General features: G+C 37.6%; 4 protein-coding genes across 4 annotated transcripts in view; 2 read left to right on the top strand and 2 right to left on the bottom strand.

The window, feature by feature from the left end:
* DOCK2 (dedicator of cytokinesis 2) overlaps positions 1-267184 on the bottom strand; it is a 322065-nt gene extending 54881 nt beyond the window's left edge. Inside the window, exons 1-33 of the mRNA XM_081319663.1 lie at positions 267021-267184; positions 253974-254057; positions 243621-243661; positions 242504-242559; positions 240849-240945; positions 238763-238911; positions 235687-235822; positions 233609-233763; positions 232600-232681; positions 230261-230396; positions 228759-228834; positions 227397-227470; positions 226906-227031; positions 225588-225712; positions 214966-215064; positions 212201-212273; positions 212008-212111; positions 207850-208033; positions 207665-207762; positions 201935-202024; positions 200784-200884; positions 200143-200277; positions 190095-190203; positions 182855-182925; positions 182336-182439; positions 173647-173792; positions 166548-166643; positions 47008-47106; positions 46431-46525; positions 13138-13216; positions 7851-7951; positions 7697-7755; positions 2072-2220 (exon numbers count right to left, since the gene is read on the bottom strand). Of these exons, the coding sequence (XP_081175789.1) occupies positions 2072-2220; positions 7697-7755; positions 7851-7951; positions 13138-13216; positions 46431-46525; positions 47008-47106; positions 166548-166643; positions 173647-173792; positions 182336-182439; positions 182855-182925; positions 190095-190203; positions 200143-200277; positions 200784-200884; positions 201935-202024; positions 207665-207762; positions 207850-208033; positions 212008-212111; positions 212201-212273; positions 214966-215064; positions 225588-225712; positions 226906-227031; positions 227397-227470; positions 228759-228834; positions 230261-230396; positions 232600-232681; positions 233609-233763; positions 235687-235822; positions 238763-238911; positions 240849-240945; positions 242504-242559; positions 243621-243661; positions 253974-254057; positions 267021-267060 (3369 nt within the window). The 5' untranslated portion in view covers positions 267061-267184. The remainder of the gene's footprint in view (positions 1-2071; positions 2221-7696; positions 7756-7850; positions 7952-13137; positions 13217-46430; positions 46526-47007; positions 47107-166547; positions 166644-173646; positions 173793-182335; positions 182440-182854; positions 182926-190094; positions 190204-200142; positions 200278-200783; positions 200885-201934; positions 202025-207664; positions 207763-207849; positions 208034-212007; positions 212112-212200; positions 212274-214965; positions 215065-225587; positions 225713-226905; positions 227032-227396; positions 227471-228758; positions 228835-230260; positions 230397-232599; positions 232682-233608; positions 233764-235686; positions 235823-238762; positions 238912-240848; positions 240946-242503; positions 242560-243620; positions 243662-253973; positions 254058-267020) is intronic.
* INSYN2B (inhibitory synaptic factor family member 2B) lies at positions 127114-157931 on the top strand (the record flags this gene model as incomplete). The annotated part of the gene is made up of 3 exons (XM_081319662.1): positions 127114-128420; positions 135099-135173; positions 157751-157931. Exons 1-3 carry the CDS (start codon positions 127129-127131, stop codon positions 157929-157931), a joined length of 1548 nt encoding a protein of 515 aa, XP_081175788.1. The 5' UTR covers positions 127114-127128.
* Positions 267185-271475: 4291 nt separating the features above from the next.
* Positions 271476-304427, bottom strand: SPDL1 (spindle apparatus coiled-coil protein 1; the record flags this gene model as incomplete). Its single annotated transcript, XM_081316463.1, has 11 exons — positions 271476-271701; positions 285698-285995; positions 290116-290303; positions 292081-292190; positions 293273-293413; positions 294315-294425; positions 296629-296727; positions 298367-298516; positions 298748-298942; positions 300414-300590; positions 304263-304427. The coding sequence occupies 11 exons, from the start codon at positions 304425-304427 to the stop codon at positions 271548-271550; spliced, it is 1788 nt and encodes a 595-aa protein (XP_081172589.1). The 3' UTR covers positions 271476-271547.
* A 68864-nt stretch (positions 304428-373291) lies between these two features.
* SLIT3 (slit guidance ligand 3) lies at positions 373292-943045 on the top strand (the record flags this gene model as incomplete). Its single annotated transcript, XM_081320704.1, has 36 exons — positions 373292-374058; positions 416371-416442; positions 420299-420370; positions 439778-439849; positions 653471-653542; positions 709189-709260; positions 729202-729273; positions 735001-735164; positions 741046-741187; positions 748275-748346; positions 756490-756561; positions 766923-766994; positions 776293-776436; positions 781203-781366; positions 792005-792155; positions 792731-792805; positions 805044-805187; positions 806968-807111; positions 810267-810430; positions 813316-813448; positions 837894-837962; positions 842458-842529; positions 842695-842766; positions 848590-848661; positions 855956-856119; positions 858082-858206; positions 861453-861550; positions 879420-879559; positions 893230-893323; positions 899269-899406; positions 918528-918768; positions 923110-923240; positions 938270-938424; positions 938869-939154; positions 939264-939472; positions 942807-943045. Exons 1-36 carry the CDS (start codon positions 373880-373882, stop codon positions 943043-943045), a joined length of 4557 nt encoding a protein of 1518 aa, XP_081176830.1. The 5' UTR covers positions 373292-373879.
* Positions 943046-975000: the final 31955 nt, after the last annotated feature.

The raw sequence follows: 975000 nt of genomic DNA, 5'->3' as shown, positions 1-975000 counted from the left end.
GTGAAACCAAGTCTGGAATTCCCTCTCAAGCATTACAATGTTACAAAGTTGAACTTCCCACCCCAGCACTATGTCATTATCCATGTTCCTCAATAAAATACTTTGCCGGACTTTCTAACGGAAGGCTTAGCCTGCCAAAAGTCAGGCAGCAATGACCTTGGTTCCCATGGGACAATTTATTGTTTAGTCTAACCTTAAAACCACTCATCCCCTCTCCCAGTACTGTGGCAACCGAAAATGAAGCAAAAATGGCTTCAGCCAGGATCGTTGCAGTGTTGACAGCTTCCATTAGTAGTGCCTTCCCTCGGGCTGTGTAATAGATGAAGAAAAAGTCACAACATATGCAGTGCAACATAATTTTGCCCTTGAGCACAATGACAGCTCAGTACAGAATCCATTCTATCCACAGTAAGATGAGCAGAAGGAATGTCTTCTCTATCTAATGGGCCAATGCTGCTGTCACTTCATTGCCTGGCATCGAAGCAATGTACTACTGCCTTGCCAGAGGTTGCCATAAAACAGAGCGGTTCCCTGTACTTGTCCTGCCTGCAGACTGACAAATGAGGGGAGTCAAGAGATGAAAGCTAAAGTGTGATGGGAGAGATACGAATATCTTTTTCCCTTGGGCCAAAACTATTTATCAAATGACAGTGAGAAACACACTGTCAAAAAGGGAAGACACATTTCTCTTTTGCAACATCATCCAACAGCTTAGTATTTGTCTTCTCAAATAGATATTGGTCCTGCCTTCAGTATAATATTCCACCTTAAGGATAACTTCACTAGGACATTTTTCAAGAGCACCCCTGTTGTTTTGGGTGGAACATGAGAAGCAAAGTTCACAGTGAGCCTGCATCCTTTGAATATTTAGCATCAGTTCTGCTTTATATGCCTTTCTCCTATTCACTCATATTTTTCTCCATCTAGATATAGATTTAATAAAGGCCACATGTTGAGTACGAAGGTTCAGCAATTGCACTTCCATCTGGTAGTTGATTCAAGCATCTCATATTGGTCTATTGCTACAACCCAAGGAAATCCATCCAAAAACATCTAAAGCAAACCCAAAGACCCAATTACCAAAGGAGGAAAAAAAACCAGTATTCATCTACAACTTATAAAATAAGGACTATAACAGTCTCTGTGTAGGACAGCAGATAGAAGTATACATCCACAAATATTGATTGGTAATTGGAAGTCATGACAAAAAACACACACAAAAAAACCCTTAATATTGCAATACATGGTTTGAGAAACATAACATTTTAAATCAGGCCAAATCTAAAAATGCTAGGGAATTCCTGGAAGCCTGGGAGTAGACAAATCAAGCCAGTCAGACAGATAAACTCCATCTACATATTTAAAGTTATAACCAAAAGACAAGAAAGAAAACAAACAACTCGGGGTACATCATTCTTCTCAGCCAATACCTTGATAAGCAGGAAATGGCACCAGATAAACAACCAAGGAAGAAACAATGCTCCAATCAAGGAAAGATCAAAGAAGAAATCATGCCGAACCAAACTACCTTTGAGTTTTTAAGATTTGTTGAATTACACACTATCCTAGGGTGCATATTTCATTGTTTTAGTCCTGTTTCCTTGCAAAGATTCCTAAAATATTATAAGCCAAGAATAAGAAGCAGTAATTAAAAGCAGAAAATAGAGGGTTATGAAGTCAAGAGGAGAACAAACTGAAAAAGAAGAGGATCTTCAGTTCTGGATTCAAACCAAAAGTAGTGTGCTTACCTACTAGTACAACAGTTCAGCTACTAGCTTGTATGTGATTTGCTTAATGACTGTGATTTAATACCATGTGATTTTTGTAATGACATTTACAAGACATAATCAACTGATTTGGAAAGCTTGAGATACATTTAATTTTTAAATGAATTATTTCTGATTTTAAGTCTCTGGGTCCTCAAATTCTAATTTCCCACAGAACTGCAGATCTTCTTCCCTTAATTTTAGATAGAACTAGTGAAGAATCACACAATAAAATGTATGCATTCATCTGATATTTAAGATTAACAGCAGTGACATTACCAAATGATACACAAAACTGATAATACCTTTTTGAATTCACCAGTATGTTTATATTCACATAACATCATGTCAAAGAATATTGGGATGGTGGCTTTCCGCAGTTCAGCTTCAGGGATCAGGGTCATTTCTAAGATAGGTCCAACCATTCCTGGAATAAAGCGGATCTTATTCTGTCCTGGAACAATGTACAGAAGAGAATGTTAATAATAACAACCAGTGGTGCACCATCCTTTCAATACCATTATAACATTTCTATTTCAATGGTTTATTTTAACTTTCTTTTAGATTTTAGGTTGTCAGAATACAAGCGAATTTGAGGGCTAATCCACATGGAGCCCCATTTCCATCTGTCCTGTGTGCCATTGTTCACTCCCTAGAGACTAAAATGGACAATGTGAAATTTGAGCGGCCATGAACAAGAAGTATATATCGGAGGTGGTGACCCTTTGAGAGCTGTATGCAACGAAATTTCATTTTGATGTATGCCGATTGGTGTACATTCAAAGTGACAATAAAGTTATCATCAATAGCCTTCATTCTATGTATATGCCTGCTTATTAGGGCTTTCCCCCCCCAAGCGGCATTATTACAAAGTCAGCTTATTGCCCCCAACAATCTGGGTCCTCAATTTGATTGTCTAACTTCTGCTTTACTTGAAGGGTCCTTGCTGCTCTCTGAGCTTGCTTGTTTTCTTGCATATGTTTCATTACCCAAACTAGGCAACATCATCAGTGCTAGTAAGGAGTGTGGTTTGCTGTCCATTTATATTCTGGTGGCTCACCCTGGTGAGCGTAGTCTTAGAGATTCTTTGGTTGGGCTGTTTACTGTTGGCTCCTTTGGCAGTTTCTTGATTGGGTTATTGATTACTTGATGGTTGGTCTGATGTTAACCTTGGAGTTAATGCTGATCTGGGTGCTGACTGCTGGTGGAGAAATGCTGGGGTCTTTTTGTTCCATTTTTGTCTGTTTGATTGTCTCTTTTGCATAGTCTGCTTTACTTAGTTATTCTATTATGGTTAGATGAATAAATTACAACCAGAATGATTTCTTCTTAGTTATTCACCTGTAAGCTACTATCCCACATCAACATGAGCAAAGGGCTGAATTGTATATGAAATAATTTAAAATATCTGAGATAGGATGATTGATAGATAGGTAGACAGGTAGGCAGGTAGACAGACAGATAGATAGATAGATAGATAGATAGATAGATAGATAGATAGATAGATAGATAGATAGATAGATAGATAATCAGTCTTTCATAATTTGGTACTTCAATATGATTTTTTTTCCGAATAGCTGCATTCCCAAGATATCTGGAGGGTGCTAAGTTAGGGAAAAAAGCTATATGGTTTGTAAGTCTAATGTCCTTTCTATGACAGTATTGCATTATAAGACCTTAAGCTTCCACTATTGTTATGGTCTACTCACAGTTCAAGACTGTAATATAATATGCCTGTTTACTATTACAGGCAATGCATATTGCATATCAGATAACCCACATGAGTTGGCTGTGTACACAGACTTCTTTTAATGGTTACTATTACCAACATTTAATCAATGAATGTTCTTGGAAGAGAAAATAATTCTATTTCCTCATCTCTTCCCATCAAAACCAATTTATCAGAGAAAAACATTACAGTAGTCTCTGATATGTTTTTTGTCTCTATCACAGTTGGAAAAAAACACACATCTACTTTGATTCCTGGACGAATAATGCCAACCATTAGAAAGCTCAGAATAGAAATGATGTCCTGGTAACTCTATTATAGATTGGCTGCACAATGACTTAAAGCCACATGAAATAGAGCGCCACTGGAGTCTGCCTTAGGAAGCATTTGCAATTATGACAGATGATGAAAAAAGAAGAAAGAAGCTTGTAAATGTCACCTCTAACAAAAAAAGCCAAGACTTGAAATATTTTTAGTCATGAAATATTCCTCCATACCCCCTCCCTCTCCCTCTCTCTCACTCTTTTCTCTTCCTCTTCACCAATTCCAAAATCTCTCTCTATTTCCCTTTTTCCCTCTTTCTTTCTCCTCCTCTTCACCAATTCCAATCTCTCTCTCTCTCTCTCTCTCTCTCTCTCTCTCTCTCTCTCTCTCTCTCTCTCTCTCTCTCTCTCTCTCTCTCTCTCTCTCTCTCTCTCTCTCTGTCTGTCTCTCTCTCTCTCTGTGTATAAAACAAAGTAAAATACAATAAGGTTCAAAGTATTGGTTGATCACCTTTATGGTTCTCCCTCTTGCAGTATTTCATCATGCCTAATGTTTCAGAGCAGAGATGAAAAACCAGCAGCAGGTATAGGTTTGATTATCTGTATAACATTATGGACATCTGGTCCAATAAACAACAAATTGCACAGTAATGAACTCTGGACATTCTTTGCAGAGTCTAATTTGACAGTTTGACAGGCATCATCTAGAGACATTCACTTCTGAGTAAGTGGAAAGGGTACTTGCTCAATTTCATTTTAAACTCTCCCACATAACTAAAACTTGGGTAGCTGTATATTTCCAGTTGCAGAACAATAGATGAAGAGACAACTTAGATGCCACCTAGCTCCTAATCTTTCAAAAATCTTTATTTATTTGGCGTCTAGTCATGCCGGCCACATGACCACGGAGACGTCCTCGGACAAGCGCTGGCTCTTCGGCTTTGAAACGGAGATGAGCACCGGCCCCTAGAGTCGGAAACGACTAGCACGCATGTGCGGGGGAACCTTTACCTTTACCTTTATGCTATGCAACATCAAGAAAATTGATGGAAGCTTCAAAATCTTCCTGCCTGCCTGCCTGCCTTCCTTCCTGCCTGCCTTCCTGATTTACCAACATCACAAATCTTTTAAAAAAGTGAGTAAAATTTTCTAATGTTGAAAGAAAAATCTTCATCAGGATCCAGTCCAAGCCAGGAACAAAATAGAGACTGCTTTAGGAAAGAAGGTTCTTGTTTATTGAGTTGCCAAAAACCTGTGATAGCAGCATGTTTCTTGAGTGGCTGACCACATGGAGCTGGGAGTGTGGGTTTTTATACCTTCTTGGGTGTTTGGCATTCTTCCTGTTCCTGTGGCATGAACTTTAACCTGAGGTTCAGTGTGCTCTTCTGGTATTCTAATGGTGGTGGGTTAATCCTATTATGTCCTAAAGGTCATGTCCTGCTTCTCTGGGGCTGTGGCTCATGGCTATGTCCGTGTTGGATAGTTTGGGTGAGGTGTTGTTGGTTCTAGGGATCTTTGTTTTTCTAATCCCATCAGCTATAAGCTTCCTGGCTCCAGTCTTTCTGAAAGGATGATCAAATCTGCATTTCTATAAACCTGGCCTTTGCTTGGGGCAGAGTAACTTGGGGAGGGGGGTTCTGCCTAAGATTTTCTGTTATTCCTTTGGGGAGATATATTTTGCTTTTTAAAGATCCCCCAAAATATTTCTTTCTCTAGGAGGGGTGCTGTTTTTCTACACTAGTATAATGTTATTCTAGTTTTACACAATTAAATTATCTTATATCATTTTAAAACTACAGCTCATTCTTAAAATCAAATTAGTATGCAAGTATCAATAACAGTAATCAGCACAAACATGAAAAATTACAATCCACTAAATAAGGAATTTATCCTTGAGGTATGAGCCCAGACAAATTAACAACTATAATTATCTAGCCTGAAAGAAATAAGAAAGAAAGGCATACCATTTCATAGCATCTAAATCTATCTTATTTAACAAATGATACAATGCTTTCAGGTTAAAATGTGATGATAAGAGAAATTTTAGATGTGGTACAAGCTCATGTGCAGAATTACAGTCCCCCCAAATTTACACAATAAATAAAATGTTGTATTAGATTTATCTTTCAAGCATGAGGTTATAACTTCTCCAATGTACAGTATCCTTGTAATGCTGACCATGTTAAAGTTAGGGCACTTTGTTGAAATATGTTTAGTCATATTAATATAAATTAATAGAAAGATGGCAGGTTGGAAAGTCAACTTATTTTAGAAAAGTAATAGCTGGATGAGACTATGTTTTTATTTTAGCATAGAAATGCAAAGGTTATTTGGCTATAACTATCATTGTATTCAACTGTGTATTGTACTAACATTTGTCAATTGTTATACACTACATACTTTTGGTGAGATGTGTGGTTATATAAGTGTGCTTGCTGAATAAATAAATACTTTTAGAATTTGTCTTATTCCATTATAAATGATTTTTCAAAATTATTGAACTTTACAACATTGCCAGGAAATATATGATATAAGCTGATTGAACTACGTGTTACAATTATTACATTTCCATCAGTTTTTAGAAAATGAATTATCAGTTTTAGAAATCAATACTGGAGTAATATAACATTGGTAAAACTAATCAATTTTCTCTAAATGTGATATACCCTGTAAATTTAATATTTTTCTTCCACTAAAATTCTTACTGTTGCACACAATTTAATCCATCAAAATGTTGCATCTAGTTGTTACAAATCCTTTAATCTCTTGTTCTAATGAGCTTTTTAATACGTGCTGGATTCTCACCTTTTTAATTTAAGAAAAAAAAATAATTTCTATAAACCTCCAGTTTTTGAGAATTTTAAGTCACTGATGATTCATAATTGTTTGATAGGTTTATATACGAATAGCGGAAGAAAAATACTTTTTTCCCCTGGAGAAAACCTGTATAACATATAATTAAACATGGTATTCTGTTATAATCAAAGGGATTTTTTCAAGTGGCTGTAACCAAAGTTCCATCTTTATTCTGTATCAATCTGATATTAAGCAGCTGCTTTCATCATTTTGCTGGCTTTTCTAATTTCAAGAAAAATGACATTGTATTGTTGGATACAACACCAAAACAGCGCCAGCTATGACTATTCTGAAACAACAGCCGTAGATAGCAGTAAAAAATAAAAAAAATCATGCTGATAGATTGAAACTTAAATAAACAGATTCTTCCTTCGCATGAAAGCAAACAGACACACTTGCTACTGAGATAAACCTTGGTGGCTGGCCATTCCATTTTCTTGCATAGAAGCTTCCCTTCAAGCTGCAAAATTGCCTTGAATTATAATTATAGATCAGCTACATTATTATAGGGAGTTGTAATGGACCAGCTCCAGTTCAATCCCTGCTAACTTGGCAGTAAAATTAATCAAGTCCAAGCTCAGCTAATTCAAGAAGCAGCTCTACATTTCTATAACCAAAACTAAGACACATATTCTTATCTCTGAACAGGAGTTCATTTGCTAAACCAACACTCAAAAAAAATGACCTTCTCTAAAACTGATATCCAGGAATGTTATTCCTTTCACCCAGAAAGATCCATGTTAAGGTCAGTGTCTATAACTGTCAAAGTTAGTAGTCGATAAGGTGATCATAATGCCTTTTGCTATCAATGAAAGATCTTTGCTTAGTCCTCTTTCTACTATTTTCAGTTTGTCTCCTTGTTCTAGTTCTTAATAGTATTGAACAATGTTCCATGTGTAGAAATTTCTGTGTTGTTATCTGCCAGACATTCAGGCACATATTTTGTAAATAAGGTGCCAGGTACTTCATAACACAAGATAAATGTAATAAAAACAGTTTTAATAAAATGGAACATCCCATTAGAAAAGGTGTCCATCAGAACCAGAGGAGGACCATCCCTGCTTTCACGTACTCTAACTTACCAAGTTTGTACCACATGTCACGGATAGCAAAACCAATTAAACGTCTCATGTCTTCATATCTGAAAGGGAAAGCAGAAGTCATTATCTTCATCCCAGCTTTCTTGTCTAAATGAGAAGCAAAAATCACTTTTCAATGATTAAAAACAAGACCTACTTGTTCAGGATCTTAATGCATTTACCATGGGAGAATTGCTCTAGCTGCAAGGTGTCTTGGGTGATAAAAGCCACTGCAAGATGAAAATAGTTGTTCCAGAGCTGTAAATTGAGCAGAAGACAGAACACCAAATTGTTATTGCATTTTTCCTGAAATGGAAGGTTGTATTAAGCTGTGTAAAACCTAAATAATTTATGAAAGCAGCCAGCAGAAAGGATTTAATATGATGCAAAGTTTTGGGCTATTATTATATTGCAATTAGAATAAAAAGGCAAGAGTGTGTTTTTTATACCCACCAGCCTGCATTCCCTGAGTAGCATCTGGATATTCACATAGGGTTCATTAGCTTATAAACAATAACATTACCGTGCACCCTGAGAACTTTTGCATATACCAGATTCAGAATAATTTTCCATCTCCAACCAAGGAATGCAGATTTAGAGGTAAAATTATAATATCATAAATTCTTCATAACTGCTTCATGGGGAAAAAAAGCTCCTTGATTTTAGCAAAATTAAATTCTAAAAGATGCATATGAAATAAAACCAAAAATAACCTGTTATTTTTAACCTCAAGAATTACACTATGAGGCTATGAAGAGTTCTGGATTTTCATCAGTTTTATTTTCATTGTACTAATAGGTAAAATTTTGACCACATTTCTCAATGATGAAAAACAGAAATACCTAATTCCATGATCCTGGAATATATTTTGATCCTAGTTTTCAAATATCAGTATAACAATATTTTAATAGCAAAAATTACCTATAGCAACATTTAACTAGAAAAAGCTGCAACACCTTGATCAAAATAGTTCCTCCTTTTTCCACACAAGGGAGATTTTTCTCATACATAATATTTTTATAGTTTATATATTTCAGCAAACTATAAATTATGAGTGATATTTATTTCTATATATTGCACCCACATCAGTTTAAAGAGCTGATATTCATATTAACTGCCTTTTAGTAAGCTTCAGAGAGGAATACTGCAAGAAACACAGCCATATATTATTATTATTATTATTATTATTATTATTATTATTATTAGTAGTAGTAGTAGTAGTAGTAGTAGTAGTAGTAGCAGTAGTAGTAGTAGTAGTAGTAGTTGTAGTAGTAGTATGACGATGTGAGATGGCATTAGAGTCTGCACCAAAACCCAAATCTTTCTAACCATTGCTACTATGAAAGACATCTTGAGGTATGGATCCTGTGGCTGAGGAACTTTAAGACGCCTACAGCTATTATGAATGAGGAAGGTGTGGCCCAGTTCTAGCATTAGGATAATTAATCTAGCCAATTTTGTGTAGCAGTTAAGGCAGCAGGTTATAAACCAGGTGACTCAGTTGTATACCTGCCTTTGGCACAAAGCCAAACTCAATGGCTTTGGACTAGATGATCTCTCTCAGCCCAACGCACCTCATGGAGTTGTGCGAAAGTAGGAGGAGGAAGGAGTATTAGGTGGCCTTGAATTATTTATCTAAATAATAAAAGTGGGAAATAAACAAAATGGAATAATTTTGTTGGAATAATGGTATTTTGCCTTATATATCATACTAAAGACATATTGTCTGAATGAACTAAGTCTGACAGTGACATGGAGTCCTTTGGATCAGAAGAGGAAAAACTTTAGAGGCTGTGTGCTGCCTTCTGTCCCCACATCTCCTTAACAACAACAGAACCTTGTGGATTAACCTCTGAGGCAGCAGAGCATGTTCAAATGGCATACAGCACAATCGTAGTGGCATACAGCACAATATCCTTTTTGAAAAGCTCTTCCTCCCAGATCCCCATCTGTCAGCATTATGTTTCTATAAGCACTGCATTCTCCTGATCTAAAATAAAGTTTTGTTTGGGTAAATGGAGGGAAGTGTTCATCAAGTGAAAAGAGATAAGAAAATAGAATCTTGCACTCTTGTGGAGCTGAAAAACAAGTGAAGTTTGTTTTCTTCAATGTTGTCTTTCTGTTTCTAGACTTCATAAAACTTACAAGAAAACAAACAAAAACACTCCAGTCAGGATCAGGATTTTCTTTTGTGTTTTCTCCTGAAACTTCTGGAACAACTAACTCCAGTGAGTTTTCAAAAAGTGAAACATATACAAGCAGTGCAAGGTAAGCATATACAAATATGAGATTAAAGGCATGCTTAATAATTTGCAATTCTTACATAGCCACTATCTCACCTAGTGACTCTATGCGGTTCATAGTAAAAATGTAAATATAGCACATTGAAAAGATTTATTATCAAAATAAGGCAGTCAAAATCCCATATGTGTTGGATCCAACTAGCAATCTAACCCAATATCCAAAGGAAAATCAGATCTTCATGGTTTTCTAAAAGGCTAACAGATTTGGGGTCAAATGGTCTTACAACCTCTAATATCTAAATTTCCAGGAAGGCCAGCCAATTTCTCTGTGGACCATCTTCTAAAAGAGTCGAAGCCCTTTATTAGTTGTGCAGTAGCCAAATTCAGTGTTGCAATGAAAACAATGTATAACTGTGGTCACAGAAATTATTCCTCCTCTTTTATTCATCACTTTAGATTTAATATGCTTTAGCTATCTTCTTTTAAGTGATATTTATTTTACTTCCTAGGTTGTAATATTTTTAACTCTTCCACAGGTAATGAACACCATTATACTGGTGTATTTTACATTGCTATTTTATCTTTGCTATGTTAGTATTATGTCATATATTTGATTGTACCTTTGTGTTATATATTTAACAAATTTTGCTGGTCATTACTGAATGAACAGTATTTTGATTTCTTTTAACTCAATGCAGTATGCGTATCTAATAGCACTATTAGAAAAACAACAACAAACTGTCCAAACCATCTATCATAGCATATATTCTATCATGTAAAAAAAACAACGCATTTGTCTTCTAAAACATTGTCAGTACAGGATGTTTAGAGAAGGAATGGGAAAAATCTCAAGGTTCGTGTTTTTTTCTACTCTATTCAATAAAGTGGAACTTTTGAGTTATTTCTTTCCTATACAGAGATGTTCAAGCCTTCATCTGGAAAAAGGGAGAAACAAACACACAAGGAGGAGGGGAAGGGACAGAGGAAGGAAAGACAAGGGGGAGGGGGGAGAGAGATGGCCCATCCTGCAAACTGATGTGTGAAGTTTTCTATCGCCACATGAGGAGAATAAATCTCACTTGAAAGAATCCCATTTTCTGTGCAATTCTTAAAGAGAAAGGATCAATCTAAATTCAGGGCCAGAGCAAAGTCATAAATTTCCCTATTCTGCCCACACTACTGAATTCCCTCACAATTCAAACACACACATATAGAAACCCATAGAAAGCCATGTCCTGTTATTTTGTGAGGGAAAAAGTAGAACTGTGCCTTGGAATGTATGATATCCATCCATAGGTACACAGTGAATATGGTGCAGTGGATGTTTGCATTTTCAGTGTGTCAATTTGGGCAAAAAAAATATAAAATAAATAAAGTGCTTTGAATAACATTTCATAATTTTTAAAACATCCCAACTGGTAGATCATAAATAAGTCAATGATAATAAAAGTCAATAAGGATTAGGAATTAAATATGTATTAGCATGTAAACTCAGACAGCACGTTGGTTGAAAAATTGCTATTGTATGTATGGAAAAAATGAATTAAAAAAAAGTATTAAAAAGTCAATAAATATGCATTGACTGCTGCATTGCAAGTTTCAAGGGAATCAAAAGTCCCCAAACAAGCATTTCTTTTAAGATCGGCAGAACATTTATGCCAACCAATTCTCTGACTTTCTAACATCAGCATATAGCAAGTTCCGAACCAAAGGAAAGTGTTAAATGTTTAATTGTTATGACAGCATTATTAATTTCTGATGTAGGTTTGCAATAAAGATAATTTCATGGGCTGCCCCTAACAGACAATGGAATGGGGACAATTTGTCATGGGCAACTTGCCATGGCTATCTTGCTGCTGTTGATTTGACGTGCGACAACTCGCTATGGAAAATTTCACATACTGTAGGGTAACTCAATGCAATAAACAATATCCACCACTGTTTCTTTGACATCATTTCTATTTTTTGTCTTATACACCTATTGGACAGACTGGGGTGGGTGGGTGGGAGTTGCTTTCATCAGCTGTCTTCTTTTTTTTCTTGTTATATTTTGTTTTAAATTAACTTTTATCTGTAAGTAGGCAAACAGACTCGCTATAGAATCAGGCAGCCTCGAAATTGAAATAGTAAAAACAGTGGGAAGAAAAAGGAAATTTGGCATGCCAGTGGTATGCAGTCTGTTAAATCTCAGAGAGTAAAGAAAGTTATGCTTTATCATTCATTCTCTGGCTTGAAAACAGCTATTATTCATTATACTCTCATTTACATTAATATTATTCACATTTACTATATGAATTTTATAAACCATATTTTTACTTGTCACTTTCTGGGACAAGTAGGACAAAAAGGAAGCTTAAGTTCCTTTCTGGGGCCTCTTTTGAAATATAATTTTGATTTCACAATATGGCCTCACATTACTTGACAGGAACAAATTCTGCCTGATAATTCACATTTTTGGCACTTTGTTGCTGCTCTGATACTATATTAAAATATTTAAATATATGTGAATTCAATCTGAACAAAAGGATAGGTATGCTAAGTCTTTATCTTCTTGAGGTCTTGCTATAAATAACATTTATTTCTACATGCTAAGTAATTTCCTCAATAACTGTTTGATTACTTCAAATAATTAATTAAAATATATCTGTTATCTATTCTCATTTATGGCTCCAAGCAGCTTAGAAACATTGAGAATTTATTTTGACTTTTGGGGTAACAATTAAAACTTTTAAGAAATACCAGCATAAACAAGCTTGGGTAAAAAATAAGTTTTAACTCACTCCATAAACTGAAATAAGGCAAGGGACACATTTCAACCTTAGTTTGAACTTGTTCCAAGTATAGACCCGCTATAGAAAAAGCAAAATGTGTTCCTGATAATAAATATATCTGTGCCAAACAAAAATGTTCTGATATTTTAATTAAATTCCATATAGATATGATGCTCCAGTATTACATGTTATTTATTCTATAGTTTTGTCCAAATCAACCAAAGTGGTAAAAGCATCAGACTGAGAACCTTATAATAAGCAAAAAATCAAATCTGGAGAAAAAGTAATTCTCCCAAATTAAATGGCCTTTGGATGTCTTTCATCCCCTATTAGTCAAATTCCAATAAGTTTGGGAAAATATTTTAAAAAGTAGATACAAAACAAGTAAATTCTGATTTTTAAAAAAGTAAATAATAAATAAACCACTTACTTGCTCTTCAAAATTCATGTTTTCCAGAAACTTGTGGTTCATAGTCTCAGAAAATTTGTTGATGGCTCTCAGAAATACTCTAAAGAAAAACAAGATGAAAAATCAAGCCATTATTTTTTGAATTTTATCCCATTAGCTGGCATCAAAGTAAAACTAAACACTGTTAAGTTATTTATTTATTTATTTATTTATTTATTCATTTATTTATTTATTTATTTATTTATATAAATTATATGGAGGGCCACCCAACTTAGAAATACGGCCTTTGGGAGACTTAAAGGTAAATGTAAAGGTTCCGCCGCACATGCGTGCTAGTTGTTTCTGACTCTAGGGGCCGGGGCTCATCTCCGTTTGAAAGCCGAAGAGCCAGCGCTTGTCCAAGGATGTCTCTGTGGTCATGTGGCCAGCATGACTAGATGCCAGAGGCGCACGGAACGCTGTTACCTTCCCACCGTAGTGGTCCCTATTTTTCTACTTGCATTTTTACATGCTTTCGAACTGCTAGGCTGGCAGAAGCTGGGACGAGTAACAGGCGCTCACTCTGTTACGCGGCACTCGGGATTCGACCCACCAAACTGCCGACCATCTGATCGACAAGCTCAGCGTCCTAACCCACTGAGCCACCGCATCCCTTTGGGAGGCTTATATTATATTAAAAAGATAAAAAAGCAAAATAATGAAAACAAAGCAGACAAAAACACACAATACTATGTGTGTGAGGTCAAGGCCAAGCAACATATTTCACTACTGAAACCAACGGCCAGGAAGTAGCCAAGTTTTCAAGGCATTATAAGAGGCAACAGGTTTACTCCCATTCAAATCTAATAGAGTTATGCTATGCCAAAGGGCACAGTATATAACAATGAGTTACCATGTGAATTGCTCTCAACAGTGCATAATAAATGGTACATTCTATACAAGGACATATTTCTTTCAATTTCTGATTTGAAATATATTCTAATTAGTTCTCACCACTGCAAATTGTAAGTCTTTTGGTGTGCTGCAGAACCACAGTTTGTTTGTGTGAATAAAGCCTAATAAATCTTTCACATTCAATATGTTTCCCATGACATAGTTCTACACTTATTTTTAAAGGACTAAGGGCTTTTTTAAAATTGATCAGCCAGCCAAACAGAAATATTAACTTCTTTAATTATTTAGACTGAGTCTCAGCTGATTAGAATTAGCCTCCTACGTAGTGTCTAGCAATATAAAAATCCACGGCTATTAAATTATATTTACTTGGCAATTATTTTCTATTAGCTATATAGGATATAATTTGAATTAATAAAACCCAACAAGTGAGTACCACTGTCTCCTGTAATTAAACAAAAAGGCAAATACGAATAAGAACCAGGGGCAATTTTTCCTAATGCCTTCTTTTTCTTGACTTAAAGCAATGCAATTCTACATTTAGTTTATCGCCTAGACTGTAATAGTTCTCAATAGTCAGATAAAAACAATAGAGTCATAATAAAAAAGGTCATATGGAAACAAGCTATCTCAAACGAAGAAGCTAGGTAACCCACTACATAAGGCACTAATGAGAAAGAAACACAAACCAGTATGTGACTATTATTTCTGTATATAGAGCTTGCATTTGAAATACAGCAATTGCTAGAAGTCTTTGGTTAAGGCTTTTAAACTTTTCTTCAAGAAGAATTATCAGTAGTTCTTAGATTCTTGTGAGGTTGTTCAGTTGGTTATAATTGTGCCTAGTTGGTAAAGGTGGAATTAATACTGAAGTCTTTCCCAGTAGACCAGGGGTGTCAAACTCAATTTCATTGAGGGCCACATCAGCATTGCGGTTGCCCTCAGGGGGCCAGGTGGGTATGGCCTGGGTGGGCATGGCCTACTGTCTGGGCGTGGCTAAAGTGCGTATGCCCTACTGGATGGGCATGGCCAGCTCTACATCGTTCACATCAAGGGTGCCTATGGGGGCCTGGGCAGGAGTGGGACAGATCTGAGGGTCTCTGGCAGGAGGAGGGTCTCTGGGCCAGGGCCAAGGCAGTGGGGGCCATTCCCTCACTGTTTCCAGGATGGCTTCGCGGGCCGCATGAAACCACTTTGCAGGCCGGATCTGGCCCCCGGGCCTTGTGTTTGACATGTCTGCAGTAGACCCTTAAAAGCAAAAGCTAGCAGACCTCTATTCAGCAAGTTGCTGTTTAATTTTGAAAATTTGTACCCATTTTTTATTGTGATGCTAAGATATAAGATAAGAAAAAAATGGAAGATTTTTTTTGCTTGTTTAATCTTTATTATGATCTTTTGAACAAATAGCATAATTTACACATACTAGTGAGTAGTCCCTTTCCAAAAAGAAACTGAAGAAAAAAACTATTCCAATAAACAGCACTGTTCCAAGAGGAGAAGAGAGGAGAGGAGACAAAGAGAGAAGTATGTATGCATGTGTAATTGTGTGTTTATGCTAGGATACTTTCAGAGTTTAAACCTGCATTGGCCAATGTTTGTCATAAAGCATACCTAAAATAAAATTATAAATTGGTGTTATATTTTTTAAAAATTAAATGTCCTATATAAATAAAATAATTAGTACAATGTAGAAAGTGTCATTTTCTTCTTCATTTAGAATATAAGAGAGTTGCTGCTAAATTGCTAAACTAGTAGAGATCTCTTTTCTTTTTCTTGAAAAAGGTGTCAACTTCTGACAGTTGTAGTTTTAATAACAGGAAATCAACGCACAAATACTGCAAGATAGAATAGAGCCTCAATATGTACACCAACATTAAACATGAAAGTTTTCAGATGCACAAAATGTCTAATGCATGAACTTGGTAAGATTTGTCATTGGGGTGATGGAATGATTTGATTTGAACAGATTTTCTTGACAGAGTAAAATGCTTCATTCTGAAACACAGAACATAGAATAATAGGATTGGAAGAGTTCTTGGAGATCTTTTAGTCCAACCCCCATACCATTCCAGACAAATGGCTGTCCAATCTTTTCTTGAAAACTTTCATTGGTAGAGCACCCACAACATATGGAGGTAAGCCATCCCACTGATTGATTGCTTTCACTGCCAGGAAATTTCTTCTTAGTTCTAGGCTGGATCTCTCCTTAATAAATTTCCACCCATTACTTCTTGTCCTGCCCTCAGGTGCTTTGAAGAGTAGGTTCATCCCCTCTCCTCTGTAAAAGCTCTCAAGTACTGGAAAGCTGTTATCATGTCATTCCTAGTCCTTCTCTTTCTTAGACCAGACATGTTCTCTCAATCATTCATCATACAGTTTAGTCTCTGGACCTCTTATCATCTTTCCTGTTCTTCTCTGTGCTCAATATCTTTTTTGTATCATAGTGACCAGAAATGAATGCAGTATTCAAAGTGTGGCCCCACCAGTGCAATATAAATTGGGAATAGTATATCATGTCATCTTGATATATCCCTCTGTCAATGTAGCTTAGGACTATATTGGCTTTTTTTGGCAGCTGCAGCACATATGTCAGTGATTGTCCACTAGGACACCTAGATCCCTCCCACAGTTACTGCTGTTGAGAGAGTTACTGCCTATTCTATACCTGTGCATTTGGTTTTTCTTACCTATGCATAGGATCTTACATTTCTCAACAAGGGATTGCATTTTGTTGAATAAGGCCTAGTGTTCAAGTCTGTCAACATCCTTCTGATTCTTGAGTTTGTCTTCTAAAGTGTTAGTGATTTCACCCAGTTTGGTGTCATCTGCAAATCTGATGACTTCCCTCTTTCTATCCCCATGTCTAGGTCATTTATGATGATGTTGAAGAGTACTGGGTCTAAGACAGAACTTTGATCTACTCCACTCAGGCCAGTATGATTCAGTTTTTCTGAAGCTAGCTTGTTTTTGATATACTGTCTGTAAAACTAGACAGACCTTGGTCGCCCATTGATTGCATAATTGATTGTGATGTATTGCTATGTCCTCTTGTGATGGTTCTGTTTAGTTTTGTTTTATTTGGATGTTTGATTTATGTGTGGCCTTTGGCTGTAATCCCCTTCATGGATTACTGCCTTGTTGTGGCGAAGGGGCTTGCGTAATTCAATGAAGCTATGAGCTATGCCGTGCAGGGCCACCCAAGACGGAAAGGTCATAGCCGAGAGTTCTGACAAAACGTGATCCACTGGAGAAGGAAATGGCAACCCACTCCAGTATCTTTGCCATGAAAACCCTATGGACAGTACCAAAAGGCAAAACGATATGACGCTGGAAGATGAGCCCCTCAGGTCGGAAGGCGTCCAATATGCTACTGGGGAAGAGCAGAGGGCTAGTACTAGTAGCGCCAGAAAGAATGAAGCAACTGGGCCAAAGCCGAAAGGACGCTCAGCTGTGGATGTGTCTGGTGGTGAAAGGAAAGTCCGATGCTGTAAAGATTTTTTCTCCATAGGAACCTGGAATGTAAGATCCATGAATCAAGGAAAGCTGGACGTGGTCAAACAAGAGATGACAAGACTGAACATCGACATCTTAGGTATCAGCGAACTAAAATGGACAGGAATAGGTGAATTTAATTCAGATGACCATCAGGTATACTACTGCGGGCAAGAATCCCTCAGAAGAAATGGAGTAGCCTTCATAGTCAATAAAAGAGTAGGAAAAGCAATACTGGGATACAATCCTCAAAATGACAGAATGATCTCAGTTCGAATCCAAGGCAAACCATTCAATATCACAGTAGTCCAAGTCTATGCCCCAACCACCAGTGCTGAAGAGGATGAAATTGACCGGTTCTATGAAGCCCTACAGCACCTTATAGAACTAACACCAAAAAATGATGTCCTTATCATCATGGGGGATTGGAATGCTAAAGTAGGAAGCCAAAAGATAACCGGAATAACAGGCAAGTTTGGCCTTGGAGTACAAAATGAAGCAGGGCACAGGCTGATAGAATTTTGTCAAGAGAATACGATGGTCATAGCAAACACTCTTTTCCAACAACCCAAGAGACGGCTCTACACATGGACATCACCAGACGGTCAACACAGAAATCAGATTGACTATATGCTCTGCAGCCAAAGATGGAGAACCTCTATACAGTCAGTAAAAACAAGACCAGGAGCTGACTGTGGCTCAGACCATGAGCTTCTCCTTGCAAAGTTTAAGCTTAAACTGAAGAAAGTAGGGAAAAGCACTAGACCACTCAGGTATGAATTAAATCATATCCCTGTTGAATATACAGTTGAGGTGACAAATAGATTTAAGGAATTAGATCTGATAGACAGAGTGCCTGAAGAACTATGGACAGAGGTTCGCAACATTGTACAACAGGTAGCAACCAAAACCATCCCAAAGAAAAAGAAATGCAAGAAAGCAAAATGGCTGTCTGAGGAAGCTTTGCAAATAGCTGAGAAAAGGAGGGAAGCGAAAGGCAAGGGAGAAAAAGAAAGATATGCCCAATTGAATGCAGAATTCCAGAGAATAGCTAGAAGAGATAAGAATGCCTTCTTAAATGAACAGTGCAAAGAAATAGAAGAAAACAATAGAATAGGGAGGACCAGAGATCTTTTCAAGAAAATTGGACAGATGAAGGGAACGTTTAATGCAAAAATGGGCATGATAAAGGACCAAAATGGCAGGGACCTAACAGAGGCAGAAGAGATTAAGAAGAGGTGGCAAAATTACACAGAAGAACTATACAAGAATGAGCTTAATGTCCCAGATAATCACAATGAGGTGGTCACTGACCTCGAGCCAGACATCCTAGAATGTGAAGTGAAGTGGGCCTTAGAAAAGCTGAGCAACAACAAAGCAAGTGGAGGTGACAGTATTCCAGCTGAGCTATTCAAAATCTTAAAAGACAGTGCAGTAAAAGTGCTACACTCAATTTGCCAGCAAATTTGGAAAACTCAACAGTGGCCACAGGATTGGAAAAGATCAGTTTACATTCCAATTCCAAAAAAAGGCAGTGCCAAAGAATGTTCAAACTATCGCACCATTGCACTCATTTCACATTCTAGTAAAGTTATGCTTAAAATCCTACAAACTAGACTCCAGCAGTATGTGGATCAAGAACTACCAGAAGTACAGGCAGGATTTCGAAGAGGCAGAGGAACTAGAGATCAAATTGCCAACCTATGCTGGATCATGGAGAAAGCTAGAGAGTTCCAGAAAAACATCTACTTCTGCTTCATTGACTATGCTAAAGCCTTTGATTGTGTGGATCATAACAAACTGTGGCAAGTTCTTAAAGAGATGGGAGTACCAGACCATCTTATTTGTCTCTTGAGAAACCTATATGCGGGCCAAGAAGCAACAGTGAGAACTGGACACGGAACCACTGATTGGTTCAAAATTGGGAAAGGAGTCCGGCAAGGCTGTATACTGTCGCCCTGCCTATTTAACTTATATGCAGAGCACATCATGAGAAAGGCAGGGCTAGATGAATCAAAAGTTGGAATTAAGATTGCCGGAAGAAATATCAACAACCTAAGATACGCAGATGATACCACTCTAATGGCAGAAAGTGAAGAAGAACTAAAGAGCCTCTTGTTGCGGGTGAAGAAGTAGAGTGCAAAACTTGGGTTGAAACTTAACATTAAGAAAACCAAGATCATGGCATCTGGCCCTCTCAATTCCTGGCAAATAGATGGGGAAGAAATGGAGGTAGTGACAGATTTTATTTTCCTGGGCTCCAAGATCACTGCAGATGGGGACTGTAGCCAAGAAATTAAAAGATGCTTGCTCCTGGGGAGGAAAGCCATGGCAAATCTAGACAGCACACTAAAAAGCAGAGACATCACCCTGTCAACAAAAGTGCGTATAGTCAAGGCTATGGTCTTCCAAGTTGCAATGTATGGCAGTGAAAGTTGGACCATAAGAAAGGCTGAGCGCAAAAGAATTGAGGCCTTTGAACTATGGTGCTGGAGAAGACTCCTGCTAGTCCCTTGGACTGCAAGGCGATCAAACCGGTCAGTCCTAGAGGAGATCAATCCTGACTGCTCTTTAGAAGGCCAGATCCTGAAGCTAAAACTCAAATACTTTGGCCACCTAATGAGAAGGAAGGACTCACTGGAGAAGAGCCTAATGCTGGGAAAGATCGAGGGCAATAGAAGAAGGGGATGACAGAGAATGAGGTGGCTGGATGGAGTCACTGAAGCAGTAGGCGTGAGCTTAAATGGACTCCAGAAGATGGTAGAGGACAGGAAGGCCTGGAGGAATGTTGTCCATAGGGTCGCGATGGGTCGGACACGACTTCGCAGCTAACAACAACAACATTGGCTGTAATAAATTGATTGATTGATCTACTCCACTGAAAGTGTCCCTCCATGCAGATGTAGTTCCATGGAGGACTACCCACTGAGTGTCATTGGACAGCCAGTTGTCAATTCATCTAGTGGAGGTATTGTCTATCTTACTAAGAAGTAAACTTCAAATGGCATACCTATTTCAAAGTAAATAGATACTCATTTAAATATTGGTGCTGAAATAATTGCACACTGAAATCATGCTATCCTGGCCCTGCAATGATTTGCTTCCTTTAATCCTATCTTCATATGCTGCTCAGTTATAATTTTTTTCAAACATAGAAACCATTTATTGTTTAAGCTTTTAGTACATTCTTTAAGCATCTTCTCATTCACCAGCCAAAACCCAAACATTTCAGATATGCTCAATCCAAAAATGGCCTTTCCATTTTTTGAGATGTACCACCTGGCCAAATTATTGAATTTTCAAAAAATCATTTTAATTCAATTTTTACTTTAAGGTATCATGGAGATTTATGTAAATAGTATTTAAAAGAAAAAATGTTTTAAAGAGAAAACTTTGAAAGGAAATTGTAAACTTTCCAAGATAATAAAATGTAACAAGATCAATTGAAAATAAAATACTCCCTCCATTTTTAAACAGTATGAAGATGGCCAGATGTCCTTACCTTTAATAATTATATACAAGAAGGATTTTTGGTAGGGATGTCTAGTTTCAAATACTGTAAATCCTCTCATTGAAACAACTATTGGAAGTGAAATAATTCTGTTTTTTAATCTAACCATTCTTAGTATACTCTTTTAATAAAAACTGTGCATACAATAATGCTCTTTTTATGGCTGAAAAGCATTCAGATTAGAAAGATATATTTCAAGGGAATTGTCAGCCACATCTTTCCCATTTAGAAATACAGGATATCTTGACTTGCTCAGTATGGTGATATAGCAGATCAATAGAGAAAATGATTTATCGGCAGCAAAAAGTGCTGAGAAAAGGTAAAAATGATGAGAATCACTAAATATCTGACTCCTATATTCAAGTGTATAGAGTGAGATTTGCTAAAGAGGATACCGGTAGATTGAAGGTTAGTAGTACAAATCCCACTTTCCATGCATTCACTCACTTACATAAGTGTATGTGGTGGTGCGTTAGTTAGAATGTAATATTGCAGGCTGACTCTGCTCACTGTCAGGAGTTTGATCCTGACAAACTCAAGGTTGACTCAACCTCCCATCCTTCCAAAGTTGGTAAAATGAGGGCCCAGATTGTTGGGGTAATATGCTGACTCTGTAAACTGCTTAGAGGGCTGTAAAGCACTATGAGCCGGTATAAGTCTAAGTGCTATTGCTACATCTCCAGTCACCCTGGAAAGAAACTGAACAAATACTACATTATGATAAAATTCAGAAAGTATGTATGATCATCGCTGCTACCATCACTTACAAGCCAGAATTTTGTTAGACACCTGCAAAGAAAACAGGTTAATATTTAGGAAATACTGAGTCAAGGAGATTGGTCTCCTCTTTCTAGTACTGCTGTGATGAAATGTTAATACTCAAATTCACCCTGAAAGGTTTCCAATGCAATCTTAGCTTCTATAAAATGTGTTGAATTGATGTCATACAAATATTATGCATATTTCACAAATTTATTCAGCTGAGATTAGGGTTTGGTGGCCTGACTGACGGATTCATTTTATGCTTAGGTTCATTACTCTAGGCAGAGATAAGATGATAAAGTGCCTCATATTAGCATGGCTTGGCTAGCCATCTAGGTGTCCTTTGAAGTAACAAAATGAGAAACAGAATCCAAATCGATTTAATTTAGTTGAAATGCCTACCTAAGGTGAAAAATGAAATGGGAAATAGAAGAGAAATACTTCAATTCCTTCTTCCCTAGTTCTGAAAGCCTATGGTAAAAGCTTGCTTGCTTGTTTTAATCTATCTATCTATCTATCTATCTATCTATCTATCTATCTATCTATCTATCTATCTATCTATCTATCTATCTATCTATCTATCTATCTATCTATCATTTAGTATGTTGCCCATCTCCCCATAAGGAGCGATTCTGGGCAACTTATTATTGATTGGTAATAATCCAATGAACATCTCATATTAAGCAATTTTATGCAGATAGGTGCACCAGACCCTTCCTGATTTGCAGTCCACCATCTCACCTCAAGGCTGTGTATCCCTGGAAAACATACCATATTTTCTAATATGCAATATTTGTAGTTTTTGCTAAGAACATTTTTTTAATGACCCTGTAATCTCTTGTATTGGGGTGGAGCCGGGGCGACTGAATGGAACTTGAGAATTTACTGGCCAGATGCCCTTCCTGACACCAGTCTGAATTTGCACTTTTTGTTTCAAATTTGTAACAACTGGAAAGTATTTTCCAATTAGCATTTAAGCTAAACTGTTCATTTGACTTCCCAGGAGTGACTACAATTTCCAGAATTTCCAGGTACTATGTTTACTAGGAATTCTAGTAGCTAAAGTACTATGAGACTAGACTAGATTCCAGTTAAAACCTCAGTTCTACTACACTCCTTTACTTAGAAACAAAAAATCCTGTTGATCTGATTTATTTGTTTAAAAAAATGCTAGTTAACAAACATTAAATTGCAGTGCGAATGTGTCTATCATCTCTCTCTCTCTCTCTCTCTCTCTCTCTCTCTCTCTCTCTCCTGCACATAGATAAGAGAGATGGAGATACAGAAGTAAGCACCATATAATTCAGTAAGATTTATTCTCAGAAAATGAATTTTATTTATTTATTTGTATCCCGCCTTTATTATTTTTTACAAATAACTCAAGGTGAACAACATATACAACGCATCTCCCTTCTCTTGTTTTCCCCCTAACAACAACCATCAGGCTGTGGGCTGAGAAAAAATGATTAGCCCAAGGTCACCCAGCTGGCTTTCATGGTTAAGGCAGCAGTGGAACTCACAGTCTCCTGGTTTCTAGCCTGGTACCTTAGTCACTAGGCCAAACTGGCTCTGAATTATGGGATGAAGTCTTACATTATAGTAGCTGAATTTTTAATCCTCTTTCCTCCAATTTTGGAGCAGTGTACGTTAAAAGCAGTGGAGTAGCATTCCTTCTCCTCCCTCCCCCCAACCACCAACCAAAAAAAACCCACTAAAATTTCCTTTGGGCACTCAAAACTACATCCTTGATATTTCAAATTCTGCCCCTGCTTTCTAACATGCAGAACCACAAATAACACTTCTAACCAGAGCATTACACATTCCTTTTGAGATGGAGAACAGAATCAATTATGTATCGGTGTGTATCATATGACAAACCCTTTCTCTGAATTGCTGTATTTGTCATTCTCCATTGCATTTTACTCCCTCCTCCAAAATATGAGAGCGCATATCTTTTTTTCCTTTGGGCAAAGAATCCACTGTGATAAGAGCAGAAAGGATTACAAGCTGGTGCAAATACTTTTTCCTTTCATCCTCCCCAGGCTTTGTTCAGATTTGGTAAATGCGAGAGGATCCAGCCTTTTCAACTGAGTCTGCTATGGAGAACATAGCAGATGAGATAAAGTAAGTGCTGAGCTTGCAGTGCTGACTTTAATTTTCACCTTGCTGCCCAGAGGCAGCAAAAGAGAGACTGGCCACAGGAGAGTGCATTGTGCAAAGGAAGGCAATAAGCTTGCTACCTTAAAGCTGGAATAATACAAAAGAGTTTTAGAGTGAATCAGCAAATTCTCCCTCCAAGTCAGAGCATAATATCTTTAACTGTTTTCTTCCTGAGATTGCATTCTTTGAAAATGCAGACCTCCCTCAGGAATAAAATGAGAACAATATTTAATTCAAAACCAAAACTGAATAGACATTCTAGGTTGATCACCTCTGTCAAAACTTTCGAATGCGGACTGGTAGAGTTTGTAGGCAACATCCTATTTTGAGAATTGCAACTTTTGATTTGTGAAGCATTTGCCTTATAAGAAGGTAAAGGTAAAGGTTTCCCCGCACATGCATGCTAGTCGTTTCCAACTCTAGGGGCCGTTTCTCATCTCCGTTTCAAAGCTGAAGAGCCAGTGCTTCTTTGAGGATGTCTCCATGGTCATGTGGCCGGCATGACTAGACACCAAAGGCGCACGGAATGCTGTTACCTTCCCACCGTAGTGGTCCCTATTTTTCTACTTGCATTTTTATGTGCTTTTGAACTGCTAGGTTGGCAGAAGCTGGGACGAGTAGCAGGCGCTCACTCTGTTATGTGGCACTCGGGATTCGACCCACCAACCTGCCGACCTTCTGATCGACAAGCTCAGCATCCTAACCCACTGAGCCACCACGTCCCTTATTTGCCTTATAGGGTTTGTTAATTTGGGGATCATTTACATTCAGTCATGTGTGACTGCCTCATGCTCAACAGTTCACTGGCAGGTTCAATTGTATATGTCAACCAATTCCAGTAGCTTTAGGTGGATTCCCAAGAACATAATAAGAATTAAATACCATAAAGAACAGGAGCAAACATACAATTTCAGACTTATTGCCTGAACTGCAGTAGAGTATCAAATTGCTTGTAAGAATAATGAAGTATCTGTTCACAATATCAGATAAATATCTCTGAAATTTTTTTCTAATTGATCAATTACTTATGCTCTCCTGCTCTTCACTAGCCATATTGCCACTCAGAAAGCTACCCATATCAATTCCCTCTATGAAACTGAATGTCTGTACTTAAGACAAGGCCTACAAGAATAAGAAGGGGAACTCATGAAAGAAACAGGTGAGTTGGTGGCAATTATGTTTTTCACCACTTTTGCTTCACAATGACAATCTCCTTGTAAGTGTTGTAAGGTTTCATGGCAAAAGTCATTTTGGACAGCTTATAAATCTATTCTATTCTATTCTATTCTATTCTATTCTATTCTATTCTATTCTATTCTATTCTATTCTATTCTATTCTATTCTATTCTATTCTATTCTATTCTATTCTATTCTATTCTATTCTATTCTATTCTATTCTGATGGAAAAGTTCACTGTCATGGAAACTCTGTCAGAGCTCTTTCAAGTTACTTTCTGGCTTGGACAATCTTCAATTGAGACCATCTGCCATGGTTTACTTCTCCTTGGTAATAACTACTGACAAACTCATGTTGTGAATCCAGATAGCTTAACAGAAGAAGCACCTGCTTAGACAAATTACATAAATAGTAAGTACTAGGTGAGAAACTGTTTGATCCAAAAAAAATAAGTAATAGTTCAGCATGTATCTTACCAGAAATACAAAACTGGCAAAAAACCTCAGGTAGAAATAATTCTTGGCTATGCAAACTGGCACACTGAGCATACTATACACAGAACTCCATTTACTGACAAACAGAAACTAGTGGTTTATAAATTTGAATAGCATTTGTGGGATCTATTTAGGAAAAATAAATGAATTAAAGCTTATTTTGAATGAATAGATGCAAATCTATAGAGAAATAATATATTTGGGTTTTTTAATTTTGTTTTTGTTCTTGAATGAAACATTGACAACTAATATTTTTTTTTACTTTAAGTATCTTTTTGAAGCTACATCATTCCTTTTTGAGTTCAAAGAATTGATCATAAATATACTTTGATTCTGAAATAAATCCAGTGCAAATTAAAGTATATAATACATCACCTTCAAGGTATTCAGTTTGTTTATATTTATATATTGCCAGGAATACTTATGGTTATATTTTTAAAAATACTTATTTTTGAACAATCACTTTTATGTTAACCAAAACATTCTTCTCACAGTAAAGATAAAAGAATGTTCTCTCATCATAAAATGCACTTCTATAAACTTTCACTTCATTTTTTATATATCACAACTATACTAATTTACAAATAATTTGCTCTGTATTTCATAAAGCATGTGGGATAGATTAATTTTGTATTCTACTTGCTGAAATAAATTGTTCTATAAATTACTAATATTGTCCATTCCCTGAGAGTAAATGTTAACTATTGATAAATAAAAGATAGTAAATAAAAATATATTGACTAATAGATTAAAAAAATAATAAAAATACATATCTTTTTTCTTTGCCCTATAGAATAGGGAAGCAATAAATATTTTCAACAACCACTTTTTTAAATGCACCAAGAAAAAAAAAAGATTAAGAGCTGTTTGAAAACCATTTTAAACTAGGGAGAATTAAAAGCATAAAGCATGAAGTTAAGAAAATAGCAATAGCAATAGCACTTACACTTGTACACTGCCACATTGTACTTTACAGTATACTCTGGATCGTTTACAATGTCAGCCTATTGCCCCCAATTATCTAGGTCTCATTTTACTGACCTTGGAAGGACAGAAGGCTGAGTTACTTCAGCCCGTCAGGATTGAACTCCAGCCTGTGGGCAAAGTTTATCTGCAATACTGTATTATAACCACTGAGCCACCAGGGCTCAATTTTGAAACAATTTCTACCATGGAAACAATGTGCTTTATTACCACCGATATCTCCTTTGATAGGAGAAGACAGAAACAATGACTGTTGATGGTTAGAGTCATTGAAAAATACACCAGGTCCCCAAATACAGCATGAATATTGATATTGATATGGTGATAACCTCTAACTGTATCTAAGGATCTTTGAATAGTCTTCAAGATATAAGGTCCATGCAGAGCATCCTGTCTTTTCAACTAGCATGATTAAAGCCAATGGCTGAGAGTTTAAGATGTGCAAATGTTTAATTAGGGATTGGATGGCTTTTGCTAAGACTATTTCTGTCATCCTAACTTCATGGATGCACACAGAATTCTGCTTTCTCCTTTTGGTGCCATGGATTTATTTATTTTTTATTTTTACTGACACCTGGTGTCTATTGATCCAGAGTCATGACATGAAAACAGCCAAAAAAGCTGTTTATGGCAGCTTTTCTGCAATTATTTACTGTGATTTTTGCATGAGCTTTGAGAAGGGGGACTAATAAATATTTGTCTAGTTTACAAATCTTTCAGCAATAATATTCTACAGATCACAGGATATATTGCTTAGCATCCATAGCTAAGCAAATATAATTCTTTTTAAACTGTCATAAACACAGTAAACAAGAATGAGGAAGAACATTTTTGTTGTAGCTGCTATTCAAGAATGAACAACTCAGCTCCCCAGATACAAGGAACCTTAAGACATGAACTGTTCTTCTCAAGTTCCTAGTATCTGAAATGATATATTTGCCAGAGATATCACCACTGTTTCCTTAAGGTAAATAGAAAGCATGAGTTCTAATGAAAGAGATTCTGGATGAACTGCCATATTCAAGGTGCCAAAGAGATACTGTAGGAATAGACAAAGTCCTTCAGTGCTATCTTCTCCATAGGTGATGTAACTACAAATTAAATGTGAACAAAGCAGTTGAGCCAGACATGTCAAACACAAGGCCTGGGGGCCAGATCCGGCCCACGAAGTGGTTTCATGTGGCCCGCGAAGCCATCCTGGAAACAGTGAGGGAACGGCCCCCACTGCCTTGGCCCTGGCCCAGAGACCCTCCTTCTGCCAGAGACCCTCAGATCTGTCCCACTCCTGCCCAGGCCCCCATAGGCACCCTTGATGCGAATGATGTACAGCTGGCTATGCCCACCCAGTAGGCCATACGCACTCTAGCCACGCCCACCCAGTAGGCCATGCCCACCTAGGCCATCCCCACCTGGCCCCCTAAGGGCAACCGCAATGCTGATGCGGCCCTCAATGAAATTGAGTTTGACACCCCTGTTAAGCAATGCAGTTATATGACTATGGGCTGGGCTAGACTTCATATATTTACTTTGTAAAGATAGCCGTACAATAGCACAAGAATTAACATTATTCAGAGATGATGAAAGGTGATCCACTTTGTATTCTACAGAAACAACACACTAAGTTAGAAGAATAAATTGCTTCACAGACAGGAGATGGGAGGATCATATTTTTAAATGAGTTAAGCACTGTATGGAAATAGAAAAACAACACAACATGCAAAATACTGGCAAGAACATTTCTTCTTAATGTACTTTTTCCTCTGTTGGGGTTACATGGAAGACTACCCTCCCAGCTATTAATTGTATTCTGGTTTAAAAATGAATTGTATTAACTTTTAATTCTATATCTCTTTTCTTTTGATATTCTGGACATGAGTATTATTGCTTGAATGGCTAAAACAGTAAGCTCAAACACGAGAAGGAAGTATCAGCAAATTTGGGGGAAGGTGCAGGAGTACATAAAATACTAAGTCAGCATATTTTTACAAAATATGAAATACCTGCTGTATTATTAGCTTACTAAATGTTGTGAAAGAGGTAAGAAAATATGAGAAAGCTAGAATTTTGAACAGAAAATGTTCTGCAATCCAATTTTTCTACTTGCTTAACATTTTATTACTACTGTTGCATTTTGCATGTGCCTTAGAAGAACTGTGTTTTTAAATGTAAAATACAGTTTATTTTTATATCTGAAAAAGACCGATACAGTATATGCTCAAATTATCCTTTGCTTCCAGATGTATAAACAACGCAGGAAATTACAATAATTTGTTTCTCATTATCCAATGTCTTACTAAGGTAAATAAACATAAATACTAAAACAAGCCCAGAGGTCATATAGTAACCCTATTATATTTTTGTGAAACACACTATACAAATTGCATCAAAAGCTAGCAGCAGTTCATAAAATTGGTACAATTTTTATATAAAAGAATTTCAATTATCAGAGCAAGAAAACGCTCCTTTAGAAAATGTAGTTTTTAAAAATGTGCTCTGCTAGAAAATGTCTGCTGCTTTAGGGGGTATATCACACTGCTTTTCTAAAGAAAAAAATACAGTACTGAAATATTTAGTACTGAAATCCAGTGGCTTTGCTGATGCATTAGTTGGGGAAAAAGCAGCTTTCCAATAGTAAGGTGGTAAAAGTAAAGTAGTAGCTATGTTAAGATAACAGAAGTACTGAAGAAAAAGCCAGTTGAAATCCATTTTTTTCTTTCAGATTAGAAGAAAGGCTGTTATGATGCCAAAGCCCCAATGTATTTAGCTCAGTTAAGAGTTAAAAATGGGGTATGGTAAATATCCAGAAGATAAGTTATGCATATTTTCTCAGACATTCAATCAGGTTTTTACTTATTATAAGTGATCCTAAGGTTGCAATCTTTACTGAGAATCAGTCTTATTGATCTTAGAGGAACTTATTTTTGCTTCTGCCAACCTAGCAGTTCAAAAGCACGTAAAAATGCAAGTAGAAAAATAGGGACCACTACGGTGGGAAGGTAACAGCATTCTGTGCGCCTTTGGCATCTAGTCATGCCGGCCACATGACCACAGAGACGTCCCCGGACAAGCGCTGGCTCTTCGGCTTTGAAACAGAGATGAACACCGGCCCCTAGAGTTGGAAACGACTAGCACGCACATGTGGGGGAAACTTTACCTTTACCTAATCAGATTAGCTTTTGTTAAAGTGCAATCAAAGTTCAGGATTCTTGTACAGAGAAACTATTATTGTTCCTCATTTTTTGAGAATACAAAATCCAACACTCTTGCTTAACAAGGTCAAAGCAAAATTAAGTTTGATATGGAGGGTGTTACATTTGGAAAAATGTTGCAGATCAAATTGTACCTCTTTCCTGGGCATTTAAATACTTAAGAAGAGCAAAAGTGTTCAAAGAATAAATTAAATAATAATGTAAAAGATGAATACTGGGGAAAAAATTCTGCTGTGGCAGTGCCAGGAGTCAGCGCCAGTACTGAACAATCTTAACTGGAATAGCAAAGGACATGATGTGATAATGTAACATAAGCCAAAACCCCTGAGATTTACTAAATTAAGACGCTAGGGCATGCATATATATAAGCCTACTGTATATTGAAATGACCCACCCCTCCCATCATAAAAGAAGGCAGGGAATTAGGATATAAAGCATCTCCCATATCAATTTGTAACATAAGACATTCCTGAAGGAGCAAAAAGCAAGCTGAGGTCAATGTATTGTCATTGTTCTGCAGAATTAGAAGTGCTGCACCTATGAATAATGCAGATGCTGACATGTTTGAGATAACGTGCAGAGTAATTCAGAAGTGAGATTTGTGAAGTGATAAGGTATCACAGAGACATTCACTTGATTAACAGCCTGCACAAATTGTCAGAAGCATCATCATGTAAGAGAAATGTCTTCCCAGAAATCTCTTTATTATATTTTTCTCCTAAATCAAGTGGCTTAATAGTTGGTGTATAAGGGATTTCTCAAACAAAATTAGTGGGAAATTGATTTGTGAATAAAAGTTACTGAATTACTGAGATTCTGGATAAGGATGCAGCCATAGAAATAGATAAACTTTATACATGTCAATTAATCAGTTAATCCAAAGACGCATTAACAATCTGATTGATTTAAATTCAAAATGTAAGCAATAAGAGGACAAATTCCAACCATAAGAGATAATTTTCCAACTTCTAAGTTGCAGCTCCAATGATTGCAACCAAACTTTATGAAATATTCTCTTTCGGGGAGGTTTTACTGTATTAATCTCATTTTAATATTATATTAATTTTATTCAAAGCAAATTGTCAATGGTTTATTAGAATAGCATATTCAAGCTGATTAAAGGTTGTATAAATAATATTACATAATTAAGCCTGAATGAATACACATTCGTAAACATCATCAACTGGTGCACCAGTTGCGGCCCTATCTGGACCGAGATGCCCTACGCACAGTCACCCATGAGCTCGTGACCTCCCGGCTAGACTACTGCAATGCTCTCTACATGGGGCTGCCCTTGAGGACCACTCGGAGGCTTCAGCTGGTGCAGAATGCAGCCGTGCGAGTTGTGATGGGAGTCTCCTGATACTCCCATGTAACACCTCTTCTCCGTGAGCTGAATTGGCTTCCAGTTGCCCTCCGGGTGAGATTCAAGGTGCTGGTGATGACCTATAAAGCCCTAAATGGCATGGGCCCGGATTATCTGAGGGAGCACCTGCTGCCAGTGTCAATTTCCCATCGTCCTGTGCGCTCCCACAGCGAGGGCCTCCTCAGGGTACCGCCGGTCAAGGATTGCTGGCGGGTGATCCCCAGGGGGAGGGCGTTCTCTGTGGGCGCGCCTGCCCTATGGAATCAACTGCCAAGGGAACTTTGGACTGCCCCCGACCTTCGTTCGTTTCGCCGGGACCTAAAAACCTGGCTCTTTGAGCTATCTGGCCTGGACTTAGGGGTTTTAATGATTTTAAATTGTGATTTTGACTTTTTGGGGCTATACTTAATTTAATTTTAATTTTAATTTTATATTGTATTGTTTTTAAATTCTGCCCTGTAAACCGCCCTGAGTCCTTTGGGAATAGGGCGGTATATAAACCGAAATAATAATAATAATAATAATAATAATAATAATAATAATAATAATAATAATAATAATAATAATAATAATAATAATAATATAAAACAAGGTTATTGGTGAAGGAGACACTGTGACTTATTTCCACCAAATACAGAACTTTAAAAGTAATAATAGCACATCAACTAAATAAGGCCAGATAATAATTATTTGATTTCAATAAATTGTCATAAACATTCTGATTAAAGTAAGGTCATTTACCTAAATCAAATTTTTGGATTGTTTTAAAACTCAGATTATTCTATAACATAATATTTTTTTTTGTGGGGAAAAAAGGTTAAAATTATAGTTGTGACCGGACAATCACCTAGAAAGTCCTGTCCCTCAACCTAGTCTTCCTTCACAGAGGGAACTGCAGAAAAGATGTTAAGAAGGAAATGATCCTACAGAACTTCAAATTACAAGAGATAACGTCTAAATATTAACAGTACAGTATCAAAACACCTGATTCTGTAAAGCAATATAGTTGTCATATGTTGTATTAGCTGCAGATTCCAAATGCACTTAAGCAATCAAAAATTTACAATCAAATTTACAAACAAAGTGCATTGTAAAAACCTAAACAGAAGGTCATTAGCAAGAAAGATACAATTGGCTGACATTTTTGTTGAAAAACAGTTTCCCTAGATGCAGAAGCCACCTGTTACCTATTTCTGGACCAAAAAAAGGTCTGAAACAGCTCTGGAAAGTTTGTAAATAATGGTATCATCCAAGAAAGTCTGGAACAGAATAGAATTGAACTGAACTCTTGTTCTAGAACAGAGATATCAAACATGGTCAGTATTTAGAGATGTAATTCTCTTCTCTTCTATGAGATGTCCATATATTTCCTGAAGTGATTTATTTCTTTGTTTTAAATGAAACTATACATAACTCTTTCCTCAAGAAACAACTTTTGATTTCATCTCTCTGTGCAGTGTAAACAGGATGGGAAAATATCCAACAAGCAAGTAGCCTGGTTAATCTTCAAACTCACTTATCCACACTTCAGGTTGAAGAAGATGAAATTATTCATTAAAACTAGACAAGTGACTGTCTTAAACACTATCCCAAAGTGGTTCTCAATGAACAGTCCATGTGAGACCAGATGTGAGCAATTTTATCAACAATTTTCTGCAAACTCATCACAGGGGATAGTAAAATAACAACAACAAATCTCATAAAGATTTGTCAGCCTCTCTACAATTTTAAAACATTTTACTGGATCACACTGTACTGATCCAATTGTGATAGGAAAGAACAATCAAAGACAAGACATTGAAATTAATGAACATATAACATCTAAGATACAAGCAGTTCTTGTGTTAGGAAATGATAATCCAGACTGATAATATCAACCACATGGATTATCTGTGCAGATCAGGTAAAGGCTATACATTAACATGTGTGCAATATATATTGAAATTAATAAATGTGCATAGCAGAATTATATTTTGAATGGCTGCCAATGGGAAAATTTCAGGTAAATGTTGAAGTTTCCCGAATATTTAGTTTCTAGGAAACTAACAATTCAGAAAGATTATTACCAGCTTGAAGAAAGAGGGCAATACATCAGCATAATCTCAGTACCTTCTCCATATTCTTTACTAGATTAATATACCCAGATTTTGAAACTACCTAACCTATTCCCATCACAAGATAATAATTTTAAGAATGGTCATTGCAGCATCACTGTCTGCTTATCAAATCTTATGTATTTTGAATTTAGAATCCAAGTGAACAGCATAGGATCAAACAGTTAGTTGCTCAACACATATCCATGCACATTTGGAAAGAAGAGATGAATAATGGTTCATAAATGAATCATAAAGTTGAAAGGGATTCTCTGATGTTCAGGCCTGACTTCTTGTTCAATGTAGAAATCAGAATGGAACTATCCATGACACTTAGCTATGCAATATCTTGATTTGAACACATTAAATGAGATCATCATGGCCTTTGCTGATTATATTCATATAAAATTCTTCTGTTGGGAATCTTCTCCATAACATTGAACCAGAATATGGCTTCCTATAACTTAAGCTTGAAAACTATACTTCTATTTATATAGTCTAAGATTACATTAGCTTTTTTTAGCAGCAGTGCCAGTGCATTGATTCATATTGTGATCAACAATACAGTATTAGGTGTTACTACTAGATCAGATATCTCTAATTCCTAACTAAAGAACTTCATATTTGTCTCTATTAAATTTAATTCTGATATTTTCTGTCCACTTCTTTAATCTAACCTAAAATTGTTTCCAATTTTAATTTTGTCTTCTATAATATGACATGATTGCACTGCCTTTTAATGGTGTAAAGCACCTAGAATTAGTGAGACATGGTAGTGAGGCATTTTTAAAATTTATGTAAATAACTAAATGTGTCCATTTGGAATCCTTTGCCATTTTATTACCACTTCACCAAGTCCTTTATAAAAGTGTTCAATATGTGATAAAACTCTAAAGCATTTCAGATGAAAATTTGTTCAGTTTGATATTAGACCAGTTACAGGAATTATTTGAGTATTCTTTTAAAGCCAGCCATGTTATGTACAGTCAAATAATGCTTTGGTGGTATCAGGATATACCTAATGCAATGTCCATAGCATTGCCATGATCTAAGAGGGCAATTTGGAAATAAACCTCCATTTGGTTATCTATGATAGACACTCGCAGATACAGAATTTTTATTATTCATATTAGAAAACTACAACATTACAATACTTTTCAACATAATCGCCATTCAAATTGAGGTACTTGTCATAACGTCTTACAAGGTTCAAAATTCCTTCTGCAAAAAAATCTCCCGCCTGGGAATGAAGCCACCCTGTAACAGCATTATGAAGCACATTGTTTAGCGCTGACTAGAGATGGACGGCCACTTCTTGCCTTATCATGCACATCAGTTCGTCCATCTTTAAACATGTGACACCACTGATGTACGACACCTTCACTCATCACGTTTGTTCCATAAATATTACACAGTTCGAAATGAATCACAGCTGCGGAAAGTGTTTTCACACACAGGAATTGTATTACTGCATGCACTTCACATTTGGCAGGATTTTCTATGGCAATTTTCAATTGATCTAGTGGACGAGTCAACTGCAACACAAACCTCTCCTTCCACTTCTCACTACCTACTGAACTACTTTGCAAGGCGCCATAGGGTGGGCGTCACTATTCCCACCTATTTCTTGCACATGCTCAAATGGAGGTTTATTTCCAAATTGCCCTCGTATTATGAAAATTCTATGATCAAAGAAGAAAATATGATTACTCAGAATGATATTTTATCATACAATCTAGACATCTTCCCATGCATTCCTATGAAGAACCCCTCACCAGTAGTCACCAAGTCCTCTTTTTCTGAAAATGAAGAAAATTGACATAATCCAATCATCTGATACTTCATTCTTTAGCATATTTTAGCATCTATATTTTTAATGCAATTGATGTAAGTTCAGATCACCAGCCATCCCTTTCAGTATCCTATGATGCACTGGATCAGACATATGAAATCATTCCAGGTCAGAAGATATTCCCATGTGTTTTTCAGATTCAGTCTAACACCCAGGTATGTCCTAGGGGTCCAGAAACCAAAGCTTTCCATTTGCCATTTTTGTAACTAGTTTTGCACTTGCTATTTCTTCTTTTCTAGTCCTGCTCTTTCATAGACTAGAAAGCCTCCAGTTTATATAGCTTACTTCAGTCAACGGATGTTGTAGAATTACATTTCTGAATGATTTTTCTGTAAAAGTTCTGTAAGAGTTATATTGCTGAATGATCAACAGATGCATCTTGACTATAATGAGAATTTTATGTACCATGGTGAAAATAACTGCAATTAGTTATATAAGGAATGGTTAAATACAATTATTATTGTTCTTTGTGCCAAGTACTTCCTGGAACAGTTTATCACCAGAAGATTTGCTCAAAAATTTGCCATGAATTTTCTGAGAATCATTATACAATGATCATGGAGGAGCACAAACTTGTCCCCACATAAAAATGGGTACTTTCCAGCAGTATTTGAAATGAGAGGACAACTAAACACAGAAAATAACAAATCAATTGTTCCCAACCATTTTTTTTAAAGTAAACCAGAATCTTTCAAGACTCAGTTAATATAATATAATGAATTTGATGAAAGTTTTCCCTACAATTAAAGAATAAATAAATTCATTTTGGAGCTGTTCCACTTTGTGAGGACTTTTTGTTGTACAAACTCTTATGATATTGAAAAACATTAATAATGTGACCAGTGCTTTTTTGCCATAGAACGCACCAGAACAGAGTTCTGGCACCTTTTTTTGACAGATTCTCCAAGTTTTAAAAGTAACTTTTGAAAATTTGATGTTTGTGCTTTATCTTCAGCAAGGAACACTCGAGACAGCTGGCTCAAGTAACAACCTTTTAATGGTGGCATGGAACCGGGCGCTGACAGGCTTTCTGCGCCAACATTTATACTCCAGCTGGCAAGCTGGTAACCAATCAGGAACTTGCCGGTTTCCTGCGGTTGGTGAGGTCCAAACCACAGTGGCTGGCTTTGACAGCCGGCGCTGTTACATTAGCCACGCCTGCGCATAAGCTTTCAGCAGCTTTTGACAGCTGTCAAAAGCTGCTGTGTGTTCTGGCCGGTTTTACCTCATAAACCTTGTTGTAAAGTACATAACCATAACACATTAATACATAGCAGTTTGGTCCATGTGGACTTGAATCTCCCTGTTAAGCATAGCAGGTTGTGTTTGGTTCTGATAGACGAAGACTCAGAGCAATTTTGCAATAAATGGTTTATTGAATACACATAAGTCAACTAGCAACTGTCAACTGTTGCAACCTTTTATAGTGGAACTGTTTGAACTGTGACCAATCAGTAGCGTTTATTTTCCCGCTTCTTGCTCATTGCAGCCAATGATTGCAGCAGAATCTCCCGCTCTGATCCAGCAAATACTGCAGGCTGCAATTCCCTTGTTAATAACTATGTACATACACAACACCCCTTACCCCCCAGTTGTTGTTATTTATGAATAAAGTCTTTTAAGTATTTTGGAGGCCTGTGAATCCTAGAGGGGTATCTATTGCCCAGGCTGCTGGGGACACCTTTACCAGGTAGTCTGCTTGGCTGATTGTCTGTGTTGGACCTGGACTCTTGGTTGCCTGACTCTGATGCTTCCCGATTGCTAATTTGTGAATTGGTGTTTGTTTGTGTTTGAAGATCAGAAGTGGCTGGCCTACTCCTCAAGGGTGTTACCCAATTGAACTGTCTAGCTTGTTGTTGTTGGTTATCAGAGGCTGCGTTATCTTGCAATTCGGCTTCCCCACTACCCGGCGTGTTGTTATCACTGACCCTGAATGTACTGTTCCCCACAAATCTGTTTTGATCCCCTTCTTCTGGTACGCATCCACTGGTTCTCTTTCTTAACTGATCTATGTGTCTCTTGCTGCTCCAATTCCCTTCCCCCTCAATAGTGTACGACAGGGGCCCCAAAATTTCAGTAATCACCCCTGGAATCCATTTATCCCCAGACGCATAGTTTCTGGCCCATATCAAATCCCCCACATTGAATGTTCTATTAGGAATGTCGAATTCAGCACTTGGTGGAAGTCTGTCAGGGTGTAATCTGTCCAATTTGGTGCTTAGTCTTTTACCCCACCTCATTTCAGCTGGACTTTTGCCGGTGGCGGTACATGGGGTCGTGTGTTGGGTCAGCAAGAACTCGGCCAATCTTTGATGCCAGTCACCGTGGATGATTCTTTTTAATGCGTCCTTCGTGGTCCTCACGTTACGTTCAGCCAAACCGTTGGAAGATGGGTGGAAGGGTGCTGATGTCTTGTGCTTAATCGAGTTGGCCTTGAGGAAATCCTGGAATTCAACAGATGTGAATTGTGGCCCGTTGTCAGACACAAGTATATCAGGTAACCCATGAGTGGCAAAGAGGCCCCTTAATACCTGTATAGTCTTACCAGAAGTCATGGAACTGACTGGTACTACCTCTAACCATCTGGAGAAACTGTCCACAACCACCAAAAATGTCACCCCTTGGAAAGGTCCAGCGAAATCAATATGAATCCTGGACCACGGATTCCTAGCTAACTCCCATTTATGTGTGCGGATGTGTTGTTGTTCAGGCCTAGAGCGTTGACACTGATGGCAATTGGCAACACATTCCTCAATGTTATTGTCCAGACCTGGCCACCATAAGTGGCTCCTAGCTAACGCCTTCATGCGTACTACTCCTGGGTGACCCTCGTGTAATTCTATTAGGATAGCAGGCCTATGGATTTCAGGAATAACCACGCGGTTTCCCCACAGTAAACATCCCAAATGAACTGATAGTTCATTTTTCCTTCTGACATATGGAATGTATTTGGCATCCGGATTGGTATTAGGCCACCCACTTAGAACCCAAGCCAATATCCTCCTTAGAATTGGGTCGGAGTTTGTTGCCACAGCTATATCCTTGGCGGTTAAGGGCCAGTCCGGGATGTCTTGTAGGGACATTATTTGCCCTACAGGGGCAGGGTCATCCTCAGTTATGTTTAAGGGCAACCTGCTCAGAGCGTCCGCGTGCCCCATGTCCTTGCCAGGTCTGTATTGGAGAGAAAACGAATATGCTGAGAGGAAGATGGACCATCTCAGCATTCGAGGTGACATGATTTGGGGAGTCTGTTTATCCGTGGTGAATAGTCCCAACAGGGGTTTGTGGTCAGTTAGTATAGTAAAGTTCCTACCATACAGGTAGTCATGGAACTTTTTAACTCCTGCCACAATTGCCAAGGCTTCCCTGTCAATCTGTGCATAATTTCTCTCAGCTTTGGTCAGTGTCCGAGAGTAGTATGCAATTGGTCTTTGTATTCCATGGTTGTCTAAATGGCTGATCACGGCCCCCACACCATAAGGTGAAGCATCACATGCTAGGTAAATGGGTTTATTTTCAATGAAATGGGTTACAGTGGATTGGCTGGAAAGAATGTCTTTTAATGTTTGGAAACTCACCCTATGTTTGTTAAGCCACTGCCATGGGGTTTTTTTATCTAAGAGCCTATGGAGAGGTTCTGCAATGGCAGCTTTGTGAGGCACAAATGTGTGGTAAAAATTTACTAAACCAAGGAAGGCTTGTAATTCTGCCTTGTTTTTTTGGTTCTGGTGCCAATTTAATTGCCTTGATTTTATCAGGGGTAGGGTGAATTCCATTCTTGTCTATTTTAAACCCTAGAAATTCAGTGGACTGAACCCCAATGCTACACTTTTCTTTTTTAAGTTTTAGTCCAGCCCTTCTGAACCTCCCCAATACCTGTTCCAGTCGTTCCACTAACATTCCTTCATCTTTTCCAGCTATCAGGACATCATCAAAGTAAGGGCATACACCAGGTATGCCCTTTAAGGTCCTCTCCATCACTTCTTGAAAGATACCTGGAGCTGCTGCAATACCGAATTGCAGTCTGTGGACCCGGAACGCCCCCTTGTGGGTAACGATCGTCTGTGCTTCTGCAGCTTCTTCAGAAACAGTCAATTGTAAGTACGCATGCGCCAAGTCTAACTTGGCAAACATGGCGCCGTCCTGGATCGTCGCGAGGACCTGCTTCACCGTCGGGACCGGGTAAGCATGTTTTTTCATTCCAATGTTGAGGGTGGCTTTGTAGTCAGCGCAGATTCTCACATCCCCATTGGGTTTGAGGGGTGTGACAATCGGCGTTTCCCACAGGCCTCCCTCAACGGGTTCTAGTACCCCTTGGCCTACAAGCCGGTCGAGCTCGGCCTCGATTTTTTCCTTCAGCGCGAAAGGCACCCTTCGGGCCTTAAGCCTGATAGGTTTCACGGATGGGTCTAGGTTAAATTTAATTGGGGGGCCCTTGTATTTACCAAGAGACCCATCGAATACGTCTGCAAACTCGTTGCAGACTGATTCGAGGGTCTTATTTTTAATTATTGAATTTATTCCCCCAACCCAAATGCCCAGGGCAGGGAACCAGTTAAGGCCAATTAGACTAGTCCTATGCCCTTCAGTAACTATTAAATCTAAGACCCCCTTAAAATTCTTAAATTGAACTCTAGGACTGATTTTCCCTTTTATTTTTATTGGGCTTTTCTGGAAATCTGTTAACTGGATATTTGTTGAACTCAGTGGAATTTTTCTTCCACTTAATTGTTCAATTCTCTCCAGGGTTTCACTGGAGATTATTGACACAGAAGCTCCAGAATCTATCTCCATTCTGCAAGGAACCCCTTGCAGATGGACTATGATTTTTAATTTTCCATCTGGAAAATTGCTGTTTTTCCCTGTCCTCCTGTGACTGACACCTGCCACCTCCCCTAGGTTAGGAATTCTAGCCCTGAATCTAGGGAACTCTTTGCCACTTAAGTAAGGGGTCACCTTACCTTCGGGCCACACATCCACTTCGTTAAGGCGGTTATCTCGAGCGCGGCTCCTGCAGATGGCCTGGATGTGGCCGGTCTTCCCGCAGGCCCTGCACTTTGCGTTCCGGAATCGGCAAGATGCGCGGGGATGGTTGCCTCCACAGCTGCCGCACCGGTTTTGGCTGTCGTTGTCTCTTGGTCGGGTTGTGGTGTCCTTCCAAGGTCGTTGTGCCCCGGTCGCTTGTCTCTGCGGCGTTGCGGTTTGTTGCCGGCGGTTAGGCTCGGGCCCCTCGGTTCTGGTCAGTCTTGGCGCCATTTTACCGAATCGCCTTGAGACTTCGGCGATCTCGTCCTCCCACTGCTGATCCACCTCCCCACAGTCCACATAGCCTTCCTGGTTGATTTCTGACGCCGCTGCCATGCTACTGCGGGGGGGGTCGCGATACCCGGTAGACTCATACGTTAGGAGTTCGTCTATCACCTCCTGCAGATCGCCGGTGGGTTTGGCAATTATTCGGTTTTGTAGCTGTTCATCTCGTAAGCCCAGTACGACTCGGTCCCGAATTCTTATCTCTAAGTTATCGTACTTGCAGCGTACTGCGGCTTCCCTGACGGCAGCGACAAATTTTTGGATGGATTCACCCGGTCTCTGGTTCCTTTTCTCGAAGATGCGGCGCCAGAACAGCTCCGATCTTCTAGGCGTGAAGTGGACCTTTAATTTGGCTAAAAGGTCGGCGTAAGGCACACTAGAGACTGGTTGCGGTTGGCACAGTCCGACAGCGATTCTGTAGACCGGTGTGCCGCAAATCGTTAACAAAGCTGCCGCCTTTTTCCTGTCGTCAGTGATTCCGTTCACTAACAGGAACCCTTCTACTTGTCCGATGTACTCTTCCCAATCCTCGGGGAAGTTTGGGTCGAATTCCTTCAGTGACCCTATTTGCGCCATTCGGAGAATTTCACTTCGCCGCGGCCGCTCGGTTGACTGTGACACGTTTTCAAATTTGCCGCCTTCGCGCAACAAATCGACGATTCTCTGGTCTTCTGTCTATCCCACCTTCGTCGCCAATTTGTTTGGTTCTGATAGACGAAGACTCAGAGCAATTTTGCAATAAATGGTTTATTGAATACACATAAGTCAACTAGCAACTGTCAACTGTTGCAACCTTTTATAGTGGAACTGTTTGAACTGTGACCAATCAGTAGCGTTTATTTTCCCGCTTCTTGCTCATTGCAGCCAATGATTGCAGCAGAATCTCCCGCTCTGATCCAGCAAATACTGCAGGCTGCAATTCCCTTGTTAATAACTATGTACATACACAACAGGTTGGCGGCAAAATCATTAGAATGGTGCATGCGGGCTGCTTGTGTGTCGAGTCCAATGCAAGCCTTGGTGGAGCAGTGGGCTAATGCCTCCTTAAGTAACACCAGCTGCCTGCAATTAGTGCAGGTTCGCATCCCACCAGGCTCAAGGTTGACTCAGCCTTCCATCCTTCCGAGGTAGGTAAAATGAGGACCCAGATTGTTGGGGGCAATTAAGCTGACTTTGTAATAATGCCGCTTGGGGGGTGTGTGAAAGCCCTAATAAGCAGGCATATACATAGAATGAAGGCTACTGCTAAGCTTGTAAGCCGCCCTGAGTCTTCGGAGAAGGGCGGGATATAAATAGAATTAAAATAAAAAATAAAATGAAATAAAAATACTTCATCCGCATTGATTGTGATGGCGCTGCTTGGCTTGTGATTGGTTGCGTGATAGCATGCTGAATGCTTACTATGGGCGCAACCATTATCTTTCGTTACACAACTGACGTGTGGGTGTGTGTACAGTGATTGACTACGTGCGAAAGGTAAATAATTTCTTTATTTTAAAAAATCATTGGTGAATTGAAAATGTTTTTTTTTAATTTTTAGTGTAAACTTTACTATGAACATTTGCCTTAAATACAATAAATTAAATTTATGTTAAGGACTGAATATATAATTTTTTAAATAAAAGATTAAGAAGATGTGAGTTCCAGCACCTTTTTTCTTACAAAAAGAGCACTGAACGTGACTGACATATTGCTATGAATGCCAAGCTTGACAGCAATTTCCTTTTGAGTGATCCACTAATTGTCCTTCATCTTCAAACAAGTTCTGAAGTCCTGCTCCTCATCATTTCAGTCAAACATATGCTTTCTAAAATATTCATTCAAGTTTGAGAAAAAGTGGAAGTTTTATAGCACCCAAATCTGGATTGTATGGTGGGAGGTGTAAAGTGGTGAAATCCAACATCACAATTGCCTATACTACTGGGTGGCTCAGGAAGTATGAGACTCAGTGTAATCAATTTGCAGCAAAATATCCTTTGCGTTTCTAAATTCTGCCTTATCATTGTTTCACAGTTTTGAGTGTTGCAGTGTAATATTCTGAGTTAATAACAGTCCCTGGAAATTCATGCAAATAATACCATCTGCATCCCAAATTTCTGTAACCATGAGTTTTGAATCTCTCCCCGTTTGCAGGTAAATCTTTGTGATGATTCACCATGGAGTGATGTTTAGTTCCTGTGCCATGTTTCACTGACTGTCATAGTTCTGTGAAGAAATATCTATTCTCATAGCATGACAACAATTGCTGGCAAATTTCAGTTCTTGAGGCTTTCATCTCTGCTGTCAGCATGAGAGGAACTTATCTTGTACAAACCTTCAAATATTGAAGAACATCAATAACGATGTTCAGTGTTCTTCATTGAAATATCAAGGTCGATATCAATTTGTCTTTGACCCACCAAGTTATTTTCCATCAGTTCTTCAGCCTTTCTTTTTGATAATTTTATTAAAAATTATATGAAACAGGTAAAACTAAACTAAAATATTCTCCGAAAAAGATAGTAAGAAAACGAAATCCCCCCTTCATCCTCAACCAGCATATCCAAAATTAAGAATCTATTGCTCTCTTAGATTACAACCAGAAAAATCTTCATTCCATATCTCATCCCATTTTTTATAAACTCATCTGTAAATCTGCAATTTATTAATCAACAAAGGTCCAGTAAAAATTAACAAAAATACATAACAATACAAGTATATAATCTCTTTTTCCATTTAGTCTAAATCCCCTTATCCCTTTCAACATTTAAAGGAATAATAATAATAATAATAATAATAATAATAATAATAATAATAATAATAATAACCACAAAATAAACAATGTCACACAAAATGAAGCAGCTAAAGTGCTCTACCATATAACACCCCAGACTTAACAACTGTCCATAAGAAAGACAAAAAAAACCCCTGGATCATGGACATGGCAGTACCTAGAGACAACAGAGCAGAAGAGAAAGAAGTGGAGAAAATCACAAAACACAAAAACCTGTAAATAGAAATAGAGTGACTGACAAAAGAAAGCAAAGATAGATCAGTAGTAATAGGCACCTGGAGTGCAATGCCCCAAACAACTGGAGCACCACTTGAACACCGTCGACCATTGTCAAGTCAGCTTTCCATGGAACAGATTAACAGTTTATCAATCTTAAAGAAGAAATTAAAATAATAAACTGCAAGTGATTAAAAGGGTTTTGCTTAAGGTTGTGTGGGTCCATGAAGGCTGCTTTTACAGCTCAGAGATGATGGAACTCATGACTCCTAGCTCATTGCAGGCTGCAGCTGTAGAAATAACAGTATCTCCTGTCTGCTCACAGAAGTCAGCTGTATGAAGTACAAGTCCAGAGAGCATTTTGGCAGCCAGGATCTCATATTCAGCTGCTTGTTCAGCAGAAATGCTACCACAATCCACCAGAGAAAATGCACATGCTAGCTTGCCTTGCTTCACTGGAGGCCTCCCACCTTTCTGATATGAACCTTGTTGATTGCTTCCCCATTGACTTTGCTCGTGGAAATCCAGCAGGAAAGGTTGTAAACCATATTTGCAACCATCCTTGACTGCAGCTCCCTGCCACATGTAATTGTGAGCTAGACATCCAAGAGCTCGGATCACGATCATGTGCTTGCAGGAATGCTACAATGGCTGGAACTTTGAGGACTGGTTCTAGGTCCATTTTTTCAATGTCGCCATAACTTTGAAAACTCACTGAATGAATGCACAGAAGCCAATGAATAATTGTACTCAAAAATTCAGTCATGTCACATTGTTTAAAGCACGCTGATGAGCATGCAGCCTTTCCTTATAGCTACTTCCCACCAAATGAATTACCGGTAAATAGGCAATGCTAAAAAAAACACATCAGAGCTTCTAACATCTGTTAGTACCTTATTAGGAGTTATTTTTCATTCAACCTTTGTATAAGTCACATATATTCATTCCTCAACTTACAATCACCATTAGGACTGGAATTTTCATTGTAAGCCATTGCAATCATAAGTCACATCAAATTGTTAGGCGGATCCATCTTTCTCAATGGGTATTTGTAATTGTTTTTGCCAGAAATTGACAAAAAAGATCCCAAATCATGATCACGTGACCTCAGAATGCTGCAGCCAGCTCTAAATGTGAGCTGGTTGCTGAGCACCCAATTTGTGATCACACGACTGCATAAGTGTGAATACATGTTGTAAGTCATGTTTTCCAAGGCTGCTGTAACTTTGATCTGTTGTTAAACGAATGGTCATATATTGGGGTCTACCAGTAAATTGTATGGAATGAAACAGGTAAATTCAAAGGGCTGATGGTTAAAAACTTATAAACTAGTCCAAACTTTTTATTGTCAGGTCTCACATGCTCATTTTGCCTCTCTCGTGAAAAAAAAACCAAAAACCTAAAACGCTTTGATGATTTGAGCCAGACATTTTGCCAACCTGCAATCGTCCTTCAGTTCCAAACTTTCAAAGCTGATGCAACTCTCTTGTGTCCTACCCCTTGAACCTTCATTTACTGTTTCAAAACTAGCTCTCTGTATTTGCAATTATGTTTGATCCCAAATGCAAGGGGGAATGTGGAAAATAGCATCAGCTTAGTATGCATCTTCCTGCTCCATTCAGAATATATCAAGCAGGAATTTGGCAAAGATATCAGTAGATTCAAGCAATGCAGCAATTCTGATATGACACATGATTTGAGATATACATTCAATATACCTAAAATGCACCATGGCTTTATAGATAAGCTATAGCATAGTAATAAAAAAATGAGAAAGAATTTCACACAAAAGGATTAAAACCATTATCAAGAGAGAGGGAGGGAGAGAGAAAGAAAGAATTGTACTACACATCCTATTGGGTGAAAAATTGAGCATTTTGGTCACAAATACATAAAAGTTAATCACAAAAAAATCCATTGTTTGTGATATACAACTTCCCTTGGAAATCCCTATGGGTGCAAACACTAGCATGGAATCACAGATCAGACTACAGATGGACAACGTCTTCTATGTCAGAGGCCAGAATGTAGTCAAGAGGCTGACAAATTAAGAGATCCTTGGATTATGTGGGTCCATTTTTTTCATAACTATCACATTTGGGGGCTTGTTATTGTAATGCTCATAAGAGTCTTCCAGAACCTCAGACTTCATGTTCCCCTTCTGACCTGATCAACAATTTTGTCACAGTTTGGCATATGAACTATGGCTCAGTCTGGGGCTGCTGAACACCAGGGACCTCACTTGGCTGCACCCAGGGAAACCCCTTTCATAGAAAAGAACCCTGTGCTCATATGACCACCAAGGTATTTTAAAGGATCACGTAATACCATGCATAATGTATATCTAATCCAGATTCTTAAATGGTCCAGTTTCTACTGACCTTTTTTTCCTAATGACTTACTTAATTAAAAAAGGTATGGTGGAAAAAACTTCCAGAGGTCACCTTCTGTTAACCATTTAATGGGGAAGAGCTAACCTGATCTTTACATCTCTAATTAATAAAACATTCAGTGTTTTGTTTTTCTAAAAAAATCCAGACTTCCAATGACTACAGGATAGGAATATATATACATATATATATATATATATATATATATATATATATATATATATATATATATATATATATATATATTTGTTTTCTGAGGTTTTATATATTAAATTGCTAACAAAGAATTAAGGGAGACTGATATGCATTTCAAACTTATTAGTTTTCATCAGTCAGCCATACCCTTCTGAGATGTATATATATATATATATATATATATATATATATATATATATACACACACACATATATACACACATACGTGAATAAGCTTGTGATTTTTAATACCAGACATACACAACTTAAGAGCCAACAGTGTATAGCTTTACCTGCCTGATAATGCAGCCACTCATTTATCATTCCCAGTTGACATTTTACTTAACCTTGGTGGGTTTTCAAAATTTCTTGGCTGCCAATGTTTAAAGTTGTCTAGCAGGCTGCAAGACTTATAGCCCTCTGTAGGTTTGTATTACCTGTTCTGCACCATGCTCATCGCTATCCAATCCAAGGGGTAAACATTTTTTCCAATCAGATCTTTAAACATTATGAAAGTTTCCATCAAAAAGTCCTAGTGGAAAAAAAATATGGATATTTATCTTTTATATTTAGATATCAAACATTCTTCAAATACAGAAAAGAAATCTTGTTCCCATCTTGCAATGTAACTTGTATATATATTGCTGATCCGATTGCATAAAATGCCTAGTAATGACTGCAGCAATCGAGCAACAGAACAGGAAAAAAAAAATTAAATCAGCGCTAGCATTTTCTACCACTCTACTCCACCACATTTTTGCATGAAATTGCACTGACATGGTAAAGCAACAAATACAGTAAAATTGAAAAGTACCTGACTAAAAAAAACAAATAACCCAATATTGACTCCAAATACTAGTTGATCAACATAATTTCCCACTTTTATTTTTTAAGACTGAAACTTCAAAGGCAATCCTGTTATGTAAACTAATATTCATTACTATATACATCAAAAAGAAAAAAGAAAAAGAGCCCATTTTGAGACTGTGCTTGAGACTGTTTCCTATAACTTACCACTAATTCCGAGCTCGTCTGAAAAGTTTCAATGTATGAAGAATAATGCTGATCATTCATTTGGTCCAGGATTGCTGTCATGCAGGCCACAAAATGACTCTGCAAAAGAAACAGGTTAACAGGGATGAAATGTATATACATCTAGATTAAATGCGTTAAGAGATAAAATAACACATTTATATTATGCCCGTAACATCAACGTCAACAACTATTTATCTTATTGTATGATTTAGTTCATGTTGTGTTTAGGTTTTGTAAAATCTTCTCTTTTTTATTATTGTTCACCACCCAGAGTGGTAAAATGGGCGGTCAATAAATTAAATAAAGATAAATTAAATCAATAAAATTAACACATGCCAAATAATTGATGGGGAAAAAATACTATTTCTGCTTATACTGTGTGAGCTACAGTTTTCAAAACATCTCAAAATAAATAGACTTGGATGTAAAAATGGGCAATCTTTTGCTACACAGGTACAATGTCACAGTTTGGTACAGAGAAATTTAATATTATTTTTTGAAACAAATTAAAAAAGAATACATTTTCAAGAAATTTCTAGAATTTTTTTAAAAAAAAAAACTTTAGAGAAGGTTCAAATAATCATAAAAATGTTAAGTCTACATTTCAATAAAAGGAGAAGAATTCTATTTGTGAAATCCTAATATTGATTTCACTGGGCAAACAAAGCTGGGTTCAAGAAAGAGAAGAGATAAAAAAACAATATACTTTTACATATATCTTAATAATTCTCCCCCAAAACATGACTTGCATTTGTAATATAACCAATGTGAGCTGTCAATTACATCCATTTAAGTGTCATCTGTCTGCTTGAGATGTTTGAAGTTCTTTAAACTGCAGCCCTAAGAAAATTTAACTCACAAGCTGACAAATGTATTTTTACTTTTCTAATTTACGGATTTATACCTGGTCTTAAAGCATCAAGCGCTAATAAATGGTAATAGATTAAATTTTCCTAGGCTGAAACTGGCTGGCATTTAATACTAAGCCAAGTATCTTTCTCCCAGAATTATTTTTTAAAAAATAGATTTTTGAAAATTCTAAAAAAACAACAACAAATATGCATGTCCACTACACACCAGGAAATTCAAGTTAGAGTTATCTGTCCATCACATCTGCTTCACATTTAGAACAATTGCTCATTCTAATTGGAAATTTATATGTCAAACTAACTTGAGAAATCTGACCTCTCCTTCCCTAAATGTGTGTTTTTGATTGTTTTTAATTCTTTAATAGCAACATGCAAGGTTGCTCATGAGTGCAAACTGTCTGTACTTTAATATGTCCAACCATTTTGTCTACTACACTACTTAAAGCTAGAAATGAAGCTTCTTTAACTTCAGGTTGTAGCCACTAGAGGTCTTTTTTTACTTTCATATGGTAGCTTCTATTCAGTTGGTGCTGCTTTTTTATTTATTCCTACGTGAGCAGACCAGTATAGTTCGGGCATATAAACTGTGCAAATTACTACATAAATGATAACTTATTTCAGCTTTTGGAGTTATCTTTTCACTATTCAGAGCTTTGGTTATCTGTGGAGGTGTTAAAGGAGAGATTTGCAGCAGGTAATCCCAGATCTTTCAGGTAAGGATTTCTGTAGCTTTTGTTACTAATGCTCTTCTCTTTAAGAAAAGCGTATGTTTTACTTTTGAGAGGCAAACATTATATTTTACTTTTAAGGGGCAGGCATTTCTGGATCGTATGGAGATGTTAGAATGTCAGCTGCTTGCCAAACCAGAGTTAAAAATTGCAATTGTTTGAAGATCAGCTTTGCTATTCAGATGTACTGATTTTATTGCCTCTAGAAACCAAAAGGAACTCTCATAAGTATAAACAGTAGAATCTTATATATATTCAAGATTGCTCTTTTTATTTGATTTTTGAGCTGTTTGATCGTGTTTGAAAGCTTTTCAAAATGTTCCTGCTTATCCTTCCCAAAATGATTTCCATTAATCCCTTGTGGCTTAAGCAACATCTTTAGAAAGATACTGTTCAGCAAAATCAAAACTATTTTTAAAATGTAAATCTCTCTGAAAAAAGCCAATTCTCAAAATCTGGCTATCTGTGTACTGCAGCATTGTAAATGCACTGTTGTCCTACATGTGTGCAGATTTACTAACTGCAAATGGGAACAGTGTGAACTAACAGATGACATGCTTTGTTTTATTAAAACAATTCAGCTGGCAGTAGAGTTAAAATTGTGGTTCTGCTATCCAGTTTTGAGTCACTGATAACTGGGTGCTCAAAATACAAGTTAGAGGTACATTTTTATCCTGAAACATTGTCTCATACCAGTGCCGTTCAGTAACTTCACTTTATAAGCAATTGACTCTTAATATTTCCATTAGCTGTCTTGTCCTCATTTTCATCCAGTCAGGCTACATGACTGATTTCAAAGTATCTTTGTTTTGGAGTTACCCAGGAATGTTGTCAAAGCATCAAATGTACAGATCTGTACAAGTCAATCAACACACTAGGAGATGGATGGAAGTAAGTAAGAGTAGTAGATTCAAGGTGTGTGTGACCAATCCTTAAAGCAACTGCCTATTTTTGTTTATAATTTTTTAAAGTTTTGATTTGATATATAGAACCTAGGATGAAGGCACTTTTCCCAAATAGCCACTCACAAATTGTAGTATGCACTCTGGTACATGTGTAACATAAGAATGAGAACTTTGGTGCCAGTTCCAAAATACCTAGCAATTAAGGAAATGAAGCAGTTTAAGCAGAATTTTGACATAGCACTTCAGCTATGCTTACTTCTGTGTCACCATACAGATAGGCATGAGTGAACCTAGATCAAACATGTATAAAAAAAGTATAACCCTATGAAACATTAGATTGGTGAGGGAAATGTTTAATAGAATGTTAAGAAAGGAAGATGTGAATCTGTTTGGAAGATATGAATCTATTATCAATAGATGCAATCAATAATATACATAAATATAATGATGGAATACACAATAACCTCTTGCCATTGTACAGAGATAATAAACTCAAAGATTAAAAAAAAATACCGTCACCTAAACTGGCTATTTGGAAATATGGATTACTGCCAGATTTTTTGGGGAGGGGAGCAAAGGTCAGGTGGGATGATAAAATAGATATTACTGAATTTATATCTATCAGCAGAGCACCAAAGCCAAAACAGCATGTCAAAGACAAATGAGATACTCTTTCAGTGACTATTTAAAATCCTTTGACATAAAATGGAGTATGATGAGATGATTGATTAGCCTTTAAAAAGTCATATTGCACCTAGTAGCCTTAAATACCTGTATTATGAAGCATTAGCTAAAAAACCATTTAGAATTGTAAAATGTAAGATGTGGGAAGTAAGGAGTTATCCGTATAAAAGAATAGCATGGCTTGATTAAACAGAGTTTAGTAAATTTACAATTCTTTGGAATTTAATATGTGGTTCTAATATGTGGGAGAAGAAGAATACCAGTTTACAAAAAGAGATGGCAAACTTCAGCACCTAGCAACCAAAATCTCATCATACTTTATAACACCAGATGGTGACAGGTTGCCGTAGTAACTTCAAATAACAGCCACCCGCCACATAAATAAAGAAAAAACCCTAATTGAAAGAGGGAAAGAACAGGATGCGAAAAGTGAAGCCATTTACTAACATTCATCTGATACTACCTTATCCTTTGATATTTTTAAACAATTGGGCACTCAAAATACAGTGAATGTCTTCTGCTTCCTCCCACTACACACACAATGTTCACTACCTTATTAGCAGAAAGGAAGCAAAAGGTGTTATACTTTCCCAACAGGGTACTAGATATACAAGGGTACTCTTCAAAATATAAATGCAACTTCACACAACTGTGAATATAGAATAGAGCCAATCTCAGATATTCAAAGCTATCTTTCTTCAGATTCACACCCGCATTCAAGTAATAGGCTTCATTGGGTAACTGAATTAACGCTTGTTAGGATTCGCAACATACATTGAATCATAAGTAATCAAACTTCACCCAGCATGATAATCCAACAACAGGAACTGCTAATTGCTTACTTAAGGTTAAATTTAGCAGGTTGTATAAAATCAGCTTTCTTCAGTTGACCTGGTTAGGGGTAATGTGCAAGATCAGCCCTTCAGACATAGCATCTCTGTGAGCAGATAGAAATTGCTTATGAAAATGGTCAAGCAACTTTCTTTAACAATTGTGAGGGTAGAAGGGAGTGAGAAATTTGTTCTATTAGTGAATCACAAAACTTTGAACGCTAATGAACCTGTCCAGAATATTGATAGTTTACAGTAGTAACATACAATATTTAAAAACACCCCAATAGAAATTAAATTGTCCATAGTAAGAGGTGTAATAATACTATGTACTTGTAATGAACAAGAAAACATAATAAAAGGGGATTAAAAACAAAAGGAAAAAAGAAGATATAACACAATAGTAATAATAAAATTGTCTTAAGTTGTTATTTTAGATTTATTTTAAAATGATTGTTTATTGCATGCTGCCCAGAATCATGTTTGTGAGATGTATGGCTATATAAATTTGATCAATAATATAAAATAAAAATATCATAGTTAAGGTGCTGGATTACAAAACAAGAGACCATGAGTTCAAATTCTCCTTCTTTAAGTATGGAAGACTCACAATCTTTCTCAGCCCAACCCACTTCACAGGGTTGTTTCAGTGGAGAAATATGAGGAGTGAGCAGTATGTGTATTGACTTGAGTAGTACGTTTTATTAGCTACAAATCTAATAAAGAAATAAATCTAAAAATATACCCAGGTTCATGGCACCCATTTTTTTTTAAAAAAAGTGTTATTTGGAACAACTTGGTTTTCATTGACTTCCAGAAATAAATTAACAATGATGTGAGTTCAATCTCCAACATACGCTATTTCAGACAACCAAAGAAAAAAGCTGAATCACCAGTGCTCAGCCCCCTTCACCACATAGAACTAAGGAACAGAGAATCTCACTGGATGATCCATTCAGAAAGATGAATTCCAGTTGAGCAAGTGTTCCCAAACATATCTAGACACCCACCTGTCTAGAGCTTTACAGATCAAATTTAGGCCTTTGACTAGGATCTGGAAACCCATTGAAAGCTATTGTGAGTCATGAGCATCAGATAATATATGGATCACTTCATTTTGCACCTTCTAATTGGTCTTCAAAGAGAGTTTCATTGCTGTTTTTCAGTCCAATTGCTGAATTATTGTCATCACAACTGATATGTCAGCTGTTATATCAAAGGCTTTCCTGTTCACAACTTCTACCAGTAGTTCTTCCACCACAACTTCCACAGCAGCCATGAGTCCAAGAAGACCACCAAACCACAGACCTGCTTTCTCAGGAATAGTGTCTCCCTGTTAGAAAAAACAGTGAAGCCTACCAAAAGCCTTGATTCATAAAAAGCAACTTAGTCATGTTTCCCTACAGAATCCTACAGGTTTTAGGCAGTTGGACAAGACATTAGTAGCATATCCACAGCAGCAATAGGTGGTAATATAAAGCTGAGGATCACTTTAACATTGATGATACCATACCTTGAACTGGTGGATGACCCAGGAGCATCTTATCAGTACTAAAAAAGTATAAGTGTGAATCCTGGATCTTTGGACACCACATATGGGAATTATCACCAAGGGTCCCTTTTCCCCCCTTCTGGAACCATTCATTAAGGAAAGAGGAATACCACTAAAAAAACAGTTTCTAATCCCTAGTCCTTGCAATTGATCAAGAAGTTTATCCTGATTAAGGTAAAGGTAAAGGTTTCCCCTGTCCAGTTGTATCCAACTCGGGGAGACTACTCATCTCCCTCAGTTTCTTAGCTGAGGGAGCCAGTGTTGTCTGAAGACATTTCCATGGTCACGAGGCCAGTATGACTATAGGCAGAGGTGCACAGAATGCTGTTATCTTCCCACAAAAGTGGTACCTATTTATCTACTCACATTTGAATGGCTAGGTGAGCAGGAGCTGGGGCAAGTAATGGGAGCTCACACTGCCTCATGGTGCTCAGGTCTTGAACACAAGCTGTCAACTTTCCAGCTGGAAAGCTCAGTGCCTGATTCCTGAGCCATCATGACCCTCTCATATCCTGATTAATGATATCAAATGTTAAGAGATCCTCATCTAGGTCGCAACAAAGGTAATCAGTTAGAGTGTTTAGCGCCATCCCTACTCCATTCCCAAGTCCCATGAAACCTGAGTAAAAGTGATCCAAATTTGTTCTTGAGCAATCTTTTTAACATTTGTTAGGCATATGGTGTTAGCCTACAATGTTGGGTTGAAAATATATTAACCATAATGCTATGTCTTTAAGTTGTTAATTGGCCAATGGGTGTGTAAGTGTTCTCATGGCCATAAGATGGAGCTAGTAACGTAGCTTCTTTCTCTCTCTGAATTCACTGCTCTCTACTGTTACTGTTTTTGCTCTGTTACCTGAACTGTGTATTGACCTCTGGACTGGTAAGAAGACTTTGTAGTTTGGATTACTCCTTGGACTGTTGCTATTGTTTATGACCTGGACTGTTTATTTTTGACTGTGCATTTTTGTTCTTACACCACCTCAAAAGTAAACTATTTTTTGCTTTTACAACTCAGTGTATTCTTGTGGTTTCTGTGTGACTCTTGCTGCTCTCAGTACCCTTCCTTGTCTGTGCAACTCTTTGGTAGCACAAGGAGACCTCTGCACAACAAATTCCTTAACAACATTATCTCAAGAAACATTGTAAAAAATAGAGATGGCAGTAGATATATATCAAGTAACCAGATCCAAGGAAGTCATCCTAAGAAGAGGGCATGACACAGCCTCATACAGTATAAGGGTTCTGGCATCACCATCTCTGAATGTGAGGAGTTGATCATTTTGTGGATTCAACTCATTGTACCTCCTCCAGCCTCAGAGTTAGCCAGAATAGATATAGGCCCAGCCCACAATGTGCGAAGTTTTTTCCTAGAAAACACTGCATTTACTTCTTCAGACTCTACAAGCAAAAGTGAATTTCATATGATGATTATATACACAACAATGTGAAAACACATTGCCAGTTCTTTCACTGGTGTTGGCTTTCATACACATTGAGTTCTTCCCAGAACCTATGAAGTTATAATGCATTCATGTAGTATATGTGTGGATTCAAGCAGTGTGGCCTTTTGAAATTGACATATTTAAATTTTGTCAATGCACAGATTTTCTAAGTGCCATCCAAGTGTTCTGATAACCAGTGGGACTACAATGGCTGGTTTATGCTATAATCTTCCAACTTCGATTTTCAGATCCTGATACTTTGTGATCTTCTCCAATTGTTTGTCTTCTATTCTAGCATCCCCTTGTATTGTTATTGTTATTATTATCTATTCACAACCATGTAAACTTACAACTACCAGTTCTTCAGCTGGTGTAGGCTTTCATAGGCTTCAAGTTCTTCCCAAGAACCTAAGATATCATAATGTAATGTAATATAACATACTGTACATTATGTGATGTAATGTTGTTGTTGTTATGGTTCTTTGGCATTTTTATCCACTATCAAGTCCTTCCTTGTTATTTCATGATATAAAAGGTAGCATGACAAGATGTAAGTTGTTCCAAGTAAATCTGCATTTTGCAATTGATTGATGGTGATTTTTGTAAATGCCAGTGTTGTTCAGCTGGTGCTCCAGATGTTTGGGGGTAGCACCCAAGGTGCCTATTATCACTGGTAGTATCTTTGTTTTCTTTTGCTACAATTGTTCTATTTCTATTTACAGGTCTTTGTATTTTTTCCAGTTCTTACTCTTTTATTCCACTATCTCCAAATACTGCCACATCCACTATCCAGACTTTTTTGTCTTTCTTATCAACAATGTTTAGTCTGTGGCAGGTATTGTCTGTTTGAATTCTAAAGTCCCAGAACACTTTAGCTTCTTCATTTTCTATTACTTTATCTATTTTGTAGTCCTACTGATTCTTGCTTGCAGGCAAATAGTATTTCTTGCAGATATTCCAATGCACCATTGTTGCTACTTTGTTATGCCATTGTTTGTAGTCAGTTTGTATGTCATGCTGTTGTTTGCAGCAGCTAACAAGGTGGTCCACTGTTTCTTCAGCTTCTTTGCAGAGGTGTCATTTGCTGTTTGTTGCTGACATCCCAATTCTGTTTTTCTATATATTTGTTCTTAAGACTCTTCTTGTGCAGCCAGTATTAGTGTCTCTGTCTTTTTCTTCAATTTTCCTTTTTATAGCCATTGCCAGGTCATGTTATTATCTGCTCTGCCTGCTCTTTTTATTTACTGGCCATGTAATAGGTTGCCTTGCCATGTCTCTTTTCTATTTTTTTATTTGGTCTTTCTTGGAGGCCAATTTTGTCTCTCCACTACTCAGTAAGCTTTACTGGTATAGTAGTTTCAGAGTATCCTCTTCACTGTCCTTCATATATTCTTGCAATGCTCTTTTCTTCAACTGTGTAGTATGCTTGCAACATTCCACATCAACCTACGTCAGTTGGCAAGTAGAGTCTGTCAACATTGCAGACATGGATGAAGGGCACAATTCTATGTCATTATTTTAATCCAGTCTTTTATATATTTTCCAGACATTCAGTTATCACATCAAACTCCACACAGAGTCTCCATTTGGTAAATCCTAATGCCTTTAACAGCATAGGTAAAGGTAAAGGTTCCCCCGCACATGCGTGCTAGTCATTTCCAACTCTAGGGGCCAGTGCTCATCTCCGTTTCAAAGCCGAAGAGCCAGCGCTTGTCTGAGGATGTCTCCGTGGTCATGTGGCCGGCATGACCAGACACCAAAGGCACACGGAACGCTGTTACCTTCCCACCGTAGTGGTCCCTATTTTTCTACTTGCATTTTTATGTGCTTTCGAACTGCTAGGTTGGCAGAAGCTCACTCTGTTATGCGACACTCAGGATTTGACCTGCCAAACTGCTGACCTTCTGATCGACAAGCTCAGTGTCCTAACCCACTGAGCCACCGCGTCCCCTTTTAACAGCATAGCACTGTGCAAATTGTTCATGTAAAAGCCTCTACACTTGCTGTTTCATTGCATGGAGGGCTTTCCTCCCTACTTCCCTACCTCTTAAATAACATGATGACCAATACCGGTATTCTGATTAACCCCCTTCTCTATTGCTCCTTTGGTAGTACTTTAGATTATCACAGTTGAGCCTCCTTAAAATTACCAGATCCCAATCCACTGCAGTGACAGGTAAATTGTATGGGCTTTTTCAATACAAACATCAACTAGTACAAAACAACCTATAAACAGACCCCTCACAGGGTTTCTTGGGTAGGAAAGATGCCAGAATCATCCACCCCCAGCTTACCTCTTACCCACCATCACATTTAGAAGGACCTTTAAAGGTTCAAGTGCTATAAGGTTAAGAGAACTTGAGTAAATAACCTACAATTTAGCATGCAATTCTGAAATTGCACTTGATAATTTTTTTTTCTATTTGCTATTTATGCATTGTAAGTAGTTTCTACCCTTTAAAAAGTCCTGTGTAAATTAGCTCTGAGTATTTCTCACCCAAATCTGATCTAAAGTTATTAAGTAACTAAGTGAACCAGTATTTGGGAGTTAATAAAATTGAAAACAGAAAGTTAATGGATTAATTCCCAATTTATTATAGATTTATGCAACATTGATCATCATAATTATGTATACCCATTAATCCCTTAAGCATCCATCCTTATTATTATACAAATAAACTGATGCCTTTAACACAATTCTATACAGATCTACTCAGAAATATCTTTTGGAAATTAGTCTTATTTAATTTTTCCCTAAGTATCTAGAAGCCTATTGCACTATTCATTGAAGGTTGTCGTTTAATATGCTTTTTCAGTGAATATTCCTGAATAATGTACCTATGAGGATATGTTGTCAATCAGACATTAACAAGTCACATTGCTTTCAATAAGAACTAGGTACATACCTTGTTCTTCTTCTTGGCATTTGCCTCGTTTAGTTGCAGTATACCAGGGGTGTCAAACTCAACTTCATTGAGGGCCGCATCAGCATTGCAGTTGCCCTCAGGGGGCCGGGTGGGTATGGTCAGGGTGGGCGTGGCCTACTGGGTGGGCATGGCTAGAGTGCATATGGCCTCCTGGGTGGGCATGGCCAGCTCTACATCGTTCGCATCAAGGGTGCCTATGGGGGCCTGGGCAGGAGTGGGACAGATCTGAGGGTCTCTGGCAGAAGGAGGGTCTCTGGGCCAGGGCCAAGGCAGTGGGGGCCGTTCCCTCACTGTTTCCAGGATGGCTTTGCGGGCCACATGAAACCACTTCGCGGGCCGGATTCGGCCCCCGGGCCTTGTGTTTGACATGTCTGCTGTATACACTTGTTGTGCCATGGACACCTGTCCTAGTTCTTACAGTAAAGTTAATCAGTCAATGATGTGATGGGGGGTGTTGTTTTTCAGTCAACTTCCCTAGAGCCTAACACTGTCTGGAAGGAGCCAAAGTTTCCTCCAATCTAGCCCAGAATCTTAACTGCTATAAATTTTATTCACAAGCAGCAGAAGAAAAGCCACTCTATGTTGTGGCTTTTTCCCCATAATCATATTCTCTCTTTCTTTCCCTCTCCCATCCTACCCCGCCTCTCACTTTATAGTTTGCTAGGGTGAATTCTACAAAAGAGTAAAGAGTAGCCGAGATTTTCCCATATGTGATTCTGATGAATTTTAGTTTTTGAAACAGGTAGAAGAAACAGTAATTTTAGAAGTATTATTTTATTTTGAGGGTATACAGGTAGTCCTCAATGTACAACTTGAGGACTACCTGTAGTCTGAACCCAAAATTTATGTTGCTAAATGAGACATTTTTTCAGTGAGTTTTTTGGCCCATTTTATGACCTTTCTTGCCGCAGTTGTAAAGTGAATCACTGCGGCTGTTAGGTCAGTAACACAGTTGTCAAGTGAATCTAGTTTCTCCATTGACTATGCTTGTCAAAAGGTCACAAAATGTGATCACATGACCCTGGAACACTGCAACCATCATAAATCTGAGTCAGTTGCCAAGCATCTGAATTTTGATCATGTGACATAAGGATGTTGCAACGGTCATGTGAAAAATGGCCATTAGGCATTTTTTCCAGTGTCGTTGTAACTTTGACTAGTCACTAAATGAAGTTTCGGACTACCTGTATTAACAGACTCTTAAATGGCTGTCCACAATTTTCACTGCCCCTCTTTAAAATCAAGGTAGTCAAACTGGGACTGTTCTGAATCTCTTTCTCAGGGTTTTTGACTTTCTTAGTAATCATGTCACCTTCTGAATGCCAAAGCTAAATTCCTCTACCCCAACTATTTCCCCCTTGGCTCAGTTTTTGAACCACTAGAGACATTTTATTTTGAGTAGAATTTAAGAGTACAACATCTACCTGCTAGATTTAATCAGTGGAAAATGTGAGATATATAATTTAAAACAAATATGAGCATGGAGTAGTAGCAGTTGGGTTTTAAAAGGACGTTAGAGATTACCAAAACATGGATTTCTTTCTTGCATAATATATCTTCAAATTAACTAAAATAGAGAGAGTTATTCCTTTCTAATTTTTATTTGTGTTGGGGGCAACCCATTGTCAGTTCTAGCTCATCACAATGAATTTCATTCCCTCCGTTCTTTGGTGGTCCTTGAATTTTTTATCATAAATTACTTGTCTCCCCAGCTTGAATGTCTTCTGGGTGGAAAGGCAGGATATAAATAGAATTAATTAATTAATCCTTTAGGGATTCTTCCCAGATGGCAGCTGAAACAAAATATGAATTTGTGGTTGCTCTTATATAGTTGGTGCATGTGCCTATGGCAAGCGTTCAGAAGAGTTTTTCACAGTATGGATCAGTGCAAATAATCCATGTGGTCTAACTCCCCTTTTAAAGCTGCTACAGCTAGTTGGTCAACTCTCCTTTGGAAGCTTTTTTAGATATAGATGTATGACTCTATCTGACAAATGGTTGGCTTTACTCTTAAAACATTATCTTGATAACCTTATGGTAAGTTTTACACAGAAAAGTTCCTAATCTATCAGTGCATTGGCTCCCATCCACAGTGGCCTTTAAAAGAATTTTAAAATCCTTTTCATATCTAACAGTGTTAAAATAGTTTGCTCTAATTTTTGTAAGGTTGACAAAATAATTATTTTATTTTATTCTAACATAAGATTGTATAATTTCAGTGATTTATATGCTTTAACTTGTTGCATTATTTTGGACACTTTGTGTTCTACCCAAGTACTCTTGTGATTGGAGATCTAAAAATTAAATAAGTGACAAACCTTCAAAACTGGAGCAAGCAATTGGCTCAATCCCCAGCCTTGAACTAGGTCTCAATTCTCAAATGGCAATGAAAATTGTTCCAGTGGCCTTCCTTTCTGAAGAATGAATGAATGATGGAACAATTATTTTTTGTTTGTTTTAGAGAGAAATAATACTCCAGAAAGGCATAATCTGCAAATTAAAACTTCAGAATCCAATTTTTAATTTCAAATTTAGTGCACCATAAGTGTAAGATTCAAGTAAGCAAACTGAGTTTTCCACTGTGTAATAGACATTGTAAAGCACTTTAGATCTAATTATTTATTTTTATGTTATTCTTCCTCCTCCTGAACACCAAGTGTTATACAAAGGAACACATTTCTTATCCGTCTCAGGTAGCGACCGAATGCCCGAGAAAGGTCGGTTCAGTGCTAAATAAAATGATGGTAGTAGAATAAATCTTCCTGTCTACCACCATAAGTTAGCAAATGAAATCATACATGCTAATTTTCTATCAGTACGCTCTATTAACCAGAATTCATCACTAAGTTAAGTTTTCCAAATGCCCTTTATCCACAGTGAGTGTTCAGGAATAATAGATTTCCTATCTTCTTATTCTGTAGCAAGACCAGATCTAAAAAAAAACCCTCACATATTACTTGGAAAAGTACCTAAAAACATTGAGGAACATTCATAGTATCCATGGATAGACCATTTTAATTATAGCACTATAGTTACTTCACATTTCGCCACAAAGACCATGGCAATAGGCCACAACAATATTCAACTATCATCAATTCACTTTTATCCTAGCAAAATGATGAAAGTTGAAAGGATTTCATTGGGCAGCCTGAACATAATAAATCTTAAGACTACAAGGACTGTTTCTGAGAGCTTTGGCATGGATGGCTGACATTTAGACAGAAAGTACACAACACAAATAATCTGTTTAACCTCTGTGACCTTTTTTTCATTTATTGCATTAACCACACTAGTAATATTTTGACTGATTCTTTTCCAGAATAAAACCATTAGAATAAAATAAGTGAAAAGCTACCGGTATTTTCTCTGTGTTTACTTATGGGTAGTTTATATAAGATTATGCATATATTGGTATAATTGGATCATTCTTCAAACAGAATTATAGTCTTAATCCTAAATAAGTGTGCATAGGATTATTACTGTAATGCAAATATCTAATTATAATTAAAACCTCATTAATTCAATGGAACTAGTTCCTATTGCAACCAGAATTGCTTGTTTCTTTGTCAGTTGATTTCTTTGTTCTGTTTGTATCACAAGATAAACTTATTTCCCCATTTATTTATTTTAATATTAAGGTCTATATAAAGGTAAAGGTAAAGGTTCCCCCGCACATGGGTGCTAGTCGTTTCCGACTCTAGGGGCCGGTGCTCATCTCCGTTTCAAAGCCGAAGAGCCAGCGCTTGTCCGAGGACGTCTCCGTGGTCATGTGGCCGGCATGACTAGACGCCAAAGGCGCACGGAACGCTGTTACCTTCCCACCGTAGTGGTCCCTATTTTTCTACTTGCATTTTTACGTGCTTTCGAACTGCTAGGTTGGCAGAAGCTGGGACGAGTAACAGGCGCTCACTCTGCTACGCGGCACTCGGGATTCGACCCGCCAAACTGCCGACCTTCCAATCGACAAGCTCAGCGTCCTAACCCACTGAGCCACCGCGTCCCTTAAAGGTCTATATATCTTTCAATAAATTGCATATACAAATCAGCTAGAAATTACTGAAAAAAACACTGGGGACAATGGGCAAATACATAAAAAAATGGTGTTCCTGCAATGTAAAGATACATGCTTTCATTTGGAAAAAGATTTCTACAAATTTGATACCTATTACAAAATTATCATCGCCAAACAAAGCTATCTGACTGAGTGAGTCCTTTTTCAATAAAATAAAATGGTAATTGAGAAACACATTTAGAATAGTGTACCTTTTTTTTTACACACATAGCAGAGTAGTGCGTTGGTGGCCACTCTGAAAAGACTAGGCAGGGCAAGATCAGAAACTGGGCAGAGTCTGAATGCAAAAAGTGATTTAATTTATTTTGATTTGAATTTAATTAATTAATTAAATGTACTTAAAAATTAATTAAAAGGTAATTTCCTCCTTAAGTTATATTCAACTCCTGATGACTTTGTAGACACATCCATCATGGCAAGAGTATAGAAGTGTTTGGCCACTACCTTTTTCCAAAATGTTTTTTTTTTCTCCTCATTATTTTTACTATTAGTTTCAGTGTGGTCTACAGCTTCTGCTAGCAGTTTGAAAGCATGCAAATGTGAATAGATAAATAGGTACCACTTCAGTGGGAAGGTAAGGGTGCTCTGTAATGTCATGATGGCCACATGATTGTGGAAACTTCTTTGGACAGTGCTGGCTCAATAGCTTTGAAAAGGTGAGATGAGTACCACTCCTTATAGTCGTTTATGATTAGTGGAGTAAAATCTACAGGAACTCCTTACTTTTACTACAGTACTGGAAATTTTAAGCCTATTCAGCTGGTTCAACATTAGCCAAACTCAGCTACAGTGACAGATGTTACCTCCTATAACTTAATCTGATACCGATGTATGTGGTCATATTCCCTCTTCTATCCTATTAAACATTAAATATGGTGGCAGGTTTTGTGAACCATCCTCAAAATTCTCTGAGCTCTTTTGTAAAAGTAAAAAGTTGAGGTTTGATGTTATCATGTTATTCTACTGCCCCAAAGGGAATAGAAAGTCAACGGGTTTTCTTTCTTTTTCCCATTTTTTCCACTCTTTTCCCTTCTGTTTTCCCTCCCCTATCTTTCCTATTAATTTCTTTTGTATTTTTGTATCTTATACTATTAATACATAAATAAACTAAATATATCAGAAAAATGCTCTGGGGTCTTTTGTGGATTTAAAACTATGTATATCCACATTTAAAAAATTCTCAGTATTGCTTCCTTTAAAAATCTTGTTGTCTGAATCATTTATGCATATTTATTTTAGGGATTTTTTTTTCAAAAAAAGAATATTATGTGAGTGGTGCTATCACTGTGAGGGACATCTCATATTTTCTTTCAAAATATAAATGCGGTGATGTCAGTTTGATTTGGTAAGAATGCTCAACTTGCATTTCCAGGATTGGTTACAACCTGAAGTTGTTAGTGCGTTTTGTTTTGGGTTTCGCTGCTCTCTGATAAACTAGCATCAGCACTTGTACAATCATATGACTCAATTCATATGATTTAGGGCTTTCAGACCTTAAAACAGCCGTGCTTTGTTTTGTTTTGTTTTTTTGGGAGAGATGGCAGGGGCCAGAGGCTGGAGAGCTTTGAATTTAATCAGACAAACAACAGCAAGAGACTCAAAGTTCTACCTGGCTCAAAGGAGGCTGTCTAGTCACATCATTACTTCCACTTTTTTTTCCCCCTGATGCACCAGCTGTCCCTACAGACTTCTGCAGGGATGACTGGATGCTAATGCAAGACAGAATTATGCAAATGGAACACATCTTTTGGCTTGTGCGAAGAAATATAAATTTATCCAAGGCAAAATAAAATTAAATAACACAGTAGCATGATGCTTTTAATAGTTCAACTACTATTATAGTAATCGCTTGTCATTATGACAAGCTTGCAGTACAAACACTGCCTTCTTGGCTTTGAAGTGCTTGAGTCCGCAGTTAAATTTCATTCAGGATCCAAATATTATATGCGGTATGAATGTTGATAACTATATTCCTGCTCCATTTGACAATCAAAATGTGATACAATGATTAAAAAAGTCTATTTTGGGCAATACCTGAAGATAAGACAATCATAACATAAGGGCATTTTTAACTATGGAGAATTTCATAACTTTTATTCATAATATTTAGGATCATTTTCATTTTAAGGAATAGCAATATATTACATTGTTCAATTTTAATGAAAATGCATCTAAATTGTATATAAGGTATATGAATATATTTTACCCATATGAATTACACATAATAAAATAAATAAATAATAAAATAAATAAAAATAAAATAAATAATAAATAGTGAACTAGAAATAAACCAACAAATGAAAATTATACTCTCCTGTTTCTGGCACTTACCATGAAGCCCCAAACACAACTTAAAAGCTAAGAATAAACTATTATGTCAACTTACATTTTAATAAATCAACCAACCTTTATTTAATTTTTCTATCTATCTATCTATCTATCTATCTATCTATCTATCTATCTATCTATCCCCCTCCTCTATATGTGTATTTGATTTGAGTTGATCTGATCTGATTTGATTTGTGTGCTGACCATCTCATCTACAGGTGACTCTGGATGGCTTACAAAATATTAAAACATTAAAATGATAAAACAATAAATAACAGCAATAATAATTTACCATTAAAAGATGGGGAGGATGTCAAGTAAGCCAAAAACAAATAGAATGTATGAAACCAGCAGTAAATTTATTGATGGTCACAATGGACAGAGCTGGTTTCCTTAACCCACCAAAGTTGACTCACAACTCACAACAAACTGTATTATAGCCTGGGTAACCATCTGACTGGCTTGGTGTAAAGTCTCCTGTGCAGGAGGCTGGATTAGAAGACCCCTAAAGTCCCTCCCAGCTGTATGATTCTATCAGTTTTTGTGTACCAGATCTTAATATCACACGTAACTGCACCAAAATATATGCTATACATTTATTTTTCTAAATTTTGATTAAGTGTTATTGTCACTTAGAGAAAACAGCTTATTGGTTTTAGAGTATTTCAGCTGACATGTACAGCATCGAAACATGAGAATCACCATAATTGAAGAAAATAAGTAGAAACAATAATGTTTAAAACAGTAACATATACTCTGGTGTGGCATATGCATCTCATAAATGGAAGTGGCAGATCACGCTTCTGCTTTCAGTCTTTTGAAAAGTGTTTGGGCTTTACAGAAGCCTTACGCAGGGATTTAAATTAAATTTATTGAGCTGAGTTCCTTTTCTGAGGTTTTGGGGGATGCTCTTTGCAAAACAATGACTTGGGAATATTTGACACAAGTTGGTATTAGTTCTTATCTTTCAAGGAAAGAAGTTGCTTTGTTCTAAAGGATAGCTTAATTGACACTGATTTTAACCAATTCTGAATGTAAGCTTTATATGAAATATTTTTAAAGATATAATTCTAAGGAGCAGTTCAGAAAAATTTTACATTGTAAAAGCTCTTGGTCGATGCTAAAAAAAATAAATATATATATAAACCTTTATTGTCAAAGTACAACATGTGTACATTGAGATTAACTGAGCCTCCCCCCATGCTCTCTCCCCCCAACACACAGTGACAACAAACCCTCCATCCTACCACACCATGTGAACCAACTACACCACACACCGGTCTCCCAAGTCAATTCTGCATAAGATTATGTCCCATTTAAAAGCCTAACAGCCCACGGATAAAAGCTATTTTTCAGCCTGTTGGTATGGCTGGCTATATTCCTGTATCTCCTACCGGATGGATAAATTATGGATCGCCATCATGCCACGTGTGTCATAGCAAAACCCTTCAGAGCTCCCATCTATTTTTCCTCAGCAAATCAGGTTTCTACAGATTGTGACATCCATAACACTGGAATAATTCATCTCTACTGTCAGTTTGGTGCAGTGGTTAAGGAACCAGGCTAGTCAATAAGAGACCTTGTGCCAGTCTCTCTCTCTCTCTCTCTCTCTCTCTCTCTCTCTCTCTCTCTCTCTCTCTCTCTCTCTCTCTCTCTCTCTCTCTCTCTCTCTCTCTCTCTCTCTCTCTCTCTCTCTCTCTCAACCTAAGAAGGAGGCAATGGCAAACCACATCTGAAAACAGCAGGGACTTGTTGAGGCAGTCATCAGGAGTGATTCAAAGACATTAAAAAAGAAAAAGAAAAAATAGTGGTGCTTAAAGCCTCACTCCTGAGGAGCCTCACTCCTCAGTTTTAATGCCTCCAGCAGATAAATAACTCTTTCTTGATTCAAGGAGAAGAGGTCTCAATAGCACCAAAATTGTAGGCATTAAAGCTCTGCCCCTTTTGCATGTATCCCACACATGTGAAAAGAGTCATGGCTTCTTCTATCATAGTTTCATTTTGCCTTAATAATCTTAAGTCTGTTCATTTAATTTTGGGAAGAGTAATATGATTTATTAATCAATTTTATATCGTCAAAGACCAGTGTAAAACTAGCAGCATAACAATTGCAATAAAATAAAAAGTCATACTGATAGAGCAAAATAAGGTGAGGATAAATTAATAAAAAATTATAGAACTGATAGATTTAATAGATTTAATTTAATTAGATTTAATTACAATTCATTATGCAATGAATAATCTAAATGCTGTAAGTGCTGGTGCAGAATGCGGCTGCACGGGTAGTGATGGGAGCTTCCCGATACTCCCATATAACACCTCTGCTCCATGAGCTGCATTGGTTACCGGTTGCCCTCCGGGTGAGATTTAAGGTGCTGGTACTTACCTTTAAAGCCCTACATGGCTTAGGCCCGGGCTACTTGCAGGACCATCTGCTACCGGGAACGAATTCCCATCGCCCAGTACACTCACACAGAGAAGGCCTCCTCAGGGTACCGTCGGCTAGACAATGTCGCCTGGCGAACCCCAGGGGAAGGGCCTTCTCTGTGGGAGCGCCAGTCCTATGGAATCAGCTCTCCCCTGAGCTTCGGATGGCCCAAGATCTCCAGTCCTTTCGCCGCAGCCTCAAAACACTCCTTTTCCACCTGGCTGACCTGGACTGACAGGCATTTTAATTATGTTTACAATTTTTAATTTATTTTTTAATTTTTTAATTTTAATTTATTGCACAGATGACTTTAATTTTAATTTTATCTTAATTTCTGTACTTATTATATGTTATTGTTGTTAGCCACCCTGAGTCCTTCGGGAGATAGGGCGGGATATAAGTGCCATTAATAAATAAAATAAATAAATAAATAAAAGGGCAACATAATACTAGAATTTATATAACACTATAGGAATGTAAAGCTATGCTAACATATTAAGTCTAATACTTGCTGTCAGTGGTTTTAAAGGTGACTATTGAATTATATACCAAAAATCTGTAATATATCACTATTTGAAGAATTATGGAATTCTTGTGCATAGAGTGTGGCAAACATTATTCTGTTATGATGGAAAGGTAATAACAGATCTCCAGATCTCCAGTCCTTTTGCCGCGGCCTCAAAACACTCCTTTTTCAACTGGCTGACCTGGACTGACAGGGATTTAATTATGTTTAATTTTTATTTTAATTATGTTTACAATTTTTAACTCCAATTTTTAATTTATTTTAATTTTTAATTGTAATTTATTGTACAGAGGCCTTTAATTTTAATTTTATCTTAATTTCTGTATTTATTGTATATTATTGCTGTTAGCCGCCCTGAGTCCTTCGGGAGATAGGGCGGGATATAAGCCCCATTAATAAAATAATAAATAAATAATAAATCCAGATTTAGTCTTTTATTGATGATATGTTTTCGCTGTCTGATTATGAATAAACTCTTATTAATGCTAATCAATATTGTTTGGTTGTAGTCAAAATTTGACAAAAAACTGAGCTGTTTTTATTTTACACTTTTTTGTGGGGGAAAGAGTTGGTATCTTTTTTCTGTATACTGAAAATGAATAAAAATTTAAATGGTGGTAAAAGTAAATAGGTTCCATGGAGCAATTTATTCTTTTTAATTAATTAAGCAACACTTCTTTATCAAGTGTAAAGTCTAAAAAAAACTACGTTTAACTGAAAATGTTATCGTTAGAAAATGTTGCTTATGCATTTGGGATATGATTCAGTATAGAATGTAGACAAGATATTTATTAAAAGTTTAAGGAATCTTTGTCTTCAAATTTAATCAGTGTTAATACAGGATAATCCCAGATGATAACATTACGAAGTCTTACATCCTACATCTCATTTTGGGATTTTTAAAATATTGCTATTTCTGGATTTATTATGGTAGAATACATTAACTGTTAATCTTATTTTTATATATGTTGTCTGTTGGAAACTACTTTGTAGGATCTTTATCTTTGAAGGATTAAACCAGTCTATGTATTGCAATTAGAATGCAAGTTTGCATTGTATTTACATGGCTTTACAAGAATCTGTTTCTTGAACAAACCTCTAGTTTGAACAAACATACACTCACAAATGAGCTCCAGTGATTTCAGCTCCATTTACTTTTAAGTCACCACGTACAGGATTGAAATATCACTTAGAGAAATGATTTTAAATTAGCCTAACCAACTCTGGCCATATCAAGCTATTGCAGTCAGCCATCAATAAACCATCATGTGTCTGAATAACTTGCAAGCACATCATAGCATAATTAGTCTTCATTTTGCTCCACCCTTTGAACAAATGGGAGTTTCAGTTAAACGTAGGTTCACATTTTATTTTAATAAAATAAGACTGCTTTATAGCTTCTGAATAATTGAATTCAGCTGATAGTATTCTCTTTCTTGATTAGCCAATTTGTAGGTCAGAAGGAATAATTTTGAGGTAATTCATATCTTATCAGTCTGACTAATCACAGAAGACAATGCTGGGCTAAATCTTGGCCTGTATATCTCAGAAGTCAATCATATCTTGTCTATTTGTATGAAACTGTTTTGCCTCTACTGCTCTTGGACACTGCTTTTGGTATGAATGTCTATTTCTTCCACCTATGGAAAAGAGTGCAGATGTCATAAAAGAGAGGTTGGATGCTGGTTTGAAGCAGATCAGAGAAATCAGCTGAAATGTAAGGGCTGTGATGGCTCAGCACTTAAAGATGCTGAGCTTGTCAGCTGAAAAGCTGATAGCCCAGGTTCAACACCAGAGTGCCACACAATGGAGTGAGCTCCTATTGTCAAGCTTGAAGTTTGCTTTGCTGATGCCACAATTATTGCTTCTTAGCTTGCCAATGAACTTGGGTGGGAGGATGGGGGAAAGGACAATTCACCAGGTGTCTGGCCCGACTCAGAGACATTTTCTCATAACAACATAATTGCATCTAATTGGGCAATATGACTTGTTCATGGGTGGGAGGGGAAATCTACACTTTTACTATTGGGTTTACCAGAGCTGGTTTTGCTTTCATACGTGCTGAAATGATATACTCAATAAAGTTTTGCATTAAGAGATCGGATCCTTTCGAAAGTGCTTGTTTGGTTGGCTTCATCAGTCGGAAACTTGACACCTGTTACTTGTCCCAGCACTTGTCACCAAGCAGTTTGAAAGCATGCAAATGTGAATAGATAAATAGTTATCACTTTGGTGGGAAATGATATACTCAATAAAGTTTTGCATTAAGAGATCGGATCCTTTCGAAAGTGCTTGTTTGGTTGGCTTCATCAGTCGGAAACCTGACACCTGTTACTTGTCCCAGCACTTGTCACCAAGCAGTTTGAAAGCATGCAAATGTGAATAGATAAATAGTTATCACTTTGGTGGGAAGGTAACAGCATTCCATGGATATAGTCAGGTTGGTCATGGAAATATCTTTGGACAACTTTGGCTTCATCGGCTAACAAACAGAGATGAGCACCATTCCCTAAAGTAGGACACAATTGGGCAGGGGAAACTTTCACCCCTTTACCTAAGTATGCAGTTCAGGGTCCTCAATGGTAAGACAGTTTCCAGAGATAAAAAGTGCAAGAGAGGGACATAAAGGGGATGAAATTAGTATAATTATCTTTAATTCCACTTAATGTGAGTAGATTGTCCCTAGTTTAAATTACACATGAAGAAGAACTTATTTGGATAAAGTGCAGTTTTTGAATTCTGGATAATCCTTAGAAATGTTATTGATATGGCTTCTGGTTTAAATTATACAAGAGAAAAATATTTTAAAGGTTAGCCACCATTTTGGCAAATTTTCTTTTAGTTATTTTGCACCTTAATACTATTGGTGCACATAGTATTTTTGCACCTTAGTACTATTGGTGCACATGCACCATTTTAACTTACTTGTTCCAAACAGCCTTTCCTATGTACTATAATGAATACATATATCAGTATCTAATATCTGGTTTTATTTTCACAAAGCTGAAAATATTGGCTTTTTATGTATTTCTGTCCGTGTGGGTAAAATTGGTACTGTTTATAGCTTATTTTGGAACTCTTTCTCTAATAATCATATATAAACACATAAATAAATGGTACCAATATTTGGAAAAGTAGGTTTACTGATTCACAGTGCTTTTTTTGTAAAAGAAAAAGGTGCCGGAACTCACACATGTCATACAACCCACCTTGCCTACCCTACAAGGTTCCATCCAAAAAAGGTGCCGGAACTCCGTTCTGAGCGTTCTATGAGAAAAAAAGCCCTGCTGATTCATATTACAATTGTACCCTTGGATTGTAACCCAGACAGGTAGCCAGTAGAATTATTGGGATAAAACTGTATCTTCCAATGTATAAATGATACGATATACTGTTTTCTTGGCAGGGATCAAATCCATGAATGTGATTCAGGAATTTTAATTTCATTTTTAAAGAACATCTCACTTCACTGATGTCCTTATCAACTTGAATACAACATAAGTTTATAATATTTCCTTTCCAAATAAGGCAACAAAAGCAAAATATTTGCTTTTTAATGAGCTTTTTTTTTACTGTACTAGTTCATTTCCATATACCTTCTGGGCATTGTTCAGGAGTAAAAGTCACCATATTTTATTGATTTTTTTTAAAAAAAATCCAAATATTTCTTAGGCAAAAAGAATGCTTGAGCTATATTTCTCTAATTTTACATTGGCTTGTGTTTAAAAATATTACTGCATTTATAATCTTACTTAGAACACTTTATTAAAACTCAACCATCATTGGATCCTGGGCTGTATTCAGAGGGCAAATAGATATTCAGCTATCACTTGTTCAGAATTCAAGTTTAGTATTTATCTTACCAGTTATTATATTTTTAAAACAAATTACCCATTCTTAGGAATATTTTCTATGTGAGAGGCAGGGAATAAGCTCAACTTACAACCATTCACTTAATGGCTGTTCAAAGTTACAACAACACTGAACAAAGTGATTTATGACCATTTCTCACACTTATGACTGTTGCAGTATCCCCACACCCCATAATCAAATTCCCAGTCCTTGGCAACCGGCATATATTTATGATGGTTGCAGTGTCCCTGGGCCCTGGGAATGTCACCTGCAACCTTTCCAGGGAGCTTCTGACAAGCAAATGATGAATGATTCATTTAATAACCATGGCAAAAAAGGTCAGAAAATGGAGCATGACTAATAAGCGACTTGCTTAGCAACGGAAATCTTGGGACAATTGTGGTAAGTTGAGGGCTATCTGAATTCTTATTCTCTATGTAGTTATTAAAATATAAGTCAGATGGTAGATCTGGACATACTCCATTTATTTGACTTAATTTAAAAATACCATTCCCCTTCATGGATTACTGCCTTGTCATGGTGAAGGGGCTTGTGTAATTCAATGAAGCTATGAGCTATGCCGTGCAGGGCTACCCAAGATGGACAAGTCATAGCAGAGAGTTCTGACAAAACATGATCCACTGGAGAAGGAAATGGCAACCCACTCCAGTATCTTTGCCATGAAAACCCTATGGACAGTACCGAAAGGCAATACGATACAACGCTGGAAGATGAGCCCCTCAGGTCAGAAGATATCCAATATGCTACTGGGGAAGAGCAGAGGGCTAGTACTAGTAGCGCTAGAAAGAATGAAGCGACTGGGCCAAAGCCGAAAGGACGCTCAGCTGTGGATGTATCTAGTGGTGAAAGGAAAGTCCGATGCTGTAAAGATTTTTTCTCCATAGGAACCTGGAATGTAAGATCCATGAATCAAGGCAAGCTGGACATGGTCAAACAAGAGATGACAAGACTGAACATCGACATCTTAGGAATCAACGAACTAAAATGGACAGGAATGGGTGAATTTAATTCAGATGACCATCAGGTATACTACTGCGGGCAAGAATCCCTCAGAAGAAATGGAGTAGCCTTCATAGTCAATAAAAGAGTAGGAAAAGCAATACTGGGATACAATCCTCAAAATGACAGAATGATCTCAGTTCGAATCCAAGGCAAACCATTCAATATCACAGTAGTCCAAGTCTATGCCCCAACCACCGGTGCTGAAGAGGATGAAATTGACCAGTTCTATGAAGCCCTACAGCACCTTATAGAACTAACACCAAAAAATGATGTCCTTATCATTTTGTCAAGAGAATGCGATGGTCATAGGAAACACTCTTTTCCAACAACCCAAGAGACGGCTCTACACATGGACATCACCAGACGGTCAACACAGAAATCAGATTGACTATGTGCTCTGCAGCCAAAGATGGAGAAGCTCTATACAGTCAGTAGAAACAAGACCAGGAGCTGACAGTGGCTCAGACAGCCACTTTGCTTCTCGTTGCAAAGTTTAGGCTTAAACTGAAGAAAGTAGGGAAAAGCACTAGGCCACTCAGGTATGAATTAAATCATATCCCTGTTGAATATACAGTAGAGGTGACAAATAGATTTAAGGAATTAGATCTGATAGACAGAGTGCCTGAAGAACTATGGACAGAGGTTTGCAACATTGTACAAAAGGTAGCAACTAAAACCATCCCAAAGCAAAAAAAAGCAAGAAAGCAAAATGGCTGTCTGAGGAAGCTTTGCAAATAGCTGAGGAAAGGAGGGAAGCAAAAGGCAAGGGAGAAAAAGAAAGATACGTCCAATTCAATGCAGAATTCCAGAGAATAGCTAGAAAAGATAAGAATGCCTTCTTAAATGAACAGTGCAAAGAAATAGAAGAAAACAATAGAATAGGGAGGACCAGAGATCTCTTCATGAAAATTGGAGAGATGAAGGGAACGTTTCATGCAAAAATGGGCATGATAAAGGACCAAAATGGCAGGGACCTAACAGAGGCATAAGAGATTAAGAAGAGGTGGAAAAATTACACAGAAGAACTATACAAGAATGAGCTTAACGTCCCTAATAACCACGATGAGGTGGTCACTGACCTCGAGCCAGACATCCTAGAATGTGAAGTGAAGTGGGCCTTAGAAAAACTGAGCAACAACAAAGCTAGTGCAGGTGACAGTATTCCAGCTGAGCTATTCAAAATCTTAAAAGATGATGCAGTAAAACTGCTACACTCAATTTGCCAGCAAATTTGGAAAACTCAACAGTGGCCACAGGATTGGAAAAGATCAGTTTACTTTCCAATTCCAAAGAAAGGCAGTGCCAAAGAATGTTCAAACTATCGCACCATTGCACTCATTTCACATGCTAGTAAAGTTATGCTTAAAATCCTACAAACTAGACTCCAGCATTATGTGGATCGAGAACTACCAGAAGTACAGGCAGGATTTCGAAGAGGCAGAGGAACTAGAGATCAAATTGCCAACATACGCTGGATCATGGAGAAAGCTAGGGAGTTCCAGAAAAACATCTACTTCTGCTTCATTGACTATGCTAAAGCCTTTGATTGTGTGGATCACAACAAACTGTGGCAAGTTCTTAAAGAGATGGGAGTACCAGACCATCTTATTTGTCTCTTGAGAAAACTATATGCAGGTCAAGAAGCAACAGTGAGAACTGGACACGGAACCACTGATTGGTTCAAAATTGGGAAAGGAGTCTGGCAAGGCTGTATACTGTCACCCTGCCTATTTAACTTATATGCAGAGCACATCATGAGAAAGGCAGGGCTAGATGAATCAAAAGTTGGAATTAAGATTGCAGGGAGAAATATTAATAACCTAAGATATGCACTCTAATGACAGAAAGTGAAGAAGAACTAAAGAGCCTCTTGTTGCAGGTGAAGAAGTAGAGTGCAAAAGTTGGGTTGAAACTTAACATTAAGAAAACCAAGATCATGGCATCCGGCCCTCTCAATTCCTGGCAAATAGATGGGGAAGAAATGGAGGTAGTGACAGATTTTATTTTCCTGGGTTCCAAGATCACTGCAGATGGGGACTGTAGCCAAGAAATTAAAACATGCTTGCTCCTAGGGAGGAAAGCAATGGCAAATGTAGAAAGCACACTAAAAAGCAGAGACATCATCCTGTCAAGAAAAGTGCGTATAGCCAAGGCTATGGTCTTCCCAGTTGCAATGTATGGCAATGAAAGTTGGACCATAAGAAAGGCTGAGTGCCAAAGAATTGTGGCCTTTGAACTATGGTACTGGAGAAGACTCCTGCGAGTCCCTTGGACTGCAAGGCAATCAAACTGGTCAGTCCTAGAGATCAACCCTGACTGCTCTTTAGAAGGCCAGATCCTGAAGTTGAAGCTCAAATACTTTGGCCACCTAATGAGAAGGAAGGTCTCACTGGAGAAGAGCCTAATGCTGGGAAAGATTGAGGGCAATAGAAGAAGGGGACGACAGAGAATAAGGTGGCTGGATGGAGTCACTGAAGCAGTAGGCGTGAGCTTAAATGGACTCCAGAAGATGGTAGAGAACAGGAAGGCCTGGAGGAATGTTGTCCATGGGGTTGCGATGGGTCGGACACGACTTCGCAGCTAACAACAACAACAACAAATATCATTAGGATAGACAAAGTTCATTGTTCTTTTGATGCAAGGGAAGTACCAAAAACCAAGAGGTAGTGTACCCTCACTATCAAATAACCTTTAAAACTGGATATGCACTACAAGCTAATCAACATTGTTGGCTGGAACAAAGTTCATAGAAACCAAGGATGCACAATTAACATAGAAACATGCAAAACAAGAAGGAATTTGATTCATGTATTTCACTGTAGAATGTTTGGCTCTCTCTCTCTCTCTCCCTCTCCCTCTCCCACTCTCTCTCTCTCTTTCTCTTTCTCTGTCTCTCTCTGTCTCTCTCTCTGTCTTTCTCTCTCTCTGTCTCTCTCTCTGTCTCTCTCTCTCTCTCTCTCTCTCTCTCTCTGTGTGTGTGTGTGTGTGTGTGTGTGTGTGTGTGTGTGTGCTTTCAAGTCAGTGTTGATACCTGGTGACTACTTGGACCAGTCCCTATAGTTTTCTTGACAAGATTTCAGAAGTGGTTGGCCATTGAGCCCTTCCTAGGGCAGAGAGTGTGTGACTGGTTCAAAGTCACTCGCCTGGCTTTGTACCTAGGGAGGGAGTAGAACATATCTCTGTTTCTAGACTGATGCCTTAACTGCTACACCAAAGTGGCTCTCCCATAGCACTTTTGGAAAGACAGTTTATAAACACAGATCCTGTAATTCTGTAATGTCAATGGGCATATATTCTAGGATTATATCATAGTTTTCATATAAAATCTTTCTCTGTGTGCATATCTATAGAGAGAAAGAGATACAGAGAAGCATACTGTTATTGTCTAACCATTCCCATCAATTCTGCAAGAGAGATAATATCCAGTTTAAAGAATGCCATCTGGTGGGTTTTTGTCTTTGTTTTTACTTTGATTGCCAATTTCTATTTACTGTGGTGATGTTGTGATATTGTGTCTTTTAACTGTTGTTAGCCACCCAGAGTCATGCTGTTGAGATGGGTGATTCAACATACAGATTCTAGAATTAGATGGAGTGCAGATATTAAAATATTTGGCATATTCCAAATAGAATCCTGGCCCTATTCTCAAGGAATTGAGATAGTTTGCAAGCAAAATTATTACAAAAGACAATTAAAACTATGCCTGAATATTTGTATCAAAATAGCCAATGTAAAACTAACCTGAATAAAGCTGGTTAGCATTTTCTTGCACTTATGGTCAGATTATAGTTTTAAAATTATTAGTTTGGAAAAACACGCTTAAGTGGCCTGTTAACTATAACAAAATTCAGAACTAATTTTTAAATGAATGCCCAAGCTACAATCAGTGTTCTCTGATTAAATTTAAGGGATTTTAAATAAGTGTCTATGAATTGAAAAGTATACTACTAATGTCATACTATTTAAATTTTTATAACATTAAAAATTTAGAACACTGCTATATATTTATTCATTAAAAAATTGAATAATCTGTGATGAATAAATGATACTTTTACAGCATACATAAGATTAATAAAAGTTACATAGGAATGGAACTCAATGCTTGTTATAATTTGCCTGTTTATCTGTTATGTAAGAAGCAGCCAATATAAAGCTACATAATGAAAAGTATACTTAAACTGGCTGTTGATTATTATTTTTTAATCATTAAGCAGGGTATTTTCTGTAATAGTTCATCTTTTCATCTCAGAGTACATCTTTGCCCTTCATCATAGGTGGAATGTACTGTAAAACCTAGAACTATCTGTAATATTTACTCTTGTTCTATAATAAGAACAGAGCTTTAATGAATATAAACATTTAAACGAATAATGGGATTCCAAATTCCAACTTTGAATTAAAACAGAAGAGACTAATAAGCATGTATTAGATAGCATAATAAAACATAGAGATCATTGTGGGTTAAAAGAATTGGAGTTTAGAAACACAAAGGATTGGTTTTTATGCCTTTAAAAAACAAGGGATATGCATCATAATGTTTTTTTTTGTCAACCAACAAAGATTTTTCCTATTTTAAGAAAGAGAACAAGACACAAAATAAATGCAGAATAATACAAGATGTACCCAGTCAACTCTCTGTCCATCCACAAATCCATGATCAATGTTTATGATCATGGAGCCCCACACTGATTTACTTCTGATTCCACAATCAAAATTGGGAACTCATGCTTCTTTGCTACTGTGTAGGTTATCCAAAATTATTTTACACATATTCGCTATGTCAAGCAATTAATTTATTATCATAATTCTTCAGAAGTAATTTTGATAGTTTTACTATAGCACAGTCCTCCAGATATCATAATTCAATGTTTTAGTCAAAGAAAATGCTTTTCAGAGGCAAGATGGATATGAACAGTGATTATGATCTCCAAGCAAATGCCAGTCCAGCATTTGTGGAACAGTTAATTCCTTAAGGGAGAACAAATCATTAGGTTTTATCTGAAAAGGCAGAAAAGACAGAACATCACATCCTGGATCTTAAAATACTGCTTTCAAAGATTGAATTACTGGAGGCATTTCTTTTAGGCTTTCCACAGAACTGAGCTGCTTCTTACTTCAGATAGAAGACATGGTTTCATTGCAGTAATCATGAGAAATGGTGCTAAAGTTAAAAGATGTCTTAGTTAACACTGGGATTTCATTGCCTAGCCTTTGATCAGAAGCAGAGCAAAGGAAGAACATTAACTTCAGTGCATGGTACCGGAAACGAAGATACCACATGAAGCATTAATTCATGATAAAGATGGGGTAATTAAGCTAACTTGTCATGGGCCTATCAAAAAGCAGCATGGCCTCATGTAATCTTCCAACTATGTTCTGAGTGTGTCTCACAAAGGCTAAATTATGTAGTTCAAAAATATCCCTGGGGATACTGAACTACATAGCAAAAATAATTAACTGTTTTAAAGAGGGTCACTATATAAATCTTATTTAAACAGCTTATTGCAAATGTACGGTAAATAATAAAGCCATATTTTATTTCTGAAAGAGTACTCAAATTATTACAACTGTGGTCCAAAAAAAAAGAAAAAAAAGAGAATCTTCCTTAGGAAGCAAAAAAAAAATGCTTGACAAATCTCCATAAAGAATTTGCAACCAAGTTGCTGTGTTACTGCCATTGCCTTTCTCCAGATAGCTTTCTTCCCAATATAAGCCCATTCTTTACTAATTGATGGCAAGAGGAATTAGGTTACCAAGTGCGCCAGCTGCTTTTCGATAGAATGGAGGAAAAGGTGGTACACATTATCAAAGGCTCTTCATTTAGTCCCTGACTTTCAGCTGAACACACCATTTTTACATTCAGAAATGTGATTAGCCTGTGGCTAATCAAACTTGCCAACTTTCCTTAAGTAAAGTTGACTTAAGAACAGGAGAACCTTGGAGATGTTAAATTGTAGTATACACACACCTTATAGCATAAAGATTTTAGAAGCAATCATTGGTATTGCTTAATGGTTGCAATAGCCTTTTTCTTTTCTTTCTCAAAGTTGCGACAGTATATACAGCATGATTTAAAGACAGAGGTGAAGCATTCATGCAGAGCAGCTAAAATGCGTGCTCTGAAAAAGTGATATTGCTGATGTGCCATTTTGTACTCCTTTTCAATAGCCTCCAGATTTTGACCATTCATCTTGCTTACTGCATCTCCTTAAAAAGAATATATAGCCTTAACTTTCTGAGAGACTATGAAAATAGAAATCCACCTGATAAAAAGAGGAACACTGTTTGTACCCAGATTTGGGGAAAGCCACTTTATTTGAAGGGAGACCATACAGAGTACTTATTTATCAGAAAATCCTTTTGTCTTGCTTTCCTCTCATCTTTCATTATGAGTTAAATAATATTCTGAATTATTGCTTAAGGACACTGCCCTTTTCTCTCATAGCAAATGGACACACCGTATATCTTTCTTCCTTTTCTTGTTACCCAATATTTTTTTACATATGCAGCATCTGCCATTAATGAGTACAAAAGTTATTATGTTATAATAGACAAACTATATTATTTATCGCACAAATCCTAAGCTAACAGGAAAAGTTGTGAGGAACTTTATGTCCATAGTGTATTCATTAGAATTAAATAATTGTCTGAACTACTTATTCAAGGTGCTATTATTGATTATAATATTTCTACTTTCCTTTTCACCTCACATATATAAATTAAGAATATGGTAGAAACCAAGACTGCTCCATACTTCAAACTTTTTAAGATGAATTTACCAAGGATTTTTTTCATTTGAATTATGGTATACATTAGGAGTATCTTGCTAGTTTTACAAAAAGGGAATTGATGCTATGTGGTACAGAAACAAATTTACAGATCAGAAATCTCTGCTTGCTGACTTTATAAGTTTACTGCAATAAATTGAAGTCAATTGCTATTTTTTTTTAAAAAAGTAAATATTTATTGTAGTGACTAGCAAATTTGGAAGCTTCCTAAATTCAATACGGTGATGGTACTGCCAGTTCTGTTCATAAATAGGTGTTATTCATAAGGTAGGTTTATCTTATTTATACTCTGAGAATAGATCTAAGTGGTATAATTACACTGAAGTGCTGAATTCTGGAGCATGATTCCATTTAAAATAAACACATCTAAAATATATAAATAAATAGCACTGATAGGCTTTTTATATATTTGAAATGAAAATTCAGAATACATGAACAGCAGAATATTTCAGAGATTGAAATGGTTTAACAGAAATAGCAGATGCTGTACACATGTTGATGATTTATCCTATTTCTACATCAATTATGTCTAAGATATTAGTCCATATTGTGGCCTTATTTGCCTATAAATTTAATATCAGTTTTAATTTTTTATTCTCATGTTCCCAATTTTCAGGGTTGCAATATTCAAATGTATAGATTTTATAATTTTCCTTGTTAGAAGAAATTCCAATTCTGGAAAAATTTATACATTGCTTATGGTTAGTATGATATATTACATGAGCCATCATCAATGGTATCCGTGATTCTTTGCAGATTAAAGTATTTAGATTCCTGTTGGGAGATTGAAGCTACACAACTGCAAGAATAATGTAGATTTTTTTTTTCATTCAGAATGCAGACCAATTCTGATTGCTCTTCAAAATTGACTTGGATGATTTACACACACACACACACACACACACACAGAGAGAGAGAGAGAGAGAGAGAGAGAGAGAGAGAGAGAGAGAGAGAGAGAGAGAGAGAGATAAAGCAGTGTTTGGATTTTGTATTCTAATTTATGTTTTTTAGCTTATACAGTTTTATCTTTTATGATTGTAAGTCACCCAGAGTTACCCCGAGATAAACAAACAAACAAATAGAAAACAAGTTGATATTTCTGGATCTGTTCCTAACTGCAACATTCTTTATTTGTAAAAAGTGATGATTTTTGAGGTGCTTGGGGGTGGGGTCTTGCTTTTATAGTATTTTTTCCTTCAATATTTATAGGCTACGCCTGGTGGTATGAGAACAGTTCTTGTCAACTTCTATGGCAATCCCACATGGTTCCAATTTTCTATCTTATTTCATACTTACCATATTAAACTGTTTGTGTATGGATATGAAGCTAATTGCTACCAGTAGAAGATAATTCCCAGACAAACTTTCTCTTTTTTTTTTGAGAACTCGGACTTACATGTCTCCAGACTATAAAAATTAGCAGTGGGAGAACTAACTAATGGTGACAGAGCTGTTGCTAATTTCAAAACCCTGGTTTTCAGGGTTTGTATCCTCTGAGACCATGAACTGTTTGAACAATTTTTATTGCAGATGAATATTCATAAATTGCCTAGAATTTACAGTTTTTAAATAAATGAATAAATCCATGGAGGACTAAATGACTAGGCTTGCTGTGTGAAATTGTGGCTTACTCAACACATTTGAGTAGATTGTTAGCTCCCTTTCAACTCTGTTGCAGCTCAGTGTGTATTATTACATGCAAAGAAAATTTCACTTGAATAAATTACTCAACAAGTCATAAAGAAAGAACTCATGGGTGAGGATGACAAGTGAACTCCGTATGGTTAAAAATCATTGGTGGAGCTATCATGACAGACAACTATGAATACGCACAATACTAACAGCCTCTATTACAAAACTACAATTCAGCAATGTTTTAAATAATATTTACAATGTTGGTGCATATCATTGCTTAGACTGCACTGAAAGTTTTTTTTTCCTTGTAAGACAGGTGTGGTAGTCAAAGATACCCTCCCCACACACTCCTGTAAGCTGCATTCACTACCAAATTTATGAGATGCCCCTCTCCCATACATGTGAACTGCATAAAGTGCCTTTTCAATGAAACATTCACAGCAAGCTAAACTGACCTTGAATGGCAACAAGGGGAGGAATTGGACAGGGACCGTGGCCCAGTAACTCTATTTATATTCACTGATCATAACTCAAAGATAGTAAAAATAGATCACCCAGGTGGGTTTATCTAAAATATTCCAACATCATGCTATAATTTATACCGTGTCTTCTTTTTTTTCCACTGTCTTATGTGAAACGTAGCAGGACAAAGCGTATAAGCTGTGGTTCTGCTTTTGCTCAGGGCCGAGACTGTTTTCATGCTTAAAAAACTTTATGTTTCATCTTCAAAGTGCTTCCGTTGCTTTAGGTGAGCCAGATTTTGGGCACAACATAGGATAATAATAATGGGAAACAAAGGGAAACAAAGGCAGGATATAAATCTATATACATATATGAATAAATTTGCACTGGGGACTGTAGCAGCATTTTTAATAGTCTAATATTTAATATAACTTCAAAATATTAATAATATCCTCTGCACAGAATAAATTTAGCCTCTGTCTTATAAGTAGGGGCAAAGGATTTTTGAAGTACAGACTAGATTCTTTTGCTTGAGAAAGAGAGTTGCAGTTTGGCATTTGATGAAGATTCTGTTAGTTCACCAGTAGAAAGAAGAATAAATGGATTTTTGTGACAAGATAATTATTTCATAAAATGAAGTCATTGCTTGGAAAAGCAATACACTTAAAAACTCCCTGTTTGTGATTTCTGCATAGGGTATTAAATAACATCCAACAGAGCATATCAATAGCTTCTAACAAACTCTGAAATTCAAGATCAGAATTTAGATATACAGAAGAAACAGGAAAAGAGAAAGATTAAAAATGTTCCCTCTGCAAAACATATCTGCCTTTTACAGTTTTCTCAGCCTATTTTTCATTTAACTTATAAATATGCATCCTGTACACTTATATTGCTGCAGTGAGTACTATATAACCACTATATAGTAACACTGTTTTAATTACATTAGAAGTAATGTGAATTTCATTTCTTAAAAAAATGAAACTATGTATAAGCTTCCATGATAGCAGAATACATAAAAGCTTAACTCTCTGACAAAAAGGCACGATTTACAGTATAAGTGATTTTTTCACCAATAGGAATTTTATCAATAAATTTAAACATCTTGGCATCAGAAAGGAAATATTAGGTCAATAAAATAATATTTCTCTCTCAGTTGCTTTCATATATTCTTCAACATATATTTATATTAATAACTTGAAAAGATCTTGTGTGAAATAATAGCAATATGAAACTTACATTCAAATTCTGTACATCCCTCAGCTCTTGCTATAAAACTAAAAGCAAGTCTTAGATTAAAGGCAGCCAAACTCCAGTGAAATAGATCCTAAGGACAAATGAAATGAATTCTGTCTTACTTATTTTAACATGCCAATTCTAATCATACTGATCTGGTGCCCAGTTAAATTTCTCTTGGCATAATACAAATTTGTAACATACTTTTTTTCCCCTCAGACACATCAATGATGTGTTTTGATGAAAAACTGGAGAATTAACCTTGTTGACAAAAATGAACAATTAACCTGAACCCTTTGCTTTAGTGTTATATTTTTAATCATGTTTACATATATGAAAAACATATGTATTTTTTGCATAAACCATAACCAAACTTTACTGAGAGAAATCACCTCTTCATGCCCTCAAAGGAGCTAAACAAATGTGAGTACTAAAAGAAATTACAGTTCCTAGATTACTTGGGGGGAAAAACAGATAACATTTGGATAGCACACCTTAGCTATGTTAAATCTAGTTTATTCTAATAAGTAGGAGTGAAACATTAAACAACCATGTTCTGCCCCCATTGCTCATCTCATCATTACTTCTCATAGCCAAGCAAATTGGGAAATCTATGGAGGAAACCTACACGACGCAGAACTAGGTGCTTTATCTTGAACATGAATTTGGATAATAGTGGACTAATTTGCCCATTCTTATTCTTCCTCATTATTGGTTATGTTTAAAATTTAGAACAACTGAATAATGCTTCTGTCTTTCAAATTGCAAGCTCCTTCCTCTCCTAAAGAATAGCTTGAGGTAGCAGATACTCACAGCATTGTTCATTTTGTTCTCCTTATTCTGGCCCAATTCCTATTTATTTTAGAAACGGCCACTGTTGACATGAGTTAGTTTCAGTAAATCTCAAAAAGATCTGAATGATAGTAGATGCAATAAAATGCCAGAGTAAGATGGCATAATTTTCTCCTTGGAAATAGATTTCAGTTCTTCAGAATCTTTGTATTGGTATACCCACACCTACGCTGTGATCTTAGATTTAATAAAAGTCTTACCCATTTCAGTAAAACATATTTCTAAATAAATATGCCTGGAGTTTCTAAATACATTAATATGACCTGTCCTTTTCAACTGCCTTTACCCTTTATCTGCATTCCATCTGTCACTAATATTTGAAATAAAATGTGAACAGGCATATATTTGCTATTAAATCTATAAATTAGTTTAATGCATCAAAAAAGATGTGTACGGTGTCAACAGGGAAAAGACAAAAAAAATCAAGATGGAGGCCATAACAGTGTGTTTTACATGTTATCATTTTATTTAACCAAAAATTTATTAGGGAGCTCTACTTGCACTATGAGAATTATTCTCCTTTCAACATGTCTTAGTGATTTGCCAATATTGAACAATCAAAGAAACATTAAAAGGAATGAATTGCCCTTAAAATGTTTCTTTCTATCTTCCTCATATCTGTAAAAAAGCAACTTCTGTTGTCACTTTAGTATCTAGCTACTGGAATTTTCTTTTATAGTTTACTGTTACATTTTTTTAAGAAAAGCAAAATGTCTCACAATTTAAGTTCCAGGTTAAATCTATTTATCTTTCAAACATCATGCTGAAGTATATTGCTATTTATATATGAAAATATTTTAGATATTGTATATAAAATATTTAAAAATAATTATTAAAATATTCTCCATTGTAAGGCAAGAGAATGCATCAGGGTCTGGCTTGTCAGACATGATTTGTGCATCTGATCAAATGTCTTTGGACAGTCTACTAAAGATTCCAGTCCAAATGAAATTAAGCAGGCTTAACTTAGAAGGCAAGACTTCTTGATAGTGACCTTCACATGCTGGAAAACCATCTTATTTCAGTAGACTTTGGGACCATTGGGTGAATGTAAGACGCTTATTGTTATTTATCACCATCATTATTGTGATAAATTAATTATTATTATAGATTGTTTTAAGACAGTTGGATTTTTGGTCTGTTCTTTTTGCACACTGACCAGATTCATCCTAATTAGGGTAGGATATAAATGTTGAAATTGAATAAATTGAATAAATAAATGATAAATATTTATTGATGATTTTATTGATGATTGCAATCCACCAAATGCATCAGATAAAGCAACACAATGAAATAAAACATTACAAGATTTAAAAATGACCAGAAAAGAGCAAAGCTTTTTGAAAGGGACAATAGGGAATCGCCAGACTGACTATACAAGTGAAAATATTCTTGGTAGTGAAAATCTTAATACCATCCTGATCTTCCAAAGCCCTGAGTCATGCCTGAGAAGGCTTCTACATCTCAACATAACACCTTTCTTCCAAGTATAGGATACTGAGATCTTGTTTAAGCAACTGTAATATATATTAGGAGAGATACTTCCTCATGACTTAATAATTTCTAATCTAAATTAATCTGGAAGCTTTGAATTCAGCCACACCTGTTTGAATCTGCTTTCTATCAACTGTCTGAATATGGTAATGTAAAATGAAAGATAAAGCACTCCCACCCCATTGCCGGCAATGGCAAAACTGTCCCGATACATTGCACTATGTCACGTGACGGCACGAGTTTGACATGTCTGCTTTAAAGTCTACTTGCTGAAGCAGTTTAATGAAAGTTCTTGCAGAAAACTGCTGTTATTGCAATATGCAGAAAGCACAATTACTGTCTTTTTTATCATTTATCAGTTGAATTTAGATCACAGAATGGATACACAAAAGACAGTGATCTTTTGCTTTTTAATGCTAAGCAAATACCATTCCTATTGCTATCCAGCACTTTGAAATTTTAATAAAATATTGGTTAGAAATAGCCAACTCCTATATATTTATAGAAAACTTGTGGGTTTTTTAACCTATGCAAGCCAGCAAGTGTTGGCAACATGATTTGACAGTTTTTAAAGCCAAAATCTGTACCACATGTGATAAGTGAAAAGCGTTTTACTGGTACCTTGACTGTTCATTAGTTTTCCTGTTTGTAAGAGCATTAAAACATGATTTAAGCTCACTAATCAATATGATATATCACTGAATGATGATGTTTGATTCATCTGTTTTGTTTTGATTACAATCCCAAGCAATATCAGATGGCAATAAGGCAAGAATTATTTCATAGTGTCATCCTCTTTTTCTCCTCTTGCATTTTAAAGTCTATCCAATTAATGTTAAAATAAAGTAGAAAACACAATGTGTGTAATAGCGACAAGTAGAGCCATTTTTTTCCCAACAGAAGTGCTTTTCATTTATTTTATCCCTTCTAGACAACATTCACATTCCTATTTTATACCCAAAAATAATTATTTCTTTATCTTTCATCTCTTCTGGTAGCACAGTGCTTTTACAAAAAAGAATTATAATTGTCAGATTAGTCTTACCCCCATGGTAATCAATGAATGGAGATTTATTGTAATTAAAATGTGTAGAGTTAAAATGTGTTCTGCATTTAAAATGCATACAGTAGAAAGGTAGCTGTCAATGCTGCTAACATGGAATGTTATTGCTTGACATGAGATGAAGAAGTAGCTATTTCATATGTTAAACTTGTGTGTTGCTTTAAGACTTGTGTATTGTTTTAGTTTAAAATTGGTGGGAGGGAAGAGTAGGAATGCACTTTGAAGGCCATTTGTCTCTCTAAAGAAGGTAAGACTTTGGCGGTTCTTCTAACAGAAGGGAAGCTGATTCTTTAAATTAATTGGAGAATATGATTAATGACAAAATTAGAAAGGTGGAGAATTGTGTTTAATTATATTGTGCAAGGGGCGGAGATTTCAGATTCCAGCTTCCTTCGAGCAAGCATTTGCCGGTGTATTAGGCTAATAAAGGACTTTTAAGGTAAACAATGCCTCAGACTCACTTGAAAAGCCCATACCTCGGAAACCTGACAGTAGCATCATCACAGATATTTTAGTAACCTTGCAAAGAAAAAAAAGCAGTCTGTATTGATTGGATTGCTGTTCTACACAGAAAACTATATGCAAATAGTCAGTAAGCACATGTGAGATGAAAAAGCAAGTTGTATATAGGTGTTGTGATTCAGGGTCAGCCTGTGGGTTCGGCAGTTGGGTCGGACGACTCAGAGGAGGAGGAGGAGGGGGGTGTTGAAGAGCTTGCTGAGGGGATTGGACAGCTTGATGAGAGCCCCCAGCCAGGCCCCTCTCATCTGGTCATGACGCAGACCCAGCTGTGTGAGCCTGACAGTGTGGATGAAGATGACCCACAGCTGGCCCTGTTCAAGGACGCCCGATGCAGGAGGCAGTCAATCAGGAGTAAACAGAGGAAGGCAATGGGGCTCCTCGGAAGGAGGCAGAGAGAAGCCACGCCCTGAACTGTATTTAAGGGGGAATGCGTGGGAGGGCTGGTTTGCTGAAGGCAACCGCTTGAAAAGCTCCTGTTTCTTGGTTCGTGTCTTGTTCTATTTGTTTTTGTAGCAATAAATTTGGCAGGCGTAATTCCAGCCTCTTGCCTTCTTGTAAAAGGGGTTGTCCCTGCCTTTTCTGCAGGGCCGGTAGCAGGCTGGTACAGAACAATAGGTTTCCACTGTCTCTATATTCAACTAGTCAATCCTAAAATCAACCAGTCTGTCTGTCTTCCTGCCTGCCTGCCTTTTTTTTCCTGTCACCTACTTCAATTGCAGATGAGTGCAGAAAAGTGCAGAGTAACAACATGACCCTTTGAAACACTATCCTTCCTGCGATTTGTCTGCCTCCTACATTGAATGTGTTTAAAAGAACCTTGAAAACTAGGATGCTTGTTTCTTCTGTACATTCATTTGTTAATTATAACATCCTTCAAAGGGAGTCCCCTTATCTAGACATTATTATTTTCTGCTGTACTTACCTGGGATCGCTCCGCATGCTTTGATGTGTTGCTATAAAAAATGTGTCATATATGCTACTCAATAAAGCCATAATGCCAAATGGAAAATATTGGTTTCTCCTTTCTAAACCTTTTGCTGAGTTTGGAAGCTAAACAAGATCAGATCTGGGTTAATATTTGAATGCTGCATGTCCTCTGAAGAAGTTAGCATTTGGAAGCTTAACAATGTTTGGGATGGATTGGATGGATTTTGCAAAGCCAGTGTACATTGGAGTTTTGGATTGTGCTCTGCTTAGAAGCAGGGCAAAATTAGATTGGTATGTGGCTGAAGAGTGAGAAGAATGAAGAATGAACCAGCAATAGAGACACCATTCTGTCTATGTTTGGCGTGTTTTCATCAGCATCATGGAAGCCTGATCTGTCACAGCAATGGGGACTTACTCAATAGCTTCGCCACTGAGGGCTGTTCAGCCAACCAGAATAAGACAAGGGTAGCTTCTGTTTGAGACAGACTGGTCCTCTGTCAGATAGTATCAGCCTTCAAGGTAGATAGGGTCAAGAATCTGACACTGCATGAAATTCTGAAACTTTATTGTTATAATAGCAAAATCTCAAAAGCCTGACTGAGATTCCTTGTCTCCCAGTTATACTAAAGAGAATCAAGGGAGAACAATTTCAAGATTTTTTTTTAACCCCCTTCCTCTCTTTCTGGGTTAAGCTGGTGTTTATGCAGTACCCATAAGTCTTCAAAGCTATCTCCATACCATTCTACAAGTAGGGATTTTGTTGCTTGTGCAATGAATAATCAAGGTGTTGGGAGATGAGTTGGGTGGGGCCTGTATGTTGGACTCAACAGAGCCTGAAGCTGCCCAGGAATTGACTTCCTGGCTGCCTGCCTCTTAGTGTTGCCCTGAAAGACTGTTTTCCAACAGCTGCTTACCTAGCTAGTATGCTTTATTACTTTTGAGATTATTTATGCAATGGACATTAAAGGTTCTGGATTGGTTTAGTACTGAAGGTCAAGAATGTCTATGTTTGGCATATTTTCATCAGCATCAGGAAGGCAGAGGCCTGATCTGTCACACAATGGGGTCTTATTCAAAGCTTCGCCATTGAGAGCTATGTAACCAACCAGATAAGACAAGGGTAGCTAAAGCCATTGTAAGTAGAACAAGCAAAAAGTGCAAATAATGTGTGGGGTGGGATTGTATTTTTTTGGGGGGACAGCCTTTCAACAACTTGGTTTTCCCAATGTCTTTTCAATGAGCTAAAGCAGATGGGGCAGGAATCTGGGTGTTAATCACACAAAAAGTCCATATTTGATATTGATTTCACCTTCTCACTGCCAATGTTCACCACTCTTGTCAGATCACCAGATCCTCAGTGGCCCTAATCTTCAGCTGGTAACCCTAGCCCTAGCCTTAACTCCATCTATTAAGAAAAGACATCTGATGAGACTTAAAAAGCATGCTGTCTCTTTTGTGGTGCCTTTCCTCTCTAATAACATGTCCCTTTGGACTCAGATTGCATTATCTGTGCATGCTTTAAACATTATTTAAACAAGTGGGTTTTTCCCCTCTAAATTCTGGAATAGATGGATGGTGTGGCCTCTTAATTCATCTTCTTGGTTTTTATATTGATACATGCTCCCCCTAACACGTGTGTGTTTGTGGTGTTGTTTCAGTATTGTACTGATGTTAGTTGTATACTTCAAAGTATTGGATTATTGTTAGGCTGGCCTTACAAATTAAAAATTTAAATAAAATATAAACAAAGAAGGCTGTAAGCAAGATTGCCCAGTGGGGAGGGTGGGGGGGAATACAAGAAGGTGGCAATGACAAATCTCTTCAGTTGAAATCATCACAAGTTAAATTTGACTTGGAGATTTTACTTACATTACTCATTTTCACAAATGATGTGTTTAAACAACAATCTAATTGTAACATACAGTGCTGCTAGAAATGGCCCACTTTAAAACTGGACACTAAATTGGCCAATATGAATTGTATAGTAATTTTAAATTTTAAGTGGGAAAAAGTGAATTAAGTGCATTTGAGATAGCAATATAAGTTTCTGTGTTTAAAATTAGAAACCAGAGAGGTCTCAGTGTAGGAAGAGAAAATCTGCTGGTAATTGAACTACAATGGAATCTTAATTTCCTCAATGTTTGAACTGAATTGGGGGGGGGAAGAAACTACTTATATGGCTTGATTTAAATAACTTGCATTATGTTATTTTTACATACAAATACTGGATGGAATCACTGAAGCAGTAGGTGTGAGCTTAAATGGACTCCAGAAGATGGTAGAGGACAGGAAGGCCTGGAGGAACGTTGTCCATGGGGTTGCGATGGGTCGGACATGACTTCGCAGCTAACAACACTGTAGCTTCTCTTTAATGTACAGTTTCTATTTTCCCTATACTTCTCCTTATCAGGCTTTCTTTAATATAGATAAAAAGAGAATTAAATCTAAAAGGTTATATGAAAAAAAAACAACCTGCTGGTCTCTTAATCGTGGAATCAAACTCCTAAATAATAATGATGACATTTCTCTTACTAAGACAAATACATGGCTTAATTTCCAGGAACTCATTAAATTAAGCTTGTAAGCCGCCCTGAGTCTTCGGAGAAGGGCGGGATATAAACGTAATAAAAATAAATAAATAAAATTGAACAGCAAGCTATATTTTAATTGTTCATTATTTGAATATAATAATATACACTAGCCACAAAGTTGTAAATGTGAATGCTCAAAATGGAAGCTCATTTATGTGCGGTTGAGATGGATTTCAAAACCCTGGTGCAGAAAAATGCAGTAAATATATTTTTAGAATCCAATATATTGTTTAAACTATTAAACAAGAAAATGTGCTGAGGATATGAACATGAGTACAAAATGCAGCTTTGCATCCACTGAATATATTAAAATATACGTTGCTTTCCTGGGTCTCTTGGAGCTTCATTCATGCTCCTCAAAGTTACTAAACCAGAATTTTAGCTGGAATTGCCTTAAAGCAGGGGTCTTCAAAACTTGGCCCTTTTATAACTTGTGGACTTCAACTCCAAGAATTCCTCACTCAGCATGCCTGTCTGAGGAATTCTGGGAGTTGAAGTCCACAAGTCATAAAAGGGCCAGGTTTGAAGACCCCTGCTCTAAAGTTTCCTTAGTACTACTCATAAGATACTTTCAGATCTCATTCTACAGCAGCTTCCTCGTTATTATATAATTTGATCAGTGCTGGATTTGCTTCACAGAAATATTTCAAAATAAGTGTAACAAATACCAGCTTGAAATTAATATTTTTAAAATACTCGTTCTGTCCTGCATCCTAAGTAACTTTCCAAAGGTGGGGATCCTACATGAAAGGAGTATGGTGCGCATATAAGAAAAATAAATTCAACATAAACTGAAGGAAGGAAGGAAGAAGGGCTGCTACAAAGAAGACTGACGAACCAAAACCATTGAGTTAAAAGGTGATATTTCAATCATGTGACAACAGGATTTTATTATCACCAAAGAGATGCATCATTGTCTAGATGAAATAAATCAAATGTGTGGTCCATAACCCCTTCCCATGTTGCAAACCTCAATGCTACCTATCTTTACCTCTCTCCAAAGCTGAGGTTCACTCCATTTTATCAGAAGATAGCCACCATTTTAAGGCATAGTTACACCAAATAGTGGTGTTTTCCTCACCTCAGATATCTTGCTAGGAAAGTAAAGACAATATGAACTGTGAGACTGAACACTAAATCTGAATTTTGCTGGTTCTTATTATCAGCATATATTAGATTGATAATTTTCCTGTACTGAAGTTATTTATGTACAGAAATATTGCTAATCAATGAAGTGGCTTTAAAGATTGCAGTTCATTAATCAAATCACAACCTGCATAGACACAATCTGATGAAATATCTTTGTTATCATTAGTACATTATTATTTGGCTCATTAGATGTGATATATGAAGGAAATAAGAGAAGTCTTTAGATAAGGCAGTCTAACTGCAGATCTGAACGTCACAGCTTATGCCATTCTGAAGAAACTTTCTCCGACTTTAGCAGCAACTTGAGAAAATATAGGTTATACTCTGGGAGAAAGGAGGATTCTTTTTTAATCTATCTTTGTATGTTTTGAGAGACAGAATGAAAGAGATGAAAAAGAGTCCTTAAATTGGGTCTCCTTTGCATGCAGCCTTCAATGGTTGAGCATTTTATAAAATATGGATTGTATATGCACACAAAAAGTTCCTACTTGCAGCATTAAAACTCCAAGGAGCACTAAATCAATGCAATGTTCACCCAAAAAGAATGTCCTGTGGGTAAAATATTATAAAAGCAGCACACTTTTGCAGTTAAAAATATTCCAAGAATTATAGTTTATCTTTTTCGTAGTTGAAAAGGAAAATACTGGAATCTTGGGGATTGGATTAGGAAAAGTAATACATATTTTTGTGTGTAAGGAATTATGACTATTCCTCAAAAAACTAGCTTTTCCTGATTTTTCAGAAACTATTGAGAATAATAAAATTACTCTCAATGTAAGTTAGATATTTCCATGGAGTTTTTAAGACTCTTCGAGGAGAATGATTGAATAATTAATTGTAGATTGTTAAAACTAAGCAAGTATAAGAAAAATTGAGATCATCTTTTACTGAAAATTATAATAAAATGAGGTAAGAAGTCAAATTTGTAATAGTATTTTAAATTTTAATTTAATTTAATTTATTAATATTTCTATACCGCCCTTCTCCCGGAGGACTCAGGGCGGTGTACAGGGCAAGAATAAAACACAGAAATTTACAAAAACTAAAAGATAATTAAATGCATGCCCGATTAAAATACAATTAATACATAGTAAAAACCCCAATAAAAATGATAAAAACCCCACCAATCCCCCCTCAGGCCAGGCCGGCTTGCTCGAACAAGTATGTTTTCAGATCGCGGCGAAAGGAGCGCAGATCGGGCGCCGTCCGGAGCTCAACCGGTAACTGGTTCCATAGCTCCGGGGCGCCCACAGAGAAGGATCTCCCCCTGGGGGCCACCAGTCGGCATTCTCTGACCGGTGGCACCCTGAGGAGGCCCTCTCTGTGGGAACGCACAGGGCGCAGGGAGCTTGATGCCGGCAGCAGATGTTCCCTGAGGTACTCCGGCCCCATGCCATGGAGGGCTTTGAACACCATTACTAGCACCTTGAATCTCACCCGGAAGACAACTGGCAACCAATGCAGCTCACGGAGCAGAGGTGTCACATGGGAGTATCGGGAGACTCCCAACACAACCCTCGCGGCTGCATTCTGTACCAGTTGGAGCCTCCGGGTGGTCCTCAAGGGAAGCCCCATGTAGAGAGCGTTGCAGTAGTCTAGACGAGAGGTCACGAGCGCGTGAGTGACCGTGCATAAATCATCCCGGCTTAGATAGGGCCGCAACTGGCGCACCAGGCGAACCTGGGCGAAAGCCCCCCTAGTCACAGCCACCATGTGATCTTCCAAGGTAAGCCGCGAATCTAGGAGGACTCCCAAGTTGCGAGCCCTATCTACGGGGGGTAATAATTCACCCCCCATAGAAAGAGATGGAATATCCGAATAGACCCGGGATGAAGGTATGCAAAGCCACTCGGTCTTGTCGGGGTTGAGTTGAAGTCTGTTCCTCCCCATCCAGACCCGAACCGCCTCCAGGCAACGGGACATCACGTTGAGGGCATCACTGGGGTGGTTTGGGGTAGAAAGAAAAAGCTGGGTATCATCAGCGTACTGATGATACCCAACTCCAAAGCCACGAATGATCTCACCCAGCGGTTTCATATAGATGTTGAACAGGAGAGGCGAGAGGACCGACCCCTGAGGAACTCCACAAACGAGAGACCTCGCGGTCGACCTCTGCCCTCCTGTCAACACCGACTGCGAGCGTCCCTGGAGATAGGAGGAGAACCACTGTAAAACCGTGCCTCCCACTCCCAATCCCCTGAGACGCCGCAGCAGGATACCATGGTCGATGGTATCGAAAGCCGCTGAGAGGTCTAATAGGACTAGAACAGAGGAATGACCCCTGTCCCGAGCCCTCCAGAGATCATTCACCAGCGCGACCAATGCCGTCTCCGTGCTGTGCCCGGGCCTGAAACCCGATTGGTACGGGTCTAGATAATCCGCTTCATCCAGGACCAAAGGGAGCTGATGCGCCACCACACTCTCAACAACCTTCGCAAGAAAGCGAAGGTTGGAGACCGGACGAAAGTTGTTCAATACAGCTGGGTCCAAGGCAGGCTTCTTGAGGAGGGGCCTCACCACCGCCTCTTTCAAGACGGCAGGGAAGCTGCCCTCACTCAAAGAAGCTGATATAACTGCCTGGAACCAGCTGCGTGTCCTCTCCCGGGCTGCATAAACCAGCCAGGAAGGGCACGGGTCCAATAAACATGTGGTGGAGCTCAGTCTCCCCATAATCCTGTCCACTTCCTCCGGAGTTACAGAATCAAACTCCTCCCAAGTGATATCGACAAGACCACCCGCGTCCTGATCGCCAGACTCTGCCCAGTCAGAGTCCAGACCGGTCCGAATCCGAGTGATTTTGTCTGACAGATAATTGTTAAACTCCTCGGCACGACCCTGCAAGGGTTCCTCCCTCACCTCCTGATTAAGGAGGGAGCGAGTCACCCTAAACAGAGCGGCCGGGCGATTATCTGCAGACGCGATAAGGGTAGCGAAGTGATTAGACCTCGCCACCCTCATCGCAGCGAGATAAGACCTAATATGGGTTCTTAGTCCATGTTTCTGATGGTTGGAAAGAGCGATACTATAGCATGAAAAAAATATTACATTTATGCATTTAGGCTTGTTCTGTATTTTATTGCAAACTGAATTAGCAATGCATTATTTAAAAGAAAGGTCTGAACTTACATTCCAACCTACATGCAAAATATTGATTAGAGCAGCTTTCCTGATTTGTTGTTGTTGTTGTTTTACTTAACCAACAGTCCCATCATTAAGTGAAGTGGCATCAGAGACAGAGGAATAACTGTAACTTTAAACCAAAAGAGCACAAATTGTCTGAGGAATTCAACCGCAAATCCACTTCTCTCCTCTGAATTTTTTTAGTGGATAAATATCTAATTCATTCCATCTCCCTCGTTTTAACCCAACCCCCGCTCATTAAATCCAGAGCCTGGATCACTTGACTTCCAAACTTATATTTTGTCTCTGATTCAAAGGAGTAGGCCCTCTGCTTCTTTAGTGAACTGGGTGGCCTCATAATCTAGTATTCATGACTCATCCCCAGTACTGAGCACCCAACATCTGCAGAAAAAGGGACCTTTTGAACCAGTATAGCATATGTGCAATTTAAACTACTAGCAAGATTATTGTGCATTGGTCATCTAACCCTTATTTGTCATACTCCAACTCCTTGCTGGAGTAGTCTGTCTGACTTCTAGCTGCAAGGTTACTCTCCATGGTCCTGAAACCAGTGTTTCATATTTTGTTGTTGTTAGTTGCGAAGTCGTTTCCGACCCATCGCGACCCTATGGACAATGTTCCTCCAGGCCTTCCTGTCCTCTACCATCTTCTGGAGTCCATCTAGGCTCACGCCTACTGCTTCAGTGACTCCATCCAGCCACCTCATTCTCTGTCGTCCCCTTCTTCTATTGCCCTCAATCTTTCCCAGCATTAGGCTCTTCTCCAGCGAGTCCTTCCTTCTCATTAGGTGGCCAAAGTATTTGAGTTTTAGCTTCAGGATCTGGCCTTCTAAAGAGCAGTCAGGGTTGATCTCCTCTAGGACTGACCGGTTTGATCGCCTTGCAGTCCAAGGAACTCGCAGGAGTCTTCTCCAGCACCATAGTTCAAACGCTTCAATTCTTTGGCGCTCAGCCTTTCTTATGGTCCAGCTTTCACTGCCATACATTGCAACTGGGAAGACCATAGCCTTGACTATACGCACTTTTGTTGACAGGGTGATGTCTCTGCTTTTTAGTGTGCTGTCTAGATTTGCCATGGCTTTCCTCCCCAGGAGCAAGCGTCTTTTAATTTCTTGGCTACAGTCCCCATCTGCAGTGATCTTGGAGCCCAGGAAAATAAAATCTGTCACTACCTCCATTTCTTCCCCATCTATTTGCCAGGAATTGAGAGGGCCAGATGCCATGATCTTGGTTTTCTTAATGTTTAGTTTCAACCCAAGTTTTGCACTCTCCTTCTTCACCCGCAACAAGAGGCTCTTTAGTTCTTCTTCACTTTCTGCCATTAGAGTGGTATCATCTGCATATCTTAGGTTGTTGATGTTTCTTCCAGCAATCTTAATTCCAACTTTTGATTCATCTAGCCCTGCCTTTCTCATGGTGTGCTCTGCATATAAGTTAAATAGGCAAGGCGACAGTATACAGCCTTGCCGGACTCCTTTCCCAATTTTGAACCAATCAGTGGTTCCGTGTCCAGTTCTCAGTGTTGCTTCTTGGCCCGCATATAGATTTCTCAAGAGACAAATAAGATGGTCTGGTATGCCCATCTCTTTAAGGACTTGCCAGAGTTTGTTATGATCCACACAATCAAAGGCTTTAGCATAGTCAATGAAGCAGAAGTAGATGTTTTTCTGGAACTCTCTAGCTTTCTCCATGATCCAGCGTATGTTAGCAATTTGATCTCTAGTTCCTCTGCCTCTTCGAAATCCTGCCTGTACTTCTGGTAGTTCTCGATCCACATACTGCTGGAGTCTAGCTTGTAGAATTTTAAGCATAACTTTACTAGAATGTGAAATGAGTGCAATGGTGCGATAGTTTGAACATTCTTTGGCACTGCCTTTCTTTGGAATTGGAATGTAAACTGATCTTTTCCAATCCTGTGGCCACTGTTGAGTTTTCCAAATTTGCTGACAAATTGAGTGTAGCACTTTTACTGCATCGTCTTTTAAGATTTTGAATAGCTCAGCTGGAATACTGTCACCTCCACTAGCTTTGTTGTTGCTCAGCTTTTCTAAGGCCCACTTTACTTCACATTCTAGGATGTCTGGCTCGAGGTCAGTGACCACCTCATTGTGATTATCAGGGACGTTAAGCTCATTCTTGTATAGTTCTTCTGTGTAATTTTGCCACCTCTTCTTAATCTCTTCTGCCTCTGTTAGGTCCCTGCCATTTTGGTCCTTTATCATGCCCATTTTTGCATGAAACGTTCCTTTCATCTCTCCAATTTTCTTGAAAAGATCTCTGGTCCTCCCTATTCTATTGTTTTCTTCTATTTCTTTGCATTGTTCATTTAAGAAGGCATTCTTATCTCTTCTAGCTATTCTTTGGAATTCTGCATTTAATTGGGCATATCTTTCTTTTTCTCCCTTGCCTTTCGCTTCCCTCCTTTCCTCAGCTATTTGCAAAGCTTCCTCAGACAGCCATTTTGCTTTCTTGCATTTCTTTTTCTTTGGGATGGTTTTGGTTGCTACCCGTTGTACAATGTTGCGAACCTCTGTCCATAGTTCTTCAGGCACTCTGTCTATCAGATCCAATTCCTTAAATCTATTTGTCACCTCAACTGTATATTCAACAGGGATATGATTTAATTCATACCTGACTGGCCTAGCGCTTTTCCCTACTTTCTTTAATTTAAGCCTAAACTTTGCAACAAGAAGCTCATGGTCTGAGCCACAGTCAGCTCCTGGTCTTGTTTTTACTGACTGTATAGAGCTTCTCCATCTTTGGCTGCAGAGCATATAGTCAATCTGATTTCTGTGTTGACCGTCTGGTGATGTCCATGTGTAAAGCCGTATCTTGGGTTGTTGGAAAAGAGTGTTTGCTATGACCATCGTATTCTCTTGACAAAATTCTATCAGCCTGTGCCCTGCTTCATTTTGTACTCCAAGGCCAAACTTGCCTGTTATTCCGGTTATCTTTTGGCTTCCTACTTTAGCATTCCAATCCCCCATGATGATAAGGACATCATTTTTGGGTGTTAATTCTATAAGGTGCTGTAGGGCTTCAAAGAACCGGTCAATTTCATCCTCTTCAGCACTGGTGGTTGGGGCATAGACTTGGACTACTGTGATATTGAATGGTTTGCCTTGGATTCGAACTGAGATCATTCTGTCATTTTGGGGATTGTATTCCAGTATTGCTTTTCCTACTATTTATTGACTATGAAGGCTACTCCATTTCTTCTGAGGGATTCTTGCCCGCAGTAGTATACCTGATGGTCATCTGAATTAAATTCACCCATTCCTGTCCATTTTAGTTCGCTGATACCTAAGATGTCAATGTTTAGTCTTGTCATCTCTTGTTTGACCACGTCCAGCTTGCCTTGATTCATGGATCTTACATTCCAGGTTCCTATGGAGAAAAAATCTTTACAGCATCGGACTTTCCTTTCACCATCAGACATATCCACAGCTGAGCGTCCTTTCGGCTTTGGCCCAGTCGCTTCATTCTTTCTGGCGCTACTAGTACTAGCCCTCTGCTCTTCCCCAGTAGCATATTGGACGCCTTCCGACCTGAGGGGCTCATCTTCCAGTGTCATATCGTTTTGCCTTTTGGTACTGTCCATAGGGTTTTCATGGCAAAGATACTGGAGTGGGTTGCCATTTCCTTCTCCAGTGGATCACGTTTTGTCAGAACTCTCTGCTATGACCTTTCCATCTTGGGTGGCCCTGCACGGCATATTTGTAATACTAGATAGAACTGGGTAGCTTCCTTTTCCCTGGCCCTGCTGTGGTTGGCTGTCCTTGCTGGTTAATGTTCCCTATACCATCCCTTTGGAAAGGCAAAACAGTCTTTAACTGACCAAGGCAATCATATACAATGGCATGTAATTTGGACCTGATGTGATTGGGTGGAAAATCTGAGCTGTGTAAGCTGTTGCTATTAGTATTTCCCACCATGGCTTGAAGTATGCATTGATTATAAGAGAAAAGAACACTCTTTGGCTCTCCTTTTAAAATATGACCTCTACTTTGTAGCAATAATGATGTCAGTTTTGACTATTTCACTTCCTTGTAAAGCAGAGAGAACAAAGAAAGTACAACAGCAATAATGGATAGGAAGTGCTTATTTTTTATAATAGTGATTACAGATATCAAGTTCAGATACAGAAATATAAGTTGGTAGAATAAGATTACTAAACTTCTTGCATATGCTGTACATCTTCCCTTTCTTCCTATTTTTCCAGGTCAGTGCTATTTGGCATCAAAGGAAACATAACAACAAGAGGACATGATTTTCCCAATAAGAAAAAAAAGTAGATTATTTTTTTAACCTAAATTGTTCTCATGGTTTTTTTTCTTCTATGCCTTCTGAGGGAAGATTGGTTTCTCAAAACAAGGAGAAAAGGATTATGGGAGAGATCAAGCTGAATATACAGCATGAGCTGGTCCGTGACTAATAAAGATCGAATTGAATTGAATAGGAATGTACAATACAAGATTGTCTAGGGTTTACTTCTGACAACCTCCATTTCTTCAATTCTCAGGAATATAATGCTCATTGAATCTCTGTATTTTCAATTTAATATATTACTTTAGGCAAAAAATTGCCACGTTTAAAATTTAATAATAAATTGTTTACGCTATGTCAAGCAAATATCCAGGGTTCAGAAATTATCTTTTCTCTGAGATTCCTGCAGAACGTGAATGGTTCTGTCCATCAGGTATACTTTGGGGGAATTACTCCAATATTTACAAATAAAAGTACTGATTTTGTGGTGAGAGGTAAATTTCAGAAGAGGCTGAAGTAATATACCTGGCAAAATTGATTTAAAACAGCACATAAAGTGAAAACATTTTAAAGTCTAAAAAAGCGGGCCAACCAAAATGGTGTTATGTTCAGCATTTTTCACCATGTTTTAAATTACACACATAAATGGAAAATATTAATCACATTATGTACATGTAAGGCAGCATAATTCAGTGCCCTCCTGAAGGAAAGTCTACTTGTATCAAGATGCAGGATTCTGAAAATGGAGCAGCTAATAACCAATAACTAGAGTAAGATGCATATATTTGGAAGTATTAGAGAGAAAGTGATGCAAGGTTGCTTCTGAAGAATCCCACTCCTTACCCACCCCCACCCTCATTACTGCTTGTAGAGTTCTAAAAGAATCACCACTTTGCAGCGCTTGCATCTCATACCCTACACTATTTGTGGTATATGATGTATAATATTATTCACTTTTAATATCAAATCTTGTGAACCCTGGATTGCCTTTTTTAAACAAAGCTGCAAACATTTTTCTTTGCGTTTCTTTTATAGTGGGACATTAGGAAAGTCATACTGCTACTTATGGAATAAACTATATGTGATGGTATTTTATGGTGGATTTATTAAGGTGGTCTCAATAACATGAAAAAAGTAACATCTCCCTGAAGTTGGGTTTGGCTTCTAGTGATTTCACGGCAACATGGAAGTTTTCTTGGAAACAATTATCATCTTTTTATGGGCTGTAGTTACTTGTTTATTCGTATTTCAATCTAGCCTACAATACACAGAAGGTTGCACTAGGCCAAGGGTAGGCAACCTCGGCTCTTTTATGACTCATGGACTTCAACTCCCAGAATTCCTGAGCCAGCATAGCTGGCTCAGGAATTCTGGGAGTTGAAGTCCATGAGTCATAAAAGAGCCGAGGTTGCCTACCCCTGCACTAGGCTGCCAAAAGAGAGTCAAAGAAGGAGATATCCCAACTAAGCCCAGAGCAGGTCAGATGGAATGCTGTCGCTTGCTGAGATTATTTCCATTATTTTTTAAAAAAAAATCTCAAAGAATTGCTTCTTAATTTATAGTTCAGTTGCTTCCTTTATGTCACATTATGACTTCCTGAAATTCTCTTTGTCTCAGAATATATTTGGTGATTGTCATCTATTTATACAGTTTTATCTGCTTTATGATTTACTAGTCCTAAGAATCAAACACAGAAGTGTAATCAAACATAAGAGCTGTGGTGGGTGCAGTGGTTAGAATGCAGTACTGTAGGGTAATTCTGCTGATTGCTGACTGCCAGCAGTTTGGCAATTCAGTTGTCACCAGCTCAAGGTTGATTCAGCCTTCCATTCTTCCGAGGTCGGTATAAATGAGAACCCAGATAGTTGGGGACAATATGCCGACACTCTAAAATCTCTTAGAGAGGGCTGTAAAGCACTGTGAAGTGGTATATAAGTCTAAGTGCTATTGCTATAGAAGTTACCCTTTGCAAACATATACAATGCAAGATTCCATGTCAAAACTTGTATCTAGAAGAAAATTTGAAACCAAAGAACAGATGTCAACCACAGAATATTAACCACAAAGAATAAAGTCATTGACAGTCCTACAGGCAAATGTTAATATTCTTATCTAAATTTCAATGTTTGCATTCTATGATATCTATGTATAGATAGGTCCATGTATTTTCTTTGTCTTGAAGAAATACATTTTGATTTGCCTTCTGGGCGTTTTCAAATTATTTTATAACCTGGATACAGCATGTAAAGCAGTGGTATATCCAACCATTCTGGCTCCACAGACCAGTAGTGATGGTGGGGAGTAAGGTAAGGGTTTCATACACACAACCTAATCCCATGCATGTGGAAACAGAGCTTCGTATGCTTGTACACCACTTGTGCAGCCCTGTTTCCAATGAGCCGTGGACCGGTGGCAGTCCATGGGACTGGGATTCAAGACTCCTGGTGTAATGGCAGAATAATGAAAACCTGGAGGACTTGGTCTACTCTGAAACCAGCTTCCTTCTTTCAATATGAAATGTTGAACTTTTCCTCCTGTAGTTCATATTTTTTAGAGAAATATATCTTGCTTTGAGTTCCAGTAAAGCATCTGTAATTCCTGAATATGAGCTTGGCTGGCTGCTATAATTTCCATGTTCCCCTATTTAAGCCTATATAAACATAATGTAGTATTGTTTCAAGGGAAGCTCTGTGTGTGTGTGTGTGTTTGTGTGTGTGTGTAATGATGCATGTTACGCTGCCAATAGGAATGTTGTGTGTTGACAGAATAAAAAATATGTATGGAAAGAACACACCAGGTTAGCTATCAGCACTTTGTCAACAAATCTTTTACTCATGAATCTAGAATTTCTTCTCAGAAATTCTAGAGCAGAATGGGGGGGGGGGAGATCTTCCAAAATTTTTCCCTCTTCTTTTTGTTCCATGGGATATACTATGGAAAAATCTAGACATTTTCTCTGATCCATGCTAATATAAAGATTCAGCAATATACTAGATGATTGAAATCTCCCATATTTACTTTAACAAAAGTAAAGATAACTGGCATTTGCAAATTACGATTCTTCCAATATTATTTTGTATGCTAGCATTTTAGGTAGAAAAGAAATATATGGAGTCACTTCACAGGCAGCATCTCAAGAAAGTTTTTCAGAGGGGGGGAGGGAGGGAGAGAGAGACTGAGATTATGTTGAAGGAACAATCATGAAATGGTTAAAAAACCAGGATTGAACAACCTTTAGTGGATCAGTTTTATCTGAATCTTTTACAACAGATCCAGGCAAATCTTTTATTTTCCCATTTAGAACTGAAGCTGAACTTGATTAATCACATGTTCTTTAAATCCCATCTAATAGGAGCATGAGCAGAGGATATCCTTGGGATGATTAGTTACTGGATTTCAATTTGCAGAAATAAACTACAGCCCTAATTACTGATTTTTGAGTGTCTGTGCAGATGTGCATACATACATGCGTCTGTAGGGTAGATGTATTGATTTTTGGGTTTCATTTGCCTTTGAGTCTGTCCTAACCCCTAGCAACTGCCTGGAGCCATCCACACAGTTTTCTTGGCAACGTCTTTGGAAGTGGTCTGCCATTGACTGCTTCCAAGGTCTGAGAGATGGTAGCCGACTTAAAGCCATCCAGGTGATTTTAGGGGCCTACATGGAACTATAGCTCATAGTTTTCCAGCTTCTGGCTTGTTACCTTTAACCACTCCACTAAACTGACTGTTCTTTTGAGGTGTAAAATACATTATCTCCATATTAAGTAGAAAAATGACATACAGTATCAGCTCCAAATATTGCTTAAATACATTTGCTTTAAAAGAAGTATCTGGGCTGTCTAATAGAAAATGCTTCTATTTGTCCAGGGCTAAGTTGCTTTTTTTTAAGAGAACAGATGGTTCTTTATTTTGTAGCAAAGTCAAAAACTACCACCACCACTGTCATACAATAATCAAGCAGCCAGACAACAGGGGATGGTGTAATAGAAAATATTAGGCTTAAAACTAAACCTAAGTTTATCTTTATTTTTGGAAGCAGACATCTAAATCAAAACATAGTTTGAGGTGCTCATTTTAACCTGTCACTTTTATACCGCTTATAGTATACGGGGTTACCCCAAGTAATGCATATGGCTGTCTAAATCTAAAATCTGACAGTGTTGGGTTAATAAAATTACTGGATTGCAACATTGCTTCTTTCACATTGGAAAGCAATCATCTAGAAAACAATAATTCAGACTGTTTATCAAACCTATTAAATATTACCTGCTGTAATATTCAAAAACAATGTGTGCTTATGACAGCGTGCATAACCAAGGAAGACACAACACATCCTCCAACACCTTTAGTCACAGCTATATATTTAGTACTGTTTTGCAAACAACTTACTTGCATCTGAAGCCTATACCTTGTAAACATGCAACATTTCAGCAATCATGCAAAAATCCTTAAAAGGGAATTATTGGGAACCACCAATAATGTCAGGTGAAGTGCAATATAGAAAATCAAGACAGATGGTGGTGGTCTTGCCAAGGTAATTCTGTTTTAAAAATCAATTCCATCTTAAATTTGATGACAATGCAGGGAAAAGAAGTTACAGGAAAGTGCTTATTGGAACACTGCTACTTTGTTTTAATTAGAATTCTTAGTGGCATTATCCCATGTCAACTCTTAGAAGTGCTTCCAGAAAGCAAGTACAGCAAAAATTGTACTCTCATCTCCCAGTTCAAAAGCTGTAGATGTGCAGATTCAGAAAGAGTCTGAAGAAAACTCCTAATAATGTTTACCTTGTTCCTGATACTTTTACATAACTTGGTAAGAGTCTTGTAATTACCAAGGACTTATTAGGTCCTTTTTTCATTCAATTTTTGCAATCAACTCCATGTCAGTTTGTTAATTTCATATAAAAAAATCAGAACATCCTGAAACTCATTTGGGCAGGTACTTCACATATTCAGAACAATCCTGTTGGGTTCTTTAAGTGAAACAGAAAAGCAGGCATAAAGCCTCCCAAATCTTTTCAGGTGAAATGGCAGGCTGCCAGCTAGCTGGAAAGGCAGATCATCCATCAACCTTGCCATCAAAGTCTTGGAATAATTCTCAGCTAAATCCAGCAGTTAAATTTTGCATCTGAGGTGCAGAGTCATAAACAAAGCTTAGCTTTCTTGGTTTAAAATTTGGAAGCCAGACAGGGATTAAAGCTGGGTTGTTTTTTTCCTGAAAATCAAAGTATTATGTACCAGCAAATCATTGTTTTTGAACTGTGAGAACTTTTACTGCTTCCACCAGAAATTCATAGAGATCTGATAAAAAGAAGATGCAGTGGAGGGGTTCAGCCTGATGCAGCCTGATGAAGAAATGGCGTTTTCCTTGTGAAGGGCAACCATCACCCTGGGAATGAATGGGAGAAGCAATTAAATGAGATATTGCAGCTTGGAAAACAAGTTGCTCAGTTGCTTCACAGCACCCAAGAAATGCTATGAACCATTTCTAAGTCCTTCTCCAGTGGCCACAAGACCCATAAAATCATCCTTCTAATTGCTATCATAATCTGCACATCTGCTATGTGATCATTATTAGTGAAATTTCTAAGTCTTAGAAACTACTTTTTGCTGAACAGACTGGAAGATGCTCACTGGGACAGTAGAAAGTAGATCATGATCTTTTGATAAAGTGTTGACAAGTTATTTCAAAGATAGAAGGACCCTTGCCATTTGAACATTCTAGCTTTCTCTTCAACTACATATCTCATACTTGGAATTTGACAACCGCCAATGTAAATGATTCTCTGTGTTCTTACAATTGCCAAAAGACTGATAAATGTACAGCCTCCTCTACACCATGGATTGAAGACTCAACTGCACTTTCTGTCTATGAGCAGATGGCCTACCGACCTAGACTTTGTGTGGACAAATGTGGGACTTGTTTTTACAAAATACATAGGCTAAAAAATAAGCATGATAGATACAGACAGTCCCGTCCTTAAGAACATTTGAGTTGTAGACTTTCCACAAATGAAAAAACCTGCAACTCCAACCTAGAAGGTCCTGGAAGGGAGAAAAAGGCAGGAAAAAGTTAGTTTGTGGTACACCATACACCAGAAGACAGGGAGGAGTGATAGTTCCACCTGAACCCAGGCGGAGATTTCATCAGGTAGAGAAGGGAAAAAAAGGGGAATATATGGTGAAAATGGGGCAATGCAAGAATGACTATTAATACTCAGGGCCAAGGGCCTCCCACCACTGGGAAGACCAAATACATACAGTACCTAGCAATCCCTATGGAGAATGGGGTGGCAAGGGGCTGCCAAACACTGCTTGTAGGATTGAGATTAACCAGTGTGCACCTCACGTCTCTGCCGGTGGGCTGTGTGAGGCAAAAGTACAAAGTTTCCTTGCTAGTGGACCTTCGCCAACAAGGGTCCCCACAGCCCTTGAGAAAACCGGCCCACTCAGGCCTCAGCATCTGAAGCTGAAGAGAATCAATGCAGTCTCTGGGTTGGATTTAATGAACAAAATCAACTTACAAACAGCCTGTCTAACCATAACTTTTGGACAGGGGACTGCCTTTATATAAATATTACTTGGATAATATGTGCTTGGATAATAATTCCATTACATGATGATATATAGAATTGTAACTATTTACTGCTAAATTGATATATTATACCTTTCTTTTCTTTGATGTATTTTTTACTCCTTTTTTAAAAAGCACTTTGAGGGCTCCTTATGCTCTCTGAACTTGCCTGTTTTCTTGCAGACATTTCAGGTAACATCATCAGAGCTAGTGTGCACTTTTGTCATTATTTTAAACAATAAAATACTTTTTTTAAGAAAAAAAGAGAGGAACGGTTTATTTAAAAATTCCTCAATGGCTTCCATTGGCAAAGGCCACAGATGACACAATCCCTTTGCCATTTGGAATCACTCAGAAGAAAGAATTCAGTAGAAGACTGCAGCTGGTCTTCTTTTGCCTTTCTGCTACTTAAGAGTCTGAGAAAACGTAATTGTGATGCTTTAGAACTTTCATCATGATAGGCAGTACCCAGTGCTTTTTTTGTAAAAGAAAAAGGTGCCGGAACTCACACATGTCATACAACCCGCCTTGCCTACCCTACAAGGTTCCATCCAAAAAAAGGTGTCGAAACTCCGTTCTGAGCGTTCTATGACAAAAAAAGCCCTGGCAGTACCTATAAGTGAAGACTTGATTGCTTCGTGTTCTGTGGATAATTACAAAGTTGGATTAAGAAGACAGGCAGAATAGCTTCAAAATTTTGATCTGTCTTGATTTGGAAAGAGTTCTCAAAATGACAAGTGAAGTGGCTGGACAGACCACTCAAGACAGCTGGTAACCTCAACAGATTTATTAGAACAGGGCAACAGATAACAGAGACATTCGGCTTTTTATAGTCTGTAACCGGTCGTCTGGACCAATCAGCGGCCGGTCTTTTCCCGCTTTGCTTTCTGCTCCAATCAGCTTCGCGAAACGTCTGACAGCTCGGTTCCTCGTGGCTGGGCGGCTTGTGTTGCTTTGACAGCTGAGAGCTGTCAACCGGTGCGCCTGCGTATAGTCGGGAGTTTTGACAGCTGTCAAAACTCCCGCGTGTTCGGCTGTCAAATACTTTACCTCACGTTATAGTTTTAGAGAATTAGAGTTAATACATTAAATGGAACTATTTACATATAATACACCCCTTACCCTTCCCCCGGATTGTTTTCACCCCCGTGTGTTTGTTTGTTGCTGCCTCCCCATTCATAGTCCTGTAGGTAGGCAGGTGCTTTCTTCGTTCGGCTGGATCGATGAGGGGGTATCTCATTTTCAGGCTCCCCTTCCTCCTGCGGTAGTTGTGGTCTAGCCTCGTCGGAAGTTGGGGGCGGGTCATCAGGTATGAAGGGGGGTATAAAGGGTTGTTGGGTTGGTGGGGGTGTGTTTTGTGGTTTGCGTTTCCGTAGCTGATCGACGTGTCGCCGCAGTTGTCCTTGTGTGTCTGAATGAATTAGGTATGAGATGGGTCCTGTTTGTTTTATTATGACCCCTTTTATCCATTTTTGGTTGCCGGTGTAACTCCTGGCCCAGATGGTTTGGCCCAGTGAAAAGGTTCGTGGTGATGGTGTTGGTGGTTCTTGGTCATTTGATGTACTATCTGGGTGCAATCGATCTAACCTAGTTATTAGCCTCCTGCCCCATCGTAGCTCAGCTGGTGTTTTCCCTGTGGTGGTGCCAGGTGTGGTGTGTTGGGCCAGGAGGAATTGGCTGAGTCGCCGGTGCCAGTTTCCTTTTATAAATTTTTAAGTGCCTCTTTGGTTGACCTTACCATTATTTCTGCCATGCCATTAGTCGATGGGTGGAAGGGCGCTGACGTCACCAGACTAATACAGTTCCTCGAAGCGAACATCTGAAATTCACGAGAAGTGAATTGTGGGCCATTATCAGAAACTATGACGTCAGGAAGGCCATGTGTTGCGAAAACTTTTCTAAGTGCTTGTATAGTGGAATTCATTGTAATTTTATTAAGGGGTATCACCTCGAGCCATTTAGAAAAACTATCAACAATTATTAAGAAATTCTGCCCTCGTATTGGTCCAGCGAAATCTAGATGGATGCGGGACCATGGGTTTTTTGTAGTTTCCCATTTGTGCACTGGGGCGTGGGGCGGCTTGCTTCTGGTTAATTGGCAAGTGTAGCATCCCCCTACGTGTTCTTCTATGTCCTTATCGATCCCTGGCCACCACACATAGCTTCTAGCAAGTAGCTTCAATTTTACCATTCCCGGGTGTCCTTCGTGAAGGGTTTTTAATGTTTGTTGTATGTTTTTGTGTGGTATCACCACCCTGTTTCCCCATAATAGGCAGCCTAAGTGTGATGTTAGTTCTAATTGTTTGGTAAAAAAGGGCCGGAACATTTCCTCTGGGCACTTATGTGGCCATCCTGTTGTGACCCATCGTAGGACCCTGCTAAGAGTTTTATCCTTAGCGGAGTTGTCAGCAATGATTTTTGCTGTGAGGGGGCATTCTGGTAATTCAGCAATAGCAAGTATGTTGCCAGCAGGGTCTGGGTCTGGGTCCTGGTATTGTATAGGAAGCCTGCTTAAACAGTCTGCATGTCCTAGTTCCCTGCCTGGCTTGTATACTAATTTGTAGGACTATGCTGATAAAAAGGTGGACCAGCGCAGGATTCTAGGGGATAATATTTGAGGGGTTGTTTTGTCCCAGGTAAATATGCCTAATAGGGGCTTGTGGTCTGTGAAGATAGTGAAAGGTCTACCATACAGGTAGTCATGAAATTTTTTTACCCCGGCGACGATGGCCAGTGCCTCCCTATCAATTTGAGCGTAATTTCTTTCCGTTTTAGTCAGGGTCCGGGAATAAAATGCGATAGGTCTTTGACTGCCGTCCTGGTCCAGGTGGCTCAAGACGGCTCCTATTCCGTACGGGGACGCATCGCAAGCGATGCAGACAGGGGCGTCCTCCTTAAATAGGGTGACAGTAGAGCTTTTGCAAATGATATTCTTAAGTGACTGGAAACTATTTTCATGTGCTCTTGTCCAGGTCCAAGGGTTGCCTTTATCTAATAATCTATGTAGGGGTTCTGCTATTGTAGCCTTGTGGGGAAGGAAGGCATGATAGAAATTTAATAGCCCTAAAAACGCCTGAAGTTCTTGTTTGTTCTTGGGGCTGGGGGCTGCTTGAATAGCTTTAAGTTTGTCGTTGGTAGGATGGATGCCCTGGGCGTCAATTTTGTACCCGAGGAATTCCGTAGAGGGAACTCCTATGGAACACTTTTCTCTCTTTAGTTTAAACCCGGCAGTTCTGAACCGCTCTAGCACAGCTGACAATCTGTCAGCTAGAATGGCTTCTGTTTCTCCGGCGATGAGTACATCGTCAAAGTAAGGGGAGACCCCGGGGATTCCCTTTAAGGTTTTTTCCATGATGCTTTGAAATATGCCCGGAGCTGCCGAAATGCCGAATTGCAGTCTTGTCACTTTAAATGCTCCGCGGTGTGTGACAATTGTCTGGGCGACCGCGGTGTCATCGGTCACAGGCAATTGCAAGTACGCCTGCGTGAGGTCTAATTTTGCAAAAATGGCGCCGGAGCGGATGGAGGCGAGGACGTCTCTCACCGCTGGGATGGGGGAAGAGTGAGCGTTGAGCGCTAAGTTTAGGGCCGCTTTATAATCAGCGCACAATCTAATTTGCCCATTAGGTTTTACAGGGGTTACGATGGGGGTTTCCCAGCTGCCCCCGTCAGTAGGTTCTAAAACTCCCAGCTTGACAAGGCGTTCCAGTTCGTCCTCAATTTTTTGTTTGAGGGCGAAGGGAACCCTCCTGGCTCTAATTTTGACAGGTTGTATGGCGGGGTTTAAGTTAAGGGCGATAGGAGGACCTGTATATTTGCCCAATGAACCATCGAAGACGTCTGCATATTTTCTGCAGAAGGCATCGAGGTTTGAAGTTTGCACTGTGTTGACGCCAGTAATGGCAATGCCTAAGGGGCTAAACCAATTTAACCCTATTAGATTAGTATGATCCCCTTGGGTGACTATTACCTCGAGGGGCCCCTTGAATTTTTTATACTCCACCCAAACCTTGGCTTTCCCCTTGAGCTGTATTGGCGTCTTCTGGTAGTCCGCTAACTGTACCTGTGGGGGTTCTAACAGTATTGCTTTTTTACTGCGCCGGCAGATTTCCCTGTACGTTTTTAACGAAATTAGGGTTACTGCTGAACCTGAGTTTACCTCCATGTCACAGTAGACTCCCTGAAGCTTTGTTTTAATTTTTACCTTAGGGCTTAAGTAGTGCACTCTGTCTACCGCCTCCACTAACCCTTCTGGGGACTTTTCCTTCCTGGCTCGGAGGGTGACCGTACCTGGGGGGTTAGCCTCCACTTCGTGCAGGTTGTCGCGGGGACAGCTTCGGCAGACGGGTTTAATGTGGCCAGTCTTACCACAATTGTGGCATTTTGCGCTCCGGAACCGGCAGTTGGCCCGGGCATGGTTGCCCCCGCAGCTGGCACAGTTGTTGCGTTGTTCTCTTTGAGCTGGGATGATGTTTCTTGGTTTAGGACGGTCGTTGTTGTCACTTCGTCTATTTTGCCTTCTCTCCATCCGGCGTTGTATTGCGTCGGTGTCTGTCAGGTCTATGGATTCTTCGTCACTGAAGGACGCTTCGTCCTGATGGACGCTTCCTTGGGGTTCCGCCGTAGTTCGGGCGAGGGTCTTCCTGTGGTTGTCTTCATATGCCAAGATCTCCCGGGAGACCTCGGCGAGAGTCATATCAGGTTTAGACGTGATTTTTTTCTTGAGGCGTTCGTCCCTCAACCCGATGACCACTTGGTCCCGGATCCGATCTTCTAGGTCAGGAAAGTTGCAGCTCCGCGCGGCGTGCCGGACTCCTGCGATGAAGTCGTTCGCAGCTTCATCCGGCCGCTGTCTTCGCTGGGCGAACTGTACCCGCCAGTACAGTTCCGAGCGGGCCGGCATGTAGTGTTTGTTGAGCCGGTCGATGAGCTCGGTGTATGGAACCTCGGTGATCGGCACAGGGCTGAAGAGCCCTACAGCGGCATCGTAGACGGGTGGACCGCTGATGTAGAGGAGCGCTGCGGCTTTGGCTCTGTCGTCCGTAATTTTGCTGACGAGGAGGAATCCCTCGACCTGCCCCAGATGCGACTCCCATCGCTCCGGGTGGCGGGTGTCGAATTCCCTCACTCGTCCGAAATTGGCCATGCTGTCTGGGTCCGGTGGTCCGCTTCGCGATGGAAGTTAAAACTTCCAGTGACTAGCTCCGCCGGCCTGGAACTCTCTTCCTGGCCGTGACTTCAGCTCTGGGAAGCGGATCCCACCTTCGTCGCCAGTGAAGTGGCTGGACAGACCACTCAAGACAGCTGGTAACCTCAACAGATTTATTAGAACAGGGCAACAGATAACAGAGACATTCGGCTTTTTATAGTCTGTAACCGGTCGTCTGGACCAATCAGCGGCCGGTCTTTTCCCGCTTTGCTTTCTGCTCCAATCAGCTTCGCGAAACGTCTGACAGCTCGGTTCCTCGTGGCTGGGCGGCTTGTGTTGCTTTGACAGCTGAGAGCTGTCAACCGGTGCGCCTGCGTATAGTCGGGAGTTTTGACAGCTGTCAAAACTCCCGCGTGTTCGGCTGTCAAATACTTTACCTCACGTTATAGTTTTAGAGAATTAGAGTTAATACATTAAATGGAACTATTTACATATAATACAACAAGTCCAGTTCTTTAGTACTTTTTCCTCTTTCCTTTTCCAGGTATAGAAGATGCCCTTAATTAGAATTATGATTTCTTCCTTAATTTAATCATCCAGCTTTGCTTATTAGTAGCAAGAGAATTCAAGATAATTCTTTATTGCCATTTACCAAAAGGTTCCAGTATCTTCTCCCATGGATGATGTCCAATCTTTCAAAAGGTCCATGGCACTAACACAGACATGTCAAACACAAGGCCCTGGGGCCAGATCCGGCCCCCGAAGTGGTTTCATGCGGCCCGTGAAACCATCCTGGAAACAGTGAGGGGACAGCCCCCACTGCATTGGCCCTGGCCCAGAGACCCTCCTTCTGCCAGAGACCCTCAGATCTGTCCCACTCCTACCCAGGCCCCCATAGGCACCCTTGATGCGAACGATGTAGAGCTGGCCACGCCCACCCAGTAGGCCTCACCCACCCAGGCCATATCCACCTGGCCCCCTGAGGGCAACTGCAATGCTGATGCGGCCCTCAATGAAATTGAGTTTGACATCCCTGCACTAACAGAATACCTTCCCTAACTGTCCTTTCAAATGTATCTTACAAATACAGCAAACAGGAGGGTAGCTTGCTTTAATAAGTTAGAGAAGAGGTTGTCAGGCAACCAATTAAGAGACTGATAAAACATAATTGTGGTATCTTAGAACTTTCACTAGGATAGACATTATCTGTAAATAAATAAAGACTTGATTGTTTTAAGTTCTGCAGATATTTGCAGAACAGCTGGTTTGTTTCCAGAAACCATGATTTGCCCTTACATATGCCTCATAAAACTGGTTTCAATTTTTTTATTCAGATTCAGTATGTAAAGGCATTCAAGTCAATGTCTATGTATTACAATATAACAATAATAGCATGCAGCTAACCTGCATCCATTCTGCATTTCAGAGTATCTGTTGCTTCACACATTGTTGAGATGAAAAGGGTTGCTCTAAATTTAAATACTTTTACAAGCCCCAAATTGATCTATCATCCTTCATAAAGCCTGCTGGACTCCACAGTGGGAAATATAAAAGTAATGCAGAAATATATTCCACACAATTCACTCCAAGGATATAGTAGAACATTCTAGAAACCTATATTTCTGATCTGAGGTGTGAAAGCTGTGCAAAGTTTAGCATGACCTTCACAGTCAGACACTAAGATAAGCTCCCTGAGTGCCATTATCTTTATGTCCTCTTTGTGACCTATTCTGCTCCAAGTAGTATATCATAGGTTAGATTCATAATATACTGTATAGCCACCATTACCTTTTTCATTCTTCATATGAACTAAATCCTAATGTGGAAGGGGTGGGGAGCAGGGAGTTAAAATAATCCTAATTGACACCAATTAGTTCCCTTTAAAATGTGTATACAAGAGGGTGAATCTTTTGAAATGAAGGTTCCAAGGAGAAAAAAATAACCTTCCTTTCTTATGCATCATGGTCTCAATACAAATTGGGCACTTATAAAAGAGCATCTGCATATTACATATTCAGCAGATCCTAGTTTGCTATGATGGGGGAAAAGGATATTAAACTAAATAGGTCTTTGGTCTAATTTATCTGGTCTCTTATGAGTAGCCTCTCCTAAAAAGGAGATGGAGGAAGGGTTTAGCTACAATCCATAAAACCTCACAAGTGACATTTTTATGGGTTATTTCTCACTTGGTGCCTCCGTTTCTATAATAAAAAAAGTTTTTCCAGTACCATCACCAGCTTCAGAATTGCAGCCTAAAGGCTTACTGCTGAGTGGAAAAATATTGACAGTCCTGGGGACATTTCAAATCTCTATATGCGCTTTTGCAAAATGCAACTCAGGTTGGCTAATCAGCTAGTTAGAAGAAAGTGCTCTTAGTATTTTAGAAAGTACACCCACCCAATTAATAAATCTACAGTAATAATTCAACAATGACAGCTGTGGAATAACAAAATGTACCCACAAAGTTTGCCATGGACACAGCTGCCAGAGCTGCCAGTTTTCTCCAAGTTCAGCTAGCTTTTGAAAGTTATCACATTTTAATATACTTCAAACCTGAAGCCTTTTTGAAATGGCAGCAGGCTGAATCTTTTCCACAAGAAAAGCCAACATACAATGATTACTAAATTTCTGAATAATTATTCTGACAATTAAAACAATTTTATGCTTGTCACATAAATGTAGCTCCTATTATTAGACACATATGCCTGAGTTAAATATTGTTATTCCACATAAATTATAAGATAATACCTCATGAGCCATGGTAGCCCAGTGGTTAGAATGCAGTATTGGAGGTTAACTCTGCCCACAGTCTGGAGTTCGATTCTGACCAGCTGAAGATTGACTTAGCCTTTCATCCTTCTGAGGTAGATAAAATGAGGCCCCAGAGTGTTGGGGGCAATACGCTGACTCTGTAAAAACAGCTTAGAGAGGGCTGTAAAGCACTATGAATTGGTATATAATTGCTATTGCTGTTGCTTTTATATTAGGAATAGTGGCAACTATTCTGATACTTTTAGTTGCAGGAATTCTCAAAGTAATGATGGATGCAATACCCAATGTAGTTCCTTCTACATGTGCTGGTAGCATGCCTCCAAAATTCCAGTCTGTACCTGATGGTATCAAATTTGGAAACATGATATCGTTTTGTCATTGTAAACCAAGAACTAAGAGGCAGATCGTGAGGCAAAATCCAATGTATCATTCCACTCTATGGTTAGATTAGTGTTGCATATCCATTGGTGGAATAAGGAACTGAATGATTTCTGTCTGCCTTTCAGTTCCTGCTATCAAAAGATCTCTCCGTGATTTCTGCAGTTTTCTGGAACGGAATCTGAAGGTATATAGGGGGCTCTGGAATAAAGAGGAATTCACTGAACAATCCATTCACACAATATTGGATTTATTTTTCTGTAGTGGCAGATTTTAACACCATTAAAAGATAACCGAATGACAGACCAATGTTTCTTGTTGACTATATTCTTTTCTGTGGAGTTAAATAGAGTGTTTTCCAGGTAAAACTTTAAATGAAGAATATCAGGTCTTATGTTTCTTTCTCCCTTCATCGCTTATTACAAACCTATCATGAAAAGTATCTCTGTGTGGCATCTACGTAAATGGTGGACACTGGGGGAAAAATGTACGTTGTTTTCAATTCACTGATATGCCCCTACCCCCTTAGCTTTCCACGAGAGCTCTGCTTGGTGGCCTTTGGATCCAATGGGGGAGTTCTATGCTTGAGGTGGCTGCTGGATTGATGGCAGACTCTACCTTCCCCCTTGCACTCTGCTCTCCACCCATCCATCTCTTTGGTTATCATATTGATGTATTCTCATTGTATTCTTTTTCATTGTTTATTTTATGGTTATAGCATTTCACTTCTGTTTCCGCTGCTTTCATTTTCTTCCTTTTTATTATGATAAGTCACCTAGAGTAACCTCATAGTTGGGTAGGCAGCAAACAATTTAACAAATAATTGGGCTAGAAAAAGTATTTGGAGATTTGGAACTGATTTGGTAAGAAATTCCTAGCATGCCTTTCAAAGAACTGGGCCATATTGTGCATTTCTGAATGTATGCTCACTTGCTTTTTATATGCTCCAGATCAAAATAACAGAATAACACAGTTGGAAGGAACCTTGGAGGTCTTCTAGTCCTATTCCCTGCTCAAGCAGGAGACGCTATACTATTTCAGACTCCAATCTCTTCTTGAAAGAAGTTGCATACCCACAACTTCTGGAGGTAACTCGTTCCACTGATTAATTGTTCTAATTGTCAGGAAATTTCTCCTTATTTCAAGGTTGCTTCACTCCTTGATTAGTTTCCATCCATTGTTTCTTGTCCTGCCTTCAGATCAATCCTGAATAGATATTACTAATACTCTCCAGTACTTTTGCCTAACCTTAAAACATTGAATGGGAACTTCCTGCATTATTACTATATTTACTGCAAATAATATGATTCATTAATTAGAAATTTGTGAATTTTTTGGGACAGCAGCTGTCCCAGTTGGGAGGAGGACTAAAGTAGGGAATTAGCTTAGACTCAATACATTAACACAAAAAAGCAAGGTCTCTCTCTCTCACACACACACACCCCCATGCATTGAGCATTATCAGTCTTTTCCCAGATGAAAGCTGCTAGTCTGAGGAGATTGCTGTATTATAGGCAGAGAACAATAAAGTAGCTTTTTTAAACTCTACATATGTGGTTCTGGTCTTTTGTGCATGACAGTTTGATAGTAAATGAACTGCATTTTCTGATCAATGTTTATATTGGAAATTGTGTACCAGCACTCATACTGTTTTGATGCAGTTCTTGACTCAAAAGTTTAAAAATATTTGTACATTTTTCTCCTTTATAGGGAAATTCTTTTAAAATGTCTGTGGGAGGAAGGTTTTAAAATATGTACTTGGAGAAATTGAGAAATGCCCAGCTGAGAGCAAAACATTTATACATTTATGCTTAAATATGCATTACATATAAATGAACATGTTTACTCTTTAAAAAAAGAAATGTAGTTTATTGCAAAAATTAAATGATCTCTTATGGCCAGGCCAGAAATATACCTCTAATTAATTTAGCCCTAATCAAACATTTGATTGGCTACTTAACAATAACAATAATAGAGTTGGAAGGGAACTTGGAGGTCTTCTAGTCCAACCCCCTGCTTAGGCAGGAAATCCTAAACCATTTCAGACAAATGGTTGCCCAGTCTCTTCTTAAAAACGTCCAGTTTTGGAGCATTCAAAACTTCCTGAGGCAGGTTGTTCCACTGATTAATTGTTCTAACTATCAGAAAATTTCTCCTTAGTTCTAGGTGGCTTCTCTTTTTGATTGGTTGCCACCCATTACTTCTTGTCCTGCCTTCAGGTGCTTTGGAGAATAGATGGACTCCCTCTTCTTTGTGGCAGCCCCTGAAATATTGGAACACTGCTATCATGTCACCCCTCGCCCTTCTCTTCATTAAAGTAGACATACCCAATTCCAGCAACCATTCCTCTTATGTTTTAGCCTCCAGTCCCCTGATCATTTTTGTTGCTCTTTGAATGTGCAATACTATTTCAGTGCCTACTTTTTGTTTTATCCTAAAACCCAATTCAAGTGCTGCTTGTCATGCCTACAAGGTTAATTTATATATAAAGGACCAGTGCTTTTTTTGTAAAAGAAAAAGGTGCCGGAACTCACACATGTCATACAACCCGCCTTGCCTACCCTACAAGGTTCCATCCAAAAAAGGTGCCGGAACTCTGTTCTGAGCATTCTATGACAAAAAAAGCCCTGTAAAGGACGGTGGTTATTAGGAGGAAGGTGGGGGAAGAGTGATCAGCATGGCTCACATCTCTGCAGCAGTTTCCAAGATTCAGAGGATATTTGTCTATCATCCCCAAAGAAAAACACTTGCAGCTTCTTCATCTTATAAAGATCCTTTCCCAGAAAGACTATATTAAGTTCCTTTGAAAATTGATATCCAAAGAAGGCATGCTTGCATAGTGATTAAAAACAAACAAACAAAAAAAAACAACACAATACCCTACAGTGTGGGGAATGATTGGGAGCGAGTCAATTTACAACTTCCAGAAGAAGAAGAGAGGAGTTCTAACTCCACCATAAGGAACTTGGCACTCAGTTAAAAGATGTGGTCTCAGATGCACACTAGCCACTTTCCGAGGCATCAAGGGGGTCTTCCAGCACCACTGGTCTTGTGTGCTGCTGAATCTTTCTTTTCAAGGGTCACATAAAAACTGGCTGAAACCTCTGCAGCTGCAGTCCAGAATTAACCCTATATGGTTCACTTGGGAGTTAATTATCACCGACTGCTCAGAAGTATAATTTTCAGAAGCAGGCAACCGATATTAAGAGTACAGGAGTTTTGGCCTGCATACATGCTTTATTATTCTGCTGTTAGGAGGTTTGTTTGTTTGGGGTTGTTGTTGTTTTTTTGACTGAAGATGATAGCCTGTATCCAGACATAATCACGTTGTGATCCATAGTGGGAAACATATGGGAATGTGATGGACATAATGGGAATGTCTTAGGACACAGGATAACCTATTTCAAGCTGCGGAGGGGACCCAGGAGACTAGATTCTGCTATCCTGTGCCAACCTCATAAGACTGTCATAATATTTAAGGGGGAAAAAGGGAAGAAACCTCTATTTCCCTTACCTTGTATTCATCTGAACTAAAGCTGTTGAGGCACAAGAAAAGTTGAGAACAGCAAAAACAAACAACAAAACCCCTCTTGAAAGAGCTCCTCTGCGTACAGGAAGGTTTATTGCTTTTCAACTTACTATTAAAGCACATACTTGTTATCTGAAAACATAACATGGTAGTAAGGGCTTTTCTACCCTCAGTGTAACACTTTTAGGGACCAGCTTAAAATATATAAGAAGTTAAACACACACAGAGAGAGACACACACAAGCACACTTAAAATGTCACAGTATAGATTTTATTCTTTTAATTTCTAGGAATTTGTCAGACATAAAGACATTTTAATCCAGCATCAAAAGTGTCTCTTTAAGGCAGGAAAACCAAAGGCAGCATTAGCATATTAATGGGCTTCAGTTCTCAAAGCATAGCAGTGCTATTAACACCCAAGGAAAATCAAAGCAGAATTGATGGCATAAAGCTCTGAGGACTGCAGTGAAACCATTTTTAATATAGAAGTGGAGAAACATAAAAGTCTTCAAGCTATGGGTCACTGTCAACCAAGGAAATTGCAAAGTGAAACGTCATCTGAGATGACCATGAAATATAAGACGCTTCAGTAACTCGATGAATCACTGTCCTTCACCTTTCACACATGCATGCAAACATACAGGTTCACATAAAGTAAACACAGGATCCTTTCAACAAAGGAACATAAGGAACAAATATAAATGGGAGGGGAATCAATATCTTGCTATTCACAATACATCAAAAAATTAGTCTGATTTATTTTACATTGCATGTAAAGTAGATAATAAGTAAAACCCAGTAATGCTTAACGTACATTCTAGACTACAGTACTGAAATGTCACAGAGGCTCACAAACAAAGAACCAGCTCTATCAAAAGGATAGATCTCAATGATGCCCCATAAGAAAAATGCCCTATCAGATGTCCCAGCAAATCTCCTTGGTCTCAGTCTCAATAAAAGCTTGACAAAGAAAAAAACTTGAGAGAAAAAGTGAATGTATTCCTAGTAATTTCATGGTCAACAAATATACATCAGAATAAGTATATATATTAGGAGTCAGGAATTAATTAGGGAGGTGAGTGAAACATTAGATATGAGACAGTGAAATAAAATTGGGGTGCTAAATTATATTTATCTTTACTGTTAGAAAACTGATACTTTGTTATGAATTGTTGGTTTTTTTGAGAGGAAATTTGAAGAACAGTAAAATATGGATAATGGGAAATTCAAATTCTATGATTTACCTACAGAGGAAAAATAGATTACTTGATCCCACTGATCATCACTGAAGAGATCTTAAAGAAAGCAGATGTGAAATTGCCTGGCATCTAAAAAAACTATGTAACTTGTGCCTAAAAGCAGTTGCAACACCAATGAACTAGAAAGTGCTCAATGCATCTTTATCTGCCAGCAAGAGAAGATAGAGAAGGCAAAAAAAATGAAGATCCTAAGCAAAGCGTTGGTGGGTTAAGGTAGAGAAAACAGGGAGAGGATTCTAGAAGAAGGAAATAAATGGTGAAGTCTAAATAAGCTTCACAACACTCAAAGTCAAGAAAGGAGTCCTATGATGATGATGACAGACAAGGAAGTATTAAAATAGCTAAATTAAGGAGTTGCTATTTCTACAGTCTTGGCTGTGAAATTCCACTGTATGTTATTTCTTCTTTCATTGCAGCATTGTGGCTTGAGAACACCAGACAGGCAATAAAGACTTTTTAAAAAAGGCTGTATTGAGGGGGGGAAATCTACAAATTCCTCAAGGTCAGATGTGCATAAATCACTTGCCAAAACTCATGTGGCTTGCTTCTACCTTCATGGTATCACACAACTCAACATTCCCAAAATCAATCATTATTTTCCTTTTAGCCAAGAAACTCTGTTATTAGGACTGGAATAAGCAAGGACAACTTTTGAGCTGTGGTTTCAATTCCTGACTGTTTGGAGTCTGGTAATTTTAGTATCACATTCAGTATCCAGAATTTAACAGGTAGCAATAGTTGCTGAATTTTAATGCACCAGGAATGGAGGAAGGAAGTGATGGTATGAAGACAGGTTGTTTGAGGCCCAGACATTTGTCCATATCATATTTTCCATCATATCATGTTTACATCAAAAGTTAGCCATTGATTTGAAAATGAAAGATGGAATTCTTTTCATTATTAAGGAGTTTATAAATAATAGGATAATTTTAGTTTTTAACTTCCTAATAGTTGAAAAACATCCAGTGTATGATGACAAAAAATGTCATCAAATATTCAGGGTTGCAGAAGAAAATTATTAAGGCTCAAAAGTTTCTTTTAGTAATAATGCTTTAATACACTTTACCTTCAAAAAATCCTTTAAAATAAGACTTTCATTTATGTACTTGACTTAAGCAATTGTCTGATTGCCTTGCATATTTATATGAGCAGCAACATTTGCTATTATAGAATGTAAATAACAGAAAATCAATTTAGAAATATATGTTATCAAGGAGAAGTGCCATTAAATTCTTAATAAAATATTTATCAAGGGAATAACTGGTTAAGATTTTACCACTCTTAGAGCAGCATAGTGGTCATGAACAAGTGTGAGTGTATGTTTCATTGAGGCAATGTTTGTTTTCCCAACAAAACAGCAGGTATGTATTAACATAATAAATTTATGAAAACAAATTAAATAGCTAACTACATTTTAGAAAGCTAATATAAATTTGTACGAAACTGCTCAAGTGTATTGATCTGACTAGCCTTTAAGTTAGTAGCCTCAGATTTTACCTCAAAGCAAGGATTAAAAATACTATTTCTTATTGTGTAGCAACTTTTGCCTCCTTAGATTTATTTTGCTTACTTCTGGCAGTTCTACCATTTAAATAAAGGTTACATTATATCAGAGTTCTACAGCTGAAAGAAACCAAAGCAAATGATTATGTGCTTTTGCAGACTGGTTTGTTTCAGGAGAGAATCAACAGAGAATTATTTATGAACCAGATACTAAACACATGTAACTAAGGCCATGGAGAACATAGAGAGAATGATAAACCAAGAGATAAGTCTAGCAATAAGCTTCCAGAACAAGAGTAGTGAACAGCTAGCACTCCAGATACTCTTTAAAATAATAGGCACCCAGCATCTGTCACCATGAGCTCTACTGCCTAGGTGTACTGGGAGTTTTAGTTAACAGCTTCTGAATTGCCATAGATCCTTTCTTTCCTAAAAAAGACAATAGCCACATTGTCATTATTTAATAATGGCTATTCTCAAATTTGAGGATTTCCATAACCTGTGCCAGACAATAACTGTTGTCTCTGGGCACATCAGCCTGGAAAAGCAGTTAAATCATCATTCTTTGAAATTTGTAATTGTATTTGTATTATAATTTTTATAAAATACTATATTTAAATAGTTATTTTTATTCATTTAAAAGTGCAATAAAATATGAGTGTGGTTAAAAAACAACAGCAACAACCTTCTCAGAATTGCCACATATCTCCACAAATCTGGATATTTTAAATCCATATGGCTTGCCTTTATAAAAGTTTGATTTATATTCTTTCAATTGCCACTGTATCTATTATGATTCCACCAGATAGGACCTATTCTTAAACTGCTGCCTGTAATCAGTATGATAAAATTCTGGGAAGTGTGAGATCCTTGCATGGAAGCTGTGAATGCTCCAACACTGGAAGTCTTTAAGAAGAGATTGGACAGCCATTTGTCTGAACGGTATAGGGTTTCCTGCCTGAGCAGGGGGTTGGACTAGATGACCACCAAGGTCCCTTCCAACTTTATTATTGTTGTTATCGTTGCTGTTGTTATTAAATAAGGTGTTAACTAAGTAACTTATTTATAATTGTTTTCTCCCTTTTGCTTTGATTTCTGCACCTTTGCCTTTATTCTTTTCTTTTTTCTTTTTCATCTTTTTTCTTTCTTGATAGTTTTTGTTCTGTATTAAAAATTGTAAAAAAAAAATAAATCTAAAAATAATTCAAAAGTTCCCAGTGTAATTGGAACAGTCCTTTGCATTGTTACACCAATATTTAACGCAATCCATGTGGTAAAGACTACTATGGCTGAACCGAGCATTATTTTGGTGGTATAAACCTGACCAGTCACTTTTGAATAAAAGGTTTTTTTTTAAAAAAAATAAAAATAAAAATAAAAATGATGCTCTGAAAAGGTGCAGTTTGGTGAATGTTCTTGAAACATTTATCCCCCTGGGGGATTTCTCCTGTATCCTTTCATCTGAAATAATGTTGAGACAGTTTAAACTCTTTTTCATTGTGACATATTTATGCTACTATGAAAAGCCTTTGATAGATGCAAGTAAACAGGAACATTTTTTTTCCTGGGGAAAGAAACAAAACAGGGAAAAGGTTGCTTATCCTGATTCATTGTACCAATCAGAGAAAAGGGCAAGAGGGAATGGGGAGGGGAGGGTAAACGAAGGTTCTCCAATTGGGTTCAGTTTTTCCCTCTGCTCCCATCTCTGTTGCTCTAACAGTGTAACAGCAAACATTTCTGCATCTGGCTAAAAAAAGCTCTGCATGGATATTTCCATGTAGGTCACTAGGAACCAAGCTTGATTAGAAAACAACTTTACTTTTCCCAGAAGTTAGCACAAATGCTACTTCAGTCTTAATTGATTACAGTGAAAGCCTATGACTCAGAAGTAAATCCTAACGCAATCTTTTGACAGGAATTTGCCTATAGGATTGCAGTTTAAGAGACTGCACCATAGCCCAACGATTAATAGATTTTATTTATTTATTTTATTTATTCGGTTTATATACCGCCCTATTCCCAAAGGACTCAGGGCGGTTTACAAGGCAAAATTTAAAAACAATCCAATATAAAATTAAAATAAATTAAAATAAATTAAATTAAGTCTAGCCACAAAAATTAAATCACAATTTAAAAACATTAAACCCCTCAGTCCAGACCAGATAGCTCAAAGAGCCAGGTTTTTAGGTCCCGGTGAAATGAACGAAGGTCGGGGGCAGTCCGGAGTTCCGTTGGCAGTTGATTTCATAGGGCAGGCGCGCCCACAGAGAACGCCCTCCCCCTGTGGATCGCCCGTCGGCAATCCTTGACCGGCGGTACCCTGAGGAGGCAAAGAATCTAATAGAAATGCTAAAACCTTGCTGCGGTCTTTGGGAAACTACATATGAGATAGATTTGTATGACATGCTAAACCAAAAGAAAACAAGCCATATTTGGTTTTGGTATAATAAGAATAAAGCCATTCACAGCTGAGTTCGGGAGTGGAGGGAAACAATTAGCTGCGTACACAGCAGAGGCATCCTTGCTTTAAAATATTTTCCAAGTAAAAATGCCCAGCTTGCCTTCACAATTCTGAGACAGCTACTGTGGCTCACCAATCCTGCAAAAGGCATTTTTAAGATTTTCCTCACACATCTAAAACTTTCCAAAGGGATCAACTGTATTCTGAAGAAATTGGGAGAGTAGTAAATCTAGTTTGTCAAGTAGATGTTTCTAAAGAAGACAGTCTATCAAAGTTGTCACATATGGGTTTGCTGAGTGAACTAATGGCTATCTGCATTTCCATCTATTGGAACACATAACCTAGTCCACTATGTCAAGCAAATCTAATGCTGCAAATGTTAGGAAGATTACATCAATAAAATGTGCAATCTTTCTGTGGCATGTCAATAAGGAAATGTCATGTTGTGGGAAATGAAATTGGTCCTTTCCTTGACAGCATTTAGATGTGCAGTAGACCCAATAGAGTCCAAAAAACCAGTATCAAATGCTTTTGTCAATAAATGAGCCAATATCTCTAGTGAAGCATGCCTGTGGAGATGACCAGGGAAAATGCTGAAGCATCATACCAAATGTTCAGGAGGACACAGCTGCTCTGAAGATAAGACACTGAACTGCTGCCACTGGCCTTTGAGTGGGGGTTCCATAGCCCTAACATTAACATGTTCTTATCTTACCGTCTTACTGTACCTCTCTACCTATCCAATTCTTTTAGAGGAGGGGGCGATGCTTAATAATAATAATAATAATAATAATAATAATAATAATAATAATAATAATAATAATAATAATAATAATAATAATAATAATAATAATAATAATTATTATTTTATTTATATACCGCCCTTCTCCCGAAGGACTCAGGGCGGTGAACAGGGCAAATGTATAAAATACAAAAGTACAAAAGTTAAAAAGAATTAAACATAATGCCCAAGGTAAAAAACAATAAATACAAATATTAAGAACAATAAAAAACCCAACCCATCCCCCATCAGGCCAGGCTGGCTTGTTCAAATAAATGCGTTTTCAGATCGCGTCGGAAGGAGCAGAGGTTGGGTGCCATCCGGAGCTCAACCGGCAACCGATTCCATAACTCCGGGGCACCCACAGAGAAGGACCTCCCCCTGGGGGCCACCAATCGACATTCTCTGATCGGTGGCACCCTGAGGAGGCCCTCTCTGTGGGAACGCACAGGGCGGAGGGAAGTTGATGCCGGCAGCAGGTGCTCCCTAAGGTACTCCGGACCCATGCCATGTAGGGCCTTGCACACCATTACCGGTACCTTGAATCTCACTCGGAAGACAACTGGGAGCCAATGCAGCTCACGGAGCAGAGGTGTAACATGGGAGTATCGGGAGACTCCCAACACGACTCTCGCGGCTGCATTCTGTACCAGTTGGAGCCTTCGAGTGGTCCTCAAGGGCAGCCCCATGTAGAGAGCGTTGCAGTAGTCCAAATGAGAGGTCACGAGCACATGAGTGACCGTACACAGGGCATCCCAGTCTAGATAGGGCCGCAACTGGCGCACCAGGCGAACCTGGGCAAAGGCCCTCCTAGTCACGGCCACCATGTGATCTTAATTTCCCTGGCTTTGTTTCTTCAGTCTTAGTATACTGAGGAATGGCATCTTGTTTGTTGACTGTCAAAGACTACATTCCATTGGGGATAATCTACCTCAGCTAAATGTTAAGAATGGTTTAAACAAGCAGTGGGTAACATAAAGTGTTGGTGAGAACATCTATTCCATTTGTGAAACCCTTTCTAACCCTCTCTTTTAGTCTCCTTCTGACTCTTTCTCATTATTGTCTTACAAAAGGCTTGAACTCATTTCTTGCAGGTTAGTGAAATTAGGCAAATGACTGTATGAACACAAGTAGCTTCAAGATGCTGGTTGGCTATACTCATGCTGTATGTTAAATGTATGTTTCATGTAGAGAAAGAAGAGAGAGGTTGATATGGATCAGGAAGAATGAGAGGGCTAAAATCATCAATTTCTTGTCAATGCTGTAAACATTGGATGTTCCCGCTCTGACAACTGATGAAAATTGCAGCCATTTTCTCTTTGCTTTTAATATGCTTTTTCTGATATTTAGAAATCAGGTGCAGAAAGGGGTTGGGGGGTTGGGATGAAAGCTTGAGCTCAGTTAGCCATAACAATAACACTGTGTTGTGGGAACCCAAGGATGAGCTGATAACGTTTTGGTGGGCTGAGGAGCTAGGGAGAAAAACCACGTTTTAGGCTAATTGGAGAATGTGATTTATAACAGCTTATTGGGGGTGGGAATTGCACTTTGTTACTTTGTATCAAGGGAAGGGAATTTAGTTTTTGGGTTCAACTACTGTATGCAGTACTGATACTTTGTTTCCTGAATAAAATGTTCTTTAAGGAAGAATTTTTGCCTTGAAGTTCTTTTGATGGGTTTCATCTATTGGAACCATGACATTTCTATTATGGCACACTTATAGGTTCTCTGTGTATAGTTCCTAACTACTCCTCACATACTACAAATTTCATATATACTAGGAGATTTTTTTTATCTTGGCTCAAATTGAGGTACTATGGTATGTATTATGGAGACAGTGGAGAAATATAACTATTTCCCAAACAGCAATCATATGTGGGTTCTCAGACACAGAGGTCAAGGCAATATTGTTACTTTGTTCATTGCACTACTGATAGTATCTGGGACTCAAAAATCTGATTATTATAAATTTTAGCATACAAATCGTACAAGTTTAGCATACATGCCAAATTTTAGCATATCTATCATGCCAATAACATAATCAGAAAGAACCTGTAAAGAGCGGTATTTCATTAAAATTCATATTTTGGCCTATATCATTGGCTGTTTGGCATTGGCTGCATGGCCAATTCTAAATGAACACATGCTTAAAATGAAATTTTTATAAATAGCAATGGCATTTAGACTTATATATTGCTTCACAGTGCTTCACAGTGGTTTACAGAGTCAGCATATTGCCTCCAAGAATCTGGGTCTTCATTTTACCGACCTCGGAAGGCTGGAAGGTTGAGTCAATCTAAATATTAGCAAAGATAATGCAGTCAATACAAAAAAGCATAAAATGCATATGTTTTCTGAAGCAACATTGTGAACTGATATGTTTGTACATTGTATGATTGAACTGCTTAGTTTGAAGGCAGTATAAAATATTTTGAGGCATAAAATATTAAAATATTTTGTCTTAATCTTGGGTATGCCTTTTGAAGTTAGCAGTGTTATGCCCCCAATTAACTGCTGAAGAGTAAAACTGTTTTTGTCTCTAAGGTGTTATTGTATTAAAAAGGTAAAGGTAAAGGTTCCCCTGCACATGTGTGCTAGTCATTTCTAACTCTAGGGGCCAGTGCTCATCTCCGTTTCAAAGCCAAAGAGCCAGCACTTGTCCGAGGACATCTCCGTGGTCATGTGGCTGGCATGAATAGACGCCAAAGGCGCACAGAACGCTGTTACCTTCCCGCCGTTGTGGTCCCTATTTTTCTACTTGCATTTTTACATGCTTTCGAACTACTAGGTTGGCAGAAGCTGGGACAACTAACAGGCGCTCACTCTGTTACACGGCAATCAGGATTTGACCCGCCAAACTGCCGACATTCTGATCGACAAGCTCAGTGTCCTAACCCACTGAACCACCGCGTCCCTCTGTTATTGTATTAGTTTATATTAATTTGGACAATCCTGGCAGCCAAACGCTATTATATTCATATTTAATGTCAAAATGAAAAATATCCCATCAGAAACACACACACACACACACAGCATGAGAGATACAGATTAATTGGTGTAAAAATGCAATCACAAAATGTACATGATAAATTTTGCCTATCTAGCTTTAATGAATCAATATGGTCTTTTTGTGCCCAGTCAAGCAGAGGTTTTGCTAGCACAAATACTTTTGTTTACATTAAAAAGAAGGGAAATAAATTCATACAAAAATTACATGAAAGGCAAGGTTATAACTTCTTTTACAGATATTATTGCTTTTAAATAAGCTACAATATGAAATTATAAGAAATCAAGACCATTTCATTGCTCTCATCAATATTTCAATGTACATATTTATACAGAGACACTTTGTTTTTAAAACTTGGAAAAGGAAGGAGAAAAGTACTGAATAACACACCCAAATTTCAGAAAATTTCAAATATTATAAGAGAAATACTCTTGGAGGAAAAAGATACGATATTTAGATATTCAATTTTTAATTTACAGAGGATAAAGGAATTTATCCCTCTTTCTTCTTCTCACTTCTTTCTCCCCTGCACCTTCCTTTAATTCCTCCCTGGCTAAATGAGGTAATTGAGCAAAAATATGAAGGTATGACCTAAAGCTGTTAGCAATCAGGATTTTTAGCTTATCCACACACAAGACTTTCCTGGTTTAAACATGAACCTTTGCACAAAACAGATCCAGAAATGGCTCATAATCTGTCCTGGGAAGGTTTAGCAAAGTGGTTTTGCTTTGAATGTCTTTCAACAGTACTGGGGTGAGAGTAGCCATGACCCTGATAGGTCTATTCTCTTGGGCTTCTCATAGAACCTACCAACATTTTTTTTAGATATCTTCATGTTCCATGACCAAACGTTCTAATTTTATTTTGTTTTGGGGGCAGAGGGATGGAGAGAAAGAGAAAGACAGAAGTGTGCAAGTGTTTATTCCTCAAGGAGTAACAATTATTGTCTTATTTTACTTCAAAAACACTTTAATTTTACTGGAGAACTTTGGCACTATGCTGCACCAGCATCTTGTTAGCATGAATGTTTCAGGATTTACATCTCATTAAAGAAAAAAAGTAGACTGAAAAGTTAGGAGCTTTATTTATTTTGCCACAAGACAGTTTTTGGCAAAGTTCCGGTTAGGATTTCAACTTCTGCTATATACTCTAAAAATGAAAAGAATTCTGACACTTTATTAGGAAAGCATCTGTTTTGAAAAAAAGAAGGAAAAATAGAGGAAAAGAGATGAAAGAAATGGAAGTTGTTCTAGCATAATATAGAGAGGTCACGTGGACATTACACAATTAAACTAATTCCATAACTATCTAGGCAGTAACTTTGCTGATATCACACATGCACATGAGAATAAAAAGCCAAATGGTCGTAGAATATTAGAAAAACTAAAATCATTTAATTGTGAGTATGGATTCTAAGAACACTGCATACCTCTATACATATGTAGATAAGAAGCAATCTCTTTCTTCTTCGCATTTGTTGCTGTATTTTCTACAGTTTGAGTATCTGATGAATTGTAAAAAGTAAAGGCTAAACCCAATGTTACATGAGCTGACTATTTATTATTAAAAGACTGTCATTCTCCTTTTCCCTAGAAAGCAATAATTAACCACTAAATCTGATTCCAGTTATCCAGCGAAAAATTCAATGCAGGAGACATGGGGGCATTTAGGAAAAGACTGTGATGTTACTTTTAATTACTATACATTTAAAACATAAATATGACTTACCAGTAATGACTATTTTTTCTTCTTTTTCTTCCAGACCACGTGTGTACATTTTACCATAAAAACTGATCTTCAATGACCAAAAATATTTTGTTTGGATCTTAACCATTCAGATGTACTTAACCTAATATCTGCATAAATCAAATCAAGAAACCTACAGTACTTCAATACATTTCTTCCAGTTAATCCTGTTGGATGCTTTGTTTTTATGTGGGTTCAACTCACTGGCTTCCATTCAGATACTTAAGAATAAACTTATTTATAAAAGTGAGAAGATGGGACAGAAAGGGGAAACAAACTTAAAAGAAAAAAAATGGTTTACTATTGATGGATCTGTTTTTCTCACAAATCTATGCATCAGGGAGGCAAGTACCACAAACTGTTTTTATGCTTGTTGTTTACACTCTATGCAAACACAAAATAGGAGGTATCAGCTATATATGTTTACTATTTAAGTGATAAATTATATTCTGAAAGAATAATAAAGAAGAAGCAGAGAAACTGCTAACTAAAACATTCACAATTAAGACCAAGCAAAAAAATTATTTGCTCAATAACGATACATTTGTTTCGATTGGGTGGCTTGAGGCCCAGAGTTCTTCAAATGACCGAATGAAATGGGTCGCAAAGAAACCTATTATCTGCACATGTTGAATTGCGACTCAATGGCTCAGCAAGGCATCAAAGTGAGGCCTGTCCTGCTGAAACGGAACAGCCTGGATTCAGTTGATTTTAGAAGACATCCACATCATCGCAGGAGCAAATCACAACAAGTCCGATTTAAAGAGGATGGAGCAGATAACCCAACAGTTGCAGAATCAGAGCTGGAGGCAGGAGATACCCAAGATCCATGTGTACTGGATAAAATACAAACCTCCCAAGCCCATAACTTAGTAAATGATTCACTCTGTTTTCTGCCATCTTGCAAAGGATTACAAAATATCGCCATACAGACTTCTCCAAGCCTCAGGAAGCATTTTCCAGTATTTAAAAAGAAAAGAATTACAACAAGCAAGTCTCTAACAGAAATGCCAAAAGAGTCTGAATATACTTTTCAAGTCAATGGCAATCTTTCTCAACAGGACATTATCTCTTCTAGTCTCTCTTACTTGAGTATCGCTCAGCGTTTAAATGATGGGCCAAAAACAACAGCAAATACTCTATTCAGAAGGGTACCTAAAGCACAAAGCAATGGCCCTGTCCATTTGGGTTCTGATCAACTTGCAATATTAGAAACAGCCACTGTTTCTACCCAGGTGCCTGAATATACACACCTGGGTTCTGCACTAGACAATTTTTCCATTTATCCAGATATACAAGAGAACTTAAGGAGCTCCACTAATCCTTCTCCCACTAAAGGGGAAGCCGAGGAAATATGTCCCATGCTGGTGGAGTCTGAAAACCTGACTTGTGTAAGTCAGAACTGTAATGATGCTCAAATGGGTCAGAATTCATGTGAAGAGAAAAGTTACACTGAGCTGCCATCTAAGAATGATATCAGTACTAAGGAAAACGTTCTCCCATTGTCTCAGTTTCACCACAATCCTTTACCCTGCTCTCTACCAGAGCCTCAGCAGTCAGTACAATCGCAAGTAGACACTGGCCCTAAGATACAGATGAATGACAACCAAACATTATTCACTATCAACAGCATGTCACCTCTTATTCCCTCTTGTCAAACTGTAACAGAAAACATTTCCACTAATACCGAAGTGCCACAGTACAACAACTGCTTAGAAGGCTTTCATATAAATGCCTATCTTTCAGGGGCTGAAACAAAATCGGAAAAGAAAGAGATTAAAGAAATTAATCAAATTCATTTGGCACACAGCGAACTATGTGCCCTACAAGGCAGACTTCAGTCCGTGGAGGAATCTTTGCTGTCAAACCAGGAGAAGATTAAAGTCCTCTTGAACGTAATTCAAGACATGGAAAAGGCCAGAGCCCTCAATGAAGGGTATGTTGTGTCTTATATTTACCGTTACTTTATTCAAACTAACTAAAGAGAACATTATCTGCTTTACATTTAACTCTCATATATATTCTTAGGGAACAATTGGTAGCAAAATCACATTTTCTATGCTATTTCTATGCTGCTTTGTCTCCATTGTAAATAATCTTTTCAGCTGCCCCTTCAGCATGAATTTTATGGAAAATGTTTGTAAGTTTTATCAATGTTAAAGTAAAGCTGAGATGCTAAAATTTTGCTAGTCTAAGAAGGTTTCATTCTCCTAGGCTCTTTCATTCTGATTCAGATAGGGCTAAATTATACATGGGACTAGCATGAACCTGATTTGTTGGCAAAAACATATTAAAAACCCTGAAATTGGCCATCTGCCCCCTCCTCATTTTTTAAAAAAAATGTTTCCTCAGCTGCTAAATCTTGGTAAAAGGAGAAGAGTGTTCTCAAGATCATTGTATAAAGTTAGTAGCAGTGGTAGTGTCTGAATCAGGCCTTCTCTTTAGATAGCCACACATATAACCATGGTTCCATATATATCTATTTAATTCAATCTGCATCTAAGAATTTAAATTATAAGTGATGTTATATATAAACATTGCCTTTCTGCCTTATGTTCATTTTACTGAATATACATGGCAAAAGATATGCAAGATATTATTAAATTCTACTGGTTATAAGTACTGACAACTTCAAGTTGGGCACTCTTATGCTAGGACACAGAAGTCCATGAAACATTTGCCTTACAAAAAGTATTATCCTTTGATTACTGTCCACTTACAAAGCTACTCAATTTATTACTAAAAAGAGTGTATGTTTTACACCTCTTTTTTTATGAAAAAGTAACTAGATTTGGTTAAGGGTCTTGATCCTTTTATGTGGTACAGTAACAAAAAAATCCATTTGAAGTTAGCATGCCATTATTACAAGATGTAAATATGCTTTCACACATAATATTATTTGTTGCTATCTCAGGAAACTCTGTTGCTTCTAAAATCAAGAATTCTGGAATTAATTATGTGGGTGCTGCAAAGTTTAAATTGATTTACTTTTCTTAAGGATGCATACTGATGGACCAGTAATACCAATCACTTTAAAGATACCAGCTTTTTAATGATAAACTTACTTTGAAATGGAACTTCCAGAAAGCAAGCTACTCAATCAAATGATCGCCTTAAATGGATGGAACTCACGTTACCAATTTTTAAAGATTTTTTTTCCCAAAGAACCTCTCAAAATTTAGAGAGCATTGATGGCTTCCCCCAAAAAATGAAAGAGAAACTTCTTTAACAGCTGTGAATGATTTATCACATACTCCAAAACATAATGACGTGCTGTATCAAATGAAATGTATCAGATAAGAAGAGTAAAAAATTAGAAAAAAAATCACATGAATGAAATCCCATAAAAGATAAAAAGTGTAAAACTACAAATGAAAATAATTTACATCTCAAACTCAGGAGCGAGTGAGCATATCTGTAGTCATTTGGCTGGATTTTCATAGCAGTAACTCCTTAACAGCCCCAACTTCCTGCTCCTGATCAAAAGCCATGAAATCCAATTGTTCAGTTTCCTCTTCTCAAACTTGTAAAAGCAGCCTTTCCTGAGTTTCATCCTCAGGATAAAAGTATTGAGTTCCCTTGTCTACTCTGAGTGCCCAGAATGAGATGCACCTTATTAACAAGGCCCACTCTTCAGGTTGGCTGGAGTTGCTGCCATAAGCAAAAAAGACCATTGAAGAACAGTCCTTCACTCTTACAGTGAGTTCTAACAGTGATCTGGTCTCGAGTGTGCAATCCTGGCTTATACATAGTTAGCTCGTTGCCAAACTGTGATCTTCTGCTTGGACAAGGCAATGGTCTGCTTGTCCAGACAGAACAAGAACCATGTTTAACAAAAGGAGTTTAATTCACTCTAGGGGAACATTACAGAAATTTCCTAATTATTGTGAATGTCATGGTACCCCTAATTTTCAGACTGCTTCTATTATAATAAACTACTTCATGCTCATTGGTGTCATGCTACTGCAATTAACATATTTGTTCCACTCAGCCAGAAACATTTACTCTAACCCCTTCATTATAGGGACAGGGGGGAAAAATCTGTGACCTACATATTCAAGAAGAAGCAAAATTGGTTCCATTTTTTTTCTTTCCTAACCAACCAGCACTAAATCTGTACTTCTGACAAGTATGGTTTTTTCTAATATCTAATAATATTTAAAATATTTAAAACCACTGAGGAAAAATATTAACAATATTAACAACATTATTAAACAACCTATATTTTGCTTTTGGGCAATTCTTACCTAGAGTATACTCCAAGTCTAACTTAATTTTATTCATCCCAATTTATTTGGCTATGGGTCCCTTTAATAATACTGTACGAATGTCTCTGAATTCATCTGATTTAAGGTAATCTGTATTTGGATGCACATGAGGTACAAGGTGTGGAAGCATGACACTTGCTCTTAATGTTAAAAATACTGTCAAAGCAATTACAGCCTGAAACGCACAAACAATATCAGTTTCAATTTCTGTATCTATCAGAGGAACTTAATAGCCATAAAATGATTCATTGGTGTGAAAGGCAAGGTTTACTGCCATTCTAATTGCCTAAGTTCAGGACCAGAGATGCTGCAATAGTCTTTAACAACTAGTGAAATTCCATAATAGCTCCAAAATGTGATTGCCAACTCCAGTCTTCACTGATGCAGTCATAATTCTAACAGTTTTTAGATTTAGATAGTGAAAACGGTCCTTTGCAAAGGAACAATACAACAACTATTCTCATATTATCATAAGCTTATGCTGCTGTAATTAACATATTTATTTCACTCAGCTAGAAATAAGCCCAAACCACACAGGAAAATGAAATAGTTCAACAATGGTCCAAAGCCAGCTTGGTCTCATAGATAATATACTCATTCTTTAAGAATTAATGCTTTGTCCCCAATGTATTCTTGGAACTCTCATCTGTTGTTTTATGAATAAAGGAAGCATTTATTTACTGAACTAGTTTTCCCTTAGTGCTGAGTATGTGTATATGCATTTTTGTTCATCTGCATGTGCATAATAATTATAGAACAACACAAAGGGGAAGGGAGAAACCACCAAAATATACAACAGAGACAGATAAACAGACAGTCTTCAGCACAGTTAACAGTTTATGCTATAGATCAGGGCTTTTCAACCTTTTCACCCATTGTACCACTTTTAGGATATGGCAATATCTGAGTACCACCAGTCGCCTAGCAAGGTGTCAAAAACTTGATGACCAAAAAAAAAAAAGGAAAAAAGTGATGAAGTACAGGTAGTCCTCGACTTACAACAGTTCACTTAGTAACTGTTTGAAGTTACAATGGCACTGAAAAAAGTGCCCCCTCAAGCCACAGCCTAGCAAGACACCTGCCTGCCTGCCTGGCAGCGCTCTTCCTTCTGTCCGAGGTTTTCATTGTTGTGAGCATTTCTGTTGAGGATTGGCAGTGGGTGTGGGGTGTGGGGGTGTTTGGTTTTTATTTCCCCCCCTCTCTGCTGGGTGGTTGCAGCAAGTTTTGGTCACTTCACATGACCCTGGGACACTGTGACCATCATAAACATGAATCAATTGCCAAGCATCTGAATGTAAATCACAAGACCCTGGAGGTGCTGCAACATTCCAGCTGATCGGCGCTTATTCTTGGCTCAGCAAAAGTGCCAGGATCAGTGCTGAGCTCCAGCTGGAGCCTGGCGCTGATCCTGGCACTTCCGCTGAGCCCTGATGGCCCTGCATCTCCAGCCATCCCTCGCTCAGGCTTGTACGGTGCTGTCATTCCCCTCCCCCACTACCACTTTTCTAGTATGGTCGTGTACCACCTGCCAGGTGCCAATGAACCACAGGTGGTACCCGTACCACTGGTTTTAAAGCCTTGCTGTAGATTTCTGCTTCCTTAATTAGGTATTCAAGAGACAGTTTGATGTAGTGGGGAAGCCTTCAGACTAGAAACTGGGAGACTGTGACTTCTAGTTCTGTCTGCCTTAGACACAAAACCAGCAGGCCAATGTCAGGCCAATCACCCTCTCTCAGCTCTAGGAAGCAGGCAGTGGCAAACCACTTCTGAAATGTTGCCCAAAAAAGTACAGAAACTAATTCAGCCAGTCACCAGAAGTCAACACTGATTCAAAGGCATGTGTGGGTCTCTCTCTCACACACATACACAAATACACACACATAGATACATTCTCTTGGAGTCTTTTTTTAAAAGGTTATAGCAGTGTAATCCAAAAGCATTACAAGAGGACCAACAGACCTTGACCAGTGTGCCAAAAATGAAGCAGGGTCAAATTTAATTAGCACATGGACAGGAGTTTATTAGGGAATCCTAGGACTAAAGTTAGTCTGGGAAATAACACTTTTGTTTTGGAAAAACACAGAAGGCAATGGCAGACAAATTCTGTTTCGTCGCAAGGAAAACAACACATACCTGTCCAGTAGTTACAAGGAGTAAAGCTCAATGCTTTGGTTTTTTGAAAACTTTTGTGGTAGCACAATGTAATTGTATTAGAAAAGGAGTAAGATGAGTTCCTCAGAAAGCAGTCAGGAATTCATTTGAGGTTGAATAATCAGTCAACAACTCCTGGTTGATTATTATTCTTCAGGCAGAGAATCTCACTAAAGTCGCACATGGAGGTCATTTTTTTGAAAAGAGGTCCTAGTTACTGCCTTTCTCCCTTGATGATTCTTGATCTTGATGGATGTATGCCAAGCTCAGCTTTGATTATTCCCTAAAATTATTTTGATTAGAATTGGATTGTAATAATATGGTCCACTAGCAGCAAATATATTACCAAAATAAAAATATTTGGTGACCATGTGCCATCTTGAAAAAGTTTAAGATGCTTATTCATGTTCCAGAATAAAAAGTGTATGAATTAGGAAGATCATGGTGCAGAAAAGCATGCACTAAATGCAGAAACAAAAGAAATCTGTGGACCTTTAGCAATCCCCCTAGGGTTTTGTTTTTTTTTTAAATTGTCACGGTTAATCTGTGCTTCATATAAATTTCAAGAGCTGTTTTTAGCCTGACATATATGCAGACATTCACAGTCATAATGTCCACTGAGAGTTGTGCTGAACAAATACCTTCAGAGAACTAGCCACTTTTCAAAGCAAAGCAGCCGCTCTAAATCACTTGATGAGCATGAATGAATAACAGACAAATTAGGGAATAATTGCATTTATACTTGAAGCATCTCAAGGGTGCCTTTAAAAACCTAAAAAAGAAGTTACCAACAGATGACAATTGCATGATATTTGCCACACTTTTATTCCAGTAATTATAGGTAGTTCTCAACTTACAACCACAACTGAGCCACAACCACTTTGATTGCTAAGCAAGACAGTTGTTAAGGGAATTTTGCCCCATTTTGCGACCTTTCTTGCCACAGTGGTTAAGTGTGGCAGTTATTACGTTAGTATCACAGTTAAGTGCATCTGGCTTCCCCATTAACTTTGTCAAAAGATCGCAAAAGGTGATGACATAACCCCAGGACACTACAACTGTCATGAATATGGGTCAGTTGCCAAGCATCTGAATTTTGATCCCATGACCATAGGAATGCTGCAACGGTCATAAGTGTGAAAACGGGCATAAGTCACTTTTTTCAGTGCCGTTATAACTTCCAATGGTCACTAAATGAACTGTTGTAAGCCCAGGACTATCTGTACTATGAAAAGATAATGTATCATAGGTTCATTCCCAGCTCTCGATACTCCCGATACTCCCGATACTCCCATGTCACACCTCTGCTCCGTGAGCTGCATTGGTTGCCAGTTGTCTTCCGGGTGAGATTCAAGGTACTAGTAATGGTGTTTAAGGCCCTACATGGCAGGGGTCCGGAGTACCTTAGGGAACACCTGCTGCCGGCATCAACTTCCCTTCGCCCTGTGCGTTCCCACAGAGAGGGCCTCCTCAGGGTGCCACCGATCAGAGAATGTTGATTGGTGGCCCCCAGGGGGAGGTCCTTCTCTGTGGGCGCCCCGGAGCTATGGAATCGGTTACCGGTTGAGCTCCGGATGGCGCCCGATCTTCGCTCCTTCCGCCGCGATCTAAAGACATTCTTATTTGAACAAGCTGGCCTGGCCTGATAGAGGATTGGTGGGGTTTTTATTGTTATTTTAATATTTGTATTTACTGTTTTTAGTGGGCATATATTTAATTCTTTTTTAACTTTTGTAACTTTGTATTTTTTATTCTTGCCCTGTTCACCGCCCTGAGTCCTTCGGGAGAAGGGCGGTATATAAATAAAATTATTATTATTATTATTATTATTATTATTATTATTATTATTATTATTATTATTATTATTATTATTATTATTATTATTATTATTATTCCCCATCAGAAGTAGGTCAAGACTTTTTCCATGTCAGTGAAAAAGACCATCTGAATCCACCTCCCTGGCAAATGATAATATAACCCACTGCAGGCTTTCTTGGAAGGATATCCATCCCCAATACTTTTGTGAGCTTATTCCCATCAGAATTGGAATTGCAATTAACCTTTGCCAAATTAAAACCAAGATCCTTATAATAAATTTAATATTTATAGAAGAAAATAACCATAGAACATCCAAGGAAATAAATGTAGAGTTGCCGATTTTATAAATAAATCATAGCAGCTATTGTTTATTGCAGACGGAACTTCTATCGCACTGGCCAAGATCTCAACAACTGCAGCACTTGCCAGAACACCGCATGTATCATTTACAGGTACCTCCTATCAATGGGTAATTGTATATATCTGTTTCAAGATGCTCTATTATTAAGTATTCCATTCACGGGTATTGTGCTACTATCCTAAAGGGAGCAAATGATACAATCTGGTTGCGGCTGAAGCCAATGATTAAGTACCATTGATTTCACATAATTATAGTGTGGACTAAACTTAGGGGGAAAGAAACAGAAAAAAACCTTATTTTAAGACATCGGTAAGAAGGAACTGCTGATTTAAAACATTAAGGGAAACATTCAGGCCATTTCATAAAAATAATATTTTTGAACTACAATTGGTAGAACAAGATAATAGTGTAGAATTAGTTTAGTTCCACTAATGACTTGTTTGACTCTTCTTTAGCAAGTCGAGGAGTTATTAAAACTGTATTTCCTGAACTATGGGCTTGATAATAAAGGCACAGTTGGCTTGGTTGCACTAAGTCATAACCAACCAACTTTTAGTTTGTTCATGCTCTATGAACCTAGCCACTTAGCCACTTAGCAATTTAAAGCTCTGTACAACTCAGGTATCCAAAGCCTCTGTTTTGCTCTGTTTAGTATCAGAAAATGCACAGTTGAAGAATGCATAATTGGAATATTTTTAGACTAGAGAGAACCTTGTCTTTGCTCTTTTTCTTTCCTTCATGTAGGACTCAGATCATATAATCTTGGCATCTAAAAATATTGGATTTTGCCACCACAGAAACATGCCTTATTTGTACTTTTGGGGATTATGGCAGCGGTTGGATTCAAATATGTGAACAACCGGTTCTCTGTATGGATACTGCTTCCGGAAGTCCATTCTGGGCCTGGGCAACAAAAAATTAGCTACCGGTTCTGCTGAAGTGGTGCAAACCGGCTGAATCCCACCACTGGATTATGGTGTTTCTTAAATAAATTGAATGAAAATTTTCAGAAAAGGATGATGTATATTATTTTCCATATGAGAAGACCGGAAATTAGCCAGCATCGTGCCAATACTGAACAAACAAAAGAATCTCTCTTTGATATCAGTCAGTTAGGGAAAAGTTTAAGCATGACTATTCTTCTAACAGTGTTTATAATTATGGAAATATAATGTATAAATAATAACCTTCAAAAATAGGAAATATTGACTTCATATTAATTAATTCAGGGTATCAGCTAGCATATGATTGAGAAGATATTGTTTTCTTGAAAATCCACAACTTGACAATTCTTGATAAAAGCACAGTTGGCTTAGTGAAGCCAAACCATCTGTGCCTTTCACAAAATTTCAAACATTGTTAAGGAAACTGATGGAATAAAGGGGAGGTCTCCTTGTATATCAATAAATGGTTAAAACTGAAAAGAAAGAAAATAATTGTGCAGATAAATTGATAGTTACTGATTAGACGCTGTTGAAAAGAAAGCAGACTATATGGAAATTTAAAGTAAAACAAAGTAAAGTCTAGCCCAAAATTAACTATATGATCAGTTTAATTATATGTGATGTTAAAAACACAGCAGTTTTCAGGTCAGTTACGTTAATTAAACTAGCTTTCCACAATTAGGCTGAATGGCAGCCCAGTCCAAGAAATTTGATGTGCATCAAAGCTCATTAAACTGTCAAGCAGATTTAGCGTAATAAAAATTGGGATGTCTTATAATACTATCTAGGGTTCCTTTTGGTCTGTAGTCCCCAATTAAATTTAAAAAGATATTCTTTCATGTTTATTTAGGAGAGTTTAAGAGAGACCACTTTCTATCTTGGATGGTTTACACTGATTAAAGTCTGAACTTTTAAAAAGGAAACAATAGTGAAAGGGGAAATTGATCCCACACTTTCTTAGCTATTTCTGTTCGCTAGGGCAAGTGAGTTGCTGAGTGTGGGAAATGATTAATTCTTCTTTAAAGGAAGGCTAGTTGCCTGGAAGAAAGCTGGTTAAAATCCAGCTTTGATGATGTTGGTTAAAATCCAGAGAATGATGCTGTTGGTGTTGTTTGTGATTGTTAGCTGCTGATGCATATCAAAAGGCATTATTTTCTCTGAAATACTTTCTCTGAAATACTTTTTGGGAAATATATTACATAAGCACAAGTGATAATCTGTAAGTATAAATAGTATTTTTAGTCTTAAAAAATGATGGTCACACAAGAGAAATAACACAGACGTAGTCAATTTTTTTAAATTATTCTTCTGAATTTCCTTCAAGTGATAAAAATGCACTATAAATTTAGGGGGACATGCTGAAGTCCTGTTCCATCCCCTATGCCTTGACATATATTCATAAAGAAGATATCAGTGTAATAGGGTAAATTTATTTGAATTCTTAGTGTGAAATTGTGAGTTTAGGACTGCAGTCTTGTGTATTTAAGTTAAGTAGTAGCATGAGCTCATCATTAAGTTAAGTACTAGACTGAGCTCATCATTGTGCTGCAAGCTCCTCCCTTTTTGAGGTCTGAGAGCAACATTGGGATGTATATAGAAAAGGGGTGGGACTCGAATAATAACACCATTACTTTCATTAGTCTGACTCTGTGTTTGCCTCTATATGGGTGATGTGAGAACTGACGTATGAGCTATTTCTCAAATTTAGCCACTCTACATGAGATGCTTCTTCACTTGGTTTTCAGATGGCCATTTTTAAATGTACCACCATCACAATAGAGAGCATGCTTTGCTTTGATATCTAAATTAATACTTTAATTGCAATATAAGATGCAACTTAAGAATTAAAATTCATTAAGGAAGCATGCATGTTGTGAAACAGCTCTTTATTCATAATTATTCCATGGTTACATTTTGTTCAGTTACCTGATTCTTAAATTACTACTTTCATGCTGCTAATATGAATGCAGGAACAAACCACTTGAGCAAATAATTCACCGATCATCAAAAATCAGGTTGATGAGAGAAACCCTTTTTTTGATAGAAAATGTTCTGTATTAGGAAAGAGAGAAAAACTATCACCCTGCATGTTGAATTTTTTTCTGGAATCCCACTTGAATTGGTATAAATAATAATAATAATAATAATAATAATAATAATAATAATAATAATAATAATAATAATAATAATAATAATAATAATAATAATAATAATAATAATAAAGTTGGAAGGGACCTTGGAGGTCATCTAGTCCAACCCCCTGCTCAGGCAGGAAACCCTACACCATTTCGGACAAATGGCTGTCCAGTCTCTTCTTAAAAACTTCCAATGTTGGAGCATTCACAGGTTCTGGAGGCTGGTTGTTCCACTGGTTAATTGTTCTAACTGTCAGGAAGTTTCTCCTTAGTTCTAGGTTGTTTCTTTCCTTGCTTGATAGTGGTTTCTCTGCCAGTTTCTCAGATAACATATACACATATACACATCCTACTGAGGACAAAAATGGAATTGTTTAATCTAGCTGTGCAATATATTTTAAATACAGTCATCCTTTTTCCGAAACAACTGCACTGATTATTACTATTCTAAGGAAATAAGCATCACCTGATCCCCTATCTTTTCATGCTAATCTCACATTTCCTTTAGAAGAAAATGATCAATACAGAAATGAAATAAATGAGAATAAGAATCTCACATACGTTTTATATAGCAATAGCAGTTAAATTTATATACCACTTCATAGTGCTTTACAGCTCTCTCTCTAAGCGGTAAATCTTGAGTAAATCTTGAGCCGGTCAGGATTGCCCTCCTGGCAGTGAGTTAGCCTGCAATACTGCATTCTAACCACTGCTCCACCTTCCTTCAAGTCTGACATTTTTCTTTTCTTGAAATGTAGACCTACCTATCGTAAGAGTTGGACAGTATGTTTATGAACTAAAATTGGACAAATGCATACCCTAAATTGAGGTAGGAATGAAATATATTTAGTTTGTACTTTGGTACAAATGTACCATGTAGGCGATTTGCAAAGGAATTCACAAATCAAAATAGATTTATTCCTCAGAGCACCTAGGAGGCAGAAAAGGATAGTAGAAATCATGCCCTTCCATTGTGGACAGGAAGAGTAAGGAAACTCTTGATTTTATTTAGTTGTATATACATAGATATAAATGCTATAACATTTCATAGAATGCCAGGCTAAATCTTCCTCACGTTTAGATACTCCATGTATTCACAGAAGAAATTCATAGTCACATAAATAGACAGAATGTTACATTTACAAACCAAATTTCATGGAAACAGCTGAAAGGCACACATAATTTACAATGAGAGTCCCTGAGCAGGAGTCTTAGCATAATATCTAGTTCAAGCACAACCGTAAACTACCTGGCTATAAATTGGCAGCTGGACTTACAGAAAGAGTAGCATATTCATATATAATAATTCATTCTTGATTATTCAGAAGTACCAATACAGCGGTCTTCAGGACATCAGGACTTTTCCTAACCAGGAACAATATATTGTTATGATTATCTTTATAAAAAGTGTAAGGATGGAGTGTTTCATTAGGAAGAATATTAAATTGGATAAGTTTAAATGTCCTGAGATATCTGGGGGAAACTGAGTTCCTCAAGGTACTTTGCTTGCTTGGAACAACATGGTTGCCAATATTGTGGGGTAGAAATTAATGTCCATGTGGTTAACATCTATCAGTTTGGACTTTAATAGATCCCTTGCCTGCTCAGAATTCAGTTCTTTCAAGAGAACTCATAATGAAGCATTTAAAAAAAAAAATAAATCTCACATTTGCAAAACATGGGGGAGTAAAACTGTCAGCAAGCACAGAAGTAACTAGGCTCCATTGAAGCAAAATCATTTTTAGTTGCATAAGTTGCAGATACTACGCCATGTAAAATTTCACCCAGGGATCCTGTTTGAGGACAGATGAAAGCACTTTTAATGACAGAGCAATTGACGCAATATGGCTTTATGGTCACAAGTCGATGATAGCTATCTACTTAGGGGGCACATCCACACAATTACTGATTTCATTTCCCCAGAAAGGCTTCAGAACATTTTCATACAGCCCACACAACTGTCCTCACTGCTGTCATCCCTGTCACACAAAAGATTCATGATTTGATCAATGGAGGATATGCATATATTAGCATTCAGCACATGATATGCCTCATAGTGTGTGTTTGCAGCCAGAAAAAGCTGTTTCTGTGTTCATGTTCAATCTTCTGAAATGGTGACAAAACATCATGATGTTTTAATTTCAGAAGGAAGGAGAAATATTGAGGACATGGTAAAAGATTCCCGACAATGGGAACCATTCCTATGGTACAGGAATACGGTGTAGGTTGGTTCTTGCAGAATTTTCTACATTGCCATAGTAGAGTTAAATGTTTTACTGACTCAGTTTAGAACACAAATAGATCTGTGGTGCCAAGCCTGGATCAGTATGATGTCAGATGTGAAAAAACTTTCTTTCTTTCTCTTTCTTTCTTTCTTTCTTTCTTTCTTTCTTTCTTTCTTTCTTTCTTTCTTTCTTTCTTTCTTTCTTTCTTTCTTCCTTCTTTCCTTCCTTCCTTCCTTCCTTCCTTCCTTCCTTCCTTTTTCATATGGCCATATATCTTAAGCAACTACCATTGCTTAATACAATTTAAAATATAAATAATAAATTCAGAATACAAAATACAAAAGCTAAAGCATCTCACCAATTAACCTCACCAGCAGATTTGCCTACATAGGCTCTACAAATAATCTGTTTTTATCTGGAAGGTTTTTATAACCTTCGGGAAGAACAACAAGGAGCCACCTAGATCTCCACAGGGAGACTAATCATAGGACAGGCACCACAACAAAGAAGGCAGGTGTTCTGGGTTCCACAAAAGGCAGTAACCAAAACATGTTTATCTATGAAATCTATGTCAAGCAAAAAGGAACAAGTAGAAAAAGGTGATCCACAAGTAACCTTGTCTTATATATGGCATTAAGATGAAAACTATCAACTTTAGTTGTACAAGGAGGTGTTACATGATTCACTCTGGTCTACTCTATACTATGTGTGCTGTTACATTCTGGACCAGCTGAAGTTCCCAAACACTTTTCAAGGGCAGCCCCATGTAGAATGCATTGCAGTAATCCTGACAAGAAGTGACTAAAATGTAATTGTTGCACAATATGGCTCTCCTAGTCACAGTGATCCCTCACTTACAGAGCAGGAATGATGTGTTCAGAATGTGGTGTCTTGGGGAGTATCACCCTATCTAAAGTTATCAAAGGAACTGCTCCAAAGCTAGTGGGCTTCAAGCCCAGAGCCACTTATTCAGGTTAATTTGCAATCCTCATACAGACACTTGCAGCTTCTAGGCACTGGATAAACAAATGTACAGTATCATTTGTACAGTCTGGGACAGACATGTACAACTGGATATATTAGCATACTGATGATACTTTACTTTGGGCTAATTATGACTTCACCCAGCAGCTTCATGTAGATGCTAAATTGGAGTGAAGAGAAAGACAAACCCTGAAACCACCCCTCCCCCAACACATCAGCAATCTTGTATTCCTGCACAACACCGATTAGAATTGATTTCAAGGAAGGAGGAAAACCACTTGTAAAACTGTGCCTCCAATTCCCAATCATATAAACTGGTCCAGATGGATATCAGGGTCCAATAATTCTCTAATATCATTTAATCCAATGGTACTAAATGCCAATGAAAATTCCAGGAAGTCCATACCAACTCCTCCAACATTCATCCACAACCATAAGCAATGCTATCTCAATGCTACAACCACCTGAAACCAGAATGCAAATTGTCCAAATAATCTATTTCCTTCGTATACCTTTGAAGCTGGGAGCCATCTATCCTTTCAACAAACTTCATTGTAAAAAGGAAGATTGGGATCTGGCAAAATTTTTCCAAAAATATTAAATCCAAGCATGATTTCTTCAGGAGTAACAGTTCGCTGCCTCTTTCAAAGCAGCTGAAACCTTCCCTTTCCACAAAGAAGCATTCATTACAGCTTGGATCCAACCACATGTCACCTCCTAGAAGACATTAATCAACAAGGAGAAATATGGATTTAAAAACACAGATGACACAACTCATAACCCCAATGATCCTCTCCATTTCCTCAAGTCCAACAGGTTTAAAATCTTATCAGATAATTAAGCAATACTGTACTTCAATCAATTCCCTAGGACCTGACCAGCCAGCCTCCAGGTCCAAGCAAATCCAAGCAACATTATTCAGCTTGGCTGAACTTCTAGAATATTCTTTTTCTTTGGTTAAACTTAATTAATTGAACTGGGTAGAAACAATTCTTTTTAACCAGTTCGTATGACAGTCACAATACTAGGTGTCTTATAGTGTTAATCTTATCAAGCCTCAATGAGAATAGTTTCTCATAATCTATAAACGTGTAATATTTTTTTTCAACACAAGTCTTAAATTTATCTTTTCTTCCTTTGAAACACATCCATAGAAGAGTTTTTAATATATCAATTTGTGGATTAATCTGGTCACAGTTTTTTCATACATCTGAATAAAACCTAGAGATACCTTAAGTTGTGTTTTATTGAAAAATAAAATCAAAAACAACCATTTCTATATAAACCATTTGTAATAAACATAATTTAAATTATACAATTTGTCTTTTTAGTGCAATATCAAATTGTAGTTTACTTTAACCTACAAATAGATGGTTAAAATCAATGCTTGTAGTATGTTCTAATCTCAGAGACAAAGGAATATTTTGAATATAAATATAAATTAAACTAATTTCTGTAATATTAGATAATTATTTAGCTTTCTATTGATGCTTTAACATATAACCAATGTTCTCCCTACATATTATTCAGCGTAGTAATCCTAAAGATGAATGTTTAAAATCCAATCCTGAAGTCCAAGAGATGATATCATTACTTTATTATACAGTTCTTACTTTGATATTTACAGTCTACAGTCAAGGTAAGTCAGTATCTGCTTATAAATTAATTTTATAAGGCTCATATTTAATAAGAAATGTGTTTCCTTATTAATTAAACTTTTGAAACAAGACCACTTTCTACTAATTTTTATTTTATATTCTTACATTTATATTTAATAGAGTATGTTCACTAATGTAGATCTCTCAGTTATTTATTAATAATAAATCTGTATTATTTATGAATGGTCATAAAGGGAAGATCCACAGCCTTTAGATCAATATAACCTGAATACTTGAAAATGTGACCTAACAGTGGAAAAACAACCATAAATGATGTAGAAATCTTCATTTCTAAAAAAAATTTACACTGATAAATGGATGGTAATGTGAAATTAAAAGGTAAAGGTAAAGGTTCCCCTGCACATGCGTGCTAGTCGTTTCCAACTCTAGGGGCCGGTGCTCATCTCCGTTTCAAAGCCGAAGAGCCAGCGCTTGTCCGAGGACGTCTCCGTGGTCATGTGGCTGGCATGACTAGACGCCAAAGGCGCACGGAATGCTGTTACTTTCCCACCGTAATGGTCCCTATTTTTCTACTTGCATTTTTACATGCTTTCGAACTGCTAGGTTGGCAGAAGCTGGGACGAGTAACAGGCGCTCACTCTGTTACGCGGCACTCAGGATTCGACCCGCCAAACTGCCGACCTTCTGATCGACAAGCTCAGCGTCCTAACCCACTGAGCCACCGCGTCCCCTAATGTGAAATTAGAAGGGGGAAAAAAACCAATATGGAAATGTGCAGAAAGAAAAACAATGACAAGAAACTTTAGACAATAACCCAGCTAATAATTGTGGCATTGGGGAAATGACAGCTGATTCAAGATAATTATGATTTTTTTAAAAAAAAAATCTGAAACAACTCTTTCCCAAACAAACTGCAAACAAAAATAGAACTAAGGAGAAATTTCCTGACATTAGAACAATTAATCAGTGGAACAGCCTGCCTCCAGAAGCTGTGAATGCTCCAACACTGAAAGTTTTTAAGAAGAGACTGGACAGCCATTTGTCTGAAATGGTATAGGGATTCCTGCCTGAGCAGGAGGATGGACTAGATGACCTCCAAGGTCCCTACCATCATCATCATCATCATCATCATCATCATCATTGAAGTGTGTAGGAAAAATAAAAGTGAACCTCAGTAGGAAAAGAAATGACAAAGATCAGCATGTGTATGTTACATTTGTTTTATACTAATGGCTTTTATACATTTGTTTTATACTAATGGCTTTTGTTTCTGATTATAAATAAATCATTTTTAAAAAGTTTTTCTGTCCATGCATGTATTGTGCATGGGCACACAAATAAGACTTTGTGCCTCACAAACTGGGCCTTGCAGAGGAATCATCTGTAAGTAAACCCTTTTAGAGAAGAAAAATGAACAACATTTTATATTTAAGAGAAAATAAAATAAAATATACTGAAATAGACAAAGATAAAGTGCAGTTGCTGATAAAGGTCTTAAACTAAATGGTATAATGCTAAAGGTGAAAGGAAAGCTTTGAAGTTGAAAGCTATTGCAGTTAACCCCTGGCTGAGAGTAAACAATGGATGCCATGCAAGCCATCTGGAAGAAAATAACTCAGAATTTAAGAAGTAAACATAATATATGCAGCGAAACAAAAATACTGTATTTCAAAACATTGCATAAAACATCTATGCTGTGACATAAACATCTTGGAAGAAAAATATGTTGGGATAAAATGAGCAGCAAATAATTATAATAAAGTCATCGGAAGAAAATCAGAATCAGCTGCATAAAAATTCAGGATATTATGAACCTTGGATTACTACTAAATGAGCCAAACACTTTTCACTGAAGTGACATAGTAAAGGTAAAGGTAAAGGTTCCCCCGCACATGCGTGCTAGTCGTTTCCAACTCTAGGGGCCGGTGCTTATCTCCGTTTCAAAGCCAAAGAGCCAGCGCTTGTCCAAGGACGTCTCTGTGGTCATGTGGCCGGCATAACTAGATGCCAAAGGCGCACGGAACGCTGTTACCTTCCCACCGTAGTGGTCCCTATTTTTCTACCTGCATTTTTACGTGCTTTCGAACTGCTAGGTTGGCAGAAGCTGGGACGAGTAACAGGCGCTCACTCTGTTACGCGGCACTAGGGATTCAACCCGCCAAACTGCCAACCTTCTGATCAACAAGCTCAGCATCCTAACCCACTGAGCCACCGCGGAAGTGACATACGTGAACTGGAAATAATAAAGAATCAAAGACACTGTATTAGGTCTATCTATTATGCAATCATCCCTTTCATGGATTACTGCCTTGTTGTGGCAAAGGGACTTGTGTAATTCAATGAAGCTATGAGCTATGCCGTGCAGGGCCACCCAAGACAGACAGGTCATAGCAGAGAGTTCTGACAAAACGTGATCCACTGGAGTAGGAAATGGCAACCTACTCCAGTATCTTTGCCATGAAAACCCCATGGACAGTACAAAAAGGACCTCCTGGAGGAACACCGTCCATGGGGTCGCGATGGGTAGGACACGACTTCACAACTAACAACAATTATGAAATCATATATTAAATAGACAAGAAAAAATAGCTAACAAAAGCTATTGGTACTGGATTAAAAAAAGGAAAAGAGCAGGAGCAATGAGTCCAAAATGACCCCAGATTGCACATCAGCTCTGACTGGTGATGCACATCCCCAGGCAGAGGTAAACATGGATAAGCTTTCCAGAATCAGGGGCTTTTCAAACCTATACTATTTATTCTTACTAGGGTTGAGGCAAAGCATTTTCCCTCATCCAGATTCCCATAGACTTCAGGCACTGGGAAAGGATCCTGAAGATAGATTGGCCCACTGTTCTACACAATGATATCTGTGTTTTTATTTTTATTTTTTTATATCCCGCCCTTCTCCGAAGACTCAGGGCGGCTTACAATTTAAAGCACAAATCAATGTGCTTAGCAATAGCCTTGATTCTATGTATATGCCTGCTTATTAGGGCTTTCGAGGCCCCCCCAAGCGGCATTATTACAAAGTCAGCTTAATTGCCCCCAACAATCTGGGTCCTCATTTTACCTACCTCGGAAGGATGGAAGGCTGAGTCAACCTTGAGCCTGGTGGGACTCGAACCTGCACTAATTGCAGGCAGCTGGTGTTACTTAAGGAAGCATCAGCCCACTGCTCCACCAAGGCTCTTTTTGTTAAAGTACACCCTTACCTTATTTTCCATACACATGTGATTTGTGAGCATGAAACAGACAAGCATGAGACAAGCATGAAACAAAAAACTCAGAGTATCCATAACTTTATTTTATGGCCTGGCTCCTTGAAATTTGTTGGAATTGTCTAATTATTGATTTCCTTAGAAAAGATAATTAAAATAAGTCTTGGTCTGTTCTAAGTCCATCAAATTTGTCCCCATGGTCCACTTAATCTTCCCCTTATCCACCTATAAGTCCCATCCACTTCCAAAGTTTCTATTTTACCTCCCCACTTTTCATTTTTAACTTTAAATAATTATTTGCACTAATATATTATTCTCTTTGCTGAAGAGAGACTGAAGTATTCTTTACTGCAGCATGATTACCACTTTTCCTTGCCTACATGGGTAAATCTATGTAGTTTTTGAACTTGAATACTTATTTGAGCTTAACAATTTCCCATTGCATGCAATTTTGAATGAGAATTTAGCTAATTGCTCCATTTAGCAGTTAAAAGCAGCTATTTACAAATGAATGAAAACTGCTAAACCTACTATGCAAAGGTCACATCTCCATGGAAAGCTTCCTTGTTCACATAGTAGTCACAAAAATATGTAGTACTCTTTTAGCCATTTTGCCTTCTTGATTTACTTTGTTGTGGATTGCCATCACTCTCTTAACAACTATAGGTTATATCTTATTTCCCCTTCCACAACAACTGTTTTGTAAGCCACAATAAAAAGAAATTACAATATCTGTCTAAAAATATATATATTTCTATTGGCAGCATTGGAAAGTATTTTGGTTATGATCGATAGCCCTTGCATTTTATCCCCACTCAACTAACTTTACTTTAGTTACTTTACTCTGACAAACTTAACATCATGTAGGGAAGCTTTATATTTTCACTTGCTGCTTTCTCTTTAAAATAAAAATCTATATTGGAAAAGCAGTAATGCTTCAAACTCTATCAACCCTGAAAATTAACCCAAGGCTTTTCCTGGTTCATTTGGTGTCTTATTTATAGCATGGAAAATATTCTAGAGCAAAAACCAACTTTCATTAAAGTGATTGGTTCCTTCCCATCTGAGACTCCCTGTGATTTTAATTATCTTCTTTATTGTCCCCAACCATTTATGTTGCTTCTCCTCATTAGGCTTACAGGTTACACAGACACTTGGTATCATTTAGGTCAATTTTAAATCATATGTTTAATGATTACTGGGGGAATTTGTGTTCTGTTGTGACAGCAGTTATTTAGTAATCCAAAAAGGTGACTCCACAGGTTTCAGTCTGCAAATAATAAATAAATGTAGATTGTTAACTCTTTCCTCTGGAATAAATGCTTCATAAAGGAGATCATCAAACTAGGAGGTTTTTGAAAGGAAGCAATCAAGAATGGATATTGATTACTTATACAGTACTTGATTCCTAGAGGAGATCAACCCTGACTGCTCTTTAGAAGGCCAGATCCTGAAGCTAAAACTCAAATACTTTGGCCACCTAATGAGAAGGAAGGACTCACTGGAGAAGAGCCTAATGCTGGGAAAGATTGAGGGCAATAGAAGAAGGGGACGACAGAGAATGAGGTGGCTGGATGGAGTCACTGAAGCAGTAGGCGTGAGCTTAAATGGACTCCAGAAGATGGTAGAGGACAGGAAGGCCTGGAGGAACGTTGTCCATAGGGTCGCAATGGGTCGGACACGACTTTGCAACTAACAACAACAACACTTGATTACAAAATATAATTAGAATAAACAAACTTAATCAAAAATGTGTATAACAACACTATAACCCTAATTAATAAAGGCTAGCCAAACTGTTATACCATGAAGATACATTTATAAGTCTCAATGTATCTTTGTGGTATGACGGTTTGGCCAGCCAACTTTATTATCTTAACTCAGACTTAATTATCTGAGTTTGGGTTGCAAATAAAAGGCATATTAAGGGATGTTTCTCTTATGGAAAATCCTTAAGATAATTTCTTTTCCTTCAACCTTAGAATAGCCTCTCAGATACATTGATAACCTCATTTATTCAATACATAAACAAGTTGATCAAATAACAAAACTGGAGAAAGTTGTGAGGTGGCATATTTATAGTTTAAGAGAAAGAACTGCTTCATTTAAATATATTTTTTGATTAATCAAGTCGAGGATGTCTGCAGGCTATGGTCAAAGAATCAAGAGGCTAGCCATGGAAGTCTAATACATATACAAATAAGCATGTCTTCCATCACACTGTTGCAATTGCCATTTTGACTTTTTCTCATTGTATACATCTCCTATAATGAATCATGGTTATTAAATTACTACAACAGTAGTCCCAAAGATAGCAACTGAAGTAAAATATTCTGTAACACGATTGAGAAAACCTCGTCTTATATTTTAAATGCTACTGCTGGCTACAGTAACAAGCCTGTGATGTGGAATTAGTCTGAATTCCTGGGAGGGAGAGGCTGTATTCCAGAAGGCAAAAAGATGCAGCAGAGCTTGGAAAGTCTGGTAGAGAAGAAGACGGTTTGTTCCACTCTGGCAATTTTCAGAATATATCTGGAATTATGCAAATAGTTGCTTTAGTTTGGCAAGGTCTATTTATAAATGAGAAACAATAAAGGAAACTATTCAGAAGTAATTTATTTTTTTAAAATAGTTATTTATTATTTTTAAATAAATAAATAGTTAATTATTATTAATGCTACCCATCTCCTCTGCAAGGTGAATCTTTTTCTTGGTTTCTGTGGTGGGCCTGACAAATCCAGAACTAGATGATCTAACAATCATAGGCACTATTTTTTTTCCAAAAATTATAAAGAAGTCCTTCAGAATAAGTAATTGTTGTGCTTCTATGTGTATTGCGTAGATTAAGCTGGTAATTTTGGGAGCAGGAAACAAATTTTAGCAATACGTGAACATACCCAGAATTTCATCTGAATCTTAGAAAAATAATTAATTATCTCTTTATTATTTAATTTTTGATTGATGTTAACATGATTCATCTAGTTGAATTCTCTCTATACCATTTTGAAATTACAAGGTCAATGTTTCCATAGGAACAAAACCAGCATATAGTTTTCTGTTGAATCACATTAATGAGAAGAGAAAGAAAATACCCTTAAGACTTGCAATTATGCTTACTATAAACATAAGGGAGAATTTGCCATCTAATTAGCTTCAGAAGGGTAGCAAGTAAGAATTGTTAAGGATGCTAAATGTAAGATTTGAAGGAAGCAGAAAAGTTAGCTTGGGCAATTTTTTAATTAAGAATTTGTACTCAGTGTGTGTATGTGTTATTCTGTGGATATTTAATAGCCAGCAGTATTCAGATTACATTAACCCAATAAATATACAGAGGGAAGGCATGTTTAGCTAAGATTAAAGCAAATGCAAATACAAAAAGAGATCGTTTTCCTGAAATTTACAAGTTTTTAATTACCTCAAAGTGAAAATCTAATTCACTATTTCTCAGATTTCTAGGTCCTAAATTAAATTGTGGGGTCAGTTGCTTTTCTATCAAAAAAACAGTAGTAACAATCTAAATTTCACAACCACATGCAGCCTCATTTTTGCAGCTTGTGGAGCCCCATAGACAAAAAATAATGGTATAATATCCTGTCATTTTTCAGGAAGATTCTGTATACTCCCTAAAAGAAAAATCAAAACTCCTGACACTCCCCATGTTTGCAGCATAACCCAACCCACTACAGTCCTCCCCTTTACTATATTAAGTGTGGTCCCTGAACCCACTGACATTATCCACCACTGTAATAAAATGTAAGGGTATGTGAAGTAGCGTAAAAATCATAATTCACTACACTCAAGGGTTTTAAAAGTCAAGGTTCTGTTCTCCATGTTGGCCAAACAACTTTCTCTAGGAAAAATACATATAGCAGCATTTCTTATTCCAGCTGGTGAATCTGAAGATTTTTTTTCCAAATGTCCTTCTGCACCCTTTGATCTGGACCCTGACTGAAGAATTCAAACCAATAAGCAAAATTTAAAATGGTTTGAGGAGGAAAAAAAGAGATGCACCGGGTATCATTTATCTATAGAGCTAGGGTTCATCCTTTCCTAGTTCAGAAGTAATTTATGAATATTGATCTATCCATCCATCCATCCATCCGTCCGTCCGTCCGTCCGTCCGTCCGTCTGTCTGTCTATCTATCTATCTATCTTAGCTAAGTGAGATACAAACTGATTTATTTCCATCGTTTATACATTACTAACCAAATGTAGATGTAAGAATATTGGATTGGTTCAATATATGTAGCGCTCTGTATAATGAATTCAGCCTCATTGTTTATGAACTTGATAAAATTTACATAGATATTCCAGAACATATCTCTTTATTGTTATCATGGTGACACATTTTAGGCATTTGCGCATATCTTTGCCTAATATACACACTTTTGTCCAAATTAGCTTTCTAATCTTACCATTTCTACATGAATTTTAAATCAGGGTTTCAGCTTTCTCAATTCTAGTAAATATTGCAATTTGAATGTTTATATATATTCAGAAACCCTAACCCTATATTTATTACTTTAACAGTCTCATGTGATGAATTTCTCAGCACACCTAATGCACAGTGGATAACAAACTCAATTGATTCATAGAGAAATACTCTTTTGTAGTATGTCTAAGTTATAGGGAAGATGGACAGTATTTAATATTTATTTGTTATGTATATGTAGGGCTGTGGGTCTGTACATATGTTGTATATAGTATGTTTAGGTGTGTGTCATGAGATTCAAGGTGCTAGTAATGGTGTTCAAAGCCCTCCATGGCATGGGGCCGGAGTACCTCAGGGAACATCTGCTGCCGGCATCAAGCTCCCTGCGCCCTGTGCGTTCCCACAGAGAGGGCCTCCTCAGGGTGCCACCGGTCAGAGAATGCCGACTGGTGGCCCCCAGGGGGAGATCCTTCTCTGTGGGCGCCCCGGAGCTATGGAACCAGTTACCGGTTGAGCTCCGGACGGCGCCTGATCTGCGCTCCTTTCGCCGCGATCTGAAAACATACTTGTTCGAGCAAGCCGGCCTGGCCTGAGGGGGGATTGGTGGGGTTTTTTATCATTTTTATTGGGGTTTTTACTATGTATCAATTGTATTTTAATTGGGCATGTATTTAATTATCTTTTAGTTTTTGTAAATTTCTGTGTTTTATTCTTGCCCTGTACACCGCCCTGAGTCCTCCGGGAGAAGGGCGGTATAGAAATATTAATAAATTAAATTAAATGTATGTGTTTCACTTTGAGAGCAGGCAACTAAATTTCATTTTTTATGTGCGCCGTTGTGCCCACAGTAAAAAAATGACAATAAAAATTATCTTATGTAAAAAAAAAATTAGGCAGAGGGGATGTGTCAGGAATAAGAGCAAAATAGAATTTGATTTTCTCTGCATCAAATGATTAAACACGCTGGACTATGTACTATCATATTAAAAGTTAGAATATGGTGAATAATTTTTGGAGGCTTTCAAAATCAGAATTCCAAAATATTTTGCCTTTGTTCATGCTGTTCTGATTTTTTTAACTGCATCATTCAAACCTAGCACCCAACACTGATATTTCATTAAGAGAAAGGCCTGATTCCTGTTCTTATTTGGGAGTCTTTTATCCCAACATTCCAACATATCAGACTAGCAATATGAGACAGTATCCTTTAGATTATATTTTTCTAACAGATAAAATATTAGGGCTTAAAGATTCTCAATGGAAATCTAGTTTTAAAAAGAAGCACTGATGCTTCACATTGAGTAATCTAAAGAGCCTTGTGCAAAAATGTCAAAAGTTGCTAATTATATTATAGTTTTGGTAACTAAAAATTAAAATTTTACTGAACACAATGCACACAATGAGTCCTATAATTTATTATGTGAACATATATAATGATAAACAGCATATAACCTTGGATCACCCATTCTCTCTTACTGGGGCAATATACAAAACAAAACCCAGAGGTTTGCATCATTGAAAAAAAAAAGCAACAAAACTACAATAGTGACAATTTTTATGCATGGACAAAGCTGCCCCACAAGGAATGCCAAGACTACTTCTTAAAATGGAAGTGCTTCATGCAGATAATTGTTTTATTTTTATTTTTGCATTTTAAAGTCATAAAATAGTAGGCTATTTTTAAGACCATCCTGAAATATAAAATTTTATTAATAATAAAGTCACAGTGAAAAATTTGCCAACAGCAGCAGCATCACCTCTTTTAATTAAAAGGCAACAAAAATGGTTAAACCAAACAGCTGTATCAGAGCCAATGCTAAATCTCCCTTACTAGCAAAACTGTACTCAGTATGGAGATCTATATAGCATATTTACAGTATGTGTTTGAACATTACATTATTACAATTATTCTGCCTCTTTGAGCAAGAATTCCTTGGCTTCAAATATACTTACAGTGCAATTCAATACATATCAGCTGAAGAGTAAATCTCATTAAATTCAATGGGGCTTAGATCCAATGAGGTTTATTCCCAGCAGGTACAGGATTGTTGCCTCCCAAATGCAATCTTCAATGTATTTATTCTAAACTGTTCCAATAATTGGAATGGGGCCCTCAATGGTGCTACTCTTGAGAAAGAAAAAAAAATCGGGCAGATAGAACTAAAAAAATATTGAGTTGCAGCATTTTTATTTTGCCTTCACACAATAAAATGGCAATGAGAAAGTAGTAGCATTAGATGTATCCTGTCCATCAACAAAGCATACATTCCACTGCTTTTGCTTTTCCTTATAATTTCTTATTAAGGAATTTCTTATAATTCCACCACCACCACCACCACATTCTTAGTTTATCACACTGATTTATTTACATTGGGGAATAGTCCTTGACGAACACATTTCTTGGTTGTTCTGATACAAACGAAGGATATTTAAGCCACGTGCCATATTTTATTCTTTCTTTATCTTTTCACTTATTGTGTTGTTCTTTGAGATGGGGGAATTTTATGAAGTTATTTGTCAGCATTTCAATCACACAATGGATGTTTTAATTTTTGTTGTACCACCCACCATGTAAGCCATGAAGAGACCAGTGCTGAAACATACTAAGCTCTGGAAAGCCCAGCATTAATCCTATTATTTTAACTTCTTGTATCAAAATCCCTTTATCAGTGTTCTCTATGCCAAGGAACATTTTCCTTTGGCATGCAGCTCCCGATCATGTAGTAGTATGTCTTTCCTGTAAACTAATAATAAAACTCTTCCATTGTAAAACAACTTATATTACCTCACCTGGGCCATCTAGAAGATTGGCCAGAAGAATCAACAGTCATGCTAATCCATTTTCAAACTTTTTATCCATTTATTATCTTTTATAAATACTATTTTTATTATTTTTGTAAATAATTCAAGGCAGCAATCATACATAATACTCCTTTCTTCTCATATTTTCCCATAACAAAAACCTGCAAAGTGGGTTGCACTGAGAAAGCAACTTGCTCGAAGTCACCCAGCTGACTTTCATGGCTAAGGCAAAACTAGAATTCACAGTTTCCCAGATTCTAGCTTGATGCCTTAACCACTAGGTCGAACTGGCTCTCCTATTGTAATCAAATATTAATTATCCACCAAGAGTTATTTTACTATGAGATGGGGAGCTATATAAACTTGGTTAATAAATAAATAAAATAAATGCCACATTACAACTACTTCACATTCTTGGATCTTATATTTCTAATGTAAGTAGGGTGGGTGGGTGCTATATAATTGGGATTAGTGAACCTATCTCTTAGCCTTTAAAATAGCTTCACCATTTATACCAGATGTTAAAAAGTGCTTTGGTCTTGCTGATAACCCAACACAAAATATGGGTCTTTCAATTGTACAGCTCAGGTTTAGAAAATTTTGCTTTGTTAAAAGATGTTGTGCATATTCATTGCCTTTATAATAGCAGTACTAATCATAATTAAACTAATCTACAACTTGCCAAAAGAGTAGAAACAGAAGATCTACAATACTATTCAATTTATTTCTACTAGGATTGTCACTTAATTAAAACATTCCTAGTTGCTCATATATTTTAGATTGATTCACTGATCAATAACATTTGCATATAAACAAAGCCTCAATGTAGCTGAGATTTTGGGAATGTTGAGGGAAGTTAAAAGAACCTCTAATTTAATTCAATGGACAAATATTACCACATCATTCAAGGAAAGACTAACTTTCTTATTTTCTATTTCATTTCTTATTAAATGCAAACCACCAGTGCCAAAGAACCTCAGAAATAAACAAATAGATCCTTAAATCATAGTCCTGCTGATTAGATTTGCCCTCAGCAATTAAAACTGTCCCTTACCAGTTAATCTGCTTTAGTATTAATTAATTTCCTAATTAAATCTTGCACGTATATTTCTGCAATTGTACATCATTTTAACTTAGTGCCTTATAAACAGTACAGAACACTCATTGGATAAAGAGAAAACTTGGGAGAACTAAACTAAACTAAAACTGTATGATACAACAGTTTTAATTTTTGTTGTATGTTAAAGCAAGCCTTTGCTTAATAAAAAAAATGAGCAAAACCTCTAAAACATTTTTGTATATACATGACAACCAGCTACACTGGTTGCCGGGCTGCTTCCGGTTGCAATTCAAGGTGTTGGTCATCACCTTTGAAGCCCTGCACAGCATGGATTCAATGTACCCGAGGAACTGTCTTACCCTGATGGGACCCCATCTGCACTAATGGGGGGGGGGCATACTGCAAATCCCATCATTCAAGGAATTTCAGCTGATGGGATCCAGGCGATACGTCTTCTCTGCTGTGGCTCCTGCCCTCTGAAACATCTTAGCTCTGGAGGTGAGATTGGCTCCCATCCTCCTGATGTTTCTGTCACTGCGTGTTTTTTTAGTGTTGCCAGCTCCGCTCATTTCTAATTGTACATTTCTAATTGTTCTCTCATCAGGCAGAAGAATGTACTCAGTTTAGGTCTTTTGTTTTCTCATTAAAAGTTTTACTATAGAATATGCCTTGGATTTCTTTCTACTTTGATATTGACCATGCAAATGAACCATGGTCCATCCTCCTCTGGTCGGACTGTTAATTGTTCCGCGACAGTTTCGTTAGAGCTTTAAGACCGGCTGGCTTACCAATGGTTTGGGGAGCCAATGGGAGAGCTTCAGACTGTTGGCTTGACTAATTAAAATTCAACCCCACCTCCCCCTGTGTGTCCAGCAACCCTTCTATGCCATTTTGTATCCATGATTTTTATCTGTTGATGTTTTTTATCTGCTGTCGGGTTGTTGTTGTTTTTTACAATGGATGCTTTAAATGTTTTTCATTGTTTTTATGTTGTAAGCCCTCTGGAATCATTTGGATATGAGATGGGCGGAAAATAAATTTCGCAAATAAGTAAATCACATGACACAGTTTTAAAGGATTATGAAAGAAGTGTACCTGGGTTAGAACAAAGTTGCCTCTATTGTCATGTTTTTTGTTTTTCATCATGGGACACAGGATGACTCTAAAATGTTTAGAAGCAGAGTATGAAGAGAGAATTGGAAATCTAACAAAATCTTCAGTCTGTCTAGATGAATCTCCTAATAATTCATAGAACTCAGGACACCTAATCGATGTGGTGCAGAACTTCAGGGATGCGAATCTCATATTAATGCTAGTTCTTTATTGCCTTTCTGGGGTGAGGCACAGTTGTTTCTCATCTCTCAAGCTTTTTAATGTTAACAACTTATTTACACCACAACAGAGCTTTTTAGTGAATCTTACTTTTGCAGTTGACTGGCTGTTTAAATTACTTGCTCAGTTATTGTTTGATCACATAGGCTAAGACTTCTGCTTTTTTCCTCTAAATATCTTAAGATATCAAAGGACTTAAGCCTTACCACAAGGAAGGGACTTATACTCATACTGTATTTCCCATTGTCCAAGCACCCCACATCTCCTTCACAAGTATTTTCTTCTTAAACATTAGGAATAATATTTTAGAGTAAGGGGATATTCAATTGTATAAACACAGTTTTGTGCAATGTCATAGCTAAGCCATAATATAGTAGAAAGTAGACACAAATCTATAATAATCTCGTAACTGAATTATCAGTCACAAAGAAAGAAAACAGCTCTTTGGGGTCTTTTGGGGTAGCATATTTTTTTTCTGCTGGATCCTGTTGAAAATACCATATCCAGGAAAGAAAAATCACGGCTTTTATAATGGTTGTCCATCAGACATGATCTGTATCCTTTATTTTGTTTTTCCAAGAAGAAGTACAAAGTATATTTATTGTAGAAGGCAAGAAGATATTTATAATTCTAAATATCTACCTAACCCTACTATCCTGTTTTTATAATAACCAGTCAAATATCTCTTGGAAAGTCCAAAGTTAGAACTGAAGAAGGTTCTTGGATGAGAAGTGAAATGTTTTTAAAGAAAAAAAACATTTTTTTTTCTTTTGGAAAAATCAGCTTTGGAACAACCATTATCTGGATGATTGAGAATCTCTACAGACATCTCTTAGAAAACTCACAAGCAGATCATGAGTTTCCAATTTCCATAAGTTGCATTTCCTAGCAATTGATATTAAGAGCATCTTGCCTTCGAGACTCTTCTCTATGAAATGAATGTTTCTAGCATTTGTGTGTTTTGGTATTATTAAGTAGGACTACTTAATTAATGTATGTGTTAGATTAATTAAGTCAAAATATTACAATACTGTAGTATTAGCCTGGGGAAATACCTACCAAATCAATGCTTCTATATCTTTTAGGTGCATATTACAATATTAATCAACTAAGATGGTGTTTCCAATTATTCTGAAACAGATTGTTTAAAAAATCATTTTAAATGACAAACATTTTAAAGTTTAACAAAAGCAAGTATATTCTGTCCTTTTTAAAATTAATCCAGGAGAAAATAGATTTCTTAATAGGTAAGTATTGGGCAATGATAAAAAAGAATGTAGCTTCAAAATTATTTTAAAGGAACAAATTTGATACTTTACTCTGTCAAACTAATTATAGTTTAATCAATTAAATTCACTTTAATTGGGTTGAAGACCTGTTGATTATATTACCATTTGTTTATAGCTGCATAAAATACTTCAAGAGAGTGCTTGTTAAAACTAAAATATAATCTCAACATGGGAAATAATCAGTCTGAGTTCTGCCAAAACAAAATATATTCTAAGAAAATCACGTTGCTCCTAAAAAAGAAATGCATTTTATGTAACTGTTTCCTTTATTTTTAAAAAAGGGTTAGCAATCTTGATGCTGCTGATTAACATGAAATAAAGCCTATAGAAGATCAATCTGAAAGTGTTTATTTTTGCATTTTTCTAAAATATTTCATTACCGCAGGCATTTTAATCAGTCAGATTTACTGGAATATAAGACAAATTTTGCATTAATTGTGAATGGATTGATATAAAATGAACTGTTTACTGATTCTTTTCAGAAGGAAAAGCACTTCTACTTTCCATTTTCAGAACTACAGACAATACAAATTGCAGTATGTTTTCCAGTCGTCAAATTAATTGTTGTCTAACTTCAAAACTAGTTTAAAAAACTCACAATTTTTTTTCCTGGTTTCATTATATAGTGTAGAATATGACTTCAGGCAACAAGAAGATAGGTTTCACCAAGTTTTGAAAGCATTGGATCAAGTGGAAGAGAGTCCTGTTTTGGTGACACTACAAAGACAGCCATCTGATCATCCAGTCCCTGAGAAACAGGACATAAGAAGAAAGGCGAAGAAAAAGAAATGCTTCTGGTGGATTTGAAAAGCTTAAAAGATGGTATCAAACTTAAGATTTAATCTAAATCACTCTTGGCCCATCGTGAATAGACTTTACATCTTCTCACATGCTCTGATTTTCTTCTTCATTTATTGATTTGCGGCAATTCTGCTTTGCTATGATTCCAACGTTGGGATACAGAAATAATGGCAGCTAGGAAGTAAGGGAAATATCAGAGCATGAGGTCCATTCAGGAAAATAAACATTTATTCGAAAGCAGTATGAGCCAGATGTAAAGCGTTATTGTGGGATTGTGGCGGTGGCGGTGGTGGTAGATATTTTGGTCAGAAATATGCATTTTCTAAATCCATATAGAGCTCAATCTAAAAATTCAAAACTCATACCATGTAATGAGAAAACCACTCACTTGGTATTCAGATTAAACTGTTCTGAAACGTAGGACAAGGAGGCCAGTAAAATGAAACCGTACCTTTCCTTCTCTCTATAACTTCCTTACCAAGCACTTCTGTCATCTGAATATAACACGAGTATGATGGAAATAGGAACTTGTTTGGCCAACTTGATTCAGGATTTTCTGGAGCTGACAGGTTGCTGTTTATAGTTATTTTTTAATGGCTTTGTTCCCTGACAAATTGCTTTATAGCAATTCTGTATCGATCGTACCAAAGTGCACCTAACATTTTTTTTTTCATAATGTATTTGTTTTAAATAATCGAAGCTAGCAGTCAGCAAAAATGTTGAGACAGCAAATATGTTAAAATGTTAAGAAATAACCTTTTTGGTCCCAGCTTAAATACCGAATTTTATGAGAGGAAACATGGCTTTGGGGTGAAAACCTTACAAAACTGTAGGAATCCATCTAAGTCACCACACTCTTTTTAAAACAAAAAGGGTTGAGCTATTCATACTTCTAAATTTTGTTTTTGAAAAACTTACTCTAAAATTAGTGTACAGGTAGTCCTCAAAGTATGACCACAACTGAGCCCAAAATTTATGTTGTTAAGTGAGAAATTTGTTAAGTGAGTTTTGGCCCATTTTACAACTTTTTTGTCAGATTTGTTAAGTGAATCACTGCAATTGTAAAATTTGTAACATGGTTATTAAATGAGTCTGGTTTCCCCATTGACTTTGCTTGTCAGAAGGTTGCAAAATGGTATCACGTGACTCCAGAACACTGCAACTGTCATAAATGTGAGTCAGCTGTCAAGCATCCGAATGTAAATCACATGACCATGGGAATGCTACAACGGTCATAAGGGTGAAAAATGGTCACAAGTCACTTTTCTTCAGTGCCGTTGTAACTTCAAATGGTCACTAAATGAACTGTTGTAAGACAAGGACTACCTGTACTATATTTTACAAGGAACAACAACTACAAAAAGATATGCTTCGATTATAAAATAAAGTGTATTATTAAGAGAGTCATCCCAGACTATAAGAAACTTTCAGGGAGATTCCGGACTAAAGCATTTACTCAAGGGAAAGTCTCTTTGGTTTGAGGTAATTTCCTATACAACAAAGTTCAGTCACTGTAAAAGAAAAGGTTTTGCAAACTTTCTTAGCATGAGAAATTCCAAGCCAATTTGTCTCCTGCTTAGAGGAGGTCTTACATTCTAAAGGGAAAAAAAATCTAACTCCTGAATTATAGACAAATGAAAGTCAATACTTCAAGCAGAAATCAAAAACTGAAATCAACAGACACAGAATAATATCATATCGATTTTTTATTTGTTCATTAAATATATGGCAAATTTCCTAGTTACTTTGGGAGAGATTTCTTCAGAAATGATGATGTAGAACAGGGGTCTTCAAACTTGGCCCTCTTATGACTTGTGGACTTCAACTCCCAGAATTCCTCAGCCAGGCATGCTAACTGAGGAATTCTGGGAGTTGAAGTCCACAAGTCATAAAAGGGCTAAGTTTGAAGACCCCTGATGTAGAAGAAGGGCAGAACTGGTAAACATGGGTCCTTGTGTCTTTTCATTCATTTGAAAAAAAAACTCTGTGAGATGAAAACCTCCAGTTCATAGAAAAGGAGTTCTTGCTACAATATATATCTTTTCTAAATCTAATTCAATAAGTGGAAACATGGAAGCATTTAAAAAAAACTTCATGAAAAACAAAAATGCTAAGAACAGGGAAAGGAAGGGGTCATTACATATTTCTACATAAGTTGAAAAATAGCATTGTTTTATTATTAGAGCTAACTAGGTGCACTATACTGTATATATGACCAGCTGAAAGCCAAAAAAGGGTAAGTTCAAATTCTGAAGATTTATGATATAGCACATCAACAATACTAATATTTTTTTCAGTCAGACAAAGAAAAAGAGAGAAAAAACCCATCGTTTTTATGAAAGATACTTCTTAGCTCACACCAAGAGTTTAAATCAAACTGTTGTTTCCAAATAGTTGGACTAAATAATTTCTAATTTTAATTTATTTTTTAACCTATTTTTCATGAAAATACTGTGCATAATTCTGTGAAAAGAAATATTTTTAAAGGAGCATACAATTTCATTAAATACAAGCTCCAAAATACTGAAATTAACTGCAGCCATGAGACTCATGTTATTGATGTGCCTCTAGTAAGGGTTAGGGTGTTTTCCAGCATTTTACCACAGCTGTACTTATTGAAATAGTAGGCCATTTTCACAGGCCCAAATCTTAATAACTGAAGAACTAGATGAAAGAAATCCCATAATTTTCAAGAGTCCATTTTAACATGATTGGCATTCAGCTGCAAATTACAGTCCATGAATGATCAGTTCCTATTGTCTGCCCTTCAGTCCATAAAGGTGAATATTGGCATCCTAACCAAGATGAGGCAACTGTATAATCCAAATCTGAATTTCTTTCCTGGATCTAGTCTTATCCTATAGGCCAAGCAGAATGTATACCAAAAAAAAGAAAGAAAGAAAGAAAGAAAAATGTTGTTTTGTTTGATTTGTAACAGCAATGTTTTTTAATAGTAGAAGAGAACCGTCTACCTCTTTCTTTCCCTTGATCAGCATTGAGAAAGATGGACAAGAAAGCCACCTTTTAGTGTGATGGACTCAACACTTCACACCTTGCTTAGGCATTTCTAAAAAGACACCTGGCTGTTAAAACTGAAAATAAACTGCTTGGGGGGAAAAGTGATCTAGTTTAATCCAGCAAGGCAATTCTTAAATACATTAGTATGTGCAAGTTGTAAGAAGGAATTTTAGGAAGGGAAAAGATGAGGATCCCTAGATCTTTAATGAACACAATTTAAGAGACCTTGACATCTGTTTATTGCTCAGTATTGAAAAGTATATGAAATATATATGAAATGCTGATAGCAAAGAAAGCAGTGCTGAGGATGATATCAGTCTATATCCAGAAGACCTTAATAGTAGGAGTGCATAAACCTACTACCTAGGTATAGGTTTCAATAATACTAGCTATATTCAACTATGGTGTGTTATGAAAACATGAGAAAAAAGTAAGGAGGATAAACATTTGTAAAATATTGTATAGCACATATTGCATATTCTGAATTTATTGTACTTGAAATTACTTTGCTCAGCAGAGAAAATTATTTTCTAGGAAGAAAACTAGAAGAACAAAACAGTCTTCTTTGAACCACATCTTCAATAAAATAATTACTCCCAAAGTACAATAAATACCTTCTCCTTTTACTCACAGCCACAACTCTTGATAAATAGGCAGCAGACACTAATATAAATTACTTTCCTGATGAACTGTACTAATCAAATATAATGTTTTGTATATTTCTAGATTCTTTTACTGGCATAATCTCTTTTGCAATAAATTGACATATTTTCTCCCGTCTCAGGACTCAATAATTTAAGAGCTATGTTTATGGTGATTGAAGTTAATGCAATTATTCCAACCAGGCTGAATGATTCAACAGCTGTTTTTCTAACAAGTCTTTCTCCTTACCAGTTTTACAAGACATGATGAAAATTCAGTTTCAAGGATGGCATTCTTTAGGTGCAAGGGAGCTAAGGTTTTCAGAAATTCTCCTTTAATTCCATAATGGTGAAAATCCACATGCAGAGAACTGAAACATCTAAACATCTGCTTACAGATCTGCATCAAGAGTCAATCCGCCTGTCTTTCACAGCCTGCTCACTGACCATCTGGACCAAGCAGCTGTGAGGAGAGTTTCTTTTTAATCCTAGTTCTTTCTCTTTGTTTTTTCTTCTTGAAGGAGCAACAGTAAATTCATGGGCTCAAATAGCTTTTTGTAAGGGAAAAGGAACTCAGATGAGAAAGCAGAATATGATTAGCAGCAAAGGAGAACCTCAGACAAGTGTGTTCCCCTACCTGAACATTTATCTGAGAGTAAATACCATTGAATTCAGTGGGCATGCTTTTATCTTCTACTGCACAACTATGCATATTATGAACACATGTAGATTTTTAAAATGAAAATATGATATGTGTTGTCAAATTTAGTTTCATGGAAATGCTGTCCTAGCCCCATCGTGTTTAAAAATTGCAAATTGCTTTAAAATGGCAATTCTTGTAAGGCAGATTCCAATACTCTGTTTCCTACACAGAACTACCTAACCAAACTGTCGAAATACAGTTTTCTGTATACATTCACCTCCCCTACCCAAGCACTCAGGGCTTTTTTTGTCATAGAACGCTCAGAACAGAGTTCCGGCACCTTTTTCTTTTACAAAAAAAGCACTGCAAGCACTTATCACTTATCTTCAAGTATGTTAAGTGATTCGTTAAAAAGTATGAAGAGCACAAATACTCTTTGGAAAAAATAAAATGTCGAAGGGCAAGTGAGCAGACTTACACAAAAGAACGGAAGTATAATTGTTTTCTTATCCTACCAGCTTCAGGTGTCAGGGGAAAAAAATATAGCCACATGTTTTATTTTCATTATTTTACTAAAACTGATAAATCTGGGATATGTTTATTTTCCTTAGATAATTTATTCATTACTTGGCTAACCCTTGCCATTTCAGAGCATAAAATAACCGAAAGTCTATTAGTCAGCAGAGTTTATCTGTCAGAATCTAAAGTACAGTTACCACTGGCATAAGGCAACAAAGTAATCCAACAAAATTCCTTGTTTTAATGTCCTTACTTAGCAAATTCTGTGAATTCCATTAGCACTGGCTTCATATCAGACCAAATTATTGCAGATAGAGTCACACAGCTAGATTTTCATTCCTGAATTTTGCTCTTTCCAATCAACTCTAGATATTTCTAGACATGGCCAAATTTAGGGACAGTCCAGCCGGGTTGCCAAGCATGGCAATGTATATGAATATGCAATGCAAGCTCTTGAGTCAAGAGCAGATGATCCCAAATGGACAACAAACTTGTCTTCATCTGTTAAGCTGCTAACAATACCCCAATTCTGCATTTACACCTTTTGCTATTACTAATATTACTCAAACAGAAATACTATATTGTTTACATGAATAATAAATTAATGTATAAGTAATTCCCTTACATAGTCAAAAAATATATTGATTAACATACATCCCGGTGACATAAATATTATCTTCTCATAACGCTACATATTGAATGTCATAAGATTTTTCTCATGGGTAGTTTTTATCAGCAGGCAATGAAACTCATGTGTACCAACACTGGATGGCAGAAGACTTGTCTAGTCTGTAAAGGGCCAGAATATCTTAGGCAGCATTTGCATTACTCTGACACACAGATTAACAATTGTGATTGGATATATACAATTCAATGCATCATTTTAAAAGGCAGAAATAATTCCTATGTGCAAGTAATAAAGTGGATATAAGACAACTGAGGGTATAGAAAAAGGCATCAAAGTTAATCTTCATATTATAAACATGAAGTGAAATTAATTTTTCCAGGTTAGGCATTCCCACCTTAGATAAATGGAAAAGGTGAAGCATTATCCAATTTGTCAGGCCATATTTAAGCAGAAGGCCTTGAATGCCACACAGATAAGATGTCATATAACTGTGATTCTAAAAATTATGAAAACAGAAGCAATTGAAAGTAGATAAAGATGACTAAAAGACACATTAACTACAATGTTACATACCTAATGAACAGTTTAAGACAGTTGCCTTTGATTTAGTGGTCTCCAGATTCATTAAATTACAGCTCCCATTATCACAAGCAATAAAATTTGGGGGCTATCCTGGCTTGAAATGATGAGTTTAGTGCAGAGGCACCAAGTTGGAAAATATTCCATTAAAAGAATATGTAAGCAAAAGCGTGCAAAGATGAAAAATGACATTTGGGGAAAGTGTATCCAATACAATGTTCATTATGCGTGACACCTTTTCTAGTATCAGTGGAATGCTAAGTGGTGCTGACAACTCAAAACTGCAAATGAGAGCAAAATCCAGCCTAAGCCAAGAATATCATGACCTAGTAAAGCAATCTGCCTGGACCATCTGAAGCAACCACTGGACACCTTAGATGAACATTCTTTATTCCTTTATTTATAGTAGCCCTTTTATTTCATGAAAAACAGACACTTCCACTGGAAAAAAGGGGGGAAGCGTAAAACAGATCTGAAAAGTGCAGATGTGAACATTATTCAAGGAGATGTAATAGCTTTGGGCAGATTTCAGCAAATCACCTTCACAGTTCTCCTCAGTCATTCTCCCACTAAATATCAGCTACTTGACTTCAAGCCCAGCTCTGTCTCTTCATTGAGCAGGCTTGTGCTTTGCAAAATTCATTTGAATAATCACGGCTCTTACACTTGATATGGAAATGTTCGCAGTATGGTATTATTGTTACTAAATGAAGACTGAACTTTATTGAACTTACCATCAATTCAGAAAAAGTTTGCTAACTTCCCTCTTGCATCCCAATTATCTGTATATCAAAGGTTTGAAAGAAGGTGAGATTATTTTCCACTTTAATTTGGGATACTGCCAGGACACCTCAGAGGAATTTCTTATCCTTTACAGGCAACCAAACCAGTGGCATTTTGGAAAGACTTAGCCACCATCTGGAACATTTGTCAAGATCAGTTATGCAAAGCTATACTATGGTCAGAAAGGGCTTTTTGAAAAGTGGCTATTTCCTTGTTTCACACCTTAAATCACGGGTGTCAAACTTAATCATGCCATGTGACATATCGTGACATATTGTGATGTATTTTGCCTGTGTGGAGCTGGGGTGGGCGTGGCCTGCGCATGATGCATCTGGCCCATAGGCCGCCAGCTTGACCCCCCTGAGATAAATTGACAGCTAAAATGTATGAGGAGCAGCATTCGTACATGTATTTTTTTAAAGGAGAAATGACATAACTAAAGAGACCAACTGAATTGTCCTTCAGAGGTGGGATTGACTTGCATGAAAAAGTTTTAAACTATGTAGACATTAAGGCAATTTAATAATCAAATGAAGGGGGGGGAAGCTGAGGTTTGACAGTTTCTATTCAAAAATCCTTTTTACGGAAGCCCTCACAGATTACATTAATAATACACGTTATTACATTAATAATACATGTTATGGCACTGCTTGAAATCTAACATACAATGAAAAGCAGACATTAACTCAGTTGGAATCACACTGACATCATCATGATGCCAGAAGACAAAGACAAAGTTGTTTGGTAGCCATGGTCACAATAGCTTCCAAAAATAAATATAAGGGGTATGTAAATGGAATTGTATTCAGAACAAATCTGACTATAAAACAGCTCTTGTGAAAACAATATTCAGAGGTAAGTCAATATCAACTAAGATACCATTTATAGCAAAGAAATTTTAAAGTGTCTATATTTACAAACTGACAACCTGAAAGAGCAGTCTTTAAAACTGTCATACTGGTCATTTTCTATACCTGAAGACGCAAACACTGTAGTTATCTCTAGAAATGATTCATCAAAAACAGAAGAGAAAAAAATGGAATATTTTTTTGTTCCAGTGATATGTTTGTGTTTCAAAGTATTAAGCTTACTGAAAATTACTCAATCTTCAAAATTCGTATATTCTGCTTCCATAAAATGACTGGTTGTCAACCCTTGATGGCATACTAAACCAAGTGGCTCTTTGTCAGCTACCCTGTGCGTTAGGATTAGTTTCTGCTTTCTGACAGCTGATAGACACCAAGAATGAATATCTAGCCAGATTTTGTGGCCTTTTTTTGACATAGATAGCTCAGACATAGCTCAGTACTGATCCTTGGCCCCACAGCTTTTCTTATATCTTAAAACAAGATGAAGCCATCTAGGTATTTGAGCCAGTAGATAGTTTAGAGATGGATTTGTTAAACTTATTTAAATTGCTTTCTTCATCAAAATAACATTGGCTATTCTTCATTATAACTTTCATTTTGTAAAACACAAACAGAGAGATGAACCAAACTAAATTGTAAACTACAATCAACTGAATAGGGCATGAAAGAGACTTTGTCTCTTCCTAACTATATCTACCTTCAGTAATGCTAGCTTTGGAGAGAGAAAGTCTGCTTGGGGACAGTTTCCACTGCCAAAATAAGGAGACATTTTACATGGCCTCTTCTTCCTGTAGATGGTGGAAACCCCCTAAAGGGCCCTGCCTTGAAAGACAAACTTTCTCTGCCTGACTGCTTTATATCTCTCATTGGTGATGCTTCTGTGCACATCACATCCCAAGCCCCAGTAGTAAAGTAGGTACATTTACAAAATGAATGACTCACGATTAAGGGGTCATCTCTTCCCATTCTAATGACAGTCCTGTTAATGGTGCGCAGCAACTGGATCATTATTTCTTGTATATGCTGATAGGTTGTTCCCTGTAAAAAATATTTTTCAAGATAATGAAGAATAATGTGCAGACTTAATCTGTATCATATGAACATAATATTTAGCACCATGGAAGAAGCTAATCATACAGCCACTGCTACTTTACATAGTAATGCAATTTGACCCTTAAGATAGTCAGAAGATTCATGCTTGCCTTGTTCAAAAGCATGGGTCAACATAATCATGTCCTTGACATAGTCTCCCTTCAGGGAGAGATTTTTTGTTTGTTGGTTGGTTGGTTTTAGATTTTCTTCTTCTGGTGGAATATTCAAAGATGCCACAAATCCTGCCATTTCATCTGCATCAGCTCCGTATGGTCCAAGTACAATATATACCATTGAATACTGACAATAGTCAAACCACAGAATTATCTCCAAGATTGCACTAAAATGCCATTTTAATGGCCTTGCAAAGAGTTTGCTTTTATCTATCTATCTATCTATCTATCTATCTATCTATCTATCTATCTATCTATCTATCAAATTTGGAGACTGTCCACTCATAGAGCAACAAAGATGTTACATGTTCAATAAAAGAATTTCTCCTTCATTTTATATACAGTAGCAATCTTTTTCACTGTAGAACAATGACTCTTTGGCTTCTTTTTACCATTCAACAGTTTTGTTGATAGAAAACGGCCAACTTTTCAATTTCTTCACATACTGCTAGGTTGCATGTTTTCTCATGCATTTCATCCCATCTAATGTCACCTTCAGCATCAACTGGTCCACTCACCATGTTTGTTCTACAGGAGGATTTAATTTTAAAAAAGGATTCACAACTCAGTCTTTTGTTAGGAGAAAAGCACAACTCAAAAATTAGCACTTTCCTTATTGTAGGTATTTGAAGACTGCTGAAAGGATGATTCTGTAGTCTTCAATGCCCTAATGTGATGAAATCATAGGTATTCCTAGTAGGAAAATAGTAGAAGCCTAATCAAGAATTACGGTTACTATTGGCAGTCACCTTAATGACTGTTTGAATATATTTAAGTGTATGAGTTGTTTTTACTTTGTTTTGTTCATTTTATTTTGACTTGACTTTTTAATGATTTCATCCTGCTGATTTCAGTTTAAACTTTTAAGATACTGGCTTTAAAATACTTTTATTATATTGATTTTACCTTTACTTGAAAAATCTTGTTTTGAAAGGCAGTGTATGCTTTCTTTGTAAATAAGCAAACTTAGGCTGAGTTTGCATATTGTACTGGGTTATAATTTGATATGTGTAGTTTGTGTGTGGTATGAACCTATCCAGTGTGATAAGATATAGCATGGCTAATACCTTTAAAAACCATGATTAAATAAGCTATGGTTTGGCACAATGCGTGAACCTGGTGATTGACTCTCAGAAATTTCACAGCCACTTACCAGGCACAATGAAACTGGTCATGTCACAGTGTTTTAAAAACTCATCGAAACTGATTCTAATTTACACCTACTCTGGAACATCCTGGTGTCTTGAGAAATGACTCAAGCCATCCCAGAATTGGAGCTGATAGAAATTCCTGTGATTGGAATATCACACCAAGGGAGATTGATATTAGTTCTCATCCTGGGTGTTATATCAAAGGCATATGTAGTTTTTATCTTCAAGAATTGGCAAAAGTCCTAGTAAAAGTGTATCTCTATCTCCATGGATACTCCATCTGTATTAAAGTCACTGTAATTAAGATGAAGGGCTAGATGTTAGAATAAAAAGCTGTAGAATTAAAATAATTATTAATGGCTACAATATCCAACACCTGAATAACTCTCCTGCTTTGTATTATACACTGGGTTCATATTTAATGCACCAACGGTTCTTTTGCATTTCTGCTTATAGATCTCTTTTATGGATTACAGTACCTTCATAATTCAGCAGTGTGAATTGCATTCTGGTTTAGAGTGAATTTAAGTAAGTTAGATAAGTATCTATATGGAAGCAGAGGTGACTGATGCACCTTCACATACTTACGGAAGTAGAACTCTACACATTATGGCAATTGAATAATACCTTGCCTAATTTTTCATTGCTGTTGTTGTACCCTTCCTAGAGCAGCTTAAGAGGTCATTGTCTTGCTGGAAAAAGTATCCTACAGTACATGGTGGGAAGGATGGGATGTCCCAAAAAAAGATATCACCTTCCTTTTATAGAAAGGAATAGATATGATACTTTGAATGTCTTGGAGAAAATAACACCAAGCTTGTTTTTTCCGGGTTTATGCCTCAATTTATTTCAGTCCACAGGACAGTTTCTTGGTTCTATAATTAGGCATTGTTTCTGAAACTGTATGACCAACAGTAACTTTATTACTCTCACCTCCTGAGCTAATTATTAGGGTTATATTTAAAGTCATATCTAATTAAGTAATGCTTATGATTCTTTGCTCTGGCTGCATTCACACATATATTAAACATTGGTTCATTTTAACTGTTTATAATCTACAGTGTCCAGAATCATACCTTCTGCTATACCATAAACTATGGTAACTAGGTCCACACTAGACAAAAAGCCAAACTCATGGAACCAGGGATTAGTATAGGATGAGTGACTGTTTGGCCTATAGGAACAATAATTTTGCAAGAGTTAGGCTCCTATTTTTTTTCTTAATTGCCATTATCTAATAAATGTTAAGCAACCTCATAAAATCTCACAGAGTAGCAATGTATTTTTATAAAACATGAGCCACTTTCATAAAAAAAAATTGGGGGGGAGATGTTTGGGTTTGACAGAGCGTTGATTGATGTTGCAATCACTACCTTGACATCAGTGGTCTTTGTGTTGCCAAGCCTTCATTAACCCAGCCTACATTAAATATGGGTTTTCCTGCTTCAGTGCAACTTAAAATCTTGAGCAAATGCTTTTCCTAACTTAATTAAGCATAAATACATAATACTCTTGACACTTGCACTTTCCTAAGAATATTTAAACTTACAGATAATAGCCATCCACCTACTATTATTTCCCTAAGCCTTCTCAACTTCATCTTCTTTCTTTGATCAACGGTTATAGTGCCAGATGCCACAGTAGGGCACAGCAATTTCCAAAAGCAGCATCTGGCTGTTTGGCAGATTTCCCAGTTCCTCTTGGCAGATCTGGCATTTTCAGAGGGCATGTCATGTATTGCTGCTGGGTTCTGACAGAGTTTTCCTAAGAGGTTGTCCTCCCTCCCTCCCTCCCTCCCACCAACTCCCTCTGCCTTAATAACTCTAACAAATAACTTTAAGTCAGAGGCCTCTTGAGAGCTGTCTAATTAGATGCCACATTCTTTCCCAAAAGAGCTCCTCAAAGTACAGGTAGTCCTTAACTTATGAGCACAATTGAGCCCAAAATTTCTGTTGTTAAGTGAGACATTTGTTAAGTGAGTTTTGCCCCACTTTAACTACTTTTCTTGCCACAGTTGTTAAATGAATGAATGCAGTTGATAAGTTAGTAACCTGGTTGTTACGTAAATCTGGCTTCCCCATTGACTGTGTTTGTCAGAAGGTTGTAAAAGGGGATCATGTGACCCTGGGACACCAGCAAAGGTTATAAGTATGAACCAATTGCCAAGCATCTGAATTTTGATCACATGATTCTGGGGATGCTACAAAGATTGTAACTCTGTAAAACGTTCATAAGTCACATTTTTCAGTGCAGTTGTAACTTTGAATGTTCACTAAATGAACTGTTATTAAGTCAAGGATTACCTATAGTTGCTGGCTAATTAGGTTAAAGCTTACCTTTACCCAAAAGAGGCCCAGCTTGAAGTATTTACAAGTCAGTTTTTTTAAAAAACCAAACAAAATAAAAGCAAAGATGTAGATTTCAGGTCCAGGTTTTTAGTTTTGGAAAAGAGCTAAACAGAGTTAGGACAATAAAGGGGAATATTTGTAGCTCAGGGTTGACATGAGGGGTCCTTGGTGCTCTCTGAGCTTGCTTGTTTTCTTGCAGATGTTTCCTTACCCAAGCTAGGTAACATCAGTATTTAGTCAGAGCGAGGACAAACAAGCACTATTCCATGCTTCAAAGAATAGAGAAGAGTAAGGAATGCATGAACTCCTCTGTAGAGATAATCCATGCAGAAGGAAATGCATGTCCCTCAGATAAGGTCTAAAGAAACACTGTTTATATGGGCGCAGAGATGAAACACAGTCTGTTTTACTCGGGATAAGAAGGCTTTCAGAATCAGGAATCTGTGATTCAAGAAATATTAAGCATAATAATTAAACATAATAGACTGGTTTTTTCTATGCAGACATAGCTTCAGGAAAAAGTCACAAGAGAGCCCATTTGCAATTATAATACATGCATGTTGCTTCTTTTGACATTTTTTAAAAAATCTACAGCCTATTAGGCAGGTCTCCGTATCCACATCAAACCTACATTATATCTTGACACTACACTTTGGGCAAATATTTAATTGACCTGGTTGAAACCTTTCGGAAACTGCTATGTTCAGTATCTTTTTCACTTGGATGCCACTGTGGGAATGTAAGGCAGCAAAGGAAACAAGATAGATAATTTGAAGGATAGGAAAGGGAAAGGAAAAGGAAAAAGAAAGAAGTATATAAGTAAAAAAACACAGTGATGCATCTAAGATATGTACACACCCTGGAGAAGATACAATAGGAATAGAAATATTGAATGTATCATTTAGTGACAATGACAGTGAGATGTTTAATTCTAAGTCCCCCAAATAAACTTAAAATGTGATTTATGACAAAAACAAGTCCTGTTTCACCACACTGCTCAAACAATAAAAATGTGTTTGTGTAAGCTTTAACATGACTTTTTCCTCACTGAAGTACTGTAGAGCTTCAGTGGCCAATTAAGGGTTAGCACAAACAAGCATTGTCAGAATCCTATGTAGTAAAAATGATATAATAGATAAGAGACAAAACATCAAAGTACATTATAGGATCTATATCATGCTTACTCTATAATTATCCTTAAGAACTGTACTTGAAGTGTCAAGGGGGTGTGACAGCCACTGGGTTCAAATACAGTTTGCTGCTATTGTAACAGATTAATTTATAACCCTAGATAATAAACCCAGCTGCAGAAATTTATAGTGGGTGGTAGAAAAAAAGGGCCATGTAAAATCAAGCATTCTTAGTACTTTTCTCAAAGGTGATCTCGCTGAATGGCCAAGGACCAAACAAATGACTACAATCCATTCATACTTATTTGGGAAATATCTTCTGGGAATACAGTGAAATTGTCAAATTAAACCTTTTCAGGGTAGGTTTTGACAAATATATTTCTCTCCTTTTTTATGAAGGCATTTAATCAAATTGTACTAACAAAGCAGTTATATTAAAACATGAGGGGAAATCATAAATTGGGTTAAACATTTGCCTCCATTAATTGCATTACACATCTGAATTAATAACATGATTTAAAACTGGGAAAATGAAGGTTTGGCTCACAGTTCTACAAGTATTCCTTTTTTTTCCATGCAGTGCAGTATGTTTAACCTTCTTTTCTCCTTGACCAGTATGAAAAATAAATCAGGATTCCATTACAGCTCTCTTGTTTCTGGATTGGTCACGTGAGAGGCCAAATCATTGTTTGAAATAAGTTCCACTTAAGTGAACAATCCAGCCTCAAACACCATAGCGTAAAATTGGCTTGCTTAGCAATTGACTAAAGTTTATTTTAAATGACAAGTTTTTGATATAGCACCACACTAGGAATCATGCAAAAATGGGACTGAATCTGTGTTTACTTTCTCTGTCCATGTAGTAGTAAGAGTGGTGTACATGTCAAAGTCTTGTCATTTAAAATCAGAGTCTTTACTCAGGGCATTTTTTGTTTATATCAGTCTTTGGTTTACTATGTGTGAATGCTACTTTTACTAGGTTTATGAATATTGAAGAGGCACATATTTTTAAGTCCATGTTTAAACTTCAGTCAAGTGACTGTCCCATTTAGTACCTCTTTAAAATATCAAGGGTTTTTTTTTTAAAAAAAACTTTTTTAAAAAAACTTGACATCTGATTTGGGATTTTTTTTAGTTGATAGTTTCATTACATTTATTGTACTATAAAAGTTCTAATGATTTCCAAACTCCTTAAAGCTGCCAAGAGTCCTAAAGGCTTGCAACCGAACATATCTATAATGAATAAATCATTTCTTTTAACACGGCCAAAGTGATCTAAACCACAACAACTCATCTGCTTAGCATAAAAAAATGAAAGTGAATAAATCTTATGGAAGATACTGAGATAATATCCAAAGAAGTGCTCTTTAAAAGATAAAGCAATAAGAGAACATGAATCAACTTTCAAAGAATAAAATTATTGGTATGCCACTCGAAAATAAGATCCAATTTTAGTGATTTGAAATCTCTGGCCAGTGGATCACTAATGGATGTGGCATGTGTTTCCATGCTGCAATTATCAAGAGAAAAATGTTTTTAAAATGGCTGACATGTCACCATGGAGACTGTAGTCTGGAATCTGAATGAATTACTATCTGATTCAAGTTGCATGCATCAGATTATATCTAGCATCTTAACAAACAAAAGTAATGGATGGAGACATCTATAGGATCAAACCAATAAAAGCAGTGCTGCATGATACACACTCTGCCCCTTTCATACATGCATGAGATGTCAGATACATGAATAAAAGGGAAGGAACTTGCATTCATTCGACACAATGCTGTCTTATTATTTGACCCTCTTGAACTTCTGCAGAGTCCTCTGGCACCACCACGTTCCCCATTTCTGAAATCATGAAAATGACTATAATTCAGATTTGCCTTCATTGTCAATTTCAACCAAAGACTGACATTTTAAAAAAAACCCAAACAACAGGACAACTGTTATGTAAGTAATACTAGAGATTATTTTTAACTTTAGCCGAAAGGATGTTGCATGTCTGCAGTATATTTCTGTTTCCCACACCACGGGTGTATGGGCACCTAGATTGATTATTTGGATTGTAAATAACTGCTACACCTTAATCAACACAGACTTGATAAATTGGAATCAGTTATATAATACTGACACTTATTGATACTCACCGCATCTTGACAGCTGAGAACTTCTAGGATGCTGTTGAGTAATTCAATGCAATATTTTTTGTCTTGTACCATTTGCATTTCAACACTTGGATCCAATAATTCCTTCAGTTCTTTGGTAATTACAGGGAGAAGGATATCTCTACATTCTGAAAATAAACAATTTGCTACTTAAAAGACAAATCAAATATTTTCATGTTTACTGTTTTGAATGTTTACAGCATAGCTCTCCCTGATACAATCATTCTTAATTGCAATCTGAGGACACTAAAAATTTACATTTACGATTGTTAATAAAGGCATTAATACAAAGAAACAGATCTGCTGAATTATAAGAGGAACACTAAAGCTACATCTTACTAAGTACTGGTGAACTGACTCTGCAGGCATTATGTGTCTTCTTTCAAAGTCATCATTCTAAAATTTGTCATGTTCTCTCATACTTCCCTGGAGAAGAAAATATGACGAACAGCTTAAAAAGGACAATAAAAGATAGCAATGTAAACTGAGTTATATTCTGCCTTGATTCAGTTGTATTCAGTTAATATTGTCCACAGATAAAGTCCATACAGTCTCCGCAAGAATATTTGCTTCTTCACATTCTGAAGAAAAGACAACAACAAACAAACAATCCACTCCCTAACATCAAATCAGTATTTATGCTAGACTCGGTTTTATAAAATATGGCAGTGTGCATCTAAAATACATAAGAGAATGCCATATATCACCCTCCTTTTCCTGTATTTCAATACATGCCACACATAACATTAAAAAGGAAAAAAAATATCACTAGTCTAAATATTTCCTTTTCTGATGGAGTCAGCAATAAAGTAGGAAAAAAGTGTAAAGTGGTTAAGAAAAGATTTGGTAAAAAAAAAATAATGGTGTTGAAGGAGACAAAACTCCTTGCCTACAAATAATTTATAATTTCCAAATCTTTAAATGTGAACAAGTGCAGAAACAAAACACTCCCTCACTGAAAGTGTATTATAACTGAAGTAGTATGAAACTATTTTTCCTATGTTAACGGAAAACCTCAGCAGGAACTCTTCATTCTTTCACGTGCACAGTGATATCCTCACAAATTATTTGCTTCTATGAGAATATATGTTCCTTTTGTTCACTGTTCAGAATTATTAAGATGAATTTATCCATCTGAATCTGTGTGTATAGGTGTATGTGGTGGGGAAGGAATGTGTGTGTGTGCATGGTGGGGAGACATTGTTATGACAGATATAGAAATGTTCTTTGGGTAGCAAAAATAGGAATGAATGGATGGATGGATAGATGGATGGATGGATGGATGGATGGATGAATGAATGAATGAATGAATGAATGAATGAATGAATGAATGAATGAATGAATTCTGCCAAGGATGTAGTATTGGAACAATGAAATACATCAAAAAAAGATTGGAGAATAAAATCGTTCAACAAGGTTTGGTCCCTGCACCCATAAAGTCTATTCTTGAAGGTTTGGGACTTAGTGAAATTAGATGAAATAGGGTACAGCATGTTGCTGAAGGATATTTGTGGAATTGTCATTTTTTAAATTGTATTTATTTATTCAAATTGGATGCTGCCAAACTCTATGTGACTTTGAGCAGCCCACAATTATTGAATAATAATAATAAATAGAACAAAATATAAAAAATAGAACAGTATAAAAATAACCACGAAATAATTGAATGTGTGCCATTCAGTCATATATGAAGATTCTCAGTCATCCAGGTCATGGTTGTCCCAAAGGTGCTTTTTAAAAAAAACAACTGGACTTTCTTTATTTTGCTTGAAGACATTTCACTTCTCATCCAAGAAGTTTCTCAGTTCTAACTGAAGAAAACATCTTCAAGCAAAAGAAAGAAAATCCAGTTGCCTTTTGGAAAAAAAGCGCTTTTGGGAGTGCCATCAGGTCACTGTTAACAACTAGTGTCATATAAATACATATTCCCTATGAACAAAATAACTATGTGAGGGCAAGGGGAATTCAACGCACTCTACCCCAAGGCTTAAATAAATAGCCAAGGGTGTCAAGATCTCTGAGAACATTTTCAGGGTGAAATATGATTGCCCTGGCAATCTCTGATTTAGATTGAATGGTAGATCTTTGAAGATTTAACTACAATCTATTATTCATAAATCCTAGCCACTGACATTAGCAAAATCAGTTTACCCAAAACTCTTACTTTTGGCCATTTTAATTTTAAATACATGTTATTACAACAACTCTAATGTATATGGATAGTTCTGGGGATGGAGATATGTACAGTATATGTATGGATGAATGGATGTGTGTGCGTGTACACACACACACACACACACAAAAGAGAGAGAGAGAGAGAAGTATAAGGTGCATTTATTCTATGACCCAATAAATAGAAATTTCTTGGTAGCAATCCAAGTTCTCAGTTGTTTTAATGCTTGCAACTCTTAAAAGAAAGTAAGAGGAGATGAATTGGGTACAATTATGCAGGCAGAGCACTAAATGCTTATGTCATTATGGAGCTGAAAAAGTTATTGAGTGAAAAGGAGAGCTGAAACAGCAGGTGTAAATTAACTGAGACAGGACAATTAAAAAGCCTACATTCAAAAGTGATGGGAGGGTGCTTAGGCAGTAGGAGAAGTCAGGAGTTGATATTAAGACAGTCTTGCCCACCTATTGTCCCCCCAGATGTGTTAAAACTGTGATCAGACAACCTGCCATATTTGAAATGAACAGAGGTTTGTAGGAGATGAGTATGGATCGACACCTGTCTGAATGATGCCATGCAGATATGGTAAGTCATGTGGAGTTTCGTCTGACTTGATCTATGCAGGACTCATACAGTCAGTTTTCATTGACTGAGAAGAATATTCTCTCTTATTCTGTTTTGGAATGTAAAATGGGCTACTACTTAGGACCTATTTTTTTCCATCCTATAATAATCTATACACAGGTAGTTTCAAAATCTGTGTCATAGATTTTAAACATCTCTTATTGTGGGGAAAAATATTTTGTGCATATATATCAGAAATGGATAACCTGTTCATGTTGCTGTTTACTGTACCTAATCATAAACTTAAGTACTCTGTGAAGAGAAAATTGGAATATATACTAATTGCTATGAAGTAGGGGGAAAAATATGCTAACCATGCAAGATGGGCTGCCCACTCTTTATGAAATACTGCAAACTATTTCATGCAGATTTCCATTCATCATGGACATGAATTAACTAATAACCAACTTAGCATGCTAATCTAAACATAATCATTATCTTTCTAGCCTTTAATTTAGCTATATTGGCTTTTTATTAGTGCTAATAGAAATTTATAGTGCTGTTTATTCCTATTCCATTTTAAGATATCTTTAAATAAAGTAGACAATCCATTCTTAATTCCCATCTTCTAAAAAATAAAAATAAAATGTTATGCCTGAATTATTGGTAGCAAACTATATTGATTATAGAAGATAGTTGTTTCTTTAATAGCTTGTATAGAATTTCTTAACCTGCAGGACATGTTACAACACCTCACAATTACCACTTCATGTGACTAGCCAGGACAGACCATAAGGAATTCAGCTGCAATCTAAAGGAACTGGTTAAATGTACATACAGAAATATACTTTAGAGATGGGTTCCTAAGTGGCTTAAGACTGTATCAAGCTCCTGAGAAACCTTATTCCTGCCTCAGTGATCTCCCCAAATAAGCTGATCCTAATTAATTGCTACATCCCTGAAAATTCTCTGTGAGAATTAGGGCAAGCAACTTTGAACTAAAAAATAAGTATTGTGAGAAATGTACCCCGCAAGACGCTTTTTAAAGAAAAGAAATGGCAGTGAAGCCAGACTGGTGGATGTATGGTAAAATAATATCTTTTAATTTTGGTGACCCTACCCTCAAGTGTAAGGAAGAGTTAGAATGAAAAGGTCATGTCTGCCATTGGTCTACATACTGGTACTTACAACTGAAAGAAAGATTTAAACTAAATAAAAAGAGACATGAGTTTGACTTTGTTAAAAACGAATTGGAAATTTTACTATGTGGTAGTGATGATCATATTATTGCTAAGGTTTACCAAATGTTATTGAAACTGAATTTGGAAAGTGCACATGTAAAATACATGTATGATTCAGTGGGCAAGAAATTTTTGCTATAATGTGATGTTTGAACAATGGGAGAATATGTGGACAAAAGGCTTAAAATTCACACTAAACTATAAACTATAACTTAAAACTATAACTTTTATAAGACTGGTATTTAATGCCAGATAAGTTATCTAGAATGTATAAAGGTATCTCAAATTAATGTTGGAAATGTAAATGTAAAGAAGGATTTTTTTATCATTTATGGTGGACATGTAATAAAGCAAAGAAATATTGCAGTAGGATTCATATTTTAATGCAGAAAAATTCTTAAAGTAAATATAAAGATTAAACCAGAAACTTTTCTTCTGGTTCTAATGGAAAAAAACTTGGGGGGAAAAAATTGGAACTCTGATTTTATATATGTTGACGGAAGCAAGACTACTCTACACACAAAAATGGAAGTTGACGGAATTAGCAGAGATGGCTAAACTGACTGTTAAAAGAAAAGAATTAATATAAGTACTTTTGTTTCTACTTGGAAACCACTTCTGGACTTTGTGCTTGAGGTGAAAAAAAAATGATACTTTGATTTTGGGTTTTACTGATTAGATTGATTTGTCGATATAGAAAGGTTAGTTCATACTACTACAGAAAAGTAAAAAATTGAGGTTCGATGTTAATGCCTTAGTTTATTGCAACAGAGGCAGTCAGAAGTCAACACCTTTTTCCCTTTCCCCCCGTTTCCCACATTTCTCTTTTTTTTCCTTTCTCTTACCTTTGTTCCTTATTATTTGCTTTTGTATTTTTATGTTTTATATTATAAGTGAATAAGAATAAAAATTTATTGGAGAGAAAATATGTACCTTTAAAATTCATTTAAAACAGTAGTATCTTGCTTACTATTTTAGACTCTTCTACCATGATGCCAAAAGGAAATAAATTAAAGATGATTTCAGTTGAAGTTCAACTCAACATGGACCTATCTATTCAAAGAATTTTTGGCAACTGACATGAGTCCTTCGGGGTGATTTTATTTAGGACTGACTTGTGTTTGCTCTATAGAAGGAGATTTAGGCTAAGGTTGAGATGTAATACAATTGGTGTCTACACTGCATAACTAGTTTTCTCATCTCAGTAGCATCTTCCCAGTCTTCCCACTTTTTAAACTTTAACAGTTGGGTAATACAAAAAAACAAAAAACAAAAACCCTTCTTGTTTTGACCTTAAGAAAACAGAACAGAAGCTTTGGTTACAATTTGAATAGACAAATGTTTTCAAGGCTAAAACAAATTTATAACTCAAGAGACTTCTTGACTAAATAATTTTGGATAAGCAAACTGCATCTAATATTATTGCAGTATATACACTCCATGTTGCATTATGCTTATATTTTATAGGATGTCCTTTTAAAGTCTCAGTAGTCATTGTTAATTGATTCCAGGGGGAGCAATGGGTACCAACAATGATGAATACCAACCATTTTTTCCCCCATAAGGAATAATGTAGTGAATCACAAGGCAGCCAACAAGTTCTAACTTTTGCTTTGAGCATGAAGCAAACAATGAGTACCCAGAGCAAAATTTTCACATCAAAATGCGTTGAGTACCAATTTGGATTGCTTTCAAAGCAGCTGACTACCAAAGTGCAACGGTCCTTGTGCAATTTCAAAATTATGAATTTTTACTATAGGAAATGCTTTAGACTTGTCTATAGTAAGATATGCCATTTTCATAAAGGATGTCAATTATCCTATTTTGGACACACCTGAGTAGACCTTGAAAAAAAAAGTCAAATTTGATTTGTGCTTGGCTAAGAGAGCACCAGGCATAGGGAAATTAAAAAAAAGACCTCCTGAAAAAAGCAATAGCAAACCAGTTCTCTACTTGGTTTAAAAAAACACCTGTGTAACGTACATATAGCCTCATTAGAGGTCTCCAGAAGTGAACTTTATTCAAAAGAAATGTTGCTTTACAGCTGATACAAAGCACAGGAGTGATGGTGGGTTTGTTTGCCATTTCCCCTTGAAATGTTTTCTCTTTTAACTGACTTTAGATGTAGGAGTAACTCACTTCTAAAGAACAATTGGGGAAAAGAGTTGAAGGGAGAGAGGAGAATCATGGGAAAGAGAATTCACTGCATTGTTTCCATTTACTTTTGAAGCATGTAAAAACTATATGTCTCCTACCATCCTTATTTTAGAATACCCAACATATGCTGGGCTGTGAAATCATCCCACAAGTCCTTCCCTCCCTATATCTGAGGAGATGAATTTGCAGGAATTCTTTCTGCTGTAACGTTCAAAGGTATGTACCATAATTGAATAGTTCATCATACATTTTGCAAAATGTTTTGGATTATCCCCATATAGAATCTCATGACTTCATGCAAAATCCTTGTAGCATCTCTCAAGTTCAGCAGGTGTTTTTGTACCATGGAGTCCCCTTGTCGATATGCTTGGGCTCAAGGTAGTTTCCCAAATACACTACGTCATTGTCACAGTTCTGCAATCTTCAAAGTGTTTTTATTTTATTTTAATAACCATATTATGCATTTGCTTATTATTATTTGCTAGGTGTTTTACTCATTCTTTACACCTGGCACAGGAAACAAGTTTCTAACCCTGCAATCCTACCCAGGCCTCCTTGAAAGTGGTAAGCACTAACAAATTTAATGGGACTTAATTCCAAGTACTGAGGTGTTGAGGTTTTTGCCTCTCTTAATGTACCAATGAGTTCATACAGATTCATATATCCATGAAGTACTGATTCATAATTTATTCAATTATCCCCTTTCTGGATCTGTATGCTAAACTATTGCACCAAACATGCATATTACATTCGCCCAATTTGACTGGTGATGACACCAGGGGTTGAATGCTTTGTGCTCTGGTATCTCATGTGAACTCACTCATGGAATTAGCCACTGACCTGAATTAACAGCTTCACCTTGTCTTGCTAAAACTAACTGTACTTTTTAAGAGTTTGGCAGCTATAGTTTTTAAAATGAAGAAACTGTGGCCATCATAAATTATTTGGCATGTAAGGAAGGTTTACTTGACAGATTTATCAAGTAACTGAGCAGTCACTTAAAGGGAAAAATGTCTCCCCCAGCAAGATTTGCTGTTTAATTTGTGTCCTTTAATGGAGATATCTGACTCAAAAAGATCCCAGACAGATTTCAAATTTTATGCTACCATTCACAAATGTAACTCACCATAATTCTAATTTAACACCTCCAATATCTTTTAAAGAATATTGATATTAACCTTCAACTTTACTATCCATGTATTTGTGTTGCTTTTAAGATATGAGGTCCAAAAACAACAGAAGGAAGGGGGTAAAAGCATCAGATCCCATCATATTTATATTCATTAATTCAAATGTCACTTTTATATAACATTTAAGTTATTACAAAGTAAATCTTCTTTTTACTGATTTAAATCTTCTAGTTGAAAACACAGCATTGAGATGTGAAAAGAATTACTTGATTTCTTTTCATCATATTTTATAAAACTCTTTGAGACAATCACATAAGCTTCCTCCAGGCAGAATTAATGGCTTTCTTACAATAAAAAATGAGAGGTACCTATTTTGCAAACATTTTCATGAATGTTGGAATGTTAGAAAAATTCTGAATAGCTTTCTGTATTGTTATTAAATTATGGATTTCCTTGAAAGGCTTTTGACATAACTTATTTTTAAATTAATAGGATGAGATTTCCCCAATGAAATCCCAGAGAAAAACTAGATGCCAGTTAATTTAACATTTGATCTAAGTAATGATCTATTCATCCATCCATTTATCCATCCATCCATCCATCCATCCATCATCTATCTATCATCATTCAACTTTCAGCCTGCTTACCATTAAAAATAATTTGGAATAGGGATAACTTTGCAAAAAACAAAACAAGAGAAATCCTAATGCCATTGTTATTTCTTGGTAGAATGGACATAAGTGTTCACAAAAGTTGCTTGTTCTGAGGGAATAAATGCTGTCAAATTTCAGATGAATAGCTTCAAAAAGTTATTCAGCAAGAACCAAACTAAAAACCATTGTTCTGGTTAGTAATAAATACTGCCGGATAAGAGGCCCACGTGACATGGCAAAAAAGCAGCTCTGCTTCATAACAAACTCTAACAGAGTATTCTCTATGAGCCTCTAATTCAGGAGTGTCAAACTCACAATGTCACGTGACGTGACGTATCGCGGCTTTTTTTCTATTGCCGGCAATGGAGTAGGTGCGGTTTCGCCTTCACACATCCGGTCTGCGGGCTGGCAGTTCGACACCCTGCTCTAATTCTTAGACTAGTTTGGCTCTACCTGTTCTCATAATATGACATCATAGCTATTCCACTTGTGGCCACTGGGAGGCTAAACAAATTATGGTTCAGTCCTGGGCAGAAAAAAGTTACCAACTTATGTCAAACACAAGCAATCCATTTTGTGAGAGCCCAGGTAGTACAGCACATATTTCTTTTAGTATTAAACCAATGCTTTTCAAACCAAAAATTATAATGGTTTGGGATGGTTAGGTTTGCTAAGGCAAGTTTAGAAGAAGGAGCCATGCGTATGACCTTTGAGGAGATCTTTATGAACACTAAAGTGATTCTCACTATTATTTACCTTGTTTTTTAAAGAGACTGCTGTGTACAATTTCTGTCATTGATTGAACTTTTTGCTTCTGCAACTTTGCTGGAATGCAGGTGAAAAATTCATGTAAAAGCTGGCTGTAAATAAAAAAGATAAGATCAATCAGAATGTTTGGTCAGGAAATTGCTAAGACTTAAGACGGTCATGCAAAGACTATGAGGAGACTTTTGAGAAAAGGTAATATTAAACAAATAAGAAACTAGTGGGATATGGAGTCCCTTGGGTATAGCAAGGTAATTGGGGAGAAAACCTTAATGAATAAAACATTAAAGGCTCTATATCTAGTTGCAGGAATTTAATGCTTTCTGGGCAAGTTTCCTATGCAAATGGGATTGCTTACATTATGCCTGAAATTATGTAAGACTGAGCCAGCAGAATTCAGATTTATGCCAGAAATGTACTGCAATCTGCAACCTGACTATCTGAAGATACATGCCAAAACTGAAGGCATCTAAGTGCCCTGATGTTTTTGAACTCCAAATGTCATCCCACCTGAGCAATTTGACATCAAAGACTGTTTCTACATCTTGGAGAACAGATGCAATATACTTCAAGGCAGCCATCTGAAAGAAAAATAACATAGTTGGTCATATTTTCTGTTTTCCGAAAGTCCAAATAAACTTACATAATTTAGAACTAGGTTTCACTAAAAACCCAAACAGAACCTATATTCAGAAGTGTCCACAGGTCTTTAGTGAACTGGACTCTGGAGCGTATAAAGAAACCAACAACATTGAAAGAATAGAAAATAATTTCAGTTTTTGCCAGTGGTTTGTTCGCCAAGCTTGTTTCAATATAGCTTCTGAACGTTTCATTAACAAACTAGGTAACATCATTAGCAGGACTTTCCTGTCCTATTCTCCTTATCTTATAAATGTCTTGAGTGCCAGTGTGGTCAGTTGATTATGCAATTGGTTGTCTGTTTAGAGCTATACTTAAATTCTGAAGCAGCTGATTGGTTCTCTTGTTGATTGGCAGTTCAAATGGTCTGGTTTCTTACATATTCATATGCTGGATCTAGATCAATATGCTTGTTAATTGCTCCTTTGGTAGAATGCCAGGCCTCAATAAATTCAAGTGTGTGACAGATGTTGGCATGCCCAATGATTTTTTGTTCCTTCCCAATCAAATTGGTGTTATTTATCATCAATGTGTTTGAGATCAGGGATTTTTGGTCATGCCATTTAACTTCTAGTTGATTTTCATGAACCCTTGTTTTCAACTGCCTTCCAACAATATCTTCCAGGCTATTTTTTACTGAGAAATGCCTTACACTAACTTTTCATTTATCAATATTACAAGCCTATAAATTTTTCCTAGGTCTCCTGCTATTGACTCATACTTATGGCAGTTATATGCGGACTTTCTCAGACTCCACTGTCAAGTCATTTAGAGACATTTTTTTCATGGTAAATTGAACTTCCATCTATTCTTAACAATCTAGATTTGCTAGAAATGGCCCCCACTGTGCATAATAGGCATACATTTTCTTTCTTTGGGGAGGTTCCTATTTTAAGGAGATTCCTTCTGGAGGAAAAAAAGTTAGTGGTCACATGGGCTCAGCAGAGGTCCTGGGAATCAGTAGAGGCCCCTCCCTATTCTGAATTCTAGATTCTGAAGGCCAAATTAGATCACTATAACATGAAGCAGCTTCAGGAAGCCCATGTTCACAAGAGAACTACAAGATTAAGCAAATCATGTGTGTACCCTTTTTTCTCAACAGTAGTACAATAGCTATTATATTTACCGCTAAAAAGCAATAACATCTTGGGCTCAAACTTAGAGAACTTTTCTAAGAGGTACATCTTGCTTTCTCTAGGTCACTTTGACTGTTAAATAAATTCCACATAATAGCAAGAAAGTCTCCTGCATTTCAGAGGCTTTTTTTAACTATACAGTTACATATTGATTCATCTGCCCTCTTATTCCCTCCCAAATCCACTTCCCAAAATACAATTATTGCAGTATAAAAGTTGAATGGATACATTTCACCACTTCTGGGATATGAAGAAAAAAGATGTGTTATTGTTGTGATTCAGGGTCAGCCCGTGGGTTCGGCAGTTGGGTTGGACGATTCAGAGGAGGAGGAGGAGGGGTTCTTTGGAGAGCCTGCAGAGGACAGTTCTGAGGCTTCGCAGAGCTCTCAGCCAGGCCCCTCTCATCTGGTTACTACGTAGACCCAGCTGTGTGAGCCTGACAGCATGGATGAAGATGACCCACAGCTGGCCCTGTTCAAGGACGCCCGACGCAGGAGGCAGCCAATCAGGAGCAAACAAAGGAAGGCAATGGGGCACCTCGGAAGGAGGCAGAGAGAAGCCATGCCTTGAACTGTTTAAAAGGGGAATGTGTGGGAGGGCTGGTTTGCTGAAGGCAACCGTTTGAATAGCTCCTGTTTTCATGGTTCGTGTTTTTGTTTTGCTCTGTTTGCTCTGTTTTGTGTCAATAAATTTGGCAGGCTTAGTTCCAGCCTCTTGCTTTTTGTAAAGGGGTTGTCCCTGCCTTTTCTGCAGGGCCGGTAGTAGGCTGGAACAGAACAGTTATATAAGCCTAATGTGGATTGTCTTTCTCAACCTTCAAGAAATATATGCAGAACTCCAGGTTGAATGTTGGCCTTTGGTTCAGTTTAAATTCCCAAAGCTGTAAAGTTAACAGAGTGAATTGGCCAGTCATGCTCTGGTGAGTGTTTTTAAAGACTAACTAAAAGCAAAGAAACACAAAAAAGTCAGTGTTATTTGTGCTATGGTACTGGAAAAAAGCATCCCTAGCAATATTAATGTAATTTATTTATGTACTAGGTTGTTTTTATCATTAATATGAGTTTTAAAATTGCTGATTGGAGCTACCCAGAGCTTGATATAAGAGACAAACAGCTATATGTTTTAAATAAATAAGTAAATAAATAAATAAATAGATAGATATAAGTATATTGATTGTATTTGCCTCTGCCTACTTGGATGGTTTAGCTTAAAAAAAATGCTCCTAATAAGCAAAGCCATTCAGAATATTAGCCATGGTCATGGCTGTTGAATATTTATGAAGGGGTATTTGACTACTCCCACTGCAACTTTAAAATTTAGGTGGTTCCATCACAACAAATTTATGACTGTAGAGAATATGTGATGGAAATTAAGAGTCTCTCAAGTTTGGTAACAAGAAAACAAGTCTTTCTGCTCTTTTATTGTCAGGGCAATAGAACTGAAACCATCCCCCCCGCAAATATATTGTCCAATAATGCTGTCCAATAGAGAAGCACTAGAGTTGTGGGAATACTGCTTGTTCCACTGACTACATATATGAAGAGATGTTAATGATCCACTGAGTATTACACTGCTATAATTTGCAAAAGAAAGTAAATACGCAATAAATAGCAGTTGACAATAAGCTTCCCTTCCAGGATAAGATGCTTCTGAACACCAGTTGCAGAGAAAGAACAGCAGGAAAGGGCTATGTATCCATCTTCTCCTTCTGAGCATCAAACATTTATTTATTTATTTATTTATTTATTTATTTATTTATTTATTTATTTATTATTTCTACACTGCCTATCTTATCTAAATATACTCTGGGTAGTTTAAAATAAACATGTAAAAACTGGTTTATATACATAAATACAGCAAAGTTAAAACAGAATTAAGAATGAAGTTAAAATTAAGGTTTTCGTTGTTCAGTCACTAAATTGTGTCCGACTCTTCACGACCTCATGGAGCATAGCATGTCAGACCCCCCCACCCCCCATCCTCCACTGTCTCCCTAACTTTGCCCAAATTCATGTCCACTGTGTCAATGACACTATGTAACCATCTCATCCTCTGCCATCCCCTTTCCCTTTGGCTTTCAATCTTTCCTAACATCATTTTTCCAATGATTCCTCTCTTCTCATTAGGCGGGCAAAGTATTTGAGCAAAATTAAGATATTAGAAGGTGTTTTTTTTTAAAAAAAAGCAGAGGGAGCATGGTCACCTAACCAGCCATCCACAGGGTCACAGTCTCTTTTTGACTTCCATGCCATGTCCCATGTCTTTATCAACCAGGCTCTTATGTTCTAACCATTGGCATGATTGATTCCATTTCAGCTCCATTTTCAAGGCACAGTATTATGTACTCCATTTCAGTCCATTAAGAGAGCTAACATGAAAAGCCATTTTTGTAATACTGCTGGGGTAAAGGAACCTGGTGAATTTAAATGTGTTAGATATTTTTATCCCATATATCTTTCGAGAAACTTAGAGTGATGTACATTTTGCATAACTTCTATTACGTTATCTTTATGTTGAACTTAGCCTTTTGCAGTCAGCAATTCTGGGGATTGTTTGTTTTACTTTCAAAACAGCTGGAAACATAAACCTACAAAAATAATATTGTAATAAAATGATAATAAAAGTTTAAATTATTTCTCAAGTGAGGAGTCACACTGTTTAAAACTAGTAGTAATACAGAACATTAAATTTAATCAAATCACTATCTCAGCAAAATTCAGCCTAAGAGAGAAGGGTGTAATAATGGGGCAAAAGGTATAAGGGAGCATAATAGGATACCCTAACACATAAAAAGCCTCCAATCTGTTGATTTTTATAGATAAACCTGCAAGGCTGATCTCTGCATTTAAACAAGCTGGTATGGATTCAGATACTCCTTCAAAAATCTTGACCTAAATCACTTTTATCTTGTGTAATCTGTCTCTAATAAAGAATAATGTCTAAAATGTTTGGGACGGTTAATATAAAGGACATTTAAAGATTAAACATATGCTTAATTATGGTTAAAAAGAACAGAAAAATTTTGGAAATAAATGTGTATTAGTTTAAAAGGGATATGTATTTTAAGTAGTATACATTTTTTATTCTTTCTTCATCCTTTTTTTTCCATTCTCTTTTTAAAAAATTTTTAAGATATGAGAAATGTAAAAGTGTTGGGATGGCTTGTACGAAGAAAATAAACTTAAATATTTAAATGTAATCAACTTTGAGAAAATCTTAACTAGTAAGAATGTTTTGAACACTGTGGGGAAAACAAATTTAAATAAGAATTGTAAACAGTATTTATGATGAGGCAACCAAGATGTCTAGATAGAAAAGAAGCATTATATGGATGTGATTATGATTTGAAGAACGGTTGGAAAAATCTTTATACTTAATTGTCACTTATCAAAATAATAATTGTATTAATTCAAGGTTGGCAAAAAGAATATTACTGGAAGAAGAGCAAATCAAGCAAAGCTAATATGTGGATTATAGGTTATTTTATTTTTATTTTATTTATTTTAATTCCATTTATATCCCGCCCTTCTCCGAAGACTCAGGGCGGCTTTACAAACTTAGCAGTAGCCTTCATTCTATGTATATGCCTGCTTATTAGGGCTTTCACACACCCCAAGCGGCATTATTACAAAGTCAGCTTAATTGCCCCCAACAATCTGGGTCCTCATTTTACCTACCTCGGAAGGATGGAAGGCTGAGTCAACCTTGAGCCTGGTGGGATGCGAACCTGCACTAATTGCAGGCAGCTGGTGTTACTTAAGGAGGCATTAGCCCACTGCTCCACCAAGGCTCTTCTAAATTATAGAAGGTTATAGAAACTAATTGTTAGCAATTGTTTAATATAAACCCAGACAACACACTGTTTACCAAATATTAATCAATAAAATATATTTACAAAAAAAGAATGTCTAAAGAATCCAGAAGTTCAAATTTCCCAAGAATAATTAATACAATGTGATAAGAATGTGAACTTGAGACATGTTCATGAATATATGCATTTTTATCACTCCTTCCAAAATATGCTTTTCAACAATGATACAGGCATATAAAAATGTACCCTCCTTTCTCCACCTTGAGCTACTTTCAGTTTTAGTGCCTGACAGTGACAGCATTCTCTCTTCAGGTCAAGGACATAAAATTGTTCTAATTATTTAGAGAGGAGTAGGAAATCAGGAGATCAACCCTGACTGCTCTTTAGAAGGCCAGATTCTGAAGCTAAAACTCAAATACTTTGGCCACCTAATGAGAAGGAAGGACTCACTGGAGAAGAGCCTAATGCTGGGAAAGATTGAGGGCAAGAGAAGAAGGGCACGACAGAGAATGAGGTGGCTGGATGGAGTCACTGAAGCAGTAGGTGTGAGCCTAAATGGACTCCAGAAGATGGTAGAGGACAGGGAGGCCTGGAGGAATGTTGTCCATAGGGTCGCAATGAGTCGGACACGACTTCGCAACTAACAACAACAACAACAAAGGAAATCATAACTGACTTTTTGTGGCATTGCTAGATCCCTTTAACAAAAATACTGTACACCAGCCAGAAGTTTCTAAAAAAAAATCTTGGGGGGGGGGGAAATCTCCTCTCCTCCTAAACCTAGAGCCAGAACTAAGATTATTTCTGCAGTTTCACTCTGCATCATTTGCTAAACTTAATGTTATGACTGAAGTGATTCTTCCACCTCATTTATATCCAACTCATGTACACACTGCTGTGGTATTTCCATTTTTGTGTCTACCTTTCCTAATATATTTAGCACCTTATCTTTTCCCACTGCATAAAGCTGACATAAAAGAGGCATTTCCTTTCCTTGTGGTTTCAACCTCACCACACCCTACTGCAACGATCCAAAATATTAATCCATAAACTGTAATTTATTATATTAGGGCATACTGTGGATACCTCTGATTTCTAAATACCTATACTTTTAAAATCTTCAATGTGTGAGCTATCAGTTATTGTCCTAACTGCACTGCAAAATCAAAACTGTTTCTACTCTCACTGGTGTAAAAGATAAGGACAATAATTATACAAAAGGGTTCCTTTAGATACCTTCTCTCCCCACCCCCCCCACCCCCTTAGAGTCAACAATAGTCTCTGGATTGCAGCTTAAAGCAACCAAACAATGTTACTGGGTAGTTAAATGGTTTTTTAAAAGTAGAGACATCAAAAATCGAGCTGTTTCATCCATTTTTAGCCTTGTTATCCTGACTTTTATACTACATATTCCAAACTGCAGGTCTTTAACACTAAACTGGAAAGGTGGGATTCAAAGTAGAATTTATGTTGTTGTTGTTGTTGTTGTTTTCTTTACTAGAGTGCTCAGTTGTGCCACGTTGCAGGCTGATTGATTGTCCAGAGCTTAAAAGCAGGATTACTTGGGTTATAAGATTTCATAATGCAACCTCAAAAAACAAAATGACACACAGGATGCCCAAAGCAGATAAATCAATCTCTCCTTAACCTGCTTGATACTTGAGCGTGTATTTTCACATATATATGTAAAACAATCCTTTTTCAAGGACAAGCGGTGGACATTTTTTTGAAAGGCAGAATTAATTTTTAGCAATTGTAGAGCAAAAGAGAACACATACAAACCTTGACTGACAACCACAACTGAGCCCAAAACTTCTGTGGCTAAGCGATAGCAGTTGTTAAGCGAATTTTGCCCTATTTTATGACCTTTCTTGCCATAGCTGTTAAGTTAATCCCTGCAGTTTTTAAGTTAGTAACATAGTTGTTAAATGAATCTGGCTTGCCCATTGACTTTGCTTGTTTAAAAGGTCACAAAAGGTGATCATATGACCCTGGGAGACCACAACCATCATAAATACAAATCAGTTGCCAAGCATGTGAATTTTTATCATGTAAATACAGGGATGCTGACTGGAGAATTTTGGGAGTTGAAACCCACACATCTTAATGCTGCCCAGTTTGAGAATCATTGATCTAAAGCACTGAAGGAAAAAAATAGGCCAACCTGTAATAAAATAGCTGTCTTGTGTTGACTTCTCATCAGGTTGTTGATTGACTCAAAAAGCCTCCTCATGGCTTCTTCAAATTCTGTCAGTTCTTTACCTTCATATAGTCTGAAAGAGGAGGAAAAAAAATACAGAATAGTGTTTCAAATCGGAGCTTCAGTCAAACAAGAGAAGGTATTGAATATTGCTACATCAGATGCATATCTCAAACAATACTTCTAGATCTATTCATGGATCCAGCACTCTTTTTCCCCCTCCTGTTAAAGCTTTTAAGGAAATATCCCTAAATCTAGTTGGGTTACTGGAGAAAGCAATTATATTTGGAAAAGTTAGCGGTAAAAGGAAATCAGGCCACCAAAGAACATGGTGACTACACACCATCAAAGCTGACACCAGCCACAGCATAGAACAACTTAAAGAAATAGTGCAAGATTGGAAAATGTGAAGAGACCTGGCCCATAGAATCACCAAGAGTGGGACACAACTGAATGGATATCATCATCATCATCACCATCATCATCATCCAGTTGGGTCATCTAATGTAACTTCCTAACTAGAACACACTGTGCCCTAAACCAGAGTTTCTCAATCTTAGCAAATTTAAGATGTGTGAACTTTAACTTCTAGAACTTCTAGCATGCTGGATGAGGAAAGCTGAAAGTTGAAGTTCACACATCTTAAAGTTGGCAAGGTTATTGCTCTAAATGTATGTTGCTGACTATTCATCTCTGAGCATCAAACAGATATTATTAAAATGAAAGTCAAGCAGCAGGTCTCTAACTCATTCCAAAATACAGGGAAGTTTCTTTAAAATGAACTCCATTTGACAAAAAAAAATATCAATCCAGGAGGGGATTCTCCTCAGTTGCCTGTCTATCAATCCCTCCCCATCAATCACAGCACCTTCTTAACAAAACAAGTTAGGTAAAATATGGCATGTTTACTTTAGTATGCAACTAAAGAATACTTTTGTTCTTAATTGACATATGTACAAGGTTAGTTGAAAATTGTTGCTTACTTTCCTATTTATATAAGTTCCATTTTTTCCTGACTCATTCCTTCTCGTTCAGTTTTAATAAAGAATTAAATATTGTAATAAAAGCTTGAATTTTTGTCATTAAGTTGACTAATGAGCAAATCAGGATCTCTCCTATCAAAATCTCTCTTGAGAAATCCTCAAAAAAAAAAAAAAACCACAAATCCAAACTTAGAGTAATGATGGAAATGATGTAGAAAAGAATAGCAGAAATGATGAGGGGCTTGGAACTAAATCCTCCAAATAACAGTTATATAAACTGAGTAAATTTGCCTAAAAGAGAAGGAACTAAGAGGAGATATGATAGAGCAGTACTTGAAGAGGAGTTGCAGGATTAGCAATATAGTATTATTATCCATAGCTCCTGCGAGTAAGACAAGAATGGGTGGAAGTTTTTCAGAGGGACATCCGTATACAAACTAAGAAGGAACTTCTGGATTGAGAAACCTATGGACCTCATGGAGTCATGGATGCTCTATCGCTGGAGATTTTCAAGCCATTTGCCTGGGATGATATAAATATTTCTGCCCTGGGCTGAAAGTTGGATTAGAAGTCCTCCAAAGTCTTTTCCAACAACTGTTGATACAGAAATACCTCTCAATGTCTTCTCCTTCATAAGAAAGTTAGGGCATATTACAAGCCCTAAGGGCAAGCCAAATAAAGGATATATGTATACATGCAAAACCTATATGGAGATGACAGAACCCAGTGGAAGCATTTTAGCAAAGGGCTATTTAAAACTTAGCACCAAGAGCAATCCAGAAGAGGTAGATTTTTATATCCTTCAGCTATCTGGGAGTCTACCTCTGTGAAGATCTGACCTGGAAAGTTAACACAACCCAGGTGGCTAGAAAGGCCCAACAGAGGCTTCACTTTCTTAGGGTCTTGTGGAAGAACAGGGTAGAACAACGGCTAATGACCCTCTTTTACCGGTCTACTATAGAGAGCGTCCTCTTGTATGGTATTGTGGTTTGGTATGCTGGTCTGACAGCCGTGGACAGGAAAGTATTACAGAAGATAGTGAGCACAGCACAAGACATTGTGGGCTGTCCCCTGATACCACTGGATGACATTGCCAGGGCTCGTTGCCTTGGAAGAGTGAGGAAAATTCTCAGGGATGACTCACCCTGGATGGTATCTCTTTACTCTCCTACCATCGGGTAGGAGATATAGGAGTATAGCCAGCCGTACCAACAGGCTGAAAAACAGCTTCTATCCGTGGGCTGTTAGGCTTTTAAATGGGATATAATCTCTGTGAACTTATGCAGAATTGACTTGGGAGGCCGGTGTGTGGTGTAGTTGGTTCACATGGTGTGGTAGGATGGAGGGTTTGTTGTCACTGTGTGTTGGGGGGAGGGAGCACGGGGGGAGTCTCAGCTAATCTCAATGTACACATGTTGTACTTTGACAATAAAGGTTTATTTATTTATTTATCTGGATAAATATTCTCCAAAATTTCCAGCACAGTTTCTACAACTTCAGTGGTCAGTTTGCTTCAATAAATAAGTACACTATTATTTAGTTCATTCTTCCCACTAACTAATTAAGGTCTCTCTCATTCTCCTTTAAAGGCACTGGTCAGATCACACTGTCCAATGCTTTATTCAGCAAATGCAACAAATTATATTTTTCTCCTTTCTTCCCTTTCTATTTCTGAGTGCTTTTATTGTTAATCTCACTTAAATTGTTTGTTATTTGAACTAGGCATCATGGATTCTGTTAACCTGGTTAAAAAGCCTTACTTTTAAATTGGCTTGGTTCAAAACCAACCGCAGAAAGTAGCCACAGTTTCTTATCTATCTCTATTAGACTTTGTCCCATTAATGTTCTTTTTTAAAAAATGGCATTTAGGTCAGACTGGGGCCAAACCATATCTGCTTGCCTACAGCCAAAGCCTGTAAACAATAAAGGCCATAACACAAATAAAACTATATGCCAACCAGAGTCCTCTGGAGTTGGTGACCAATGCATTTAAATCAATAAATAATAAAAGGTGTCATCCATTTTCTTCCTAAAGTTCCCATCAATATAATATTTGATCAAAGCATGTAGCATTAATCTGTCCTCTCTAAACGTATAAGGAAATTTCTGCACTGCCACAAAAAAAGGGATTTCTTAGGTACCTACGATGACTGGATCTCCTATAGTTTGTCAAATTATTATTTAAGAGGTTTGTTTGTTTGTTTGTTTGTTTGTTTGTTTAGCATATAACAACATGACAGAAGTAAACTGAGGTTATGTTGTATATGTCCTATCCATTTAAGCTGCTCTTATGCTCATGCTAGTTCTATGTCCTGTCCAGATTGAAATGCCTCGGGAACAGCAGGCTACCATATGCTCCCTTGGGCATTCCTCAGGTGCTGTGTCCTCCCACCTTTGTTTTTCAAGACAGCAAGTGCCAATCGCTTTCATTCCTGAGATCAAATCTTCCTGTGACAGAAAGGGTATGTGAATGTGCCCTATGTAAAATCAAATAATAACAAAACAGACATGAAATGTGAATTGGGTTACCAACCACCCTGAATATTATATCTCCACAGTGTTTCCAAAACAGAATGTTAAAAATACGTCCTTTAGTTGCATAATTTTATTCGAATCAAAATGTCATCTGCTTTTTTCTTTTTCTTTTCTTTTTTTCCTTGCAGAGAAAAATTAGCATTCAAAGCTTGCTAATTAAAAGCAATATTAAGGCTGTTCCAGATCTACATTAGATAATAATAGCATTGTGGCCTTCATTATATTCAGCTTATTAACGGCCATTAAACATGACTTAATCTTCTTTATTAGCAAATAAATCTAATAATTCAGGGAGGCTGAAACAAAAGAACAAAATATATGTAATTATACTTTGGTAGACAAGGTCTATCTTGTCCAGAACTTCTATTTAGAGAAGAATTCAAGTACCACATTGGAAACCTACCAGCACATAATGAATCAGGCATATGTCATAGTACTCCACACATTTTAATAGTACAATAGAGAAACCGAAGCAATAAAAAAAGTTATAAATAGTGCAGTGTATGTGGAATGTATGCAACATCAGCTTTGAATGGACAAAAATGTTGCTTATTATTTTATTTTTCCCTGCTTCTTGTTGCCCCTTAAAGCCCCCATTCAGACAGAAGAATTGCAGATGCTCATGGAGAAGATGAAGGACTGCTATGTGGGGGTAGAAACAGCAAGGAAACTTTTTCTGCCTCTAAGACATTCTGAGAATTCTAATCAGAGGCTGCTTCCTCATGGAAAAACCCAACTCATTCTTAGGAAAAGGAATGGGTGGGATGTTAAAAAATTCTGAACAATTTTTTGGAAAGCCATTCACTGTGTGAGAGGTTATGAACATAAAACAAAGCAAGCCAAATAAATGGAAGAGATTTCAGGAAGGGAATATTCTGACAGGAAGTCCCAGTTAAGTCATGTATAGCAAAGCTAATGCCCGCCAAATCTTTTGGACTATAGTTCCCACAATACCTGATGGATCAGAAGGAAATTCAGCTTCCACATTCCTTTGTTAACTCATGTGTATTGTGTGAGGCAAAGTGAGCAAGAAAGACTCAGGGCAGGGTGGAGGTTCCGTTTGTGGGCTCCAAGGCAGTTATCTCCCATATTTGGACTATTTATGTACTGTTGCTTTTAAGCCCAGACATAAATGACCAGTTGCTACTATCAGCTGTTATATAGCAGCAGATCTCTCTCCAAGGCTCCCCATGATGGTAACCTTCAAGAATACTTGCAAAACATTATGTATTTGGTCCATTTAATATCACTCAAAAATATCTACATATTTCTTCAAACCACAAAGAAATGCTTCTATAAAGATATTGTGCAATTAAAGAATATGAGTAACACTTTATATTATATTTGCTTTCTAACATGCCCCTCTCTTAAAGAGTGCAATTATTTTTCTGCAATTTGTAATTCCTTTATATTTGAGAAAGAGGTTGGAAAAAGTTGCCTAAAGGCAAGGAACCCAGCCTATCGGTCCTATCCACCTTTAGCCCAGCTCCCTTAGCTTAAATATAATTGCCACAATTATTGCAAAGCATTGCCTAAACACATATATTGTATCACATAGATGCCCCTTGGCAATTATTGCCTAACGTTCAGGGATAATCATATGCCCTGCTTTAGGGACAGGACCAGCCAGATGAAGAGCTAAAGAAGGCTTCAATCACAAGTAACAACGCAACAGGTTAAATGAAGTTCCCTAGAGGGGCTGGGAACAGATTGCCCACTTTGCAAAGGAGTATGATTTTAATTTCCATGGATGTGTGTATGTATCGTAAAGCCAAATACTGGAAGAAATAATAAAAAAGAATAATACACTATGGTCTTGTAAAAAAAAAAAGCCCTGCAAAAACAAAACAATTGTCAGACAAAGAGAGTGTAAAATCACTTGTTCAAACCAAATGCTGTGCTCTGGTTGCCCTTGCCCATTTTTTTTTTTTTGTTAAAAGGTAAAGGTAAAGGTTCCCCCGCACATGCGTGCTAGTCGTTTCCGACTCTAGGGGCCGGTGCTCATCTCCGTTTCATAGCCGAAGAGCCAGCGCTTGTCGGAGGACGTCTCCGTGGTCATGTGGCCGGCATGACTAGACGCCAAAGGCGCACGGAACGCTGTTACCTTCCCACCGTAATGGTCCCTATTTTTCTACTTGCATTTTTACGTGCTTTCGAACTGCTAGGTGGGCAGAAGCTGGGACGAGTAACAGGCGCTCACTCTGCTACGCGGCACTCGGGATTCGACCCGCCAAACTGCCGACCTTCCGATCGACAAGTTCAGCATCCTAACCCACTGAGCCACCGCGTCCCCTTTTTTTTGTTAGGAAAAAGAAAATACTAAAGTAGCAACAGAATAAGACAAGTGCCTTAAAATAAATCTGATATTCTAGGGAAAGCTAGCAAGAAGAAAACAGTCTCGCTACTTATCAAATTACAAGACATCAGGTTCATATATCACACTAAGCCATATAACCGTCAGAGTGACATAGTAATTCCCATAATACCAAGGCCTGATTTATAAAACACAATGGAAAGTTCAAACACTGTATTCCAAGTAAAGCACATATGAACTTAGTGTGATATGTATACCCAGTTATCCTATCTTGTCTACTTTGTTCCCTATGATGCTGCCTCATCAGTGCATGACAGGTTATATTCATGTTTTTATTTATAAAATTTGTACTGGCTCGTATGAAGGGATTGGCACTGCACCACGGAGTTAATGATCTCGCTTTACTCCTTTCTGTAAACACAAACCTCTATTGAAAAAAAAAGAGATAAGGAACTTTTTATTGACCTCTAATTGTATTCCTCTGTGCTGGCACAGAACTTGTTTCTGAATTTTGCAGAACAAATGTATTTGATAGTTACTTGGCTTTTGCCCCATAAAACATCCTGGAGACTTCCCCAATTTTTAAGAGGTCTGGAGATGGGAATAGCTAACACTCAGAGAAAAAGTGAGAGAGGAAGGAGGTGTGGTTTTTAAATTCATAGATGATTAGTCATAGGATTGCAATCTGAATCATGATGGTCTTTTTGAAATCATTTAGATATGGTTGAAAAGCAAGCTAGTTTCCTCGGTGAAACTGCTGAAGCTCATGGAAAAGAACACCTAACTAAAAAGAGATCTTTTGTCAGGACTGAAGGTTTCTACAATAATGTCTGATGAAAGCAGAAGGCTAGCTCTTGTGATTACCCTACATAACTTCAGTTGGGATGTTTTACAGGGCTACTCAAGAAATGGGCATTGTGGCAGTAGAACATCCTTTGATGAATTCCGAAAGGTTGGAAGCATAAGTTCAGATGGTTCAGATGAAAAGCAAAAGATGATTCGGTACGAATGAAGATTTGCTTTGTTGAAAATCAGGCTTGTGTGGGGAGAAGTCAGTTAATTAACTTTTTCAGATGAAGCAATCTCTGTAATGAAAGCTGCCTTCCCAGAAAGCATATGTCAAGAGGAGAAAGCAAAAATGAACACAGGAAAAGAATAAAACACTATGAGGGGGGGGGAATACAAGAAAAGATATATAAACAAATATTACAATGCAAACCTCTGGAGAAGGTATTTCAAAGTTTTCACACTATGGTGGAGGAAAGAAATGGAAGGATATGTCAGAAACCATTGTATGTCTATATGGACAATTCACAGCCTAGCTAAACAAGTTCACATCAAAAACCTTCACTCTGAAATACTCCAAATAAAATGTAACTGTGTGATTTCAGAGAGACTACAGTAGAGTTGGAAGGTGTTATACCTGCTAAACCTAATTGGACTTATTTATAAAAGCGCACATTCAAAAAATGAATCTCCACTAAAACGGGGAATCTTTAGTTCTCCTGTTGCTCTGGAAAAAAAGTAATACTTAGAAAGTATGTATTTAAAGGCTTCCACTATCCCAAATCAAAGGCGAGGGCTTGAAATGAATGTACAAGTTGATTGCACATTTGATTGGATTCTTAGACTCCTTTCTCCTCTCTGGGCCCATTGACAACTGTAATGTGTTTCATTCAGAGGAACACAATTAGAGTAAGGAGAGATTGCTGAATTTCTCTCTTGCTCTTTTTCAAATGTTATTAGGACCTCTGTGGATTTTAATAGGGATTGAAAACTTCCATCCAGGCAGCAAATTGCTGCTTAGTGTGGTGCTCTTTGTGTACCATCTCGGTGTCTACTGACCTTGCTTCCAAATTTTATATAGTTTAGAAATGGTCTCTATGTTCTCTCCAGTATAAAACAACTGAATTTATTTTTCATGGTAAATGTAGCTTCTATCCAATTAGTCTGTTTAATCAATCAGATATTGAGTGCACCTTCGTCCTGGATAGTACATACTCTTAGAGCAGAGGTGTTAAACTGCCAGCCCGTGGGTCAGTTGCATCATACGGAGGCTGCACCTACCCCAGCTCCAGCAATGCAAAAAAAGTTGCAATACGTCGCGACACGTCACGTGATGCAGCGAGTCTGACACCCGTGCTCTAGAGATTTCAAAACATGCTCGACATTTAATTGATTTGGTTCTCTGAAATACTTCCTATTAATATGGCTCAGAATCAGAGAATTGTGCGGCCAACAATGCAAGCTGCTCTGCCTTTTTTCTCTCACCTCAAGAGAGAATTTGAAGGTATTTGAAGAACTGAAGATTGTCGAAAGCAGTTTACAATACAGTATAAGTCAAAAATAATGGGTTTAAGGAAAGAAATGGAGCCTCTGGTTTCCTTATCTAATTGTACAAATTGGAAGACCTTAAATTAATGCCTGCAGCATCCAAGATGGCACTATGGAATCCCAACATTAAATAAAAATGGGAAATAGACAGACAGACAGACAGACAGATCATAGTGAATTGAGAACTTTCAAGATGTGAGCCTATTTTGTGATAAAAAATATTTTTATTTTTGCTGTCTCTGCAATCACATCACATTGCCTGAACAAACTGCTTTGCTTGGTTTAAGGGCTGTCTCCCAGACACATTGCTTTATTAAAAACTATTCTGATCAATATGAGATCTTGTTCAACAAATTTTATACCCTAATAACTATAATTTATTCATGGTCTTTGAACTATTTTCTGATAAGAAGAACCATTCTGCCTTGCCATTTAGATTCATCTACGTTTCTAATGGTGTGAGATTTAGAAACCTTAAATATCAGAGCACTGAACAGAATCTTCAAAGAAAAATATGTCTTGCAGCATATCAAGAAATGCTTCTCACCACATAAGTTTCAAGTACACAATAAGTTCAACATGCCATTGCAGCTTCTTCTTTCTGGTCTAACATATTACAATACAATGATCTCAATTTCAAAGTAATTTTCTAAAATCTATACATCTATTTCAGAGGATCCATGGTTGCACACTGCACACAGCTAATTGGACAATATGTCTCTGCAAAACACCTAGAAAGGGAGATAAACTGGAAGCAGCAAGGTAGAAACCATGTCACTAAGCAAAAGTAGTTATCATTTTGAATTTATGTTGTAACCAAATCAATGTGATCTACCCAATGTATTGTAACAATTCAATTCAAAATTATATGACCCAGTTGGTTCTATAAGTAAATTGCACATTTGGGCACTAACAAGTACCATAGGATACAGAGAGGGACACAATTCTGAGTCAACTTGCTAAGCTCTCTAATTAATTAACCTATAACAGTTGCAAACTATTTGGCATCTTCCAAAAATGTTAGATTATAACTGCCATAAGCCACTATGGAGAAAGATTTCTGGGAGTTATAACAAAAACAGCTAAAGGCCTGTTGACATCTATCTCCATCATGAATAGTGAAACTCCACAAACAGTGGCTAATAGGTGAGCGTAAGAAGGCCAGCATGACTAGATGTATTTGACTCATATTGTTCCTCCTATAGACTCCAAACTTACATTAACTGAAAGAGGTGTGTGATATTCCAATCAAACCTACAACCAACTCAAGCCTGGTCTATAGACTTGCTTTTAAATTAGAAACTCACTGACCTTGCACATATAAGTTTCCTTTTATCATTCATAACATTTCTGCCTAGTTAGGTGACAATCCTAAATCACTTAAGACTAATCTTTAAAAAAAACTAAATAGGATGGATATGGATGAGAGACTGTGAGAAAATTCCAACACTACACTGAAAAATTGAAAAAAAAATGATCACAAAAGATGACAAACACAGTTTCATATTATTGCGAAAAATAATTACATAAATGGGTACATGAACTTGCCGGCATAACAGCCCTGCTCAAGCCTGACATACTTACCATTCTCACTGATAATATACTTGGCGAAACTGTCAACAGAAAATCTCTCCCTCCCAGCACTTTCTAAGTGCTCTGGATCTACAGTTCCCAAACCTCTGAGTCACAATGGCCTTCAGATAGTTTCATACAGCCAAAACTGGCAAACAAAATGGGCAGATCGGGAACTTTAAGAATTATTATCTGGGGGATACCAAGTTGAAGAAAATTATGCTATACCTGTGGAGATTTTATGCCTAAGAAGAAATCTGAATCGAATACTTACTGAGAGAACAAAGTCCTTGACCGAACTATGAACTTGAATACATATTCCAGAGCTTTTAGCGTTCTTAATATAGGTTCACACTGTTGTCCTCTGCTTGAAGTGTCCAAATAAGTCTTCAGGACTGCCATTAATTTCCTGAAATCAGGAGAACATGTTACACCAATGGAAAAACATCTTTGTCGAATTAAATTTCAAAGTATGCGAGTGCAAATATATGTAGTACATGTTGTACGCGGCAGATTTTTTTTTGTTTTGTCATTCAAATGCAGGTATTAAAACTCAGCACCTGAGGAAAAACCACACTATTACTATTCAACATTATTATTTCTATCTTTCGTACAAGATGATCCTGGACAGCAGCCATAATTATTTCATAGAATAATATTACATTAGAAGTACAGGGTAAGGTTGAGAACTCTTTGAAACAATTTGCATAGGACCACTATAAATACATTTCTAGTTTTTTTTGTCGCACGGAGAATATTTTTGCCAAGATTAGAATGATCCATGGAGAATCAGTATAGAAGAAGTGAGATCTACTCCCTTGTTCCTTTCTCTTCTACATGCATCAAACAGAAAGACAGAATATGATTTAGGGGCTTCCCATATGGACTTCCCCATCAGGATTGTTATATACTTACTTGTAGGCTAAAGTTGCACTGAAATGTTGCTGAATGTAAGCCTCCAGTACAGTATTGAAATGCTGAAATTTTCTATCGGCAATGAGTCCTATTACATAAATCTGTAATACATGAACAGAATAAGGGTTTTCATATGTAAAATATCACTTGGAAATGTTTTTTATTAGGAAGAGGGGAGATGGGTTCCTTCTTTATGAACTCCACTGAATTCAGAATATTGGTGACATTTTAGTGTCTAATTTTGGCAAAGCACTTGAAAAGGGTAAGTGCAGATATTTTCATGCAAGAAATAAAGAAAGAAACAAGAGCCTGTGAGCTCTGCCATATAAAAAAAAACAGATGGAGCTTAGATTACACTCTTGTGGCTACCATCTTGATTTTTGGACCATACCAAGTACAAAATTGTGAGAGGAAAAATTTGGAGCTCTCCACCTCAGTAGATAGGGATGTAAAGGAAATCCACCCAGCCTGCAGAGGAAATGGATAAATGCCATTGCCAAAAGAGACATGGCAAAAGCTGTATGTTGTAATGAATTAAATATGCTCGCATTTTTTCAGTTCCCGGTCCAAAATTCACACAAAAATGTATTGACTTGCTAAGATCAGTCCAAAAGTGAACCTTTATTTGAGAAGCAAGCATCCAAATACAGTATGTCATATAGAAGTATGCAGTTTTAAACATACTTGTTTAAAAATACTAAGGAAAAAATGCATGTGTTTATTTTATGCTTAAAAATATATTATGGAATGTATATGAAATGCGCATAACAAGGAAAGCTGTATTGCAAAATTTCAAATATTTGGGAAAGCTGGAAACAATAGGTGTGGATTTTTCAGATTCACATGGAAAAAAATTAGAACATGGAGAAAAAGAATACGTGAGATTCTACCCAACAAATGGATTAATATCTAAACGTGTGAGGCTCTAATGTGGACTTAATTAATAAGTATGTCCTGAAATAGATAATTCTAGTTCTGCATAGACAATTTACCCTGAATACAAGGAGGCTAATTATAGCATGGATGAGAAGTAAAGCCATCATGCTCACTTTGGTGGCGTCATGCTCTCTTGTGTCTTGTTTCTAAAAAAAAAATGCAGAATGCTAGAAAAGAGCTTACTTGATTGAAAGAGTTGATACAGTAATCCTTACCAAAGCATCAAAGACAAGAATGTCATATGCATCACTATGAGAATGTTCCATCATGATATTAAATAGGGCATCTAAAGTATCCTGGAGGAACTACAGAAAGGGACGAGAAGGAATGAAAAGAACAAGCAAATATGTTAATAGGTTTGGCACTATGACAGGATAAAAATTCTTTGAAAAATATTATGATTTGTCTAAGCGGAAATCATCCCACGTGGCCCCAGGGAAAGTGTTTCACACCTCAAAGAATTCATCCTGATAGCCCTGTCACCTGGAGCTTCACTACGTCTTTGAAGATTTATTTTCATCAGAGCACACATTTAAGTCCAACAAGCACAACCAGGATTATTACGCTGTATTTAATGCTAAGTTTAGCCTCTTAGCTGTGAATTGTCAAAAGGGGACTACAGCATGGCTCCTTAACATTGCTTGAAGCCCACAGCAGTTGTTTTTAACAGTGAACAACTGTGAATGTTCAATAATACTGTTCCCTGCCCAAAGTGGATGGATTTTATAACCAACTGTTTTGTCAGTTTGGTGCGATGGTTAAGGCACCAGGCTAGAAACTAGCAGACTGGGAGTTCTAGTTCTGCTTTAGGCAAGAAGCCAGCTGTGCAATCTTGGGCCAGTTACTTTCTTTCAGTCCTAGGAAAGAGACAATGGCAAACCATTTCTGAAAAACTTCAGGGACTTGTCCAAGCAATCTCAGAGAATCAGATGTGATTGAACGGAAGGGGGGAAAATGCCCCTTGAAACACAACAGTAGGAAATGATAAATCACTCTCTCATCTCTCTGTCTGTATTCTACACCATTATCCATATTCCTCGCCAAACAGGGAAAGAAAAATGAAAATAAAATGAATGCTCCTCTCTCCTTCCCCATAAGTTCAGTTAAATTTTCTTCATTTGGTTATAAGAAGCTTCAATGTAAGAGACAAATTTGCTTGATGCCATTCATCATTATCCCACTCTTTCCTAGTCTTAGGTCCCTCAATAGGTGCATATAATTTAATTTAAATCTGATCATATCTGGGAATCTATGATGGGGATCAGGTGCTTTATTTTAATAGGAATCCTGGGTCCACTTGAATATTCTGCATTGGAAAAAAACAGGTGTCATTAGTACTGCTTAGGAACTTTAATATACCCATTGCCTTTTTCAAATGTTGTGAGTGGTCCAAACAGAATATTTACTTGTTTTTCCATTGACACCAAAGATCCAATAAGTAGGATATTTTGGAAAACCCAAAATAATTTGGATTTATATATTAACTGATTAATACCATTTATATTCAATTATTCTTTGTATTAGGGTCATCAAGGAATCTATGCACAAACACACACAAAATACAGTGACAAACTGGACCAAATTCAGAAGAGAACAAAATGGTTGTCACAGTGATTGACTTCTTAAGCAGGAGAAAGTCATGAGCGATTAATCGGTCACTGTCAATCTTGTTGACCTTTTGCTATCTATGTGCTCTATAGCTTGAAAAAGCAGGCAAGACAGCTGGCTAACGAAAACCTTTTATTGTAGAACCGGGCAAAGAACAGACTTACAGCGCTTCTATTTATACTCCAGCTGGTCGGTCGGCGACCAATCAGGGTTGTGCCGGTTTCCCGCTAGTTCAAGCGGGCCAATCGGTGAAGGAGCGCTTTGACAGCCCGGAGCTGTCAAGCTAGCTCGCGACTGCGCAGTAACCGGTGGTTCTTGACAGCCGAGAGCTGTCAAGCGGTTGCACTTGCGCAGTAGCGTTCCGGCAGCTTTTGACAGCTGTCAAAAGCTGCCGAAGTTTTACCTCATAACAGGAACTTGGTAACATAACGTTAATGTGTGAATACACAACACTATGGAATTAAGATTAATGATCAGTGGTGTGAACACTGGGGTAGAGAGTATTCTTGTCCTACTTATGAGCTCCTCAGTTGGTTCTGTTCAGCCACTTTGTGCCACTGAATGCTGGATAAAGTGAGTTTTTGATCTAGCAGGATTTTTTTTTACAAAATTCCTAAGAAGTGTGGCTTATGGCAACCACAGAATATTTGTCCAGTCAGCAATAGCTTGGGGACTCATCCCAATATATAGACGATGGAGATTACTTAAAACTTAACTAAATTAAGTTGTTCCACATTATAAAGGAAGGGGTCAACCACATTTGGGGGAAAGCTACCAAGAGATTGAGAGGTCTGGAAAACAAACTTTTTAGCAACAGTAAAAGATTTTGATATATATTTTGATATATATTTTTATATATATATTGATAGATTGGGGAGGGAGAGATAGGAAAACAGTCACCAAATATCTGAAAAGTTCTCAAATGTATGAATGGATTTATTCTCTATTATCCCAGAGGGCAGGACCAAAACCAATGGATTACAACTCCAAGAAAGCATGTTTAGGACTGACACCAGAAGAAATTCCAGCATATAACAGCTTTCAATCCTTGGAACAGCTCCCAAAAAGTAATTAAGTTCTCCTTTATGAAATTTTTCAGGAGCTGGAGGGTCATTTGTCAAAAATATTCTCGTGGATCCTGCATTGAGCAGGGGGTTAAAATAGGTAGCCTCTAAGATCCTGTTAAACTTCATGATCTGTTGAGTCTATGAATTTTGGGAACTGCCTGCTGTCCCTCTCAAAAAGGCCTTGACACATAATGATGATTAAGTAGTAAATTGATGTTTGTTTAAAATAAGACATTGTGAGTAATCTATGAAGTCCAAACTTGCTACCCCAAAAAAGCACTTATACTGCCTAATATTTCTAAACATTAATTAAAATGTTAAATGTTTGAAATATTATTTTTTTAGGGTGAGAAATAAACATTTCAGTGCACAAATATATGAGCCACTGTAGAATAATCTGGCCCAATTTAGTTTGTTCTTTATGCAGTTGGCAGACTGCATAAAGAAAAACAGAAATTAATCCCCTTGTTCTATTCCTTGGTGATCATGCAGTTCCTCCTCTTTGCAAGGAACTATGCATTAAGAGCCTGATTTTTTTCTTTTAATTCTTTGCAGCATTATAACTTCTACTCAATTTCATAGAAGGAACTCAGTTATGACAATGACAGATTTTACCACTGACTTAAATATTTTCCAAACAAGCTATGATATTCATATAACAAAGAAGGGAATGATCACTGAACGGCTTTTATTATCCTTGCAACCATGAGAACATTTTCTCTGTTTGCTTTTTGTTTTATTTGTACTAACAAAGGCAAGCAGTCTTTCCACCCGGCCTTGATATTCTGCTTACTATGAGTTAATCATGCATTAAAGACTAAAGTCTTGAATCAGGGGATCTGTGATTGTTACAAATGGGCACCCCCAGCATTTTTATAAGTTTGGGAAATGCTAAAGCAGCAGCTCACTGATTCTATTTTAATCAAGGTGAATGTCCCCAAAGAATACTTGCGTGAAGCTTCTGATCAAGAGAAAATGAGTTATGTTTGCTTTATCACATTAGTGCTACTACTGCTTCTCGAAATAGTATTTTGCAGACAGTTACCTTCTTCACTGAGAAAATGGTGCTCAAAATGAGTGTAATGTATTGGGATTTTTACTTGTAATGATTCAAGTGTCTGTTTAAATGCTGCTTAAAAGTTGTGCAATGGTGTGTCTGTGTAACGGTCACTGACTAAGCCAGACTTGCTGTCTCCAAGATGATCTTGGTAGATTTGGGGTGGGAATGGGTTCCTTTAAACCTATTGGCTGCCACCTAGTGGCCAACCATATAAGTAGCTGCGCAGCAGCCACTGTTTCAGTTCTGTTCCTGTTTACTTCAATAAAGCATGTTCCTGTTTGCAACCTCCGTCTTGCTTATTGCCTGCAAAGAACCGGCAACACAACAATGAGGATGGCAAGGAACACCCAGGTGGCCCTTGTAAGGGTAAAGTAGGGCTCACTTTTCAGTTTAATAAATCAAGTTTAAACACATAACCTTCACTAGCAATAATTGTGGGCCCAATTCAGCATGAAGGCTTTGGAAAGCAATACTTAGCATGGGGGAGCAATATGTTGGAGTAAGAAAACAGAATCACTTCCTTTTTAGAGTATACATCCCACTGCAGAGTGTATCTGGACAATTGTTTCTATTACCCAACATAAGATGTTCTGCTCTAGAATGTTACAAGGCATCTGCAGTGGATTATGCAATTTTATAAAATTGTTCCATTTCTGTCTTGGTTAGTGCTAGATTGAGTAAGCAGGTGAATGCTGTACAGTTCTGGGTTATTGTTGTTGTTGTTGTTGTTTAAACCAACTTGTGATTTTGCAGTGCTACTCTATTACATTTGGGCTGCCTGTATGTGTTGTAATTCTTCCAGACTCACTGAATTTAGTTCTTTTAGAAGTTTAAACTAAACTTCATTAAACTACACATACCCAATTCCAGCAACCGTTCCCCATATGTTTTAGCCTGCAGACCTCTAATCATCTTTGTTGCTCTTCTCTGCACTCTTTCTAGAGTCTCAACATCTTTTTTACATCATGGTGACCAAAACTGGATGCAGTATTCCAAGTGTGGCCTTACCAAGGAATTGTAAACTGGTATTAATATTTCAAGTGATCTTGATTCTATCCCTCTGTTAATGCAGCCTAGCACTGTGTTGGCTCTTTGGGCGGCTGCAGCACACTGCTGGCTCATATCTAAGTGATTGTCCACTAGGACTCCGAGATCCCTCTCACAGTTACTACTATTGAGCAAGGTACCACCTATACTATACCTGTATATTTGGGTTTTCCTGCCTAAATGTAGAACTTTACTTTTTTCACCATTGGATTTCATTTTGTTAGATAGCGCCCAGTGTTCCAGTTTGTTCAGATCCTCCTGTATCTTAAGCTGGAGTGTTCTGGAGTGTTGGCTATTCCTGGTGCCATCTGCAAATTTGATGAGTTCCCCATCTATCCCCTCATCCAAGTCATTGATGAAGATGTTGAAGAGCACTGGGTCTAGAACAGAGCCCTGGGGCACCCTAATACACACTTCCCTTTTGGAATTGTATTCTTCCTAGAGCTGAGAGAAAGTGATCAGTCCAAGGTCAATTTCTAAGTGACAGCTCTAGAATTGCTTGCATAAATTTTGGAAGGAATTTGGGAAATGTAACTTGTTTATTCAGCGAGGAAGCAAGGAACAACACAATGGTTGGATTTATACAACATGTTATTTCACAACAGATTTGGTTTTAGCTTAGTATATTGTGGAAATGTGATAACTGACATGTAATTATCATACCCTATTATGAGAACCAGTATACAGTATATTTTTACAATATATTGAATAAACCATATTTTTAAAACCAGTCTAGTGTGTTATGTGAATAATACAAATCCTTGGGTCCAGAAAATAGTATTTTGCTCCCTTAGATATTTTGGGAAATTATTCTGGGTAATTTCCACTTTAGTTGGCATTCAGCATACTTCCCATCAATTCATACATCCAGATCAGAGCAAACACATGCACCACTCAGTACAAAATTATAGCTAGAGATTTAATTCAATAATCAACAAACCTTAAAAAAAACAGTTAACTGCCCAAAACAGAATAAAATTCAACCTATTCCACATCTGCTGCCTGAAGTTGCTTTTTTACTCAGCTAACAGTGAAATTAGTTCTGAAAATCTTTATCATGTATTCAGTTCTTGCACCTACAGAAAACAATAAATACACACAAATATCTCAAAGTTCTCACCAAACTGTGATACACAGAAAGCCTTCAATGAAAGAAGATATACCTTCACAATTTCTTCACCATCCACAATCTTCAATTTTTCTAAGTTTTCCTTCAAGAGCTCAGGTTTCATTCGCCACTTCAAAAGGCCCAGTAAACCCACTACAGAAAAGAGAAGGAACATATTCAAGTACAAAAAGGCAGAGAATACTTTTCAAGTACAATATAGAATATTAGAGGTTCTTTTACCATTTTGAGTTAGCTTAGTTGAGCAAATGAGAGTTGAAATGGCAAAGGAATCTCTTGAGCTTACAGAGAGCCCTCCGACAATGCTTGAGCTCCGACTTAAGGTTGAGAGTTTAGGCTCTACTTGACCACGGGTTGAAGGGAGGCTCGAGTACATGTTGACATCTTCCATTTTCTTACTATCACCCTTGAAAACAAAGCATTAATGAGATGCACTGACTTCAGATGAAATTAAACAGAACTTCTGTGATTTTGCTGTACTCATCCAGTACAAACTCCTGCTTCCACACTACCAAACATTTCCACATGTTTAAAAATCTGCAGTGAGACATGAGAAAGCAAAGGATGGCAGTTGATAAAGAAAGTGAAAGTACATAAATCCTTGTACATGTTGGAACAATATGTACATCTCCATCCTGGGCCAATCAAGCAATGTCAACAAGGTTCTTTCCTAGTACCTGGATGTTATCAGGAATTGGGGGTGGTGGGTGGTGGTAAGCCTTTGTCTCAACCCTGGCAAAACTTTGTAGCTGTGGATTTTAACTCCAGCCCCCTGCCCTTAGTTCTATCCCTAATTCTTCTTGGGTGTGCACTTTCAAAGTCAAAACTGGTGTGTGTGAGAGTCCTCCTGAACTCACAGTTCTGCTTGAAGAACAGGGGGCAGCTGGAGATGAAGAGGTGGTGCACTTTGTGCAATTTCAGCCTAAACACTAATTATGCTTCTTTCTGGATTGGGAGAACTTGCTCATGGTAACTCATATTACATTCCATTTGGATGATTGTAATTCACTCTGCGTGAAGCTGCCCAGGATCAGTGTTGAGAAACAGGCTGCCATATAAATTATTTAAATAAATTAAAAAGTATACATTTTAACATATTCAAGTTTTGCAGATAAAGGGGCTTTGCTGTAATGGATTTTCAATGTTTTGCTATATTAAAGTGGAAGTACTCTGAAAAAAGTGAGAAACCACAAGGTTATTAGCTGTTAAAGGACTAAAGGGATTACAACCGGGTTAACTGAAAGACCATGCCAGTACTTGCATTAAACTATTCCACTGGCATATCCATTCTGCATTTGACTCCAAGCAAACCTGCCATATAAAAGGGATTAAGTAATCATAAAATAAAATAAAGTCACACTGTGTAGATTAAAGTAAAACAATTAATTAATCTAAGCTATGGCTTTCCTTTAAAATGCCCAAATTGGACTATAATGCCAGGATCACACTTTAAATTGCATAAGCGAATCAATAGGCAGCAAATGTAAGTAGTACAGAATTATACATACAGTATTACCACATTCACCTTTTCCAATCCCTCTTTAACCAGAGCTGAGTGCAATAATCCAAACTAATCCAAATAATCCAAAAAGGTATATCATTATTGTGAGATCTGTTTTCCCCAGGTAAGCTTTCTTCTCTTCAAGGAAACCTTGAAAATACCCATTAATGAATTATTTCCAAAATGAAACCCCTCTGCTTACATGCATGTTTATGGCCAATAATTTGCCAATAGACTCTAAGGCTATGTGGAGCAGCAATGCTTCACTTAGTATGGTTGACTCCACTCCAGCTGCTGGAGTAAGCTACTTCAAATCAGTGTCTCAGCAGGTTCTGTCTTTACACCTTCTATTAAAAGCATCAAGGCAGGGCATTTTGCTTCAAAGAAAAGTCGGTCAAAGGCAAAGAGCAGATTCAGCACAGCATAGCAGCTTTGTTGTGACATGCAGAAACTGCACACCACTTTGCTCAAAGTGAAACACTTCATCCTTTTTCTTTTTACATGCAGGTTAAGAGTATTCTGTAGAAAGTAATCAGTTGCCAAATCACTGGAAGCCGTAGGCTTCGTGGCAGTTGTGATTCCTCTGAAAGAATAAATGTTGCAAACATCAGAAAATTGAGCTAATTGCTAGTTGTGTTTGAGTATAGCTGGATTATTATTACTTTTTTGAGAATAAATGTCAGCTGCAGCATTTGCACCTGTCTTGCATGTGCTTGCCTTTTACAGACAAATAAATTCAATCGCCCATCCCAAGTCATTGGATGCAGTTTTGCACTCCAAATTATCTTCTCATGGATGGAAAGGTCAAAACCAGTGCTTTAAATCCCATCTTTAGAGTTTAGACTGAAAGTGGACATAAAAGAGCTTTTCCCAACAATTGTATGCAAATTATGGAATATTCCCTAAAAAGCTCTGCTAGAACTACCTTTGTTATTCTTTCTACTAGTCAATATTTTATTTTCCAAGACTTTCAATGGATCACCTTTTATTATTATTGGCTTTGTCAATGAAACTATTTTGCCATGATACTTTTTTTCAAAATAAACAGGTTTCTTATTCCTATAATTAAAGTCTACAGTGGAATACCCTGTGGAACATCTTTCTCCTTGAGATGCAGTTGGCCTGACGATTTTAACCTTCCGGAAAGCTGTAAAAAGGTGGCTTTTGTCTCAAACATTGGGATAGGATGAAGCCAGAGTTGAAAGAGAGTGTTGTGGTTGCATCAAAGGAACCATCTGGGTATGGCACCAAGTTTTGTTGCTGTTTTTTAAATAGCTTTTTGCTTTAATATTTTTTTATGTTTTTATACTATGTGTCGAGGTTCTGACTAATGCAACCAAGTGAAACAAAACTCGGAGGCTTCAAGTCTCCTCAAAGCACAGGTTTACTGGATACATAATATCGGCCCAGTCAAGACTGAAACCAATTCTAAAGTTTTCCGCAGAGATTCAAAGTAACTAAAAGTAACAATTCCCTCCCCTCTACTATGCTGTAAATCACACCATCCAATGAAAGTAATTGTCAGGCTTCTTAATTCGTCTTCATTCCTCCTTCCAGCACCTGCGGGAATGACCTTGGTTCCCACAAGAACCGTTCCTTGTTTTGACTAGCATGGTTTCCATTCTCTTCCCCCTTGTTCCCCCCTCCCAATTATGTGTCAAAGATGGCTTCAGCCAGGCTTGTTTCAGAAGTTGACACTATGATTGTGAGCTGCCGAGATTTCTGGTTTGAGTTGGGTAGCCAACAAGCATTTTAAATAAATAATGTGATTTTTATTTTTGTGGACTCTCTGCACATAATATTCTATTAATTAATTAATTAATTAATTAATTAATTAATTAAATAAATAAATAAATGTAAGCAAAGAACCTCATATATATACTTCCTCTGTAAGCTGCTTATGTAAGCTACGCTGTATTAAAACAGGAAGAGGTCATTAAAAGGAGGAGGGAAAAGACAAAATAGGTCAATTGATCTACTGTCAGCTGCAAAAGTGAACTTTTCTTGATACTTCTGTATGAATTCTCTTTGCTAAGTATATCAACCAGCTAAAAATGTAGCCCATAAGAAGGTTGACATCATCTTCAGGAGTTAACAGAAAATTTTCACCATTCATTGTCCATCTCATGACTCTGGATTTTCTCAAGATGAACCATGGTTTGTGCATTGATTTGTACAACATGCTGACCCTTAAATCCATGGTTTTCTCAGCTCTCAGCATTTCTGATATTAAACATCAGCTATTCTGCTGCTGTTTAAGAGAACATCATTTCAAATGCAATAAGCCACTGAGTTTTGGAGAAGGCTTGTAATATCTGCATAATGGACCATTATGGTACTGTAAATATAAGCCAGAGAAAGGGTAAAGAAAGGTAAAAATAAGTTCATACACTGCACATTGTTTGACACCTTACAACACAACAAACCAAATTCAGACAAAGGATATTATGCCAAAGCAACTTTTCTTAGTGTGTACTATGATAGTTTAATAGCCTAACAGGAAGTTGCCACTGGATTCAGCAATACCACAGGTCTGCAACCCGTGGCTCCGGAGCCGCATGCGGCTCTTTCAGCCGACTCCTGCGGCTCCCAGTCCTCTGCCATGTGCAGTCCAATAATAAAAAAAAAGTGGGACTAAAAAAGTTCAACCAATCAATTCAAATATGCAGGGTAGGTGCATAGTTCGCCTTGGCTCCACTCTTCAGTCAAACCCTGTTCTGTGCATGCGTGCATGTACGCACATGCACACACATTTTTTGCAGCTCCCAGTTTTTCCTTTTTTGAGGGAACCGGTTCTGAGTGGCTCTTTCACTGTTTCAGGTTGCTGACCCCTGAGCAATACCAAATCAATGCAATAAGATAAGATAATAAGAGTGTACCTTTAAAACTGCCAGTTCATGAATGCCATCAAGCAGAGTTGTCCCGTCTTCCTTCATTAATTTTACATAGGCCATTGCAAAGTTCTTTTCTCCCTTGTCTTTAGCTGAACAAACCAAAATTTGGTATTAATCGTTTTTACCAACTTATTTAATTTTGCATATTGAAACCAAAGGAACAAAAGAGGTTACTTACACTCCAAAGATGATCGATGTCTAAACATAAAACGCAAATGAATTCTTTGCATATCCTCAATGGGTAAGGCTACCTATTTAAAGAAATAGCATTTGAAACAAACAGCAACTTAACTTAAATAATAAAATCAATGCAAAAAGGATGGAGGAAAACTTTTTGGAACAGGACTGTCAACATTTATCCATAGAAAGGGAACCTGTTATTTTTATCAATGAAAACTCTTGTGTACAGTGATTTTTCAGAGTTTATATTTTATCACATATCTTAGTTTTTTTTATTAAAAAAGCTTTACAGATACATTATAAAGATAAGACCCACCCCTCCCCCACCCCCACCCAATTTCCCCTCCCTCCCCCTCCCCCCGACTTCCCAGAGCGTAATACAGGGTATTGACCCTAACAATCTTAAACTATAATATGCTAACTAACTATAATAACACTTTAAATCCTATCACACTTTAACTCTCCTTAAAAGTAACTAAATAATAATCAATCTTATAAATCTAATACTTATTCAAATGCTAAATGAAACTTTTTGGTCCCATATTTATTCTGAATGTAATCAATCCATCTTCTCCATTCCAAGATATATCTTTGTTGCGAATGGTCTTTCAAATATGCTGAAATTTTTGCCATTTCTGCCAGGTTCGAAACTTTTAAAGTCCATTCTTCTATAGTAGGCAAATCCTCCTTCTTCCAATATTGCGCTACCAAAAGTCTTGCTGCCGTTATTATATTCAACATCAATTTAGTTTCTATAGCAGTACAGTCTATAGTAATACCCAGCAAAAATAATTGTGGAGAAAACTTTATCTTTTTCTTAAATATCTTCTGCATATTCCACCAAATTTTAATCCAAAAAGCTTTAACTTTTTTACAAGTCCACCATATATGATAATACGTTGCATCATCACAACCACATCTCCAGCATTTAGGCTGATAATTTGGATACATACATGCCAATTTCTTAGGATCTAAATGCCATCTATAAAACATCTTATAAAAATTCTCTCTTAAATTTTGTGCCTGTGTAAATTTTACATTTCTGACCCAGATTGTTTCCCAAGTATCCATCGTTATTGGTTCTTGAATATTCTGGGCCCATTTTATCATACAATCTTTAACAATTTCTGTTTCTGAGTCTATTTCTATCAATGCATTATATATCCTTCTTATATGTGCAGGACTTTGATCTCTAATTTGTTTAACCAAATTTTCATCTACTATGGAAATACCAATTTTCTGATCCTGTTTCCATCTAGCTTGTAACTGCCCATACTGAAACCAAGTTTGTACTATCTTTTCTTCTTTTAAAATATTAAATGGCTTTAATTGCCATACATTTCTTTCCAATCTAAGAATTTCTTTATATGTAATCACATCATGCTTAAATCCCACATTTATATTTTCTATCGCATGTTTAGGTATTGCCCAAATTAGTTTTTTTAGTAAGTATAAATCACTACTTATCTGAATATGGCTCAGAAGGATTTTTACATTTCATAGTGAACTTGTATTTAAAGGTAGTCCTAAATTTATTATCACCATTGGGATTGGATTTCCATTGTTAAGGAAGTCAGTCATTAAGTGAGTTGGCCCAATTTCACAACTATTTTTTGCTGATTTGTTAAGTGAATCACAAGATTGTTAAGTGAATCCGGCCTCCCCCACTGACTTTGCTTGTCAACAGCTGGTTGGGAAAGTCACAAATGGTGATCACATGATCCTGGGACACTGCAACCATCATAAAAACGTGCTGGTTGTCATGCACCTGAACACTGATCAAGTGACTATTGGCGCACAGAGACAGCCATAAGTGTGAGGATCAGTCATAAGTCACATTTTTCAGTGCCATCGTAACCTTGAATAGTCACTAAGTGAATGAACATAAATTGAGGACTACCTGTATTGCATTCATAATTATATATCTATATCTCCGATTTGCCACTGAAAATGACCATATAACTAATGTATTTTGCTTTGTTGACTAAATTCCAACATCGTGTATCATCTTCCAATACAAATATTACATTTGCTGTTCTTTTTATCAGAGAATGACTGTTAGGGCTGGGCTGAAAACTACATCAGACTGTGGAATTAGACGATCCAAAAGCTATTTAAGGAGAAAAATGAATGTTTCACTATAAACTTTAGTTAAATTTCTATTATATGGGATCCGTTACAAAATGATTCTTATTCTGGATCCAGAAATCTTTGAAGTCACAGGAAATTAATTTGTTTTACCATTCTTGAAGATATTTAAATATGTTCTCTATAGTCTTCTGTTTTTAACAGAAACTGGTTTCCAATACGCTTTCTCAGTAGTTTTCAGTCATCTGAAGTTATTTGCATCACATGTTCTCTAGAATTTGCTCGTTACCCATTATATAAAAAGTACAGTAATGTCCACTACTTTGTTCACCTAAGAATTGGGATATATATCAGTTCTGCATTTTATTAATTTCTTCAACTTTTGATATTATATTTATATTTCTTACATTGTATTGATACTGCCCTAGTGAAATAAAACATATATACAACAAACTATATCATTATAATCATTGTTTTCATTTTCATGTAGTCGGTCTTGTAGGATTGAAGGCAGTTATTTGAATAGTTCTAAAAATCATTTTAATGCATACCCAAACATTCTGAAGCTTGGGTTTCTAGGCTCTGTTTCTCAGAAATCCTCACTTAGCAAAATCAGCAATATTAATAGATTGCCTTAAGATTTTAAATAGAGAGATCTCTGCTCCTTTTTTGTACCTTTAATGTCTCCATCCAACGGGGTTGTTTGACTTGATAGTAGACAACTGACTTGTATTCATTCACAGGCTTGTCTCCAGCCCCTAAGCAAATCACATTCTGTCCAAAACAGAAAAATGAAGAGAAGATACTACTTCCTAGTTCTTATGATTGTATCATTTTTATCACCAATATATTTTTCCATTCATATCTATTATAATCCTTGAGATTAGTTTCTTATTCCAGAAAGGGAATAATCTAAACATGTACTGTACAGTCTATAGCATTATTTTCCAACCATAGGAACTTCTGGATGGTTGGACTACAAAGCTCAGAATTCTACATCCAGCATGGCCGTTGATGAAAATTCTAGGACTTAGTCCACACAGCCTGGAAGTTGTCAACGTTGGGGAATCTTGTCTAGAGGGCAGATAACTGAAAAGGATGAGATTAAGTAAAATTATTCAGCTACTCAGAACCCATTGCAGATGAACTCTTATAGGACCACCCACTTGCCTTTGATCTCCTGGCTTACTTTTTATTTGTTAGTGGGTAGTTGTAACTCTGTTGTGAGTCTCCTAGTGTTTCACATGCTGTGTCAAGGTACATGGGGAAAGTTTTAAAAGGTGCTAATTAAAATTACTCCTTCCGTTCCAGGCCATAGGATTGGGTGCTGCAAATCCCATAAAAGTTGGCATTCCCTGATCCCTGAGAGAGGTTTAACTAACTAATTTTTAAAAACTGAAGCAATTCCTATGCAATATACATACTTGCATTTGTTTGTTTTAGTAAATTTAAATGCCAGTACAGGTAGTCCTCGACTTACAACCACAATTGAGCCCAAAATTTGTGTTGCTAAGTGAGACAACTGTTAAGTGAGTTTTGCCCCATTTAACAACCTTTCTTGACAGAGTTGTTAAGTGAATCACTGCAGTTGTTATGTTAGTAACATAGTTCTTAAGTGAATCTGGCTTCCCCATTGACTGTGCTTGTCAGAAGTTTCCATAAGATAGTCACGACCCCGGGACACTGCAACCGTCATAAATATGAACCAGTTGTCAGGCGCCCAAATTTTAATCATGTCACCACAGGAATGCTGCAAGTGTGAAAAATGGACATAAGTCACTTTTTTAAAGTGCCATTTTAACTCTGAACGGTCACTACATGAACTATTGTAAGTCGAGGACTATCTGCATTATACAACTATGGGTGTCTGTGTGAGAGAAAGTATTTGCTAAAAAAGAAAATACTAAAACACAATTGCCCACTATTCCAATGAGGAGGGGAACAGAAAAATAGAAGCTAGTAAAATAAAACTGGGTATTCCGCTACTGCCATCCCACCAAAGAACTCATACAGGAGGTAGAAAGAGAGACAACTCCCAAAATACACAAAGACAGGGATGAAATCTAATGACGGTGTGTGAGAAGAGCCAAAGCTCGAAATGAGTTGGGATTGGCAAAGAATATCAAAATAGATCCCCCTTCCTTTTGAAAAGGAAGAAAACAGAATGGGCGTGTGTGCGCCAGAAGTCCAGTGGAGATGGCAAAATGTTAGCAGGCAAGAAGCACTAGATAGAGTAGAATAACTCAGCTCCCCACTTTTTGTCTCAGTCCTCTCCGAGGGAAGTGCACACGTTCCACGAGAAATATGGATCGAAGCGGCTTATGATACGCTGATGAGCAAGCTAATTAGGTGTGAGCTGGATGGCATGACTATTAAGTGGAGACATTGTTGGGCTTGAAAATCATACTCGGAGAATACTCCCTAAGTGTTTTCTCACCATCCTGGAGCAAAATACAGAGTGGAGTGCTGCATTGGTTCAAGGCTGCTGACTCTATGCTTCAGCATTTTAATTAATTAATTAAATAATGGCAAATGAGATGACAGTGGGTGAGAGAGGTAAAGCCCAGAAGGCAGAAGTAAAATTATAAACTGTCACAATGAGTTAGAGAAACGGACTGAAAATCATAAAACGGAATTTAACGAGGCAATTGCAGAATTCTTCAGTTAAAAGACAGGCATCACACAAACGGCTACAGGTGGTCCTCGATTTACAAGAGTTTATTTAGTGACCATTCAAAGTTACAATGGCCCCCAAAAAATGTGACTTATGACCATTTCTCACACTTATGACCAGTGCATCATTTCCCCGTGGTCAAAATTCAGATGTTTGGCAATGGATTCATGTTTATAAGGGGTTGCAGTGTCTTGGGGTCATGCGATCAGCTTTTGCAGCCTTCTGCAACATCAATGGGGAAGACACTTTCACTGAACAGCCGTGTTAATAGCTTAAGAACTGCAATGATTCACTTAACAACGGTTGTAAGAAAGTTCCTAAAATGGGGCAAAACTCACTGAACAAATGTTTCACTTAGCAACATAAATGTTGGGTTTAAATGTGGGCGTAACTCAAAGACTACCTGTGTAAAATGGGGAATACCTGGCTAAGCAATAAAGTTGTTGGGGGAAAAAACCTGAGGAATGAGTTTTGAGTATAGAATGAATATGAGTCTGTAGCATAAAGCAGTTGCAGTTTTAGGCTGCATGAAAACGAGTCCAGTTTCTAAACTACAGGGAATAATCCCACTTGTGATCCACCTACGGATCTCTCCACTTCCTTGAATGTTGGATCTTGATCTAGATATGACAATTTTAGGAAGGGTGGAGAGCAATGAGAATATGTTCAAAAAGGGACGATGAAAATGATTAGGCATTAGAAATTAAATCCTATGAAAAGAAATCGAAGGACCTGGAAATGTTTAGCTTACTGAACAAAAGATGCCGGAGGGAGATTATAGCACTGTTCAAATACATGAAAGGATGGTACATGGACAATAGCCAGGAATTGTTCCTTCTTGCCAGAGAACAGGACGCAGAATAATAGATTCAAGTTACAAGAAAGCAGAGAGTCCTTTAATATTACAAGAAAGGATTGAATCGACAATGGAAGGATTTAGTCAGAGATGTGGTGGGTTTCCCTCCACGTGATGCTTTTGAGCAAAGATTAGACAGTTGCTGTTATGGTACTTCAGTTTGAATTTTTATACGAAACAGGTAAAAGAGGATAGCCTAAATGATATTCCCAAGCTTTGTGATTCTTTAATTTCTTTCTGTGCTCAAGAATTCTGAGAAGGTAATGTGACAAGCACAACTATTTTGATTAGTGGCAGCTTCAGCGCCGACAATGCAAACAAAGAAATAAAATATAAAATTGAATAAAAATCTCCAGGGAAAGCAAAGAATGAATAGCCTTTCACAAAAGTTGTCAATCCTGTTGAGTCCAATCTAGAGCAAGTAGATGATTTCACAAATAGAAGAAAAAGAAGCCATTCCTGTTATCTAGTAAAATGGGCCTACTTCTCTTTCTGTCTTGGAAGAGTAACTAGCCTATCATGACAAAGCAAAAAACAACAACACATACCTATATTTTTCTAAAATTCTCTCAAACCTGCTACCAGGCTCATTTAATGCTAATGGAAATGGACAGAATGGCATCAGCGTTCATGGGCATACAGACTAGGAAGATATTAAGAGGTAAGAAAAATTAGACACTATAATGTGTAAGGGTCTTGGCAGTTACAGAATTAACATCCTATTCTTTCTTCCTCTTCTTTTAACAGTGCTTCAAAAAGTGTTTATGTGTAGGTATGAATATGTAGGTACGTTTGTATAAGTGTCTGAATAGACATTCAGACAGACAGACAGAAAGACAGAATTTCCCCAACCTATTATTTTTAGATGGTATCATTTTTTTGTGTTTTGGATTTGTATAATTTTATATTTTATATGTATCCCTTTCTCCAAGAGACATTACTGAAGATGGGGAGCCACATAATCATTCTAAATACATAAATAAACACATGCATACAGATTTGGTGATGGAGGAATCTCCATAATTGCTTTCAATTGGAAAGGATTTTTATGTATGTTGATCACTTGTGGGGGTATCATTTAAACCCAGGTTCGTGTTCATTTGGGCTTGCTGCTGGTGTACCTTTCGCCTAGTCGCATAGCAGCAGCCCTGCCTGAGCTTCTCGACATCCTCTCGGGGTTGGTGATTGAGTTCCCCAGATTTATGATTTTGGGTGACTTCAATCTACCATCCCTGGGGGGATCATCTGAGTTAGCTCGGGAGTTCATGGCTTCCATGACGGCCATGGACCTGATGCAAGTAATTCAGGGCCCGACTCATGGGGGGTCACACGCTCGATTTGATTTTTCTATCTGGCCGGTGGTTAGATGATCTGGGTGGGGGTTCCCCAATTGTTACGCCCCTGTCATGGACCGATCATCATCTCCTGTGGCTGGTCTTCCGTTTTGCCACTCCCCATTGTGGGGTTGTTGAACCAACTAGATGGTTCTGCCCTAGGCGCTCAATGGACCCTGAGCAGTTCCAGGCGGCGCTTGGGTCCCCACCTGCCGCCTTAGTTCACAGCTCGGCCGATGCCTTAGTGGAAGCCTGGGAAGAGGCAGCCATGCCCTGTACACCACCCTGAGTCCTTCGGGAGAAGGGCGGTATAGAAATTTTATTATTATTATTATTATTATTATTATTATTATTATTATTATTATTATTATTATTATTATTATTATTATTATTATTATTATTATTATTATTATTATTATTATGATTTGGGATAAATAAACTCAGTGGTATTTCTTTTTTTATTTTTGCATCATGTAGCTATTCTTTTCAAATGCCTTCTTAATTTCTTCCTTCCCATTTCAATCAATTCTGTTCATTCCATAGGAAATTCCCTGGAAATTTAACATTGCAAGAAGGTAATTATTTTCAAACTTTCCCGTGGAAAGAATTGTTGGCTGATTACAGGTGTTATTTTTGCACCTCTTCTCACTTTACAATTTTCTGTTAAATTAATTTTTTATCACATCAGAAGCATTTGTAACTGAGCCAACACTGCACATCAAAAATGCATGAAGTTTGTATTAATTTGAATGGACAGCAAAGGAAGAAATAAATACATTGCATTTGATAAATAAATTACTCTTAAAATATCATCTTTCATCATATTTGAAACTTTGTGTGCCCAACATGCAGTATGCAGGCCACATGCACCTCTGGACACCTAGAAATGTGGTTTAGGTTTAGGTTTAGGTTTTATTAAATTTTTATACCGCCCTTCTCCCTAAGGACTCAGGGCGGTGAACAGGGCATATCATAAAACTACAAAAATACAAAAGTTAAAAAAGAATTAAATTATTGCCCAAAGTAAAAACAATAACAAATATATATAAATATTAAAACCCTAAGTAACTCCCCATCAGGCCAGGCCAGCTTGTTCAAATAAATGGGTCTTTAACCCGCGCCGGAAGGAGCGGAGATCCGGTGCCATCCGGAGCTCAACTGGCAGTTGATTCCACAGAGCCGGGGCGCCCACAGAGAAGGCCCTCCCCCTGGGGGCCACCAGCCGACATTCTCTGACTGGAGGCACCCTGAGGAGGCCCTCTCTGTGGGAACGCACAGGGCGGAGGGGAGTCGACGCCGGCAGCAGGTGGTCCCCAAGGTATTCCGGACCCATGCCATGTAAGGACTTAAAAACCATCACTAAGACCTTGAACCTCACCCGGAAGACAACTGGTAACCAATGCAGCTCGCGGAGCAAAGGTGTAACATGGGAGTACCAGGAAACTTCCAAGACAACTCTCGTGGCCGCATTCTGTACCAGTTGGAGCCTCCGAGTGGTCTTCAAGGGAAGCCCCATGTAGAGAGCATTGCAATAGTCAAGACCAGAGGTCACGAGCGCATGAGTGACCGTACACAGGGCATCCCGGTCTAGATAGGGCCGCAACTGACGCACCAGGCGAACCTGTGTGAAAGCCCCCCTAGTCACGGCTACTATATGATCTTCTAAGGTAAGCCGTGAATCTAGGAGGACTCCCAAGTTGCGAGCCCTATCCACGGGGGGTAAAGACTCACCCCCCCATAGAAAGTGATGGAACATTTTGAATGTCCCGGGATGCCAGAATGTACAGCCACACAGTCTTGTCAGGGTTGAGTTGAAGTCTGTTCCTCCCCATCCAGACCCGAACCGCCTCCAGGCAGCGGGACATCACAGCGAGGGCATCACTGGGGTGGTTTGGGGTCGAAATGAAAAGTTGGGTATCATCAGCATATTGATGATACCCAACTCCAAAACCACGAATGATCTCACCCAGCGATTTCATGTAGATGTTGAACAGAAGAGGCGAGAGAACCGACCCCTGAGGAACTCCACAAACGAGAGACCTAGGGGCCGGTCTCTGCCCCCCTGCCAACACCGACTGCGAACGTCCCAGGAGATAGGAGGAGAACCACCGAAGAACCGTGCCTCCCACTCCCAGTCCCCTGAGACGCTGCAGCAGGATACCATGGTCGATGGTATCGAAAGTCTAATAGGACTAGGACAGAGGAATATCCCCTATCCCGAGCCCTCCAGAGATCATTCACCAGAGCGACCAATGCCGTCTCCGTGCTGTACCCGGGCCTGAAACCCGATTGGTACGGGTCCAGATAATCCACTTCATCCAGGACCAGAGGGAGCTGATGCGCCACCACACTCTCAACAACCTTCGCAAGAAAGCGAAGGTTGGAGACTGGACGAAAGTTGTTCAACACAGCTGGGTCCAAGGCAGGCTTCTTGAGGATAGGTCTCACCACCGCCTCCTTCAAGATGGTGGGGAAATTACCCTCACTCAAAGAAGCAGATATAACCGCCTGGAACCAGCCTCGTGTCCTCTCCCTGGCTGCATAAACCAGCCAGGAAGGGCACGGATCCAATAAACATGTGGTGGAGCTCAACCTCCCCATAATCCTGTCCACTTCATCAGGGGTCACAGAATCAAACTCCTCCCAGATAACATTGACAAGACCGCCCGTGTCCTGATCGTCAGACTCTGCCCAGCTGGAGTCCAAACCGGTCCGAATCCGAGCGATTTTATCCGACAGATGTTGACCAAACTCCTCGGCACGACCCTGCAAGGGATCCTCCCTCACCTCCTGATTAAGGAGGGAGCGAGTCACCCTAAACAGGGCAGCCGGGTGATTATCTGCGGACGCGATGAGGGCAGAGAAGTAATTATACCTCGCTGCCCTCATCGCTGCGAGATAAGACCTAATATAGGTTCTTAACCGCAACCGGTCGGATTCGGATCGGCTGGACCTCCAGCAGCTCTCTAGGCCCTGTTTCCGACGCTTCATCTCCTGGAACTCCACGGAGAACCATGGAGCTCGATGGGATCTGCACCGGGTCAGGGGCCGCAAGGGTACAACTCAGTCCAGTGCCTCAGTGGCTGCCCTTTCCCAGGCTTCCACTAAGGCATCCGCCGAGTTGTGAGCGACGGAGGCAGATGGGGATCCCAGCGCTGCCTGGAACCCGTCAGGGTCCATTAAGCGCCTGGGGCAGTACCATCCAGTTGGTTCCGCCTCCCCACGGTGGGGGGTGGCAAGACGGAAGACCAGCCGCAGGAGGTGATGATCGGTCCATGACAGGGGCATAATAAATGGAGAGCCCCCACCAAGATCATCCAACCACCGTCCAGATAAAAAAGCCAAGTCAAGGGTGTGGCCTCCCTCATGAGTTGGTTCAGAAATTACCTGCGTCAGGTCCATGGCCGTCATGGAAGCCATGAACTCCCGGGCTAACTCAGATGACCCTCCCAGGGATGGTAGATTGAAGTCACCCAAAACTAGAAGTTTGGGGAACTCAATCACCAAACTGGAGAGGACATCGAGTAGCTCGGGCAGGGCTGCCGCTGTGTGACTAGGCGAAACGTACACCAGCAGCAAGCCCAACTGCGCCCCCGAACCAAACCTCAAAAAGAGAGACTCACACCTGACTATCTGAGGAACAGTGGTCTCCCGCGGACATAAGGTCTCCCTGATAACTACCGCCACTCCCCCGCCCCTACCTTGAGCCCGAGGCCAGTGTAACGCTCGGAAACCTGGTGGGCAAAGGTCAACCAAGGGGACCCCACCCTCTGGACCCAACCAGGTCTCGGTGATACAAGCCAGGTCCGCATGCTCACCCTCCACTAGATCCCGCACAAGGGGAGCCTTATTAACCACGGACCTGGCATTCAGGTACACCAGCCGGAGCTCAGGAGGCTGCACATCCTCGCTCCCGGCACCTCGGGGAAGAATCAGAGGGTCGGAGCGCCTCACCGCTTGTAGACAGCGGAGACGGCCCTCCCGGTAACGATACGGCCCTCTGTCCATACGCCTGCTGCCATACCCCAGTGTCGTGGGAATCGGTAATCCCACGACCCGCTCCCAAGCCCCAGATGTAACCACAACCCGCTCCCCCCGAACGCCGTCGGACCCAGGCCTGGCCTGCAACACGGTTGTATGGCCACCCCCCATAGTCAGACAACCATTACCCCCCACCCCTCTCCCTAACCCCCTAAAAAATTTCACTAAAAAATTAACCAGGGGTGTCAAGATAATAAAAAATAAAAACATTAATAATATTAAAAAATAAAAGAAGTTTGCTATTTATATACGTTAACTATATTTGCATCTGGCCCAAGAAAATTCCTTCTCACTCAATGAGGCCCACGCAAGCCAAAAGGTTGGCCAATTATACTTTAGATCAAGAGTTAGATTTGAGATACCGTCATGAATCTTTACTAATGCTTCAAAAGGAATCTTTCAATTTAAACACATTCTGCTTCCACCTTACATGGTTTAAGTTTTTTAACAGATTTAAACAATTAGAAGACATCCAAGGTCCCTTCCAGCTCTGTTATTCTATTCTATTCTATTCTATTCTATTCTATTCTATTCTATTCTATTCTATTCTATTCTATTCTATTCTATTCTATTCTATTCTATTCTATTCTATTCTGTTCTGTTAACAAAAATAAGTAGCAAAAGAATGAGTAAAAGTAGAATATCAAGAAAAGTGTGCATCATCAGCATAGTATGTTTGATCGGTAGAAGTGAGTCTTATTGGGGCCTCAACATGTTTGTTTTATTTTGTTTAATGTCTTATTTTACAATTCCATTGGGCTTTTATTCTTCTTCACTGCCCACAGTTTGTTCTGGTAGATTGACAGCCATATAAATCTCTTTAATAAACATACAATAAAATAAATAGTCATATTACAATGCTGCCTATGCATTAATAATTTTAATATGCTCTTTGGAAGTAAAGCCGTTGCTTTCCTTTAATAGTTGTTACTTAAGCAAAAGCAAGAATTTTACAACATATTTATATGTTTTAATCTTCAGACATCAAAAAAAAAAGCTAACCCAAGGAATACTAAGTAAAAGGACAAAATATTATTATGCTGTATCCTTGAACATTTTTCATCACTTTTCATCTCCTGGAAATTGTTCTCTGACACAGTCACTTTAGCCTGCATGTTACCAGTGGGAAAAGAGGAAAGCATGAGCTTCCTTTCATTAACATGTAGGGAGGATTAGAAAACTATTACCTGATGTGGAGGTCTTTCAAAATAATAACACAAGGTAGAAGCTTTTGACTATTAGACCTATGCAAAACTTCAAAGAGGTGCTTGACTTTGACAAAGCTTTCAACAGTACACCTTCTCAAACTGCTTTGTAATGGTTTCCTCTCAATCCGACATTCATGTGATTACTAGAGTGATGTGGCAGCATGATCTCCTCCAATTTAGGTCCTGGTAATATTATCTCTTTATTAACATTTCCTTCCCTCCACTTTGTAGACATAGACATCTGTGGGACCTTCTTGACAACTACATTACATATGCGTTATATTTAGACATAGATGCTGCAGTTATAATTGCCTCAGTTGGAGGTAATGATACCATTTTATGGGCTCATTTTAATTGGTCTCTTTCCCCCAATGAGAGAACATATTATTCCCATGTTAAACAATCTAAAACATAGTAATAAGGCAGGGTTTTGATTGGCCCAGGTAGTTTGGAGATAATTTGGACCTTGTGATTATTAAGATTTTATTTTTAATATTTTCCCTTATCCTAGTGACAAAGCAATAGTGAGTTTTCCAATAATCCAGTGTTCTGGAATTTTCAACAAGCTCTTTGATAAGTGTTGATTAACAAAGAAAAATATATTTGCCGCTTTTTAATTGCCAGGTTGGATTCCCATTTCTTGCACCTGTGCACTCTCATAAAAATGTGCAGGTTGAAGTGTGGAACAAATGCTATGAAATGGACCAAAAGACAAACACTAAGCATTTTAAAGGAGTACTTGCTGAATCTAACTAGCACTTTGCCTTAGTCTTCCATTATCAAACAAACAACTCAAGTTTAAAAATTCCTAAGTTCCTCTTTTTTCCTCTCAGTTCACATGTGGTATACCTTGGCGATGAATACTAATATACTTCTTATGTGCCGTACAGCATGCTAAACTGTAAACTAGGCTGTAGGAATTATAATGGATGAGTTAGACTAAAAACAAATCAGCCATGCTATAGATTCTCACAAAGATTGGATTTTGTGAATCCAGCCTTTGTTTCATGAGTTGCATAAGATAAGTTGCAAAAACTAGCATATGGATACACATTTCTGCAAATAGAACTTCTGGACCAAAGCCAGTAGATTCATACTCAGAAACTCTACGGAGGAAAATGACACTAGGCTTTAGCAATGTTTTTTTTTTTAAAAAAATACATTAAGAGCAGAACAGCACTTACAGGTATCACTTTTCCATCCTCATCACAGACACACATGTTGACTTCTACATTTCTCTGAGTGGTTTTATTAAATTTATCTAAATCTCCATGTAGCAAAGTAATATAGATGTCATTCCTTACATCGCCTGTGAAAGAAACACAAAAAGTTAGAAATAAGTAGCTATAGTGACAAAGCACATTAAAAACTATTTCTTCCATACCCTGGGTTATACAGAACATTCAAGAGGAAAATGAAGTTAATCTTAATGCTGACTTCATTGTCTCTTCAGGGAAAGGATGATTGCACTGTAACTCCAGCATCAATGCATAATCCTCATTCTGCAGTGACACCTTCTGGTGAACTTTGGTCAAATCAGTTGAGTGAGAAAATGGCAAGGATAAGAACTGAACTGTGCCATGAAGTACGGTAAGTCTATACAGTGAATGAGCAAAAATAGAGGGTGGGATAGGGAGACAAAAAACTGGAAAGGGCAAATTTCACTTCTTGCAAAGAAGCCTCTTTTACCTTCATCTCAAAACACATGCATATGGAAAAGCAGACAAACTCCGCTCTCTTCTTTTAAGAAGAGTTTTTTTTTACTTGCTTGGTCTTGAAGCTATGCATCTTTTTCATCAGACTTTGAATGGTCAGTGATGTTAAGTTTTTTGGAAAAATTCTTGTTTTGTAAGCTATTATATGTCAAATAACAGGGTTAAAAATGTAAATAGGCAAATAGATTAAAAGTACACACACACACACACACACACACACACACAAGTATACAAACCTAAAAATATGCCTTTATACTAATGGGGGTGGAGCGGAAGGGGAAGAGAAGGAGGGGGGAAGAGGAGTGGGGGGGAGGAGGAGGAAGGCTTTCTGGATGCCATTAAATTATCTGGGTGCCATTAATTCCCCACTGAAGATGAAAAAAAATAATTGAAAAGTAATGACTCATAGATCTATCTTTTTTTTTTACATAAACACTAGGCATTACAGAAAAAAATAAAAATAAAAGTATAATAGTTAATGGCCAGAAAGATTTAAGTAAAGGATTTAAGTCTATTTAAAGAAAAGCTGGATTGTATTTTGGTCACTTTATGCATAATATTATCATATTTAGTTCCAAGACGATCTGTTCTGGACCTTAGGAAATAAAATTGGCTTATTACAGTAATTGACATAGATGCTCTGGGATCAATTTAATTTTGATCTAATGAAGAGTTATAAGAAAATTATAAATCTAAGTAATGATGCTTTTATCTTTTCCCCTGATGTCTGGGAGGGAGGGAGGGACGGAGGCCTGTCAGTTCAAAAGAAAAAAGATGGGTATCCTACCTGGCATGATTATTTCAGGGAAGCCAAGCTTCCTAGCGACAACTGTTGTCCTGTCAACTAGGTGAGGGTAGTCCTTTCTAATATGAGTAATGTCTCCAACAAGCTTTTTCATGGTTACCCATAATCCTGTATGGCATACAAAGATAAAGAAGACTTAGCGTGAAATGGGAACTAAGGGTTCAAAACATAGAGAGAGATAAGAAAGTCCCATTGAGAAGTTTCACTCTAAAACACATTCACATAAGCAAGTAGCTCATGCACCAACCGAAGTTTTCGTTCTGTGAACAAGGGGCTCCGTTTAAAGCTCATATAACCAAACATATTAGAAAGCGCATGTAGCGTCCCTATATAATATTACTGATTCCTAGTACTTCTTCCAACTTGGCTCTGGACGTTGTAGAAACTGATCACAAAGGCCTTCAATCGTGCCATCCCTTTAAGGATATAGATCCCATATGAGAGGGGGGAGTAAGAACCGGCATATACTTCACCTTGTCCGCCACTGTCACTTTTGAATGTGGTAACCTTGCTTAAGAGGTTGTGCAAAAACTCATTCTCTGGCACGCTGAAAGAAAAAAAGAAGAATATTACTGCAAACCAAAGGCATATAATGAATCAAAATCAGTTGAGACGACTTTTTCATCAGTACTTGAATGTGAAGGAGTACATTTAGAGTACCAGGCAGAGTTATTGAATATGTGATAAAGGAAAAATGGTTAAACATAAAACAACAAATGCTTCTAAGTTTAATAAAGAGAAGACAGTGGCAAATCCAGCAATTAACAAATGGCAAAGGGAATCAACACAACTCTGACACTCAGAACAAGACCTTCTAGGGCTTATCTACAGATACCTGCACAATAATTATTCTACACTGTGAAAAGTATGCAACAATAAGAACATATTTGGATTTAGATGACCTCTGCATGTGCTTTCAGCAAGCAGAAGGTCCTATATAAGAAAAGTACCTTTAGATACAGTCCATTTTGATTTATGTTTATGTTGTTGTTGTTGTTAGCTGCGAAGTCGTGTCCGACCCATCGCGACCCTATGGACAACATTCCTCCAGGCCTTCCTGTCTTCTACCATCTTCTGGAGTCCATTTAAGCTCACGCCTACTGCTTCAGTGACTCCATCCAGCCACCTCATTCTCTGTCGTCCCCTTCTTCTATTGCCCTCGATCTTTCCCAGCATTAGGCTCTTCTCCAGTGACTCCTTCCTTCTCATTAGGTGGCCAAAGTATTTGAGTTTTAGCTTCAGGATCTGGCCTTCTAAAGAGCAGTCAGGATTGATCTCCTCTAGGACTGACCGGTTTGATCGCCTTGCAGTCCAAGGGACTCGCAGGAGTCTTCTCCAGCACCATAGTTCAAAGGCCTCAATTCTTTGGCGCTCAGCCTTTCTTATGGTCCAACTTTCACTGCCATACATTGCAACTGGGAAGACCATAGCCTTGACTATACGCACTTTTGTTGACAGGGTGATGTCTCTGCTTTTTAGTGTGCTGTCTAGATTTGCCATGGCTTTCCTCCCCAGGAGCAAGCGTCTTTTAATTTCTTGGCTACAGTCCCCATCTGCAGTGATCTTGGAGCCCAGGAAAACAAAATCTGTCACTACCTCCATTTCTTCCCCATCTATTTGCCAGGAATTGAGAGGGCCAGTTGCCATGATCTTGGTTTTCTTAATGTTAAGTTTCAACCCAACTTTTGCACTCTCCTTCTTCACCCGCAACAAGAGGCTCTTTATGTTTATAATGACTTCTAAAAATACTTTTACAATCTTTTTTCATAATGACTGCATCCTACCAGAATAATTTTTTTACACATTAAAAATATTAAACAGCAAAATTGTCTTACGGATGAAAGGGAATGAAATATTGTTTCTCTTCATCACTTTCTGCTTTTCCTCTTATAATATCTGAGATGTCCATTACTAAAGAAAGAAAGAAAGAAAGAAAGAAAGAAAGAAAGAAAGAAAGAAAGAAAGAAAGAAAGAAAGAAAGAAAGAAAGAAAGAAAGAAAGAAAAAAGCTATCAAAAGGTAACAGATGTAACTTCTTTCCCAGTTAGAACCATATACCTCATGAGCCATATATAAGTGCATTAGAATAAAACTTTTTTAAAAAAAAATTCATATTTATCAGAATAAGGCAGTGAATAAAATAAAGGCACACAAACACATCACAACAAACTTTGCTGTGTGGATAGCATGTATGTGAGGAAGCATTGCTGATATTAGAAAACTAGTATCTGCCTGAGAAAATAGTGCATGGAAAAATTCAGTGATTTGCCCCCCACTTCCTGCATCAACCATTACTTATTTACACATCAGTGAAAAACTGCCGATAACTATAAAAGCCCTAAGTAAATAGCAATTAATTTAGAGCTGGAGCTGACACAGCTGATTTGATATGCTTGCTTAATAATGCATTCGCATTCAAATTTTGCTTGCCTGTGCTCTGGTATTATTTTTTATTCCCTGTATAAAATATTAATGAGATAATGCACAGGTGAGCCGATTATTAGGAGTTCTTATCCTGTCCTAACATTCTTCCTTAACCTGGTGTTTTCCAGATGAGTGGGATTACAAATTTCTTCAACTCTCTCAACTAGAATGATCATTAGAACTTGCTGCCTATGATGACTGAAATTTTAATTCGGCACATCTGGAAATCACTGGGAAAGAAAACATTATTGCATCATTTCTGCATCACACAAAATACTGTGTCTTGTTCTCTTATGCTGCTAAAATAAAATAAAATCCACCATCCTTTGATCAGCCACCTTTTTCATGGATTTTTTTTCAAGCACATTTTAAATAACATCTCACTGAGTAATGTTGGAACAAATTTAGGAAGGGATCTTTGCTTTGATAGTCACTTTCATGTCTTGACTTCTCTTGTGATCACACAATATAAAGAATACTTCTAAGCTACATGTTCAACATTTTCTTCAGAATTGTTTCAGTAAAGTCTAACTGATATCGTTATAGGGATGAAATACCAATATAGCTTCATAAATCTCTGATGGATATATCAATACACAAAAGATGTCAGTGCTGAACGTGAGAGAACAGTAGGCCAAGTCCAGTTACCCAAACAGAATCCTATGTATCCAGTGCCAAAGCTTATTCTTATATGCTTCTTGGCAGTGAAAATGTTATAAATGACATGATCTTGGTAAATCTGTATATCAGGTATCATAAACTCACATTGACTGGGACGTCAATATTCAAGGTCAATGGTAATGTGGGAGGTGGTGGCACTTATAAGCAAAGAGTGGCTATACAGACATAGGTGCAGGTGGAATTGTATTAAAGACCGTGAAGGCTTTTTGGATCCTGTTCATTCTTTGCCTTACCTGCCACTCCAAAAGGCCGTCTTATGCCATGAGTATATTTTTTGGTGTTAGTATCTTTGAGATCCATTTTTCCAAAACGTACAATTTGACAGATCAAATAAATCCGGTCTCTCCCAAGATCTTTGTTTCCAAGATCCTGAGATAAATAACAGCAAAATCCAATTGACAGACTGACAGTAAAAAGCTATGACATCTAAACATCAACATTTTTTTTTATTGAAAAGTTTTACAATACATTTTTTAAAAAGACAAAACCCCTCCCAACCCCCTCCTCTCTCCCCAAACCTCCCCAACACCTCCCTCCCCTCCCCCTCCCCCTTCCCCAACTTGCCAGAGCTCAATACAGGGTATAAAAATACAAACAATCATAGTCTACCTTATGCAAACAACAATAAAATATTAAATCTATTGCACTTTAACTCTTATAAACTAAACATCAACATTTTCTGAGCTAATACTGGTATAATAATATAACAATAACAACAGAAAAATGTTGTTTCAGCACCAACTGATTTAAACAACATGAAGAAAATAGAAACTGCAGAAAATAAAAAAATAGAAATAGAAAAGGAATAACAAATAATAATATAATAATAAAATGAAGAAAAGAATTCCCTCTTGAGCACAGAATGAACAGTTTTATGATCTTCACTTAAGATATAACAAATGAACTCTTTTCCTATTCCATCTCTTATCTATAAACAAATCCTTAAAGCCAAATCTTTCTGCTCTGATGAGGAAAAAAAAATCTCTTAAAGGTTACTGCAGATAACAACATATCTATCCTAACTTTGATCAAACAGACCAACTTTATATTCCCTCCTTTTAAGAATCGTGAACTTTATTCCCTTCAAATAATGTCCTTGTACTTGATTTCTTTAAATTTTTCTTTTTCTCTTCTTGCAAAATTCTTCAGAGCTTTAACAAGACTTTTTAGGAATATATAGGAAAATTATCCAGGTCACTCTTTTGCATTATTTGTGTATTCATTTTAATTATTAAGACATCAGGCAGTTTTATTTGTTTGTCCAGTGAAGCATCTTTTTCCATATTGTTATTGTAGCCAGTCATTTTTGAATCCACTCAATCTCAATCATGTCCAATAACACTTGTTGCTTTTCCATAACTTCTTTTAAACTGCCTATCTTTAGAGACAGACACTTTTAAAATGATCTCCTGGGTCCAAATATATCCTTCAATATGTCCAGTGTTAAAAAATATTGCTCCGTTCCATATTAATAAGTCAAATTTAAATGTTCTTCTCTTTGTAACCTTTAGTTCCTATTTTGTTTAAAAAAATAATTCAAAACAAATTATTTCTCCGTGAAAAATCCTTACAATTAATTTGAAAATCTTATTTCCATTCCATCTAGACTCTTAGTTCATTTGTAACTTTCCCAAGCCAAAGTTTTAATGTCCCTTTTGCTGTTTATTCCAAAGAAATAATACTTTTAGCTTTTAAACTTGCACTTAATTTTTTTCACATTAGAAACAATTTTCTGGAGCACTTGTGGACCATCTCAAGTTGTGCAGTCAATCAGCAAATTCCTGATCCACTCAGCTATGCTTTCAGTGAAGTTGTCTTCACTTTGGCATTTCTTTCCCGGAAGATCTCAGATAATTAGGATGTTTCAGTGACTTACTGACTTAGTCATCTGTTGCATTTAGCATAACATCTGTGTACAACATGATAATTTTTCTTGTACCACAATATTAACATTTCTCAAATATAGCTAGATAAAAGCCACAATCATATGAATCAGTTATTTCAAGATGACAACCACCATCTACTGTATCCTCAGAGTTTCAGGATTATGTCAGTCTAGCCAAACACTAGATTTAGTCTTACAGCCAAAGCATCAATTCCATGGAAATGTTTCTCCTCATCAGTTATTTGAAAAAAAATAGTTTTATGATTCATTCACTAATTTTTCAAAGAGAGGTAACCATCACTATTTCACAATACTACTCAATAAACTAAAAATAAAATCTCTTTGTAAAAAATAAGTTATATTGCCCTACTCACAAATCATGCAATCCTATTTCTTCTTTAACCATGGTTAGTTAAATAAGCCACAATAGCTGTGTTTGCACAAGTCAAAAACCCATAACGGCTTTGTATTATATGCAAAGTTAGCCATAGAGAGAGAATGAATGAATTGAGGTCACCTAGCAGAATTCTGCTAATTCTGTTTCCTGTGGGCAGAGGAACGTTAGCAGGAGAGAGAACAGTCAATAAATTTAATAGATGATTCTGCAAGCTTTCTAGAAAATGAACACATAGTATAGGTGGGTGAAGTGAAAAGATTGTGTGTGTGTTTTTTAACAAAACTACTCACAGTGAAAACCACTTTCAGATTGTTGAAATTGTCAATTTCTTTGACAAAACCTTTGCTCCCCCATCTCACCAAGTAATTTTCACTGTGGAAAAATAAACATTACATAAAAGGAGAGTGTCACAATGAAAATAGCACTTTATAAGATATTGACAAGCAATTTTAAATTATATTATGTGCATCATTTAAAATTCTGCCAATGGTTTCAAACTTCAGACATTATGCTAAACCATGACTAAACCTAGAACAATGGGGAAAGTCTGAGACAATGGTTAATAATTAGGTAAAGATACAAGCAGATCCATTAGCCTATTAAGATAGCTCAAGCTTTGATGCAAACCTGGACTACCTATAAGTCTTGTTTTTCTTGTTTGTTTTGTTTTATTAAATTTTTATACTGCCCTTCTCCCGAAGGACTCAGGGCGGTGAACAGGGCATATCATAAAAATACAAAAATACAAAAGTTAAAAAAAGAATTAAATTATTGCCCACAGTAAAAACAATAGAAAATATATATAAATATTAAAACCCTAAGTAACTCCCCATCAGGCCAGGCCAGCTTGTTCAAATAAATGGGTCTTTAACCCGCGCCGGAAGGAGCGGAGATCCGGTGCCATCCGGAGCTCAACCGGCAGCTGATTCCACAAAGCCAGAGCGCCCACAGAGAAGGCCCTCCCCCTGGGGGCCACCAGCCAACATTCTCTGACTGGAGGCACCCTGAGGAGGCCCTCTCTGTGGGAACGCACAGGGCGGAGGGGAGTCGACGCCGGCAGCAGGTGGTCCCCGAGGTATTCCGGACCCATGTCATTCTGATGTCTTACCAAATTATTCATTAATACAAATATGTCTGTTCATAAACTGTATATGTATAATTTCAACACATACCAAATTCACCCAGACCACAAGAGATTATCATAATCCACACATCTATAATCTCATGCACACATTTACCGGTAAGTTTCTTAGGAAAATGACCATCGTGTGTCATTAAAAAAAACAAACCCTGGCATACCTTATCACTATATGCTTATGGGGATCATAGAGGGACATGAAAAGTTCAGCATCTTCTCCTATTTTGCAGACAAAATTTCTTACAAAGACATAAAGGCTGTGAGTGGGGGATGAAGTATTTCGGCAGAAAGTTCCGTATATAGGCTCATCTTTGGACTGAGAACCAACAACAGTTAAAAGAAAGAACTTATTAGAAAAACAGCAAAAGTACTTGATAAACAGATTTCCTTTTTTTTAAAAAAAGTCATGTTAATGCTACATCACATCTTTGGGGTCAAGAAAATTTAAACCACAACATTTATCACACTTTTCCCAACTTTTCCTGTCCAGCTGTGATGAAATATAATTCCCATAATGTTTGGTTATTTTAAATACCTGAGATGCAAGTTTAAGTTAACTGTTGTTGTAGTAAATATTTACAAAGTCCTCTCTACTTTTGAAATCAAACATCTTTGTATATGTGTAAGGCTGGCTTTCCCAAACTGTGAGGTGTAACTTTCTTTGGGGAGGTACAGAGTCCAGGGAAAGTGTGAGAAATCTTATAGTTGTCAAATTATTACAATAAATTCACATTCCCCAAAATATTGGCTTCAATTGAATAACCTAGTGGTGATGGAGGCACTAACTTTGCTTTTTTATTTTTTGTAAAATTATCAAATATATATATATTTTTATTGTATTGTTTTCATTGTTCATTTGTGTTCGTTTTGGGTTTTGGAGGATTTTTAGGGGAGGCATGTACATAAAGAGGAGATGCAATAGCAAAAAGGAAATTGTTTATATATAAACTGTTCTTCTCCTTCCCTACTTTTTACTGTAGTTATAGCATACTGCTATTGTAATTTTTTATGTGCTACTGATTTTTAAATGATATGTAGCATTGCTTGCTGGATATAAGTTTAAGCAAATTCAGCATTAATTTTAAGGGAAAGCTGGCACTTCACAAAGGAAAAATAGTTTTTTTTCCACTTGGCCAGAAATTAGATCAAGGAGATCTCTCTCACACACAAAAGCTCTGTTCAGGAAATAGTGCACTTAAACATACCATCTCCCAGCAGATTTGATTACCTGAAGATAATCTGGCATTGCTCACTACGCACAAGTGAGCAATATCACGATAACCTTAGGAATCTGGTGCTTCAATAGGAATTCAGAATAACAGAGTTTACCTACAAACATCAAGAACAACTACTTGGCTAGCAGAGGATGTAGTATAAGTTACTAGGTTTTAGAAAATCTGAATCAGTGCACTACTTAATTTTCCTCGTACAAACATGGTTTTGACAGAGTCTATAGACATGGATACAAGGGATGCGGTGGCTCAGTGGGTTAGGACGCTGAACTTGTCGATCGGAAGGTCGGCAGTTTGGCGGGTCGAATCCCGAGTGCCGTGTAGCAGAGTAAGCGCCTGTTACTCGTCCGAGCTTCTGCCCACCTAGCAGTTCGAAAGCACGTAAAAATGCAAGTAGAAAAATAGGGACCACTACGGTGGGAAGGTAACAGCGTTCCGTGCGCCTTTGGTGTCTAGTCATGCTGGCCACATGACCACGGAGACGTCCTCGGACAAGCGCTGGCTCTTCGGCTATGAAACGGAGATGAGCACCGGCCCCTAGAGTCGGAAACGACTAGCACGCATGTGCGGGGGAACCTTTACCTTTACCTTTACCTTTATAGACATGGATAATAAGGAAGGTCTTGTCCTCCCTTCTAAATTTTATCTCCCCTCCCCATTTTTTTTACAAAGGTTGACCACTGCATATTGTTTTAAAAGACCAGGTAAAGTATATCTGACTTTTTTTAAAAAAGCTTGCTATAGGCCTTTTGGTCTGCACCAATATGTGTGTCAATTGGTCTAAGTTATGTTATTGGTTTATTGATGGATTGAAATCAGCATTTTAAAAAAGCTTGGAATTCAGAATAAATACTTGATGTGAAGAGATATTTTTAATATGCATAATGAATCAGGCAGGAAGAATGATTGCTAAGCTGCAGCTGATGCTTTTACAGATTAATTCTCTGTGGGAATAAATAAGGAAACCTCTTTTTGAAAGTAGAAAGAGGGAATGCAAACCCCCGTACCGTTTCTTCTTTAATTCTCTCTGTGATTTTTTTTGTAGCTTCTGTATGTGCATGGAAGAGACTGATGACACTGGTTTTGTCAGGATCCAAAATATTGCCGTCTTCATCTCTAACAATCAGATCCAGCTCAAGAATCCTGCAACATTAAAGGCCATCCTTTAGTTTCAAATAGACATCACGCTACAAATATCTTAGGTTTCATTTCACATTGTTTGAAATCTGGTTGATGTTTGTTTATCTCTGAGATGTGATTTAAAAATTAAGACATTCACGCAAAACCAAGCAGCATGTCTGATGCATCGGAAAAAGTTTGGGTTAACAGATAATATAATACTCATGAGGGTATAATCTCCTTTGAAAACACAATTTGCATAATGATGAATGGTATCCTGAATGGAACCATGAATATAATTAACACCCATGATTTTGCAATGAAAGAAATAATCTTTGAGAAGTCTGAGTAATTGTAGTTTGCAAAGATGAAAAAGCTTTCGGTCTTGGACACATCTTTAAACCTGGATCAAAAACAGTAACTTTGAGAGGAACCTTGGAGTCCTAGATCACTTAAACATGAGTCAGCAGTGTGCGACAGCAGCCAAAAAAGCTAATTGTAAATTATTGATTGTATAAACAGAAGCATCGAATCAAAGATCACATGAAGTATTAGTACCAATTTATAAAGCCTTAGTAAGACCACACCTGGAATACGGCATCCAGTTTTGGTCACCACATTACAAAAAAGACGTGAGACTTTGGAAAAAGTACAAAGAAGAGCAACTAAGATGATTAAAGGGCTGAAGACTAAAACATATGAAGAACACCTGCAGGACTTGGATTTGGCTAGTCTACAGAAAAGAAGGACTTGTCGGACATGATAACAGTATTCCAGTATTTGAGAGGCTGCCACAAAAAGGAGGGGGTCAATTTATTTTGCAAAGCACCAGAATGCAGGACAAGAAACAAGGGATAGAAACTAAAAAAGGAGAGAAGCAACCTGGAATTAAGGAGAAACTTCCTAACAGCAAGGACAATTAACCAGTGGAACAGCTTGCCCTCAGACATTGTGGGTGCTTCATCACTGAAGGTTTTTAAGAAGCGACTGGACAGTCACTTTTCTAAAATGGTATAGGATCTTCTGCTTGAGCAGGGGGCTGGATTGGAAGACCTCCAAGGTCCCTTCCAGCTCTACTCTGATTCTAATTCAGTCCTTTAGCTGAGTCTATACAATATGCTGAGTCACACTTGCCAATCCCACTTTGTTTGGGTGAACCCAGCGAACATTTTTACTTATTGTGCAATGTGTCATGGAAACTTCAAAACTAGATTGATAAATCTTTCTCTTCCTACTTCTGCGGACCTACTATTCGCATCTGAAGAGAAGCTACACCTTATGTCTATAAGTGTTTCTCTTGAAATTAAGAAAAAAACAAGAGAAAACAGTCAATTTATCTAGCCTGTTTCCCTTCAAATTCTCCTCTATCTCCAAACAACTATTTTTTTTACTTAGATATTAATTTTTGACTGGCATCACTCCAGCCTGGTAAAGGAGCAAGTTGAGAATCCAGATGATATTTCTTTGCCTTCTGTTAACCTCAGCTTTGTTTATACTCTTCATTTTTGCACCTGAATTTGTGGAATGACAACATGACAGCATGCTCTGTAAGGGACAAAGTACTGCTGCAAAGAACTAGCCTAGGAAGATACTGTGTGTGACTGAATGGAGTCCTCCTTGCTGCTGAGCCATTTAAGTCTTGTCAGGAGTTCCTAGCAGCTGATGGAATTGTGAGCTTGTTCTTTTTGATCATATTTTTTTGCCTTTCTATATTTGTATTAACTGTTTCCATCTAGTAAAGCAGAACCATACCATCATTCTCTGAGATCCCTTAAGAATCTCCCTGTATGACTTACTGCTTCAAACATTTTTCATCTTTTAGACCACTGATGCTTAAACAATGACATGTAAAAAGATTGCATTTTGCAAAAGCCACTTTAAAAAAATGCCCTAAAATAGTTTTTGAAAACTCATTTTAATAAATGAAGGACACTTATGTGTTTTCTGGGTTTTTTTTTCATTTAGATAAGATGCAAATCTGAGGTCTCCATTCCATACAATAGTCTATCTTATTCTAGAATATCCCTATCCAAGCATCTAATTTTGTTGCCTCTATAGACAAATTTTGAATTTGAAATATTTATCAGCCACATTATCTTTTTCTCCACCGTTGTTTTTGAATGCAGCATAACAGATGTTGTTGTTATTATTATTATTATTATTATTATTATTATTATTATTATTATTATTATTATTATTATTATTATTATTATTAAATTTCTATACCACCCTTCTCCCGAAGGACTCATGTACTATATGCATATTACATCCCACTCACAGTTTGTGACTTTGGGTAGCAAAGCAATAATAAACAGTAAAGGAAGATCAAGATCTAAGAAAGTAAAACCAGAATAAGTACCCTAAAAAGCCAAAATAACGAGGAGGAGAAGAAGATACAACTTATAAGCAAAGTAAAATCATAAAATCAGTTTCTCTACTCTGCACCTTGATAACTCTTTTTAGGCAACTTGTCTTAGAAGGACTGAAGAAAATAATGGTATGCAATGTTGAGCAGCTGACAGCACATCTCTGATCTTAGACCAGCTAAATAGAGTTGATTAATATATGATGGGGAGAATACCAGAAAATCCCAAAGTTAGACCAGAATGGAAAATTTGGAAAAAAAAATCCACAAAGAAGGCATGACTAATGGCTTTTGTGCGTTTGTGAAGAAAAGTACACTAATGGGTTGATAAGGTCACCCAGAGTTAAGCTTGACCCGAGGGGGACTTTATGTTAGGTCCATAACAAAGGTAATTTGTAAGTGGCAGTTATAACAACACAACATTTAGAATGTCTTATTAGTATTCTACTAATACGCCTGGGTGGAAAATGGTAACATATATTTTATTATAGCGTTCTTAAAAGCAATGTTAGGGTTAGCAAAACAAAGGCATCTCAGCTTGCAATATGCCCAAGGTAATTCCCTTTCTCCAATACATTGATAGTAACATCAGAACTTACTTGTTGCCATAATCAATTTTGGAAGTGACCTTTTGTTTCAGTTCTTTCAGTTCATCTTTGGGCAACGTCCCTGACAGGAGTTGTGATCTCCACTCCATTAACTCGCACATCATCGCTTGTACCTGCCGGAAGTGTTCCTTCTTGTTTGCCTGAAAGAGAAAACAATTCAAGCTTCAGCTTATTTAAGATTTCAATTGCTGTTTGTCACTGTGGTTAATCTAAGTGGAAGTGATCCTGGTTTTTTTCCCAATCTACAAAAACCCTGGAGATAAAAAAATACGTATAATAGATATAAAAACATAAACTTCAGTTTGTGTTGACAATGCTTAGTGCTTAGTGCACCTGCTGCCGGCGTCAACTTCCCTCCGCCCTGTGCGTTCCCACAGAGAGGGCCTCCTCAGGGTGCCACCGGTCAGAGAATGTCGTCTGGTGGCCCCCAGGGGGAGGGCCTTCTCTGTGGGCGCCCCGGACTTATGGAATCAGTTGCCGGTTGAGCTCCGGACGGCGCCTCACCTTCGCTCCTTCCGACGCGATCTGAAGACCTATTTATTTGAACGAGCCGGCCTGGCCTGATGGGGGATGTGCTGGGGGTTTTTATTGTGGTTTTACGTTATTATTTATTGTTTTAGCTCGGGCTTTGTATTTAATTCTCTTTTTAATTTTTGTACTTTGTATTTTATATGTGCCCTGTTCACCGCCCTGAGTCCTTCGGGAGAAGGGCGGTATACAAATATAATAAACTTAAACTTAAACTTAAACTTTATTGTGACTGAAGGTAGGGTGAACCAATGCAAAACAGAGGTAAGACCACAAGCAGGATCACACAATAGAAAAAGCTGGCTTAAGCCAAAACTCAGCACTCCAACAGAAGGATTATTGTGTTTCTTAACATGACATAGGAACCTAACTCTCCAGACAATTTTAGAATAACCTTCCTTTCACAGTAATGACTTTTTTTTCCTGATTAAAAAATGTTTGCATGCGTCCTGCTCTACTACAGAGAAAATGAAGCAACTGCTCTAAGTTGTGACAGCTTTCCTATAATTCCTTCTGATCCACCTGGCTCTTCTGCTCCCTTGGAGATTTACTAAAAAGCTAGTCCTGTGCTTTTTAAATTAAACTACTACCTCTGGAACTTTTTGTTGAAGTATAATCAATTATCAATCCAGTTGCTTGTGTTGAGGAAACAGAAGGGATTGCCAAAATGTTCTGGACCCTTTCAGGGTGAGTTCAAAAGATGTATTCTAAGTTTTTGCTTTGAAGCTTAATTGTTGTTTACTTTGACCTATTCTCATTTTTCTCATCCATATATTGAACATGGGAGCTAAATAGCAAATACACTAGAAGTTTTCTTCCTTTTTTAAAATGACCCCTCCTTTATTCAAAATAAACTTCATATTGAGGGGCCGTTGGTGCTCTCTGAGCTTGCTTGTTTTCTTGCAGATCTGTCATTACCCCAGCTAGGTAACATTATCAGTGGTAGTATGGACTAATCTGAACTAGCACTGATGATGTTACCTAGTTAGGATAATGAAACATCTGCAAGAAAAGAAGCAAGCTCAGAGAGCACCAAGGACCCCTCATGTCAACCCTGAGCTACAAATATTCTCCTTCATTGAAACTTTATACTTATAGGATCTTTGGGTGCACAAAATTCATTGTCTTTCAGTCGGACAGGTTACGCAGTGCATTAAAAAAAGAAGCCATTCTGCTGTTTAGAAAAAGTATGAGAACAGTTTTTCTGCATAAGCAAAAGCAGTAGGTTCTAAATCACCAGAGCTTTCACTTTCTCCTAGCAGTGCATTTGTGCATGGTGCATTAAAGACCATTCAAAGGTTGAAATCACATAACACTCAAAAGTGGAATTGCACAAAAGCCTCTTAAATAATTGAAGCTAAATCTTGCAATGAAGGGATTTCTTCTTTACCAGCACTTTCGGAGCAGTTATATACAGTATTCATAAAATTAAATGCAAAATACATTGGCTTGGTGGATAACTAAACCTACTGACGTGGCAATTAATACAGCTAAAGCTTCTTCCTGGGCAGTCATAAAATTTCCCTGCAAGAAAGGAAGAATAACTCACCACATACAGTTGTTTCCAAATGTTACCCCATTCCCATAATGTGCTGGTAACTTCTTGTACCAATGGAATCTCAGCAGGTATTACATTTTCCGCATTTCTGAACCAAAGCATAAATACTGTATTATAATACAATTTAACATTATACACATGATCAGCAACCCCAAGTGGAAAGCCAGAAGTGGAACAGTCAGCTATGAAGGCTGGGTCCATAGCTAAACATCTCACAGACAGATATTTGAGACAGACAATCCTGAATTGACACTCAGATAGGCTCCTCTAGTCACTAGTAGGCCGTTCTATATTAGATGTTCCATACATCTCATGAATAAAAGGTAAAGGTAAAGGTTCCCCCGCACATGCGTGCTAGTCGTTTCCGACTCTAGGGGCCGGTGCTCATCTCCGTTTCAAAGCCAAAGAGCCAGCGCTTGTCCGAGGACGTCTCTGTGGTCATGTGGCCGGCATGACTAGACGCCAAAGGCGCACGGAACGCTGTTACCTTCCCACCGTGGTGGTCCCTATTTTTCTACTTGCATTTTTACGTGCTTTCGAACTGCTAGGTTGGCAGAAGCTGGGACAAGTAACAGGCAATCACTCTGTTACGCGGCACTCGGGATTCGACCCGCCAAACTGCCGACCATCTGATCGACAAGCTCAGCGTCCTAACCAGTGCTGAGAAGTAACGGAAGGAGATGAAAGAATGAAATCAGAAAAGATGTGGAACAGATAAGTCTTGCTTAAATGAAAACATTGTAATTCTGGACCACTGTTTACCTAACCACAAGATTTTCAAATACCTTCTCATGTTTTTTGGACTTCCAGACCTGGTGAGGTTGGACCATGTCTGCCAAACATGGTCAGGATAGATAAATGACTGTATACTAATTACTGTTCAGCAAACATAGGCTTCATTCACCCAGTAAGCTAAACTATAAGACAAGGTTTAAACACAACAAAGGGTAAGACAATTCTAATCAAATCCCTTTACATCTTAGCAAGTCGTATGAACCAAGCCATCATGTTAGGCAAAAATGTGGTTTGTTATTGAGTGAACTTAGCTACGTGGGATGTGGCTTTCATGATAAAAATCTGTTTCATTGTGGGTCATTTTTAATTGTATGAAGGGTTTTTTAACCACAAGGTATGACATTTTATCTACAGCTAAAAGTGGAATTCACATAAGAATTATGCATTTGGATCAGATGGAAAATTCACATAATGCAGCACCACTCCAGCTACTCTCCAGCTGCTTTTGTGGGTTTTACAAAGACAACAGCCACCCCCAATAGTTTTAATCTGAACATTCAGTATTAAAAAATAGGAAGACTCTCAACTTTTTTCAGCTTTACTACCATGCTTCACAACAATCAAAAGATATGATATATTCATATACCAGTCCAGCAGCTTTAAAAGAAAGTATAACTTTATCATTACTTTTTATCAAATTCCCTAAAATATTACTGTCCATGATTGTTGGCATCTGATCCCAAATTGTATACTGAATTGATCTTAACCACAAGAAGAACCATGAAACAAGAAGGGACATTTGGTTTCGTTTGGTTACAACATGTTCTTCTTTATTGAGATGTGTTTCTAATATACCACATTTTTGCTAAAACAAGTTAAGGTATCTAACAAATGTATGTTATATATAATACCTTTTCTTCTCAGCAGCAATTTCTTTGATGTGGATAAAAGATTTTGGAAATATTCCCTGTTGGAATTGAAGGGAAAAACACAGCTGTTATATTTCCCAAAATAGATCTTCCTTGAAAAGTCGACAGTTGAAAAGTCAACACTATGCAAGTAGAGGTTTAGAAGCCAACTCTTCTATGATACCTTAGTAATTGAACTACAAGACTGAGTTAAATTATTATTATAATGTTCTATACTTTGCCAGGTGTACAAAAAAGCACTACTCACTGAGTACTGGCCATACCACTTATCTTCTTTTGCTACTGACTTTTGACCATGCACTGGCCAAATGATACAGCAGTCCCTCTCTAGCAACACATGCTGAATGTCCCAAATGCATTCCCTGACTTTTCCTTTTGAAAAGATCAAGGATATAACAAGACGTATTTTATTATTTACCAGTGATGGTAAATAATGCTGGATAATGAATCTCTTTTACTAAATCAAAGAACCTGCTATAGTATGATGGAGATGGACTTGGATCTGAAGTAATTCCACTCTTGTCAGCATTCATTTATATCTAACATCCAAAATTGATCTTACAAAGACTGTTGATGTTATGAAGAGTAATTTAGCTGAAGTAAAGTTCTTTGTCTTTCTTTATTCTTTCTTAGTCATTTGAGAGCCATGTATTTAAAGTATAGCATATAATACTTCCAATTGATGTACTTCCTGTGATCAGGAGTCAATCTAAAAACTTGAGCTTCATTCAGATCCTGATTTAATATCTTGACAGGTAAAAGCATAAAGCATTCCTAAATTAATGTTAATCTTGGATAAAATAATTAAACATTGTTAATATTGAGAAACTTAAGCTCCATGAAAGAAAGCTAAAAAATAAGTCAATTTAAATATTAGCTTATTTAAATATTGCCCAGCCAAAACACATGCAGACTACAATCCTGTACATGTCTACATGGGACCAAATCAGTGGGGTTTGTTTTAGAGTATAAATATATAAAATTGTTCTGTACGGTAGATGATTCTCTCCTTAACATTCTCTCCTCTGTGCAAAAGGAGAAAAAAGCAAATTATAACACTTCAGTAATAACAATTATGATGATAATAGGATAAACTCACCTCAGTTTCTTTATGTCTGACCAAGTATCCCCTATACCAATCTATGATTCAAAACAGAACCGTATCATTGTATTAGATTTTGTCCACTCACACAGCTTCTGCTATTTAATAGTTACTCTACAAGCACTATCCCAGGACTAAGTCTCACTGAAGATAGCACATTCCCACAATATAGTTGTGGAAAAAACTGGCCTATCTATTAAAATATGGTTTTATGGTTGCACAGTCATTCGTTCATTCGTTCATTCATTCATTCATTCAACCACTCATCTCACCAATGCAGTTCGAGATGTCTAACAAGAATTGGAATACAATATAAATACATGCATATTTTAACAAACAAATAACACCCTTGCCAACTGATTAATTGATCCACACAAAGTGGCTTCCAAAGGCAACCATATACCAATAGCATGAGCTTGATTGTTCTTGTAACACCGATATGTATTTAAAACCAGCAGAATCAGACCAAGCTGAACCATAAGCAGTACAGTATGGCTTTCCAGGGGGCAGGTGCAGCTACAGAATAGAACCATTTCCTAGGTTCCATTCAATGACAATCCCTAATAGATGAACTGAAGAATGCTCCTTTGATCCAACCTAGAAACAATGGAAGCAAAACTGTCTCTCAAGTACTCTGGCTCCATGCTTTGTACAGCTGTCTTAGTAATAAATAGCACCTTGAATTGTGTTGTGATTCAGGGTCAGCCTGTGGGTTCGGCATTTGGGTCAGATGATTCAGAGGAGGAGGGGGGGTGTTGGAGAGGTTGCTGAGGGGGTTGGAGATCTTGCTGATGAGAGCACTCAGCCAGGCCCCTCCCACCTGGTTACGACGCAGACCCAGCTGTGTGAGCCTGACAGCGTGGATGAAGATGACCCACAGCTGGCCCTGTTCAAGGACGCCCGATGCAGGAGGCAGTCAATCAGGATTAAACAGAGGAAGGCAATGGGGCACCTCGGAAGGAGGCAGAGAGAAGCCAAGCCCTGAACTGTTTAAAAGGGGAATGCATGGGAGGGCTGGTTTGCTGAAGGCAACCATTTGAATAGTTCCTGTTTCATGGTTTGTGTCTTGTTTTGCTCTATTTGCTTTTGTGTTCATAAATTTGGCAGGCTTAGTTCCAGCCTCTTGCCTTCTTGTAAAAGGGGTTGTCCCTGCCTTATCTGCAGGGCCGGTAGTAGGCTGGTACAGAACAAATTGCACCAAGAAGCAAAATGGAAGGCAGTGTAGCTTGCAGAGCAAAGATGTAACATAGGAAAAGTGAAATGTACCCATGATTGTCTGTGGTATGACACGGTCAACCAAACGAATGGTTTAATTTGTACATTTCCTCTAACATTGCTTTCCTAGAAAGGTGGCAGGAAAATGGGAAAGATTTAAATGATCTATAGCTACATCCAAAAACAGACATGACTTGCATGACTTCCCTAAATTTAAACAAGTACTGTAGTAATTCTCCAAGATTGAATGTCATGTCTCTGGGTTGTTGAAAACCAGAAATAAATGTCTGATTTTACCTCTGGCTTTCAAAAGAATTCAAGAACCAGCACAGATTCATGTATCTGGAAGCCATGTTTCCCAGTTATCCTTGAACTGGACTGTTGAAATTATCCATATAGGCAAATGTGTCAATAGGAGTCAAACTACTATTCTGCATTAGCATTGTAGTCTCCATATGCTAATATTAATAATGCTACTTTTGTTTGCTTTTTGCTTTTTCAAAGTAAGGAAAAATCCTTTCTATGTTTTCCAAGTATACGGACACTAAACTCTCCTTGTTCCAAACCTATGGAGAGTTATAATCCAAAAACACTGGAAAACGTTTCATGGAGCTCCCATAAATTCCTATACTCCTGAGCCTGCTAGCTGGAAGTTCTGGGAGTTGCAAACAAGTACATCTTGAGAGTATCCAGTTGCAGAATACTGAAATGTGATTTCTTGACACATAAAATGATCAGAAGAACCTCAAAGCTGAATTAAATAAAAAGCTATGCAACCCTGCATCTTTTTCCTTTCCCCAACCCACATGGACAGCCAGGTGCCTAGCGGAAGCATGATGGGAAGTTTGAAGACAGTAATTCATTCTCTCTCTCTCTCCTCCACTAGTAATGAGAGGCTTGGTATTGCTGATTTTAGATGTCCTGATTGATCAATATCTTTCTCACTAGTTACTGATAGCCCCTGGCTTCTATGACTCTTACCTTCCAAAGAGATTTAAGTTTGTGGTGGTGGCTGCATTTCATGACTGTCAATTCCATTGTTCACCTATCTGCTGCAAGGACCTTTATTTATAGCTGACTTGAATTCCCACTGTTCAGTTTCACATGAAGAAGGGAAAGAAAACTTTCTAATCATTTTCAAACTATGAAATTTTAGAGGGTCTGCTGTAGTTTCTTTATGTTCCTATCCCAAAAATAATGCACCTGATGTGCACTGATAATAAGTTTCATGTATAAGCCTTGGTGGAGCAGTGGGCTAATGCCTCCTTAAGTAACACCAGCTGCCTGCAATTAGTGCAGGTTCGCATCCCACCAGGCTCAAGGTTGACTCAGCCTTCCATCTTTCTGAGGTAGGTAAAATGAGGACCCAGATTGTTGGGGGCAATTAAGCTGAATTTGTAATAATGCCGCTTGGGGGGGGCGAAAGCCCTAATAAGCAGGCATATACATAGAATGAAGGCTACTGCTAAGCTTGTAAGCCGCCCTGAGTCTTCGGAGAAGGGCAGGATATAAATGGAATTGAAAATAATAGTAATAATAATGCAGATCCAAACTCATCTGAGATGAGGGGTTAAGGTAAACATGTTATTTTTCTTCCAGTTTATTTTATTTTAATTTTATTTTGCTTTTTCTCTGATCAAAATAAAAGCTTCCGTGTCTAGCTGAATCTGCCACTCAAGAGGTACCATAGCGACTTCCGGTGGCGGCGGAGCGCCGGAGACAGCCTTTTCGGGCTGCCCGCGGCTCAGCTGTGTAGATTTCACCCGAAACAGCGCCGATCAGCTGTTCGGGTGAATTTGAAGCCCCCTCCTCGGGAGAAGAGGAGGGGGTGAGGCCCCAGGTAGGGGTCGAGTTCTCCGGGGCCGCCTGAGTTTAAAGCTTGGGCGGATGAAGGATCGAACTCCCCCGTAGCCTGGGTTGCTCCCAGCTGGTCAGCGTCTCTGCTCCGGATTTCTTGGAGCAGAGCCAGGCGTTTACGACCACCCCTGCCAAAAGGAAAGACTCTGCCAAAAGGAGCAGGCAGAGCGGTACAAGAGGAAAAGGTGAAGAGGATCTTTATTTTTACTCTCGAGCTTAATGGACTTTTTAAACTTAAAGTGAAAGTGCGTCATAAGTGAAAGTAAAAGATGGCGGCTAAACCTCCCTCAAAAACTCTTCGGAGTGCTGGAACTTCTCTGGTGCAACAGACATCGTTGCAAACCTTGCTTCCTCCTGCTGCATTGACATCGAAGGATTTACAAGATGCCCTTGAAAAACATGCCCAGGTAATTTTAGTAACATTGGGTGATAAATTGGCAAAAATGGAGGAGAGAATAGAAGAGAGGATGGAAGAGAAATTTAGTGCGATGAGGGTAGACATTTTGTCTACAGTGGAAAGTGTGGCTGAATGTGTGCAAGGTCTGGAAGAAAAAGTGGAAGATTTGACTCAAAAAAATGCTGTACTAGAAGTAAAGGTATTGGAGAATGAAGACTTAAGAGACAAAATGGACAGAGAGTTAAGCCTTGTTCAGTTTCACCAGATGCAGTATGCTGTTAGAATCAGAGGCTTAAAAGAAAATATTAAAGAAGATTTAAAGCAGCTGATTTCTGAAGCCCTGGAAGCAGTATTGGGTCAGCCAGCATCTGAAATAAAGGGATGTATGGATAAAGTTTTTCGTGTTAACTCATGGATTGCCAGACAGAGGAAGCTACCTAGAGATGTGGTGGTTTACTTTACAAAGAGAGAAATCAGAGATGAAGTTATTCAAGCTGCCTACGACACTAAAGTAGTGGTTGCTGACCAAGAAGTTTTGGTCCTAAAGGAAATCCCTCCAAAGATTTTAAGGAGAAGAAAGGACTTTGCATTTATCGTGCAGGAACTTAAGCAACGTGATATAAGGTTCAGATGGGAGATTCCAGTTGGGCTGGTGGCGATGTATGAAGGTAAAAGATACCGTCTGGTTACTGTGGCACAGGCGCGTGATTTCTACAACAATGTTTTAAAAGCAACCCCACTATCACTTTTGGAAGCGGCAAAGGGATCTGGTGAAGAAAAATCTCATGAGGCTGAAGATGGCCAGACAGAGGAGGATGGTGCTGGAAGGGATCAATTTACAACTTTATTGGCTGATGCTGGAGAGCTAAGGGTGACGCGTGCTGCTTTAAAAAGAGCAAAACAAATAAAAGAACAAGACCAGCAGAAGTTTATGGAACTTTCAAAGCGTACTTACAGCGAGGCAGTGGGAGGAGCGCGGCCCAAAGAAGACAGGGCCATTGGAGAGGTGCTCCAGAAGCTTCGGGGCGACAAGAATGGCGACTAAATTCTTAACTTGGAATGTTAATGGACTAAATTCGCCTCAGAAGAGGAAGAAAGTTTTTCAATATTTAAAACAATTTAAGACTGATGTTATATGTTTGCAAGAAACGCATATTAGGGCTATGGACCAAAAGTTTTTATTGAATTCAAGATTGGGTACGCAATTTGTTGCCTCTGCAATGAATAAGAAAAATGGAGTGGTTGTTTATGTTAAAAGTGCTATAACAGCGGACTTAATTGAAGCAGATAAACATGGAAGATACGTAATGATAGATTTGTTGTTAGAAGGCAAAAAAACGCTTTTAGTTGGACTGTACGCTCCTAATCAACAACTACAACAGGTTGACTTTTTTAGCTCACTTCATACAAAGCTTACTCAATTGGATTACAAATCGTTTATTTTTATGGGGGATTGGAATGGCGTTTTGGACGTACAGATGGATAAGGCTGGTTTTTTTAAGCGTATTCCGTGCCATGCCAGATTGCCTAAGTCTTTTTTTGAAATGAAGGATGATTTGGAATTGCGAGACATCTGGCGTGACACACACCTGCATGAAAAGGATTATACTTTTTTTTCTGATAGACATCAATCTTTTTCTAGGATTGACTTCATTTTGCTGACTAATGACTTTTTTTCTAGGATCAAGAAGGTAAAGATCTGTGCAAGAGCTATTTCTGACCATAGTCCAGTATGGTTAGAGATCAATAAGGACAATAGAGATAGGCGCTCGTGGCGCGTAAATGAGAACTTGTTTAGAAATCAGAAAAACGTGGAAGAATGTAAACAACGGATGAAGGATTTTTTTGAAATTAATATGAATAAGGATACGTCTATGGACATGGTTTGGGATGCTAGCAAGGCATATATGAGAGGGGTGCTGATATACATGAATAATAAACACAGACGTACTTTGGAAGCTAGAAGGAAAGAATTGGAGAATGAAATTAAGGAAAAAGAGAAGGCCTTGATTTTGAATCCATTGGATGTGAAGATTAAGGAGGCTATCAAGCTATTAAGAGGACAATTTGATAAATTAATGGCTGATCAAGTGGCAACTAACTTGAGGTTTGCCAGGCATAATACTTTTTGCAATGCTAATAAGCCAGGTAGATGGCTGGCTTATAGACTAAGGAAAAAGCAGAGGGCTTCTAACATAGACAAAATTGAACATAAGGGGAAGGTAGTGTTTCAACAGGATTTTATTTAGGAAGCCTTTGTGGATTTTTATTCTAAATTATATGCTAAGGAGAAGATTAATGAAAAAGATATTGATGAGTATTTGGAGAATGCTAGCATCCCGGTTCTTACGCAAGTACAAAAAGAGGAGATTAATCAATTGATTACAGAAGAAGAAATATTTACAGCAATTAAGGAGTTGAAGGTCGACAAAGCGCCAGGTACAGATGGTTTGACTGCGGCTTACTACAAAAACTTACAATTAGAGATGGTTCAACCGTTAAAGCAACTGTTCCAGACAATCCAGAGAGGGGGAAAGGTGCCTCCATCTTGGAGAACTGCTTTTATCTCTCTGATCCCGAAGGAAGACCAAGATGCTACTCAAGTAAAAAACTATAGACCGATATCACTATTAAATACAGACTACAAGATATTTGCTAAGGTGCTGGCTAATAGACTGATGAGGGTTCTGCAACGGGTGATTCATGGGGATCAAACTGGGTTTATTAGTGGTAGGCAAATGAAAAATAACGTGAGGCATATAGTTGATGTGTTGGAATTTTTGGAAAGGAACAACCAGATCCCTGCGGCGCTAATCTTCTTAGATGCTGAAAAAGCTTTTGATCAATTGAATTGGCAATTTTTGATGAAAGTTTTAGATAAAATGAACTTTGGGGATAAATTTTTGCAACCAATCAGGGCATTATATCAAAAACAAACAGCTCGAATAATAGTTAACAATAGTTTGTCAGAAGTATGTAGTATTGAGAAGGGTACAAGGCAAGGGTGCCCGCTATCGCCTTTATTATTTGTGTTAACATTGGAGATATTATTGGTAAAAATACGAAATTCGGAAAGAATTAAGGGTATACGGATTAGAGATCAGGATTATAGATTGAGAGCGTTTGCAGATGATCTGGTTGTTACAGTGACCCAGCTGGAGAGCTCTGTTGTGGACCTGATGGAGATAATAATGCAATATGGGAAGGTTTCTGGATTTAAAGTTAATGTACAAAAAACTAAAATCTTGGCCAAAAACATGACAGCATCGCAAAAGGCCCTTCTAGAAGGGTTAACTGGATTTGAGATTGTCAAAAGGATCAAATATTTGGGGGTGCTTTTGTCGCCCTCTAATACAAAATTATATAAAAATAATTATGAAAAATTATGGGGAAAAATTCAAAAAGAAATGGAGAGTTGGGAAAAATTGCAATTGTCTTTACTGGGAAGAATTGCAGCAGTGAAAATGAATGTCCTGCCTAAATTTTTGTTTTTATTTCAAATGATACCGATTCTTAAGAAAGATTCTAACCTGGAGGAATGGCAGAGAGGTATCAACAAATTTGTTTGGGCAGGGAAAAGACCACGAGTCAAACTTAAGATTATGCAGGATACTCGTGGAAGAGGTGGTCTTAAAATGCCTAATCTTAAATTATATTATGAAGCTGCTGCGCTAGCAGGTATAAGTGATTGGATTAATTTGACACAAGACAGATTATTAAATCTTGAGGGCCACGACTTGTTGTTTGGTTGGCATGCATATTTGTTGTATGATAAGAAGGTAGATAATGTGTTTAGAGTGCATATTTTAAGACAGGCATTGCTGAGAGTTTGGAAGAAGTACAGACATAAGCTAGACTGCAAGATACCATTGTGGTCAATTCCAAAACACGCAATAGAAAATATACATGCTGGTTTTAAACATGATGTGACTACGTACAAGGAGATTCTAAACTTGGAAAGAAATGTCTGGTGTTTGAAACCATATAGTCTCTTGCGAGATGAGAAGATTGTTCAGAATTGGTTTCAATATACCCAGCTACGGGCCAGGTGGAAAGAAGATCAGAAAAATGGTTTTACAATGACTGATGAAAATCTGATAAAGCAAATCAGAAATCAGGGTCCAGCACATATTAAACGGATATATCTTGCATTGATAGAGATTGACTCAGAAACAGAACTTGTTAAGGATTGTATGATAAAATGGGCCCAAAATATTCAAGAAGTTATTACAATGGACATGTGGGAAAAGATTTGGGTGAGGAATGTAAAATTTACACAAGCTCAAAATCTAAGAGAGAACTTTTATAAAATGTTTTATAGATGGCATTTAGATCCTAAAAAGCTGGCAAGTATGTATCCGAATTATCAACCAAAATGTTGGAGGTGTGGTGATGAAGATGCAACATATTTTCATGTATGGTGGACTTGTAAAAAGGTTAAGGCTTTTTGGATAAAAATTTGGTGGAATATGCAGAAGATTTTCAAGCAAAGGATAAAGTTTTGTCCGCAACTCTTCTTGCTGGGAATAATTACAGATGCTACGGTTGTGGACACTAAGTTGATGTTGAATTTAATCACGGCAGCAAGACTTTTAATAGGTCAGTATTGGAAGAAAGAGGAACTGCCGACTATAGAAGAATGGACTTTAAAGGTTTCCGACCTGGCAGAGATGGCAAAGATTTCGGCTTACTTGAAAGATCACTCGCAAGAACGTTATATTATGGAATGGAGAAAATGGGTTGAGTACATTCAGAACAAATATAGGGTTAAGAAGTTTTATGTAGCATTTGAATAAGTCTTCCTTCGTTTTTTCTTTTTTTATTTCCTTTTTTTCCTTTCTTTTTTCTTTTCTATATATATTTGATATTATTAAGATTTGTATTATCCTGTATAAGCTAGAGAGTGATGGATTTTAGAGTTTATGGTTGTTAGTATATGGTTGCTTATGATTGGTTTTTTTTCTATACCTTGTATTTAGCTCTGGGAAGTCGGGGGGGAGGGGGGGAGGGGTAGGGAGGGAGGGAGAGGGGAGGGGGAGGGGGGACTGTTAAAGATAAACTGTATGTTAAAACTTTTCAATAAAAAAAAAAGAGGTACCATAGCATCCTTTTTACATGCTTGTTTACCTCCTAGGCCTGTTAGATTGGACTATAATTTAGCAGAAGGAGCGAACTTTGCTTTGACTATTGCTTCTTGGAGAGAAAGAAGCTAAGAAAAGCTAAGAAAACACCATGGACAGCAGCCAGGACAAAGGAAACCAGCTGAAGGTCTATTATGCAGCCACGTCACAGCACAGTTTCATCTCTGTTGACAGAAAGCATTGAGACAGTTCCTGCAGTTACCAGTTTAACGCCCTATGTTCATATGCCTATGTGGAGGTAAGCCACTTACTTAGTTCTCAAAGTCACTAAGCTACAGCCCCTCCCCCCAGTTGCTCAGTGGCTGTACTGTTACCATGAGGAACATTAATAATTGATATCTGAAATTGTTCAAGAATTAATGACTACTATAATTGAAGAAGTTGTAGTGTAGCTGAGGATACAGAAATGTTGGACTGTCATTTTGCACTTATTAAGGTATCTAATCCTTTGTAAGAATAACTTTCTAATGATCTAAATCAGGGGTGTCAAACTGCCGGCCCACAGGCCAGACGTGTCATGTGGAAGCCGCGCCTACCCCATTGCCGGCAATGGCAAAACTCCCGATATGAGTTTGACATGTCTGATCTAAATCAGTAGTTCAAGAGAGACCTCTTCTGGTAAAAAAATAGATAACCCACTTTATTAGATAGATAGATAGATAGATAGATAGATAGATAGATAGATAGATAGTTAGATAGATAGATAGATCGATCTATATCTTTATATTATCTATCTATCTATCTATCTATCTATCTATCTATCTATCTATCTATCTATCTATCTATCTATCTATCTATGTATCATCTACATCTATCCTGTGCTATTTTGATAGTTTTCAGTAGCAACACTTCCAGCACTTTTCTTTTGAATTCTAATTCTGAATTTGTAATTATCACAATGTAACATTACACTTATGTAATATGAAAGTTCAGATTTGTAGTCACAATATAACATTACACTTATGTAATATAAAAGTTCAGATTGCTTGCGGTGGTTTTCACAAGGTAAAGGTAAGTTGGATGTTTTGTGTGGGCTGGCAGGCCAGGTGAGTTGTGAGTCTTCCCAGACCCCAGCAGCTTTGCTGGTACTGGTGGGCAGTGACTCTCTCTGGGTTGCAGAGTTTTGCTTACACCAATGAGCTGAATGGGCGGCTGAGATGGTGGGGGGGAAGTAGTTGGGTAGGGAGAGTTGCAGCAGCACAGCAGTTGTAAGTGTGTGCAGGCTACCAGGCTCCCACATTTTTATCATATGACCATAGGATTGCTACAATGGCCGTAATTTCAGGAACAAGTTGTAAAACTCTTTGTTCAACACTGTCTTAATTTCTAACAGTTGTTAAATGATTGGTCATGTCAAAGATTACCTGTAAGTCATATTCTCCACCACAGACATTGGGATATTAGCTGGACTTTACCTGAATAGTGTCCACTCTACTCAAAATCCATTGAGAGTGACATATACATTTGCAAGTCCAAACAACCTCTATTAAATAGTCCTTATATGAAATAGCTTTACTTGTACTCCACAATCAACTAGTCACACCACAGTTTTAGCTTAAAGAATAGTGAGACCATGTTAATTCCACACCTCACATGCCTCACATGTGTAGTACTTAGCAACAAAGTAAGCCATGGCTTGCAGATAAAAAGTCATAAGCCATCTTATACACAACCCCAAACTCAAGCTGATGAAGCAAAGGTGTCACAATATGAAAAGTACTGTATATTTTTCATGTTTACCTTCATAGTCTTCCAATATATGAACCACATCCCCAATATGTATTGATATCTGCGGCACTTGGGTAGCTTTGAAATTGTATATTGCTGTGAAAATAAAGAATACAATGTCATTAAGCAACTTTATACTTTAAATGGACTATTTCCAGATGCAGCATTCGGTTTAATATTATGAGAAAAAGCTTGAATAAGCCATAGGCTTACTACCCCTCTTCTTTGAATTAATTGTTTTCAAGATCTCACTTATCTTCCCCAATTGTTTAGTTGTATTTATCCAACTAAGAATTGTGATTAGTGTTAGCTCATCACTTTGGGCAGGAGTAAACAAACTGCATCTGACATAGGCTGCTTAGAATTCTTCAAGATCATGCCTTCAAAGTGAGCAGCTGTTCAATAACTTTTAACAAGTCTTTCTCCCTAATGCTTGAAGAGGTCAATGAGTACACTTCCAACCCTCTCTCAAAAACAACAAAAAAGTTTGCCGCTGCATCCTCTGGAGATGTTTTTTTCACACTAGCCACATTCTCTGCAGCTCTGCAGGATAAATCATCATTGCTGCTGCCACCATCATTGCTTCACCCACTTAAAAGAAGAAGAAAACCTTCTCACACCTGGATGAGAGAAATAAATATGCTTTGAATTATGGTGAATTATGGGATGATTTTGGATTTGGGCACAACAGTAATTATTCTCAGTTTCCCATGGAAGGCGGAAAACCCCCTTTTCCTGTCCTTAGTATAATGCCACAGAGCACAGAAAAAAGGAGTTCTCTGACACCAGTATGATACCCCAGTGTATGGAATGAAGCAGGCCAATGGGAGATAAAATGATTTGAAAGTCACTTTGATTTTCAGTCAAATGATGTCAACTCGATATCAAAAGGGAACCAAAGCTGCATGAAAAAGTTTGATTCACAAGCCAAGATTATTTGGTTGTATTGCAGTTTGGGAAGCTAACCCCAAATATAAGAAATACAGGTGGTAAGTGGTAAATAAAAATAAAGAGTATCTGTGCTCAGAACGATATAATTAGAGAGCTGTATATGTTTGGGCTCTCTTGTGCTATTTAGGGAATAAAAATTTGCACTTAGATGATGAAAAATGTGTTGTGATAATTCAGAGAACCAACTTTCATTAACAAAAGTGTTTTCAGCTAGTACAAAACAATTTAGGTGATGTACTATGTTTGGGGCATAACTGTACCACTTGTGAAACAATTCCTCCACAAGTTCTATTAAACCAGCCAGGAGCAAAAACAAAATTGGATTCATTACCAAGTGCAAATTGGACTTTCAGTCTGAAATAAATGTATTTGTGCTGGGTTCTCCAAAAGAATCCAGACACTTGAATCCTAAGCACATATTAAATGGTTATTCCAAATTCTCCTCTTTGCCACCTATTTCATTCAAAATTTGTCTTGACATTCTTTCCAGCACACTAGCCAATATGCATAGAAAGTGGTTTCAATAGATAGCCAAGACAATTCAATAACAATAATTACCTTGTAACAACAATTAAGGCCGACTCTTTTTGTTGATCAGCTTCCCAAACATAACATATTTACAGCTATATTGCATCAAGCTGTTTCCTACAGCATGATGTGAATATTCTTCACTGTTTTTACATTAAAATAATAAATGTTCAATGATAAAGATGTTTTTAAAGGAGACTTTTATTTCACAATTGCCTTATTCACAATATTACATATCTGGGTCCAGATAACATCATTTTCCATTTTTTTTTAATTTTTTTTATTTTATTGAAATCATCCACAACTACATCATAACAATACATCGCAGTGCTTATTAAAATTACAAAACATAATAATAAACATTCTAATGATTTAAACAAATTGCTATTACATTGTATATTCAAACCTTCCCATAACCATCCCTTTTTGTCAACCATTCATACCATGGTCTCCAAGATAGATAATAATCTGTATACCCCTTATCTTTCAGCCAGCATGGTCAGACGATCCGATTCCGCACAGTCAATAAATTTCTTAATTAACAGGTCCTTGGGAGGGCTAACAGAGTTTTTCCAGTATTGAGCCCATAATATGTGTGCCACCGTTAACAAATGCGACATCAAATACCATGTAGATCTATTCAGGTTGTCTGGTTTTAAGCCTAACAAAAACGTCTCAGGAGTCAATTTAACAGAATATCCTAAAATCTCATTCATCCATATATGAAGCCGATACCAATACTTCCTCGCTTCGCCGCAGGTCCACCACTGGTGGTAATAGGTGCCTTCTCTTTCTCCACACTTCCAACATGCTGGGGACACACCCAAAAACATTTTACCCAATCTAGCTGGCAGGAGATGCCAACGAAACATCATCTTATAAACGTTCTCCTTATACGCAGTAGATTTTGTCAGTCTAACATTTTTCTCCCAAATGGACCGCCACTTATCACGTTCTATTTGATAATTCCTTTCCCAGGAGACCCTAAAGCCCTCTGTAAGCTCATTTAACCCATCCATATCCAATAGTAAGGAGTAACATTTTGCCAGCAACTTCTCACTTTTCCCGAAAAGAATCTTATCGAATCCTTGAGCTTCTCTAGTAATCCCTGGCACCACTCTCTCCTTCATGAACCGACTGCGCTGCATATACGCCCACCAATCTACCTGGATACCCTGTTCCTGCAATTGCGATTTAGATTTTAATTCTCCATTTGAATGTAATAATTCTTTATAAGTCACCCTTTTTTCTGGATTAAACACATTAGGGAAGGTCAATGCTTCCATTGGGGACAGCCAATACGGTGTTCTCATATAAAACTTCTTCCTAACCAACGACCAAGCACCTAATAGTATATTACGCAAATAATGCCTTATAAAATATTTTGGTGGGCTTCCTGACTCCCGCCACAAATGGGCATGCCACCCTTGGGCTAGATCATGTCCCTCTAATGCTAACAAATGCCTATTTTGGAGAGTCATCCACTCCCTTATCCAAACTAATAACGCCGCAACATAATAATACTTCCAATTAGGGAGCCCAAGTCCTCCTTCTGCCTTTGGTCCTTGCATTATCTTAACTTTAACCCGAGGTTTTATCATTTTCCATTTTTGAAATCTTCCTAAATCTTTCTTTTTTGATTTCTTTTTTTAATTAACTGTTAGTGAGGAAAAGACAGCCTGCTTGCTACTAATTAGTAGCATTAATCAAATTGAATGAATAAATTAAAAGCCTTTCCTATGCTAGCAGCCAATTATAAGGTCAATGACACCCTAAAAGTCTTGAAGGTAGTTGGGGGCTGCTTTCATTATATTTACATTACATATTATATTATTTCAGGAAGGAGGTGATATATTTATTTTAAATGAAATTTCAAGAGACACAAATATGGCACTGTCAACACCCAGGATGGAAACAAAAATCTTAAAAGAACTTGTGGGACAAATTAGGATGAAAAATCATACCACTGAAAATCAGCAACACAGTGGTTTATAGTTTCAATCAGAGTGACTGCACAGGGCCCATATCTAGTGTATAGTTTCTATTTCTCTTTTACTAGGACTATCAAACCTGAACTGCAAACATCCAGACAACCATAAGTCAGCCAGTCAAGAATTAATTCTCTGCATCTCTTTGCTGCCATCTCGACATTATATTCAGTGGTGGGATTCAGAACTGGTAGCTAATTTTTTGTTGCCCAGGCCCAGAATGGACTTCCGGAAGCGGCATCACACTAAGAACCGGTTGTTCACATATTTGAATCCCACCACTGATTATATTGATATTTGCAGTCCTGATTCAATAAGCCTCCTGTTGTTTCAATCTTTCTCCACAGTTCTTTCTTCCATATAGAATTAGAATTAATTCAAAGAGACCATTCTTTTCATTTCTCTCAATTTTTAGAAACTATTCCAAACTACTCAAAGGTGCTTTTTCATGAGGCAACTGCTTTTTCATGAGGCAAATGTCTTTGTAGATGTTTCTCTTCTCATCCAAGAAGCTTCTTCAGCTATTCCAAACTACTGTTTCAAGATGAAGCTGGCTCACCAAATGGATCTTGGAATTCCATGCCCAAACTCTTTGTGTCAGCTGCTTTTTCAAAGTGTGGTTTCAAAGGGTCTGAGATAGATGGAAATGGACCTTACCATTGCTTTTGCCTTGAACCTTTCTGCCTCAATGGATGGATTTGCCCTAGCTGGAAAATATGATGATTATATATAAAGCACTTTTTTTAACTTGAATCAAATAATTTAAGGGCAGAAGTTCAGTTATGAAACATTGCAAGCATATCTTTTTAAATGTATTTATTGCAATTCTATCTTGAATTCTCCCAATAATGCAAAGAGGGATTTTTCCTCACAATAACTCTATGATGTAGAGACATAGTAACCAAAATCTAGTAAACATCATAGCTGAGACTCCCAATTCGAGTCTGACTCTTTAATCACACTGTAGGTCACATATAGATACTGACATCCCTTTTCATCCCTAATGCTTTCTTTCTTTATCTTTTGTTTGGTAAGAATTCCATTGTAATATGATTGTAATATGGAAGGAGTATTCTATTTTTTTTTAATATACCGGGTACGCTTAAGTAAATACCACTTTGATTTAATCACATCGGTACTAAACATTATTTTCTTATTTACTGGGTTAATTTAAACTCTAGTCCATTCCTTTGTCTGTGGCATGTTAAATCACTTCAAACCTGCCTTTCAGACTGTTGTAGTCTTAATACTTAAAAATCAAGGATTGGAAGGATGGAATCAAGTCAGAGACTTTGTTCTTTCCTTGTAGGAAAAATATGAAGTGTCACACATCAGCTTTAAAAACCAAGAAAGGCACATTGTGATTCTTCCAAGCGGATTTTTTTTTAAATTTCCACACCTATAGACAGAATCTTGCCAAACTAAAACAGACGATCACCCACATAAAGCATATACTCTGGGAACTATTAGGGAAAGGTTGTCTTCACCCTCTTTCTCTTACACAAAATAGCTGAACTGAGTTGTTTTTTTATTCCTCTGGATTCACTTCCTCCTGGAAATCCCGCCCATTACATTCCATCACATGCAGAAGGGAAGCCCCTTGGTAATGCTTTAATAATTAAATGTGCCTTTAAAAGGGCAGCCATAAACCCTTCATTTGTCAACTCACTTAAAAATAAATAAATAAACAGTACATACTTAAATGAACAGATCACATTACAACTTCAGAAAATATATCACAGACTTTTCCAATCAGCTGATTAACATAGTTGGAAGGCACCAGAGGAAGAACGCTGCTACCTAGATAACTGCATAGTATTAATTTATTACAAATGTAGAATTCAATCTGCCAACCATTTTCAAAGTTTGCCTCATTCTTAACCTTGCACTCATTTTATTTCATGTATTTTGTTTCAATTTTTGTTCTTAAAGGAAACAATTTCATAAAGCAGGTGTGAGGACGTAAATGTACATTTACTTCCTATAATCACTGGATTGGTTCTGCTTGTGCCAGGAAGAGAACAAGTAGAGAACTTAATAATATTCAGAATTTAGCAATTTTGCCTTAATAGAATAATGTTCTTTGCTGATGGTACCTTAGGAAAGGGCTTTAGCATGATGACATCCAAACAACTGACAAAGGAAGTGGTTTTGCCGCCTTAATGTTTTTCTGAACAAGTGAAACTTACAGCTAAGTCCTGCCACGTCATTTGATACTATGAATCTGATTCTTAAAAATTGATAATGGACAGGAAGTAAAGAGAGTCAAACTGTTTGAACACTGTGAATTCCTATGTATGAATTCAGGAGGCCAAACGAAGAAAAAATAATTTTAAAAATCTGTATCAGTGAATGGCTTCTTTGTGCTTATATAATTACAAATTCTTTCTCTTTTTTAAAAAAACAAGTGGAATAGAGCTTTTTTAAACCAATCAGTTTTATATATTAAACTAAGATTATACAGGTAGTTCTCGACTTACAACAGTTCACTTAGTGACTGTTATAACAACACTGAAAAAGTGACTTCTGACCGTTTTTCACACTTGAAGACCGTTGCAGCATGCTCCCAAGGTCACATGATCAAAATTCAGATCCTTGGCAACTGTCTCCTATTTATGATAGTTGCAGTATCCTGAGTGTCACGGTTCCGATAGATGAAACCAATTAAAAGAACTGCAAAGCAAAGATTTCTTCCTTAAAGAACATTTTATTCAGGAAACAAGGTATCAGCACTTACATAGTTGAACCCAAGACTAAAGTTCCCTCCCCCCCTGCTACAAAGTAACCCACCAAAACTTTTTCTAACATTGACCTTGATTCTCACACAGTTGCAATTGTTACGGCTAACTGAAACAGCTCAAGCATTCCCCTTCTCCATCTGAAAATACCAAACAACAGGAAAAAAAACACAATAAAAGCAAAAGGTAAAATGGCTACAGTTTTCTCAGTTGTCATAGCAATGACACTGAGGTCATGCGATCACCTTCTGCGGCCTACTGACAAGCAAAGTCAATGGGGAAAACAGATTCACTTAACAACCATGTTACTAAATTGACACCTGCAGTGATTCACTTAATAACATTTGGCAAGAAAGGTCATAAAGTGAGGCAAAATTCACTTAACAGCTGACTAACTTAGCAACAAATTTTGGGCTTAATTGTGATCCTAAGTATAGCATTTATCAAGGGTACTGTTAAGGATTTGTTGTGCAGAGGTCTCCTTGTGCTACCAAAGAGTTGCACAGACAAGGAAGGGTACTGAGAGCAGTAAGAGTCACACAGTAACCACAAGAATACACTGAGTTGTAAAAGCAAAAAGTAGTTTACTTTGAGGTGGTGTAAAAACAAAAATGCACAGTCAAAAATAAACAGTCCAGGTCATACACAATAGCAAAAGTCCAAGGAGTAATCCAAAATACAAAGTCTTCTTACCGGACCAGAGGTCAATACACAGTTCAGGTTCATCACAGTAACAGAGCAAAAAACAGTAATAGTAGAGAGCAGTGAATTCAGAGAGAAAGAAGCTACGTTACTAGCTCCCTCTTATGGCCATGAGAACACTTACACACCCATTGGCCAATTAACATCTTAAAGACATAACATCATGGTTAATATATTTTCAACCCAACATTGTAGGCTAACACCATATGCCTAACAGGTACTACTGTGAGCAAGCCCCTTGGTTATGTGTTCTCAAGACTCCAGAACACAGATTGTGTCCTTACTTGATTTATCATGAAAGAAGAGACAAGCGTAGATACTGTAGTTTATTTTCAGATATAAAAGTTGTGCATAAAAGATGCTGACCAATTATTAGTCCAACATGCTTTTTACGCATTGCACTACCCTAGATTTGATTTGCACAAAGAAATCCCTGCATCTCCAGACAGTAGTAGGTTAGGATTCCCCCAACTTAAGTTCATAGTTCTCTGTATCATTCTGCTGATATTTTCTACTTCAGAGCACACAATTTATTGCTATACTATGTAAAGACTGAATATGGTCATTTTCAAATTGATTTTTCTTATTTTATCATTCAATGAAAAACATGAATAAATATTTCCTCAATTAATCCCTACTAACGTTTATTATCATTATTTCAGGTTTCCTTCATGAAATTCAAGACATTGGCTAAGAATTACCTTATAATAAATCATAGCCTTGGGCCTTGGAATCTAATAGTGGACATTATGAAAAGTTCCTGCTTATAGAATTTTTCCCCATTTTGACAGAGGGATGAACATTGCTGTGCTAGATGCAGTCATCTTCTCAAAATAACTGCTTATTACAGGCATTTTTATATATGCTAGGAAGGAAGGAAGGAAGGAAGGAAGGAAGGAAGGAAGGAAGGAAGGAAGGAAGGAAGGAAGGAAGGAAGGAAGGAAGGAAGGAAGGAAGGAAGGAAGGAAGGAAATAAGCAGCATGGAACAGAAATGCAGAAGACCTGACTCTTCCCCCAGGTGTTGACCTAGGATGGAGGTTGAGTTGGAAGGTGGTTTGGTCTGGCACCTGTGTGTGAAGTGTAGTTGTTTTATTTATTGTTGTGAACTGCCTAGAATTATTATACGAACTGGGCAGCTATATAAGAATGTAAATAAATTACAAATATAGCAATACTGCACAGCAGTATCTATGAGAATACAAAGTGCTGGCAATGCATGAAGCTCAAACTGAATTCTAGGCAATAACAAGGAGTAGCTATGCCCATTTGTCAACAGCATTGTTTGTTGTGGTTTTTGTTTGACTGTATCTGGGGAAATAGGAACTCTGTTTCTTCTCAGCAAAGGTCTTTTGAGTAATTATTGGAAGGAGAAAATGGGCAGCAAGGAAGAATTAACTGAACATTTTGGACTTACACTATTGATTGAACTAAATAAAGTGTGTTGCTATTGAATGATTTTATTAGTATGTAAAGTAAAAGGATTCAATATAGCCAAACAGAATGATTCACTGACACATATTCTATATGTCTTGAAACCTTGCTGAGTAGCCATTTGGTTACTCAAAAACAGGGATTCAATTCACAAAAGGGGTATCGTATATGAAGAGTCATTCAATATTCAGCCCTTGTTCATGCACTTAGATAAGGACATGCTGAAAAGAGTTGGTGAAAAAGCAACATGCTGAACTCAAGGGCTTCCTTATTAGATAAACCCTCTCTTTTCTTGCCTGTTAAAATAATTGACTGCTTAGAAATGAGGAATAGACAAGGTCTTAAGGAAAGCCATCAGTGTTCTGAAGTTCCACCCTAGGCTGAAGCAAAGATGCCACAACTCCCGTTTGTTATGCTCACTTGTGATCAGTTATTATTTCATCATTATGTTCTAAGTTTCTGAAGTCAAAGATGCTGATAGCTCTGTTCACACAACTCACTTAGTTTCAGTATATGAACTATTGTCTCTTTGGAAGAAATAGCTGTGTCATCATCATCGTCATCGTCATTGTTGCCGTTGTCATTGTCGTCGTCATCACCACCACCACCACCACCACCACCATTATTTCTTTTTCTTAGTTTCCATAACCAAGAGAGCCGTAATCTAACTATGTGGGCAAGATTTGTGCTATATTTTAAACTAATATGTGGATGACTAATTAGTTATTTAGTTTTGGCCCTTTTTCAAGCTTGCTTTTGAAAATTGAGTATATTAAACCATAAATTGTTATCATCACCATGCCCTTCATCCACATAGTAATACTGATAGGCTCTACTTGCCAAGGAAAATAGGTTGGTTTGAATATTGCAAGTATACCAGACATTTGAAAAAAAGGGGGGGGGGCATTGGAAGACTATCTAAAGCAGAGGCCCCCAGCCTTTTAGGCACCGGGAACCGGTTCAGTGGAGAGAGGTTTTTCCATGGACCATAGGATGCATGGTTTTGTGTGCTACCTGCATCCCACGGATGGGGCTTTGCTTTTGTTTATGTGAACCGGTTGCTGGCATTCCACGGCCTGGTACTGGTCCACGGACTGGGGGTTGGGGACCCCTGATCTAAAGTACAGTGAAGAAAATGCACTAAAACTAGTACAGTATACCATGAAAGCTTACTGAATACTGGTGATAGCGAATTGGCTTACGGAGAAAAACCAAATGAATAAGAGAAAAGAGACAGGGCAAGGCAAGTATTACATGGCTAGCACATGAAAATATAGCAGGCAAAGCAGATAACAATAAGATCTAGCAATAGCTAAGAACAGCAAAATTGAAGATAGATGATAGATGATAGATAGATAGATAGATGATTGATAGATAGATAGATAGATAGATAGATAGATAGATAGATAGATAGATAGATAGATAGATAGATAGATAGATAATTATGGCCATACAAGATGAAGCCTTTCAAACAAATGCATACAAAGCCAGAATTGAAAAGACAGCAACAAATAGCAAGTGCTACCTCTGCAAAGAAGCTGAAGAAAGAATGAAATGCCTAATTAGCTGCTGCAAGAAAATCATACAGAGTGACTACAAGCAATGTCATGATGACAGAGTAGCAACAATGGTGTACTGGAATATTGCAAGGCAATATCATTTGCCATAAGCAAGAACTGGCAGCACCACAAACAGACAAAGCAATAGAAAATGAAGAAGCTGAGATGTTCTGGGACTTTAGAATTCAAGCAGACTAGCACCTGCCCCCAGACTTAACAACTGTTGATGAGCAAGACAAAAAAGTCTAGAAAAAGAACAGTAGATGTTGATATGATTGGTTTGAAAGCGGGGTAAAAGAGGCTAAAAGGTAAAGGTAAAGGTTCCCCCGCACATGTGTGCTAGTCGTTTCCGAGTCTAGGGGCTGGTGCTCATCTCCGTTTCAAAGCCGAAGAGCCAGCGCTTGTCCGAGGACGTCTCTGTGGTCATGTGGCCGGCATGACTAGACACCAAAGGCGCACGGAACGCTGTTACCTTCCCACCGTAGTGGTCCCTATTTTTCTACTTGCATTTTTACATGCTTTTGAACTGCTAGGTTGGCAGAAGCTGGGACGAGTACGCAGCACTCGGGATTTGACCTGCCAAACTGCCGACCTTCTGATTGACAAGCTCAGCATCTTAACCCACTGAGCCACAGCGTCCCTTAAAAAAGAGGCTATCTATCTTAAAATTGAACAGCCCTCTCTCAACAGAGGGGGAGGGATATGATGCCACTTATATCCTGCCTACAACCCAGGAAGATTCCACACCCATTTGCACTCTGATTCAGGTGACCCTGAGAGTACAGATAAACCGCCAAGTGGCCTCAATGACTCTCAGAGAGCTAATAACTGAACTTCAGAATCCTAACAACCAGATGACTGCAAAGAATATAAATCCTTCCATTCCCCACCATTCAGTCGTAACTGAAGAAGCTTCTTAGATGGGAAGCAAAACATTTTCATGGAAAAAAACAAAAAACAAAGGAAGTCCAGTTGCCTTTTGAAAAGCACCTTTAGGACATAATGGTCCCTGCAATACCAGGAGACAGCAAAAAGGAAGAGGAAGAAGGGAAGAAAATAACAGAATACAGAAGTTTGCAAGCAAAAATAGCACAGCTGTGATAAAAGAAAGCAAAGATAGCACCAATAGTCATAGGTGACCTGAGTGCAATTCCAAACCAACTGGAGCACCTCTTGAACACCATCAGCATTGACAAAATCACCACCCATATGTTGCAAGAAAGCTTTACTTGGAACAGCTTACATCCTGTGTCAATATTTTTAACACTACCAAACATTAACATCTGCCTATCCCAGTTCCTTCGGAAGAAGTTGATAGGTTGATAAAAATGCCAAATCCAGGCTAAACTTCTGACCAACTGCGATTAACCATAATAATATTTTTTTACTACTGCTACTACTACAGGTGAATATTTTCAGGACAGTTAATTTTAATTCACATGCTTTTGGTGTCAGTTTTTTTATCAGAGCTAAGAGGGACTGATTTTCCCAAGTACTGAATTAAACTGAATTATATAATTTAGATTTTAAAATAGTCAAAGCAGTGCCACATAATTCAAAGTACCCCATTGTTTTCTTGCAACATAGAGAACGAATATATCTTTTTTTAAAATGCTGTACTATATAGCTTAACAGATATTTTGCTTTGTGATATTTTGAAAGATCCAGTCCATTATTATGATCACATGGTTCTCAAGGCTCCTGGGGTGACACTCTTTTCTTCCTGTTTTGGGGGAATATCCAAATTTCCTGGATGAGGCTCTAGGTTCTCTGGGAATAAAGTGTTGCTGGGAAGCTTGTATGGATTGAAAAACCCAGTTAATGGGCCTAAAATGTTTCACAGAACAAGAGATCCTTTACTCAAGCCTGAGACTTGTCCCTGTACTTGATGCACCTAACCTGAGGGAGAATTTGTTTATTCCTTTTCAAAGGATTGAAATTATCATTGTTGTGTCAACAAAATATTACCTCACCCAACAAAGGTTTTGAAATTTTCTATTTTCAAGTCTAACTTCTACAGCTCTATCTGTGAGAAAGCCACCCTGGAATACTGTGGGCTATGGCTATGTCTTGTCTGAATGAAATGATTCCCCATTACTGATTCATGGAGATCTAGCCCAAAAATCAGTTCCCTCACTTGCAGCAACTCTCTAGACTATAGAGTTTCAACATTGCAGTGATGGAGAATGAAACTCAGACCTCTTGCAGACTCTAAGCTGGCTTTCAAAATAAAGCCACTACTCTAGTGGTTTGAGCTAGAAACCAGAAGACTGAGTTTTACTTCTACCTTAAGTATGAAAGCCAGCCAGGTGACTTTGGGTCAGTGTCTCAACCAACCCACCTCACAAGGTTGTTGTTGTGGGGAAAATAGGAGGAGGAAGGAATATTAGATACGTTTGCTGTCTTCAGTTATTTATAACAGTAAGGCGGGATATATATATATTTTAAAAAGTTCAACATACAGATGTGTTCTCCTCCTGCTTTCTCAAATGCAAACCCTCTTAATGCTGCTGCCACATTGGTAGTTTAGCATAGAATATAATTACATTATCATTGGAAAATGCACAGACAATGCCAGCAAATAAGGAGACTTTGCAGAAAGTAGACTGTATCTTCTAAATAACTGACAATTGTGTCAAATCTACTACAAAGAATAGATTGCAGTTCTTAAGAAGTCTCTAGCAATTCACAGAACTCATTTCTAAGAAAAAAAGTCTGTTATTTCCTGCCTGTATAGTTAAGCTGAAACTACAGAAAAAGTTAGTGAACCCTCCCATTTAATTTTGATAGCTTAAATTTCACAGCTAATGACAATTGAATAATTTTCACAAAAAAAATCTCAAAGGTCAGCTCAAACTGAGGAGTTGCTTGGAAACAACCTTATTTTTAATTATTATGTATCAATCAGCTCAAAAATATCTCTCCCAATCTTTCTGGAACCTTTTGGACTACAATTGTAGAAATCTCAGCCACCAATGGACATTCTGAAGGGAAATTCTGAGAATTTTAATTCAGTGAATATGGGGATTCCCAAGTTAGGAAAACCTGCTCGCTTTGGCTTTTTTTTTTGGCTTTTTTTTAAATGCTTTTCAGCCATTTTGGCATTTTTACCCACCCTCTGCAGAAAGACATACTCAGAGAAGAGGCTGCATGATACATACCCACTCCAGTCTTCTTTTCACTTTTGTGCCAAGGAGGCATTGCTAGGGAGTCCAGCAATAAGCCGTGATTCAGAATGGGTGGCTGGGGTGGACTGTTCCGATTAATACAAATGAATCAGAAGGTAACTTTGGCTGCAGGAGCAGCAGGTTTGGGCTGTGTGACTCTCCCTGTTCCTCTTCTTCCTTCCTCTTTTTGTGTCTGCGCACTCTCCTCAGTGTAAGGTTCTTGCACCAAATGAAAGTGATACTTAAATGGGCATGTCTTGCTTGACAGAAGAACGACAGGGAAGTAAAGTCATGTTCCAGACTAAGCAAATCAGGCAGCTATAAAGCCTATCAGAGATCAGTTCTTCAATCAGTCATATTTTTTTTAGTGAGGGGGGTCATCAAAATAATTTTATCTGGAAATGGCAGATCTACCAGAAATCGCTGTGGCAGTCAACTTATGTTTTACAATAGATTGAGATTTATTAAATTTATATGCCGCCCTTCTCCCCAAGGACTCAGGGCGGCTCACAACAATAAAAAATTAAAAAACATAAAAGTACAAAATTTAAAAATTTAAATACAGAGATTGTAATGTAAGCTCACACAAAAAGATGCTTCCTCTTTCACAGAAACTATACAGTTTCAGCTAAATCTTCCGAACATTTGGAATATTGCTCCATTTTATAGTAAACTTCTCTCAAGTGCCATGGAAAAATTCAGCATCGATTGCTTTACTGTAAGTGGTTGCCATAGTGACTTAATTTTCTACCAGCATACCTGAGCTGACATAATCAATTGATATTATGGATTACTGCACAAATTCAGCCCTACCAACTATATCTTCCCTTAGAAGCAGAGTTGATGTTATAATTAAAGAGTACAACTAAGGAGAAGTTGTGTGGTCACAATCAGATTGGTTTTCATATAAACCCAGCTACACTGAGATTAAGATTCCTTTTGGTGGATAGCAAAGAGTTTTGCAACATGGTAAGACATGGTTTTGGATAATGCATGAACTGACGTTATAGATTAAATTATTTGATTCTTAAACCCAGTTTGTACCCATGTTTGTTTCAAGTAAACTCACGCTTATCACAGTAATGTGTGTCATCTAAAACTGGCTTTAAGGGTTATTTTTCCCCACCTTTCAAAATAAAGTTAAAATGTAATTAATTACGTTGTGGTTCATATTTTGTGAACCCAACTAGAAAAGTTAAATTGTAGTTTGAAGTTATGCAAATGGAGGCAACTGAGTAAACTATGCTCCGAATTCATCAGGATAAAGCATTCTGATTTTAGCAAATATTTGGTTACAGGGAGAAAAAAACACTATTTGATACATATTCTAAGTACTTCAATGTCTAACTTTAATGTATATGATTGTGACAACAAAATAGCATTGAATAGTTTGGCTTCTCACCTTAATTCCAAATTCAAGCAATTTCAAAGTTCTCATTATACCAATTATTCTGTAATCATTCTTGTAATCAGTTCATGCTTGATTACTACACTAGACTTCATGCTATTGCACTGTCCAAATAATTATTCTATTCATGCTATTTTTTGAGCAATATTTTATATTGTTATAGATGGACTGCAATATCATTTATCTTAATAGGTAAGAATCTTAGCAATGCAATGGTTTAAAATCAATATTCCACCAAGAAGACATTGAAAATTCCATCAAATCTAATTAAGATCCTGTCCAAAAATGAGAAAATCTGTGATTCTGCATCCATAATTTTGAGGACATTATGCTGACAGAGGATCAGAACCAAGGACGCATCATGCCTGTCTAAGGCGAAAGCAATGCAATCATAAAGCGCAATGAGACATCACATATTTAATGTCGGCAATCCCCACTGCCATTGTTAAATGCAGATAACTGTTCATTAAAAGATTTCCTTACAACTTCCTGCCAGCTTCCAACAAGCATAGTCAATGAAGAAGTTGAAAGTTGCAAATTCCCCAACAGGCAGTTGAGAGGCTGCTGCAAAATCGGGAAGGTATGATGGCTCTCATGACACAAGCGTAGTAGTGTGGTTGTTGCTGGGTATGCAGATGGCTGGCAGGACCACAGAGAGCCAGGAATGGTTTCTGCCAAACACTTCATAGTGCTGCTGTGATACATGTGCAGGAGTGCATGGATGTGACAGGGCTGGTTAATGCCCGATGTATCATGGTATGCAATTGGTTATCGGCGTATGACTCTTGTGCAGCAAGTGGCTGCTGAGTTACATAGCTGGCCAAGGACACGGCAGTACTCACATGGCCAACTGTTAGTGGGTGTATGAGGGGCTGTAGGAGTATGTCACAAGTGCAGCCTGGCTGCTGCTGGATGAGGGAGGTATGAGGAGTGGCAGTGAGGGTGTGACACAAGCACAGTGCATCCACGGTGGCTGCTGCTACCGTGTTTCCCCAAAACACAAAAATTAGTCCTAGCTTGATTTTTGGAGGTGGGCCCATTATAAGCCCTACCCCAAAAATAAGCCCTAGTTTTGGGGCAAGGCATACCTAAAAATCAAGCTAGCTGCCCCAGGTGCCCTGCACCCACTTACCTTGCAGCCAGGCCTCTCCTCACCAGCCCACTTCTTCTGAGGCATCTTACCTTGTTGTCAGGACTCCCCCCCTCAAAAAAAGACCCGGTCTTATCTTCGGGGAAACACGATATACGTAGGGAATAGTGTGCAAGTGGGTGCCGTGGGAGGAAGTGCTGGGGGTGCCACAGCCGGATACCTCAGGTAGAAAAGCTGCTGAAATACGAGTGACTTATCAGAGGAACTTGAGATCTTCCCTGCTGCTTCTGCATTGACTTAGCTTGTGGAATGCCAGTAAGGAAGGTTGCAAACAGCAATAACGTGGTGTGGGACATTGCAATTATCTTAAATACAAGCCAGTTGCCACGTATCTAGATTGTGATCATGTGACCACAGGGCTGCTGGTATGTCTGGAACTTCAAAGATGTTCATGAATATGATCGTTAAGCACCAGTGTAATTTTGAATGGTCACTGAACAAGTGCTCGTTAACCAAATATTATCTGTACTTTCTTTCCATACTCTAAAGGACTGCCTTGCAAACCTTTTCAGGTGTGTGTACCTCAATTTGGAGACAAATGTTTTAAGGAAGGACAAGAAATAAACCCACGGAAGCTCTTTATTAAACAGCTAAATCTCTTGGCCTTAGTGATCAATAAGTTTGAAGGTGCAAAAACCCAGTGTAAAAATTGAATTCCAATACTGTATTGCATTACAATGCCTGGTGGTGGTGGTGGTGGTGGTGTGTGTGTGTGTCAAAAAGTCCAAACAGTGATGTGACTAGGATGTAGTATAGATTCCATTACATGAATATCCCTGATTACTCTTTAACTTCATTATGGAGCACCTTTGCCTTGTAAAGATGATACATTTCACCCCCATTAAGCTCAGAGGTATGTCTGCTCCACCTTGATTGGCTATCTCAATTTGGCATAAACAGCGTATACAAAACCGTACAAATAATTGGAAGGAAATCACAGCTCCTCCCTAAGCTCTACAGCTCCTTATTTAGCACTTGGCATTATTTGGCATAAGCTTTATCTGAGACAACTCAACTAAGTTAAAATTTCTAGGCTTTCCCCCTTTCCTATCCTTCCAAGCTAAGAGATGCTTAGCTAGCCTTTTGATGCCCTCAAGAGACATTTAGATTTTGTTTATATGATTCTCAGTAGCCAGGCAACATGTTGCTTCCGGCCCTGCCAGGCTCAGCCCTTGCATCTTATCTGCAAAAGGCAAGACAGGAGCTCCACTCTGATTTTATATCATCAACCAACTTTCATTCAAAATGAATCATGTGTTCAAATAACGATACAATTCAAACAGTCATAAAATGAAACACGTTTCGATTTGACACAATGGTGTATGGATTCTCTTTTTGGTAGGAAACTACAATTTTCCTGAGGGAGAAGCAACCAGAAACAGGTAATGCATTTTACACCTCTGAAGTTTTATTTAATATTTATTACAGATGAATGAAACGATTTCAAAATTTTATTTAATTAATACATACGTACAAGTAGAGCAGAAACAGTGCTATGTTACATTCTCATTAATATATATTACATCCATTTATTTATATCTAGTCTTATATGTTCACTTGGGATTCACATAAGGAGTAGATTATATACTAGTATGAATATACTGCTGGTAAGCAGCATACTGATTTTTTTTTCCCTTACAGATTTGCAGTTTTTAAAAATATACTACACGGAACTTACAACTGAAGTAACAACTTCAAATTGTTCAGGCGTTATGTTCAGCTGATATTATTAAAAAGCACTGAACAAAGTCATTTCATCATCACTTATTCTGCAACAGCTTTCCCCAATCTGGAACCCTCTAGATGAATTGGACTAAAACTTTTATCATGCCCAATCAATACAACTACTGGTTATACTGACCAGAAATGATGAGAGTCACAGTCCATACATCTGGAACCTTGCAGGTTGGGGGCAGGCTACTTCAGATACATTTGAAAGGACTCGCAAAAGTGACAAAAACATTCATTGTTGAGTGCATTGATTTTCAAGATTTTGCTTGGAAGACACATATGTTATGGGATAAACATTCTTTCTGGTTTTCTTCTTGTGCTTGGATGTATCTTCAGCTGCACCAAGATCATTTTCTTCAATCTTTAAACCAGGGTCAGAGGTTAACCTATAGTTAAAGCAACCATTCGAGTTTCACATTAAATATAAACATTAACTTGTCTTCAGACTACATTAAGCATGCCGTTAGTCCCTAGTTCCCATATTACTTAGCTTTTGAATGCTAAGTTCATGCCAAAAAAGGAAAAAGTGGATAGAAAAAAGCAAACAAGCAAAGATTAAAAACAACAAAGGAAACCATTTAGCTAATAAATTACATTACATACAGATATAGTTGGAAGGGTAATAATATACCAGATTTATTAGCCCATGTTTTACATCAAATTAATATTTGATGGATATATCTGAGATCTATTTTAACTGAGCTACCGTAGTATAGAATGTGCATCAGGATACCCAAAAAAATCTGTGTTGCATAAGTTAAACTACTTTTTGAACAACCTTGCATCTTTTAACACAAGAGCTAAATTAATAGGCAGAAAAATATTTTAGAACAAAGAAAATAGTATCACTGTGTGTGTGAGGAAGAGATTCAGTTCACTAATGTAGTATTAAATAATTATGGATTTGCAGGAGTAAATGATATACAACAATACTATTTATAAAAGATTATGGATATGGATAGATATGGTTTTTGACACTGCTCCAAATTATGTCTCCAAATTTTGGAATTTGATTATTGTTGAGGAGTTCTGGTTGCTTTGGGCCCGAGTGTTGCTAAAATAAAAACCCAGGAAAAGTAGTAATATTCCTGATATATTAAGGATTGAATTCAAGAGATCTGTGAATTGTTCATTTTTGAAATCACAAGTTTATCCACTATTCAAAAAATGAGGAAGAGGAAGAGAAGTTTATTAAGTGACTTGAATGTAATAAAATATGCAAAATGCAAATAGATACCAAAAAAGTTCATAATAGTCAGTCCTACAGTAAAGCCCAATCTGATCTACTGTAGGTATTCTGTCCTCTTTGAGATGGCTTTTGAAATTAAGAGTGCAATCTTACTGGTGATACACAAGTTTCTTCCCTGCAATAGGTAAGATTGTTTTTAGTCTTTTTAAAATATTTTTTACGTTTTAAATAAGGGTTTATGTAAGCAGCCCTTTCAACAAGAATGTATCCTACGTCTTCAATGGCTGATGCTCCACAAATGCAGTCTTTCTTCAATTGGGACTCCATTAAACCTCCCATGTCTTACCACGGAGTCCAGTTGTTTCAAAGTTTTTGAAAGAGCTGTTGAAGCATGTAAATTGTTAAATATTTTTCTCACTGATTTGGGTTGAGCCAGCCACTTCAGACACTTGACACATTTAAGTGCAGTATGTGTGTGTGTATATATATATTATAAAAAACAGTCGTTTATTGCTAAAAGATCATAATAAGCAATATCTGTTCAATTGGGTTTGCTGTTTGTTTGCAGCAAACAGAGGATAACGCAACTCATCCGAAAAAGAAGATACTGATCATGCAACAACTAGCCGAGAAGACAAGGAATGATCTGAAGACAACCCCAATTGAACAGCTATGGGCGAACTAAGGAAAGAGAACGCCACAACACACATACACACCAACACACAAAGAACATCCAAATACAGCCAGATCAACTAAATCAGATAGCAGAAAGCAAGGGCGGCATATAAATAAACAAAAAACATTGGGGTGGCTAGTCCAGGGATCAGATAAAGATCAGTGGATAAGCATTGAAAGAAAGATATACGTGCAAGTGAATCGGGGCGAGGAGCTGTTCACAGAAATCATGGAAGGGAGTCAAGAGGGAAACCCAGTCATAGCACAGAATAGCCAATCACAAGCAAGGAGGGTAGAGAAGGAGGACACAGAGAACAAGGAAATACAAATACCAACAGCTATGACATTGGATGAGGAACAAGAAAAGAAAACAAGATCAGTTAAAGTAGTCAAACCAAAACAGATAGGGAGGAGAAAGATTAAAAAAAGGGGACATTAAGACCAGATTGCAAGGGAAGTGATGCGAGATAGTCAGAACAATCACAATTGGCTAGAGCAAGGTCCATCACGCGGCCAATGAGCAGAGCGCAGAACCAAACAGGCTTACCAACGGTTTTTCAAATCTTCAATGCTTTCTGATGACGGTGGCAGAGGACCAGTGAAAGCTTAGATTAGGTAGGTATGCTTTAAATGGTTACTTTTTATTGCTTATTATGATCTTTTAGCAATAAACGACTGTTTTTTATCCATCCTGGTGTTCGAAGATTTTATACTTTAAGTAAATATGCCTGGGATTCATATTTTTAAAATTATTAAAATGGCAGGGACCTAACAGAGGCAGAAGAAGAGGTGGCAAAATTACACAGAAGAACTATACAAGAATGAGCTTAACGTCCCAGATAATCACAATGAGGTGGTCACTGACCTCGAGCCAGACATCCTAGAATGTGAAGTGAAGTGGGCCTTAGAAAAGCTGAGCAACAACAAAGCTAGTGGAGGTGACAGTATTCCAGCTGAGCTATTCAAAATCTTAAAAGACAATGCAGTAAAAGTGCTACACTCAATTTGCCAGCAAATTTGGAAAACTCAACAGTGGCCACAGGATTGGAAAAGATCAGTTTACATTCCAATTCCAAAGAAAGGCAGTGCCAAAGAATGTTCAAACTATCGCACCATTGCACTCATTTCACATGCTAGTAAAGTCATGCTTAAAATCCTACAAGCTAGACTTCAGCAGTATGTGGATCGAGAACTACCAGAAGTACAGGCAGGATTTCGAAGAGGCAGAGGAACTAGAGATCAAATTGCCAACATACGCTGGATCATGGAGAAAGCTAGGGAGTTCCAGAAAAACATCTACTTCTGCTTCATTGACTATGCTAAAGCCTTTGATTGTGTGGATCATAACAAACTGTGGCAAGTTCTTAAAGAGATGGGCGTACCAGACCATCTTATTTGTCTCTTGAGAAACCTATATGCGGGTCAAGAAGCAACAGTGAGAACTGGACATGGAACCACTGATTGGTTCAAAATTGGGAAAGGAGTCCGGCAAGGCTGTATACTGTCGCCCTGCCTATTTAACTTATATGCAGAGCACATCATGAGAAAGGCAGGGCTAGATGAATCAAAAGTTGGAATTAAGATTGCCGGAAGAAATATTAACAACCTAAGATACGCAGATGATACCACTCTTATGGCAGAAAGTGAAGAAGAACTAAAGAGCCTCTTGTTGCGGGTGAAGAAGGAGAGTGCAAAACTTGGGTTGAAACTTAACATTAAGAAAACCAACATCATGGCATCTGGCCCTCTCAATTCCTGGCAAATAGATGGGGAAGAAATGGAGGTAGTGACAGATTTTATTTTCCTGGGCTCCAAGATCACTGCAGATGGGGAATGTAGCCAAGAAATTAAAAGACGCTTGCTCCTGGGGAGGAAAGCCATGGCAAATCTAGACAGCACACTAAAAAGCAGAGACATCACCCTGTCAACAAAAGTGCGTATAGTCAAGGCTATGGTCTTCCCAGTTGCAATGTATGGCAGTGAAAGTTGGACCATAAGAAAGGCTGAGCGCCAAAGAATTGAGGCCTTTGAACTATGGTGCTGGAGAAGACTCCTGCGAGTCCCTTGGACTGCAAGGCGATCAAACCGGTCAGTCCTAGAGGAGATCAACCCTGACTGCTCTTTAGAAGGCCAGATCCTGAAGCTAAAACTCAAATACTTTGGCCACCTAATGAGAAGGAAGGACTCACTGGAGAAGAGCCTAATGCTGGGAAAGATCGAGGGCAAGAGAAGAAGGGGACGACAGAGAATGAGGTGGCTGGATGGAGTCACTGAAGCAGTAGGCGTGAGCTTAAATGGACTCCAGAAGATGGTAGAGGACAGGAAGGCCTGGAGGAGTGTTGTCCATAGGGTCGCGATGGGTCGGACACGACTTCGCAGCTAACAACAATATATATATATATATATAAATACTAGCGAATCATTGATTTTTGTTAAACAGTTCTTCCTTTCAATTTGGTCAACTGTTGAAATCTGATGTTTAATATGTGACGTATATAAATGATTTCCCCCTTTTGTTTTATTTTCTTTTATGCTAGTTATGCTGTGTAGCTATTTTTTTAGTTTTTCAATCTATTTATTTTCCTATTTTAATTCTTGTCTAGTTCTTTCTATAAAACTTTAGATAAATTTAAAAAAAAGAAAATCTGTATTAATTTTTGCAATTTACATTGACAATACTGTAAAGATGTAAGCAAAATTTTAATAATTAGTGAATGCATGTATGGAATATATATTGGAAAAAATGGGTTGCAGCCAAGTGAGAACTCTTATGTCTTCCAAATAACTTTAATTCACCTTCAGAGAGATTTTACCCCACAACTGGGGGCAAACCAACCTCAACACTTAAAATTAACTTTTTCCATAAAACATTAAATGCCATTCCATAGTCTTCCTCTAAATTTGATATCCTTCCTCTGTAATCCCACTAACTATCCTGCCTTCTCTAACCACTGAGGTTCTTTCACAGATCAAGCTTTCCATTCCCATATACCCACTTCACATATCACTTATATGCATTCAGTTCACATTCTATTTACTCCCCAAACCTGCATCTACTTGCAGCAATGTCCACAATGGTATGGCGGTGGTATACATGTGCCTCAAAATAGGCAAGAAGCAATGGTGACATAATTAACAACCTGTCTCTTTGCGTGCGTATGTCATTTTGCCGATTTTGACCATTAATATAGAGCTGCTGTCCATCTGCTTTAATTTGCTTTTAAACATCAACATATTCTTTAAAACAGGGGTGTCAAACTCAATTTCATTGAGGGCCGCATCAGCATTGCAGTTGCCCTCAAGGGGCCGGGTGGGTATGGCCAGGGTGGGCGTGGCCTACTGGGTGGGCGTGGCTAGAGTGCATATGGCCTACTGGGTGGGCGTGGACAGCTCTACATCATTTGCATCAAGGGTGCCTATGGGGGCCCGGGCAGGAGTGGGAAAGATCTGAGGGTCTCTGGCAGAAGGAGGGTCTCTGGGCCAGGGCCAAGGCAGTGGGGGCCGTTCCCTCACTGTTTCCAGGATGGCTTCGCGGGCCAGATGAAACCACTTCGCGGGCCGGATCCGGCCCCCGGGCCTTGTGTTTGACATGTCTGCTTTAAAAGGATACATCCCATAATGTTGACTTAACCCCACAGTTCTATCCACATACCAAAATGGATGGTGTTTGCATTTTTAAAAAACCTAAATCTTTTCATAATTACAGCCCTGTAATATAAACATTCAATAATCTCACAACGTAGGTTAATTCTACAGTAGATCTCCAAACAGAAGCAGTGCCTCTACAACACATTAAGATAATTTTCTATGTAGAACTATTGCTTGCGTTATGACTCAAAATAGAAACATCTATTTATATTTAACTAAATAAAAATTCATTTCACTGAATGAAAAATAAGCTGCTCTATCCTGCTCAATAATTCTGTGACTTTATTCCTTCCCATCAGTCATGACCTTTTCAGGTGTACTGCTGCATCGGTTTGTAACTGGGAATTGGGGAGAGGGAAAGGGATAACTAGAAGCTGCAGTATCTAAAGATGATAAAATTGATAAGTATGCAGGTTCTTCTCTTCTTGTACTTAATCCATCAATTATCTTGGTGTCTAATTGTAAGAAAGACCCTCCATTGGAATATCTTACAGGCATCACTCGCCTTCAGAGCAGCTTGTGTGTGCGTCATTGCTGAAGGTTTTTAAGAAGTGATTGGACAGCCATGTCAGGAATGGTATACAATCTCCTGGTTGGGCAGGGGGTTGTACTAGAATACCTTCAAGGTCCCTTCCAGTTCTGTTATTCTGCTACTTCCCATGGGGGAAAAGAAATTACATATAGTAATTTCTTCCCAGGTTATAAGGCAATGCCTAGACATCCTCAAAGGAATCACTGAGTAGCTAAATGGGACTCAGATAAAATGGTGTCTCAGGGACATGATTCACTGATCTCCTTCAGCCAACTGTAGACAGCAAGCTAGTGGTCCTCTCTGAAGGGCTGCGGGATTATTAAGGAACAGGAGGCCCAAATTAAGAACTCAGGCAGCTTCACCAAATCAGCATTCAGATGTGAACAACAAATATCACTCCAAGAAATTACTGCCAGGTATGGACCTGAACTTGACTGCCCAAAGCAAACACATTTCTTTCATTCACTTAGAACCAGTTACACTCTGTCCAAATCATCAGATAGAATACTGAATGCTCAGTATTCCTCCCTGTATTAGTGATACAGGAAGATTACAACATCCTGATTAAAAATGCTACTTAGGAAGATCATGAGGCTAGAGGCAAGAACTAAGAGAGGTGCTAGAAGCCAAGTTCTCTACCATGCTGAAGAACACTCATCCAAACCATCACTGGTGTGATAGCATATGCCACATCTGACATCTTTGGACTACCTTGCTATTTGCAGAGTAACAGTAATTTACCCAGTACATTGGCACCTTGTTCTGCTTTGGAGCAGGTAGCTAGTCATTAGTCATCAGCCTGGTTTTTGAACAGTGAAAAAGATGGATGGTTGATGCTTAAGCATTCCCAGAGTGAAATATTATTTTATATCCTTGAGTAGGGGCCCCCCAACCTTTCTGGGTTGGCAGACTGGACCGGAGTAGGGGGTGGAGGTGCCATTATGCATGTGAACTAGTGCCTGTGTGAACAGGGCCACGAACACGTGCATGAACGGGGCCATGATTGTGTGCACAATGCAAACATAGTACCCATGCAATGCCACAATGGTAGCATGAGTAGGGATGTTGCAGTTACAGCGATAGCGCCGGCACAATGTTGCAACGCTAGCGCAAGTGGGGGGGTGCACTCGTGGTGACACTAGCGCCCACATGCCGCCACGATGTTAGCGTGAGTGGGGGGTTGAGCACTGACCAACCACTCATGCAGCCCAGTGGCCAACAACCCACGGCCCAGTAGTGGGCCACGGACCACAGGTTGGGGACTCCTGTCCTTGAGGACCTGCATCTTTTAATGAGTATAGGCAGCTTAGCATGGATTCCCCATATAAAACTTTAAGTCATACCATACTAGAATACCCTCTTCATTGTTAAAAGCTCAATGTGGGTTTGTAAAGCTTAGCAAGCATCATAGCAACACACTGATTTTGTGAAGGATTCCTTTAAACATAATTCGATTTCATGCAAGAGTCAAGCAATGGCACTTTTAGAAAGCTTAACTTATTATAAATACTCTAGTCACAAACAGGCCGTAAAAACAACACACCCAGTGTGGCTTTCTCAATCCATGAACACCCCCCCCCCAAAAAAAGTCAGGATTCTTTTAAAAGCCCTAAAAATGGCAAAATGGGTCAAATCTCATCCTTAACCATATTAGATTTTGTGGTTTTAGCTTGAATCAGTATCTGCAGCCAATAAATTATTGCACCATCTATGAACAGTGCTTCGGGTATTTTCTTAAATTTACTACTGCAGATATTTTAGTGTTTTATTATATGTTAATATTTGAATGATTGTGATTGTGGTTAGTTGCTGATCTGACAGCACACATATATAATATAGCAAATAAGTGCTATACCACGGGTCGGCAACCCGCGGCTCCGGAGCCGCATGCGGCTCTTTGAGCCGTCTCCTGCGGCTCCCAGCCGCCCAGTGCGCGCGCACCTCTTAGAACGAGCAGTGGCGCGCGCGCACCTCTCCAAATGGAGAGTGGCACCGCCCGTTTGGAGAGGTGCGCGCGCACCTCCCCGAATGGGCGGAGGTGCGCGCGCACCTCCCCAAACCTTTGGAGAGGTGCGCGCGTACCTCCGCGCGAACGGGCAGGGGCGCTGCTCTTTGAGGAAGCTGTAGCGGCCCGTCTCCGAAGCTGCCGCTTTCGGCAGCTTTGCAGACGGGCCGCTACAGCTTCCTCAAAGAGCAGCGCCCCTGCCCATTCTGAGAGGTGCGCGCGCACCTCTCCGAACGACCGGAGGTGCGCGCGCACCTCCCCAAACATTTGGAGAGGTGCGCGCGTACCTCCGCGCGAACGGGCAGGAGCGCTGCTCTTTGAGGAAGCTGTAGCGGCCCGTCTCCGAAGCTGCCGCTTTCGGCAGCTTTGCAGACGGGCCGCTACAGCTTCCTCAAAGAGCAGCGCCCCTGCCCATTCTGAGAGGTGCGCGCGCACCTCTCCGAACGACCGGAGGTGCGCGCGCACCTCCCCAAACCTTTGGAGAGGTGCGCGCGCACCTCTCAGAATGGGCAGGGGCGCTGCTCTTTGAGGAAGCTGCCGTGGCCCGTCTGCAAAGCTGCTGATAGCGGCAGCTTTGCAGACGGGCCGTCGCCGTTGGGCAACCGGCAACCGGTTCCATCTCACTTTTTTTAAAAAAAAAATGGCAACCGTGTGTGTCCGCGCATGCGCAAAAAAACGTCTTGCACATGCGCAAAACATTTTTTTGCGCATGCGCGTGCATGGACACACGCACACGGCTCCCACTTTTTTTAATTTGTGATGGAACCGGTTCCCAGTAGCTCTTTTCCTTTTTTAGGTTGCCGACCCCTGTGCTATACTGTAAATTATACAGCTCTATGAAATAAATGTATTATGCTCTGTGGGGAAACTTTCCAGGCCATGCAAATGAATTTTTGTTTATTTTCTTATTTGTATACCGACAGTCCACTGCAGCTTATATAATGGCAATATTTTTGATAGTGGCATGTACAGTATCAGTAACTGATTGATAAGTGTTCATTAGCAAAACTAGATTATTTATTTTTTTATTGTATGGACATTGTAGTGTGTTTAATCCTCAATAAAACTGTATATGATTATCCAGTGAAAGAAACAAAAATTAGTTTTTAATGAATGGTGCCATGCCCAGCAAGGACCAAATGCCCTGGAAGCCTCCACAGTGAGGCACGAGACAGCCTCTGCCTTCCATGAAAGGCCAAAAGCTTCCAAGGAAGCTGATCTCCTCTAAGAATCTGCTCAATGTTTTTTAACACACGGAAGTCAACTTTTCTATAAAACCACTGAGCAGATTCTTAGAAGAAAGTGAAGGCACTTTTAGAACAAAGCCAGCATTCCAACCCCTTCTTGTGCGCCAAATTTTTGATCATGTGGCCATCGGGGTGCTGCAGTAGCCATAACCTTTGAGCAGGGATAGTAACTACGTTCAGCACCTTGACGTATGACTGAATGAACACTCCCAAGTCGAGGACAACCTACAGCACTATACAAAAGATGTCCCAAAACTTGCTGATGCCTATGAACACTAAACTAAGCCAGAGGTTCTGGCTAATGAAGTTAAATGAGCCCTATTGCTAACAACAAAGTTGCAGGGTCTGATGAAATAAAAGAAATGCTGTTTAAAATCTTCCAAAACAATGGAATTAAAACTTTTATTTCTTAATATATATATATAGATGTGGAAAATTCAGCCGTAGCCAAGGGATTGGAAAATATCAATTTATACTCCAAAAATCAAACAACACTTCTAAAGAATGCTCAGATTACCTCACAACTGCACTCATCTTAAGTGCTGGGAGGAGACTTAAGATTTCACAATCTAGTCTTCAACAACACATGAAAAGGAAGTGTTGGATGTGTAAGCTAGGTTCAAAAAAAAGCAGAGGCACCCAAGATCACATTACTAACCTCCAATAGACCATGGTAAGAGCTAAGTTACCAGCAAGAAATGTAAAAACTTTGCTTTACGGATTACCCCAAAACCTTTGACTGCGTAGACCACAACAAATTGAGGATAGTTCTTAATAAGATAGGTTTGCCCAGGCCAGCTCTTCTGCTTACTGCTTAACTTGCATGATTACTAATGAGCAACAGTTAGTGAAATATGGTGCAATTTACATTGTTCAGAATTAATTTTGCACAGTGCTACCTTCTTTAACATATATGCAGAGAACTGATAGGCTAGAAATAGAATTAAAAGTGTTGGAAGAATCATCAACAGCCACAGAAATGGTTGTGACTGGAAGAAGAAAAAATTAAATATTTTCTTGTTATAAGTGAAAGAAGTTAGTACAAAACAGTTTCTGCTATCATTTATTAAAAAATAGAATAGATTAAAAGGCAATGCCAACATACATAAATGGATGGATAAGCTGTTGAAATCTTCATGTTTTCAGATTCAACCATTCAGATACGGAGACTTAATGAAACAAAAATGCCTGTTACTTGAAAGAAAATCTAAGACAACTTTATACAAAATACTGAGGTGTAGAGATATGATGGCAACAAGGGTATACATTGTCAAGACTGTTATTTTCCCAGTTGTCACAAATAGCTCTGAAAACTCGAACACTAGAAATGCTGAAGAAAAATCAATACCTTTTAATGGTAGTGTTGGAGAAAATTGCTATGAGTACCTTGGACTGAAAGAACAAATAGTTCATTGACAGATAGAGTAGCACAAATAACAAAGCTAGTTTAAATATTTTGGTCACATAAAGTGAAATCTATAGTCATTGGACAATATCCTGGCACCTGGAAAGTGCAAAAGAGATAGGAAAAAAACAAAAAACTACATGACTAGATGGCATCAGTGATGACACAATGTGACCTTAAAAGAATTCAAAGAAGCTACTACTGACAGACAATTCTAGTAAAAGGAATTCCATTCAGTAAAAACAATTGTAAGATGAAATTAAGAGATAAATTGACTACCGAGAGGTTTAGATTTCAATGGTTTTTGTATACAGAGTTAATGTTTAAGGTAGATAACGTTACATTTGGAATTTAGCAGCACAAGACAGCATTTGAAATCAAACTATGTACAAAAAAAATGAACATTTAATTGCTAAAGTGTATAAACTTTTATTGGAATTTGAAATGGAAGAACAGGTGGAAGAGTATGGTAAAGTGAGCCAAGAACTTTGGACAATATTTATTATTTTATTTATTCCTTTATTTATATCCTGCCTTTATTATTTTCATAAATAACTCAAGGTGATGAACATATCCAAAACACCTTCCTCCTATTTTCCCCAAAGTAACCCTGTGGATTGGGCTGAGAGAGTGACTGGCCCAAGGTCACCCAGTTGGCTTTCATGAACTCACTTGAGCTCGCTTTCTGGCCTAGAGCCTTAACCATTGGACCAAACTGGCCCTATCAACATATAGATAGAACAATGGGAAAATATGTAAGTGAAAGAACTGAAAGTTACATTATAATTTAAGTGACTTTATAAAATAATGTGCCACTGGTACATGACTCCAAAAAAATATCCAAGATGTATAAAGATACTGCAAATTTATGGTGGAAATGTGGGGAACATGAAAGGTCATTTTATCATGGCTGGTAGACTTGCACAAAGGCTAGAAAATGTTGGCTTCAAATATGTAAAATGATACAAATAATTTTAAAGAGTAATAGATTCAATTGAAAGCAGAAATCTTGTTGGGACAAACGGATAGACAACTAGAAAAGAGCTATGGCAGACTGTTTTTATATATAACTGCTACAAGATTATAGGCTAAAAAGGGAAAGATTCTGAAATACCCATGATGGAGGAATAAATGGTCAAGATGACAGAATTAGCAGAGATGGCAAAACTGACTTGTCTGATTAGAGAAAGGACGAAAACTTTATTTATTGCTAACTGGAAGCCTCTTATGGACTTTTTGCTGAAAAAGAAAAAGAAAATGAACTTGTGCTTTAGAGATTTGATGATTAGAAAGGATAGACAATGGAAAAAAGGAAATTATGTTGCAATCTTAGAAAGAGTGTACAGTATAAATGTATTTGTAATTGCTGTTAAGATTGGAGGCCATTTGCTTATAACATTATCTGTCCTTTTTTTTCCTCTTCTCTGTTTTTACCTTTGTACTTCTTGTACTTATTTGTTTACTTCCCTTACTCTCCTCTTTCAAAATTTGTATTGTTTTATTCTTTTTAAAAATATTTGATAAAAATTACCTAAAAATAAAAAGGTTTACAAGTGACAGAACAATTGATCAACAAGTTTATTTTGTGTTACTGTCTATACCAGGGGTCGGCAACCTCGGCTCTTTTATGACTCATGGACTTCAACTCCCAGAATTCCTGAGTCAGCATAGCTGACTCAGGAATTCTGGGAGTTGAAGTCCATGAGTCATAAAAGAGCCGAGGTTGCCGACCCCTGGTCTATACCTATTTGTCTTCAGCTATGAGGTGCTCTGGTTGAAATTGGGTTTTACGGGAACAGTAGGGATGACTGCTGGGTTTTTTAACCCTCCCTGCTTCTCAGCAGCTTTCCTGCCTGAGTTGCTGAATGCCATTGCTAGGTTGGCAATAACATCTCCAAAGATGCTGGGAATGGTGTTATCCTGCTCACATATTTTCAAAAACCTTACAGCTGTTCTCACTCCTACCCACCTTCATTTAAACTTTAAAATTTAAAAACTCAAAATAAAATAAAAAGACAGTCCAACTGGCCAGTGTTAGCATCCTCCATTTCCTTGATGACATCAAAGCAAGCAGTCTGGTTATTATGACCAGTTTTAAAGACAACCACACAGCGAAAAGGTAACTTAACACCACTGTATTGCCATCTCAACAATATAGGGAAGAAGCCAAGGAGTTAGGACAAAATGAAAATGCTAGCCAATGGTAACTGGCAACGAATGAGTAACTACCATGAAGCTCTTGCGTCCACACTGCAGAATCCTCCAAAGTATTTTCAAATATATCACAACAGAGGCAGAACCTATGAAAGCTCATTGTCCAGTAAGCTATTGCATGATTATGAGGGTATGATGCTAATCTGGCAGTAGAGCATATGAACATATGCTTAATTGCTCATACCGTGTTTACCTGAAAATAAGACCAGATTTTATTTTATTTTTGCCTCCAAGAGGCACCAGATCTTATTTTCGGGGGGTGTTTTACTCACTTCCGGCACCGACAGTCCCGCCCAGCAGGTCCACTTTTTCAGGGGCCGAAGAAGCAGCTTCATTCTGCAGCTGCATTCTGGCCTGCATTTTGCAGTCAGGCCTTTCGGGAAGGCCTATGCAGACAAGTACCGAGCTATGGATTCAATTTATAGCTCGGTCCTCAGCTGCATAGGTCTTGGCTGCACAGGCCTTCCGGAAAAGCCTGTGACTGAGAAATGCAGGCCTGGCTGCAGAAGACGCCTCAGAAGTGGGCAGGTGAGGAGAGACCGGGCAAATCCACACCCCCACCCCCACTTGATTTTTAGATGTGCACCTCGCCGCAGAGCTAGGGTTTATTTTCGGGGGAGGTCTTATTTTAGGGGAAACATGGTAGTTGCTGAGTAATACAAATCCTTATAAGTGCTTTAGAATGCAAGAAACATATATGAAATACTTTTCTATAAGCCTTTAAAGCAGCCTAGCCTCTTCCAAAATTCACATGATTTCAAACTTATAGGACAGCTACAAATAATTATGTGGATCTGGAAAGAGGCACAATGTAATAGGTGAAAAGGAGCTGCTTGTTATTGCCCAAATGTTTTCCAGAGTATCTTTTCTGAAAGCATTTTAGAGCCATAAAGAAATCTTAAATGTCTTGTCAATTCATACAAAAGCTCTCATTACCAGGTTATACATCCAGACATTCAGATAGCTATCATGTTCCACCACTGCTTTAATCGCATCTCTACTTTCACATATTACATACATTTTTACAGTCTTAATGCATCATTCATTCATTCATAAAGAAAAAAAATCTCTAGAGGCTAACATTATTGAGTCAATATGAAATAACTGTGGGTCAGATTTCCATCCTGAACTAGAATACAAATTAACTTTGAAATGACAGGATGGTACAATAGCTAATGCAAATGAAATCTAGCACAGGCACTACATTAAGGTGATTTTTTTAAAAAGAAAAAAGGTGTGAAACAGTAAGGAATACTGAAGTCCATAAGAGTCCTTTCCATTTTCTATTATTTCGCCTTTTTAAAGAATGTTGAGAGTTTCAGACTAGGCAACTGGAGCTGGGGTAGCACACTGCATGCAATACTGAGAAAGTAGATGAAGAAATGTATAGCATAATGCATGCAGCGAAAAAACAGAGATGCAGGTCTGTGCTGATTGTCTTGCAAATAGATATTAGTAGACACTGACCTGGTGGTCTGAAGCAATCCTGCATCATTCCCAATTGTCTTATTCATAGCTGTTCTGTCAAAGTCTTTCTCCTCAATTTTCACAGTCTTCTTTCCTCTTTGTTCTATTGGTGGAAGAGGAACAACATTCATTGACTTAATTTGAAGTGTAGTTTTGAGACCAGCCTTAGCTTCTTTTGTCTCTTCCTTGTTTTGAAATGGCAAACAAGATGATTCACCCAAAGAATTACTGATATTGAAGCTGTCTGAAGACCCATTTCTTGCATCCTTCTTGAGGCTGATCAGTTCTCCCATTAATTCTAGGAAACAATACAAAATTAAATCAGATTAATTCTTTAGAACAAAATTTATATAGGGGGTCTTTGCTAGCATACATCGTTACTCCTTAGAGACATACCATTCCACAAACTGAACAATTGATGGGGAGAAAATTGCACACAAGAATTCTTATTAGAACAGTTTTCACAATGAGTCACTAATCTCACTAAAGCATTCCCTAAGATGATTGTGTTTATAAGAGCTCATTCATTTGTTTGTTCACCAATTGTGTTTATTCTCTTTTAGAATAATATTATGCAAAGTGCAGAAAAAGAGAAAGTAGTAGTGAGGAAAGGAATGTAAAGATAGAAGCTTAAAAACAAGAAATCTAATTAAATAGTTTCCATAACTCCAACCACTACACCACACCATGCCTATTTTTGCCTTGCTAACTGTCCTTACTTTTACCATACCCATACAATAAAATATTGCTTCTCGTTCTTTAACTTCTTACCCATTAACTCCATCCAATCACCACTTTCTCAATCATATCAACCTAATTCCTCTTTCTCACATATTTTGTGATTCAATCCTATTTACTTCTGGATTGAATTTCCTCACATGGCCTACAGTTAGTTAAGTAGGTCTCAGTGTTTAAGAGTCTCCATTTTCCCTTCTTTTGTCGTGCTTTCCTCTCTTCAAGTTGTAAGATTAGGTAGAAGGAAGGCTTTTCTATCCTTGTGTCTCTTAATAAATCTATCTTTTACTCCAGATATGTCAGGACAGCTAGGCTGTGCCCATATTCTGCTTCCAATATGACTAATATGCACATTTTATTCTTTTTAATCAACAATGAATAACTCATGTTATTGTGCTGCCCTGTTCCCCCTCCAAGAGTCTACAGGTGTTTATTCAAACCCTGGAAGTACAGGAATGCAGTCCACAACATGTCAGGATACATGGCACAAGCACACAAGGTACAGAACTGGGCACATTGCTCCAACAAGATTCAAGTCCTCAGAGAGGGATTAAGTAGGCAACGCCAGTGCAGCCCTTTATGAGATGCGAGGTTGCCTCCTCACAAGTTAACCAGCATTGTCCCTGTCTCCTCTTTGCTCTATGTGTTTTTAGATCAGGAGAAGATGTGGCCTCCACCTCCAACTCATTGCTAATGGGAGGCAGTTACTCCCAGTCCTAGCCTGGAGCTTTCTAGCCAACTTCCTGCAGCTGTGGCTTACCTCCTTTAGCCTGTCGCTCATCTGATTGACCCAGCTGAGGCTGCTCTGTCAAGCTAGCATTCTCTGAGCCCCAATCCTCAGCTCCGCACTTTCCTCTGGTGACTCAAACTCACCCTTCTCCTCTGAACTCGCATCCGGAGATGGGTCCGAGGGCGGATCCATAACACTTATACATTCTATTCTTTTAACACTCTGCTTATAATTGAAAGCAAATCCTCCAGTAAGAGCTTCTGTTGAAGGTAACGTTTTTCTTTCTCAACAGCCAATTCTCACTTGGGTAACAACGTGGGCTGAACCATAGCCTGTATCATTTTCACTTCTTTGAACATACACACATTCATTCCTTACAACACACCACCGGCATCTCACATCTCAAAATCCTTCATGTGTTTACTGGTTAAAAAAAAAAGTATATCTTGATCTCTTTTTTTTCTGTCTTATATAGAAAACACAAAAGTTGGCCTCGTTCTGTTCAGTTTTTAGAGCATTATCCCCCCAATGGATGAGCAGAATCTCAAAATTGCATATCTGATTTCTTTCCAATATTCACTGGGGTTAGCAAGAATAGCATGGTAGGAAAAGCATGCAGAGCATGGCTTCTGCAGTTCATTGTAATCCTTAATACAAATTTCCATCTGGGAAAGAAGAGGAAGACAGGCTTCGAATGGAGCAGCTGCCAACAATTTCAGACGCTGCCAGTTTGTCTGTCCCACAATGAATGCACTACAGGATTTTTTTTCTCTCTCTACAGCCCCAACTAGATCCACACCATTTTTGAACTTGATCTTTTTTTTGGGGGGGGGAGAGCCAACTTTCCCCCCAATCCCCGAGTTTAATGCCATTCCATTCTATTTTGGAAGAGTTGTATGGAGAGACATACCAACCGAGTTTTAAGCCCATTTATGTGACTCCCAACGTTCAACCAGATTGGAAAGAATAAAAGGAGAAGGAAATGAGGCCTCCTCCTTGGTGGTTTATTGGCTTCTTGTTGCAGTCAGCTACAGGGCCTGGCAGGCTCTTCTGCTACTACCCTCAGGAAGGTAGAAGCAACTCTGGGATAAAACCTGAGCAGGTCACTCCTAAGGTTCAGAAGAACAATCCTTCTGAACTATCTGTTTGTTCAGGCCTTTTACTGCTGCATGGGAAGGTCTCCATGGTAAAACTGTGAGTTAGTAATCTCATCAGAACCCTCAGGCTTTGGCTGAAAACACTGAAAATTCTCCATAGTGAGAATTTATTGCCTACTCTGTATTCCTCACTGCTTTTTTTTATTTTAAAAAAAGCATAAGCTACCCAGAGTCATTATAGTCAAGCTACCTTTAAATCTAATCAAATAAATAAATAGCTCTGAAGTCTGAAGCTACAAGAGAACTTGGAACAGTTAGCCTCTCAATTGATCAAGGGAAAATTTTTATTTATTTTATTTTATTATTTATTTATTTATTTATTTATTTATTTATTTATTTATTTATTTATTTATTTATTTATTTATTATTTAAATTCCATTTATATCCCACCCTTCTCTGAAGACTCAGGGCGGCTTACAAGCTTAGCAGTTTACTACAATCTGAGGTATGAAGACTCTGTGTCAGGGTCCTCTGCATTACAGACTTTATAATTTTTAATGACATATTATCAAGAAACCACTTATTCCTTTGCGTGTGTTGGAATAAAAAATCTTACAGTTTTTTTTTCCAATTGCCTGGGGAAATCTGTTTTTGCAACACTCTGGCTCATGTGTAAATTGGTTGTTTGAACAGGCCGGCCTGGACTGAGGGATTGGATTTTAGAGTTTAAATTTTAAAAATTTTAAATTTTAGAATGTATTTATTACTTAGGGCTATTGATTTAATCTTATTTTAATTTTTATACCTTGTGTGTTGTTAGCGTTTTAATTGCCCTGTACACCGCCCCGAGTCCTTGGAGAGGGGCGGTATATAAATCTAATAAAATAAATAAATAAATAAATAAATAAATTGGTTTGCTTCATCAATTATTGACATTTCCTCTTCTTCCCTCCTAAAGGACAGAACCTCAACTGAAGATGACACTGAGTTACTTACGCTAACAACCTATTGACTATCCTTCCTACATAATAGGCCCTTTGTTGGGGCATCATAAGAAGAACTAGAAGAACCAGCTACATGGATCAAGAGTGTATTCTTCTTTAGGTGCCAGGAAGAACAAGGGGTAGTGAATGAGAGAAGCTTGGCAATGTATGCTGTCCACAGCCAGAACTCCAGGTGCAATAAAATAATGTTAAAACATTCGTGTTGGGGATCTGTATTGTCTATTACTTGGAGGAACATAAAGTCAGCTTGAACTAGTGCATAACTCACAGATGATTTTCCCTACACAAATGAAGCTGATTGATACTGGAGAAAAAGGAGATGTACCCTGGCAGGGGTCTTTGCTTTCTAAAAGTGCTAGTGGTCTGAACCACGGTAATATTCCTCCCATGTTTCAGCGAGGTCCCCTAAGGCGTGGAATTACAACACTGGACTTTCTACAGGGATTCCAGTTGTTGGGGAAAGTAATAAAGGTGAAAAATAAAAGAATGAAAATGCAGCATAGCTCTCGACAACGTTTCACAAACTGGTGCTAAACTGAGAATCTGCTATGCCCCTAAGCAAAATGAAGAAGTAATGCATTTTCAAGATATACTTCTCCATTGTAAGAAAACAGAAGAGATTGTGCAGCCTGTTCTATGCCCATTTGCCTCAATGAATAACCTATATTGTTCTAAGGTCTCTCCCAGGCTTCTGAATTCTCAGCTATGCACAAACAATACTAAGCAATTCCCAATTGAGACTATGCAGTGAATGTGTAACTCTCAAAGCCTTCAAGAACCTCGGCCAGTTCCCACACTAAAAGGCAATATACGGATGAAAGTAGTGATTTACTAGGGAGCAGGGATAATTACCTTCTGGTTCATATTTGATTTTCAGTTCATCCAACAGCACATGCAAATTTATGTTCTCACTTTGACAAGCTTCAAGTTGCTTTTCAGTCACAAAAAGCTTTCGCTCCATCTCTAAGACTCGCTGACTTTCAAATAAAGCTTTCATCCGCTGTAAAGACAATTCATCCTTCAAATTTTCTTTCTCCTTACTAACAAAAAGGAAACAAAAAGTATTAGAAAACATACAACTGCATAAAGTCAACATCCATATTGCAGGTCTCAATTCCTTTCATTTTTTTTCACTTAATCCTCACATGAACACTGCTTAAGGTTTAAAAATGTGTAGAATGTGAACCAAAATTAGCAGCAAAACCATTCAAAACGATTCATGGTGCTCTCAGTACAGGAAGAGTAATAGCTTTTCGAGCCAGCAGAAATTTGTCGCTTATAGGATAGAGCAGAGGTCCGTTTTGGGCACCAGGGACCGGTTACGTGGAAAGAGGTTTCTCTGTGGACCGGAGGGGGCATGGTTTTGTATGCTGCCTGGATCCCGCAGATGGGGTTTTGCTTGTTTGTGTGGCCCGGTTGCTGACATGCTGCGGCCTTGTACCGGTCCACAGACTGGGGATTGGGGATCCCCTGGGATAAGGTACAGGAAAAGGCAAAATTGAAGGAAAAGCACAACTTCACTCATTAAAAATATCAAGCCTGATTCATAAAGTAACATTAAGAATTTTGAAAATGGCCAATATAATGTATGATTAAGGTGTTGGACTAAGATCAGGGAGGCTCAGCTTTGGGTTTACCTTCAGATAGGGAAAGTCAGTGATTGCCTTTCTCTCGGCCTAAGTCCACTATATATGGTAGAATTCTGAACTCATATTAATATTCCAAAGGGTATTGGGTTTTTGGCTTCTAAAATATCTACTAATATTCAAAGTACCATCTCTTTTGTTGCATGCAAGTAAGCTGTTTTTTTTCTTATTTTTTCATCCTCTCAAAGTTGAATTAGTGAAAAGATAAAGAAGAGAAATGACTTTTTGTGCTGTTTGTACTCTTCTAATGCACTCCTCCAGATAGAACATTTGCACATGGTTATTAATTTCACATACAACAGACTACGCAAGATATTTGTTTAATTTAGCATCTTATAGGTAGTCTAAAATTTATGACTGTAATTGAACCTGAAATTACGGTAATAGTGCTGGTGTTAAACATCAAATTACTGACTTAATTTTACATTTTTTGGCAACAGTCACTAAGCAAATCACCATGGTCATTAAGCAACTGCCACAGTAATCAAGCAAACCCATTGTCCTCAATGGGAGCTTTTCCAGAAACCAGAAGTAAATGTCAGTTTCCATAAAAAAAAATAATCATAAATTGTAGCCATGTGACCCCAGGACACTGAAAATTATAACTGTGAGCAGGTTGCTGAATACTCAAAATGTTTCATGTGACAACCAGGACCACTTGGAATCATATAGTTAAGTACTTTTTTTTTGGGGGGGGGAAGTTTCTTGTAATGCAAGTTGAGAACTACCTACAGATGAACTCAGTTCTTTTGTTTGAAACCGATATTGTGCTCAGCCATTATAGCTTATTCAACGAACTGTGTCTTCTGTGTGACCCTAGCTGATTCATCTAAGATACTAAAGCTGAATACAGATCCTAATGTATTATGTTCTTGCTAAATTCACACAACATGCTACACCATAAATCACCACTTATAAACAATGGTGGCTGATTTCACACAGTATGTTCCGTAGTATTACTTGGTTTCAATTTAAAATATTGACATTATATAACCAAGGTTTATTTTGCTAAAATAGTTAACTTTAGCAATGGACATTTTAATCAAGAAAGTAAAAAAAATATCAAACAATTTAGCATTTAGAGAAGAAGAAATTAATACTCTAATCCAAATGAATACGCCATGGCTCAATCAGGCTGTCAATTTCCACAATTAGAATTCACAAGACTCACTCTGAATTTTCAAGTTTCATTTGAAGCAAATCAACATAATAGCCATTTTCAAATTCAGCATCTTCTGAGGCATTAAACGGTTTCAGCTCTCTTGAGTTCTCAGATACCTTCTGGGTAAACAATTATTTAAAAAAATTAAAACTAATATTGGCTTCTGGTAATGTTAGTTAGTGCCAGAAAGGTATGGCAACAAGAATAGAATATTTTTGAAGAAAAATCATCCCATTCAACTGTAACAAAATTATGCTATATACCATGAGGCAAAAATATGACTGTATAAGGGAATATATAAATTCAGCTCTCTTATATAGGAAAATTATCGAACAACTTACACACCAAATAGGTAACTCTATTGGTATTTTATTGCTTTTATGCTTCTTGAAATCAGCCTAGAAAACACAACCAGGGAAAAATAGCTGTGTTGGGTTCTTATCCCACAATGGGTTGTTCACTGAATATGAAAGCTTATCTTTATATAAATGCAAAGTTGTAAAACCATTTCTCTTCTTTATTGTATTTCCTGGAACTGAGATTGACAGAGCACACTATTGTGGGTACTATTCCTCAGTACTGAATTCTTCAAGTCTTTCAGTATGATCTACCACCATGATGAACAACGCTTGGGATAGGGATAAAAACCACCAAAAGCCATTCTTCAATATCATTGGAAGAAGCATGGTCACATTTCATTTTTATCCCAAGTTTGGGCCTCTCTAAAGCAAATTGCTCCTATTCCATTCTTAAAATCAGAACCATAAGCTGAGAAACAGAAATTACAGTTATAATTTAGTCATTTTGCCACTGAAGAACCATGATGCATTGGGAAAGTCTCTCACACCCTCCTTTCCTGAAACGCTCTGGCTTTAAACATTTGCTTGTGCCTCTTGCCTTGGGTATATGATTTGATAGTTCTTGCTGCTATCACCTATCTGCCTGGGGCACCCTCACTTGGAATACTCCCCACTAATAACTGTGTGTCAGAGAGAGATGCCCCCCCCCAGTTATTTTCTGCATAAATTCTTATCCACATCTATTGTCTTAGCTGCACATTTACGGTTAAGTCTCTCTTTATGATTTCATGATTCTGTTTGCTGCATGGGCTTATTCTATGTAATGTTTTCTAGTCCAGTTCTATACCATTCCTTCACACCAACTGCCAATGAAGGATTTGATAATTTAGTCATGTACATACCACTGATTTTTCTAACTGTTTCAGTTTCATGAGCAGCTCTTCTATTTCACCATTCTTTTGTTGAAGCATGCTTTGTAAACGTTCCAGCTGGTCATGCTCTCCTTGTGAACCTTTCATTCTTAGAAGTGCAGCCATCTGCAGCTGCAAAATCAAACCAGATTTTGGTCATTTTTTAAAAAATTACAAACATTTTCTTATAAAATATATTCAGCTAACAGTCAGTTCTATGAGATTCAACACCAGTTCTTGTAAGTATCCATTTGTACTGAAAATACCAGCTAAAAATACCAAGCATGGATACTCTGGCAAACTTGCTAACTAAGAATAGCTATACTTTTCACAACAACCAAAGTTAAAATCTTCCTAATATTTCATACCAATACAACATTTTGTTTTCTACACCAGAAACAGAATGGATCAGTATCTCTCAACCTTGGCAACTTTAAGTTATGTAGTCTTCAACTCCCAGAATTCCTCACCGAGCATGGTGTGGATATTTGTGCCAGGAAGATAATGACACATTTTGCTGAGTCATGATTAAAGAAGTGCTTTGATTAAAGAAGTCATGATTAAAGAAGTGGTTTTTGTTTCGGGAATTCAAAAATAATTTAATATAGAAGGCAACTTGTTTCTAGAAAAATAGTATTTACACAGCAAGTGACATTAATATTACACAGATGAAACAGCTTTGTTACTTAAACACGGCTTTCTTAATTCCATAACTATCTCATCTTAACTCCGTAGGGAGAAACTTCCTGACAGTGAGGACAATCAACCAGTGGAAACAGCTTGCCTCCAGAAATTGTGGTTGCTCCATCACTGGAGATTTTTAAGAAGAGACTAGACAGTCACTTGTCAGAGACGGTATAGGTCCTCCTGCTTGAGCAGGGGGCTGGACTAGAAGACCTCCAAGGTCCCTTCCAGCTCTGTTCTATCTATTCATGTATAAAACAGAAATGCTTCGCTATTAGAAATCAGAAAATTCCAGCATAAATGATCTAAAGATTTTTTTCTTCTAACAAAATAAATTTTAAAACCATACCTTGACTCTTTGCAACTGTTCTCTGGTGAAATTATGCTGTTTTTGTAATAACTGATATTTTACTTTCATGCTAATTAGTTGACGCTCCATTTCTACTCTACGGTCCTCTACCTATGGCAAAAAAAAAACCCACTTAAAATTGGTTCACAGTATAAAGCATTTAATATTTATAGCAAATTATGCAGTCCCTGTATAAATGCAGTATAAGAGAAATTATCATATAAGATGCTTAGAATGCAGTATGAGAGAAATTATCATATAAGATGCTTAGAAAGGTAAATAATGAAAGTTAATAACGTTGTCATATTATTCCCCAAATCAAAGCTATGTAGCTTCCAGGTAATTGCCAACTTATTTTAAAAATAATTCCCACAACACAACTGTTTCCGGAAGTTTGAAAGAATCTGTGAGGTTACTTAATCATTACTGTTACCACTACAGGGATTAGCATCATAAAAAATAAGCAAGTTCCTATATATTTGGATTCTGTAAACATTTTTCAGTTATAAGCTGCTCCTAGCAAGAGTCTATCAGTAGTTTCACAGCAACTCACATAGGTAAGTTTTAGGACTGAAGAGAAAGAGCTACTGCCTGCTTAAACTGATATATTTAGATAGGTTGTGTGCTACTGTCGCTCTGCTACATGCATTTATATAGCTAAATTGTTTTGAATAAAATATTGTCCTAGAGCAAGAAAAAAAAATCTTCCAACCTGTGATAATTGTCAAAGCTTTTTTGGCATTTAATCTAGCCTTGAACACAACTGGAGGATATCAGGATGGGGAATTTCACATGCTTTAGTTCCTAGCCAAACTTACTAATTAATAATTGGACTGAGAAATGTTTATTACTGAGTCTAAAGCAGTGTTGTTCAACCATGGCAACTTTAAGATGTATGGACTTCAACTCCCAGAATCAGCCAGCCAGCACAGTATATTGTTTCCAAACTTATAATAACTTACTACAAATAATAATAATAAACCTTTATTGTCAAAGTACAACATGTGTACATTGAGATTAGCTGAGCCTCCCCCTGTGCTCTCTCCCCACAACACACAGTGACAACAAACCCTCCATCCCACCACACTATGTGAACCAACTACACCACACACCGGCCTCCCAAGTCAATTCTGCATAAGTTCACAGAGATTATGTCCCATTTAAAAGCCTAACAGCCCACGGATAAAAGCTATTTTTCAGCCTGTTGGTACGGCTAGCTATATTCCTATATCTCCTACCCGATGGTAGGAGAGTAAAGAGATACTGTCCAGGGTGTGAGTCATCCCTGAGAATCTTCCTCACTCTTCCAAGGCAACGAGCCCTGGCGATGTCATCCAGTGGTGTCAGGGAACAGCCCACAATGTCTTGTGCTGTGCTCACTACCCTCTGTAATACTTTCCTGTCCGCGGCTGTCAGACCAGCATACCAAACCACAATACCATACGAGAGGACGCTCTCTATAGTAGACCGGTAAAAGAGGGTCATTAGCCATTGTTCTACCCTGTTCTTCCGCAAGACCCTAAGAAAGTGAAGCCTCTGTTGGGCCTTTCTAGCCACCTGGGTTGTGTTAACTTTCCATGTCAGATCTTCACAGAGGTAGACTCCCAGAAATTTAAAGGAGGAAACTCTCTCTACACAGTCCTCCCCGATGTAAAGTGGGGCAGGTTCCTCCTTTTTCCTCCGGAAGTCTAACACCATCTCTTTCGTCTTGCCAATGTTTAGGTGCAAGTTGTTGTTACTACACCATATGAATAGTATTTGTACCTCCGCCCTATATGCTGTCTCATCCCCACCTGTAATAAGACCCACCACAGTTGTATCATCTGTGAACTTGATTATCGCAGTGGATGGGTCAGATGATACACAATCATAAGTGTATGAAGAGTACAGGTAGGGGCTAAGCACACAGCCCTGTGGCGTGCCGGTGCAAAGCTTCAGGGGGGTGGACAAAGCAGACCCGACCCTCACTGTTTGTAACCGATCCCTAAGAAAGTCTTGAATCCAATCACAGATGGCAGGTGAGAATTTCAAGTCAGTCAGCTTCTCGATGAGAATGCTCGGCAAAATGGTGTTGAAAGCCGAGCTGTAGTCAACAAAAAGCATCCTGACATAACTTCCAGCTCTCTCGAGATGACTTGCTACAGAGTGTAAAGCAGTCGCTATGGCATCGTCTGTCGACTTTGGTTAAAATGCTTATTCAGAATGCTCTAATGAAGAAATAATTCAAGAGAATTGAGAAAATGACTAAATATAAGGTTTTGAAACTAACAATGGCTTTGTTGAAAGTAATATACACTTTTATGAAAATCCATACCTCAGCAAATAGAGAATTCCCTTGATTGGGAAAATCCAAGGTCTGCTGTAGTGCACGGTCAAGCTGAACTTGAAGATCTCGGTTCATTTCACGTACTTCCTACATTTGAGTCAAACATTGTTAATTTACCCAAACTAAATGCATCTTATCTACACAACTCTCCAATCTTTTGGAGCTTGTAATATTCAAAATTTCAAAAAAAAACACCACCATGATAATGGTATTACATGTCCAAAACATCAACCACAGCCAGTTTGATCTAGTGGTTATGGCACCTGGCTAGAAAGTAGGAGACCATGAAATCAAGTTCCCTATTAGCCATGAAAGCAAGCTGGGTGACTTTGGGCCAGTCACCCTCTCTCAGCCCAACCCACCTCACAGGGTTGTTGCTGTGGGGAAAATAGGAGAAAGAGGGTGTTGAATATGTTCACTGCCTGGAGTTATTTGTAAAAACAATAAAGGCATGATATAAATAGTAATAGCACTCGCACTAAGACTTATATAGTGCCCCACAGTGCTTTACAGCCCTCTCTTAACGATTTATAGTCAGCATATTGCCCACAACAATCTAGGTCCTCATTTACCAACCTCAGAAGGCTGAGTCAACTTTGAGCCAGTCAGGATTGGTCTGCAGTGGGCAGAGTTAGCCCGCAATACTGCATTCTATCTATTGCACCACCACAGCTCCATAAAAAAAATGTCTAGAAGCAATCTGCTAAGGTTGCTCTTTGATACCTTCCCAGGCTGCTGTGTTATGCTTCAACTTATTTTAATCCTTATTCAGACCAAGGAGGCCGTGCTGGACAGTTGCTGCCTATCATTTTATTTCCCAAGACAAAATCAGGATAGGTGCAGAAACATTCTTGTAAAAAGAATGTAATCCTCCAAGTTATGATTTTGCTTTGTCCTACACTAGCAAACATATTTTAAAACAACTAAAAAAATCCAAATAAAATACTAAGTGGGGCGTGAAACCTAGATGTACCTAAGGATGTGACTTTGTAACATTTGTAATAAAGTTCTAACTTTCCTACAAGCATCCTAAATTTGTTCAAGAAACAAATCTCGTTCTAGTTTTGCTCAGCTTCTGACAACTACAGTTAAATCCTTTTATTTTTGCTTGCAGTAATATGAGTGACATATATATCACTAATATTGTATTAGAAAGCAAAAAATTTATCACTGACTAGTCTTAGAAAATAAATGATAATTTAAGGCAGTCCAGTAATGGTTTAGAATAGTAGATCTAGAGAATAACTTTTGATACTTAAAACCACCTGGAAGGACAAAAATCAAGTAGAGGATTGGCTTAACTTATCCTTTCCACAGATTCAAACAAATATATTCCTAATAAAATAAATAATAGCTAAGCATATGTCTTCTCAGGTGAAATCTGTAAAAGAAACAAAGCCAACAAAGCCAATTTACTTCTCACTGCTAAAAATATTTATGTTATAGAATCCTGAACACAGCCCAAAGAATTTCAGTAAATCAATTCTATTTGAACAAACAAGCTTTCTTGAGGGAAGGGTATTATAATTTTTTTGAATGTTTTTTTTCTCGCTTTTTTATTATCTTTTGTTTTATTCAAACTTCTAACATAATTCGAAAAAAATATATTTAAACAAGCAACCCTTTATTAAATTCCTCACTATATTATTGTTTGTTTGTTTATTTAATTCCTCACTATATAGTACAAGATCCTTTTGTAATTATAAATATCAACATAATACAACACCTCTAGTGAATTGCAAAACGAAACAAGATCTTTTTCTCTCTCTTCTTTCTCTTCTTCAAGCCGAGCCACTCGATTCATCAAATTGCTATTTCCAAGTTCCAGCTGTTCTTTACTGTATTGCAGGTCATATAACTTGTCCTCAAGATCTGCCTGTCACAAAGTTAATAAACATGTGAATTATTTAACTAGCAGTTATATTTTTGTCATGTAAACAATTATTAGGAGCAACAGCCCAATGCACAACATTTAATTTCAATTACTTTCCATGATATTTAAACATGATCAACTATAGATCAGAAGCCAACAGGAAGAATTGCTATCTGCAATTTATGTATTAACTTACAGGACACATAAGAGTTTCAGAATGAATCTGAGGCATACCTTTCCTTGCTCTAGGGATAGCAGTTCAAGCTGAAGACTGAGCACTTCTGAAGACATAGTTTCTTGCACACGTTCTGACATTATGTGTAGTTCTTCTGATTTTGAAGCAGTCACATCTTTCAGATGGTCCACTTTATGCTTCAGTTGTTTCTCACTAAGCAGCACTTCATCTAACTCTGATTTTAATTTCTCAACCTATAAAACAATGGTTTTCCAAAGGGGAAAATAACTTTTACATTTAACTTTTACTTATATACATTCCTCTTCAAATTTACCAGCATATTCTCACTAACTGTTGCTCTACTGTATATTTCATATTTATACCATTCTAAAACTTAAGAAAGCATATATTAACTAAGGTCAATGTTTTTTTTGTACAAGCCTTGCTGGTCAAATCACTGTATTTATAAAATAAAGCAATATTTTTAAAAAGACGGCACTGTACTTGCCAGAATTTTGTTATTACATTCCCTAAGGAAGAAGGCTGAAAAAACAAGCATGCAGTTGGGTGGTGTGTTTATTTACTACATTTTATGTTTCTAGAGCAGGGCTTTTCAACCAGTGGTACGGGTACTACCTGTGGTACATTGGCACCTGGCAGGTGGCATGCAACCATCCTAGAAAAGTGGTAGCGGAGGAGGGGAATGAGCTGAACCGGTGGCAGCACTGCACAAGCCTGAGCAAGAGACGGCTGGAGCTGCAGGGCTGTCAGGGCTCAGCAGAAGCTCCAGGATCAGCCCCAGGCTCCATCTGGTCCTCGGTGCTGATCCCAGCATGTCTGCTGAGCCCAGAAGAAGCGGCGATCAGCTGCAATGTTGCAGCATCTCCAGGGTCTTGTGATTTACATTCAGATGCTTGGCAACTGATTCATATTTATGACGGTCACAGTGTTCCAGAGTCACGTGAAGTGACCAAAACCTGCTGCAACCACCCAGCAGAGGGGGGGGGGGGGAAATAAAAACCAAACACCCCACCCCACCCCTGCTGCCAATCCTCAACAGAAATGCTCACAACAATGAAAACCTTGGACAGGAGGAAGAGTGTCGCCGGGTGGGCAGGCAGGTGTCTTGCTCAGCTGTGGCTTGGGGGGCACTTTTTTCAGTGCCATTGTAACCTTGAACAGTCACTAAGTGAATTGTTGTAAGTCGAGGACTACCTGTACTTCATAATTTTTTCCTCTTTTTTTGGTCATCAAGTTTTTGACACCTTGCTAGGCGATTGGTGGCACTCGGATGTTGCCATATCCTAAAAGTGGTACAATGAGTGAAAAGGTTGAAAAGCCCTGTTCTAGAGTGCCCATCTCGCTTAGGCTTTTAAACACACCATGTAGTTTGAAGCAATGGGTTCAATCCCATCCCTCCTTTCTGCTCTAAAGCAGGATTTTAAAAATGGAAAACATACGTTATATGTGCACACATGTGCTCTCTCTCTCTCTCTCACACACACACACACACACACAAAACACACTCCCAGCCTTGCTATCCTATCAAGCTGCTTATAATCAAGTACACAGTAATAATTTAGCATTGCAGAAAAATGCTCCAATTCACCATTGATTTCTCAATAGATGTATGGAGTCCAGAACATTTTAAAGACAGTTTAGCATTATTAGAAAGGAGCAAAGACGATAAAACAACATATTCATCTTATTCTTTGTATAATGCACCTTATTCGTAAGCTCCTTTATTTCTTGCCCGTGTAATGTTTCCAATTGCTTACGCATTGCATCCAGCTGTGCATTTTGCTGCTGCTTAAGAGCGTCACATTCAAAATTTAAACTTCCCAACATTCGATTCTTCAGTTCTACTTCTCTCTGGAGAGTATATTTTTCTTGTTCAAAATTCTGAAAAAGAAGTATCCTGAAGTTATCACAAAGAACGACATCTGCTATAGAAGCACAGGGACAATCAAAAAGTGTTGACCCTGGCAAAGACTAAAAAATCGCACATTTCTTAACTGCACCAAAGGGAGAGGGTCTAGAATGAAACTGGATCAGCACGGGGAGATTAAATTCTACCTCCTTGCACATGGGGAAAATCCAACGAATATTCAATCATTCGTATAATGAATCATATTAATAGGTTGGTTATACTAATAGCTGGAAAATCATTCCAAATTACATTTACGTAGAGATGCTGACCATATAGGATAGCAATGTTTTTCTTCATGATGGTAAAGGTAGTTGTTGACTTATAACCATTCATTTACCACAGCCTCGGAAAAAGTCAGTTACAAATTGTTTGGCACTTATGACCACTGCAAACCATTGAATACGAGCTAATCTGAGGGCTAATCCACATGGAGCTCCATTTCCATCTGTCCTGTTTGCCATCATTCGCTCCCTAGAGACTAAAATGGATGATCTGAAACTAGAGCTGGCCACAAACAAGGAATGTACCGTAGATTCCGGCGTATAAGACTACTTTTTAACCCATGAAAATCTTCTCAAAAGTCAGGGGTCGTCTTATACGCCGGGTGCTGAAACTTTAGGGACAGGGCTGGCTGGAAAACCTGGAGCGGATCTTCCATTTAGTCTGCACAGGGAAAGCGGGACCAATTGGAGTAGAAGCTGAAGTCTGTGATTTTTTACAGGCTGGGGTCTGGGCTTTTTTCCTTCTAAAGTTGAAGAGCAGCTGTAGGCAGGTGGGGAATGCAAGAGCAACTTGAAAGGCAGGTGGGGAATGCATAGCCAGAGCAGCAGCTTAGAGGACACATTTGACTCAGGAACTGGGCGGGCTGGCTGGAAAACCTGGAGCGGATCTCCCATTTGGTCTTTTTTTTAAATCCCATTTATATCCCACCCTTCTCCGAAGACTCAGGGCGGCTTACAATTTAAAGCACAAATCAATGTGCTTAGCAATAGCCTTCATTCTATGTATATGCCTGCCTATTAGAGCTTTCACCCCCCCCCCCACAAGCAGCATTATTACAAAGTCAGCTTATTGCTCCCAACAATCTGAGTCCTCATTTTACCTACCTCGGAAGGATGGAAGGCTGACTCAACCTTGAGCCTGGTGGGATGAGAACCTGCACTAATTGCAGGCAGCTGGGGTTACTTAAGGCTCTGCGCAGGGAAAGCTTTAGAGTGAATTAGGAAAAGTGAAAAAGTGAATTAGGAAAATAGGAAAAGGGTTGCTGGAATTGGGTACGTGTAGTTTAACGAAGAGAAGGGCGAGGGGTGACACGATAGCAGTGATCCAATATCTCAGGGGCTGCCACAAAGAAGAGGGAGCCAAGCTATTCTCCAAAGCACCTGAAAGCAGGACAAGAAGCAATGGATGGAAACTAGTCAAAGAGAGAAGCAACCTAGAACTAAGGAGAAACTTCCTGACAGTTAGAACAATTAACCAGTGGAACAACCTGCCTCCAGAAGTGGTGAATGCTCCAACACTGGAAGTTTTTAAGAAGAGACTGGACAGCCATTTGTCTGAAATGGTATAGGGTTTCCTGCCTTAGCAGGGGGTTGGACTAGATGACCTCCAAGGTCCCTTCCAACTTATTATTATTATTATTATTATTATTATTATTATTATTATTATTATTATTATTATTATTATTAAGTTTAATCCACTTGCACTGTTTTATGTTTACATGTTTGATGACAAACAGCCTTATGTTTATAAGTGACAGTTTTCCTACTAAGTACCTGCATGTCATAAGCATTTGAATTAAAATTACCATATTAAAATCAAATCTGATGTTTTTTAATTTTTATTTCGTGTGCGTTGGAAGAGGGGTAGTCTTATACGGCGAGTATAGCCCAAACCCTATAATTTAACAGGAAATGTAGGGGGTCGTCTTATACGCCCAGTCGTCTTATACGCCGGAAAATACGGTATATCGGAGGTGGTGGCCCTTTGATTGCTGTATGCAATGAAATTTCATTTTGATGTATGCTGATTGGTGTACATTCAAAGTGACAATAAAGTTGTTGTTGTTATACCATCCCTTCAGTTACACGATTGTAATTTAGGCATTTGGCAATTAATTTACATTTATGACCAGTTACGTGATTGCTATTTGTGACATTTTTTCTGCTTTTTGGCAAAAAACAAATGCCCATTGGGGAAGCTGGAATTGCTTAAAAATCATGTGATTTGTTTAATGACAATTCTAAAAATGGTCACAAATGTAGTGACTTAATTTATGCCAGCAAAAGCTTACAGCCACAACTGGGACCATTGTAAGTCAAGAACCATCTGTATATTCTAATTGTAAATTTAATAATTTGCACACAGTCATTGGAAGAAGACAAAGCCCAGTGTTAGCAAGAGAAATAAGCAGAATGCTTTGTATATAAAAGTAGTCCTCAACATATGACCACAACTGAGACCATAACTTCCACTGTTAAGCAAAGCAGTTGTTAAGTAAATTGCACCTATTTTTTATCACCTTTTTGTCATGGATGTTAAGGGAAGCACTGCAGTTAAGTGAATCATGCGATCTTTAAATGAATCCAGCTTTCCCCTTTGATTTTGCTTGCTGGAAGCAAGCTGGGAAGGTTGTAAAGGATGATCACATGAATCCAGGGATACTGCAACCATTGTAATATATGCTAGATGCCAAGCAACCAAATTTTTATCACCTGACCATGGGGTTACTGTGTTGGTTTTAAGTGCGAGGACTGGTTGTCACATTTTGAGTGGCATAACTCTGAACTGTCAACAAATGAATGGGTTGTAAGGCGAGAATTACCTGTAAGAGTAACAACTATTAACCTCATTATTAACGAATGAAATACAACAGACATGTCAAACACAAGGCCCGGGGGCTGGATCCGGCCCGCAAAGTGGTTTCATGCGGCCCGCGAAGCCATCCTGGAAACAGTGAGGGAACGGCCCCCACTGCCTTGGCCCTGGCCCAGAGACCCTCCTTCTGCCAGAGACCCTCAGATCTGTCCCATTCCTGCCCAGGCCCCCATAGGCACCCTCGATCCGAACGACGTAAAGCTGGCCATGCCCACCCAGTAGGCCATACGCACTCTAGCCACGCCCACTCAGTAGGCCACGCCCACCCTGGCCATACCCACCCGGTCCCCTGAGGGCAACCGTAATGCTGATGCAGCCCGCAATGAAATTGAGTTTGACACCCCTGAAATACAATTACAGTACTCCATCACAAAATCTTTAAAACTGGTGTAGAATGGGGTCCCCAACCCCTGGGCTGTAGCCCACTACCGGGCCATGAGAAAACAGCCAAGCTCGTGCAAGTGGAATTTCAGGCACGAGCACAAGGACCCTCCGCTTACCACAAATGGAGCTGCAGCCACACCTGCCACTCTCTCTCTCTCTCTAACTCTCTCTCTCTCACACACACATGCACACCATGCTGGGCCACCATGCTGGGCCACCAAGCTGGAAAGGTTGAGGACCACTGGTGTAAGAAGACTATACAGAGAACTGTATTTTTTTTAATGTTAACATGTTAATGTTATTTCACAGCAGCAACATTAATGCTTCTACGTCAGAGAGTAGAATCTGTCAAAACACTCTGATGCAATTGCTTAAAATTTCACCTCTGTTATGGTAACCATTTCATTTTGCATCTCATCTAGCCGATTCTGCAGCAAGTTTTCGCTTTCCACCAACTTTAAACCGTACTGTGCCGCTTTTCTTCTTTCCTCTTCAGCTTCTCTCAGTTGACACTGAAGACGTGAAATTATGTCTCTGTCTGTCTCCATTTTCGGTTAAAACTGAAACGATATATGATGTAGAACTTCTAACAATCAATCTATTATGGGTAAAATCCATGAATCTTATTTACTGATGGGATTTTAGAAGAGCTCCCCTTCATAATTTATATACTTATGGGACTTACTCCTACAACCTCCCCAACAACAACCCCTCCCCAACACTGACTGGAGCCATCCCTAGAGAAAGGAAAACCACCATAACACCATATCTCCCCTTCACTGTGGACCTTGAGCTGATCCAAACTAATACCAAAGCTGGTGTTATCAAAGACTGCTGAGACTGAGGGTCAGGGGAGATGCACTTCCTCATCTCAAAATTATCCCAAGTTATTAAAAATGTGACCAATGCTGTCTCAGTACTGTATCCCAGTTTGAAGCCATACTGAAAGGGGTCCAGATAATCTGTTTCCTCCAGGGCCCTTTGAACCATCAGACCAACAACCTTCTTTACAATTTTCCCTGAAAGGTTAAGCCAGACATGTCAAACACAAGGCCCGGGGGCCAGATCCGGCCCGCGAAGCCATCCTGGAAACAGTGAGGGAACGGCCCCCACTGCCTTGGCCCTGGCCCAGAGACCCTCCTTCTGCCAGAGACCCTCAGATCTGTCCCACTCCTGCCCAGGCCCCTAAAGGCACCCTTGATGCGAACGATGTAGAGCTGGCCATGCCCACCCAGTAGGCCATACGCACTCTAGCCACGCCCACCCAGTGGGCCATGCCCACCCAGGCCATACCCACCCGGCCCCCTGAGGGCAACCGCAATGCTGATGCGGCCCTCAATGAAATTGAGTTTGACACCCCTGGGTTAAGCAGAGAAAAGTGTCCAACTTTGGGCTGCTCTGTGACAGACAGTTAATTTTCAGCTTCAAAGCCACCCATCCTTTTACTATTGCTACCAATTCGTTCAGCTGTCACTTTTTTATAACCACATGGAAAAATCCTATGCTTAGAAGGTTCCTAGACCAAAACTCACACCACATCCTCGCTTTGTGAATGCTACTCATTGGTTCAAGGTATTGTGGGTCATTATTGTGCCATCAAAGAAATCAGCAATCATCTAAAAATCTTAGTCCTCATATGCAGACCAGCTACACTTTCATAAACAAACTAACCTTCACCAATCAATAATTCCCACTGCTCATCCTTGAAGAACTCACTACCCTCAGTGACATATTTAATCACAGGTAGGCTATGACTAGGTCTTTAAGGTCTTTAAAATACAGGCTATGTACAGTTTTCTGCCAGATAAATAACCAATCCATTAATGTATCATATATAAATATTGCTATTCATCCATAGCCATCATGAAAGACAAAGGGTCTCTTATATTTGGGAACACAAATATATTAACTGAGTGTGAAGAACACAATGGTCTTAGTACTCTTAGCCTGATATTAAACTGCATTCAGGTTGGGTTTACAAACTGTACCATGGTTTGCTTAATCATAGTTTATTACATAAGATAAAATCAGCTTGGCTCATATTGCATGCAAAGCCAAACATTTATGGATTAGGATTATACTTGAATCTCATTTCATCAATTCACATAAAAAGACTCCTGGACTTTTAATATTTCAATATTATAATGAAACCCAATCAAAATTACCAGTACTTAATGGCAATTGTGGCAAGAATGTTTATCTTCCTCTTTTTCCTGATTAAGCTAGGTTGCTTCAGTCTGCATAATAACATTAAGCAGTGTACTTTAGAGCCATCAGCAACGTGTCAACATTTTAAACTAGAAATATACTGAGTCATAGTAAACTAAATAAGACTCTAACATGTAATAACTTTTACAACATTTTACAATTTGACATAACACAACTAGCTGCCACAAAATGCTTAAACTAGAAAATATTTGAAAGCTACATGCAAAGTAATACTTGGCAATAAGTAAGCATTAAAACTACATTCAAATGAACACCGAAAACTAAAAGAACTGAAATCTTCTCAGTCCAGTAACATTTTGCGAAGAAAAAACAAGAAACTGACCTTCAAATACATTCCATCTTATGAAAGTACAAATTTAAACCAAATGATGCTTTTTAAACTGGGAAATCTGTTTACTTTTATCTTGAAGATCAGTCCTGATTTTGTCACCATCACTGCAGGCTCTTAGAATAGCTTTTCATAAACCACATGGGGAGATAATTGAAATGCAAATCCTTTTCAATCTGTTCCTTCACTATTTCCATGGTTGCCAAATCCTACAAGATTGCCAAGGAACAGTGGTTCTCTGTAATTTAAGGCCAAAGAGTTCCAGTCTCATTTCTTCCAATACTTATCAAGATAGCACCAGTATACTGAAACTTTGTTATTTTTGCTGAGTTTTAACAAACGTTTTACACTAATTCACTACTAAGACTTTACACTAAATCAGCTATAAAAAAATCACAAGTAGAAAATCACAACTCTCAAATTTGCATAGGAAATTTATTAAGGACTATTTTAGAGCTAGCCCAAGAACCTTTAGGCTGTAATCCTAGATCCATTTACCAGACAATAAGAACCACTTAATTCAGTGAGATTTACTTCTAAACAAATATGAATAGGACTTCCCTATTGACCTCTTTCAAATTTAGTACATGGTACCAAAATGTATAGCAAGGAGGCTTTATGAGGCTCAACAATGACAACCATAGGAACACTTCATCTGCTATTTGTATCATTTTAAGGTCTAGAATGCTGTCTCAATTAAGAAAGTTGAGCATTTCTTGGATCCATGTTATTTATTTAGATTTGTGTTAACTACCTATGCCGAGTGATCACGCTCTGAAACCAAACCTAGAAGATTCTGGTTTTGGAGATTTAGTCTTGTTTCACTTCAAAAACAGGCACTTCATCTCTATGCTTTTTAATTTTTCACCCTAGATAGATGCACAGGGGATGTTTGTTTAGGATAAAATTGGCTAAACATTCTCCCTTGCAAACTTTTCTTTACCTTTTAGTTGTGTATACATTTTTGGACAAAAATCCAGGATCTGTTAGCCACAAGCATAAAGATGTGTTTACTTAGCTGGGAAAACCCACTATTTCTTTAGTTATCTGCCACCATACCAGTGGTAAATAGTAGCAGATTGGATTTATTCAGTTGGGCAAACTCAGTTTGTGGACCTTTATTGCTCTGCAATAAGTAAGAAACAGCTTCTCTCTTAACATCCTTCATTGCCACCGCTACTTGATTCGTTTCTACAATATTTACCAAAAGTGAGTAAAGATCTCACTTAGGAAGAGATATGAAAGGACAAAAACAATTTAGTAGGACAGCTACTGAAAAATGGTTATCCTTTCACACACACCCCCCCTGGAACTATAGCATTCTCTATTCACTATTTTGGCCTTTTGCTATTTTATAAGCCATTGCCAGAAAGCTTTTCCCCGTTCTCTCATCATCTTGTTTCTTACCACTTTTTTTTAATATATATATATATTAAAAGTATTTTTCTTAATATAAAATACAAATAAAAATAAAGACAATAAAAACAATGCAGGGTTCCTGGAGCAGTCAGGAGAAAGGGCAACACAGTTCATGCAGGCAAGCAGCAGCTGTAGCTTCCTTAACATTTATGAGACTTCACATTTATTAAAGTCACAATCAGTCTGCCCACTAAGATATCCATTGTACTTTGGATCCAGTTGAGGACAGAAATCAATGGCTTGCACATCTTTCATATCCTTGCCTCTGGATAAAAGAGGCAGGGATATGAAAAATAAAGATTGCTGGAAAGTCCCTGTGATCCCTCCTTTGACATGAATTGAAAATACATTTTAAAATGAATTGGAAGAGCGGGAAAAGGTTGCTGGGATTGTGGATTCTTGTTTAATAATTGAAAGACTGCAGCCCTTTCATAGGAATTTCTGGGATGGTAAAAAAATTCTCCTCTCAGTAAGGATGGAAAATATTATTTATGTTAATTGAGTTTAGTGAATTATAGGTGGTTAAAGTTGATTTATAAGTATAGTTTGCAAATAATTTCATTTTACAGTTAAGAGAAGGAAATATACTATTCCTTTTATTAGTGTCAGATTAAAAATTCAATTTTTATGAGAATGGGGAGAAGAATATATTTTACAGTTACACTGGTTTTTAATAATTTCTTATACAATTTCATAAATGTATTTTAGGAAATTTAATCTATTTAAACGTGTTCTGGCCCAAGTCTGTGACTAACGTCTTCACTGCATCCATTTTGAAGATGAGTCCCCAAACTCCTTCCAATGTGCCTTCAAACCTGAAACAACTTCCTACTTCAGTGCAAAATTGTGGTTTCCTCTAGTCACATTCATTGTCTTTAGTATCATGATCATCCTGTAATGGTTCTTAAAGTTACAATTTCTATTATAAAAATTATCATGAATATGCACCCCAACTTTGCCACTGTATTTTCTACTTCTGATATTCCGTGTTTCCCCAAAAGTAAGACCTACCCCGAAAATAAGCTCTAGCTTGATTTTTGGGAGTGGGCCTAGTATAAGCTTTGCCCCCAAAATAAGCCCTAGTTTGGGGCAGAGGCACACACCTAAAAATCAAGCTAGGGTGGGGGTGGGGGGTAGAGCTCACCTGTGCCCCCTCACCACACCCACTTACTGTTGCAGCCAGGCCTCCCATGCCCTGACAGCTGCCTTGCATCGCCGGCCCACTTCTGCTGCCGAAGGAAATATCTCTGCAGCTGAGAATGGAGCTCTGGCCTGCATTTCGCTGTCAGAGGCCTTCTGGAAAGGCCTTTGCAGTCAAGAGCTGAGCTGCGGATTTCAATCTGGAGCTCGGCTCTTGGCTGCCGAGGCCTGAAATGCAGGCCAGAGCTCCATTCTAAGTTGCAGAAGCATTTCCTTTGGTGACAGAAGAAGTGGGCTGGCTGGCTGGGGCTGTCAAGTGCCACCAGGGCAAGGTGAGTGGAAAAGACAACCCAAAAATAAGTTTAGGTGCCTATTTTGGAGGAAAAAAAAAGACGGGTCTTATTTTTGGGGAAACACAGTAGCATCTTATTGTAATTATTCTCTTTTTGTAAGTACTTATGGTATATTCTTTAAAACACAAGGAAAAAAAATCTCACAATTATTTGTTTACTGAGTTAGGAAAACTCCTGGACAGGCAAGGAGGAATCAAATGAGAATCTAGCCTTGAGTCCTTCAACAGTCACATGGGACATAAACCTGACCCTCTCCCTTAACTCCATGGGGTGTTGTTTGTTCTCAAGGGAAGGTAAGCAGACTGGGAAAGTTCCTGCAATATAGGTAGAATGCAATAAAACAGCTGACTTGAACCTTTCATGAAAAGGTTAGAGCTAGTCACTCTTTGCACTGAAAGAATCTCTTCAGCTCCATTTCCTTTCTCTAGTTGTTTTAGCAAAAGACTGAAGAACAATAATTCTTCCTTTCAACCATCTGGCACTCCAGCACTCGGGACAATATATTGTCTAAAAACTAGGGAAAAAATGCCTCAAGGTCTGCAACTGATGATTTCAAGATTAAGAATTTTTAAAATGTTAAAAAATAACTGGCAAAACCTCAGTTACAGAGTATATGCTTCAATTCAAAAGAATCTAAATCTAAATCTGCATCTCCAATTCAGAAGAAACTTGAGCAGCAGCATATAAAATATCCCTAGATAGGAAGAAAGTGAAAAAAGTTATCAGTTAGGATTGTGGAAAACAGTATTGTGCAAACCAAAAGGAAATAGACCATTTACTGTCATAGTTACAAACCAAATGATCTTCAGTGTGTCTGTATGTATATATTTTTCTATATATGGAAATATATATATATAATTATATGTATATAGAATTGTTTAAAATTCAAGTTCTCTTCCAGTACAAGTATCTTTATAGTACAAGTATAAAATAAAGCTATAATAAAACAATAGTAAAAAAGCAGGTTCCATACAAAAAAAGAGAACTAACTAACATAAAACTAACTCGGTTTATCAATTGGCAGGCTATGCATTTTGCTTATGAGGCAGAATTTAGCTACTTTTAGGGTAAAGGAATCATGGGTTTCTAAGAGTAAAAACTGTTAAGGAAAATTGATCAGAATGTGCAGGGCATTTGTTTCAACGGTAGGATCAATTCTAATTGTATGCCAGTATAAAACAGGCGAAGGGACGCGGTGGCTCAGTGGGTTAAGATGCTGAGCTTGTCGATCAGAAGGTCGGCAGTTTGGCGGGTCGAATCCCGAGTGCCGCGTAGCAGAGTGAGCGCCTGCTACTCGTCCCAGCTTCTGCCAACCTAGCAGTTCGAAAGCATGTAAAAATGCAAGTAGAAAAATAGGGACCACTACGGTGGGAAGGTAACAGCGTTCCGTGCGCCTTTGGCGTCTAGTCATGCCGGCCACATGACCACGGAGATGTCCTCGGACAAGCGCTGGCTCTTCGGCTTTGAAACGGAGATGAGCACCGGCCCCTAGAGTCGGAAACGACTAGCACGCATGTGCGGGGGAACCTTTACCTTTACCTATAAAACAGGCGATATAATAAAACTCTTTTCTGATTCTTGCCCTGCCTAAACTATTAAAGAGGATCATGAAGTAATCTAGGTGAATGCAGGGTTGAGCAACAGGATCTTATTTAGGAAAGCATAAAGCATAAAGAAGGCTCTCCCCCTTTCTCTCCTTTCTTCACCCAGCCCTCCAGATCTAGCAGGCTGAAGCTGCTGCTTTTTACTGTTCCCCAAAAGGCAGATGGGAGTCCAATACACAGAGGGAGGTTTGCCTTCAGCCACACAGAGTGAGAACAGGAAGAGGCGGAGGAAAGAGGAAGCAGGTAGCGGCTCAAGCTGAGAGCAACTAAACTTCGCTTTTGGGAGGAAAACTATTGTTAGGATATAAAGCAACTGTGGAACTTTCTCCAGAAGACCTACAACTAGGAAAGTCCTGGCAAACCTCGTTTTTTTCCCTTTTTAAAAAAAAGGTTAATGCAGTCCTACTGAATATTAGCGGCAAAGATCACTCTAGAGCAGGGGTAGGCAACCTCGGCTCTTTTATGACTCATGGACTTCAACTCCCAGAATTCCTGAGCCAGCCATGCTGGCTCAGGAATTCTGGGAGTTGAAGTCCATGAGTCATAAAAGAGCCGAGGTTGCCTACCCCTGCTCTAGAGAAAAAGAAAGGTCCTCTTCTTCTGTCATTACTGCTGCTCCTGCATATTTTGGCTATTACTGTGTAAGATGTAACCCACCCACCCACCCCATCCCATTATGCGAGGATTTGTGCCGGAAAACCGGCTGGCACTTACCCGCTTCGCCTTTATCTAAAAAGCGCAACAACTCCCGCAAACCTGCATTTGAATTTTAGCCGCAGAACCCGCGCCAGGCTGATTCGATCTCGCGAGATTTATGCGATTCGGCTTGGAAAGACTCTGCGCATGCTCAGTAGAGAACCCGCGCTGGGGCGGACGAGGTGGGCTTTCAGGTGACTTAGCTACCCTTTGGGAAGCCGTGATACGTAAATTGAGCGTACAATGTGAGCGACGCCAGGATAACGGGGGGATTTCCGAGGTGGGATAGGGAGAAGGCCGTGGACTCATTTGCCAATTTAGCAAACGGCTTTGCTGCAAGGAAGAAAGGAGAAGTCGGACCTTCATAGATCCTCGTACTTGTTCATAGGATCCACCTGAAATAACAATTCAAAATACTAATTACATTCGTATGCATAGAAGCAACTATTATAACCGGTGATATCCAAGGAATTCGGGGATAGATAGATGGATAGATAGATAGATGGATAGGATAGGATAGGATAGGATAGGATAGGATAGGATAGGATAGGATAGGATAGGATAGGAAAAGAAAGGAAAGGAAAGGAAAGGAAAGAAAGAAAGTAAGATGTATCCTTATAATTCACTATCTGGATCCAGCTTTTATCACATACTAGTGACATTACAGAATGCAGTCTTCTAGGAAAATGGCCTGTATTTGGATATTTCAGTATTTCTTAAAGTGTGGTCTTAGGACCACTGGGGGAATCTGTGAAATCAAAATTATTTGCCAGTGTATGTTGAATAATAGTACAATATTAAAATCCCATGAAATAATTTTGAGAAGCGGGAACATCGGAGAATGAATCACTTTTAATGTTTAATATAGTAAATACATATTACAAACAAAGAAAAGCTATTTGCGTGTCCCTCTATAATTTTTAAAAGTAGGAAGGGGTCCTGGAAGAAAAAAGTTTAAGAAACTCAGTTATTTCATATGATTTCATATAAAATCTTAGCAAGATCCACAATTTTGCACCGCAGTAGTTGATTCTTTAAGCCCTCCAGTGTCATTCAGTCTGAAAGAAGCTGGTGTCACCATGGATGACTTTCACCCCTATCTCCTCACATGTGGTTGTGGGGCATAAAAATAAAAATATCCCATATAAGGGGCCTTGGAGTTCCTGAAGAAGGCAACAATATTCCTGCATGCAACGTAATTATACAAATTTAGGATTTTGGTTTCTTACTCATGCTTAAATTGCCGAAACAAACTTTCATGGCATCCTGCTTATATTAAAGTTGGGAATTGCATCCTGTCTTCACTTTATTAATGAAGCCTAAACAGTAAATTGTTTCTTGATCATGGGGTGAATTCAAACACCATTAGAGCAGCACTTGCTGCCAGAAAGTTTTTTGTGTTCTATCCCTATCAGAAGTCAACCAAATCGCATTACCTTTTTCCTTTGCAAATCTTGAATGCTATCTGAATAAGATCCTCTACTCTAGCATCATGCCACTAGCTCCACCTTGTGGGAGTTGATCTCCATATCTTGACATGCAACATTGAAGCTAAAAGTTAAGGATGCAAATCCTTCAGTTATATCAGGTGAGATTTTTTTTGTAACAGGTTATCTAAGATCCTGTTGTCATTAGTATACTACAGTTTTCTCCATGAAGGAAAAAAGTAATCATATGGAACAACATTAGATAAGATAATCTTTATTGTCATTTTTTACTGTGGCCACAACGGCACACATCAAAAATGAAATTTAGTTGTCCGCTCTCAAAGTGAAACACATACATGACACACACCTAAAACATACTATATACAACATATGTATAGACCCACACCCCTACATATACATAACAAATAAATATTAAATACTGTCCATCTTGAATATATAACTGAAGGGAGGAAGCCTGAGAGTTCACAAGGTTAATGCTGTATGGAAAGAAACTGGCTGAATCTGGATGTTCTACAGATACCATGAAGCCTCCTCCCAGAAGGTAATAAGGAAAACAGGTGGTGAAGAGGATGAGTAGCTTCTTAAATGAAGTATTTTAGAGCTATTAAATAAGTTTTAAAAGCAAATATTGATGCAGTTATTCTTCTTGTGCCATATCCGTTATTGGTTATTGGATGTTGGCTATCCTATGGAATTATTACTACGGTATGTTTAATTATTTTTTGCATGGGCTATTTTCAACAAAAATGACAATTGCTTGCAAATAATAAAAACTTTCAGCACATCTTTTATGTAGATGTATTTTATATATTTTATGCATATAATTTTTCCCTAAAGGCATACTGCTTTTTATACAAATCTTGAAATCAGATTGGATGTATCATTCTTTTATTGTTTTGTTGGATTGAGAAGTGCTTCTTGCCGTGAGCATTACAACTGAGATTCTTTGAGTGGACATTCACAGCATGTTCTTTTGTTTTTTGGGGAGGAGGTTCAAAATTTGGCAATAAGAAGCTGAGTTGTGAGGCCAGGAGGACCTCCAGGTTGTGCATCACATCTGAACTGGGCAGTGCCATCTTTGCTCTTCCCCAGCCACACCCTCAAAGCCTGCAGTCTTTGGGACAGTATTTCATTTGGATACCTGGTGCAAAGTACACATGGATATCAATAATAAATGAATGATGCCTTACTTTATAATAGTGAATGACCAATGGTTTGATGGAGATATTAAAAGTGGGGAAAGGGTATAGGACAGAGCCCTGAAGCAGCCTGTAAAACAACACTTGACTGGAACCAACCCAGGAAGAAGGAAAAGAACTACCTTAACTTGGCTTTCCCCACTCCCCACTCGCTAAGCCAGTCCAGAATAACAGCATGGTTAATGGTATCAAAGGCTGCACAGAGCCAGGATGGACATACAACCCCCACTTGTGTTCATGTTGTGCACTAACCCCTAGTTGCTTAAACTGCAGACAACTCTATTCATGAAACACTACATCATAAAACGAGGTTTACTGTTCTCCATTGTTGGATTCACAAAGTGTACCAAGCAAAACCAAAAAAGGCAGATTATGGTGGTGTTCAAGGTATGAATCCAGCCTTTAGGAATTTTGGAATCAGAATGACACAAGTTTTAAAAAACAGTATAGGTCCGTGGTGGTGAACCTATGGCATGTGTGCCACAGGTGGCACGCAGAGCCCTCTCTGTGGGCACGTGCGCCGTTGCCCCAGTCCTAGGCCTTCAGCTAGGTTTTATAAAAACTTTTCGATTTAGGCCTCCGCTGCCGTATGCAAAAAAAAAAAAGGTTCAATCAATCAATTTCAACTTCTCGCGGGGAAAAAAAAGATCTTGCAAAGTTGGAATTGATTGATTGAACTTTTTATTCCCACCCAGTCTGCCATTACCACTGCAGCCATACCCACCCAATGGGCCATGCCCACCCATTGGCCACACCCACCCAATGGGCCATGCCCACCTGGCACCCGATGATACATAAGTGGGTTTTGAGTTGCAGTTTGGGCACTCGGTCTAAAAGGTTCGCCATCACTGGTATAGGTCAACCTCCTGCTCGGTGCAAGAATCAGTTAAATCAGTCCCCATTTATAAACCTCCAGCAAAAGGGAGTTTCTCACATTTCTCTGCAGAGCATTCTACTCCTTAATTATTCCTACTATCATAAAATTCCTCCTAAGATACAATTTGATTTTGCTTTCTTTAATTTCACATCCACCCACCATGTGTTATTCTGCACATCACTCCAACTCTTTTAATCTATTATGCCATCATCTGTTTGATTCACGTTAATAATTGTAATCTAAGTCACTTAAATCCTAAAATGTATTGTATCTTAGTCAAGCCTGGGTGCAGCCCAATCTAGAAAGATCCTAGGGTGCTTTTGCAGGGATCAACATTCAGGGAATCCTTCATTATTAAGATAAGATCATCATACATTAAAAACTGTACAGCATCTAAGTTACAATTTTTAACTTTAAACATTTCTCACAATCTGTATATCTTATAGTCTAATCTCTCTCAGCAACTAGCAACTTCTCTGAATTAAAACATCCCATTTGCATTTCCACTGTACCAATCTGCTTTCCTTGTCCTTGCTATAAAACTAAAGAATTATGTGGATTGTAGAAACAAAACACCTGGATTACAAGAATTCAATGCTGTCTGATAGGTCAGATTTCAAATTAGTATTTCATGAGATCAAAGTACTTTTAAATATTTATAAATCACGATGATCTCTCTTTATTCTATTTTTCAAGCTGTGGTAGATGTGCCCAACTCATTTAAACTTTATTTACAGGGTTTGGTTTCCAGGCTCTTTATCATCTTCTTAATTTCCTTTTAAAGTGTGATGCCCAAAACTGGACATAGTATTACAAGTACGGTATTGGTGCAATGAAACCTCCAAAGATGGTGATGCAACTGTTTCACTACTGTATCACATTACTTACTCATGTGCAATAGTTGCCAACTAGAAACCCTAAATGAAATCCTTCTAATACCAGGTCCTAGCACACTAAATCTCAATCTGATAAGCATTCCTGATGCAATGCTGGTTAAATCAGACTGGAGAGAAATTTAAATAGGTGCTTTTTCAACAGAGCATAATTAATATGTGGAATTCATATTAATGTGTGCTATTGCCACAATAGCATGTTAATAACTACAACTTGGATAACATTTAAACAGGGTTGAATAAGTTAATGGATGGTGGCTGTATCCCAGCCTTTTCTTTCTCCTATTTGAATGTTGGATTTACTCTACTTAAGACTTTTGGTATCTTGCTATTCCTCCAGTTTTCAAAACATACAGAACATGTTACTTTTATCAGGTGTTTCAATACTTTGAGATGTAATTTGTTTTATCCTATGAATGCAAGTACGTATAATTCTTACAAAATGTGTATCAGACCTGAACTATGTCCATCACCACTCCTTATTTTTATGCAATCATAGCCAATTGACTTTCCCTTACCAAGCCATATTTAAGCAAACTGTCAGTTAACACAAAGTGAAAAGTTGGTTAATGTTTTACTGCAAGTTTTATTTGTATCGCTTAAATCAAGTTTTTCAGTGCAACAGATTGCCAGTCCCTTTGGTTCCTGCGTGTTACTTATTTCTCTAGATATCCTTTCTCCTTTTAGCCAACAAGATGGGAAAGAGGACAAATAAAAGATCAAGGAGACTTTTAAAAGGTCTGTAACTGGATTGAAATCTCTCTTTTCATTGGTGAGCTACAGGGACTAGGCAGGATAAGATTACTGCTACCCAGGTAAATTCTACCTGTCCTAAATTCTTAGACTGATCTTTTGAGATCAGAGAAGCTTTAGGACTCCTACAATAGGAGCTGCTCTAAAGCCCCTTTCATGTTAAGATAATCCTATTAATGTGCCCCTTGGTGTAACCGAAAGCTCCAAGTTCTAAGTACCCACATACATGGTTCTTAACATCATAACCACTTTTACCACTAAAATACTAGACTTAGTGTCTTTAATTACTGCAACCCCTAGAGTAGGGGTCTTCAAACTTGGCCCTTTTATGACTTGTGGACTTCAACTCCCAGAATTCCTCAGCCAGTGTCCCTGGCTGAGGAATTCTGGGAGTTGAAGTCCACAAGTCATAAAAGAGCCAAGTTTGAAGGCCCCTGCCCTAGAGCCTCCAAACTCTTTATTGCAGTTCCCCAAATCCTTCCCACACCGCTATTAGATTTCAACTTCCTGTCCTAATATTTTTTCATAAAATGAAGGAAAGCTTCCTTGATTCCTTCCAAAAATCCGGATCTCTGGTCTCATAGTCTGACCAGTGCAAACCTATTTACCAATTTGCCTGAGGCCTCACAAATGGTTTGATGTGAGTCCTTATCAGCAATTGCTCTACTAGAGCCTCACTGTAGAAGAAGGGAAGGAATTATTTTGGAACACACAGCATTTTGCCCTCTAGTATGAACACCCACAGAGTAGTGCTTGCATGTGACAAGCATGAGTTATGCAAGCAAGCTTGGAACTGCGGAGAGACATTCCTGGCATCAATTCTACATTCTTAGTGCTCGCCAAAAGAGAGCTTGCAAAAGAATGGAAGTCTTCAGTCCATCAAGACCCAAAAGTAATCATTAGAGTGGTAACAAACAGCAACACTCATGTGATTTACAGTGTAAGCATGGAAACAGATCACAAACCAGACTGTGATGAAGCAAAGATTTGTTTATTTTAAATTGATTTTTCCAGAGTGCTGTTTCTTGGTTTTAGTTGCATAGTATTGTTTTTAAAAAATAATAAAAAAAAAACTTTCAATTGTATCTGGAACTGAGATATATTGAAATCTGTCTGTACATAATTTAGTTTATGGTTTACGCTGATGCATATTGACAAATGGCGTGTTATGCTATATAATAAAAAAAACCGCACAAAGGATGTTTTGAAAACTTGTTAATTCCAACAGAGAAAAGAGCTGTATGGAATTTTAAAGTCAGAATGATTTACTGCAGTATGAGCTTTTGTAAAACAGAGATTTTGTAAAACTGTGAAGGTATGAGAGATATATTACACACATATGGAGGTCTAGGAAAAGGAATGTTTTTTTTTAAACTGGATGAAACTTAAAAGATAAAGGGGTGCATTGTGAGAGCAGGAACAGAACATGTGAGCCAATTGTAGAAAGATAAGAATAAGATAGAAAGTAACATGGACCCACCATTTTACATCTCTCAGAGCTCACTCAAAATCAGCACTTTCCTCTATTTAGAAGAAGCAATCTTGTAAGCCATATTTTTGCCTGTGACATCCTATGAAGTGAAAATTAGACTTTGAAAAGGCAAAATAAGAAGAGTGTTTTTAAAATTTGGTGGTGTAGAACAATCCTGAGAATATCATGGATAACTAAGATGTATAAACAAAAGGATCATCAAACAAAATCAACCCTGAATTCTCACCCAAGGCAAAAATGACTAGGGTCAAATTATCATCTTTGGAACACATTATGTAAAGACCTAGGTATTTATTTTAAAAAACAAAACTTTCCACCTGAGAAAGTCGGAAAGAAAGAGAAGAAGAGGACAAACAATAGCCTGGTGGATGGACTCAATTACAGTGGCAATCAAGTGCACCACTGGAAGAACTGAAAGGTTAGAGATAGATTGTCATGGAGAAAAGCTATCTGTGTGGCTGCTAGGAGTTGCCAACTTGATAGTGCATGTCAATCAATCAGTAGGAAACCTACAAAACTGTGGATTATGTTCTAAAATAAGCTGAACATATAAACTTCCCCTAAACTCTGAGAGAACAATATTGCCACATCAGCTGTACCTGTTTTGCTTCCTGTATGCACCCTGGCTGTACATCTCTGATTAAATGGCTTCAAAGTATATTATAGTCTGGAAAAAGGCATGCATGAATCCCAGTCACCCTTTGTAAAACACAAAGAGAAAACAATATTGTCTATTAGAAAATCTACTAAATATATACTGTGTGTTTTAGAGTTCTGATACAGTTCAATTTTCATAAAGAATGTATTAAAATATTAAAAATTATGTCTGCCTTTGTGGTTGTAGATGTTCATCTCTCTTCATAAAAAGGAATATATAAAAGAAACTATGGTGCTATGGGTGGGGTCTTTATGTGCCTCTCTTTTCTTAATTGAGCTCCAAGTTACTGGAGGCAGTCTTCTCAGAGGCAATTCAGAAGTTACTTTGGCTAAAATTAAATCTTAATCTCGTTTATTAGATATATAGTGTTGTATCTAAGCAAGTGGCAGGATCCAGTTAACCTTGTTGGGCTTTGTAAGCTAAGCAGAGATAGTAAGACTGCCAATACGGTGTGTCATGATTCTTATTTTGCATATGCACATCTGTTCATGTGGAAATTTATTGCAGCTTGTAAAATAGGAGGAGGGTTTAAAACTGACTTGTCATTAACTTCCTTTATGCTTAGAAAAGCTGAGAGCATCATAACCCCATCAGTGCTGTCTCGCCAGTTGACTAATAGAACAATGCAAAAAAAGCCAGTGCCAGCTCCAAGTTACTGGAAGTTGTTTTTTTTAACAAAAAAAAAGCAAACAGAAAACCCTACCACAGGTAATAAATTATTCCACGAAAAAGGGAAACAAAAGAAACTGATAGTTCCTGCTCCCACATACACATTTTCACTATATGTTAGCTGACCATCATCAAAAAGATTACCTGATTGATTGCTATATGGAATAATTTCCTGGTTGTAGAGTCACTATTCTTCTGTCAGGTTAAAAAAAATCTCTTACAAATAATGAAAATAGTGTGGCATCAATATGGCAACAAGACATAAAGCTGGAATCATAAGTGTGAAGCTACATTTTAAATAATGCCTATAGGCAGGCACCAAGGAAAGTTATCATGAGTTAAGGAACTGAGGGTAAGAGTTAGGACAAGTACTCATCATAGTGATCAATAACTGCAGAGATGGAACACTGTAAGTAGTGGACTCAGCATAGTTCTTTTTTCAATTGAATTAGTAAGAGCCAGAAATAAATGGACTTATTTCACCAATTAACTGACCTTGTGAGATCAGATCAGCTGTAGATGCCATACACTAAATAAATAAAAATCTCAGTAGAAGTGTGCAGTAGCTCCATGGAACTTTACCAGAAGTTCTCCCTGATCTGTTGCCACATCTTTGGCTTTTTGTCAGAAAAATATGGGCAACTCTGATGCTTCAGCCTACTCTAGCTATTTCAGGAAAAGAACACTGACTAAATAAGGACCAGACAGAGGTGGCATTCATTGTCTGAACATGCTTTTCATCCCATGTTCCAGACTTGAATAAAATGCTACACCCTTAAATTATGTGGTTTATTCTGTCATGTGAAACTTGCTTAATATGTTGTTGAATGATCCAGGCCTTTACAGACTCTTGATTCTGGACACATTCATTAACAGAGAAATTCACTATTCTTTGGAAACTTTTGCACTTAAAGGCTGAACAATAGGCTTTACAACATTATTTCATGACTCATAGGTTAAGGCTTTCTGACTTGAAAGCAAGATAAGGGCAGGAATGGGGGATGAAGCATCAATAGCCAGATAAGGAATTCTGTTCAGTATATTGTAGTTGTAAGCATATGATGGAGGCTCTGGCAGCTCTCGGCCACAAGAGAGCATTGCTGCTATTCCGATCTTTCCCATTTCATCATCCTTTCTGCTTGGGTATCATTTCTGTAAATCCCTTTCTGATCAAAAGCACAGGATCTTGGAAGATATCCATGCATCTTATTGGAACAGGATGCTACAGCACATTCTTGTCACTGTGAGTTGCTTCATTGTTCTGGGATGCCAAGAGCTTGATCCAATTTTTTCACACTTTTATGCAATACCATGTGAAGCATTGCCAACGTAACTTGTACTCCTCTTTTCTGAGCCAGGATTCCTAAACTCTCTCATCCACTTTCCTGATGTTAAGCAGGCTCACTCATGCACAAGCTAAAGGAGCTCGCTTTATAGAATTTTAAACTTCAGTCTATACATGTTTGTGACAGCTCTATCCACCCTCACTTAGTATCTATAAAATTTGCTTCCATTTTCACAAGGGAGTTCTTTCCCAGAGCAAACAGATATTTTACCGAAAAGATTATAGCTGAGACTACAGCTTAGACTACAACCCATTAGATTATCAGAATTACAATTTTTTTTATTCATCTTGAAAAAATATTAACATCAATCACCTCCACTCTCTTCCTCTCTCAGTGTTTGCCCTTTAATTTCTCAATAACAAGATTTAGTGTGCATTTTCTATGAACAGTAAATTTAAAAGCGTTTCTGATGGATATCTAATACAAATTTCTGTTCATACGATCCTATCCTAACTTTTTTTTCTTTAACAAAACTATTTTTTGGATCGACGTATCTGTAAAATAATCCAGAGGAAGTAATTGAAAATGTGCTGTTAGGCCTTACATTTTGTAGGGTTGCAGCCGGAGCATATTCAGCTCAGAACATTGGGCAGACAAAGCTATTAACTATCAGAGTTTTCACCCCCAAAATAAATAAACCTGTATACCCATGATAAAATACCATACAACCCTCAGATGCTTAACAGGGAGTCTCTAGAATCACAGAGAGCAAAATGCTGGCAAGTGACAACATATATTTCTATCTGCTAGAGAAATTGATGCTGCCTTCAAAATATACTTCCTCTGCATCAGTCACAATCCTTACACAAAGGCACAGAGAGGCCTTTCATATTAAAAAGTGGCCACCCTTTCCTCACCAATTTTTTTTCATGGATTGCAGGCCACCTTTCAAGAAAATATGTTCAATTGTAAAAAACACATCCAATCCTGGAAAACAGAGTGATGGAGTCCTTCTTCTGTGCCTGCAAAACCAACTGCCTAGATGAAGCTCTACTTTTCTCAGCTAAGTCTGAGTGGAATTATACTGTTGTCCCAGTGATAGAAGAAGAAGATGTTCTTCAGCAACCTTATCTGATTGTCTTCCTCTGAAACTACCATGCTTTCTCCCCTTACCCTTGGTGTTATAAACTCATCAGACTCTGAAAGAACTGGTGGAATGTTAGTCTTGGTTGTCAACCATCTGAGGCTGTTCCTGGAACCACTGGCTTAGACTCTGAACAGAAGGAAGCTGACCTAGATAATGAAGAGTTAAATCCCAATCTTGGATAAATGCCAATCCCTAAAATAAAAAAGTGTAAAAAAAAAAGCTGAGCTGTAGAAATCTGTGGAACTCCTAGAAAAGTAATATCAGTTCCAACCGACTTGTGTTCAGCCTGACATCAATGCCTGGGAAGATACTGGAAAAGATTTATTTTTTATTTATTTATTTATTTTATTTAGATTTATATACCGCCCTTTCCCAAAGGACTCAGGGCGGTTTACAGGGCATTTAAAAAACAGTCAATACAAACGTTAAAACAAATTAAAAGAGATTAAATAGAACCCTGAGAAAATTAAAACCCAGTTAAAATTACAATTAAAAATATCCTCAGCCTGGGCCCGAGAGCTTGAAGAGCCAGGTCTTCAGGTCCCGGCGGAAAGAACGGAGGTCGGGGGCAGTCCTAAGCTCCGCAGGCAGCTGGTTCCACAGGGCAGGCGCACCCACTGAGAAGGCCCTACCCCTGGGTGTTACCCGCCGGCAATCTTTAACCGGCGGCACCCTGAGGAGACCCTCCCTGTGGGAGCGCACTGGACGAAGGGAACTTGATGCTGGCAGCAGGTGTTCCCTCAAATATCCCGGGCCCTCGCCATTTAGGGCTTTATAGGTCATCACCAGCACCTTGAATCTCACCCGAAGGGCAACTGGAAGCCAATGCAGCTCGTGGAGTAGAGGTGTTACATGGGAGTATCGGGAGACCCCCATCACGACTCGCGCAGCTGCATTCTGCAACAGTTGAAGCCTCCGGGTGGTCCTCAAGGGCAGCCCCATGTACAGAGCGTTGCAGTAGTCACGAGCGCATGAGTGACTGTGCGTAGGGCATCTCGGTCCAGGTAGGGTCGCAACTGGCGCACCAGGCGAACCTGGGCAAAAGCCCCCCTGGTCACAGCTCCTATATGGTCTTCAAAAGTGAGCTGTGAATCCAGGAGGACGCCCAAGTTGCGAGCCCTATCAATGGGGGGTAACACCTCACCCCCCATCGTTAGAGATGGAATAGTCTGGTTGACCCGAGATGCCGGTATGCACAGCCACTCAGTCTTGGCAGGATTGAGACGAAGCCTGTTTCTCCCCATCCAGACCCGGACCGCTTCCAGGCAACGGGACATCACGGCGAGGGCATCGCTGGGTTGGTTTGGGGTGGAGAAAAAGAGTTGGGTATCATCAGCGTACTGATGATACCCCACCCCAAAACCACGAATGATCTCGCCCAGCGGCTTCATATAGATGTTGAACAGGAGGGGCGAGAGAACCGACCCCTGAGGAACTCCACAAACAAGAGGCCTCGAGGCGGACCTCTGCCCTCCCGTCAACACCGACTGCGAGCGGCCCAGGAGATAGGAGGAGAACCACCGCAAAACAGTGCCCCCCACTCCCAACCCCCTGAGACGCCGCAGTAGGATACCATGGTCGATGGTATCGAAAGCCGCTGAGAGGTCTAATAGGACTAGGACAGAGGAACAACCCCTGTCCCGAGCCCGCCAGAGATCATTCACCAGCGCGACCAATGCCCTCTCCGTGCTGTGCCCAGGCCTGAAACCCAATTGGTACGGGTCCAGATAATAAGTTTCATCCAGGAACTGGATGAAAGATAATCAAAAAACAGATCTGCAATCATCTAGAAATGAGTAAAGTAATAACTAAAAGTCAGCACGAGTTTGTTAAAAACAGATCATGCCAAACCAATCTTATTTCATTCTTTGACAAAGTGATTAAATTAATAGACCAGCGAAATGCTGTGGACATAGTATATACTTAGTCTTCAGCAAGGCACTTGACAAAGTAGACCACAATGTACTTCTTGGTAAGAAGTGGGATAGATAGCATCACTATCAGATGGATTTGTAGCTGGCTGACAAACCATACTCAGTAAGTAGTCCTTAATGGTACTACGTCTACATGGAGGAAAGTAAGTAGTGGGATATTACAAAGTTCTGTCTTAGGCCTAGTATTCTTCAATATCTTCATAAATGACTTAGATGACGGAATAAAAGGAGAACTCATCAAATTTGCAGATGATACTAAGCTGACATGAATAGCCAACACTCTAGATGATAGGCTCAAGATCCAGATGGATCTTGACAGACTTGAACACTGGGCCCTATCTAACAAAATGAAATTCATTGTAGAGAAAAGTAAAGTCTTACACCTAGGCAAGAAAAACCAAAAGTACACAGATATATAGATTGGGTGAAACCAGGCTTAATAGCAGTAACTGTGTGAGGGACCTTGGAGTTGTTGAAAGAAAAACCTTCATCGGGGTCCAGTCTAAGCTGGGAATAATCAAAATGGAGACTGCTTTAGAAGGAAGGTTGTAGTTTATTGAAGAAGAGAGCCAGACAGAAAGATGGCTCTGGAAAAACTGACCACATGTAGCAGGGAGTGGTGGGCTTTTATACTTTCTGGGGCTTTTTGAGGCTGTTCCTGTTTGAGGCTTTGTATTTCCTCTGTCATGTACTTTGACCTGAGTCTGAGGTTGCCCTTTTGGTATTGGTATCCTATTTTCTCTCCTGTCCTTAGAATTTGGGTGGGGGTATGTAGATTTTAGGTGTCTTTGTCTTCCTAATAGCTTCCTGGCTCCAACATTCCTGAATGTAATATTACATCTGCATTTCTAAAAGCTGGCCTCTGCCTAGTTTCTGCTTGGGGGAGAGGGGCTGGGGCTGGTTTCTTGGGGCTGGTTTATGTCTTTTTAAAGATCTTCTCCATTACTCCTTTGGGGAAATATATTTTGCCTTTTTAATATTCCCCCAAACATTTCTTTCTCTGGCTTCTTCCCACAGAGTCTTAGTGTACAATCAATTAATTATGAGCCAACACTATGTAGCGGTAGCCAAAAAAGCCAATGCAATCACAAATTGCATTAACAGAGGGATGCAATCAAGATTGCGTGAGATACTAATACCACTCTATAAAGCCTTAGTAAGAACACACCTAGAATACTACATCAAGTTTTGATCACCACGCTATAAAAAAGATGTTGAGACTCTAGAAAAAGTGCAAAGAAAAGCAACAAAGATGATTAGGGGACTGGAGGCTGAAACATACGGAGAATGGTTACAGGAATTGGGAATGGCTAGTCTAGTGAAGAGAAGGACCAGGGGAGACATGATAGCAGTGTTGCAATAATATTTGAGGGGCTGTCACAGTGAAGAGGGGGGTCAACCTATTTTTCCAAAGCACCAGAAGGCCAGACAAGGAATAACGGATGGAAACTGATCAAGGAGAGATTCAACCTAGACATAAGGAGAAATTTTCTGACAGTGAGAACAATCAATGAAAGGAACAGCTTGCCTTTAGACGTTGTGGGTGCTTTATCACTGGAAGCTTTCAAGAAGAGACTGGACTGCCATCGGTCAGAAATGGTATAGGATGTCCTACTTGAGCAGGTGGCTGGACTAGAAGGTCTCTTCCAGCTCTATTCTATTCTGATTCAGTTCCAGTCTACATGCAAAGACACTGGAGTGTTACATTGTGTGTAAGCTTCTGTTTGATATACAGTCATCAGCCTTTGTTTACCTACTGAACTGATTTATCGTTAAACTAATTAAAGCAGTTAGAATCAAAGAGCTAATTCACTCCAGACTTTAACAGGACACTTTGTAATGGATTTTAGATTGGGAATACTAAATTGCAGAAAGACCAAGAGATTTTGAAAGATGGCTCCTGTTGGATCATATATTTTCTACAGATAGATGAGAGTGATTGAGGACTTCCTGATGCATAAGAGTATATGTCTGTATGTAGGGGAGAAGAGGGTCATAAAGAATGGCAGAATGATCAAGGAATTGTCAAAGAGGTTTTCTCCAACTCTGCCAACAGATTTCTCCAATTGGATCCACAGGCTTCGTAGATGGATAGAGCTCTTACTTTATGCTGGGTTCATTCAATAGGCTGTGCTGGCCAGGGACAAATATTTCAAATATTTTATTTGAAATAAAAGCTATGGAGATTCTCAGTCATCCAGGTCATGGTTGTCCCAAAGGTGCTTTTTCAAGAGGCAATTGGACTTTGTTTTTCTTTTTTCTTTGAAGATGTTTCTTGGATGAGAAGCAAAACATCTTCAAAGAAAAAAGAAAAAAAAACCAAGTCCAGTTGCCTCTTGAAAAAAAACACCTTTGGGACATTTGAAACAAAGCATTGTTAAGAAGTGTACAAACCAAGGCCCAATGTGCAGTAGCATGCTAAGTATAATGATGGTGAATAACTTAAAATTCCAGTGCACTGATCAGTTCTGTATCATCTTTTCAGTGGGATGGTTTTATAACCGAGACCCTTAATGTATCACCTGCAGCCATTAATGTATCTCTCTTGGCACTTTCTTTCATTTAAAGAAACAAGAACCTGCCATTTTGTAAAGGGAAAGCATCAGTGTCAAACATATTTTATATTTCCAAAATGTCTCTGTGCTCCCATATAGACTGCAGTCTTACTGAAAGGAAAGGAGGGGTGGTTTAGAAGAATGCCCACTTGTGCGTAAAAATAAAACCAGTAAGCTGAAATGATAGAAAAATAGAAAAAAGGCAGGAAATCAAGAAGGAAGTTGGAAAGCATGCAGCCCACAAATTTGCCCTCTGGAAAAGAAATATCACTTATTATGGGCAGTAGCCAATGGTTGCATGCTGAGATCACTTGCAGTCATTTTGTGAAGATGCCCACAACATGTTTCCCACCTCTGTTAAGAAGGTTGGGGATTTCTGATTTACATAATTCTATCCTTTGAAATCAAGGATGCAAATCTATCACAGAGAACCAACATTTTCATGGGCTGCATGTGATTTCAGCTACACTTGTAATTGTGAAGCACCCTGAGTTTCCAGTGGACTACTGAAATTCAATGGGCAGAAAATTCTTTTTTTTTAACTTTTTTCTGTCCCTTCATGTTAAGGGATAGTGTGGGAGCAAAAGTCCTCTGGAAAGTAAGCTGCTCTCATATTCCTTACCCTCCCACAGAATCCCACAAATTTGGGGGCCATGTCCCCAGAAAATCTTTTGTGTTTCACCTACTGGTGGGTGAGTTGCATTCTCCCCCTTCCAAAAGATTAGCCCTTCCTGGCATAAATACGTTTTTCTAGTGGTTATATTCATCTTGTTTTAGAGAGAGAGAGAGGAGACAAGATGAACATAACCAATAGAAAAGCATATTTATGCCAGGAAGGGTTAACCTAAAAACAAGATGGGGTGATAACATCAGCAAGTATTATGCGCCCAATTGGCAAAAGAAAGCTCAAGACTGTATTGGTTGGAAACAGGAGGAAGAGGCCTTCATCCTGCAATGGATAGATAAGGGCCAGAATGATGATATTCGTATCTTCAACAATGACCTTCTCTTTTTATGAAAAACATGGTAGAGCTGATAAATTACCAAGATACAGAGCAGAATGGGTGGATGTCGTGATAAGAGACTGGATGCACGTCTGAGGGAACGTTACTGCAAATTCATTTTATGTTTGTTTGTTTCTTGTAGCACTCCAGTTTCTTGATCCATGGATCATTATAATTTCTAAGTAAAGCATAATTAGAAGGAATTCAGACCTCCATGTTGCTTAATTGAAAAATACGTTTATGGAATAAATCAGTAACAGTGTGCTTTGTGAAAGTGGCTTTGAACTGTCTAATTGGATTAGCAGCAGATGGTGGCTTTTCAATTGTCTTGGCTTAGAGCGGTTGACTGTTTTTTTAAAAAAAGGACCACAAAACAACTTTTATTGAAAATGAATATTACTTAATCTGAGAATATCTCCTCTCATCTGCCTGTGGCCTATTATGTCATTTGAGTAATTTATAGCTTTAGCAATCATTTTACTTTGCTTGCTAAAACAGAGCAGTGTGTTGACAGACACGTTTTCCCCTTTAGGACAATGTGTTCTCAGGCAATGGCATTCCTATAAATGTAGTATTTGCCTTCCTCATTTTGTTCCCCATTTTTTTAAAAGGTTCAACTTTATAATTTAGAAAAGTTTGTTCAAACATTTCAGTCTTAGAGTGGCTCAAAGGCTGTCCTGAAACAGGGAAAAATCCCAAATAAAATCCAGGCTATTTATTATTGAGTATTGTTGTTGTTAGTTGTGAAGTCGTGTCCGACCCATCGCGACCCTATGGACAATGTTCCTCCAGGCCTTCCTGTCCTCTACCATCTTCTGGAGTCCATCTAAGCTCACGCCTACTGCTTCAATGACTCCATCCAGCCACCTCATTCTCTGTCCTCCCCTTCTTCTATTGCCCTCAATCTTTCCCAGCATTAGGCTCTTCTCCAGTGAGTCCTTCCTTCTCATTAGGTGGCCAAGGTATTTGAGTTTTAGCTTCAGGATCTGGCCTTCTAAACAGCAGTCAGGGTTGATATCCTCTAGGACTGACCGGTTTGATCGCCTTGCAGTCCAAGGAACTCGCAGGAGTCTTCTCCAGCACCATAGTTCAAAGGCTTCAATTCTTTGGCGCTCAGCCTTTCTTATGGTCCAGCTTTCACTGCCATACATTGCAACTGGGAAGACCATAGCCTTGACTATACGCACTTTTGTTGACAGGGTGATGTCTCTGCTTTTTAGTGTGCTGTCTAGATTTGCCATGGCTTTCCTCCCGAGGAGCAAGCGTCTTTTAATTTCTTGGCTACAGTCCCCATCTGCAGTGATCTTGGAGCCCAGGAAAATAAAATCTGTCACTACCTCCATTTCTTTCCCATCTATTTGCCAGGAATTGAGAGGGCCAGATGCCATGATCTTGGTTTTCTTAATGTTTAGTTTCAACCCAAGTTTTGCACTCTCCTTCTTCACCCGCAACAAGAGGCTCTTTAGTTCTTCTTCACTTTCTGCCATTAGAGTGGTATCATCTGCATATCTTAGGTTGTTGATGTTTCTTCCAGCAATCTTAATTCCAACTTTTGATTCATCTAGCCCTGCCTTTCTCATGATGTGCTCTGCATATAAGTTAAATAGGCAAGGCGACAGTATACAGCCTTGCCGGACTCCTTTCCCAATTTTGAACCAATCAGTGGTTCCGTGTCCAGTTCTCACTGTTGCTTCTTGGCCCGCATATAGATTTCTCAAGAGACAAATAAGATGGTCTGGTATGCCCATCTCTTTAAGGACTTGCCAGAGTTTGTTATGATCCACACAATCAAAGGCTTTAGCATAGTCAATGAAGCAGAAGTAGATGTTTTTCTGGAACTCTCTAGCTTTCTCCATGATCCAGCGTATGTTAGCAATTTGATCTCTAGTTCCTCTGCCTCTTCGAAATCCTGCCTGTACTTCTGGTAGTTCTCGATCCACATACTGCTGGAGTCTAGCTTGTAGAATTTTAAGCATAACTTTACTAGCATGTGAAATGAGTGCTATGGTGCGATAGTTTGAACATTCTTTGGCACTGCCTTTCTTTGGAATTGGAATGTAAACTGATCTTTTCCAATCCTGTGGCCACTGTTGAGTTTTCCAAATTTGCTGGCAAATTGAGTGTAGCACTTTTACTGCATCGTCTTTTAAGATTTTGAATAGCTCAGCTGGAATACTGTCACCTCCACTAGCTTTGTTGTTGCTCAGCTTTTCTAAGGCCCACTTCACTTCACATTCTAGGATGTCTGGCTCGAGGTCAGTGACCACCTCATTGTGATTATCAGGGACGTTAAGCTCATTCTTGTATAGTTCTTCTGTGTAATTTTGCCACCTCTTCTTAATCTCTTCTGCCTCTGTTAGGTCCCTGCCGTTTTGGTCCTTTATCATGCCCATTTTTGCATGAAACGTTCCTTTCATCTCTCCAATTTTCTTGAAAAGATCTCTGGTCCTCCCTATTCTATTGTTTTCTTCTATTTCTTTGCATTGTTCATTTAAGAAGGTATTCTTATCTCTTCTAGCTATTCTTTGGAATTCTGCATTTAATTGGGCATAACTTTCTTTTTCTCCCTTGCCTTTCGCTTCCCTCCTTTCCTCAGCTATTTGCAAAGCTTCCTCAGACAGCCATTTTGCTTTCTTGCATTTCTTTTTCTTTGGGATGGTTTTGGTTGCTACCTGTTGTACAATGTTGCGAACCTCTGTCCATAGTTCTTCAGGCACTCTGTCTAACAGATCTAATTCCTTAAATCTATTTGCCACCTCTACTGTATATTCAACAGGGATATGATTTAATTCATACCTGACTGGCCTAGCGCTTTTCCCTACTTTCTTTAATTTAAGCCTAAACTTTGCAACAAGAAGCTCATGGTCTGAGCCACAGTCAGCTCCTGGTCTTGTTTTTACTGACTGTATAGAGCTTCTCCATCTCCAGCTTCTCCATTATTCAGTATAGATTTGCAAATAGTTTTCATTTAGCAATCAAATCTTGCCTTCATGGGCTTCTTTGCAGGTCTGTAAAACAAAGGAAAGCTAAAGTAAGATTGTAAGGTCAGATGTAGTTTCACTTACTGACTACTTTACTTAATGACTGAGTTGCTGCCCCCTAATTGTAGTCACTAAACAAGGACAAACTATATATGATGGTTTTGCAGTGTCAGAATTGCTTTATACTGACTATTTAGATGTTTTGTCATTGTATGTATTCCGTCCACTGTTGATGTCTTCAGTGGGCCTCCCTCCTTGTCTGAAGTATATGGAATAAATCTTGTATCAAAAGAAAACTTGTCTCTGAAAAACAACATAAGACACAGTGATCGTCTTCATACAGTGGAGACCATAGTTGTCTAATCATAGATATTGAATAAACCGTAAGAACTAAGTAAACATTATGGTAAGCCATAAATCATACTGTGTGAACCCCTAGTTTTTGCATTCACACAACATATTTTGCTACACACACAGCAAGCCCTACCACAATATGCTTGGAAAGCAAACAACTGGAAATTGTCAGTTGTTATGGCTCTAGACCAGGAAACCCAGTTTATGTCTGTCAGGGAGTCTCAGAGAAAAATAAGAGGAGTTTAAGCAATTCAAACCAATACTTGCTGGGGATCCCTTGATTTGAAATCCCACACTGAGATCTGAAGACTTCAATGCTCTCTTCCAACACTTTGATTTAGTTACTTTGATTCTGTCTGGCATTTATGGCATTGCCTGCCCTGACTTTGTGAATCAATACACTAGCTAACTGAGCCAGATCTAGAGTGGCGTAAAGATACACAGGAGATGGAAGTATGGCAGTAGACTGAAGAGGCTAGATTAGATGTTCCTCTGGGTCCCACTCATCATCCAACTATTTGGCTGGTGCATCTGGAGTGTTCCACTACTTAATCAGTAATGGCTATGGAATAGCTGGTGCATGGCCAGCATAGCAAAGCTTCTGCCAGTTCCTATACTCCCACAGCTAGCAAAGCGTCAGTGTACAATTACACCCTAAAGGATTTCTACAATCCACCCTTCCTGTTTTCCATCACTTTTTTTCCCCCGGCACAAATGTTTTTCAATAGGAAAGGACATTTCTTCAAAGCAAACTTCTTACTTGCAGCTGTGACAGTATCAATCTACGTGTGATTGAAACAGTACAGAAATAGCTACATTGGCTTGCTCTCAGCTTGAAAGCAGGAAGTGGTTTTCCAATTGCTGAAGCAAAGTCTTTAAAAACTTTTCATTTAAAGTTTTATGTTATCCTCCTATAAACAAAAGTGGTTTTGTTTATTTTTTTAAAAAAATAAACTTGTCTAGTCCCATGGTTTGCCAAGTGCAGCTATTCATGCCAGTACGAGTTGCCTAGTTTTGCCTACAGCTCTTATGCAATCCTTCTCCGCATCGAGTTTCTTAAAATTGGATCACAATTAAACCTGTTCCGTTCTGTCCAAATTCCATTATACACAGGAACCTTTTAACGTAATTTTTGAATCAAGACTTTATGTTGTTCTACCTACCACAACGATCCTGAGACGGTTCTTTGAAATGATTGTGTGATCCTGTCTTTTACAAAAACAGTAAAAAGAAATAGTATCTGAGATATACTTCAGATTTCAGCTGAAAATGTGTACCCATTTACAGATGTTGTTATGGTCACTCAGGAATCTTTATCAATTTCTTTCTTGATTTCATTTACGGCTCATTTTTCCTCCAAGAAACTTAAGATAATCTGTACTTTATATACCAAAGATCTCTATAGCTCAGGCTAAACTGAAAGATAATGGCCGAGTTTACACTTTGCACTATGCCCAAACCTAATTTTATTTAGTCTGGATTCAGTGAGAGATTTGCAATGTGATCACACACCAGCCCTTTTCTTGATGTTTCTATTGACATAATGTCATTATTCTTTATTTTGAAAACTTTAGAACTTAGTAAATACTTACACTGACCCAAAAATCACGTATCTGAAGAGGGATTTGTAGTTGCTTCTTGCCAAATGGAGATGGATATTCAAATATGGCAATAGGAATAAACATATGGCGCCTTCCAAGTGTTTTAGATTTCAGTTCCTATAAACCACAACCAGTTTGGCCAATGGCAAAGTATTCTGGACACAGGGATCTAAAATCACGAGAAGAGTTTAACTTGCCTAGCTCTTCACATGTACATTTGAGGGAAACAGCAACCTGAGGATGATTATGGAGACTGTCAGTCATTGAGGTCATGGTTGTCCCAAAGGTGTTTTTTTAAGGCAACTGGACTTTCTTTGTTTATTTGCTTGAAGACATTTTGCTTCTCATCCAAAAAGCTTCGTTTGAAAAAAGCACCTTTGGATCAATCTGAGGATGAATTTGATCTCATTGTAGGCCTGATGTAGCACGGGTTCTCCCCTACAGTAGAAGTGGCAGCTTTTAATGTCAGTCCCCTTCTTATAAAAGATATGCTTATATGAACCACAGCCATTCTGACAGAGTGATTAAGATGTTCCAGAAGACCCTGAGTTCTAGTCCTCCCTTAGCCATGGTGCTGATTTTGGGCCAGTGATTCATTCTCAGCCCAGCCCACCTCACAGGCTTGTTGCTATGGGAAAAATAGCCAGGAGCATTATGGACACCGCCTTGACTTGTTAAAAATAAAGATGAGAAAATAAATCTGATAATAAATTACTTATTAATAAAGGCCATGGCTCTTCTTCCTGTTGTTCCCATTGCTAATCTTATCTCGCATGCCTAATGATGCCCATGTACCAACTTGTACCTAACCACAGCACATACACATGCTTTTCTATGTGTTTGTGTTATGTTCCCATGGCTACTGTCACCATGGTTTTCTGCCAATTCAAGGAGGGGACGACAGCATTTTGACTTGGCATTGGGGAAAGACTTTTTATCTCACTGCTGGGCATGGCACAGGCTCTGTCAATATCAAGTAAACCACGTCATGGCTTACTACAGTGGTTATTACATGGCTTACTACATGGCTTACTACAAACATTAGAGAATGTTCTTTCCCCTTCTCACTTGTTTCTCATAATGTTCTTTCCCTTTCTCCCCTTCATCTTCCTTTTCCTTTTTCCTTTCACACACACACACACACACACACACACACACACACACACACACACACACAAACTTGCATGCAATATTTTACCTAAACACCTCTTTTCTGAGTGTAGTATAGTAAATATACCATACAGTATAAAAACTGTAGAATATTCTGTTCATTATGATTTATTGGGGATGATTTCAGTGGTGATCATGAGTTTCTGACATTTTAGGGCTGTCATTAATTTAGTTTTTAACCATGTGGCTATATGGTACATAAAGTACTAGCAATCTTATTTAGTGTTCTGTGTTATGTTGCAAACACTGTGCTGGGCTACAGTGTTTTGCAGATAACCTTTCAGCCAAATGAGATTCCTCTAATATGTTTTCAGAGACAATCACAGGTGATGCTTCTTTTGGGTTGACTTTCTAAACCAGGAATGGAACCTGAGTTATTTGAAATAGCCAAGGCTAGCTGATATAATATGTTTCCACCATTTTTTTTCAATAAAAGTAAGGATGCACAACTTTTGGTTGCCACAGCTGCATTTGCTGTTATTAGAAGGTGGAGAACTTCAAAAGATAGGTAAATGTGCAAAGCAACTGTTTTTGCTGAAACTGATTTTCTGAGATCTGGTAATGATATTGGTGATATGTGCAGAGATTGGATTTTTTAATTGTTTTTTTATTATTGTGGCTATTGGTTTATACTATCTTGATGACAACCAGCCACCACTGAAATGATATAAAGCAGGGGTGTCAAACTGCTGGCCCGCGGGCCAGATGCGTCATGACGAAACCACCCCCACCCCATTGCCGGCAATGGGGAAAAAGCTCCGATACGTCGTGCGACATCACATGATGTTGCGAGTTTGACATGTCTGATATAAAGTCTTTTCCTGCTTACTGTTATTTTGGCCCAGTTATAGTTGGATGACTTTAGAAGCCACAGTAAATCACTTCTGGAGAAATAATCGATGCAATATCTATATTAGATTTTATATTACAGTTGTAAAAACTACTTCTAAATTTACATGGTGCAGAACATCTCTGTCTCTTATTTATTTTTCTTCCCTTCTCAGCTTCTCAGACTAGTTACTGTATGTACTTTTAACTAAAAAGAAAATTTTGTTAGGGAATGTGTATCAAACTCCCGGATAAAATCCTTTTTAATTGTTCCTGTTCCTGTCACTCCTAAGTGTGCTTCTTGGAATCTGACTGCCTTATATTTCTGCTACTGAAGGAATCCAGGGTAGTGCTTTTCAAATACCTGACAGAAGATCACACAGAAGATCAAGATCTGTTTTCTCTCATTCAAAATGTTATATACAGGCCAAATCATTACAGGAAAGCAGATTCCAACCTAATGATAGGGGGAAAGAATTTCACAGCAATATGAACAGCTTGAAAGTGAAGTTAATTGCCTAGAAAAGCTTCAGCTCCCCTTCACTGGACAAGTGGAGGCTAAGTTGTTTTAATCTGAATACCTGTTCTGAGCAAAACAGTAGATTCAATGGCCTAAATGTTTCTGATAATGCTAGTATTTTCACACTGTTCAAGTTGCTCCTCTCTGCTTGTTAGTTCTAAAACCATTTTGGGCCAAATCAGCAGAACGTTAGTCTCCTTCCATATTTCTCTTCATTCCATGATCATTTTCTAGGTTTCCTTACAAGCAGATACACTCTGGTTAAATAAGACCAGGTGAGTACAGGTAGTCTTCGACTTACAACAGTTCATTTAGTGATCATTTGAAGTTACAATGGTACTGAAAACAGTGACTTATGACCATTTTTCATACTTATGACTGTTGCAGGGTCTCCATAGTCATGTGATAAATCTTCAGGTGCTTGGCAACTGGCTCATACTTATGAAAGTTGCAGTGTCCCAAGATCATGAGATCACCTTTTGCAACCTTCTGATAAGCAAAGCCAATAGGGAAGCTAGGTTCACTTAACAACCATGTTACTAATGGAACAAATGCAGTGATTCACTTAAAAATGATGGCAAGTAAGGTCACAAAATGGGGCAAAACTCATTTAACACCTATCACATTTGGCAACAGAAATTTTGGACTCCTGTAATTCCACGCCAGTAGCGATATCCCATTTTTTGTAAAATGGCCATTCCCGGAGAAAACAACTTTGGGCCCACGATCTCTCTTTACGAAGGAAGATGTTTCAATTTTCCTAGGCATCTGAAGAACTAGATTGCCTAATTTTAGATCTTCATGCTGTTTTTGTTTTATGTGCCATATTCATTTCTCCCTGAGCTGATTTTACCTCAGCCTTTTTTAAAGTTTCTTTTTATTATTTGAGACTTTATGTTTCATGTTTTTCATTTTATGATTTTCATCTGTTTGAATTTTCCTTTACATTTTTTTATTATAATCTATGGAATAACTATTTTATGGGGCAGTTTAAAGGTTCAATAAACCTTGGTTGGTAAACTTCAGGTTTGTTGTTCAGTTCTGAACTATAATTAAGAAGCAGTTTAATAAAACAACAATTGCAGCTTATATTGTTTTAAAGTCTATAGCATAAGAATGTAATACTTTCTCCTGCATTGTGTAAGAAGTTGGATTCCATGGCTAATTCTTCTTAGTATTCCATGATCTATGACTGTTGCAATAATCCTGTTTCTTGTCTTTCTGATCTATCTCCTAATGTAAAGTTTGTTCCATTTGCTATAGAAAGCTGAGAAAGGGGACAAACAAAATGGGCTGTCACACTATTTACAATTAATGCCAAACTGTATTGGAACTCTTTAAAAACAAGCAATGAATCATGGCCAAGTTCTTGCAACTGTGAAACAAGTTAGTCATGTCAAGGCATCAGTGTTTTAATACAATCTTGTGCTACTGAATGTGTCCAGGATTTTTTCTATGCCATGGTGGTACAAATGCTTCTAGTTGTGTTACATTATTCAGGTGAAACACTTTCTAAAAAGGTTTAGTGTTAAGTAGAGATAGTGGAGAACATGAGCACTTAAAATTTTCCATGTATTTCATCGTCTCCATGATGCAATGTGCACATTGAGACTTTTTAGACTCAGACAACTAGCCTTTGATCTGATAAATCTATAATTTCACTATCAAGCCATGTAGGAATATTCTAATGCAGGGGTTCACAACCAGGGGTGCTTGTACCCCCTGGGGGTGAGAGGTGATATTCCAGGTGATATTTTGAAAACTTGGGTTTTCAAAATCATAGTGTATATGCATAGTTTGTTGCAATTATTTCGAATTTTTGTAATAGGTGCAAGAATATATCAGAAGCATTCTAGGGGTGTGGGGTATAGAAAAGGTTGGGAACCACTGTTCTGATGGAAGCTTCAGATCAGAATACCCACTTTTCTGCCACTCTAACTTGTGTTTCTGGATTGTTTAAGGAAATGGGTAAAAGGCAGCAGTTTTGAACTTCCTAAAGAGGGGAAGATGGACTGAGAAGTGGTCTCTGTGTAACAAGGTATAGTAAATCTCTCTGTCTTTGATTTTCTGCAGGATGGTAAGTATACTTTCAGCCAAGAATTCCAGGTCACCTTAACACACATTGTCCTCCCTTTGACTACACGGTGCTTTTCTTCACACCTATTTCTTCTTTGAGTACTTAAGAAAAGGTTTGTGTGAGGCAATTGTAGAATGTAAGTGATAAAAGTAATTTAATTACTTTTTGAAGTTACTGGTTTGAAGATAATTTAGTCTCACCTAAAGGGGTGTCTTCTTTTGGTTTTTCTTTGGAAGAACCTGTGATCCTTCACATACTGCTGGCCACAGTCAAAGTTATTTATTTATTTAATTTATATGCCACCTGTCTCACTATTTTGAGTGATTCTGGATGGGTTACAGTAGTATAAAAATATAAATATAAAAACATTAAAATTAAAATTAACAACAGTTAAATAAAAAAATGATTAAAACCAAAATCATGGGCAATATGGAACTCAGGATCCATGTTGGAAAAGATTGGGAGTTATAGTTTAGAAACCTCTGGGTAATGTGGATTCCTCAATCTTGTTTAATCCTTTCTCAATTTTCTGTCTTCTCTCTGTTCAAGAATTGGTCCAAGATAATTCCAAGACCTAGCACAAGATGGTGTCTTTTCTCAAGTTCAAGTATAGAACACTGTTGCATTATCAGCTTGGATCTTAGTTGAACACTGGAAAGAGATGAGAATTGATCACGTGTCACTCTGTCTACTCTATGCTATAGATTAGTAGACCTTTGAATTTTGGAAGCACGGTGATCCTTTGCCACCTAAGCTTACTGCCATCCTTGTATTAATAGACTTAATGCACCTGGTTACTATGTTTTATCATATTCAGGGAGAGCAAGCTAATTTAGAACAGGAACAGAAGGAGAACTGGCCACATGAGACATGCAAGAAGTAAATGGACTGAAGGTGGAAGTCAGAATGAACAACCAGGGGACACAGTTCTCTATCTAATGGTAGTGGCAGCTTTTCTCCAAATTAATGGTATGATGATTGCTGATTATCATATAAAATGATTAATTTTGTATTTATATCTTAATCACCATGATTTGCTTCTTTGTCAGGTCCCAAGAACCAAGAAAGATCTGAAGGGTTGCTTTTGAATAGTTTCCTGTATTGTTCTTCACCTATAGACAGAATCTTGCCAAACTAAAGCAACTACTTGGATCATTGCAGATATGCTCTAATAACTGCTAGGGAGAAGCCATCTTAACTCTCTTTCTCCTAACCAAATAATTAAACTTCTTTGTCTTTTGGTCCTCTGGAATGCAAACTTTCCTCCTGGGAATCCAGATTACATTCCATCACAAACTTGGTGATAAAAGCCTGCTTTAAAACTATGAACTTAAAGCAGTCCATATATTAAGGCTATGATCTAGGCTGCAAAAGTTTAAATTATCACTAAATAGTAGCAAAGAAATACCAAAATCCTAACTGTCTGATTCCATTTATTGTTCATATAAACTTTTGCAGCCCAGATCTTGTGGCTGTCCTAGGTAGATAAATACTGTCATGACATCCCAAGTGCATGAGACAATTATGCTTTCACAATAAGTTCCCCCCCCCAAGCATTAATATGCTGATTTTGCTATGGAAATAAATCTAAACCAGAAACTATGCAAATATATCATTTTATAAAACATGAAATTGTAGCATGCCAAAATAAATTCATGCAGAGCTTTGTGACAAACACTAACAAAATTCAACCAAGACTAAAACAAATCACAGACATTTTTCTTTTTCTTTCTTTCTTTCTTTCTTTCTTTCTTTCTTTCTTTCTTTCTTTTTCTTTCTTTCTTTCTTTCTTTCTTTCTTTCTTTCTTTCTTTCTTTCTTTCTTTCTTCTTTCTTCTTTCTTTCTTTCCTTTTAAAAAAGTAATACAGTGCTGATCAGCTACCATTCAAAGCATCCTTGATTGTTATTTTGGTGCTTTTTAGGTAAATTCCTTAAAGACACTTTACAACAAAACATTTTGAAGAATATTATAATGAGAGAAAGAGCAATTAATCAAGACAACAGAAGAAACAGCAACAAAATCAACAGAAGACCTGCAATTTTAAATAATCACAAGGATTGTCTAGTTACATAAGTTAGTACAAAATGTCCCTATTGATGATGGTGGATTCACCTTAGCTTTGAAGTAGATCACAGAATGTCTGAACATCTCAGAGGCCAAAGAAAATAATAGAAATCTAAAAAAATATAGACTGTTATTCTCAGTGCTTTTTTTGTAAAAAAAAAAAAAAAAAGGTGCCGGAACTCACACACGTCATACAGCCCGCCTTGCCTACCTTACAAGGTTCCATCCAAAAAAGATGCCGGAACTCCGTTCTGTGCGTTCTATGACAAAAAAAGCCCTGGTTATTCTAATACAATTGGTGAATTTGGCCCATTGATTATCCCTCAAGGAGCCTATTTCACAGATGAAGAAGAGGAGACATGTGAAGAGTAATATAAATGCAGTTAACAAATAAATAAATATATTGACTGAAGCTCAGAAGGGTTGAGAAAGAGATTAACAAAGCAGAAACAGAAAATGAACTTGTTCTCAATGACAGGATCTTAAAAAATACATTTTAAGCAGTGAGTTCAAGACAACTGAAGATCTGCAGAAAACATGAAGACAGATCACCATCAGAGAACATGTAAAAAAGCCACAAATGTTGGTTTTCTACTTTTTGGTTTTTACTTTTAATTGTAAGCCACCCAGAATTGTTGGACGTTGGGCAACCTGTAAATTTTATCACTAACTAAATAAAAATAAACAGGAAGATAACAAAAACAATGTAAAACAATCTGAATTCTAACACAATTTTTTTTTTAAAAAAATGATTCAGACATAATGATTTGATTCATTCATTGTTTTAAACAGTGTTTGCCATTTTGCTATAGTCTGGGATATTGTTTATTTAAGTTATGGTTTCAAAATCAACTGAGATCTTAAATCGCATTGCTGATTCCAACAAATCATAATTCTTTGAATTTGGGCAATGGCAAACTTTGATTTGTTTTACAAAGAAAGCTTGGGCATCTGAGTAAATGCAATATTTCAAAGAGAAACAAGAGGAAATATGTAAGCTTGAGGGTTTTTTTGCAAGCTTATTCATGGAACAGGAAATTACTAATTTGCACATCTGAACCAGGCAAAAGAAAGAAGCAGCATCTGAATAAGAAAAGGAACGTGATTATGAAATTACTGTTCAAGTTTTAGTTTTGTTGGACCATAAGGTAGGGTGTGATCTTTGTTGGTAGGTTTGCTCATTAGATGAATGGTTATCTACCTTTCCCTGGGGAAAGTTCACATCCCAATGTTGTGTCTCATCATCTAATCAGGAGTGTGAGAAATCATTGTCTGAATGAGTCTGTCATTTCCAAGCCAATTGCACTTTAGCACAGGAATCCTTCTCCAGGCAACATTATGTTCAGAATGGGACTTGATTGGATGGAAATATATTTTGTCTTTAAAAGAACCTGTAACTTTGTCTAGGTGGTATCTCTTAACTAAGCTGGCTGGGTAGCTCAAGGCCTTTTACTCCAATGGAAATGCATCAAACTATGAAAAATGAAAAAGACTTGGTTCCTTGCTGGGTCTTGTCCATTGAAAACTTTTAGCTTCAGGTCTGTGCTGATCCTGAGTAAACATCCTCCCACATTTCAAAACACCAAGAGGATGCCAACCCTTTGTACACAGTTGCATTGAATTAGCCAGCCCCTAATTATGGTGAAGTGGAATTAGTTCTCTTAGGGAGACTGTATATAAGAAAAATTCTCTCATACACTACAGTCATAGTCACTACGATTTTGGTTCTTTAATAGTGCCACTGGTCTGCTTGCCAGTGGTCAGATAACCATAACAGGAGTCAGCTATAGTTCTCAGGCTAATTAGTCCCAGACACTGGACTCAAGGGAAAGTTGAAGAGGAGGAACACAATCCCATTTGCCCTGTGGTGTGAAAGCAGACTTCTGCTTATGTCAGATTTATGATAATTTTCACAAAGTATAAATAAATAGTGCCATGCTTTTAAAAGCAACGTGATCCCTAACATGGAACTAAGTTCTCCAGCATTGAATTGAACTTATTCCCTGATAGCTGCCTGCAGGATTGTGCCTTTAGTTTCCTGGTGTGTATCTGCAAAACTTTAAACTAGAATGATGCACAAACTATAACCTGTGTTATTTTACAGTAGATAAGTATTGTATTTTTATAGTGACGTGCGTGGGAGAAACAAGTCGATGGGATGAGTGTGCGTGAGTGTATGTGTTATATTATTCAATCAGGAGAGACAATGGTAATTAGGTGGGCTGCATGTCGTTATTCAAGGAAGTTTTATGTTCATGACATACATTACTTCACTGAAGTAATGGAAGCTCCTTGATGCATACCAGATCTTAGACTCCATTTAGAGACCTTGGAATTTTTCCCAAGTAAACAGTTTAATAAGCTCAGCAAGGTTTGTGTTGCATGCACACAATGTGAGCGCATTCAACCCAAGTGAGAAACCTCTTAGATCCAATTCCAAAAGAAGAGTTGCCATAGCAACATTTAGAGAAGGAATACAAATATCATACATAAATACTTGTTTACTTTCAGTCAGCTAAAATTGATCAAGGTTCACCTAGGAGAAGTACACTGTTATGCTATGTATTTAACTCCACAGCAAACATATTAAGACAACTAAATGGTGGTAAATATAGAGCAAATTGATCAAAATGAAGGTAGGTGATTCCTGCTTAAATAGAATAGGGCAGGATGCAACCAACAAGCTACATATCTTTCCAGGTTGCTATTTCCAAGACCTGCTGCAGAACAACAATTACAATATTTATTATTAAGGAACTAGTAAGAGTCTATATACTATACTCTGATTACTCTCTAATCAATCTGTCAACCTGTCTTTATGCAACTTTTCTTCAGTTTTCTTATCCTGCAACATTAGTTGAACACCTCTGCTAAATTCTCAGAGGTCAAGCAGTGAACTAAATAATTGTGTGGTTTGATTTTGGCATAGAGTACTAGATTAGACCAGTCATTCTGGCTAGTAAACTTAACATGGCTAATAATGCAATGTACAAACCCAGCAGTGATGACCGATTAAACAAATGATAATTCAGAGCAGAAATACGCAACTTCTGTCAGCTCAGTTTTATGTAATATGTTGAGTCATATTCCAAATGTGAATGGAACCTGGTCTGAGTTTGAAGGAGAATTCAGGAATTTAAGGAGTTAAAATAGGTAGGCAGATGCAAGTTAAGTTATTTGGGGTACATGGGAGAGAAATATTAAGAAGGAACAAAGAGTGAAAAGCTATGTATTGAGGATAGTTTTACAGGGATAATCATGCAATCAGTATATCCTAGAAGAGGACAAGGGAACAATCTGGCCTCAATAATTCCTCTGCTGGTTACATCCTAATTAGACTATACAAAGCACTTTGCACAGGGCTGCCTTTAAAGGTAGTTTACACACCTTTATGTCTTATAAGGAAACACAAGTTTAAGCATATTTTTTAGTTTTGGTTGACTTCTAAGTCCAAAATGGTTTGGGACTAGGTTGTTTACAAAACTCTTCTTGTAATTAGATACTATGTTAAAAAAACACATTTTTAGTAGCTGAGGGATGAAGAAAAGAGTATGATGATCTACTAGATATAAACACAGCCCTGGAGGGTGTTAGACTGCCATTTTTATTTCAACTTGCAGGAGGAGGATGTGAACTTATTCTTATAGTAAAAAGGTAAATGATGCTTGCATCATTTTCCTAGGACTTTGGTTCATCAACCTTGGCAACTTTAAGATGAATGGACTTCAACTCTGACTGGGGAATTCTGGGAGTTGAAGTCCATCCATCTTAAAGTTACCAAGGTTGAGAAACACTGCTCTAAAACAATTTCATTTCTACTCAGTGCATTCCAAAGAACGTTTTGGACCTGCACCCAAAACACAGCCTAGTAATGAATAAGCTTCTCCTATCAAAGATATGAGACACTTTTTCCCTTATAGTTCTGGAAGAAAATTGGCAGGAAATTACACCATCATAACATGAGTTAGCTGATAAGTGTACTGCTTTAGGGTGCTGAGGGAACTGCCAAAAAAGAGGTCATGACTATGATCCACATGATTAGAATGTAAATCCATGACATTTATGAACCTCTTTTATTCCTGAAATTGATTATGAATGTCCTGATCATGTCTCTGCCAGGAGATAACACTGTTTGATGATGATTCCCAAGGATCCTTTTCTCCAGAGGATGCACAGCTATGACAGCCAACCCCTAACTGCATTTTAAATAAATGGTAAGTCTTGGCTAGTCCACTGAGCCTTTAATTGGTCTGAAAAAAGTTAAATATAAATTTAAGAAATAAATGGCTGCTGACTCTTTTAGATAAGATTTCAAGTTGGAGATGAAATTTGAACAAATCAAGGAGCAAAATAGAAGAAAATAGTAACTGTAATCATGAATAACAAAATAACAGAGTTGGAAGGGACCTTGGAGGTCTTGTAATTTAGTCCAACCCACTGCTTAGGCAGGAAGCATTACTACAGGAGCAATACCATAGACGACATAACTGAGAATTAAAATGGAAAAGAAAAAAAGTGCTTTCTAAAAGTAAAATGTTCCAGACATCACGATAAGCAGACTAAAGATTAAAGTCTTTTAACAGTAGAGAACAGAACGAATGGCAAGTTATACCAACAGAATCTAGCAAATTGGAGTAAAATTGGTCATACTAGAAAGATTCTGCATACAATTTAAATGAGAGGTGGAGAAAATCACTAGGAATTGATTTACCTTCCTCATTCTCAGCTCTGTGCTGCTTCAGATGTGACAACTAATATCTAGAAAAAACATTTTGCTTTAAGGCATCCATTCTGTTTTTTGTTTGTTGCCAAATAACTGGAGAAACCACACACGGTCAATCTGTATTAAAGCCATCAGAGCATATCAACACCTCAGCATGGAGTAAACCATGAAGGTTTAAAAGTAGCTCTGCATGGAAGCTCATGAACCATTTTTGTGCCTCCTAAATGGTCTATCACTTTTCCTTAGCTCACCATGTAGAAAGCCTCAGCTTTTTGGCACTGTCAAAATTCACTTTGACATATAGTATTTTGCCATTTTTACAAATTGCCTGAAATTCTTTCAGGGAATATACTAATCAGCTTCAAAGCCATGTTTGTTTGTTTATTTTTTGCTTCATTTTGGTCTAACTTATTCTATTTAAGTATCCAGCCTTTGAATTCACTCTCAGGATTGAAGCTTATGCTTTGACTTGGAGAAGGCCATCTAGTGGATAAATATATGAAGCAAATACTTCTGTGGTATAGTCTGCCTATGAACTTGAATTATTGAGTCCTTAAAAAAAGACTGTACAGTACATAGATGGAAAACATATTAGTTGAAAAGATGAGTTGACAAGTATTCCAAAGGTGCTTTTTCACAAGGCAACTGGACTTTCTTGTTTTTCTTTGATGACGTTTTGCTTCTCATCCAACAAGCTTCTTCAGCTCTCTTCAGCTTCTTGGATGAAAAGTGAAACATCTTCAAAGAAAAACAAGAAAGTCCAGTTGCCTCATGAAAAAGCACCTTTGGGATAACTATGACCTGGATGACTGAGAATCTCCATAGACAGTTAACAAATATACTAGTCTACCATCTTATAAATTAGACCAGTCCTGAAACTTGAATATTTTTATACTAACGGAAATTACCAAAGATTTCTCTTGCTCAGTATGATCAAAGTCTATTCCATGAAAGTGCATTGGACCTCATAAAATGACTTTATGAAACCAAATGTCTAATATTAAGTGTTGATGGGAATGAATGCATAACTGAACCTTTAATATTGTTAGTAACTAAAAAGTGTCTATAAAACATTTAATGAAATTATAAAGTAATAAAAGCAATAAAAAGTAGGAAAAGGTAACCAAACGGTAAACCAAAATAAAAAATTCTGCATGTAATAAAACAACATTTTGCAAAATGTACTATAAATGAATTAATTTATTCTACTTGGATAGTAAGAAGTGAAAAAATGAATCAGTGTGTCCTGTAAATTAACTTGGAGGAAATTTATAAAGGGGATGACGGAATGAGGTGGCTGGATGGAGTCACTGAAGCAGTAGGCGTGAGCTTAAATGGACTCCAGAAGATGGTAGAGGACAGGAAGGCCTGGAGGAATGTTGTCCATGGGGTCGCGATGGGTCGGACATGACTTTGCAACTAACAACAGCAAAGCTTAGAAGAAAGCACAATATTAAAAAAAATGAGTTGCTGATTCAGTAATGCCTCTATCACACAGATAACACAGTTGTATATGAAATTTTCTTGAGTTTTCCTTCTAGTCCAACTGTGACTAAAATATTGAAACAGGTAATATTAAACCATTTATATATTTGGACACCATGAGTTAATTTGAGGCTTATGCTGGTCCAAAATTAAATTAAAGATTGTGTTCCCAAAGTTATATTTTTGGAAGGTAGGATTATTCTAGTTGTCCTTCAATATCACTTGTTTAAGTATAAGCTAAACCTACTCAATGCCCCTCACAACTGCTATGGGAGAGATTTTTGCTACCTTGTGTCAAAGCTGTAAAGTAATGTCAATGGGCTATTTCCCATTGGGGTAAGAGAAAAAATTACCTTACCAAATAATAAAGATGCTTATTCATCAGCATGTTTCACCTTGGTTGCATCTGATTCCATGCAGAGAACTAGGCTGGTGATCCATCAGACTACTTGGAAAAATGCTTCTGATTTAGACTCTAGTTTTTACCAGCTCCACCTCAGTAAAATTCTGTATACTTCAAAGTTTGCATGGTTTAGAAAGAAACCATTTTATCACCACAGGAATAAATAAAGCTTCATTACAGCAACAGTAAAATTATATGGCTGATGCTGATTTCCGAGCATTTTGCAGAATGTACTCTTCCTGAAGGTCTGAACACCTACACCCAACATTTTAAACCTGTGGCCATTCCATGTTTTAGGAATGGATCTCCAGCCTGGTTCTCTGCATGGAATCAAATGTAACCAAGGTGGAGACATGCTGATGAATGTCTTTATTATTTGTCAGAAGTAAGGTTCTCTCTCTTGGCATTATTAACCTCTAAAGCATTTTCTTTGCAATATAAATGCAGAGAGTACAACATTCATCTCAAGCCAAGTGGATTCCAGAACACTAAAGCTGTAATCCACAGGTAGGAAAACAATATATAATTTTGGCCAATTTTATAGGGTAGTGGACAAGTTATGCAAATGACATAATATAAGCATTAAATAATAATTGTGGCCAAGATAACATCTTTTCAATAATAATTTTATTAAAAGTTTTGAAAAGAGTGATAAGAAATAATGCAAACTACAAAGAAAAAATGAAGTGCAATTCAATATTTATCGAATTTATTTATCATTAAATGTTTAAATGCTTTCCATCTTTTCTATAAAGTGATTTTGGGTGGCTTACAGATAATATAACCATAGATTATTACAGGTATATATGTACATATAGAAAGCTCCTCCATAAGAAAATGACAAATATAAACAAAAGGCAAATCAGAATGTAACATAATCCCAAATCCAATAATCAGCAAAACATCCAAACACATCTCTAAAATATTAACATTAATTACCACATATAAAACTCAATAGTCCAATTCTCAACTCTTAATTATATCAAAATCCCATTTTAAAGGCATAAATGGTCCTATCCTAATGTAAATAAAAATAAAATAAAGTTTATCGTATTAAAAAGAGACCATTTCACCATTGCAAAAGACAAGTTCCAATGCACAATATTTTTCCCATTCCAAATACCAGCAATTCCAAAAAAAGTCTCTACCTCAAATACCAAGTTATCCCATTCAAATGAATTTTCTGTATCTCAACTTTAAACCATAAATAAATCTACATTTCACCCAGTATTTTAACATACAGTAAATAAAATACTAAAACTTAGCATAAATAAGAAAAAGTTTCTCTTTTAATGATTAAAAAAACATCAATTCCTTAGTTTGAATTAAAAAGATAGCTAAATGCAAAGCCAGTTTAAGTTCTATAAAGTTAAGTTACATAAGTAACTATAGGGGGAAAAACTTCAATACCTTAATAAATGGGAGCATATCCAGTATATCATATTTCTTGTCTTGTTATGTATCCAATCTCAAAAAACAATTTTTCTTTTCCATAAACATACACTTATTTTTTAAAAATAATTTCAAAGTCTTAATATTCAAAATTGAATATTCCAACATTTTCTGAGTCCTTGACTTTCTGTAGCCAAAACCTTGTCTTGCTTTTTATTTTAAGTTCTTAAGGATTATAAAACCAGATTACCATGTTCTTATATTAGGAATTGAAGGTACTAAACCCAGTATTTCCAGCTGTGTCACTCTGCAGCTGTCTAACTTTTATGAAGGGTTTAATAGACAATTTCCAGAGTTAGTTAGCCAATGAATGAACTTAGTATCCTTTAAAAAGTTCTCTGTGTGACTGGAGCAATTATGGCAAATTCCACCATCTCCCAATTTTTCCTCCTCCAGACACTGCCATTTTGCATTCTCTTTGCAAGAGGCAACCATAAGGAGAAACAGCTTGGGTGATCTCGTGTCTCTTTCTTTTGTCCAGAGAGAATCGTAGGAGCAGATCTACTAACTGGATTCTTAAAAAATCTGCAATGACTCTACTTGTCCATGGAGTCGTCTTCAGTCTGCCATCTTCCCTCTGAAAGGCTGTACCAAGATACAACCTGATCTATCAGTCCTCTAGGCTGAAATTTTGTTATGTAAAAAAGAGGCTAGCACAGATGTCTGCCACTCTAGGTTAATGCACAACTTCTGCTGTGACAAAGTCATTGCCCAGAACTTTACTAAGTTTAAGCTGTTCAGCCTGGAAAGTAAATTTTGCAGGTGTTACACATGCCCATTGTGTGAGAAGTCCAATACATTCCGCCTTCCCTCCCTCCCTCCCTCCCTCCCTCCCTCCCTCCCTTCCTAAATCAAATATTTATTAATTTTAAAATACATGCCCTGCATTCTCTTTGTCACTCTGCAAATTAGGCCCTGGAAGAGAAGAAAAAATCTCCTTGTCTCTAAGATTAGACAGTTCAGATATAAAGTGTCGATACTGATTGGAATGCTTAGATAAGTTTTATGTAATTTTCTATAATACTCACCATCAACCTTTGGAGAAGAGATTTGGCAGCCTCTAAAATTAAGATTTTGGCAACCTGCTGTTACTCATGGGACCATCATGTAATTTGAGGAGTGGGGAATCTCAGCATCACCAGCAGATAAGCTGGAAGTTTTGATGTGTTGACGGCTTTTAAGGTTGTGTGAATCAGTAAATCTATACTATCTGTATTAGGTTTATAACATGTCAGAGTTTTCAGTGGACTTATTTCAGTGGACTTATTTCTTATGGAAATCATCCTGATAATCAACAATGTTTACACCCACCAACCACAATTTGCCTTTCAAGATAAGCAACATAGTGCAAAATACATAAACAGTGAAAGAAATAATAAACCAATGAAATTAAAGCTCCTACCTTTTAGTAAGGGTTGAAGGTGACAATTTGGGAATTTGGTGGTGCTGAAACCACACAGAATCATTCTGTCAATGTTCCAACAGGAGCCTTCCAATCTCAACCTGGGGAGATAAGTTCTTTTTCCTCTGGGACACGCAACACTAGCATTTATTTCATTTCTACTCTTCAGTATTTCCCCAACATTCCTTTTCATCCGCTTCAATTAAAATTACTTGCTTTCTCTGATTACAGTCGCTCAAAGTGCATTATATAATATCTTTCTTTCACCTTCAAGAATCACTCCTGTAAATTTTCCTTCATCCAAACTTTTGTTACTTCACCTTTCAACTATGTATCCAACAAACTACTATGATGTTTTGTAACAGGGTGAGGGTGTTTTTTTTATATTGTTCAAAACAACTTCAACATTCTTTTTCATTAAGTCATCTTTCTATACAAATTGTTGGAATAAACTATTTTTAATACCTTTTCATACAAGCCACACTTTTTCTTCCTGCAGTCATCCTGCTTTTACTTCAATTTCTTTCACTTTTTTTTCATTTTCTTTCATAGTCATTTTCCACAATATCTCTATTTGAGAATTATTTGTTCCACATTTCACTTCCAGTGTCTCCCTTTAGTTAAGTTTGACTCATGATGATGTCCTGGACACACATTCATACATTTTTTGGGGGAACAACTTTTCTTGGCACTGTTTTTCTCCTAGAATGTTTGATTATGATTAGACCTTATGGGACTGCTTTGGAAGATTGCTTCCCCAATATTAATTTATATTCTACAAATTAATTGTATGCATCACTAAGACTGCATACAATTGTCTTCAACTTCCATTAAGCTAAACTTACAATATACTTTCATATGGCTTTTATTTGTTTTATGTGTTTTTCATTTGTACCCTACAGTTATATGAGAAAAGGACTCTTAAGAGTGGCTAATAATTTTAAAAGCCTACCTATAAAACCATAGCAGCAGTAACAAAGAAAGGTAGATTTATCCATATAAATTATGTCATAGATGAGTAACATAGTGGCCACCAGTAGCATCATACTTAATCACCCATAAACTATTCTAATGACTTGGGCACAAATCATAGACATTTTGCAATTGTTGGAAAACAGAATGACTGCCAGAAGATTTCTCCAAGTCTGTTATAAACAAAAAATCAATTTTGATATTGGAGTAAGTTTTTGCTTAGGAATTTCACATATAATTATTATTTTTGCACATCTCTGTTGCAACATTTCATGCAGATATTTTTCTAATGGAAATATATTTGTGTAACCTGGTTGTCTAGATGAGCTAATCATATCCTCCTACGGGGTAATAGAAAAGCTAAATTCGTAAGATTTAAATGATAAGAAGGCAAACATGTTTTGAACTTGTCCTGGGTTTCCAGAATTAAACACTAAGCTCTCAAGTAAGTGAACTATGGTTATAATAGCTCATTTATAAATAGTCAATGATTTGCTGATGACATACCCCTGGATCAATGCCAATCTGGCTAATCTTTTGAGTTACCCATTTAAACCACAATCTACAAGGGATTCATTTGGGAATTCCTGAAGCAATCCTTCCTAGTTTTTAAAAACATAGTAAGTATAACCAAATTTTAACAGTGTTTAAGCAAGACTTTGTTATCAAAAGGCATTGTCCAGTTTCCAAGGGAATTACAAAATTTGGAACACAGCTTGGAATATATCAAAGAGATCTTAAAATTTTACTTGCAGATGAAAATCTTAAAATTACAGTAGTGGTAGCCAGAGTTTTAACTATGATGATCAAAACAAGGCTTTTACTTACAAATCAATGAGATGACATTTTAAGTCTATTGTGTATTTTTTTATTAAGTATTTTACTTGCTTAAACTGTTTTATCCATTAATAAGTCTAAATTATGTTTGTAGCTCACTTTGGGGCCCTTGGATTGTAAATGAAATTGATTGAAATGATTAAATGATCAATAATGTATAGTCTTAATTTAAATATAACAGATGATTTAAGAGACTGACAAAAATCCAGCTGAAGACCAGATTTATAATGAGGGAAGCTTTATCAGGGTTTTGGAGTCTTTCAAAGTTAAAAGATTTGCCAGCCTGGTAATCTTGCCTACAGAGGAAAATGATAGAAGATCTTAACTGTTAGCTGATAAGAGAAGGAAGTGATAGGGCTGACCCAGAAAATAGTTCCATGTCTCTGATAAGGTAGATAAAGCCATATTTTCTGATTTGAAAGAACTTGGGAAAGGAAGTTAGAGATGATTCATTTAAGTCATCTTATCAACTAAAAGAGGCCAGGCCATGATAGCACTCCATTTAAAAGTTCCATTGCAAGATAATTTCATTCCATAGTAAAAGGGAAAGAACGGCAAATTTTTATGTCTGTGCTTGCTTAAAGGTTTACTAATGGCATATATGTAACCCAGAACATCAAGATAGAATCATCTTGCACAATGACAACTGTGAAATTGGCAGTACAGGTTTGTATTTTGAGGACTGTAATATTCAAAACCTTTTCCGATATTTGCTTCCAGGCGTCAACAATAAGTGGTGAAGAAAATAGTGGCAGAGTTAAGTGAAATCCTGCACAATAACTTCAAACAATGAAATGAATGTATGGGCAACTTTCAGCGCTTCTGTGCAACATGCAGACAACTGAGCTGTCAGGGGAACCACAGACAGCAATATTGTTATAGCAACACATTCAGCCCTTCTCACCTCTCCCTTCCTTCTTTTAAATATGTGATAGTGTTGACTTGCACATGTGAACAATGCTCACATTATGGACAATACAACTGTATCCTTCCTATGAATTCATATGTATAACTTTGAAAGTATATAGTTTGTACATTTCACAACTGCATTTTATAGTTTCTGTCTGATGCAATTTAACAGTGGAAAGTCAGATATAGTCTGTATTCTAGAAGAGCAAACTTTGATTCTGACTCATGTGTTAATATATTTTTTGCTAAAATTAAATGAAACAGTGGCAAAATAATAATCTTCATGGGATTGTTACCAAGCAACCCTATATTTATATATAAATATATGCATACAGTACTAATAATGCACTTGTATTTTGCTAAGATGGGCAAAACAACCTCTGTCGTAAGTTCATTTTTATTTTAGGCAATAGAAGAGACAAGAATTACAAATATACATAATTGCAGTATATTTATATATCAGAGATATTTACTTACCAAAACAGAGAAACAGAACAGAAAAACAGTAGAAGTGGGAATTACTTCCAGCTTCATGCTGGGTTTCCCATTGAGTTTCTTTATGGGAAGCTGGCAGAGAATATCAGAAAACTAACTTCCTTCCTTCCTTCCTTCCTTCCTTCCTTCCCAAAGGTACTATAATTATTATTAAATAATAAGATAAGACTTTAAAGATTTTATAAGTTGGCACAGAAGGAACTATTACAATAGAAGGAAAACAGCACTCAAGCTTGACTTTCTAATACAAAATGAAGCAAAATATTTAACATTAAGAATATTTTTGGTCAGTGGATTCAGAAATAATTTTAAGAATGTCTGCCTCTACAGATAAATTGCATTTAAAAGATGATATGGAAGAAAATAAATAGAACAGAACAGAACAGAACAGAATAGAACAGAATAGAATAGAATTCTTTATTGGCCAAGTGTAATTGGACACAAAGGAATTTGTATAAGCATGTAGATACAAGCAACAAGTGATAAAACATGATCATAATCTTAAAATACAATACTCAGAAATCATAAGATACAACACTCGATGATAGTCATAGGATACTAAATAAGAAATCAATATAAATCATAATAGGATAGTAAATAAAAGCAATCAACATAAATCATAAGACACAAACAAAGATATAATCATAAGAAGCTAAGGAAATAGATAATAGGAAAGATGCGAAGGACAATAGTAATAGTAATACAGCCCTACTAGGTAGTTTGACATTCCAGGGCATAAGTCACTATTGTGGGAATGAGTTGTTTAGCTGAATGATGGCATGGGAAAAAAATGACCTTGTGTCTAGTTGTTCTGGCATGCAATGAGGTATAGCATCATCTTAACGGAAGAAATTGAAACAGTTTATGTCCAGGATGTGAAGTATCTATGGATATTTTCACAGCCCTCCTTCTGGCTTTTGCAGTATATAGGTCTTCAATGGAAGGCAAGCTGGCTGCAATTGTTTTTTCTGCAGTCCTAACTATCAATTGAAGTCGGTGTCTGCCTTGTTTGGTTGCTGTGCTTGTTTGGTTGCTATCACCTCTATAGTTTTGATGTATTCAGTTCAAGATTGTTCCAGCCACACCACAGGGCCAGTTGTTCAACTTCCCATCTGTACGCATCATCTCGAAAGAGACAAATCACTGTTGTATCATCCACAAATTTCAGGATCCTTTGAGATGCAGTTGTTAGTATAAAGAGAAAAGAGTAATGAAGAGAGCACATAGCCCTGTGGAGCACCTATGCTAATATTCAGGTATCTGATGTGATTTTGCCTAACATCACCTGCTGCTTCCTATCTGATAGAAAGCTTATGATCCACTCACAAATGTGGTCAAGCACAGCTAGCTGAGTCCGTTTAGTGAGAAGAATATCTGGAATGATGGTATTGAATGCGAAGGTGATGTCTACAAAAGGGACCCTTGCATAGGTCCTTGGAAATTAAAGATGTCGTAAGATGTAGTGCAGTGCTGTATTAACAGCATTATCTGCCAATCTATTGGTTCAGTAGCAAATTGCAAGGGGTCTAACAGCAGCTCTGAGATGTTTTTTTAGGTGGCCCTTTCAAAGGTTTTCATAACTACAGATGTCAGAGCAACCAGCCTGTACTGGTTCATTTCCTTGGTGGAGGGTTTCTTAGGCACTGAGTTGATAGTAAGTAGAGCATTTAAAACAAGATGGAACATAACAGAACTCCAGTGATTTATTAAAGATGCGGGTGAAGATGGGGGCCAATTGGTCAGCAGAAATTTTCAAGCAAAAAGGAGTTACCTTGTCTGGGCCTGTGCTTTTCCAGGCTTTTGTCTGTGGAATAAATTTAGCACATCTTTTTCTGTGATCACCAAGGGTGGGGCCCCCCTCTGGGGATGGACTCAGTTGTAGGAGATCTAGCTTTTGTTGGTGTATCTGAGATGGAGAGGGTGGCAATAGTTGACAGTGCTTTCCTCTCAAATCTAAAATAAAAACAAACATATTCAAGTCATCTGCCGGTTGTTGATTCCCTTCAGCATGGAAAGGAGGTTTGCTGTATTATTTGACATAATGAAAGTTTGACAGCATGGAAAGGAGGTTTATGTCAAGTATCATTTGACATAATGGAAACTGATCTGAAACTATATTTAAAAATATCAAGCTGCAAGAATGTTATGAAAAAAGGTGCCACAATGTACATACAGAAGTAACAAGCTGATGTCTTAATAATTTAACGGGATATACAAATAACAAATAAGGATAATTTTGCTATATTGAATTTACAAAAAAGAGTCTTTTTAAGGTTTTAAGAATTTTGTGTGAAAGGTCAAATAAAAAATGAAAATAAATCAAGTTCCAGGACTTCATTTGAAAGACTAAAGATCAAGACTGTTAGAAGTAAAAGGCAACTTTTGATGAAGTGAAGAGAATCATTACCAGTATTATGGTGAAAAATGCAGCTGGATGTGAGATTTAGATCACTGAAATTCTCTTGAAATAAAGAGAGATCTGGAGGTTGCCCATATGTAATCTGAACAGATGACTTTTATAAGTAGGTGGCAGAAATCAACAGTTTTGCAGCCATTTGCAATCAGCTGGGAATCCATCTTGTTCTGAGCTATAAATGCAGCCTTTCATTGATTCAAGGTTTGTCCAAGCCTCCTTTTATAACCACTTTTCTTATTGCTCCTTTAACATTGAAAAACCTTTGGAACTGCAACTCCACCAGTCACTCAGTGGAATTCTCTTCAATCTTTTTATAAAGAAAGAAAATCATGCCTTTTTAGCTTTGTAAGCTCCTCAATTTTTGCAATTTTGTCATATACAGCAAAGAAATGATTTCAGAGTTGTTTCTGCAAAGGCTTTATAAATGTAAGGCTTTGTGAAACTGACTTAAAGAAGCAGTTTGAAGTTAATTAGAAAGATCCTCTCATGTGGGGAAAAACTGTCTTGTTTACATATCAATCACAAAAAAGACTTTGAAGGTTGATTACCAGAGCACAAGATGGCTACTTTAAAGGAAATATTTGATATGTGGGCTTGTGAAGCGCTTCAGCTTTTAAAATTTTTACTGAAACAAAAAGTTACTATTGAAGAGGAACAAATTCTACTGAAGATTTCAAGATGAACTTAAAATTACCAATTTATAAGAGAGATGGAAATATTGGATTTGCAAAAGCAATTGGATGATCATTTAAATATTAAAGAAGACATACAAATAATGTATTAACAGTACAGCATAGACTATCCTTTTAAATTGAAATGTGAGATTTACTGGAACTATTTCATGGAAATTACACGTGGACTTGCACAAATACGATAAGAATTTTGAGAGAAGAATGAAAAATAGTAGAAGAGAATTTTCTTTATGGGACTTAAGGGTGGCCAGGAGGAAGGACCAGTGCTTTTTTGTAAAAGAAAAAGGTGCCGGAACTCACACATGTCATATAACCAGCCTTGCCTACCCTACAAGGTTCCATCCAAAAAAGGTGCCGGAACTCCGTTCTGAGCGTTCTATGAGGAAAAAAGCCCTGAGAAGGACGAAATAAAATATAAAACTGTTTTATTTGATTATGGTTAAATAGCAAGTTGCTATTTCTGATTATACTTAATGGTTATCTAGTTTTTCCTTTGGAAATGTTTAACTGTGTGATGGATTAGTTTGTAATATTTACAGTACATTATTATTTTTGATACTGAAATAAGGGTTATTATTTCTGGTAAAGTTTAATCTTTTCCCCCAATGTTTAATTGTTAAGAGAGATGAGGAAAACTTAGATTAAATGGAAAGGGGGATGTTTGTGTGTGTGTGCGTGCGCGCGTGCTTTAAAATATGGGTTTAGCCGCCTGTCAGTGAATTGGTTGCAGGTGTAGTACTCATAAACTGATACTTACCAACAGAGCTATTTCTAACATGACTCTAGTGTTTTTATGAAAGAACACTAAACCTGTACCCCAAAGTTGCCAAGCTGCCCGGGTTATTGTCCATTTTTAACCCACTCCCTATGGTGAAATGCAGTCAGGAGTTGCAGGAGTGGAGAGCCCTTTTCCAGAGGGAAAGGAGACAGTGGAGCTTGGAATGTTCTGGTAGGCAGGGAAAGAGTAAGGCGGACCTTCCATAGCATTTCACGGAAAATAGTTAATCAGGAGGTTGCTTTAGTTTGGCAAGATTATGTTATAGGCAAACAACAATAGAGAACTACTCAGAAGATGTTCTCAGGTCTTTGGGGCTAACACTCTCCTCCTTCACCTCTATGACCTCTCAAATAAATAGGCCCAGAGGAGAGGGTGTAGGGTGAAGTGAAAGGCAATAATCAATAATGAGGGGTTCCAACCTTAAATAGTGCTGCAAGGGAATGGCAGTATTGCCAGCACATAGGAGCATTTCAAATATCCAAAATGGTGTAAGAAAAGACAATAATCCATCAGAGTATTAAGGATAGTAAAATGTATAGCCGTGCAATGACTTGTCGGCAGAAGCAACAGCACGTTCCTGGCAGAACTTAGATCTCGGTTTCATTTTAAATAGACCTTCCATGTACCCAAAGACTAGCACACTCTCTATTTTTCAAAGAGCACTAAGTTCATTAAAATGTAAGATAAAACCTATGCAATATTTCACAAATTCTTCAAAAAGTGATTGCTGAGCATTAAATGGGCAGTTCTGTGCAGCATCTAGATCACCATCCAGATTGTTTTGAGCCTCAAATACAATGACTGCAGAGGTCAGAGCCCAGTGAGTGGAGGATGGGCCATGTCTGAATAGCACCTTAAGTGGCCAATAGGGTCTTGGACAGACCCGATACCTTGCCTGCATCATCACCATCCTCACTGATAAAGCGTCATAGATTATTAATAAAGCAGGCTTGTGCTGGGAGAAGAGGCAGTATATTGCTTTAAAATTGAAACAGTTAAAGATGACTTTAAGCTGCCACAGATGTCGGCTGAGAATAACTTGAAAACAACCTCATGGACTCCTGCCACATAAAAATGGTGGCGTCTTTGTCAGGGGGATATGGGATGAGGCCAAAGCAAACAAATTCTTGGGATTTCTATTCCTACTTGTCCTTTATTGGATATAAGAAGAAATACTGTGGTGTGAGAGTGTACATGCTGTAATTAAAGTGTGATTCCTCTTTTCTCATCAGAAAAGCAATCTGTCACTTGAGGTTGGGTTAACATAAAACTCACGACAAGTATCTTACAGTATATGACATCTGGGAAAAAAGCCAGAGTTTAAGAATTGCTTCCACCATAAGTGTCCTGAAGGGCTCAGCAAATAGATTTGTAACCTTGTGTGCAAAAAGTATATCTTGAAGGTGAAGTAATTCCATCAGTTTGGAACAGCCTCTCCATTTGTCCTTTCAGATATATTCAATTTTCAATTCCTGGATTTTTCAGCCAGCCTTGGTCAGAAGATGCCAGACGGTGGAAGACTGATTTAGAAGCAATGCTCCTTTCCAATTACATGCCTCCTTCAAAAATCAATGAAACTTAGCAGACAGATTTCAAATTACAATGCTTTTCTTGCTTAAAAAAAGTAGTAGAGGGGATGAATAGGATGACTTTAAAAAAAGTGGACATATTAGGAAACAAAAGTTTAACCTTTTACTGAAAATTGTGAATTAAAAAAATAAATAAAAGTAGGGTTTTCATTTTAAACAGCCATGTACTCACCCACTCACCAAACGGATAACTGGCATTAAAAAAGGAAATCTGGATGGCAGAATATCTTTGGCAAGCTTAGAAGGTTTAAGACATATCATAATGCTAGCCAGATGCCTCAGTCTACTCCCAGGAAAGTACGAGGGCTAGTTGTAGAAGAAGGCACAATAATAGAAAATATCTGATAAACTACATCTCTACGGTCAGGGAGACTACATGGTATCAGCATTCATTTTACATCTGTTTCATGGGAATCTTTCTGGTTGACTTCCAGCTTTGTGCTTCATATCCGTTACATCAGAATTACTTCAAAACTCACAAGGCACTTACAATTAGATTCTGGATGATGAACCACTTTGGGACCAAACAAAACAGTTATCAGTGGTGCTGTAGACATCTGAAGTGGGTGGACTGTAACACATAGGATACAGCTGTTATCTTCAAGAGAGCAAAACTAATGGAAACTGTGTTTGTGGGCAGTGGGAAATAAAAATTCTGTGGAGCTGAGTTAGACACCTTATACCCCCCCACCCACCCAGGGCTGTATTCTCACAGTATGGTTGAGTAAATCTGTTCTAGGTAAACTGATTAGCAGAAAATGTACCAATAAAATAAAATAAAAATGAAGGTTCTCCAATCACATTGGGGATGATTAAACTGGTGTCTCAATCTCCTTTGTGAATCCACTTTGCTTGAATGCTAACATTTGAATTGGTAGGAGAATGAAATAATAAAAGTAGTGAGGAGAATAAAATGCAGAATAAAATGAGGAACTAGATCTTACTCTGTTTCCTCACTGTGTTTTAAAAGAAGGCAAGTAGAAACAGCCTCTTTAGTTTTTCTAAAAACAGTTTGTCCTGAGTGATATTATTGGTCATGGACAGAGAATATATTCCAGATCTCTGCCATGCATATTAGACAAATTTTCTTGTGATAAAAATAAATGGGAATCACATTAATTGGTGATGGAATTTTTGACCTGAAGGAAGAATTACAACAGCAAAGGTTATTGATTCAATCAAGTTCATAAGGACTTTCTATAAAGACAATCACAAATTTTCACTCGTTCTGTTTCTTGCCTTACGTTAATATGGTATATAGAGAATGATGTGGCATATTTATATGAATGTATGATTACAATAACGAAGAAAAGTTTTTGTTTCTATTGGAACTATGTTTTTTTACAGAAGAAATTGGTGGGTTTCTATAAAGTAATTTATAGACATATGCTGCTTTTAAGGGCTTTTTTTAATGTGTCATAGTTTGTCCCATTTAAACAAATGCTATTCAATATTCAAATGAATAACTGGTTTTTATAGATGCTCGTATTCTTTTGAGTTACATATCATTGATCTGGAAATTAATAAGAGACCAAGCAAAGCAGATATTCCATGGTCTTATAATTGCAAACTGGTTGATGCTACAATGCTAAAAGGACATTCATCCTCATTCAATTATACCAGGGATGCCAAACTCAGATTGTTATAATAGCTGCTTGAGGACTAGTTCATTAACCCTAAAATGATAACACTGAAGTCCTTTATTATCTAATTCTTGACAGATAAAAATGAATAAAATGGAGATTTTCATGGTACACCATTATGCATACATTTATTAAAAAATTAAAAAAAGCTTTTTTGCAAAACTGCTGTGATAATAACTGGCATTCATTCACAAGGAAAACAGTTGATTCAGGAGGAATGCTTACTTTAGTAGAAAGCTGAAGAACAGAGTTCCCCACAACTTTATCTCCATTTGGTGAAAGAGCCTTTGTTTTTTATTCTTTGCAGCCAGGTCTGAAAGATGAGAAAAATAAGAAGAGTAACAACCTAAAATCCATGCACCTAAAAATCTGAAATTTGGCAGGTTTTATCCCTCTCTGAAGTGTCAACAGTGACTCAAAATTATTTGCAGTTATATATATATGTAGATCTTTGGTCATTCGGGTTTTCCCCCACATAGAATTGAAGGTATAAGAGCAACGTTTCGACGTGGGAAAAAACCCGAATGACCAAAGATCTACATACAAACACCCGCGAAAACCTCGGAAAACACACACACACACACACACACACACATATATATATATATGAAAACAAATATATATATATATATATATATATATATATATATATATATATATATATATATATATATACTGTATATATATATATATATATATATATATATATATATATATATATACGGTATATGTTTTCGTAGATTTTCACGGGTACAGGTATGTAGGTCTTGGTGTATTCGGGTCTTTTCCCATGTAAGATTGATAGTGTCTTGGCGATGTTTCGACGAGGTCCCACTCGTCATCTTCAGGCTGGTGTCTTCGGCTTCGACGAGCATGAGCATGAAGCCGAAGACACCAGCCTGAAGATGACGAGTGGGACCTCGTCGAAACGTCGCCAAGACACTATCAATCTTACATGGGAAAAGACTCGAATACGCCAAGACCTACATATATATCAAGCCTAAGCCTTCTTTACTTCATAACTATGAGGATGAACAGGGTCCAGCCTGGAGTAGAAAATGAGACCATCCATTTTGTGGGTTACTTAGTCCCGGGAAGAGGATTGACCAATGCTACATTGGAATTCCCATCTTGGTGCAGATTTGTGCTGTGGACTAAGAAAAATCCCACTGAGAGAGCTTGGGGACAATGGAGCAACTTCTTCACCTCAAACCCAAGGAGCAGAGTAAAGCTGACAAAATCAGAACCAGGAACCCCTTTTTATTTCTGCTGTTTGGATTGCATCAGGAGGTGCTGTCCATTCCCTGCCAAATTTGCTATGGTTTGCTGAGAAATTGCACTCAGATGTTCCCCACTTCTTTGGGCATCCTTTCCTGACATTCCCAAAGGTGCTTTTTCAAGAGACAACTGGACTTTCTTGTTTTTCTTTGAAGATGTTTCACTTCCCATCCAAGAAGCTTCTTCAGCTCTGACTGGATGGTGGGGAATGGAAGGATTTATATGCCTCGCAAACATTCCTGACATTATTTTTGATAAATAGGTACAGATTTTGAACAATGCCAGCCTCACTTCATCCATTCTGTTGACTGGAAGGGGAGGGAGGAATATTTAATTTAATTTAATTTAATTGGATTTATATACCGTCCTTTCCCGAAGGACTCAGGGCGGTTTACAGGGTAATTTAAAACAAGAAATACAAAAGTTAAAAACAATTAAAAATAATTACAACAGTCTCTAAAAAAGTTAAAAAAAACAATTAAAATTAAAATTAAAATTCTCAGCCTGGGCCAGAGAGCTCGAAGAGCCAGGTCTTCAGGTCCCGGCGGAATGAACGAAGGTCAGGGGCAGTCCTGAGCTCCACGGGTAGCTGGTTCCAGAGGGCAGGCGCACCCACTGAGAAGGCCCTCCCCCTGGGTGTTACCCGCTGGCAATCTTTTACCTGCGGCACCCTGAGAAGACCCTCCCTGTGGAAGCGCACTGGACGAAGGGAACTTGATGCTGGCAGCAGGTGTTCCCTCAGATATCCCGGACCCAAGCCATTTAGGGCTTTATAGGTCATCACCAGCACCTTGAATCTCACCCGGAGGGCAACCGGGAGCCAATGCAGCTCCCGGAGTAGAGGTGTTACATGGGAGTATCAGGAAACCCCCATCACAACTCGTGCGGCTGCATTCTGCACCAGCTGAAGCCTCCGAGTGGTCCTCAAGGGCAGCCCCATGTAGAGAGCATTGCAGTAGTCTAAACGGGAAGTCACGAGCGCATGGGTGACTGTGCGTAGGGCATCTTGGTCCAGGTAGGGTCGCAACTGGCGCACCAGGCGAACCTGGGCAAAAGCCCCCCTGGTCACGGCTCCTATATGGTCTTCAAAATTGAGCTGGGAGTCAAGGAGGACGCCCAAGTTGTGAGCCCTATCAACGGGAGGGTAACACCTCACCCCCCCATCGTTAAAGGTGGAATGGTCTGGTTAACCCGAGATGCTGATATGCACAGCCACTCAGTCTTGGCAGGATTGAGACGAAGCCTGTTTCTCCCCATCCAGACCTGGACCGCCTCCAGGCAACGGGACATCACAGCGAGGGCATCGCTGGGTTGGTTTGGGGTGGAAAGAAAAAGTTGGGTATCATCAGCGTACTGATGATACCCCACCCCGAAACCACGAATGATCTCACCCAGCGGCTTCATGTAGATGTTGAACAGGAGGGGCGAGAGAACCGACCCCTGAGGAACTCCACAAACAAGAGGCCTCGGGGTGGATCTCTGCCCTCCCTGGGCAGGCAGCAGGTAAGTAGGAATGCCTGCTCTTCCTTACATCACACTGCCTCTGTTATAGTTTTTGCCTACCAGTAGCAAGCTAAGGGGCTCAAGAAGTAACAGTGCCTCAACATAGCACTAGGAGATGGCCACCTGTTACCTGTAGCTTCTTAGTTTAACAGAAAAACAGCAAACTGACACCCTTCTCCTGCTATGGTGATGAGATGCAGGCTCTTAGAAAGATTCTGCTCTGGAATAAAACTTAATGAAGAAACATACTTTTACTTTCCATAATATGGGTTGGTTCAGCAATTGGTAAATATCAATTTCTTTACAATAGTTTGTTGTTGGTTAGTTTGATTTAGAGTGCCATGCCATATAGTCACCTTCTCTGAACTTCATAAGCATCTTGGGAAAATAACCCAGAGCGAGAAAATCAGTTCAGAGGAAAAGTAGGATATACATTTCATAAAGCAAGTAAATCGCACAATTATTTTCAGTAAAAAGTTAATCAGATTAACAACGGGATCATCTTCTCCACAGCATCTTTCTGTTCAAAGCTTTATCAGTTCTGCTTTTCAGGAGTTGTCTTAAGCTCTTCACATTCTGGCAGGAATTTTGAGCGTTGCTAAATTATGCTTTTAGTCACTGTCTTATTGCCACCCACTACTAGATTATTGTTTACGGGTTATTATTATTATTATTATTATTATTATTATTATTATTATTATTATTATTATTACTATTATTATTAATTTTATTATTATTATTAATTTTATTTGTATACCGCCCTTCTCCCGAAGGACTATGAGCTAGGTTAAACTCTAAAATATTAATAATTTTTTGTAACCAAAAATCAGTTGCACAATCAGGGCATCAGCTTGCATGAATTTGCTGCTAGTGATATCACAAAAGAATTGTTATCTTTGAAGAAATTTTAAATGAAACACAGTATGTGTGCCGTTAAACAGAAATTAGCCCACCGAAAAGGATAGTGGATACAGTCTTTATCCAGTTGAGCAAACTGCAGCAGCTCTCTTAATGGAAATATAACTCAGTGCAGGTTTGCAAGCCAAAGTGCAGGTCCAAAAGTATAACTCGGGTCAGCCCTGCAAGCCAAAGAAAATATTTTCTCAATCTATGGGACCTCTTACAAATAGAGATTCAAACATCACCATGGGCCCAGGAATGATTTAAATAATTTTCAAGCATAAAAGCAAAAATATCCAGTGTGAATGAGAGACAAATGTGGTTCTACTAAAAACCAAAGTAAGGGTCTCTTGCCTCTAGTCAGGTCTGCATCTCATTTGAACTAATGTTCAAGTCCTTGAAATGCTGGACAGAAAACCCAAGTAAACTGCTAATGATCAAGTATACTACAGATGCAGTTTTGAAAACTACAATTTTTCCTTCAGAAAAGCTTTCCCTCAGATGATAATTACAATGGTGCCTTGGTAGGTAAACATTAACAAACAAATTCTGTGGGCCGATTTTGTCCTGCTTCTTCTTTAAACATTGACCTAACTACATTGTCTGCGGGGTATGATTCATGCATACTTTCGGTATTTGAACTTGTAGTTAATGTGCAAAACCATTCCAATATGATAAAATGAACGTTTTACATAATAAAACTTTTGAAACTTCAAGCATTAAAAGTAATGCGCTGAGAACAAAAGATGATTTCAGTTTTTTGAATATAGGAGGAAAAAATTCTGTATCAATCCATACGCTGTAAAAACACACACACACATATAGAGAGAGAGACACACAGAGCTATACCCGAGGGTTAAAACATACACAATCAGACATGACAAGCAGTACAAGAAACATGGGGTCCAATAGAGGTTATCAGGGAAAGAGGGAAAGGTACTTATTAAGAGTAGAATTGCCATACATAATTGTATGAAAGGTTCAATTGATATCTTGACAATCAATCTTGAAAAAGCAAGAGTCTTTTGAAAAAGAATATGTCAAGGAAAAGTATGAGAAACGTGTGTCCAAAATATATCCAGTCAATCTTCTTATTCAGCCACTGAAAGGAAGGAAAATATTACATCACAACAGAATTCAAGTGCAATGTTTCTTCATGCCTTAAGGCCTGGTATTGCTGTGCAGTGCTATACATAAGGGCAAGAAATTAAGGTTTCTTCAAAGGCAGCAGGTTGAATATGATAGTAGAATTACTGAATCATACCCATACATCTAAAGGATTCTTGGCCAGACTGAGATATTATAGCAACAAAGCCACCTTTGAATTATTTCTCTTGTATGGTACTGTCAGTATCAGCATGGTAGCTTTGCTATTTTACAATCTAAAGATTTCCTTTTATGTTTAGTTTAGTTACCTGCTTCACAGTCTTATATCCACAATCATCACCTTCCTTCCTTCTTTCCTTGCTCCCTCCTTCCCTCCCTCCCTCCTTCCTTCCATCACTCCCTCCCTCCCTTCTTCTGTCAAACAAACAAACACACACACTTAGACTCACAAAATTTTGCATGGGGGATCACTTGGGCTTTAACATAATTTCTTATACACTATAAATGAATAAGGTTTGAGGGATGAGGAATGCTTTGCTTCCTCTTTTATACGAGCACAAGTAGGGAAGCATGCATCATTGTAACTCCAATTTGTTTTCATGTTATAAGGCCCCTCTGGATTTTCTTATGCTTTTTCCTCAATTCAGTTTTAAAAGCTGTTCCATTTTCATTTGCTGTTTTCTATATGAAGCGTAAAGTAATGCAAATATTTGTAGTATAAATTCCTAAAGAACTTCTTTGCAATGCAAATTTTTCTTCATGTTTAGTTACATGAAGAAGTTTTTAATAGAAACATTTAGAAAACATTTATACGGCATAACTGCTTTTAAAAACAAGCTGTTATGTCTCTTTTTGTATATAACTTGCAGAAACCCATGTTATTTTTCTGGTACATCTCTGACAAATATTGTTTCCTATGTATGGATCTTGACCAGAGAAAGATGGACTGAAATAGCTTCAATTCAATGTTCCTGATTACTTCCAAAATGAAGCACCACTTGTGCTTATCACATCCTGAGGCTGAAACCTCACATTATTAACTTACAGGTACTTCACTACTTCCAACTATGTAAATACCCAGAGTGTAAGTAATGTAAATTGAACTTGCAGACCAGATGAACCCAGGTATATTACCTTTATCGTTAAATACACAAATGGAAGCTGATTTAAGTTAGATTTAAACAGGAAGATGTGATTAGTCTTTAATATTTTATGTGTTTGCTTAACTCTGGTTTCCCAGTTCATCGCCTTAGCTTTAAAGCTACTGAAATGCAATTAACTGAACAGGAATATACAGGAAAAAATCTTACATGTACTAATAAATGATCAAGATTTGACTCAAAGACAAATAAGGCACTGAGTGATTCAATGGAACCTCTTAAATGCAGTTTAATTGTTTCCGTAAAATGTCTCAGGTTGCAGTTAGAAAAAATAAAACATGAATGCACCTAAGGTGAGCTTAAAGACAACTATATTTAAAAGCAAGCAAAAACCTATTTCTTGGCACAGGCCTTTGGCCATCTGCAGAACACAATGTTCAATGTGTCTCATGGTCATCTTACATTAAGAAGCTCACTGTCTGTTAGGGACAAATAAAAGAAAGCGCTTCATTTTGAAAGATGATTAATGGACAACTACCTCAAACTAGTTTTTTTTTAAAAAAAAACAACAACGCTGCTAACTGATCCCTTAATACATGTTATTATGGCTGAGGCCATGACCCATTTGGAATAACATCCAAAGCTCTTCTCTCGCCAGGTCTAAAGCCAGTTTTTCCTGAAAGGGGAAGGGAATACCGAAGGTCCAAAGGAAGTCCAGTGTTTCAGAGATCAAGCACTATTAGTTAACTGATACAAACTGCCTGCTGGGGCTCTACTCTATCCATGCTCTCTCTTTTTGTTTTCAGTTATATCGGATCTATTCATAAGCTTGCAAGGTCAGAGGAGATGTTATAAGAATGTGGAGCAATTCTTGAGCCTAGCCTTTGTAGTTAAAACCATGTTGGAACAGCAAATTTGATTTCATGAAAAGCAGGCTAGGTTTCAAAAGACTCTGTCCTGGTATTATAATCTATGAAAAAGTGGCTTTCTAAGATGAAATTTAAAGCATGCTTTTTCTTCACAATGCCCAGTGCTGGCCAATGCAAACATGACACAGACTTAAACGATTTTCAAATGCTACTTGCCTGAGGGGATACATCTACAAGGAGAAATGTTACTATATTTTCTTCATGCCAATATGGGATTTAGAATGAAGGCTACTGCTAAGCTTGTAAGCCGCCCTGAGTCTTCGGAGAAGGGCGGGATATAAATGGAATTAAAATAAATAAATAAATAAATATTCATTTATAAACTAGATCTCTCAGCACAGAGAGTGAACTTGCCATTCCACTAAAACAGCATCTGTGCTTCCCGAATTAAATTTAAAATGCCCAATGTTTGGCAATATTGTCGAGTCTCACAAGCTTTCTGTGAATGAGATGACATGAAATTCTGATGTTCTCACCTCAGATCTCCGCATGAAATTCCTATCACTGAAATCTCATGAGAATTACCTATCTCCAGAAATTCTGGGGAGACTTTGGCAGTCATACAAATCTTTTAAATAAATAAATCAGCTTTTCTCAAGATTTAAACAGGTAGCTAAATTTTGGCTAATGTTACATTCTTAAAATAAAGAATGAAAATTGTAGGGTGTAATTTAGTCATCAGAACATGAATTATTATTTTTAGAAAAGTCCAGATTTTCAAATAGTTACCCAAAAGCTATATTAGTAATGAAAAGCAAGGATTATGCATGTATGCTAACATGGCAGAAGCATACAATAACACTTTTGGTGTGAACATTACAATATGAGAGGAATGTTGATTTTGCTGATTGATTAAGAATCACAGTTTAATCCAAAAGTAGCTTACAAACAATATCATGATTATAAATAGAAATAAAATATTTAAAACCTGTTGATGGTAAAAGAATTGGGGTGGGGAAAAGAAGGGGAATGAAAAACGTGGTTGTTCTTTTTCTTCTATCAGCAATTTGGTGAAGGCTTATTTAGTTTATTTATTAATCAAATTTATATGTCTGTCCATCTGACCAGTGGAATTCTCAGTGACAGATGTCCAATCTATTAGAAGAAGAACAATGTCAAGGCTCTTATCAAAATCTTCTTTCCAGCATTTCATACACACAGGGACGGAGGTCTAATAAATTATCAATTTGGCCTTAATCTTTGGGGGAAACAAGTCAGATCTTAACAGTCCTCTGAAACAGCAACAGGATCAGGAATGTCCATATCTCCTGGAGAAGACTACCCCACAAAGGCAAGCAACATGACAGATTAAGGATTCTTCATAAGACTATGTATATGATATTACTTCATCAAGAGATCTCTGCCAGATCTGATGAGTCAGGCAGTAACCACCAGGGCTAGGCAATTCCAAAAGTAACCTGGTCTTCCACCATGTAGGGCTTTAAAGGAGAAAACCAGTCTCCAGACTTTCACCTGAAGGCTACTAGGTTCCCCTTCATCTCACACAGCAACAATGATATACAGTAAGTATGTAACGTGACATGTTCAATTCTGGATCAGCTGTGGATCTAATACCTAGCAAACCTCAGCATTCCAAAGATCCTAACTATTTCCATGGGGTTAACCAGACTGAACTCAGCCCATATAACTGGGCAAAACTGGGCCACAATCTTCTGCATGGTTACTTAATAATTTCATAAGTCACTGATCCATTCGCTTTCTGATTTACTTTGGGCCCTAAACCACTCCCCCCTTCCCTTATTTTATGTCATTGAACGATCACATTAAATGAAGTGAATGAGTTTACATCTGAGCCACAAACTTAGAACACAGCATGCAGTCACAATTAAAATGTTCACTTGTATTTCAAAAATGTTAAAGTAACTCTTGTCTAGTTCTTTTTACTTAGATGTGACTTTGGTGTTTGCTATTGTAAATATCAGTATTCAGGTGACAAAATATCACATTTATATAAAACATCTAAAAATTCAAGTTGCAGTATTTGGATAATATGGACACAAGGGATAATGTGTGTGTGTGTGTGTATGTGTCGGGGGAAATTAAACAGTACCACTAAATGTTCCATATAGATAGTTAAAGATAAAGTTTCTTTCAGGCTGAACTGAACTCTTGATGACTATGTAAATATGTCTATATATTATTTTTCTTAATAACAGTAAGACAATGTTTTCTCATTGCCTTCCTAGATGTGGTAGTTATTTTATTTATTGTTTAAATTGACATGCGGCCTGTTTCACTATTTCATTGACTCTGGGTGGTTTACAATGAAATAAATGCATAGACATGAAAGCATCAAAAACATTAAAATTAAGTTTAACAACAATTAAATAAGTAAAAAGTTAAACCCAAGAGCATGGATGGTACAGAAGTAGAGGATAGTCTCTCACTCCTTCAACCATCTCCAGCATAGTGCGCTTCCATCAGGGCTTCAAGGCAAATGGCAGAGCCAACTTTTAAGTCTCTTCAGAGACCCAGAAAAGTGGAAGCAGCTCTCACCTCAGGGGGTAGGATATTGCAGGGGGTTGGGGCCCCCGGAAGATAATGCTCTTCTCTTTGACCTGCTAGCTGAAATTGACAATGGAGTCTGGAGAAGGCCTCTTTTGCCAGCACGATGGGACAGGCTAATTCCATTGGAGTGAGAAAGTGCCTCAGATAACCTACCTCATGCCAGGATTTATCAATTTCCCACTCTAGCTACTTTCCTAGAACTTTCTAATGTCCCAAACGTGCACTAACCGTATCCAACCTTATTTAGTTCCCAAAATCGGTCAACAGTGTATAGAAGATGTTGAATTATATACAGTACTTGTAGCCCAATTTTTGCCAAGCCTTAGTTTTTCCCCCCACAAAAACTTTGCTTATCAAACTGCTTATTTTGCATTTTCCACTTAAAACACCTCATTTTTTTAAAAAAATAATAATTTATGTTAGCTATTTACAGATGCTATGTACTATTAACTAACAAATGTAGTACATGTTGGATTAGTTTATCTGGACAAATGCAGAATAAATGCAACAAAATAGCAGGACGCAATTTGAACATATGAAAAACCATAACCCTTCACACTGTCCTTATCAGAACAATTCTCAATCTCAATGTGTATAACTTCTCAATTCTCAATCTCAATATGTATAACTAGAGTACAGGTAGTCCTCACCCTCAGTTGAGCCCAAAATTTCTGTTGCTGAGACATTTGTTAAGCGGGTTTTGCTCCATTTGTTGACTTTTCTTGCCACAGTTGTTAAGTTAATAACAAGGTTGTTAAGTGAATCTCCTTCCCCACTGACTTGTCAGAAGCTTGCAAAAGGTGATCACATGACTTCAGGACACTGCAACAGTCATAAGTATGAGTCAGTTGCCAAGCATCTGAATTTTGATCATGTGACCATGGGAATGCTGCAATGGTCATAAGTGTGAAAAACAGTCATAAGTCACTTTTTCAGTGCTGTTGTAACTTTGGTCACTAAATAAATTGTTGTAAGTGGAAGACTACCTGTATGAAAAACAACTCATTGCCATCCTTTTCCACCCTTATCTCTGTAATACTCCAATCTGATCTACTGCTGTTTCTCCAGCGTGCTTTTTCTAATTAGCTTTCCCACCCACCCCCAACACCAACATCCATAATCCCATGTTGGCTGTGAGAGAGGTTGTTTTTCTACACATACGAAGAACACCAGTTGGAGAAGACCTCTTTAAATTTAAACTGACTTTCCTCCCCCCCTTACAGTTTACACTATGCTGCAGAGCATTATGTGCAGGATTAATATCAATTATTTATACTGTTTTACCTAAATGAAATCCCGAGCCAGGATTGCCAAATTAATAAATAGCACGCAACCATACTTTGGTTTTGAGTTTAACAGTCTTACTGAGATGGGCAAAGTTGGGTCTTGCCTGGAAATTCAGAACTTAGTAGGGGAAGGTTATTTCTTTTCTTCCAAACAAATCAAAAGAGTGGAAATGATGGTGACACTAAAGGGCATTGCAAGCATCCTGTGTGTACATTTGCATGCATGGTGTTGTATGGACAATTGCCCAGTCTCCATATATGGAGAGTTAACATCCAAATACATAATGTTGCATTTGAAAGGATCCAATGAATCCACATTTTATATTCAAGACAGAAAGATTATGAATTAAAATATAGTCCTCCATACACCTGATTGATTATTGGGCTAGGGACAAAAAGCAGAGGTGAAAAAAAATACATTACTCTAGAATGCCACAAGAAATGTGGAATAGGGACTATAAGTGACTTAAAGCATTGCCATCCTTTGTTGAAGCAATGTAAAGCTTGTCCACCTTTATTATTATTTTGGCACAGTGATTGAATGAGTGTAGAAGATGCTGTAAATTGCTAGAGGGAAATTACTAGAGAGTCTTAAAATGGGCCTCATGGGGTGGGGTGGGAAATGAAGGGAAGGGGAGGGAAGGGGAGGGCAGGGGAGGGCAGGGATGCTGAAGTCCCCCTAAAGATGCCTTTCCTAAATCTAATTGAGGCAAGCAGCTATGAATCAATGAAGCACATTGCTGAAGGAAGGTTTCTGTAAGCAGTGCCATCTTCCACTATAAATTCTATGATAAAAAAGGTTCTTATTTTTAGGCAATCCTTTAAATAATGGAATCTAAAGATATCTCCCCTTATCATCATTGTATTTTTTATTCCATAAGTGAATTTTCAAGATGTATCTGGAAGCACTTTTCCTGAAAGGGTTTGCTTTATAATTTCCAAGAACTATACTCCTCTTTGAACCTTACTGTATTCTTCAAACATCCTATCTGGAAATATGCCGTGTCAACAAGGATTTCACATCCTTGTTGTGTATTTAATACTGTAGGTGGGCAGCATTTTCTGTGAAAAGTTAGCAGTGTTTTTACTGTTCCAGATTAATAGAATTGTCCCCAGGGAAGCTGTATAAATGTATCCATTAATACAAACCTAATGGCATGAATTGCATGATCTGAAATGTAGCTTGTCTTGATATAACTCCAAGCAATGGGGCAGGAAAAAAAAGAAAAGAAAGAAAATTATCTAAAATGAATTGGGAGTCATTGTGCTTGTCTTGGAGAAATGATTCCAACTGGGAAAGTTATGTCTGGTGAAAAATGGAAAGCATTTCTACCACCAGAGGGTAGTACAAGAGTGAGGAAAAAAATAACCAAAATGTGATTTTCATGAAAGTTCTGAAACCTGAGAATTTTATAGAACAAGCTAACATGTTGGGTGGTTTCCCCCAGTGCTGTTAACTATAAACGTGTGTCTGAAAAGCCTTGTAGTGTTTGAGAAAATATGCACCCCAGCAGGAGAAAGTTGGGCTAAATTTCTTGCACTCAATCGCACAAGCTTCTACTTAATTCTGTGTGCTAGACTTGGAACTCGTTTCTTTCAGAAAGATTTTGAGATTTTGTGTACTTTGTTCTAAGAACATTATGAAAGCTTGGACAGAACAAAGATATTGCAAGCTTTTGGACTTAGGAAGGTGCTACATAAACAATGAAAAGAACAAAGAATGTGGAGAGAAACAACTATCTAATTCATGGAAGGACAATGAATTGTTAAACAACTGCATGTGTTCCTATAACTTCCATCACAGGCCATGCAAGCTGGAGTTTAATTTGGGAAGGGCTACATGATGCTCACTACGATATTTCTTTGTCCTATGACCACAGTCAAGAATATTATCCCACTTTATCCTTAGACTAAGTTAGTTCACCAGGTCAATACTGCTAAAGATAAGTTTCTTTGTGAGATGAACTCAACTTCAGATGATCACATTCAGTTTTAGTTCCCATTTTCTTGGCATTAATACAAAAGTGGTTTGCTTTTTCTTCTTCTGAAATATTGAACTTGTTCAACTTCCTGGTCTAGTTGACAGCCTAGGAATTTCCAGGCTATCTTCCATTCAAGAGCTAACCAGAGCTACATAGCTTTCCCAAATACTGTAAGTCAAGGTTGGATAGATTCTATGAATTTCTGCAATATATAAATACTGTATTATTATTTATATTACAGATAAAGGAATAAGCTGGAGCTTGCCTATCAACAAAATGTTTAGGGAAGGTTAGGCTCAGCAAAAAAAAGTCAATTAGTTCAGATGTTTAAAGTCTTATTAGACCTCATTAGCACAGATCTCCTATTCCTATAAATTCTGATCTAGAAGTGTGTTTTCGGTAGAATTTGTTTGGGTGTATCAGCAAGACACTGTGAACCACAAACCAGCCAATTACATTTCAGCCTAATGTGTTGTGAAAACTCCGCCTGTATGATTCCTTTATTTTACAAATCCAGAAAACTGTTTTGGTTGAGCAAACCATGTTTTTAACTTGGGGTAAGCATGTCAGGTCACTACCTAACGGGGTTTCTTAAAAGGTAACACAATGACAGTTTTGAACTGCTGATAATGATGAGCAAAAGCAGAGTGTAAAAGGATAATTTTGTGTGTGTCCCTGTGCAGGTACATGTCATATGGCCTGGCAGAAAGTTAAGAGTACACTCTTGGACATACCAATGGTCAAACTTTCAGCCTATGAAGCTTCAGTACACAGAATCAGTTTTGAAATAAAATACTTGGAATCAAAGTGTACCTAAGATTAGGGTTTGGTTGAATTTTGAACCAGGGACTTTGATGTAAGCTGCTCAAATCCATTTGAAATGAGATTGCCAGAATGAATGAATGAATAAATGAATGAATGAATAAGTGTCTTACATTAATCCTGCAAATTAAAATGGATATTCATTGGCAAATGACTGTAATTTCTAACAGAACAAGCTTCAGTGCTTCTGGCTATGGTAATGATCTTGAACGTGAATGGCAACTTTTGATAAAGATCCAGTAAATACTACCTATAAACGACAAGGCTTGAGTCACGCTTTGGGAACTTGTTCTTTAACGAAAAGCACCTGGTGTCTGAATCCTGTTTCAATGTAAGCAATAATTATAGTAAGAACGCCTTATAAAGGAATTTTAGCCCTCATAGAAAAGTAGGGCTACCCGACCTGCTTCACTACAATCACCGCCAGTGACAGTCGATGCTTCCTGGGTCTCCTTCCTGCACAACTAGTGATGGTTGGGATTTTGGCAGCCCAGATCCGGTACCTTAGTACCAGCCATCATTTCCCAAAGGAGAAATCAAAGGGCCCAAATCACCCAGGATATCAACGGCTATATATGAATGATGATCACGGTTACATTTGCACTAGTAAGGGATGGGTACTTTTGTGCACACTCTACGCATTTATTTTATTTTGTTTTAACCACTAGGGCTATGTTAGCAGGAACTCATTGGTTAGTTTTTCAGGTTCCACCAGCTTCTCTCGTTTAAGCCCGACCAGGCAACCAATGCCAACGCCTCGGTGCAGCTCAGCCAACCTCCGCTCCGCGAACACCCCCCCCCGCCCCCTTGCCCCCCCCCTCGGCAGCCACCGCCGTTCTTAAAAACTTTTGCCCTACCTTCCCTGCCAAAGTTCCAAAGTTGCGTGACGTCAGCCGGGCGGCCGCCAATCGGCGCCGCAGGTTATATTTTGGGGAGGGGAGGGGGGCGGCTCCCGCGGCTCCCGGGTCCGCCTGCTTTGCCGTGCCCAGTCCATGGAGAGGCGGCCGGTTGCGAGCGCCCCTGGGTCTCCTCGAGCTCCGTTCTGGGGATTTGGATCCTGCTGCTGCTGCCGGCCGTTGGTGCCAGGGGGCCACGCTGGGCTGTGCGCGGCGGGCTCGGCCGGTCGACTGAGCCTCTGGGCTGCTGAGCTCCCCCTTTTCCCACCGGCCCATTTACCTGGACTTGCAGAGGAAGACCGAGCGGAGCGGGGCAGGTTGTGCCTTGGGTTGCGAAGAGGGGGACGGGGGCGTCTCTCGGAGCTTTGGCAGAGTGCGCGTAGGCGCAAAGCGGAGACCCGTCCGGGAGTTTGGAAAGAGATGCCTTTCCTAGCATCCCGTTTCCCCCGGCGGTGCTGAGCTTGCTTGTTGTTGGGCTCCCGGCGCTGATTTCGGATCGGATTCAAGTTTTTTTTTCGTTTTCTTTTTTTTCTTCCTTTTTTTCTTTTTCATTTGCTTCTTCTCGTTTCTATCCGAAGAGGCGCCGCCGATCATGCTGGGCGCAGGGAAGGAGAGCCTCTGGTTGCTTTGGGGTCTCTGGAGCGTCGCCCTTTGGCTGCCTAGGACGGAAGCGTGTCCCAGTAAATGTACCTGCTCGGGATCCAGTGTGGATTGTCACGGATTGGGACTTAAAGCGGTGCCCCGAGGCATTCCCAGGAATGCGGAGAGAGCGTGAGTACCAGTCGGAGGGCTGGGGAGGAGGACGAGCAAGGAAGCGGCGGGTAAAACGCCGGCAGGTTGCTTGAAAAAGACTTTCTCCCCCCCCCCCCCCCGTGAGCATTTGACACCGAGGGTAAAACGGGAGGAAACCGAGATTTGGGGATGATTCTACGCTTGATCCCGTGTTTACCCAAATAGAACCGGCATAATGGCCCTGAGATGGTGAACCATAGAAGTAGAGGGCTCCTCATCAGCTTCGTGGCAAGGAAAAGAGAGTGCCCGATAAAGAGCCTTTGTTGTATTTGTATCTGTGGGTTTGAGGTTTAATCGCTTAGCCCGTTGTGAGTAAATGTTAAGGGAAAGAGGAGAAGAGCTGGGGCAGCGGCGCACATGCAACAAGTATGCTTGGCATTTTTCCACATGATGCTCCCTGGAATGTCTCATTAGAAATCCTGGGCCAGTTTATTTGCATTTCCACCTCAATACTCTACAACCTCTTAAGGTGCATCCAGGACACTGCAGTTGGAAAGACAATCGCATTTTCAGGGCCATCTAGAGGAGTTTGCCACGGCGATTGCAAGGGGCATACTTCAAAGCAAGGCTGCTTTCTGCTAGCTAGGAGGATTAACAAGAACGCCCTGCTACTCACTCAGCCTTTCTAGTCTCCACAGGTGGCTTTTTTTTAATGAGCTCCATGTTGCTCTATAGGTGTATCTGTTTATCCATACAAACCTACTTAACAATGGGTCTGTGGAGAGAGAGAGTTACTACTGGTAGTTGATGGGTTGTGCTAAAAGTTTGTCCTTCGCCTTCCTGTTGTACCGCAGGAAGCAAAAAAAACACAACCCAAGGTATATCTAATTTGGGATCAGTTTTCCTTTAGAATTTAATGAGTTAATATCAGAATTCAAAATGACTGGTTTCATCTATGAATATAGCTGGCTGGCAAACTGTACTCAACGAGTAATCCTCAATGGCACTACATCCACACAGAGAGAAGTAAGCAGTGGGGTACCACAAGGTTCCGTCTTAGGCCCAGGACTCTTCAATATCTTCATAAATGACTTAGATGAGGGAATTGAAGGGGAACTCATCAAATTTGCAGATGACACTAAACTGGCAGGAATATCCAACACCCCAGAAGACAAACTCAGGATCGAAAAAGATCTTGACAAACTTGAACAATGAGCCCTATCCAGCAAAATGAGTTTCAATGTGGAGAAAAGCACAGTTTTACATTTAGGCAGGAAAAATCAAAGGTACAAGTACAGATTAGGTGAGACCTGTCTTAAAAACAGTAACTGTGAGAGGGACCTTGGCGTCCTAGTGGACAATCACTTGACTATGAGCCAGCTGTGTGCAGCAGCTGCCAAAAAGGCTAATACAATCCTGGGTTGTATAAACAGAAGCATAGAATCAAGATCACTCGAGGTATTAGTACCTGTTTATAAAACCCTAGTAAGACCACACCTGGAATACTGCAGCCAATTTTGGTCACCATATCACAAAAAAGATGTTGAGAATTTGGAAAAAAATCAGAAAAGAGAAACTAAGAAGATCAAAGGCCTGGAGACTAAAACGTACAAAGAATGGCTGCGGGACTTGGGTTTTTCTTCTAAAGAAAAGAAGAAAAAGGGGAGATATGATAGCAGTATTCCAGTGTCTTAGGAGCTGCCACAAGGAAGAGGGGATTACGTTATTCACCAAAGCATCAGAGGATAGGATGAGAAAGAAACTGACCAAAGAGAGAAGCAACCTGGAATTAAGGAGAAACTTCCTGACAGTCAGGACAATTAACCAGTGGAACAGCTTGCCTCCAGAAATTGTGGGTGCTCCATCACTGGAGATTTTTAAGAAGAGACTAGAAAATCAACTGTCTGAGATGCATAGGTCCTCCTCCTTGAGGAGGGGGCTGGACTAGAAGACCTCCAAGGTTCCTTCCATATTCTATTCTATTCTATTCTATTCTATTCTATTCTATTCTATTCTATTCTATTCTATTCTATTCTATTCTATTCTATTCTATTCTATTCTATTCTATTCTATTCTATTCTATTCTATTCTATTCTATTCTATTCTATTCTATTCTATTCTATTCTATTCTATTCTATTCTATTCTATTCTTTATTGTCAACGGAACAGATGCTTGGCACCATAAAGACTTAACAGGGCCATTGAGCCATAGACTGCTAAAAGTTTTACCTGATCTTTGAAATGTATAGCAATATACATTTTTTAAAAAAAATGCCAAAAGTTTTTTTAAAAAAGGAAATATACTTCTATTTACAAAAGGACTTATCCTCTGAATTTACAAGTACTTACACTGTAACTGGACTATGTCTCAGTTCTGTGATTTACTTATTGGTCAGTAGTTAAAATGTTGGCTATACACAATTTATGAAATATGTCTTCCTTTATATTTATATCTGTGTGAGTATATATATTCTGCTGACTGAAAGTAAATCTTCATACTTCAGTCATACAATGAAGTAGGATATATTATGTCTTGGCATCTTTAATAGATTAACATGAAGTTTGTATATATTGTATAAATTGTTCTACTGTTTTGTGTTCCTAAATTAACTGCTAAGTTAATAAATTATAACTAAATATGTAGTGTCAGTAAAATACCCATTTCTGCCTTTATTGAAATAAGACCAAGGTCTTGCTTTTAAGATGAATATTGGTTGGTTCTAGGAAAGGTATTTTGCAACTCACTTATCTAATCTATCTAAATAAGTTCCATTGGGAATTACATTGATTTACTTCCAACTCATGTCCTTATGACTTAGGTTTAAATTACCACAATATGTATACAGGTCATAATTACATGCTCCAATCACATAATCTATAATACTTAGTGCACTTTGCAGCTAGAAATGCACTTGAAACCACTTTCCTAGTGTTTAACAGGGTCAATTGCAGCCAGTCAAATAAGTCTTATTTACATGGAATGGCAGGGATTTAAAAAGTTTATATTTAATGGCCAAATATTTCAAAAGAAAAGAAAGGCTAGTAGATGGTTAATTTAATAATAATTACGCCCTGGCACTTAATTCCCTTCCCTGCTTTCAAACAATTAAAATGCAAGTCAAAATGTTTCTTCAGTGTGAGATATTTTTTGGTGTAACATACTAAACTTCATAGGGACGCGGTGGCTCAGTGGGTTAGGACGCTGAGCTTGTCGATCGGAAGGTCGGCAGTTTGGCGGGTCGAATCCCGAGTGCCGCGTAGCAGAGTGAGCGCCTGTTACTCGTCCCAGCTTCTGCCCACCTAGCAGTTCGAAAGCACGTAAAAATGCAAGTAGAAAAATAGGGACCACTACGGTGGGAAGGTAACAGCGTTCCGTGCGCCTTTGGCGTCTAGTCATGCCGGCCACATGACCACGGAGATGTCCTCGGACAAGCGCTGGCTCTTCGGCTATGAAACGGAGATGAGCACCGGCCCCTAGAGTCGGAAACGACTAGCACGCATGTGCGGGGGAACCTTTACCTTTACCTTTTTACTAAACTTCAAAAGCATCACTCTATAGATTCAAAATGCTGTTTAAAAAGATGGTTAAAATAGAAAGTTATAGTTCCATGTGGATTGTAAACTTATGAATGTCCACTCAGTGTTCATATTCAAAAATCTGAATTAGATTGTAAAATATTAGATTTTGCATTTATGTTTCAAGGTTAAATAATAAAAGGAATGGGTGTATTGATAGTTATCTGAACCATGCTTTGTAGTGTTCGCCCAAATACACAGAGGCCACAAAGTAATTGGGTACACTTTAGCTTAGCACGCTGTCCTATTCGCCTATTAGAATTTGGACTTTTGTTAATGTGGCATTCATCCAAGTCAAGATTCCCAATACTCTGAGATATAAAGGAAGAAACATCTTCTGAAAGTCTTTGTTCATCTTGTTCCTTGCTTATAAAAATAAATGTTCTCAATACTTAGGACTTGAGCTTTAATTCCAAACTTCTATTCAAAGTTAAATAGAAAATAGGTAACTGATCTTTTCTTTTCTTTTTTAAAGATTCTTGTGAGGCTATGGAAATACTTTGGGGGTTTTGTGCCTTTGTTGACTCCTAGCCAGTGTCTTGAGTAGTCCCTGCCGTTTTCTTGGCAAAATTTCCGGAAGTGGTTTGCCACTGCCTCTTTTCTATGGTTGACAGAGTGTGGCTGGACCAAGGTCACCCAGGTGGCTTTGTGCCTCAAGGTCTAGAACCCACAATCTTCCAGTTTTTAACATGGTGCTGTAACCACTACATCAGACTGTCTCTCATATGAGAAGACTACCAGTATATTAATTAATTAGGGATTGAATAAAACTCAGTGGTATTGACAAGCCTTGTTTTCATACTCATGGCTTTGGATGATTACTTAAATGAAAGAATTCCCATTCTCAGATTATAGAGGCTAGATAAAACTTAATGCCTTTAAAGGATAATAATTTATTGGAAATCATGGAATTACCCTTAATATTTGTACCTTTCATACCCTGTATATGCTAAGCTTTCTCTTAATTGGGAGTGGGTTTAGATGACCTAAGGACAGATTTTTTTTTTAAAAAAAAAATGGAATTGTCTAACGGCTTAGTGTACAATTTTATACACAAAACTGTGGAAATACTAATTGAAATGAGAGTTTAGTTGTTCTGTTACTATATTATATGCCACTCAGGAAATCTAACAAACTCATACATGGAAGTAAATTTTGTTGTGAATTGCTTCTAAGTAAATGCATAGTTTTGGATTGTAACCAGCTTAAAGTATTGCCAATGGAAAAATCATGTCCACAGATTTTCAGTCACCCGTGGGTTTCTTTGTGTACAGTCACTTAAGAGCAATCAAGATTTTACCAGTCTCAGACATGTGAAAAAAAATCCGATAATGTTTCATGTCAGCACATCATGTGAACATTTTTACATGGCCCATAGCTTTTGCTGACAAAATGGGAAGGATTTTTATTGGCAGAACTTAATATGAGCCAGGTTTTTATTGTTGCATTCATGTATATAAGTTTGTGTTTTGGAAATTGCATTTAGAACTCTTAACTATCATTATGATTCTGTTTTTCCTTAACTTAAGCAAGAAATATACATATATTTCAGATTTAGGCTTGTCTGAACTTAGTTAAGTGCTATGTGTGATTGTGCTAAGACCTACAATTTAGCTCATTGCTTAGGGTTGAAAAAACCGATTCTTGCTTAGAAATAAACCTATATTAGGCTACAATCTTTTTTTTCAGGCTTACTTTTGAATCATTTATATTAAACTGAGTGGAACTTACCTTTGAAATAAACAGTGCAAAAGGCTAGTTTCTTATTGCATGTACAGGTAGTCCTTGAGATACGACAGGTCACTTAATGAATGTTCAAAGTTACAGTAGACCCCCCCAAAATTAAATACAACCCTGTTTCAAAGTTATGATGGCTGTAGCGCCCTTGTGGTCATTCACCCTTATGACTGACTACAGGGACACTGCAGTGCCCCACTGACTCTTTGCCAGGATCCTGCTGCACTTGGGTCTTCTCCCACACACCCATTTCAGTTAGCACTTGAAATTCTCTGGACCTCATGTTGGGGAAGGAGGTTAGTCCATGTGTCTCTGGGCTGTGTAAGTGTGACCTAAACACTTCTGCCATTTTCTCCCACTGGCTTGTGGGCTGAAACAAAATGGTAGCTACCAGACAAACTGCTTCACTTTGCTGCCTTAATGAGATCTGCATAGTGCTGCAGAAACCTCTGAATGCTGTGTAGATCTCATTAAGGCAGCAAAATGAAGCTGTTTGTCCCCTGGCTATGTGGCAGCAACCCAAATACAGCTGCCATTTTCTTCCACCCACTTGTGGACTGGGACAAAATGGTGGCCACTAGACAAACTGTTTCATTTTTCTGCCTTGACAAGGTCTGCACAGCACTGAAGAAGCTTCTGAATGCCACAGAAAGATGGAGCAATTTGTCCCTGGCCATGTGGTGGTGACCCAAATGTGGCTGTCATTTTGTGGGTAGGACAAAATGGTCACTGCTTCTGAAACCATGCCATATGGCTGCATAAAGAAGCAATCCATTCCAATGCTCTGGAAGGATTCTGAACTCTTCCAAAGGTAAGTTAGAAGGACAGTATTTGGCCCATGGGATGGAGGCCCATGGGATGGAGGCTAAGGCATGGGGGACCCAGTGGGAATGGGAAAAGGCCTGTGGGAATCCAAGGGTCAGAAAGCAGACCACAGGACACCTCAGGGGTGGCGGAGGCCCTGAGAGTGCCAGGACCGGCAGGCTTGGGTCAGTGTTAGGTTTCCAAGGGCCTCCCCCAGTTCTGAAGCACCCCACGGTCCACTTAACAACCTGGGTGTTCATTTAACAATTGGGGAGAACAGGGATGGAGGGGTCATTAGGTGAGATACTTTACCCAACCATCACTGTGATATGCAACTGTAACAGGCAAGCTCCATTACAATCGTATCTTAAGAACTACCTGTAGATGTGAGGCTGATGGTCTTTGCCTAGAGATTTTCAGCATGCTCAAAAGGAATCCGGAAATCATAACCAGCAAAGTACTCAAATATATCCTCAAATGTCATTTAGTTCATTCTAGCTGATCTTTTATTGTAATTTTTTTTCCTTTCCGAACAATGACTGTATTTGGGGCTTTTAAAGCAGGTTATTTACAAACTAGGAGATGCAATAGCCCTATTTTTAATTTTTTAACTTTTAAATTTTTAAACTTTGGGCTACTAATTGTTATTTAATCTTATTTTAATTCTATTTTAACTCTTATTTTGTCTTTTAACTTTGCCCTGTAAACCGCCCTGAGTCCTTCGGGAATAGGGCGGTATATAAAACTAACTAACTAACTAACTAACTAACTAACTAAATAAATAAATAAATAAAATAAAATAAATACTTGATGAATTTGGTTAGTACAAATCTTAGTTAGGCTTCTATACACTCCTGTGTAATGCAAATATATCAGTTTTGCTAACTTTTATCATTTTAAAAGATGAAACCAGTACAGATAATCCTTGACTTATGACCAAATGTTTAACAATGGTTTGAAGTTATGCCAGCAGTGAAGTTACAAACTGACTTACGACTCATCCTTGAAGTGATGATGGTTGCACTTTCCTATGTTGATGTGATCATGATTTGGGTGCTTGGCAACCAGTTCACATTATGATGGTTGCAGTGTCCTGCAGCCATGTGGTCACAATTTGTGACTTTCCCCAGCCTGCTTCCAACAAGCAAAATCAAGGGGGGGGGAAGCTAGCTTTACTTAACAATTACATGATTCACTTAACAACTCCAGTAAAGATGATCATAAAATGTTGTCCATGATGCCTTGCTTAACAATCACATTGTTTAACAATTGAAATCCAAGTCCCAATGGTGGCTGTACATCGTGGACCACCTGTATCTATTTGTAGTCAAAATGTTTTGTACAGGTAGTCCTCAACTTACAACCACATTTGAGTCTAAAATTTCTGTTGTTAAGTGAGACCCTTGTTACATGAGTTTTGCCCCATTTTACTACGTTTTTTGTCACAAACGTTAAGTGAATCACCACAGTTGTTAAGTAACACAACGTGCAAAGGTCGTAAAAGGTGATCACATAACCCATGACACTGCAGCCACCGTAAATATAAATGAGTTGCTGAGTAACGAGATTTTTATCATATGAGCGTGAGGATGCTGCAATGGTTGGAAGTGTGAAAAACAGTCATAAATCATTTTTTTCACTGCCATTGTAACTTTGAACAACTAAATGTATGTTGTAAGTTGAGAGCTACTGGTACTGAAAATACATAAAATTTGTCTTTTGGGTTGTTTTGCTTATGGAATATGGATTGTAGCAAAATAGTGGCATCTACAAATTCTTGTGGCTTTTGTCAGAATGATGAAAGCAGTATCATTGCACAAGCTCTGCCTATTTACATATGGGCATAGTCTTGCAGCACCTGTAGGAAAGGAATGAGCTTCATCCCAACATGGCTTTTGTCGCTTGGATCCTCCTTGCCTATTTCCTGGCCAGGAACAGATTCTGGGAGAGCTTGAAAGCTTCTATCGGAGCTTGATAGACTTGAAATCTGGATCCCACGGTTTTTCTTTTGAAATGCAGTTATTGATTGCTAATGTTTGCTAGTTAAAAATTACATTGGACACAACATTCCTAATTGCAGTGATTTGTTGCAAATTGGTCATTTCTGATTCATATTGGAAATGGATTTATTTGTTTATAAAATTTATAGGCTGCCCATGAAAACATCGAGGTAACTCTGGGTGGCTTACAATCATAAAAGATAAAAAACTGTATTCACTAAGTAGTATGCCCACTGAGTTTAGTGAAATTTGCTTCTCAGTTAACAAGCATAGGCGTGTTGTGGAAAGCAATGTAGGGAGAAATATTAGGTCAACTTCCTACTTTACCTTCCAGCATGAAAAGGTTTTGCAGTGACATAGCTGCATATATATATATTTTAAAAAAAACTGTACTTGGACTAGGAGTTAAATATTCAATAAATCAAACAAAGAATTTTTCTTGTATTAGATAGTGCTAACTGAAATTCTGTAACATAATAATTAGAAGTCCACACATTATTTTTGAATGGCATATAAATGTAATTCTCTCTCTCTCTCTTTGAATGTTTGTGTGTGTGCATGTATATTGTGTGTGTGTGTGTGTGTGTGTGTGTGTGTGTGTGTGCCTTGTTATTTTACTATCTAACTTCTATTGGAAATATCCACAGACTCCAAAGCATTTTTTTAGAAAGCTACAGACCATTCTGTGGTTACAAATGACTAACTCTGTTTTCCAAGCTGCAAAATGGGAATACAAATGAATGCATACATTACAGCGTATCTAAAAATGCAAAGCAGTATTCTGCTTAACTGCCTCAAAGAAATTATGCACAAGATAAAAAGTGAAATCTTTATAAATTGTGGATAGGTTACTACCTTGCAATCTGGACACCAGATGCTTACCTTTAAATAACTCAGTGTTGAGTGAAAAGAAGCTGTTGGAGTTTTTGTTTATTTATTGCCTCCTTGCTCTTGTTCTTTGTGGTCCATTCACCTGCTTTCTGACATGTTTGGAATATACAGTGGGTGAACCAGGCATGGGTAGAGGAAGGGAGGAAGAGAAAAACAGGGATTGGTATGCTGATATATCCCACAGCAATGGAGTTTCACCTCGCAGGCTCTAAACTTAAGTGTTGGCCTGAGAAATTTTGTGGCCTGAAATACAGTCTAATTCTCCTCCACCTTCAGCATCATTTAGACATTCTCTTTACCTGCAGTAGTTTGCTTATGTGGGCAAAGCTGGTCCTGGCAAATTGAAGATGGCAGACCTACTGAGTAGCAAAGATTTTAGTCTGGGTGGAACTCATTGTTCAGTACAAACATGACATAGGAAGAAACACAGAGCATTTATCATGTTTCTTTACTCACATAGTTATACTGTACCTTGCATATTCTACCCTAAATGTAGGACTATCAACTCCACTCTAATCTGCTGATGTAAAATTCTTGCCGTGCATGTAGTAAGTAGTGTGGGTTCCCCAGGAATGAAATCTGCTAGTAATTATTATAAAGCAAAATCACTGGCAGAAAGGGAATAGTTCTGCCCCTAACATTACACGGCCTACTTTAAACTTGACATTAAATGTCGGCCATAATTTGTCCAGAAGGATGGGGATGGTTGTAATGTCACACATAAGCCTAAATAAACAATGCAGAAATGCCTCATGATCCATCTCTCTAGCATTAGGGGAGACTAAATATAGAGGGCATAAATGATGGTTAAAACAACAAGAAAGAAAGAAAAAAACCTTATGATGATTCATATTGTGAACACACAGAGAGAATCTATTCTTTGCATTTCACAAATCCACAAAAATATTTTATTTCTCAGCCCTAAAAAAGAAAAACAGACAGAAAGAATATTTTCAATGGATAAAGAATTTAGCTTTCTGGCCTCTCTGTTCTCTATCCCACCCCCTAGGATGTTCACAAATAACTTGCACATGACCAGGTTCTGATGCTGCCTACTGCTGCATATACGGTCTTCATTTTATTAGTTGGATTAAGATGCGCTGCTAAAAAGCTACAATCGTTAGATACTTCTGCTCACAGAGTGTGGCAACTTTCAAAGCATCTGTAACAATGGGGAAGTGCTTGCTACTACAGCCTATTAAAATAAATTTAAACAGGGAGTAGTACTGTTAATAAAAAGAAAATAGAAGAATAAAGACGTATAGAAAACAAACTTTCCTTTTATTTGATCTCAAGTTCTGGTGAATTTAGGGAAGTGATCTCCCAATGTCTTCTTCAAGGATGTGTTTCGACTTCTTAGTGTAGTATACAGACGACCTTGCATTCCATGATAGTCTTCCATCAAAGTACTAACCAGTCTCAGGTGAGTTTAGCTTCCCAATCCAAACAGTGTTAGCTAGGAGCTGTTGAAGTTTCTTGAAGTCAGATGACTCATTTGCTCTGATATTATGAGTTGTTTTGATAATAATACATACATTATTATATGCAGCTTTCTTGGCAATGTTTTTCAGAAGTGGTTCACTTAACTGTGGCAAGAAAGGTCGTAAAGTGGGGCAAACCTCACTTAAGAAATGTCTCACTTAGCAACATAAATTTTGGGCTCAGTTGTGATTGTAAGTCAAGGACTATCTGTACAACTGAAGTATCCAATTTTCATAAAACAGCCTGTTCTCCCCCCCCTCCATACTGTAATCTTGAAACAGAAAGGGCCAGGGTCTACAGTATTCTTTGAACACCAGTTTCAGTTGGAACAACAACAACAACAACAAAAACCCCAGCATTATATCTGACTTTGTTGCACACTTTGATAGAAAAATCTGATTTATATTTATTTTATCTCACTTTTGGCACTGGCAAAATATTTTTTTCTAGAATTGCACACTGCTCCAATCTTGGAGTTTCTCATGAAGCCAAAGCCTCAGTGGCAACAGAATGGCAAGTCAAAAGTGCAGTTATGTGTTGTTTTTGTTCGTCCTTATTTTAGGTCACTATCTTTTCTTTTCTTAAAACCAATAGGAAAAAAATAATCCATGCCAGCTCCTGCTGACATAAATTAAAGGAGAATTGGTGGACATGCCAGAAACCTCAGAAGCTTAACAGCCTTTTGATCAGGAACTAACCCTGACAAACCAAAGCATTGTCCATCAATTCCTTCATGTTCTTCCATTCCAGGGTTGTAGAAGCTTCTAAAAGTCTTGGGGAAACAGTCACATTGCTTCCTTTTAAGGGAAGGCTTCTTTTCTCTCCCCGGACATGAAGTACTGATCTGCTATACACATACAGTACTTAGGGTCAGGACTGTAGCTATAGGATAACTGTGAAATGAGCTCATTTAGAGTTTCCACATGCAAATTAAGCTGTTATGAATGTATGGGAATAAAGTCACCTCTTTCTTTATGACTGTGAATCGTGACTGTTGCTCAACTGGGATTTGTTGGTTCATTCTCTCTCCATTTCCCCAAGGAAACAAGCTGTGCTGTTGAAGTGTGGAAGAATTCATATTTAATATTAGTTTTAAGTAGTGTGCGCCTGCTATTTCTGCCACTTCAACATGAACTACTACAGTATTGCTGTTGCTTTTTGTGATCTTATTTCTCACATTCTTCCAGAAAAGAAAAGATGACAGTAGGAGCCCAATGTGTTTCTTCTTGATTCTAAATAAAGACAAACCTGAATAAAAAATAAGTTAGGATTGGTACAGACTGTGATGATGATGATGATGATGATGATGATGATGATGATGGGTCTGTGATTATGGTTTTGACTTATGAAGAGATTGATAAACTGTGATTCCTAGTTTGGATGACATGCTAAACAAAACTTTCCCAATTTGTTTGAAAAATGAAGTAAAATCAAAGAGACTTTGTGGACCAGCATGCAGTTTTTTCACAACCAGCCAAAATTCTGGACATTTCTGGTTGAATGCGAACAATGTGTGATTTCCAAGCAAGCAGATGTAGTAAACTATATATAGATATTTTGATACGGACTCTTCAATAAAGTGTTTTAATAGAATTTCCTTTATGTGTTTTTAAGTTATTAAATTGATTCTTGTGGTTAGCATGGTGCATTTTGATGTATTATGAATCTGCAGTCTCAGCTTGTTAAACATTGATCTGTAGTGATTTTTAGGTCTTCAAATGTAATTGTGGTGCAGCCTGATTAGTGCAGTCTTTGAAATTTTATTTATTTATTATTTATTTTATTTATTTGTTTTTATAAACCGCCCTTCTCCCGAGGGACTCGGGGCGGTGTACAGAGTAAGATAGGCAACATAATGAAACAGTATTGAAAAACAATAATCAAAACAAAACAAACTGGGACCCCAATTAGAGCTATCAGAGCTATCAGGCCAGGCCGGACTGCTGGAATAGGTAAGTCTTTAAGTCGCGCCGGAAGGTGCGGAGGTCGGGGGCCATCCGGATTTCAGTTGGTAAGCAGTTCCAGAGGGCTGGCGCACCCACTGAGAATGCCCTTCCCCTGGGGGCCATCAGCTGACATTCCTTGAGCGGTGGCACCCTGAGGAGGCCCTCTCTGTGGGAGCGCACAGGGCGGTGGGGTGTTGACATTGGCAGAAGGTGCTCCCGTAGGTAGTCCGGACCCATGCCATGTAGGGCTTTGTATGTCATTGTTAGCACCTTGAACTTCACTCGGAAGGCAACCGGAAGCCAGTGCAGCGCACGGAGGAGAGGTGTGATATGGGAGTATCAGGAGGCTCCCAAAAGTGTCCGTGCCGCTGCACTTTGCACCAGTTGAAGCTTCCGAGTGGATCTCAAGGGCAGCCCCATGTAGAGACCGTTACAGTAGTCTAGGCAAGAGGTCACAAGGGCATGGGTGACTGTACGTAAGGCATCCAGGTCCAGATAAGGCCGTAGTTGGCGCACCAGTCGAACCCACACCATGTCATTAAGGAAGATGCCATTCCTTCCAAATAAAAATAGCTGCCAGCAATCCTTGACTTTTAACCAGGCTAACCTGAACTCTGGTGGCCTGTTACTGTATTAAAGGAGTCAGAAGGCAGACATAAAAATATTTTTCCCATTTTGCTCACTTCTATTGACCAATAAAGGCATCATTTCTGCCAATTTTCAGAATTTTTGGTGATCTTAAGCAACACTATAATTTGATTATAGTCACAGTGGAATACATAAGTTCAGTGAATGTTGCAAAATGCCTAAGTGTTCTTTATACTTCTATAAAGAGATATTTCTGTCTGAAATATCTGGATTGTAGAGTATTTTAGCTTTCATTAGCTTTTTTGTATGAATTCCATAACATCAATAATATATGCATACCTGACCTTTCTTTTAAAATGGTGTGGGTTTGAGAATGGAAATAATGATTTTACAACTGATCATTCTATGTGCTACAGTTTTACAGAACCTCTCTTTCAACTTAGATTCTGAACTTGTTAAGTTTTGAACAATTGGATTTAGGCCTGCTGACTATAAAGTTTTTATGTGGTTTGGAGTGTGAGGTTACATAAATACTGAAATGCATTCTTGGATCAGCTGAATGAAGTTCATTTGACTCTGGGAATATGTCGTGTTTCAGACTGATTTGTTTCGTTTCATTTCAGCGCTGGATTAGAACCTTGATAGAGGGCTGAAATGTGTATTTGCTGAGCAGTGTTAGCTGATGCATGAAGTCATACAAAGGTTTATAAACTATTAAGGGAGTATTGAGAAAGAAGAAGATAAGAAATTATTTAATGAATTGTGCAGAACAAACAAATCCTGTGCTGTAAGATCTGGGGCTAAGTACAGAAAAACAAAAGAAAACAGAGAGCCGAGTCGCAAAAATATGCCACTGATACCTGTATGTAGCTTCTGAGGACTGGTCCTGTGAACAGAACTTTCCTAACATGATGTAGAAGATTGCATTAGTCAGAAATAGAATAGCCCTTTATTCCAGCATCATTATATTCAGGTAATTAGATATTTCCAGTTTCTTGAAAATTTTCTTTACTTGTGACAAGGCTCCTTTTTTCCCCTGACCCATTCTTGGAGTGCTTTTTAAATTTATTTTGAATTTCTTCAGGTGAAATTTAGAGCTTATCTTACAGTTGTGACTTGGAGGTGTTTGTTAACAACGTGTGTGTGCGTGCATCTACACACACCCTACATTAAATGTCTTTTTATCACTGTGAAGCCTGCTTGGCTGGCTTTGCTGCTAGACTGAAGAAATCACATGGGAAGAGTTTTCTCATGAATGAATGACTGAAGTCGTAATGTCTCTGCTTGGGATTTAAATGAAGTGCGGGCAGTACTCCTTTTTCATTAAATTCAAGGAGAATGATAAGAAATGCAAAAGAAATATTTGGCAGAACTGGTGCAATGGTTAGAATGCAGTATTGTAGGCAAACTTTGACCACAGCCTGGAGTTTGATCCTGACGGAGCTCAAGATTGATTCAATCTTCCACCCTTTCAAGGTTGGTGAATAGAATAGAATAGAATAGAATAGAATAGAATAGAATAGAATAGAATAGAATAGAATAGAATAGAATAGAATAGAATAGAATAGAATAGAATAGAATAGAATAGAATAGAATAGCAGAGTTGGAAGGGAACCTTGGAGATCTTCTAATCCAACCTCCTGCTTAGGTAGGAAACCCTATACCATTTCAGACACTGGAAGGTTTTAAGAAGAGATTGGACAACCATTTCAGAAAAATGATTGTCCAATCTCTTCTTAAAAACTTCCAGTGTTGGAGCATTCACAACTTCTGGAGGCAAGTTGTTCCACTGATTAATTGTTCTAACTGTCAGGAATTTCTTCTTAGTTCTAGGTTCCTTCTCTCTTTGATTAGTTCCCATCCATTGCTTCTTGTCCTGCCTTCAGGTGCTTTGGAGAATAGTTTGACTCCCTCTTCTTTGTGGCAACCCCTGAGATATTGGAATACTGCTATCATGTCACCCCTCGTCCTTCTCTTCATTAAACTAGGTGTATCTAATTCCAGCAACCGTTCTTTATATGTTTTAATGAGGACCCAGATTGTTGGGGGCAATATGCTGACATTGTAAACCTTGCACAGAGTGCTGTAAAGCACTGTGGGGCGGTATATAAGTCTTAAGAGTTACTGCTATATATACCTTTCTGGTCTCAGTTTGCCCGTATGCACAGCTTGTAGGGGACTATTTACAAGAAAGGTCCCTGAATAGACATGGCAGGAGACTGGTTTCAATTTGCTTGTGCTGTAGATCTTGTTTCAGTTTTTGAGAATGATGTGGCAGGAATTTTGGGGAATTCGTAGGGAAATGCTTCCTGAGTCAATAGAAGCTTATGGGGGATCCTTAGAAACCCATACCCACACAATAATGAATGGAACCAGAAATGGTAGTAAGACAACTAGGTATCACATTTTTTCCCCATTTTGTAGATTATTCCTAGCATTGTCAGGGGAAAAAAAGCTTAAATTGGTCAATTTTTCATTGTCATGATATAAAAAGCAGGTCACCACAATTGGTAAAAAGATGATGTGCTTGAACAGTCTGTGGTCTTCCTTTTATCTCCTGCTTAAATTGCTTGATTGCTAAACTCCATTAGTCTTTATAAAACCTGGTAAAACCTTTATAAAACCTGGTAAACTAGTAATTGAAGTGTTTCTGCTATGGTAAATTGGCAGACTATTTTTTTAATTTGCTTATTTGAAAGTGTCTCAGTATCATGTTTTATTATTAGGCAAATTGAAAATTAAGTGTTGCTACAGATGGAGTTGGATGTTACTCATTTACGGCTCATCTCTGACTGGAGCTGACACTCTTGTTTCCTAACAGCTTTTTAGTTGAGATTCAATAATGTTTTATTTTTTATTTTGCATACATTGTTATCCTTCTAAAAATGCTTAGTGCTGTTATTTTAAAAAAATGTAAGGAAACTCCTGGTTTTCATTTTGACAGTTAAGCAAGTATACAGTCATCCTTGGCTTGGTAACAATTTTAAAACATAGAAAATGCATATGGATGTAATCAGTACTATAGATATGGCATTCTAATATACTTAAGAGTGTTTTCTGCAGTAGTGGAACAGATCTGCAGATGCTTAAGGGTTTTTATGGGTTTTTATTGTTCTCCATCATTAAAATTCAATGAATTCAACAGGCAGTACATGGTACATTTATGATTATTATTTACCATTATAATCCACCATTCCTCCAAGGAGCTGAAGGCAGCACACATGGTTCTCAACCTCCCTCAGTGTTATTCACCAACCATTGTGTAAGTTAATATGCAAGACAGATTAACTTCAGATGTATCTATCTTTTATTAAACCAAGATAAACCAATAAACCCTTGTTCCAATGTGCCCATCTTTCTGTTGTCCTTCCTTCTTGCAATTTTGGTGCACCACAAGTGAAGGGTTAATTAAATTGTCCTTTTGTATTCAAACTGGAAAAAAATGCTATCATATCGGAACAGTGACACTGAATTCCACAGACAACCTTGCCTAAAAAAACTATTATTTGTACTCTTCTGGATTGGCACACATTTTCACAAAGGTTTTCCCATTTCCCACATAAGAAACCCTTTGACTAGGTCAGTTGGTAACAAAAATCCCCTAATTAATACTTTCCTTAAAAGAAAGGCAATGACCTTTTTTTTACCCAAAAGGCAATGAGAAGTTTTACCAATCCCATTTGTTAGGTTCCAGAAGATACTAGACCAATATACTGGCTTAATAGATTGATATATGGGATGTGGGATATGGGATGTGTATCCTGACTTTACTTCCACTGATGTCTCTAGAATTGAAGAGACAAGAATGAAGAGAGATTGTAACCATGTTTGATCAGAAAATTGCAATCTACTCTACAATAAGAAATCTTGCAGAGGCATTTGTTAATAATATAGACAGCCAGGTTTTTCATTCTTTTCCTGCAAGTAGAAGATGGGAAAAGGCACTGAGTTTAAACTCGAATACATATATGATGTGGGCAACAGGCTAACAGGGCTTCCATCCCAATGTACAATATAGATTCCTTACTAGCTGTGCCATTTCAAAGATCTGGTATCTTAAGTCAAATTACTTTTAATCCAACATTTCTATTCCAACCATCCTACCAAGGACAAATCCAACATTGTAGGCTACTAGTAATAGGCCACTTGAAGTCAGGAAAGCAGTGACCAGTGATTGTTTTCCAGAGGTTACTCCTATCAGGCATCTCAGAAATCTCAGTCCATCCTCTTTGTGCTCCTAAAAAGATGAAATTGATACTTAAATGTCCACTCCATCTAATTCAGTTGTTTCATTCCCTAGCCCTTAACATTAGAATCTGGGATCATTCTGTAAAGCTGATTATTGGAAGGGGCATAACAACCCAAAGAAAATGCTTCTGCAGAATTAAGTTGCTGAATATCAAAAGACAGGGAAAGAAACACCAGTGGCTCTGATTCTGTTAACTCCAGTATTGCAGGAAGTACACTTCTGACTCTCAATTGTTCCTAAATATGAGAGTGCTTTGGAACTCATGTATTTATTTTTAAATCTAATGAAGTTTTGTTTCATTAGATTTGGTTGTTTGGACAGTTTGGGATGTTATCTTATTGGCTACAGCAGGAATAGACTATTGAATCAGTAAGATTTTCATGCTGCATATTTCTTCTTAAAATGTTATGAAGAAAGTCATGAATCTTTATCCTTGGGAGCAAAACAAAAGGTGTTAGTTGGTTTATTTAAATACATAACTTTTCATAGAAAGGACAACTTGACACTTTATTATTATTATGGTTGGTTGCACAGTCAGCCAAATCTTTAGACTGACTGTATTAATTCCAGTATTTGGCACTTTTATCCATCTATTGAGTCCTTTCCCAGGATCAGCAATAGGCAGATGATGTCGTTTGACAGTATTAAAGGTATTGTTGCAGAGTATAAACTGTTCCAAGTAAAACTGTTTTTTGCAATTGACTGACAGTGATTTTTCAGTCAGAAATTGTTATGTATCTTACAGAACATTGCCTAAAAGTTTCAATTGATCAATGCCATAAAAGATGGCAGAAGTCTATTATTTTGTTTTATCTTATCTTATCTTGTTGACTGCCCAGAGTTTCCTTCTATTAATAAATTTGATTAATAAAGAAATAGACAACCTTTCTTATAATTAAGATATAATCTACAGTATTGCTTTTATCATCCCTAATTTTTGTTTGTTTCTCTGTTTTTCAATGGCTTCAGTTGTGTTAAATACTTTAAAATAAGTTTAAAGGACATGTTTTATTTAGAAAATGGATATAAAATGTCTCATTATAAGTTTTAATTATATATTGTTATATATTAATCATATTTTAGATTTTCTGGCTATCTGCCTGTATTTTACTCCATCCATCCATCCATCCACCCACCCACCCACCCACCCATCCATCCATCCATCCATCCATCCATCCATCCATCCATCCATCCATTTTATATTCCTTTAAACTTGCATTTGTACTGTAGTATCATTCTTTGATTCTTTTGAAATGGGTGATGATGATGGTGATGGTGATGAAGAAAAGTCAGTTCTGAAGTTAGTACTGGGAGTAAGCCATAATTAGCAGACCATAATCAAACAGGTTGAGATATGTTTTGTTATTTTAAGTCTAATTTTACCTGCAGCTCTGCAGAACTCATGTTTGTTACGTGTCTATTTTGTACCTCCGCAAATCTGAAGTTGCTGAAATGTCCTTCTTATGTATAAATCCTGTCCTTTTCCCTACCATTGGACCTAAACATAACTTATTGAGGCTATTTTGAAAATATATGATAACAGCATTCAAACTTGCTGAAGATAAATCACTGCAGAAGCACAACTCAAGCTAAACATGGATAACCTCAACCAGTATGCTATTAAGCCTTTACAGAGAATGGTATCAATTATCTGGCTGTTGCTTAACTTAGAGGATAAATAATTGGTTTAGAGGAAAATCTGGTCAGAGCTAGAAATATTGACACAATGGATGCCAAGGGTTACTTCCTCTGTGGGCATGAGATGGCTTCCAAGTAGGAAAAAACCAGAAGGATAGGCAGATAATTGTGGGTTTTCTTTTTCATTTTAGCAACTAAAATTTTGACAAATCTTTCTTCTGCCTATAATGATCCACCACAGCAGTCTCTAGCATTTTCACTTTTGCTGGTTTCAATAGCCAAGCTGGCGGACAGGTTCAGTGAAGAGATTTTTGGATTACATTTCTCATCTTTCTGTGGACTTTGGCTGTTGCAAAATACAATATTATGCAATTTTTTTTCCATAGTAACTTCTGCTGGAATTACAGTAGTCTTCGGTATGCTTCTGCTATCTTGGGGAATGCTTCAACCTGCTTTTACTGGCCATTGGGAATTCTTCCTGGGATTTGATAGAACACAGGAATAAAATGAAGTGATTTTATTTTGGTCTCTTAGTAGTTTAAAATAACACAGAAATAAAATAGAAGTAAAATTAGATAAAATAAATACTGCTGGCACAGGAATCATCATCATCATCATCGTCATCAATTGATCATTGATTTAGATGGGCATTTATACAAATTGAATAAAATAACCAAACAGCAATGACTTTGAGCAAATTTAACTGAATCATGCCCTACCTCCTGAGGTCCTACTTAGTCTTGTGACTAAACCAAACTATTACAGTATCTTGACTGGAATGAGAGAGTAATGCTACTACTAAATGTTGTTTGCCATACCAGACTATTGTTAAATTGCAATCATTGGTATAGGAAAAAAGGATCAATGAAATTTAAACATGTACTAATATAGACGTTAGCTCAAGGACTTTTTTGGCACTTGTTGATCACAGTAAAACCTAAGTAGATCTTAACAGCCATAATCATAAAACACAGATTCTTCTTCTTATGTATTAATACTGATATTATGGTGCTGTCAAACTAAGGTTAACAGTTTTGGAGGGAACTTCAAAAGGATTCATGTTTGGGTGGGAGTGAGCAAGCGTTGTGATTGGTTAACGCCCTAGAGGCGGAATGTATAAATAGCAGGCTTGTTGCCGGTTTTTGACAGTTCTGTTTGAGTTGAATAAACACTTTCGTTTAATGCCGGTCTGGTCATTGCCTTCAAAACCCACTACACAATAGTGGTGATGAAGGTGGGATGCTGCAGGGAGAGAGCTGTTGTGAGCTGAGAAACTAAGTCACTGGGTGTCAGAGCAGGCACAGAGCCCTGGTGGAACCACATGCCCACCCAGCCTGCCAGTAAGACACACTGGAGGCACAGACATCCTGAGGGATCCATCCCCAGGATCAAAAGGCCACACAACTCTTACCACAGCAGAAAAGGCAGTAACCAGGACCTCACAGAACTCCCGAAATGGCTAAACCTGGACGGCTCAATGAGTTCAACATCACCCATCCAGAACAATGGAGCTCCTACATCTCCCATGTTGACAATTACCTACGGGCGAACTAGGTCAGACGATGGCCTGAAGGTAGCAACCCTACTTCACCCAGACAGGACAATAGTGGAAACAGTCCAACCAAAACCTCCCAGGAACCTACAGCTGGGTAAGATGGTATGGGCCAGGAACTATGGGCTGGGAATTCCTTGGGTTGCTGCTAAAGTGACTAAGGTAATGGGGCCATTGTCCTATGAGGTGGCCCTGGAAAAGGGTCATGTGGTCAAATGCCACATTGACCCGATATGGCGTCGACAGGCCGACCCAATCCCAGGGGAGGAGTTTGGGGTAATTTTGGATGCACTGGGGAAACAGGGTCTCCCAAAACTACCCATACCTGCAGGTACCGCCCCCATGGAAACAGAGGCACCCCTGGTTGCAGAACCACCCCTCCCATCAGATGACTTAAACTGCCACCAAGGCATGGATCAACCAGGGATGGACAACTGTCCAGCTGAACAAGATGGCCAAATGACATTACGGCGATCCAACCGAAGCCGCAGGCCCCCGGCCTATCTTAAAGACTATGTGCCTTGAACAAACAAGAATGGGAACTATCCTAGGGGGAGGGGTGTTATGTATTAATACTGATATTATGGTGCTGTCAAACTAAGGTACCTCCAACAGTTTTGGAGGGAACTTCAAAAGGATTCAAGTTTGGACGGGAGCGAGCAAGCGTTGTGATTGGTTAACGTTCTAGAGGTGGAATGTATAAATAGCAGGCTTGTTGCCAGTTTTTGACAGTTATGTTTAAGTTGAATAAACACTTTTGTTTAATGCCGGTCTGGTCATTGCCTTCAAAACCCACTACACAGTACTTCTTGATATGACTTCATCTACTGGGATAAGGGGAAAGGAGAAAGGAAAGGGTTATTTCTAAGGTCCCTCTATTAAGCAGTGACATCTCATTGATCCAAGCAATGTACTTTCCCTATTGCAGTACCTCTGAATCAGCATTCCTCCTGAGGCCCCATTGGCAGTGGCCCTGTTCTTCAATAGAGCCTTGAAATCCTGGGTTACCCCTTTCCTCTAGGTTAGGACAGAATGTACATCTCTGTTAAAGGTGCTTTTTGTGTTTACATTTTAGACTGTCTCTTTCCTGAACATGACAGTTTTTTAATAGAGATGTTGAAGTATGACTGTTTTTTAATTGTTATGGAACCATTGATAAGTGGCCACTCCTAAAAATGTAAATGATACATATAAATATATGTCGGCATTGACAAATTCACCATCAGTCAATTGCAAAGGCAGCTTTACTCGGAACAGCTTACACTCTGATGATTCCTCTAACACTATGAAACATCAGCATTGGCCTATCCCAGGTCCTTGGGAAGGGCTCGATAGGTGGATAAAAATATTCTGAACATCTGGCTGATGAACCACCAATTAATATTATATATAAGCAATTAACCATAAGGAATAGTACATTGGAGTCTAAGTTAAATCTCTACTCGCTCATGGACTGTTTGGATTTGTCACCAGAATATCTTAGACAGAGCTACTTTGAACTCTAAAACAAAATGTTGTTTGGGGGCCACTCTATGGGGTATTCAGGTTGACAGCCCAGAGACTGCCTTTGGAGTTTCAATTTGTGCTTTTGCCCCTTGCTGCGTAATGAGATTCCATCAAGGAAGTGGAAAACATTAAAAACACCTGCTCAACCGTTATCAGACAGTGGTTAAAATCATGATTCTTTTCTAATTTATTTTGTTGGAGATGTGTTTGCATGATTGGCAAATCATATTGTTACTAATGGCTCCAGGGGGTGTATTGGCACAACCCACTTGTAAGGGCCTTTCATTTGAGACAATCCCAGTACTTTTTTCTTTTAGCTCAGGGTTCTTACTGTCCAAAGTTCCATCAACAACTGAGAAAATTTTCTATGGAAAACAGAGAATCTGCATCTAACCTTAATAAATTATTTTTTTATCGAACTGTTTACTGGAGTTTAATGTAGATACAGTGATTCACATTTAAACCTTTGCTTGCTAACCTATCCTGAAAGAAGTCTAAATATGCTTGAAAATATTTTAATGCTGACTGAGGGTTGCATAGGCCCACCATGCAAGTTTCAGGAAATAGCTATTATATGAAACAAAAGATGCACTGTAACCCAGTGCCAAGCCCTCAAGAAGAATGGTTGAGAGCAGTACGCTTAATATTGCTTAATGGCACAAATATGTTGAAATTGCAATATAATAAAAACAGTGCAAGTGGGATTTGAAAAGCTAATGGGAAAATATTAACATGAGAATGCATCTGGATGGATGGGTGGGAATTTAAGTGTCCTCATATTCTCCTGGCATCCACAATGGTAATTCTGGTTCTTATTAGTACAATTTGGAAGTCAACAAACTGCTGACCTTAATTAAGAAGCTTTTCTTAACTTTTCATCTTCTTCCTATAGTGGTTCCTTACTACATAATCAGGATCTTGTCTGAGCTTGGAAAAAAAAATTGTCTTGAATATTCTGCATGTTCACAATACTTACAATTTAAAAATGTAGGTCTAAATGATTACCAAATATGATTTTTTTAAAATCAGAAATGGGTGTAGTATACTCTTCTGCAGAAAAAGGAGGTCATTTTCTGGATCAATCTAATCAGATGAAACTTTCCCAGTTGGTCCAATTCCAGGTATAAGATTTAATTCTTGGTTGATGCTTGAAAGAGAAAATGCCAAATGGTGAAACTTAACTTTTGATGAGAAGAGGTACAGATAGACTTCATTTAATGACTGCCTTGTGAAATTTCCCATAGGATCTCCTCTAGGAATGTGTGTTTGATGGTTTTAACCCAGAAAAGTCAAGCTGAAATGTCTTTAAACCACTGAAGTTAAAGTGAGAGCAGCCACAAAGCCAGTTCCAGTGCTCTAGCCTCACCCAGCAACTTGGAAAAGGTTCATTTTAAGATTCTGTAATCTGTAGCTCAGTGGCTGCCATCAGCATTCTTCTTCTTCTTCTTCTTCTTCTTCTTCTTCTTCTTCTTCTTCTTCTTCTTCTTCTTCTTCTTCTTCTTCTTCTTCTTCTTCTTCTTCTTCTTCTTCTCCTCCTCCTCCTCCTCCTCCTCCTCCTCCTCCTCCTCCTCCTCCTCCTCCTCCTCTGGATGGCCTTAAAGAAGGAAGAAAAAGGTGAAGATCAGCTAGCAGGATGGAACACAGGGCAGTGAGGGCAGCTGGATTGGAGCTTCCCAGGCATTTGGACCTTTGTTTTTGTGTGGGAGGGGAATGGCTGCTTCATGCTATGGTGTGCCCTTGGAGTCTCCTGGGAGTTTAGAACTTCCCATGGGGTCACTACTTTGTGCTCTACTGTGGATGCTTCCAGAACATTTAGCCTTTAGGGAGTGGTGGCTGCTTCATGCTGTGTTGTTGGAACTTCCTGGGTATTTAAGGGCATAGAAGAGAGGGCGGAATAGACAGGTGCAATGATATGCAGCATTGCTGTGACCAGTCATAACTTCGGCGAGGCTGTAACAGCTGTAACTTTGGGCAGTTTGTATAGTCCCTCATTCAGCACAATTAAACTTCTGAATGGTCACTGAACAAATGGACTACCTGTACTAGATATTAATCCTCTGACTTAACTCCCACTGGTCCATATTCGATGCTTCCATATCAATACATGATTGCAGTTAACAAATAAGCCAATGACATTGTTTAAATCATTAAACCATTGTTAAATCATTTAATTAAACTATTAAACTAATTACACTATTAAACAATTAAAACTACCATGATAATCAAAAAGATTTAACATATTTCCTTAATATTTACTTCTTCTATAAAGTTTATTCATTTACTTACTAAGCTATTTAAAATACTAAAGTGGAACCAATGTAACTCAACATATTGACTCCCCTCTGTCTCTCTCAGTCTTAATGCAAAATTCACAATATTAATTCATCCCAACTGCAGAGAGTTTGGAAGATGATATGGATGCAGATAGTCAAACTCTATCACCAAGACAACGAGGTGTAAAACCTTTTAATGTTCCAGAATAGCCAGATAACATTTGGAAGTGTCTCAGATAGGCACCTCTGTAATTCAGATTTTCTTGTTATTACGAAATTTTGTAAAAGTAGTTTTAGCCTTTTTGTGGAGTTTATTTGAACCCACTAGTCTACCGAATGGACTGAGACCCACAAATCATACATGTATTTTCTACCACCATTTAGCAATCCTCTTTAATCTGAATACTCTATTTTCACTGTTATTAATAACTTCTGGAAAATATATCAACTATTTTTTCTATATCCTTTCTTACCAGTTGAGTTAATATTTAATTTATTTTAACATACTTGATACCCAGAATGTTTATCACATAACTGTTCAATTTATGCTCATTAAAAAACATATATTAAAAAACCCAATATCTTGTCTAGAAAATTCAACTAAAAAATACCTAGATTTCATGAATTTTTCTTACTAGGCATGGCAATGGTCCCAGCATCAATTTAAAATTAAAAGCAATAAGAGACATGCTTGATGACTTCCACATTGTGTTTTAGTAACTGATGAAATAATACCATTAGGGAGGATTAAAATAATAAATTAAAAGCAAAAACATAAATTGTATAGGAAATCTAAATTTCTGTTACACATGAACTAAAACTTGATTTTAATCAGTGCTTTTTTGTAAAAAAAAAATGGTGCTGGAACTCACACACATCATACAACCCGCCTTGCCTACCTTACAAAGTTTACCTTTCTGGTTGAAAAAAAACCCTTCAATTTTTAGTGTATCTAAAAGACTAGGATTTTGTTCAAGTTAATACTATTAATGTTACCATGGATTGTGTGGCTTTAAATTACAAGAAGGCATTTTATTAATCTTTTGGGACATTTACTACTGGCATACCCATTTAGTTTAATGAGTGGAAATGTCAGCTTTCTATGTGGAATGAAATTGGCCCAATAAAACAAAATTTGGTTGCTTGTAAAAGATTGAATTATTTTTAAGAAGTTGTCAAACAAGGTGGAAAAATTTACATTTGGAGTTTAATATGGATTTTGACCTGAAACAAATTAAAGTTGAAACTTTGTCAGTGAACATATTACATTTAGTTTACCTTTAAGTTAAACCCAATTTAATAAATAGATCTGATTAAACCTTATACTCTAGGTCTACCTTTACATCTGACCAATACATAATTAATATATTATTATTATTAATAATAAATAATAATACCTCCAAATCACAAGACATTGGCTTTATTCTTATTCTTCCCCTCTGCAGTTTGAATATAAAGTATAAAAGACTAAAAAGAGATTTTCGTAGACATCCCAGCCTTTGAACTTCCCAAGGAACTGAAACAGCAAGCTTCCAAGCTTCTTTCCTCTCACTTCACCTCTTTTTAACCTCACTCACACCCCATCTTCTGTAAAGGTAAAGGTAAAGGTTCCCCCACATGTGTGCTAGTCGTTTCCAACTCTAGGGACCAGTGCTCATCTCTGTTTCAAAGCCGAAGAGCCAGCGCTTGTCCGAGGACGTCTCCATGGTCATGTGGCCGGCATGACTAGACGCCAAAGGCGCATGGAACGCTGTTACCTTCCCACCATAGTGGTCCCTATTTTTCTACTTGCATTTTTACGTGCTTTCGAACTGCTAGGTTGGCAGAAGCTGGGACGAGTAAAAGGCGCTCACTTTGTTATGCGGCACTCGGGATTTGACCTGCCAAACTGCCGACCTTCTGATGGCCTCCACGTTTATGTGTCTCCCTCTCCCACCATCGGCTTCCACACCACATGATCCGACTCAGCCAATCAAGCCACGCTCTGGCTGTGGTGCTCTGGCGCCTCATGGCTCCTCCTAGAGGAGGCAGACAGTGCCGGAGGGACCCCCACTTGCACCATACCTCCAGCGGGGCATTTTCAAAAACAAACGAGGATAGGAAGGGAAACAATAGTAAAAGAACGCAACTCTGGAAAATCCGTCGAAAAAAGGTGCATTCTGTTCCGGTGCATTCTATGACAAAAAAAACACACCTGATTACAATTATAAACTTTCTGAATTCTATGATGCTAATTCCACTGATATCAGTTTACAAGGTTTTTGTATTGACCAGGATTCTTATATTATGATGTCCTTTTGCTGATAAAACCAGATTGTGCAGGACAAATTATTGTGACTAATGCCTTCTGTAATCTTTACAATGAAGCTCTTACAATATACCAATCTACATTTAACAGATAACTTGATCAGTATTGTATGCTCTGGATAGGATCCGTCTAACCTTTCAAATTAGTGATTACCACTAATTTATACCACTAAAATGATATAAGCTTCATAGTATGATGCTCTAGTATGCTATTTTTATAAGATGTCTGTAATGTTTTCAGTATAGTTATTTGGTGTTTTTTATATCATTTGATAGTCATTCCATCTGGTCCAGGAGCCTTTCCAGTTTCTGTCAGATTGATAGTATCATAAATCTAAAGGAAAGGAAGGACACGGTTAGCTCATCTGAGAGTATGTCTAAAAATTCTGAAAGTTTCATTTGAAAGAACAATTGAATTACTTAGAAATCCTTCTGTGTCATTTGATTTTTAAACAGTATGTGTTTAAGGCATATAAAATCCAACTCCAAACTTGAAAGTGGTATATGTTTCTTTAATCTGTATTGAGGCTGATTATTTCTTCAATGTTTCCTTTATTATTAATTCATGTATTTTCACCAAATGGCATGGGTTATTATCTCACTATAACATATTCTTTAAATATATCCCAAATGAGTTGCTAATTAATAAAACCACTATTTTGGGGGGGGGGGAATCTGTATATTTTTTGTTGCTATTCCAGAAACTTGAAATTTTCCAGCAAGTAAGTATTAAAATAGCATGTCATGCTATCTTTGTTATTTTCCAAATTTTATGAAATTACTACAAATAAGTGATCACAAATTAAACTAATGTTACATTTGCTGTAGGCATTCTAATTGCTAATTGTTACCATGCTTTCAATCATCTTGATCAAAAAGGGATCATTACACTTGTTGGATAACAGTTATTATAATCCTTTGATTCCAGAATGGGTTTAATTTTGTTCAATAGAATAGAATAGAATAGAATAGAATAGAATAGAATAGAATAGAATAGAATAGAATAGAATAGAATAGAATAGAATAGAATAGAATAGAATAGAGCTGGAAGGTACCTTGGAGGTCTTCTAGTCCAGCCCATTGCCCAAGCAGGAGAACCTATACCATCTCAGATAAGTGACTGTCTAGCCTCTTTTTAAAAATCTCCAGTGATGGAGTGCTTATGATTTCTGGGGGCAAGCTATTCCACTGGTTAATTGTCCTTACTGTCAGGAAGTTTCTCCTTAAATCTCTCTTTGATCAGTTTCCAACCATTGTTTCTTTTCCTGCCCGCTGGTGCTTTGGTGAATAACGTGACCCCCTCTTCTCTGTGGCAGCCCCTCAAATACTGGAATACTGCTATCATTTTACCCCTATTCTTTTCTTTAGACTAGCCAAACCCAAGTCCTGCAGGTGTCCTTTGTATGTTTTAGTTTCCAGGCTTTTGATCATCTTAGTTGCTCTTCTCTGAATTTTTTCCAAACTCTCAACATCTTTTTTGTGATATGGTAACCAAAATTGGCTGCAGTATTCCAGGTGTAGTCTTACTAGCATTTTATAAAGAGGTACTAATACCTCGAGTGATCTTGATTCTATGCCTCCTTTATACAACCCAGGATTGTACTAATGGATTGTTTATATACAACCCATTAGTACCTCTTCTTCCCACAGTGATTGATTCACCATTTCCTAGACCTACCTTATCAAGCTTCCTTAACCCTAGCAAGCTCTATTAAGGCAAAACAGAAGAAGCAATAGGATGAATCACAAGCATTTTCCTGAAATTGATCCAAGAAAATTGGATAAGATAATGCATTTTGACCTGTGGCCATGGCAGCATTTGAGTGATTTTTATTGCTACGATATCCTGGAAATTTGTATTCAAGTTTTTAAATATTATAAAACAACATGAAGTCCTGGAGTTGTGCTTGAAAAAATTCCATGGCTTCCAAGGAGACCAAGCCATAAAATTAAGAAGCTCTGCTTGAGAATTCTGGACTACACAAGTCCACTCAGAGGAAAGATGGGCAGATCAAGGCACAGAAGAATTCAAAACAACAATATATTTTCTTTAAAGTTATAGCCAGATGCTGCTTAAATATCAAGACATCTAATGTGGAGAAGATTAAAAGCACAAAGTATCTTGGGTGTGCTTAATTTTCAGAGGAAATAGAGCAACGTATAAAGACACTTTAACAGTAGGTATGGTGAAACACCCTACAATTAATTCATTATACAGAAGGGTAATTATGTTAGCATAATAATCTGCAGATAAAGTGATGAGATCCCTGGAATCAGGAATCTGAATTGCTGGCAACTGTTAATCCTCTTTGCCAGTGGGAAAGTTTTCCTTTCTCTCGGAGAATGAAGGCAGCAGGGAGTATTTGAAAATGTTTATTTGGAAATGAATGCAAGAAATAATTTTCAAGCAGCAGAAGAGAAAAGAAAAGAAAATAAAGTATGACAAAACACAGTTGTCTTGATATGAGAAATCATTAAACAATAGGAGGAAATGAGGGAGATAAAATTGATTTTGAAGTTTTTGAATAGCTCAGAATCAGTAAGGATGAAAGCAATTTATTTTGCCATGTTAACCCTTGCCCCAAATAATCCATAGTATTGTTAAGCCTTTGTTAAGACTAGTGTTGGAACGGAGAAAGATCAGCTGTGTTCCGGTGAGTGGCATTGGTTGATGTAATTACTTATAGCAGAATGGAGTGCTTAAACAGATTCAGGCCTGTTTTTCCACCAGGATTGGCTCACATGCCTATAACATTCCTGTTTGGGAAAAAAATGCTATGTTTTTAACAAAAAGAATAGGCTACGTTTTTATTAAATATCCTTCACAATGAATAAGTTTTGTAGCATATTTAGACAAATTATAGGCAAAATTTCCTCCAAAAATCACAGACCACTTTTGAGGCCACATGATTGCCATTTATCTTAAGTAGGTATTCTCTGTCACTCTGTGTTTGTGTTTCTGGCTAACCTAATTGCATTCCACTGACTTTTTTCTCTCTGGTCTGTAGTAGTGCCTAGTTGACCTTAGTTGATCTACTAAGCAGGGTCTGACCAAGATAGTGCTGAAGTGGAAGACCATCAAAAAATTCTAAAACTCTCAGCTGAATTTGGAAGTTATTATCCTGGAAAAAAGACAATGACAAATAAATTCTTTATTACTATAAAGAAAACCATGGACTCTCTGGTTTGAGAGTATGTGCCATCCTCTCTCTCCCACCTGTTGCGCATGCCCTCCAAGATGGAAAGGTTAAGATGTCCTAAACAGCTTTAAGGCACCTTCTTTTCAATAACATTGGACAAAACTCAGTCTTTCCAGCCAGATGACAAACATGGGTTCCACGAGATCAGTCAGTAGGGAAAGTTTGCTGGCAATAGATTTCTTTCAGAAAAAGGGAGACAGCAGTTTTAAATTATTGTTATGGTCTGGCAGGTCAAAACTCCAAAGAACTCCAGCTCTTAAGATTTGCCAGATATCACTGCACTGCATTTTATTTAAAGTTTAAGGCTATTTCCTCATTAGTGAATTAGAAGGTCATACAGGCCCTATTTGTGGCAGTAAATTCTGGTTTCTTTTCTTATACTTTTTTAGTGCAAGGAGGAAGAGGTTTGTCTCTAACGGGAAGGGAGGGCAATCTGCATCTGTCGATTGTTTAGATTTCTTATCAGTGTGAGAAATCAGCACAAAAATGGTTGGGTGATACTATCAGAGACTGTACATCACTAGTGACAACCTGGCTTAAGAAATGACAAAGTAGAGCAAATGTTCTGACATTTTATTCATCATTCTACTTGTGTGGCTGTGGGGAAATCAAAGCTACTAATTTGATTAAAATTTGAAAGAATGTCTGTTTGCCTAACATATATACCAATGATTAATTGAATTGTATTTTTCTCAGTTAATCCAACTGAATTAATCCACTGAATCACAAATTTCCTAAGGGAGGGAAAGTGATGAAACATGCATCATGATGCCAGGATGCAACTCCCACAACTAATGTGCTTGATATAAACACACAAAAACAGGATTTGTATCATTATATCATCATGCCCTTGCTATTTTGATGTAATCTCAGTTTGTTGTGGTTACTCATGCACTGAATTAACCACATAGGTTGGGCATATACCACAATTTGGCTTAACTATAGTTAGCATGTTTGTGCTTCTCTGTATAGTAAGGCAAACAATTGATTTATTCAGGTTATCACTTGTGTATTTAATACATTGGTGGCTGCTGCATATGTAGCCCCAACTTTGTGCAAGAACGTTTTTTTAAAAATAGAACATATATGTATGGCTTAGAACTGAACTATGGAGTACTTAGTGCTCTCTGAGCTTGGTTGTTTGTTTACAGACATTTCACTATCCAACTAGGTAACATCATCAGTGAAGTAAGGTTTGCCTGTTTATACCTAGTAGCTTGTCCTGCCAGAAGGAACAGGGAAAGGGCAAATGCTCACAGTGACTCATGACCTTGTAGTCTCATAGACTATTACAACACATTCTATATGGGGCTGCTTCTGAAGAGCATTCAGAAACCTCAACTGGTGTGGAATGTGACTGAACAGATAGTAAATGATGCCAGATGTACAGCACATGTATCACATGACTGTTTGAGCTGCATTGGTTAGCGATATGTTTCTGGGTTCAATTGTCACCTCTAAAGCCAAACTCTACATGGCTTGGGACTGGGTTGCCTAAGGGACTACCTTTTTCCAAGTATCTGTACCCGCCCAATTTGCTTTAGCAGAGATTGGCCTTTTCTGAAGTAGTGCCTGTTTTGTGGAATATCCTTCCTTCAGAGATTAGAATGGCCCCAACCCTGTTAGCCTTTTGTAAAGGTCTAAAAACTTGGCTGTGCTCCTGAACCTGAGGTACTGAATGTACTAAGGGCCTCATTTCCTGGCTTTATTGTAAACTGGCCAAGTATCTTGCCTACTGTGTATATTTATTTGGGATGTCTTTTGTAGTATTTATTGATCAGACTCAAAATTATCCTGCAACAGACACATTATGTGAATACCTAGTTCTCTGGAAAAGGCTCTAATGTTGAGGAAAGTGGAAAGGAAATCAAGGATAGTGAAACACCAGCAAGGTGGATAGACTTGGTTACAATTGCAAAGAATGCACTACTGGAAATCTTGAAAGACCAGCTTAGAGGTAGATTGTTGTGGAGGTAATCTATCTGTGTAGTGGCTAAGAGTCAATACAGAATCGATGGCACATAGTCAGCCAATCAATCAATAATTTGTGAACTGGGCCATCCAATAGATGCACCTTCTCCTGCTTGTTGCACCATCTGCTCTATACATTTTCTTCCTCCTATCAATTGAACCATCAGGGTAACAGTTTCCAGAGTGTGATCTGTACCTGAGCAGTTCTTGCCATTAGGACAATCCTGATGTCCAGATGAAATATATGTCTTAGTAATTTAAAGCCATTGTTTCTTAACCTGTCTTCTGGAACAACTCTGTCCTCTCATCCTGCTTCCCTGCAGTTTTTCTTTCTTTCTCTAAACTAAATATGCCCAATACTTCTGACTTTTTCTATTTTGCTTTCTTCCAAATTGGATGCCTTGTTCTGCGTATACACCATTTTGTCAATATCCTCCCATAAATGTGGTGGCCAGAATTGAATCTAGTAGTTATATGTGATCTAATTAATGCAAAGTTGAGAGGAACAATACCTTCTCTTGACAGTGACTGCATAATTCTGTTGATAAAACCTAGTATTTCATGTAATTGTTTTGTATTACACTGTTGGCTCATATTGGCTCACCAATCTATCAAGATACTTGGATCTCCTGGACTGTTGCCTAGTCCCTTCATTCATTATTTATACCTTTGATGATTTTCTCCCTACTGAAAGCCTTTGTATTTGTAAAATGCTTTATTGAAATCAAGGAAAAATGGCAAATTATAAACTTTATTGAAGGATATATATACATTCTGTTACCATATGTCTGTGCAGACTGTCAAGATTTTGTAGATTTGCAGAATGGAACAAGTTGAGGCATGAAAGATTTATTTATGGTCCAAGATCAATTTTAAACGATAAAGCATGGCAATATATCAGCTATCAAATATAAAATAATGAACTTGTTATACTGAAACCTTAAATAATTAGTAATGTGAGGGAAGCTCCAGGTGGCTTCTACAAGCAATAACTATTGTTGGAAAATTGGCAACCTTTTTGGAAACATCTGAGGTTTGATTTTGTAGGAGGAAAGCTATGATCTCCTGCTTAGAATGACAATTACAGTTTCTAACAATTGTAAATTGATCAAGGACTGATGAAAATTGAGATATAATACAAAGTGGAAAACTCTGATACTACAGTATCTGTTTGAATAGCTAGGTCCGAAATCCTCTATTTGACATTAACCATGGGTTTGTGAGACTTAACTAGTGCTGAAAAGGAAGTGCTGTAATGAATCAGATCAAGACTTGATTTGTCTTCTTAAAGGAGACTCAAGCCTATCTAATAATGTAAAGCAGGGGTGTCAAACTGCCAGCCCTGGATGTGTCATGGTGAAACCACACCCACCCCATTCCGGCAATGGAAAAAAAGTCACAATACATCACGACATGTCATGTGACATTGAGTTTGATATAAGATGAATAAATGTTTCTCAAAGAATGCATAACCTCCAATATGTCCTAAATGAGATTCAGTCTAATTCTAATCAAATGAAAGTTAAGGATGCAATGAGGAACCTGGATTATTGCACTTAACAATTTAGATTGAACAATTTCCAATAATTTCTCCCCCTATGCCCGAAGAGAAAAGTTTTCGATTAGTGTGTGCTACCTGCTCTAACATATGCCAGTGAAACATGGACACTAACCTCACAATCGATACAATAGCTACAAGTGGCGCAAAGAGCCATGGAAAGATACATGCTCAGTATCACAGGACAAGATAGAAAGATCTGGACATGGATTAGAGAACAAACAAAATACATAATATCCTCAAGAGAGTAAAAGAATTGCAATAAAAATGGGCTGGTCACGTACCAAGAGGAACTGATGGCAGGTGGACCAAGGTAGTCATAGAATGGATCCCACTTGCTAAAAAGCATCTACAAAAGAGACCTAAAACAAGATGGATTGATGACATCAGCAAGTATTGCGTGTCCAATTGGCAAAAAACCCCACCCCAGGCCCATATTGGTTGGAAACGCGCAGAACAGGCTGTGGACAGACAATCGCTAAAATGATGATGAATTTCTAAGTCAGAAATATTTATTTTATTTATTTATTTTATTTGATTCCTATACCGCCCTTCTCCTATAGATATATATCTACATGTTACATAACACTGAACACAAAGCTTTAGCTTGACTAATTTAATAGCTGCTCTCATATACTGTAGCCTAGTTCAGAGATCCCCAACCTTTTGGATTGGGGTTATGTGGAGAGGAAGCATGGTTTTGTGTGCTGCCTGCATCCCACGGATGGGGCTTTGCTTGTTTGTATGGACCAGTTGCTGGCATGCCACGGCCTGGTACTGGTCCACAGACCGGGAGTTGGGGACCCCGGTCTAGTTGACTTGTATCTCTAATAACTGCAAAATACGGTTTTTGAGCTCTTATGTCGAGTTTCCTTGTACAAGTAAAAGACCGAAAGTGAATTCCTCACTATTAAAATTGTTGCCTGCTCAATCTTACATTGATTTTCCAGCTATCAGAGACTGGAAAACATTATGACTTTTGTTTTAGAGTAATTATTCTCAGGATTATTCTCCCTAAATCAATAAAAAAAGAAAATGCTTCAAGGCATCTCTACTGCCTCACTTGGGTTACAAAGAGAATAATTGCATTTTCACCATAGAGAAGATAGGAAAGGAGCAATAGATGAGAGACCATGAATGAAGAAGTTTAGTAAAAAGTCAGCAATATTGTTAAATAACAGTGGACAATTCTGGAGTTAGAAGAAGAAACAAACATTGAAGAATTATTTAGTTATTTAAATTAAATAAATGTTATGGCGTATTATTTCTCAGTCCTGAGTAAAATCTAACCTGGCTAATGACAATGATTTGATAATTTCTGAGTCTTGGAATGGGTATTTCTGTAGCCTATTCAGTACATCTTCAGGGATTTATTTTTACGTTTTAATTAATTTCCCAGTTGAAAAGTGGCAAAAGTTCCAGTTAATGTCATAATTTACCAGAATATCTAAAATGTAAGCCTTTCTTGATGGATATCTTTCTACGTCAGATTGTGTGAGATTATGTAACATATAAATAAATTATATTAAATATATTTATATGCCAGACACTAATACTATAAATTCTGAAATTGGATGCTGTTTGGGACCAACTTGGTTCCCAGTTGATGTTCCCAAACAGAAGTTTAGATCAGGCCATTTAACTACGGATCAATATACAATATTGTTTTTATGGGCTTAAAGGCAGTCTTTGATAACATACTGTGTAAAAAACTTTGGAGAAAACCAGACAAATCATCAATTGATCATTGCCTTTTTAAATTATCACTACATCTTCACTCAATCATGCAAGTAAAGTAAACTTCATCTAATCTAGCCCCACCTTAAAAAGTGTGAGACAAGGCATTAAATAATATTATTCTAGTGAGGATGTCTGTTAGGATGTTTGCTGGCTGAGGAATTCTGGGAGTTGAAGTCCACAAGTCATAAAAGGGCCAAGTTTGAAGACCCCTGTTTTAAAGAAATAAAGCTGTCATGAAATTTCAAGCATGTGATTTGAGTTACTAAAAGCATAGAAAATGGACATTGGGAGATATACGAGACTTATGGGCTGCATATCTTTGCCTACCCTTTGGTTTAAGCATGGTTTGCTAAATAAACATCAATAATTTGGCTTTCCAAAATCTTCTAGGGTGGCTTGATATGCATGAACCAGCCAATAAATAGATAGTAATATAATCATTACTTTATCATTTCTGCTTGTTTTCTTTTATACCTGTTCTTTTTAGTAGCATAGGTATACTATTCAAATAACTTAATCACAGTTTGGTGTACATGGTTTAGTAAAAGTAGAAAAAAGAACATAATTCACTTTGGAAAGTTAATTTTAAAATTTAAATTATTCAATCTTTTATTTCTATGATACTGATGTTAATCAACCGTCTAATTCTGCCTCATATATTGGAAGTACCTTATAAAGGCCACAGATGCTGAATAGATGGGTAAACAAAAGTGACATCACCTATCTTTTGCTTGTGATATCAGAATTAGGAAATGCTACAAATACATAAAACAGTATTGACTTGTTAAAAAGCCTCTTATATTCAAATGATGTGAGCAACTGGGGACCATCTAGAAATTGAATTTCAGTTCTAGAAGGCTTAATTAACATGACCAATCTTCAGTTCATCCACATCTGGACTAATATATCTTGATCAACTTTCCCCATATATTATCAAACCAAATACATTATCTTAAATACACTGTTAAATTTACAAGCACTGAGAATGTTTTTTAAGTGCCATCTGAAGCTGATTATAAAAGACTGCTATTTTTTCTGTTGGTACTCTGACTAATGCTAAGTTTATAAAACAAACTAATTTACTAGAATGGTCGATTTAGAGATAAATCAAAATTATCTGATCTCAAAATTACTGGTGATAATATTATATCCTTCAACAGTTACAAAATACAACTTTCCAATTTAAAAGCTTCCTTAAAATATTTTTAGAGATGATATACAAGACAAACTGCTAATAGCTAACTACAAGTCAAAGTTAATTCTATGCGTTTGAAATATACAGGCTCTGAATGTCTATGGAGATTCTCAGTCATGCGGATCATGGTTGTCCCAAAAATGCTTTTTCAGAAGACAACTGGACTTTCTTTGTTTTTCCTTGAAGACATTTCACTTCTCATCCAAGAAGTTTCTTCAGTTCTGACTCTAATTTAAACTTCTATCCGGATAGACAATTTTTCTGTTTTGTCCTTACAGACTTTTGTTTTCTAATTTATTATTAACTGTTAAAATAATACTAACTTTCCACAATGTCTTCACAAGTTTACTCTGCTTATTCTCCTTCACAATTAAACGAGCACAGAATAAAAGAATAAAATAAACATCCTTCCGAGGTAGGTAAAATGAGGACCCAGATTGTTGGGGGCAATAAGCTGACTTTGTAATAATGCCGCTTGGGGGCCTCCCAAAAGCCCTAATAAGCAGGCATATACATAGAATGAAGGCTATTGCTAAGCACATTGATTTGTGCTTTAAATTGTAAGCCGCCCTGAGTCTTCGGAGAAGGGCGGGATATAAATGGGATTAAATAAACACAATGAATAAATAAAAAAATAAAAAAATAAAATGAGCGCAGAGTAAAAGAAGGGACCTTTGAGGTGCTGTAGTCCAACCCCCTGCTCAAGCAGGAGACCCTATATCATGTGACACTACTATGATTAAAGATGATGATGATGATAATAATAATAATAATAATAATAATAATAATAATAATAATAATAATAATAATAATAATATAATTTTGAGACTCTAGAAAGAGTACAGAGAAGAGCAACAAAGATGATCAGGTGACTGGAGGCTAAAACATATAAGGAATGGCTGCTAGAATTGGGTATGTCTAGTCCAGGGGTAGGCAACCTCGGCTCTTTTATGACTCAAGGACTTCAATTCAATTCCCAGCTATGCTGACTCAGGAATTCTGGGAGTTGAAGTCCATGAGTCATAAAAGAGCCGAGGTTGCCTACCCCTCGTCTAATCTAATGAAGAGAAGGGTGAGAGGTGACATGATAGCAGTGATCCTATACCTCAGGGGCTGCCACAAAGAAGAGGGAGTCAAGCTATTCTCCAAAGCACCTGAAAGCAGGACAAGAAGCAATGGATGAAAACTAGTCAAGGAGAGAAGCAACCTAGAACTAAGGAGAAACTTCCTGACAGTTAGAACAATTAACCAGTGGAACAACCTGCCTCCAGAAGTGGTGAATGCTCCAACACTGGAAGTTTTTAAGAAGAGATTGGACAGCCATTTGTCTGAAATAGTATAGGGTTTCCTGCCTGAGCAGGGGGCTGGACTAGATGATCTCCAAAGTACCTTCCAACATTATTATTATTATAAAACTTTTATTCATAAAACATGAAACTCAGTAAACTGAACATTCAAATTGACTGACACTAATGGTTGACACAGGTTGCTGCCAGCATCCTAGGTATCAACCAGGTATCTCCTCAAAAAGTATTGTTGTTGTTGTTGTTGTTGTTGTTGCTGCTGCTGTAGTAGTAGTAGTAGTAGTAGTAGTAGTTGTAGTTGTAGTAGAGTTGGAAGGGACCTTTGAGGTCTTCTAGTTCAACCATTATGTCCAATGGTTGTCCAATCTCTTCTTTAAAAGTTCCAGTGATGGAGCACCCAGAAATCAGCTGTCTGTCTCCTCCTCCTCCTCCTTCCATTATTCTTGGTGTCTTTAACAAATATTATGTAACTTTTTCAGCAACAATACTGATTTAATTTTAAATTTTCCCAATAGGGTTGATCAGATTCCCCACAAACATAGCCATAAGAAGTCAATGATCTCTTGTTGCTTGATCTTGCATAACTACTGTCAGAGAATCATGATTTGCAAACTTTTTACATTTAGAAATGCTGATAATGCTATCTATAATATCTAGACACTACAAGATCAGGTGCAAATGATGAACTGAATAAATAAATATATAAATAATTGTCTTGGAATACAATTGTTTCTTCCAGGAAGAAACTCTTTTCTTTATAGTTTGAACCAAGTTCTATATTCTGTTTTGGTATCACTTTTTGAAAGAGCTGTCAACGTGAGGACATAATGCATTGCACCTGTCAGTGAAGCTGTCACTGAAAAGTTTTCATTTTTGCTGTCATTAAACAATTACTTGGTGATATACAGCTCTGCAAAATCCTAGAACACCAACTGTTTTCATCAAAAGTCCAGTTAATCTTGTAAATCTAGTAATTTATCAAAAGCAGAATCAAAATGTACTATATGCAATTGACTCAAATCATGTACTCTCAGGTTGATTATTTTCAGGTTCATGAACTTTTAAACACTTAAAATGTGTTTTTGAACAGACTAATCAGCAGAGGGCACTGTTCAGCATTCTCTCTAGTCCCATGATGGTCTGTTGGACAGATCCTTTGATCAGGCTGGAACAAATGATTATCAGGTGACATATAATGTCACTTGATGTATGAGGTCCATTTTTTGTCAAGTGAAGCATTAATCTGATCAAACAGAGCATCTGGATTGTTGTAAATCAATGGAAACATTCAAATCATATTATTCAAATCCACTATGAAAGGTAATTGGGTCAGGAGAGGGAACAACCAGGGTACCATACATAATTGCTCATAATTCTTTTGGAAATGAAGGGATACAACTCTATGCAAATATTAAAACCAATAACAAATACCATAAAAAAAGAGTTGTGTGTTCACTGGTATTCTTGTGATTATTCTCATATGTGTCTTTCCAAGGTCCTTCATCCAGGTTTGGAATCTCAGGAAACCAAATGCAGATGGTGTACACCAAATCCCAAAGAAGCATTATTAGTTTGGAGAGGTGAAAGGACTATTTTTTTTCTGGAAAAGCTGATCAAATATCTAAAGCCTTAAGAATCTGAGAGGCCCTTATTGGAGAGAGGGTGGCCAGTACTGTACACAAGAGAGACAAAATACATTTTATATTCAGGTTAAACCTAGCCAAGATAACAAGCCTAGAAACATAAAGCTTGTAACAGAAAATGAGGAAGTTTTTGAAACTCAGGACCGTATCAAGCTGAGCTGGTTTTCTTCTTCCTGTGGCTTCATTTTATCCTATGAGTGAGTTGTCTCCTCTGTCTCTGTCTCTGTCTCTGTCTCTGTCTCTGTCTCTGTCTCTGTCTCTGTCTCTGTCTCTCTCTCTCTCTCTCTCTCTCTCTCTCTCTGTGTGTGTGTGTGTGTGTGTGTGTGTGTGTGTGTGTGTGTTTATCTAAATGAGTGAACTAAAGGGAATGGGTCCTAATCCATTACAAGTGCTCTCCTCTCCATCTCTTTTCTCGAGTATTTGGGCACAAGTGGAAATGTAAATTGTTCCAGATTATTTTGGAGTTTTTAAAATTGTTCTTTCATCTATATGCTAGCGTGGGACTCAAGATTTGGCAGTGAAGAACAGGGGGGGGGGGAGAGGTGTCCCTCAGCAAGATTCCTGGGTTTGCAAGAAATTCTGGGGGAAATAGTTTAGTCTAAAAGATAAGCTCTGTGGTAGAAGGAAAAGTAAATGGGTTTTAAATGCAAGGAAATGATGGCGTAGCAGATGGACAGGATCTGAGATTCAGTGTGATGGAATTGAAGAACATGAAGAAGAATGGAAGAAGACAGTGATTGCTAGCCAGAGGCTGTCAAAATTCTGTCCCATTGCTTTCTGTGTTTTTCTTACTAGGTCCTTGTGATAGTGTATTAATTCAGCCACCACTGAAGTCAGTTTGTTCATACATGGCAAGATGTGAAGACTTATTAAATAATGGTCTTCCATTGTAATTGGGTTGATGAAGATCTAGCAGTACATGAAAGGTTTTCTTTTTCTCTCCAAATCTAAAAGAAGACTATTTGAGGTCTCTTGAAATGTATTACTTACACCATGTTTTTGATTCAGCCATATGAAACATGATAAACAAGATAAAATGTGGAAAAAATACTTTCCATCATTAAAATTCCTACTGGAGGCTTAATGATCAACTTTTCACATATTGGCTTGTCAAATGTCAAACTTAGGCATGAAGAGCCAGGGTACTCAAGGCCAATTCCTGTTGAAATAGGGAATAAAAAGTAATTATATAGATTGGTTTGTTTATTTCATTTTTTTAGTATCTAAAATTTCTATTATGGAGTCTCCAGCTTAGTTTAGTGGTTTGTGTTCCCATCTGCTTTCAAATTATTTTTATTACACTTGATGGGTATCCGTCTCTCACATCCACCCACAAATTTTTTAAAAAAACAAATGGGAATAATATGTTGAGGAAAAGATGGTTTAAGTTATGGAATGGGTGTTATGGAAACACTGTGGAACTGCTACTGGCTTCTCTCACTGAGTTCTAACTCCTTCTCTCATAGACTGTACTAAAAAATATCCGTGATTTCTAGGAATAATCCATCCCATGAAGATTTTAAAAACTAGTTAAAATTAAGTAAAATGGCCTAGAATACAAAGTCTTCAAGTTCTGTGTTTGATCATAGTCATGCATGATATATTCTGCTAATTAGGATAGAAAGCTTGCAGATATTATCTTGTATATTAAGACCAAAATCCTAGAATAAACATCAGTGAATTTAATTGAACTTATATTTGGGAAAACACCCAAGGGTTGACCTTTTTTCCCTTCTTTCTCATTATGTGAACATTAGAAATATTATTACATAAGAGGATTTTTATGACTTTGGAGTATTAGTGTTAAAGGTTTATATGGATACAGTATTTGTTAGCAAAAGCTACTTATACCATATTACACAGATACTTTACTTGCTTCAAATTTGAAAAAATATGCAGGGAAAAAATTCCCCCAAGATTCTTAAAAATGCAAATAATGTTGCTGTCTGCAAATAAAATGATACTTATATACATTGGCTTATGTAAGTTTATTTCTAAGTTATCGTCTTCAGAAATATAAAGGTAATAGCAAGAAATGTATGTGGCATGTGATTACTTGCAAAATATGTGTAATAGAAACTAGCAGGCTCATTGGAGAGTGGGTTTTACTCAGGTGGTTTTAGAATAGAATAGAATAGAATAGAATAGAATAGAATAGAATAGAATAGAATAGAATAGAATAGAATAGAATAGAATAGAATAGAATAGAATAGAATAGAACAGAATAGAACAGAATAGAATAGAATAGAATCTGGAAGGGACCTTGGAGGTCTTCTAGTCCAGCCCCCTGCTCAAGCAGGAGAACCTATACCATCTCAGACAAGTGACTGTCTAGCTCAGGGGTGTCAAACTGCCGGCATCATAGTGAAATTGTGCCCACCCCATTGCTGGCAATGGCAAAAAAGTTGTGATATGTCACAACACGGTGCGTGCCGTTGTGAGTTTGACACCCCTGGTCTATCTGCTTCTTAAAAATCTCCAGTGATGGAGCACCCATGATTTCTGGGGGTAACCTGTTCCACTGGTTAATTGTCCTCACTGTCAGGAAGTTTCTCCTTAATTCCAGGTTGCTTCTCTCTTTGATCTGTTTCCAACCATTCTTTCTTGTCCTGCCCTCTGGTGCTTTGGAGAATAGTTTGACCTCTCTTCTTTGTGGCAGCCTCTCAAATACTGGTCATGTTCATGTATGTTCAGTATTTTCAGCTCTTTCTCCTGATGGTTTTTCAGGTTTCTTCTTTCCATATTTGAAATGTGGTAGTTTTAAACTTTGTTCTGAAAGGCTAACATAAAGCTATTATTTGAAGGTCCGTATGGATGCATATGCATGTTTTCCAGATTCTCCCACTAACAAAAAAAGTCTAACCATCTCCATGAAAAGGCAGAAAAGCACAATCTCTCTCATCTTCTGTCTTAAACATCTTAATGGTAGAATGGACAATAGGGGATTCATTATTAGATTTTAATTCTTGCCTTATTTCAGCTCTGCATCTTTAACAAAAAGAGGTTGTAAAAAGAAACATTCAAGCAATCTTCCTGTGAGTTGCAATGTTACTCAAGTATCTTGAGTCTTGCCTCGCATTTCCTGTGCAGAATGGGTAATTTGCTGTGTGGTACTCCTATGATATTTTTTAAAATGATTGAACTGCCTGGTAGATACATGTGTCAACTGTGGATTTTTTTTTCTTTTGCAGTGACTTAGACCGAAACAATATTACAAGGATTACAAAGGTGGACTTTGCTGGACTTAAGAATCTTCGTGTTCTGTGAGTATGAAGAGAAATATTCCCCTGAAGCAATTTCTCAGTGTTGTCACTTTGCAAAACTTTGATCTGTTTGCCTTCAGCACATAGCCAACTATGCAGCATGTCTTGAATTATACCGATCTCCTCCTAGTGCATACAGACACTAGCCATAATTTCACCTGATTTTGATAATACTACTTGAGTTTTCCATATTTACAGGTAGTCCTCGGCTTACAAGAGTTCATTTAGTGACCATTCAAAATTACAACAGCATTGAAAAAAAGGGATTATGAACATTTTTCACACTTGCAACCATGGCAGCGTCCCCATGGTCACATGATCAAAATTTTAACTCTTGGCACCTGGCATGCATTTATGACAGTTGCATTGTCCTGCCCCTTTTGCAACCTTCTGACAAACAAAGTCAATGGGGATGCCAGACTCACTTAGCAACTATGTTACTAACTTAACAATTGCAGCGACTCACTTAACAACTGTGGCAAGAAAGGTTGTAAAATGGGACAAAATTCACTTAACAACTGTGTCACTCCGCAACAGAAATTTTTGGGCTGAATTGGCATTGTAAGCCAAGGACTACCAATATTTAGCATATGGAATAGAGTGCATGGATAACAGTAGTAAAATATATATAAAAGGAACACACAGTACTATGGTATAGGTATGATGGAAATATGTACGGTAGTCAGTTTCATAAGGTATGACAAATTCAAGATGTTATAAGTTATAAGTTACATTTTGAAATATGTTGGTTTATGAGAATGGAATAAGTATTCTATATATCTAGGCTATTTATCCAAACAAGTGTAGTCTTTGTTAGTTGGAGAAAATCTGATTTTCCTATTGTGCAACCTTTCAAAGGTAGCTGGTGATTATATGATCCAGTGTCTGACGAGGTGCAGCACAGACATATTCAAGGGAGGATACTCTGGCCCATTTAAACAGAGAGTCTTGACAGATGCCATGCAAGGTGCAAAGTTTTTCCATACTGGTGGGTGGCATCAAACTTGCTAATCTTTGTGTCAGGTCAGATATATTGCCATAACATTGCCTGGATAGAAAGAGATTAATTTTATCCTAATACCATTGTCTATGAAAAAAGCATAGGTGTAATGCAGGGTCTTCAAACTTGGCCCTTTTATGACTTGTGGACTTCAACTCCCAGAATTCCTCAGCCAGGCATGCTGGCTGAGGAATTCTGGGAGTTGAAGTCCACAAGTCATAAAAGGGCCAGGTTTGAAGACCCCTGGTGTAATGGAATGTGTGGAGGACCTTAGGGAAGGAGGGGAAGAGATGTTGTATAGGAAACAATCACAACAAGAGAGGGAGGAGCTCCCTGTGGCTTATCAGTCAGAGGAAAAAAAAAACTTAGGAAGGGCCCAGGTAGTTAAAAGTGGCAATGGGAAGTTTGTACTTTCAGCCTTGCAAGATTCTGTTAATGTAGCCTTACAATAAAGTTGTGTTTTCTGGGAGGGCTGACATCAGTCTTTCAAGTCTAAAATTACAAACTTCCGGCCATCACTTTTAACATTACAATAAGTGACAATTCATAACAAGACTTTGTGGAAAGGAAAAGCATCTGCTGTGAATATACAAAAGTAACACCAAGGGAGGAGTGACTGTGTATTAGTGGTTTGGCACAATGATGAAAGATTATTTAGTCATTAAATGTTTATGTCTCTCATCTCACCAATACAGCAGCACTAGGTTTACTAAGGAAAAGTAGAAAGGATTTTACCCAGTCTAAGTTTATTTCATGTAAGGTTTATTGGATCAGTAGATTGACTTGGACATGAAAGAAATATGCTTAGAATTTCAGAATAGATGGCAGTGTAGAGGCTGGAACTTGGCAAGGTTCTAGGACTATTATGGAAATGTATTTCAAATGTCCTAGACCACCAAGCAAACCACCAAGTTAGCTCAGAAAAGCAGAAAAAGCAATTTAAGAATATGAACATTGGAACAGTGATATATAAAAGCTTAGAATGTTTGTGTTACAGTAAGCAATCAACTATTATGTTATGGCTTCATTCTGTCAGCATTAAAGATTCCAAATCTAGCTGAGGCATGTCTGGGAATCTTCTGCCAAGTCTATTTAAGAATAGAATTAAGGGTTAAGTGTCTGGAAATTCAGGTGTAAAGCCAGACAGTCAATAAGGAATAATTTGTATGCATGAAAAAGTTATCATCACCTATACATAGTTTGGGAGCATATATACGTATATCGGTTTACCTAAGGAGTATACATAATATTAAATCTGCCTATTCAGTACTTCTCTCCAAAGAGCTATTTGTAAAAATGAAATTAATTGATTAAAATTAATTTATGTAATGATTTATTAAAATAAGTTTGTTTATACAGATAAAAATAGAAATAAAATTTAATTAAAGGATTCTTCAAGATACTTTGCTGCTGGTGTTAATTTTCCAGGCATTGTTATTGTCCACATTTTTAAAAGCTATTGACCCAGGGAAAACTACATTTTAATTTTCACTATTTTGTTATACCGTAGTAGTACATCAGGCAACTAACAAGAGAAGTGAAATGAATGTCTTATGTGCATGATTTTATATGTTCTGGAAAAATTGAATAAGACCATACCACAATTAATTTTCAAAATGCTGTGCAGCCTTCCCAGTTTCCTGAAACACTTTTCAGTCAAAATGAGTAATTAAATGTACATTGCCACCAGAGATGGTAATTTGTAACAATTTTATTACCATGTGTCCAACAGTCTAGAAAGACATTAATTCATATAATGGCATCTGAAAGGGGGTTCTCTGTGAATTATTTTTATAGTCATTGATGAATTGTCTGAATATATTTAAAAGGAATTTTATATTTTATATCAAATATATATATATTGATATAAAATATAAAATTGCTTTTAAATGTATACTGTACACTGCATATATATATATATATATATATATATATATATATATATATATATATATATATATATATATATATATATATATATGATTTTATATAAAAAATATATACTCATTTTCATCTATTACCTATTTTGCAAATCCCATCATTTGAAGAATTTTGACTGGCAGAGTCAATGAAGAGAGAACTCTCTGCTGTTATTCCACCCCACCCCATCCTTGGAACATTCTTTCCCCCCCCCCCCAGGGAAAGACAGGACCCACTCTCTGGCCTTTTATAAATGCTTGAAGACCTGTCTCTGCTGATTTGGTTGGGACCCACAGAAAAACGGACAGCCTCAAAGTCTTTCCTACAACTTTTTAATTTTAATTATTTTATTCTTGTTTTTAACTGTTTTTTAAATAATATTTATCTAGAGTTTTTTATGACTATTTGTACATCACCCAGAATTACTCTATAAGGGAGATGGACTGTTTCTAGATATGATCTAGTATATAAATAAAATATAATAATGTTTTTATTAAGATAGTCTCCATATTCCAAATAAAGTGTTTAAAGTCCTCTTCAATTGCTTTAAAGTAGCATATTCAGATAAATTATTATGTAGATTGCAAAAATCTGGATGATTACTAAAACAGGTGGCTTTCTGAATTTTTGGAGCCCACATATGGATGTCCAAGCTAAATAAGTATTGTTGAGCAGTACAACCCAATATATGCTACTTCCAAATAAGGTGTAACCTCTATTTATGAACCTTCAGTATAATTATGTCATACGGTGTTACAAGAGAAAGAATAGTGAGTGACTACATATAGAAGAAAAAGTAAATCCTGAAAAGACATTGTCTCTGTCTGCATTCTAGAGAGGAGATGATAGATTGGCTTTTAGGAAGGGAGAATATTTTTCATATACTATTCCAAATGTTGGTTATTCTTTTAATGCTACTGAAATTCTCTCTTATAGGCATTTGGAAGAGAATCTAATTAGCATGATAGAACGTGGAGCATTTCAAGATCTCAAGCAACTAGAACGACTGTAAGTGTTATCTTTAATTAAACCAATTCTTTAATTAAGAGGTGGTAACATTATGCAGGTGTGTTTGAAATGGGCCTGGATGATGAAGTACATTTCATTCTTTAAAAAAAAAGGAAATTGGGCAAGATTTACATTAGGCATGTTAGAATTATATGAAAGGTGTGCCCTGTGTTCTGTTAAAAGCACAGCTATTCAACATTTGCTTATCTTCTTATTAGTGTATATAGTACTTTACAAGGCACCAGAGGATGGGCCTTAGCCATAATCTTAAATTTGATGAAGACATAGTAACAGAAGAGGATGAAAGAAATGGCAGAAGTAATCAGGGTTATATATGGCATATAGTTACTAGCTAAATTTCAATAAGACATAGAAACTATGGCAGTCTAAAAACTATGAATTTTTTAAAAAGAGCCACAAGGAAATCTTTCATCACATTAAGAGAAGTAGCCTTGAATTCTGAGATGCACTATTAAACTGTCTTCTGAACTGGAGGTAAATGTGAATTTGAATTGAAGATGATAAGTAAGGATATGCTAGACAGAACTTTAGAGGTGAAGGAAAACAAAGGAAGCTATAAAAAGTCAAGATATGTGACTTTTATACTGAATTTATGAAGTATTAGGAGCAAGCTCATAGTAGAGTAGATGCTGGATTGGTGTGATGAGACAATCAAACAGGAGATGACTGCAATAATTTAGGTGGAGCTGGAAAAGGATGGGACAGAATTTTGCTTATAGGATAGAGAATAGAGACTCTGCATTATGGTAAAAATAAAAGCAACTCAACTTGAGCAACACTTAAAGATGAGGAACAAGGGAGTTTATACTTACCTGTTGACGTTGAAATGCTTGCAGTGATTCATAAGATCCCTCCATCACTAAAGCTTATTTTCACAACCAGTTGCATGTTGATTCCTGTGGTTCTTTGGCAAGAAATGCTGATTTTGCCCATGGTGTCAAAAGCAACCCAACTTACCTGAGGAAGACTGCTCTATCTACTATTGGATTGCCCTTAAGTATCAATGTACAGTTGTAGCCAAAAGCCAAAAGACAGCCTGGCCTGTGGCAAATATGAGCTTAATTCCATTTGGCAAAATTGAGTCTCAAAGAGTTGCTTAAATCAGCATTAAGAAGAAATATATAATCACTGCAAGCTTTATTTCTTGTGGAAAATTTGATATAATATGTCATAAGATAAATGGCAATTCCTTAGATTAATACATTTTTATATTGAAAAAGTGAAAGTTAGGATACAGTTTTAAGCTAGATTTTATTTGCACAATTTCCTTTTTTATTCCTGTTGAAAATATATAATTATATTTTGATTTGGTACATTAGATGAAAAAATATATATTGTGAGCTTGGTTTAATAAAGTTTCTGTTACGATTGCTAGATTTTCTCCAGCCAAATAGTTATTACCGTAATATTGCAATAAAATATAACGGGAAATAATGCTTGCTTTACTTGTGGTTATTTAAAAGCATAAAGGTTAAAATACTGAATGAATGTAGTTTTGATGGAATTTTACTTGCCAATACTTCAAAGTGAAGCTAAAACTATAAACGAAAAAAATATGGACATATTTTTTTAAAAATGTGTGACTTGTCTTGGTTCCTGCATATAAAATTTTAATATATGAAAAGGCCTATAGATTGTGTTCAGGCCAAAAGCCTGCTTGGAGACTTATGTATCCTAAAAACTATAACTTAAATTAAGCAACTGGATGCATGTAAGTTTCAAAACATACTGCAGTGATTTAATAGACAGAAAAATGCTTTTATTACTATGTGTGAATAAAATGCAGTTTTGGAAATGATTCCATCATAGAAAACTGATGTGCTATTGGTGCACTAAGGGTGCTCTTGGTTCTGCTAGAATGAGTGTGAGTGTGTCTACTATATGTGGCTAAATGATGTATCTCCATATTAGTAAAGGTATGAACACTTCAGTACTCTTATTAAATATGTCCTTATTAGAATAGCTAGGTTAAGACAAATGTCCATATGACAAGCTTACGCATTGTACTAAATTATGATTTATTTAGCAATGGCTTATTGAATGACTCATAATTGGCAGCACCCGGAGACACTGTGGGGTTTCCTTGGTTTTGTTTAAGTTGTTATATAACCTTGGAATATAGATTTTCAGTGTACATTATGTATTATATATGCACATATTATAGGTTTGTATAGTTAATTAGTTTTTTTTTATTTTTTTCCTCAATTTTGTGAAAGTATCATACCAAGACATGCTCATTCAACATTCTGAAAGAAGATGTAAATGCAGATACCTGATTCCATATATTTCAGTCCAACTTTTTTGATTGTTTTGAACATGCTTTGATTGTTTCGGCTTGAATTTTACTAGCAATGAGGAAACAGTAATTAGCAGAGAAGGAATGGCAATACGAACAGTCCATCTTTAGAGAGAGATAGCATTTTGGGCTGCATTGAATATATTTTTATTCCTTGAAAGGAATGTTATGAAATTCTTTGCAAATAGTTTCCCATTTAGTCACTAACAAGAGAGTTGATTAACTAAGGAAAATGAATGTTCAGCTGTTTTATGTTAATCTTCACTTAGGTCATAATCAAGTTATATTCAAAAATAATCACTCTTTTATCAGTTCAATATTTTTCTAATAAGATAATACGGTTTATGATGGCTGGTCTTTATGATATATGCATAGTTCCATCTCTTTTAATTTTACTAGGTTTCTATTTTTTCCACCATAAGTTTCCCCCCCTCATTTTTGCATCAATGAGCTTAAAATAAAATAAAGCAAAAAAGTATACATTTAAAAGTTCTGAAGACTATTAGCTTGGGAAATGTCGTTATATAATTATCAGCATATTTTACTGATGCTTATATGCTATTTCAATTGTTCTCAACTCTAAACAACCTATCTGTAAATCAAGTTAAAATAATAAGAGTGATTATGATAATAATTTTTTTTACAAACCCAATAGGATAATGCCAACTTATACGCTAACTCTGATCCATGAGGAGCTTTAAGAGTGATTTTGAAATTGTGTCAGAAGCACTTGAGGCACTTCCGAGTTGAAAGGATTAGATGGTAACATCACCATTGCCCAGGCGATGCCCAGGTGGGGGAGGGGCACCTTTCATATCCCTGGGGGGAACTGGAGTGAAGGTCAAGAGCTCATCCCACCCCACAGCAACACTCGGATCTCAAATGTGGGCTGGCTAACCTCCAACCCAGTGTCCTTAGCACAAGGGGCACCATGCTCCTCTTTAAGAATGATAATCAGCATCTTAAAATGCATTCAGAAGTCAACTGGTAGAAAGTATAATTCTTAAAGTAATTGTGTAATATATGCAAATTGATAATGTATCCATAATTCCTCACACCACTGCATTCTAGACCTTTTGTAGCTTCTTACTGGACCTCAGAGGCAGCCCCTTGTAGAACATGTTACAATAATCCAACCTGAATGACAATGAGAATCTCCCACTCCAGTAGGGACTGTAATTGACACATATGTTGAAGTCATGGGAAAGCCCGCCCCCCAGCTATAGCTAAAACATGCCATGGATTAAGATTAAAGATGTGAATTAAGCAGGAGACCCAGATTGCAAGGTAGTCCTCAATTTACAACCACAATTGGGACCTGAACTTCCATTGCTAAGTGATGTGATTGTTAAGTGTGTCACACCTGATTTTACAACTTTTTTTGCAGCAGTCATTAAGTGAACTATCAGGGTCATTAAGCGAACCACAGGGTCATTAAGTGCATCCAGCTTTGCTGGAAGCCCCTGGGGAAGTTTGTAAATGGCAGTCATGTAGTCATAAAATGTTGCAGATACATGTCGGTTGCCAAACACCCAAATATTGATCATGAAATTGTGGGTATGCTGCAGCGGTGTGACAGGACTGGTTGTCACCTTTTCCAGCACTGTCATAACTTTGAATGGCTGTTGAATGAATGAATGAATGAATGAATGAATGAATGAATGAATGAATGAGTCAGATAAATATGAAGATAGCCCATCCTGAGCTAATAAATTCACATCTCTCTGGAACGGGATGGCTTCTGAACCCAAAACCATTCTGTCTTGCTGGGGCTGTGCCTATGTTGGTTCCACCCATCCAAATCCTAATAGCCTCCAGACACTAGGATGCACCTCAACAACATCACATCTCCAGCCACTATTATAAACATCATATTGGCTTGAATATGTGTTCTTACCTGTGTTATCGCTGATTTGCTCTTAGGCATCTCTTCATTTGTTTCATTTCTTGCTGCTCAGTAAAGAAGAGGCTCTGCTGGATTGCTGAGCAGGGAGTAGCTACTCAGGTGCACTTCTGTCCAAGACCATCATTGTATGGGCGAATAAAAATTTCACTGAAATCCAGACATTTTATATACTCCTTTTATTGCATCACAGAAAATGAGAATTCGGTTGCAAGCAATCTGAGTACATTGATGATGATATAGATAGGTAATTTTAAGCCCAAATATAAAATTCAATGGAGTTGCACTTCAATAAAATTGTAGGGTTATGTTAGCAATGTAAATATATATTTTTTTTAAAAAAAACATTGATAGGGAAAGAAGGAAAGTCAAGATGCTCATTGTTGTTTTTTTTAATCCAGAAGTGAGTGACCACTGATCCTGCAAACATTGTTGAACTACGTCGTCCAACCTTCTTTCTTCCTTTTTTTCTTTTTGGACCTTTCAAGTCAGTGTTGACATCTGGTGACTGCCTGGAAAAATCCCTGACATTTTCTTGGCCAGATTTCAGAAGTGGTTTGCCATTACTTCCTTCCTCAGGCTAAGAGAAGTGACAAGGTCACCCAGCTGACTTTATGCCTAAGGCAGAACTAGAACTCCCAGTCTCCCAGTTTTTAGTCTGATGCCTTAACCGCTACACCAAATGACTTCATTGGGTACTGTAGTACCAATTTAGGTACTGTAGTTTAACAACTGGAAGCCCTTTCCTTCTTTAAATTTTAAAGGTTTAACCCTAACTGGTTTGAGCTGCTAACTTTTAGAAATAGTTTATTAATACAAAAATGGCAGCATGTTAAAGTAAGAAATCTTATAATTTGGATATAATAAAATATCTAGCATATCTAAAATATGCTAAAATATCTCTTAGTCCTTCCCATTATTGGTTGCATTCTATGTTTTTGAAAATGGAATAGGCTTTTTAGCCAATATTTTCTGTTCATCATTGCTAGTGTGCTAATATGATTGGCAGGACAGTAATAAAGAGTTCCATTCATAATATTGCATGTCTGTCTTCAGCTAGCAATAACCACAACTCTGCAACCTTTTTGATCTCTCCCTGTTGATGAGAGTGGACTTTGCTCCTTACTAAACATTTTAAAAATTGATGCCTCTTCAGCAGAGGAAGCCATTAGCAGTTCTGTCAACAGGTCTTCGCAGGAGGAAGCTAAACTCAGGAAAAGGGCAGCTAGGAAGACCACAGGCATAGTCTAAGAAATTATTTTGGTCCGCATGGGTGCATCTGTACAGGCCAGAAAAGCACAGAAGCTTATTTTAACTAATAGAATAATAAGCCATCCCGATTTCATCAAAAAACATTTGTGTAGTAGGTCATTGACCCATAAGAACTCAAGGAAAAACAAATATGGGTCATGTTTAAACAGTCCAGAGGGTTTAAAACCACAATTCCTCTGCTTCCAAAAGAACCAAGAATTATAGTACTGAAGGAAGATGTTCATAAGCAGCACAGAAATAATACAACTGAAGTAGTAGTTTTAGTATATTCCTATTTATTCTTTCCTGAAATATGCTTAGAACTATGACATGTACATTTAGAATATGTATTTCTTTATGCATTTGTGAAATGCTAAGTGGTACCAGCATAATAATGAAGTATTAGTGCATACAAAATACTATCTGTTTGCGGCCTCTTCTGTTTTCAGGATCATACCTATGTCTAATGGATTGTAATATACAGATGGCATGCTAGATTATTGAGATTTGGGACAACGTTAACTCCTTTTAGAGTATTTCTTAGAGTTCTGAAATTTTAATTTTCTCTTTCCTGGGAGAGGAAAGAGTGTCTCTCACTGTCTTCTCACTGAAGACAAGAACAGACAGTACCCAAAGTAAAATATAGGTGGAGAAAAGACAATTTTAAAAAACCAGGAAGGAAAGTATAGAAAACGTAATCAAGCAGCAAAGGAAAAGAAGAATATGTGGAATGTAAAAGATGCTGAAACTTTTCAGAATTTGAAAAGGAGGCCAATACTGTTGCCAGAGCTTTCAGAATCCATGGAGACAACAAAAGTCCCTGGAGGCAGACTGATAATAATGGCTCTCTCAGAGGGGTAAGGCCAGATTTCAATGACAACAGTAGCTTAAGGAATTTAGAGTGGAAAAAATTGTGTGGCTGCTTTCTGGATGCTAGATGTAGCTGGAGGACAACATTGGTGGAGTTGGCGTAAAGAAACTATGGGGAACAAAAGATTTGGGGAAAGAGATTTGGTAGCACATCTGCTACAGAAGCTTGAAAACCATTCCATATTCTGATCAACAATCATAACAGGAGAAATGTATCTTGCGACTATGCACAAACAAAACAAGCAGTATATTTGGATGCAAAGAAAAGTGGCCAAGAATCAAAGGACTGAAATGACTGCTTTGGGGGCAATTGAGAAACTGATTTCAATAAAGAACTAATTTAGTTCACATAGGAAAGAGATTAGGTTGTAAGATAGAAGAATAAGGCACATGATTAAACGCAACAATATAAATCATAGCTAATAAATAGTCAGCCAATCACATATTGAAACAGAGCAGAGGACGGTCTGACAAGTAGGGCAATGATTACACAAGACTGGCTGGATTGTCAACAGTTGGAGAAAGAAATACTAAAGAGGCTGGTCTCAAGTCAAACTGGGGTTGCCAGGGCACTGATCTGTTTATAGAAAGTGGAAAAAAGAATCCTAACAAATGGGTATTTGGAAATGGAGAGATTGGAGATGCCAAGTAAAGTTTCTTGCTAGGTCAGCTATAATTGGCCTTGAGACAAAGCAAAGTCACTGCTAGAAAGAAGATTACACCTAATCTGTTTTGCTGGAGGCTTCTAGAGCCCATAAACAGGAAATGTGCAGCCACAGCAGGATTGGGGAAACAAAGAGGTGCAAAGATGACAGATACAGATTTTGTGAGAGCATTCTGTTTTAAGCCTGCTCATGAGCAGTTTCTAAATAATTGTGAGTGTGGCCTTCTGACAGCAGATGATAGAGTAAAGCTAGGACTGTCTCTATCAGACAGAGAGCAGCCATCAGGACTGCAATGCCAGTCTGTTGGGCAATGAGAAAGGGTACAACCTGTGCATATGGACTAGTTGTCATACCCAAAGAGACCTGATCCACTTGGAATGAAAATGTGGAATGCCATGACAATGAAACCATTTCTGTTTTGCTGCAAATTAATAGTCCTGTATATGGAGACATACATGAATGATCATGTAAACAATTTAATAATGTTTCTCCATAGTAAAGTAAACATTTTACCTATTACAAGAAAATAAAGAGAATATATATAAATTAAAAAAAACTAAGTAAATGAATATCTACATAAATTTTATTCTACCCAAAATATATCACTTTTATTTATTTTAATTCTTATTCCATTCCATTTTATATGTATATAGTAAAGCTTCTGAACAGCAACAATCTCATCAGAAAGCAAAAACAATATCAATAAAAAAGAAGAGAAAGATGAAAAATACATAAAAGGAGTAATCACAATCATAAAATGAAACTAGTAAAATACATTTGTGCACTCGCAAATCTATTACCAGTCAAAGCATCTCTTTCCTTGCTAGTGGGTCTTAATGCCTTTCCTAAAGCCAAGTAGAAGTGGAGCTGCCTGAATATCATGTGTAAAGGAGAAGCAGAGTTTGGGCTACACAATTGGTACACAAGATGTAACTGTCCAAAAGCTTTTCTAGTCAAGGCTGTGAATCTAGGAAGATCTCCAAGTCGTAAACTACCCTTGGAATGAGGAAATACAATTCTGCCCAGAATCAAAGATGGTATTTCTCTGGATTGTTAGACCTGCAAATCCAAAGCTGATGCATTTTGAAGGAATTCAAGTTTGACTCTCTCTTCTTCCTCATCTAGACCTGACAGCAAAACAATGCTATGTATTCCAGTCTCTCAGAAATGGATCAATAGCTGCTGGTCAAAAGCAAAAGGTTAAAGAGGACCAGAAGGCTTGCACCTCCCCCACTCTGAACTCCCTGTTGGTCATCCACAAACATGACCCACACAGTTTCCATGCTATATCCTGGCCTACGACCTGACTGACAAAGGTTCAAATAATTTGTTTCCTCAAGCTGAGATAGTCCAGATAAAGGATCAGAGACTGGGGACTCCAAGAATGCTATTTTATTGCTTATAGTCTTAATACATTTGCAATTGTAAGATAGATAGCCATTAAAATAATTAAATAAATAGACAGACAGAGTCCTGTTCAAATCTTTCAATCCATTTTTTTAAGGCCCAGAATGTTGAAATGGGGCTATTCTGAGTCTCTCAGGCTTTCTACTTTTCTGGAACTGAATTACTGATTTTCATCTCCCACACCCCTTTCTCAGGGGCCGAGCTAAATGTATTTACACCCCCTCTACAGCTTTAAGGCCACCTCTCTCCCCACAACCATTTCCTGAAAAGGGCAAGTTATAGACAGGTCTAAAATTATCCATAATAGTGAGATAGAGGGAGGACTCCCGAGCAGAGGAGGCACCAATACCTCATTCAGAGAAGCCCTGATTCTGTAGGAATCCAATTTTATATCACAGAGGCCCCAAGCAACCAGGAGAAATATGGTTCCAAATGGTCAGCATTGAAGCTGACCTTACAGAAAACACCATCTACTTCCTCACAACTCACATCCTCAGAGATGCAATCAAAACGGCAAAAGGTCTCCTTTTGTTGCTCACTTCCCTGAGCAGCTCAATAATCCAACCATAGAGGGCAGACCTTTCTTGGTTCTGAGTCACTGGGAATTGAACAGCATATTAATTTAAGTAATAATAATTGTATCCCTCTCAGTATGCTAATCATAGTTACATATAGCCTACCAAAGTTGGTAGTTATTTTCTTTCCATGGAATGGAAATGATATAAGGATAGAGATGGTCTTCAGTTTCTTAAGACAGCATCATATTTTTAAAAAAAATTGTGCGACTACAGTTATAACTAATGTTGGCATAGATATTCCCTCTCTCTGGAGTATATTATATCCTCAGATAATATCCGTGCCCATAAATTAAATCATAGTTGCTCTTTCTTGTTCTTGTGTAAGAAAACTAGTCAATTTTTCAAATTTAGCCCCTGACTTTCTAACATATTTTCATGTTAGTTTTAAATAGTTCAGGCTATGAGGGAGACCAGATCAAGAACTAAACTCAATAGACTACTTTAAAGATTGGCTGTAATAACAATATTTCAAGATTGATTGTGCTCCCTCTCCTCTTTCTTTTATAGTGTGGTCATGTGTGAGACATTTGGGTGCACGTTCTACATGTCCACAACTTAATCTAGGCTGTACAATAACAAAGCCTTCAAACTGCAAAAGGGAGTTTCTTAAGCTGCTTACTAGGTCAAAATGTGCATTCATTCATTCATCCTCTCAATACTTCATATCCAAAATATATGTGTCCCAAATACACAAACTCAATCACTCACAATGAGCCTGTTCTGCTTTCACTATCTGCTGTTTTTTGTTAACGCTGAACAGTGTATTTTTTCACAGTCATCATTCCTCTAATACTGTCCAGTCTCTGAAGTTATTACTGTAGCTAAGCAAGTAAGGCTAGGATGGAATGCAGATATACTTGTTCATCCCAATGCAGCTATGAGTTTCACTGTCAGGATCTGCAGTGTGTCTAGATCATGTTGCTCCAGATATTACACCCTTGCATCAAGTTAGGTTGAGCATACAGAAGTGGATTTGGATACCACCTTCACTGGCCTTTCCTGTCTCAAATGCCATCATTTTCTTGTTATCTGGTTTATAAAAAGCAACCATTTATATGTGGTCTGTAAACCGTTTTTGTGTACAAGTGGAGGCCATAATTTAAATTGTTCAGATAATATTGATGCCTGTACAGAAGAAAAGGGATAAAGTTGGCAAATACATACAAGAATTAATAGCAATTAAAAGAAAGGTTATGCCACATTTCAGACCTGGGAAAAGAAGGACCATAAGAAAGAGACTCAAAACAACCCTGCCTTGATTCTTTTTGAGAGGGTGGAAAGAAACTGACAGGCTTTCTGTTTTTATGTTTTTATACCCCAAACCATAAAGTGGCCTTCCAGTAATCCTTCTTTCCTTGATTAGTTTCCATCCATTGTTTCTTGTCCTGCCTTCAGGGTCTTTGGAGAATATATTGACCTCCTCTTCTTTGTGGCAGCCTCTTAGATATTGGAAACACTGCAATCATATCACCCCTCGTCCTTCTTTTCATTAAACTAGACATACCCCATTCCTATAACTGTTCTTCAAATGTTTTAGCCTCCAATCACCTAATCATCTTTGTTGCTCTTCTCTGTACTTTTCTAGAATCTCAACATGTTTTTATATTGTGGTAACCAAAACTGGATGCAGTATTCCAAGTGTGGTCTTACCAAGACCTTATAAAGTCATACTAACACTTCACATAATCTTGATTCTATCCCTCTGTTAATGCAACCTATGACAAATGGCTGTCCAGTCTCTTCTTCAAAACTTCCAATGTTGGAGCATTCACAGCTTCTGGAGGCAGTTTGTTCCACTGATTAATTGTTCTATCAGGAAGTTTCTCCTTAGTTCTAGGTTGCTTCTCTCCTTGATTAGTTTCCATCTTGTCTTACCTTCTTGTCTTACCTTCAGGCACTTCGGAGAATAGTTTGACTCCCTCTTCTTTAGAGAATAGCTTCACTCCCTCCTGAGATATTGGAACACTAAGATGATCAAAGGTCTGGAGACTAAAACATATGAAGAATGGCTGCAGGACTTGGGTTTGGCTAGTCTAAAGAAAAGAAGAAATAGGGGAGACATGATAGCAGTATCCAGTATTTGAGGGGCTTCCACAAAGAAGAGAAGGGCATGTTATTCACCAAAGCACCAGAGGGCAGGACAAGAAACAATGGTTGGAAATTGATCAAAGAGAGAAGCAACCTGGAATTAAGGAGAAAGTTCCTAACAGTGAGGACAATTAACCAGTCCAGAAATTGTGGGCCTCCATCACTGGAGATTTTTAAGAAGCAGCTAGACCAGGGGTGTCAAACTCACAATGTCACATGACGTGTCATGATGTATCACAACCTTTTTGCCATTGCCAGCAATGGGGTGGGCACAGTTTCACTATGATGCATCCAGCCTATGGGCTGGCAGTTTGACACCCCTGAGCTAGACAGTCACTTGTCTAAGATGGTATAGGTTCTTCTGCTTGAGCAGGGGGCTGGACTAGAAGACCTCCAAGGTCCCTTCCAGATTCTATTCTATTCTATTCTATTCTATTCTATTCTATTCTATTCTATTCTATTCTATTCTATTCTATTCTATTCTATTCTATTCTATTCTATTCTATTCTATTCTATTCTATTCTATTCTATTCTATTCTATTCTATTAAGTGTATTCTATTCTAAGTGTATTCTATTCTATTCTATTCTATTCTATTCTATTCTATTCTATTCTATTCTATTCTATTCTATTCTATTCTATTCTATTCTATTCTATTCTATTCTATTCTAGACTCCAAGATCCCTCTTACAGTTACTATTATTGAGCCAAGTACCACTTATTCTGTACCTGTGCATTTGGTTTTTATTGCCTAAATGTAGAACCTTACTTTTTTCACCATTGAATTGCATTTTGCTAGATAGGGCCCAGTGTTCTAGTTTGTCAAGAGCCTTCTATATCTTGAGTCTATCTTCTGGAGTATTGGCTATTACTGCCACTTTGGTATTGTCTGCAAATCTGATGAATTTCCTTTCTATCCCCTTGTCTAAATCATTGATGGGTATTGAATAGCACTGGGAGTAAAACAGAGCCTTAGGATACCCCATTGTACACTTGGGGTCCCATTGTCGTCCAGGGATATATAGTTCCATTAAAGACTAATGTTGAGTGCAGTTGATCAACAAGTAATGAATCCATCTAGTGGTGATGTCTGACCCAGACATTGCTATCTTGCCAAGACAAATTACAAGTTACATTACAGTTCATATAAACACTATTCTGAATTTTCTTATCATTTGTGAAGAGTGCAATGGTTGAATTAAAAAAGATATGGAAGTTTTTGTAGAATTGTTAACAAAGCAGCTTTCAAAAATAATTCTGTATAATTGATAGATTGGTCAATTTATTATTGTTCTAAGTGAACATTTGTAATGCAGTTGAAAGTGAAAACTGACTTGTCTCAGTCTATTTTACCTTAACCTTTTTAAACATTATTTTAAAATGAAAGGAAATGATCAAAAAGATCAGATTTTATACTAAAAGTGGATAATACTTTAGAAATAAACAAGGACTGGGACTTGGAAAGAAGGATTAATAGCAAAAAGTAGCAAAAAGGTGAAAGCAATCATGTTTTGTACAAAACTGTCATTTTGCACTTATAACTGGTAATAAGCTAGTTTTGCACACAAAGTGAATCATGTTTCCACTGAACAATTTATACATTTTGTGGCTTTATGTGCTCATATAATTTCTAATGTATAAAATGGAAAAATGAGTAATTTTGTAAACTGAACCCAGGATGGTACAAGGGTCCATTAAATGTTTTTGGTATTTGGCTACTTAATAATATTCAAAGGAAAGATAATCCTCAAATTTTAGTTGTTTCGTAGATTTAGACTACTTATGACATTTTTGGCACTGAGCTGAGTAAAACAAGCTATTCTCCCTTAGTGTACACATAAAATACAGCTAGCAATCAATAAAGTAAAACAGTAAAACAAAATATCTGTAGCTCACATACAGTGTAAAATTATGATGAAAGTAGTAGGGTAAATTTGGAAGTTAATTTCCAAGATAAAGATATCAAAAATATTAGAACTTTTTTCCTGGTGTAGCTATATTAATCTTCAAAATAGATGGTATTTTAACCTGGTCTACATATTACTGCTAATCCAGTATGTATATTTTTGGTATAGGATATTATGTAAACCCACCACAAGAAAAACAATCATAGTCAGGAAGACTGACTAGAATAGGTGGGGTATCTAATTTTTTTTCTCTCCTTGCCACATTTTTTTTTTGGAAGTTGCTAGTCCTACTACAGCGAAATATTGCTTTGTACTAGCTGGAACGTTTTTTTTGAGATGCAAAGAAAAATGCCAGAGGACTCCCTCCACATCCCTCTATGCCCCCCCAAAATATTTAGACTTATCAGACTTATTAGTTGCACATGTACTCTCAAATAATAATAGTAATTCTACTGTGGGCTTAAATATATGGCACCAGGAAAATGAAAATGGTAGATAATACTCAATTAGTTTTTGATTTACTTGGTTTGTGTTAGTTTGATGAACTTTGGTGCTGAGTTTGATAAGCAGCATTAAAAAAGACTTGATGTCCTAGCAATACTGTTGTCTATGAAAGAAATGTAGCTTGGATGTGAGAAACCATGAATATTTAGGCATAAGATCAGTTTGAAAAGCCCTGATCTAAATAGGATGGTTGGGCAACTATCTGCAGACCTAATAAGAGCAGAAATATAAGTAGAAATAAATTTCCATTGAGACATAAAATATTTTTAAATGGTGCATTTTATCCTTTTGTTATTTCCATAAAACATGTGAATTAACTCTCAGTTTGCCTCTGAAATTTACATATTAAAAAGAATCTGGTGCAATACCTACTTCTTGCTAGAATTGTAGAGATCAAGACACACCCCCATAGCCACCAAGGGGAAGAAAAGAAAAAAATAAATCTACAATGTATACTTCCATCTGAATCTCTAATTGTTTCACTGGGGTCATTGAAGAGGAATAGAATGGTTACTCCCAATATTTTTATTTCAGTCTTGGGATATACCTTTCCCTATAGACTGTGATCCTGCTTCACAGTTCCACATGTGTTTATTTCCAGCATCTGTTCTCTCTCCATGTTCATTTTTCATTGCTGCAAATTGTCTCAGTAAATATTCTTTTAAAAGTCTTTGTACTATATTAAACAATTGCAATTTTAACAAATTCAGTTTGTCAGGGCTGGCATATTGGTTTTCTATGTAAACATTAATTGGACTCCAACAGTTTCTCTGGGAAACGAGTAGAGATTATATAAAATAGCTTGTTAAAGTATAAACCACTTGGAGTTTGATGTTTGGTTTCACATATTAATATATCTTGACAGTTATTAGTTTGCTTTTCAAAAAAGCCCTGAAGATATTGAGATAATGAATTTCATAATTAACTAAATGAATTTTATAATTAACCATTAGGTTATAACATGCAGATATGGGCTAGTTCTTGTCAGTTATCAAACCCTCTAAAGTTCTAAACAATAATAAAGTTATACCGAGATGTTCCCAATAGTTAATTTATTTCATTTCTAAAGAAAGCATTGCTCCCTCAAATACTACATTCCACACCTCTGTTGAAAACCAGATGGATTGGAAGCTAAAGAACAAGGTATTCTGTTTTTGTTTGGCTACTTTTAAACAAGTTAATGTATACATTAGCCTATCCTCTGTTAATCACACCCCAGTGCCAAAGTTTGTCCTGAGATGTTAACTTAGCCTGCTTTCTTGGATCATATGACAGAAAGGCTGCAGTTGTAATATGTCATCTTAGATGAATTGTCCAATGCAAAATGTATATTTTGAAATCTTTGAGGCAAGGAATAAATTGGGATAATAACAATAACAATAACAATAACAACAACAACAATAATAATAATAAAAATGTAAGATGATGTAAGAAAGGTGTAGTTTTGCTATTTCATCAGTCAACTAATACCATCATATTTTTCATAAAACTCAGATCAGTAATAAGAAATTTTAGGAATTTGTACTGATTAGTTTTATATCTTAAATTTAATGAAAAAGTTTTTTTAAATGGAACTTCTTAAACTAATAAATTAATATTCCTTATTAATATTAATAAATTAATATTAAATATTAAATAATATTAATATTAATATTAAATATTAAATTAAGCTTAAATTAAACCAATTAGTAGATTGCTATTTTTTTAAAAAAAAAAATAACATCAAAAGGAGACTCTGGTAATTTAGTAACATACCAAAGAAGTCAGAATGTTGATCATTGTCATAGGTCAGAATTGAGATGATTATGGCTGTTGATACAGTCCATTCAGGGGTGTCAAACTCGCAATGTCACGTGACATGTCACGACGTGTGGCAACTTTTTTTTCCATTGCCAGCAATGGGGTAGGTGCGGTTTTGACATGATGCATCTGGCCCGCGAGCTGGCAGTTTGACACCCTTGGTCTATATTATCCTGTCTGTAAAGTCTGCCTAATTCCAGACTTGCCCAATAGTGGAGTTCTGCTACAATTCCAAGGAGGTGGGATAAAAAGCCTTTGGGCTAACAGAGCATTATCATGTGACAGTAAAAAAAAATCCATGTATATTTCAGAAGTAGATACAATTATCTATAAATAGTGCAAAGTATTTGAAATTTGGAAACATTTATCTACAATACTTGGTATGGGATAATCAATTGTATTTGTGTGTGTGTGTGTGTGTAAATGTGTGTGTGTGTTTTAGGTGTTGCCATACAGGAATGGAAAGATAGGCTAGTTAGAGATGGGTGATCTCATCTGTTTCAAAAACCGTGTTGTCCCACCCCCCCACCCCCTTGCTCCTGTTACCATTTCATTTTTTCCCCTATCCTGAATGGAACATGTTTACCTTAAACTTTAAAAGTTTTAATGGGCAGGGGCAAAAAAGGCTCTTTGTATATGAACGTATGGATGCAGAGATCTACAGCCTTCCTGTAGTTTCTGGAGCTGCAGCCAGTGAGGTTTAGCAGGCAAGGGCTGGACTAACTATGAGATGATCCAGGTTCAAATCCCGTCTAGCCATGGAAACTCACTGGGTGATTTGGGCCTAGTCATTCTTTCTCAACTCAGTTTACCTCACAGAATTGTTCTTGCTTGGAAGAAAATCCCTATATAAGCTCTATCAAGCTCTTGGAAGAAAGGCAGGGTATAATCAAGCAATTAAATATATCCTGTAGCACCATCAGCATAGGCTATAACAAAGGATGCAAGAGGTGATAATTGGGCACCATGTTTGAAGACTTTTTTTTTTGCTGTCCTTAATAGAGGGTGGTTTGGTAATTTTCTCTGCCTACTGAATGGATTTCTATGGCAGAAAAAAATAATCTCCCATGCATGCATGCAAAAAAAAATGAGCTTGTAACTTTTCTAAAAATTAAAAAAGAGAGGTACATGCTAATGTATCTAAATACAGTTTGATGAACAGCTTGAAGAAACATACATTTTAAATCTGACAAAAATTTTCTGCTCCAGCATCTCCTGCAAAATGATGAAATAGGATTAGAAAACAGAAACAACTGTCCCCATGCTACTAACAGATAATTATGGTTAAAAAGATGAGACTGGTACTTTTTTCTATTTCTTCCTTTTGTAGAGGAAACTTACAAACCACAAAGTTCATGAGCTCTGGCAGGACATGACACTCTTGGGGATGCTCAAGAGGCTCATTTCCAGCTAAGAACAGACCACCAAAAGCCACTCCTGGATCTAATAACTCTTTTTAGCCACTGGGTAATTCTACTCCTTTAGCAAAGTTGCAACTTTTTGTTTCTGAGGTGGCAAGGGTTTGATGGGCTGGCAGCGCTAGCGAGCTGAAGTGGTGAAGTGATTCATTTGGAACCAAATCCAAAACTGAAAGGGTTTTTCTATTTTTCTAAAACAAGAATTTCTTTATTCATTTTAGATTTGTTTTATTCCCATTATTTAGTTTCAGAGAAGGATGTTGCTTAAAGCAATGCGCAATAAAAGAATATTTGTTTTCATGCCTTTCTAAGAAGAACAATGCAAAAGCAGTAGCAGCAAGTTACCAACCCCAAATCAGCAGTCAATAAATCAGAATATCCAATAGCAGAGTTAAACGCTTCTTGGCAAATGAATCTTTTAAGCTGACAGCAGAAAGAAAGTCAGAGTCCTGCGGCTGAGTACACTATGCATGCAAGAGCAAAAATCTTTGCTCTTGCTACAGGTCATGTTGTGAAACCAATGGTGCACATACGTAAGGGGAGCCACAGGATCTTTTTAGAAGATGATGAAGTTCAGATGAGAATTGCAGTCAGAATCCATTCTACTTTGGACTTAAAGGGGGGGGGGATAATCAACAGAGCAAAAAAGGTGTTTCATCACATGTGGGCTGTGAATGTAGTGATTCCTTATCCACATTTTTCTTGGGATTGTACAGCTGTTGCTAAGGGAAGTTGCATGATCCCTGGAAAAGGCTGCTTTAAAATAATTGCAGACAGATGCTACATTCAACCTCACACCTCTTTGCATTCTGAAAACAGTTATCAGCTAGCACAGCTGACAGACTGCTGATCTGAGTCTTTTCTCTTAGTTGAAAATTTGTCAGCAATCTGCCGTACTACTGTAGTTGAAGTTTCCGGGGGTTTTCAGATGTAGCCCCACTTATATGACAATGCATATAAGACTGCAATGAGATTTGAATATCCAAGAATAACAATGAGCAGAAGTATTTCAGATTTATTTCATCTTAGAACAAAGATAGATAGATAGATAGATAGATAGATAGATAGATAGATAGATAGATGATAGATAGATAGATAGATAACCTTTATTGTCATTTTTTACTGTGGGCACAATGGCACACATTAAAAATGAAATTTGGTTGCTTGCTCTCAAAGTGTACACATACATAACACATTTAAACATACTATATACAACATATGTAAAGACCTACACCCTTACATATAAATAACATATAAATATTAATCACTGACCATCTTGAATACATAATGGAAGGAGGAAGCTTTAGAGTTCACAAGGTTAATACTGTATGGATTATTATCCTTAGAACAATACTTAGAACAATGTTCTAGTCAGAAAAAAAATATGGTGTCGCCCATACAGACACCATAGCAGAAACAATTAAGGGTCTGTTCTTACAAGTTTGAATTTTTTTAATTTTGTCTGAGTATTCTATAGGCTTGAATAAGAATCAGTGTTCTCTGTTGCTGTATGCTGACTCCATCATAAAAAAAAAGAACTGGCTTTGGAATTTGTCTTGCCTTATTTTAGGGCAGCATTAAGTTTGTAAGACTGCTCCTATAATATTGTCACATTGGAGAGGAGAGCAAGGCAAACCACAATTAAAATTCGCTGGTTTCTTTGTAGAGCAAATTAAGTTTTATATTGAAACTTCATTGAAATTTGAAGAAGCCCGTGTGCCTCTGTGATAATATTGTACAACACTTTTCGAAACAACTTACTCACTGCAGCTAATATAGGGCTGACCTCAACATTTTTCCTAATGATAAGTAGGTGAATACTTCTAACATGTTTATCAGAAGGGAAATCAGAACCAGCCATTTATTCCATTGACTTTTTTCACTTGGACCTCTGTTGATAATTTGAAGTGCATTTTTGGTTGTCAACAAAACTAGAACTTGACATTTCTACTGAGAGTGTTACAATGTGATTCAATTTTTTAGAATAATTTCCCTGATGGATCCACGTGACATTGTAAACCATCATTATTTATTTATTTATTTTTATTTATCTAATTTATACGGCTGTCCATCATACCAAAACTAATTCTGGAAAGCATACAACAAAGCTAAAAGCAATAAATAAATAAAATCATTATTATTTCTAATTATAAAAAAGCATTAAAACTATAACCACAAAGTAACATAGGATGTTAATAATAATGGAGCTACCTCACAAGTTCATCCATTCTTTGGAGTTTCCAGGCTTGCCAACACAATCAGGTCTTAAGCTAGGTTATGAGGTTAACTTCACCTCTGCAGAAGAACATTCCATAATGCAGATGCCACCACAGAAAAGGCCACTGCCTAAGACCTGCCAAATGGGACTTATAACATGAGAAATACATACATACATAGTTCAACTCATTAAAAATAAAGCATGTAAAAACTGTGTGTAAGTACAGTATGTGTGTGTGAGGGAGGGAGGGAGAGAAGAGTGGAAAAGTATCAAATTAACTGCGATGAGTGTTTTGGTATTTGATTTTTGTTTTAATTTCAACTATTTAACTTTTTTTTGGAAAAAAAAAGCATTCTGTGTTAAAAGAAAAAAAATTCATTGGAAAAACTGTCTACAATATCCATTGTAACAATAGTGTTAATGCACACAGCTTTCTGGGAATGTTCACAGATCCTCTATTAACACTGAGTTTCTTTCTTTAGACGCCTGAACAGAAATAAACTGCAAGTTCTTCCAGAACTGCTTTTTCAGAACACACTGAAGCTAACCAGACTGTAAGTATAGTTTTTATTTTTGGCATCCTATATGTGCTTTGGTTCTTAAGTCAGCAATTTTGGCTGTGAGGTTTTGGTATGATGCCTTCTTGAAGTGGATTTTGAAATGTGTCTTGGTTTATTATATAAAATCTTTTGCTGGGAAACATTTACTTGTCTTTTTACTACTCTGTAGATTAATTGTGAAGTCAAAGCTGCCTTGGGTATGTTTCTGTTTCTCTTTTCTTCTCTCATGTGGCTACACATTAGTTAGATAGATCACAAATTTCTACTTCCAGCTTATATTAACAAACTGTGAAACTGAGGGTTAATCTCAAAATGTTTGATAGAACAAAGTAGGTTCATAAGTCTCACAAATGTTGGTTTTCCTCAAACAAAGCATTCTTAAAATTAATTACTGTATGTCAAACTGTGATTAATAAAATTGGATATGAAGTTTCTTAATTTCCTCACATGCTGGCACATTGTAGGAGGACAGCCATATTAGTCTATGGTGGCAAAAAAAAAATCTGATGAAGTGAACTACAGTACATGAAATCTTATGTCTTTTAATAAAGTTAATTAGTTTGAAAAGGTGCAACCACATTCCATCTGATTTTTGCATGCTAGGTAAGGAGAAGAATTGTTGTTGGTTTTTTTTTTTAAAAAAAGATTGAGTATCTGTAGAGGGTAAGCCCACTTCTGTTGTGAACATCTACAATTTGCGAAGAAAGAAGAAGACTGAAGAAACAAATTAGTTTTGGATGTAGGAGTTTAGGAAATAGGTGTCCATAAAGACACTGATTTTTATTCCAATAATGATTTTGCACAGCTGTGATTATGATCACTTCTCATGACCCCTGCTGTATTTGTTCAGTATGTCCTTATAGTAAACAAGGTCATGCCTTTGTATTCTTATCTAGATAAGATAAAAGATCTAATCATAATTTGCATTATAATATCAAATTATATAAAAGAAATATATTTGTGAATCATAATGATATAAGCTTAGCAACCATCAGACTTGTTTTGAAAGCCGCTTACTGCATTTCAGTATTTTATTCTGATTCATAAAAAAGGTTCATCTGCATAATTTGTGCTGATATACAACCTGGCTGTATCCTGAATACTGTGTGCATGTGCACATGCACACTCTCTCTCACACACACACAGTTTTGACAACCTGATAGTCTCAGTATAGGAATGACTCTTAATACATTAATAGGATGAAGCTAGCACCCTCGTATTTCCCATCTTTGTTTCCAGTTGATAATTTCGCCTAATTTTTTTTCCCAACCAAAATAACTGCAACAAATGTGATTATTAGAATATTTTATCTGAAAGAGTTAGTGATGTTCTTTCAGTAAATAAATTCTTTTTCACTAAAAGTATATAGTTAAAATTTCCATCTGTATTTGTGATATAAGAATGAAGGTTTGAAAATTACAAAGTCCCACTTTATTTGCATTGTCTTTCCTGGATTTCCAGTCGTAATTTATATTGTCAATAATAGTTTAAGTTTCTGTATTTTGTGGGGAAATAGAATGAAAACAAGCCCTTGACAAGCTATTTAAATACTTGTAAAGCTATGAAGAACAGTTTTATCCTTCAACTGGCCAATTAAAACAAAAGAAATGGGGGAATACAGTTGCAGTGTCTTTCAATTATAGAAAGGGTCTGAAGATTCTATAATTATTTCATGTCCTTTTGTGACATCTGTTTGACATTATGGGTGGGAATATACAAGAAAATCAACTTTAAAAAGCAATGCAAAGAATCCTGTTAAATTAGTTTAATTCATACATTTCTGGGAGGAGAACTCCAGAAATTATGCATTGTGTGTTTGCATTTTATTCCAAGGTCATTTGGTTGAAGCTTTGCTGTACATTATTTATAGAACAGTATCTTCCCTGTCTGTGATGTTAAAAGGGAAAAAGTTTTCTGACATATTTGAATAATGTTTATATTCAGTTCCCATCCCAAGTATTTGACTTAAATCATAGAGTTTCAAGAAACAAGGCCAAATTTTTTGGAAGTCAGTCTCTGGAGAATTTAGATGTCTTAAAATAGACATTCCCATTGTTAGATTCATATTTCTGTAATAAGTGGATTTAAGTAGTAAAGGGTGAAGTAATAAGAAATGGCTAGTTAGCATTCAATGTTTACCTACCTGATCAAACTAAAATTGGCATTTCGTGTTTCCCAAGTGAAGAATTTCAGAACTTCGCTCAGAATATAGCCATCAATCTTTCTGTGGTAACTAAACCAGCATTCTGGAACTTAGTGAGGAAAAGGCACATTACTTAGATAATATGTATTCCAGAGAAAAACCTCTGGAATTGTTGATATATCTCTCAACAATTCCAGAGTTTTCCTCTTACACTTACATAGTAGTGAATGTCCTGCTCCTGGCTTGTTTATGGCTATACCAATGCTCCATTTTCATAGTTAACCTCTTTGCTCTAAGGCAGGGGTAGGCAACCTCGGCTCTTTTATGACTCATGGACTTCAACTCCCAGAATTCCTGAGCCAGCTTGGCTGGCTCAGGAATTCTGGGAGTTGAAGTCCATGAGTCATAAAAGAGCCGAGGTTGCCTACCTGTGCTCTAAGGCCTTTCACTTTCAGGCTTGACAAATCAAGGTCTCAGAGAAAATTTGCTTCATTTATTTTTATTATTTTTTTTAAAAAAATACTTGTACAATGAGCATGTGGACCTCGCAAAAACAGTCAGTTTGGTATTTTTCTCCCTAGACATATTTCCCCTTTCAGCAACTATCAATGCTTTCATGACTTTTTGTTTTCTTCATATTGATGGGTGGGGGTCTTCTACTCTCAGGTTCTAAAGTTGAGCAGGCCACTTCCATATCAAGAACTTTCTTCTAAGAATTGAAAGATCCTATATTGAACACTAAAGTTTTGAACTTTTGCTGTAACCATTTTACTGGTCTGTTATAGTCCTTGGTTTGTGACTGCAGTTGGGATTGGAACATCTGTTGCTAGGTGATGGAATTGTTAAGTGAGTAGTATCCAATTTTATGGACTGTTTTGCTGTGGTCATTAAGTGATTCTTGTGGCTGTCAAGCAAATCTGGCTTTCCCCCCCCCCATTGACTTTGGTTGTTGGATGTCCCTTGGGAACATTCCAATCATTGGATTGCATGGCAATCATGTGACCCCAAGATGCTACAACCATCATAAATATAAGTTAGTTGCCAGGTGCCCAAAATTTGATCATGAGAACACAAGGACAGTGTTACAGGACATAGGTTACTATTTTCAGTGCTGTCGTAACTTCGAACAGCCATTAGACAAATTGTTGTAAGTTGAGGACTCCTGCCTTTGCTTACGGTATTTAAAAAAGACAAAATGCTATACAAATGCTCATACTTTCTTTTTTTTTTTAAAAAAAAAATCCTTTTAAGCTGTTATCTCCAAGTCTTGTTCCAACCCAAATTTGGGGCACACCTAATATAGTTAAAGGCATTCATGCTTCGCCCAAAAACTATGAACATGGTACAACATTTAAAAGTTTTCTTTATGAGCCCAGAGAAACTGAAGTTGGCCCCACTCTTCTCTTCAATAATGTTTTTAGCTTGTGGTTATAGAAAAACCTTTACTACTCAGAGCCTACATGCTGCAATTTGGATGTCTTTAGTGGATGTGTGGGGTAGGACTGTTTCTAATCCCGGGCCTCTCTGCTTTAAACAACTTGGAAAGTGTCTTCCAATTACTTGGGATGTCTTTTGCAGTTAGTCAGAGGATGATAGCTAATCTTGAGACGCAAGTGCCTTGTCAGAATGTGCCCTTAAATTAAAAGGCTCATCTCACATGAGAGCAGGTGCTAGTAACTCACCTTTTACATGAGCTCAAGTTATTAAGCCCTGGGAGGGCAAACGAAACATGTCCGAAGGAAATAGAAGGTTGCTATGGTTTTAGCTCATTCAGGAATTGAGGCTTTACTGTGTACAGATCCCAGCAGGTCTGTTCAGAAGATGGTAAATAATTACAAGGAACGTCAGGTCTCCGGAGGCCATTTCAGGTTTGAAAGGATGTTCTCGAGGTCAGAGGTGACAACTAGAGACTGCCGAGAGATTTTTGTACCATTTATCAAGCTGAAGCTATTTTTATTGCTTTCACTGTGCTCTGTCTCTAAATGGTATAATTTGAGCAAAATCGTGTCTGGAAAAGTGACTCTGGTTGCAAGCCCTTGTGGCATCTTTCTGTTTCCAGTGTAAGGCCAAGGGCTCTGCTTATTTTCTTCAAGTATGAAAGGAACGTTAACAAATTATCTGAGCTGAGCAGAAAACAAATGAGGGGATGTCAGAAAGTGAATAATTGAGGTTTCATCCTGAATTTCCAGTCTCCCCAGTGTGAAGTTAGCAATTCAAAACTAATGTGTACAGATGTTTTTCCCACTTTTTTTAAATAAAGCAGAAGAGAAAGAGAAGTGGCAGCAAGTATAAAGGCATGATTATAAGTATCATTTTATGCTGATTCCTGCAAAGATTTTGCTGCTTAGGAAGTGTCTCTATACAGTAATGAACAAGATTGTAACTTTCTCAACAGATTTTAACAAGGCTTTTTTTCTATTGTTTTTGTTCACTTTCTTCACTGGAAGCTTTTAGGATAGATTGGAAGGTGGTAGTGGTGGAGTTTCTAATACTTGATTTATTCCTGTATTAGGATACACTTTACCAAAAATACAAAAGCAAGCCTTAGTTTTCCAGAGAGTAAACAGCTGCCTTAATATATTTTCCAATTTTGATTAGTTAGAATTTTATTTTCTGAGTTAATTTGCTAATTTTACTTGCTTATTTGTTGACTTCCTATCCTCTGATATACAAAGATCCTCAGCAGTTTAGAATACAAGTTGTCAAATGCAGTGAAAATTTATGGTATACTAATAAAAAAAATGAAAACAGTGCAGTACTTTGAAGCATCCAGAGCAATGGTCTGAAAGATAAAACTAAAATTAATCCCAATAACCTCCATAAAAATAACAAAATAAAAGGCTGCAGAGCGCTCTGCAGTGGTCTTGAAGCAGGAACAGGAGTTGCAGATAGAGTTACAAAGTTAGAAAGGGTCAGCTGCAAGAAATGCTAGCTACTTTTTGCTCAATTTCAGGAAGCAAATATGTTTTTTAGTGATGCAGCTTTCCATGGGAACGGTTTTAATACTAAAAGTTCAAGAAGCTTAAATTCCCCCTCTGATGAGTCCTTCCCTATTCTGGGCCTGAACCAGATTGGGACCTTCACATTTCCTTGGAGAGTTAGTTCTTTTCTCTGAAAGTGTGTTGATTCGGGGTGTGAGTATTAAACACTGTTAATAGATTTAGATGATAGAAACACATCTCCACTCCAATTACGCATTCATAAAGTTCCTACAACTGTCACAAAATCAGTGGGATACATACATTCTGATCAATTAAATAAACATGCTGAAAGAACATGTAGCTCTGAGTAATACTTGGAATCTTTTGAAGCCTTAAGTCTCTCTCTCTCTCTCTCTCTCTCTCTCTCTCTCTCTCTCTCTCTCTCTCTCTCTCTCTCTCTCTCTCTCTCTCTCTCTCTCTCTCTCTCTCTGTGTGTGTGTGTGTGTGTGTGTGTGTCTCCGTTATTCCCAAAAGCACCTACAAAACTGTTGTAGAAAAAAATGAAAATTACTGTGTGCTGTCTAGGATCCTGTGGCTACATTTGCATTTGCATTTTTCACTGGTAACATCTGTGCAATTTTTGTGAAAAAATAAATAAACTGTGCCAGGGAACTATTCTTATTCAAACCAATCATTTTCTCTGGCATCAGATGACTTTAGTTCAAAGATGAGGATAAAAGGAGGTGGGGGATGGAAGCAAGATTTCTTGGCATCTGAAAGGTGTCACTTAACAATTTTTAGATTTCATTCTTGTTCTGAAATCCTAAATTCCCTTTGCTTGGGTTCTTCCAAACTTTTGAATATATAGTGTGTGTTGTGTATGATAGGGGAGGGAAAAAGAAATAAATTGGCTAGATTGCTAGTTCTGATAGAGTCTACAAATAGGAGGTCCAAAATACATGGTAGAGAAGCAGAATTTGAAAGCGTAGTGTAGGTACATGAAAGAAAACGATCTAACTGTGAAGTCCTTAGTGCTCACTAAGCTTAGCTGTTTGCTTGCAGATGTTTGATTAACCAACAAGGTAATATCGTCAGGGTACCATATGCTCCTCTATTGAAATTTGATATAATATCCATGAAGCCATATTATCACAGTTGTTTGTGATAATAAACAATTAGGATTTTGATAAAAAGAGAGCACTTGTAGTTCAGGTTGAACCATGGGGTCCTTGGTGCTTTCTGAACTTGGTTGTTTTCTTGCAGGCATTTCATAATAGGGTTTTTATTTTGAATGTTCTGCTTCTATGTGCCATGTGTGTGTGTGTGTGTGTGTTTGTGTGTGTGTGTGTTATGACCTGTACAGCATCCCTATGATCATATGATCAAAATCCTGATGCTTGGCATCTAGTTCTTATTTATGACGGTTGCAATGTCCCTGGGTCATGTGATCACATTTTGAAATCTTCTGACAAGTAAAGTCAATGGGGAAGTCAGATTCACTTAACAACTGTGCTACGAACTTTAAACTGCAGTGCTTCACTTAACAGCGGTGGCAAGAAAAGTCATAAAATGGGGCAAAACTCACTTAACAAATGTCTCACTTAACAACAGAAATGTTTGGCTCAATTGTGGTCATAAGTTGAGGACTACTTGTATATACACACACACACACACACATATACATGTATATGTATAGCACTTAGCTATACATATACTTAGCACCTAGACTTACATACCACTTCATAATGCTTTACATACCTCTCTAAACAGTATACAACATTTATATACCATGTGTGTCTGTGTCTGTGTGTGTGTATACACACACACATTTGCTGTAAATAGTATATCGCAAATGTACGATATATTTAATGTAATATGGCTGTATTTACAGGGTATTGGCAATATATTGCCTCTGGCATGTGAATGAACTTTGTGGTCCAATCCAACATATGCCAGGATAGACACATTCATCACTATGACTTGAACCAGCTGAAAACACAGTCTCACACTTTTGTTTGATGATGGATTTTTTCATAGCAAACAAAGACGAGAGCAGAAGCATTTAGGATATAATTTCTGAATATACAGAAAAGATTCATTAGCAAAAGATGAGTGACTAATTTTAACTCCATTATAACATGTACAAGAATCTGGGAAATCCTACGGTAATTTAATAAAAGTAATGTCTTACAGACAGTTCTTTGGTTAACAAAAGAAATTATTATTACCACTACAGTGTTAGAAGGTGAGATAAACTTAAACTGACATGCTTACTAATCTTCTTAACTCAAACAAACAAACAAGTAAATAAGTAAGTTCAGATTTTACAATATTTTTAATTAAGCCAGAATACAATGCTTGATGATGTTCCTGTTTCCTCAGTTCTTGTATATAAGTTACAAACTGAAATTATAGAATTATATCTTAATTGTTTTAGGATATACTTCTTAACTATACTTAAGTAAATTAACCATAATTCAAAATTATATCTGCATAGGGCATTTCATCTTCATTGAATCAGAAATCTTATATCAAATTGCAATATATTTAATATTATGAATTTACTGGATTCCCAATAGAATTTCACATTTTTTAATTAAGCCCAGGTCATAATGTACTTGACTAAGTAGAAATAGAATCCTACACAGTTAATTTGCCACTAACACAGATTAGCCAGTAATGGTATGTAATTCAGAAGGAAATATGGTTATTGTTGGAGATACAGTATACTGTATTTAAGCAGTTGCATCCTGGTTTTTATGTCATTATTAATTTGATTTGAAAAGTAGCAAATACAGTTCCAACAAGTAAGCAGCAGAATATACTGTGAAAGTACCAATTATTGCTTCCTTTCTATGGCTGCATTTACATAATTATTTTCAACTACTTCTTCTCTAATTCCTTGGCACTTCCCTGGAAATTTCTAATGATAAAATTAGTACATTATGTGGTTGTGTGATTGGTCTTTTGGTAATTAGAAATGTTTGAAACAATGCAAAAAAGCTGGCTGATAGGTTTATAGCTGATTTACTAGTAAATTATAGAATTAGGGGATTTTTCATATTAAGTATTTTCAGTGCAGAAGTTTGCAAATCCCACATATACTTCCTCTCGGTTAGCTATTGATAAAATTTGATATGCAAATAGATCCTTTTTCAGTATACAATAACCTAACTAGCTAAATATCATTGCCTCTTGATGTGCTTGTACCCAGTGATGGTTGTATTTATGGGGGACACCATGTTTTCCTCCTGCATAAATGTAGTTTCATGGTTTAATTTTTGAAGTTTCTCATCTCTCTAACGCAGAGATCCCCAACCTATGGGCCGCATGAGTAGTTGGGCAGTGCACGTGCATATGTGCACGTGCTAACCCACCTCATGCCACTGTTGCTGCAATTGTTGTGCGGGTGGCGGCATTGCCATGAACTTTGCATGGGCAGCAGCACTGCTGCGAGTGGCAGGTGGACGGTGGTGCACCAAACTCAGGTTGTGGTATTGCCTTGTGTGGGAGGTGGCAGCGCTGCAAGCAGCAGGTGGGCTGTGGTGCAAGTGTCACATGGGGCAGCAGTGTGATGTTCACACCAGTGGTAGCATCACTGCGAGCCTGGCAGTGGTGGAGTCACAAGCCTTACACAGGCACCGGCATAACTGAGAGCTTTGCATGGTGCGCATGCTTGTGTCCTGTTTGTGTGCTCATGCACATGTGTGGCCACATTCATGTTTGTGTATGTGCGTGTAAGATGCCTGCCTCTCCCTCTCCCACCGGGCCACCAAACCAGAAAGGTTGGAGACCCCTGCTCTAATGTGTGAATTGTTAAACAAATCTACAGTAAGAAAATACCTTTTTTTCAGAAAGTGAAGTCGCATTTCTGGCATGTGATCTGAGTGGCACTTAAATGGAACAGACAGCATTCTTTTCATGAGACACATTGATCTGAGAATCCTAATTTGACTAATCCAAAAATAAAAGTTTTGTTTCTGTTTTAAACTCTTTTGAACTGAGTTCTTTGCTAAGGCATAAATTGAATTTTACCTGGTTTTAGTTAAGCTATAGAGGATAATGTCATTTTATAAAGTTTTACTACTTGCTGATTTTAAATGTGAGATTTTTTAAAATGGGAAATTTGGTTTTCTGAATGTTGAGATTGTGGGATTTTAACTGAGAAGTAGAATGCAGATCTAAAGAGTAAATAACAATAAAAAAGTGTTAATAAGATAGCCAACGATGTTCTTTGACTTTAGCTAAGTGAATGGCAAACAATAGGTTTGGGCATAATTATGCATACTCTGTTAATTATTTGACAATGGATTAATGAATTACAGTATTACAGATTTATTTTTGAAATTATTACAGTACTATTAGAAAATTGTCAAACATGTCTCAGGTTTCTACTCAAAGATAAGGATATTTGAATACTGGCTTTTGTGGTAACTGTTTCACATAGAGAATGGAGTACAGTACCTACTATGTCTTACCCCATGGGCTTCTTCCATTGTGAAATTTTCATACCAGCTTTGCTTTGAACTCTCTTCATATTATGCAGAAGGTTTATACGATATGCTGTTCTACATTATTGTACATTGGTATCATATTGCTTCTGACTCATTTATTGCATTTTTTTTATTAAGCTCTCTCTTTTCATATATGAAATATGCATTACATGTGGATGCTGCTTCTGAAGTGGCAAAGAACCAGAATAGGATCTCCTGGTTCTGTTTAAACAAGGATACAGGCCTTTTTGAGTTGTGGATGGAGTATGTGTTTATAAGTCAGGTTCAGAATAGTGCTGGAAAGGACCTTGGAGGTCTTCTAGTCCAGCCCCTGTATCATTTCAGACAAGTGGCTGTCCAGTCTCTTCTTTAAAACCTTGAGTGATGAAGAACACATAACATCTGAGGGAAAGCTGTTCCACTGGTTAATTGTCCTCACTGTTAGGATGTTTCTCCTTAATTCCAGGCTGCTTCTCTCCTTGATTAGTTTCCTAATTGATTAGTTTGCCTTCTGGTGCTTGGGAAAATAAATTGACCTCCTCTTCCTTCTGGCAGCCTCTCAAATATTGGAACAATGCTATCATGTCACTCCTAGTCCTTCTTTTCTCTAGACTGTCCATTACTCAAATCCCGCAACCGTTCTTCATATGTTTTAGTCTCCAGGCCTTTAATCATCTTAGTTTCTCTTCTTTGCACTTTTTCCAAAGTTTCAACATCTTTTTTGTAATGTGGTGACCAAAACTGGATGCAGTATTCCAGATGTGGCCTTATTAAGGAGTTATAAAGCTGTACTAATACTTCATATGATTTTGATTGTATGCCTCTGTTTATACAACCAAGGATTGTATTAGCTTTTTTGGCTGGTGCCGCACATCACTGACTCATGTTTAAGTGATCATGCACTAGGACTCTAAGGTCCTCTCACAGTTGCTGTTTTTGAGTCAGGTTTTGCCTAGATGTAGTACCATTAAGGATTGTTCATTGAGTATGGTTTGTCAGCCAGTTACAAATCCATCTGGTGGTGATGCTGTCTATCCCACCTTTTTCTAGCTTACCAAGAAGTAGCTTGTGGTCTACTTTGTCAGATGCCTTGCTGAAGTCTAAATATACTATGTCCACAGCATTTCACTAGTCTACTAATTTAGTTACTTTGTCAAAGAAAGAAGTAAGATTGGTTTGGCATGATCTGTTTTTAACAAACCTGTGCCGGCTACTAGTTAGAACTTTATTTGTTTCTAGATGTTCACAGATCTTTTTTATTATTTTTTCCAGTATCTTCCCAGGTATTGATATTTATTTTTTATTTTATTTTAATTCCATTTATATCCCGCCCTTCTCCGAAGACTCAGGGCGGCTTACAAGCTTATTGGTCTGTAGTTTCCTGGTTTTGTTTTCCCCCCCCTTTTTTGAAGATGGGTACCACATCAGCTCTTTTCCAAACCTCTGGTAGTTCTCAGTGCTCCAAGATTTTTTAAAGATATGATACAATGGTTCTGAGATAACATCTGCCATCTCCTTCAGATCTCTGGGGTGTAATCCATCAGGTCCCAGTGATTTATATTCATAAAGGTCAGACAGGTGTTCTCTTACCATTTTCTTGCTAATTTTAATTTTTATTTCTAGTTCGTCGTTTATGGTTATGTCTGGTAGGTTGGTCTATAGTTTCTTTTTGTGTTAAGACTGATGCAAAGAATGAGTTAAGCAGCTCTGCTTTCTCTCTACTACCTGTTACTTCCTTGCCACCTTCTCTCTTTAGTGGACTGACTGTTTCCTTGACTTTTTATTATTTATATATTGAAAGAAACTTTTTTTATTATTATCTTTGAGCTTTGCTTCAAGTTTTGTTCATTCTGAGCCTTTGCTTTTCTGACCATCTTTGCAAATTCGGGCTATCTGCTGATATTCTGCCTTAGTTGTGTGTTCCTCTTTCAATTTTTTGTACTTATCCTTTTTGTCTTTTGGTTTATCAGAGAGATCTTTGTGCAACCCTTCTGATTTCTCCTTGGATTTCTTATTTTTCTTTTTTAGTGGCATTGTGTTTGACTGGGCTTTTATGATTGTATTTTTCATTGTTTCCCATACATCTTGAGTTGTTTTCCCCTTTAGGATTTTTATCCATAAAACTTTGCTTAGACTCTTTCTGAGTTTGTTAAAATCAGCTCTTTTAAAATTTAAGACACTGGTTGGATTATATTCTATTACTTGTGTTTCCATTATATTGAATTCCTGTATGACATGGTTCTGGCAATTTCAACTTCCTCTATCACTTCTTGTCTATTAGTAAGAATTAGGTCTAGTATAGCTTTTCCTCTAGTTCCCTCATCTACCTTTTGGGTGACAAAGTTGTCAGCTACGTTAATTAGGAATCTGTTCGATCTTCCACTTGTTGCAGAGTTTGTTTCCCAGTTGGTATCAGGATAAATTCTCCCATTACTACTGTGGTATGTTTTCTACATACATTTGTTAATTGATTAGCAAAGAGTCCATCTATTTCTTCTGCTTGGTTTGGTGGCCTGTAGTATACTCTTATAGAAATGTCATTCTTTTTTCCTTTTATATTGACTCATATGGGTTCTAGCAGATTTTATCCTTGGTTTTGTGTATTTCTGTAGAGATGTAGTGAGCTTTTATATACAATGCAACTCCACCTCCTCTTTTGTTGGGTCTGTTTTGTTGTCGCTGCTTTTGTTTCTTCCTTTGATCACAATCAGTTTATATCTGATTCAGACCTTCTGTTGTTTATTTTATCTGTTAGCTAAACTTTGATGGCTTGATTTTGCAATATAGGATGGGCAATAAAGGATGGGCAAGATGATGAGCACAGTATCACTGTGAACACTGTACCTGTGGTGTGTGGACATCCTTAAATAAGAGGTTTCATCTTCAGTTAGTAGTAGTATATTCAGATGGAAGTAGATTTCCTCAAGCAGACATCCCTTAGGAGAAAAAGAAATACTCCCACTGACATTTTTTCTTTTCAGTGTTAGAGGACTGCAGGACTGCAGGAGAGGGGAGTGTCTAGTGAAAAAGTGCTGTGATTGACAGTCTGGGAACAGAGCAAATAGCTTTGGTGTGGCTTGAAAACTGAAGCAGACAAGGTAAGCAGCAGGAGAATTTCAGCTATGTCGTGGGAAATAGCCTTAGCAAGCTCTCTGATTAGCAGTGGAGTGCAAATCTCTTGGGTCATTGCTAGGGTTCAGAAGAGCAAAGAACTGCTGGTATGTCAAATTGCTGCCATATTTCATTCACAGGGGGGAAAACAGGCAGGTTGAGTATTTGATTAGAGTTTATTGATGTTAGGGGCAGGCAACCATTTAAGGCGCTTTAAAAAAAACATTAGCAGAAATTACTTGAGAGCTCTGAGAAAATGGCAATATTTCTGTTTGATAGTAAGTAACAGTAACCTTGCTTTTACTTCTTTTAATGATAGGTTTATTGGGCATTATTTACAATTTTATAGCAGAGAGAAGATGATGAGATAAATAGAAGGCCAAAAAGACTTTTACTACTGGATTAAAAGCTTGCGATCAGAAGATAGAGAACAATTTGATACAGTTTTCTCTTTTTCAGTATTATTGATTAATGGTATTATGCAATTGGAAATCAACATAAAAGTTGAATGATGGTTTTAAAGGTTGCAAGCCACCATAGTAGTCAACATGGCCAAGAAAAATACTTTAAACAATGTCTACATTGTCAACTAACCCATGCCTGCAGTACAATATATGCATTTAAAAAACAATTCTCAGAGGATTAGAAGTTAAATAGAATAGAATTCTAATTAGCCAACAGAAAAGCCAGGTAATGTGAGGACTCTGTGAAGAAACTAAAGGCTTGGTGTACACATTATGGAGATTTGATCAAGAAAAGAACAACATTTTTGTATTTTTCCAGATCAAATTGGTTCATTGTGCAGATGTGAGATTGTACCTGCGGTCTTGATGTAGAGTAGACTGCCACAGGAAATAACAGCCAAAGGATTCCACCCTTTTGGATTATTTCTTCAGATCAGGAAGAGAATGAGGGACCACTGACTCTAAACTGTGTTTTGAGGGAGAGGAAAGTCTCATTTAGGAAGAGGGGAGATATGATAGATTTTAAGTCTTGTTTGCTCAGATGCTCATACAAGAAGCAACTGCAGATTGGGACAGACTAGGTAGGGAGCTGAACCAGTAGTCCAGGGGTATAGAGGTTAGCATGTTCCTGTGTGATACATGTGTGTCCAGGAGGAAAGTTGGGTGGTTTAGAATAATGGACAAGGTCACTGTAATTATTATTAGGCCAAAGAGTGGCATGGATAGACTGACACAAAAGAGGAAACCGCTTTCCGCTGTTCTGCAGTTGGAATTACAATGTATTCCTATTGGGATTTTAAAATAGTAGGCAGATCAAAGGGATAGAACTGAATGCAGTTTTTTTTTATTACATGTCAAGATTTTGGTGAGATTGGAAAAGATGGGAGAGACAGTAAAATTCTTGAGAATCCTTTTGTTCTTTTCCACTGCTGCTGTTTGCCAGCTTTTTCCCATCTGATTCTATCTGATAACTGGACCATTTTTGTCCTAATTGCTCTTTCCTGCATTCCTATATGATGTCATAATTGTCTGACAAATACGAATATTTGGAAGTATTATTAAAGGCAAATAAGACAGTGTTTTCTTTATGAAACTGAAGATCACAGATAGTTGATGAATGGAATACTCAATTATATTTCTGCATCTGTCTGTCTATCATCTATCTATCATCTATCTATCTATCTATCTATCTATCTATCTATCTATCTATCTATCTATCTATCTATCTATCATCTATATCTCTCTATAGTTTTTTTGTCATTTGAAGAGTGTCAGTGTATGGATAAGATTGATATTTGCTTAGTTAGCACGATGGCTGCCATTTGTCATAATTATCTGTAATGTGTTGTGAATAGGTAGACTAAGGACGCAACCAGTAAAATATGACCCCATTTAATTATCTTACTTTGGACTCTGAATTAAAAATTTGCTTTATGAAATAACTTCATGATCTTTTGTGATATCCTGCTCACAAATGACTGAATAGTTCAATGGTATACGGCATTCTACATTTAAGCACATGTTGTGCAGAATTCAAACATGTAGAATGTGTTGCACTTTTCTGTGGTCCATCTTTGAAGCAGAAAATGTACTTCTATATAGGAAAAAACTTGAATGTCTCATGTGCACTGTCACATCATATGTATTTGGATAATACAGTAAAAATACTTTTCTTTCATGAAAATGCTTTATTTTAATTTTAATTTTTTTGAGAAAAATTGTCATTTATCAAATGATTGGCCCTTAGCTTGAACACCAGACTGTACACATACTGTGCCAGAATTACCATGCTGTTGTTGTCAGGAGGCAAAAATCTGTTTTTCATTTAAATAATAAGACTTCCTTTCATTTTAGATTTCTTTTCCACAACAACTGTGGTTACTTTAATTTAGAATAGCCTGACTTCTCTGCAGTGTTACTTATTGTTGCATATGGTTCTTACTTTATCAATATTAGGTTGAGATCATTCTATATTGCCACCTTTTTTGTTTCACAATAGTTTTTAAATATTAAAGACACACACACACATACTAATAATTTGATTTGCTTCAAATTATATCAAAACAGAATAGCTAACTAGTTTACTACTACTAACTACTTTATCAATATTAGGTTGAGGTCATTCTATATTGCCAGCTTTGTTGTTTAGAATAGTTTTTAAATATAGAATACATGCTTATATACATTCTAATGATTTGACTTGCTTCAAATTATATCACAACAGAATAGCAAACTAGTGAAATTTGGCACTTCCATTCATATTTAGTACTGAGAAAGTTCCTTATAAAGAAGAAGCCATGGCAGAAGGGCAAATGGGACATGCTTGCACAGAGAATTTCAAATCCATGAAAAGAATGAGAGAAAATAGTTGCTTGATGGCTGCCTGTGTGTTTGAATCTGGTCTTCCTGCTGTTGTGCCATGAAGCCTTCTATTAATAATTGCAGTTTGGTGAATTAAGGCTAATGGGATATGTGGATTTTGCATTTATGTTTTCTACTGATTTTATAGCCTTAGATGGCTTAATTAGAAAGGCAGAAATACACATGCATGTGCATACATGTGAAGCCGCAGGCTGTGTATAATACAGTTTACACGCAGTTTATCCACACAAATTTGCACTCCTGACAGTCTTAATTCTTCTGGGGAAAACTGAGGGATACTTGTTTCTGGAGAAATTGAGGATGACTATATTTAAGTACATTATAAAAATAGTCTGCAATTAAGGGCTAAAGTTTCTCCAGCAGAACTTTTCCATTTCCAAAAAAACCATGTGAGGACGTTGATTAGTAACAAAACATATGAAAGAGCAAATGATATAAAATTTGGTTGCCGTGCATATAGATAGTTCTCGTTTATCAATGGTAAGTAAGACTGGGGACTTTGTTGCCTAGCAAAGTGGTCATAAGGCATGACATCATGTGACAGCACTGACTTATGATGACAATTTAAGTGGTTCTGCCATTAGGTGAATCCCTCATAGTTGCAGTGTCCACGGTAACGTGATTGCCATTTACAATCTTCTTCTGGCTTCCCTGTTGACCTTGTTTGAGGCTTGCAGTGAAGGTTGCAAATGGTGATCACACTATCACGGGGATGTTGTGACAGTCACAATTACAAAGATCAATTGTAAGGACTCGTTGTTTAGTGTATTGTAACTCTGAACAGTCACTGAACTTGTGGACATTAAACAAGACTACTTATTCATTTGGGTTTTACACTGGTTTCCATCTGGTTTTAAGCTGACTGTATTTCTCTATATTTGTATATGTGTGAGAGAATGAGAATTGTACCATATATTTTTATTTGGAAATTTGACATCTGGGCACTAAAGAGACATTTTACAGATTAAAGTTGTAGCCTAAACTGGGAAATTAATTTGAATACATCTGAAAGTAACAATAATGTTGTTCCACAACATTGGTACATACAGTAATTAATTCTAAATTTGTGGACATTTAGCACTTACTACATAACTTGTGCTACTAGCCATTTAATTAATATTCTTAGATGAAATTCATATTCATATTTACTGCTATAAATGCCTGATAATGATTTGTCTGTGAAAATTCTAGCATATAACATGGGTGAATCTTTATCCATATTTTCCAATTGTTTATTAGAGTGTCAGATTTTTTTAATGTTACTATACCCAAAATGGACTACATATATAAATCCAAAATTTCCCACAATAACCTTAATAGTGTAATTTGCTAATAAGTATAGCGTTAAGTTTGGAACATTAAAACTGCAGGACTTTTTTTTAAGTTCAGGAAATAACATTGAAATAGTAAGAATTTCACATAACTAAGCAAGGCTGTTCATGTCATGTTTAAGGATTAAAGCATTAACGGTTACATTCCAATTCAAAATATGAAGATGAGTTAGCTAAAAATAGGATTTACTTTGAAAAAGAAGTCAACAGCCTGGAATCATGGATATTAGGAATTTTTCATGGTATAAAAATCACAGATGAAATAAAAACTGATCAACATAAAAATTGTTGCTTTGCAGCACTTAAAACGAAGCATCTATAAAGCAGGCATGTCCACCTTTTGGGAAGGCATTGAGTGAAGAGAAATTGTCTTGGATCGCATATACTGATAGCAGCGGCCCCCAACCTTTTGGGCACTAGAGACCAGTTCTGTGGAGAAAGGTTTTTCAGTGGAGGGGGGGCATGGTTTTGCATGCTGCCTGTATCTTGCAATGGGGCTTTGCTTGTTTACGTGGACCAGTTGCTGGCATGCCGTGGACTAGTCCCGGTTCTCAGACCAGGGCCTGGGAGCCCTGGCATGTAGAATATATAATAAAATTAACGTATATAAATAATAAACTTCCTTTATTTAAAAAATATTTTTACTATAATCTTGTTGGCTGCAGCTCATGGGCTGTGGGTTGGACACACCTGATGTAAGTGTTGATACAACATTATATACAAATGTCCATTTGTGCTCGAGGAATAGCACCTCTGAGGAGCAAGATTCAGACACCCGTTCCTTTGGCATCTTGTCAAAGAGTTGCTGCTTTCAGCAACCTTGAGGTAGCATTGTGTTACCAGGCATCCTCAATCCTTATGCCTGGTGATAACAAATAACTCAGCAAGGATCAGATATCAGAAAAAATGCCCAATAAAGTTCCACTTAGTTTGGTGATGCTGCTCGGAGCAACCCAGCTATTTTATTTATTTGTTTATTATTTATTAGGTGGGTTTATATACCCACCTAACTCTCAAAATGTGAATTTGTGTGCAACATAACAATTAAATGCTCCATAGGTAAAGGTAAAGGTTCCCCCGCACATGCGTGCTAGTCGTTTCCAACTCTAGGGGCCGGTGCTCATCTCCGTTTCAAAGCCGAAGAGCCAGTGCTTGTCCGAGGACGTCTCCGTGGTCATGTGGCCGGCATGACTAGATGCCAAAGGCGCACAGAACGCTGTTACCTTCCCACTGTAGTGGTCCCTATTTTTCTACTTGCATTTTTACGTGCTTTCGAACTGCTAGGTTGGCAGAAGCTGGGACGAGTAACAGGTGCTCACTCTGTTACGCGGTACTCAGGATTCGACCTGCCAAACTGCCGACCTTTTGATCGACAAGCTCAGCATCCTAACCCACTGAGCCACCACGTCCCCTTAAATGCTCCATAACATAACATAAAAATAGTCAAAATGAACATAAAATAAAGCATAACTATGGCCATTGTGCCAGGGTAGTATGAGCAGCATTACTCCTACACAGTAGTCCTTGCTCTTGAATTACTTATACTTGCCTATCATATCTAACTGCATACAGTCTACTTTATAGCAAAACCTCCCCTAGGTCCAGGGGTACTTTAAGAGAAAAATAGAGTGGGGATCCTTCAAGGAAAGGGTGCTTATTCCTGCAGTTGGGATTTAAAAGCAAAACATTAAAACATGATTTAGCCCCATTTCCTCTGGAGCTGAAAGTAATGTGAATTAAAAGCTAATTTCCCAGAAGGTAATGATATTAATGGGCTGTCATTTCCAAAACCTGCTGGCGTGCCTGAAGTTAATTTCAAAGAAGCCTGAGAAGATAGTCTATTAATTCCATATGCTGGAATTGCTAAACAGATTCACTGATCAGACCTCTTAAGCAAGGCAAACATCCAGCGTATTCAAATTAACACAAGACAGTAGCCAACTATGAAAAAATAGTTGTTGGCAATACCGAGTTGTGAGAATGGGATTCTTCCAGGAAGTCATTTTTCTGAGGATGCTGCTGACTGTACAGGTAGAAATGAGATGTATAAGTGGTGAGCCTTCATTTAAGTATTACTTGTTAAACTGAATCCACTGGAAAGCTTCTCTCTCATTGTTCCTTTACTGATTACCTGTGACCTACAATGTAACATACAATGAAGTTTCTCTTCCTAAACTGGCAGCGTTCTATCCCCATTCAAAGCACCAGGAAAGCCATCATCATCAGAATAAGGCTGTTCCATACTGAAGTCTGAAACAGCTTGTGAGTTCATTTTAGACAGCTATTATTTAGCGTTGATGTAATCCTTCAACTAAATGGTAATTGTACTGTACAAATTATTTTGACATTTAAACGTTGCAGTTAAATTGCATACTTTTCCCTCTCTAATGACAGCAGGGAAAGTAGCTTTTTTTCTGATTATTCATCTGTGTTCTTCTTTGACAACTTGTCTGTAATTAATACATACTTCTGTGGCTGTTTTTCTGAAAATGCCTTTTGAGGTTCAAAAAAACAACACCTCAAACAATAGATATTATCCTGTTTTCTTCTGACTTTTCATTATTTCTGTGTAAGAGCTTTTGATATGGATTTTGTCAGTTTTCATCCACAATGCTTTGGCAGTTTCACCATAGCAACAGATTTACCACATCTACTATTGACACATATTATAATTGCATTTCTTGATTGGATTTCTGGTTAGTTGCATAGCAATGTATACTGCGCTTTTCTTTTCTGAACCCCCCTCTCCAAAACAAGGATAGTAACCTTGTGTTTGAAGAATATGGTATATAGAATTATGTGAATAGGAGTTTTCAGCAACTTTTACTCTATGTCTCAGTCATCAAGGTTAATATTATATTACAATTTTGTTTGCATCTGACTTTTGTCCTTCAAAGAAAGCTCTGAAGTTGATCAAGCCAACCTTCACCCATTTTATGAATATTTTCATGAAAGTGAAGGCATAGATTTAATTATAACTGAAAATGCTAACAATATCTCTGGAAATATGAGTTGTTGTGGCTGTATATGGAAATAGCAGTACTTGGTTAATGAGAGATACCAATAAAATAAGCTGGCAATGAAAGAACCAGATATAAATTTTGGGGAAAAATATTCCACATTGTTAATGAATATGATGTGGAGAGAACAAAAAAATTCTTCCGGGTAACATGAGTGAGAGCAGAAAAATGATTGGGCCATTTAGAGACAGAAGAACATGTTTGGTAAGTATCTAATGGGGAAAAAGTCTGTTTTTTGAATTTGTGATTTCAGCATAAACCATTAACACTAACATATATAAAAACGTATTTTATTTGATTCTTTATAATGAAAGACAGAGAATTAGTAATGAATAAAATATGATGAAAAGGTATTAATGTAGGACATTTGGGGAGATAATGTCAGGAATATATTTTAGGGAAGAATAGAAGGAAAGAAGAAAAAAAATACTAAGTACAATTCATTTATAAATAATTAAAGTGATCAGTTTAATGGAAACTGGGTATAAGGGTATAAGAAAAAATGCTATTGAACAGTTTGAAATATAAGGGAAAGGATTATAAGTGGCACAGAAAGGTGTGGAATTATATATATATATGTGGATCTTTGGTCATTCGGGTTTTTCCCCGCGTAGAACTAAAGGTGTAGGAGCAACGTTTCGACGGAATCCCATCCGTCATCATCAGGCTGGTGGCTTCAGCTTCCTTCTTCTGGGAGAAGCATGTGGCTGTTTGTTCCTCTTAGAGGAACAAACACCCGTTAGAGGAACAAACACCCGTGAAAACCTCAGAAAACATATATATATATATATATATGTTACAGAGAGAGAGAGAGAGAGAGAGAGAGAAATAATAAATTATACAATGCCTGTATAAAGTAGTAAAAAATTTAGATCATCCTTCTGATTTCTGCTTTTGTTGAAATTGAATTCTTCCTTTTAAAGCTGAAATTGATTGATTGATTGTGCACCATCAAGTCATTTTTGACTCCTAGTGTTCTTTCACTGTGACAATCAATCCATAATCTGTTCCTTTAAAGAGAAGGAGTATAGTGTACAGTTCATCTCTTCTGTAACTGAGTTCATCAAGCTGATCATTCTCTTTTCTTCCACCTTTCCCAGCATTACAGTCTCTAGAAAAAATAGCTAGGTCTTCCCATAATGGGTCCAAAATATAATAATTGAGCTAATAATTGAGCTAATAATTTGTGCTTCAAGTCAGATCTGAGGCCTGATTTGTTCAGTGGTCCATCCATTTATTGGTTTTCTGGGCTATATTTTCAGTATTTTTAGATGTCTTCTCCAACCAAAGTTCAAAGGAGTCCATATTCTTCCTAGCCTGCATCTTCAAGTTGAAATTGTTTTAATTTTGTTAATAAATAAGATGGTTTTGCACAAGCAGAAACGAGTAATTGGTCTTAAATAATCAGCAAAGAGAAGCAGAATCCTTTTTTTTACAAATACAGAAGATTTTATTAACATATAAGATCAAACATGGTTTAATAAAATAATTCTCCCTTAACTTTTAAAATGGGATTTTAACCTCAAATGTCTCAATATAGGGGAAAATAATTGATACTCTTAATAATTACCGTATATACTTGAGTATAAGCCGAATTTTTCAGCCCACTTTTTGGGCTGAAAAATTCCACTTCGGCTTATACTCCAGTCAACAAAAAAACTTACCGAGGACTTGTGCGCGGCCGAGGCTTTGGTGCTTCCGGGATCGCGCGCACCTCTCCCAAGCCACCGCCGTCCGGAGACCTGCCGAAGTTTGGGGAGGTTTGGGGAGGTGCGCGCGCACCTCCCCAAACCTCCCCAAACGTCAGCAGGTCTCCGGACCTCTGCGCCCTGCCTGCCTGCTTCTTTCCGCTGCGGAAAGAAGCAGGCAGGCAGGGCGCGGAGGTCCAGAGACCTGCCGATGTTTGGGGAGGTTTGGGGAGGTTTGGGCACCTCCCCAAACCTCCCCAAACGTCGGCAGGTCTCCGGACCTCCGTGCCCTGCCTGCCTGCTTCTTTCCGCTGCGGAAAGAAGCAGGCAGGCAGGGCGCGGAGGTCCGGAGACCTGCCGACGTTTGGGGAGGTTTGGGCACCTCCCCAAACCTCCCCAAACGTCGGCAGGTCTCCGGACCTCCGTGCCCTGCCTGCCTGCTTCTTTCCGCTGCGGAAAGAAGCAGGCAGGCAGGGTGCGGAGGTCCGGAGACCTGCCGACGTTTGGGGAGGTTTGGGCACCTCCCCAAACCTCCCCAAACGTTGGCAGGTCTCCGGACCTCCGTGCCCTGCCTGCCTGCTTCTTTCCGCTGCGGAGACCTGCCGACGTTTGGGGAGGTTTGGGGAGGTGCCCAAACCTCCCCAAACGTCGGCAGGTCTCCGGACCTCCGCGCCCTGCCTGCCTGCTTCTTTCCGCAGCGGAAAGAAGCAGGCAGGCAGGGCGCGGAGGTCCGGAGACCTGCCAACATTTGGGGAGGTTTGGGGAGGTGCGCGCGCACCTCCCCAAACCTCCCCAAACTTCGGCAGGTCTCCGGATGGCGGCGGCTTGGGAGAGGTGCGCGCGATCCTGGAAGCACCGAAGCCTCGGCCGCGCGCAAGTCCTCGGTAAGCTCCGGGTGGTCACTTGCTTCGCGTCTCCTAAGGGAAGGGGGGACAACTGGAGCGGGCGTGTTTCCTCGCCTGCTGGGCGCCGCGATTTGCCCGGGGAACGCGCGGGCCCCGAATGGCAGCGTGGAACGAGGAAGCGGACAGCCAGGGCTTCCCCGAGAGCCGCGGCCACACAGGGTATTCCTGTGTATTCAGGCTTGCAAAATGGCGGATCGAGCCTCTGCTGGCGGCAGAGGCTTGCAGAGCGCGGATCCAGCCTCCGCTGGCGGCGGAGGCTTGCAGAGCACGGATCCAGCCTCCGCCGGCGGCGGAGGCTTGCAGAACGGCGGATCGGCTTATACTCGAGTCAATAACTTTTTCCAGTTTTGGGGGTGAAATTGGGGGTCTCGGCTTATACTCGAGTCGGCTTATACTCAAGTATATACGGTAATAAGATTATATTTGCTGTTGTTTATTGCTTTAAAATTGTAAACATTATATTGTAAACCTCCTGGAAGACTTTTTTTTTTAAAAAAAATCTAGAATATACAAATTACATAATAGATTATCAGGGAAATCTTGAAGAGGCTGTAATTAGATATAAGTGGAGAACCTCTTTGTGGATTTTTATATTTATTGTTTTATATATGCCATGTTTTATTGGATTATTGTTCACTGCCCACAAGTATGCAGTTTCAAGGTGAATATCAGTTGAATAGACTTTGTCAAAAGCTTTTAGATTAGTTCTATTTAGTTCTATTTCAGCAAATTATATTACCTGATATCTGTATTTTTTTAAAAAAATGAGACCAGTTATGACTGAACTGTTTTGCCTCTACCTGATGGCTCGGAATAAAAGCCTTCCATTTAGTGTGGACTCACATGATCATAGTTCTGTAATGATGTAGTTTGAGATGGATTACAATTACACTTGCGGAAGTGGCTTCTCTCAGATATTTCACTGTGGGGAAAAGAGGACCGAAGCAACTAGCTCATGAACAAAGTTGATTTTCACTTCCCAGGAAGTGTTACAAATAACATTCTGTTAACATCAGCATGTACGGCATGAATTGAAATCATAAACATCCTTGACAAATTGTTATCAAACTGTTTAATTTGATAATTAATCCCATGCAATATTTATGCTTAATAAAGGACTAGACAACATTTCTGCAATTAGTCTTTGCAGCATAGAATGTAATGTTGGAGGGATCTTTTGTAGAAAACTTCAAAACCGGCATGCTTGCTCAAAATTTGCTCATCAGATATTTGATCATTTTCCCCCCACCAGCATGTACAATTCCATTGGGCCTTCGACATCTAAAATGATGGCACAAATATGTGTTCTTTTACAACATTCAGGCCTCTGCAGTTAAAGTTAATGTAAGAGTGTCAAGGAAACCTAACATTATTTATTAAGATAGTCCAATGATTTTTTAGAGTGTTTCCTAACTAAAATGGGTAGCAGTGAGGGAAACGATGAGTCATGAACTTGGGAAAAAGTTTCAAAATTAATGTTCTGAGTTCTTTCAACTTTCTTATCAGGCTTTAGAAAATGAAGTCAGGGAAAACTAGAGAGGAAGTTTCAAATTTCAGAAAGCAGATTTTTAGCCCTAAAGAGAGCAACAAAAATGAAAGAATCTCTAATTGTGCTGCTCTGAAAATTAGATCAGGTTTTATAAGCAATAATTATTCTGTTGAAATGGCTTGACATCAGTGTTCTCTAGCCCTGATTAAATAATGACTACATACAGAAAATAAGAGCTAGACACATATGCAAAACCAAAAACTTAAAGCTAACCACAAATTCCATATAAACTCACAATAATGATGCACATGTACAAAGCTTACTAAAAGGAATTAATTAAATGTTAATAACAGCTTTTTATTTTGGTTTTTTTATGGTCATTTTATAGTTTGCGTTTATTAATGAACCTAACTTAAATAAAAGCTAGTGAGTAAGTCATTGATAGAAAAAACATATATCAACTTTGCACAGTGTGCTTGATCAGGAAATGAGGCATGTAAATTCAGAAGGATGATAATTAGGGTTTGGGGAATCTCCAACATTTTGCTGTATGGTCTAAATATGCTAAATGACCTGTTACCTACAATCTAATGTCTTCCGCTACAAATATAGCAGTGCGCAGATGCAATATTCATGCAATAATATAGCTGGCAGGCAGTTGAAATAGGGAAGGTTGTTGATAAGGTGGCTGTGTAGCAGTCCAGAGAATTCTGGAAGATTATCTGCATCTCTTTCAGTCTGAATTCAGGCATGTAATGAGATCAAAATGGTATTGGTTGTACTTTTGGATGGCCTACGGTGGAAGTTGGATGGAGTAGTACATCCATCTTTGCTCTCCTTGATTTCTTAGTGGATTTTGATTCTATCAACCATGGTATCTTTCTGGTTTGGCTCTGGTGGTTGGGAGTGGATTGCCATTATGTTATGCTGGTTATGCTTTATCCAGACCAGGAATCAGTCAGTGTTGATTGACAGGTAATGAGATATCCTGCCCTTGGCCTCTGCTTTGCAGGTTTCCTGCATGGTTTCATACGTTCTGTATTCCTGTATAACATCTTCAGGAAGTCACTGGATGAGGCCATCTGATGGCATTGGGTGAGATATTATTAGTATGATGATACCTACGGTAGTTTTAAATCTCTACCCTTGACCAACTAAGTGATGCTAAGGAGGTCCTGTCTCTATGTTTGGAGATTGTGGGATTTTGGGCAGGGAATGGCAAACTTTAAGACTGGCTTTGAGTTTTAGGTCTTTTGGTTCTGAAAACTTCCCATCTCTTTGTCTAGATGGAGTTGCACTACCCTAGATAGAATCTATGTCTAATTTTGGGTCCTCCTGGACTCACAGCTGCACTTTGAAGAACAGATGACAGCTATAGCAGGGAGGGAGGGAGAGAGAGAGAGACCCAGATTAAGAGACTGCACAGTTCCTAGCTAGATGGAGAAGGCTGGTAAGAGATGCAGGGTAGCCACCTTCTAAAGTCCCTCAAGATATATAAGAAGAGACTGGACAGCCATTTGCCTGAAATGGTATAAGGTTTCCTGCCTGAGCAGGGGGTTGGACTAGATGACCTCCAAGGTCCCTTCCAACTTTATTATTATTATTATTATTATTATTATTATTATTATTATTATTATTATTATTATTATTTCTAGAAGATTAGAAGCTTATAGCTATAGTTTGGCAAGAGTCTGTATATTAAGAGTAAATAGATAAAAGATCAAACTCAATTGAACTCATAGTGTTGTCTCTGGGTTTGGCCTTGACACTGTGCAATTTTGTTTTGTTCACCAGTTGTACCCATTTCTGAACCAGAAGGCTCTATTAATGGTCACTCATGTCTTGGCATCCTCCATGTCTTGACTACTGCTATATGCTGTACACGGGATTGCTCTTGAAGGGATCTGGAAGCTATAGCTGGTGAAGAATGTGATTGTGCAGATAGTTATGTGCAATCCTCAGTGAACACATATTACACCTCTGCTTTACAAGCTGTAATGACCATCAACATGTTTCCAAGTTCAGTTCAGGGTGCTGGTGATGATCTGTAAAGGCTTTCTTTTAATGGAACCAGATTATTTTGAAGTTTGCTTCTGCCTGGTTACATCTACCAATCACATTAGTTCCAGAAGGAAGGAAGTCTCATCTGTAACAGAATGTCATTTGGTGGGGTCCAAGAAGAAAGCCTCTTCTGTGGTGGCACCTGCCCTTTGAAAAATCATCTTGTCCAAGATCAAATTGGCCATGACCTAAGTAACCTTTTGTAAGGCCTTAAAGACATGACATTGTCACCAGGCTTGGGTATCTGGGTGTCAAGTAGAGTGTGTACAGTGGCTAAGTTGGTTGTTGTTGCAGGTTTATTTTTTAATTCAGTCAAGGCTTGTGTTGTATGTTTGTAATATGCTTTTATATTTCACTTAGCCACCAGAGTCATGTATTTGAGTTGATATGTGTTTAACAAGTCTTTTCAGGAAAGACAAGAAATTTCTTACATGTCTGTAGAAGAGGTAACAAGAAAAAAACAATCCATTTTGTGTAGTTCTTTGTAGAAAATTTGAAGGACTGGACTGAATATACAGCATTTATGACTAGGATTATTAGCCAAAAAGTTTAACAAATAAATAGCAGAATCTGTTGGCACAAACTGATTTTGAGATTGGTTATACATTTTCTTTTATATTCTACTAAAATAGTCAGACAAGCAAGATTAATCATTATATTTAAGTCATATTAAGTTTGAATTCCTGACTTGACTCAAGATGCTGGACAAGCATCAGTTAAAATTACCCTATTTTCTAGGCTTCAATAGTCTTGTGGAATGTACCCAAGTCAGAAAGCAAACTGCTCTAAACTAACTTTCCTGTGTGCAATTTCTGCAGCAACTTAAGCCACTACAGCGCTTGTGATAATGGAGTTTCAACTTAAAACTCAAAAAAGGCTAGGACAAACCTATCCCTGGTGAGAGATTAGAGTGAAAGTAACACATTTATTAATTACTTTCAACAATCCTGACCTCTTAAGGAAAAAAAACAGTTTATCAAAAACATCCAGTTCTCTTCAGATGCTGGCTTAGTTGCAGTCCCCATTGGAAACGCAAACTGGTTATGTTCCATATATTTTAAAATCTGGTCTACTGGTTTAATTTTTTTTTCCACTTGATTGATTGGTATGGAAGGAATGCACCTGGTAGAAATTTCCAGCCTGCTAAATCCAGCGGAAGTCAAGTTGCTTTTTGCAAGGGGATGGCGGGTAACAGACAGCATAATCATCATCAGAGTGTTGATTTTGAATAGCAGTCCTGTTTCTTTACTCCTAGAAGTGGTACTTCATCATTAAAGCCAGATGTATGTCTAATGGTGTATTTCAAAAGGCCATTCTAAGATTTAGATTGATAACCATCCACTTGCTTCAGTTCTCAACTGAGAAGCCAACGTACCTTGATGCTCCTCTGTCTTGCATGAATAGATGTTTGTTTCCATGGTTTCTTTTTTGGGGAAAAAAACACCCTCAACAGTCTACAGCTTCACTAAGTCCAATCAATACACTCTGTTCCATTGTTGTTTAAGATGAAAATAGAACCTGAAAGATCCAATTGCACAGTTCTGTATTATAACTCTCCTCTCTCTCTCTCTCTCTCTCTCTCTCTCTCTCTCTCTCTCTCTCTCTCTCTCTCTCTCTCTCTCTCTCTCTCTCTCTCTCTCTCTCTTTGTGTGTGTGTGTGTGTGTGAGAGAGAGAGAGAGAGAGAGAGAGAAAGTAATGCAGAAAACAAATCTCCATAAAATCATTTTGTTCCTTTGCATCTGAATGTGGATAGAGGAGATATTTTTATACTCCTAGCAAGAAAATAATGTTTACTTTATGCAGTGTATGTAGTAGCACAAATCCCTCCATTCAGAAATGAATGAAACTTAAAAAAAAGAAAGAATATGAATACCCAACCCTTTATAGATGGAAAGTCAAAAACCTCCAGAAAGTATCCTTTGGGCTTGTAGTGCCTTGTTTTAATTTTAGTGGTTGAAATAATGATAGTTGAAGGAGCAACCAAATAGGCAGTCTAAGTTCAGAATGCAGGGTGTGATGGCTTGAGCCTTCTCTTTTCGTAATTCTAAGCGGGTAATACAATCTGAGCACAAAATTAGACATCCATTTTATGTTCTAGTTTTAAAACTTTCAATCTATACTGCATGTTTTTTGTTTTGCTTTGATTTGGTTTCGATAGCACAAGTTGCCTAAAGCATTTATGTTCACAGTATAAGATCCAAGGAGTGGCACTGAATTCAGTAATTACCTGGTTTGGTCCAGAAATTGGTCTGTCTTGTAAATGTTTGATGTATTATGACATGAACATTGGTTTTCTCCACTCAGAATGTTTGATTCAGAATCTTAAATGAAATTCTCCATATGCACATCCATATAGTGAACTGCTTTTTAAGCCCAAATGTGCAGCTTGCTTAATATTGATTTCCTATTCTCCATTCCTGGGAACACTTATAGAAAGACCATGGAAGTACTGACTCAATTCCAAATAGAACTAAAGATAAGTTAACCTTTTCTAGATCTGAGTGGAAAGAAGGAATAATCCTTAGAGAATGATGCATTTTGAAAAAGTGATGATGGCATTCAGCAGAACTGTCACATTCAGGAATTAATTAACGAGAAACAGAAGTTCACGCCATCTATACTATAATCTTGATTCTTTTAAGACTTTCATATTGGATTAGTCTCTGCACACAGTAAATGCATTCATTTGCACCGTTAAAGTTTATATTTTCAAATACCTCTTTCACTGAAAGGATCTTAGGACTGCTCATATCTGTGCTTGTTTTTAATCAGCATCATGTGCTGAAATCCACTTTCATCTCCACCTTTCCTGGAAAACAATAATGTCTGTATCCTAATGACATATAGGGAAACCAGTCATAGTGCCTGCTACACGGAACTGCGTGCCAACATGGAAAAGAAGTTATTTCTAAAAAAGTTCTTCATATACTGTAATATTTTAGCTTCTACTTACTGGGAAGTCCTTGCTTTGGTGTTTTTTAAAGAAATATCTATAAATAATCTGAATTCTAAGGAATAGTATCAGATAGAACTGTGGCAACATATTCATTGGTTGCTTATGGTTTGGATGTTTTGTACACTCCTCTTTTTTCAAGGTATGTGTGAAAGATATTGTGAACATTACTACTCTGGATACAGTTTCCACATACCTTATAGTCTCTGTGCAGTTATTCTGCCCACCCACCTGCCTGCAAGGAAAACTGCAAATCCTACACTGCCAAAATATGTTTTCTGCTCCATTAAAAGAAGTTTTGAGTAATCCCAAATAACTATGAAGATACACATTCTGTCATATGTTGCCAAGTATTAGTTATCCAATAGTTTACATGTCTATAAACTATCATTGAAATGTAATCAAATCCACAAGTAGAGCAAAATAAAAAGAATAGAACTAATCCTATGTGGGTGTAATATTTTCACTGTATGCAAAAAAAATAAAATAGCAGAATTCTTTTTCACACAGGTCCTTTATACTACTCTACTTTACTCTGTTCCCAGAATGTGAAATTCACTGGTTATTGACTTGATATGCAGTTGTTCAGGAACATTCCTTTTTCTGCAGCAACAGTTATAAAAGATACTTGCAGCAGAGGTTGCAAAGAGTGGGGCAATGAGGCAAAATGAGTGATACACTGCCATGGATGTTCTTGAAGTGAGGATTGTGTCAGTCTTCTTTTTTTGGTTTTAAAGTTTTTGTCTATTTTCTGCTTCCCAGTGGCAAAGCCCATGCTGCTGATAGGACCAGAGCGACAGATCTGCTACCCCTGCAGTAGTTTGTAGAGACATTTATTTCATTTCCCAATTATAAAGTCATGCTGACAGACTTATGAGAATTATTTTATCAGTAAAACTTTATAGAGAAGGATGCTAACTGATTCTGGTCTCTTTGAATTTACTGGCCTACACTGGTTATATATAAAAATCAGCTTTGCAGGCAAATGCTATTAATTTGTCTTTACGACATCATTATGTTACTATCATTACACATTATTGATACTTTACAAAAAATCTAAAAAGTATGCTGTGACCATTAATTTATATTATCCTTTGACATCCACTCCTAGGCACATTTGCTGGATGCAGCTGTATGTAGTAAACTGCTCCTAGAAAGATTTATTTAAGTTTACTGTCTTCTATATGAAATTGCATCTTGATGGATAGTACTAACTCATTTATACAGCTCTTTTTAAGTGCAAAGTACTTTACAATCCTTATCTTGTTTGCCCTTGGAATCACCCCTAAAATGTTGTTAGTCTCATTATGAATATGGAGGCTAAAAGAATGTGATTTGCTTAAGATTACCTACACGTTCATCTTTTTGCTGACATTAAAACTCATGTCCCTCCCCCTCCCATTCTTTAATTCAATTAGCTTCTGTAATCCTCCCTGAACTTATTTGGATATGTTTCTGAGTACCGGTAAGTCATGTCACATGTACTCACAGCCCTTAGGATGCATTTTGTAGCAGTGTTTTTCAGAATCTCTAGCCTGGAAATAATTGAGGTTTTTCACAAGGAAGTACAAAAATGTTTATTTTCCCCCCCTCTTCTTGGTAAAGCTAAAGTGACCATTTGCTTTATGGTAGATATATAAAATATATAACTGGGAACAGAGCTTTGTAAGTTTGAATGGGTATAGGGTGAATAGAACAATTTGCATGTCTGTTTGCATGTATGTGTGCATTTAATAAATATATTATGGCCAGCCCTAGTGATAGCAATAGTATTTAGGCTTATGTATTGCTCCATATGCTTTATAGCACAATCTGGGTGGTTCACAGTGTAAGCATTATTTGCATATTGCTCCCAACAATCTGGGATCTTATTTTACTGACCTCAGAAGGATGGAAAGCTGAGTCAACCTCGGGCCCATCAGGATTACACTCCAGACTGTGGGCAGAGTTTGCCTGCAATACTGCAATTTAATCACCAGGCTCTTTATCTTATATAAATAATACTGGACAAGCAAAATAAAATACAACCAGTGATTAAAAAATAAATAACAAAAACAGCATAAAATAGCAGCCAAGAATAGTCAAACACCACATAATAAACATAACTAGACAGCTCTGCTTCTAATTGATTTCATTAAATAGTAAGTTTTTTCATGCTTCAAACTGGTTTAGAAGAAATTTGGAACTTAAGGTAACTAGCTACATAAAAGCAACCATGTCTTTTTTTTATGCTACTATGTGACCTACTATGTGATCTACTTTAATGAGCTGACTTACTAAAGCAGTCATGTCTTTAACTATGATTGTTTAGCAACTGCATCTTTTTTTCTGAATTAGATTTTTTAGAATTATTTTTAAAAGTCATGACTGCAAAGAAATGCTTTGTTTATGTGAGGTTTCATTCAGATCTTTTTAGAAATTGACTGAGCTCTATAAAACAGTACAAGTTGAGTTTGAAACACACACACACACACACACACACACACACACACACATGAGCTCTCGTAAAAATTCTCAAAGGGATGTGGTGGCTCAGTGGGTTAGGACGCTGAGCTTGTTGATCAGATAGTCAGCAGTTTGGCGGGTCGAATCCCGAGTGCCGCCTAATAGAGTGAGCGCCTGTTACTCGTCCCAGCTTCTGCAAACCTAGCAGTTCGAAGTAGAAATGCAAGTAGAAAAATAGGGACCACTGCAGTGGGAAGGTAACAGCATTCCATGCACCTTTGGTGTCTAGTCCATCACTTTTCCGCTGTCAGGGGCTCCCTCAAGACTTACTAATACCATCAGATCAGGGGACATTAAGGGACTGGAAGACTAGTGAGATGACTCCATTATTATTAACCTATTATTGTTTTTAACTTGTTTTACAGTTCTGAATGCTTTTAATATAATTATTTTAAGTATTATTGATTGTTTGATATTTGTTGTATGCCACCCAGATTCACATGTTTGTGAAATGGGCAGCAACATAAATTGAACAAATAAATAAATAAAAATGTTGTCTTTGGAACATCTACAGAATACAATTAAATTTATACCTATAGGTTACTTAAAATATAAAATTCTCAGTAGTGTCTGTTCACTATAAGTTGCTGTTCATGAAGTGTATAGTAACGGAAAGTAGAGAAATCAGGTGTGTGAAATAGGCCCAAATCTTCTTTGTATCTGTATTAGAAAAAAATAGTGTGGGTGTTGGTTTTTATTTTATGTCAAAGGTACATTTAATTCCCAGCAATTTTTTTCACCCTTCTCTCAACATGCAGAGGATATGGTGGTTGTTTCACCAACATATTTTATTTCCTGAGCCAAATTAGACCATACACTTGTTCCGCCTTTGACTTAAACCTTCTGGAAGTTGGCCTCTGACCGAATCTTTTTATTTTTTTGCCTCATCTTATAAGTTGGCTAGACTAACCAAAATCCTCTTATGCTTAGAAACCATGAGAACATTCTTTGAGTTATAAACTTGAGTAATTTGTTCCCCGTACTGTGTGTAGTCAACAAGCCTGGGAAAGCAGGGGGGGAGCCTATTTCTGGGTTGCTTTGATTGTAATTGCTAAAATTCATCTGTTACTCTTAGGTTTTTCCTCCTTATTTTGATACAGAGCTAAACATTCCCATTAAATATACCACGAGTTTTGGCATATAGCTACGGTGTCATCATTATAGTGATAATGTATTGTATCTCAGTTCTATGGAATTAAAGCCTAAACATTTATCCTTACAAACTCTTACAAGGAACAATGGGATTTTTTTTGGATCTGATGTTATTCCTGAATAACAAAAGGAGTTAAAATAAAAATCAACCTCTTCTGATTGAGCAAGTAGGATTTGTTCAGATATATGCCTAGCATGAAGCTCATTGTCACATTTTCATGCTATCATGCTATGTCCATTGTAATTCTTGTTCAAAAGATCAGGTATTTTATTATATAAGAAGTAGAAACAGGCTTGCTAGAATTTCAATAAGAAGGCATGGAGTGAAGAAAAGCAGGCTGTGATGTATTTATGTGAACAAAATAATAGAAGGTGTCTCACAGGGAGAGAAGGAATGAAACTACTTCCTATTTTTCTAGAAACACTTGTTTCTTTCCTATAATTAATTGATTTGGGACATACTATTTTAGAGACTAATGCTTTCAGATTCATTTACCCCTTAAATAAAAATTTTACCTTTACAAGTATACGCTAGCAAACCTTTGATATAGAAGCTTTTTTCAAGCCCTGATTCAACCCTCTTTTGTAGAGGATGTATTTTATCCGCCAGATAGTTTGCAGCATGTAGCCTTGGCTGATTCAGAAAGCTAAGCAGGTTCAGGTCAAATTAGATCATGGATGACATGAATGGATGTTAGGCTAGACTGCAAAGGTGAAGAAAACATTCTGCAAGAAGACTCTTGAAAACCATTTTCCCAGTGTTGCCAAGAAAATGACATGAAACTATCCATGAAGTTCTCGAGACTTCTGTACATTATGTGCTACATTACCTTCTTATTTACCTGTCTTTTCTTTCATTTACACAAAATGAAGTGGATTGAATGGTACCAATTATGATTTACTATTGCTAGTAGTTCCTTGACAGTTCAGTCGGGAATGGCTTTATGTAGGACAGCCCTTCTGGTTTTTGTTTCTGATGACATTATCAGGTCCATGATAATTTTGCTATAGTCGTTCTTTTTGCTCAAACTGTAGGCAGCATGTGGGAAGGCAACAGATGCTGTCATACTGTCAGATGGGAAAGACGGGGAAGAAAGTTTCCTATGATTAAACCGCATGTGGTGCAATTAACACACTCTCCAAGCTAAGGTTGTGTCCAAAGCCAAGAACAAAGGCAAGGGGTTGAGTTCTTTTTCCTACACTGCCCCACCTTTTTGTTCCTCATCTGTGCAGCTTAATCAGCTATTTCCTCCCTTGATCAAACCAAATTGGCACAGTGAAATTTGAGCATGTTTGCAACTGTGATTTCAAGGGCAATTATAATTTTGCAGTTCAGATATTTTTTTTTAAAAAAGTAATAATTTGATGCAATGAATAAGCATTTGACCAAGACATACATATCAAGGAAAAGGGAGTGATTAAGATTCTGTCTTATTTCTGATTCTTCAAAATATTATTTGGAGATTCAGATTTGAACTTTATTGTGAGACTGTTGTATTTTGTGAGGCCTGCAAATAAAGTATGCTACTGGACATCCAGTGAACAAAAGCCTGATAAACTTAATACCAGACTTGAGAGTAATGTGACATTAAATGGCTTATAGTGTTTACATCTAATCACTAGTTAAAATGTGCGTGCACGCATGCGCCTGCCAAATAAAAATATTCCTATGGCTGAATGTAAACCTGAAAAATAAAACACACACAAAAGTCTAGTTCAATGTATTGGAGACTGAAGATATAAACCTGGGTCCACAAAACCGAAAATCTGATTTGAGCTCAGTAGAACAAAACTTAAAATATTAAGAAGCTATGTGGTATAGTTGTTAAGAGACTCAGGTTCAAGTCTGGCCTCGAGCTGTGGAAGCTCACTAGATGACTTTGGCCAATCATTCATTCTTACCTCAACAATGTTAGATCGCTATTGTTGGGGGGAAAATGTGGTTGGTGCTGTGAATTCCACCTTAAGCGCTTGGAAGAAAAGTAGGATAATAATATAATAAAAGAATAAAGAACAGTACTCAAATCAGTCGGGAAATTATTCTGCTTGAAACAGACTAGTTTTTCTTTGCTCTTGGCATATATGGGTTTTGTTTCCATAGCTGGAACACTGGAAAGGCTTGTTATGAGATCAGAATATTTTTAGATCAAAACATCTGGCACATCTCTCACTGAGAGACTGAAAGAGAAGAACACCCATTTCTTTTACGACCTTATACATTGTGTTCACAATAGGTAAAGGTAAAGGTAAAGGTTCCCCCGCACATGCGTGCTAGTCGTTTCCGACTCTAGGGGCCGGTGCTCATCTCCGTTTCAAAGCCGAAGAGCCAGCGCTTGTCCGAGGACGTCTCCGTGGTCATGTGGCCGGCATGACTAGACGCCAAAGGCGCACGGAGCGCTGTTACCTTCCCACCGTAGTGGTCCCTATTTTTCTACTTGCATTTTTACGTGCTTTCTAACTGCTAGGTTGGCAGAAGCTGGGACAAGTAACAGGTGCTCACTCTGCTACACGGCACTCGGGATTCGACCCGCCAAACTGCCGACCTTCTGATCGACAAGCTCAGCGTCCTAACCCACTGAGCCACCGCGTCCCTGTGTTCACAATAGGAACGATATAATAACAGTACCCAAGACAACCGTATGGTTTCTGTGTGCTGTAGATGTAATTTATTATTAAGTTTACTTTTATTATTATAAAATGATTTATATTATTTTTCTACTATTTGAGAGAGAGTCACATGCTACCACATGCAAAGTTAAAACTTGTTTCCTTGAGTTTGTAAGTATAAAGGGATGCCTGAGCTCAGGGGCAACCTGTTAAACTGTAATTATTCAGTGTTTTTTTTTTTAAAAAGGCAGCTTTAGTTATCTGATCTTTAATGGGTTTGCTATAGAAAAATTAATTTTAAAAGAAAAGAAATGAAGAGTGAATTACGGTAGCTCAATCATCCTGAAGAGATAGCAACAGATTAAATGTAGCTAAAATGTATGTTTATTTTTCTCTTCCTCCCCCCAATCATAATATGGATCTAGGACAGGAGTAGGCAACCTCGGCTCTTTTATGACTCGTGGACTGAGCTATGCTGGCTCAGGAATTCTGGGAATTGAAGTCCACGAGTCATAAAAGAGCCAAGGTTGCCTACCCCTGAACTAGGAGGAGGAGGAGCTTAGAAGGATGTTTGTTTCTCTGAATCTTATATCATTGATCATTGCCATTGTAGTAGTAAGAACAAAACATGTCATTTTGCAAATGGTACAGTAATGCAAGAGAGTCAGAATCAGAATCATGTTCTCGACATCACTGCCTGCCACATCCTTAAATCTTTTAGAGTTGGTCGTTCCTCTTTTGAATTTATCTCTGCAGTACAGACACGCCAGTGTTGCTGAAGCTGCTGATATCTCATTTTTTCCTTACTCATATTCTTTCATTCCATTGCATCATTTAGTACAACATTCTGACCTAGTCTTCACCAAACTGGAATCGACTGTGCTCTCTGTAAATGACAGGAACTGAAATCAAAAACATATGGAGATCATCAGATTCTGACGGGTGAAGATGGAATACTCTAATCTCTACACCAACATAGTTATTATTGATAAGGCCTAAAGTGTTTTAAAAGTCAAAATTTTTTGGCTTTATAACATTACCCTATTTTGTAAAAGGGAATAAAATACTGAGGCTTGATGTTTTCCCAAATCATACTGTAAATTGTATGCTGTACTTTATGTTATGCAAGGAATTTTTTTCTGACTCTTCAAAGATTTAGATAAACACTGTAGATGAATGTTGCTCCACATACATCAGGGGTGTCCAACTGCTGGCCTGCGGGCCGGATGCATCGTGCGGAAGCCGCACCCACCCCATTGCCGGCAATGGCAAAACTGTCCCTTATACATTGCGTGACATCACATGATGTTGCGAGTTTGACATGTCTGACATACATCTATCTACATCTAGTATAAGCCTTGTGACCAGAATGATTTAAATTCTCAAAATACTGTGTGTGTGTGTGTGTGTGTGTGTTTATGTGCATGTGTGTATCTATCTTGTTGAAAAATAATGGACAACATAGATTCTGTTCTCCACTCTGAAGTTAATTTAGAGTTAGTTCTTGACTTATAACCAGAATTTCTGTTGTTAAGCAAGGCAGTTATTAAGTGAGTCGCACCTGATTTTATGACTTTTTTTGCCATGTTTGTTAACCAAATCACTGCAGTGGTTTAGTGAATCATGCAATTGTTAAGCAAATACAGCTTTCCCCTATTGACTTTGCTTCTCAAAAGCTGGCTGGGAAGGATGCAGACAATGATTACACAATCCTGGAATGCTGCAACTGTTGTAAATGCATGCTGGTTGTGAAACGCCCCAAGTTTTGATCATGTAACTGTGGGGATGATGCAACGATTGTAAGTATGAGCACTGGTTGTAAGTCACTTTTTTTCCAGTTGTAACTGCAAATGGTCACTAATCAACTGGTTGTAAGTCAAGCACTACCTGTACAGGAAATGTAACAGTTCCATAACGCAACCAAACATTCTAGAATAGAGGTGAGCAGTTATATTCCTTTGTAGCTAAGCCATATTTAAGGATGTGGTAGAAATGTCCAAATTGTTCATTCTTTGCCTTTTATATTATTGTAATAGCTTAGAGCATTATATTATTGTAACATAGCTTAGAGTGTCTAAGATAACATAGCTTAGAGTTTCCAAGTGTACAATAATAAAGAAAAATGATCATCTGTGAAAACCATATAGCCATTATAAAACTAATAATGAATATCTTTGATTTGATTGACCATAATAAAAAAGCCTATTGCACAACAGAGATTATTATTTAAGTAAATAAGATGCTGAAAACATTACATACACACACACTGAAATAGTGCAGAGGGTTACAGAAAATAAATCTAGATTTTTCAAAGGCTAACTGTTTTAGATTCTAAGTCTAGACAGTCAAATAGATGTAATTTTCAGGCATTATGTTAAAATAAAAGTTGTAATGACTCTAAGGATGGAATCAGAACAGTACAGTATTTTGGCAAATACCTAATTCCAATGCCTTGACTGCCAAGATGAAATAAATAGAGGGAAAGCTCACTTGGAAGAATGATATGGTAATTTCCTCCTGTTTTCTCAAACTCTTTCTTGTCTAAATTCTTCTTGAGTGATGATTTCCCTTGTCTACTTCTAAGACCCAATTGAGGTTGCTAGTAGTTTCTCCAGGAAGATGCTATACATTCCTCTATGTAGTTCTCTCATGAATCAAGATTTGTTCTAGGCATTAGCAACAGATAAAGTTCCTATGCTGTGTTCTAAGTACTCTTAAAGAGAAAAAGATCTATAAACAGAATGGATCCAATGAACAAAATCACTAACCAATTCTCATTCTTTCAAGGGAGAGGTTGCATTAATTTCTTCTGTCCATTTTCTTCATGCAGCCTTCCTCTCTCTCTCTTGCACTGTTAGCTCTCAAACTTTAATGCAGCTTGGTCAACAGCATTGAAAATTATTGTTTGTGGGTCTTCATACTTTCTCAACAAAGGTATAATTTCATGGTGGATGATATATATACATTACCCGGCATAGCTGCTTAAAATATACATGGAAGCAAAGTGTGGCTATTTAGCATGCACAAGATTTAAGTACTAATCCAGATCAGGAACACATCCAAAAGTTGGTCTGGTTGTCTAGCTTTTCCTCAGACTTCTGTGGAATGAAGAATGAATTGGGGTGGGGATGAGGGTGGGGTGGAGAAAGGGGTGCAAACTATTAAATCATTTATTTAAAACTAAAACTGCATTTTACTTCACTGTAAAAACATTGGAGGTGACAAAAGAATTTATGACAGCTGGATTAGATAAGTGAGGTTGACACAGAGTAACATTTATCTATTTCCAAAGTGTCTTTGAAACTTTCACACACTTTTGTGACTTTTTTATTTATAATGTTTATGGATAATTACATTGAGTTTAACAATCCATATGCTGTCTAATTGTGATCAGATGTAGTTTTTCTAGTTAATGTAGGCAACCTGTTCAATGCACTGGACCACAAAGACTGGATATGTCATGAATAATATGTTGCCACATTTGTATATAATTTGTGTAATTTACCCTGTAAAATTTGTCACTTTTCTGCCAAATCATTCAGTATCTTCTGGTTTTGATTGTTAATGAAAAACTAATAATCTGCTTTTGGCTTGTGACCCAGTAACATTTTGATTGTATAAAATGGAACAGGGAAACACTGTTATAATTTGTGGAATAACATTGTAGGACTTTAAGAAGCACTCTACTGGATTTGGCAAAGCCTCTTTGAGTCCTGAATTCTATGATGGCCAACCAAATGCCTAGGGAATGTCTATAATAATTCACAAGCAACATTATTTTCATGTCTGCCAGCAACTGGCATTGAAAAACACATCATCTCTAGTACTGGAAGCATAATATTCAGCCATCATGACCAATAGAAATGAATTGTTTTAATTTTCATAGATTTGATTGTTCTTGTTTTATAATGGTGGGAGTTGCTTTTGTTTGTACATTTGTTCAGAATAAATTTTAGCCACTTGCAACCTATTTTCACTGCAGCCCAATTTCTACAATGACATTTTATGTCTTGAAGTACTGTAGCATAACATCTACACAAAAACGTCTGTTATAGTCGTAATAGATGTATTCAAACTTATTTATAGTCTTCCCTTTTTTCCCTGTTGTTCTTACTGCCAACAATCTACAGTATGTTCGCCACTCTCTGAAAGATGTTTCTAGACTATTCAAGAGCTTTGTCAGATTTTGTAGTCTTAGACTTTTGTGAAATTAAAGCAGTGAGGATTCTACAGAATTCATTCACTGAAATGGATATGATGTCAAGGTTGTGTCCTTTGATTAAGAAGTCCCCCAAGATAGGATTGCTCTTCTGATGAGGAAAGAATCTCAGCCTCATTCATCACAATCTCGTTATATACATGGAAAAATCTGAAAGTTGAATATCAGATTGAGACGATCAAGGTCTAAGAGAAGAGGATGGAGAAAGAGAAAATCACAGGGCTGAAATACATTTTCTACTTCTGTTAAGCAAGATTAGGAAAATTGGAATATAATGTACTGACTAGTCTACGAAATGTCCTGCTAGCTCCTGGTCCTTTTCTGTTATCTAGATGAAATGGCAAGATTCTATGATTTTGTTCAGGCTGTGGGATGATATAAATCAGGGGTGTCAAACTCAATTTCATTGAGGGCCGCATCAGCATTGCGGTTGCCCTCAGGGGGCTGGGTGGGTGTGGCCAGGGTGGGCATGGCCTACTAGGTGGGCGTGGCTAGAGTGCGTATGGCCTACTGGGTGGGCGTGGCCAGCTCTACATCGTTCGCATCAAGGGTGCCTATGGGGGCCTGGGCAGGAGTGGGACAGATCTGAGGGTCTCTGGGCCAGGGCCAAGGCAGTGGGGGCCGTTCCCTCACTGTTTCCAGGATGGCTTCGCGGGCCACATGAAACCACTTCGTGGGCCGGATCCGGCCCCCGGGCCTTGTGTTTGACATGTCTGATATAAATGTTTGATATTAAAAGCACAAAACTGAATAGAGATCTAATCATTGGTTCTGTTTTCCAACCAAAACCATGAAAAGTGAAATGCACTACTTTGATACAATTTATGAAGGTAGTAATGCATAAAAAAACAGCCTCAGGAAGAAATTTAGATGAAATCCTTGCTGACTTGCTAACAAGTGAGTTCTTTTTTTTAATCTTAAGAGAATGAGAAGCATATATAATTTTACCAGAATTTTGAAAGTTCAGGACAAACATTATGAACATCATTTGACCAGTACTGAATAAACCACTATCTTGGCTGCAAAGTTGCTAACATTCTTTCAGAAAACTGCAAACATGAAGATACCAAAACTCATTCTTTGGTACATTTAGTAGATAAAATTGCTGGACTTTTCCAAATCCAGCACCAAATTTGGAATTAAACTGAATCAATAAATTTATGGGGCAGAGGTCTATTAAGGGATATTAATATTAAAGACTCAGTGTTACCTCTAAGATGGGAAGAGCTTGCTTTCAGCTGTTGTATTAGTGAATGGTTTTATTAGGATTCTTCATTCAATGCCCTGGAGGCAAATATTAAAGTAGGGTTTTTCAGTGTGTTGATTGCTCTATGCTCAATATTTCTTCTTAAAACAATCAGTGTCTGGTGGAGGACATTTAATGTTTCTATCCCATGACTGCTTTTATCCTACAAACATTTATTTATTTATTTATTTATTTATTGTTTGTTTGTTTGTTTGTTTGTTCAGCTATCTCAAAATAATCATATCCATTCTATACCATTTTCATACAAATAGCAGAAAGAAACAATCAAAACCCACTAAGAAGTAGAGTGCAGATAATATGGTATAGAAAGAAGTTGGCAGAGCTTTTATTTAGCTTAGTTATTCTGCAATGTCTGTGTTATTTTTCATATACTGCTTATTTATTTAACAAATCAATATTCTCTTACTGAAGTTGAAGTGATAGACTGAAGTAATCATTTTACAAAATGTACCATCTACTCACCATCTGAACACAGCATAGGGTTGTGTCCTATACAAAATCTTCTGATTAAGTAAGTGGATTATCCCCTCTTGTGTGTGGTATATTTGTGCAATACTGTATAAATATTTACAAGAATGGGCTGTTTACATTTATGCTATTCACAAGGATGCCAGGAGGTGGGGCTAGTTCATATATGTCACATTAAATACATTTTATATGTTCTGTTCAGGTGATGGGAAAATTCTCAACAGAATTTCTATTTAGGCATAGATGGGGGATATTTTTAATTGGAGCAAACTAAAATATGATATAGAATCAGTTTGGTCTAGGGATTAGGACATTAGATTAGAAGCAGGGAGGCTGAGTTCTTGATCTGCTTTAGGCATGGAACCCTGTGACTTTATTTCTGTCCTATGAAGAAGGACCACAAATAGTCCATACAGCCTCTAGGTGTCAAGACTGATTTGAAGGCACAAAAATTGAGATGAAATGAAAGTAATTACTGTAACTGTAATACAGATGAGGTTTTTATATGAATTTTGTTCATACACTGTATTAATTACTGTCAGGATGACACTTTGAATTTATAGTGTTTCCTATTGTGCTTTGTTGGTGGAACTGCAATTAATGAAGAAAAATGTTAAATGTTTACGATCAGAATGAGCATTTTAAAACCACTAATTGGTAAATATAATTTAAATAATAAAGCTCTGCTACTTGATATGACTGGCTGGCCTTCATTACTACTTCCTAGTAATAACCTGGTTTGGAGTGATATTTTTTTTTTATTTGGGGAACCCAGATTCTAGCATCTGGAACCAATTTAATGTTGTCATTTAGAGGTTGCATCTTAATCCTTTGCACATACTAGTTATGTACTGAATATTTGTGGTATTAGTTATATTATAAATTTTAATTTGAGCATGTGTACATAGTTAATATTTTGGACATTAGCCAATAGTTTCATTCAGCATGATATGGAACTGGTTTTTTTAGCAAATGGGAATGAACTGGTATTGCACAGTAAAAGTGATAAGAACAACAGGGGTTCCACCCTAAAAGATTTGTAAGTATGTCTGATTTACTAGGTTGTTGCTTTCCTTCCCCATTTCTGCATCTGGGTAAGAAAATAAATTTGTTCTCCTTCAAAGCCATATACTCACCCAGGAGAGATTCCCCAGATGTTTTCAGTGAAGATGATGCAGGCCAGGTGTACTTAACACATGAGTCATATCACTGACCCATAGGAAACCCAATGCTAATGTAATCTGAATTTCCCTGCCCCCATCAGGCATCCCTATTATATTCAATACTGTACAAAATAGGTAGATAAAGTTAGAAAATTTTATTACCAAAAATAAATGATGGTCAACAACACAGAATAATAAATAGGATGACAAATATGGTGACACACAATTACAACATCTCTTCTTTTGCCTATTCAGTTGAGCTAAATTTATCATATGCTAGAGAGTAGAAATATCCACAAGGAAGGGGTGATTGATGAAAGTGGCACAAAGCCTACCCCTTTTGTATGTGTGTTGTGACATCATATGCACATACAACTGAGAAAGAGCTTTAACAAAATAACAGAGCTGGAAGGTACCTTGGAGATCTTCTAATCCAGCATTCCCCAACCATTCTGGGTTGGCGGCCCAGCTCAGAGGGGGGAACGGTATGTGGCTTTGTGCGAGGGGCTGTGTGCGCATGCACAGCTTCATTTGTGTGAGTGGTGAGTGCTGGTGCGAGTGGGGCTGAGTGCACATGCACATACACTCTGGCCCACCACTCACATGGCCCGGTTGCAAATAAGCCATGGCCCAGTAGTGAGCCACGGTGCACAGATTGGGAACCCCTGTTCTAATCCAAATCCTTGCTCAGGCAGGAAACCCTATACCACTTCAGACAAATGGTTGTCCAGTCTCTTCTTAAAAGCTTTTAATGTTGGAGCACCCACAATTTCTGGAGGCAAGTTGTTCCATTGATTAATTGTTCTAACTGTCAAGGAATTTCTCCATAGTTCTAGGTTGGTTCTCTCCTTGATTTGTTTCCATCCATTTCTTCTTGTTCTGCCTTCAGGTGCTTTGGAGAATAGGTTGACCCCCTCTTCTTTGTGGCAGCCCTTGAGATATTGGAACATTGCTATCATATCACTCCTAGTCCTTCCTTTCATTAAACTAGACATACCTAATTCCAGCAACCTTTCTTCATATGTTTTATGCTCCAGTCCCCTGATCATCTACCAGAAACATCCTGCAGATATCTATGCTCTGTATTTCAGTTTAAATCTAGATAAATGTCACATGGAGCATCAGTGAACCAAGATTATTTCAAGATCATTAGAAACTGAAGAACAAATCTGATAGACCACTTACTTGAACCTCCTGCCCTTCTCTCCAAGACAGAAAGAAAGCAGCATCAGCAAAGCGATATGCTGTATGTAGAAAGTTTTTTGCATGTGATTTCACCTGAAAAACAACTGAGATTAATCTGAAAAATAGAAGCAAATGTTAAGACATTTGTGAGTGGCTCTTTCTTGGATAAAGTATTTAAGAAAATAAGGTTGCCAACCAACTCTAGACTTTCAAGTATGAGGTTTATTTTCCAGAACAGTTTCTTCACAATTTTAGGTTTGCTTTGTGGAAAAAACTTCTTTGTGTTTCACCTTTGTGTAAAGTACAAACAGAGAAGAGAATAACAATGTGATCCTGTAGGATTTTTTTAACCCTTTCAGCAGTTTTCATCACCACAATCATGATATTCATATGGACTTTGTGCACTCAATTTTAGTACTTAGCTTGTCATTTCCAGAAGCTGTTTTGGAGATTACTAAATTATGATGTTACCGCGGTCTCTCAAGTACATTAAAATTATTTTATTTCAATGTGCCTTTTGTTCCAACAGACTGACTGTAGCCACCTTTGCTTCTATCTTGAATTTCTTTTCTGGGTTGTTTTTTTTTGAAGGGAGTGGGTGTTTTAATAATGATACCGAGTTAGTTTTTATGTTTTATTATTATAACTTTTTTGCTATAATGTATACCAGTTTCTTTTAGTGCTTCTGCTGAAGGTTCAGTTTAATACTGTGTTTGAAGGTACAGGTGTCTCAGTGGATAGCAGCATATTTTATTGAGTCCATTTTAGGAGAAAGGGGTTAGTACTTAGGTGACCTCCTAAGTACAATGTATTGCATTTGAACCAATCTTTGAAAATCTTTTTGAAAGTTAAATTTGTTTAAAATGGGCTGTCAGTTTATTAGCTATGACTGGTTGATATGATTATAAGATGCCAAATAACAATGAGGCCCAAGATAGGGGTTTCATAAGAGGCATAGCTGTATCAGAATGATTCATGATGCCAGAAAACATTTCAGACCTTATAACATTTGGGAAGACTGTTAGAAAAAGAATAGCTCCAGAACCTTTCCCCATTCTGAGTTAACAGAGATTTGCATGGAATATACTATAGTCATTGACCTTCAGAAGTAGTAGAGAAGAGTGCCTTTAAAGGACAAGAAAATTCAGAATAAATAATTGATTGAAGTGAACAGCTGAAATTTCTTACTGTACATATAATGCTTGCTTTGTGATTATCCAGGCACATTATTAATTGTGTAGAGAGATAGTGGATTTTGCCTCACTGTAAATATTCAAGTAAATTTAATTTGGATGAGATGGTTGAAATGTCTTACCTTCTCATTCTTTGATTCTGTAATCGCCTCATAAAAATCTTTGGTATATTTTTCCATCATCTATAACAGGGGTCTGCAACCTTGACAACTTTAAGACTTGTGGACTTTAGCTCCCAGAATTCCTCAGCCAGCTTAGCTAGCTGAGGAATTCTGGGAGCTGAAGTTTACAAGTCTTAAAGTTGTCAAGGTTGCAGACCCCTGATCTATAAGACCAAAAACAGTGAAGGGCTTAATGCAGAAGAGCTGCCTGCAGATCTTTAGCAGCTCAAGGCCGTCTGATTTATAATCCCAAAATATAAGAAGGCAGCACACTTTAGATGTTCTGTTTCCTCCCTCAACCATAGGATTGCTGTCCTCAAAGATACCAAATGCAGCTATAGTAATGAAAAGCAGAGCCAGAGAGCAAGACAGAGCCAGGGATGAAAACGTCCAGTTTAAAGATTACTCCCTCTTGCAAAAGTGAATTATGAGTTAAATACTTTTCAGCAATTGGTCCTTCATGCTGTGTGGATATAGGCAAAATCGGTGGTGAAGATGTCACCTTCTTTGCATGATGGAGTCATCAAAAGCAAAAAAAAAATCACCTTTGAGGGACAGAGTTCAGAATATTATTGGGAGCTCTGTAAGAAAGCTTGAATTGTATTTTTTTTAATTTGAACAAACAACACCATACTTTGTGTTATTCAATGGTTGGTTTAAATATAAAAATTAAATCTTGTTCTTGGTTGATTTAAATATAAAGAATTTTGATTCGGTGAGTATATTTTTTTGCAGTGTTAATCTATGTGCCAAGTAGCTTGGTGCAAGTCTTTTAGAGTAACTACCACAGTTGCTGTATTCAAAGATTTTATCATAAATACAAATATTGTTACTTAAATACTGTTTTCTAAAGGAAGAACAACTTTAGTGGCTTTAGTGTTTAGTCACCAAGGGAACTGATTTGACCTTCCAATCCAAACAAAGCAAATTGAAGGTATTATCCAAATACACACAATTAACATATTCAGTACATTAGATGGCAACAAATTGCAGTGCTTACTGTTTACATAAAATAAAGATCACTCTATCCTCTATTTGGAAAAAATTAACTTAATCCTCTCTTAAAGTATACAATTTAACAAGAGACAAATAAAATAAAATAAATCACTCTTCAAGAAATTAGGTAGTTAACATTTTTATGCACATCTCAAACTTTCTTATATGTTGTTTGAATCTTTTCCCTCTAATTCTTCCTATTTAACTTTTGATGTAAGAAGTCGTCAAATTATTAACAATGTATATATTTGGTTTATGTTTTAAACATAAACAATCCAGTGGGAGAGCCAGTATGTCCTTGCAAATATCCCCACAGCAAAATAGCATGAGCACCAGAAGCTACTTTATATGGTGCTGAGTGGACTCACAAAATGAAGCTTGAGCTCTGGTTTGGGAAAGGCCACTTGTTGATGTTATGGCCGTACAGAGCTGGATCATCAGACATTATTGTGAAAGTTCAAAGCACCTTTGATTTATGGAGTCATGCACAGTTGTTGTAGCCTGGGGATGCTGAAAGTTTGTTTAGAAGAATACAGCCAACCACCCAACAAGCTAAAATAAATTGTTTTTGTGTGTCCCATAAGAGCTTTGTACCAGTCACCTTAAAACAAGTATTCCTTCCTTGATACTTTTTTGGATCCAGGTGCTCAGAACTACTATAGCTTTGTTGCTCATACTGCCCATTAGATGATGGTACTGGTAGTTTGACTCCATGCATTTTTGAATAAATGAGATCACCTAAATTAATTTTACTGCTGGTTTTCTGATTGTTGGCTATGAGTCAATAACACTTATTATTTACATCCAAGGATGAAATTTCTTCTGGGTAAAATTCTGGCATCCACTTGGTATACAGGACTATTTATAGACATACCAGAAGACTCATTTATACTACTGTGCTAATCGTGCCATAGTAAGACATGCTGAGATATTCTGAAGGTAAACAGATTGACAGGTTTTCTCTTCCTGTTCAGAAAAAGCAAAACTTCAAAGCTAACCAATAACCCAATAACTTGGGTTATTGAAATATTCATGCCAGGGAATATTATTGGAATATTCATGCCAGGGGAAAAACAGGGGCAGATGAATTTATTGGTCTCTTGAAAGCAAGAAAAAAGTTACATGCCAAGTTCTTTATATAGACTCTATTCTTAATTGCTTTGTATGGGTAAATTAATGAACACCTGCCTTAGTAAGAAATTACGCTTGATACTCCTTGTTCTCTGTTTTGAAAAGAGAGGCTTTTAATATTTTTTTGGACAGCATTCCACTTTCAGCAGCCATAGGAAACAGATGGAGGTGTGGTCCGGAGAGATTGTCTATCTGGATCAGAGAGACTAATTATCTGTGGTATGTTTCAGGAATGCCAGCCTGCCAATAAAGACTAAAAGCAGTAAAGACAGGCTTTGTGTTCTCCACTAGAGTGTGATCTATTAGACCAGTCATGACAGCATTTGGTCTTCCCTGCTGTGCACAGACTGAGTCCATATAGAGGACTAATTAAACTTTGAATCAGTAAATAGATACGAGAAGCCATCACTTTGAAGACAAGAAGATCACAAGAACCATATCCTGTTCTGTGGGTAGCATCAGTTAAAGCTCAGTAGGTTAGCTCTTCAGCTCTGGATACCATTCATATTTTCCCCACATTTTGCAACAGTTTTTTTTTTATGGGCGAGGTATAGTTTAGAGAGGGTGAGAAATTATTTCATTTTCCTTAAGTCTATTTTATCCACTGTGTATGCAAGGCAATAATAACATTTACTTTGATTCCACAGATAGATTAGGTTTACATATCTGAAATGTGAAGCATCTGAATCCAATTCCTTGCATACTGCCAGACATGTCACATTTAAAATAATTATTTATGTTAAAAGATAGAATAGCCACCTGCTTTTTAAATACATTTTTGCACTTAATATATCTTATAATAACATGAAGGAATCTTAAAGTTTATTTTTATAACAGTATATTCCTCTCTCACCCGCCCTCCCTTTCTATCCCCATCTGCCTTCATAGTGATAAAAGCTAAAATACGACAAAATAAGAACTTAGCAGGGGCTAAGTAGGAAACTCAGTGGTAGTCAGAAACCATTAACATGACTTTTCTATTCTTTGCCCCCCTTTTCTGCCATGTAAGATTTCACTTGTTCTATCTGGAATTAGTCGTGTTTCCCCAGCTAATCTTTTTATCAGCCAAGTAACATCTCTCTTCCAATGAAAAAACATGACAACGTTGTCCTATTTCTAAGAATTAAAGAGCAGCATTAAAAATGTAGTTGGTGCTACTGTACTTATATTCAAGTCCATTTAAAATCTTCTTGAAAATTAATCATTGTTCATACTTCCCTGACAAGTCTCAGAACTGATAGCAGACATTTCAAAACCAGGATTAAAAATATTTGAAGACAATTTTTTTCTCCTCCAAAAAAATCTATGACAGATTTTCTCATGTCTTTCCCCCACCCCCCTAACCCCAGCTGTCTTTTTTCATAATCCCGTCTGCTATTGTTTTGTTTCTTATCTCGATCAACTTCCAGAGGTCAAAACAAAAAGAGGGGTTTTTTCCCCTTCCCTTTCTCTCTCATATGGAATATAAGAGACCAAAACTTAAATGCAAACTGGGCTGACAAACAGAGAAGGGTTAAAGAAGTCAAAAGAGACTTCCAACTTCCTTGTGTTTTCTCTTAATCAGGCATTCTGAGGCAAATCTGATTTCCAGAAGGATAGTTTGCTTGAAAAGTGGGATCCCAACCTGGCTGTCTCTTATTTGTGAACACACCTACTTACTTGGGGAAAATATATAAAGGTTCCCCCGCATGTGCGTGCTAGTCGTTTCCGACACTAGGGGCCGGTGCTTATCTCCGTTTCAAAGCTGAAGAGCCAGCGCTTGTCCGAGGACGTCTCCGTGGTCATGTGGCCGGCATGACTAGACGCCAAAGGTGCACGGAATGCTGTTACCTTCCCACCGTAGCGGTCCCTATTTTTCTACTTGCATTTTTACATGCTTTCGAACTGCTAGGTTGGCAGAAGCTGGGACGAGTAACAGGTGCTCACTCTGCTACGCAGCACTTGGGATTCGACCCGCCAAACTGCCGAACATCAGATCGACAAGCTCAGCGTCCTAACCCACTGAGCCATCGCGTCCCTTTTATATATATATATATATATATATATATATATGTGTGTGTGTGTGTGTGTGTGTGTGTGTGTGTGTGTGTGTGTGTGTGTGTTAGCTTGTTGTAAGTAGCAATCAGACATTTCTTCCAAAATTATGAAAGTTTCTTCCCTACCTTACATATTGTATTTTTATAATGCATTTTCCCTTAATAAATATGAATACATAGAAGTGTGGTAATCCATTCATAAATGTGGTGATGCCAAAATGACAAAACATGAAAGATCTACCTTTCATGTTTCATCCATGAGTTTGTGTAACAATATTGCAGCATATTTTTTGTCACGTGCCATCATCCCCTGCAGCCTTCCATAGCCGAAATTAAATTAAGAGTTATTATGTCTAAATTAAATTTGTTAAATACGTTGGTGAAAGGGATTTATTATTTAAAATTATTTATTATTAAAAATAATAATTTCAGTTACAATTATATTTAATTGGTTTCAGGGCTATAGAATGAAACTGCAACCTATCCAATTTTGAAGGTCCCATTGGCATTATTTAAAATATTGAGTGAATATTTGGGTTTCTTGCAGCTCTAATTCAATATATGTTTGTCATATGTAAATAACTTAACAATTGAAGTACATGTATGTATACCCACATGACATACTGGATGAATCTGAATAGGTACTCAGATATACTACCTTAGAACTGATTTTCACACTGAGCTAAGCCAACATGTTGAATGAATGCAGCCATTTTTTAAATGTATTTTTGGGCCACCACAATTAAAATGACTCTTGATGGGTCCCATATTAAAAAATACCATATAAAACATATTCGGTACAAAAAACACAGCAATACAGTAAAAAAAATAACATCAAATTTGATTGGGGGAGACTCTGTAAAACAGCTTGGTTTTCAAGAGCTTTTCAAGACCAGAAATCTGGCTTGCAAATCATTCTTATAGTTTTGCACATTATGTAAACCACTTAATTTGGGTTTATTCAAGAAAACATGATTAAGTAAACAGTGGTTTAATGTTATTGCCAATCAGATAATTGGATTAGGAGCTGAAGTATCACACAGCTATTTCTGGGTGTCAAGCAAATTTATGGTTTTATTCTTCTCATAGCTTCCCAAGCGCTGCATTCAAACTGCTTTTGAAATTTTTAAGAATTACGGACATAGAATGTGCTCAGTGTCCTACACTGAAGATATGTTGACTTACACCAAAATATCCCAGAAACTTGTTTCCATTCCCATTTGAATGTTATGAGAGGCTGAGAATAAACTACTGAATTGTTCATCTTAGCAGAATAATCTTGGGGTATAGTGTGGCAATATGTTGGCTTCTTTTCCAACTACTGTAATAAGAAAAATAATAACATGTACAGGTTTATGAGATTCATTTACTAGAAAGAACTAACATCATTCAGATTAGTACGCTTGATGCATATAAGTAATAATGATAACAGTGAACAGAATTTATATAGGATACTTCTTTAATAGGGAACATTGGAGGAAATAAGAATATTTAAATAAGTTTCATAAATATTAGTCTGAATCACTAATATATACCTCCTGAGCAAATCAGCAAATTATGACCATAATCCCAAAATGAAATTATTGCATCAAAGTACAAGTTAATAAAATATTCCTTTCAGTGATAAGCTATGTTTTTTTTACAGTTATTTGCAGAACAGAGCAAAAGAAAATGTGAATAACAGCAAATTGCTCTCTGTTGACTGACACTGTTAACCTTCAATTATATGAATGTTGCTTGGACATTCCCTACAATTTTATTGTTGCCTATAAATGCAGTTACTTAGTGACAATTAAGAAGTTAACACTAGCGTTGAGGTTACACTGGAAAGCATGCGAATAAGTGAATAAGTGATACCGTATATACTTGAGTATAAGCCGAATTTTTCAGCCCACTTTTTGGGCTGAAAAATCCCACTTCGGCTTATACTCCAGTCAACAAAAAAAACTTACCGAGGACTTATGCGCGGCCGAGGCTTTGGTGCTTCCGGGATCGCGCGCAACTCTCCCAAGCCACCGCCGTCCGGAGACCTGCCGAAGTTTGGGGAGTTTGCGCCCTGCCTGCCTGCTTCTTTCCACAGCGGAAAGAAGCAGGCAGGCAGGGGGCGGAGGAACGGAGACCCGGCGACGTTTGGGGAGGTTTGGGCGCCTCCCCAAATATCCCCAAACGTCGCCGGGTCTCCGTTCCTCTGCGCCCTGCCTGCCTGCTTCTTTCCACAGCGGAAAGAAGCAGGCAGGCAGGGGGCGGAGGAACGGAGACCCGGCGACGTTTGGGGAGGTTTGGGCGCCTCCCCAAATATCCCCAAACGTCGCCGGGTCTCCGTTCCTCTGCGCCCTGCCTGCCTGCTTCTTTCCACAGCGGAAAGAAGCAGGCAGGCAGGGGGCGGAGGAAAGGAGACCCGGCGACGTTTGGGGAGGTTTGGGCGCCTCCCCAAATATCCCCAAACGTCGCCGGGTCTCCGTTCCTCTGCGCCCTGCCTGCCTGCTTCTTTCCACAGCGGAAAGAAGCAGGCAGGCAGGGGGCGGAGGAACGGAGACCCGGCGACGTTTGGGGAGGTTTGGGCGCCTCCCCAAATATCCCCAAACGTCGCCGGGTCTCCGTTCCTCTGCGCCCTGCCTGCCTGCTTCTTTCCACAGCGGAAAGAAGCAGGCAGGCAGGGGGCGGAGGAACGGAGACCCGGCGACGTTTGGGGAGGTTTGGGCGCCTCCCCAAATATCCCCAAACGTCGCCGGGTCTCCGTTCCTCTGCGCCCTGCCTGCCTGCTTCTTTCCACAGCGGAAAGAAGCAGGCAGGCAGGGGGCGGAGGAACGGAGACCCGGCGACGTTTGGGGATATTTGGGGAGGCGCCCAAACCTCCCCAAACGTCGCCGGGTCTCCGTTCCTCCGATTCTTCTTGGCTCCCGGTCTCCCCCAGGCTTCCCGGCTGTGATTGGCGAGCGAGCCTCCCGAGCTCCGGCGGCCGTGACATCAGCAGAAGCGGAGCAAGCAAAAGCGAAGGGGGAAGGAAGTTCACCAGCAGCACCTCGAGCCCGCTCCAAGCGCTGGCGGACGCGGAGCCGAAAGAGAAGCAGCATCTCTGCGCGCCCGGGCTGCTGGGGTGAAGTTGCAGCCGCCGCACCAACCAGCTCCTATTTACAGCCACCCATCCGAGAGAAAAGCGGCTGTCGGTGCTTCGTCGGCCTTGATCCGGGACGCAGCCTGACCTCCCCTCGTCCCGGGAGACTCTCGCTTCCCCCCACCCCCCACCCTCCCTACATCCCGAGCCTTCCAGATCTTCGCCTGCCTACTCGCGAGCAGGCATGTTTTCCAGCCAATCCGGGCCTGGGAGCAGGGCGCCGGCGGCACGTCCACTTTCCCCGCACTCTCCGTTCAGACGGCGCCCTTTGAGCCTGGAGTGATGCGGACGTCGGAAAAGGGCGCCGGGCGAAAGCAGCGAAGCGGGATCGCCGCGTGCCCCCCACTCCTCCTCCTCCTCCTCCTCTTCTTCTTCTTCCTCCTCCTGGTCGGCTTGACACCCCCATTTCGGCTGCTTCGCAAACTGCTTCCTCCACCCCACCCCACCTCACCCCTCCCCGCAAAAGATGCCGGGGTCGACAGCGTTTTTTCTACCCGGAACAAGCAAACACGTAGGCAACCCTGCACTATTCAGCTCAGTGAAGTCACGCTTGGTTAAAAAACAGATTTAATAATAATAATAAGAAGAAGAAGTTGGGCTGATCAAATGTTTCAATAATGACTGAAGGAGGGCTGCTTGTACCTTGGTCTTTGTGCTAGTGTCTTGACATGCCAATACACTAGTACGGAAAGCTGCCGTTCACTTTCGGGGGGGAGGAAAAAAAACACAACAACACCGCACGCTTTCCGCCCCGAAAATCAGCTGATCGGGCGTTTCAAGCCGTTTCAAGCGTGACTTCACTGAGCTGAATAGTGCAGGGTTGCCTGCGTGTTTGCTTGTTCCGGGTAGAAAAAAACGCTGTCGACCCCGGCATCTTTTGCGGGAAGGGGTGAGGTGGGGTGGGGTGGGGTGGAGGAAGCACTGAACGGAGAGTGCGGGGAAAGTGGACGTGCCGCCGGCGCCCTGCTCCCAGGCCCGGATTGGCTGGAAAACATGCCTGCTCGCGAGTAGGCAGGCGAAGATCTGGAAGGCTCGGGATGTAGGGAGGGTGGGGGGTGGGGGGAAGCGAGAGTCTCCCGGGACGAGGGGAGGTCAGGCTGCGTCCCGGATCAAGGCCGACGAAGCACCGACAGCCGCTTTTCTCTCAGATGGGTGGCTGTAAATAGGAGCTGGTTGGTGCGGCGGCTGCAACTTCACCCCAGCAGCCCGGGCGCGCAGAGATGCTGCTTCTCCTTCGGCTCCGTGTCCGCCAGCGCTTGGAGCGGGCTCGAGGTGCTGCTGGTGAACTTCCTTCCCCCTTCGCTTTTGCTTGCTCCGCTTCTGCTGATGTCACGGCCGCCGGAGCTCGGGAGGCTCGCTCGCCAATCACAGCCGGGAAGCCTGGGGGAGACCGGGAGCCAAGAAGCCAGCCGCCGCGAGTGCTGCGAGGGAGCGCGGCGTGGCGGGCGGCTTTTTAAAGGGAACGCCGCCCCCTTTTTAAACTTCCCCTCCTCCTCCGCCCAGCCTTTACTCTTCTTTCCTTCCACTTTCCGGATTAGGGCTGGGGAAGGAAGGAAGGAAGGAAGGAAGGAAGGAAGGAAGGAAGGAAGGAAGGAAGGAAGGAAGGAAGGAAGGAAGGATTTAGAGAGGAGGGAAAGGGGAGGGAGGGAGGGAGGGAGGGAGGAAGGAAGGAAGGAAGGAAGGAAGGAAGGATTTAGAGAGGAGGGAAAGGGGAGGGAGGGAGGGAGGGAGGGAGGAAGGAAGGAAGGAAGGAAGGAAGGAAGGAAGGAAGGAAGGATTTAGAGAGGAGGGAAAGGGGAGGGAGGGAGGGAGGGAGGGAACAAGCAAACGCTGCCCCAAAACTGGGGCGTTTCAAGCCATGGCTCCTCCGGCAACAGTCGCTTAAGCTGCAGTTCATCCGGTTCCCCCAGCCTTTCCAAATATTCCAGGCTGGAGCATTCACTCCCTCCGCAGTTCCTCCAGCCATTACGAGCCGTTTCTGGTTAAGTTCAAACAAATACAAGCAGATTCAAGCCGTGGCTCTTTCCGCCCCGAAAATCAGCTGATCGGGCGTTTCAAGCCACGGCGTTTCAAAACGGCCACAATCTCCCGGCAAGACCTCCTCTGCAGTTCCTCCAGCCATTACAAAGCAACTCTGGTCAAATTCAGGCCGTTTCGGTCTAATTCAGGCAGATGCAAACAGATTCAAGCCGTGGCTCTTCCACCCGAAAATCAGCTGATCGGGCGTTTCAAGACGCGGCGTTTCAAAACGGCTACAATCTCCCGGCCAGACCTCCAGCTGCCTCACCTGACAATCGGGGAGGGGATGGGAGGGGGGGAGGAAGAAACCAGCGCACCCTTCGCCCTTTTATTGTCGCAATCGAAGAGGCAGGAGAATGCGGGGTGGGGAGGGGAGAGAGAGAGAGAGAGAGAGTAGAAATCCCTATTTTTGGAGCCGAGAAGAGAAGCGCGGCTACAGCAGTCGCTAGAGTTCCCCCCAAGGGGGCGGAGAAAGAAGAACTCTCGGAGCGTTTCTTTCGTAAATACGCGCGCAGGCACACACTCGCCCAGCCGCGCGCTTCGCCCAGCTTCTCACGGGGAGTTTGCAAGCCCTTCGTTTCTCTTCAGGGCCGTCAGAAGGGCGAGCAAGTCTCTGCCCTGCCCTGCCCTGCCGTGGGGGTGGAGAGCCAAGCGCGCTTGACGTTCCTGGAAACGAGAAGGGCCTGCGGAGACTGACACCAACCCGAGTGCCCAAGCGGGTCTTCTCAGCATCAGGCAAAGTAGCTCACATGCAAAACAAGCCCGGCAGAGGAGCCGGAGCAGCTCCGCTGCTGGGGGCGCGTCTCGGCCGGGCCTTGCAGGATCTGGGCCGGGCGCCTCTGCTCGCCGCTCCGGCTCCTCTGCCGGGCTTGTTTCGCGTGCGAGCTACTTTGCCGGCCGCTGCTGAGGGAAGATCTCTGGAGAGGAGCATAAGGTGAGCTGCTGCATTTCCCAGCCTCGGCTTATACTCGAGTCACCAACTTTTTCCATTTTTGGGGGGTAAAATTAGGGGTCTCGGCTTATATTCGAGTCGGCTTATATTCAAGTATATACGGTATGTATTTTTTTTTTCCTTGTAGCTATCCAGTTTTGCTATTGGAAACCAGTGAGTGACAAACATGGAGTCATTGTGTGGTAGTTTATTTATTTATTTATTTATTTATTTAATTTATATACCGCCCTTCTCCCTAGGGACTCAGGGCGGTGAACAGGGCCCTGTAATACTGTAGCCTACTTCTATAAAATATGACGAAATCTGACAGTCAAAGTGAGCGTTATAGATCAAGTTAATATTTATGTCAGTGTGAATGTATGTGCATTATGGTTTATATTTTTCCCCTGGATACAATGTACTAGGTATATCAGTCTGCAAAGCTGAAACTAGAAAGGAATAGATACTGTTAGACTTGCAGAATCGAATCTGAATCAGTTATCAGGACCAGAGTTTTATTCTTCCAAGCTTTCAGATTTGTGCTGGAGCCCATCCTCAAAGAACTTCTCTCTCTCCAAAATGTGTGTGAGGAGAAGTGACTGACTCACATTGGATCCTGCAACATTATTCTGGGACACATACTGTATATTTGCCTTCATTCACTGTTAGACTTGTTACAAAGTTCTTTTAGAATCTAAAATGAAATATTAATTGCCAATTATACATCATTTAATCTGTCAACATTAGTTTGTTTTTAATTAGTGGTTTTTATAAGTGGCAGTTTTTGTTTAATTTGTCTTTAGTGCTATATCATAAATATTTAGGAAATGTGAACACCTTTCTTTTTTAAAAACAACAACAACATAGTTTCTCCTGTATGAAATTAGGAGGATGGCTATGTACCTCGTCACACCTAGCTGTCTCTATGTTTTTTCATAATCAGCAGAAATGGTATCAGTCAAAATTAGACTTAAATATCTGTGTTCTTACTACAAAAGCTATTTGCAATTATGGTAATACTTTGAGAGAATGTTTCTCTGCCACTAAATATAACAGCACAATCAGAAAATAAATAAATAAATAATCCGTATTTTAATAAAATATCTGTATTTTTTTGCATGAGAACACTATGCTAGAGTTCAATCTTCTTTAAATGCTTTTGATTTTTATCAATTTTAGCTGATTCTTTAACCACTAATTTTAAAGTTCTGTTTACAAATGGATGTGTGGGAAATGAAGTTTTTAGAGGCAAGCCTATAATAATTATTAGAATTTTTGCTTTGTATTTTTCTCTGTATTTTTCTCTCAGAATGGTTGTAAATGACAACTTTCATTTATACTGCTAATAGGCAGTAAAGGACATTGATCACCTATAATCAGAATGTGAAAGTTCTGTCTTGAACATGGCTGCTATGTAATCAAGTCAGGAATACTAAAAATCTATAATTTAAAGCACACTAGCAATTAATCCTAGCTTGTAAATCAGGATTCTGGATCTACATCACAGGACTAAACCGCCCTGAGTCCTTCAGGAAAAGAGTGGTATATAAATCGAATAAAATAAATAAATAAATAAAACATAGAGAACAATAAAGTCAAACGCCAATGGCAGATGGTTTCTTCTTGCACTGATAGGCCAGGATTAAGCACTTTTATAACTAATGTTATTGGGATTTCACTTATGTTCCAGCTGACAGCCATTGACCCATGAGGGAAAAAAGTCGTTCTTAAGGATAGAGCTTTGCTGTAAAGGGCCTCTTTTTTTTATCTGCAGATATTGTTTTCTGGGTTTGGCAGGGCTTTGATCTTTCTCTCCAATATGGCTAGATCCGTCAGTCTTGCATTCTATATTCTGTTTCCATCCTGCATTTGGAGCAAATGCTGAGGCTAGATTGATTACTACCAAGTGAAATACAGAATGAAAAATAGATTCTAATAGGGGAAAATTATATATGTTAAATATAGGGACACGGTGGCTCAGTGGGTTAGGACGCTGAGCTTGTCGATCAGATGGTTGGCAGTTTGGTGGGTCGAATCCCAAGTGCTGTGTAACAGAGTGAGCGCCTGTTACTCGTCCCAGCTTCTGCCAACCTAGCAGTTCGAAAGCACGTAAAAATGCAAGTAGAAAAATAGGGACCAGTACGGTGGGAAGGTAACAGCGCTCCGTGCGCCTTTGGTGTCTAGTCATGACCACAGAGACGTCCTCGGACAAGCGCTGGCTCTTCGGCTTTGAAACGGAGATGAACACCGGCCCCTAGAGTTGGAAATGACTAGCACACATGTGCGGGGGGAACCTTTACCTTTACCTTATATGTTAAATATGTTATTCTTGTTCAAGAATAAACCTCTTTCTGTCTATGACTAGAGCTTTGAAAAATAGCCTTGCATTCTATGGAAAGTGGAATGTGAAATGTTGAAGGCTTTGTAAATCAAATCAGTTTTTAAAACATGAATATATATTTCTTCTTTTCATTTTTTACTAGTAACCCGAACAACCTGGTTGATGTGTGCACTGTTTTAACATAGGATGGCTCCATCAATAATTGGACACAAAGAACTTTATATGGTACTGCACAGAAATGTTCATGTATGTGAATTTTGGCACTTGGTTGAAATATGGAAAACAGAATGTAGAATGAAACCTAGCAGTAAGATCTTAAATTTAAGTGGTTGTTTTAATGTTCTACTAAGTTCATTGGATGTTATATCCAGTATGGAAGCTTCTACATTAAATCATAGCTCAGAGTTCCTGCTGTAGCACAAGCAGGGTTTGGTTACTGGAGGCACAGAAATCTCTGCTTAAACAGTTTTTAGGTGAGTAATCATATTAGTCCATTGTAGTAGGAATGACTGAATCTTAAAGAACAAAAGAAACTAACAGAGCTAGCCCTAAAATACTTTTTGTTTAAATTTTACTTACACTACATTATTTCTGCTATGGCTTTGACACTTGGATGTTGTTTGTTTTAAACATTTCTATACTATCTTAAAGTAATATGCTAACAGCAATAGTAATAAAAATAAAAAGCCTAAACTCCTATATATTAATCTGAGTTTGTGATAACATACATGAGGTGGTAGTTGACATGGAACATCTCACTGCAGTTAGAAAGTGAAATACAAAAGTCACTATTTCAATGAATGTTCCACAGAAAGTTGGAGTCAGTTTGTTTTACATACCTCATCCTCAGTCAGAATAAGAATATAAATAATGCTACTTTTTTGCTGTCACTTGAATAATTTCTAAATCATTCCATGAGCAGATCCTCTATGTATTGGGAAATCCTGCTGACAAAGATGGCATTAAGTAACATCTAACTCAGCAATAATATTGGTGAAGCATTCACTTCCATCTATTGTATTTTATTTGCCTAAAATGTATGTTGAAAATAAGGGTGTAATGTGCATTAATAATGAAAACTGCCAAAAATAAAGTTGTGTAGCCTTGCTGATCTTACATGTCAGTGATCCAAAAATGGTCAGATATGGATGCTAGGCATATGGAAGATTTATCAGGTTTAAAAGCCAATCTTGCATGGGTTATATACTATAAATTCTGCACCATTGCTGAAATTCCTGTAGCCCACACAGCTCCAAATTATGATGATGATCCCTTTTCAAAGCTGTTCTTTGAAAATTTCCAGTGCTACATATTTCCACCTCCTTTCCCACCCTCTGCTCATTTTGCTTCAGCACTTTATAGCTCTGAGGCAGCTAAGGTTGGGTGCGCCAAGCTGGGGCTGAGAGAAGTTCATAAAGGAACACCCCTCCCCCAAATAGGAGCACAAATGGCATTTCAAAGTAGCAGTTGTGATACTGCTTGTATTTTAGATCTAATTTCTCCCTGTCCATGTTCACAGAGTCCCTATTAGATGATGTAAAGTCTCAAAATTATAGTTCTTTGAATTCCTGACTTTTTTTTACTGTTTTAAAAATAGCACAATCGGTTCTTGATTATATCATAGATTTCCTTAGCCATGGAATTCATAACTACATGTAAGTGTGTGTGTGTGTGTGTGTGTGTGTGAGAGAGAGAGAGAGAGAGAGAGAGAGAGAGAGAGAGAGAGAGAGAGAGAGAGAGAGAGAGAGAGAATCACCTATGGTAGGTGCCTATATAAGGGACGCGGTGGCTCAGTGGGTTAGGACACTGAGCTTGTCGATCAGAAGGTCGGCAGTTTGGTGGGTCAAATCCCGAGTGCCGCGTAACAGAGTGAGCGCCTGTTACTCGTCCCAGCTTCTGCCAACCTAGCAGTTCGAAAGCATGTAAAAAATGCAAGTAGAAAAATAGGGACCACTCCGGTGGGAAGGTAACAGCGTTCCGTGCGCCTTTGGCGTCTAGTCATGCCGGCCACATGACCACGGAGACGTCCTCGGACAAGCGCTGGCTCTTCGGCTTTGAAACGGAGATGAGCACCGGCCCCTAGAGTCGGAAACGACTAGCACGCATGTGCGGGGGAACCTTTACCTTTACCTTTACTTAGGTGCCTATATTCTTCCTTGTGGGAACCACAGAAAATCAAAGAAGAATGAAGGTAGAACCAGAAAACTAAATAACAGTGCCTACTGCATCCTAAAGCAGACGGCTGCCCAGTGAAAGGGAGGTTATTACTGTACCTCTCTGAAATTAGCTGCACCGTTTAACATGGTCTTCTTATCTAATGCTTCCTAATGTCCCTTTGTGAATCTGCCTTCATGCACTTAAATCCACTATTCTTCCTTTTGGTTGACAAAGAACAGGCACTGATTTTTTTTCCCCTGGTGTGACATCTTTTTAGGAATGTGAAAAATTGCTATTATATCTGTTATGTACTGGGCTTGTGGTGATGCACCACCTGCGTTGCTGGAGCAGCTAATGGCTCTCCAGCAACCTAGATTAGCTGTCTCCTGTCCTGCAATTGGCTAGCCCCAGACAGCAAGGCCTAAGATACGCAGATGATACCACTCTAATGGCAGAAAGTGAAGAAGAACTAAAGAGCCTCTTGTTGCAGGTGAAGAAGGAGAGTGCAAAACCTGGGTTGAAACTTAACATTAAGAAAACCAAGATTATGGCATCTGGCCCTCTCAATTCCTGGCAAATAGATGGGGAAGAAATGGAGGTAGTGACAGATTTTATTTTCCTGGGCTCCAAGATCACTGCAGACGGGGACTATAGCCAAGAAATTAAAAGACGCTTGCTCCTGGGGAGGAAAGCCATGGCAAATCTAGACAGCACACTAAAAAGCAGAGACATCACCCTGTCAACAAAAGTGCGTATAGTCAAGGCTATGGTCTTCCCAGTTGCAATGTATGGCAGTGAAAGTTGGACCATAAGAAAGGCTGAGCGCCAAAGAATTGAGGCCTTTGAACTGTGGTGCTGGAGAAGACTCCTGCGAGTCCCTTGGACTGCAAGGCGATCAAACCGGTCAGTCCTAGAGGAGATCAATCCTGACTGCTCTTTAGAAGGCCAGATTCTGAAGCTAAAACTCAAGTACTTTGGCCACCTAATGAGAAGGAAGGACTCACTGGAGAAGAGCCTAATGCTGGGAAAGATCGAGGGCAATAGAAGAAGGGGACGACAGAGAATGAGGTGGCTGGATGGAGTCACTGAAGCAGTAGGCGCGAGCTTAAATGGACTCCAGAAGATGGTAGAGGACAGGAAGGCCTGGAGGAATGTTGTCCATAGGGTCGCGATGGGTCGGACACGACTTCGCAGCTAACAACAACAACAAGACGGCAAGAGTGGGTTCAAACCTATTGGCTGCCACCTAGGGGCTAGACTATATATTGTGGCTGGTTGCAGCCCAAGTTTCAGTACAGTTCAAGCAAGAATAAAGTATGAGTTATCCTGTACTCAGCCTCGTGTCGTCATTCCTACACCCAAGAGCCCACGACTTAACAATATCTCCTCTCAGTTTTCTCTTCTCAGGGCCAAACAGTCCAATTTCCATCAATATTACTTCACAGAATTTAGTTTCTGGATTAAATTATTCTCAGCCTTTTAGTGAATTATTCCAGAATATACAGTATGTGAATCTTTTTTCAGGGCATCTCTTCATGACAGGCTAAGCTGCTTGTCTTCTGTGGTGCTCCTGGTTTTTCCTAGATTAATTTTTTCTAGATTAAAAACTGACTTTAATCCAGACTAGATTGTTGTCAGTTGCCAATAGGATCAGGCTGGAGCTCAGTCTAGATTAGGACCCGCACTGGACCTGCGTGTTCTTTTCCCTCGTCTTCTCCTTCTCCTCTATGTAAATCAGGTGTTATTAGAGGTCCATGGTATGGCTAGGTCTCCCTCTGCCTGCATTTTCTTTCAGAAATTGGCCTCACCTTATTAGTACACCATATTTGTCCCACCGCCTCCCTCCCCCATGGATGTCTTTTCTTCCTGCATTTTAGTTTCAACTCAATACAATTTATACATAGTCCTCAACTTATAACGCTTAGTTTAATGACTGTTTTAAGTTACAACAGCACTAGAAAGTGGTTTATAACCAGTTTTTCTACTTATGATCATATCCCTACAGTCATATGATCAGACTTCAGATACTTGACAACTGGCATATATTTACAATAGTTGTAGCACTCTGGGATCATGGCATTGTCATTTACCACCCTTCCTAGGGAGTTTCTGACAAGCAAAATCAATGGGAAAAGCCAGATTTGTTTGACGACCGCATGATTCACTTAACAACTGTAGTGTGTCTCACTTAACAATCATGGCAAAAGGTTGCAAAATGGGGCACAACTCACTTAACAACTGTCTTGCTTAGCAACAGAAATTTGGGGCTCAATTGTAGGCATACATTGAGGACTAACTGTACTTATTTTCTTTTTATATTCTCTCTCTCTCTCTCTCTCTCTCTCTCTCTCTCTCTCTCTCTCTCTCTCTCTCTCTCTCTCTCTCTCTCTCTCTCTCTCTCTCTCTCTGTGTGTGTGTGTGTGTGTGTGTGTTTTTAGCATTGTACTAATGCTTCCCAATGAACTAAGGCTTGAACCAGCCCATCATTCCTCTGAAAGAGGGATATTTGCGGGACTGTCCCTCTTTTCAGCTACCTTGCCACCAGCAGCTATTTGTCTAGGAACACGGTACAACGTTCCTGTCTAGAAAGTTTTGCTTAAAAATGGCAGAATCAAGAGAAAATATTACAGACAAACTGTAGGAGTGAGAGAGGAAGGGAAGCAAGTTTCATGTAGCCTGGGAGAAATTGAAGGGGCACTTACTGAGAACAATGAAAATTAGTTTAGCAAGCACTTTTATAGAGGCTGGGAAATCATTGTTGAGCCAGTTTTGGATCGCTTGATCTAGATTTTAGTGTCTTTAAATTCATTACTAATATTGCTTCTCATTTCACAACTTAAATAGAAAGCAAAATGGTTGCTAAACAAGCATGTGACAGAGAGACAGAGAGGGAGGGAGAGGGAGAGAGTAAAGTTATCTTGTACGGTGTTTTGTGCCTTTCCCTCCCCCCGCCTTTTTTTTGGTCCCCTCACAGGATGGAGAGATTGTTTAAATAAGCTCATTCTTCCTCAGCTTCTTTTCTCCTCAGCACATGCCTAAAAAGTGTTAAGCATAATGAAGAAGCTTAATTAGTTGATTAGAACTCTCCTGCCAGCTAGTGTTGCTGCCTGAAACTGACCAGACTATAATCAGTTTCATTGTGAAAGCTTTGGTCATAAATATCTGCAGTGGTCAGAAAATGATATATTTTTTTAGAAAATTTCGAAATATGCAAATGCAGTAGCTGCTAAATGAGGAATGGCTACATTCACTTTGTAATCAGTTGTTCCAAAATCTATTCTATTACCAAACTTAAAGTCAGCTGAATAAGATCTCCAAGGAGAACAGAATCCATTCCATGGGAAGAAAGTAGGAAGTTTCGCTGATAACTTCATCTGCTGAAGAAAAAAAACAGAGGGCTCTGCCTTGTGCAGGCACTGCTCTTTAAAAAGCACATGGAGAAACTGCAGTGGATTCAAAGCATATTAGTTATCCCATTCAATTATGTGATAATGAGGTAGTGGAAGGGAATACTTGAGTTATTAATAAAAATGTCAAAAAGTATGTGACTGAATTCTGAGTCACTTTAATATCTTATTTGATCAGGAGCCCTAATGAGAACTGAGTATAGTTTTTGAATCAGCTCTGAATCTACTTAATTGCCACATTACACGGTCCAAAGTTAATGAGCTTGCTAATAAGAATGTCATTGGATACTTTGTGAAATGTTCTTCTTGGTGGAAAATATACCCTCTTCTCCAAAAAAACTGTGCTAAACTACTTTTCTTGTTAATTATTTGCATTTTTCGTGATGCATTGAATTGTTAGCATACTAATTCTTTTCCTTTTATTTTGCCCTTATTTCAAGATATATTTTTTGTGTGATGTTTACTTCATAACTGAAACTGATGGGTCTTTTTCCACTGTCTAAGGAAGAAAGTTACTGATAAAACAAGTCAGTAATTTTATGGAAGCACCCTATTTTGCAGAGGTTGTTTCCTTGTTATCCAGCAGGACCCAGGAAGCACACATTTACTGAAGCAGTTTGGTAGCTTCCATAACCGTGAAATATGACTGCTTTAGAGGAACAACTGGCTTACTTTGCATATAAAAAGGAAAACAAGAACTGATTTAAAAAATGGGGGGGAAAACAAAGAAAATGGGAAATGCAGGATAAAAGTGATTGGAATGTGAAATGATTATATTGTACGTGTCATCTTCGGATGCTCAACAGAAAATTCTTGTTACATCCAGTAGAAGCTATGGATGAAAAGTATTGCCAGCTAGAACAGATGTTATATGTCTGAGATTGCTATGTAAAAGTATTAATGGAACAATTATCAGACCTTTTAAAAGATATATTAAATGGTACTTAAAAATAGATCAATGTGAACTGTTTTTTTTACCTAGTTATGGAATTAATTACAATGAAATATTTTGTAAGAAATTTTAACAAAACAGTTCTCAGATCCCATTATAGTGATCTATTTTCTAATCAATCTATATATTCATTCCTTTGACAAAATTGAGAAGGAGTAATTCACTTCTCTCCTACACGAAGATATCTATGTATCTCCTGCTGAATGCAAAGTCTACAAATCTTCAATGTGATGGAAAGGCTACCATGGAATTTACTATGGATAAAAGAGTATCCATGTAAGCAGAGCACTGGGGTGTGTTTCCATCATGCTCTGAAGTGTCTATTTGAACATGGTGAATGGACATTTGCTACAAATCATACTGCCATTTTAGGACTACAACACTTACAGTTATGGGCTTTTAATTTTGAATATATTAACCATTCAGAAAATGGACTAGATCAATCAGTATAATTAACAGATGAATTTTCAGTTTGTTTTCTGCATTCTGATTCAGTCTCTTTTCCTATAAGGTAGGGAAGTTATTATTTAAACAGTGCCTTGGTGGAGCAGTGGGCTAATGCCTCCTTAAGTAACACCAGCTGCCTGCAATTAGTGCAGGTTCGCATCCCACCAGGCTCAAGGTTGACTCAGCCTTCCATCCTTCTGAGGTAGGTAAAATGAGGACCCAGATTGTTGGGGGCAATTAAGCTGACTTTGGAATAATGCCGCTTGGGTGTGTGTGTAAAAGCCCTAACAAGCAGGCATATACATAGAATGAAGGCTACTGCTAAGCTTGTAAGCCGCCCTGAGTCTTCGGAGAAGGGAGGGATATAAATGGAATTAAAATAAATAAATAAAAAAATTACATTTAATCTTTACAGAAGTGGCCATTTAAAGACCATGTGCTGTATTACTAATGTTTATCTCTTTATATTTCAAAATAAAGTATTTAAACTTTACACGAGACTTACTTTGTTGTAGTTTCAGACTACAACTGGGAGATCATGAGTTCCAGTCTGCTTTAAACACAAAGCCAGTGGGGTGACTAGACACTCTCTCTCAGCCCTAGGAAGAAGCAATGAAATTGTATTGAGTTATCCATATAATCATCAGGAGTCAAGACTGACTCAAAGGCATGTACAGACAATATTCTATTCCAGTTTGAAACTGAGGAAAGAATTGTAATAATCTTTATTCCTATGGATTGGGATTTTTCAGGTGTACTTGTATAGAAATTTTGAAGATAAATTTTGAAGATAATTTTGAAATTAGTTTATCTGAGGGTGTGTGTTTTGGTCAATAAGACCCAGAGTTTTCATACTTTAAAGTGTTTTTATTTATTTATTTATTTATTTATTTATTTATTATTATTATTATTGTTGTTGTTGTTGTTGTTGTTGTTGTTGTTGTTGTTGTTGTTATTTGATGATGTCTATTTTAGAGGTTGGAAATTAGGTTGTAAATAAAGTGTTAAATTAAATAATCTGTTATTTTTCTTTTATATCACATCTTGCTCACTTCTTTCTTCTTCCTTACCCCTAATTGGATTTAAGTGAATAAATAAAATTTTTATTTCTGTAAAATAAAATTAAGGGTCTGGTGAGTAAGTGGTCAAATGCTCTGGCCACTTTGATGTGATAAAATTTCTTCTCTCTGGATATAGTATATCTTGCATATATAGTAACAGATAAGATCCTTTTCAAGATAAAAATCAGTGCAGGAGGCTGCAGAACTTTCTGATTTATTTATGCTAGATAAGGCAAATTCCAGTCCACATTCTGGAAGTTGACTGAAACATGATAGCTAGTATTGTTAGGTCAGATCCATTGTTCTGGGATATGTTGTGGATTTTAGGGACAGGCATCTTATTTTCAGTTTGTTTGTGACTTCTTGATTTGTAGGTAGGAATTTAGATAGCATTATCTAGAGGGCGTACCTAACACTCTTGAATGTATTTGAAGTGGCCAAAGGTAATTCACACACAAATAGGACAACTATAGCATTCTGTGTTTGAAGGAAAGCCTAGGATGATCTGCATTCTAATGTGCAAGGGAGAACTGAGCATCATCATGCTAAAACATGTAATTTTCTAAAAACAACTTGTATTCTAACTTGTGTGTAACAGAACTCATTCTATCTCTCAACATCGCTGGAAATAGCACTGATAACTTCATTAAAACAGCCAATAAATATACCTATGTTAAAGATCATAGCGTGAAAGTACATGAACTCATTGGAGAGCCATATTTTTAAAGAAGCGTACAATTCTGAAGGATCCAAAACAACTGCTTCCCAGGATGCCCCAGTGTTTGAAGGATCCCTTGGACACAGACTGAACAGCAGAAGCCTTACAATGATTTAAGATGGCTTAGAAGGTTTTTACAGATGTAAGAATGAGAAATAGCACAGAGAACTGCCATTACTCTTCATCCCAAAGGAGCAGATCAGGAATGTGAGGCAGAGCCAGGTCATAGAACTCAGTTTGCAGGTTATTTGGATAAAATAATGACTTATGGATCCATTTTTGTGTGAAAGCAACACAGTTTTATCTCCTCTTGGATAAGGGTACCTGCTGTACATTTTAGATTACTTTTTTCTGAGCCTAACTAGGTGTAAAATGACAGCTTGGGAAGTTGGTCAAAGTATTTGAAAAAACACAATATTGCGAAGGTGTATTTATTCAAGATGACTTTATAGAGATTCTGACTTTATGCATGTATCTATAGAAATAAAATGTTTTTACTGTGTACTGTATGTAAAGAGGTAATTTCTAGATCATGTTGGGCTGTCCAGATCTGGTAGACCAACATGAGTGAGCCATTACCTTTCTACAAATAAGGTAGATTTTGGCAGTCTGGTATTGTTACTATAGCCTTATGCTTACACTGCATTTAGAGTGGGTTGTAGGCCCACAGCTCACTTGCTGGCAAATCTTCCTCTGTTTGTGTTTGTCTCCAGCAGGAGTACGTGGGTGTATGGATGTGCCTTTCTCCTTCTACAGCCTGGCATTCACAGATCCTCATGCTGGCTAGCTTTCTATTCAGAGTCATCCCTGGCTTTAAAGAGGCCCACCCACCCTGATCACAAGAGATGAGGGCCTCCTGCTTCCCCTCTCCCTTTTCCAAATTGGCCTTCCAGATTCACAATGAAGCTAGTCCTCTGGGCATATATTCTTCTTGGGAAGAGATAAAATACACATTCAGGGATAGACATTTTGCTGGCGAAACTGTGGCATCTTTCTTTCACAGTAGCTCACAACTGGATTATAAATTGCTTGCAGTCTATTTTTGTGGACTACTTAAATATTACTTTTACCATCTGTGATTAGTTTTCAGTTGGTTCTGGGGGAGGGGTTTGCTCCTCCTTTCATACTGCTTATACTTAGCTTAACACAAAATACCCAGATTCTCACCCTAGATTGACCGTGCTACGGTGTTAAAGAATTTCTGAATATATGTGGCAGAACGTCCTAAAAAATCTTGGTCTGCAAAACATGAAAGAGAGTGCATTGGATCATTTGAAAGGCTACCCCTTATTATGGCAGTAGCTTAGCTTGGATATACTTTATACTTAGACTGTTAATTATATATAATTTTATAATTATGGAGCAGTGCAGATCAGCTGAGATTTACATACCTGAGAAGTAATTAAACATTTTCTTCTAGGTCCAGCTTGAGTGCTTTTCATTTACAGAGTTTCCAATCTTGTGGAATTTCAGAATTCTGCAGGTGAACGCTTGTATATTTAGCAACCCTGCTCATGCCAGGAAACTGTGACTGTCTAAAATGGTTCTTTTTCCATTTCTGGTTAAACAATACAAAGGTCAATTAATAAGAGAAATGGTAGAGCTGTTCAATTGTTAAACTGTTAGTTAGATATAAGTTCTTAGAAAGATCTTAATATATACATTTTTATTTCCTGAATAGTAAAGGTAAAGGTTCCCCCCGCACATGCGTGCTAGTCGTTTCTGACTCTAGGGGCCGGTGCTCATCTCCGTTTCAAAGCCGAAGAGCCAGCGCTTGTCTGAGGACGTCTCTGTGGTCATGTGGCTGGCATGACTAGACGCCAAAGGCGCACGGAACGCTATTACCTTCCCACCATAGTGAACCCTATTTTTCTACTTGCATTTTTACGTGCTTTCGAACTGCTAGGTTGGCAGAAGCTGGGACGAGTAACAGGCGCTCACTCTGTTACGCAGCACTCGGGATTCGACCCGCCAAACTGCCGACCTTCTGATTGACAAGCTCAGCATCCTAACCCACTGAGCCACCGCGTCCCACTTTTCCTGACAAAGTGAAAGTCAATATTTACCATTAATGAATATTCTATGAGTAATCCTATATACATCCATTCTTTCAGCAATCATTCAAAGTTACAACAGCGCTGAACAAGAGCAATTTAAAAACTGGACCTTGAAGTTCTGGCCTTTGCACTATCCAGATAGTCATGTGATGTCAATACTTAACTTGCAATTACAATGTTACAGCAAGCTGTGGTCATGTGATTATGATTTCTTATGCTCCATACTGGAACTGATAAATAAAGAAAATGGGCAAGCAGGCAGAAGGTTGGAAGTTGTGGTTGTGGTCATGTGAGGTCTGTGCTTAATGACTCGTACAATCCTCCCCTTACAAGGGCAACCATAACTCCACATCCTAAGTAATGTGGTCATATGATATCATGCTTTATGACCATATTGCTTAGCGATGGCAATTCCAGCTTCAATTACTGTCATAAGCTGAAAGCTATTTGTACTGCAATTAGATGATAGGGAAATGTTGAAATCTGTACAGAATGAAGACTTGAACATTTGGCATATCAAATGTATAGTAAGAATCGAAGCAAAACTGTAAAGATGGGTAGAGTGATTTCAAAAGTGTGAAGTTATAAAAAAAGTATTATTTTTCATAATCTGCAATTGTTTTGTTGAATATTAGATAATTCGGAGGGGTTTTTTTCCTTAATAGGTAATACTTGAAAATGTTTTGTAAAAGTATTTCTTCTTTTCTATTACAATACTTTTAGTCAAAGAAGCTCTTCTCATTAAGAAATAAAGCATTAGTTTTCTTGCACTATTTTCATGAGTAGCATTGTGAAAAAAATAGTTCAGGAAATATAGCTAACGTGTCAATTAAGCATTCTGAGAGCCAGTCCACTCCTAAAGCATGTGGAAACCATTTAGTTAAATTTCACTGACACACAACTATTATTCTTCTACAATTGGTCATTTAACTAGTTTTGGAGTCAGAAACAAATAGCCAATTTATTTTGACAACCCCTGCATTTTTCTGGTTATTTATTATTTAGATAATTTAAACTATGAAAGCATAAAATATTGAGGACTAATATTTCTAAATAATGTAACATAAGGCCAAGATAATGGATTATGCGATACATTTCAGATGGCTTTCAATATACTTAGCTGTTACCCATTCTCATGCTGTTCTGGTTAATGAATTTCAGCTTTCTTTGTAGGATCCAATGACATAGACCAGGTCTTGATAGAAAAGCAAAGATTGGTTTTGTTTTTTTTGAGGGGGGCGGAGAATCTAGAACTCCACACTTTATCCCTGTTCTCTATCCTAAAGTACAGTTATCTGTTCAAGATAGTGTATTTTCCTGTACATTGCACAGGCAAAATGCCTACTTACCCGTTTAAATTTCCAAACAAAACTATTAAGGTTCACCTTAAACAAAAACTGATGCTGTGATTATCATGATATTTACAAACTAGGACCTTTGCAGTGATTCCAATACTGCAGAATACTACCCATTGAAATTGATTTAAAAATGATTAGGTATTATAAAATAAGAATATCAAAACGCTTTAGTAGGTAAATGTTTTTCAAATGTACTTCTGCAACTGTGAAAGCTGGAAACTGGATATCTTTTTTAAAAAAATATGAAATTGACAGTTCTTGGGATTACATGATACATGTCAAATAGATCAAATTAAGCCTAATATTTTGTGTGTGCACATGTGTGCATGTATTCATTTTTATTTTCTTACATTTAGAAAATAGAAGTAGAGAACTTTCTCTAGCACTTAACGATTAGTAATATAAATACATTATTTAATTACGAGGCATTCCTGAAGCTGTAAAGAACATGCAATTGACATGGAAGGAAGCTGAGAACAAGACTCAGACCTTTCCAGCTTGATGGTTTATCTCCATTGAGACAATCTGGAAGGGATCTGCTATGGGAAACTCCATTTTTTTTAGTCTCATGGCTTTAGACAGAAAAGTTGAAAGGAGAAATATTTTTTGGTTATAGAAAATAATGGCACCTTGTGCAATGAACTTCTATTCCACTTCTCACCCTTGCCTAAGGCAAGAAAGCTTCAAGGTTAAGGAAAAGCCACAGAGAAAGACATACTCCAAGGTGGCTAACTAGTATATCTTAAGGCAGGGGTCCCCAACCCCCCGTCTGTGGATCGGTACTGGGCCATGGCATGCCAGCAACTGGACCGCACAAATAAAGCCCCATCTGCGGGATGCAGTTAGCACACAAAACCACACCCTCTCTGGCTGCGGAAAAACCTCTCTCCGCATAACTGGTTCCTGGTGCCTAAAAGGTTGGGGACCTCTGTATTAAGGCACAACTTTAAATATCCCAGAAGCTTTTCAGTGCTATGTGACAGTTCCTATCCTTTCCATCTCATCTCATCACTGCTGATCCATTATTTTATATACTTCTAAACTGAAATCATCAGTACACAAATTTATACCAGTACACAAAAGCTATAAGATGAAATATGTCACTAACCATGACCTTTACAAGCATCACCAGTGGTGTTAAAGGAACAAAATGTACAGTCATATAAAAGGATAAAACAACAAGTTTTTAAGATTGCTATGCTATATTCATGATCAGATAATTCATTCGCTATGTTCGGTAGTTTCCAAGAACAAACTTCAGGGACATGGGCTTTCACCAGTTCATTTGAGCGCCTTGAACAATCTCATGGATTCATTTGTATGCTTTTGCTAATGTGAGCCTTTATGCCAAGTGAATTTGGAAAATATCTTGAAACACTGTCTTGATATTTTTTACGTGGAGCAAAACAGTTTTAATAGCTTTCAGATTAAGCTATTTGTTTTAATTTTCAAGAATCATGGTTAATCTTTGGAAAATGAACATTTGTTGAAAGGTCTTGCAAAGGTCCAAACGTTTATGATTGCCCTACAATTAGTCACTCAGGGCTGGTTAAAACTGTGGAATGTGTCAAGCAACTTTCTATGGAAGATTGATGACAGAACTATTTAAACAGAAGAGTCTTCCTGTTCCTTGCATCATAAAATGAATCCCTGCATTTTTAGGATAAGGGGTAAAATTAGATTTTTGTACTTCTTAATTTTAAAATATTTAAACAATAAAATAAATGACTACATAGAGGGCGGGGAAATGAGAAAGAAATTGGTAGGCAGAAAAAAATAGTAAATAAACAGAATTTACATTGTTGTAACATTTAAAATTAATTGATTAATTGTATCATCTTGAGAGAATTATAAATCCATTCAATTGTAAACATTAATGAGAACACTATTGTTTGAAATAAATGCACATGGTATTTAAAAAATGAAAAATATTAATAACAATTGGTAAAACCAGAGTTAAGTTATAGAGTTTTTCACCATCTACCTGATTGGTGTGGATATCAAATTATTTATAAATATTAAAACTGCTTCTGGTTACTGTCTTTACATCAAATATTTTCTCCTTAAAAGTCTTGTTATAAGTATCTGAGTTTGCCTTGTTGTGCGACATGTAATATATAGGGAAATCATTCTTGGTTAAATTTAATTGAACCTCAGTGCTGGACATATATTGTTATTTTTGCCATTGTTGCATATTCCTCAAGTTTGATATCTTAGTCTAATATTGTCAGCAAAGTCTCTTTTCACTTGCCAAGCTTTGTCCTTGTGGTGGGCAGCTTATATTCCAATACAGTGTGATTTTTTTAAAAAAAATTATAGGTTCTGCAAAGATCCCTAATAGAAAAAAAGGTTTCCATTCAAGCTTTGTTTTTTATTTATTTTTAATTAATATTGCTGTGAATTCATTTCCAGTACTTTTGCATTGTTTTGTATGTCTGTCACATATGATAGAATATTTGTTCTCTATCAGATTTCCATTATTCATTAATGTATAATTTATCTATTTTTACAATTATGGACAGAGTTATGTACCATGTGTAACACATTTTAAATCAATTTTCACTTAAATTATAGCATGTGTAACTTTTATTGAATTTTTTCATAATTTCATCATTATTATAAACACGTTTTTAAAATACTTGCATTGACCGTACCCTGAAATTTCCTACTTGTTCTGCCACCGTGTTATATTTTAATAGCAATTTATATCTACGTCCTAATAGGTGGTCTTGGTGATTCACATTCTGTATTAAAAACCCTTCTTCTTTCTTGAGGACACTTTTTATTTTTCCAGTAATATTCAAATTATAAATTTTAGCCCTTGCCAGATCTTTGTTTCTGGAGTCTGGATATACCATATCCGCAGATGTAATTCTACTTCTTTTATAATAATTGTCTCCAGAAGAAAAGGCATTTGAAGGCTAATCTAAAAGAGAGATTGCTGGTTTTATTATTGCATTTCTGGATCTGTTAAAAGTTGCCTGATTGATTTATGATAATTTTGCTTAAAAATATTATCACACTATGTGACATATTCTGTATTTGTTCCCTTACTAATATGATTTTAAGGCAATCCTGTCCCCAAGGAAATTTCTAGTGCTTTTAGCTTTAAGTGGATTAGATTTAGAGAGAACTGCCTTTTTCTCTTACCTGTCCATTAAATGCAAAATTGCCTTATTGTGGCAATTTATATACTTTTTGCTTCATGACACAAATTGTACAACTGAAGTTATTCACATCAATTTACATGACTTGTGCAATAGACATAAATTGATGCAAAGGATTTCATTTCCATCCTGATGTTAATACTGCAAATAGTGTGAGTTGCTACAAATGCGGTACTGTATATTTAATGGATTTTGGGGTAGTTTTAAGAACTTCAACTGGACTACTTTTATATGCAAAGACATGCCCAACTTTTCTGGGAGATGTCTGGACAAAAAGAAGTCCACAAAATAAAGGATAGTTAAATTGAGATTTCGTGTAGTAAAATACATTGAGTAATGAAAAACCTTTCCCTCTGGTTCAGTTTCTTATATTATCTTGAGTGCTGCCATAAAACTATTGACATGCAGTGGAACTTGAGTTCTTCTTATCCACCTCCCTTGAACTCACATCTTTCCACTGAGGTAAATCCAAAGGAAACTCCTTACTTTTCCCCCTTCTAGCTCTGAAGGCTTAAATTCCTATATTTTCAAAGCTGCTGATGGCTAGGTCATTGTCATATTATTATCAATTTTATGAAAGAAGAAAAAAAAGGACACACTTTGACTACAAAGAAGACAGGCAAATGGAATTAGAGAGTTGGTGAAGAAGTGTTGAGGAAGAGGGGAATGTATGTTGCCTGCAGTCTTCACCTCAAGTTACAGACATAAGTTGTGAAGATTGTATTCCAAGTCAGGAAATTACAAATTCAGTAACATCACTAAGTACAACAGAGTGTCACATCTTCTTGAAGATGAAGACATAAGAAAGAAAATTTGATTTGCACATTCCAGACACCTCTCTGGGTATGAATTTTTAACTTGATCCTTACATCAATTTTCAGAGGGGCCTTAAAATTTAAAACACATTGCAAAAACAACTCTCTTTGAAGGCAAGCATTTTGGGAGAACCTGTTTCGAGGAGTGATAGTTTTAAACAGTTACAATAATTTTAAACAAGCCTAAAGGCTGTGATTTTCACTCTTAAACAGTTTCTATATCAAAACATGATAAAATGAAAAACCTGGTTGAATATTTTGGTAACTTGAGAATAATTTCATTTCCCCCCCTTTTTGAGTCTTTATTCATGCAAAACCTAAATGTTTGTGGTTTTGGCTAAGGAGCACCATAGCAGGCTCATGCTTTAGCTCCCCCACCTCGTCCTCCTATTTTTGGAGTGAAGTTTATTTCAACATTAGTCCTTTGGGGTTCTTGAGTTAGGCCCTTTCAGATGGCCCTTGATCCTGGAAGGAAATGTGCCTCTTTAGTTAAATAAAAATAGGAGGATATGGGGAACAATACCCTCACACTTTGTATTTCCTACTTGGAATTGTAAAAAAAATTAGATAAAACTTTAGAAATTGAAAGTGTTTACCAGAATGCACCGTCTTGTAACTTTTAAAAGGAAGAGTGAATCACTGTAGTACTTGAATCTAGAGCCATGCTCAGGTCATTATATTATTGTTATATGAGAATATAAGAAAAGCTGGTTGGCAAAATCCATCTTATTCGCATGTGTATGCAAATAATAAAAGTGTACCCTGAGGACATTAAAAAAAATATCGGGATCTTTTGCAGATGTGTGTTTTTCCTATAAATTTGTGCACAGAGCTTATACAAAGGGAAAATTACGTCATTAACAAGAACTCTGATTAAAACACTTAAGAGTTATTTTGCCACAAAATGTTGAGCAAGAGGAAAACATAGATGAGTATACAAGTAGCCGGCACTAAGCTAGCAATATATTCCTAGTAATAGCACACATTTATTGAATTTCTACTTTCTAGTTGGTCATAGTTACTGTAACCTATAATGGTTATTCAAGGATCTTAGGACGTCTGGTTTATGAATTAAAAATGGGATAATTATTGTGATCTGAAATTATTCTTCACAGTTCAGTTTTTGCTCCCAAGAAGGCAAAGGTCACGAGTGGAGATGTTTGAGGTCAGGTAGCAAAAGAAGATTCAGAAATAAATTTTAGAACAAAGAGAAATAAAGTAACATTTAGTCATGAAGAAAAATAACAAATACCGGTAGGTGGATAGGAAGGGAGATTGAAGAAATAAAACCTGGAAGATTAGTTAGTTGATAAATGTAACTCTACCAAGAATTTGTGGATGTCACAGTCTCACCTTTTAATTCTCCATTTTCTATGGAACTTAATACAGGTAGTTCTCAACTTACAACAGTTCATTTAGAGACCATTTAACGTTAAACAGCACTGAAAAAAATGACTTATGACCATTTTTCACCCTTGTAACCATTACAGAATCTCCATGTTTATGTAATCAAAATTCAGATGCTTGGCAACTGGTTCATATTTATGATGGTTGAAGTGTCCCAAAATCTTCTGCAACCTTTTGACAAGCAAAGTTATTGGGGAAGCTAGATTTATTTAACAGCCATGTTACTAATTTAACAACTGCAATAATTAACAAGAAAGGCAAGAAAGGTCATAAAATGGGGTAAAATTCACTTAACTGACTGTCTCACTTAGCATCAGAAGTTTTGGGCTCAATTATGGTCATAGGTCGAGGACTACCTTTTGATTACCAGTCCCATAAACCATATATGACTTCATTTCATAGTGTGATGCAACCTCATTGGAAGCTCTGAACTCAATGCTGCAGATATAATAATGTTGAAGCCAAGTTTGTTTTGTGTGTCGTTCCTAGCCTAGATCAAGATTACCTTTGAATGGCAGACATTATCATGGTTGTGACTTGAAAATGTAAATTGAAGAGCTTTTAAGGTATAGTCTTTAATGGGATGGATTAGGAGCATGAGATTTAAATGTTCATTCTTCTTCAACCACAGAAGCCCAGTAGGTGAGTTGGGGCCAGTTATTCCTAACCTGACCTAACCTATCTCTGTTGTTGCTGCTGTTATGGGAAAATGGAAGGAGAAAACATGTTGTCACAATGAACTCCTGAAGAAAACATGGGGAATAGAAAGTAGATAGCAATAGCACTTAGACTGATATACCACTTCATAGTACTTTACAGCCCCCTCTAAATGATTTACAGAGTCAGTATATTGCTCCCAACAATCTGGGTCTTCATTTTATTGACTTTGGAAGGATGGAAAGCTGAGACAATCTTGAACTGGTCAGAACTGAACTGCTGGCAGTTGGCAGAGTTTGCTTGCAATACTGCATTCTAACCACAATGCCACCATGGCTCTTAGATGGCTAGTACCTGTCTCCTCTAAGCCAATATAAATTAATAAAATTACCAAAAATACAAGACCAAAGAAACTGATTTTTCTCCTCACATTGTTGAAACTGACTATTTAGAATGTAGATTTTCCAATTTGCAAAGCAATCAATCCATCAACTACTTGTCAATCCCCCATCCAATCCTTCATGAAACTAAGCTCATGAAATAAACAACTTTCAGAGCCAAGACACCAATGTTCTCCAAGTTTTGATTTGTTCCTGGAATCAATTAAGTACTAAAGTCAATGCAAGCATCATCTATATTTAAAATCATGCCAATATTTAACAGGAATTCCTGGGAAATATCCAGAAATCCACTGTGTGTGGTATACACTTGGAAACTCAGCACTATGTAGTAAGTTAGTTATTAAAAATATTCAGTTCATCATAAAACCTATTAAAATAAGTCTCCTACTTGAATCTTTTTGTGAAAGAATGCATCACTTAGTAAATGCTCTAGATTTTAATTAAGATTAAGTAAAAATCAATTCCATTCTCTTAATTTTATCATTTTTTCCTATTTTTCAGGACACAATGAAGTTTCACACTTTTGCTATTGCTTCTAAAACTCTTTTTTTAAAAAATAAAAATATAAAAAATGCCCATGATAAGATTATCCGTAAATGATGAAGTGATGTTTGCCATGTAAAGAGTAGTTTTGCAGCCAGCAAGATGTTCACAATCAGAATCAAAACATATTTCTATAAAATAAAAGGAACAGTTACTGTATTTAATAGAGTATGCTTTTAGAGTGCAGAGAAGTTTAAATTGTTCACCTTCTGAAGCTTCTGCTGCAGAATATTCATTTGGTGTTTACTCTGGTTATTTGTTAAATAAGGAGAACTACTGATTATCCTTAAATAACGTAGCATGCTACTCAGTTGGATAAGACATTGTGAGAAAACCCAGAAAGCAAGTCAAATAATGCCAGTGAGGAGCCCCTTGACTCAATGCTATCTCATTTAACATCTGTGCTTTCATGGCATGATCATTATTAACACTGGTAATTAGGGCATGGAGGAAACAGTGCTTATGATGTGCATAGTTAATTTCATAGTATCCTCTGACTATTGACCCTGATTCTGTCCACATAATCCGCGAGTTCTCAGTGGTGCACTTCTCATATACACAATCCTTGGTCAGCTTTCTTTATCTCACAACTTGATATTAGACATTTGTTCTCTTCTCCTTTAAGTTTGGGGGCACTGACACCCAACCAGGAAATAAAGTATGTTGCGCCTCCTGATGAGTTCAGACTGTAAGATTTTAAAAGGAAACAGGGCCCAGCTCTTAATGCTTGTTTAATTGGCCTTTCTGAATTAAATGGGGAAAGCCTGAAAAGTCTTCAGCTTTCATATAAATCGGCTGAACACCTTTTGACCCCTGTGCAATAATAAATAAAATGCATTGTGGCTGTCTGAGACAGATCGACTACAGTGGAAGATATGAAGACATTTCATTGGAACATCTGGCATTCATTGCTTTTCCACAGGGAGGAAAAGAGGAATCAAAAGTCTTTTGGCCAGGATTTCATTTACCGCCGTTTCATATTGCCATATGGTTCTCCCCCCCCCTTTTTTTTAAAAAAAGTGAGAAATTACTGTCTTAAGTTGGAATTGTTTGAAGTTTGAGAATGCTGTTACTTTTTTCATAAATTGAGTACAATCTGCATATTTGAAAGCCTATTTGTGCCCAGCAAAATGTTCTTTTAGATATGGAAACTTATAAATTACATACATTAAATCTTTTTAATATTAGTACAAAGATACAATTGAAGTTTCTACTTTATTAGTACTTTAGACTGTCGTGTCTTAATTTTATTGAGTCCCATTATCAGACAGAAATTTTGCATCTCATTGTTTGAAAAATGATACAGGATGTTGGAAAGTAAGTAAGTACTTAATTTTTTTTCTGAGAATCCAAATACGTTTGACAATGAAATTACTGCAAAATTTGGTTGCAAAGAGATAGTCCTTGGAAATAAAACAAATTTTGTAAGTTTCTAAGGAAAAAAAACCCTAAAGCATGTATATTAAGTATAATTCCCATTTTGATTTTACAATCATTTTTACTTGGCCTCTGAATACTAATTTGTGCCCTGTAATTGGTGTCATAAAGTTGAATGAGACTTAAATATTCCCACCAATCCTATCTAAAGAATTTCAGGATCTTTTGTTTTTTTAAAAAATGATAACATTAGAGGCAAAAATAGCTTTGACTTGTCCTGCTTTGATAAGAACTACTGACTGACTAATATGAAGCCACAGGAAGATAAATGGGAAGGCAAAATATAAGACATTAAAAGAGAATAGATTAAAAATGTGGTATATTGGATCAAAAACATTAGTTCTTACAATAAGGCGAAGAAAGGAAACAAAATTAAAACAAAACACATATACAAAAAATGGTATCCAGTAAAGAAGTGATAAAAGCCCAAGATTTAAGATAAATAAAATATAGACCAAAGACAAAAATATATGAAGGGGAAAAATGATGCCAAAAGGAACATTACACAGGAACAAGAAATTTTCACCCAAGAATTTTGAATCTGGCATTCTATAAAAAAAAAAGGCAAAAGCAGTCATTCCAAACGCTTGCTTTCCTGATAAGTAACATTTCCCAAAGTGAACAAGATAGTATGGATTAAAAATAGATTTTCTTTAATTGCACTTACTATTTTGCAATCCTCTCTGGTCAATTTAAGGTAGAAGCACATTTCTCTAGCCATTTCTCTTTTTCTTTTCTTTTTTATAAATTTTTATTGAATAAACATTTAGAAACAGGTTGAACACAGTGTGACTTTTCTGGCTGTTATTTTGCCATACATACTATACCATATACCATATATCTCCCTAATCTTTGATCTTTTATACCATTTACATATTGAATTTTAATACACACACAAACACACACACACACACACACATACATATAAGGTAAAGGTAAAGGTTCCCCCGCACATGCGTGCTAGTCGTTTCCAACTCTAGGGGTCAGTGCTCATCTCCGTTTCAAAGCCGAAGAGCCAGCGCTTGTCCGAGGACGTCTCCGTGGTCATGTGGCCGGCATGACTAGTTGCCAAAGGCGCACGGAACGCTGTTACCTTCCCACCGTAGTGGTCCCTATTTTTCTACTTGCATTTTTACATGCTTTCGAACTGCTAGGTTGGCAGAAGCTGGTTCGAGTAACAGGTGGTCACTCTGCTATGCAGCACTTGACCCACCAAACTGCTGACCTTCTGATCGACAAGCTCAGCATCCTAACCCACTGAGCCACCGTGTCCCTTATGTACATACATATACATACATACATATACATATACATAGATATACATATTTACGTCTATTTATACAACATAACTTCCATTTCCATTCTTATTTCATATTCTTTCTGATCTCTATCTTACGCTCACTTTGGGATTGAAAATCTACACTTTCTCTCTTCTAGACGAGCTTTCTTTGTTCTGACTTTTTCTCAAGTCTAACCAATAATACATCTTATCCCAAACTTTGTAATACTCTGTTTCACCCTTGTCTTTAATTTCTAAGGTTAGTCTATCCATCTCTGCACATATCAAAATTAATTACTATAGATAATTGCTGAATGAAGGGCTTCCAGATTCTCAGCTTCTTGAATTGATTATCTATATGCCAAATTAGTATATATCCAGACAAGAAACTTAGGTGGAAGATCTAGATTTGAACAAACCCTCCATTATTTGGGATGGGAAGAGGAGTAATAGCAACTGAAGGAAAGATTGATATCAGATACCTAGAAGAAGAAGGAAAGATTGATTAACCTCTCCTAAATAAATCTGTTTGTATATGGGGAAAGAGCCAAGAGTGCATTCAGTGTGTGAGATAGACATTCTGATCAGCAGCATGTGTAAATCACTGAACAGCTATAGTAAAATAAATATTTGACACGGTTCCATTTTTATATAGTTCCTTTCCTTCACATTAGAAAATGCAGGTTGCTTATTACTAGACCGAATTGATCAGAGTTGTATGCTTCACAAAATAATGGCCAGTAGAATCGAACTTCTGAAACTTTGTTTAGTCATCTGACCATATCAAAAGTATAAAACTGATGCAAATTTACAACAACCTGCAAATAAAACAGTAGGACATATCAGTGGTGGAATTCAAATATGTGAACAATTGGTTCCCTGTGTGGGTGCCTCTTCCAGAAGTCCATTCTGACTTAGCTACCGGTTCTGCCGAAATGGTGCAAACCGGTGTGACAGAATCCCACCACTGGACATATTCAAAATAAGTCTTCACAACTGCAGTTAAGCCCCAGTCTCATATAGGGAACTTCTGAAGCAAGAAATGCATTTGGAATTTTAGGGTAAACCTACTTACAAAATGCCTGCCAAGGAGAATAGAATAGAATAGAATAGAATAGAATAGAATAGAATAGAATAGAATAGAATAGAATAGAATAGAATAGAATAGAATAGAATAGAATAGAATAGAATAGAATAGAACCTGGAAGGGACCTTGGAGGTCTTCTAGTCCAGCCCCCTGCTCAAGCAGGAGAGCCTATGCCTATATTTATGAAATAGCTATCATAGTAGACATGGCAAGTTACAAAACACCCATTTATCAGAAGGGTTTAACTAGCCTTTTCTCTTCCCTGGCTTCATGGGCTTTATAGTGAGAGTTACTTTGCTCTCAAAGCATTCCAGCAAATAACTCTAGTGCTAGAGGTTGGTGCTTTTATTTGTAGCATCCAGGATTCCTATTTTATTTATTAAAGAACCATAAAAGCAAGGTAAAAAGAAAAGGCGCTTACTACCAAGGGTAGTATATAGGGGTACTTTGTTACCTTTAGTGTTTTTCAATTTCAGAATGGGATGCAAAATAAGAGAGAGTCTCTGTATTGGGCCAGCTCTTCATGAAAAAGGCAGGTGTGGAATTAACTTTGGTTTCAACTTTATGATCTTTCAACCAATTCATTTTAAAACACTTGGCATTGATTAACTCACTTAAGTGTAATAGGAAGAGTTGCTTGCAGAAGCCACAGTACAGATGACTTAGTTTCCCACAGGACTGGTATTTTTGCTGAATTCTCCAGACACAGGAATGAGACAGTGAATAATCATTTGTCTATGAGCACTCAACTTAATGTCATAACCTGGTATGATTTAGCTATATATTATCTTAAGCAGTAATACAGATACTGTACTATTATTTAGTTCTGCCTTCATCTACATTTATCTACATTGCTTGCCTTTTCTTAAGTGAACCAACTTAATTGAAAATGTTCAGAAAATACAGTACTTGATAGGTTAAGTTTTAGGTATTATGAATTGCATGATTTTTAGTATCTATATTGGCTGATTCATGTATTACTTTTAGGATTTGATTTCTGTTTACTCTAACTGCATTTTTTCTTCAGAATTGCTTATAATTTTATGAAAAGCAACATAAACATATATTTTATGCAAACCAGTTTCAGATAACATACTATAGTCTTACAATCTAAATGAAGAATAGTGATCAAAATGGGTGATCTTTAATAGCCATAACCAATCAGATCGTGTAGTTCCAACAAAACCATTCCCAGGAATGCTGTTGCCGTCCCCCCCCCCAAAAAAATATGGAGCCACCTGAATAGAATCAGGGTAGGCTATGGCAGAACTAAGGCAAAGCTCTTTAGTTGGTGAATGGCTGAGAGTCTGCCATGTGATTGTGGTGCAAACAACAACACACCCAAGAATGTCCCCTCAGGAAATTACAAGGCACCTGGGATAATTTCAGCCACACAGATGCTTAGATATTAAACAATAACACCTATCCAATTGTGACTCTATGGTTCCATATTTATATCATCATTTTACCCAAACTTAATACTTTATCTTGTTTAATATATTGTCCACACACTTTGCATACATTTATATCCTGATGCTTTATTTAAATTTATATTTGTTTTTGTATCTATAATGTGTTTTATTATTTTTGTATATCAGTGATTGCATGGCCTCTGTAGATGCCATACACTATATAAATAATATAAATAATAAAGCAATATAATTTACTATATTACAGACTATACTATATTACAGACTTCTTCTGGCCATCCTTAATCTAAACTGTAGTGGTGATGTATTTTAGCTTAGAAACAGGAAGTCTAAAGCCCTAGGACAATATACACTTAGGGTAGCCAATTCAGACATCTATTGGAATCATTTGTTCATTCTTTAAGAGTCCATTTGCCAAAGAAGATGTGGAAAGAACAGAGGTGTCAGAAAGAGAGAAAAAGAATAGCCAGCTTGACTACCATACTAGATTTTGAATCACTGAATATAAATTTTGCATTTTATTAATAAACAGATATTTGAATAAATGAAAATTCTTCAGATGATGAATATTGGATTAATATTTCTAATATGGTAGAGGATATACTAACTCAGTTGAACACAATATCAAACTATGATTTGCATTAATAAGCAATAGCAATAACACCTAGACTTATATGTCTCTTCACAGTTCTTTATAGAACTCTCTAAGCAAATTTGGAAAACTCAACAGTGGCCACAGGATTGGAAAAGATCAGTTTACATTCCAATTCCAAAGAAAGGTAGTGCCAAAGAATGTTCAAATTATCGCACCATTGCACTCATTTCTCATGCTAGTAAAGTTATGCTTAAAATCCTACAAGCTAGACTCCAGCAGTATGTGGATCGAGAACTACCAGAAGTACAGGCAGGATTTCGAAGAGGCAGAGGAACTAGAGATCAAATTGCCAACATACGCTGAATCATGGAGAAAGCTAGAAAGTTCCAGAAAAAACATCTACTTCTGCTTCATTGACTATGCTAAAGCCTTTGATTGTGTGGATCATAACAAACTGTGGCAAGTTCTTAAAGAGATGGGTGTACCAGACCATCTTATTTGTCTCTTGACAAACCTATATGTGGGCCAAGAAGCAACAGTGAGAACTAGACACAGAACCACTGATTGGTTCAAAATTGGGAAAGGAGTCCGGCAAGGCTGTATACTGCCGCCCTGCCTATTTAACTTATATGCAGAGCACATCATGAGAAAGGCAGGGTTAGAGGAATCAAAAGTTAGAATTAAGATTGCCTGAAGAAATATCAACAACCTAAGATATGCAGATGATACCACTCTAATGGCAGAAAGTGGAGAACTAAAGAGCCTCTTGTTGCAGGTAAAGAAGGAGAGTGCAAAACTTGGGTTGAAACTTAACATTAAGAAAACTAAGATCATGGCATCTGGCTCTCTCAATTCCTGGCAAATAGATGGGGAAGAAATGGAGGTAGTGACAGATTTTATTTTCCTGGGCTCCAAGATCACTGCAGATGGGGACTGTAGCCAAGAAATTAAAAGACGCTTGTTCTTGGGGAGGAAAGCCATGGCAAATATAGACAGCACACTAAAAAGCAGAGACATCACCCTGTCAACAAAAGTGCGTATAGTCAAGGCTATAGTCTTCCCAGTTGCAATGTATGGCAGTGAAAGCTGGACCATAAGAAAGGCTGAGTGCCAAAGAATTGAGGCCTTTGAACTATGGTGCTGGAGAAGACTCCTGCGAGTCCCTTGGACTGCAAGGCGATCAAACCGGTCAGTCCTAGAGGAGATCAACCCTGACTACTCTTTAGAAGGCCAGATCCTGAAGCTAAAACTCAAATACTTTGGCCACCTAATGAGAAGGAAGGACTCACTGGAGTCCTCATGCTGGGAAAGATTGAGGGCAAGAGAAGAAGGGGATGACAGAGAATGAGGTGGCTGGATGGAGTCACTGAAGCAGTAGGCGTGAGCTTAAATGGACTCCAGAAGATGGTAGAGGACAGGAAGGTCTGGAGGAACGTTGTCCATAGGGTCGCGATGGGTCAGACACGACTTCGCAACTAACAACAATAACAAGCAGTTTACAGTCAACATATTGACCCTCAACAATCTGGGTCCTCATTTTACCGACCTTGGAAGGATGGAAAGCTGAGTCAACCTTGAGTCAGTGACACTTGAACTGCTGAATTGCTAGTCGTCAGCAGTCAGCAGAAGTAGCCTGTCAAGATCTTTTTGGATCCTGAGTTTGTCTTCTGGGGTGTTGGCTACTCCTGTCAGTTTGGTGTCATCTGCAAATTTGATGAGTTCCCCTTCAATTCCCTCATCTAAGTCATTTATGAATATATTGAAGAGTACTGGGCCTAAGATGGAACCTTGTGGTACCCCACTGCTTACTTCTCTCCATGTGGATCTAGTGTCCTCTCTCTCCAGTTTCCAGTCCTTTAGATTCTTATGTCTGTTCCTCTGTCATTTTTTTAAAAAAATCCCTGTATGACTAAAATTCTGTTAGCAGTAACATCAAATTATAACTGAAAACTTGATACTGGTCATGCTAGTCTAAAATTTGTATTATTATACATCAAAGAGCCAATATTCTTCTGTGATTAAAGGTATTTATATAATAAAATGCATTAGAATCCCCTTAATCACATTGTCAGAGAAGTAAACAGACAGTGGTGTGATCCAGTTGTTCTCAACAAAATGTTGTATCTGAGCAGGGAACAATATGCTGCTCTGTAAATTGATTTATATAGCATTTTTATCTATTTTTTAAGGATTTTTTCCCCTCTTTCCCCTTTTGATGTTTAATTGTTATTATTCAATAATTTTAAAAGTTTTAATTCTAATTTAATTTTAATGTTAATTTTTAGATGTTTTATTTATTGGTTATATTATATTGTATAGTGCCCAAAGCTCCTGTTTGTAAGAGATGGGTGGTTTACAAATATGAAATATAAATAAATTTTAGAAGAAATAGTTAAAAATAATATTTGTGTACTTTAAAAAAAACAACCAAAATATACGTATACATTAAAATAAAATAGCATATATAAAATGTTTATGTGATACATATTTTTTTAAAAAAGTAAAAGTCCAGAAGCTTTTATTGTGAACCTAACAATTCCTGGTAATTCAAGTCGATTAGTCCAAAGTCCTCTTCCTCTCCTTGGTGAAAACAAGGCCAACTCAAATGCTGACCCATTCATCAAGCATATTATTCCCAAAGGTACATTAATGCTTAATTTTATCTATTATCTTCAATTTACTATAACAATTCCAAGATAATAAGTATTTAGCTAATTTACTGGCCAGTGTTCCTGCTTAGCTTGATTAATAAGATCAGTGTTAGACACTTTTGTTGGAAACTCCTGGACTGGGTAGAAGGAGATAACCTTTGGGGTGGGGAGACAGGCAGCTTCTATGTTAGATCAAGGACAGAAACTCTCCAATTTGGTTGAAAAAATACGTTCAGCCATCTTTTTGCCTTGTTTGAAGATCTCAAGGCTTTGATCCCCTCTTAAGAGCAACTCTTTGGAAGAAACTCAAAATATCTACAGCTAATAGGCTAATGCTTCCGCTATTATACACTTCATAAGAATATCTGTTTGAGCATGGGACATGCTATAGTTGGGAATCTCGCAAACTTAGAACAAACTAGCAAAGAGGTTAAACAAGGGCATATTTTGATCCCACTATATTAACACAATGATATAGCTTTAATTAGAAGCACTGGTGCTTTTGTCAGAATTTGGGAATCAATTGAATAATCTTGTGTACCTCTTTCTCTGAGGGGTGTGGTACTCAGAACTTTATATTCCAATGTAATGGTTGAGTGTATAACACAGAACTAAAAAATAATCACTACTTGGCTTCACTATTTTGGCATCTCGAGAAACTCAGATTATCCCATATCTTGCTATAGGGGGGGAGTTATTACCCCCCGTAGATAGGGCCCGCAACTTGGGAGTCCTCCTAGACTCACAGCTTTCTTTAGAAGATCATATAGTAACTGTGACTAGGGGGGCCTTCGCCCAGGTTCGCCTGGTGCGCCAGTTGCGGCCCTATCTAGACCGGGATGCCTTGCGTACAGTCACTCATGCGCTCGTGACCTCTCGGTTAGACTACTGCAACACTCTCTACATGGGGCTGCCCTTGAGGACCACTCAGAGGCTCCAACTGGTGCAGAATGCAGCCGCGAGAGTCGTGTTGGGGGTCTCCCGATACTCCCATGTTACACCTCTGCTCTGTGAGCTGCATTGGCTTCCAGTTGCCTTCCGGGTGAGATGCAAGGTGCTGGTAATGACCTTTAAAGCCCTACATGGCATGGGTCCGGAGTACCTTAGGGAGCACCTGCTGCCGGCATCAACTTCCCTCCGCCCAGTGCGCTCCCACAGAGAGGGCCTCCTCAGGGTGCCACCAGTCAGAGAGTGCCGACTGGTGACCCCCAGGGGGAGGGCGTTCTCTGTGGGTGCACCGGATCTGTGGAACCGTTTACCGGTTGAGCTCCGGATGGCTCCCGACCTTCGCTCCTTCCGACGTGATCTAAAGACCTATTTGTTTGAACAAGCCGGCCTGGTCTGATGGGTTTTGGGATTTTATCACTGTTTTTATGTAAATTTATCTGTTTTATTGGGCATTATTGTTTAATCTCTTCTTAATTTTTGTATTTTTGTATTTTAGTATTTATTGCCCTGTTCACCGCCCTGAGTCCTTCGGGAGAAGGGCGGTATACAAATTAAATTAATTAAATAAATAAATAAATTATCCTGTCCTTTATCCTGTCTATGTACAGTAGTATGATCTGTCTTATTGTCAGTTCAAGACTTATTGTTAGTCTTCGCCTAATGTAAATAAATTACTTGAAGTAATTTGATGTCCCATTTTGCCAGAACTATTCTGAGTCCTCCAAGCAGAAGATAGCATGAACTTGTCCTTGGAAAACTCCAGATGAGATAAGATGATTGAAAATAAATACCAGTGATGGCAGGGCAGATGGGATGGACCTTTGATGCAGGGTGCTGCATATTTGCTGACTTTGAAGGGCTCCAACAGCCATGATCTCTTTGAGGTGCCTTGACTGATGAAAAGGAAACAAGGTCTTTATTTGGCTTACTTCATTCTTCAGGATTCTTAAATGCGGTTCAAGACTACCTCTTGAATACAGGTTATCCTTGACTTACAACCACAATTGAGATCAGAATTTCTGTTGTTAAGCAAGGTGGTTGTTAAATGAGTCATGTCCAATTTTACAACCTTTTTTGCCACAGTTGCTAATTGAATCATGCGATTGCTAAGCGAATCTGGCTTCCCGCAACTGTCATAAATATATGCTGATTGCCGATATACTCAGAGTTTGATCATGTGACCATGGAGATACTGTGACAGTCATAAGTGTGGGGACTGGTCATAAATCACTTTTTTCAATGTTGTAACTTTGAATGGTTTTGAAATGAATGGTTATAAGTCAAGGATTACTTGTATTTTTTTACTGCTACCTCATCTTACACTGCTGAGTAATAAAGTCCTGTGTGGTGTAGTCATTTTTTCCCAAAGTACCTGTGACTCAACCCTGCTGGATCGAGGAGAGAGCATTACATTAAGCAAGGAAGAGTTTCACCCTCTAAAACTATTTAATAGAATAGATCTATATCTCTATTCTTTATGCAGGCACTTCTCTTAGAAGACTCAGGGGACCACTAGGCCATTTCTGAACTTTAAGGAAACAAAGGTCATCCATTTTTCAAGGAGCTTCAAAAAAATTCCACTGGACCTTCGAAGAATACTTAATTGAACAAGTCCCTTGAGATCTGTTCTCCATTATTCATGTCTCTCAGGTTCCTTTGAATGCTCAGAGGTGATCTGCAGTAATCCTCTTTTTCTTTTTCTCTAGAGGAGCTCACTATGTGCCAGCTACTTTGAAGCTTTTTGAAGCTGAGATGCTGCACTACTCCTCTATGGAGTACAGTTAAAGTGAGGTGTCAGTTATGAGAAATTTGAGAGAATTCAAACTGGCTTCCTAAGATAGCAATTTCAGGTAGCAACATGTGTGCCTAATGCTAGTTTGGAGACAGGATTTTGTAACAGTCAAAATAAGTGTAATCTGGGTGGACTTAGGTATTGGCTGAAAATGAATCTGGTGCACCTTTTCCTGTCAGATAAATATTATTCCTCTTGGAAACTTCCATAAATAACAGATGTCATAAATTGAGGTTCTCTAGTAAGATGCTGATGCACCTGGGATAATATTGTGTTATGATAACTCTTAAAGAATTGTCATAGAATTACCACTAACTGATGTAGAATTACCACTAAATGACCACAATGTGACTTAGACTCAATTGGACACAGCATATTTGATTTTAAACCAGAATTATATCTGGCCCGACTTACAAATAATATTATTTCAGAAACCTTTACACTATTATAATTTAATACCTTAGCATTTAGCAATGATGGAAATAAATACCACTGAATGATGGGATCAGATCATGCTGTACTGTACTACAATGAGCCATTAGCACCTCTTCACCCATTTTCAACTTGGACAGAAACAGTCTATGTGCAGCTTCTTTTGACAAATAAATATACCAAGAAAATTCTTACTATTCCAATTTTTATATTTGTAGCCTATAGAATTTGTTCAATATTGAAAACAAAGGATGCTCTTATGACTGCAGATTATTTTATGATGGATGTTACATTGTACTTTATGTACATCTTCCTTCCTTCCTTCCTTCCTTCCTTCCTTCCTTCCTTCCTTCCTTCCTTCCTTCCTTGTCATACCGTGGAAAAGGACTTTGGATATCTTCTAATACAATGTCCTGCCGAAGGCAGGAGTCCTTATACCATCCGGGACAAGAGATGGGCTGCACCTCACAAGAGCTGGGAAGAATGTGTTTGTAAAACAACTAGTTCTGGCTCATCAGAAGAGCTTTAAACTAAAAATGGAAGGGGAAGATAATCTTTAAGACTAAACCCCAGGCATAACCCCAAGACAATAAATCAGAGAATGAGGAAGGGAGCAATGAGAAGGGGAACTCAGCTATAAATCAGAAGGCATAGTAAGCAAAAGGAGTCAACCATAACTAATATATACTAATGCTCATAAATTGGGGAACAAACAAGGAAAATTTGAAGTCTTAGTATATGAGGGCTGGTCTGGTATTGTTGCCATTTCAGAAACTTGGTGGGAGGTCTGGGTCAGTGATCCATAATAAAGTACAGCTGACTGAATAACAAATATGGAATGCTCTGGAAATCTAGATAAGGTGATTACTTTAAAATGTGGACTAGATTTAGAAATAAACTGTTCAGAGTTGGAAGGCTGTCAGAGCTGTACCAGAGCTTTTTAGAAGAAGACTGAGAATCTAATTTTGGTTTCCCATCAGTTACCTATTTTCCAGTCTAAAGTGACTTGTAGAACATACACTTTGCAAGGAAAAGAAAGCAATTTCTTCCCTATACCAAAAGACAGTTACACAGGCTAAAAACAGCACTATACAGAAAACACTACTAGGGTAATGGTGAAGCTTTCCAACTACTAGGGTAATGATGAAGTGATGACGTTAGGAAGAAGAAATTATGTATAATCCAGAAAATCTGATTTTTTTCTCGTTTGTTCAGCACCTTGTCACTTACAACCTGGAATTGTTAAGCATTTGCCTCTTTGACGTTGCTTGCTTGATTCTTGCTTCAAATTACAGTTGAGTATCCTGTCTGCACAAACTATTGTTAACCATGATTTATGGAAACAAAGCAACATCAGACTATGAAACCATAAAAAGACAGTGTAATACTGTAATGGTTAAGATGGTCAGGAGTGAGAATTCAAATCCGTGAGAGCTTTCACCTGTGAACGCCTTTCAAACAGTCTCTCTTGATCCAACCTACTTCACAGAATTGCTATTCTAGGGGAAAATGTGAAAAAGGAGCATTTAGTTAATGAAGGAAAGTCAGAGTGTAAATATAATTAATAAAAGGTTAGTCACATTTTAAATTTGGACATAACTTGTTTCATTAAAAAATATTTGCATTGTATTGAGAATTCTGAAGTCAAATTGTCTAGTATCTTCCTTGGGACCATACTTATAGCAGTGTGTGTGTGTGTGTGTGTGTGTGTGTGTGTGTGTGTGTGTGTGAAGTGAAAAATCTAGGTTCATTAGTGTAATGCTAATAACATTATTAAGATTGAATACAACTACTATTTTGTTATGTTGGGGATTCAGGGGAGAAATATTGGGGAAAAAGAATATCACAAGGGAGCTCAAATTAATAGATGTACACAGCTGGTATAATGATTTCACCACTTGCCCCTTACTCTGCTTTTATATAGGAAGGTCATGAAAATATTTACATAATGCTGATATCACAAGTGCTGATGATAAGCCTAGTAATTAAAATATTTTACTGTTATGCTTAATGGCAGGAATAGAACTTCATTTATCCCATCAATCTTAAATTACACTCCAGTCCTTGAGTAAAAGTTTGTGAACGGCTTGGTAGGTTAGAAATAATGTTTCCAGTAAACCTATTACATTCTTGTCAAAGTGGGAAAGAGATGAATAATCAGTGTATAGAACAAGTCATAAATATCTGATATGAACAGGGCCAAACGTCTGCTGCCTAAATGCCCATAAATATAAGCTTGCCTTCTACAATTAAACAAAGTGGATTCAAGTGATCTCAGCCCGTCAAGGCAAACCATGCAAGTAGGCTGTCATCTTGATTGGCATTATTCCAGTCTTCTGCCTTTAACAATCTCTTTGACAGTGAAAAGAAGCCTCACCTTGGGGAAAAAAGAGAAATGATAGCAAGCGAATGGAGGCTTCCTTGGATAAAGGAGTCCTGATTTTTCTTTTGGCTGGAATAGATGCATGTTGTGCCTTTTTTATGCTCAGAGATCTTACAGTGAACTGCAACTCTTTGATCCTTGGTTGTGGGCTTTGATTGGATGAAAATTACATTTTGGCTTGTTGTCTCTTGAGGGAAGATGAGATGTATTGTTCTATCTTACCAGCAAGGGGTATATATGCATACACCTAAATTATGCAGCACTTTGTCTTAGTAGGGCAGACTGCCATGCTTTTTGGAGATACAACTGATGCTCATCATTGAGAAAGTATTCATGTTTTATAAAGTTGCTGTAAAGACTAACTTAGTGAATACTGGGAATGTGCACATCAAGTGACTCATCACTCTGTATAGGTCTGTGAATGACGGCAAAGGCATCAGGAGTATTGATTTGGGTGATCACAGATAAATTTGGGATTTTACAAATAAATAATGAGGATCAAGTCTATTCTTTTTAGAAGATCACTTATTCCACAAAAGGCATACATTTTAGGATGTATGCTTGTAGAGTTAAGGTATCTTTGTATGTGCGTACATGTGTGTATTAACAGGTATGTACATATTTGCACTTATGGAATTGTTATTAGGTTGTTTCCCCTTGAAAATATCAAATGTAGTTTCAGCATATAGGAACAGCTGGAATTTGGAAAATAACTATGGCCGAGCTTGTTGTTTGGACTTGAACGAGAGAGTTCCAGGGAATACCAGTCAGAAAAACATCCTAGAATAATGTAGTGGTAAACCACTCCTGTACGTCCACCAAGAAAACTAAATGAAAGTATCCTGAAGCCACGAAGCAATGAGATTGACCTGAAAGAGATCTTACCTTTTCCTGGCATAGATTTTAAATGATATAAGGCGCCCTGAGCGACAACATGAAATCTCACCTTTCGTTTCTTTTGACAATTTTTACAATTATTCCGGAATGAAGACTGATAGATCTAGCATCGTCCATTTACTTAACCTTCCAAACACATGTTTACTAAGGAGCAGTTTCTAATAGGAAAGACTGCAAGCTAGTGTGACTTAGTTTGCATGGCCTTCATGTTTATGCACTTATTTATTAGCTTCTCAGTGATGGCATTTTGATATAGACAGGTGACGCCACTGCCACCAGTAAGGAAATGAAGCAAGCTGAGATGGTAAAAAGAAGATACACGTATGCTATCTGAATGTGCCAGTGGTATAGGGGCCTGCTTGTTGTTGGCCACCACTGAGAATAGCATATACTGGACCTGCAATATTGGGTTCTATAACTAATTAGATGGACTGGGCAAGTAGATTAGCATTTATTAAAGTGTCTAGCAAATATCAATTTCATAAGATTCTTTATAAGACTCAGGTTTTCATAAGAAATAAACTGTGCCTTCATGTTTTTGGTAGGTGATGTGGCTCAACATTGGCCATCACACCATATCTTGTCTTTCTTTTTGCAAAAATCCCTACTATGTAAATAAAATGTCGAAGTCCAGCGTTGTTTTGTGGACACCATTAACTACTCAAATAAGCTTTTCCCTTTTTGGGGAAGAGGTTGATTTTTCTTATGGAAAAAAATGATCTTGGTCTGATTTGAAAGCTTTCTGGAGATTTTTAATCTGGCACTTTTGTCTAACCCTGAACATATCAATAATGGACTCTGATGGAATGTTGCAGCTGAAAATGGAATGCTGTACCAGCTGGAATCCAGATGAAGAATGCCTTTGAAAGTTTAACCACAATCATATTGCACATTAAATACTTTTCTGTCTGGATTGTTGAGGAGAGCAAGAAATGAAGTTATCAAGCAAAGTGGGCATTTACAGAGCAAAGAAAATGCACACCTATGGGCATCTTGGTGTTTGATGAGATCAAAGGCTAAGAAATGTCCTGTTTGTTTCAATGTGTCTGCTTGTGTTTTCATGGTACTTTCAAAACATTCCACTCCCTATTGATCATATTAGTGCTCTGGAACATTTTGAAGAACATTGGTTGTTAATACAGTGTGATAAACCAGTGGAATTTTGGACAAAACAAAACATTCTTGATAATCATGTTGATCAACTCTTTCTCCTTTTCTTGAACTTTTCCTGAACATTTCTGTAAAAGTATGAGAAAAAGAACAGAGGTTTGGCTACATATGCCAATCTATCAGGCAGTAGTTCCAGTTTCCCAGACAAAATAGTACAGTGATCCTTTGCATATATGAACAAGTATAGCCTATGTGTTCCAGTCTTCCCCAGCCTTCTTCATTTCAGATGTCTTTGCATACAATTCATCCACAAAATGCTCAGTCTTCTCTTTAAAAAATAATAATTGTTTAAGTACTGGCTGTGCAATAAGGTATAAGCTAATGTGGATCCAATTTTCCCCCAAAGTCTTGGTGTATTAAGATATCACTTCTCAAGAATCACGTCACTGAGGAATAATTATGATTTGATGGTGGTTATCACAGACCTCTAAATTCAAGGAGAATTTTTCATAAGTACTTTTATTAAAAGGAACAGATTTCACCACTAAAACAGTAAGAACACAACAGATGAATTTCCAACTAGAAGGCTTTAACTACAAGAATCTTAATACAGAGAAATAGTGATAAGTTTAGTTATGGAATTTGTTTACTCTGCACCTAATTGCAAGCAAACAGCTTTAACCTTTTGTGCTTAACATTTAATTTTATCAGCCCATGGCTTATTGACAAATGGAAAGTCTTTGTGTATTTTTTGTGACACAAGACAAAGCAATTAAGTAATTTTGTGATGTTTACTTTTGCTTAAATTACTTCTGTTTTCATGCTTCCTTTTCAACAATAAAATTTAATGGAGACTTTTTTTTGCCAATTTAAAACTAGACATCCCCCCTCAATCTCTTGCCACCTTTTCTTTTTAAAAATAATTTCTGTAGGAACCTAATTGGTTTTAAACAAGACATGATAAAGATGTTTTAAATCATGGCCTTTGTAAAAATTACCAGCATGCATGCTGAATAGTAACAGATGTTCTGCATGTACTTAAAACAACAGCAACCACACTGACCTTAATAATACTAATTAATTGCGAGAATGGCTAAGGAAGAAGAATGAATTCTTCTTAAGAAGTAGGGAATTGTATAATCAATCACTATGTATTGAATGAGGCCTGCATGACAACTGGGAAGCAGTAATTTGTAGTCTAATTGTATATGTTTTATTTGTTCCAATTCAAAGATTAATACTTGATATTAAAATGACATTTTCTGCCTTCCATAAAAACATTTTGGATTATTTTTATCTCTCCAGTCTCATAGGAAGGGCATATTGGGAGCCGCTACCATTATTAAGTTAACACCCCAAATATAAAGGAGTTATGGCAACTTTTACTAGCCAGAAGATGGTCCAATTTTCCATTTTTGTTTCTAATATTTATATATGATAGTTTATGGAATCATTCACTAGAAACTATAACATGCCTGTATTAATTGTTGGGAGAATTTACCAAACATCTTGAATTGGAGGCAAAAATGGACTGAAAACTAATAAAGATGGAAGCTAACTAGAGTGGTCAAATTAGTTATGTAGCATTCTTTTTCTGTACCATTTGAAAATTGTAGACTTTAATATGATAATGACAATGATAATAATAAAGTTGGAAGGGACTTTGCTCAGGGCTCAGGCAGGACACCCTGTACCAGATATGTCAAACTCACGACGTCACGTGATGTTGCGCAACATATTATAAGAGCCTTGGTGGAGCAGTGGGCTAATGCCTCCTTAAGTAACACCAGCTGCCTGCAATTAGTGCAGGTTCGCATCCCACCAGGCTCAAGGTTGACTCAGCCTTCCATCCTTCCGAGGTAGGTAAAATGAGGACCCAGATTGTTGGGGGCAATTAAGCTGACTTTGTAATAATGCCGCTTGGGGGGTGTATGAAAGCCCTAATAAGCAGGCATATACATAGAATGAAGGCTACTGCTAAGCTTGTAAGCCGCCCTGAGTCTTTGGAGAAGGGCGGGATATAAATGGAATTAAAATAAAAATAAAATAAATAAATATTGGGACGATTTTGCCATTGGCGGCAATGGGGTGGGCGTGGCTTCCAGATGACGCATCCGGCCCGCGGGCTGGCAGTTTGACACCCCACCCTATACCATTTCAGACAAATGGCTGTCCAGTCTCTTCTTAAAAATTTCCAGTGTTGGAGCATTCACAGCTTCTGGAGGTAAGTTGTTCCACTGATTAATTGTCAGAAAATTTCTCCTTAGTTGTAGGTTGCTTCTCTCTTTGGTTAATTTCCATCCGTTGCTTCTTGTCCTGCCTTCAGGTGCTTTGGAGAATAGCTTGACTCCCTCTTCTTTGTGGCAGCCCCTGAGATATTGGAACACTGCTATCATGTAACCCCTCCTCTTTTTCTTCATTAAACTAGACATACCCAATTCCAGCAATCATTCCTTATACGTTTTAGCCTCCAGTCCTCTAATCATCTTTGTTGGTCTTCTCTGTACTCTTTCCAGAGTCTCAACATCTTTTTTACATTGTGGTGACCAAAACTGGATGCAGTTTTCCAAGTGTGGCCTTACCAAGGCATTGTAAAGTGGTATTAACACTTCACGTGATCTTTATTCTATCCCTCTGTTAATGCAGCCTAGCACTATGTTGGATTTTTTTAGCAGCTGCAGCACATTGCTGGCTCATATTTAAATGATTGTTCACTAGGACTCCAAGATCCCTCTCACAGTTGCTACAATTGAGAAAGATACCACCTATACTATACCTGTGCATTTGGTTTTTCTTGCCTAAATGTAGAACCTTACTTTTTTCACCATTGAATTTCATTTTGTTAGATAGCGCCCAATGTTCAAGTCTGTTCAGATCCTTCTGTATCTTAAGCCTATTTTCTGGAGTGTTGGCTATTCCTGCCAGCTTAGTATCATCTCCAAATTTGATCAGTTCTTTCATTAAACTCAAGCTTTCGACTGAAAAAAAGTTAACTTTTTCAAATAGAGAGATAAATAACTTATCAAGTTATTTAGGAACACACAAATACATAGAAGTCATCTGAATATAGTAACTTATACAAATAATACATTTAGTGGTGATTGGTTTAGAATGAGTCCATTTCTTGGCACTGACCTATTATAAAATATATTTGTTCAAGTTGTAAAAATATTCAAATAGCCCTAGCAATTTCATAACAGCACTATCATTGTTAATTTAAGGATAATGTACCACCCTAAAAATATTCATTTCTGTTCAGCAACTTGCAACTTAATTATTTTGATTATTGTAATTTGGCTTTTCTTTACTAAACAGACAATTGTTAATATACTATTTTGTAATGGTAATAATTGCATTTTGCACTGGTTCATTAGAAAACAATAACTATCTATGCAACATTCCAAGATGATTGTAGACATATATATTTAAATATGTTGAATTATAAAAAGCATTCTATTGACTAAAGCAATGTAAATGTGTTCTCCACCATATTTTGCAGGTCAGAGATCCTGTTCATTCACACATACACATTGCATGGATTTTTCTTTCTTTTTTCTTTTAACTGTTGTTGTTGTTGTTAGTTGTGAAGTTGTGTCCGACCCATCGCGACCCCATGGACAATGTTCCTCAGGCCTTCCTGTCCTCCACCATCCTCTGGAGTCCATTTAAGCTCATGCCTACTGCTTCAGTGACTCCATCCAGCCACCTCGTTCTCCGTCGTCCCGCTCTTCTCTTGCCCTCAATCTTTCCCAGCATTAGGCTCTTCTCCAGTGAGTCCTTCCTTCTCATTAGGTGGCCAAAGTATTTGAGTTTCATCTTCAGTATCTGGCCTTCTAAAGAACAGTCAGGGTTGATCTCCTCTAGGATTGACTGGTTTGAATGCCTTGCAGTCCAAGGGACTCATAGGAGTCTTCTCCAGCACCATAGTTCAAAGGCCTCAATTATTTCGTGCTCAGGCTTTCTTATGGTCCAACTTTCACTGCCATACATTGCAACTGGGAAGACCATAGCCTTGACTATATGCACTTTTGTTGGCAGGGTGATGTCTCTTCTTTTTAGTGTGCTATCTAGATTTGCCATGGTTTTCCTCCCCAGGAGCAAGCATCTTTTAATTTCTTGGCTACAGTCCCCATCTGTGGTGATCTTGGAGCCCAGGAAAATAAAATCTGTCACCACCTCCATTTCTTCCCCATCTATTTGCCAAGAATTGAGAGGGCCGGATGCCATGATCTTGGTTTTCTTAATGTTAAGTTTCAACCCAAGTTTTGCACTCTCCTTCTTCACCCGCAACAAGAGGCTCTTTAGTTCCTCTTCACTTTCTGCCATTAGAGTGGTATCATCTGCATATCTTAGGTTGTTGATATCTTTTTACTGTAATATGATTCTAATATATGAATATAATGTTTGAATGAAGCAATGATACAAGCAGGACATTCTGTACACAGGTTGTTGTTTTTCGATCCTGCAATTTTTTAGCACTGGGATTCATGCCATCCAAGTAAACTTTTAAAATAATGAAAAGAAGTATGCTAAACTTTCCAATCCTTCTGTGACATAATTGGTATCTTAGCTAATAGCAAACTGTGCTAGTCAGGATAAGGTAAGATGGCTGTTTAATATGCTTTCCTTAGTATAAAAATCAAAGACACTATTTGTGTTTATTTTTTTAATTATGTGTCTTTAAATTAATAACTGTCCTGTTTGCATGGTGTTCTTCTGTTTCAAGTCAGTCTTTGTGTAAGATGGCCTTGAGTAAAATATCTATAGCAATAGTTGTGAATCTATTCAGAAGAATCACCTTGTCAGTGGTCATTCTGCAAAGTAATGCATGACAATATCTGTAAAACGCTACCTATGAAATGTTTGACCAAAGAAAACTGCTTATGCCTCACTTTCTAGAGAATGGCTATGGTTTAGGATTACTCAAAAGAGTTGACAATTTCACAGAGTAGTTGTTGCATGGTATTAGTTGTGCCATTTTAATGGAATCTCCTTAATTGCATAAAATATCAGTATAGGGTTGAGAAAGGTTGTTTCAGGGGCGGAAAAGGATGCCATAAAGTTGATAGGCTCTTGTTCTGACCAATAACTTCTACTTGATTTTTAAAAGGAAAACATTATTGTGAAAACCCTTATGATCAGATGTCAAATCTCTTCTGATTCTGTTAGCTCGACTTCTTATGATTTCAAATTCATATTAATGAACGGGTTCAGCACTGATAAGAAATTGATCCTTGATCTCTGTCTCTGGGAGTCTGATACAGATTTTCTTGCTATTAGACTAAATCTACTCTTTGTGTAAGACAAGACTATTCTTGGGAGGAGTCTGCACTGAGATACGGACAATGGTATGAATGGGGAACTGCGTAAATGTTTAGCAGAAAGCAAGGAAGATTGTTTGTTTATCTTTGCTCATTTTCCAGCCAAATTTTTCAGCTTCTGGCTATTCCAGGTTTGAGTTGCTGTTGAATTCCTAATATTTATCTACACACCAGGCATTCAACCACACTGACTGCATTGCCAAAAAGACTTCAGCATTTTTGCAAATGGACCACCCGGCCAGTGGGTGAGGTGTGTAATTCAGACTCAAAGAAAAGATGTTGTGCAGGGGCTGCTTATTATGTTGAAGTGTGTGTGGTTTTCTGGGAGGCAATACTTGGCAGTTCACAAAAAATATAAAACTTCTTTGACTTGGAAAGGCCAGGCCGACTTAATTCCACAGTAACGGATCTGCAGTTCATTTCTGCTTTTAAGTGTTTGTGTTAAAACTAAAGCATCAGTGGAGATCTTGCCTGCCTTTGAAGTTTATCTTCTTTACCTGGATATTGATAAAAGATGCATGTGAAGAATATTTTTTTCCTAGCCTAGAATAAACTCACAGGACCATGATAAGAAGTGGCTCCTAGGAAATTCTAGAGAAGGAAAAGCAACATTCTAAGTCCTATATAAAACTGAAAATAAAAGTAACTGGAGTCCCCCCAAAATTAGATTTTTCAAATTCTGACATATTTATGCTGCTTGACCTTTATTCTTTCAGAATTCCTTTATCTTAAGAATTATGCTCATCAGTGAAGCAAAAGTGTTCAAATTCTGGCAACATAAATTCTACACATGCAGAGAGAGAGAGAGAGAGAGATAGATAGAGAGAGAGAGAGAGAGAGAGAGATTGATTTGCTAGTTATTTGCCTGTTTCTGTTGTATATAGTCTTCAATTATATACTGATAATGATGATCGTAATAATAATAATAATAATAATAATAATAATAATAATAATAATAATAATAATAATAATAATAATAATAATAATAATAATAATAATAATAATAATAATAAAGTTGGGAGGGGCCTTGGAGGTCATCTAGTCCAACCCCCTGCTCAGGCAGGAAACCCTATACCATTTTGGACAAATGGCTGTCCAGTCTCTTCTTAAAAACTTCCAGTGTTGGAGCATTCACAGCTTCTGGAGGCAGGTTGTTCCACTGGTTAATTGTTCTAACTGTCAGGAAGTTTCTCCTTAGTTCTAGGTTGCTTCTCTCCTTGATTAGTTTCCATCCATTACTACTTGTCCTGCCTTTGGGCGCTTTGGAGAATAGCTTGACTCCCTCTTCTTTGTGGCAGCCCCTGAGATATTGGAACACTGCTATCATGTCCCCCCTCTTCCTTCTCTTAATTAAACTAGACATACCCAATTCCAGCAACCGCTCCTTATCCTTTTTAGTCTCCAGTCTCCAATCATCTTTGTTGCTCTTCTCTGCACTCTTTCTAGAGTCTCAACATCTTTTTTACATCGTGGTGACCAAAACTGGATGCAGTTTTCCAAGTGTTTTAAATTTATATAATATCTTCTCACCCCTTTGAGTGATATGTGTCTTTCCAGTGGCCTGGGAATTTGAGGATTCTCTGCAGGATCGAAGCTGTTCCTAGAATCACACTTTTCTGGACAGAGAGCTTTGATGTTGTTGGGATCTGTTGGAGCCATTCTCCAATTTAGGAGTCACAGCTGCAAGTGCTCCCATCACCACCTAGAACCACTTTGGCCTTTACTTTTCATATCCTTTCTAGTTCCTCCTTTGGAGCCTTTAGATACTTCTCCAGCTTCTCACACCCCTTCTTCCTGATGTTGCTGATCCATGACATTGGTATATATATCACCCTCACTGACTTCTGCTCCATATCTGCTACCATGATATTGGCCAGTATTTGCCTGCCTGTCTAGATGAAGAAGTTCCACAAGATCCTAACTCTGTTATTCTCCTTTCCTTGCCATAGAATCTCCCAGCTGACCTTGGGAAGGTCTAGGTTATGCACTGTTCAGATGTTTCTGCTCACAATACCAGCAACTTGGTTGTCCTGTTCAGTGTATGCTCTTCCTGCCTGCATCTTACACCCTGACACCATTTCTTGAAGGTCTCTCTGCATAGTTTGCACCTCAGGTGCTGCTGGTGTGGTAGAGCAGCTTCTATGAATGTAGTGCTTAGTGCTCAGTACTGTTCTTGTGCTGCTATGATTGGTGCCTCGGTGCTGTTTTTTAATGCAGCCCTTTCAAGCTGCTGGTAAGATTTTCCAATATCAGCCACCACAGCTATCTGTCATATAGGATCTTATCTTGCACTTCTTCTGCTTTATCTTCCTGCCATATCTCCTCAGGTATTTTCCCAGCAGCTCATCAGTGGCTTATATTCTACTGATGTGCTCCTGGATGCTTTGGGTTTCATCTAAGACAGTTTGATACTCACCAGACCCCACCTGTCCACTTTCTGGCAGGTGTACAGGCTCTAGGTGTTGGACTTGGGTGGAAACCTCTGTACGTTGAGAGGAGTTTTGGGTCTTCACATCAGCAGTCTCAATGTCCTTCTTTGCCCCACCTACTATACACACAGAGTATCTGATGACTGGTAGGATATACATGTTGATGGCATGAATCTTATTCTTTTTTAAAAAAAAATCCATTTATATCCCGCCCTTCTCCGAAGACTCAGGGCGGCTTACAAGCTTAGCAGTAGCCTTCATTCTATGTATATGCCTGCTTATTAGGGCTTTCATACACCCCCCCAAGCGGCATTATTACAAAGTCAGCTTAATTGCCCCCAACAATCTGGGTCCTCATTTTACCTACCTCGGAAGGATGGAAGGCTGAGTCAACCTTGAGCCTGGTGGGATGCGAACCTGCACTAATTGCAGGCAGCTGGTGTTACTTAAGGACGCATTAGCCCACTGCTCCACCAAGGCTCTTTTTTTTTTTTCTTCCCACTGAGCTGGCTCTTCAGGACATGTTTGATACTTTGGTGGTATGTGGATGTTTCTGTCTTCCTTGCCTCCTCATAGTGGTTCCCAAGTGACTGTGAGATTAATGAAACATATTGTGATTTACCTATTGGGCCTAACTTTTGGTACATTCTCTCTTTCCTTCTCCTTCTCCTTCTCTCTCTCTCTCTCTCTCTCTCTCTCTCTCTCTCTCTCTCTCTCTCTCTCTGTAATTTTATACATTATAGCAATATAATTATATAATTAACATAACTTCCTATATCTATAATTTATAATCTAGTCTAAAATTCTCTTGCTTTATGTTTCCCTGTGATATAACACAGAGAGCTTTCTTGAATGATTGTAAATCTCCCTCAGTTCTGCAAAACAAAGAAAAATAATTATTCTTGTCCTGGCAGGCTTGTATATGAAAAAGCCATCCTTCTAATAATGTAAGCATAAACTATACAGAGGTTATATCCTCTGCAAGGCTCCCAGATCTGTTTCAGAGAATTTTTGAATTCTCTGCAAGTGTTTGTGCATATGTAAAAATCATACTGCTGGGAGCACCAGTTTAACATCTGTGTAGATGTGTATATATGTGTGCATCATTAGCACAGTATTTGAAATAACCTTGTCAACCTTCTAGAGGATGCAGCTGCTGTAAATAGTGCTAACCATTCATATTCAAACCACAAAAGTGATCCAGATAACCATATGCCAACACATTATTAAGTGCCATTTATTGATTTTTCTGGATTTTTCTAGCTCAGATGTGGTATATCCATCTAATATGCCAATTTATCTGGGGTATCCATACACTATTCCTCAACATGTAAGAGTTATACATATGCTCTCAAGTCAAGATCCCAATGACTGTGTCTATGCTTGTTGCTATTGATCTGGTTTCCTTCATCCCTCCCATCTAGAAATGATCAAAATTAGTTAATAGCCCTGGAATTCTCAGATAGTGCATCATTTAAATGTCAACAAGACCAGCTCTGCTTAATTTCCAAGGTTAATCAAGATCAACAAATGACTGACTCATGTGTAGCACCTGGTAAAATGATAATGTTATGCATGTCCAAGGCTATTAAGAATACAGCTGTGATAAAGTTTACAAGTACCATACCTGGTTAATAGGAGCTAATGAAATTGGTGGAACCTTGATCTTAAATGTAGATATATTTGTATATAAGTTCATATGACCCCAATCCTGTTGTGCTTCAGTAAAGCAAAGAAGATCTGGCATTTTGAAAAGGATCTAGGAAAGGATGTTGTTGTTTCCCTGATGTGTGTGGTTTATATTTTCCTTATTGTGGGCTACGTTTAGGCAATTTAAATTATTATTTCATTTTTGTATACATCTTTTGATAAAGTAGCTGCCTATTATGCTATAATTATATATATATATATATATATATATATATATATATATATATATATATATATATATATATATATATATATATATATATATATATATATATATATATATGGATCTTTGGTCATTCGGGTTTTTTCCCGCGTAGAATTGAAGGTGTAGGAGCAATGTTTCGACGGAATCCCATCCGTCATCCTCAGGCTGGTGGCTTCAGCTTCCTTCTTCTGGGAGAAGCATGGGATTGACAGATGGGATTCCGTCGAAACGTTGCTCCTACACCTTCAATTCTACGCGGGAAAAAACCCGAATGACCAAAGATCTACATACAAACACCCGCATAGACATAGAAAAACGCCCCCACAGCATGAACAAACGAGATGATACCTCTCGCCTACCAGCCATTTGGAAACCCGCCTTGATTGACAGACAAGACCCAACTACCAAGATTGATACCAGACCCAAACTCATGATAACATCACATGACATCACCACCACACAACCATTAAAAAAGCAAATCCGAACCCACAACAACAACGACACACAACCACAAAACAGAAACCTAACTACAGCTGCAACATCAGCCACTTTAAACCCCTCCAAACCACACAATAAGCAAACTGACACCCACTATAAAAACATGGCACCACCACAAACATGGAGCCGAACAAAAGCAGCACAACTCACCAGTTCAGGTCTTAGGCTGGCAGCTGAGACCAGCCCATCCACTCAAAACACATCCCCACCCAATCAGAACACAGCCCCCATTCAAAACACACTCCCACACAATCAGAACATTATATATGCATATATATATGCATAAATAAATATATATGCATATATATTTGTTAAGTATTTTAGAATACCTTGCCAGGCCCAAATATGGGCCAAACCTTATTGCCTGTATCACCCTAACCTAAGGCCATCCACAAGCTGTAGTCACAAGTGTGAGAATTCATTATTTGTGTATTTTTTTTTTGGATTGCTAAAAAAGAATTAAAGGGAGACTGATATGGCCATTTCAAACTCATTTGTTCTCATCAGTCAGCCATACCCTTCTGAGATTCGAACCTGGGCCGATTGCACATTAGGCAGTGTTTTAACCTCTAAGCCACAGGCTCTTTCTCGCTTTGTTAGCTGAGAGGCAAGGGAGATATGTGTTAAGTATTTGTTAAGTATTTTAGAATACCTTGCCAGGCCCAAATACGGGCCAAACCTTATTGCCTGTATCAGCCTAACCTAAGGCCATCCAATCTCAGAAGGATATGGCTGACTGATGAGAACAAATGAGTTTGAAATGGCCATATCAGTCTCCCTTTAATTCTTTGTTAGCAATCCAATTTTTTTTACATACATACATACATACGTGTGTGTGTTGTTGTTGTTGTTGTTGTTGTTGTTAGCTGCGAAGTCATGTCTGACCCATCACGACCGCATGGACAACGTTCCTCCAGGCCTTCCTGTCCTCTACCATCTTCTGGAGTCCATTTAAGCTCACGCCTACTGTTTTAGTGACTCCATCCAGCCACCTCATTCTCTGTCATCCCCTTCTTCTATTGCCCTCAATCTTTCCCAGCATTAGGCTCTTCTCCAGTGAGTCCTTCCTTCTCATTAGGTGGCCAAAGTATTTGAGTTTTAGCTTCAGAATCTGGCCTTCTAAAGAGCAGTCAGGGTTGATCTCCTCTAGGACTGACCGGTTTGATCGCCTTGCAGTCCAAGGGACTCGCAGGAGTCTTCTCCAGCACCACAGTTCAAAGGCCTCAATTCTTTGGCGCTCAGCCTTTCTTATGGTCCAGCTTTCACTGCCATACATTGCAACTGGGAAGACCATAGCCTTGACTATACGCACTTTTGTTGACAGGGTAATGTCTCTGCTTTTTAGTGTGCTGTCTAGATTTGCCATGGCTTTCCTCCCGAGGAGCAAGCGTCTTTTAATTTCTTGGCTACAGTCCCCATCTGCAGTGATCTTGGAGCCCAGGAAAATAAAATCTGTCACTACCTCCATTTCTTCCCCATCTATTTGCCAGGAATTGAGAGGGCCGGATGCCATGATCTTGGTTTTCTTAATGTTAAGTTTCAACCCAAGTTTTGCACTCTCCTTCTTCACCCGCAACAAGAGGTGCGCTCTGTCTCTCTCCCCCCCCCCTCTCTCTCTCTCTCTCTCTCTCTCTCTCTCTCTCTATATATATATATATATATATATATATTTGTTTTCGTAGATTCTCGCGGGTGTCTGTATGTGTAGATCTAGAGTCTCGGGTTTCTTCCCGCGTTCCTTTCATCTTCAGAAAGTTGTGGCGACGTTTCGACGAAATCCCATCCGTCATCATCAGGCCGGAGTGTTCCTCCTGCTGCTTCCAGGAGCAATGCGTGGTCTGGCTGTTCCTTTCCTTCCAACTGCCGGTGGGGCTGTGTTCTGACTGGGTGGAGGCGTGGCTGCTTTCTGATTGGGTGGGGGTGTCCTCCGATTGGGTGGAGGCGTGGTTGTCTTCTGATTGAGTGGAGGCGTGGCTCAATCACATAAACACTACGGGACACAACATCAATTTTGAAGGTACAAAAACAATCGCCAAAATAGAACATCTCAATAGCAGAATAATCAGAGAAGCCATTGAAATAGAAAAACACCCAGACAGTATGAACAAGCGAGACGACACCTCCCGCCTACATGCCATTTGGAAACCAGCATTGATAGAGAAACGAATTTCAGCAAACAAGGATTTAAAAAACCAACAAACAACCCCAAATGCCACCAGCCCCAGCAAGACTCATCCACACCCAGAACAAAAACTCTCCCACACAGAAGACAGAACAAGTCAAGCAAAAGTGCCATCACCCAAGCAGAAGAACGCACACACGAACCTGACTGACCCATACCAGAGATACATAGCAGGTCCTCGAACTCGGAGCCAAACCAAAGCTCTGGAGGCCACTACACAGCCCACTCCTCAGGATACCAAATCACAACACTCAGGATATTACAACACAACAAAAAACCCCACCCATTCAGAACATACCCCACCCAATCAGAAGACAGCCACGCCTCCAACCAATCAGAAGACAACCACGCATCCACCCAATCAGAAGACAGCCACGCCTCCACTCAATCAGAAGACAACCACGCCTCCACCCAATCGGAGGACACCCCCACCCAATCAGAAAGCAGCCACGCCTCCACCCAGTCAGAACACAGCCCCACCGGCAGTTGGAAGGAAAGGAACAGCCAGACCACGCATTGCTCCTGGAAGCAGCAGGAGGAACACTCCGGCCTGATGATGACGGATGGGATTTCGTCGAAACGTCGCCACAACTTTCTGAAGATGAAAGGAACGCGGGAAGAAACCCGAGACTCTAGATCTACATATATATATATATATATATATATATATATATATATATATTTGTTTTCTGAGGTTTTCGCGGGTGTTCGTATGTGGATCTTTGGTTATTCGGGTTTTTCCCCGCGTAGAACTAAAGGTGTAGGGGCTTTAGTTCTACGCGGGGAAAAAACCCGAATAACCAAAGATCCATATAAATTACTAACAAAGAATTAAGGGAGACTGAAATGCATTTCTAACTCATTAGTTTTCATCAGTCAGCCATACCCTTCTGAGATTCGAACCTGGGCTGATTGCATCTTAGGCAGTGTATTTACCTCTTGAGCCACAGGATCTCTCTCGCTCTGTTAGCTTTCTGCAAGGGGAGATATGTGTCAAATGTTAACTATTTAGATTACCTTGCTAGGCCCCAAACATGGGGCAAATCTTTATTTCCTGTTTTCAGCCTATCTTGAAGGCCATCGAACAGGCTGTAGTCACACCGGACAGTTCATATATTTCTGTAAATTACTTAATTCTTTGTTAGTAATTTACAGAAATATATGTACTGTCCGGTGTGACTACAGCCTGTTCGATGGCCTTCAAGATAGGCTGAAAACAGGAAATAAATAGTTAACATTTGACACACACACATATATATATATATATGAAGAAAAGTTGAATAATTATTTTTTTGAATTTGAATTACAGTTAATAATACATTAATTCAATGTCCAGAACAGTGCATGTCTTGGTTTCCTTTTGGAATATCAGTAAGGATGGGGCTATCCCAATCTTTTGGGGTTCACTGTTGCAGAGAAGGAGGGCTGCCACAGAGCAAGCTTGCCCTTAGGGCTCCTGATCATGTTATTCCCAGGGGTTGGGACCCTCAACAAACTCTCTTTACTAGATCTCATTGGCCAACAGTCCTCACCTTGAATTGCACCCAGAAGCCAATTGGCAGTAAGTGCAACTTCCACAATGGATACATAAGATCTTAGAAATATTTACATTCTGGGCCAGTCATTATTGATGAATTGTCCTCAAGGGCAACCCATTGTTGTTTAAATTGCAGTAGTCCAGTCTATGGCTTAGAACAATCGTGTACGTTACCAATCTTTTTTGTTCCTTTCTAGCACCTTTCTTTCTCTCCTCCTTCCCTTTTTGTACTCAAGTCATGAAAAAAGCTATATTGGCAGTTCAGCTTCTTATTTTATATATTCTTACTATTTAACAACAAAAGGACTTCTTGGTTTGAATTAAATTAGTTGATGGGAACAGGATATCTGTGTAGGAGATTAAGCCCTTCTTCTTTGTGCATTAGGTTAGAATTGTAGTTTTTCCAGAAACAGTACACTTCGAAGAGTATAGCAGAAAAAAATATAAAGAAATAAATGCTAAGTGCTTTAATATTGGCCATTTCTGGAGGATGGGCTTGAAACTGTTTTTGGCAAAAACAGCACTTGGTTTAAAGCTTTATCTATTTTGTTAAGATAAGAGTAGCTTTTAAGAGCATATCTTTAAACTAACATAAATCAGCAAGAGTCATTTCTAAATGTTGGCTAAGAAATAAGGCAAACTTCAAAAGCTTTTCAATTTACTTAGAGGAATTAAATTATTTTACCAGTTTCTTTCAACAAATTACCTAATGTAATTAAGTTCATATTTGGATAGAAGATAGTTGATGGCTTTCAAAGGTTTAACTATATTACATAGAGAGAAAAAGAACCATTAATATTGAAAATATGGAAAGGGCTCTGTTTCGTTTTTTGTTTTTGTGGTTTTTTTTTTCCAAAAAAATCAGATTAACAGTGGACAGCCCTCCTATATTAATATTGTTTTGCTGGATTCTATAAGCGCATGAGTAGGAATCCTAGTGCTTTCTCTTTATCATCTTAGATTAGGTCCTATTTCTGGAAATGGAGAGCTTATCTTAAATTATCATTATAGTGAAAGCTCACATAAAATAAAACTACTCTTCTTCCTCTTGCCTGGCAAATCCTTTCTGCAGTGTTCTGAACTTGTGTTTTGCAGAGGTAAGTCTTTCATTAGTGGTACGAACAAGCGAAGTTCAGAGAATTAGCATGATTTGTATTGTAACTAGCATCAGCTTTGTGGTAAAGTCAATAAATAACAAGCAGGAAGCTTAAACAGTTTAAATATTTTCTGCTTTGAGGACAGTATTATCGGAAAGTAAGTCTAATTGTGTTGAACAGTCCCTCGTAAATGTAGTTGAACATAAGAAGCTTGCAATGATTTGGTTGTCATATTAAGTTTTTGTAAGATTCTGGATGTTACAGGAAGAAAGCCATGTTAGTCTATGGTAATAAAAAAAAACTCTGGTACACCTGGGCTTTAAGGGGATACCCGTGCTTGTCTTCAACCCTAAGCAGTACATTATTTTAATTGTCCATCTGTCTGCTTGTTTGTTTTTAAGTGTATTTTGGTTTTTATTATTCTGGTACAAATTACAGACAATACGACAGAAGATTATTTCCTTTAAAAGCAAGTTTACCGCTACATTTCAAGCTGCTACTCTTTAACTGATCTACCAAATATAAGGGAAAAATATGAAAACAAGGAATACAATATCCCCTCGATATTTTTTTCTTCTTGCGTCTTCAGTTATTCTTGATTTACTATCAGAGCTGAGGCTGGAATTTAGCATACGTCATTATGGTTCATAGGACCAGACTTGATTTTCATCCCTTTTTAACAGCAGTTATTAAGCAAGTCACTGAAATAGTTAAGAAACTCACAGGGTCATCAACCAAATCCCATGGTCATAAACAAAAGATACAAATTACAATAATAATAATAAAAGGATAAAATAGAATATGCAGAAAAAGAAAAGAAGGAAAAAATATTTTAAAAGTGACTTCCACCTTCATCACAAGTACAATTTGAACAAAATATTATCTTCGGTTAAAGAACAACAGTCTCTTAATCCTATACCTCATGTCTTATCAATAAACAGATCCTTAAAACCTAGTCTTTCAGTGTGGGTCAGCAAAAGTCTAGTAAAAGTGTGACCAGAAAAACAACATATATTTTATAATCTTGATCAAATAAACCCACTTTATATTTCTTCCTTTTACTTTTAACAGTCTTAATCTTTAACTCCTTCAAATAATGTGTTGGAGCTTGTTTTCATCTTTTTTTCTTTCTCATTTCTCATTTCTCACAAAGGTTTTTAGAGGTTTTAATAGGTTTCATTATAAATCCAATATAAGAAAGTTGTCCAAGTTGGGGTTTTTTATTTGTTTGTTTTGGTTTGCTATTTGAATTTTTTTTTTATATAGTCAGTGCTTTTTTTGTAAAAGAAAAAGGTGCCGGAACTCACACATGTCATACAACCCGCCTTGCCTACCCTATAAGGTTCCATCCCAAAAAGGTGCCGGAACTCCGTTCTGAGTGTTCTATGAGAAAAAAAGCCCTGTATATAGTTATTAAAGCACCATCTGGTTTCATATGTATATTCTGTGTAACATCTTTTTTCCATATTGTTCTTATAGCCTTTAAATCCACTTTCAGTTCCTTCTCAGTCTTTCCAATAAAACTCGTTCCTCTTTGTTAACAACTGAGTTCAGTCTATCTATAATGGCTGACACTTTTAAGATTAACTCCATTGTTCACAAATATCCTTCAATATGTCTAATGCTAGGGTATTTTGCTTCGTTCTGTTTAGTAAGTCAAAATTAAATGATCTTCTCCTGAATTAAGATAATGATCACAAGTTTAATTATCAACATGTCATTTTTTTCATGGCACATCCATAGAAACCTGGTTTGAAAACTGTTTCATAAATACTTTATAAAAAAAATAATGTTGCTATTCACCATTACTTTTCTTGTTTGTTCATGTCAGTCTAATGTTTTTATTATTTGATTAATATCCAGTGACTTCTCTTTGCTGCTGGAAGCACTGATCTACCGAACTACTTCCATACTGCTTCCATCAGAGGCAATTTTCTCCATTTTTTTCCTTTTCCAGGGGATTAGAGGATCCTTCAGAATAATGTGAGTGGTGACAGAGGGCTTCAGAGAGGAGAAATTAACGAAAATTCCAGCAACAGAAAACTGAATAGCAGTCAAACGGAATACATTTTTAAGTGCATTTACAGTAGTTGTAACTGCATGAAATGTGGAACACATTTAGCAGTTTATTTCTCTTAGGAAAATGAATAAACTCAAAGAATCAGGCAAGGTATCAGGGCATCTTGTGTGGAAGAGAGCTTGCCTCTGGAGTACTAATATGGTTGTCCAGTTAAGGCTTCCCTTCCTGAACAGATGCCACAATGATCAACATTGTGGTCATGTCTACCACAGCTAACTGAATATTGCTCCCTAAACCACAGTTATGGGAATAGTTTCAAACTGAAGTCTTTTTCAAGTGGAACAGTTGAGCAGCATGACTCCATTGGGAAATGTGTCAAAACCCTAGTTAATCTATATGTTCTTTTGTGCCATGACGCTGAGCTCTTTGCTATGTTGCTTCCCACAAGTGAATGCTTACAGGTTTATCCTCATGTGTACATTCTCATTTTGGCTGAAGATTGCAGAAAGGGTTCCTGTGGTGTCCCAAATCAGTTGAGCCTTCTGATCTCAGGTGAGCGACTTTAAGTGTAATGAGACATGAAGCTTTTGCAATGCTTTTGGTAGTGAGTATCTCCTGTTCAGACCACATGAAAAGGCTTGTGTATAGTAGGGAAGGGAAGATTTCTGCTCCCTGCTGGAATGAGGGAAATCTCTGCTCCCTACTGGAATAAGGCTCCAGTTCATTTCTTTGCAGTCCAGTATGAAAAGAACTCTTGTTATGTGATGCTTGAAAAGTATTGCAAGTAGCTGAAGGTACGGTCAAATATCAATGAACTTTTTGATCCAACACTATGAATTTTGTAACGTTGCCTGCCTTGAAATAAGTGAATTATATAAACAGGTGGAGCAAGGTGTTAAAATAAAGCCCTAGCTATAGGTAGGAGATGCCAGATGAAATCAGTAGACTCGTAATGTGAATCTTTGCTAAATAAGCAAGTGTTAGAATATTCAGACAATAAGACATTTCCATGAATAAAAGTACAACTTTATATATGCTTTAATTAAATTTAAGATCAGTCGTATATCAATCCTGCATGGCAAATATTACCACCACAGGATTTACATAGATGATCAACCTATTGATTTTACAGTTATATTTAACTTTTTCTCAACTTCTTCTTCTGCCTTATGGAAGAAAATTCAATGTTCTGATAAGTTAAAGTTTGCCTAAGAGTAATTGGCCCTAGATAGTAGAGAGAATAAGGGACGCGGTGGCTCAGTGGGTTGGGACGCTGAGCTTGTCGATCAGAAGGTCGGCAGTTTGGCGGGTCAAATCCTGAGTGCCGCGTAACAGAGTGAGCGCCTGTTACTCGTCCCAGCTTCTGCCAACCTAGCAGTTCGAAAGCACGTAAAAATGCAAATAGAAAAATAGGGACCACTACGGTGGGAAGGTAACAGCGTTCCGTGCGCCTTTGGCGTCTAGTCATGCCGGCCACATGACCACGGAGACGTCCTCGGACAAGCGCTGGCTCTTCGGCTTTGAAACGGAGATGAGCACCGGCCCCTAGAGTTGGAAACGACTAGCACGCATGTGCGGGGGAACCTTTACCTTTACCTTTACCTTAGTAGAGAGAATACTGATGATTATTAATTCAGGATTGCACCTTGAAAAATTGGCAATATATTTAGAATTTTAGTTCCATTATTATGTAATGCTTTCGGGCAGAGGGATAGGACCATAATGAATGTGATTTGATTTTTTTTTCTTATTTATTGCATGTTTTATGTCATCACAGTTGCTCAGTATAAAGGAACAGGGCGTAAAAAAATCCACAAACTAACTCTTCCAAAATTCAGCAGGCACTATATTTCCAGGAGAAGACAAATTCAGGCTCCTCTCCCAAAAATCCCTCTGGAAAAATCTGGATTTTAATGGCTCTTTGGAACTTTAACTGGATAAAGACTGCTATAACCTCTGGAGTTTCTATTGTTCTAAAGAAGACAAGTTGTAATACCGTTGTTCCTCAGGGTCAGGACTTGGAGGAAGCATTTTAAGGGTTGCGGTTTACTTCATTTTTACTCCTGTCTCTGTTTATTTGCTATCACAGTTCTACCTATTTTATATTACTCAATTAATTAGCAGTCTTTCTGTTGATGTAACACAAAAATAGTGTAGCAGTTCTGCATCTGATCACTCCCATCCCAGTCTTCCATCCTCGTTCTCTGTTCATCTTAGCTTTGCATGACATACTGGTGCTTGATAATGTCTGGCACAATTTTTGGCAGAATTTACACATTATACATTTCACGTACCACTGCCAAGAAAATAAAGAGATTTGTTTTATATTTATTGATCTGGTTCTTAGTTCATTCATTTTCATTAGCTGACAGTACACTTTGATACGCTAAGATCTTAGCAATTAGAAATAATGATATGATATAAACATAGAATGAAGGCTATTGCTAAGCACGTTGGTTTGTGCTTAAAATGGTAAGCCGCCCTGAGTCTTCGGAGAAGGGCGGGATATAAATGGGATTAAATAAATAAATAAATAAATAAATAAACACCACATTATGTACACACATATCACAACTAAATGAAACATCCATTGCAACAGTTGCATTTTTGTCTAGGCAAAGAGTTTTGTGGAATAATATTTTTCTGATTAATTTAGATTCAGTCTGTATCCTCAGAGGGCCATAGGATTGTCTGTCACTGCTTCTCCTGGCTGGGGAAAAAATCCAAAGTCTGCTGTCCTTCCCTTTTTTAGAATGGGAAATAAAACAACTAACAGGGGAAATGCTTTCAGTTATGTTGATAATATTGTTCACAACTGTTTCCAAGTTTAGAAAGAAAATTTGATTTTGTTGATTTAACTATATGAAAGGTCAACATTAACGGCTTTAAAGGTGAGAATTTATATATCTGTTTCTCTGTTCACTCATAGCTGAATAGTAATTATTTAGTTATAATATCAACAACCATCTTTTTCTTTTCTCCCCCGCCACCTTGAAATGTGCCAGATGTGGACTTGTGAAATTTATAACTGACTAGCTTAATTTCAAAACAGAACAATTTGGGTCTCTCCACAATTGGCTCAGCCAGGTTTTTGTGATTTACTTTGTGCCTTTCAGACTTCGGTGCAGACCTTACAGGTTTCTGGAAAAGGCAGCAAATTGCTGGAGGATTTCTGGGTTTAGTCTCAGCCAAGAGTCAGTCGCTGGAGAAGAATTCCCATCTGGGAATTAATTAGATATAGATGAGTTTATTTAGGCTAAGCACTTTTCCGGGAGAGGTTAAATCCCTTGAGAATAAAATAAAGTTCTAAAGGAATTTCTAGAGGTACACAAAGCCCAAATTATTTGGTTCAGTTAATTTGTGCCATCACCAGGAATTAGTAAATGCAGCAAAATATTTTTAATTTACTAGAAGAAAGTGTTAGAGGTATATTTCTGGAGACCTTTTCTGGATGTGGTTTCTGTGGTCACAATTTATTTGAAAATTGTGTCTTTCAGATACCTTAGAACTGATGTACAAATTCTATTTTTTTTAAAAAAAACTATGTTAATATACAGTTGTATTTTTTTTCTTTCTTTTGTGTGCAGGGCTAGAAGTTATTGGATGTGGTAGATTTTATTCATACAATGTCATATTCTATTGATGATTCTTAGTTGGTGAAGATTGTAATTTTTCTAAACTGTATTACAGCAGTTTGAGTGGCAGATGGTATAACTTTCCACTTTTAATTGCCAATTGTTCAATTTTCTTTGAAAATGCCTCCTTGATTTAGAAAGCTACTGCAAACAGATGATTTTATTCCAATCCCTATAGTTATATGGGGAAAAAAATTCACAAAGTCCTTACTTAGGGAATCAAAACAAAATATCAAAGTACTCATTTTACGGAAGTTCCCTTTTTATATAAGTATTTAATTTTTGTGAAAGAAATCTTTAAAAAGATTAACAGTACAAATTTTAGAGAAGAAATAGGGAAAATAAAATAAAAACTGAATAGATGAAAAAAGAAGTAAGAAAAAAGAAAGAAAGAAAAGGTTGTAAAGAAGTGGCTTTTGATCTTAAAAATGCTTTTAGATGCATTTATATTTTACCCTCTCTAAAATTACATCACAATTTCCTTATTTCCACAATCTACTCTTCTAATCATCAAATCCGTAAATCATAAATTTATTTTTTTTCTTTATTTCTTTATTAGTCCATGAGTGATTTTCAGTCATTAATAGGTGAGGCTATTGTTCTTTCCCTACACAGACAAGTCAGTTTTGCAATCTCGGTTATTTCTTCACTAATTATTTCTCCATTGTGGGTATTTCAGAAACTTTCAATTTTTGTGCATATAATAGTCTTTCAGCAATTATCACATGCAAAAACAATGTTCCATCCTCCTTTTTAATTGTCCATCCAACAGTTCCATCTTTTTGAGAAAGTTTTTAATGATTAAAAGTTAAACTGTTTACGTCTTTAACTCACATGTGACTTCAGAAATAATTCCAAAAATTTGTTAATAATTTCAGTGGTGTTAAATTTATACATAAAAGGTAAAGGTAAAGGTTCCCCGGCACATGCGTGCTAGTCGTTTCCGACTCTAGGGGCTGGGGCTCATCTCCGTTTCATAGCCGAAGAGCCAGCGCTTGTCCGAGGACGTCTCTGTGGTCATGTGGCCGGCATGACTAGACGCCAAAGGCGCACGGAACGCTGTTACCTTCCCACCGTAGTGGTCCCTATTTTTCTACTTGCATTTTTACGTGCTTTCGAACTGCTAGGTTGGCAGAAGCTGGGACGAGTAACAGGCGCTCACTCTGTTACGCGGCACTCGGGATTCGACCCGCCAAACTGCCGACCTTCTGATCGACAAGCTCAGCGTCCTAACCCACTGAGCCACCGCGTCCCTTATAAATTTATACATGGTGGATTCTAATTTATTTTAGACAGCCTGTTGACTGTTGGAAAAAGTCAATTGGGTCATAGTGATGGGTTGAATCTGAAACAATAATACTCAGTTTTTAACATTGCATAATCGAATAGCTATTTTTTTCTTTTACTTGTCATCCTCTCTTCTTTTTATGTTTCACAGTTATAAATATACACAAAGCAGAAGAGGACATTATTCCTAGGCAGCCCATCAAGATATTAAGATGGACCTGCATTGTATGCAGATTATATTTAAGGCAATATTAAATTCTGTGAAATCTTTAGATCAGTTTTTCACTCTTTCAGAATTTGAAAAATATAGTAGAGAAGGAATGGTTATTATCATGCAATAACAGCTATTTTTATGGACCTATATTCTACTTTTAAGGAAGACGTCTCATGTTCATTTATTTATTGCAAACTCATTATCAGAGTCCATCTTAAGTGCAAGATGGCAACAAGGACCATCCTGCCAGTAGGCTAATATCTTAGGACAGTCACCAGAAATTAACAAAGAACTGGGAAATTTATGTGAGGATTTTGGAAACAAATATACACAGTGATTCATTTGCAAATCCAGACAGTGTATATAGTTAAAATTCCAGGCATGCTTCCATGTTGGTAACTCCTTCCAACAGATTATTTTAATATAATCAGATAGCTATAGCCAACATTAGCAAGAGAGAGGGAGAAGGAGAGAAAGAGAAAGATGAATTTAAACACTATTTCAAGAAGCTGATGCCTGATGACTGATTTTGATTTACCTCATCCTGTTGATGGGTACATTTACTTCAAGCTGCTTGAAATAAATGTATCCATCAACATGTGGGTGTATGAATACGATTTGTTCCCTAAGTTATCAACTTGATGGGTTTTCAAAGTTTGGGTTTTTCTGATACTGGATATGAGAAGGAAGCTTAGTATGTCTTTTTGTTGTATCTGGCAAAATACATACAAATTTACCTATTGATGTTCTATTTTTTCACATCGGTAGTTTTCTTTTTTAATTAAATTTTGGGTAGAAGCATAAGACTTGAGGCTAATGCTGATAATTGATTTTGTCAGGGTGACAGCTTGAAGAAAAGAAATTCCCATTGTTCCTTCCAATTTTGCCAGCTGACTGCTGTTATGCTGGTTATAGTCTATGGCAGGGGTGTCAAACTCAATTTCATTGAGGGCCGCATCAGCATTGCGGTTGCCCTCAAGGGGCCGGGTGGGTATGGCCAGGGTGGGCGTGGCCTACTGGGTGGGCATGGCTAGAGTGCGTATGGCCTACTGGGTGGGCATGGCCAGCTCTACATCATTCGTATCAAGGGTGCCTATGGGTGCCTGGGCAGGAGTGGGACAGATCTGAGGGTCTCTGGCAGGAGGAGGGTCTCTGGGCCAGGGCCAAGGCAGTGGGGGCCGTTCCCTCACTGTTTCCAGGATGGCTTCGCGGGCCACATGAAACCACTTTGTGGGCCAGATGTGGCCCCCGGGCCTTGTGTTTGACATGTCTGGTCTATGGGTTAATTACCACTTGCTTCCATATACTGTACATTGTTCCATAGACTTTCATTGTGGTTGAATAAGTATAAGAAATCTTATATCAAAATATAATGGAAAATGTCAGCCAGTACATAAGTCTCTGTGTTTATTAATATACTGCTCAGAAAAAAAATGCTGATGGGCAATGAAAAGATCCAATAGACTAATGACAAGGCATAACTTTCATATTATTTCTTTCATTACTGTGGTTTTATATTGCCAGATTTCAAAACAGCTCTCAGTGGTGTATGTGATAGAAATATCAATATTCAAAGCAAAAGTGCTGTAATGTATTAGGGCAGTATTAGCCATTCGCTGCCCATAGGCCTTTAGAATAGCTGTCTTTTATAATTTCTGGAAATTTCACAATAAGTTCAGTAATCTAATTTCCAGAGGGAAGTAATTCCACAACTTGAGGGCTACAACTGAATTACAGTCTCTAATATTGCCTGACTTATTTCACCTGAGGGATGACAGCATGTCCATGGTAGACAAATTGGGTGAAATCTTAACATGGAGAAGGTATACCTGTAACTACTGTATGAAGTTTTAGTGAAAAGAAATACTTCCAGTCTTATAAACTAGGGGTGTAAACTGGTGGCCCATAGGGCCAGATGCGTCATGTGGAGGTCATGTCCACCCCAGCTCTACAAGGGCAAAAAATGGCACAATACATCATGTGATGTGATCATGTTTAACACTTATGTTATAAACCATCAATGGATGGCAGTACTGATGTGTTAGAAGCATCTATTCTTTCACTTCAGTTGGTGGGAAGTTACTGTAAGAAAAGGTTCCATTGCTGTCATTCATTAAATGGAATCTTGCACTTAAGACCTTGCCAGTGTGTTTCAAACAACCTGCCTCGATTGAATTTTTAACTGCTGACAGTTTCATTCAATTGAAATTCACTGCTGAATATGGGTTGCTTAGGGTAATGACTATGTTGACATGAGTACTGTGTGTCACTGAGCCAAAAAAATCTAAAGAAATTTGTTCATTTGTATGTTCAAAAATGAATTGGTTGAACTGTGACACAACTGCCAAATTTCACATGAGAAAGTTTGATGAATTGATTAAGGAGAATCTAAAAAGAAACTGATATCAAGCTTGTTATTTCACTTGGTCACTATTGATGTTCTCCAATATTTGAATGTGTAAGATTGGCAGGGATGAAAGCTTTAAGATTTAAAATTTGTCAGCCATTGTTGCCATCCTATGAAAATGAAAATAAGGAATAACTTCACAAAATTGTTATAGCCAAGAAATCATGGCTCATCTTGACCAAGAAATGAAGTATCAATCCATGGAATATCATCACAAAGTTATGGAAAATAATTGAAAACTTTGGCTTCGGCACAAAAATTCATGGATTTAGTTTTCTGGGACACCAAAATGGTATTTGGAAATGACTCTGGGAATCAGGGAGAAGAACCCCAACAAAGGGAATGGTTGGGATAAGAGGAAACCTGGCTCATCAAGCAAATATTGGTGTGTCGAATGTCTCAGAAGGAATCCTCCTTAGGTTCTCGAGCTGTAAAAATGAAAGGCTTATTTCCACATAACAATACAGATACTGATGATGTGTAGACATAAATACAAATAATAAAATAATGCATATCAAGGATTCAGTTTCATTTATTATATTACAATATTTTTATATTACAATGCTGAATGCATTATTTTTCATTTAACCTTCGTAATCTTGTCACAGTGCTTCTTGTATTAAACCCAGAAATCTCCTGGCAACCAATGTATACAACTGTGAAGTAGGTGTTACATGATTGTAGAGACTGTGATTTGTTAATATACAAACCTCCTCCTATACCAGTTGGATTCTCCAGTCTTTCAAAGTTACCCATTGTCAAGTAATTGTAGGAAATCAGGCAGGTGATAAATGCAAGAGAGCTAGCACTTCCCAGTTCAAGTAGATATATATTCAGGAAGGATCACTCTCTTTATAGAATAGTAGGATCTTTATGAACACTGATAATATTCAGCATCCTAGACTGAGTGAAAATTCAGAAACTCAAAGGCCAACAAAATACCTTTTCACAGACTGGTGGTTCATTTTCCAAATACATAATGAGATAACATGGAAGACGCTGAGCTGAAATCTGGTTAACTGAGTATCTGTGTAATAAGGATATGTAGAGCTTAAGCACTATGGAAACCGCCTCATAATATACTAGGGGGAGAGACTGAAGAACAAGATGAGATATTTTCCAGAAACTTCTGGGTTTTGTTTTTCGTTTTAAAAAGGAGGATGTGTAAGTTTAAATTTATTTATTTATTTGAATTTATTTGCTGCTAACTCCGATAGAGTCTAGAAAATGAATCTACCTAAACAGCTGTACCTTAAATTCTAGTAGAATTTAATAAAGGTGATCATATTGGTCCCAGTTTCTTCTGAATACTTCAGCATAGTATGAGACGCTTAAGAACCAATTTGTAACATTAAATAAATGTTAAATGCAGGAAAAAGTGCTGGAGATATCCTCTCCTTTGGAAAGCTGTTTTTTCCCCAGTGTCTGCTACAAATGAAAATCCTAGATCTATCATATAGCTTGATCCTCTTGTGTATCATTAAGGTGTTTAAGACAACCGTGTCCTTAACTGTCCATCTGCATTATTTTCAGTTATCCCTGGCTGCCAATTTTGAAGTGTTTGTGGTAAGTGGATTGGTGCCAAAGTGTTAAAAAACTGAATGTGCACACACATCTCTGAGAGTCCATTAAAGTCATCTTCTCTTAATTATTGCCAAGAGAATACCCACTGAAGGCCCTTGTTATAGAAGTAGTTTTGAGAATTAGTGTCTACTTGGGCAGAGTAATTGATTAATATCAGGCTTTTCTTTTAAAAAATAACAAATACTTAAATGCATTGATTTTCCTTCCTAGAACTCCACAAGGACATGCTTTTTAGGCTGGTGGTGGAATTTGCTTTATTGTTTTCTTTAGCTTTTTTAGATTTATTTTCTCTTTATAATAGTTTCACTTGTAAGTTGTTTCTGTGATGACAAATATTTGGTGGAATAACAGGAGAAAGTATCAAAGCAACTTTTGAATAGGTTTGGGATATATGAATCAAGATTGATATCCTGTTCCTAAAATAAGGATTATATAATCAAAACTGAAATTACTAATATGGCTGAATCTTTCAGGAACTTTATTTCTGAGAAACAAACATAGGAATACACTGCTGAGATTGGATGTATTGATATGATAAAAATACCTCCAAATCCCAGGTTAAGTGAAATATGCCAGTATTTTATCAATAACACATAAATAGAATATAAATATTCTAAGATGCCAATGTTAGAATGGGAATACTACTGTGAATCTGATTGGCCTTTGGAATGTTTTTTGAATAGGATGGCAGATGACATAATCTTTAAAAGAGAATTTCTGAATTGTGGTAATTCTGGTTACATTTAAAATAGGATTCCTACATCTTAGATTGATATTGCTTCTGCCCTAAGTAAAGAAGCAATTGTGAAATACTGCTCTTCATAGATATGCAGTTTAAGCTGCATTTTTGCCTTTAATTATTACCTGAAAACCTGTTTCCAGACATTTTAAGTAGAATGCCCTATACATATCCACTTCAGGACATCAGAGCCTTGCTTTTCCACTATCAATAGTATTTTTATGGCCTGATGTATTATTAACCCATAGTTAGATTTGAAAGAACTATTTTGACCTCAGCAGAAGTGTTCCAAGCAGTTTGAATATATTTTATATAAATTTGTGTATTACATAAGTTATTAGCCTGTTGCTGTATTTCATAAAGTGATCCTATCATTTCTAATAGGGAGATAAATAAAATAACTTTTCATTATAATTGTGTACAAATTTGCGGGTTTTTAAAAAAAATGAATACAACCTAGAGTTTGATGGAATGAGCAGGTACTGTATAATAAATTTAAATTACCAATGAAGGAGAATATTTGTAGCTCAGGATTGACATGAGGGGTCCTTGGTACTCTTTGAGCTTGCCTGTTTTCTTGCAGATGTTTCATTACCCTAACTAGGTAACATCATCAGTGCTAGTGGGGTCAGTCTTAGGGATTCTTTGGTTGGACTGTTTACTAATGGATCTTTGGCAGTTTCTTGATTGGGGTATTGCTTTACTTGATTGTTGGTTTGAAGTTGACCTTGGAGTTAATCTATGCTGATCTGAGTGCTGATTACAGGTGGAGAGGTGCAGGAGTCTTTTTCCTTTTTGGAGCTGGTTGATTGTTTCTTTTGCATAGTCTATAGAAGTTGTTAATATCTATGTGTCTATTTCTCCATTTCCACAGAGAACTGCAATTCAGCAGAGCTTTTCACTAAAGCAGGGGTAGGCAACCTTGGCTTTTTTATGACTTGTGGACTTCAACTCCCAGAATTCCTGAGTTATAAAAGAGCCAAGGTTGCCCACTAAAAGAAGGATGAACATTTAATTAATTTCTCTAGTCTACTTTTTTGTTCTATTATGGGGAATATTTGGATTTTTTAAGGCTTTTTGGGGGCTGCAGGGCACTCAGTTGGGACAACAACAACAACAACAACAATAATAACAACAACAACAACAACAATAAATTTGGAAGGGACCTTGGAGGTCATCTAGTCCAACCCCCTGCTCAGGCAGGAAACCCTATACCATTTCGGACAATTGGCTGTCCAGTCTCTTCTTAAAAACTTCCAGTGTTGGAGCATTCATAGCTTCTGGAGGCAGGTTCTTCTCTCACAGCTTTGGTCACAGCCATTCTGTCACCAAGCAAGCAGCTCTTACATTTTGATTGATTGACTGCAAGATTTTTATCTTGTATTTCCCATAGGAGGTTGATCCTGGGTGCATAACAGATCAATTTCGATAACAAATAGTAGAACCAAGAATAGCCTGTGAACTTCCATAGCTACATTTAGTTTTAACCCAGGACTTCCCAGTTCTAAGATAACCCCAAATCCTAGACTATCGGGCACCAAACTCCATCTCCTGGAGATGGAAAAGGGTATAGAAATATTGGCTTGGCTCTTATATGATTTGTGTTCTGAAATGAGAAGAAACTTAATCTTTTTTGTTCAAGAAACTAAATCTATTTAGTTAAATATAATGAAAAGGTGATTTCTGTATTTCAGATTCCTAGAAAATAGCACATTGGTATAGGAAGCAGTGTGGGAGTAATTCAAATAATAATTATTTGAGCCTTCAAAAGGCCCTGCACTTTAGTCACTATACTATACTGGCTTTTAATGTCATTTATATGAGTACTTTCATAAATGAAATATAAAGATAGCATTTAAGAGTCTATGACTCTAGTTTTTCCTATGATAGTTTTAGATTTCATTACATAGGTAACACCCACACTCAATGTTTCTTATCCTCTTTTATATGAGAAAATATATTTTTTAAAAATGATCATTTAACTTTGTTTATATTGAATTATCTATATCAATGTGTACTGTGTGAGTGTGTGTTTCTTTTAACAGTACATTTGTATGTACACACAAACACACACACACATACATACACACAAACACAAGATGCTTACCAGAAAAGTAAGAGTTGTTACCATATGCTTGTTGAAAAATTTACTTCAAGTTCTTTAATAGACTTGGTTTTGTTACCTTTTAAAAAATAATAATAAAGGTCTGCAGATTTTTTCTAAAAGAATTGTTCCTAATATGTATGGTTAATCTAGGTTGTGTAATATAGAGCCACCTGCTGGCAATAGGTAGTTGGTGCCATATATTACGCTTGTCAAAGAAAATTATTAGGAGTTATACTTTGTCCATAAAGGTTGTAACATGCCTGTATTAATAAAAAGGTATATCTACTTGAAACTTTATGCAGGTTAAAAATATTATGACCATTCTTTTTTGTTTAGTATTATTTAGTATTATCACTTGATATAGTAACTTTACTATATCAAGTGGAGATTGTCGCATAATCCTTGTATGTGTGTGGCAAGCAGTTTAGAAGAGAAGGAGCATCATGGTTTTTAGGCTTCTGCAGACAAAGCAGGAGTACTATCAAAAGTCCTGGACTAGCCCAGAGCAATATTTCAAAGTGGAGAGTAAAACTTAGAGTGAATTTTGAGAGATGGATAAGTATAAGGGTATAACTATTTCTCAAAACCATCATTGCTCTTCTTTTAGTTATTATGGCTGGCCATACAGCTAATCAGATGTTTAGACCGAATTTGCAGATCTCGTTATGGTGGAAAGTAGATGAAATTTATTTATTTATTTATTTATTTATTTATTTATTTATTTATTTATATTTAGATACCACCTGTCTCACTGTCTAAGCACTGACTCTGGGTGGTTCACTGGATTACCGTAAAAGCAACAAGCACAATATGTGCATTTTTCTAACTACTGGGATGCTGTCTAGTTAAATATGTCACATCTATTTAATTGTAAAGAAAAGTGTTGATTAAAATCAGTATATTTTCACATGAATGAAAATAATTGCTTTTAAAGTAGCATTTTTAGACAACATCCCTGTGTTAAAGCAAGTTGTTTCTGTTTGAAGAGTGGCTGCCTACAAATGTAAGGGGAAAATGCATAATTCTCTTAAGACTGTCTTCCCCCACAATTTTTATAAGAATTTCTATTCTTTTCCTTGGACCAGTCATTCTCTCTCAGGCTGACTCACCTTATGGATTATTGTCATGGGGAAAATAGAAAAAGGAAGGTATATTGTATATGTTCAATGCCTTGAGTTATTTGTAAAAATAATAAAGGCAAGATGGAAGTAAGTAAGTTGATATATAAATAAATAAGTAAGAATTGGGGCATCTTTTCAATCAGCACAAATACTCACAATTGATAAACTGATTAATTAAAACATGGGAGATATTTATAGGTGTATCTTTTGATTCCTAACAAATTTGGCTGGTTTTTATGCACGTTACTTGTGGTTTTTTTAATGCATGAGGTTTTTTTTATTTACCTTGGAAAAGGATCAGACTTTTTTAGATGGTTGTACACAGGGCTTTTTTTCTTATAGAACACTCAGAACGGCATTCCAGCACCTTTTTTTTGCAAAAAAAAAAAAAAAGCTCCCTCTATTGGCTTTAGGAGTAGGCAATCTTGGCTCTTTTTTATGACTCGTGGACTTCAACTCCCTGAAATCCTGAGCCAGCCATGCTGAGGGGAAAGAGAGAGGTTTCCAAGCTGAGCCATGCTGGCTGTAATGTAATATGTCTAATTTAGCTGATACTAGAAAAAATAGTATCTTTTGTACACTCTTGAAAACTATTTTGAATCTATAACCATCTATTACAACTAATATTCTTAATTTGGACTTTACTTTTACTGTTTGGACTGTTGTGTGTTTTGAAAAATAGATTAGAATCTAGTTATGTTGCACTTCAGTCTTTAAATAATTAACCTAATATATACATAACAATATATGATGTTTTCCATGGTGAGCTTAACATCAAACATTTATTAAAAAGGCTAAAATAATTTCTGGTGGTATTATCTGTACATTAAAATTTTGTTTAGTCACAATCTTTCACTTTTCACATTCTGGACAAGCAGTGGTCATGTATCCTAGCAAAAGATGTTACATATGTGCATAAGTGTAGTCAGTAGCATATGCCTTTTTAAAAATATCAAACATGCAAAGAAACAAAAATAAGTCCAAAATATCTGTATTACATCCAGAAATGCCAACTTTGCAACCAATATTTCTCATCCATAACTATGGCACCCTAAGGATACCTGCATACATGCAAATGCTTCTCTGGGATCAGTAACGCAGCAGGGATTGCTTTTTCCTTCCAGTAACAGATTGCTGGGAAATACCAAACATTTTCTTGAGAATTCCAATGTTTGTTACAAATTTTTCTGGATGTGGTTGGAAAGAGGCTGTTTGGCGCCGGAGACCACTGCCACGAGGAACACAGCTCTGGGTCAGGGTTCGGGTGGGGGCTCAGCAGAGGCCATGGCATGGCAACTGTGGGGAGGGGAATCCCCATGACGGCTGTGGGGAGGGGAATCCCCACGGCATGTGGCTCTGAGCCGCAGGGGCGGGGGTTCAAAGGATGGGCAGCGATGCCGTAGCAAGACACCGGCATTGCTCCCAGTGACAGCACCTCTGAGTTCCGGCACTTTTTTTTTTTTTTAGTAAAAAAGCACTGGTTGTACATATTGAGCTATATTCTCTGTACTGTAGTCTGTAGTCTGTACTCTTCATGAAATTCCTGATCCTGTACATGTCATTTTTTATTTGAACAAATGTTTTTTATTCACAAATTATAATATGGAGTTATCCATCTCCTGAAAGTTAAGCTAAAATACTTTGTTAATCTTTTCGAAACTCAGTGAAACCTTTAAACAATCTGAGACTACATATATTTTAAAAAGTCAATGAAACTGTTCTGTAAACAAATTACTGAATTCTGCCACAAGTTTTAAATGGGTCATTTTCTGAAGAAGAAAAAAAACATAGAAAACAATGTTTATTTGAATTTGACCTATTTTTCTTCTAATTTCATGCAGTAGGAACACTTATGGAAAATGCTTAAAACGTGAATTAAGCTGTAGTTTTTAAATTTAATTCAACATATTATTGGTAGTCTGGTTTTAAAGTTATTTATGAGAAGAAAAGGGATTCTGTTAATCCATCTTGTAAACTGAATACTGTTCATAGTGACTTTGAAAATCCAATAAAGCAAATCAGTCTATGAACCTTTGAGAATTTGTTGTATGAGAAATGAAGTATTTTCATGGTGTTTTTTATTATATGCCAAACCTAGAAAACCTGGAAGATTGTGAGATGCAGTATTCTTAAGATGGGCTGCCAGTGGAATGGAACATTTATAGCCTTAGAGTAAGATGTAGAAGATTCCCTGTTCAAATACAACCCCATGGAGACTTACTGGGTAATTTTGGCTAGTCACTCTCTTCCAGCCCATCCTACCCCACAAACTGGGAAATAAAAATTAACTCAAGTCTTGGAAGTCAGTGGCTTTCCAAGCATTTCTGAACTACAAATCCCTCCCAAACCAGCTAGCATGGTAAGGATGCTGGGACCTTCGGTTTAAAACTATCTAGGGAGCCACTGGTTTCTTATTCCTTCCATAACAAACTATTGACAGTTCAATCTTGTTCTGATTTATCTATAAGTAATCCCACATTTATTGTAACATAAACAAGACCTGCACGCAAGCTGTTGAAAGTTCCATTTGAAATAAGAGTAATTAAATAAGGCATGGCTGGGAAATTAAGATTGCTTGCAGTGTCCACTTGTTTTTCTAAAAGATAAACACATCATAAGGGCAACCTCAAAATCAAATGCAAACTTATTCCTTTTTGCTCAGATATAAGCGCAGTTGTGGTCAGACAAAGGTCTTTAGGATTGTAGCCCTAAATTTTGTAATCATTACCACATTAAATAGTTTTTCATGTTTCTTATTATAAGCTCCTGTGGTCTTGTTTTTTTTTAAAGAACACAGCTACTGTAGCTACCATCATTTCATTGATTGAGACATCTGTGTACCTCTGTGCCAAAAAAAAACAACCTCCAAGAGAAAGAAACATCACAGCCACTATTATCACAACATCCCTCCTAAAATCCTTGAACAATTGCTATGGACTGTTGGAATTAGCAAAGTTGATTTTTTTTTTCATTCCCTAAATCTTTCTTTCTTGTATAAATCAAAAACTAAGCAAATATACTTTTGCTAGATGCTTTGAATAACTACTGACTGGTGTCTTCCAAACAACAATTACAATTTCAGACCAGTGCCTACATTCAGTGGAAAATCTCTGATGGGAAAATTTCCCACCAATCTAAAGCAAATAGAATAAGATAAATAGATGAATATATATTATAAATAATTTGGGAGAGTGAAGTCAATCATTTTAGTACAATGTGTGAATCAGATTGTAAATGTATTTATTGTTTTTAGCTACTGTATTTAACAGCATTTTTGTGCTGTTTAATTTTGCTAAACTGTCCCCAGAAGAGCTAGCTCCTCTAGACAAAACCCACCAGATATGGGATGCAAAAATAGGGAAAACCAATAGATGATAGGTAAGAGTCAGTGTTTTCTCTATTCTTTTGATGCTAGCTAATGGTCATCTGATTTTTGCACTCCATTTAAGATACATATGATGCAGACATCTATTAAGTGTGAATTAATCCATACTTGTTAGCCGGATGAATACGCCAAATTAAAGGGTTTTGATTTTAGTTTAAGTTAAAATAACTATTGTCATCCTAGCTTAATTTGCACTAATGAAATAAAAAGAGGTTTGTCAAATATTCAGACCCCCAAATAATTCTTTGCCAAGTGATAAAATGGCTTACATTTGCTAAGCTTGTAAGCCTCCCTGAGTCTTCGGAGAAGGGCGGGATATAAATGGAATTAAAATAATAAAAAAATAAATAAATAAAAATAATGAATTATTTGCTACACAAATTTGCAATATTGTACATGAATCCTTGAAGACATTATATGCAAAATAATTTTTAAAAACTATGATGAAGTAGTCATAGCCATGGTCTGCAATGTGATAACCTGTACAAGGGATATAATGATTACTTTTTAAATCCTTTTCTCTTTGGCTCTTGCTTCTCTCTTCTCTCCCTTCAATTTTGTTTTTTGGGAGGTTGATAAAGGATTTTAAAATTGTTTGCTAATGTCATAGATTATATTATTGCATCAGCAGAACAGAACAATTCTATACTTGTTCAGCCTTCTAACTTAACTTTCCCTTCCCTAAGGGGTCTCCAAAAACATTATACATAAGGATATGTCAAATAAGATTGGATTCCATAAGTTATAAAGTAAGGAGGCTTAGGATTTTAAGTGGTTTCTGTTTTTGCAATAATCGTACTCTCTCAGTTTTTGAATTCCTCCTTTCCGCCTTATAAGTCCTTTCATACCTTTTTGGAAGAGTTGCACCTTGCTTTGACCAGAGTCTTAATATCTGTTGGCTATTTGAGAATGGCAAGTAGAATCAGAGCAAACAATAGAAAAGCAGACTGGCAAAAATAGTGTCTAGGTTGTAATGATTATCACAAAGCCCCAAGCCAAAGTGTCCAATGCTGCATCCTCTTGTATCTGTGTTTCGCAAGAAGCTTCGGCTTCTTTTCCAATATCTTAAATGTCCAATAATATCTCCTCCAAAAGTTCAAGTTCATTGTAACCCATTAGCTTAGGAAGCTTGAACCATTCCTTCAAATGCCGGCGTCGACTCCCCTCCGCCCTGTGCGTTCCCACAGAGAGGGCCTCCTCAGGGTGCCTCCGGTCAGAGAATGCCGGCTGGTGGCCCCCAGGGGGAGGGCCTTCTCTGTGGGCGCCCCGGCAATATGGAACCAACTGCCGGTTGAGCTCCGGATGGCACCGGATCTTCGCTCCTTCCGGCGCGGGTTAAAGACCCATCTATTCGAACAAGCTGGCCTGGCCTGATGGGGGAATGTTAGGGTTTTAATGTTTTTTATATTTTGATTGTTTTAATTCGGGCAATAATTTAATCCTTTTTTAACTTTTGTATTTCTATTTATATGCCCTGTTCACCGCCCTGAGTCCTTCGGGAGAAGGGCGGTATAAAAATTCAATAAAACTAAACTAAACTAAACTAAACTAAAAACTGTTAAGATATATAACCAGTGGTGGGATTCAGTCAGTTCATACCAGTTTGGCAGAACCAGTAGCTAATTTTTTTGTTGCTCAGGCCCAGAATGGACTTCCAGAAGTGGCCTCCACACAGAGAACTGGTTGTTCACATATTTGAATTGCATCACTGTGTGTAACATGTATCTTATAACACTTTTCAAGAACTTTTGAAGGATTTCCATATTGAGAATTACATATTGAAATCATATTGAGAATTGCAACATATTTGGAAATGTTGAAATGATTTTCAGGGGAAGGGGACATGGAAATTTGGTGAAAATTGAAATATACCCAATATCCATATTTATGAGACCTGTTATAAAGCACCTCGATTATTTTGTTATTTTAAGAACCTAGAAGACAATACAGACATACAATACAGTCACGATGGTATACTTCAGTTCTGAATGAATAAGCTAGTCAATTATTACTTCACAAACTGAATTCATTTTGAAATGTTTTAAATTTATTACAAATGAATTTATAAGCTGGAGAACCTCAAGAAATGTTAGATATATCAATAATTTAACATGCAGGGGGAAAATGAAGCTGGAGATTAAAAAAAATAGTATAACATAGTGATATCCTACGAAACTCTCAGCCCTTCAAAAACGCTACTGCATTGTTGTAGGATATCATAATAGAATCTTGAAAGCCTGCCACAGTTCCCTTCTGCCTCCTCTTATACCAAAGAAAATCAAGATGGGGTTATGTTCAGGGGTTTTTTTGCCAGTTGTTCCCCATTTCTCAGTCTGATTTATTCTGTCTTAATGGTCCCAGAAAAAGTTCAAAGTGTACAAGGACAGAAGTAAAACTAGCCCTGAGCCCTCCTTCCTGCTATAGAGAGAATCACAGAACTCCCCTTGCTTTCTTTATGCGTATTGCATTGCTTGTCCTCTGCGTGTGGGAATACAATGCTCTGATACTGTAGATCAGAGGCTTCCTATTGCAAGTTAATAGAAAACATTTGGGAGAGAATGAAGGACAGCTGTATAGGAACATGCTGTCGTATTGCATTCATTATTCTACTATTTTTCAACATATTTCATTTCTTCTAATTCCTGTTATAATATTTAAAGGTAGCAGATGTGATCTTGTTTTGCAATATCTTAAAATGTCATAAGAGAGCAGATGCTGTAACAATCAAGGTTACATAGGCCACATTCTAACCTTTGTATGAAAACTGCTAAATAAATCTGTCATATTAAGCGCCTGGCATTCACATCCTAGATAAGCTGTCACTAATATCAACATTTCCTGGCCAATGCTGTCATTCCCTGATGACACTTTGCTCTGCATCACGCTGCTGCATGGTTGCGATAATAATGGCCCTGCCAAAATTTGGAATATTTTGTGCAGCGCACTAAAGACAACGCTGCGTAATGTTTATATCAGCACAGGAGCTCGAAAAGCAACAGAGCCATTTTATATTATATTTATAGTATACTTTGGGGCGGAGGGGGACGAGAAGGGAGAGGAAATGGCAGTAGTAGTTGAAAAGAGCCGTTTAGGACATTAGGTGGAGTCACTGCTCAGTACAAGAATTCACATTAAATTATCTGAAGCCCACCACCTCTGTGGGTAATATCCAAAAGGAGTCCTGTTACTGTTAGCAATCTATAATTAATTCCTTGAGGAGACTGTGATAATGTTTTATTTCTCTTTTTTATCTTCCTCCCTTTTTTCAATTCTGGGATCTATATAAAAGTAGATGTCCAAAAGCCAAATTCCACTTAGCATAGTTCATCACATGAAATTATAATAAATGCTTCCTGGATTTCACGAAATGACAAATTTATCTACAGAAATTGGGGATTTTTTTAAAAAATAAGTAAATAAATATTAAATTTAAAAAGTCAGAAAAGGCATAATTGTATATGGAAATAATATCATTTCCATGTCCTAATATACATTTGGCCACTTTAGTGAACTAGAAACTGCATGAGAAACCAGCACAGTTCTGCTAGGTCTTCCAAACCTCTCAACAATTTTTAATACCATTGAATATGGTGCCTTTCTTCATTGCTTATTTTTTTGTTTTTAAAACTCACGGGGCTGGGCAAGATCAAGCAAGCAATAACTAGAAAGATTTGTAATACTAGTCTGAAGTAAATTCAGAATCTTGGAAACCATAGCAGGAATTTCTCAGCCAGTTTATCTGAGGGAATTAAGGTAGAATGTCTCTGCATGCTTTGAAATTCTTCTTCCCAGATTTTTCTCTGGTTAAATTGCTGTTAAAGAGAGAAGTTATCAACTGTCTCTCCCACTCTCCCACAATGGTCAGCATCTGTGTGCTCTGCCTTTTCCAACCTCTCCATAACCTCTCAGTCTTTACGCTGTCCATCCTAGTGTGCAGTGGTGGGATTCAAATATGTGAACAACCAGTTCTCTGTGTGGATGCCACTTCCGGAAGTCCATTCTGGGCCTGGGCAACAAAACATTAGCTACCAGTTCTGCCAAAGTGGTGTGAACTGGCTGAATCCCACCACTGCTAGTGGGGCATGCCCAGAAGGTGCTGCTGGGAGACCATTATGTAGTGGCTCTTAACCAACATTAATCTCTTGCGAGTCTTAGAATAATAAATATTCTCTATGGTTTTTAAGTTGAGGAACTGCTAGGAACCTTTGGTACTTGGAAGACTTTGGTCTGGTAATGACACACAGTGTTATTTATTCATTTGGCATGGCTGCTCATCTCATGAAAAAGGTACTCTAGGCAGTGTACAATCCAATTATAAAGCAGTTAATATGTAAAAAGCAATTATTGTTAAAAATATTAAAAATCACAAAAGATAAAAGAGGACAGCATGCATTATCAACAATGAGCCAACTCAGAACCTCACCGATCCCCTAAGGCATAACCAGATTTTCAAATTGTTATGTTCCATTTTGTATTTTTAAATGTTATTGGCTATCACAAGTACTTGCTAGAGTTGAAAAATATGATACTCATCAAACATTTACAGTATTAATTTGCTTTATACCCTCCTTTCCTATTATAGCAACGTAGCCTTTATAAATGAGACTCTTTGATTCTTAGACCAGGGGTCCCCAACCCCTGGGCCACAAACTGCTACTGGGCTGCAGCCTATTGGGAACTGGGTCATGTAAGCAGGCAAGTGCACAAAGCCTCAGTTGCACATGTGCTGGAGTAGGTTGAGCACACAAACCCATCCCTTCTTCCCCCCCAATGCTTGTGTGCCACCAGTGCCAGTCTGTGCAACTAAAAAGGTTAGGGACTGCTGGCTTAGACTACAATTGTGGTGGTTCCTCTATTCTACTTCTGAGCCTAAAGAAGGATAGAAAATGTATCAGATATGTTGATGTCTGAGGTGCTTGAAAACAGAAATATAACTCCTACTTTCTGAGCCTCTGCAAAACCCAGTATGAAATCTGAGGGTGCCTCAGTCTTTCTTCAGAATGATGAACCACATACAGCAGTAGCAACAACAACAATAATGTGAACACAATTATGAAACTCTAACGTAGATGTTTTGATTTCAAGCTCTTTTATTTGATAAAAATCTGGAGCACTCACAATAAATTCCTGCTGCCTGCTAATGGAACTGAAATGTTGTCTTTCTTCTGAATTCATTCACACATGGAACAAAAATATGTGCTGGAATGGAGGCTTACATGTTTGCTGACCTTCATGGGAATCAGGATTTTGAACTGCCTGACCTATGTGAGGATAACTCAACGGAAGATACCCCAAATCTCTTTTTGTGAGATGGACAGCCATATAAATGTGTTACTGAATAAGTAATTATATACTGAATAAGTAATTATTATTTTTTAAAAAGATAAACATCTCTGGGAAAGAGATTGCACTGGAACACTGATACCATGAACACTCTATATATTGTAATGGGCAAATAGGCTAATTTTGGATATATAGAACTGATGCATAATTCGAGTTTCAGGAATTAAACAGACCACTCTGGATTCAGGAATTATTTATTTATTTTATTTATTTTATTTTATTGGATTTATATACCACCCTTTCCCGAAGGACTCAGGGTGGTTTACAGGGTATTTAAAACAAAAATCAATACAAAAGTTAAAAAACAATTAAAAAGATTAAATCAAATCCCTAAAAGATAAAAACCCCAATTAAAATTCTCAGCCTAGGCTGGAAAGCTCAAAGAGCCAGGTCTTCAGGTCCCAGCGAAATGAACGAAGGTTGGGGGCAGTCCTAAGCTCCGTGGACAGCTGGTTCCAGAGGGCAGGCACACCCACAGAGAAGGCCCTCCCCCTGGCTGTTACCCGCCGGCAATCTTTTACCGGCGGCACCCTGAGAAGACCCTCCCTGTGGGAGCGCACTGGACGAAGGGAACTTGATGCTGGCAGCAGGTGTTCCCTCAGATATCCCGGACCCAGGCCATTTAGGGCTTTATAGGTTATCACCAGCACCTTGAATCTCACCCGGAGGGCGACCAGAAGCCAATGCAGCTCGCGGAGTAGAGGTGTGACATGGGAGTATCGGGAAACCCCCATCACAACTCGCGCGGACGCATTCTGCACCAGCTGAAGCCTTCGAGTGGTCCTCAAGGGCAGCCCCATGTAGAGAGCGTTGCAGTAGTCTAAACAGGAGGTCATGAGCGCATGAGTGACTGTGCGTAGGGCATCTCGGTCCAGGTAGGGTTGCAACTGGTGCACCAGGCGAACCTGGGCAAAAGCCCCCCTGGTCACGGCTCCTATATGGTCTTCAAAATTGAGCCATGAATCCAGGAGGATGCCCAAGTTGCGAGCCCTATCAACGGAGGGTAACACCTTATCCCCCATCATTAAAGGTGGAATAGTCTGGTTAACCCGAGATGCCGATATGCACAGCCACTCAGTCTTGGCAGGATTGAGATGAAGCCTGTTTCTCCCCATCCAGACCCGGATCGCCTCCAGGCAACAGGACATCACGGCGAGGGCATCGCTGGTTTGGTTTGGGGTGGAGAAAAAGAGTTGGGTATCATCAGCGTACTGATGATACCCCACCCCGAAACCATGAATGATCTCACCCAGCGGCTTCATATAGATGTTGAATAGGAGGGGCGAGAGAAACGACCCCTGAGGGACTCTACAAATGAGAGGCCTCGGGGTGGATCTCTGCCCTCTCTTCAACACCGACTGCGAGCGGCCCAGGAGATGGGAGGAGAACCACCGTAAAACGGTGCCTCCCACTCCCAACCCCTGAGACGTCGCAGTAGGATACCATGGTCGATGGTATCAAAAGCCGCTGAGAGATCTAATAGGACTAGGACAGAGGAACAACCCCTGTCCCGAGCCCGCCAGAGATCATTCACCAGCGCGACCAATGCTGTCTCCGTGCTGTGTCCGGGCCTGAAACCCGATTGATACGGGTCCAGATAATCAGTTTCCATTATACTCCATTCAACCATAAAAGTCTTGGATGGAGCCCTCTGATCCTTTCCAAAATCTGTCACTATATTGTAATTCTTGAAGTAATTAAAAGGGAAAACTTTAAAACACATATAACTCTGTTCTATTAGCTTTATTTAAGTAATTATAATTACATTAAATCAAATTGTGCTTTTGCTTGCTTGGATAAATATCCCACTTAGTGTGCTACTGTGAGCCCAATTGTTTGCAAAACGTTTGTTTGAAAAAAGCTCCACATCCCTATTAGAAAGGATGTGATTTGTTCTGAAGAGCTGTCATTGCCCATATGTATCATTTAATCTTTTGAAGAACTTCAAACTAGTCAAAGATCAGAAGCTGGAAAGAGGAACTTTTCAATAGTGGCAAACTGGCATTTGAATTCCTTGGCTAGTACCATTGTTACCATAGTTTAAAACCTATGTTGAGGGTTTTATTCAGTGATCTATCTCATGTTTTCTTGCAGTTATTGCTGTTATTAGTTTAAAAAGATATTGTGTCAGCCAATTTAAGAATATATGATAAAGAAAGATGGGGTATGTATATCTATATTTCAAAAAAAGTTAAGATTTCCTAAGATATACTGTATAGCACTCTGTAGATTTCATTTACAGGATATGACTTTTTACAATGGTGTCATTAATTACGATTTCTTTTCAGTCACTGATGTTAAATTTTGCTAAGGCCAATATTAGGCTCACTGAACATAGAAGCTTTATATAAATAATCATAAATAACATAATATAATTTGGTGTTGCATAAGAGGAACATGTTCCCAAAGGAAGTTGGAATGGTTAGTGTCTCCATGCTGTGCAATGTATTTTGTTCTAAGTGTAGTCTTCCTAAACCCCAGTTTATCCTGTAACAGCTGGTATCCATTTCCCACAACTGATAAGACAACAAACATACTCCTCCTACAGTTATTTTACAAATCAGATTTATTTGGTTCCTTGAAGTTTGTACATAGCTGATTTGATTTCCTTTTCTAACAATTCTTTAGATAAGCACGTCAGATGTGCACATATTAATTCCTTGTGGATCGTATGTAATTGTCTGGTTCTCCTTTCCACAATAGGAATGTAAAATTGATGGATCTGTGTATCATCCACAGATAATTGGGTTTTTTTTATATAAATAATAGTTTTGTTCACAAACTTTATGCTTTCAGTTCAATCTAAGCCATGACATTGTGTTTTCCTGCCATGCCAACATTTGTTAGAGTATTATTTATTAGCTATGGGGGTAGAGAAATAAATTGATTGGGTTCATATTCTAACATGGTTGTACAATTGGTGTAGTTCAAAGTAAAATATATTGTGTCCTTTATCTGCACTTTTCTAAGTGTTCTGATGCTCCTTGCGAATCCCCCCAAAGTATTCATAAATGTATATCTGGGGAAACATATTGAAAGAAAGATGACATTCATTCAAGAAGGATTCTTAGAAAAGACATATGTATGCAAACATAATGTGTGTTGTGTATACGCGTGTGTGTCTGTTAATAAGTGATAAAGTGCATTAGAGGAAGTGTGAATTTCAAGCAATATTTTTTTAAATATGAATTGTTGTAGCAATAGGATGGAATGAACTTTAGGATACAAAAATGTGTAATTGAATAAAATTAAACTGGATAGATTCACTATCTTTGATCTTCATTGGACAGAACTGAAAAGTAACTTATATTTGACTGGTTTTAAATTATACATGGGCAGTGGTAAGAACAGAGGAAATATTTGTTTTAGAAAACATATATGTACCTCTTTGTAAGGAAAAAAAACAGAAATATTTTTAACACATAAAACAAATTTAAATCCATAAAAGAGACAAATAAAACTATAACCAATTGGTCCAATCTTTTATTAGAAATGTGAGTAGCAGCTGACTTATCCATTTTGCTTCAACTAAATATTTAGATTTAACTACAGAAGACCATTGCTTGACATTTTGAAGAAGAACCATTAATAGTTTTTACAACATATTGCCCATTCTGTAAGGCGCAAGTAACCAGGAACAGGAGTTTGGTTCAAGGTACTAAAAGTTTATTACATGCTACTTATATACAAAAATCTGATCTACTAACAATCCAGGCAAATTGGTGCTAGATAAGAGTTAATAGAATTCATGGGAGGCGGGACTTAAATCTCTTATGGCTGCACAAGGATTCCACACTGGTGATGCATTTGATCTTGCCTTCGGGCTCCTTCTAGTTAACAGTTTTAACTTGATATTCTTGACATATAACTGTTTGGAATGCCAATATTAAAGTAAGATGGAGTCAGATCAAGACAAAAGAAAAAGTCACAAGGAATTAGGTTTTTTTTAATATGGGGTATGAACGAACACTAAATCTAGGACATGGCAAGCTAAAATAAGTGAGAAGTTCTCTGTCACATGATCTCTCAATCTGGGTAAATCTCTAACAGAAAATATATTTGTTCTTGTACAAGTAAATTGGGAGATGCAGCTGGGGCAAGTTTAGAAATATGTTAATATTGTTTGTTCAAATCCCCAAAGGTTAAGCTGTTGTGAAGAATGACAGAGAGGGAATATAATCTTGTGCAAGACCACACAGATTTCCCATAAAAAGAAACTGTCCTGCCCAGCTCTTCTGAACCTCTGAGTTATATCCTATAAAAGATCTCACGGAGGTTCAGTTGTAGGAAAACTTTCAATTACAAACACTTGAATTAAAAGAATTCCAGCTGAAGCAACAAGAGACATACCCTTGAGAATTGTTCCCCTAAATTTAATATTCACATTGCACTCCCTGGATAAAAAGCATACCAATTATAATTTTGAGAGTGTCAGATTTTAAAAAAAAGTACAAAGCAAGAAGGGAAATCCTAAAAAGGCTACCCAGAGGTTATACACAAAAAAGGAGGAAGCCATATTTAAAGGCAACCATGGAGGAAATGTCAGCTGTTTTATGAACTTCAGTTCTTTTTGAAAAAAGTTGGCAGTTGTAGTTTGTTCTTGGTTTTGTGTGCTGGTTTTCTTTCTGCTTAAAAAGAAAAAAATCCAGGTAAAGGTTCTGTTCACAGTATTGTAGTATCATATAATTTTTAAGGATGGATTAGGACAAGTATGTCAAACATGCGGCCCATAGCCAGATACGGTCCATGCAGGTCACACCCAACATGGCCCTGCAAAGGCAAAAAAAGTCCTGATATGTCATAATACAGCCCGCAATGCAATCAGGTTTGACAACCGTGGATTAGGGCAATCTGCGGAAAATTTATCCATGATTGTGTGTCTTAGAGAGGGGGAGAAGGGTCTGTTTGTAATATGCAATTTGGGGCACGATGCATAAACATATTGGTCATCTTACAGAAAGGAGGGGAGCAGGTGGACCACCACAGAAATCTATTAAGCTGTGTCCAAACCTTCCCCTATTATCCTAGTCTCATCATCAATGTCCCTGTAGGACGGATTTTTTTCTGTTAGCTACTTGTGAAATGTGATTATATTTTTATTTATAATTGTATTTCAGTGATGTCAAGAATTCTAATAGTTGCATGAAGAATCATTGTAGCTATTAGATTTGGAGCCTTAATACCTTCACAGCAGCTTGTGCTTGATTAGGCGATGTAACTGAGGCCAGAGGGGTCTAAACCCAGCTCTGTGGTGTGGTAGTCGTAATCCCAACCAATTCCTTCTGTTGCTGCTGTTATCATGCCTTCATTGTTACCTAACTAAACTGTTGCAATGTGCTTCACATGGATCTGTCCTAAAGAACACTTGGAAGTTACAACTGACCCAGAATGTGGGACCCCAAATGCTTCCTAACTCTAAGCAACCCAGCAACTCAGCATTGATTCTGCAGGCCTTGCACTGATTATTGATTTCTGTTTCAAATTTAAGGAGATAGCATTGACCCATAAAAATCTTTTTATGGCTTGGCACCTGGATACCCACAGAACCATCTGCTCCAACTTCTATCAGGGAACAAATTATTTACAATCCCACATTTTCTTGAAGTTTGGGGTGAGTGCTGAAGTTGTAAAGCACTTCCCTTCTTGTTGGATTTCTGGAAGATGTTAAAAACTAAGCTGTATCAGAGGGCCTTTTCTTAAGTTTATGCCTGATACCTCTTGCTTTATTGTTGTTTTTAGTTTTATCTGTGATTTAATGCAGTTATTGTTATTATTGAGAGTCAGTGTGTTAAAGGGACAAGCTAGAAAACTAGGAGACTGTGTGTTGTAGTGCCAACTAACCATCTGGATGACTTTGGGATGGTCACCCTCTCTGGACCCTAGGAAAAAAGCAATGACAAACCATTTCTAAAAATCTTGTCAGGCAAAGTGCAGGGATTTGTTCAGGCAGTTACTACTGAAAGCCAGTTCGTTTGTGGCAGGATAGATATGTGACAAATACATAAATAAATTAAGATCTCAGATATTTGATATTCATTTTAAGTAGTGATGGGTTAATAGCACAGACATTAAGAGGCAAGTGTCCACTAAGTGCTATTTTTATTGTTATATGGGGGCATAACCATTTGAAAACCTTTGTCCTGCAAGTCAAATGCATCTGTGTTTGATAAAATAATTAGGGGTTCAATATGCTTCAAACTGAGATTAGTTAATGAGAACTTTTTACTCATACATGATCATCGCTGCAAACTATCTGTAAACATCCTGTGCTCTTGAGCCCATCCAATCTTGGTTTATGTAGGCATGTGGAAAAACAATTTATTAAAGTGTTTGTTTAATTTATACTTTGTTAATTCCAACAATCAAGGCAGCATCAATACAAATTTGAGGGTATAACATGTAACAAAATTGATACAATTAAAATCAAAACCAAAATTAAATTTGTCATTAAAGCTTTTTTAAAAAAAAGCCCACTCTGCCACATGTCCATAACTTCCCCCATCCAGCTTCTGGTGTAACTCATCTACCAAGGCAACCAAAATAGACTGGGCACCATATCCCAGAACAAGTCACAGCTGAAACAAGTCTATAAAATTAATTTTATCCAAATATACTTAAAACTGGAAGGCCACCACTTTGTGTATCACTTTACCCAAGGATAGACTATTTGAGACTGGCCTATAACCAGAAATACTTTCCAATTCAAGGTAGTCTTTTTCGTATACCTGTCTTCTGTAAGAATGCATGAACACAGTCCATGCTCAGTAAGGGCAGTCTCAACCTGGCTGATTTACTTCTATGATTGCCAGTCTAAAAAGAATTATAGGAGCAATTAATTATTTAATTATTGAATTTGTTATTAAATTACAATCTGCAACCCATCTTTACACAGAATGAGTGGGTTTGGGTTTTTTTTTTGTTTTTTGTTTTTTTACTATGCAATGCAAAACGAACTATGGGGGACAAGTCTTCTATGAAGCCAAAAGTGTGATTATGTTCCTGTCTCCAGTTCAGGACAGAATTAGTAATGAGCTGGTGGTAATATTGGATACAATTCTGTGGTGCTTTGTCATCCAAAATTATGGTACTTATGAAAAATGACACATATAGCATATTTTTACCAGCCAAATGGCTCTTTTAATGGTGCTTGCTTAATAGAGTTTGTTGATCTAATCCAACCCAGCTGTTTTAAAACAGTTGCTAATAATGCTTCTGTCATCACAAAAACCTGCCCCATTGTACTTGTTTTTTGTATCTATTTCCCTTAGGACAGTCTGCGCATATTGTCTTAATTAACAGCTTGATTACAGCTGTGACTTTTCAATTCCCACATTGGACCTTCTTCTTTATTTTCAGTTGGCTTCATCCTCCATCAGTGCTCTGATAAAGTTTGGCCCCAAAAGACAGTGCTATGTACAGAAAGGGTTTAAAGATCCTAGAAAACTCTTGGAAGGGCTGTAAGGGAGACATTTAAAAGATTAGATGGTAAATTTACTTAGCAGAAAATAATCCACCGGGACCAAATTTCATATCCTGTTTTTGGATGATATTTTTCCTTATATGTTCTGGAATGAATCTGTCATCTGCAGCCTAATAATGAGACACAGAGGGTTTAAATCTTTGACTCTTTTCTATATAATTTAATTATGATAATTATTTCTTATCTTGTAAAGTACCTGTAATTAGATTACTTGCCTGGGCTGCCTTGAGAAATATAGCAAGGATTTTGCCACTTAAGTACAAAGTGATAGAAATGTTCTTAAGACATAGAAAGCATATACTCTTTGAGAAATGGGGCTTAGATGTGCTCTTCTAATCTTTTGCTTGGATTAAAGAGATTGAAAGGATTGGTACTGTGAAATTTTGTTCCTGCTTGTTTGTGTTTTAAAACTTGTGGCATAATGAAATAATTAAAGAAAAAATTATATATAATGGACGGAAAAAAATAATTTACTTTTTTAAAAAAATATACAGTGTGTTTATTGCATGTAATTTAAATCTCTGTACACGAATCCCTAATCAGCTAATCAGAGGCTGCTATTGGAGTACGGTGAAAGTCCCAGGTGACAATATCAGAATATTGAGATATAATGAAGAACGGATATCTGATCTTTTGATTTCACTCATAATTATACAAATGTAAGTACAAACACTGCAGTGGGGTTACCTATCTTGATGGCAGCACCTTTCAGTTTTCTTGTTTTCCCTGCCCTTTCATGTGACTTCTCAAAAGAAATCTGTCACTAAATTGAAGAGATTTAAAAAAGAATATTTTATGAGCCAATATTATTTATGCAGGTATTTCTAGCCTGCTTCATTTCTAGTTAAGAATAAAATCAAAACTGCTTTGAGACAAAAAAGGATCACATAGTATTTAAGTAAATTAATATGTCTACCTCACTATAATAACATGATAGGATAGCAAGCATCTCATGAGACATGATAACACACATCTAAGTCTCATTACAAATATATCCTGTGAGAGCTTGCTATTTTGAGTGGGTATTTGTGCTGTGCAAGTGGGGGGAAAAATCCAGCCTATATTTCTGTACATATTGGAGCTAGTAATTACTAGTGTTTAAATAATCAAAATGAAGCATTTTTTTTCTTTTGTTATACTACTAAACATTATCAAGATAGTTGAGATCATTACCAGTACTGCATTTTGTTCAGGCATTCTGAGTTTACTCATCCAGCAATCTGCAATGGAAAGAAAGGCATGACACGGGACTCAACAAACCTTTAAAGCCTAGACATTATTGAAGCTTCTTTGCACAGAAGTGTCATATCTGGAATAATTGGCAGAAAATGTATACAAACCCTATGAATAATATCTAAGATGGATAAATCATACAGTAATAGATGTTGGAAATGTCATGAAACAGATATTTGATGGACATGTAATCCACCCACCAACCACATCTTGGGTAGGCTGTTCCACAAAAGGGGAACCATGACAAAGAAGGCATGCTTCTGAGGATCTACCAAGTGGCTTTGTTTCATTAATGAGACTTGGAGCACATTCATTCTGTTGGGGTGAAATGAACAGAAACCATTGGGGAGGAGAATCTCATAAGTAACCAGTCCCCTATGAGGTCTTTAAAGTCGACATTCAGCACGTTGAATTAAATTTGTGAGCCAGTGCAGCATATGAATCAATGGTGTTACAGCTTTCAAACACTCTTCAGGGACAGCACCATGTAAAACAGGGGTCTCCAGCCCAGGAGCCATGGCCCACCACCAGGCCATGGCCTACTTAGAACCAGGCTGCGCGAGCAGTGGGCTGGCATGCATGTGCACGCTCAGAGCTCAGCTTGTGCAAGTTGAGCTGCGTGCACATGCACATGTGCACCGACCTGCTGCTCGTACAAGTTGAGCTGTGCTCCTACATGCGTTCTGAGCTGCTGCTCTCGTGGCCCGGTTCCTCTCTTTCCCCTCAGCCAGGCTGCCAAGCCGCAAATGTAAAGCACATTGCAGTAGTCCAGCCAAGACTGATTAAGACATGAGTTATTGTGAGCACTGCCTTCCAATGTAGGAAGTGGCGTAAAGAATGCACAGGATGCAATTATGCAAAGGCCCTCTTAGTCGTGGCTGCCACCTGCTCTTTAAGCAGGAGCAGTAAGTAGGGGAAATTTCTCAGATTATTACCCCATTCAGAATCAATAATGGAAAATCAGAAGATATGGAGGACCCTAGAAACCCCAACCACTTATTCATATCGAGGTTGAGTTGAATCTGAGTCCACACAGCCTCCAGGCATTGGGAAAGCACCTCAATAGCATTACTTGGGCAGCCAGGACAGAGATATGCAGCCAAGTATTATCAACATATTGATGATACTTAATCCTGTACCAAGAGGTGCCCAGAGTTTCATGGAAATGTTTAATAGAAGTGGATATTTGTGAATTTGGCTCTGGAAAAATAATAATCATATAAGACACTTTCTAGTAAAATACACAGAGCAGATTTTAATCCAACCCTGAATTTGTATTATGTTCATGGAGAAGGTTCTGAAAGATCACACATAAGGTAAAAGCCTTTACAGGTATGACCACAACTAAGCCCCACAATTTCTATGGCTAAGCAAAACATTTATCAAGTGAATTTTTAGTCCCATTTTGTGAACTTTCTTGCCACAGTTGTTAAGTGAATCACTGGAGTTGTTAAATTAGCGACCCAGTTGTTAGGTGAATATGGCTTCCCCATTGACTTTGCTTGTAACAAGGTCGCAAAAGGGGATCACATGATGCAAGGACAATTGCAACTGTCATAAATATGATTCAGTTGCCAAGTGTCTGAATTTTGATCACATAATCATGGGGTTTTGGGATGCTGCAATAGTTGTAAGTGTGAAAAATGGCCATAAGTCACTTTTTTCAGTATTGTTGTAACTTTGAGCAATCACTAAATTGCTGTAAGTCAAGGACTACCTGTATTTATAAAAAAAAACCCACAAAAACCTGTTGGTATATTGTACAGCAATGTGTCTCTTTTTAGTGTAACACTTGCAGTTAACTTTCACCCTTTCCTTTGGTGGATGGAAAGTAAGTGTCATATCATACTCTACAGTATGTTACCATTTCCATTGGAGACTCTCATATATATGTGGAACAGCCAATGCAACATACTTAGATATTGTAAGCATGTATGTGATTTTTTAAAAATCCAGTGTATATCAGCAGAGGGCAACATAATTGATGAACATCCATTTCTTCAATTCATTTAAAATATGTTGGCTGGGGAATTCGAGGAGTTGAAGTCTATGCATCTTAAAAGTTGCCAAGTTTGGAAAAACACTGATTTAAAACTCTGCTTGCTGATCTGTTGAAATTAACTTCAACAGTATTCTACTTCTAACGATAGCCTTGAATAATTTATCACTAATGTGATATTTCATCATCATTTCACTACTTCTTTGTTTAATTTTTCAGTATTTGCATTCTATGTGGATTACGGTGATAGATGGTAGCCTTTGGGAAATAAATAATGGAAAAAATGGAAACAAAGATTGATTAAAAGGGGAGACATTGATTTGGAGAAAAGAAAGCTGCCTCGACAATGATTTCACAGTCCAGATATGTTTTGAAAACTTTTCTGATGCATTCATATATTTAGCCATTGCAGCAGGAAAGTATTAAAGTGAAGTAAAAATGTGATATCAATAAAGGAGAATATTTGTAGCTCAGGACTGAAATGAGGGCTGCAAGAAAGCCCCTTCGTAAAAATATGATTAATAAATCTGGGCTGCAACTGGATAAAAAAAATCTTGTTTTGTGGTTTTTATACCCCTTTCGTATGGTTGCATTGTTATATCCAGATGTTAAGAACATTAATTATTTATTAGAGTTGTGGAAGACCTTCACAGAATTACTTACAAAAAAGTGGTCCCAAGCATTTCCAAACAAGCTCAGCGAGGGAATCTCATTATAGATTAGAGTTTCTCAAATTGTAAGGTGATTCGGTTGGTGGGTGGAAACAGAGTCTAGAAGTGTGAAGATCCTGTTAGTTATGCATTGTTAATTGTGCATTTCTAGACAGAATACAAATATGGGGGGAAATCAGACAATCAGTCAACTTAGTAAGATTGCCACTAATGGTAAGGTAAAGGTTCCCCTGCACATGCGTGCTAGTCGTTTCCGACTCTAGGAGCCGGTGCTCATCTCCGAAGAGCCAGTGCTTGTCCGAGGATGTCTCCGTGGTCATGTGGCCAGCATGACTAGATGCCAAAGGCGCACGGAACGCTGTTACCTTCCCACCGTAGTGGTCCCTATTTTTCTACTTGCATTTTTATGTGCTTTCGAACTGCTAGGCTGGCAGAAGCTGGGACGAGTAACAGGCGCTCACTCTGTTATGTGGCACTCAGGATTCGACTCGCCAAACTGCCAACTTTCTGATCGACAAGCTCAGCATCCTAACCCACTGAGCCACTGCGTCCCTAGGCCACTAATGGTATAGATTTCTATTTAAATGTGGATCTCTTTAGCAGAAAGGATAACAAGTTAAGCCCCACACATTACTGGCACCCTGTTCAGGAAGCTGATCCTGCTGAAAAGGTAAAGTTGCAAGGTGGAGGTTTAAATTGGATCGTCAAAACTTAAGCGGATACTCCTTTTGTCAGTGCTGTATTTATGAAAGTACTTCTGATGCCTGCTTTCATTGAGGGCTCTGATTCTCTGCCTATCTGCATATAGGGCTACTGTGGTGAGACAAGAAATTTCTTTTCCAACATTGCATTTACATGATTTTGTATAGAATCAGCCAATTCAGACAATATACGAGGGCAATTCAGAAATAAAAAACCTCTGTTGGGTTACCAATGACAGACACTCGGAGATACAGAACTTTTATCATACACATTAGAAAACTACAACATTACATTACTTTTCACCAAAATCACCATTCAAATTGAGGCACTTGTCATAACATCTTACAAGGTTTGAAATTCCTTAGTAGCAGTTGCTCGGTGCCAAATCTGGGCTGTGGGAGGGAATGATCAAAAACATCCCAACGGAACTGCTTCAAAAGTTCTTGGATACGTCTAGCAGGTGAGCATCATCATGAACCAACACCACATCAGAAATCAGTATGCCCTGACACTTGTTATGGATGGCTTGTCTGAGTTTTAGTAACATTTCACAGTAGACTTCTGAATTGATGGTCGAACCACGCTCCGTGAACTTCACTAACAGTACTCCTCTGGCATCTTCACATTTGGCAGGATTTTCTATGGCACCACTCCTTTACACAACAGTATGTACAAGTCATTTCTATAACAATAAGCTATTTAATTAACAAAAACAAAATCAAAGTTTCTTTTTTTTTTAATTACAAGAACAAAATCCAGAAGCAATTTCAAAACAGAAACAAGGTTAGATATATTCTCTTTTTGGATAAAAGAATCAATTTAACCATCTCTGTTTCTCTTTGCTGGGGAATAATATATGCTTCTCTTAACTCATTAATCTTTATCATAATGCATATTAAGAGAATTCTCTATATCAGACATGTCAAACTTGTAACATCATGTGATGTTGTGCAACATATCAGGACGGTTTTGCCATTGTCAGCAATGGGGTGGGCGTGGCTTCTCCATGATGCGTCCGGCCTGCTCTATATTATTCATTTTACTAACTTTAAAAAATACTCAAGTATTATGTAAAGGGGGAAAAAAGAAAACCGCTTCATTTTAAACCCAGAACTCAAAACACAAAGCTGCATTAGAGTTTTATTCAATTATGTAAGTCCAATATAAGTCCAATTAACTCCAATTAGCTCATGAATTCAACTTGAGTTTATCCTCACGGAGTAAATCTTTTTCTTCTCTTTTTTCAAATTTAATCAATAGTATTTTAGAAACTTTGGGAATTATTCTACATTACATAAAAAGACTGAAGACATGCATTTACAAACCTATTTTATACATACAAAGCTAACTTAAAACTTTCTTTCAGTATATGTATCAAACTTATAAAAACCCATCCTAACTAATTAAATCATTAAATTTAAGTCTCTCCCGCCAGCTTGTCCTCATAGAATGAAAGCTTTTTCTTCTCAGGAGTGTCTGTCAAGTCTTTTTCTTCAAGAAATTCTCAGCCTTATTTATATCCATGAAAAAAAAAAAATTTCCCAGAGTCGTTCTGTTAGACATTGTAGATTAACAGAGAGCAAATCCACATAGAATAAAGTTTCCTTCTCTAAGATGTCTATCATACCTTTTTTCCCAAAGAATTCTTGACCTTGTTAGTATCTGAGGAGAAAGTCCCAAACTTGACCTCTTAAGAGTTGTGAATTTACTTGGCACTCTTGTTTCAGTTGCACTGGGATGATTATATTCAAATGATCATCACAATAAAAACTAGTGTCAGATTTATATTCCAAAGGTACAGGTTATTTGCATTGTTCAGCATTTGTAGAGTTGACATGGTGGGTTGATAATTTTCTATACCTAATTGTATCTCTTGTTCTTTTTAATATCCTCTGTATAATTAGCATCTTTGGACCCTAATTGATTTATGGTTAAATGATTTTCTGTATGGACTTTTCAAACATTTTCTTATCATTGGATAAACCTTGACCTTTTTTTAAATTGTTTGCTTTCTTTAGGGAAAAAATCCTAGGTCTAACCTTGTTGCAGTCTTTATGTTTTAACATAACTTATTATAGCAGATTCAACTGGAAAATTATTTGTTTCTCTTTTCTAGCTTGATAAACCTCCTTTCTTGTTAAAACTTGTAATGACAGGAGATAATCTGCTATAACTCTTAACTGACATATGGAATAACTCAAATTAATGAAAAATTAAAGTATCCTTTTAATGGAGCAAAATTCTCAGGATCCTTTACTAGTTTATATATGTGCATCCAGAAATATTATGTTATCATTGTTGCAATCTTCCCTCCTGTTCTTTTAATCTGGTCCTGGAAAATCTAAAATTGGACCATCACAACTTGTTCAAAATACTGTACGGAAAAGTACTATCTTTTGATATATATTACCATTGTTTGATCCAGAAAACTTTCTTTCAGGAATGTGTTGTTACTTCTTCAAGTTGCCTAGAACAGAGGTCCTCAACCTTTTGGACACCAGGAACCTGTTCTGTGGGGAAAGGTTTTTCTGTGGACTAGAGAGTGTGGGATTTTGTGTGCTGCCTGCATCCTACAGATGTGACTTTGCTTGTTTGTGTGGACCAGTTGTGGGCATGCTTCCACGGACTGGGGGTTGGGGACCCTAGGAAATTGTGTTAGTTGCATATTATCTTGATACCATACTATATATAGAAAAGGATTACACAGTTTCTTGCTTTTCAAAAAAAAACATTCATAATGATATGTTTCTAAAATTGAACAAATACACATATCTGTTTTTATGATTATATTAAGGAGTTATCTTTCATATCAGTGTCATTACAATTGTTTGAATGCCCTATAGAGCTTTTTTGGTAAGTGTCCTAGCAAATACTAATTATAACATTTGACCATTTATTGAGCAAGCAGAAATGGTAGCTATACTTGATCAAATATTTCGTGGTCTTTTTCAGCACTGCTGTAGTTAAGCAGGTGAATTAGATTTCCTCTTTCTTCTAGTCCCACTGTGTCTAATGATTGATACTTACTTGCAATTTCTGCATTCCTGATCCCTTTCAGATAAGTCTATTTGGCAGTGTCATCCATTGTCTTAAGGAAGATATAGCAATTTTATAGGAATAATTGTTTAATTCTGCTTTCATTCTTAGCATGAGTTATTACGAACCTATCAGGTTACATACAATATTGCCTCTCATAATTTGAAAGAAATGCCTGAAGTAGGATATTGAAAGACACAATGTCATTCATGAGGAACAGTGCTTTTTCTTAAAATGGCCTGGCTGCAAGAACAAATAATACAGTACCTAATTATCATATGTCTATAAAGGCTCTAGTATACACATGTTGGCCACCAAACTGCATGTTACATACAGAAGATAAAAACCATTCGGTAAATGATCGTAAGAGCTGCTAAAATTTATCTGCTGTGCAGGAAACGTACACTGGATTCTTATCAATATATATTTTTAGACAGAGCAAGACATTATGATTGACTATGTCTTCTCCATAAGGGGAGAAGAGATCATTTTACTGCTGCCAGTATCCCTGGAAATTGTTATCTGTGGAAATCCTGAAATGGCTTGAGGATTGCTATAGAATTTCAGGAGTGTCAAACTGCCGACCCACGGACCAGTTGCATCATGTGGAGGCCGCACCCACTCCAGCAATGCAAAAAAAGTCATGGTTCGTCACGACACGTCATGCGATATGGTGAATTTGACACCCGTGCTATGGATCTTCTGATTCCATTTCTCATCAAGCCTCCTCAAATTGCTAAATACATTCTTTTTGTCCCAGTGAAACAAATTGGACCATTTTAAATTCATTCAGGCTTGGGGAGGTAACACCCATCTCTTCCAGCTGAAAGTGATGAGGTTCCACTGTTAAGAGGTTAGTCATTAGGTTTTTCATCATAGCCCGATCAGAACACCCTGTTCCAAATCTTCTTGAATGTGCAATCTGCTGGACTGACTAACCTCTTAATTATGCCAGCTGGTAAATTACTAACAAAAATGTGAAAGTAGTTGCAGTTGGGAAATTGAAACCAATTCAGATGTGCACCCTCTCTATATTTGGATACATGGTGTTTTTTGGAATGAGATCATACTATGGAAGAATCTACTGAGGATATGAAACTTGTGGCTCTTACGTTTATTTATTTAATTTAATATAATTTAATTTGTATACCGCCCTTCTCCCGAAGGACTCAGGGCGGTTTATAATGTGGGACCATAGAGAAAGTTACTACTCAAGGATTAAGTTAGCGGATTATTTCCCATGCCTTATCAGCTGATAAGTATTTCTTTAAAACTATGAGGTGAAATTTTGCAGATGGTTTTACTTATATCTCGAGCAGAAAATTAGTTCAAATTTTAAAGTATCCCTCCCATCAGGTCTTCCGTGGTCCTTTTTGTCCTGTCAGGGTTTTTTTTTCCCCCTGGTATTCATTGTTAGCCAAGAGTTGTCTAAATGAATTTTGGACACTCTCACTAGATTCCAGATGCCTAACCTAAGAAGAGCCTGAGGTGGATATTAGAAGAACCCATTTTCCAAAGATGAAGATTAAACTACATTTCATATTTCTAAGTAGAGAGATGTCTTGTATCCAATGATGACATTATTTCTGAAAGTCCCCCCCCAAAAAAGTGTGATATTTGAAATTGGAGGTGGAGTATATCAGATAATCATAAATGGCATTATTAGAAAGGTATCAAGAGATGACAAACATTTGATATGGGAAAAAATCCTGAACTTTATGCATTGCTTTTCACTCTATTTTTCTCTCTGTGTGTATTACCTTATTTCCTAAGAGCATCTGGGCTATAATAAATGGGGTCAGAATTATAAAAGAAATGAGATAAACTGATCTCAAAATCCAAGTACTGGTATAGAAGGGAGGCAGCATTCCAATTATTCCAAATAAATGATTTTACTCAACATGAAAAAGTACTTAAAGGGCTTGGAACAGCCACTTTACTAGTTGCATCCATTCACACAATCTTTAAGCCAATTTTTCCATGTAAGTGTCTACTTAAAGAGGATTGGCATCATAATGACTAATTATAGGGTCTTGGTCTATATTTATACTCAACAGCATGTTATCTTCAAAACATTTTTAGGTATAAACTTTTACTACATCTTTAGTGCATTGCTTTAATGATCTTTGAGAGGAAATAAATCCAAAGTTAATGGATGCTCATTTTCGAAGGTTTCTTAATCTATGTTTTAAATCTTCCTTTAGTTCCTTTATTGAAATTATCAAGATACCATAAAGTTTCATGCACCCTGGGTGAGGAATGTAGAAAACTGTTACCATATGTTGAACATTTTAAGATGCTCATGATATCATCCTATTTGAACATGTTCAAAATGGATTCCAGATATTATATTAGACTAACATTTGCTTGAAGAGCTATTTGAATGTGTGTACTGGATTTATAGAATTTATTTCAAATACCTTCTTTTACATAGAAAAACCATGGACTATAAGGATAGATTTCTGGGCACCCCTTAAATCTATCTATATCTATAGTATCTCTATGTCTATATTCATGACATACATAAAAGTCACTTTTAACCAGGAACTTTTCCTGATCTGCCACTGTGAACCAACTATTTATTTATTTTTTTAAAAAAAGGTCTGCAAAGACTTCCTTCATCCTGTCTTAAGAGTGAATGGCAACGATAGATGTAGCTATATTCTCAAACATTCCCCCTTAGTAATCTTTTATGTAAGGGACGCGGTGGCTCAGTGGGTTAGGACGCTGAGCTTGTCGATCAGAAGGTCGGCAGTTTGGTGGGTCAAATCCCGAGTGCTGCGTAACAGAGTAAGCGCCTGTTACTCGTCCCAGCTTCTGCCAACCTAGCAGTTCGAAAGCACGTAAAAATGCAAGTAGAAAAATAGGGACCACTGCGGTGGGAAGGTAACAGCACTCCATGCGCCTTTGGCGTCTAGTCATGACGGCCACATGACCACGGAGACGTCCTCGGACAAGCGCTGGCTCTTCGGCTTTGAAACGGAGATGAGCACCGGCCCCTAGAGTCGGAAACGACTAGCATGCATGTGCGGGGGAACCTTTACCTTTACCTTTAATCTTTTATGTAATTTTGAATGTTACAGTGAAGGTTTGCTTTGTGCTAGGCCTAGTTTTCTTTTTCTCCAGTGCTTCAGATTTCAGTTCTTTACCTCAGCCCTTTGAATTCAGGCAAACCATTGAGAGCAAACACTGCAAAGTCATATTCTAATTTTTGTGTCCTCATTATTTTGATAAGATTTTGTTCCTTTTCTTTCCAGATTTTAAAATCATATTTTCTCTTAGCAATAGTCCCATGAATATGCATGAGGAAAAGTTATTTGCCTGTACAATATTTTGAACCTGAGTTTCACAAATTCAGATATAATCATCTACTCTTTGCAATTTTTTGGATTAACTCTCTGCTTTCATGTTCTGTCTTCTTAGTTTGCTTAGATGCAGAAGTAAAAAAATGTGACGGAGCTTTGCAAACAGACATTGTATTTTGCAAGAATACTTTCTCTTATAAAGCTGAACATGCATTATTTAGTGAATGCTATCCTTAACCATAGTTCCATTTATTAACATCTTCCGACATTCTTACCTGCTTGATTTCTGAGCCGGTTTATCAAAATGTGGTTATTATGAGAAGTAACAGAGACAGCAATTGAAAATATTACAGAAATAAACCAATCTAGTTGAGAACTAGCCTTCAAGGGGGTCATAAGTAGAAAACATCTGGATATTCGTGATTTATTCTTTCAAAGGCTGTGAGTTCAGCAAGCTGATATGAATCAGAGAAAGTAAGCCTGTGAGATATAGCACTTATATATGTTTTGTAAATTATATGTTACCTGATGGGATAATCATTCTTATCTTTAAGGGAGGGCAAGGAGGAGAAAATGAAAATTTAACAATTTCAATTTTTAAATGCAATCGTAAATAGTCTAGTTCTCCACTAAATCCTATCCTAATAAATAATAATTTTCTACTGTCAATTTGTACCTATTGAGTTTCCTAAAAATGCACTTAGAGAAGTTCAGATGTCCTAAATGTATTTCCTCTGCTGATTTGCTGTAAAACAGTTGTTCTCACAAAAGTATTGGTCCCTGCATATGCTTTTCTCTACTCCAGGTTACTATCCAGAAAACTAAACAAGTATATAAGTAAAGGGCTCATTCTAATGCTTTGCTGGTACCAAGTGCCCAAATCCAATGTGTTCCTAAATTTTAATCTCAATTTAATTTATTCCCATCTGTTTCTATTGCTGATGAAGCAAAGAGAATTGCCTTATTTTTAAAGGCAAAGTAAAACATTCTCCTTTTACACCCCCTCAGACCTCCCCCCCCCCTCGGACTTACAATCAGTTAAGCAGAATAACATTGTCTGGGAAATATTTTATCACAGGATAGCTCAACCATGTACTTTGAATATCTTTCATTTTGCATACCAGTGAAGTAGATTCTAATCTACCAGATTTCATGCTTTATGGTGTCATTTTGTGTGTGTGTCAAAACCTATTTGCTGTGTATTACGTGACTTTTTGATAAATAGTAATTGAAGATTCTAAGCTTTCTTTTCATAACACAGCTATTAAATGTATTGATTGTGCCTGCAAAATCACAAAGTGTTATCTACAGCATTTTTGTTTTATGCAATCTGTGTTTTGAATCTAATAATTGCCACTGGACACACAATATGTTTGATAAGGCTTGAGTTAAGGCCCAGGAATTGTTTGATATTCATGGTCCTTGCCTAGCTCTGTCTTTGGTTCTCAGTCCTTGATTCTCATGTTATTTCCCCCTCTTGCCACATTTGCCTTAGATACACCAGCAGAAAGCTTTACTCCTGAGCTAGATCTTATTGTTAATATGTGGCATTCTTCAAATACTTTTACATCTAATATTTACATCAAATATTTGGGCTATGTCCCATATATGAGTATTTCTCTTTGAGAATCATGTGGAGGGGTTGGCTTTGGGTTTTTGTTGGAGTTTGTTTGAGGTTTGGATTTTCCATCAAGTAGTAGCTTTAAAGCAGCTGATAAAGAGCTTTGCCCAACGCAACCATGTAAAAACCTTTAATTCTCTTTTTACAGTCCATTGCTGTATGGCTGCAGGCTTCTTAATAATAATATCCAAATCTTCTATCTGGTCACTCCATCATTGTTGAGAAAAGCATTTCTCAAGTGTGCCTGGCTATAAAATCCAGGGACAATTTCTGTCAATAACTAGTATGATCCCAGAACTTCAGATCAAAATTTCAGATCAAAATAGAGACCTTGGGCTGCTCTGCAAACTAAACATTGTTTTGTTTTGCAAAAATGCAAAATAATTATTGTTGTTGTTGTTGTTGTTGTTGTTGGCTGCCTTCTGATTGATCCACCAAATTCACCATAAAACTTTGATTAGTTGACTAACTCTGGAGGACGATGTTAACATAACTGACAATCAAAATGAATGTTCCTCTGGACACTGTGTATCTGCTGCTGTTGCTAGTTCTATATGTTGCAACATAATAGTTCATAGACACAGTCTATATTATATTGCATATAAACATGGTTGAAAACTGCATTATTTGATATGCATGAGTAATTGTACTCTAAATGGACTGTACTTGTATCTAAACAATGCATGATGCATATTTATTAATAATAAATTAGTAATTTAAATAAATACATGCTTAAATACATATATTTTTTGTCCTGCTCAGTGTATGCATACATGAGTATATCTAAGGTCAGATAATGAAAGTGGAGTAGGAATCCATTCTGCTTTGCTTAAAAGAACAATGCCTTGACTTTGTCCATAGTTCAGACAGAATACAATAGACAAGTATTCATCAAAATCCCTTTCAGATTATGTATAATTTTAAATGGTACATGGTGAGCTAAGAGAAGGAAAAGTTTGACCAACTGGTAAATATCTCTGTGTATTAATAACAAAGTTTAGTGTTTTAATTATATATCTAAATCCATTACAGTAAACAAAATGTTCTTGTGATTTCAGTAGATTTGAAACAATAGGTTTGCAGTTGAGGAAATCTAAGAAAGGGTTAACTTAATAAGAATGACTGTGGATTATCTACATGTGTTAATGAAGCCAATTTGAGCCTCATTAACCAAAACAAAGGTTTGCAGTTGAAACTTAAGATAATTCTGCAAAAATGTAGAATCCACATCTTTCAACATAGACTTTGAAGGGAAGAGAAAAAGGGCAACAATCTGGCTTTTTAGATGTTTGAGGAAAGGTTATCTAAGTGTGACACATGTAAAACGATGGTGAGATTAAGAATAAATGAAGTTTGAGAGGTCCTTAAGTTGCTCACTAGGGGAGTATACTGAAAGAAATAATAAGGCAAGTTAAGAGAAATGGTACCAGATGTGCCTGCAGTGCCAACAATCAGCTAAAAATGTAAACATCTAAAGAGTTTGTAATAGAGTTATTACAGCTGTAATACTTAAAATCATACAGAAAAAATGAGGGTCTTTATTATTTAGCTAGAAATAAATCAGATTCTAATTCACATTGAAATTTGGGCCCTTTCCATCTTTGCATTCAATATCTATATACCGGTAACTTAAACAACCTCTCTGTCTAAAAACGTAATATAAATAAAAAAGACAAGTAAAGTGAACATTGTCACAGCTTTTCATTTGTGACGAATGCTCTTATTTCTCAGAAGTGTTATATTTCAGTAAGTCTGTTCAATGGCAATTAAAACATAGTATTCTGTTGCATCAGTGTTGCCAGAATTATTTTTTTACCTGCTTGTTGTAAAAAAAAAGGGAGGTACACTTTCGTTAACAAACAAAAAGCTAGACATTGTAGGAGGAAAGCTGTGTTAATCCATGATAGCAAAAATCAGGAATCTAGTAACACCTTTTCTGACAAACAAATTGTAGTAAGAAGCATAAGTTTTCATTATCTGCAACTCACTTCATCAGATGCAATTTAAAATGTTAATCTTAGTAAAATTAGTTTGTCAGATGAGGTTCTACCAGATCCCTTCTGATTTACAAAAAGTTATTATGAATTATTCTACTTATAAGAAAAAGTGAATCTTCTTAGAATTTTAGATGTTTGGATGTGCATAATGATTTTTTACTTTGATGATGATGATGATGATGATGATGTTGGAGGGGTCCATGGAGGTCATCTAGTCTAACCCCCGTCTCAGGCAGGGAACCTTATACCAATGGCTGTCCAGTCTCTTCTTAAAAACTTCCAGTGTTGGAGCATTAAAATAAATTGAACACATTCTCACCATTGAAGAAAATGTCTGTGTGTGTGTGTGTGTGTGTGTGTGTGTGTGTGTGTGTGTGTGTGTGTGTGTGTTTAAGAAGGTGGAGGAAGAAATCCTTTCAAGGAAAGCTCAAAGGTGGGGCATAGATGAGTGAGGATAATTAGAATCTGAAAGTCTGCCTTCCTATTGCTCATTTCATTGTCAGATGTTGAAGCAAGTCCTTTTTCCCCACTAAGTTTTTATTCTGGGAGACTTCCTGCAGGGATATCTTTCAGGATACATTTCTCTAGTCCAGCATTCCCCTGGTTAATGTCCTTGAAACGGGATAGGAATACAATTCCCAGAATCCCTTACAAACATTGCAATACTGACTGAGAATTCTGAGGATGTAGTTCCAACTCATCCAGCGGCAACAGGTTGGAGAAGCTATTCCAGTCTTTCTGCCTAAATGCTTCTTTTAGAACATCTATTAAATTCCTTCCTTCCTTCCTTCCTTCCTTCCTTCCTTCCTTCCTTCCTTCCTTCCTTCCTTCCTTCCTTCTTTTTCAAATTTTATCTTACTTTTCCTACTAAAGGATCCCCCAGCCATTTAAATTAAAATAATAATTACTCATTTATTTATAAAAACAATATAGGTAGTGTTAGTCATATGATTACAGCCTAACTGGTTCGGTTGGCAATATATAAGCCATGATTTGTAATGTATTGTATCCCTTTAAATGTGTAATGATTGGCTAATGCTGTGTTCTTTCAATGGCCATAAAAGGGAGCTAGAGACATAGCTTTTCTCTCTCTGTGTTAGTTACTTTGTTACATTGCTTGCTGATTATTGTTGATTGTGATTTTGCTACTGTTTGCTAAACCCGAAGAACTGTGTTTTTGACTTTTGGACTGGTAAGACGACTTTGTATTGGATAACTCTTGAACTGTTGATATCTTCTCTGTACCCGTGTATGACCTGGACTGTTTATTCTTGATTTGTGCTACTCCTAAAAGTAAAGTTTTTTTTCCTTTTTACACGTCTCAGTGTATTAGTGTGGTTGCTGTGCAGGACCTGGCTACTCTCAGTACCACTTCTTCTGTGCATTCTCCTTTTTGGCTCAGGAGATAATCTACACAAACTCTGTCAGGTAGTCCTCAACTTACAACCGTTTGCTGAGTGACCGTTTGAAGTTACTATTGCACTAAAAAAGTGATTTATAACCATTTTTCACATGACCATTGCAGCATCCCCATAGTCGTGTGATCAAAATTCAGATGGTTGGCAACTGACTCATATTTATGACAGTTGCAATGTCCCCAGAGTCATGTGATCACCATTTGTGACTTTCTGATAAGCAAAGTCAATGGGAAATTCAGATTCACTTAACAACTCTGTTATTAACTTAACAACTGAGGTGATTCACTTAACAACTGTGGCAATAAAGTTTGTAAAATGGGGCAAAATTCACTTAACAATGATCTTACTTAGCAACAGAAATTTTGGGCTCAATTGTGGTCATAGGTCAAGAACTACCTGCATTAGCAACAAAGAGTATTAACAAAATCAGTACATAGAACCATTTCATTAAAAGTCTCCTTTCAGTATTGCATGTGTTTATAAATATTGCATAATTTAGTAGTAATACTAGTTGTACTATCAATTGGTTACTATCACTTAATTATGTAATAACATAATTTATTCTGAAGGCACCAAGAGTAGAAGGAATAAAAGAAGAAAAACTCTTGCATAGGCAATTCAAAACTAATAGTGTCCAGATACAAAATTGCCCACTGTGAGCAAAAGGAATAAAATAAAATTCTCACTTACATTTTTCAATAGAAAAAAACACCAAAGTAGAATAACTGAATGCATTAAGAGAATCTTAATTTAGCAAGAACACATTGTTCAATAAACTAAAGAGAAACACCTTTCTTTTTCCCTCTTTTTTTTCATTCTGTGTTCTCACAAGAACATTAAATTTATTAGGGTACTTTTCTATTAAGCTTGATATACAGCAGAGGTGTTCTTTATGAGATGAGTAAAACTGGAGGTTTATCCCCATCAGTGCAATGGTAATATTTTTTAAAAAATTATGCAGAAAGATCTTAATAAGTAAAGGATACTTCTTCATTTTTCTAGTGCTAAAAGATTACTTATGCTTTGCCCTTGTCATTCATCACAGGATAATTGAACAAGAGATTATTATCTTCTGTATCTTCTAAGGGTAATATTGCTATGACTGATATGGGGGGGAAAGATATGAAAATTTGTCAGTTTCGTGTTTTGCAATCCATTTTGTCACACCAAATTTATTTCCACATTTTTAGCTGAAGCTATGGAGGGGCTGCCCCTTCATGGATTACTGCCTTGTCATGGTGAAGGGGCTTGCGTAATTCAATTAAGCTATGAGCTATGCTGTGCAGGGCCACCCAAGACGGACAGGTCATAGCAGAGAGTTCTGACAAAACATGATCCACTGGAGAAGGAAATGGCAACCCACTCCAGTATCTTTGCCATGAAAACCCTATGGACAGTACCAAAAGGCAAAACGATATGGCACTGGAAGATGATCCCCTCAGGTCGGAAGGCATCCAATATCTACTGGGGAAGAGCAGAGGGCTAGTACTAGTAGCGCCAGAAAGAATGAAGTGACTGGGCCAAAGCCGAAAGGACACTCAGCTTTGGATTTGTCTGGTGGTAAAAGGAAAGTCCGATGCTGTAAAGATTTTTTCTCCATAGGAACCTGGAATGTAAGATCCATGAATCAAGGAAAGCTGGTCTTCCCAGTTGCAATGTATGGCTGTGAAAGTTGGACCATAAGAAAGGCTGAGCGCCAAAGAATTGAGGCCTTTGAACTATGGTGCTGGAGAAGACTCCTGCGAGCCCCTTGGACTGCAAGGTGATCAAACTGGTCAGTCCTAGAGGAGATCAACCCTGACTGCTCTTTAGAAGGCCAGATCCTGAAGTTGAAACTCAAATACTTTGGCCACCTAATGAGAAGGAAGGACTCACTGGAGAAGAGCCTAATGCTGGGAAAGATTGAGGGCAATAGAAGAAGGGGACGACAGAGAATGAGGTGGCTGGATGGAGTCACTGAAGCAGTAGGCATGAGCTTAAATGGACTCCAGAATATGGTAGAGGACAAGAAGGCCTGGAGGAACGTTGTCCATGAGGTCTCGATGGGTCGGACGTGACTTCGCAGCTAACAACAACATGGAGGGGCTGACATTTCTGATTAGAATCATGAGCCATACTGGAGTGATCAATTTTTACAAATACAGAATTAGGTGAATTAGCAAAATTTTGGGTTTTTTTCTTTCCAAATGACACTTTGAAACCTTCTTAATTTTAAATTTTAAATGCTGTGTTGCACCATAGTTCAGAATCTACAGTGTCTAAGCCTAAATACAGGCAACTGCTAAACTCTTAACAATGAAATACAGGTACTACATTAACTCATTGCTGCCAATTAGTGATGATCTGGATTTTCGTGGCCCAGAATTTTGGTCTGCGTGGTGCACCACTATATCTAGGAAAAGCTTTTTAACATTTTTATCTTTCTCATGCATACTAACAGCACAAAAATAATGAGTATAGCACGATCATTCTGTAAACATGAAGTAGGCAATTTCAAACATTTTCAAAATCAAAAGTGGTGAGTTACAATACTTTTTTCCCCATCAGAAATCATAGTATTTGGAATCTCTACTCTGTTTGGTCTTTAAAGCTTATATTCCTAAATCTAAAATCTAGGGACTTTTTTAATGGGAAAGATGGAAAGAAATATCATCAATGGACCATACCATTTAAAGGACAGAAAGTAAGATAACCCTACTTTTGTAGTATAATAATATGGTTCGTGCTTCTTTGAATCCCTAAATTTTAATTAGCATAGTGGAAGAATGGATTTGCTTATTTATACATGGCTGTATGCTGCTGAGGGAAACCAACCTCATTATATGAATGTGGCTTGTTCAAACAGAGACAACACAGTACTAAGACATAGTAAGAAGCCTTTTCTATTACCTTATGAGGGATAGATGAAAACCAAAAAGAAGTCAGCATTGGCAGCAAAGTTTCTTTTCAGTCCAGCTGGATAATACAGATGTCAGTGGAATAGTTCACCTGTGAGCATACTCTTTTTCCCCTGGATGTCACTGTTGCTCCACAAAAAAAAAAGAAGGAAAATTTCATTCACCTAGCTGGCTTGTGAATTTTGCATGTGAACTCTTTCCCTTTCCTTCCCAGGTGTTTGTCTCGTGCATACTTAACATTTAAATTCCTCACAGTGGTTCCTTAAGAGGTTTAAGATTGCAAGGTTGCATTTGAGCACATGCAAGTGGCCTAACAGGCCTTGAGAAGGAGAGGGATAACGTGTTGCATTGCAACTGGAAAGAAGAATCCTACTTTATAGAGATTGCATTTTTATTTAGCATTCAGTTCAGCAGCCATCCTAGATTCTGTGTACTATCATTAGAAGAAAAATTACACAGAGATGTACTTTGAAATTTTAGATCACATTAGGTTGAGCTGCAAAATCCTAATTCATTGTTAGACAGCTGCAGAAACCTGGAACTTTCTGTACCTCTTCACTCCACTGTAGTTGTCCTCCCTACTCTTGATATGGTAATGTTTTATTTTTTAAACGTATTGGTTAAGTTTAGATCTCATGTTACCTTCAAGAGCACAAGGTGTCATACAGAGCCCAACATCCTTCCATTTTTCTCTCTAAAACAACTCTGTGAGGATGGCTGAGCTGGGAAAGAAGGACTGGTCCAAGTCACCCAGAAAGCTCAGTGTGACCTCTTTATTCCCAGTCAGATCTTTTCACTAATACTGCATACCAACTAACTGTACCTGCCAAGACAATACTGTGTAACCCAAATCAAAAGTGACCTTTCAGCAGAGTGAGAGTGCTAAACAACTGTATTGTTTTAATTCTCAGCTATTGGAAGCATAATGCAATATCTGATATTGTGATTGAAGGATGTATCTGTAATTCAAGAATCTACACCACTTGATCTTCAGAAAATAACAATTGGTTGTCATTTGTGTTGTTCTGGTGTTGTGTTGAGGTGTGCTGGATTGGTAGCATCATACGAAAGTTGAGTTACAGTTTTAAGCATGATATCAGCCAATTGGCATGTTGCTGTACTGAAAGCCTGCTGATATAATTAAATAATGACAAAAAGTAAGGCTCTTATTCAATTACTTTGACATTTAGCTGTTCGTTGCAACTAATGGGATTAAGTTCATTATAAAGAGATTAAATGTAGAATAAGAGCTTACAGACTTTTTACCATTGTGCGTGTCTCTCTGAAAGTAATGCAGATGAGTTGTATTTAGTTCTTGAAATCGCAATACTTTTTTTTGGTGGTGTTGTTCATTCCTTTGAGAAATGTCAGTGTTTTGTTATTGTGTTGGTGCTGTAGTAAAAGGTTCTGATTGGTCAGTAGTTGGAACTTCATTGTGGGAAAAAGTCTCCGTATGTTTATGCCTCTGACCAAATATATAGTTTTGCCAGAAGGACAATTGCAACCCTGTGACTGATTCATTTCCTCAGTGAATGAAATCTGTTGGTTGAGTATAATTATATAGTGAGGTTTTTCCCCCCCTTAATTGTCATAGACATTTATTATAGATATTCATTTTGAAGTATGGGATGTTTCATATTTTGCTCATCAGTTTGCATGCTTGAGGCTGTGTTTGAACAACTGCTCATCAGAGCTTTGCCTTGCAAGATGTAAAGCAATTATATAAAGGGCATTTATGGAGAGCCTTTCCCTGATCCTTGAGGAACCACAATTAGCCCTCATATGACTTTGAATTGAGGGTAAAAATTTAAGTCAGAGTGCATGACTTGTCAAAAACTTAAATACTGGCATCAGTATTTTACAAATGAATCATTTCAGACAGAGCATCAGCTTGGAAGCTATTTATGCTCTGAATGAGATGATAGGACTTGTTTCTACCACAAACACTCCCATATAGCAAATGGATTGCTTCCATTTTATAACTGTTCTACTAATATGTTGTGGGCAGAAAAAATGTGAGGAGGTAGTTCAAACTGTTGTCTTACTTGTATGTCTTTTAGATGGCTATATAGTCAGTAAAATCACATGGAATTTCAACTCAAGTGAGGATTATTCTGTAATGCGGGGGGGGGGACCACAAGTTGCCACTATAGTTATAAAAGTTTATGTTTTATTAATATGTGTAAAAACTTTTGTAAATTATAGATAAAAACACAGATGTTTCTCTTGCATTCCCAGAAAGCTGCACTCTATAAATTATATTTTTTTATTCTTGATGAATTGAGTAGAAAAATATATTAAGTCCATATGTTAGCTGTTTTCTCACAATTTTAAAATACTGGAAAAAAATTTTTTTTATAAAGATGCTTTGTGTAGAAGACATCTTTAAGTTTTTGTCTTGTTTTCAAAAGCAGCTGGACTTTTTTTTTCTTTGAAGACGTTTTACCTCTCATTCAAGTCATGGAGGATGGAAGGATTTATTTTCCTTGCAGTCATCTGGTCATTAGCACTCTTTCTGAGAGTTGTTGAGGCCACTTGGAGGTTTACCTGTGCCCTCAGGGTCACCTAAATAGTGCTGCTGAAAGAACTATGTTGTAAACGAGAGATAGTTGTCATATCCCTTTCCCTTCTGTTGCTCTGTTGTTGAGAGAGACTGTTCAGGATGAAATCCTTCCATCCTCCACCATTCAGTCAGAACTGAAGAAGCTTCTTGGATGAGAAGCGAAACGTCTTCAAGGAAAAACCTGGTCCAGTCGCCTTTTGAAAAAAGCACCTTGTGGAAAACCATGACCTGGATGACTGAGAATCTCCACTGACATGTGTCTTGTTGATGTCTCCATTACATTAGAAATAATTCTTCACATTAGTGGGGCTGTATAGCTTAAAATTTTCCTGAGCAGCTCTTTCTGTGTCCCTGACTTGCCTTATGTGGATGTCATGTATACTGTTTTTTCACGTTCATTCACACAAATATATGTCATAAATAACTTGCAATCCCCAGTTGAATTAATGAAAATTAGAGATGTGCTGTGCTTTAGCCAAAATGATGCTTTGTGAAACATAGAAGTCCAGATGCCACATATGTAGAGATATTTTTCCTCTGGATTTATGCAGTAGCTGCTCAGTCCTAGAAAAGTATGGGTATGAGTTAAGGACTCATCAACAATGGTTCCATGTCATGTCATATTCTCCTTAATTCAACTTAATTCAAATTGTGAGTATAACAAAAGACAAAATTTCTCTAAGAAGGTGTGAAAAGTGTAGTGTGCACACTCACACCCACCATAAAGTGATATTTCATCCATAGATACATAGTGATAAATTCCTAATTATAATACAGGGGTATGAACATATTGATATGTTTATAATAATTCATTGTTTGCATTGGTTTTGTGTGATTAACATACTGTAGTAAATCCAAGAATTCATCTATGATCAACTATCATATCTTCAAATAGTATTTCATCTATTTTTAATGAATATGCACAAATGACATTACAGCAATTACAGCAGATTTTATTATTATTTTTTATTTTTATTTAAATTTTATTATTTCAAACGTTGGACAAGGTGTTAACGGTCTCACATTCCTTCTTGTTTACATCATTTTTGTGTTTTATATACATATATACATTTTATGTACATATCATTTATATGCAGTTATACAATATTCAATCTTATCCACCACCTTATTCTAGTAATATGTGAAATCAGCATCCTGTAATATCTCTATTGAGACCTTCCTTTCTGTTCCCACCATAGGTAAAACCTATTCCAGATTTTGTAATAATCTGACTGATCTTTATTTTTTATTTCCAAAGTTAACTTGTCCATTTCTGCGCACGCCCAAATTTTATTTATCACTTCACTCTCGTCAGGTATTTCACTATTTTTCCATTTCTGGGCGATCGTCATTCTCGCTGCTGTGATGATGTGTATCATTATATATAACTCTTCTTTGGTATATTTCTCTGTTGTTATGCCAAGTAGGAAAAATTCTGGTCTACAATCTACTCTCTGTCCTGATATTTCTTCTAACCATATCCATATCCTTGCCAATACTTTTGCGTCTTATTACAGGACCACCAAACATGAAAATAAGTGCCTAATTCTTCAGAACATTTCCAACACCTAAGGGATATTGTTTTGTACATTTTGGCTAATCGCTTTGGAGGGAGATGCCACCGGTAAAACATTTTATATAAATGTTCTTTATAAGCTGAGGCCAGCGTTATCTTTTTATTTCTATCCCAGAGAGTTTGCCATATATCAGGATCGATACCATGTCCCAAATTTTTAGCCCATATCAGCATTGGTTCTTTAACTTGTTCCTCAATCATTTTATACCCCAATAGCAGACTATACAATTTCCTTATTTGTTTCTCATCTGGCCCCAATAAGATTTTATCCAATGCAGTTTCTTGAATATTTATCCCCCACTCTTTCTTATCTTTCCCATATTGTGTTTGTATCATTCCACCATTCCAATTTTATCCCTTGTTGTTCTAGTTCCTGTCTGGATTTCAATTCTCCCACATCATTCATAATATCTTTGTAAATAGTGCTGTTTTCCAAATTGAACAAATTTGGGTAAACTATCGCCTCTAGGGTGGACAGCCAGACTGGTACTTTAATGTAATTTTGTTTTCTAATTTTATTCCAAATTTTGAGTAATACAGCAGATTTTGATGTCTACATTAAATATATGGGCTTTCTTGCTAATACATCACACCTTTTATAATGTGATTCATAAATTAGCTCATAATCTCTTCTAGAAATACCAATCAAAAATGTAAGAGAAAAATGGGAACAATTATCCACAAAATTCCTGCTCACCTAACTAAATGTTCCTAAGTAACATTTAATATCCATAAATAAAAGATGTTACTAATACTTTGAAAATGACAAATTTTATATCAGAATTTCTCTATGTGAAAATATTTTATTTCTATAATAAAAGCATAAACAGAATAGATTTCTTTGTGAATTAACATGCTATAAATAAGGGGAAAAACAATTTTATATGTCCCTATTTATATACTTCTTTAACATAGTTTGTAAACATAAACACAGATAACTTCTCTCACACACAAATGTGGATAAATAATGTTGCACTTTTACAAAGGGGTCCTGTTCTGACAATATCAGTTTACAAGCTGTAATCTATCTCTTACTCGCTCAGAACTGAGCTCACTTGTAGCTATTCTCTTTTTGAATTTTGTATTTGTGTATTTTTTAAACATATTTCATTTCTTAATTAGTGTAGCCTATGCTCTGAAATTTATGTGGAAGGACTGTGTGAGACCTCACATGAGTATAGCACCTTGTTTTTTTGGTTAAAGTAGCAATTCTTCCCCTCCCCCAAATTTCTGGCCAGCCCTGATAATTTAGTATTCCTTACGGTAGTCATTCCCTTGTGTAGAGTTGTATAGCAGAAGTCTTGTGGCCTCTTCAAATTTTATTCTCTGCATAATGTTTGAAGACTGCAAAGTTCTGATCTCAAGTCATTGCTTTTCTTTGTACCTAAAATCTGAAGTTAGATGGGTTTACAAAGAATTTAACATCATTTTCTATTGTTTTTCTGTTGATGCATCATTTTCCACCAGAATAATAGAATAACAGGAACCTGGGAGGTCTTTTAGTCCAAATTCCTAGTCAAGCAGGAAACCCTGTACTATTTCAGACAAATGGTTGTTCAATCTCTTCTTAAAAACCTCCAGTGATAGAGCACCCACAACTTCTGGAGGAAAGGTAACTTTTGATTAATTGTTCTTTCTGTCAGGAAATTTCTCTTTTGTTCTAGGTTGTTTCTCTCTTTGATAAGTTTCATCCATTGCTTCTTGTCCTTCCTTCAGGTATTTTGGAGAATAGCTTGACTCCCTCTTCTTTATGGCAGCCCCTTAGATATTCGAACCCTGGTATCATGTCATCCTTAGTCCTTCTTTTCATTAAACTAGACATACCCAGTTCCTGCAACCATTCTTCATATATGTTAGCCTCCAATCCCCTAATCATCTTTGTGAAATTTATTGTTTTAAATTACACAGAATTTCTAGGTGATTTGCTGTTTATAAGAGTTCTGTTATCTGCTATGGTAGGGAGGGTATGCCTTACTGGATGCTGAATCAAATCTGTGTGGTGTCTTTTTTATTTTGTACCATATGTTAGGTTGTTTATTTATATAATAAATGATGCTTTGTAAGGTAAAGGTAAAGGTTCCCCCGCACATGCATGCTAGTCGTTTCCGACTCTAGGGGCCGGGGCTCATCTCCGTTTCAAAGCCGAAGAGCCAGTGCTTGTCCGAGGACGTCTCCATGGTCATGTGGCTGGCATGACTAGACGCCAAAGGCGCACAGAACGCTGTTACCTTCCCACCGTAGTGGTCCCTATTTTTCTACTTGCATTTTTATGTGCTTTCGAACTGCTGTTACGCGGCATTCGGGATTTGACCCGCCAAACTGCCGACCTTCTGATCGACAAGCTCAGCATCCTAACCCACTGAGCCACCACGTCCCAATGATGCTTTGTACATATGAATAAATCTGTTTACATTGGAGCCAATATTAATGAAGAGATTCACATTTGGTTAAATATTTAGCTTTTAAATTAAATCTGTAATTTGTCTCTTGCAACAGATAAAAGCAAAAACTTTGGTAACCGCTTCTTTCCATATATATATATATATATATATATATATATATATATATATATATATATATATATATATATGTTGTTAGCTGTGAAGTCGTATCCGACCCATTGCAACCCCATGGACAATGTTCCTCCAGGCCTTCCTGGTCCTCTACCATCTTCTAGAGTCCATTTAAGCTCACGCCTACTGCTTCAGTGCCTCCATCCAGCCACTATATATATATTAATATTAGAATACTTTTGTTTTATATATGTGTATGTGTGTGTATGTATATGTATATATATACACACACATACATATACATATATAAAACAAGCATTCTAATTCTAAAAGGCATCTTAATGTAATAATTCATATGCTCATGGGAAAGGCATGGGTCTATATTGGTTATTGTAATAGCACTTTCGTCAGATAGAATTTTATAACTTTAGCATTATAATAATGATACAGTATATTGTGGCACTTACATTTAGCACAAATAAAATCATCAATTTTAAAGCACTTTACTGAATGAGTCTACTGAATGAGTCTGCTAAAGTATAGGAAGGCTTGAATGATTTACCAAAGTTTATAGTAAAGGCTATTTAAAAGAACAGCAATAAATATCATAACAAATTTGTTTAATATTATAAATTAAGCTTGCTACTATAATGTTCTCACCGTTGACATTTCTTCCAAATGGATCTGAAGTTATATATGAGATTTACTATAGCTTGGGAAACTTTTAGGGGAAAGGAAAATATTCAGATGAGTTATTCATTATACAAATTGATAAGTAAAATTTGCCTTGCGGATATATTACCTTGATTAAAATTATTCCTTAGTCAACAGCTTTTTAGAATATTAGCATGCCTTGATATACTAGTTAATTGTTTCCAAGCAGATTAATATGAATATTTTTAACATGTATTTTAGCTAGCATTTACTTCACTCACCTCAGATTTACACTCATTTCCCCTGTCAATTTTATTTCTATTTTATCCCAACTAATTTTCTCAAACAAAGATACAGAAGGGAAGGAGAGTGGGTAAACTAGCAAAAGACCCTATTAAAAGAAATATAATGATAACGAACTTGGAAATAAAATGTAGATTTTCTGTTCTCATCAAAATTAACTCATCTGTTAACATTTGCTGAGAAGCTTAGTATCTGCAAAGTCAGGGTCAAAAGAGTCAAAAGCTCTGGCCTTTGTATATATGTGTAGCTGACACGTGCACAAAAATAATGGGGCTTTGATTGTGTTGCCATGAGCACCATCTTCATGTTTTTGATGTCCCTGCATACAACTAGCTAAGAATTTTGTAAATATTTTAAAATCCAGGCAATTGCACAGAAATATTGAAGGTAGTTATTTAAAGATGCTTAGATGTTAGCTGGCTGCAGCAAACTAATTAATATTTCTGTAAAAATAGCTGTGGATTAGCAGACAAAATAGATTGTGGCATACCCGCATATTTGATGGATTCGAGGGTATTATTTTTAAGAGAATATATGTTGCTTTACAAAAACTGAACTAGTTAGATGCTAGCAAAGAGTTCTGCTGGAAGAATGGTTGCCTATTTCCAAATAAGTGCACTGATTATTTTCAAGTAAAGGTGTACAGAAACATGAAAAAAGTCTTGAAATAACTTTGTTGCTGGCTTATAGCCATAGATGGTCATGCCTGAGCTTTAAAACTCTTTACTTGCAAATACTACTAGAAAAATGTGAGACTTTAGCCAAACCCTCTGAAATCCTGCTATTGCCAATTCAGTATAGACAATGAACTGTAAGGTCAAACAATTTAAGTTAATATAGGAAGTCTTTCTGGGTTCCTTCTGTTTTTTTCTGCGTTAGTATTCTAATTTAGGGCTTTTCAACCTCTTCACTATTTTCAACCTCTTTGCTATTTTTTCTATGGTCCCTCTACTTTATTTTATGGAGGGACTAGTCCAGTGGTGGGATTCAAATATGTGAACAACCAGTTCTCTGTGTCAGGGCTTTTCAACCTTTTCACCCCTTCTACCACTTTTAGGATATGGCAACATCCGAGTACCACCAGTTGCCTATCAAGGTGTTAAAAACTTGATGACCAAAAAAAAAAGGAAAAAAGTGATGAAGAACAGGTAGTCCTCAACTTATAACAGTTTGCCTAGTGACTGTTCGAAGTTACAGTCTTCCTCCTGTCTGAGGTTTTCATTGTTGTGAGCATTTCTGTTGAGGATTGGCAGTGGAGGTGGGGTGGGGGGTGTTTGGTTTTATTTTCTCCCCCTCCCCCATTTGCTGGGTGGTTGCAGCAGGTTTTGGTCACTTCACACGACCCTGGGACACTGTGACCATCATAAATATGAATCAGTTGCCAAGCATCTGAATGCAAATCACAAGACCCTGGAGATGCTGCAACATTCCAGCTGATTGGTGCTTCTTCTGGGTTCAGAAGCGCCAGGATCAGCGCCGAGCTCCAGCTGGAGCCTGGTGCTGATCCTGGCGCTTCCACTGAGCCCTGACAGCCCTTAAGAAGTGCTGATCTTGGTGCTTCCACTGAGCCCTGACAGCCCTGCAGCTCCAGCCATCTCTTGCTCAGGCTTGTGTGGTGCTGCCACTGGTTCAGCTCATTCCCCTCCCCCACTACCACTTTTCTAGGATGGTCGCATACCACCTGCCAGGTGCCAATGTACCACAGGTGGTACCCGTACCACTGGTTGAAAAGCCCTGTTCTAATTGTAGCATTATCTCCCTTGAATGAGCGTGGCTGGCTCTAATTCTGCATGTTTTTTGGGTTTTACCATCCCAAGCTTTATCAGAAAAGTAAATGTAATTTCTCTTTCTTCTGTTCTTTTATTGCTGCTTTTGTAATAGTTCTGCCATGTTTAAAATTCAAGCTATTTTTGTATATAATTTTAGTTTTTATAGTTTGCAAAGGAAAATAAATTATTTAAATGAAATATTGTTGCGCTGAGCGACCGGTCAGGGTTCTGGCCTCAACTCTTAGAGCCCCGTAACAGGGGTGAGAATTTAGAGGGACCCTCGCAAGGGTGAACACCTTGAATATGGAAGGATTTAGCCCTTTGCCACCGACCCAGTGTGCCGGACGTTCCAACGGTCACACTTGGGAACTGCGATAGCGCAGAGACAGAATCCTAGGACAAACTGAGGCACCAACACAAGTTTGTTCAAGGTGAGGGAGCACAGAGTGCCCGGGGTTGATGATGTTCCCGAACAGCTTTGCACAGCACTCTTTTTATTGAGCAGTTTCATCAGGGAGGGGGAAGTACACTCATGAGGGAGCAACATATGGAAGGTCAAAGGAAAACATAACTCATTGCATACAACTGCTAATGAAGAGAGCAAAGGTCATCACAGGAAACAATAAAGCATAGCTTATCATATACAAATGCTAACAGAGAATACAAGGGTTGTCATCAGGAAGGCATATCTTAAAAAAACATAACTTGAAAGGCATGACTTGAAACATAACTTGAAACATAACTTGAAACAAGGACAATTATAAAAGACAAGTCTTGTTATATACAATTATAAATGAAGCAGGGGACAAAGGTTTATCACAGGAATGCAGACTTCATAATTGTAAATGGGGGAAGGCAGAGGTTTTATCTTGAAGCAAGGACAATTATAAAAGACAAGTCTTGTTATATACAAGTGTAAAGAGATTTATCACTACAACTCAGGAATGCAGAACTTTATAACTTTTAATATAGGAATCAAAAAGGTCTTTTGGAGTCTGGGATAACTACAACTCCTCCTTTTCTGTTTTTTAAGGCCAATTACTGAGAAGGCCCCTCAATGTCCAGAACTTTCTCTTCTAGGATACTTACGCGGGAAAAAGAGAAATCCTACGATACCTCCTGTGCCGGCGTCAGTGTTCCTTTCAAAGAGTGTTGGTGTGAGGGTGCATCAGTCTCTGGGTCAGAAGTGAATTCTAAAAAAGGATGTTTGTATTCACTGTCAACAGTGTGTTTCATCAACAGAATGTCATCGCTAATGCTGCTCAGCCTTCGTTGTAGAAAATCTAAAGGTTTACCCATAACACATGGGCCAATTGCACATGCGAGTAATAATAAAATTAAAGGACCAGCTATGGCTGAGAAAAGGGTGGTCAGCCAGGGAGAGAAGTAAAACATTCCTTGATACCAAGTATAATGCTGGGAGCGTTCCCCTTCTCTGTCTTTCAATCGTTTGTTTAATTCTGCCATGGAGTCAAGCACAATACCTGAGCTATCAGTGTAAAAGCAACATTCTTCTTTCAAAGCTACACATAGGCCTCCATTTTTCAAGAAAAGCAAATCCAAGCCTCTTCTATTCTGTAAAACAACTTCAGATAGTGAGGTGAGAGAATTTTGGAGAGCAACCATAGACTGTTCGATTCGTTTGAGGTCTGCATCAATTTCAATTTTACAGCTCTCTGTTCAGCTATCAAAGAAATACTGTTAGTAATACTTCTGATAAAAATAGGCAAGACACAAGGTAAAATAATACATCCTAATACAATCATACCAATTAAAGCTACAATAGCTTGTAAACCAGGTAATTTGGGAAACCAGGAGCCAAGTAATTCCTGAAAGTTGAAACCATTTCAAGTTTGGACAGGAACATGAGCTACAGAGTTCACATAGATGATGATGGTAGACTCGTTGTTAACAACAGGTTGTTCCTTCTGGGTCCATGCGATGGGCAAAAACAGTGCGAAAAGAGTCCTTTTTGACTGGAACCAATGTCAAAGGTGTGAGCCATTGTAAAAAATGGGATGGGATAGCTGGTGGAGTGGAGGCACAATGAAATGCTGCAGGCTGAGTGGGCGGCAAAACTTTGACGTCTGGGGTAAGCTTTCAGATGGAATTGTGTTTTAGTGGCATCAGTCAGTGGTGTTAAAGCTGAAAAAAGTCACAAACCATGCTGTCATCTTTAATGGGTTCTGCAGTTGTGTTTGTGGAGGCATGATACGGACGAACGTGGCAACCGGGGATCCACAGCACTTTGTCTGGCAGTTGAGCAGCTGCGTAGCCTCTTCCCCAAGTGAGAAGGTCTGCAGGGCCTTTCCAAGTTAGGTCTGGAAGTTGGCGATACCAAACCTGTGGCTTAGGGAGATCTGAAGAAGAAGAAGAAGAAAAATGCTGCTTTGCAGCTGTGGTTAAGGGATGGCCAGTGAAGTTTGAAAAGTTCAGAGTGTAGAGGCAAAGGTTAAGAGTTTCTTGCACTGCTGGGAGGTTGGGGTTTCGTTTCCCCCCGTTCTGATTTTTATAACGATCTAAAGCATGTTTCAAGGTTTGGTTAGCTCTTTCCACCAAGGCTTGGCCTTGGCTATTATATGGAATTCCAAATTTGTGTGTGATTTGCCAATGATGACAAAATTCTGCCATGGCTTGACTGCTATAGGCAGGGCCATTATCTGTTTTGAGTTCTTTTGGACATCCCAGCACTGCAAAGGTCCGAATACAATGATTAATGACATGTTTGGTGGCTTCTCCCCTTTGGGGGGTAGCCATGATGAATCCTGAAAAGGTATCAATTGAAACATGCAAATACTTCCATGGGGCAAATGGTGCATATTGTGTGACATCCATTTGCCAAATTTGGCAAGACTCCAATCCCCTTGGATTGACACCCATAGGAATTGCAGTTGCTTGTTTGCTGCATGTTGAGCACTGCTGGCGAATTGCAATTGCTTCTGCAGCGGTGATGCCAAACTGCTTTTGTAAAGCTTTGGAATTTTGATGGAAATATGAATGACTTTCCCAGGGGGTGAGGGGTTGCAAAGAACAGGCTGAAGGTCCGGAGGCAGCCTGATCTGCAACATTGTTTCCCTCTTGCAAAAAACCTGGAAAAGGCTGATGACTACGAATGTGAGCAACAAAAATAGGATGTTGGCATTCAAAAAGCAAATTTTGCAAGGTTAAAAAAAGTTGTAACAAATCTGGTTGAATGGATGGGGATAAATATGATCCATAAATCACTTGAATTGTGTGATAAACATAAAAGCTATCCACAATAAGATTCAAAGGTTGAAATGAAAAAATTTGACGGGCCAAAATTGAAGCAGCCAGTTCAGCTTTTTGAGCTGACCGCCGGGGTGTTGTTTGCTTGGTTAGTGCGAACAATTTGCATTGCAAACGATAAGCTAAGGAAAATTGCAATTCACTTGAGGTTTGAAAAAATGATTCCCAAATTTGCAAAGACATAGGCACAAAAAGAGTGTCTATCTCCAGCCCAATCAAGGCTTTTGTTCGGTGACGGATTTTAAAAATCAATTGAGCTAATTGTGCTTCTCTGGTTAAAATAGAAACTTTGGGCGTGTGGGATAAATGAATCCACTCCAAAATTTTCAATTGGTTAGCACATTAAACAATAGCAGCAGTAAATAGTGCAGGCGTGTTTCCCATCATGCAACATCCACCTCTCACTTTCTTGTACTTCCCATGTTTCTCCCTATCCATATTTCTATAGTACATTCTTGTTCCTTCAGCATTCTAAGGCTTGTGTTAAGGCATACAATTCATGCATGCAATTCACAAATCTGTGCAAACCAACTTAAAAACCACTTTTCTGTTTCTCCCTTCTATTGTCCATTCATTCACTGCCCTTCTGCCACTCTGGCCTAACTTCTGTCTTTTCTGCTTAGTACATTCTATCAACCTTTGCATGAGCCAACTGTTTCCCTTAGCTATTAATCAATCCTCTACATTTCTCGTCTCCAAAAATATTGAAGATTCCATAATCATATTTGGAGTCAGTGTATATGTTCCTCATTTCCTGTATTAACAATCTCAGAGCCTGTTGTAAGGTATAAAATCCACAGGTTAGTGCTGATTAAGGGAGGGAAATTCTCCCAGATATCACCTTCTATCAATGTGTCCTGCACACAGACACAAAAACATCAAAAACAAAAAAAAAACAAAAACAAAAAACAACTCCACAAAAAGATCAGAGTAATTTCTTTTGGGTGATGTTTAACTAAAACTCAAAGAATTTCAAAAACTTGTCCAACAATTAATCTCTCCTCTTTCGAGTAAAAAAAATTGCAAGCTGAAACTGCAAGAGTGGGCATCAAGTTTCACATCCACCCCCCTTTCTCAGACTGGAATTCTAAGCAGAGAAAAAAAAATGGTTAAAAGGACCAGCCACCCCCCCTTTTCTGGCTGTCTCTCCCTTTCTCACTCTTAAAGTAACACAGCGGGGTTGGGGGGGAGTAAAAGAAACGTTACAAAAATCTCACCACTAAAAAAAATAGTTTGCTCTCCTTTACATGCATTTCCTCTCACACATCATCCATGGCTTTTACAACAATAAAATCTGTAGTTTACTGTTCCTTTCACAGCCTGGGACGGGGTGTGGGGTGGTAGGTGGGTTTGAGGGCTAACACACTCACATTTACATATCAGCAAATTAACTCATTCACTTCCATTCTGACTGCTTGCATAAACAATTTCACATACAAAAATTTCATTTCATACTTTCTCCAGACAAACCATACATTGTTAAATAAGGCCTTTTTGTTTAGTGTTATCAGAGAGGATTTTGACCCTCTTCCAAGTCTTGGAAATAACACAGAACAACACAGACAGACATATATACACAGATACTATTAAAACAACATTTATTTAGACATATGGCTTGTCCTACGAGAGGTGAGAAAAATCATGAGTTGATTCCAACCGAACATGGTTTCTATAGGGCCCTTTAACCATCTCCTATTTTTCCCACCATTCCAAGATTTTATTTCGTTGATTTTTCTTTTCTTTAGGTTTCAACAACAACTACTTTCCTATTCTTTGATTTGGTAGACCAGAATTGTCAATTTAGTTTGGCTGGGAGCCTGCAATGGGAAGCTAGATCCCAGAAAACTCCAGGCAGTTGAAATCAACAGGCGCGCCCCTGGACTTTACTGAGAACAGCTCGCCCCAAGAGGCTCTTTCAACCCCCACATAAGCCAATTTTAACAGGAGTTCATTTCGGGCATATTCATTGTCTATTTGCCTTGCATTTTCTTATCAAATTAAAAGCCTCCCTTGGGCTTTGAGCCTGTTGGTCATTAGTAATGAATTGTCCCGTGCCAAATAATTGATCCCTATTTACTCCTTGAGGTAATCCAGCAAGAATTTTTTCTCTATTTCTTTTTTTTTATATATATTCAGATTCCCAAACAAGATATTGTGATAGAGTCAAAACCATGTTAGCTTACCTATACTTATGAAAAATCCTTGCACATAGTTGATGAAGTCATGATGCAAGGGTGTATACTTTCGGATTGGTTAACCTCCGGCTGCTGGTGTCGGCAAAAAATTAACAGGATAACAAGATGACAAATCTTCCATGTTCAACAGATTCTGGCTGAGCCTGAGGGGCTCAGCTGAGGTGCCCTGCTGAGTTTCTCCCGGCTGAATCCTCATAAGGAGGGGGAGCGGGAGAAACTGAAAAGGCTTAATGAAAAAGAGAATCAGGGAAAAGTTCAGAGGGGTTAGAAGCATTAAGAGGAAAAGAAATGTCCCGGAGGCATGAGCTGCAAGCATAGAGTGAACAAAAGGTGCCCCTTGAGTGGGGCGGAGAGGGAGATTTGGAGAAGGAGGAGGAGGGAAGGGGGGAGGGGGGGTTAGAAATAGTAATGGCAACAAGCTCAGAGGCTTTTTCCTCTTTGCCGGGAGCAGAGAGAGGGACAGGCACAGCAATAGGAGGAAGTTTCTCTGATTTTTCATAGGGTGGGGGCGGCACGGATAAAGGCGGAAGATCAAAAGAGTGATCAAGAGGTTTAGAGGTAGAAGATGTCAGATCTAAAGGAGATGGCAAAAGTTTTAATGCTGCCATCACTGCTTGCCATGCGGACAAAATGTCAGCAGGCGCCCTGGGATGAGTGTGAAGATATTTACCTAGCTTTTCCCAGGTTACAACAGACAAAGTGCCTGATTCCGGATAAGCCGGACAATTTTTGTTAATATATTGTAAAAGTTTTGTTAAAAGTCTCTTTCCTGCAGGATGGACCATGGTGCCATTGTGTTTTTGAACAAAATTAGCCTTCTGCACTATATTAAAAAGTTCGTCCCTATGACCTGACGAAACTTTGAAAAGTGGGGAGCCCATTACTCACGATTAAAAGCCTTCTCCGAGGTGCGTGAGAACAGGAGTGCAGGCAGTACACCCCTGGACAGGAGTCGTACTGTGGAGTTGAAGCCGCGATCCAACGGACGAGCCCCCAGTTGTTGCGCTGAGCGACCGGTCAGGGTTCTGGCCTCAACTCTTAGAGCCCCGTAACAGGGGTGAGAATTTAGAGGGACCCTCGCAAGGGTGAACACCTTGAATAGGGAAGGATTTAGCCCTTTGCCACCGACCCAGTGTGCCGGACGTTCCAACGGTCACACTTGGGAACTGCGATATCGCAGAGACAGAATCCTAGGACAAACTGAGGCACCAACACAAGTTTGTTCAAGGTGAGGGAGCACAGAGTGCCCGGGGTTGATGATGTTCCCGAACAGCTTTGCACAACACTCTTTTTATTGAGCAGTTTCATCAGGGAGGGGGAAGTACACTCATGAGGGAGCAACATATGGAAGGTCAAAGGAAAACGTAACTCATTGCATACAACTGCTAATGAAGAGAGCAAAGGTCATCACAGGAAACAATAAAGCATAGCTTATCATATACAAATGCTAACAGAGAATACAAGGGTTGTCATCAGGAAGGCATATCTTAAAAAAATATAACTTGAAAGGCATGACTTGAAACATAACTTGAAACATAACTTGAAACAAGGACAATTATAAAAGACAAGTCTTGTTATATATGTCAAGGTAAAAATCACCTTTGTAGAGGGCGACGGACCGTGCTTCAGAGAATGCATGATATGCTTGCAGGAAGGCAAGAAAAACACGACGCATAATCTTACTAAATACCTTTTACTTACAAAAATATAAAAACTAAATATATATTATACAGAGCTAGCTCACTACATCCTAACGTAACGGACAGTAACAGCAAAGAAAAAAACAATAAACAATAACTCAGAACTTTCTCTAGACATGCGCACTAAACAGACTGAAACCATAACATAACTAGTCATATGGGATTCACTATGGTTACCAGATAAGTTATCACAACAGGTGCAGAGAACAGGGGAAATGTACAGTTAGAAATGAACTTTCTGACGAACAAAAAAAAAAACGTGCAGTGACATTCCCCTTCTTTCGTCAGCAAAGTGAAGACTCACGTAAGGCACATCTTCTCACGCAGATACTCATGCTGGGCTGTAGGAAGTGGTTTGTTCAGCATGTCAGCAATTTGATCACGTGTAGGCACATACTGTAATGTCACAAAACCTTGTTTCACCAGTTGCCTTATGTTTTGATATCGGATGTCAATGTGTCTGGACCTTGAACCTGTAAAACGTGTTTCAGAAATATAAACCACAGATTCATTATCTTCCATCACTGTGATTGGTCGAATCGGATGTGTCCAGATATCTGTGATTAAAGCATCAAACCAGGTTAAAGAATTGCATGCATCAGACACACAAGCATACTCAGCTTCTGTAGAGGAACAAGAAACAAAATTCTGTTTACGCACATGCCAGTAAACAGGACATCCATTTAAGAACATCATGTAACCTGATGTACTTTTCCGTGACTTCTTATCACTCGCCCAATCTGAATCTGCAAAACAACATAACTCTGCATAGTCAGTATGTGTGGGTTCCAACAACAACTTCATGTCTTTGGTGTGTTTTAGATACCTCAATAACTTTTTAACACATGTCCAATGAAACTGTTTTGCCTTGCCTACGTGTCGTGATAAAAGATTAACACTAAGTGCAATGTCGGGTCTAGTCCAACTACTAATATACAGCAGCGACCCAATGACTGAGCGATATAGTGTTTGATCTTCGAACTCAGGACTTGGTTCATGTGCCAAAATGTGAAAATCAGTTTGCATGGGTATACTCACAGGCTTAGCGTCCTCCATGTTACAGTGATGTAACAGTTGTTCAATCTTCTCTTCTTGTGTGAGACTAAACCCCTTCTGAGTTTTGGCAATTTGAACACCTAAATAAGTGTTAATACACCCTAAAGACTTCAACGTGAAAAACTTTTGTAAAGCTTTAGCAAAAACCTCACTCATCTGCTTATTTGGACCAATATAAACAATATCATCGACATAAACAAGAATTATCTCATACCTATTACCGGATCTTTTAGTAAACACGCATTCATCTGTTTCGGACTTAATAAAGCCCATTGAATTTAGTTTGTCAGAAAGACATAAGTACCACATTAAACCAGACTGTTTCAGACCATAAAGACTTTTGTGTAGAAACCAGGTATCCCCTTCTTGCTGTCTGAAACCTGGAGGACCTTTGACGTAGATGTCTTCATCAAGATTAGCGTGTAGATAAGCCATTTCAACGTCGAACTGGAAAACCTCTAGGCCAAGGATAGTTGCAGTGGCTAAAGCAATTTTCACACTTTCAGTCCGCACTGTGGGTGAGTATGTATTTGTATAGTCCTCAGGATAACGTTGAGCGAAACCCTGGGCTACAAGTCTGGCCTTGTACAATGACTCACCATTCGGCTTCTTTTTGATCCTGTAGACCCATCGAGTACCAATAACTTTCTTGTTTGCTGGAGGACTTGCAGGCGTAAACACTTGAAGTTTCTTTAAACTGTCCATTTCAGCCTGCATTGCCTCAAACCATTTATCTTGTTCTGATTCAGGAAGATGTTTGATCTGTGTGAACTTCTCAGGTGGAAGTGTAACATTACAAATCAAAGGTACAGGTGTTTTTGTTACTTGCCACGAATACCGTTTTGGAGGGATTCCCTTTGTGGACCTCTTGGAACGTCTTGGGCCAACCGTCCATTCTTCTTCCGTGTCGTCCTCGTCTTCATCGTCGCCAGCAGCAACATCGGCGGCTTGCGAAGACGGAACAGTAGGTTGAGAAGAACTCGTGGAAGGAACATTCTCCTGTGCATCTTGATCATCAGGTTGTGTGGCATCAGCAACATCATCTCTAGGAAAATAAACTCCAGGATCGTTAGAATGAATCCTGGACCAGTCAGCATCTTCCTCAAAAGTAGCAGATTGTGAAACCACAATAACATGATGAGAGTCAATGTATTTGCTCCATTTTGAATTATCATCAATGCCCATAAATCTCATCCTTTTTGCTGCAGGACCCCCTTTCTTTCTTTGGGCTAAAGGAATATTCACCATAGCATATGAACCAAAAATATGGAGATGTGAAAGATCAGGCTTGTGTCCATATAACATGAAATAAGGGGTCTGATTTATCACACTACTCCAAGTACGGTTGATGATATGGTTAGCATATTTGATAGCTTCACCCCAGTATGGAAGACTGAGGTTAGCATCTTCAAGGAGGCAACGCATCATGGTTTGCAAAACCCCATTTCTGCGTTCTGCCACCCCATTTTCAGCTGGAGTATAAGGAGCAGATGTCTGATGTACTATCCCATTCTCACGCATCCAGTCCTGGAAACGCTGAGACATGAATTCAGCACCACGATCACTCTGGATTCTGGCAATGTTGACCTCGAATTGGGTATAGACAAGACTAGCAAAGTCTTTAAAGATCTGAAAGGTCTCAGATTTTTCTTTCATAGGATATACATATCCATATCTAGAATAATTATCAACGATTGTCAAGAAATATTTTTTACCACCAAGTGTTGGTGCAAAAGGACCAACTATGTCAGTGTGTACCAAATCAAAAATGCGTGTTGACAGGCGTGTAGCGCATTTTGGAATTGCTGCTGCCTTGGATTTGGCTTTCTTGCAGACAGCACAGTCCAAAAACACCTTACACCCCTTTAGATCCAAACCTCTTGCGAACTCTGGCATCTTCTTCAGAACACGGAAACTGGCATGACCCAATCTTCTGTGCCACTTATGGATACACCTGGAATGCAAAGGTTTACCTGTTAGTGAATTCTCAACATTAGCATTTTTATTAGGAACCCCAGGCTTGCTGTGAGCAACCTGTGTCTTTTTTGTCTTTTTATTATCTTTAGGAACCTTTGGAGTAGCAACAGGATCACTCTCTGGGACGTCTCTCTCTGGGCCTGTGCTTTTTGGAACGTGTATACTTGCCTGCTCTTGCTGCTTAGACTTTGGTTTTAAGTAATAAACACCACCAATCAACATGGTTTCAGCAACAATATCTCCGTCTTTGACTATATAACTTGCTTTTTCAAGATGGTGGACCTGAAAATGAGAAAACCTAGACAAATGACTCTGACTAAGCAAATTACTACTGGCAGACGGAACATAGTAAACATTTGGAATGAGAGCACCGAGCTCTTCAATGTAGACAGTTCCTTTTCCCATGACCTGAACAGGATGATTGGAAAAAGAGTAAAGTTCACAAAGTTCAGGTTCAGGCTCGTGCATCTCTGTGTAAAGCTCTTTTCTGTAGGTAACATGTAATGCTGCTCCACTGTCCAAAGTCCAAAGAAGTCGTCTGTCGTACTCTGGTTGAGGCTGTGGATCGTTGGTCACAACCAATGTGGCAAGTGGAGCTTGTGGATCACGCCTGGAACCACGACCACGACTTTGTCGTCCGCCTCTACCTCTGCCTCCTCTGGAATCTGTTCCTCTGGGCTGGTATGTGACGGGCGCTGGAACTCGTTGGGGACAATCCCGGGTGGCATGTCCCACACAATTGCAGATGTAGCATCTTGGCATCCTTGGAACGTAGGTCCTTCCACGGAAGGCACGCCTCGCTGAAGCTCTTGATGCAGGTGGTTCCCTTAAATGTGGCGCAGCTTGCATAAGTGCCTCTTCTTCGGCTAAAATTCTCCATACATGATCCACTGTGCGTTGAGCAATAGGCACTTGATTGATCTTGGAAATAGCATCTTTCCACTCATGATTCAAAGAATTGATGATAATGCTGATCATTTGAAAATCATCAATAGGATAGCCTTTTTCACCCAGTTCTTTTCTAATACCTTTCATTTTAGTCAAATGTGCTCCAATATGTTCACCAGATTTTAATCTGGAACCATGGAACTCAGACAAAAGTAAACATGTAGACTCAATTGATGTAGGCCGATAACATGCCTCTAACTGAGTCCAAATTTGTTGGGCAGTTGCATCTTGTGAAAACGTGAGCTGCAATTCAATGTCCATTGACATCAATAATGTTGTGCATGCTCTATTATCCAAGTCCCATATGTCAGGAGTCCATGGCTGGGCAGGAGGATTAAACACCATCATGTGAGTACCTTCTCTGCGTAACAAAAGTCCAACCTCACGAACCCATGCCCTGTAATTCTGTCCTGACTTCTTTAATTTTGAATCACCAACCAGTGGTACAATGGAAGGTGTTTGATGAGGAATATACAATTGAGGTACTGGCTGTGCAGGTTGTGCAATCCGACCATAACCTGCAGGAGGCACCAGTGGCGTCTGTGCCTGGACATGCGGCAGTTGCATTGAAGCTGCCGGTAGTCTTGGTGCTGGCTGTGACTGTCTTTGAGCTGCTATTCCACCCTGGCCAGCAGGAGGCGCTGGGGCTGGTGCATTAGCATAATCTGCAGATGACACTGGCCTTCGCATATAAGAACCCGGTGGCAATTGCATGTGGGTTAAATATGGCTGTGCTCTGCCAGGTAGAGGGGCTTGCATAGAAGCAATATTAACAGGAGAAGCAATAGTAACAGGAATCCTAGCACCATCAGGGACTGGAGCCTCAGATAATGGCAGAAATCTTGTATCTCTGAGCAAAGACTCCTCCATAGACAATTGCGAGAGTGAGAGCTCCAATTCATGTCTTAATGCAGCTTCACCAGTAGATGGTGCTATAACATTTGCTTCAGGCATCACTGTGGCTCTGTATGTTCTTTGGAATGGCCCATAATCATGTGACATAGGAGCCTCCGGTTCCCATTCGTCTTGCATGACACTCAATGATGGGCGTGACTTTGGCTTTGGGGAAGAAGGAGGCAATATGGCTTCTCCTTGTGGGTGTGGCAATATGGCCGGTTCATGCTCATAATTCCTCTCATATTGCTGAACCATTGACACATATTCCTTTGCCTGCTGCAAACGCCTTTCAAAAACCCCAATTAGTTCACAGTAGCCTTGCATAGCCCTATCTCGCATAGTTTGCTTGGGGCTTGAAGGAGCAGAAGAAATTTTCTTCGGCTGAACTTTTGGTTTCGCTCCAAGCCTTTGAAATTCATCTTGAGCCCCTGGAGTGGGAACATTTCCAAAAACAGCTGCCAGGGAGCTTGGAAAAGTAGAAAAAGGAGTGACTGACCTTGCATCGTCGACAGGAGCAGGTGCGTCTTCTCCAAGGCGTGTGGCCGAAGCTATCGGAGTTCTTAAAGTTGAAGGGAGCTGGCCCACAGAAAGACTCCTTGTCAGCCGTGGCTTCCTTCCTGACATGTTTCAGCAGTTAATCACCGCTGCCTCACTAGCACTAACTAACTGATAACAGCCGCAGAAACATGCATCTCCAAAAACATAAATCAAACCATCCTCTGCTACCAAAATGTCAAGGTAAAAATCACCTTTGTAGAGGGCGACGGACCGTGCTTCAGAGAATGCATGATATGCTTGCAGGAAGGCAAGAAAAACACGACGCATAATCTTACTAAATACCTTTTACTTACAAAAATATAAAAACTAAATATATATTATACAGAGCTAGCTCACTACATCCTAACGTAACGGACAGTAACAGCAAAGAAAAAAACAATAAACAATAACTCAGAACTTTCTCTAGACATGCGCACTAAACAGACTGAAACCATAACATAACTAGTCATATGGGATTCACTATGGTTACCAGATAAGTTATCACAACAGGTGCAGAGAACAGGGGAAATGTACAGTTAGAAATGAACTTTCTGACGAACAAAAAAAAAACGTGCAGTGACAATATACAATTATAAATGAAGCAGGGGACAAAGGTTTATCACAGGAATGCAGACTTCGTAATTGTAAATGGGGGAAGGCAGAGGTTTTATCTTGAAGCAAGGACAATTATAAAAGACAAGTCTTGTTATATACAAGTGTAAAGAGATTTATCACTACAACTCAGGAATGCAGAACTTTATAACTTTTAATATAGGAATCAAAAAGGTCTTTTGGAGTCTGGGATAACTACAAAATATAGAGAAGTAAATTTTATTTTGAAGACATGACTTATTCAATGTCACATGTGCACATGCACCACCACTGCCTTATACCATCGTGGTCAAATGATTGTTCAATCTTTTTTTGAAAACTTCCAATAATGGAAACCCACAACTCCAGCAGGCTGATTAATTATTCTCAATGTCAGAAAAATTCTCCTTAATTCCAGGTTGTGTCTCTTCTTAACAAGCTTCCACCCATTGCTTCTTGTCCTATTCTCAGGTGCCTGGAGAATAAGTCAACCTACTCTTCATTAGACTGGACATAGCTAGTTCCCCCAATTGTTCATTATTTGATTTTAGCCTCCAGACCTTTTATCACCTTTGCTGCTCTTCTCTCCAATCTTTTCTAGGATCCCATCATCTTTTTTTTCTATTGTGGTGACCAGTGTGGTCTCAGTAGTCCAGTATAAAGCAGTACTATCACTTCTCATGAACTTGATTCTATCCCTCTGTTGATGCAGCCTGGAACTTCACTGGGATTTTTGGCAGCACACTGCTGGCTCATACTGAAGAACTGTAGTGGCCAAGCAGGACACCTAGATCCCTCTTACATTTACTCTTGTTGAGCCAGGTACTGCCTATTCTATACCTATGCATTGAGGGTTTGCCTAAATTGAGGTTTTCCGAAAATGGTTGACCTCCACTTGTGGGAGAACACTAGGAAAAACAAATCAGAAACCCCCCATAATATGAGCAAAGGTTATGAGACTTGCTAAAAATGACCTAGTTGACTTCTTGTTTAGAGGGAAAAAAACAATATTTATATTTATTGCTGACTGGAAACACCTCATGGATTTTTTTTGTTAAACAGAAAAATGAGCTAATGATTTGTTTATTATTTTATTTATTCTTTAATTCAATTTTTCATGCCATCTATCTCTCCTATAAGGTGACTCTGGGTGGCTTACAAGTTACAAAATAAGTAAAAAAATAATTAAAATATTAAAACATTAAAACTACACAGATTATGATTATAAAACTTTACTGAAACCAGAACCAAGAGACGGATGAGACAGGGATGAGGTTTTCTTACCCTGAGGCCTTCTTACCCTCTAATGGTAAGTGCCCCCCTTGGGACTCCAGGCCAGGTGGCAAAGCCATGTTTGGGTACTCTTTGGGAAGGCCAAAGGTTTGGGAGCAGTTCTCAACTCTGGTGGTAGAATATTCCACAGAATGGCACCACAACAAAAAAGGCTCTTCTTCATGAACATGCCTGCTGAAATTACTTACTCTAAATAGCAGGCGTCTTCTTCTGGTATAGCTAGTTTATAATTTTAGTGATTAGATATGTTATGTATTTACATGTTAGTAACGTTAACAATAAATATATATAGGGCTGAGGTAAAGCCGCGGCAGCTTTTGACAGCTGTCAAAAGCTGCCGGACAGAACTACGCAGGCGCACACCGTCTGACAGCTCTCGGCTGTCAGAATCACCTGGCAACAGCACGCGCTACCGATGACAGCTCCGAGCTGTCAAAATCAGCCGGCTCTGATTGGCGAAGCAGACGGCGCGGGAAACCGGCTCAGCCCTGATTGGACAAAAGTTGACAGCTGCTAGTATAAATAAGAGCGTTGTTCTTCTCTCGTTTGCCTGGTTCCTAATAAAGTTAAGTTGTTTAGCTTTGCTGTCCTGCCTGCTCTTTTAAAGCACTGGCGACGAGGGTGGGATTCCTGCTTGCGTAGCTGAAGTCACCGCCTAAGGGGAGAAGAGATTTTTTCCCTTAAGCAGAGCTAGTCACTCGCTGAAGTCACTAAGGGAAGCCTAGCTTCCACACAACGCAAGCAGCAGCACCCACGACCGGACAGCATGACGAACCATGGCCATATTCGCGAGTTCAACACTCGCCACCCAGAATGCTGGGAATCACATCTAGGCCAGGTAGAAGGGTACCTGGTGGTAAAGAAGATCACCGACAACCGGGCTAAAGCAGCCGCCCTCCTCTGGCTCAGCGGGCCCGCCGTCTACGATGCTGCTGTGGGACTCTTCAGTCCAGAACCCATCGCAACAATTTCCTACGCAGAACTCACCGAGGGGCTGAGTAAACACTTCATGCCCACGAAGTCAGAGCTATTCTGGAGGGTGAATTTCGCCCGACAAGTGCAACTTCCTGACGAGCCCGCTAATGACTTTATAACCCGGGTCCGACATGCTGCACGGCAGTGTCGGTTCCCCGACTTGGAGGACCGAATCTGGGACCAAATTGTCATCGGGCTTAAAGATGAGCGCCTGAGGAGGAAGCTGATCGCCAAACCCGCTCTGACGCTGGCTGAAGTGGCAATGGAAGTCATCGCCTACGAAGATAGCCACGGCGACAACCAACGTCCCCCTGATAGCGGGCCCAGTGGGTCCGTGCACCAGGAGGACGGCACCTTCAGCGGGCCAGAGGACGACGACATCTCCATGGACATCGATGCCATGCAGCGACGGTTCGAGAGACTCAGGCTTCAGCGCAACAACCGAGGGGCCCCCTCCAACAACAACAAGAGCACTAGCTACCAGCCTAACAGAGCTAAATGTGCCAGCTGCGGCGGGAGCCACCCGAGAGCATCATGCCGGTTCCGCAGTGCCAAGTGCCATGGGTGCGGAAAAACAGGTCACCTCAAAGCCGTGTGCCGTAGCCGAAGCCGAGAAAACCTACATGAATTGGAGGTGACGTCTGCAGGTACGAACCGACCCACACCCAGGGACAGGCAGAAAACCAAGCCCCTAGTGCAAAATGTAAAGGGAAAAATGAGGGAGCATATGGTCCACAGCACCCTTAAGCCCAAAGTCAAGGTGGACGTTCTAATCCACGGAATCCCCTACGAGATGGAAGTGGACTCTGGGTCCTCCGTCTCTCTCATTTCTTGGCAAACTTACAGGGACATTTGTAATCGCAGCCGGCAACAGCCTGCCTTACGCCCCACTAAACTCCGCCTAGCGGATTTTCAAAAAACGCCCATTAAACTCCGGGGAAAGGCCTTAGTCCCAACGGAGTTTAGACAATTTAAGGGACCCCTCACTATACTAGTTACCCAGGAAAACAGGACCAGCCTGTTAGGGCTGGACTGGTTCGAGGCACTAGGGATAGCGTTGACAGGCGTCAACGCCACTCAGCTGTCAAACTTAGAATCCGTCTGCCTTCAATTCGCAGACGTTTTTGACAGCTCACTGGGAAAATACACAGGACCCCCAGTATCACTAAGACTGAACCCTAATGTAATGCCCATCAGAATCAAGGCTAGGAGAGTTCCCTTCGCCTTGAGAGAAAAAATAGAAAACGAACTAGATCGGCTAGTTACTTTGGGAGTTTTAGAACCAGTTGAAGGGGCCGAATGGGAAACACCCATAGTGACCCCAATCAAGCCCAATGGTCAAATCAGATTATGTGCTGATTATAAAGCGACCTTGAACCGCGCATTAAACGCCCATGCCTACCCGGTCCCGGCTGTCAAAGACATCCTCGTGGCCATTAAGTCAGGCGCCATTTTCGCTAAGTTAGACTTGGCGCAGGCGTATTTACATCTGCCTGTCACCCCTGACACCGCCTTAGCACAGACAATTGTCACGCACAAGGGAGCGTTCAAAATTAACCGCCTTCAATTCGGCATCTCCGCAGCCCCAGGGATCTTCCAAGAAATAATGGAAAAAACACTAAAAGGGATCCCTGGGGTCTGCCCATATTTTGATGACATCCTAATTGCAGGGGAATCAGAAAACGACTTAGCGGACAAACTAACAAATGTGCTCCACAGGTTCAGGAAGGCTGGCCTCAAATTAAGAAGGGACAAATGCTCCATAGGTGTGCCCTCTACGGAGTTCCTAGGGTTTAAAATTGACAAAAATGGGATTCACCCCACTGAATCCAAAATAAATGCCATCAAAACAGCACCCATCCCAAAGAATAAACAGGAACTGCAAGCCTTTCTAGGGTTAGTTAATTTCTACCATACCTTCCTGCCTCACAAAGCCTCAATCGCGGAACCCCTCCACAGGCTATTAGACAAAGGCAAACCCTGGGTTTGGTCCCCTCAGCACGACAAAAGTTTTAAACTTTTAAAAAACTTATTGACTAGCAACGCTACAGTGGCACTGTTCAACGAACAGCTACCCTTATGTCTGGCATGTGATGCCTCTCCCTACGGCATTGGAGCAGTCCTGAGCCACTTAACTAAGGAAGGAACACAAACCCCTGTAGCGTTCTATTCCAGAACGCTGTCAAAACCTGAACGCAATTACGCTCAAATAGACAAAGAGGCTTTAGCCATAGTTGCTAGCGTAAAAAAGTTTCACGACTACCTCTATGGTCGCCAATTTACCATCTTTACGGATCATAAGCCCCTATTAGGAATCTTTACAGTAAACAAACAGACGCCCCAAATATTATCCCCCCGCATCCTCAGATGATCCACCTTCTTGTCAGCCTATTCATTCACTTTGGAATACAAACCAGGGAAAAGCATGGGTCATGCAGATGGACTTAGCAGACTTCCCCTACCAGTAATTGACCCAGACCCTGCACCAGCTGGAAAGATCTTAGCTATTTCCGAACTGCCAGAATGCCCATTGTCAGTCAAGGACATTTCTGCAGCCACAGCTGCAGACAAAATCCTGGGCAGAGTCTTAGGCTACGTTACTTCAGGCTGGCAATCCACACCCCCAGACCCAGAATTCCAACCTTACATTTTGAAACAAAAAGAATTATCCTCCCATCAGGGATGTTTATTATGGGGCAGCAGGGTAATAATACCCGAAAAACACAGATTAAAAGTCCTGGAAAGCCTCCACAAAGGTCACCCAGGCACGGTCAAGATGAAAGCTTTGGCCAGAAGCTACGTCTGGTGGCCCGGCCTAGACAGGCAAATAGAATCACATGTGGCTGGGTGTTTTCCCTGCCAACTTGTCAGAGCAGCTCAGCCCCAAGATCCCATTCACAGATGGGAAACAACCAAGACACCCTGGTCACGCGTCCACATAGACTTTGCGGGTCCATTCCAGGGACAAATGTTCCTAATAGTCGTAGATAGTTATTCTAGGTGGCTAGAGGTGGCCCCAGTTACGACCACAACCTCTGCAGCCACAATACAAGTTTTAAGGGGGTTATTTGCCACACATGGGCTTCCGGATGTATTAGTCTCCGATAACGGCCCCCAATTTACTTCCCACGAATTCCAGAGTTTCACAACGGCGAACTCTATTAGGCACACCACCACGGCTCCATTTCACCCCTCGACGAACGGCTTGGCTGAGGTGATGGTGAAATCAACCAAAGAGGCACTGCGGAAAATCATCACCGGCAACTGGCACCGCAGACTTGCTCAATTCCTTTTATCACAGCACACCACCCCCTGCACAACTACGGGGAAGTCTCCAGCAGAACTACGCTGGGGCAAACGACTGACTACCAGGCTGGACCGTTTACATCCTGACAGATCCCCACCAGACCCAGAGCTTCCCCTCCGGTACAGAACTCTCAGCACCGGGCAGGCTGTCTGGGCTAGAAACTACGGAGGCGGCAATAAGTGGACACAGGGGGTCGTCATAGAACAAACGGTCCCCTATCTTACGTCATTGACACAGGGAACAATTCCCACATCCGCAGACACATTGATCAACTATGGCGACGCAGCCCGCAAAATATGGGGGAAAGGGGGAACCTTGAAATGCAGCCAGAACCGCTGCCACAGACACCCGCACACCAAGACACCCCCGAACAAATGGCACCACAACAAAACCTCGCATGAAATGACTTCCTTCCCCAAGGGAACTCTGAAACAAGGGAGCCAAGCCTCCCGCCCCCCGAACCAGATCCCAATACATTTGAAGGAAAAGAACAAGCCGAAGAAACAATCCCCCGACGGTCCGAAAGAATAAAAAGACCCCCCACCTATTTGAAAGACTTCGAATGGGGTAACCCAAAAAAGAAACAATTGGGAAAACGGCAACTCAATCAGAGGGAGGGGTAAGGGGTGTTATGTATTTACATGTTAGTAACATTAACAATAAATATATATAGGGCCGAGGTAAAGCCGCGGCAGCTTTTGACAGCTGTCAAAAGCTGCCGGACAGAACTACGCATGCGCACACCGTCTGACAGCTCTCGGCTGTCAGAATCACCTGGCAACAGCACGCGCTACCGATGACAGCTCCGAGCTGTCAAAACCAGCCGGCTCTGATTGGCGAAGCAGACGGCGCGGGAAACCGGCTCAGCCCTGATTGGACAAAAGTTGACAGCTGCTAGTATAAATAAGAGTGTTGTTCTTCTCTCGTTTGACTGGTTCCTAATAAAGTTAAGTTGTTTAGCTTTGCTGTCCTGCCTGCTCTTTTAAAGCAAGATACTATAAATTATTATATATAGATAATATAGAATACAATTTTGAAATAGAGAATAATAGTTTAGTTAATAGAGGATTTATAAGAGTACCTATAGTAGAAGACACTTTTTTTTCCCTCTTCTATTTTTCATTGACTTTTTCCTTGCACTTTTAGCTTTTCTTTGATTTAATTCTTTTTCTTTCTTTCTTCCTTTATATTATTGTATATTTGTTTGTATGTATATGAAAATCTATAGTCCGCCTATTTTTTAAGTATATTGTGTCTGTGGGGCTAGGCTGAATTCAACTGTTCTTTGTTGAAAAGCAAGGGTATTCCATATAGCGAACAATTGTTTTCCTTTGGCTTTTCCTCCTGACCTTGCCAGGTTCTGACAAACAGAGACTAAGCAATAGACATTTTACGATATAGTTAAAATACTTCAGTACATACTTGCCTAGAAAAAACACCGTACTACTTCACTGCTTCCAGAAGATTTCTTGCTCTTCTTTGTTTGTGTCTTTAGACTATCTGCCATTACTAAGTAAAAAAAACTCCATAAATCAACTCAACTGCCCACTCCTATTTTTGGTACTGTTTTTATTTTATTAAAAAAAATTAAAATACAAAACTTCAAAAAATTTAAAAAACAAACAAAGAAAAACACAAAACAAACAACACATTAAAAAGAGTGTTAAAGCTAATACATATACAGATATTACCTCCCCTAATTGAATACTGATTAATATATTACTACAATATTAGTTTCCCACCCCTTGTGAAACAGACCCCCCCCAAACTTTAAACTACTCAGTCTATTTATAAATTATTAACCCTTAATCCATATATGATATTAATCTTAAAATAGTTAAAAATAAGATCAATAATAATTAAAAAAAAGGAAAAATTAAAGTTTCAAAACCCTCCGTTAACAACTATTATTGCAATCAATTCATAGAAAATTTACCATGGCATTTTATGTATCCCAAATCATGCCAAGAGTTAATAGTAATTTGTCCTGGATTAAATATCCACATTTGTTTCTTAATAATGTCTATAATCAATTGTCTGCTTAAATATAATAAATTCAATCTCCAAAGTTGTTCTATCTTCCCCCCCCCAAAAAAGCCCTTCCCAAGATGGCTGCTGAAGAGTAGGAATTTTTTCTTTTTTCTGGTGACAATCTTCTGCTTTTGATACCAAAACTGGTTCTCTGGCAGTGCTGCTTCCTGGATTTGAATGGAATGACCCAAGGTAGCTTTCAGACAGCCATAGACCTACCTGGGACAGGGAATCTTGAAGATTTCAGTTCCTTGTGGGAGCAGTTGGAAAGTCACTGGTCATATATCTTCCTCTCAGCATTTCATTTTCTTAAGCATGCCTGGGTTTTAACTTCACTTTTTGAATTTTTTTGTTTTACTTCCCTTTTTATCTTTAAAAATTGAGCAGCTGGTTGAATGCTGATTTATTTTAACCCCCTGCTAGATTTTATCTGTTCTTTTTCTTCTTTTTCCCTTTGAATAACCTTAAATAACTCCTTTTCTACAAGGAAATATGGAGTGTTCTTGGATAGTGAAAGTGATTTCATTTGATTTACATCTATACTGGATGCTCATCACAGTGTTTTTGCATTTTATTAATCTGAAAAATATTTTTAATTTTTTTCTTTTAACTTTGGATTGAAATATCCAGAAAGTACCTTCCTGTGCCTATATTTATTTCTTCACTTTGCTTCAGCATCCTTTGTTTCTTGTGTTCTTAACAATCTATAATTGTTAAGTTACACAAAGCAACAATGTATCAAATGTGGCTGATATCTGAAAAAAGGCTGTTTGGTGATATGCAATCCAAAATTGAGAGCTTTTTTTAAAAAAAAGTTTGGTGAAATGATAATGGCTGTGGGAAATACTCAGATGCACGAAGCTCTGGATACATTACAGTAGATTCAGAAAAGCAGCAGATCCATTGGAAAGACATATGGACTGTATAGACTTAGAACTGTGTTGATTGTATACACCTCCCTGAAGTTCAAGCCTGCATTCTTTTATAACGGCAGAAATCTGACTGAGTGGAGAAATGATAAACTGGTTTTCCCTAGGATGATTGAAGGACATTGAAGATTTACCACATTAACTGCTTATTTTTTTATCCAGAGTGTTGTTTCATTAATTGTGAAAGGAATTGACTTACCAGCTTCTTATCTGAACCTGGCATTGTGGGCTGGGAGTAAGTAAATGGAGTAGTCACCTCAACTGCGACTTTTATGCCTAAGGCTAGACTAGAACAAAGAGTCCCCTGCTTCCTAGCCTGGTGCCTTATTCACTAGACCAGTGTTTCCCAACCTTGTCTGCTTTAAGATGGGTGGACTTCAACTCCCAGAATTCCCCAGCCATTCCCCTGCTGGCTGGGGAATTCTGGGAGCTGAAGTCCACCCACCTTAAAGAAGACAAGTTTGGGAAACACTGCACTAGACAAATCTTGAACTCTATCTTCATTGTTTATTGCCTCTTGCTTAAAAAACCTCTTTAATTAATAAACACACTGCTTCTACCAAACTGTTTTGAGTGAGACCAAAAAGACATCAGTACTTGCCTTTTCACAAATAATATTGTTGATAAGCAGTTTATTTGCCTAAGGTAAGTTTTTCAAATTCCCTTAGGTGTAATTGGATTTCTAGGCACGGTGCCTATAAGCACCAAATGTCCCTCAGCAATTCCTTTGGATACCTCTGTGCTCCTGAAATTTTGCAAAGATTCTTATTAAAAACAAAATCAAAATTCTACAGGAAGCAATTTAGAATGCTGGTGTTTAGCTTCATATTTATTGTCAACTGTATCTGTTATTGTGTTTTTCTTCAATTTTCAATTTTTCTATTGTTTTAATGTACTGAAGAAGAAGAGAAGAGGAATAAAAGAAAGGGAAAACATAATTTATTACATATAAAAATAATTCATTTTAAAAAGAGCACATAATTAAACTCTAGTAATATTCAGAATATTCAGTTGAATAGTTATATATAAATAGAAGTGAACATCTATCAATGATTGAAGATTATAAATATGGACTTTCATTCTCTTTCCAACACTGAACAGTTTATTTTGCATCCAGAAATAATAATAATTATAAAAAACTTTCTTTGAAGTAATTTTTCTTTGATATTTAACAGAATTTAGACATCATGTGAAATTCAAATGTTTACAAATTTCTGTAGGAGGCCTATAATATTACATGGATAGCTTGGTATTTTATGATTTTTCTTTTGTATAGAAAAAGCATAATGTATTAAATATATAATATTTAATATATCAGCATATAGCAATAGTTCATCTTCAATTTCAGCCACTGTTATACTGCAGATATCTTTTGGTTTTCTAATAAGGTGAGTGATTCTAAAAGCCAATTAATAATAAGAGAAGACAAAGGATGCCATTTATAAGTTCTAGGACATAATGATAGATGAGGAGATTGTTGCAAGAAGCAAAGAACTACATATTGATTCAATTAATATAAAAAGGGTTTGCTTTCATTCTATTCCACCATTAAATGAAAGATTATTTGCATAATTTTAATATATAATTTTTTTACATTGTAGTCCGTGCAAAAATTAATATACGTTGCAAGTTTATATTTATGGATGAATTGAATTTTTCCACATCCATGACTGACATTTTATATTTTTTCCAGGTTGTTCTTTGATTTGAGAAAAGACAAAATATAAATATAATAACTAAATATGATTTATTTTGCCTATTTAAGTGATGCTCACTAAACTAAATCTGTTGGAAGTGTTGCTGTAAAGAAATTTGGAATAAAAAATGTCACCTGGAACCTAAGCTACTTTCAGAATGAAATTATGGCAGTATACCTGAAAGCTGGTTGGCTTTAGAACCTGATATTTAATTCTGCAAATCTTTACTTATTTAATTCCATCTTGGTATACTTGAGGAGTAGCAATAATTGTTTAAGCTCCTCTTTGTATTCTTTCAGTTTGAAGTAATATAACTTTATAAAAAGATTTTATTTCTATTTATTACATTTATTAAATAAATACAATTTATTTTATTGAATCCAGCAGCAAAAATGTTTCTTCAGGAATGACTTAATTTGGAGAACATGGATACATTTCAATAATTTTTTATAAAGTAGCCTTAACTTTACTTTAACCCATCTTTCTTCTTTTTCTTTTTTTTAATGCACTGATATGACAAATAATAGCTTGGCCATTTGGCCGTGTTTCTGAAATATGGCATAACGGCACAGTGGATCATTCTGGAACAAAAGTAATTATTATCTTATGCTGGTAACAAATGTATTCCCCCATCACAACGTCTCCAAAACATATGGTTAAACAACCATTTGAAGCTGAGACAATGCTCTTCTTTCTTTTGAACAACAACAACAACAACAACAACAAAATTAAAGAAAATATGGGAATAGAAATGCATATTTAAAGGTGGAAAGCTTATGTAATCTCCAACTGGCCTTTGTTCTGTTCAGTTCCAGAAGTTAGTTGATACAGTAACCGAAGATGCTTTTGGGTCTGCTCTGTGCTTTGGCAACAGATGCCTTTTCTCACTGGGCCACACAGTTGAAGCAGCAGAGTCCAACTAAAACACTATCTCAAAAAAAAATGTGTTTTATTGAATGTCCAGCCCTAGGTAGATTTAGTTGAGGAGCTGCAGCAGAGACTGGGTGTTTCTTTATTTTACCTATCACTTTATTACTTCCATTCCATGTTGAAATGACATGTGTAAATGCTGCATCGCTTTGATTTAAAACTCCTTGTAGTTAAAAACAAAGTTTTAGGTTTAAGTTGAAATGATGTTCTTAATGTTATCTTCTGACTACTGATATACTGTTGTTGCCTTTTGAAGAAGAAGAATTGTCAAACATTTGCTAATACTCTACCACTTTGATTTTCTTCCCTAATCTTTAATCATCCAAACTACTAAAAATATAATTAACCCAAATATAAAATACTGTGTTCTAGAGTGACATAGCCATTTCAGTAATTATACTTTATACTTACTTGACTTGGGGGAATTTTGGATGTCTCTAAGTATGTTAATTTTGCCTTACTAATTACTATAATTGTACAGAACAACTTGTCATTTTAAAGCAGTTAGGTTGCTAGCCAAATATTGTAACAGAGTGAATGCCAGCAAATGTTAAATGAATGCTTCAAAGGGTATAAATTGTATTTACTATTATGGGAAATTACTCAGGGTGAATTTACTGCATTTGCAGCCATGTAGCCTACTCTGCTTATATGGAATTCCAATGTTTGTTTGTGACAGGAGATAAGGGAATATGTGGAAGGTTTAACATATTCACAAATTTGGAAGGCTCCAAATTTTCCCATCACAGAAATAGTCATATATTCACAATAAAAGGACTTTATTTTCTAATTTTTCTTAGTTGCATGATCTCATTCATTTTATTCATGAGCAAACTGTGTTTCAGCTTCACTGGGTGTGCTAAAGTAAGGGAACTGAGGCCCTTCGTTAACATTTCATGAACGGGAATCGACCTATATTTTTCTCAGAACTGGCTTTCCCCATGTGATGCAAGGTTAATTTTGTGCTTTCCCATGTGTATTATATTTTAGGGTTTTTTCTTTTTTGGTTACTAAATGACAGACACGTGGGAGCCAAAGATTAATTTAAAAACGTAGCAGTTTACTGGAGTTCAAATCTCTTCCTCTCCAGAGCTTATTATTTGATCTTGAAGTAAATTATACCCATAACCTGGATTGGGACCATACTGGAGGGGAAGTACAATACGTTTCTTAGGCCATGCTGAATTCAAACTGGACTCTTGAGCAGCTACTGTTTAACAAAGAAGGAAGGGCCAAGTGCATATTTAATGACAATGTGACACAGTGGAAAAGTTTTAATACAATGGATTCTTATCCGGGGAATAAAATGGTCACATTCCTCCCTTCCTTATACTGGTTTTTTTCTCTATAATATATAGGGTCAAATTATTTTCCTTTGCTTTCATTTTTTATTTTCAGTTTAATTATCTATCTATCTATCTATCTATCTATCTATCTATCTATCTATCTATCTATCTATCTCTATATATCTATATCTATCACTAGCATGCAAAAACAGCATGCTTTATTTGTGATGGAAAACTAGGATAAAGTTAGAGAATAGCTCACGTGTGTTTGGTTGTTGGTTTTTATTTTTATTCCACCAGCAATAGTGAAATAATTGAGCTACACTAGATAAGATATTTCCAAATATCAAAATACATCTCCTATTTTCTATGTAAAGAAAATATGTGACTTTATTATTCACAGTGACCTTTTAGCTTTGGAGACATACTCCAAGTAAAACACAAAAATATACTGTACTATAAACCTGTAAATGACTGGCACAGTTAAGATGATTTGGATTATGAATCCTGTAACTGTCTTTGACCATGCTGGCTGAGGATAATGGGAGTTGAATTCCTAAAGTTATGAAGATATCAACTTATCTATCATTTCAGCACACTGAGGCTGTGCCTCTAATTATTGGAATATATTTTTAGCAAATTAAATATACACAAGAATGCAACATTAGGAAGAAAAAATAGATCCATACAAAAAGGAAAGGAAAAAAATAGACAAATCTAAAAAGCTCGTAATAAACCATCTCAAGTTCTAGGAAGACTCTTTCAAGGGACTTTGCTAGTGGAAAGATAAAGAATTGCTAAGGCTTGCCTTTATCGCTACCATTCGAAAGAGAGAGAGAGCAAGAATTACAATTGCTTTAATTAGGCAGTTTCTGAATGCAATGGTGATAGTTTCACACAAATAAGCTACACAAATAAAGCTCCTGGCCTTCACCAAATATAGGTGTCCAATGCAAATAAATATTTAAGGGCTCTTGTTTTACTTGCAAACTCATTTAGTTATTAAATACACTCTGTATTAGGAAAAGCTTGAAGGGTATCTAGATATCTAATATCTAAAGCCATAGCATTAAGCAATGGTTCTCTTAGCAATCAGGTCTGAAAGAAAAGAGTATTCTGAGACTGTGAAAGGGTGGCAAGGCTTCCTTATTAAATAGTTTTCTATATGCTTGTAAATGAAACTGTGGACCCTACAATACGACGGAAATAGCGCAAAGAACAAGATGCTTATAAATGAAGGGCTTTCTACTTTAGAGGAACATTGTACTTCCAAAGGACGATGCCAATATTAGATTGGCAGCCGCACTTTAAAATATCTAAAGTAGCATGAAGAAGTGGTGACAGCTCCTTGGGGTTGCTTTCAACAGCAGATTCAGAAATGATCAGTGTCTGCATAGTTGGGAGGCATGGATCTCAGTCAGAAGTCATAATTAATACAGGGCTACTTTTCATACTGGGCTGTAAATAGGATTCTGAACACCCTGCCAAAGGAGATTTCTTCACTGTATGCCTTGAACTTATATTGCTGGAAGGACAGAACAAATCCAAGTCAAGCAGCAAATGGAAGAGCCCAGACAAGGGGAGGCTTCATGCAATTCTCTGATGCCTTCAGTCTGGGCTGAGATTCTCAGTCATCCAGGTCATGGTTGTCCCAAAGTTGTTGTTGTTTTTTCCCCCCTAAACTGAAGAAACGTCTTGGATGAGAAATGAAATGTCTTCAAGGAAAAACAAAGCAAGTCCAGATGACTTTTGAAAAGAAAAGAAAAAGCACCTTTGGCGGTTCAGTCAAGCCCAATGTGCATGGTTTCTATAGCTGGATTTGGAAAGAGAGCTTGGTGGAAGACTCCGTGTTTTCAGCAGCTTGTCAGGGATTGATCTGGTTAAAGCATTTTTTCTTTTTTTAAAAAAAATCTTGATCGATATTGCAGTTTCTCTGATGCTAATTGCTCATTGCAATAAGGAAAGCTGTTTTCCCTTTTGGTATAACAATGGGGAGAGAGAGAGAGAGAGAGAGAGAGAGAGAGAGAGAGAGAGAGAGAGAGAGAGAGAGAGAGTGTCTGGGTAGAGTCTACAGCTTCCCTTTTCCCATGATCTTTCTGCACATCGTGGGTATACCACATAGCATGGATGGATGGATGTTGTTTGTGCAGGGCCCAGAGAGATTAAGAGGACAAGTATATTTTCTAAGATAAGAAGTTGCCTCTTTTTTAAGTGATCTGTGCCCATAATCTTGTATGATTTTATTTGTCTAGAAACTGGCTGGCTGAAATGGAAATGGCAAAGTCAGGCTTGAAAAATCAAATTAGGGATGTGTGTGTTTGTACATGTGCACGCATGTGCGCATGTACATTTTTATTACATTAGGTGGGATACAAATGTATTTATGCCCTTGAAATCTTGTGCCAAGAATTTATTGTATGGCTTGATGTAAAATGAAAATCAATCTGAGTGGATAGGTTTTATTTATTTATTTAAGTTCAGTTCTGAAATGTATGGTGATTTTTTCCCCTTTTCTTAGTCTCCCTAGAAACCAGGATAAAAAGGCAGTGAACAGGGAACATCTAATATTTTATTTAAAGTGGACATTTATGACTGGCCATTGACTTTGAAATTCCATTAGAGATAATGAAGGGCAGCAGTTGAGGTTTCTTACACAGCATGTAGCAAATGATGCATACCCCCAGATCATAGAACATTTCCTGTTCCACGCTGTGCAAGGATGGTGCATAACAATATTTGCATCAGTTGTTTCAACAAAATGAGATGAAACAGCACTTTTAGCACCAAAAGATTGATGATTGTGAAAAACAAAAACAAAACATCAGTGTTGATCATAACAGCTCCTAACTAGTTGTCAGTAACTACTGAAGCTTCCGTAATTTTTCCCCCACTTTTAACATTAGTTAATTTACCATGTATTTAATCAAAAACACAGCACTCTCCCCTTGATTCGTATGAAAAGGATGGAAAGGTGTACCACAAGTACCAGGAATGGAGACAAGAAACAGTTTTATGTCAAATGGAGTATACATTTCCTATATATTTTCAACTTCAGTAGTTTTTGTAAAAGAAGGAGTGGCGGAGCCTGGGGATGGAATCAAAAAAGGAACCACCTTGGAGTTGCTAGGTTCCCAGAAGCCGTCAAAGTCCAACCCTTCTTAAATTCCATGAACCTTTAGTTGACGATTAGTTGAGTAGATTCCTGAGCATAAACACGAGCAATAAATCAGTTTAATTGCAATTTAAAAGTGTGGCCCTGCTCTTTCACTCCTGACAGTTTTCCATCAAAGAAAATAAAGAAAAAAGTAACAAAGTAGCCTTTTCTACTAATTATAGAAGACAGTCTTTCCTGACATGGAATTCTTCACTATGTCCAATTCCCAGTTAAAAGCCATAGTGTTGGGGAATTCCAATCCCAATATACCTGCAGAACTCCAAAGACAAAGGTCGGCACATCTCTTTTCACAAAATACCTCTATTGTAGTAAGTCTAAAAGCAAGTTATAGTAACAAATAACCAGATCTCCGTAGCATGATTCCTGTTCTTACCCTCTTCTTATACATAATAGAAAAAGATGTGGCATAGCCTAAATGCATGTTTAAATGTACAGTCTCTTAATTTAACCCCTAACTTGATCCTGGTTGCTACCTCAGTGGGAGATCATCAGAAAAAAATCTATAGGGGTAGGGATTTTAAAAAGATATATTGCAGAAGGAGTGGGGAAAATCTCTGATGTACTGTCAGCAAGAAAACCTAAATGGATATAATCATGAAGTCACCAGGGAAAAGTTGCTTTTATTAACTTGATTCTCACTGAACATACATTAATAGTTTTGTGATAGTTGTTCAAACTAGCTGCAATAATAAGGTAACTTTACTTCCAAGTTCAAATATTGTATGGCATCTGTCCTTGAAGTAGTTATGTGATTTCTGCAACTGTGAATATTTTTCTCTAGAAATGGATAACTTGAACAATATCTGCTGTAGGAGTTTATCTCCTCTGCAGAGGCCAAGATCCTATGAGGCCAAGATCCTATTTTTCATTTAGTTTTCTTCAGAGAATATAATGTTGGCCTATCTGAATGATGAAAAGTAGCATAAATTTTATCAAAGCACCAAGTCTGACACAGACGTTTTAAGTGCCCTCTTTCATCTTTCTTCATGGAACAGGGAGGGATTTGCCGAATGTCATCATTTCATTTCCTGCCATGTAAGTCAAATGCACTCAATATGTTTTTCTATGAAGATAGATTTAAAATACAACATATTTCAAGACTGAGCAATCCATACTCTCTCTCTCTCTCTCTCTCTCTCTCTCTCTCTCTCTCTCTCTCTCTCTCTCTCTCTCTCTCTCTCTCTCTCTCTCTCTCTCTCTCTCTCTCTCTCTCTCTCTGTGTGTGTGTGTGTGTGTGTGTGTGTGTGTGTGTGTATGTGTGTGTGTATGTGTATAATTCAATCACTCTTCTTTAGGTCTATAGAAGAATGGCATACACAATTTCCTTTTGCCAGAGTATTATGAGAGAATTCAATCATGGTAGGAAATGAAAACCAGACTTCATTTTAGGAGTGGGGGAATCGAATTGTAGAGTTTAAGTAAGAACCCTTAACATTTTCCTGCAGATGCATACAAAAACATGACCTCAGAATGACATGTATAAATGACTATATTCTGAACCTCCTCTCTAAAAAGAACTATCTTGTCAAACCACCACAGTATATTTTCATTCAACAGTTGAAAAATATGATTGGCATAAAGTGATGGAGAAAGATATTGTGGGGATCAAAATGTTTTTTTTAAAACACTTTCCAAAAAACTTTTCCTGGATCTGCATCTGAACATGAAGTGTCTATGTCTATGGAGATTCTCCCTCATTCAGGTCACGGGTGTCCCAAAGATGCTTTTTCAAAAGGCAACTGAATTTTCCTTCCCCCCCCCCAAACTGAAGAAGCTTCTTGGATGAGAATTAAATGTTTTCAAGGAGGAAAAAAACTAAGAAAGTCCAGTTGCCTTTTGAAAAAGCACCTTTGGTTCACACATTTTATTATTTATGATACTCTGAATTGAGTGTTGGTAATCAGCACTTTGTCTAAAATCACTATGTCTTCAGTTTCAAAAATTGTTAAGTAAATGCAGTGTCCGTCTGATTTCCTAGGAACATGAAATGTGCATTTTTAAAAATATTCTCCAAGCTTTACTAACTTTTTTATTTTGAAACTATGTATTTACCATGCACATCTAGTTCATACATGAACAAGTGATTGATTGGAGGATCACAGAGTATCCTTTGGATTAGTGGAAATTTGGGTTAATGGAAGAAGAGATGGAGGACTTGCCAATTCTCAGTCCACTTTTCCATGCTATATTCAGGAGTCCCTCATCCTGAATTGGTTTCTAAATGGCATGGGGAGACTTGTCAAAAGAAAATGCAATAAAAAAACGTTTTTGTCCTCTTTCAGCTCTTTTTATGGACAGAGTTTTCTTATAGAAACTTAAGATGCAACCAAATATTAATTTCCTGTATAAGGGATGTATAGTAAAATGCCTAAGATAATATTATTTATATCTATTGAATTCAAAATGTTCAAATTCAGTTTGTTGAAAATTGGAAGGGTTGTTGCCCATTTTACTGTGCTGGAAAATTATACTGAGCAATTTCCAGTTTAATTTACATTTAGCACACTCCCAGTCAATCCCTAGTCAGAAAATGTATACAGTCCACTCAGTTCAGCTAGCAAAAATATAGTTTGATGTTTGTTTATTAAACATCAGCAAATGTCAAAAATAGTTTATTGGCTCAATGGTATAAAAGGAAACATTGGATATAAATTAAGAGATAAATGAACAGAGGATTTGGAAACATCTATCTATCTATCATCTATCTATCTATCTATCTATCTATCTATCTATCTATCTATCTATCTATCTATCTATCTATCTATCTATCTATCTATCTATCTATCTTTATTATGCAGTCCCAAAGAAAATGGCCTTTGATTATTCTCTTTTCTTCTTCTTCTTCCTTTCAATCGTGTCTAATTTTCAGAGAATGCCTGGATAAATCCCTGCAGGTTTTTTGGGAAATTTTTCAGAAGTGGTTTACCATTGTTTCTTTTTAGAAAAGGTGATTGGCCAAGGTCACCCAACTAGTTTCATTCCTAAGGCAGTACTAGAATTTTCCTGCTTTATAGCCTGATGCCTTAAATAGTTTTCTGATTGTTCAGACTTTAACTTTTTTTATTTACATACGGCAGCAGAAAGGTTTGAGCAGTATGATACTCTATTATTCATAGTGAAAGAAACCATTTGGTGAAAGGAGATGATATATCTGACATAAATCTCACAGACATTCAGTTAATCATAAATTCTATGCAAGCTTGGTAAGTAGGGATGTAATCTGATATCAAGAAGATGTACAGTCACATTAAGCAAGGAAGATAAGCTACAATCATCACTGTCTGCTAGAGCAGAATGTATTCAAAATAAGATCCCTGCAGCAGAAATAATTGAACATCATGGTTATAAGGGGCCATCCCAGTTGGAGATCTATTATGGTTCATGCTGTCATATCTCCTTAGCTAGGTGATTCATGTTCTAGACTGTTGCACATAGGTTGCTACTCAGTTCAAATGCTGAAGCAAGATATTGGCAACTTGGAAACCATTATTGGAATTGCTAGAGATCCAGTTTTAATCCTTGATCATTAGGTGGTGGGTCTCCTCTATTCATCAATAGGAATCTGTTCTCATGATTCCTGCAATGAACTCAGGAATGAGTCAAGGATCTCTTGACATTTCACAGTTTAGCATAACATTTCACCTTGACTTGGCAAAATCTTAACTCAGAAACAGCTTGGGAAGATTGAAATTTTTACTGCAGTTAAGACTGAAGCCACATATAACAGATTTCCCCCTGCAGTGTAAAGATGTCAGAGAGTTTGTTTATTGTCAAGCGTTTATATTTGACTGTTTTTCTGCCCTTTTAAATTAAACAATCCTTTACAGTGGTTGGTGGCCTTGAAACCAAATATAGTTGTATGTTTGTGTAATGGCCATCTCTAGTCTGAGAACTGCTGGCTCTTGCCTCGCCAGCTTCAACCCATACATTTATAGTTAAAACAAATCTGAGATTAAATATATATGCTCTGATTTATTAATTGCTTCTAGAGTAAAGTGTGAGCCCTCTCTATTTGAATTAAAGATGGACAGTGCATAGCTCAAAAGTAGATGCTTATAATTGCTTCTTTATATGCATGATTGGGAAGGGATAGCAAAGTGCATGCAGGCTTATTTTTATAAAACTAAAATATAATCTGTTGATAAATCAGAACCAGGTCATTAAATGCCCTTTATGGAAACACAATTCAGAGATATGTAGAAAAAATGGGAATTTTATTTTGATGGAGCATTCATACAGTAGTATTTTCTTTTATTTTTCAGCCATATAATAGTTGTGAGCCAATAATTATTTTTCTGCAGAAAGTGATTGCATGGTTGAGAACGTTTTTACATTAACTATTTTTAATGAATCTGAATAATATGGAGAGTTATAGATCATTGTGATGTAAATAATTGTGCACAAATATCATTTTTTAAAAAAAGCTGGTTGATTATTATGGGATCCTTCAGATCTGGCTGGGGATTGAGGTAACAGGTTATGTTGGTTCCTTTCCTTTTTGAGAAGTAGGTAGGCACCTACTACTGTTGATACTACTTTTGTTTTTGTTTTTTGTCACAGTTCTGCTTCTGTTTGCAGGACTTTTGTTTTCTGATTTTCTCCAGTTCTTCTGCTTTGTTGTCTCCACGTACTGTCAGGTCCACTATCCAGACCCTTTTGTTTTGTTTTGTTTTCTTATTGATAGTTATTAAGTCTGGAGTGTTATGTGGTAGGTGCTTGCCCATTTTGGCTTCTAAAGATCCAGCACAAATTTAAGGTCAGTGGTGGTGAGCCTATAGCACGTGTGCCAGAGGCGGCACTCAGAGTCCTCTCTGTGGGCACACATGCTATCGCCCCAGCCCTGCCTCCCTCTGTGGCCCCCTCCTCACCAGCAGCCCCCCCAGAGGGGAGTTGCCCCTGGGCGCAGCCCATGTGGAGCAGTGCAGCGCAGCCAAGGACATGGCAGCCAGGCAGCAGGGACAAGACTCCGCCCTCGTGCCCCATCTTGCACAGATGATGCTGTGGGGGACAGGCAGAGGGTGTGGCTGCCACGGCGCTGCAGGGCTGCCTGGGTGATCTGCTGCAGTGGGCTGTGGAGTGGGGGGGTACAAGTGGGGTAGAGTGGGGGGGTGGAGCAGGGGTAGGTGGGGGGGGCTTGTAGGCAGTGTCTAAAAGGTTTGCCATCACTGCTTTAGGTTTTTCATTTTCTATTTTATGCTCTCCCACCAACGGTTGTTTGGAAGCAAATAGTGTTTCTTGCAGATATTCCATTGTAGCTTTTTTGACATGACATTGCTTGTAGTCAGTCTGTGCAGGTGATTAGGTAGTCTACTGTTTTTTCATCTTTTTTCTTCTTCAACTGTCTGGTGTACATGCAACATTCCAACACCTATTTTCCTTGGTAAGTAAAGTCTGTCAGCATCACTGCATTGATGAAGGACATTATTCATTGTCATTATTTTTCTGGTCTTTCTATCCTGAGTTTTTAGTTCAACTTAATTATAGTTCAAGGACGCGGTGGCTCAGTGGGTTAGGACGCTGAGCTTGTCGATCAGGTCGGCAGTTTGGCGGGTCAAATCCCGAGTGCCATGTAACAGAGTGAGCGCCTGTTACTCGTCCCAGCTTCTGCCAACCTAGCAGTTCGAAAGCACGTAAAAATGCAAGTAGAAAAATAGGGACCACTACGGTGGGAAGGTAACAGCATTCCGTGTGCCTTTGGCATCTAGTCATGCCAGCCACATGACCACAGAGACGTCCTCGGACAAGCGCTGGCTCTTCGGATTTGAAACGGAGATGAGCACCGGCCCCCAGAGTTAGAAACGACTAGCCCACATGTGCGGGGGAACCTTTACCTTTACCTAGTTATAGTTCACTATTCCAGCTATGTATTTAATGACTGGAGTTACACATTTGTTTTAATTGCCTTGATAGTATTTCCTCCACTGAGTTTGAACTTTACAATTTTATTTACCCTTATGATGTATTCATGTCTAACCTTCTTTTTGAGCATAGTTGCTTGATGTTGTCAGCCTGAAGGACATCAGGTGTTTGCAATGATCTTCTTCATCCAGTCTCTTGATGTTATTTCCATAGGACATTTTGATTCCTTCAGTTTTCACTAGTTTTCCCTAGGGACAGTGAGAGTTTCACATTTGCAGTATCTTAACCTCCTTTGCAGTATCTTACACACACACACACACACACACACACATATGTGTGTGTGTGTGTGTGTGTGTGTGTGTAAATTACTAACAAAGAATTAAAGGGAAACTGAAATGCATTTCTGACTCTTTAGTCTTCATCAGTCAGCTATACCCTTCTGTTTTCAGCCTGTCCAGTGTGACTACAGCCTGTTCGATGGCCTTCAAGATAGGCTGAAAACAGGAAATAAAGATTTGCCCCATGTTTGGGGCCTAGCAAGGTAATCTAAATAGTTAACATTTTATATATATATATATATATATTCGCGGGTGTTTGTATGTGGATCTTTGGTCATTCGGGATTCCGTCGAAACGTTGCTCCTACACCTTCAATTCTACGCGGGAAAAACCCCGAATGACCAAAGATCCATATATATATATATATATATATATATATATATATATATATATATATATATATATATACACACACACACACACACACACACATATATACACATATACATACACACAGTGCTGAGTTGCAATTATATTTCCAATGGTGTTTTCCTTACAGCTTCAGATCATCCATGTAAAGAAGGTGGGATAACGTGGTAGATATTTTTCATGTTTGATGGCCATGGGCTGACTTGTCTAGTATTATTGACAGATAGATCAGTGCAATGAGAAACAGTAGTGATGATGGTAATGCTTTTTGAAAGATTCCTCTCTTGATATTAATCTTTCCCTTTCTATCACCATTGACCAGCAACTCTGTCTTCCATTGTATCATTGATTTTGCACAAAGCTACTGATGTTTCTGTTGACTCCTATTATTTCTAAGCACTTGTTTATCCAATTAATTATATTCTATATTCATCATATGAATATAGACTGAAACAATGAAGAATAAAATAAGTGATAACAATCTGGAACAGATGGATAATAACCATTCTTAATTTTCTTTTTTAATGGCTATTTTACATTGTTGACAATAGCAAGATAAGATACTAGTCAGCATATAAGATATGGAATGGTACTCTATTGCACACTTTTGATCAAAAAATTCTTGACAATGTAGCAAGAGCAAGCATTGGAAAGAGGAAGATAATACTGTATGCATTTTCTCTTTTTACTGAGAATGAATTGTTAAAAATATGGTGTTATTTTCTTTGTAAGGGAAAGTATATTATTACTGAGAACATTGTAAGTGTATAAAGAAAATAAAACATATTGTTTAAAAAGCTTTGAAGTATTTTTTTTCCCTTTAATAATTCTTACTTTCTTTTAAGATTTGAGTAGTGATATTCTGAAAGAAAACTGTGGAATAGTGAAGTTTATTGTACATTAGGAAATGAATCTGCAAAAAGAAAAAGATACAGGACATAAAAAGGAACATGACTATTATTACATAAATATACCTTCTAGTAATCATGCTGCTTTAGTGGAGAAATAGATAACACAGATGAACTGGAAAATAAACTGACTTTTAAAAACACAAAATTATTACAAGGTTCATTAATTCTTCAAAATCACATGAATGAAATGGAAAAATGAATCTTGAAGGATTGCTGGCTTTGGTTCAGAATGTCAATTTCTACTTTTTAATCCCAGTTCTCACAATTTATCTGACATTCTGAACAGCAGCCAAAAAAGCTATTATAAGTATAAAACACATTCATTGGTATAAATCTCATTAGATTGAGCAATTTAATTAAGGTATTGACATTCTTAATTGAAACGTGCAAGGAGAGAACATTTTCCTATCTAATTTCCATATGCTTTCTAGTTTAAAAGTTTTTTTTTAAAAAAACCTGTAAAATGTTATAGATTTGGCTGAGTCCTACCATCCCAGAGGACTACTTGCTCTCATTTACCTTGATTTAGAGCCAACCACTCTCCTAAGTGGAGGTCCATTAAATGGAGCTGATGTATGCCTGACTCAAATATATGTCAGCTTCTCTTATGATCAATTGTGGGATATATATATATATATATATATATATATATATATATATATATATATCCACTTAATTAAATAAAATAGTCTTCTGGGTACACTTAAGATACTTACAGATGAGAAGCAGATCAATATATCTTGCCATTTGAACATTAAGTATGTGCTTGGAAATTTTATTTGTGCATTTCAAAGTTGCTTACAGTTTTTAAGAGGAGTCTTGCAGGAGTTCACTGCCACAGAAGACTTTAATGCACATGTTTCCTTGCTCAGTGATACCTGTTCTATGCCTTTAACACTTTTTTTTCATTATTTATTCCTAAACTTTGACAGCAGTTACTGTATCTGAAAAGTTCTTTATCCCTGTAAGAAACTTAAAAGACATACTGTATTCCCAAGAGTGTCTTTCTTATTAATATTCTGTAGGATGAAGATAGCTGAAAAACTAATGTACAATTAACTCTAAACTTTGACACTCGTTCTAGTTTAATAGGCATTGGGTTTTGTTCATAAATTCCAGATTTTTTTTTTAAAAAAAACTGCCCATGGATTTTAAAATTACTAAACATCCTTATTCCCAGTTGAAGCAAGAGAATTTCAAAAATTCTAGGGTTGAAAAAACAGTGTTTGCAGGGAATCAGAGTCAACATGCTTTATGTATCAGCTGCTAGGAAGTGACAATGAAAAAGGATGGTATTTTCCTGGCCATATATGTAAGCTTCTAGAATGCATTTGTTTGGCCACCCTATAAATACCAAGTACTAGACCAGTTTAACCAATTGCAACCTAATTTAACAGGTCGCTTCTTACGGATTCTCTTTCCTTGCCATTAATTTGCATTTCTCTTCTTCTTTGTCAGTTACGACTGTATGTGCATAACCCTACAAGAAAGCAACCTTGGCATAATGCCATATGTGCATTAATTGATAAATTGCATACCTTAGCCATAAAGATATGTCATATCCAGACTTGTTAACTGAGGGACACCATGAATTAAGCTACTAAACTGTTAATTGTACTTTTGGATCATGCTTGGTTAAGTTACTTTTGTACTGGTCTTGGACTGTAATAAAATTTATCTATCTAACACTTAAAACTAAATGAAATCATCAACATTCTTCTTTCTGTCTCTGTAGTTTTGGAGGGAAAAGTATTGCTATTGTTTATTATTTATTTATGAAAGTTTCCCTTGTAGATATTGATTGTAATTTTCTATACTGATGCCACCGTACTGCTTATTGTAGCGGCTTGATCAGAATGATATGAGACTGGTATCAGTCTGACATGTTTGTAATCTTGATTATCAAGAATTTTAATATCTTATTCAAGATTTAGCTTGTTGACAGAAGATCCACTGACATGATTCAGTAAAATTAAACAAGAATGAAAGTGTATGCTATCGATAACTGCTTCTTGCAAGGTAAAATGTATATACGGATCTATGTTCCAGAGTATAAATTCTGTGGAGTTTTTTCTGTTTTAATTCTTCCAAGTTAGTGAATATTTTATATTTTCTTTAAACCCTGGAAAACCATTGAAATGTATTAATTTAATCATTCTCTCTAAAAAAAAACCTGGGAATTTCTGGATTCTGTCTTGCCAACTGTATTCCAAATACAATTTCCCAATTTTCTCTTTTCCCTTCTTCTCTGAGTCTGGAACTATAAGCCACTTAATCCTTTTTTTCCCATTTGTTCATGTGTATCTTGAGGACTATTCCTGAAATCCCTGAAGTGTGTTTGTGTCTGGCTGTGTCTGTGTACTGTCCTGGGGGGGGGGTATTAGAGCCTTGGTGGAGCAGTGGGCTAATGCCTCCTTAAGTAACACCAGCTGCCTGCAATTAGTGCAGGTTCGCATCCCACCAGGCTCAAGGTTGACTCAGCCTTCCATCCTTCCGAGGTAGGTAAAATGAGGACCCAGATTGTTGGGGGCAATTAAGCTGACTTTGTAATAATGCCGCTTGGGGTGTGTGTGAAAGCCCTAATAAGCAGGCATATACATAGAATGAAGGCTACTGCTAAGCTTGTAAGCCGCCCTGAGTCTTCGGAGAAGGGCGGGATATAAATGGAATTAAAATAAAAAAAATAAAAAAAATATTAAATGTACTCATCAGGCTTTGTAGAACACAGGGGTCCAAAAGTCAAAATAGTGGTTGGAATCATGTGATGAAAGCCCCACCTATTTGTACATCCATTGAAGTTACGTGCATGAGCAAAAGGACAGAGTTTCAATAAATATGTGCATGATGACTTTTTTTTGCTTCTTTTTTTCCCCTACCTCCAATTCCCAAAGATGTCCCTTATTCCTCCATTCTTCCTTTAGTAACTAAGCAGACTTGGTTTCATAAAAATAAATTATATGAGGTCTCTTAACAACACTCAGAATTAATAAACTTTAAAGTGTTCATTTTAGTTTCTTTCATCCCAGCCCAAATCCTGATCCAGTCAAAGTCAGCAAAATAGTCCCATACTAAGTATTAACTATGCTGGTAATGATGGATTTCATGGTTAGCACTCACTTTCTTGATTTGGACATTAAAGTTAGCCTACTGATTTGTTATAAAATTACTTGTTCAATTTTTTTTCCATTGGAAATAGTGTTGCCCACTTTGCAGTTCCTTCCTTCTTTATTCCAATTATGAATTCTACTCAAGATTCAGTGATTGGGAAACTTTTCAAGTCTCAAGTATACTGTGGTTCACATTGAGTGAGAAAGGCAGTAAATGTATTTGGCTTCCCATCATTTTAATCAGGCGATGAGGTGGATACTTAGCATCTGAGGAGAACAGAAGCTGCAGTGCTTCTTCAGAAATGGCTGCCAGGTTTTGGGTCAGGACTGCTATGATGACTGCTAGGAGTTCTGGGATTCTCTCCCTCCCATTAGCTGTTCCATTATTTCAATTTACTAGCCCATCTATTATGGAACGAAGCAGTGGTGGGATTCAAATATGTGAACAACTGGTTCTCTGTGTGGATGCCACTTCCGAAAGTCCATTCTGGGACTGGACAACAAAAAATTAGCTACTGATTCTGCCCGAGTGGTGCGAACCGGCTGAATCCCATCACTGGAATGAAGCAATGGCAACTTGAGTGATGAGTCACAGGAAGTGAATAGAAGAGGCACAGCCACAGGTGATTCTGGTTCTCTTCTTCCTTGGTGATGGGAATAGTGATAGGCAGATCTTGCTGTTAAGCCTTGCACCTTGTGGGACTTACTGATTTTACTTCAGTTTTCCTTTCCTTTACAGGCTTGCAAAGGTTTTAAGTGCAAAGATTAGCCACAAAGTTACTTTTCTATCATTGTCATAACTGTGAAGGGTCGCTATACAAGGCAGTCACTAAAACAAGTGCCTAGTGTAGTGTCTAGTGCAATATACAGCAGTTAAAGCTTTTATGGTGATTGGTCTATGCTCTTTCCCACTCTTCCAAGTCAAAAATCTTTTCAAGATTGACGGAGCCCACTGGGATATGATGATAGAAAGCCTGTCTGGAGCCAAAGTTCTGATGGTTCCTGTCTCAGCAATTTTATTCCTAAAAGCTAGGGATTGATATCAGATAATAGTTCTTTTTTTATCCCAGAATTCAGGGAATGGACTAATTGTCTTAACTGGTGGAAAAGTAAATTCTGGTTGACCCAGAAACAATAACAAAAAACAAAACCTAAGAAAGAATTTTTGGCCCACATCATACGTTGCATTAAGCTGTGGTTTATTCAGCTGTGGTTTATTGAATAAGGATGAAATGAATCACAAATGCGTATACCACAATGGTTGCATTTATACAGAATGCTAGGCCAAAAACAAGCAAACCACATTATGTTTTAATGCAGTGCATGAGCTTAAGTCCCTGTGTAAAACTGCAAATCATGATACTGATCTTAAAAAAGAACTAATGACTGGATTTATATAACTCAACCTCAAATTTGCCAATTACATAATGGATGATTTAGTTACTTTGTGGTTCAGTGTGTTTTGTAAGGTCAGAAACTTGTCTGTACCCTGCTTGTATGTAAATGTGTTGTACAAACCATATTAATGGTTTGTTAATTTAGACATCAAGCAAATGACAACTCAAACATAGTTTACAAACCATTTCAAACCTTGATTTCTTATTATCGTCTCCTGCTAATTGCAAATCCCAGTTGATTAGATCAATGATAGGACATGGTTAACCTTGGTCAAGGCTATGATTAACCATAACCTGAAATTATAGATATATTTTATCTAATGTGTCGTGTATTATTCAAACTTCCAACCTACAGGCATATAAACTTTACTTTTCTGCTTCCTGTTCGTGGTGTGGAATGAGGATAAATCGTAATGAAGTTTTCCTTAGCCGTGTTATGATAGAATATTATAAATGAAACCTTTTCTTTTAAAATGATAGTTTTATATCTTATTAGATTAAAGTTCTAAGATGAAATATTAAGGAGATTAATAAGCATGCAGGCTTTGTCCTGAAATTTGTCAACACACTGTGATTTGAGAAAAAACAAGAACAAATTCTTTATAATCTAGTGATACTGAAGGAATATAAAGATATCTGTAAAGTAAACCCTCCTTTGAAATTTGTCTTTGAGTTGGAAAAAAATAGTCCACAAAGTTGATTCAACATAGAGCAGGCAAGGGGTTCTGCAGGAGGATCAAAAATTTCAAAATGGGAACCGCATCCATGCTATTGAAACTCTTGGGTTAAGATCATATGGTTGATCATATGTTGACCTTGCTTGCTTCCCATGCCCAGGCATGATGGCCAGTAACTGCCCCCTCTGTAGGCTTATTAAATACAGCATATCTTTTAAGGACTTACTGAAAACCTTCTTCCTTCTATGATTAATATTCCAAAGTTTCAAAAAGTGTTTCCTCTTTAACCAAGAATGTTATACATGACTATTCAGCATATAGCCTAGGAAGGCTAATTCTTTGCAAGTAAATCTTTGACATTCAGAAACGGTTTTAAACAGATTAATCCTAGAGGTACAATTTAATCTTTCTGGAGGTGAGAACAGTTACTTCTTTAGGAGCTATTTTTATCCTGTATACAATTTGTAGTAAGTAGACAGTAATTGAAACATATAAACTTTTATGAATACTTTTAAATAAAACCAATTCTCCATTTACTCTTACCAACTCTCAGCTTCTTTTTTTATACTTAATTTGATTGGGTGAACTGACATTGTCAATCTGCAATCCAATAACATGTTTGATGGCTACTCAGAAGAGAGTCTAGTTAATTTTTGGAAGTGCTGTTATGTAAATAAATATTCTTGCAGAGTGCTGAGCCAAGACATTTGCTGATTAATCAGAGTTTTGCCCTTGTCTTCTGCAAGAATAAACCTTGACATGTCAGGAGATACTTTAATGCTTTTATATAGCAAGAACACACCCACACTTTTTTTGATCAGCCAATAAGTGAAAATTCTGAATCTAATCACACTAAACAATCTTTGTGGTATGCAGTAGGGCCAAATATCCATCAAGACTTGCTTTTTCTTATCAAGTAAGGTATTTCATTTTTTTTCTTGTAGTAGATTGTTGTTTCTTCACCACTGCTTAATAAGGCTATTTTTATTTTATTTTTTGCATTTCCAGGTGTTAATCCCGTCTTACAAAAAAGAAATATGTTAAATAGAATCTATTTTGCTGATAATGAATGAGATTATATCAAGATTCTAATTGGGAGGATCTGATTAGATTTTAATTAGCTTGCTTTAGGGTGAATGCAGGGCATGAAGAGAGTAGTTGCCATAAACAATCTCCATGACCTATTCCAGCTGCTGTATTGCATAGTTATAACGGTAAAACTATTACTATTTATGATGATCAAATAATGGAAGAAAATATTGCAGATTTTGATATTTTCCCTTTACATGGAGTAAAAGGAAGTAATTTTGCTTTTCTGATAATGAAATAATTATTTCTTTATAATCTAGTGATACTGAAGGAATATAAAGATATCTGTAATGTAAACCTTCCTTTGAAATTTGAAATAATTATTTCATTATTATAATAATGTTTATATATATGTATAAACAAAAAGGTAGGAAGGAAGGAAAGGCAGTGATTCCATTTCATGTTTTCATAATCTTACTGCTGTGCTTTGGAGAAATTGTAATATTTCTGATGTAAGAACAGTTTAATTTTCTTTTTCTCAAATGTGCTTTATGAAATGGACTCAGAAATGGACTCATGTCAATGGAATGAACATTTTAGTAGATTGGTTCACATTATTCAGAGCAGTTGCCATGGAAGGGCTAATACAATCTGTGGATTTTGTGATGTAATTATTTGTCATGATAAAGTTACAGAGAAGCCAAAAAAGTACACAGAATTTTTTTTTGTGTGTGGAGGGGGGGAGAGGAGTAATCTGCAATGGGAATAGCTTATAAATATTCAAGAACATTGCTATTTTAACATTATTATGTTGCACTATTGTACTACTAATATTGAAAATTGAAGATTTTATTTTAGATTTATTTAGTTAGGAATGCAGTAGATCACTTTGTGCTTTTTTGTAAAGTCAGCAACATTTCCTAAATTTTCAAAAATTAACAGTTTTCTGTTCAACTTGTACTATGTTCCAGATGAAAAAATAAAATAAAATAAACTCCACAATTCCCATATTGTACTAATCATAGTGAGCTAACCCAGCTGATATTCATTGTGAAATTTGTATGTTGATAGAAGACGAGGAAATTTATATTTAAAGTGTCAGAAATCAGTCTTTTTTAAAGTCTGTATTGTAATCATATTTAAATGTTTATATGTTTAGCATGTCCACAACTGACTCCAGGAAGATTGAGAATTCTATTGTTCAAAAGTCCTAGGTCAGAAAATTTAATCATAATGATTAAGTCAATCAGAGTTAGAATGGCTGGATCTGTATCTTTAATAAAACTGTTGTTCAAGCCTAAAACAGCATCCAAAATTTTCCCATTCACTAAATATTCCCTCCAGGATTTCCATCTTGGTCAAGAGATGTTTTGACAGTAATATCTTTATCTTAATTTTTTTCACCACCATGCAGTTCCCTAATGGACCTAAGAAAACACACCTTCCCTTGTTTTATAAAATCACTCCATAATGTGTTCTGTAGTTATTTCAAACATCATGCAAAAATCAGCATCCTTTTTAATCGTTTGTACTGAATTAATTGCCAGGTATAAACACATACTGCTAAAATACTATTATTAAGGCTGCCAGGTTATCAGAATATGAGAAATATTTACAAAATACACATTGGAAATTTGGAGTGGCTTTTAACCTGACAAGAGTATTCCAACAGAAGATAAAGAAAATACAAATTAAAAGCAGAAGTATTAATTTATTATTGAAAAAGATTATTTTCTTGCAAATAGGAAGATGGAAGGCAGCCATAAGAGAAACAATAATTATTAATTGTTTTAATATGCTAGAATCTCTCAAACATTATTTTAAATCATGTCTTTCTACTCAACCTGAAGCAGAAGGAACTTATTTAAATAATCATAATTAATTTTAATTTTTTTGGAATGGATATTTTCCTGTTTCAAGTCCAGCTGTTTCTCTTTTGCTGCTTACTTAGATTGTTATTAGCCTTTAACGTTCCAGACATTATTTTTGTAATACTTAACTTTTTGCTTCTTTTTGAGTTACTTTCAGTAATTATGATACTTATCATATTCACTGATATCAAAGGCCTATCATGTAGCATTTAATATGCTAGTGTCATTTGTGATGAATATGAGTAGAAAGTTGAAATATCTTCCCTGTGAATATTTTGTAACTAGGGGAAGTCCTGAAGTACTTACATATGTTTGGAAACGACATTTTGAAAACAATAAAGCATTGTTATGTGTGCCATTTGTGTGCCTGTCTCTCTGTCTGAGAAAACAATTACAGCTACCAAAAGGATTGGTGTAGACTAGATGACTAGTATAAATTGAATTAGTTTGACAAGGACATTTGGGGTGGGAACTGAATGGACCATCAGCCTGATGGAAAACAGAAGAAAGCTCTTTGTGACCCAAATGACCTAACATGTCAGTGTGGGTTTTCTGTGTGGTGCTGTCATTCAGAGCCAAAATGCTTATTATTCAATAAAATCAATTTGATTGAGGTTCATGGCACAATAGAGAATTCACTTTCAAAGGGGGAGAAATTCCACAGAGTGCATTCTAATGAATGCTACTTATCTGGAAACTCTGAACATTGTATACATCTCTAAAAAGCACATCAAATTTGGATAGTATCTATTGTCCTTGATTTCCATGCAATATCCCACATTTTATAAAATTGAGCATTTCCAATGCTTGTTAATAATAATAATGCAATTTACTTCATTTTGTCATATATTTGAATACTTATTTTGTCCTTTTCTAAGCTATTGCTTGTAACTATGGTATTTCACAGGGATAGATAAAATATTATGAACATGTTATCTTTTTAAATGAAAGAAATAATAATAATAATAATAATAATAATAATAATAATAATAATAATAATAATAATAATAATAATAATAATAATAATAATAATAATAATAATAATAATAATAATAATAATAATACTTCTTAATCATTTTTAGGACTTACTGACATTATTCTTTTTCTGTTCATGGGCACAAAATATTTGTGAACATATTGATTGTGCTTTAGCCAATGTTAATTGCATCGATGGTAGGGAATATTTTGTTAGATTCACATGCTGATTAGAAAGTTCAAAATTGCCAAACCAGAATATAACTTTCCATTATATTTTTATTCTGTAATGTAAACCAAATGAAGGATTTCTAAAAAAAGTAGCCACAAAAATAGCTTCATGAAGATCTCTTCCTATAGATATAAGACCAAGTAAATCAAGCAAAATAAGAGGAAAAATATGATGCTTACTTATTTCTTAGACATATGACAAAGATGGAATAGGTATGGGAATTTTTATGAAATCACTCATTTTAATAAATCTGCAGTGCACAATCTATATACTAATAGTCAGTGCTTTTTTTGCAAAAGAAAAAGGTGCCGGAACTCACACAGGTCATACAACCCGCCTTGCCTACCCTACAAGGTTCCATCCAAAAAAGGTGCCGGAACTCCGTTCTGAGCGTTCTATGACAAAAAAGACATGCGAATAGTATTGCTTCTTATTTTATCCTTTCTACTATATTTTAGTTACTTATTTCCTCTGTTATTTTAAGTTTCTAGTGTTTATTCCCACATTTAAGATAATAAAGAAATGAACTGTTAAAAATACAGACTTAAAAAGTACATTTAAACCATTTCAGGCAATTTGGTGCAATATTTATTTTGAAATGCATACACATAAGAGTAGTTGGTACACAGTAGCAGCTACTGTGTTAACAGTCCAAGAATTTTCTTGTGTGATTTATGAAAATATAAAATTCTGCATAGATACCATTTCAGTGCATAACATATTAAAAGTATGCTAAGATTTTCATTATGCTTCCTCTTCATGTCACAGGAATCTGCAGTTATGAACACACCTTTATGCCAATTTTTTTTTAATTCAGTCACTTTCAATGATTTCATAATATTTATTTGTTTGTTATTTTTAGGGACTTAAGTGAAAACCAGATTCAAGGCATCCCTAGGAAGGCTTTTCGCGGAATTACTGATGTAAAGAATTTGTAAGTATTGTCTATAAATAGAATTTGAGCTGAAGCTAAATTCTTTTCATATGTTATTTTATGTATTTTATGTATTTCAGACAAGATATACATCTTTGTGTTATACAGAAGTAGTTTTCTTGTTTAGAAATAGGTGGTCACCTTTGACCTCCATTCAAATTTGGATTAAATATATGTATAGCCTTTCCATATATTATTTTTACCTATTGCAATCTTAAACGTCTGTTGAAGAGAACTTGGAACAAATTGATAACTTACTTTGTACTATATAGGTAGTCCTTGATTAACAACGGTAGCTGGGATCAATTTTTTCATTTGCTACCAGTGTAGTTGTAAAGAACAACATCATATGGCTTCATCATTTAGCAATGGCAATTGTAGTATTTGCCATTGTTATGGAATGATTGCAGGTAATTAAGCAAATTCTAGGTGGCTTGTAAATAGGTCAGCTGGCAGGCAGGTAAGTGGCTGGTACCAAGTGGAGGAAGATGCCTGGCCTGCTTGTACCACAAAGTGCAGCATGTGTGCAGTGTGTGTGTGGGGGGGGCCAAGGTGCTACTGCTGGGTAAGGGAGGCTGAGTGATTTAGCGAAGCAACTTGCAATCTTCCCTACCCACTTCCCCATTGACTTTGCTTGCGGGAAGCAGGCAAGGAAGGTTGCAAATGGCAATCTCATGACCATTACGCAACCATCATAATGTAAACCAGTTGCCAAGTGATTGTGGGGAGGGTGGGATGCCTAGAATTTCAAGAACTGATTGTAAGTATCCCTCAGTGCTGTCATAACTTTGAATGGACACTGAAGAAGTGGTCATTAAACAACAAATTATTAATAACTATAGCAAATACATAATACAGTGGGTATATCTTCAAGGATTTTCAATCCAAGCAACAAGTACGTCTGTTTCTTTCTGTGACTTAAGAAATATGCAGTGGTATTACATACTGTGATATGTTAAGAAAATCTAGGTCCCCTACAATGGAGACTATGGAGGCTTCATGGATTACACATTCATCACAATTGAATCTTATATTATTCAACTACTGTTCTGTTCTCTTAATATTAATTTGCATATAGTTCTTTCCTTTATAAAGCTGTTCAGATATATTATATCAGTAATTTTCCAAAAATCATATCCAGTACACCAGTATTCTTTATTTTAACTGTAGACAAACTTTCCCGACTGTATCCATGAGTCATTGACTGAAATTAAAACTGGAGAACTGAACCACATGCTCTTAATTTTAAAACTACCACACAAGGGAGCCATGCATTTAATTATTTTTCTCTATTCATTTTCTGAAGTTGTATTTCTTTTTTATGTGGTTAGCTACCATTATATATGTGAATGTGCTAATATCTATTGACTTGGCTTAATTAATTTTCTTTCACAAGATGTCCAGCTTTAAATTAGCTGTATGATATAATTAACATGTACAGTTACGTTAAGAAGAGAACAAAGATAATTGAGTCAGTCCTCACGAGAGGAAGCAAACTGTAGGAAATACTTTGAAAAAATAGTATTTTGTTGTTGTTGTTAGCTGCGAAGTCGTGTCTGACCCATCGCGACCCTATGGACAATGTTCCTCCAGGCCTTCCTGTCCTCTACCATCTTCTGGAGTCCATTTAAGCTCATGCCTACTGCTTCAGTGACTCCATCCAGCCACTTCATTCTCTGTCATCCCGTTCTTCTCTTGCCCTCAATCTTTCCCAGCATTAGGCTCTTCTCCAGTGAGTCCTTCCTTCTCATTAGGTGGCCAAAGTATTTGAGTTTTAGCTTCAGGATCTGGCCTTCTAAAGAGCAGTCAGGGTTGATCTCCTCTAGGACTGACCGGTTTGATCGCCTTGCAGTCCAAGGGACTCACAGGAGTCTTCTCCAGCACCATAGCTCAAAGGCCTCAATTCTTTGGCGCTCAGCCTTTCTTATGGTCCAACTTTCACTGCCATACATTGCAACTGGGAAGACCAGAGCCTTGACTATACACACTTTTGTTGACAGGGTGATGTCTCTGCTTTTTAGTGTGCTGTCTAGATTTGTCATGGCTTTCCTCCCGAGGAGCAAGCGTCTTTTAATTTCTTGGCTACAGTCTCCATCTGCAGTGATCTTGGAGCCCAGGAAAATAAAATCTGTCACTACCTCCATTTCTTCCCCATCTATTTGCCAGGAATTGAGAGGGCCGGATGCCATGATCTTGGTTTTCTTAATGTTAAGTTTCAACCAACTTTTGCACTCTCCTTCACCCGCAACAAGAGGCTCTTTAGTTTTGAGAAACCATCATTTTGTTGTAACTCTAAAATAGTTGATAGGGGATAATTGAAGAAGAGCAATAAATATCCTTCCTTACATTTTTTACACACCTGATGTATGTACTGTATATCAATCTTTCCAGCTCCATCTATTCCTGGTGGGTGTGGCCACCCTCTGCAGCTGATGTGGAACCCCAGGAAAAGCATTTGGTCTCTCTCTAATGTTCCTGACAGGTGTTATATATGTGCTCATTCACACTCAAAATAACATTTGACCTTTCAGATTTGGATCACTGCACAACCCTACTGAATAGATTCAGTTGTACTTCAGAAGTGAGGGAGGAAGAATTCATCTGGGGAAAAGAGAATCAATCAGCAAACAATTTGTTTCTCTTAGAAATACCTGTTCTGGGTATTTTTGGAAGGTTGGATATTGAAAAAGGCTGTTCTTTCCAGAAGAAAAAAAATGTTATGTGTTCACTTAAGTACCATTTTGCCCAGTGAGCTGGACAGATTTCTATCAAGGTCTTTTACTCTAGTTCTATGTAGTGCTCCCCAAACTCCTTTAGTTAATCTTTAAATAGCTATTTAAAATTATTTTTCTTATGTTTGATTAAGGAAAACCAAGTCCCATTTAAAAAAGAAGAAGCAGAAGCAGCCACTATTCATGAGCAAGCAAAAAGGTTTAAAAGAATTCTGAGGGGAAAAAATAGTAGAGGTTTAATCAAAAACTTTATCAACTGTAGTGGTTGATGAAATTTACTTCCAGAAATTGTACTGAAGACATTGAAAAAAGCTTTAGATGAATAGACTAGTTTCATACTGTTTTTTTCAAATGTGGCTTTCTATATTATGCATACATCTATGTGCATACTATATCTATATATGTTCATATATAAATAAAGGCATATATGTGTGAACAAGGCACACAAATACATACAATAACTACCAGTAGCCTACCTCTGTGCTCCTTGATAACAAGGAGTCTGATACAATTCAACTGGCTAGGCAATCCTAGTTTTTTCATCAGCACCATGGGCAGCCATATTGCAGGGGACTTAGGGTGGAACTAAAAGCAGTGGTGGGATTCAGCCATTTTGCACCAGTTCGGCAGAACCGGTAGCTAATTTTTTGTTGCCCAGGCCCAGAAAGGACTTCCGGAAGTGGAATCCACACAGAGAACTAGTTGTTCACATATTTGAATCCCACTACTGACTAAAAGTATTATTGAAGACCCAGTGAGACTTCACTGCAATGAACTATGCTACTATGGTTGTTGATTCATTAAAATATCTCCAGACTTTCCATGGGAATGAGATCTTTTGCAGAATCTTACTCTTCTTCCTCAGGAGATCAGCTAGATTTCCACAGCATTTCTGAGTTCTATCAGAATGGTATATACAATCTGCCTTCCCTTAAACTCGCAGAAAAGAGAGCCATGGGTGTTACCTTATGTCTTGCCACCACTTGTTGAATTGAACTTGACTTCCATCCATCCCAAGACCAATAAGAAGGCTGGCTAATATTCTATATCACCTGAGATAACAGAGATAATAAAGTACAGTAGATGGTCCTTTGACTCTCATTGACTTCTTTGAAAATGTGGTAGCTAAATTTTGTGAATATACTATTAAAATTATGTTGCCAAGTTCAGGCTGTTGGGAGAAGCTCAGCTGTTGTTGTCTGCTGCACACAACATTCTATGCTGCTATCATGTCCCCATTTCTATTGTTGCCAAACTTCATTCCCTCTGCCCATGCCATCTTAGGTCCATGTCAAGGAGATGCAGTCTGTGCTTGGGATGAAAGGAGAAAATTGTACAGTAATACATTATCTTGGTTCCAAGAACTAAATAGGGAAATTTTGCTTTCCAATGAATGAACTGGTTCAGATCCAGCTGCTGTTGCGTTACTTACTACAAAAGCATTACAGCTTCATGATGAAGATGAAGATTGACTTAAACTCAACCTGTTATCTGCCTCCTTTACCTATTTTCTAAGTTAGATTGGCTTCAGACATGTGGCCTTTGCCCTGTCTGCAGCTGAGCTCTAACAGCAAAAAATACAGGAGAGAAATAATTGACACTGATGGATTGAACCGTACACATTTGTACGCTTTATGTTGGAGGCAATTTCCCAAGTGATTTTCTAATTAAGAAAACAATGTTGCACTTCCGTTGGCCTAATTAGGGTAACTGTATGGAATACAGCTTGGGTCACCCCAGAGAGGAATGAACTGGAATATGTATTTTAATTTATGAATTAAATTACTAGGAGGAGGTAACATTTTTCATTTAGATTTATATTTTAATACCTGGTGCTGGTAGTGGCCAGAATTCTATCCTTTGCATTTTGGCCTCTGTATTGCAATTAAAGTTATGCAATTCAATAATGAGGGTAATGTATAAAAGACCACTTAAAAGATTGCATTGGAATGTTCAGTAGAGGAAATTTTTTCATTCTCTTTCTGGCTGTAGGATTTGCCAGTCAGACGGGATCACTTAAAAGCCCTACTTGCCATCCCTGAATAATTAACTTACCCTACTGGAGGTTCGACCTCAGGATTTTCTACATTATTTCGTCCTAGCAGCATCAAGTAGAAATTAAACAAAATGTTAGTTAATGATATAAGATATTTGTTGGTTCATAAATAATTTGTGCCTGATTTAAACTCTTAAACTCTATCTTCATTATATTTAAACTTTACAACTCCTACTTAAATATTGTCCAGTATTATTTATTTATTGATTAGATTATTATTCCGCACTTATTATTTCATAGATAACTCAAGGCAGCGACTCCTGTCTCCTCCTGTTTTCTCCACAACAACAGTCCTGTGAGGTGGATTGGGCTGAGAGAAAACGACTAGCCCAAAATCACCCAGCCACTTTTCATGCCTAAATTGGGACTAGAATTCACAGTCTCCTGATTTCTATGACAGCACTTTAATCACTATACCAAAATGGTTCTCCTATTTAAAGCATTCAAAATGGAAAATATAATTATTATTTTTTGTTATTTTATACTTATTGTAAAATATTTTCTAATACTGTTCTTATATGCAGCGAAACAACCAAGAGGAATATAAGTTGGTATACAGATATATGCATTTAAATGTTTGGTATAAATTGGATTGTAATGTGAAGCCATGTTTATAATATTCACTTCTTCTAACTTGTGGCCTGTTCTGCTGCTGCATCTTTCAGCTTTCTCTAACCCATTCTTTGAATAATCACTATATTAAACTAATATTTCTAGATTGAAAAGAAGAAGCTTGATTAGATCATATACTGTTGCTAGCCTTATCATTATTAACAATACTTATTTTTTTTCTAGGAAAGCCTTGAACTGCTCTATCTTATGTTTCATACTTGTTTCATGCTAGAGTCCAATATTTGTAATGGAATCAAGCCAAAAAAATGTCGCTTTAGCTCAGGAGAATAGTTTCTGCAAGTAAATATAATCCATATGACTAAATGTTGCATGACTAGATTTAATAGTTCTTTCAGATATATTAATGAAGCAGACCAAAAGATTTCAAAGGCTGAACAAAATACAGCATGAGACATTACTTTTTTTTTAAAAAAGTAACAAAATAAATTCTGTGACAAAATCTTGGTAGCTACATGTAGTTATCTAATTTCCCCCACTCCTGAAATAATTATCTTCTGGACCATGATTGAAAATTCTTGATAAAATTTTCTGCATGTTCTTATAAACACATTTAAAATTTTTATTTTTTATTTTAATTCCATTTATATTCCGCCTTTCTCCGAAGACTCAGGGCGGCTTACAAGCTTAGCAGTAGCCTTCATTCTATGTATATGCCTGCTTATTAGGGCTTTCGCACCCCCCCAAGCGGCATTATTACAAAGTCAGCTTAATTGCCCCCAACAATCTGGGTCCTCATTTTACCTACCTCGGAAGGATGGAAGGCTGAGTCAATCTTGAGCCTGGTGGGACTCGAACCTGCACTCATTGCAGGCAGCTGGTGTTACTTAAGGAGGCATTAGCCCACTGCTCCACCAAGGCTCTAAAATGCAATTCTGTCCCCAAATTGTATAAATAAAACATTTCAGATTTTTCTGTATGTGAGGAAAGAACCTGGCATGTCAAATGCACATTATGGACTATAATTTTTCCAGTAATTAGGAAAAAGTACAATAGAGTATAGTATTGTTAGAGCTAAGACATAACCCCACAATTTCCTTTACTAGTGTTAGCAACATTCACAGTGACTGCAGCATTTCCCTCTGTTTTCTTTTTATGCAAAGTAGTTGGACAGTATGCAGTCACTTCAAAATAATTTCTTTAAGATGAAAACCAGCTCACAGTTTTTATTTCCTTATTTGGCTGAATTGTTGAATTAATAAAAACTACACATCCAAGCCCCTTCATGGATTACTGCCTTGTCGTGGCGAAGGGGCTTGCGTAATTCAATGAAGCTATGAGCTATGCCGTGCAGGGCCACCCAAGACGGACAGGTCATAGCTGAGAGTTCTGACAAAACGTGATCCACTGGAGAAGGAAATGGCAACCCACTCCAGTATCTTTGCCATGAAAACCCTATGGACAGTACCAAAAGGCAAAACGATATGACGCTGGAAGATGAGCCCCTCAGGTCGGAAGGCGTCCAATATGCTACTGGGGAAGAGCAGAGGGCTAGTACTAGTAGCGCCAGAAAGAATGAAGCGACTGGGCCAAAGCCGAAAGGACGCTCAGCTGTGGATATGTCTGGTGGTGAAAGGAAAGTCCGATGCTGTAAAGATTTTTTCTCCATAGGAACCTGGAATGTAAGATCCATGAATCAAGGAAAGCTGGACGTGGTCAAACAAGAGATGACAAGACTGAACATCGACATCTTAGGTATCAGCGAACTAAAATGGACAGGAATGGGTGAATTTAATTCAGATGACCATCAGGTATACTACTGCGGGCAAGAATCCCTCAGAAGAAATGGAGTAGCCTTCATAGTCAATAAAAGAGTAGGAAAATCAATACTGGGATACAATCCTCAAAATGACAGAATGATCTCAGTTCGAATCCAAGGCAAACCATTCAATATCACAGTAGTCCAAGTCTATGCCCCAACCACCAGTGCTGAAGAGGATGAAATTGACCGGTTCTATGAAGCCCTACAGCACCTTATAGAAGTAACACCAAAAAATGATGTCCTTATCATCATGGGGGATTGGAATGCTAAAGTAGGAAGCCAAAAGATAACCGGAATAACAGGCAAGTTTGGCCTTGGAGTACAAAATGAAGCAGGGCACAGGCTGATAGAATTTTGTCAAGAGAATACGATGGTCATAGCAAACACTCTTTTCCAACAACCCAAGAGACGGCTCTACACATGGACATCACCAGACGGTCAACACAGAAATCAGATTGACTATATGCTCTGCAGCCAAAGATGGAGAAGCTCTATACAGTCGGTAAAAACAAGACCAGGAGCTGACTTTGGCTCAGACCATGAGCTTCTCCTTGCAAAGTTTAGGCTTAAACTGAAGAAAGTAGGGAAAAGCACTAGGCCAGTCAGGTATGAATTAAATCATATCCCTGTTGAATATACAGTAGAGGTGACAAATAGATTTAAGGAATTAGATCTGATAGACAGAGTGCCTGAAGAACTATGGACAGAGGTTCGCGACATTGTACAACAGGTAGCAACCAAAACTATCCCAAAGAAAAAGAAATGCAAGAAAGCAAAATGGCTGTCTGAGGAAGCTTTGCAAATAGCTGAGGAAAGGAGGGAAGCGAAAGGCAAGGGAGAAAAACATAGATATGCCCAATTGAATGCAGAATTCCAGAGAATAGCTAGAAGAGATAAGAATGCCTTCTTAAATGAACAGTGCAAAGAAATAGAAGAAAACAATAGAATAGGGAGGACCAGAGATCTTTTCAAGAAAATTGGAGAGATGAAGGGAACGTTTAATGCAAAAATGGGCATGATAAAGGACCAAAATGGCAGGGACCTAACAGAGGCAGAAGAGATTAAGAAGAGGTGGCAAAATTACACAGAAGAACTATACAAGAATGAGCTTAACGTCCCAGATAATCACAATGATGTGGTCACTGACCTCGAGCCAGACATCCTAGAATGTGAGGTGAAGTGGGCCTTAGAAAAGCTGAGCAACAACAAAGCTAGTGGAGGTGACAGTATTCCAGCTGAGCTATTCAAAATCTTAAAAGACAGTGCAGTAAAAGTGCTACACTCAATTTGCCAGCAAATTTGGAAAACTCAACAGTGGCCACAGGATTGGAAAAGATCAGTTTACATTCCAATTCCAAAGAAAGGCAGTGCCAAAGAATGTTCAAACTACCGCACCATTGCACTCATTTCTCATGCTAGTAAAGTCATGCTTAAAATCCTACAAGCTAGACTTCAGCAGTATGTGGATCGAGAACTACCAGAAGTACAGGCAGGATTTCGAAGAGGCAGAGGAACTAGAGATCAAATTGCCAACATACGCTGGATCATGGAGAAAGCTAGGGAGTTCCAGAAAAACATCTACTTCTGCTTCATTGACTATGCTAAAGCCTTTGATTGTGTGGATCATAACAAACTGTGGCAAGTTCTTAAAGAGATGGGAGTACCAGACCATCTTATTTGTCTCTTGAGAAACCTATATGCGGGTCAAGAAGCAACAGTGAGAACTGGACACGGAACCACTGATTGGTTCAAAATTGGGAAAGGAGTCCGGCAAGGCTGTATACTGTCGCCCTGCCTATTTAACTTATATGCAGAGCACATCATGAGAAAGGCAGGGCTAGATGAATCAAAAGTTGGAATTAAGATTGCCGGAAGAAATATCAACAACCTAAGATACGCAGATGATACCACTCTAATGGCAGAAAGTGAAGAAGAACTAAAGAGGCTCTTGTTGCGGGTGAAGAAGGAGAGTGCAAAAGTTGGGTTGAAACTTAACATTAAGAAAACCAAGATCATGGCAACTGGCCCTCTCAATTCCTGGCAAATAGATGGGGAAGAAATGGAGGTAGTGACAGATTTTGTTTTCCTGGGCTCCAAGATCACTGCAGATGGGGACTGTAGCCAAGAAATTAAAAGACGCTTGCTCCTGGGGAGGAAAGCCATGGCAAATCTAGACAGCACACTAAAAAGCAGAGACATCACCCTGTCAACAAAAGTGCATATAGTCAAGGCTATGGTCTTCCCAGTTGCAATGTATGGCAGTGAAAGTTGGACCATAAGAAAGGCTGAGCGCCAAAGAATTGAGGCCTTTGAACTATGGTGCTGGAGAAGACTCCTGCGAGTCCCTTGGACTGCAAGGCGATCAAACCGGTCAGTCCTAGAGGAGATCAATCCTGACTGCTCTTTAGAAGGCCAGATCCTGAAGCTAAAACTCAAGTACTTTGGCCACCTAATGAGAAGGAAGGACTCACTGGAGAAGAGCCTAATGCTGGGAAAGATCGAGGGCAATAGAAGAAGGGGACGACAGAGAATGAGGTGGCTGGATGGAGTCACTGAAGCAGTGGGCATGAGCTTGAATGGACTCCAGAAGATGGTGGAGGACAGGAAGGCCTGGAGGAATGTTGTCCATAGGGTCGCGATGGGTCGGACACGACTTCGCAGCTAACAACAACAACAACAACACATCCAAGAGATTCATCTTTTTCAATGGGGGTAAATGAATGCAATGTTAGAGTTACATTTCATATTTTTGCTTCTCTTTGAAAGATGGATATATTCTTAAAGGAGTTCAAACTCTAACTGTCTCAATTTTATAATCACTCTCACTATGTATATTTTCAGAATCCATCTCAAAATTAGAAAGTTTGCTTGTAGGAATCATAAGTATTAATCTTGTTACATACTGTTTTTGAAAATTTGCATGCTTTCAACTCTGTCATTGGGTACAGCTGATTAAAACAACAAAATTAGTCTTGGACCCTTTATTTAATTTTCCTAATCTTAGAGAGATGCTCAGTCTTGCTTTAGATCCCAATCCTATCTCACCATTTATATACTACTAAAATTCTTTTTCTGTTTATCTGTTTGTTAGTTTGTACCCTCACAAATGGTGCATTATGCCATTATACCATAAGGTAAAGGTAAAGGTTCCCTTGCACATGCGTGCTAGTCGTTTCCAACTCTAGGGGCTGGTGCTCATCTCTGTTTCAAAGCCGAAGAACTAGCGTTTGTCCGAGGATGTCTCCGTGGTCATGTGGCCGGCATGACTAGACACCAAAGGTGCATGGAACGCTGTTACCTTCCCACTGTAGTGGTCCCTATTTTTCTACTTGCATTTTTTACGTGCTTTCGAACTGCTAGGTTGGCAGAAGCTGGGACGAGTAACAGGATTCGACCTGCCAAACTGTCAACATTCTGATCGACAAGCTCAGCGTCCTAACCCACTGAGCCACCGCGTCCCTTACCTTTATTATACCATAACAATATATTAATCAAGGAACCTAAAATATGCTACCCAAAGTAGGCATAGTAACGTGGAATCCATTATTCCTATGAGATTGAAATTTACTTGAGATTTAAACCACTTTTATTTGCAAAATTGTGACCATTTCAGCATCCCCACAGCCACAGTCCCTGCTAGCTTCCCACAAACAAAATCGTCAGGGAAGCTGGCAGGAAGTTGGAAGTCACTTCTGCTTCCATTATTTTTTTCACCCACCCATGATCATTCTATTTATCTGTTTAGGTAAGTAAATAAGCTCATACTCCTGTGAAATCAGGAGATGTAGGCAGTTCAAATGAGTATAAATAATTATTGCAAGGTTAAGCTGTCTACAAAAATCTGAGCTACTAACGGTCAAGAGAAATGAGTAGGAATTAAGTAGGCATTCAAGGGACTCATGATTTATGATGCATATGACCTCTCCCTTGGCTTCAGCCTGGTCATCTCCTACAGTATGTCTTGACTTATTATTGAAATTTGTTCCCATTTCAATTATTTTTTTCTGCTAAGGAAATGCACTCTTCTTAGATGATCATGGGACAGTCCAGCACTGGGGTAAAAAAATATGGTCAGCTTAAATTTTATGTTCATTCTGGTCAAATCAAATTGCACTATCTGTCTTTCAAAGGATGACCCAACAGGTCACAGGGTTGTCTAGTGTTTTCTAATCTTTAGATGATTTCTTTATTATCCATAAAATAAATAAATGAATGTAATTTACATTTTTTTCTCAAAAGAATCACAAGTGAATTGTTGTCCCTGCTTGGGGAATAAACCTGCCAAAGTTTAGCAAAAGAAATGTGATATTTGTGCTGGATGATTTTGGTGTTTTTTTTTCTTTTTCATCAAAGGGTTTTTTATTCTTTTTATTCTATGTCTCTGCCTGCCTGCCTGCCTGCCTGCCTGCCTGCCTGCCTGCCTGCCTGCCTGCCTACCTACCTACCTACCTACCTACCTACCTACCTACCTACCTATCTATCTATCTATCTATCTATCTATCTATCTCATTTTTTTTCTTTCTTTTTCTTTCTTTTTTGGCCAAGTTGTCTTTCCTCAGAGGACAAAGCCTGACACATTTTGGAGAGATACCTACAAAAGTTAGGGAGCTATCATTGCATCTTAATTCAATTAACTACTCTGCTGCAGAGCTTCGTATCATCCAAATAATGGTGGACACCTTGTTTTCTAAGACACCTAATGGTTTAGAATTTGCTGCTGTGTTTTAACTTTAGCTGTGACGGGCTGGATCAGCAGTGTTATTTCCCAAATGTGTTATTTGTCTCTTGAGAAACCTATATGCGGGCCAAGAAGCAACAGTGAGAACTGGACACGGAACCACTGATTGGTTCAAAATTGGGAAAGGAGTCCGGCAAGGCTGTATACTGTCGCCTTGCCTATTTAACTTAAATGCAGAGCACATCATGAGAAAGGCAGGGCTAGATGAATCAAAAGTTGGAATTAAGATTGCAGGAAGAAACATCAACAACCTAAGATATGCAGATGATACCACTCTAATGGCAGAAAGTGAAGAGGAACTAAAGAGCCTCTTGTTGCGAGTGAAGAAGGAGAGTGCAAAAGTTGGGTTGAAACTAAACATTAAGAAAACCAAGATCATGGCATCCGGCCCTCTCAATTCCTGGCAAATAGATGGGGAAGAAATGGAGGTAGTGACAGATTTTATTTTCCTGGGCTCCAAGATCACTGCAGATGGGGACTGTAGCCAAGAAATTAAAAGACACTTGCTCCTTGGGAGGAAAGCCATGGCAAATCTAGACAGCACACTAAAAAGCAGAGACATCACCCTGTCAACAAAAGTGCGTATAGTCAAGGCTATGGTCTTCCCAGTTGCAATGTATGGCAGTGAAAGCTGGACCATAAGAAAGGCTGAGCGCCAAAGAATTGAAGCCTTTGAACTATGGTGCTGGAGAAGACTCCTGCGAGTTCCTTGGACTGCAAGGCGATGAAACCGGTCAGTCCTAGAGGAGATCAACCCTGACTGCTCTTTAGAAGGCCAGATCCTGAAGCTAAAACTCAAATACTTTGGCCACCTAATGAGAAGGAAGGACTCACTGGAAAAGAGCCTAATGCTAGGAATGGTTGAGGGCAAGAGAAGAAGGGGACGACAGAGAATGAGGTGGCTGGATGGAGTCACTGAAGCAGTAGGCGTGAGCTTAAATGGACTCCAGAAGATGGTAGAGGACAGGAAGGCCTGGAGGAACATTGTCCATAGGGTCGCGATGGGTCGGACACGACTTCACAACTAACAACAACAACAATGATTTTACATTATGAGTTTTCCATGAAAACATACATTATGAGTTTTCAAAGACATTTCTGTGCAGATAGGTTAGGTTTGAAAAGGTTGAAAATAAGGTTCAAAAAATTCCAATCCAGACTAATGGGTGAAAAAGACATTTTTATGTGAAACAGAGAATCCTCCGTTAGAGCAGCTTGACAGCTTGCCCTTTTGATATAGGGTGGGCAGATTCCATTCAAAGATTTATGGTTAATGCTCTGTAGAATGCTCATTTGCTTAATATATATAGATTATGAGTTCTAGTCCTGTCTTAAGCACAAAGCCAACTAGCTGACCTTGGGACAGAATGCCAGGACTTATTGTTCCCAAGGGGGGGAAAATTAGAAAAAAATTGCTACACTGCTGCACAGCTGCTGTTCAGGGCCACCACCATCCTGTGGAAATCAGACACCATCATGTGATCCTCATATTCAATTATTCCTGGCAGTTTCTCACAAGTTGATGGCACTCATCTTTTGATGTTCTGAGGCTCTTTCTGTCTTCAGAAACACCAAAAGAAGGGTTCTAGCCCTCACAATGTTTCAAAGGTAGAAAGATTCTTAGAACATCAAAAGATGAGTACCAGCGCCCATGATGTTTCCAAATGATAGAATGAGCCTCAGAAATATTGTGAGAGGAACTCTTACATCTCTTTTTTAAAAAAACAAGTTTTATTAGTTTTCCAATTTAACATGAAAATATTTAGAAAGCATCATGGTGACTGGGTAATCAAAGGTTCAATAACAGAGTTGTTAGTACCTATCTCAGGTTACATTATCAGTACATCCTTCTCTATTTATCTTAACATTTAATATAACATGCTTAAAACTAGAAAATTTCTAACAATAACATGCTCAGTTAAAAAAAATTATCAGTCTATTTTTATTTATACATATCCATATCCTGTTTTTAAATTTTTCCTAATTTTTAATTTTGATTATAGTAATCAGGTTTAGCCTCTGACATCCATAATAGCATCCATAACCCAAAATTCCCTTATTTCACTACACAAAATTTATAACATCTAAAATAAACCTAATCCTACTGGATTATGGGTAGGCTGAGCTCCACCACCTGTTTATTGGACCCATGTCCCTCCTGGCTGATTTATGTGGCTCGGGAGGAGACACGAAGCTGGTTCCAGGCAGTAATAACTGCCTCTTTGAGGGAGGGTGTTTTCCCCGCCGCCTTCTCAAGAAGCCTGCCCTGGACCCAGCAATTTTGAATAACTATCGTCCGGTCTCCAACCTTCGCTTTTTGGCAAAGGTTGTTGAGAGTGTGGTGGCTTATCAGCTTCCTCTGTTCCTGGAGGAAACTGATTATCTTGACCCATACCAATCGGGTTTCAGGCCCGGGCACAGCACGGAGACGGCATTGGTCGCGCTGGTGAATGATCTCTGGTGGGCTGGGGACAGGGGTTGTTCCTCTGTCCTAGTTCTATTAGATCTCTCAGCAGCTTTTGATACCATCGACCATGGTATCCTACTGCGGCGTCTCAGGGGGTTGGGAGTGGGAGGCACTGTTTTACGGTGGTTCTCCTCCTATCTCCTGGGCCGCTCGCAGTCGGTGTTGACAGGAGGGCAGAGATCCGCCCCAAGGCTTCTCGTTTGTGGAGTTCCTCAGGGGTCGGTTCTCTCTCCCCTCCTGTTCAACATCTATATGAAGCCGCTGGGTGAGTTCATTCATGGTTTCAGGGTGGGGTATCATCAGTATACTGATGATACCCAACTTTTTTTCTCCACCCTGAACCAACCCAGTGATGCCCTCACCGTGATGTCCCGTTGCCTGGAGGCAGTCCGGGTCTGGATGGGGAAAAACAGGCTTCGTCTCAATCCTGCCAAGACTGAGTGGCTGTGCATACCGGCATCTCGGGTTAACCAATGTATTCCATCATTAATGATGGGGGGGTGAGGTGTTACCCCCCATTGATAGGGCTCGCAACTTGGGCGTCCTCCTGGATTCACGGCTCAGTTTTGAAGATCACATAGGAGCCGTGACCAGGGGGGCTTTTGCCCAGGTTCGCCTGGTGCGCCAGTTGCAACCCTACCTGGACCGAGATGCCCTACGCACAGTCACTCATGCGCTCGTGACCTCCTGGTTAGACTACTGCAACGCTCTCTACATGGGGCTGTCCTTGAGGACCACTCGGAGGCTTCAGCTGGTGCAGAATGCAGCCGCGTGAGTTGTGATGGGGGTTTCCTGATACTCCCATGTAACACCTCTACTCCGCGAGCTGCATTGGCTTCCGGTTGCCCTCCGGGTGAGATTCAAGGTGCTGATGATGACCTATAAAGCCCTAAAAGGCTTGGGTCCGGGATATTTGAGGGAACACCTGCTGCTGGCATCAAGTTCCCTTCGTCCTGTGTGCTCCAACAGGGAGGGCCTTCTCAGGGTGCCACCGGTAAAAGACTGCCGGTGGATAACACCCATGGGGAGGGCCTTCTCTGTGGGTGTGCCTGCCCTTTGGAACCAGCTGCCCATGGAGCTTAGGACTGCCCCCGACCTTTGTTCATTTCACCAGGACCTAAAGACCTGGCTCTTTGAGCTTTCCAGCCCAGGCTGAGAGTTTTTAATTGGGGTTTTTATATTTTTTACTTCAGGGATCGAATTTAATTATTTTTAATTGTTTTTTAATTTTTGTATTGTATTGATGTTTTAAACACCTTGTAAACTGCCCTGAGTCCTACGGGAAAAGGGCGGTATATAAATCTAATAAAATCTAAATCTAAATCTATATAGGTAAATTCTAGTTTTATTTCATAAACATTTCTATTTCTCATCCTGATACATCACAGCTTACTAATACAATAACCTAGATTTGTCAATCTATTTTTACTTATCCATGTTCTGTTTTGAATTCTATCTAATTCTTAATTTTTAGTTAAACTATTCAAATTTAACCTTTAACATCCATAATAGCATCCATAACCCAAATTTCCATTGTATTATCACACAAATTATACTGACTAAAATAAGCCTAGTAAATAAACATATTCTAGTTTTATCTCATAGATATTTTCTATTTCATAACCTAATAAATCACACCTTACTAAAAGAATAGCCTTTAGTAGCTCTCTAACAGTTCTTTTTTTTTTAAACCTAACTCTAGCTTTCTTTTTCTGCCAACCAGGTTTCCAGACCAAAAACTTTGAGTTGTCAGATAGGTCTCCCTTCATTCCAGCACATATTGCTTGAATCAAGGGAGACTGTCTAGCCATCAATGATCCAGAAAAGCTAAACCATTTATAATCATTGAATTGTTGCACTGATAGTTGAAATCTCTGTATTTGCTCTAATACCTTTATCTTCTCTTCAGTCTGGTCTCTTCCTTCCACTGGTATCTTCTGATTTAAGTAGAAGGTTGTATCCAATTTTGTAGTTATTGCTTGGTTGTCCAGGTTTTCAATAAGCTGTCTTTGTTGATCTTTAGCATCCTCTATTTTGGTGTTACTTTTTTCCTGCTTCATGTACTTTTGGAGTTGTAAGTTCTTTAGCTGGAGTCAAAATTTGGATGTTAAGTTTTTTCAATAACTTGGGGTCCTCTGTCTTAGTGGTGGTTTCTTCCAGTTTTGTTGTTTTCTGGGTTATAAGTTCTTTAGTTGGAGTCTGGGTTTCAATTGTGGTTTCAAGCTAGCACCTTTATCTTTGAGTCTAGAATTAATTATCTCAGTGGCTTCGAGAATTTTTTCAAGTATACGCTTATAGTCAATCAAAGTTTGTAGCTGGTTTCCCTCCATTTCTGGAATAATTATAGATAGTCTTTTAGTGGAAGCTAATTTTTAAACAAGAGTCAGTAAATATTCACCTCCACAGTTCTTAGAAGCCAAATCCATCTCCCAGCTGTTTCAAGTTTTTATCTTTAGCTAATGCCAAGGACAGATCTGAGTTATAAATAGATTGATTTGCCAGGGATATTCACTTGCTGAACCAGGCTTAACCACAAAATGTTCCCCAGTGTTATTTAAAATCCTTTTGAGAAAGAATTGTTTTGGCTAGCTGTTTACAATATCTGTGCCTTGTGTCAGCTGGGTGTACTTGTCAGCAGCTTCACAGAAAGTAAAAGTACAGTAAGTAGACCATTTAGTGGAGAGAAGGGCCAAGCCTTCTGGGAGAATGATGAGGCAGTGGGAAGGCCCAAGCCTTTCCAGAGAGTGGGGTGGGGGGAAAGGCCCATGTGCTGGTGGGCCTAGCTGTCTCATGACTGGTTTCTACATACCAACCGTCCATTTACACCTTGGTGAATGTATCAAAAAAAAACCAACAACAACTGGAAAATGTTAAGAGCTAGGGTATGTTGTTGGAGAGAAAGCTGAATGAAGAATAAGTTAAATTTTCCTTCTCTTTTTATATTACTGCATAAAACAAAGTATTCAACTCCAACCACCAATTTTCATTTAGCTAAAATCTGGGCATTATTACAATTTTGGAAGGGAAACTTTGGAGCATGTTGTTTTAGTCTGTTCTCTGGAACATTATTTTCAGATAGTGCTCTTTTATAGCACAATTTACGAGAGTAGACAATTTGGCTGTTGATTGCTTGGTCTCCTTTCTCATGTACTCCTGGCTGTTCTGTACCCATCTCTCACACAATTGTGCAGGTCTGAAATGGACTAACTTCCTGTTCATTATGGCATGACTACTTTCACTAGTCATGTTTGCAAATGAATGCATCATTTTGACATGACTTTCCAATTAAGTTGATCACAACCTATGTATTGAATATTTTGTAAAATGTTCTGAACTAACTTTTTGCTCAAACACGGATCATCCCAATTTTAATGAGGTTCTATGTATTCTTCCATATTTTATCTCATGATAACTGACTTAAATTCCATCTTACCAAAGAAATTATCTGCCTAACCATCTGTCAATTTTGAGTTCATATTGTTCCACTTAACAACATTGGTTGGTTGAAACATTATAGAGATCCTGCTGCCTAGCAATCTCATTTCCAGGCAAGGAGTTGGATTATTCTGGGTCTCTTATCCTGGAAAATGTCTACATGTACAGTGTATATGACTGACACATTCAGGAGTATTTCAAGAATTCCATTTCTGCCATGACAGCCATTACTTGTCCCAGTTGCCCCCCAATATGTAGTAGTGTATTTGCACAGCCACTATTCCACAGGTCACAGAGCTGGTGATCTGATTATATGAATGCTCTGTGTGACAAAGTTGTTCTTTGTATGGGTAGCTTGAGAGGATAGTAGAAACCAAATAAATGGTTTCTGCTAGATATCAAATGGATTTAATGTTTGGAATAAAGGCACATCTGGCTGATTAACAGTTTTGCTCTAGAGGTCTGCTTTCTCTTTCAGAACTAATATCGCCCTTTTGTTTTAGTGAGAAACAGGTAACATCAGAATGACATTTGAAGTGCAAATGAGAGAAATGAAGAAAATCAGAGCTTGTATGAATTAAGGCTCATTGGGAGCCAGTGATTAATAGCTGACTTCTTTGTCTCTATTTCATATGCAATGAATGGACAAACTGCTACTGCATCGCCATTCTGCAACATTCACTAAAATACTGGGAAGTGGGGAGGAGATGAAATAATGGTGCTCATTCTAAGCAATTTACATATTATGTGTGGAAAGGTCTTCTTTGCTTTAAGCTCTTCCTCCCTGCCCATTTGCCTTGTCATCAGAATGAGTAACATCCTTTTTGGAGACCAGGAATGGATGATATAGTTGTGCATTCACCCCTTCCCACTGTAAATGAGATCTCCAGGTGTACTTTCCTGTTGGGGTTTTTAAGTACCACTTTCTCCTTTTTGTTGTCTTGAGTGCTGCTATCTATACTGGCGGTTGAAATTTCTTTTGTTACAAACTAATCTCAGCAATTCATTGGCCACTTTGCAGGGACACTCCTTCAATTGATTCAATGATTGCTGTGGTTTGTAATGTCTTATACAGAGATATTTACCAGCAATACTAAAATAGCATAATGGCTACAACATTGGTTTGTAAAATTGAACTTGCTACTTCAAAACTCAGCAGAATAATGATTTTCTAAATTATTGTCATTGTGTTTCTTTCCCTGAGCTACCAATTTGTCCTTTGATTTTTTTTTATTTTTTAAATACTTCCAATGGTGCATTGCTTCCTCATTTGTCACCAGTCACTAGTCGCCTGAGTAAAAACGTTTTATCCAGTTTGGATTTCACCCTGCTGAACATGAAAACATTTTACTTCAATGACTAGAAAAATAAGGAAATGGTGCACTGCTGGATTTTTTTAAGCTGAGACAAAACACAAATAACAGTTAAAACACATGTAGAGAGAGAAATTGTTTTACCAGGTTTTAAAACAGCAACCTTCTGTTCACAGGGCAAGTGTTACGGCAGTTCTTATAGTCTTATAAGATTAGGGGCAAAAGAAACTCTAGAATAGATTAGAATCCAGCTGACCAGTAAGAAAGTTTTTATTATTATTATTATTATTATTATTATTATTATTATTATTATTATTATTATTATTATTATTGTTGTTGTTGTTGTTGTTGTTGTTGTTGTTGTTGTTATTATTATTATTATTATTATTATTATTATTATTATTATTATTATTATTATTATTATTATTATGGTTGGGCCACACACTTGGTCACATGTTTAAATTGGATTTGGCATTTTTAGCCACGTATAGCATCCTTCCCAAGAACTTGGAATTGGCAAATGTTTTTGATGGTGTTAAAGGTATTGTTCCAGGATGTAAGCTGTTCCAAGTAAAACTGTCATTTGGAATTGACTGATAGTGGTTTTGTTAATGCCACTCATATACAAATGGAGCTCCAGATGTTTTTTGGGTTGCACTCAAGGCATCTATCACTATTGGCACTAAGTTTGTTTTGTTTTGCCACAATCATTCAACTTCTATTTGCAGAACTTTGTATTTTGTGATCCCCTACCCAGTTCTTTCTCTTTTATTCTGCTATTTCTAGGGCTTGCCATGTCCACCATCCAGACTTTTTTTTGTCTTTTTATTGATAATTTTTAAGTCTGGGCGTTATGTGGCAGGTGCTTGTCTGTTTAAATTCTAAAGTCTAAATCTTCTTCATTTTCTAATGCTTTATTTTGTGGTTCTTGCTTGCAGGCAAATGGTATTTCTTGCAGATAGTCCAATGTTGCTACTTGGTCATACCGTTCTATGTAGTATGATCATCTTGCAGCAATGGTCCACTGTTTCTTCAGCTTCTTTACAGAGATGAAATTTGCTATCTTGTCAATTTTGGCTTTGTATTCATTTGTTCTTAAGACTTGGTCTTGTGCAACCAGAATTATCTCCTCTGTCTTTTTCTTCAACTTTTCTGCTCTTAGTCACTGCTTGGTCTTGTTATTATCTGCTTTGCCTGCTAATTTTTCTATACTGGCCATTTTTGTGCAATATTTTGTCTGGCGATGTCTCTTTTCTTTATTCTTTGTTGCCAGTTTGGTCTCTCTGGTATCCAGTAAGCTTTCAAGATGTACTACTTATCTCTATAGGGCAGTCATCAGCACAAAAAAATTGATATTCAAATATTCAAAACAATTATCAATTCCAGGATAGTAAATAAAAGTACATATACAAACAGTTTTGGTTAAAAGACCATATTAAATCAAATATGCTAAAAGGCTTGTTCAGGCTACAGAAATGCAACAATAAATAACAGAATAACAGAGTTGGAAGGGACCTTGGAGGTCATCTAGTCCAACCCTCTGCTCAGGCAGGAAACCCTACACCATTTCAGACAAGTGGCTGTCCAGTCTCTTCTTAAGAACTTCCAATGTTGGAGCATTCACCACTTCTGGAGGCAGGTTGTTCCACTGATTAATTGTTCTCAGTGTTAGGAAATTTCTCCTTAGTTCTAGGTTGCTTCTCTCCTTCTTTAATTAAGAAATTAAAATTAGCAATCTGGAAAATATAAACTTAGAATAGCTGTATAAAATACAAGTCTGGTGTACGTAACAGTATTCCAAGCTAACCTATTCTCCTTGGCAGGTAGTTTGTTAATGTCATTTTTTCTCCTCTTACTATCCTGGCTTTAGCTCTGCTTGAATCCAATCCACAGTTCCAGCTGTGAATCTAATGACTGGAATTTCCAATGTGTTAATTGCCTTGAATTGTATTGCTTCCACTTAGTTTGGACTTTATCTTGACTTTGGTGTGCTTAATGTTGTCAACTTGAAGGTTGCCTAGGTATTTGCAGTGATCTTCTTCATCCAGATACTTGATGTTATTTCTATAGGGCACTTTGCTACCTTGATTCCTTCAGTTTTCACAGCTTTTCCTCTCCTGATGATAAGGGTGGCACATTCAACTAAATGAAATGTTATTGTGAGTCTGATTGTTATGTCTGTATGTGTGTACATTTTGATCATTTAATTTTAGATCTATAAATTTAATTTAACTTTGTGGATACATGTGATTGATGATTGCATTTCTGCATGGGAAGATTGGTAGTATTGTTAGATGTGGTAGTCTGCTGTCTAGAATGAATGAATGCAGGTCTTCCTCAACTTAGAAGAGTTCATTTAGTGACTGTTCAAAGTTACAGTGGGACTACTTTTCAACTATTCCAACATCCCTATGGTCACATGATCAAAATTCAGATGCTTGGCAAATGACTCATATTTATGAGGGTTGCAGTGTCCCAGGTGATCATGCAAGAAAAGAAAGGTACCCAAAAAGAGAAGCCACCTTCTGGTTGGTGACTCAATTATAAGGGATGTTAATTTAGGAAAGGATACAGAGGTTTCAAAAGAGGTCAGGTGTCTTCCAGGTGCTACTGCCAGTAGGGACAAGAAGCGTATTTTCAAAATAGTCAACAATGCCAGCAAAGACTGTGATGTGGATGCCATTGTACATCTTGGCACTAACGATCTGTCCCAAAATGATGTACTCTCTGTGCAGAATGATTTCCAGAGCTTGGGGCAGGAACTCAGCAGAATAGGCTGTAGGATCACTTTTTCAGAGGTCTTACCAGTGTATAAGGAGCAAAATGGAAAAGGCCAGCGTATAGCAGAATTTAATATGTGGCTAAAGGAGTGGTGTAAAGGAGAAGACTTTGGTTATATTAGTCACGATGTCTGTAGCTGGTCCAATGAAAAAATGTACAAAAGAGATGGTCTGCATCCATCCAAGAAAGGGACTGAGTTACTTACCAATAAATTCACAGCTTTTCTGAAGGAATATTTAAACTAAACAACGGGGATAGTGAGTTAATTGATACAGAACATCACTGTCCCCGGCAATCTAAGAAGATAGGGGAACTTACGCACCACACAAGTTATGTAGCAAGTAAACACAGGGTCAGTCATGAAGGACTCAAATGTCTGTACACCAATGTGCAGAGTATGAACAGTAAGCAGGGTGAACTAGAAATTCAGGTAAATGAGGGCAGATATGATATTGTTGCCATTACAGAAACATGGTGGGATGAAACCCACAAATGGAACACACAGCTAGAGGGATTTAAATTATTTAAAAGAAATAGACTAAACAAAAGAGGAGGTGGAGTTTCTCTATATATACTGTAAGAAATAACTTTATCTCTACAGAAATAGAGCACAACAATGATGAAAACTGTAAACTTGAATGTATTTGGGTCAATATAAAAGGGGGGAAAATGACATTGCCATAGCTGTATACTATAGGCCGCCCAACCAAACAGAGGAAATAGATGAACTTTTTGCTAGTCAGTTAACTAAGGTAAGTAGGAAGCACATCACAATAGTAATGGGGGACTTTAATTACCCTGATATCAACTGGGAGACAAATTCTGCTCCAAGTGGAAGATCTAACAGATTCCTGACAAACCTAGCAGACAACTTTCTCTCCCAAAAAGTAGAGAAGGGAACTAGGGGATTAGCCATATTGGATTTAATTCTCACTAACAGAGATGAAATGATAGAAAGTGTCAAAGCCAAAGGAACCTTGGGGGAAGTGATCATGCAATATTGGAATTCAACATTATGGAAGCACAAGCAATAGAATACAGCCAAACTAGAATCTTGGACTTTAAAAGAGCTAATTTCAATAAACTTAGAGAGACCTTGGGAAGAATTCCATGGATGAGAATCCTAAAGGGGAAAACAACTCAAGAAGCTTGGGAAATTTTGAAAAGTGAGATAATAAAGGCCCAGTCTAGCACAATACCAACAAAGAAGAAAAATAACAGCTTTCAAAGGAAACCAGCATGGCTGCATAAATAACTCTCTGATAAACTGAAAGATAAAAGGGACAAGTATAGGAAGTGGAAAGAGGGGCACATAACTAAGGCAGAATATCAGCAAACAGCCCGTGACTGCAAAGATGAAGTGAGGGAAGCTAAGGCTCAAAATGAACTAAGGCTTGCAACCAAAGTCAAAAATAACAAAAAAAGCTTCTTTCAACATATAAAAACAAGAAAAAAGCTAAGGAAATGATTGGTCCATTAGTGGGGGAAAGTGGCAAGAAGGTGATAAGCAACAGGCAGAAAGCAGAACTATTTAACTCGTTTTTTGCATCTGTCTTTACACAAAGGGAAAAAACAGTCCAACCTATCAAAACCAGTGCCATAAAAAACAGAATAGAAATGCAAGTTAAGATAGGCAAGAAAATGGTAAGTGAGCACTTGTCCAACCTAGACGAGTTCAAATCACCAGGACCAGATGGATTATACCCCAAGGTTCTCAAGGAACTGGCAGACGTGATCTCAGAACCACTGAACTATATTTTTCAAAGATCCTGGAGCACTGGGGAACTACCAGAGGACTGGAAGAGAGCTGATGTAGTTCCCATCTTCAAAAAAGGGAAAAAAACAGATCCAGGAAACTACAGACCTATCAGCCTGACCTCAATACCTGGGAAGATTCTGGAAAAGATAATCAAACAACAAATCAGCGAATACCTTGATGAGAACAAAGTTATCACTAAAAGCCAACATGGGTTTGTCAAAAACAGATCGTGCCAGACAAACCTTATTGCATTCTTTGACCAAGTGACAAAACTAGTGGACCAGAGGAATGCTGTAGATTTAATTTACTTGGATTTCAGTAAGGCATTTGATAAAGTAGATCACAACCTACTACTTGATAAGATAGAAAAATGTGGGTTAGATAGCATCACCACCAGATGGATTCGTAGCTGGCTGACAGGCCGTACTCAGCATGTGGTCCTCAATGGAACTGCATCTACATGGAAGGAAGTGTGTAGTGGGGTGCCCCAGGGCTCTGTTCTGGGCCCAGTGCTCTTCAACATCTTCATCAACGATTTGGATGAGAGGATAGATGGGGAACTCATCAAATTTGCAGATGACACCAAGCTTGCAGGAATAGCCAATACTCCAGAAGATAGGCTTAAGATACAGGAGGATCTGGACAGACTCGAACACTGGGCACTATCTAACAAAATGAAATTCAATTGTGAAAAAAGTAAGGTTCTGCATTTAGACAGGAAAAATCAAATGCACAGGTATAGTATAGGTGGTACCTTGCTCAATAGTAGTAACTGAGAGGGATCTCGGAGTCCTAGTGGACAATCACTTAAATATGACCCAGCAGTGTGCTGCAGCTGCCAAAAAAGCCAACACAGTGCTAGGCTGCATTAACAGAGGAATAGAATCAAGATCACGTGAAGTACTAATACCACTTTACAATGCCTTGGTAAGGCCACACCTGGAATACTGCATCCAGTTTTGGTCACCACGATGTAAAAAAGATGTCGAGACTCTAGAAAGAGTACAGAGAAGAGCAACAAAGATGATTGGGGGACTGGAGGCTAAAACATATAGGGAACAGTTGCTGGAATTGGGTATGTGTAGTTTAATGAAGAGAAGGGTGAGGGGTGACATGATAGCAGTGTTCCAATATCTCAGGGGCCGCCACAAAGAAGAGGGAGCCAAGCTATTCTCCAAGGCACCTGAAAGCAGGACAAGAAGCAATGGATGGAAACTAATCAAGGAGAGAAGCAACCTAGAACTAAGGAGAAACTTCCTGACAGTTAGAACAACTAACCAGTGGAACAACCTGCCTCCAGAAGTGGTGAATGCTCCAACACTGGAAGTTTTTAAGAAGAGACTGGACAGCCATTTGTCTGAAATGGTATAGGATTTCCTGCCTTAGCAGGGGGTTGGACTAGATGACCTCCAAGGTCCCTTCCAACTACTACTACTACTACTACTACTTCTTCTTCTTCTTCTTCTTCTTCTTCTTCTTCTTCTTCTTCTTCTTCTTCTTCTTCTTATTATTATTATTATTATTATTATTATCATCATCATCATCATCATCATCATCATCATCATCATCATCTCTGCCACTTTCTGACATGCAAAGTCAATGGGGAAGCCAGATTCACTTAACAACCATGTTACCAACTTAACTGCAGTGATTCCCTTAACCACTGTGCCAGGAAAGCTCATAAAATGGAGCAAAATTCACTTAAAAATGGCTCACTTAGCAACACAAATTTTGGGCTCAGTTGTGGTTGTAGGTCGAGGACAACCTGTACTTTGTAAGCTGCTTGATTTTAAGCTGGCTTAAGAAAGGAGAGAACCTTTCTTAAGCCAGCTTAAAATCAAGCCATTATGAGTACAGGACAGAAACAGCTTGAGATTGCAATGTGATTATTATTTAGACTCTATTGTTGAGGCAGGTATAGTGAATCTACCTTTGCTGCTGCTTCTCCTTGGAATTATTTTCAGAGTATAGATCTTAAAAGTGTGCAGATAAATGATAGCTATTATCTGCATCTTAAAAAAAAATCCTGTTTCAGGTTGACTTATAACTGGGATATTAAATTAAGACTACCTGAGTTGCTTTGGTTGAATGATCTTTATTAGAAAATGAATGGGAAAGTGTGCCCTTCTAGTTGTGCTGTTACTTTCAATAAGACTTATTTATAACTATTTATTATTGTGACAGTGATATCGGACTATCTGGCAAGACTGGACCTTAGGGGCAATGTTTTGAAGAAATTCAGTTCCTTCTTGCCAAACCCTGTCCAGAAGGTGGTGCTGCGGTCCTACCATTCAACCCCCTAGGACATCAATGTGCATCATCCTACATAGGATCTCTATCTCATTCCTCTTATTCTGAAATGTCTGCCTTCAACACATTACCTTAGTTCTAACCATTGGAAGTTACTTTGCTCAGCCCGGTGCTGCAAGAATAGCCACAAGAATGTCTTAATCTGCACTTCTTGTCTCACACCAAGTTGGTTTCCAAACTTACATGTGTATATTATTCATGTTTGATGCAGTTTTATTCTGCCTACGTCTCACTCTTGTTACTTTATGGACCTTTTGATTATTACACTGAACATCCAGCACTGTCCTTGTCTACACTGTCAATATCTTTTCATTTGTTTATTTACGTATTACTTTTCTGTGCATATCTCAAACTGAAGCAGGCATAGTGCTCGAGAAGCTCTACCATGCAACTAGACCTTATGGAAATAGACTTTACAGCATATCCTATCAGTGTCAGAATTTGTGACTGTGTTTTCTGCTGTTGCTCCTGCTGTGTTTTTTTTATTGTTAACTAGTTTTGGTGCCAAACTTGCAAGGTACTATTAATATTAACTAGTTTGGCACCAAAACTAGTTAACAATAAAAAAAAACACAGCAGGAGCAACAGCAGAAAACACAGTCACAAATTCTGACACTGATAGGATATGCTGTAAAGTCTATTTCCATAAGGTCTAGAAAATACTTCTCTTGCTGTTTTGTTTTAGTTGTCCCCACCTTTCCCACACTAATGAATCTTACCTCAGCACCTGGTAGCTTAGAAAAATTTGAATAGCTAACAATTAATCATTAGCTGAATTGATTGCCACTGATACAAAAGCCCCTTGGTAGCAGTTGATTCAAATGAATGATGACATTAATTTGGGCTGAACCGGATGCTTAGTATCCTTTCCTGTGTGACATTGTTAAACTGAGGGCAGTATAATTCAAGAATTCAATGTAAAGTCAACAATTTCACTTTTAACTTCCTTTAAATAGAAAAGTGTACATGTAGAGGTTACCCTTGACTAATTTATGCTGACTTCATGGTAACTTCGAATATATTTGTTGATGATTTCCTGTAGCATATATTTGGGGCTGTCAGAGAAGCTTTTATCCTGGAAAAAATGTGCTGGTTTTAATTACAATTTTAAATAGCTCTATAACCATTGTGAACTCTAGGTTTACATCATTTTTATGATAGCCCCATAGATCCTAGTTTATTGATTTTGTCATCTGTTTCATTACATTTAATGCAAACCTTTTGTACTGAGTTACTCTGTCCTCTCGGGACTGCAAAGGAAGGATCAGGATGTAGTGTCTTGGCCAAAATAACACAACATATATAATTTTATCAAAGACTGAACCAATCATGAAAGGCCATTAATATCATTTAGCAGGATGTTGCAGACATATGCCAGTCCAGTTCAGCATCCCATTTTCTCAAGAGATTACTTATTTTAGCAATATTTTCATTTTGTGATATATTTTTGGTAAATATATGGCAACAATAATAATTTAACTATTGTTTTTTTTCCCAATTCAACCAATAAAAATATGTAAAACATCTGGTCCTTATGTGTCAGACTCAAAGCTGATCTAAGTATTCCCAGATAAGTATAGGAATACACCTCAGTATTCCCATGCATATGTATTTGTACCATGTCAAAAGCAACATGGTAAACAGGGATATGATAAGCACCCAGCAGATCTATGCTCCCCATTTCAATTTGGCAGATAATTATTTTGAACTGAGAAAAGTACTTCTTTCTAATTTACTATCAAAGATTATGTGATTTGATTTAGCAGACACAGATATTAAAAATGGGGGGGGGGTCAGTAAGTACACCACTAGCACAAGAGACAGCAGTACCCAGAGAAGCAAGGTCCCTTCTAATTCCAAAAAAATTCCTCCCCCCCATCATATAAAATCTTAAAATCTTATGAGTTCTTGGGGTCCATATGTAATAGCTCATGGAAATCACACAAAATTATCTCTTAGAAATAAGTAAATAGATGAAGATACATAGAGTTAAAAAATGGTAAAAGGTTTTTCTTCACATCTTCGTGCTTGAATCCCATTTATCCAATGAAATGTAATGATGGGAGCAAGCATAATGTAGTGTTAAAGTGTTGAATTAAAACTGGGAAAGCCCAGCTTCAATTTTTACACAGCTACAAAGTTCATTGGATGTCTCTGGAATAATCATTATTGCTCACCCTAGCCTACTTCACAAAGTGTGGCAAGGTGAAAATGAAAGGGGAGAGAATCATACATATCACTTTCAGCTGTTAGAGAAAGGTGAATATAATTAGAAGATATAAACAATTTGATATCAGATGAAAAGATACTTCTTCATGCAGCACACAGTTAAAATATGGAATTCATTACTTTAATTGGACTGAAGAATTCCACCTTTCAAGGCTTTAGAACTGGACTTGATAAAGCTATCAAAACTCCATATGGCAGGAATCATGTATTATTTCTACTAATCTCAGAGGCAGAAAGAGATGGGGGGATATTGAGATTAGATATGTATGTGTGCTTGTGTACATTCCTGCAGAATAGTTGTGAAAGGGTTCTTGGGTGCTCAGTTCCTGCTAAAGGTTTCCTCGTAGACATATGATTTTTCACCGAGAAACTGAGTATTGCCTAGATGACCTTTGATTCAGTGCAGAAGAACACTTCTGTTGCCAAATTCCATAAGAAAAAGAATTTAGTCTTGACACATGACAGCCAAAAAAATAAACTATATACTGTCGTGGTTTTTCCTGTGTGCTTGTTTTTCCCGGCGAAGACGAGGAGTTGACATATACGTGATGGAATGTTATCCAACCATAAAGTTTGCCAGAATATTTTTGTATCTCAAAAATCAATGTTTTGAGTTTGTGTTTAAAGAGAGTATTGCCTATGGACAAAATGCCTAAGCTGGTAGGCTTTTGATACTTTTTCCTGCTGGTCCATTTTTTATGAAACCAAAATCTTATCAGTAAAGCAAAACTATCTGTAGACTTTTTCCTTTTCATCATTACCTATCAGGGAGGCACAGTTTACATCATTGAATAAGTGAAAGCTAAAGCAAAGAGAGTTTAGGAAGCTGGGGAAAAACTTTAGTAATATCAGGACAGTTAACTACAGAACTTCCTTTCATTAGAAATTGGCCTTTATTTGATAGAAGCTAAAACTTGTAACTAATTAACCCTCCACCCCACACACAAATATACAGACACAATTATTTTCCTCTCCATTTTCTCATGTTTTTAATGTGACATTCTTCAGATAAAGGTAAAGGTTCCCCCGCACATGCGTTCTAGTTGTTTCCAACTCTAGGGGCCGGTGCTCATCTCCGTTTCAAAGGCGAAGAGCCAGCGCTTGTCCGAGGATGTCTCCGTGGTCATGTGGCCGGCATGACTAGACACCAAAGGCGCACGGAACGCTGTTACCTTCCCACCGTAGTGGTCCCTATTTTTCTACTTGCATTTTTACATGCTTTCGAACTGCTAGGTTGGCAGAAGCTGGGACGAGTAACAGGCGCTCACTCTGCTACGTGGCACTCAGGATTCGACCCCCAAACTGCCGACCTTCTGATCGACAAGCTCAGCATCCTAACCCACTGAGCCACCACATCCCTTATTCTTCAGATACATAATATTTTTTTTAAAAAAAATAGGCTACTCAGTCATGTAGGAATGCACTTGTGACTAAATGCAGCTTACATACATAAAGCATGTTTAGAAATAATTAAGAGTAAGAGAAAAAACAAAGTTGAATATGATGTGTTACGTTTTTTTAAAGCTTGAGTTTCATTTGTAGGTATTGGCTTCAGAATTAATGACTATATCTACTGGGCTTGGGAAGATTGTGACGACAAGTATGGTTGCCATGCTCGAAAGTTAACTTCTATAATGGGAAGTCATTTCTATCCATGCAGGTTCTTTGATTTAGTACAGTGGTACCTCAGTACTCACTGTTGATTGGTTCCAGGCAGTGCAATGAATACCAAACAAATTTTTCCCATAAAGAATAATGTAGTGAGTCACAAGGCAGCTGACACTGATAAGTTCTAGCTTTTGCATTCAGTACCGGGACCAAATGTTCACATCAAAATGCATTGAGTACCAAATTCAATGAGTTTCAAAGCTGTTAGGTATCAAGGTACTGCTGTATTTGGGAAGCCAGCTAATAAAAAAAAAATTACTTGCAGAAGTTCACCTTTGCTGCTTTGAATTGTGGGAGGTGTACCTATCTGTCAGAGGTGAGATCCATACTCCTAGCCTTCCAGAAGAGACCAAAAACTGGGCTCTGCTGCTTGGCCTGGAGCCTCGTTAGGGGTCCACTGTGTTAAGGGTGACTGACATGATAGAGAAAATTCTAACTCTCAGGCTGCCCATCATCTGGGTTTTTAATTTTAATTTTTACCTTATTTCTATTGTAATTGTTTTTATACTTTTTAACTTTTATTACATTGTAAGCTCTCCAGAGTTGTTGAATTAGAGAGATGGGTGACATAGAAATCCAATAAACAAACAAGTTAGCAATATTTTTCATTACACATAGCGAAGGGTTTCCTATTTCTTTCAGTTAATGATGAAGTGCACTGGTACTGAAAATTATATAGAATTGTTCAAGATTTTCAGATGGCTAATGCCAGTATTGACCAATATTAGCTTAATAGTATTCCATTTGTAGTAACTGAAAGTTCTTAACTACAGTAGTTGGCACGTTGCCGTAGATTCATTTAAAAAGAAAGTACTTAGTAATGAAATATTTTGCTTACAGAAGCAAGATTACTTGTCATCCAGGGCATTAATTTTTAAATTTATAGTTTTTCTTATCGTATGGATCACCTGAGCTGCTTTTTCAAATTTTATTGGTATGAAATCACTTCAAATTTATAGTAAGTTAAATCTGTATTATGGAATCATACTTGGATAGCCCAGTCTTGATAGTCATATAGGATAGGATAGGATAGGATAGGATAGGATAGGATAGGATAGGATAGGATAGGATAGGACAGGACAGGACAGGACAGGACAGGACAGGACAGGACAGGACAGGACAGGATAGGATAGGATAGGATAGGATAGGAGCTGGAAGGGACCTTGAAGATCTTCTAGTCAAGCCCCCTGTTCAAGCAGGAGAACCTATACCAGTGAAATGGATTGCATATACATGTAATAAATAAATGGTTAAAACTTTACTTCAGAGACGGTGAAACTGGAAAAAAAATCCAGCTTCATGTTAACAATGTTAATCCTGATATTGTTCCTGTTCTGCCATTTAACATTTTAATATGCTCTCTCTCTCTCTCTCTCTCTCTCTCTCTCTCTCTCTCTCTCTCTCTCTCTCTCTCTCTCTCTCTGTGTGTGTGTGTGTGTGTGTGCACGCACGCACCAGTCACTTGCCTTGAGGTCAGTCTTGCCGTTTTCTTGGAAATACTTTTGGCTTGCCATTGCCTTCTTCCTGCAGCTGAGACTAACTGGCTCAAGGTCATCCAGATGGCTTTGTGCCTAAGGCAGGAGTGCAACTGATACCTACCAACTGATACACTGATACCTTCATCTACTATTCTAAATTGGGTCTCTAGCAACCCCCACAAAATATACCAAAGTCGTACAGAGTTGTATAGTTAGTTTTGACATCTCTTTCCTCTTTATCTCTTTTATCAGCATTTCTAGGAGATACCTCAGTGTTCTCAATATACTCATGCAGATATTTAATTCTCAATTTAGGATTTGCACAGATAAACAAATCATTATTGGGGACGGTTGTTATTCATGGGCCGTTCCACACCCTGGGATAATTAATCCAATGGAACTGAGAGTTTATGTTCCAAGAAATTGACAAAAAGTATACTGCAAAGCTTGGTAGCTACTGTATGTAACAAGAAAATTATGACTGGATAGATTGACAGAAAGGGGGAAAGAAGCACTGAGGTTGGTTAGTATATTATATAGAGGGGAAGCTACTGTACATAAACAGGGAGCAAACCCCAGACTCACCAGCTTGGAAAATGTTATCTAGTCAGGTAATGAAATCTTTGCAAGCAAATAACCAAACTCAGAGACCACCAAAGAACTCACAATTCCAGCCTCTGGGCCTCTATCCCCTTTTACTGGAAATACTTCTTTAAAAAAACTTAGCTACTGTAATAATATACATTTTGGAGCAGCACATCAAATGTCAGAATATGGGTATTATTACAGTATAAGCAATGACTGCACACTAAAATGTTCTCAGAGCTTGATTTCTTGATTTTTTTTAAAAAAAATACTCTCATTATGAATATGTTTGTGTGAGTGTGTGTTAGAGAGAGCTATGCAAAATGCCATTTTATAAGTAAGGATTGTGTTCTTAATTCCAGCGGTCGAAGGATCTAAATATTTATAGACAGGGAGAACAAGAGAGGGGAGGAGATTGACAGCAATAGATTTATAACTTGTTGGATTGTCTCCCAAAGGCAAAAATGTGGGAAAACTTTTACATCACTTTCCGAGAAGCCCTGCTGAATACTCCCCAAATAAATTCTCTTGTTTTTTTCTCCTTCTTTTCTCTCCCTCCCCACTCTAGCAGTGGAGAACAACAAATAAAGCAAGGGTAAAACTTGGGAACCATACATTTTTCACCAATTGCTATCTATGTGCTATGATAGCCATCATTTGGTATGCAGTGTTCATTACATTAGATATTAAGCACAATAAAATGAGGACAGTGTAAAAAATCCAGAAATTTAAACTTTGGGAGATGGGGGAGGAAGGAAGAGGAGAGAGAGAAGGTTTCAAATTTAAGATGACCATAACATTTAAGTTCATTTTCTCAATATTAATGCTGAAATTATTTTTCCAAAGAAGCTTCTTTCAAATTCCAAATCACCCTTTTGCGCTAAAAATGATATATGTATGTACCAATAAAGGGGAATATTGTAGCTCAGGGTTGAGATGAGGGGTCCTTAGTGCTGTCTGAGCTTGGCTGTTTCATTGCAGATGTTTCATTACCCAAACTATGTGTGACCAGCACTGATGTTACCTAGTTTGGGTAATGAAATGTCTGCAAGAAAACAACCAAGCTCAGACAGCACCAAGGACTCCTCATATATGCATCTGTTAGGATCCTCACATTTAAAAATATACATACTATGTATATTCTTGAAAATGTTTTATCACATAACTGCTGAGCTTGAAATCTGGGGCAAAGTTCCATGAAAACAATATGCATGTGCTTCCACTTTTGCAAAGTCCTGTAGGACACATACAATAGAAAGTAACCACCTATACTTGATGAAATCCCTTCTTCCCCATAGATTTTAAAGATGAATGAGTCAATCCTTCTGTGCACGTAGCAATTTAGTGCAGTTATTTCATTTTCTCTTAAGGTCTGCGATGGAAAACTACAGTTCTGAGTGGGGGTGAAATGTGTGGAACAACAATGCAATTAAAAACAACCTGTTCTTATTTTAATTAACAGCAGACTGTTTGAGTAAAAATGTTGGATTTAAAAAGCAGAAATTTTATCAGGGAAAGCCTATTTCTTCTGCTGCTGATGTGCGATTAGAAGACAGATGTTGGAAGAAGAACAAGTTACCAGGGTATTTTGGCCAACCTGGGAGACATGAAGATTTATTGGCTCTATTAATTTTTAGTTCTCTGAAGTTTTTTTTAATGAATCCTTTTTCAGTATGAATCTAGTAATATATCATTCATATTTCTAGTATAATTTAGATCTTTATCTCTTGGTATTCCGTTTAGTTTTTCTTCTTAGTTCTTATTCAAGTTGGATCATAATATAATTAGTTGATTGGAATTAGTGTACCTATACTACTGAAGAGAGAAGAAATAAAAATAATGTGAGTTCTGAACAAATGCAGCAATTCATAGATATAGGGGTTTTTTTCCTTCCATGCTGAGAAAACAGTGGCTAGTTCTTTCTTTTACTTTTGCTCTCAATGGACATTTTCACAAGGGAGCACAACTAGCATAGATTCTACATCTTACCTACTGCTTTATCTCCATGATGGGCAAAAGTGATGCCTGTGTAATTTCTGTGTATCACAATGTTTTTTAAGTATGTGGAAAAAGAAAAAGCAGAAACAGATCAATTGAATATGGAAGACCTATTTTTTTAAAAAATTGCATTTTGAAGCCTAGTATGATTTTTATAGATTTACCATAAAGCTTCATAAATCCTTACTCCACAGCTTTGTAGGAAATATTTATTGGTTAAAAGGTCCAGCAATATGCCTTTATTTAATTTCTTAGAAGTATTTAATCTCTTAGAAATGAAAATAAAACTTTTAGTTTATATATCAAAGTGCAATTTTGCAAGAAATTAGCATGACACTATCACATGTTTAAAATCCTGAAATTAGTGGGAATAAGGGATAAACTTGCTAAAGCAAGAATTAGCCGTCCTTAAGCTGGAGAGAATTGTTATAAATTACCTTACAAGGCTACCAAGAAAATGGCCTGTGAGGCAGGAAGAAAAAGTCTAGCCTTGCTCTGTTTTCCAAACTAGGTTAATGAATAAGGTATCAGTGGTAGAAATTGTGTACTAACTGGTTCAGTATCAAGTAACTTTAAACATTGTACTGGTTAGGCTGCAATTCCCTTTGATTCACTGAGACTTGCTTATAAATAGGCACTTACAATATTAGGCTAATTTTACAAATAATTTTAGAAAGTTCTATCGTCTCTGCTCATCCTCAATATTTGAAATTCTATTACGGTTATTAGAGTGTATGCCACTGTTATTTAAATGGTCATCATTGGGGAATCAAATATGTTACTTTAAGCTCTTGTAAATATATAATAGAAATATTATAAATAGTCAATATGGGGTTTACTTTGGTATTGGTATGGCTTATGTGTCTATTCAAAATTAATATACACTTTAAATAATTAATCAAACATCTAAACCATTGATTATTTTCTCCCTAAAATATATTTATTAGCCCTGGAAAATTATTTGTTCAATCCCTACTTTTACTTTATTTATATATTTCTTAACAACTCAATTTTTATCTTCCATTTTTATGGGAGATAATACTTGAAATAAGTGTCATTCGTTTTTAAGAAACAGGAACAGCAGTGGGTATAGGTCAGAGTAGTACCACATATTTATTTCTAAAGTATTTTAAATCCAAAAGAATAACTAAAATTAAACAGTGCATTTAAAATCTACAAATTTTAATTTAATTAATTTATTATCATTTCTATACCGCCCTTCTCCCGAAGGACTCAGGGCGGTGTACAGGGCAAGAATAAAACACAGAAATTTACAAAAATTAAAAAATAATTAAATGCATGCCCGATTAAAATACAATTGATACATAATAAAAACCCCAATAAGAATGATAAAAAACCCCACCAATCCCCCCTCAGGCCAGGCCGGCTTGCTCGAACAAGTATGTTTTCAGATCGCGGCGAAAGGAGCGCAGATCGGGCGCCGTCCGGAGCTCAACCGGTAACTGGTTCCATAGCTCCGGGGCGCCCACAGAGAAGGATCTCCCCCTGGGGGCCACCAGACGGCATTCTCTGACCGGTGGCACCCTGAGGAGGCCCTCTCTGTGGGAACGCACAGGGCGCAGGGAGCTTGATGCCGGCAGCAGATGTTCCCTGAGGTACTCCGGCCCCATGCCATGGAGGGCTTTGAACGCCATTACTAGCACCTTGAATCTCACCCGGAAGACAACTGGCAACCAATGCAGCTCACGGAGCAGAGGTGTCACGTGGGAGTATCGGGAAACTCCCAACACAACTCTCGCGGCTGCATTCTGTACCAGTTGGAGCCTCCGGGTGGTCCTCAAGGGAAGCCCCATGTAGAGGGCGTTGCAGTAGTCTAGACGAGAGGTCACGAGCGCGTGAGTGACCGTGCATAAATCATCCCGGCTTAGATAGGGCCGCAACTGGCGCACCAGGCGAACCTGGGCGAAAGCCCCCCTAGTCACGGCCACCATGTGATCTTCCAAGGTAAGCCGCGAATCTAGGAGGACTCCCAAGTTGCGAGCCCTATCTACGGGGGGTAATAATTCACCCCCCATAGAAAGAGATGGAATATCCGAATAGACCCGGGATGAAGGTATGCAAAGCCACTCGGTCTTGTCGGGGTTGAGTTGAAGTCTGTTCCTCCCCATCCAGACCCGAACCGCCTCCAGGCAACGGGACATCACGTTGAGGGCATCACTGGGGTGGTTTGGGGTAGAAAGAAAAAGCTGGGTATCATCAGCGTACTGATGATACCCAACTCCAAAGCCACGAATGATCTCACCCAGCGGTTTCATATAGATGTTGAACAGGAGAGGCGAGAGGACCGACCCCTGAGGAACTCCACAAACGAGAGACCTCGCGGTCGACCTCTGCCCTCCTGTCAACACCGACTGCGAGCGTCCCTGGAGATAGGAGGAGAACCACTGTAAAACCGTGCCTCCCACTCCCAATCCCCTGAGACGCCGCAGCAGGATACCATGGTCGATGGTATCGAAAGCCGCTGAGAGGTCCAATAGGACTAGAACAGAGGAATGACCCCTGTCCCGAGCCCTCCAGAGATCATTCACCAGCACGACCAATGCCGTCTCCGTGCTGTGCCCGGGCCTGAAACCCGATTGGTACGGGTCTAGATAATCCGCTTCATCCAGGACCAAAGGGAGCTGATGCGCCACCACACTCTCAACAACCTTCGCAAGAAAGCGAAGGTTGGAGACCGGACGAAAGTTGTTCAATACAGCTGGGTCCAAGGCAGGCTTCTTGAGGAGGGGCCTCACCACCGCCTCTTTCAAGACGGCAGGGAAGCTACCCTCACTCAAAGAAGCTGATATAACTGCCTGGAACCAGCTGCGTGTCCTCTCCGGGGCTGCATAAGTCAGCCAGGAAGGGCACGGGTCCAATAAACATGTGGTGGAGCTCAGTCTCCCCATAATCCTGTCCACTTCCTCTGGAGTCACAGAATCAAACTCCTCCCAAATGATATCGACAAGACCACCCGCGTCCTGATCGCCAGACTCTGCCCAGTCGGAGTCCAGACCGGTCCGAATCCGAGTGATTTTGTCCGACAGATAATTGTTAAACTCCTCGGCACGACCCTGCAAGGGTTCCTCCCTCACCTCCTGATTAAGGAGGGAGCGAGTCACCCTAAACAGAGCGGCCGGGCGATTATCTGCGGACGCGATAAGGGTAGCGAAGTGATTAGACCTCGCCACCCTTATCGCAGCGAGATAAGACCTAATATGGGTTCTTAGTCGCAATCGGTCGGATTCGGATCGGCTGGACCTCCAACCGCTCTCTAGGCCCCGTCTCCGGCGCTTCATCTCCCGGAGCTCCGCGGAGAACCATGGAGCTCGACGGGATCTGCATCGGGTCAGGGGCCGCAAGGGTACAACTCGGTCAAGAGCCTCAGTGGCTGCCCTTTCCCAAGCTTCCACTAAGGCATCTGCCGAGCTGTGAGTGGGGGAGGCAGGTGGGGACCCCAGCGCTGCCTGGAATCTCGCGGAATCCATTAAGCATCTGGGGCGGTACCATCTAACTGGTTCCACACACCCACGGCGGGGGGTGGCAAAACGGAAGACCAGCCGCAGGAGATGATGATCGGTCCATGACAGGGGCATAATAATTGGGGAGCCCCCACCAAGATCATCTAACCACCGCCCAGATAAGAAAACTAGGTCAAGGGTGTGGCCTCCCTCATGAGTCGGTCCTGAAATTACTTGCGTCAGGTCCATGGCCGTCATGGAAGCCATGAACTCCCGAGCCAACTCAGATGATCCTCCCAGAGATGGTAGATTGAAGTCCCCCAAAACTATAAGTTTCGGGAACTCAACCACCAACCCAGAGAGGACATCGAGAAGCTCAGGCAGGGCTGCTGCTGCGTGACTAGGCGAAAGGTACACCAGCAGCAAGCCCAACTGCGCACCAGGGCCGCATCTCAAGAAGAGAGACTCACAACCGACTATCTGCGGAACGGTGGCCTCCCGCGGAGCTAAGGTCTCCCTCATAACAACAGCCACTCCCCCACCCCTACCCTGAGCCCGAGGCCGGTGTAGCACCCGGAAACCTGGTGGGCAGAGATCAGCCAGAGGAATACCGCCCTCTGGGCCCAACCAAGTCTCTGTGATGCAAGCCAGGTCCGCCTGCTCACCCTCGACCAAGTCACGGACGAGAGGAGCTTTATTAACGACAGACCTGGCATTCAGGTACACCAGCCGGAGCTCAGGAGGCTGCACATCCTCACTCCCGGGACCTCGGGGTAGAACAAGAGGGTCGGAACGCCTCACCGCTTGCAAGTAGCGGAGAGGCCTTCCCTGGAGTCGATACGGCCCTCTGTTCCTGCACCTGCTGCCATTCCCTAACGTCGTGGGAATAGGCATTCCCACGACTTGCCCTGGAGCCCCGGGGGCGACCGACCTCCGCTCCTCCCCTCCGCGATCAATCCCGGCCCTGGCCTGAACAGTGGTTGCTGGACTGCCCCCCATATCCGAACAACCAAAAGAAGTTCCCACCCCCCTCCCTAACCTCCTAAAAAATTTAACCAAAAAACTAACCAGGGGCCTCCTATTTGGCTTATATCGGAGGCCCCTACCCATGCCCAGCCATCTCTCAGGGTCCCAACACTCGGGCCCTTCATCAAGAGGAGGTGTAAAAAGTAAGGCGGGTCGCTCCCAGGATGGGGGGGCCCCCCTGAGAGCGTATAAAGTCGTGCTCGAATAAGTCAGACGCATGATCTTAACAACAAAGACTATAAGAACAGGGAAAGGCTCTGAGGAATTTGTGTGGTAAACTAATTGTGAATCCCTCGGTTAATAAAATTAACACTTAAGGTTTATATTTACATTTTAGAATGTTTTAAGTATTTCTGATATATTATCTTGTGCACACAAAAATTCCTGTAGGGAACATTACCATACTGCAGATGAGAGAAGATGCCTGACAGAGAACGATTTTATTAAATCTACCTCGTGAATACTTTGCTGAGGCAAAATTCAAACCAAGGATATCTTAATTTATAGCAATGTCTCTTTAATGATAATACCACAACATATTTTTTCTCCCCCTGTTTTAAGAGGGAAATAGAATTGTATTGTCTGCCGAGATATTTTTTTAAAAAATCACTATTGGCATGGATTCCCCAGCTTCTGTCTCTTTCAAAATTCAGTCCCATGCATCCTGAAGGGTTTGGGAAATCTTTGGAAGAAATGTTAGAATGAAAAAGTAGAGAAAATGAGGACTTTTCTTTATATGAGTATATGCTGGTTATAGTTGTATATGTAGCTTTTTATTTTGCATTAAGCCCTGGATGTTTAGTAGAATTTGGTTTTGAAGCTGTAGGATATTGTCCTTTGTCATTATTGTTCTTCTATAATGTTTTTATCTGAGAAATTCTGATTTGAGCACCTAAGGATTTTCCTGCCTCTCCATACTCACCCACAAACATCCTACTCTTCATTTTTGGACATGGTAGTTTTATTTAGCAACTAATTGGCTGCCATAGAAAACTTTGTTCTGTAGGGAAGTATGACATGTGCACAGATAATTTAACTATTGTATTACAGTCTGCCCCATTTGTCAATCTAACCTTGATGACAAGAAAGAAAAAAAATGTGATTCAGCCAGAACTAGACAACATGTTGGAATTCTATATACTGTTGAAATATAATGCTTTGTGAAAGGCTAACTAACTTCAATTTTAAAATTAAGTGAAACCTAAATTATGCAGTTGTTAATATGTAAGTACTGAGATTTAAGTTTTATTCACTTTCATTAGACTTGAAAGTAGATACATGTTTGAGGGGGTAATGCCGCTTGGGGGGGCCGAAAGCCCTAATAAGCAGGCATATACATAGAATGAAGGCTATTGCTAAGCACATTGATTTGTGCTTTAAATTGTAAGCCGCCCTGAGTTTTCGGAGAAGAGCGGGATATAAATGGGATTTTTAAAAAAAATCCACAAATAGGAATATGAAGTACTTGAAGTACTTGAAGTATTCAAGTGCCTTCTATTGTCTTCTCAATAGCATCCCATCCAACTATGGAATAAAAATGGCACTATGGATAATACTTTGTTATTTTTTCGGCACCAAGGAAATACTCTTTTTTCTCTCTCTCAGGTCTTCAGATTTAAATTTTAAATGTTTGTAGTGAATCTGCAAGATAGAACCTTTTTAAAGTTCATTGTTTGATGGTGGATGGGTAAGTAGTATATTAGGAATACAGTAGAAAGACTAGTAGTATCTAATACGGCATCTTTGTGCAAATTAAAAAAAGGTGTCTTTGGAATGATGGAGGTAAGAACAGTGTGTGGACCACTGTGTCTACTATCCTGTTCACTGAGTAAGAAATGTCCTCACAGGCTAGGAAGCAATGTTTATTTATTGAGCCATCCAAACATCCATTGTTGCTTTTTGTTGTTGTTTTTCCCAGAAATGAAAACCTCAGTGATTCCTAAGCTTTTTTTTTGGTGCTCCAGTCAGACATGAAACTCTTGTGCAATGAACAATCTGAACAAACACACCCAATATTACTTAGAATTACTATATATCAGATAGAAAAATGTGGATGAGAACAAAGAGATAACAGCAAATTTTCTCCACACTGTTGTCTAGTGGTTAACCCAATTTTAGCAGGACAATTTGGTAGTGTCAGACTTCCCTTCTTGCCATTCAACTGAAAAAAGCAAGAATTCAACAATTCTGCTTAATATTATTTATGAGAAACAAGGTAACGGTGTAACAGAAGAATTTTATGAATATTCTTCTTCAAAGGAGACACCGATATTTCACCAATTTGTGACTGGATCAGTTCACCTTCATTTGGTTCTATTAGATCCTTCCCCTTCCTCTTAATTTCATAGACTATGTTTTCCTTTCCTTAATTAATTTAATACACTGAACTATTAAATTAAATTTAATTTAATTTAATTTTAATTCCATTTATATCCCGCCCTTCTCCGAAGACTCAGGGCGGCTTACAAGCTTAGCAGTAGCCTTCATTCTATGTATATGCCTGCTTATTAGGGCTTTCACACACACACCCCAAGCGGCATTAATTGCCCCCAACAATCTGGGTCCTCATTTTACCTACCTCGGAAGGATGGAAGGCTGAGTCAACCTTGAGCCTGGTGGGATGCGAACCTGCACTAATTGCAGGCAGCTGGTGTTACTTAAGGAGACATTAGCCCACTGCTCCACCAAGGCTCTTGGTGCATTGCTAAAGTTATACATGCATTGCTAAAGTTATGCACATTGCTTGGCACATTTTGACCAGTATGGAAAATGTAACTAAAATTTAGTTTCTTTGAAGCATAAACATGCTATTCTGTACAAATAGGATTTCTAATTTAGTCATTATCTTCCAATCCCACATCCCACCAATTGGCAAGCACATGCAGTGTATACAGGATACATTAGCTTCCCATGAAATAATTTTCATATTTTGGAAAAAAATGTTTTTGTTTTTCCTCTAGATATTTATCCGAAACAGAATGATTTAAGCCTATTTAGTTGTTTTACTTCGAGATTATCTGGTGGTATATCAATATTATCATTAGTGGTAACTCACTGCTTCACACCTTCAATTATGGCTATTTATGCCAACTGTTGATGCAATGCTTGGCATTAGTAATATCAATATTTAACTTTTTTCCCTATTATTTGTTATCTGAGCACTGAAAAGCCTTCTCAGTGTAACACACACATACACACAAAATAATTCTTGAAAATAATAAAACAGCAGTACCTAAGACATACAGGTTGTTGTTGTTGTTGTTGTTGTTTTAAAAAAAATGACAGTATTAATAATACAGAGAGAATGTTCGATGTGTTATTTGCTTTGCCTCTTTTTTAAGTTTATGTTTCCAAACATAAAGGATTTTGCTCCTCAATTTTGTTTTATTCTTCTTGGCAGATTTTTTTCTTCAAAGTCTTAATGACAAGATATATCATCTGTAATGTTTTTACAGGAATAGCCTGATTTAGTCTGCATATAGTGCGTATAGTCCAGGGTATGGTCTTCCCAGTTGCAATGTATGGCAGTGAAAGTTGGACCATAAAAAAGACTGAGCGCCAAAGAATTGAGGCCTTTGAACTGTGGTGCTGGAGAAGACTCCTATGAGTCCCTTGGACTACAAGGTGATCAAACCGGTCAGTTCTAGAGGAGATCAACCCTGACTGCTCTTTAGAAGGCCAGATCCTGAAGTTAAAACTCAAATACTTTGGCCACCTAATGAGAAGGAAGGACTCACTGGAGAAGAGCCTAATGCTGGGAAAGATCAAGGGCAATAGAAGAAGGGGACGACAGAGAATGAGGTGGCTGGATGGAGTCACTGAAGCAGTAGGCGAGAGCTTAAATGGACTCCAGAAGATGGTAGAGGACAGGAAGGCCTGGAGGAACATTGTCCATAGGGTCGCGATGGGTCAGACACAACTTCACAGCTAACAACAACAGTCTGTTGGAACAATAGCAGTCTTCTTACAGTTTAAAAACTTATCAAATTTATTGTTGTGAAAGCATCAGATATACTGTTTAAAAGCTGAGAAAGTAATATATGCAAACATACATATTGTGGTTGGGGGGAGAGAAAAGAAGGGAAAATGTGTATGAAAAAGTGAGAATATGAATAACTACAAAGAATAACTAAGTTCCATGTGACCCAAAGATTCTTGCATTGATATTTTTTTATAATATGATAAGAAGCCTAGGTCTTTGATTAGTTTCTGAGAAATGCTATTAAATGTCTTAGTGAATTCTAACTCAGCGAGCCAACCACTTTTTCTGTTAGCAAAGACCACCTTGAGATTAGTGATTGATAATATGGAGGAATTAAAATGCCTCCACCCACTCTTTATTGGAAATCACTATTTCAAGTATCAGATTTATATATGTGAATCATTTTGCATACAGTTTGATGACCATAGTGGAGCATTGCTGACAGGTTATGACATATGCCGCACTGGAAAATGAGGTAATAGAGGTAGTCCTCGTACACCACCCACAATTGGATTAGGGACTCCATTGCTAAGGGACATAGTTACAAAAAAGGGGGGGATCTTCTGACCACAACTTACTTACAACAGCAGTTTATTAGTTTCAGCTGCAATCTTTACAGGTTAAGGGTGACATCACATGACCACCATCACAAGGTAACTTCTGACTTTCCCATTGATTTTGCTTGTTGGCTGTGCAGATCAGAAATGACGATCACATGATTCTGGATTGCTGCAGTTGTTGTAAATCCATGCTGGTTGCCAAGCATCTGACTTGCAATAATGTGATCGTAATTTCAAGCAGTCACTGAACTAATGGATGGTCATCGAGGTCTCCCTCTTTCCATCAAGTCATGGAAATGTGGATATTTTTCTTTCTAATTTCAAAGATTAAAAAAGGATGCCATGATTACCCTGCTAAAGCATGGGGCTCGTAGGACATGGGCCCATCCAGCTTGGTATTAATTTCATTGATGGGTTTCAGACCAGGCAACCTGGCATCATCTTCCTGGAAAGGAGTTTTTTTTTTTAATCACTAAGGCACACCTCTTCCTCTTTCTATCAGATTCTAATCGTCTCTGTCATTCTGTCTGTTACCACCTGTTTCCTTTGCACTAGGAAACCTGGAAAGGAAAATAAGGAACAGAAAGAAATGGATTTGAAAGAATTTCCCTCTCCCCTCTTCTGTCCCAATTCTGTGCCCATTATCCTGGCCTTCTACACATACTACTCCACTTTGGAGCCTATTCTGTGGTTAGATCACTGTTTAACTACTCCAGGATAATGAATCCTGGGTGAGTCAATGAGAACAGAACAAAGGAAAGGAGAAAACACTCAGAGCATCTCCAGCTCTTTGTGATTCAGCTCCAATGATTTAGCTATCATTGAAGAATGTTGAAATATATCTGCTGTATCAGACCTAAGGATACACATTTTCTTTTTCATAGTGTGAAGTTGCTCTTATAAAGAGTGGCTAAAAAGAACTCGATGAAAAAATGTAATCAGCCTAGATCAGGGGTAGGTAACCTTGGCTCTTTTATGACTCGTGGACTTCAACTTTCACATTTTCCCTGCATGCCAGGGATTTCAATTTCCACTCCCTGATATTTCAGAGAACAATGCAGATGTATCACAGGATGTTGGGTGAAGCAAGCAGTGGGTTATTACAAGAGGTTGAGGCAAGTCTTCAACCAGTAAGGAAACAAAGTGCCAAAAAAAGGATAATTTTTTCTGATCACTCATAGAAACACTAAAAATAAAGTGATGCAGTTAGAACAATTAATCAGTGAAACAATCTGCCTCCAGAAGTTGTTAATGCTCCACACTGGAAGTTTTTAAGAAGAGGCTGGACAGCCATTTGTCTGAAATGTTATAGGGCAGGGGTCTACAAACTTGGCCCTTTTATGAATTGCGGACTTCAACTCCCAGAATTCCTCAGCCCGCGTGCTGAGCAGTGGGTTGGACTAGATGACCTCCAAGAAACCTTCCAACTTTACTACTACTACTACTACTACTACTACTACTACTATTATTATTATTATTATTATTATTATTATTATTATTATTATTATTATTATTATTATTATTCATCGCACAGTCAGCCAAATGTTCAGACTGGATTTTACATTTTTGTCTACCTATTGAGTCCTTACCAAGGACCTGGGATAGGCAGATGTGGATGTTTGATGGTATTATAGACATCATCGCAGGATGGAAGCAGTTCCTAGAAAGGCCGTCTTTTGCAATTGACTAATGGTGAATTTGTCAATGTCAATGGTGTTCAAGTGGTGCTCCAGTTATTGCACCCAAGACGCCTATTACTATTGGTACTACCCTTGCTTGCCTTTGCCACAGTCTTTCTATTTCTATTTGTAGGTCTTTGTATTTTGTTATCTTCTCCAGTTCTTTCTTGTCTATTCTGCTGTCTCCAGGTACTGCCATGTCCACTATCCAGACTTTTTTTGTCTTTCTTATTGACAATTGTTAAGTCCGGGGTGTTATGTTGCAGGTGCTTGTCTGTCTGAATTCTGAAGTCCCAGAGCAGTTTAACTTTATCATTTTCTATGACTTTCTCTATTTTATGATCCCACCAGTTCTTGCTTACAGGCAAATGATGTTTCTTGCAGATCTTCCAAAGCACCATTGTTGCTACTTTGTCATGCCGCTGCTTGTAGTCAGTCTGTGCAATCTTCTTGCAGCAGCTTACCAGGTGGTCCACTGTTTCTTCAGCTTCTTTGCATAGGCGGCACTTACTGTCTGTTGCTGTCTTCTCAATTTTGACTTTGTATGCATTTGTCCTTAAGGCTTGGTCTTGTACAGCCAGAATTAGTCCCTCGGTTTCTTTCTTCAACTTTCCTGCTCTTAGCCATTGCCAGGTCTTGTTATTATCTGCTTTCCCAGCTATTTTTTTTAATGCACTGGCCATGTAGTGCTTTGTCTTCCCATGCCTCTATTCTGTTCTAAATTTGGTCTTTCTTGTAGGCCAGTTTGATCTCTCCAGTAGTCAGTAACCCTTCCTGATATACTAATTTCAGTGCATCTTCATCATTGTCCTTCAGATATTCTTATTATATTATATAATAAAAATTGTCCTTCAGATATCATCATCATCATCATCATCATCATCATCATCATCATCATCATCATCATCATTATTATTATTATTATTATTATTATTATTATTATTATTATTATTATTATTATTATTATTATTATTATCTCTTCTATCATCTCAACAAAGGATAGCTTCAGAGCTGATTCCAACAATCCTTAAAGAACTGTGCTTAATTCAAAAGTAAAAACTTAAAGAACTCTCTGTATGGCAGGGATTTCAAACTGGCGGCCTGTGGGCTGGATGCTTCATCTGTAAGCTGCACCCACCCCATTGCCGGCAATGGCGAAAAGGCTCCAATACATTGTGCGACATTATGAGTTTGACATGTCTGCTATATGGGATCATGCATGTCTATATTTTAAAATAATCTTAAAGCAGATGGTGTATCGGTAGGTTTTTGCTTCAAATACACTGTTTCTAAACGTGCACACCTTAAATTTCATTAGGCATTCTCCTGAGAGAATACTGTATATTAATCCTCCAAGGCAAGCTGCATCTATATGTTCGGCTGGGTAGGTTGAACTATTGTTTTCATGCAGGTACAACTAAATATCCTTATATATGTTAATTCAAAAGTCAATATCATCTTGTAGCCTCTTAGTCTTCAGATTTAAAAAAAACTGAGAAAAAAAATTGAGGCCTATCTATTGCTACCAGTTTTCCCCTTCACCTTCTAAAGATAAGATCTGCTTGTTAGGTCTTAATGGAAAAGCTGTAATGAAGAAGAATATCGTTGTCGGTTCCAATAATATTACTTCTGTTCTTATAAAATCATTATATATATATATATATATATATGTTTTCTGAGGTTTTCGCGGGTGTTTGTATGTAGATCTTTGGTCATTCGGGTTTTTTCCCACATAGAATTGGAGGTATCAGGGCAACGTTTCGACGAAATCTCATCCATCATCCTCAGGCTGGAAGCTTCAGCTTCGTTCTTCTGGGAGAAGTGTGTCGTAGTGGCTGTTTTTTCTTCTTTTTTAAACTGCCAGAGGGGGTGTAGTCTGTGGGTGGAGGTGTGCTCTGATTGGGTGGGGGGTTAGCTGTGTTCTGATTGGGTGGGAATGTGTTTTGAATGGGGGCTGTGTTCTGATTGGGTGGGGATGTGTTTTGAGTGGATGGGCTGGTCTCAGCTGCCAGCCTTAGACCTATATATATATTTGCTGTTGTTAGCTGCGAAGTCGTGTCCGACCCATCGCAACCCTATGGACAACGTTCCTCCAGGACTACCTGTCCTCTACCATGTTGTGGAGTCCATTTAAGTTCTTGCCTACTGCTTCAGTGACTCCATCCATCCACCTCATTTTTTGTCATCCCCTTCTTCTATTGCCCTCAATCTTTCCCAGCATTAGGCTCTTCTCCAGTGAGTCCTTCCTTCTCATTAGGTGGCCAAAGTATTTGAGTTTCAACTTCAGGATCTGGTCTTCTAAAGAGCAGTCAGGATTGATCTCCTCTAGCACTGACCGGTTTGATCGCCTTGCAGTCCAATGGACTTGCAGGAGTCTTCTCCAGCACTATAGTTCAAAGGCCTCAATTCTTTGGCGCTCAGTCTTTTTTATGGTCCAACTTTCACTGCCATACATTGCAACAGGGAAGACCATAGCCTTGACTATACGTACTTTTGTTGGCAGGGTGACGTCTCTGCTTTTTAGTGTACTGTCCAGATTTGCCATGGCTTTCCTCCCGAGGAGCAAGCGTCTTTTAATTTCTTGGCTACAGTCCCCATCTGCAGTGATCTTAGAGCCCAGGAAAATAAAATCTGTCACTACCTCCATTTCTTCCCCATCTATTTGCCAGGAATTGAGAGGGCCAGATGCCATGATCTTGGTTTTCTTAATGTTAAGTTTCAACCCAACTTTTGTACTCTCTTTCTTCACCCGCAACAAGAGGCTCTTTAGTTCTTCTTTACTTTCTTCCATTAGAGTGGTATAATCTGCATATCTTAGGTTGTTGATATTTCTTCCGGCAATCTTATTTCCAACTTTTGATTCATCTAGCCCTGCCTTTCTCATGATGTACTCTGCATATAAGTTAAATAGGCACGGCGACAGTATACAGTCTTGCCGGACTCCTTTCCCAATTTTGAACCAATCAGTTGTTCCGTGTCCAGTTCTCACTGTTGCTTCTTGGCCCACATATAGGTTTCTCAAGAGACTAATAAGATGGTCTGGTACGCCCATCTCTTTAAGAACCTGCCACAGTTTGTTATGATCCACACAGTCAAATGCTTTAGCATAGTCAATGAAACAGAAGTAGATGTTTTTCTGGAACTCTCTAGCTTTCTCCATGATCCAGCATATGTTGGCAATTTGATCTCTAGTTCCTCTGTCTCTTCGAAATCCTGCCTGTACGTCTGGTAGTTCTCGACCCACATACTGCTGGAGTCTAGCTTGTAGGATTTTAAGCATAACTTTACTAGCATGAGAAATGAGTGCAATGGTACAATAGTTTGAACATTCTTTGGCACTGCCTTTCTTTGGAATTGGAATGTAAACTGATCTTTTCCAATCCTGTGGCCACTGTTGAGTTTTCCAAATTTGCTGGCAAATTGAGTGTAGCACTTTTACTGCATTGTCTTTTAAGATTTTGAGTAGCTCAGCTGGAATATTGTCACCTCCACTAGCTTTGTTGTTGCTCAGCTTTTCTAAGGCCCACTTCACTTCACATTCTAGGATGTCTGGCTCGAGGTCAGTGACCACCTCATTGTGATTGTTAGGGATGTTAAGCTCATTCTTGTATAGTTCTTCTGTGTAATTTTTCCACCTCTTCTTAATCTCTTCTGCCTCTGTTAGGTCCCTGCCATTTTGGTCCTTTGTCATGCCCATTTTTGCATGAAACGTTCCCTTCATCTCTCCAATTTTCTTGAAGACATCTCTAGTCCTCCCTATTCTATTGTTTTCTTCTATTTTCAAGGTGAATATTTTCTTCTTCTAGATTCAAGGTGCTGGTGATGACCTATAAAGCCCTAAATGGCATGGGTCTGGATTACCTTAGGAAGCACCTGCTGCCAGCATCAGCTTCCCATCATCCTGTGCGCGCCCACAGGGAGGGCCTCCTTAGGGTTCCGCCGGTTAGAGATTGCCGGCGGGTGATTCCCAGGCGGAGGGCGTTCTCTGTGGGTGCGCCCACCCTTTGGAACGAACTGCCGATGGAACTTCGGACTGCCCCTGACCTTCGCTCGTTTTGCCGGGACTTAAAAACCTGGTTGTTTGAATTGTCTGGCCTGGACTGAGGGATATTGTATTATATTATATTATATTATATTATATTATATTATATTATATTATATTATATTATATTATTATATTATATTATATTATATTATATTATATTATATTATATTATATTATATTATATTATATTATATTATATTATATTATATTATATTATATTATATTATATTATATTATATTATTATATTATATTATTATATTATATTATAATATTATATTATATTATATTATATTATATTATTATATTATATTATATTATATTATATTATATTATATTATATTATATTATATTATATTATATTATATTATATTATATTATATTATATTATATTATATTATATTATATTATATTATATTATTATATTTATTATATTATATTATATTATATTATATTATATTATATTATATTATATTATATTATATTATATTATATTATATTATATTATATTATATTATATTATTATATTATATTATATTATATTATATTATATTATATTATATTATATTAATTTTAATTTTAATTTTAATGTTATCTTAATCTTGTGGGCTTGTATTAATTTAATCTTATTTTATTCTCTCTTTTTGTATTGTTTTTAACTTGCCCTGTGAACCGCCCTGAGTCCTTCGGGAATGGGCGGTATATAAATTCAATCAATCAATCAATCAATCAATCAATCAATCAATATTTCTTTGCACTGTTCATTTAAGAAGGCATTCTTATCTCTTCTAGCTATTCTCTGGAATTCTGCATTCAATTGGGTGTATCTTTCTTTTTCTCCCTTACCTTTCGCTTCCCTCCTTTCCTCAGCTATTTGCAAAGCTTCCTCAGACAGCCATTTTGCTTTCTTGCATTTCTTCTTCTTTGGGATGGTTTTGGTTGCTACCTGTTGTACAATGTTGTGAACCTCTGTCCATAGTTCTTCAGGCACTCTGTCTATCAGATCTAATTCCTTAAATGTATTTGTCACCTCTACTGTATATTCAACAGGGATATGATTTAATTCATACCTGAGTGGCCTAGTGCTTTTCCGTACTTTCTAAAGTTTAAGCCTAAACTTTGCAATGAGAAGCTCATGGTCTGAGCCACAGTCAGCTCCTGGTCTTGTTTTTACTGACTGTATAGAGTTCTCCATCTTTGGCTGCAGAGCATATAGTCAATCTGATTTCTGTGTTGACCGTCTGGTGATGTCCATGTGTAGAGCCATCTCTTGGGTTGTTGGAAAAGAGTGTTTGCTATGACCATCGTATTCTCTTGACAAAATTCTATCAGCCTGTGCCTTGCTTCATTTTGTACTCCAAGGCCAAACTTGCCTGTTATTCCGGTTATCTTTTGGCTTCCTACTTTAGCATTCCAATCCCCCATGATGATAAGGAGATCATTTTTTGGTGTTAGTTCTATAAGGTGCTGTAAGGCTTCATAGAACTGGTCAGTTTCATCCTCTTCAGCACTGATGGTTGGGGCATAGACTTGGACTTCTGTGATATTGAATGGTTTGCCTTGGATTCGAACTGAGATCATTCTGCCATTTTGAGGATTGTATCCCAGTATTGCTTTTCCTACTCTTTTATTGACTATGAAGGCTACTCCATTTCTTCTGAGGGATTCTTGCCCGCAGTAGTATACCTGATGGTCATCTCGTTTTGCCTTTTGATACTGTCCATAGGGTTTTCATGGCAAAGATACTGGAGTGGGTTGCCATTTCCTTCTCTAGTGGATCACGTTTTGTCAGAACTCTCTGCTATGACCTGTCCTTCTTGGGTGGCCCTGCACGGCATAGCTCATAGGTTCATTGAATTCTAATTCCAATTGCTAACTGATGAAAACTAATAAGTTTGAAATGCATATCAGTCTCCCTTACTTCTTTGTTAGCAATTTAAAATTTACACAAATATGAGCTGTCTCTGGTGTGACTACTGCCTGTCGTTGGACTTCAGGTTAGGCTGACACAGGAAATAAAGATTTGTCCCATGTTTGGGGCCTAGCAAGGTAATCTAAAAATAGTTAACAAGCATTTGACATATATCTCCCCTTGCTTCTCAGCTAACAAAGCGAGAGAGATCCTGTGGCTTAGAGGTGAAAACAACTGCCTAATGTGCAATCAGCCCAGGTTCGAATCTCAGAAGGGTATGGCTGACTGATGAAAACTAATAAGTTTGAAATGCATATCAGTCTCCCTTAATTCTTTGTTAGCAATTTAAAATTTACACAAATATGAGCTGTCACCGGTGTGACTACTGCCTGTCGATGGCCTTCAGGTTAGGCTGACACAGGAAATAAAGATTTGTCCCATGTTTGGGGCCTAGCAAGGTAATCTAAAAATAGTTAACAAGCATTTGACATATATCTCCCCTTGCTTCTCAGCTAACAAAGCGAGAGAGATCCTGTGGCTTAGAGGTGAAAACAACTGCCTAATGTGCAATCAGCCCAGGTTCGAATCTCAGAAGGGTATGGCTGACTGATGAAAACTAATAAGTTTGAAATGCATATCAGTCTCCTTTAATTCTTTGTTAGCAATTTAAAATTTACACACACACACACACACACACACACACACACACACACACATATATATATATAGTCGTTTCTGACTCTAGGGGCCAGTGCTCATCTCCGTTTCAAAGCCGAAGAGCCAGCGCTTGTCCGAGGACATCTCCATGGTCATGTGGCCGGCATGACTAGACGCCAAAGGCGCATGGAACGCTGTTACCTTCCCACCGTAGTGGTCCCTATTTTTCTACTTGCATTTTTTACATGCTTTTGAACTGCTAGGTTGGCAGAAGCTGGGACGAGTAACAGGCGCTCACTCTGTTACGCGGCACTCGGGATTCGACCCGCCAAACTGCCGACCTTCCGATTGACAAGCTCAACATCCTAACCCACTGAGCCACTGCATCCCTATATATATATATATATATATATATATATATATATATATATATATATATATATATATATATATATATATATATATGTGTGTGTGTGTGTGTGTGTGTGTATGTGTGTGTGTGTGTGTGTGTGTGTGTATGTGTATGTGTATGTGTATGTGTATGTATATGTATATATATATATATATATATATGGGATGCGGTGGCTCAGTGGGTTAGGACGCTGAGCTTGTCGATCAGAATGTTGTTAGTTTGGCGGGTGGAATCCCGAGTGCCATGTAACAGAGTGAGCGCCTGTTACTCGTCCCAGCTTCTGCCAACCTAGCAGTTCAAAAGCACGTAAAAATGCTAGTAGAAAAATAGGGACCACTAGGGTGGGAAGGTAACAGCGTTCCGTGCGCCTTTGGCATCTAGTCATGCCAGCCATATGACCACGGAGACATCCTCGGACAAACGCTGGCCCTTTGGCTTTGAAACGGAGATGAGCACCAGCCCCTAGAGCTGGAAACGACTAGCATGCATGTGCGGGGGAACCTTTACCTTTACCTTTATGTTAACATTTCGATTGCTGTTATTAATTTTTGACTTATTTTCTTTTTTAACTTCTGTCTCTTATATGTATATGTATTTGTTGTGGAAGGGTACATGGCAGGTACAGTATCCATACAGATCTGAGTATGTTACTGTACATTTATATGTGGACACTGTAGGAACAATCAAAACTAGATTTTCCCTTCTTTATTGCAAGAATAGGCTTAATTGCATGGCATCTGCTATACTTCTTAATCTATTCTACTGATGTTATTTCTCACTGGTTTTTTTTTCCCCAGGTTTCTTTTGTAACTGTGTAGATTTTCTTCTATAACTGTATTATATATATTTCAGTCTAGAGGTATTATTGTTAATTTTCAATGGAGGGAAAGTAATGCCATGGAACTAGTTCTTCAATATTTATCTTCATAGATTCAGGGAGCCAAAGATTCTCATGATATTTTAGGGTCATAAATCCATTTCTTTTCATTTCATGATAGGCACAGTTTGAAAGAACGATTTGTTTGTTTACCTTGGCACCTTGTTTTCCTTCTTGACTATTAAGCTGTGACAGTGTGAATAAGCTGATTATTTTAAAAATTGTATTCCCACAATACACTCCAGTGCAGTCACGTAAAGTAGTAAAATGGCATGTTTAAATTCCTGCTTGAATCACTATGCTTGTAACTTATAGCATTCCCTTATGCTAAAATTATATATTCTACTTCTACTGCACTACATACTGATGTATGTATATAAAGAGTGCCTGTATTATTAAATGTATGAGCACTGAGCACAATTTCTTATCAAGAAAAAAACAAAAACAGCACAGAAAACAAAAGCGTGCCATGTGCAAGCAGCAGTAAAGTGCCAAGGTTTTGCTTTTGTATTTCATGAGCTCTCGCGCTCTCCCAGCTATATTGCTAAATTGTATTTATTGTATGAGGAGGATTGTGAAATCAGTCATGAGTTATAAAGTGTTCAGCTTCACAAGGCTGAGAAGAGCTATCAGCAAACTTCTATACATGGTGAATAGGGGCCCCCAAGCAATGGCAAGATTAAAACTGCATTACAAATATATATTTTTTATTTTTTTATTTTTTTTATTTTAATCCCATTTATATCCCGCCCTTCTCCGAAGACTCAGGGCGGCTTACCATCTAAGCACAAACCAATGTGCTTAGCAATAGCCTTCATTCTATGTATATGCCTGCTTATTGGGGCTTATTAGGGCCCCCCAAGTGGCATTATTACAAAGTCAGCTTAATTGCCCCCAACAATCTGGGTCCTCATTTTACCTACCTCGGAAGGATGGAAGGCTGAGTCAACCTTGAGCCTGGTGGGATGCGAACCTGCACTAATTGCAGGCAGCTGGTGTTACTTAAGGAGGCATTAGCCCACTGCTCCACCAAGGCAGTGTATAGGTTTCTGGCTACGGAAATAGATTTCTGGCTACGGAAAGTTATTTAATTAACAGTCATCACTGAGCCATATTATTCTCATTTAATTAGCAAAAGTATATTCCCAAAAACTGAGCCACCAAAGGAGGAAAAATGAAATGGAAATAAAGATTTGACCAAGAATTGAAATATGTGTGAGCAGTTCCACCACAGCACTGAAGTTTGGGCATTTTAAAAGCTATCTAAATTCATCTCTATAATTACCTGTTTCCCTGATATTGTTCCTTCAACAGTGGTTTGATTTTGTTAGTATTCCTAAGGACATATAAAAGGTCACTTGTGGGTGTTCTTAGGTATTTTTGCCTGTCTTTAACTTACAATCAATTAAGAGCCCTCTGTTGTACCTGTCTATTCCAAAAAAGGTATGATCTGATTTGAATGAAGTTTAAGCATATTCTATTATTTTGCAAACTTGGTGCATTCTGATACAACGCTTACAACTGTTTAGTAATTAACTCTAGGTTTTTTTTTTACCCTGAATCATCTTTGATCTGGTTTACATTATTAAAACCTTATTTTATACAAAGTAGTTAATTTGGGTAGTAAGATCTAATAAAAAATAAATAAAAAATAAATAAATAATTAGGTTTATTTCATAGGCATATTCAAACTTTTTGACTCCAATGAGTTCGAAGTATTCCAGTGGCAATGTAGTCATATACAATATATTAAGGCTTGAAGTCATTCTCCATGCACTGATTCTTATGGAGCCAAAATAATAGCATCCATGCAGAAACCATCAAAACAATGCACAGAGAAATTGCATGATTTGCAGAATCTTGAGCAAACCCACTCCACAATGCAACATTTTATTGCATGCCTGATTATAAAACAGCATATTTAGCACTTTTAACTTCAGCAGTACCTGAAGTGTGCAACTGGGAATACATTTATGTATTTATTTCCCCAGGGAGAGGTGGGTATTGGGTTTTGACTCCACAAATCAGACAAGAAAATATGCACAAGCAAATTAAAGCAATAAAATAGCCCTAGAAATAAAATGCAGTGTTTTAAAAATATATTCTTTCTCAATAAGATTATTTTTACAGTTAAATATATCCGAAAGCAATTCATGAAAAGTCAGTCTAATAAAGAATTATTCCTCAATGGGCGATGCACATCTGTGATCAGAAATGGGCTGGGCATGGTCTAAATCTAGGACCAACCGCTGTGTTCTTTTGTGTACAAAAAAATGAATAAAAATACCTGGTCTGATTTTGAAAGGGACAATTTGAATGCTCTCCTTTCTTTCCTTATTTGGTCTTGCTTATATTTGAACAGGTCTATTCCGTTATGCCCAAAGTAACTGATTAGCTCCAAGTGTGTCTACCCTGACATTTGATTTGATGATTAGATCTCTCCTGCTCATGCTGGTTAGAAATGTGTCAATAGTGAGGCCTTCCAGATGGGGCCAGCAACAATGCAAGCGGAGCATCGAACCACCACAGACATTTGATGCTTATAATAATAAAAAGACTATACAATTAGATTAGCCGAGGCTAATTTGGAATGGGTATATTCCCTGTGCACCCTGGACCTCCTGGGCAGATAAAGGCTTGAGATTTAGTACTCTTAAGGATGGAGAACTACAACTTCCAGTAAAAGGAGAAAAGCAGCATTCTGGGAGGTCATGGGGGCAGCACAGTGACCTCCAATGATTTACAGGCCTTTAGCTTAATGAAATTGTTTCAGTGACATGACGGTAAAAGCTCATAATGGATTGGATGTCCTAATGTAATGAAATTATTCCCTTCTGCCTTAGAGGGGGGGAAAAGCACAATTAATATTTACCGAGACCTGACAGGCTTCAGTGTGCTGTAGTATGCAGCTCTTTTAGAGAGTCAGTGAGAAGAGACAGAGCAGCGTGGCAGGCTACCAGCAAGCTTTCGCCCGATGACAAGCAAAGACTGCAGAGGGGTGGAGGGACACCTTGGTGACAGGGAAGCTGAGGACATGGTGCTCCAAGGCAGCGTGGCTATCAGGCAAGCCTTCACCCTTTCCCTTCCTTCCTGCAGGCAACTGGACAACAATCAGATCAGCTGCATTGAAGATGGAGCTTTCCGAGCCCTCCGTGACTTGGAGATTCTGTGAGTTGACTTTCTCCTTGTCTGTGGGTGTGCGGACGTGTGTGTGCGTGCATGCACATGCAGAGCCATGCATGTTTGTGTGTGCATGCATTGCAACGCTTTTATTTTTGTGTCTTTTCTCTGGGTCACCCACATCATTCCTCCCCCCCACCCCGCCTCCGCCTTTTGGCTAAAGTGCACAGCCAGCAAACATAAATTTGTCACCCACTGGTTTAAGGTTATTGTTAATTAAGCCATAAAAGAAGATTTGGGTTCTTATGGTCCTAAAGAGCAGAGATGAAAAGCTATGCTGCTTTTTATGCTGAACAGATGGAATGTAATGATTCTGTAGGACCTGGTGTTTTCTACACTAAAAACTAAAACCTTAGCAAAGGATGCCTAACAGGTTTGACTGGCACAATTTTGGAAACAGTTTACAGTTGACTTAGGAGACAGCATAATTGCCCAACATAGAGAAAGGCATGGAGGTGCAGCACAATGGCTAGGAGAACATCCTATTGTGAAGACTGTGAGCATATTAGCAACTTTATACCTCTGTTTAAACATCTGTAGTTTAAGTTAGAGGCTTGGTATTCTCAAACAATTTATTTGCAGTAGGACAACTTGTCATAAACATAAGTTATAAATTAAGGCTCTTTGTGTAAGGCTTTTTCAGCATTTTAATTCAGAAAACCTTTTTACAAAGGGAATAATGCATTGTAAAAAAACATGATAGTCGTGCTTTATATAGATGGACTATTTGAGCAAATATTGTTTGGGCTTGATGCTAACATGTTCTTAACTATTTTTAATGAATCAGAAGTGTTTGATAGTGAAAGATACTGGGTGTAATTGGCACAAATTAGAGGTTTTAAGATGCCTAGGAGAAATTCTTCCTTTTCTGATATGTTGAACTAGGATCTCAAACAGTTATATTCTGTAGATATGCAATTTTATTTTGCATGCCAACAAATGTTCTCAAAACTTTTTTGCCTTTTAAAACATATGCTGTTTCAAGTAGAGCAAGGAGTCAATGAAATTAGGTCTTACCAAGTTAAGAGACCTGATGGACGTTGTAGTTACCTAAAGCTGTTGATGATAGATGTTTGTAATATTAGCTTTCAAACTGGCTTTTTATTGGTCACACACAAACAGGTACCCTATTAACATCTGGAAGTGTTCTTGATGAATTTATTCCATTTCCCCTTATCTGAAAGTCATGCCCATTTCCTTTCTTCTGAAATTGAAGGTGATAGAATAAAGGAATATGTAGGAATAAGTTTTGGAAGCAAGGGATGGCATATAACATGTTGCTATTTACTGTAAGCAAAGTCAAGACTTTCTCAAGTTGAGCTCAATTGCTGGTGGCAACATAGATACAATCATGCAGTAATATGGAGTGCTTTGCCATTACTTCATTCTAGCAAGCTTTCCTTTCCTGTATGGGTAATGCTGTGGTATTCCTTGGCGGTCCCCCTTTGAATGGAAAACTAGGCCCAACCTTACTAAACTTCTGAGTCTAGACAAGGTCAGATAAGTGCTGCCACCTGCTGACAACCTTAGTTTGAATTAGGGATGTGTTGTCTTATTATTTATTTGGTGGCGGGCACAGCATCAATCCATTGTGCTTATCCTTTGGCATTTAATATTAGTAGAGTAGCCAGTTTCTATGAAACATTAGTATTTGTATATAGTTAACAAATTAACCTCTTGTTGAAAGATCCATCCAGCTCTCATGCTTTTTTATTTATTTATTTTGGCTATTTAATTGAGAATATTCTTATTTTGCACTGCAAGATATTTAGTATAAAAATGTATTTCATTACTGACAATATTTTTAATTCTCTTGATATCTTTCCTTTAAATCACTTCAGTGTTTGAAAGCTTGCTAAACATCTACTATTTGATTTTGATTTCTGAAGCACAGACAATCCTTTGGAAATACATATATGTATAAGTACGCTGTGTGAATGTGTGTGCGTATGTAAAATGTTTATATAGCCACTCATCTTACATTGAACTTTGAAAGTTCCCAATCAACAATTAAAATAATCTCAATAAGAAACAGCATAAATAAAATGAATATCATTAAATAAACATTGGTTTTAATAAAATAAGGTTTGTATGTTGCATTGATTTAAATTACAGAATTTGATAAAGAGAAGTTTTAAAACGCTCACAAAATGTCACTCTTTAGTCTTAAAAAGACAAAAAGAGAAAACAAATGAAAACTTGAAGATGGTCACAAAAGAACTTTCACCGCATATATGTATAAACATTTTGCAGCCTAATTTCTGCTTTTATAATGAAAGTCTCAATTATGTGCCTTTAAATGGTCTGGAAAAACATATGAAATTTTATTTACTAAACATTTTCTTCATTCACGTGACAATGTCCATTGATAACAGTGACCAGAAAATTATGGAAGCCGATTGTTAATCTCTATGAATAATTCACATAACAACTTTGTGTAAGATAGTTCACGTTCCAATAATTTGAGTTATAAGTCTTTCCTTTTATCAAATATACATTCATAATACCAATAAAGACTTTTCTTCCAATATTTAGGATTTATGGCAAAAAAGTAATTTCATAGTCTGCATCATTCATTTATATTTGACAAACATCCATTTTATTATTAATATAGAATCTGTATATGGATTTCCCATTTTTTCAGGGAGCATGTTTGTTATTTGCCATTATCAAGCACTGGACTAAAATTGAGTAGCTCTCTGAACAATGTTTCCAACTTTATATTATTCATTAACCTTCTTCTCATAAATTATTTGGATACAGATTTGTTGTCTTTGCTTCATATATTATATAATTCTGGTTGATATTTTTACTGTTGTGTCTTCCTTGTGGAAACAGAAAGTTCAATTGATATAGGAAATAATGCTCAATAACATTCCAAGAAATGAAACTGGAGTAAAACCAAGCTGTAACCAATGTTATTAGAATTATTTTGTGCAAACTATTTTTGAGGGCGGGTGAAGAAGTAGAACGTAGAGATGTCAGTAATCAGTAGTCCCCAAGCTAGGGAAAGAAATTCAAATCTTGCATATTTTATATTTATCTTTTTAATGAAAAATGTTAAGTTAAAATAATTTTCATTTATTCAACACTACCAGTGCATGTATAGAAAGATAATATTCATTTCAGTAGCAACCCCTTCTGCTTTATTATACTGCTATGGTGAAAATCTGATACTGTTTAGAACATAGTACTTTATCCAGAATACGTAAGGCAGGTGGCTACTGAAAAGTGGGCAGGGGTGAAGCATTTCTCCTATAATCAAGTCAGAATCTTACTATTTTTATGTGTTTATGTCTTTGTACACTAAAGTGCACACCTTTCAAGGTATTCCTTTTAATTATTAAATATCTTTGAATTCAACTGGGCGTCCAGTTGAATTATTTTCTTAGGAAATTAAATTTAAATATGAGCAATTATCATATGTTAAAAGCCCTATTTAGGGGAAAATGTACATCTTTTCTGTGAATTAAGTTATATTTTAACTTGCAGCTTATAAAAGCAACATATTTTGTACATTTTGTTACCAATCAGAAAATCCATAGGGACATATGCATTATACTATTCCCATGAATAGCTTATTTATACATTAGGTCCTGCACATGAAATTTAGTTGGTAGTCATGAAGTATCCCCTACTCTAAAATTAAAATTAAAAAAGGGGAAATGACTTGGCGTTACAGATGGTAATATATTTCCTCCGCTTGTTCCTCTTTAAGAAGTACCACTTCTCATTTTGTGATCTTTGACATTCCTTTATAGAAATAGTACTAGCACAGAAACCTTTCACATTACCTTTACACCTGTAAGTTGAATTGTGAGGTATAATATACATTACTTCTATTTGTTAATTAAAATTGTTTTCTTCATTACCAAGAACAGGGGCTTTAAATTATTTTATTCAACAACCTGTTGTTTTGTGAATTATGTATTTATTTGTATCTAATTAGATGTGGTGTTTAAAATCATGACATAATTCTAAATAAATGAGGCGTCATTGCTTAATGAATATCAGTGAATGGCAAAAGGATGTGATTTGTTATTCTATTTTGCCAACAAGTATCATCAGTTTAGGCAATTAGAATTAAATGTGGATTGTGTGAGTTGCATTCATAACTGTCACTATAAAAGGAGCATATTTAATGAAGAGCTTCTTCTCTGTTTATATAAGGCTTTAGAGTCTGTCTTGAACTGATATTGGATAAAGTGGGTTGTTTTTTTAAAAAAAAATCTCTGTTTAGATATAATTCATACTTAGCACAAATATAATAAGGAATATGTTTGAAACACGAATGCATAATTTGCATTATTTTATGTAGAATTAATTCATTTTATTAAGTTTGGTATATTGAATTTTCACATTGTTGAGGTGGAAATGAATTACAGTGGCAGTAGTGATTTGTTTCATTTAAAATCAGGACAAATGAAGAAAAATCAGATTTCCTAACTCCCAGTCTATTTTTTCCCCACTTGGAAGCAGATCAAAAGTCACACCTGCTTTTGGCAGATTGTTTTGAAGACATGTTCCAAGTGATTTGTGAGAAGATGGCTAGTTCCTTAAAAAAAAAAACTCACTAACTATCTGGAGATGTTCCAGGAGAAAACTGCATCAATATACCCACTAATTTTCCTTATCAGTCCCTGTCCTATTGTAGATCATTGTAGTAAAGGACTAATGTGCTGGAAAAACATCCAGCTAGCAGCTTCAATTTCCTTTTTTGGAATCAGATTAGACATATTAGAAACCACAGTAAAGTCAGAAGATCAGTTTAGAAGAAAGAGCTCCTCTAAATATGCATAGAAACCTAATGTAAAAGGGCCCATACACTTATAAATATCCAAGAATTCTGTTTTATTTAGGAAGATCCTGTTTTGTCTAACAGAATTTCCTTAGAGAAATTATTTCCTGACTATTGTACATGCTGGAAATATAGCAGCAAAAGAAAAAAACAACAGCTGCCAGATACTATCAAGGTGATAGATTTTGTATTGTTTCTCTAGCAGTGAAAAAATATATGTGATGGACTGGCTTAATTTAGACTTAATTAGTGCATCTGAAAAATCCCCAAAGGTCCTAATGGTAGTTGCTCTTCACCCCCTACAAAAGAATATCCCTAACTTTCTTGATGTTATGAATGATTTAGTATGCACTGTTTTTCAAAATTATTTATTATAATTTTAAAATTATGCTGATGAGCCTTGTGATAAAACTCTAGCACCAATGTACACGTCATGTACATGTTCAGCAAGCAATGAGAATTTAGATTCCTTAGTATAGATGGCCAGACAGAAAGACAGACAGATAAATAGATGAAATGTCCTATTCATAGAACCATAAAATTAGGATGGGCTATTTACACATTGCAATCCAACCCTTGCTTAGGCTTCTGAGGCACATGTAGTGAAGAAATGAATCCATTTTCAGGGTAATTGTTTCACACCCAAACTTAGTTTATTATTATTTTCTCTAGCACTTAATCGAAATCAGCCTTCCTGTAATTCATATTTATTATTCAATATTCTATATTTGTAGATGACAGGGACTAGGGCTTTACTCCTTTTATATGGTCTTCTTTCAGGTATCTGAAACATTTTGTCACATTTTATCAAAGCATCTCTTCTGGAGGTCAGATATAGTCATCTTTCTCATTTCATTTCCTTTTTTTGATTTCTAATCTAAGATTTTTTAAAAAAGAAATTGAAGAAGTTGGGTAAATATGTCAAATTCCGTTTTTCATGGAACAAATAATAGTTTGGATTGACTTTAAAGTGCCTCAAATAGTTAGGAATTATCTCTAGTTTTTTACAGTATCTGTCTATATAATGTTTTCCTCTACTTCCTTCGATTGTCACTGTAAAATTGTAAATTGTGGCAATCAAATGCCCTCAGTGCAAAGTATAACAGTTTTATTGATGGTGATCATAGTGTCCATGTATAGTGATTTTTGATATAACCATTCCAATGAACATTAGTCATTCATTTAAAAAACTAAATATAGATTATATTTAAGCATTAACATGAGCAAAGGCCACTACATTTTGATGCATGAATAAAATCTAAATATTTCAAGTGCTAAAATACAATCATTAATTAAGTAATTAAATTTTTGACCCTTAGTCAGTCAGTCTGCTTCTCCCGAGCTAATGGTTGGACCCTTAATCAGCAACCATATGTGCTTCTGTTTTCAAAATGCCATGTGGTCTTTTAAAAATTCATTTTTCAATGTCTAAAGAAATATAGTGGATATAGTGAAATTTTTAGGCTACTGGGAACTAAAAACATTGTCAGTTAAAGTGCCCTCAGTATAATGGCAATTCTTTCATTCTTATATTCTGTAAAAATTGCAGCATAGTGTAGTTTACATTAAATATTATGGGTTGATTTTTAGGCTTCTAGGTAACAGTACACTGCAGTACCAGATCTCTATGATTGGATGTCTAAATTCCTTGATGAACTTATTCCATCAAAAATTCCTTTCCCATGAAATTTTCCTTCTTTATTAGTAATGAAATGACCCAAAATCCAATGAAAATGAGAAAGGCCACTAATAATAATAATAATAATAATAATAATAATAATAATAATAATAATAATAATAATAATAATAATAATAATAATAATAATAATAATAATAATACAATCTAAAAGGCGTGGACATGTTTCAAGGAATGGCCACTGATTTCTCTGGTCACGTTCATATTCATTATTTAATTTATGTCATAGAATTTTATCTTCTGTACATTGCCTATGCTTATTTTATAATTTGCTAAGCAGTTTTATTTATAATAAGGATTTAAAACTATTACTTTACTCTAGGTTAAAAATCTGGATAATTTGTTTGCCTTCAAAAAGTAATTGAGATATAAATAAATAAGTAAAATATATAGCTTCAATGTGTAAGAAAGTAGAAACAAGACTACAGTGGAAGACCTTTCACAGAGAAGATTATCCCGCCATGTCTTAGAGTTCCCAACAGGAAGTATTTCTGCCTTCTAGTCTCTTAGGACGTGCGTGGCATTATTTACCAGGTCTGCTTTTCATCATTTTTGGTAAAGTACTTGCATTAATCAGTTCCATATTTGCATTTGGCCATGCGGTAGTGCATGAACTGCCGCAATGCAGTCCCTATGACACCATCTTTGAAGACCACTCAGCTTCTGCCAAACCAAAATGAGTTTGCCAGCCTGCTGGGCGGGGTTAGAGGAAGGGAGCTTATTTTATCTCTTCACCAACTGCGGAAATTGCCTATTTGTGTCTTGGTGTAATTCAGGTGGGTTTGTGTTATCTTAAGATCCATCTCCTGCCACTTCTCCTGCATTGGCATTGCAAGCACTCAGGTGAGGCACTTATCACTTTTAGATTTGAGTTTATGGGACAGTCTTCCTTTAGTTATATCCATTAAGAAAGTGTATTCTAAAGCTAAACCAGCTTTCTTTATCAAATCCATAACAAGTCATATTTAGCTTATTTTCATATTTTTGGAATATTACTAGAGAGGGAGCAGTATTGTTAGATTAACTCTAATTTATTTATGCTTTTCTCTACATCTTTTTTGGGGAACATAACACTAATGGAACACAGTAAGTATTCAACATTTATATTTCCACTTTTTTTAGTTTTTTGATATATTATTTAGTGGTTAAGAATGTAAACTAACTATTGCCAGATAAAGATCTGGAAAAGATTTCTTCTACTGAGGTTGACAACTTAAGGAAAAGTTAATTTAAAAACTATATTTTTGGAAAAGAACTAAACTACATTTTGACTTTAACATTGTAGGTTTGATAATCCATTATGAAAATATTGTTCTTTAGAGAGTCAAAGCCAAAGTATCCTGCTGTGGATAAGGTTGACTATGGGGAATCCATATTCAGATGCCATGTTGAGTTCAAGTAATTTGATTGGTTCAGTTTTTGCAAGAAGCTTTATGACGTTTTGTTCTGGAGGTATAGAACAATCTTTTAGATATATTGGATATATGGACATTAAAATAATTTTGCTTCTTAAATGAATCACTTTTTGAGACTATATAAATAACAGTGATCTGCAGAATGATCTCAAAGGTTGAGAATATAGATTTGAATCAACTGCTTTAATATTTGAAATATTTTACCCACCATTAGTTAGCAATTTGTGAAGTTTGCACGTATTCCCAACACTCATGGCAATTTTATTTCTAAATATATTTTAATGCAAACATTATCTTAATATCGCTGGCTTTTTAATAGAGACTCACTAGCTACATCTACTTTTTTATCTCCTTACTCTGAATCGAAAGCATCTTCAAATGCTGGGGTGTAAGTTATACACACTCTTCCTTCCATGTTAATAAATGGCAAAGATTTGGAGAAGTAACTTTCATTTCTAAAATATTGGATTATGGGGACAACAAGATCATTTCCTTTCTTCCTTTGCAAAAGTAAATGAGAGTTATTCTCCTGACATCTCGCAGCACTTCTCTAGGGTGGGCTTCTTCTCATAGTTGTAACAAGAAAAAGGTATTTTCCCTGTCTTCATATTGTATTAGATAGCTACTACATATGTTTTAGATCTTCATTCTCTGCCATTCAAGACCCCTAGTGGTCATGTTCAAGTTATAGAGATAACATTAGGAGTATGTTATATGCCGCAATGCGACACTAGATTAAGATAGGAGCTGGAAACATACTAGCTTTGGAAGAGAATAAATATCTTCACTGATATGGTCAGAAAGAGCTCTGAATAGGCCTTCAGACCATTTGTGTTTTCTTTTACCAAAAATGAACAGGAACAAATTTGTTTCTGCAACTTTCTATTAGCAGGGGTACAAAATTAAACTACTGATTTGGTAGCGGTAAAGCTAGTACGCTTAAAATATCTTTTTATGAGTGTTTTGATTTTTCTACAAATATAAAACGTGCCTTTTAACAGCCTGCATAGAAACTAATATATTTAATATATTTTGCATAGCTTAATTATTTAGGTTTCCTGTCCAATAACTTTTTATTTTATTTTTATTAAATTTTTGCTCTGTTGAATCCGCAGAAACTCTAGGCAGTATCTGTGCATTGCCCTCAATTCTTATTATTTTAAGAAAAGACAAAGGTAAGTGTACTTTCGGCAGGAGATCACTTGTTTCTTCTTCTATGAATTACTTCATCTGAATTTAAAATAATTTAAATTCTTTAGTCCCAATTAGGCTTTCCTGATAATTAAATTCCAATCCCTGCCTGTCAAACTGCATTTGAAACAATATCTAACGGATCTAAGTTTGTTCTTCCTATATTGGTGTGAGCTTAAAATGCAAAAAGGTTGCATTGATGAACTAAAGAATATGTTTTTAATTTAAATTGATTTGATTCCATTAAAATTAATTGGATATAAACAAATATTCTTCAGGTAATGATAATCTATACATTCTAGGTTTTAATTCTGTGCTACTTAGATGGAACCCTAAGCCCTATAACCTTACTTGTACAGGATTTCATAATTAGTAAAATTGTATGTATCGTTCCTCTGAAGAGATGCAGTTAAATATTGGTAGACAGCATTTCACATAGTTTTATGATCGAAAAGATTATAACTTCAAAGACATCTGTTTTTAAGATGTTTTTATGACTCTCAATCTACTTGCATTTATTTAAAGAAAAGTTAATAAAATGTCTACATGCCTCACTCTACCCTTTATTGCATTTTTACACACACAAAAATTAAGACACTGAGATTGCATAGGAAATTAGGTTGGATGTTCTTAATGGAATTTCCATTGCACTTGAAGGATCAAAGAACTTACATAAGCGACAAGCAGTTGCTATTTTGGTTCAAGGTAAGAAAATGTCAGCTTTGAAAACGTTCAACTAAAAGAAGCAGGTACCTTTGTGTTTATTTTTGTACTTGATTCTCAAAAATCTGGTAGAGGAAGAAAATTGTGTGTTCAATTTTGTTACGAAGATATTAAACTAAGATCCAAAATATGTGCTCAGTCAAATATAGGTTTATACTTGCATTGTTTAAAAAAGAAAATAACATTTGAGCTATTGTGTTGTCTATCTTTCAGTGCCAAGATTATGATAAAACTCTATTTCTCCCAAGTTATTACATATATCAGAGGAAAGCCTCTATGTCAACAAAGTGCAATGAATGTTCTTATATATAAAAAGAAAACATGTCAGACATCGATACTGAAATATTTGAGGGAAAAATATTGCTGTGCTTAAACCGTGTTTATTTGACAAATTATATGTGAGAAATGCATGTTGTTTGTAAGGGTGCAACTAATAGTAAAGTTTTATTACTATGACTGCTATGTGAATGCAATATATTTCAAAAAACAATTGTTCCATGTTCTCAAAAGAATGTCTATCATTAAATCTACACAGTTAAGACCTAAGTGAACAAACCTAGACTCTGTTGTTATAATGCGTATTATTTGGGTATACAAAATCTTTTACTCATTTGGGTCTTAATGAAAACTATCAAAAATATTGAAATTATTATTTTTTTCTATAAAATAAGCTTACCATACTAACAAATCTTTTTTTCCACAACCCTTCCTTTCTCTTTTTCTTCCTCTTTGTCATATAATTCTAAAAGGATGATGATTTTTTTATCATTATTATTATCGCAACATTTTTTACAAACAAAAATGTTGCAACTTGGGAGAAAGATAGACATTGTTAAACTGCAATAAAAGTAAGACAATGCTTTTATTTTGTGTTTAAGTTACACTTAGTTTCATTTTAATATTAATATTATTTAAGACCAGCACTAAGAATCTGTCAACTTGATATAACAAGTTGAGATAAAAGATCCTGCTATTACTATTTTACTACTAAATTAAACGTACTACTTTACTACTAAATTAAAAAGTTAAATTAATTAAAATTCAGCTATAAGGTAGTAACTAAGCAGTTTGGGATATAATTTTGTGTCTGTTCCTTTGGGAATTATGAAATACTAACTAGCAAAAATAAGATTATTCTTTTTTTCATTTTGTTCTGTAGTCTGTTAGTTCCTAATTTTATGTCACGTTTCCGATATTCCCATCTGATATTCCCAGCTTTGTCTTTGCTCATGTTCCAGTCTATTCTTACATCTTGCTCTCCTGACTTCTTTTTCTTTCTTTCTTTCTTTCTTTCTTTCTTTCTTTCTTTCTTTCTTTCTTTCTTTCTTTCTTTCTTTCTTTCTTTTTTTGCAATGTTACTATCTTGGTTGGTGTGTTCTAAAATTTGCTACCTTTTCTAATATCAAATTCCACTACCTAAAATGCTAATTTTGTTTTGTTAATAGGTGAGATAGCCTAATCATGGAATAAAACACTTTGTTTTTTTAAAAGCTTATACATAGTTTTGTTCATTATGTGTGCATAACATAAATAGATAAATTGACAAAATAATATTAATAAAAAGTTTTTAAAATCACTATTTGTACGGAGAGAAAAACATTCCCCCGCCTCCCCCCCCCAAAAAAAACATCTGAATCATTATGGGAGCAGATTGCTTTCTATTCACTGAAACAGTTTAAGAAGATATTGCAGAGAAAGAAATGAAAAAGAAAAAAATATATGCGACTACAGACATCAGTGTTGTAAAGGCTGATTATCTTTGAACATTACCCTTGTCAAATAAACTGTTTCTGAAACATCTGAAAAGAACTTTGTCCTTCATTTCTTTCCTTCCCTATCTGCTGCTGTTCCTCTCGCCTTGCCCTTATCCAATTTTTTTACTCATTTTGTTTCCTTCCTCACCAGTGTAGTTATCCCAATCACCATCACATATTTTTCCTCAGGTTTTTTTTCCTCCTGCTTTTCTTGGAAGGAGAGAGGGGAATAGGAGCATGTATTCCATGGTTTGGGGGTTTGGGTGAAAAAAAGGCAATACTAATTAGTATTGCAAATAGTTAAAGTGCTGAAATAGGAGTGAGGGAATTATATTTTTATTTATTAAATTTATATGAGAACCTAGTTTTAGACACAGAAGCCCCTTGGTCATTCTCTTTTAGCTCTAGAGTGGGACATTGAAAAACAGCTCTGTATCAACTCATGCTGGATCAACAGGATAGATTATGATTATGATTATTCCTTTGTTCATTAATTCAGGCTCATAATAAAACTTTCTCATAGTTTTTCTCTTTCTATCAGTCTTGTCCTTGGAATGTATTTCTGGAATTCCCAAAGATGGTTTTTCCAAAAGGTATCTGGATTTTGGGGTTTTTTTTCCCCCTATGAAAATGTCTGAAGAAGCCTCTTGGATGAGAAGTGAAACATTTGAAAGAAAAATACCAAGAAAGTACAGTTACCTTTTGGAACAAGCACTTTTGTGACAACCATGACCTGAATGATTGAGCATCTCTGTAGACTATTTCTGGAAAGCATATATATGCATGTACATGTATGGATACAAATACTCACAATCTACTAGGTGGGCAAAGACATCAGCTGGAATTGTTTTCAGTACAGATTGACATAAAAGCTGGACATTACAGAGGATATTGTTTATAACTGTTGTTTACTTTTTTGGGTGTGACTTAAATTCAGGGTCAACTTTTCAGGTAAATATGACAATATTGAAATAAAAGTAATATCTGAGTTTGGTGTGACTTCATAGGCATGGCTTTGAACTTTTGTTAATAACTATACAGAAGCAGTCTGTATTTCAAATGTATAAAAAGGTAGATTTATTTCAATATTTTATAGTTATAAAATCATAAACAAGTCTGTTTCGTAGCATTGAGAACAATTTGTTTTAAAAATTCATTACTAATAGGAATAAATGATAAAATATATTTCACAGCTTTGAAATTTAGCAAGGATATTGTCAAAATCTCAAAGAATTACATAGATACCAATGTGTGACTCCAAGTTTTATATGTGACATAAGTAGGAAATAAAGTTTTACAACTAGGCAAAGCAGTGAAATCATCAGTTTCCTATCATATTAAGAAATTAAATCAAGTTACATTGATGGTGGTTTTATTTAGCTCATAAGACAGTGATTGGTAGGTAGTTGAACTTGTTTTAAATAACAACAACAACAACAATAATAATAATAATAATAGTTGGAAGGGACCTTGGAGGTCATCTAGTCCAACCCCCTGCTCAGGCAGGAAACTCTATACCATTTCAGACAAATGGCTGTCCAGTCTCTTCTTAAAAACTTCCAGTGTTGGAGCATTCACTGCTTCTGGAGGCAGGTTGTTCCACTGGTTAATTGTTCTAACTGTCAGGAAATTTCTCCTTAATTCTAGGTTGCTTCTCTCCTTGATTAGTTTCCATCCATTGCTTCTTGTCCTGCCTCCATGAGCTTTGGAAAAGACTCCCTCTTCTTTGTGGCAGCCCCTGAGATATTGGATCACTGCTATCATGTCCCCCCTCGTCCTTCTCTTCATTAAACTAGACATACCCAATTCCAGCAACTATTCCTTATATGTTTTAGCCTCCAGTCCCCTAATCACCTTTGTTGCTCTTCTCTGTACTCTTTCTAGAGTCTCAACATCTTTTTTACATTGTGGTGACCAAAACTGGATGCAGTATTCCAAGTGTGGCCTTACCAAGGCATTGCAAAGTGGTATTAATACTTCACGTGATCTTGATTCTATCCCTCTGTTAATGCAGCCTAGCACTTTATTAGCTTTTTTGGCAGCTGCAGCACACTACTGGCTCGTATTTAAGTGATTGTCCACTAGGACTCTGAGATCCCTCTCACATTTGCTACTATTGAGCAAGGTACCACCTATACTATACCTGTGCATTTGATTTTTCCTGCCTAAATGTAGAACCTTACTTTTTTCACAATTGAATTTCATTTTGTTAGATAGTGCCCAGTGTTCGAGTCTGTCCAGATCCTCCTGTATCTTCAGCCTATCTTCTGGAGTATTGGCTGTTCGTGCCAGCTTGGTGTCGTCTGCAAATTTGATGAGTTCCCCATCTGTCCCCTCATCCAAATTGTTGATGAAGATTTTGAAGAGCACTGGGCCCAGAACAGAGCCCTGGGGCACCCCGCTACACACTTCCCTCCATGTAGATGCTTCCATTGAGCACCACATGCTGAGTACGGCTGGCCAGCCAGCTATGAATCCATCTGGTGGTGATGCTGTCTAACCCATATTTTTATGTCTTATCAAGTAGTAGGTAGTGATCTACTTTATCAAATGCCTTACTGAAGTCCAAGTAAATTATATCCACAGCATTCCTCTGATCCACTAATTTTTTCACTTGGTCAAAGAATGCAATAAGATTTGTCTGGCATGATCTGTTTTTGACAAACCCATGTTGGCTTTTAGTAATGATTTTGTTTGCCTCTACGTGTTCACTGATTCATTGTTTGATTATCTTTTCCAGAGTCTTCCCAGGTGTTGAGGTCAGGCTGATAGGTCTGTAATTTCTTGGATCCATTTTTCCCCTTTTTTGAAGATGAGAACTACATCAGCTCTTTTCCAGTCCTCTGGTATTTCCCCAGTGCTCCAGTATCTTTAAAAAATATAGTTCAGTGATTCTGAGATCACATCCGCCAGTTCCTTGAGAACCTTGGGGTATAATCCATCTGGTCCTGGTGATTTGAACTCGTCTAGGCTGGACAGGTGCTCACTTACCATTTTCTTGCCTATCTTAACTTGTTTTTCTATTCTGTTTTTTATGGCACTATTTTTGATAGGTTGGTCTGTTTTTTCCCTTTATTTAAAGACAGATGCAAAAAATGAGTTATTAGTTCTGCTTTCTCCTTGTTGCTTGTCACCTTCTTGCCACTTTCACCCACTAATGGACCAATCATTTCCTTAACTTTTTTCTTGTTTTTTTACATGTTGAAAGAAGCTTTTTTTGTTGTTGTTGTTTTTGACTTTGATCACAAGCCTTAGTTAATTTTGAGCCTTAGCTTTTCTCACTTCATCTTTGCAGGTTCAGGCTATTTGCTGATATTCTGCCTTAGTTATGTGCCCCTCTTTTCACTTTCTATACTTGTTCTTTTTATCTTTCAATTTATCAGAGAATTCTTTATTCATCCATGCTGGTTTCTTTTGAGAGCTGTTATTTTTCCTCTTTGTTGGTATTGTGCTAGACTGGGCTTTTATTATCTCAATTTTCAATAAACTAGACATACCCAATCCCAGCAACCATTCCTTATATGTTTTAGCCTCCAGTCCCCTAATCATCATTTCTTTATATTATAAAATCATTCACACCTTTATATTATAAAAGCTGGGTGACTTGTCAAATAAAAGTATTCAGGTATCTTTAATATATAGAGGAGATAAAAATCTAATTCCTTCTTTGGTCACAGTCAGTGGTAAGAGACCTACAGAGGAACTTAAAAAGTGTTAAATCTATGGGCACACAAATAATATGGTCATATTAAAGTCAATTAAACTGCTTAAGCTTGAACATATGATATGTGTGGTATTTTGTTGTTCTAAGCAAAACTCAAAGCTTGCATCAATGCAAACATAGAAGATGAACCAATTATTTAGCTTTTAACAAATGGTACAGAAATGTTCCCTTTCACCTAACTAAAACAAGTACAATCTATCACTTCTTTTTCCTCAAAGTAGAGCAGTAGCTTACATTAAACTTATTTCTAAATATGACAGGTAATAAGTGAGTGCATGCACCCTCTCACACTTACAAATGACTTATTAGAAAGTAAATAAAGATGCATAAACTGTGTATTATTTCTGCTCTGCCTAGGGCTTGTGTTTCAGTATTCCTTTATAGATTAAAATGTTGCTGATGGTTGTAGTAGAGCCAAATGCCATATCCTAGTGCTTATTATCCAGGGGCTTGAATGGATAACAGCTCTATGGTAATTATGCTAGATGCTCATTAGTGCTGAACAAGCACTAATCAAAAATTTAATCTACCATATCATTTGTCAATTTGATTAGTTGTTTGGGGTAATCGGCTTCAGAAATAAAATGCAACAGAAAATCCGATTCTGTTATATTCATGAAACAAGTCTTTTTTTTTAACTTTTACCCAACTCCTTGGAGAGGAAGGAGTTATAAAATATCTTTCTGTTCAAAACTGGTATACAAAAAGTAAATTGTACATATTTTATTGATGCATAGACATTTCCTTTGAGTATAAAACTTTTGATTGTATCATTCCCTCAAGAGGAAATATAGACCTATTTGGATCATAAATTATGGCTTGGGAAGCACGTGTAATCATTATTAACAGATCTTTGTATGATAACACAAAGTCATTGTAAATTTATTTCAACAAAATATCAGTCTTACTATTGTCAACTCTCACATAGTTTAATACAGGCAATGAAAATAATCTTAGCTTGATTCCTTGATATCACTGCTGAAAAATGTAATTCTTGAGTAAGACACAGAATAATTCTCTAAGAGTGTAATATGTCATTACATGTTTATAATTAGAAAGCTGTAAGACTCTACTATAGTACCCCTGGATGCTTAGATTTGTTTGTGTTGATTTATCCATCTAAGAGCAATGGAATTGTCATGTTCCTTTTAATTATCTTTAGTGGAGCAATTCTGCCCAATTTATACAGTTTATTCACTCCCTGGGAATCAGTCCTGATGTTTTCACTGGCAATTATATGTAAATGTACTTGTCTTTCAATCTTTCACTATTAGTCATTTGCTCACCAAAATGTAATATTTTTAATTACTTTTGGCAAAGTTGAGAGAAGTAGAGGAAATCATATTTGGAATGGCTAGAAAGAAGTGGAAGAATGGAAAGGCAGTAGATAAGGGAAATAGCAGTGATTATGAAGATAACTGAAATGGTCTTGGAAGAATTATGGGTTGATGACCAAGGATGCTTTTTTTAAAAAAATGATATTTGAAAAAAGTATATAGCTTACTATTTCACACAGTAATCCTTGGGTGACTCCTAAAAATCAATAATAATAATAATAATAATAATAATAATAATAATAATAATAATAATAATAATAGTAATAATAATATAAAAATCTCTCCCACTAGGTGCCAAACCAATCAACCTCTTAACCGTCTGATTCAACCCCTACCCTAGCCCAATGTATGAGTCAGATGTTCACCACTATCCTTTGACTCTCAAGTGAAAAGTATTCTAAAGGGCTGGTGCAACTACAGAGGAGGCATCCCCCAAGGTCCCATTTAAGTAAAGGGGTTTGGAAATATACTTGTGTATTCTAGTGAGACAGGCAGATAAGAGCCTTGGTGGAGCAGTGGGCTAATGCCTCCTTAAGTAACACCAGCTGCCTGCAATTAGTGCAGGTTCGCATCCCACCAGGCTCAAGGTTGACTCAGCCTTCCATCCTTCCGAGGTAGGTAAAATGAGGACCCAGATTGTTGGGGGCAATTAAGCTGACTTTGTAATAATGCCGCTTGGGGGGTGTATGAAAGCCCTAATAAGCAGGCATATACATAGAATGAAGGCTACTGCTAAGCTTGTAAGCCGCCCTGAGTCTTCGGAGAAGGGCGGGATATAAATGGAATTAAAATTTTAAAAAATATTCTTGACAGTATGTTGCAGCTCACATAACAATAGTATAATTCAGGCAAACTGTGAGGCACTCCGAATTGTGTGCATGGCTCCATTCAGAAAACCTTCCCAAAGGTTTTCAAGAGCAGTTCCAGTGGTGGGATTCAGCCAGTTCACACCACTTCAACAGAATCGGTAGCTAATTTTTTGTTGCCCAGGCCCAGAATGGACTTCCGGAAGCAGCATCCACACAGAGAACTGGTTGTTTGCATGTTTGAATCCCACCACTGAGCAGTTCCTTTACCCTTGCAGTAATCCAACTAGGAGATGACTAACACATGAGCCACATGGGGCTGTCAAAGTTTTGAGATCAAACACACACAAAAATCAGTAGTACTGTTACCAGTCTTCAAACTCACAGTTATTTATTTAGCACATTTATATAGCTGCCATCTCATTAAAAACAACTCTATGTGATATACAGCAACAGTTATACTGTATAAGTCTCATGGAAAGAGGTTAAAAATTAGCTTTAAAGGACACCATAATAGACCTCCAATAATACTGAGACAAAACCTCACATACTGACTTCTGTCTTTTACCACACAGTGGGATAATCACCTGAACCAGGAAGTTTAACAACTTTTATTGTTTTAATATTATCTTTTTTTAAGATAAGGGGGAACCCAATAGTTTGATTGTTCATGTGTAATCTTACAAAGATATACTTTAAATGAAAACTACTTAATTTCTTCCTTGGTTATAATGGGTCTAATCTTTTTTAGCTGTAAAGTTCTTGGTGCTGATTGAATTTGGTTGTTTTCTTGCAGATATTTCATTCCCCAACTAAGTACCGGTAATATCTTCAGTGCATTTTCTTAGCTATTTGGGTATCAGCTGTGATTGCTAGTAGTACTATCCTGTAAAATAAAGATATATGTATTGACAAGAGAATACATATAAAGAATGATTAATATACTAAGCTTCCTTAATATATTGTGAACTGAATTCTCAACACTGTGAAACACTCTAGGTCTCATATACTGTATGCTTTTCCTCCTCTTACTTGAAAGCCTTATAACTGGCAATGCTAAAGGGTGAACTTGCAACCTCAGTGATCTCTTATACAAGAGTTATAAATAAAAATTATTAATGAAAAATAATTGGCAGTGGCTTGTAACAACAAATAATCTATGTCAGGTGATTGGCTCTGTTTTCACTAATCAACCATATGTGATTGGATTAAAGCAGGAACTATTTTGATGCCCACTTTCTAATATTTTCACACTCGTTTATAGCTGATTGCACAAAAACCAATAAAGGAAATATGATATTCAAAGAATATCTCACAACTACAAGGAAATGTATTAAATAAATGTGATTAGAGTGGAAATCTCATTTTGTTAATAATAATAATAATAATTTTATTTATAATAAGGATATCTTAATTAAATAATCTGATGTTTAACACAAAACAATTGTTCAGTTGATGGTTTGCCTTAAACTTTTTCCTTTATTGTTTTCCTAAACATGAAAAGTCTGTACATAATTGTTCTCTTACATAACATTCTCCCAACATACTGTTGAACTGTACTTTCAAACAGACTCTCCTAGTCAGGTGCAGTCTACCTCTAAATATTATATCTTGGATACTGGAAAAAAAATCTCTCATACTTCTGATTCTTTTGGTCACTGTTGGAAAATAATTGATGTTCCAGGGCTACAAACTAAACATTTGTTGGTAATGCAAATTATATGAGGATAGACTTCTAATTGGAATCACAATAGAGTGCCTTTTAGCCTTTACAGAAGGATAAATATCTGATTTGCATCTTAATTATAGTGTTTCTATTCAACTATTAGCCTACTCCACTTGACCTCTTTGATTTGTTTTTAAAGAAGTCAGTATACATAAGAACATAAAAAGAGTGTTGTTTATTCAGTTAAAAGATCTTTATCCAGAATACTATCCATAGTGGGCAACCAGATGCCTTTGAGAAGTCCACTAGCAAATGATTAGTGCAAAGCTGCCCTCCTACTTGTGTTCCTTAGCAACTGATATTCAAAAGATACAGACTCCAATAAAGGAAGAAAAATAATTTGCTTTGGTAGGGTGGGGATGGGGAAGATTCCAAAATTAGATCTCCTTTAGTCATAGATTTATTATATAGAGACTGTAGAAACAGAGTATGTACTGATTCTGTTTTCCTTCTTTACAATTCACTTTTGTTATTGGTAGTATATTATATTTACATAACATGGATTACAGTCACTCAAATGAAGAGTTCTTCATTTTAATCAAAAGTTAGTCATTGTGTGTTGTGCTTGAGATATTCTGAGCTTTTTTGTTTGCATGTATCTGTATGTAGTTATTGTTATTTACAAGAGAAATGCCTTTCTAAATCTGCTTCAGTTGTTCATATGTTGCTTTCTTTTAACAGATTATGGCTGGTTCCATAAATAGCACTGTCTTAATATTGCAACTGATACCATCTGTGTTTGTTTTCCTTTCTTTATAGTACCCTCAATAACAACAACATCTCACGCATCCCTCTCACCAGCTTCAACCATATGCCAAAGATCAGAACCTTGTAAGTACTCTATCATGAATCACTCATGACTTCGACTGACATATATGGGCACTGCTGATCTTTCTGTCTTGATTCATTGATGAAAACAAAGGCAATGTAATAGCTGCTTCTAAGAAAAGTGCTGTTCTTTTGTTACTCTTTTATTTCAGCATAGACTATATGGAGAAGCCTAACTAGAGGTGGGAGAGATTAGTGGAAGAGAACTGGATCTACCATTTTTGTTTTTCCAGTGAAGCCAAGATGTCATGTCAACATGTGGAGGACTATAGAATATAGAGACATGTGCTGCTTTGTACAAGGCCAGTGTTGTCAACAGTTGGTGAACTGTTCCTTGAAGGAAGCCATATGGAAAAATATTAGGTGATAGGTTTGTAAAAAGAGAAGAAGGAGGAGTGTCAATTATTGTGCATCCTTTTCCTCCTTTAACTCTTCCACCACTGTTCTAGAAAATAGAACTATATTTTGGCTTCAAAAATCTGCACAACCATCAAATCACAGCAAAAAGATATAGGAAAGACTAGCTTTTTGCTGGAATCTAATGGTTGCATGGATCTTTGCAGCCCACATATGATATGGAGACTCTTAAACTTTCAGCGAGGAGTTTCAGGGAGTTCTGGAAGGTAAGCATTGTTGGAATTTTCTACCTTCCCTCTTGTCTTGCTGGAAGAAGTATTCCCTGGGTGGAATCTGCTCAAAACATTAACCTTTCAGGAAAGTTAGGATTACCAACCACAGAATTTGGTATTGCATTAATTTCAGCTACCTTTATAATCTTTAAAGGTAAAGGGACACGGTGGCTCAGTGGGTTAAGACGCTGAGCTTGTCGATCAGATGGTTGGCAGTTTGGCGGGTCGAATCCCGAGTGCTGCGTAACAGAGTGAGTGCCTGTTACTCATCCCAGCTTCTGCCAACCTAGCAGTTCGAAAGCACATAAAAATGCAAGTAGAAAAATAGGGACCACTACAGTGGGAAGTAACAGCGTTCCCTGTGGCTTTGGCGTCTAGTCATGACCACGGAGATGTCCTCGGACAAACACTGGCTCTTCGGCTTTGAAATGGAGATGAGCACCGGCCCCTAGAGTCGGAAACGACTAGCACGCATGTGCGGGGGAACCTTTACCTTTACCTTTACCTTTACCTTTACAATCTTTACATGTAGCTGACTATAGCTGTAATATGAAAATCACTTTGATATAGTGGTTAAAACACCTTACTAGAAACTGGAAGATCTGGAATTCTAGTTCTGCTGTAAATATAAAATCAACTGGATCACCTTGGGCCAGTCCCTCCCTCACAGCCTAGGAAAGAAGTAATGGCAAACAACTTCTAAAATCTGAAAGAGGGAGGAGTCCAGGCAATTGCCAGGAGTCAACACTGACTTGAAATGCTAGAAAAACAATAAAAAAAACAAATTAGAAATAACTGTAATGTAAATATTATTGCAATATTGATGATGGAGTATGAGGTCTCCCTGGTATGGTAAGAATGAAAATATAAATCAATACTTAAATCTGTATTTTTTTAATTTTATTGTTTGTTTATGTGTCATTGGCTATGTCTACAGTTTACATAAGACACAGTTTATTTGAAGTGTACCGAATTGGGGGCTGTTTTACCAATAGCATTAAGCACAAATCAAAGAAACCACATTATGGCTTAATATGATTGTCTGTTGAATTCATCCTAACCAAAGAAATGCTGACCTATTGTCATTCAAAAATGCTAAATCATTCTTAACCTCTCATGCACCAGATGTACAACTTCCATATATCCTTTTTAGCTATACAGAGTGAATTTTACAACTTAACCTACACAAATGTGAACACACTGCTGAGAATAACTAGCTCTTCACAAACTACTTGGAGCAGTGCTTTGTGAAACAACAAGCATCTCTGAACCTTTTGTTCTAAGTATCTTTTCCTTCAAAGATACGGCATAGCTGCTTTGAAGATTCCCAACATTGTTTGAACATATGTACAGTAAAAGAAGCCAAGAGTGCCTCAAGAGGAAAGCTATTTTCTTATTCCCTTGAATACATTCATGATTCATATTTGAATGCCTTTCATTTTTATTGCTTATAAATTATATTTGGAATTAAGTATTGGTGTAATTTAATTTTAACAGTGTTGAGATCTCCTCTGGTTCAATCACATATTAAGAGCAGCCGTAGTTTTAGACTATTTCTTCTCAACACATTTAACAATGAATTCTTCTATTACAGATTTGTGAAACTTGAAGTTAAATAGTATCTTTCAGCATGCACGTCAGTCCACTAAGATCAATAAGGGGCTGCTCTTTGTAGCCTATCTCTTAAGTGCAAAAAATGCAAGAATATCCTTACATTTTATTTCTAATGGACTTTCCAGTTTAGAGTATTACAAATTGTGCAAGTGTAATCTGCTTGTAGATATTGTAGCATTAGCAATATATATGTGATATCATTGGCTCTTATTATGGTTTTAGACTTACAGTATATGAATTAATTAATGCTATGCAGAAACATTATTCTGTTTTTTTGTTTATCCATCATTCAGTGTTTTCATTTCCCCCCTTAAGAGGCGTAAAAGTCTAATTTGGTGAAATTCACATAAATGGATGTGTGTGTGAGAGAGAGGGAGAGGGAGAGAGGGAGGGGGAGGGGGAAAGACAGGGAGAGAGGGAAAGAGAGAAAGAGAGATCCTATATTGCATTATCCCATGAGCCAATGATCTTCAGGGCCCATGGATGCCCCTATTTGAATTAAATCTTACAGGAAAGCTGCTAGAAAGAACTGTTCTTACTGAGTTTTGTCAGATGGAGAAACAGGGATAAGAGCACTGTTTACCCTACCTTTCTATAGAAATAAATTAAGTTCTAAAAAAACCCTCCACTCCATATGTCAACACAGATAAAGTTTGAGATAGGAAAAACAAAACTATCTTTTTCCAAAGGAGAAACGTTTTAGGAAATTGGAGTATAGATTTTGGCATCATATGAGCTTTTGTTAATTAAAAGGTGTTTATATTTTTGTGAATTTTCATGGAAATATCCTAAGCTTGTATCTTGACTATTTCAAATCGATCCGTAAATGTGATAAGCTGATAAGGTCTTCTGCCATTTTCCTTTTAGTTTAATTTAAAAGATGGCCTTGTATGTAGTTCCCTAGAGACTTATATTGACTAATTTCCTTTTACTGCAATTAAAGGGGAAAACAGAGAAAGAAGTCATAAATGGGATTTCAGAGAGAGTTTTTATATTGAATTTTAACAATTACATTTTACGAAACTTGAATGCTGACGCAAAATGATATTCTAGAAATTTAATTTAGGCTGTAACTAAATGTACACCTTTAGAAATTACAAAGTATACCGTATTCATTCATCTTTTGTATGCTATAAATACCAGTTACATTCATTTTAAAGGGGCTCTTTCAATACATGTATGCTGTGAAATAATTTATGAAGCTTCTTAGCAGTCTTGCTCTTAATGAAAATTGTAAGACCGGAATGATATAAAAAGGTTACATTTCTCATTTTATGTTTCATCCATTTTGTTGCAGTCTCCATTGTTCCTCAGACCAAAACAAAAACAAACAAACAAAAAGATGTGACTAATAATATTTCCATTTACTATAACCCTTTACTGCCAATTTCAACCTTTCATGTTTTAAGAAATAAATCATTATGGCTGGAAGATGGAATACTTTGTTTAATTTCAAGCTCATTTGAAATTAAGAAAAACTGTGCAATAACAGTGCAACACTTAATACATGTGTCTTGCTATGATTAATCTATTATTCAATGCCTTTCCTAATTTCTTTTTTAGTTTGTTTGTTTTATGTATTTGTATAAATATCCTCATTTAGAACTAATAAGAATTGCTGTGCATTGATCTGCTTTCATTTCCATTAGAAAGCTATATTTATAGAATTTATTAACCTGCATTCATTTTGTCTCATTTTATTAATATTGACTTCCCTGATGAATTTGCCACAATTAATGACTGCAGCGGTATTAGGCTGTCCCCTTCTGATAATTAAAATAAACCCAAACAATTCTAGTACACATGCCATGTATTGGAGACTTCTATTCCAGTTGGTCCTTATTATAGTTTTATATTTCTATAAGATGGTTAAAGCTTGACAGATTGTTTTCCACTGGTTTGTCTCAAGGGAAAATTTCTAAATGCACTCAATATGTTGCAGAATTCCAACAGAAATAATATGGTGTAAACCCCAAAATGCAGCCCTAGGTACTGAGCGTTGAAAAATAAAAATGCTATTTTAAAAAAAATTGAAACTAGTTTTATACAACTAGAGATGTGCCAGATAAATGTGTTCAGGGTTTGTTACTGACAAATATAATAAAATAATCCCATTATTTTAAGCAGATCAATTACAAGTAAATATGCATAGTTTGTACTGTTAATTGGCTTAGTAGCTGCTAAATATTTTTTTTTTTTACAAAAAAACATTAAATCTGAATGTGAATCTCATGAACTAGTCTTTTCCCATTCTCTCTAGACCTTGCCTGGTCTTTAATAAATAGATATATATGCTTTTTATAGCGGGAGTACTATTCGAGCTTCAGTATTATGGATAATTATTAGATGACAATGAAGAGATTTAGAAAAATCAAACTTGAAATTTTTACAGCTAGGTAGCTAGCATACTTTGCCCTGCCAGTCAGGAGCCTCAGACTTTATTGAGCCTAGCAAGGACATAAATTTTAGAAACTTCCCAGGGAAAAAAAATGTTCCTGCATGCCATCAGCAAACATACAAATCTGGAGACTGTCAGTTTGGGCACCACTGCTGAACTCAACAGCAGTGGCCTGGCATAAAGATCTTTGAAATGCTTAATTTATTTTGTGGATGGATCTGGCTATGTTTTACAGCACTTTATGTTTGTCAGCCTTCTACGTGCTGTTAGTCTGTCAGAATGATGGCTTTGTTTAACCCTGTCCAACAGAAATGGCAGCATTGTCATGGGAACTGTGCTTTTAATGCCTGCCTGTCATGACTCATAGAGGTAGAAATGAAATATTTGATAGTTTATTTGCACTTTCAGGCTACTTTGTTTTTTGTTTTTTTAGAAAGGAACTTTTTGCCAGACAATGTGACAAAATACGTGCAGCTTTACAAGACAAAAGGGCTCCAGTATCAAAATGTCATTTATATTCTTTAAGTAAGGAGTTGTTGCAACATATGAACCATCCTTGTTTAATTTTATGCATGTAAAAAGGGAAAGGCTTAGTCTGGATGGCATTTACTTGGTGTCCTGTGGATAACAACAAGTAGGCAAGGACATTTTCAACAATTTTTGTGCAGCTATTTGCGCACTTCCCATACAAATTCAAAAGTTCTCCAGGCCTCTGAGAAAAGATTGAAGGGTTGGGTAGAGAGTGTGATACAAAGGATGAATCCAAAAGTTTGCCTACCCTTCTGTTTTTACTACAAAGAGAACATTTTTGTCACCTTTTAAGAATGTTGTCTTTTACTTATTCATTTTTTTAAAAACAAGGAAGCAAAAGTCTCCTGTTATCAAAGTTCAATCATGATGAATAAATAAACTTACTTATGTGCCATACAGTATATTTCCAGTTTCCAGTTCTATAGCCAATTTTTTTTATTCACAAAAGCAATGCAAAACATAGAATGATTATTTTTTTAAAGGTTCTTAATGTCATTGTCTCCTTTTTCATGAGGAGGAATGCAAGCCTGACTTTAATCCTGCTCTATCCTTTTGTAGGCGGCTTCATTCCAATTATTTATACTGCGATTGTCACCTGGCATGGCTTTCAGATTGGCTGCGTCAGAGGCGATCGGTTGGACAATTCACCTTCTGCATGGCACCTGTTCACTTGAGAGGGTTTAATGTAGCTGATGTTCAGAAAAAAGAATATGTCTGTACAGGTAATACCTCATTATTTCACTTTCTTCTCTCATTTTGTACTAGTCTTCACATTAACTTGAAATAAACTACTGTAATGTTGGTCCTTTTAAATGTCACTGTGCCAATTCCAATTCAGTCGTGCCTCAGTTAAATAGAGTAATAATATTTTAAATTACTGTGATTTGTTCCTAGGCTTTCTGAATTGTTGGACTGTGCTAATGGTTCTATACTTAGGATTTTTTTAATGTTCAGATCATATTAATGTAAAAGACTAATTAACAAATAATATACTCTTATTTCTCAGGAGAATGCCTTCTGAACTTTATGTCTGACCTGCATACAAATTTATGGAATAAATTAGCAAATGTATGTAAAGTTCTGGCATTCAATTTAATGCATAGTAGATACATATTGTGGCAAAAGAAAATAGAATATGATCGCTGCACAACACAGTTGTGATATTTAAATTTTTTAAACTGATTTTGAAATTGTACTTAAGTTCAGGACCAGCTTACTATGCAAAGGTGAATTATTTTCATGTTGCATAAGGAATATATATAAAGTACACAAAGTGGTGTACAGGATTCTGATATTTCTAGGAAGTGCAAAAACCCATACATGATCATAGAACTTCTCTGTAGTGGTGCTCTTGCTTTAGCATTCTTCATTAAATAAACTTTTTTTAAATGGACTGGAACTGTTCATTCTATCATGCCTGCATTAATTTCTTTTACAAGTGAATGATCTGGTGAATGATCTGGTGAATGATCTCTGGCGGGCTCGGGACAGGGGCTGCTCCTCTGTCCTAGTCCTATTAGACCTCTCAGCGGCTTTTGATACCATCGACCATGGTATCTTGCTGCGGCGTCTCAGGGGGTTGGGAGTGGGAGGCACAGTTCTTCAGTGGTTCTCCTCCTACCTTCTGGGATGTTCGCAGTTGGTGTTGGCATGGGGGCAGAGGTCGATCTCGAGGCCTCTTGTTTGTGGAGTTCCTCAGGGGTCAGTCCTCTCGCCTCTCTTGTTCAACATCTATATGAAGCCGCTGGGTGAGATCATTCGTGGTTTTGGGGTTGGGTATCATCAATATGCTGATGATACCCAGCTTTTCATCTCTACTCCAAACCACCCCAGTGATGCCCTTGATGTGATGTCCCATTGCCTGGAGGCAGTTCGGGTCTGGATGGGGAGGAACAGGCTTCGGCTCAACCCTGACAAGACTGAGTGGCTGTGGGTGTCGGCATCTCGGGAAATTCAGATTATTCCATTTCTAACCATGGGGGGTGAGATATTACCCCCCGTAGATAGGGATCACAACTTGGGTGTCCTCCTAGACTCACAGCTCTCTTTGGAAGATCATATAGGAGCTGTGACTAGGGGGGCCTTCACCCAGGTTCACCTGGTGCACCAGTTGCGGCCCTATCTGGACCGAGATGCCTTGCGCACAGTCACTCATGCGCTCGTGACCTCCTGTTTGGACTACTGCAATGCTCTCTACATGGGGCTGCTCTTGAGGACTACTCGGAGGCTTCAGCTGGTGCAGAATGCAGCCACGTGAGTGGTGGTGGGGGTTTCCCGATACTTCCATGTAACACCTCTACTCCGCGAGCTGCATTGACTTCCGGTTGCCCTCCGGGTAAGATTCAAGGTGCTGGTAATGACCTATAAAGCCCTAAATGGCATGGGTCCGGATTACCTACGGGAGCACCTGCTGCCGGCATCGACTTCCCTTCGTCCAGTGCGCTCCCACAGAGGTGCCGTCGGTCAAAGAGTGTCGACTGGCGGCCCCCAGGAGGAGGGCGTTCTCTGTGGGCGTGCCAGACCTTTGGAACTGTTTACCGGTGGAGCTCCGGACAGCTCCCGACCTTCTCTCCTTCCGACGTGACCTAAAAACATACTTATTTGAACAAGCCGGCCTGGTCTGATAAGTTTGGGGTATTTTAATATTAACTGTATTAATTTTATTGGAATTGGGCTGTATTATTTAATTCTTTTTTAACTTTTGTACATTGTATTTTTACTGTATTTGCCCTGTACACTGCCCTGAGTCCTTCGGGAGAAGGGCGGTATAGAAATTAAATAATAATAATAATAATAATAACAACAACAACAACAATAATAATAATAATAATAATAATAATAATAATAATAATAATAATTATTACAACAATACATCCTAAGTCATGTTGAAAGATCAAAAGAGAGATGACAACCTTTGACAATGTAGACCACAACCTACTCCTTGTTGTTGTTGTTAGCTGCGAAGTCGTGTCCGACCCATCGCGACCCTATGGACAACATTCCTCCAGGCCTTCCTGTCCTCTACCATCTTCTGGAGTCCATTTAAGCTCACGCCTACTGCTTCAGTGACTCCATCCAGCCACCTCATTCTCTGTCGTCCCCTTCTTCTATTGCCCTCGATCTTTCCCAGCATTAGGCTCTTCTCCAGTGAGTCCTTCCTTCTCATTAGGTGGCCAAAGTACTTGAGTTTTAGCTTCAGAATCTGGCCTTCTAAAGAGCAATCAGGATTGATCTCCTCTAGGACTGACCGGTTTGATCGCCTTGCAGTCCAAGGGACTCGCAGGAGTCTTCTCCAGCACCACAGTTCAAAGGCCTCAATTCTTTGGCGCTCAGCCTTTCTTATGGTCCAACTTTCACTGTCATACATTGCAACTGGGAAGACCATAGCCTTGACTATACGCACTTTTGTTGACAGGGTGATGTCTCTGCTTTTAAGTGTGCTGTCTAGATTTGCCATGGCTTTCCTCCCCAGGAGCAAGCGTCTTTTAATTTCTTGGTAAGCTATAAAAAGGTGGAATAGACAACATCACCACCAGATGGATCTGTAGCTGGCTGGCAATCCGTACTCAATGAGTAGTCCTCAGTGGAACTACATCCACATGGAGAGAAGTAAGCTGTGGGGTACCACAAGGTTCCGTCTTAGGCCCAGTACTCTTCAATATCTTCATAAATGACTTAGATGAGGGAAATGAAGGGAAACTCATCAAATTTGCAGATGATACCAAACTGGCAGGAGTAGCCAACACCTAAGACAAACTCAGGATCCAAAAAGATCTTGACAAACTTGAACAATGGGCCCTGTCCAACAAAATGAGTTTCAATGTGGAGAAAAGCAAAGTTTTACATTTAGGCAGGAAAAATCAAAGGTTCAAGTACATATTGAGCAAGACCTGGATTAAAAACAGTAACTGTGACAGGGGCCTTGGAATCCTAGTGGATGATCACTTGACTATGAGCCAGCAGTGTGCAGCAGCAACCAAAAAAGCTAATACAATCCTGGGTTTTATAAACAGAGACATAGAATCAAGATCATGCAAAGTATTAGTAGCACTTTATAAAACCCTAGTAATACTGCAGCATGTTTTGGTCACCATATCACAAAAAAGATGTTGAGAGTTTGGAAAAAATTCAGAGAAGAGCAACTAAGACGATCAAAGGCCTGGAGACTAAAATATACAAAGAATGGCTGCAGGACTTGGGTATGGCTAGTCCAGGGATGGGCAACCTTGGCTCTTTTATGGACTTCAATTCCCAGAATTCCTGAGCCAGCCATGGGCTAGTCTAAACAAAAGAAGAAATGGGTCACATGATAGTAGAATTCCAGTATCTGACGGGCTGCCAGAAATAGGAGGAGGTCATGTTATTCTCCAAAGCAGCAGAGGCAGGACAAGAAACAATGGTTGGAAACTGAACAAAAGAGAGAAGCAACCAAGAATTAAGGAGTGACAATGAGGACAATTAACCAGTGGAACAGCTTGCCTCCAGAAATTGTGGGTGCTTCATCACTGGAGATTTTTAAGAAGAGGCTAGACCAGGGGTCTTCAAACTTGGCCCTTTTATGACTTGTGGACTTCAACTCCCAGAATTCCTCAGCCAGCATGTCTGGCTGAGGAATTCTGGGAGTTGAAGTCCACAAGTCATAAAAGGGCCAAGTTTGAAGACCCCTGGGCTAGACAGTCACTTGTCTGAGATGGTATAGGTTCTCCTGCTTAAATGGGGGGTGGGGGTGGAGTAGCAGACCTCCAAGGTCCCTTCCAGCTCTATTCTATTCTATTCAATCATACTTTTGCTAACAATATCTCAAGTGTCAAAGCCATGAATTCTCAGTGGAAACTCTGACATTTCAAAAACATACAGTAAAAATATCCCAGTAATTCTATTTCTTTTATCAAGAAACAAATACACTGTTGATATATCAGGCAAGGTTGTATAGGTTTTGTATCTTTAGGGAACTGAACCTATATTTCAACTGATACCATTCATAACCACATATGTATATAGAAATGTATTTTCTAATCCAATCTATTATTGCTTTTTTCAGAGAATTTTTCAGTGATATCTATTAATGATACATCAAACTTTTTTCAATGCATTTTAATGTTTTTTTTTCAAAATAAATGTGGAAAAATATCTTCCAATAATATATGCACAATGTTTTTGGAAAATGACTGTTGTGTGTGGGAGAGATATTTCCTGAATGTTTATTTTGTAAATCAGTATTGCCTTAGTAATTAAAAAAAAACCCTTCAAATAGTGTGCACAAAAATGTCCTCATCTCAATACAAAAAAGGTATTACCCAGAAATAAAAAAAAATAAATGCTTTAACAAACAATTAGATAAGTAAACCTTGCAAGAAATAGTATCCTTTCTTTAAAGTTTAACATGCTAGTTTCTGTATGTTTCTGTATGTATAGTTGTGTTTTATTATAAATATATATTAGAAATATGATTGTCTTACATAGTGTTTAAATAATTTATACTTTAAGAAATAGGATATAGAAACATTTTAATTTGAAACTAAAGTAATAAAAGAGATTGTATTTAAAAAATAATTTGGAACTAAATGTTATCAATATCCTAATAATCCTCATATTTATGAATAGCATTTCCAGGGGGGGGGGGAAAGAAGCATTAATTCAGGAGGCACAGTTATGAGCTATGGCTTAAAATGACTTTAGGACACTGATGCCTCTTCTAATTCATCCAGGTTTGTCTAGATGAGGCTGCCTTTAGATCTAGTCTGCAAACTTCAATTGATATAGGCCAGGGGTAGGGAACCTCGGCTCTTTTATGACTCATGGACTTCAACTCCTAGAATTCCTGAGTCAGCTATGCTGTGAGTCATAAAAGAGCCGAGGTTGCCTACCCCTGATATAGGCCATATTGGATTCTAGTTTGTTTCCAGATGAAGTATAAATTTCACATAAAATTTAACTAATTTCAATAAAAATTAGTACTTTGTTCCTTTCTTAAAATACAGAATGCAGTCCTCAATAGACATGAAAGTATTTTGAAGAACAGAATTTAGACTCTGGGAAGATTATTAAAATTAATCTTAAAAATATGTAGAGAATGGTTCCTGTGTTCTTACTATAGAAATGCATGTAAGATTTTGTTTTGTTACATTGTTAAGTATTGTATCAACTGACATATCTCTGATAATAAAATAATATCATTTGTGGCATCGTTTTCTCCTTCCTCTACATTAGAGCTTCTCCAGATTGGCTCCAGCAACATGTCTGGAACAAATACATTGAAGGAAGTAATTCAAGTACATAAAATATTCAATATTTAAAGGACAATAACTTTGCAAGAAGGGGTTCTCTCTTTGATAGCTTTTCACAACATCTAAAGGGAGTAATCAGTTAGACTACCTATAACCAATGCTTTTTTCGTAAAAGAAAAAGGTGCCGGAACTCACACATGTCATACAATCCGCCTTGCCTACCCTACAAGGTTCCATCCAAAAAAGGTGCTGGAACTCCGTTCTGAGCGTTCTATGAGAAAAAAAGCCCTGCCTATAACACCACTCAGGCTAATAAATTTTGATATAAACAATGCTACATTTCAAATAGTGATTTTATTTTTATTTTCCTATTCAGGTTCACATGCTGAACCACCATCCTGCAATGCCAATTCTGTCAATTGCCCATCTGCTTGCACTTGCAGTAATAGTATCGTGGACTGTCGGGGAAAGGGCTTAACTGAACTTCCAAGCAACCTACCAGACAATATTGTGGAAATGTAAGTATCTTAACCCTAGTGACCTAAGGAAAAGTTCAGGAGAGGTCCACCTGCCCACCCCATATACTACTAGCTTCCAATTTGACCTGTTTCCATTAAAACAACCCATTAAAACAATTGAAGCTGGCAAGAAAGAAAAAAAGCATCAGTCTTCAGCAACGTCTATAATCTCCACTACGTCCCAAGTAAAACATCAGCTTTCTTATGAAATAAAAATTTATGGGTATCTGGAGACCATGACATTACTGGGGGGCATGTCCACATACCCAGAAAGAGGACAAAAATTAAGATTTGCATAGATTTTTTTTTCAGGATACGGTGGCTAGAAGGAAATAACACATAACGTTCTGTTAGGTTGGTGCTTATTTTTTTTATGCTAGCTATTTGTGAATCAGCAACATTTTGCAAAAAGTCCTATAACATGTTCTTAAATAACTATCATAAAAATAGTTAGGAACTCTTGCCTTTGTATCCTTTTCTCTGGTAGTGTAATTCAGTCAAGACAGAAATGTCATGTACGCCATGTTCTTGAAAGCTACAGTTGGAAGAAAAAGTATGTGAACCCTTTGAGTTTTGCATGAATTGGCCATAAAATGCGCTCTAAACGTCATGTACAGTATATGATAGAGAAGGTATCCATTTCCCAGACGTTATCCTTAATTTAAATATTATTTTTAAGGCTACATACAGTCAACATAAATTCAAAAAAGAGACCTTCATAAATCAACCAGCTTAATAAATCAACCAACTTAATAAATCATTTTTTCTATCATCTGTCCTTAACATTTACAAAGTATAGTAGTCAATCACTTGGGATTTTTAAAATAATAATAATAAAGAATTTGTGCTGAATTTTAGAGTAGAATAAGAGAAAATTTTAATTTAATTCCTAATATGTATTCTTTTCTACATTCTAGCCATCAAACTTTATCATACAAAAGCAGCAAAAGTTGGTTGGGAGAACCGTCATTCCCACAAGAAATAACAATCTGCTTTTTTCCCATTCAAAAATGTTGCTTTGAGTTACTAATAACACATCAGTTGCTGTGTGAAATGATTATCATTCATAATTTAAACATTCAGAGTGATTTTTAATACTGTTTTTTAATCACTTGCCAGTTTCAAAGAGCTGTTAAAAATTTGTGTGAAAGTGTGGTACCAAGAAACTAGTCATGTTATTTGCTTATTAATTCCATTGATATTAAATGAAAAAGCAAAATATAATAGTTTTAATACTAAAAAATGAATTTACATGCATTTACATGCAATGTGCATGAATTTACATGCAACAGTATTATACTTACAAAGAAAATCAAGTACATGAAAAGCGAGCTGAAGATCTAACCTAAATTCAATGTTATATTCTTATATTCCCTAATCCATGAAAATAAAGTTGGGGAAAGTCCTAAAAATGCATGTAAATTCATACATCTTTAGTATTTTCACCCAAGTTTATTTTCATGGATTAGGGAATATAAGGATATAACACTAAATTTAGGTTAGATCTTCAACTTGCTTTTCATGTTCTTGATTTTTTCTATAGTTGTAAGTATCACTATTGCAAACAAGATTACCCTGGTTTTTGAGAGAAAGACAAAACAGAGACAGATCTGTCAAAATGACTAGCATTAATTGGAATAGCTGTATAATGTGTGTGTATGTGTCTCTCTCTGTGTGTATGTGCATGTTTCATTTCTTAAAACATATAGACTTCAGTGCCTCTCATTATTCTTTTTATTTTAAAATTAATAGAAATTTGTGGGTTTTTCTCTGGAACATAAGACAGTTATCTTTTTGGATTATATTCATCTATTGCACAGCATGCTTTTATAATAACATGGAATAAAAAAAATGTCAAAGTCAGTTTCTTTGGTTTAATCTCATGTAGAGTTGAAAGCAGGTATTGATGACCAACTATGTAATGAGTTTTCAAACTTTGCAAAATGACATCCTAAAATGTTAAATAAGTATGTGTGAATCTGTCACTGGTAAATAAAACCAGTGATTTAATTGATGCTTAGGGTTGACCCAAAAACAATTATATTGCTTATTTTTAAGGATTAAATTCAAAATGAATTTTTAAAGAAAACAATGACAGAAATGAGATTAACTTGTTAGTAAATCACAGATTTTCAGGCACTTGATCTAAATTCGATTCCTTGTCTTACAACTGCAGAAGATTCAATTGACCAAAGTTATGATGGCTAGCAAAGATCAATAGCTCTCAACCAAACCAGTAACAATCATGGCATACAGAAGATAGCAACCTGAAATATAAGTGAAATAAATTGTAAATGAAATAAAAGGATTAATTAAATGAATGAAAAGAAAAATAGATATAGTAGACCCTCAGTTAAGTAGACCATTTATGGGGACCTGTTTATATCCTGTGTATATCCATTCTCTTTTGCAGGCTTAAAGAAACCTACTTAAATTCAACTGAGTTGGCCATTTGGTTAACCTTTTACTCAGTTTAAAGAGGTTGTTCTAGACCATGGGTGTCAAACTTGATCGCATCACATGACATATTGTGACATATCACAACATTTTTTGCCTTTGTGGAGCCGAGGTGGGCATGGCCTGCATGTGACACATCTGGCCCCCAGGCTGCCAGTTTGACACCCCTATTCTAGAGTTTTTCAAGCTTTTCCACCCTAAATATCATTCACAAGCTTGTGCACTACTTTCCTGCAAAGATAATTTATGAACAAGTTTAAAAAGACTATTATCAGCAGAAAAGAAACTTCATTTTTTAAAAATTTCCTATCTGTTTAGAAATTTGTTCATTTATTCCTTCTTTTTGCTTGCTTTATTTTTTACCATCAGCTAACAGACCCTAGAAATACAGGTGTTCTTATGACCACTATGTTCACACAAAAGTTTTGATGACTTTATCAAAAACATTTTTTATAAAATTGAACAACACAGTGTTGACATTTCAACTCCAAACTTTTTTGTTGTTTAAAAAAAATAACACGATTGATCATTATATTAAGAAATCAATCAAACAATCACATTAAGTTGGATACAGAATGGTTCCCCCAATTTTTATTACTATCACAATATTGATTTATATAAATTGTCTACTAGGGGCACCAGATATAAAGCTCTAGATGCTTATCATCTAGAACAGTGATGGCGAACCTTTTAGAGACCAAGTGCCCAAACTGCAACCCAAAACCCACTTATGTATCATCGGGTGCTGGGTGGGCGTGGCCCATTGGGTGGGTGTGGCCAATTGGGTGGGCGTGGCCCATTGGGTAGGCATGGCTGTGGTGATAACAGCAGACTAGGTGGGACTAAAAAGTTCAATCAATCAGTTCCAACTTTGCAAGATCTTTTTTTTCCCCGTAAGAAGTTGAAATTGATTGATTGATTGAACCTTTTTTTTTTGCACACAGCGGTGGCCTAAAGCGAAAAGGTTTTATAAAACCCAACTTGAAGGCCTAGGACTGGGATGACAGCACATGTGACCACAGAGAGGGTTCTGCGTGCCACCTGTGGCATGTGTGCCATAGGTTTGCCACCACAGATCTAGAATAGCATCCCAAAACAGAAATCCCTAGTACTATAACCAGTTATTTCAATAGACAAATTTAAAAGGACATAGCTATTGCTGCTTTCATATGTTATAGTATTTGCATTTAGTGCAATTGATTATTGGTATTTTAATTTGTTCAGTACCTAAAGAATGACTTCCTTATAACTTATGCATATGGAAAGAACTAAGCTTCATGAAAAGTTATGTTTGTTATTGTTTTCAAGTTAATTTAAAATCTACTAGTCAGTTTTTCTTTGAAAAAGCAGTGTTTGATAAGAAAGAATTGTCAGAATCAGTTGCTCATATCCAGTACTGAGCATCTCTGATTTAATTGGCAAGAATGTGGCATAATGCGATTTTTTGCTTGATATTTTCATATTTTCTGTCTCAATGTTTAACCTTATTTCCAGAAAAAAAATGCAACAGTTAAGTGATATTATCCTAACTAGCAGGTATCTACTAAAGGCGATTGCATAGAAAAATGTGTTTTAATTGATTTTTTCCCCACTGTGGGTGATCTGTTCTCTGATTTGTTTTATTAATCTTTCTGTGGTATTATGTCTTTTCAAACAATATGAAAAATTAGCTGCTTATTTGCTTAATGATTTTTCCCAGTTTGTGAAAATCTGAAGAAATGCCAAGTGTACATGTGTACCTCTATTTCATGAATGTGTGCAGATATAAATACATACACACAAAGACAGGTAATATAACTTTTGAATGTCCCAAAAGAAGTTGCAACTTGATTCTTCTGCATTAACCTCACAAGACAAAGCAGCACCATGGAAAGCTCCCAGTGATTCCATCATGTCTTTTACTTTCAAGATCCATCTCACTTCAAGAAGAGAGAGATTCTTTAAAAATAGAACAGAAACTCAGTCAATTTTTAAAAACATTTTCAATAAAACATTTTGCAAAATTTTTGCAACACTAAACAATAATGCAGACTAAGCTCAGAAATAAGAATAAAAAATATTAAAAAAGGAAATACAAAGTACAAAGAAAAAGAACAGAAGGAAAAGAAAAGAACAAAGGAAGGGGAAAAATATTTTTTTTAAAAAAAACACCTCCTGATCCTTCTTGTAACAAGTTCAAGCAAAGTATTTTTTTTCATTTCTACTATATGATTATACACATAATTCACTTCTTCCCATCTCCCCCCCCCCCTTTATCCAAACACAAATCCTAAAATCATTGTTTTTTCTGTCTGGGCATCAGCAACCAATCCATAAAAGTTATAGTTACTAGTTACTTTCCTAATGTCCTTTCTGGGTGAGACTGCTAGTCTGTGTTTAAGATTCTAGCTTTAACAAAATCTTAAATTTATTCTTTTGAGATACCTACAGTGAAATATGTACTTGGTGGGCTCACAAACCATATCAAGCCCTAGAGTGTAATTATGAAGCATAATAGTTCAATTTAGACAGTGTAGCATGATAAAGTATGAACTTATCCAATGCTTGTTTTCAATTCTAAGCAAAACCTAAAACAAAATGCTGCTGAAAGTTCTATTCAGGCAGGCATGTCATTCTCCAAGCAGTAGAAACGAAAAGATGCTCAAAAATCATTTCCTATACCTCAGTCCAGATATTTTCTTTTCTATCAAAATCAACATCCATGGATACTGAGCACATTCAGTTGTTCAGGGAAATGATTTACTGTACCTCTACATCATCAACCTACCAAAAGATTGATTTTGTTTTACAGCTTAGTAAACATTGATCAACCACCTTCTATTAATCAATTAACAAATATGTTTACAGTTAAGCCAAGTTATTTCTTATTTGATGAATATATAAACATTGAGCTATAAGAAAAGGCTTAACTGGCTTGATTCTAGCATTATGTAAATTATTTGTTATAAATCAAGTAGTACGTCTATAAAGCAATGATATTCTATACAAATATAAGCATTAAAATATGAAAAAGTTGACAGAGATTGGTGATTTATCTATATCTTGAATATCATACATGATTTCAATCATTTTTAAAACGATACTTCATATTTCTGGTAAACAAACTCATATATCAGAGAGAGATTGTTCCAGAAGTGAACTTTTATTATTTATATTCACTCAATTTTGTATTTATTCATGCAACACATCCATTGATGTGGCAGTTATCAGTTCATATGGCTTTATGATTGGTGGCTCTGTGAAATTAAATAAGGTATTTAAAATCTGAAACCACCAGATCTTTGCTGGGAAATAGGTCACCAAAGGGTACATAATTTCATATTTAAATATCATTGTAACAGGCAATACCAGGAATGTATTTATTTATATATCCATACTATTTTTTCTATATGAAATAATGTGTTCTTCTGTGTCAATCATCTATATTATTTTTCCTATATAAATGGCATGTATATATTAATAACATATATTTATCAATATGTAGATGGCATGCAGTTCTGTTACTGCCAATTAATTACCTGGCTTTAAGGCAGAATCCGTTTCTGTGTCTCTACACATATACATTCATAAACACACACACAATGATGTCTTATTGTTTTGATGTAGTGTTCTAATACTCATAGAGTGATAACAAAAATGGTGAACCTTGAAATAGACTTGTACAGGATATATTGTGATTTTTATTGCTAGAATATCATTTGTTAGCTTTTAGTACATCTTTTTTTTCTTGCTTGCTATTTTTATTGCTTTGTTGAAAGTCTAGTCCAGATAGCAAGTTAGACAATAATAAAGCCAGAATATAAAGGGACTTGCTCTTATTGCATGTTCAGAATATCTCTGAATCTATCAAGCTGCTCTGTGCAGTATTTTCAATTTTATCAGAGCAAGTAAAGGAAATTGTTCTTGTCATTTGATCCGAACAGTTGTTGTTGTCTTAAAAATAAAACTCCCAAAGGTTAAAAAAAGCTGATTTTTTAGTATATCAAAACAGATCACAGAACTGTAGGCCTGTGAGATATTTTCAAGGATATCTTTCAGAACTCTATTGTACAGTTCTAAAAATACTATTTAAAGTTGTTTACAGAGTATTATGGAATATATTGAAGACTATCCTTTTCAGTTTTATAATGATCATAGAGTGTAAGGCCTGAAAGGATCTTGAGATCGTATACTCCAATATGTTAAATATCTAATATTCTATTTAACCTTCTATGTTAACTGTAATGCTGAACAAGTGCAAATATCTTTGTGTAACAGGGCCTTTGTTTCCTGTGTTCCTCTGGTATACTCATTGCTCACCCTAGATCTGCTCTAGAAAGACACAACATTTCCTTGGATTTTGTTGAGAAAATCTCTTATGCCTCTATTACCATTTATACAAAGCACTTGGTATAATTTACCACACATGCTACTTCTGCTTCTTATTATAATGTTTCTCATTCTGCTATTAATAATATTAAATCCATATTTTGTGATTCTTTACTTTTACCTAAGATTTGTGTGTTGCTTAAATATCACTTTCAAAAGAAGTTTTATCTTGGCAAAATTTATATACATAATAAAAATTAAATACCAAGGATTTTTTGTGTATCTTCGTAAGTTGGGCAATAATACTTCTTCTTTTTTTCAGCCGTTTAGAGCAGAATTCCATAAAAGCCATTCCTCCTGGAGCCTTCTCTCAATACAAGAAACTTAAAAGAATGTAAGTTAAATGTCCCGGCATGCTTAATATTTTCAGTATATTTTGCCATCCCTTGAGGCATCCATGTAGTCAAAGTTCTAATTTTGCCACAAGTTTTCTAGATTTCCATATTTATACAAAATTATTTGTGGAATTATTGAATTTGACACCAATTCTTGTACCTATTCTTCTAGCTTTTACTTTCTCAAGGTAAGCTGATTTCCTAGGTAATTAAAAATGGGCTGATTGCCCTTCCTGTTCTCCCCTTACTGCCCACTTTTACTCAAATTTGCCCCAAGTTTTTTCCATCTCATGAAGAAGCTTGGAGAAGTAGGCAGTGACACTTGTATTTCTAAAAGTTCACTCTTTGAGACAAACTAGTATGAAACAGTAGAATAGAAGTATATAGAAGTAAATAGAAACTGCTCATGCAAAAATTAAATCCACTTAATGTATTCATATTTAACGTCATAAATTTAGCCCAGCAGGAATTAAGATGGGGGTGTCTTCTTAATGCAATGGAGGCAGTGTATCTAATACTACATGCCAATTCAATCAATACAATCAGCTATTCTATTCTTTCTGTACTATCCACAAATTGTTTTAAGTATTATTTAATTAATAAATGGACTTAAGTAAGTTCTTTATACTTGGAAAGAAAAATCATTTAAGTACAGTTTGCTTGCAGTAATAGTATTTTTATTTAGTTTCATAGGAAATAAGTTCAATTTTCAAAATCAGCATAGTATTTTTTAATATTGATGCTAAAGTGGGTGTTGAAAACACTTGACAATTTCAGTATAACTACTCTAAATTTAAATTTATAGTAAAAAGGAAGTTTAGTAAAAAGAGCAAAGCATAAAAGTGTTATTACAGATCTGCTGAAATTTTATTTGGAAACTAAAATATATAGCTGAGGGTCAGGAAAAATATTCAAGAAATTACAGAGATACCCTTTATTTTTTAAATGAAGAAAATATAGTCAGTACTAAAGTCACTTTTTAAAAAATGAGTGTCAATGAATATGGTGGCAGAATGCATAGGACTACACGTTAATTCATACATTTTATAGTGGACATCCAGGATGAAGCAAAACATCTTCAGTGGGTACCACATGGATAACAGAGGGAAGAGCACTCAATAGGGCAAAAAAGGGGGGCATGTGTGTAATTGCATCAAAACTGATGTAATGTGGATACATTTAGGTGTTTCACTCAGTTATCGGGCTGCTGCATTCTACATAAGTTGGTTTCCAGACCAAACACAATGGTAGCCCAAGTAGGCTGCACTTAAATACATGAACAACAGTTCATGAAAGAGTACAATTGTCATTATATATGAAGCTGGTAACACTGTTTTTCCTAAGGGAATGCAGGGCAACTGAGAACAAACTCAATTCTTATCCCCTGAACTCCCAAACTCTCCATCTTGTTTAGCTCTAGTTGCTCCCATGTAGACCATTACTGTATCTAGACACTGGTTCAGAACATGCATATTATGTCGAGCTGAGTGTCATCAGCTGTCAAATCCTTTATACCTTTCCCAGTGGCTTCATATGAACAGTACTAGGGATAAAACACTAGTTATAAAAAAAAATAGGAGAAAACCACTCTATCAGAATTCCCTAATTCTCAGGTCATTGTAATACTCAAAGAGAATATGTGGGTGAAGATAGCTAAAGCTGCTCAGAATTTGAGCAGAATATTGATTCAAGGGCCTCTGCCTGTCTGCTGCAGGTCATCTATTACGAAAGCTGATTTTGTTGCAAATCCATAGCTGAAGTCAGATTGAAAAAAGTAAAAATAATTAGTGCGTACCAAGAATAGGTATAGTTGTATAGATGTATTGTGTTATGCAACTTGTTTCAAAAAGACACATTTAAAGCTGAGCAGTAATTGACATAATCTTCTGGATCCAGTGAGAGATTGTCCAAGAATAAACATATACTGCCTCCATTTCATTGTGCAAAAAATTATTCACCATTTCCATAGCTATTTGTCTCAAAAGATCCAAGATTTCAAGAGAGGATGAGATAGGCTAGATAGACTCAAGAATCTTGCTCTCATACTCAGCCCTCAGGAATGGAAGTTACTCTAAAAAAACAAAAACAAAAAAAATCTGGACCGGTCTGTGTACTGGACATCTTATTAAATCTTCTGTTGTTACATGTAAGCAAATTAAAATATCTTGCAACTCTGTTACCATAGGTTTGCTAGGACTGTGAATGAAAGCAAAATTGAGTTTGTATTGTCCCTTTCCCCAAACTTCCAAAGTTTCAGTATGTGATATTTTAACTTGGAGAATCCCAATTGTTTACAGATGAGTTTGTTTATTATAAGTTCAATACATATACAGTAGTTGTGCACATCCAGCATCAAAAAATTTCTGCTATCCCTGAGAATCAGTTTGAGATATTCAGTGTTCTTATTAAATTCACAATGAGTAATTAAATCGTGCAAGGCAGCCAGTGCTGTTTCTTTTCTTTTCTTTTCTTTTCTTTTCTTTTCTTTTCTTTTCTTTTCTTTTCTTTTCTTTTCTTTTCTTTTCTTTTCTTATTTTTGCCTTCAGCACAGTAACACTTTCTTGTAAGACTTTTCCATATAAAGCAGAAGGAAAGTTCAATAATTTAAATCCCAAAGGAGAAGCTCAGACTGATCAGAGATTCTGGGGCTTCTGTCAACAGTATAATACAAGTGAAGAGTACAACAATAATATTAGGTTAGAGAGGGAGGAAAAATGTGAGAGTTTAATTCAGATTGGAATAGCCATAGGTATTTTAAGTGATAATAAATAGCTATACAGCTTGACTTCAGATGCTTTGATATGGTAAAATATATTATTTATGCATAAAATGACAATACAGAACCACACAAAAAAGTTAGCTAAATAGTATGGCCTTTTTGGAAGGTGGTGCTGTCTTCAAAAAGTGACTATATTACTTCTATTCACTAGGGCTGTGCCAAGTTTCAAAGGATTCCTTGCTTCACCAAAAGTTTAAGCAAAAAAGCATTTTTGAGGGAAATGTATTTCACTTCAGTGAGAATTGTTGCCTCATTGGAGTGAACCCAGATTACCTTCTACAATTCATGATCTTTTCAGTGAACAACATAATCAACAATAACACACAACAATTTAAATGGAGCTAAAGTGGGTTGTTAGAATATGTTGTTGAAAAAATGGTTTGTTTAACAGAGTATTATTAATACACAGTGGAAGTTGTACTGGGACTTTTAGGCAAACAGTAATGCACTAACACGAGTTTTATAACTTATTTTTACTCAGACAACAAAAAGAAACACAGTAAGAAATAGTCCAAGTATCAATCCAGTATCATGCACATAAAAGTCAGTCCATAAAAACATAGTATCAAAATACAAAAGCTGCTTACCAATATCAAAAACAATATACACTGTAGCAAGCAGTTGATTCTTGAGAGAATAAATATCAAGTTAGCAAACAAGAGAACAAGAGGTATCCAAACACTAACATCAAACACATATACAAGAGCAACTACGTGTAACATCTAACTCTCTTTTATGTGGAATAATTACAGCCACACCCTTAGACCGTTTAACTCCTTAAAGGTGCTTTTACTCCATTATATAATATTGTCACCCAAACAAGTTTAATCTCTAACAATCTCCCCTTTTGGGTGGCATATTATACATATATTTTTACAATCTCAAATTACACATATCACAAACAGATTTATGTTTTATAGCACCCTGAGCTTTAGTAAACTGGTCAGCAATATTATCTTCAGTTGCACAATATTCCAGTTTAATCAAATTATCTTTAACACATTGTCTGACATTTAGATACCGTAGATCCGTATGTTTTGATCTAGTTTTCACTGCAGCATTAGTTGCTAATTTTATAGCTGCTTGATTGTCTTCATACACTTTTATTGGTTCATTACAATTTAAACCCATATCAAACAATAATTGTTTCCATACCAATAGCTCAGTACATAATAAAGATAAACAAGAAAATTCGGATTCAGTTGTTGATAAGCTTATATGCTTCTGTCTGTTAGACCTCCATCCTACTAAAGCGTTTCCCAATAATACAACCAATCCTGAAGTGGATTTCCTGGTTACAGTATCAGATGCAAAACTAGCATCTGCAAATGCTTTTAGTTCCAATTCCTTTGTTGGCTCTAGATATAGAGAATAATGTATGGTGTGCTTCAAATATCTTAAAACTCTTTTCGCACCTTGCCAACATCTGGTTGTAGGATTCTCACAATATCTAGCTAAATGATTAACTGTAAATGCTATGTCAGGTCTTGACCAGTTACATAAATACATCAAGCTGCCTATTAATGATTGATATATCTTTTTATCAAAGACATTGCTGTTATCTGCTGAACTCTCAAAACCTTGAACCATAGGTGTTTTTACTGGTTTACAGTTTTCCATATTATAACGTTTCAGCAAACCATTAATTTTCTTAGCTTGAGACAGTTTAAATCCTTTACTAGTCCTGACAATATCCAGCCCTAGATAATGACTAATAGCTCCTAGATCTTTTACTCTAAATTTTCTTTTTAACCCTGAAATTATTCTTTCAGTTTCTGTTTCATCTTTTGCTATAATAGCAATATCATCAGTGAATAATAATAACAATGATAATTCACTATTTTGCTGTTTTATAAATAAACAAGGATCTGCAATACTAGCTTTAAATCCCAAACTATTTAACTCTTTTACTAAACATCTATTCCACTCATAACCTGACTGTTTTAAACCATACAAACTCTTATTCAGTTTCCAACAGTACCCTACCTTACTTTCTATTCCTGATGGAACTTTCATATATATATCATGGTTTAATGTTGCATGCAAATAAGCAGTTTCAATATCTACATGTTTTATACTATAATTCTTATTTGCTGCCCAAACTAAAGCAGCCCTAAGAGTGGAAGCTCTTAACGTTGGGGAAAATACTTCATCATAATCACTATTATTCTGTGCAAATCCTTGAGCAACTAATCTTGCTTTATGTATTACCTCTCCTGTAACACTTTCTTTCAGTTTAAAAACCCATTTACATCCAATTAACTTTTCTGTTTTAGGTATTTTAACCTCTTGATAAACATTAAGATCTTGCAAAGACTTTATTTCTTTATCCATAGCTACTTTCCAATTCTTTCTTTCATTCTCAGGATACATTTTTATTTCTTCAACATTAGAAGGTTCAATGTCTATTTGACAAATTAAACCTGCCTCGAAACGATCAGGCTGTCGTCTTTCCCTGTTAGACCTTCTGAGAATTATTGGACTTATAGGTACATTTACATTATTATCTTCTTCCTCTCCTGTCTCCACTATCAGTGGTTCTTGTTTGATCTCTCTAGCAGGTTCCTCCTCTTCTTTATCACTTTCATTTGAGGAGTTAGTTAAATCTTGTTGAGGAATATATACAATATCTTCTACCCTTTCCCAGCCTGACTGTTCTTGAAAAACAGCGCTAGAACTACAATAAATGTTTTTAGTACCTTTCTCCCAGAACCGATAAGACTTATGGTTTAACTCATAGCCAACAAAAAATAATTGTTTAGCTCTATGTTCTCCTTTATTTCTTATAGAACTTGGAATATGTACCCAAGCAGGTGTCCCAAATGTGTGAATATAACTAAGATTTGGTTTTCTCTTATACCATAAGGTATAAGGAATTTTACCTGTAGCTGAACTAACCACATTGTTTAAAATATGATTAGCACATTTTGCTGCTTCTCCCCATAAGCTATCAGGTAAACCAGAATCTTCAATCATAGATCTAATCATAGCTTGCAATGTTTGGCCCCTCTGTTCAACAAATGCATTATGCTGAGGTCTATAAGGAGCTGTACGTCTATGCTCTATTCCCTCTGAAACTAACAGCTCATTGAACTGTTTATTAACAAACTCAGTTCCATTGTCTGTTATTATGGTTTTTACATTTAACTGAGTTTTCCTTTGTACAAACTTGAGCCAATTAGATATTGTTTGTATAGTTTCAGTTTTTGACGTAAGGAGATAACAGAACCCATATCTGCTATAATGGTCTAGAATATTTAATATGTAGCAAGCACCCCCTAAACTGGGTTTCATAGGACCTATCAAATCCATAAATACCAGTTCTAATGGAGTTGTGGTTTTAAATCCATCTAACCTATTAGCTGGTGATGCCCTGCTCTTTTCTCTACCACATACGTTACACTGCAGATATTTCTTACAAGCCTTTAACTTAAACCCATTAGACAAAGCTACAGTTCTTTTTAGTGTATTAAAGTTCACATGACCCAATCTTCTATGTAATAAATGAATACATTCATCATGTGGTTTTTGATTTGTACAAGTAGTAGCCATTATAATAGGATCATTGCTAATTACAAACAAACCGTCTTTCATATTAGCTATTAAGTTCACTTCATTCTTTTGAATAAGACATTCCTCCCCTTGGAAAGTAACTTTAAAACCTGCTTCCAATAATGCCTTAACTGATAATAGATTATAATCACATCTGGGAACATATAGCATTTCCAAATTTTGTTTTAAAAATGAACAGTAAACCTTACCCTCTCCAGAGACCTTGACTCTCCAGCCATTAGCCATAGAAATATATTTTTTACTAGACCTTATATTCTCAAAATCCCTTTTTATTTTTGAAATACAGTGTGTAGCTCCACTATCTACCACCCACCAATTGTGGTTATTAGTAGTTCTATTAGCTACAGCTACATTAATCAGCTTTTTATTCTTTCTATGGTTTTCCTTTCTCTGACAATTACTATTCTGACAAAACTTAGCAATATGTCCCTTTAACCCACAATTAAAGCATTTCCTTAAAATATAAGCAGATTCAGTCTTCTTTATTTCTTGTTGCAATGGCTCTCTCAACTGTTTTCTCTCCATACGACATCTTGATTCTTCCAACAACCTTCCAGTTATTGAAGAAACAGTTAGGTCTTCTTTGGACAAAACCTCCAAGGACGATACAAAGGCATCGTAGCTCTCATCCAATGATGATAAAATGATGTAAACCTGGTGAAGCTCTGAGAAAATAAGTTCTTTTTCTTGCAGTTCCAACAAAGTTGCTTTTATAAAGTTAAGGTGAGCTAACATATCGCCATTCTTTTCCAGTCTAGCTCTAAATAGCTTTCTGGTAAGATTTATATGAGCACCAACACTGTCCCGAACAAAAATCTTTTTCAACTTAGCCCAACATTTAGCAGCAGATTCTTCTCCACGCACATGGACTAGCTGTTGGTCTCCTAATGTTAGCCCAATGATAGATAAAGCCTTATCATTGTCTTTATTGAAGTCTACAATCTTCTTGTTATCTTCTTCATTAGTTGGATCCCAGGCAGTTACATCAGGAGGATTATGGACTATTTTCCAAAGACCTTGATTTTGTAATAACAAACTACATTGTGTAGACCAGGATACGTAGTTTGACCCATTAAGCCGGGTAATGCAGAATGGATTGAATAGTCCTTGTGCCATTGTCTGAATTTGAAAACTCAGTTAGGAAATATAAATACAATACTGTGCCTGTCCTCAGCACCACACTGGATCTGGGCCCATAACCATTGTTAGAATATGTTGTTGAAAAAATGGTTTGTTTAACAGAGTATTATTAATACACAGTGGAAGTTGTACTGGGACTTTTAGGCAAACAGTAATGCACTAACACGAGTTTTATAACTTATTTTTACTCAGACAACAAAAAGAAACACAGTAAGAAATAGTCCAAGTATCAATCCAGTATCATGCACATAAAAGTCAGTCCATAAAAACATAGTATCAAAATACAAAAGCTGCTTACCAATATCAAAAACAATATACACTGTAGCAAGCAGTTGATTCTTGAGAGAATAAATATCAAGTTAGCAAACAAGAGAACAAGAGGTATCCAAACACTAACATCAAACACATATACAAGAGCAACTACGTGTAACATCTAACTCTCTTTTATGTGGAATAATTACAGCCACACCCTTAGACCGTTTAACTCCTTAAAGGTGCTTTTACTCCATTATATAATATTGTCACCCAAACAAGTTTAATCTCTAACATGGGTGCCAGAGTTATTTAAGCATAAATAGTTTTCAGAAGTGTAGGAGTTTTTTTTTTAAAAAAAATATGTGTTTCTTGTCTTCTCTTATATCTTTTTGCAGTGATATCAGCAAGAATCAGATATCAGATATTGCACCAGATGCTTTTCATGGACTGAAATTACTCACCTCTCTGTAAGTACAGAATAATCTTGAGGGGGAGTTTTTTTTAAAAGACTTAAAAATAAGCGGATTAAATATTGGTCTGTTATGCTTTCATTTTCCTTGTGTAACATTCTCCTTGTAGGAAGATCTAACCTTTGTTTAATTGAAATTGATCGGAGCTGAAGGTGCCATTGTTTGTGCAAATCTAGAGTCCTTTTATAGATGAACACAGTATGAAGGTTCATTATTAGGCCACTGTATCATCAGGTCACACTCTGTATTTTTATTTCCCTGGATATTAAAGATCATATTATTAGGGATAACCAAACATACAGCAGTTTACTGCATGTTACTGAATGGAACCTAAATCTGAGTTTATTTTTGGGAAAATAAACTGAGATTTAATTTGATAATGATATGCCTAGTTCATTGAAACCACTCTATGTGGCTCTCAAAAAGATGGTTGGGCTGCAGTATGCCCTAATAAAAAATAATTACTGACGCAAGCACAATCAGATGTTGGATCTTAAAGCAGTATTTTAGCTCATCTACACATAATAAATAGCATTATAATTAAGATAGCTTTAAAAGGTCATAAGCTAATATCAGAGAAGATTCAAGTAATTTATTTGTTGTTTGTTTGTTATGTTTAATGCACTTTTCAGTTTTAAAAAATAAAGCAAAAGCAGGGAAAACATTAAACAGTTAAGGAGCTAGACAACTCTCAGCCATTGGTCATCCCTTCACATATTTCCTTACCAGATTCCTCAATGCATTCAACCATAACAGAACTTCTAATGTACTGCCTTCATTGGGAAGGTTAAGGTATATTCAGATAGATATCTGTCTTGAAAATAGCCATGTTGAATAGTAAAAAATCAGCAAACAAATGTTTTATGACATGTTGTATTATGTCATAAACTATTTATGACAATTTTATGACAGAAAATGTTTTATAATTTTTTTCCCAATTTCAATTCCATGAGAGTCATGAGTTCCACATTTTAAAATGTTAGCCTATTTGAGTTAGCTTGGTTTATAAAATTCTTCGTCTATGATGCAGTTAAAGGTTATGACAATGAGAGCTTTAGTATATTGATTAAAAAATAAATAATTCAAGTTAAAACGATCTTAAAATAATAAATCATAAAAAGTTTAAAAACTCAGACTTGATTGATTTGATAGTATCAGATTAATTCAGAGTTAACAGCAGAACCAGTTTAAACAAATGAATAGGTAAACAGGAAATTCTTAAGCTGGTACCAGTATTATTAACAGGCATATGCATAAGAAGGAAAATACTCCTTTAGATGTTGAGGTTTAAACCTTATACATTGAAGTTGATATATTATAAGTTGCTTGCAAAAGGTTACCTGCTTCAGAAAAAGCTCCATCATTTTCCACTAGCCACAATTCCTAAATCTACTGCAGGGGGAAAGCCACATGCAGTGCATTGCAGTAATCCAAACTTGATGTTCACAATGCATGAATTACTATAACCAAGTTATCCTTTCCAGAATGACCAGAGATCAAGAACAAACTGTACCTAGAAAATATATTTATTGAGCGTGAATTAGTACTAAATATATCTTCAAAATCAGTTTTGAATTAATTTCGTTAAGAAGCTTTAAGGCCATCATTACATTCAGACTATCCAATAAGATCTTATTCAATCTCTGTCTTTTATGGAACTCTATTCTTTGCAAGAAGTAAATAACAGGTGTCAAAAAGTTTTCTTTGTTTTTTTAGTTTATTCATATCCTTTTCATATCCTCTCTGCCATGGAATCCTTGTTATTTTGCTCAATTTTTAAAGATTTCTTTAAAATTATTGCTTTATTGTTTTATGTTATGAATCCTTATGTCTTATGTTATATTATTACACACCACTGAAATATAGTGTGTAATATGCTGATATAAGTAATACAATTTTCTTTTTACAACACAGTGTAATTGTCCTATTATCAGTAGTTGGCCAAGTAACAATAGGAAGTTTGTGTAAGATAGCTTCTAAACTATTGCTATATTTTCCAGTGAAAGCAAGAAGTAGATTATATGTTTAAGTCTATGGTTATTTGGGGAAAATGTTTAATTTAAATGCCACCAAAAAATTTGTAAATAAACACAATATTATAATATGGCAACAGTCCTAGAGCTCAGTACGTTGGCACTCCAATCCTAAATATTTATGCCAATGCATCTGTCTATGAAAAGCCAACATAAGGACCTTGATGTTGTAAAATCCTATTATGTATGCTAGAGATTGCCACATTTGCATCTGAATGTTTTCCCTTTCATTTGCATTTTCATAGTTCCTCTCTAATGAATAGAGCTTTTTCATTTTTACGTTTTGAATGTTTAAGGCACAATTTTACAATTTAGCAGTGAGGCTTGCTTGCATGCTGAAGTAAATAAAAGCACCTGGTAGCACATCTGAATTACATCCAATAAGTCCTGTTATGTTGCTTTGGCTTCATATTAAGCTCTTCTGGAGCGGTATAATCATTTTTAGTTAATGTGTCAAACAATAAATTAAATGATAAAAATTATTCGTAAACTCAGCCCTCAGATTGTATTTGCATATCTAAATTAATACTGGGTTGGGGTCTATTGTTAACTTTTTAAAAAATCTTTATTCTGCATGAAACAAGCTTCTGTTTCTCCTTAATTTTAAGAAGTGGGAGTGGGGGAATAAATTTCTGTTTAAATATTTTTAATAGTGTTTAATGAGCTTCCTGTATTATTGCAGAATACTGATGGGTGCTGGGTTTCTTTTTTCTTTACACATGGCAGCCCACAGTTTCTAATATGAACAAGCACTATGGGAGAGTTGTCTAATGATATTATATTCTGAGATTTCATTTGGAATTGAAAGCTAGAGTTGCTGCAGATTAAGTAAGAAAGCTATCTTTTAAATTATGTTTCAGTCGTGGTAAAACCCAAAGCTTTTTTGTTAAACTACTCAGGAATAATAATAACAACAACAACAACAACAACAACAACAACAACAACAATAGAGTTGGAAGGAACCTTGGAGGACTTCTAGTCCAACACCCTGCTCAGGCAGGAAACTCTATACCATTTCAGACAAATGGCTGTCCAGTCTCTTCTTAAAAACTTCCACTATTGGAGAATTCACAACTTCTGGAGGCAGGTTGTTCCACTGGTTAATTGTTCTGTCAGGAAATTTCTCCTTAATTCTAGGTTGCTTCTCTCTTTGGTTAGTTTCCATCCATTGCTTCTTGCCTTGCCTTCAGGTGCTTTGGAGAATAGCTTGACTCCCTCTTCTTTGTGGCAGCCCCTGAGATATTGGAACACTGCTATCACGTCCCCCCTCGTTCTCTCTTCATTAAACTAGACATACCCAATTCCAACAACCATTCCTTATATGTTTTAGCCTCCAGTCCCCTAATCATCTTTGTTGCTCTTCTCTGTACTCTTTCTAGAGTCTCAACATCTTTTTTACATCATGGTGACCAAAACTGGATGCAGTGTTCCAAGTGTGGCCTTACCAAGGCGTTATAAAGTGATATTAACACTTCACATGAACTTGATTCTATCCCTCTGTTAATTCAGCCTAGCACTGTGTTGATTTTTTTGGCAGCTGCACCACATTGCTGGCTCATATTTAAATGATAGTCCACTAGGACGTCAAGATCCCTCTCACAGTTACTACTATTGAGCAAGGTACCACCTCTACTATTTATCTGTGCATTTGGTCTTCTTGCCTAAATGTAGAACCTTACTTTTTTCATCACTGAATTTCATTTTGTTAGATAGTGCACAATGTTCAAGTCTGTCAAGATCCTTCTATATCTAGAGTATTGGCTATTTCTGCCAGCTTGATGTTGTCTGCAAATTTGATGAGTTACCCATCTATCCCCCCATCCAAATCATTGATGAAGATGTTGAAGAGCACTGGGCCCAGAACAGAGCCTTGGGGCACCCCACTACACACTTCCCTCCATGTAGATGCAGTTCCATGCTCCGTATGGCCAGTCAGCCAGCTATGAATCCATCTGGTGGTGATACTATCTAACCCACATTTTTTTCTATCTTATCAAGTAATAGGTTGTGGTCTACTTTATCAAATGCCTTACTGAAGTCCAAGTAAATTATATCCACAGCATTCCTCTGGTCCACTAATTTTGTCACCTGGTCAAAGAATGCAATAAGATTTGTCTGGCATGATTTGTTTTTGACAAATGCATGTTGGCTTTTGGTTATGACTTTGTTTGCCTCTAGGTGTTCTCTGATTGTTATCTTTTCCAGAATCTTTCCAGGTATTGAGGTTAGGCTGATAGTTCTGTAGTTTCCTGGATCAATTTTTTTCCCTTTTTTGAAGATGGAAACTACATCAGCTCTTTCTCAGTCCTCTGGTATTTCCCCAGTGCTCCCGGATCTTTGAAAGAGATAGTTCAGTGATTCTGAGATCACATCTGCCAGTTCCTTGAGAACCTTGGGGTGTAATCCATCTGGTCCTGGTGATGTGAACTCGTCCAGGGTGGACAGGTGCTCCCTTACCATTTTCTTGCCTAATTTAACTTGTGTTTCTAATCTGTTTTTTACAGCAGAGGTCTGAAACCTTTTGGGTACCAGGAACCAGTTCCGTGGAGAGAGGTTTTTCCACGGACCGGAGGGTGTGTGGTTTTGTGTGCTGCCTGCATCCCGTGGATGAGGCTTTGCTTGTTTATGTGGAACGGTTGCTGGCATGCTGCAGCCTGGTTCTGGTCCATGAACCGGTTTTTGGGGACCCCTGTTTTACAGTACTGTTTTTGATAGGTTGGCCTGTTTTTACCCTTTGTGTAAAGGTGGATGCAAAACAATTAAAAGAATAAAATAAAATATTAGGGAGCTCAGCATTCAAAATCAAATGTGTGTTTTCACTCAGTATTTTTTTTTCTTTGTGTGTGCAGGTCTTATTAAAATCGTTGGGCTATTTAAAAAATCTTTTATCTCCAACATATTTAATATTTAAAACACTGTCTTGAATTGCAACAGTAAAATTGAATCACAATTACAGAAATTTATGAAGAACACAACACATATTTGCTTTTCAGCTCTCAGTCAATTTTACTGTAATGTTGTTGTTGTTGTTAGCTGCGAAATTGTGTCCGACCCATCGTGACCCCATGGACAATGTTCCTCCAGGCCTTCCTGTCCTCTACCATCTTCTGGAGTCCATTTAAGCTCACACCTACTGCTTCAGTGACTCCATCCAGCCACCTCATTCTGTCGTCCCCTTCTTCTATTGCCCTCAATCTTTCCCAGTATTAGGCTCTTCTCCAGTTAGTCCTTCCTTCTCATTAGGTGGCCAAAGTATTTGAGTTTCAACCTCAGGATCTGGCCTTCTAAAGAGCAGTCAGGGTTGTTCTCCTCTAGGACTGACCAGTTTGATTGCTTTGCAGTCCAAGGGACTGGCAGGAGTCTTCTCCAGCACCATAGTTCAAAGGCCTCAATTCTTTGGCACTCAGCCTTTCTTATGGTCCAGCTTTCACTGCCATACATTGCAACTGGGAAGACCATAGCCTTGACTATACACACTTTTGTTGACAGGATGATGTCTCTGCTTTTTAGTGTGCTGTCTAGATTTGCCTTTGCTTTCCTCCCCAGGAGCAAGCATCTTTTAATTTCTTGGCTACAGTCCCCATCTGTGGTGATCTTGGAGCCCAGGAAAATAAAATTTGTCACTACCTCCATTTCTTCCCCATCTATTTGCCAGGAATTGAGACGGCCAGATGCCATGATCTTGGTTTTCTTAATGTTAAGTTTCAAACCAACTTTTGCACTCTCCTTCTTTACCCACAACAGTTCTTTAGTTCTTCTTCACTTTCTGCCATTAGAGTGGTATCATCTGCATATCTTAGGTTGTTAATATTTCTCCCAGCAATCTTAATTTCAACTTTTAATTCATCTAGCCCTGCCTTTCTCATGATGTGCTCTGCATATAAGTTAAATAGGCAGGGCGACAGTATAAAGCCTTGCCGGATTCTTTTCCCAAGTTTGAACCAATCAGTGGTTCCGTGTCCAGTTCTCACTGTTGCTTCTTGACCTGCATATACAGTAGGTTTCTCAAGAGACAAGTAAGATGGTCTGGTACTCCCATCTCTTTAAGAACTTGCCACAGTTTGTTGTGATCGACATAATCAAAGACTTTAGCATAGTCAATGAAGCAGAAGTACAGTAGATGTTTTTCTGGAACTCCCCAGCTTTCTCCATGATCCACCGTATGTTGGCAATTTGATCTTTAGTTTCTCTGCCTCTTCGAAATCCTGCCTGTACTTCTGGTAGTTCTCAATCCACATACTGCTGGAGTCTAGCTTGTAGGATTTTAAGCATAACTTTACTAGCATGTGAAATGAGTGCAATGGTGTGATAATTTGAACATTCTTTGCCACTGCCTTTCTTTGGAATTGGAATGTAAACTGATCTTTTCCAATCCTGTGGCCACTGTTGAGTTTTCCAAATTTGCTGGCAAATTGAGTGTATCACTTTTACTGCATCGTCTTTTAAGTTTTTGAATAGCTCAGCTGGAATACTGTCACCTGCACTAAATTTGTTGTTGCTCAGCTTTTCTAAGGCCCACTTCACTTCACATTCTAGGATGTCTGGCTCGAGGTCAGTCACCACCTCATCTTGGTTATCAGGGACGTTAAGCTCGTTCTTATATTTATTTTTAATTTTTTTATTTTAATTCCATTTATATCCCGCCCTTCTCCGAAGACTCAGGGCGGCTTACAAGCTTAGCAGTAGCCTTCATTCTATGTATATGCCTGCTTGTTAGGGCTTTCACACACACCCCACAAGCGGCATTATTACAAAGTCAGCTTATTGCCCCCAACAATCTGGGTCCTCATTTTACCTACCTCGGAAGGATGGAAGGCTGAGTCAACCTTGAGCCTGGTGGTACTTCTGTGTATTTTTTCTGCCTCTTCTTAATCTCTTCTGCCTCTGTTAGGTCCCTGCCATTTTCGTCCTTTATCATGCCCATTTTTGCATAAAACGTTCCCTTCATCTCTCCAATTTTCTTGAAGAGATCTCTGGTCCTCCCTATTCTATTGTTTTCTACTATTTCTTTGCACTGTTCATTTAAGAAGGCATTCTTATCTCTTCTAGCTATTCTCTGGAATTCTGCATTCTATTGGGCATATCTTTCTTTTTCTCCCTTGCCTTTCGCTTCCCTCCTTTCCTCAACTATTTGCAAAGCTTCCTCAGACAGCCATTTTGCTTTCTTGCATTTCTTTTTCTTTGGGATGGTTTTAGTTGCTATCTCTTGTACAATGTTGCAGACCTCTGTCCATAGTTCTTCAGGCACTCTGTCTATCAGATCTAATTCCTTAAATCTATTTGTCACTTCTACTGTATATTCAACAGGGATATGATTTAATTCACACCTGAGTGGCCTAGTGCTTTTCCCTGCTATCTTCAGTTTAAGCGTAAACTTTGCAACGAGAAGCTCATGGTCTGAGCCACAGTCAGCTCCTGGTCTTGTTTTTACTGACTGTATAGAGCTTCTCCATCTTTGGCTTCAGAGCACATAGTCAATCTGATTTCTGTGTTGACCGTCCATGTGTAGAGCCATCTCTTGCATTGTTGGAAAAGAGTGTTTGCTATGACCATCATATTCTCTTGACAAAATTCTATCAGCTTGTGCCCTGCTTCATTTTGTACTCCAAGGCCAAACTTGCCTGTTATTCCAGTTATCTTTTGGCATTCCAATCTCCCATGATGATAAGAACATCATTTTTGGTGTTAGTTCTATAAGGTGCTGTAGGGCTTCATAGAATTGGTCAATTTCATCCTCTTCAGCACTGGTGGTTGGGGCATAGACTTGTCATTTTGGGGATTGTATCCCAGTATTGCTTTTCCTACTCTTTTATTGACTATGAAGGCTACTCCATTTCTTCTGAGAGATTCTTGCCTGCAGTAGTATACCTGATGGTCATCTGAATTAAATTCACCCATTCCTGTCCATTTTAGTTTGCTGCTTCCTAAGATGTCGATGTTCAGTCTTGTCATCTCTTGTTTGACCACGTCCAGCTTTCCTTGATTCATGGATCTTACATTCCAGGTTCCTATGTAGAAAAAATCTTTACAGCATCGGACTTTCCTTTCACCACCAGATACATCCACAGCTGAGCGTCCTTTTGGCTTTGGCCCAGTCACTTCATTCTTTCTGGCGCTACTAGTACTAGCCCTCTGCTCTTCCCCAGTAGTATATTGAACACCTTCCAACCTGAGGGGCTCATCTTCCAGTGTCATATCGTTTTGCCTTTTTGTACTGTCCATGGGGTTTTTATGGCAAAGATACTGGAGTGGGTTGCCATTTCCTTCTCCAGTGGATCATGTTTTATCAGAACTCTCTGCTATGACCTCCGCCATGAAAAGGCAGTAATCTATGAAGGGGTTTACTGTAATAGTTTATAACAAAAATGCTTATTGTTAGCGCTGCCCTTTGGAACAGAATAGAACAGACTGGAAGATAGTTACCTTCACAGGATGGATTGCTATTTTACAGACCAATTTTCTAATTATCTGTATGCTTTAACCATCCAAGAAAATTGGTACTTTCTATAGTCTGTTATAGAAAGGTACAGATAGATGCAGCTAGGGAATTAAGTTCCAAGAGATTTATATTGGAATAAAAATATCTAACTGTGTATTTCTTTGTGCCTTGACGATTAAGTTTGTTTTGGATAATCCTGTGACCACTGAAGACAGAACTAGAAGCCTACCAACTTCAGTGATAATGTAATACTGTTCCTAAAGATGTAACTGGTCAAAATAATGAATATTTGTGGGAATTTCACTCAGCAAACCCATTATCTCAGCCTCTCAGCTCAAGTTTCCACTCTGCCTTATTTCAGCCTGTTCGTATAATGGTAAAATGAAGCTTCATTCTATAGAACAAGTCTATCTATTGGCCAATTTTTAAAACTTAGATTAGGTTGGCTCCAAATGTTTAGTATTTGGTGTGTCTTTCACATTTACATTATCACTAAATGAATGAGGAATATTAGATGCTGTTGAATGAATGTAATGTATCCTATTGCAGTAATCTTTTTTACCTTGAATGACTGGACTGAATTTTGTTTCATGTATTCTATTCCAAAAATATAACTTTTATTCTTGGACTTTACAAATATCCAACATTCCCCAAAAAGCTTTTGCTTACCTTCAGAATGTACAGGCCTGTCAAACTTTTACTACTATTGTCTGCATTTCCTTGGATAACATTTATGAGTCTTTAAAAGCCTGAATAAATGGTTTGAGGATATGCTAATCTAACTTTTAAATAAGGTATTTGTAAATGCCTCCAAATAATAAAATAAAGTTAGCTGGAAAAATTGATGAATTTTAGGTTATATTAACTGGTATGATGCACAAATATATCAACATATAGGGAGCAGAAGGCAAATACTAATAATTGCTCTCTGATTCTGATGCATTAAAATGTTCTGGGGAGTACATAGCTTTGCCAGGCAATTAGTTGTACACTGGTAAATATGTGCAACACAAAAGAAGACAAGCAATCCTTTCTTGGCTAGGAAGTGTTACTTCAACAAGACTGAGATCTTAATGTCAAAAGAAAACCTCTCAAAGGTGTTCATGCTTTACTTGAATTTTTAATCCTAATATTTGTTTTGGCAAAAGTGGTAGTACTCTAAAATAGTGCAATTTTAAACCCATCTGAAGCTATTGGGATTATGTCTGAATAAAAAGAGCTAGGATTGGCACTTCATGAAATGAAAACATAATGCTGCTGCTTATTTTGAAATGGTACAATTATGAAAAGATGTTCCTTCCAATGCTGATTCAAACTAGAGAAGGTGGTATATGTGCATTCCTTTGGGTTTAAGATTTTAAGGGTGTGCCTTTTTGAATAACCCCAAACAGTAAGTGATACTCCAGCTTAGCAAGCATTTCTTCAGTTTTATAATATATTATGAACTGACACAACTTCACCTAATTTCCTCTGATGGACAGTTGAAGACAAGTAAAATGGGATACAACAAGGAGATTTGCAGCAGTCCCACATAATCCAATTAATAAACCAAATTGTGATCCTGAACAAACATAATTCTATAAGGCTGTAATAATGAATGCATTCACTGGAAATTTCATGACAACTCTGTATCACATTCAGACTTTTAAATATATCGTGTAATACTTTAAAAGAAGCATAAAAACCTCAGTAAATTCTGAAAAATATTTTCAACCCAAAAGTCGGTTTTAAATATCTTATTTGGAAGTCTTATTTTAATATTGCTTACATTGCTGAAGTATACCGCCTTTTATGTGGAGAGGAGAACTTGTGTCTAAAGAGACAATTCTTCACAAGTATTGGATTTGAGAATACTGTTTATTTTGTCCTTTCATATTTTTTTTCAGAGTGCTTTATGGAAATAAGATCACAGAGATTCCCAAGGGCCTTTTTGATGGGCTTATATCTTTGCAGTTATTGTGAGTATTATCCTAGTTTCTTTTATTTCAACACAGAGTATACAAATGCCTTGTACACTGAAACTCCACTAATGTGTTTATTGTTGGTTGAGAAGACTGGTCTGTGAATCCTTCAAAATATGAAATATCATGATTTTTTTGGCAATGTAGACTTAAGAAAAATGGATATTTGGTAACATGTAGATCAGTTTCTTGCTGGATTATATCCAGTTTCAAATAATTTTACAGAACCCTATTAAATCATGAGATCTTTAGAATCCACAAAGTTATTAAAAGATACTACTCTTGAACTGATTACCATTCTGATAAACAATACATTTAAAGTGCTTTGGAAGGTATATACTGTGTAACTCCAACCATATAATACTCAACTTTAATTTTTGCAATGGAATTATAAGTAATCATTGTTTCAGATACCTGAGAATTTTCTATAGTCATATTTGCAGTTTCTGTTTTATTCAAGATATGAGGAAGAATTCTCTAAAATTGTATATGGGAAGTCCTCAACTTACAACCACAGTTAAGCCCAAAATTTCTGTTGCTAATTGAGACATTTGTTAAGTGAGTTTTGTCCCATTTTATGACCTTTGTTGTCACATTTTTAAGTGAACCACTGCAGTTATTAAGTTAGTAGCATGGCTGTTAAGTGAATCTGGCTTCCCCATTGGTTTTGCTTGTCTGAAGGTCACAAAAGGTGATCACAACTGTCATAAATGTGAGCCAGTTGCCAAGCATCTGAATTTTAATCACGTGATTATGGAGATGCTGCAATGGTTATAAGTATGAAAAACAGACATAAGTCACTTTTTCAGTGCCATCATGACTTCGAATGGTCACTAGATGAACTGTTGTAAGTCAAGGACTACCTATACTGTTTTTGCTGCTAGCTGATATAATTGGGTTCTTCTTTTCCTCTGAATAAGTATCATAAAATGGTGTCTACTATTCTTTGGAACCATTACAAAATGCTCTGTATACTATGGTAAGCACACAGAGATGTAGAGTTCAAGTTACAGAGATTTTTATTTTTTGAATTTGGATGTGGACAAATACCTCGTAACAATACAGTAGTTGACAGTTCCAATGTTGAGGGGTCCTTGGTGCTCTTTGAGCTTTCTTGTTTTCTTGCAGATGTTTCATTACCCAACTAGGTAACATTATCAGTGCTAGTAAGGAGTGCAGTTTACTGCCAGTTTATATTCTGGTGGCTTGCCTATCAATATTGGGGAGGGTGGTCTTAGAGATTCTTTGGTTGGGTTGTTTGCTGCTGGCTTCTTTGGCAGTTTCTTGATTGGGATGTTGTTTACTTGATTGCTGCTCTGGAGTTAATCTGTGCTGATCTGGGTACTGATTACTGGTGGAGAGATACTTGGGTCTTTTTGTTTCTTTTTGGGCTGGGTGTTAGTCTCTTTTGCATAGGCTATAGATGTTGTTAATGTCTGTGTCTATTCCCAAGAAGTGTGGGAAACCTTGAAAAATGCAATTATAAAAGCCCACACCAGCACTATACCATTGAGAAAGAAAAGCAAGAAATTCAAGCGTGGCTGCACAAAGATCTCTCTGACAAACTGAAAGACAAAAAGGACAAATACAAAAAATGGAAAGAGGAGCAATTAACTAAGGCCGATTATCAGCAGACAGACAGAACATGCAAAGATGAACTCAGGAAAGCAAAGGCTCAGAACAAACAAAGATTTGCAACAGAAATCAAGGATAATAATAATAAAAAAAGTTTCTTCCAACATATTAACAAGGTAAAAAGTTAAGGAATTTGTAGGCCCACTAAAGAGAGAAGATGGCAAGGAAATCACAGGCAACAGGGAAAAAGTAGAGCTGCTTAACTCATACTTTGAATCAGTCTTTGAATCAGTTTTTAAAACTAAGCTTTAAGAACAAGCTAAAATAAAGAAATAATAGACAAACGAGCATTAATAATAACAGAGTCACCTCACTAGTTGGTATGGAATAACCAGGTCTTGAGGGACTTTCAAGATTAGAAGTGATGAGGCCAACCCCACCTCATCACTTCTAATCTTGAAAGTCCCTCAAAACCTGGTTATTCCATACCAACTAGTGAGGTGACTCTGTTATTATTAATGTTCCTTTGTAGTGCCACAGCAGTGTAGTGTAGTGTAGTGCCACAGCAGAAAAGTCCCACGCCTAGGTCCCACCTTGCCTTCTAACAAAAGGAAAGAAGAAAAGAAAAGAAAAAAACTCCATCTAACTATAATAAATACAGGTTAAACCTCCAATATATTTTCTCTATCAATAACGAATAATTTTATGCAGCTACTATAATCCATATACATCTGCTCTGAATTCATTTTTACCCATAGAGCATGAAGAGGTTTGTTTCTCCTGGTAGCGAAAGCATGCAGCTTGCGACATTAAAAAAAAATAACCTACCAATTTGCCATAGCTGTTCAAGATAACATTTTTGTTGTCACTGTGTGACTTTTGAATCTATTTGTGTTGTTTCAAAACGAACATTATAAGATACACAGTTAATGTAATAGGCATATTGAAGTACATTACGCTCTTATTCCCTGCTGGATTCATTGGTAGTTTACAATGATAAGCAGAAGAGGAAAAAAAGTCAGCACTGCTCACATGACTGACTGACACTCTCTCACACACAACCATAATATTAATATTAATATAATGTATATTAAAACTGTGTGTCACAAGATTTTATATTAAAATCGATGGTGTATGTCTAAAAATCCATATTTAATGATAAATTTATCTTGAATTGGGAAGCCTTAGAAATATGTCAAACATGAGTACCTTAAAACTATTTTGTTTCATTTATCAAAGTTGGAGAAGACTGAAATATAGGACTAGCCCTATCAAAACAATGAAAGTAGTTTGGGGCACTATTATGATGTGGAGTTTTATAAAATTTTACCAAATTGCTAATTTTAGTATCTTAGTATATCATTAAGAGGAGAAAATGTGAATTTTTTTCTACCTGAGCCTCAAAATGAAATATTTGCCCTTCGGTACCATTTGTTGCTGTACAGGGGCAATAAAATGTTTTAAATCATCTGCTTTAGGTGTTTTACACTGTCTCACAGTCTTTTTCTCATGGAAAAATAGGTAATCCATTAATCAGGTTAGTCTAGATTCCTCTTTGATTTAAAGACTTCCAGAATGTAAAATCAACTTCCATATTAAATCCATCATAGTGGAGCAGCTAAAAGTTCATGGCCACTCTAATAATCATGATTTTACCAATTTGTTATCATACCATTGCATGCAGCTGGTCAATATTTGGATCTTCTTTCCTCTGCTCAGAAAGAAGATGTCAGTCTGATAGTTCAAGATAGTTCCTTTGTAAAGATCAGACCATCTTTTAAGACTTATGCTTGTAGCAACTATTCCTCATTGTCAGTGCACAGGATCTCCAGAGGCTAATTAATTCCATTTGATTGCAAAGGGCTTTGGAGGATTTCCTTAATAATGTGATAAGAACTTCTCTGGAAAAGAAATTTGAAGAAGAAATTTGAAAAAAGAATGGATATAAATAAATAATAGAATAAAATCAAACAGGCTAAAAACAAAACTTAGATGTAACTCAGAATCTACCTGAAAGAAAGACTTATTATGATTTGAGTATATTTACTAATAACAGTTTCACACTCTTCCCTTCCTCTTGATTAACAAATATAAAACTCTACATCCCATAACTCAATTCTTATCTATAGGCAAATCAAATCTTCTCTAATTCAGGTGTCACAAACTGTCCAAAAAGATACCTAAGATACTAACATTATTTAACATATATAAAACTTAACATTCCACACCGGAACTCTTAGCTGTGAGCTTTAGAAAGCATAAAATGATCCTGATATCCTAGTGTGAACAAAAATACTTTAACATGATAAAAAGGAACAATTTCTCCTTTAAAAGAGAGCAAATTCACAAATACCCTTTACTTTCAGTAAAAATACAATTAGATACAAAACTATTTTAAATGCTGTCAGGTTAAAATATGTAAAGTAATTATAGGACCAAAACAGTGGTGGGATTCAAATACCTGAACAACCAGTTCTCTTATTGGATTCAGGCCTGGACCTCCAAGGTCTAGAACGGACTTCCAGAAGTGGCATCCATGTACTTCTATGGGTCATCCTAGGTCTGGAAGGGCTTCTCCAAGCCGCTGAGCCCTAGACTGGACTTCTGGAAGCGGTGTGCATTCAGCCAGTTCTCCGAACTCAGCAAAATCTAGCTACCAGTTCTGGTGAACCGATGTCAACCGGCTGAATCCCACCACTGGACCAAAAGCTTAAATACCATATTAACTCTAAGCAAACCCAAGATGCAACATGTTTCCATTCTAGATGTCAGCAAATCCAAGAGAACCACCCCAAATAACATGTCCCATTCAAATAAACATGTCATCTCAACTCTTAACTGCAAGCAAATTCACATTTAGTAGGCATAAAGTAATTTCAGTATCCTAATATAAAACAAAACTCTGGAATTTAAATGACAAAGACAACAAGCTCATATAAAATCTTTGCTTTAAGTAAAAAGGCAATTTAAATACTGTCAGATTAGGACACAAAGTACAGTAAGTGTGCAGAAAAAGGCTTAAACATCATGTTAATCATAAGCAAATCTAATACACAACAATTATCCAGTCCAAATATCAGCCAATCCAAAAAGAACCACCCAAAATAGCAATATATCCCACCGTAATCCTGGTTAAATAAACCAACTTTGTGTTCTTTCTTTTTATTTAAATTATTATTTGCTTTAATCCATTCAGATGGTTGTTGATCTTTATTTCAAATGACTTTAGTCCTTTAAACAACTTCTTTTACGTATAAGGCTAGCACATACACACACACACACACACACAAAACCAACTGCTTGCTGCCATTTCTTTTATGTATTTCTTAATTTTAAAACCTCATCCATTTTTTAAAAAATATTGGTTGACAAATTATTGTTAAAACTCTCAGTCATATTGATCTTAGGTGAATTTTGTTGGATATCTTTTTTTCATAATATTCTCTTCGGTGAACAGACTGTTTCCATGAGGACACAACATAATTGCCATTATTGATTCAAAGTCCTGGTGCAGTGCTCAGAAATATTTCTGAATACCATTATAAGTTATCTGTCTTCTTGTGCCTCCAATACTGAAAACAATTTTTGTTTCCCATAAAAGTACATTTGTTCTTTAAAATTAATTTAAAAATCTTACTATTCAAAATCCAATATTCCAATATTTTTAACCCTTAATCTGTTTAAAACTTTCTATAGCCAAAATCTTGTCCTGCTTTTTAATGTTTTTTTATTCTTAAAGATTTTAAATATACAGTTTCATTTTTGTATATTACAGGCACTCACCTGGTGTTTCTAGCCTTGTCATTTCAAAGTTTCTAACTGCTTTAAAGCAGTTAAGATGCAATTTTCAAAGGTGATTAGGGAAATACAAACTTAGTGTCCTTTGAAAAAGCTCTGTTTGCAGCTGGAACAAAGGTGGCAATTCCCTTTGCCCTACAACTCTCCCACCCTTCATAGACCACTATTTGCAGTCTCCTTGTAAAAAAAACCAATTATATGGAGTACAGCTTGGGTAATCTCACATCTTGTCTTTGTCCAGAGAGGGTCAGAGAAACCAATATTATTTGGTTTAGGAATATAAGGAAAAATACAGTGCATCTGACCATGGTTCCAAGAGAATAGTTTTTTTAAAAAAATATTAAACTTTAAACAAGAAATATAAAAACTAACAAAAAAGTAAAGAATAAGCAAATGAGTAAAGAAAGTCAAGATAAAGCCAAAAGTGCAGGAGAAAAAAAGAAAGAAAATATAAAGAATTTACATTTTTTTTCAACATTTCAAAAATCAAAAAATATTTGAATCTAACAGGATGTTGGCTAGCAAATATTATATTTCTTAAGTAATAAACTGAAGAATTAAAAACAAGAATAACAGATATGATATAACATTACCAAGAATGTTAATTTATATGCATATATTCCAACTGTGGTAGTATATCATCGGAAAAATTTTCAAACTATTTTTGAAAATAAATTCACACAGTTTGAATAATTATTTCTGAGTTATCCTCTAGATTTTTTTCTGCCTTTTAGCTGCTATTATTAAAAACCTGAGCTCTACACAATAATTACTGCTAATATAGTGCTTAATGACAGTAAATTGGATTAGTCATGGTGATATGTACTCTGTGACAGCCACTGTCAAACCTGGTTCAGATATTTATCTCTAAACTGGAATTTATTTATTTAAAATCTTTACATACTATTTCCCATTAAAAATCTCAAAGTAACTGTGACAAAAATGAGGAGGAATTAATATTCTTCATCAGTGTGACAATTCTAAAATTACCTTTGGTGTTTTCAACTATACATTGCTTGTAATTTTTATACTTCATTGTAACTTGGCTTTTCACAAGCTGCCAAGTGAGAAAATCAGTGTTGACAATAATGCAAACGTATGTAAAGATAAATTGAATATATTTCTCTAACTCCAGGATAATTTTTAATTGCATATAACCATTTTGACTTAGCTGAAGATTGTTCACATATATCTTTGCTGTTTTGTTTTTAGAAATACTTTGTAGTGTCTTCCATCAAACACAACCAACAAGATATATACTGATATATTTTTGTTTCTATCACAGAAGTTTGTCCCAAATGATATACTTAGATATCTAACTTAGCTTGGCCTAATTCTTATGAGGACTAATGGAGAAACATTTATCCTTTAGCATGATTGATTTTTCAGCCTGACAGCGGGCTTTCTATGTACCGTAAATACATTGGCAAATGTTGGAAAATAGTAAGCTTAAGTACTATTACAATTACAATTACAATTACAATACTATTAGGTTTAGGTTTAGGTTTTATTAAATTTTTATACCGCCCTTCTCCCGAAGGACTTATATATTACATTATATAAGACTATAAATATATTTCTTTTAACTATTCATTTACATGAAGTCACCATTTTTTTAAAAAAAATCATGGCTAATCTCACTAGTTTGCTTGTTTATTTGATTACATTTATTTACATTTCCTTCAAAAACACAACATATATACTTACTTGGTAATCCTCATACTATTCAGTGAGATAGGCTAGGCTGAGTGTATGGCCAAGCAGTGATTAATCTAGTACCAACATGTACTAAGTACTAGATTAATAGCAGTCTTGCTATTTTTAAACTGTCATGTTGGATCAGAAGTGTTGGTGCAGACAAATGCTATAGCAATACCATAAAAAGATTCTCACAGAAGCTTCTCCAAAAAGTGAACAGAGATTATTATTTATTTGATGCATATCCTGCCTTTGTTTTGTACATTCAAGGTGGTTACAGTGGATTTTACTCATTGGATGTTATATTTTATATTCTATATTCTATAAATTCTCACCGTATAAATGCATTGTAACCCTGTCTTCAATTTTATTTGCTCATTGTTGTAATTGTTGATCTTACTATATTTAATATAACTGTGATCCTGGATCTTATTTATTATGTGCTCGTTACGGTCTTCTTCATTACTTGTGCTGGTCTTTGACTGTAATGAACTAAACTGTAACTATAGCAATATAGTTTCTTTATCCTTCAGATCACATTTTTATCATTAGGGAACTAATTATCAATTAATGATATTTTCAATTATTACATTTTTCTGAAATGCAAAGATGAAGTAATAGTCACATTAATCAATCAGTCAGGAATATAATTATGTAGAGAAAGGCTGCTGATTATCTCATCTATTTCTTTGGCATGTCATGAAAAGGGTTTAACTGAAAAATACATTTCTTGAGAAAGTTGTAGCAGGATTCTTCTTTCTAATAACAAATGTTTTGACACAGTGGTTAGAATGCAGCATTGCAGGATAATTCTGCTGACTGCCAAGGGTTCGATCCTCACTGGCTCAAAGTTGAGTCAGGCTTCCATCCTTCTGAGGTTGGTAAAATGAGGACCCAGATTGTTGGGGGCAATATGCTGACTTTTTGCTTAGAGAGTCAGTAAAGAAGTATGAAGTGGTATATATCTCTAAGTGCTTTTGCTATAAAATTGGTTCTGAAAATGTTTTTGAAATTTCATAACCAAATATAAATTTCCACCAGTTTAATAGTGGAAATCATTGGACAGGAATATTGAATAAGTTCCCGTCCTCCCTTAGGCATGGAAGTTGGCTGACCAATATTGTACCAGTTGTTCTCTCAGTCCAACTCACCTGTTGTAAGGAAAATAGGAAGAGGGAGCATTATATATACCACCTTGAATGTACAAAGCAAAGGCAGGCTATGCATTAAATAAATAATACTCCATTCACTTTTGGGAGAAGCTTCTGTGAGAACCTTGTTTATTTGTGAATAAATAATGAAGCTGATTGTGAAGCTGATTGTTTATGTCTTTGCCATTTAGGTTCATGCCCAGTTTGGGGACATGACCATCCTTTGGTACTTTGATCTTTAGCTATATAAAAAATAAGTTAACTAACTCAATCTGGTTTTTTTTAAATTGCTGATATAGATGTCCTTAATAGAGAAACTGATCTGATAATAACAATTCTGGATGATATGGCACTCTCTCTAAAATTGGGTGATTTCTGGACCAGGCATTGTCCACATTATGAATGCTCTGGCCAGTCTTGCCCACCTGTAAAGGAGTTTGATCTGAACTTAGAGATCCATACTTTAATTACTTCTCATTAAGACTTCTGAGATGAACGGTGCAATCACTTTTTGATAGGTACTTTGCTTACCACATTAGTTTAGCCATATATTAGTTGCACATATCACCAAATTATTTCTGGGCATTATTCATGACGACCCTTTCTCTGTTATGCCCTTAATGATTTGGGAATGATATATATAACATGATTAATGTGTTTTTACAATGCTGTGTCTAGTTAAAGTTTGTTTTCAAATCCATGTTCTGCAACCATGAATAGGGAGATGGATGGAAACATGAGACAATAGTTTTTCAATAGCAGACTCTAGACTGTGGTAGCTCCTTTCTAAGTACATCAAAGTGGTTCCTACTTTACTTGTGACTGAATATTATAATTACCATTATTCTTATGAGGGTTTGTTATTATGTTCATAACATTGTTACTTATGTTTAACTTGTAAGTCATTTTGGAAAAAAATGTTTGGCTGCAAACCAATGAATTAATAATCTGATCAATAAATAGCAATACTGAAGATTCTATATTATGTATAGCATTTTGTCCAAGACTAATCTCTTAAATCTTTTTTTCAAGATTGTATGTATCGGGGAAAAAACCCTCTTCTTTGTTTACAGGCTTCTCAATGCAAATAAGATCAACTGCCTGAGAGTAAACACATTTCAAGATCTGCATAATCTTAATTTGTTGTCTCTCTATGATAATAAACTGCAGACTATCAGCAAAGGGCTTTTTGCTCCTCTTCAGTCAATTCAAACATTGTGAGTATTGAGTTATATTATATCTGTATATCTGTATTATATTCCTCTTCCTCAGGAGTGCATCCTATAGATCAGAGGTCCCCAACCTTTTGGGTACCAGGGACGGTTCCGTGGAGAGAGGTTTTTCCATGGACCAGAGGGGGGGGCGTGGTTTTGTGTGCTGCCTGCATTTCGCGGATGGGGCTTTGCTTGTTTGTGCGGCCCAGTTGCTGGCATGCCGCGGCCTGGTACTGGTCCATGGACCAGGGGTTGGGGACCCCTCTATAGATGGTTCCACAAATGAAAGTCTTAGCTGAACCTTTGATCCTGCCCAGACTGCTAACTTTGAGCTGTAGTAGATTGATATAATAGAGAAAGAAATCAAACAATGAAATAATTCAATTTCACAAAAAAGAGAGAAAGAAATCAAGTTGTAGGAGTCTAAACAATAGAAAAATAGAGAACTTTAAAAGCAGATTTATAGATTTATGTTTTGGCAATAGCCAAAAATCACAATCCAATAAAAAGGTTCCACTGGTATTTTTTCCAATCCAATAGAATGTTGAAAATATATCCTAGGGGAGGCAGTAGGAAGCAATTGAAAATGCTGCCGGCTGCTCCATATTTGAACACTTCTCTTCCCCCCCCCCCCGCCAACTTGGGCACATAACCCAGAGCAGCCCTTACATTGCCTGCTGTGGACTTCTTAGTGCACACATACTAGAAATCACATAGATTCCTCAGTTTGGTTGTTACACAAAAGAAAACGTAAATGCCTACTACGGCTGTTGGTGGTAAAGGAATGGGAAGAATTTAAGAAACCTTGCTTTTCCTAGCATTTTTTTAAAAGCACACCATCATATGAGAGTGAATTTTTGCTTCTCTTTTCAGTGTTGCTAATGATCACAAATCTGCTTCATGTTATTGGGTTGTTGTTGGCTTTTCTAAGCTGTATTGTTTTGCTTTAGGATACTGATAAATTTGTATTCTAAAGCAAGCTTTCTCTGTTGTGTCAATGGTGGTAGTGTTTACTGTTGTAGAGCCTGGTTCTGTTTCAGGATGTTGCATAAGGTACCTAATAACATCTTCTCATCTTAGGCAAAATCCAACATTGTTAAGTTCACTCACACAAAGACAATCTTTTCCCCTCTGTCTTTCCTGCATGTCTTCCCAAATCTCTTCAACTGTCTAATTTTTTCTAGACATACTGTTGAACTGTGGAATCCTTTGTGCTTTCTGAACTTGGTTGTTAGAGTTAGATAATCTTTTAGAGGCAATCAAAAGGAAACAAAAAGCCTAAAACACCTCCTCATGAGCAATTAACATCCAGATGAGCAGAGATTAACTCCATGATTAATCCTACATCAAACATGTCAAACACAAGGCCCGGGGGCTGGATCCGGCCCGCGAAGTGGTTTCATGTGGCCCACAAAGCCATCCTGGAAACAGTGAGGGAATGGCCCCCACTGCCTTGGCCCTGGCCCAGAGACCCTCCTTCTGCCAGAGACCCTCAGATCTGTCCCACTCCTGCCCAGGGTCCCATAGGCACCCTTGATGCGAACGATGTAGAGCTGGCCACGCCCACCCAGTAGGCCATACACACTCTAGCCACGCCCACCCAGTAGGCCATGCCCACCCTGGCCATACCCACCCGGCCCCCTGAGGGCAACCGCAATGCTGATGCGGCACTCAATGAAATTGAGTTTGACACCCCTGTCCTACATGAACTATCAAGTAGCAAACAATAACCCAACCAAGGAACTACAGCACCAGTTCAGACAGACAAGCTAACAGTAAACAACAGCCTAATCGAGGAACCATCAAGAACACTTACACCAATACTGACAGGGAAGCCACCAGTATACAGAGAAAATAGAGAGCAACTTCACTCCCTTTTACCTAATTTGGTAAGGAAACATGTTCAAGAAAGCAACCAAGTTCAGAGAGCACCAAGGACCCCACACTTCAATCCTGAACTAAAATATTCTCTTCTATCAATAATGTTAATAACATATGGCAAAAGAGAATTCAGTGGTAAGGAGACTCACCATCCACATTATATTGACAGAAATAGATTCTCCAGCAGATTGACTTAATTAGATTTAACTGGATTATACTACTCTGTGTGGTACGTTCCAGTTTCACAGAGAATGATAGTATGAATTGCGAATGAAGTATGCAATAAACTCAAATAAGCAGTAGGTACATTCAGATAAGTTACATCTTGTCAAACCATTGCTCCTTGATTCCTTGTTCCTGCTAGCTACACCATCTCAAAAGTGGATTTCCCAGTCCCTTGCCTTGCTCTGAGATTATATCTCCTTTGAATTATTTCCTTGATGTCTTTCTGCAAGTAAAATATTCAGAATCGTTCTCTAATAAAAAATGTGTTTCTCAGAGATAATCTAATTTCATTTTGATTCTTCTCCCCAAGTAATACTACCACATTATCATACCTTTTTTGATTATGTAGCTGTTAAAATATTATTTTTTCATTTTGATACATATTTGTTTTCATTATGTTTTATACTAAAGAAAGTATCAAGATGCAAGGATTAAGAGAAGATCAACATTGTTTAAGTTTTACATGATATATGCACCACCTCTTGACAGTTTCTTGGATTCACTGAAAGATTTTGAAATTTTTTAAACAATGAAAAAAAAACCTAGGTTGCTTGGTTCCATTAGAATGTTTTGGTAAAATATTACTAGAAGAATCTAGCTAGGTTAAGTCTTTAGGATTATTTGCTGCTTTCCATTCTTCTTCTCATTGACTTAAATTGTTGAAATGTTATGTGATTGTGCCTTCCATTAATTGGTATCCAAAGCCATCTAGGCTTACAACACCTTCCCACAAAATAGTTGTATCAGTGGTTGTCATTTGAAACTTCCTCAAAATGATAACTGCTCAAAGTGATGAGCCATTTTATGGGTACTATCTTACCATAATAACTCATGCCTTGTAGCGTAGCATCTTTCCACTCCATAATTAAACACCCCATCATGGAGATAACTATACAGTTCAAGTTAAGGAACATGAATAATTTCTAAATGTTTATAGTTAGTTGTTTAATCAATACTTATCATCAAACAGAAGGTTTTTTTCCTGAACCAATTATGTTTATATCCCATTTTTATTACGGTATATTGCTTTAGTGTGAAAAAAGAAAACAAAAGAGAAACAATATACAGCATTAATCCTTGATTGAACAAAGTAACATTTATCTTGCTAATACATCAATAAATAACAAATTCATAAGTAGAGAGTCAACATGTCATCAAGCCAAGATTTGTAAATCTAGGGCAGCAATATCTTTTTACTCAAAATGAATAAATTTGTTTTGTTATATCTCATACAAAGCAAATCTGTAGTTCACTGTATAGTAATATATTCCTCATATTTGGTCTATAATTCAAAAGCATTTTCACAACTTTAAACTAACCACACTTTCCACATTTGTGGATATTAAAGTAAACTAAAGTAGAATAATAATGGTCAAACTCATATCTGTGGCATAACACAGATACAACCTTGGGAAAATTATGTAGTGACCATTAGTGAGATATATGTTTAGCCTGGAAATACTAGAAAGCAAGAGAAAGAATTAAAGATTGTCCCTCCTTAACTCTCTTTAATATAAAACAAAGAGAAAAGGAAATGCTGGCAGAATTTCAATATTCTATTATTATAGATAAGTAGACTATTTCTTGTCATGTCTATTTCCTGACCAAACCTACACTGAAGAGCTTACAATACCATATATCGGGGGGTCCCCAAATCCCGGTCCATGGACCAATACCAGGCTGCGGCATGCCAGCAACCGGGCTGGACAAACAAAGCCCCATCCGTGGGATGCAGAGAGCACACAAAACCACACCCCCTTTCGTTCGTGGAAAAACCTCTCTCCATGGAACTGTTAACTGGTGCCCAAAAGGTTGGGGACCTCTGCCATATATATAAACGCCTCCTCCATTAATTTATTTTTTGCTGTAATAAAGACATTAAACTTTTTAAAAATCTTCAGTTAAATTAGTCTCATTTGAATTTTATAAATTGTATTTTTTTTAAAAAAAGCCTTAATTATAGCATCAGTATTAGCTCTTCTAACACTTCCAAAGTTTCTGCAAATAACTAACAACCATCTTACAAGTAGTTTTGTTTCTATATAAAAATTACTATAGATTTAGAATTACCAAAAAGACATTCCTGTTTTGATAAATAATCCAGAATTTTTGTCTGGACCAAACAATGAAATAATAGTAATAAAAGTAACAGAATTTACTGATTTGTTGAAGATTTAGATCATCCAAAAATACATTAGAATTTAATTTCTCTATTGATAGAAACCTTTGATTCTTCTACATATTTTGTAGTGTCCTGAAGTATACTAGTTTACAATACAACCTCTAGAAAGTGTTAATTTTGTGACCACAAAAAAAAAATAGTTTAAATCTGTTTCTTCTAAATAGATTAATTGAATGTAATGTATGATGGCCAGTTTTTGTAGACAATAGGTCTATGCCCTTTAAAAAGAGACTTTATTATATTAATTTGTTTCCTTCTAGATAAGGCTCACTGCTGACTTAACAAGCTAAAAAAACAAAAAAGATGGCTCACAGAATATCTCCCCCCCACATACAAGTCTTAACTCCATCCAGCTTCTGCCAGACCCAGTGTATTGGAAGCTGATTCAATTACTCTGCTCTTCAGTTGTGTATTTGTAAAAACAATGATGGAGTACAGTGTCACAGGTCATTTCTGGTTAAACATCCCATCCCTCTTGCAGGCATTTAGCTCAAAATCCATTTGTGTGCGACTGCCATTTGAAGTGGCTGGCTGATTACCTACAGGATAATCCAATAGAAACCAGCGGAGCTCGATGCAGTAGTCCGCGTCGTCTTGCCAACAAACGAATCAGCCAGATCAAGAGCAAGAAGTTCCGTTGCTCAGGTAATTCATTTATCCAGGCTGTGCTGCACTTTGAGTTCAGAAATAAGCAGGTCCAGGGAGCCTACTAATCCAATCTGTGGGACAGTGTTTGGTATAATGGATATTATGTAGCATCTCTCTAAAATTAAATTTGAGAAATTGGATTAGTCCTTCAGAAAATCTAGTTACTTTGTGCATTAAACGAGAGAGAAACCTCTACCTTTCATTTTGGTTTATTTGGCTATTTGGTTATAAACTAGGTTTTGTCTTTTAAAAGAATGCAGCCTTGGACCCTGCCTTCAAAGAAGGGTGATAACACAAGATCCTGGATATCCATTTTTTTAAAAAAAATAGTAAAATAATTCAGATATGTTTTGGCCAAATTCATAGAAGTTTCTTACTTCATTTTTTAAAATCTTGCTAACCAAATAAAAGCTTAGTCGGGGATGCTTTTCTGTGAATCACTCAAAGAACAAGACTTAGAACAAGGATCAATATAGCTCTTTGAAGAGCAGAGGAGATTATTGTTAACACTGTGCATTTTAAAAATATAAGATGAGATGGGAACCCATAACATCCGCACTATAATAAAAGTAAAACACAATAGTAAATTAAAATATGGAAAAAAATACATTAAAATGTAAGGTTACCCTGGGAAAAAAGAAGAAAAACAAAAGACTAAAGCTAGAGTGATAGTCCACTTCAGTTTCCTTAACACATCTGGTTTTGGTCTTTTGATGTTTAAAAATTACCGGTAAATGGATAGTCTATGTGGATTTGGTGGACTAAAAACCTTGCAAATCTGGGTTCACAAACTGTTAAATGTGTAGGAAGACAATGACAGTAAAAAAAAATACTTCCATCAGTTATCTGATAATTCCATTCCATGCCATGATAAACTATAGTAAAAATAGTCTGATCAACCTTAATTTTAATCTATTAATTTTAATGTTGCCAAAGTACCTGAATTAGATGATGCAGTATTTACACACACACACACACACTCACACACACTCTCTCTCTCTCTCACACACACACACAAACACACAAAGAGAGAGAGATTAAAATATTGTGAGTTTGATCCTTCCACTAGAAGATGACAATGAATAAGATTGTTAACTTTCCTACTGTCCCTCCCTCTCATCATCAATCTGCTCTCAAGGGTAGAGGGGTATTTTAATGTAGATCTGGAAGGATGTGAAGGTTATACAAGGTGGAGAAAGCAAAGACTTTTTGTGTGACAAGAAGTGTATTGCTGTAATATTTGTATGGTGTGATGATTTTATATGGACTCAAAATATTAATCGCATCCAGGTTGCTATTGTTGAAATATTGTTGAAATTCATTAATGGGACTAAGTAGAACAAATTACTATCATTGATGTATAATCGTAACATACTTAAATACTAAAATAATATAGTTGTCTTTTTCATCTTAAAAAACGGGACCATGATGTGTTGCATTTAAATTTCCTGACAAAATTGTCACCATACAAAAGCACATTTCTTGTGTGCTGCTTCTCCTCAATAATTCATAAATTGTCCTTTATCAATATATTATAAGTCAGGAAATTAGAGCTGTGGTTGCAATGTTCATGTGGGATTGTTTCTAGCAGTGATTTGTTGGTGAAAAGATCTTTGATCCAGGGAATTATGTTCTGACTTCTGCCATTTCATAGGATTTTTCTCAGCATTATGAGAATGAACTTTATAATATGAAGAAATGAACTTTATAATATGCAGGAATAACAAATAAAGAATAATTATTTTTTCTGCTTTGTTTATGTGTTCATTATATCAGTTCAGTTTTTTTTTTATTTTTGTAGCAGTTGAAAATGAAACAGAAAACTGTAAGGAAGGAAAGGCAGTAAAAGTGCTGTATCACAGACTGAACTTCGCTGATGGAATATTGTATTTAAGTGCAGTCTGTACATAAACATTTTATCATCTATACTATATTGAGCTTTTAGTATCATTATTGCTACTATTTTAATTGTATTCTGTGTTCCTACCTATTTACCGAGGAACTAAATACAGCAAGGGGTGAATGGCTGGGTGATTATTCATTCATTCATTCATTCATTCATTCATTCATTCATTCATTCATTCATTTATTTATTTATTTATTTATTTATTTATTTATTTATTTATTTATTTATTTAGGCTTGGGTTTCCAAGCGATTAAAATTTATAATTCTTAGCACAGTACAAAAATACCTCCCTCTGTTGGTAAAAAGCATTGTTTGGTTGCTAAACTTTGCTTTGAAATAAATCTTACTTTATAGAAAGTAACAGGAATATATTCATTTTTTCTATAAATTTAAATCTAAAATCAGTATTCTGAGAAAGATCTTAATCAGCTGATTTATTGTAAATTCAATTGCTTATGCTACTTTCAGTTCCAGAGACTGAACAGAAAATAAAATTTCAATATCAAGGGCAATTGGAGCTAAGAGATGACTTTTAATGATACTGATTTCATTCCATTTCTTTAGATAACCATGAACATAATAGCTGAGAACAAAATTTCAAAGTCATGCTTGGAAGCTATACATTATTTTGAACAAAAACTCTTCTGAATTTAATTTTTAAAATAACTAACTTGGATTTATATTCTTGCTTCTTCATGATTGGGAATGAGTAAAAGAGTGAATTGAGTAAGGGAAAACAAGAATTCCATTTTCTGATATGTTGCTCTTTTGTTAGATGAGCACATTTAACTTTGCATAACTTAAAGTGAAAAGTGTTGTTTTCTCTTTAACAGACATAATTGGTTGCAAAACAAATGTAGATGCTGAGAGCACATTGTCTTAACCGTTATTAATTGGAATGCCAAGATTTATTTTTGAGGTTAAATTGTCTATATTGCTCTTTCAGAATTCATGCATATCTTCCAAAAGTGTTAGATGTACACAAACACACAATACATTAAACTTCATATTGAATTCATGTTAGCAAAGGCTTGTTTTGTGCAGATTTGGGGAGAGAAGTTAGCCAGGTGAGAGAATCTTAAGATTACACATTTTAGTGATTCATTCATTTCAAAATAAAACTGGTATGAAGTAAAATGATCACATTGCCTGATGCTATGTTGGAAACTGACCTCATTTGCCTTTATCTCCAAATTATTAAGTTTAATAGGATGGATTTCAATCTCTATGCTTGAACAATTATAGGAGCGACAAAGTTCCTGTAGAATTTCAGTTGAATGTCTGTACTTTCAAGTTAAACAATTCTACAGTTTTCCGTAGGAGTCATAAAAAGATATGGATGTCATCTCCATCAGCTGTACTTGTCTGATAGCAACCAAGCATTTAGTGCAACATGGCAGTTCTATTTCACCACCGAATTATCTCAACAGGCCTATGTGCTTGGTACCTTTTGATTAAGGTAACCACCATATAGTTTTGTTTCTTAAGCAATCAGCAAAAGGAATCCAGCAAGGTTTACTTGTCCAATGATAATCTCACATTCTCATAGAATTTTAACTGTACCTTGATTGGTGCACAGTTCTACAGTGATGCCACAAATGTTACAAAGATTTTTCAGCCATTCTCAGAAAACTGTTTCCTCTTAGAGTTTTCTTTCTCATCCTTTCTTGTTTCATTTTGGCTAATGAATGGCTAATTTGTTCATTTCTGTGATTTTTATGCTTGAGGAAAGGAAGTTTAAAGGAAACAGTCACTGAAGCTTTCCTTTCTCCTCCTGTAACAATAAGAATTTGTTTCTCATTAGAAGTTCTAAATCTATGTCCTAAGTATTTCGGCATTTGTCTCCTTGTTCCATTTGGCTGTTTTGTTTAGCTGTTCCTATGTCAGAGAGTTTATCGATGTCAATGCAGCAAACAATGGAAGGACAATTAGACATCTGCCAATAATCTGTATGTCAGATGCTACTTCACAATAATTCACAGTGTAGATAGCAGTGATATAATTCTAAGAATGCTTATACTTTTAGTGACACTTTGTTGTAATTTACTGTCATCAATATTTTTATAAAAGAGCATGTCTTTAGAATATATTGCATCTCCACTTGAATTCAGAGCATTTGAAGAGTGGTGATTACTGTTTTCAAACACCATAGGCTACAGATCCAATGTGTCAAATGCACAGGCTGTTATGAACTTCTTCACAGAATAAAACCTTCTTGTATATTTGTTGCCTAATGGAAGACGACAGTAAAAAACAAGTCTCCGGTGTAACAAATTCTACTCATAACTTAGTCTTCACAAAGCATTGAAAACTGGACAATGCGAGCTGTGACCTTGATAGTACAGTATGACTGAGCCCATTTTTTGGGTATTGGCTTTGCTGTGATTTTATGCTGCTGTGTTATTTTATATTGTTCTTGTTTTTAAACTTGTTTTTACTGTTTTTATTCTATTTTTAACTGTTAGCATAAGAGATGAGCAGCCACAGACACACACACAGAAACATTAGTGCTTTTCTCTTTCTCTACAAGCTTTTCAAACTTCCAAAATTACCATGAAAAATTCAGTTAAAGATAAATCTGTCTCCTTGGAAAACTGCTAATTAATAAATAAACATAATGCTTTTTTTCTTTTTTTTAAAAAGTGCACTTTTAGTAATTTGTTCCAAACATACATTTACTTTATGTTGTAATGTTCTTTTTTTGGAGGTGGGGGCATTGTGAAATCAGGATTTCTTAAATCTGAGAAATATGTATTCTCCAAAATTATATTGCTTTTATACTAATTAAATTGCCATTGCTTTTAAGGACTGTTAGAGCTACAGTTATCAACCTTTCCACAGGGAGGCTTAATAACTAGTTAGATCATTTAAAACCTGTAATATACACCCATTTTGGGATCCTTTTCAACATGAGGAAAATAGGTCAGAGTTACAGTTCACACGCAGTCACCCAGCTTTACAATATTTCTCTGTTAGGCCTCTGTTCCTTATGCCAAATGCATGCATTCTTAGTTTCCTGTGTGTGCTTATGTAGAAAGCTTCTGCCATCTACAACACTCTAGGTGAAAATAAACAGCATCCCTGTTCGGATTCACATAAATTAATTGGGACTTTCTTTAGATAACAGTTCTTATGGTTTCCTGATACTGCTTCTAACAAGAGATTTCTCTAAACCAAACACACTCCTCACTTAAATTGGAGGGTCCCGCTTGGGAGGGAGCAGACAGAGATGTAATTATGCTGCAATAAATGTTACTTTTTACCATGGTGTTTGGATACAGTCATCTGGATTCCAGTACAGTATAATTGTGGAAGTCTCCATGTTAATGATACTCTGTAAATCAAAGCAAATTCTTTGGAGCCGGCACCATAACAGGTTTTTTTTAATAGCGATGAAATATGAATCAATGGGAGCTTTATTGTGCTTATTGACAATGTCGTTGTTAAATCCAGAGAATAGTATATGCAGACTCCTGTCTAAATCTAGACAGCAGGGGTCTCTAAGCTTGGCAATTTTAAGCATTGTGGATTTCAACTCTCAGAATTACTCAGCCAATAATGCTGGCTGGGAAATTCTGGGAGTTGAAGCCCACAGGTCTTAAAGTTTCCAAGTTTGGGGAGCCCTGAACTAAAGCACAGAGCTTTGTTATCTTATAGACAAAATCATGAAGTACTAACGGTTAAATACGTAGTACGTATACATACTTGCCTATTTTAACTATTTTCAAAAATATTCCTAATATTCCTAATGTATTAGTTCCTATAAAAAAGCTGAAAATTTTGAATGGGATATGGAGGAATGTATAATCACATGTTGATTATACCCTTATTTTAAATGCCTTGGTTTTATTAGAGGGAAGTTGTTTTCTAAGCATTGCAACTCAAAAGCAAAAAGCTCACTTAAAGGAATAACACTATTCCATAAATACTCTCTACATGCACTGTAATCTGGTTAATGATGTTACAGATCATGTTTACAATCTGCCCTTATTCTTCAGCATTAACCGTCAGCTGGAAGACTTTCAGTATAATTTGTAACACTTTCACCCACAAAAGTGTCCAGAAGTAGTTGTTCTACACTCACTGTACAATACAAATTTATTTTTTTGCCTTTGTAGCAATAAATTTGACTTCTTGAACTTCAGCTCCTTTATACATGGGAGAAATGGACAGCCAGCTCACAATGAAATCTCCAGCTTGTGCTTCTCCATGCTACTTCCTCTCAACGCTCTTCTTTCTTTGGCGGCTGCTTAACACTGACTCTGCCTGTTAATGGGATTTTCCTTTGTGCTTGATCTAACCATGTGGTAGAACAATACAAATTGAACATGGTTCTGTCAAGCACCATGGAAGGCTCCATGCTTTCCTGCAGCATGGCATGCCGGAACACTTCTTCTATTTTCAGAAGCATCAAAAGGTGAGAGATGACCTCATTGTGAAAGGAAAAAGGAAAAGTAAGAAGAGACGCATGGTAAAGAGAACTGTAACAATACAGTTTCATAGTAATTCATACAATTACCTAGCTTGAAGCAGATCTCACTATAAGCCCACAGATCAGTCAAGCATTTGAATAGCATTTTTGAAAATAGCTTGCATGTGAAATAACTGTGGCATTATTCCTTTTAAAGGGACAAATTGAGTATCTAAAGATATTAAATTATGTTCCAGCTTCAGTGATGGTTTCATGAAGGATGTCAGCTTTATTACTTTATATTGTAAGCTGGCCACAATAATGTGATATTGTACAGGATGCTTCCCATTATTAAGTAATTCCAGGGCAGTATTATATGTGTTCAAGCAACCATGTACTTTAAGAAAAGTCACTGTGTTGCACAGAATGACATTCAGTTACAGTATAATTCTTTCTAAAATACAGAGAACTATAGTCAGTAAGTAGAATTGTGGAAACTGCTGTATTCTTGGTCAAGAATAAAGATGCATTTTTGATGTTGTTCCATACTGTATATTTGGAGATTATAAATAGTTGTTACACACTCACTGTAATATGCATGTAACCCATCTAATATCTTATTCATCTCTATAATCCCTACCTTCTGAAGGTGTTTCTGTCATCTAAACTGTGCATCTGCTATGGAGTCAACACAAAAACTTACTAAAATTTTACAATATAGGGTATACTTCCCATTTACCAACTATAATGACCATGCCACTGCTATCAACAAAATAAAATTATTTGCTAAGTATACACACTTGTCTGTTGATATATAACATAGGAGAAGGTTAGAACATGAACAGGTGATCCAACTGTACGTAATTAGTAAATGGCTTCTCCAGTGTTCAGGAGTTAAAGTTATAAAAGATTTTTGCAGACATTTCAGCTTACATCCCAGTAAGGATTCCTCGCTTCCATGATTCAAAAGTGGGAATTCCCTTGCAGTATTCATAGTCTGTATTCAATTTTGTCTTGGGTTGGGGATTGGATGATTTTTAGAGATTTTTCTGGGAGACATTGATTAATTTGTTGCTAGGAATGGTGTAACCTCTGTTTTGATTGGTTCACATCAGCAAGAGAACTTCCACTTCTGAACTGTTGACCTAAACTTTTGTAACATATTCAAGGAATCCCTGGATTCCTTGAAATATAGATCAAGTCTTCTGGTCTCTATAATAACTGTTTTCTATTATTCTGTTGATTTCTGACATACTGTGCAATATGCAAAATTCTTCTAACAATATGATAGTACTGTATATTGCAGAACATCAGTGTCCCAGGGGCTGAAGTAATCCAATTACATCATAATAATTTGTCATTTGGTAGTCCTATACTTACCTCGGGCTGCAAATAATAAAGTGGGTTTAACTTTGCTGTGACTTTTTGTCAATAATTCAATTCTTAGCTTATCTCTTTTGTTTAATATTTCTGCCTGAAAAGTGAATTGAGAAGCTGGTTTTCTTGAGCATGCTCTTGGCGTTTCCCCCATGAAAAACGAAATATCCCCCCCAAAAAAAGTTATGTCAATTACAGTAGACTTTGTATATTACATTATTACAATGAAAAAATTGTCTCATTTTTTTGAGTTTCAGAATGTAGCCTTTTCTCAGTTGAACTGAATTGTTTTCGTAGCAGGCATTTTGAGTAAAATAATAATGAAAGCTAATACAGAGGTAAATAATAGCAATAGCAATAACACTTAGACTTATATACCACTTCATAGTGTTGTACAGCCCCCTCTCTAAGTGGTTTACAAAGTCAGCATATTGCCCCCAACCATCTGGGTCCTCATTTTACTGACCCAGGAGGGATGGAAGGCTGAGTCAACCATGAGCCAGTCAGGATCGAACTCCTGGCAGTGAGCAATGAATTATACTGCAATACTGCATTCTAACCACCGTGCCACTAGGGCTCTTACATAATGTAAGATATGTACCAATGTACCAATATGAACTTTAACACTGAATTTGTACTTCTTATATTTTTTCATCCAAATCTTTATTTTTTTTTAAAAAAGGGGTCCTTTCCAAGGTGTTTTCATTCTTAAAATTCTACAAGTAACACCGTTCCATAGCTTTCATGCTATTCCACAGGTTTCTACTGTAGACACATATTCTCCCATCTTTATTTCTTTAATGGAAAAATAATTGTGCATCATCGTTAGTGTTACATCTCTTGACCTGCAACTTATCTATTTAAAGCCAAGGGGAGCATGTCTGATAAAGTGATGTAAGTAGAGATGGATGGACACAAATAACCACAGCCAGATGGCTGGCTTTCACATTACTTTCTCTAATGGGATTAGCATGATAGAACTGCCACCTGTCCAAGTGATCTCGAGTCTCAGGTTAAATAATAAATTTCCTCCTGTTGGCAACTGATTGCTGATGTTTGCAGGCTGATGGGTAGCTTGGCATACTTGATAATGATAGGAGTGTTGATCACATTCTACAGTCCTCTTGATGATTCACATTTAAAATTCTAATGTGTATGTATATATATTTGTAGCTATTAAGAAAACATTTCTCATTCCTGTTGTTGCTATTTCATCTGAACCGAGCATGAGGAAGAAAATGCCATATCCTAATCAGCTTAATTTTTTATTTTTTTTTCTTTAGAGTTAAAAAAAAACAAGCCTCGAATCACAATATCATACACAGTAAATCCTTCCCCCCCTTCCTGTTCTCTGCTCTCTACCTGTCATCTTTTCTTTTCTTTTCTTTTTTTTGGGGGTAATCATATAGTTGTATTTCTCGTTGAGTTCTTTTTCATTGTTTATTTTATTGCTATATAATCTTCTATTCTGTTCATACTCTTTTCATTTCTTCTTTTTTATTGTTGTAAGCTGCCTAAAGTAGCTCCATGGTGAGACAAGTAGCAAATAAATTTAACAAATAAATAATATTTCTAAAAAGATGGGTGTACTTCCAGGATTTCAGCAGTGGGTTTCCCACTTAAAATAAATAATATTAAACAATAGGACCATACAACAACACTGAGGGACGAGAACAGGAAACTGTACTTATAGAGTGAGGAAAAACTTTTTCCTATATATGAAATATTTAAAGAAAAATAATGGTGTATATCATATTTAATGCTTTTGTTCTAAATGCATTCTCTTTGAAACAAGATCTATTGATAACTTTTCAATAAGAAAACTTTAGCTTTATCTGAATATCAAGTCCATCTATGAACTTTGTCTTTCCATAACTGGGTTCTCTCAGTCATATATGGTCTGTTTGTTTGCAGCCTTTATATGAAGGGTTTTTTTTGTTTATAGGAATTTTATTTATAAGAAGAGTTTTGCATGGCCATTTTGGTACAGGAATGTATGTACAAAAATTTGTTCAGAATATATAGAAATGGTTATTCTAATATTAGCTTGAGCAAAATCCTACTGAAAATATTTTCAGAATCCTTTTGTTGATCAGCTTATCGTTTCTCATTTTTTTCAAATTCCTTTTTAAAAAGTGTTTTGAGATAGATGCTTTTGGCATTCATAGTTAACATTTTGGAAGTGCAACTAAGTTAGGAAGTTCTTGAAAAAGTAAGGAAAACTAGGATTTAGTAGAATGGTTGAATGTAACAAATGATTTCAGCAAAAAAGATGACGGTTCACATAATAAACATTGAAGTAACTCTACAAGTATTTCCCTCATTGGATCTATTGTGACAAACCTTTGATTGCATATCCATTAATAATTTGGCAATGGTGAGCTCAAGTATCCCATTTGCAGTTCTTATTCATTGAAAAAATTGGAGAAAAAAACTGAAATAGCATTTCATTAAGCAAACACAATGTACTTGACAGTTGTAGTGTAATAGCAGACTAAGTTATAGTTCTTACTAATTATACAGCGGCCTATTTTAAAGAAAGTAGAATTTCTTGAACTCATTTTAGTTTCAGTTATGTGATTTTATGTTAAAATATTTATACTCAAAAAGCAGTCACTGATTTCTACGCTATGCTAATGTGACTGACATTAGCCCACCTTCATTCTACTGTATCATTTGCCAGTAGATAGTCATTAATATCAAGGAAAAAAAATTAAACTGTCTTTTTGGAAAGAAGATAGATCTCCTCCCTCTAGATTCACATAAAAGTGCACTTTTCTGATTGTTTCAAAGCATAATGCAAGGCATAGTTAATGATTTCAATTCATTCTTGCGAGGTTCCAGAATAAATGGAAGTGTTCTTGTCAATTGTATTTTGGGATATTACTCTTATTAGTATTTTGCAATGCATCTCTTTACCTAGAAGTTTTCAATTTTGCAGGTTCAGAAGACTACAGGAGTAGATTCAGTGGGGAGTGTTTTATGGACCTCATCTGTCCTGAAAAATGCCGCTGTGAGGGAACATTTGTGGACTGTTCCAACCAAAAGCTTACTAGGCTCCCCAGCCACCTTCCAGAATATACCACAGATCTGTAAGTGTAATATTTTTGTAAGAAAAAAACATAAAATGCTTCACTATAAAAAGCATTATTTTTTGTGGCTCCAACCAGATGTTATCAAATACATCAATAGACAATGTTTCCTGACAGAACCTAGCCAATCTTGAAAATCTAAATTGATTTTGAATTGATTAATACATGGACGGATAACTATAAGGAAAGTATTATAGAATCTCCTGTAATCTGGATTGGGAAATTGGTAAAACATCCTTGTAGGAGGCAACAGCAAAGAATTTCAATATTGTGCCAAGAACATTACATGGATGTGCCCATGATGTCTTCTGCTTTGAGAATCAAGGCTTCTGACTTTCATCTCATTTTGTTCTTATAAAAACTTTTTAAAGTAAGCTAAACAGAAAAAAGGATCGACAGCACCATAGCAACCAGGGAACTTCATGATTGAGGAGATTGGACCTGTGTTTCTCCAATCTCCTTCAACATATAGCTTTCCTTTTCACAATATTCTGCAATGAATATACTGTATATGTAGTTGCTGAGGCATTTGGGGCCAAAGATGTTTCAATATTTTTATTTTTATTTTTCAAAAGTCGTCTACACGATAATGATATTTCAATTCTGGAAGCTACTGGAATATTCAAGAAGCTCCCTAGTTTACGAAAAATGTAAGTCATTTTTTTCATTTCTTAATAGAATCTTGCTGGCTCAAATATGAAATATTCAGGCTGCATGCTTATACATATTTAACTGAAAATAAGTCACATTCCAAAACATTTTTTTTATCCCAACCACTATGTTTTAGAAAGCATGAGTTATTTTATGGATACAGCTTATTATGGTTTATTTAATAAATTCTAAGTTAAACAAACCTTGGCTTGGTATGATCCATGAACTGAACTGGGATTTGGCTACCATGCATATGACTACTTAGGTCATAGTATAAATATGTCTTCACTAGTCTCACAGAAGGACTTTGGAATGTCATAGGAGTCAGACAAAATGAAGCTATTAACAATTACTTCTTTAAATATATGCATTTTGCATTTCTGTCATCATATGTTTTACACTACATATAAAGGTAAAGGTAAAGGTTCCCCTGCACATGTGTGCTAGTCGTTTCCAACTCTAGGGGCCGGTGCTCATCTCTGTTTCAAAGCCGAAGAGCCAGTGCTTGTCCGAGGACATCTCCATGGTCATGTGGCCGGCATGACTAGACGTCAAAGGTGCATGGAATGCTGTTACCTTCCCACAGTAGTGGTCCCTATTTTTCTACTTGCATTTTTACATGCGTTCGAACTGCTGGGTTGGCAGAAGCTGGGACGAGTAACAGGTGCTCACTCTGTTACACGGCACTCGGGATTCGACCCGCCAAACTGCCGACCTTCTGATCGACAAGCTCAGTGTCCTAACCCACTGAGCCACCACGTCCCTTTACACTACATAGCCCTACCTAATTTAAAAATCTGGTATGTAAATTTGGAACCTTTACATTTGGCCTGTGCAATCTGAGTAGTTTTGGAAGAGGGTGAAAGCAGATAGTAGTGTACAAGATTTCTTATTAACCAACTATTGTTCTTTTAGTTACTCTTTCATTTTGTCAGGACAGATCCAAGCAATGTGACATATGCCATAATCCCATATTCACAGTATTTCAGAATAGGAAAACATTTAATGGCTGGTGTTAATACCTTTAACAGCTCACTTCATGGTAGTTTAGCAGATATGTACCACTACAATAGATATTATTCCAGAAATTCTAGTGGATATTTTAAAATTTAAAGGATGCAATTTAGATTCTGCGAGACATTGGTTAATGTCTTATGTCTATTAGGTTGCATTCACATCTGAAATGAATTTAGAGTGTGCTAATATTGAGTTGTACACCTGCTGCCCAATGCTAAATTTAGAAGAAACTATAATGCTGGCATGTTTATGAATTGGTGCATCCTCTGCTCTATGTCCATAAACAGCTAAAAATCTGGTATCCAGTATTAATTTCAGGCTATACAAGGCCTGAATTTCAAAGGTAGTTTGAATCCCTTATCTAAATTCTAGTCTAGCTGTTGTATTTGATTCAGTTTAGTGAAGTCTACAAAATAATGAAACATTCTCATGGCTCATGTAAATTGTTAATTTAAGAATACAGTACATGGAATTGCAGATTTGCAAAGCCATGTAATTGTTCCATTATTCTGCATATTTTACTAAATTGAATCAAGTAGAATACATATCAGGTTATCTAGACTTTTAATCTTTTAAATAATGGAAATGTATTTGATAATTAAGTTTTATTTCATTAATTTATTTCCAGAAAGATTTCAGTAGCTCAGTACTTCACGGTAGCTTTTCAGCATGACAATTTTAAAGGAGCAGGGATAGTTGAACAAAGTAATCCTATTTTTCAATACAATATGCAACCCTCATGTACTCTTTTGCTTTTTTTTTTACTTTTACTTTTATGAATCTTTCTTCTTAAAAGATGAGAATGTAAGAGTACATTCATGTGCATAATAAATCAAAGTAAATAGATAAGTAGATAGCAGTGTTCCAATACCTCAGGGGTTGCCATAAAGAAGAGTGGGGTCAACCTATTCTCTAAAGCACCTGAAGGCAGGACAAGAAGCAACAGATGGAAACTAATCAAAGAGAGAAGCAGCCTAGAACTAGGAAGAAATTTCCTGACAGTTAGAACAATTAATCAATGGAACAACCTGCCTCCAGAAATTGTGAATGCTCCAACACTGGAAGTTTTTAAGAAGAGACTGGACAACCATTTGTCTGAAATGGTATAAGGCTTCCTGCCTGAGCAAGGGGTTGGACTAGAAGACCTCCAAAATCCCTTACAACTCGATGATGATGATGATGATGATGATGATGATGATGAAATAGCAAGAATTAAGGGTGTTGTTAGTTGATCATAAAAGTTGTCTTAATCAGATTTATCATAGATGAATCAATGAATATCTTTTAAAATAATTGAAATTATTTGTATCCTCTTTAATTTGCATAATATTTAATCCTATTGTAAAAAGTCTGTGCTATACTCAGTACTGTTGTATTAAAACCAGATTTTCTTCTTGTTTATATTATATTTTCTGAACAATAACAAATCAGTTTTATATTTGCAACATTTTCTTCCCATTTTATATGAAATTGAATTGAAAGCCCAAAGGAGGTAGAACACATATTTTGAATAAATAAATCTATGTACTAAATTTATCTTTGCTTTCTTATGTATATGAAAAAGTGATCAGGATTCTAATCCATACAAATAAAACAACCAGTAATTGATTGAATTTATTTAGGAATATTTGTTAGCTTCTCTTCCGCCATGGCGCTCAGACAAGCTTATAAATAAAAGCTTAGAAATAGAATAGAATTAATCAAAAATGCATGCTAAGCATTGAAGTCTAGTTGTTTTTAGCACAGAATGAATGAAAAGGCATATGCAAACAAAAACCTTTTCACTGGACTTGAGGAAGAAATAATTATAACACCAAGTGAATATATTATTTAGTTGAAGGTATAGTGGAGAGTTAATGGAGTGTTGGCTTCCTCTTGTGAGATGCCCAAGCTTTTTTGTTAGTTCTTTTGCAATGTTGTATGTAGGGGCCCCTGACAGAGGTATTGATTGGATGGAGGACAATTGACAGGCAAGAAAGTGATAGGTAAGAAGTTTAAAGAACAAAGATAGTTTACAAAGCAGTATATAATTATACTGAAAGGAAGGATAGTTTGCAAGGCTAGGGAACTATGGAAAATATTTTCCATAATTTCCTGGCCTTGCAAACTACCATGCTAGCTAGCATAAGCCAGATGTTTCCTTTTCTTTTCTTATTTTATCCCTGTTGGTTTTGGTTTATAATTTATTATTTCTTCTATGTTCTTTTCATAATGTTGCTTATACCAAAAGGGAAATGATGTATATATGTAAGTATGTATGTCTATGTATAATAAGAATTGTTTGGACTCTCAGGATTGGGAGTGGGGGTTCTGCATGATTGTATTGCATATATTTCTATAATTGAATGTATACTGTCATGGAATCCTTGGGAAGCAGTTTAGAATTTTCTAAAAATAAATAATATAGAAATAAATGAAAAAAGTTCCTTATAAGTTAGTGCACTATAAGGTCATCATACAGCTTTCATTCTAAAATAGTGTAACAGTGTAATACTATAATACTGACAGAAATATTATTTTCCACATATCAACAAGGCAATGTTCATGATTCCAAAACAGTATAACAGGAGTTTAAAAAAAAGAACAAAGTAGATTTCTGACTCAAATTCAGTAGCTAAAGTTGAAACCACCAAAGTTATCTTGTAAGCAGAAATACTTCGATGGACATATCCTATCTATTCTCTCAAAAATTTTAAACATTGATGTAATGTTAATTTACATCAGTGTTTAACATTGATATAATTGTTTACATGTTTATATTTTACATGTTTATGTTTTACTGGCACTCTGCAAAGCAAGAGAAAAAAAACCCTGAAAAATTGTATGGTATTTACAAAACCTCACCTGTGTGTCACACAAGCACACAAGCACACATTCGCAAAATAAAAATGATAAGCTGGTGCTAGGTTGGAAATAACCCACCACTAAAGATAACCCACCAAAGGCAATGGTAATTTTGGGTATAGAGAGCATCCTTGGAAGATTGGTGAAATAGCAAAAGACAATTTGTCTATTTTGTCTATTTAGATAAATTAAAAGTGGCAGTGCTTCATTCTCTCCTCAAGAGCCTGGATTTAACTATCTTAGATAAATACTGCCTAATCACCAATCTTACTTTTGGAAGAAATTTAAAGAGAGAATGGTACACTTTCAGTGCCCTAAAGGAAGCAGATATGGATATTCTTTGTTCAGAGATCAGTTCCATTCCTTACTTGCCTTGGTGGACTAAATAATAGTAGGAGTCAATGCTTAAGAGAGGGAAGGGCTGACATCCTCTATAGAAGCACAGATGCCGAATAAGGCAGGGAGTTATCAATCTACAATACATTTTACCTTATTGCACAGACAGCTCCTGGATGGTTGATTTGATTGATTTGATTTATTATATTTATATGCCGCCCTTCTCCCTAAGGACTCAGGGCGGCTCACAACAATAAAAACTAAAAAAGAACATGAAAATACAAAATTTAAAAAAGAATTAAACAGTAGATATGTAATTTAACCCCATAAAACCTTGTGTGCCTTTCTCTGCAGGAGAAGGCTCGTGCCTTCTAGTGCCTTTCATCCAAGTGTTGGCAACTCTTTTTATACCATATGGATGAAGGTTGCTTATTCAGGATGAAACCAGCACTTCCAACTTTGTCATACTCTGAGTGGCATTAGAAGGCAAAATGAAGGCAGGTAGTTGATGAAGAACATCTACAAGGGTGATTACCCTAGATCATGGGTCGGCAACCCGCGGCTCTGGAGCCGCATGCGGCTCTTTCAGCCTATTCCTGTAGCTCCCAGTTTACAGACAGAGACAGAGACAGAGAGGCACTTGTGCTTCCCATTTTGCAGCTCCCAGTGTTTTATTTTCCTCTGGGAAACAGGTCCAAGTGGCTCTTTGAGTGTTTAAGGTTGCCGACCCCTGCCCTAGGCCTTACCACGTTTTTCCCCTCTACGGGAGATAAAGCTTTGCTTGTAGGCATTCCCAATGCATCCCCCTACCTCTTTTTACAGTTGTCAGAGAGAAAGCATAAAGCTTCAGCTTTCCAGAGAGGGTAGTACTGTATTAGATGTGCTATCACAGACTTCTTTGTTCTATGGAGTTTTGAATGCTAATGTTGTTCCTCAGGTAAAATTAGTCTTTCATTTTTTACAGTGACAACATATGAACTTGCCAGTATTTCTGAAAATTAAATACAAAGGAGAATATCACCCTAATAAGACACCTTAAAATATGTTTGATATACTACGATTATAAGTATATATTGACAGGCAGCATTCATTTGGAGCCTTTGTCTGTTCGGTCAATAAGTCGTGTTTAAGTTGCACCAAAGGATTCATTGACACAATTGATTTCAGGGTTTCCTGTGTCACATTGCTACTCTATGATTCATCCCTATTGCTCCTGTGATGCATTTCCTGTTCCTGTTGTTGTATTCCCTCTCTCTAAGAAAGGTGGCTTTTGCACAGTGAGGCCTTGTATTGTATTTACTGACTCCACATGAAACATGGTGTCAGAAGCATCTGAATCTGCACTGTCCCCACACATTTGATGCATGCCAGTCTAGCGCTTGCGGTCCTGTCCTGGAAGCCAAGCATTTGAAGCCAGAAAACCAGAAAACTTCTAACAGCAGTCCATTGCCTGAGGCAATGAGGATAAGTGGAGATTGCAGCAGAGCTTGAGGATTACTCCCTACCCACGTGCTTACATGACAAACCAGCAGCAGTGCAGGTAGCCACACTGAGAAGGCTTATAGGGAGTGAATGCCTCCATATTTACAAGCATAATTTAACCCTTATAGAGGAGCAAAAGAGTGACACTAAAGCCAGCCTAGATGCCTTAGAATTCTTTTTCAGACCCTCTAAAAATGTCATATATGAGAGAGAGATATTTGGCAGCTGTAAGCAAGGTGATCAAACCGGTCAGTCCTAGAAGAGATCAACCCTGACTGCTCTTTAGAAGGCCAGATCCTGAAGCTAAAACTCAAATACTTTGGCCACCTAATGAGAAGGAAGGACTCAATGGAGAAGAGCCTAATGCTGGGAAAGATTGAGGGCAATAGAAGAAAGGGACGACAGAGAATGAGGTGGCTGGATGGAGTCACTTAAGCAGTAGATGTGAGCTTAAATGGACTCCAGAAGACGGTAGAGGACAGAAAGGCCTGGAGGAACATTGTCCATAGGGTCGCGATGGGTCGGACACGACTTCGCAACTAACAACAACAAAGCAAGAAGAAGGTGAAGCAATAGACAGTTTTGTCACACGGCTAAGAGAAAAAGCTACAAGCTTAAGTTATGGCTTAAGAGACAAATTTTCAAGCAAGATATGACAAATCAGCCAGAGGTTTGCCAGAATTGAATATTGGGGGACGAGTCCCTATGAAACTGCTTCCTGGAGATCAAACAGGCCACTGAAAAATGGGTATCTGTTTACAACAGGTCGTACCAAGCTCCTACCTAGTGGACGTTGATGGAACCTTCTATCATCACAATCGTGTGGATCTGTGTGTGGCTGAGCAGCCTGACTCGCAGCCTGACTCTCCATATCCAGTGGACAGGCCTGACTCACCTGGTATTCCCGGGCCACACTTACCCACTGGCAATAGGGACTGAACAGTATTGATGCCACAGACAAATGCTAATAACAGTCCTGAGGGAGCCGATATACCTGACACCAGTCAAACGCAGAACTTCCCAGTAAGTGGTGAGAAGAACCCAGCAACCTTAGCGAGGTCAGAGAAACTTAGTACAAAGAGGGCCAGTCTTCACCCATAGTAGCAGACGTTCACAACCACCCAACAGACTCAACCTATAGGAAGTGTTGTTACTGGTTTTCATCCAAAATTCCATAATATTGTTTGGTTAACATGAAAAGGGTTATGGGTGTTATGTTTACCTTCTATGCAGCTCTATCATTCATCTCTATTGTATTTGTTTCCTGTGTCACATTGCTACTCTATGATTCACAGGGAGGCTTTGTACTGTATTGTATTTACTGACCCCACGTGAAACAGTTTACCTTTTTGCTTTGTATGTAGTGGCTGCTTCTTTTAAATTCAGAATAATCTTCCTTTAAGGTAAATGTGAGAATTCAAACAATATATTTGCAAACATCTCTTTCTTTGAAAGTGATTCAGAGAACCTGCTCATGTCTTCAAAAGGCTAAGACAAACAACCTTTGGGGACATTTATTATTAGATAAAAAGGAAGGATAATTATAAAAGCAGCTCTTATATCCTTAGGATTCAGAAAGAGATGCTTGTCCATCGTTCAGCACCAAATGATTCTTCTAAAAAAATCAAATTCTTCCTGAGCTGTTGCTGACATTAAACATAAAGGAAAATCTTATAGATTATAGTTACTAATGAAATGCATGAAGTCACTTTAAAAGAGCTCACATGATAATGGTTGGTTTTGTGCGTCATTGTTTCCGCTGCTCTATTCCACCAGACAGCAAGAAAGGTGATGGGTCACAAGCTGTATAACCAGGCTGCCTCGACTGTTCAGAAAACAGAAAATAAGACTACCAGTTCCTCATACAAGCCTAACCTCAGTCTTCCAAATTAGTTTTACCCAGTGATGACTGTTACAATGAACAGATTTTATAAGGCATGTGAACCAGAGCTATCCTGCTGGCAAATGGTTCTTTCTTTAGCTTATAGTCTCATACTTTAAACATCACGTTGTCTTGTCTTACATATTTGCAATAAGCTTAGTATAGTTTTCTTCTGAAACTGGACTTTGTGAAAATAACACAAAACCAGGTGTCAGTTATTTCTATAGACTAGATAGAACCACTCTCTTTGAAAACATGGTTTTACATTATTGCATATGTTCTAGTGCATTGTTTTAACTGTAAAATAATAAAAATAATGCCTTAAAATGTTGCTATAAAATGTATTTATCTAATTTATCAAATTTCTAGCCCTTTATGTTTTCTGCATTGGTAGTTAAAACTCTACAATATAACAAAAAAATTAAAAACGCTATTGGATTTAAATATAAACAATAATATAAATTGTTGTTGTTGTTAGCTGTGAAGTCGTGTCCGACCCATCGCAACCCTATGGACAATGTTCCTCCAGGCCTTTCTGTCCTTTACCATCTTCTGGAGTCCATTTAAGCTCACACCTACTGCTTCAGTGACTCCATCCAGCCACCTCATTCTCTGTCGTCCCCTTCTTCTATTGCCCTCAATCTTTCCCAGCATTAGACTCTTCTCCAGTGAGTCCTTCCTTCTCATTAGGTGGCCAGAGTATTTGAGTTTTAGCTTCAGGATCTGGCCTTCTAAAGAGCAGTCAGGGTTGATTTCCTCTAGGACTGACCGGTTTGATCGCCTTGCAGTCCAAGGGACTCACAGGAGTCTTCTCCAACACCATAGTTCAAAGGCCTCAATTCTTTGGCGCTCAGCCTTTCTTATGGTCCAACTTTCACTGCCATACATTGCAACTGGGGAGACCATAGCCTTGACTATACGCACTTTTGTTGACAGGGTAATGTCTCTGCTTTTTAGTGTGCTGTCTAGATTTGCCATGGCTTTCCTCCCCAGGAGCAAGCTTCACTTTCTGCCATTTTGATTCATCTAGCCCTGCCTTTCTCATGATGTGCTCTGCATATAGGTTAAATAGGCAGGGCGACAGTATACAGCCTTGCCAGACTCCTTTCCCAATTTTGAACCAATCAGTGGTTCCATGTCCAGTTCTCACTGTTGCTTCTTGGCCCATATATAGGTTTCTCAAGAGACAAATAAGATGGTCTGGTACTCCCATCTCTTTAAGAACTTTCCACAGTTTGTTGTGATCCACACAATGAAAGGCTTTAGCATAGTCAATGAAGCAGAAGTAGATGTTTTTCTGGAACTCCCTAGCTTTCTCCATGATCCAGCGTATGTTGGCAATTTGATCACTAGTTCCTCTGTCTCTTCAAAATCCTGCCTGTACTTCTGGTAGTTCTCGATCCACATACTGCTGGAGTCTAGCTTGTACGATTTTAAGCATTACTTTACTAGCATGTGAAATGAGTGCAATGGTGCAATAGTTTAAACATTCTTTGCCACTGCCTTTCTTTGGAATTGGAATGTAAACTGATCTTTTCCAATCCTGTGGCCACTGTTGAGTTTTCCAAATTTGCTGGCAAATTGAGTGTAACACTTTTACTGCATTGTCTTTTAAGATTTTGAATAGCTCAGCTGGAGTACTGTCACCTCCACATTTGTTGTTGCTCAGCTTTTCTAAGGCCCACTTTACCTCACATTTTAGGATGTCTGGCTCAAGGTCAGTGACCACCTCATCGTGGCTATCAGGGATGTTAAGCTCGTTCTTGTATAGTTCTGTGTAATTTTGCCAGGTCTTCTAAATCTCTTCTGCCTCTGTTAGGTTCCTGCCATTTTGGTCCTTTATCATGCCCATTTTTTGCATTAAACGTTCCCTTCATCTCTCCAATTTTCTTGACAAGATCTCTGGTCCTCCCTATTCTATTGTTTTCTTCTATTTCTTTGCACTGTTCATTTAAGAAGGAATTCTTATCTCTTCTAGCTATTCTCTGGAATTCTGCATTCAATTGGGCATATCTTTCTTTTTCTCCCTTGCCTTTCACTTTCCTCCTTTCCTCACCTATTTGCAAAGCTTCCTCAGACAGCCATTTTGCTTTCTTGCATTTTTTTTCCTTTGGGATGGTTTTGGTTGCTACCTGTTGTACAATGTTGCAAACCTCTGTCCATAGTTCTTCAGGCACTCTGTATATCAGATCTAATTCCTTAAATCTATTTGTCACCTCTACTGTATATTCAACAGGGATATGATTTAATTCATACCTGAGTGGTGTAGTGCTTTTCCCTACTTTCTTCAGTTTAAACCTAAACTTTGCAATGAGAAGCTCATGGTCTGAGCCACAGCCAGCTCCTGGTCTTGTTTTTACTGACTGTATAGAGCTTCTCCATCTTTGGCTGCAGAGCACATAGTCAATCTGATTTCTGTGTTGACCGTCTGGTGATGTCCATGTGTAGAGCCGTCTCTTGGGTTGTTGGAAAAGAGTGTTTGCTATGACCATCGTATTCTCTTGACAAAATTCTATCAGCCTGTGCCCTGCTTCATTTTGTACTCCAAGGCCAAACTTGCCTGTTATTCCAGTTATGTTTTGGCTTCCTACTTTAGCATTCCAATCCCCCATGTTGATAAGGACATCATTTTTTGGTGTTAGTTCTATAAGGTGCTGTAGGGCTTCATAGAACCGGTTAATTTCATCCTCTTCAGCACTGGTGGTTGGGGCATAGACTTGGACTACTGTGATATTGAATGGTTTGTCTTGGATTAGAACTGAGGTCATTCTGTCATTTTGGGGATTGTATCCCAGTATTGCTTTTCCTACTCTTTTATTGACTATGAAGGCTACTCCATTTCTTCTGGGGATTCTTGCCCGCAGTAGTATACCTGATGGTCATCTGAATTAAATTCACCCATTCCTGTCCATTTTAGTTCTCTGATTCCTATGATGTCGATATTCAGTCTTGTCATCTCTTGTTTGATCATGTCCAGCTTTCCTTGATTCATGGATCTTACATTCCAGGTTCCCTTGGAGAATAAATCTTTACAGCATCGGACTTTCCTTTCACCACCAGATACATCCACAGCTAAGCTTCCTTTCGGCTTTGGCCCAGTCGCTTCATTCTTTCTGGCGCTAATAGTACTAGCCCTCTGCTCTTCCCCAGTAGCATATTGTATGCCTTCCGACCTGAGGGGCTCATCTTCCAGCATCATATCTTTTTGCCTTTTGGTATTGTCCATGGGGTTTTCATGGCAAAGATACTGAAGTGGGTTTCCATTTCTTTCTCCAGTGGATCACATTTTGCCAGAACTCTGCTATGACCTGTCCGTCTTAGGTGGCCCTGCATGGCATAGCTCATAGCTTCATTGAATTACTCAAGCCCCTTCGCCACAACAAGGCAGTAATCCATGAAGGGGAATATAAATTAGTTGTTAATAACTAGTAGCACTAGTATGTGATGTAGCCAGTTTGTCTTTAAACAAGGTAAATCTCTCCTTTAATCATGAGGACATAATGTCCTCTTTAGTAGAATTACTTCATAAATGAAGTAATGCAGGCTAATTTCTTTGAACGTGGAATGACTAGGAGCCTATTAAATGGAATAGAATTTACTGGGAATGCAAAAATGAAAGAAATAAAATAAAAGGATCCTAAGTATAATTTACAGAATAGCAGATAAAAATGGGGTTAAAAATGTTAATGGATTTTATGGGTTTCCTATCTGCAATTAAATTTCTGGTTTCCCCTGTTCAAGTATGTAGCATTTTAAAATAAAAGCAGATGTCCTAAAGAAATTTAAATGAGAACAGGTTGGATGCTCTGCTGGCACAGTGATGCCACATGTTGCATTTGTTCTGAAACTGATATGCTAGAAATCATTGGAAGAATGGGCAGTAATGTGATTATTTTTTTAAAAAAAATGAAATATTCAGAAGTATGGCATGAATTCAACATGAATAATAATTGTGAAGCAGAAAATACCACTGCCATACCAAAAAAATAATAATAAAATTCTGTTTTATTAGCAGTGGGTTTTGTTTTTTTCTGGTCTACCAATTTTTTTCCAACTTAATGAGTGAGTGTGTAGTTTTGAATTTATTTAGTAATATTATGTCTACACAATTCAAATGCTCGTTGTTATATCTTTGGTTCTTTAACAGTTACGGCCAATACATGACACTCATCTTGTTCCTCATACAATCTTTTGTTCAACAAAGTATAGCCTTTTCTTTTTCTGCCTTTCAATTATATCACACAGAAGACCTTACAAGGAAACTTCACCCCATGGGGCTTTTCAGATTAAGAAGTGTTGGCAGACATGAAGGCTGCAGAGTGATGGAAAGTTGCGCAACTAACACTAGCAGTAATTCAGTAGCATCTCTTGCCACTTCCATCAATAAAAGAGGCTCAAAAACACCACCAGGAGAAATTGGAAAGAAATTCTCAAAGGAAAAAAAAACTTCCCTGAGAAAGAAGAACTAGATCACAGATGCCTCTTTCCTGTTGGAAGAAAAGTGAAATATTGCAATTCAGATTTCAGCATAACCCTGGAAATTAAATTGGTTCCATTCTTTTAGTTTTGTTTCAGCTATTGTTCACCCATTTGTTGCCAGTGCAAACATGCTTGCATTTATCTTACACAAAACATATGTTAAATAATGCTGCCTGCGAATCTGTTTCCTCTTACAGAAATTTAAGTAATAACAAGATCAAAGAGATCCGTGAAGGCACTTTTGATGGGGCAGCGGGAGTGCAGGAACTGATGTTGACAGGGAATCAGCTGGAATCTGTGCACGGACGAATGTTTAGAGGTCTCACAGGACTCAAGACGCTGTATGTATAAAATCTTTGTTCTTTTAGATGTGGAGGCGAGAGAAGCGAAGGAACGCTGCCTGTCGTGAATGTATAAATGCAGTGTCAGGGAAATGATCGGAAATGAAGAGGAAAGTTTTACATATTATCAATTTCCCCAAATCAGTTGAATGGATTATTAAAACTGTTGCAATTATTTCCTGTGTTGAATTTCTGGCAAACTTCAATATCACTTATTGGCACAAATGAAACTCTCATTCTCGAGTGCATCAGTACTTGAGAAACTATCTCTGTTTCCAGAATGCCCTTTTCTTCAGAAGTGTGTGGTTTTTTTTAACCCTGGGTCAATTGTTCCATACATTCAATAGAAATTAGCTTGGATTGATTAATTGACAGTTTGCCTTTTACGTGGTTGCCCATCAAACACTGATTTTCAAATGGCTGACAAAAAAGAAAAAGGAAGTAGAAACCAACAAAACAAAACAAAGCATATCATTAACATGAAGACTGTATATTAAGAATAGTTCGTGTATATATATAAATTGAACTAGATGGAAGCCTCTGGCTAAACTTGCTGATGTTGGAAAGCAAAATAGAGTTAGATCTGTTTACTTGGAAAAGAGATCACCAGAAATCACAGGGCTGTAGGGAAGATAGACTGGGAAGTCAAAATACATTCCACAGGAAAGCAGTGGATGATCATTTCCATATTGCTACTAAGAAAATCACAATGAATGGATTTTCTTTTCTTTTTTATATATGAGTTGAGTCACAGGTAGACAAGTTTTATTGTTTTCAATCTCCTGATGATCATTTCTCCACAGTATTAGAGACAAAAATGAGAGCTTACAGTTCCATGGCAGTCAGAATACATATGTAATAGTGCACATGAAAGATTTTCTTCTGCAGACTCATTTAAGCAATGTAAGATCGGTTGAGAGAAATTTAAAGGGTTTATGTGTTGATTACTCACCACTCGGAGGCTCCAACTGGTGCAGAATGCAGCTGCGTGAGTTGTGTTGGGGGTCTCCCGATACTCCCATATTACACCTCTGTTCCGTGAGCTGCATTGGCTTCCAGTTGCCTTCCGGGTGAGATTCAAGGTGCTGGTAATGACCTATAAAGCCCTACATGGCATGGGTCCGGAGTACCTAAGGGAGCACCTGCGGCCGGCATCAACTTCCCTCCGCCCAGTGCATTCCCACAGAGAGGGCCTCCTCAGGGTGCCACCGGTCAGAGAATGCCGACTGGTGGCCCCCAGGGGGAGGGCGTTCTCTGTGGGCGCGCCTGACCTTTGGAACCTTTTACCGGTTGAGCTCCGGACAGCTCCCGACCTTCGCTCCTTCCGACATGATCTAAAAACTTATTTATTTGAACAAGCCAGCCTGGTCTGATGGGTTTGGGGTTTTAATTACTGTTTTTAAGTAATTTATTGTATTCGGGCACAATGGTTTAATCTGTTTTTAATTTTTGTATTCTGTATTTTTGGTATTTATTGCCCTGTACACCGCCCTGAGTCCTTCGGGAGAAGGGCGGTATACAAATTAAATTAAATAAATAAAATAAATAAAAATAAATTTAATAATTCCTGAATTGCTGAATCCTACCTTACATTTGAGTGAAAATAGAAGTCCCCCCACATATTTCCAAGCCAACCTACTTTACTTTTTCCAGGAAATCTGGATACGCTGGCTAATTCTTAAGCAGCCTTGTCCCACAAAATAATCCCCTTTCCGTGTTTTTCTCTACCTCCTTCCAACATCAATTCAGTAAGTGTAATTTTATGTTTGAATCCTTTCAGGATGCTCAGAAGCAACATGATCAGTTGTGTAAACAATGAAACATTTACAGGACTGAGCTCAGTAAGGTTACTCTCTTTGTATGACAATCGCATTACTACAATAACTCCAGGAGCCTTCAGTACACTTGTTTCTTTATCTACAATGTAAGTCATCTGTTATAACTTAAGATCTTGCATTTACTTTATTGTCATTGCTTTCATTTAATTATGTGAAACCCCCTTCCCCCCAAAAAAAAAATATGGAATAATCCTGGAGAACATTCCAGAGCTTCATGCATGTTGCCTTAATAATTTTCAAAGTAAAGGAAGATTTTAAGTGGTGATTAATGTTCTTGTTCTCATGCTGCAGCTATGAGGCCTAATAGGGAGAAGACGTAGTCTTGGCAACTTTGAGATGTGTGGAATTCAACTCTCAGAATTCCCTATCCAGCATGAATTCTGGGAATTGAAGTCCACATATCTTAAAGTTTTTAAGTTTAAAAAACACTGTTTTAAAGAGTATCCTAGAAAAGACAATGTCCAAACTGGATGAGAAAGTGAGGGCTTCCTAATTCAAGTATTAATTACTACAGCTGTTGCATTTGGGGGTGGATAGTCTCTTATAATTAAGATTAAGGATCCTGGTTTATTAAATGATGAACAAATGAGCTCATTTCTGTTTGTGAAAGTGTTTCTTTTTTCCAAAGATATCCAAAAGGGTATGATGAGCACCATGTTCAGCATTTCCCCTTTCCCTTAGCAGCTATAATGGGAATTACTGTTACCATCCAGCTTTGCACTTGGTCCTTGGTGTGGCTGAAAAAAGGGATATTCACTGAGGCCTGATCCTTGATAAATTGAGCAAAATTGTTTTATGGGCCAAATCAGTTTTCCTGGCTCACAGAAATACTGTAGTATAACTGTTCCATTACAAGCATCATTTGAATTTTAATTTCATGACTCAGATCCTTCAGGCCTTTTACTAATCCTCTACCACAGTTCCAATGGCTTTTCTTCTGGTTTACTTTTTTCGTGTGTATTAAAAGTCTTTGAAGTGTTCTATTTGTATGCCTTATCATTCTTTACTTTAATTGCCACTTAAGTATTCTCACATTTCTTTCAATTTTTAACTTGGCAGAACCTGTATTTATTTTCCCTGCCCTTCTAAGCTTACTCCCTTCATTTGGGTTTTAGACAGACCTTGTGTCCTGCACCACAATCATTAAAAACTAAAAAGAGCTAGGTAATTACAATCCCAACAATGACATTTGCAGAAGAAAGAATAGAGACCTTTGATCTTTTTTCTTGGTTTGGTTAGAATAAATTAAAGTGGATAGTGATGGTTCAGTTTTGAGATATTCATGGCATTTTGTTCATGTCCAACCAGATGCAAATCTGTGTGTGTGTAAAAGAGGACAAAATCACTGAAAATTCTAGTGTGGACATGGTTTCCCTTCTGAATCATGTTAGGTTTCTTTTTCTCAAATTTAATCAGTTTTCTAATCCACAGATGTAAATGCAAGCATGCCATTTGTAGCAAAGAACTATCATCCAGCTGGATTATAATAGTTAACCTCTGTTAACTGGGAGAGGGTTCCTTTTACCTCAAATGTAATTACAAATAATTAGCTACTTTTCAGAAAACTTCATTTCTCTACATTATGTGATATTTCTGTAATTGTTATGAGAGACACACTTGATCATCCAGAGTATAAATTTCCACAGTCCCAGTCTGCATGCTAGATACAGCAAAATATTTTTAATAATGCTACATCTAATAGTTCCTTTGAGTTTTGCACGATAAAGTGCATTATTGTCTGTTCCTTTAAATCATATTGGCTGTTTGGTATTTCAGTAGCAGAAAGATCAATAATTTTACTCTGAAAACTGGTTTAGCTTTGCCTTAATGTCAAAAAAATTCAATAACTATTTATTTATATGCAGCCCAAATTCCCAACTCATCTTAAGCTATTATTTTAACTGAAGTTATCTATTTGTGGCTATGAAGCTAAATTGACTAAAATATTTCATGTGATATGCCTCATCCCCTTTTAGGTCATATTTCAGAAACTGCTATATGCTTTTCAAAATAACCAAACTGAACTGCACATTACTTTAAAAGTGTCACTCGCAGCCTTTCCTTCCTTCCTTCCTTCCTTCCTTCCTTCCTTCCTTCCTTCCTTCCTTCCTTCCTTCCTTCCTTCCTTCCTTCCTTCCTTCTGTAAAAAATGCTGGTTGGGTAACTTATAATTTATAATACTGAACCTGAGGTAAGGAACCTATGCCTCACCTGATGTTGCTGAATTACAGCTCCCAGCATTCCTCTCCATTGTTCCTGTTCTTGTGACTGTTCAAAATTGTAATTTAGCAACACCTGAAAGGCACCGATTTCTAATCCACTCCTAGATTATTATTGTTGTTCATCACAAGGAGACGCTTTGGTTATTGAAAAAAATCTCTTTAAAATGATATGGCACTAACATTCACATATCAGATTTAACTTGTATTCTTTGGAGCTTCTGAGACTGATCAGACTGTCTTCATATGATGCAGAGGCATCTGTGGGGTGAAAGCAGTGTCACACTAATTCAACGCTAGCTCTGCCCCCTTTATATTGGCATTGTGATGTTGCACAGATGTCTGAAAGGGATTGAGTTTACAGTATGGTACTGCAAAACAACTGGATCCTGCAGAGAGCTTTGATGTAATGTACTTAGACTTATCCCTGCATAACCATTAGATCCTGGCACAAAATTCTGTTGCAGCCAGGAGGGATCTGAAGGACACAATCCTTTCATAATACGAATTAATTAACTGTTTGATATATGCATTAGTGAATAAATAGGTACCAACATTGTATTCCAAAAGTAAGTTTAGAGGTGTTTAAATTGGGGAAATTCGGAAGTAAAATTAAGCCACAACTCTGCTGTCCTGATCAAAAACAAACAACCTTGCTGCTTCTTCCATTCATGCATCCATACAACACAGAAACACAAAGCAAGAACTTTTGTTTACAGGATTACATTATTTAGCTACAGCTAAGTATTTCCATTTTTAAATATATAATAGATTGACCTAGTACATGATAAGAAACCTAATGAAAACAGAATTTGTTAGTCAGGTGTAGTTTTTTTTCTTTTTTATGACTTGTTTCTGAGAAAAAAATCAAAACAAAAAAAACCCTGTTAGGCACACAGATTCCATTGTAAAATTATTTTATTACCAGAAGTTTCCTACTTGAATATCAATTAGCTTTTGAAAAATCTATGTCTTGATTTCTTCAATAGCTGACTGCATTTTTTTTCTCATTTTGCATCTAGTAATTTGCTATCTAATCCATTTAACTGCAACTGCCACTTAGCATGGTTGGGGAAATGGTTAAGGAAGAGAAGGATTGTCAGTGGAAATCCACGTTGCCAGAAACCCTTCTTCTTAAAGGAGATTCCCATTCAAGATGTTGCTACACAGGATTTCACATGTGATGGTAAGCACATTTCTAGAACATGAATATGAGATCCATATTAGATCTGTCAATAGTTATAACCATGATATTTCATCCAGATATGAATGTATATACTCAGAGATGAAGCTTTCCTCCATAGACAGGCTAGAAGAAATTGTATCCCCAGTCTAGGACTTCTTTTCTCCTTTAGGTCTCAGCAAGGGAAAATAGACAAAGGATAGTAGGAAGCAGGGATTTAAGTGACTTCTCTTCTTGACATCATCAAGAACTTTAAGAATTTGGGGAGAGTTATTAACCATTGGCCTGCATTCAAAATCCCACTCTTGGGAAACAGCCGGAGGGATTAATTGATTTGTGCCATCAAGCTACTCTTAGCGACCATATACCTGTAGAGAAATCTTCTCCAGTATGACCTTTTCCCAGATAGGCCTAGTAGGTTTTCCAGTATTGCACCCCTTACTGCTATAATTGGATCCACCCTCTTCACTACTGGCCTCTTTTTCTCTTTCGATCTTTCCCATCAGTTTAGACTTTGCTAAAGAGCTACTGTATTTCAGTAGGTCTGAAATACATGTGTCCAAAACTGGTTGATCTTGACATGATTGACACAATTGGAGGTCTTTGTATAATCATTGATTATATCAATTTACCTTGACTTATTTTTGGCGTTTGTTTCTCAGATAGCCAGTGTACATTGTCAGTAAGGTCTTTTTTTTTCTTCAGCTTCTTTTACCAGTACCTTTCCATGTTGGATTCTAATCTACATTGGATTACCCTAAACATTATTTTAACATTAAGGATACTGTACAGTAGTTTTCACATACTCTTAAATCTTCTTTCTTTGGAATTGGCATTAGGATGATTTCTTCCAATCTGTTGGCCAATGTATTGTTCTTTAGATTTTCTAGCATAGTTTAGTTAGAACCTTTGCTAGTTCTTCTACTCTTGCTTGCTGTACTTTTGTACAGATTTCAACATGCCTGTTGCCTTCTAGCTTGGTCATGAACTGAGTGCTAATCCAGTTTCATCTTCTAGTGAAAAGCCTTAACACTTTTGAAATGAAAAAATTGGAACCAACATTCCAAATCCTGCACCTAAGAGTACAAAACACAGACTTTGATTCTGCAGTATTATTTGGTCGCCGTTTATTTTAATTACCTCTTTTAATGGAAATCCGAACGGTTGCCAGCACAATAAAAGACTATAGTCTGTTCATTTTATTAGACCCAGTCAAGCATTGAAGTCATTGTTCAAAAGTAAAGCCAATGACCTTATAGCATTGCGAGTCCTGCTCAACTGAAACAATGAAAATAATTTTGAGAATACTCACCAAATGGCAGGTAGATAATTCTCTGGAGTGTGAAACATTTAAATTGGTTTTTTTTTTAATTGGCTGCCTTTAAAGATTGTTCAACAATTTTTTTGTAGGCATGTTTAGATACTACCATTTGCCTATATCTAGTGCTTTGTGAACCCACATGGTAATTTTGGGAGAAAGCCATGACTTAATAGTCTTAACTGAAAGGCTTACTTTCATAGCAGGAACTCTCTTGCTCTCCAACTGTGAGGTTTAATTTGTTTTATAAAATCCGCTTTGTACAAATGAACACCCATGTTTCAGCTATTAGGTATTTTTATGCACATGCACGTGGATCTCCAATTCTTAGTGGAAACATAGCTGATCTTGTTGTTTGATGCTTATTAGGATTGTTAAAAACAGCAAGACTCATGATTTAAAAATTAAGGAATGCATCATATTAATATTGAAAAAGTCTGACATGTTGAATAAATTGTTCACCATGTCAGGAAACAAATGGATGTTTTACAGAGGCTTTTTTTAAAGGATAAACAGAGTAAATATTTTAGAATAATTCAGATCTGTATATTAGTCAATACACTACAGCACCAAGTAAATGATCCATCATAAGCACATTTTTTTTCCTTTTGGTCAACTTAAATACAATGTTTTTTCCCCCAACATAGTCAAATATAGTATTTTGCTGTCAGTTGCAAGATGACAGCAATTGTGCCTATGATTTCATGGGTGTAAGTGAGTAAGTAAATATTGAAAATTAAAATGATTCAAGCCCCAAATTGACTTAATGCAGGTAGACAATTTTTTTAAAGATTTAATTTAAAATGCAAATTTAAAGGGATTCAGTGGGTAAAATTTTGGGAGGCTCATAGGCACATATCTGCTGATTTACCTTTTGAGGGCTAAATCAATCATCCTTAGCAATAATATAAATAAAAATAGAAATAAAAAGAATTCATGCTGGTTTAAGAAGCTGAGCTGGTGGGAGCATTTAGTTAGCAGTATTTTTATATAGACACCTAGTTTAGTATAGTCCTGCTTTTCGCACAAAGCGAGCTGGATAACTTTGCACCAGTCACTTTCTCTTAGCCCTAGGAAGAAGGGAATGGCAAACCACTTCTGAAAAACCTTGCCAAAAAAACTGCAGGGATTTGTCCAGATAGTCTCTGAGAATCAAACACAATTGAACAGAATAAAAAAAATAGTCATATTTTTTCCTCATGGAAACAGTTTTTATTTCCTAAGGGCATTGGTCTATCTCCCTAGCCATCTTCTTGACATGCAAACAATATATAAGCACACAGACAAACCCACCTAAGTTTACTGCAAATTAAAATGTTTATAACCAGATACATATTGACACTGGCATTAAAGCAGTCTAAAGCAAAGGACAAGCTAGGAATATCATATATGAGATTGAATTAACAACTAAAAAGTGAAATCTAATAATGTAGCCTGATAATGGTGATTTGTAGATAGAGGTTGTAATAGATTTATATGAGAGGAGCTAATGTGTTAGGCATGAACTTTCTCAATTTTATCCCATCTGTATTTGACTTTATTTTCATCCACTTTCTCTGCTTCATTGTAGGCAACACAGAAAGCAGCTGTCATTTCTCTCCCCGTTGTCCAGACCAATGCACCTGTGTGGACTCTGTAGTTCGTTGCAGTAATAAAGGGTTGCGGTTCCTCCCAAAGGGGGTCCCCAAAGATGTGACTGAACTGTAAGTCATATTTTCACAACTTCTACTTCTGTAATAAGTGGTCAGTTTCGATTACCGGTACTAGTTTACAAAAGATTGTTTTTCTTTCAAATCAGAATACTGAGGTTCACCATTCTAAACCAAATGCAAACTAACGGCAGGAATACAATCAGTGCCTGAAGCAGCATCATAGGTTAACATACAGAGATTCTGTTTTCATCCTGGATGGGAAAACAGCATTGCCTCAATACTTTTCTAGAGAGATATTGCCTGGGTTCCTCCACACCATAGTAGGGAGATAATAGCAACCTATACAAAATTTTATATACTTCAGAAAAATAAGTGATAAAAACAGAAGGGGGGATTTAATAGGAGAAAAATATCCCAGCCTCCAAACCCAATGATAACCAAACATAATGAGTATCTCCAGAATGTCACTTTTATTATATACATCATTGCAAATACAATCAATAGCATTTTATAAATATCTACAGTAGGGCCATGGTTAAAATACTGTTTCTAATTCTGATCACAGTATGATAAAGCAATGAAAATGCAGAAAAGGACAAATAAAAAGTTCAACAGGTAAAATTAATTCTCATTTGATAAAGGTGGTTGGCTCTTTAACTTAGAAAAAAAGATTAAGTTTGTGGAGAAGAGAATATGGTAGAAGATATAAACATTTTTTTTTCTTTCAAAAGATTAAAGTACATGGTCATCTACCAAAACTAATGGTTGATCAGAAATGCTATTCACACTGTGAAGAGTTAATTTATGGATTTATAAATGTATGTGCCAATGGTCACAATAGGAATAGATTTGAAAGGGGATTATGCAGATTTAAGGTTGATGAGGCTCTTGATGGCTACTATAGTATTTGTGCTTGGGTGTCTGTCTCTAAGTAATAATGGTAGTACATTTACAGCTATCAACTAGAAAACATGAGTGAGAATAAGCTCCTGTTTGTGAGTTTTCCACTGGCATCTGGATGGAATAGAAAGCTGGAGTAGATATGGCTTTGATCTGATCCGCCAGCCTTTATAATTCTCAGTTCTTTCATTTGCTGAACAATGAATTATTTGGTTGCACTGTAGGAAGACTAAATGCAAAACATACTGTATATGCAAAGCAGTGACACTTTTTTTTAATTTTCATGAAATAGTTTAAAAAGGGCTAATATAATAGATATTACTCAGATTAAAATGTGAATTATATGTGCAACAGGAAGGGATGGCTTCTCATTTGCTTCTAATGTTGTTTTCTATACAAAAGGAATAATTGGTCTATCAAATCTGGGTTTCATTAATTCTACAACCCATTAATTGAAACAAAGACATGCAAATAGGACAGACTCTTTGCTGATGAATGCTATTTACCCCAGAACCAACATTAGGTTACCTAAATGCTAATATGTGGTTATATGTTTGGATTGTTTGAAAATGTGGCCCTGATATTCATCATATCTGACTATAATTGATTTTCACAGTAAAATGTGTGTATATTGAATGGTACCTCATCTATAGTCTATACAATGTGTGTGTGTTTGTGTGTGTGCGTGAGAGTGTGCGTGCACACACACACACACACACTTTGGGGAAGATACCTCTTTAATTTCATTCCAAAGACTGTCAGAGCTACAGCAGCCATCTCAAATTAGTTTTTCTTCTCATTAGTAAAATAAGAGAAAAAAATGAAACAGCGCCACTATTCCTTTCTCCACTAAAGAAATTGGATTTCCCATATTAGATTAATTGGTAGACAGGAACAAAATGGCTTGCTATCATCCGAAAATATGTTTCCGCAAGAAAAAATAATATACAAAAGTAGTGATATGGAAGATCTTTATGCCAATTCATTATTGTATTTTAAGATCACCTAATAAAGTTCCCTTGGTAAATTACCAAAATGCTAAATGCAAAGAATGCCAATTAAACTAATTGTAATTCATTTATAATTGTCAGTTCGTTTTTTTTCTTTTTTTCCCCCCTTACCTCCTCTTGGTAACTTTGGTCTTCACAGATTTTGGTAAATGTTTTTTCTATATACTAAACAATGTTCAGGCTCTTTTATAGCCTACTAATGCTCTCTGGTACTTCCCCTCCACCCCCATCTTAAATTTACAAATATGTGAATTGTTATGTATTGGGCTCAATTGTAACACCATGTGGTAAGCTGGAGCTAGCTAATGGCTCCCAGCAACTCAGACACCCTGTCTCCAGTGCTGCAATTGGCTGCCCCTAGGTGGCAATGGGTTGCTTTAAACCTATTGGCTGCCGCCTAGGGGCCAGGCTATAAATTGATGCAAGCTGCAGCTCAGGTCCTCAGTTCAGATCCTGCAAGCAAATAAACATGACCATTGCTGAACTCACTCGCCTCGTCTTCATTCCTGCACAACGAACTCACTACACAACATGAATATTTGTAGAATAACTTTATTCCTCAATTACACAATAACATTTATCTCCACGACAGGTTTTCCTGTAAGTAGGCCTGCTATTTTAGATTGTTCCCAAGCATGATGGATGGTTCTGGTTATCTAAATTGTAAGCCAAAAGCCAAAAGAAATGTGAATAACAGCATTTCTGGTTAAGTAAATGTGAATGTATAAACATGCAAAGATAATAGACCATAGTATGTGGTTGATTTATCCTAGCAAATGCCAATAATAAGGGAATCTGCTAGTGAGGAAAACAATTGGTTTGATTTGATCATCATTTTTGGAGTGTATATAAGCAAAAATCCAAATCCAGTATTGTGTGTCAGGGCAATTTGTTGTTCCTGCTTTTGTTCTTTTTGGAACCTAAATATAGACAATTATCATATCATTTATGTCAATGAATATAGTTAAGAAAATAAAGTTATATCATATCCTTCATGTTGTGTCTGTAAATAGTTGCAAACAAGGAGAATAGCAGATTGCAATATAGCTGGGTTTAGAGCGGGAGATTCCGGTGCAATCATTGGTTACAATAAACAAGAAGCGGGAAAATAGACTCCGTTGATTGGTTACAGTTCAAACAGTTCCACTATAAAAGCTTGCAACATTTGACAGTTGACAGTTGACTTATGTGTATTGAATAAACTCGTTCAGTCAAAAACCACTCTGAGTCCTCGTCTATCAGAACCAAACAATTGGCGACGAAGGTGGGATAGACAGAAGACCAGAGAATTGGCGAATTGTTGCGCAAAGGCGGCAAATTCGAAAGCATGTCACAGTCAACCGAGCGGCCGCGGCGGAATAGAAAATTCTCCGAATGGCGCAAATAGGGTCATTGAAAGAATTCGACCCAAACTTCCCAGAGGATTGGGAAGAATACATCGGACAAGTCGAAGGGTTCCTGCTAGTAAACGGAATCACAGACGACCGGAAAAAGGCGGCAGCATTATTGACAATTTGCGGCACACCGGTTTATCGAATCGCTGTTGGACTGTGTCAACCGCAGCCGGTCTCAAGCGTGCTGTATGCTGACCTCCTAGCCAAACTAAAGGTCCACTTCACACCTAGGAGATCCGAACTCTTCTGGCGGCGCATTTTTGAGAAAAGGAACCAGAGACCGGGCGAATCCATACAAAAATTCGTTGCTGCCGTCAGGGAAGCCGCAGTACGATGTAAATACGATAATTTAGAGATAAGAATTCGAGACCGAGTAGTACTGGGCTTGCGAGACGAGCAGCTGCAAAACAGAATAATCGCCAAACCCACCGGCGATCTGCAGGAAGTGTTGGATGAACTTTTAACGTACGAATCCACCGGGTATCGCGACCCCCCCCGCAGTAGCATGGCAGTGTCGGCCGAGATCAACCAAGAAGGCTATGTGGACTGCGGGGAGGTGGACCAGCAGTGGGAAGAAGACATCGCTGAAGTCTCCAGACGATTCGGGAAATTGGCGCCAAACCCATCCCGAAGTGAGGGGCCGGAACCTAACCGCCGTCACCAATCCGCAACACCGCAAAGACAAGCGATAGGGGCCCAACGACCATGGAGGGACACCACAACCAGACCGCGCAACAACGATAACCAAAACCGGTGTGGCAGCTGCGGAGGCAACCATCCCCGCGCCTCTTGCCGATTCCGTACCGCAAAATGCAGAGCGTGTGGGAAGACCGGCCACATCCAGGCCATCTGTAGGAGCCGTGATCGCGACAACCGCCTTCACGAAGTCGATGTGTGGCCCGAAGGTAAGGTAACCCCTTACTTTAGTGGCAAAGAGACCCCTAGACCCAGGGTTAAAATTCCAAATCTAGGGGAGGTGGCGCATGTCAATCGCAGTAGGAAAGGGAAAAATAGCAATTTTCCAGAAGGAAAATTAAAAATCATAGTCCATCTGCAAGGGGTTCCTTGCAGAATGGAAATAGACTCAGGGGCTTCAGTGTCAATAATTTCCAGTGAAACCCTTGAAAGGATTGAACAAATAAGTGGAAGGAAAATTCCACTTAGTTCAACAAAAATTCAATTAACCGATTTTCAAAAAACCCCAATAAAAATAAAAGGGAAAATTAGCCTTAGTGTTAAATTTAAGGGGTTTAAGGGGGTTTTAGATTTAATAGTCACTGAGGGACAAAGGACTAGTTTAATTGGCCTTAACTGGTTCCCAGCCCTGGGCATTTGGATCGGGGGAATAAATTCAGTAATTAAAAATAAGACCCTCGAATCAGTCTGCAATGAATTTGCAGACGTATTCGATGGATCTCTTGGTAAATACAAAGGGCCCCCAATTAAATTTAATCTAGACCCCTCAGTAAAACCTATCAGGCTTAAGGCCCGAAGGGTACCTTTCGCCCTGAAGGAAAAAATCGAGGCCGAGCTCGACAGGCTTGTAGGCCAAGGCGTCTTAGAACCTGTTGAGGGTGGTTTGTGGGAAACGCCGATTGTCACACCCCTCAAACCCAATGGGGATGTGAGAATCTGCGCTGACTACAAGGCCACCCTGAACATTGGAATGAAAAAACATGCTTACCCGGTCCCGACGGTGAAGCAGGTCCTCGCCACGATCCAGGACGGCGCCATGTTTGCCAAGCTAGACTTGGCGCATGCGTACTTACAATTGACTGTTTCTGAAGAGGCTGCAGAAGCACAGACGATTGTTACCCACAAGGGGGCGTTCCGAGTCCACAGACTGCAATTCGGTATTGCAGCAGCTCCAGGCATCTTTCAAGAAGTGATGGAGAGGACCTTAAAGGGCATACCTGGTGTATGCCCTTACTTTGATGATGTCTTGATAGCTGGAAAAAATGAGGAAATGTTAGTGGAGCGGCTTGAACACGTATTGGGCAGATTTAGGAGGGCTGGATTGAAACTAAAAAGGGAAAAATGTTGCATTGGGGTTAAGTCCACTGAATTCTTGGGGTTCAGGATAGACAAAAATGGAATCCATCCTACCCCTGACAAAATTAAAGCAATTAAATGGGCTCCTGAACCAAGGAACAAGGCTGAACTACAAGCCTTCCTTGGCTTAGTAAACTTCTACCATACATTTGTGCCACACAAGGCTGCCATTGCAGAACCCCTCCATAGACTCTTAGATAAAAAGACTCCTTGGCAGTGGCTGAATAAACATAGAGTTAGTTTCCAAACTTTAAAGGACATTCTTTCCAGCCAATCAACAGTAACCCATTTTATCGAAAATAAACCAATTTATCTAGCGTGTGATGCTTCACCTTATGGTGTGGGGGCTGTTATCAGCCACTTAGACAACCAAGGGATACAAAGACCAATCGCATATTATTCCCGGACGCTAACCAAAGCAGAGCGGAATTATGCTCAGATAGACAGGGAAGCATTAGCAATCGTGGCAGGAGTTAAAAAGTTCCATGACTACCTTTATGGCAGGAACTTTACCATACTGACTGACCACAAACCCCTATTGGGACTGTTTACTACGGATAAACAGACTCCCCAAATCATGTCGCCCAGAATGCTGAGGTGGTCCATTTTCCTCTCGGCATATTCATTTTCTCTCCAATACAGACCGGGCAAGGACATGGGACATGCTGACGCCCTTAGCAGACTGCCATTAAACATCACTGAGGAAGACCCTGCCCCTGTGGGACAAATAATGTCCCTACAGGACATTCCTGACTGGCCTTTAACCGCTAAAGATATAGCTGTGGCAACAAATAATGACCATACTTTAAAGAGAATTATGGCCTGGGTCCTCAGCGGGTGGCCAAATGCCAACCCTGATGCCAAGTACATTCCCTATTTCAGAAGAAAAGATGAACTGTCAGTTCATTTGGGATGCTTACTGTGGGGAAACCGTGTGGTCATTCCCGAAATCCACAGACCAGCTATTTTATTAGAGTTACATGAAGGGCACCCAGGAATAGTACGTATGAAGGCGTTGGCTAGGAGCCACTTGTGGTGGCCAGGACTGGACAATGACATTGAGGAATGTGTTGCCAATTGCCATTTGTGCCAACGTTCTAGGCCGGAACAACAACACATTCGTACGCATAAGTGGGAGTTAGCTAGGAATCCTTGGTCCAGGATTCATATTGACTTTGCTGGACCTTTCCAAGGGTTAACATTCCTGGTAGTAGTGGACAGCTTCTCTAGATGGCTAGAGGTAGTACCAGTCAGTTCATTGACTTCAGGTAGAACAATACAGGTATTAAGGGGCCTCTTTGCCACTCATGGGTTACCGGATGTAATTGTGTCTGATAATGGGCCACAATTCACCTCTGTTGAATTCCAGGATTTCCTCAAGGCCAACTCGATTAAACACAAGACATCAGCACCCTTCCACCCATCCACCAACGGCTTGGCTGAACGAAATGTGAGGACCACGAAAGACGCCTTAAAAAGAATCATTCGGGGTGACTGGCACCAAAGACTGGCCGAATTTTTGCTGACCCAACATACGACCCCATGTACAGCTACCGGCAAAAGTCCAGCTGAAATGAGGTGGGGAAGGAGACTAACCACCAAATTGGACAGATTACACCCTGACAGACTCCTACCAAGTGCTGAACTGGACATTCCAAATAGAACATTTAAAGTGGGGTATTTAATCTGGGCCAGGAACTATGCACAAGGGGACAAATGGATCCCAGGGGTGGTCACTGAAATATTGGGTCCCCTGTCTTACACTATTGAGGGGGAAGGGAATAGGATCAGCAAAAGACACATAGATCAGTTGAGAAAGAGAACTAGTGGATGTTTGCCAGTAGATGGGGATCAAAGTATATTTGGGGGGAACCTTACATCCAGGTTCAGTGATAACAACACGTCAGATAGTGGGGTAGCAGAAACGCAAAATAACTCATCCCCTGGTAACCATCAACAACAATTTAGTCAAATTGACTGGGCAATACCCCTGCGGAGTAGGCCAGCGATAGCTGATCTTCAAACACAAACAAATCCACAAAACAGCAACAGGGAAGCGTCAGAGTCAGGTAGCCAAGAGTCCAGGTCCAACAGAGGCAATCAGCCAGGCAGACAATCAGAAAGAAGTGACCCTAGCAGCCAGAGCAATAGATACCCTTCAAGAGTCCATAGGCCACCAAAATATTTAAAGGATTTTGTATATAAATAACAACAACTGGGGGGTAAGGGGTGTTGTGTCTGTAAATAGTTGCAAACAAGGAGAATAGCAGATTGCAATATAGCTGGGTTTAGAGCGGGAGATTCCGGTGCAATCATTGGTTACAATAAACAAGAAGCGGGAAAATAGACTCCGTTGATTGGTTACAGTTCAAACAGTTCCACTATAAAAGCTTGCAACATTTGACAGTTGACAGTTGACTTATGTGTATTGAATAAACTCGTTCAGTCAAAAACCACTCTGAGTCCTCGTCTATCAGAACCAAACACTTCAAGACTTAGTTCAGGGAGATAGGTGCAGTTAAATATTCATGGAGCAGAGTCTTCAGAATATGAGCTTAGATCCTAACCTCCCCATAACTTTTCCCAGATCTATTCTGTTATTTCTAAAAGAGCCAAGAGTTGGGTGATTTTGACATCTGGTGTTGTTTTGTCCTCTGTCATCCACAGAAACTTTAATTTGTAAAGAAATTTGAGTGCCTGGGTTTTTGTAGTTATTACACTGATCATTGATGTTCTCTTGCTTTACTTATTTGATCAGTCAGACATAACAGTGTATCTGATGGTGTCTATTTACTAATGAACCAGTCTGAATTTTTTTTTTTTCTTTCTCTCTCTCTCTTCCTAATCAGCCCCAAATCAGAAGTCCATTTTCTTTTTCTTCGTGGTAAAAGTTGTGCATAGAACCAATAGATTCAAACTTTTTTATTTAGCACTCAATTTGTTTCATTGATTCATGCATACGTTAAACATACACTCAGTATTTATTTCTTCATTGGAACACTTCTGTTTCAATACTACAGTGATTAATGTATTAAGAAATTGACTTTTGGATATTTTTCTTGGTGCTGTCAAGTGGCCTGTCCTTGGCATTGCAGATCAGCATGATCTTATAGTTATGTCCTTGTAACATAATTGTCCTTTTGCTAATTTCTGGGAACAGCCTACATTTAGGAGTCATGAAAAGTGATGGAATTTTTAACTATCCCGATTGAAAATGGTGTAGCAATTAATAGACATTTGTATATCTTTGATTCTGTAGAAGCAAATGCATCTATTTTTGTGTTTGATTACAGTCATCGAAGAGTGGTTCTCAGGAAAACAGTATTAAATTGAGATAATTCATAGTTACATATTTCACTTTGCAGCATAAGTCTGTTGTCATATTGAAATTTTAAATGAATGCAGGGTATGTCCAAAGATAAGGCAAGTACTGATGTGACTGAGATATTCCAACATCCAGTGATGTTTCTGGGAGCTTGCTTTAAAGGCATCTCTGTCCAAAATAATGCATTCATGTGTCATTTGTGTACATGTTCTAAACAAAGTTATGATTCCCAAGTAATGCTAAAACCAAATCTTGCCAGCAAAGGGTAAGATGAAGGGCAGTGTGTGTTATTTGTGCCTCATTCCACAAATGCCACTTCTATAGTTGCTGTCTTATATACAGTTCTGTTAAGCTGCTCTCTTCCACTCTTATTTATCATAATAACCCTTGAGATGCTCGGGAAGGACTTCTTTAGTAGCATTTTAATTAATGTTATAGATTCTTATATTTATAAACTCCAATTTGCAATGGGAAAATTACACTAGTTTTGTGATTAAAATGTTCATCTAAAATGCTTTTTCTTAAACCATAATCGTCCATTTATGGATTCCATATTAATTGAAAACAAAACCTGACATACATCTCACAAAAATGTAGTAAATTAGAGTTCCAAAATATCCATATAAAAGGAAATATTTTACTGTAAGAGATCCTATATAATACTGGATATAGAGACATATGGAAAATTTCATTCCCCAAAGGGAGAAGAATTTCAGCATAATTTTTTTTTAATATATTTCTCATTTTTTATTAGTAGGGAATTAAAAACAAAAAATTCTGTGCCATTAGTCAATATAGAAGACCCATTCCCTGTAATCATATCCTTTTATCTTGTATCCTGAATTATATTCTAAAAATGTTAATTTACTTCTTCGTTGGGGTCATTGGTCAAGTTTATTAGTGAAAATAACTATCAGGGATTCATGATTTGAAATGTAATCTCTAGTGAAAAACTACAACTGTGTGTGGCAGTATCCTGGTGTGCTACATAGAACTCACAAGGGCGTCATAGGATATTTTACTAATAAACAAAATCATTAATGAATTTGCTGTGGTACTCCAGGGCAACACACCACACAGTTTGGGAACTTCTAGGGGTGCCACGAAAAAATTAATAAGACATTGAGGACTCTGTGAAAAAGGAAAGTGTGAGAATCTCTGGCACATTTGTGGGTAATGTCTCAAAGTTATGATGCAAGATCACATCTTGCAGTTGACAAGCGAGTTTTTTTTATTAGCCAAATAAGAAATCTAGCCCTTTAGCTGTTAGTCAGATAACAAATCAATATATTTTGCATGCTGAATATTTTCTGCATGCTGGGCTTCAGATTCTTGGCCCTGGAGAACCTAAAACTAAACTAAACAATATCCTCTGGATTCAGGTTTATCAGATTTTTACCATAACATACTCTTGATTACTGTGATTACAGACCATGGGACAGCTTTGCCATGCATTGACAGGATCCAGAATCTCAGCTTATGATATACCCTTGAAACCTTTGACAACACACTGTCACAATTGCATGTTGTCCAATGCATCGTAGCCTCAACATTGGGTGCATTTGGGGTGAGGCTATGTATGAGTCAGTTCCTTGACATCTTAACAATTTCTAGATTAGCATGAGCTACACCATAGTTAATCCATATGCTGGATATACTTTTCCTAACTGCTGAGGAAATTATATTTTTCTTTCCTTTGAGCATTTCATATCTGTCCCGAAATATTGATCCTGGTAGTGATTCAGTTTACATCTTAAGACAAATATATTCTACTTTTATGTCAAAGTGTTTTATTTATATGCATATACTGCATCTCTTCCAAAAATATTGCAATATATTAAACATCTTTATCCACATTCATACATTTCTTTTTTTAATTATGAATTAAAACTGCTTATTTCTCAACACTGGGAACACATAATCAATTCCTGGTTCACGTACACCTATAGATTACTTGATGAAATGCAGATGAATGTGAGAACTGTCACACCATTTTTAAATATTGTACTGGAGCCAGCGGCTGCTGATACCAATGATCTCTCCGTGACAGAGATGCTCTGTAGAAAGGACTGTGAAGTTCACTTTTACATTTTGATTAATTCAGTAGTAAACTAGTTTTGTCACCAACTCATTATTTTTTTTAAAAAAATGCCAGTGTATATTAGTACCTTTTTTCTGCTTTTCTCCTACACCATGTATTTACTTTATTTTATTTATTTATTTATTTAATGGGACTTATATGCCGCCCTATCTCCCGAAGGACTCAGGGCGGCTAACAACAGTAAAATACAAGTAAAAATACAAATATTAAAAATTAAACTATAATCTATAGCCCCAACTACAACCAATAAAACCTTAAAACCATATTAAAAACCCCTTATCATCAGTCCAGGTCAGCCTGTTGGAAAAGAAATGTCTTAAGGTCACAACGAAAGGACCGGAGGTCTGGGGGTCATCCGGAGCTCCAGGGGAAGCTGATTCCACAGGGCAGGTGCCCCCACAGAGAAGGCCCTCCCCCTGGGGGTCACCAGCCGACATTGTCTGGCCGACGGCACCCTGAAGAGGCCCTCTCTGTGTGAGCGCACAGGGTGATGGGAAGTCGTTCCTGGCAGCAGACGGTCCTGCAGGTATCCCGGGCCTAAGCTTTACTGCCTGCAAAGCCATTTCTATTAATATTTCCTTTTGTTTTGATAATTACAGGTTCTATCAATTTGCATTCACATTGTGTAATCATTTCTCAATCCTCCCCCCCCCCCGCCAAATTGTTAATCTCTAATTTACTTCCCCTTAGTTCTCCTGGCTGCTAATTCCATAGATATCTGTTTTGTTCATCATATCTCAGCTGCCTGATTTGTTTAACTCCTTTTTTCTACTTACACATTTTGTAGCATCATATCTGAACAGCACCCTTTTTCTAGAAATTTCTGGAAACCTTAAAAATAGGTCACATGGGCCATACCGCTTAACTAAACTTACATTCATTGGCGGGCTCGAAGGACTTGATAGTAAGTGGTAAAAATAGGAATGAAGCAATACTTCAGATTAATTAAAGTTAGCCTTTTTTGTAGCTTTATTTTAAAAGTTAAATTTAGTTTAGCATTTAAAGCACTTGAATATATCTGGAATTGTCGTATTTGGTTTATTCACAATAGGGCAAATCATGTTCAGTGATTACTGTATAAAGGAAACATTTTTTTTTATTAAAAAGTTACAATACATTTTATCTTTAACAAACCATAAAAAAGAAAAAAAACCCTCCCAACCCCCTCCCCTCCCACCCTCTTCACCCTCCCCAACCCTCCCCAACCCCTCCCTCCCTTATAAAGGAAACATTGATTAGGAGCCATGGTGGCACAGTGTTTGGAATGCAGTATTGCCAGGAGCTCAATCCTGACTGCCTCAAGGATCCTTCTGAGGTTGGTAAAATAAGAACTCAGATTGTTGGGAGCAATATGCTGGCATTGTAAACCATTCAGAGAACAAAGCATTGTGTAGCGATATATAAGTTTAAGAGTTATTGCTATCGCTATTGATTACAAACTTTATTTCTATGTAGTGCCAATGGATTAATAATACAATATGGAATCTTGCTCCCAGTTGGAATAAATTGCACTACTGATCTTCATAAGGCTCTGAAAAGCCTTTTTCAATAAAGACTATAAGATAAAATACATTAAAGAAAAGAAATAATACATATGTTTATTGAGTGGTAGTCTTCAAGGGGAGGCATGGCAAACTGAAGATGTTGCTACAAGAGCCAATGACCACAATAAATACTGAAGAACTGGTTAGTAGACCCTCTTTCTGGAACCTCTCCAGATAAGGAGAGGATGAGAAATTATCCCTTTGTACTTCACAACGCAGCTCCTCATGAAGAGCCCACAGAACTTTGGTCCCCTCTGAGGTTGGGCATCAGGAGAAGAATGTATAAAACCATCTTGTACACCACTGTGGCAGAGTTTTAAAGGACACTAACTTTGCAAGCTTCAGCTTCTAATCACTTTCAGAAATTATCTATTAACCATCTTAAAGCTATTAAAGACCTTCAGAATAACAAGTTTGAAAGTCACTGGATGAGTTTAGCTTCAACTCTGCTCAAAAGAAAAGTCAATTATAAGCTTGAGGTTAAAAGAATTTGAAAGAAATGGCAAAAGCCTAAAGATTTTTATCTAAGAAACTTATAAGTAGTCCATATAAATTTGTAATATTGACTTTTGTTATAATGTTTCAGAATTAACTTTAAAAATAAATGGCTTCTTACTGGAATCAGATTTATTTTGGCCATCTTGGCTATTGTATGCTATAACAAAGATAAGCAACTTTATGATTTTAAAAACTGGACAGTAGAGGGAACTAAAGATTCTAAGCAGAAGGGAAAAATTGCAAACCTATGTGTCGTTTAGTACTGGATCTGACATTACATATGACATAAAACATCATAACTTTGGAAATATTGAAGGAGATACAGTATGTGAAGAACAGAGCAGAAATTTGTCACTACAATATCAACAATAACGATGTCTGGCTCTATGTTAATGAGAAAATGACAGATGTTGAGCATATTTTGTCTGAAAAACCAGAGAAAGTATTGGAAGTGGAATTACAAAACAAGAGAATGACTTGGAAAATGTTTTCTTATTGGATCTACAAAAGAGACTTGTTAAACCCTTGAAGAAGTCTGTGATGGGTTAAAGAAGAGAATTCAAATCCTACTATATTTGAATGATTAAGACTGTTTAAAGTAAAAAAGAAAGAATATAAAGTTGGTTTATTTGATCAATTTTTTTGCAAGGTTCTGGCAACCCTTTACAAATTTTTGATGACAGTAGGACATAAAAGTGGATGTCTTATGGATTTGTTTATAGATAACAATAGATATGGGATGAAGAAATATAAATTTGTCTATACATGTTGTAATAAATGTTGAAAGATACTTATGTTTCTTTTCTATTTCTTTATTTTATTCTTTTTCTTGTTCCTTGCACTTTTTATTCTTTCTATTCTCTTTTCTTTAAGTTCAGTTTGTATTAGTTTTTACTGTTGTAATCAAAATCTTTTATCATATACATAAAAAAGAGTGACACAGTGGTGCTTACAAAATAAGATGAAACTGGAATGGTTTAGCTTCTCACTAAAACTAGATAATGTTAAGATCTAAAATCTATTCACATTCTTTGGGCATTTCATACAAATAAAGGATGAACCAGACAATACAAAAAGAGGAAGATATAAACAGATAAAGTAGATTTGGGAATGTATGAAAATATTCTTGGAGGTGCTACAGGTTACTATTAAGAACAGATCTAAAAAACAAAAGGTTTATGTAATCAAAAATCTAACCCAATTTGATATTTTCTAACTAAAATATATTTATAAATACTTTTTCATGGCTTTATTATTGTATAATAAAAATAACTGTATAATATTATACAATAAATATTATACAAACTTACATCTGCCATTATTGACATGTATAGTGACACTTTTTAGAGAATCTGTATAATTAAAAAACTATCTCTTTGCTTCTTGAAGAAGAAATCTACACTTTTTGCAACCAAATATATATTCCAATAATTTCAGTTGTTACACATAATAAATAGAAAAAGCAGACAGTGTTTCTATTTTGCCACAATGCACATAAAGAAAAGTAGCAATTATTTTTGCCCTATTTTTTTATTCAACAATTTGTTCTCCAGATCTTTATTGTATCGTTATAGTTAGATCTGGCACATTTAAAAGAGAAAATTTAAATGCTTATAGTAGTAACATAGTATTCACTATGAAATTGAATACTGACTCACGTTGTTATACTCCATAATTGCTGCTGATTAAAGTGTTAATTATGAAATGGAATATTTAATAGACAGTCAGCTTGTGGATTTTTAATACCTGTTCTCTGATAATATTACTGTTTATGTGCTATCTGGTAATTTGCAATTGAGAGAATTTCCCCTTTAACACTGAAAAGAGCCTAGCAATTTAATAAGAAAACCTAATCCCACATAAGCCAGGATTCATTTAAACAAAAATGCAGCTTTGTTTAACACACCATAGATGGAAATCTTCTAGTTCAGTATTTTCTCAAAGGATATATCATTTGTAATAGTTATTTTTTCCCCACTGGGAGAAAAAACTCACAATTTTCACATCTAGAATAATGATATCAAATAATCAGCAATGTTAAATAACAGTTTACGTAATAAATCCTTAACATGTTTCAGGTACAAAAGACAAGCAACACTTAAGACTGAAATCTGCAGAGATCTCCAGTTTTCTTGAGGATCTCTTCATAGCTTCTGTTTGTTTGATTTAGAAGTAAATGTTTCAATATTAATCACACTGAATTACCTTGAGATACGATAATTTAATCTTAATAGTTTAATCTTCACAATCTATTTCACACTATTAACATTTAGTAGAAAAAAGTGAAGGAAATGATTGGTCCATTAATGGGTGAAAGTGGCAAGAAGGTGACAAGCAACAGAGAGAAAGCAGAACTCTAACTCGTTTTTTGCATCTGTCTTTACACAAAGGGAAAAAACAGACCAACCTATCAAAAAATAGTGCCATAAAAAACAGAATAAAAACACAAGTTAAGATAGGCAAGAAAATGGTAAGTGAGCACTTGTCCAGCCTAGATGAGTTCAAATCACCAGGCCCATATGGATTACACCCCAAGGTTCTCAAGGAACTGGCGGATGTGATCTCAGAACCACTGAACTATATTTTTCAAAGATCCTGGAGCACTGTGGAACTACCAGAGGACTGGAAAAGAGCTGATGTAGTTCCCATCTTCAAAAAAGGGAAAAAAATGGATCCAGGAAATTACAGACATATCAGCCTGACCTCAATACCTGGGAAGATTCTGGAAAAGATAATCAAACAACGAATCTGTGAGCATCTAGAGGCAAGCAAAATCATTACTAAAAGCCAACATGGGTTTGTCAAAAACAGATCATGCCAGACAAATCTTATTGCATTCTTTGACCAAGTGACAAAATTAGTGGGTCAGAGGAATGCTGTGGATATAATTTACTTGGACTTCAGTAAGGCATTTGATAAAGTAGATCACAACCTACTACTTGATAAGATAGAAAAATGTGGGTTAGACAGCATCACCACCAGATGGATTCGTAGCTGGCTGACCGGCCGTACTCAGCGTGTGGTCCTCAATGGAACTGCATCTACATGGAGGGAAGTGTGTAGTGGGGTGTTCCAGGCCTCTGTTCTGGGCCCAGTGCTCTTCAACATCTTCATCAATGATTTGGACGAAAAGATAGATGGGGAACTCATCAAATTTGCAGACAACACCAAACTGGCAGGAATAGCCAACACTCCAGAAGACAGGCTTAAGATACAGGAGGATCTGAACAAACTTGAACACTGGGCGCTATCTAACAAAATGAAATTCAGTGGTGAAAAAAGTAAGGTTCTACATTTAGGCAAGAAAAAACAAATGTACAGGTATAGTGTAGGGTGTACCTTGCTCAATAGTAGTAACTGAGAGGGATCTGGGAGTCCTAGTGGACAATCACTTAAATATGAGCCAGCAGTGTGCTGCAGCTGCCAAAACAGCCAAACAGTGCTAGGCTGCATTAACAGAGGGATAGAATCAAGATCATGTGAAGTGTTAATACCACTTTACAATGCCTTGGTAAGGCCACACTTGGAATACTGCATCCAGTTTTGGTCACCATGATGTAAAAAGATGTTGAGACTCTACAAAGAGTACAGAGAAGAGCAACAAAGATGATTAGGGGACTGGAGGCTAAAACATATAAGGAATGGCTGCTGGAATTGGGTATGTCTAGTTTAACGAAGAAAAGGACGAGAGGGGACATGATAGCAGTGTTCCAATATCTCAGGGTCTGCCACAAAGAAGAGGGAGTCAAGCTATTCTCCAAAGCGCCCAAAGGCAGGACAAGAAGTAACAGATGGAAACTAATCAAGGAGAAAAACAACCTAGAACTAAGGAGAAACTTTCTGACAGTTAGAGCAATTAACCAGTGGAACAACATGCCTCCAGAAGCTGTGAATGCTCCAACACTGGAAGTTTTTAAGAGGAGACTGGACAGCCATTTGTCTGAAATGGTATAGGGTTTCCTGCCTGAGCAGGGGGTTGGACTAGATGACCTCCAAGGTCCCTTCCAACTTTACTATTATCATTATCACAGAGTAAACACAATTGGGCATTTAAAATAGATTAATTTAAAAATAAATGTATAATCTATTGATACGTTTGCAACATCTTCTTCAAATCCTGTATTTAAAATGATGATTCACTTTCACCCCAAAAAGAGATTTTAATTTTGTCCAAAAAGAAGATAATTAGGTGAAACAACAACAAGAACCAGTTGATTATTGCACATTTGATTATTTTCCACTGGTCATGGAAGCTGTCTATTGTAAGATCTGAAACTGAATGAATTCAAGTTATTTAACATCTGAAACAAAAAACCATCTTTATTATTGCACATACAAAAAATGACAAAATAGATAATTCTGGTTACTGGGTAGAATCTTCTGCCAATCCATGGGTACTGAGATCCATATGGCTCCCTTGTTCTTCTGAAGGCTCTAAAAATTTAGCTACCCTCCTGTACTATAGTAATTGGAGAACCCTCCACTCGGTGTTATACATTAGGTGGGATACTCTGGTTGTCTGCTAGGTTCATCACAACATCCTAGTTTGATTTTATTGTTACTGTCATTATTTCATGTTTCTTAGTGTTTTGTGAGCACCCAGAGGTTAAGAGTCCAACAGCATCACATCTTAATTAATTTAATGCTTACTCTACAGCTCTTGTAGAATTCACAGCTCTGTTTACCCATGTCTTCTTAGAAATCCCTGGCATTTGCTCCTTTATTCTACCTGATAGCATGTTCCATGTTGTTCACATTTTTATATTTTGGTGACTGTTAATAAAATAACATTTTAAAAGCTACTTCAAGAAAGATTGGTATTAATAGAATTAGAATTATTTTCCTGGTAATTATAAACATTCTCTCTCTCTCTCTCTCTCTCTCTCTCTCTCTCTCTCTCTCTCTCTCTCTCTCTCTCTCTCTCTCTCTCTCTCTCTCTGTGTGTGTGTGTGTGTGTGTGTGTCTGTGTGTCTGTGTGTCTGTGTGTGTTTGGTAGAAATAATGGTGAATTTCCTGTTTTAAACTTAGTTACAAATTTTGCAAGCAAGTCTCAAATCTTGGTACAAATATTAAGATATACTCTGTAATTCCTGATTTATTTCCCTTTTCTGAATTGTTTTAAAAATTCAATCTATATGGATGGCCAAATGGTTACCAAAAGGGTATATTGTGAGAGGCAAAGGGGTAAAGAAACTAAATGTCCAGAAAACCATAACTCATAAAATGTTCATTCTGCTTATCTGGGGAGACAACTATTCCAAACAAACTTATTTATCCATTTCATGAAAAGCTCATAGCTCATTTGTATGTCAATTTTATATAAGGACGAACCCATGTTTTGCATTTTCAAAAAAGTTATCTATCCACCTGTTGCTCACACTGTTTAACTGCATAATTCTATTTCACTTGCCAATCCTAGAGGCTGGCTATACACAATGTAAGAAACATACGACCACTGTTACAGGAATAATAAAATTGGCCAAAACGTAGTGCTTTAAATTGAATATTGCTAAACATGAAAATTCAAAAATAATTTTGTTCCTCAATTAACCCTATTTAGAAATTGATATTTTCCTTTATCTGTTCTAAATGTGATCTCTTTAAAACATTCTTCACATTTAAAGTTCAGTATTTTTTCAGGAAAAGTCAGCTTCCCTATCTTTTCCTCTGGTAATAAAGGATTTCTCTTATTCTCATTAGCTTCTATTATCTAATTTCTTACTATATTATCTTCTCACAGTTTGTTATTCAAGGCTTTATAGCTCAGTATGTAATCAGCTGAGGTAGAGGGTGATACTGGGAACAGAATAAAAATGAGCTAATTATGAAACTTGATGCTAGAACAACTGACATTTATCAAATATCAATTCAATATGTACAAAAATGATAATTTCCACAAAACAGGCCCCTGAGAATACTTTAGTACTGCTTATCATCCACAATGCAGAGTAGTTTGTTCTCTTCAGATTTTGATTCCATGATTTAAAGTACTACTTATTTTTAACAATATGATTACTTCCTGCTATAATTTCTTTCCATTTGGCTCGGTAACTTCCAACCATTCAGATTTCCAAGCCAAGTGACTACTAACACAAGACTAGGTCTTCAGCAGAATTATGATGGATTCAGAATTCAATGCTCCATTGTTTTAGGCACATAATGCAGCAACATCTCATTTAAAAAACAGATAATAATATGAATACACTTTGTGGCTTACTTTGCATAGCCCAATACTAAATTTTTGCATCCAATTGTTGCATTAAATTATTACAAGTAATCCTTGAATTACAAAGGAACTGGGAAAGGGAATGCTGTCACTAAGTGATGCAGTCATAAAGCATGCTTTCATGTGACATCACTAAATTACAACTATCCAAATAGTCCTGGTTGTTACCATAATCCCAAGACATGTAGGATATTAAGTGAGAAGTGAAGGGAATCCCAGATAAAGAGCTGCTGGAGCTCTTCATCTCCAATCATGGAGCATTTCATCTTCACCTGTCCTGGTGTGATCAATTCTCGATCTTTCTTGCTCTTTTCTGCACCATTTCTGCTGTTATAAGTTATTTCATTTTAACTTTTTTTTCTCCTTCTCCACTTCCTTTATCCAAACTGCATTCTTGTATTTGCAGGATTGGAGTGTCCAGAAATGCATTTTTTTTTCTTTATCAGTTTTTGACTGGAAACTAGAGATTTTGCCTATAGTGTGCATATCTGCTGATTTTCTTGGCTATGGTAGTTATTTGCTGCTTTATTATTTCCACTGCTTTCTTGATTTTCCTTGTCTCTAGGAATCTAGGTGATATTTCTTGATCAGGTATCCTTTGTTCTTCAGTTTCATTTCTTCCATTTGTTCTAGCTTGCTTCCATCTGATCTTAGCAAGTTGATGTTATTTTCCAGCCTAATTTCCATTTTAATTTCACTTTTTTTTCTTGTTTCTTGATTTTGCATTCAAGATCTTCAACTATAACTGTAGCTTTGTTGGTTTGTTTCTTGCAGTGAGCTGGTGCTTATCTTTGATATTACAATGCTGGCATCTTTTAGTACGTGTGCTAGCTGATTTTTAGTAAGAAGTTTCAGCACAGCCAACTTTCTGTTTTTTGTACTATTCTAGATGCTCAGTTATTCTTTGTTTCAATTCCTCTTCTATTTTAATTAGAGAGCTTTTCTGTTAACTGAGAATTTTGTCTCTAGGAGATTTTCTAAGTGCCATTCAACAGTTTTTTGATATGGCACCCAGTGTAACAATAACCACTAGGTCTACCACAGTTTACATATTATCCATAATTTTGTCTTTTCAACCATAATTAAATTTGGTGGGTTATAAACCAACACTTTATCCATTTGTATTCCAGAATCCCACAATATTTTAACCTGCTCATTCACAACTACATTTTCAGTTCTATGTTCCCATCATTTTTTCATTAGTGCCACATGATATTTTTTACAGATATTCCAGTATATTATTTTGGCAACTGTATAATGTTGTTGATTATAATCAATTTCTGTGATGTTCTTGTAGAGCAGAGCTGGGTGTATGATCTATAGTTTCTTTTTCCTCTTCTTTGCACAAACTTCACTTTGAATCATTTGATGATTTTTCAATTAAATGTTCCAGTTGTAAGCCATTGCCAGCATTTGTTCTTTTTCCATTTCCCCTCAGTCTTTTGTAGCAATTGACCATGTAATACTTTTCCTTGCCAGCATTCTGTTCGTGTTTTTATTACATTATTTCAATATTCATGTTTTGTTTCCTATATATTCAGCAAGTTCCAATTTTTAGTTTGCACCAATGCTTATGCTTGGCTGTCTTTTACATAATCAGCCAATGCATACTTTTTAAACCTTTGCCTCCATTACTGCAGGGCAGGTATACTTTTTCAGTATCACTATGGGGGTGTAATGAATAATCATGAGTGAATAGCCAAGAGTTTTCCTATGTTTTGGTGCAAACTGTTCAGTTCAACGTATGTCCAATTAATAATTCTAGCACTGGATCATACTAGACATATAACCCAGATCTTGATCGTTTTGATGGTGTTTCCATCATTCAGTTTTGTCTTTAGCAATTTTTTCACTCTTTGAATGTATTTTTACTAATCATATTTTTAATTTGTCCATGCTTGATATTATCCAACTGTAAAATGCTCAGATACTTGTAGGCTTCATCCTAATGGCTCTTGATTGTTTGGCCATTCAGTATTTCAGTTACATTACTATTCTCCATTTTACCCCCAATTACTGCTATATTAGTTTAAATTTGTTGTTGTTAGTTGCAAAGTCATGTCTGACCCATCGCGACCCCATGGACAACGTTCCTCCAGGCCTTCCTGTCCTCTACCATCTTCTGGAATCCATTTAAGCTCATGCCTACTGCTTCAGTGACTCCATCCAGCCACCTCATTCTCTGTAATCCCCTTCTTCTCTCGCCCTCAATCTAGGCTCTTCTCCAGTGAGTCCTTCCTTCTCATAAGGTGGCCAAACTATTTGAGTTTCAACTTCAGGATTTGGCCTTCTAAAGAGCAGTCAGGGTTGATCTCCTCTAGGACTGACCGGTTTGATCGCTTTGCAGTCCAAGGGACTTGTAGGAGTCTTCTCCAGCACCATAGTTCAAAGGCCTCAATTCTTTGGCACTCAGCCTTTCTTATAGTCCAACTTTCACAGCCATATATTGCAACTGGGAAGACCATAGCCTTGACTATACGCACTTTTGTTGGCAGGGTGATGTCTCTATTAGTCTAAATTAATAATCTACAATTAGATTCCCGGTCTGAGACTGATATTACTATCATGATTATTGTTATTGTTATTATTTGACTGGCTTATTAAACAATGGGGATAATGTGTATACATACAATACCTTCACACTACAGGTAGTCCTTGATTAACGACAGCAATTGGAACCGGAATTTCTGTCACTAGGTGAAACAGTATCAAAGTGCAATGTTGCATGATTGTTTCAGTTAGTGATGGTCATTCCAGCACTTTCAGTTGTTGTCATTAAGCAAATCATGCACTGTCGCGGAGGGCTACGTCACATGGTTGTCATTTGCAACCTCCTGCTAGTTTCCCCATTGACTTTGCTTGCATGAAGTCTGCAGAGAAGGTGACAAAGAGAGATCAGGATGCTGCAACAGGTAGAAGTTTGAAGATGGTCCTAAGTACCACTCGTTTCAGCACTGCTCAAAGTTTGAACCATTCCTTGGCGAATGGTGGTTAAATGAAGGCCACATGTGCTCCCTTTCAAGATAAGCAATACTAGACAGTGCTTAGGACCCTCTTGGATCAATGTAATATAAAACGTCTTACAAATAAGTAAGTAAATATGCTTCTTTCAAATGCAACTGTTTTGCTGGTAAAGAAGACTCATTGTTACTTTACCTTGGTAAGCTCTGTTTGTTCGTTCTTTTAAAGATTTACTGACACCTTTAAAAGTCAAAACCTTCTCTAGGTTCTCTCTAAAAGTGAAATACAAGTAACAGTCAATTTAAAGAAAAATGAAAGAAACAAAACAATAATAATCAAACCCAAAATTTTACCAAGATGCTATTTTCTACTTTTCTGTGCTGCGTTCTTTTAAGGAAGCATTCTCAGTTCCGTGCAGTAAATTAGGAGATGTTGGAAAGTATATCTGGATGCAATTCTGAATTATAGTGCTCTTAATGGGATATGCATTAATGTACTTTCCAGTATGCATTCTGGCATAACTAACAGTTAGATCATAACTTTCGAATCAGGGCATTGGCTCAGAAATGCTATCGCAGAGCCAAGTCCGGGAAGCTCATAAGCATCATTTCTCGCTTCCATAATTACTAATTGTGGTCATGAAAGGAAAAAAAGCCATATTCAAATTTAAAAATGTGACTGAAGAGGCAGTAGATCAACATGAACAAGCTCAGCAGTGGAATAGTTTGGTGCATGTTTTGGCGTTTCTCAAATATGTTAGAGGGTAAGAATTCAACATTGTTGGATCTGGTGCATAGTCACATGAAAATGTAAATTTCTCTTTTCCTCTGTAAGCCTTTGAGGGAACCTTTTATGATAATTTATTTTGTGGAATGAATATACGACTTGGGTGAGCTCTGACTTAGCATTTACATCTTAAATAATGCTGCCTCCATTATATCAGATGATACATATTCATTTTATGTTTTCACTAAGCAGTTAAAGTAAATGGTTGTATGTATTAGTGCAGCTAGACCGAGTCAGCTTCTGATGTGTTATTGAAATATTGCTTGCCTGAGCAATTTGCAGTCAGAGGGCAAAAATAATTCTAATGAGGTCAATTAGCATTTGGAGTTCTTTTTAGTAGCTTTAATTAAGCACAACCTTACAGCAAGGACATGTGTGAGTTCCCCTCCCCAGTCTCATTGTTAATATGATCTCTGGGTGAACTACTGGAGTGAGGTTTTTTTCCCCGCAATTGTTTTGTAAAAGATGCATCTGATTTTCATAGTCTGGGCTTTAAAACAAAGAACACAGCAAAAGGCCATCATAGAATTTTCCTATGAGCCCATACATTTAGAAAAGAGGCAGAAGGAGGATTGGGAGACCATGCCCATCAATCTGATATATGCAAAACTATATTAACCTGATGCCGTTTATTTTGTCCTTTTCTTAAATTCCAGGAGATATTGGATTCTGTCTCTGTCTCTGTCTCTCTCTGTCTCTCTGTCTCTGTCTCTGTCTCTGTCTCTGTCTCTGTCTCTGTCTCTCTATCTCTCTCTCTCTTTCTCTCTGTGCATGTGTGCATGTAAGAGAGACAGACAGACAGTGTTTGCATACATGCACATTTATGTATTTCTTTTGTATTGCAATGCTCCATTTTGCTACTTAATATTCTCATTGAATAGAATAATGGGAAGGAATCTTGAGTAAGAAATTTTTTTAGTGATCAGTTCCAACAAAAGGCCTCAGGAAGAACCATACAATCAGAAGGAAGGAGATCAAATTCATCCCCATGTTCCAAATCAAAGTACCCCCAACAGATTATCCAACCTCTATATCAATATATGGTGAAGGAGAAGCTGTGTATGAAGCTGAGGCAAGCCTGGGATGGGAATGGAAGAAATAGCAGAAGGCAAGTCAGTGGACAGTTTATCTCATAAGTAGCTATGCTGGTCTTTAATTGTAATAAAGATTTGATTTGATTTGATTTGATTTGAAATAGCAACACAATTCAAGTGGGGAAAAATCTGAGAAAAAAAATCTCAATATCTTAAAAAAGATTCCACCTTAATTAACTCAATAAGAGGGGTAAACTCCTATTAGTTTCCAAGTATTAAAGAAATCTGTATAGCTTTTGCTTCCTTAGTCCTGCCCTGCTACATGAGGCTTGGGAAACTATCATCTATTGAATAATTCATTCCACTATTAAACTGCAATTTGTTTCAGCAATAGACCTATGGATAGGTTGTGCATAGTTATTGTGACTGGCCCAAAGGGACCTTGTGAACTTCTTTGGCTGAAGATCCTAGTCCAAACCCTAAATGCATAGTCTACGTTTTTTCTAATCTACACATTTTTATTGATGGAATTCATATTATTGTTTGCAATTAAATCTTTCTGCAATGTTTGATGTCAGCTGTAATAATTCAGATTGTTTTGTTTTTCTTTGTGCAAAGAACCAATGAATATTCTTAACAGTTTATCAAATATAACTGATTTTCAGATACCTGGAAGGAAACCATTTATCCGCTGTGCCAAAGGAACTTTCTGTGTTTCGACACTTAACATTAATGTAAGTATACCAACATCTCATGACAGCAATAATATAGCAATACACAAATGTTGCAGCATTAGGTGTTGCAGTGCAGCAATAACTGTGATTGGCAGATTTGTTGTTAGCTGCGAAGTCGTGTCCTACCCATTGCGACCCTATGGACAACGTTCCTCTAGGCCTTCCTGTCCTCTACCATCTTCTGGAGTCCATTTAAGCTCACACCTACTGCTTCAGTGACTCCATCCAGCCATCTCATTCTCTGTCGTCCCCTTCTTCTATTGCCCTCAATCTTTCCCAGCATTAGGCTCTTCTCCAGTGAGTCCTTCCTTCTCATTAGGTGGCCAAAGTATTTGAGTTTTAGCTTCAGAATCTGGCCTTCTAAAGAGCAGTCAGGGTTGATCTCCTCTAGGACTGACCGGTTTGATCGCCTTGCAGTCCAAGGGACTCGCAGGAGTCTTCTCCAGCACCACAGTTCAAAGGCCTCAATTCTTTGGCGCTCAGCCTTTCTTATGGTCCAGCTTTCACTGCCATACATTGCAACTGGGAAGACCATAGCCTTGACTATACGCACTTTTGTTGACAGGGTAATGTCTCTGCTTTTTAGTGTGCTGTCTAGATTTGCCATGGCTTTCCTCCCGAGGAGCAAGCGTCTTTTAATTTCTTGGCTACAGTCCCCATCTGCAGTGATCTTGGAGCCCAGGAAAATAAAATCTGTCACTACCTCCATTTCTTCCCCATCTATTTGCCAGGAATTGAGAGGGCCGGATGCCATGATCTTGGTTTTCTTAATGTTAAGTTTCAACCCAAGTTTTGCACTCTCCTTCTTCACCCGCAACAAGAGCCTCTTTAGTTCTTCTTCACTTTCTGCCATTAGAGTGGTATCATCTGCATATATTAGGTTGTTGATATTTCTTCCGGCAATCTTAATTCCAATTTTTGATTCATCTAGCCCTGCCTTTCTCATGATGTGCTCTGCATATAAGTTAAATAGGCAGGGCGACAGTATACAGCCTTGCCGGACTCCTTTCCCAATTTTGAACCAATCAGTGGTTCCGTGCCCAGTTCTCACTGTTGCTTCTTGGCCCACATATAGGTTTCTCAAGAGACAAATAAGATGGTCTGGTACGCCCATCTCTTTAAGAACTTGCCACAGTTTGTTATGATCCACACAATCAAAGGCTTTAGCATAGTCAATGAAACAGAAGTAGATGTTTTTCTGGAACTCTCTAGCTTTCTCCATGATCCAGCGTATGTTGGCAATTTGATCACTAGTTCCTCTGCCTCTTCGGAATCCTGCCTGTACTTCTGGTAGTTCTTGATCCACATACTGCTGGAGTCTAGCTTGTAGGATTTTAAGCATAACTTTACTAGCATGAGAAATGAGTGCAATGGTGCGATAGTTTGAACATTCTTTGGCACTGCCCTTCTTTGGAATTGGAATGTAAACTGATCTTTTCCAATCCTGTGGCCACTGTTGAGTTTTCCAAATTTGCTGGCAAATTGAGTAGCACTTTTACTGCATCGTCTTTTAAGATTTTGAATAGCTCAGCTGGAATACTGTCACCTCCACTAGCTTTGTTGTTGCTCAGCTTTTGTAAGGCCCACTTCACTTCACATTCTAGGATGTCTGGCTCGAGGTCAGTGACCACCTCATTGTGATTATCAGGGACGTTAAGCTCATTCTTGTATAGTTCTTCTGTGTAATTTTGCCACCTCTTCTTAATCTCGTCTGCCTCTGTTCGGTCCCTGCCATTTTGGTCCTTTATCATGCCCATTTTTGCATGAAACGTTCCCTTTATCTCTCCAATTTTCTTGAAAAGATCTCTGGTCCTCCCTATTCTATTGTTTTCTTCTATTTCTTTGCACTGTTCATTTAAGAAGACATTCTTATCTCTTCTAGCTATTCTCTGGAATTCTGCATTCAATTGGGTGTATCTTTCTTTTTCTCCTTTGCCTTTCGCTTCCCTCCTTTCCTTAGCTATTTGCAAAGCTTCCTCAGACAGCCATTTTGCTTTCTTGCATTTCTTTTTCTTTGGGATGGTTTTGGTTGCTACCTGTTGTACAATGTTGCGAACCTCTGTCCATAGTTCTTCAGGCACTCTGTCTATCAGATCTAATTCCTTAAATCTATTTGTAACCTCTACTGTATATTCAACAGGGATATGATTTAATTCATACCTGAGTGGCGTAGTGCTTTTCCCTACTTTCTTCAGTTTAAGCCTAAACTTTGCAATGAGAAGCTCATGGTCTGAGCCACAGTCAGCTCCTGGTCTTGTTTTTACTGACTGTATAGAGCTTCTCCATTTTTGGCTGCAGAGCATATAGTCAATCTGATTTCTGTGTTGACCGTCTGGTGATGTCCATGTGTAGAGCCGTCTCTTGGGTTGTTGGAAAAGAGTTTTTGCTATGACCATCGTATTCTCTTGACAAAATTCTAGCAGCCTGTGCCCTGCTTCATTTTGTACTCCAAGGCCAAACTTGCCTGTTATTCCGGTTATCTTTTGGCTTCCTACTTTAGCATCCCAATCCCCCATAATGATAAGGACATCATTTTTGGTGTTAGTTCTATAAGGTGCTGTAGGGCTTCATAGAACCGGTCAATTTCATCCTCTTCAGCACTGGTGGTTGGGGCATAGACTTGGACTACTGTGATATTGAATGGTTTGCCTTGGATTCGAATTGAGATCATTCTGTCATTTTGAGGATTGTATCCCAGTGTTGCTTTTCCTACTCTTTTATTGACTATGAAGGCTACTCCATTTCTTCTGAGGGATTCTGTCCATTTTAGTTCACTGATACTTAAGATGTCGATGTTCAGTCTTGTCATCTCTTGTTTGACCACGTCCAGCTTTCCTTGATTCATGGATCTTACATTCCAGATTCCTATGAAGAAAAAATCTTTACAGCATCAGACTTTCCTTTCACCACTAGACACATCCACAGCTGAGCGTCCTTTCGGCTTTGGCCCAGTCGTTTCATTCTTTCTGGCGCTACTAGTACTAGCCCTCTGCCTTCCCCAGTAGCATATTGGATGCCTTCCGACCTGAGGGCTCATCTTCCAGCGTCATATCGTTTTGCCTTTTGGTACTGTCCATAGGGTTTTCATGGCAAAGATACTGGAGTGGGTTGCCATTTCCTTCTTCAGTGGATCACGTTTTGTCAGAACTCTCTGCTATGACCTTTCCATCTTGGGTGGCCCTGCACGGCATAGCTCATAGGTTCATTGAATTATGCAAGCCCCTTCGCCACGACAAGGCAGTAATCCATGAAGGGGGATTGGCAGATACCTTCGTACATTGAGGAAACACAAAAACATTGTTTATATTGTGAAATTTATTTTTTCTGGAAATACAATGTACACGCAAACACACACACAAAGACACACACACACAAACTTTTAAAAGAGATCATCAGTAAATTACTATTTTGAGACTTTTGAATACAATTCATATTTTTTGGACCAATCCTCTATTTATCACACCTAAGAAGAAAGCAAGCATGACATCACAATTTTAGTAGAAACAATCATTGGTAGATCTTGCTTACTTCTACTGTTCAATGTTGTGCCTTATACAAATATATATTATTTTGTTTAGTCATATGTTTATTGGGTATTTCTTATATTCCAATTTATCACACCTAAGAAGAAAGTATGACACTTCAATTTTACTAGAAACAATCATTGGTAGATCTTGCTTACTTCTACTATTCAGTATTGTGTCTTATACAAATATATATTATTTTGTTTAGTCATATGTTTATTGGGTATATCTTAAATTCCAATTTAGGCTTAAATTTTACAAAAATAAGAAAATTCTTTAAATGATTTCATGAATGTCAATAGGAGTTTAGTACTAATGCATTTATTTTATTAACTTAAAATGTTTTATATGGCAGTATTTTATTATTTTATAGCTAGTAGGTTACCCTACCAAGCTCAAGTCAGTGTGCCAGCTTTAATAGAGAGCATTTCCTTCATAAAATTCTTTTTGTGTCTTTATATAATCAAAATCAAGAGGGAATTTATTGCAAACTTAATTAATAGAAGTCTACTTTAAATACAAGGAGTTTGTACAACAAGGCACAGTGATTATTTACTTGCAAGCATAAGTAGCATCTCTATTGTTTAATACCTTCCCTGGAACAGTTTGTGAAGTATCCACTCCTCACAATTCTTACTTCTTGTCTACCATTGTTTTTGGTTTTATGCCTTGTTGGTTCTAGATTGTCAAATATATTGATGTTTATTATGTTTTAAACTCCCCTCTTAATTCTTTAAAATAAATCTTTCTGATTTTATTTGTGTTTTTATGAATTGTCCTGAAAGCTGCTTGCCTTGGGGTAATTGGTAAATCTTAAGTAATATTTTTTAAATGTAATTATAATTCCCAATAACAATATTAGTTGATAATTTGCTTTGAAGTAATTCGTTTATGCTTTTTGGTTTTGCTCTCAATTTAAGAAAAGTTCTGTTTTCATTGCATCAGTGAATATTATGTGTATTTTTTTTCAGTGACTTGAGCAACAATAGTATCAGCATGTTGTCCAATTACACCTTCAGTAATATGACACAGCTATCAACTCTGTAAGTACCCAGTGATTCTGACATAGGCTCTAATTATTATTTATTGTAAAGTAAGTTGCATTAAATAGTAAGTATTTAATTGTTCTATGTTAATGTTTTCTACTCTGCTCCTGCTCCAGTTACTTGTTGCAAAATAATATAAATTGCGGTCTTTTATTCCCCTAGGATCCTAAGCTACAATAGATTACGATGTATTCCAGTTCATGCATTTAATGGCCTTAAATCTCTCCGAGTATTGTAAGTATTGCTCATTCACTGTTCTGGAGTTAAATTTTAAAAGGTGACAGCAAAAGGTCTAAGGAATAGGAGCTTTCCCCTGATTCTCTGCATTGCAGCCATTTCCAATCATTTGCACTTTTTTATTTGTATCAAGATGTAAAGTACCCTATAAATATGAGTTCAGATGAAGGGTAACATTTTGTGAGTGATTTGATGCCTTAAGATGATTTTTCCTGTTGGAATTCTTTTTTTTTAAAGGCTACTGTTAAAATATAGGCTAACCTATTTGACTTAAGGCATATTTTTGAAGGAACGCTTCTCGATTGTAACTTGCTCATTAATCACCTTGACATATTCTTGGATTTGGTGTATAATTCCATAATTTGAGCTAAAATTCTAATTGCGACTCTGTGTGTTTTTAATCATATCCAAGGTTTCAGGACAAGTTTGGTCTCTTCTGTTTCTTTTTATACTTTTCTCATTTTTCAATTTTTTATAAAAATTTTTTGTCAAATAGTAGACATTTTGTCAAATGTTTCCTTTGGAGAATATTGAATGTAATGATATTTAATAATTCTTTCCAGTGATTCATTCATACTTACTTTTTATGCAAAATCTTAAGTATTACTTAGGATGAAGTCCATGTTTGTTTCATCATCATATCTCCTTGTTTAGTGTCAAGATAGAACCACTAAACTAATTCTATTTTCATGCAAGGCTATATTAACAGAAACGTGCAAGTCTGAAACTATAATTCTCCCCATCTCCTTTGCATCTCGAGAAATTGGGGAGGATATCTTCTGAACCTCTTCTCTCATTAACAATCTAGTTGCAGACTATTTTCTTTTATCAGAGTTCTCCCTAAGCAGAATCTCTGTTCTATCCCCTCCCAATGAATAGCCTTAAAGAGGCTCAAAAGCCCAGCAGAAGCAAAACGCAGGCTGAGCACACAGAAGCTGGTCCCCTTACAGCCAACTCTTTCCCAGTGTTTATCACACAACACCTCTGTAATTTACCGGGCAATGCTCCAAAGTCTTTGGCAGTCGGCCAGCAGCTCCCAAGCCCAGATGCAGACAGACACGTTACAAATCTCAAAATGCCAACAAATTGGTCACCACGCCTCTCCTGCGCAGCCACACCCCTTTTATACTCTGTAAGTTGTGGCCCTACGTCTCCCGGCCACGCCTCTTGGGGCGTTGCAATAGTTGCTGCTGCTGTTGATGACGTATCCTATGTCTTTCTCGTGCATCCAATAGGGGCTCCACCTCACTGCTGCCGGCCTCTGCTTGCTGTTCTGTTTCCTCCTCTGTTTGGCTGGGGTCCATAGGCACATCAGCCACAGTCAGTTCTTGCTGACTCACCAGGGGAGTCGGCCCCTCCGGCATGTTGCTCGTGTCAGCTTCCTCCTCCTCCATATCATCCTCCGAGTCAGCATGCGACGATAAAGCACCCTCCGGGGCCGGGGTCACAACAGTCTCTGGACCCAGTCTCCTAAGATCATTCTCATATACCATTACAATTAACACTTTAGGCTGTCATGTATGGTTTTCAGTGGCCTGTTATGACTACAGTTGTGCGGATGTAAGATAACAAATGGTGAGAGAAAAGGGAGAAGTACCATTCTAGTGAAGTACAGCTGTGGTATCACAATGGCTGATGAGCTGACATAGCTACTAGCCAGGGCTGTTGTGGGGAAAGGTAGACAGCATTGCCATTGGTCCAAATTCATACAAAGGTATTGAGGACTAGAGCTCTGATGAGACACCCACCTCCTCAGTTGCTGGGGAAATACTGCCAGTCTCATTAAAAATGAGATACAAACAGACAGACAGAGGAGAGAAAACAAGTAGAGGAAACTAGGAGAGAAAAAAGACTGTGTAAAACAGAATGACTGGAGATTAAAACTGGAGAGTGTTGTATTGTGAATGTGTTTAAGTTCCTGGTCAGAGAGGGAGAAGAAAAGTCCCTGGGTAGCTTACCTAGAGGAAGAGAATCAAAACTCCAGAGAGATAAAGCTCCAAGATGGGAAGGAAGGAGAAATTGTCTTTGGCAAAGCCAGGGTGTTTGGGGAAGGATTGGGCAGAAGACACCAAGATAGGTCCTTCCCCCAAAAGAGGAGAAGCAGACTGTAATCAGCTGAGCAAATTCAGGGAAAGGTGATGAGCTGAGCGCACTGAATCGTAAATCCAACACTATTCTTTTCTTTTCTTTTCTTTTCTTTTCTTTTCTTTTCTTTTCTTTTCTTTTCTTTTCTTTTCTTTTCTTTTCTTTTCTTTTCTTTTCTTTTCTTTTCTTTTCTTTTCTTTTCTCTCTCTTGGGATAAGCCCAGAAATGGGGCAAGGAGTTGGAATGAAGGGAGAGGAGCAGGACAACTTGTCAACATTAATGGGACTATGAATTCTGAATTGTACCAGCAATTTCTACAGGAGTATGTTAGGTACATGTCTGTGAATTGTAGTGGGTCATGCAGCAAGACAAGAACCCACAATATAGAAATCATACAACCAAAGCATGATTAAAGCAGAAAAAGTTAATGTTTTGGAACCATCCAATCAAAGTCCTGACCTGTTGTGGAAGGACCTGAAGCTGGCAGTTCGTACGAGAAAATCCACCATTATCCCTCAGTTGAAGCTGTTCTGTAAAGAGGAATGAGTTAAAATTCTTCCAAGCCGATGTGTAAGATTGATCAGCAATTATTAGAAATGTTGACTGGTAGTTATTCCTGTCCAACAATTGTAGTAACTGCTGTCCAACTAAATTGCAACCTTTATTTGCAGTTATTGCTTCATACCAGTTACTGAGAGCAGTAGGCTTACATATTTTTACTACATACAAATATGGAGCTTTGGATCATTTTCCTCGAAATGAACAAGCATATTTTTGACTTATTTTTAATTGGGTTTTCTTTATCTATTTTTAGGACTTGTATGAGGAACAGATCATGTTTTACCTCATACTTATGCAGAAATGCTAAAAATTAAAATGAATTCGCAAACTTTTAAACACTGTTGTATGCATATTTAGAACTATATATACTGTATGGAGGGACACAGTGGCTCAGTGGGTTAGGACGCTGAGCTTGTCGATCAGAAGGTCGGCAGTTTGGCAGGTCGAATCCCGAGTGCCACGTAACAGAGTGAGCACCTGTTACTCGTCCCAGCTTCTGCCAACCTAGCAGTTCGAAAGCATGTAAAAATGCAAGTAGAAAAATAGGGACCACTACGGTGGGAAGGTAACAGCGGTGTCTAGTCATGCCAGCCACATGACCATGGAGACATCCTCGGACAAGCACTGGCTCTTTGGCTTTGAAACAGAGATGAGCACCAGCCCCTAGAATCGGAAACGACTAGCACGCATGTGCGGGGAAACCTTTACCTTTACCTTTTATACTGTATGGATAATATAGAAAAGAGTAGTTAAGTGGCAGCCAATTTGTTTGTAGCTGAACATAGCACATAATCTTCCAGTTGATAGTGCTGTTTGAAATAGTACACAGATGTTAATTTCACAATACATTTTACCCCATTATATAAGAACTTCAAGGAAGTATTGGTTTTCTTATTTTGTGACCGATCCATATGTATTTTTTTGTTTAAGTTCAGAGCAAACCAAGATTACTTTATTCTCAAAGGCAACAGGGTAATGCTGAAGATCAGTTTTATAAATCCATTTGCTACCTCTATTTATTTAGAAGATCTACTTAATCATATATTGAAATAGGTGTTTGCTCAGAGAAAAATAACATGCCACTCTTATATTTCTGTGCAAAAGCTAAACGAAGCATGAATGAAAGTCTCTCTTTCTGGGTTGTATGTATTTGGAAGCCTCCAGTTTCATTTGATTTATTATGGTCTACAAAATTCTAGTGTCAGCGACAACCCTTGCCACATGTCATCTACGTTGTTATTAAAAATCAATTCTCCTGGGTGAGGAAGTGTTTCCAAGCGACAGCATGCAATCTGTTACTGTCATTTATTTATTATCAGAATTCCCAAGAGAACCTCAGTTAGAAATAATCAGCAAAAGCGTATCCAAGTTTTTGCACCTTTTTGTTTGAAAGGACACATAGCTTGAAACTGTCTGGGTTTGATGTGTAGTTAACAGACCTCTTTTATGCATGAACCCCTTCTCTAATTGTTTTTCTTCCTGGGAAATTTTCCCTATTGCTATTAAATAGGAAAATTATCCTATCAATCAGAGTATGTCTCTGGCTACCAAACATAATAATCGGTGTCATGACATATGCCTTGTTTCAGTAATTCGAAGTCTTAATCTCTCTTAGAATATCTTTATACACCATGTTTTAAGGTGATTGTTCCAGTCATAGATTAGGGTTTGTTTGTTTTTCAACCATGCGCCAAAATATATGAGAGTAACAAATAACTACAGAAAACACATGTAAAATATACATAATTATAAAAATGATGAAATGGCTTCTATGTCCCTATTAAACACAACTCTGTGATTCAGTGTGTGAAAGTGTCTTGCAAATTAATTTTTGATTCCCTTTCCAGTAGTTCAAGTTCAGTTCCCAAAGTTCAGTTTTTCAAGGATTTTACTATTTATTTTAATATTTCATAAAAATTACAAAGCATACTTGCAGTTCAACAATTAGGAAACGAATACAATATTAGTAAGAAAGGTACTAGTGTATTCTATTGTTTATATTCTAAACCCTCAGGAGCCATTTTTTTTCGAATCCAGCTGTTATACAGACACAATACATACAAATTTTAAAAATTAATCTCCTCCAGAGAGCCAAAATCACATAAGCACATAGGAAAAGATATGGTCAAAAAGTAATGAACTTTGTAATTTTTACTGTACTTAGTAGCATTTTCAGGACCTAAAGCCAGGATTTGCACAAGCTATCGGTTAGGGCAAATTCAATTCAGCAAGATGATAATTGGCTGAATAGAAATTCTGGAAAACATAGTAGCAATATATATGGTAAACTCTGATCTATATAGCACTGCGTTTATTAAAAAGACTAGTAGATATTAGCAAAATGGTGTCACTAACAATTTTCTCTATTACATTTGCTTCAGAAAAAAAGAATGTTTCCTATTTGTCTAGATCAAGAATTGAATAACTTTCCAGAATGTTGTCACAATCATGATTTCCAAAACAATTGTTGTCCTGTTGTCTAATTATTCTAAATAGCTTATTCAGATTCCAATTATGGTCATTTTTTTTCTTTGAAAAAGTCAGTGGTACTCTTTATTAAGGGAGCCAGTTTGGTCTATTGATTAAGGTGCTAGGATAGAATCTGTGTGTCTGTACGTTCCAGTCCCAATTGAGGTATGAAACTAGGACAAGGCAATGGCAAACTATTTCCATTAACATTGACTGAAAGGGACACTCACAAAAAATTCAAAAGCTACAAATAAATAAACTATCCCTTTTATTTCCTTTCTTTCCAATCTTTATGCAATGCTAGGAGTACAGTGGCTTGTGTGATTAGGATGCTGTGTTGGAGGTTAGCAAGCTTGTGTTCAAGACCCAAGTGCTGCCGTGGGGTGGAGTGAGTGCTTGTCTTTCACTCCAGCTCCTTCCGGGGTCATGAAAGGAGCCCCCAACTGGGTGTTCCCTGGACAACAGTGATGTCCTTTCAACCCAGAGGCACCTTGGTTGCATCGCATCTGGTTGAATGACATCACACTCGTGTCTGAAGCACCTCGGTAGCATTGTGATGCGTTGCGATGCGATGTGATGCAATGCTTCCTTATAAAATCTTTCTTGGACTAAATAGTTATTTAGCCAATAGGTATTAAATGCTAAGTTAAACTCTTTTTGTATCATAACTATATTCAAACATAATATTACTTTTTCTTCTCCTAGAACACTTCATGGCAATGATATATCCAGTGTCCCTGAAGGGTCTTTTAATGATCTTGTGTCACTTTCCCACCTGTAAGTATTGTTATCCTCAAGAGATTATTAACTTTGTACAAATTATTTGCTTACCTTTTGAAATTTTAATAGTCTAAGAGAAAATAGATCATTTATTTAGTCTACTTATATCAAAGTTAGACTCCAAAGCAAATTTTCAGCAAAATGCGAAAAACTTATGTTAATCTATAGGGTGAAAAATGTATGGATGAATTATCAAGCAGGCTCGTGGCTATTGGTTCTTAACTTGCCTACTAGTAGCACTATTGGTCCTTAACTTTCCAGAATACTTTTTCATCTATTTAAATAGGATTGATCTCCACTTCTTCACTCCAAGGAGAATAGAATTGACATTGCTAGAAAAAAAAAAGGGGGAAAGGGAAAAAGCCAAGTTAAAAGCCACACAGGGACATACAATTGCTGGAAAGATACCATCACGATTATGCTTTATGAACCATGTTATATAATAGTTTCTTCACACCCCATTTAGATTCCTATATTTCCCATTTGCTGTATCAGGGTATTTTGGGAAAAATGGCATTCTAAAGCAGTTTTCCAAATAACAAAAGCCCAACAAGGAATTAATGTTACTCTATTTTATATATTCACTTTTAACCCCATAGTGATCAGGGAACAGAATTAAAATATATGCTTAAATTTATAAACATTTCAACCTTTTTTAAACTTATATTCATTGCTCAAATAGCATCTATTGGTTAAATGAAGATGTAAGTTGTTTGTGCAGTACCATACTCACTAATGAACAACATGATAATGATTTATCAAAGGTCATGTTTAACAGCATTATTAAAGACAAAATAATTTCCAGTCACTTTAAATTCTACTAAAAATAAACATAATTTGTCACATTCACTCAAATAAAGGCAAATTTAAATTTGAAATACATTTGTATGTAGTTGAATTGATAACTACTGGTTAAAATAATAGCCTGTAAAAACCCTATTTATAAAATTAATTGATCCCAATCTGGACATTTGCCATTCTTTCTTAAAACAAAAATGGTTGTGTATGGGGTCACAAAAATACCACACTTATCTACTGTTAACTCTGCTTTTAGCAGAAACTGCAAAAAATAAAAATACACAATGGAGACACAATAAGATGAAACATTGGGAAGGAGGAACAAAACAAAACAGCACTGGATAAAAATGAGTTGAGAGACACAGGTAACAAGACAGGAAATGAACGGAAAGAGACCAGGCCGGTAGCTACTGGTATTATTCAGTAGCAATTCAGCCTACTTTCCAAAGATATCTAGCCTTTGTAGCTGCAATTTTCCCCTCTTCGTCTTTGGTTTTTAACGGCTTACTTTATTCTTATCAGCAAAAGTAACATCCAATCCTATTGTAAATAGGATTCTGAAGGAAATCCTGGTGGATAAACACACTGTTCCATTTGGGGGATTATGTAATGATTTTCATTATAATCATTACACTACCAGTTACCAGCTATAAATGTTCTTTAAGAAGCTGTTCTGCAAAGAAAGAATTGTCCAATAGAGAAGCCAGGAATAAAGAGAAATAGTGTTACAAGGGTTTTTTTGTTTTTGTTTCAATTTTTCACAAGGTTTCCATACCCTCAGCTACTCATAAGACATTTGACAATCATTCATCCTTCATTCGTTCTGCATCATTGCATACAGTAAATGTAAAAATATATTTTCTTCTGAAATAAGAAATTCTGGACCCATTAATTTTCTTGTCTGTCAACACCAATCACATATATTGTTTACAGAATAGATTGACAAATAAGGGTTGAAATTATGGGTTTAGAATAGTTTAATTGACATACTAAGTACATATTATATCTCCTTATAAATTATTATTATTACCTTATTACAACCTACTTATCTTTGGAAATAGTATGTAGTATTTAATATGTCATATTTAGACTACATAAATTGGAACCTTACAAGATGGGGGAAAAAGAGGCAAAATGCCTTTAATTCAAATGTATTTATTTATGTTTGAAAAACACTACAATCCTTAAAATTTTGAGGTAAATCATGACTGATTGTCCATAAACCCAACTTCATCCTACCTTACCTTTCCTAATCTGTGTCCTTTAAATTGTTAATTTTAAAATATCCTTCACATTTTATTTCCATATATAGTTACAACACTGAGCCCTGGCCGCACAATTAATATATTGTATTCAAACAAAAGTAACTGTCTTCAAAATATAGCTGTCAATTTTCTTAATAAGGAGAAAGCTCCAGCTCTACAGTGGAACTTTACAAACTTAGTTCAACATGAATTATCATGTTCAACGTCTTCATACAGTCTGCCATTACAATTAGTACAATAAAAAGATGTGCATATCAATGTTGAACTAAATGTAGACACACTTATTTGCAATTTAGGATTCAAAATCATTGTGCTCTCTGATGAAAGCTTTTGAATGCAGACAATGTTTGTAAACTTGTAATTATTATCAACTTCTAAATAGTGTGTAGTGGCAAGTGAGAACAATATTTACATATTTTAAATATATATCTTAGAATTCTATTTTAAAAGCTTGCAACAAGTGCAAGATGAATGCAATAACTAAAAAGAATGATTGTGTTCAAGCAAAAATGGCTTGTCCTTCATTACTTTCTTTGTTATGTCTCATTTCCATTTCCTCTTATCATTGCTTTCTTACCTTAAAAATTTGACTTTGCATTGCGTAAAATCCATGGAAAAAGTCTATTTTCTTCTTTCCAATAACATCTTTGGGAAAATCTGAGAAAATAAACATAATTTATTATAACATTTAAAATCTACAAGTTTTAAACAAATGAAAGAGCAAAACAGATAAAGTAATCACACTGTAAATCAAAATAAAGCTGCTAGCAGTGGGAGGAAGAACATGAAATTAAAATGTTGGAACTGATATCCATCTTTTTATTTGGTGCTTTGCCCTATTTCGGGGAATGTTGGAAGACTAAATTATTAGTGCAACAGATTGCTTGAGCCACTGGATTTTTTTATTGGTCCAAAATAGCTGTTGAAACATATTTGTACAATTAAATAGAGATAACTTAAGAGTACAGGTTTGTATGTTGTATGTACATGCATGAGCTCATATATAGTCAATCCAAATAATTTTAGTCTGTGTGAAAATACAGACAAGATATAAACTCGGTCCCTTTAAGGAAACTTTGTTCTTCTTATTTAATTTTAATGTATGAACTCTTGCCAGTAATTCAACACATGAACTCTCAGCATGAGTTTGTCTAGGGCAGACTTGTTTAATCAGTCATGTCTGTGGTTTTATATCAACAATTTTAGTTTATAATTTTATCCATCAGTATTACATCTTTTTTTCTCAGTAAATCTTTTTTATCGACTCCATTTCTAAAACATCTGTAAAGAAAAAGTCAACATCCAGAATTATCTTTTGATCATTCTTTCTGTAAATAATTTTCTAACTTTCTCTCTAGGGGCTGAATCCAACTAATATTTTCTTCTCCACAGGAACAATTTCTAAGCTTTAAGTAAAAACCTAATGTCAAAAGCAGTTTATGACCATTGAGATAATTGTCCTTAACCTTTAGATCATTATCCTAAAAAATTATTCTTGAACTTCAAGGGGATCTGAACTCTTAAACCTTATATTAAAATAGCACCTTTACTGAAAGATGGACTTAGAAAATATGTTCAAAAGCCATTGAAATGGACATTTATTAAATATTTCAACTTCTCTAAAAATTTTCAGCCATTAACTGTTGTTAGAATTTTTTCTAAAAAGTTAAAGGGGAACAAAATAGTTTTAATTTTAATATGTATTACGGTAATTTTATGGGCATAATGGTTTAATGGCTTTTTTAATTTTTGTATTCTGTTTTTTATTATGTATTACCCTGTTCACCGCCCTGAGTCCTTCGGGAGAAGGGCGGTATACAAATTAAATTATTATTATTATTATTATTATTATTATTATTATTATTATTATTATTATTATTATTATTATTATTATTATTATTATTATTATTATTATTTATTTATTTATTGATGGGATTTATATCCCGCCCTATCTCCTGAAGGACTCAGGGCGGCTCACAATAAAACATATAATAAGTGCATAAATCAAGATAAAATGAAATTGAGAACATCAGTGCAATAAAAAATTAGAGAATTTAAAAATGAATTAAAAATACTAAATATAAATTAATTAAAATGCCTGTCAGTCTAGGTCAGCTTGGTGGAACAGGTGTGTTTTGAGGCCGCGGCGAAAGGATTGGAGGTTTTGGGCTATCCGAAGCTCAGGGGGGAGCTGATTCCATAGGGTTGGTGCTCCCACAGAGAAGGCCCTCCCCCTGGGGGTCGCCAGCCGACATTGCCTAGCTGACGGTACCCTGAGGAGGCCTTCTCTGTGTGAGCGTACTGGACGATGGGAATTTGTTCCCGGCAGCAGATGGTCCTGCAAGTATCCCGGACCTAAGCCATGTAGGGCTTTAAAGGTAAGTACCAGCACCTTAAATCTCACCCGGAGGGCAACTGGTAGCCAATGCAGCTCACGCAGGAGGGGTGTAATATGGGAGTATCGGGAAGCTCCCATCACAACCCGTGCAGCCGCATTCTGCACCAGCTGAAGCCTCCGGGTGGTCTTTAAGGGCAGCCCCATGTAGAGAGCATTACAGTAATCAATACGGGAGGTAACGAGTGCGTGGGTGACTGTACGTAGGGCATCTCGGTCCAAAAAGGGGCGCAATTGGTATATAAGACGAATCTGGGCAAATGCCCCCCTAGCCACGGTTCCAATGTGATCTTCAAAACTGAGTCGTGAATCTAGGAGGACGCCCAGATTGCGTGCTTTGTCAATGGGAGGTAACATCTCTCCTCCTATAGTCAGAGATGGAACCTCTTGGACTAAACGAGATGACGGTATGTACAGCCACTCAGTCTTGGCCGGGTTGAGTCGAAGCCTGCTTTCTCCCATCCAAATCTGTACCGCTTCCAGACAACGGGACATCACATCGAGGGCATCACTGGGTTGGTTCGGGGTGGAGATGAATAGCTGGGTATCATCAGCATATTGATGATATTTCACCCCGAAGCTACGGATGATCTCTCCCAGCGGCTTCATATAGATGTTGAACAGGAGGGGCGAGAGCACCGAACCCTGAGGCACTCCACAATTAAGAGGCCTAGGGCTTGACCTCTGCCCTCCTGCCAACACCGTCTGCGAACGGTCCGAGAGGTAGGAGGAGAACCAACGCAGAACGGTGCCTCCCACTCCCAGCCCCTCAAGACGACGCAGTAAGATACCATGGTCGATGGTATCAAAAGCCGCTGATAGATCTAATAGGACCAGGACAGAAGAATAACCTCTATCTCGGGCCCGCCAGAGATCATTCACCAGCGCGACCAATGCCGTCTCCGTGCTGTGCCCTGGTCTGAAACCCGATTGGTACGGATCTAGATATTCAGCTTCCTCCAGGTTCAAAGGGAGCTGTCGTGCCACCACGCTCTCAACGACCTTCGCAAGGAAGCGAAGGTTGGAGACAGGACGGAAGTTGTTTAAAACAGCTGGGTCCAGTGCCGGTTTCTTGAGGAGGGGCCTTACCACCGCCTCTTTCAAGGCAGCAGGGAAGTATGCCAATCAATCCAATATAATACCTAATATTTATTTATTTCATTATATTCCACCTTTCCTTTAAAATTCTTAAGGGATCATCCCTCATTTCATATTCACAACAACAAATCAATGAGTTAGTTGGGTTATCCAATTTCTCACAGCCAAAGTCACCAATTAATTCTGTGCTTGAGTCTGGATATAAATCTTGAGTTTAACCAGGTCCACTTCAGTAGAATAAAAATTATTCCACAATGGTTCTCAACGCCTGCTGGAATAAACTCACCAATCTTAAGAAATTTATAAAGATAAGATTGACTCACTTGAGTGAAGTCTTACTGTATTAATGTTTTGGTTCCATACTCATTTATCTGGGAATAAACCCTACTGAATATAATTAAACTTCTGATAGGTTCCTGTTGTAAAGCTGAATTTCCATATTCTTTTGGGAGTAACATCCATTGTTCAGTGGTGTTTATTTCTCAGTGGAAGTATATAATATTGCATTGCAAATAGAATTATTTCTAGTCATATTAGGCATCTGTTCTTCAAAATTATTATTTTAAGAATTTTTATATTAATCAATATCAGAATTACATAAATCATTTCCTTATTCCATGATCATAGCTCAGGGAAATTCTGATTATCTACAAAATATGTTTCTATGAACTCTTAGCTTGCAAAAATAGCAATGCATTAAATACTTAATATATGCTCTAAGAACAAAATGCAAGAATAAAGGGGCAAGCTGAAAGCCTTAGAAAGTTATTCAATCATAACGTAATGATAAGGATGGCATCTCCTCTACAGAGTGGACGCAACATGCTTTCTAAGTCAAAGCAATAGGTGACCAGCTAGATTGTTGAATCTATGGAGTAGAGAATAAATAAACAGAAATTGAGAAAAGATTAATGTGTATTCCGATGTATAGTGATTTTCTCATTGTCCTTCCTTGCATGTTTGTAATCAGTGATCAGGCTACCACACACAAATTTGTCTTTTCACCAAAGGGAGAAGAATCATTTGCTTTTTATGTAAGATATAATGACTTCCAACCAGAAATTAAATGAGATACTGATCCAGAGTTGCCTGGAGCTTTTGAGAGGAAAAGCTTGATGAGTTCTTAAAGTTACAGGAATAGACAGGGGTTCTTCATTACTTGCATTCAAATGATATATAACATCTTTTATCAGGAGCTATACATTAGATCTTGTTCCAAGCTGCCTTGTGTGTGAAATTAGATTGAGGATTGCTAGAAAATCTTCTCCCTTTGTGTCTGATCTCCTTCTCATTCTGTGGCTATGTACTTCCAACTTCAACTACCTTTTTAGTTTGAGGAAATGACTGATCCTCTATATCGTACCCATGCATTGAGGCAGGGGTGTCAAACTGCTGGCCCATGGGCCGTTTGCATCATGCAGAGGCCGCGCCCACCCCAGCTCCAGCAATGCAAAAAAGCCACAATATATTGTGACACGTCACGTGACGTGGCGAGTTTGACACCCATACATTAAGGTGAGGCTATGCATTGAAATTCTTGCATTAACTATAGGTACAAAAAGAATGGAACTGTAAGTACTGGCAGTACTGACAGGTATCAGAGACCAACAACAACTGTATTAAGAACTTGGATTTGTAAATCAAGGAATTTTCTTCTAATTGTACCAGCAGAAAGAAAGAAGTCATAATCGGACAATTATCTTTTTCCCTTCTGTTTTTTTAAAACCCAATTTAGGGCACTTGGTACAAATCCTTTACACTGTGACTGCAGCCTGCGTTGGCTTTCAGAGTGGGTAAAAGCAGGCTACAAAGAGCCCGGCATTGCACGGTGTAGTAGTCCAGATGACATGACAGACAGGCTTTTGCTAACTACACCAACTCAGCATTTCCAATGCAAAGGTGGGTATAATTCTTGGACCTCTGCACTTAGATTGGAGACCACCAGGAAATTCCGGTATAGACCTGTACTAGAAAAATAGATTTTAAAAAAAAATCTTGTAAAAAGGTAATTGCAACCCACTTTTCTGCTACTTCTAGTTGAAAAAAAATATGGACCCATTGGACAAGCTTAAGAATGGCTTTACTTTTGAGTGTAAAGAATTGAAACTTGTGGAAGATAAAGAATTAAAACTTGGTGATGAATGCATGGCATGATTCAGTCCTAATTTGTCCTCAAAATCTCTAAGCTAAAGAGAAACTATATACTTCTCTTCTACCTAAGAACGCCATTTCCAAAAACATTACTGCAATATAAACGTGCTGCCTTCTTTTAATTTTGCATTTTCATTACCCTTAAATCCAGTATTTCCCTGTATGTTAACCCTTAGCATTTTCTTAAAACCGGAAAGTGTGGGGTTTCTAGTGTTTTGTGACCCAGGCTACCTCAAAGGGCTGACACTTGTTTGTTTTCATTCATTTTCTTTATAAATGAATGAAGGATGAAGTGAATCCTTCTTAAGATAGTTTTTTTTTTTTTGCAAGTTAGCTTTGTTCCAGCATAGTCCTCTCGCCCCTTCTGTTCAACATCTACATGAAACCGCTGGGTGAGATCATTCGTGGTTTTGGAGTTGGGTATCATCAGTATGCTGATGATACCCAACTTTTCATTTCGACCCCAAACCACCCCAGTGATGCCCTCGACGTGATGTCCCGGTGCCTGGAGGCGGTCCGGGTCTGGATGGGGAGGAACAGGCTTCGTCTCAACCCTGACAAGACGGAGTGGCTGTGCGTACCGGCATCTCGGGATATTCAGGATATCCCACCCCTCATTATGGGGGGTGAGTCTTTACCTCCTGTAGATAGGGCTCGCAACTTGGGAGTCCTCCTAGACTCACAACTCTCCTTAGAAGATCATATTGTAGCTGTGACTAGGGGGGCGTTCGCCCAGGTTCGCCTGGTGCGCCAGTTGTGGCCCTATCTAGACCGGGATGCCTTGCGCACGGTCACTCATGCGCTCGTGACCTCTCGTCTTGATTACTGCAACGCTCTCTACATGGGGCTACCCTTGAAGACCACTCGGAGGCTCCAACTGGTACAGAATGCAGCCGCGAGAGTTGTATTGGGAGTCTCCCGATACTCCCGTGTTACACCTCTGCTCCGCGAGCTGCATTGGTTGCCAGTTGTCTTCCGGGTGAGGTTCAAGGTGTTGGTAATGACCTACAAAGCCCTCCATGGCATGGGTCCAGAATACCTTGGGGAGCACCTGCAGCCGGCGTCAACTTCCCTCCGCACAGTACGCTCCCACAGAGAGGGCCTCCTCAGGGTGCCGCCGGTCAAAGAATGCCGACTGGTGGCCCCCAGGGGGAGAGCGTTCTCTGTGGGTGCACCGGATTTATGGAACCATCTTCCGGTTGAGCTCCGGATGGCGCCCGATCTCCGCTCCTTCCGGCGCGACCTTAAAACCTATCTCTTTAAACAAGCTGGCCTGGCCTGATGGGACGGGGTGGGATTTTTATTAACGACTTCAATTTTAAATTTGTATTATTTCCGGGCATTGTTTAATTATGTTTTAATAATCTAATTTTAACTTTTGTATCTAATTTTTATGTATTGCCCTGTTCACCGCCCTGAGTCTCTTGAGAGAAGGGCGGTATATAAATTAAATTAATAAATAAAATAAAATAAATAGTGTTTGTACCTGAAGAGCACTAACTAGGGTCACTGATACATAATACAGTAGCAGCATTTAAACTCTCAAAAGAAAATTTCCTAGTTCTTTTATGTATTTATATACACATGTTTATGCAGCACCACACACCAAAGACTCTGAGTGATAAGTATATTCCTGTAAATAAGGCAATCTCTTGAAAATGTTTTAAATTGTTGTCAAATCTTTTCAGATGTATTCTTGTTTTATTGCAGGAGTTGTTGACATTGGTATTGTGTCTAAATGTAACCCTTGCCTATCTACTCCCTGTAAAAATAATGGGACTTGCAACAATGACCCCGTGGATTTTTACCGATGCACTTGCCCATTTGGCTATAAGGTAGGGTATCTGATAACAGCTGGGTTTCAACATTGAATGGAATCAAAACTAACACAGACAGGGAAGGAGATTGTGCTAAAGGGAAATGAGTATTGTTTGAGCTACATAGTGAATTCTATACATCATGGGTGTCAAACTCACGAGATGTTGTGACGTATCGTGACTTCTTTCCCATTGCCGGCAATGGGGTGGACGCGATTTTGGCATGACACATCTGGCCCAGGGGCCAGCAGTTTGACACCCCTGCTATACATGGTCCTGCATCTCAAACACTTTTTTTTCTGAAGTGGTATAGAGATTTTACAAAGTGGAACAAGTAGTTCCTATGCCTGTGTATATTGTATTTGTATAAAGTATGCCTAAAAACAGAATAAGATTGAGAAGTGGAATGCTTACAGATCACAAGGGCTGAAAAAGTAGAAGAAGAAGAAAAATATATGAAAACCCAGGAGCACAAATATAAGGAACATTCTATGTAGCCAAGTAAGCTTGCCTCAATCTCTGAAAAATATATATCTACAACTGTGCTACGCATTGAACAAAAATGACTTTTGACAAGTTCAGAGGTGAACATTATGAAAAGAGCATTTTTTTTAATATACTAAACTGATCCCCACTAAAATGTCATGCTAATTTGGTAACAATGCCTTTCTTCCTTTTCACCAGTCAGCTTCAAACATGGCTGTTCATCTGGAATCTATTACCTTGATAAATTATCCCAAACCTGCCCATTCAGCATTGTTATTCCTTGTTTGATGTAAATGTGGAGTAAACTTTCTGTGGAAGAGTTCACAGCTATATCAATAGGCTGTGGGAACCTTAATCCAAGTATGATTGGGCAAGACTGAGTTTTACTGAATACTTAATGGCAAGGCAATTCTGTCTTTTTTCTAAAACATATAATTTGATAATCACAGCAGGTCTTCAGTCACAGGCATTACTGCAAAGGAAATGATATGATTAAAATGAGAGAGATGACATAATTCAATAGGATATGCTGGATAAAGTAATAAAACCTTAAATAGGAATTTCAGTTGTAGAAAGCAATTGATGCCAGCTCTACATAGTACATGGGTATTCTTGCCCCACAGTAGCAATGCTAAAAAAAGTTTTATCCATCCATTTACATTAAACCAACACGAACATACTTGTTTTAAAGGAAGCAAGGAAAAATGTGGTTTAGACAATTCTCTTTGATTTTGATCTGTAAGCATTAGGAAATTGAGTGTAGAGACTTTGTGAAATGAATAACACGCTCTTCCTCTGTTAAAATAAGTTGTGCCCTTGCTTATGGGTAATTATTTAATTTATTAGAAGTGTCACAAAGATGAAAATAAAAATTTATTCAAAAGTATAGTACAATTCAAAGAAATTATAGAAAAATATAACCAAAGAGATATGTGTAAGTTCTTCTAAATTCTAGAGAAAATCACTTTTTTTTCCTTTGTTTTTCCCCATTGTCACCTCTCCAATAATTAACTGTTTTTCCGGAGAGATTTTTTTTTAACTATGTAAGAAAGGAATGCTTTGGGATCTAGGATTGGGGTATACCTTCTCTCAGTAAAGCTAACTGTAGAACATGAAGACAAAACCTTTTCCTTTTTCAGTAGGAGGGGAAATTTTGTCATTCCTGACTCTCCTTATTAGACTAAAGTATTGCTTTGATGTGGGATTTTTAAATTTGGTTGGAGGAAAAAAATCTAAGGAAATAAAACCAGGGCTGCACATCATTCAAGAATATTTGGAAGAAGTGCTTAAGAAGTCCCCTTTTAAAATTAATGTAATTATTAAAGCTACCTTTCCCCCTGGCCACCATTTCCCCCTTTACTGAGAAGCCTGAAAAGTGGCTATTTTTGTGAATAGCAGAGTAGTGCTGAATTTGCATGAGTTCCAGATTACTTTTTCCAAATAATTTTCAAGTGTGCACAGAGCTACTAAAATATCTCCCCCATGTCCTCTCTTTATGTTTTTTTTTTACTTTCCATCTCTCCTTTCAATCCCTTTCCTTATCTGTACATTCTCCCTTCAATTATAAATCATTCATTTTACTTTTTCCATGTATCTCAGAGAATATTGTTATGTCTGGGCTGGTATGAGAGAAACATGATCCTAGTCTGCTCTCAGCAATGGTTTCTGACTAGGTAATTTTGGACCAGTCACTCTTACTTAATCAAACCTTACTAAGCAAGTTATTGTTGTGGCGAAAATGGGAAGAGAGAAGTTATGTACAGTATGTTGCCTTGAGTTCTTGAACAAAAGGCAGGACATCAATGAAATAGATAGGAGATAGATGATAGATGATAGATAGATAGATAGATAGATAGATAGATAGATAGATAGATAGATAGATAGATAGATAGATAGATAGATTGATAGATAGATGATAGATAGATAGATAGATAGATAGATAGATAGATAGATAGATAGATAGATAGATAGATAACAGCCTTCTTTAACCAGAATGCTCTTTAGATATGTGGGCTTTGACTTCCATAGTTCTTAGCAACGACAGTGCTTATTGGAGAATTCATAAAGAGTAGACCGAAGCTCTTTGTCTGAATGGATTTGACTATTATAAAAGACAATGGGTTCATATTATTTAATATGTTTATAGCAGTTTCATACCAAACTTAATCTGACATCTGAATACGAGCATTGACTAGCAGAATGTCTTCCTGTGTTACATTGAAAGACTCAGTCTGTGGACAATACATTCTACAAGCATAGCAGCTCATCATGAAATCTCTGTTAGAAAGAAATAATACTGTGCCTGGGAAAGAATGCTGATGATTTAACTCGACAATGGAAGTAAAAAATTAGTGCTGCAGGGTTTTATATAAACATACTTTCGAGGGACGATTTTTCTACAAAAAGTTGCTTTGTTAAGGGGTTGATTAACTCAACAGCCTAAGATCCAATAAGTGGCTGTATGTCTCTTTTCATTTAAATGTTTATTGTTTATATTGAATACTTTACAAGGACATAATGTGAACTACATATTCAAAACCTGGCTGATAAAATGCCTTTCACCATGCAGTTCCAAATACTCATGTATTTATTATCTTCTTGTTGTCTTGCGCTGCTTTAATAGAAAAAAAAACACCTTTCCCTGAATAAGAATCAGAATGATCTGATTCTGAAGGATACATTCTTTGTGCCTGTGAAGAACAGGTTAGGAAAACATAGTGAACTTCCCTGTCAGCGATAGACAATGACTAATGCTTCCTGTTTAACTTTTACTGATAGGGTCGAGATTGCAGCACACCTATTAATGCTTGCATTCAGAATCCATGCCAGAATGGGGGAACCTGCCATCCTACTGACACAAATCAAGATGGATTCAGGTAAAATACAGTTTTCCTTTAAACCCCCCCCTTCCCCCTCCCTCCTCCCCTCCCTACCTCCCCCCTATCCCCCCCTCCCCCTCTCCCTCCTCCCTCCCCTGCCTCCCCCCCCTACTTCCCCTCCTCCCCCCCTCCCCCCCCCCGACTTCCCAGAGCAAAATACAAGGTATATATCTAAAAAGCAATCATGAACAATCATATACTAACAATTATAAACTCTAAAATCCATCACTCTCTAGCTTATATAGAATAAACCAATCCTTAATAATACTAAATGTATATAAAGAACTAAAATAAAAGAAAACTAGCGTCATTCCCATCTATGTTCTTCCACAATTCACTATTTCCTAAACATATTCTCATTTACACATCACAAACACCTATCCCTATTAACCTCTCTAGCCAAAATAGGCTATAATAGATAGTTCTTACACAAATTAACCCACATTAACCCACAAAACTTTCTTCCTCTTCCTCTGTAATAAATTGTCCATTAATTCCAAATTAAAGATTCTGTTACCATACATATCATCCCAAAACTCTTAAAAACACAACTACCACTTGACTATCAGTATGTTGTGGAAGTTCCATAGATTTCTACTAGACCTATTTTCTTTTCTTTTTTGAGCGTTTTAAGGCAGCACGCGTCACCCTCTGTTCTCTAGGATCATCCAAAAGAGTTGCATCTTGATCTCCTCCTGTACCATTCTCGTCTATCTGTCCATCTTCATCCTCTTGATGTTCTCCTTCTCCAGATCCCTCTGCAGCTTCCAAAAGTGTTGATGGGGTTACTTTTAAGACATTGTTGTAAAAATCATGCGCTTGCTTCACAGTACCCAAACAGTACCTTTTGCCTTCATACAAGAAGCTCAACCCAGCTGGGATCTCCCATCTGAACCTTATATCCCTTTGCTTGAGCTCTTGCACAAGAAATATAAAGTCCTTCCTTCTCTTTAAAATCTTTGGAGGAATTTCTTTTAGAACCAAAACTTCTTGACCAGCAATCACAACTTTAGTATCATAGGCAGCTTGTATAACTTCATCTCTAATTTCCCTTTTTACAAAATAAACCACCACATCTCTAGGCAACTTTCTCTGTTTAGCAATCCACGAGTTCACACGAAACACTTTGTCCATGCCTTGTTTTATTTCAGATGCTGGATGGTTCAATACCACCTCAAAAGCCTCAGAAACCAGCTGCTTTAAATCTTCCTTAATATTCTCTTTTAGGCCTCTAATTCTAACAGCAAACTGCATCTGATAAAATTGAGCCAGACTCAGTTCGCTATCCATTTTGTCTTTTAAATCTTCAATTTCCAATACTTTTGCTTCTAATATAGCATTCTTTTGAGTCAGTTCTTCCACTTTGTCATCCAGCACCTCCACACATTTAGCTACTTTATGCACTGAGGACAAAATGTCTACCTTTATCTCTCTAAGTTTCTGTTCCATCCTTTCTTCCATTCTCTGCTCCAATTTCTCCAATTTCTCCTCCATCTGTGCAAATTTAACACCCATTGACTCCAAAATTAACTGGGTATGTTTTTCAAGATCCTTCGATGTCACTACATCTGGAGAATGCAACGCCTGCAGTAGTGATTGTTGTTGCACTGGAGAATTTCCAGCACTCCGAAAAGTTCTAGGGGGAGGTTTAGACGCCATCTTTTACTTACAATTGTGTCGCACTTTCACTTTAAGTTTTAAGCAAAGTCCATCAAGCTCGAGAGTAAAATAAAATAATCCTCTTCATCTCTTCATCTTTCCCTCTTGTACTGCTCTGCCTGCTCTTTTCCTTTCATAGTCTCTCCTTCAAGCAGGGATGGTCGCAGACGCCTGGCTCTGCTCCATTCCGAAGCAGAGACGCTAGCCAGCTGGGAGCAGCCCAGGCTATGGGGGAGTTCAATCCTTCAGCCGCCCAAGCTCCAAGCTCAGGCGGCCTCGGAGAACTCTACCCCTACCTGGGGCCTCACCCCCTCCTCTTCTCCCGAGGAGGGGGCTTCAAATTCGCCCGAACAGCTGTCTACCGCACAAAATTATCCCAGAGAAATTAAACTAAAGCATGATCTAGACTGGCAAAGTAAATCATTGGCCCAATCGTTTTGCATGAGAAAGTTATACATGTACTTACATCGTTCCTGTTTTAACACTGGAGGACTTAAAAGTATTTAACTTTGTCTTTACCAAGACTTTCATCTGAAACACAGAATTATATTTGGGTCAGGGCTGAGTGGATTGTGTGTGTGTGTGTGCAGTCATCCCATTTTGATTCTAAAGATGTGCTCTGGACCATAAGGGAGTGTGATGTAGCAGTTCTTTACAAGAGCTTGTAAGTCAAAAAATTTTCAGATGACAAAGCAAAGATTTGCAGGCAGGTACTGTATTAAAAGGGACGCGATGGCTCAGTGGGTTAGGACGCTGAGCTTGTCGATCAGAAGGTCGGCAGTTTGGCGGGTTAAATCCTGAGTGCCACGTAAGCGCCTGTTACTCGTCCCAGCTTCTGTCCGCCTAGCAGTTCGAAAGCACATAAAAATGCAAGTAGAAAAATAGGGACCACTACGGTGGGAAGGTAACAGCGTTCCGTACGCCTTTGGTGTCTAGTCATGCTGGTCACATGACCACGGAGATATCCTCGGACAAGTGCTGGCTCTTCAGCTTTGAAACGGAGATGAGCACCGGCCTCTAGAGTCGGAGACGACTAGCACGCATGTACGGGGGAACCTTTACCTTTACCTTTTTACTGTATTAAACTGTTAATATATGCTTTACCTATTGCCATTTATCTTATTAAATTCCTACAAATTCCAAGTTCAAACCATTCACTGGTTCATTGTAGACTGTTTAAAGTGGAATGTTTAGGATAGTTTGCCTCAAATAATCCAGTTGGATTCTAAAAGGCCTCAGAAGTGTTTAGGTTGGTTCTGCGAATGATTCTATCAATTTCTGTGTGATACCTGGAGTAGGATGGCTAATAGGATTACTCTAAAGTGGCTTTTCAACATACTTCAAAGATGGTCCTATAATACAGAAGTCCCCAAACTTTTGGGCACCAGGGACTGGTTACGTGGAGAGAGTTTTTTCTGCAGACTGGAGGGGACATGGTTTTGTGTGCTGCCTGCATCCTGCGGATGGGGCTTTGATTGTTTGTGCGGACCAGTTGCTGGCATGCCATGACCCGGTACTGGTCCATGGACCAGGGGTTGGGGACCCCTGCTATAATACATGGCAGCACTACAGGTCCTGACTTTAATATGATAATGCACAGCATAAAGTATGTGTGCAGGCTTATGCTATATTAATGTGTGCATCAAAGCGGCAGCTTTGTTTTCTGCTTTTATTGCACCAACAAGCTCAACACCTACTGAATTGTTTTAGATTTATTTGTTTCTTTATTAAATAGATTTGCAGGGATACTTAACTCACACATGATGATTCCAGGCAGCATACACCAGGGGTCCCCAACCCCCAGTTCGCAGACCGGTACCAGGCCACGGCCAGTTAGGAACCGGACTGCACAGCTGGAGGCATGTGGCGAGTCTGCAGGGGTCTGGGCAGGGGCGTGAGTGTGGCAGGGAAGAAGCCGGCTTGCTCAGTGCAAAGGTTCTCCAGCAGCTGCACTTGCAACTGGCTTGCAACATCTGAGCTCAGTGTCCTTCCTCCTCTTCCTCCTCCTGCTTCTTGTGCTACATCTTCTTCTGCCTCCTCCACCTCTTCCTGCTTCCTCTCCCTCCTGCTACTTTTTCTTCCTCCTCCTCTTCTTCCTCACTTTCCTCCTCTCCCCCTCTCGGCACCCCAGCTGGGCTTGTGCTCCCTTCACACGAGTCTCCAAGTTTGCAAGGCAAGTGCGCGCCAGCCCAGCTTGCAACTGGGGGCTTCCCCAAAACCTCGTTGGAGAGAGATTCCCCCCCCCAAGGTATGTGTTTGTGAGGGTGCTTTCTTAGGGTGCACTGCGTCTTCAAGGGAATCTCTCTCGTTTGCACCTTTTCTAGGACCGCTGTTTTTTTGCTTTTGTTTTGATGGTGCTCCAGGTGCCTCATGTTTTGGCAATTTCCTGCCTGCTTTTCATGGTTTAAGTGTGTGTGTGTGTGTGTGTGTGTGTGTGTGTGTGTGTGTGTGTGTGTGTGTTCGTGTATTACGCTTCTTTCTTCATGCAGCTCTCAAGTTTGCAAGCCAAGCATGCTCCTACCCGGCTTGCAATGGGGGACGTGGGAGGGGAGAAGCTACATTTCCCCTTAAGCACTGTGTCTCCAAAGGAATCCCTCTATCATCTGCACCTTTTCCAAGGCTGCTGGGCTTGCACAGTGCTCGCTCTCTCCCCCTCCCCCTCCCCTCTCTCTCTTTCTTTTTGAATGGTTTTCTCAACGTGCTAGGTCTTTGGTTTGTTTTGCTGGATGGCTGAGTTTAGGACTCAGAAAGCCACTGGTCTAATCTAATACAATGTAATAATAATAGAAATAAAGTGCATTATTTATTTGTTTGCTTATTTAGAAAATTTGGAATAAATATAATGAATCATCCTGAAACCACTACCTCCTCCCCCCCAAGTCCATGGAAAAATTGTCTTCCATGAAACCAGTCCCTGGTGCCAGAAAGGTTGAGGACCTCTGGCATACATGATTAAAAATCAACAATATAAAAACTCCAGAATGCAGACACACACACTACGGCAGTGACAAACGCAATTTTACAAGCCACTTGATCAGCTGCAAATCAAACTGGGGTCCCCTATCCCACTGACAAAACCATGTCTTCATGGCATTCCAGAAATGTAGCAAGGAGGGGATCAACCTTATTTCCAGGGGAACGATGTTCCAAAAGAAGGGAATCACCACAGAGAAGACCTTCTTCTAGATCCCATCAGGTGTACCTCCTTAATAGATGGGACCTATAACATACCCAGCCTTTCCACTTTGGTAGGCCAAGTAGATGTAACTGGGGTCACATAGTTTGTCCTATACCCGCGCCCCAAGCCAGGCAGGGTTCTGAGCAGTCTAACTTGTACTGCTGTCTCCTCTTCCCAGAATTATTTTATAAAACCCTCACATAAAACTTTATGTGAGTTTTTTGAGGAAAATATCTCTGCTGACCAATCCTGATGCCACCTTTGATGAAAAGCTAACTGTGGGTATATCTACTGACTCCTTGAACAATTAAACAGGATACATTTTCAATATGTGATATCTTGGGATATGGGCAGATTCTTGGAACAATATGCTCCACCGCTGGATCTTTCTCAAAGGTGGCTCATAGGTTCTAGCCAGTAGAATATTAAAGATGCTAGAGTTCACATCTTACATCTTTATCAGTCCCTTGAAGTAGACCAGACTAGGAAGCTAAGGTTAAGAATTCTAATACTACATTTTTATGAAGGTATAGAAACAAAATCTTGCAAGTCTGAATGCACTTCCCCCTCCTCCATTATGATCTTTCAGAAAACTAGATGCCAGATCAAGTTTCAAGCCCAGGAAGATAAGAAATCCTGGGTTGATGGCCTGTGTCAGAAATACATAATCTTGTGGTTGATCCCATAAGAAAGAAGTTTTTCATACGTAAGTACGGTAAGCAGCTAAACAGCTAGGCAAACAGAGATTGGAAGGAATACTTTCTGTCTCTCTTGACATCAATCTGGGCCAAGGGCTGGTCTTATTCTCAGCATCAATTTACAAAGAATGCTGGTATTCTACTTCTCGTGTAGTTCATTTCTTTTTCCATTGTGCTTCAAAATGAATCAAATCTTAGGGGATAATCCATAAGTAACATTGATGTGCATGAAATGTTATATGGAAGCCCTCCTCGGAATGTTCTGTTGTTACGGCCTGTGAAAGAAATTATATTTTCTATATATCTTTCTCTCTCCCAGTGAAACATATTAATACACATACTCAGCTGCCAAACCTGTCAAATCTTTGCCTTTATAAATTTAAGCCAAAACATTCTTCCATATGAAATGCCAAGTGATTTAACTCGAAGGATTCTGTAAGTCACAGACAAGAAAAATAATCTTCTAAATAACAGCAGAGTGGTGACATAAGCCAGGAAATACACTCTGTTTTGACTAGAACTCCATTCTGATACCCTTTCCTGTTCACGCTGTGGTTATGTTGCATAAAGGGCCCAAACAGCAGGTAATACTGCTTTTCATATTTTCGTTGTAATATGCTGCCACAACAGTGTCAGTAAAAGGCATGGGATCAGGTAGAAGTCTTAAACAATATGCTTTTCTTTTACCTTAAATAAGGATGATTACTCCAGAAAGAAATGGAACAATTATTTATGAGGCCTATTAACCTACCTATTTTTTTAAAAAAAATAAAAATAAAACATTAGTTCATAAATTTCTTAGCTTGCACTGACTATATAATAATGCTCAGAATATGGATAACAAACAAGAAGTGCTAAAACTCTTTTTTTATTAAAGAGTTTTTTTAAAAAAAATTACAATACATATCCCCAAAACCCACCCACCCCAAACCACCCCCCTTCCCCCCCCCACTTCCCAGAGCTGAATACAGGGTTATAGATATAATAATCATATTCTAACTAAAATTATCCATTATAAAATTAACCAAATTCATAATGTGCTTTAACTCCCCTTTAACATAGATACATTCAAAGAAGTGCTAAAACTCTTATGACCGGAAGGAAAATTTGATTTTACATGTATAGTAGACACTTGATGGGTTAAATCCCATGGTTATACTAGAGCAGCTGAAGGTTATAATTTGGTCAAAAGAACAGAAACAAAAGAAAGAGAGGAAGAGCTGCATTGTATGTTAAAAGTATCCACTCTTACTCAGAAATCCAAATGAATCAATTTGGCAATGTTCTGAAAGCATGAATTAAAACAAAACAGTTATTGATGCCTGCCATCATGCGGGTGATGCTGTCCAAAAGCAAACTGCAAGACATAAAAGACAAATGATCAGGAAGTTTGGGAGACAAACTTTGCCAAACATAGATCTCCCAGGAAATCCTTGACTTGATTTGATTATGCCAGTTTTATTTAAAGGACAGAGGAAGACACAAAAGGATAAACCTTTCCTAACTTGATAGTAACCAATAGAAAAACTTAGATGGTGAAGTGGAAGTAGAAAAACTTAACATAAAGTGATCCGGAGAGGTATCAAATAATATGCCCTAAGATTCAGTCCTGAGCCATCAATAGTTTATTGATATCTTGTAGGAGGAGAGAGTGAGAGAATGCTTACCATATCTGAATGTGGTACAAAACTGGGTGGATGAACTATTATCCTGGAAGGCAGAAGTGAAACTGAAAATAATGAAATATTTAGTTGAGGCAAATCTACCAGATCTCTAGGATACAACATATCTTGGGGAAATAGTTAATAGTTTAATGTAAATAGTTTCCTGCAAACAGGAAAGAAGACAACACAGTGATGTCAGCTGCAAAGAAAAGGATCATAACAATTATAGGTATATCACTAGAAATATAACTTTCAATCACAAGAAATCATCATTCTACTATATTCTGTTATGATTATTATACCTTGTGTACTTAATCCTGGACACCGTACAGGGCACCAGAGTTCAGGAAAAGTAAAATCTCAAAGAAATTGGAACATGGTCAGAAAAGAGCAGCAATGATGATTTAGCTGACTAGAAGTTTTTATGAAGAAACTCAAGGAATTAGGAGTGTTCACCTCAGAAAAGGGAAGGCTATGGTAAATGCCTATTAGAAATTCATACAAAAAAATTTAGATTTGTTTTCTATCACTTCAAAGTATAGGACAAAGAATATGACCTCAAAATATGAACAAGCCAATTCTGGAATCAGTGATGTGTTTAGGAAGAGGCTATTGTCACAGATGCTTTAATCTGAATTACTGTGCTTAGCTAGAGGTTGGATTTATTGGCTGAATGTGCCCTTCCAACTGTATCATTCTGTAATTCATTTAATGATAAACAATTTGGTCTCAAATGTTGCTTTCTCTTTGTGACCATTATTGTTCATTTTTTTAATTTTGTATAAAATAATGTTCATAGTAAACTTTACTTGTGCCCATTTCACACTCTCTTTCCATCCTCTAGGAATAAGCACATAAAGCTTGCTATTTCTAACATCCTGAAATTATTAATGCATATAATGTCAAGCCCTGGGGAAAACAGGAGATTCAGGCATTTCAAATGAATATAAAGATTTATTGCAAGCTTAAGCTCTCTACAAAAATCTGAGCTACTAAGGGTCAAGGGAGTTAAGAAGGAGCAGGAGTTAAAAAGGCTTCAAGGTGGGCTGGACTTAGATCTCTTGCAGGCACACAGGGACTCATGACTTATGACGCGTTTGACCTCTCCCTCGGGCTCAGCCTGGTTATCTCCTACATATATTTTGTTTTCAAAATAGTAGAGTTTGGTCTTAACCTTTCATCTTGAGATATTGAATATAGTAAAATTGGATATAAAAATAGCTTTTGATATAATTTCTGTTTATTGTATGACTAAGACAAATAATAGCAAAAATATACACTCTTACGACTAAGACAAATAATAGCCAAAAGATTTGCTTATCCCCTCTAGCTGTCTCAACTGAAAATGATGAACAAAGGAATTATACTTTCATATTGTTTAATTACTGCTGACATTTTAATAATATTTTCCACTGAAGAAAATAGAGTTCAAGAATATTTCATTCTGACTGAGCCATGCCCATTGTAGAGAAGCCCTAACAGCTCCAATGTTTATTGGCAATTTTGTTTTTGTAGCTGGAGCATATCAATTTGTAGGATATTAAATTCTGCCTCTTACTTCCAGTAGCACAAAATTCACTTAAGAACTTCTTTGGGGGTGGGGTGGGAGAACTAGGCTGATAGATTTTTTTACTGCGATAGTGTTCCATAGTTGATGGATAAGTTCAATGTTTATGGACTATTGAATCTGTCCAATTGATATGCAGGTGCATATAGTTATTTAGCCAAAGGGCTTTAAAACATTTGCTGGAGAGAGAAAATATGTTTGAATACAACAGCTGATTTGTAAACCAAATACATCTGGCCAACATATACATCATCCAAAGAGTAAATTACTTGATCAGAGCAAGCTAATGTAATTTAGTACTTCCAATATGTGTAGTCACATCAAAATTTACCAAAAGAGCTGACCCTAATATAGCATTACATTTTGTACATTTTATTTATGCCCTTATGTTGAAGTGCAGTTTCTAAATGAAAAGAAAATATAAATTTGTTGTCATAGAGGCAGGACCAAATGGTCTTTTAGGTGATAGCATTGATACTGCTTAAAAACAAGGGAGCACAGTTTAGTTGGGAAGCTACATGAATCTCCTTCTAATAGATTTGGCCAGGTTCAATAATACTAATAGGCATATCCAGAATGTGTGTGTGTGTGTGTGTGTGTGTTTCTTTCTATTTTTTATATAAATAAATATATATAAAAAATATCTATCTGTATCTCTTTCGCAGTTGGGGAGGCAGTGAATTGGTGAATTCAGTACTCGTAGCTTCAAATGTATAATTCATTTACCTTAGTAACTCTCCATGACCAAAAATATTTTCATCTTCAGAAACTCCAAACATTTTGATCCTGTTTTTCCCATATATGTAAATGCATTAGAATATTCACACAATGTAAATGCATGAGAGAATTCACATACTTTTTTGCAGTATTTTTTTTCAAGTAGCCTCAAGCTGATTGGACATGTGAACCCATATCACATCAACAAAGAATGTATATATAGTGTCTAAACTATATGTTGAATTCTCCGAGAAATAAAGAGAACATCAAAGTTACAATGCCACTGTGAGTGACTGATCCTCAAAATTTCAGTTGTCCCAGCATCCCCACACAACCATATAGGTTGACTCAGCCTTCCATCCTTCCGAGGTAGGTAAAATAAGGACCCAGATTGTTGGGGGCAATAAGCTGACTCTGTAATAATGCCGCTGGGGGTGTGTGTGAAAGCCCTAACAAGCAGGCATATACATAGAATGAAGGCTACTGCTAAGCTTGTAAGCCGCCCTGAGTCTTCGGAGAAGGGCGGGATATAAATGGAATTAAAATAAAATAAAAAATAAAATATAATCATGATCTGGGTGCTTGGCAACTATCTTGCACTTACAATGGTTGCAGTGTCCCACAATCACGTGATTGCCGTTTGCAACCTTTCCTGTTGGCTTTCTAAAAAACAAGGTCATTGGGGAAGCCAGCAGGGAAGATTGGAAGTTCTGGTAAGACTCCCACATCCTGCAGTGGTCACCCTCAGCCCTGCCACCCTCACACACATACTCGCACACACCAGCAGCCACCCCCAGGCTTTTGTTGTGGCTTGCCCTAAAGTAACCACCAAAGTAACCACCCACACACAAATTGTCATGTCGACCCTTTGCACATCTTCATGCAACCTGCAACCATTCTGGCAGCTTCCTGCACCCTCCAACACCCTGCAAGCCCTACCCCATTCGTGCTCTGCCACACCAGTCCCTTTTGCATTCTCACACAGCCATAGCAGCTACTTACCTGCCCACAAGCCTGCTTGCAAGCCTGGGACTTGCAACTTCCTGCTGGCTTCTTCAGTGACTTTGCGTCTTGGAACATGGCAGCAAGTTGCAAGGAGATTCTTGCTTAACAATCTGGGTTCCTCACTTGATGATGACAACAAGGAGTACTGGGATTATCATCCCTAAGTGATGCGGTCATGTGGCATTGCACTTTACAATCACATTGCTTGATGGTGGAAATTCTGGTCACAAGTACTGTCAATGCCTGTCACTACCAGTACCTGCAATTAAAGTCCTTGCAATGAAAATGTGCAGGGCATGCACATATTGTGTGAAGGAGTGCAGTCTTTCATAGCCCGTCTTTTTAATGATATACTTTCAATGGTCTGCATGTATGTGTTCAGTCAAGTGGCATATAGAAACAGAAAATAAAAATAACCAACTGGGTCAACCCATTTGTCTTCTAAACTGAAAGAAATAATCTGCCCTCCTAAACTGAGACCTTGTATGCCATGTTGTCGTGTAAAACACAATTTTATGGCTGAGTTATAAGCTCCTGAAAAAGACGGTTTTTGTAATGGAAAAGGAAGACATGATTAACGGATCACTTTATTTAATTAGAGTTCTTTTATCCTCCTACTTTTTTTCTTGGCAAAAAAATATGCTGTGCCAGCTCTTCTTCACTTCTCTATCTGCCTCTTGTGATCTCTTGAATCACCACCAGGTCAGACAGGAGACATATTTTATTGGTTCTAATGAGATAGCCGACAGGCAAAGAAAATATTTCATACAGATTGAGTGCCCTTTAAATAGAATTGATTCAAGCAGTTTGTTTTCCTTCATCCTTTCTAAAGTTATATCCCCATTCCTTCCAATATTATGGCTTATGAGCAATCACTGTAAGATGAATCGTGCAAGCAGCTCTTCCGTATAATCCTTTCACATCATTTTATGGCACTTTTTTTTAAAAAAAAATATGCTTCAGTAAAGCACTGCTTTGTTCGGATGCACAGCTATCCACCTCACTGAACTTATTCTCTAAAAAAGGCTGGGGGAGGAGTGACTTGTTCCTTTTGCTAAGGTGGGAAGTGGCGGCTCAATAAGAGATACCGTAATCAAATTTGCTTGACTTAGCAGGAGTAAGTTCCATACAGTTGCTTGTTTTTACTTTGCAATTATTGCTGCTCTTTCTATTCGGGTATATTGATTATTCAGAGAGTTTACTTCCTCCTTTTTTTCTGAAGGGGGAAATTCTCCATTATCCAACAGACAAGTGAAAATCAGACAATCTACTTGGGCCAGGTTTATCTGAACAGCACTGGAGACAGAATATAAGGTCCTGCCAACTATAAAGAGCAATCTTATATAGTGTTATAATAAATGATGATCAGTAATGATGTCAAACATCAATAATTTTATATCCAATAAATAGGTTAGATTTTCTCCGTTACCATAAGAATACACATTAAAGCAGAGGTCCGCATAAATCAGCTTTGGGGTTAATTACTTTCTAGTTCCCATCTAAAAATGCAAGTGCTGGTTAAAATAACTCATGAGCTGACATCTGCAAAAGCCTAAGTAAGCTATTAGGGAGGCTTACTTGAGTTCAGGGACCTTGGTAGTTTGAAGATCTTGGTTTGGTAATTATTGACGTCTTCAGCTCCAGGAGTTTCCTGGAAAATGTGTGGTTCTCAAATTTTGATTGTAGAAATACTGCTCCCAGGAAAAAAAATTAGAGGTCTTTATAAAAGAGGGGAAGGTAGGATATGGAGGATGAAGATTGGGTTGAGAAATGAATGCATGTTCAAGTTAAGGAAATGTTTTTGAGGTTTAAGTGAAAAAAATGAAGTAATATTAGGATTTAATTTATGGTACACATAGGCAAAATGCTACAGGGTGAGGAGCATGACTCCAAGAGATTGTGAATCCTATCTTAGGTGATGAGTTGCATTGATCTAATAAAGGCAAATAAATCAAAGAAATATTTCTCTATCTTAATATGGGGTTATGTCACAAAAGTGACCCAACCATACATTTTGGGAAAACTGGCAAAACTGAGCTGTGTAGGATCCTTTGAATAAATCAGCAACTCATTTAAATAGACAGTAAAACTCTTGTCCAAAAGCCATGTAAAATTTTATTCATAAATCTTTGAAAGACCAAAAGGTTGCATGCCAATTTGAACAACATTACCATATATTCAGTATTCCCATAGTGAGAGTCAAAAGCAATTAATTATTAATATGTTTCTTTCATGAAAAATAGACTATATAGCCCTCTGAGATCCAATCTGATAAAAATGCATGCCTTCCACAACCATTCTAAGAGTTAAGCAATGAAGGGATGAATGTAGTGACATCTAAGGATTACATGGTTCTGTGGTGATATTCATAGAATGGATATAGGAAACCACCATCTTGACAAAAATATTAAGAGTACAGGCTGGAGAGGTGGAAGGGAAAGTAACTTGCAAATTTTCTGATAAATTACTTTAAGCTGCTAACTTTGTATTTCCAATCATTAAGTAGTATTTTCTGGGAATCTTGGTCCCAGGAATAAAATTGAATCCCTGCTCATCTGGATGTTGATTGCTGGTGAGGAGGTATTTGGTCTTTTTATTTCCTTTTGGGGGTTTTGATTGTCTCTTTTGAATGGTATGATTATCTCTATGTGCCTGTTGATGGCCAGTTTGTCCGAGTGCCAGGCTTCCAGGAATTCTCTGCTGCTTTTGGACTTGACTTGGTCTAGGATGCCCACAGTTTCCCAGTTGAAACTATGGTTAATTCTGTCCATGTATTGTGAAATTAAGGAGCTTTCATCATGTCTTCTGTTGGTGTTCATGGATGTGTTCTGCTAATCTTCTGCCTCTTTGTCCTATAGTACATACTGTCTGTTGCAATCCCTACACTATATGCTGGGTTGGTTGTTTTTTTCCTTCTGAGGCTGCTGGGTATTTTGATTTACTTAGGATGTTTTGGAGGGATTTAATTGGTTTGTCTGCTATGGTGATGCCATGTGGTTGTAATCTGTTGGTGAATTCTGAGATGTTTTGATTTATGTCAGTGAAGAATCCTATTCACAACTTCAGGTAGCTGCGCTATATTGGATTGAGTGGTCAGGCACTTTTTGATGAAGTTGCATTGATATCCTCCATTTCATTGGAAAATGTTGTATATGATATGCTTCCTTTTTCAAATGTTCGGGGTTAAAAAAGTCTCTGTGGAAATAGAGGGAATGAAAGAGAATAATGATGTCTGCCCTTCCCACTAACATATTCTTATATTCTGCTGCAGTTTCTTTACTGTTCTGTTGATGTTCAAGCAGACCTAGATTAATGCTGTCAAAGTTAATCAAGCACCTTGATAAATGACTGTGTCCTCTATTTCATCTGGTAGTCAGTTCAGCCTCTTTCATTCTAGCTCATATCCTGAGATAATGGCCGTCTCATCAATATATTTCTTCTCTAAATGCTTCACCTATCATAGGCAATGGTTTTCACAGTCTCAAGTCACTTGCCTGACAAGGTCTTTAGAGTTAGTTCTCAGATGTACCAGTTGAACCAGCTAAATCTGAACTGTACTGGGATGTTCATTTTACACATCCTTCAGTCATTAGACTAATTATAAGTCCCATGGTGGTTCACTTGATAAGGAACTAATTTGATCTTAGGAAGATGTTTAATTCATATTGAGTGAAGAAGGCAGTAAATTTGGTCAGATTCCCATACTGATGAGGAAAGAAAATATTTTGTACAGTATGGAAGGATTGCAACTGTTGTAGTTGCTTCAACAATGACTGCAGAATCTTTGGCAAACTGGTAATGGGGCGGGGGGGGGAATTATTGTTTGTGATTGATTCATCCTCATATGTTGGGCTATCCATGCAAGGCCTCTCAGGTAAAATGATTAGACTATTCCTGTTCCATATTCCCAAGTAGACTCAAGGTTAGGTTCTCACTTCAGAACATCTAGGAATCCTTTCCTTTAGTTCCAAATTATGAATCCTCTTCCTCCTGCCTATTTGAATCAGTGGCTACATGGATACTTATTTCACAACCTTGAAGATTTCTATCATCTGCTTCTTGTTTACAAAATATTTTTATTGGAATGAGAATCAGAAAATCCTGCCCATCAGCTCCATGTTTAGATTGCTTCAGTCCGTATGGGTCACTGCTTGGTTTTGGAACTAGAGCAAGAGACCAGCAACTCAATTGATAGTGGAATCCCTAGAGAGTCCACAGCCCTTCATGATTCCTAGGCATCTGACCACTTGCTATAGTAAAGGCAGTAGGAAAATCTATCAACCTCATACCAGGGTTCAAAAATTAAAGGTCTCTAATTCAACCCTTCATTGGCAGAATATGCAGGTAGATTAGTACCTTTATTTACCAATAATAATGAACCCTCAACAATGAATCATTGGCCATTTCACTCTTTAAAAAAGTAACTATGTTTGGGATCCAGAGTTTAAAATGTATACAATTCTTCAAATTTTCTATTTGAACTGATAGATACATGGCAGCCTGCATAGGTAGTTGTTGATTCATAATAACATCTGTGGGCTGGGAATCACAGGTTCTCACTTTACTAGCCTTCATTCTTACATCATCACACACACACACACACACACAAAGAGAGAGAGAGAGAGAGAGAGAGAGAGAGAGAGAGAGAGAGAGAGAGAGAGAGAGAGAGAGAGAGAGAGAGAGAGAGAGAGAGAGAGAGATGTATGTTCTATTTTTCCTTTCCTGTGAAACTGGGACTGGACATCTACTAGCCTTCATTCTTACATCATTATACACACACCACACACTCATACATACACACACACACACACACACACATTGATGTTCTATTTTTCCTTTCCTGTAAAACTGGGACTGGACATCTACTAGCCCTCATTCTTACATTATAAACACACACACACACATATTGATGTTCTATTTTTCCTTTCCTGTGAAAATGGGACTGGACATCTCCCAGGCTTCTGAGGGTCTCCAAACCAGTGAAGGAACAAATGTGAAATAACAATCCAAACTAAACATGGAGAAGGCAGAATTTTTACTGTTGCTGGGGACTTGACTTTAGGAGTTGACCGATGAGATTCCAATTTTCTCTTAAGTATTATGTTGTTATTTAAATAGATATGGATTCAGACTCCTAATAAAAATGCATTAAAAGCAACATAAAAAAATAGAACAAAATGAAGAGCGAAGATGGGAAGTTTGTCAAAAAAACAAACAAACAACCGAAACATGAACACAAAGAAGTCAGACATTTTCAGGAGGGAGATCTTCCTAACCATCACTAGTGCTGAACAGCCACACAATAGTGGCTAGAATGGTCTTTTCTGAGTTTCAACTCATAAATGTGGGGCATCCCCACCTGGGGAAAAGGACCTGTCTTTTCTACTAAAACCTGAGAATTGTATTATTCTAATATGCTTTTCTCAGAACAGCTTTTGAAGCTATTTTGCAAACTGGAAAGAGCAGCACAAAAAATAGGCAAAATCTAGTATGTATACTACATTGAGTTCAGAAGACAATAAACCAGTTAGTGAAACTGCTTCAACAGGAACATATATAGGATTTTCATGTTCCTGTTGAAGCAGTTTCACTAACTGGTTTATTGTCTTCTGAACTCAATGTAGTATACATACAATTATATCTAAAGACTTATACAGCTTATGCCTAAAGTATTCAGATAACTTATTTTCCCACATCGTCTTTCTCCACAAGTATGGTAAAGGTAAAAGGTAAATGTTCCCCTGCAGATGCGTGCTAGTCGTTTCCAACTCTAGGGGCCGGTGCTCATCTCCGTTTCAAAGCCGAAGAGCCAGCACTTGTCCGAGGACGTCTCCGTGGTCATGTGGCTGGCATGACTAGATGCCAAAGGCGCACAGAACGCTGTTACCTTCCCACCATAGTGGTCGCTATTTTTCTACTTGCATTTTTATGTGCTTTCGAACTGCTAGGTTGGCAGAAGCTGGGATGAGTAACAGGCGCTCACTCTGTTACACGGCACTTGGGATTCAACCCGCCAAACTGCCGACCTTCTGATCGACAAGATCAGCGTCCTAACCCACTGAGCCAGCGCGTCCCTACTACGGTGGGAAGGTAACAGCGTTCCGTGCGCCTTTGGCATCTAGTCATGCCGGCCACATGACCATGGAGATGTCCTCGGACAAGCGCTGGCTCTTCGGCTTTGAAACGGAGATGAGCACCAGCCCCTAGAGTTGGAAATGACTAGCATGCATGTGCGGGGGAACCTTTACCTTTACAAGTATGGTACCTTTGGCAAATCCTACCAATTTCTTTTTTCTGAGTTGGACCCCATATTATGGAAGAAATAGAGACTGAAGCCAAGGCAAATCCCCTCCTTGTTATTGTACAGCAGAGACTAAAACGTAGTTTTCCACCCAGGCCTTACAATAATATTTCATGGTTATATATTTATGGTATTGTATTTCTTCTTCATTTTGCAGTATATATGTTTTAAAAATAAAATTATAAAAGGGAAATTGGTGTTTTCAGAAGTAATTATCATCAAAATGTTTAGGACCTTTAAGTTCATCTGTAAAGTTCAGCACTACTGACATTATTATATACATAATGCCAGATTACTAAGATTTATGGCTATGGTTTTGATGAAGTCATGCTTATCATACCTTAGCTGTATTCTTCAATTTAGTTTTGACCCAGAAAAAAACTATTCCGGCTATTTCTGCTGCATACATAATGTTTACTTCTAAATACTGTGGATATAGTGTGTTTGTGTGTCATAGAACAATAGAATGCAATAGAACACATACATATATCTTTGATGCCAAAAGTTACATAATCCAGAAAAGATTTACTGCTAAGACATAAACCTGCCTTCTTATTACGTATCCAGGAAGAAAAAAACAATTGAATATATCTGCAAGTATGTGTGCTGCCAGAATTGTAAAGCATGAATCTGGAACAAACCACAAAATTCACTGAAGCTGATCTGCCATCTGTAGACATCCAGACCTGTCATCTGCCCATTGAATTGCTAAACTACATGATATGGCAGAATTGAAAAGATCTGGGCAATCCCAGATGTAGTTATCTGTCTTAATTAAATGATCCACTATTCTTCTTCCTATCCCCCTTTTTACAGTTCGCTCCTCAGAGATATATATATAATTTCTGTGATAAAATGTAGATATTAAATTATGACAATTTACCTCAGTCTGAGAAACTTTTGCTTATGTGCTGAAGTTAGAATCTGCATAAACTTTCTCATTTAGTATCCCTTGATTTTCAGAGACTTCCCCTCTTGTTTGTGTGAGTGTGTTTATATATGCAGTTCCTGTTTCTAAGTCATTTTTGCCTGAAATGCCAGTTAATGACCATCTCTCCTTTCTTCCTATGTTAAAAGCTGTTCCTGCCCTACTGGATTTGAAGGGAAGAAATGTGAACTGAATCCAGATGACTGTCAAGATAACGATTGTGAGAACAACTCAACTTGTAAGGATGGGATAAACAATTACGCTTGCCTTTGCCTACCCAACTATACAGGTTAGCATATGATTTTGAGAAATTTTAGAAGAAACATCTCCACATAGCACATGGAATCTCATGTAACTTAACTGATCTTTTTCCACACAAGGAGGACTTGTTTGACTATTGTTGGCGCGGGGGAGCAGACTTTATAAGAATGCTACAATCTGAACTGCTTGCATCTTCCCTCAGGAAAGGCAGCAAAACACAGGGAGAATCATTATTTTAATTCCTATAGTTTTAATTATTCTTCAGTTACAGCAATTGGTTCCCCACCTAAACAGATGCACCAAATAATGTCAAAAATACATCAGAAAAAAAAGAAATGAGTTAGGAATATTTTCCACCATTAGTAATTGAGAAAAATTGGACTGGACATCAATGTAGCATAGAAAAGAGAGGATTCTACCTTCTTTCTGGTCCCAGTCAAAAAAAGTGGAGGTTATGCTTTTTAAAAATGGTTGGTTTCAGATATTTAGGAAAATATTTATGGTATTTATTGGTAGAGAATTATAGAATAGAATAGAATAGAATAGAATAGAATAGAATAGAATAGAACAGAACAGAACAGAACAGAACAGAACAGAACAGAACAGAACAGAACAGAATAGAATAGAATAGAATAGAATAGAATAGAATAGAATAGAATAGAATAGAATAGAATAGAATAGAATAACAAAGTTGGAAGGGACCTTGTAGGTCATCTAGTCCAACCCCCTGCTCAAGCAGGAGATCCTATACCATTTCTGATAAATGGCTGTCCAGTCTCTTCTTGAAAGCTTCCAGTGATGAAGCACCCCCAACTTCTGAAGGCAAGCTAAGTTCCATTGGTTGATTTTTTTCACTGTCAGAAAATTTCTCCCTATATCCAGGTTAAAACTCTCCTTGATCAGTTTCCATCCATTGTTTCTTGTCTGGCCTTCGGGTGCTTTGGAAAATAGGTTGACCCCCTCCTCTCCGTGACAGCCCTCAAATATTGGAACAACAGTATCATGTGCCATCGGCCAGACAATGTTGGCTGGCGACCCCTAGGGGGAGGGCCTTCTCTGTGGGAGCACCAGCCCTTTGGAACCAAGTCCCCCTTGAGCTTCGGATGGCCCCGGACCTCCGGTCCTTTCGCCGCGACCTCAAAACTTTCCTTTTCCATCAGGCTGGCCTGGATTGACGAAGGGTTTTTAAAATGTTTTAATTTTTAACTGTGTAGTTAATTTATTTTGGGGCTGTTTATTTAATTCTTTTTTAATTTTTGTATTGTTGTTTTTATTGTTGTTAGCCGCCCTGAGTCCTTCGGGAGATAGGGCGGCATATAAGTCCCAAAAATAAATAAATAAAAAATAAATAAATGTCTCCCCTGCTCCTTCTCTTCACTAGACTAGCCATGCCCAGTTCCTGTAACCGTTCTTCATATGTTTTAGCCTCCAGGCCCCTAATCATCCTTATTGCTCTTCTCTGCCCTCTCTCCAGAGTCTCAACATCTTTTTTATAGTGTGGAGACCAAAACTGGTTGCAGTATTCTAGGTATTTTTTTTTCTTATTGCTATACACATCTCGCCCATAATACTGGTATCACTATTAAGTATCCAGGAAAGTTGGGTTTGTATATGCATTTGTGTATCTAAAATGTTGGCATATTAGTTATTACTTAAGAGATATGCTCTTCACTGCAAAACATTACTATGTGGGTGCTTTGCCCTAGAGCTTTGCCATCACTGCAATCTTCTGAAAGCTTCATCCACTTTCTGTCCTTACTTTAATCTCCAGCATTTTGGGATCCCTGAGATTGTTAGTACAATAACAGTAATAGAAGTAATGGGGCATCCTCCACTTCCATGCGAATGGATGTGTATACATACATACTGTGCATACATAAGTGCCTATTCATAGACCTATTTTTGTAAATTGCGATGTTTCCATAACTGTCTTCATCTGTCTATTGCACAAATAATTCCATTGTAATATACAGGTAGTGCTCGACTTATTACCACAATTGAGCCCAGCATTTATGTTGCTAAGTCAGACATTTGTTAAGTGAGTTTTACATCTTTTTTCACCCCATTTGTTAAATGAATCACTGCAGTTCTTAAATTAGGAACATGGTTGTTAAGTGAATCTGGCTTCTTCATTGACTTTGCTTGCCAGAAGTTTGCAAAAGGGGATCACATGACTCCAGCACAAGACAATTGTCATAAGTGTGAGTCAGTTGTCAAGCATCCGAATGTAAACCATGTGACATGCAACAATGGTCATAAGTGTGAAAAGTGTTCATAAGTCACTTTTTTCAGTGCCATTGTAACTTAAATGAATGTCATTAAATGAACTGCTGTAAATCGAAGACTACCTGTATTAATCCAACACCATGAATATAGGCAGATATTGCAAAAGATCAGTGTGGGGATATAATTGCTCCTTTTCCTCTCTTTTTGGGTATCACTTAGGCCACTTTAAGATTTGAATGGATCATTGATCATAATAAAGATCATATAGTATGTATTTATGCAGGATTTAATGGGCCTTTGGTTTCCTTCAGCAGTGCTTTTTCAGCTTGTATGTGCTAAATTCACACCTTGATGTGATGCAACTTATTCTAAGGTTAGGGGGATAGAGGTTCCTATTTCACACATAATAATACTGGCAAAGTGGTTCCTGTTTCAAGAACAAAGATTTTAAATAAATAATCTATCTACCCATGTCAGTTATTTCAGCAAGCAACTCTACATTTATTTATTTTACTGCCTTCACATTAACATCCATATCCATTTGAAAACTACAAGGAACATCAAAGCATTTTGTTCAAATATTCCTAAGAAGAAAACAAAGAACAATACAGAAAATAATAAAATGTATGCCTGTGCTTAAATGACAGCTGCTTGATTTTCACCTTTTCTCTGACACATGGTATTTTCACCTGTAGCATAACCCCCTCAGACGCCACCAAATCCCAGGCCCTCCTCGCCCCCCCTTCAGTTACGCTTAGCAGCCGCGCTGTCCAGGCATTGATAGCATGTTCTTTTTAGTGGGAACTTATGCAGAGTGAAGGGGTGGCAGGTTCTTGTCATCAAAGAGGTTTACAGGAACAAAGATGACCAACCCCTAGCGACGGCAGTCAGTGTGTGACAGTGTTTATCAACCCCCTGGCAGTCGTGGCAATAATAGTCAAGGGCTTGTAGCAGCCACTTGGAAAAATGGGGGGAAGGCCCTCTGGCTCCAGGCAGCAACAGAAAGCACGAGCGAAGATAGTGCTTTGCAGCAACAGCTCGCCCCGCGAGGGCAGCTCCCCACAATGTCTACAGCTGCACAGGTGATAAGGATCAAAATTTGGATGGCTGCTGGTCTCTGAAGCTGTAGCGACCAGCCTCTCCTTCTCTTCTGTCGGCACTCATAGTCCCAGGTCTCTCTATGCCAATTCCCACCACCACCCACTTCCTTTCTAGTTAAAACCTGAATTTAAAACCCCAGCAAGCTTTCCCTTTTCTCACTCTCACTTTTCCCTTTGCTTGAGATATCCCCCTGTGAAAGAAAACAATTAAACTCCGCTTTCTCACTCTCTCTCTCTCTCTCTCCTTCCCTCAATTTCAGAAGAAAAGAATCACATAAAACCTCAAACTCCTCTTCGGCTTCACCTGGCCTCTCCCCAACAATAGCAACCACCCCCACCCACCCCTTTCTCCTTCCCCTTTTCTTTCCTTCCTCCTGATCCACGCCCGCTGTGCCCAAACCAGCAGCAGCTGTCTGAGCTTCCCACTCCCCTCTCTCTCCGGCTAGGCTCCCACAAAGCCCTTCGGCCAGCCCCGCTACACACCCAATGAAAAATCTCCAAAGTTTGAAAAACTCTACCCTCATTTTTTTTTCTCTTCCACCCACTTCTTCAACAATGCCCTGAGATTTTAGAAACTGTAATTGCATTTGCCCAATGATTTAAGGATATAAGCCACCAAATCATAAGCTGTTACAATCGCAGTACCGTGATGAAATTTTTTTTATGTTCTTTTAAAATATGAAAATGTGAACTGGCCGTGTTACTCTCTGAGCTCTGGACACTTACAGAAAAGCCCCTTATAAGCGGAACAGTATTACATAACATGGGATTCAATCAGTGTCATGTTTGAGTGAGCTGGTAAGAAAATCTAAAATGTCTTAAACTTAAAATGTTTTGTGGGCTCCTTTGGGATGCTTATGTAAATACTTGGCTTAGAAAACCTTCATGCTGATTGAACTGCTGCAATTAGCCATATTTCTTCAAGAAACGTCTGTAATGGTTGAACCTGACCCCAGAGTTTAGAAATTGAGACTTTTGTAATTAACAATATATATATATTTGTATATATGTATATATGTATATATGTATATATGTATATATGTATATGTATATAAATATATATATATATATATATATATATATATATATATATATATATATATATATATATATATATATATATATATATATATATATATATATATATATAAATTTACACACACACACACACACACACATACATATATATATATATATATATATATATATATATATATATATATATATATGCTTTTAAATTTTTGTTATTGCTCTTTGTTAATAGGTAAAAATAAGGTGCGGGCTTATTTTACTAAACAAATAAATAAGGTATTTTTTATTTGTTTTACTTTGTCTGTAAACAGAACATATTTTATTAGATGTATTGTCTTATTGCTGCCAAAAATTCTAAATTTTAGAAGAGGGTTATCCTAAAAAAGCATTTAAATTTAAATCAGCATAAGACATAAAGTACTGTTTAATGCTGAATTTTCAATAAATAATCTAATAATAAAAATATGTTTCTTAGAAAAATAGGCAAATTACACAAGCAGACACCACAAAATAATAATAAGCAGCATACCAATGGTTTGCCACTAAAAATAGCCTTTTATGCAGTAATCAGGCCACTAAAATGAATAATTTCTCTTTCTATATTTTCTAAGTATCAGGATACTATAGATCTACACCTATAGTACTTGACTACAGTACCTGAGCTTAACTTATCTAGTTGAAGTCCAGGTTCTTTTCAATTCTGTGTTGATCTGATTTTATGACTGAAACACGGCAGGGGCAAATCATTCATATTAATATTCTCCATTTCTGACCTCTGTGGCTTCTTTTATTTTTGGGTCCATAATTTTGTTTAATTTTGCTTTATAGGCTTTGATTGCATTGTAAACAACATGAGGCACCTGTTTGTTTAGAATTTTAGACATTACATACAGAATTTATTGTCAATAAAAGCAAACTTCCCTAAATCAGAGTGACTAAATTATTTTTACTCCCGCAGTGGTGAAAAAGAAGGCAAGCATGGAAGAGAACAGGTTGTATCTATTGAAATGTGGTTTGAGAAAACACGTGCTCTTGCTCAAATTGAACATAATTTCACTGTAACGAAAGAGCCAGACTGTGTCCAAACACAGCAGCAACCTGGCAACTGGCTGAATGTTCAGCTATGCCAGTAATTTAGAGAATTATTGCCTGCCTGTTTAGAGAGAGGTAGATTTAACAGGTTTGGAATTTGCTAACATTCCCCTTCTTCTCCAAGAAAAAGAGTCTCCTGTTTATTTGAAAAACAATAGCTTTGTAGTAGACCATGAACCTTTGCAGGTTCAATTCCTTGTGTCTCCAGTTGTAAAGAATCTCCCTTTATAAACCACTTTCTCTAATATTTCAATAAAAGGATATCTTCTTCCTATATCTCATCCCTTATCAATAATCAATTGATAAAAACTCATCATTTAGTTCTAATCAGCCAAAGTCTATTGAGAGCTAACATATTATATTTTAATCTGAATCGAATCCATTTTGTATTCCAATTTATCACTTTCTCTAAAAAATGAAGCAACAAATCTCTCCCCGCTTATGCATTGATTTTTAAAGCCTTGTCATTCAAACTTTTTTTTAAAAAAAAATCAATAATAGCTACCAAACCCCACAACATACGGTATACATTAACCCTGACCAAATAAGTCCTCTTTAAATTCCTTTTTTTAAAAAAACTTTTCTTGATATTTAATCCCATAAAATATTGTCCTACAGGTCAATTTAATGATAAGCAGCTTCTTTATAAATAGTTAAAAGACGAAGTGGGTAAACCAAGTGTCCAATTTGGAGACACCAAACCATGGTTTAAGCAAAATAATTTCCCCCTCCCCCCCAAAAAAAAACCCCTCTCAGATACACTGGAGATTACAGTTTCAGATCAATTTCTTTGCAGGGAGATACTCTGAGGAACAAACTTATGGATGAGTCTTGCCATTTCCATTCTCCTAAGCACATTCCACATACCTAATTCAATTAAAAACCTTTCTATAATCAATAAGGCATCTATTTTCTTTTGGGGTGTATTCGGCTTTCTCAGTTATCCAACATGCATTAGCAATAATGTATTTTGCTCTTTGGCCTAGTTTAAAACTAGCATAAATGTCTGGCATCTCCTTTTCCATACAGGGCTCTGATATGTTTTGGATGACACTATAAACTATTTAGGGACGCGGTGGCTCAGTGGGTTAGGACGCTGAGCTTGTTGATCAGAAGATCGGCAGTTTGGTGGGTCAAATCCCGAGTGCCGCGTAACAGAGTGAGCGCCTGTTACTCGTCCCAGCTTCTGCCAATCTAGCAGTTCGAAAGCACGTAAAAAATGCAAGTAGAAAAATAGGGACCACTACGGTGGGAAGGTAACAGCGTTCCGTGCACCTTTGGCGTCTAGTCATGCCAGCCACATGACCACGGAGACGTCCTCAGACAAGTGCTGGCTCTTCGGCTTTGAAACGGAGATGAGCACTGGCCCCTAGAGTTGGAAATGACTAGCACGCATGTGCAGGGAACCTTTACCTTTACCTTTTATAAACTATTTTGCTAGCTAATTTGTAAAAAATTGTACAAAAAAATCAGCCCTAGAAGGAAGACTGTGATTTGCTCCTAGTTTCATAACTATGCTCACTTTCAAGCCTCTTGAGGTTGGTTTAGAATTAGATGCTAGAACTTTTCCCTTCAATATTTCATTTACAGGGCTCAGATTTTCATTTATAGCACATAGATCATTGCTTTGTAGTTCAAGAAAGTCATTCTTGATAATACTGATGAATCTGATTTTTTTTATCGCTTTGTTAGTAAGATACAGCTTTGAACCATTCTGTCAGCTATATTTGAAAAGAGTTTTGGATGACTTGAAACTGATTCTTTTTCCCCCCAGGAAGAGTAGCAGGTCTGCTTGTAGAGATGTTTTGGAGGCCCCATCTTTGAATTATATCATGAAGCTATCAAAAGAGAAATGCCAAAGAACGTAGAAATGCCAAAAACTTCGACATTGTTTTAAATTAGAATACAGATTAATCTGCATAGGTTCTAGGGAGAATTTTAATTCCTTTTAGATAATTGTCTTGCTCTAAAACAATTGCCAAGTGCTGCTTTTATCTAGTTTAAAGTAGAAAACTCTGATCATCCCTATTTGAAGTAACTATAATACTGCCAGTTAGAAAGAAGGAATTTTATTTCTGCTCTAAGAGAATTATGTGATTGTTGCAAGAATCAAATATAACTGGTCTCTCATGATTAGATTTTAAAAATGTCTTGGATGTTTGTTAATTTCTACTGGAGTATATGTGTTTGATAGACAGAAACTAAACTGTATCTAAAATTTCAGTGGAGAAGTAACCTTATAGAGTGGGTAAAATAGAAATTGTAACTGCTGTTTAATAAAACAGCAAGTGCTTTTTTATAACTTTTCCTTTCTCTATCTGCATTTTTTCACTTACTACTTTTCTTTCATTTCCTTACCCTTTCCTTACTCTTTTCTTTCAACATTTCTATGTTGTGTTTATTGTTCTAAAATTTTCTTAATAAAAATTATATATATTCACTGGAACAAAACACTGTCTTTTGGATATTGTCAACAGTTTATCCTAGCAATTAAATAAAAAAAATACGTTAAAATATCAAGGAATGTTTTTGACACAAGTAGGACTTTTACTGTTTGTACTGCATGGCTCCTCAAAAATGTTGCCCACTAAATTCAGTAGGCTAGTTTTTGTTTTGTTTTGATCAAGTGAGTAGTTATACTGGCATTAATCTTTCATCTGTGATGAATGTGTACCTGTTCTTTTCTTTGTGGCTTTTTTTGATTTCTGAAATAACTGATATGCCTGGAATTGTTTTTGGCAGAAGAGAATTTTAGAAAGCAAAATTTCCTTAGTGGGAAATGCATTGTTCTTTGGCAAATGAAACAAGGGGGGTGGGGTTCTCCAGGCCTTTAACCCACGTAGGATTAACTGCTAGAAACATATGTTAATCCTGATTCATTATGGCTTTTAATGACTGCAAAACAAAAGCCAGCCCAGCAGACTAGAAAATATTTGCATGCATTTGGCTTCATTTAATTATTCTGCTTTCCACATGGAATTATCATAACAGAATACATACCACTTATGTTTTCTAGTGTTTGGTAATTAAATGCACAATATTGCTTCTTCCTCATTGAGTTTGGGGCAGAAAGGATTTAGCTATTGAGAAATAGGTCCCATGGTCACTGCAAACGACTATATATCCAATAGATCTTTTCCTCATCACCTGCCACATCCTGTGCCACACCAGACATTGATTTTCATTTTGATTTTTTAATGATTTGATTATTCTTTTAACCTTTCTTTTAAAAAAAGTGGAGCCTGCATTCTACCAAAGAATCAGCATTTAGTATTATTTGTCTTTTCAAAAAAAAATTGGGCCGCAAATGTAATTATAAATATAACTATTATAACATGGTATCCTATTCTAAAATATGCTCCATTTCTGGGGGTTAAAGAAACAGGTAAACAGAATGTTCTATGACATAGGAAGGGATGGAGACATCTTCACCAACTAGCAAATAGTTATTTTTTGAATCACCAAATCCATCAGTACTTTCAAACACAAAGGACTTTACTTCAGTCAGTGAGAAGTCTTACAATATAACAGAATAAAATTAAAGAAGATTGATCAAATAAAATAATATTTTAAAGGGAAACAAGCTAAATGTAAAAATATAGTTACTTAGTTCTTAGTAAAATCCTACAGATTTTGCCAGCTATATGTCAAAATGTGTCAATATTGTTAGACAGTATATCACTGTGATCAGCTAAAAGATAACTGAGATAAAAGGAGTCAGTGCAATATGAATATAGATATATAGAAAGTCCTTGAATTACAACCATAATGGACACTGCCTGTCACAATCTGATTTTATGATCTTTTTTGCAATGGTTGCTAAATAACCAGTGATTTGCATAGGCATAGTTGTGCTGAAAACCAGAAGAAAAGGCATTTACTTCCGGTTTTCAGCAAACCGTCATAAAAGTCATGACGTGATCATGGGATGAAAATGTCTCTGAATGCAACCCAGTTGCCAAGTGTGGTCATGTGATTGTAGTGTGGAACCAACTATGCCAATTTCATTTAAGGTCATGAGTACCTCCAGGGATATCCCTCATAACTTCGGTTGTAAGTTGACAACTACCTGTAATAAGGGCACAATAACTTTGTGTCGAACTTCATGGTAAAATTGATAATAAAATAGCATGTGGACTGTTATTTCAATTGCTCTTGACTTACAATGACAATCTCCTCACTTTATGGGATTTTCTGGAATTTTTCTTCCAAAAACAACAGTTTATAAGACATTACAGAGTGCTGGTGTCAGAGCTGTTCAGAATTTTGGCATAGTAATTTGATTAAAATACATGCAGGGTTAAGTCTGATGATTACTTAAATAGATATTAGCAAGAATTAGATAGCTCTCACTCTGTAGTTTTATAGAAAATACTTGTCTATATTCTTTTTGACTGAGTCATACCCTGTTGTAATCAATGTGTGAGAGAAGAAACTGGTAATGCAGCTTTTCCTTCAGCTGCTTTCTCCCATTTTTGAAAAATGATGAAAATTTGAAGATATTGATCCATGTACAGACATGTCAAACACAAGGCCCGGGGGCCAGATCTGGCCCGCGAAGTGGTTTCATGTGGCCCGCGAAGCCATCCTGGAAACAGTGAGGGAACGGCCCCCAATGCCTTGGCCCTGGCCCAGAGACCCTCCTCCTGCCAGAGACCTTCAGATCTGTCTCACTCCTGCCCAGGCCCCCATAGGCACCCTTGATGCGAACGATGTAGAGCTGGCCATGCCCCCCAGTAGGCCATACACACTCTAGCCACGCCCACCCAGTAGGCCACGCCCACCTAGGCCACACCCACATGGCCCCCTGAGGGCAACCACAATGCTGATGCGGCCCTCAAAGAAATTGAGTTTGACACCCCTGATGTATTAGCTTCAGCTTTAAGGACTCCTGCTTCTGTATGAAGCACAGCACTGGACAAAGACCAGTGCTGTTGAGGAAATTTCATAGGAACCTGGATTGGACAGTCTTTAACAAGTTGTGAATATACCAAGTTGCATTCAAGCCTTTGCTAAAAAAAAAACTTTTACTGGACTCAGGACAAACTGGATACCCCAAGATAGGCAGTAATGCAATAAGAGTGCCTTTAAAATGTAGCTATATCCACTAGCCTTCAATTATAATATGGATAATTATAATGTCAGAATTATCTAGACCATATTTCATTAAAAGTAGTAGTTTGGTTTAACAGGCTCATAATGCAGTGGGATGTCTAAAAAGTGAAAAGTCTCTTAACGTAAGAAGTTATCCTAATCCTGTCAACAAGTCAGGGATGTCTGCTGCATATGTCTCCCTCTTAATGTAAAAACACTGAAACACAATAAATTAGACCAGAACAAATTAAAAAGATTTTGAGAAGTAATTAAGAAATGGATTTGCCTTCTTCCTAAGACTGGGAAAGAGCAAGTGGCCCAAAGTCATCTGCATCTCAATGGTAAGAAGTTGAGGAAGCCTCGTTTATCCTATTCACCAATATAACTTACAATAAGCAATGTAGGTTTGATCAATATAAAATATATTTAATTTCAAAAATAAAAAAGTATCTCAATTTATGTGCAAGGAAACGATCATACAGTAATCAAAAATTAGCATTGTTTCAAATGTATATCATCCCAAACTTAATCTTTAAGTTTATTAACATTATGAAAACGTGAAAAATGAAACTTAACTCATATACACATTCCAAATTTCAAAAGCTTGGCATTAAATTATTTTTAAGAAATATTTGTAAATTATTTGTAAGTTCTCCAAATCACTGTATAATTAATAGAAAATGTATATTCTTCCATTGTTATTTCTCTATTTCACTCTTGTCATTAGTAAATAATTCAAGAGAATATAAGCTTGCACAATATAAACTGAATCATCTCTGACTAAATGTATATATGAAATCATGGCTATCATAGTATATGGCCATATCATATGAAAATATGTTAATTTTAAGCATTACATCTCCAATAATTAGCTGACCCCATCAATTAACTTCCTAAAGATACACTTAATGGGCATCCAATACATCTAAAATCTTAACTTTTTTAGATTTCATTTTAAATCTATATGAAAGTTACAATGATGCCAGTGTGACTTCTGTTGAGGATTATATATCAGACATTCTGATTCTTTATTCTTTACCCTCCCATAGTATTAAATATCTAGCAGTGCATTCAGCTATTATAGGCTTATTAATTTGTAAAGTAAGTATTATACTCTTACATGCTGGAGTGGGGTTGGAGACACTTAAGGCTCTTGGCCCTATATCTAAACATCAGAATAGTCATATATATCACCACTTTTTGGAAGATAATACTTAAATTGCAACTCATCAAAAAACAAAAATTCACAATCTCATCCTATTATTTGATTTAAGGTATATGAAATATATATGTGAAAAGGAATGTCATGATGCTTTCAAACCTTGATTCCTCTTTGTATTACCTCAGCTTGATTTTAAAGAACAAACTCACACATACATATAATTTTATATAGTATATGTTGAATATATACATATCTTGTGTATTTGTGTCAGTGTATATATATAAACTGTGTGTATGTATAGTGTGTGTGTGTGTCTACAGATCTAGATACTGTGTGTGTATACACACACACCACCGTTATATTATTTGTATTACATTTTGACAGAATATACCTTAAAATACACTGAAATCTCCAAAAAATTGTATTAGTATTTGTATAAATTGCTGATAATATCTAAAATATCAGCATTTATTTTCTTTCAGTTGTCAGAAATAATAATAATTAATATTATTATTATTAATAATTATGTTCCATTTTGACTGAGTCCCTAATTTTTTAAAAATAAAACTGTCTGTACATTTTTTGCACAAACGGAACAGGCATCAACTGGATTGATGCCAGTTTCAGTACTGCTCAAACTGATTTTTTTTATTCACTTTATAAGAAAATCCCAGGTTCATACATGATAGACCTAACACTTTGGGATGCCATCAGCAAATGGGCAACAAGCCATGAACCAAACTAAAGGTAGTTGGGTCACTTCTTGACACTGTTTGTATACTAGAGAAATGACATGGCTCCTCATTTTACCAACCTCAGAAGGATAAAAGGCTGAGTCAACCTTGAGTCGACCTGGCAGTGGGCAAAATTAACCTGCAGTACTGCATTCTCACCGCCACGCCTCATTAAATCTGTTTAGCATTAAGGATTTGAATCACATTATTACATTATTGTGGGATTTTTTTTAAAAAAAATCAACATATATTTCAAAACCTTTTGATACCATCAGTGTCACTCAGTGTCACTCAGCATAATAATAAATGAATTGCTTGTTCTCTTTGCATGAGTCATAAGATTGCACGCAAGCTAAAAGTGTGAATCTGCATCCAAGCAATATTATTTTATTCTACTGTGAAATTGGGTTGCTCAACTGAGATGATGCAACTTATTTGGGGGAGGAAGAAACACTCATGGTACATTAAAAGGTAACACATATTCCATGGCCAGTATCCACATCATCAGGCTCATTTTGCCCATGAGAGTGTGATTCACAATAAATGAACTACTCTATCAGTAGTGCTAATGGACAGGATCAATCCCAATTCTTCAGATAAATTCTGCACATTCTTAACTATATCTCCAGTGCTTAAGTAAGACTGAAACTGGGAATCACAAGGACTGAAGTTACAATCAGTGTTGTTATTTTCAGATATTGATTGAGATTTTTGTACAGTCCAGCTGGGCTAGTTTCTGTAGTAATTGGAGAAGGCTTTTGTTCACTGAAAGTCAAACATTACATATTAATTAGACTTATAAGGCTTTTTTGGGAAAAGCCCTGTATTGCTGAATTACAATCAAACTAACAAGGCAATGACAGAATGCTGGATGCATCCTGTAGCCTGCCAAACTTCCTGTTTTTGTCTTCTTTGTAACAATCAAATAATCATTTTGGGTTACATCGGCATTTCTAAACGTGTGCCTGATGATAAACATTTATTTTGTTTTATGATAACATTAACATTCATTACCTTCATAAAGACCTTAAATCTTCTAGTATTACAATATGTTTCTTATACTATGCATTGTTTATATATAAAGTCTGTGTATGTTTTTTTTGGTTGCTGCATTGACTAGTCTTAAACCACAATAAAAGTTTTAATCGTGGGTATGCCATTAACTTCTTTTTTTAAAAAAAAGGGTTGTAAGATTATAATTCATGCAACTAAACTTCTACTAAATTTATATTAAAAGCTCTCTTTATTTTTATTTCAGGAGAACTCTGTGATGAAGTAATCGACCATTGTGTCCCTGAACTAAACCCTTGCAAACATGAATCCAAATGTATTTCTTTTGATAGAGAATATAAGTAAGTATGTACCATTGATATGGTAAAATACTGTATATTAAGACACAAGTCTAATGAATTACTTTATTAACTAACTGCCACATTCCAGTGTCTTTCTATGTACAATATCATTTTTAGAGAATTTTTATTGACATTTCATGAAGCTGAAGGTTGTTGTTTTTTAAATGATTCTCTTGCTTAGTCCAGCACTTTCCACTTTATCTTTTTAAACTCTTCACTCAACAATTTTCTCTTGTCTTCCTCATCTTTATTCACCCAGCTATAGAGCCCTTCATCCTTTGAACTGGAGATGGGACCTCTGTCCTATTTAAGATCTATCACACACACACGCAAAAAGTGTGCAAGATAAAGGAAATAAAACCACACATCTGGGTACTAAATCTCATGTCTTATGTTTTCTTATCTTCTTAACCCCAATAAGACAAAAGAATATTCTGTAACAATGGAGAAAATAATACAGAGAGGTGATAAGGAATGCGGAGGAAGTGAATAATAGGAAGATAGAGTCAAAATTATTTGATCATTTTTTTCCCCAAAACCCACCCACCCCAAACCACCCCCCTTCCTCCCCCACTTCCCAGAGCTAAATACAGGGTTATAGATATAATAATCATATTCTAACTAAAAATTATCCATAATATAAAATTAACCAAATTCATAATGTGCTTTAACTCCCCTTTAACATAGATACATACAAAGTACTAACACTAAAATTAATAACAATATCCCTCTAAAATCTACTCATAAGCTAAATGGAACTTTTTAATCCCATATTTATTCTGAATTATTTGATCAATTATGAAGTGTGGTCTTATAAGGATAATCGAAATGGCATATGATATTCAGTAGATACCATTTTATGGAATAGCATAAACAAATAAGGTTCTACACAGGATCACTTTCCAAATAAAAATTCACTTTTTTTAATGATTTGGAAAGTTCTTTGAGATCTCCTTTCAAAAGAACTGATCTCCCATTGAACTTTTACACGATTCCAAAGGTAAGTTAACCCAAGGAGGTCTAGTGAAGAAAGAATTCCTATTGTTTGTCCAGTTTTGAATAATTTGCCCCACTACAGGAGATTTGGTGGCCTTTCAGTAGGCATACATGGCTATGGAAGAAAAGAAACTTTACTTCATGCACTTTCCAGAAGAGCAGTTTACTGCCATTGAAACCAAGAAGAAAGAATACATTTACACAAATGCTAGGCTAATGTTGACTGCACATCAGTTTAGGACATACTTGGAAATTAGGAAAGAATTGTTCCAGGGGATATTTCCATTTTTCAGCATGCCTTTCAGTCAACACACTTTCATTTTTTTTAATATCAGGAAGATGTAGCTTTAGAGGTTCACTAGGAATGGAAAGAGAAAGTTTAATTTCTTTCTCTGCAAAAAAAAAATCTGCCTTTAAATAGGAAAATACATCTTCTAAGCTTTGTATGATGTCCCTCAGATATCATAACAATGCAAGTATAGTTAACTGGCTGTATAGTCTAATAGTGAGCTGTGTTCTCATTCCAGACTAACAGTAACAGAGAATATTTTTACCTCAGGGTTGACATGAGGGGTCCTTGGTGCTCTCTGAGCTCGGTTGTTTTCCTGCAGATGTTTCATTACCCAAACTAGATAACATCATCAGTGCTAGTGATGATGCTACCTAGTTTGGGTAATGAAACATCTGCAAGAAAACAACCAAGTTCAGAGAGAGCACCAAGGACCCCTCATGTCAACCCTGAGGTAAAAATATATTTCAGTTTAATGTAAGTTACAAAAAATGAAGGAAATGTTTTCTTTATACTATACTTCCATGTCGAAAACACCAAAACACTTCCATGGTGAAAGGATCAACTAGTGACATTACCGTTGCCCAGAGGATGCCCACTTGGGGTCTCCTTTTGTGTCCGTATTAAGTAGCCCACAAAAGTGTTTTCCTTTTTGCCAATTTATAGTTATTATTTACTACTGAAACCAAAACACATATATTATGACTTTCGATTTACTTCCAATCAGAAGAAATACGATGAAGCCACAGTTTATTCCTAAGGTAAAACAAAATAGTTGAATCATCTAAATTATTGTTGGAAATGATCTTTTCTAAGGAAGAACAGAAACAAACATTGATTCTTGCTTAGTCCCAGAAACCAATGACATTTATGAAAGAAGCTTGTTGATGACATCTAATCATGTAGGGAGAATGAGAATCAAACCACAAAACAAATATTTGAATGAAGAAATGGAAAGAGCAAACAAGTTGTGGTTGGACAGAGTTAAGGAATTCCTCAAGAATAAAGAGATGATAAGAATTAAGAACAAAAGACATTGTATGAATTGCTATATGGAAATAGTGGAAGCAAGGATAGTTTGCAAGGATATAGAGATATACAATAATAAAGATGCTGATATAAATTAGATTTAGCTACCTTTTCTTTTCTTTTTTATCTTATGCCTTAATTTCTTTGGTTTGATATTTGGATTTCATCTAAAAGGTGCCCCATGGTAACAAATTTGGGGATTCCATAAAGCAGCTGTTAGAGTAAACTAGAATTATACACAGACACACACACACATGGAGAATAAAATACAAAACAAACAAACAAACAAAATGAAACAAAACAAAAGCATGCATCCAACACATTAATTAAAACTTCTATCTCAATTAAGCAATAAAGCTTTAATAAAGCTAAGTGGACCTTCCAGTTTAAATCCTATATTCTTCTATGTATCTGATAAAGTGAGTTGCCTCTCATTACAACTTATTTCTTTGGAAGAGATGCTACCTTCTGATTTATCACTTCCAGGGATCTGAAAATTCATGATCATCAGTGATTGAGGAAGGAAGGAGCACATAAGTACAGGAATGACAAATTTTAAAAAAGAGAAGAAAAGAGTAACTGAAATAATTTAAAGTATTTGACTATTTGACTAATAGTAACACTATTTTCTGGTTACTTTCATTACAGACAACTTATATTGGTTTTGGCTTCAGGTTTGTGATCCTTCAATAAACCTGAGGCCAAAGTCAATATAAATGATCTGAAATGAACGTAACCAGCGGTAGTATTTAACACAAGTCAAGTCCCAATTGCTCTAACATTTAAGGATCTCAGATATGTGTGTGTGTGTGTGTGTGTGTGTACACAGAGACACACACAGACACACTAATTTAATATATATCTCCAGAGAAGGAAGCTGTTGTTCCAATTGCACAAAGTCTTACAGCACAGTTATAAATACATTTTATTATTCTGTAGCATGGAATTACTGACAAAAGTTAAAGCATTGATTTAATGCTGTCTTCCAAGAAAAGTGGTGGTTCTATCATTATGACAATAGCCAATATATATAAAAAATGTTATCCATGGCAGCTTTGAATAAGGATGTGTGCATCATTTGTTATTACATCACTTTATTTGGGACAACAGGGATCAATAAATCAAGAGGATTAAATGCTGCTATTTCCTCCCACAGCAAATGATTATGAACACCATTTGCTTGCCAGTATGCCTGAAACATTGATAGAATTGGTTGTTATGCTGTTTCAAAACTTTTAAAAAACAGTAATCTTGGATTTAATAAGAGACGGTCTCCTGTTCTTCAATTCAAAGGTATAGAGGAATGATGTTGTAGAGCAGGAGTGTCAAACTCGCAACGTCACATGACATGTCGCAACATATCACAACTTTTTTTCCATTGCCAGCAATGGGGTGGGTGCGGTTTTGCAGTGACGCATCTGGCCCATGGGCCGGCAGTTTGACACCCCTGTTGTAGAGAATAACAGCCACTATTATAATATCAATTGAAGCAATTATTTAGGAATTTAGTTTGAACAGATTTGAATATTTGTAGATTGGCAAGAAATCCAGTGTGGATGAATTCCAGCAGCAAGGAGACCAACAATGAATGATCTTATCAGAGATCATGACACTGTTAGATTGAGAGGCAAGTTAACACTTGATTTCCTCAATAAAATTTAGCTGCAAAACTGAGAAAGGCCTGAATGCATATTCAGCTGAATTCCTTCAAACCTAACTGGGCTTAAGTCACAAAATAATGAATAGGGAAATAAAAATAGGTTTAGTATTATGGTAAAACAATTTTATTTGGACTAAGAATTTGAAATCTTCCTTTAGTGATTTATTTAAAGAACCCCACAGTAGAAGGGAAATTTGTTCATATCAAACTTCAGAAAGTCTAAGTAGTTACCTTTGAACTTAGTGATGTCCTGCTTGGATTTATAGTTTGTTGACAGATCTTTCCAATTCTGCTATCCATCCTCTTGTTCAGGTTTATAGTACAGGTAGTCCTCGATTTACAATGGTTTGTTTAGTGACCATTCAAAGTTACAATGACACTTAAAAAGTGACATGACCATTTTTCACAGTTACGACCTTTGAAGCATCCCCATGATTGTGTGATCAAAATTCAGACACTTGGCAACTGGTTCATACTTATGACCGTTGCTGTGACTCAGGGTTACGTGATCATGGTTTGCAACTTTCTGACAAGCAAAGTCAATGGAGAAGCCAGATTCACTTAACAACCAGGTTACTAACTTATCAATTGCAGTGATTCACTTAACAACTGTGGCAAGAAAGGGGCAAAACTCACTTAACAAATGTCTCACTTAACAACAGAAATTTTGGGCTCAGTTGTGGTTGTAAGGTTGAGGACTACTTGTAAATATCTACTTTTTGCCAATCCCTATATCAGCTGAGTCTTCAGGAACATTATCCATTTAAATTCTCTATTATTTGAATGACTAGATTATAATTAATGTTCCATTGAGATCAGCTAAATTGTTCAATCAAGGTCAATCAGTTTTTCTTGCATTAAAATAGCATCTTCACATTTTAGAGGGTTTTTTCCCCCATATAGTTCCTGGTCTCTAGAATTGACTCCCCTTTAAATAAATGTCTGGTGTCTGATCTTTTGAGATTTAAAAATGCCTTTTTTTTTACAAGACTTTTATATAACTGGAAAAAACCCTTTCCATTATTCACCAGGAATTTGTACTAAACTTCTGCTAGCATTAGGATGCACCTCTGTCATTGTATTAGAAAATAACTTGCATTAATTATTGCAGCATTTTATTCTAATGAAAGCTCTAGGTTTTGATATATCTCTATTTGTTAGAAGTATACATTAAATAAAATGTCTATTAGTACAGCTGTATTAAGATTTTGGTAATGCTTGAAGTGGTCTTATAAGTCATTTTCTATGTATGTAATGCACTCAGGTTGGTGAAACGTAAACATTTGCATCTCTGCTGCCCAATAAGATGATCTTAGTTGATAAACCCTACTACTTATCTGTACTTCTTAAGTTTGATGCAATTCTGTCTCATTTTCTATTTCAATCTTTTATTCTAAGAAAGAGGGTTGTAACTACAGCCCAAAAGTATATGGAAGTGCCTTTTCCAGATATGTTAAATATTAATCTAGGAAATGTACTTCTTTGGCATAGGTCTGAATATGTTATTATTTTCCAGGGAGGCTTGGAATGTGGCTTATGCTGTACATTTAGGCTATTCCAAAAGACACTGAAGATTTTGAGAGACTGCCCAGTTTTCCAGAGAGATCTGCTATTTCTAGTGTGTAACTTTAAAAGCTAAGCTTCAGAGGATGTGCTGGCTGGGAAATTCTGGGAGTTGAAGTCCAGATTATCTTCAAGCTGACAAGGTTGAAGAAACACTGCTCTGTGCTTTATCAACCACCTTTCAAACTTACACACACATGGAAATAAACTAGAAAGCTTTTTTCCTCTCATTAAGAAAAACAAAAGCTATACCAGTTAATGCACTTCATCTCTCGTGTATGACTGAGAGTGCTATTTTATTTTGGGTTGTATATCTGTTTCATATACATGCATATTGTGAACAGGTTTTGGAGATGCAATCTAGTATGCAACTTTGTATTAATGGAGTCATTAATGGTCTTGTTGCAGGTGTGAATGCTTGCCAGGTTACAGTGGAAAGCACTGTGAAACAGATGATGATGACTGCATGGGACACAAATGCCGCCATGGTGCCATGTGTGTAGATGCTGTAAATGGATACACCTGCATTTGTCCTCAAGGATTTAGGTAAGGTCTTGATCTACTCTGAGGTACTTATGAAACCATAGTGTGTGACCTTATCGTTCAGCAGCTTTTTTTTTTAAGGAGGCATTAGCAGTGGGCTAATGCCTCCTTAAGTAACACCAGCTGCCTGCAATTAGTGCAGGTTCGCATCCCACCAGGCTCAAGGTTGACTCAGCCTTCCATCCTTCCGAGGTAGGTAAAATGAGGACCCAGATTGTTGGGGGCAATTAAGCTGACTTTGTAATAATGCCGCTTGGGGGGGGGGGGCAAAAGCCCTAATAAGCAGGCATATACATAGAATGAAGGCTACTGCTAAGCTTGTAAGCCGCCCTGAGTCTTCGGAGAAGGGCGGGATATAAATGGAATTAAAATAAATAAATAAATAAATAAATACCATTTACTGAGATAGTTATTTTTAGCAGAAATATCCTTTATTTTATTCCTTTAGGTCTTTGGAAAATGAGGGGCAAAATAAGTGATTAAACAAATTAAGGTGTCTTAATTCTTAGCAGGTCTAACTGGAAGCTTTAAAACACAAGGGTACATTGTGCATTTTGAAAGGCATTTTATGGTATATGATTTTTAATATCTTTTGATTCATTATCAAATTACTCAGTACTCTGATAACAGTTACAGTTTAAGGTTAAGTGTGCTAAGCCAAGACAGTGACTGAATTTTTATAACACAATATAACACAATATAATACAGAAAAAGTGAGATGGCGAAAAATAGGTAGTTATTACTTTAGTGATATACAGGTAGTCCTTGACTTTCGACCACAATTGAGCCCAAAGTTTATGTTGCTAAGTGAGAAATTTGTAAAGTGAGTTTTTCCTCATTTTATAACTTTTTGTACCACATTTACTAAGTGAATTTCACTGCAGTTATTAAGTTAGTAGTATGGTTGTTAAGTAAATCTGGCTTCCCCATTGACTTTGCTTGTCAGAAGGATGCAAAGGGGGATCACATGATCCTAGGACACTGCAACTGTCATAAGTGTGAACCCAGTTGTCAAACACCCAAATGTAAATCACATAACCATGGGAATACTGCAATGCTGCAGTGTGAAATGTGGTCATAAGTCACTTTTTTCAGTAGCGTTGTAACTTTGAACAGACACTACATGAACTGTTCTAAGTCAAGGACTCCTGGTATTCTTCCATTCTGTATCTCTGTCTCAGTTTCTTTTCTTCTTATGTCTCTTGCATTCTCATTTTATGAATATACTCCCTACATCCATAATATTCCTTCATAAATTGGCAACTTCTAAAGGATTAGAATAACAGAGTTGGAAGGGACCTTCTAGGTCATCAACCTCCTGCCCAAGCAGGAGACCCTATACCATTTCTGACAAATGGCTGTCCATTCTCTTCTTGAAAGCTTCTAGTGATGAAGCTCCCACAACTTCTGGAGGCAAGCTAAGTTCTATTGGTTGATTTTTCTCACTGTCAGAAAATTTCTCCTCATTTCTAGGTTAAATCTTTCCTTGACCAGTTTCCATCCATTGTTCCTTGTCTGGCCCTCAGGTGCTTTGGAAAATAGGTTGTCCCCCCCTCTCTCTGACAGACCCTTATGTGCCATCCTGATCTTCCTGACCTGCAGAAAGGTTATAGGAAGCCATTACTGACAGAGAAGGCACAGGGTTGAAGGGGTGTTTTTTTTGTGTGTGCACGCACATGTGTCTGTGTGCACGTGTGTTTGTGTGTGTGTGTGTGTGTGTGTGTGCTCTCACACGCATGCTTGCTTGTTCTGGGCTATTTGAGGGTGTGAGGTTGCAAATTGGAGCAGTTCATTCCTCAGGAATCTCTCATACCCACTGCAATCTATCACCCCTAAATCATGCTGTTGAAGATTAGCCATTTTGCTATGTAAATAATATTCAGAAAATATTCAGTTCAAATGAAAACAGGCATCACTTGTTTTAGGTGTAATGCTAATCACTGAATATTGACTTTTTATGCTGAAAAAAATGTTTAAAATGTGTACAAACATAGCTATAAATAGATGCAAGTAAGCAAGTCCTGTGTGGCTTTGTTTTAAACATGCCATAAGGCTTTTTGTTCATATTGTTGTTGCAACAGATTCGTATGATTACCCCTCAGGAAACAACTGCAAACAGATGGTTATTTTCCATTCAGTTTCCCTCTAGTTTTGTTTTTTTTTCAAATCCCAGAGGTACATGTACTGATCCCATCATTGCTCCCATTCATATGTAATATGCAGAAGAATTTATTAAACCATGATCATTTCACTACGTCTTCATGCTTCAAACACACCAACTTCATACTTTCCCTGGCACTATGTATGCTATATAGTTAAACATTTTTTAAAAATACCATTTTATCAAGAATTTTAATTGTAATAATAAAAAGTTACACACACTAAAGTTAGAGAAAGAAAAGAGTATGGAAATGAAGAAATAGTGGAGGAAGAAAAGAATATAATAAAGAAAAGAAATAATAAGAAAAATCAATATATAAAGAAATGACTTCCAGCTTTCATCACAACAAATAAAAACAAATTTAATAAAACTTCACCCATATAAGGTTAAATAGATAGCTCTTCATATCCCATCCCTTATCTATAAACAAATCCAGAAAATATCCACTTTTCAGTCCGGATGACAGCAAAAAGTCCACAATGGGTTGGCGTTTTTGAACATTGCAAAAAATGTCTTATTTTAAACTTGTTCAACTTTATATCCTTTTTCCCCTTTTACTTCTAACAGTCTTAATCTTTAATTCAAATACTGCAGGATTTGATTTATCTTTAATTCTTCTTTATTCTATTACATAGATTTTTTTCAAGACTTTAACAAGCATCCTTTGTAGATCCAATAACATTTTCCAGATCATCCTCTTGGTTTATCATTTGTATTTCCCTTTAAATTTTTAAAGTTTTAGCTAGTTTAGTTTGTATATCCAGCAAAGCATTCTTTTCTAAATCATTCTCTTGCTTTTCATTTGTACTTCCATATTTTATATTTTATCTTATCAGATAAAGTTTTGTTTCACATTTGTCATTTCTTTATTAATTTATTTTAGACATAGTCTGTCCATAGAAGCAGACATCATTACTGAGAATGTTGATATTGTAGTTGCTAACATCTTGTTCCATTCTTCAAACATTCTCCCTTAATATGTCCAATGTTACAATTTTTCTGTCGTTATGTAATTCCAGTATTAACTAACATCAGGCTTATGTACTGTATATATTTTTTCTTCTGCTTAGAATCTTTAGTCTCCTCTAGTGTCTTTTTCTAAAATCATCAATTATCTTTTTTTCATGACTTGCAGTTGCCAGGATATCCAAAAATAAGTCTGTTTCCCATGAGAAGCAAATAATTAATTCTAATAATAAAAATCTTTTTTTTTCCAAATTTATTTGGATCCTTAATTCATTTTGAGATCAATATCTTAGCTAACTTTTTGCGGCTTATTTCTAATTCTTTAGGATCTTTAGCTTGTAATTTTTCTTATGCTCAGAGTTGAAGATAAACTCATATCCAATGAAGACTTTTCAAACCTGTCATTCCAAATGTCTCTAATAGCTTTAGACAAATTCTGAAAATAATTAGAAAGTGAAGTTTGGGGATTTAGGTAAAGGTAAAGGTTCCCCCGCACATGTGTGCTAGTCATTTCCGACTCTAGGGGCCGGTGCTCATCTCCGTTTCAAAGCCGAAGAGGACGTTTCAAAGCTTGTCCGAGGACGTCTCCGTGGTCATGTGGCCGGCATGACTAGACGCCAAAGGTGCACGGAACGCTGTTACCTTCCCACCATAGTGGTCCCTATTTTTCTACTTGCATTTTTACGTGCTTTCGAACTGCTAGGTTGGCAGAAGCTGGGACAAGTAACAGGCGCTCACTCTGTTACGTGGCACTCGGGATTCGACCCGCCAAGCAAGTAGAAAAATAGGGACCACTACGGTGGGAAGGTAACAGCATTCCGTGCGCCTTTGGCGTCTAGTCATGCTGGCCACATGACCACGGAGATGTCCTCGGACAAGCGCTGGCTCTTCGGCTTTGAAACATTGATGAGCACCGGCCCCTAGAGTCGGAAACGACTAGCACGCATGTGCGGGGGAACCTTTACCTTTTGGGGATTTAGTGTCCTATAAAAATTTCTTCCATGTTTGCAAGCAATTGGCCAATTTGTCTCTCAGCATTTAAACCCATGGGAGACCACTGTCTTGAGAAATCCTTGTGAGGAGCAGCCTTCCAGAGTACATATTGGTGATCTCTCGTCCTCTCTTTATCTGGAGAGATTCCAAAAAAGAAAAGAAAAGGGAAAAAAAAGACTACTCATTGATTCCTTGGTCTTTGCTGTGGTTATCAGCTCTGCTTTCACAGAGCCATCTTCAGTTCATCCGACATCCCCCAGAAGCCCCTATAGGTAAACATTTTTGTGCCATACTTTATTCAGTGTTTTTAAGGTAAGGGGGGGAAGAGGAGGAAATACATAATTATCACAGAAATTCTAATCAGTCCTGTATATACTCAGCCTCTTGTGCTACAGGACAGAAATATGCATTTCAGGTATTCTATGTATGGAAGGAGATTGATGTGGATACCCCAGCAAACTCACCATTCAAATATGTTTTATTTCCAAACAGTCATTATGTCTTCTATGCTGATACTTTTGAAAAATTTAGAAGATTCTCAACCTTTAAACTGATTTTATAAGGAATATGAGAGATTTTGCCTCATTAGCCTGGATGAGAGTGGTTGTCATCATGATATTTTGCTTTTGATATATATAATCTCTTTGGTATTACTTAACATTCTGAAGTTTACGTCTGACAGCTGCCAATCAGCCCACTATGTGAAAAATCTCACTGAATGTCAAAGATAAGCTATTCCTCCAAATGGTTTCATTAATCATTGCCTCAGGAAGTGGATTGCCTAGTTATTGCTTTTCTTCAGGAAGGTATTTTCTGTGCTTGGAACAGATTCACACAGCAAGAGAGCAATAGCATCTGGAAGGAAAGAAACAATCAAAAATAACAAAATCTAAAAAGATATAGAAGCATTTGGGACTTTTGTCCTGATCACGGGGAATCCATGTTTCCTCAGAATTTTTTTTCTTCTTTTCTGTTTGTTTGTTGCTTATGACACACTTCTATTACATCACTGTGTTTGGCATTTTGAAGAAGAAATATTGATTCCTACAGTGTTATAAGGCTTGATTTTAAAGTTTTGATCATTATAAAATACAAGCAAAGAGCTAGACTTTCATCTGTCATGTCTATTCTGAGGGTTCCTTGGTGCTGTCTGAGCTTGGTTGTTTTCTTACATAATAATGCCACTTGGGGGTGTGTGTGAAAGCCCTAATAAGCAGGCATATACATGGAATGAAGGCTACTGCTAAGCTTGTAAGCCGCCCTGAGTCTTCAGAGAAGGGCGGGATATAAATGGAATTAAAAAAATAAATAAAAATAAAACGTCATCAGTGGTAGTGACTAGTACTGATGATGTTACCTAGTTTGGGTAATGAAACATCTGCAAGAAAACAACCAAGCTCAGACAGCACCAAGGAACCCTCGTTTCAGCCCTGAGCTACAAATATACTTCTTTATTGGTCACGTCTATTCTTTTTTTCCCCTTCTATCTTCTGTTTACTTTATCCCGATTGCAAAGGAAAAAGATAGATATATTTGTAAGACTTGCCAACGTTCCTAAAAACTCCTGTTTTCTGGTGGCGTATTGTTCCTGGAAAATTTGCCATTCTTAAAAATAATCTGCCAGGAACAGATGTTTAAAGAACAAAGTTTCCTTGTAACAGGAACATAATATGTATCAAAAACAAGGGCCCTGGCATGGGAAGGATAGTACACAGCCATCCTTGAGTTAGCAAATACAGAAAAGAAATATGATCCTCCCAAAATATAGCAGGAACAAAAGCAACAGAACAGACTAGTTTAGATTTAATCTACAGAATTAATATATAGCACAAATGTGAAGAAATATTTACATCTCCTCAGCTTTCATACAATACTTATTATTTTGTATTCGGTAAGCTGTGAAATTGCTTCCTTCCTATTTCTATTTTGTTCTTTGACTCCAAATTCACATAGAATGCTTCTGCCATTGCAATCAATCAATCAATCCATCAATAGTTAAATAGTTAAATAGAAATGTAAGTTAACATGTTAATTCATGAAAAAAAGATGTAAATCCCTATATCAGGCCAGACATCTGTTCACTAGATGCTTTAACAGAAGTACAGAGCTGGAAAGGATCTTGGAGGTCTTCTAGTCCAACCTCCTGCTCAAGGAGGAGATCCTATACCATGTCAGACAAATAGTTGTCCAATCTCTTCTTAAAAACCTCCAGTGATGGAGCACCAATTTCTGAAGGCAAGTCATTTCAATGATTAATTATTCTCACTGTCAGGAAATGTCTCCTTATTTCTAGGTTGGTTCTCTCCTTGATTAGTTTCTTGCTTTCTTGTCCTACCTTCAGGTTCTTTGGAAAATAGGTTGACCCCCTTTAGACAAATTGCAGTTTTTCAGCTTCAATTAGCTCAAGGAAAAGCTATATTGAAGATACCATAGGTAAAGGTAAAGGTTCCCCCGCACATGCGTGCTAGTTGTTTCCGACTCTAGGGGCCAGTGTTCATCTCCATTTCAAAGCTGAAGAGCCAGAGGCTTGTCCGAGGATGTCTCCGTGGTCATGTGGCCGGCATGACTAGATGCCAAAGGTGCATGGAATGCTGTTACCTTCCCACCGTAGTGGTCCCTATTTTTCTACTTGCATTTTTACGTGTTTTCGAACTGCTAGGTTGGCAGAAGCTGGGACAAGTAACAGGTGCTCACTCTGCTACGCAGCACTCGGGATTCGACCCGCCAAACTGCTGACCTTCTGATCGACAAGCTGAGCGTCCTAACCCACTGAGCCACCGCGTTCCTTCCGAAGATACCATAGGATAAGCTTAATTTCTTCAGAAAGTGCTAGATAGCGAGATATCAATAAGCAATTAATTACTCTTTAGGCATAGATGTTTAAACCAAAGATTAAAATGCTACTAATAAAATGCTTCTAATAATTATATTTTCCTAAAGCAGGCCTTCTGAATTTTACTGTCCCCTCCTGTAGCACAGAGTTGAGTTCTACGGCATCTGTACATATAAAATCAGGTATAATTCATTTGTAAAAGAGTGTAGGGATAACCTAAAGGTCAATGAAAGAAAGAGATTGGTAGGCATGTGAATGGAAACTTGAGATGAACATATCTAATGTTCCCTCTAACTTGGAGAATCCTCACTGTGGAAATATCCTGGTGTTAAAGAAGAGTAAAGATTAAGGAATTGGGAGCTAAGTTTATAGAACTGTCATGCAAGACTATTACTATATTTTCACTTAAATCATACTTTAGTAGGTCTCAGTTTATGCTTCCCAGATCAATACTACTTTCATTTGTTATTGATAGCTACTGTGCAGACAATCTAGGGATATTTATTTTATTAATCTAGACACTTTTTCAAATATTATCTTTGTCCTCTCCTTTTCAAGCATTTATTCTATCTGTCTCTCTGTGTGCGTGTGTTTAATGAACTGTTTCTGAAATTCAAGAACTGCTGGAAACCATGCCTTTTTCTTTAGTAATCCACTGTTTTTAGTGATAGATGTCACTGGCAAAAAACCCCATACATTATGCATGCTGAACTCTCATAATATTTTATTTGTCTTGGGTAGCTATTTCAAAACTTTCCCCATTGAGATATTGAGCAAGCAAACAAAGTATCTGAGCAGCAATCATTTAAGTAAACATAGCATATTCCACAGTATATAACTCAAATCTGTAGCTATAAGTTTTCCAGTCAAGCTGACAAACAGATATCAGATTGAAATTCTTTCTGTTGAAAGTACGAAAAGTGCCTCTCAACAAATTTTTATGATATTTGTAAATGAAACCTAGATTTGTAAAACCAGCCTTCACATTGGATAAGCTTAATAATATCATCATCATCATCGACTGATGACATGTTGACTGTTAGTGGTCACATAGATAGATTTGCTCCGTGATGAATTGTCCTTAAGACAGCTCTTCCAAAAGTGCACTCATCACAATCACTACTGTAAATGAGTCCATCCATCTTGCTGCAGATTCTCCTTTTTTCTTTCCAGCTTTTCCAGAATTTGGAGCTTTTTCCAGAGAGTTAGGTCTTTGTATAATATGTCCAAGATAAGATAATTTGAATCTGGTCATTGTGACCCAAGTGAAAGTTCTGCATTGATTTCTTTGATGATACTTTTGCTTGTTTTCTTGGCTATCTATGATATTCTCAGAAGATTTCTCAAACACCAGATTTAAAAAGTATCAGGATTCTTCCTATCCTGTTTCTTCGGAGTCCAACTTTCATAGAGCATCACCAGTAGTGCCGTGGTTTGCACTATTATGATTTTTATGGGTATACCTAAATCCCAGTATCTGAATATCTTTTCCAAAGCTTTCATAGCACTTTAACAACTGCTGGTCTGTAGGATATTTCTTGACTGCTGGTTATGGTTGCCCTTAAAAGGCAGGCAGTATCTATCACTTTGATATCTTCATTGTCAGTACTAAGGTTGATTGTTGTACCTGTTGTTAGTTTGCTCTTCTTTATATTTAATTTTAGTCCCATTTTTTCACTTTGTTCCTTGACATTTTTAGTAAGGCTCACAGATCCTTAGCATTTTCAACTATCAAAAAAGAGTAGACAGCATACTGCAGGTTACTGATGTTTCTTCCTCCAATTCTTTAATATATATTCAGCATATAGGATGGATGAATAAATAAAGGGAGAGTATATACCATTGCCTCACTCCTTTGCCAAATTGGAGCCAGTCTGTTTCTCCATGTTCTGTCTGTACTGTGGCTTCCTGATCCGTATATATGTTTCTTACATGGATAATGAGATCTTCTGAGATTCCCATCTTTCTAAGCACATTCCATAGCTTGGCAAGAGCAACATAATCAAAGGCCTCGATGTAATCAGTAAAGCACATACTAACTTCATTTTTGTATTCTTTGGCTTTCTCAATTATATAGTGTGCATTAATGACAATATCTTGTGTTCCTCAGCTTTTTCTAAAATCAACTTTAACATCTGGCAATTCTATTCCATATAGGGCATTAGGCTGGAAGATCCTAAGCATTATTTTGTGAAATTATTTGTGAAATTATGGATTACAATGCGATCGTTTACACTCTCTGAAGTCCTCATTTTTTTTCTTTTTTCTTTTTTTGATAATGAAATACAGATTGATTTATTCCAATCTGTTGGCCACTATGTTGTTGCCCAGATTTTCTTATATTGCTTGGTTAACCCTTACTGACTCTTGCCATATTTCTGTGGGTATTCCATCAGTTCTTGAAGCTTTCCAATTCTGTAATAACTGGAGTGCTGTTCTGAGTTCAATTCCTGTAAGTACAATAAATTATTGTAAATTGGGAATCTCTTCTTAGAGTATCTTCTAAAATAATGTGGATGTTGGCATTTCTTCATCACAGTATTTCAGTATGTTCTTTTCATCTTTATTTGATCTTCTTTGAATCTATCCATTGATAACTTTTGGCATACCAATTTGAGATGGAGCTTCCTGAGTTCAGAGATCTTCTAAAAAAACTTTCCTTGTTTTTCCATGTCTGTTCCCATCATCAGTGTCTTTACAGTTGTTGTAGTACTGCATCTTCTCTCTTCTAACAGCTCTCTGAAATTCTTTATTAAGTTCCTTGCTAAGATTTTTGTATTTAGTGGGCTTGGCTTCTCTTCTCTTGGCAATTTACGTAATTTATTCTGACATCCGTTTTGCTTTCTTCTTTTGGTGATTTTTGACAATCAGGTTTCACATGCACCCTTCACAATTTCTTTAGGTACATTCCACAGTAGCTCTAGTTCTCTATTAATGCATTATAGGACTTCAAAGTGATTCCTGTTGATCTCCATGAAACCAATGGATATGTGCTTAGGATTATATCGTAGAAATTGATTGGCTTTCTTCTGCTGCTATAGCTAAATGTAGAACTTGCAAATGAGCAGTTTGTGATCTTTTCCACTGACATGGCTAGCTACAGTATGTCTTTAATGTGTAACTGTGAGCTTTCATCTCCTTTAAGCAATAATGTAGCAAAATTGATTTCTGTGTACTCCATCTAGTAATGTCCATGCATAGAGGCATCCTGTTTGTTGCTTAAAGACAGTGTTAGCAATGAAGAAATCATCGGAGTGGTAGAAATTGATAAGTTGTTCTCCCACTTAATTTCCTACCAAGCACTTTACTTCTGCATCAATGGCTGAAGCACAAACTTGGATGATAATCATATTAAAAAGTTGCCTGCAAAGTCTAATTGATATTATCCAGTCATTTATTGCCCTGTGGCCAAATACTATTCTTGAAATACTCTTCCTAATTTACAATTCCTAATAATACTGTTCCTTTTTTGTTTTTCATGTCCTGAATAATAAACAGTGTGATCTTCTGAATGTGCCCAATTCTAGCCCATCATAATTCACTGATGCCTAAGATGTAAATTTGTAGTCATTTCATTTCATCTTTCACTGTTTTACACTTTCCCATGTTCACTGTCTATGGAGATTCTCAGTCTTCCAGGTCATGGTTGTCCCAAAGGTGCTTTTTCAGGAGGCAGCTGGACTTTCTTGTTTTTCATTGAAGACATTTTGCTTCTCATCCAAGAGCTGAAGAAGCTTCTTGGATGAGAAGCAAAATGTCTTCAAAGAAAAACAAGAACGTCCAGCTGCCTCTTGAAAAAATTCCTTTGGATTCCCATGTTCAGGTTTCTTACAGGTCAATGTTCCCATTGCAGTTCTGTTTTTACTGTTCCAGATTTTCTTTTCATGTATGATAACATCAACAACAACATCAACAACTCCTAAAAGCTTTAATCAAGCCTTGTTATACACATGATTCATACTCTGAAAAATCCTCAACTCTTCTTTGGTAGCACGTTGAGTGCTATGTAACCTGAAGGACCCCTCACCCAGCACCATGTCATTAGTCATTTTATAGTTTTGGTCCATGTGGTTGTCCTAGTAAAAATACAGGGGTGGTTTACCATTGATTCTGCCACTTAATATGAATTGATGTCTTTGCCATTGTCAGTAAGATGATCATCCACCTCTGGTATTTTCTTATATAACTATAAGATCTTTCCTAACAATGAGGACAATTAACCAGTGGAACAGCTTACCCCCAGAAATCATGGGTGCTCCATCACTGGAAATTTTCAAAAAGAGACTGGAAAATCATCTGTCTGAGATGGTATAGGTCAGGGGTCAGCAACCTGAAACAGTGAAAGAGCCACTCGGAACCGGTTCCCTCACAAAAGGAAAAACTGGGAGCCGCAAAAACTGTGTGCACATGCACGTACATGCGCGCATGCGCAGAACAGGGTTTGACTGAAGAGTGGAGCCAAGGCAAGATATGCACCTACCCTGCATATTTGAATTGATTGGTTGAACTTTTTTAGTCCCACTTTTTTTTTGACTGCACATGGCAGAGGACTGGGAGCCGCAGGAGATGGCTGAAAGAGCCGCATGCGGCTCCGGAGCCGCGGGTTGCAGACCTGTGGTATAGGTTCTCCTGCTTGAGCAGGGGGCTGGACTAGAACACCTCTAAGGTCCCTTCCAGCTCTATTATATTCTATTTTCCAAACTATAATGAAGGTAGATGCATACTTCCTTTAACTGGACAGCTGGGATGACCTTTGTGCCTTGATTAATCCTACTGGGAATATATACTCCTGGCATACTTACTTCTGGCATACACTCCCAAAGTTCTTCATGCATCCCTCCCAGGAATTGGATGTTAGAGTTTCTTCATCACAGTATTTTAGTATATTCCTTCCCTCTTTATTGGATCTACTTTTAATCAGTCACTTTTGAATCTGTCCATTGATGTCCTTTGGCATACCAATTTGAGATTGAATCCTCCTGAATTCAGAGATCTTTTTAAAAACTTTCCTTGTTTTTCCATGTCTGAAAAATAAGACAACACAGAGGGACATGGGGAGGGGAAATGTAGGGTTACTAAAACTATAGAAATTTGTAGCTAAAGCCATTTTTTCCCCATAGCAGTTTCTTGGAGTTGTTCTGTAAATGTTCAGGTCTCAATTCTATATATAGTTTCTGAGGAGTAGTTAACAGTGAAAGCACAAAATTCATTTACATGTTCAGGATTGGGCTGTTACAGTCATCTGGCAAACAAGTATTTACTCACTTTTAAAGCCTCCCTTTGGGGCTTGAAAAAAAGAAAAGAAAAGCTTTCAAAGGAACATGTAGTTTAATAGTAAATCAATTGCAGGTCTATTGATCGGTATGTAATGAAGTTTCCTGGTTGGGCAAACCAGATAGCAAATTTATTGTTATATTTAAGATAGAGATAGAGGTAAAGATACAAAATGTAATAAGATTTAAAGTCAAGGATTTTCAATGACATATTAAAAACAAAATAAACAGAGTATAGATAGCTTAAACCTGACCTTTGCTTCCTGTATGCTTCCTGCATAGTCCTTATACAATGAACTCTATTAGCTAACAAGACACTAGGTGATTGGTCTATGTTGACCACCACAAATTCCAGCAGATATAACAAGCTATACAAAGCTGGGAAGAAGAATCTTCTGGCATTTCACTTTCTTAACGTTTCCCAACCTGATGATTTCCCATGATTGGAGAAGTTAAAAGTCCAAGATATCCAGAAGTCACCAAGTTGGAGAAGTTTTCCCTACCCACTCGTTCACTACTAAAACATCATTTTCATGATTGGTATTGAGGTTTGGAATCAGGGTCAGATTGCCCTGGCTTTTCAGAACATTCTTTGTAGATTGACTTTATACAGCTAATGCTTGATCAGTAGATTAAATGCAACCTGCTGTCTTGCTACATGCTATAGGAGTACTCCTACTGAGAACTGTAAATTGTATCCACTCGAAGAATCTGACTGAATCAAAAACTGGCAGCAACAAAGCTTTGAAAAACAGACTATCCAAAACCTGGCAGCGATAGGCCTCAGTGAGCATTAGCTACACTTTATGTTAGGACTCCATGCAGTAACTGTCTCAGGCAACTTTTGGAGCAGGTCTGTGCAGTGCAGGTAGACTATCTTGAGATAGATGAAGAAATATGCTAATGCATTTCAAACAGTGTTAAACAGTGTTTCATACGAGAGAAGATAGCCGAGTTGCAAAAGGTAAGAAGTGTTGAAAAACAGTTTTGTATTTGATTTTACACAGGCTTTGAAGAAAATGGTATATTAATCTATGAGAGCATTGAACATGCCAGAATTGCTATTGGGGTTCTTGGGATTTATTCAGGGTTGTCTCTAACTACCTTTGCCTGTACTATTAATAGGACTGAATTTTAATACAGAATGTATGGATCTTTTGTTCATTTGATTTATGTTTGCAATGGATCTGGTTTCAAATTAAAGCCTTCAGCTTTGAAAGCTGGTAGTTCTAATTATGTTTTGCACGTTAGCATTAGCAATGGTGCAGTTTCATAATATAGTATGGAGACACTATTATATATAATAGGCTGATAAAAATCTGTGCTACTCAGACCTGGTCATAATTATCCATGATACTGTTGCCTCATAAATAGATTACTACACTGCTTTCTCCCAGTTGCTGATAGTTGGTTTATACTCCTATTTTCTTTTCACACTGAAATGCCTCACTGGCAAATACATATGCTTTGTATCTTTCAAATGAAATGGTGTGACTTTCATTGTGTTAATCATTCCCAACTTGTAATGGTTCCAAATTACATAATTGGACAATAATTGAGCCTGGAATTATGGTTGTAAATTGTACTGGTCATTAAGTGGGTCATCGTGTGACTGACCCAGAGGAAGTGGACAGGATTATGGGGAGACTGAGCTCCACCACATGTTTATTGGACCCGTGCCCTTCCTGGCTGGTTTATGCAGCCCGGGAGAGGACACGCAGCTGGTTCCAAGCAGTTATATCAGCTTCTTTGAGTGAGGGTAACTTCCCTGCCGCCTTGAAAGAGGCGGTGGTGAGGCCTCTCCTCAAGAAGCCTGCCTTGGACCCAGCTGTATTGAACAACTTTCGTCCGGTCTCCAACCTTCGCTTTCTTGCGAAGGTTGTTGAGAGTGTGGTGGCGCATCAGCTCCCTTTGGTCCTGGATGAAGCGGATTATCTAGACCCGTACCAATCAGGTTTCAGGCCCGGGCACAGCACGGAGACGGCATTGGTCGCGCTGGTGAATGATCTCTGGAGGGCTCGGGACAGGGGTCATTCCTCTGTTCTAGTCCTATTAGACCTCTCAGCGGCTTTCGATACCATCGACCATGGTATCCTGCTGCGGCGTCTCAGGGGATTGGGAGTGGGAGGCACGGTCTTACAGTGGTTCTCCTCCTATCTCCAGGGACGTTCGCAGTCGGTGTTGACAGGAGGGCAGAGGTCGACCGCGAGGTCTCTCGTTTGTGGAGTTCCTCAGGGGTCGGTCCTCTCGCCTCTCCTGTTCAACATCTACATGAAACCGCTGGGTGAGATCATTCGTGGCTTTGGAGTTGGGTATCATCAGTATGCTGATGATACCCAGCTTTTTCTTTCGACCCCAAACCACCCCAGTGATGCCCTCAATGTGATGTCCCGTTGCCTGGAGGCGGTTCGGGTCTGGATGGGGAGGAACAGACTTCAACTCAACCCCGACAAGACCGAGTGGCTTTGCATACCTTCATCCCGGGTCTATTCGGATATTCCATCTCTTTCTATGGGGGATGAATTATTACCCCCCGTGGATAGGGCTCGCAACTTGGGAGTCCTCCTAGATTCACGGCTCACCTTGGAAGATCACATGGTGGCTGTGACTAGGGGGGCTTTCGCCCAGGTTCGCCTGGTGCGCCAGTTGCGGCCCTATCTAAGCCGGGATGATTTATGCACGGTCACTCACGCGCTCGTGACCTCTCGTCTAGACTACTGCAACGCTCTCTACATGGGGCTTCCCTTGAGGACCACCCGGAGGCTCCAACTGGTACAGAATGCAGCCGCGAGAGTTGTGTTGGGAGTCACCCGATACTCCCATGTCACACCTCTGCTCCGTGAGCTGCATTGGTTGCCAGTTGTCTTCCGGGTGAGATTCAAGGTGCTAGTAATGGTGTTTAAAGCCCTTCATGGCAGGGGTCCGGAGTACCTTAGGGAACACCTGCTGCCGGCGTCTACTTCCCTCCGCCCTGTGCGTTCCCACAGAGAGGGCCTCCTCAGGGTGCCACCGGTCAGAGAATGTCGACTGGTGGCCCCCAGGGGGAGATCCTTCTCTGTGAGCGCCCCGGAGCTATGGAACCAGTTACCGGTTGAGCTCCGGACGGCGCCCGATCTTCGCTCCTTTCGCCGCGATCTGAAAACATACTTGTTCGAGCAAGCCGGCCTGGCCTGAGGGGGGATTGGTGGGGTTTTTTACTATTTTTATTGGGGTTTTTTTTATTATGTATTACTGTATTTTTAATTGGGCATGTATTTAATTATCTTTTATCTTTTGTAAATCTCTGTGTTTTATTCTTGCCCTGTACACCGCCCTGAGTCCTTCGGGAGAAGGGCGGTATAGAAATATTAATAAATTAAATTAAATTAAAATTAAAAAAAATTATTTTTTGCAGCAGTTGTTAAGAAAACCCATGGTCATTAAGCGAATGCAGAGTCATTAAGCAAACCTATTATCTGCATGGACATTTTTTCCCCCAAACCAAAACTAAATGCCAGTTTCCTATAAAAAAACACATAAATCATGATCACATGACCATGGGACATTGCAAACAACTCTAAATGTGGGCTGGTTGCCATGTTCCCCAAATGGCCATCAGAACTTTGAATCTGATTCAGAAGTACTGAGTCTTCTCATTTTATGATAAATCTGTCATAGCTTTGAACAGTTGCTAATTGACTGGTGTAAATTGAGGACTATCTGTAATGATATGCTTGCTCAGTTGATTGGCTTATTTTGGAAAATTTTTGTTTGAAAACTTAGTAAAAAAACATAGGCCATATGATATTGATGGATTTCTCTACAAAAGGAGGGGGGCGGGGAAAAATGTCCTTCTCAAACTTTATCATTGACTGATTAATGTGCTCCATTTGGAGGATTTGAAAACTGGATGAGCTCAGAATATTAATTTACAATAAGAACAATCAGGTAACTTGTTCATAAATGAACACAGTAGTTCTTTGCAAATATTACATCTAGCAATAGTGTATTTTTATTGTAGTGTCCACCACTGGCCTACCAGTGACTAGAAAACTACTTGGAAAAGCAATTAAGACAAAAAAGAATGAAACAGTGTAAATATTATTCTAAAATCTACTCTAGAACAGAGGTCCCCAACCTTCAGCCCATTGAGAACTTAGCCATGCAAGCAGCAAATGAGCACGCATGCAAAGTTCCATTTGCTCAAGCGGTAGGTGCATGGGCTAAAACATGGCCTCTCCCTCCTCTTCCACCACTGCTGCTGCTGCTGGTCCACAGAGCTGGAAAGATTGGGGACCGCTGTTCTAGAAGTACGTACATCGTCACATGTATCCTAGAGTGTCAATTTTTTCCATATATCTTGGATGACCTCAGCCATTTTACTTTGTGAATCATGGTTGATTATCCATATTCTATGTGTGGCACCTAGCACACATCCCTTTGTCTGCAGAGATTCCCTTAGTTGCTCCAAGTTTCCTGCCAGACCTGCATTTACACACATTTTACAAAGAGGAAACTGAAATGCTTCAAAGTGGTGTGCCAGCTTCTAATAACACTTGTATTCCCAAGGATTTTTCATTGAACTAAATGGATCCAATAGTTAGGAAGCACTATTTGATGGTGACTTGGAACAAAGAAAATTGAGGCAGGAGAGGGGAAAGCTACGGTAGCAGCAAGTTTTATATTGTTTTAACTTTTCTGCCAATTCAATAATAGGCAAATGGCAGCTTAATTCAAAATGAGGGCAGAGGCATTAAAGCATATTTTGCTGCTATTATTGAATTGTTGATATTTTGAAAGATATAAATGAGAGAGAGAAGACAGATCCAGAAGATAGGTTTGGGGAAAGAGCTTAAAGTCTACAACCTCTCTGTCTTCTTGACAATTTTTCCAAAACACATTCAAATATAATGGAGGCATACGTATATCATACCTTTTCTTGAAAGTTAAAATTAGAACTTTTTTCTCTTGAAAATATAATGTAGGGAATCGCTTTGGAACGATGGCAAACACTAACTGATTAAGACCCTCTCATCCCATGCGACATTTCTAGTCTAACTCAGATTTCTGGCTGTAGTCATTTCTTCTTGAATATAAAAAGGTCAGATGTCACTGAAAAAAAAGACTCAGATTCACGTTTGACATTGATCAGTTTTTGATCAGAATAAAGGAAAAATGAAAGACAAAAAAAAAACCAAATTAAAAATGAGTTGTATTTCTAAAGTACACAAATGTGGTAACTGCATAGCATGTGTTTAAGAAACAGTGATAAGCAGGGCTTTTTTGTCATAGAACGCTCAAAACGGAGTTCCAGCACCTTTTTGGGATGGAACCTTGTAGGGTAGGCAAGGCGGGTTGTATAACATGTGTGAGTTCCGGCACCTTTTTCTTTTACAAAAAAAGCACTGGTGATAAGAAAGAGCTGTATGCTTTCATTGAAAAATTAAAACATTCCACACAAGTTTTACTTTACTTTATTTCCAGACCGTCTTATTTTTAAAGAAACTTTTCGAAATACATAGTTTAGTTTTGAAAGATTAATTTAATTAAATTAATTAATTTAATTTAATTAATTTAATTTTTCACATTCATTCAAACTTTCTCTATCCTGATGCCCTCCAGATACAGTGGGAATAATGGCAATATAGCTGGTTTAAAGAGTTACAATATATCTGAAAGGGAGACTGCTCTATCTTAACTGAATGTTTCACAGTCAAATACTCAAGATATATTGTTTAATGTAACCATTATTTTGGAAGACCAATTTTTGTCCTTTCTGGTTTGGTCAAGACGTATAACTGAATGGAAAGTTTTCCACTGAAAAGAAAGCAGGAGAATTGGAGGATGCTTAATATAGAAGAAATTATTAATATGTAATGTTCCCTTAAATGATTTTTATTATTATTATTTTTAGGATTGTTTTCATATTAAATGAATTGTTATCCCTACAGTATGATTATATGCCACCCAGAATTACTTGTGTCAAGCTATGAAGATTGCTTGCACTAGGACAGCCATGCCACTTCTAGCTTTCCAACAGTTCTGGGGGGGAGGGGAATGTATGGAATGCACAAGTGGTTTCTATCCATTGGGAAGCAAGGTCTCAGAAGAGATGTTATGGCAAGCAGAAACTTTCTTGTCATAATAATGGCCTGAGGATTAGTTGGACAATGTGACTTGAAGTGTCAGAGAGGGAAAGGAAAGATTTACTCTTTTGACTATCTTTCTGGTGCCATATTGTCAGAGCTGGTTTTCCATTCATTAGTGCCAGTATGCTGTGCTCAATAAAGTTTTGCATTAGAGATCATAATGTCTCAGGTGTGGTTACTTCATTGGGATCATCAGCCGAAACTTTGACAACTTGATTGAGATGGATGGCTATAGAAATTGAATGTAGGAGATGACCAGGCTGAGCCCGACGGAGGGGCTCAAATGTACCATCAGTCATGAGTCCCTTCTTTCCCACAAGAGATCTAAGTCTGGCCCACCTTGAATTATTTTGACTCTTATCTACCACCAATTTGCTTTAACTGTCAATAGTTCAGATTATTGTAGGGAGCTTAAGCTTGCAATAAATCTTTATACTCATTTGAACTGCCTAGACCTTCTGATTTCCCTGGCGCTTGGCATTGGATGAATAAATAAAGATATGGTTTTCCCCTAGAACATTTCTTTATTAGTACAAAATATTTTCTTCAAAATCAGGTGGTGTCTATTGTGATATAGCTGTTCCATATGCAGATGTTCTTAGGATCCCCTAAAATATTGAAATATTCATCGGAAATGTTAAAGTTTGGACCAATATTTGTAAACTTGAAGTATCCTCAGCAAAAGATATTTATATAAACCACTCATCATTAAACTTCTGTTTAATGCTTTTGAGCCTCAAGTTAACATTGACCATTTTCTATTTTTCAAGTGGACTCTTCTGTGAAAATCCACCACCCATGGTTCTCCTCCAAACCAGTCCTTGTGATTATTATGAATGCCAAAATGGAGCACAATGTATTGTTGTGCAGCAGGAACCAGTCTGCCGTTGCCTGGCAGGTTTTGCTGGCCAGAAGTGTGAGAAACTCATTACCGTCAATTTTGTTGGGAAGGATTCCTACGTTGAGCTTCCACCAGCCAAAATCCGTCCTCAAGCAAACATCTCGCTTCAAGTAAGTTTTGCAGATAATATTATAAACTTTCCTCAACCCGGCTATTGCAAAGAACTTAAGCAAAGGTCAATGAAAGCATTACATTCATCCCTAGTGTGCAACCCAAATAAATACATTAGAAAGATGTACACAACCTAAACCCTTAGGGTTTCATGCAGTCCCCCAAATCCTAAATATTGCAGGATTGTATTTTGTAATGTAACCAAAAGATAACATTATTAAATATGTTGGAAGTGACCATATTAATTGCATAAGATTAAGTTATTTATTCTAATTACAGCTTCTGGTATGCCATCCAAAGCCACATACAGTCCTTGATCAAAGGACAGTTATAGACTTCACTTTGCTGGAAAAAATGATAAATCACCTGTAATAACTGATATTTTTAGCAACTTATTAAATCAATCTGCTCCATTTTACAATGAAGTCTGTACAACTCTTAGTGTAAGAGATCTATTTTTTGTTTCATCACAGACTTTTCTCCAAAATACAGAAAGTAGACAAATGATCTTATTTAGCTTTTTTAAAGACTTTGTTTTACACTTTTGTCTAGTTCTGCATGTATAAAAGGGTAAAATATGTCACATGAGTTATGAGCTCAGGGCATAGTTTACATAGCTCACGTTTTAGATTTATTTCAGAAAAGAACTCTGATAAAAATGTATTTTGGATGATAATATGAAAGCCAGACTTGTTTACTACATGAATTTCACACAGATGGTGTTCTCAAAGCTTATTTCCCAGTTAAAACATTGCTTCTCCATCTGGTAGTTAATTGCCACTCATATTTTAAAAAAATAGTTTTAAGTAAGCATCTCTTGAAACAGGATTCAGAAATCTTTCCTAAGGAAATAAAAGCTGATAAATAAAAAGCTACTTTCAGCTTACAAGTTCGGAAAAACTTTTTTTAATGTGATTTTTATAACATTTATATAGTATTATATAGAGCAGGGGTTCCCCTGGGGGTGTGAGATGATATTCCAGGGGGTGCAAAAACATTGGTTTTCAAAATTATAGTGTATATACATAATATGTTGCCGTTATTTCAAACTTTTGTAAGGGGTGTGAGTATATATCAGAAGCGTTCTAGGGCTGCGGGGTATAGAAAAGGTTGGGAACCACTGATATGGAGCAGGGCTTTTCAACCTTTTCACTGATTGTACTACTTTTAGGATATAGCAATATTTGAGTACCACCTAGCAAGGTGTCAAAAACTTGATGACTAAAAAAAAACCTGTTCAAAGTTGCAATTGCACTAAATGACTTATGACTATTTTTCACACTTATGACCATTGCAGCATGCCCAGGGTCATGTGATTATATTTGGATGTTTGGCAACTGATTCATATTTATGATGGTCACAGTGTCCCAGGATCATGTGATCCCCTTTTGCAAACTTTTGACAAGCAAAGTCAATGGCAGGGCTGCTGGTGGCCAAGTGCTAAGGCGGGACTTCCTTTCCTCCTTCCCTCCCTGCCTCCCTCTTTCTCATTCTCATCTCCTTCTGAAGGAAGAATTTGACCCCTCCCCCCATATTTTCCCTGTTCCGTATATTCATCAAACAAGAAAAAGCCTCCAGAGACAGAAAAGACAAGCCGTTGAGGGAACTAGCTTAAAAAGGCGCATTCTCCTTTAAGAATTAGCTACCCCAAATGGCTCCATTCATAAGTAAAAGGAATGCTACAAGCAAAAACCATTCAGGAGAAAAATACTTCAAAATTTCTTGCAGCAAAACTTACAGCTAACAATAGCAAAGCAATAGAAGCTAACACAAGACATCAGCCATCAGCCAAATAGAAATTGCCAAACATTCCTTAAGAACACAAAGCCCACATTGCACAAATCCTAGAACTTCAAAGTCACAAAAGCACATAAGAATCCTCCCGCTCTCCATCTCCCTCCCTCTGTGCCTCACCTCCATCCAATGCTGCCTTTCTTCGTTCCTTGTGGAGGGCAACCCCTCCCCCGCTGTGTTTCTTGCCTGATTGTTGCTGCCAGCACAGGTGGCTGCCACAGAAGTAGTTGATCAGCTCATGACCAGCCTGTTTCATCTCCTCTCCTCTCCTGTCCCCCCACTCTCCTCCTTCTTCTTTCCCTTCGCTGCAGCTAGAGCTGACTCCGCCTTCTCCCAAGTCTGCTTCATTTTTTCTCTCTCCCTCTCCTGCCCAAACTGCCTCCTTTTATAGCCTCTCTGTCTCTGTCCCCCTCTTCCTCCTTTCTCAAGGGGTGGGGTGTGAGCCGGAGGTGAGCCTGCAGCTCCGGAGGACTCTCTCACAATAAGTCCTTGCCTGCACTGGCTCGTTCCCTCCTCCACTGCACTTGGCTGGGCAGGGCTGCGTACCATGTGTCACGTGCTAATGTACCACAAGTGGTATGCGTACCACCAGTTGAAAAGCCCTGATATAGAGGATAGATATAATTGAAACTAGTATATATTGTTGGTAGAAGTACAGGTTCTAATTAATTGAAACTAATATATATTGTTGGTAGAAGTACAGGTTCTAATTTCAAGGCCTTTCTTTAAAAGCAAGTGGGTGTAACTATATACAACCTAGTAAGTGGGTTGTACAAAAAAGCTTTAAAAAATACCCAGATCCTTAAATATGTGTGTTTAACTTAAATTAGTCACTTGCACTCTTAAAACATGGAGGGAAAAGGTGTGTCCCAGAATCATGTGAATCATGCCAGCATCTTTTTACTCTCCAGTGGTCCTCCGTATGGATAGAATAAATAGAATAAAAAGAAAAGTCCTTTTGTGGGAGGAGGGATGGTGGCCTTCTCTTTTGTAGAGATTTAACAGAATGGTTGAACTCATGATTTAACACTTGAGAGTCCCCACACAAAAATAAATCCTGTCTTTACCCGTGTTGTGAGTATAGACTTTGCCACACAAAGTTTGCACGGGAGGGGGGAGGGTGTTGATTCCTTAAAGTAGAGGCCTCTATGCTCAGGATCACACAGAAAAAGATTGAAAAATAGCATAGAGGTTTTGTGTTCTTATAAAGTCCAAATCATTTTCAAAACATCCACAACACTTGTTCACATTCAGTCCCTTTCAGCCCTATAGACAAAATCTTCCCAAAATTGTATGTACCCATCCTATGGTAACATCTCTGGAAGGCATTTTAAAGTCCTCCTACTGTATATCTGAAGTTAAAGGAACATGGATGGGATGGCAAGTGGCCCTCTCAATTTGTGTCCCCGTCCTCATGGCATTTACTGTCAAAGAACTCTGAAAATAACTTTTTTTCACTGGACCGTCAACCCTAATAACTTTCTTGGAGCCAGTTTGGAATAATGGTTATGGTGTCAGGTTGGAAACCAGAAAACAGTGACTTCTAGACTCACCTTAGGCTCCCAGGTTGGATGACATTGGCCCAGTCCCTCTCTCTCAGCGCTAGGAAGCAGGCAAGAACAAGCCACTTCTGAAATCTTGTCAAGAAAATTACAGGGACTTGCTCAGGCAGTCAGCAGGAATCTAGACTGACTTTAAAGCGCACAAAAAGAGAATCTATATTGGGAAAGGGTTATTTTATTATTCTTATTTTTATAAGATTTAATGTAATATATGTCACCACACATACTCAAACCTAGTCTTTCCTTTTTTGGGCAGGCTATAAAAAGTATAAAACTTCTAAATTCTTTCAGTGAGGCAGCTGTTTTTATAAGGAGTCTGTGTCAATAGGTTCCTAGAAAAGTATTATGTTGCCTATAAATCTCTTATAGCTGGGGAAGAAATTCTTTCCTAAGTAACACTGGGGATTTTTTTTAAAGTTACTAGAGATATGTCGGAAAGCTATGTTTGAGTTACATCTTTTAAAACAGCTCTGCTAGCTGGTGCGCAAGCTTTTGGGGTGGAGAAGATAACTATAAAAGTAAGCACAAGCAAAGTCAGAATTTCCAGCTTAGCCTCTGCTGCGCTGCAGTCACTCAACATGTCAAGCTCTATATGCTCATAACTCTCTTCAAAACTGAATTGAGGGGTATTTATCTGAGACAACCCTCACTCCACAATCCAGTATTCCAACTATCTTTCTGACGTGACTAACAAGTGTCGGTATTCCATTTACTAAATGTGAGCACTTGTACTAGGAAAACTCTGTGGAGAAAGTTATAATTTGCATCATGGTAACTGTAACTTACATCGTAATATTCAGTGGTATACAGGGAGTATTTTCTTTGGGACGTCATATCGACCCATTCCCATCGCTGAATAACAATGTGATAAATTTGGGATTAATGCTTAGTTAACCATTAAAAAAACCTATATGTAGTTACAATGTAGGGATGTACATATTTGCCGGCTTTTATACCATCATTTTCTTTTTCTTCTGTTCAAAGGTAGCAACTGATAAGGACAATGGCATCTTATTATACAAAGGGGACAATGATCCCCTGGCTTTAGAATTGTATCAAGGGCATGTGAGACTTATCTATGACACAGTGAATGCTCCACCTACAACTATATACAGGTAAGTCTGTCTGACTGACTTAGAATTAGTCAAAAAGCAATATGATTGAGCATTATATTAATAATGTTAATACCATTTTAGACAGTATATGTTTTCTGCTTTGGAAAACTGCTTTTACTAGATTCCAGAACACGAGGCAGCGTTAGCAAGAAAAAACAATCCCCAGCCAGCCAGCCAGCCAGCCAACCAACCATCCTCAGTAATCAAAGTGAAAAATAAATAACAGACCTTCATTTAATTGTTTCACCAATCTCATATTACTGAATAAGCTCAGTTTTGTTCTCAGGACACATTTTGATTCTTTCTTCATCATCGTTTTCAAAGAAAGCTTCAGAAACTAATTGTTTTCAGCTGAATTCATCATAGAATCCAAGAATCAAAGAACTGAAAAGATCTCAGAAGTCATCTAACCCAATTAACCACTTGATTGCATGATCTGCTAAAGCACTGGAGCTTCCCAGCCTCCAGTAAAGAAAGACATAACACAATGAGGCAACCAAAGCCTCCCCCTTGGCAATTCTTATAGGAAATTATACCAAATAGTTAATTCAAATCTATTTCCCGTAGATAGACTAGTTCATGTCAATCGTTTTTAAAACTGGATATTTTTATGACACCCTTCATTGTGTACCACATTGTCTTGTTTTTTTGTCTATTGTGTGGCTGAATTGTCTTTCCTTTGGGGCCACGAGGCAGTTGATAAATCATGAATTCACCACCTGGCTCCTTCCCCAGATTGCCTGCTGCTACTGTCATAAACAGCATGTGTGCTGCTGAGATGGCTTTAGAGCAAATTGTAGTAAATGACTTCACAAGGAAGCCAAGCTACATCCAGAATGAATGCATTTTTTTTAAAAAAAGGATCAAAGCTATTACTAGATACAATTAAAAAATATTGTCTTGAAGCAGACTTGGTGGTCATCAAATATTACAAACAAGCACTTTTTGTGTCGTTCCTATTCACCAAAACAAATTGATTCTTCTCCTACACACATGTGAATGAGTTATGCGTGTTCTGCAACCTCTTTGTAATAGGTTAATGGGGAAAAGCCCAGTTCAGACTAGTGTGTGGTTTGTTTCATTTCTGGTTGGTTTGTGGTTTTTTTTTTTAAAAAAAACAAGTATATCCCATTCTACTGGTATAAATGCACACTGTACCATCTATGGCTGTTAAAGAAACCTGTTGTGATTCAGGGTCAGCCTGTGGGTTCGGCAGTTGGGTCGGACGATTCAGAGGAGGAGGAGGGGGGTGTTGGAGAGGTTGCTGAGGGTGTTGGAGAGCTTGCTGATGAGAGCCCTCAGCCAGGCCCCTCCCATCTGGTTATGACGCAGACCCAGCTGTGTGAGCCTGACAGCATGGATGAAGATGACCCACAGCTGGCCCTGTTCAAGGACGCCCGATGCAGGAGGCAGTCAATCAGGAGTAAACAGAGGAAGGCAATGGGGCACCTCAGAAGGAGGCAGAGAGAAGCCACGCCCTGAACTGTTTAAAAGGGGAATGCGTGGGAGGGCTGGTTTGCTGAAGGCAACCGTTTGAATAGCTCCTGTTTCATGGCTTGTGTCTTGTTTTGCTCTGTTTTATGTTAATAAATTTGGCAGGCTTAGTTCCAGCCTCTTACCTTCTTATAAAGGGGTTGTCCCTGCCTTATCTGCAGGGCCGGTAGTAGGCTGGTACAGAACAAAACCCAGAGTGGCTCATTCCACAGTAAAAATATATAACATATCATATAGCAGTCATGGAAGGAGAGAAGGGATCAGCAGTGAAAAGCAAATCATAAAACTGTATGTCATATCCAACTTTTTACAATTGTTTGCTGTGGGAAACTCAGATATGTGGCAAATTCTCAGCCACACAAAGGATACATTATGGTGAATGGTTCCTAGCAGTTCCTAACCCAGAGGCCTTCTGCACCTCTTCTGGTTTTCCATCTTTAGCATAGTTTTATAAATGCTAAGAAAAAAGTAAAAAAAGAGCAAGACAACTTTGCTGGGCTATGAATAGAAAATGACAATAGAGCCTTCCCATAACATTTCACGAATGCAGCAGGACATTGTAGAATAATAAACATATTTGAAAGTACCCCATAATATCAGTGAAGACACTGAAAAATAACAAACCAACCAGGTGGGCCTTTTTCTGTACCCAACGTTCTGGCAATATACGGTGCCCTAGAGAAAACTACGCAAACATTTTCCTTTTAAAAGGGAACTCCTTGCCCTACATAGTAATATTTAAAAGGATTGTAGTTGAAATAGGGAGAAACAGGAAACTGCTTGTAGAATCCCCAACTTTCATGAGAAACGTGTTAATACACAAAAAATCAGGAGGATGGATAATTAGCTCAGTTTGGCACGGCCATCTGTTTCTTTTAGAGCTGCATGGTTTGCAAGAGAATAGAATCAAATTCAGGAGTATGCTTTCTATGCTAGATGGTACATTGACTAATTAAGCAGTACATTGTCTTCAGCAAACTCTATAGTGGAACTGAAAGAGCTGTCAATAGGTCTCAGCAAGTATGTCTAACCATTATAAGGGTTTTTGTTGGTTACTTTCACTAGTGATATGGGAAAGCCACAGAAACAGACTCTTTATTTTGCAGCTAATCCTAATTGATTCCACATTATAGCATGGGCAGAGCTGTTAAAGTAGTTTTACGCCATTAATTAGAGCATAGGAGAAGGCTCATTAGTTGCAGACAACACACACGGTGACTGATCAGAGTGGGTGCTTGTTCTCTTTTGTTGCTTGTAGAATGCTGTGGTGACAAGGGGCTGTTTCTGATATCACAGCATTATAGGCAGCTTCTCTTGTCTGACAAAGTTACCTGTGGCACTAAGATTTAGGCTCCTCATTATTCCTGTACCCTTCATTACCATAAGATTAATGGCCTGTTCACTAATGGTGTGTTGCACCATGTGATCTGAGGCGATGGCGAAAGCTGCTGCTAATGTGATGCCCTTTTGGAAATGTCATTCTAATCTTTTATTAGTTTAAGGGCTATAGCAGAATGAGGATTAGTGTCGACCTCAAAAGGGGGGAAAAATGTGCTCAGGGAGGAAAAACTGCAGCCAAATAATGTCAGCAGACCGGACACAGGGAGCTCCTTAGATGGATTAGATTTATTTAGTGACTGGGATTTAGAATGGGAACCGATCCAATTCCTTTTTCTTTCTATTTGGTAAATCAACATTTCTTTTTTTTAGCAGTTTCTCTAAAGTGGTATCAAATGGTATGGGTTATAACTGTACTATTGGAACACAAAGAATTTTTGATTGGCAAGTGTCATGAGACTTTCAATGCACCTTCCCAAAGCAAGTTAAAAATCCCACTTCTGCAAAGCTGCTCCCATTATTGGAAGCAGACTGAGATGTTAGGAGACACCAGCCTAGAAATATAAATTCATCTAAGGTAGCACTAGATAAGCTGGTAATTTTTGATGTTTTTAGCTTTGACTTCCATAATGCCTCACTCCCTAGGCTGCTGTTTTGTGGAATATGGCAGGCCTTGACACTTTCACCCATCTTATTCAACATTTACCTGAAAATGCTGAATGAAGTTATTCACCATTTGGGGTCTGGTATCATCAGTACGCTGATAATACTCAGTCACAGTTTTCAAGCCCAGGGCAGCTAACTGAGATTGCTGAGGTCCTATCCCAGGGTCTGCAGTCTATGTGGGTCTGGATAGGGGAAACTCTCTCTGACTTAATCTTACTAAGTCCAATTGGCGGTAATGTTGGGTTACTTAAATCTGGGAATGTTCCATTTGTAACCTTGGATGTGATTGCACTCTTCTTTTGAATGGGGAAGTGCTATCTCTGGGTCTTCCAAGACTCACAGCTTGTGCTTGATGAGCAGATGTCATATGTGGCCAGAAGGCTTTGAGAAATTTCATCTGGTGTGCCAGTTGTACTTCTGAGAACTAGGTAAGCACTTATGTCCTAGACAACTCATGGGTCAATTCCTGCAGTGAATTTTCTCTGGAGCTACTCTTGAAGATCATTCAAAAGTTTCAAATGTCCAGAATGCAGCTGCACAAGCAGTATTGTGATACCTGTGCTTCATGAGTTGTAAGGGCTGACAGTTGCTTCCAGGTACAATTCAGGGTGCTGGTGGTGATCCACAAAGCCCTACATTGCAAAGGGTCTGATTACTTGAAGGATTGTCTGTCTCCAATAATGTCAGCCTGATTTAATCTGACATAGTAGACATTTGCCCAGGTTCGCCTGGTACGCCAGTTGCGCCCCTTTCTGGACCGAGATGCCTTACGTACAGTCACCCACGCACTTGTTACCTCCCGTATAATTACTGCAGTGCTCTCTACATGGGGCTGCCCTTGAAGACCACCCGGAGGCTTCAGCTGGTTCAGAGTGTGGCCGCGCGGGTAGTGATGGGAGCACCCCGATACTCCCATATTACACCCCTCTTGCGTGAGCTGCATTGGTTACCGGTTGTCCTCCGGGTGAGATTTAAGGTGCTGGTACTTACCTTTAAAGCCCTACCTGGCTTAGGCCCAGGATACTTGCAGGACCATCTGCTGCCGGGAACGACTTCCCATCGCCCAGTACGCTCACACAGAGAAGGCCTCCTCAGGGTACCGTCGGCTAGACAATGTTGGCTGGCGACCCCCAGGGGGAGAGCCTTCTCTGTGGGAGCGCCAACCCTATGGAACCAGCTCCCCCCTGAGCTTCGGATGGCCCCAGATCTCCAGTCCTTTTGCCGCGGCCTCAAAACACTCCTTTTCCACCTGGCTGACCTGGACTGACAGGGATTTTAATTATATTTTTAATTTTTAACTCTAGTTTTTATTTTTATTTTAATTTATTCTACAGGGGCCATTAATTTAATTTTTATTTTAACTTCTGTATTATTGTATGTTATTGTTGTTAGCCGCCCTGAGTCCTTCGGGAGATAGGGCGGCATATAAGTCCCATAAATAAATAAATAAATAAATAAATAAATAAATAAATACATACATACATACATACATACATACATACATACATACATAAATAAATAAATATTCTGGATTGCTTTGATGAATCAGTGCCATACATGGGATCCAGAAACATGCTTCTCTGTGACAGAGCCTGGCAGATGACTGCAGACAATAATTCTTTCCTTCCTTCCTTCCTTCCTTCCTTCCTTCCTTCCTTCCTTCCTTCCTTCCTTCCTTCCTTCCTTCCTCCCTCTTCCCTCCCTCCCTCCCTCCCTCACTGATGAATTTCCAAATCTCCCTTTAGTATCTATTGCTCTAATCTCACACAGTCCCATTTTCCCAAAATCATAAAAATCCCTATTTTGTCTCTCTTGTAATTCTTATCTAGTCAGACAGTTTAATCTTGTCTCTTGCATAGAAGATCAAAATGAACCAAAGTGGACACTTCTGGATTTCTTCACAGCTATTGCACTAGATATTCTCTCTCTCTCTCTCTCTCTCTCTCTCTCTCTCTCTCTCTCTCTCTCTCTCTCTCTCTCTCTCTCTCTCTCTCTCTCTCTCTCTCTCTCTCTCTCTCTCTCTCTCTCTCTCTCTCTCTCTCTCTCTCTCTCTCTCTCTCTCTATATATATATATATATATATATATATATATATATAGAGAGAGAGAGAGAGAGAGAGAGAATATCTAGTGCAATAGCCGTGAAGAAATATAATATAAATTACAGTTATATGATATCTACAATGAAAAAGCATCTCTCCCAGGCTCATATTCTTTCATTTTTTATTAAATTTATGCTGAATGTATAAATGAATATGAGAGGTTTTTTTCAAGTTTAATCAGATTTCTTCAGCCTTGTGTCCTAGAATAAAAAGATCAAAGTTTGCATTAATGTTTTCCTGAATATTTAGGTATGTCAGGTGGAAGTCAGTTCACATTTCTGTCAGAGATTATGAAAGGTATTGTCTTCTATCACTGACTTCAGAAGAATGGAAAAATAGCTTCTTAAAAAAAAACCCTTTAATCAAATCAGGACTTTCTCATCAGAAATTTTTAATTTTAAAATTGGAAACTTTACCACAACTGTATATATGTATCTGTGTTAATATCTTCCTCGTTTATTTGTAAAACTTTCAGGTCTGCCAGAAATTTTCTTACTTCATTTTTAGTTTCTGTTGACTATTCATGTTTGAAGAGTATATTTCAGCACTCTAGTTTTCCACTTTGAAAAGAAAAGTAAGGATTACAATTCTCATTACTGTATATCTGACATTTGCAGGGAAAAGCTTCTTTTCCCCACTGGATAGTTTTGTTCCTCACTATTATTGGAATGTTAAATATTTTAAATGTAACTTTACAATCTCCAGTTTTTTTTAAAAAAAATACAACATCCATTGTCAATTTAAGACAGGGCTTTTCAACCTTTTCACAGATTGTACCACTTTTAGGACATGACAATATTTGAGTACCACCAGTGCTTAGCAAGGTATCAAAAACTTGATGACTAAAAAAAAGGGGGGGGACTTTGGGTTTTACTGATTATATTCATTTGTTGTTATAGAAATGGATAGTTTATAATATTATGGACAAGTAAAAAATTGAGGTTCAATGTTAATGCTTCCTTCTGCTGCAACAAAGGAACTCTGTTCTTTTTCTCTTTTCCCCCTTACTTTCCCCTCTTTTTCCTCCCCACTTTGTCCTACTATTTGCTTTTGTATTTGTGTATTTTATTCTATAATCTAATAAAATATTACAAACTGTAGAAAAAAGGGAAAAAGTACTAGTTTTAATTTCTCCAGTGGCTGTTTTAGAACTGTATTTGATGCACTACTTAAAACCTAACTGAATGATAGATATTTAAAACAAGGCAAAAAGCAAGCTAATCAGTTATCATCCCCACACAACCGATGTCAAGAATTCAAACAGTGTGATCCTGACAGCCTCTATTGAACATATCCAATGCTGGGATGTTGCAATTTCTCCATGGAACTGTCAAGGGCCCTTTTGTTGTTGTTGTTATATTCTTAACGGAGACATAGAAAGATTCACATGTTGTATAAAACACTAAACCAAACAACTATCCCAGAAGGAATTAGCTTTATCTCCACATATTCCAGAATTGGTTGGGACTTAATTAACTTACCCCACTAGGCATGTCATCCAAATGGCAAGCAAAACTTTTCAAGACAAAGGAAGTCCTAAAAGGATCCTGCAAAAAAAAGAGAAGATCTTTATAGGTATCTTGTCTGCTAAGTTTTTTATTTTCTCCTTAACCACATGGGGTAAAAAGGTAAATAAAACCTTCTTCTAATTTTGTCTTCAGAAGAACCAAGCTTCAAGCTACCACATATTTCTTTTTTATAAAATTGTTTTAATCAAAAAAAAAAAGACTGACATTCATCAACTACTTTTGAAGTGACTAGGAGGACTAAAAATGGATATGAAATGACTGACCTTATTATCCTAGATAGCAATAACAACAGCACTTAGACTTATATGCCGCTTCATAGTGCTTTACAGCACTCTCTGAGTGGTTTACAGAATCAGCAAATTGCTGCCAACAATCTAGGTCAGTGATGGCGAACCTTTTAGAGACCGAGTGCCCAAACTGCAACTCAAACCCCACTTATGTATCATCAGGTGCCGGGTGGGCATGGCCCATTGGGTGGGTGTGGCCAATGGGTGGGTGTGGCCAATTGGGTGGGTCTGGCTCCGGTGGTAAAGGCAGACTGGGTGGGACTAAAAAGTTCAATCAATCAATTCCAACTTTGCAAGATCTTTTTTTTCCCCTGCAAGAAGTTGAAATTGATTGAACCTTTTTTTTTTGCATACTGCAGCGGAGGCCTAAATTGAAAAGGTTTTATAAAACCTAGCTGAAGGCCCAGGACTGGGGCAACGGCTCGCGTGGCCACAGAGAGGGCTCTGCTGCCACCTGTGGCACACATGCCATAGGTTCGCCACCATGGATCTAGGTCCTCATTTTACATACCTCAGAAGGATGGAAGGCTGATGAAACCTTGAGCCCCATTAGGATCAAAGTAGATTGTACGCTATTGGCACATTGGGGTGATTCAATTAACTGGAGATGGAAAAAAACCCTATAGCTAAAAGGATCTAGTTTTCCGGAGATCTACAGGTTATGTATGCAGCAAATATTATTTAATATATTCATCACTGTACCATTTTCCTATGGAAATGCATAACATAGCTTAAATTTGGAAATATTTGATTAGGGTTAAATCATCCTATTTTTCTTAATGTTTTTCCAATTGTTTAAGGAATACTTCAGCAGACTTCATTATTTCTAAACTTGAGTGTTAAGTGTAATGCCTAGCAATAGAATTGGACTGGTAGTTATCATTATTTCTATTATTCTGCTACATACTTTGCACACTAAATATCCAGAAAAGTGGACAAATTTTTTTTACTTCCCCTAATTTCTTACAGTTGGAATTGAAATTTTGAATTTATGAGTACATGTTGCAACCCAACTAATAAAGTGGAAGCAATTTAATTTCCTGGCTAGCTATCTGGTTTCTAAAGAGACAGCAGGATATTTTTTCATAGTGTTCAGCTTTCAGTTTCAGCTAAACAGCTTTATTTTCTGTCTTCTACACAAGCTGGGAACATTTTTAATTACCTTCCGTTCTAGGCACTGTCAATAGAGCAACTGTATGCAAATTGAAACCCTTGCAAATCTTTTTAGTAGAATAAAGGTGATACATACCATTTCTGAATCAAGCATGTACTTTTAAATATGTGTTTTCCAACTATTATTTTTAATCAGTAGAACATAAACACAGGCCTAGTTTTGTTGCTCATACTTTGTTTCCATCCTGAATATAAAACACAGAAAAATCTTAGATATTTTATATTAGGTTGTTTGTAAACAAAAGAACCCTGGTCCCTCTTTCTTTCTTTCTTTCTTTCTTTCTTTCTTTCTTTCTTTCTTTCTTTCTTTCATTCATTCATTCTTGGAAAGTAGCTGAGTGAACCTGCAGTCTAAATCATGCATTCAAGTCAAAAGTTAATGTAAGAGAGATATTGGGAGAAAGATAAGCCTGATTTTGTTTGTTCAGGACAACCATCCAAACTGCCTTCCCCTAGGTTTTTTTTTTTCAAATAATCACCTCTGTGCGGTTTTCTTGCTTTTATTGAGGATAAGAGAAGGAGAGCTTTAAATAAAATGAAACAAAACTTGTTTCAGTGGGCAAAGCACAACCATTTCATGAAGCACAGAAAAAGCCAAAATCGCTGTTTTATAAAATAGCAGATAAGTGACATTATTCTAGTGATGCTTATTTTTTAAGACTGGATGCAATGAAACATGAGTGTAAGCTCTCTTCTAAATTTCAAAGTCTCCAGGGATTCTTGAGCTTCTGAAATCAAAAACAGAACACACTTTGGCTCTTTTTGAAAGATTTAGTTGTACATCTCCTCTGTTGCAACATGTTGGATTAGATCCGTTGGTTGTGACTTTCTTACTATTCCTTATATACAAGACATTATGTTGTCTATGTCCACCTAGGGCTCAATGTTATCACATTAAGCCCTAGGTGGACACAGACAAGATAATGTCTATGTCCATCTTAATTGCTTATCCCATTTAAAAAAAAATACCTTGGTAGAGAGCACAATGCTTATCTATCACTTCTTCTAACCAAACAAACAGGACTCTGATGTATATTTTCAGGTTGCCCAATTTTTCACATTTTATTTATTCTATTCATCCTCCAAATATGACTGAAGATTAGCACCAATCTTAGTGATTGTCCCTTGTATTATTTGCATCAGTATTATTTCTATTATGCTGATTTTATTGTTTGTAATTTTATTGCATTTTATACCCACTTTTTAATCCTACTAATAACTTTATTTGTATGTACTTCTACGTAATGTTTTCAGACCTAAAGGTCATAATAAAGGTTTATTGTGGATGAAAGGGAATATTACGAATGACCAAAGTTATACGACAAAGTATTTCCATTTTTTGCTCTTGTATCAGAAGTACTATCTTTTTTACAATGTCTCTTTTAGAATGCATTTTAATGAAGTTATTATTATGAGAATATATTATTATGAAGTTATTAGGAGAATAAACCCACAAAAGTAAGAATTATTTTGAATAAGCAAATGAGTGAATAAATCCATAATGATAATACAGTGATAAGTAATATTATTGTCTTATTATTCTCCTGAATAGTCAGTGCCGTTCTCTCAATACCATTGTCATGAATCGTAATTATCATTTACCATTTAATTTGATTTCTTTCTGAGAACTGGATGAAGGTTATCAAAGTGGCTTAGTATAGGAACTGTATTGTATTCTCTCACCCTATCTTTGATAAGTTTTGCTGACAGCCATTTTCCATAAATTGTCATTTGTTTTTTAAGAGCGTTTTTTTCCCCTCCCTTTGAATATAGATGGAATATGGCTATTTTATTTTCTTGGAAGTGTCAAATGAAATACAGCTGGCTATCTTGAAAAGTGTTTATATTTCAATAAGTTTGAAAAAGTATATATTGTGAATTCCAGAGGAATGATTCTAAACAAGGCAGATTCTACTTAGTATACAGCATTTTAATAGGTTTATTGGAATTTAGCCCAAAGTGAAAACTAGAGAACTGTTTCTAATTGGTTGGCAAACAGTTGTTAAGACAAGCATTGGTTTTTTGAATCCAAACACAAAAATTGGAACCAATCCAATTCCCATTTTAATTTTTCTTTTTCTCTCACACGCACATCCCCATATTGCTATTTCTTACCAAAATAACTTTTGAAGGAGCGTTAGATACGTTTTGCAATCCTAGATCATATACAATTATTCAGATGTTACTTTGCCAATTGTAGGGATCATCCTCATTCTTTTCCCTTCTTTGAAAGCTTTAATTTAGTTGGTAGTTTATCCTGATCTAACTTCTATTCCTCTGTTATTTGTTTACATTCTGATTTGGGTAATAGGCAAGCAGTACAATTTTGCTTTTTCAGTCTAAAAATTAAATTGTTGTGATGCTCTACTGCCATCTAGAAATGAAGCATCAGACTGCACCTTTCTTTAGCTGTACTTCCCAAGCTCATATGTTTATCTCATTTGTAAAGTTATACCAATCTGTAACTACTGATGAAACTTTTATCTATAATAATATTGTCACCGGTGTAGGAATGCTAAGAAATTATTGTCCTATGTTTCAAGTAATGTGCTTATCTGGTTGATTGTCATATTTTGTAATTAAGTCTTGACAGATGAATGTTTTCATCTGTGGCATTGTTTTTGAAGGATCAGTGTGAGGACACTTGAGTCAGCTGCAATTTTAACACAATCTTCTTGTTGTAGGATATAGCTGTTTTCTCTACCAAAATCACAGCCTTTGTGCATTGCTGGCTCAACTGTGGTGTGCTGTTCAGTATCTGTGGTTTTCTTCCATTAATCTCTCGCCAAGCCACTGTCTCTAACAGTCTCTGATCGTTGTAGATCCCCCTGCAACACCATCAAATCAGACCATCTAGAACAAACTCCATAAGCATTTATCTTCTTGAAAGGAAATCCTATTCCTGAATCCAGGGTGGCTTTTTGAAGGGACAGCAGTTGCTGACTGAACAAAATGCAGATTTCCTGGCTTCTCTTAAAGCAGGGGTGTCAAACTCAATTTCATTGAGGGCCACATCAGCATTGTGGTTGTCCTTGAGGGGCCGGGTGGGTGTGGCCTGGGTGGGCGTGGTCTACTGGGTGGGTGTGGCTAAAGTGCTTATGGCCTACTGGGTGGGCATGGCTAGTTCTACATCATTGGCATCAAGGGTGCCTATGGGGGCCTGGGCAGGAGTGGGACAGATCTGGGGGTCTCTGGCAGAAGGAGGGTCTCTGGGCCAGGGCCAAGGCAGCGGGGGCCGTTCCCTCACTGTTTCCAGGATGGCTTCGGGGGCCACATGAAACCACTCTGTGGGCCGGATCCGGCCCCCGGGCCTTGTGTTTGACATGTCTGTCTTAAAGCAATACACCTTGAAAACACTGATGCACAAGCCAGCCAATGTTCCAGTTAGGTGTGTTGAAATCACAGAGATATAAACATGTGTTTAACCTTCTGATTCAAATCAGAATCAGTGTTTAACTTCCTGAAATATTGACCCTCAGCTGAAGTATGCTCTTGGGATGCCCTTCAAATGTAAATGACCTTCAAAACAGTTCCTCCTTTCTGGGCAGTTTCTGTCTGGACAGAAATCATTGAAAAGGGTTTTCCTTAAAGTCAGCACCTTTCCTCACTTGATGCAGTAAAGGGCATCTTCCCATTATCACTGAGACAGGAAGTTGAGCTAGGGCCTTTTTAGAAAGTCCTTTGTTTCATCTTCAGAATTTAATAAACTCAATAAACTGAGCAGGCAGAGCCTGGTTCTGTCTTCGAACTTACATACTAATTAAAGATGAAAGGTTTTGAGTTAAGTGGGAAGGAAGGAAAACAGACTTTACATTGCTAAAAGTTAAGGAAATAAGATTGATTGGAACTATTTTTTTCCTGAAAACGAAATCTAATAGTTGTCCATTTTGATGTTAACAAAGGCCTAGACTTTCTCAAAGATCTTAAGAATACTGGTAGTCCTCTACTTACAACAGTTCATATAATGACTGTTCAAAGTTACAACAGCACTGAAAAAAGTGACTTATGACCATTTTTCACACTTAACGACCATTGCAGCATTCCCATGGTCATGTGATAAAAATTCCGGCATTTGGTAACTGACTCATATTTAGGATGATTAGAATAGAATAGAATAGAATAGAATAGAATAGAATAGAATAGAATAGAATAGAATAGAATAGAATAGAATAGAATAGAATAGAATAGAATAGAATAGAATAGAATAGAATAGAGCTGGAAGGGACCTTGGAGGCCTTCTAGTCCAGCCCCCCGCTCAAGCAGGAGGACCTATACCATCTCAGACAAGTGACTGTCTTCTTAAAAAATTTCCAGTGATGGAGCACCCACGATTTCTGGAAGCAAGCTGTTCCACTGGTTAATTGCCCTTTCTGCCAGGAAGTTTCTCTTTAATTGCTTCTCTCTTTGATCAGTTTCCAACCATTGTTTCTCGTCCTACCCTATGGTGCTTTGATAAACAACGTGGCCCCCTCTTCTTTGTGGCAGCCCCTCAAATAATGGAATATTGCTATCATGTCTCCCCGTGTCCTGGGGTCATGTGATCACCTTTTGTGACCTTCTGACAAGCAAAGTCAATGGAGAAGCTAGATTCACTTATCAACTATGTTACTAGCTTAACAATTCCAGTGATTCACTTAACAACTATGGCAAGAAAGGTCATAAAATGGGGCAAAATTCACTGAACAACTGTCTTGCTTAGCAACAGAAATTCTGAGTTCAGCAGTGGTCATAACTCTATGGGTGATTTAGTTCTGCTTGTTTATTTATTTTAGTCAAAATATACAAATCTTCTGCTAAAATAGAACATTTAAACATTGATCTAAAAAGGCCATATTAGGTAGAGAACTAATGATGTATATCTATTTGCTTTTGCCAGAAATTTTTTTAAAAAAACAGCACTGCAAAATGCCAGCGATATCATCTGACAAATGCTTATAGCTGGAACTTCTTTAAATAAGGGGAGAAGTTCCAGGAGATTGTTTTGGTTTAAGACCTGATTTTTGTTCATGCTTCAGAGGTCACTTGTGTTTTTTTTCTTCAAGAAAGTTCAATGTCCATTTTAGCTTTAGATAGCGATGTTAAAATCACCTATGCTTATATAGAGAAGTCTCATATGCTCTGGAAATGGTTTTGTGTGTGTGTAAGTACAACCAGGATATTTGGCAGCCACTGTCCCTCTGCTTATCAAAGCATACAGCAGAATGTCGTTACTTAAAGGAAGGTGAATTGTTTCAGCCAATGGTGGGATTCAAATATGTGAACAACTGGTTCTCTGCGTGGATGCCGCTTCTGGAAGTCCATCCTGGGCCTGGGCAACAAAAAATTAGCTACCGGTTTTGCCGAAGTGGTGCAAACTGGCTGAATCCCACCACTGCTTCAGCCCTTCCCACTGCAGAGAATAGCCAAATTCTGTACAATGTGGCAAGTTCTTCTATTTATTTTTATATGCATTGTTACAATCCCACTAAAATATCCTCAATCCCTGTCCTTATTCCCACTCAAAAATTATATTTCAGTTCCAAAGGGGCATTGGGACACAAACATGATTCTAAAATAAACATAAGGCAATTGTAGTTGAATTGGTAATAGGGGAATATTGTATAACATCCATAGCAATCGCAATAGCACTTATAGACTTATATACTGCTTCATGGTGCTTTACAGCACTCTCTAACTGGTTTAGAGAGTTAGCATATTGTCCCCAACAATCTGGACCCTCATTTTACCCACCTTGGAAGGATGGAAGTCTGAATCAACTTTGAGCTAGTCAGGATTGAATTCCTGGCAGTGAACAGAATTAGCCTGCAATACTACATTCTAACCACTGTGCCACCACAGCTCTTGCTTCCATACACTATTAGATAGATGCTACTTCTTTAGGACCAATAAAAGTAATATAAAATGGATGCAAACTTTCACATTCTCCAGAACTCTTCTTCAGGCAGAAGTTAACAAAAATGAGGGGACAATAAGAAAGAAGAAAGAAACTCAAGTTTCTCAAGAAAGCCCTTAATTTCTATCCCTAGTTCCAAGTCTGACTGAGGTTTCCGAGAGTGGTATCACAAAATACAAGAAAGGCAATGAACTGAAGACCATGTAAGGCTAGGTCAGGTAAAAAATAGTTTTCTAGTCCTTATGGCTCTAAAGCAGAATGTGAAAAAGAAGTTTTCAATGAGCATTTATAACTAGAGGTTTAGTGGCATGCAATCAACAGTTTGTTAATTTATATTTTGATGTTAAAATTGGATTGAGTTTGGCACAGGAAAGGAAGTTTTACTCTTATTTGCTACCTTTTTCTATTATTTTTTATTCTAACTGCATATCTGAACTCTCTTACATTTCTATTTTTTTTATGGCAACTATATTGAGATCAGATAATTGCAAAAGCTGTTTACCATAGCTTCTAATACCCTTCTCTTGTTTGTTTGTTTTTTCTGAAAGTGTGGAGACAGTAAATGATGGACAGTTTCATAGTGTGGAACTGGTGATGTGGAACCAGACCTTGAATTTGGTCGTAGATAAAGGCACTCCCAAAAGCCTTGGCAAACTGCAGAAGCAACCCATGGTTGGTCAAGACACTCCACTCTACATTGGAGGTGGGTTCTGATTTCTGCAGAGTTTCAGCTGAGGGTCAGGCTAAATAATAATCTTAAGACCTTCGCCAGTGCACAAGAAAAGACAATTAGTTGAAATGTGAAATAATGGCAGAAGATTCCAACCTTTTTGCCCAAAACACAGTGCTATCCCACAGCAAAATAATACGTTGATATTATTATTTTAAATGTATATATTTGTATGATTTTCAAAATCTGTGCAAATGTTTGCTTTTTTTTCTGCATATATTTTTGAAGTGCTATGTGCAAAACTAAAGTGTAGTAAATGATGGCATAAAAGACAAATGTCAACTCGAGATATAATGTTCATTGATAGACTGCTGCAATCTGCTTATCTAATCTTTTGCCACTGTGTCTTTACGTTCAAGTGAAATATCGCAGAGTTGCTCAAATAACGCACAACGCGTTTTGCAACTTCCTTTGCAGGAATTCCCACCTCTACAGGGCTGTCTTCATTGCGGCAGGGTACAGAGAGGACACCAAGTGGCTTTCATGGGTGCATTCATGATGTCCGGATTAATAACGAGCTCCAGGATTTCAAAGAACTACCACATCAGTCAGTAGGAGTCCTTCCTGGTTGCAAATCCTGTAACATCTGTAAGCACGGAATTTGCCGCTCTCTTGAAAAGACAAGTGTCGTCTGTGAGTGCCATCCAGGCTGGACAGGTTCACTGTGTGACCAAGAACTTAACGATCCCTGCCTTGGTAACAAGTAAGTTTCATTTGGTGTAATTTTCCTTACAGGTAAAAGGAATGTGTGTCAAATGTGAGATGGATCCATCTGAAATCCAACAGGTATTCTTTTATCTTTTTTCTGTAAGATGCCTCCATGGGAAGTGCATTGCCACCAACTCTGCTTATACGTGCAAGTGTATAGAAGGTTACACAGGTGTGCACTGTGATCGAAAGAATGATTCCTCCAACTCCTGCAGACTTCTAAAATGTAACCACGGACAGTGTAAGATCTCTGCACAAGGGGAACCCTACTGCGAATGTGATCCAAGCTACAGTGGGGAACAATGCGATAGAGGTTGGTGTATTTGTAATGTGTGATACGTGATCTGCTCTGTCCCTTTTGCCCATTTACAAAGCAATGCAAAAGCTCTGCTGATGTCTTTCCATTTCAAAGAAAATTTCCATTTGTGTACCATGCATTTACATATGCTGTAAAATAAAAAGATGTGTGACCTGCCTTCCTTTTACCTGACAGAATTGGGGTGCATATGGCACAAAAAATAAATCTTTATTACCCATATCAGAAGTTACAAAAGATGACATGAAGATTTTTCTCTTTTTAATTCCTGTCAGCTGGGTTCTTCAGTAGCTGAGACATACAGCCAGTTCTGTCTTACATCCTTATTACATTAGCAATTTGCATAGTAAATCTTAGCTAAGGTAAAAATCCAGAAATCACAGCCTCCTTATACCAGTTAGACTGTATAGCTAGGCATTGACTTCTCTGACTAGCAGCACTTCTTCACTTGCTTTAGAAACAAATTTTCTCAGTCCTGGAAACTCTACAAACTGAATGAGAATGTTTTCATACAGAAAATAAATGTCCTAATAAAATGTCGTGTCATTAAGCCTTAATTTCTGCCAGGATGAATTTTTGAAAGAGAATGTTGTGCGATGCCCTATTAAAAATAATTTTCGTATTAAATTGTGTTAATACTTCAATTAGTGTTTTCGTTAACTTTTATTAATGTAAAAGAGATGCATGTTAATGTTAATGGGATGTACTTTTAACAAGAGTATAGACCTATAGCTAATTACTTTCTCACAATTTATTAACAAATTTAAGTCAGAAATTTCTCAGTGTTATAGCTTGATACAGATTATACTAAAGGATATTACTTTGTCTGAGAAATAAAGCTGGACACACACATCACGTTCCAATAACAGCAAATTTATATTTAGATATCAGTAAACAATCTTAGTCCTTTTGTTTTAAGCAACCAGACTGTTGCCAATACACACAGATATTTCAGCTTGTAACTAACTAATTTCCTCTAAATCCTGGTATTATTTAAATATGTGTTCTCATGAAATATAATAGTAAAAGTAAACTCTCTGATCACATCATGGTAGTTGCTATTAGCACAGTGAAATATCAGCACAATACATTTGGAATATACTTATCAAAGTAGGCTATGACCTATACCAATTACATTTATCCAAAATATAGATATGTATATTGGCATGGGCATAACAATTTTTTTTTGCAAAGGAACCAGACAATACAGCAGATGACAACATGTCATCATACTCCGTTATGCATATCAAGGAAAAGCAACTTTGTAGTACAAAGACACCAAAACAAATTATCCAGAGTAAATGCCATTTAGGGCTTTCACACACACCCCAAAGCGGCATTTTTACAAAGTCAGCTTATTGCCCCCAACAATCTGGGTCCTCATTTTACCTACCTCGGAAGGATGGAAGGCTGAGTCAACCTTGAGCCTGGTGGGACTCGAACCTGCACTAATTGCAGGCAGCTGGTGTTACTTAAGGAGCCATTAGCCCACTGCTCCACCAAGGCTCTTCACTGTGCACCTTGATTTTCAGTACTAGAGTGTGCAAATCATTCAGTTATCACAGAAGTGTCATCAGCATAGCACAGGTTATTGATGTTTCTCCCAGGTTTTAACCACACTCATTTTCTTCCAATCCAGCTTCCCTTAATATTTTGTTCACAAATAGATTGAATAAATAAAGGAGGCACATACAGCCTATCAAACTTGTGAGATAATGCAGACAAGAAGCACACCCAGAAATATTAGTTCTAACTCTATTATAAGATATTATAGAATATTACAGGTGGAAAAATACATCTCTCCTCGTCTTTACAGTCCAAGAAATTAGGGAGTATCTGTTCTGAGATGTTTATCACATCCACATTCTTCTTAGGGCTCAGTTACCATTTGTCTGATCTTAGTCTCCTGCAGCTATTCCAACTGTCTTTCAAGTTTATTTGCACATACCAATATATATTCTTTTGCTAACCTAAGCCCAATCTGTTTCTCCATGTTCTATTTTGTTCTATGGTTTCCTGATCTTTGGATAGGTTTTTCATGAGGACAATAAAATGTTCTGAGACCCTCATGTTTCTAAGGACGCTACAGACCTTAACATGATCAACACCATTGAAGACCTTTCTATAATCAATGAAGAACATCTCTTTATCCCATATGTATTGGCAATAATGTTTTGTGTTCCTCCGCCCAAAGTCAGTTTGAACATCTGGTATTTCTGTCTCCAGAACAACAGAATAACAGAGTTGGAAGGGACCTTGGATATCTTCTAGTTTAACCCCCTGGTCAGGCAGAAAATCCTATACCTTTTCAGACAAAGGCATTCCATGTAGGGCTCTCGTCTGTGTTGGATTATTTATATATATTATTATTAAATTAAGAATACTATACAGTAGTTTGCATAGTTAAGTCTACTTTCATTGATATTGGTATGCCACAGTTTTATTAGAATCTTTAGAAACTAAACAGTGTCATCTTATCTCTTTCAGCATCTGTGCTCTATTGCTTCATATCTCCCACCAGAGATCACTAAAAATTTGGTTGTTATCCCAGGCCTTGCGGCAGTGTAGTTTTGAAGTCCTCATTATTCAAATTCAGTTTTGTAGCTGACTGTATCATTCTTTTGGTTGACTGTGATCTTTTTATATCTACTGCTTTTGTTTTTCATTTCTAAGCCACCCAGAGTCATTAAGGAGTCAGATGGCTTTGAAACTGGATGGAGGGACAGTCAGACGGATGGATGATAGGCAGGCAGGCAGGCAGATAGAGATACATTAATTCATGGATGACGATCATGAGATAGAGATAGATAGATAGATAGATAGATAGATAGATAGATAGATAGATAGATAGATAGATAGATAGATACATACATACATACATACATACATACATACATACATACATACATACTGTACATACATACATTAATTCATGGATGACGATGATGAGATAGATGATAGATAGATAGATGATAGATAGATAGATAGATAGATAGATAGATAGATAGATAGATAGATAGATAGATAGATAGATAGATAAATAGAGGGAGAGAGAGGGAGAGAGAGAGAGAGAGAGGAATGCTTCCTGATTGCTGCAATTCTACAAACTTAGAATATATTATTCAGCAATATTACATTGTAGCTCTCTAATACTAATTTAACACCAAAATATCTAGGAAAAAGATCATTTACATCAGTTTTTTCTGCAAATATTTTAAGTCATGTGGCATAAATCCATGTTCTTGATCTTGATCTTCACTTTTTTTTAATCAAAAAGATGATAAAAGATTATCTTAAAAGATTATCTTGAGCCGTGCTTTTGTTTTCACAGAAAATGTCTGTCAAGGAGAGATTATTCGTGAATTCATTCGGAAGCAACAAGGTTCCATCTCTTGTGTCTCCATGGTGAAGGTACCTCGTGTGGAATGTCATGGCACTTGTGGGAACAGTCAGTGTTGTGTTGTTCTTCGCAGCAAAAGGCGGAAATACGGCTTCCAGTGTGTGGATGGTTCCTCCTTTACAGAAGAGCTAGAGAGACATGTGGAGTGTGGCTGTGCAAAGTGTTTATAAGTTTACGATCAACCTCTTTGCCCTTTGTATCAAATCTGCTTTCAAACACAGGACCTATTTACTTTTAAGTGAAGAAGAGAATATTAAGTATATTGTAAAATAAGCAAAAAAAGTTATTTTTATTATGGAAAGTGACTATTTTCATCTTTTATTATATAAAATCTGACCATTCTGGGTATATGTATCATATATGAGTTATTTTTACTATGGATTTTTTTACAGTTGGTAAAAAAATGGAAAAAATATTCCAAACCTAAACACAGGGATTAAAAAAAAGAGTATAGTTGATAAGCTTTGCACAGTGGCCAGATCTGAAAGGAATTCAAACTGTTTGCCACAGAATTAAAGAAACAGGTGTTGAAATGGTCTGGATATATACATAGTAGGAGCGATATATTCTGTGATCATTTGTGCCCAGGAATACTTAGTTAGTAGCCCTCTCTCGTGACAATGAAAGCTATATTTGTCACTGTTGTGATTTGCTTGATACCATTGCCAAGCACACACGCACACACACACACATCACACACAAATACACACTGTGATAACACTGTTGTAGCTTGGGCCTTATGCACAGATGTTTTTATGCACATATTAATGCAATGGTAATAGTAATGTATTTTGTCTTCTGTATATGATTGATTGTCACACAATTCCATTTATCCTATATTGGGGATCTAGCACAATCACTCATAGGTGGTAAAGTTGGGAAACGTATTCTTTATAAATTTGTTTAGACTAACAAACTGAAAGAACATTTTATAGAACTCATAATGAATAACAGAGGGAATTATCCAGTTACTTGGCAGATACTTCCTGTCCTTCAGCCTGTGAACTAGACCCTCTTTATCTGAACACCCAAAGCATCGTGCATGCATCCTCAAACAAAGAAAGGGTGAGATGGTAATTTCTTGTGGTGATGAGCTTTTCATCTGCCATTTCAGAGGATTTAGGTTTTTTTGGCTTCCAGTTGCAAAGCAGAATGGCAAAGAATGCACTGAAACACTGCCTTACCTGCTCATGACAATCCATTTCAAAAGTATTCACACTGATATATTTTACTTAATTGAAGAGTGTGTGGTATTCAGGAATTATTACCTGAATATCAGATCTTTGCAACTGACTCCTGCGTATATTGAGGTGGCTGCAATTTTGAAAATTGTAAAGGAATTTTTTCCCCTCCAGATGTAAACTGAGCCACATATGGCAATTGTCTGACACCACTTCTGATTGCCAGCATGTAGAAGTCTTTCTGTCAACCCTGTCTCCACCTGCTGCTGGACTGCTAGTTATGACATGGGGAATTATTGATACCAATATAGTGCATGTTGCACTTACCACATGAGAGAACCATGATACAAAAGCTGTTTCATTTATTTCTCAGCATTTATCATCAAGTCTTTACAAAAGAGCTTTGGAAAAGGAGAATGTTAATAGACGGAGACATCAAAGACTTCAGCACCGTAAATGCCTTTCGCCTTTTGCCGAACTACATTTAGCTTCTTTTCTCAGAGCTTTTTTTCTTTTTCTTAGTATTGTAGTAGTGATAGGAGAGTCTTCCTTTCCAAGGAGCCATGGAGGAGGATAAGACAATTTTCAGAAGGGGTGGAGAAAGGAAGAATAAGGAGAGACAGCCCCTCACATTCCAATGAGATCTTGAAATTCTAGCAGGAAACTTAAATTTAAGTAGACTGTAGTCATATTCATCTGGAACAATGACTGTGTACATGTCCCTTCTACTAAGGATAAATATTTGTTTTCTTATCATGCTTCAAGCATTCACATTTCAGAAGTCTTAAGATTCTAAGAATCCTTATTCTATTGCAGTCTTGAAAGCCACAATAGTTTGTTCAGATTTCTTTATGGATTCTCAGGATAATTTTAGGCAGGAGTGAAATAACTGATACAATGGTTGCCTTTCAGAATAAATGGTAATACACGGAGCCTGCAATCAGCATAAAATAAAACAATCACTGGTTACTTTGCCAAAAATAAATTAAAATAATAGAGTTCAGGGGCTGGCTGGGGAGAAAAGGTTTGCAACGGAGAGTGGGGTTTGTTATTTTGAGCACAATATGTGATCTAGAAGCATCTGGAAATTATAACACAGAAATGCACCATAGTTTGCCGAGACCGAAGGTTTGCAAAAAGAAATGAAGCAACATTTTTTTCTTTGAATAATATTTTGGCACAAGGCATCCTTTCCTTAATGATTTATTCTTATGCATGGCATCTCTTACTCTAAAAGCTATTGCCTCTGTTGCAGAGTATAATTCGGCCGGAATAAGCAGATCTTAGTTGAAAGGCTACTAAAGAATGTATACTCCTAAAAAGGAAATGAAAAATACCATATTAAGATACTTTAAAAAGGTACAATCTGTACAATTCATTATCTTCTGTTAAGCAAAGTAATATATTTGACAAGACCAAAAAAAAATAACAACAATAAAAATCCATCAACATTTTGTGAAATAATTCCAAAAATGTATACAGAACTTCTAAACTGAACAAGAATTAACCACAGTGGAGTAATATTGGCTGCCTTCCCTCAACATATATTTGGATTAGAAGATTTAGAAGAAATAATAGACACTTTATTTGCTTGCTGCCATTAGATAGTTTATGCTGTGTTGTGTTTCAATTGATTATATGGAATCTGATTTCTTTGTCTGTGTTTTTTAAGTGCCAAAAGAGCTATGAAGTTAGTTTAAAAAGTGTTAATTAGACTTCTCTATACTGTCAAAATGACAGTAGTACATTTCAGCTATTGTATGGGGAATGCAGTACCCTACTTTTTAAAAGTAATATAAAGAAAGAAGCCCTATAAAAATTGTACATTGGCAATGTGGACTAGTATGAATTTTGTGTATTTTATTGGATTGTCCTATTGTGCTGTAATAAATTTTAAGTAAATTGTTGGGTTACGGATAATTGTGCTTTGTCTTGTGTTGCTATTTTATTTTTATTTTATTTTTTGTCAGTTGGGCACATTTCCAGCTGCTTTCCAGACATTTTTGAACCTGTTAGCCATCTCTTGATCTAGGGGCACACAAGAGAACGTGTATAATACAGGAGGTGCAATTGCTCCCGAATATTGATCACTTTATCAATTGATATGAGCTTTCATATTATATAGTTTCTGATTGAACCACAAGTGAAAACAATCTGAACTATAACAACACTGGGCAAAAAGAAGTCTTTAATTCATATCTTTTAAAAAAATGATTGGTCCCTTTTTATATATTTGTACGGTCTATTTATTTATAAAAAATTATATACCATTCCAGTACAATTGGGCTTTACATGAAAATCATTTTAGATTTAAGGCAAATATGGATATCTGGCACAAAGCATAGAGGTGGATTTTAAATTACTACTTTCAACAAATATTAAGAAAATACATGGGGGGAGGGGAGTGTCAAAAGGAACAAGTTCAAAAGATGCATATAGGATAAACGTTAACCTAAGCCTATCTATGCTATTACATATGGAATTTTTGTTGAGCAAACAAACGTGACGAATATATGCTAAATTGTGCCTCCATGCACTGCTACCATGGTATTCGGATGATTTGTTTTCCTCTTGTCAACTGATGTCATGAATTTTTTGAAATGTTAATAGAAGTTATAGAGATTGGGTATAGGTGCAAACTAAAGAGAGGGGTCCCATAATGAAGAAGACCAGCAGTAGGAATATGCAGTTAGCTTTGAAGTTCAAATAAAGGTTTTTGTCTACCAAGGATAGCTACAGTATATGACAAGCCTTGGTGGAGCAGTGGGCTAATGGCTCCTTAAGTAACACCAGCTGCCTGCAATTAGTGCAGGTTCACATCCCACCAGGCTCAAGGTTGACTCAGCCTTCCATCCTTCCGAGGTAGGTAAAATGAGGACCCAGATTGTTGGGGGCAATTAAGCTGACTTTGTAATAATGCCGCTTGGGGGTGTGTGTGAAAGCCCTAATAAGCAGGCATATACGGTACATAGAATGAAGGCTACTGCTAAGCTTGTAAGCTGCCCTGAGTCTTCGGAGAAGGGTGGGATATAAATGGAATTTAAATAAATAAATAAATAAATAAAATAAATATGTTGTAACTTTTGTTATTTTACTCCAATTATGACACTTTTTTCTATATGCCACTAATTAAAAGAGTTCAGAGTATATTAAAAAATAGGTAATAAACTCCATAGATCACACTATTTCACAAACATACAGCCAACAGAATCACATTTGCTATCCCTGAAATACAATTTTAAATAATTCAACTTTAAACTCTAATTGTAAAAAAGTATGCTAGCATCTTTCTGAAAATTCTGTCAGCATTAGAATATGTTCAATTGAAGGTTGGCTTATGTTACTGTATTTTTCTAAAAAATTAAATTCAGTTATGTCACATCAACTTCAGCTATTATTATTCTCAACCCCAATTCTAATTCACATTTATTCTGTTGTATTTAACCAACTTATAGTCCTTATATCTGGACAAAAAGATATGAGACACCTTTTATGAAATAAAGCAAATATGAGATCTTCTAACAGTCCTGAGTAAAAAAAAGCTCTTGTGTTTAGTCAAGGAAGTCCTATTGGTTATTTCATCAATTCACATATTTGGTGATAGATGGAGAATAAGCATTTAATTCCATCACAACATAATATATTGGAAAATGACCCTTCTATTCTCTGCCTCCTCTCTGTGTAATCATTTGCCACACATCCTTTTACCTCAAGTGGTCCAAATACTAGAAGTCAGCAAGACCAAAATAAAGTTATTTGTGATAAAAGAACAAAATAACATAAACTAGGAGACTGCATCGCAGATTCTCCTTATCATTTGAGAGAATGAATCCATTTTTATTTTTAAGTGAAAGAAGACCAAATGTTTACAACTGTAATTTATTGTCCTCATCATTACTTTCATTTCACTGCCAGGAATGACTGCCTGTTCACCATTTTTATTTTTCTGAAGGATCTATCATACTGTATTTATTTTATCCCTTAGGCCAGGGGTGTCAAACTGCCGGCCCAAAAGCTGGATGCATCATAGCGAAACCGCACCCACCCCATTGCCAGCAATGGCAAAAAAGTGATATGTCGTGACACGTCATGTGTCATTGCAAGTTTGACACCCCTGCCTTAGGCAGTTAAATCCCTTCAGTAGATCCTAGTTCAGCACATTATCTGGGAAGAACACATTTTCTCAAGAAATAAAACTAAATGAGTTGCAGAACTGCAAACATTCTTCTGGAAACTTTCATGACACAAATTGTGAATGATCAAAACAGCAGCCTAATCAATAGAAAGTGATTTAATTTTACAGCACTTTTAGTTGAACATAGGGTAATATAATAGGAAATGAAACACTGCATTCCAGAGAGACAGCATGTTGCTACAAATCTAAAAACAAGTCTGGTAACATTAAATACTTCTCACTTCGCACTTAGGACTCATTCCATGCTGATGTGATGGCATTAGAGTGATATTGTGAGTTATGAAAACAAGGATCACTTTTCATTCAGTAGAATGTGTATATTTAAAGTGGTTAGTCTGAATTTTATCAAGAACCCATGAATAAACTTGGCAATTCTGGAAATAATATATACATAAAAATAATGGGACAAACAAGAGCAGTGCCGTGGTACGTATTTATCAGCAACTAGACAACTTGCTGCAAAGTGCAGATAGTAGTAAGTTAATAGATAGCAAACTTAGCAGAAAAATAATTACATGCAATTCTTATCTTGAATCATTCTCTTGGAAGAGCAGTTATGTGTTCTATTAGGCACTTGGGGGGTGGTGGGGGGGGGAAGATGACATGAAAGGATTGAAGCCAATAACAGAAACACAATTAAGGAATTAGATGAATTGCTATCTAGGATATTAAAGGAACCTGGACAAGTCAACACACATTATCTCTGAGAAATCCTGGAGAACAGGTAAAGTACCAGATGATAGAAGGAACACAAACCTTATCCTTATCATCAAAAAAGAGTGGTGATGAGGTGGAGACAAAGGATTTATAGACCAGTCATTTTGAGATCAGTTCCTAGAATGATTTTATTTGAAAATAGAAAACAATCTCTAACCATCTTGAGATAGACATATTGCCACAAGGCAGCATGGATTTGTTAAGAAGTCTTGCCAGACAAAACATGCTTCATTTTTTGGTTTGGGTAACTTCCCAAGTATATTGTACGTGTTATAGCTTAACTTTGATAAAAACATTTTTTTTAAAAAAAAAGGTATCCAACCTAAAGGGATACCTGTAGGCCTGGGGAGCTTTTGCCCAGGTTCTCCTGGTGCGCCAGTTGCGACCCTATCTGGACCGGGATGCCCTGCGTACAGTCACTCATGTGCTCGTGACCTCCCATATAGACTACTGCAATGCTCTGTACATGGGGATGCCCTTGAGGACCACTCGGAGGCTTCAGCTGGTGCAGAATGCGGCCGCGCAAGTTTTGATGGGGGTCTCCCGATACTCCCATGTAACACCTCTTCTCCGTGAGCTGCATTGGCTTCCAGTTGCCCTCCGGATGAGATTCAAGGTGCTGGTGATTACCTATAAAGCCCTAAATGGCATGGGTCCGGATTACTTACGGGAGCACCTGCTGCCGGCATCATCTTCCCTTCATCCTGTGCGCTCCCACAGAGAGGGCCTCCTCAGGGTGCCGTTGGTCAGAGAGTGTCAGCTGGCGGCCCCCAGGGGGAGAGCATTTTCTGTGGGTGCGCCAGCCCTTTGGAATCAATTACCGGTTGAGCTCCGGATGGCTCCCGACCTTCGCTCTTTCCGCCGTGATCTAAAAACCTATTTATTTGAACAGGCTGGCCTGGTTTAAGGGTTTGGGGTATTTTTAATTATTTATTGTAAGGGCTTAATTAATTTAATCTACTTTTAACTTTTGTATGTAATGCTTTCATTGCCCTGTACACTGCCCTGAGTCCTTCGGGAGAAGGGCAGTATAGAAATTCAATAAAATAAAATAAATAAATAAAATAAATTAAGGAGAAATGTATTGACATTAATCAGTGGAACAGCTTGCCTCCAGAACTTGTGGGTGCTCCTTCACTGGAGATTTTCAAGACGAGGTGGACAACCATTTGTCTGCAATGATATAGGGCCTTCTGTTTGAGCAGCAGGTTGAACTAGAAGACCTCCAAGGTCGCTTCTAACCCTGGTATTCTATTTTCTATTTGAGAAAATACCCAATGGCATTTTCCTTAGCAAGCTACTGAAGTGTGGGCTGGATGCCCTGAGATTTAAATTGGTAAATAGCTAACTTAAAATCAGTATTAAAATGGTGTTCATTAATGGTTCTTCATGAAACCGGAGTTGAATGGGATATGAGAAAATTGACATTAAGTCAATTAAGTCCTGTACTCATCATAATTTTATTAAGGTAAGATTTTCAGAAAACAGAAAATCTTTAGAGAGTGCAGAGGAAGAAGTGTTCCTCTCTTCTGCTCAACGCTAGTAGCTCACTGCTTGCTTTTTCTGGCACACTCATAAAAAGCTTTGTTAAGCAATGTGGCCTTCATTGTACACCTAAACTTTGGTGAATATTGCTTCCTTTGAGAGTACACACTAAAACTTTGGTGCAGGATAAGCTATGAAGCAGAGCAACTTGAAGGAACAGGATTGCTTTGCTCTTAGAATTAAGGCAATCATATTGCTTCATGAAACAGATTTGAGAGAGTGCTTCACTCAAAGCTTCCAAAAGGCACTCCTTGTTTGAAGGTCTGCACATTTGCACTCCTTGCCTTGTGATCAAATGCCACTTTTTTCAGTAGTCTGTGGCCACTTAAATGATTGAGAACAAACCAGGCTCAGTTTATCCTGTGCTTGCATTTGGTGGAGGCATCCACAGACAACAGTACAGCAAAACTGTCAAAATGGTGGCTGTGATAGTTGATCAGAGCTCCTCTGTTTTTTATGTTTTTCCTTCCTTCCTTCCTTCCTTCCTTCCTTCCTTCCTTCCTTCCTTCCTTCCTTCCTTCCTTCCTTCTCTTTCTCATCTCTTTCCTTCCTCCATGCTCAGGAAAGGATGATGGGAGAGATTGCCAGCACTACGAGTGTCCATGCTGCCGCTGGCCATCGCTATCCCATGCGGGCGGGGAGAGCAGGTCCCGGTGAAAGGGAAGCCCAGTGGCTGTGAAGCTAGGTCAGTGAGGGAGCCATGGAGATGCTGGTGTGTGTGTGTGGGGGGGGTGGCACTGATCTACAACCTGATTGTAGGTTTTAGGCAAGAAAAACCAAATGCACAGGTATAGTTTAGGAGGTACCTTGTTCAATAGCAGTAACTGTGAGAGGGATCTCAGAGTCCTAATGGACAATCACTTAAATATGAGCCAGCAGTGTGCTGTAGCTGCCAAAAAAGCCGACACAGTGCTAGGCTGCATTAACAGAGGAATAGAATCAAGATCACGTGAAGTATTAATACCACTTTACAATGCCTTGGTAAGGCCACACTTGGAATACTGGATCCAGTTTTGGTCACCACAATGTAAAAAAGATGTTGAGACTCTAGAACAGACATGTCAAACACAAGGCCCGGGGGCCGGATGTGGCCCGCAGAGTGGTTTCATGTGGCCCATGAACCCATCCTGGAAACAGTGAGGGAATGGCCCCCACTGCCTTGGCCCTGGCCCAGGCTGGCCAGAAGCCAATGTACAATTTCATGGTGGCCATCTATGCTGAAACACATTCAGTATTAGCTCCACAAGGCCATCTGGAAACAGTGAGGGTCCAGCTCCTGCTGCGTCGGCCCCGCCCACTGGGTGCACGCTGGGGAGGTATCACCCTTTGTGAGGAATGAAGAAAGGCACCATTGCCAGCACATGGCCCTCCCTACTTTGAACAGGCTAGGGGCTGGGCAGCATTGTTCTTCTCTTTATATTCATGCCACCCGGCTCAGCCTCACCGCACTGTGAGGAGAGCACTCCGCTGCCTGCCAAAACTGAGCAGGCTGGAGGCTGGGCAGCACTGCGCAGGTAACTTCGACTCTCATGCTGCTCATGGCATCCCCTCCCCCAGAGCCCACCAAGCCGGATATGTGAAGTAGGCAAGGGCCATGTGCTGGCCACTTCCAGGCAATGGTGCATTTCTTCATTCCTCACGAAGGATGCCACTTCCCCAGCTGCATTTCTTGCCTGTTTTTCTCCCTCCCTCATCTCAAATATTTTCCCACCACTCTAGGGAAGGAAGGAAGGAAGGAAGGAAGGAAGGAAGGAAGGAAGGAAGGAAGGAAGGAAGGAAGGAAGGAAGGGGGATGGACCGTGGTTCATTTGCATGGTGAATATCAAAGAAAAGAAATCCAAGGCATGTTCTATTCTAAAACCTTTAATGCCACCATCTAGCCCCCCCCCCGCATGGCCTGAGAGGAACAGTGAGGCTCCTCCAGTGGACCATGCCTTGGCACTTGCCCCGGTCCCATCTCCTTCTGCCAGAGACCCTCAGATCTATCCCACTCCTGCCCAGGCCCCCATAGGTACCCTTGACATGAATGATGTAGAGCTGTCCATGCCCACCCAGTAGGCCACACGCACTCCAGCCACGCCTACCCAGTAGGCCATGCCCACCCTGGCCACACTCACCCGGCCCCCTGAGGGCAACCGCAATGCTGATGCAGGTCTCAATGAAATTGAGTTTGACACCCCTGCTCTAGAAAAAGTACAGAGAAGAGCAATAAAGATGATTAGGAGACTGTAGGCTAAAACCTACAAGGAATGGTTGCTGGAATTCGGTATGTCTAGTAGTTTAATGAAGAGAAGGTCGAGGGGAGGACATGATAGCAGTGTTCCAATATTTCAGGGGTTGTCACAAAGAAGAGGTAGTCAAGCTAGAAGGCAAGACAAAAAGCAATGGATGGAAACTAACCAACGAGAGAAGCAACCTAGAACTAAGGAGAAACTTCCTGACAATTAGAACAATTAAGCAGTGGAATAACCTGTGCTCCAGAAACTGTGAATGCTCCAACACTGGAAGTCTTTAAGAAGAGATTGGACAGCCATTTGTTGGAAATGGTATAGGGTTTTCTACCTGAGCAGGGGGTTGGTCTAGATGACCTCCAAGGTCCCTTCCAACATCATCATCGTTGTTGTTGTTGTTGTTGTTGTTGTTGTTGTTGTTATTGTTGTTGTTATTATTATTATTATTATTATTATTATTATTATTATTATTATTATTATTATTATTATTATTGCTGGTTGCATCCATCAAAGTCAGAACATGATCAGATCCACAGGGCAGCCCTGGAACAAACGAGGAACCACCCCACCACCTCCGCCCCATCCCCTGGGTGTGCATACAGGATACAGCCAGCACTGGTGTCCTGGGTGAAGTCAGCCTGTCGGGCAAGATAGCCAGCAGGGATGCCGGACTCCTCTGCCTGTGGCCGACTCTTGCATGCATGCCCAGAGGATGGGGCATGGGCGACTGTCACTGATTCCAGGATTGCCCCATGGATCTAAGGCTGAGCACATTCTGGCTTTGATGGCTGGCACCAGGTTGTAGATCAGTGCCTGGTTGGCCTGAGCCAAGCTGTGGTACCATGGCATTGTCCTTTGCTGTTTCCAGAGCAGGTCCCTGAGCCAGATGGAACCGCGTGGTGGGCCGGATCCGGCCCACGGGCCTGGATTATTTGTAGGGTAGTGTGCGCCCATTTACTAGACATGTTCAAGTAGAGGGTGGATAGAGATTGTTCAACTTGGATTCTTATGCTATGCAAGGGTTTGGACCTAATAAGCTAGCTGGCCCCTTCCAGATATAAGATTCAAAATCTGCTGATCTTTTTAGTTTAAATGAAAAAAAACAACTACAAGCTGATTCCAAATATGTTATCCAATACATTTTACTTTAAGTACGTATCTATTCTTCATCCATCAACCTAAATAGAACTGGTTTGTGGAGCTTTCAAAGAAAAAAATTTCAACTTAAAATATGTACATAACTTTTATGCAGTCAGCATTCCTTCAAAGAGACTTCCCGGTCCCAAAAAAGATTTGCGTTAAAGGAATCTAGATAAAAAATGAAGTAAATGTTTACACTATCCTAATTTTAAATAATAACAAGAAAAAACTGGAGATCTTTATAGGGAGCATATTCTAGATGTCAAGCTTTCAAATACCCATTGTCATCTCCAAGTAAACCCATTAATTTAGAAAGATTTTTTTTATTTTATCATCCTTTTTCAGAATGCGCTATCCATGAATGGCCATATTAAACAATGAACAATGTGTCATAATGTCATGGGATTGAAATAATGTGCAGCTTCATGCGATATATTTGTGTGAATAGACATGTATGAAAGAAACCAACCCAAAATGGGAAAGAAGGCAAATAGATTTGTTCAAATAGATTTCAGCCCATGATTATAGGGGAAAGTATTAGAATTTTTTTTACTAGCTTAATAGCCTCCAAAGAAGCACCTACCAAAGATTTCCTTCCCAAACTTGCAAGATATATAGACCTCCTCTTCCCAGGAGGCTTTGTGAAAATAAAACAGGAAGAAAAAGACAAAAAGTGGAAGCAAATGGTTTTGTGAGGCCTCTTGATGAAATCCATCTAGTGAGAAAAGAGAATTCTTTGAAAGGGGATTAGGGAAGTATCTTTTGATCTCCATCCTATTACCAACATACAAGAATCATCGAAGATTTTACAGAAATATTAATAGAGTGCTCTTGAAGGTGAAGGCTTTGGCCATTTCTCTGTGCTGGATCAACAACTGGATGAGGTCATGTTTACCTGTATAGCTGCAACTGGGGGACATGCTATTCTGAACCCTAGGATCGAGAAGAATGGAGGACAGCAGCTGTGCAAATGCCATTTCCTGGGTCCAGGTACAAGTGAGTTGGCGTTATTTACAACTGGCGTGCAGTCCTATTTGATGAGGACAGGTTGCCAACCTTTGAAAGGTCCTGCTCAGACAAGTCCAGTGGGGTAGATGCTTTTGTTACTGCCACAATTAGCAATGGGCAAAGTGACAGCCTCCAAATGTGATCTGCACACACAAGGGTTTTCCGCTTCCTGCCCGTCCCCAATGGGCCAAATAACACTGCAGGGAAGCAGAAAATTGCCACAATAAAGATATTCACAAGGTTACTATGAGCAGGAGTGCTGAAAGAAGAAATATGTGATTTGCATAGAGACAGGTGGAAGCAGAAGAAATATCTGAATGCCCATCACGTACAGGTACATATTTTCTTTTTTCCTCTTGCCTGAAGTCCCTCTAAAAGAAGTGTCCTTCTCCCTCCCCTGTGTATTACTGGAGAGATTCTGAGGAAATCTAACAGTGACTATTTAATATAGCACAAAAACCATTTACGTATGGCACAGATTTTGTGGGACCCGGAATTATGTCATCTTGTTTACAGATGTGAACATATTTAAAAATGAAGAGGGCTTTATGGTTTCAAACTCCTCTTGATAGCCTTAATTTTGGTCTCCATATGGAGCAGGATGGAAGAAAGTTACAGGAGGGACTTGGTGTACCAAAGATAGGAGAGAAAAAAGAGAAAACAATGAACAAAAATGGCTCGTTTGGACTTTGCTAATTTGAAAGAGTTAAGAATATAATTGGGAGGAAGTTACTTTCTTACCCTATTTATCTTCCACCCACCAAAATCAATCCATGTTGCTCTCAAGTGAGCAAACAATTATAGCAGAAAATATGCCAGCAGAAAGAATGGGAAATCTCAGAAATCAGGTTACAATCAACTTATAACAGTTTACAATTCACACCTATTGTAAAATCCCTGCATTTCAATAACCTGATCTAACTCAAATGTTTGATATCAAACCTAGTTCGAGTATGGATGCTTTCTGTGTACACTATGGCTTTAATAGTCAGCAAAAATAGACCCCCATGGTTTCTGATAGTAGAATGAGGTCTGAATCTAAAAAAAGATAAAGCAAACTGGAAAAAAGAGTGTTTAACTGCAAGAAATGCTTTAAAGGGATGTATTGCAAGTGGCAAATATAGGCACAAATTAGCAGAAAAGCTGGGTCACTCTCTTTGGCCCTGGGAAGGAAGCAATGGCAAACCACTTCTGAAAAATCTTGCCAAGAAAACTGCAGGGACTTGTCTAGGGCAATCACCAAGAATCAATGCTGGCTCAAAGACACCAAGAAAAGGGGATACCATGAAAAAGACAAACAAGATAGTTGCAAATGAAAATATTAGTTTTACTGCTAAAAGAAATAAAATTTAGGGGGGGAAACCAGATGAGCTTGAGTGCATTCTGTTGTAGGAAGAGACTCAAGATGCTGAAGTATGTTTGAACTATTATAGACCAGAAAAATGTATAAAGATAAAATTTCTCATGAATGGTGTTTACACAGTGTCATTTGAGTGCTGAAACTTAAAAAATCCAGGTCATCATTTCGATATTTGAATTAAATGAAGTACATCTGTACTAACCTTGTTATTTAATTTATGGCTACAAACAGTGAGGGTCGGGTCTGTTTCATCCACCCCCCTGAAGCTTTGCACGGGCTCCCCAAAGGGCTGTGTGCTTAGCCCCTACCTGTACTCACTGTACACATATGATTGTGTATCATCCGACCCATCCACTGTGATCATTAAGTTCGCAGATGATACCACCATAATGGGTCTTATTACAGGTGGAGATGAAACAGCGTACAGGGTGGAGGTACAAAAACTATCCTTATGGTGTTTTGAGCACAACATGCACCTGAACATTGACAAGAGAAAGGAGATGGTGCTAGAGTTCAGGAGGAAAAGAGAGGAACCTGCCCCACTTTACATCAGGGGGGGGATGTGTGGAAAGAGTCTCCTCCTTTAAATTCCTGGGAGTCTACCTCTGTGAAGATCTTATCTGGAAAGTCAATACAACCCAGGTGGCCAGAAAGGCCCAACAGAGACTCCACTTCTTCAGGGTCTTGCGGAAGAACAGGGTAGAACAACAACTAATGACCTTCTTTTACCGGTCTACTATAGAGAATGTCCTCTCACACTGTATTGTGGTTTGGTATGTTGTCCTGACAGCTGCGGATAGGAAGATATTACAGAGGGTGGTAAGAACAGCACAAAACATCGTGGGCTGTCCCCTGACACCACTGGATGATATCGCCAGGGCTCGCTGCCTTGGAAGAGTGAGGAAAATTCTCAGGGATGACTGACACCCCGGTCAGTACCTCTTTACTCTCCTACCATCGGGTAGGAGATACAGAAGTACTGTATAGGCAGTTGTACCAACAGGCTGAAGAACAGCTTCTATCCATGGGCTGTCAGGCTCCTGAATGGAAAATAACTCTATGCATGATTGACTTGAGAGGCCGGTGTGTTGTGCAATTAGCTCACATGGTGTAACAAGATGGTGGGTTTGTTGTCACTGTGACTTGTGGGGGGTCACGAAGGGAGGCTGAGCCAATCTCAATGAACACATGTACTTTGAAAATAAAGGTACATTCATTCATTTATGTTGAAAGGATCCTGTTGTGGAAACAGTACTAATGTTTTTTGGATTTGAAATATTTTTCACATAGTTATGTATTGATAAAATTTCCCCATACATTTGAAAAAAAGAGTTCTACTTGAACTCAGTAGAAACGTATTGATCACAATAGCTATGTCACAATAACTATAGTCAGTTGTAAGATGCTTATTTATTAGATGGCAAACTGGTAAAGATGCTCTACCACCTTGACTTTCCAGTGTTTTCAACCATTTCCCCTTACTTTTATTTTTAATCCTGGCCAGGTAGGCTTTCTTTTAAACAAAGAATGCAGCTACACACTATATTTACTTTCAAAGTGTGCCTATGGGAACCACGTGGGGCACAGAAAAAGAGACATCAGGAGAATCCCACAATTTTGCCCAAATGAGTGTCACAATATCATGATGCAAACTTTGCCCCTAACATACTGTACATGTGTGGGATCTCATGACATGCATACGTAATGGACACAACTTACATGGCAATGGGTCTATGTTCATTTCATCATTCCTACCTCCCACCAAAAATAAAATGATTGTTCCAAATAAAGGTAGTTTGCTTTCTATATATCAGCTTCTGAAATAATTCTATTAATGGAAGGAATCTTTTTAAAATTATGTAAACTGGGATAAAGCATTGGAAATCCACAAGCGAGGTGTTTACTGGGCATCTCTGGGCATCTACCATATCTACCATATTAACAGAAGGAACCTTGGAGGTCTTCTAGTCCGACCCCCTGCTCAAGCAGGAAACCCTATAACATTTCAGACAAACGGTGGTCCAATCTCTTCTTAAATCCTCCAGTGTTGGAGCACCCACAACTTTTGGAGGCAAGAAAGCAATTGTTGTTCTCTGACAATAAATGGTAAAGCCTATTGCTAAGTTAAACAGGATGAGCTCCATTCATTGACTAGATGAAAATTTCCTTGGGGACTCTACCAGAGCCACTGTGAGTTCCATCACAGAAGAAATGAGGGAAGGACAAGAAATAATAGAGAAATATATGAATATGTGAACTAAAGAAACCAGCAGAGGGAGTACAGAGATCATTGGATCCCTCTAGTTTTGCTACAAGTTAATTACCAGTCTAAACCACTCCTTTTCTTATACAATATATCTCAGCTATATTTTACTTTTTATGGGAACCAAAAAAACAAGTTCAGACAGACCTTATTGATAGTACTGCCTGTCACTCCAGTGCATGTACTTAAATTGTAGGGACAAATTTTATTTAAAAATATCACTTATCAAAACAGAATGCCGGCTAGAAAAAGGAGGAATAGACAACATTACCACCAGATGGATCTGTAGCTGGCTGATAAACCGTACTCAACGAGTAGTCCTTAATGGCACTACATCCATATGGAGAGAAGTAAGCAGTGGGGTACCACAAGGTTCCGTCTTAGGCCCAGGACTCTTCAATATCTTCATCAATGACTTAGATGAGGGAATTGAAGGGGAACTCATCAAATTTGCAGATGTCACCAAACTGACAGAAGTAGCCAACACCCCAGAAGACAAACTCAGGATCCAAAAAGATCTTAACAAACTTGAACAATGGGCCTTATGCAGCAAAATGAGTTTCAATGTGGAGAAAAGGAAAGTTTTACATTTAGGCAGGAAAAATCAAAGGTACAAATACAGATTAGGCAAGACCTGGCTTAAAAACAGTAACTGTGAGAGGGACCTTGAAGTCCTAGTGGACTGTGAGCCAGCAGTGTGCAGCAGCAACCAAAAAAGCTAACAAAATCCTGGTTTGTATAAACAGAGGTATAGAATCAAGATCAGGCGAAGTGTTAGTACTGCTTTATAAAGTAAGACCGCACCTGGAATACTGCAGCCAATTTTGGTTACCATATTACAAAAAAGATGTTGAGAGTTTGGAAAAAATTCAGAGAAGAGCAACTAAGAAGATCAAAGGCCTGGAGACTACAATGTACAAAGAATGGCTGCGGGACTTGGGTTTGGCTAGTCTAAAGAAAAGAAGAAATAGGGGAGACATGATAGCAGTGTTCCAGTATCTGAGGGACTGCCACAAGGAAGAGGGGATCACGTTATTCACCAGAGCACCAGAGGAAAGGATGAGAAACAATAGTTTATTTATTTATTTATTTATTTATTTATTTATTTATTTATTTATTTATTTATTTATTTATTTATTTATTTATTTATTTATTTATTTATTTATTTTATTGAATTTGTATACCGCCCTATTCCCGTAGGACTCAGGGCGGTTTACAGGGCAGTTAAAACCATGAAATACAAAAATTAAAATCAATTAAAACAATTAAATTAAATTCAAGCCCCAAAAGTAAATCTAAAACCCAATTAAATTAAAAACCCCACAGTCTGGGCCAAACAGCTCAAAGAGCCAAGTTTCTGGTCCCGGCGAAATGAGCGAAGGTCGGGGGCAGTCCTAAGTTCCATGGGTAGTTGGTTCCATAGGGCAGGTGTCCTTCCCCTGGGAATAACCCACTGGCATTCATTAACCAGCGGTACCCTGAGAAGGCCCTCCTTGTGGGAGCGCACAGGACGATGGGAAGATGATGCCGGCAGCAAGTGTTCCCTTAGATAGTCCAGACCCAAGCCATTTAGGGCTTTATAGGTCATTACCAGCACCTTGAATCTCACCTGAAGGGCAACTGGAAGCCAAAGCAGCTCACGGAGAAGAGGTGTTACATGGGAGTATCAGGAAGCTCCCATCACAACTCGTGCGGCTGAATTCTGCACCAGTTGAAGCCTCCGAGTGGTCCTCAAAGGCAGTCCCATGTAGAGGGCATTGCAGTAGTCTAACCGGGAGGTCACAAGCACATGAGTGACTGTGCGTAGGGCATCTCAGTCCAGATAGGGCCACAACTGGCGCACCAAGCGAATCTGGGCAAAAGCCCCCCTGGTCACGGCTCCTATATGAGGACCCAGATTGTTGGGGGCAATTAAGCTGACTTTGTAATAATGCTGCTGGGGTGTGTGTGAAAGCCCTAATAAGCAGGCATATACATAGAATGAAGGCTACTGCTAAGCTTGTAAGCCACCCTGAGTCTTTGGAGAAGGGCGGGATATAAATGGAATTAAAATAAAAATAAATAAATAAAAATAAATCTTCAAAACTGAGCCGTGAATCCAGGAGGACGCCCAAGTTGCGAGCCCTATCAATGGGGGGTAACACCTCATCCCCTATTGTTAATGATGGAAAAAGCTGGTCAGTCCGAGATGCCGGTATGAACAGCCACTCAGTCTTGGCAGGATTGAGACGAAGCCTGTTTCTCCCCATCCAAACCCAGACCGCCTACAGGCAGTTGGAAACTGATCAAAGAGAGAAGCAACCTGGAAATAAGGAGAAACTTTTTGACAGTGAGAACAATTAACCAGTGGAATAGCTTTCCTCCAGAAATAATGGGTGCTCCATCACTGGAGATTTTTAAGAAGAGACTAGACAGTCATTTCTCTGAGATCTTATAGGTTCTCCTGCTTGAGCAGGGGTCTCAAGCCCAAGATAATACTTTAAATGAAATTAAAACCTAGTCTTTGGTTCTGGAATACAGAAAGTTGTCATGTTATAAGGTTGTGCAAGTGTTGATGGCTCATAGAAGCCATTTAATTGGTTTGATTGTTGTTTACCCTTGGCACTGTTCCCAAATGAATGGAGAAAAATATTCATTTTTGTGAGCTCCAGTTTCATGACCTTTGACCCTTCAGCTGGAACTCTTGGCAGCACAATTGCTAACTCAGCTTCAAAAGAAGAAATGGCTTATCTAAAGACGTTCAGGAAAAAAGACGTGCAGTTCCTATGGGGAATCTTATTTTCTTTTCCCACAACTAGTAAACCAGCTCTCCCTCCTAGGTTTGCAATTAACTATACTCACTTGACTACAAATATATTCACTCTTGTTTAGTCCTGCCTTTGGGGAGAATATATGTGCATTTGCTATTTAAGCTGATGTTGTCAGGTGGTCATGTCGGTTTCACTCCAACTGAGATATTTTGTCAATCATCAGAAAACCTAGAAAACCACATCCTCCCAATGACAATTCCTCTGCTGCTATCCACCCTGACTTTTCTGTTTCAGAAAAGCAATGACCAACTGCTTTTCTTCTTGTGGGCAGGTCTTTCTGGCTAAATATAGCTTTATGTATGTTGTTTGTATTTAAGATATATACATTAAACTGATTTTGCAATAAGAATAGAATAGAATAGAATAGAATAGAATAGAATAGAATAGAATAGAATAGAATAGAATAGAATAGAATAGAATAGAATAGAATAGAATAGAATAGAATAGAATAGAATAGAATAGAATAGAATAGAATAGAATAGAATAGAATAGAATCTGGAAGGGACCTTGGAAGTCTTCTAGTCCAGCCCCCTGCTCAAGCAGGAGAACCTATACCATCTCAGACAGGTGATTGTCTAGGCTCTTTTTAAAAATCTCCAGTGATGGAGTGCCCACAATTTCCGGGGGGGTAAGCTATTCCACTGGCTAATTGTCCTCACTGTTGAGATGTTTCTCCTTAATTCCAGGTTGCTTCTCTCTTTGGTCAGTTTTCAACCATTGTTTTTTGACCTGCCCTCTGATGCTTTGGTGAATAACATGACTCCCTCTTTTTTACGGCAGCCCCTCAAATACTAGAATACTGCTATCATGTCTCCCCTATTTTTCTTTTCTTTAGACTAGCCAAACCAAAGTCCCACAGCCATTCTTCCTATGTTTTAGTCTCCAGGCCTTTGATCATCTTAGTTGCTCTTCTCTGATTTTTTTTCCAAACTCTCAACATCTGTTTTGTGATAGGCTGCAGTATTCCAGGTGTGGTTTTACTAGGGTTTTATAAAGTGGTACTAATATTTCATGTCATCTTGATTCTATGCCTCTGTTTATAACAACCCAGGATTGTATCAGATTTTTTGGTTGCTGTTGCACATTGCTGGCTCACAGTCGAGTTGAAGTATCATGATGCACTTGCATGCAGGCATGACAAGCAGCTTTAAAGAAAGAAAGACTTTCCTCTCTGCTCCCTTTCTAATATTTTTGAGAATCTCATTTACTAGGAATGCGGTAATAGCAGAATGGTTATAATTCTTTCCTTATAAATAAAAAAGTTGCCATTATCAAAGCCAATGAAAACATGTCTTAATTTCACTGAGCTTTCTGATTTTCTCCATTCAGTGTTTTTCCAGGCACTCAAGGTACTAGGCTTTTGTTATCTATTTGTTTGGTTATTTATTTATTTATTTGGTTATTATTTATTTATTTCCTGCCTTTATTATTTTTACAAGGCAGTGAACATATTCAACACACCTTCCTTCTCCTCTTTTTTCCCCACAGCAACAACCCTGTGAGGTGAGGTGAGCTGAGAGTGACTGACTGGCCCAAAGTTACACAGTTGGCTTTCAGGGTTGTGAAGGGACTTGAACTCACCGCCACTTGCACTCTGGCTCCCAAATTACCCCAATTCCTATGAGCTATTCAAGAACTGGGCAATATATGTTTTTATCTCAGGTGACTGGAAAGACAATTAGATGGTGCACCACTGCAACTTTTTTTTTAAAAAAAAACATGGAAAAGTAGGAAACTCATGTAGTACAGATTTTTTTTAAAAAAAAAATCTGCCAGATACCGCTTACAAGGTAAAAAGGTAAAGGTTCCCCCGCACATGCGTACTAGTCGTTTCCAACTCTAGGGGCCGGTGCTCATCTCTGTTTCAAAGCCGAAGAGCCAGCGCTTGTCCGAGGACGTCTCCGTGGTCATGTGGCCGGCATGACTAGATGCCAAAGGCGCATGGAATGCTGTTACCTTCCCACCGTAGTGGTCCCTATTTTTCTACTTGCATTTTTACGTGCTTTCGAACTGCTAGGTTGGCAGAAGCTGGGATGAGTAACAGGCGCTCACTCTGTTATGCAGCACTTGGGATTCGACCCGCCAAATTGCCGACCTTCTGATCGATAAGCTCAGCATCCTAACCCACTGAGCCACCATGTCCCTTGCTTACAAGGTAAAAGATACTTATTATGCTACTGGTGCATTCGAGGTAAATATAGCTCTAAAAGACATTGGAAAGCATGCTATGCATTGACTCAATTGAAAGGATATTTCTTCTGCTTCAAAGAAGCCAATGGGAGGTTAACTTGCAAAAAAATAAAAATGCACCATCTGAAACAAATATAGTACAGGCAATGTAATTTTAAAAACTAGTTCAGAACTAGAGCAGAAGATCACATTTGGGGACTTGTGTTTATGGTGAGTGTGAAATAAACTCTGGCGAGTCTGAAATAAAAGAAGTGTGTGAGTGAGTGCTTGTGAGTGAGTGATGTGTTTATTTCATACTCACCACAAAAACCTAAAACATACAAAGAACAGTTACAAGAATTGGGTATGTCTAGTTTAATGAAGAGAAGGGTGAGGGGTGACATGATAGCAGTGTTCCAATATCTCAGCGGCTGCCACAAAGAAGAGTGAGTCAAGCTATTCTCCAAAGCACCTGAAGGCAGGACAAGAAATGATTGCAAACTAACCAACGAGAGAAGCAACTGAGAACTAAGACAAAATTTCCTAATGGTAAGAGCAATCAACCTAGTTTGCCTTCAGAAGTTGTGGGTGTTCCATTACTGGAGTCTTTCAAAAAGAGACTGGACAACTATTTGTCTGAAATGATACAGGGGGTTGGACTAAAAGACTTTCTAGGTCCTGTTCAACTCTATTATTCTTTATTCTATGTTCTAGGAGTGTGGAATTAATAGATGGCAACATCATCTGTTTTTGCCTTCATTGCGAGAAGCACAATTGGTCTTTTTTGGAAAGACTAAGTAATTTCAATTGTACTAGAGTAATTAACTGTAGTTTATGAACTATACTGTAGTTTCATAAATCTATTTTTTGCCATAAGCTATCTCTTGCTTTATTCAGGTGATTAAAGAAAAGATTCTTCCTTTTCTAATCATTACCAAGAGAAAAGGTTATTAATAGAAATATAACAGCATACACTGTATACTTCAAATTTATACAAATTTGGGAGTTTAATACTACAAATGCAAATTACAAATGACTTGACTCACATATCATCAGAAATCACAATCTGGATTTGTTTTAATTTTGGCTTACTGAGTTGTGTCAAATTGGTCATTGTGTCTTATGCAAGAAGTAATAATTCAAATTAACCATGACTTAACACATATCTCTCATATGATTCTTATTGGATGTTTTTTATTACTTGCAGTGCAATTTCTTTTACAAACATTATTCTGTAATATGTTTCTGTCAATTTAAATAATTACACATGAAGGCTATCAGGTCCAATGACCACTAGACTTATTTAAAAATGCAGAGCATAATGCAATTTTGTGAGAAAGTGAGATTACATCTGTGTCAGCTTGAGATTACATGGACACACAAAAAATACAGCTATCATAGCTGAGCTGCAAATATTTGAACAATTATTAATTGGTAGCAAAGGTGGAATAGTTTCTGTATTTATTTTGTGGTCACTGGACTTTTTTTTGATAACTCAGAACTGGCATCCCTATTTAGCATCAGTCTCTACTTTAAAGACAAGTTATATTTTGTCTGCTGATAGGCCTACAATAGATAAATATTTTGTAAAAATGCAAGGTCTGATGATAGTGAACTAGTCACTGAGAGTAAGAAACTAAACTCTTAATTGGTTTTTTTTATGCAAAGGTCTGTTCTTAACACTGGGATATTCATACATGAGTTATAGTTTCTGAACAGGTAGATCTCATTAAAGGTTGGACATATACACAGAAGAGGAGCATAAAAAAGGTAAGAAGGATTTTAACCAATCCCTTTCTTGATCTGGAGATTGTTGAATATAATGAATATAATTCTAAGTGGCAACATTTCAAGACAATGAGGAAGTTAAACTAACATATGTTTTGTTTGTTTCTTATAGACGTAGAATATTTGTTAAACACATGAAAGCAACTGATATTTTGATTTGATAGTATTCCCTACTTCCTAGCCCCTAAACATAAATAATTATCACTGCTATGATTCTTATTTAAGAATCCATACTGATTTATGGGCTGTTATTTAAAAACATGTGCCAAGAGAGCCATATGTTGCTTACTATAATGCATAATATAGGACACAGAAAGCAATAATGCTTTTATGCTGATTTCTTTTAAAAAAGGAAATTTAAAAAATCTTCTTCCTTTACCAATGAATTATATATTCCTCATGTATGTATTTTTTTTTTAGTTTTGACCAATATAAAGAACCACGAACTTTGGTCCTAATGGGGAAGAATATTGACCATAATAATTCTCCAGCATGGAAATTGACAAGTTGGGGTAGAGCAGGTTTCTAGTTTATTTTGATCGTACTGCAGAATTCTAAGAATATCTTTCTGTGAAATACTGTATACCTAAATTTCCTTTTTTTTCTAGTAATACAGCCATTTACTGAACTAACATTTAGCAGATGTCCACTTGACACTCACTTTTGCTACTGATTGAGTGTAAGATTTGATTAGGACCCAGATCACACCAGAAAATGAATTTGTGGACCATTGCACAATTTGTGGACCATTGCACGATTTAAGATTTTCTTCTACTACTCAGGATTTCTCTTTAAGAATTTTTGAGTGTGTATAACTGGTATTCTGCTGAATCAATATTATACAATACTCCAAAAATGCGGCAAACAAAGATAGCGAAACAATGATGGACCAGATGAAACCAGTCTGAAATAGTGTGAAGTATCCAGGGCTAGAAAATATGCTGTGTCAATCATTTACACAATTCCTCTGGAAAAACAGAGGTAACTATTACGAAGTATTTTTTTTAAACCCAGTAACCATGGGTGGTTGGGATTTTTTTCCCCCCTCGATACCTCTAACTCTCAGCATTTCCTGATGATAAAACAACAGGGTCTGATATTATTCCCAGCGGGTGAGTGTTGTGATCTTAAAATGTGGGAGGCAGGAAAGAGGAAATTCAATGAGAACCATATGTTGTCTGGTTTTGCCTCACTTATGTTTATGAACATTATGGTACATAAAGATTCATTTACTAGCTTCAGTTATTGATCTGTTTTGCTATTCTGAAAATACAGTCATTTCTGTTTCCATTTGAGCTTTCAAATAAAATTGTACTGTCAGTTCAAGTCAGTTCATGCCACATAAACTGAAAGAACTTTGAATGAATGAACCTTTATTGTCAAAGTACAACCATGTATACATTGAGATTAGCTGAGCCTCCCTTTGTGCTCCCACCCCCCAACTCACAGTGACAACAAACCCTCCATTTTATTACACCATGTGAACTAATTGCACCACACACCGGCCTCGCAAGTCAATTCTGTATAAAGTTTATAAAAATTATTTCCCGTTCAAAAGCCTAACAGCCCACGGATAAAAGCTGTTTTTCAGCCTGTTGGTGCTGTTCACATGCAAAGAACCTTCAGGTCAATCTTGGGCTGAGAAGGATATGCTCAAGGAGACATTTAAAAGGTTCAACTTTTTCAGTTACGCATTCAGTAGACATGTTTCTAATGAAATTAAATTTAATATATGCAATAATTAAAAGTGTTAGGTTCACGTCCTGCCTTTCCTCAAGAGCTCAGTTTGACTTACAAGGGGTTCTTCCTCTTACCTTCACCATAAGCTTATTAGATAGGGTGAACTGAGTTGTCCATTGTCTTCAACAGATTGTAAAGATACTTCTTGTAGATATCCTGATGGATTCATGGGTGATGCCTATAGACTTAAATATTATTCTAAAGCTCTGACCTGCTAAATCTCTGTCTATAAATGACTAGCACAACAGTTGGTAAAGTGATACTGGCATTCTTGCAAAGGGGAATTTGGATTTTCTTCATGTAATAATATTAAATGATAATAATTCTTTTTTAAAAAAGGAAATGTTGGGGTACACTAGACCTTTTGTAAAATGGGAGCTGGATGTTTCATGATGATGTCTTGATAAACTTGGCATACATTTGTGGTTGGCTGTTCTGATTTGTTCCTGTTCTCTTTTTTTCTGGTGTCCATACAGTATACTGCTTCTTTCACTGCAGTGCTTTAGAGAAAATTGAGAGGAGTATAGAGTGGAGTATGGAGTGAGAAGTATATAAAACAGTACAACACTGCAACTCTACAACAGTAGTCAGAGGCAAACATCAATGGATTTTTGGAACAATCTTTTTTTTTTTTTTGCTTACACAGTAGTTAGTGGAAGATTGGGGAGCAGTATGATTTACACAGATGGATTAAATCAAATCAAAATATAGATGGGGCACTACTACAAGTTAATTTATTTTAAAAAGATACTATCATAGACCAAAAAACAATATAGAGCAATATCAAGCCACAAGAAAGGAAATGGGTGACAACACCATCAGCAACAGAAGGAGAGCGTAGGTATCTTTTAAATTATAATTGTGAATTGCAGAAAAAAGGGAGGGCATGCTTATGTTTTAAGTTATGACTGTGAATTGACACTAGGCAAAAGAGACTGAGGGAGGAAGAAAAAGCTTCAGCAACAGACACAGACCCTTGTCTTTCTTCCAATCTAATATTTCCTTCTGTTTCTAAAGGCACATCCATGTACACTTCCCAGAAGATCTGTGCATGCCAGACTCTGTGAGTGTTATATATTGGGAGATTTCTGTCACTATTTTGACCATCTTAGAGGGTTTGTATACTGAGCATTATTATTTAGCTGAATAGCTGCTAACCCCCTTAAAATCTTAAAGCAATTTTCACCGACCATGAGGGGGAGGCGACAGCACAAGTACGGTACACTTCTGCTGACAATTAAAGAGGCCTTCTCAATGACATTAATACTGGATTTTTAAACTGCTACTTCTTGCCCAAATTTTGAGTGCAGTGAACACACAATCCAGAATGTTACTTGTACTTCACATGTAGCAAATGTCATCATACTAAAATGCATAATTCTATTTTACAGGGAATAGAAGAATGCCCACAAAATGATTAGTAGGATGTCTATTGTGTCTTCTTAATACCATATGAATATTTTGGCATGGCTGAGCACTACTAGGTACAACATTCTAAATTAATACCTCTTAGGAGGAGACCTAACAACAATTTATGTATCACAAGGGCTGTTAGCTCTGCCTACAAAACTCTCAATGGCCACTAGATGGTAGCTAGAAATACAGAAAATTCTTAACATCACTCTTCAGATAAAAAATCAATTTGTTTGAATTTTTGCACCCACCCCTTTTGCTGGCTCTGTGCAATACAGGAAATTTTAATGGAAGGTAGTCATTGAATTGTCCTTGCTGAGATTTCATGGGAGGAAAATCAACAGAGAATCAAAGTCTGCCTTTCCTTCGTAACAGCTTATTTTTCTCATGAGCCCAATGTAATCTACTCTGTCCGCAGCAGTTGGGGATGTTAGAGACTGAATGTGACCTTTTTACATGCAAAGCATAAACTATGTGACAGAATTTTGGTTTCTTCCATTTAATTGCAGATTATTAGCAGTTAGGTCTGTTTTGTATCCTACAGTTGGATTCACCACTGTGCTAAGACACAAGGTAATCTGTTCAGTTTTGCTTAGTTTGTGATTTGGTTCCCACCATTGTCTTAGGAATTGGCATGATCATAACTTGTCCAATTGTGGCTTACTCACTGAAATCATGGCTTAGTGTAATATGTAAACCCAGCCCAAATCTGACACTTTAAAGATAGACTAGCACATGGCTTTATATGGATGATTCAGTCAATGCTTGAGAAATATGAACAGAAGTGCAGAGAGCGAAACTTTGGTACAATATTGTACACTTCCTCAAAATGGATGTTGACTTGGCAGACTTCGTACAAAAGCCTTTAGCTGTTCATCTTTCTGTATTATTACTATTTATTTATTTGTGGATCTGTTTTTCTTCATATCTGTCTGGTAAACATTCCATTCCTTCTATGGAAGTCTCTCCCCTACCTTGTGCTCGCATACGCAGATTGCTGCCCTATTGGCAGCACGGTGGCTGTGGCTTGCGCCAGATGGGGCACGATCCAAGCACTCCCATGACTAACACCATCCCTTTTACAGGACACAGAAATGGTGGTGAGACTTAGTCAATGCCTGGAGCAAAAGGAAAAGGGAAGTGAAACTCACAAAACCTGTCTGATACGACAAATTCATTTTTTCCCTCTTCCTTTTTTAAATAAAGGAAGATGCTTTATAGTAAATCCCTTTACTTGTTCATCTAGCTACCCCAACACCCACCTGCTTTGTTTATTTGTTTATTTCATTTATTTATATCACACCTTTATTGGTTTATAAATAACTCAGTGTGGTGAACAGGCTTAATATTCTTTTTTTCTTCCTATTACCTCACAGCAGCAACTCTGTGAGATGGGTTGAGCTGAAAAGAGTGATTGCCTCAAAGGTGTCTGGTTGGCTTTCATGCCTACTGAGAGACTAGAATTCAGTCTCCTGGTTTCTAGCCTAGTGCCCTCACCACTAGACCAAAACTGGCTCTCGCTAAACAAAATTGTTGGGTTGAAGATGTGTACACACAGACACCCACACCTACAGACACACAGAGATGCACACACATGGCACCATTGGAATAATAATAATAATAATAATAATAATAATAATAATAATAATAATAATAATAATAATAATAATAATAATAATGACTGTGGCAAAGGCAAGCGAGGTTAGTACCAATAGTAATAGGCGCCTTGGATGCAATCCCAAAACAACTGGAGCACCAGTTGAACACCATTGGCATTGACAAATTCGCTATTAGTCAATTGCAAAAGGCGGCCTTACTAGGAATGGCTTCCATCCTGCGACAATATCTGTAATACCATCAAACATCCACATCTGCCTATCCCAGGTCCTTGGTAAGGACTCGATAGGTAGACAAAAATGCCAAATCCAGTCTGAACATCTGGTTGACTGTGCAATTAATAATAATAATAATAATAATAATAATAATAATAATAATAATAATAATAATAATAATAATGGTGGAAGGTACCTTGGAGGTCGTCTAGTCCAACTCCCTGCTCAGGCAGGAAACACTATACCATTTCAGACAAATGGCTGTCCATTTAATCCATTAGAGTATTAATTTCTGCTGTAACTGATTGGAAGGATCAAAACATTTATGCAAAACTCTTTCCAACCGCTTTCCACTTGATCTTTAAATTAGAGATGCTGATAATTGAATCTGTAATGCACTTGGCTGCTACTAAGCTTGATACTTTGCACTGACTTCTATAATTTCAAAGCAAATCATACAAATTAGCTATTAATCACAGAACTATCAGGAAAAAAAAATACCTGCCCTGGTTTTAGTTGACATTAAGTCAAGACAGGCCAAGGACATTGCACTGTTGTTTCACTGCTGTTGTTAATTTTTAAAAAAAATGTTCTGATTTCATGTCTTCAATAATATTACTTTTTCGTAATTAGGTGGTAGACTACCTTAGAAAGGCCAAGTGCCTCTTAGAGGTAATACATTGCATAACCTGAAGAGATGGGGACAAGGAATTCTAATAGCAATCAGGCAAAATTTGCATTCCATGTAATAGCTGGCCATGGGGAATACTCCATCGCTGGAACTTAGCAAGAAACTTTGGAGTGCATGAACCAAAATTTCCTATGCTCCCCTGAGGTCTCTCGAAAACATAGCTGTCCTAGCTTCCATTGCTGAATGTGACTGACACAAAATTATAGGTATGCAGCAGAAGAAACTACATGATAGGCTCAGGAAGATGATCAATTTATTTATGTGTTCATTTATTTAGGTATCAATTTATATAGATCTTCATCTTGCCAGCTGCAACTCCAGATTCCAAACATAACAGTAAAAAAGAAAAAGAAAAAAAAAGAAAACTCTTCTTCCAACAAGATAAATTTAATAGTAGCATAATGGCAGTCAAGGACACTCCAGCCTAATTCATACAACAACAGCCATGCTTAAATTTCATGTTGATGACTCCACCAACCTTCGGATCCCACATCCAAAAGAACACTCAGATGTTTAAGGATTTACAAATGCTAGCAGATACCTTTTTATCCTGAATTACAAATTATGACATTGTGGTCATGTACAGATTGTAAGTATATAAAACAGCCTGTTGTTGCACAAATACCTAGTAAATAGTAGGGTCAGGGGTCTCCCTTCCTTGTGTGTGTGTGTCTGTGTGTGTGTGTGTGTGTTTGTGTGAGTATGCATGTGCATATTAGAATGACAATCAAAAGACATTTTGCAAATGCCTATCTCCCTTTTTAACAAATGTGTTGTGTTGACCAAAAAAGAGAGAGACCAAATAGTAGAAGAAGGATAAAAGATGGCCATGGATGAATGATGTTTTTATTGTAACCTCCAATAAAAAGTTTTTATGATGTCACGTAACCAGACAGTTAAAAAATTATCTGGAATTGCTCTGGATAGAATCTCTGCTGTGGTTATGTTGTTCTACGTTCCAGACATGGAAACAATTTTGAATTGTGGCATCCTTCAAGGTATTTGCAGAGATGTTAACAATTTGAAAGGGCATGGAATCCTTATTGACGCAAAAGGGATTTCAGCACAGCATGATGTTCTTCAGAGCATGTGTGTCCTGCAGTGGAAGCTTGAAATACATAAGGGAAGGAGGGGAATCCGGTGGCTGTAGGTATCATCTATCACTTGGGAACTCGTAATTCAAGCTTTCTTTTGTATCTTTTTCTTTTTGTAAACTATTTACAATCTTTCTAGAGTTATGGTAAGAATATTTTTTTTGGCAGAGAGATGAAGAGAGAGAGAGAGATGGAAAGAGAGAGAGAGGTGGGGAAGAGAGAGAGATGGGGAGAGAGAGATGGGGGAGAGAGATGGGGGAGAGAGAGAGATGGGGAGAGAGATGAGGGAGAGAGAGATGGGGGAGAGAGAGAGAGATGGAGAGAGAGATGGGGAGAGAGAGAGATGGGGAGAGAGAGAAATGGAGAGATGGGGAGAGAGAGAAATGGAGAGAGAGAAATGGGGGAGAGAGAGATGGAGAGAGAGAGATGGGGGAGAGAGAGATGGGGAGAGAGAGATGGGGAGAGAGAGATGGGAGAGAGAGATGGGGAGAGAGAAAGATATGGAGAGATATGGAGAAAGAGAGAGATGGGGGAGAGAGAGATGGAGAGAGAGAGATGGGGAGAGAGAGATGGAGAGAGAGAGATGGGGAGAGAGAGAGATGGGGAGAGAGAGAGAGGGAGAGGGAGAGGGAGAGGGAGAGGGAGAGGGAGAGGGAGAGGGAGAGGGAGAGGGAGAGGGAGAGGGAGAGAGAGAGAGAAAAGCTAGGCTGCTTTTATATTACCAGAATCAACCTGGTGTTTTGAAGAGTAGTATGGCTGCCTTTTGTCTCCTTATGGTCCTGACCTTATTAGTGGTGTTATAAGCTTCTTTGTCACTTGCATGGAGAGATTTAGGGGGAAGTAGAAATACACTCAGAAGGAACAACTTTGCCTGAGGAGAGAGAGAGTCTACCAGGCCCATTGGTCATACAGGCCACTCACTGTGTACAGACATGGATGACCTTGTCTTCTTCCCACTGGAAGCCCATTGCATATCTCCCTGCTCCTATATTTTCCAACTTGGATTCAAAGCTGTTGGTTGAATGCACCTAAAGGCCTTCAGACCAGATGATCTCCAGCACCTCACTCCATTTTTAGTATCAGGTGAATGAGATGAACTTTCTGGCACATCTCCTCTGCTCCAGGGCTGGCTGATACCATTGGTGGCCATTTTGTCCTGATCAGCCTTGCTGCTTGTAAGTTGTTCTAATGAGTAGTGACTGTTTTTCTAACAATTTGGCTTATTATGTCAATGAACTAACCTTAATCCTACCAGTTCATGCTTCATTCAATCCCTACATCTGCCATGGGCAATCTTTCAGATTGAGGAAAGCAAGTTTCCTTTGTTTTCCATCCATTACCTGCAATTGTTTAAAGCTTCTCTTCCCTTTAAGTTCCAATATAGGATTGTTGCTACGTTCTTTCTTTAAAGTTTGAACTATTAGTTCTTCCTTGCTACAAAATTTCCCTGGGCTGCCAACGGAATATAGGAAAGAAGGGGAAAAAAACTGATCTCTCTTGCTTTGATTATTATAGCATCAGATTACCATAAAAAAGAAAGAAAGAAAGAAAGAAAGAAAGAAAGAAAGAAAGAAAGAAAGAAAGGAAGGAAGGAAGGAAGGAAGGAAGGAAGGAAGGAAGAAAGAAAGAAAGAAAGAAAGAAAGAAAGAAAGAAAGAAAGAAAGAAAGAAAGAAAGAAAGAAAGAAAGAAAGAAAGAAAGAAAAGATCTGTGTTAGCATCAAAGGAGATAATGAGACCAAATGGGGAGCAAAAAGCAGAGACATCCACATGTGAAAACATCTGGGAAAGCATAGGAAAGGCACGGGACTAATGAGGAGGGAACAACCCCCTAAAAGGAAAAGGCAGATATTGACAATGCAATCTGCATAGGAGGCAGCACTGGAAACAGCCTTCTTTGCATGGAGGAAAGGGGAATGACCATCAGATTGTATGGTGGCCATAATCTTGACCAGCTCCATTGCCCACCCACTATGATCTGGGTTGGAACTTCTGAAGTTGACTTAAGAACCACCAGGGAGCAGCAGGGAAACCAACAGTTACGCTGCAGCACAGCATAGCATTGTCCCATGAGGAGATTTTTCTTGACAAAACGTGTGTGACTCAAGCTGCCATTGCTTATGAGCTCTCTCATCTAAATATGAACTCCTTTGCCCCATTTCTTGCTTGCTTGTTTTTTTCTTTCTTTTCAGCTTTCTTTCCTGCTTTTCTGAGAGAGTGAAGGGCAGCACCCTGTACGTATTTAAAGGGATTCTGTTCAGCAAAATGAACCTGCGGAGAACAAAGTACTAAAGACTTCATTGCAGAGAATCAGTTCAGTAATAGAATGTAATGTATTTTGAAGCACTTGCAATTATTTTTGCCAGAGTTTTTGGTGAATTTATTCAGATGCTTGAATCTTGTTCCTGCAATTAATTACTTGGCAGAAATAGCTATGAATCTGTGGAAACAACCAAGTATTTCAGATATATAGGTCTGCCATACCTATCTGATCAATCTCTAATAGCTTTAATTCTGATAGGTGCACTAAGTGATCCCAGCTACTATAAACTACTGTGTTTTGTGAACCCAGTGAACTGTGGTTTATGACAATCTTAATTCAACAAAATATGATCAACTGCAACATGCAAACCAGTTTAAATTATATCTTAAAATATACTTTTAGAACAGTCTATGAGTGAGGGGAATTGAGACTCGACAATATTTGTAGTAGTGTTTGTATTCGTAGTTGCGCTAAAGATTGGAAAATGGCTTCTTTTAGGGGTATTTTCCCCCGAAGAAATGACCTCAGAGATGATAAACTTTTGGTGGCCTATTTGGTGTTGGAGAAAACTTGGGATATCAGAACTGGGCTGCCTATCTGAATATCCAACAGATCGCACCAGAGGCCCAGAAAGCTATTTGCTGCCACCTAGTGATTCTCCAGATTCCTGCAACTACAAACACTGAG

The sequence above is a fragment of the Vipera berus genome (assembly GCF_964194415.1).
Source record: "Vipera berus genome assembly, chromosome: 2".
NCBI lineage: Eukaryota > Metazoa > Chordata > Lepidosauria > Squamata > Viperidae > Vipera > Vipera berus.
This window is presented reverse-complemented; position numbering and strand designations above follow the sequence as displayed.